The sequence below is a fragment of the Diabrotica virgifera genome, chromosome 8, assembly GCF_917563875.1.
Source record: "Diabrotica virgifera virgifera chromosome 8, PGI_DIABVI_V3a".
Classification (NCBI taxonomy): Eukaryota; Metazoa; Arthropoda; class Insecta; order Coleoptera; family Chrysomelidae; genus Diabrotica; species Diabrotica virgifera.
Window position 1 is genome coordinate 65,578,873 of NC_065450.1, and position 887,959 is coordinate 66,466,831.

The 887,959-nt window shown below is 32.8% G+C and overlaps 9 protein-coding genes and 1 long non-coding RNA gene across 11 annotated transcripts; 4 read left to right on the plus strand and 6 right to left on the minus strand.

The window, feature by feature from the left end:
• Positions 1 to 661: 661 nt before the first annotated feature.
• On the minus strand, positions 662 to 44,680 carry LOC114331760 (lysophospholipid acyltransferase 7). The gene is made up of 7 exons (XM_028281398.2): positions 44,086 to 44,680; positions 24,036 to 24,328; positions 13,942 to 14,093; positions 12,964 to 13,175; positions 11,876 to 12,028; positions 6,327 to 6,489; positions 662 to 5,646 (listed from the first exon to the last, which is right to left on the minus strand). Exons 1-7 carry the CDS (start codon positions 44,295 to 44,297, stop codon positions 5,413 to 5,415), a joined length of 1,419 nt encoding a protein of 472 aa, XP_028137199.1. The 5' UTR covers positions 44,298 to 44,680; the 3' UTR covers positions 662 to 5,412.
• Positions 44,681 to 49,127: 4,447 nt separating this feature from the next.
• Positions 49,128 to 160,545, plus strand: LOC114331759 (tuberin). Its single transcript, XM_028281397.2, has 23 exons — positions 49,128 to 49,376; positions 56,373 to 56,512; positions 62,787 to 63,184; positions 65,224 to 65,395; positions 70,739 to 70,939; positions 73,381 to 73,522; positions 75,477 to 75,801; positions 87,489 to 87,888; positions 91,187 to 91,427; positions 97,639 to 97,760; positions 106,510 to 106,840; positions 109,898 to 110,094; positions 111,544 to 111,824; positions 113,445 to 113,666; positions 117,906 to 118,099; positions 122,581 to 122,802; positions 125,763 to 126,044; positions 134,080 to 134,418; positions 142,702 to 143,075; positions 143,367 to 143,540; positions 146,609 to 146,827; positions 148,926 to 149,096; positions 156,355 to 160,545. The coding sequence occupies exons 1-23, from the start codon at positions 49,295 to 49,297 to the stop codon at positions 156,565 to 156,567; spliced, it is 5,442 nt and encodes a 1,813-aa protein (XP_028137198.1). The 5' UTR covers positions 49,128 to 49,294; the 3' UTR covers positions 156,568 to 160,545.
• A 7,983-nt stretch (positions 160,546 to 168,528) lies between these two features.
• Positions 168,529 to 186,778, minus strand: LOC114331758 (integrator complex subunit 13). The gene is made up of 7 exons (XM_028281395.2): positions 186,450 to 186,778; positions 186,320 to 186,394; positions 181,651 to 182,307; positions 175,103 to 175,344; positions 174,311 to 174,539; positions 173,181 to 173,520; positions 168,529 to 168,886 (listed from the first exon to the last, which is right to left on the minus strand). The coding sequence occupies exons 1-7, from the start codon at positions 186,687 to 186,689 to the stop codon at positions 168,588 to 168,590; spliced, it is 2,082 nt and encodes a 693-aa protein (XP_028137196.1). The 5' UTR covers positions 186,690 to 186,778; the 3' UTR covers positions 168,529 to 168,587.
• An 11,002-nt stretch (positions 186,779 to 197,780) lies between these two features.
• Positions 197,781 to 567,039, minus strand: LOC114331768 (mediator of RNA polymerase II transcription subunit 13). Of its 2 annotated transcripts, none has more exons than XM_050659705.1 (23): positions 566,778 to 567,039; positions 442,897 to 443,257; positions 312,684 to 313,043; positions 309,771 to 310,150; positions 304,061 to 304,242; positions 297,093 to 297,462; positions 286,183 to 286,440; positions 284,520 to 284,789; positions 277,289 to 277,559; positions 273,773 to 274,020; positions 268,202 to 268,498; positions 265,541 to 265,805; positions 252,130 to 252,455; positions 250,790 to 251,021; positions 248,238 to 248,626; positions 247,343 to 247,538; positions 243,243 to 243,469; positions 236,981 to 237,172; positions 233,783 to 234,137; positions 232,647 to 232,858; positions 225,501 to 225,819; positions 221,969 to 222,263; positions 197,781 to 218,591 (listed from the first exon to the last, which is right to left on the minus strand). In XM_050659705.1, exons 1-23 carry the CDS (start codon positions 566,844 to 566,846, stop codon positions 218,459 to 218,461), a joined length of 6,207 nt encoding a protein of 2,068 aa, XP_050515662.1. In that variant the 5' UTR covers positions 566,847 to 567,039; the 3' UTR covers positions 197,781 to 218,458. The 2 variants fall into 2 exon arrangements, with proteins under 2 accessions (XP_050515662.1, XP_050515660.1); XM_050659703.1 differs by having other exon boundaries at positions 284,520 to 284,792.
• Positions 324,434 to 325,345, minus strand: LOC126890627 (uncharacterized). The gene is made up of 2 exons (XR_007700389.1): positions 324,959 to 325,345; positions 324,434 to 324,783 (listed from the first exon to the last, which is right to left on the minus strand). It is a non-coding gene; the product is annotated as an uncharacterized LOC126890627 (long non-coding RNA).
• Positions 567,040 to 567,089: 50 nt separating the features above from the next.
• Positions 567,090 to 581,744, plus strand: LOC126890620 (39S ribosomal protein L50, mitochondrial). The gene is made up of 4 exons (XM_050659711.1): positions 567,090 to 567,221; positions 567,381 to 567,484; positions 577,789 to 578,111; positions 581,595 to 581,744. Exons 1-4 carry the CDS (start codon positions 567,162 to 567,164, stop codon positions 581,708 to 581,710), a joined length of 603 nt encoding a protein of 200 aa, XP_050515668.1. The 5' UTR covers positions 567,090 to 567,161; the 3' UTR covers positions 581,711 to 581,744.
• A 4,737-nt stretch (positions 581,745 to 586,481) lies between these two features.
• Positions 586,482 to 587,078, plus strand: LOC126890174 (uncharacterized). Its single transcript, XM_050659027.1, has 2 exons — positions 586,482 to 586,718; positions 586,787 to 587,078. The coding sequence occupies exons 1-2, from the start codon at positions 586,482 to 586,484 to the stop codon at positions 587,015 to 587,017; spliced, it is 468 nt and encodes a 155-aa protein (XP_050514984.1). The 3' UTR covers positions 587,018 to 587,078.
• Positions 587,079 to 602,755: 15,677 nt separating this feature from the next.
• Positions 602,756 to 821,862, plus strand: LOC126890618 (protein KIAA0100). The gene is made up of 34 exons (XM_050659702.1): positions 602,756 to 602,936; positions 603,010 to 603,136; positions 606,019 to 606,213; positions 611,606 to 611,878; positions 619,621 to 619,782; positions 623,143 to 623,373; positions 625,787 to 626,129; positions 627,613 to 627,892; positions 631,796 to 631,932; positions 634,034 to 634,471; positions 637,005 to 637,372; positions 641,356 to 641,478; positions 643,864 to 644,037; positions 644,649 to 644,892; positions 723,872 to 724,036; positions 741,510 to 741,710; positions 744,225 to 744,418; positions 745,350 to 745,589; positions 746,532 to 746,637; positions 750,498 to 750,685; positions 751,310 to 751,471; positions 752,423 to 752,545; positions 752,621 to 752,834; positions 767,214 to 767,423; positions 783,333 to 783,481; positions 784,421 to 784,618; positions 789,524 to 789,799; positions 795,457 to 795,686; positions 801,780 to 801,927; positions 801,988 to 802,081; positions 805,757 to 805,944; positions 809,256 to 809,468; positions 815,958 to 816,062; positions 821,562 to 821,862. The coding sequence occupies exons 1-34, from the start codon at positions 602,878 to 602,880 to the stop codon at positions 821,610 to 821,612; spliced, it is 6,609 nt and encodes a 2,202-aa protein (XP_050515659.1). The 5' UTR covers positions 602,756 to 602,877; the 3' UTR covers positions 821,613 to 821,862.
• Positions 669,590 to 681,466, minus strand: LOC126890621 (uncharacterized). Its single transcript, XM_050659712.1, has 2 exons — positions 681,227 to 681,466; positions 669,590 to 673,830 (listed from the first exon to the last, which is right to left on the minus strand). Exons 1-2 carry the CDS (start codon positions 681,323 to 681,325, stop codon positions 673,327 to 673,329), a joined length of 603 nt encoding a protein of 200 aa, XP_050515669.1. The 5' UTR covers positions 681,326 to 681,466; the 3' UTR covers positions 669,590 to 673,326.
• A 6,559-nt stretch (positions 821,863 to 828,421) lies between the features above and the next one.
• On the minus strand, positions 828,422 to 880,713 carry LOC114344048 (HEAT repeat-containing protein 6). Its single transcript, XM_050659706.1, has 17 exons — positions 880,530 to 880,713; positions 869,972 to 870,220; positions 866,558 to 866,779; positions 866,275 to 866,487; positions 860,244 to 860,386; positions 860,050 to 860,188; positions 853,384 to 853,571; positions 849,382 to 849,605; positions 848,681 to 848,964; positions 844,664 to 844,907; positions 838,309 to 838,472; positions 838,100 to 838,222; positions 834,729 to 834,853; positions 833,599 to 833,833; positions 831,060 to 831,149; positions 829,423 to 829,638; positions 828,422 to 828,714 (listed from the first exon to the last, which is right to left on the minus strand). The coding sequence occupies exons 1-17, from the start codon at positions 880,689 to 880,691 to the stop codon at positions 828,457 to 828,459; spliced, it is 3,279 nt and encodes a 1,092-aa protein (XP_050515663.1). The 5' UTR covers positions 880,692 to 880,713; the 3' UTR covers positions 828,422 to 828,456.
• Between the last annotated feature and the right edge of the window lie 7,246 nt (positions 880,714 to 887,959).

The following is an 887,959-nucleotide window of genomic DNA, read 5'->3' on the forward strand; positions in this document are numbered from 1 at the left end:
TAGGCTTCTGCTTTTGATACTGCTACTTTCACTTCTTTTCTTTTTAGTTTTGAAGATCCGTGTCCGACCTATTTTCTTGCTTCTGTTTATATATTTTTCTTTTATCCTTTATTTTTTCTTTAACTTCATGTGACCACCACTATATTCTCATTCTTTCCTAACGTTTTGCCAAGTTTTTTTTATTAACTTAATGCCCCGACAACTAATGGCCATTGACATGGCTACAGTTGATTTCGCAGTCAGATTATAGTGTAATGGTAATGTGTGTGTTGAGTAAATGTCTTGTTACTTTAATAAAGTCGACTTCATTGCATTGTCTTTACAAAGAGACGCTAATTGTATCCGAACGTCTACGATTCCTACGGTGAGTACCGATTTTAAGTGATTTAATCTGCAGGTCTCTAATGATACTGGCCATCTTCCTCAAAATTGTATTAGGATTTCTATTCATGTTCCAACACATTTTTTCTATTATATTTGCACTGAATAGACCTTTTTTGTGGTCCTTCCCAATATTTTGGTTTAGTTTCGCATTTTTACTTCTCCCCCAGAGCCCAATCCTTTTGGTACCTTAGACATCTGGTATGGGTGATTTTTCGCTTAGAGGGAGTGAGGGCTGTATGCCCTCAATACATTTAGGTATTAAATAAAAACAAATAGGTACTGTAAAAACAGTATGTATATTTATACATAAAAATCAGATGCAAATATAAATATAATATCTATTATTGGAGATAACTCCACACCTTAACCTGTAGTGAGATGAATATACTTGGAGTATACCTACAGGGTGGGGCATTAGTGTGACAAAGTCCAATTACTCGTTTGTCGAAAGAGATACGAAAAAAAGTTATTTAGGTAAAAGTTGGGGCACACATAGTACCATATTTTAAAAATATTTTCAAATATACAGGGGCGTCCGTATTGACAGGGTGACACAAACTTATGTTTTTTTTAATAGAACACCCTGTATATTTTTACATTTTTGGATTCTCCTCGATGTTTCATTTCTTAAAATTTATGGTTTTGTAATATTATACGAGGTAGTTTAAAAGTTAATTACGTTTTTTTGTTAATTTCGTAGCAAAATCTACACCCTGTAGAAGTGTAGTGATTTGACATCAAATTTTCTATTTACATTCAAACGATTTTTAGTATAGTCTACTACTGTTAGTCATTAATAATATAGCGAAATGTTTAATTTTAGTATACAGGGTGGGTCGAAACTCGGAATGAGTATTTTCTGAGTTTTCTTAAATGGAACATCCTGTATTTTAGTATTGTAATGAAATTATATTTTATGGTACTTTTTTATTTCTTAAGCATTCCCTATACCTAAGTGCTTTAATTTGTAAGTTATTCGTCATTCTTTAAGAAAACATTAATTGCAACAAAAATTACGTAAAATTTAATTAAGTATCCGTGAAAATATCCAATCAAAAGTAATTTTTCGAAAAAAGATATATAATAATCTAGCCTGATCCTTAATTTATTAATATTGGTTGAGACATCCAAATACATTCGTAGTTAAGGTTGTTGGTGCTTAAAATATGAATCAAACATACAAAATTCTGCCTAGTTGGCTATGTCACAAAATATGCTTAAACATTTGACATTATACTATTTATATAGTTCCAGTTGATTTGATACCATTACTAATATTAATTTTTCTAATGAGGAACGGATTAAAATGTCTTTGTGCTAGGAGAGTATAACAAAAATGAGCTACTTGCAATAAAAATTTATCATCAGCAATTCCCTGATAGACGACAACCAAAAAGAGAAACTTTTGAAAGTATACTAAAACGGTTTCAACAGACTAGATACTTAGATTGTAAGAATGATTGTACTAATATGCAGATCCTCAGTGACACTAAGGATTACATTTAATTGCTGTTTTCTTCACTTACAATAGTTTTTATTCAAGCAGATTTATCATAATCTAAGTGATCAGTCCGTTGAAACCGTTCTAGTATATTTTTAAACGTTTCTCTTCTTAGTTGTCGTCTATCAGGGAATTTCTGATGAAAAATTCTTATTGCTAGTAGCATATTTTTGTTATATTCCACTAGCACCAAAATCTTATTACTCAGTTTCTCATAAGAAAAATACATATTAGTAATGGTAACAAAGCGCAACTGGATCTATAAAAATAGTATAATGTCAAATTTTTAAGGAAATTTAGTGTCATAGCCGACTAGGTAGAATATTGTATGTTTTTATTAATATTTTGCGCACCAACAACTTTAACTACGAATTTATTTGGATATTTCATCCAATAGTAATAAACTAAGGATCAGACTAGATTATGATGTATTTTCTTTTCCAAAAATTATTTTTGATTAAATATTTTCACAGCCACCTAATAAAATTTCACGTAATTTTTCTTACAATTAATATTTGGCTTAAAGAATCACGAATAACTTACAAATTAAAGCACTTAGGTATAGGGAATGCTTAAGAAATAAAAAAGTACCATAAAATATAATTTTATTACAATACTTAAATATAGGGTGTTCCATTTAAGAAAACTCAGAAAATACTCATTCCGAGTTTCAACCCACCCTGTATACTAAAATTACACATTTCGCTATACTGTTAATGTTTAACAATAGTAGACTATATTAAAAATCGTTTGAACATAAAATAAAAATTTGATGTCAAATCACTAAAATTCTACAAAGTGTAGACTTTGCTACGAAATTAACAAAAAAACGTAATTAACTTTTAAACTACCTCGTATAATATTACAAAACCATATATTTTAAGAAATGAAACATCGAGGAGAATCCAAAAATGTAAAAATATACAGGGTGTTCTATTAAAAAAACATAAGTTTGTGTCACCCTGTCAATACGGACGACCCTGTATATTTGAAAATATTTTTAAATTATGGTACTATGTGTGCCCCAACTTTTACCTAAATAACTTTTTTTCTTATCTCTTACGACAAACGAGTAATTGGACTTTGTCACACTAATGCCCCACCCTGTATATACATAAATAAATAACAATGTCTTGAATAAATGTCTTTCAATTCCATATACGTATATACACTAAGCATCAAAATTAACGCACCACCTTAAAAATGGGACATTTTTAATAACTCGTATTTCTTAAACCTGTTGTCCGATTTAAGTGATTTTTTAGTAGGTTATAGCTTTATAGGGCTTTTCATCGATTGTCATTTGTTTCGAGCTTCTGTCATTATGTTTTATAATCTCTGTATAATATTAATATACACGGATTATACGACATATGACAGAAGCTCGAAACAAATGACTGTGAATGAAAAGCCCTATTATTCAAGAATATCGATGTAATAATATTATTGCTAAAGAGGTAAGTGTCATTGTATACCGGGTGTAACAATGATAGTGTATTTTTCCTCAAATTTTGGAACACCCTGTGGAATATTCTAACGTATATAAAATATTGAAATTAAAACTCAACTGCAGCCTTAGGCTTTTTAACATTTTGCTTTTTGATTAATTCGCTTATGTTGGATAATAAAAAAGTTAGGTACTTTAACAACTAGCAATGATATTCATCAATACAGGATGTTACTAAATAAGTGCGATAAACTTTAAGGGGTAATTCTGCATGAAAAAATAGTGACCGTTTGCTTTATATCATAAACATATGTCCACAAATGCTTCATTTCCCGGATATGGGATGTTGACTTTTTTCTTACAGACTGACGATTTATTTATTGGTAGGTTTTAAGACGTAGTTATTGCGCATTTTTTGACATACAATTAAGAATTTCATATTCACCATTGGCGTGCATACGGGATGTATCTAAAATGTTTATACCCGTATGCACGCCAATGGTGAATATAAAATTCTTAATTATATGTCAAAAAATGCGCAATAACTACCTCTTCAAACCTACCAAATTTAATTTGCATATCTCAACCAGTTTTAGAGCAATAAATAAATCGTCGGTTTGTCAGAAAAAATTCAACATCCCATACCACTGTATCACTTAAACAAAGCATTTGCGGACATATACTTATAAAGCAAACGGTTATTACTTTTTCATGCAGAATTACCCCTTAAAGTTTGTCGCTCTTATTTAGAAACATCCTGTATTGATGAATAACATTGCTAGTTGTTAAAGTACCTAACTTTTTTATTATCCAACATAAGCGAATGAATCAAAAAGCAAAATGTTAAGAATGCCTAAGGTTACAGTTGTGTTTTAATTTCAATATTTTATGTATTCTAAAATATTCCACAGGGTGTTACAAATTTTGAGGAAAAAACACACAATCATTGTTACACCCGGTATACAATTACACTTACCTCTTTAGCAATAATATTATTGCACCGATATTCTTGAAGAATAAAGCTATAATATACTAAAAAAATCACTCAAATCGGACAACACGTTTAGGAAATACGAGACATCAAAAATGTCCTATTTTTAAGGTGCTGCGTTAATTTTGATGCTTAGTGTATATCTTCATCTTGTAGGTATAGTTGTTCCATTTTATCTTTGCACAAACGTCATGATTCATTTGCAAACAAGTTAAATCAAAACATTAAGTCATACGTACGTCGATATGTAATATCATTGATATGTACTGTCAATGTAATTATTAGGAAATGGCTATTATTCGGGAGGACGTATTTTATAAGGTTACTTTTTAGTAAAATATGTAGTGTTACTTTTTAGATAAAGTGTTTGATCTTTTTTATTTTAACTATTAAAGAGATTTATGGACTCAACATTAAACAGCTTGAACATCATATCGACTACTATTAATATAAAGCTAAATATAGAACTGTAATAAATAAATTAAAAAAAGTCACAATAGAAAAGGTAATATTGTTAAGATTTAATATTACCTAAGGTTGAGAAATACAAAACTATCGAGTGAATTATATAAAAACAATTAATATTTTTAATATATCGTACCTTTATGGAAACAGTGACACAAGACACAACTGCAAATTTTTCACAAATTGAGTCAATACTAATATTACTAATACTCGTGTTTGCCTGGGGACCCAAAAGGTAGAATTGTAACTCTTCATTTATTTAACTGAAATATTATATTTATTTTTTATAAATATAAACCCAAATAAACTTATTGATAAAATTGATACATAAAACTTGATTGATTTATAAAACCAAATAAACAATAAATGGAAATAAACCGATAAATGCAACAAATGCGCTAATGTCACTGTCACTGAAAATGATAAACGTCAAAATTAATAGTAAACAAGGTATCAAAGACATGCCGTATTGTTTATCCTTGTTTAACTTATTGTGGTTTCTATGGACAAGCGGTTTAATATTGCGATACTAGTTTCTGTGAGTAAAAAAGAGACCTAGTATAAAAATTAATTCCTGAATAATTTCATGAACTTGCAAAGATTAAATGTAAGAACTATATCAACTTATCTTATATCAATCTGGGGTTCAGCTTGAGCCTTCTTAGCGCGCTGTCTTTTCAATTTTAGAAGGTGCTTTCCTAAGAAATAGATGCCGACGTATACAATTGGTATCCAGTGGTAGACGCAGTTGTAGTAATTCATTATCTTTCTAATTTCTAACAAAACAAACGAAATGCTTTGGTAGGAGAACATTTGCATTTTTAGGAAGAGCAGCAGTAGTTTTCCAAGTTGTAACGACTGAAAAAGAAATTAGTTGTTAGTATTTTGTTATAAGACTAACGTTATAAGACTAATTAACGTTAGTATGTTGTTAGTTTTGTTAGTACTTTAAATAAGTTTGTATGTATTTAATTAAGTACAAAAAATTATTTCAACAAAAGTGAAGGATAGCTGATTGGCTGGATCAGTTTTATTTCGAAATTTCTTCTACAAGTATTTTTCATTCCTCTCTATTATTAGCTCTCTGTTTAATCACTCTCCATCGCAGGCCAATTCTTTCAGATACTCTTGTTACAGTTCTTCTCCAGCTATTATTAGGTCTTCTTTTTCTTCCATCTGGTTGATATTCGAGTGCCTGTCTGGTTATATTATTTTCATGTACATAATATGTCCAATCCATTTCCATTTGTTTTTTTAAACGTGACTGTTATTTTCTATTGTTTTGTTCTTCTCCATAGTTATAGTTATGCGTTTGTTATTTTATCAGGCCAGTACAATTTTATGATTATATAATTAGAAATTATAGTTTCTATTTAATACAGTTATATAGTAAGATACGAATTACAGTTATATAGTAAATTTAGAATGCAGTAGTGCAGAGCTATTTAGAGCGGCAGTCAACAGGATCCGCATTGCCATGATGCTTTCCAACCTTCAATAGAAGATGGACCTTAAAAAAGAAGAAGTAAAATACTTACCACACCTTCAGTGCCATCTAGTAGTAATTTCACCCAAACATCTTCGTAGAGAAGAGCAAACGGTACAGTGGCTATGCAGAAGTAATATCCAGCATAAACTCCATGCCATAATGCAGACATGAACATGGTAACATGTGTGCGGTATTTTTTATATGGGAACTTTCTGTAAATAATAATAAATAATCAATAAAAGTCAAATATCAAAGTTATAGTGCTTTACTAGTGTGCTGAATCTGAAATCATGGACATTAAACCGAAATGCAATAAACGGGCTTGAAATGTGGATATTTAGAAGAGTGTTACATATTTCATGGGTAGATAGAATCACAAGTATAGAAGTGTTAAGGAGAATAGGCAGAGAGAGGGAAACGCAAAATACAATAAAAGAAAGGAAATTGCAATATTTCGGATATGCGATGAAAGATGAAAGGCGAAATATACAACATCTTGAGACTCAATTCAAGGAAAAATAGAGGGTAGGAGAAGCGTAGGAAGGAGACGCGTTTCCTAGTTGAACAACCTGAGAGAATATTGCATTGCTATTTTATCGCTCAATGATTCGACCAATTTTCGACTATAGTTGTCATTTATATGGGTCTGCGTCAACAGGATATCTTAATAAAGTTGAAATCCAAAGGAATAAATGTTTGAGACTCTGTCTCGGTTACTTAAAGTCTACTCCTATTACTATTATTGAGATTGAAGCTAAGGAACCACCACTTACTCTACGTAGACAGTTTTGTACAGATAAGTTTGTAGCTAGAGCTATCTCAAAAAACGTCAGCTACTTAAGGACTATACGTCACTTGAATATATTAGATTTAAGCTACAAATATTGGTGTACTAAAAAACCCCCATATACGTTGAAAGCTATAGGAAATTGACAATGTATGAAGACCAAATGTACAAAAATAAAATACCTCCAATTTACACTCAACCTCCTGAAACTCTCTTTTCCAAGGTAATACAAACAAATTACATGGATTCAAACCTTCCAGGCAGTATTATCAACAAAATAATTAAAAACAGGTGGCCTATGTTTCAATATATTTTTATTGACGGCTCCAAAATTCAAAATAAAACCGGAAGTGCAATATATCACAGGAATTATGAATACAAAGAATCATGCCGATTGCCTAATGAAGCTTCAATATATACTGCCGAATTATCAGCTTTATTACTTGCGTTAAAATATATAGCCTCTGTTGGTATGGACAATTATATCATTTTCACCGATTGTAGAAGTATTGTGGACAAACTCACTTCTCTCCAATCGACAAAAAATCTAAACCACATTGAGATAGAAATTAAGAGTCTATATTATATTACTTCCTCGGGCAGTTCAATTATTATTTGTTGGGTTAGAGGACATTCTGGAATATTTGGAAATGAAGAAGTCGACAAATTAGCTAAATCTGCAGCTTTAACCAAACGAAACATAAACAACATACTTCTACCAGTAACCGATATAGATAATATCAGTAAAAACCATTGCAAACAAAATTGGCAACGTGTATATAACCAAAGTAAAACGGGAATAAATTTTAGAAATTGCCAACCACTAATTCCCAATGAGAGATGGTTTAAACAAGAATCAAATAGGCTATTTATAAAAACAATAAAAAGACTGAGGTCAAATCACGCACTAACCCCAGCATACAAACACAGCATAGGTATCAGTAACCTATGATAACCCATATTGCGCCTGTGGTGGAATGGAATTGGAGTGTGGATAGTACAGACAAAATATTAAAGTAATGTATGAAAAGTTAATTGATCTAAATTGTCCTTTACCTGTCAATTTAAACGAAATTCTTTTTCCAAAAAATAAGCAGACGTTACAATGTCTTTACGAATATGTAACGTCCTGTAAATTTAAATTTTAAATAGGCTTAGATAATAAAATCAAAAATTGTAAAAATATCACACAAAATTGAAAAATGTATCCATTAATATATTATAACACCCTGTAAATTTAGATAATAAGTAGGCTTATATATTAACTTAAATTGTTATTGTAATACCATACAAAAAAAAAATAGTCTGGCTAATTGGCTATGTCAAAGCCATTAATAAAAAAAACCTGAGAGAATGGTTTGGTTGCAGCTCAAGACGATTGTTCAGAGCAGCTGCCTCGAAGGTCAGAATAACCATGATGATTGACAAGTTTCATCGCGGAGATAGCACTTAAAGAAGAAGAAAAGTCAAATAACCCCGCCTCTGTTAGTGACTGGATGGATTAAGTAGCTCAGTAACTATCGGTGCCGGTCCTAATAAAGCTCGGATAAAGGAGAAAGGTTTGCGTCAGGAAGGGCATCCGACAGAAAAAGAATGTGTGTGTACTTTGTACGATCGTAAGAAGTTGTACTTCTATTATATGATTTCAACGAAATTAATATACTTTAAACAGTTTATTTATATTTTATTTAAATATTAAACTAATTTTAATACTTACTACTTCTAATTTTTTTTTATTAAAACAGTGCCAAAAATTAAAATAATAAAAGAATAAAACACACACAAACAAACACATTGAAAAATGCCACAAATGATTTCTGAACAATGTAGGAAAAAATTTTAACTAAATACGTATTTTCTGAAAAAAAAATTATATAATAAACTTACAATCATAAAATGTATAAAAAAAAAAATAAAAATTTCCACTGGGGTTCGAACTCGCTTATCAGCGCAGTTAGTATTGAAATTCATTCACCTTAAACTTTTACCCACGGAGACCATGTGTCATCATGTGTGAAAATCAACAAACTAAACGGATTAAACTTTTGACGGTTCTGAATTTAACCAAATTATTTTGATTTTGAATTGAAATTATTTAGAATTGAAAGAAATATTAGAATACAACAAAACATAGAGTAAGAAAACGATATATTAGGTGAATATTGATAGAAATTTTGATGGTAATCAAATTATGTAAATCAAAGCATTACATACTATTTTAGTAGGTTCTTTTTAAATTTTCCAAATAGGTAGGTCCTACCTATGAAATTTTTTATTAGGATACTGAAACATTTACAATTATTACGTACCTGTCGCTTTTAAAAACTATTTAAAAAGTCACTACAATATTATAAACTTGCATTTTTCTCTGCCATCACAACAATAAAAACTAATATACACAGCATTAATTTGTTTATCCAAAATCTCCATATTGAACAATTATTGACAGATGATTTTAACACCCAATCAGATCCCGTATAACGTTTATACCATACTGTCTGTGTGCGCATGCGCGCAGAATTATGAAATTTTACTCTCAATCGCGCCTAAAGAAGTATAACTTCAAAAAACCTTGCTAAAATTGTGGAATGAAAGAATTCGGATAACAGTCCTCGTAAGCGACGCGCAGTTGCGTCCTCGCCTGACCCCTGTGAAAAGTGAGCTAAGGCTACCCCTTTTAGAGGATGGAAGGGACCAAAGAAGCTAGTCCTGATGATTGCAACTCTCAACGTCAGAAGTAAGGTATGTGCAGGTAATAACGCCAGCGTGGTAATATCGCCAACTCGTGATTTCTCAGAAAGTATGTTTGCTAAATAATAAATGGCAACATGGATATGTTCCTCATAGTATTCTAAATCACGTGATCATGTTTGCGATGACCTTAGATTCGCCAGCGGTGTTTAGGACACTTGTGGGACACTTGAGTATCAGTGTTCGTTGTAGAACGAGTACCGTTTATAGTTTTACATCTTTTGTGTTTATTAGATTGGAGCGGCGTTATTGATGAGTAATATTATTTGATTTCAGTGATTTGTACTTTGTTTCCTAAGGAATAAAACGATGCATTCAGATTTTTAAGGTAGTTTTGCTTATCTTCGAAAACCAAATTACAAACAATTTATGTGCATGTCAATAATATCGCCAAGTCCAATGGATGGTAATAACGCCTTGGCGTTATCATCCTCACTTGGAGAAAGTTGCCTTGGCAACCTTCTCCAGATACGTCAAAGGTTGGAAAAATTAAAAAGCGCTCTGCCGTAGAGTCATCGACAAGCAACAGTGATTCTGATGATATAGAGTTGGTGAGATGGAAACATCAGATGAAGAAAAACATGACACTTCATTTTCAGATATGCTAACGACTCCAGATTATGGTACAAAAATCTTATTGTTCTTAAATACTTAGGTACTTATTGTTATTTTTCAGCAAATATATCATTATGAAGTATAATGTTTAATTGTTAGACCGTATTGCATTCGAAATAATCGGTTGGCGATATTGCCAACAAGGGTTGGAAATATCGCCAAAGATGACTTTTTTTAAATTGTCCAGTAAATGTGTAAAGATACCCAAGTTATTATTTTAATGGATTCTACGTAATTTCAAGTAGTTCATTGAATAACTCAAGTTGGGACATCTTTTTTAATATGACCCACTATCCAACAAAAAAATTCTAAACCTTAACTTGGCGATATTACCTTCAGATACCTTATGACATCTAAAGGAAGAGAGCTCAGTGGTTTCATGAGAAGAAGGATGGATGTACTTTGTGTGCAAGAAACTCGTTGGAAGGATAATAAATCGAGAGATGTTGGAGATGGATGCAAGTTAATAAGCAATAGTGTGAACAGTCATGGCAGAAATGGAGTGGGTATTATTTTGAATAACGAGTGGAAGGAACATCTAGTAAGGGTAACCAGAAGAAGGGATAGAATAATGAGGGTGTAACTGAATACAGGCGATACCAAGGTGAACATCACATGTGCCTACGCCTCACAGGTAGGGTGTGAAAAACAGGAACAGGAATAATTTTAGAGTGCTTTTGATTGCGAGAGCTCGAGATTCTTCTCTTCTTCATGTACCATGTCCTTTCAGAACGTTGGTTACCATCATAGCTATCTTAATTTTATTCACTGCCACTATAGGAGGTGGCAATAAGAACTGAAGAAGGAAATAGTGTGACTAACTTTGCAGTGGCATGGGATTAGACTGTGATTAATATGTTTTTTATGAAGGCTGAATACCAGTATGTTACCTATACTCTATACTAGCGGGGGAAGGGAAGGTTAGATAGATTTTTATGCTGTGTACAAGAAACCAGTTAAAAGAGGTTACCAACTGTGAAGTGATAAAGGGTTAATGTGTAGCTAGTCAAGCAGCACACAATGTGTAGTTAGTCAAAGTAAAGTGGTAAAAGTTAAACGATAAGGATTTGATAAAATTCTTCAAAAGTAGAGCTCGAAGAGTTTGAGGAGAAATATATGGATATGGTAAATGACTGGTGGGAAGCTATCAGCAAAGTTGTGGTGTGAGTGAGAGGGGGAATGCTAGCTTTGTCTAGGGACAAAGAAACTTGGCAGTGGAATGATAGAGGTTAACAAACGGAAGGTTAGGGAGAAGAAAGGGGTTAGAAAGAGATATGAGAGGTCCAAAAGGAAGGAAGAGAAGGATACATACAAGTTAGCAAAGCGAAAGGTATTAAGACGGTAGAAAACCAGAATTTATATGTTGATGGCTATATCCGATTAACTGAGTTTCTTTGACAAACCCAAATTTTAATTTACAATTACTAAAAGAAAGTTCAATTTACCTGTATATGTAAGTTGCTAACCAGTATTGAATGGTGATGTTCCAGTGTTTCATGGCTTCTCGCATTGTAGGAACCCAATCTGATTCATAAGGGTTTATGGATTGGATGGTTTCATAGTCATATTCGAGTCCTTTTAAAACTTCTGGATCAGTCCTAAAGAAAAAATACATATTTTTTTAATAAATCAATCTGCTCTGGAACGTACGAGGAAGGCGGTGACCATCTTTTGGTAGTAATCCATGAACTGATAGTACTTATTTAGCGGAATGCATTGATACCAGACGAGTGGCTAAAGGGAATATGCCCACTGCATAAAAAGTATGATGAACTTGATTGCAAGAACTATAGAGAACTCTCTTAGTATCTGCATATAAAATATTCGGTACCATATTTTTGAGAGACAAACTCTTTACAAAGAATATTATTGGTCATTACTAATGCGGATTCACAACCGGGAAGTCAACTATATACCAAATACACGCACATATGCAAATCACACTAGAATATAATATATATCACACCATCTCTTCATCGACTTTAAAGCAGCCTATGTCAGTGTTAAAAGAACTGCACTATATAATGCAATGGTAGACTTTGGAATCCCATCTAAGTTAGTTAAAATGACAAAACTAACAATGCAAAACGTAAGCTCGTGCGTTATAAGGGGCTCAAACATGGACTTTATTCCAAAACGACGAGAGATTACTTGGTATATTCGAGAGAAAAATAATTCAAAAGAATTTTGGGGCCTTAAATGAAAATTGCCTATAGTCTATATTCTATACTATAGCGTCGAAGATAAAACTTTGAATTAAACCAACTATACATAGATCCAGATACATAATATTGTGAAATGTATTAAGGTGCAGTAACTAAGATGGTCTGGCCGCATTGCAAGGATGTCAGCTAATGAGTACACGAAGAAACTGACATTCTCAAATCCAGAGGACAAAAAAGTAGAGTACGACCTTGTAGAAGATGGATTGATGATGTGGAAGAAGACCTTCAGATTCTAAGTAAATTGTCTTCAATGTCGACATCTCAGGCACTTTAAATATTACTCTAATTATAGTTTAAATTCAACTTACGTTTCCTTGAGCTTTTTGTAGTTTTGTGTTGGTCCATGACCAGATTTGGCTTTTGCAAATTCTGGATATACTCCCAAACCTCCAAAGATACATACGATTTCAGTGAGTACTAGTCCAAAATAGATCCTACTTCTAAATATTAAAAATGATGGCCAGACATACCAAGCTCTATAGAAAAATGACCTGTCCAAAAACTCTTCTGTGCTTACGTACTAAAAAATAATGAATATTATAAGTATTTTCTTAATATGAAATGAAGCGTAAGTTATAAATCTCTTTATTTATAATTTGTAAACGATTTTTACTAGATCTGAATGGAAGGACATAGCCAGAGAGGCAAAGACCCATCCAATGATATGATGCCAAAAGAAGAAATTATTTTTAGGAAGTTTTGTTGCAATTTATAAAAACATCACCACAGTCCATATCGGGCCTTAGCTTGTTTAACTAATCTTCAGAATTTATTCCTATTTCTAGTTTTTGTTCTCTAGTTTCTACTTTTCTCAAATCCTCGTAATCAAAGATGCCTCTACCGAGATAGGTACTGCCTTCTCTATTTCGCTACTCTTTATCAATCCCGCATGAATTATAAAATAAAATCGATCTAACGAAACGATTAGAATAGGTGAGAGAAAGAGAGATTGGGCCAGAGATTGGTTAGTACAAATAACTAAGTAACCCTGAACTCTTTTTAATGAATATCCCAAAAAGAGGGAAAAATTATTTAAAAAAGCTGCATCTGCATAGTATTCTTTGCTATTAACTGGTCCCGTCGCATGATTAGAAGAATCATATTATACGTAAAATTGAGGAAGTGGATAATTTCTTATCAATATTAAAATTTCCAAAAATCTCTTATGGTTCTATTTTTTTCTTTTAACTCTATTCATCCTGGACATATTTTATACTCTATATTTCTATGTATATAGATAAAACAATGGCTTTTATTATTCAGAATGAAAATATTTTGAAACCTACCGATAGCGGCCAATAATAATTAGTAATAAGATGAGCTGCCCCCAAAATGGGAATCCAGTGTATCCTTTTCTTAAGAGCCGTTACAATATTGTCGTATTTATAGTAAGGCTTGTATAAATGGTCCAAGTAGGTAACATAGCGGAAATATGGACCTAGAATCGCAAAATTATATAAAATAAATAAAAAAGCTTAAATTGTGGACAACTAATAATAAATAAATAAATTTAATACATACATACATAATCTTTATTTCTTTTACCGGCTGATAAATGATGATGATTTTTACGCCAGTGTCGAAAATCAAATTTTACATTTCAAAAATAAATATAAACTTATACAGGGTGTCCCGAAAAGATTGGTCATAAATTATACCACACATTCTGGGGTCAAAAATAGTTCGATTGAACCTTACTTATCTTAGTATAAATGTGCTCATAAAAAAAGTTACAGCCCTTTGAAGTTACAAAATGAAAATCGATTTTTTTCAATATATCGAAAACTATTAGAGATTTTTTATTGAAAATAGACATGTATCATTCCTATGGCAGGAACATCTTAAAACAAAATTATAGTGAAATTTGTCCCTCCCATAAAAATTTATGGGGATTTTGTTCCTTTAAACCCCCCAAACTTTTGTGTACGTTCCAATTAATTCATTATTGTAGAACAATTAGTTAAATACAATGTTTTTAAAACTTTTTTGCCTCTTAGTATTTTTTCGATAAACCAGTTTTTATTGAGATGCGGCTTCTTTTTCAATATATTTACGTAAAAATTCTATGGGGGTTTTGTTCCTTTAAACCCCCCAAATATTTGTGTACGTTCCAATTAAACTATTATTGTGGTACCATTAGTTAAACACAGTGTTTTTAAAACTTTTGCCTCTTAGTCTTGTTTTCATAAGTCACCTTTTATCGAGATGAAGCTTCTTTTTCAAAATATACCTAAACATGTAAATTATAAATAAATTTTCAGATTATTAACAGGTCTCTATAATCGTACTTAACCATATACAAATATGTGGTGGATTCGACAAATATTCAAAATATCTCGATAAACACTGGCTTATTGAAAAAGTACTAAGAAGCAAAAAAGTTTTAAAAATAATGTGTTTAACTAATGGTGCCACAATAACAATTTAATTGGAACGTACACAAAAGTTTGGGGGGGTTTAAGGGAACAAAACGCCCATAAAATTTTTATGGGGTGCACAAATTTTACTTAAATTTTTTTTTAAGATGTTGCTGTCATAAAAATTCCCCATGTCCATTTTCAATAAAAAATCTCTGAGAGTTTTCGATATATGAAAAAAAATCGATTTTCATTTTGTAACTTCAAAGGGCTGTAACTTTTTTTGTGTGCACTATTGTATATAGGTAAGTGAGGTTAAATCAACTTATTTTTGACCCCAAAATCTGTGGTATAATTTATGACCAATCTTTTCGGGACACCCTGTAAAGGGTGTAACAAAAATACAGGTCATAAATTAAGTCACATATTCTGGGACCAAAAATAGTTCGAATGAACCTAACTTACCTTAGTACAAATATGCACACAAAAAAAGTTATAGCCCTTTGAAGTTACAAAATGAAAATCGATTTTTTCGAATATATCGAAAACTATTAGAGATTTTTTATTGAAAATGGATATGTGGCATTCTTATGGCAGGAGCATCTTAAACAAAAATTATAGTGAAATTTGTGCACCCCCTAAAAAATTTATGGGGTTTTGTTCCCTTAAACCCCCCCAAACTTTTCTGTACGTTCCAATTAAATTATTATTGTGGTACCATTAGTTAAATTCAATATTTTTAAAACTTTTTTGGCTCTTAGTATTTTTTCGATAAGGCAGTTTTTATCGAGTTGCGGCTTCTTTTTAATATGTTTACATAAAAATTTTATGGGGGTTTTGTTCCTTTAAACCCCCCAAATGTTTGTGTACGCTCCAATTAAACTATTACTGCGATACCATTAGTTAAACAAAATGTTTTTAAAACTTTTTTGCCTCTTTGTATTTTTTCGAGAAGGCAACTTTTATCGAGATATGACTTCTTTTTTTAATACGGTTCAAAATATACCTAAAAATGTAAATCATACATATAGTCCTGTCGCCAGGGGGGGTACAACGGCCCCCTGTATTCAGATGGACTTACCCAAGTTTTTATTATGTATTTTGGCCCGTAGAACACGAATTTTTTGGGTAACAGTTGATCCGGATGTCGATAATATTGTTATAAACAAAGAAGTTGAGGAATTACATAACAGCGATTTCTCGCAAAACAAAACATGTTTTTGTATTTTTTGGGCCATTCTGACCAAAAAATGTTCCTACAAGTTTTTTCGTAGGATGCATAGTTTTCGAGATAAACGCGGTTGAACTTTCAAATAATCGAAAAATTGCAATTTTTGGACCCGAATAACTTTTGATTAAAAAATAAAATAGCAATTCTGCTTACCGCATTTGAAAGTTCAAGTCAAATTCTATCGGTTTCGAATATATACATTGCTAAAAATTTATGTTTATTGCTTAAAAAAAAAGCTATAAACACATAGTGTTTCCCGTGCCTAATACATGCGTTTACATGCATGCTACGTAGAAATAGCCTCGCTTGCACTTGTACCTACTCTACCTACTCGTTCGATTTTAAATGAGAAATCATTGAAAACATCACTCCAGCACTAGGTGTTTATACTTTGTTTAACAATAAAATAATAAATTTTTAGCAATGCAAATAACTAAAACCGGTATATTTTGACTTGAACTTTCAAGTGCAATAAGCAGAATTGCTATTTTACTTCTTAGTCAAAAGTTATTCGAGTACAAAAATTGCAATTTTTCGATTTTTTGAAAGTTCCACCGCGTTTATCTCGAAAACTATGCATCCTACGAAAAAATTTGCAGGAACACGTTTTGGTTAGAATGGCCCAAAAAATACAAAAACATGTTTTGTTTTGCGAGAAATCGCTGTTATGTAATTCCTCAACTTCTTTGTTTATAACAATCTTATCGACATCCGGATCAACTGTTACCCAAAAAATTCGTGTTCTACGGGTCAAAATACATAAAAAAATCTTGGCTAAGTCCATCTGAATACAGGAGGCCGTTGTACCCCCCCTGGCGACAGGACTAATAAATTTTCATATTATTACCAAGTCTCCATAATCGTACTTAACCATATACAAATATGTGGTGGATTTGAAAAATATTCAAAATATCTCGATAAAAACTGACTTTTCGAAAAAGTACTAAGAGCCAAAAAAGTTTTAAAAATATTTTGTTTAAGTAATGGTACTACAATAATAATTTAATTGGAACGTACACAAAAGTTTGGGGGGGCTTAAAGAAACTAAACCCCCATAAAATTTTTATAGGGTGTCCAAATTTCACTATAATTTTTTCTTAAGATGCTACTGTCATAAGAATGCCATATGTCCATTTTCAATAAAAAATCTTTAATAGTTTTCGATATATTGGAAAAAATCGATTTTCATTGTGTAACTTCAAAGGGTTGTAACTTTTTTTATATACACATTTGTACTAAGGTAAGTTAGGTTCAATCAAACTATTTTTGGTCCCAGAATATGTGATTAAATTTATGACCTGTATTTTCGTTACACCCTGTATAATAACTACATAGAGCCTTAATTAAAATCTAAAAATAAATTATGACTCTTTTATCGTGGTGCTGCAGTATAAGTTCTTCTCCATTCTCTTTTGTTGTTTGTCAAAGTTTTTGCTTGCCTGAAGTCTATATTTCTTTTCGTTAAAGCCTTCTCAATGGTGTTGTTCCATGTTAGCTGAGGTCTGCCTCTTTTTCTTTTGCCTTGCGCCTTACACTCCCAGACTATTTTGGGAAGTCTCTCATTTGGCATTCGATTCAGGTGGCCAAGCCATCGCAGCTGATTTTCTTCAACTCTATCCAAAACTGCTTTTGTTTGCAAGCGCTTTAGATATCCTCGTTTCTGATACGATCCCTCCTGGAAATTCCAAGTACTCTCCTTAGGTATTTCATCTCCACAACCTGTATTCTCGAAGCATTACGTTGGTTTATTATCCATGATTCGCTGCTATAAGTTAGTGTCGGCACGTAGATGGAATTAAAGACCTTCAACTTCGTCTGCCTCGTGATTTCCTTCTTATTGAGCAGAGCCTTCCCTAAATCATGAAAAAATCTTTCGGTGTTTCTTATTCTGCTGTCTACTTCTGTTTCAATATTTCCATGTAACATAAAAATGTGCCCCCTTAGATCAAAAATCGACTTGTTTCGTCATTTCCTTAAAATCTAATAAATATGTACCGCCAAATATCGTTTTCTTTGGCCCACACTGTATATTAAATTAGCATATACTCACCTAATTTTGATTGTCATTTTCCTTTTTTTTTGTATCCTGTAGCGCATATCGCTGGTACCTATGATTAATGTGATTCGTAATACATTTTCAATGAAAATAATAACTCTTTGATAAGTGTTGGCGATACCATTTTTTTATATGCGTGTCCGCGAAGATTATTTATAACTTCCAAAATATTCATGACGAAAAGATTTGGTTCTTAATAGATGCCGACGAAAACAATTATTTTCCCGTCTGTTTTCGCGAAAAAATTAATAATTCCTGGAAGATTTACAGTACTTTTTAGTAATTATAATTTTCTTGGACCCACAAACAGAAATTATGTTTTTTGCTGATACTCCTCAAAAAATATTTTTTTACTCGCTAGCACCTTATTAGGGATTATAATTTTTACAATCATATAATCGAAAATAATATTTTTCGCGGCGTTCACTAAAAGTTATACTCTTAAAGGCATTTTTCGGAGTTATATTTTTCGTAAGCGGCGGCGATATAATAAGTCTATTTGCTTATATTATAAACTAATTACAAAAAACACTTAAAAGCACTCGAGCGCTTTGGGGACCTATTGGGTTGTGAAGAGTAGGTTCTAAAGCCAAAAAAAGTTAAATAAAGTTTTCCATTTTAGTGGGGACTTTCCATTTTTAATTTAATTTTTCATTCCCAACAATCGTTCTTTCCGATTATAGCGCCATTAATCCATAATTCGAAAAAATGTTTCAAATAAAAGTTAGTTATTTTTACGTAAGGAATTGGAATCTGCATAAAAAAAATGGAGGGTCCTATTTAAAATTTTAAAGTAACACTCCTCACCCCACCTCCGTGGGGGGTCGTGTTTGGTGCCATTCGATAGATTTTTCAAAGATATTAAATAAGTATTTTTTAAAATTTTTCGATCTGATGTTCATTTCGCGAAATATCGCGGGATTCGTATTTAAAATTTTAAATCTACCCCCTACCCCTCTCCGTGGGGAGTCGTATTTTTTAGTTTTTAGATCTATCGTTCATTTCACGAAATATTTGCTTTTTTCTTGTGAAACTTTGTGACTCACCCATTTCCTTACGCCCCGCCCAAATCGTCAGAGTTTTGAAATATACACTGTTTTGCATCTACTTAAAAGCCCCTGTATTTAAAGCCAATATATGGTAGAGGTACATCTACAGGGTAGATCCCCTACCATTATTGATGTAAAGTGCCTTGCAAATTCCTCAGCACGGTGTATTACGATATCTACAGTTGCGGTATCATTTCAACGTTAATTAGCCATACCAACCAACAATGATAAGACATGTACATTTAAACATTTCATGATATAATTTCCACATGTCATAATAGTACTTAAAAACAAAAAATTATTCGATTTCTAAACATACACATCCATGAATATTTATTTTTTTACTAAATTTTAGTTATCAGAACAACCGGAAATAACTATTGGAATTCAGTTGGAATATCATTACTTTGTATTGTGAAGCTTACTGGCAATAGAAAATATTTGAACTACTTAGAACCATGTTCTTTAAATTACTGCAAACTAACAATAACAAAAAAAGTAAAAAAAAGGATCTCAAATACATAACTATGTATTAAAAAAAGAATGTGTGTGTACTCTGTACGCACGTAAGAAGTTATACTTCTATTATATGATTTCAACGAAATTAATATACTTTAAACAGTTTATTTATATTTTATTTAAAAATTAAACTAATTTTAATACCTACTACTTTTCAAAAATTTTTATTAAAACAGTACCAAAAATTTAATATACTTACAATCATAAAAAAATGAAAAAATAAAAGTTTCTATTGGGGTTCGAACCCGTTTATGTTAGCGCAGTTAGTATTGAAATTTAATCATCTTTACACTTTTACCCACGGAGACACATGCATCATGTGGGAAGATCGACGAACTAAACGGTTTAAACTTTTGACAGTTCTGAATTTAACCAAATTATTTTGATTTTTGTAGAATTGAAATATTAAAATACAACAAAACATAGAGTAAGAAAACAATATATGAGGTGAATATTGGTAGAAATTTTGATGGTAATCAAATTATGTAAATCAAAGCATTACATACTATTTTGGTAGGTTCATTTTAAATTTTCCAAATAGGTAGGTACCTATGTAATTTTTTATTAGGATACTGAAACATTTACAATTATTACGTACATTAAAACTATTAAAAAACTCGATTTAAAAACCATTTAAAAAGTCACTACAATTATAAACTTGCTTTTCTCTCTGCCATCACAACAATAAAACTAATATACACAGCATTTGTTTATCCATAATCTCCATATTGAACAATTATTGACAGATGATTTTAACACCCAATCAGATCCCGTATAACGTTTGAGCGACTAATACCATACTGTCGGTGTGCGCATGCGCCCTGTAAAATAAAAATTCACCCTCGTGCCTAAAGAAGTATAACTTCAAAATTTCTTCTTCTTAAAGTGCCCTCTCCTCAATGGAGGTTGGCTACTACAATTGCAAACGCTTCTCTGTCTTCAGCTGATCTTATTAGCTGTTCAAAATTTAGCCCCGTCCATTGTCGGATGTCTCTTACACACGATACTCTTTTCCTTCCTAGTCATCTCTTTCCCTCGATCTTTCCTTTCGTTATCAGTTGAGCATATTGGTACTTATTGTTTCTCAGTATGTGGCCTAGGTATGATGTTTTTCTAACTTTCACTGTGTTGAAAAATTCTATTTCCTTGTCTATTCTATGCAGCACTCCTTCGTTTGAGGTATGCGATGTCCATGAAATTTTGGGTATTCTCCGGTAGATCCACATTTCAAAGGCATCCAATTTATTTATGGTTGATGTTTTAAGGGTCCATGTCTCAACTGCATAGAGAAGAGTCGACCAAACGTAGCGTTTTGATAAACGTAGTCGAATTTCGAGTTTTATTCGAGAATCACAAAGCAGTTTTTTTGATTTTTTTCGAAAGATTTTCTGGTCTGTTCTATTCTGGATCTTATTTCTAGATCAGGATTTAAACTGCTAGCGATCCAACATCCCAGGTACTTAAATCTGTTGACCCGTTCTAAAATGTGCCCGTTTATTGTGCAATATTGAGGTACATTTTGGGTTTTTCGGATTGACACTGTTCACTTATTTGAACACTTTGGTTCTCTGTTCTCTTAATGTTTATTTTCATACGTATCATCAGCCTGTCTGATGCTAAAAAATCATCGATTTTTTTAACGAACTAGAAAACTTAGTCCAAATTGATATTTTTGACTTGAAGACCTTTTTACTTATCAATACAGATATATGTAGAACATAATTATAGTTAATAATGCAGTTGATAAGTAATTAACGATAATTATCTTTTTTTTGTGTGTGTATTTAGACCAAAATAAATGTCTTGACAAAAACGAATCTTGTCTCTGACTGTAATTTACTACCCGAGGTTATCACAAGGGTTAGAATGTTTTGAACTTATTGAGGATATCTTAAATGGTGCGAAATATAAGCAAATACTTCAAAACCTCCTTATACCAAGCATTGTGAAATTAAATGGTGGCGAGAATGATATTTTTCAGTAGGACGGAGCGGCCTGTCATGTGGACAGAACAGTATAGCATTGAAATCATTGAAACAGTATAGCACAAAATGAAACAGACACCAAGGAACAACCCACAGCAGACATTATGTGAACTTATAGCAAAAATAAAGCACATTTGGAATACACTGACCAATAAACAGTGTAAATCCTTGGTCGAGTCAATGCTCAAGCATATTCGAGTGGTTGTAAAGTCTCTCTCTCTCTCTCTCTCTCTTTTCTGTCTCTCTCCCTCTCTCCTTTCTGTCTCTCTCCTTCTCTCTCTTTTTTTTAGTTCCATCTCACCTTGGGCATTATTGCATTTCTTGGCCAAAAGTGTGCTGAGTCAATGACTGAGTCAGCGCAGGCGCAGACCATAAACTCTAAGGGTATATCAGAAATATCTGGAGAACTAAAGGCAACAAAATCATGAAAATTGGAATGGAGGGGTTTTGAAGAGTGATCTATTTAATGAAAATATATTTTCATATATTTCCCGGTAAGTTTATTCATATATCTGCCTAATATAATTATTAATGCAGTACTGCAAGCAAAATACAATTAATTAAATTTAATTTTATACAATATTTGCATATCATATCAGTATTGTGGAGCAACATATAATTTTTCTTCTTCAATGACATTAGGTATGAAATATACGCCAATTTGACAATTCCAATTGACAATATAATACTTCAGAAAGTTTCAAGATTTCTCCGATATTTACGCACGATCGTTTCTCATATCCCCTCCAAGTACCTGCACACCGCCAATATCTAACTGCTTTAATTTGTGAGTTATTGGTGATTCAAGCCAAACATTAATTGCAACAAAAAATACGTGAAATTTTATTAGGTTGGCCGTGAAAATATTTAATCACAAATAATTTTTCGGAAATAAATACATACAGTGGACTCTCTCTATAACGAACACGGATATTACGCGGTTTCGCTTATAACGAGGTACGCTAGATGTCCCATGAAATTCCTATTGAACCATAACACCTCTATAACAAGGCATAATTGGTTATAACGAGGAAAAATGAAATCGAGGAATGTTTTTTACCTGTTGTTAGCGAAGTAATTAATGGCTATAAATAAATACCACAACTGTTTGTATATAGAAATTCCCAACATCTGTGTTATTATCGAGGCCAGTGGTGTAATAAACATCGCCTACAATAAACTTCTTTCTGTTTATCTATCGACTGATATTGAATACATATTGTAGGAAAGTTACAATTTATGATGGTAAATTTACGATGGTACGAAGTTTCATTGTTCAGGCCGACCATCGACACCTAATAAACTACGTAAGAGGCATCAAAACATTTCAATATTATTGTTGTTTGATATAACGAGATCCGCTTATAACGAGGTAATTAGTCCGCCATTTCAATTCTCGTTATAGATGGAGTCTACTGTATTAATCTAAACTGATCCTTAAAATTACCAATAATGGTTGAGTTATCAGAATATGTACACCTACAAAGTTAAGATTGTTGGTGAGATTAACAATTAAGCGCAAATTAAAGCAATTAGGCATATGAAATGCTTAAGAAGTAAAAAAGTACCATAAAATATCATTTCATTACAATAATATACAGGGTGTTCTATTTAATAAAATTCAGAAAATACTCAGTCCGAGTTTCGACCAACAATGTATACTAAAATTCAACATTTAGCTACACTAATAATTTTTACCAAAAGTAGACTATATTAAAAATCATTTGAACATAAATAGACTTTTTGATGTCAAACTACTACAATTCTACAGGGTGTAAAAATTGCTACAAAATGAATAAAAAAATGTAATTATCTTTTAAACCACCCTATGTAATATTAGAAAACCTCATATTTTAAGAAAGAAAAAATCAAGAAGAATCCAGAATGTAAAGATATATAGGGGGTCACATTAAAAAAACGAAGTTATAAGCAACTTCCGGTATAACCGGAAGAAGGAAATAGCTGAAAATATTTTCATTAAATAGATCACTCTTCAAAACCCCTTCATTCCAATTTTCATGATTCTGCTGCCTTTAGTTCTCGAGATACTTCTAATTGGCCCTTTATCTGCTTCACCATATATAGTTGCATTAAACAGAATTACATTCAAGTGAGATTTTACTGTAAATATTACATTAAATCTGTAACACAAAACAAATGAAAAATAAAAGAAAAAAACTAACCTGTTAAAACTCCACAGTAGTTGAAAGTATAACAAAAAATATCCGTAAAACTGATTTTAAATTGTAGTCTTTCATCCTCATACTCTTGTTCTTCGGTTTTGGTTGACTCATCCTTTTTCTTTTTAGCTTCGAAGGAAGTGTTAACTTCACAAGCCAGACCGACTAATTTTAGAGTCAACATCATTTGGACCAGATTGGTGTGTCCTGGAGCATATGGAATTCCAAAATAGGCCGTTGTTCGGAAGAACATGAGATACAAAAAGGAAAAGACAAATGAATATACATGACATTTCCTATAACAAAAAAATATTATTCGCCAAGCTATAATTATTAATGATTATAGTTAGTTAAGATACTTCATTGAAAATTGTCACAATTAAATAAAAAGTAAAAAGATGAGCTTTTATTTATTTATTTGTCAACGAGCCATTGCCCAATTTAAATGCAATATTACAAGAATATAATACTAAATTATAATCTTTTTTTAATTTAAAACCCTAATTAATCAATTACATGTCATAATTTTTTTTAAACTAACAGACAAAAAAGAAACTAAACAAAAACTAGGTCACAATTTAAAATCGAGTAGGTAAACAAAATTACACAGCTAGTAGCTATTGCAAACCTGGCAAACCTAGATAGATATCCATAGTTTGTTCGATGGTGGGTAATTTCGAAAGGCTTGATAAGCCTGGTTTGCCTAGAAGCAGGGTTGCCAGGTCAGTTTTGATGTCTTCAGTAGTTTTGTTTTCAAAAAATCAGTAGCCATCAGTAGATTTTTTAAGCCATTTATAATACAGTAAAACCTGTGTTAATGGCCACCTGTTAAAATCGGCCACTTTTACTAACGGCTTGGTCTTTTATATAATATATACCTAGTAAGCGCGTAAAAGTTGGAATAAAATAATTTTTTGTAAATCGGTGATTTTGGAAAAAAATCCCGAAATGGGTAATTTTTTATTTTTAGATTATGCTTTTTTGGCGTATATAGCGATGATTTTTTTAAATGAGAATAGGATCGTGTGCTAGCTTATTTGAAAGGTTGTTAGTTGCCTGTCACCTCTTGTAACATAATGACCTAATTTGTTACCTTTGACCCAATTACCACGTGTGGGAGTCATATGTTATCCTAGGGCCGTATCCTTAGGAATTATTTCCATCCTTTGGAATTTGCTGTTAGCATTTTGATGTGACTTTTAGTCCATTTTTGAAAGCCTTTGACCTTCGTATTTTTTGGTTGGCTCACCATGTTCTTGCAACACTGATGATGCTCTTTTTAGAGCGAAAACGTTTTGTTCGATGTTTGTAGCCCTATAGAGCTTTTTAAAATAATATACCTTTTACCAAGACCAAAATTGTTTATTAAATTTTACTTATAATTAAGATAATTATTTATACAGGGTACAAAAAAAATTATTGAATTAAATTAATTGACACAAAAAGCAGAATGTAGGTAATGTAATTTACTTAATTAAAAATACATTTTACTGTTGCCAGAAAACATCAAAAAATATTTATTTGCTAAATAATAGTACATTGTTTACCGGGTAGGAAAAGCTTAACATTCCTGGACGACTGTGAAGAACACAGAGTCCAGGAATGTGGCTTTTCCTACGAGGTAAACATACTATTTTTCCACAAATCGTTTAAAATTCGACAGATATTGATTGATTTAAAAAAAACGCGATAATTTTATTCCCAAATAAATGGTGCTTTGAAATTCCTAATAAAATTACTTGGGTTACTATGGAAACGTATTGAGGTTGAATTGTCAAACTTGACGCTTATAAATTTAATTGCTGGTGTTCTCGAAAGTAAAATGATAAGTGATGATGAAATTTCCATTCCTGGGACTCCTCCAGAGCTGGTTGAGGCAGTGAATACTGCTTCATTAGAATTATTGCCAAAGAAATCAAGAGAAAAGTACGAAAATGCATACAGACGTTTTATGGATTATCGCATGAGTAAAAATATGTATTATCATTTATGTAGAACACTAACAACTGTACGGAAATATCATTTCCTTACAGTAAGGAAGTTCTGACTTTTTCTTCAAGAAATTTTGACAGGAATGTCAAAATTTCCTGGCGATTTGCGGAAAATATTGTTTTTCTTCAAACGTCAAATAATGATGACATTACTTATCTAACTTGATCCTGTCAAAGTTTGATGTCTCCGCCGGCAGCAGTTTTTTTCCCATTTCTTTACGGCGGAGGGAAAAATGTTGTCATGGCAACAATATGAAACATGTCACAAAGCAACAATACAAATGTCATTAACAACAATTAAACATCATTTTTATTTATAGTAATATTAAAAGTACAATTAGTTAATGAGGCATTTTCAAAATTGAAACCGTGCAAAAATGTTCCCGACTCTTGATACGCATTGGTAATTGTTGATGATACTGATGGTCGAGCACAACTTTCAGCAATCATTCCGACGACTTAATTATTTTAATTTCTAACATCTAGACGACTTTGATAGTTGTCACAGTTAATTTCGAGTAAAAATAGCGTATGAATTGTACTATTTATGGTTGAAAATTGCTACGTTTGAAGAAAAAATAGTATACTTTATTCGGCAAAGAAGCGACTTTTCTTGACTTGCCCTCTATTACGCGCCTCACAGTTTACTCCACTGTTATGAAATTTTGACACTAATGACATTTATAAAATTTTGACACTATTGACATTTCATAGGTTAATTAAGTTATATCAGCGATTTTTTGTATTTTCTGCCTTATTACTCTAATTTTTAGATTTTTAGTCTGCTTTTTTATAAAAAACTTTTTTAGAACTCTTTAGCGACATATTAGTTTATTAGTATAATATAATATTTATGTACATACTACTGTCAAAGGCCGATATGATAAACCAAAAAAGAAGATGTATTTGGTGATTTTTTTAGTGACTTTCTTAGGTATAAATCTGTGTTTTCAGTTTACTCCTCCTGGTTTAAAAACAAAGCATAGTTTACACTGATTACATTATAACATGCATTGGAAAAGAGTTTTTAAGTGGATTCCATAATATATGACTTGTCTAAACTTTACTGGTTGAGAAGTTATATATTATGTAAGACAGATCTTTGCGTTAGGGGAGTGCATTTAGATTTTCACTTCGGAAAAAATCAAACAAGATAAAACTTTTTGTAATTTCATTAAGAAATGTTTAATAAACAACATATCAAAAAGTTCTACTCGAGAAGTGGGTGCTTCATTTTTTATTAAACAAATGAACAGCGAACTTAGATGTTTTTTTAAATAACTCAGAAAATATAATTTTTAGAAAAAAACTGACTTGACCATTGAAAAATTCAGAAAATTTTACAAACAAAACCTTATATAAAGATTTTTCTAAAATTTAATCTCTAGCTTCTGTAATTTTTTATTTACAACGCTAAAGTCACCCTTCTCACACACATTGGCGCACTGTAAACTAGCGTTGGAAGAAGTGCACGGTTGAGTTTTTTTAATGTAATTCTTTAACTAATGGATCAAAAGAAATTTTACTTATTGGACATGAAAGAAGATGAAATAAGCTATCTTATGGTTGTAATAAAAAGAAATAAAATGTATGGACATGTGGGCGGAAAGTGAGCCTTACATTAATTTTGTTTAAAAAAATTTTAAAATGTGTAACTAATACAATTTTACTTATAAAACTCTCAAATTTGCACAACTTACTTCTCAATCCTCTTACTAAACGATGTTTCATTCAAAAAAATCTCAAAAATTTAATTCAAATAATACGCTGTCTAAAAAATGTAATTTTTGAAAACTCGTAGTTTTACAGAATTCTAGTTTACAAGTTTGAATAAATCTAATACAATTTTTTTGATATTTTTTTAAAGCTTAGGATGTAATCTTTAAAAAACACTGAAATATTTTAGTTTAAAGATGAAATAAACAATTTCTTTTTGAGAAGACTAAGAAAGATAACAAAAATATAATACAAAAACCGAAAATTACCAGCTGAAAAAATGTATATACAGAGTGATCAAAACTTTTTTCTGTAAAATTTACCTAAAATATATTTAATAATAAGCTTCAACAATAATAAATGTTCAACAAAAAACTTTTTTTAAGCTCTTATACAGTATGTCTGCGTAACTTGGAACCTATTGAAAACTTTTTTAATATCAGTTTTACGAAAAAAAGTTATTCTTTATAAAATACTCTGCATCGTATATAACATAAGATGCAACCATCAAATATCAAATTTTGTTAATTTTGTACGAGGTATGTCAAAAAATATGAATTTCACTCAAGAGTAAAGTACCTTTATATTTCACAATATCGAAAATTTTTATAAAGAAAAGTTGTTTGTAATTAAAAACTATGTTCCAATATGTAATTATATCCTTCTAATCGAAAATTTGTTTTTTTTAAACATTGTTTCAAATTAATTATATACATCATTAAATTTTTACTTATTATTTATGATAACTGATTTATTATTAATTTTATGAAGAAAGTTATTCGTCATAAATAGCTGTGCATGGTCTAACACTTAACGACGTTCTACACCTTCGGCAAAGAATTAAGGATTTGCATGAAATTTTAGTATGTTATAGTTTACTTCAAAAAACTAAGACTTGATTTTTTAAAAATTGTTTTACCGTGCCGTTTAATTACTATTAAGGTTCAAAGTTAAGTTTTAACATGGGCTCTTATGGGAATTCTTAAAAAGTTAATAACTTTTGACCCAAAGGACATCGCACACATCTTATGGAAAATATAATGGCACTCAAATTCAATAAAATTTATACGAATAGATTCGTTTTAAATCAACGGTCAAATCTTATCATTTTCAATAATAAGAGCAGAAATTGATATAAATAAATCTGAAATCAAATGGATACGTACATAAGTTAGAGAGAGAAAAAATATTTTAAAACACCCAAATTGTCGGTACTCCATAAATCAGAGGATTAGTTTCACTAATTCGCTTAGGCCCAGCGGGGGTTTAAGCTCTTTTGAATAGCACCCAGAGCAATAATGATGGTAACTGACACTTTTACTGACTCAAAAAATGTGATTTCGATAAACTTTAATTGCAATTTGCGCCGTAATTAATCATAATTAAGAGTTGGCGCAATGATAAGATTTGACCGTTAATTTAAAACGAATCTATCCGTATAAATTTTATTGAATTTGAGTGACATTATATTTTCCATAAGATGTGTGCGATGTCCTTTACGATTTTTAATTATTTGTGCTTAAATTAAAGGTTTTTTTGTAGGGAATAACATATTAAAAAATGAGGATTGTTTATCGTACCATTATTAAATAAAAGTGAAAATACTGTTTCGCTCTTAAAAAGTTAATAACTTTTGACCCAAATTTACGATTTTTAATTATTTGTGCTTAAATTAAAGGTTTTTTTGTAAGGAATAACATATTAAAAAATGAGAATTGTTTACCGTACCATTATTAAATAAAAGTGAAAATACTGTTTCGCTTGCATATAAGTTTCCCCCCCCCCTTTCCTCTGAGAGGCATACCCCGCAACGAAGGTGTAGAACGTCGTTAATATGCAAATATAAAATATTATATATTATCAATATTATACGAGGTATTAAACAAATTATAATATGTACCTTTATAGTTCACAATATTTGGATTAGAAGAGTGTAATTGCATATTGACACATCGTTTTTAGTTCTGAACAACTTTCCATAATAACAATTTTCAGTATTATGAAAAATACAGGTATTTTACTCCTAACTGAAATTTTTATTTATTGACATATCTTGTAAAAAATTGATAAAAATTGATATTTTATGATTGCATTTAAAGTTTTAGAATATGCAGAGCTTTTTACTAAGAATAACTTTTTTTATTTATGATCCCATTGCAACAATTTTTTGAATATTGAAGAGATAGATTTTGAATAATTTGTTGTTTCTTTCTAATACATTTTAATTTTTAATATTATTGTGAAAATTATTTGTTTATCTTTTTTGTTAAAATGAAATTCCATATTTGTTTGATTGGATTCTACTTGTTTTTCATTTAAATATCCGCCATTTTGGATCCGCCATTTTGAAATTTAAATTTTTAATCTTTAATTCAGATTCAACAACCTGTTAAAAATAAAGACAATAAATGTTTTAGAAAAATGTTCTTTTTTATGTTCTTTTTAAAAAATCCGCATTTTGGATCCGCCATTTTATAGTGTATAATGTTAACATTTAAGTTAGGTTTATCAAAGCTCTCAAAAATAAATATATGTAGAAATAAATACATTTTGTAAAGAAATTATGATTTTACAACTATTTTTTAAGTTATCCGCCATTTTGGATCTGCCATTTTATAATTTAAATTATCAAAATTTGATTCAGGTTCAGCAACCTTTCAAAAATATCCAAATATATGTAAACAAACACGTTTTATAAAAAATAATTCGGATTTTACAACTGCTTTTTAAAGATTTTTAGGAAAAAATACGGCATTATGAATCCGCCATTTTGAATTTGCAAATTGTAATGTCAGATTCGGCTTCAGCATTATCAAAACTAAAATAAAAACATTTTTTATCAAAATAAAATGTTGAATTCACCCATATTCTCAACATTATTTATACAAAACAATTGTTATGGTTTAAACAATTAATAAACAATTAGCGGCGAAATTTGTGAGTAGACCTTTTTACTTTAACACATTTATAAACTATCAAAAAATGTTTTAAAAAAATATAACCTTGTTTGATTTTTTCCGAAACATTGTATCTTTTCGTTCTAATTGCACTCCCCTATGTGTCAAACTGGGTTTTACTTCTATTTAATACTTTCCTAGTACTGGAGTGCCTCAAAGTGCCTACTTGGGACCTTTTCTGTTTATAGTTTTTGTTGATGATGTTATCAGACCCTTGACTGACTGTCTACTGAACTGACTGAAGTCTTAGCATATGCAGATTACATATCGTCGGCTTACTGCCAAAACCAACTAACTCCACTTTTTAAAGTTTTGAGGAATCGACGTTTTAAACTTTAATTTGAAATGAAAAATCGTTTGAATTTAAAAATGATTTAATGACTGAAAAATATTAAAGTAAATAACATTATAAACGAAACATCATTCTCTTTGCCTTATCCCTATGCGGGGTCGGCTTCCCTAATTGCATTTCTCCACACAATTCTATCTTGGGCCATATCAATGTTAATCCCCTTTACCAACATGTCCTGCCTTATCGTCTCCCCCCAGCTCTTCTTTGGTCTTCCTCTCCTACTCCTTCCAGGAATCTGCACTTCAGCTATTCTTCGTATTGGGTGGTTAACGTCTCGACGTTGAACATGACCAAACCATCTTAACCTATGCTCTCTCATTTTGGCATCAATTGGTGCCACACCTAGACTTCCCCTAATATACTCATTTCTAATTTTATCCTTCTTTGTCACTCCACTCATCCATCTAAGCATTCTCATTTCCGCCACATGCATTCGCTGTTCCTCTTTCTTTTTCACTGCCCAACATTCAGTTCCGTACATCATAGCTGGTCTTATGGCTGTTTTATAGAATTTTCCCTTCAGCTTCATTGGAATTTTTCTGTCACACAACACACCACTCGCTTCTTTCCACTTCATCCATCCAGCCCTAATTCTACTGCATGCATCTCCATCTATTTCTCCATTACTCTGTAATACCGATCCTAGGTACTTAAAACTATTGCTTTTTACAATCATTTCACCATCCAAAGATACCATTTTATTTGTAGTAGCTCCATCTTTAAATGAACATTCCAAATACTCTGTTTTTGTCCTACTAAGTTTTAAACCTTTTTCCTCCAGAGCTTGTCTCCACTGTTCCAGTTTTTGTTCTAAGTCTCTTTCACTATTTCCTACTAACACGACATCATCAGCATACATTAAGCACCATGGAATGTTACCCTGTATTTTCGCTGTTATCTGGTCCAAAACTAATGAGAATAAATACGGACTAAGCACAGACCCTTGATGCAATCCTACTTTCACATGAAATTTATCAGTCTCTCCCACATCTGTCCTAACACTAGTCGTTACTCCCTCATACATATCCCTCACAATCTTTACATATTCACCAGGGACTCCTTTCTTATTGAGTGCCCACCACAGAATCTCTCGAGGAACTCTATCATATGCTTTCTCAAGATCAATGAATACCATATGAGCGTTTGTTTCTTTACTCCTGTATTTTTCCATCAACTGCCTTATAATGAAAATTGCATCTGTTGTTGATCTACCCTGCATAAAGCCAAATTGATTCTCGGATATTTCGGTTTCTTCACGTATCCGTCTATCAATTACTCTTTCCCATATTTTCATGGTGTGGCTAAGCAGTTTTATAGCCCTGTAGTTTGTACATTGTTGTATATCTCCCTTGTTTTTGTAAACAGGTACCAGTATACTGCTTCTCCATTCGTCTGGCATTTGTCCAACTTCCATAATTCTATTAAATAGACCTGCTAGCCACCTTGTTCCTGTCTCTCCCAATGCTCTCCATACTTCCCCAGGAATATCATCTGGTCCTACCGCTTTTCCTTTCTTTATTTTTTGAAGCGCTTGAGCCACTTCCTCGTTGGTTATTTTGGTGACCATTGCTGCTACTGTCTCCGTTGACTCTACAGGCTGTCTGTCAAATTCTTCATTTAATAAGCTGTCAAAGTACTTTCTCCATCTATTTTTGACATCCCTTTCGTGAACTAGTATTTTATTATTTTCATCTCGGATACATCTAATCTGATTAAAATCTTTTGCTTTCTTTGCTCTCTGTTTGGCTATTTTATATATCTTCGTTTCGCCTTCCCTGGTATCAAGTTGATCGTATAGGTTTGAATACGCTTCTGCTTTAGCTTTTGCTACTGCTACTTTCGCTTCCTTTTTGGCGACCATATAGTTTTGAAGATCTATGTCCGATCTGGTTTCTTGCCACTTTTTATATAATTTTCTCTTCTATGTTTCCTTGTACTTCATTTGACCACCACCAAGTCTCCTTATCTTCAAACTTCTTTCCTGACGTTTTCCCAAGTATTTCAATAGCCGTCTCTCTAATAATATTGGCCATTTTTCTCCAAATTGTGTTAGGGCTTCCTTTCATGTTCCAATATATTTTTTCTACTATTCTTTCCCTGAATAGACCTTCCTTCTCATCTTTTAGCATCCACCACTTGATTTTTTGTGGTCCTCTCCGATATTTTTGTTTAGTTTCGCTTTTTACTTCGATGTCCAGAACAAGCAGCTTATGTTGTTGGCTTACTGTCTCACTAACTATTACCTTGCAGTCCTTGCATTCACGTATGTCTTCTTTCCTTATCATGAAGTAGTCTATTTGGGATTGATGTTGTCCACTTTTGTAGGTAATAAGTTGAGTTTCTCTCTTTTTAAAGAATGTGTTAACAATCGCCATATCCAATGCTGTTGCTAATTCTAGCATGTCATCTCCAGCTTCATTTCTAGTTCCAAAGCCTAATCCCCCATGTATTGTTTCATATCCTGTCTTGGCTTGGCCCACATGTGCATTGAAATCACCTCCTATTATAACTTTCTCCTCCGCTGGAATATCACTCAGTATGTCTCCCAATTGATCATAGAAAGCTCTTCTTTCATTCTCACCCAGACCTGTTTGAGGAGCATACACACACACAACATTCAATACTTCTTTATCAATTACAAATTTCACTGACATCATTCTATCACTCGTTCTTACAACATCTACTACGTTATCTTTCATTTCACTATCAGCAATTATACCAACTCCATTTCTAGTGTTACTACTCCCTACATACCACAATTTATATCCATCACCTAGTTCTTTCGCCCTTTGTCCTTTCCACCTAGTTTCTTGAATACAAGCAATTTGAACTCTTCTTCGTTTGAGCGCATCCACTAACTCCAGACTCTTACCTGTAAGACTACCAAGATTCCAAGACCCTATCCTGATTTTTCTAACCTGCAATGGTGTTCCCCCTGAGATAGTCCTCACCCGGAGATCCGAATGGAGGCTCATTTTACTTCCGGAACATTTTACCTCAGGAGATGCCATCATTTCAGTATAAGTTTTTATTTCGTTTGGAGAAGGTCTTTTCATTATTATGGCCTGAAAAGATTTTTGGATATTTGATGCCTGAATGCCTTTTCTATCAGCACCATACCCTGCCCTGTCCTGCACGTTTAGCCAATACACCACCAATGCAACCAAAGTGCAGTATTACCCCACACCCGCCTGCATTTTTCTGTATAGGCCAGGATCCCTACTGTAAGGACTGCCCTATAAGCCAATGTATTGTTGCCCGTATCCCGCCACTAGGAGGCACGTACTTCATTCGGGATACCCGAATATTCAATTCGGGATTCGGGAAAAATATTAAAGTAAATAACATTATAAACGAAACATTTTGTTAAAAAATTATTAAAATGAAGTGAAAGTTAAAAAAAAGTACAAAAAACATTTTTTTTCGGCACTTGTCGGGTTTTGGCGGTACAAAGTTGTCAACTTCTAGGTAACTTTGAACATCACTGTCCTCCAAATCAGGCACTTGTCTTGTTTTGGCAGAACTAGAATATTGTAAATGATAAAATACTATTTTATTTAAACAGAGATGTACAGACAACTGCACGTATCTGTTTTTGGCTGAATAAAAGTGTCATCATTGGAATTAGTTGTTTTGAGACCCTTCTGTTTCCCACATTTAAAATCTGCTTTGAAGTGTCTGGTTTCATCAGTACATTCTTTGATAATTAATAAGTACAAAGGCGTACTTAACTCAGAATCGACAAAAAGTGGAGTTAGTTGGTTTTGGCACTTTGGCAGTAAGCCGACGATATTATTCAAGACTAATCTGATTGAATTGGGTTACAGAAATCATTGGACAGTTTTATGATCTAGTGTGTTACTTAATGACAAATTAATTATTAATCGTGAAAAATGTCAGGTGATCCAGTTTTATAATCTGTTGAGCCTATGGAATTTAATTATAATTTGGATAATATTTTCAGTAGAGTATCAGAAATATTACATCAGTTACATCAGGGGTACGGGGTAGAATTAAATAGGGTTACATCAGGTGTATCAAGAATTTTCCACACAAATTGGATTTCAACAGGAAGATAAGCATATTGTGCCATCTATTCAACATTGCCTTAGAGGAGGCTATTAGAGATTCTCGAAATAACAACAAGAGAAACCATTATTAATAGGCTATTCTAAATTGGAAATAAGCTGTAAATATTTTACTGTCACCATTGCATTTGGTTATCTTTTTAAAGACAGATTACATTATGATTTTTTTGTGACGGATATTCTTGATTTGGGGTTGATTTCATGTAATTGAATGAACTATCTTTCAGTAAAGTCGTCCCAGGAACGCAACTCATAAATATTGGCAATATCATTTTAAAGTCTTCTACTTTAAAATGTATAATATAGGTATATGTCTGAATTGCCGATATAAATGAGTCAGATTAAATAGATCATTAGAAGAATTTTTTACTAACCAACAACATTTTTGTTTAATTTAGTAATATTTTGTATTTTGACAACGACATCCAATTTGGGTGTCAAAACATTAATCAAATTATTTTTTTAGTTAAATTGTGGCTTATTTCCCATTTAGAATAGTTTATTATAAAAATGCCACAAGGAAATAGCTTCAGAACAACATTATTAACAGGAGCGTACAAATACTACTGTCTGCAGATGACATTGATATCATAGCAAGAAGAAAGGCAGACCTTTGGAAATACTAGTAAAACTAAGTATAACATACTGTAACAAAAGAGAAAACTTGGCCGACCGCCGTATAACAGTAAACACCTCGAGAATGACGTCATCGAATGATCTAGGCCTCGGCGGAAAGGAGGAGGAACTTCTCGAACATACGACCTGTAGGCGGAACACGCTGATAGCTAGAGATGGGCGTCGATTGTTCCAGAATAACAACTGGGTATAAATACGGGCATATTTGTAAATACAGTTTAGTCTTAAGCTAAAGTTTGTAAAGTAAACTTGTATAAATAAATAATAAAGTCGTAAATAAATACGAACCGCTAGTTTTATTGTAATTATAAGTAATTACAATAGTCACGTTACAGTTGGTGTCGGTGTTCGGTAAACTTAGTGCGATATAAATAAGTGAATTACAGAGAGACTTTAAAAGACTTTTGAACTTTATTCGTCGGGAATAACCGGAGTGCGTTAATTGTTCGGTATTCGGAAAGACTTTTAAAAGACATTTTGAAAAGTACGTGTGTGCCGACTAAAGATGTTGCTAGAAGAACTTTCGCTAAAACAGCTCCGTGAACAATTAGAAGAGTACGAGCAAGATGCCAGTGGGTCCAAGAAAGTCCTGAAAGCACGACTCGAGGAGGTCCTCAAGAAGAATGGAGATGACCCAAAGACGTTCCACTTCCAGTCAGCAGAACAAGCGATCTTATCGAAATTCGAAAGTGTTTCTCAAAAGATCGATGAAACGTCTAAGATAAGTCTAAGTCTTTCTCAAAAGATCGATGAAACTTCTAGAAAGAACAACGAAAAACTCGAAGAAGTTAGTAGACAGAACAACGAGAAACTTGAAGAAGTTAGTAGACAGAACAACGAGAAATTTGAAAGTGTTTCTCAAAAGATCGATGAAACTTCTAGAAAAAGCGATGAGAAATTTGAAAGTGTTTCTCAAGTAATTAAAGACGTTTGTAGACAGAATGACGAGAAATTTGAAGAAGTTTCTAGAACATTCGATAAGATGCAGAAAAGTGTAGAGACCGTAAAAGAAAAGATCAAACAACTAGAGAGCATGATAACCGATACAAAAGTACAACCATCAGTTAATGCAGCAGCGTTAGATCCTGTAGTGAAAGATGAACTACCGAGAGACGAAACGTCGCATAATATGAGATTCAAATTACCACCATTCGATGGAAAGTCCTCTTGGTCCATATATCTTAGACAATTTGAAGCTATTGCGACCGCCAATCATTGGACCGAACAGGAAAAGGCTGTTTCCTTGACTGCTGCTTTGCGAGGTGATGCTGCAGATATATTAAGATCAATTCCTAAGGGTCAAGAAAATTGTTACCAGACCTTGTTCACTCGTCTAGAAAAACGCTATGGAGATGCCCATCTACAACAAGTATACAAAGCACAACTGCGAAGTAGAAGTCAACGAGCAAGTGAGAATCTGCAAGAATTTGAAGCAGATGTGGCTCGTGTGGTGCGGTTGGCTTATCCAGAGGTGCCAGACAGCGTTTTAGAAGAAATTGCAGTAGATACCTTCGTCAATGGGCTGAAAGATAATGAACTACAGAAAGCTTTACGACTAGCAAGGCCGAAAGTTTTAGATGAAGCACTTGCTATTGCATTGGAACACGAAACGGCTAGTCAAACTTCACGAGGCCATAGAGTAAGAACCATTGAAGAAAGTGACGAACACAACGATGAACGTCTGGAGGAAATGATACGGAGAGTATTAAGTAATCAGATGCCAAAGAGACGCGAGCCTAGATGTTGGAATTGTGGAGACGTAGGCCACATTCGTCGTAATTGTAAGAAGATCGTACAGCCGTCGGAAAACTAGAGCGGGTCGACACCAAGGGGCAACTGCCGACCTCGAGAACTAGAGCCCCCATAGTAACTGTCAACCTCACGTCCTCCGGTGGAATCCACAACTTATACATCGAAGGTCGTATCAGTAATAGATGTAGATCATTTTTGGTGGATACAGGTGCAACGAGAACTATCGCACGTCCAGATGTAGTACGAGACCATAATAAATTATCACCTGCAACAGTAAAGCTTAGAACAGCGACTGGTGAGCTAATTAATACATATGGCGAGGCTAATATGTCAGTATCCATTGGCCAGACCACAGTTGAACATCAAGTATTAATTGCCGAGATCTCCGACGAATTCATATTGGGGATGCACGTACTAAGGAAAGTGGGGGCAATATTGGATGTTCAAAATGGAGTTCTCAAGATCAATGGTGAAGAGTTGCCCTTTCACGACGACAAAGAAGATGTCATCCGCTTACTTACTACATGCGACGTAACCATACCCGGTAATAGTGAGAAAATTCTGATGACCATGCTTGATGGACACTGCCGAGAGGGAAGTTTAAGGATGGTCGAAGATGTGGATAATGTCGAGTTCCTAACGGCGAAAACTTTGGTAAAAGTTCGAGATGTGATCCCTGTAAGAGTTATGAATTTAAGGGAAACTGCTATCAAGTTAAGTAGAGGAGCTTTGATCGGGCAGTGTGTTCCCGTGGCTTCAATTTGCTCTGTGAATACCAATGAGAAATCATCGAAGGCGAAGTATCCAAAGGAGCTTGTTGAGATGATCATTGAAAGATGCCAAGATCTTGATCATGAACGAACGGAAAAAGTGACGTCTATGCTGATAGAGTATCAAGATGTTTTTGCTATTGACACGAAGGATAAGGGAAAAACAAGCATAGTGACGCATAAAATAAATACCGGAGACGCTCAGCCAATCAGACAACGGCCTAGACGACTTCCATTTGCGAAAAGAGATGAAGCCGAAGAGATTATCAAGGATATGGACAAACAAGGGGTAATTGAACCATCGAACAGTCCATGGACATCACCAGTAGTTCTGGTAAAGAAGAAAGATGGTTCAACGCGTTTTTGTATCGACTACCGCCAGCTCAATGCGGTAACAAAAAAAGATAGTTATCCTTTGCCCAGAATAGACGATACATTGGATACTCTCTCCGGTTCTCGTTGGTTTTCCACACTCGATTTAAAAAGTGGATATTGGCAAGTAGACATGGAGCCAGCCGATCGGGAGAAAACCGCATTTTCGATAGGATCAGGGCTTTGGCAGTTTACGGCTATGCCGTTTGGTTTATGTAATGCCCCTGCCACATTTGAAAGATTAATGGAGGCAGTTTTAAGAGGTCTAACATGGAAAACATGCCTGGTTTACTTGGATGATGTAATTGTGGTTGGAAGGTCCTTTGATGAACATGCCAAGAATCTAATAGTAGTCTTTCAACGATTGAGGGCAGCGAACTTGAAGTTAAGTCCGAAGAAATGTCACATGTTTCGACGAGAAGTTAAGTATTTGGGACATATTGTATCGAGTAATGGTGTAACAGCTGATCCTGAAAAGATTGAAGCAATTAAAGATTGGCCAGTACCAAGAGATAAACATGAAATTAGAAGTTTCCTTGGCCTATGTACATATTACCGACGATTTGTCAAAGGATTTGCCAATATCTCCAAGCCCCTAACAAAGTTGACGGAGGAGGGCAAAGAATATACATGGAGTGAGGAGTGTCAAAAAGCTTTCGAACAACTACAAAGGGCTCTGATCAGTGCACCGATATTAAGCTACCCGGGACAGGCAGGAAAATTTGTTTTGGATACCGATGCTAGCAACAGTGCCATAGGAGCTGTTCTCTCACAAATCCAGGATGGACAGGAAAAAGTCATCGCTTATTTCAGCAAAGTCCTGTCGAAACCAGAAAGAAACTATTGCGTTACCAGAAGAGAACTGCTGGGTGTAGTGAAGGCTTGCGAACATTTCCATAAATACTTGTACGGCAGAAAGTTCCTTCTTCGAACAGATCACGCTGCTCTAAAATTGCTCATACAATTCCGTAATCCAGAGGGCCAGATGGCAAGATGGTTAGAACGACTGCAAGAATATGATTATGAGATAGAACACAGGGCCGGAAGAGTTCATTCAAATGCTGATGCCCTTTCGAGACGACCATGCAGTGCAAATTGTAATCACTGTGCCAAATTAGAGCAACGATTTTGCCCCGTGAGACGAACCACCGTAGTTAATGAGCAATGGCAGCCCCAACAGTTACAAAACGCCCAAGAAGATGATTCATGTATAAAAAGAGTATTGGATTGGATGCGGCAAGGTGAAAGACCTAGTTGGCAGAACATTAGTGCATGTAGTCCAGAAGTCAAGGCCTACTGGAGCCAATGGAATTGCCTGGTACTAAAAGATGATCTTCTGTACAGAACCTTTGAGAACGATGATGGTACAGAATCTAAGCTGCAGTTGATTGTACCTAAAAGTAAAGTGTCAGAAGTATTGCGTCAGTTGCATGACGGTACATCAGGTGGACACTTTGGTATTACGAAGACTCTGCAAAAGGTTCGAGAACGGTTCTATTGGGTGAACTGTAAAGATGATGTAAGAAGATGGTGCCGGAAATGTGAACTGTGTGCATCCGGTAATGGTCCAGTTGGTAAAAAGAGAGCACCCATGAGACAGTACAATGTTGGAAGTCCTATGGAAAGAGTAGCAATCGACATTGCAGGTCCATTTCCAGAAACCGATGCTGGAAATAAATACATTCTGGTAGCCATGGACTATTTTACGAAATGGACCGAGGCCTATGCATTACCGAATCAAGAAGCTGCTACCGTTGCAGAGGTACTTGTTAAAGAATTCTTCAGCCGATTTGGTGTTCCCTTGGAGATCCACTCCGACCAAGGGCGAAACTTTGAGTCAGCTCTTTTCCAAAACGTTTGTAAATTGATTGGTGCCAATAAGACCAGAACAACACCCCTGCATCCTCAATCAGATGGAATGGTCGAGAGGATGAACCGAACGATGGGTAAACACTTGTCCAAAGTTGTATCTGAACATCAGCGAGATTGGGACCAACACATTCATTTATTCCTGATGGCCTACCGCTCGGCCGGGAATGAAACTACAGGTCAAACACCAACCTGCCTGATGTTGGGTCGTGAAGTTCGTTTGCCCTGCGACCTAGAGTTTGGCTGCAGACCTTCCGAGGAATATGTTGCAGGCGAAGAATACGTAGACCGCCTGAAGTTACGAATGAACAACATTCATGAACTTGCCCGACAACATATCCAGATAGCCAGTGACAGAATGAAAGATCAATATGATTCTCGCTGTAAGAATGAAAGCTTCGAAGTAGGTGATCTTGTCTGGCTTTATAATCCACAACGTCGTCGAGGCCTGTGTCCTAAACTGCAAAGACAATGGGAAGGTCCGTATGAAGTTAAGAAGAAAATAAATGACGTAATATACAGAATTAAGAAGTTACCAAACGGTAAACCAAAAGTTATTCACATAAATCGTCTTACACCATATGCTGGCTCAAATGAAACAGAGGAAGCCCGACTCCTTCAACAGGAGATGAAAGATGCACCACAGCCAAGTTTTAAGGAATTTATGTCAAATTACACAGAAAGAAAGAGTGCTAGATTCGGCGTGACCACAGAAGTTCAGCAAGATCTGTTTGGTGTTCCAGAAAACGTCTCTCTAGCCCACTGTGTTGCCCAAGACCTCGAGATGACTAAAGGAATCTCGTCCGTATTCAATAGAAAGTTCGGCCGCCTGGACGAGTTAAGGAATCAACAACCTAAAATTGGAAGAGTATTGCGATTGGAAGATGGTCCTCGATCTTTGCTGTATATAGTGACCAGGAAGTCTTATACGGACACGCCAAGCTATGAGAACATATGGCGTGCTCTAACTAATTTGAAGAAAATCGTGTGTAATTATGACATCGAAGATTTGGCTATACCAAAAATAGGCCATGCAGTAGAAAATCTGGATTGGAAGATTGTGAGAAGCATGCTTGAAGTGATCTTCAGAGAAACTGGCGTACGAATTACTGTGTGTTGCATGAACCCGAAGATGTCATACCCTTCAAAGACAGTAGACTGCTATTTCTTCTTGAAGGGTGTATGCAGAGCTGGAGAGTCGTGTAGATTCCGCCATCCTGGGCCTTCATCTAGAGTTGCTGATCGGGACGCTCAGATCTTAAGAGGGGAGCAGTGTAACAAAAGAGAAAACTTGGCCGACCGCCGTATAACAGTAAACACCTCGAGAATGACGTCATCGAATGATCTAGGCCTCAGCGGAAAGGAGGAGGAACTTCTCGAACATACGACCTGTAGGCGGAACACGCTGATAGCTAGAGATGGGCGTCGATTGTTCCAGAATAACAACTGGGTATAAATACGGGCATATTTGTAAATACAGTTTAGTCTTAAGCTAAAGTTTGTAAAGTAAACTTGTATAAACAAATAATAAAGTCGTAAATAAATACGAACCGCTAGTTTTATTGTAATTGGACGGCGTTATGCATAACTTGACCAAGAGCCATTTCTTTAATATCGAGATAACAGCGGATTCTGGTGACACATAGCTAAAACTATCTTGGAAAAAATCCCTGTTATTCTCACGTTAACAGTTACTAAGAAAAACAAAATTAAACCAAGCGACATTAATCCACTTTCCATTAAGCGACCATTAAGCAACCAAGAAACGAAAAACTTTGAAGCGATTTATCTCAAAACTATGTTTTGGCGCTTGGTCGAGTTATGCATAACGCCGTCCAATTATAAGTAATTACAATAGTCACGTTACAATACTATGAATATATTATGAAGGTTTCATAGGTTATTATTAGAAGATTGTTTAATAAATCTAAGCAGATTGTAATGTATGCAGGTGATTAAACTTGGTGGGAAGAACCACAAGAGACATCACAGAACTCTATGTGCCAACTCTAAATGTTAAACTTTATTATGGGAAAATTGTGAGAAGTTGCACTCATGTAATTACCGCTAGATGGCGACTTATAACAGTTTGCGGCATTAATCCGCAACGGTCGCGGCAGAACAGCGTTCCTTTCATGAAACTCTGCATGCACGGTTTTTTCCGCTACCGTTGTAGTTTCGCGTGTTTTAAAATGGTTGTTACAGAAAAACTCATTGAAATTGTTAAACAATATCCTATAATATATGATTTAACGGACGAAGAAAAAAAGATAAAATCTGGAATAGTGTAGGGTCAGAATTAGGAGAAAATGATGTTTTCATTATATATCATAATATTATTATTAATTTGCGTGCATAGAGATTACGCCCACTTAAAAATTTAGTCATTTTTGATGTCTTGTATTTCCTAAACCTGTTGGCCGATTTAAAAATATAATTTGTTCACATTTGTATGGCGAATAGTCGCGTCGGATTTCGCGTCAATATGGAGAACCCTTGTCCGCTACCGCTCCGCCTGCGAATGTTCCGCTACGGAAAATTCGCGTCGCAAAACTTTCGCGTCGGTTTGGGGGATCCTTAAAATTTTAAAACATCGCTCCTGAAAATACTTTTCGACTTGTAACATTTTTCCAAACCAACAAAGCAAGGAAATAATGAAACTTACAGAATTTGGGTGTACAGATAACTGAGGATGGCAGCGAGAAGGAGGAAATAGGGCAACAGATAATGTTTGCTAACAAAGCATACTTCTCTCTGTTGCAGGTGTTTGGATCCAAACCGCTTGTTCATATGCAGGCGTTTTGCCAACATCGACACCGCGATTTACCTGTCTTCCCCCTGTTTTACTTGCTCTCACCCTAATGCCGCCTTTGAAGTCACCAAGATAAACAGGGGGAAAACAGGTAAACCGCGGCGTCAAAGTTGGCAAACCACCCTATATGAACAAGGCCAAAGAAATCCATAAGGAAGTACAGTTTAAAATATATAAAACCATCAAACGACCAATAGCAACATAATTGGTGTAGAAACATGGACCATGACAGAAAAGACAATACACCTTATTAACACTTTTGAAAGAAAGATATTAAGGAAGATATTGGGACTCCTTTGCGACAATGGTATATGGAGAATAAGGTTCAACCAGTATAAAGATTGTGCTGGGCAGGTCACCTTATATGAATGGATAACGACAGAACACCTAGTAGAACTCCTAGCAGAACTATGGTGGGATGTCAGTGAATAGGAAGACCAAGGAATATGTGGATAGATGAAGTGAAAACCAATGCTAAAGAAACATTGAGGGTGGACAACTGGAGGAGAGCATCCAAGGACAGAGATACATTGGAGGCTGGGGGATGCCTGGCCTAGGCTGGGGGATGCCTGGCCTTGGCTGGGCCCGACTTGGGTTGTAGAGCCATAAAAGAGAAAGATATTATGAGGGTGACAAATAATAATATGCAAGTAGCAAAACCCGAAGATCTAATGGCCTAACTCTAATTTGGATATTTAAAAATGTGCCTAAAACTAGCAATAAAATTTAAAAACTCACCTTTTATCAATAAACAATATAATACAGGCATTAATTAAGGTGCTTATCAACACATGCAATACATGAAAGCCGGATACAACAACAGCAATTGCAAGTCCAACGGCGGCTCCAATTAACTTCTTATTCTCTACATTGTTAATTGTTCGATAATAAAAACCAAATCCCATTTGGAAAAATATGAGACCCAGGTAAATTATATCGTCAGTATTCATTTTGGTTTAAATTTTTTTACAATATACTTTATGTAATCATTAATAGGCCGGCGCCGAACAGAAACAACTTACACACACGCTAGAATGTTACAAATCGTTTGATAATAGCGTGAACTCAACTGTGAAGGGTTCAAAGTTTGGCCAATTGGTTGATATTCTACTCCACATACAACTATACAACGTTGTTATAATTAAATTTGCATAATCTGTCTTCCACTATAGTGCGCTTCAGCCAAGAATAAACGTATATTTATTTGGAAATGTGTATACATTTTATTATATTATTTATTTAAATATTTAGTTCCTCATTTTTGTTAAGAAATTTTGAAACTGATTTTCACAGCACCTGATTTTAACCTCCTGTTACTCTTCCTCCTTGTTAAAAAATATTTAAAATCAACGAACTGTCATCAACGAACTGGAACTGTCAGATTGACAGTTCGTTGTTTATTCTAATCGGCACAAATGAACTACTTGATCATAGACGGAGGTGGTTACTATTTTCGGAGGTCTCGAACACTTTTAAATTTATTAAAACTTTAACCGACCAAAAGGAATAAATTAAAATTAAAATCTGCGATATCCAATCGATATTATTAAATTATTAGAAGACTTTTTTAGTAAGCAACAACATTTTTGTTTAATTTATTAATATTTTGTATTTTGACAACGACATGCGATTTGGACGTCGAAACGTTAATAAAATAATTTTTTTAGTTAAATTGTGGCTTATTTCCCATTTAGAATAGTTGATATCCAATCGAATTTAAAATTCTGCGATAAGCAGAATTATTTTTACAATTCTGTTTAAATAGGTAGTTTGGTTTCGTTTCGGAGGTGTTCATGTAGCACTTATGTAGCCCCACTGAAGACGTCTGGAGAGACAGAAACGTAAGTATGGGGATGGTGGATCACCTCTGAATCGAAATGAAACGTATTAATAGCTGGTAATAGTACACGTTCGCTAACGGTAAGATATTGCAAAATTTCTAAATTTTAAAGAACCGCTTGGAATATTATGAAATTTGGCATAAACATACCTAGCTAATAAGTCAAAGAAAAAAGTGATATTGTGTCGATGTGTGCTTTTGCCCTGGGGGTGAATTTTACCCCTTCTCGGGAGTGAAAAAGTATACGTCCAAAATAAGTCCAGAAATGGATAAACTGACCAATTTTAAGCAACTTTTGTTCTATAGAGTTTTTCACCAAGTCAATACTTTTTGAGTTATTTTTATACGGTTTTTCGCAAATAACCCAAAAAGTAAGTATTTTGTCGAAAAAAAAACATTCTTAGCAAAAATATAGCCTGTAAAAAAGTAAAAAGAATGGTGTAGGGTGCGTACATATTTGATCTCTAGACATAATAGTAGAAGATAATGAAAAATAGGTTCATATTCGTCAAACTCCAAATCGAATATTTTAACATGAAATAACCAAAAATGAAACACTTTTTGGGGAAAACTCATTACAACTTTTTTTAAAGTGTTTAAAAAATGCTTTATTTTTGCTTTATAAAAAATTACTAGCATCAAGAGTAAACAAGTCACGTTCAAAATAAAGTTGATCAAATAAGTATAGGTGGATAGATATTGTTCGTCCGCTATAACTTTTCCCATGCGTCACGATTCATTTTCAAACAAATTAATTCAAAACATAAAGTGAAACCATGTGAAACGAACGTCGATATGTATATACATTTTATCGGCGTACGTTTCACTTTATGTTTTGACTTAATTTGTTTGAAAATGAATCGTGACGCATGGGAAAAGTTATAGCGGACGAACAATAGATTCCTTGCCTTCCGTTTTTCGATTACCTTTACCTGCTGCTCGCTCTGAACGTTAACAAAGTGTCAAAGCAAAATCGACCGACCTGCTCATGGTGGCGGTTTTTTGAAATTTTATCAGGACGCTTTGTGTATGTTTAAATGAGACATTTAAAAAAATGCCGTGTCCCGCTAGTGATATTATGTATTAATATAAACAGAAAATAAAAACGCACTTAATCTGATATAAATTCCAATATTGATTATCAGTTTGATTTTGTATACATAACCTCACTATTGCAGTTTATGTCAATAAATCTTTATTAACGAAAAAGAAAATATTTTTGTTGCACTATAAATTACAGTATAAATTAATAACTAATGAATTCTAACAATTGTATTCGGTTATTCACTACAAAATAAAATATTCAAGTTTAACAAAATAATCCCATAAAACTCAATGTTAAAACGTCCTGACAAAATCTGACAGCGTGTCACGTGACTGTAAGTAGAGGGGAGACGCACGGAGCCATCAGCACCTGCTGTGGCCATTAGTGGACCATTAGTGGACTACAACCTCCCCGCTGAGCTGGTACAGTTATTCCCCTATAATTAGAGTTACTACTAGCTAGTTATTATATATTATATATATAATATTAGTTATTATACAGGGTGTAACGAAAATACAGGTCATAAATTTAATCGCATATTCTGGGACCAAAAATAGTTTGATTGAACCTAACTTTATATATCGAAAACTATTAAAAGATTTTTTATTGAAAATGGACATATGGCATTCTTATGACAGTAGCATCTTAACAAAAAATTATAGTGAAATTTGGACACCCTATAAAAAATGTATGGGGGTTTAGTTCCTTTAAACCCCCCAAACTTTTGTGTACGTTCCAATTAAATTATTATTGTAGTACCATTACTTAAGCACAATAATTTTAAAACTATTTTGGCTCTTACTACTTTTTCGAAAATTCAGTTTTTATCGAGATATTTTGAATATTTGTCAAATCCACCACATATTTGTATATGGTTAAGTACGATTATGGAGACTTGGTAATAATATGAAAATTTATGTATGATTTACATTTTTAGGTATATTTTCAACCGTATTAAAAAAGAAGCCATATCTCGATAAAAGTTGCCTTCTCGAAAAAATACAAAGAGGCAAAAAAGTTTTAAAAACATTTTGTTTAACTAATGGTATCGCAGTCATAGTTTAATTGAAGCGTACACAAACATTTGGGGGGTTTAAAGGAACAAAACCTCCATAAGATTTTTATGTAAACATATTAAAAAAGAAGCCACAACTCGATAAAAAATGCCTTATCGAAAAAATAATAAGAACCAAAAAAGTTTTAAAAATATTGAATTTAACTAACGCTGTGTCTAGGTACACGCTAACGTGTACGCAAATAAAAAAGTTAGGTACACGCGAATTAAAGTTCATCAAACCAGTGACGTCATTATTTAGCGTGCACAGTGACTTTATATTTTGGTACACGCTATCACGCTATTTTAATATGTTTAGTGTTTGTTGTTTGATTGATAGAAATTATTTTTATTAAGGGAAGGGAAAGGGAAGCAAACTTAATTGTAATAAAACAAGATGTATATAAAAGTATATATTCAGGTTAGCAAAATAAATATTAGCTAACATGATATATACAAAATACTGCTAAAATAATTTTTATACGTAAATTAATTATACCAGTTAATATTGGTGTTAATTTTTGCTGTGGTGTTTATTTTTATTTATACAGGGAGTTGAACTTGTTACGATTTTCATAGAAAATTAGTTATAACTTTGTAAATACCCTGTATAACATAATAAACCTTTATATTTTTGTGATATGGAAGTTAACAAGATTTTGAACATAAAATAAAATATAGGGTGTTCCATTTAAAAAATATAAGTTTGGCCTGCCACTATATTATCGAACGCCCTGCAACATTCTAACTAATTTTAGTAATTTTGTAATATGAAGCTCAAAGTATGCTAAAATTTTTGTTACTAACTTTTATTGCTATCTATTACTATAGTGGATCTACTGAGCTTTATCACACTAATCAATCGCCCCATATATTTTATCTTATTACTTCTGCTACCTAATCATGAATTTTTGTCTCTTATCTTTTTCATACTGTTTTAGAATGTTGTTAAACTCATTAAAAGAACTAAATAATTGTCCACACTCCATAGGTAATTTAAAAAAAAACACCAAACAAGTAAAAAATAAGGAAACTCTTTACAAATCAATACTAAAGTGTAAACATAAAGCGATTAGACAAATTCTAACCACACTCGAACACTCGCGATACTTACAGATACTTCTTAATACCACAGCATACACGCGGCTCAAATTAGCGTGTACCAAAAAACCCAGTCATAGTACACGCTAAATAATGACGTCACTGACTTGATGACGTTTAAGCGTGTACCTAACTTTTTTATTTGCGTACACGTTAGCGTGTACCTAGACACAGCGTTTAACTAATGGTACCACAATAATAATTTAATTGGAACGTACAGAAAAGTTTGGGGGGGTTTAAGGGAACAAAACCCCCATAAAATTTTTATGGGAAGCACAAATTTCACTATAATTTTTCTTTAAGATGCTCCTGCCATACGAATGCCACATATCCATTTTCAATAAAAAATCTCTAATAGTTTTCGATATATTCGAAAAAATCGATTTTTATTTTGTAACTTCAAAGGGCTATAACTTTTTTTATGTGCATATTTTTACTAAGGTAAGTTAGGTTCATTCGAACTATTTTTGGTCCCAGAATATGTTATTTAATTTATGACCTGTATTTTTGTTACACCCTGTATATTATATAATATAATTAGAGCTACTACTAGCTAGAGATATTACTTATTATATGTACAGGAATAATTAAAATTGTTCCAAATTTAAATATAGTTTTGATATAGTCAACAGTTAAATTACGTCTCCTTTCAGAAATAAAGGAAGTTCTTTAATTTACATTTACAAATCCTTCTATAAAATAAGCTGTTCCGCCTGGATGATCATCTGTTACAAACTTCACACTTTCACACTCACTGTATTTTCTTTTCTTATAGAAAAAGAAGTAGAAAATTTAGGTTAAAATTTTGGTCGTACTGTCAAAAAAGTGAAAAAAAGTTTATTTTTTACTTAAGAGCAATTATTATGCTAAAAAGTTTTTACATGTAAGACCATTTTAATCCGTCTCCATGCCGCAGAATATGGGTTCAAAAGATAAAAGTATAGGGGAAACCCTTAAAAATATATTTAAACGAAATAAGGGTGCTCTAGGTAAGAAAAAATATTTTGTATATATTATATACGGGGTTTAAAACGGCCTATGTCGCATCTCCACACCTTACCGCCATCTATTCCTATCCTGAACGTCCTCTTCCTCCAAATCTCACAAGAGTTCCATGGCCTTTTCATGGAAATTTCCATGATTTTTTCATGGAAATTTCCATGGTTTTTTTGCATCTTCATTCCAGTATAGCCGTGGTCTTACCCTCTTCCTCTTACCTGGGGGTTTCGACTCTAATAATTTTTTCCGCCGACGCTGCTCATCCATCCGAAGCACGTGACCAAACAACTTTAAAGCTTGTTTCTCTTCACTGCAGTGTCTTTGGCATGCATTCATCTTCGGATTTCCTCATTACTCACTCTCTCCTGTCGCGAAAATCCAGCTCTTTAGCGCAAGTAGTCCATTTCTACTGCATTGATTCGTCTTCTAGACTCTGCTGTTAACGTCCATACCTCAGAACTGACTCCCATACATCAGAACTGACTCCACAAAGGCCTTTCCTATTCAAATTTTTGTTTCCTTTGTGATATTTTTTCACACCAAATGGAATTTATGCATCCTATTACTTTTCTGCTTTGATCTATTCTTCAAATTTCTGTTTTTCCCAGATCTTCTCTAGTTAGGTACTATAGCTCCTAGTTATTTAAACTCATCCACCTGCTTTACAGTAGTATCATCTTTTATCAAGATTCAAAAGATTCAAAGATTCAAAAGATTTATTGACTACTTTTACAAAAAAAATTTTTGAATTGTAGCAAGTCAATTTGATATATATAAAATACATGAGATAATGTGTACATATATACAATATAACATATAGAAATATAATTACATTCACGCACATTTACAAAATATGACATCGGAAAACATAGTGAGTAATATTCATGTCCATGATACTGCTTTAAAATGATCGAAATATTCACTAACAGAGTAAAAAGCAAATCTCAGTAGATATTTTTTCAGAATGACTTTAAATTTATTGATTGTAAGGTTTTTAAAATCTATAGGTAGGACATTATATATGTTAAAATCAATTGAGTTTTTTTGTGATTTACTCAAACGATATTTGACTGTTCTGATATTATTTGCACCTCTTGTGCTGTAATTATGCAAGTCAGACTGTTTAACTAAAGTATCTGAAGTTTTGTGTGTTTCCACGAGATTCAAGATTTCAAAGTTAGCATCGAGAATTCACAACATCACTTCCAGATATTATGTTTTTGTGGTGTTAACATTTAAACCCCATTTATTATTGCTGCATATAGACGAGTTAACATAAAGTCCAAGTTAAATGAGTCTCGAGTGAGTATAGCCTGATCATCGGTGAAATAAATATTAGACAGTGTTAACATAAAGTCCAAGTTAAATGAGTCTTGAGTGAGTGTAGCCTGATCATCGGTGAAATGAATATTAAGGAGACAGTCGTTTCTAATGTAAATGTCCATACATCCACAGCTTCTCTTCCATTCCTTTAAAACAATTTCAAGATATAAATTAAACAGTAGTGGGGAGAGGCTGCATCCTCGCTTTAAGCCCTTAGTAATGTGAATTACATCTGACAGATTGTTGTTTATCTTTAAAAACCCTATATTTTCTTCATACAATAGCTTTAGATTAATGGTTGATGGATTTACTTATTTCTGATAGGGCTTCCCATAGTTAAATTCTGGGTACAGGGTCATATGCTTTTTCAAAATTTATGAAGACTCTGTGGGTCTATTCATTCTAGCTGGTTCTTTTCAAATACATTGAGATGCAAAAAAGTCGATCCACTAAAAATTTGGTCATTTTTGAAGTTTTTTTTTATTATTTATTTTTATTTATTTCAACGGTAGAACCATTTACAAACGAGTACAAAAAAAAATAGTAAAAGTAAAAATCGTATACAAAAAACATCAAAAATCAACGAATAAAAGACAATTAAACAACAAAATTTGTAAAATAAGACAGTAAATTCAATAACAGAAGATAAAAAATATCACATATTTAAATCAATAAACTCTGAAGCTGCCTTTTAAAGACATTAATGCCTGGACAGAACGGATCAAGTAGCATTTCATTGCATAAGCTGAGCATTCTCGACAAGGGAAAATGACGAGCATACTCAGTCCTATGAAAAGGAATATAAAAGAGTGCAGTGTGTCGAGTTCTATGTATTGTGTTTAAGTACACATTATCCAACAATGACGGACAGTTGATAGCATTGTTTAGAATTTTGAATAGAAACAACATATCAGCTCTCAACCTGCGGTTCATCAGCGTAGCAATATTAAATTGAGACATTATTCCTGAATAATCTATGACGAAATTTTCAGTATTTCTTATATTAGTCTGTGCTTTATAAGCTAAGGATTAAGGATCTTAGAAACTTCCGTTGAACGCTCTCCAATCCATCAATGTAAACTTGATGAAATGGAGACCAAACAACAGAGCAGTATTCAAGTCCTGAGCGCACTAGAGAGCAGTACAGTAATTTGAATACAGTAGGTGAGAGATCATGACTGTTGCGATAAATAAAACCAAGATTGCGAAATCCTGTTTCCTTAATTTTAAGATAATGGCTTCTAAATGTCAATGCACAATCCAATAATACACCCAAATCTTTAATCTCGGTAACTGAATCCAAGAGTACATCATTAAGAACATAATATCTATTAGCTGTTAGATTATTTATACGACCAAATGAAATACAAGAACATTTAGTCGGATTTAGGCTTAAACCATTTTGTTTCGACCATAAACATATATTATTAACATCATCTTGCAGAAGATCTCTATCTGATATATCATGTATGTAACGAAATAACTTAAGATCATCAGCAAATAGTAGAAAGTGTGAGTTTTTGATAGCCTTACCAATATCGTTAATGAACAAGTTAAAGAGCAAGGGACCACAATGAGACCCTTGTGGGACACCAGAACAACAATGGAATTCTTTAGAAACATAATTGTTGATACGAACTTGTTGTGTACGTCCCATCAAAAAGCTTTTAATCCAATTGACAATGGGTTCACCAAAGCCAGACGCATGAAGTTTATGAACCAACAGGTTATGATTAACCCTGTCAAATGCCTTTGAGAAATCAGTATAAATGCTGTCGACCTGAATCTTATTCTCAAATCCACCCAACAAGTATTGTTGGTAGTTGACAAGATTTGTTACAGTTGACTTTCCGTTAGAAAAACCATGTTGCTCATCAATAATTATGTTTCGGCAAGCCCAGGTAAGATTTATCGATACCAATTTATCTAGAAGTTTTGGTATTGCTGATTGAATAGTTATACCTCTATAATTATTTACACACTCGCGATTGCCAGATTTATAGATAGGTGTAAGAAAACTATTTTTCCAATAATGTGGAAATATAGATGATGACAATGATAAATTGAAAATTTGTTGTAAAGGTTTACAAAGGGAAAACATACAGTTCTTAATAAGTGCTGCAGGTATACCATCAGGCCCTGAAGAATATGTAGTTTTTAAACTCATAATTCCCTCAAAAACATCTGTCAGACTAAATTCAAGAGTTTGGACATCTACACTGTACTCTAAATCAAAGTTAGGTAAATTATACTCACTATTATTATATGTACCCGAAAAATAATTGGCAAATATATTGACTATTTCCTCACCACACTGAGCAATTACATCCCCACCTTCATTAGACATTACATTAGGATAAGCGTTAGACCCACGTGTAGCATTAACATGTCTCCAAAAAGAGCGGGGATCGCTTGAAAGATTTGCTTGAATATTCTCTAAATAGTTTTTATAACATACTGCTTGTAATGATTTACATCTTTCCCTTAACACTGAAAATTTCCTCATATGAGTTGCCTGATGCTTTAAAATTCCGGTGAGCTATTTTTTTCTGTATGACAAGTTCAATCAATTCTCGTGAAAACCGAACTGGAAAGTTCAATGACTTGAAGTTTCGAAATTCCTAAACCTGTTGTTCGATTTAAGCGATTTTTTTACCACGTTATAGCCTTATTCATTTACAATATCGCTGTAATAATATTGTTGCTAGACAGTCAAACTGTCATTGTATACTGAGTGTACGAATCAAAACTGTGTTTTTTCTCAAGGTTCGCATCACCTTGTGGACTATTCTAGCACTTATAAAATACTGAAATTAAAACCTAACTACAGCCTCAGGTTTTAGGGGGTAATTTTACACATGAGAATAATGACAGTTTGCTTAATAATCATATGTCCGCAAATGCTTCTTTTCCGAGATACGGGATGTTCAATATTTTTTTACAAACTGACAATTTATTTATTGCTTTAAAACCAGTTGAGATATGCAAATCAAATTTGGTGGGTTTTAAGACGTCGTTATTGCACATTTTTTGACATACAATTAAGAATTTTATATTCACCATTGGCGTGTGTACGGGTAATATTATGGGTCATAATACCCGTTTGCGCGCCAATGGTGAATATAAAATTCTTAATTGTATGTCAAAAAATGTGCAATAACTACGTCTTAAAACCCACCAAATTTGATTTGTATATCTCAACTGGTTTTAAAGCAATAAATAAATCGTCAGTTTGTAAAAAAATATTGAACATCCCGTATCTTGGAATCGAAGCGTTTGCGGACATTATGATTATAAAGCAAATTGTGAATATTTTCTCATGTAAAATTACCCCCTAAAGTTTGTGACACTTATTTAGAAACAACCTGTACTGATGACGAACATGGCCAGTTGTTAAAGTACCTAACTTTTTCGCTATCCAATATAAGCGAGTGAATCGAAAGACAGAATGTTAAGAAAACCTGGGGCTATAGTTAGGTTTTAATTTCAGTATTTTATAAATGCTAGAATAGTCCACAGGGTGATGCGAACTTAAAAAAAAGGCACAGTTTGATTCGTACACCCAGTATACAATGACAGTTTGACTGTCCAGCAACAATATTATTACAGCGATATTGTCAATGAATAAGGCTATAATGTGGTAAAAAAATCACTTAAATCCAACAACAGGTTTAGGAAATTCGAAACTTCAAAAATGACTAAATTTTTAGTGGATCGATTTTTTGCATCTGAGTGCAGATTGTCAATTCATGAAGGTTTTACAGTGAATTCACTTTGGCCTTCACTTGTTTTATCCTCTTGTTTCCATTTCAAGTTTGTTCTTCATGATTCTACAAAACAATCTGCTATGAGTAGAATAATTGACACTGTGGGAAAATATTTTGTAAATAACAAATATCTTCTTCTACTGGCGCTACAACTCTTTGTGAGTCTTGACCTGCTCAACAATGTTCTTCCATTCTGCCCTGTCAGATACTTTCCTTTACCACTGCCTGATGTTCATGGTTTTCAGATTCCCCTCTGTGTCGTCTATCTATCTCTTCTTCTATTTTCTTTGGTCTTCCATCTCTGGATTACTTTCACAGCTTGATTATCTGGCATTATTTCTATGGCTACTGGCTAAGTGACCAAGCCACTTTAGTCTTTGAGACTTTACAAATCTAACAATATATGTGCTCTGCATTAGTTCATTCAACTCGTGGTTCATTTTAATTCTCCACGAACCATTGCTGCAATGTGTTGGTCCAAATATCTTCCTTAGCATTTTGCGCTCAAATATTCTCAGTTGATTTTCATCAGTGGTTGAGAGGGTCCACGTTGTCAATCAACTGGTCTAATACCTGTTTTGTAGATTCTAAGCTTAGACTGACGATTCAGTAACTTACTTTCCATTAAGTCTTTGTATGCATAAAAAAACTTATTACCGCTAAGAATCTGTGCTTGTATTTCTTAACTGGTGTTGTTGTTATTTATTATTGAGCCTAGGTAGGGAAAATTGAGGTGTATTCATAGGTATGGTTGTCTACCTTCAGATTCTCATGTTGATTCTACTTTGTGCACTCCATATATTTTGTTTTACTTTCATTTATATATAGACCAAACGTAGCAGCTTCCTGTTTCAGCTCTATAGCTTTTTTGCTTAATACCCTTTTGTTGAGGCTTATTATGGGAACATCATCTGCATATGCGCATATTTGCATAGATCTTGTGTTAACACAGCCGTTCATATCCAATTTTCTAACAATAGCTTCTAAAGTTGGATTAAAAAGTGTTGTTGATAAGGCATCACCTTGCCTAACTCCTTTGCCAATATCAAATGCCTCTGTCATATCTCCATCACTCCATCTATTCTCACCATAGCTTTGGAACCCTCCAAAGTCATTCGTGTAAGTTTAACTAATTGGGTATCAGTAACATAGATAGTTGCTTTAATATCTTTTGTCGATCTACTCCATCAAACACCTGTTTGAAATCGATATACAAGTTGTAAACTGGTATGTTATAGTCAACTAATTTTTCATGTATTAACATATGTATTTGGTCTATAGTTGACCTCTTTGGTCTGAAACCACATTAGTATTCACCAATCATTTCTTCCGAAAACAATTCCAGGCGGCTATATATAATTCCTGATAATATCTTGTAGACATTTAAAACTGTTCTGCCACTATAATTTTCGCCGTCGTGATTTTTGAGTCTTTTGTCTCCCCCTTTGTACATAGGAAGTATGATTCCTACTTTCCAATCTCCTGAGATGACTTCTAGTGTCCTATGCAGTCGATTAGTTTATGGATAAGCTTCCATAGCACATGTGCACCATTCTTTATCATCTCTGTAGTTATTCCATCTGTGCCAGGTGCTTTGTTATTTTTTAGATGTTTGTTGCTCAACTAGTTGTTCTGTTGTATGGTGAATTATTTCTTCGTCTTGCTTTTGTTCTTTTTCTGGATTTAAGAGCTCTTGAAAATGCTCCTTCCACCTTTTTATTATTTCCTCTTTATCACTGATAATTGCCCCATTTTTGTCCTTGCAAACTGTTGTTCTTGTCATGTATCCTTGTGTTTATTGCTTGCTTTCCTTGTAAAATTTTTTAGTTGTCTGTCTTCTCTTATTATAATCTGTATTTTTGTAACAAACAAATATATACTTTTGAAAACTTACAGGCAGTTTAGGAAGTCGCAGCGAAGTTTTGGTTATAAATGACGAATTACTTAAAGATTTAGGTAAAGATTCTCCACTAAATACAAGACTGAGGATATTAAAAGAATACAGTACCAGGGTAGCTGAAAACAAATTAGAAAATGTGAGTATAATTCATTTAGTTGTCTATTTTTTTTATAACTCCCTAGAGGAGTAAAGAACTATCTAAAGATCCCAGTACATGTTTGGCTATGTACAGAACGACTTAGCATAACTTCAGGGTTGATGTCAAGCATTCGTCTATAAAACCAAATGTCGGTTTTTATGTACAGGGTTATTCACTATATTTTGATCCCCCTGTAAACTGATTTATTTACAAAATTAGAAAAAAATGTAAAATACAAAAGTTACACGATTTTTTATGTAGTTTTCGAAAATGATAGTAGAAAAACAAAGAAGGTGCAAACAAAATGGCCGCAGATGTTAACTTTGTCAATTTAAATCGAATACCCTGTATATGGTTACACATTTGAATAGAACTTGCTGTAACGAACATTTCCATACAGGCACGTAGCCAGGAAATGTACTGGGGGAGGGGGGGTTCCAAACACAACTTAATTTTTTTGTTAGATTAGACGGTAAGGTATTGAAAGAAATGTTTAGAGCAAATTTTAGATTCATCTTTTTGTTAGCAACTAATAAGAGATTACAAAACTGATTTTTATTTTGATAAAAAACAGTGGCGTGCCATTTTTTAATGTAATAAAATTATATTTTGGTCAATATCAACGGTTCAAAAAAAGGTAGAGAATAAATTCTTTTCATTAAATTATAGAGAAATTTATCTTCTTTTAAAATATATAAAAATTAATATACCATTACATTTGTTTTTTTTTGAAAAAAACTCAAAAATTTGCTACCATTTCAGTTACCGCCATCTAGCGGCGACAGCAAACGTCAAAAATTCAAAACCAAATAAGCGTTTTGTAGTGCAAATTATGCTCTTTCATATGAGCCTAAGTTTGCTAAAATCGGTCAAAGGAAACGGAAGAAATCTTGGTTTGTTTAAAAAAACAATTGAACTTCCCCCACCGCTTTATTTTGATAGATAGAACAAAACGTTTTAGACAAAAAATGTAGGGAAATGGTCTGTAAATATGAAAATGATATCATCGATAAACTTTCATTAGACAAAATTCTATAAAAATCCCATTTTTCTACTTTGTGTTGGTTGTTACGCCCTCTAGCGGACGTTTGACAAGCTCGAAAATAATTTCCAGCAATTTCTCTTGGCGACTTTTATCATGATTTTTTTTCTCAAATCTATACGACCAATATCTTATGAGATATGGCCGCTCGCTACCCTTAACTGATCACCCTGTACATAACTACTATTATAAAATACGTTACTTACCAATTTCCACTGGTTTCACATGAAAAAATTTTGTAATTTTTCTTTGAGAACTCTCTTGTGGTGCAAATCTCTTCATGATAATAAGAATACAAAGTCAAGACTAAATACACAGTTCACTAAAAAACTCACTCACGAAAACTAAAAGAATTTTAACTTTTAACCACCAACAAACAGTACAATCACAATTGTTTGAAAAACACTTCTTTTATGTAAAAATATTCTTATTTATACAGGGTGTTTGGTAAAGAATGGGCAAAATAGGCCGATTTAAGCTAACTTCCGAGATACAGGGTGTCAAAGTAAAACTTTTTTTTTTATTTATTATTGAATATTTCCTGACAGGTATGAGATAACAACATGAAATTTGGTATGTGGGGCTTTTTTGGGTCGAGAAAACTAAATTCCCTACCAAAAATTATGTATTGCCCAGAGGGCGCCACATACGCCTTTCAGCATTTATTTATTACATTCAATTTTTTTATCCCTCACTCTGTATAATTTTGACATTAAAATTTTTATTCTCCTATTAGTTTTACTTAAAAAATGTATACTTCTTTCATCTCCCTAAACTCAACCGTTTTCGAGATAAACGCATTGTAAATCTGCGATACACCATCATTTTTAGCATAATATCATTGTAGTTATAACCGAAAAATAACTTAAAACCATAAAATTATCCAAAAATGTATCGCAAATTTCTTCAAATGGAATTTGCGATGCAATGACAAATTTGAGAACTGGCACAATTATTATGGTTTTAAGTTATTTTTCGGGTGGAACTACAATATTATGCTAAAAATGATGGCGTATCGCAGATTTAAAATGCGTTTATCTCGAAAACGGTTGAGTTTAGGGATGAAAAAAGTATACCTTTTTTAAGTAAAACTAATAGGAGAATAAAAATTTTAATGTCAAAATTATACAGAGTGAGGGATAAAAAATATTAAACGTAATAAATGAGTGCTGAAAGGCGTATGTGGCGCCCTCTGGGCAATACATCATTTTTGGTAGGGAATTTAGTTTTCTCGACCCAAAAAACCCCCACATACCAAATTTCATGTTGTTATCTCATACCTGTCAGGAAATAGTCAATAATAAATAAAAAAAAGTTTTGACACCCTGTATCTTTGACACCCTGTATCTCGGTTATTATAAAATTTGTACTAAGGTAAGTTAGCTTAAATCGGCTTATTTTAACCTCACAAACCTGAGGTTAAGCTATGGCCCATTCTTTACCAAATATCTTAATATTTACCCTGTATATGTATAACAAAATATCTTAATTTTTATTTCTAACTCAAAAATACAAGTGCGGTCAATGTTTACCCTCGCCTCGACTGTTTATCTTTGAATGATCTGAAATCTGAAATACGGAAAAGAAAATCACATGCAAACAATATTTCATCGTCTGTGAAACAAATCTTTTCAAAAAATGAAATGCATAGCCACTAGCCACTGTTATCTAAACGGATCGAATTACATCTTATGCATGTTAAGACATATGGCAGGGTTCCATACTTAAAGTCAAGTGAAAGAAATATTTTTTAGTGGAAGTTTTGTTACAATATGCTGATGATTTTAAAAATTAATATACCCTACACTTTATATGATATAAAGGTATAATCTTTCCTAGTAAAAAATAATAATAATTTCGTTCACTTTTTCAAGATAATAATAATAACTTGGAAAAAACTTACTGTCTTGATACCACAGCCGAGACAGTTTTGGGAGGGGGGGTCCGGACCCCATGGACCCCACTTGGCTACGTGCCTGTTTCCATATTGAATTTGAAGGCCCTATCTGAAAAAATAAGCGAGGTACTAGATATTTTGAATAAATCTCATGATGGTAGGCTATGACAGTGATAGGAATATCATGACAACAATGTTATTTTTTGACAATTTATAATATTTATAAATAAATAATTATTTCGTTGTAAAATGAAAGCAAGAGCGGTCTTATTTTTGGTTAGTTCAGAGAGCACCAAAAGCACTCTGACCGGTTTCAATACTTTTTAGGATTTCCTCAGAGAGCTCATATTTAATTCTCTCTGAACAAACAAACTTCGGAGGGGCAGCATATACTACCTACATACCTTCCTGGTTTCTAAAATTTGCAAACCAACGAATTGCCGGAACAAAGAAGGCCGAGTGAGCTCTAGTTGCATCTCACTTCTGTAAATAAAGCAGTTTACAGGAGGGTCAAAATAGAGTGAATAACCCTGTACATATCAAAGGACCACCGCGAAAGGTCAGTGAAGACTGAGCAACTCCACCAACATGTAAACACTGTTCTTACGTGGCCAAACACAGGACTTTAAAGCCTTAAAGCATGTCACATGGCAAGTTATTTATGGCAGATTTAAAAATTCCCTATGCCAGATAGGTAATATATTTTTTTTGTAGCTACTATCATTGATTATACTTATATTTCTTAACAGCTGGTTTTTTTTATCAGAATATAATGTGGATGATTTGCAAGAACATCTTTTTATATAGGGTGTTTCATTGGGAAACGGAAATACTTTAATGGTTTATAGAGGTCACCGAGGCCGTTCTAGGTATACTAAATTTTTTGCCCTACCGACTTTTATATCCGACTTACAGGGTGTTTTATCGATTTTGCTCATTTCTTTCCTAATCCATAACTTTAGAAACACCCGGTATATTTTTTTAATATTTGGTACACATATGTCTCATTCAAAACCCAAACGACCGACATTCTAATCACAAGAAAAATCCAGGTCCGGATTAACAAAAAATTATAAAGTAATTGTGACCTTAAAATAACACCCTGTATATTGAAATTTTGAAAATCTGTTTGCATATTTGAAAAGAGCACAAAAAACTAAGTCTAATGGTTTGCTTCGATTTTTCGGCCAGACAATTTTTTGACTTTAATTTTGAAATTATATTGAATTTTTTAAGAACTCAACATTAAAAAGCAGGTATACTCATGTTAAAATGAATCAATACTTATTTACCACATTGAAAGACCCAATTATTAATCACAAGAAAAATCCAGGTATGTAATAACAAAAAAACATAAAGTAATTGTGACCTTTAAACAACACCCTGTATATTGATATTTTCAAAATTTGTTTGCACATTTGAAAAGACCGTAAAAATCCGAGTTTATCGGTTTGCTTTGATTTTTTGTGCAAAGATTTATTAACTTTAATTTTGAAATTAAATATATTCAAATTTTTAAGAACCCCGAAATTAATAAGCAGGTTTTTAAAGCACTTTTAATAATAAATCATTAAAGTTAATGAATAAATACTAATTGTAAAAATAATCAGTTATTATTTACTGCGTTAGAAGGACTTACTTACCAAACACAAGAAAAATCCAGGTCCGTATTAACAACAAAATACAAAGTAACTGTGACCTTGAAAAAACACCCTGCATATTGAAATTTTTAAAATACGTTTGCACACCTGAAGAGAGCACGAAAAACTAAGTTTAATTTCCAGCTTTAATTTTTTGTGCAGACAATTTAATGACATTACTTTTGAAATTATATCGAAATTTTAACGATTAAACTTATTAAGCAAACGATTAAACTTAGTTTTTTGTGCTCTTTTCATACCTATGTGCAAACGGATTTTGAAAATTTCAATATACAGGGTGTTGTTTCAAGGTTACATTTACTTTATATTGTTTTGTTAATCCGGACCTGGATTTTTGTTGTGATTTATAAGTGCGTCGTTCGAATGTCGTAAATAAGTATTGATTATTTTGAAAATGGGTATTTATTTAATAACTTTAATAATTTATTGTTAAAAGTGCTTTAAAAATCTGCGTTTTAATTTCAGTGTTCTTAAAAGTAACAATATATTTAATTTCAAAATTAAAGTCATTAAATTTCCTTCGCAAAAACTTAGAGCAAACCGATAAACTCAGATTTTTGTGGTCTTGCAAACAAATTTTGAAAATTTCAATATACAGGGTGTTGTTTCAAGATCACAATTACTTTGTTTTTTTGTTAATCCGGACCTGGATTTTTCTTGTGATTAATAATTGGGTCGTTCCAATGTGGTAAATAAGTATTGAATAATTATAAAATGAGTATTTATTCAATAGCTTTAATAATTTATAATTAAAAGTTAATAATACCTGCTTTTTAATGTCAGAGTTCTTAAAAAATGCAACATAATTTCAAAATTAAAGTCATAAAATTGTCTGGCCGAAAAATTGAAGCGAACGATTAGACTTAGTTTTCGTGCTCTTTTCAAATATGCAAACAGATTTTCAGAATTTCAATATACAGGGTGTTGTTTTAAGGTCATAATTACTTTATAATTTTTTGTAATCCGGACCTGGATTTTTCTTGTGATTAGTATGTCGGTCGTTTTGGTTTTGGATGAGACACATGCGTACCAAATATCAAAAAAATATACAGAGTGGTTCTAAAGTTATGGCTTAGGAAAAAATAGGCAAAATTGATAAAACACCCTATAACTCGGTTATAAAAGTCGGTAGGGCAAAAAATGTAGTATACCCAGAACCGCCTCGGTGACCTCTATTCACAATTAAAGTATTTTCGTTTCCCAATGAAACACCCTGTATAATATCATAAGTTTCTTTATTAATAGTGATGTTTGAGGCTTTACTGCATATATCTCAACATTATATTCCTTCACTTATTCAATTTGTTTTTTTTATAATGGAATCGTATATTGTAGAAATGGGGTACATGCTGTTTTCTACTTTTTGAGTTATTGTAAAAACCCTTTTTGTCATATCCTCTCTCTCTTTCTATATCGGCGTCATTTGGTGTTAAATGCAGTTTAACAGAATAAACTATATCCATGCAATGCATCAGTGTTTGCTTCCTTTCAACACCAAATGATGCGGATATAGAAAGAGAGAAGGGCTTTTTACTATAACTGGAAAAGTAGAAATAGTAACATATATCTTCTTTTGCATATAATGTATTTTATTAATTAATTGAGGTGTTAGGAATGAAAAAATGTGTTCACATTTTATTTATTAACATAATTTGTTCCGATTTATTTTAGACTGCTGTAGAAAAATTATGGAAAGCTATAGAAGATCTCTTCAGTCCAGAATATTCAACAGAAGTGCGCCATTTAGCCTTTCATTTCTTACAATGCCTTCTAAGAGGCCAACTAAATTTAAACGACCTAAATGAAATTATGAGAGCCATATTTTTTCATTTCATTACACAACATAGTCATCCTGACGATATCATTCAACGATTCGACTTGCTGAATATTCTTACACAAAATGGCATAACTCTGTTGCATTTCGAAGAAAAAGTTGGCAGATTTTTATTGAACTGGTTACCAGATATATCCCAAGCGGGAAAGATAGAGGAGTACTTGACAATGCTGGATAATTTGGTGAGATATAACGCTGCCTATTTGGACGATGAAGTTATTTCAGGTTTTATACAGTATGTATTTTATATAAATACTTAAATGCTTCGTTTTATTAACACATTCGCTGCCACTGACGCCAAAGGCTTTGTGCTATTATACATGAGTCAGGTGCCGCTATTGCCTTTTGGCGTTCATAACCTGTGGAGTTAAATAGGGTTCTTTTCGTATTGGCTCCATACGAAAGTGACGGGATATAAGTGACAGCGAATGTGTTAAGGTCAAATTCTAAAATTAACATTTTTTTCTGCTATTGTGCAGAATCACTCACCGGCACGAAAATCGGACACCCTTATAATTTCTGATGAAATGGCCCTGACCTTTTGATTTTTTTTCGGTTCTTTCTACAAATTTGGCAAACAATGAACACAATTTAGCAGAAATCCTTAAAGATAGTTTTTAACGAGAAATATCCCTTAAATTGAAATTTTCCAGATATTCTTAGATAATCTCAACGATATTGAAGTTATCATCTTACTTTTACTTCAGTGTTACAAAGAGGAGTAACACGAGTAACGGACACGGAGTTTCGCACAGTACAGTGCAACGTGTGTTTGCTTGATTTATAGAGACAGGAGCTTACACCCGACGTCCTGGAACAGGTCCCCAGAGAAGCACTAGAAAAATACGTTTTCTCCAGGTCCGCAACATAGGTTTGAGTGGCGGTGATGAACTCCTCATTCGACTTAAATTTCGGCCTAGCCAGTGACTTTTCAAGTTTTGGAAACAAAAAGAAATCGCACAGGGCCAAATCTGGAGAATACGGTGGATGGGACAGCAGTTCATAGCCCAATTTGACCAACTTCACCATGCCGACGGCGGAGGTGTGAGCCATATGCACCATATATCGGAGATAACTTCACACTGATGCACACCCTCGTGCCCCTTGCTTTGTCAGTTGATATTATTCATACTTCATATGGCATGGCCAGCGCAAAGTCCCGATTTAAATCCCATCCAGCATGTTTGGGACTGGGACAGGCTTTGTAGAGGTATTCAAAGTCGGGTACCTACTCCTCTTATCTTAGATCAACTCAAAGACGCTGTTTTATAGAAATGGGAAGCAATTTTACAGAATGAAGTTTTAAACTTAATTAATAGTATGCCCAGGAGAATGAATACCGTTATAGAGGCTCGTGGTGGGTAATACTAGACATATATAAATTAAATAAGAAAATCTACGGTTTCGTTTTGATTAAAATCTGTCTTCCTCCATCCCCCGATAGCACTATTTCTAGGTCTACCTGTTGTCAAGGAGGCTCTAAGGAAGACAGATTTTTACCATTCCGACCGTAGATTGTCGATATAAATTAAATTAGAGCCTCCTTGACAACAGGTAGACCTAGAAATAGTGCTATCGGGGGATGAAGGAAGACAGATTTTAATCAAAATGAAACCGTAGATTTTCTTATTTTGTTAATGCCATACTCTGCATAGAGTACAAAGACTCGTTTCATATGGGCTCTCTGAACTGCAAAGTGGAATGTTTTCCTGGCGGTGCCTTTTGGTATGTTATACCTGGGTTAAGCAGAAAGCTTGAATTGAGTCGAAATTCATTTCGCTTATTCCCCGTTAGAGGGCGTTCTATCCATACTGCGATATAAATTATTTTAATTTATATCGACAATCTACGGTCGGAATGGTAAAAATCTGTCTTCCTTAGAGCCTCCTTGACAACAGGTAGACCTAGAAATAGTGCTATCGGGGGATGGAGGAAGACAGATTTTAATCAAAACGAAACCGTAGATTTTCTTATTTTATATATAAATTAAATCGAGAAGTAATTTGTATAGGTTTCATTGTTATTTTGTTTCTGAAGATAATTGAACATCCTAAAATCCTATATCAGACCATGCCAATCGTCGATAAAAGATACAATGAAAAATAAAGTGTGTTTCGACAATTTGATCAAAAATTCAAGGGGTGCCCGTTTTTCTTGCCAGTGAGTGTAATTATTATTATTTTTTAAATATTTTCTATTGCTTAACAAATAAAAAAATAATTTAACACAGATAGGCAATAATTTAACAAATCTATATAAATCTCATTTTTTTAGGCATATCTGTGTTTTGTGCTGTAGCTCCAGTTCCAAGACAGTTCAATCATGTCTGCAAATTATGTCATCAATAGTAGCCTATAGTAACATGCCGCCTGAATCTCTACCAAAATTTATTGGAGCTCTTTGTAGAACTGTTAACGTAGAAGAGTATTGCATGCTGAGCTGGACGGTAAGATGGTGACAGTTGTTGTGAAATGTATTAAGAGTAAACAGTAGCGCGTCATCAATATTTTTGTTTTTCGAAAGTTCTGCGAACTTTCAACAGTGAGGCAACAGTGCGTCGGTAATTCGACACTGACAGTGACATACTATCAAAAACAATAATTTTTATACTCATATCCGCGAAATGTTGCCGAGTCAGTCACGTTCGATTTCTTGTTATAGAAAATCGATTTTTAGTAGATCCAATGTGACACAAAATATAGGCATGGGATAAAAAAGTTTATTTGAAGAAAGTTTATTTTTTTGTTCTTCTTAATGGCGGTACAGGTTCCTATTTGCAATATTTTATTTAGTTATAGGGTAATTTTCACATACTAACAATTTTCTCTAATTGGGCTCTGTACCGCCATTCTTTATTATATTACGAATATGTGTGCCAAATATCTTGACAAAATATTTAAAATTACAGCCGCAATCTTGGATCGCGTTTGTTGCTACCTGTTGATCGCTACTGTATGCTCTTAATAAATTAGATAAATAAGAAACATAAAAGTGATATTTACATTGGCATTATTCTTCTTTCTTTTTCCATTTATCTTTATATAGCAATTTTTCTTATTATAATTGATGGATTCGACCGTTACTTGATGGAAGTTCATTTTATAATAATATAACAATAAAACACTGAAAACGTTTGTTTTCTATACTTCCACAAAATTTATTACAACTATGTGAATACAGCTGTTTCGGCAGAGTACCTTTCTCAAGTGATTTAGTTTACTATGTGTTTATTTGCCTTTTTAAAGTCTTTAACTGAAGAGGTTGAGGAGTGGGGAGCTGTTTTTCTCGAGTTGGTAATTCAGAATTATATCTGTATTTTTCAATTTATTAATTTCCATAGACTCTAATAAAGATAGCTTAAGGCCTTTATTTTGTATACCTATGCATAATTTGAAACTGTTCATTAAAAGAATGATTATGATCTAGAAGGTGAAGTGCGTATGTAGAAGTGTCTGTTTTTCTATTGTTGAAAGTCCGTTTGTGTTCTGCTATCCGTTTGTCAAAGGTTCTGCCAGTTTGACAAACGGATAGCAGAACACAAACGGGCTTTCAACAATAGAAAAACAGACACTTTCTACATACGCACTTCACCTTCTAGATCATAATCATTCTTTTAATGAAGAGTTTCAAATTCTGCATATTCAAAATAAAGGCCTTAGGCTATCTTTATTAGAATGTATGGAAATTAATAAATTGAAAAATACAGATATAATTCTGAATGATCAACTCGAGACAAACAGCTCCCCACTCCTCAACCTCTTGAGTTAAAGACTTTAAAAAGGCAAACCCATAGTAATCTAAATCACTTGAGAAGGGTACTCTGGCGAAACAGCTGTAGTCACATAGTTGTAATAAATTTTGTGGAAGTATAGAAAACAAACGTTTTCAGTGTTTTATTGTTATATTTTGCTTATTCATTGGCGGGTTCTTGCTTGTAAGAAAGATCGTCACTCTTGCATAGTAGGCCAATACTTTTTTTACCACTTGGTGATTTGTCTCTTACTATTTTAATTACTCTTGTGTCCGCCACTCTGCTGATGTGATTGTTCCATTCTTTCTTCTATTGTACTCTTGTACAAAGCAGGCCATTTGGTGGGTATTGGTGGCATCACTTATATGATTGATGAAAATCTTTAAAAGAGGATATGTATAAGCAACAGTAGTCAAAGAACAAATGAATTTATCCAAAGCTATATAGACAAGGATATGTCTGATTTTAAGAGTCATGGTTTATTTTTATTTATATGCTTTTGTTTGCTTAAGGAGGTATGGTTTGAAATCAACATTCCAAGCACATTTTTGTGATTTTTTTTTATGCTACTATGGTAGAATTATTTGGTTTTTAAATTAAATTAACATGTTCCTTACAATTAAAAGAATTCAAAAAGAAGTACTATCATAGGCACTTTGAGAGTGCCTATGATAGTATAGTCCCTATGATAGTATCCATCGAGAATTTCTGATCAACGCCCTGAAAAAGTTAGAATATTCCAACTCATCTCATTGATATAGTAAAAGAAACACTTAAGTACAAAGCAGGGTTCGAATTCAAAACGCACTAACAGATACAATCCATGTTAGAACGGGCCTATGACAAGGAGATGCCCTATCCTGTATTCTATTCAACATCACATTAGAGAAAATAATTAGAGAGTCAAAAGTCAACACCAGAGGAACAATAATAACTAAAAGTGTACAAATATTGGCATTTGCAGATGATGTTGATATCATAGCTAGAAGCAACAGAGAAATGATAGAAGCATTTAATGCTATAGAAAAAGCGGCACAAAACAGTGGCCTAAATATTAATGAAATAAAAAAAAATTGAAAAAATCTAACACATCCGTCAAAGAAAAGCGTGGCGCGTGTTCATCGAATAAACGGTTTTCGCCTCACGCTTTTCTTTAACGAATGTGTTAGATTTTTTCAATTTTTTTTTTATTTTTTGCTTTTTGGTTGATTTTTTATAATATTTTTAATTTTAGTCACTCGTAAATAAAGAAAAGCATTTCTTAAAAAAAATTTTTTTTCATATTTTTTTATTTTTTACTTTTTAGTCTTACACTTTTCAAACATTAAAATATATCGTCATGTTTATTAAAATATGTATAAAACATATGATGTACTAACATGAAAGGCAAAAAATTTGAAACTTTATTGTTTATTAATGAAGCATCACGTAAACAATTAACGTAAAAGTGAAATTATGTATTGTTTATATCATTAGCTATGCAATCCGTAAAAGTTTAAGTTTTTACATTGAAAAAAACAAGAGAATTTAAGCGTTTTCCATTAAAATCGTTTTTTTTTGTTATTTAAACAATTAATAAACATGAAAAATTTTTTTTATTGACTATTCGTGTATTGTTCCCGCGAATGCATATGTCTGCAAATTTTCATTCATTTGCATTGAAGAAAAGGCAGTCAAATTAACGTCTAAAGATTTGACGCAAACTATTGAACTAAATAAAAGCGTTTAATAAAAACCAAATACATGAAGGCCATCAAATCGACAGGCCAAAGAAACCTACAGAATCTGACAATAGGAGACTATAACATCGAAAGCGTAAAAATTTTTACATATCTAGGTTCACTAATTACCGCAGATAACAATGTCAGCGAAGAAGTTAAGAGAAGAATACACATTGCTAATAAAACATATAATGGACTCATTAAACATCTAAGATCTAACAACATCACGAGAAAAACCAAATGCAAAATATACAAAACCCTGATAAAACCGGTCCTTATATATTGATCAGAGACATGGACACTGTCGAAAAGCGATGAGAACTTATTAGGTTCGTTTGAACGAAAAATCCCTAGACACATATATAATGGGGTGAAAGAAAATGACGTATGGCGCAAAAGATATAATTTTGAACTATACGCAGCATACAACGAACTCGACGTCATAACATCCATAAAGATCGGACGTCTGTGCTAGATGGGTCATGTTGAACGAATGTTGGAGACCGAAACACCAAAACATATAATGAAGCAAACACCAGTAGGGAGAATGTCAAAGGGAAGACCCAAACTTAGATACATGGAACAAGTGGAACAAGATCTGAAAACACTTGAGATTACCCACTGGAAGAACAAAGCAAGGAACAGAACAGAACCCAGGACCCAAAAAGGGTTGTCGAGCTACTGATGATGATGATGATATAGACAAGGATATGTCTGATTTTAAGAGTCATGGTTTATTTTTATTTATATGCCTTTGTTTGCTATGTTTCGTATGGTTTGAAATCAACATTTCAAGCGCATTTTTGTGAATTTTTTTTATGCTACTATGGTAGAATTATTTGGTTTTTAAGGTACTAGTACACTTTAGAAGACCAAAAATAAGCATTTTTTCAAGATTTTTTTTTCTCAGAACCTTTATTAAAAATGAACATAAACCTTTTTACATATTAATATCTATTTCTTAAAGAATACAAAAAATATATATTTTTTTATTTGTGTACTTACACTAATATTGTAGAGGGAGCCAAAGTTGAGGACTCGAAAAAAAGTAGCTCTGATGGCGGACAGTTAATCTCAGGATTGGGATATCTGAAACAAAAAATTTTACGGAAATTTGAAAACTTTTTGTGAAAAAATCGCCCGCTTTTCTTTAGTTTTTCATGGTTAAAAAATATTTATCGTTTATTTTTTGGTTAAATTGTAGTAAATTGTCACGTAAAAAACCTTCCTTTTCAAATGCCGTACGATTTTTTTGCTTCAGATATCCCAATCCTGAGATTAACTGTCCGCCATCATTTTTCGAGGCCTCGACTTTTGTGCCCTCTACAATATTAGTGTACGTGCATAAATAAAAAAAGATATATTTTTTGTACTCTCTAAGAGTTAGAGATTAATATGTAAAAAGTTTTATGTTCATTTGTAATAAAGTTTCTGAGAAAAAAATTCTTGAAAAAAATGATTATTTTTGGTCCCGTAAGGTGTACTAGTACCTTAAATTAAATTAACATATTCCGTACAATTAAAAGAATTAAAAAAAAAATCAAGGCAAAGTGTTGAAAAATAAGCCAACGGTGCCAAATATATTATCAGATACCTACCTCAAAAAAATGTATTTTGCGGTGTATATCAGAACTCGTCATTGGATCATGTGAAACACAAAATTTAAAAAGATTTTGTTAGCTTATGAGTTTCTCGAGGTAACGCTGTCTAGGTTTTTTAGTTTTAACGATTTTTGACTTTTTGGTATCACTCAGTCAAAATAACGAAAATTTTTGTAAAAAAGGGTGAAAATTAACATATTTATTATTGTTAAACAAAAAATAAGCATAAAACAAAAAAAATCTCGACAGCGTTACCTCACCAAATATCTAAAAAAAAATCTATGCAAAGTTTCGGGTGGATCGTTCAAATAGTTTTTGAGTTACAATGTCCACCGCCTTTAAAAAAAGCAGTTTGGAGAAATGTTTTGACACATTTTAATTTCAATTTCTTTTTTGTCTGTCAAATCCTAAAGTGATGCACACCGGAATATGTTTTTGAATTGTGGAGTAATTTACAAAAGAGAAAGTGAACAGCTGTTGAACGTTTCTCGCTATGCTCAAACGTGCGAAACTCTTGCACATTGAGCCGAAGGTAGGGATTGTATTTCCGGTAATTTTGCTCCGATCAATATGAAATTTTCAGAGAGTATTCTAAAATAATAAAAACTCGAAAATTTCAAAATTTTCAAACCATAGCCCCTTCTTAAGTTGGTGCACCTTTTGAAAAATAAATAAAATTTTGTTTTACACAAAATTAAATAACACGTGTATTACAGGTTATGAAGAAACTTCTGGGGACACATATGGGGCATTCCGCATTATATACAATGTGTAGAATTTTACAAGAACCTGCTCTTAGTTCAGATGCAGATCTACTTAGAGGTGCCGTATTTTATACGCATATGGCCTTATGGAGCTCGGCTCCACTATCGAATTTACATTGTCCTCCTAGTTCTGTTCTACCATCATTTTTACAGGTAAGTAAATTATTCTTTCAGAATTTTCAAGAGTTTTCAATATGGATATACATATACAGTCGAACCCGCTTATTAGAGTACCGGTTATAGGAATATCCCGGTTTATGGAATATAAATTCGAGGTCCCGAAACGTTTCCATTTACTCCTTAATAAATTTATCTGTTTATTGGAATACGTATTACTAAAATAATACCGCTTAATAGAATATTTTTCAGGCCAACGAATAATTTTTTACCTACAATTTCCTAAAAAATTTAAATTATGTCTTGTATTATGGTTTCTCGACAAGAGCTTTGAACGCCTGTAGTGCTGCATATTATTAGGGTTCGTCAGGTAAATATTTTATTATTTTGTTGTGAATACGTCATAAAATAATTTCCTTTGTCTACAAACTATACATATTGCCACCCACTTGCCAGTTATAAAATTCTTAAGATACAGTTCTCCCTTCCTAATCGCTTGTATGTAATGTTATAAGACGTTTTCTGGATGGCCAAACCAATGTAATTTTTTCTAATTTTTATAATTCAAAGCAACAGGTGACCAGTATTTTATGTAACCGATTATTTTTCAAGACATAAGTAATTTAATAATTACTTTAATACGAAAAGATTTACATCTATACACATATTATTGAACACTTTCATATTAATTACTGTGTACATCCATATAATATAATGTAATTTGGTTTTTTATTTAATAAATAAGTTACGCTATTGTCATCATCATCATTCTCTTTGCCTTATCCCTATGCGGGGTCGGCTTCCCTAATTGCATTTCTCCACACAATTCTATCCTGGGTCATATCAATATTAATCCCCTTTACCGACATGTCCTGCCTAATCGTCTCCCCCCACGTCTTCTTTGGTCTTCACCTCCTACTCCTTCCAGGAATCTGCACTTCATCTATTCTTCGTATTGGATTATTAACGTCTCGACGTTGAACATGACCAAACCATCTCAACCTATGCTCTCTCATTTTGGCATCAATTGGTGCCACACCTAGACTTCCCCTAATATACTCATTTTTAATTTTATCCTTTCTTGTCACTCCACTCATCCATCTAAGTATTCTCATCTCCGCCACATGCATTAGTTGTTCCTCTTTCTTTTTCACTGCCCAACATTCAGTTCCGTACATCATAGCCGGTCTTATGGCTGTTTTACAGAATTTTCCTTTCAGCTTCATTGGAACTTTTCTGTCACACAAGACACCACTCGCTTCCTTCCACTTCATCCATCCAGCCCTAATTCTACTGCAAGCATCTCCATCTATTTCTCCATTACTCTGTAATGCCGATCCCAGGTACTTAAAACTATTGCTTTTTACAATCAGTTCACCATCATACATAAGTTACGCTATTGTATTTTGACATAAAGAGACCTAAAACTATAATACATATAATTAACATAGGTATTATGTACTATTATTACGTATATTCGGTACACTTATTATGGCTAGCCACCAATGATCGGTTATTAGAATATCCCGGTTATAAGAATATTTATGCTTGGCAAAACCGCTACTCCAATAAGCGGGTTCGACTGTAAAAATTCTCTGTCTAAAGATATGTCCATTATACAACACCATAAAAAAAGACAGAGAAGACGATATAGGTACGCAAATTATTAGTGTAATTTCAGTGATGTGGACTGTATATTTTTTAGGCTGCTGGTCAAGTGCAAATTTATAGAGGGATTATGATAATAAAGACAATATTATAAATTCGTAAAAAGTCTTACCCAAAGTCACTATCACTGTTTTCACTTGCGTTTCGCGAACACATATGCCTTTTTCACACGCAGTTTCACAACTGTTTTGCACGAGTTTTAATTGTTTTTGACAGATTAACGGTTATTTTATATCGAATTATTGTCTTAGGACTATTGCATTGAGAAGAGCGTTTGTTCAATGGTAATGACACCCAATGGAAGGTATAAGTGATATAGATGTGTTTCACACAGGAGCTAACACAAAGGCGACCTTTAGCTTGGGCTGGTAGTACTAAAAAGTTCGTTTTTGTAGTGAGATTGAATTTAAAAAGAAAGGTTCGAGTATTTTGCCTTCAAGTGAAGAAGGTAGTGGAAACAAACTGTCGCCAGCGGTCGTAGTCGACACAAGATAGAGAGTTCACCCTTCGGCGGATGAGGATCAGTGGAGGAAGTACCTCTCTCGTAATGTCCAAGCATAATTGTCTGTATGGGAGGGATGAAAACTTGGTGTTGAGGGATAACTAGTTACTATTAGGCAGGGTTGTCTTAAGAATTATTTAAAGTTAACGATGAAAATTGTTGAAATCATACAGCAAAAAATATAGGATTATTTTTTGCATGTGAAAAATTGAACAGACTAGTTTTAAAATGTTTGCTGATGTAAAAAGTTATAATTTGACGTCATTTCATTATATTATTAATATGTTTAACTGTATATCTATTTTAGGCTGTTAAATGTAACCATGCAGCAGTTGCTTACGAGGTAATCCTAGGTTTGAAATGTCTGGTAAATAAACAGGGTCCAGAGCTTCAAGATCCGGCGTGGTCCATTTTGTTAGAAATTATTTCACACATTTTGTGTCACATTGGTAAGTATTTTATTTATCATCATTATCATCTTAAGAGCATACAGTAGTGATCAACAGGTAGCAACAAACGCGGTCCAAGATTGCGAAAGTTCTGCGAACTTTCAAAAATGAGGCAACAGTGCGTCGTTAATTCGACACTGACAGTGACGTTTATACTATCAAAAACAATAATTTTTATGCACATAGGCGCGAAATGTTGCCAAGTCAGTGACGTTCGATTTCTTGTTATAAAAAAATCAATTTTTAGTAGTTCCAATCTGACACAAAATCTAGGCACGGGATAAAAAAGTTTATTTGAAGAAAGTGTATTTTTTTGTTCTTCTTAATGGCGGTACAGGCTCGTTTTTTTAATATTGTATTTAATTACAGAGTAATTTCCACATATTACTATATTTTTCAAATTGGGCTATGTACCGCCATTCTTTATTATATTGCGAATATGTATGCCAAATATCTCGACAGAATATTCAAAATTAGAGCCGCAATCTTGGAACGCGTTTGTTGCTACCTGTTGATCGCTAATGTTTGCTCTTAATCAGTATTGGTGGGTCTATAGAAGGGGCTAAATTTATAGCGTGTAGATTAGAGCAGTATTAGATAGTCCTATACATTTATCATTTCATCAAATTCTGTGTCATCTAATAAAATATAAAAATCTACAATTCTTTTCCATCCTCTCCTGTTCCAATTTGGTTTTTAAGTTCTTCTAAATCCTGCTTCCACCTGGTTTTCGGCCTAGCTTTCTTATTCTTTCCTCCTCTTTTGGGACTTTGAACCGATAAAACTTACAGATCATAATAAACAATACATACACGAGTCAAGAAACTTGTGAAGTCGGTAACGATTAAGTTCATTTAAGATACTAATTAGGCGGTGATTTTCTCGATTTTTTTACCAAAACAAAAAGGGACTAACTTTATTTTGAGCGTAACTTGTTTACTTTTGATGCTAGAAATTTTTTTTATAAAACAAACATGAAGCTTTTTTTAAACACTTTAAATAAGTTGTAATGAGTTTTCCCCGAAATGTGCTTCATTTTTGGTTATTTCACGTTAAAGTATTCCATTTGGAATTTGACGAATATGAACCTATTTTTCATTAGCTATAACTCTGCTTCTACTAGGTACAGAGACGTGATATATACACCTTTCTTTTAAATCTTTTACAGGCTATATTTTTGCTAAGAATATTTTTTCGACAAATTACTTACTATTTGAGTTATTTGCGAAAAACCCTCTAAAAGCGTGGTTATTTTGTTGAAAAAATACATATTCACTGCAAAATAACTCGAAAAGTATTGACTCAGTGAAAAAACTCTATAGAACAAAAGTTACTTAAAATTAGCCAGTTTATCCATTTCCTGACTTACTTTGGACGAATATTTTTTCACCTCCAAGAGGGGGTGAAACCACCCCCAGAGCAAAAGCACATATCGGCACAATATCACTTTTTTTCTTTGACGTCTTTTTAGTATTCGTTTTATTTTTTTTACTTCGTCCAATGTCAAACGTTAGTAGGTCGGAAAACATTAGATGACCACGCCAGGCTGTATATCATAATACCAAAAACATTACACATTGTATTTTTATACTTTTCTGCCTACACGCAGAAAATGATTGAATTGATATTTAATCATGAAATATCTGATAAATTTATTAAATAATTATCTAATTGAAATAATGCCACATGTCTAGGTATGTATTCACTAACTTTAATATGTCTGCTGTTATGTTTCCCTGCATCTCGTATTTTTTATGTCATATATATTTAGGTCAAACTGGCAACAGGTGTATGTTTGACCTATATTTTAGAAGTGTGTACAAGTCTTTTTCTAATTTGTATATGAATATTTTGTTTTTTTTTGTCTCATATTAATAAAATTTAGTACATTAAGATATATCATATTTTATTTAATATTTAGTAGGATGCATATTTCATACGTCTTTTTTTACAGATCTAACATCAAGCCAATCACCCAATAGACTAATAGTGACTCCACTACACGACACCTTAAATTTCATAGAACACCTAATGAAAGTTGACAGCTACAACGGGTCAGTCAAACAGTTCTACGGCATAATTGAAGAATGTTCCGCAGATAGACCCGAAAGTTCAATATTGGGCCTTATAGTTCACCACGCTCAAAGTATAGTTCCCACGGAGCATCTATGGTTGACGAATCTGTACAATTTACTACAGAAATATTTTAAGCTTGAAATTCGAAAAAATATCAGACTAAAGGTTTTAGAAACTTTGTCACATGTAATCAAACTGAATAGGTAAGTCGTAAGTTGAAATTTACTATTTTCTTGAAAGTGAAAGACAGTTTATAGCCCGGGAGGTAGTGTCAAATTTGATCAGAGCATTTTAGCATGGCTGTGTTCTTTTTATTTAGTTAGGTGTTCCAAAGCTTATTAACAAATGATGTGTCAGCTGGCCCAACACCGGGGATTTTAGCCAAGAAAAGGTAAAATATGAAACTTGATGGAAAAATGCTACAACTTATATGTCAAATATTTATCTCCGTGACTTAAATGTATAATGGCCTAGACTACCTAGCCACTGGCTTTCACCCAGGCGAATCGGGTTCAATTCCTGGCTCTGAAATTTTTTTTGTTTTTAAAATTGGCATTTTGATTTGAAAAATAATTATTTTTTGATAATACCACGCTTTGATTATTTATACAACAGAAAATATTTAACTGACGCTTTTTTTCTTACAATCTAAAATTCATAAATTAATGATTCATACTTTTTAATCTTTGCCAAACTAGTCCAAGAATATTTTTTCAACGAAAACTTTTCGTTTATAAATTCGCAAAGTTTGTGCGTTAGTGCGTTGCCGCTCCTGCAATACTTAAAGCAGATTTCGTCTTCGAGATAATTGACCTCAAAGTCTAAAATGTGACGTCACAATCCTTTCATTTTCTGCCGACACACTAAACGTCAGCTGAAATCGTTGCTATTAGTAAGTGGGCTAATTTTTTTAATCTGAATTTGTTAAGCAAAGCATAGGTTATTTACATTTGAGTTTGACACTTCGTGAATGTCAAACTAAATTTTAAATTAAGTATTAATAAAATATCAGTGACATTTGATAGTGAATTTAATTATTATATAAAATAAATAAGATGTTCAGAAATACAATTTGAGTATATTTTAAAAGCAATAATTTATTAATAACTTTTAAAAAGGTTTATACGAGTATACGGCCTCCCCTTTAATGGGAGTACATAATGATTTACGTATCTCGACATAAACAAGATCGGATTTTGCCTTGCATAATAAGTTGTAATAGTGAGTATTTTTGCCCTCTCATCACATGTCCCAAGTACTTAAGTTTTCGTCTTTTGATAGTTAGTATTATTTCCGGGAGACTTCCTTCTAGCATTGATTATAAACACACACATAGATACCTCACTCTAAGGTAAAAACGAATTCAGTGTTAAACTCCGCCTACTTACACCTCTTTACCCCTCAAGCCTAAGTACTACCTGACTGTATGGTGGCGACATTAATTGAAATCTTTGCCAAGATTGAAAAATAAATTTGAGTTACCTGCTCCAGCCATTGTCCAGTGCAATAGACGACAATATAAGGGTGGCATTCAGCATTTTCACAAATAATTTTAACGTGCTTGTAATCTATATTATGGAATTCCGATTTTACTTCAGAAAAAACGCTAAAAATTGATTAATGAAAACAGTAGAGGATTTTTAAAAATTATTTATTTATCAATACACTACAAAGGAATAACAAAATATAAAATACATAATAAAATTAGCAGTGATAAATTACATGTCATGTAAATTACTTTTTTGTAACTTTTCAAACCAATTAATTTCCAGAATTGATGCAAACTAAAATATTTCAAGCTAAGATACATAATTTATTTCCAGATTTAGTCCATTCACTCACGGTAAAATATTGCAAAAAACCTCCTAATTTTAAAGAATCGCTTGGATTGACATGAAATTTGGCTTACGCCTAGCTAAGATGTCAAAGAAAAACAAATGATGTACCGATGTGTGCTTTGGCCCTATGGTTCAGTATCACCCCTTCTCGGGAGTGAAAAAATATATGTTCAAGATAAGTTCAGAAGTGCCTAAAATCACTAATTCTAAGCAACTTTTGTTCTATAGAGTTTTTTCACTACGTCAATACTTATTTCGAGTTATTGAAAAATAAGTTCTTTTTCGTCAAATTCCATGTTGAATATTTCAACGTGAAATAATAAAAAAAATGAAGCACTTTTCGACGAAAACTCATTACAACTTTTTTTAAAGTGTTTAAAAAAGGTTTATTTATATTATTTTTGTTAAGTTTCTAGCGTCAAAAGTAAGCAAGTTATGATCAAAATATATTTGGTTCCTATTTTTTTGTTAAAAAATCGTGAAAATCACCCCCTAATTAGCATCCTAAATGAAATTAATCGTTACAACTTCACAAGATCACAACTTGCTTTACTCGTGTATGTATTGTTTCATCGGTTCAAAGTGGAAATTTTTGAAGGAGCTCTAGTTGAAAGGGCTTGAACTAGTCAAAAATCACGAGTGTATGCAAATTTTGAACAGCCACATCTTAACCAATTTTTGCCTTACAGAAAAACAAAAAATTCAAAATATTCAGAAAAGCAAAACCTACATTTTTTTTACTCTTTGTGATTTTTGGTGTCACTAATAAATTTTAAGTTATTTTGAAAAAAACATTTTTTTCAAAATAAAAAAAAATTGTTAAAAAATAAGCCCTTTGAACAAATGAAACTTACAGATCAGTATAAATAATACATAAGTAAAGTAACTTGGGAAGCGGTAACGATTAATTTGATTTAAAATGCTAAGTGGGGGCTGATTTTCCCGAGTTTTTTTGACCAACTTTATTTTGAGCGTAACTTACTTTTTATGCTAGAAACTTATTAAAAAACAAAAATGAATATTTTTTTGAACACTTTAAAAAAGTCGTACTGAGTTTTCCCCAAAAAGTGTAAACTTTTTTGGTTATTTCACGTTGAAATATTTGCTTTGAAATTTGACAGATATGAAACTATTTTTCATTAGTTACAACTTTGCTTCTACTGGGTCTAGAGAGTTCATACATACACCATTTTTTTCTCTTTTTAGAAGCTATATTTTTACTGGAAACCTTTTTTTCGGTAAAATACATATTTACTTTTTGAGTTATTTGCAAAAACCCACCTAAAAAGTGTTTCTTTTTGTTGAAAAATGAACATATTTACTCGCAAATACCTCGAAAAGTATTAACTTGCTTAGAATTACTTTTCTTCTTTCCTATATGTATTCCAAAATTTCGTGTCAACCCAAGCGGTTATTTAAAATTTGGAGTAAAAACCGTGATTCAATGGTATTATTGGTTTCTATTATAGTTTTCTACTGTAGTTTTATAAAATAGTTTTAGCTATAGTTTTATAATAGTTAAGATTATATTTAGAAAATTGTATCATGTTGTGACTGGCTGTATGGCATTTACCAATGCCAATTAAATAAATAAATAAAAATGTTATAAAACTAGACAATAATACTACTATAACTACAGCTAAATTAATCGCAATAGTTGAAGTATTCAAATATCTACATTATTAATTTACCGAAAATAAAACCTAATATATAGCTATAAATTTTTACAAAATAACTGCAAATATCTAGGAACCTGGGTAAATAAAAACGATGACCAATGTATCTATTAGAGAAATCAGGACACGCATTGAAATTGCAAGACAAGCATTTATAAAAATGAAAAAAATGTTTGTTAATCGAGATCTTCCTCTGTAGCTGAGGATAAGAGCCTTAAGATGCTACGTGTTCTCGACTTTGTTACATGGAATGGAAAGCTAGACACTAAAAGTAGACAATATAAATAAGTTGGAAGCATTTGAGATGTAGTGCTATAGAGGGATTTTGAAAATACCTAGATCTAACGAGTTACAAATGCAAAAGTATTAAGAAGGTTACAATGTTACAAAAGGATTGCGAGGTGATAAAGAACATCAATACAAGAAAGCTGGATTTAGGCCAAATTACCAGAGGAGCGAAATATGAGATATTAGGCTCATAATGCAAGGTAAAATTAAGGGTAAAAGATCCATAGGTAGAAGAAGAATTTCCTGACTGAGAGACTTAAGAGAGTGGTATAGTTGCAGCTCAATAGATATTTTCAAAGCAGGCGCCAATAAGGTACGGATAGCTGTAGTGATGGCCAACCTTCGATATGAGAAGGAACTTCGACAAGAAGAAGAGGATATAAATGTTGTTCTGAGTAACATTGTACTACAAAAAATTGACAATTTATCTAGAAAAGGCAATATAGAAGTCTGTGCAAAATAAGAAATTGTACTGAGGTGAACTAAAATCAATATGATTTACTGTTCGATCGCATACTTTTTATATTTAAAATTTATCTAAGGACTTTCTAGAATTAAGACATCGATGTTTTAAAAAAAAAGTAGTGGTGAGTACCAAATACAATAGATTATTATCTTTCTTTGAAAAAATACCACAAATTCCCAACGTTCAAAATGAATAATGTAAGTACATACATATCTTGATAAAGTGACAGGGAATTTCCAACATATAAATAGTTGAAGGCCATTTGCCTAGGAACAATAGGTAAAAGCTGGATTAAACAGACAGGATTAGAAAGTTTAAAACATCACTAATGAGATCATATTTAAAAACAAAGTAAATAAGTATATTTGAATGTTAATTCTTTTCAAACTAAGATCACAGTATAAAGAGGGAACCTCTATATACTGTGATAAGATTGTAAAATTAAAATATTGGGAAAAAAAGATATATATTTATTATTTCTTTTTCTGAAGAAGTACTTTCATTGTTGACAATATTGAAACATTTTATTATTATTAAAAGTCGAGAACAATTAAAAACCACGTTAATATTTATATGAAAGTGCTTTAAAAATGAAGGTATATGACTCTTGAGAAGAATTAATATTTTTTAACAAACTTGGTATACGACTCATAATATCTGACATCTGATTCTTTTATTTTTAGTTTTGAGACATGCAAGTTTTTATCAATAATACATTTTTCCCTAAACTTAATAAAAAAGTTTTCTATATGATTCCAAGGTTTTAAGACATACTGATATTGTTTTCCTGATATTATAAAATACTTGTTAATATCTACTGTATATAGAGACTAAAGCTAATAGTGTAGTTTAACATACAGTTAAGTCCACGGTTATTTACCCGTGCGTCATTCATACCCGGCGAGATAAAACATATACTTTTTATCTAGCATCATTCTCTTCCACGCATGAAACTAAAGACAAACCAGCTACCGCCTGTTATTAAGTAAAAACACATGTTATTTTTATGAACGCACTAAACTCAGTACATTGAAAAGATCTAGGTAGAAAAAAAGACGTTTTCATATTTTAAATACAATTTGTGACGTTTCTGGTTTGTTTACTTTTGTGGCTGTCAGTCTGTTGAATTTTTTGCTGTTTACTTGTCGAATTTTTGCATTTTGATGTTTGTTTACCTTTACTTTTATCGAAAATAAGTAATTTTCTGTGAATCTTTTCCCTTTTAGTTTTCTGTTTGCTTTCATTAACGTTATACCACTGACAAGTTTTAAAAAGTTTGATTTTTACCAAAAATTTTATAATTTTCCTTTTATGGTCTTCGCAGCTTTTAAGCCAATTAGTAGTTAATAAAATATGGTTAGTCACATAGGTTTCAATTTTTTCGAAAACTGCATTATCTACTTTAAATAAATTAAAAGCCTCGTGAAACTTTTCTAACAATATTGTAGTAATAGTAACAAACAAATCTGATGGTCTCTGAAGAAACTTTATTTCTTCATTTGCGCCATAATCTCTGAAAAGTAACATTAATTCGTGTTTCTGTAATAGAATTTTGTTGTCTTTTAGCAAGTCTTCCTGGCATTTACTACAATTCAAGTTCTTTATAATCTTATAGTAAATATAACCAGCGACATATGTAACAGCACACGTTTCTAAATTTGTTATGCTACATTGGCTGGAATGTGCCGTGCTTAAAATTTGGTTGTCATTATTTTCCTTTTGCATGTCTAAAGATTGTTCTACATGAACTGTTTGGGTTTCAATGGACTCGTCAGATATTTCGACGCTGGTTACTTCGTGGGTTAAATCTAAATTATCAGTTTGTGCTATTTCACAATTTCCATTGTCTAAAGCAATTTTTAGTTTAATATTTGTGTTATGCTTAATGGCAATTCTTAACTGACTAACACTAGGTGTTGGATTGTAACCACCCCGATTGCGCACAATAGAGAAAAAATTTTCTAGAGGATCTTGGTTAAGAAAAGATGTTAAAAGATATGACACATTATATTTTTGAAGTTCCTCCCACAAACATAAAACTGACAAAATTGTCCACTGAAAGCCGTGTAGACAGTGAATATTATTTCTCTCTTTCTGATTTTCAAAAACTTTAATTTTTTTAAAATATTCTAAACCTGCTTTTAAGTTTTCAGTTGACTTGCTTAAAGTTGACATTGGCTTTCTGTTTGGGTTACTATCACTACAATATTTGCTGTTAAGACCATCAAAAATATTATTTATAATTTTTAAAAATTCGGCAGTATCAGGAGCCGTTTTGGTGTGTAACTGGCCTACAGATTTTGCTGTTGACATTGCTGAGGCAACTGAGTTGGAAAAAATTTGGGCTGCTAATTTTACACGCATTTTTTGGAAATGATTAGGGTTTATGTGAACGTCTGTTATTTTCACCATGCATCGTGCTCTCACATTGGTTCTATCGATGTTGTATGTGTATTCAATATCTTGCCACGATATCTGGTTAGAATCGGCAAAAAACGTCAACTTTTTGTTAAGAAAATTATTTCTTAGACTTTTTAATAAGTGGGGTGTATCAAAAACAGTGAAAATCCTCTGATTTCCTATTTCTATTGCAGGCTGATCCTTACATGCGCCTAACAGCTTAAATAAAGCTCTATTATTAGATGCTTGATCACACACTAACACTTTTGGTATATACCCAATATTTTGTAATTTTGAAACAACTTCAACTACAATGTTTTTTAAGTTGTCGCTATGTATTGGACCACCTGTAACAAAATAGCAAATCGGAATCTTCCAGTTATGTAGCAAGCCGCGCATCATGAAAACCAGACCTGTGTTGGCAAGTTTGTTTGTTCTTCCTAAAGCACCTAAATCTTGAAACCCTTCTATAATGTCATCTAATTTATTGTACTCCAATTTTTTTTTTCAAAGAAATTTCATCAAACATTAACACACAAATTTTTTCCAACTCATCCATTGTGTCTGCTTTTTTCTTCAACTTGTCAATTAAGGAAGTGTTTAAACCAGTTCTTAATTTTATGACACGCAACCAAGTTTGAATTGTTTTTACTGAAGGTAATATAAAGTTAAGAGATCTAGTTAAAAATTTGTAACAACTAGGAGACTTATAATAAATGGCCAGAGCTAAATCCTTTTCATTGTGACTCCATTGTGAACGAGTTTTGTGTGAAAACTGCATATTAACAAATGTGTGCACGTATTTGCTTTTATTTTCTAACAGTACCTGTAACATGAATTTGGTTGCCGATTTTTTGTTTTTTGTTGTTCTTCTACAACGCCGACTGTTCTTCTGACGGCACTTCTTCTTTAAAGCACTTACTTGATACTCCAATTTTTTTACCTTCTCCGTCAATTCAGTTTCAAGTTTTGTGGGCAAATTAATTTCAAAACTGGAAATATCACTGAGACTACTACTTGATCTCTTAGGCGATGGAGTTGACCTAACCATACAATCGTCACTTGTAGATCTTTTACGTTTCGTACCGCAATAAACGTATGTAGAGCATACTGGTGGGATATCACCTAAAATAGGTGTAATCATTGAAATGTATGTGTAATTTTAATTAAAGCAAAACAAGCATCATCATTATTTCTGGAGTGATAGTAACAACGCATTCATATTTTAAAAAAAATCTCTTTTGATTTAATTGTATAAAAATATTTAAATCATTCAATATCCACTGATTTTATATAAAATATATTTTAATAGTAGTATTCTCATTGACAAAGCGCATTAGGCAAACATAAAAATATTTATAAAATTGAGTACTCACCTAAATCAGTTGTTAACTGTGTAAATTTTAGAGGAACAGCATTTTTCCTTAATAACTTTCTTTGGCCACTTTGGTAAATATATTCCACTGCAAAATGATGCTGGCAAATTACCCTCTGTTTAAGGTCAGTGATATCCATCAATAAAATATCAATGTTCCCGCAGTTTTTTTGCCAAATTTTTGTACGCTCTACGTCTTTCAGTGGAAATTTAAAGAAAGATATATTATTATTTGTTCCATCGTTTCTTTCAAAACATCCCGCGTAAACACACTTATGAGTTACAGAGGCCATTTTGTCTAAAATATGAGTCCTTTTTTTTTATAAAATTCCGCTCTAATTTGTCACAACACCTGCCTGTCACAGATAATACACCTATAGGGTAAGTTCGGCCCTGACACTACTCCTACCTCCTCGCAAGTCAGAGAGAGAATGAGAAATCTCGATACGGTTTTCGAGTAGCGCCATCTAGTTTTTGATACGTCTTTCGGTTACCAAGAGGTGAGCTATCTATGGTGTTTTTAATCAATGCTTCTAGTTACTTCCACGTTCGACATTCTTTGAATCAATGGTATTCGTAGGATTCTTCTGTAACACCAAAATTCAAAGGCGGCCAACTTATTCAAATGGACTTGTTTCAACGTCCACGCTTCCAAGCCATAAAGAAGAGTAGAGAACACGTAACATCGAAGCATTCTTAGGCATAGTTCTAACCTTATATCCCGACAACAAAGAAACTTTTTAAGTTTAATGAATGATGCACGTGCTATTTCAATACATGTCTTAATTTCTTTGGTTTGGTCTACATTTGATGTTATCCATGTTCGTAAGTATTTGTAGTTATCCACACTCTCAATCACAGTATATTCAATAGTTAATTGGATGTTTGCGTGTGCTGATTTAGTTATTATCATGCATTTAGTTTTCTTTAAATTCATCTTCAGTCCGTACTCATGACGGCGTTCATTAAGGCGTTACATTACGTTCTGTAAATCATTGTTGTTATCCGTTATTATTACTGTATCGTCTGCAAAACGTAAGTTGTTCAAAACTTCTCCATTGATACCTTCTATTGAATCTGAGAGCGCTTCTTTGAAATACCTCTTCACTGTAGACATCGAAAAGTAGTGGAGACAGCACGCAATCCTGACGGACTCCTCTCTGTATTTTGATATCTTGGGTGTCTTGGTTGTCAACTCTTACCTTGGCAGTTTGATTCCAATATACAGGGTGTTTCATTAATAATTGTCCATATAGTAACTGGAGAAACCTTAGCACAAAATACGAAGATTTAACCTAAAACCCTTAAATAAAATGTGGCTCCTTACTGAGTTACAGGGTGTTTTATCTAAAAATTTAAAAACTATTTTTGCTCAGCATTTTAAAACTATTTGACGTATCGTTTTCATAATTGGCAGGAAGTATAGGTACTGTACAAACTACTAAATTTTGTTAAGCAAACGTTTCTGGCTATTACCAGAGGGGTACGACAGGGGAAAGTGAATGGTTGACCCTTTCCAAATTCTACGCCACTGGCGGAATTGCTATTTTAGTTCAATTTTTGGATTCTCCAATACTTTCTATGAAAATAATATACTCCTCATTCGTAACGATAAAGTCATTAGTTTTCGAGATCTTTGAAGTTAAAAATAAAAAGACACGGTTATTTTGATTAGTTTATTGTGTCGCTTCATTTTTAATTTCAAATATCTCGAAAACTACTACGTATATTATTTATATACTACGTATAAAAAGCGTATATTATTTACATAAAAAGTATTGGAAAATCAAAAAATTACACTAAAATAGCAATTTCGTCAGTGGCGTAGAATTTGGGGTCAACCAGACTTTATCCCCTGTCGTACGCCTCTGGTAGTAGCTAGAAACGTTTATTTATCTTAATTTAGTAGGATGTACAGTACTTACACTTTCTGCCAAGTATGATAAGAATATGCCAAATAGTTTTAAAGTACTGGGTACAAATAATTTTTAAATTTTATTCAGATGAATCATAATATCATAAATTAATCAAAATAACTGTCCGGTTTCATATTTAACTTCAAATATCTCGAAAACTAATGACTTTATCGTTACCAATAAAGAGTATATTATTTACGTAGAAAGTATTGGAGAATCTAAAAATGGCACTAAAATTGTAATTTCTCCAGTGGCGTAGAATTTGAGAAGGATCAACCATTCACTATCCCCTGTCGCACGCCTCTGGTAGCAGCTAGAAACGTTTGTTTATCATAATTTAGTAGGGTGTATAGTAGTCGCACTTTCTGCCAAGTATGAAAATTATACGTTGAATATTGTTAAAATGCTGACCAAAAATAGTTTTTAAATTTTTAGGTAAAACACCCTGTAACTCAGTAAGTAACCACATTTTTTTAAGTGTTTTAGGTTAAATCGTCGTATTTTGTGCTAAGGTTTCTCCAGTTACTATATGGACAATTATTAATGAAACACCCTGTATATTAGATATAATTTTCATGTCGCGACTGTCAATATTTTTTCTTTTTAATATATCTACAAGCTTTTTATGTTTTCTATTTTTAAACTAATCATAGTATATTATAGCATCAACGTTTCGAACTTTACGCGATCCCTCTTCAGGTGACAGGCATAACTTTGATTTTTTTAATGGTAAAGTACATCATGTGATACCGCATTTTTTAACAGCTTTTGAAATACTGATTACAAAAATATATAACACTTTAATCCTTTTTGGATGCGTAGGCGCGAAATTTCGGTCGAACTCTTTTTAAACGCATTTATTTTTTTCGAATCCTGAGAAATCTAATAAGTATTTTTGAAAAATTTAAACGCAGAGTGAAAGATTAGATTATTACCGAGGGCTGGCAGTCCCTTAGAATAAACAAAAAGTTTCCGTTGAATGATATATTTGAAATTAAAATAAACACTTAATTTTCTCTTTTTTTCACCACTGTGACTAATTAAAATAAACATTATAGGGTTCTCAAGGACTTTGGACCATCGAGAATACTGTAATATTTCATTCTGCGTTTAAATTTTTCAAAAATATTTATTAGTTTTTTCAGGATTCGAAAAAAATGATTGCATTTAGAAAGAATTCGACCGAAATTTTGCGCCTACGCTCTCAAACAGGATTAAAGTATTATACATTTTTGAAATCAGTATTTTAAGAGCTTTTAAATGAGGTTTCACATGATGTACTTTCCCCATTTACACAAATCAAAGTTATGGCTGTCACCTGAAGATCGTAAAGTTCGAAACGTTGATGCTATAATATACTATGGTTAGTTTAAAAATCGACCTGTCCGAGCGTATTGCTTATATTCGTAAAATAAACAAGTTAACAGGGGGGGGGTAACACTTATTCCACCGCACTGTATAATTAGGGTTATTATAGAGTAATTTCCACATATAGTCCGTCCGCTATAACTTTTCCCATGCGGTACGATTCATTTTCAATCAAATTAAGTCAAAACAGAAAGTGAAACGTACGCCGATGTATGTAGTATATAGTATACAGTATACAAAATGTATATACACATCGACGTTCGTTTCAATTTATGTTTTGACCTAATTTGATTGAAATGAATCGTACCGCATGGGAAAAGTTATAGCGGACGGACTATATATTATATACTAACAAATTTTTCAAATTGGGGTCTGTACCGCCATTCTTTATTATATTACGAATATGTGTGCCAAATATCTCGACAAAATATCCAAAATAGCTGCAATCTTGGAACGCGTTTTTCATCTTGATGTCACGCTGATGTATTCTCTTAAGGGAGACACAAAATATCACAAAAAAGTTATCACTGTTATAAAAATTAATATATTTTTGTGAATTTTAGGAGGCAATATGAAGACGAACTTATAGATCGCATAGTAGTACCACATATGGCTAATATTAATTATAACACCGATATAGTCGTAAGATCTTCTGTGGCTAATCTGCTAATCGACCTTTGCCTTGAATGCGAATCAAAAAAGTGTCTGGATCTGTTAGATATTCTGGAAAAGATGTTGCTCAGACCTTTCGATACTTACCTATCGGATAATAGTTCCCATTCAGATGCAGAGTTTGCCGATATAAAGTGTCTTGTGGAAGGACTTATTAAAGTTTTTATAGTAAAGATTCACAAGTTACCATCTACTCATGCCATCAAAATCTATAAAATGTTAGTCAAATTTTTGGAACTTCACTATAATAAACCGAGGTTATTTGAAAATTGTCCGATCGTTAGGAAAATGGTAGGTACATAAGTATAAATACGCTAGAATGATTTGTATACAGTGATGAGCGCGCTAATAACCGGCAAAATAACGCAAAAGATGGAAAACATATTAAGTTGTGAGATAAAAAGAGATGAAACTAGTAGGGGTGTAACGGGTCCGAAAGTCATTATTATTTTTGCTCCACCCTGTATACTCAGTCCGTTAAATTCATATTTGTGTTTCAGAAGGAATCGTAAGTTTCTCACAGTTATTTCGTATTACGTAATTAATTCTTGATTCTCATGCGTATTCGTATCTCTGTTTTTATCTGAAGTTGAATTTTTGCCGTCAAAGAGATGAGACTCATAAATCTTTTTACTATTGTATTTTTGGCGACTGTTAGACCGAAATATGATGTTTTGGAGCTGATTTATTTATGTTGAGAATTCCTTAGTAGAGATTAAATGGCTCTGAGTGTGTTTATATAATATAACGAGTTCACACGTGTAATATTGCGAACGTTGCGAAAAAGCCTGGGAGAATATTGAGCTCAGATATGGCTGTCAGAATTTCGTTTGGTTTGATCCTATTTGCGGGAAAAAGAGTTATTGCCTTTGAAGGCGTGGTTGAAGTTTGCTTAAATCTTTTTTATTCGTTTTGAAATGAAGAGTGGAAATTGGCGAATTTTTTGATTGGTAAAACCGGACATGGTTGAGTAGGATAGAAAAATGGGGAGATGGAATGAGTTTTGGGTTGTACAGGAGTTCGAAATATAGTCGTGATCAGTTCTAAGTAGACGAGAAGAGAGATCAGTTCTAGAGAGTCTAGAATAAGAATTTTGTGCCTTTCCGTCAGCAGGCTCTTTGCCTTGCTGACGGAGAAAATTGTTGAAAATAGTTCAATGGAGAAAATTAGTTATTTGTATTTAGTACAGTTTCTTTGAGTTTTTGTTCCAGAGCCGAAGTAGGCTCAAGTGGCTGCTGTGGTCGTAGAGAATGTAAATGCTCGACCGTATTTTGTGTTCCTAGTGATGGATTAAACACATCCATTAGTTTTCTTTTGTCGAAAAGTTTTTCGTTTCTTTCAATTAAGTTTAATTAATAACAATAATAATAATATAATATACAACTGTTGCATACAATAAACGAACAATGGAATTTCATCTCTAATATAATTAATAACTGTACTTTGTCTGTAAAAATGAGTGTCGTTATGTGCCGTGACATCAGGACAATGTTTAACACCGTAATTGCCGCATGGATGGACTATGGATCACCCACGGATAAAGAACACATTAAGGTACTTGCGCTAGTTTTAGTTGTTGAACTCTTACGTTTTCTCGCGAATTGATGAAACTTTATTTTTTTGATAACAACTTTGCTGAATTTTTATTTGTTTCCATAAAGTAAGAATTATGTTTAATTACCAGATCTTGTTTACCAATCTCTATCCTTATAAAGTAATCACGCATGAAAGTAGCCTACGGTAAGTACAGATATTTCAAGTAACCGGCATTCTTAGTTTTATATTTTTTTATAAGTAAACATATAATATGATATTTTCTTTTTTAATTATAGCGCCCCTCGAGCAATTGAGTTTCAATTTTATTTAACATCTATTAAGAATCCACACCCCTAGGTCTCTGAAGACTTAAAGCTACCGAGGTATATCAAAAAGTTAAGTAGCACCAAGTATATTTTTATATTTTGTTAAATTTATCCTGTTACATATTATTTTTTTGCCTTTGTTATCCATAGGCGTGCTATATAAAATATGGCCCACCGTGTTTGGGGCATACTTAGTGTTACAAAAAATTTGGCTTCCATTCGTGGGGCCGTTACAGGGGTGGGAAATTTAGCGATATAAACGTATAAATTTAGATTATATTGATTGTTCCCCACCGTTAGACGTATCGGACGAGTTTGGCGACTAACACTGTGACAGTGACAGTTTAAAGGTCGCTGCATATTATCATGCACGTAGCGTTTCCAGCACGTAGCGTGTAGTTTCCGAAAAATATGATTTTAGTAAACGTCAAGTGGCATATACGATACGTTCCAGATAGGTAGTGTGAATTGTTTGTATTTAAAACCATTAAATCATATTTTTCGGAAACTAAACGCTACTTGCAAGATAACATGCAGCGACCTTTCGTTGACATACTCCTCTGATACGTCGAAAGATGGGAAACAATCAATGTAATGCAAATGTATACGTTTCTATCGCTAAATTTCCCACCCTACTAGTTTCATCTCTTTTTATCTCACAACTTAATATGTTTTCCATCTTTTGCGTTATTTTGCCGGTTATTAGCGCGCTCATCACTGTATACAGTAAGCGCCACCCTACTAGATACATAGGAACATTGAGCTATTACAGTCCTGGACCCTTCACTTGTTGCAATGTTTATTTTTATATCTAGTGACGTGTTCAATCTCAAATTAATCCCTTAATTTGTAATCTCACATTATTCTTAACTTCCTAAACTTTTATGGTTTCACCGTGTATAATTAAAACATTGGGAAACATATCTAGTAATATTTTAATAATTAGAGTCCATTCAACCTGCAAACTTAATAAATTGCCAAATAATATATTTTCCAATTGAACTTCCTAAGTTTTGCAATAGCTTTCTTTAAACTGTAGTTGCAAGCTTTCAACATATTCAAAGTCCGTAGTTTGTTACCACGCGACTTATTGGTGAATTGTATATTTTGACGAGATTATAAATTAGCCAAAGGGACTATTTTGGGTCGCAGTCTATCATAGAAAGTTACCTGACCAACATCTGTAGTGTAATACTCAGTTGCTGTCAATAAAACCATATTTTTACTCCACACTTCAAACATCCATTTACCATCGTCGATCGAGAAGAATCGGACAAGGGGCATTAGAAAACAATTCGATCCTGATATTTACATCGAATTGTCCATGACGTTTAGAACGTCAGAAAATTTATGGAACCTCAGTGTTAACATAGAAAGTTGACAAATAATAGATCAGCTGTATTTGACGTTTAAAGTTGTCATTTTGTTAAAGTTGTAAAGTATTGTAATATTCTAGGTGTTTGAATAAAGGTATTTTAAAGCAGAGTAACAATACTATTCATTAATGTATTTTTTGTATGGAAAAACAATTATTTTGAATAGTTTCTTGACAGTAACATGACAGGGATGAAAGTCACATCTGAGAACGGACATTAGCTCATAAGCATAGCCATTAGGTACCTAACCATGTATCTAGTAACGTAGCGCTTACTGTATATATACTTATACAAAGTGTCCAGAATTGTGGAATAATCTTGTACCAGTGTATATAATGATTTTCTTTTCAGATTTTTGAGTGTTTCCTAAAAATAAGAGCAGATAATTTGTACCATATCGGTTATCAGGATGGAAAAGACCTTAAATTTAGTTCATACATATGTGTTGTCTACAAAAGTACCGATAGAGGAAATCTGGGGTCTCCGGTTCCTCAATCTCCCGCCCCAATTCAACGACTGCCTGTTACTGTGACACCTGTATCTCTTAAAGCAGCTTTCAAGATATTTATAACCTGTCTAAAAACGGAAAAAGGTACGCTTTGTTAAGGGAGGGATTGTATTATGTAGTTTAAAATTTTTGAAATTTTCAGTTTTTTATACTTTCAAATGAAAGTACATAACTTCAAGAATATTCTATGAAAATTTCAGATTGATCGGAGCAAACTTATAGTCCAGGGCGCATCTGTTTTGAGATGGACGTTGAGAGGTGACTCTAATTTTTTTGCAGAAATTGCTTGAAAATAAATCAAATAATAATATTTGAGTTATCCTCCCTCTCAAAAAGGTCCGGAACATTGTTTAAATAATCAAAATGTCAAAAATTGAAGGAAAAATTCGATTTTTTTCTTCGTTTTTTGATTATAACTTTAAAAGTATTCATTTCCGAAAAAAGTTGTACTGTCATAAAAGTTGCGTAATTAAATTTCCTACAATATAGAATTGGTTAAAAATTTAAAAAATAGTCACCCTAGTTGCCAAATAGCAATAATTGCGAAAAAAACATACAAAAACAAGTATTCGCATTTTACGTTTTTCAACCATTTATGCTACACTTAGGACCTTCATATTTCACCCAGAAAAACTTCATGATACATTAAAACAATACTGTAAATTTCATTAAGATCGGTTCAATAGATTTTGCAAAATAAATTTTGCAATTCAGCTTTCGCAAAAAAATTCATTTTTTGGAAATGTTATAGGACTGAAAATAAAGCAGATAGCAAGTTGAAATTTTTTTTGCTTATAGAAGTGTACTGTACCTTTCATTTGCAATTTTCAAAATTAAAATCGATTAATTACCACGGCGTCAGAAATTTTTTAAAATAAACAATAATTTTTGGTGCTACGCGCAGGACAGCGGTGTTCGATTCACACAAGTTGATTTCCACCAAAATTTCTTCCAATCTTTATCTAATATATTATTTTCTTACTCTATATTTTGTTGTATTTTAATATTTTAATTCCACAAAAATCAAACTAATTTTATTATTGTTTGTGAAATATTGTTTAAACAATTGCATATGTTTAAAAATAATAAACTTTTATTATTTAAGTTAAAATATATTAACAAAGAAAGTTTTTGCTAATAAAAGTGTTATTTCAAAGGATAGAGTATCTGTTTTTATTTTGCAATAAACAAATTTATTTATTTATATCGAAATGTAATAAAAATTAAAATGTATCAATCATTATCAAAGGTCATTGGAATGCCCAATCAGGGCAAACTCTCGCTGTCCTGCGCGTAGCACCAAAAATTAATGTTTATGTAAAAAAATTCCTGACGCCGTGGTGTTAATCGATTTTAATTTTGCAAAATTGCAAATGAAAGGTACAGTACACTTCTATACGCAAAAAAATTTTCAACTTGCTATCTGCTTTATTTTCAGTCCTGTAACATTAAAAAAAAATGAATTTTTTTTACGAAAGCTGGATTGCAAAATTTATTTTGCAAAATCTATTGAACCGATCTTAATGAAATTTACAGTATTGTTTTACTGTATCATAAAGTTTTTCAGGGTGAAATATGAAGGTCCTAAGTGTAGCATAAATGGTTGAAAAAGGTAAAGTGCGAATACTTGTTTTTGTATGTTTTTTTCACAATTATTGCTATTTTGCAACAAGGGTGACTATTTTTTAAATTTGTAACCAATTCCATATTGTAGGAAATTTAATTACGCAACTTTTATGTCCGTACAACTTTTCTCGGAAATGAATACTTTTAAAGTTATAATCAAAAAACCAAGAAAAAATCGAATTTTTCCTTAATTTTTTGACATTTTGATTATTTAAACAATGTTCCGGACCTTTCTGAGAGGGAGGATAACTCAAATATTATTAATTGATTTATTTTCAAGAAATTTCTGCAAAAAAATTTGAGTCACCTCTCAACGTCCAAATGTACTAACATTTTTACAGATGCGCCCTGGTCTATTACTGGACATGCAGCATGTTGAATATCCCTACCTTTTACTTGCTTTGCTGCGGTTTCGCACCAGCACGCTTGAGCGTAGTGAGAAACGTTCAACAGCTGTTCCCCTTCTCTTTTGTAAATTACTCCGCGGTTCAAAAACATATTTCGCACACCTTTATGATTTGACAGAACAAAAAAATAGATTGAAAATAAAAGTTGTCAAAACACGCACTGCTTTTGTCAAAGGCGGTCTACATGTACATAATAGTCCAGTTTGCTTGAAAATTTGAGAATAATTAGTAGATAGTCCAAGGATCAAAATCTATATGTTGCCGAAAGGCGCTTTTACCATGGGGGTGGTTGCCACCCCATCTCGGGGGTGGAAATTTTTTATTATATTTTGACTGCAAAAGTTGATAAAACCATGTATTATAAGCAAAAAATGTTCTATACATTTTTTTGATAAAATTAATAGTTTTCGATTTATTCGCTATCTAAAATGTTAGTTTTATATCGAAAAAATCAATGTTTTTCGATATACTCATTTACGATTCACTCAATTTTTGCCGTAAGTAGAAAACAATTTTTCAAACCAAGTTCTTGGGAATATAGTAACCTACAATTTCATATTTAAACATTTTTTCGTATCTCTGACGCTAATCTTTCTATTCTGAAGAAAACGGTATTTTTTTATCAAACTACAAAAATTCGTTACTCGCTTTTAACTCACAGTTTTTTAAAAACTAATCATTCTAAGCCAGTCAAACTTCTAGAATCTATTAATAATACATAAATAAAGAAAAATGAATAAGGCCAATGACTAAAAACACCGCTAACTTACATTGTTATGCTTCCAATTGGATTTCTCCTTTTTTTTTTCAAAAAAATATATTGATTTTTTAATCATAACTTTTTATTATTTATCTGTAACTAATCATTCTAAGCCAGTCAAACTTCTAGAATCTATTAATACTACATAAATAAAGAAAAATGAATAAGGCCAATGACTAAAAACACCGCTAACTTACATTGTTATGCTTCCAATTGGATTTCTCCTTTTTTTTTTTTCAAAAAAATATATTGATTTTTTAATCATAACTTTTTTATTTTTTATCTTAGAAAGTTTGGTAAAAAAGAATTCTGTAGGTTTTTACAAGATTTATAAGGCTATAAATATTAAATTCTGTTTAAAATCGTCAGTCGCAAAAAAGGTGACTTTGAAAGGGTTGGTAAAGGTGGTTTCTGCATGTTATTACAAGTTTTAATTTATTGTCAATCGTTCACTCAATTTTTATCCTAGAAAAAATTGTTGCAAACCAAGTTCTTGGGAATTTATGCCTGTTTGCACCAACAGATCTAAGGCTCCAGCTTAGCTAAGCTCTACTTATAGATAGGGCCTCTTTGAGTATCACTTACGTTGCACAATAATTTTAGATTCTTACCTTATTATCAATTATATCTATTATTATATTATGGTATTCTTATGCCTGCTTGCACCAACAGATCTTAAGCTCCAGCTTTGCTAAGCTCTACTTATAAATAGGGCCTCCTTAAGTATCACTTACGTTGCACCATAATTTTAGATTCTTACCTTATTATCTATTATTATATTATGGTATTCTTATTGTAATATATTATAATTATATTATATTAATTCTTATATGATATTCTCGACTTAAGCTTAAGATCTGTTGGTGCAACCGGGCATTATTGTAATATATTATAATTATATTATATTAATTCTTATGATATTCTCGACTTAAGCTTAAGATCTGTTGGTGCAACAGGCATAAACTACAATTTCATATTTAAACATTTTTTCGTATCTCTGATGCTAATCTTTCTATTCTGAAGAAAAGGGCATTTTTTACCAAACTAAAAAATTCGTTATTCACTTTCAACTCCATTTTTTTAAAACTAATCATTCTAAACCGGTCAGACTTCTAGAACCTATTAATAATACATAAATAAAGAAGACTAAATAAGTTCAATGACTAATTTTAATTAGGGTGGTGATTAGGAGGTTGGTTCCGATCACTTTTTCGCTGAAAAAAATAGGGACTGACATTCTTTTCATTATAAGTCACTTAATTTTTGAGCTAGAGACTTTTTTATTTCTGGAGATAGATATTTTTAAATACTTTAAATTAGTTTAAACAAGTTATCCTCGAAAAATGCATAGTTTTCCCGTCTTTTGACTTTTGAAACTACAATATTTAGCATTTGACGAAGAAGAGCTAACATATAATAAAGTATAGCTCGATTACTGTTAGTCTTACAGAAAATAAAAAAAAGGTGTTTGTTTATTTTTTCAAAAGTTACATTTTTGTTAAGCTAAGTTGTTTTGATACAAAGAAAACTTTTTGAGTTATTAGCAGAAAACTGATTAAAAACATTGATTTTCAACGAAAACATTTCGTTTATAAATTCGCAAAAGTGTGTCTGTTATTGCGTTGCCGCTCCTGCAGTATTCAGATCAGATTTATCGATGGATTCTTATGTAGTTTTTTCTTCTGAATCCAAATCTGAAAACGGCATTTCGATATTTCTAACCGTCTTCGAGATAATCGACCTCAAAGTCTAAAATGTGACGTCACAATCGGCTTATTTTCTACCGACACACTATATGTCCAGCTGAAATCGTTGCTATTAAGTAGGCTAGTTTTTAAATCTCGATTTGTTAAGCAAACATTTGAGTTTGACACTTCGTGAATGTCAAACTAAATTTTAAATTAAGTATTAATAAAACATCAATGACATTTGACAGTGAATTTAATTATTATATAAAATAAATAAGATGTTCAAAAATACAATTTGAGTATAATATTTTAAAAGCAATAATTTATTAACAGCTTTAATAAGGTTTATACCAGTATACGGCCTCTCCTTTATGATAAATGGACTGTTCCATTTGCTATGAAATTAAAATATACCTAGTCGGTTCGCTAAACTCGACACAACTGGCTAGTGATTTTAGTAGGTAATTTTTATATTTTTTGATAATTTTGCCGAAATTGGTAAAATTACTAATTATTTCGTAATTATTAACTATCTAGAAATTATTTTTTTGTCGAAGTGGCAAAATTATTGACTAAAATCACTAGCCAGTTGTGTCTGAGTTTAGCGAACCGACAGTATATGAAATAATATTGTTTGGTATAAAAAATTATGGTCTGATATGTGCAATTACATCCTTCTAATGGAAAAAAATATTTGAAGATTTTTCTCACATTATGGATACATACCAACAACATTTTCATTTATAACTCTTTTATTTTTAATTTGACCAAGAAAAGTTATTCTTCATAAAAAGCTCTTCATGTTCTAAGATTTATGATGCAACCATCATATATAAAATTGTATTAATTTTATACAAGGTATATAAAAAATATGAATTTCGATCAATAGTAAACTACCTGTATAGTTCATAACATTTAAATTAGAATGATATAATTGCACATTAAAACATAATTATTAATTCTAAACTACTTTTCATAATAGCAATTTTCCATATTATGAATTAAAATACGTAAACATACAAAGTTTTCGTTATGATAATGCTCGCATTTTCAGCTTGTTTCGATATAAAACTAACACTTTTCATAGCGAATAAATCGAAAGCTATTAATTTTATCAAAAAAAATTATAGAACGTTTTTGGCTTAGAATTAATGTTTTTAGCAACTTTATGGTCAAAATTTAATAAAAAATTTCCACCCCCGAGATGGGTGGCAATCACCCCCATGGTAAAAGCGCCTTTCGGCATCATATAGATTTTGATCCTTGGAGTATACACTACTTATTCTCAAATTTTCAAGCAAATCGATCCATTTTGTAAAAATTGCGAGGTTTTGTCCTATTTTAAGCATCATTACTTGTAATTAACTAGTTTTGATGGGAAATAAGCCACAATTTTACTAAAAAAATGATTTTATTAAAGTTTCGACGCCCAAATCGGGTGTCGTTGTCAAAATACAAAAAATATTAATGAATTAAACAAAAATGTTGTTGCTTAGTAAAAAAAAATGTTCTAATAATTTATTTAATCTGACTCATTTATATCGGCAATTCAGACATATATTTGGGCGTCGAAACGTTAATAAAATAATTTTTTTAGTAAAATTGTGGCTTATTTCCCATCCAAACTAGTTAATTCCAAAAATGCCACAAGAAAATAGCTTCAGAACAACTTCATTACTTGGACTATAACTCAAAAATTACTTGACTGATCCACCTGAAATTTTGCATAGATTTTCTTTAGACATTTCCTGAGGTAACTGTGTCGAGATATTTTTTGTTTAATGTTTATTTTTGATATATGTATATTTTTTTAGATTGGGAAGTTCTTAGTTTAGTAATAACAGAAATGACGAAAATTTTACAAAACAAATCCCTCATTTTATCGAAAAACGGCAACACTGAATTGGATCTACTGGTTGATGTTCTCACATCAATGGTAAGTGCTTTTTTTGTTTTAACTTCCTTTTTCATTTTATTATGAATTGCACAAAATTAACCGCTCACCTTGTATTTCTTTCAATTTGCAGAAATTGTCAATCTTGGACCACATTTTATGAAAGATACGGTAAAAACTACCCTTAAGAAAATGAAAACAATAAAATTATTGAAAAAAAATCGTTTATCAATGTATGCGTAGCAAAAATTCAATGTTGAAAAATCTTCAAAAAAATTCAAACAAACAATTTTGAAAATCATAGTCTATGTAAAAAAATATGAGTATTAATACAGTATTTCTCATGATCATCTTTCAGTGCGTCACAGTTTTTCGATTTCTTTCTAACGCATTAAATTGTATGTGACAGAAAAAAAGGCACGTCGGTGATTACGTTTCGTCGGTGACATTTTTATAACATTCTAGTTATTCTAGTTGTCGATAGATGGCGCCATAATAAAAAAATAATTTTTTTTTAAGAAAAATAAAATAATCGTTTTCGTTTTGATTCAATTCGAGTCTCTTGCCATCCTCTGACACAGTGTTTCTGGGTCTCTACCCTTTGTCGAAGAGGCTATTGCAAGTAGACTGAATTGAATCAACTAGAGACGAAGAAGAACTGCATCTATTAAAATATCTGCAGTATATTGTGGTTAGACTGTCCTCTAACGGGGAATGACAAAATAAATAAAATAAATTTCGACCAAGAGTCAGGATTCTGTTAACCGAGATACCATAGTATCAAGCGGCGCCGCTAGGAGGAGCTTCTCCAACAATGCGTCTCAGAATACCTTAAGAACACTTGGTCATTTTGTACTCTAAACCGAGTAAAGCATGAAAAAGAAAAATAAAATAATCGTTTTCGTTTTGATTCAATTCGAGTCTCTTGCCATCCTCTGACACAGTGTTTCTGGGTCTCTACCCTTTGTCGAAGAGGCTATTGCAAGTAGACTGAATTGAATCAACTCGAGACGAAGAAGAACTGCATCTATTAAAATATCTGCAGTATATTGTGGTTAGACTGTCCTCTAACGGGGAATGACAAAATAAATAAAATAAATTTCGACCAAGAGTCAGGATTCTGTTAACCGAGATACCATAGTATCAAGCGGCGCCGCTAGGAGGAGCTTCTCCAACAATGCGTCTCAGAATACCTTAAGAACACTTGGTCATTTTGTACTCTAAACCGAGTAAAGCATGAAAAAGAAAAATAAAATAATCGTTTTCGTTTTGATTCAATTCGAGTCTCTTGCCATCCTCTGACACAGTGTTTCTGGGTCTCTACCCTTTGTCGAAGAGGCTATTGCAAGTAGACTGAATTGAATCAACTCGAGACGAAGAAGAACTGCATCTATTAAAATATCTAACCACAATATACTGCAGATATTTTAATAGATGCAGTTCTTCTTCGTCTCGAGTTGATTCAATTCAGTCTACTTGCAATAGCCTCTTCGACAAAGGGTAGAGACCCAGAAACACTGTGTCAGAGGATGGCAAGAGACTCGAATTGAATCAAAACGAAAACGATTATTTTATTTTTCTTTTTCATGCTTTACTCGGTTTAGAGTACAAAATGACCAAGTGTTCTTAAGGTATTCTGAGACGCATTGTTGGAGAAGCTCCTCCTAGCGGCGCCGCTTGATACTATGGTATCTCGGTTAACAGAATCCTGACTCTTGGTCGAAATTTATTTTATTTATTTTGTCATTCCCCGTTAGAGGACAGTCTAACCACAATATACTGCAGATATTTTAATAGATGCAGTTCTTCTTCGTCTCGAGTTGATTCAATTCAGTCTACTTGCAATAGCCTCTTCGACAAAGGGTAGAGACCCAGAAACACTGTGTCAGAGGATGGCAAGAGACTCGAATTGAATCAAAACGAAAACGATTATTTTATTTTTCTTTTTCATGCTTTACTCGGTTTAGAGTACAAAATGACCAAGTGTTCTTAAGGTATTCTGAGACGCATTGTTGGAGAAGCTCCTCCTAGCGGCGCCGCTTGATACTATGGTATCTCGGTTAACAGAATCCTGACTCTTGGTCGAAATTTATTTTATTTAATTTTTTTTTAATTAGATAATAATATTACAAATATAATCTGTATAATTTATAAGACTATACAAATCAAAGAAAATACCATTTTATAAATGCAAGAAACACATTTGATTTGTTTTTATTCCAAATTGAAAATAAAATGTGACAACTGTCAGATTTAACTAAAATATGTTAGAATAAATGTCATAAATGTGTATTATCACGGACTTACCCTTTTTCCTATCATTTGTTACGCACTGAAAAATGATCATGAAAAGGACAATAGTAGAAGATCCGATATAAGGTCGATTTGCACCGATCTGTTTAATGGATAAAAATTATTGGATATGTAATTTAGCATGTTTACAATTACAAAAACAAGGGTTGTCCGATTAAAATCTTGATCTAACTATAATTAATTAATAATTAAAAAATGACATTTTTTATGAATTTAAAAAAAATTCGACCTGGGCAGATATTATTTCAGATTTTTTGAATCATTCTAAACAAAAAAGGTCTTTTGTAATTTTTCTCTAAAGTTGATCGTTTTCGAATTATAAACAATTTAAAACTGAAAAAAGAACGAAAGATGACAATTTTCAAGGCTCAAAATCAAAAACACAAGTAAACAAGCCGAAAATGCGACCATTATCATAACGAAAACTTTGTTTATTTACGTATTTAAATTCATATGGAAAATTTCTATTATGAAAAGTTGTTTAGTATTAAATGCTATGTTTTAATATGCAATTATATCCTAATTTAAATATTGTGAACTATAAAGGTACTCTACTCTCGAGCGAAATTCATATTTTTTTACATACCTCGAATAAAATTGATAAAATTTGATATATGATGATTGCATCTTAGATTTTAGACCATGCAGATCTTTTTATGAAGAATAACTTTTCTTCGTAAAATTAATAATAAAAGAGTTATGAATGAAAATGATATTGGTATTCGTAATTTGAGAAAAATTTTCAAATATTTTTTTATCTTTAGAAGGATGTACAAGTAATTGCATATTAGAACATAGTTTTTAACTCCAAACAACTTTTTATAATAACACTTTTCAATATTGTGAGAAGTAAAAACACTTTAATCTTGATCGAACTTCATATTTTTGACATACCTCGTATAATATAGGTTTGATATCTAATAAAAATATATAAATACAAAATAAACAGTTTTCCTTGAAAATAGTGAAGTGTAATTTAACATTACATTAATAGTCCATTCTTTCACGGTTTTTGCTCTAAATTTTAAAGAACCGCTTGGATTGACATGAAATTTGGCATACGTATAGCTTACATGTCAAAGAAAAAAAGTGATATTGTGCCGATGTGTGCTTTTGGCCTGGGGGTGACTTTCACCCCCTCTTGGGGGTGAAAAAATATATGTCCAAAATAAGTCGGGAAATGGATAAACTGACTAATTTTAAGTAACTTTTGTTCTATAGAGGTTTTTCGCCAAGTCAACACTTTTCGAGTTATTTGCGAGTGAATATGTTCATTTTTCAACAAAATAACCACATTTTTAGACGGTTTTTTGCAAATAACTCAAAAAGTAAGTATGTTGTCGAAAAAAACGTTCTTAGCAAAAATATAGCCTATAAAAAAGTAAAAAAAATGGTGTACGCGTTAGGTCTCTGGATCTCATATAACCAGAGTTATAGCCAATGAAAAATAGATTCATATTTACCAAATTTAAAATAGAATATTTCGACGTGAAATATCCAAAAAAAGTAAGCACTTTTTGGGGAAAACTCATTATACTTTTTTTAAAGTGTTTAAAAAAAGCTTTATTTATGTTTTTACAAGAAGTTTCTAGCATTAAATTTAAGCAAGTTACGCTCAAAATAAAATTGTTCCCTTTTGTTTTTGCAAAAAAAAAAAATCGGGAAGACCACCCCTTAATTAGCAACTTAAATGAAATTAATCGTTACCGCTCCATAAATTATTTTACTTATGTTGTGTTTATATGATCTGTAAGTTTCATCGATTCAAAGTGCTTATTTTTGAAAAAATTTGGTTTCAAAGTAAAATTTTTAAAAATTTAAATTTTGAAAAATATCCTTTTTTTCAAAATATCTTAAAAATTGTTAGAGATACCAAAAATCTCGAAAAACAAAAAAGGTCAGATTTGCTTTTCTGAATATCATGTATTTTTTTGTTTTTCTGTTAGACAAAAATTTATTAAGATTTGGTGTTTATAAATTTGCATACATTCGTGATCAGTGGCTCGTTCAACCCCTTTTAACTACAGCCCTTTCAATAATAAGGACTTTGAACCGATGAAACTTACAAATCATATAAACAATATATACACGAGTCAAGAAACTTGTGAAGTCGTAACGATTAAGTTCCTTTAAGATACTAATTAGGGGGTGATTTTCTCGATTTTTTTACCAAAACCAAAAGGACTAACTTTATTTTGAGCGTAACTTGTTTAATTTTGATGCTAGAATTTTTTTTTATAAAACAAAAATGAGGCTTTTTTTAAACACTTTAAATAAATTGTAATGAGTTTTTCCCGAAATGTGCTTCATTTTTGGTTATTTCACGTTAAAGTATTCCATCTGGAATTTGACGAATATGAACCTATTTTTCATTAGCTATAACTCTACTTCTACTAGGTGTAAAGACGAGATATATATACACCATTTTTTAAAATATTTGACATGCTATATTTTTGTTAAGAATGTTTTTTCGACAAAATTCTTACTATTTGAGTTATTTGCGAAAAACCGTCTAAAAGCGTGGTTATTTTGTTGAAAAAATGAACATATTCACTGCCAAATAACTCGAAAAGTATTGACTTAGTGAAAAAACTCTATAGAACAAAAGTTACTTAAAATTAGCCAGTTTATCCATTTCCTGACTTTCTTTGGACGAATATTTTTTTACCCCCAAAAGGGGGTGAAAACCACCCCCAGGGCAAAAGCACATATCGGCACAATATCACTTTTTTTCTTTGACTTATTAGCTATGTGTTTGCCAAATTTCATGTCAATCCAAGCGGTTCTTTAAAATTTATAGGTTTTGCAATATTTTACCGTTAAAGAACGGACTATAACATAAATAAATAAAATTTGTTTATCTGACATTTCAATTTTATGTTGACGTTTAGTTGCGTCAAACGAAAACAAATTAGAGTTGACGTTTCTATGTCGGAAGAAAATGACAATTTAAAGGAGGCTTGTGACGTCACAATGACGACTTTGAGGTCGGATATCTCGAAGATTGTTAGAGATAGCGAAATGCTGTTTTTAGATTTGGATTCAGAAGACAAAACTACATAGGAATCCATCGCTAGGTGGCCTCTAGATATTTCAGGAGCGGCAACGCAATAACACACACTTTTGCGAATTTATAAACGAAAAGTTTTCGTTGAAAATATCATTTTTGTAATCATCAAGTACATAAATTCAAGTTCAAAACTTTTTAGTCAGGTCTCGGTACGAATTTTAGCCATTTTATATTATAAAGCATATTTTTTTAATTGTTAATGAGGATGGTTTCTTATGGGGAGACGGGCATTAACAACTAAAGAACAATGTTTCAAAATGAAATAAGTCCAAAAGACTTATCAAGAACTGATAGAATAAGGTTTGAACTTGAATTTAGGTAAAATCGTCATCTTTCGTTCTTTTTTCTGTTTTAAATTGTTTATAACTAGAAAACGATTAACTTTGGAGAAAAATTACAAAAGGCCTTTTTTGTTTAGAATTACCTAGAAAATCTGAAATAATCTCTGCCCGGGTCGAATTTTTTTTTTAATTTATAAAAAAATGTAATTTTTTAATTATTAATTAATTATAGTTAGAACAAGATTAGATCGGGCAACCCTTGTTTTTTGTAATTGTTAACATGCTAAATTACATATCCAATAATATTTATCCATTAAACAGATCGGTGCAAATCGACCTTATATCGTATCTTATATCGACTATAAATCTGATTGGGGTGTATATTGTGCCACTCCTCTACCGTACATATCTTAAGATCTCCGAAGGATGTAGGGGCTGGTAATCTTGCACTTACTCGTTTTTTGAGTTGTCCCAAATGAGTTTAACCCACATATTACTGAAACTATTTTTTTTTAACTTTTACCTTTACCTTAAGCCTACGGCTCCACGGGCGAGAAATTGACGCTAGCAGTAGCCGTAAAACGAACTTAAGGTTCTGCGGAACGGAATAGGAATAGCCGAACTGAACCGACTACGCACAAGTCCTGTAGTCGGTACAGTTCGGCTATTCCTATTCCGTTCCGCGGAACCTTAAGTTCGTTTTACGGCTACTGCTAGCGTCAATTTCTCGCCCGTGGAGCCGTAGCCTAAGGAAATATAAGGAAAAGTGTCTTATTTAACGACAAAAAATACTAAAATAATAATTTTTGCATTAGCTGTCAAAATATGACATGTTCTTTTAAAAGGACAGCAGTAAGAAGCAGTATATATTAGAAAGTAAAACTTTATTAATACAAAAATAATTACAAAGTATGGAAATCCTTAAAATATTGTTTAGGGTGTAATGGTATTTTACATTTTTCGCACAAAAACTGAACCTTTTTCTTGCAAAGTCCGCAACGAGATTGTTTTTCTTGTAAACAATTAAATGGTTCATACCATCATATCTTGAATGTAAGACTGTGTTGGGATTCCGTCTTGTTCGGGCGCGTTTGGTATCTTTTTTGTAGGTTTCCAGAAGGTTGCAAGCTATTTGCCTTATAAATTCAAGCTGATCAAGGGTTCCTCCGTCTTTTCGGTCCAATTGCCACGCGTTTTGAATATCCATGTCAATTCCATGTACTATTAGCGGAAAGTACCATTTTTTCCCTCTTAAGATCCGGTAAAGACTAATGTTTTGGTCACAGCGGTCTACGCCACCCATAAAAGAATTGTATTGCTTTATCATATTTGGTCGAGAAACAAAAATGTGTCTCTTCTCCTTATGGGAAAACCGTTTGACTAAGTGATCTCCCATATCAAATTATTTTTATATGGGACTCGTTGTATTTTTAATTTTTCTATCTTATAGCTTAAAGGGCAACTTAATTAGGTACATTTCTATCTGGAAAAAAGTAATCTACTAAATAAATTATTTTTCAAACTCTTTGAAACTAATTTCACAAACAGTCAAACAGAATTTTCAAATCTGTAACCATTGACCAGTTTGACTTGAGTTATTTGTCAGAAGGATTGACTTTAATAAAAATAAAATTATTGACTCCATAAAAATAAAGATAATAAGCAGTTATCTTACCTTATTTATTATTTTATTTATTATGCTCTACAGGCCTTGTATTTACAATTTTACATAATACAGTTTATACCAGCGGTTTTCAACCTTTTTTAGCTTGAGGCACACTAACTTAAAATTTGGTTCAGCCACGGCACACTTAGGTAATTAATATCTATAATGGTAGTGAGTATAATCAAAATTTGCGGCACACCTACAGGTACTTCACGGCACACCAGTGTGCCGCGGCACACTGGTTGGGAACCTCTGGTTTATACTAATAACTTATATATAATTTTATTTGATGTCTATGTAAACATTGCTGAACTATATGGTTCTCCACTAATCCTATTTTTCGCCTTCTCTTTCCAGTGTATAATTTCCATCGATACTATATATTCCTGAAACTTTCTTGCAGTCTTTTTCTTGGTCTACCTCGTCTCCTAGTCCCAACTGGTCTTCTTAGCAGTACCATCTTTGGCATTCTTTCCTTATCCATCCCCTCGACATAATCTGCTCACCTGATTCTTAATGACTTTGTGTATCTTGTTATACTTGGTTCCTTGTAAAGCATCCTTAATTCTTGATTAGTGCTTCTATGCCAGCCGTCTTCTGTATCTGTATTCTTTCCCCTGAAAATAGCTCTCAGTACGTTCCGTTATCAACTCTCTATAATTTCTTCTTCTGTTTTATTTAGCACCCATGTCTCACATACTCACATCCGCAGGTGACTGTTGTTCTTATTACGGTTTTGTATATTCTGCTTTTCGTCTTGCTCGATACGTACTTTGACTTTAATTTGAATATTTTTTTTGTTAATATTAATTTGTGAAACATCACTATTTCCCAATTAATGGGGTATAATAGTTACGCATCAACTTAACACCTGTATTTGCTCAGTGGCGTACCATAGAATGGACAGCCTCTTAGCGTTATAAATAGTTTTTCCTAGGTGATATGCTTTCCCTCATAACGGTGTTATTTCTTGAACATGGCTCTTTAATACTTATTAATTTCGTTATATACTGTGTAAAAAAATTACTTATACTTTCATTCCTTTATGATAGGATGTATCCAATTTCTGCGTTTCTTTTTTTCTTTAATCTAAGATAAAGTAAACTTGCATTTATTACAAAAGACAAATCGTCATAACTTTCAGACATCGTATCGTACAGCAGCCAACACGCGACTAAATTTGGCAACAACGAAATACAAATACTTTAAATCGTAGCATAGCTGCCACCGTTACATGTGTTTTAAGCTGCCTCGACGTCGACTCGACGCGCGCCGCCTGGTGTGTTCTTACTCTTATTCCCAATAAAAATAGTAAATTTTATATCTGGTAATTTAGATAAAAAATTGTGGTAAATAAAATTGTTAATGCATTTTGTTCTCAATAGTAGTTCTCGTAGGTCTTATATCCCCCAAATACTAAAGTTTTGATAATTAAGGATCTGCTATTTTTACATATTCCAGATTACTGAGAAAATATACAATCTACCGGAATCCCTTAATGTACTTGTGTCAAGAGCTGATTTCCACGCCACTGTCCTGCTAGCAGTAGTGAATCTAGTTTCCTATCACAGCGTCTTAGATCAAATACACCAACAGAAACTTCTCCGATGTCTCATCAAATGTTCCAACTCCATCGGCCCGAGGAGTTCCAAACACTGTATAGCTGCATTGACGCTTTGCTGTTTGGAAATGAGAGAAACGATGGTTAAGTGCCTGCCTGAGGTACTGCTTAATTTGTCCAAGATTTCTGCAACTGTTCACATTGGTATACCAATTTTAGAATTTTTGTCGAGTAAGTATTACATTTGTTACACAATGCGCGCCAAAATTAACAAATGATTTTAAAAATCGTGGTAAATCAAATAATTTTAATGTTACCTCCGGTATATTGTAAAATTTATCGATAGAATGCTGATGCTATATCATTTTTTGAAAGCATGGTAGTTGTGCTTTATTGGATTGGAATACGTTGTGCTGAATGTTCAAAGGCGTTTTTCAACTTTATTAAGTGTTTTTCCTTTGAAATTAACCATCAGGAGCAAGAAAATCGAAATGTATCAGAAAGTGACTGTATAAGAATTGTTACTCTTCGCCAAGAAGAATACCGTCAAGTTGAACTCGCTGAACGATTTAATATCACTCAGTCAACCATTTCAAGAGTCTTAAATCGTTTTACTGTTACTGGAAGTAACTCGAGAAGACCTGGTCAAGGTGGTAGAAATGTTACAACTCCTAATAAAGACAGGTTTTACACTTCGCACATGGCGACAAAGGTTTGTTACCAGTACTTCCCTACAAAATAAATTTTTGAATCGTTATAACCTTAGAATTAGCCGAAATACGATAAGGAGAAGCCTTGACGCAAACGACTTGCGCCCTGAAAGGACACTGGTCCATTATCCACTGGAGATCATAGAAGGCAAATATTGCATTTTGCTCATGAACATGTAGGGAATAATGACGAGTGTAGAAGAATATTGTTCACCAATGAATCCAGCTACTGTCTTTTTTCTGATTACAGGCGGAACAGAGAGTTGGTGTGGAGAGTTGGATTAATTTGGAGGCTGGTATGGAGTTAGTTAGAATAGATCACGGGCGGTTTACATCACACAGGTACATTACAGAATTTTAGAAGAGCATGTCGTGCCATTTGCACCATTTATTGGGGATAATTTCATGCTTATGCAAGATAATGCCAGGCCAAACATGTCAACAATTGTGCAACAACATCGTCAGGAGGTTGAGATTCCTGCCATGGTTTGACCTGCAAAAAAATTCCGACATCAACCCAATAGAACATGTTTGGGACATCGTAGGGAGACGACTACGAGAACTACCTAATGCACCAAACCAATACAGTTGAACCTCGATTATCCGTCAGGGCACCGGACCAAGCGTATGACGGATAATCGAAAAGACGGTTAACAGAACATTAAAAAAAATTAAAAAGTCATAGTACAACTCTCAAATTTCATTTGTATGTTTTGTTTGACAATATAAGAGGGATTTGTATTTGTGTTCGTACAATCGCATCAATTTAAAATATGTATTCTGAAATCTTTGTTTGCTTTACTGTTGCTTCACATTTTGCGACGCCTGAATTTCTTAATCGGCATAAGATCATACAATCTACTGTATTGGCTTCTTCTTGTTGAGAATACCACTCGATGAATTATTCCATGTGCGATGCAGCTTCTCTAAATTATTTACGCAAATCTTTGTCAGTTACAATACGTTCATCAACATAACGTGTGATCCAAAATTATTGTCACCATAGGTGGCTCTGAACGACAGAGATAGCATTTCTATTATTAATTCAGATATACTTTTCAGTTTACGTCAACTTTGACAAATACTTGTCAGTGTACGTACGTCAACTTAAAAAAACACTATAATTGAACATAAAAAGTAGCAGAGGAAGCAAAATTTTAACTTTATACGAATTAAAAGGTCTTAAGATTGGGTGCCTTTTCAACGTGTTTTCAATCTTTATTCTTTGTTTGGAAAAGTGATCATAACAACACTGAAGACTGGCGGTCTTTCAGATTAAAACAAGACGTACGTAATTTTTTGCACAGATAGCTTTCGTCCCAATAATTCTGGATCGCTCGTTATCTACAGTCAAATTCCAAGTCTGTGTCAGCTTCTGAATCTTTTTGGTCCGCCTTTGTTGCCATTTCAACGATTTTTTTATCTGTCAGCAATGGATAGCCGTTTGTGTTCTTATCACAAATCAAATTAACTTTTTTTTTATTTTTTTACATTAAAATGTTTGCTTATGTAGTCAATACAACGTCTGTATGTATGTACCCTGACGGTTAACAGAGGTGACGGTTAATGGAGAGACGGATAATCGAGGTTCCACTGTATATTTTTCGTCATGTTTTGTCTTTAAAAAAGCAAGTTTAAAAAAGAACAAACATTTTTTCATTACTACTGAAATTATAATTTAAATAAAAATAATAAATGATGGTTTTGCTTGTTTTCGATTCAGAGGGTTGCACACCAGCTAGACAGGCTGTTTCTACCATTTCAGGTGTCCTCAGTAGCTTTCGTTAGTGTGCCTACCTCTGGACCGAAAAACAGCTCTACCATCATTTTAAAGGGAATCTGAAAAATAATTCAAATTTCCCATCAGACGCGATACAGCGACATCTACTAACAAATTGAAGAATCTCAGATGTAGAATCCACCAATTTAATAAGAATTAAAAATGGTAAATAGTATTTTAAAACTGATTTTTCTTGTTGAAAGTTCTTACTGGTACATCCTTAATCTGCGACTTTTTCAATTAATAAGACAGCAGACGACGAATATAGAAAACGAAAGGGAAACGATCACATTTCGCTTTCATTCGTCTAGGAAAAACGGACAGCAGAGGAACTTTCAGTACTCAAATCCGAGTAAAGGAAATAAAAATAATAAATGATGGTTTTGCTTGTTTTCGATTCAGAGGGTTGCACACCCGCTAGACAGGCTGTTTCTACCATTTCAGGCGTCATCAGTAGCTCCACCATCATTTTAAAGGGAATCTGAAAAATAATTCAAATTTCCCATTAGACGCGATACAGCGACATCTACTAACAAATTGAAGAATCTCAGATGCAGAATCCACCAATTTAGTAAGAATTAAAAATGGTAAATAGTATTTTAAAGTAATAAATTAAATAATAATTTAAAAATTATGCGTTAATTCTGGCCCGCAGTGTATATTTAAATTTATTTAACAGACAACCTACGGGCAGCAAGGTGGCTTGCTCCTGTTTCTGGTCCTTTTTTCCTGTTTTCATTTTTTTTTGCCCCAAAAATTGGGCGTTTTTTTAATAAATTGTGTTCTTCATTTTTTTAGCCTTAACCCAGCTACCGTTGGTATACACAAACTTTGTAGCTGATCAATATATGTCGGTGTTCGCTATCTGTCTGCCGTACACAAATCCTTTCAAATACGACCAGTACACAGTAGCCCTGGCCCACCATGTGATAGCTGTTTGGTTTTTAAAATGTCGTTTATCATATAGAAAAGATTTCGTAAAGTTCATTATAAAGGTATGAATCATTTTCATTTTATTTTTAAATTGTAACATACTAACATACTATTTGTACTCAGTGTGCTATATAGACCATATGAAATTTGAAGAAATTCGCTAGAAGTCCAGTTTTTTGTATTTTCAAATACTTCGTGTACGAATTTTTTCGTATACGGTGACACGAATGGGTCTGTAATATTCAAAATATAAATGTATCAATAAAATAATTAATTTAATCATATTGTACTTCAAAATAATTAATTTAATAAAACTAGGTACCTACTTCAATTTGTTTGTGTTGCAAAATAAATACATTTGAATATATATTTTTTTCAAAAATAAATAACCATTTTCAATTTCGTTGCAACACGAAACTACAGCCGCATAATCTTTCCAGTTCAATCAGAAAGTGCAGCAAGCACCTCTACCGGTTTCAAAACTTATTAGTCTCTCATCAGGAGGCACATATGCTGCTCTCTCTGACCCAACTAGGACAAACCCCGGCGTGCAGTCACGGATTGCAACGAACGAAATGACAGGAATGCCCTAGCGGCAACTGCTAGCAAAAAACTAAGTTTTCAATCTAATATCACATAAAACAACATCCAAAAATGTTATTCTACATCCTACCAGACTGAAAACAATGGGAACCCTCTCTGGTAACACCTCCGAGGCTTCTACATTTTGCAAGCCATAACGAATACCGAGACTAAGGAAGATGAGGGAATTTTACAATTTATAATTCACGTCCCACCTGCTCAGCGCGGTAAAGTTCCAACGAGAATGGTTCCCTTCGTACTTCAATCAGAGAAAACATGTAAATCAAAAATGAATAACCATTTTCAATTTCGTTGCAACACGAAACTACAGCCACATCATTTTTCCAGTTCAATCGGAGAGTGCAGCAAGCGAGTGACAGTTGGAACTTTACCGCGCTGAGCAGATGGGACGTGAATTATAAATTGTAAAATTCCCTCATCTTCCTTAGTCTCAGCATCCGTTATGGCTTGCAAATTGTAGAAGCCTCGGAGGTGTTACCAGGGAGGGTTTCCATTGTTTTCAGTCTGGTAGAATGTAGAACAACATTTTTGGATGTTGTTTTATGTGCTATTAGATTAAAAACTTAGTTTTTTTATATATTTTTTTGTAAATGATCATAGAAAAAATCTTGTATACAACTTGCTTTTCATTGTCATTATGATGCTCGTATTGTATACAAAAACCGCTGCTAAGCGGCTCGTGTGGTATCCGTCATTCTCGCATCATATTGACCATTAAATGCTCGTTGCATAATATACTATTCTAAACTCACGAATCCCTGGCTGATTGACACCTAGTCCATACCATTAAAAAAACCCACGAATCTTTGAAAAAGTATACGATAACAAAATTACTATTGCATATTTGCATATCTATAAATGTATTAGTTTTAATCGATATTTTGGTTACTATATGTTATATCTTGCAGGGCCTACAGACAAATATTTTACATCCATTCGAAGAAACCAAATCTAGCATATTCAATCAAAACCTGAGCGAATTAAACCAGGATAGTTCTGATCGCAAAAGAAGTTCTAGTTTAACCGAGCAGGGATCGAGGAAAAGATCGGCAACAGTTTCCTCGGTAAGAGACAAGCCAGTCGTCCATAAAGGTCCGGATAAATTTTATTTTTATGAGGAGCTTACTGAAACCTGTACGGATCTTATGGCTAGGTACGCGTATTCACCGTGTAGTGCTCTTCCACAGAGGTAAGTTTAGTAACTTCTTCATTCTTTGAATCATTATCAGTGCGTTTTTTTTTTCCTGGAAGCCGTCCGTACATGCACCCCGGTCGCACTGCAGCCTTTTGTCACACAGCTACCCATCCGCCAGCTCTGGGGGCGACTACGAACTCCCCCACGCTACCTAGATTTTAATGGGTTCAGTTTTATAGTAGGATTAAAAGCGACTACGAACTGCCCCACGCTACCTAGGTACTTAGATAATATTTTTGTGAACATATTGTTTTTATTTTACTTTATTGTATTTAAAAAGAAACTCAATTCCCAAAGCATGAACGAAAATTTTAAATGACTAAATAATGAAACTATAACAATATAATCGAATAAAGTATTTATAAATCTACATTAACTTATATACAATAACAAAAACTACAGTTAAACAATAACAATGCTTAATTCTAATGTCTGATTAGTGATTAAAATAAGTAAGAGTGAACACTATATTTTAGATTTTAAAAGTTTAGCTGCATAATAATTGCAAACTGACTTAATGAAGTCTAATTTAGTAATGTTTTGATTAACGTAATATGTATTCATTTAGCCTATTTTCAATAAAATCAACTTTTCTTTTTGCCGTTTTATCAAGTTTTTTTTTCGAATCTATGTGCAGTTCTAATTTTGACATATACTTCTGCTTGAAAATTTAACAGAAGTCTGTAAATTTAAATATGTCAGGATGTGATTTATAAAAACATTCGGTAAATTTCGAGTGAAATGATTCACATACGTTTGTAGTAAAAATATAAGAGATGATGAATTTGAAGCCCACATGTAAGGTGGAAATGTTGAATCTTCCGTTAAATAATTATCAACTAGGTAATCACAAAATTGCAAAACCCTGTCATCTGGATATCTGGAGCATAGTTATGCTCCACCGATGCTTTTTCAAGAATAACGTAATTTTCATCACCTTCCTTTGTGTACACTTTTTGTTGACACCCTTTTTTGATGCATCGCCATCTAACTTTTCCATCTTTGGAGACATGGGCCTTTGAATATCTATATTCATTAATAATTAATAAAAGTTCTCCCCTTTGACTAAACATAGTCGTTGGATTCGCCATTTAAAAGTTAAACACTAACGGACAAAACCGGACACTATACCGTAATACTTGCAACTGAAGTGAATAACTGAAAAGATTTATATTCTTACTTTCAACTATAATCAAATTTGAAATTTCCGGTCATTAAGACTTAATCCCCAACTTTCTCGGCGATGGGGCAGCAGGTGCTTGGGATTAATGGGCCCAGGTAGTTCATGGGGCAGTTAGATAACGCCGAGCTCTGGGTCGGAGATGCCAGCTACCGCTCACTGCGGTTACAGTTCCAGCATAGCATCTTTTCAGTCCAAAGAACCTTTGCCACGGCAGAGTTCCAACTTACTCCATTGCATAACTGCCGTTTGAGTTCCTTCCCAGTTCAGTACACCGAGTAGAACTGACTTCATGATCCTCGATTCTCTTCTTAAGTACACTCTCGGTAACCATCACTCCTTGGTTCCATCGGAGAGGTGGTACCTAGTGGGGCTGCGCTGTTAAATGCCGAGCGAAAGGATATCGTTACATTCTACTTTCATATATTTTTTAGACTGCCTGTTGCTGAGTTTCTTATGAATGGAGGGCAGAGTATGTGTTGGTTGCTAGGCAATAAAATCATAACGATAACAACTAGTGGATGTTCTAAAAAAATACTAAAGAATGGTCTTTGCGACAAATGCTGGAGTTTGTGCAGCTTGCAAAACGATAGTAGAAAAACCAAGACTGGACGTAGTGGTAGCAACGAAATGGAAGATTTGGATTGGATTTCTAGGTAAGGGTTTTTAATATTATTGTTATTACCTGTCACGTATAAGCTTGGATGAATAACATACAGGGCGTACGTATTAAAAGAAGCGAATCAGTCAAATATTTCGCGAAATTTACATCAGATCGAAAAACATAAAAAAATGTCATTATTTTTAAAAAAATCTATTGAATGACACCAAACACGACCCTACACCACCACCCTCTAGGGGTGGGGCAGGGGTAACTTTCTTTTTCTTCTTCTTCCTGCTTCCTTAAAAGGCTCGCGCCTGTTCCATCTTGGGATGCCTCCTCATCAGATATCCAGGTTGTCACTCTATCTCTTCCTCGTCCTTCCTATACTCCTTCGGCCGTTTGGTGATCTGTCTCGTGCTATCTTTACCAGTCTTCCTTCTCCCATTCTGCTTATATGGCTATACCATTCTTTTTTTCTTTTCAGTGTCCACTCATTTATGTATGTTCTCTATATTACAGCTTTGCCTGAGGTCTGTGCTACGTTGTCTGTCCCATAATGATTTTCTTGTGATATCTCGGACTATTTTTATTTCACACGTTTCCGTCAGTATTTTTCTTCTTGTCATGGGGGGTAACTTTGAAATCTTAAATAGGAACCTCCTTTTTTATTTCAGTGTGCTTATTCTTGAATCGAGAGAAAATTTTACTCCCCACTACGCCAAGTCACTTTTCTACTTCTTCATAATTGGCAAATGACATGATACCGTCAACTGTCACTGTCAACCTGATCATTTGTTTTTGTTTACATGATTTTTCCATTTTTCGACTTCGACAAACAAAAAAGAAACAGTTTTTCTGTAGAGTATCTGAGTATTTTCCTAAATAGATCTCTTGGCTAGTTGTTTTGATTGTGGCTTTCAATTTCTTTCTATATACATGTCTGTAAATACCCTTGGATATGTGTGCATATCCGAATTCCAATCTCAAACTCACCGGCTACCAGTGAATAAAGATCAACACCAAATTTACCTGAATACGGATCAGGTAAATTCAATCTCGCACCTAAAAAACTGGTATTAAAAACTATTTCTAAAACCAATGATGTCGTATATAAACGCCCGTTTAGTTTCGTATCTTCCAGTATATTCATCAATCAACGACATAACTATGCAAACAAAGTTAAAGCTGGTAAGAGCTCTAATTTTTCCCATAGCCACATAATATTATGCATTCGAAACATGAATATTTAAGAAAGCAGATAGAAATAAAATAAACGGTTTTGAGACTTCTCTCCGCTTTTTTAAGGTTATGTATTGATATTTTCGCTCCCATTTTCAATTTCTCTTCATACTACCAGTAGAAATTATTACTCCCTTGGGGAGTGACATTTCTCTCAAAGATTAAGAGAATTTTTTTCAAGAATACAGCATTTTTGATTTTAGGGAGCCACGCCTACTTTTACGTCACTTTCTCTTACCATTTCTACTCCCTGAAATTCAAGAATATGGACCCAGATTTAAATTCGTTATGAAAAAGTAAATAACTTTTATTCGAGACATTTTTTCGAATTGTTGATGGATGGCGCTATAATAACAAAAATACAATTTATTATGATACCATTGATACCCTAGGAAAATTTTATGTTTAATATTTTTTAAAAACCTATCGAATGACACTAAATAGGACCCCCTACCTCATCCACTGGAGGTGGTGCAAAGGGCAACATTGAAATCTTATACGGAAACCCCGGTTTCTACGGAAATGGGGGGATCTTATACGGCATACGGAAATCCCCCGTATAATTAAGAATTAATCAATTTTTTCAAAGTCAATATTTAAAACAATTATAATAATTGAAATAATCAATATAAAATATGAAATAATCATTAGGCTTAATTCCGGATGGTTTTGTTATGAAAGATAAGATTTGTGAAATAAAAATCTAACAATGATAATATTTTTATATTTCGAAATGAAAATATCATCGTTTAAATTAAAATAATAAAATCCTTTAAATTACTTCAAATTCATTTAAATAAAAATAAGACTATTTTTGTTGTAATTTTTTGTGCTTCATCCATTTGGTAGATACTTTTTAAAATACACATTAGTTCTGTGTTTGTTTTTCTACGATTACAACGCCATCTATCACAAATTGAAAAAAAATCCTATAAAACTTGTTTACTTCTTCATGCAGAATCCGAACATGTAGTGAAAAAAATGGAGTTTTCTATGTAAGATTTTAAAGTTGCATGCGTCCCAACCCCAGGGAAAATAGATTTTTGAAAAATAACAAACACCTGTTTTTTGGTTTTTATTAGGAATTGTATTTCTCGTGATATTAGACCATTTCCATACTAGGGTATCACGATAAATCATTCTGATTATACATACCACCATTTATCAACAATTCTAAAAAATGTCTCGAATAAATGTTACTTATTTTTGCACGAGGAAAGCAAATCTGCAATAAAAAATGGGGATTCTCCGCCCCGCCTCCAAGGGGTGGAGGTCGAGGGTCGTGTTTGATGTCATTCGACAGATTTTTCAAAATTATTGAATACGTATTTTTCAGTTTTCAGTTTTTCGATTAGATGTAAATTTAGCGAAATATTTGACGTCGCGCTTTTTTATCGCACGCTATGTGAACGGCTTATTTCAGAAAGGGATCTGAGTCAGTTTTTAATTAATTTTGGTTAAGAGTTTAGTTATTTTTTTTTATAAATTAACAATATTATTAAATTGGAAATTATTAGTTTTGATCTACTTGTACAGATGTAGTTGGCTTATAAGAAGAAAAATAAACTTACGTGCATAGAAATCGGCCCACTTAATAATTTGGTCATTTTTGATGTCTCATATTTCCTAAACCTGTTGGCCGATTTAAGTGATTTTTTGAACATGTTATAGCCATATATTCTTTAACAATACCACTGTAATAATATTGTTGCTAAACAGGCAAATTTTCATTGTATACCGGGTGTATCAATCAAACTGTGTTTTTTCTCAAAGTTCGCATCACCCTGTGTAATATTCTAGCATTTATAAAATACTGAAATTAAAATCCAGCTATAGCCTCAGGTTTTGTTAACATTCTGTTTTTTTATTCATTCGTTAATGTTGGATAATAAAAAAAGTTAGGTACTTTAACAACTAGACATGTTCTTCATCACTACACGGTGTTTTTAAATAAGTGCGACAAACTTTAAGGGGTAATTCTGCATGAAAAAATAATACAGTTGGCTTTATAAACGTATGTCCGCAAATGTTTCGTTTCCGAGATACGGGATGTTGAATTTTTTCTTACAAACTGACGATTTATTTATTACCTTAAAACCAGTTGAGATATGCAAATGAAGTTTGGCAGGTTTTAAGAGATAGTTATTGCGGATTTTTGGCATAAAATTAAGAATTTTATATTCACCATTAGCGTGCATACGGGTAATATGATCGGTCATATTACACGTATGCGCGCTAATGGTAAATATTAAATTCCCAACTGTATGTCAAAAAAATGTGCAATAACTACGTGTTAAAACCCACCAAATTTCATTGGCATATCTCAACCGGTTTTAAAGCAATAAAATAAATCGTCAGTTTGTAAGAAAAAATTCAACATCCCGTATCTCGGAAACTAAACATTTGCGGACATACGTTTATAAAGCCAACTGTATTATTTTTTCATGCAGAATTATCCCTTAAAGTTTGTCGCACTTATTTAGAAACACCGTGTATTGATTAAGAACATGTCTAGTTGTTAAAGTACCTAACTTTTTTATTATCCAACATAAACGGATGAATTAAAAAACAGAATGTTCAGAAAACCTGAGGCTATAGTTTGGTTTTAATTTCAGTATAGTCAGAATATTCCACAGGGTGATGCGAACTTTGAGAAAAAAACACAGTTCGATTGGTACACCCGGTATACAATGAAAGTTTACCTATTTAGCAACAATATTATTGCAGTGGTATTGTTAAAGAATCAGGCTATAACATGTTCAAAATCACTTAAATCGGCCAATAGGTTTAGGAAATATGAGACATCAAAAATGACCAAATTTTTTAGTGGGCCGATTTCTATGCACGTAAGTTTATCATGGTACAAAACTAAGGATTTTCATATCCAGACATTTTTTTGCATATTTCTCGAAAGTTAGTTAACATGACTCGAGTCCCTTTCTGAAATTAGCTGTTCATATAATATTCTATATTAAACAAATTTACCATTAGAAATAACATATTACGTTTATCCCGATGAAATAGTAAATTACATTTTTAATCTTGCTTGTAGACAAAATTCCAACGATAAATCGAACACTAATACTTCCGTTAGTTCTCCGGCAGAAGACAAAAAAAATATTGGCGATAAATTGGAGATAGTTTCCTCAAAATTACAACAAATTGCTAGTAGTTATAGACAAGAGAAAGAAACGTGTAACTGCTGGTGCTCAGGTTGGGCAGAAATATATATTAGAAGACCTACAGGTTTGTTGAATATAATTAATGTATATCAATTAAATTAATTCATTCATTAAGCATTACAATCCCTAGGGATTATAGCTAACGCCATGGCGATCAAAATCTTATTCTTGGGTGAGGTGGGTTACTTCTCTGTCATTTACAGTGGCGGCTCGTGGCCTTAGAGACAGGGTCGGCAAGGTCTTTTTGTCTCTTCATACAGGTATACCATCTAATTAAAAGGCTTAAATCATCATAGGAGATTTTTTTCGTTTGGTTTACTTGACATTCTCTCTTGTTTCATGGTGTTTCGACAATATGTTTTGATTCATTTACGATAAGAGAAATCCCGTTTATTTAAAGCAGAAGTTGGTTGTAATAAGAGAATTGATGATCAGTTTGTTGTAATGAATTGCAGTACTTACTATATAAAATTACACATATTTTGTAACTTATCGAACTTTCTGAAAATATTTGGATCGGCGTAAATTTTATGTAATTTGTAATAATAAATATCTTGAAAAATCTTTGGCGAAGGTAACTTTTAAATTTTGAATTGTCAAAGAGGTCAAACGAAATTCATTCTATTCCCATGACATTTGAGTAAATAAAGCTTGTGGTGCAATAGTTTTAACTTTTGCCTGGATACCGTTCAATTCACCAGATCACGACAGCGCCGTCATAAGTTTGCCCCAGTTTGCCCTACCAATTTATTTTTGATATAATAAAATTTGAATCTGGTCTTTAAAACACCAAAAACATATTCTGCCTTATTGCTTTTACTCACGTCTGTAAAACCTAAAAACCTCTCATAAATAGGTATTACCACGTAACGCGTATCGGACACCAGTTGATAATTATTGTAAATGACATGATAATCAGAAGTTTCATCTACTTCTAGCGAAAAGCAAATGGTTTTCTGAATCTCAGATCCAATAACCTTATTCAAAATATAACTAATTGATTATAGGTATTAGTTCATTCTGTACTGTTTTAGACATGCCGCTAAATATCTTAGAATCAGAAAGTAAATTAGAAAATTCCAAATCGCATGTCTTAAAAAATTTTATTAGTTATCTATAATTATATGATATAACGATTATACGATATATATCTATAAATAAATGATAGTTCCTGACAACTTAAAAAAATTACAATATCAAAAACGACGTAAAACGGCGTGATTATTTTTTACAATTTCTGCCGATGCTTCCAAATGAAACATCGGCAGATTTAAATGTGCCGTATCTGCCTACGGACAGAAATGTATGTTTGGTTGCTCATCGACTTGTATTTCGTTGAGTTTTACGTTTAAATCGTCAAGCTAGGGATGAGCTAGGTCGGCTAGCCGAAAACAGTCAGATGAATGGCTCGGATCATTCATTTTTTGAAAAGTCTCTTATGCGCAGGGATCACTTAACGTTCGGATTGGTTAAATCCTTTTAAAAACCATGAATAAAATTTAGTCTGTATTATCTGGCAGATTTTTTTTAATTCACAGAGACAAAAAATGACATCAACTCTGATTAAATTGAATATTAAAAAAATCTATAATATCTATAATTGCCGGCCGCCACTGGTCATTTATAGCTTGCTGTGTTTTTTGATGCTGTCGTGGCTCTTTTCCATTTCTTCCTGTCCTTGCACTGAACTTTCCAGTCTTTAACATACATTGGTCTTATGTCTTCTTCTACATCATCCAGGCATCTTCTAAGTATTCCTCTACAGCTGGGCCATAGTGGTATCCATTCTGACTGAAGAGATTTTATGTATCTGACTATATTTTCTCTCTTTAATAATACTTCTTCAATTTCGGCATTTGTTTTCATTCTTATTTCTTCCTCTCTTGATACATTGTGGCCCGGTATCGTTCTCATTATTTTTCTTTTAAATTTCAGAAGGCTATCTTCCTCTTTCTTTTTATCGTTGTTTCCATCCTATATGTAACAAGAGGTCTTAAGGTATTATATTCATCTTTGTTCTCTTATTTAGAGTCTTGCTTCGCAGCAGATTTATATTCATTCCATATGTTTTTTTGCCTTTCAGAAATCTTTCCTCTATTCTCTCTTATCCGGTTCTCCCTATTGTTACTCCCAAGTAGTTAAAGGTGGATACAGTTTCAAATTTATGTTTCTGTGTTATTAGATATTTCTGAGTTGTTGTGTCGTCCTTCCCTATCGCCACGTATTTTGTTTTGTGCTGTTTTATCTCTAGCCCTGTTCTCTTCGCTTGTTAGCTTCCTTATCTAATTCTTCAACTGCTTTTTAAATTGTTATCTTCGTGTTCGCTATGATGACTAGATCATCTGCATCTGCTACTAGTTGAAATTGATCTGTAATAATGTTTTTGTTTGCAAAGTTTGTCGTCAGTATTATTACTTCCAATATCAGATTAAGGGGATGGGACGTAGTTTCTGCTCCAATGCTATTCAAATGGAATTCATTTTTTTCGAATTCTGAGAAAACTAATAAGTATTTTTGAAAAATATAAACGCAGAATGAAAGATTACGTTATTAGCGAGGGCCGAAAGTCCCTGATAACTTCTATAATGTTTATTTTAATAAGTTACAGGAGTGAAAAACTAAGAGACAATTTTGTGTGATTTTTAATTTCAAATATCTCATTCAAAATAAACTTTTTATTTATTCTAAGAGACTTTCGGCCCTCGGTAATAATTTAGTCTTTCATTCTGCGTTTAAATTTTTCAAAAATATTTATTGGTTTTTTCAGGATTCGAAAAAAATGAACACAATGTCCGTGGTAATATTTTCCAAATCTATCTTTGTCATACAACGCACTGAGTCAAATAGAATATTGTCAGCATATTGTCAGTCAGACAGTGACAATTAGTGACAATCAATTTTAAATATTTGACATGGCATCGGGAACATTTTGAGTTGTTGGTTAAATAATATTGATAGTGTATTTAATAAATAATTGATTTAAGACGTAAACTTAATAAAAAGTTATTTATTGTTTATGATTTATGGAAGATCCAAAGCAGAGAATACACCAGGATATATTCAGTGATCCAAGTATTTTGTTGTTAAAGATGTTCAAAGTTGTAAGCGTTTCATAGTAACAATATATTATTAAAAAATCACTTTATTACTTTACCTCTTTTCTCGATTGATTATTAGTTTTTGTTATACAGTAGATAAATTATTACAATCACTGAATACATAGTGAAAGAATTATCATTAATTAACTGAATTAATAATTAAGGCAATTAATTATACAAGTAACAGTTACCCAAGAACATTCAAAAGCCATCTTTAAAGTTAACGATGACATTGTCAAGTAAAGTTTACATATCGATGAGAATTTTACTACACGTAATTTGCCGTATAAAAACAGAAAAAGTAGGGATAGCCGTAAAATATTTGCGAATTATGTACCGATGACCTTAAATAGTATCGGGAAGATAGCGTCACCTTGTTTCGCGCCTTTGTTCACATTGATATCCTTAGAAGTTGTTCCGTTGAAACTGATCTTTGCTGCGGCCACTGTGGTGTTCTATAGACTGTCTTAAATTTTATGGTATTCCAAATTCTCTATCTCCGTGTGAATTTGACTATAATAGTACATAAGTATATACACATGTTACAAGTACAGTTGATCCCAAACCCTTTTCTCAGTGTGTCACTAATTTTGACGTCATATAAGATTTTAAGAATGTCGCGAATCGAAGCATAACATTTTAGTTAAATCTGACTGTTATCTTATATTTCTGTTTATATAAATTTCAATATTTATATAAATATTTGCCAGAATATTAATATTTAAAAGATTTTAAGCAAAAAAATAAATAAATATAGAATACAATTTCACTATACAATGTCCGAATAGGGCTTTTCAACGCTTCTCATTTATTTCAAGCCTCTGTCATATGTCGTATATTAATATTATACACGGATTATACGACATATGACAGAGGATCGAAACAAATGAGAAGCGTTGAAAAGCCCTATATACCAATGACATAAAATATTTATAGCTACGTCGTTGACAAATTTCTAACCTAGAATTACAATATTGTCATTTTATCCGTTAAAATTGTGAAGGTATTGTCACGATAGATTACTTTTGTTTCAAATTATCTTTATTCGCATTATAATCATCATCATCACGTAGCGCTACAACTCTAGGTGGGTCCTGGCTGACTGTTCAACTTTCTTCCAATTTGTTCGGTCTTCCATCAACCTAGGGTCAAATGGGATGTTTATTTTTCGGAGATCTGCTTGGATGTTATCTCTCCATTCTCTCCATCGCACTCTGGGACGTCGCGATTTATTCGCATCATGGATTGGTTATATATTTAGTATTGTAACTGCCAACCAATTATACATCTATAAGTATAAATCGCTTTAATATTCATTCATTCAATCTTCATTTCGAGCTTAATGCGTTAGGGCGAATTCAACAAACTATGACGCACTGAAAAAAGGGTTTGGGATCATCTGTACATGTCGTAACTCCATTATTTCACTGTTTTTTCTTCTTTTTAGGAGATAATTCTTGGGTGATGCGAATACAAAACACAATGAGCTTTACTAATGCTATTTATGACTTTCCCTTAAATGAAGTATCGACATTATTCAGACCTTCATTGCATTTTGAAGACGCAAATCCTCATAGAAGACCTCCCCTAACTAGACAATTTTCTGAGGAGCAAAAAGAGGAAGAGGAAAAAAATTCAGCGAACTCTGGCTCAAATCCTAGTTTAACAGGTAAGTTGCATATACTTGAAAGAATGAAATTAGGGTATTTAAGTAATTCAACTAAAACAAAATTAGAAACGAGTAATATAATAGGCCAGGGTAATAAGACAAAATATACCCTGTTCGTGACACTTCAACAGCCACGGCCCTGAAGCGGTTTTTCGACAGGTAATACCGATAAGAACAAATTGTAACTATTTCCAGCTTAGGATCTGGAGCCCCTTTTTATTTATAAACAATTTAGTGTCAAACCTGCCCTTTTTCCTATTTTTTTTTTCAAATCAATGGAAAATAGTGAAACTTATTGTTTTTTTAATACAAACATCTTCGAGAGCGTGGAAAATGCTTTAAAATGGCTTATTACAAAGTTTGATACACTCATTTATTGTTTATAATTGGGAAAAAAGGTCGAAACTGCAAAAAAATTAATTTCGCAATAACTATTGTAAAAATTAGTGTACAGCTTTGAAATTTTTGTCAAATGAGAGTTCTTTGGTGCTTAATATGTGATAATAATTTCAAAGCGATTAATTCAATTGTTTAAAGTTTATGCAAATTGTGTATCCCAGAGAGTTCTTTTGCAATAACATAAGTCAGAAAAAATGATTTTAGAACCATTCTACAGGTGTTAGATGAAAGAGCATGAGCTAAGCTTTCAAACTGGTTTAAAATAATTACACTTTTATAAAAAGGAACTTTTTTATAATAAAACGTTTTTATTATTTATAGGAGAGAATGTAAAATAATTTGACGATATAAAATGCTTAAAATTCCAAAAATTACACTAGCATAAAAAAGTATTTTTATAATACCACGGTTGTTTAAAATGGTATATATAATATTTATATATAATAATTAACTTATGTATAAAATATGAATTTTAAGTATATATCAACTTTTAATTATTTATTAAAAAAATTAAAAAAAGATACGCAACAGCCATGTTCGAACTAGGGAACTCTCGATCTGCAGTCTAATGCCACTGACCCACCATCAATTTGTAGATATCGATTTATTAACGTACTTTAAAATATCATTGCATTAGTCACATTTTAAAAATAGTTTGAAATAAAAAAAATCAATTTATCTAAACAGGGTGATTGATTAGTGGGGTAAAGCTCCGTCGATCCCTTATAGTAATAGATAGCAATAAAAGTTAATAACAAAAATTGTAGCCAACTTTGATTACACATTGATAATCAGTAATCGTAAATTGTAGGTTTTAGACAATTCAGTCATGGCTTACCTAAAATTTGGATAGATTTAGACCCGTAATTAATAATTTGCTCTGAAAAATGAAAATATCTCGAAAATTAATAAATTTAGACATAGGGAATGTTATATAAAAATTAAAGTACGGTAATGGTACTTTTCGATAGTGATATAAAATACAGGGTGTTTCATTTAAAATTACTGAGAAAATAATGTACTTGCGTTTTGACTCACCCTGTATTCAATATAAAGAAAATTAGCAATATCGATCATTTATGAAAATTTTGACAATAAATAAAAAAATATGGCATCAATTAACCATTACCTTTATGCTAATTTTTGTTTATACAGGGAGTTAAACTTGTTACGATTTTCATATAAAATTGGTTATAACTTTGTAAATACCCTGTATAACATATTAAACCTCCAACATCAGGAGAAGAACTAAATCTTAAACTACCCCCGTCCGATTTATTCTTAAATCAAAGGAACAAAATAAATGAGATGTGGCAAAACCTATACAGTGCATCAACAACTGGAACAAACTTTTGTAAACACCAGCCAAGGATCCCCAGAAAACCATGGTTTCACAAAATACCAAACAGAAACTTTGTCGCCACAATAAATCGAATACGTGCAAACCATGCACTAACACCTTATTATAAGCACAAAATAAAAATTACAGACGATCCACTGTGTAGTTGTGGTAAAATGGGTACATTGGTACATGTTTTACTTGAATGTCCAATAAATATTGTAAACATTAATAATCTATATAAAAACTTAATTCACTACAAGATAAACCTTCCAATAGACCTAAATTGTATTATTTTTTCAGGAAATAATAATATACTTTATGTACTTCATCAACACATCATAAACTGTAAACTAAAATTGTAAAATTACTAACCAATTTTGTAAGCAATTCTGCAAAACAAACTAAATGTAAAGCATTAAAGGAAAAAAAAAGATGAATACAAAAAAAATAAAAAAAAAATAATAAAAAAAATAAACCAAGTAAAAAAAATGAACCAATTAAAAAAAAAACCAAAAAAAAACAAAAAAAAACAAAAAAAAAAAAAAAAAAAAACAAAAAAAAACAAAAAAAAAACAAAAAAAAAAAACAAAAAAAAAAAGAAAACAAAAAAAAGAAAACAAAAAAAAATAAAAACACACACAAAGAGGGCTAAAACCTCCGCGGCGTTGAACCGGGTTGATGCTATCATGCTCAAGTTTGATACTATGAAACAATTTACACAAACTATTTATACAATCTAACATAGTCTGGCTAATTGGTCCTCACCAAAGCCATAAATTCCACGAAAAAAAAAAAAAAAAAAAAAAAAAAAAAAAAAAAAAAAAAAAAAAAAAACATATTAAACCTTTATATTTTTGTAATGGAGAAGTTAAGAAGAATTCGAATATAAAATAAAATACAGGGTGTTCCATTTAAAAAAATTTAAATCTTTAATTTAAAAATCTTTAATGCTTTTAAAATTTTAATTTTTATTAAATTATAAAAAATAATTTAAATTATAAAGATTATTTATTTTGTAATTTTATATTTTAATAGATATTTATAATAATAAGTTTATTAAATTTATTTAATTTAATAATAATCTTGATAACATCAAGAGACTTACAGGTTACCTTGTTTCTCTCTCTCTGTTTTTTATTTCTTCTTTTTCTGCATAATTTTAATTGTCTGTTAAATTAAATGGCCTTTGGTAGTGCAATAAAATTTAATTACTTTTAAGGTTCTCCAAAACATACACCTTCCAGGCAAAACTCCCACGATAGCGTCGACGAAGAATTAGACAGTATTTACGACGACGGGAACCGATCAAGAAATCCCGTTCGTCGATCTAATTCTAGTCCCGAGATGTCGGCGAGTTGGAAAAACCCTTTTCTCCATCAAAAAATGTCATCGGACGAGGATCTGAAAAATTCCGACGATGAAGGAGGTAAAAAGAACAAAGGTTATACGAAAGATATGAGAGTTAGTTGCGAAGCTATTCCTGAAGAAATTGCTGGATCTGGTAAGTTTTGGTTTATGTATCTTAAACTTTTTAGTTTTTTATCAATTCAGTTGTGTAATATTCGCTCCGTGAATGACCATGGTGGGGGTACCCTGAAACGATGCCAGCGTGAGTAGCAGCGAAATATGACAATATTGGAGCTATCTTCGTGATGTTATTGTGATTGTTTATATGATAAATTTGATCAAAAATGGTAAATAAATGTTGCGCACCTATTTAATTGTGCAAATAAGAGCCAAAATAGCAAGTGTAGTTTTTATAGATCTCTAATAATTACATATAAATTAGAGAAAATATTTAAACTAGGAGGAGTAAACTCAAAAGACAGCCTGCAATTTTATCTGATACCTTCCATTTTTTTCTGGCTCTTATTTTTTATATTTTTTTTTTATTTTATAACTCGAGAGGGACTGGATTGATTTGGCTGCTCTTGATTTTGAAATATTTGTAAAAGTCTAAGGAAGAAGATCTTTATAATATCCCATCAGATATCAAATTTTATTAGTTGTATAGGAAGTGTGTAAAAAATGTGCTCCTTGCTCAAGAATATATTTTTGACAATATCAAAAATTAATTTACAGAAAATATGTTTATAATTAAAAGTAATTTTAACATTGTTTACTTACAATAATAAAAACTATTTTTCAACATTTTCTCTGCGATAAAATTGAAAATTATATTTTAATAATTTTAAAATATATTTTAATAATTATAAATTGAATGAAAAAATTCTAAATACCATATTTCATCATCATGGCTTATTCACTCCTGGCGGAGTGTTTGCCGGCCTTTTGGGCTCTCTGATTCATTTATTGCGGAGAATCAGTCCGCTGTTGTTTTTTATTATTATAGCAGCGTGTGTGACTTGGCCTACAATTTTCCTCCATTCTTTCCGGTCCTTACAGCGCTCCTTCCAATTGTAGATTCTCAGCTTCTTTATGTCTCCTAAGACTTGATCTCTCCATCTTGTTTTGGGTCTTCCCTTTGGTCTCTTTGTTGTTGGTCTCCAGCCAGTTATTCGCTTTAGTGTAGAGTCTGGGTTAGCTCTTTCTGTGTGTCCCAGCCACCTGAGCCTTTGCGCCTTCACGAACTTGATTATGTCTTCACCTTGGATGACTTCTTTAATTTCTTCATTGGTTAATCTTCTAAATTCGCCTACACTTATCCTCACCGGTCCCATTATTCGTCGAATTATCTTTCTCTCTAAAATTTCTAACCTCATTTTCATTTCATCTTTTTGTTAGGCACATCGTCTCTGCGCCATAGGTGATCACTGGCCTGATTGCAGTCTTGTAAATTTTTAATTTGGTTGTCTTACTAATGTGCTTTTCTTTCAAGAATTTTTGGTAGTTCCAGTAGGTTTTATTACCAGTAGGATGCGTTCATTTATTTCATCCGTTCTATCATTTCTGCCATTTCTACCATCACTCTCAAGTATTTGAAACGGTGTACTCTTTCAAATGTATATGCACCAAGCTTAATTTCTTTCTCGATGTTCGTATTCTCTCTTGAACACTTGAGGTATTTCGTTTTGCTTTGGTTTATTACTAGCCCTCTCTTCTTTGGTTCTTTATCTAGTATTCTGCATGGTTTTTAAATCTCTAGTAGCCAGTGCAATATCGTCTGCATATGCTGTCAGTTGGGCTGAAGATTCGATAATCGTTCCCATAATTTTGGCTGCTCTTACTGCCCCCTCTATGGCAATGTTAAATAATGTTGTTGACAGGGAGTCTCCCTGCCTGACACCTACCTCCATTTGTACTTAACATCTGACGGGCCTTCCCTTGTTAAGATTCGTGCCTTGGATTCCTTCATCGTCATTTTCGTGAGACTTACTAGTTTTTCTTGAATGCCTAGTTGATTCATATCCTTAATTAGCTCCTCCCTTATTACACTGTCAAAGGCTTGCTTGTAGTCAATAAACAGTATATGTAGATCTATTCCGTGCTCGTAACTTTTTTCGACGATTTGCGTTACAATGTGTATTGCATCTATTGTTGACTTACCTTCTCTGAATCCATGTTGGTATTCACCTATTTTTGTTCTCGTTTCTTTTTCTATTCTTTGTCTGATCAAATTAGTTAATATTTTGTACATTGTATTTAATAGCGTGATTCCTCTGTAGTTAGTGCATTTCGTCTTGTCGCCTTTTTTAGGGATTGGTGTTATCAGACCGCAATTCCAATCGTTCGGCATGCATTCTTCTTCCCATATTCGTTCTATCAGCTTGTGGATTCTGTGGGCTAGTTCCTCTCCCTCTTCCTTGAAGAGCCCATTTATAATGTCGTCTGGTCCTGCTGCTTTCCTTGTCTTTAATCTGTTTATGGTCGCCGTGTGAGGGAGGCTCTGATTGTTCTCCATTGCTATTTTCTGTTTGTTCTTCATTTTCTGCATTTTCAGCATCGCCTTTTTGAACAATTCTCTATAGTGTGTTTCCCATTCCTTTTTTCCAATATTTGCCGGTATCTTTTTCTTATTCTGTGCTTTTATGTGTTTATATAGTCTTGCATTATAATAAACCGACTTTTATTTCCAAAAAATAATAAGTATAACAAACTGTACATTCTCTAAAGTAGAGGGCGAAGTTTATTTTTGCTGTGTTCTAAGACACAACAAAAATATTCTTCCACTTAACCCCAGTGTAATAGTAGTCTTATGGATCTAACAAAACAGTAGTAAAGAATATAATATTGAACCGTAAGATAGTAAAAAATGCACCTCACAAGGAAGGCGGACCCACTTACTTTTTTATTACTATGAGAAAGAGAAAAAAAAATCACGGCACCTTAATTTTGAATGTTTAGGAGACGGCGTTTAAGCAAGAATTTAAATTTTGGTATGTTACATGTTTTTAATGTAGATGGAATCTTATTATATAAACTGCTGATTTGATAACTATAAGAGCGTCGATAAAGCTCACTTGAAAAAGGAGGAATAGTCAACAATCCCCTATTTCTTATATTTATATTGTGAACATCAGAGCGATATTTTATTTTTCGATGCAGGTAAGATGGTTTTTTATTTACATTTACTTTATGACAAAGAGTAAGAAAATGATGTTTTCTTCTATTCTCCATATTTAGCCATTAATTATCTCTTTTAATTTATGCGATACTCTTTGTCGCCTTCTTATACCAAAAATTAAACGAAGACACGAATTTTGAACTTTTTGGATCTTATTTTTATATACTAGAGTTAAATTTGGTCCATACAATACATCCGCGTAATTAAATAATGATAATACAAGTGTTTCACAAAGCTGTTTTTTCATATGAATTGAAAATAAATGGCGATTTCCATAAATCATTTTAATATTACAGTAAGCGCGTTGTATCAGTATATTTACATGTTTCTGAAACCTTAATTCGGAGTCAAGAGTAACACCTAAGTTTTTTGCAGCATTTACAACTTCAAGTTTTTCATTGTATATATAAATGTTAATTGAATTTATTAAATATTGCTGATGATGCTTATTACCAAATAACATTCCTTTTGATTTCGTTGGATTAATAATCAGGCAGTGCTCAGTTGCATAATCAATAAATGCTTTTAGATTGTCATTAATAATTTTGCAGGCATTTTCCACATCATCTGGCTTAAAATTTAAATACAATTGGGTATCATCAGCATATAAGTGCACGTTCCAATTCCGAATTTTGGTTAAAAGTTGAGAAGTATATAGAAAACAATAAAGGTCCAAGGATGGAACCTTGTGGAACACCTGATTTAAGTAATAGAAAGTTTGAATTTACACCATTGATATAAACTTGCTGCTCTCTGAATTTAAGATACTGTTCAAGTAAAGTACTGGCATTATTAGAAAATCCTATATATTTTAACATGCTAATCATAAGATCGTAATGTATGGTATCGAATGCACGACTGAAATTTAATAACACTAACACTGTGCACTCACCTTGATCTACTCCTTTTAAAATATCATCAGTAATATGAAGTAAAGCAGTAGTAGACTCGGACAAACATAAGTTTGGGAATATGATTCAAAACTCGATGATGCGCAGTGGTTCTTGTTTACTAGCGTTACCATGGAAACGGCCAGTTTGCTGATCGCCAGTGTCGTAGTTAGAAGTGCATTACGTAACCCAGAGAGTGTTTAACTTATTGGTTTGATCGTGTTGGATATTTTATTAATAGTTTTTAGCTTAGTGTTTGGTATATTAGTAGTAGTAATTAGTGTATTATTAAGACATTTAGTGTATCTCTAGTGCGTTAAGTTAAGTCATTAGTTATTTAACAATATGCGTCATAGAAAGATAGGAATCAAACGGCTGGGATTGAATAGCCAAGTAAAGGCAATCATTTATAATGTTACTACATTTATGGAACAAGAGGCAGCACATTTCAAAACAACCGAAAACCTGTTAATACCTTTAAGTAAATTGACGTAAGTATTGTTAATGACATTTTATTTTCTTGATGTTGAAGTTACTATTATTCTTATTTTCTTATTATAATTGTATTTATGAAGTTTCATCAGATTCTTCTTCTTCTTCTTTAGCCCATTTCTATCCACCTTTGGACATAGGCTTTCCCCAAATCTTTCAATATCTGTCTGTCCTTGGCTGCGATTTTCCAGTGAGTTCCTGCAGCTGCGTCCACGGTCTCCTGTTTTGTATTTCAGCATTCCATCTTTTATCTTCCTGTCTCGCATTGTGGCCTGCAAATCTCCACTTTAACCCTGAATATGCTCAGTTACATTTTTTACGTTTGTTTTCTCTCTTATCCATTTGTTTGGTTTTCTGTCTTGAAGTGTTATTCCCAACATGGAATAAAACATGAATTAATTTAATAGATATTTTCTGTGAGTCCTTTCTATTTTGTTCATGTTGGCCTTTGTTAATGTCCATGTTTATGAGCCATACGACCTAACAGGAAGGATGCTCTGATCAAATACACAAGTTTTTAGGCACTGTTTCTTCTTTCACGCCAATCTTTTGCAATTTTTTTCGCAAAATTTTCGTTTAGTAACATTTAACATTGGTAATTGTAGGGATATGATTCTAGCAGCGACGGGTAAAGCAAAAACACCTTAACCAAAATAAGAAAAGAAGGTAGAGACGTAAATAAAAATGGAGCGACTAGTTTATCTTTTAAAAGTCCAAAAAGAAAACGTTGTCGTTCCAAAAAAATTGAATTGAGCAGTGGACAAGTGAAAACCATCAAAAATATTATATACGACTTCTACACCATCGAGAAAAGATCCCCTACAATTAATGGTAAATAGTTTAAAAGTTAAAAAATTATTATATAAAACTATAGTTAATGGGAAATTGATACCTATATTTTTTATGGTAAATAAAATAGAGTAAGTAAAATTATAAAACAATTGTTTGTACCCGTTTAGAACGAAATAAAAGTTTTTTCCGCAAATCGCCAGGAAATTTTGACATTCCTGTCAAAATTTCTTGAAGAAAAAGTCAGGACTTCCTTACTGTAAGGAAATGTCATTTTCCACCTACCTCTACCGAAAGTATACTTTTCCGGACCTGATTGTAGGGAGCAAAGTTGTACTTTTCCTCCCTAGGGAGGAAAATATTTTTCCTCCCTAGGGAGGAAAAGTAAAAGTGACGTCATAATATTTCATTCATGAAATATAACTTACTGACGCCCTGTATAATATCTATTTTCTATTACGGAGTATCTATACATTTTAACGTTTATTTATAAAACATCCTATATTTTGCAGAATGGTAAAAAACAGTAAATTGTTATTTTGATTTAACAATGTTTACATTAATAATTTGACTTATATTTGACAGCTGACAGTTATATTGTACCTACTTGTTGTTTTAGTTCTAATAAATTTTGTTGGTTAGTTACATAAATAAATTAAGTAAAAATGACAAAATTACTTGTTATTTGAGGAAGGTGGAAAAACCATATGTATAACATGGGAGTAAAGTGCCTTTTCCTCCCTTGAATGATTACTGCCCTCCGCTACGCGTCGGGCAGTAAACTTCATTCTCGGGAGGAAAAGTTACACTTTCCTCCCTTGTTATACAAATAGCTATTCCTTACTGTAAGGAAATGATATTTCCGTACAGTTGTTAGTGTTCTACATAAATGATAGAAAACATTGTCAAGTTTGACAATTCAACCTCAATACGTTTCCATAGTAACCCAAGTAATTTTATTAGGAATTTCAAAGCACCATTTATTTGGGAATAAAATTATCGCGTTTTTTTTAAATCAATCAATATCTGTCGAATTTTAAACGATTTGCGGAAAAATAGTATGTTTACCTCGTAGGAAAAGCCACATTCCTGGACTCTGTGTTGCTAAGTCTCGGCTTGCGCCTCGACTTAGCAATCTTCACAGTCGTCCAGGAATGTTAAGCTTTTCCTACCCGGTAAACAATGTACTATTTCGTAAACACACTGATATAGATACATTTTTAAAAATGGTAGATAGATACAATTCTTTTACGATTTTATTTACTTAAAGTATAAAAGATTTACTTTCCAAATATTTTAACGATTTCTATTTATTTAAGATATCTATCAAAAACTAAAGAACAAACAAATTGAATTTCCAGGGTCAAAGGAAACATTAAGGAAAACGATAATTGGATTAGGCTTTATTACTTTAGGTAACATAGTAAAAGTAATTATTCAGCTTAAAAAATAAAATTGTATAATGGATAATGTATTTTAAATTGATATTTTGTTGACATCGTTTTAGTTCAACTTTCTACAATTTACAGTTATGAAGAATGTTTTTTCAAAAGTACCAAGTATTTATAATCGATAATTTGTTTAGATTTCGATTTCCGAAAAACTGTAAACAAAAAATAAATCTCTCCAAGCTTACATACGATTCTACATAATTTTTATTTTTCTCAAATGAATTATTGTTCTCACGTCTGTATGTTTTGATACATTTAAAATTTAAACCATCATACTTTTGAAAAGATATTTTTCAAATTATCTCGAACAAATTACAGGTGGAGAAAAACCGAAGATAATAGGAGTGTCCTAATGGAAAGTTATGACATTCGTTTAAAACGAACATTTTGCTCATTATTTTATCAAATGCAACTGATTATAAGCTTCATAATTATTAAAAACTATGAAAATAAAAAGAAACAAATTCATTCTTCGCTTTAATTAAATATAATTTAGGTACTATTATAATTTATTTACTTATAAAAATGTATTTCAAATCTGCCTGTTTTCGTCCGCCACTGGTAGAAATGGTTTGCTTGTCTGCGCGAAACGCTACGTCGCAATCCCAAACTTATGTTTGTCCGACTCTACAACTATATCCTTTACGGAAACCTGACTGAATAGAAGGAAGTAATGAATTAACATGTAAATAATCTTTAATTTGTGTTTCCAAAGCTCTTTCTAAAACTTTCGACAGGGTAGGCAAAATACTTATTGGTCGCAAATCTTTAAATTCAACAGGATTTTGCTTTTTATGCAAAACACCGAAATTAGACCCGAAATTAGCCCCAGTTTTAGTGACGTGAATCTAAAAGAGTAGGTATATATATATATATATATATATATATATATATATATATATATATATATCACTGTGTGTACATGATAATAACATTGTCTTTTTTAATATTTTCTTTACAATTTCAACACATTTTCTCACCTTTTAAACCTTCCTTGCACTTCTACAAATGTTTACTTCTACAAAAGTCGAAATTAGCTAATTCGATTCAGTTATTCTCGAGTTGTTCCAAAAAAGATATAACGGAATAAAATGACGTTTATTAAACGTCATTCAATGTTTACATATCGAAACCGTACCGGAAAGACTGCGTGACTTGTCGTATTAGGATTTTATAAGATTAGATTGGAAAAATATCGTTAAAAACTAATTATTAATAATATGCAACTTCACAATATTTATTTATCATATGCTTAACCTCTAATTGTGAGTCCCAAAAATGTCAGGTGAAGGCGCTAGGTATCGCGTCAGTCATGCACGGAGCGAATAATAGACGAGTAACGCTATATAGCGTTAAAAAAATTAATAGCATTTTTTATCATTGATTTAGGTACAACTCCACCATCAAATGAGCCAGTAGCCTTACCGAAAGCAGACCAATCTCAAACTGGTTATACTACCTCCCTCCATCCTTCTCTCTTGAGTTGTCACAGCTATCCAGGTTCATCGCCCCCCAAAGAAAACATCCCTCCCAAACCGTACCAAACTGTTCCTCCTACTCCTAATGTAACATCGTTCAGTAATCAACCTCCAGAGTTTATGAAACGACCAACAAATTTGCCAAACTTGGGCAACTTAGTTCCATTAAGCAGTAAGCCACCTCAGAGTCCCACTCAGACTTCTCCGAGGTTCGGTAGACACGCATACGGAATTGCCAAAGACAAAGATGGTAAGAATGTTAGATGTTTTCCTTTTTTTTTCTGAAGCAGTAATACTTAAATGTTTATTTTTATTCATTGTCATCAGACGCTGATAATTCAACGTTTTCACATTTTTTCAAATTGAGTGAAAACAATAATTTGTAAAATTCTTCGATACACGTAGCACTACCTCTCACTCTTACAAAAGAAACGCCACTTGAAGACCAAGAATGACTTGAAGAATGGTCATCACCATTTCTTGGAATTTGGTGTCTACAATTTCGATAACTGTACTATGGTTCTGTTACGCGAGTGACTTTACTGATTTATTTTTATTGATTTATATTTAGACACTAACTTATATTTAAATAAAAAGACTTTATTAGAATAATTTTACAGACCCATTCGAGTCACCGTATACGAAAAAATTCGTACACGAAGTATCTGAAAATACAAAAAACTGGACTTCGAGAGAATTTCTTCAAATTTCATATGGTCTATATTATAGCACATTGAATACAATTTAAAAATAAAATTAAAATGATTCATACCTTTATAATGAACTTTACGAAATCTTTTCTATATGATAAACGACATTTTAAAAACCAAACAGCTATCACATGGTGGGCCAGGGCTACTGTGTACTGGTCGTATTTGAAAGGATTTGTGTACGGCAGACAGATAGCAAACACCGACATATATTGATCAGCTACAAAGTTTGTGTATACCAACGGTAGCTGGGTTAAGGCTAAAAAAATGAATAAAACAATTTATTAAAAAAACGCCCAATTTTTGGGGCCAAAAAAATTGGAAACAGGAAAAAGGGATCAGAAACAGGAGCAAGCCACCTTGCTGCCTGTAGGTTATCTGTTAAATAAATTTAAATATACACTGCGCGCCAAAATTAACGTATAATTTTTAAATTATAATTTCAGTAGGAATGAAAAAATTTTTGTTTGTTCTTTAAACTTGCTTTTTTAAAGACAAAACATGACGAAAAATGTATTGCAAAAAAAACTACCACATCATAAATAAATTATAATTGAAAATTTTAAAGTTCACGATAATTAAACTAGTAGCGAGTATTGTCTCCTCTGGCATTTATTACTGCTTGACAACGAGTTGACTTACCACCTCTCACACTGAGAATTACCGTTCTTATTTCATTTTGATCAATTTGATCCCAAATTTCAACTAATGGACCAAGAGCTATCAACGTCAGAAAAAAATTATTTTAAGACAACTGGTTCTTTAATATATTATTCCCTATGCTTCTCCGAACACCGTACCGGCCATCTGGCTGCTGATACAGGTTGCGTTCATTACTGCGCAGCACATTTGTACAGGTAAACATATCGAATTTAAAATTATTGTAAGACGAAAAATTATTTTGTCATTACTTTTTAAACATTATTAAAAATATGAACTATAATTGCCAGACATTTTTGTGGTTTAAAAAGTAATGACAAAGAAATGCTTCGTTATAAAATAATTTAAATTCAATATACATGGTGATTGATGAGTATGATAAAGTTCAGTAGATCCGCTATAGTAATAGATAGCAATAAAAGTTGATAACAAAAATTGTAGCCAACTTTCAGCTTTACATTACGAAATTAATTGGAATGTTACAGGGTGTTCGATAACATAGTGGCAAACCAAACTTATGTTTTTTTAAATGGAACACCCTATATTTTATTTTATATTCGAAATCCTGTTAACTTCTCCATCACAAAAATATAAAGGTTTATGTTATATAAGGCTTTTACAAAGTTATAACCAATTTTTTATGAAAAACGTAACAAGTTCAGCTCCCTGTATAAATAAAAATAAGCACAACAACAATGGTTTATTTGTGCTATATTTTTTTGTTGATTGACAAAATTTATAAAAATGGGTGAGTCAAAACGCAAGTATATTCTTTTCTCAGAAATTTTAAATGGAACACCCTGTATTTTATATCACCATCGAAAAGTATCATTATCGTACTTTAATTTTTGTATAATATTCCCTATGCCTAAATTTGTTAGTTTTCGAGATATTTTCATTTTTCAAAGCAAGTTATTAATTAAGGTGTTCTATTTAAAATTACTGAGAAAATAATGTACTTGCGTTTTAATCATCCTGTATTCGATATAAATAAAATTAGCAATATCAACCATTTTTATAAATTTTGACAATCAACAAAAAAATATGGCACTAATAAACCATTGCTGTTGTGCTTATTTTTATTTATACAGGGAGCTGACCTTATTACGATTTTGTACATTGGTTATAACTTTGTAAATACCCTGTATAACATAACAAACCTTTATAGAAGGTTAACAGGATTTTGAATATAAAATAAAATATAGGGTGTTCCATTTAAAAAAGCATAAGTTTGGTCTGCCACTATGATATTGAACACCCTGTAACATTCTAACTAATTTTGTAATGTCTACATTTGTAATGGCTCAAAGTTGGCTACAAGTTTTGTTGAAGTTTTTCTTCTTTTGGCGCGGTTGAGAGTAAAATTTCATAAATCTGTGCGCAAACACAGACAGTATGGCGTTTAGTTGCTAATCTTTCAAGATAGGTATGTATGTATATTATGTATCAGCGCAAATAACTCATTAAAAGAATATATTAGTGTTTTTAGTAAATGTATTATTTATTATAATTTTTGGATTTGTCTTTCTCTGTAGTAAGATAATAAAATATTATGTAGGTATAACATTTTTATATGTCTATTTGTCACCGTGTTGTGTAATTATATCCGAAACTTACGTGTCATTTCAAGTGGCTCGCTGGCGTAGTTGGTAGAGCGGTGAATCAGAGAACGGAAGCACACGGAAGATCGCGGGTTCTAATCCTGGACGATTCATGTTTTTTTTTAATTTTTGGTTGTTTTAATAAACATTTTTTGAAAGTGGTAGATAAGAAAGTTAGTTTAATATTTAAATGAAATACAAATAACCTGTTAAGTATATTTACTTCGTTGAAACTATATAATAGAAGAATAACTTCTTACGTGCATACAAAGTACACACACATTCTTTTTTTTTAATTCAATTTTATTGACGAAATTATAGAAACTGTCGATGTTTCGATTCTTTTTATTAACTTTTATTGCTATCTATTACTATAGCGGATCTACTAAGCTTTATCACACTAATCAATCACCCTGATTTTGTATTTACCTGTACAGGTGTGCTGCGCAGTAATGAACACAACCTGTATCAGCAGCCAGATGGCCGGTACAGTGTTCGAGGAAGCATAGGGAATAATATACGAAAGAATCAGCTGTCTTAAAATAGTTTCTCGAAAATGTTGCTAGCTCTTAGACCATAATGGCAAAAACAGTTGATCTAATGTGTTTGGTGCATTAGGTAGTTGTCGTAGTCGTCTCCCTACGATGTCCCAAACATGTTCTATTGGGTTGATGTCGGGATTTCTCGCAGGTCAAACCATGGCAGGAATCTCAACCTCCTCACGATCCTTTATGGACGACTGGCTTGTCTCTTACCGAGGAGACTGTTGCCGATCTTTTCCTCGACCCCTGCTCGGTTAAACTAGAACTTCTTTTGCGATCAGAACTATCCTGGTTTAATTCGCTCAGGTTTTGATTGAATATGCTAGATTTGGTTTCTTCGAATGGATGTAAAATATTTGTCTGTAGGCCCTGCAAGATATAACATGTAGTAACATTTATGAAAAATAAAATAAAAGATTTTTAATTGAAAACTTATTGGTCCATTTCCCTGGTAATACCTCCATGGCTTCTAAAAATTGCAAGCCAGATGGATGCTGAAGCGAAGAAGACAAGAGGGAATTCAAAAACTTACAATTCACGATCCCGTCTGTTTAGCTGTTAATGTCCAACGGAAATGGACCTAGTTACTCAAAGGAGTAAAGACCAATATAAAAAATAAAATAAAAATTCCATTTTTATTCAGTTGCAAATTCCGTTGGAATTTACCAGCCGAACAGACGGGGTCGTGAATTGTAAGTTTTTGAATTCCCTCTTGTCTTCTTCGCTTCAGCATCCGTCTGGCTTGCAATTTTTAGAAGCCATGGAGGTGTTACCAGGAAAATGGACCAATAAGTTTTCAATTAAAAATCTTTTATTAATATTTTTCAATATTATTAATGTTTATATTAGGTTGAAAACTTTGCCTTTTAATACATTTATAGATATGCAAATATGCAATAGTAATTTTGTTATCGTATACTTTCTCAAAGATTCGTGAGTTTTTTGAAGTTATACTTCTTTACGCGCGATATGACGGTGAATTTTTATATGTTAAAACCTACGATCCGGGCGTATGCGCATTATAACTTTGTTCTGATTGGATGTTCAAATGACATGTCAAAAATTATCCAATATGGCAGCTGTAGCGCAGCTGTGGTTTGGAGGGTTGACGGTTTGGTTATGTATGGTTGTTGCGTTTTAAAATTTGTGGGAAGAGAAACAACAAACAAAGGTTAGTTAATAGTTATACTGCCTTTTTAAATAGTTTTCATATTATATTTTTGAAGTTATACTTCAAAATGTTTTAATTTATGTATGTATCAGTCCAGAAAAGGTGTGGAAAGAATATATTAGTGTTTTTAAATATATTTTTCTACAAACGTGCTAAAAATGCAATTTTTAGGACTCCATACTCCATAGGAGCGTTAAAAATGCTACTTTAAGGCACTAGTGCTTTAAAAATTTTAAGGCACTGCAGTTAAAAGTGAATTGTCAAATTGTGAAACGTCAAAATATTTATATTTCATTTATTAACATTAATATTAATAATACAACTTGCGCAATTTGAAAAAGGTGGTTTAAAAGGTTTTTTATTATAATTTTGTGTCTTTGGATTTGTCTTCCTTGGGCGTAAAATAATAAAACATCTATTTTTATATTTCACTTGTCACCGTGATGTATAATTGTATGATAATATGTGATGATAATGATGATAATTGTGATGATAATGTGGTGATAATATGTATATCTGAAAGGTAAGTAGCATGCGGCTTGATGGCCTTGTTGGTAGAGCATTGGACCAGAGATCAAAAAATCGCGAGATTGGCGGGTTCAAATCCCGGACGATTCATACTTTTTTCTTTTTTTTTAATATTTGGCATTGTTAAGTTTTGGTTCATTTTTGGTAATTATTGTTAATTTTTTATATTGTAACTGTTAAGTAGGTATATTTATTTCGTTGAAATTATATTATAATAGAAGTATAACTTCTTACGTGCGTACAAAGTACACACACATTCTTTTTTTGGTCAGGAGTGTATTGGTTTATCTAATTTGAAAAAAAAAAGGTCATTTTCAAATGGCTGTACAGGTAATTTTAATAATTATAAACAATTGAAAAAAATGCCTACTTTCTGGTTTAATTTGCAATAACTTTTTCATTTATAAACATTTTTTAATTTAGAAAATCTCATTTTAAAGAGCAATTATTTTTAAGAAAGTCATAATATTACATTTTTTCATCTACAATGCGTAGTTTTTTCAAAATATTGAAATGGATATAAAAAGTCGTTTTATTTGTTAAAATGTTAATAGAAAACCAGGACGCAGTGAAAGTTTCGATACCCACGAGATGGCATGCCTTTTCTATTGACTTTCCCCCAGATATTCCAGTTATTCGATTTTTCAAGTGCTTTTTTTGCTTCGTTTCCTGGGGTATTACTTTTATGATCACCAGAATTCTTTTGATGACAGTAATTCTTATTCTCAGTAAATGAAACTTTAATGCCAGACTTCACCAATGTATCGGATGTCCCAATAAGAATGGCTCTCGGCCATATCTCAGGAACCGTTTATAGTACAGCTTTGAGAAAAAATATTTATAACAAAAGTTGCCTCGGGAAAAGCCTGGAAATTATTTTCATAATTGTAGGTTCACCGCTAGAGGGCGTAATTGAATATCAAAAATTAAAATTTTACAAAATTTACTTGATGAAAGGGCACTGGAAATCCAATCATCGTATTCTTCATAAAATCTTGCGCATATTTGATTTCACAAGTTTTAAGTCTACTTTTGCAAATAAGAGGTGGGGGTGAGTGGGAACCTTCTTATGAAAAAATGGCTGTAAGTCCGGTTCTGTTTAATCGAATTTTGCATACTTGATCTTGTTGAAAACAGCTCTTTTTCGTCAATGTAAGTGTCTTATTTTCGAAATAGCCTAATAAGTAATATGCAAGCTAGGAGGCGTTATTTAATTATTTTCAGAAATCTAGTTTTCTTTGGAAAATATTAAATACAAGTAGGCATTTTTAATCCTGTACGTATTACAAAATTAGACCAAATTAGCAACATAATACCGAAAACCGCATGTCGATACCTTTTTTTCTATCTCGAGATATCTTAAGAAATGTGTAAATTTTAAACATAACTGTTACTGTCACCGGTAAAAGAGGTTAAGGAAACATAGTGTGCTATGGAAAAAACAAATAAACATTTTCCAGGTGTAAACGTAGATATATAATTAATTAAAACAACAATAAGACAAACAACACTATAAAATGTAAAAAAAATAAAAGCAACTACTTACTTAGTCTTAGTGACTGCCTAAATGTTCAAATTGTTGTCCATTATTTTCGATGCAAGCATTTACTCTTTCAAGAGTAGATGGAATAGCAACAGATTTAACTGTTTTAGACTTTTATTTATGGCGATGGATTAAAGACCTTGTTTTTGCGGCTAGGCTCACTACTCGATAAAACATGATCTAGAATCTAGAAAATACGAAACGCCATTCAAAGCATTGCGAAAGCAGAAATTGAGACTGCTGTTCAATCTACTCTTGAAAGAGTAAATGCTTGCATCGAAAATTATGGGCAACAATTTGAACATTTAAGTCGTCACTAAGTAAGTAGTTGCTTTTATTAATAATAATAATAATAATAATGGAGTTTATTTGTAGCAAATAAATTGTACATGATAAAATAAACTCAGTTCCTCACTGAAGTTGTACGTACAACTTGTGCGTGAGGGTTAAATTTTGATTATAAAACACACTAAATGATTTTAAAAATTACAAAAAGGAATAAAAAATAGTCTTTTTACTCATCTCTCTTCAAATTTGGACTCCTCTTCTCACTAATTCAGTTATTGAGAAATTTTGTTTATCGTACCTACAAAATCTTATAAAATTCAAAAAAGGATTGCGAAAATTTTGCGATTGGACTCCTCTGGTGGGACTTCGTCTTCTACGAGAATTACCATGATTTTTTTATTGTGTTTTAGCAATTTTTACAATAATTTTCACGATTTATAAACTTATAAGTGACGTTTCAAATAAATCATTTTTGACAGTATTTTTTGTTTATTTTAAATTTTATTTTAAATTTCTTTGTTATATTTTATAGTGATGTTTGTCTTATTGTTGTTTTAATTAATTATATACGTTTACATCTGGAAAATGTTTCTTTCTTTTTTTCCATAGCACACTACTTTTCCTTAACTTCGTTTACCGGTGACAGTAACAGTTGTTTAAAATTTACATGTTTCTTAAGATATCTCGAGATAGAAAAAAGGTATCGACATGCGGTTTTCGGTATTATGTTGCTAATTTGGTCTAATTTTGTAATACAAGATTAAAAATGCATACTTTTACTTAATATTCTCCAAGGAAAACTAGATTTCTGAAAATAATTAAATAACGCCTACCAGCTGGCATATTACTTATTAGGCTATTTCGAAGATAAGACTCTTACATTGGCGAAAAAGAGCTGTTTTCAACAAGACCAAGTATGCAAAATTAGATTTATCAGAACCAGACTTACAGACAATTTTTCATAAGAAGGTTCCCACTCACCCCCACCTCTTATTTGCAAAGGTAGACTTAAACTTGTGAAATAAAATATGCGCAGAATTTTATGAAGAATCCGATGATTGGATTTCCAGTGCCCATTCATTAAGTAAATTTTGAAAAATTATGATTTTTTAATTTTTGATTACGTATTTTTTATGGGAAATAAGCCACAATTTTACTAAAAAATGAATTTATTATTGTATTGTGTTTATTCATTATTATAATAAATTCATTTTTTAGTAAAATTGTGGCTTATTTCCCATAAAAAATACGTAATTATAAAAATGCCACAAGGAAATAGCTTCAGAACAACATTAATTTTTGATATTCAGTTACGCCCTCTAGCGGTGGACCTACAATTGAAAATAATTTCCAGGCTTTTCCCGAGGTAACTTTTGTTATAACTATTTTTTTCTCAAAGTTGTACTATAAACGGTTCCTGAGATATGGCCGAAAGCCATTCTTATTGGGACACCCGGTACGTATGCACTGCATAATTGAATTTGTTTCAGGTCGAGATCTACAAAAGAGTTCCTCGGCTTCGACAATAGAGAAAAACACTACCCTAAATCTAAACTGGGCCAGAGAACGAGCGAGAGAACGTAAAAACAGCGGTAGTGTGGAAAGACTGACTACATTAGATCCCAATTTAGCACAAAAACGTGATAGAGTATTTACAATCTCAACTAGTCAACCATCGACTCGGAAATCCCGATCGGAGATGGCACAGGCAGCACAGCAAAAGAAGAAGCAAGATGATGCTCCGAAGAGTGGCATCAATCCGAGTTTTGTCTTTTTACAATTTTGGCACACTGCCAAATTTGGAAGTAAGAGTGAACGGCCTGTAATGCTCAAAGTAACGGAGGTTGTTAACAGAGCATTTAAGGTACGATATTACATAACTCAGTCTAGAGAAAGAAATAGGTAAAAAAATGTTACAGGTATCTGATCATTTAAGCCATAGGGAGCACATTACTTACTTAAACTCTTCATTCCCACTTTTAAGTAGTATTTTTACTGAATAAATCTGAAATTTTAACTTTTATTTAAAATAATAAAAAATCGAAAATTTCAAAATTTTCAAAGTATACCCCCACCCTTAAAATAAATCGACATGTTACAAAATATTATATTTACATATATGTACGGTAAATAATCATTCATGTTTATTACTCAGGTTTTAGATGCCATTCCCCCTTACGAAACCCATAAGATAGGCGTTTTGTATGTTCGTGAAGGACAAATCAACTCCGAAGTTGAAATATACAAAAATCGATTTGGTTCTTTAAGATATGTCCAATTTTTGCAACAGCTGGGCACTCTTGTGAAATTATCCGACGTCGACCCTCAGGTAAGTACCAAATTGATTAACCACTTAATGCATTATCCCGTGTCTGACACGGAACGACTTGCCGGCAAATTCGGGACTTGCCCGTGTCTCGCATGTTCGACCGTAGTACAACGCTGTTCAAACATTTTATGGCGGTTTTTGGTTCATAACGGATTTATTATGTTATTTTTAATCGTAACTGTATTTTGGTTCAAACGTTTTATGGCCGTTTTGGGTTCATAACGAATGTGGAACTTGCACATTTTTTTATTACATAATATTGTTCAGTTTTGTTTAAAAATGAGATTTCCAAAATTTCACGCTTCAGAAACTCATAATAACTTAGAAGTACACGTTTAAAGTCTTCTGTATTTTAAAATAGTTCAAACGACCCGTGACGTCACATAGTTTAACTTTTAACATAGCTTAAATTTTAACATATTTTAACGTCACATAGTTTAACGGTTATATTTATATTTATGGCTATATTTAGGTGTATTATTTTCTTCTTCTTTAGTTTATTGGCCTCCACCTACTTGGATATTTGGCCAGCTCATCGTCGCGAAATAAGGGAAAAATATTATTTATATTCTAATTACATTTATCGTATGTCATTCTAATATATATACCAGTATGTTGAAATTGGAGTTTGATACAGTTTTTGAAGGAAAGGAAAGAAGGTTTACTATGGAAAATAAAAGAAAACGCCAGACAACTGTCTCAGCATCCGTTATGGCTTGCAAATTGTAGAAGCCTCGCAGGTGTTACCAAAGAAGGTTCCCATTGTTTTCAATCTGGTAGAATGTAGAGTAACATTTTTGGTTGTTGTTTTATGTGCTATTAGATTGAAAACTTAACTCTTTTGCTAGTAGTTGCCGCTAGGGCATCCCTGCCATTTCGTTCGTTGCAATCCGTGACTGCACGCCGGGGTTTGTCCTGGTTGGGTCAGAGAGAGCAGCATATATGCCTCCTGATGAGAGACTAATAAGTTTCGAAACCGGTAGAGGTGCTTGCTGTACTCTCTGATTGAACTGGAATAATGATGCGGCTGTAGTTTCGTGTTGCAACGAAATTGAAAATGGATATTCATTTTTGATTTACATGTTTACGCTGATTGGAGTACGAAGGGAACCATTCTCGTTGGAACTTTACCGCGCTGAGCAGATGGGACGTGAATTATAAATTGTAAAATTCCCTCATCTTCCTTAATCTCAGCATCTGTTATGGCTTGCAAATTGTAGAAGCCTCGGAGGTGTTACCAGAGAAGAGTCCCATTGTTTTCAATCTGGTAGGATGTAGAGTAACATTTTTGATGTTGTTTTATGTGCTATTAGATTTAAAACTTAGTTTTTTTTATATACAATTTTGTTTACTTTGATGGTGCAGAATGTAAACGTATAATCATATGACGTCACGACGCGTTTTGGGCTACCTGCAATAATTTGCATTTAGAATCACCTTTAGGGGCCACACGGAACACAAAAACAACTTTTTTATCTTTGATACATGTTTTAAATTATGTTCCGTTGTGATTTATAACACTTTTTTCGAATTTAAAATTTTATGCAAGTTCCCTATTTATTAGGTTATTTTTAACTGTAACCGTCTTCCTCTTAACGTGCCCTATCAAGTCCCCTTGACGTTGGCGATTAGCGAGACTGTCTCTGTCTCGAGTTATTCTAAATAGTTGTCTCGAGCTATTCTAAATAGTTGTTCTGCTTTCTTTATTCCTGTCCACTCCCGGATATTCTTCAACCAAGAGGCCTGCTTTCTACCAATTCCTCTGCGTCCTTCGATTTTACAAATCATAATAAGTTAAAGAATATTATATCGGTCTTTGTCTCCCCTTACTACGTGACCAAAATAGGCCATCTTTCTATATTTCTTTTATCAAGCAGCTCGCGGGCAGCATTTGCTCTCATTAAGGACTGCCAAATTTGTCAGCATTATTTTCAGTGTACGTCTATGCAGCCACATCTAAAAGGCCTCCAAACGATTAATGATGGATATTTTTAATGTCCATGCTTCGACACCATACAGGAGGACTCAGCAAATGTAATATTTAATCATGCGCTTTCGAAGTTGAGTTGCAAGTTATCATTACAGAAGAATGACCTCATTTTTAAAAAATGTGCCGGCTATCTCGGTTCTACATTTTGTGTCTTTATCTGGATCTAGTTGTTCAGCAATATGACAATTAAGATATTTAAAACTGGGTTTTGAATTATATGACCATCAACATATATCCGTGAATCTTGATGGGCCAAACGGCTAAATACCATGTATTTTGTTTTTGAGCTTATGTTTAGTCCAAACTCTCTTTCCACTGTGTCAATGGCATTTAAAACGCATTGTACTCCAATCATATCATCACTTAAAATAACTGTATCATCTGCATTTCTGATTGTATTTATCAGAATTCTATTAACTTTCACACCCCATTCCAAATTATGCACCGCTTCTTTAAATATTCTATCTGAATATAAAAAAAAACAGTGTGGACAGTATACAACCCTGTCTGACATCTCTTTGTATTTTACATATGTCTGTTGATTTTCCATTTATGTAAGCTATCGCTGTTTAACGCCAGTATCATTTTTCTATGATTCGTACATCTTGACTATCAACTCCTTTATCCTTTAATATTTTAATTTATTTGTGATGCTGTACTCCATCAAAAGCCTTTTCATAGTTAATAAATACAGCAAAGACGTCTTTTCTTTTATCCGTAACTGTACTTTAGTTTATTTTCGTTTCTGTCAGGTACAGCGCCGGATTAACCATTAGGGAAAGTAGGCAGTTGCCTAGGGGCCTTGGCCCAAAGGGGCAACCACGCAGTACAACCATAACATAACAATCATTGGCCTATTTGTGTCACAATATAAATTATGTTTCTTTGCCGAGTATTCTCTTATTACTTTACTTTTCTCTATTTTATTCGTTAACCTAAGTTATAGAAATTGTTTTATTAATTTAGAAAATTTTCTCATAATCAACAAACATCAGAAATATGTTTCAGAAATATTAAAACACAAATTTACAAAAATATTTCATTTGCATTTAAAACTTACAACTTATTTTGTTTCAAGACGTTTTTCCTTGGTGGATTAGACCAGCACGGAAATGATGGAAAGTTTGCCTATATATGGCAAGATGACGTCACTAGGGTAATGTTTCATGTAGCTACAATGATGCCCAATAAGGAATCGGATCCGACTTGTAACAATAAGAAGATGCACATCGGAAATAATTTTGTTACTATAATTTACAACGAAAGTGGTGAAGATGTTAACATAAGTACTTTTAAGGTAAGTAACCACTATTTTATCTATCGATCTTTAAGCGAGGTTCCTACAGCCTCTGCCGCTTCTCGCATTTCGACTGCCATCTTTTTCTGTCCATCCATTCGTCTTCTTTGATGGCTCTATCTCTCATGATGTGCCGTACATTTTCTTCCCAGGCAACTGAAGGCCTTCCCCTTCTTCTTCTTTATTGTGGTATGTAATTTAAAGCTTTCTTTGACCATCTATCTTTATTAATTTGTTTCACGTGACCATACCACACTAGTTGCCTCGTTTCAATTCTATCTACACTGGAATATACAGTATTTGTCCTCCTTCTAATATCTTCAATCCTGATGTGATGTTTTTTGGATATTCCACACGCTCTCCTTAGATAATCCATTTCTACTACTTTTATTATTTTTCTATCTTTTTTCGTGATCTGCCAAACTTCTGCCCCATAAGTCATAATAGGCTCTACCAAGGTACGATAGATTGTCAATTTCGTTTTTTGTCTTATATCTTTGAGACCTGCGCGAAATCTACCCGCGCTTTTACTCACGTATTGAGTATGTACTAGGAAACAGATTTGTTGATCTTTGCCTCGTTGAATTGATGTGTTGTGGAGTGCAACTATATAGACTCCCCATGTCTCTGCATTCATCACCCTTTATTCCTTGCAAATTTTAGAAGGATGGGGAAGAGGTATAAGAGAGAATCTGTTTCCGAATTAAGAAATCCAAAGATTTTATTTTTAAATATTTATTTGTTTGAAAATGGAGTCGCTTGGGTTTCGCCGTTTCTTTAATAGAGGTCGCGAGTGCGTCTAAGGCCGGGCGTCTATTGGAAGCGTAGTCGCGCGACTCGAAGGTAGCGCGTATACGCCCGTATAGAAGCGACTAATCCTAACAAATAAAATTAACTAAACAACGTCCACTGCAAACGACTTTGAGCGACCGGGCTCGGCCGACCACAAGCGACTGGCGATCGATCCCCCTAGAATGGGATTAGTCGCTGGTAATCGCATGTTTATGCTACAATGGTTTGCAATAAATATCTGTGCCAATAAATTGTAAAATTTTCTCATCTTCCTTAGACTCAGCATCCGTTATGGCTTGAAAATTGTAGAAGCCTCGGAGGAGTTACCAGAGAAGGTTCCCATTATTTTCAGTCTGGTAGGATGTAGAATGACATTTTTTGATGTTGTTTTATATGCTATTAGATTGAAAACTTAGTTTTTTTTATCTGTGCAGATATTTTTGATATTGTATTAATTTTCGATAATTGTGTTATTTTCGATATGGAAATTGATAACGAAAAACTGATTAGTGCCGTTTATGAAAAGTCTCCGTTGTGGGACAAAACGTGAAAGACACAAGATATCATTCACGTGATGTTCAAAGGAAATTGTGGTCGAAAGTTGCAGAAGAAATAGGTGTTAGTGATAAGAGTTTTTAATATTATTATTTTATAATATATGATTACAATGTAAACGAAAAATAAAAAAAAAATATAGTATAGAAGTGAATACTGCTTATAGTTTTAGGATTAACAAATTTTACAAATTAACAAAGGTACAAACCTTTTTAAAGTTGTTAATAAATAACATAAATATTTGTGTAATAAATTATTCCTTTCAAACTATGCTTTCTATGTATATTTTACGATATTCACAAAAATACACTTTCTTTTGATGATGACAGTCGCGAACTAAGTAGTATACAGCCGTCTGCGGTGGATGATACCAGTCGCATGATCGCACATACACGGACGTATACGCGCTACCTACAAGTCGCGCGACTACGCTTCCAATGAACGACCGGCCTAAATGTTAATTATTTCCTTGTAATTGGCATACTTGGCAAAGATGTCTAATTTCGATTCAGAACATCATTACATGCTCTCCTGAAGAGAACAAAAATTCGAAATGGTCCATAGAGAGATGGTAATGATCTCTGAATCGAAATTAAATATTAAATGCCTTTATCTCATTTCTTTTGCTTTAATATTGAATTCGTGCAGTAATCTTTGTAGGTCGTCTTCGCACTCTGCTACTAACACGGTGTCATCAGCGTATATATTAATTATTATAATTATTACTGTTAATAAAAATATTATATTTTAGGGTCAATTTACGTTTGCTTGTATAATTATTCAACCATTAGATATGGGTATCAACAGAGTTACCGTTAAGGTAAAAGAAGAACTAGCTAATTTGATTGCCTCTAGCGAACCAAAATTAGTATCAGATCAAAATGTGGGAATATTCGCAAGGCAAATAGCTCTACACACTAACGTGAGTATTTTTTATAATTTCTGAGATATAAGAGATAATAAATAATAGTTATTTATGTACCAAGTCAGTAAAGTTACTCTTTCTCGAACGAGTCTGATATTATGAGCAGAGCGAGCATAGCGAGCGAGGCGAATAACAGACGAGTTCGATAAAGAGTCTTTACTGACGTGGTGCATACAAAATTTTATCGCATTTGATATTGGTTTTAACACTTACAATTTACAATTTAAGCACTTTTTAAATTTTAAACGTCATAATAATTTCATGACAGTGATGACAGATAACTTTTGCAAGATGGCTGCTTTCGATTTTTAATCGATAGTTATCAATACCTATTGAATAATTACTAAATCAGTAAAGTTTTAATTTATTTTATATGAATGTAATTGCAAAACACTACATAATTTCACTTTTTGACATAAATTTAATTGATAATATCGCAAATTGTGTACAATATTTTTAAATAACTAAAGTAAATAAATTGTAAGGTTCTCAAATAAATAATCGATTACTGCCATCGACCACTTACATTCAATCTCGATTAATCGCGGCAGGTAAAGTAAAATTCTTCTTTCAGTACAATAAAGTGTTACTTCACTGCCGCAAATGAGGGCAAATGAGTATAAATAAAATAAAAATATAAATAATGTTTATTCAGAGAAAAGATACAATACATACAATGGTAATACATTAAAATCACTATAATTCCCTATAAATAAACACAAAAATACCACTTGAAGCAGAATGCTTGTGCAGTGGTCAATTTGGTTCATTATGTAACAAAAATATCCTGAGTAGGTACACACTATCTTTTCACAGGCAATACAATAATATAATATCTATTACTTAATAATAAGAGAACAAAGAAAAAGCAAAGAGCATTACATTGTTTTTTGAATAATTAAATAATTAAAGAAAATAATTATATTTCAAAATCTGGAAAAAATTTAAAAATACAGCATCCCTACGATGTATTTATCAAAAAATAACAGCAACAAATGAGAAAAAAAACACAATTAAGTACAATAACTATGAGTCCAATATTCAAACACTTGTTTTATTTTCTAACTTCAATTAATTCATGTATTACTGAAAGAGGCGTGTCTATAATATATTTCTTTAATTTATTTTTAAATTGTTTTATGTTCTTGACATTCTGAACATTTATGGGTAAAACGTTAAAGGACCTAGGTCCTAGGTAAGTGAAACAACGCTGTCCAATTGTTTTTTCACTTTTAGGGGGTATCGCTTTATTCCTGTTTCTGGTGGAGTATTCATGCAAGGGAAACTGTAGTGTTTGTTTATTTTTATATTGATATACAGTAACCGCTTTAAAATAAAGCTGCCTAATATCAAAAATATTAGTTTCCTTGTATAATAATTCAGTGGAGTAAAGCTTGGGCTTGCGATAAATTGATTTTAAAATTTTTCTTTGGACGACATTTAGTTGTTCCAAATGATTGCCATACGCCCCGCCCCACCCAAGAATCCCATAGCATAATCTAGATTCTACTAAGGCAAAGTACATAGTTTTTAAAAGGCGCTGTTCTAAAATATTGCTTAAGTATTTAAATTTATAGAGTAAACTTCGAAGGTTTTTAGTCACATTCGCAATATGTAGGTTCCATTTTAAATGACTATCAATTGTAATTCCCAAATACTTTACAGAATGAGCAGACAGAATATGTTGATCCTTATATCCTTCATTGGATATTATTAGTGTTTCGTAGTTAGGCAGACTTGTTTTGTAAGATCCAAAAGGCAAAAAGAAAGTTTTTGTGAAGTTAACAGTTAGTTGTTTGTGTGCAAACCAATCAAAACAATTTTTTAAATCTTCTTCAGCCAATAATTTTAGATTCTCCCAATTATCTGCAGTATACAGTACAGCTGTGTCATCTGCATAACTAATAATTTTACCTTTTAATTTCATTGACAATAAATTATTAACATAAATTATAAACAACAATGGACCAAGAATCGTTCCTTGCGGAACACCGTACTTCACCACATTTCTCTCACTCATACTTTCATTTATTTTTACCCTTTGTACCCTATTATCTAGATAACTTTCAAAAAATCTTAATACGTTGCCTCTGAAACCTACATCAGCCAAAGTTTCCAAGAGTTGCTTATGGCTTACTGTGTCGAAAGCTTTAGCCAAGTCTAAAAATACACATAATGTGGGCTTACCTCTATCAACTGAATCATAAATGCAACCCATTAGTGAAGCAATTGCATCATCTGTACCTCTGCCTTCAACAAAGCCAAATTGATTATTAGATATGATTTTATGTAGGTCTAAAAATTTTAGCATCCGAGTTTTAATCGCTTTTTCCATAATTTTTGCAAGGCTTGAGATTAGTGAAATTGGGCGGTAATTTTGGCTTAAATCCTTATTTCCTGATTTATATACAGGTTTGATAATTGCGTCTTTAAATTCTGTTGGACATTTTCCATTTTCTATAATTTTATTTAATAAATATGTTAAAGGGGATACAATTTCTCCTGAAACTTCTTTTAATATTTCTGCCTTTAATAAATCAGGTCCGGGAGCTTTATTCAACTTAAGGGATTGAATAATCGCTATAACTTCACTTTCAGTTATTGGATCAAAAAAAGCACTTTGAGCGACTGAGATTCTATTCGGATTATTGGATGGCGGTTTTTTTATATTGTTAGCCAGTTTTTCACCAATAGTTGAAAAATAATTATTGAAGGTATTAGCGATATCCAAATCAGAGTTCATAATCCGGTCACCCTCTACTAACTGTTTAACGCCTACAGAATTTACCTCAGTTTGGGTCAGTTCACGAATAACCTTCCACGTATTTCTACTATCGGGTTTGTTAGTAATTACGTTTTTGAAATATTCTGCCTTAGTATTTTTTATTAAATTTGTCAAAAAATTTTTGTAATTTTTGTATTCTTGTTTAAGAATTTCATTATGTGGATTTTGGATCATTTTTTTATATAATTTATTTTTTGTGTCTATTGATTTTATTATGCCAGACGTTATCCATTTTTTCCGTTTAACTTCGTTCCGTTTTATTTTTTTTTCATAAGTAGATTCTTTTATTTTCTTTTGAAGAGTTGTTACAATTTTAGTTGCAATATCTTGTACGTCACGTAAAAGGAAAATTTCGCTCCAATCATACTTTCTTAGTATTTCTCTTAATGTGTTATAATTAATGTAACTATTTTTAAATTTATTAATATTTTTTTTACAAATAATGTTCATGTTAATGTTTAGTTCTCCTATTGTACAGAAGTGATCGGTAGTTAAAGATGTAATAATGAAAGGAGAGCAAATATCTTCAATAGACTCTTTAGTGGATTTAACAAACATATGATCTATACAGCTACCTCCCGATTTATTTGGTCTCGTTATTTTGTTTATTAATGAATGAAAATTATATTCGGACAGTAAATTTAAATAAGTATTAGCGATTTCATCGTCTGCAAGTATGTCAATATTAATATCGCCAACAATAATGTTATATGTGATTGGTTCTGCTTTTATTATATTTAAATAACTTTCTAAGGCTACAATAAACGCACTTTCTGAGGTTGCAGGCGAACGGTATATTGCTGTAATAAGTATCATTATGTTATTGAGTTTAATTTTTAATTTTAAGAATTTAAAAATGTTAACCTCTACTATTTCCACCTCGTAGTCAAGGTTATTTTTTATGAATATTATCACACCGTCATTTTGATTGAAATTACCCTCGTTATAATGGATATTATATCCTTCCAATTTAAAAATATCTATACATGCCACTTGTCTGGTTTCAGTTAATACAAAACAATCAATATCATTTTCTATTTGTTGTGTGTAAATATTAAACTCATCAAAATTTTTAATAATGGACCTAATATTTTGGTGCAAAATACGAAAAGAGTAGTTCTTATTGGAACACAAATTATATTCGTTTATGGAGTCAACTACTTTTGTATCAATAGGAGTGTAATTAGTGTATTCCAGAAACGAATTCATGTTACAATAATTAATATAGCGTACCAGTATTACTGATTATTAAATTAAAACTATTCTAGAAAACAAAAAAAGGTGAAAAAAAAAACTATAAGTACAGTATACAGTAAAAAAAAGTTAATTTTTTGAAGATGCTGCTCTAGTGGGGTAACGATTTGTTTTTCTGGTTTCATCCAATAATGTGTCGGTTACTTCAGCAGTCTTGTTAGTAGTAGTAATAGACAGTTTTTCCAGTGTTATAGATTGACCATCAACTATAAGCCTATTTCCTCTCAACTTCACCGTTTTACCTGACGACCTGAGTTCAGATTGGTTTTAATAATTCCTTTCTTACTGCTTGTTGAGATGGGGATAGATCTTCGGCGATGAACACCGTTGTACCTTTTAGAAGCTTGCACTTTTTTAGAACACTAATTTTTGCTGAATATGTTGCGAATTCTACCAATACTGATTTATTTGTTGGATTTTTACCAAAGACATTGAAACCACTGATATCTGAATTTACTAAACTTATATCCAGTCTCTGATTCAACTCTTGGATGATATCCTCAAGAAGTGTTGACTTTTGTACATTTAAGCCGAAAATAACAATATTATTTTTTCTTAGTTTATTTTCAATTCGTTCAATTTGATTTTTTAGTTCTACATTTTCAGTTTCCAGTCTTTTAACTCTAATAGTTTGTTTTTCTTTCTCAACTTTCAGTTCATCAATGTCTTTTTTTAAGAAGGCTACTTCCTCCTTAAGACTAGATATGAAATATTCAGATAATCTCTTGTTCTCTTCCTTAATAAACTCTTTTAATTTCGTAAATTCACGATCTTGACTATCAGGCATATTTTTATTGTATTTTATTAATTTTACGTGTATGGAACGCTTTATACTATACTTAATTTTTGTCAATAACGCACAAAAAACCAGAGCGATATCTTTTTAAAATTTATGGTTTTAGGTTAGTTTTGTCTTGTTTATTTGTATGCAATAACTTTCTACGTCTTTAAAACAGAAAACTTAGTAATCCCAGGTGATGAATGGTAAATACATTGATAGTTGTGAAACTCACCTCCCAATTTGTTTCACTATTTCTTGCATAAAAGTGGTTTTAAAGACGGAACACTTTATAATGACTTTTACTTAATCGAACCACACACCTGATGTGAAAAGTACAATAATGAATACAATAATGAATAACTTTAGTGACGGTTGGCGATAAAATTAATTTAAAATAACTTCATAAGCGATTAATTTGCTGTAGAATTTACTATGTAAATTTCACTTTGACTTCGTTTTTCTCAATTGAACCATTTTATCACTTGTACCCCTTAGCATGTGATCCCCTCAATTGAGAATGTCCACAACGTGAATTATCAACTTAATGAAAGATGTTAGGTAAACATTAGGCTTGTTAGGCTTGGAAAATTTGTATAAAACAAGGAAAATTATGTACCAGCTATTTTATTTCTGGACATGCTGGAATCAAATCTAAGATTTCATATATCAAAAGATTTCATATATTAGTAATACCTATAGCTATGCAAAGTCCGCAGAAAGTGGGCTATTTGGTTTATAAACAAATTAGCGCTCCGAAATCGTTTTTTTCAATTATTGCTCTGTAACTCAGAAGATTTTAACATTAAACCAAAAACACTCACATAAAAATTCACTGTAATTTAATTCCGCACATAGATATTTTTTTCCGATTTCCTTCGGCGGAAATTTTCCTCGGAAAATTCGGGTTTTCCAAACAAAATCTTTAATTTTCAACTAAAATTTTAGGGAAGTAATTATTTATCAATAATTAAATAACTTGGTGACATAAATCTTTTTCGTTATGAGTGTCTTGAAGATATGAAAATTTGTATGTACAAAGAGGACAGGAATAAAAAGGCAATGGTTCAAAGATTGAAACCCTGTTGTTTATAACTATGTCACAAATGCCGGTCAAATTTGACCGTTTATACCTGGAACCACTCCTCGCAATTCAATTTTTTTTTCGAAATGGGCACAGAAGCCGTGCCCTTTTTAACAGCGTTAACTTAATTTAATTTAATCTAATATTTTCTGAGGGCTTCTATTTGTTGATAAGCCAAAAAATTATTTCTTTATAACATTCCTGAGGCCGCTCACATAGTCCAATTATAATTCTGTAAAGTATGTTGAATAGGTATAGTGCTTTTTGTACAAAAATCATAGTTATTCTGGTGTATAATCTTTCTGGTTATTATTTCGACCGAAATTTTTTAATTAACATTTTAATTATTGTTAAACTATTGGTTAGATTGTCGCCGGCCTCCTGATATATAATCTACTATAAAAATCTTTTATGTCACCAATTTATTTAATTATTGATAAATAATTACTTCTTTAAAATTTTAATTGAAAATTGCAGATTTTTTGGGGAAAACTCTGATTCTCCGAGGAAAATTTTTGTTGAAGGAAATCGGAAAAAAATAACTTTCTGCAGATCTAAATTACTGTGAATTTTTATTTGAGTGTTTTTGGTTTAAAGGAAAAATCTTATGAGTTACAGAGCACAGTTATTAGAGCACTAATTGAAAAAAAAAGAAGATTTAGGAGTGCTAATTTGTTTATAAATAAAACAACACACTTTCCACGGACTTGTCATACCCCATATTACTAATACATATGCAATCTTAAGATTCGATTTTAGCAATAAAATAGCTGGTAAATAACTTTTCCCAAAAATGACATTTTTTCGATAATTTGCCCAGGCTATCAACAAACGTTGCGGTGGTTGCATAGCCAATAAATCCAATAAACAGGAGGACCAACCCAAATTCTGAGCAGTGTTAAAATGATAACGTTAATATCCCCAGTTGGAACTAATATCGAAAAATCGAAATGAATAAGAATTGCCCCTGTCATGGCGGAGTCGAAATTAAATTGCGACATCGAAATGAATTAGAATCAGGCCCCTGGTATGGAGTAGATTAATAATTGGTTAATGTATGTGATATAATGGTGATTTATGTTTGAAATCATTACCCTAACGCCGATGTTGCCTACTCCACCATGATAATTTTTTTTAATTTTTAAAATTATTTAGATTGTGAATTGACATAAAAGTTTATATGCACCGTGGGCATTAATAAATATGTACAACCTCGGGCGACCTACAAACACTCGAATAAGAGGCTCTCGTATTTGTAAGATAGTCGCCCTAAGGCATAAACATCTACTTAATGCCCTTGGTACAGAAATAACTAGTATTTCTTCCACATAGTTACTATTATATTATTTTTTAGATGGCATCTATAGTAACAAACAGTTTAAAACATCCCAACGAACGATCAGCCTCAAATTGGATGGGAAGATTAAGACAGATTAAAAAAATCAGGAACAGAGCTATTCAGGATCAGAAGAACAATGAAAGCATTTATCAAAACGAAGAAAGAAAAGAAAAAACAAACGAAGAAAGCAAAAACAAATATATGGAAGATTTTACACATTATACATAAACTCTATATTTTTAATATCTTTAAGATTGTAATTTTAAAAATACAAATGTGAATATTTTATTTCATAAATAACAGACTGAACTATTGGTTTTTAAATTTTCACACAGTTTGATACGTTTCTTACTTAGTTTACTTAAGCCGTCCTCTTATTTATATCTTACAGTGTTGAGGAAAGCGAAGAAATCATATCCATACCTTTCGGTTAGTAGCTAGTCTCTCTTTCTTTCTCCACCCAATATTTCTTTTTTGCGAAAGCCTTCCCAACGTCTATGTTCCATGTTCTTGCTGGCCTCTTCGTCGTTTTTATCTAATGCAGCTTTCCATACCTTACAGTTCTACCTTCACTCGTTCTCGACATTTATCCGAACCACGATAACTGTTTCAGTTCAAGTCTGTCTAAGGTCATTCCTATACCGCACCTTTCACGTATTACATCGTTTCTTATACGATCACGTCTGGTCACCTAGGTTAACGCTCGTAAATATCGCATTTCTCAAGCTTGCATTTTACTACGAATGTTGTCGTTCACTGTCCACGTTTCACTACCGTAGAGTAGTATACAGTTTTAAATACTTTCATTTTTGTTTTCAGGCTTAGTTCTTTCTTCCTAACAAGACTTTAATTTAGCGCATAGTAGAATTTTGTTGCACTCATTACCTTGTTATTTATTTCTGGTTGGGAGGATGTTCCCAAGTGTCCAGTATTTAGTAGGTTGTTTTCCAGGTTAAATTTATAATGTTATGCAGTAGTGTTACTGCGACATCTGGCATGTATTTTATCATTTCCGGCTTACTATTAAGGCGGGTTCTCATTAGTCAGCCTCATTGATAAATAGCGCTGATTCCATGCAACTGAACATAGAATTCAAATTCACTCTATTTCAAGGATATTAAAGTCGGTCTACAAAATGCTAATTTTAAAAATGGCTGCAAAGAAGAAAATTATCCGTGCTGGCTTGACTGACTGTCTTTTGCGACGGAAACATCTCTTAAAAATGCATCAGCTTGGCCGAACCAAAACAGTTTGGGTTTATGCAGATCATCTGTTCCCGTAACACTTTTATTTGCTTTTAATGTTTTATTCAGTTCAACTTTATATGCTGTCCAGGTACTTTTAATTTTATTTTTAATATCGTTTATAGTCAGGGCTTCTATTTCTATTCCACAACAAATAGCTTCGTAGCTTTTTTCCCGCTTTATTATATTTTTATATTGTTCACTTATAATATTCCGTATGCACTCCTCTCTCTGATATAATTGTAGAAACATGCAAATATGGTTATCTCTTAATTTAAAATTTGACTTGTTTTACAAAGAATTAATTCATATACAGTTGAGTCCACGAGTCTTTACTCGTGCGTCATCTTTTAAAGCATACGAAATAAGTCGGAAATTTACTAAACGCAACAGCAAGTGACAGAAAGTGGGTATTATTCCGATCACGGGTTATAATATAAAATTTGACGTTATCAAATAAATAGAATGTCAAATTTAAGTTTTGCTTTAAAATTTTGGTGCATAATTACAGCTACATTTGAAGTAGCTTAATAAATTCTTTTATTATCATTGATTAATAAATAAATAAACAATTTATGAAAAAACATATTTTCTTTTTGTTTTTTTATTCACTTTGGCGGAACATTAAACATAAGCATTCCTTAACTGTGTCAATGAGGTTACTTTGTACGTTGTCAAATTTAATCGTAAAATAACATAAACTTAACATTAAATTTCAAATTCCAATATAAAATTAGTTGTGACAACAACTGTTTGTATACTATAAAAAACTTCAAACTGCAAAAATTCGACAAAATACCAGCAAAAAATTCAACAAACTGACAGTCACAAAGGTAAACCAACCAAAACGTCAGAAATTGTACTTCAAATATGTAAAAACAGGCGGTAACTGGTTTGTCAATAGTTTCATGCGTGGAAGAGAATGATGCTAGATTAAAAGTATGTGTTTTATCTCGCCAGGTATTAATGACGCACGGGTAAAGACTCGTGAACTCAAGTGTACCTCATATACTATTATCCTCTGTCAAGCACTGTTCTATCTGATAGATTCACTTCCATTGATACAGCAAAAGTTGAAATACTTTTCACTTTTATTGAAATACCATATGATCGAACAATATCGCTGAAACGAGGTTCATATTAATCTACTTTATTTCTATGGCGTAGAATCAAGGATATTGATCAATGAGGTTGATTAATGAGAACCCGCCTTTATCTGAGCATGCTGGTTTCCCCTTCTTTAATCTGCTTATCGATTCGTATGACTTATTTTAATGTTATTTCATCTTTTGAACCTACGTAATATTTTTCTTTCAAACACGTCTAATGCATTGGCAGATTTCTGTGTTTCAACCCATGTTTCACATCCATAACTTACTATGGGCCTGATTATTGTCTTATGGGCTCCGTGCGTGACCATGGTGGGAATACACGAAACTATGTCAGTGCCCGTAGCGGCGAAATATGACAACTTTGGCGAATAATGCTGCCGTCGTAAGCAAAAACGCAGTATCTACACTGGAAATTAACACTGTAAATTTACAGTGTAGATACTGCGTTTTTGCTTACGAAGGCAGTATACCTAATATATTATAAATACAATATACTGCCGTCGTAAGCAGCAACGCAGTATCTACACTGTAAATTTACAGTGTTAATTTCCAGTGTAGATACTGCGTTTTTGCTTACGACGGCAGAATGATTGAATAATATTTTTTTCAATAAATATTTCGCTTACCTTATTATTGCCGTTTTGATTTTTATTATTTATTTTTATATTTTCATACTGACTTTCTTTCCTTCCCCTATCTGATGGTATATTCCTATCGTCATCTATTTCCATTTTGTGTTACACACACACACACACACACCACAAAAGTAATAGTTCAATAGACCCAGCTGGTAATAATAATTCACACTGTCTAATGTTAACATTATTAATGTATGTACACTTACTTAATGTTAACACCGACAACTAAACTATAACGAAAAAGTGAAGAAAAACCCTTAAAATTGATATTTTCTTCAGAGAACTTTACAATATCCGTTTTTTGATTTGACACTACAACTTATTGTTTGTATAATAAATTTTAATCAAAAATCGTAAATAAAAATATTACATTAACGTCAAATAAGTCATATGTGTATCATATTATGTTTAACGTCAAATTGTGTTCACCAAAAAATTCAGGCGACTACGCTAGGTATCGCGTCAGTCATGCACGGAGCGAATAGACCCGAAGTTTTGTATTCCGATGTACGTCTCGCGATTTTAATATGTGGCCCATCGCGAAATTGGTTTTATTTGCCAGCATAAGCCTTCTATTTATTTCCGGTTCTTCTTCACTGTTTGCGACCAGGTCCATTCCTAAGTACGTGAATTTATTCACGTGTTCTATATCGTCTATAAAGAGTTGTTGCGCCGGTCTATTTGATCTGGTTTTTATGAGTAGTTTTGTTTTATTTGTATTTATTGCTAACCCTACAGCTTCTGAACTCTGTTTTAACCCCACGTAGGTTTCTTCCGCAGCAAACATAAAATATGTTTGAAAAGGATCTGTTGATTTATTAAATAATTTTGTGGAAATTAAAAAAAAACGTTGATTTCTCGTTTTTGTTTGTGTGAATATTTGCTTATGCAAAAGTGCAGCTTATAGACATCGTGTTTTATTCTACAAAGTAAATATACTTTTTTAATTCCCATAATGTGACCAATAGCAGCACTTTAATAAACTTTTAAGACTTTATTTCTTTTATGATATAGGTATTATATTTATACAAAATTAAAGTATTAAGGATATAGATGTAAGTAAAGATGTAATTTGTAAAGATATAATAATTGTAAATCAATCATAACGACTTGCAATATGCAAGTTATTTCTGTTTATGTTCATTTTGAAAATGTATTTGTCATGTGTTTAAATGTTATTTGTATTCAAATAAAAATGTCGAAACGATAAAAGTAGTTTTTTACCGATTCTGGCAAACATAAAGAAGCAGGAATTAACCACCAAGATCTGAAAATCCAAACCTTTACTGGAATCGGACCGCAAATCTCAGAGTTTAAGGTGAACATACCACGTTGTTTTTAGGGGTTCCAGGTTCCACGAGAGCGTATACGGGTCAATCCATGCCAAATGGTCCAATATAAATTAATTTGGTTGCTTGACAATTTTTAATATTTTTTTATTTTTCTACCTTCTAAACTTCAGTCTATAGACTACAGAATTCCATTTATTTTATTTAAAAAAAAATTAGTTTGCCGATGACGGCCATTTTTGTTAAAGCGTACCGATTATTTTCACGGAAAACATGGCTTCGCTCTTTAGCCAATATTTTCACTGAGATTTGTCCTAGAACAATAAATCAAATACGAAACTTTTTAGAAAAGTATTCTCTAAAAAAACGGTCAAACTACTCTTAAGACCTTAAATGAACCTCAAAGTTTGAAAAGGTAAACTGATAAAATTCCATTTTCAGCATTTTTTTAACAGCATAAGGCAAGCCGATAATGGTTTGTAATTTTTTTCTGCAAAAGACATACGTATATACTTTAAGCAAAAAAAGTTTGAGCTTTGAGACTTAAGGCCGGCCATTGGTAATGTTATAAGTATAGCCGATCCCATCACCTTTATAAAGTACACCACTCATAATCTAGAGCATATATGTATACCGAAAAATGCTTAACCTACTAACAATATATGTCGCTAGTTCCAGCCATATTTTTGTTATCCTACCTATTGTGTATTGTTTATAAAAAAATGTGAAAGTTTTGCTTTTTTCTCAGTAAATATAAGAGCGTTTATATCTAAATTACTTAAGTATTTAAATGAATTTCATGATAAAATTCCGTTTAGCACTACAGTAGAAGTAATGGAAGGATATAACGTTAAAAAAATGTGAATTAATAAAGTACTTTTTGCGTGGTGTACTTTTAAAATAAATTTCTGAAATTAATAGAAATTGGCATGTGAAACGTAAATATTCGACATATAATACGAATACAGTATAGGAATCTGTAAGAATCTAAGCTCTGTTAATGTAGCCATTATGTATAAGATGGCGCTACGAAAAATATTATATACATGTGCAAAATTCAGGAGCGGTATGGCCCGTTTGAAACTTTCCTTTGGAAATTTCGGTACTGTATAGAGAGTAATACCGTTTTGAGGGATGCGGGTGGTTCATTATTGCGTACTTGGAATAATATCAGGGCCCCGTAACCGGGCGTGCAACGCGTGCGGTGCACGCGTGCGTAACCCCAATGGGGCGCCAAACCGAAGGATTGGTAAATAAGAAATATTTATTTTAAATGAGATAATCATTTTTTATATACAATTTTATTTATTTCATGAACAGCTAGAGAAATCTCAAAAATCAAATATTGTGTTATTACTGAAAAAATGATTATTATTCCCGTCCTGAAATGTTGAACGTACTCCGTCTAAAATATATTACATTTTATTGTCCCTTCCTAATTTTTTTCTTTGAAGTATGTAGATAGATTGAATTACGCTTGCCATATGAAAATCAAACATCAAATCACACTCCTTGACGACTAGAAACATAAATTAGTACCCATAACGCAACTTAGCAGTTTTACTCCTATAAAGTGAATCTTTTACTCTAATGATAATTACCCTTAAGTAAACACATACTCTATGAATTATGATTATGTATTTAACTTGGGTATTACCTTTTCCCGTAAAATTAATAATGTATTAATAATAATTAAAATTAATAATTAATAAAATTAATATGAAACCATATGGTTGCTAGTTATGCAGACACCCTATATAAAATTTGTTTGAAAACTTTGATATAACAAAATATTATTGTTTATTTACTTGAATGTATATTTTTAATTTAATACACAGGGTGCTTCATTCATGTTGCAAAAAAATTTAAGGGGAAAGACGCAAAATGTCGCCTCTCAAAATTTTCCTGTGTTTTAAATGTGTTCATTTTTTTCGAATACTGAGAAAACTAATAAGTATTTTTAAAAAAATTAAACGCAGAATGAAAGAAAACGTTATTGCCGAGGGCCGACAGTCCCTTAGAATAAATAAAAAGTTTCTTTTGAATTAAATATTTGCAATTCACTAAATTTTCTCTGTTTTCACTAAGTTTTCAGTAGAAGTTTTTTCAGGAGAAGAATAGGAGAAGTTTTAATTGTAGAACAGTTTAAAAATTTGGAACGTCAGATTACGAAAACGCTCCATGTATTTTTTCGAACAGAACTTCCAATTGATTTGTTACTGTTTCATTAAACTCTCATGCAAAAATCATATTGCTATTTATCAAAAATATAATTCCTGCCATTTGACATGTTCTTCGTGTTAAACTTATTAAAATGCCCAGTTGGTGATAATACCAGTCTGATTTTTGCATAAGAGTTTAATGAAATCGTAACAAATCAGTTGGAAGTTCTGTCAGACAAAATACATGGAACGTTTTCGTAGTCTGATGTTCCAAATTTTTAACCTGTTCCACAATTAAAGCTTCGCCTGTTTCAGTGTTCCCGTACATCAAAGTTTGTCCGACTAGACACAGTTAAGTTAAAAATTTTCAGCTTGTTATTAATCAACTTCTTTTTTGTACGCGAGATCCAAGCCTATAATTCAAATTTAACTTATAAATAAGTGATTTTTACTCAGGTCAGCCGTTATGATGAAACATTTTATTTTAGGGAATATAGTATGGTATAGTTAGACCCATACCCAGACATCCAAAGTGAAAGTTATCCTCCAACACCAAATTGTTCTATATGGTCCACATAATGTTCAGAAAAAAGTCACACCATTTTGAGCGTCGGGTTTGGGGGGGAGAGGGGGGAGAAATCGGTAAATTCGTAGTTTTTTACGTTTTTCGTCAATATTTCTAAAACTATGCGATTTAGCATGAACAACCTTCTATACAAAATTGTTCTACATTAAATTTGAAACAAAAAAGGTCCTATGCATAACCCTTCTAAAATGAACGGTTCCAAAGTTACGGAGGTAGTATGTTATAATTGGTCCAAAAAAGGCCTAACCCAGACATCCGAAGTAAAAGTTTTCCTGCAACACCAAATTGTTCTATATGGTCCACATATGAGTGATCGCGTCTAACCTTAATTTATACCGTTTTTTTTTTAGTTGTTATATGCATGTTTATCCGATTTTTTTGCCGGTACGGCGAGCTCTATTTCAAAAATCTTCTAGTTTCCTCCAAATAATATTTTTTCTAGATTTTTTGTGATATTATAAATAAAATAAGTTTCTTGACATTTTTCTCCAAAGTTAATGGTTTTAAAGTTATAAGCGATTTAAATCCGAAAAATGCCAAAACGCATTTTTGGATTTTAAATCGCTTATAACTTTAAAACTGTTAACTTTTGAGAAAAATGTCAAGAAACTTATTTTATTTAAAATGTCCCAAAAAATCTAGAAAAAATATTTTTTGGAGGAAAACTGGAGATTTTTGAAATAGAGCGCGCCGCACCGACAAAAAAATCGGATGGACATGTATATTTAACAATTAAAACACGACGGTTTAAATTAGGGTTAGACACAATCACTCTTTAGAATCTTCAAGCTGAATGTTTAAACTTCAATTTAAGAATCTGGCAACCTCAAAAGTTCTAATTTAAATATGAGTTTTTAGGCCTCGTAAATGAGCATTTTCGCACTTTTCAGATTTTAAATCGCCTATAACTCGAAAACTATCAATTTTTGAAAAAAATTACAAGATACCTTTCTTGTTTAGAATGACCCACTAAACTTAAAAATATATGTTCCGGGGCAAAAAAACGTGATCTTTTCTATTTGTTTATAAAAATTGTTTAAACAGTTTCTGCCCAAAAATTCCGCCCGGCACCCTTCAGATTTGTTTAGAGGGGACATGTTTGAATAGGAATCCACAAAGAAACCGAATCAGAAATTTTCCCAGACGGGAGCGGTCTCACCACATGGACTAAAATAGATTTCTCCAATACTTTTGGTTTAGATTTTACCACGAGATACGAGCACAGTATTTATCCAAGTAAAATTTTCAGCGAGACCCCGTCCTTAAACCGCCTACTAAAAAATTAAAAGTTCGCACCTGATATATAAAACGATTTCGAGTCATCTTAGCGAGGCCGCACCTGCATACTCTCTGTACTTAACTAAACTATCGACTCACTAAAAATTCTGCCGTTTGCGGCCTCGCTTAGATATCTATTGCGTTATTTCTCCGATAGAGGCAGCATCTCTCGGGAAAGAATCTTTTCTCTCTGTTGCGCCGGCATTTGGGGACCTCTCTTTCATACAACGGCCGGCCTTAAGTAAATTCTTCCAAAAAAATATCTCAGAAATCTAATTTTTTGAAAAATCTTAATGTTTGACCCCTTATATCTCTGATGGGCACGGATGAAAAAGTTTGAAATTTGGCTGAATATTAGCCCCTAGCAAATAGAATTAGACCAGGGCGCATCTGTAAAAATATTAGTACATTTGGACGTTGAGAGGTGACTCAAATTTTTTTGCAGAAATTTCTTGAAAATAACTCAAATAATAATATTTGAGTTATCCTCCCTCTCAAAAAGGTCCGGAACATTGTTTAAACAATCAAAATGTCAAAAAATGAAGGAAAAATTCGATATTTTTCTTCGTTTTTTGATTATAACTTTAAAAGTATTCATTTCCGAGAAAAGTTGTACTGACATAAAAGTTGCGTAATTAAATTTCCTACAATATAGAATTGGTTAAAAACTTAAAAAATAGTCACCCTTGATGCAAAATAGCAATAATTGCGAAAAAACCATACAAAAACAAGTATTCGCATTTTACGTTTTTCAACCATTTATGCTACACTTAGGACCTTCATATTTCACCCAGAAAAACTTTATGATACAGTAAAACAACACTGTAAATTTCATTAAGATCGGTTTAATAGATTTTGCAATCCAGCTTTCGCAAAAAAAATCATTTTTTCAAAATGTTACAGGACTGAAAATAAAGCAGATAGCAAGTTAAATTTTTTTTGCATATAGAAGTGTACTGTACCTTTCATTTGCAATTTGCAAAATTAAAATCGATTAACTACCACGGAGTCAGGAATTTTTTTAAATAAACATTAATTATTGGTGCTATGCGCAGGACATCGGATAGTTTGCTCTGATTGGGCATTAAAGTGACCTTTGATAATGATTGATACATTTTAATTTTTATTACATTTCGATATAAATAAATAAATTTGTTTATTGCAAAATAAAAACACATACTCTATCCTTTGAAATAACACTTTTTTTAGCAAAAACTTTCTTTGCTCATATATTTTAACTTAGAGAATAAAAGTTTATTAGTTTTAAACATATGCAATTGTTTAAACAATATTTCACAAACCATAATAAAATTAGTTTAAAATACAACAAAATATAGAGTATGAAAATAATATATTAGATAAAGATTGGAAGAAATTTTGGTGGAAATCAACTTGTGTTAATCGAACACCGCTGTCCTGCGCGTAGCACCAAAAATTAATGTTTATTTAAAAAAATTTCTGTCGCCGAGGTAATTAATCGATTTTAATTTTGCCAATTGCTAATGAAAGGTACAGTACACTTCTATAAGCAAAAAAAATTCAACTTGCTATCTGCTTTATTTTCAGTCCTGCAACATTTTAAAAAAATGAATTTTTTTTGCGAAAGCTGGATTTCAAAATTTATTTTGCAAAATCTATTAAACCGATCTTAATGAAATTTGTAGTGTTGTTTTACTATATCATAAAGTTTTTTTGGGTAAAATATGAAGGTCCTAAATGTAGCATAAATGGAAAAAAAACGTAAAATGCGAATACTTGTTTTTGTATTGTTTTTTTTCGCAATTATTGCTATTTTGCAACAAGGGTGACTATTTTTAAAATTTTTAACCAATTCTATATTGTAGGAAATTTCATTACGCAACTTTTATGTCAGTACAACTTTTGTCAAAAATGAATAGTTTTAAAGTTATAATAAAAAAATCGAATTTTTCCTTCATATTTTGACATTTTGATTATTTAAACAATGTTCCGGACCATTTTGAGTGAGAGGATAACTCAAATATTATTATTTGAGTTATTTTCAAGCAATTTCAGCAAAAAAATTTGAGTCACCTCTCAACGTCCATCTCAAAAACAGATGCGCCCTGGACTAAATATGGGGTAAAAATTTGGAGTTGCACACTTACCTCATATAGGAGTTACAGGCCTGAAAAAATGGTCAAAAATCAAAATTGTCAAAATTTGAGCGTTTGCAGGCAGGGTAATTAAAATTCAAATAAACTGTCTAATGAAATAAAAATTAATCTATTTTCACCAGATTTCACAATGAATACAAATTTATACAGGGTGGGCCAAAGAAAAGAGTTCACCTTGATATTTGGCAGTTATTATATTTTAAGGGAATGCCGAAACAGGTCGATTTTTATTTTTAAATTACAATTTTTTTATATATATTTCATACGTCTCCATGACGTGTCATCGTCAGTGACGTCATCCATCTGGGCGTGATGACGTAATCAATGATTTTTTTAACGGGAATAGGGGTCGTATGTTATCTCATTTGAAAGAGTGTTCAATTCTCTGTTCAATAGTATAATTATTTATACAGGGTGGCCAAAAAATAATTTTTGAATTAAATTAATTGACACAAAAATAAGAATGTATGTAATTTATTTAACTCAAAATACATTTTATTGCTGTCATAAAATAGAAAAAAATTATTATTTGGCAAATAAACATTGCTTATCGCTTAAATTAAATGTTCAAACTGTCAAGAGGTAGGTGGGAGGCTGTTTGTGATTTAATTTAAGCGAGAAGAAATGTTTATTTGTGAAATAAACATTTTTTTCTATTTTCTAATAGTAGTACAATGTATTTTTAGTTGCCACAAGACCCCTATTCCCATTTAAAAAAATCATCGATTACGTCATCACGCTCCGATGGATGACGTCAAGTAGTATGAAATATATCCCAAAAAGTTGAAATATAATGAAAATGGACCTATTTCAGCATTTCCTTAAAATCTAATAGGTAACTATTGTCAAATATCGAGGTGGACTCTTTTCTTTGGCCCACCCTGTATAAATTTGTATTCATTGTGAAATCTGGTGAAAATACATTAATTTTTATTTCATTAGACAGTTTATTTGAATTTTAATTACCCTGCACGCAAACGCTCAAATTTTGACCATTTTTTCAGGCCTATAACTCCTATATGACGTAAGTCTGCAACTCCAAATTTTTACTTCTTATTCTACTTGCTAGAGGCTAACATTCAGCCAAATTTAAATCTTTTTCATCCGTGCCCATCAGGGATATAAGGGGTCAAACTTTGAGATTTTTCAAAAAATTACATTTTTGAGATTTTTTTTGAAAAAATTTACTCAAGTCTCAAAGCTCAAACTTTTTTTTAAAGTATGTACGTATGTCTATTCCAAAAAAAAATTACAAACCATTATCGGCTTGCCTTATGCTGTTAAAAAAATGTTGAAAATGGAATTTTATCAGTTAACCTTTTCAAACTTTCAGGTTCATTTAAGGCCTTAAGGGTAGTTTGAAATTAAATAATGCTACAGGCAATTTTTTTAGAGCATACTTTTCTAAAAAGTTTGGTTTTTGATTTATTGTTCTAGGACAAACCCCAGTAAAAATATTGGCTAAAGAGCGAAGCCATGTTTTCCGTGAAAATGATCGACACGCTTAAACAAAAATGGCAGTCATTGGCAAACTAAATTTTTTAAAAATAAAATAAATGCAATTTTGTACTCTCTACACTGAAGTTTAAAAGATAGAAAAATAAAAAATATTAAAAAATAGTCAAGCAACCACCTTTGGACCACTTGGCTTGGATTGACCCATATGACAAAATCAAACTTTACCAAAAAACGACATGATTTTGTTATGGTTTCGATTGATTAAAAAAGATTCAATGAAAATATAATTTATAAAATATAATCTTAATATATTACACATAAATACAAAAGTTGCATATACATTAACTCATTCCACTTCCATATTTTCCCTCGGACCCCTATCATCAGTCTTAAGATTCGAATACAGTTTCCATGTAAGACTGTCACTTTGTCTTCCCACAAATTCCTGTCTACTCTTAACCTTTTCCTGAGAAGTGAATATTTCAAGCAGCGTTCTTTGAGTGTTATAAATACCACCGTTTCTGCTCAAAACGTTTCTAGAAAGTGGCTGAGCTATACTTGTTAAAGGTGGAGGTGACATAGGAGAATCTGTTGTGGCTCGTATTACGGATGCTCTTGGTATATCCACTTCAGGCTTACCAGGACCTTAAAAATATATGATAAAATAAACATCGTCCGTAGTACTGAGTTTGTTTGACTAAAGTTGATGTATAACAGTATAATTAGTGAGAAATATACTGCCAAGCCATTCATACTGTATAATACACAAGAATACTGTACATTATACAGTACCTATACTACACTTGCGAGCAAAAAAATCGACTCACTCAATAAATTGTACTTTATGCTTAGTAATTTCATGTTGCGTTCTTTGAATTAAAACAACTAATGCAAAAATATTGTCTATTATAGAGCTTCCAAAAAATAGTTGTTTTGTGCAAATTGCAACGTATTGTAAAATTTGCCTACTTCTGTATGGCTTAGAGAATGCAGCAAACATTGTAACGGAAATGTTCTACGCGATGTAGACCTCTATGAATTTCTGATGGTCGTCTCAATCACTTTTTAAACGTTGATCTGTATGTACACTTCGAAGTGAAGTAAGCGAATACTTCACCAGTGACGGCGGCCCAGGTAATTGCCTAATTACAAGAGGGATATAGTGAGAGGACTGTCGCCCGTCGCCTCCTTATGACGCAGTCTGCAGTCTCAAGGGCTTACCATCGATACTAGGAGACCGGTAGCTACAGTCGGCACGCGACAGGTGTTGAGCCTCAACAAGCCTTGAGGAATGTTCTAGGTGTTACTATAGCTCAGTGGATAGTTAGAAGAAGACTTCAGGCTGCCACTTTGACTCCCACGCAACCTAAGACAGGGCCCAAATTGAACGCATGTCAGAAACAAGCTCGACTTCAGTTTGCCCGAGAACACGTCAGTTGGAACCTTGGCTAATGGAGCAGTTTTATTCTCTTCAATGACAGAAGACGACGCGTCTATCGAAAGCCCGGAGAACCATTTGCCCAGTGCTGCAGTGTCAAAACAATGAGCTGTGGAGGCAGTTCGTGTATGGTTTGAGATGGTACATCTTTATAAGGAAAAACAAAGCTTGTGTTCGTGCTCGATGGTGGTTTGACAGCGGATCGGTACATCACGGGCATTCTATAAGACCATGTTACCATACGAACGATTACCTCGCTAACACCAACAGACCAACAATGGACTGGCCTCCATTGAGTCCGGACATGAATCCCATCGAAAATATATGGGATAAATATAAGGTTCGGATCCGTAATCCAGCGACAGTGGCGGAGCTAAAACCTGCGTTAGATAAAGAGTCGGAAACGATTCTTCAGCCAAAAACTTAATAAGGTCCTTATAGACCAGGGCATTTAGCACTAAAAACACCCGAATAAATAAATTTTTAAATACAGCGCCTAGAGACTTGCAGTTTTTTGCATTATGTTCAGGATGACGTCAGGAAAAAAGTCTACTATTCAAAAATGGGTGGAAATGCATAAGTGCACTGTAAAGTGCATAAAATGCATCCAAAATTGCATGAATATAAAAAATAATGTCAAAATCAGTATATGTACTAAGGAACAAAATTTATTATTTGAGGGGCTTTTGGGGTCACTGAATTCGATTACGCAATCAGGACTGACACCCGGATCACCTGGTGACCAAGGTCAGTGCAAGAGACGTCATCTTCTAGAGTTTCGATGGTTTTCGTCATTAAATCGATGCAAACGGATTACTCATGGGTATTACGGGTTGCTAAATACGAATATGATATCAGAATTGACCTCCGACGTACCTGGTGCCCAGGGTCGCTACTAATGCACGTCGTCTTCTGGAGCTTCGAGGGATTTCGGCACTAAACTGATGTAACTGGACTGCTCGGGGGGTTTTTGAGGTGGTTAAATACGAAGACGCCATCAGGATAGACCTTAGGATCACTGTAAGGGACGTCATCTGGAGTTTCGAGGGCTTTCGGTATCAAATTTATGCAAACGGATTACTTACGGGTTTTTGAGGTCGCTAAACACTAATATGATATCAGAATTGAACTCCGGAGTATCTGGTGACCAGGATCGCTACTAGGGCACGTCATCTTCTGGAGTTTCGAGGGTTTTCGGCATAAAATGGATGCAAATGGATTACTCGGGGAGTTTTTGAGGTCGCTAACACGAATATGCCATTAGAACAGACCCACCAAGCACCTGGTGCCCAGGGTCACTGCAAGGGACGTCATCTTCTGGAGTTTCGAGAAATTTCGGCATTAAATTGATGCAAATAGATTACTGAGGGGTTCTTGAGGTCGCTAAATACGAATATGCGATCAGAACCGAATCCCAGAGAACCTGGTGCCCAAGGTTATTGCTAGGGGCGTCACCTTCTGGAGCTTCGAGAGTCTTCGGTACTAAATTGATGAAAACGGATCACTCATGGGTTTCTCAGGTACCTGAACACGAAAACGCGATCAGAACAGACATCGAAGCACCTGGTGGCTAAAGCGTGTCATCTTTTGGAGTTTAGAGAGTTTTCGGTAGTAAATTGATGAAAAATGGATTACTTTTTCGTTTTGGGATTGTTCAACACGAATATAGCTTACATGAGGAATTCTGGAGTATCTAGTGATTACGGCAATCACTAATAATGTCAACGCATAATAAAACTCATGTAAAAAAATTAAATAGATCAACATAATACAGTTTGTATTTCGTAAACCCAAAAACCCATGAGCAGTTCGTTTACATCAATTTAGTATTAAAATTTTTCTAAACTCCATAAGATGATATACCTTAGGCACCAGGTGCTCCGGTGTTTGTTCTGACGGCGTATTTGTCTTCAGCTACCCCAAAAACCCATGAGTAATCCATTTGAATCTATTTAATGCCGAAAACCCTCAAAACTCCAGAGGATAACGTGCCTTAGGCAAAGATGCTCCGGTGTCTCTTCTGATGGCGCATTTGTGTTTAGCAACCCCAAAAACCCGTGAGTAATCTGTTTGCATCAATTGAGTACCTAAAACTTTCGAAACTCCAGAAGATGACGTGCCTTAGGTACCAAGTCCTCCGGTGTTTGTTCTGATGGGGTATTCGTGTTCAGCATCCCCAAAAACCTATAAGTAATCTGTTTGCATCAATATAGTACCGAAAACCTCGCCTAGCGGATGACGCCCCTTGCAGTGACCCTGGGCAGCAGGTTTACGATGGTCTGTTTTGATGGCATGTTAGTGTTTACCGACCTCAAAAACTCCCGAGTAATTTATTTTCATCAATTTAATGCCGAAATTTCTTAAAACTTTAGAAGATGGCGTCCCTTGTAGTCACCTTGGGCACCAGGTGCACAGAGGTTGTTTGTGATGGCATATTCGTGTTTAGCGACCTCAAAAACCTTCCAGAAATCCATTTGCATCAATTAAATGCCGAAAGCCCTCGAAACCCCAAAAGATGACGTGCCCTAGTAGCGACCCTGGGCACCAGGTATTCCCAAGTTCAATTATTATGGCATCTTCGTGTTTAGCGATCCCAGAAACCCTTAAGTAATCTGTTTGCACCAATTCGTATTTAACCGCCTCAAAAACACCCCGAATAGTCCAGCTGCATCAATTTAGTGCCGAAATCCCTCGAAACTCCAGAAGACGACGTGCATTAGTAGCGACCCTGGCCACCAGGTACGTCGGAGGTCAATTCTGATATCATATTCGTATTTAGCAACCCGTAATACCCATGAGTAATCCGTTTGCATCGATTTAATGCCGAAAACCATCGAAATTCCAGATGATGACGTCTCTTGCCGTGACCTTGGGCACCAGGTGATCCGGGAGTCAGTTCTGATGGCGTAATCGTATTCAGTGACCTCAAAAGCCCCTCAAATAATAAATTTTGTTCCTTAGTATACTGATTTTGACTTTATTTTTATATTTATGCAATTTTGGATGCATTTTATGCACTTTACAGTGCAATTATGCATTTCCACCCATTTTTGAATAGTAGACTTTTTTCCTGACGTCATCCTGAACATAATGCAAAAAACTGCAAGTCTCTATGTGCTGTATTTAAAAATTTAGTTATTTTGTGCTAAATGCCCTCGTCTATTAAGATCTCGCATGAAAAGTGTAACACAACGCAGAGGAGGAAATACTCAGTATTAATTTTGATTCATTTTGTTAATTTACTTTTATGTTCATTACGTAATCACTTTCATTCATAAATGTTTTCTCACATACAATTTTAAGTTATATTTGTTATGGTCTTTAGGTATTAACTTTATACATATTCGTGTCATTGCAATAAAAATTACTTCTTCATGATATTTTTCTTCTAATTTTACCTAGATGTGGTAAGATACCCACTAACTAAAAGGACAAAAAATATAACTAAGTTTACTTTTGAGTCGATTTTTTGTCTCGCATGTGTAGTTATCAAATGCTTACCTATATTGTCTAACTGATGAAGAGCTTCATCCAGTTCAACCTTATCAGAAATTTTATCTTCATCAAAATTGAACTTATGGCACTCCAGCAAACAGGTATAAACGCTTCTATGATTATCTGAATGTAAATTATTTTTAACCAACGTCTCAAGTTCGTTCCACATCGCTTTGTATTGTTCTTCTCTTTTTTGCCCTTTGACTCGTTGTCCTGTGTTAGGCGGATGTATAGGTTCCATTTTGGATTCTAGCGAAATCAAATTGTAAATGACTTTTTTGCATTGGAAGATTTCTTCATCTGTTAGTTTTTCTTTCGTGATTAGGGTTGGTAATGGGTCGAAATACTAAAAATAAATAAAAACAAAATTTTGAAAGAGATGTTTAGAATTCTAGAGTGGGCCTTATCGGTATCCTTTAAACGAGTTTATTTAGAATATTTTCAAACAAAAATATACTGCGCGTCATAGAAAACAGGCCACCTACAAAATTTAGAAAAGTACACTGCTCTCATCTTATGGAAAATATAGTGTAACTCAAATGAAATAAAATTTACATCAATAGATTGGTGTCGAAATTACAATCATTTCATATCATTGCGTCAACTCTGAATTTTTAATAATAATGACGTATATTATTATAAATAAATATAACATCAAATGGGATTGTACGTGAGCCAAAGAGAGAGAAAAGATTTTCGGAATCGCCACTTCATACTTTTCCGCTTTCAATCTTTAAGACAGAGGCTTTGAGATAATAAAGTAAGTATAATTTGGATAGCCGTATAAAAGCACATAGTTCCTCTAATCCGCTTAGCTCACGCTGGGTAAGCTCTTTTCAATGGCCACTAGACTAATAGTATTGATGAATGACAGTTTTATGGACTTCAAAAATGTGATTTCGATAAACTATAATTACAATTTAGGCTATTATTAATTAAAATTCAGAGTTATTATTTTTCGGGAGCTCTATAATAAACAGTATTTTTTTTTTGCATTAGTTGTTTTCATTCAAAGGACGCAAGATGAAATTACCTACTAAGCATAAACTACAATTCATTAATTCGTCACAGTGATTCGATTTTTTTGCTCGCTAGTGTACATGAAATAAAAGAAAAAAAATCATTCTTATACTTACATTTTTTAAATTAAATATTAAAGTCGAGCTTATAGTTAGAGGCCAGTATCGAGTCACTCTATTTAGTCTAGTTTTTATTTTTTGAATAGGTTGTTCACTCTCTTCACTCTTTACTTTTATGGGCAATAAGGTATTTTGTTTAATCAACATTCCGAAATCGGTAATACGGTAGTCAGTCACTCTTCCTCCACAACCTTCAGAAATTGAAGGTGGATCTTCCAAGACGGATCTAAAAATATTTATGTAATTCCCTTGGAGGCACATATTATATCGCTCATGGGCTGTAATAGCGGCACAACTCAAAAAATCATGTTTTGAGATATAATTAATAATTCATCTTTTATACCAGTTTTGAACAAATGTCTTGAGTTATGCCACTATTGCAGCAAGACCTTTTTTCATTAAATAGACTAACTAGAGATTATAAAAACTGCAGTAACAACAGAAATTACAAAATCCAAATTAAACTTTGTGCCACTAAAGAAAGCCAAATATTTCTGCAACATTGACCCAACTCAAAATGTGCCACAGTTGATGACAAGAACATGCCCTAATCCCAACAAGCGTTGGGCGCAAACTGAGTAGTGTCAGTGGTCAATATCATCACATGATACAATAGAGACACTTCTGCCATCTTACAACCTGAATTGTACCCGTATTGACGCTGAAAAGAATGTGTGTTTTATCATTTACACATATCCCTAGTCCAAAACACGTGTTTTATGAGTTGTGCCACTGTTGCAGCCCGTGAGCAATATGTATTATGCCGTACAGTTGAATAAATTATGTTACCTGGCTGTACATAAAGTGTGAATAAAAATTTCTCCACCATGTGCAGCAAGAAGATGGCTGGTAATTTTTCCACCTGCCTTTCTCGGCATTTCTAACATGACGGATCTACCATTTAACAAGAAATTAATTAAGCATAACGAAGGTCTTGAATTAACGTCTACTGGTGTTATCCGATGCATTGAAGTACAATTTTGTAATTCTGATCCGGTCATTCCTCTCGGTGTGCACCATTTGAGAGTTGTCTGGAAAAAATTAATGATCAAAATTTAGTATAATTAATATAATCTCAATATATGCTTCTTGCCTTCGTAGACTATGAAAAGGCGTTTGATAGTATCGAGATGTGGGCCATAGAACAAGCTACAGTCGAAAAAATGGAAGAATACCCACGAACGATCACATCAATCACTTACTTTGTATTTGCTGTCTTTTTCTATACACTCTGAGCTTCGCTGGTGTCGCTACTAGCGGATTACTAATGCAACTTTCGCCGGTAACTTTAAATTTATTATTTAATTGTTATCACTTAATATTTACAACGCAAAAAGTAATTAAATTGTAATCGATGTTTTTAAGATTTTGCTAATCATTTAAACGTTCTATTAATGAAATATTAATTTTTTACTTCGGATACTTTCACAATTATCGTGTAGATGGCGCTTAGATTAATTTATAATTACATATTACGATATATTAAAAAACTTAAATTCAGTATTTAAAACGTAAGTATATTTAAGGTAAAAATATACACCACAGCTTTGACCAACTAATATTTTTTCAAATGAAGTAAAAGTCAGACTTACTCTCAATCTTTATTATAACTTCCGACGACCGGTTTCGCTCTTTAAAATTTGTACAGCATCTTCAGGTCAAAGGTAACAAGTTACAAAATGCTACAAATAAAAAACCAGAGTTAGAACAGTGTCTGGTTGTAAAAGATGCTAAAGATCCATAAGATCAAGCCAATGTTGAATAACATACATAAAAGACATAAAAATAGCGAAATAGCAAACAACTGCATATGCATGGTAAAACCGTCCCCAAACTCACATACACATGCAGACATATGCTATATATAATCATGCACTTATAACGTGTCGTACTTACATTCTGATACAAGGAGCTACTAACTCAGTATTCATTATCATGACGTTTCTGTTAAAGATATGTTAACAGAATATGGTGGAATAGACGGAGGATACAGCAAAGGTAAACAAATTTACGGGATTTAGGAATTATTGAGGGTGATGAGATAGTTGGTGTAAGTCAACCAACAAATCTGTGCCTGTTATTATGTTTGTGTAGTTAAAAATTAGTGAATGACATATATACAATTTTTAATGTGTGTTGATTTTAAAGATTTTATTTCTATGTATTGAAAGATTTTGTTTTTATTTTTATTTTATTTATGTATATTAAAAGAATTATATTTATTAGTAAATGTAAGGTTGACAACGTTTGGATCATAAAGTGGGGCGAGTATTTAATGTGTATGTTAGAACTGTATGTGCAGTTGTAAACTGAATAGTTAAGGTCAGTACTTGATCTTTGACGAGACGAGTATTATTCGTATAAGATTATTGTTCGCATAAGAGTTGGTATATCGGAAAGCTTCAAATTGTAGTTAAAATACTATATTAGCAGTCATATAATAAAAGTGAATGTGAAATAAACCATAACAATGTAGGTAAATGAAACAACATTATAAATTAAATGGTGGAGAATTGGAATAGATAGAAATAGGAATTAAATATAGTAAGAAGTAATTGATTGTACATTGAAACTATATATTTTTTCTAATATTTTTTCCTATTAATGTTTTTAATTTCAATGTTTTAAATTAATCACTTTGATATTTATGTCAAATTTCCACCGAACGTTCACTGATTTGTCACTACTGGCGCTCGAGAAATTTTAAATATCCTCTCTACCTACGAGCTCACAGCGTATAAATAACAAACGTTTGTTATAGAAAAAGACCGCAAATACAAAATAAGTGATTGATGTGATCGTTCATGGATATTCTTTCATTTTTCCGACTGTATTAATAATTGTAGAATAGATTCGAGATATAGACAACTAATACATAATATATATGAAAATGCAACTATGATAGTACAACTAGACGAAAATACAAATCCCATTACCATTAAGAGAGGCGTGAGACAAGAAGACGTAATATCGCCAAAAGCTTTTCAACCTAGCCCTAGAAGACGTCTTCAAAACGACAAATTGGTCAACCTATGGCATTAACGTTAATGGCAAGAAGCTAAACCACCTCAGATTCGCTGACGACATTGGGATTATAGCCAGCTCATTCGAGGAACTGCAAATTATGATGGAGGAACTCGCAGGCAGCTCCCAATATGTCGGTCTAAAAATGAACATGAGAAAAACAAAAATAATGACAAACACAGATGACCCCAGATGTATAACTATAAATGTCAGTGAGATAGAAAAAGTCCAGGAATATAATCTACCTAGGCCAAATCCTAAAACTTGATAAAGAGAACCAAAGTGCGGAAATTACTAGGAGAGCAAGACTAGCATGTACAGGATTTGAAAAACTTAGTTGGATACGTAAGAACCGCAAAATACCCCAATACTTGAGGAGCCAAGTGTTCAACCAGTGCAAATTTACTATCATGGCATATGGATGTCAAACCTGGACCCTAACCAAGGCAAATATGAATAAACTAGCCACAACAGAAAGAGCAATGTTAGGTATACGACTGTCAGATAAAAAGAGGAACCACTGAGTAAGATCAAAAACAAAAGTCGAGGATGTAACAACAAAAGTTTCCAAATTTAAATGGAGCTTCGCTAGACAAACTAGCTCTTCGCTAGAGCTAAACACTGCTAGACAAAAAGACCAATGTTGGAATGCAACAATTAAACATTGGAGACCTTACCAAAGTAAATGACCGAGAGGAAGACCACAGATGAGGTGGGTTGATGATATTAAAAGAGTAGCCGGAACGAATTGGAAATATGTTGCTCAGGATAGAGACCGATGGAAGGAGTTGGGAGAAGCCTATGTCCAAACGTGGACGATAGAAGGCTAAGAAGAAGAAGATCTCAATATATACATACATGTATTGTCATATACAGTGAGCACGTAAAGGTTGGAATAAATTCATTTTCTCAAGAATGGACGATTGTAAAAAAAAATCCCGAAACAGGTCAATTTTTATTTTAAAATTGCGACTTTTTGGCATACATATCATACTAGTGACGTCACGCATCTGGGCGTGATGACGTCATCTATGATTTTTTTAAACGAGAATAGGGGTCGTGTGATAGCTCATTTGAAAGGTAATTCAATTCTCTATTCAGTAATATAAACATTAACATAATTATTTATACAGGGTGTCCAAATAATTTTTTTTAAATTAAATTTATTGATATAAAAAGAAGAATGTGTGTAATTTATTTAACTCAAAATACATTTTACTCCTATAAGAAAACAGGAAATAATGTTTATTTGACACATAAATATTGTTTTTTGCTTAAATTCAGTATTAAAGCAGCCACCCACCTTCCTCTTGACAGTTTGAACATTTAATTTAAGCGAAAAGCAATGATTATTTTTCAAATAAACAATTTTTTCTGTTTTCTGAGAGCAGTAAAATGTATTTTGAATTAAATAAATTACTTGCATTCTTCTTTTTATGTCAGTAAATTTAATCGAAAAAAGATTTTTTTGACACCCTGTATAAATAATTATGTTAGTGGTTATATTACTGAATAGAGAATTGAATTACCTTTCAAATGAGCTATGACACGACCCCTATTCCTATTTAAAAAAATCATCGATGACGTCATCAAGTCCAGATGAGTGACGTCACTAGTAGGATATATATGCCAAAAAGTCGCAATTTAAAAATAAAAATTGAACTGTTTCGGGATTTTTTTCTAAAATCGTCCATTCTCGAGAAAATGAATTTATTCCAACCTTTACGTGCTCACTGTATACAAAGAAATATGTCTACTGCTTAATTAGTTTTGTGGTAGACATTGATTATTTCGAAAACTATGTGAAGAATATATACGAAATGGGCCTCCATAGAAGCACCTTAGTGAATTTCTAATAATAGAAAACGAAGCAAAGGATCATCTGCAACCTTCTTCTGCAATCTTCTTCAGCAACCAGAACCACTGCTGTGAAAGCAGTAAAATAACTAAAAATTGTATGAGATTCTTCTTCTTGTAGTGCCTATCCGTTTCGGACGTGGGCGACCATCATGGCAATCTGTACTTTGCACACTGCTGCTCTAAAAAGACTTGTGGTTGTTGTGTTTAACCATGTGGGTAGATTCTTCAGCCAGGAAATCCTTCGCCTTCCTGGTATTCGTTTTCCCTCCAATTTTTCTTGCAAGATTAGTTGCAGTAGTCCATATCTTTAGCTGTTTCTCATGATGTTACCGAGGTATTCGATTTTGGCTGCTTTTATTGTGGTTAACAGCTCTTTTTCTTTTTGCATTCTCTTTTCTTGTATGAGATAAATAAAAGAAATATATCTATAATTAAAGTCATAAATAATGAATTACTCGAGATGTATGTTGAGAATAACCCTATCACTCCTAAAACTTTTATATTTTTATACAAAAGTATTAAATTATTTATATGGGAAATAAGCCACAATTAAAATGAAAAAAATAATTTTATTAACGTTTCGACGCCCAAATCGGGTGCCGTTGTCAAAATACAAAATATTACTAAAATAAACAAAAGTGTTGTTGCTAAGCAAAAAAATTCTTCTAATAATTTATTTAATCTGACTCATTTATATTGGCAATTCAGACATATATTATACATTTTAAAGTAAAAGACTTTAAAATTATATTGCCAATATTTATGAGTTGCGTTCCTGGGACGACTTACTGAAAGATAGTTCATTCGATTACATGAAATCAACCCCAACTCAAGAATATCCGTCACAAAAAAATTATAGCATGTGATCTGTCTTTAAAAAGACAACCAAATGCAATGACAGTAAAATTCTCGCGTTAGAGACTTCATAGTAAATCACAAGGGAAAACCAGGAAAAACCCTGTGATACTTCCCGACATGGTAATTATTTGGTCTTACATTTAATTTACTCTCAAAAAAAAAATAATACCAAATTCTGACTTGTAACATGTTTAAATTATAAATAATATTAATAATACTAGATATATAAGTAATACTAAAATATAAAATATGTACTAGCTCGATATTATTGACTTACTAATCTTGGTATTTTCTTTCTATTGACTTCCTCTTTCAGTATGGGTAACCACATCCTACTACATTCTACCGAGGAATTTGCGACACAATTGGTTTCATTTAGCATAATTAGAGCCGCTTCTTTGATTTTTCTCTTTTTACTATCTGATTCTTTCAGAACTATACTTGAATCTCTCCAATGAACTCTATGTTCATTATCCCATGCGTGTTGACATATTTGAGATCTATCAAATTCTCTATTTTTAATAAAAGATTGATGTTCACTTATTCTAACGTCTAATGGTCTTGATGTCTCATCTAAATAAAATTGTTCGCATTCACAAGGTATTTTATAAATGCAATTCTTTGTTCTTTCTTGATTATTGTTAGGTTTAGGTTTAGATAGAATATGTCAACACGCATGGGATGGGATAATGGGCATGGGATAATGAACATAGAGTTCAGTGGAGAGATTCAAGTATAGTCCTGAAAGAATCAGATAGTAAAAAGAGAAAAATCAAAGAAGCGGCTCTAATTATGCTAAATGAAACCAATTGTGTCGCAAATTCCTCGGTAGAATGCAGTAGGATGTGGTTACCCATACTGAAAGAGGAAGTCAATAGAAAGAAAATACCAAGATTAGTAAGTCAATAATTTCGAGCTATTTTATATTTTAGTATTACTTATATATCTAGTATTATTAATATTATTTATAATTTAAACATGTTACAAGTCAGAATTTGGTATTATTTTTTTTTGAGAGTAAATTAAATGTAAGACCAAATACTTACGATGTCGGGATAGTATCACAGGGTTTTTCCTGGTTTTCCCTTGTGATTTACTATGAAGTCTCTAACGCGAGAATTTTACTGTCGTTGCATTTGGTTGTCTTTTTAAAGACAGATCACATGCTATAATTTTTTTGTGACGGATATTCTTGAGTTGGGGTTGATGTCATGTAATCGAATGAACTATCTCTCAGTAAGTCGTCCCAGGAACGCAACTCATAAATATTGGCAATATCATTTTAAAGTCTTCTACTTTAAAATGTATAATATATGTCTGAATTGCCAATATAAATGAGTCAGATTAAATAAATTATTAGAAGAATTTTTTTGCTTAGCAACAACACTTTTGTTTATTTTAGTAATATTTTGTATTTTGACAACGGCACCCGATTTGGGCGTCGAAACGTTAATAAAATTATTTTTTTCATTTTAATTGTGGCTTATTTCCCATATAAATAATTAATCATAAAAATGCCACAAGGAAATAGCTTCAGAACAACAAAAAGTATTAAAAGAAAATCATTATTATTTTAATACATTAATTAGACTTACCGTTTCATATTCCATTCCTTCCTTAATAGTTCTGATAGCAGCAGAATCTGAAGCATTTCCCTTCAAAATGGCTGTGTGTGCTGAGCTCGCATGGAAGATTTCAACATCATAATTGGCGGATGACGACGCATTTTGTTCCTCTTTCATTGGAATGCCAGTAACAGTAGTGCTGGCTAAATCGTAGTGTTCCAGAATAAGTGATGATAATTTATTTGGTATCTGTGGAGCTTTTATGGAATGCACTTCCGTTGTGAGTATCTGCGAAAGATTTTTTGCTGGATGGTTGTTAACTTGTGACTCCATATTAATTGGAAACGTATTTATAATCACCAAGTGGCAATGGTGGATAGTCAATAGCTTGTCTGACGTGGTAGACAATTTATTTTGTTGATTCAATACTGTTAAAAATATATCTTCTAAGCGTTTCATACTATCATTATCTCGCGCTGAAGTTATACAGATAACCCTTGTGTTGTTAATAATTTTTGGACCATCACCAGCATTTCTCGTTTTTTCCAATTGTAAATCTGTTGGTTCACTTAAGGCTTCAATAGCGGCACGTAAACCATGTAATACTGTATGATCTAGAGGAGTACTGACTGCTCTCATAGGGGGAGGAGGAGGTGGAACACCTATTAGTGACATGCCATTCATAATCTGAAAGTGCAATACTCATGATAAACGTAATAATAACAAAAACAAAATTTGTTAATAAGTGTGTAAATATTAATTGAATTTGCTCGTGCATTAAATCTGATTTTTTCACTGAGTGCAGAGTAAATCAATAATATCTAATGCATAAAGTGTCAAGAAGAAACATAATAAGCAAAATAATTAAAAGTGTGCTTGAAATTGGAAAAAATACAAGGTAAGAATAACACATAAGCAGTTAAAACTTCCAATATTGGAGTTGAACCTTATTCGATTGGAAGGCGGTGTTGCCAAATCTACAGTGAAGTTAAGTAACTAGGGAGAATCGAAATAGTATATACTGCTCAACACATTTAACATAAAGAAATAAAGTAAGATGTTACACTGATAAGGGTCAAGCTTCAGAGGAGTCAATCCGGGCGAGACCTTTATCACATTGAAACAGAACATTTTTAATGAGTAGTGAAGATAAGAACAAAGGTTGTTTTCGAATTTTGATTTCGATAACAATGGTACCACAACTGACGAAAACGACAAGAAGGTAAAAGGAGATATGCTTTCATCCAAAGTCGCAAAATAGGCATATCTGCCACCTATAAAAAGGAGAAAAGAAAATGTACAAAAAATTATAGAAATTATGACAAAAGAAAGAAAGGGAGAAATGTGAAAGTAGGACATAAGACCAAACCATCTCCTTAAAGAAAATACAGACAACTTGTTATGAAGGTAAAGTTCCCCTGCATGTTTTGTTTGTAGATTTTACCTTTGGTATTGTATACCAAAGAAACTGATCAGGTTAGTTAAAATGACGCTAAATAACTCTACCTGTGAAATTGCTTGGCAGCCGTATGCTATATACTCGCTGTATAGAGTTTCGTCGAGTGATTTACGGTGATGCTATTTTGATAAAACCTCAAAAATGTAATTTGAGTAATAGAAAATCATAGCACGGATAATCCGCAGCCCGGATAATCCGCACACGGATAATCAGGGTTCTACTGTACACATATGTTTTTATTGTTTAAATGTTTTTCTGATGAAAATCAGTCAGCGGACTTCCGGGTTATCGGAGGCCGACTTATTGGGGCTCCACTGTACATTAACCTTTTCACTGCGGCTAGTTATAAAAGTAGTATGGTCTCTGGTACGGCTGTTTCATGCTTGTGCTGATCAACCCGGTTGTGACTGTTAATTGTTTGGTGTTAGATTCTTGAAATGTATGAATTTTTAAATTTATTTATTTATTATTTTATTTATCAACGGGCAATCAACCAATTAAAATACAGTATAAACATTAATCACCGGAGATTTATAACCTAACCTACAGTAAATTTAAAAATTTTAATCATACAAACTAGGAACATTAAAAATAACATACATTAACAAAAAATGTACAAAACACAAGGACATCAAGTTATCACACACAGTTTTTAAGCTGAGCTTTAAATTCTTTTAGAAAACTATAATAATCTAAACCTTCCGAATATTGGTTAGCAAACCTAGGTGTTCTAGACATGAAGGAGTTGTGTCCGTAGTTAGTGCGATGGGGTCTAATGTAAAAGGGTTGATTTAGCCTCGTTTGTCTGCTGGGAACATGGAGGCTAATTTTCTTCAATAGTTGAGGACCAAAATTATTGGAGTGTAGTATATTATAAAATATTGTGTGATTCTTATGCATGCATCGGATTTGGAGAGAGGTTATGTTGAGACCTTTCCATATTAGAATAGTTAATTTCATCAACCCTCTGGTTTTATTTAAATGCAACAAATCTTAAGAACTTGTGCTAAACTCTCTCAATAGCTTGAATATGGGTGTTATAGTGTGGAGACCAAACACATGAACAGTAATCTAGGTGAGGTCTTACAAGTGAACAATACAATATTTTTATGGATGGGATACTTAGAAAGTCTTTAGCACAACGTTTGATAAACCCTAAAAGTTGAAGTGATTTTGAGACAATAGATGAGATATGGGGAATGGAGCAATCCTTAATAGTATAGATATGATTTGTAGGAGTTCTATTTAAACCAAAAACCATTAAGTGACACTTTTTAACATTAAGTTCCATTCCGTTGCTATCACACCAACAGCTCAACCGATCCAAGTCAGATTGTAATTTTTGATAGTCACCATCATTCTCGATTTTCAAATATAATTTTAAATTGTCAGCAAACATTAGGAAAAAAGCAAAGTGGAAACAAGATTAATATAGATATTGAATAGAAGGATCCCAGATGTGGCCCTTGTGGCACTCCTGAAGGTACCTTGATTTCAAACGATTGAAAACCCTGAACACATACTATTTGTATTCTTTCAGATAGGTAGTATAACAACCATTCTAAAAGTTCACCCTGGATACCCAGACCTCTCAACTTATTGATTAAAATCTTGTGATTTACCTGGCCAAACACCTTTGTAAAGTCTGTGTATACAGCATGAACCTGGAAGCCATCTTCAACAGATTCCACAAGGAAGTCAGTAAATGTCAATAAATTAAGTTCAGTGGAGCAGCTAGAGAGATATCCAAATTGCTGGTCGATAAAACAGCCTTTTAAACTTGCTGACAAATAGACACAAACAAGGCTCTCAAAAGCTTTGGGAATACAACTCAGAATGCTAATAGGACAATAATTGTTCACTTGAGACTTGTCTCCAGATTTTAGTATTGGGGTAATAAAGCTAGTTTTCCAGTAGGCTGGGAACATCCCTGTCTTTAATGACAGGTTAAAAATGTGAAAAAGAGGTCAAGAAAGTAAAAAGCTTAAGTGTTTGAGAAAAGAAGGTGGAAGACCATCTGGACCTGGCCCCTTGTTGCTATCCAAAAGGGAAAGTTTTTCATATAGACGAAATAGAAATGCCAAATTGAGATATAATAAATTGTGAAAAGTTGATGTCACCAGAAACTAAAATATTGTCCTGCAAAACACAATCTCTATCACTATAAGTTTTTGAAAAGTATTCAGCAAACAAATTAACAATTTCTGTACCACTAGAACCAGTGATATTATTATAGTGTACAACTGATGGTATTCACGGTGTGCAAGTACTTGGAGGGGAATTGAGAAACGATTGTGCGCGAATAGCGGAGAAATATTGCAACTTTCTTAAATAATTCATATTGTCAATTGAAATTGTCAAATTGACATACATTTCATATCTACTGTCATTTAAGAAGAAAAATTATATGTTGCTCCACAATATTGATATGATATGCAATTATTATATAAAGGTAAATTTAATTAATTGTATTTTGCTTGCAGTACTGCATTTTAATAACTAATTTTATTTACTACATACAATTGTTTACATTTTAATAACATAACCTGAATCTTATTTTTTCTTATTATTTTTTTGGACTATGGCCTTGACAATTATCCAGTAACCAGGACTAATATAATTGGCCAATATAATTAAAAGTGCGAATAAAGTTGCAGAGCATAGAAATAGGTGTCGCTTTGCCGAACTTGCATGGTCCCAATATTAGATCTGCTATTTTTATTACTAACAAATTTCCATATTTCTAATATTATCCCTAAGAGATGACTCAGTTAATGCAATGTAATCACGATAACATTGTTGTTTTAAGCGTTTACAGTGAGCCCTTAATGCAGGAAACTCATTAGAGTGAGGGATTTATCTCAGATATTCTTTGTGAACTTTCTTTTTCTGAATAATTGTAACTGAGATCTGGAGAAAACCACACCAGAAATTTCTTTGCTGAATACTTTTTAACAGGAACATAAAGATCAATTGTTATTACACAATACTGATCTCATCAAGAGACTTAAATGTATTGTAAATTTTGATATAACATGCCTAACTTTCTTCCATGGAAAACATATAACACGCAAACAATATCTAATTCATATGGTTGCCACAGCGAATGCCGAAGAAGGTTACACGTATTTAGCCGTTCCTGTTGTATGGGTCCGAAATTATTTTACATATATGTCTGGTTCCCGCAGTGAAAAGGTTAACAAGTATAGTTAAAATATTACAGAGTTAATTTATACATACGTGATTTAAACTTTGTTGTGAGGGATTCCATGTATTTAAAATATGAGCTACAGTATCACTGGCTATAAATCGAACCTAAAAAATGATTAACCTTATTATGGTATGGGTTTTGTTGTATTAAATAATTTACCAGTTTGCCTTGGGGAAATAAATCCCATACTATCCTGCAATATTCAATAGCAGATTCAACACTGGAGGTCCATAGTGATTTTGAAATTGGGTTCATAGGGATAAAACCTGGAGTTCGGTTTTTGAGGAATTCAAACTCGATAGGATTTTCACATGATATCCCAAAGTACGGAGTATGGTCAAGAACGAATATAGTCTTGTGATTTGCCGGATATAACTTATTTATAAGTGGAAATGCCATTTTCTTATTTATTTATTTAGTTTACTTTTCTTCGGCAACCTAACCAAACATTTTTTTGTTTTTGACTTAGACAAGGAAGGAGAGGTTTTTGACATACCGATAACCGATGTGAAGTTAGCAATGTGAATAGGGCAGCAGAATAAAAAAGTTTGAAAATATTTTGCACCAAATTATTGAATTTATTTTAAATAATTCAAATTATTTTTGATCATAAACAGACTAATTTTATTTTCTTATTAAAATAGTATTTTCAATATAGTAAAAGAAACAAGAGAAAAATACTTGACAAAATATATTTAAAAAATTATTATGCGTTGTTTTTAAACCAGGAGGAGTAAACTAAAAAGACAGATTCACACGCAAGAAAGTCACTAGAAAAATCACCAAATACATCTTCTTTTTTCGTTGATCATGTCGGTCTTTCGAGGTGTACAAGTACTTGGAGGGGATACGAGAAAAGATCGTGCGCGGAGAAATATTGCAACTTTCTTAAGTATTGTCAATTGAAATTGTCAAATTGACGTATATTTCATACCTACTGTCATTGAAGAAGAAAAATTATATATTGCTCCACAATATTGATATGATAATATGCAATTATTATATAAAGGTAAATTTAATTAATTGTATTTTGCTTGCCGTACTGCATTTTAATTACTAATTTTATTTACTACATACAAATTGTTTACATTTTAATAACATAACTTGAATCTGACTTTTTCTTCTTATTATTTTTTTGGACTATGACCTTGACAATTATCCAGTAGCCAGGACTAATATAATTGGCCAATATAATTAAAAGTGCGAAAAATGTTGCTGAGCGTAGAAACCAGGTGTCGCTTTGCCGAACTTGCACGGTCCCAATCATCGACATATTAAGCCTAGACTCGGCATACTCACTTACTCACCAAAAAAGCGTAACGCGGAAACAGCATGGAAACAGTCGATCGGTGGTGGTCTATATGTCTTTTACAAGAATCTACAGGTCGAGCAAGTCTCGTAAATTTCACGATTGCGAGCCACGCTTCATGCAACCGTGTTTGCGTATTTGTGTTTCGAGTTGCGTGGTCGTGCGGAGTTATATTTACCAAATTTAAATATAATCGTTTTCAAAATTAAATCAATATGGCTACTGGGTGTAAAAGATAAATCTTATTCTATCTGTTCTTAATGAGTTTTAGATAATTTTAGTTGTATTTCTTTGTAATTTTGTGTTGTACAAAGATTAATTTAACATTTTCTCTGGAAGTATTAATTTAGAAAGATAATATGCTTCATTGGTGTTGTGTTTTGAAGTGTGAAATGCAAAGTAATTGTGATAAAGTCAAGATAAAGTTCACTTTTAAACTGAACTAAATAAGGTATCTGAGAGACAACAATGGTTAAATGCAATACAATGTACAGGTTTTACTAGCGAAATGAAAATTTTCCTGTCCTGTCTGCTGTAATCATTTTATATCTGGTAAGTTACAATTACAACAGTAACGATTTTTGAAGATGTTAACATTTTAATCTTATAGGAAAACCAGCCGACTTAATCGATAATAACAATCTCCAGATTGGGTTCCTTCAATAAATATGGTCTATAAACACAATGAAATAAGTTCCCCAAAATCTAAAATGGAGTGGTATCAAAGGAGAATTAAAGGGAAAAATATTCATATTGAAATTGTTTATAAGGCACTGGACTGTCTTAAATTCTACAATAATACTAGGTGGGTAAATGATTTTAGACATTTTTCATTAAGAGTAGATTAAGATTAAGTAGATTTTCATTCAGTAGATTTAAGACTTGTTTACACGGGTAGAGTAATGATGCAAGTACTGATAGAGTAGAGTAACTCTACCTGTAAAAATGCTCAGCACAGTAGAATAGCTGGTAGAGTGTATAGTTGGAGTTAAAGTAGAGTGACTAGCAACCTATGGCAAAGTAACTACTCTATGACCACCACTACTGCCAAAATGTCTACTCGGCTGCACACTCTACCCATGGAACACGCTCAATTATGGCAGAATAGAGTAGGTAGAAGAGTACATGGGGGCACTGTCATTCTGGCTGGAATTGTGTTTTGTGTAAATAGTGAAAATGAAGTTCACCGAAGATGAAACTTTAAAACTTGTACGGCGAATACCAGTGTTTATGGAATTTAGGTAGTGTATACTACAGAAATAAAAGTTTGCAGCAAGCTGCGGAGGATGAAATCGTCGAAAGAATGGCAAAGGGGGCTTTGGAGTAAACGAGCTTAAGCAAAAAATTAAGAATTTAAGGTGCACTTATAATCAAGAGTGTTTAAAAATACAAAAATCGGTTTCACTATACTAGCATCAGTACTATACTTGTACTCTCCTCATGTGAATGGTATCAAGCCATTTTTGGTAGAGTACTACCACTACTCTACTCTCCTCAAAACTCTACCCATGTAAACAAGTCTTTAGAAACAGTGGAAAATGAGGTAGCTAGTAGAGTAGTAGTAGAGTAAAATATACTGGTTTAGCAAATTACAATGTTTTAAGGTAATACAGTAGCGATAAACAGGTAGCCAAAACGTGTTCCAAGATTGTCACTGTAATTTTGAATATTTTTTCGAGGCATTTGGCACACGTACTCGTAAAATAATAAAGAATGGCGGTACAGAGCCCAATTTGAAAAATATATTAATGTGGAAATTACTCTGTAATTATACAATATTTAAAAAACGAGCCTGTACCGCCATTAAGAAGAACAAAAAAATACACTTTCTTCATATAAACTTTTTTATCCGATGCCTAGATTTTGTGTAATTTTGGAACTACTAATGAAATAAAAAATTTTAGTAGTTCCAAAATAACACAAAATCGGATAAAAAAGTTGTATTTGAAAAAAGTGTATTTTTTTGTTCTCTTAATGGCGGTACAAGCTCGTTTTTTTATATTGTATTTAATTACAGAGTAATTTCCACATATTAATATATTTTTCAAATTGGGCTCTGTACCGCCATTCTTTATTATATTACGAATATGTGTGCCAAATATCTTGAAAAAATATTCAAAATTACAGCCGCAATCTTGGAACACATTTTCGCTACCTGTTGATCGATACTGTTTCCTCTTAAGATAGTTTTAATAGTTATTTATGATATAAGTATTAAAAGTACAATTTTAAGACACGCATGTGAAAGTTAACTTGAAAAAATACTTTTATTAATGTTTTGACTTCCACATGCATATCATTATCTGTAAATAATATTTCTTCTGATTGTTAATTGTAAAGGATAGAAAAATTACCATTTATTTTATTTTTTTTTAGAATTTTAGCTGAGAGAAGTGGTCTACAAAAAACCAGGAAGGAAACGGAATATGTGGCTACGAAAGGCAAAAGAAAGGTTTACAAAGCAAATGTGACACATTTTTTTGAAATATTTAGGAATATCAGTAAATTGCATTAAAAAAATGTATGAAAAGATTTTGTTCAATAAAAGTGTTTATATTTATCAAGGATGTATTATTTGGTATGGCCACATATCGTCAGTGATGTAATAATACATCCTATCTGTGTTTTCATGAGTTTTGTAAGAGAGACTAAAAACTTGTCTTAGGGTCACCTCCTGTTTTCATATGATATTTTTTGACTTGTTTTGTAGTAAATTAAACTATCTATGAACTACAAAACAAGTCAAAACTTACATATGAACACAGGAGGTGACCTTAAAACATGTTTTTCCATCTCTCATACAAAACTCATGAAAAAACAGATAGGAGGTATTGTCACATCAGCAAGGATGTACAGTGATGAGTGCCCTAATAACCGGCAAAATATGGGCAACATATTTAGTTGTGAGATAAAAAGAAATGAAACTAGTTGAGCTGGGAAATTTAGCGAAATTAACCTTTAAATTTACGTTACATTGATCCCACCTTTACACATATCGGAGGAGTATGTCAACTAAAACTGTCACTGTGACAGTGGTAGTTTCCAAACTCGTCTGAAGGTGGTACACAATCAATACAATCTAAATGTATAAGTTAATATCGCTAAATTTCCCAGCTCGACTAGTTTCATGTCTTTTTATCTCACTACTTAATACATCTTTTGTGCTATTTTGCCGGTTATTAGAGCGCTCATCACTGTATTTCTGGTATATCCAGGGAATGTCTACAAAATATATTTTGAATGTCCAGAGAACATTCGTGGACATTCATGGAATGTTCCAATAAGACATTCAGGTAATGTTTAAAATGCTGACACAGGATTTTCCTGGGATGTTCAGGGAACATGTTTTCGGGGATATTCCAGGAATTTTTCAATGTCTGTGTACCTTCTATGGACCTATATGGAATATTTTGGTGTTATTACCGCTGCACTCCACTTGCGATTTGTAATCAGGAAGATTGAACACATTGTTTCAAATACAAGTCAATCCATTTGTGACTAAATAATCATGGATTGACTTCTATTTGAAAGAATGTGTTCAATCTTCACAACTACAAATCGCAAGTGGAGTCCGGCGCTTAGGGCTACTTCCTCTTCGGTATTATGTATTATACTACAGAAATCAGGAACTTTCCTTCTAAATATATGTATGCATCTTGGCCATCAAACATATTCTTCCAAACATTTTTTTAAGGGGTTACATAGGTCTTGTGGGTAAAAAAAGTGACTTTTTAAAAAAATTATATCTCGAAAACTAAAATTTATTTTTATTTATAATTGGAACATGTAAAAGTATAGTACTTAAGGTAGTCTCAAAAAAAGTTTCAGCCAAAAATATTCATTTTTGTAGAGTTTAAGTTTTTTTGCGTTGGCAGCATAACTAAGTCCAGTCTCATCTTAAATCAAAAAGTTTCTTGTAGTTTATACCTCTGGCTAGAATATGAACGAAGGAATTAAAAAAAAATGAAATTTGAAGATTTTACATAAGTTTAAACACATTTTTGACCCCAATTTTTCTCATTTTTAAAGTAGTTTTTTTTATAAAACAAAAATGACCTCATCTAATAAAAAATCCTTTGTTCACTCACTAGCCAGAGGTATAAACTACAAGAAACTTTGATTTCAGATGAGACTGGACTTGTTATGCTGCTCACCGCAAAAAAGGGCTGTTGTCGAAAAATTGCAGTCAACTCTACAAAAATGAATATTTTTGGCTGAAATTTTTTTGAGGGTACTATACTTTTACATGTTTCAATTATAAATAAAAATAATTTTTAGTTTCCAAGATATAATTTTTTTAAAAAGTCACTTTTTTTACCTGCAAGACAACAACTTAACAAATTGTTGATTTCAAATTGTAACAGTTGTTTTGCAAAGTATGCTGCCCTCTTGTATTTTCTGTGTTATCTTCATCATACAATTACTTCATCTAAAAACTTTCTGCGATATATTCGCAACAACAAAAACAAACAAAACAAAAAAAATAAAACAAAAGTTTAACCACCTTCACACACCACAGAATCAAGCAATCAAGTTACACAAATTTTCAAACACCTCACCTGACAGCGTCTCAAGTACGATTGCGCGAATTGGTAAATATAATAACTCCGCACGACCACGCAACTCGAAATACAAGTACGCAAACACGGTTGCGTGAAGCGTGGCTCGCAATCGTGAAATTTACGAGACTTGCTCGACCTGTAGATTCTTGTATCTCTTTTAACCAAACGATCCTGCGCATGTGACTGACAAAGATGGCTAGGCTAGACCACTCAATCCTATGTCGACGTTACACCCCGATGCATTGAGTGGCATATCCCTAGCCAAGTCTATCCTCTTTACATGTCTCTGGTCCCAATACTATAATCAAATACATCGGTAAAGAGCACGGGTAAAGAATTCTAAATTTGATGTAATTAACCTATGAAATGCCAATAATGTCAAAATTTCATAACAGTTGAGTAAACCTGCCTGCGCTTGGTTCAGTACTTAATTGTCTCTTCTTTTGCTTGCATAATCGTTTAGCTTGTCCCTTCGGTTTTATAACGCCCTTTACTTTTTTCTGTATTATTTCCATTTATTATTCTGTAGATATTATTTCCATAATATTTTCCATTTTTGTGTTGTTCCTTTGCGCTAGATTAATTTGCAGTCCTCATCAAACCAAGTGTTCTTTCTCTCTTTTCATTTTCTGCTATCCTAATGCTAAAGTCTGCCGCGTCTCTACCATAAAGTCATGATGTGAACAAGTCAGATTCGAGCTCAATGGTACCTAGAGCATGAAACATTGGATATTTTAAACATCCATAATCCATATGTTTAATTTCACATTTTATTTCTATGTTCCTATGACGGATTAATTGTAAAGGATCAATGGTAAAATTTTCGTTTCAAATTTAATGTAGAACATTTTTGTATAGAATATTGTTCACGCTAAATTGCTTAGGTTTAGAAATATTGACGAAAAACGTAAAAAACTACTAATTTGCCGACTTCTCCCGTCCACCTCCCCCCAAACCCAACGCTCAAAATGGTGTAACTTTTTACTGAACAATATGTGGATGATATAGAACAATTTGGTGTTGGAGGAAAACTTTTATTTTGGATGACAGGGTTAGGCCTTTTTTTGTACCAATTATACTATACTATTTAGCTCCGTAACTTTGGAACCGTTCGTTTTAGAAGGATTATGCGTAGGACCTTTTTTGTTTAAAATTTAATGTAGAACATTTTTATATAAAACATTCTTCACGTTAAACCGCATAGTTTTAGAAATATTGACGAAAAACGTAAAAAAACTACTAATTTGCCGACTTCCTCGTCCACCTCCCCCGAACCCAACGCTCAAAATGGTATAACTTTTTACTGAACAATATGTGGACGATATAGAACAATTTGGTGTTGCAGGAAAACTTTTATTTTGGATGACAGGGTTAGGCCTTTTTTTGGACCAATTATACTATACTACCTCCGTAACTTTGGAACCGTTCGTTTTCGAAGGATTATGCGTAGGACCTTTTTTGTTTAAAATTTAATGTAGAACATTTTCGTATACAACACTGTTCACGCTAAACCGCATAGTTTTGGTAATATTGACGAAAAAAGTAAAAAGATCTTAATTTACCGACTTCTCCCCCACCTCCCCTCCAAACCCGACGCTCAAAATGGTGTGACTTTTTACTGAACAATATGTAGACCATACAGAACAATTTGGTGTTGAAGGATAACTTTCACTTTGGATGTCTGGGTTTGGGTCTAGTTATACCATACTATACTTCCATTATGTCCTCTTGTACTGGTTCCACAATCACTTCTCTATTTATACGATTCAACAAATTTTTCATCTCTTGTCGCATTGCAATCTTTTTCGGCATGAAGAAATAATCAGGACTGTTTAGTCCGTCATCCATTTTTCGATTTTGTATGTACACTAATATATGTAGATGTAATTTCAGAGAGGCGCCATTCCGCGACTCTGTTGCCAATGGCGTACTGATAGATCAGCAGGCCCTGGTTCCAGTTGGGATACGGTCCCAACATTAAATATAAATCACCTTTAAGTTCTATAGAGTTTTTGAAGTTATACTTCTTTAGGCGCGATTGTGGGTGAAATTTTATTAATCTGCGCGCGTGCGCACAGACAGTATGCAGTTCGTTACTAAATGTTTTAATTTATGTATGTATCAGTCCAGAAAAGGTGTGGAAAGGATATATTAGTGTTTTTAAATATATTTTTCTATAAACGCAAAAATGCAATTTATAGCACTCCATAGGAGCGTTAAAAATGCTACTTTAAGGCACCAGTGCTTTAAAAAATTTAAGGCACTGCAGTTAAAAGTGAATTGTCAAATTGTTAAACGTCAAAATATTTATATTTCATTTATTAACATTAATATTAATAATACAACTTGTGTAATTTGAAAAAGGTGGTTTAAAAGGTTTTTTTTTAATTTAATTTAAACTGTATTATTGCATTTTTAACATGTTTGTAGAAAAAAACTATTAAAATTGTTAGAATATACAAAAATAACAGATGTTATTCTATAGTTGTTATGATTTACGTATTGACAGTATAGGCAGTTTTGATGTAAAGTCAAGAAAAATATAAAAATGGAATGTCAGTCAAGTTCAAGTAAAAGTTTTTGTATGTATTGTCCTGCAATTGAGAATGAATAAATTATAATTGTTGATATATAAGACGTTTGTAGAAAAAATATTGTATGATATAGGTGTTAAAAAGTACATTTTTAAGGCACTCATGTGAATTGCAGAATGAGCGAAGCAAATCTTTCACATACGTGCCTTAAAATTGTGCTTTTAACATTTATATCATAAATAACTATAACTATTATTATAATTTTTGTATATTTTGACTTGACTACCTCGGGAATAAGATAATAAGTAATATTTAAAGTATTTTTTCTACAACCGTATTAAAAATGCAATTTTTAGCACTCCATACGTGCGTTAAAAATGCTACTTTAAGGCACTAGTGCTTTAAAATATTTTTAAGGCACTGCCGTTCGTATTGACCGTATAGACAATTTTGATGTAATGTCAAAAAAATATAAAAATGGAATGTCAGTCACGTTCAAGTAAAAGGTTTTGTAGATATTGTCCTGTAATTACGTTTGTAGAAAAAATATTGTATGATATGCGTGTTAAAAAGTACATTTTTAAGGCACTCGTGTGAATTGCAGAATTCGCTATCGCTCATTCTGCAAACTTTCACATGCGTGCCTTAAACGTGTACTTTTAACAATTATATCATAAATAACTATTATAATTCACTTCGTATGTTTGTCACTATGTCTGAGAAATCTTGTAGCCCGTATAAGTGGTAGAGCGTTGGGCTGGAGATCAAGAGGTCCCCGGTTCAAATCCTGGTGTTTTCTAATCTTTTTGTAATTTTTGGTATTGTTTTAATAAAAATTTTTGGACAGTAGTAAGTAAAAATTAGTTTAATCTTTAAATAAAATAGAAATAAACTGTCCGAAAGTACATATATTTATTTCATTGAAATCAGTATAACTTCTTACGTGCGTACAAAGTACACACACATTCTTTTTTTTTTCATTAAGTCAACACGTTTCGAGACGGTTTTTCGCAAATACCTCAAAAAGTAAGTATGTTATCGAAAAAAATATTCTTAGTAAAAATATAGCTTATAAAAAAAATGAAAAATATGGTGTATATACGAAGTCTTTAAACTTAGTAGGTCATGAAATGTAGGTTCATATTCGTCAAATTCAAAATCGAATATTTCAACGTGAAATAACCAAAAATATCAATTTTCGAGAAAAAGTAATCACAACTTTTTTAAAGTTTTTTAAAAAAGCTATATTTTCGTAATTTATTAGTTTCTAGCATCAATAATAACCATGTAATGCTCAAAATAAAGTTGGACACTTTTTTTTGGTAAACAAATCGTAAAAATCACCCCCTAATTAGCATCTCAAATGAAATTAATCGTTACCGCTTCATAAGTTACTTGGCTTATGTGTTGCTTATTATGATCTGTAAGTTTTAAGGCTTCAAAGTGCTCATTTTTGAAAACAATTTGGTTTTAAATTAAAAAAAATTATAATTGCGTAACACATTTTTTTTCAAAATAACTTATTAATTATTGGTGATACCTAAAATCTCAACTAGTATAAAAATATAGGTTTTGCTACTGTGAATATTTTGAACTTTTTGTTTTCCTGAAGACAAAAGTTGGTTATAAGATATGTCTGTTAAAATTTTGGATACACTTGTTATTAATGACTCGTTTAAGCCCATTTGACTATATCCTTTTCAAAAATAGGCACTTTTAACCAACGTATCTTACACATCTTATAAACAATAAGTAAATTTGTGAAGCGGAAATATCATTTCGGATGCTAATTAAAAAGTGATTTTCACGACTTTTTTACCCACAAAAAAAAAAAGATACCAATCATATTTTGATCGAAATTTACTTACCATTGATGTTAGAAACTTAAAAAAACAATAGACTATTAAAACAGTAAATTAATATTTATCCTATCGTTTTTCATACTCGCATGATTGTTCATTTTACGCCAGCCATTTTTATAAACTCAAAAATTTTCTACATCCAAATTTCCTGTCATAATTTAAAACCTTAATGACGGAAAACTAACACAGCTTTTAAAAAATGGACATTGGAATAAAATTTATATCCTTACCACTATTCTCTATATCTAGAATTTAATTTCAATTTTTAAGAATTACCTGGGTACCTATATAAAAGTACAGTCTGAATGATGACAGTTCTATAAACACGAGTATCGAGCCTATTGTATTGAGATTATTTTTATGACTTAGTATTAAACTTGCAATGCATATTTACAACTTTGTAGTTTACCTACATCTTATTCATGAATCTTGCTAATATACAAGTGTTTAAGTTATCACGTGTAGGCAGGCCCTGTCGTTTAGTGTTTACAAATATTGAAACATGGGCATTGGAAAGCAGGTAAAACGTGTAAGGAACCTTACAGCAGCGTTCCCTGTAATTCAATAAATTTTGTTTTCAAATTTTTTGAGGAATAGGTATTCTTCGGTTTTATTTTTAAGTACCTACACAAATATTAAAATCTATTAAGCAGTTACATTTCCTATGTATGTATTTGTGTAGTTCAAAATGTCCCCATCAAATTAGAAACAAAAAAAAGCAAGAAGCGCATTAAAGCGGGCCCCTGCGTGACCCGGGCCCTTGTTCCGCGAAACCCGCGGAACCGTGCTCAGTACGCCACTGTCTGTTGCGTAGTGCTTCCGATAGCTCGACACTAAGGCTAGAGTCCTGGCTATTTAGTTTGTCTAAGACAAATTCCATGGTGGTGTCGGCCGTTATCAAAGTGAACTTTCTTCTACAAAGAGCTTCTACAGCCACTTTCACCTGTTGAAAAGTAGCGATCAACTAATTGATTACGACCACTCGCCAGCAGAGAATTCTATCGCAGAATCAATGTCTATCAACGCTTTATCGATGCAAAATTTCAAGCTGTAGAAACGTTCCAGCATACTAAGCAAACTGTTGCTGACACACGGCTTTGAATAAAGAGGCTAAGGAAGACATGAAGTAATTTATTTCGAATTTGACACGTTTGCGGATCCTCGCTGCTGGATGCAGCAATTGCAATCTCTAGGTGGGATAAATAAAAAAAAGTCGAAAGATATACTCATAGAGCGATTTATTAATAATACCTAATTAATATGTATATAATTATTTATAAAGTTATTAACATTTCATGTGTATTCACTAATTCAACTAATGTCAATAAAATATGTACAAATTTGTTTAACTATTTCCCAATTCCCTAAAATTGACATATTCTTACAACAGTAACTATTATTTACAAAAAAAAACGTCCATCGCATTCGAACGTTGATGCTATTTTTGAACAATTTAACAGTCCTAAATCTGTTCAATCAATAAAAATATATATATGTATTTTAAATAAGTATATAAATATAAATATTAAGGTAAGTAATCAACTATTTACTTGACACAGTTTTATACGGGATGTTCAAATTTCGAAAAAATATATTGCACTCGTCCATAGCGACGTTTTTTAATCTATGTAAATAGTCTAAAACATCGCTACTTTATAAAAACATATCTTTTAAAACTGTATTGAAAGTTACAAAATTAAAAATTTCTGTCGAAACACCGAACATATTTATTCCGAATTTTTGACGCATCCTGTATACGAGCAGTTGACAAAATACTGTTAATTTCACGAAAAAAAGTTTTGATCATGATAAAACGAATGTTAATGAAACTTAAATCACATGATATAAGACTGACAAACCATGAAAGTGTACCTTAACAAATGAAAATTTAGAGATCTTTACTGCAAGCTTTGCCCAGAACGACGGGGGGAAATATTTCAAAGATATACCTATACATTTTTAGAATTCTGTTACAAATGTACCTGCAGAAAAGATACTATACTAAATTTACAATCAAGATGCAGTAGAAATAAACAAACCAGACACATTAAATTCTACTGCACTCCCGTTTATACATTGTAAATTGTGATTCGGGAGTGCTCCTAGTACCATTTAACGTGTCTTGGTTTGTTTATTTCTACTGCATCTTGATGGTAAATTTAGTATAGTTCATTAAAAGAGCATAATAATTAAAAGATGCATCAAAATGTATTTCAAACACTTCTCTTTTAGGACTACCTACACAAAAATTCATATTCCTCACAACTGGAATGAGTGCATGATGGGCATATCATCTGCGTAAATACTTTTCACGAAATATGCAATAAGTAAGAAAATTTTATTAATCACAAATCTACCTTTTAACCAATCAACAGTTTGATTGTTTCGAATCCAATAAAAAAAATAGAAAAGAGTGTTGAATATAACAAGCCATTAGTCCTGATATTTGTTGACTACTAAAAGGCTTTCGACACAAAAAGTCATCAAAAATGTTAAAAGCCTTAACAGAATGCCGTATAGAAGATCATCGCTATATAAACATGATCAAATACACCTATCAAAATGCGACAGCAAGCGTGAAACTGGCAGATAAAAAGACCAACGTATTTAAAACAAAACGGGGAGTGCAACAAGGAGACACAATTTCGCCAAAATTGTTTACAACATTATTAGAGCATATGTATATTATGTTTAAGAACGCAAATCTGTGTAAAAAAAGAATTAATGTCAACGGAAATAGTCATTTGAGGTTCGCTGACGATATTGTTATTTTTGCTGACAGCACTAGAAGTTGCTTCATGTTGCTGGAAGTAATTCATTGGCATCCACTTTTAGCCAAACTATTTTATACTTTTTACTATGTAGTTGGAACATTTAACTTAACCAGTATTGTGACTATTTTGCAAGGATAGGGAGTTCCACTGATGATGGACTGATAAGTCCGAAAACGTTTTGAAATCCTTTTGGATTTTTAAAAATTTTAAATTTTTATTAAAATATACCAACTACACCAGGGAGTGTTTTACTTCACGTTAACTTTTATTTAAGAAATAAAATTTGTGTGACCCAAAGAGCCATGGAACGCTCAATGTTAGGCATTTCTCGTAGGGTTCAAATTACGAACAAGGAAATAAGACAGAGAACAGGAGTGACAGATGCCATACATAGAAACAAATGTGACCCTGAAATTGAACTGGGCAGGGCACATAGCTAGAATGTCGGATAACGGATGGACACAGCGAATAATACACTGGAGACCAAGACAACAGCAACTTCTGGCAGCAGTAGGAAGACTCAGTGTTGTGTTGAAAAATAAAAAGACACCAATAAATCTAAAGAAAAGGTTATTCAACAGTTGTTGTATTCAACCAGTTGTTATCTATGGAATGGAGACAGTGACCTCGCACACAGAGGACCATCGAACGAGTTTCTCTGAGAGAACATATGAAATGAAGACGTGTGAAGCAGGACAAAGATGGAAGAGGGTGGTAATTGGAAGAAGCGCAAATAAAATGGAGATAGGTAGGACATGTGGCACGACAAAACAACGAAAGATGGACAACAAACATTAAACAACAAAAGAAGAAACCATTCGTACACACACTACATATTGTGTTGGGCTACTAAATACTTTTTCTAAAGCGTTAGACAATTTTTTGGCAAAAGAAATTGATCCCTACCGTGGTGGAGCGCCGAGAAGAAAGCAGACGAATGGAAGGACATCTGTAATCAGGGAATTCTTTTACAAATAATCTTAGCTAGCTCAAAAATAGAAACAGTTGTTTTTTTAAGATCATTTCGGGACCGCCATGGGCGTATTAGAGGGTGCTAAATTTAACTCATATTGCGACATTTGACATATATCTTCAACTTGGCTGACTATGATGATTTAGTAGTACAGTATAAAATATTTTGAAGTTATGGATGCGAAACGTGGGCGATGTCAGAAAACACAAAAAGAAAGCTGTAAGTATTTGAAAGAAAAGTCCTAAAGAAGACATTTGGACCTATTAACGAAAACGGAGATCCAGATACAACCATGAACTAACTCTACCAATTGTTCAAAGAGACACCGAACTCAGAATTTGTTAAACTTCAGATATTTCGATGGCCTGATCATGTAGTGACAATGGAGACCAAAATATTATCGAAAAGGGCCCTAGATAGTAAAATACAGGGCGCAGGACCAAAAGGAAGATCACGTAAAAGGCGGCAGAATGACGCGCAAGATTTGCTAGACGTGAAAACCTGGAGATCGACGCGAGTCTACCATAAACAACCGATATTAAAACTGGAATTACACAATTTAATATTTCAAGAGCAAGATAATTACAGATTTGTAAAGTTTTTCAATACAAACACAAAAAAATGCTCCTATCGATATATCTTTGAAATATCTCCTATTTGATACAAACTATTTAAAACTTGTTACAAGATAAACATTTTAGCAACTCATGGAAGAACAAAACATAGGTAGTGTTTAACAACGAATCTTTACTCCTACCTTTAATTTCTCATGGATCTTGCAACAGCTTTCTGTATATGAATCTGAGGCAACTTAATAATAAGATACGTTTTAAACTTTGGCCCCAGTATCTTAAATACATTTAAAGTTAGTTTTAAACATTTAAATACGTACAATTTGGTTATTCAACATTTTTTTTCTAGTACTACATAAAAATTTACTACAAACGTTTTCCTAATGTCTCACCAATTATTAGAATCCAATTAATACATTAACAGAAGAACATTTCATATACATTTTCATGTCAAATATTTATATACTGCGTTCGTTTCCAAGCTAAGCTCAGACGCCTGATCGGTGAGTGTATCATGTCGTCGCAGCTTGTCATCGGTTATAACCAATGACAAGCTCGACGACATGACACACCCACCGATCACGTGTCTGAACTGTGAGCTCGAGCTTAGCTTGGAAATGAATGTACTATAGCTCAGTTAGAATGGAATTTAACATTGATCAAGGCGAGTTTATCGTTTAAAAATACGAGTAATTGTTCAATTCCTGCGTTTTAGACCTAAACAGGTTAATTCTGGCACAGTTACATGTAAAAAACCCCATTTTCGCATCTATTATATTATACCCGCAGGTCAAATTTTTTAGGGAGATTCACTATATTTTTTAGTATATCTTCTGCCATCTATGGTTTCGCCTGTAGGGGGATTTTTCAATTTAAGAATTAATCTAGTACTTACTAGATGTACTCAAATATACTATGAAGAAAATTCTGCAAGAATTAAACAAGAAAAAGAGGTATGAGGCAAAGTTGCTGTGTATCGCCACCTAATTTATTACTATTTATCTATCTGGAGAAATTGATGAAGAGATGTCGAAGTATGAGAATAATGGGGTGAGAATACACACTATTTACACCGTTCTTTGGCAATATCCAAATAGTGACCGCAGAAGATAAAGACCTTAACTATAAAATAAGGAAATTAAAAGGAAAATTTGAATATATACGACAAAATATCTAATGGTGAACAAAGACAAAGCATGCTATTAAACTTTAAAATGAAAAAATCAGTGGTGTAATAATAAAATCGATATTTAGCAATAATCCTCAATAAGAAAGGAAATATTAAACATGTAATAAAGCAAAATAAGCAAAATTAAAGCAATGCCACAAACTTTAAACTTTCTTCTATGGCAAAAGACAATCAGAAGAGAAACAACAATGAAGAAGCATATCTACAAAGTTTGATTTAATAGGGTATTCAATAAGTTTTGCGGTTCATTAAGGGGGGGGGGTATGGTTTGAAATATTTAATTTTATTTATTATTTCAAATAAAAGTGCATACTTTCAAGAATACTCTCTGAAATTTTCAAAATAATCGGAGTAAAATTATGAGAGATACAGCGTGTTGAATATCCCTACCTTCGACTCGCTTTGCCGCGACTTCGCGCCAGCACGCTTGAGCGTAGTGAGAAACGTTAAACAACTGTTCGCCTTCTCTTTTGTAGATTACTCCTTGATTCGAAAAACATATTTCAATGTGCATCACTTTACGATTTGGCAGACAAATAAGAAGATGAAGATGCAGTTGTCAAAACTTTAAACGCATTTTTCTCAAAACTGCTTTTTCAAATGCGGTGGACATTGTACCTAACTGAAAAACTACTCGGCCGATCTACGTGATATTTTGCACATATTTTCTTGAGACATTTCATGAGGTAACAACGTCGAGATATTTTTCTTTTTTTGCTTATTTTTTTTTTCAACGATAAATCTGTTGATTTTCACAAAATTTTTACCAAAAATTTCATTTTTTTGATTTCTGAGTGATGCCAAAAATTCAAAAATCATTAAAAAAAACTCGACGTTATGACCTCGTGAAACTCATAATCTAATTAAATATTTTTGAATTTTTTGTTTCGTATGATCTAGTGACGAGTTCTGATGTCCACCGCAAAATCCATTTTTTTGTGAGCTGCCTTTCAAAATTTGTCACCAATTACTTTTCAATATTTTGGATTGCATTTTTTTCTAAATATTCTTTGAATTATACTTAATATATTTATTTAATTTAAAAATTCACAAAAATAAAAAAATTCGCTTGATATATTGATTTCAAACCATACTCTCCCCCCCCCTAAGAGAGGGAGTTTTTAAATATGTTGGTATACTCTTGTCATTTGAAGAGTACAGAGGAAAAACAAGGAGTGTCAGATTGAGATAAACACCAATAAAGGTTCAATTCTTATGATTTCTAAAAACTACTTAGGAGATTTTTAGCAGAATTCTAGCAATTCTTATTCTATAATCTTAATATAATATGAATCTATATTATTTTATTAATTTAATAATGCACCAAAAAACTGCTAACACTCCTTAATTTCGTTCAGTGGCGTGCGGACAATCCTGGTCCTTCGCCTGGATACAAATTCTTAGAAAATTTGCCTGTTTTTACCTGGATAAAATTCTGCCAGTTTATTGTCCTGAATCGATAGCCTAGTCGATAGTACTCAGTTTTTGCTACCACATGTGCTACCACATGGCGAGAAAAACCAAAATTAATGAAAAAGTGACATTCCTTGTTTTTCCCTTGTACTCTTCATTTATATGTTGGTATAGCCAATTAGTATCGACGTGCCACAGTATTTTTTTACAATGAAAAAAATCAAATTAGTACAATAAAAAATGGGTTACTGAATTCGAACGTAGTCGTACAGGTCTTGAAGACGATCCACGTCAAGAATATCCAAAAAGACCAGAAAACAGCAAAAGACAGCAAAAACACCAGAAGTCGTAGAAAAAATACAAGAAATCGTATTGAAAAATCGTCGAGTGACTGAAAGTACACGCCCTAGACATCTCATTGGGCAGTATAAACAATATTTTGAGTGAAGTACTGGGTTTCAGAAAGCTGTGTTCACAGTGGGTGCCACATTCGCTAACAGTGGAACAAAAACAGATTCAAATATGACTTTCTGAGCAAAATTTACACTGTTTTCGAAAGAATAAAGAGAATTCAATTCAGTGAACAATTACGAATGATACTTGGGTCTATCACCATGATTCTGAAAAACAAGAAGCTTAAGAGTGGTGTGAACATAGTTCTTCAGCTCCGAAATGAGTTTGTGTCCAGAAATCAGTTTTTAAGATGCGAAAGGAATTTTGTTTGTGGATTACTTGTAAACTGGTAAAACAATAAATTCTTAATATTATTATAACCTTTTAGACCAGCTGATGGAAAAGATTCGTGAAAAAAAGACCCGGTTTGTAGAAGAAAAAATCCTTTTTCATCAGGACAATGCACCGTGTCATATGAGCATTTCGACAATGGCTAAAGTCCATGAATTAAAGTTCGAATTGTTGTACCATCCACCGTATTTACCAGATTTGGCCCCTAGCGACTTCCTTATGTTTTAATACCTAAAAAATTCATGCATGGAAAGCGTCTTTATCAAATGATCAGGTCATAACTTTAGGGTCTCACTTTAGGGATGGAATTCTTAGATTACAATCTCGTTGTGACGAGTGTACTGATGTTCAGGGAGACTATACTGAATAATAAAGTGTATTTCAAACCATAAAATTGTATTTTTCTTATCGGACTGCAAAACTTGTCGAACAACCTATTATAAACTATATGAGTAGTAGACGTAAAACATTATTAAAAGGGGTAGTTCCCTGGGTTGACTGTATACCTTATAGTTAAACAAACTGGAACATGAAGTAAAACCACTTCTATGTAAAAGGTAGATTTACTAAAATTTTTTTAAAAATCCCAATGGATTGAATAAAATGTGTTCATCAGAACGTTTTCGAACCTATCGGTCCATCATAAGTGAATTTGAAATACTTGCAAAATAGCCCCAGAACCAAACAATGGTTGTGATTATAAATCAATCTACATTGTGTTATAATAATATTGTAAAGGCTAAACGCCGATGTTCAAAGATATAACCTCTGGGAACATGGTGATGCTCTACCCGAGGACCCAATCAACCATCTTAGGTCAACAATGACTACCAAAATTTTAGTAAATATACCTTTTACATAGAAGTGGTTTTACTTCATGTTCCAGTTTGTTTAAAACATTATTAATTACAAAATTAATAGAAACAAAGTAACGAAAACGGACGAAAGTGTGATATACATTTATACGGTCAAAATGTAATAAAATGATACTAGATCCAAATATCCAAATAAAGTAAGGATACAGAAAAATAGAAAGATACAGTGAAGTGATTTAGACACCAAAATAACAAGAACATTAAGATATTTCACCCGAAGGAAAGAAAGAGAGAGATTAAGATTAAGAATCGATGAGGCAATGGCAGCAAAGAATTTAGAAGAGACACAGTATGAAATATGAACCATATGTTAGCTCTAAAAAAAGACAAATTATAAATAAAAAAATTTCAAAAAGGTAAAGTTTTCAATCCTAATAGCAACATTAATAATAGTGAAAAATATTAAAAATATTACTTAAAGATTTTTAAATTGAAAAATTATTGGTCCATTTCCCTGGTAACACCACCATGGCTTCTAAAATTTGCAAGCCAGATGGATGCTGCAGTGAAGACAAGAGAGAATTCTAAAAAGTTACAATTCACACCCCCGTCTGCAGCTTGGTAAAGTTACTTTACCAAGTTGCTTTAAAGTTACTTTACCAAGCTGCAGACGGGGGTTGTGAATTGCAACTTTTAGAATTCCCTCCCTTTGTCTTCACTGCAGCATCCATCTGGCTTGCAAATTTTAGAAGCCTTGGAGGTGTTACCAGGGAAATGGACCAATAAGTTTTCAATTTAAAAATCTTTTAGTAATATTTTTAATATTTTTCAATATTATTAATGTTGCTATTAGGATTGAAAACTTTACCTTTCAGTTACCAGATGACGCTAGTCACCTACTCCATTAACGTCAGTTGCACTGCGGGGATAAGCTTTCGTGGTTTGGTCACTTCGAGCAGAGAGCAGCAGGCCTACGCCTACGCCTCTCCGATGATGACTCCAATAAGAGTCGAAAATCGTCGATTCAGAGTGCTGATCTGCGCTCCCTGTTCTAAGTGAAAAATAAGACAGTTTTGCCTTCGCATTGCAACTCAATAAAAATGATATACATTTTTAAAAATATTTCAATTGAAATAAGAATCAAATTTTGATTTGACACGCGCAATGGGGTGAAACTCTTTTTAAATTGCTTCTAAACTCCCTAAATACAACATAGCTGCACAAATCGACAATTCCAAGACCAAAGAATGATTTGAATCTAACCCCTAGAACAACAATATTTCTAAATGCTTCATACAGGGTGAGTCATGAGGAACTGTACATACTTCTACCTCGTATAAAGGCCCCTATGGGGAATAACAAATGACCATTAAAAAGTGTCTGTTCCCACTGTTTAATAATATACAGGGCGAGTTTTGCATTTTGACAGAAATTTATATTCGTCATAATTTTTGAACGGTCAGATCGATGTATCTCTTATTTTGGTCAATCATTACACTATTACCACCTAATCAACTGATTTATTCAAACTAGCAAAAAATCAGGTCCGGCTTTAAAAAATTAGTTCGTTTGGGTCTTAGAAAAAATTTCACCCTGTATATACTTTTTGAAAACTCTAATATGATTTTTACAAATTAGACAAATAGGCAATTAAAATGGCATATTTATTTTTTCCCCACACGATTACTTAATTTTTTATAAAAAAATCAAATTTGACTATGAATTAAAAATTTGGTAAAGTCAACCATAGATTTAAGAAAAATTAACTTTTATTACAAAAATTCATTTTTTTTTAAACAAATATTTGATTTATATTACCACCCAATCAACTGATTTATTCAAGCTAGAAAAACATCAGGTCCGGCTTTACAAAATTAGTTCGTTTGGGTCTTAGAAAAAATTTCACCCTGTATACGCTTTTTGAAAACTCTAATATGAATTTTACAAATTAGACAAACAGGCAATTAAAATGGCATATTTATTGTTTTCCCCACACGATTACTTAATTTTTTATTAAAAAATCAAATTTGTCAAAATCGCAATTTTACCATAAAAATAAAAAAAATTAAACGTTTTTCTTAAAATTAAAAGTTTCACCATTTTTTTTTTTCTATAACACATCTAGATCTAAAACTCCCCATAACACTTCTCTTTGGACTCTATAGTTTAACATAGACGTGATCAAATTGATAAATTTTAAATTTTTCACTTAATTTTTGCGATTTAACTTTGCAATTCACGAACTTGCACCTTTTATTTTTAAAAATTCATAACTTTTACGAGAAGAAGACTGAAAGTCTACAACAATTGTCATAGTCTTCACAATGGTAAGAGATATGTGCTGTAAAAAATTTCAGAAAAAAAATTAAAATGGAACGTTGTAGTGAGTTAAACCGTGATTTCATCTTTTTTTTTCATTTTTAGGTTAAAATTCCGATTTTGACAAATTTGATTTTTTAATAAAAAATTAAGTAATCGTGTGGGGAAAAAATAAATATGCCATTTTAATTTCATATTTGTCTAATTTGTAAAATTAATATTAAAGTTTTCAAAAAGCGTATACAGGGTGAAATTTTTTCTAAGACCAAAACAAAATATTTTTTAAATCCGGGCCTGATTTTTTTCTAGTTTGAATAAATCAGTTGATTGGGTGGTAACATAAATTAAATATTTGTGCAAAAAAAATTAATTTTTGTAATAAAAGTAATTTTTTTTAAATCTATGGTTCACTTTACCAAACTTTTAATTATTATTCATAGTCAAATTTGATTTTATTATAAAAAATTAAGTATTCATGTGGGGAAAAGAATAAATATGCCATTTTAATTGCCTATTTGTCTAATTTGTAAAATTCATATTAGAGTTTTTAAAAGGCGTATACAGGGTGAAATTTTTTCTAAGGCCCAAACGAACTAATTTTTAAAGCCGGACCTGATTTTTTTCTAGTTTTAATAAATCAGTTGATTGGGTGGTAATATAAATCAAATATTTGTTAAAAAAAATTAATTTTTGTAATAAAAGTTATTTTTTTTAAATCTATGGTTTACTTTCCAAACTTTTAATTCATAGTCAAAGATTTTTTTATAAAAAATTAAGTAATCGTGTGGGGAAAAAATAAATATGCCATTTTAATTGCCTATTTGTCTAATTTGCAAAATTCATGTTAGAGTTTTTAAAAAGCGTATGTCTAATTTGTAAAATTCATGTTAGAGTTTTTAAAAAGCGTATACAGGGTGAAATTTTTTCTAAGGCCCAAACGAACTAATTTTTTAAAGCCGACCCTGATTTTTTTCTAGTTTGAATAAATCAGTTGATTGGGTGGTAACATAAATCAAATATTTGTTAAAAAAAATTAATTTTTGTAATAAGTTATTTTTTTTTAAATCTATGGTTTACTTCACCAAACTTTTAATTCATAGTCAAATTTGATTTTTTTATAAAAAATTAAGCAATCGTGTGGGGAAAAAATAAATATGCCATTTTAATTGCCTATTTGTCTAATTTGTAAAATTCATATTAGAGTTTGCAAAAAGCGTATACATGGTGAAATTTTTTCTAAGACCCAAACGGACTATTTTTTTAAAGCCGGACCTGATTTTTTGCTAGTTTCAATAAATCAGTTAATTAGGTGGTAATAGTGTAACGATTGACCAAAATAAGAGACACATCGATCTGACCGTTCAAAAATTATGACGAATAAAAATTTCTGTAAAATGACTGTATATTAATAAACAAGGGGAGCAGACACTTTTTAATGGTCATTTGTTATTCCCCATATGAGCCTCTATACGAGGTAGGAGTATGTACAGTTCCTCATTACTCACCCTGTATCTCTTCTCTCTTAATGCGACTTTGTAATAAATCTCATCCACTATAGTATTCAGTTAGGAAAAAGTTTGTTGCTGTTGACAAAAAAATGTTTGATTATTTAAACAATTTTGGTTTGTTTTATTTACAAATTGTTCTAAGTTTTATTATTGGCGATATAAGTATGTTTCGGCTAGCCATCGTGTCCGTGTCTTTTACATCAATATACATTACACGGTTCTCCTCGACTCTTTGGCAAAGTATTAGAATATTACGCAAAACTTTGATTATATTGCTGTACTTCAACAAAAAAAAAAAATAAGTAAACAGTGACAAAAATGTGGAAAATCTCTATTTAAATTAGTTATCTTGTAGAATGTATGATTTTAGTATCTGTGAAGACTTAAATTCAGTACCAGGAGGTGGAAGAAAGTACGGAAGAGGCTTGAAAAAAAGTATAAGTACGATTGTGGAAGTTTTAAGAGGTAGTAGAGTATACATGTACTAAAATGTAGAATGTTAAGTTAAAAATGTCACTAAAAAAATAAAGTATTGAAAAATAAAAATGTTTACATCTTTTCTAAATATACATGCTTTACCAGAATATAGTCTGCACGGAAGATGTATATAGAGAAGTAATAAGCATAAAATAAAGACCAAAAGTCAATCAAAATGAAGAATGGCAACTAGAATTAGCTATTGAAAAAAATAAACATTTCACAAATTGTCACAAGACAAGGAATCCCTTCTTCTTCTTCCCATTCCTCTCCTATCGGATATTGGATATCATCAAGGCTATTCGAACTTTGCTTACAGCTATTTATATTGTTCTTTTTTAAAGTCCATGCTCCCACGTCGTACAACAGAGTACTAAACATATATTTTCGTAACATTCTTATTTGTAGAGAGGGACTGATATCACGATTATTAAACAGTTATTTCATTTTTATGAAAATGGATCTAGCAATTTCAATACGTTTTTAGATCTCGTTATTTTGATAAATAATAATAATAATAATATCGTATGGCATTTTTGCCGGGGAGATCCTTTCGGATAGTTCCAGCGCCAATTACATCTTTAACCCTGTTTCAAGTAACTAGTGTCGATGTACACTAGCCCAGGGGGACCGACGGCTTAACGTGCTCTCCGAGGCACGGTGAGACGGCTCGTGTCATTATTGGAAATGAAAATGGTTTGTCTTTGGCAGGGATCGAACCCACGTCTACTGGCGTATGAGGCCAGCGTTTATGCCGTTACCCACGGCCGCTCACAATTATTTTGATCACTTTTCCTATTTACCATAGCACCCAGGCATTTGTAATTATTCACCATTTGAATGGGAGTGATATTTATAGTAATGGCTGTATGATGAATTGCATTTACTAAAGATTAAAAGATTTTACTAAAGCTGAAGGTCTTCTTGCCAACACACAGTATTGTCTACATATCTTATGTCTTTATTTACTTACTCATTGACAATTATTCCTTCATTTGGGCTTGATAAAACTTCCTCGCCATACTATAGACATAGACGTTAAACAGTAGTGGTGATTAAAATACATCTCTGTCTCACTCCACTTGTTACTCTTATTACGTCTGAAATTTCATCTTCAATTTTTATATTTGCTCGCTGATTCCAGTATAAATTATTCCCAGATCTTTATCATGTATAACTTTGCTCTCAAGAATATCTTTAAGTAAATCATGACGTGACCTGTCAAAAGACTTTTCGAATTAAATTTATGACTTGTGTCGAATTTGAAGTTTGAGAAAATTGGAAAACTGCAATAAACAACATAACTAAATAAAAATTAAATAACTGCAGAGCAAAAAGAGGAAGACAAATGAAAATAAGCTAGCACGAAAAAAGGGGAAGAATAGAGTACGCATAATAAAATTGAAACGTTTAGTGTCCCCAATTTTTTCTTTTCAATCAATAAAAACAAAATAAGATGGGTCTATTATCACTCTTCCATTGATAAATTATTAAAAACTGGTTCCATGACATCTAGTAACGCGACAGTTCGTAACCCGACAAATGGCAATGGACAATTCATAACTATACATCTTCGTAACGCCAACATTTAATTTTGTTTAGCAAATTAGTAATAAAGTTAGTTTCCACGTTAACAAAAATAAACAGAATAATTCAATTTTGACGTAACTAATGACAGCTAATCTGGCAAGTTCAACGTAGATGGCGCTAGTGTAGTTGGAGGTCACGTCAACTGTACAAATACTGTAAATATTGCATTTATTTCGCTGTGTGAGTTTAATTTGGGGAAATAAGATGCCTTAAGTGTTGGGCTGTGCCTTTGCTCATCGAAAACATCAGGACACAGGTTTCCCAAAGATAATCTGATGAGAAAAAGTGGACTGTGGCAATAAGAAGAGATAAATATGTGCCGGCAAATGCACGTATCTGCAATAAACATTAGATAAATGTGACGCATCAACTATGACTAGCACACTGCTAAACTCATTTTGTATTGAAAACTTGCAATGTGAGTCGAAATTGGAAGGACTCAAATTTTATACTGGATTTGACAGCTGTGAACATTTTTGGCTTGTTTTTAATAACTTAGTCCCCGCAGTGAACCATCTCTTGTATTATACAACTGAATCTAAAATGGGTATTCGTGTCTTAACTCCGACGAATGAGTTTCTAATTACTGTTATTAAGTTAAGGCGCAATATGATAAATAAAGAACTTGCATTTAAATTTGATATAAGGGAGGCATTAGTTAGCCTTATATTTATTACATGGATCAACTTTCATCACGCCCTGAAGGGCAGTAAGGATTCTGAGAAAGAAGAAGAAGGATCAACTTTCTTTACTGTGAGTTTAGAGAACTTAGCATGGTACCACTCAACATTGCTAAACAAAATGTACTATTATACAGTTATTATAGATCGCACTGAGGTGAAAATAGATCAACACGAAAATCTTCAATTCGTTTTTCAACTCGCAAACAGTCCAAGATCCGCATTTATCTGACATAATTTATTAAATCGCAAGAATTGCATCAAAAATACTATACAAGCTTAAAGAACTGTCAAATTGTGTTGACCCACAACTACACTAGCGCCGCCAAGCGGGAGCAATGGCGTACATAGCTGTCATTGTACCTTTACGAATATGTATAGTTACGAAGTGTCGCCGTTACGATTTGTGGGGTTACGAACTGTCGCGTTACGGATGTCTTGTCACGAAAAAACTATATTCTAAGTACGTTGGTTCATATTGCAAAGACTTATTTCTGTCACTGTTTTAAATATTAGTTTAAATCCTAGTGGAAAAATGTTTGATAGGTCACCTTCGCAACAATTTGCTTACTCAGTCTATAATTGTCTCAATTTGAATTTTTGTACATTTTTTCTTGCTTTATTTAGTATATATACAACACATTCAACAGAAAAATAAATTATTTCTTGTACAACATTTACAGGCTTTATACAAGTTTAAAATTGGAAAAATGAAAACCTAACAACAAACAAAATAAAATAATATAACAACACAACTCGTTTATAGACTTCAATGAGTTTGATATTTTTCTGGAAGTGAAAACACAAATTGTGTATTACATACTAGGGTCATTCGTAAAATACCAGTTTTGCCTCGCTGCATTGCTCAGTGTCGGTCCTAAGTTTCCTAAGGGAATTGTAATTTGGTGGTGCATATCATCAGCGGGTTTAGAAAGATATGAAGTAGTGAAAGGCACAATTAACGCAGCAAAGTATTAAGAATTTTTTAAAAATAGTCTTGTACCAATTGCTCAAGATCTTTACCCGGACTTAAATTTTATATTCCAACAGGACAGTTTTGCATGTCATACGGCCAAAACAACTAAAAAATGGATTGGAGACAATAACATTAAAGTCCTCTCATGGCCTTCGAATAGTCACGACCTTAATGTTATTGAGACTTTGTGGCATACGATGAAACAGACATTACGTAATAATCCTCAGAGAACCATCGGCGTCATCGATTTCAAGAGAAAATTAAGATAATAATGGGATAATTTTGACACTGGCTTGTGTCCAATCCTTAACAAGAACAATGACAGACAGGATTGCCCAAGCAACTAATGCTTGAGCCACTCTGCATCTGAAAATTCTTAAATAAGGGATAATTTTAATGTAATAAAAGCGACATATACAAGAATGGAAAAAGCCATATGACCATTACTTATTGAGAAAATATGACAAGAATCAGCCAGAATAGTACGAATAGTTGAGAGATATTGTAATTAAAAGCTACTGACATGAGCTATTGAAGAAGAGTACATGGAAGCTTGAGAATGGAAAAAGTCTCAAGCCTCAAAATAAGAGAAATTATTGAAGTAAAACTCACACTGATAGATGATATAATGAAGAAAAACTTACATGGTTCGATCATCTACAAATACAAAAATTTGTATTTTCCATTATTGTGCCTTGTGATTCTATTCAGTGCTTTAAATGTCAAAGTGAAGAAAATCACGCAAACTCAGATAAACAGCTTGAGTAACTTATGACTCTCTTAAAGCCCTTATTCATTAAAGCCAGAGAAAGAAGAGATAATGAGGCAGATGTTGGACAGAAGAGACAGATTCCTGGAAGATATCGACTGGATTTGTATGTATGATATAAAACTTTCGTCAAAATATGACAGATTTCAGTATATCTTCATAGAATTATTCGAGGCCTTACCTTCGCCTAGTCCTACATATTTCAGATTTTTTTAGTTATAGCGAGGAAATAGAAACAAAGATTCTAAATAATAAATTTATAAAATAATCCGCTGTAAAATGAAACTGAGAGATGGGTAGTCTTATATACACCCTCTGAGGATCTCTAATGAGAATGAAACGTACTTAAGGGTGTTTATGACGCTCTCTGAACGAACTGAAATAAAAGACGTCTCTTGATTTTGTTTTACAGTGAATTATTTTGTATTAGTTTTACTCCTGAGTATCGGGACCAATTTTTTTTTGGAATTTGGCCATGTTGAATAGGCAGGTAGTGACTATTGAGGTGCAAAATTTTTTATTTATCATTATCAAACGGCCTAACGTAGGATGACGTGTGAGGTTTCGTTGGAAAGGGGATGAAAAATGGGGTTGAATGCAGTATGTGCGTGCGCATCGGAGCATGCCAAAAGGGCATTACGTCATATCTTCGTTTCTATTGGTTCGATCGTGGCGTAAGAGGGCTCGTTGGAAAGCGGAGGGGGTTAACGAATACGTTGAGACAAAAAGAAAGATGGCGGCATTGCCAAAACGGCACTATATCGTATCTTCGTTGCTAGTGGTACGATTTTGAAGTATGAGGTGTCATGCTACCACGCACGTGACAACATCTACTGATAGGCATAGGTCTGCTGTGCTACGTTAACCGTTAGATATGTAACAGCAGCATTATTGTTGATTTTAAAGTTTAAGTAATAAATTTATGTTTTCTCCAGAAAAATGCCCACTCCCTATTTCTTTCTGACGCTCGCACTCCCGCAATCCACTGAACATCGACTGGCAGTATTATAGTTAAGAAAATTAATACGAAATCAATGTTTCTTTCATCTATATTTATCTACCTCTTCGGCGTAAAGATATTTTTCTTTTTTCCCTAATCTTTAAAATTCTAGGTAAAATTAACTTCCTAAATATCACATTCTTTTTCTTTTGTACACATAAAAAAGGGTCTCACATTTAAAAATAACACGTTAAAATATATATTTACAACGTTATTTATCAAGTAATGAGAAAATATCATATTTGTCTCGTCATGTTTGAGTATTTTTTTTGAAAAAATTCGTTTTTAAGGTCACGTTGATGAATGAGAAAAATTTTTTTTTTGCTTTTGGAATGATTTATTCACTATACTGGCATTGATGTAACATTTTTCTTTATTGACAAATAAGACCTTTTTAAATTGGGTTAAGTGAGAATTTAAAAATTGCGATAAATATTTTCCTAAACTACATCAATAGAAAAACTTAATTAACAACTTTCAATCTAACATTAGCAAAGAAAGCATTTGAAAGAGTGGAGAGTTTTAAATATCTCGGAGCAACAATCACTGCCGATAACGATATCATGGAAGGGATAAAAGGGAGGTATAATAGAGAAATATACGAGCAATATAGCGAACCAACTCTAGCACAATACACTAAACTGCAGAGATTACGGTGGGCAGGGCACATGGTCCGCATGCATGAGAATAGAATCCCCAGAAAATTGCTGAATGCAAGAATGCAGGGAAGAAGACCGGTTGGAAGACCTAAAAAGAGATGGGAAGACGAAGTGGACGAAGATGCCAGGAACTTCCTAGGAACGCGTTCATGGAAAAGAACAGCGGTAAATCGAAATGATTGGAGAAGGTTGTTGAAGGAGGCCAAGGCTCGATTTGGGCTGTAGTGCCATTGGATGGATGGATGGATAAAAGGGAGAATTCAGGCAGCAAACAGATGTATGTGTAGCCTCCACAATACTAATAAATCTAAGGGCCTAACACGTGCATCAAAGATCAGAATATATTAAAACAGTGATTAGACTGTGGCTCATGTATGGGTGTGAGACGTGGACTCTGACCAAAGCAATTGAAAGAAAACTTATATGTCTTGAGAGAAAAATTCTCAGAAGAATCTTTGGACCTTATCACGACCCTAATAGCTCCCAATTTCAGCGTCTAAGATGGGCTGGCCATGTCCATAGACTCCCTAATAACCGTCTTGCCAAGTTGATCTGATAGGAAGCCCCCACAGGAAGAAGGCCCTTAGGATGCTCACGAATGCAATGGAGAGACAATATATTAAAAGACTAAGTTTTCAATCTAATAGCACATAAACAACACTAAAAATGTTGGTCTATATCCTACCAGATTGAAAACAATGGGAACCTTCTCTGGTTACACCTCCGAGGCTTCTAAAATTTGCAAGCCATACGGATGCTGAGACTAAGGGAGATGAGGGAATTTTATAATTTATAATTCACGTCCCATCTGCTCAGCGCGGTAAAGTTCCAACGAGAATGGTTCCCTTCATACTTCGATCAAAGTAAACATGTAAATAAAAAATGAATAACCATTTTCAATTTCGTTGCAACACGAAACTACAGCCGCATTATATACTAGTTCAATCAGAGAGTGCCGCAGGCACTCTCACTTCCCAAGAGATGGTTCCCATTGTTTTCAATCTGGTAGGATGTAGATCAACATTTTTAGTGTTGTTTTATGTGCTATTAGATTGAAAACTTAGTCTTTTGCTAGCAGTTGTCGCTAGGGCATCCATGCCATTTTGTTCGTTGCAATTCGTAACTTCACGCCGGGGTTTGTCCTGGTTGGGTCAGAGAGAGCAGCATATGTGCCTCCTGATGAGAGACTAATAAGTTTCGAAACCGGTAGAGGTGCTTGCAGCACTCTTTCATTGAACTAGAATATGATGCGGCTGTGGTTTCGTGTTGCAACGAAATTGAAAATGGTTATTCATTTTTTTTTTTTATAGACAGTATATTATCAGATTTAAGAACAATGGGGCTACCCTCTGACTCAACTGTCATGGATGACCGTTCAAGATGTAAGCGAGTTGTGCAGTCAGCCAAGACCCACCCCGGGTTGTAGTGCTACCAGAAGAAGAAAAAAAGCATATGATAGATTGACTATGGACACTGATACAAGAACTTGACTTTCTAAAAAAAACTAGTCAATTTTATACGGACGTGTATGAAAGGGTTGCGATATAAGGTGAGAGTTGGACAATAATATATGGAGACATTGAAGTAAACAACTATTTTCAATGGGAAATAAGCCAAAATTTTACCAAAAAAATGATTTTATTAACGTTTCGACGCCCAACTCGGGTGTCGTTGTCAAAATACAAAATAATACTAGATTCAACAAAAATGTTGTTGCTTAGCAAAAAATTCTTCTAATAATTTATTTAATCTGACTCATTAATTCAGGCATGTATTATACATTTTAAAGTATATTTATAAAAATGCCACAAGAAAATAGCTTCAGAACAACATTGAAGTAAACAATGGACTAAAACAGGGAGATGCACTTTCACCACAACTTAGCTCTTGAATACATAACCTGCCAGAATCGAAAAATCGACTAGTCTTCCATTGAAGGACCAAACTTACTGTTGGCATTTATAGACAATATCGATCTAATAAAACCATATTAAGGATGAAGGAGACAGGTTCGAGAAAAAAGCATGAGGCTCCTAATCAATGAAAACAAAACTAAATATATGTATAAGAGCCGCAATCACAGAAACAGAGATAGAATGCTAACAAATAACTCCAATGGGCATGACACCTCAGAAGACATTCTGGTGAAAGAATAGTAAGGCTGGTATGGGAAGAAGTCTCAACTGGACTGGTTGGAAGTCACAACACCATGTAGACGACCTTGACTCCACTGGCGTAGAGAATTGGATGAAGATCGCTCAAAACAGAGGGGAACGGGGGTATGTTGTCAAGTTGGCAAAAACACACAAAGGGTCCTATCAATGATCTTCAAAATTGGAAAAAGGGACAAAATATTATGTGGACTCCTGAGGTTAATGAAGCTTTCATTAAAATCAAGGAGGCTCTCACAAATTCCCCAGTTATGATAACCCCAGATTTCACTAAGCCTTTCTATTTGATGACTGATTGTTAAAACACAGCATCTGGTGGTGTACTCTATCAAATTGTCGATGGAGAAGAACACCCTATAGCCTACACCAGCAGGAGATTAAATAAAGCCCAGAAAAATTGTACTACAACTTTTTAGCTATAATTACGGGTATTGAACATTTCAGATATTTTCTTGAAGGTCGTTCGTTTACGGTCATAACTGACCATAGTAGTTTGGTGTGGTTACAGAGTATGAAGAACCCATCTCCTTGTTTGGCTAGGTGGATTTTAAAATAGGCACAATATGATTATAAAATTGTTCATCGTAAAGCTGCAGGTGTAGTAGTCGCTGATGCACTCTCTAGAACTTTTGATATTAATTTGTTAGACATCTACCTTACAACCAGATGACTGGTATCGAAAAATGTTGTATGTCCAGAATGTTCCAGGTAAATTTCCTGATTTTATAATTGAGCATGGTGTTTTGTATAAACATGTTTTAACCACAGAGTACCGAGTGTAAAAAAAGAGCTCTTGACATTCAGTAAGTTGACATAGTAACTAATAAAAACTCGATCATTAGTAGAATCATCAAAAATGTATGAAACGACAATATGCCTAAATGAAAAAAAAATGATGTAAAATGTGAATTTGGATTTGCTGAAGTATTGGCACTTAATATGAATTACAGCAAGACCAAAATCATAACCAATGCAGAGAAAGGCCCCAAATAAGATGGGCAGATGATACCAAGAAGCATGTGGGCTTTAGGTGGATGACTGTAGCGACAGACAGAGAAGGATGGAAAGGATTGGGGAGACCTATGTCCAAAGACGGACCGATGAAGGCTAATTAGAGAGATAAAAGTGCAAAATTAAGTTTTACATGATGCAAATGTTCCAGTTTTGTAGTACGTTTAATTAAAGTTTTATCTTTTTAACTGAAATTGTTACATAAAAAATGTTACGCTTTTATTTTTAAATAGTGAAAAATATAAGTACTTGGTCAGTGTTTTACAGGAGTGCCGCAGCAGTGTTATACAATTGAACTAAGACCTGCATATGAACTGGTAAGCAAGATAGCCGGTCTTTGGTGTTTGAGTCCAACGCCAGCCAGGACAGAGCATTGTAGCCCTCTAGGACGTATCTGAAAATAAATGATAAAATTAGTAAAGCAGACATTAGTAATCTGTTTGCATCAATTTAGAGCCGAAAAACCTCGAAACTCCAAATGACGTTCCTTAACAGTAACCCTGAACACCAGGTGTTTCGGGAGGTCGGTTCCGATTGCGTCTTCGTGTTGAGACCTGTTCGAAGTCTAACGTTCGAAACCTGTAACCTGTTCCACATTTAAAACTTCCAGTGTTCCCGTACATCAAAGTTTATCCGACTAGACACCGGTAAGCTATCAACAAATTTTCAGCTTGCTATTATTAAACTTTTTTTTGGTACACGGGATCCAGGCCTATAACTGCGTTCTCTCGATGACACTGCTGTCATCAAGGCAGCACATGTTTTAACTTTTAGTATCTAGTTCTTGCTTCCGCGTACACAATTATGATTCTACTTCTAAGTTCAGCTACATCGCCCCATCAAAAATAAAGTAAGGAAACTAAACATTGTTCCAAGTTTTTAGTATCGTTACGTTAGCAGTGGAATACGCTAGTCTATTTTTATATAGTCACAAATATTTTAACTTTGAGTTTTGTTAAGCTTCTGTCCCAGTGCGAGTTTCTGGTGCAATAGGGCTTTTCATCTATTGTCATTTGTTTCGAGCTGCTGTCATATGTTGACATAATGATATAATGCTGTGATAATATAATGACTGTGAATGAAAAGCCCTATAGAGCTGTTAGAACGAATGGAATGAGTGAGTTTGGAAGCACGTCTGTTTCCTGCTTCATAAATAAATCAAAAGCAAAGATTATGATTAATACGTTAATTTTTATTATTATTATTATTAAAGAAAAAGGTCCTAGACCTCGGCTCCATATGACTAAAAAGAACTATGCAAAAAGAAATCTAAACTTAAGACTACATACGACTTATAAATTAATTTAATTTAAGAAACGAAAAATTATTGTTCCTGTGATACAGAACTAAAGGATCCCCCAAACCGACGCGAAAGTTTTGCGACGCGAATTTTCCGTAGCGGAACATTCGCAGGCGGAGCGGTAGCGGACAAGGGTTCCCCATATTGACGCGAAAGCCGACGCGACTATTCGCCATACAAATGTGAACAAATTATATTTTTAAATGGGCCAACAGGTTTAGGAAATACAAGACATCAAAAATGACCAAATTTTTAAGTGGGCGTAATCTCTAAGCAAGCAAATTAATAATAATATTATAATATATAATGAAAACTTATCATTTTCTCCTAATTCTAACTCTATACTATTCCAGACTTTATCCTTTTTTCTTATATTTTTACAATCTTCGTCCGTTAAATCATATATTATAGGATATTGTTTAACACTTTCAATGAGTTTTTCTGTAACAACCATTTTAAAACACGCGAAACTACAACGGTAGCGGAAAAAAACGTGCATGCAGCGTTTCATGAAAGGAACGCTGTTCTGCCGCGACCGTTGCGGATTCCGCGCTAAGTGGTGTGAACACCTTCATAATCCGCCGTGAATATCGGTTCGCCGCGATTCCGCGTAGGTTGCGGTTGCGAAAGTTTCGCGTTGGTTTGGGGGATCCTTTATAGTCATATTTATTTTTGAAGCAATTTACAGATACAGCCCCGACGACGTCGTGTGGAAGTGAGTTCCAGGTATAAAATATTCTATTGGATATAGAGTTCTCACGACATTTACTGTGAAACTGTTGTCTGGCTAATTTGTATGGATGACCCCGCAATCTAAGGTCGTTACTCAAAGGGAAAAGATGTGAGAGATCTATCCCAAACTTTCCCTGTAACGCTCTATAAGCAATTATTAAATCCCCACGAAGTCGTCGGTCCATAAATGTAGGATAATTTAAGTAGGTTAACCGTTCTTCGTAGGAAGGACGACGACGGCCATAAGAAATTCTTGTTGCCCATCTTTGCACAGATTCAAGTCGATCAGAATCCCTTTGCCAGTCGACATTCCACACGGGTCCGGCAAACTCTAAAATAGGTCTTACATATACACTAAAGAGAGCAACAAAATTTTTTGGCGATATCTTAGAGAAAGTCTTAGATAATAAGTAAACTGATGTTCTAGCTTTATTGCATACCGACTGGATATGTTCAGACCAAAATAATGTTTCCGTCACAAGTACACCCAAGTCTTTTTGCTGCGAAACAGTTTTTAGAGAAACATTTGAAAGTACATACCGATTCCTTGGATTGTTTTTACCTAAATGTAGAACTGCACACTTGGATGTGTTTAATGGCAAGCAAGATGTGTTTAATGTGTTTAAGGTGAATTGGCAGATCAGCAACGTACACTAGGAACAAAATCGGCCCCAACACTGAACCCTGCGTAACGCCACTGTATACACTAAACATTGAGGAATAACAGTCACCAACGTGTACGCAAAATTTACGGTTTATTAAAAATCCTTTAATCCACTCAAGTAAGTTTCCTCTAATACCGTTATGTTCAAGCTTAAATAGTAGTCTCTTGTGAGGAACTCGATCAAAAGCCTTAGCAAAGTCTAAATATATAATATCAACAGGTTGATAACTGTCCAAACAAAGAGACCAGTCATTAACACATGTTAACATATTAGTAACTACCGATCTTCCAGGTACAAAACCGTGCTGGGAAATAGGAATTCTATTATTGTTTAAGAGAAAGTTCATAACCGATTCGCGAATAACTGATTCCATCAATTTAGCTGCAATGGATTTTACTTTCATTTTTAAAATATTCTTTATTTAAAATCTAATTTCAAAATTAAACAGACAGTTTTTCCATTCCCTCAGTTCAAAAATATTCAGCTACTCAATAGTCATGTTTTGAGGTTTATGTGTGTCGCTGATATACTGTGGAGTGTATATTTGAAGAGTGGAGATATATAACGGGCCAAGTGACAAAAATACACAATCGAGAAAAATTAGTTTTTATGAGGAAACGGAACATTATACTTAACAGCGGACACTATCTGTTGAATTTATTTAGAGTGTTTCCAATGCAGCTGTCACATGGCCCATAATATACGTTAACGGCATTGTTGCATAGACCATTATAATATTGAAAAAACAGAAATATTGATTTTTGTCACTTAGCCCGTTATATATATCCACTCTTTATAGTCTTCATTTATAATTATTGTCAATTTTGAGGTTAACCATGCTAACCAATTACTGACAATAATTATAATTATTGTCATCGAGAGAGCGCAGTTGACATACTTACCTCAATGTATATTCCCTATGTCAAGCAGAAAGATTTACATACTGTATCTGGCCTACCTAGCGCCATTCATTTTTGTAATTTCTTCCACGATATCCCCGATCCGATCTGATAGAAACAGACCCGATTTTTGTAGAAATAAGAAAAACGTGATACATAATAAATGTAGACGTACCTTAGAACATCTGTGGTATATTGAGAATCCAGCGGATGAGATGTGACCGCAGATTGTTGCAACAAATCATCAGAGTTCTGTTGGATGTTGGGGCTGTGTAAGTGTAATGCATTTTTCAAAAATGCCGGACACACTCCTTCTAGATGTGGACACGATGACCAGAACCACCGAGGCATCTTACCAGTTGGAGCCGTCGATACGAAATATCCTAATGCGAGTGGTTGCTGTAAGACCACCCCGACTTCTTCACTTGGTTCGATGCCTTTAGAATTCATTCCACTGATCATTGGTGTACCTGCAATAAAGGAAATAATATTCATATTAAAAATATTTATGAGGGAAGCATGGAGAACAGAAAAGATTCCGAAAGACTGGGAAGAAAATTTATTGATACCAATACACAAGAAAGGAGATGAAGCGGAATGTGATAACTATAATATGCTTATCATCAGTGGCATATAAAGTCTACACCGGGATAATAGAAAGGAAGCTCAGGAAAGAACTGGAAGGAAAACTAGAAGAAGAACAAGCTGCTTTTAGGAAGGAAAGAGGAACAACAGATAATATATACATACTGAGAAATATAATTGAAAGGAAAAACGAAATAGGAGAAGACATATATTACATTTATAGATATTAAAGCTGCTCTTGATTCTATAAATAGAGAAGTAATATGGTAAGTAATATGGTCAGTAATGGAAGACCTGCAAATCGCGCAAAAGATAGTAAGCGTGTTAAAAAGTACATATAGAAACGTACTTGCTAAAGTACAAATAAACGGACACAGATCGCCAATAATAAACATAAGGAGAGGAATAAAACAAGGGGACAGTCTCAGCCCAGTTTTGTTTAAATTAGTAATGGATAGAGTAATGAAGAGCGCTAAAAGAAAGTCAAGGCAATTACAGTCAACAATAGGGTACAGGAATTTAGTACCAGTGAGAATGGAGGGATTACTATATGCAGATGACCTAGTAATAATAGCAGACAATAAAGAGAAAATGCAAAAATGAATCGATATCTGGGTGGAAGAAATAGAAAAGTTGAAAATGGAGGTAAATGTAAAGAAAACTAAGACCATGATAGTAGCCCAAAAGAAAAGGGAAGAAATAAACCAAACGATATTTAGGTGCAAAAACGAAATAATAGAAACAGTCTCGACGTTTGAATACCTAGGAGTAATAATATCAGAGGATGGAAAGCTAGATCAAGAAATCTCGTACAGGGCGAAAAAAGCAAATAGGATCTACTATGCACTAAATAAAACAATATTTGGAAAGGAAGAAATAGATAAAGAAATAAAACTGAAGGTATACAATGCAATAACTACCAACTTTAATATATGCAAGTGAGACATGGATAAATAATGCAAAAAGAGACAGTACAATAAACGCAGCGGAGATGAAGCAGCTGAGAAAAATAGCAGGAAAAAAGAAATTGGACAGAATAAGAAATGAAGATATTAGACAAAGACTGAAACAGGAATCGATAATAACCAAGATCCAAAAAAGAAACTTAAAATGGTATGGACACATTAACAGAATGGACCAAGGAAGACTACCAAAGCAGGTGATGGAATCAAAAAGATATGGTAAAAGAAGGAAAGGGGGAGGCCAAGGAAGAGATGGATCGATCAGATTATAGAAATTGCACAGGAAAAAGGAAAAACACTTCAACAAATGAAAGAGTTAGCAAAGGACCGCAAGAAATGGAAGATATGGATAGAGGATGAATAAAACCTCTGACGCCCCTGAGGGGCATAAGGAGTTTCGAGAAAGAAGAAGAAGAAAAATATTTAATGATAAATAATATTGTATAATATAGGTCTGTTTTATACACTGCGCGTCATTAAAAAGAGGCCACCTAGAATTTTATAAGAATTTTTCAATAATTTTTACACAATTTATTATAATGACACTAAACTCCCACAAAGCAGAAACACTTTTAGACACCGCCAAACGGTGCTGACAGGTCAATTAAGGGTAATAAGTTTGCAGGGTTGATATCAGGTTTATGACTTTGTATAATGTACGTATTGTTTGTACCTTATTTTTCTTGGAATATGACTGTTCTGTTTTTCAAAAATCTTTCATTAGTGTACAGTTACAAAGAGTGAACTTGTGCAATTTTTAAATTTAAAACTTTGGCTGAGAGTTTTGCTAGATCTGTTCAAATCATTACTTTGATTGATACTGGAATGAGTCAAAGAGAAGTGGCCAGACATCTTTGGAGTCAGTAGTTGTAGGGTCCAACAAACATACCACCGATTCGTAGAGACTGGATCTCACGAACGACGATCAGGATCAGGCCCGAGAAGAATCACGACAGAGAAAACCGTTCTTTACAACGCACTTCGTTGAAAAATCGGTTCTTTTCGACTAGAGCAATCCAAAACTGTTTTCACAATGCTCACGGGTGAACGCTAAGCACTTATACAGTGAGAAGAAGGTCGAGGGAATTTGATCTAAGGGCTCGCTGCCCAGCACGAGGTTCTTTTTTAACAGCAGCACATCAACAACGTCGACTTTAGTTTGATAGAAACCATGAGCATTGGACGATAGAAGATTGGAAAAATATTTTGTTTAGTGATGAGTCCAGGACGGCTCAGATGGTCGCATCCAGACATACAGAAGACGTGGGGAACAATATGCTGCTTGTGTTCGACTAGTATGTGTTGCTTTTGGAGAAGGTTCGGTAATGTTTTGGACAGACATTTCATTCGAAGGCCGTACTGACCCGGTGTTTATTGATAGAGGAGTTTATTGTTTGTGGCCGAAAACTTTATTTTCATACAAAACAACGTGCGGCCACACGTAGCCAGGATGGTAACGCAATATCTGGAAACCGTCGGTGTGCCAAAACTGTATTGGCCGGCTCAAAGCCCAGATTTGAGCCCATATGAATTTGATTGAGCATGTTTGGGACCAACTCAAAGGAGAAGTAAGAAACAGAATACCTGCTCCAATAAATTGTGAGCAACTTCGCTCATGGCCATGGCGCTCATGGAAGGATGGGAAGCTTTTCTTCAAGACAACATCCAGAATATGATCGATCAATGCCACGTCGAAAGAGGAGTGTAATTCAAAATATAAGTGGTAATACAGAATATTAAAAATCACGAGTTTATTGTAATTTTTATAAAGAAAACAGAAAAAATGTATAATGTTAATTTTTTTAATTTTCTTTAACTTACTTTGCAATTTCCGAGGCAACAAATGATCGGACCAAAATTCAAAAACCGCCGTTTTAACCTTTGTCCGTCTACTAAAAGATGAATACTCTAAATAATATATTTAATTACGTTATTTATAGCTGCAGCGATTTAAAGGAAAAAAATTGCCATTTTTGACCCTTATTTGTTAATAACTAAAATTCTCGTCCGAACTGTGACGAGCATTTTTGTATTTATAATGTATTAGGTATATTGTACCCAAAAACCCCATTTGCAAAATGACTGATCAAGTGTCCCGAACATGGTATATTTTTGCCTTATTTCCCTGGAGTACTATAGATTAGTTAAACGAATTCTTACCTTCTCTGCCTACATTAGTACTCCCATTAGGACTACCGGCACCACCTTCTTCCCTCCGTGGGCTTCCAGGTGGACTCTGACCTCCGCCTGGAAAGGTTTCCGGCCAATTGAAGATGTCGTTAAAATCGTTCATGCCGTCAATGCCTTCGGGCATCTCGTCATCGAATGGATCGAATAATCCGTCGTCGCCAAACTCGGCAGTGATGTGCTGTTCTTGGAAGGCGGTTTGAGAAGACTGAGTGGTAGCACTGGTGGGGAATACCAGGATGTGCGTACAACTAACATCTTGTGGAGTAGAGAGCTGCGAGTTGACAGAAACCTAAAACAATCAATACATTACATATACCATACGTCCAGACATTTAGTTTTCGATTAGAGATAAGCGACTGAAGGAAGCGCTAAAATCGGCAACATTGCTTATGAGAATGAGTTGCATTGTCACTCGGGTGTGGGAAGCAGTGTTGCCATGTATTGGGTGTACTCCTACATCTAATTTTAAAAGTAAAGACACGGTAGATATACAGCTTCATCCTTTATTTGTAATTACGAGGATTACTCTGTAAACTCGTGACAAAATAATTTTCTATAAAAATTAATGGTTAAAGCAGTGTCTTTTAGCAGCACTACAATCTCCTTTGGAAAGTTTCTTAGATTCTTCTTCTTCTTAAAGTGCCTATCCGTTCCGGATGTTGGCGATCGTCATGGCTCTCTTGACTTTGTTTACCACATCGCGGAACAGTTCAGTGGTAGTTGTGTTATACCACTTTCGTAAATTTTGATGCCAGGAAATGCGTCGTCTTCTTCCCGGTCCGCTTTTACCATTTACCTTCCCTTGGAGAATCAGTTGGAGAAGAACGTAACGTTTTTGATTTCTCATTACATGTCCTAGATATTCTAATTTTTTAGTTTTAATAGTCATGAGAACTCTTTCCCCATTCTACGCAGGACTTCCACATTAGTAATACGGGCAACCCAGGATATACGTAAGATGCGCCTATAACACCACATTTCGAAAGCTGCTGTGAATATTTAGCATTCCAACAGACGGTATTTTGTTTTTAATGATTTGTCTCGACTGTTGAAAATGGGTCTCATTCTAACATATGCTGCTTTTCCTTTTATTATTCGCTGTTTAATTTCTGTTGTGTGGTCCCATTGGCTATTTAAATTGGTGCCCAGATACATAATATGTATATTGCCCGACTCTTTCGATATTATGTTGGTTGATATTAAGTTGAGCGTTTATATTGTTTTTTTTACTAACTGTCATAAATTTGGTCTTCTTTATGCTAAGAGCTAGTCCGTATCTGTTGCTGACTTCTGTTATACGATTTGTTAATACATATCTGTAAATTGTTCAGATTATCGGCAAAAACTATGGTGTCATCTGCATATCTAATGTTATTCAACCATTCACCGTTTATTAATATTCCTTTCGCACGACCGTCTAAAGCTTTCTTAAATACCCATTAAGAATAAATATTGAATAGTAGTGGAATACAGCCCTGTCATACTCTTCGTTCTATTACAATTTTATCATAAATTTATGTTTAAAAACAAAAAAAAAATCAAAAGATGAAACACACTCAGTGATCAAAAGATCCAAAGTTACTGGTTTATTTGGATCTTTAATTCTATTCAAAAAAATTTTCCCAGCCCGAAATAGTGGATGTGTGAATTATTCGTAAGGGGATTTTTCCACATTCTCTATTTCATTTGTTTGATTTCGTACGAGAGTGGTCGTTAAACCAGTAACTTTGGATCTTTTGATCACTGAGTGTGTTTCAAAGATCTACATCTTTTGTTTTTTTTTTTGCTTTAAAACATATATTTTACTTTAAGTAATTAGGGAATTAAAACTTGAGACTGTCATTGTCAGATTGGGCGTAGATTTACGCTCCTGCTATGTCTAGGTCTCGAATGTTGTTTTTTGATTGGAATGTGAAGATATTCAACCTCTCATCTTTACTGATAAGCCCAGAGAGGTTGAAGAGGGCGAAACACATTTCTAAGAACTGGTGTTTGGATCTTTGATTCTATTCAAAAAAAATTTCCCAGCCCGAAATAGTGGATGTGTGAATTATTCGTAAGGGGATTTTTCCACATTCTCTATTTCATTTGTTTGATTTCGTACGAGAGTGGTCGTTAAACCAGTAACTTTGGATCTTTTGATCACTGAGTGTGTTTCAAAGATCTACATCTTTTGTTTTTTTTTTTGCTTTTAAACATATATTTTACTTTAAGTAATTAGGGAATTAAAACTTGAGACTGTCATTGTCAGATTGGGCGTAGATTTACGCTCCTGCTATGTCTAGGTCTCGAATGTTGTTTTTTGATTGGAATGTGAAGATATTCAACCTCTCATCTTTACTGATGAGCCCAGAGAGGTTGAAGAGGGCGAAACACATTTCTAAGAACTGGTGTTTGGATCTTTGATTCTATTCAAAAAAATTTTCCCAGTCCGAAATAGTGGATGTGTGAATTATTCGTAAGGGGATTTTTCCACATTCTCTATTTAATTTGTTTGATTTATCATAAATGTTTGTGATAATTCTCAGATATTTGTTGTCAATTCCAATTTTTTGCATTAGAGTTATTAATTTGTCATGTTTTACTCTGTCAAATGCTTTCTGGTAATCAATAAAGCATACGTATATCTCACAATTTACATCCCTGCATCTTTGAAATAGCAGTTGTACAGCAAAAAGGGCCTCCCGTGTTCCCAGAGCATCACGAAATCCGAGTTCTTGTCAGTTCTTCCACGCACTTTGTATATATTGATTTGTGAATGACCTTTAGAAATGTTTTAAGTAAATGCCTCATAAGGCTTATAATTCTATAGTCTTCGCGTTTCTTCTCTACTTTCTCGCATTCTTCTTAGATTAATCACGAAATTCTTCCATCGCCACATTTGAGAGAAAACATATGTTGTTAATAGGCTGTTCAATAAGTTTTGCGGTTCGATAAGAAAAACACAATTTTATGATTTGAAATACATTTAATTATTCAGTTTAGTTTCACTAAGAGCTGCAAAATACGTTTCCACAGCTGTTATGACCTCACCATTTGATGAAAAACGCTTTCCTCGTATGATTTTTTTTTAATTATTGCTAGGAGCCAAATCTGGTAAATACGGTGGATGCTTCAACAATTCAAACTTTCATTCATGGATTTTAGCTATGGTCAAAATACTCACAGTGCATGGGCCTGACGAAAAAGGATTTTTCTTCTGCAAACAATCTTTTTTCACGAATTTTTTCCTTCAACTGTCTCATAATATTCATAATTTACTGTTTTACCAAGTCATCCACAAACAAAATTCCTTTTGCATTCGAAAAAACTGATGCCAACACCTTTTTGGCCGATTTAAGGACACGAACTCGTTTCGGAGCCAAAGAACCAGATTTGTTTTGATTCAGGATTATGGCCTATTTTGCGATGGGCCACATATTCAAATCGCGAGACGTACCTACACCGGAAAACAAAACTCCGGGTCTATAAAACAATAAACAATGCATTAGATGTGTTCTAAAGAAAAATATTACGTAGGATACTGGACCCCATAAATGAAAATAACAACTGGCGAATAGGGATGTTCACTAATTTTTAAATATAGTTAAATTCAATAGATTACAAGGTATATAAAAACGTAACAATCATAAAACTGTTTAAAAATGTATATTTTTTAAGATAAATGAGTTCATAATGTTGATTTTCTTGGAGGCTAGAAAAACGGTACCCTGCAGCGAGGCTACGGTCTAAGACGTCAGCAGTCGTAACGTCTTTGATCGACGACTAGTTTTGTATACTTATTTACTCAGTGTATTTGAATGTGCGCAGTTTTTTACGTATTTAATTATTAAAAATAATAACAAATAAGTGGTGTTTTGTTCCTGGGTGTGTAAATACATCAAAAAACAGTTCTGACAAGATTTTTATTACCGTTCCAGCCAATTTAAAACAGAAAAAGAAATGGTTTGTTGCAGCTAGAACTTAAAATAACTAACTTAAAGAACTAACTTAATAAAATAAACATTATAGAAGTTTTCCAGAGACTTTCGGCCCTTGGTAATAATGTAATTGTTCTTTCTGCATTTACATTTTTCAAAAATACTTATTAGTTTTCTCAGGATTCGAAAAAAATGAATGAATTTAAATAGCATTGGACCACGATTTTGCACCTACCCCCTTAAAGAGTAAATGAAAAAGTTTCGGGACCTCAAATGTGTATTCCTTAAACTGGGATATTCCTGAAAACGGGATTCTAATAATACATACAGTAAAAGTAAACCTTGAAATAACTACATGTGGATGTAGGTATGATTTTATATTATATTAAAATCATTAATAATTTAGTGAAAAGATTGGTTGAAATGAAAATGTATAATACCCAAGTTCAAAAATATTTTTTACCTTGGAACAGTTGTCAACTCGAAATACGAAACAACCGAAATAAGATCTAGAGTTGAAAAGGACATAGCAACATTTAACAACATGCATGAGAAATATTTTCACCCATTGCGACATAATATCTCTCCCACTAAAAATGCGGCTGCTAAAATGTTATTATTTCCGGTCTTGCTATATGGCGCAGAGGCCTGGACAATAATGGAAACATTAATGAAAAAGCTAGAGGCATTCGAGATGTGGGTGTACCCACGTATCCTCAAAATATCCTGGGCGACCCACACCAACGTACAGGTATTGCGTCGAATGGGAAAACAAAACGAAATCTCTTTTACAGTTAAGAAACGAAATCTTAAATATTTCGGTCATATCATGAGGCATGATAAATATCGTATACTCCAACTGATAACGCAAGGTAAAATAGAGAGCAAACACGGACCCGGAAGAAAAGACACTCATGACTTAAAAACTTACGCCAATGATTTGGACAAAAATCGATCGAGTTATTCAGAAACGCCTCAAATGAAATTAAAATTGCCATGATGATAGCCAACGTCCACAACGGACAAGGCACATGAAGAAGAGTAAAAATATTTTTAATACACCTAACCAAGGTAAAGTAATAACCAGTCAATGTATGTATACAATATGCATGCGTACAATGCATGCATACAACTTTCTCTATTTTTTTTTTGTGGAGTATTAAGCATTTATTTTTTTAGCTTAAAGAAGACATGGAAAATTATATGGAATATACACTCAGTAAAGCTGTGGTAGATTTATTTTTTTACAAGATACCAATAAATCATACACCATTGTTACATATACACTACAGTCGGTAGTTTATACGAATCGGCTTTCTGAAAACCTTCTTCCATTTTATTTGTTTATTTTTGTAAAACCCAAAATATGTCCTTACAAACAGTCTATCCACTTTAAACTAAACAAATTCACTATAAAACTCCACTTTAACCCCGATAAAACAAGAAAAGAACAAAATAAAATGACCTGAAACGTCAAACAGGTAAACAGTAACACTATGAGAATGGCGCGCGCTTGGGGTATGCAACTAGTGACGTCAGGCCAATAGAGAAGCGTTCTTGAAATTTAAAATAATGCTAGATTTCTAATAAAGATTTTTTATAGAAAGGCTTTTTCAATTTTGCTGAAATTTTGGACAATTATTCCTAGGGTGTTTCTTAATCGTTTTACATGTTTGAAATGACTTTTTAATTTTTTGTGAACATCCCTATTAGGTATAATAGAAATATACGAGCAATATAGCGAACCAACTCTAGCACAATACACTAAACTGCAGAGATTACGGTGGGCAGGGCACGTGGTCTGCATGCATGAGAATAGAATCCCCAGAAAATTGCTAAATGCAAGAATGCAGGGAAAAAGACCTGTTGGAAGACCTAAAAAGAGATGGGAAAATGAAGTCGATGAGGATGCCAGGAACTTCCTAGGTATGCGTTCATGGAAAAGAACAGTGGTAAATCGAAATGATTGGAGAAGCTTGTTGAAGGAGGCCAAGGCTCGATTTGGGCTGTAGTGCCATTGGATGGATGGGGATGGATTCAGGATCATGGTGATAGACACAAGTCTCATCCATAGTGATGAATCGACGCACAAAATCCATTTTATCCTTCAGAAAACGCTCTAAATGTGACTGGAACAGTCGGAATCGAATGTGTTTTTATTCCATTGTTAGAGAATGCGGCATCCATTGTGAACACAGCTTTATGGAACCCAATACTTCAGTCAAAATATTGCTTACACTACAAAATGAGATGCCTAGGGCTTCTACTAAATCTCTTTCAGTCACTCGACTATTTTCTATTCTGCATCTACTAGACTATCCTGTATTTTTTCTATGGTAACTGGTATTGTTGCTGTTTTTGGACATCCTTGACGTAGAGAGTCTTCAAGGCATGTACAACCACGTTTAAATTCAGCAACCCATCTATCTACTGTATTAATTGAAGACGAAGAGTCCTTATACACTTTCAACATTCGTTCATAAATTTCCTTTACCTTTAAATCTACCAAAAATAAAAATCAATCATTGCATGATACATGATTTTTCCATTGTAAAAAATTTGTCATTCTTTCTGTATGTCACTGTATTTTTGGGATCTCGGTTTTTAAATATTCTTTTTTCTTCCATAAGACAACGATTATGCCAATAAAATCGCAAAAGGTATGGTACGTTTAGCAGTAAATGGTTGACTTCAATGGTCAATACTTGTACTGGTACTTCAATAGTATAAAAGGCCCGGTTTCAGGTAAAATTTAAATATGTTTGAATGTTTGTTTTTCTTTAATCTTAGCAATTAAAATAGATTTAATTTATTTTAAAACTCATTTGAAAACATTAATTTCGGGTATATATAAGGCAAAGTAATATATTTTACATCCGTTTTTTTGTTTTTGTCGTCGTACTTATTGTAAATTTTGTGGATTCCTTGCTTTATTATAGGAGTACCGTCTAGTCAGTGTTAATTGTCAAAAGACCAACTCTGTCTACCTCGGTTGCTTATCGCTCCGGGTGGGTGTTAACAATGGACCAGGTCAGATAAATTTAATAATATTTACGACCGCACTAATAGAAGTCAACCATTTACTGCTAAACAAACCATAACTCAACTTTTTTTTAACATGTTCTTTATATTAAGTGTGTAATAATAAAAATTTTCAGAAAAATTTAAAATTCTGCAATAAAATCAAGTTTCTTACCTGACTGAATCGTTCATCTGGGGTAAACTGATCGGGCATGAGCCTAAGAACGGAATCTGGTTCAAGGCTGACTAGACAGGCGCTTAGAATACATGGAACTGAACTCGGATACATCATTGAACATTGATTACAGATCTCTTTAAGGTTTTTCGACGCCTTTAGTAGATTTTTTCGACTGAGTAACCAACTCCAACCTTTCAGTTCCCCATGACCTGTGAACAGAATAGAAATTTTTGTATAATTTAGATTCACATTAATAATATGGATGAATTATCAAAATACTAAATAAATGCTTTTAATTGTGGCGATGAACGTAATATTCTCTCTCTACTGACTTCCCTCCTTATGGAGTATGGGGCACTCCTGGGTTTCATAGCGAAAAGTGAAATATGGTTGATTGGCTGGATCAGCGAATCCTCTTCTGTTCTAGTCCTCCGAAATTTTCAAGTTCCACAAGTCTTTTCCACTCCTCTCTATTTCTCGATGTCTGTTTGACCTTGACCTCTCTCCATCTAAGGCCAATGTTCTTGTTACAGTTCTTCTTCGGCTATTATCTGCTCTCCCTCTTCTTCTTCTTCTTCCATCTGGTTGGTATTCGGGTGCCTATCTGGTAATATTATTTTGATCTTTCCTTAGCGTAAGTCCAATCCATTTCCTTCTTTTAATCGTGACTGTTATTTTCTCTCGTTTTGTTCTTCTCCATAGTCTGCGTTTGTTATCTTAGGGTCATATTTGGGTCAGGGCAGTATATATTTGGGATTTTTCTCAATGATTTATTAATAAAGGCAATAACTTGTTCAATATGAAAGGTTTTGTATGCTAGATCAATTTTTAACAATTTTTTAAAGAGAAATTTGGGATAATAAAGTGGATATTATTTGTTGTGTATGATGAAGAAATGACATATCTGGCTCAAATTATCAATCAGTTCTTTTATTTAAGGCTGTTGGATGTTTCAGGATTTGGCACATTTCAAGGAGAGATCTCTTATGATACTTTTGTTGTGTGCAAAGTATTTTGGCATTTGTCGATTTGATCTTTGATGGAAATGGCATGTACAAGGGCACAAGACGATTTAGAAATCTTAATGTCACTTTTGTTAATATGAAGAAGATTAATAGATTAAATTATTTTACCTATTCTTCCCAGCCTGCCAACAACTAGCCTCCATGGTCGCACACTCTGTGACATGACTCCTAAAATAAAGTTCATCAATTTCTCTAAGCCAATTCTTCTTGCTGATGCCTTTTTCCTTCTGCTTCGATTGGGAATATCAACGTTGATGGTGATGGTTTCGAATATTTCACCCTTTTCATCGGTAGCGACTGCTAACAACCAACTCTGGTCCTCGGAGAGACAGTAGCTAAGGTAGAGGACGGATGCTTGCTCCTGAGCGCCTTTGCTGAAGACGTCCGCTGGTTCTTGTTTGCCTCTCATTGGTGCTAGGATGTATGGTGGAGTATACAGTTTATAGGCAGCTCGGTTCTTTTCCTAGAAAATTAAAAAAAATATTTAAAAAGTGGGAACAGCAATGAGAAGTGCATACTTACAAGATACCGTAAGTATCGTGTAGTTATCAGACTAATCGAACTTGCTCAAAAAGTCCTTGTACTTAATGAAGCAATTCCATTGCTATTTTTTTAGCTTCAAGCATTAAACTCTTTCCTATCTATATAATATTTTAACCAATTTTAATTTTGTCAATGTTTTAATTCTTGTGGTACATCCATACAGAAATGTTTCAAAAATGGCTTTCCTTACTATATACTTTATATTGTTAAATGGTCAAATCAATATTATAACAAGGAAACATTTTTATGATTTTCTATTCACTTGCATGCGAAAACAAAAAACATCGAGATCCGAATAATGATTCAAAAGAAAAATAGCTTCAAACTTCCGGTACATTTAAAGAATCAGAAAGTTTATTGAGAAAAACAAAGAAAATAGAAACACGATTTATACAGAACGTTAATTTTTTTTTCAAGTTCGAAATCAGCAATGCAATAGGAAAAGCCGTTTTTATAAATAGCAAAAAGGGAGAATTAATAACAAATAAAGAAAGAATGTAAATAGATGAGAGGAGTATTTTGAGGAAGTAGGTACTAAATGTAGAAACTAAATCTAAATAATGAGTATCATACAGAAGAAAATATAAACGTCAAAATAATCGTCCATCCACCTTCTCTGGAGGAAGTAAAAAATAAAATAATTTTTTTAAAAAACGATAAGAGTCCGGGAGAATATGAAATAAATCCAGTAAAAATAGCAGAACCATTACATGAGCTCATAAAAATCATACGGGAGAAGGAAGAACAGCATACATATTGGAACAGATGACACTTAATACCGGTATACAAAAAAAGAAATAAGCAAGACTGCTCAAACTATAGGGGAATAGCCTTGCTGGATACAGTATACAAGCAAAATTGGAAGAGTACACACAATAAACAATACGACAGTATCAATGTAGTTTTCGAAAAGCAGATGAATCAAGTTGAGAATTTCACTTATCTGGGAACTAACATACATGAAAGCTGACTGAGCTGAAACATGAAAAATGACTGTGAGCTGGTCGCAAGAATACACAAAGGAAATGTTAAGATAGCAGTTTTACACAAAATCCAAGAATGCCAAAAATATTAGTAAATACAGAGGTGGGTGACAGAAGAGTAGGTCGACCAAGAAAGAGATGGTTAGATAAAGCAGAAAGGTGTGAAAAGAGAAAGGTTAGTGATAAGAGAAAGGTGCTGAGAAATCGAAGAGAAATTATAGAATTTATAATATTAACCAATTAATTGAAAATTAAAACTAGTAATTTTTTATTAGTATAAACTGTAAAAAACCTTAATTATATTTGAAATACTTCTACATAGTGAATATAAGAGTAAGAGGTATTGTAAAAGTGTTTTTTAAAATGGTATTTTACATATTTGCATTTATTTATTTACTTCAGATCTAATGATGATTGTTAGCTGGTTGATGAAATTTGAAATAAAAAAAAATTAAAGACATAATTGTTGATTGTCTAGTAGTTTCTAGCAGTTTCTTTTATAGAAGATCTAAACAATAAAACAGATTACAGTTCAGTGTATTTCCTTATCACAGACTTTCTTATTAAAAATTATATTAGTTATATTTGTTTTCGTATAAAAACAATATTTATTTGTCAAATAAACATTTTTCTCTGTTTTCTGTCAGTAGTAGAATGTATTTTGAGTTAAATAAATTACATACATTCTTCTTTTTGTGTCAATTAATTTAATTCAAAATAATTTTTCTTGGATACCCTGTATAAATAATTATGTCAATGTTAATATTACTGAATAGAGAATTGAATAACCTTTCAAATGAGCTAGCACACGACCCTTATTCCCTATTTAAAAATAAGGGGCGGGGTGTGGAGGGGAGGAGGTTGACAAATGACAGATGTATGTACCGTAAAAATGTGACCCCCTTAATTAAAAATCGACCTGTTTGGTCATTTTCTTAAAATCTAATAAATACTGCCAAATATCGAGGTGGACTGTTTTCTTTGACCCACTCTGTATAATGATTTTTATAAACAAGATTTTGAATTAGCCATGGGCTCAATCTGAATTTTTTCATGGAGGAATTCAAACAAAACATTCATAAACGTGGCCAACACCCCACAGTATAATAGAGATATGTAAATAGAGATAAATTTCTGATGGATATCAACAGTAAAGAAGAATCAATCAAATTTACAATGGAAAAAGAAAATAACAACTTAATTCCTTTTCTGGATGTGTTATTGACACAAAAGGATACAGGATATGTAACCAAAGTTTAAAGAAAACCAACCCACACTAACAAATATTATCTACTAATCATCACAATTAAACATAAAATAAGCATGTTATAAGGTGCAGAAACCTGATGAATAAAAGTTGGAACATTGAACCGCATTGAAGCTTTAAAGATGTAGGTAGATCTTTTACATGTTACTCGAAAGGGCACATCTTATGGTTATGTGGTCAATCTGATTGTGTGTTTGTCCATCAGGGGATATAATATCCATGTTACTTTATGTATGCGTTTGTGTTGAAATATACTTCCACCTATCACTAAACTGTTCTGGGTGCAGAAATCGGATGCTGTCTGTAGCTGTTGGTAAAACTCATCTTCACTCTGATAAAATACTCTTTAAAAGGAATCGAAACGTGATGGTATCGAAGACCTGTGAATAGACTCACCGATTCTCCTAAAAAATATTTTACCAAACCGAGAAAGTATACCTATATCGTGGGTAACAAATTAGTCACCTCTATTAAAAATCTATTAAAAATTTACATCAACAATAATATACTTACGTCTTTGCTTTTGAGGAACTGATCGGCCATCGCAGCTGTTCCAAAACCTGTTAGAGATTTAACATTGTTGGAGTGTAAAAGTAGTCGCCTACATTGCGAGAAGATGTTTAAAGCCAACGCTCTCATGTGATCGCTGTGTCGAATTCGGTTCCTAGCTTTGTTCAGCTCCACTATGCTTTCCAATGAAATTATCTAAAAAAAAATTACCATTTTATTAAATACTTCACACACCCTTAGAATAATCCATTGTAGACACTATTGGACATAGCATACTGATATACGACGGAGATTCAAGGGGAGAACATCACGAACAGGGTAAGAAATAGAAGAGCAGAACGGAACGATCATATAAGCCGAAAGACAACAAATAAATAAGTAAGGATGACGAGAGACGGTTCCCCAATAGGAATAGGAAGACGATCAGTGAAAATATAAAAGTAAAATGGAATGGAATTGGGACCATGCAAGTTCGACAAAGCGACACCTGGTTTCTACGCTCAGCAACATTATTCGCACTTTTAATTATATTGGCCAATTATATTAGTCCTGGTTACTGGATAATTGTCAAGGCCATAGTCCAAAAAAATTATAAGAAGAAAAGGTAAGACTAAGGTTATGTTATTAAAACGTAAGCAATTGTATGTAGTAAATAAAATTAGTTATTAGAATGCAGTACTGCAAGCAAAATACAATTAATTAAATTTATCTTTATATAATAATTGTATATCATATCAATATTTTGGAGCAATATATAATTTTTCTTCTTCATTGACAGTAGATATGAAATATACGTCAATTTGACAATTTCAATTGACAATGAATTATTTAAGAAAGTTACAATATTTCTCCGCTATTCTCGCACGATCGTTTCTCGTATCCCGTCCAAGTACTTACACGCCGTTAATAGAAGACGAGAATAGAACAATGGGGAACTTGCACATTTTTTTTATTACATAATAATGTTCAGTTTTGTATAAAAATGAGATTTCCAAAATTTCCCGCTACAAAAACTCATAATAACTTAGAAATACAAATTTAAAGTCTTCTTTATTTTAAAGTAGTTCAGACGGCCCGTGACGTCATATAGTTTTACATTAGTTTTTTATATGGTTATATCAGTGAAGTGGGAGGGTTATGTAAGTATATTCTTCTTCTTTTTCTTTAGTTTATTGGCCTCCACCTACTTGGGTATTTGGCCACAGCATCGTCGCGAAATATGGGAAAATATTTATATTGTAATGACATTTTTTTATCGTATGTCATTGTAATAATATAAAAAATATATCAGTTTGTTGGGATTGGAGTTTACAGTTTTTGAAGGAAAAAAGAGAAAGATTAATATGGAAAATAAAGAAAAACTTTATAAGTATTGTTTAGTGCCATTCTGTACAAGTACAAGCATCAAAACCCCAATAAAATATTTATTAGATTACCAAGGGATAAAAAACGCCGTTTAAAGTGGTTATTTGCATGTCGAAAAAAATATATTTCAGATAATACACAAGGTCTTCATGTATGTCAAGATCATTTTATCGTAAGTAGTCTGTTGTCTGCTTAATAGTGTTAAATAAAACAAGTATATTTTTTCATATTTCTGTGTTTTATAATATTGCCACTATACTTAATAGGAAGTGTGTACCTACTAAGTTTTATCGTTAAATACTTATGAGAATAATAATCAGAATAAAATCACAGTATAAAATTAGTAGGTATAATGGGAGTATAATATACATAATATTATATGTACTTACTTATCTGCTTTAACTCCCCGAACTTCTCCGACGGAAAAATTTTCACTCTTTTGAAAATATGTTAGCCACCATACACATATCAACTATAGGTAAGTTATCAGACTGCCCTTTACAAAAACCCTCTTCGGTCATTTTAAAAAATATATCTTAAAAACACTCAAATATATCAGAAATAGAAATTATCAAATATATTTATAAAACTTAGTGTCAGTGTCAAAACGAATGCCAAACCTATGAGCGAACTTACACATTTTTTTATTACGTAATATTATTCAGTTTCCTTTAAAAATAATATTTCCAAACTTTCACGCGGTAAAACCTCATAATAACTTAAAAGATAATTTAAAATCTATATATTTTTTTCTGTTTTCTGGCCTTGGTTTAGAAGAACCCTTAGCCAATGTAAAATAGTTCAAACGATCAAAAACGCTTGTGACGTTACATAACTGTATTTTCTACTGACGTTTATAATGTCTAATTTAAAATTATATACAATTTTGTTTACTTTGTTGGTGCAGAATGTACATGCACAACTATATGACGTCACTATGCGTTTTGGACCACCTGTTTTAATTTGAATTTTTAATCGTCTTTAGGGGCCAAACGAAAGACAAACAAAACTTTTTTTATCTTTGATATATGTTTTAAATTATGTTCTGTTGTGATTTATAACATTTTTTTCGAATTTAAAAATTTATGCAAGTTCCCTATTAAGCCTAATTACAAGACTTACTTTTTCGTGTCTGAATCCGACTACAGTTTTTCTGCCCAATATCGGGCTACGTCTACACCCTTTGTATTTGCGAGCCATAAATCATCGAGGGTGCACTGTGATGGGCAAAGTCTGTATACTCTCAGGTGCTCCACATTCTGTATTTCCCCACATTCACAAAGTGCGTCGTTATCTGCCTTGATGCCCCATTTAATGAGGTTCTGTTTTACAGGGGCAACACCTGTGCGTATACGGTTGAGTGTCCGCCAGGTTCTCCAGTCCAGGTTCATTCTACCAGGTCGTTCTGGATGTAGGGGGAACAGTTCGGGTGGTTCGACGCTGACATTTCTCATAAACCTTTTCTTTGATTTAAGTCGGCTGGTTCCTGGCGGTTCGTCAAACCCGTATAATTGGTGCCTTTCATCGAAAGTTTGCCTGAACTTCTCCACACATTGTGAGGCGCATCTACGGTCGTCTGGTGATGCAAATCCAGCTGCCCGGTACAGTAGGGGTAGAGGGGTAGGCTTCATTCAACTGGTAATTATTCTACATGTTTCATTTAACGCCGTGGTGACTTGTTAAGTGTGTCTAGATCTACCCCAGATGGGACAAGCATATTCCCCTGTTGAGAAACATAAGGCCTCAGCTGTTGACTTTAAGACCTGGGGGTATGCACCCCACTTGCTCCCTACAAGTTTCCGGAGAAGGTTGTTTCTCGTAGAAACCTTTTGTCTTGTGCTCTGACAGTGGAATTTATATGTTAGCGACCGGTCTAGTATCACTCCAAGATATTTGGACCTATCAGTATGTTCCAAGCGTTGTCCCTCCCAAGAAACATTCAGTTTTACATGCGCCAGATGGTTGTTGAGATGGAATGCACATACTTGGGTTTTAGTAGGGTTTGGCTTTATAGTGTGATAGAATTGATCCAAAAGATGGCATAACCCAGACATCCAAAGGGAAAGTTATCCTACAACACCAAATTGTTCTATATGGTCCACATAATGTTCAGAAAAAAGTCATAAACACCTTGGTAGTGAGGAGGCATCGGACTGGGAAAGTGACACATCTCAATTAAGTCAACATTAAGATTTAAGTTTCTACTTCAAAAGAATATTGATGGATTTATCCATCGCCTAGCTATGCTCCAACATCTTTCTCTAAATTCCAGCATCTATACTGCAGAGCTCTTTGGTTTGTTTAAAGCCATCAAACGTGTAAATATTAAAAACCTCCCTTGATGTCTAGTCCTTTCTGACTCTCTTAGCATAGTCAAAGCTATGCAAAATATATACCACAAACAACCCATTGAGAAAAGAATCAAGGCCGAACTAATGGAAGCTCAAGAAAGTTTCAGAAGAATCTTCCTGTGGATACCATCTCACATAGGCATAGAAGGAAATATGAACAAGCAGAATACTAGTGCGCGTAACGCTATCACTAATGATGTATCAGAAAGAGAGTGTCAGAGTGTCGCTAGCGATCTGAAAGTTCATTTCAAAAATAAAGTGTTAGTGCGAGGAATCCAATTATTGCTCCAAAGGTTTAATTGTTTACAAATTGTAATTAATGTTTACCAATTTTTGATTTAATATTGTTACAAATGTTACAGAAATGTCGCTAATAACCTTCGGGTGGATGCGACTTTGTCTTTAAAAATAAAAAAAAAAAACTTTAAAAGAAAAGAAAACACAACTAGCATCTTTAAAATCGTGGTACTGTATGGACGTGAAACCTGGCAACTGAACAAGCGAGCAGAAGTTGCTCGCACTGGAAATGGACTTCTGGCAAAGAACAGCCTGTGTCTCTATATAACGAATGAACGAGTACGAGATCAGTGACGGCTGATCAGGATCGGCAGTGTCGGCAGTGCCGACCCACACATTTATGGACACATTATAGATTTTTTTAAATATTTAATTTAATCAGAGTTGATGATATTCGTTTCTGTGAAATAAAAAAATATCTGTGAGATAATACAGACTAAATTTTATTCATTGTTTTTAAAAGAATTCGATCGATCCGATACGTTAAGTGATCCCTGTGCGCTGTGAGAAATAAACTTTTCAAATTAATGATCCTATAGCCATGCACCCGATTGCGATAGGCCCGCTTCGGCAAGCCGTCCCCAGATTGACGATTTGCTTGTAATAAGAAGCTATGGAATATTAGCCGATAGGCAACCAATTATACATTCCCCGTATTCATTTGAATGGCAAGTCCGGCAGATACCAATCTGCCGATCGGTGATCGGCAAACGGCAGCAGAGCACGTACGCTAGCGCGCCCGGGATGAAACTATGAAATAAAAGTAGTCTTACGTCGTTTAATTATTGATATTGTAGTTTTTTAAGTTGCCAGGAATTACCATTTAGGGGACAGGATGAATCAGAGCATTTGTTAAATCAAGTTAATTATAGAGAACAAATAAAATTGTTTAACAAATACGATCTGGAATTTTCTATTTTACTTTCTGTCTCGAAGAGATTTAGTGACGTACCTAAAACAGCACAGAATGAAAGAATCAATTAGTAGTTACATTTTGATCCTTTTCGGTAGAAGTAGACGAAACTACTGATAGAGGTAACATGTCATTCACAATTATCAATTATTCTTCGATACGCGTTACGTCTAATATTTATGAGAGGTTTTTAGGTTTTCAGACGTGAGTAGAAGCCATAAGACACAATATATTTTTGGTATTTTAAGGACAGATTAAAATTTTTTGATATCAAAAATAAATTGGTAGGCAAACTTATGACGCCGCTGCCTTGATGTCCGGTGAATTGTATGGTCTACAGGCATAAGTTAAAACTATTACACCCCCGCTTTATTTACCACTGTCATAAGTCATTTACCTCTATAACGATTCAAAATTTAAAAGTTACGCCAAAGAATTTTCAAAATATCTATTAGAGAAGTTCATTAAAAATTATCCATCATACTTTAATCAGATAACATAAGAAAATGAAATTTTATATGCTGATTCAAATATTTTCGGAAGGTGGGATAAGTTACAAAATATGTATAATTTTATATACTGCAATTCATTAGGTATAACAAACTGTTCCCCAAATTAATAAATTATTGTTCTCAAATGTGGGCCAATTCTGCCTCAAATGAATGGGATTTCTCTTGTCTCAAAAGAGTCAAAACGTATTGTCGAAACACCATGAAACAAGAGAGAATGTCAAACTTGTCTCAAATTTCAAATGTCAATAGGATTTTAAAATCTCTCCAAAACAGTAATAAATTTTACAATGACGTTATAACCCATTTACTACTTCGAAACAACATAGCCTAGAGTTAATTTATAAACAGGTTTAGGTTCTAAATTTATAGGAAAAAACAAAAAAAAAAACAAAAAAAAAACAAAAAAATTAAAAAAATAAAAATTAACAAAAACCAAAAATCTCCTTGAAATTGAAGCCTTTTAATTAGATGACATACCTATCTGAGGAGACAAAACTTTGCCGAACCTGTCCCTAAAGCCATGAGCCGCCACTGTACGAGATATTATGAATAGGAAAACAAAAATAATTGAAGAAATCCAAGAAAAACAACTTTATTGGTATGGCCATGTACAAAGAATGGAGGAACATCGACTCCCAAAGCTAATAATGGAATGGCAGCCCCCGGAAAGAAGGAAAAGGGACAGACCGAAAACAACCTGGATAAGTGGAATCCAGAAAGCCATGTCTGAGAGAGATCTCCGACCAGGAGATTGGACAGATCGACGCGGCTGGAAAATAGGAACCGGAATGCGCAGGATGCTATAAACCGGTGTTATATATATTTACCTGAACACTAATATTATTCCTGATACTTTCCGGAACAGCTGCTAGAATAGACTGGTAACATCTCAAAAGTGCCAAACAAGCCAACCTCTGTAGTTCAGGTTGATCAGAGCCAAGCGTGAAAGGCTCCACGAGATAAACGATTACGGATGGTACTTCTCTCTCATCATCGTCGTGTGATACTGGGTCAGAATTATTTAATGGAGATGAGTCTTTTAGGCCATCGCCATCTGGAAAAATAACAAAAATTTTATAATTAAACATAAAAAGTTCTAATAGTAATTACTTAAATTATGTTATCTCTTTAAATCATAATTAATTTAGAAGATTAAATCTTACAAGATATAATCTAAAACTAAGTAATGGACATGATAATATATCCCCTATCTTCATATTTAATTGTAGATTTATTTTCAGTTACATGTATGTATTTTACAAAAAATATTTAGTGTACCATTGAGTTTAGGAGTTTTTCCAGAGATATGGAAGAAAAGTCCATAACTTATTACCCCAGTCCATAAAAGTGGCAATAGAGAAAATATTGATACAGAAATATTGAAAACTACCGAACCATATCTAAAATTTCAATTTTTGCTAAATATTTTGAAGGATTTGTAGCATAGAGATAATATATTAACATACGGGGTGATTGATTAGTAGGGTAAAGCTCAATAGCTCCGCTATAGTAATAGATAGCAATAAAAGTTAATAACAAAAATTTTAGCCACCTTTCAGCTTCACATTACAAAATTAGTAAGAATGTTACAGGGTGTTCGATAACACAGTGGCAGACCAAACTTATGTTTTTTTTAAATGGAACACCCTATATTTTATTTTATATTCGAAATCCTGTTAACTTCTCCATCACAAAAATATAAAGGTTTGTTATGTTATACAGGGTATTTACAAAGTTATAACCAATTTTATATGAAAATCGTAACAAGATCAACTCCCTGTATAAATAAAAATAAGCAAAACAACAATGGTTTATTAATGCCATATTTTTTAACGTATTGTCAAAATTTTCAAGAATGGTCGATATTCACATTTTTCTTTATATCAAATACAGGGTGAGTCAAAACGCAAGTACATTATTTTCTCAGTAATTTTAAATGGAACACCCTGTATTTTATATCACTATTGAAAAGTACCATTACCGTACTTTAATTTTTAGAAAACATTCCCTATGTCTAAATTTATTAGTTTTCGAGATATTTTCATTTTTCAATGGACCAGTAGCGTGGCCACCCAAATCACCAGAATTTAATAAACTGGACTGATTTTTTTGGGGTTACGTTAATAATGAAGTTTATAAAATACCTCCAACAACAAGGGATGAGATGAAAAATAGAATACAAAGTGTATTTCCATGTGTTAATTTACAAATGCTCCGTAGAGTAAGTAGCTCATTCAATGATCGTTTTTAGGTGTACATAAATGTGTTAGGGAGATAATTTTGAACACCTTATGTAATTAAATATTAAAAATATTTTATTAAAAGTAGCTTCTAATTTTTTCAAACATGTTTTTTTGCAAAATGTATTACTGATAAATTATGTTTCGTTCTTGTTACATTTACATACAAAAGTAGTGTTTAATTGTCTTCACAAAATATTGTATTTTGTGTTTGTGTTTTTTGTAAAATTTATTACTAATTTTCTTTGTTTATTTGTTGCATTTACATAAAAAGATAGTTTTTAATTGTTTCAAAAATGTTGCATGTAGTGGTTGTGTTTTTGTTTGTAAAATGTATTACTAATAAATTATTTTTATTTCTTTATTTGCTACAGTGTTACATTGATTACCGGATTGATAATCGGTAATCTTCAATTGTCAATTCAGTCATGGCTTACTTAAAATTTAGATAAATTTAAACACCTAAAATAATTTGCTCTGAAAAATGAAAATATCTCGAAAACTAACAAATTTGGGCATTGGGAATGTTATATAAAAATTAAAGTACGTTAATGTTACTTTTCAATAGTGATATAAAATACAGGGTGTTCCATTTAACATTACTGAGAAAATAATGTACTTGCGTTTTGACTCACCCTGTATTTGATATAAAGAAAATTAGCAATATCAATAATTCTTAAAAATTTTGGCAATAAATAAAAAAATATGGCATTAATAAACCATTGCTGTTGTGCTTATTTTTATTTATACAGGGAGTTGAACTTGTTACGATTTTCATAAAAAATTGGTTATAACTTTGTAAATACCCTGTATAACATAACTTTTATATTTTTGTGATGGAGAAGTTAACAGGATTTCGAATATAAAATAAAATATAGGGTGTTCCATTTAAAAAAAAATAAGTTAGGTCTGCCACTGTGTTATCGAACACCCTGTAACATTCTAACTAATTTTGTAATGTGAAGCTCAAAGGTGGCTAAAATTTTTGTTATTAACTTTTATTGCTATCTATTACTATAGCGGAGCTACTGAGCTTTACTCTACTAATCAATCACCCTGTAGAGTGAGCCTACCCTCCGCGCTTCCTGACGACAAGATCTCATGGACTGGTTTGGTGCTATCTCTTTCTACCACATTGTATCGAGAAACTAAGATGACATTCAGTGTGAGTATAGGCACGGAAGGGGAGGATTACTGTCGCAACTTTACTATGCATAAGAGTGAAACAGCATCGAGCCAAATAAAAAAGATGGTGTCATCACTTCGCTCTGAATAACACTCTGTCTATGATAATATAAGTCTATGATTTGTAGCTGCAAAACTAGGTCTTTTATTGAATTCTACTTTAATGCCCGACTAACATGGGTTTATTCAGGGACGTTATACTGTACCCTGTTTTTAAACTAGGAGTAATTCAAATTTACTTCGCCGTTTGCAATTGGTCCAACCTCAGGCAAGTTTACACCACTGCTATGAAATTTTAACATTACTGACATTTATGAAATTTCTATTACTATAGTCTGTTTTTAAACCAAGAGGAGTAATTCAAATTTCCCGCGCCGTAAAGCTTGTTTGTAATTGGTCCAACCTCAGGCAAGTTGACACTAATGACATTTATAAAATTTTGACACTATTGGCATTTCATAGGTTAATTAAATTATATAGTCGGTTCGCTAAACTCGAACACAACTGGCTAGTGATTTTAGTAGGTAATTTTTTTGTTTTTGGCCAATTTTGCCAAAATTGTCAAAATTACTAACTATTTAGTCATTAACTATTTAGTAATAATTTTTTTGCCAATTTTACCAAATTGGCAAAATTACTTACTAAAATCACTAGCCAATTGTGTCCGAGTTTAGCGAACCGACTATATCAGCGATTTTTTGTATTTTCTGCGTTTTTCTTTTAATTTTTAGATTTTTAGTGTTTTTTATATAATTAAAAACAGTTGTTTTTAGAACTCTTTAGCGACGTATTAGTATACTATAATATTTATGAATTACCGTCAAAGGCCGATATGATCAACCATAAGAGGAGATGTATTTGGTGATATTTCTAGTGACTTTCTTGGGTGTGAATCTGTCTTTTTAGTTTACTCCTCTTGGTTTGAAGACAAAGCTTAGTCATTTTATGAGGTATTTAAGTTGAATCTGCTATTATGTTTTCTGCGTCATTCCTTCAATTCTTAGATGTTTAGTCTACATTTATATAAAAAAAAACACTTATTTTTAGCAGTCTTTAGCGGCGTATTAATATAACAATATTTATGGATTACCATCGAGATTTTTCTAGTCACATTATTGGTGTGAATCTGTCTTTTGAGTTTACTCCTCCTTGTTTGAAAACAGGGTATACTAATATTTTAGTTTTGGAAGAATTTTTGTTAGATGCTTTTGAAGGGTATGATAATTATTAGATTGTAAAATATACTGACTTCTCCAAGTGTTCTTGACTTTTTATAGATTGCAAGAAAAAATACATTCACATCATCAATTTTTAGTAGGTTCATTATTAACGCATCGAGTGCCACCATGTATAAAAAAATCCGGCCTTTTTTTAAGCTGGTTAAGCTGATTCATAACGGTGCATAACGCATGTCCACCATGGCCACTGGGGATATTTTTTTTTCTTGATAATGGCGAATACGTTATATCCACCATGGCACTCTAAGTGTTAAATTTGTTTACCTTGATCGCTTTTTGGTGTTGGAGCTTTGTCCGAAATAGAAGAACTAGATGATTGGCTTCCTGCATTTTCTGGTGTACTTGGTGGAGGCATAGGACTTGGTGTTGGTTGGTCTGTAGTACTATCTTGAGGTGGATCCAGCAACGTCTTATCCATAGGAACTTGCTGGAGATGAGGCGCTAGGTGATGTTTACAAACCTAAAAATATTTTATTATTTGCATGGTATTTCTATAAGGTCTCAACACAATTCAACAAAAATTCTCTTAAGGGTGGGGTGGGGGGGGGAGGTGGGTATTGTTTGAAATCAACATTTCAAGCACATTGTTGTGATTTTTTTGAAACTATGGTAGAATTATTTTAAATTACACAAACATATTTAATAATCTTCAAAGAATATTAAAAAAAATTCAAAGCAAAATATTGAAAAACAGGCGAACGATGGCATATTTTTAAAGACACCTCTAAAAAAAATGGATTTTGCGGTGGACATCAGAACTCGTCGTTGGATCATGTGGAACAAAAAATTCAAGAAGATTTTATTAACTGTTTCTCGAGGTAACGCTATCAAGTTTTTTAGTTTTAACGATTTTTGAGTTTTTAGTATCACTCAGTTTGTTGAACAAAAAATAAACATAAAACAAAAAATATCTCGACAGCGTTACCTCACGAAATGTCTAAAGAAAATCAATGCAAAATTTCAGGTGAATTGTTCAAGTAGTTTTTGAGTTACAATGTCCACCGCTTTTGAAAACAGCAGTTTTGAGAAATGCACACCGGAATATGCGTTTGAATGAGTAATTTACACAAGAGAATGGGAACAATAAAAAATCGAAAACTTTAACATTTTCAAACCATACCCCCCTTTAATGCAGTAAGTGCATTGCTAAGTTTCTTACCTGTGCATATAATTTTAACATGTCTGTTGTCTCTCCTTCTCCTAACAACGTAAACCATTCTTCGACGGGTTCGTTTCCTAGTTTGGTCTTCGCCGTTTTCCCCACCCTTAAAATACCATCCCTAAGTACTTTAGTAATGGGACTGTGCCTTCCTAATTTGCACATTTCGTAAGCTGTTGAAAGTTCCCTGAAGAAGGTCCTTACTCTAGGTAAAATAGCATCGTTATCGGGAGCGACAACAATGTATGCAACATCTCTGGCATATGAATATGGTTCCAAAAGTAAGGTTTCCCAATGCTGAAGGGCATAAGGAGAGAGCGACAACCAGTCTTTGTCGTGGCCGACTATTACTGATGGTATTGGTTGGGGTTCACATCTGTCGTCAGTGCCTAATAAATAAACAAATATTCTTAATATACACAAATAATTTTTTATTTAAGCATAAATAAACAAAGAAAGTCAGGAAAAATAAAAAAATAAACAAAAAAAGTCTGGACTCGCAAAGAGGTTAAAAGGCAACAAAATAAAATAAATAAGAAAAAGAAATAAGAACAATAAAAGACAAAAACAGTCAGTTAAAAACGGAGAAAATAGAAATATTTGAAAGAGCATACTTAGAAAGAACATTCTACAAAAGTATTTGGGGATGAACTGACAGAAGAATACTTAGAGGAAGACGAAGTAGTGGAAAGCTTACCGGAGATAACAAGAGAGGAAATGGATGAAACCATAAACAGAATTAAAACAGAAAAAGCATGTGGAGAGGAAATTGCGCTAGAAATGTTAAGGTATCTTATGATAAGGAAGGAAATGATAAGGAGGAAAAAGAAAGGACTAGCTGTGAATAATTTGCAAAGAAACTTGGAATAATCAAAAGATGCCTGGGGAAAATAATTTAATTGTACCAATACATAAAAATCGAGAGAAAACCCAATGTGAAAACTACAGAGCAATATGTCTAGCCCAAGTTAGCTATAAACTATATACATCGAAGACTAAGGGAGTATGTTGAACCAAAACTGAAGAACAGGCAGCATTTAGGCCAGATAGGCAGAGAAATGATAACATAATATGCATAATACAGAAAGTACATATAAGACAGTCAGAGGAAAAGTGGAAGCTCAATGATTCAAGGAATTCAAAATAAACCAAGGAATACAACAGGGAGATAGCTTAAGCTCATTGCTGTTCGTCATAATAATGGACAGGATTACAGAGAACCTCATAGCTAAATAAGAAAGTCTAAATACAATAATTGGATACAGGTACTTGCAACCAGTAAATTCTACGCAAATGATATTGTGCTGGTAGCGAACAATAAAAATAAAATGCAAAGGCTGGTAAATTCGTGGACTGAAGAAATATTAAAAATGAAATATAACGAATATAAATAAAACAAAAACAAACGATAGTTAATATAAAACAAAAAAGTGATAGTTAATCAAAAAGACGACCAAAACAAGAAGATTAAATGGCATGGAACAATGTTCGAAAAAATGACAACATACAAATATCTGGGCAGTATTGTGACTGATGATGGCAAAATAGGCGCGGAAATAACAAATAGAGGAAATAAATATAGAGGTCAAGAGAAAAATACACAATATGATAACAGTTCCAAGATATATGCAAGCGAAAACTGGACAATTCAGAAAAAACATGAATAAAAAATCAACGCAATCGAACTGAAATATTTGAGAAAAATGTGCGGAAAAACAAAATAGATGACATTCAGCAGAACAAATGACAAAGCAGAAAGCTATTAGTGAGTACATTAAACAGAAGCAAATATTCTGGTTCCGACTTATTAATAGAATGGAACCAGAAAGAATTAGAAGGGAAATATTAGAATTGGGAAGTAGAAGGAAAAGGAGAAGAGGAAGACCCAGAAGGAAATTGATAGATCCGATCGAAGAAATAGGAAGGAATAAAGGGAAAAGTATTTAAATAATTAACGACGATGGTCAAAAATAGAAATCCATGGAAAATGGGTAAAGAAGAATCTGACGCATGAGAGGGCAAAAGGATATGAAAATGAGAAGATAAATAAACAATAACTAATAATATAACGGTTCACATAACTAACAAAATAATAGAACACCTAGAGAGAAAGATCAAAAACAGAAAACTTGGAAGTAATACAAAAACATTCAAAAAATTAGTACCTACATACATATGAAAAGGAAAAAAAAACAAATATATTTTTTACAGATCAATGAATAATAATAAATAAACGAGTAAAGGAATAAAAATTAGTAAACAAAAACTGGTAATGTGAAACCAGATATTCGAAAAATAATTAAAACAAGACAATTAAGATGAAAGTATGACGGAATAAGAGTATGAGAAATATAAATATAATAGAAGATAGTGTTAACTGACATGTGCAAACTGACATGTAAAAAAATTATATCAAAGAATTGAAAACAAGAACAGTTGATTATGATATAAAATTTCACAGCGAATGAAAAATGAATCTCTTTATATGTAGAAAATTAATACAGCTTGTCAATACTAGGCAAATACAATTTATAAATAATCGCTATTTCTACCTCTACCAGCAAGCCTGTGGAACTGTCTCCATGTAAGTGGTCCCTTGACAGCAGAAGGTGCTTCCCACAGCCTCGTCTGGCATTTCTTTTGGATGGCTTCTTGCAACAGAGGTTGCAAACTTCTCATCACCCTGACTATATCCTGATTACATTGAGGTCCAGTAGCCCTGAGGAAAGGCCATCTGTGTACTGTGATGGTCTGAGAGGTTTTAGGTTGTTTGATATCTTCCATCTAAAAATTAAACATATTGCAATGAGTTAGGATGAATATTGTAAACTGAAACGGTGCCAAAGATATGATCGTTTCACCCCTTATTTTTTTTAAATTACATCCGATGTATAAGGCCGTATTTATTGAACGTCCCAGGTATAATGGAAGTTTTGCTTATCAGCCTACTGGTTCCCATTTGAAAACCGTAAATTTTCTCACAGTTCATATCTGAATTACGATGTGTATATAAATATTTTTAAGCTTTATATTTTATGTTTGAATGTTCCCATTTCGTTGTGGGAAATGTTAAGTAGCGACTGTGATTTTCTCGCACATTATCATCATTGTATTTATCTTTCCGCTCCAAGTTTTATGTTGGAGTGTCTTAATGTGTTTATTAGGAAGCTCGCCGACATAGAACCTAATTATCATGACTGTAATCGTGACTGTAATCCTGAGTTTGCGATACGAGGCCCTAGTTCATATCTTGTCCATAGTTCCCAGTAAAAACCACACTTGCAAAATTGATTAGGTCATCATCTTCGTGTGAAAGTTTGGATATCGTAGGAGTTTTGATTATCTTATTCTATTGGTCAGAATAATACCATGGCCATGGTGTGGGTTTGGTTTAGAATATGCTTTGATTTTTCATTTCCTATTGACAATGGAAAAGATGACAATAACTGTATTGTTAAAATAGTAGACCTCGCTATCAGTTAGCGACGGAACTGCCGATAAATGATGAAGACGTCAAAGAGTGATTATGCAAGATCACCAAATGGAACTGACTGATAATGCAATCGCCGACATGGGTATCAACCCACACAATGTCACTGAGGATGACACAGATGAGACAATCGAGAAAATATCTCACTCCGAAGGATTGAAGGCGATTGGAGCTGCCCTCGCCTACATTGAGCAACAGGGAGAGTCAACCCCTACCAATGTCCTTCATCTTCAGCGTTGGCGCAACATCGAAGCGTCAAATTTTAAGCAAATACCCGATCTCCGTGTTATCCGAGTTTTTCGGTATCCGAGGTATGCGCAGTCCCAATTAGCTTGGATAATCGCGAGTCCACTGTATTTATAACTGACAGCTTCTATAGTCTATAATACGAGAAATACTCACCTTGCACAAGCCCATATTTTCCAAACAATTTTTACTCTGCTCCAACGCTATGCAGGTCACATCGTGGCTATCGGAATACTCTAAGAGGTGAATATTACTAGTATGGATGTTAACCTTCGTCCTCATATAACCTCCAGCCACTCGACATAACGAATTCGTGGTGTTAGGAATGAAAACCAGTTGCTCTCGTACCAACTCTATAAGGCTGTGTGGCATTATATCGATTTGGTCACGGTCGATGCTCGGATCAAGTTTCACAGAATTCGTGGCAATGAGGAAAGAGAGAAGAGACGATTTTTTCTTTTCTCCTGGGTCTTCAGATATACCTGTAAATTATTACTTGTAAATAAACGTTTTACTATAATACTACAATAGTAGGTCAATAAGTCCCGAGCCTACCCCTGAGATGGCGACTCTAATGAATTTTCCATTTGACATTTCGGTAGTCCTAACCTTCATACAAAATGTTCATGTCATTCAGATTATTATTTATGTTTTTATATAAACATTCTGTAATCACCTGAGTCCGTCACTACACCTATCCGAGGCAACATTATGGGATTGTGTAATGGTCGGAAGTTGCTCCTGAGCTAGAAAAGTTTGTGCCTTTGTTGTATTTGTCCCATGCTAACTCAAAATTGCCAATAAACCAAAGAAGAATAAGGTTGTGTAATGATCGGCAGTTACCAATCAGCGAAAAAAGTTTGTACATGTGTTGTATTTGTCCCATGCCAGCTCAAAATTGCTAATACACCAAAGAAGAAGAAAAAAATTGTGTAATGGTCTGCAGATGCCCCTAAGCGAGAAAAGTTTTCAGGATACCTTTGTTGTATTTGTCGCATGTCAACTCAAAATTGCCAATTGACCAAAGAAGAAGTAGCAGATTGGGTAATGGTCGGCAGTTATCTCTGAACGAGTTTTTACTTGTATTTGTCCCATACCAACTCCAAATTGTATGTGAATAAGGGATTTTTCCTTTATTCCACGAAGATGGGCTGGTCAAATACTCAAGTAGGTGGAGGCCAATACGCCAAAGAAGAAGATTATTATTTACAGTTAGTGTTTGAAGTGACGCTACTTTGGTGATTTTTATAAACAATGGATTCAAAGCAATTTCGTCTATTGATTTATCACTGTTATCTGATGGGAAAGAATACCGTCAAAACTGAGAAATGCCACAAAAAGTGTTACCGAGACACTGCTCCATCTATTACAACCATTAAACTATAGTTTGCTGAATTCAAACGCGGTCGTACCAACACCAATGATGCTGAGCGCTCCGGAAGGCCAAATGATCCCAAGTTATTCCCGAAAACATCGTAAAACTGCTGAAAATTATTATGGAAAACAACAAAATGAAGATGCAAGAGATAGATGACACCCTAAATTTACCAAAGTGTAGCATTTGGACTATTACACATGAAAATTTGGGTATGAGTAAGTTGTTTTCCAAATAAGTGCTGCGTTTTCTCACACCAGAGCAAAAACAAAAACGAATTGATGAATCTCGGCACTGTTTGGACATGTTCAATCTGAATAAGTCTAAGTTTTTGCGTCGATATGTCACAATGGATGAAATATAGATAATATATACACTTCACTCCAGAATCAAATCGGCAGTCATCTAAGAGGACACCACCCGGAGAAAGCCGTCCAGTCCAGAGCGACCAAAGACGCAACAAACTGCCGGAAAAGTTATGCCATCTGTATTTTGGAAGCTAGTACAAATAATCGCCGGACAAAAAATATTCCCCACAAATTATCCCTGGACAAAAAATCCCCACAAATTATCCCTGGACAAAAAATCCCCACAAATTATCCCCGGACAAATAATTCCTACAAAAAATCCCGGACAAATAATCCCCATAAATTATCCCTGGACAAAAAATCCCCACAAATTATCCCTGGACAAAAAATACCCGCCAATAATCCCAGGACAAATAAACCCCAGACAAAAAATCCCTACAAAAAATCTCGGACAAATAATCCCCACAAATTATCCCTGGGCAAAAAACTTAGATTAATGAAAACACCGAGATGTAACATGGTTCATTGCGCAGCGTGCCAAATTCTTCTTTATCCCTACCTACGCCATTCCACCAATTGGAGTGGACATTAGCATCGTATCGTGACGAGAGCCGCCGATAATTTTCGAAGCTCATATTTTGTTTCGTGCCGTTGAAGGTTAACGCAAGCAATTAAATTGTGAATATCAAAATAGTTTCTGTTTGTTTTTGTGATTTTAGTGTCAAAATGAGTCGATGTATTGTAAAACAATGTGTATACAACAAAACTAAAGTATGCCGACGTGATAAAAGAAGTATTCATTTGTTTAAGTAAGTATTGAACAGTATTTAAATTCTAATTCCGCGCCGGTTTGTTTACATTCGACACCAGGGCTAGGGTGGTATTAGGCCCGATTGTTTGTAATTGTAAAAAGTACCGAGTTACTGATTTTAGCATTGTATTGCTTTGTTTATTTTTTTTATATATGTATATGCTCAAGATATCGTAGTCTGTTAGTTGTTTATTCTAAATATATATTAATGCAATGTAATATAACTTTTTATAATTAAAATATTACAAAAATTTAGACACCATATTTCATCAAACTTCTCACATAATCATTATACAGGGTGATAAAGTAAATAAAGCATGTAAACATAAGTTAGTCATTATTACTGATTAATACAGTTACTTTTGATACATTACTTTAATTTGATGGTGTATAATCAAGAGTGCGCTTTTCAGTTGAATCAAGCTATTTAATTTACTAATAATCCATCGACTTATTAAACTGGTATTATTTGTAGTTTTCCAATGGACAATGAAAGACGGGAGTCATGGAGATTGGCTTTAAACATAAACAGTGAAGACGTATTTAAATATTCACGTGTGTGTCACCTACATTTTAACGATGATGCCTTTGATTACGAAAAATCTCCGTTTTCTCTATCTCTGAGAAAGAATGCCATACCATCTGAGGTAAGAAGTATTTTTATATTACCTGATAGACTAAGACTAAACATATATACTTCTTTTTCAGCGAGTTGCTTTAGCGGATATTCAATGTTCTGTACCTGATATAAGACAACCATCCATTAGTACTTGTTATTATGAAGAACGAAATAGAGAACTACCATCAACTGTACAAAAAACACCTCCGACTTCACCTACCATAAAAAATAATTCAGTAAGTCCAACAACATACTAATCCTGTAATGTAATCTCGTAAAATATTATATCTGATTTACTAGCATTGTTTTTGAAACCAATAGTTTGTTCAACTTTTTCCGATCCTTTACCTGTTCTCTTGTCAGTTCCTTGTTCTTAGTTCTTATATGTCAGCCCGGAGAGCATCAAACCACTTCTTTCTCACTCTCTCTCTCTCTTCTCTTCTTCCCCCCTTTACCTGATTTGAGAACTCTTTATTTCCTTTGACATTAGTAAAACAGGTCCCAATCATCGAACTCTCTGTGCCGTGATTTTTTGGTATCTTGTATATCCCCATCAGCTCTGGTATGGGCCATTCCACGCCATTAACATACGCCTGTTTTGGATTATTTCGACAACGAATATTTTAGTGTGCAACATAAGAAGTACGAAAGTAAATGGCGCTAATAATTATTCCAAGAAACAACAATGTAATTTGCAATTTACTTTCGTTCTTCTTATTTTGCACAGTAAAATATTCGTTGTCGAACGAATCCAAAACAGGCGTATGTTAGTGGAAAAGGGTATATATGTTATATGTTCTTGTATGCAATTCACCGTGAGCTACCTTTATACAACTATTTTTATTCTTTCTGGTTCATGGTCCATGTTTCACATGCATACAACACTGTTGGTCTAACTATTGTTTCATATGTTCGGATTTTGGCTGCTCTAGTCACATTTTTTGCCTTCAACGGGCTAATTTGGTTTCATTTATTGTAGGCTGTTACACCTAGAAAATTAAAGTTAAGGAAACAATTAAGAAGAGCTAGAAAAACAATTAAAACTCTTAGAGTCTCCCTTAATCGTTATAAGAAAAAAGTTGCAGTTTTAGAAGATGTTATTAAGTCCTTAAAAGGAAAAGTTGCAGATGAAACTTTAGAAACTTTAGCTGTAATAGGACCAAATAAGGAATTTTAACACAGACAACTGTTTACTAAAGGAAAATATGGTAGTGAACTGAAAACCTTCGCTTTAACATTACATTTTTATTCCGTTAAAGCATATAATTATGTAAGAACTACTTTTAATTCTGCATTACCCCATCCCAAAACAATATCAAGATGGTACCAAAGTGTCAATGGAGATGCTGGTTTTTCAAAAGAGGTTTTTGAACTGTTGAAGATAAAGGCCACGAATACACCATATAAATTGCTCTGTAATTTAACAGTTGATGAGATGGCTATTCGCCAGCATGTTCAATGGGATGGAAAACGATATTATGGATATGTAGATTATGGAGTTGACTTACAAACGGATTGTCATTCAATTGCCAAGGAAGCAATAGTATTTATGTTAGTATGTATTAATAGCTCTTGGAAACTTCCTGTAGGGTATTTCTTAATTGATTCATTAACTGGCAAACAGAAACAAAATTTATTATTACAATGCTTAAATTTGGTAAATCAATCTGGTGTAGAAGTGATATCAGTAACTTTTGATGGTGCATCAAATAATGTGACAATGGTAAAGGAGTTAGGGTGTAGTTTTCAATTAAATTCATTAAAATCTACATTTACTTTACAAAATTCAAATAAAGAAATTGCAGTTCTGTTCGACCCGTGTCATATGATAAAATTATTAAGAAACACACTAGGAGATAAACTAATTTTAGTTGATGATAATGGTGAAACTGTAGAGTGGAAATATATTAAGGAATTAAATAAACTCCAAGAGGAAGAGGGGGTTCATTTACGAAATAAACTTAAAAAATCTCATATTAATTATAAAAAACAAAAAATGAAAGTAAGGTTGGCAACACAATTATTTAGTAACTCTGTGGCACATGCTATTGAATATTTAACACAAGTTTTACAGTTACAACAATTTAGTAACTCTGCTGCTACGGTCAATTTTATTCGTATCTTAAATAATTTGTTTGATGTTTTTAATTCTAGAAATATGTCACAAAACGATTATAAAAAGCCTTTAAATACAGAGAATTATATCAAAATTAATGACTTTTTAACCGAAACTGCTGAATATTTAAAATCATTAACTTTAGTTAACGGGGTAAAGCTTTGCGAAAGCCAGAGAAAAATGGGAGTTTTGGGATTTCTATTTTGTATTAATAGTCTTCAACATTTGTACAAACAATTAGTGGAAACAAATTTATTAGTGTATATTCCAACCTATAAATTAAGTCAAGATCACGTTGAACTTTTTTTTGGGTTAATTAGATCAATGGGGGGTTATAACAATAATCCAACTGCTAAACAGTTTAAGGCAGCTTATAAAAAAATGTTAAAACATTTAGAACTAAGGGATAGTTTTAGAGGAAATTGTATTCCTTTAGAACTGATTACAGTTATGGCTCCTGAAAAAATAATTAATAAGTCTTGTGGCAGAGAACGAATTGTTGAAGACGAATGTGTTGATGAAAACGATGACATATCCAATACGAATTTTATATCACTTCAATTAAGGAACTTATCATTTACACATTACAAGAGAGAAGTTATTATATACATTTCAGGATATGTCGTTTATAAAATATCGAAAATTTTGAAATGTGAAGACTGTGTAAACGCACTTATAGGAGACCGAGCAGACTTGTTGACATCATTCATCAACCAAAGAGATACATTAAATTTAACTTATCCATCCAACGATGTTGTTATTATTTGCTCTACTGCCGAAAAAGTGCTACAGTGCCACATAAACATTAATAAAAGTATTAATGTTAATATTGTTAATGTCCAAATATTAAAAGAATTAACAGAACAATTATTATTTAAGAACTTAAACAACCATTTCAAACATTATTCCTTTTTAGAGTCACATTATTCCAATTTATTAAAATTAATAATTTTCACCTATATTAACGTCCGAATTCATCATTATAATAAAACAATTATAGATACTAGTAAAAGTAAAAGAATTTTTCATAATAAAATGACATTATTTTCTGGACAATAAAAATATTTTTTAGTTTTTGATCATTGATTATTTTAAAACCTTTTTATATACTTGGCTTGGTTGGTGTCACGGACTCCACAAATTTTGTAATCCATTTTAAAAATAGTTCCAGGCTATCTAGCCACCTGAAATTTTCAGGATAGCTTAGAACTAGCTAACAATGCAATATTTAACTGCTATTATACAGGGTGATTAATTATTAGTGGGGTGAAGCTCCGTAGATCCGTTATAGTAATGTATAGCGATAAAACTTAATAACAAAAATTGTAGCGAACTTTGAGCTTCACATTACAAAATTAGTTAGAATGTTACAGGGTGTTCGATAACAGAGTGGCAGACCAAACTTTTGTTTTTTTAATTGAAACACCCTATATTTTATTATATATTCGATATCTTCGTAACTTTTCGATTACAAAAATGTAAAGGTTTGGTATGTTATACGGGGTATTTACAAAGTTATAACCAATTTTATATGAAAATCGTAACAAGTTTAACTACCTGTATAAATAAAAGCAAGCACAAGGTCAATGGTTTGTTGACGTCATATTTTTTTATTTATTGTCAAAATTTTCGTAAATGTTTGTTTTGCTAATTTTCTTTATATTGAATACGGGGTGAGTCAAAACGCAAGTACATTATTTTCTCAGTAATTTTAACCCTGTAGTTTAATATCATTATCGAAAAGTACCATTATCATACTATAATTTTTGTATAACATTCCCTATGTGTAAATTTATTAGTTTTCGAGATATTTTAATTTTTCAGAGCAAAATTATTAATAATTACGGATCTAAATCTTTCCAAATTTTAAGTAAGCCATGACTGAATAATTGTCTAAAACTTACAATTTAGGATTACTGATTATCAATTTGTAATCAAAGTTGGCTACAATGTTTGTTATTAACTTTTATTACTATCTATTACTTATCTTATAACGGATCTACAAAGCTTTACTGACCAATCACACTGTATGGATAAATCGATTTTTTTTTAATTTCAAACTATTTTAAAAATGTGACTAATGCAATGATATTTTAAAGTACGTTAATAAATCGATATCTACAAATTGATGATGCCTCAGTGGCATTAGACTGCAGATCGAGAGGTCCCCAGTTGGATCCCGGCTGTTGCGTATCTTTTTTTAAATGTTTTAATAAATAATTAAAACTTTATATACTTAAAATTATATATACCAGTTTAAACAACAGTGGTATTTTAAAAAATACTATTTTATACTAGTGTAATTGTTGGAATCATAATTATAAATAACAGTTAATACACCTACTAAAAATTCATATTTTATAAGTTAATTATTCTTTCCAAATATGTTGCGTCCTACAATGTACAGCTGGTTCCAAAAAAAAACTGATACGACTCTTATAGCGTATTTTATAGAAAATTGAGCAGTGTACTTTCTTCTTCTTCTTCTTCTTCTCTTGTTTTTGGTCTCGCTGCAAGGCAATTACCAGCACGATTTATAGGCGACCTTGATGTAGTCTGGATCTGCCATATCAAAATCGCTGACTATGTTCTTGTAAAAAGCTTTTGATGAGGTATGACATAATAAATATGAGTTTAATTATATTTAATTTATTATATTTTGAAGGATAAATACTTATTATTTACATACTGTCACCGTCACTGCCAAATCTTAAAATTTGTCAGATAACTTCAACCTCAAAAAATGGCTGTTTGTTTGTTTATTTTATTATTTGTCTGTCATAATAAATATAATATAATGTCAGACCAATCATACACTGCTCAAAATGATCAAATCTTACTAAGAGTCGTATCAGTTTTTTTTAGGAACCAGCTAGCTGTACATGTACACCTGGTTCCAAAAAAAACTGATACGACTCTTGACGCGTATTTTGTAGAAAATTGAGCAGTGTATTTTGAAGGATAAATACTTAATATTTACATACTGTCAATGTCACTGCCAAATCTTAAAATTTGTCATAATAGCTTATTCTGTTCCACGGTTATTAGACTTTATTATTAATCTTTATTATTAATACTTTCTCCGCAACTGAGGGTATCTTATCAACTGTATTGTTTTTAAACAATAGATGATAAAATAAAAATATTGACAGTTCAAAAATGTGAACATTATCGCATTGTGTGTGGCCTAAGTTTGGGCTGAAAACTGAAATGTATTACATTTTTACAAAATTTTGGAATATGTTTAATTACGTAGAACAATTTTAACAGTTGTTTTCAATACAGATTTCAATCATCTACAAATAGTTTCTAATGTCTTTTGATGTCAAATAATTAGGGAAGCTGGAATTCAACAGTTTAAAATTTTACATTGAGTTAATGCAAAATTGTGGCGCATGTCAAAATTCTCAATGTATTTTAATTGTATTCATTTTTTTTCGAATCCTGAGAAAACTAATAAATATTTTTGAAAAATTTAAACTCAGAATGAAAGACTACATTATTACCGAGGGCTGAAAGTCCCTGAAAACTTCTATAATATTTATTTTAATAAGTTAGAGGGCTGAAAATAAAAAAAAGTGTGATATTTAATTTCAAATATTTCATTCAATAGAAACTGCTTGTTTATTCTAAGGGGCTTTCCGCCCTCGGTAATAATGTAATCTTTCATCCTGCGTTTAAATTTTTCTAAAATACTTATTAGTTTTTTCATGAATCAGTTGTTTGTTGTTTGTTTATTTTATTATTTGTCTGTCATAATCAATATAATGTCAGATCAATCAAATACACTGCTCAACATGATCAAATCTTACTAAGAGTCGTATCAGTTTTTTTAGGAACCGGCTGTACAATAACAAAACCGTGATAATATAAAAAGTACTTTTTCTACTCTATGTCATATTATATAGTATTTTTAGTTTGTGAAAACTGTCATCATAGATAGCAGTGCGTGAAGAATTTAAAGTGTGCGTGAAGTAACAATGTATTTTAAATGGGATTTACTTTCTCGCACTGTTTTTAACTTTCGCGTTGTCATGGTGACAAGCCTTAACTTTCGCGTTGTCATGGTGATGACAATATGAGCAATGAATTACAACAAAAGTTTTGACAGTTCTGTGGTTTAAAAGTAGTTAGAATTTTTAAATGTCAAAGTTCTAAAAATTGTAGAATAAAAATTAATTCCAGTGACGAAGAGTTACAGCTTTTTTATTTGTTTATCGTAGATAAAATATTTTATGAAATTGTCGAACTGTTTCATAAATAACTATTATCTACTCTGTCATATTATGTATAAGTTATTAGTTTGTGAAAACTGTCATTATAGATACCAGTGCGTGAAGAGTGTAAAGTGTGCTTGAAGTAACAATGTATTTTAAATGGGATTTACTTTTTCGCACACTTTCAATGCGTTTTTTGGCACACTTTCATATAATCAAATATCCTTAATTTTCGCGTTGTCATGGTGATGACAATATGAGCAATGACTTACAACAAAATTTTTGACAGTTTTGTGGTTTGAAAGTAGTTAGGATTTTTAAATGTCAAAGTTCTAAAAATTGTAGAATAGAAATTAATTCCAGTGACGAAGAGTTCAGTTTTTATATTTGTTTATCGTAGATAAAATATTGTATGAAACTGTACGTGAAGTACTTTTGCAAAAGCATACTTCACGAACTGTTTCATAAATAAGTACTTTTATTAGAGTGTAATTTTTGGAATTTTAAGCATTTTATTAAACGCTTTTATTTAGTTCAATAGTTTGTGTCAAATCTTTAGACGTTAATTTAACTGCCTTTTCTCCAATGCAAATTAATAAAAATTTGCAGACATATGCATTCGAGGGAACAATTCACGAATATTCAATAAAAAAATTGTTTTTATGTTTGTTAATTGTTTAAATAAAAAAAAATGATTTTAATGGAAAATGCTAAAATTCTCTCGTTTTTTACAATGTAAAAACTTGGAACTTTTACGGATTATAGCTAATGATATGAACTACACATAATTTCACTTTTTACGTTAATTGTTTACGCTATACTTCATAAATAAACAATAAAGTTTCAAATTTTTTGCCGATTCCGACTACTTTTCATGTTAGTACATCATATGTTTTATACATTATTTTAATAAACATAACGATATATTTTAATGTTTGAAAAGTGTAAGACTAAAAAGAAAAAATAAAAAAATATAAAAAAAAAATTTTAAGAAACGATTTTCTTTAGTTACGAGTGACTAAAATTAAAAATAGTATAAAAAAATCAACCGAAAAGCAAAAAATAAAAAAAATTTAAAAAATCTAACACATTCGTTAAAGAAAAGCGTGGGGTGAAAACCGTTTATTCGATGAAGACGCGCCACGCTTTCCTTTGACAAATGTGTTAGATTTTTTCAATTTTTTTTATTTTTTGCTTTTTGGTTGATTTTGTTTATACTATTTTTAATTTTAGTCACTTTTACCTAAAGAAAAGCGATTCTTAAAAAAAAATTTATATTTTTTTATCGTTAAATCGATTATCGTTAAATTATTTTATATTCTTTCCTATAAATAATAAAAAGGTTTTATTATAAAAAAGTTCTTTTTTATAAAAGTGTAATTATTTATTGTAAAACTTTATGTTGTTTTTTGTGATTAGTCAATACGATTAGTGTAATTAGTTAAATAAGTGTATATTAATTTGTGTTATATTCGGAACTAATTCAATAAATATTATTAATTATTCTGAATCCAACTCTGTTTCATTTATGTAGAAGCTCCCCACCCCTGAAATTCTGTTTAGAAACAAGGCAACATTCGCGCAGCTATCTAAATACGTTCATGTTACATCTCGGGCTTCTTAAATCTATGGCAAAAAATAACCACCAATAATCCCCGGACAAGTAATTCCTACAAAAAATCCCGGACAAACAATCACCACAAATTATCCCTGGACAAAAAATCCCGGACAAATAATCCCCACGAATTATCCCTGGACAAAAAATCCCCGGACAAAAAATCCCCATAAAAAATCCCGGACAAATAATCCCCATAAATTTGTTTGGACAAAATATCCCCACAAAACATTCCGGACAAAAAATCCCCAAGAACTATTTGCTGCCGAATAGTTCTATAGAAATTTTCCCGTGAATGCAATCGACTCACATGTTTTTCAGCCTCAGTGCATGAGAGTTATAGCAATCGCCATGACACCGCTATTCGGCACGAAAATAATGATTAACAATTAAGATTAAACATGAATTGTAATTACGATTACGAAATTTCGAAGTCCAATTCCATGCCGAAAACTTAAAATTTTACATGACAAAAGAGTGCGAGTTTTTTCAAAAATCGTGGAAAATATGGGGAATGGGCTAAGGCTGTGGGAATCATGTTGCATATTAATTATTATTCGCTTAAATCTTTTGCTCACTCTGCTTTGAATAACTATGTTCAAAACATTGAATATTCGTGATGATAACGGTCCTGAAAACGATAATCTTGATTGTAATGCAAAAAAACCTGTAACTTTTTGTAAAGGACACACATCTTGTGGAAAATATAATGTCACTCAAATGCAATAAAATTGCTCTACTACTAAATATCACTGCGTCAAGTCTGAATTTTTTATAATAACAGAGTAAATTGTAAATTTCGGTCAACTTTAATTTCAATTTACGCCGTTATTATAATTATCAGCATGGAATTGCAATTCGATATTTGGACAATTCATGCTTTATCTTAATTGCTAATCATTATTTTCGTAACGAAAAGCGGTTTCATGGCGATTGGAAAACTTTTAGAGAACTCTTCGGCAGCAAATATTTCTTGGGAATTTTTTGTCCGGGGATTATTTGTCTGGGGATTATTTGTCCGGGGATTATTTGTGGGGATTATTTGTGGTGATTTTTTGTCTGGGGATTTTTTGTCCAGGGATAATTTGTGGGGATTTTTTGTCAGGGATTATTTGTCGGGGGATTATTTGTCCGGATCCCGTATTTTGGAACATACAAGGAAATATTTTCTTTGACTATATGAATCATGTAAACCGAAATAGCAAAAAAAAGGCCTCATTTGTTCCAGAAAAAAATTGTTTCATCAAGGCAATGTACTGTCATGTCACAACTTGATGAAAACGATGGCAAAAATGCATGAATTGGGCCTTGAATTGCTTCCGCATCCACCGTGTAGTCCAGATCTGTTACCCAGCGATTGCCACCTCACCCCCTAGAGGTGGAGTGGGGGGTAACTTTAAAATATTCAATAGCAACCTACATTTTTTATTGCAGATTTGTATTCGTCATGAAAAATAAGGCAACATTTATTTGAAACATTTTTTAGAATTGTTGATAGATGGCGCTAATAAGTCTTTTCCAGTTATAGCGCCATCTATCAACAATTCTGAAAAATGTTTCGAATCAATGTTGCTTAATTTTTCATGACGAATCCAAATCTGTAATAAAAAATGGAGGTTGCTATTTAGGATTTTAAAGTTACCCCCCACCCCACCTCTAGGGGGTGGGGTGGAGGGTCATATTTAGTGTTGTTAGATAGGTTTTTGAAAAATATTAAACACGTATTTTCTGGTTTTTCATTTGGAAGTGTATTTCTCGAGATATTAGACCGTTTCTATAATTTACCTATGGTATTACGGTAAATGGTTTTTTCCGTTTATAGCGCCATCTATCCATAATTCGAAAAAATGTCTCGAATAAAAGTTGCTTACTTTTACATAATGAATCCAAATCTACAATGAAAACTGGGGGTTTCTATTTAAGATTTTAAAGTTGCCTCCCACACCACCTCCAAGGGGTGGAGTGGGGGATCGTGTTTAGTCATTGGATATATTTTTAAAAATGATTGAAAACGTGTATTTTAGTTTATCGATCCAATGTTTAGTTGGACTGTTCCGCTACTTTTGGGACACCTTGTATATAATAATATTATTAATTCCTTGTTTGTATTTATGAAAATGTTACCCCTATATTATGATAAATAAAGACCGTTTATTTGTGTTTAATAACTACTTATATTTCTGCAACTATTGTCAGAAACATCTTAGTATCTCATTTACACTTATTGACTTTCACTGATTGGCTTCTGAGGCATCGATATATTGCTCCGATGAGCAAGTAATAGCCGAAACTGAAAGGAGGCAAAGATAAATCGTTTTACAAGGACTTCATTGAAAAATTAGAAAAGCGTTGGAATGTTTTTATCATCGCTAAGGAGATTATTTTGATAAAGAATCATTTTTGCAAAAAAATGTTTTACTAGTTAGGCCTGGGACTTATTGACCGACGTGTTACATAATACATAACTTTAAGAAGTCAAATATTAATTAAAGAAAGACTATCTCACCTGTAATTTCTACCTCGTCTTCATAGAACAGTCCACTACCGTATGCTAGCCTTCTATTAACAACAGCCGAAAATCCACAACTACACCTTATTGAATCTTCGTCATTTGCGTGATGATCTTCGTTCATCATGCTACCGTAAGGTGGCGGTTGTCCCATGTTACTACCTGGATAAGGACTACTTGGTTGTGCGCTTGCATGCTGTTTGTCATTCTGGGTGTTAAGTAAATAAATACCCGCGTCTGCTCCCCTAATGTTACCAACCACCTAAAATAATAAAAAAAATGATAATGGTTTTTTCGTCAATATCAGAATACAGTATAGTTTGCCATAAAAAATATATTGTTTGTAATATGCAACAAAAGAAAAATGCAAAGTTTTTATATTTGTTATATCGCTACCTTGGAAGAAGACCGTCATATCTTAAAAAAAGTAAAAAATGTTTATATGTTAGTGAACAGATTTCAAATATTCTGTATTTTTGTGTGATGACGTCATAAAGTTAGTTTATGCCTATGGCCATCAGATGGCAGAAATATCATTATTGTTATTTGAAAAGTTGCTTCGGCATTTTGCCTAATATATCTCAAAATACTCCAAAACTGTCATATTTTGACTTATGACGTTCTAAAAAAAATAAAGTCAGTTGGAATTATTTCAGAGTATAAAAAACAATGCTGCCAAAACAAAAAAAGGGTGGCCAAAAAAACATTTTTTTTGGCCACCAAATGTATGTAATTTATTTAATTCAAAATACGTTTTACTGTTGTCAGAAAACAGGAAAAAATGTTTATTTGACAAATAAATATTGTTTTTCGCTTAAATTCAATGTTAAAGCTGCCACCCACCTGCCTTTTAACATTTCGTTTAAGCGAAAACCAATGTTTTTTCTGTTTCCTGGCAGCAGTAAAATGTATTTAGAACTAAATAAATTGCATACATTCATCTTTTTGTGTCAATTAATTTAATTAAAAAATTTTTTGGACACCCTGTATAAATAATTATGTTAATGTTTATATTAGTAAATATATGTAGAATTAACACCCTTTTAAATGAGCCATCACACGATCCCTATTCTCATTTAAAAAAATCATCGATTACGTCATCACACCCAGATTGATGACGTCACTAGTATGATATATGTGCCAAAATATCGTAACTTAAAAATAAAAATCAACCTGTTTCGGGATTTTTCCTCAAATTTATACGTTACTTTCCGGACGCACCGTATGTATACTATATCCTTTGATGTATGCTTTTTAGAAATAATTTTAAAATATGGCTCCTTAAGCTGATGGACCGGAAATTATTGCAGGATAAGGATTTTGTTTTCTTTGGTAAAGCAATAAACGTCGACTTCAGCCATGTTCTTGGTATTACTCCGCTTAACACATTGCGTGCGGATGTAACAAGTTAAGACTTATACTCTGAACTGAAATTAATTTTCATCTTAAAAGTTCATATATCCAATTGCATACATGTGAGCCGTCCGCACATTGGTGAAGGCACTATGTGGTTCACATGGATGCCATCCGCATGTAAAGTGTTAAATATGTCATTAAATATCTTTGTTAGGCATTGAGTACTGTCAGTGTTAAATAGTTTTATGAGGTCAGCATATGCATTGTCAGGTTTAGGAGGTTTGCCATCCTTTAGTTGTGATATTGCTTTTACCACTTCATCTGATGTGATTGGTAAGTGGTCATTCCATTATGTCAAATGGATATCGTTCGGACCTATTATCATCAAAAAGTTCTTGTATGTACCTGGTCCATATGCAAATTTCTTGATTTGTATCTGAGATGTTCCCCTGTCGATCACGCAGTTTGCTATAGCTGATTTTTTAACCAAGAGGAGTAAACTAAGAAGACAGATTCACACCCAAGAAAGTTACTAAAAAAGTCACCAAATTCATCTTCATTTTTCGTTGATCATATCAGCTTTCGATGATAATCCATACATATTATATTATACTAACACATCGCTAAAGAGTTCTAAAAACAACTGTTTTTATATAAAAGTAGACTAAAAATCTAAAAATTAAAGGAATAATGCAGAAAACACAAAAATCGCTGATATACTTAATTAACCTATAAAATGACAGAAGTGCCAAAATTTCATAAATGTCATTAGTGTCAAAATTTAATAACAGTGGAGTAAACTTGCCTGCGGTTAGACCAAATAGAAACAAGCATTACGGAGCGGTAAATTTGAATCACTCCTCTTGGTTAAAAAACAAACAATAGCTGTGTCGGATTTCTGAAGACAGCTACTTGTTTAACCTTTTTATATATATATTAAATGTATCAAGGTTTTGTACCAATAACTATCTCTTCACACTGTCATTTTAATCATTTTCTTTGGCTTTTCGGTTCTTATTTGTCTCTGAATATTGTTCTACATTCTTTTGTTGTTCTTTGACTTTCTTTTTTATTCCACGAGTTGCAGTATATTGTCATTCATCCCGCTTTTCCTCTTCTCTTTTTTTTATATTAGATGCTCTACTCTGATCTTGTTAAAAGTTTCTTTTCTATTAGATTTCTTCTCTGATCTTGTTAAAGGTTTCAGGTTAAAGTCATAAGGCTCATAATGCAATGTAGAAACTATCCAGGAAATAAACAATATTTTTACGTTTATTGATTAATCAAAAACAAACATCTTACCTTTCCTGCAGCATTACAAACACACAAGGTGCAACTATCGAAATTGTGATCTCTGAATATGTTAAAGGCAGTGTCGGTGAGCAGAATGTTGAGCACAAGACTTGACGCTTCCGGCGCTCTCTGAAGAATGCCTGGTGTTGGCGTTGGTGCAGCCTCCACGGAGTTGAGATTCTTGTTGAGGTATGAGCTGGCCGTTGACGTTGCTGGACTGGCCATTTCGTACGGTGGAGGAGGCGGCCGAAAACTACCAGGTGTACCGGCGCTATGTAACGGACTAGGAGGAAAGAGGTTTGTATTCTAAAAATAAAAAAAAGTGTTAGGTAAAATCAATTCACAATACCAGATATTTATGCTCACAAGTTCTTTAAATATAGAAATAATATCCATTTTGTCCTGTGTACATGTCCTTTATAGACTTTGAGGAAGTATTCGATAAAGTTAGAAATGAAAAACTGTTGGAAATTCTTAGACGAGTAGGAATAGATGACAAAGATTAAGAATTATTATTATTATTTAATTAAGAATTATACAAACTTTCCACTATCACCACAATGTCCAAATGCTAGAATTGGCTTCGATACTGGCTCTGAATCAATTAAAATTCTACGTGGGGTTAGACAAAGGTGCACCTTGTCACCACTGCTTTTTAATCTGTACTCCGAGCATATTCTCAAAGCAGCACTTGCCAGGATCGATGTCAGTATCACTGCCAATGGTATTAAGATCAGTGATCTGAGGTATGCGGATGATACTGTATTACTTGAGAGTTCTGCGGAAGAGCTACAGTTATTAATTGACAGTGTTACTGGAGAATGCGAAGAATAGAGCTTAAAACTTACTACATCTAAAACTGAATATACGGTAGTCAGCAAAACACTGGTAGATGACTACATAATCACAACATAATATGGTACTAAAATGGAAAAGCTAAAAACATTACTTATCTCGGTTCAAATATAAATAACAATTGGGATATGCTGGCTAATTGGCTCTGAAAAAACCATTTTTAAGAAAAAAAAACAAGAGACAAAATCCACATTGAAAAGGCCAAAGCAGTGTTATTCCGAATCAAAAAAGGATTATGTGGAAGTAATATTAATAATAACCTGAAAATAAGACTTGTCAAATATTACGTCATCTAGACCTTATTGTATAGAGTTAAAAGCTGGACGCTCACTAAATCGCTATTAAATAAACTTGAAGTTTTCGAAATGTAGGTGTATTGAACGCTGCTACGCATAAGCTGGGTTGACATAGTGTCAAATGAAGAGGTATTACAATATTTAAAAAAATAACACGATGTAGCTACAACCATAAAAATACAAAAATTGGAGTATTTTGCCCATGTCATGCTATACCCAGAACGATATGGAGTTCTTTATCTTATTATTCAAGGCAAAATATGTAGGAAGAAGATTACGTGAGTTGTTTATTCAGTCTTCTTCATTCCTCTTCAAAGCGACGATGAATAAAATTATCATAATCAATAAAAAATATAAATAAAATATATGAGAAATCACTAGAGTATAATAGACCAGCATTTCAACGTCTAATTGACTTGAAGAAATCATTTGACAGAGTACTACAAGACTCAAAGATGTAATCCATCTTCTGTATAATAAAGAAGTCCCCCTAGTTATCATACAAACTATTGAAAACATCTACCAAAACAACAAAATGGAAGTCAGAATATATGGACAACTTACAGAACCTATAGACATACGCAGCGGAATAAGACATCATTGAGTCCTATGCTCTTCAATTTAATCATGGATGAAATCATCAAAAGCGTCAACAAAGGAAGAGGATACCAGAATGGGAAATAAAGAAGTGAAAATATGTTAGACCGATGACGCAATATTGATAGCCCAAGATGAAGATAGTCTGCAAAGATTAATCCACAGATTTAACATAAGAGCAAAAGAATTCAATATGGCAATTTCATCTCAGAAAACTAAAACAAGAGTAATCAGTAAAGAACCAATCAGACGTAAAATGGAAATTGATGGTATGTATATGTTACCGTAAAAACCCGATTTCAGTTAAAACCCGAGTTTACTAGGAAAAACTAGTTTTAACTGTGGGCTTTAGAGAATTCTAGTTTTAACTAGTGAAAACTAGTACTATCAAATATTTGCAGTTCATTCTAGTTGAGACTAAGCATATTTCAGTCAAAACTAGTTTTTAGATACTAAACTTTTCAGTAATTTCCAGATTCAATGAAAACTCGGTAAATAATTTACTACCCCGGTTGTTTGCAAATAATTTCTCTAAAACGTAAAATACCCTGGACAAGATCGTAAACGTAAAAAACTCAAATCTTTTTGACCACGTTGTTGTGTTATTGTCTTGCATCCAGCTGCTAACATTTTCTTGATATCTTGGTTAGCTCGCTCGACTGAACCTTGACTCTGGCTGTGCCTTGGTTTTCCATCAACTAATTTTTTCTCAGGCCAGTATGACATTACCTCATTTATAACTGCATTACCGAACTCTCGGCCAAATGCATGGTGCGCCAAAAGTCAAGAATATAGGTATCCGTCAATAAAATTGATACGCAACTTCTTCCGCCCTCTTACGTTGTAATGGTCTCAACAAAACAAATTTTGTTAAATGGTCCTGATAAACCATAATAAACTTCTAGCCGTGATCCTCTTCAGAGCCGTGCGGTACATCTTTTCAATATGATGCAAGTCTTCGAAATGCCGCCCCCTAAATATTATTAAAACTTAATACTAGTATTTATTTTTATTAAATGAAATTACACAAAATGAACGAAAACTTTAATTCTAAAAACAAAACATACTTTAAATGAAATGAAATAATAGGTTTGTTCGTAGAACGATCACCAACCGTTGCCAACCGTCAGACGCAAGCGCGTTCGTAGCCTACGAACTCGAACTGTTAACTGCGCAGCGCTAACTGTTAACTGCGCATGCGTCTGATGGTTGGCAACGGTTGCTGATCGATTGGATCGTACTACGAACAAACCTTATATGTATTAACATTAAATAACATTTATGAAAATTCCAATTTTATCCTTTTGATTTTAATTTTGGCAAACTCGTCAATCAGATTGGTGTAGTCTAAAGTAGCAGCTAGTGAGGACTCTATTGAAATAAGTGCTAATTTTTTTAGTTTTGTTTGTCTTATGGAGCTTCGTAAATAGTTTTTAATCATTTTTAATTTTGAGAAACTTCTTTCCCCAAGCTACAGAGACAGAGAGTGTTAATAAAATTCTTAGGGCTGGTACTTTCTGAACCTCGCATGACAAAATTCCTCTAACCGGGTTTTAATCGGAACAGATTATACCGGCCCTTAGTGATACAACTATATTTGGGTATAAAGAAATTAGGTTATTTTGGCACAAATAGTTCAAAACCTCTAAAGGTTTCATGGAGTATGGTATCATTTGGGATAAATCATGCAATAAATCTTCTAGAAAATCATTTGCCTCTATATCCGATTCTTTTTCTATAAAAAGTATTGAATGAATATTTTCTACTATTTTTCTAGTATTTTATCATCTTTCCCTTTTCTTATATTTCCCTCAATTTAAAAATATATAGAACTTTAAAATTTTTATTTTGAGTTTCTAAAAGCGAAAATCGATCAATCAAAGAATTAAAGGCAATGTTTAAAATATAGATGAAAAAATTTACTTTAAATTTATCTTTCTCTGTTGAGAGCTAATCCATAGATCAAATTGACGCATTTTTCTCTTGCCTCAATATTCGTTTTCAGCAGGAAATTCGGAACTTATTTACAAGATTTTCTGCAATTTCATTATCAGTAATTTTCATTTGGTCATAGCCAAATTGTCAGTAAATTTTAATTTTTCCATAGTTTCTGACATTTTTACACAATCTGACAAAATAGTTACATGTTGTAACATCTTCGAGACTGAATTTATATAAAATAAAATATCATGCCAAAAAACTATACCGCATATAAATTTATAATTTTTAATATTTTTTACTAATCCTCGTGCTTTGACTTTAGTTTCTGAATTATTGTTGACGTCTTCTATTATTTCGAATAAGGCATTATGTATTTCACAAAATTGAAATCTTAGAGATTTCAATGTATCTATTCGACTTAACCATCTAGTAGTACTCAACGGTTTTAGTGTTAGTTGTTAAACATGTTTTTTTCAGAATTTCCCAACGCTTTGTAAAACCAGAAAAAAAGTTTACAGCTCTTGTATAATACAAAAAAATTTTGTTGTTTCTGTGAAAAAAAGACGCTGCATCATTTATGACTTAGTTGGCATATGCAGGGCACGTAAAACGCCCTCGGATATTTTTCAAATATTCTGTTTTGCACACCCTTATTCCTTTCATATTAACCCCGTTATCATAACCTTGTCCTCTGAGCCGTTTTATCAAGAACTATTTTTTCCAAATTTGTCAAAATAAGTTCTGTTAAACCTTCACCATTTAAATATTTTCGGCTGACACTTGGTCCTATATATACTTTTAATTATTGAATGGCTCAATTTGTATTTTGATTTTACTGATTATGCCGCCCCCTTGTGATGCCGCCTGATGCGACTGCCTCACCGCATCATAGCACCGCACGTCCCTGATCCTCTTGCATATCGATCAAATCTACCTAACAGCGACTATTCATTTCTGAATGCAATATGGATTTCTACACAAGACCCCTCTTCGCTCTACTCTTCTTCCGTTGACAGGTTTCACATATTAATATAAAATTATTGAACATATCAATTGTTATATTTGCCTATTTTCTGTCGGTTTTAGTCTTCAACCTATCCCAACCTCCATAACCAATAGCAACGTTTAAAACCTCCATAACCAATAACAATAGCTTCAATTATGTCAAAAATGTCTTCAGCAGGTATCTACATAATATTGTTTGTTCAAGATTTTTAGTTTTAACTAAATTTAGCAGTTTAATGTAGTTTTGACTAGTTAAAACTAGAATTGTCTAAAGCGCATAGTTAAAACTAGTTTTTCCTAGTAAATTCGCGTTTTAACTGAAATCGGGTTTTTACAGTAACATATCAATGTCCATCGATAATGACCTGGGCAAAGAAGTGAGAAATCAAGTACAAAAAGCAAATAGACTGGCAGGATGTCTTAATAACACTATATGGTGAAACTGACAGTAACACTGAGATGAAATCATGAATTTATAAAGCCAGTGCAAGCCAGTGCAATGACATATGCATTAGAAACAAGACCCCATACAGCCAGAACACAAAGACTACTGAAAACGGTAGAGATGAGAGTACTGAGAAGAATTACAGGAAATATGCTGAAAGATCGAAAGAGAAGTGAAGACATTAGAAGACAATGTAACGTATTACAGTGTCTAAACGAATGCACACTGAATAGAAAAAAGAATGGAATAACTACATAAGCAGAATGGGGGAGACACATGTGGTTAAAATAGCAAGAGATGAATCACCAATCGGTAGAAGAAGTATCGGCCGACCGCGCAAAAGATGGAGTGATAACCTTCCATAGAGGTATTAATCTGCCAATGAACAAGCAGAATTGCTTATAAAGAGGAAGAAGAATAATAATAAAAATATTTACTTACCTGATGAACACTATTAGGTAATGAAGTAGCTGGAGTATTCTGGTTGCTGGAAGTGGTAACGCTGTTGTTGACCTGTTGATTGGTTTGTTGTTTTTCAACGTGTTGCATCCATGATGGTTTGTACGTAAAATTAGGTGGCAGGGAGACTTGCGGTAAACTTTGACTTGGTAAGTCTGTCAGAGGAGCATACTTACTGCTACCCACCATTTTGCACGTTATTGGAGGTTTGAAGACAAAACTCCAATCTTCTACAAATAAACAAAGAAAACATGTTTTTTATTTTAAATAAAAATCAAATCAAATGGATAAAAGCTCTATCTATCTAATTAGCCTTCTTCGGTCCATCTTTAGACATAGGCCTCCCATTCTTCTCTGTCTGTCGCTACAGTTATCCACCTAGAGCCTGCATGCTTCTTGATATCATCTGCCCATCTCATTGGGGCCTCCCTCTGCTTTATATTCCCACGGTCTCCAATTTATAAGAATTTTGTTCCATCAGTCTTCTTTTTGTCTTATATTGTGTCCGGCAAATCTCCATTTCCCTAACTTTGTGATACTATCCCGACATTTTTTTCCTGGTTTTCCCTCGTGATTTACTATGAAATCTCTAACGCGAGATTTTTACTGTCATCATTGCATTTGGTTGTCTTTTTAAAGTCAGATCACATGCTATGATTTTTTTGTGACGGATATTCTTGAGTTGGGATTGATTTCATGTAATCGAATGAACTATCTTTTAGTAAAGTCGTCCCAGGAACGCAACTCATAAATATTGGCGATATCATTTTAAAGTCTTCTACTTTAAAATGTATAATACAGTTGAGTCCGCCAGTCTTTACCCGTGCGTCATTAATACCTGGCGAGATAAAACACATACTTTTTATCTAGCATCATTCTCTTCCATGCATGAAACTCATGACAAACCAGCTGCCGTTTGTTATTAAGTAACAACACATGTTATTTTTATGAACCATCTAGACTCAGTGCATTGAAAAGAGATAGGTACAAAAAAAGACGATTCGGTATGTTTTCATATTTTAAGCACAATTTGTTTGGCGTTTCTGATTTGTTTAATTTTGTGGCTGTCAGTCAGTTGAACTTTTTGCGGTTTTTGTCGAATTTTTGCGTTTTGAAGTTTCTTTATATTACACAAACAGTTGTTTTCACAACTAATTTTATATTGGGCTTTGAAATTTTAAGGTAAATAATTATATTTAGGCAATTAATATTTAAAACATACAAAGCTAACGTCATTCACACAGTAAAGAAATGACTGTGTTTAGATTTCCGTCAAAGTGAATAAAATAACAAAAATAAAATATGTTATTGGATTTTTTTATAAATTGTTTATTTATTTATTAATCAATAATAATAAAAGAATTTATTAAGCTACTTCAAATGTAGCTGTAATTCTGCGCAAAAATTTTGAAGCAAAACTTACATTTGACATTCTATATATTTGATAACGTCAAATTTTATAATAAAACCCGTAATCGGAACAGTACCCACTTTCTGTCAGTTGTTGTTGCGTGAAATAGATTTCCGACTTATTTCGTATGCTTTAAGTGATGACGCACGGGTAAAGACTCGCGGACTCAACTGTATACGTCTGAATTGCCAATATAAATGAGTAAGATTAAATAAATTATTAGAAGAATTTTTTTTACCTAGCAACAACATTTTTGTTTATTTTAGTAGTATTTTGTATTTTGACAACGAAACCCGATTTGGGATTCGAAACGTTAATAAAATCATTTTTTTGGTTAAATTGTGGCTTATTTCCCATTAAAAATAGTTGATTGTAAAAATGTCACAAGGAAATAGCTTCAGAACAACATTGGATTTTTCTCTTATCCACTCGTTTCTCTTTTTATCCGTTAGTCTTATGTGCAACATTTGTCTTTCCATTGCTCCTTGCGTTTTTATGATTTTGTCCACTTTTGTAAACGTGCACGTTTGGGAACTAAGTGACAATATGGAGTATGCATTGCTTGTATAGCTTGGTCTTAAGAGGTTTTGTATATATTTTTTTAAGGATGTAGTTTAGTTTGCCAAATGCCGCCCATGCCAGTCTAACTCGTCTTTTGATCTCTGCTGTTTGGTTTTAAGTTTTATAATTTGACCCAGATATATATAATCGTGAACTTGTTCTATTTCATCTTGTCCGATCCTCATTGTGATGTCCTCATCTGTATTTGTTATGATTTTGGTCTTACTGTAATTCTTTCAAACTCTTTGATAGTTTGGTAGCTAAGCAGCTGTCATGGGTGTGCAGGGGTCTGATTTCTGAATCTCAGCACGGTTTTTGCAGACAAAAATCCACAGTAACGAATCTAATTTGCTACCAATCTGATCCCTTAAAGCATTTGGAAGATCGTAAGCAGATTGATGCTATTTATACGGATTTCCGTAAGGCATTTGATCGTGTTGATCTGCTTATCACATAGACAGTAAACCTCTTAGATATGTCTCGTCAATTAAAGATCTAGGTGTTATCATGGATGAAAAGCTCTCATTTGTCGAACATATCAATTCATTATCCGTAAAAGCTTCTAAATTACTTGGATTTGTTAAAAGAAACTCTAAATACTTCTCTATTGATGCTGTTAGGTTAATCTATTGTTGTCTAGTCAGATCTATATTAGAATATTGTTCGGTAGTCTGGTCTCCGTACCATCAAATTCATATTGACACTATTGAAAAAGTCCAACATAAGTTCCTAAAATATTGTGCTTAAAAAAATCAGACTTATATTGAGAACCATGATTACACTGGGATTGAGCAACGTTTATCATTAGCTCCCCTTAGTGTTAGGGGTGATACTTCAGGAGGTGTCTTTGTTTTCAAAATCATTAATGGACTTATTGATTGTCCCAGTTTGTTGGATAGTATAAGATTTAATGTTCCATATCCAGGTTTACGCTACAATGTTACCTTTAACACTGCCTTTCACAGAACATCCTACGGTAGTAACATGCCTTTAGATAGATATATGTGCTTTCTTAACGGTTTTGATATGGATCTGTTTAATATAAGCCTGGGCCAACTGAGGAGATTTCTTGCCATGTGATAATTAGGTTTCATCTTGCAATGTTTTATTTTATTATTGTATTTGTGTTTTGTATAATTTTATTGATTTGTTTCAGTTACATGTGTACATTTTATATTTTATTTTTCTAACTGTTATGTTTTGAATATTTTGCCTGGTGATTTTTCAAGTCTTTGCTTTTCTTATTTTTAATTTTTATATTTTAATGAATGATTGTACCTCATTTTCTTATTGTGGTTATTGTATTTTTACTGTTAATGGGGTTTTCCCGTGGGTAAATAAATAAATAAATAAAAGTTAGATACATAGAGATATTTGATTAAAACTGATGAATACTTTTAAATGGTGATGACATCTGGTGACTGTCGACTGTCTCAATTAGAATCAAACAAATTTACTCTTTAGAGATTGACCAACTATTACTATATAAACAATGTCTATAGTATTTCTGAAAAATTAACACATACCTATGTTTTCCTCCTGAGGACTTCCCATATTTGGATAAATTTCTTGTTTCACCCTTACAATACCGAGATCAGCAGTGAATTCTGGAAGAGCTATGTCTGTTTGGCCGCATGGTGACGCTATGGGATTGTGTTCTAAACTGGGTGGTGTTGGGAACATTTTACTAAGTTCTGCGGGGCAAGGGATTCCCATGTTCGGACAATGTCCTGAAAATCTCTTGCTGTCTTCATGATGGTTGATAGCTGTGGAACCAGGTGGTGTTTGGACCTGCATCTAAAATTATTACTTTATTAGTATTTTATTTTTAATATAAATATAATGGACAATCTTAAAATTTGAACATTTTTGATGTCTTGAATTTCCAAAACCTGTTGTCCGATTTGAGTGATTTTCAATGAAAACTTTTCGTTTATAAATTCGCAAAATCTGTGTGTTATTGCGTTGCCGCTCCTGCAATACTCAGATCAGATTTATCGATGGATTTCTATGTAGTTTTTTCTTCTGAATACAAATCTGAAAACGGCATTTTGATACCTCTAACCGTCTTCGACCTCAAAGTCTAAAATGTGACGCACCAATCCATTTATTTTCTGCCGACACACTAAACGTCAGCTGAAATCGTTGCTAGTAAGTAGGCTAGTTTTTTAATCTCGATTTGTTAAGCAAAGCATAGGTTATTTACATTTGAGTTTGACACTTCATGTTTAATAGTGAATTGAATTATTATATTTTTTTTATGTAATTATGTTTATTTACAATCTACATCATTAAAAGAGTATTAAGTAAATTTTTTCCATGATTTTGGTCATGAAGAAGAGACTTCCAACGATGTCTCATCTTATTCTATTTATGTTTAAAGTTTTAAAATAGGTCCTGAGGCCAGGTTCTATCTAGTCTCCTTGTGACAGGGCCATTATGAAATAATTCCCTTACTAATAATAATATTATTTTAGGCCTCAGGACCTATTTTAAAAATTTAAACATAAATAGAATAAGATGATACATCGTTGGAAGTCTCTTCTTCATGACCAAAAACATGGAAAAAATTTACTTAATACTCTTTTAATGATGTAGATTGTAAATAAACATAATTACATAAAAAAAAATATAATAATTCAATTCACTATTAAACATGAAGTGTCAAACTCAAATGTAAATAACCTATGCTTTGCTTAACAAAATAGGTCCTGAGGCCAGGTTCTATCTAGTCTCCTTGTGACAGGGCCATTATGAAATAATTCCCTTACTAATTCGTTGTCATGGTGAATGGTACGCTCGTTTTGTGATTCCGAGGCTCGATGGATTTCTTCTCTAATGAAAGGTATATTTAAGTCTTCGTGAAGTGTTTGATTAGTTACATACCAGGGTGCATCCACTATTGATCTTAGAACTTTCGACTGAAATCTTTGAATGATATTCAGTGATGTTGACTTTGCACAGCCCCAGAGGTGTAGTCCGTAGTACCAAATAGGTTTGATTATTGCTTTATACAGAAGAATTTTGTTTTGGATGTTGAGTTTTGATCTGCGTCCAAGGAGCCAATACATTTGCCGAAATTTCAAGTCTAGTTGTCTTCTTTTAGTCTGTATATGTTTTTTCCAAGTAAGACGTTGGTCAAGATGGAGGCCAAGGTATTTAGCTTCTGTTACTGTTGGTATTCGTACATTTTCCATTCTTACGGGTGGGCATGTGTTGTGGCGGTTTGTAAACGTTATGATGATTTTGTTTTATTTACTTTAGTTCGCCATTTTGTGTACCATTCACTGAGTATGTCCAGATGGTGTTGCAGGTCTTGTGAGGCTTGTATGTGATCTTCATTTACTGCTAGTATTGCTACGTCATCAGCAAAGGAAGCGATCGTAGTATTAGGAGACTATGGTATATCGGCTGTGTAGAATGAGAAAAGCAGAGGTCCGAGAACACTACCTTGCGGAACTCCAGAGTTAATAGGACAGAGGCTGGATTGTTGGTCTTTGAATTTTACTGAGAAATATCTATTTGATAAGTAGGATTTGATTAGGAGGAAATAGTTACTAGATAGTGTTAATTTTACTTTGTAAAGCAGTCCTCTGTGCCAAACTTTGTCAAACGCTTGTGAGATATCTAGGAATACAGCGTTGCAGTATTTCTTTTCTTCGAGAGTTTTTGATATTTCATTTACTATTCGATGAACTTGTTGTGTAGTAGAGTGATTTTCCCGAAAATCAAACTGATGTTCTGGTAGTAATGTTAGGAATTCATGATCTGCGTATATTCTTTGTAGCAGCAATCTTTCAAAAACTTTGCTAACGATTGGGAGTAGGCTGATGGGTCGATAAGATGTTACTTCATTGGGAGCTTTTCCTGGCTTAAGGATCATTATAATTTCTGCAAATTTCCATATTTTTGGAAAGTATGATAAACTTAGCATGCGATTAAATATTATTGTTAGCATAATAATGGCCTTACGAGGAAGTTGTTTTAGTACTTGTGCCGAGATTAAGTCATAACCTGGAGCTTTTCGTGAGTTGAGTTTGATTATTTCTTTCTTGACTTCTATAGGAGTAAAACTTTTGATTGGAATGGACATTTGACATGCTGCGCTAATTAGTTCTTCCACTTCTTCATCAAGGTCTGGTGGCTCGGTTTGAAATACACTCGTAAGATGTTCAGCAAAGACGTCCGCTTTTTCTTTGTTGGAACGAGCCCATTCGCCATTTGGTTTATGGAGGGGAGGAATAGTTGTGTATGGTTTTTTGAGTTTCTTAGTCGCCTTCCATAGCGTCTGATCATTTGCTGTAAGGTTTGTAATGTAATGTTCGAAGGTTTCTTTGTTTGCAGCTTTGATGGCTACTCCAAGTTGTCTACGTTGTCTATTGTATATATGTTGATCTATGTTGTTTCTAGATCTTTGCCAGTTTCTTCTCACACGACGTTTTTCAGCAATGAGTTGCCGAATGTGTAGGGGAACATTTGTTGTATGTGTCAGTCTGCGTTCAGTTCGTGGTGTAGATTGCCATGCCGCTTCTTGCACAAGGGTGGTGAAATATTTAGCTGCTGTATCTATCTCGTGTGGATATTTGATTCGCAAATTAAGATTAATGTTTTCTTCTAGGTAGTATTGAAAATCTGCCCAGTTGGTGTTTTTTGACGCTAGTCGAGGAGGGGGTGTGTTGGTTATAACTGTGGTACTCTTGTTCATAATAACTGGTGTATGATCAGATGAGAGGTCATAGCTGGATTCTATTAGACAGTTGTTTCTGGATTCTCCTTTGCTTATGTAAAAGTCTAGCACATCTGGAAGTTTCTGGGGTCACTTGGCCAGTAAGTAGGGATTCCGTTGGTGTGGCAATCGTAGTTGTTGTCGGTCATTGCTTTTAAAAGGTTACGACCTTTTGTTGTTACATATAAAATAAAATATTATTGTGAATTATTATATAAAATAAATAAGATGTTCAAAAATACAATTTGAGTATATTTTAAAAGCAATAATTTATTAACAGCTTTAAAAAGGTTTAAACGAGTATACAGCCTCCCCTTTAATGATAAATGGACTGTTCCATTTGTTATGAAATGAAAATTGTTATTATAGTCAGTTCGCTAAACTCGACACAACTGGCTAGTGATTTTAGTAGGTAATTTTTTTGTTTCTTGCGAATTTTGACAAAACTGGCAAAATTACTAATTATTTAGTACTTATTAATTATTTAGTAGGTAATTATTTTTTTTTGCCAAATTGGCAAAATTATTGACTAAAATCACTAGCCAGTTGTGTCTGAGTTTAGCGAACCGACTATATGAAATAATATTGTTTGGAATAAAAAATTATGGTCTGATATGTGCAATTACATCCTTCTAACGGAAAAAAAAAATATTTGAAGATTTTTCTCAAATTATGGATACCAACAACATTTTTATTTTGTAACTCTTTTATTTTTAATTTGACGAAGAAAAGTTATTCTTCATAAAAACTCTTCATGTTCTAAGGTTTATGATGCAACCATCATATATAAAATTTTATTAATTTTATACGAGGTATATAAAAAATATGAATTTCGATCAAGAGTAAAGTACCTTTATAGTTCATAACATTTAAATTAGAATGATATAATTGCACATTAAAACATAATTATTAATTCTAAATAACTTTTCATAATAGCAATTTTCCATAATATGGAAAAATATAATATTATGAATTAAAATATGTAAATAAACAAAGTTTTTGTTATGGTAATGCTCGCATTTTCAGCTTGTTTAAGTATGTTATAGCCTTATTCTTTAAGAATATCGCTCTAATAATGTTGTTGCTAGACAGGTAAATGTCATTATATACCGGGTGTACCAATAATACTGTGTTTTTTTTTTTCTAAAAATTCGGAACACCCTGTGGAATATTCTAGCATTTATAAAGGGTTGAAATTAAAACTCAATTGTAGCCTTAGGCTTTCTTAACATTTTGTTTTTTAATTCATTCACTTATGTTGGATAATAAACGAGATATGTATTTTTGTATTACAAATGAGGTATCCCATTTGGTCTTGATCAATATCATTCTAAATTTCGAGCGCTACTGTTTCTACCGCTTGTAAGGTTCTAGGAAGTGGCAAACGCTGTCGTAGTCTTCTGCCAATAATGTCCCACAAATGAAGAGTATGGGGGAAAAACAAGGAATGTCAGTTTTACAGAACATAAGAACAGAACATAAGAACAATTTTATACATATTGAGATAAACACCAATAAAGGTTTAATTCTTGTGATATCTAAAAACTCCTTAAAAGATTCTTAGCAGAATTGTAGGAATTCTTATTCTATTGGGACCGTGCAAGTTCGGAAAAGCAACACCTGGTTTCATAGCTCGGCAACTTTTTTCACACTTTTAATTATATTGGCCAATCATATTGGTCCTGGTCCAATTGTCAAGGCCATAGCCCAAAAAAAAATTATAAGAAGAAAAAGTAAGACTGAGGTAACATAACCTAAAACTAAAAGGTAACCAATTGTATGTAGCAAATAAAATTAATTATTAAAATGCAGTACTGCAAGCAAAATACAATTAATAAATTTACTTTTGTATATTAATTGAATATCATATCAATATTGTGGAGTAACATATAATTTTTCTTCTTCAATGACAGTAGGTATGAAATATACGTCGTCAATTTGACAATTTCTATTAACAATATGAATTATTTAAGAAAGTTGCAACATTTTTCCGCTATTCGCGCACGATCGTTTCTCGTATCCCCTCCAAGTACTTGCACACCGCGAATAATCTTAATATAATATTAATTTATATTAACTTATTAATTTAATAATGCTCCAAAAAACTGCCGACATTCCTTGTTTTTTTAATGCATCATGTGGACAATCCTCGTTCTTTGCCTGGATACAAATTCTTAGAAAATTTATATAACTGACCTTTCTGGTTATTGTCCTGAATTTTGCGGGAAAAGCCAAAATTCATGAAAAATTGACATTACTTGTTTTTCCCCTGTACTCTTCAAATGTTCGATCGCGTTAAGATCTGGACTATGTGGTGGCCAATTCAAAGTCCAAAGTTCTACCTTTTGTAAATATTCGGTTACAGTCCATGTAGCATGATGTCTTACTTCATTATCGTGCATTTGCAAACAATTCTTACTAATATAAGGAGCCGATAGCATGGTAGCTAAGTCCTTCGCTATGTAAGGTAACTGCTTGAACACACTCATCGTGGGTCAAATTCCTTGTAGCGCGTTCCATTTCCAGCAAACAACAACAAAAATTACGGACTTAACACCTTGGCTGCGTTACGAGACAAATATACTTCATATTAGATTAACGGTTGCCTGCGTCGACTTTCTCGTAATGCACGGTGGCAAATGGGGTATACGGGACATATATGCCCCATAACGCAGTCAACGTAAATTTGTAAATATCTCTAAACGCAGCCAAGGTGTTATTTTTAATAATAAATCTACTAATTTTCACAACAACCAGACACTTTTTGACTGTTAACAATTTGACGTTTATGAAATTGTTAATTTCTCATTTCTCATAACCCTTTAGACTTATTTATTGAACTAAGCAGAAAATAGGGATATATTGATGAAAAACATGGCTAGTTGTCAAAGTACCTAACTTTTTTATTAACCAATACAAGCCAATGAATCAAAAAACAAAATGTTAAGAAAACCTGAGGCTATGGTTGGGTTTCAGTATTTTATAAATGCTAGAATATTCCACAGGGTATTGCGAACTTTGAGTAAAAAACACAGTTTTATTGGTACACCCGGTATACAATGACAGTTTACCTGTCTAACAACAGTATTATTACAGCGATATTGTTAAAGAATAAGGCTATAACATATTAAAAAAATCACTTAAATCGGACAACAGGTTTAGGAAATTCAAAACATCAAAAACCACCCATTTTTAAGGTGGTGCGTTAATTTCTTGGAGAAGTGTATCAATAGAACACTATACAAACTAATACTGAGTTAATAATAAATAATATTATAAAAAATAATATTAAAGAAAATTGTGTTAAAAAGAGTGTATACCGGCCAAGGTGTTGAGGAAGTTCTGTATTTTCAAAATTGAGGTTGACATACTTGGCCATGGTGTTGTAGACAACAGCCATTATTTGGCTGAACAGATCTGATGAAGGATGTTTTATACCGGAAGGACATCAACTTCAGATTATTCTGTATATTTCTGCATTACTTCTGTGCTTCATGCGATTGTGTGTGTTTGAGTGTTCATATTGTGTTTGTGTATTGTGTGTTGCATATGTATTGTGTATGATGGAAAACGTGTGTCTCGTATTTTCTTATTCGCTATTGTTGGTATATTCTTGTTGTTCACTTTTTCTTTTAATATTGCTGATGAGTTTGCTACACATTTATCTTCGTTTAATAACATAAGGACTGCTTTTTTTATTTTTCTCTTTTTCATGTGTGTTTTCTTCATGATTATTGACGCATCTTTTCATTGTACTCAGTGTTCATTATCCCATGTATATTTGCATATCTGTGATTTGTCAAAATATCTCTTAATGTATGTTTTATGCTCGTTTATCCTGACGCGTATTGCAGTTTCTCCCACATAGAAATTGTTGCATTCACAGGGTATATTATAGATGCAGTTTTTTGACCTCTCTTCTGTGCTTTTGGGTTTGGTTTTGGACAGGAAAGATCTGAGTGTATCAATTGTTTTAAATGTTGTTATGATGTTGTACTACTTAGACTTGTATAGCAGCTTATAGTACTTACCGCTTCGTCACTACTAGTATAATCCGAATTATCAAATATCTGATCGAGATCCTTAAACGAAGGTTGCAATCCTTCACTAGTAAACAAAGCTTCAGTTGTAATTTTCTTAGTTTCTTTATTTTCTTCTTTCACCCCGGCCACTTGTCCCCGCTTGAATCCGTCAATGTTACAATTAGCTCCTCCACCATCTTCTTCAAATTCGTATGGGTCACCTGGCCTTTTCACTCCATGAGGATGGGAGTTTGGTATTACTGGAGCCTCTGTTTCCGCCTGCTTCATGAACAAATTTGAATTAGTGACATTTTACACATACAATTATATTTTTTTACAATATTCGGATATATTGACACCCCCATCGAACAAGGTTGTAACTCATTTTTAGCGATTTTACAGGAGAGGTAAAAAACGAAAACAGGAATTTTTAAAAATTTGTAGCGAAATAATTACTCTTTTACACTAATGTGATATGATATATTATATTATATGATATATTTATTAGCTATTGAACATCTTGAGTTTGGTTGAGATACAATCTTGAGATTAAACATGAGTATCCGTAGAAAAAGGTTGTAACTCACCTAACAACCATTTTACACTCTCTGTGTTAATTATTTTTCCTGTTTAACTATTAAAAAGTTGTATGTTTTAAGTTATTTGCAATATAGCTAGGAGAAAATTAGTTTTTATGGTATATTTAAACAAAATATCAATTCACAGTTTACACAATTTGAATTGGAAATTATAAATTTTAAAATAACATTAATATTCTATCACTATGAAAAAAACATGGTATAAAATATCTCAAATTTTTCGCATTCTTATTGCGTATCTGTAAATATTTAATTTTAAACCATTTTACTTTATTACTTTACACTTTTACTATTAATATATACTTCAAAATTAACATGTGTGATGTGTGTTCTTAAATAGGTTAAAATTTAGAATTTGCTTCTGATTTATTTCAGTTACGGATTTAGGCTTGCCTGATGCTTTGGCATATCGTATCATGGTTATCCATTGGTGTGGAGCATATATGACTTAATGTTTTTCCGTTTTTCTATAAGGGCATAAATTGAATCACCCTCGTTTTGTGAATGTGCCATTTCAAAAAATACATGTGTAATGTTAATATTAAACTTTTTCACTACCTAGAAGTATGTAACAAACACTATTCTATACTTATTTTGTCCACTGCAACTATCAAAAAGGAAAAAAAATGTCCGTAAATCATTGTTTACTTATATTTCGATAAATTGACTTATGAGAGTTACCATATGTTTGAATACTTTATAAATTAAACATATGTGCAACAAAGTTGTAACTCATTTAAAAACCTTGTTAATCGTCAACTATAAAGAAAGTAAATATTTAACATAGGGAATATCCAGTGTTACTGCTTTTTTCACAATAAAATGGCACGCGTAAGTTAAAATACAACTTTTTTCAATGGAGGATTAGCCAAACTATTGAAAATTAAACTATGTCGTTTAAATTGATGTGTGCGCAATTTTTTGCTGAATTCGCCCGTGTTGAAATCTGAAAAAAGATGTAACTTGAGCTACAACTTTGTTCGATGGGGGTGTCGATATGACATATTATTTACTAAAGATGTGTTATATTTATGACATTGAATTGATTGTAAGTGTGAAAACCTATTACTTACAGTTTGTCCTGGTTCTTGCTTAATCTCCTGTTTCACAGTCACTTGTTGATTCTTATTATTATTCACAACCTCGGTAGTCTGATTAAACAAGTAACTTTTGTCATATAGAGCGTAAATGTCTTGCTTTGCCGATCTATTAACTCTTTGACTATCCTTGCTATCTGGTTTGAACTTTTTTACTGGATGGTTCAACCAAGCATCCATTGTTGAGTAGTCGTATAACATTTCTAATGTTTGTTCTTCTTCTCCGAGCGCCACCTTTAAAATATAATACATTTGTTATAAATAAAAACTTTCTTTATTATCGTAAAAAATGGAAAATAAGATATACTGGGTGTTAGTAAATAAGTATTACAACCTTTAAGGAGATGAAAAAAATAATGGCAGTTTGCTCTATAAACGCATGTCCGCAAATGCTTCGTTTCCGAGATACCGGGTGTTGAAATTACTCTTAAAAACTGGCGATTTATTTATTGTTCTAATAGACCAGGACATTTAGCACTAAAAACACCCGAATAAATATATACATATACAGGGTGTCCCGAAAAGAATGGTCATAAATTATACCACACATTCTGGGGTCAAAAATAGTTCGATTGAACCTAACTTACCTTAGTACAAATGTGCTCACAAAAAAAGTTACAGCCCTTTGAAGTTACAAAATGAAAATGGATTTTTTTCAATATATCGAAAACTATTAGAGATTTTTTATTGAAAATGGACATGTATAATTCTTATGTCAGGAACATCTTAAAACAAAATTATAGTAAAATTTGTCCACCCCATAAAAAATTTATGGGGATTTTGTTCCCTTAAACCCCCCCAACTTTTGTGTACGTTCCAATTAATTCATTATTGTGGTACCATTAGTTAGACACAACGTTTTTAAAACTTTTTTGCCTCTTAGTATTTTTTCGATAAGCCAGTTTTTATTGAGATGCGGCTTCTTTTTCAATATATTTACGTAAAAATTTTATGGGGATTTTGTTCCTTTAAACCCCCCTAATGTTTGTGTACGTTCCAATTAAACTATTATTGTGGTACCATTAGTTAACCACAGTGTTTTTAAAACTTTTGTCTCTTAGTCTTTTGTTCATAAGTCACCTTTTATCGAGATGTAGCTTCTTTTTCAAAATATACCTAAAAATGTAAATTATAAATAAATTTTCAGATTATTAACAGGTCTCTATAACCGTACTTAACCATATACAAATATGTGGTGGATTCGACAAATATTCAAAATATCTCGATAAACACTGGCTTATCGAAAAAGTACTAAGAGGCAAAAAAGTTTTAAAAATAATGTGTTTAACTAATAGTGCCACAATAATAATTTAATTGGAACGTACACAAAAGTTTGGGGGGGGTTTAAGGGAACAAAACCCCCATAAAATTTGTATGGGGTGCACAAATTTTACTTAATTTTTTTTTAAGATATTGCTGTCGTAAAAATGCCACATGTCAATTTTCAATAAAAAATCTCTGAGAGTTTTCGATATATGAAAAAAAATCGATTTTCATTTTGTAACTTCAAAGGGCTGTAACTTTTTTTGTGTGCACTATTGTATATAGGTAAGTGAGGTTCAATCAACCTATTTTTGACCCCAGAATCTGTGGTATAATTTATGACCAATCTTTTCGGGACACCCTGTATATAGTCTTTGAGTCCCTTTTACTTTTCAGTGTCGGGACTGGCACATTCTTTCACGTGTGTACAAATGTTGACCATTGTTTCTTATTGTATGCTAATCGGCTTGCTTCTGCTATTGTTTTCCCCTTCCTTTGGATGATTTTAGCGACTACTGTATCCCAATCTTCTCTAGGTCTTCCTCTACTTCTTTTCTTTTGTATCCTGGCTTCCCATATTTTCTTCACCGGTATGTTGTCTTTCATTCTTTTCATGTGTCCCCACCAACTTAGTTGTTTTTCTTCAATATACTCAAGTACAGATTTCGTCTTAAGATCTGTGCGTATATCTGTGCTTCTTATTCTGTCTCTCATTGTCACTCCTCTAACTCTTCGTAAATACTTCATTTCTAGGGCTTGTATCTTGCTTTTTAGTTTTCTAGTTAGTATCCATGATTCACAGCTGTATGTGAGCACTGGTCTATATATGGTGTTGAATACAGTTAGTGGGTTCCGTCACTGGCAATATATTAGAAGATACGTATAATTAGATCGATCGTCTAAAAATCAAGTTTTTGGTGGTAAAAAGTGAAAAACTTATAAACAACAATTAATAAAACTTAATTAATAGTTAAATGGTTTAAAATATTTACATAGTGAAAATTCATAATATTTTATTGTGGAAGTGTAAATTTAGTTTATTAACCTACAAACAAGTAAGACGCGTGGTGACAGAATTTAATAAGGTACTCAAAAATAACAATAACATAAACATAGGCGTAACTATTCAAAGTAAGAATATTCCATATTTTTATTATTAAAAATAGATTTTGGATCCTCTGGACGGTTGGATGGTTAAAGTATTGGATTATAATAGTATAAATATTCTTTAAACCATAATAAATAAAGTAAGCCTAAAATCAACTTAAAAATCAATTTAAAAATAAAATATTTGATTTAAAATCTAAACAAACTACATTTAACCACTCAAGGAAAGGCGGTTCCTCCGCAGGGTCGACTTGGGATAAACCTTTATCGGTGAGTGGTCGTGTAGGGAAAGGTAAAAACAAATACATCGTCATGGAAAAAATAATGGAAGAAATAATAGAAAAACTTAATAAAATGGAAGAGAGAGAGATTAGGGTAGAAAATAAAATAGATGCTATATCAATCGAACTCAATAAGCTAAAATTAGAAAATGAACTGATCAAAAAGGAAAACCTGGAAATCAAAGAGGAGATGAAATTGCAAGAAAGAAGAATCGAGGCTCTAGAAAAAGAAGTAAGAAAGAAAAACATTGTGATACATGGTGTAGACGAAACAACAAATGAAAATAGAGCAATCCTAAAAAATAAATTCAAAGAAATAACTAATAAAATGAACATTTCAATAGACGAAAACGAGGAGATACAAGATATCTATAGAGTAGGAAACCAAAATAATAAAAGCAGGCCTATAAAAATAGAACTTAAACATGTGTCGAAAAAAATAGAGATACTAAGCCAAACACGCAGACTCAAGGGCAGCAAAATATTCATTACGGAAGACTACTCAAAAGAATACCAACAGAAAAGGAAATTTCTAATCCACCAACTGAAATTGGCTAGAGATAAAGGTTACAGAGCGTTCCTAAACTATAACGGGCTCAAAATAGATGGAGAAATATATACCCCGGAGCAGTTGGGCTACAAAAATGATAACAATGGAGAAATTCAACCTGAAAATGGAGCAGAGGAACAAAAAACAAAGGGGAGAAAAGCGAGTGAAAGATCCCCAGGAAACGAAATACAGCAAATACCAAAATCAATAAGAACAGCAGAAGGGGGAGCATATAACTCAAAAAACTGAAAACACAGGCACCAAAAACTGCAAAGATACTAGTAAAAAAGACAACGCAAATGGAAAAGGACAACGAAAATAATGGAAAGGAAACAACAATAATAGGTACTTGGAATATCACAAGTCTTTATGGTAAAGAATTCGAATTGACAGAGGAAATGAAAACATACGGCATTGACATCCTAGGCCTGAGTGAAACGAAGAAGAAGGGAAGAGGAAATATGAGATGTGGCGATGGTTACAAGCTCTTCTACTCAGGTGTACAAGAAATGGAAAGAGCAAAAGAGGGAGTCGGTTTTATAATCACGGATGATCTGAGTGGGAGAGTTGTAAAATACCAAGCAATAAACTCTAGAATAATTACCGTAAGTATAAAACTAGACGAGTTAGTTAGCATAATACAAATATATGCACCAGTCGAGGCCACAGAAGAACAGAAAATGTCTCAATTCTATAGCGAACTCCAAACAGCTTTAGACGAAGTGAGAGAAGATACTGAGAACATAATTATTATGGGAGACTGGAATGCTAGAGTTGGAAATGACATCAACAAGGGACTTGGAAGCCTTGGGCGGTATGGAGAAAAAGCTGAGAACAGAAATGGGAAGAAGATGATACAATTTTGTGTAAATAACGACTTAAAAATTGGAAATACATTCTGGTATCAAAATATGGAGGACAGATACACTTTTGAAGCACAGGAAAGAAATGCCAAAAGTCTAATAGATTACATCGTGATTCCTGCAGAAATGAATATTATCAAAAATATAAAAACAGAAAAATTTGCAGAACTTAATACTCAACACAAGCTACTCGTAGCCGAAATGACTACAAAGAAAAAGCAATATATAGTCGATAAGTCATACACTAAGATAAATATTAAGAAGCTGAAAACAGAGAAAGAGAAAAGTGACTATAAACAAGAAATATATGAGGAATTGCAAAGAATGGAGCTGGAAAGAGAGCAATTGGATATGGAAGAAAGATGGAAAATACTAAAAGACACACTACATAAAACAGCAGAGAAAATTTGTGGAAAAAAGTCAATAAATAAATATCATAAGAGAACAGAATGGTGGAGTCAAGAACTAAAGAAAATAATAAAGGAAAAGAAGCAAGCCTGGAAAAAATATCAACAATGTAGAAATGAAAATAACAAAGTAGAATACATGGAGAAACGTAATAGAGCAAAGATAGCAGTAAGGAAAGCGAAAAATATGAGCTGGGAAGAATTCGGAAAAGAATTGGAAGCAAATTACAAAACAGATAACAGAAAATTCTGGAACCGTATAAAGGGTCTAAGAGGGAAAAAAGGTAGGGAACAGTATGGAATCAAAGATAAAAATAACCAATTGAAAATAGAGACTACAGAAATAGTAGAAGTATGGAAACAATACTACGAAGATAAATTCAAACACGAAGAAGTAGAAATATATGAAGCAGGAAGAAATAGACCAGAACTGGAGGAGGAAGAGGAACCAGAGAGTATAAGGAAGGAAGAACTGGAAGAAGCTATAAACAATATTAAACTTGGAAAAGCGGCAGGAGAGGACCAACTAGATCCAGAAATGATAAAATGGATGGGTGAAAAAGGAGAGGACTGGCTATTACAGATATGCAAGGAAGCATGGAGTACAGAGAAAATCCCAGATGACTGGAAGAAGAACATAGTTCTACCAATATACAAAAAAGGACAACATAATGAATGCGAGAATTATAGAGCAATATGCTTGTCATCGGTCGCCTTCAAGGTATACACGAGAATTATAGAGAAGCGTCTAAGATCAGTGATAGAGAAAGAATTGGAAGACAGAACCAGACGCATTCAGATCAAACCGTCAAACAAACGATAACGTCTACATCATAAGAAATATAATAGAGAGACAATGCCGTAAAGGGAATGAACTATTTCTCATGTTCGTCGATCTGAAGGCGGCATTTGATACGATAAACAGAGAAATATTGTGGAAAATATTGGAGAGCTATAATATACCAAAAAAGATGATAAAAGTCATAAAATCTATATATATGGAAGTAGAAGGCCAAGTACAAATAAATGGAGAAAGATCAGGCACTTTTAAATGGAATAAGGGAATTAAACAAGTAGATTGACTAAGCCCCCTCTTGTTTATAATAGTCATGGATACTTTAATCAAAAATACCAAAGATCAAACAAGAAACCTTCAATACATGGTAGGATATAAAAACCTAAATGCAATAAAGATCAACTCCCTTCTATACGCTGATGATATAGTTCTAATCACAGACACAGTAGAGAAAATGCAGAAACTAATAGATATTTGGCAAAAAGAGATACATAAATTAAAAATGGAAATGAACCTCAACAAAACAAAACTTATGATAATAAATGAAGATGAGAAAAGAGAAAGGAATACTAATATAATAGTAAGGGAAAAAGTAATAGAACATGTATCTACTTTTGAATATCTGGGAAATATAATAACAGATGATGGGAAAACGGACTTGGCAATAAGTAATAAACTGAAGAAGGCAACTAGCGTGTATTACTCTTTAAATAATACAATTTTTGGAAAGTCAGAAATAAGCAACAAAACTAAACTCAGAGTATATAACAGCATAGTAAATCCGATAATGACATATGGGGCGGAAACATGGATTGTCCAAAAGAAACATGAATCAATGATAAACGCGACGGAGATGAAATACATGAGAAAAATAGCCGGAGTTACGAAGTTTGACAGATTCAGAAATGAAGATATAAGAAGAGAGTTGGAACAAGAACCGATAATTAGGAAGATCGAAAACAAACAATTAAGCTGGTTTGGACACATACAACGAATGGAGCAAAATAGACTTACAAAGAAGGTACATGAAGCCAAAATGGGAAACAAAAGAAAAAAGGGAAGGCCGAGGAAGACATGGATGGACCAGATCCAAGATATAGGTGAAAGGAGACACATCAGTATGAGGGATATGAAGAACCTGGCCACCAATAGAAGCAATTGGAAGAAGTGGATAAAAGGCGGAACCCGACATCCGACGCCCTGAAGGGCACTAAGGATTATGAGAAAGAAAGAAGAATACAGTTAGTTTGGTTTTTCTTGTGATTTCCTTTTTGTTTAAGAAGCTATTTTTTATTGCATGAAATAGTTTTGATGTTTTACTTATCCTCTCTTCAACATCTTTGTCCTGCCTTCCATTATTTTCGATTGTAACGCCCAAGTATTGGAAATGGTTTACTTGTTCTATTGCCTCCTCATTAATTTGCATATTTATTACGACTGGTTCTTGCGATATTACCATGGTCTTCGTCTTATGTGTATTTATCTTCATACCCTGTTGACATAATGCGTGATTCCATGCTTGCAGGTTATTTTGCAGGTCTTCTTCTTTTTCTGAGATAACTACTACATCATCTGCGAATGCACATTCCGAAATGGTTACGCTATGGAGATTCCTGTACCCTACATGCAATTTCTTTAGTTGTGGTATGCACTCTATCATGATTTCGTCCATAAAGATGTTGAAGAGGGTTGGGCTCATGACACCTCCTTGCCTTAGTCCTTCAGTTGTTTCGAATTCTGTTGATTTCATGTTTTTATGTATTATGTAGTTCCTATTTCTCTTATAAAGACTTCTGATGATTTCAACTAGTTTATCGTCAACCCCTCTTCTTATCAAGCTGTCCCACACAGTTTGTCGTTTCACCCTGTCGAATGCCTTTTCCAGGTCTATGAAGGCCATATATGCTTTCTTTTTAGACAGTAACGTTTTTTCAATTATTTGTTTTACCGTGAAAATATGGTCTTGTACTCCTCGTCCCTTTCTAAAGCCACTCTGTGCTTCATTTAAAGTAGTTTCTGTAATGTTTCTCAGCTTTTTTTCTAGTACTGTTTCATAGACTTTGAGAGAAGAACATAACAGTGTAATTCCTCGATAGTTGTTACAATCTTTGTCTCCTTTCTTATATATCGGTACTATTACTCCTATCTCCCAGTCCTTCGGTATTGTTTCTTTTTTGCTTGCTTCTTTGAATATTTCAGCTAATTGTTTTACGCCTTTCATTCCCATGTACTTGCATTTCCGGTGGTATATGGTCGTGTCCACGTGCCTTTCCGTTTTTAAGTTTGCCTATTGCTTCTATTGTATCTTCGATTGTTATCTCGATGCTTGTTCTCTGTTCTTCACTACCTGTCGCATTACTGTTTTCTTTATTCCTATCCTCTTTTGTGGTAGTTAATAATTCTTGGAAGTGTTGTCGCCATCTTTCAATAATTTCTTTTTCTTCTGTGATTATTTTTCCTTCTTTGTTTTTAATTCTCATATCCTTACTAGGTTTGTCTGTTCTCAGAGATTTTAATGTTCTATAGAAAAGTTTTTGATTTTCTTTGCTATTGTGTTCCAGCTGTTGTCCAAATTGATGCCAACTCTTTTCCTTTTCTGTTTTTATCATATCTCTTACTGCAGTTCTTGCCTCTTTGTATTTGTTGTAATTGTTTACTGTTTTGTTTCCTAAATAATTATTCTTAAGTTTTTTCTTAGTTTTCACTTGTTGTTTTATTTCGGCATTCCACCAGTTTGTTTGTTTCACCTTGTCATTCCTTTTACTAATGCCACATACTTTTTTCGCCGCTTCCAGTAATATATTTTTAAATGATTGCCATTTTTGTTCTAGGTTGTTACTATCATTTGCATTTTCCAGAGCTGCTATTTCTAAATCAACCATTTCTTTGTATCTCAGGGCAATCTCTTTGTTTCTGAGCTTGTAAGTTCTGATTGATTCGTATTCAATTTTTCTTTTGTTTTCTTTTGTATGTTCCTGAGGTTTTTTGTTTTTATTCTTTATTCTAGCTTCCAACAAATAATGGTCACTACTTATTTCTGGTCCTCTTCTGACTCTAACGTCTTGAATTACCTTTGGATTGTCGTGTTCTACTAGTATGTAATCAATTATTGACTTTTCTGATTCTCTTGGTCCTTGCCTAGTAAATTTATGTATGTCTTTGTGTTGGTAGTGTGTGTTTGTTACTATTAAATTATTTAGTACACAGAATTCTATTAACCGTTTTCCATTATCATTTCTCACTTCTTCACCGTACCTTCCAATTACATCCGTTACTGTCTCATCTTTGATTCCTACTCTTCCGTTGAAGTCTCCAATGACGTAAATCCGCCCTTTACTGTTTTCTATTGCTATATTTAGGTCTGTCCAGAATTTTTCTTTGATTTCTTTTTTCTCATTTTCATCGGGTCCATATGCCGTAATTATTGTCTGTGGCTCTCCCTGTTCATCTTTCATCTCAAGAGCGACTATTCTTTCTGACCAGCCTTTCCAGTCCTGTATATTTATTACTTTTTCTCTTTTAATTATAGTACCTACTGCTGCAGCTGCTCTCTTTTCCGAATAAATCGATTTTTAAATACAGCACCTAGAGGAACTTTTTGCATTGTGTTCAGGAGGATGTCAGGAAAAAAGTCTACAGTAGAAAAATGGGTGGAAATGCATCCAAAAGTGCATAAACATGTCTGGGTTGTATGCTATCACCAATACTGTTTAACTTTACTCCGATGGTAATATTTGCGAACGCTTCATCGCACTCTTCCAAAGGTATCGATAAATGGAAAAAAAATTACATCCTCTATGCAGATGACACTGCTGTAATGACTGATTCGGATTTATTATTTTTATCAATGATGTAAATTATGTTGAGGGTCTGGAATTTATTAGTCTTTTTGTAGATGACACATTAATTGTATGCAGTGGTGATGATATTGTGGAGGTTGTTAGAAGGATGCAGTGGTTGTTAAAAAGAATTGAGATATTTTTGGATGCTAACAAGTTAAAACTTAATGCGAGTAAAACAAAGTCAATGATAGTCTCTAGTCGGTATAAATTAAATAATATAATTATGGAAAATTTGAAAGTAAAAGTTAATAATGAATGCATCGAATGGGTCAATGAAATTAAATATCTTGGATTCATACTGGATAACACACTCTCTCTGAAACCTAATTTTCAATATATTTGCAAGAAAATATCTAACAAAAATTTTTCTTTAATAGAATTTGCAAAGATCTATCATTATTTTCAAGGATCACTGTATTTAGAAGTATAATTCAGCCCCATTTTGACTACTGTTCAAGTGTTTTATATTAGGTGATAAAGGATTAATTCAATCATTGCAAATTTTGTATAACAGAGGTATGACAACAATTATTCGATGCAATCGCTACACACCAATTGAGATGATGTATTCTACTTTAGGTTGGTTTTCAGTTCAACAAAGGCTTTACTACCTTACTATGGGTTTCATTTTTAAATTAAAAAAAGGAATGTTGCCTGCATATTTTAATGCATATGTTACATTGAGGGGTCAAGTTCATTCATATACCACAAGAAATATTGAAGATTTTGACATTCAAAAAACTAATAAATATAGTACAATGACATCCTTGTTTTACAAATGTATGAATGAATTCAACCATCTTCCCCCCAGTGTTAAGAATGCAGTGACAGTTCAAATTTTTTAAAAAATTTCAAATTTTTAAAAAATCACTAAAAACATATATTTTACCTGGATAAAAAATAATTTTTGTATTGATAAATACGTCTGTATGTGTTGTATATTGCATGTATTGTATATTGCATGTTACATTTAATTAGGCAAATTCATATTTATTGTTAGTAGGATTTCTATTTCAATAAAATTTCACAATTTCACCATAGTCTCCAGATACTATTAAATAGGGTCTCTTAGACCTTAAGAGTTGTGAAAAAATGGGGATGAAGATCAACACTGCCATAACCGCAGTTATGAAATTATCAAAGAACAAAAATTTACTCCTTCCAATGTATATTTGAACCACCAACAGCTTGAATATGTAAAATACAAATATCATGGCTGCTGGTTCAATAATCAACTTTATTATAAACAAGAAGTAAGAGCAAGCATAGAGGTAGCCCGACAAGGCTATCAAAATGAAAAGCTTATTTTGTAACAGTAGCATTAATATCAGTCAGATGTCGTTTTTTGCAGTGCTATGTATGGTCAATACTTTTGTATGGAACGGAGGCCTGGAAGCTCAACATAACGCTGATGAATAAGTCAAAACCATTGAACTCTGGCTTTATAGAAGGATCTTGAAAATACCTTGCACAACCCACGTCACCAACGAAAATGTTTTGAGGAGAATAGGTACACAAAGGGACTATTAAAAATCATTAAAGTCAGAAAAGTTAGCTACCTGGGACACATAATGAGAAACGAAAAGTACCGCCTCGCGCAACTGATCATCCAAGGAAAAATTTAAGGAAAAACGGGTTCCCGAAGGAGTCAGATTTCATCGCTTAGAAATATCAGAGACTGGACCTCTAGTACCTAGACAGAGACAGATTTGCCAATGTAGTCGCTAACCTCCATTAAAGGACACAGCACCTCAAGAAGAAGATTAAATCTGCTTACCTCATATTCTTTACTGATTAAAAACGGCCTTTTCAACATCGGTACATTCGGCGTAGTGACTTGCGTCTCACTCTTCGGTTCCACCAATCCTGCAGTTGTCGGACTATTCCCGGCGCTATCGACGCTTTTAGGCGGTTGATCTGGTGTATGTGTCTTTTCCAATGGTGAAGGGTTGGCTGTAGGCGGGTGAGGGGATAAAGTAGGCATCGTTTGATCTCCAGGAGGAACAGAAGCAGGTTGCGAGTGGGGATTCGGTAACGGAGAAGGAGCTACTGAAGGAGGTGATCCCACCGAGGGTATTGCTGTAGATTCTTGCGTCCGTGGATAAGAAGGAGGTCCGCCTTGAGGTGTGTACGATCCGCTAATACATCTGCAATGATAGAATGGTTTTCATATAGTTATTTATCTCTGCTAAAGGTAGAGGTAGAGATAGCCAAATATACCCCTACGACGATCTCTAATAAGAGTGAAATGTATGTATGTAAGGGCGTTTTTGGTCCTCTCTGAACAAACTGAAATATTAGATGTCTCTTAATTTCGTTTTGTAGCAAATTATTTCTGAAAATGTGTATAACAGATTACAGGATAATTCACTACATATTTGCAATAAATGTTTGAATATATGAAACCACAACCCCCAGTTAAAAGATGAGTTAGTACATTTGTGTTACTTATTCTGGGTATTAATAGTGAGCCAGTTTGTCTAATAAATCATATTACTACAATGTATTTACATAATAACATGATTTATAGTAGTACCAGCTATCTAAGAGACTCGTTAATATTCAGCTCAGTGGGGTGCTATTGTTTGAGGTGTGAAATTACATAAACAAGGGATCATTTCATAGAACAGGTAGATCCCTTGTTTATGGAATTCCATACATCGAACAATAGCACCCCAGTGAGCTGAATATTAATATAAGTCTCTTAGATAGCTGGTACTAGTATAAATAAATTATGCTCATAAAAAACTACCAGTTATGGAGGTATGTTATTCCTATGTTGTGTATTGTAGTTTTGAAATCAATTAATGCGTTGTAATAATATCATAATTGAGGGGGTTAGGTTATAAGTAAAAGGGTTTAAGTGCACTTTTCTAAAAATGTGCTCGAAGTACAGATTCACATAATTAAATGGTATTATAACTTGGTGGTAAAATAATTCAAGCATATTTCGTCCTACAGTCGCCATCTATCATTACATTTAATTTAATGAAAACAATTTCAGTTTGCATTAGTAGTAAACTGGTTTAGGTGAGCTTGAACCGTTTTACCACAAAACTATTTTTAGTATTCTATAAAAACAAAGAGTAGTAAACGGGTTTAAGTGCGCTTGAATCCTTTTACCACTAAACTATTGTTAGGATTCTGCAAAAACACATTCATGTTAATACAGGATTAATTTCAAGTAAATAAATAGTAGACTGTAGATACATTTGTAGTTAGTTACACTAATTGTTAGTACATTTGTAGTTACACTGTGGATAACAGCTGGAAAAAAAAATGATTAGTAATAGTTAACATCTGCACTTGAACCATTTTACCGGTAACATTTATCGACATAATGTACCGATTCAAGTACATTTTTTTAATAATTGAAAAAAATGAATGATATAGTAAAAGTAATAATAATACCCTTATATTTTTATCATTTTATAGAACATTGTACACTAGACACATTTTAGTTTAATGACTCCTAGAATTTATAAAGCTCAAACAACTTTGAAGCTGATTATCTTAGTACCTACATACTATCAAAACTGCACTTAAACCCTTTTACGTCTGACCCCTTTAATTCATTATGTAGCTGGTGCAATTGCTATTCTGTGTAATATTATTGATATATCTAGTACAACAGACAAACTGACTATGTTTAGATGATGGAAAGATAAGTTTTTAGCCCGTCACCCCTTTTTATTATACTCTGGACAATTTTTAAATACTATTTACTAATAAAAGGTACAATTATTATAACATCGATGTCGCAACTTGTGGCTGTGGCGTACGCTGATGACATAGCATTGATTAGCAGAAATCTAAACACTAAACAGTTTACAGGAAGAATTTGCGATGTTGTCAGAAGAGAGGTTTGACAATAAATTAAAATAAAACAAAATATGTACTTAATAATATGCTCAAGAAAAAATACGTTAATGTGACAAGGTTAAATATTGGCGAATATGAGTTTGAAAAGGTAAAACACTTTAAATATCTTGGGGTCTCAGCTAAGGGGAAACGCACAAAATGTCGCCTGTCAATATGTTCAATGTGTTTTAAATGTATTCATTTTTTTCGAATCCTGGGAATATTTTTGAAAAATTTAAACGCAGAATGAAAGATTACATTATTATTGAGAGCCGAAAGTCCCTGAAAACTTCTGTATTGTTTATTTTAATAAGTTAAAGGGGTGAAAATAAAAGAAAAAATTTAGTGTGATTTTTAATTGCAAATATGTCATTCAACAGAAACTTTTTATTTATTCTTCTAAGGGACTTTCGGCCCTCTTAAGGGACTTTCAGCGTTATTTAGTTTATTTATTTAGGTATTACAGTTTATTTAACAGCAAAAATGTTCTGTACTGGAGCAAAATGTTTTTTATCACGTCTTTACTAATTATTCTTTTTATTGTTTCTATTCCGTTAAATGCCAAAGTAGCAACTTTTTAAACAAGGAAAACTTTCTTAAAAATCGTCCAAAGTATAAAACACAAAAGCGAGTGACCAACCTTTCTGTTGGAAAAGGTAACAAAGGAAAGCGTCTATGAAAGGGAACTTTTGCCCTTCCTGCCTTTCCGCTGGACCGATGAAATGCCCCACTGCCCGTTGCCCATTTATTTGAATTACTATGAGGTCCTACTGACTTTCTACACCTGTAATTTATGTTAAATTTTAACATAGATTTAACTGTATATAAGTTATATTTATGTATTTTAGCACACAAGAAATTAAAGCGGTGCTTACATGTTTTTGCAAAACCAACAATTGAAATTAATTTTATTTGTTTTCTGATTCTTATATTATTTCTAAATATTTTGTGGCAAACTGTACTTTCACGATAAAGATTTTAGTTTTTAAGTGTCTATGTGTTGTGTTAAGTATAGTGATGTCAGTGATTGTACTTTTTGAAGTTATACTTCGTTACGCGCGATATGAGGGTGAATTTTTATATGTTAAAACCTACGATCCGGGCGCATGCGCATTATAACTTTGTTCTGATTGGATGTTCAAATGACATGTCAAAAATTATTCAATATGGCGGCTGTGGCACAGCTGTGGTTTCATAGAGAAATAAAAAGAATGTTGTTTTTATTTCTCTATGTGTGGTTTGATTATTTATGGTTGTTGCGTTTTGAAATTTGTGGGAAAAGAAACAACAAACAAAAGTTAGTTAATAGTTATACTGCCTTTTTAAATAGTTTTCATATATATTTTTGGACTTTTGGACAAGGAAAACTCATTCTATTTTGGTAAGTAGTTTTTATTATAATCATATTGTAATTATACATTTGGATTAGGTCGGAATAAATTTATTTTCTCAAGAATGGGGATTTTAGAGAGAAATCCGAAATTAGGTCCGATTTTTATTTTTAAATTAGGTATGATTTTTTGGCGTAGATTTATTTATCTAGTAGGTATGTAATGCTTTGATTTACATACTTAATTCGATTACCAACAAAAGTTCTACCAATCTTCATCTAATATATTGTTTTCTTACTGCTTTGTCATATTTTAATATTTTCTTCCACAAAAATCAAACTACATAATTTGATTACGTAAATTCAAAACAACTGTCAAACAGTAAAACGTTCACTTGCCCTATTTTTCCACATGACAAATAATGTGTAATTGGATGAGTGAGTCTAGGCTTCGATTACGAATCAAAGCGTCCCCAAATTCGCGGGTTCGAATCCCGATGCAAGTTTTTATTTTTTTATGCATTTTATGATTGTAAGTATATTTGTTATATATTTTTTTTCAGAAAATGCGTATTTAAAATTTTTGCCAACAATTATTATCGTTCAGAAATCATTTTTTCTTTGTGGCATTTTTCAATGTGTTTGTGTGCGTTTTATTCTTTTATTTTTTAAAATTTTTGGTATTGTCTTAATAAAAATGTTTGGAAAGTAGTAAGTATTAAAATTCGTTTAATATTTAAATGAAACATAAATAAACTGTTTAAAGTACATTATATCAATTTCGTTAAAATCACATAATACGTAATAGAAGTATAACTTCTTACGTGCGTACAAAGTACACACACATTCTTTTTATATATAAAGAACACTGTTGTTTCGTCTCATAATTTTGTATATAATTTCATGATTTTTAATACCCTAATAATATCCCTAAGCGCGTGATAGGGTTCATTCTCAGAAAATTCTCCATATATAGAGGATATTCTAGAGAATATTCTCGGATTTTTCATTCTCGAGAATTTTCCAAAGCTAGTTAGGTATATGAAAAACATATTGGTTCCCATTAACATAAGGGCCTAATTGCTTCTCGCAAAATTAAGATTCAGAGCGCCTCAAGCTCGCTAAGTAAGACGCAGTTCATCTCAAGTACTAAGAAAGTGTGTGTGGTTCCAATCACAAAGAAATGTGGTGTGCAGTGGAAAAAACAATTCCGAAAAATGTTCTCGCTAGTCGTTGTTAGAAGCTTGAGGAACTTATAGTTCTACACGAACTGTAAGAAGAGTCCTGTATGAAAGTGGTTTACACTCTCATAAACCAGTAAGTAGCATGCCCTACATTAAGAGCAACTCATCGAGCTGACAGGATGAGTTTTACGAATGATCACAGAGACTGGACTGTTCAGTAATGGAGTGTTGTATAAGCGAACATGTATGGAAGACATCCGGAGAATGATTTGCAACTTACCCAACATTTTTGGTGGCGGAGGTGTTATGGTGTTGGCGGGTATTTCTTTCAACAAACATGTCGAATTAATTTTCATCGAGCATGGAGCTCTTAACAGCCGACAGATATATACTACAGTATCTGGAGGACACTGTTGTCCCTATGCTCCTTTTGGATTGGCCCGCTTGTAGTCCAGACATGAATCCATTAGAAATTAGAACATTTATGGAACATTTTAGGGAGAAAGATTAAAAAAAGAGAACCGTTACTAGAAACTATTTAAGAGCTGAAATAGCGATGGATGAAGAATGGGAACATATTATACTGCAAGGACAGATTCAGCAACTTATTGCAAGTATGTCTAGGTGTATTGAAATCATTCGCAGATGTAGGGGAGCCAATACCCAATATTAATCCTAAAAAAACAGCCACCTGTGGGCAATTAAAATTTCTTTTTTTCGTGATACTTATTACTTTCTTTAGAGTTGCTTATTTTTCCTATCATTACTTTTTTAGTGTTTTAAATAAACAATTTCTGTTTATTTTTCTGAATTTTTTTTACCAGGAGTGTATGTAACAGTAATGCGATGTAAGAGATGTAATAGTAAGTTGAAGAATACGAAGATAAAGAAAATTTAGAAGGAAACGTTCATAGGGAAAAATAACGAGAAAAAAATTGTAGAATAGAATATATTTGACAAATTTCACCTTGACCATTTTTGTATGTTCGTAAGTTAACTCATATGATTATTTTATTTGCCGCATGTTGTACAGTTCATGTAAAATTAATCTACTTATTAATATACATAATAACGGGAAGTCATTTTCCAACATGTTTTATAGTTAAGTGTTATCTTTCAAGATTTGCATATTGTCTTAAGTAAAAAAGTTACCATATGTTACAAATTTACCAAAACGTGTATTCTTTCTTAACGTTTAGTACACTTTTGTTTATGTATTTCTTTTTAGACATACAAGTTATATACAGTGTAAGAGAAAAAAATCTGTTAAAATGCAATGGTTTTTTATAAAAACAATGTGAAAAAATTAACACAAGTTTTTCCTTAAATTGAAACGTCAATTATGTAAATATTATGTTTATATGAGGCTAAGCCATAGTTGTAACGAAAATTACATTCTATATGGTAATTGGCGTTTCGATTTCCGTTTCGGAACTCGTTTTCAGAAGAGATTAATCTATTACTTTTAATGGGAAATAAGCCACAATTTTACCAAAAATGATTTTATTAAACGTTTCAACGCCCAAGTCGGGTGTCGTTGTCAAAATACAAAATAATACTAATAAACAAAAATGTTGTTGCTTAGTAAAAAATTCTTCTAATATAATTTATTTAATCTGACTCATTTATATCGGCAATTCAGACATGTATTATATATTTTAAAGTAGAAGAGTTTAAAATGATATTGCCAATATTGATGAGTTGCGTAAAATTATTTTTGGTAAAATTGTGGCTTATTTCCCATTAAAAGTAATAGATTATAAAAATGCCACAAGAAAATAGCTTCAGAACAACAAGAGGAGATTAATTTTTATTCATATACAGGGTGTTTCATTAAGAATGTCCAATCTGAGTTGTAGATTCTAGACCTCAAAATATTAAGATTTAACCCAAATCACTTAAATAAAATGCAGCTACTTACTCAGTTACAGGATGGTTTATTTAAAAATTTAACAACTATTTTTACCCAGTAATTTAAAACTATTTGACGAATCCTGATCCTTTTGGCAGAAAGTGTGGCTACTATTATACATCCTACTAAATTATGATAAGTTAACGTCTAATTTCTAACGTATGACACGGGATAGTGAATGGTCGACCCTTCCCAAATTCTACGCCACTGAGGGAATTGCTATTTTAGCACAATTTTCCGATTCTCCAATATTTTCTATGTAAAGAAAATACTTTTTCTATGTAAAGAATGTACCATTTTCACAGATACCACCGAATATTCCTCTCAGGATCCTTCGTTCAAATATAAACAGAAGGTTTTCATCTGCCTTGTACAAGGTTTTGGGGTTTCAGTTATTTAAAAAAACCATTGAATTTGAAAAAAAAAACAAATTTAAATAGACAAAATGAAGGGCTTACTTTGAACACACGCAAGTTGTTCTTCTTGTTGGTTCTACGAAATCCCAATTGCCACTAAATTCCTTGTTTTCAGGTTGCGTATTTTGTCCGCCACCCAATATACACTCCTGCCACGTCCGCTCTGGTAAAATTGTGGCGGCTGTCTGTTCTCTTGACATGGAAGAAAAATGTTCCACTGACACCTAAAAATTCAAAAAAATTAATTATGCAAAATTAAACATTAGTGGTATCAGCGGCAGTAAAAGTATTAGATATAGTAGTATCAGCTATCTAAGAGACTCATTAATATTCAGCTTAGCTGGGTGCTATTGTTGGAGGTGTGGAATTCTATAAACAAGAGAGCTACCACCCTGAACAATAAAGTCCAGCTGAGCCGATTATTAAGGAGTCCCTTAGACAGCTGGTGCTACTATAACAAATAAATATACTAAATACCCCTTCTGAAATCCAATTATCTATAGTCTATTTTTAAACCAAGAGGAGTAATTCAAATTTCCTTCGCTGTAAAGCTTGTTTGTAATTGGTCCAACCTCGGGCAAGTTTACTCCACTGGTATCAAATTGTGACATTGATGAAATTTATAAAATTTTGACACTATTGGCATTTCATACTGTAATTAAGTTATATCAGCGATTTTTTGTATTTTCTGCGTTATTCCTTTAATTCTTAGATTTTTAGTCTGGTTTTATATAAAAAACAGTTGTTTTTAGAACTCTTTAGCGACCTATTAGTATAATATAATATTTATGGGTTACTGTCAAAGGCCGATATGATGAACAAAAAAAAAAAGATGTATTTGGTGATATTTCTAGTGACTTTCTTGGGTGTGAATCTGTCTTTTTAGTTTACTCCTCTTGGTTTAAAAACAAAGCTTAGTCATAGAATAGTGAGACTTGATCAAAACAGGAAAAACAAAAATAATGATCATAGACAGGGCAAATAATCTACCGCAAATACACCAAGTGGCGTATTTCGAAGTAGTAGACAGATATGTGTACTTGGGCTCTCTGATAACCAACAATAGCAATAGGTCCTCAGAAGTGTAGACTAGCAATGGCCCGAACCGCCACAGCTAAATTAATTAAAATATGGAAACACCGAACAATAACAAGGAATACTAAGCTCAGGTTGGCCAACGCACTTATTTTCCCATTACTACATACGCAGCTGAAACAGACTTCTCGAAAAAATTGATAGAAGTAATATCGAAGTCTTCGAAATGTGGATCTACTGAAGAAATATATGTGGGTCCTGGACAAAATTCAGAACCAACCTGTCAATTATGGAAGAGCTTCATACCCTCCCTCTTCTATCTGTTCTCCTTCGTAAGGATGTAGTGGCGTCATGTAAGTCGTTTGACTATTTCTATCCAATCCTCTCTCTCCTGTGCGTGTTGTTTTGCTTCGGAGAACGAGTAACCAGTCATGTCCCTTATTTGGTCCGACCCAGTGGTGTCATGGCAAAATTAGCAGTGCGGGAACGCAGTGCCGGAACGCACTCCTAATTTTTGTTTACAAGACCTAAATTCTCTATTAGTTTTTTTTTCTTTTCTTAACCAGTGCGGGAACGGCGTTCCCACGCGTTCCCACACCATGACACCGCTGGTCCGACCATTGTAATGGAGATCTTCCTCTGGATCTTCTGCCCTCTACGTTGCCTTCAACTATCATTCGTTCCATGCATTCTCTTCTTCTAGTTATATGTCCAAAATATCTCAGTATATTTTGGTTGATAGTTGTGCTGAGTCTAGTTTTTATGTTAAGTTCGGCTAATATTGAATTATTTGTGCGATATGCGGTCCATAGTATGCGCAACATTCTCCGGTAGACCCACATTTCAAATGCCATTATACGTTTTGAATCTGCTTTTTTGATGGTCCAAGTCTCTGAAGCGTAGGTGGCGATAGGAAATATTAACGCTCGAACAAAGCTTCATACAAAGATAGGCTATTAAGAAAAGTAAACCGAGTAGTCCCTAAATTACTTCGGCCACATAGCCAGAAGGATGGGAACCATGGAACTATAAGTAACAGAAAAAAAGGTAGAAAACCGAAAACCAAGAGGAAGATCCCCAACTCTATAGGCAGAGCAAATGAATACTCTGGAAAATCCTAGGTAGGAAAATCCCTGGATGGAACTCATTGAAAAATTTTGGAAATTGCGCGTGAAAATTATCGGGACCTGTTACCTTACCGTCCCTAGTACTATGTTTGGCGTTTCTCACTTCATTTCATTAAGTGTAAGTGGAGAATGGAGGGCCTGTTCTTCCCTTGACGGCATTGTTGAAGTTCTGGCGCGTCTTTAAGGCTAAGGCCAGACAGGCGATAATTTACGGCGCCGTAAGAGCAGGAAATACAGAGTTTTGGTCGTTGTGGCTAGATGAACTACAAATTTGAACCCAGGTCCATTCGTTTGTGACACTACGCCGAAGATGGGCCCGTTCGATGTTGCTGCGCGATATTTTACAGGTCAGTCTGGCCATCCACTACACTCACTGTAGGACCCATTTTCGCGCTTCATTTTACTGCTCTTACGGCGTCGTAAATTATCGTCTGTCTGGCCTTAGCCTGAAGGTTTCTTCTACGTATTTCCTCCAGGTATCCATTGACTTCTTTTGAATGTTTTTTCTTTAATATTTCTATTTCTTCAGTTTTTCCTTTACCATTCCCTTTGGGGATCTTTGATGTCTTTCTTTATTTGCTTGTCGAGTGTGTTGTAATTTTCAACCTTTGGAGTTGCGTCTCTTTTCTATCAGAAATAGACTTCATCGGTTATCCATACTTTCGTCTAGTAGTCCAGGGCGGATCTGTTTTGAGATGGACGTTGAGAGGTGACTCAAATTTTTTTGCAGAAATTGCTTGAAAATAAATCAAATAATAATATTTGAGTTATCCTCCCTCTCAAAAAGGTCCGGAACATTGTTTAAATAATCAAAATGTCAAAAATTGAAGGAAAAATTCGATTTTTTTCTTTGTTTTTTGATTATAACTTTGAAAGTATTCATTTCCGAGAAAAGTTGTACTGACATAAAAGTTGCGTAATTCAATTTATATAGAATTGGTTAAAAATTTAAAAAATATTAACCCTAGTTGCAAAATAGCAATAATTGCGAAAAAACCATACAAAAACAAGTATTCGCATTTTACGTTTTTCAACCATTTATGCTACACTTAGGAGCTTCATATTTCTCCCTGAAAAACTTTATGATACAGTAAAACAATACTGTAAATTTCATTAAGATCGGTTCAATAGATTTTGCAAAATAAATTTTGCAATACAGCTTTCGCAAAAAAAATTCATTTTTTCAAAATGTTACAGGACTGAAAGTAAAGCAGATAGCAAGTTGATTTTTTTTTGCTTATAGAAATGTACTCTACCTTTCATTTGCAATTTTCAAAATTAAAATCGATTAATTACCACGGCGTCAGAAAATTTTTGAAATAAACAATAATTTTTGGTGCTACGCGCAGGACAGCTGTGTTCGATTCACACAGGTTGATTTCCACCAAAATTTCTTCTAATCTTTATCTAATATATTACTTTCTTACTCTATATTTTGTTGTATTTTAATATTTTAATTCCACAAAACCAATTTTATTCCACAAAATATATGAACAAAGAAAGTTTTTGCTAATAAAAGTGTTATTTCAAAGGATAGAGTATGTGTTTTTATTTTGCAATAAACAAATTTATTTATTTATATCAAAATGTCATAAAAATTAAAATGTATCAATCATTATAAAAGGTCATTGAAATGCCCAATCAGAGCAAACTATCCGCTGTCCTGCGCGTAGCACCAATAATTAATGTTTATTTAAAAAAATTCCTGACGCCGCGGTAGTTAATCGATTTTAATTTTGCAAAATTGCAAATGAATGGTACAGTACACTTCTATGTGCAAAAAAATTTTCAACTTGCTATCTGCTTTATTTTCAGTCCTGTAACATTTTGAAAAAATGAATTTTTTTTACGAAAGCTGGATTGCAAAATTTATTTTGCAAAATCTATTGAACCGATCTTAATGAAATTTACAGTATTGTTTTACTGTATCATAAAATTTTTCAAGGTGAAATATGAAGGTCCTAAGTGTAGCATAAATGGTTGAAAAACGTAAAATGCGAATACTTGTTTTTGTATGTTTTTTTCAAAATTATTGCTATTTTGCAACAATTGTGAGTATTTCTTAAATTTTTAACTAATTCTATATTATAGGAAATTTAATTACGCAACTTTTATGTCAGTACAACTTTTCTCGGAAATGAATACTTTTAAAGTTATAATCAAAAAACCAAAAAAAAAATCGAATTTTTCCTTAATTTTTTGACATTTTGTTTATTTAAACAATGTTCCGGACCTTTTTGAGAGGGAGGATAACTCAAATATTATTATTTGATTTATTTTACAAGCAATTTCTGCAAAAAAATTTGAGTCACCTCTCAACGTCCAAATGTACTAATATTTTTACAGATCCGCCCTGGTCTATAGCCACACCGCCAATTGGTTATACTATGCACATGGAAAGAATATTGAAATCAAAAACGGGCAATTTAATGGAATTTTTACAAAATAAATAAAATAAGGGTACTAAAAAATTTTAATTTTAGAGAGAAAATTCCCATACAGTATACTGAATAATGGAAAACATGTGGCATTCATACGAGGAACCATTGAAGAAAGAAACAAAATATTATAATCATATAGGCATTGGGAAAGAACAATAGGGAAAATTGGTGAAAGCAGAATGGGCTTTGTAAAGTAATAATATATCTATTAACAAAAATACGTAAAACTAGAAGTATAGACCTTTTTGATAAACAGATTTGTTTTTATGTCCACATAGAAGTTGTGCAAATATTACTTTGAAACGTGAAGCAGGTCTGGATCTAAACTCTTAAACATACAGAAAACCAAAATACTCGTAATAAGTAAACAAGAGAATTTAAAACCGTTATAAGTATGTAAATAATACCAAACTTGAGCAAGTTGATCAAATTGTTTACCTTTGATATCAGTTAAATTGTAGCGCAGAGAGTCACGGCAAAATTAGATCTATAATAGGATAGAGCAGGACAGAGTCGCTCTTAGAATTAGGTATGTCCAAGGTATTATGTAACAGACCTAAAATTTACATTGAGGATCGATCGGCTTACTTCGCTGATACATGTTCTCGGTCTTACTTTATGGTGTCCAAAGTTTTGGACTGAATAAAACTTTGAATAAAATCGATCTAAATCGCCTTGAGGCTTTCGAAATGTGGTGCTATAGAAGATTTTTAAAAGTTTTTTGGGTGGAGAAGATTCGAAACTCCTCCACAATACTAGAACGTCTAGCAAGACTACCCAGATTATAAAAGGGCCAAAAAAAGAAAGCTGGAGTATTTCGGACATGTAATGAGAGGTCACAAATATAGCTTGCAAGGGAAAATAGAAGACAAACGCAGTCCAGGACGAAGAAGGACTTCATGGTTAAAGAAGTTGTGAGATTGGTATGGTATTGATATAAGCATACTATTTAGGGTGGCAGTGAATAAAATTAAGATAGATATGATGGAAACCAACGTTCTGAAAGAACATGGTACATGAATAAAAATAGAACAAATGCATGAAACAAACATAGTACTACTGCTGCTACATAACGAGAAATAAGTATGTACGTTGATTAAATATCAAAAAAATTAAAGGAATTTAAAAAAAAACTCTGTGTGAACTTACAGTATAAGGTCCAGGTTGTACTACCCTGCTGCTGATCTTAACAGGACTGGGCGGAGGTGTTTGTACCATTGCCACCGGACTACTTCCCCTCTTTTCGCCCCTTTCATCTATCGCAGCTGTTGACGGACTTGCCGGAGGTAATCCAGTTAACACAGGCGAATTAGTAGTCTCATCCATATCCGTCACCAAGACATAACATGAGGGGTAACGCATTTTCACACCACCTACTATCACTTCCACAACACTGCTATCTGTAAGGGTGTTGGATTTATCCAATGGATAGAACTGGCTCCAATCGTCCAAGAGGCGGGCCGTGGCTTCAGGTGATTTGAAGCTGTGACCAGTTAGGGTCCCTGATAGGCCAAACGGGGCTAAGATGACTGAAAAAAAGTACAAAAATAATTATAATATATACATCTCAAAATTTCTATTTTTTTAATTACTCTCTTCAGTTTAACCGTTGATTGATGAATATAGGGGGTATATTCAGTATATTCATCGATCAACGGTTTAACCACATTTAAAGATAGTTTTCTGTATTAGGTGCGTGATCTACTGGTGTGAAGTGTACGTTCTATTATACAAGGTGTCCCATAATTCACGAACGGTTTTAATTTGCCGCCATTTTTGCAGTAAAGTGTTAGTAAAGGTTCTAAGGTTCTTTAACCAGGATGTTACTCCTGGATAAATCATACAGGATGCCGAGGAAATTAAGATAAGAGAATTTTAAATAATTCACAACCCATCTGCTCAGCGTGGTAAAAGTTCCAACAAGAAAGATTCCTTAGTACTCAACAAAAGAGTAGTGTTTTTTAAGTAAACATTTTCAATTTCTTTGCAACACGAAAATGCAGCAGCTAATACTCAAACAAAGTGTGATGCCTGCTGGGGAAATCGGAGAGAAGAGGATATGGAACTACTGATGAGGAGGAAAAAACTTCCGAAGCCAGTATAGACTCTTCCTGCACTCTCCAATTTAACCAGAGTATTATGCAGCTGCTGCATTTTCGTGTTGTAAAGAAATTGAAAATGTTTATACATTTTAATTCATTTACTCTTTTGTTGAGTACTAAGAAATCTGTCTTGTTGGAACTTTTACCACGCTGAGCAGATGGGTGGTGAATTATTTAAAATTCTCTCATCTTAATTTCCTCGGCATCCTGTATGATTTACAATTTTTGAAAATCTCGGGAGGTTGTAACCAAAGAAACTATTCCACCTGTTGTCAATCTGGTGGTATGGGAACGATATTTATTGTCGTTTTCTGTGCTACTTCGATTTATCACTTACTTTGTTTTTCGGTAGATGGCTCTAGTATAGTACCTCCGTGACAATTCGTTCTTTGCAATTCGGAAAGCCCAAAGTGTGATGCCTGGGGAAATCGAAGAGAAGAGGATGTGCGACTACTGATGAGGAGGAAAAACCCTCCGAAACCGGTATAGACTCTTCCTGCACTCTCCGATTTACCAGAGTATTATGCACCTGCTGCATTTTCGTGTTGCAAAGAAATTGAAAATGTTTATTCAACATAATAGATATTTCATTTTTACAAATTTTGCCCTTGCTATTTCTATACGGCTTTTAATCTCTTGTGTTTGTTCTGCGTTTTGACTAACCAATGTTCCTAGATATTTGTATTTGTCTACCCTTTCTATCCGGATATTATTAATATGGAGTGTCTCGTTTAATACCACATATTATTTTAAATTACACAAACCTTTAAGTGACCATTCCTACTCAGAAATTAGAAATAAATTAAACCTTTCTAGGCTATCTTCCAGACGGATGTATGCTGATGTTTTGTTTCTTCATAAACTACTGAATTCAAAAATTAATTGCAATGATCTACTGTCTCTAATTGACTTTAATGTTCCCTCTAGAGTTACTAGAACATCCCAAAATTTTGTAATTAAATTTCATCCTGCAACTTTGGTAGGCATTCTCCGCTGAGTAGAATCATTCTAAATGGAAATAGAATAGACCTTGATTTGTTGCTGTGCGCTTCGGAAAATGTTTGTAGACAGTGTTTAAAAAAATTTTGTAATCTTATGTGATTTATATTTGTTATTTACTTTGTATTATTTTAATATTTGTTTTTTCTATATAGCTGCATCGCCAATTTTTGTCATACATATTTACTATATCTTTATATTTATTGTATCACTAGATAATTATAATATTTTGTGTATATATTAAATTGGGTGGTATCCCGTTAATAAATAAATAAATAAATAAATAAATACATAAATATGGTAAACTTTTCGTTCAATCGTTCCAGTGTGTTTTTCAGACTTTGTCGAGTTAAAGTAAATATGGCAATATCATCGGCATATATTATATTATTAAGGATTTCACTATTTATGCTCATTCTACCCTTCTTCTTCTTTAAGTACCGTGCCCAAATTTTTAGGCGTGGATAGCTTCCATGACAATTTGCCGATATCGTTCTCGATCTTGTGCGGTGTGTAACAATTGATCTGCTGATAAGCCAGTCCAATGACGAAGGTTTCGGAGCCATGAATATTTCTTTCGACCAATTCCTCTTTTTCCGTCGATCTTTCCATTGAGTATTAACTGCAGCATCCTGTATCTGCTACCTCTCATTATATGCCCCAGATATTCAAGTTTTCTCTTTCTTATCATCATCATTAAGTCACCTTCGCCTTGACCTACTCTGTTTAAGACTTCTCTGTTTGAAATGCGTTGAACCCAAGATATTCTGAGCATTCTACGAAACGACGACATCTCAAAGGCTTCTAATTTGTTCATCATGTTAACCTTCATGATCCAGGTTTCACTCTTACACTGTCCTAAAGGTTCTTGGAAGCTTTAGGAGAGTGATGGCTTTTCTTATACTGATAAACTAATCTGTTGATCTAAAGCTGATGTCTAATTAAAAAAAACTGAACTAACCTTTTAGCCCTGCCGTCGACGCCTGCGCCTGCTGGATATGCCACCTCGATAACCTCCTAACCGGCGGATGCTGCCGCACGTCAACAGACGCGCACACCGAGCTTTCACCGTGAACGAAAAACGCAAACGAAAAACTAAGATGAGCATTTCCTACGTTTACACCCTCCGATGTCGTGTGACCGGCTCCTAAGCCCTCGGCCGTCCTTTTGACGGGTGCGCCGCACGGCTGAACGAACCATTTTCCGATCCGGATAAAGTCGCGCGACAACAGACAGCGTTCGATGAGATTATGAAGCGCCTTGAAGAGCAGCGATCGACATTCGTAGGAAAGGCCCGATTCCCAAGAGCCCTGCTCGCAATCTGCAACAAAAAAGATGTAATTAAAATATATACTTTTAACCATTTACGAATAGTTATTATGAAACAGTTCGTGAAGTATGCTTTTTACGAACGCAAGCGATGTTTAGAGCACGAGCGACAGCGGAGCGAGTGCTATACATCGCGTAAGTTCGCAAAAAGTACTTCACGCACAGTTTCATACAATATTTTATCTACGATAAACAAATAAAAAAACTGTTACTCTTCGTCACTGGAATTCATTTCTATTCTACAATTGTTAGAACTTTGACATTTAAAAATTCTAACTTCTTTCAAACCACAAAACTGTCAAAACTTTTATTGTAATTTATTGCTCACATGTCATCACCATGACAACGCGAAAGTTAAGGATATTTGATTATATGAAAGTGTGCCAAAACAGTGCGAAAAAGTAAATCCCATTTAAAATACATTGTTACTTCACGCACACTTTAAACCCTTCACGCAATGCTATCTACAATGACAGTTTTCACAAACTAAAAACTTATACATAATATGACATAGAGTACATAATAGTTATTTATGAAACAGTTCGTGAAGTATGCTTTTTGCGAACGCACGCGATGTTTGCTGTAAATCGCGTAAATTCGCAAAAATACTTCACGCACAGTTTCATACAATATTTTATCTACGATAAACAAATAAAAAACTGTAACTCTTCGTCACTGGAAGTCATGTCTATTCTACAATTTCTGGAACTTTCACATTTAAAAATTCTCTTCTTTCAAACCATAAAACTGTCAAAAACCTTTGTTGTAATTTATTGCTCACAATGTCATCACCATGACAACGCGAAAGTTAAGGATATTTGTTTATATGAAAGTATGTCAAAAAACAGTGCGAAAAAGTAAATCCCATTTAAAATACATTGTTACTTCATGCACACTTTAAATCCTTCACGCACTGCTATCTATAATGACAGTTTTCACAAACTAAAAACTTATATATAACATGACATAGAGTAGATAAAATTTTTTATTGAATACTATCTGTGTCCTTATTCTTGAATTTCAGGGAGTAGAAATGGTAAGAGAAAGTGACGTAAAAGTAGGCGTGGCTCCCTAAAACTGAAAATGCTGTATTCTTGAAAACAATTCTCTTAATCTTTGAGAGAAATGTCACTCCCTAAGGGAGTAATAATTTCTACTGGTAGTATGTAAGAGAAATTGAAAATGGGAGTGAAAATAACAATACATAACCTTAGAAAAGCGGAGAGAAGTCTCAAAACCGTCTATTTTATTTCTGTCGGCTTTCTTCAATATCCATGTTTGGGATGCATAATATTATGTGGCTGTTTTTCATATTTTCATGCGTTTCATATTCATAGCTGTTTTTGTGATAGTAAGTCTTCTATGCATCTTTTTGTCACATAATATAATCTTTTCTCATTTCTGTCTGAAATATCTTAGCTGATCCAATTGTATGGAACTCTGGTTTTTAATTACAATTTAGAGGTTTTTTATTGAGAGGGTTTCCAATGTCAGATCTTGTCATTTTACACTGAAACTCATCCTTCAATCCACATGTTGATGTTATACCTAATGTAACTTCCATATGCAGATTTATGGATACGCTATTTCTGTTATGGATTTACGATATTTCTATCTATATCTATAGAATAATGTCTATTAGCTATCTATACAAAGATATTTCAAAGAGTAACAAGTCTGAATGATAGTGGTTTCGAGGCAAATGTTGGGAAGTGCTTCAATAACCAATATTTACGAATTACAAATGGTAATAACTCTATAATAACGTTCGGTGAAGATGTCACGCATATATTTTGTCATAAAATGGTAATTATTTTAGTTCCAAAGTGTAACAATTCGAGTTGTTTCATTTTGTAACTGATTTTTTTCCTAAGCGTTTTATTTTCTCAGTTGCAAACAATTAGATTTCTAAATTTTACTCTTAAGTAGGTATCAAGGCATAATATATTCTTTTCCTATAATGGAATCTCATTACTGCTTAGCTCACACACAGAGAATATATTTACAGGCGGGGGGGGGGCTTGAACTTACCTGAAATGTATCAGTTGTATCTAAAGCAGTGCACAGAAAATAATTGTCAGTCTATTAAAAAGTATTTATATGGAAATCTTTTCAATACTGAGTACAATATTTAAATTTTTTCAGCCAAAAAAAAAATGTTCTTTCTGTGAATATTTTAAAGATCTATCCAATAAAGAGAATCTGAAAAAACAGGAAAGCTTTAATCTTCACATTAATGAAAAGAACCAAAGTCAATTAGAAAAGAAAACGATTTAAAACTGTCTTCGTCAAAACTCTAGTATGCTGTTTTGACTTGCTATATAGCAGTTCAGGTTGTTCCAAACGGAGACAGAAGTGATTTTTTTATAAAAGAGGGCTTGCCTGTTACAATTACACAATTTACGATATACATAATAAACAAGGATATTATTTTTATGGCATGACGGATAGCTTGTAGGGGTGTTAACAAAATAGGTGGTTGTGTACTAGAAATATTTGAGGGATCATGTTACAGAAAAACGTCATATTTTATTTTATTTAATCAGTTAAGCCCATTTGTACCTTTCGGAGTTGGGCTCAGAAACATCATATTTTACTCAGATAATTGCACTGGGCAAAATAAAAATAAGTTTATATGTGCCCTTTAATCATACATTGTCTTAAATACACATATTGAAAGCATTACTCGTAAGCTCTTTGTGGTAGAACACATCCAAAACTAGGGCGATACAATGCATGCTCTTATAGAATGTGAAAAATAAAATGCTCTGAAAGGAGGACCACTGTATGTGCCTTCACAACTAACACCTATAATAAATTGGGCAAAGAAAACTGGAAAACCCTATATTACTATTTATTTCGAGATTTCATGAATATTAAAGCTTGAGTTAAAAACACAGCTAACTACACCAAAAATATCAGCGAGGAATCAATGAAATGGAATGATGTGCATATTGTTAAAGTAGAAAAATTAGCCCCTACACAACTTTATACAAAAAAATATTTTTTTTAGGAGTTCTAAAGTATAAATGTTAACCGGAGAACAAGAGGATAGCGAGCAAATATTGATATTAGACTTCTCATACATGCTAATCAGTTATAACAGAGAATATAATATACTCTCCGTTTATATTCGTTTAACGTTTATATTCTTTGGTTTAATCAATGTATAATTTTATTGTCAATAAATAATTATGTAAGTGGGTATACAGATATTCCTGCCCTCACAATATTCTTTTTTATACATATAAAAGTGTATAATCTCTCATTTTTTTGTTTTAGCATAGTGCATCTAGTATATCATGTGGCCAAGTTATAATCATATTTTTTGTGCTACTAAAATTTGTATTATTTTAACCTGCTGTATAACAAAATGATTTTAAACTAAATATGAATTTAAGTTGTTGGTTACTTATTTATTCTACAAAGTTAGGTAGGTTATAGTTTTTGTATATCTAAAAAAAAACAACAACCAATAGACACACTAAATAACAAACAAAACATGTAACGTTAGTGAGAACACGAGAAATCTTTGTCAACGTTGTGTACATACAAAAAGAGAAAATAAAGGCCGGTTTAAGCACAGTTTAATGTTGAGTTTAAGAAACCTCAACAAAGAAATAAAATAAAGGTACAAAGCTGGAAAACAATACTATTATTACAGCATGTATATGTATATGCAAATAAATTAAAAGCCACAATCAAAACAACTAGCCAGGAGTTGTATTTAGGAAAATACTCTACACTCTTCAGAAAAACTGTTTCTTTTTTGTTTGTCGAAGTCGAAAAATCAAGTAAACAAAAACAAATGATCAGGTTGACAGTTGACGGTATGTCATTTGCCAATATTTAACTTTTGTGATTGGTTCAAATTTTCAACAACAATCCGGCAACACTGTTCGCAGTTTCTCTCATTCCTTTCTACTCCCTCGATTCAAGAATACAGCTTTTTAAAATCGAGAGAAATTATGAAGGAGTAGAAAAGCGAGCTAGCGTAGTAGGGAGTAAAATTTTCTCTCGATTCAAGAATACGCGCACTGATCCGGCGAAATTCTTACCACCTTAGAATTAAATAATGAGTTCAATAACTAAAATTAACAGAAGACAAAAAAAATACTCAAAAATATTGTGCCAATTTAATGCCTTCTCATAAATAATATTTTTTTGCGGTGCGTAAATACACAACAATGACGGTTTTCCGATGCGCGAATAATTTTCCATGAAAAAATTGCCATTTCCCGTGCCGTTGACAAAAGCCAGTTAGAATCCGTTAGAATCATCGATACAAGCGGGATCAAGACATCCTCTCCTTTGTATTTTTCCTTGATGATAGAATGAAGAGAATATAAAAAAATTTAATAATTATTGGGAAGGTAAAATGACAATTGAAACTTCACTACTACGTTCGATGTGTAAGCAATAATAATGCTGCTTACTGTCAGTTGGTAGTTCGGATTTCTTTCCTAGATGTCGCTAGGAGTTATCGTCCCGGAAAAACTGCGTTTCCGCTTGATGTGCAGCCCTAACCTTTTATAAAGTTAGATATTTATGAATGGTTGGCTGTATACTCTGATATAAAAATATAATCAACTTATTCTTTTAATTTAAATATGCCAAATGAAGCATGGACTTTAAATAGGCATATTGTCCTTTTCATGATCATTTTTCAGTGCGTAACAAATGATAGGAAAAAGGGTAAGTCCGTGATAATACACATTTATGACATTTATTCTAACATGACATTTTAGTTAAATCTGACAGTTGTCACATTTTATTTTCAATTTGGAGTAAAAACAAATCAAATGTGTTTCTTGCATTTATAAAATGGTATTTTCTTTGATTTGTATAGTCTTATAAATTATACAGATTATATTTGTAATATGTATATTATCTAATTAAAAATAAAATATTTTTTTATTATGGCGCCATCTATCGACAACTAGAATAACTAGAATAAATGTTATAAATGTCACCGACGAAATGTAATCACCGACGTGCGTTTTTTTCTGTCACATACAATTTAATGCGTTAGAAAGAAATCGAAAAACTGTGACGCACTGAAAGATGATCATGAGAAAAAGAATACCTACGACTCGGTCAAAAGGAACAGACTATACTATATATTGGCTGAATTGGCAATACCACACAAGCTACTTAGATTCATTAAAGCCACCATGGATGAAACTCAGGCATGTGTACGAATACAAAACCACCGGACAGACTTTTTCAAAATTTCGCAGGGCCTAAAGCAGGGAAATGGGCTGGCCCCAACCAGGGGCGGTTTCTCCATTGGTTCACTTGTGCAGTGAACACCCAATCAAATTTCATTAAAATACAGATTTTTAAAAATCTCCTAAATATTATAGTATCATTAAAATATTTGTTCTTAAATCTCATAAATATCATAGTATCATTAAAATATAACTGTTTTTATTAATCATATAAGTTATTTGAACTACATCGCTAAGCTAGATGCAAGTGGCAAGTGCAGAATTCAAATTGAACCCAGCCACTATACAGTAAACCTATAGAAGAACAGAGATCTTAAATCCGTGAACCAGCGATTCTCCTATCTCAAAACATTGAGGATTTGTGCACTGCACACAGAGACCGGGGCGGAGCGTTTCGATTCACAGTTTAACATTTTCTGTTGTGGGAATTTATTAAATACAATATTGGTAGTTTTTTTAGGATGGAGCCTTATTCAGTGAAGTTTATAAAAGAAAATGCAAATATTTTTGAAAATCGACTTCTTATAAAAAGAATGGACTAACTTTTCCGGAGATAAACTTTGTACAAGAATGTGCAATAAGAAATAAAAAGTTTAAACATTGTTTTACAGTTGAACAATATAGAAAAACTTCGTGGTTATGCGGGTGTGATAAACTACATTCTTTGTTTTGTTTTCCATGTTTAGTGTTTTCAAAGAATGAAACTATAATTTCAATCTCGGTCTTTGGTTGCCGTTAAAATAAACGGATTTTTAAACAGTTTTGACAAAGCCATTTCAATATTCGTAATTTCATCGTCCACCTTCACCACCGAAGAAGCGCCATCATTCAGTAGGTATCATATTCTGCACAAAACAAAAAAAGTGTGTGACATCCTGATTAATCGGGTCAAAGATAGGTTTCATTTTACAGAACATCTTTTGGCGAGGCCCCCAAAAATTTTTCGCCGCCACTGGCCCCAACATTGTTTAACCTGGCACTGGAGTATGCAGTTAGGCAAATGCAAACTGGACGAGGAGACCTACTGACCAACAGAACGGTTCAACTAGCCGCTTATGCCGATGATATTAATATTATGAGTAGAACATCAACAGGAGCACAGGAAACATACCCAGAGTTAAAAACGCAAACGAAAAGGCTAGGTCTGGAACTTAACACAGAAAAAACAAAAGTAATGATACAGACGAGAGAAATATAGTTCCACAAAACTTCATACATGAAGTAGACATTGAAACGGTTGGAAAGTTTACATACCTAGAAGTAGAAATATATGCTGACGGATCAGAAGATGTAGAAATACGGAAGAAAATAACGCAGGACAACAGATTTATTTTGCTCTCTTCAGTCTCTTCATATATTTCGGTCTAAAAGTGTCCACCGAAATACAAAAATGAGAATCTATAAAATTTTAATTCGACGAATAGACCTGCTATGAATGGCAGTAAAGCATGGGTCCTGAAAGAAACATCAACAAACAATCAAACATTCAAAAGGAAAGTACTGAGGAAACTACTAGGATCTGTGAGGGAAAACGGAATCTGCAGAATTCGATACAACAACGAGCTTTATCAACTTTATAAGGAATCACTCCTTCAGACTTCATTAGAATACAAAGATTGCAATGGGCCGGACATGTGATAAGAATGGGAGAGGATAGGCTACCAAAAAGAGCACTGAATGCTAGAATGCTAGAAAGCGCTGGGAAGACACAGTAAGCAGCGACACACAAGCACTTTTAGGATTCCGTGTATGGAGATGAGTAGTCACAGACCAACAAGGGCGGAGGCAAAAAATAAAGGAGGCTAAGACTCAATTCAATTTGAGCTGTAGTGCGGTAGAAGAGGAATAATTACAATGGATGAAACATAACATCATTTTGATGGAAATGAATTGTTTACAAAAAAAATATATATATTTAGCATTATTCATAAATAAAAGTTTTTTGTGTTTCCTGAAATATTTTTATTTTAGTACTTACAACGTTGTACAATTTACCGACCTACCTCGTTCAGGAAATTGATAAGTAAGATAAGTTTTGCTGCAACCTGTTGTAACAAATTGATAAGTTGCTTTTTGCATCCACTCCTATGAATAGATGATTAGTGAGTCGATCGGTGATTTCATTCTTTTTGCAATGAAAATTGAGATATGTTTCATTCACTTGTAAAAACGACACTTCTAACGATTTTTCCCTACTTGGAGCAGCTATATATTTTGACATTAGCCCACCTCTATTCAATAAATACCGGTGGCGGTGGCGGCAGCGAATCAGAGGAAGGACAATCCAGTTGTCTCAACTCTCGAAATAACCAACCGGCCGGTCGGCCGCCGCGTTGCCGGCTCCGCTCAAACAGCTTTATCGACTGATTTACAATGTTAACGATAGCGCTAAACGTTTGCCGCTCGGCATGTAGAGGGGCCGGAGCTTATTTTGCCATCGATTCGCATGCATCTTTTTCTCTGTAACGGTGTGCTGCAAGTTACGAAGTATGTACACTTCTCCCCACGTGTGTGGGAGAGATTAAATATCCAGCACGCAACCGCACTGTTGCCAGATTTACATCTTTAGCGGGAAGTTTAAAATTTGACAGTTGTGTTTTCTCGAATCCGAATCTTAACCATACTTTTACAGGTGATTATGTGTATGTAAATAAATTGAAACAAGTCTTGTTTGTATATACTGTTATTATTTAAAACTCTAAATAATTTATGTTAGTGTTTTAACAAAAATTAAGCTCAAAAAACTACACTTGTTTACAGTGCAAATGATTTTTTTAATGGCAAGAGGGATTTAGGATTTCATTTGCAGGAAAAACATGGGCAACCTACCCAGTTGGTAAAATTGCAATTCAAAAACTCTTTAGGTAAGTATGGGTAACCTCCGCATTATTATTTATTTTTTAAGTATTAAGGTTGATATCAAAGGTAGTTTTATGTAGGTAGATACTAGATACAAGTAAGCTAAAAGTAGTATAACTTCCCATATAATCACCTGTTATATTTTTGTAGATTTTACTGTCTGGATGGCACAGGAAGAGAAACAAAATAATGTTCTGTACTGCAGTCACAGGAGTACATAGTAGAGATATAATAAAAAAGCTGTTCAACATCACCGGACACCATTTAATTTTTAGAAAATGAAAAGTCTTGAGGTTGAATGCGATCTGTAGTATTGCTACATAATGAATGTGTTTAGATATGGTATTTTTTATTGAATAATCTATACAGGCCCAACTAAATGAATGTATGTATACATATATTGCAGAAAGTGCATTTAATGGAGCAGCAAGTTTTTTTTGTGTTTCAATGAGGTATTCAGTTTTTTCTTTTAGTATATACACATTATCTTGTAAAATAGCAAGCTAATACAGTTCGATATCTAGACATTATAGAGCTTTCAACAGGTTTACCTTTTTTAAGCTTTATAATTCTTTCGACAGTTTTATTTCTTAAATAAACAATAACAACCGATTTTTCAATGGCCATATTATTGGTATTAATTCCATAACCCTTCCTATAACAATAGTCCCATTGTTGGAAGTTATTGCAGTAGTTCTGCTGGAAATACTTACCAAAGTTGTATGTATCTGCATCATTCATCAGAAATTTTATTAAGATTTACTTGCCATGCCCTCTCTATGTACCAGGGACATAACAGTCTAGTAGGAACAGAAAACATTACGTTCAGGCATTGTAAAAAGTGTTATGTTATGTCTGACATGAAAATATTTGACTATATAATACCAGAACGCTCATGTATTTTTTCAAAAAAAGTGGGTAAATAAAAGTATCTTTTCTATTTGAACATAAGAAAACAATGGGAAATTCATACTGTCATAAGTTCAAAGTGATAGGAAATGAGCCCATGAGTTCCATAAATTGCGATTTACCAAACTTAATTAATATTTCCTTTTGCACAGCATTCATGGAAATACTTAAGACAAAAATCATTATTGTTAAATTCGGGATGATTATCAATTAGTATGCCCTGTTGGTTGTAAAATAATATTGGACATGAGCCAGTCTGTAAGCATTCAATTACCCATAAATGAACACTGGTTGCGCCTACATCTATCTTTCAAATCAATGTCATAGGAGTGTTTAATGTTCGTGTTATCTTGTCTTGTAAGTAAATCAACTCTCAATAATATTTAAAAAATGAACTAGTGGTAACATTTTTGTTTTAAATTATATTGTGTATATGCAAATATTTTACTTACATTTTTGAATATGCCCATAATGTGTTTTAAAATAATAAATGTTACTGCACAACAATCAGTTTGAATATTTTTAGATATGTACTAGTATTTGATTAGTACACGAAATGCAGCAGACATGTTCTCTCTTCTATCTTAAGAGCCGATTTAATCTCTACTTGTATCCGTAAAGTTTATCATTTTTCCCATAGCCAATTTTAACACTCCCGGTTCCTCAACGTCTATATCCAAACCTGTTACGATCACATTATCATATTTCTCTTCTCGTTCTCTAGGTAATCTAGTCTAGTAATTAATTCTCGAACTGTCTTGTTTGTATTAAATATCTTAATTATGTACTTATTTTATTTTTATAATGAAAATTAATAAATTAACCATATGCAGCACAGCAAACAAATGTTTTCGGAAATATATTTATAAGAATTTAATTGCCTCTTTTTTTGTATAGGTACGACATATTAAGTAAAAACTATTACATTTATTAATATAATATTTATTATTATACATAAGTAAAAACTATTTTTATAGCTAGGAATTACTTTATTAAATGGTCTTAAACCTGTTCATAAATTTTGTTACTATATTTTTTAATTCTGATTATAACAATAATAACTTTTTAGTTTAGATTTAGGTCAAAGTGTGTAATGTCATGTTTTATGTATTTTTTAACCCTAACACATTTGTATGTAGCAAATCATATTTGTTATTCTTATCTTATTTTAATTATATTCATTTAAGTTTTGATTTAATGAAATAAACCTATCAGTCAAAAAACTGTTGTTTAGTTGTGTACACCCAAAAACTAGCTTGATGTAATACAGACGTCAATTGAATATGACATAAATCCACGTCATAAAGACGTCTTTCTATGGTCAAAATGTCAGCCTAAAGACGTCATTTATTATGTCTTATGTCACAAAATTACCACAATAAAACGTTAAATATAAAATTGCTCAATTTAATGTCATTCAAGTTCGATGTGATGTATAGGGTTTTTCATCAACAGTCATTTGTTTCGAGCTTCTGTCAGATTTCATATAATCCGTGTATAATATTAATATACACAGATTATACGAAATGTTACAGAAGCCCGAAACAAGTACAATCGATGAAAAGCCCAATAGGGCTTTTCATTCACAGTCATTTGTTTCGAGCTTCTGTCATGTGTCACATAATATTAATATATCTACGACATATGTTATTGGTATATACAATAATACAAACCAAAGACGTATGACGTAGATATATTAATATTATGTGACACATGACAGAAGCTCGAAACAAATGACAATCGATGAAAAGCCCTATTGATGGCAAATTGGTTATTAAACCTGACATTTCGGTCATGTTTATGTTACCGATCAATTAAGACTAAAAAAACACCTCATTTAGACGTTACTCTGTTTGCTGGTCAGTTAGATGATTTGAAATACATGGATTACTGAATTTTAAAAAAGTTAATAAAAGGTAAACTATGGAAACACTGGGTAAAGAAGAAAGATGCATTAAATATAATAAAAAAAGACAACCTATGACAATAAAACATTAACATCAAAATTGTTAGCCTTTATTCTGCTCATACTTAACATAATCTTCCTAGTTGAAGTCCACATACTGTGTAATAAAACTTAAAGCCACCTTGTGGGCGTTTTTGGCATATTTTAATAATTGTCTTTAATAGTAAAATGTATTAACAAAATAGATATAAAATTATTATTATTAACACATTCATGAACACGCTTCGCCTGTAGCCACGTCTTCTTATACTGCTACCTATATCTTCTTATTCTTACTTGCTTTGGCTTTCAATATAAACCACAATAATACCACCATTAATTTTTAAGTATATTATATATGTACCTATATTATGTAAGAAAATAGAATTTACCTAATAACTCACCTCGTCCCCAGGTAAAGTAAAGGTGCTACACCACTTAAATGTTTTTTCATTTTTATTTATTTTGTAACTTTAGCCAGAAGATATATGATGGGAATTATTCATACAATACATATTAATACTATTAAAACTAATACCTATTAATATTCTAAATAATTATTTAATACTAAAATAAAGAAAAATGTCCATCTATACTACATTAATTGAGACAACATTTTCACTTTTCTTTTCGCAGGATCCTTGGGATTTTAAAGCTCTTCTCTATCTTGTTTTGTACAATAATTGTTTGAGAATGGCATACATACATAATAAGATGTTTCATGTTCTTGTACTCCTGTGACTGAATATTATTTTGTTTCTCTTCCTGTGACATCCGCACAGTAAAATCTACAAAAACATAACAGGTGATTACATGGGAAGTTATACCAGTCTATATTCATTGGTTATACTACTTATAGCTTACATTTATTTAGTATCTACCTACATAAAACTACCTTTGATATCAATATCAACCTTAATACCCAAAAAATTAATAATAATGTGGAAGTTGTTTCATACCTACCTAAAGAGTTTTTGAATTGAAATTTTACTAACTGGGTAGGTTGCCCATGTTTTTCCTGCAAATTAAATCGTAAATCCCTATTATTGCCATTAATTTGCACTGTAAACAAGTATATCTCTTTTGAGTTTCATTTTTTTCAAAAGACTAACATAACGAGTTTTAAATTATAACATAGCATATTTTAGTACATTACTTGGTTCAATTTATTTACACTGTACATTTTTTGTACATAATCAAATCACCTGTAAAGTAAGGTTAAGATTCGGAATCAAAAAAATACAACTGTCAAATTTTAAACCAACTGACATTAGATATTTTAAAATTCCCGCTAAAAGAAAAGAAGTAAATCTGGCAACAGTGCGGTTGCGTGCTGGATATTTAATCTCTCCCCACGTGTGTGCCATCGTCGGTGTTGCCAAATGTTGATGTTTTGCGCATTTCGGCCAGCCGGTATTCGTTTTTTATTGTTTTATTGTTGTTTGTTTTGTAATTCGTGTTTTTTCAATAACAAGGTTAATTTTCATATTTACATTTCAGATTAATTACTATTAGGCCTGGATCCCGCGTACAGAAAAAGTTTATTAATTGCAAGCTGAAAATTTGTTAATAGCTTAACGGTGTCTTGGAACAGGGGAAGTTTTAATTTTGGAACGTATTTTTAATTGTAGAACGTGTCATCCTGACAAGTTTATGATTGTGAAAACTAGCAGGTGGTTTTTAAGTTTATTCAATAGCAAACTTTATACAGGGTTGCGAAAAAGTCTGACAACACGGTAATTTCTCGGAAACCGCTAGAACGATTTTTAGAGATTTTGGTGGGTGAGGGTTTTTTAATGCGGCCGATATTATAGTGGTAATTACACTGTTGTCAAATCTTCCGTTTTTCTGTAAATCTAATGAACTTTCTTATTTCAAATGGAACACCCTGTATATTTTTTGCGTTTTGGATTTCTTAAGGGATACTGATTATTTTTCATATAATATTCCCTATACTTAAATGCCATAATTTTGGAGTTATAGCTACATTTATTAAAAAAAAATTTAAACAATTTATAAAAATCAATTTTTTCGGCCCGGGTAGACATTATTTTAGGTTCCTTGGATCATTGTGAACAAAAAAAGGTCTATAGTAATTTTTCTTTAAAATTAATCGTTTCCGAGTTAACAATTTTCTAGGTTCAAAAACACAAGAAAAAAATATTATTTGTGAAACTACCTGCCCAAATTCAAGTTCAAGCCTTATTTTATCAGCTACCGATAAGCAATTTGGTCTTGTTTCATTTTAAAACATTATGTTTTAATTGTTAATGCAGCCCGTTCTCTCATATGCGCTTCATTAATAATTAAAAAAACAATATTTTAGAAAAAAACGTGCCAAAAATTCTTACAGCTATCTGATAGAAGAAGGTTTGATCTTGGATTTAAGTAGTTTGTAATTTCAAAAAATTATTTTTTTTACTTGTTTTTTTTTGAACATTTTTCGATTTTTTCAGTTTTAAATTGTTTATAACTCGAAAACGATTAACGTTAGTGAAAAATTACGAAAGATTTTTGCCGAAAAAATTGATATTTATAAATTGTTTAAAATTTTTTTTAATAAATTAATGTAGCAATAACTCTGAAATGATGGCCTTTAGGTATAGGGGTTATCATATGAAAAATAATCAGTTAGGGATTAATCACTTACGGATTCCAAAACGCAAAAAATATACAGGGTGTTCCATTTGAAATAAGAAAGTTCATTAGATTTCCAGAAAAACGGAAGATTTGACAACAATGTAATTACAACTAAATATCGACCCTATTAAAATACCCTTACCCACCAAAATCTATAAAAATCGTTGTAGCGGTTTCCGAGAAAATAACGTGTTGCCAGACTTTTTCGCAACGGTGTATAATATATGAAAAAATGTTAGTCTGACAGATATGTTGGGCATTTTAATAAGTCCGACAGATGTGTTGGTGGTAAATATCAGTCTCATTTTTGCATGAGAGTTTAATGAAAGGGTAACAAATCAATTGGAAGTTTTGTCCGACAAAATACATGGGACGTTTTCGTAGTCTTACGTTCGAAACCTGTAACATGTTCCACAATTAAAACTTCCCCTGTTCCAGTGTTCCCGTACATAAAAGTTTGTCCGACTACACTGTTAAGCTATTATTGACAAATGCTCAGTTTGCTTTAATAAACTTTTTTTTGGTACGCGGAATCCAGGCCTATATAGATTTGTAATTAATTGGAATATAAAAGACTCTATTATCTATATTGTTAGGAGTCAAAGTTGTCAATGATAAGAAATAACATAATTACGGAATACAAATGATAGTTTCATAAAATAATACAAGACGAGATAGTAAAGAGGTCTATTACAAGTTATGGTAATTTATCTAACAATAAAACACTGAAAACTTTTGTTTTCAATACTTGGACAAAATTTATTACAAATTAATGTCACAACAGCTGTTTCGGCAAGTGCCTTTCTCAATTATTTATGTGTTTCTACTATGCGTCTACACTTTATAGTCTAGTCTAACTGAAAAGTTGAGAAGGGGGAGCTTTTTGTCTGAAGTTGGTCATTCAGAATTGCATCTGTATTTTTTAATTAATTTCCATAGAGTCTAATAAGGATATCTTAAGGCCTTTATTTTGAATTTGGAAAATTTGAAATTGGTCATTAAAAGAAACAATTATTACACAATGGTGTATACAAACTTACATAAGGTGACCAAAAAGTTAAATCGGCCAAACTAGGCCAAACTAGTAGAAACTTTAACAAACGTATAGCAGAACAGTAAAGGTTTTTGTTGCAGTGAAAAAAAAACAAATACAGAATGCGTGGCTAATAAATAAAATGAAAGATAGCACACACATACATTATCTTTGTATTCCTTAATACTTTCTCAAACTTAAGATGTGTAAACGACCACATAAGCCGCATATTATTTACGAAACAAAAAAAAGCAAAAAAATATAATAGCGATTATTGAAAGATAAAATCGCGAGGGACCACCCATCTAGACTCATCCTTGCAGATTCTAAAGGGGTTAGCTTATACGTATATGCAAATTTAGCACGATTAATTGCTGAGATGAGTTCTCACCATTTATGTCAAAGGATTCGTGTAATATTTTAGTAGTTATTAGTTACCGCATTCGCATTTACTTTATATACTCCTTAGTTCTAAAAATATTGGTTTATCATTCTTTATTAATAAAAAATCGGATAGAATATGTTAAGATTTGTGTATATGTTATAGTCAAAGCCCGAATTTCTGGCATTCCTAGGTTTGACTAGGCAATTCTCAGGTCTGACTGACGGTCTTAGTCAAAGCCCGAAATAAATTACAGTTTCGGCCTTTGGCTAGTCAAACCTAGGAGAGACTAAGTTGGTCAGGCAAAGGTCGAAATTTAATTGTATGTGTCAACTAGTCAATATGACTAGTCAAACCCCGATCAGCTATTAAAATGTCGTAACTTGTTAAATTAGGTTTAATAAATCGTAATTTTTTAATTTTAATGTTTACTATTTTTATAATTTTAACTATTTATAATGGGAAATAAGCCACAATATTATTAAAAAATGATTTTTATTAACGTTTCGACGCCCAAATCGGGTGACGTTGTCAAAATACAAAATACTACTAACATAAACAAAAATGTTGTTGCTTAGTAAAAAAAATTCTTCTAATAATTTATTTAATTTGACTCATTTATATCGGCAATTCAGATACATATGATACATTTTAAAGTAGAAGACTTTAAAATGATATTGCCAATATTTATGAGTTGCGTTCCTGGGACGACTTTACTGAAAGATAGTTCATTCGATTACATGAAATCAACCCCAACTCAAGAATATCCGTCACAAAAAAATCATAGCATGTGATCTGTCTTTAAAGAGACAACCAAATGCAACGGTGACATTAAAATTCTCGCGTTAGAGATCTCATAGTAAATCACGAGGGAAAACCAGGAAAAACCTCGTGATACTATCCCGACATCGTAAGTATTTGATCTTACATTTAATTTACTCTCAAAATTAATACCAAATTCTGACTTTACTATAATTTTGTTTAAATTATAAATAATATCAATAATACATGGATATATAAGTAATACTAAAATATAAAATATGTACTAACTCGACTATTGACTTACTAATTGTGGTATTTTCTTTCTATTGACTTCCTCTTTCAGTATGGGTATCCACATCCTACTGCATTCCACCGAGGAATTTGCGACACAATTGGTTTCGTTTAGCATAATTAGAGCCGCTTCTTTGATTTTTCTCTTTTTACTATCTGTTTCTTTCAGGACTATACTTGAATCTCTCCACTGAACTCCAAGTTCATTATCCCATGCGTGTTGACATATTTGAGATCTATCAAACTCTCTATTTTTAATATAAGATTGATGTTCACTTATTCTAACGTTTAATGGTCTTGATGTTTCACCTATATAAAACTTTTCGCATTCACAAGGTATTTTATAAATACAATTCTTTGTCCTTTCTTGTTCATTGTTAGGTTTAGTTTTAGATAGAATAGATCTCAATGTGTTGGTTGTTTTGAATGTTGTTGAAATGTTGAATTTATTTCCTATTGTTTTAAGTTTCTCGGATACCCATACTGAAAGAGGAAGTCAATAGAAAGAAAATACCACAATTAGTAAGTCAATAGTCGAGTTAGTACATATTTTATATTTTAGTATTACTTATATATCCATGTATTATTGATATTATTTATAATTTAAACAAAATTATAGTAAAGTCAGAATTTGGTATTAATTTTGAGAGTAAATTAAATGTAAGACCAAATACTTACAATGTCGGGATAGTATCACGATGTTTTTCCTGGTTTTCCCTCGTGATTTACTATGAGATCTCTAACGCGAGAATTTAAATGTCCCCGTTGCATGTTGTTGTCTTTTTAAAGACAGATCACATGCTATGATTTTTTTGTGACGGATATTCTTGAGTTGGGGTTGATTTCATGTAATCGAATGAACTATCTTTCAGTAAAGTCGTCCCAGGAACGCAACTCATAAATATTGACAATATCATTTTAAAGTCTTCTACTTTAAAATGTATCATTGGATGCCTCAGAAGTCAAACGGTGTAAGTCAATTCTCCCTAAAAATGACTTATTGAAGTTTAACACACATTATTATATATTATAATATTATTATTTCCTTTTTTGTATTTATGAATCTGTTACCCATATTATCATAAATAAAGACGGTTTATTGGTTTTTAATAATTACTTATATTTCTGCAACTGCATTCAGAAAAATCTTAGTGTCTCATGTTAAACACTTATCGACTTACACCGTTTGGCTTCTGAGGCATCGATGTATCTGAATTGCCGATATAAATGAGTCAAATTAGATAAATTATTAGAAGAATTTTTTTTACTAAGCAACAACATTTTTGTTTATGTTAGTAGTATTTTGTATTTTGACAACGGCACCCGATTTGGGCGTCGAAACGTTAATAAAAATCATTTTTTAATAATATTGTGGCTTATTTCCCATTATAAATAGTTAAAATTGTAAAAATGCCACAAGAAAATACTATTTTTATATTGTCGTAATTAAAATAAAAAAATTAGTGTTTATTCTCACATGTGAGGCATTATGGCATGTAAAGTTGCACAATACACTGAAATAAAGATTTCAGTCTGTCAGTTTGAAGCCAAGATGAAGACTCCATGTGCTCCATTATAGTCTAATTGTATTTTTTTAACATCGACTTATTGTCGACATTGTCGTAGCCGAAATGGCTTAATTTTTGTAATGTTAAGGTCATTCGACCTAACTATGTAGCTAGCTCCAACTACTTTGGATCTGAAGTTTCAACCTGATGATGGACTGATTAGTCCGAAAACGTTTGTTGTTTTGTACTAGTGATGTACCCACTTTAATCCAACTGGGATCTTTTTAGAAAAAAAATTTATTAAATTTATATTATTTCTACCTATAAGAGAAGTTTTACTTCCTTAGTAAGTGACATATATATATATATATATAAAGTAAATGGTATTTAAGCAGTAACAATTAATTTTATTTGGGGTGCTAAATAGGGGGAGATTATATCGATTTTTTACGATTTTACATTTTTGCTAAGAATATTTTTTTCGACGAAGTAGCTACTTACTGTTTGAGTTATTTGCGAAAAACCGCTTGAAAACGTTTTTTTTTTTTGTTGAAAAATAAATATTTTCACTCGCAAATATCTAGAAAAGTATTGACTTAGTGAAAAAACTCTACAGAACAAAAGTTGCTTATAATTAGTAAAATCCATTTCCGGACTTATTTTAAACCTATGTTTTTTCATCCTCGTGAAGGGGTGACTTTCACCCCCCAAGTATAAGCAACCAACGCACCGGCACAAGTGCAACTTTGAAGTGGAGGGTATTAAGTAGAATCCAAATCCAAATCAAGCAAATCCGTCTTGACCCTGAAAATTACACTCCAAAACGGTCACTTACTGTGCTATACATCACACCATCAAAAAATTTTCGTCAACAGAGTAATTATCACCCAAATTGGGACCTCACGGGAGTCACAAAACGAAAAAGAATGCCTAAACTTTAAACATATGAATGTATAGTTTGACAGTAAAAAGGATAAAATGTGGCACATTACAGGTATACATTCTTCGGCAAAATGTAATTGGTTTAAAAGAGAGTCTGAGTCTATGTTCCACCAGATTCAGGTATGCTAAACCATCTAACGAAATGCCGGCATATCTCGTCCCGATAAACATTGATGATATGTAGAGGTGGGCGATATTTAGGAACCGTTCCCGGTTTTTGTTAATCAATATATCAAAATTAACCTTGCTGAAAGCTAAAATATTGAACTAGTCGAAAAGGCAATCAGAAAATTAAATATTAGAATGAATGAAACTATTTTAATAGATCGACGCATATTGTCGAATTCGCTGACGATGTAGTTATAGTGGGCGAAAGTATTAGAGACATGGTGCAATGCTTTACAAGGCTTGCGGACGCGGCAACGAATAATATGTTGTCTAAAATAAAAATGTACACCATTTTTTTTATTCAGTTGCAATGCGAAGGCAAAACAATCTTATTTTTCACTTAGAACAGGGAGCGCAGTCCAGCACTCTGGAATCGACGATTTTCGACTCTTATTGGAGTCAACATCGGAGAGGCGTAGGCCTGCTGCTCTCTGCTCGAAGTGACCAAACCTTGAAAGTTTATACCCACATTGCAACTGACGTGTATGGATTAGTGACTAGCGTCATCTGACAACTGAAAGGTAAAGTTTTCAATCCTAATAGCAACATTAATAATATTGAAAAATATTAAAAATATTACAAAAGATTTTTAAATTGAAAACTTATTGGTCCATTTCCCTGGTAACACCTCCAAGGCTTCTAAAATTTGCAAGCCAGATGGATGCTGCAGTGAAGACAAAGGGAGGGAATTCTAAAAGTTGCAATTCACAACCCCCGTCTGCAGCTTGGTAAAGTTCCAACGGAAAATGGACCTAATTACTCTATAGGAGTAATACTAATATAATCTAAAATACAAATGTATACCATTTTTATTCAGTTGCAATGCGAAGGTAAAACAACCTTACTTTTCACTTAGAACTAAGGGCCGGTATTTCCAACCTCACTTAACGACGTTCTACACTTTCGGCAAAGAATTAAGGATTTGCATGAAATTTTAGTATGTTATAGTTTACTTCAAAAAACTAAGACTTGATTTTTTAAAAATTGTTTTACCGCGCCGTTTAATTACTATTAAGGGTAAAAGTTAAGTTTTAACATGGGCTCTTATGGGAATTCTTAAAAAGTTAATAACTTTTGACCCAAATTTACGATTTTTAATTATTTGTGCTTAAATTAAAGGTTTTTTTGTAAGGAATAACATATTAAAAAATGAGGATTGTTTACCGTACCATTTATTTCTAATTTATTTATTATAATTAATTCCGTAATTTATTCCGTAAATTTCGTAATTTATTATAATTTATTTTTATAAAGTATTCAATACTGAAACATATGATTTGAGTATTCTGCTATAAGTGCATTGTTACCAACTTTCGCTTGCATATAAGTTTCCCCCCCTTTCCTCTGAGAGGCATACCCCGCAACGAAGGTGTAGAACGTCGTTAAGCCAAAGCTTACTTTAAGCCTTTGCTTAAGCTTAGATGTCTGTATTTCCACTTCAATTTGAGGCTTAAGCCTAGGCTTAAACCAAATAATTTTAAGCTCGCGCGGGAGTTGGTTTAAGCCTTTGCTTAAAATTTGTTTTCTGTTTTTTGAGGTTATTTCTATAGATTATTAATTATAGAGTTGTTTTGAAAACCAAATTTTAAGTAATAACGTTACTATTGGATTATTAAATAATAATCTATTAATTTATTAATCGTAATAACGATTATTAAAATTCTTACTACTTTTGGAAGGTGTAGGCACATGAAAATTGTTTATTTCTACAATGCTTGGTAGGTATATTTATTTTACAAAAATAAACTTATATTCCAATTTGACATTTTAAGGAATATATCCAATAAATAAAATTACAAAGACGGATCTATTAGGCTATTGATTATATTCAAAATAAGATATCTAAAAGGAACTACAACGTTAACGGGGTTTTATTATTTCATATGGTCAATGGACATCTATATATGCAAAAACCGCGGAGTGCTACCATTTAAAGGGGTGCGTTTTTGAGAAATGGGTGAATTAGTCCCTGGACACAGGTTACATTAGGGCGAGTTCTATGCACTTTTGGTACAAACATATCTACATAAAAATTCTTCCTGGTTAAATTTCCTATCTAAATATCACTTCTTAAAGTCAATGATACTTTTTTTTACAAAAATATATTCAAAAGAAAAAGCACAAAGAAACGCAAAAGAAAGAAATTTTGTTTTTTGCCCCATAACTTTTGTCCACGAGGATATAGGTATAGACATTGTTTTACAGAAAAAAAATCTACATACTTCTTCTTTAAAATGTTGTTTAGTAGAGGTAATTAGGATTTATAGTTTTCGAAATATGATTTTTTAAAATTCGCCGCTCACAGCAATTTTGGGCAATTTTCCTTGATATTTCGCAAATATTGTCCTGTAACTTTTTTCTACGTAACTTTAGGTATATGCAATGGTACACGTAATAGGAACAAAAATCAATTACCTTTAAAATGGTCTACTGCATGATGTTGTACGACTTTTTTTTAAAGAGATTATGGTTTTTCAAGGTTTTAAGGTTTTATACTTTTAATGATTTTTTATAATATAATATAAAAATAAAATAATATTATTATATAATATATTATATAGTATTATATTATATTATATATTATATATTATATAATACGTAATATAAAAAAATATTATTTTTTACATTTTTTACGATTATTTTTGAAATTTCTTATTATAACTTTTTCTTTCTTTTAAATGAATATACTATATATTGCTCAATAAAGAGGGCTTACTTTCTGTTCTTTAAAATGGTGTATCATATATATTTAAATAATCGAAACCGAGTGATTCTTTGATATTTTTTTACCTGTATTAATTAAAATTATTTCTTTTACAAAAATTACATAAACATTAGTCTTAGAAAACATCACTTTAGTTAAAATTATTTAAACGTTAACATTTAAATAAATTTCAAAATCAAAGTCCATCTCTTCGTTAGCATTAGCTTCAATATCATCCTCTGACAACTCAGTTATCTTAGAGTTCCCACAATTAGTACCCATGCACATGCACCCTTGGCAGAAAATTGAACAACTAATTCCTATCTTCCTACAACCGCAGTTTTTTGTACATCCTTTGGTACATTTACATGCTATTTTTTCAAGCAAAGCTTGAAATAATAAAAAAAACTTTGTGGTGCAGGAGCTTTGACAGTACCCAAATATTGGTATTAATCCATATTATGAAGTTTGCCCGGCCTAGTCAAGTGGATCCAAAGTATTACCTATAAAAAATAAGATTCAATCATAACACACAATCACATAAAAAAGTTATAATGAGAAATTTAAAAAATAATCCTAAAATCAAAAATCGTTGCAAGTACTTATTACATTTTGAAAAAGCATATCTAATTCAAAAATAATGCTAGAATTTTTTATAATACACCCTTTTAAAGTAAACAGAATAAGCTCTCTTTTTTATAATTTATACTATATACCTAAATGTAAAAAAAAAAGTTATAATGGGAAATTTAAAAAATAATCGTAAAAAATATAATAATTCGTTAAAAGTATAAAATTTTGAAAAAGATAACCTCTTTAAAAGAAGTCGTACAACATTATACAGTAGAACATTTTAAAGGTAATTGATTTCTATTCCTCTTACATGTACCATTGCATATGCCTAAAGTTACGTAGAAAAAAGTTACAGAACAATATTTGCGAAATAACAAGGAAAATTGCCCAAAATTGCTGTGAGTGGCGAACTTTGAAAAATCATATTTCGAAAACTGTAGATACTATTGACCTCTACTAAACACAATTTTAAAGAGAAAATATGTAAATTTTTTTTCTGTGAAGCAATGTCTATACCTATATCCCCTTGGACAAAAGTTACGGGACAAAAAACAAAATTTCTTTCTTTTGGGTTTCTTTGTGCCTTTTCTTTTGAATATATTTTTGTAAAAAAAAGTATCTTTGACTTTAAAAAGTTATATTTAGATAGGAAATTTAACCAGGAACAATTTTTATGTAGACGTGTTTGTACCAAAAGTGCATAGAACTCACCTTAATGTAACCTGTGCCCAGGGACTAATTCACCCATTTCTCAAAAACGCACCCCTTTAAATGGTAGCACTCCGCGGTTTTTTCATATATAGAGATTCATTGACCATATGAAATAATAAAATCCCGTTAACGTTGTAGTTCCTTTCTATAGTACATAATCAATAGCCTATATTGCTTATGCAAAATAACAATAAAAATATAACCAGAGAAAATATAGACAATAAACTAAAAACACATGTACCATGTACACAAAATTAAGTGAAGTAAAAATAACATTGATACAGATGACAAGATAAAATTAAATGTCAACAGTAGTGGTTTTTACGTCAGAACAGTTAGCTCTGGCACTTTGACGTATTCAGAGGTACCAAACCAATTAACTTTACAGCTGATCATCAGTTTAGTTAAGAGAATGATGGAAATACGGCACCCAGCTTAAGCTTCTCCTTAACTTTTGACACAGGCTTAGCTAAGCAAAAGCTTAAGTAGCTATTGAAATACCGGCCTTTAGACTGCGCTCCCTGTTTAGAGAAAGAAAGAAAGAGGGCACTTTAAGAAGAAGAAACACATCTAAATAATCAACAACGCGTTGTTTAGGGGGTTTGACGTAATACAATTTCAATGATAGGGGAGCCCAAGCGGGAATTTTTGCAGTTACTTGAGCGCGTCAGATTATTACATGGGGAGAAATCTTGTACCCTGAAAATGTACCTCTACCATATATTGGCTCTTAATGCAGGGGAGTTCGTTAAGGGGGGCCGAAAAAAATCTATCCTTAGAAAAACTCGAAATCGAACTGCCAAAACAGTGTATACAGTCGGAAAAATGAAAGAATACCCATGAACGAACATATAAAACACGCTGTATTTTCCTGTCACCGTGTCACAAAGAAAATTGCCCAGCGCAAGTACATGTAATAATAATTATTACATGTACTTGCGCTGGCCAATTTTTTGTATGACACGGTGACAGGAAAATACAGCGTGTTTTATATCTTCGTTCATGGGTATTCTTTCATTTTTCCTACTGTACATATTTCAAAAATCTGACGATTTGAGAGGGGCGTAAGGAAATGGGCGAGTCCTAAAGTTTCACAAGAAAAAAACGAATTATTTCGCGAAATGAATGACAGATCGAAAAACTAAAAAATACGTACTCAATATTTTTCAAAAATCTACCGAATGATACCAAACACGACTTCCCACGGAGAGGGGTGGGAGGTAAATTTAATATTTTAAATACGATTCGCGCGATATTTCGCGAAATGAACATCAGATCGAAAAACTGAAAAATACACATCGAATAGAACCAAACACGACCCCCCACGGAGGTGGGGTGGGGAGTTACTTTAAAATCTTAAATGGGAGCCCCCATTTTTTATTGCAGATTTGGATTCCTTACGTAAAAATAAGTAACTTTTATTCGAGACATTTTTTCGAATTATGAATAGATGGCGCTATAATCTAAAAAAAAGCGATTGTTGGAAATGGAAAATTAAATTAAAAATTTAATTTTCTAAAAAGTTTTAAGACCTACTCTTCACAACCCAATATGTCCCCAAAGCGCTCGAGTGATTGCAAATTTAGCATACTTTGCTCCCCTACCACAATCAAGTAAATATTAATATTAGACAACTACATAATTATCGTTTCTTTATAAAGTAGTTCTTGGTTTAAATATTTTCTCTAAAATCTTCAGAACATTTCTTTAATTAAAATCAATGGGAAAGTCCCCGTAGCTGGCTGTATACCATAGTTAAAAAACCATACAGAAGTAAAAACTTCTTTTGTATATTGGTATAAAAAGTTTTATTAAAAAACATAAAAGTCCTCCAAAAGGATTTGCAAAACGTTTTCAATCTGAATCAGATCATCCTCAGTGCGTTCTGCTTCGTAAAAGAAACTAGCAACTTTTTGAAAAAGGTTACATCGATATTAATGGTTTACATAATAATTAAGTGATATTTGTAGCGACTCCAAGTCGATGTTACAAGATGAAATGTGCTAGGAGTGCTCAGAGGGCAACATGGTTCCCTGCTCGTTAAGAACTTGTTCCCTGCTCAAGTTCTTAACGAGCAGGGAACCATGTTGCCCTTTGAGCACTCCTAGCACATTTCATCTTGTAACATCGACTTGGAGTCGCTACAAATATCACTTAATTATTATGTAAACCATTAATATCGATGTAACCTTTTTCAAAAAGTTGCTAGTTTCTTTTACGAAGCAGAACGCACTGAGGATGATCTGATTCAGATTGAAAACGTTTTGCAAATCCTTTTGGAGGACTTTTATGTTTTTTAATAAAACTTTTTATACCAATATACAAAAGAAGTTTTTACTTCTGTATGGATTTCTTTAATTGTTTTGAATATAATAATAGAAAATACAATATAAAAAAAATAAGTAGATCTTCAATTATTATTATGAAGAATGGTATAACTACTAAAAAACTAATAAAAATAAAACTTTCCATATAAACAACACAACATTTAAACATTTTTTAAACCTTATTAATCCTTCCAGCAGCGTTGAATACAGAAAATCTTGAACACCAATATTATGAAAATAACTATATCAATCTTGCTACAACAACATAATAAGTAAACAGTTTTGTGGTTATCCTCTAAAATGTAGGTTGTTTGGTAAACAGTTGACACGCGTGTAGTCTGTTCGATGCAACGTTGCCAATTGGTGACACTAAATTCCCTTACTTCCTGAAATCTATTCGCCTAATCAACTTTTTCTCCGGAATGTACCGGTACACCGATATGACACCGATGCGGTGCTTCGCGTATGTTCGCGCATCTTCGATGAACATCGTATCAGTGGGAAGGGAAGGATATTGTCGTTTCTAGAAGAAGTGCAGTGAAGTTGCGGATTTTTTCCTTGTGTTTGTTATTTGAACTAAATAAAAATTGGAGCACTTTCTCTCTACTGTCGATTGGTGGTACTGATAATGAAATTGAAACTGTAGATATTTAGATTTAGATACTATTGTTAATTTCTCGTGTAATCGTTAGTAATGATACCTTTATATTGCTTAAATACAGAGTCGGCATAGAATTTTAACGCTAAACTTTTGATATAAGAATATTGATTGTAGTTAACAATAAAATAAGTGATTATATTTATTAATACATTTGATTTACTCCAGAAAATTACTATTCTCTGGGCCTAATACTTACACAACTATCACTTTCAAGTATGTAACAAGCAAAAGCTGATGTATATTAGTTGAACCACAGAACCAAGAGAGATTAATATTCAGCTGAGCGGGATACTATTGTACAAGTCGTGAAATTCCACAAACAAGGGATCTACCTGTTTTATGAAATGATCCCTTGTTTATATAATTTCACAAATCTAACAATAGCATTAAGCTGAACTGAATATTACTCTCTCAATTGTCTTGTTCAAATATATACAGTGCGGTGGAATAAGTGCTGCCCCCCCCCCTGTTAACTTGTTTATTTTAAGAATATAAGCAAAACGCTCGGACAGGTGGATTTTTAAACTAATCATAGTATATCATAGCATCAACGTTTCGAACTTTACGCGATCTCTCTTCAGGTGACAGGCATAACTTTGATTTTTTAAATGGTAAAATGCATCATGTGACACCTCATTTAACAGCTTTTAAAATACTGATTTCAAAAATGTATAATCCTTTAATCCTTTTGAAATCGCAGGCCCAAAATTTCGGTCGAACTCTTTTAAACGCATTTATTTTTTTCGAATTCTGAGAAAATTAATAAGTATTTTTGAAAAATTGAAAAGCAGAATGAAAGATTAGATTATTACCGAGGGCTGACAGTCCCTTAGAATAAACAAAACGTTTCTTTTGAATGATATATTTGAAATTAAAAATCACACTAAATTTTCTCTTTTTTCCACCACTGTGACTTATTAAAATAAACATTATAGGAGTTCTCAGGGACTTTGGATTATCGAGAATACTGTAATATTTCATTCTGCGTTTAAATTTTTCAAAAATATTTATTAGTTTTTTCAGGATTCAAAAAAAATGATTGCATTTAGAAATATTTCGACCGAAATTTTGCGCCTACGCTCTCAAACAGGATTAAAGTATTATACATTTTTGAACTCAGTATTTTAAGGGCTTTCCCATTTAAAAAAATCAAAGTTATGGCTGTCACCTGAAGAGGGATCGCGTAAAGTTCGAAACGTTGATGCTATAATATACTATGGTTAGTTTAAAAATCGACCTGTCCGAGCGTTTTGCTTATATTCTTAAAATAAACAAGTTAACGGGGGGGTGGGGGGCAACACTTATTCCACCGCACTGTGTGTACTTACAGATACATCTACATCAGTGGCGAATAGATAGGGGAGAGGGGGTTATAGGGAAATTCCCCCACAAGGTCCAAAATGAAAGACAACATTGTTGAAACATACAAATATATTACGGGGCCGTTCAAGTATTACGTAATGCAAGTTGGGGGGAGGGGGGGTCAAAAATCTTAAAAAATTGCGTTACGTAATACTTAAACGCCCCATTACGGTGCGTTACATAGGGGGAGGGGAGGTCAAAAATCGCGTAACGTAATACTATATGAAACTTAAACAACAAACAAATTCAACCCAACAAACCCGCTAGTTACAAAAATTAAGTGAACTTCTTAAGGGAAAAGGCACAAAAAGGCCCTGTCAAAATTTTCAATGTGCTTTATATGTACCTATTAATTTTTTTCGAATCCTGAAAAAAGTATCTAATAAATATTTTTGAAAAATTTAAACGCAGAATGAAATATTACATTATTACTGAGGGCCGAAAGTCCCTGAAAACTTATATGATGTTTATTTTAATAAGTTATAGGGGTGAAAATAAAAGAAAAAATTTAGTATGAATTTTGATTGCAAATATTTTATGTAAAAGAAACTTTTTATTTATTCTAAAGAACTTTCGACCCTCGGTAATAACGTAATCTTTCATTCAGCGTTTAAAATTTTCAAAAATACTTATTAGTTTTCTCAGGATTAGAAAAAAATTAATAAATTTAAAACACATTGAAAATTTTGACAGGCGACATTTTGCGCCTTTCCCCTTAATGCACATAAGTTATTTATGTCTTTTACGTAGTTTGTAATTATCTTTTTTGCCTTTCGGTTGGTGTTTCATTGGAAAAAGACTGTTCCACACCATGAAACAGCTCGTGACACTGGAGTGAAAACGGTAAAAGAAGAAACATTTAATTTTTTCAAGAATTGTGTTTCCTAACCAAATTATATTGTGAAATTTTTAAGGTAAAACCACAAACAATAAAAAGCTAATTTCTGTTGTACCTGTTTCCTATTCAACCAATGGTACTAAATTGTATATAAAAAGCAAAAAGTCTCAAATTTAAGCCGTGGGGTAGGTCAGCTCTAAGCTGGTTCTTGGGTGCAAGTGAACACTGGCTGATGTTGCGCTGATCAATGTGGTAAACTTGATGTGGGTACCTGAACACACAGGTGTAGAAGGGAACGAACGGGCTGAATGACGTCCAGACAAGACGTGGCTCATCGACTGCTTGTTTGACGCGGACCTGTGATTGGAAGTGCCCTTCAGTACTTGTCGGAGGACCTTCTTTTGCGGAGCTTCCGGGATTCCTGTAGAAGTATAAGATAGGATAGGCTCCACCATAGTGGGGCCCTCCAAAAGTCTTACATCCCAATAGCCCAACTTCTCCTTCTAAATCGTACAAGATGCTGTGTGGTGGTGTGGTCAGTATGCTTACAGGCCACTGTAGATTCTGGCAAGACGTGCGTCGTCTCCCCGTTCCTCTTTTTCCTTCCACTTTTCCTTGTATAACCAATCGCATCAACTCATATTTTACATTTCTTAGTATGTGACCAAAGTAGCTCATTTTTCGTTCCTTCGTAGTATTGAGTATTTCTTTTTTCATTTTTCTTAATTTTTAGGTGTTTGTTATATGTTGTGTTCATGATATTTTCCACATTATTCGATATCATCCCATCGCAAAGCTGGCAAATACTTTTTTCAGTTGAAATAACGTGTTAATATAATGTTATACTAATTATTTATTTAGATAAAAAAACGGAGACTATCAATGATAAAAATGGATAGAAAAAATAACAAAGATCATTGGATAGCTCTTGCTTTGCTAGCTAAAACAAGTTTTTTTTTAAACCTATATTGTAAGCATTGCACTACTTATAACAGATTATTAATTTATTACATATACCTACTATTTTTTTATAGACTACATGTCGTCGCACTAGAACAATACTAGGATATCTTCAAATATTTGACTTTTGAGTTATCTGCTCTATCTGATGTAAAATTGTATAAACTATCTGGAGAGATATCTACTAAGATTTGTTCAAACGGCTGCTTTGTGGTGTTTATTAGCAATATCCTAATATTGCACTACTTGATTTGTTGGAAATACCTGGGTTAAAAGGAAGATATCTTAAAATACCTTTTTATTATCCGATTAATATTTGCCTTTTCTAATCATAGTTGTGGTGAAATACCCGGACATTCCCACATGTATTACTCTAGCCCCACATCTGCATTACGATTTTTTTACAATATCTGTGTTTTTTAGTTGTCTTAGTATTTTACTAGCAAACTTGTCCGACTATTTCACCGAGTGTGGTAAAGAAAATTTTAAATTAACCTGTTTTTTTAAGTTGTCCACCAAAAATAAGGATTATTTGAATAAATGTCCGAGTATATCTCCATGCTCACCTACGAATTCGTGTGCGGATTTGCGGATGCTAGAAGTCGTTTTTTAAATTCGTTTGGAAAACATTTGTCTTCTGTTTATTAAAATGTATTCGGTGTCTGAGCGGACAAGAAAAATACTCAGGAATTTTTAAAACATTGATGCATCATTATCTATGCATTCCTGCATAGAGTCTGCCAAATAAAAGAGCTTTACTGAGTGGACCTATTTTAACTCCACAGGAAATGGCAATGATCATAAAATTAGCCAAAAAACAGGAAAGCCTTATATGGTTAATAATCTTCAATTTTCTGATATTTTAGATTGGAAAAAGTTTAGCATGAATTTTGCAAGTTTTTCTAAAAATTCAATTGGAGAGAAAATACTCTGGAGCAATATTAAGGTACTGCGAGTGACCAAAGAAAGCCCAAATATTATTTTCTGCAAGGAAACCTTTGGTACCGATTCATTTAAACAAATTAACGTTCGAATGAATGAAGTTGACAATATTGCTCCAGCTTATATGGAACGCCCTAAGATTCCGTTTAAGAAAAAAGAAGATCTTTTAAGTTTAATCCGACATATCCCTGCTGAACATCACGATTTTTTTTAAATCTAAAACCGTACAAGAAAGGTCAACAACAAGATCAAGAAGTTAGCGATTAAAAAATGTTCCCGGAAGTTTTTTTTCCATTTATTATTGTTTATTGGGTGGAATTTTAGTATAGATGATTTAACCAGTTGGTAATATTTGATTTCATTTTATAAATTTATGTAATAATATATTATGTTTGCTATTTCTTGAAGTTTCAGTAACAAATAAAAAATTACAATACCTACTGCATTTTTTTGCGAATAATTGTGTATAGATAACTTGAAAAATCAATGAAACAAGACAAAGTGGTCAAGTGCGTCAAAAAATAGTGTAACAGTGGGATATTTTTAAATGTTAATAATAGTAACAAAATTAATTGTTGAAAAATAGAATTGGTGAAATACTGAAGAAAAATAAAGATATTTTTAAAGAATATTATAAAAAATAAATACAATACTAGGACAACTCCAACACTTAGCAAAGCTAAATTGTATATATCAAAAAAATTTTAAGTGTAAGAGGAGGACATGTTACAAAATCTCAGTTTATTCTCATTATTTATTATTTCAAATTTTCAGTTGAACTCTAAACACACTCAAGAACAAATAGGACACACATAACATTTAAGAAACAATGCAATAAACTGATATAAAATAGTTTTATTTCATACTTTCTATGGAGGAAATTTAAAACTCAATTTACTCGAAACTATATTTTTTAAGTTGTCTTAGTATTTTTCTAGTACGACGATGTAACACTTAATAAAAGTCAAAACGCTTTTAAAGGAGAAACTAAAGTGGCATGGATCTTATTCCAAATCCAAATAAACATACTCATCAACCATACTTATTAGATAGACTTGTTACATTCATTTCTAGACTATACAAAGACGAGAGTGCAGATGTATTCAAATCAAAGCCGGCAGTAGGTACCTACATTAATGCTTACAGGTTGTGTTTATATTATAACATAACCGTAACTGCTAAGGCGCAGGTTCAATAACACTTTCTATTACGTGCATAGGCAGAACGTTGTATTTTTTCGGTGGGAACCCATTTACTATTTAATGCAATGGATTGTCAATCCATTTGGTAACATTGAAGAAACATATGACAGATATTACATTACAAGAGGAATTGACTGGAATAAGCACTAACGAAAAACTTAAGGTAGACTTTAGAAACGGATATCAACAATTCTGGCTTCAAAAAGACATACCCGTTACTTTATCCCGTATTACGGAATACCGCGAGAAGGTTTTTAATTTTTTCTTTTCCATCTTCATATTTAGTAGTAAGGGGTTTCATCCAGTTAAAAATCTCCTACAAAAAAAAGAAACAAACTGGACATCATTGACTGAGGAGATTTGAGATTATATCTAACCAAGTTAATACCAAATGTTGATAATTATTATTAAAAGGTCAAGTTAATCGCTCTCATGAAATGAATTTATTTTTTGCTTAGTTATTTTTCGGATCAGTTACTATATTTTGATTTAAATTTTTTCATTCTATGAGTAGATCACTACTGTTAAAAATTTAAATGTTTTAAAGTTAATAGTAGGGGCCGATCTAAAATTGAACATGTCAAGGGGTCTAGGAGAGAAAAAAGTTTGGGAACCTCTGGTTTGGTGTGAAAATCTATTAAGGGGGGGTATGGTTTGAAATCAACATATCAAGCACATTTTTGTGAATTTTTTTCGAAGCTATGGTACAATTATTTTATTTTTGAATTAAATAAACATATTAAGTACAATTCAAAGAATATTTGGAAAAAATTCAATTGAAAATATTGAAAAGTAAGCCATTGGTGACAAATTTTGACAGGCAGTTCACAAAAAAATGGATTTTGGCGTGGACATCAGAACTCGTCACTAGATCATACGAAACAAAAAATTCAAAAAGATTTAATTAGCTTATGAGTTTCGCGAGGTCACAAGTCACAAAAAAATGAAATTTTTGGTAAAAATTTTGTGAAAATCAACAGATTTATTATTGTTGAACAAAAAATAAGCAAAAAAAGAAAAATGTCTCGACGTTCTTACCTCATGATATGTCTTAAGAAAATCTGTGCAAAATATCAGGTAGATCGGTCGAATAGTTTTCCAGTTACAATGTCCAGCGTATTTGAAAAAGCAGTTTTGAGAAAAATGCGTTTAAAGTTTTGACAACTGCATCTTCATCTTCTTATTTGTCTGCCAAATCGTAAAGTGATGCACATTGAAATATGTTTTTTGAATCGAGGAGTAGTCTACAAAAGAGAAGGCGAACAGTTGTTTAACGTTTCTCACTACGCTCAAGAAGTCGCGGCAAAGCGAGTCGAAGATAGGGATATTCAACACGCTGTATCTCTGGTAATTTTACTCCGATTATTTTGAAATTTTTAGAGAGTATTCTTGAAAGTATGCACTTTTATTTGAAATAATAAAAGAATTAAATATTTCAAACCATACCCCCCCCCTTAAGTATTATGTGCGCTGTTTTTGTTATGATTATAGTACTTGTATTTTATGGGCTTTAGGGCAGGCTACTTAACCCAGAAGGATGATTTATGTCTAGTTAAAGATCGTTTATTTAAAATTATTTTAGATTTTTAAGCTTAGTTGAATATAATGTATGAATCCAATCGATAAGAACATAGATATTGAAGCGGCACAGAACCATAATGATTGAAATCATCGGAGTGACCTATAAACAGCATTAAAGTGAATGATGATCAGGATAAAAATAATTTCAAATGATGATAAATATAAACCATTTTGGAACGTATTTCTTAAATTATTTATACCAGATGAGACGTGGGAGCCCCACCATTTAAAAGTATTTATATTTTATCTCTTATGCAAAAAACAAAACAAATAATGCTGCAGATATTCTAAACATCTGTTATTTGATATTGAAATATGTACTTCAATTTTCGATTTTATCGTGACTTTGCATATTTAATATTGATAACCTTGCCCTATAGTGAACACGGTAGTTTATCTCTAGGGCACTACAATAATAATGGTTACGATTTTATTATCAGAAACTCTTTTATAAAGCCTCCAATCAAGATAAAAATGCACTGTATGCATTAGCCGTTGACTTTTCTTATCAAAACGTGTAGATTGGGTTTTGCCTGTTTACCTATTCGCGTATTATTTTCCTTTTTAGATAAGTCTTGACTATTAAGTAAAAGAGACTTTTACGAGGGATCTTATTATCTAGTTAGCCTTGCTCTAAAAACTATTCTCATTACTGCAAATAATGTAGTATTTGAGTATACTATACCTCGTTTTTAAAATAGGAGGAATAATTCAAATTTATCGCGCCGTAATGCTTGTTTGTAATTGGTCCAACGACAGGCAAGTTTACTCCAATAAATTATGAAATTTTGACACTATTGACATTTATGAAATTTTGACACTATTGGCAATTAAAATTGATAGGTTAATTAAGTTAGACAGGCCATTTTTTTTTGTTCTCTGCATTATTCCGTAAATTTTTAGATTTTAGTCTCCATTAAATAAAAAAAAGTTGTTTTTAGACCTATTTAGCGACGTATAATACGTCGCTAAATAGGTAAATACTAATAGGCTAAATACTAATAATTTGTATAATTTAGTATTTATCTAGCGACATTACTCAGTGTGAATTTGTCTTTTGAGTTTAATCCTCCTATTGCATAAACGGTATAGTAGGATATCTTTACATTAAAGGTCGCGGTATATTATCATGCATGAATCGTTTCCAGCACGTAGCGTTTAGTTTCCGATAAAAATTTATTTTTAATGGTTTTAATTAAATACAGGGTGAGTCATGAGGAACTGTACATACTCATACCTCGTCTAGAGGCCCCTATGGGGAATAACAAATGACCATTAAAAAGTGTCTGCTCCCATTGTTTAATAATATACAGGGCGAGTTTCGCATTTTGAAAGAAATTTGTATTCGTCATAATTATTGAACGGTCAGATCGATGTGTCTCTTATTTTGGTCAATCGTTACACTATTACCACCTAATCAACTGATTTATTCAAACTAGAAAAAAATCAGGTCCGGCTTTATTAGTTCGTTTGGGTCTTAGAAAAAATTTCACCCTGTATACGCTTTTTGAAAACTCTAATATGAATTTTACAAATTAGACAAATAGGCCATTAAAATGGCATATTTATTTTTTCCCCACACGATTACTTAATTTTTTATAAAAAAATCAAATTTGACTATGAATTAAAAGTTTGGTAAAGTGAACCATAGATTTAAAAAAAATAACTTTTATTACAAAAAATAATTTTTTTTAAACAAATATTTAATTTATGTTACCACCCAATCAATTGATTTATTCAAACTAAAAAAAATCAGGTCCGGCTTTAAAAAATTAGTTCGTGTGGGTCTTAGAAAAAATTTCACCCTGTATACGCTTTTTGAAAACTCTAATATGAATTTTACAAATTAGACAAATATGCAATTAAAATGGCATATTTTTTCCCCAGACGATTACTTAATTTTTTATAAAAAAATCAAATTTGACTATGAACTAAAAGTTTGGTAAATGAACCAGATTTAAAAAAATTAACTTTTATTACAAAAATTAATTTTTTTTTAAACAAATATTTAATTTATGTTACCACCCAATCAACTGATTTATTTAAACTAGAAAAAACCAGGCCTGGATTTAAAAAATTAGTTCGTTTTGGTCTTAGAAAAAATTTCACCCTGTATACGCTTTTTTGAAAACTATAATATGAATTTTACAAATTAGACAAATAGGCAATTAAAATGGCATATTTATTTTTCCCCACACGATTACTTAATTTTTTATTAAAAAATCAAATTTCTCAAAATTGGAATTTTAACCTAAAAATGGAAAAAAAATGAAATCACGGTTTAACTCGCTACAACTCTGTTCCATTTTAATATTTTTTTTCTAAAATTTTTACCGCACATATCTCTTACCATTGTGAAGACTATGAAAATTGTTGTAGAATTTCAGTCTTCTTCTCTTAAAAGTTATGAATTTTTAAAAATAAAAGGTGCAGATTCGTGAATTGCAAAGTTAAATCGCAAAAATTAAGTGAAAAAATTTAAAATTTATCTATTTGATCACGTCTATGTTAAACTATAGAGTCCAAAGAGAAGTGTTATGGGGAGTTTTAGATCTAGACGTGTTATAGAAAAAAAAATGGTGAAACTTTTAATTTTAAGAAAAACGTTGTTTATTTTTTTTTATTTTTATGGTAAAATTGCGATTTTGACAAATTTGATTTTTTAATAAAAAATTAAGTAATCGTGTGGGGAAAAAATAAATATGCCATTTTAATTGCCTATTTGTCTAATTGGTAAAATTTATATTAGAGTTTTCAAAAAGCGTATACAGGGTGAAATTTTTTCTAAGACCCAAACGAACTAATTTTTTAAAGCCGGACCTGTTTTTTTTTAGTTTGAATAAATCAGTTGATTAGGTGGTAATAGTGTAACGATTGACCACAGTAAGAGAGACATCGATCTGACCGTTCAAAAATTATGACGAATACAAATTTCTTTCAAAATGCGAAACTCGCCCTGTATATTATTAAACAATGGGAGCAGACACTTTTTAATGGTCATTTGTTATTTCCCATAGGGGCCTCTATACGAGATAGGAGTATGTACAGTTCCTCATGACTCACCCTGTATGAACAATTCACACTGTCTTGAATGTATCGTATCTGACACCTCTTTGTAAAATCACGTTTTTCGGAGACTACGCAACGTGCTGGAAACGATTCGTGCATGATAATATGCCGCGACCTTAAGAATAAAATGAGGAGAATATTCGCGAATATTTACGGAATGTTTCTAATACACGGAGTATAAGAGGGATGAAAACGTTTGGAGGCAGTGGCGGTTCTAGACCAAAAAAACTGAGGGGACAAGTCACATTAGATTTTGAGTGACCGGTGGTTTCGTTTGGTTCTCAAAAATCCCAATCATTGAGAGGGGATGTAAACATTCAAAAAATCAATTATACGAAAAAATAGTTATTAATTGAATTTTCGAAATTCAATCCGTTTCAGCACACTTATGAAATAAAATTGATTAATTTTATTGATCAACGAAAACTATCAATCCTTCTCCAAAAACATCAATTCAACATATCTTTCAATAAAAATATATTTAACAATTGAAAAAAAAGTTGATTAATAGCAAGCTGAAAATTTGTTAATAGCTTAAGGGTGTCTAGTCGGACAAACTTTAATATATGGGAACACTGGAACAGGGGCAGTTTTAATTGTGGAACAGCTTAAAAACTTGGAACGGTCAGACCACGAAAACGGCACATGTATTTTGTCCGACAGAACAGACTTAAACTCTCCGAACAGAGATTTCATGCAAAAATCACACTGTTATTTATCACCAAATGGGCGTTTTAATGAGTGGAACATGTAGAATATGTCAAATGAAAGGAATTATGACAGGTGATAAATAGCAGTCTGATTTTTGCATGAGAGTTCCGATGAGGTCCGAATCTCTGTTCGGAGAGTTTAACTCTGTTCTGTCGGACAAAATAAATGTGCCGTTTTCGTGGTGTGACCGTTCCAAATTTTTAACCTGTTCCACAATTAAAACTGCCCCTGTTCCAGTGTTGCCATATATCAAAATTTATCCGACTAGACACCCTTAAGCTATTAACAAATTTTCAGCTTGCTACTAATACTAATACTAGTCAACTTTTTTTTCATACGCGGATCCAGACCTATAAATAAATAAATGAGAAATTGTAACAACACATTTTATTTTATACAGATTTACTGCTTGTTGACAAGGTTTACATTTTACAAATTTAATCTTCTCTGGCCAACGTTATTAAAAATTTCTATAATTTGACTTTCTTCTCTTTCTATCGATATTATTGAAAGCTTCGTCAGTCGATTAGTTGTCATAGTAGAGCGCAGATAAGTTTGGACTCTTTTCATTGTGGACAAACTTCTTTCAGCTACAGCACTCGTTACGGGTATTGTAAATAAAAGCTGGGCCAATTTTGAAAGCACAGGATACAAAATTTTTTGTGTAAGTAAATCAAAATAAAAATCTGTTGTCTTTCCTTTGAAATCATGAAAAACCTCTTTTGCCTTTTCAATTTCATACTTAAGGTGATACAGTAGCGATCAACAGGTAGCCAAAACGCGTTCCAAGATTGCGGCTGTAATTTTGAATATTTTTTCGAGATATTTGGCACACGTATTCGTAATATAATAAAGAATGGCGGTACAGAGCCCAATTTGAAAAATATATTAATATGTGGAAATTTACTCTGTAATTAAATACAATATTAAAAAAACGAGCCTGTACCGCCATTAAGAAGAACAAAAAAATACACTTTCTTCAAATAAACTTTTTTATCCGATGCCTAGATTTTGTGTCATTTTGGAACTACTAATGAAATAAAAAATTTTAGTAGTTCCAAAATGACACAAAATCTAGGCTTCGGATAAAAAAGTTTATTTGAAGAAAGTGTATTTTTTTGTTCTTCGTAATGGCAGTACAGGCTCTTTTTTTAATATTGTATTTAATTAGAGAGTAATTTCCACATATTAATACACGCACAGTTTCATACAATATTTTATCTACCAAAAAACAAATAAAAAAATTGCAACTATTCGTCACTGGAATACATTCCTATTTTATAAAATTTTTTAGAACTTTGACATTTAAAAATTCAAACTTCTGTCAAACCACAAAACTGTCAAAACTTTTTTTGTAATTTATTGCTCACATGTCATCACCATGACAAGGCGAAACTTAAGGATATTTGATTATATGAAAGTGTGCTAAAAAACACCGCGAAAAAGTAAATCCCATTTAAAATACATTATTACTTCAGGCACACTTTAAACCCTTCATATACTGCTATCTATATTTAAAATTTTCACACAATAAAAACTTATACATAATAGGAGGTAGAGTAGATAACAATTATTTTTGTGAATTCGGTTAACAAAAATTGATTAAACAATTTTTCGACCGCGGTACCGCCTGACACTGTGTATTTGTTATAGGGATGTATTTGTTTGAATAAGTTTGTGCAAAAAAATCGAATCAGAATAATTTACCTAACGGGGGCGACGTTACAGCCTAGACTAATAAGTAGTTGAAACGGTCAAAACAAAGAGACGCACACTCATCAAAAATGCACGCGAGATTATACTCGTATAAATTGTATAATCTACTTTTACTAACAAGAGTTAGGAAGAGTCAACTTCAACTAGTAAAAGTTGATTTAAATTTTTCAAATCAACTTTTACTGCTCGTTTCAGTTGGAGTTGACTCGAACTAGGAAAAGTCAACTCTAACTGAGAATCAACTTGAACTGTAACATATGCATAAACACACAATACTGAAATTCATAATACAAACAAAATCAAACGAAAAACACAAAATAGTCACGAACTTGATATCCCGAGAGCACAACATCCACCCTCAGATTTTTTCATCTAAAAGCATGGCTATTGCCTACAAGATAAGACACCACCAACCGTCAGTTTTGAAAAAACATAAACCGCTACAACTTGTCAATAACATTTTTCACAAATTTTTTAAAATACTCTTTTTTAACGAACCTAGGCAAGAATGAATCATTTCATAGAAAGACTTGACATTTAAAATTAAAAACGAACGTTTTGTTGAATGCATTATTCGCAGTTTAACAAACTTCTTGACCCCAAGTTCCGTGAAATGAATTTTACTAGAGACCACGTTAATTTACAATTTTAATTCACAAGTAAACGATGAGTACAATTTGATTGTAAATAAATTTACACATTGACAAGGCCAGGAAAAAAATATACCAAATTGTTGTTTATTACTACATAAGTATATTGTTAGTAGAATAACATTATTTCTAAAAGGTACATTAAATATTTGAATTTTCATTTCCTGGTTTAACCATTTAGTTGTTCTCAAATTGAATTTCGTCCAAGTTTTTAATGTTCTTGTCCAAACTTTTCCAGTAGTTTGATTGTTTGAGTCTTTAATTTCTCACCGGTCTTTTAGTTTTGCAGTGATGTTTGAATTGTTTGGAAAATAATTTACAGTGTCGTTTAACATACTATGTAGAATATGTTCTTATATTCCTTTCTATTTGTTTTAAACGTTTGGCACTCCTCAGGTAGAGGTCCCGTCATTTGGGATGGCACTAATTTGCATATCATTGCACTTGTATAGAGTGAAAATTTGAGTTTCTTTAAAAATTTGAAGTTTGAAATAATTTCTATACTCAGTATAGCAAAATTTCAATGTCAGTAACCAATCACCAACTTAAAAGACGGTTCTTAGACCATTTTTAGACGTGACATAATATGCAAATTAGTGCCTTCCCAAATGATGGGACCTCTAGCTGTAGCTTGCTCCTGTGCATGTGTTAAGGGACGATTCCGAACAAGACCGCAAATCGCAAACTGCAAACCGCAGACCGCAGCGACAGACCTACTGGTTCATATGGTTTCTTATGAGCAGTATGTTGAGTAGAGCGGCACTGTCGCCGCCGCACGCAGAACGGTCGCCACCGCAGACCGCAGTACTGCACCAGAACCAGTAGTGTCGCCGACCGCAGAGTGACAACACGTATTTTTGCTGTTTCCAAATTGACTGAAAAGTGAAAAGAATTGAATTTCTTTTGAAAATGAGTATTTCAAATCAATAAGAAGAGCAATTAATTAATTCTGTAGCAAAATATTCAGTTATTTACGACGCAAGCTTCCTTCAAATTGTCTATTTTTAAATAGAGACCTAGTTGACTTCCTTTTTCTTTTATAATGCAAAAGTAAAAGATCGTCGTCATCTTCTTCTTCCATCAAAAGATATAACATTAATTGATCGTTGTTCATTGTGTCTGACATCCTACTTATACGACTTTTAATATTATACTATTATAAATTCCCATCGTGCAATGCTGTTGTCGCTATTATGTAGATGCAGTGGAGTTCTGCTCGGAATTGGTCTAACCGCAGACGACACTGTCGCTGCAGCCTGCGGTTTGCGGTCTACAGCCACTTTCGGAATCGTACCTTTAGTTGTTGCCCCAAGTTCTTTGGGTCTTCAACATTACAGTCACAATCCTTGCTCCTGTAGTGATTTTTTCACAAGTTAACATGCTTCTTTTCTAACTTGGCTGTACCGTACTGATGATGACCAAATAGTCGGAAATAAGTATTTATAGTTGCCTTCCAAACGCATACGATTTTGTTTTTTTCTTGTTGTGAGATTTGCCATAACACATAATTGGCCTGGATCCCGCTTACCAAAAAAATTTTATTAATAGCAAGCTAAAAATTTGTTAATAGCTTAACGGTGTCTAGTCGGACAAACTTTGATGTACGGGAACACTGGAACAGGGGAAGTTTTAATTATGGAACAGGTTACAGGTTTCCAACGTCAGACTACGTAAACGTCCCACGTAATTTGTCCGACAGAACTTCTTGATTTGTTTGTTACCCTTTCATTAATAAACTCTCATGCAAAAATCAGACCACCAACATAATTCCTGTCATTTAACATGTTCTACGTGTCGGACTTATTAAAATGCCCAACATAATATTATGCCCTTACCTTACCTATATTATTCAAAAATAAATTTATTCTACTACAAACTTAGTGACTGACCTGTATGTTTTACCAAAGGTTCGGTTACTTTTGACAGAAACGTCTTTTTTGTGTTTTTATCAATACGTCCTATTAGAGGTAAAACTCACTAAGTGCACTTTTTTGAGATTTTGACATTTTCATCAATTTGAACTCAATACGGTACTGCCCAGCCCTGGAGAAGTCACCTGGGGCTCTAAGGCCGATGCCAGATTATGCGTTTTGACCGGATGCGTTTCCGCCGCATCCGGTGAAAACGCATAGTGTAACAGATCGGTCCGGTTGCGTTGGAAACGGATGCGCTTTGAGTCATCGGTACGCGCTTACAAACTGCACCAGACTAAACGCATAGTGTGACAGGTCGGTCCGGTTGCGTTGGAAACGGATGCGTTTTCACCGCATCCGGTCATAACGCATAATGTGGCATCGGCCTAACCCCTCTAATTGCTGAGATAATTTATGGTACAATTCACTAAGTGCATTATTGTGATCTTTGGTTTCAGGGTAAAAGTCATTAAAACTTATTATTACACTTAGTGAATTTTTCCTTGCAATCTGGAGTGCATTATTGTGGATTTCATTTTCAGGGTAAAACTCATTAAAACTTCTTATTGCATTTAGTGAATTGTTCCTTACAATCTGGAGTGCCGAATCGGTACTTAGTGATTTTTCAAACAATACGTTTAGTAAACATAACAACTGATATTAATTTGTGTGCATTATCTATTCGGCGAATGATTAAAAAAATTAATTTAAATTATTTCTTTGTAGCAGATGGTTTTCATGAAGGGTAGCATAATCTTTTGCAATTAAGCAGGCGACTTGTGTGTTTGTATTGTATTGTTGAATGAAACTGTATATTTATTATATTGGTGTGCCTTATCTGTTCGGCGATTGATTATATAAATATTAGTTTAAATATCTTTGTAACAGATAACTTACATAAACGGTAACATAATCTATTTTGCGATTAGCAGGCGACTTTTCGGGCTGTCATAGATACTGTAATAATTCCATTTATTTTCAAAGAAGTATACTTATTGTTCATTTTTTAAATAATAGACTGTTATTTTTGATAGTTCGTTAGTTCTAAGTCAGCGAAATTTTGTATAGGTACCTTTGTATAAGTTAAGTATGTATAAAAATGGATGTTGATATTTCAAAAATAACATTACTTCTGTTTCTATCGCGTGTGATTTTGTATCTTTTTTGAATCCCAACGTTGTGATACTTTATGGAGACAAATTCACTAACTTCTCAATATTCAATAATTGTGTTCATGGAAAAACTCATCAAGTACAAAGCGTAGTTAGTGAGTTTTACCTCTAATAGAATATAAATATCCAATAATTCTGTTCATGGAAAAACTCATCAAGTACAAAAATTGATCTAATATTGATTATAACATAGTTCTTGTTACGAAACATCGCTTAAAATATCTATTTTTATTTATTCTTTAAAGTTACATTTAAAAAATTATAAATATTAAGTCAGATGAATTTAAAAAACAATTTGTACCTTTAAATCGATTTTTCTCCACTTTCTGAAAAGTGCAGTTAGCGAGTTTTACCTCTAATAGGACGAATAGACTTCGTACTATTTGTTTTGACATAAATTCCTGTTTTTAGATATATTCGGTAATCGGTAACTCTCATCATACAAATATCCGATACATTTTAGAGGGTGTCTACTTAATAACAGTATTTTATCTAATCATTATTTTTGACTTTTGATAACTTGACAGTGTTTCTGGTTTTTAGAAATTCACAGCATTTCTCGTATTTTCTGCTGGATATTTAAAAATAGAAAATTGTAAACTCATGAACTCAACATACGCTTCTACAGTCATTCCAAAGATATTTGATACGCGCATTAAGCAAAAATAAACCTCGGCAAAAGTATACAGGTGGTTTCCTGATCGAGCAGTAGAAAAGATCATTCACCTCGCTTTTTGTTTTCATTGTCAAACATTTCGAAATTTTTCAAAAATTTCAAACTCGGAATCCAAGTAATTTTTACGAAAACTATTTGTTCGTATTTGCTTCTTTATTGTTTGCACTTTTTTATCAGCTGCATTTGATTGTCATATTTATAGTAGATTACCAATATTTCCAAAACCTGTTCGAGACAGATTAAATTACCAATTAGAGCGCCATCAAGAGAAACAAGTAGTAAACAGAATAGATGAAGAAATAAATAAAATACTAGAGAATTTAGTCAAGCAGGAGCAGGAAATATAAGAAGAATGACATATCCTACAGACAGCCATATCGGGAGTCGGTAGCAGCGGAAGAGTACATACCAAGAGACGCCAAGGTTGTGCACTGGCCAAAACGTACAAAGAGATGGAGAAGTTAAAATAATTTGCAGAAATAATCAGCCTATTCGCGCTGCATACCCCGAACGTATCCAGAGGGAGAACGCCAGTGCATTACAAAATTGGATGTTCAATAAGGTCGAATATTTCCCTCCGAAAACCTAATGCGCAGGCGATCTCCCTCTGGGTAAGTTCAGGAGACGTTTAGGGCATGCAGCGCGAATAGGCTGAATACAAAGTATTGTAAAAAACCATAACCAACTGTTAGACCAACAAGGGGAACTAGATGGAAATGAGAATTAGCAAGATGATGAAGGGACGTGCGAGGAGCGGGGAACCATATTTGAATGAAGTTCAAATAATAAGAGACCTAAAAAATAACAAAAGGGTAGGAGAAAAGGAGATCCCAGCTAAGGTTTATGAAGAAGGCGGTGAAAGACTAGAAGGCGGAACATTTTATCCTTTTTCGTGATAACTTGACGAAAATTTTTGCAACATAACTTTCCGCTCGTAAGTGCCTCGAGGAAGATTGTAGTAATGCGTGGGAATTTTTTTCTATTTTTTAATTATTTTTTTAATTTTTTTGTGAAATTTATGGCTTTGGTAAAATACAGAATTAAAATCGGAGTATTTAAGCGTCCTCAGCACTGTTTTAAAGTTATAAACAATGTTTTGGCTTATAAACAAATACAGTGGCATTTGAGTTGGAATAAATTCATTTTCTTGAGAATGGGCGTCTCTGGAGATAAATCCCGAAACAGATCAATTTTTATTTTTAAATTATAGTCATCTAACCCAACAAGTTATAATGACATTAGAGTTATAAGTATTCTCCCTGCTCTGTCAAAAATATTTGAAAAGGTACTTTATGAACAAATGTATGACTATTTTACTATGAACAACATAATTCCAAACTCACAATGTGGTTTTCGTAAAGGTTTTGGAACATCAGTAGCACTAACGAATGTTTTGGATGATATCTTTAGAGCATATGACAATAAAATGTGTTCTGCTTTGGTACTTTTGGATTTTTCTAAAGCGTTTGATACTATTAACTATGAGTTGCTGGTAGCTAAACTTAAATACTATGGATTTTGCGAAGAATCATTTTTGCTCATTGCATCTTATTTAAGCAATAGATTTCAGTCAATTTTCTCTAATAATAAGTATTCTAATAGAGCAGAAATACTTGCTGGCGTTCCTCAGGGTTCGATATTGGGTCCTTTGCTATTTCTTATTTACACGTCTGATATATTGAAATCTATAAAATATTGCAAACTGCAAGCGTTTGCTGACGATACCCAGATTTATGTATGTTTTGAATTAGAGCACTATAAAGAATTTCAGGAGTGCCTTAATCAGGATCTTCAGATGATTTATAAACTTTCTTTGGATCATAATTTAAAGCTAAACCCTGAAAAATCGTGTGTTATGATTTTTGGTAATCAAAGTAAAACAGAGTTTCTTAAAAAAAATTTAAGTATTTTAATTAATAATTCCAAACTAAACTTTGTAGAGAAAAACAAAAACCTGGGCGTTATTTTAGATGAACAGCTTAGATTTAAAGAACATGTAAAAAAATTAGTTCAAAAATCATTTTGTTCTCTAAAAATATTATATAATAATATACATGTCCTAAACAAAAAATTAAGAAAAAATTTATGTGAAGCTCTCGTCTTATCTAATTTTAATTACTGTGATTTTATTTATGGTTTTTGTTTAGACAGTGACAGTAAAAACCGTATACAGAAAGTCCAGAATGCGTGTATCAGGCTTGTTTATGGTTTGCGCAAATTTGATCATATATCACATTTATATAAGGATGTTAATTGGCTTAAAATGAATGACCGAAGGACTCTTCATTTTGCTACCTTTTTATTAAATATAATAAATAATCCCACTTCACCAACTACGCTTAGGGAACGCCTTATATTTCGTAACGATATACATAACCTTAACATCAGAAAAAGGATTAAACTAACAATGCCTCAACATAGCACCGCTATATTTCAGAGATCTTTCTCATATAATGCTGTTAAAATTTTTAATTCCATTCCTAATGATTTCCTCCCATTAAATATAAATACCTTTAAAGTCAAATATAAAAAATACCTGTTAAATATGTCATAATAAGTAAACAGTTCTTAAATCTTAAAAAACCAACTAAATTATTAAATTTTAATTTATTAGCTAATTTGTAGACCAAATAAAATATTTATTCAATGTTATTATTAATTGTCAATCCGTAATTTTCTTTTATCAGTATAAATTAACATAAAAGCCTTTGTGTAACTTATCATGTAAGTGACAAAAAATATAAATGTATTACGGTTCTGGTTTGGTTCAGTTGAGTAGCCTTGAGCTAGACTTGCGCCAAACCAGGACATGATAGGGAACATTTTTTTTTATTATTGTAACTGACTGTAATTTTTTCCCCTTAAATAAAGTCCTTTATCCAGATTTAGCCATACGGCTCACACTCCCTCTAAAGGGAAAATTGACTCATCCCAGATACCTACGGTATCAAAAGGATTGAGCTCTGGTGGGACTCTTTCCGTGTTATCGAGCCCTAGGTGACTTGTTATGCAGGTGTATCTCCCAAAAACTTTCGTACACATCTGGCCGTTGCGAGTAGTACAGCTTTCTGCATGGTCTTGTAAAGATGTTCATTTAGACCCAGCCTTTTTATGCTTTCGAGGAGGTTCTTCGGAATGACTCCAGTAGTAGACATAACAATAGGTATCGTCTGGGTACTTTGCATTCTCCATTGCCTTCGTATTTGAATTTCTAGATCTCTGTACTTGGCGATCTTTTCAGTGAATTTACTACGTAGATTATTGTTGTTAGGTATCGCCACATCAATTAGTGTTGTTTGTCTTGTTAATTTATTAACTAGTACGAGATCTGGTCTATTATGTGCCACTGTTTGGTCTGTGAGCACAGTGCGGTCCCAGTATAGCTTGTAGTTGCCATCCTCAAGCATACTCTCAGGGACGTATTGATAATACGGAAGATGGTCCGTTTGGAGAAGTCCCAGCTTGATAGCTATCTCTTGATGAAGGATTTTTCCCACTGCGTCATGCCGCTCCTTTATTATTATTATTATTATTATTATAATTTTTTGGCATAAATATCATACTAGTGACGTCATCCATTTGGGTGTGATGACGTAATTTAAATATTGGAATTAATTTAATTCAATTTTTTTTTAATTCAAACTTTGTATCAATAATTATGTTAATGTTTATATTAGTGAATACAAGATTGAATAGCCTTTCGATTGAGCTATCACACAGTACCTATTCTCATTTAAAAAAATCATCGATTCCGTCATCACGCCCAGATGGATGAAGTTACTAGTATGATATATATACCAAAAAATTAGAATTTAAAAATAGAAATCGACCTGTTTCGGGATTTACCTCCAGAGACGCCTATTCTCGAGAAAATGAATTTATGACAACTCAAACGTCCTCACTGTATTTGTTTACAAGTCAAAAAATTGTTTATAACCTTAAAATTCTGTAAAGTATATTAGATAGGTAGAGAACCTCTTTATATGTAAAAAATTAGCAAACTTCTAAATAGTCTACTTTTTCTTCAGAAAGTTTTTAAAAAATTTGAAATTTTAAAAAAAAAAATTTAGATTGCAAAATTATTCTGCAAAATCTATCAGGTCGATTTTAATGAAATTTGGTGAACGAATTAAGTACATATGTTGTAAGAATTTTCTAAGCGAATTACGAAAGTTCTAAGTGCAACCAAAGCGGTTGAAAAACATTGAATAAAAACAGGTTTATTTTGCCCCCTTATTTTGTATTTATTGCTATTTTGCAGAAAGGGTAATAATTTAAGACATTTTTAACCGGTCGTATATCATACAAAATTCAATTATCTTTCTTTTATTTCCCGACGACTTTGTTCCAAAATGAATCGTTTTAAAGTTATAAGCAAAGAAATTAGAAAAAAATCGATGTTTTTCGAAATTTTTAAATACATATTTTAATTTTTTTATTAATGTTCCGGGCATATTATTGAGAAGGAGCATAAGTCAATTATTATTGTTAAAGTTGTCACCTAACTTTATCTGCAAAAATCCGAATGCCACCTCGCACATCCAAAAATAGACGTTTCTTCACAGATCCGCCCTGGTCTATTATATTTTCCATAAGATGTGTGCGATGTCCGTAAATACGTAAATATTTATTTGTTCTAGTGTCATATACGCATTTAAAGAATAATCAATTGTTGACATTAATGATTGTCATGGATGCTAGGAAGCTAGTTAAATAGAGTTGTTGCTCTTTCATTTAATAACGAAGATCTGTGTTCATCTATTCAACAAAACATTGACCTTTTTGTTCTTCCGTCTCCATCTTCGGACGGAACATTTAAACAAATTACTACATTTCCCAGGTCTTTAGTGTATGAAAGCTCAGAGACTCTTCGATGCTGCACACTATAAAAAAAGTTTTACTTCCTGAATATTATTTTCTCGTTGAAAGATACAAAGAAAACGTTTGTAACCATGACCTCGATAGCATTCTTTATACAGTTATGTGCTGTCGTTACGTATTTGCGTACGATGGTACTAAAAAAAGTTGGTACTTTCCTACGAAACGAATGAAAATGGTGTTATATAATACACTTCTCCAAGAAATTAACGCACCACCTTAAAAATGGGTCATCAAAATGTCTCGAATTTGCTTAACCTGTTGTCCGATTTAAGTGATTTTTTTAATATATGTTATAGCGTTATTCTTTACAATATCGCTCTAATAAATAATATTGTTATTAGACAGGTAAATTGTCATTGTATACCGGGCGTCAGTGGCGGTTCTAGACCAAAAAAACGGGGGGGGGGCAAATCATAATAGATTTTGAGTGACCGGTGGTTTCGTTTGGTTCTCAAAAACCCCAATCATTGACAGGGGATGTAAACATTTAAAAAAATCAATTCTACAAAAAGATATGTAGTTATTAATTGAATTTTCGAAATTCCATCCGTTTCATCACACGTATGAAATAAAATTGATTAATTGATCAATGAAAACTATCAATCCTTCTCCAAAAACATCAATTCAACATATCTTTAAGAGGATCGGAACGTATTTTCGGCTGCAATGCTATTCAAATGGGGATTCATTTTTTTCAAATCCTGAGAAAACTAATAAGTATTTTGGAAAAATTTAAACGCAGAATGAAAGATTACGTTATTAGCGAGGGCCGAAAGTCCCTGAGAACTTCTACAATGTTTATTTTAATAAGTTACAGGGGTGAAAAAACTAAGAGAAAATTTACTGTGATTTTTAAATTCAAATATCTCATTCAAAATAAACTTTTTATTTATTCTAAGGGACTTTCGGCCCTCGGTAATAATTTAGTCTTTCATTCTGCGTTTAAATTTTTCAAAAATATTTATTGGTTTTTTCAGGATTTGAAAAAAATGAACACAATGCCGTGGTAATATTTTCCAAATCTGTCTTTGTCTTACAACGCACTCAACCGAATATAATATTGTCAGCATATATTGTCAGTCAGACACTGACAATCAGTGACAATTTTAAATATTTGACATTGCATCGGGAATATTTTGAGAAATTGATTAAATATTATTGATATATAGTGTATTTGATAAATAATTGATTTAAGACGTGAACTTAATAAAAAGTTATTTATTGTGTATTATTTGTGAAAGATCCAAGCAGAGAATACATCAGATATATCCTGTGATCCAAGTATTTTGTTGTTAGAGATGTTCAAAATTGTAAGCGTTCCAAAATAACAACATATTATTAAAAAATCACTTTAACACTTTTCCTCTTTTCTCGATTGATTATTAGTTTTTGTTGTACAAATAAATTATTACAATCACTGAAAACATAGTTAGTGAAAAAATTATTACATTTATTAACTGAATTAATAATTTGCAATTATAAAAATAACAGTTATCCAAGAACATTCAAAAGCCATCTCTTTAAATTAATTATGACATTTTCAAGTAGAATGACATTCTAGTAATGTTTACATATCCACACCAGTGTGAATTTTACTACACGTAATTTGCCGTGTAAAGACAGAAAAAGTAGGGATACACGTAAAATATTTGCGAATTATGTACCCATAGCCTTAAATAAAAATATATTAAACAATAAATAAATAAATGAGAAATTGTAACAATACATTTTATTTTATACAGATTTAAGTATTGCTTGTTGACAAGGTTTACATTTATTTACAAATTTAATCTTCTCTGGCCAACATTACTAAAAATGTCTATAATTTGGTCTGGATTGTTCATCAACCTTTCACTTTCTTCTCTTTCAATCGATATTATTGAAAGGTTCGTCAGTCGATTAGTTGTCATGGTAGAGTAGAGCGCAGATAAGTTTTGACTCTTTTCATTGTGGGAAAACTTCTTTCAGCTACAGCACTCGTTACAGGTATAATGTAAATAAAAGCTGGGCCAATTTTGAAAGCTCAGGATACAACATTTTTTGTGTCAGTACTTAAATCAAAATAAAAATCTGTTGTCTTTCCTTTGAAATCATGAAAAATCTCTTTTGCCATTTCAATTTCATACTTAAGATCTTTTGTATTATTGAACATACTGTACTACTCTGCAAAACTGCATGCAGGGTCAGTTCTAAGAAATTCAGTGCTTGATGGATTTAAAACTTCAAAAGCCATAAAAACAGTTGGTTTGGTTGTGAACCTGCGTCAAGCTCGCCTATCATATGGTCTAGCACTTCAGATAACATTCGTTTGAACAGAATTTTATCATTATGCATAGATATTTGTCCCTGTGGGAGTCATGATGACTGATCATTAAATTTTATTGGTATTTGCCCCTTACCCATCATTTGGTTATCAGTCTCTTAGAGTTTTTATTTCCGCTTTTTCAGCTACACAACAAGCTTGTTTCCAGCATTCATCAAAGAAATTATCAGATCTTTTACTTTGTAGTAACCTTTTCAAACCATCGATTACTTTAACGGCAGAGCTCACCAGTAGCTACAGACGTTTTGTTTGTATATTCCAAAATCTCCCCTAAAAATTGCAAAACAAATACAATTTCAAACTGTTGCAGCAAGAACAGTAGCAGCTTCAACTTTGTTTGTAGAGCATTTCAGGTTCTCCAAGGCAGATATTAGAGCTAAAAAGTTATTTTGAAATACATTACCCCTTTGTATTTATATACCCATCTGGTATCACTTTGTTGGGGCATCTCAAACTTTCTTGACTTTGGGTTTTGTGAGTCTTTAAATTTCTGATGTCTCAAGGTAGAAGCCGATTGAAAGGAATAAATTGCTTCAAGCAATCCTAGAGTTTCGTCAACCATGTTCACATTTTTAGCTGTATCCACTAAGTAATACCAAATTCAACCGGTGGGCATAACAGTGCACATAAACACATGGGTTTTCAGAAGCTCTTCTGACTAAAACATTAACGCCATTTATGTCCCCTCATAAACGAAGCACCACCATACGCCTGGCCAAATGTATATTATGCCTTTATATCCAAATTATTCTTGGTCCTGTAAAAACTGGGGGGCAGCTGCCCCCCTGCCCTGGGCTAGAACCGCCACTGCCGGGCGTACCAATCAAACTGTAATTTTTTCTCAAAGTTCGCGTCACCCTGTGGAATATTCTAACATTTATAAAATACTGAAATTAAAATCCAACTACATTAGCCTCATGTTTTCTTAACATTCTGTTTTTTGATTCATTCACTTGTGTTGGATAATAAAAAAGTTGGGTACTTTAACAACTAGCCTTGTTTTTCGTCAATACACAGTGTTTTTAAATAAGTATGGCAAACTTTAAGGGGTAATATCATGAAAATTTCTGCATGAAAAAATAATATCAGCTTGCTTTATAAACGTATTTCCACCTCTACTAGTTTCATCTCTTTTTATTTCCGAATGGTATTATGTTTTCCATCTTTTGCATTATTTTGCCAGTTATTAGCGCGCTCATCACTGTATTATGTATTAAAAAAATAACTGTTTCTCTTTTCTCCAGTATTAGTTTTTATTGACTAGTATGTACATAAATTATTGCAATCGCTGAATACATAGTTAGTGAAAAAATAATCAAATGAATTAACTGAATTAACAATTTAAGCAATTATACAAGTAACAGTTATCCAAGGACATTCAAAAGCCATCTCTACGTTAATGATGACAATGTCATCGTCAACTAATGTTTACATGCTATGGATGGGTTAAATACAATTGCTTGCTTGAATTGCTTAAATTTACCGGTCTTTTAAATCCATGCTTATCCGATTCATACTTCTTTATACTATAAGACTACTTACCTACAGTGGTTCTATTTTACTATAATCATAGATACGTACCTGAAAACAATAAAAATAATGAGTCAACGAAAAAATATAATGCGTAAACGTTAAATTTAATAAATGTGACAAAATGATCTTTATCTACTCTATGTCATATTATGTAGAAGTTTTTAGTTTGTGAAAACTGTCATTATAGATAGCAGTGCGTAAAGGATTTAAAGTTTGCGTGAAGTAACAATTGTATTTTAAATTGGATTTACTTTTTCGCACTGTTTGTAACTTTCGAGTTGTCATGGTGACAATCCTTAACTTTCGCGTTGTCATGGTGATGACAATATGAGCAATGAATTACAACAAAAGTTTTGACAGTTTTGTGGTTTGAAAGTATGTAGTTAGAATTTTTAAATGTCAAAGTTCTAAAAATTGTAGAATAGAAATGAATTCCAGTGACGAAGAGTTACAGCTTATTTTATTTGTTTATCGTAAATAAAATATTGTATGAAACTGTGCGTGAAGTACTTTTTGCGAACTTACGCGATTTATAGCACTCGCTCCGTTGTCGCTCGTGCTCTAAAAATCGCGTGCGATCGCAAAAAGCATACTTCACGAACTGTTTCATAAATAACTATTTTTTATTCTATTATTCCAAAATGTAATCTTTAAAAAAATCTTAAATGTATAAAATATATAAATGTTTACACCTCCCGGAGCGAACCATGGCATGTGAGATAAATACTTCTGCGTAAAATTTAGGTGGTTTGAACCAAAATATATAGAGTGCACAAGGTCGAATCAACATGAGAATCTGAAGGTAGACAACCATACCTACGAATATGCCTCCAATTTTCTCTACCTAGGCTCAATAATAAATGACAACAACACCTCTCAAGAAATACAAGCACGGATGATTCTTAGCGGCAATAAAGTCGCGTTTACACGATGGCAATTGGCGAGACAATTGTCATCACGTGGTTGCGGATTGTCGGAGGCCAGTCCAGTTGAAAGAGAAGATGTTTACACGGGGCCAACTAAACATCATGGCCCCGTGTAAACATCTTCTCTTTCAACTGGACTGGCCTCCGACAATCCGCAACCACGTGATGACAATTGTCCAATGACAATTGTCTCGCCAATTGCCATCGTGTAAACGCGACTTAAGTGCTTTTATGCATACAAAACAGTAATTAGACCATTGGTCACATATGGATGTGAAACGTGGACCCTCTCAACCACTGATGAAAATCAACTGAGAATATTTTAGAGCAAAATACTAAGGAAGATATTTGGACCAATACATTGCAGCGATGGTTCGTGGAGAATTAAAATGAACCACGAGCTGGATGAACTAATGCAGAGCGCAGATATTGTTAGATTTGTAAAGTCTCAAAGACTAAACTGGCTTGGTCACTTAGAAAGAATGCCAGATAATCGAACTGTGAAAGTAATCCAGAGATGGAAGTCCAAAGGAAATAGAGCAAGAGGAAGGTCCCATAAAAGATGGACAGACGATGTAGAGGGGGATCTTAAAACCATGAACATTAGGCAGTGGTGAAGGAAAGTATCAGACAGGGCAAAATGGAAGAACATTGTTAAGCAAGCCAAGACTCACAAAGGGTTGTAGCGCAATTAGAAGAAGAAGAATTTGCCGTGTAAAGAAAGAAAAAGTAGGATAGCCGTAAAATATTTAAATTTTTTCACTTATGCATTTTGCTGCTGACGAAAATCACATTCGATAAAAAACCTACAAAATGAAACACCAACGAAACAACACTTTTCAGAGTAGCATTAGTTTCTAACAAACTTCTTTATACACCGTGTTATGGCTGTTAAATATTAATTTCCTAGTGGCTTTACACATGCTCGCCCCAAATAGCGTCGTAAAACTAGTTTGAAAGCGGAAACAGCTGACCACTTTGTACCAAGTGGTAACTTGTGAACAAGAACGATCAAATGTCGAGAAAATCGTCTGTCTGGCGATATCGCTACATAATTAACGTTTAAAATTTAATAATGGCGATTGCATTAAAGATATGAGAAATTTTATTGATGTAGGCCTTATGAATGTATTATGTATAAGATTAAGAATAATATATGACCAACAAAAATCAGAGTGAATCAAATATTTGTTAATGATAAACGCTTGAATTAGTTTACAATAATATTAATAATATAATTATTGTATACGTATACTACCTATACTATAAATTTGAAATCTATTTGAATACTAGAAGAAGAGGTAGATGATGGACCAAGAATATTCCAGCAGGAAGTTTATTTTGCAATAACACAGCTAAAGGATGGCAAAGCAACACGCCCCGATAATATACAAACAGAACTTCTTCTTATTCTTCTTCGTGACTGGCTTTACAACTCGGGGTGAGTCTTCGCCGCATCCACTATGGCCCTCCATCGTCTGCGATCTTGCGCTTCGATTTGCCATTGTTGTACCCCAATCCTAGGATTGGGGTACAAACAGAACTACTTAAACTAATGGACAACGAATCAATAGTAATAATCACAAAGATATTCAACAACATACACTGACAACTCTGAAGAAATACCAACAGAATGGCTGAAGTCTGAGTTTATTGCACTTCCAAAAAAACCAGGAGCCAAAAAATGCGAAGAATAGCGTACGATAAGCCTGATGAGTCATCTCCTAAAATTGTTCCTAAGGATAATCTATACGAGAATTTACAAGCTATGTGAAAGTCAAAGTCAAATTTCTCCCAACCAGTTCGGGTTCATAAATGCTGTTGGTACGAGAGATGCTTTGTTTTCAATAAAAATCTTATACCAGAGATGGAGAGACTCAAATTGCGAAGTTACGCATGTCTGGTTGATTAAGAGAAAGCGTTTGATCGAGTACAGCACGCCAAGATGATGCAAATACTAAAAGAAGCAGGAATTAACAACCAATATCTGAAAATAATTGGAAACCTTTACTGTAATCCGACTGCAAACCTCAGAGTTGAAGATGAACACACCGAATATGTGAAAATCATGCGTGGAGTGACGCAAGGCTGCATTTTGTCCCTTCTAATTTTCAATCTGTACTCTGAAAGAATATTTATGCACGAAACTGAAAAAGCTATTCTACTAAACGGGCACCGGCTAAATAACATCCGGTATGCAGATGACACCATAGTATTTGCGGACAACCTAGAAGACCTATAAGTCTTCATGAACAAAATCACGTATTACAGTCAACAATATTGACTCAATATAAACGTAAAGAAGACAAAGCTTATGATTATTAGCAAGAAAAAGATAACAGAAAGTCAACTTTACATCAACCAAAGCCCTGTAGAAAGAGTGGCGCTGTGGCGCACTACAACTACCTCGGCACCATAATAAATGAAGAATTGACCAACAACAACAACCAAGAGATAAGAGCGCGCATCGGAAAAACTAGATCCACCTTCAATCGTATGGGGGTCTTTTTCAAGAACCACAACTTTTCTTTTGGTATAAAAGTAAGAATGTTGCGATGGTACGTCTTCTCTGTCCTTTTTTATGGTGTTGAATCGTGGACCTTGAACGAATATATGCGCCGAAAATTGGAAGCATTTGAGATGTGACTATATCGGAGAATTCTTAAAATCCCGTGGACTGACCGGGTCACAAATGGCGAGGTCCTTAGAAAAATGAGGAAGAACCGAGAGTTACTAATTACCATCAAAGTTCAAAAGTTAAAATGGACACATTATGCGAAATGAATCCAGATATTGCCCTCCTACAAGCCATGCTGCAAGGAAAAATATTTGGAAAGCGAGGTTCCGGAAGAAGAAGAACATCCTGGTTAAAGAACCTCAGAACCTGGTTCAACACAACATCTGTGCAGCTTTTCCGTGTTGCTGAAGATAAAATAAAGATTGCCATGATGATCGCCAACATTCGTCACGGGCACATCAAGAAGAAGATACTACAAATGGAATTTATCAATCGGGTGATAAATTATGATATATTCAAAGATTGGTTGAAAACTCACATAATCGAGATATTTGATGGATTCGACCGTTACTTGATGGAAGTTCATTTTATATAACAATAAAACACTGAAAACGTTTGTTTTCTATACTTCCACAAAATTTATTACAATTATGTGACTACAGCTGTTTCGGCAGAGTGCCTTTCTCAAGTGATTTAGATTACTATGGGTTTGCCTTTTTAAAGTCTTTAACTAAAGAGGTTGAGGAGTGAGGAGTGTTTGTCTCGAGTTGGTCATTCAGAATTATATCTGTATTTTTCAATTTTTTAATTTCCATAGATTCTAATAAAGATAGCTTAAGGCCTTTATTTTGAATATGCAGAATTTGAAACTGTTCATTAACCCTTAACTTGGCGGTGTGTACTCCAGGATACGTTGTTTATTATAATTAATTTCTCTATATATACGTAAAGTTGCCGCGAGATTTTAAAAGTACCCTCTCCACAAAGTATTCGCCTAACCAATAAATTAATTTGAATGTCATACACAGAGATTTCCACCAATGAGAGAGCGTTTTATGTAAGCGTGCTAAAAATGGCTTCCAAAAAAGGTGTTAGTTTGTGTCATTCGGAAAGTAAATTCATTTTTTAAATGTTCTAAGTTATTATATGAATTGGTAAACTATAGTTCTAGATAAATAGGCCTGCAACAAACAATTGTATAAAATAATATTCAGGATTTGTTTATAAACAAACAGATAGGATCACTTTGAAAAGTAGTATCTCTGAAAATACATTGCCAGGTTAGCAGCAATTTAGATAGTATCCTTGAATATATATTGGCAGGTACTGATGAAAATTGAATGAGTATCTTTTTGGATACATCACCCGGTATACGGACAAATACTAACTGTTTCTTATTAGCTACTTTGCCCATTAGAGAATTAACAGAAAAGTGATAAAAACATTTGGTATATTATGTTGTAATGATTTATCGTATGTTCTTATCTACTCCAAAAGCTTGTATGTATGTCCCAGCTTGTATGTATGAATCATATATGTATGTCCCGTCAATATTTCTTGAAAGTATTAGTATAAAAAAATGTTACAGTATGTTATCATATTATCAAATTCTATTTTTTACATATTAGGTATATACAGTGCGACTATAAAGTAACTAAGTAACGCATAAATTCATTAGATATTATCTAAATAAACATAGAAATTCCCGAAACATATCGATTTTTATTTTTAAATTACGATTTTTTGGCATAATACTAGTGACGTCATCCATCTGGCCGTGATGACATTATCGATGACACCGAAAAAGAAGATTCGTAGTCACGTCATATATTCGTAGAATATACCTGGAGAAGATGTCAGAAGAGATCTTTTCGGACACTTTCCAACTTTTACAACCAAAGGACGATGCCGAAACTGTTGCAAAGGACAAACAGCAATGAGTTGTACAAAATGTAGGGCGAGATTATGTTTGACGGAATCCCGTAATTGTTTTTATGATTTTCATAATAACTAAATTTTGTAATTTTTTATACTTATAATTACTTTCTACTTTTATTTTTTGAGTGTTCCAAGTTTTATTTGAAGTTTTGAATTTAAGTTTTAAAAATAAATGTTTGATCATCATTGTAGTTTATTTATAATTTATAAATGTACATGATTATATATTAATTAATACAATACTATGTGTATGGTTGAAACCCCTACACAAAAAGCCATCTATTCATAATTATTAAAGTAACACAAAATTCCACAAAATAAAATGACAACATTAAACAAATCTACAAATGTTTCGCTAAAAGTCTTGAAAATTCTAAAGATTTTTAGCGGAACAATTTATTGTAGATTTGTTTATTGTTTTCATTATATTTTGTGGAATTTTGATAATTTTGCTTTAATTCAATGACCCAATAATATTTAATATATTGGTCCAAACTACAAATATACATCTTGGCAATGTATCTTTCTAGATACGGAGGTATTTTTTTAATAACCTGGCAATGTATCTATGGGGCATCAGTACTTGTTTTATAGTGTTCCTGGCAATGTGTCTTGCGAGGTACATTGTAATGTACGGTACGCCTAGTAGTGTATCTTATGGGATACAATGTCAATAAAATGTCAAAAAATTTAAAATAGAAAAAAAACTGTAATTGACTCTGATAATGGAGCCCTCTAAAAATGACATCCAGTAAGCAAAAACATTTTTCCCTCAGCGGTTATAGGCGCGCCAAGTTAAGGGTTAAAAGAATGATTATGATCTAGAAGGTGAAGTGCGTATGTAGAAGTGTCTGTTTTTCTATTGTTGAAAGCCCGTTTGTGTTCTGCTATCCATTTGTCAAAAGTTCTGCCTGTTTGACCGATGTAAGTTTTCGGGTAGTCACCACAAGTTAGTTTGTAAACACCACTCTGTAGTTGTTTTCTCTTTCCGCTCTTATTGTTCTTAATATATTTGCTTAAGTTGTTGTTAGTTCTGAAAGCTGGTGTCATTCCTTTCTTTTTTATGTATCTGGCTATTTTTGTTGTTATCTTGCCAGTATATGTGATAGAGCAGAAGGTACTGGGTTCTTTCTGTGGTGATGGATAGACTAATTTCAGGGCTTTCTTATGGAGTTTTTGGTTTAAAATTTTGTTAATTGTTTGTTCGTTATAGCCATTATTTACTGCTATTTATTATTTAGAACTGAACTGAACTTAGTATAGAACTGAACATCATTAAACAAATAGCAGTAAATAATGGCTATAACGAACAAACAATTAACAAAATTTTAAACCAAAAACTCCATAACAAAGCCCTGAAATTAGTCTATCCACCACCACAGAAAGAACCCAGTACCTTCTGCTCTATCACATATACTGACAAGATAACAACAAAAATAACCAGATACATAAAAAAGAAAGGAATAACACCAGCCTTCAGAACTAACAACAACTTAAGTAAATATATTAAGAACAATAAAAGCCGGAAGAGAAAGCAACTACAGAGTGGTGTGTACAAACTAACTTGTGGTGACTGTCCGAAAACTTACATCGGTCAAACTGGCAGAACCTTTGACAAACGGTTAGCAGAACACAAACGGGCTTTCAACAATAGAAAAACAGACACTTCTACATACGCACTTCACCTTCTAGATCATAATCATTCTTTTAATGAACAGTTTCAAATTCTGCATATTCAAAATAAAGGACTTAAGCTATCTTTATTAGAATCTATGGAAATTAATAAATTGAAAAATACATATATAATTCTGAATGACCAACTCGAGACAAACAGCTCCCCACTCCTCAACCTCTTTAGTTAATCTAAATCACTTGAGAAAGGCACTCTGCCGAAACAGCTGTAGTCACATAGTTGTAATAAATTTTGTGGAAGTATAGAAAACAAACGTTTTCAGTGTTTTATTGTTATGTAAGCGGTATGTATACCTATAAGAGAAAATTGATCTGGATATAGAAAAAACACAAAAAAGCCATAAAAGGAATATAAAGGGAAAGCAAAGAGCTCATTAACTTAAACCCAGAATCAGCCAGGGAGATACCATTTCACCAAAAACTATTTAACCGACAATTTAGTCGTCATCAGTATGGTACAGTAAAGTTAGAAAAGAAAAACATTAACTTGGGAAAGGATCAATACAAGTGCAACATGATCAATTTGTGGCAATAATGTCAGAAGATCCTGAATTACAAGTAGTGAAGCTACAAGTAACACAGCCACGAAGGAAGCTGCAGCTACCTGAGGAAAGCAAAGCTAGAATAAAAAAAGGATGTTAATTAATGTGATTACTAAATAAACATAGATAAGTAGACAATTTTGGAGCCAAGGTCAAAACTTACATGGTCAGATGACAACACAACATGCTGGACCCAGATGGATGCAAATAGCTCAAGATGGTTACGCTAAATCGGGGCAGGGCCCCATTTTTGAGCCCTTCAGACACTTAGATCCCTTAAAAACAAAATTTCTCTCTATGTTAAAGTGGCGTTTAGACGCCGCGGTAACTCGATCGTTACAATAAATTGATGCAATCGCTGCGATGTACCGTTTACAGTTTACACACAACGATAAATTGAAGCAACTCGATTGATATCGATAAATTGCTGCGATTTATCGCTGTGTCTAAACGTCTTCCTCGGCAAATCGTTGGACTCAAAACCATGCCCCGCTCACTCTAATAAAAAACATGTAATCGTATTTATTTTCCTTCCATTTAGTCAGAGGCACAAACCATACATACTCATAGACGTTTCACGTAAATTGTCAAGGTCAAGACAGCAAATTAGTTACCATTCCAATCCAGAGATGTCGCTGTCAGTCAATTCTTTTGTCATATTTTTAACAACTGACAGTTGACAATTAAATTAATTTGTTATTTACTTTTTATTTTACAGTTTGTGGCGGCTTAATTATTTTATTATAGTGGTGTTACGTTTTTAATTAGATTTAATCACAATTTTAATCAAGTGTGTTAACCTCCTCTCCATTTTTATGAGTAGAATTTTTAGTTTACATTGATCATCCCGTGTTGTGTTTCTCCACATTAAAAAAAAACAATATAATATATCCTGAAACAGTTTATTCCAATAGACAAGTGTGTCATCAACATTTCGGACCTATGTATTTTTGGAAGTTTGTAAAAGATTATAAGGTAATATTTATCTAAACAATCATCCTACAAGATTCTTTCAAAAATTTTCATTCAACTCGATACACATCAGTGCTTTCACGTGACACGTAGTAGTAGTGTTTAGCATTTTGAAAACAAATTGAATTGTCTTTCTGTTGTTTTAATTTCCTGGTAAATTTCATCAAAAATCCCGCAAAATTTATAATTTGAAATTCTCACCTAACTAAAATTTTTCAATTTAGTTCCCATTCCAATCAAGAGATGGCGTTAATTCGATCCGAAAGATTAACATGGTCGTGAAACGTCTATGAGTATGTATGGTTTGTGGTCAGAGGCGCTGATGTCGGCCTTGTGATTGGTGGAACATGACTTTTGACAAATCCTGCGCTATCTGTGAATCTGTGTTCAGTGTTCGTGTTCGTTCGTTCGTTGTCGTTCAGTTATTTTATATGGTCGGTTATATGCAAAAAGCTGATATTCAGTCGTGTTTTTTGATATTTTGTAATCGAGTACCTTTTTAAAGGTAAGTTTTTCTGATTGTAGGTACTGTTTATCCAACAGTTTTAAAATACACACTTTATTTCGCGTTTTGTTGTTAGGTCTAATGGCTCTGTTCAGCTGTTGTGTGCAGACGGTAGAAAAGTTCAACAAGTAAACATTTATTTAGTCCAAATTAAATACTCATATTTCTATGTAAAATGTCACATTATTTTATAAATAAATAAGTAAGAAACAAAAGTTGTTTGTGTTTCACCTTTATTTTCCACCTGAATAAAATATTAAATATTGGAAGTACCGTATGGAGGCTATGGTGTACCTAGCATGGAGGCTAGATTACGCCACTCTTCCTATCCAATCAACAACAACAACGTTTAAAATTTCACACCTATCATGTCGAAGCTACAGACCACTTATGTGGAGGCCAGATTTGTAGTATCCTTCCATTTAACCAGGTGCTGAGATGGCGCTGAAATACGTGACATGTTTTTTAAAGAGTAAGATCGCATTCTACCAAATCACACAACACTTTTTTCTATGCTCAAAACCTGGGCAGCAGTCGCTAGTCGCTGTTCATTTGACGACAAACTTTTAAGTTGGAGTTGGAGGACCAGATCTTAATGATCGTATTTTATGGGTTACAAGTTATAAACAAGTATATTATTGTTAATTATTTACCAATGCATTTCTAGACTGTTGTTGGTCCACTCTGTCTATATAAATTGAAGGTTAGTTTTAATGTTTATAAGTAAAAATTAGCTTTCTCGAATAATAACCAGTATTCTGGTTTTTTTAGAACATTATTTTTTAATAAACACGTACTACTTATCAGATAAACACCTAATTAATTCAAATACTGTCACTATCAAATAAACCGGTTATACCTTCTCAAATCCGATACATCGTCATAACAATACATAAACACACATAACTCGTTCACGTGCATATCCCACGCGACAAAATTGATTCGATAAAATCCTGATTAACCATTGTCACTCTAAGAATGTGGTATTTCCTTAAAAAGCGGTTAACTAAGTCGATATCGGCAACACCGCGCCATACCGTAAGTCCGTCTCACTTCGTCGTTAGGCCAATCAAGGGAAGGAGGAGCCATCGAACTCCACTGACGATACTGTTACGTTCTCGTGACGTCACGCACGCTTTTTAGTCCAGACTGTATGCTCGCCCCCGTTAGGTAAATTATTCCGATTCGTTTTTTGTGCACAAACTTACTCAAAAAGACGCTTTATAATAAAACCAAAGGGTGCCAGGCAGTACCGCGGTCGGAAAATTGTTTGAACAGTTTTTTTTAAACAAATTCAAAGATCAATTTTTTCACTTTGGACAACTTTTTTTAGATTCTTGGGTCATTCTGAGGAAAAAAGATCATTTTCAAGGTTTAATAACTCGGTTAATAGTTATTTATGTACCAAGTCAGTAAAGTGACTCTTTATCGAACGAGTCTGATATTACGAGCAGAGGGAGCGAAGCCTTGATGCATACAAAATTTTATCGCCAATCATAAAAAGCATTAACGGTGATTCATTACTTGATTACTTAATTACATCCTTCTAATGAAAAAAGAGTGTGTTACGCACCTTAGAAGTTATACTTCTATTATTATGATTTCAACGAAATAATATTTTAATTTTAAACAGTTTAACTGTATTTTTATTTAAATATTAAACTAATTTTAATACTTAAAATAATACCAAAAATTAAAAATAACGTTAATATTTACGTCATTGTTTATGAAATGTAGTCTTCCGCAGTTACTTTTCCCTTGATGAATCGTAGAAAATCTAAATAAATAGTCAATTTTTTTTTAATATTTTTATTGTACGAACATACAAAAAATGAATAGTAATAATTTTATGTAATAGTAATTTATTTTTTTTTTTAATTTTAGACGAAATAAAAATTTCGTGTGACAGTAATGACAGTTTCGATGTTTAATCGATAAATATTGAATACCTAATAATTAACTATTTATATGGGAAATAAAGCCACAATTAAATTGAAAAAAATAATTTTATTAACGTTTCGACCCCCAAATTGGGTGTCTTTGTCAAAATACAAAATATTACTAAAATAAACAAAAATGTTTTTGCTAAGTAAAATATTCTTCTAATAATTTATTTAATCTGACTCATTTATATTGGCAATTAAGACATTATATTATACATTTTAAAGTAGAAGACTTTAAAATGATATTGCCAATATTTATGAGTTGCGTTCCTGGGACGACTTTACTGAAAGATAGTTCATTCGATTACATGAAATCAACCCAACTTAAGAATATCCGTCACAAAAAAATCATAGCATGTGATCTGTCTTTAAAAAGACAACCAAATTCAACGATGACAGTAAAATTCTCGCGTTAGAGATTCCATAGTAATAATCACGAGGGAAAACCAGGAAAAACCCTCGTGATACTTAATAATAAAAATACAGGCAATATCATTTTTTAAAGTCTTCTACTTTAAAATGTATAATATGTATATGTCTGAATTGCCAATATAAATGAGTCAGATTAAATAAATTATTAGAAGAATATTTTACTTAGCAACAACATTTTTGTTTATTTTAGTAGTATTTCGTATTTTGACAACGACACCCGATTTGGGCGTCGAAACGCTAATAAAATTATTTTTTTCAATTTAATTGTGGCTTATTTCCCATATAAATAGTTAATTATAAAAATGCCACAAGGAAATAGCTTCTTCAGATCAACCTAATAATTATTAAATCTGTAAAGTTTTGATTTATGTTGTATGAATATAATTGCAAAATACTAGAGAATTTCACTTTTTAACATTTTAATTAATAATAACGTAAATTTTGTACAATATTTTTAAATAAATTTTAAGTTCACTCAAATAAATAATCGATTACTGCCATCGACCACTTACATTAAGGGCTGGTTGTTCGAACGCTAATCAACAATGATCACTATCAAATATTTAATTACTGTCACCAAAACTGTCAATGTCAACTTTTATTGGGTTGCTGAAAACATAATTGATTATAATTATGAGATTAGTTAATCAATTAACATAACAATTATTAACATAATTGATTAAGTAATTTCATAATTGTAATCAATTATGTTTTCAGCAACCCAAACAAAGTTGACATTGACAGTTGGTGACAGTAATTAAATATTTGATAATGATCATTGTTGATTAGCGTTCGAACAACCGGCCCCAAATAATTAATTACTGTCAATGTCAACTTTGTTTGGGTTGTTAAAAACATAATTAATTACAATTCTGAGACTATAATCAATTAATATAACAATAATTATTAACATAATTAATAATAAATCTCATAATTCTAATTAATTATGTTTTCAGCAACCCAAACAAAGTTGACATTGACAGTTTTGGTGACAGTAATTAAATATTTGATAATGATCATTGTTGATTAGCGTTCGAACAACCGGCCCTCAATCTCGGTTAATTTGATTAATAATCGCGGCAAATAAAGTAAAATTCTTTTTTCAGTACAATAAAGTGTTGCTTTACTGCCTCAATTGAGTGCAAATGAGTAGAATAGTGAACGACTTAGATGGTTGGCGATAAAAATTATATTATGGAAGTCAGAAATTGACCAAATCAAAATTCAAAGCCCCGCTTTAAAGTCCTGAAGAAATTTTTGTCATTATTTTATTACAAAGCTGTTATTTTGAATTATTAACAACAATGAGCGCTAAGCGCGTATTGAGGCGGTTGTCCAATGGTGCATCTCTCTCGTACTCACTCGTGTGTGATAAATTACTTTACCTGATAAATTACTTTCTGGCGCTTATTGTTGTTAATGGTAAGTATATTGTTATTTATTATTTTTTCCAATGTTATTTCTAAATTCATTTTTCATCTCAACTATCGTCAAGTTAAAAGTCTATATTTATATAGAATCAATCACGACATTATTCTAATTCATTCACTGATGTTCATTCGATAGTTGTTGAAATAAAAAAATATGAAAAAAAATTTTTTAAGAAACGCTTTCTTTGGTTATAAGTGACTAAAATTAAAAATATTATAAAAAAATCAACTAAAAAGCAAAAATAAAAAAAATTGACAAAATCTAACACATTCGTCAAAGAAAAGCGTGGCGCGTCTTCATCGAATAAACGGTTTTTTGCCTCGCGCTTTTCTTTAACGAATGTGTTAGATTTTTTCAATTTTTTTTTTATTTTTTGCTTTTTAGTTGATTTTTTTTATATTTTTAATTTTAGTCACTCGTAACCAAAGAAAAGCGTTTCTTAAAAAAAAAATTATATTTTATTTTTTACTTTTTAGTCTTACACTTTTCAAACATTAAAATATATCGTCATGTTTATTAAAATATGTATAAAACATATGATGTACAAAAATGAAAAGAAGTCGAAATCGGTAAAAAAATTTGAAACTTTATTGTTTATTTATGAAGCATAACCTAAACAATTAACGTAAAAAGTGAAATTATGTATAGTTCATATAATTAGCTACAATTTGTAAAAGTTTCAAGTTTCTTCATTCTAAAAAACAAGAGAATGTAAGCATTATTTTATTTAGTTCAGAATAGCTTATTTTATTCGTGTATTGTTCCCGCGAATGCATATGTCTGCCAATTTTCATTCATTGGTACGTTTGTACCAAAAAAAACGAATCCGAATAATTTATCTAACGGGGGCAAGCATACAGCCTGGACTAGCACGCTTTTCACACAGCCTACTACGATACTATGAAAAGAACGATAAAAACGTGTTCATATTAAATTTGCAATAAAAAACCATCGTAATATTATTGCCAGTTTGAAGTTTTCAAAATAAAGGGACTCTATATAGAGAAGTGAAGTATTTGGTAATGAAAACGACATAAGAGGGCGTCTTTACGATTGAGTGGATGATGTAATTGAAGGAATTTGGGTCAGCCCTGAATCGACAATTTGAGGTCGTAGGAATTTCGTGTGATGTCAAGGTTAGGATAGGATTAATTGTTTCTAGGCAATGAAATTGAAAATTTGTCTTTCGGTGTTACATTGGTACGAACAAGCCGATATAGAGAGCTTTGGAACAAGCCATTTAGGCCCAGAGCTCGGTTATTTCTTTCCATTTTTTTTCTGTTGAGAGATATGGTTCTCCAATTCTGGACATTCTTTTCTTCCAACTCCGCTATAACCGTTTGTCGCCATCGTCTCCCCTTCTTTCTCTTATAGCATGATGTCTTCCACGCTACTGACTTCAGTGTTCCTTCTTCTGGCATTCTTTCAATATGACCCAGCCATTGGAATCTTTTTATGGTCATTAACTATGGTTGGTTCTGTGTAGGTCTCATAAATCCCTTTATTTGTTCGCCTAATACATATAACCATTTTCGGTGTTCTTTCCTCCGAGTATTCTCCTCAAAATTTTGCGTTCCCATCTTAACAATTTTTCTTTAGACTTTTGGTTTAAGGCCCATATCTCGCATCTATATATTGCTGTTGGTCTTAGCGTAGTTTTATATAGACATTTGCTGTCCGTGACAACTGTTTCGCTCTTAGAAAGTGGTTCATAACTCCTGCAGTCTTATTTGCTTTTATAAGACTTGCGACAATTTCTCTTTCTTCCTTACAGTTCTCAATTATTCTAGCTCCTAAATATACAAATTCTTCTACTGCCTCTATTTGCATTTTCCCCCTAAAGTGTTTAGTTCGAACTGCAAGGATTGTCGTGTTCTTCCTACTCTCATAACTGTACATTTCTTTTGATTTAGCTGCAATCCCATTTTAAAAGCATTTTCCACTATTCTACTAATTATGTCTTGTAGTTCTTTTTCACTGGTTGCTATAATTCAGCGGCGGCCGGCCAGGTGAAGTAGGTGAAGGTGATCTTCACCAAAAAATATAATCAAATTGAGAAAAAAAAATAAAAAAAATATAAGTAGCATTATTATATCTAAATACTGAAATTAATTATAAACCTATTTTTTTTTTAATTAATCCAAAATTTAAAAAAGAATTTTAATATGTAATCCAAAAATTAAAAAAGAATTTCAATATGTAATCCAAAAATTAAAACTGTAGGTCCTTGACGGTCAGATACTGACCTGTGTCATTTGACTTCTATGACTCGAGCAGAGTTAAGGATCGTTTAAACACAGCGATATATCAAACAACTTATCAAGGTCAATCGAGTTGTTGCAACTTATCATTGTGTGTAAACGGTGCATCGCACGACTTATCAAAGTTGGAGTTGGGTTGAGGTTGGTATCAACTTATCACAAGGATCGAGTTGTTTTAATTTATCGTCGTGTCTAAACGGTACAGCGATTTATCATTGGACTTGGGTCGTATCAATTTAGGAGAATCTTACCGTATTAGAATTTATTTACATATATAATTAAATAATGTACAGGGTGATTGATTAGTGGGGTAAAGCTACGTAGATCCGTTATAGTAATAGATAGCAATAAAAGTTAATAACAAAAATTATAGCCAACTTTTAGATTCACATTTATAAAATTAATTAGAATGTTACATAGGGTGTTCTATAACATAGTGGCAGAAATCATAGAGCAAAACAGCGAAACCAAACAAGTTTGATTTCTCCGCTCGCACTCTTTGTTATTTTTCCGAAAAATGAATCTCGACGTCCTGATATCTGAAGTGTTTCAAAGAAAGCTGTTTTTGAATCAGTAAGATTCCCTATTCAGATGACGACGATGGCTTTTTAAATTTATAACTTTATGCAATTTTATAATTAAATAAATATTATGTAACTTAATAATTATTATTAGTTCTACGTTCTACAGTGTGGCAAAACCAAATGGAATAAATTCATTATTTCGTAAACCGACGACTAAAAAATCCGGACATATTTTTAAATTATGATTTTTTGGCATTTACATACTAGTGACGTCATCCATCTCGAAGCTGAAATAAAAAATATACATGCGGACCAATGTAGAAAAGGTCATTTCATTGTTGTCTTCTTACCGGCGTGAGAAATACAAAATAAGATTTACTATTTTATTTGGACATAAGTCACAATTCGAGTTTGAAATCAAGTTTACTTGACGTTTCGAGTTTCACTTCGGAAATCGTTATCAGTATATAAAAAAACATTCATAAATTAAAAATTTAACTTTTGTTTCTGGTGAAGCAACGCAGTTGGAACAAGCAGAATATTATAATTATTGTCACCGGAAAGCGAAAAAGGCAACGCACAACTTGAAAGAACTTATATATTTCTAACTTCGTTTCTGGTGAAGCAACGCAGTTGGAACAAGCAGATATATTATAGTTGTGTCACCGGAAAGCGAAAAAGGTAACGCACAACTTGGGAGAACCTATAGATTTCCAACATGGTTTCTGGTGAAGGAACGCAGTTGGAACAAGCAGATATATTATAATTGTGTCACCGGAAAGCGAAAAAGGTAACGAATAACTTGGAAGAGCCTATAGTTTTCTAACTTCGTTTCTGGTGAAGCAACGCAGTTGGAACAATCAGATATATTATAATTGTGTCACCGGAAAGCGAAAAAGGTAGTCCCTGAAAACTATAGGTTTTTCCAAGTTGTGCGTTACCTTTTTCGCTTACCGGTGACACAATTATAATATATCTGCTTGTTCCAACTCGTTGCTTCACCAGAAGCGAAGTTAGAAAACTATAGGGTCTTCCAAGTTGTGAGTTACCTTTTTCACTTTCCGGTGACACAATTATAATATATCTGGTTGTTCCAACCCTATTGCTTCACCAGAAGCGAAGTTAGAAAACTATAGATTCTTCCAAGTTGTGCGTTACCTTTTTCGCTTTCTGGAGACACAATTATAATATATCTGCTTGTTCCAACTCCATTGCTTCACCAGAAACGAAGTTAGAAAAGTATAGGTTCTTCCAAGTTGTGCGTTACCTTTTTTGCTTCCCGGTGACACAATTATAATATATCTGCTTGTTCCAACTCCGTTGCTTCACCAGAAGCGAAGTTAGAAAAGTATAGGCTCTTCCAAGTTGTGAGTTACCTTTTTCACTTTCCGGTGACACAATTATAATATATCTGGTTGTTCCAACCCTGTTGCTTCACCAGAAGTGAAGTTAGAAAACTATAGGTTCTTCCAGGTTGTGCGTTACCTTTTTCGCTTCCCGGTGACACAATTATAATATATCTGCTTGTTCCAACTCCATTGCTTCACCAGAAGCGAAGTTAGAAAACTATAGGCTCTTCCAAGTTGTGAGTTACCTTTTTCACTTTCCGGTGACACAATTATAATATATCTGGTTGTTCCAACCCTGTTGCTTCACCAGAAGCGAAGTTAGAAAACTATAGGTTCTTCCAAGTTGTGCGTTACCTTTTTTGCTTTCCGGTGACAATTATAATATTATATCAGCTGCTTTTTCCAACTGTGTTGCTTCACCAGAAACAAAGTTAAATTTTTAATGTATGAATGTTTTTTGTTGATATTTTCAACTCAGGCGCTCCAAAATCAACAAACCACTCGCAAACCCGTCCAAATACGTATTGCGAACCATCAAAGCTTTTGTTGAAAAACCGACAGAAGTTGACGTGCCTGATCCCTTGATCACGCATTTTTAATTACTTTTTCTTTTGCGTAGACAGACGAATAGGGAATGTTGTATACAAATTAAAGTACGGTAATGGTACTTTTTAATAGTGATATAAAATACAGGGTATCCCATTTAAATTTTACTGAAAAAATAATGTACCTACCTACTTGAGTTTTAACTCACCCTTTATTAGATATAAAGTAAATTAGCAATATCAATCATTTTTAAAAATTTTGACAATAAATAAAATATGGCATCAATAAACCATTGCCGTTGTGCTTATTTTTATTTATACAGTGAGTTGAACTTGTTACGATTTTCATATAAAATTGGTTATAACTTTGTAAATACCCTGTATAACATACCCAACCTTTATATTTTGAAAGTAACAGGATCTATTTGTTTACGATGAAAACTAGTTATAATTCATTGAAGGGTCTAAAAGGGTCTAATGTACACAATGGTCCCCTCTTCAACTTGTTGTGGTCAACTTATCGCAGCGTCTAAACAGCATTTCAACCTCAACAAATCACAGCAACTTGTCATCACAACTAGTTGCTGGACTTATCGCTGTGTTTAAACGCCCCTTAAGATGCAGACGTAGATGAAATTTCGGCTCTCGGCTGCACAAGCGTCAACGGTTGTCATGGCAACGTGACGTCATCATATCGGCACTGGTAGTACCCAAATTAGCAAGTGCAGATGAATTTAAAAATAAGTCCGCCGTATTCACCTAGTAGAATTTTAGTTGGATATGTGCTATGATGGGCAGTATTCGTTTTTTTTTTTTCGGAAGATGGAAGACCGCAAATCAGTTCAGCTGGCTAAAGGCTTTTTATGAGATTTAAATGATTTTGAGTTTACATTTTTAGCAGTTTTTATCGACATGTTTCATATTATAACAGATATTTTATATGACGTTCTTAAAAAAAACGTCCCTAGATATTCATTTTTGTTTAAACTAGATAAAAAGGACTCGTCAATTAATACGTGATAAAAGAAGTGAATAATTTTTTAATTCTGTTTTTGACAAAGCAAGCACAATGACCGTTATTAATACTTTGAAAAGATCTATAGGTGTGATGATGGTATGAGCACGAATGCAAATTCTACCCAATTTTTTTATTTAATATATATATTTTAATGGAAATGGATTACATTTTCAGGATTGTGATGAATTAAAATTCTTTGTGAATTGTGATTGTAATGAATAAGCTTAGCAGATACAACAAAGTTTGGGTCATACAGTTTGATCATTCCTTCCGACGCTTTTCAAAATTTATTTTGAGTTTTTGGCAAATATTTACTAAAACTCAAAGACATAAAAGAGAGCTCTGCCTTTTTTATGCTGACGGAAATTTGAAAAATGGTAATTTGCAAGAAATGGTTATAAAATTACAACCAATTAAAGACATTGTTACAGAAGCCTATAATTTGTTTTGTTTAATTCTGAAAATTCCATCGAATACCGTATCTGTAGAAAGAGAAGTTTTTCGTGCTTAAAAAGGCTAAAAACTTTTAGTTTATCCTTTCTATGAAGATATAATTGATAGATTTGCTTCCATAAACGATCAAAGACTCGACTTGATTGATAAAAATTGATTAAGTCAGTTTTATTAATCTATCTAATACATACTGCTTTTTTGTTTAAGTATCTCTTCATCCTCGTCTCTAATATAAGTGCCATAAAAAAGTTTTCAAGTTGTTAGGGCCCTAAACTCTAAACATTTTTTAAAGAATTTTTAATGAGATTTGGGCGCGTCATAGGTATAAGTATACCGAAATTTCTTTTGGGTCCGGCAGACTTTCCTCATCTTCACCACTTTTTTAGGCCACGAGCCGCCGCTGCTATAATTATTGCTAGATCACCTTCATATGCCATAATTTGATGTCCTTTATACATTATCACCTTTACGGTTCACATTACTGTCTCTCACTATTTTCTTAAGCACTATTTGAATTACTGAATCAACGATTTGAGGTGGTAGAAATTTCGTGTGATGTCAAGGTTGGGATAGGATTAATTGTTTCTATACAATGAAATTGAAAATTTGTCTTTCGGTGTCTAGATTGGTAGGAATGAGCCGATAATGCTATTCATATACATACTACGCTTGAAACGGTTTAGGGTTCGGTCAATGAGTCACCAACGATTAGAAAATTAAATTAGATATTGTATAACCGTTTGTTGATTGTTGGTAAAGCATAGGTGTACAGTGTGTACACCTACAAGCAAAACAAAAAAAATCATGAGACTAAATGAAAGGAAGATTCTCGTTATTCCTTTGATTTTTCGATATTCTCATAAAGTACCCCGCACAAACCTTATGGAAATTAGATCCCAGTGGATTTCGTTTATACTTTGGGAAAATACTCTTTGAAGCATCCTGATAAAAAGTTCTCATGGGCACAACTCAATCGTATGAAGGATTTTCAAGATATAGAGGCACAAACTCGGAAAATTATAAGATATACTGGGCATTTCAATTCCCTGAGTTACTGGTTATCTGGCAACATGTAGAAGTTTGGATCAAAGAAAAGTACTAGTAATCTAGGATTTTTTCCTGGCTATCCAATGGCGTCCTTTACTTTGACCTTGACCTTCAACGGACGTCATCTTCTAGAGTTTCGAGGATTTTCGGCATTAAATTGATATAAATAGATTACTCAAGGGTTTTTGGGATCGCTTAACACGAATATGCCATCAGAATTGACTTCCGGAGGACGTTTTGGCCAGGGCCACTGCAAGGGACGTCATCTTCTAGAGTTTCTATGGTTTTCGGCATTTAATTGATGCAAATGAATTACTGGAGGGTTTTTTGAGGTCGCTAAACACGAATATACCATCAGAACCGACTTCCGGAGCACCTGGTTTCCAAGGTCAATGAAAGGGGCTCCTGGAGTTTCGAGGGCCTTTGGTACTACATTAATGCAAACGGATTAGTTATAGGTTTTTGGGGTTGCTGAACACGAATACGTGATCAGCACAGACACAGGAGCACCTGGTGTCTAAGACAGGTCAACTTCTGGAGTTTCTGAGAAATCAAATGAAGGAATCAAATGGATTACTCTTAGGTTTTTAACTCCAGTAGATAACCTGTCTTAGGCACCAGGTGCTCCTGTGTCTGCTGATCACGCAGTCGTGTTCAGAAACCCCAAAAACCTATAACTAATCCGTTTGCATTAATGTAGTACCAAAGACCCTCGAAACTCTAGGAGCGCCTTTCATTGACCTTGGAAACCAGGTGCTCCGGGAGTCGGTTCTGGTGGCATATTCGTGTTTAGAAAAGAACCTCCAGTAATTCATTTGCATCAATTAAATGCCGAAAACCATCGAAACTCTAGAAGATGACGTCCCTTGCAGTAGCCCTGGCCAAAACGTCCTCCGGAGGTCAAATCTGATGTCATATTCGTGTTTAGCGATCCCAAAAACACATGAGTACTGTTTATATCAATTTAATGCCGAAAACCCTCGAAACTCTAGAAGATGACGTCCGTTGAAGGTCAAGGTCAAAGTAAAGGTCGCCATTGGATAACCAGGAAAAAATCCTAGACTACTATAGTACTTTTCTTTGATCCAAAATTCTACATGTTGCCAGATAACCAGTAACTCAGGGAATTGGAATACCCAGTAAATCTTACAATTTTCCGAGTTTGTAGCTCTATATCTTGAAAATCCTTCATACGATTGAGTTGTGCCCAAGAGAACTTTTTATCAGGATGCTTCAAAGAGTATTTTCCCAAAGTATGAACGAAATCCACTGGAACCTAATTTCCATAAGGTTTGTGCGGAGTACTTTTGTCTTCTTGAAGTTCATGTTCGACCGTATTCTTTTCCATACTCCACTATTTTGGTCACCAGTTTCTGAAGATCTTTACTATTTTCGGATAAGATGTCAGGTCAGTGTCATCCGGATATCTAATGTTGCTAATGAAAACTCAATTTACCTTTATTCCAGCTATTTCACCCCGGTGGGGTGGGCTTTTGCCAGGATCTCGTCCGATTAGACACTAAAAAGAAACGGCGAGAGTACGCATCTCTGTGTCACCACACGTCTAATTTAAATTTCCTCTGACAGCTGTTCGTTAACACTCGCTTCTTATATTATAAATTCGATATGATCCTGACCCCTGAGTTTTTTGTAGTCTACCTTCTTTGATTTCAGGACATTCAGTAATTGTTCATGTCGTACTTAATCGAATGCTTTGTTACAGTCAATAAAACACGCATATACATCTCGATTTACGTCCAGGCAACTTTGTATCAGTATCAGTATAGGCTTCATACACGCTAGAAAAAATAGCTTCACACGTTCCTAGGCCTTTGCGAAACCCAAATTGTGTATCATCAATGTACATGTTCAGTTTATAATATTTCGGTTGTAGATGACTTTTAGTAGTAACTTTATAGGCCTGGATCCCGCGTACCAAAAAGAAGTTGAATAATAGCAAGCCGAAAATTTGTTAATAGCTTAACGGTGTCTAGTCGGACAAACTTTGATGTACGGGAACACTGGAACAGGGGAAGTTTTAATTGTGGAACAGTCTAAAAATTTGGAACGTCAGATTACGAAAACGTCCCATGTTTTTTATCGGACAGAACATCCAATTGATTTGTTATCCTGTCATTAAAGTCTCATGCAAAAATCAGACTGCTATTACTAACCAACATGATTCCTGTCATTTCTTCGTGTTCAACTCATTAAAATGCCCAGTTGGTCTGATTATTGCATGAGAGTTTAACGATATGGTAACAAATCAATTGGACGTTCTGTCAGATAAAATACATGGAACGTTTTCGTAGTCTGACGTTCCAAATTTTTAACCTGTTCCACAATTAAAACTTTCCCTGTTCCAGTGTTCCCATAAGTCAAAGTTTGTCCGACTAGACACCGTTAAGCTATTAACAAATTTTCAGCTTGCTATTAATCAACTTTTTTTTGGTACGCGAGATCCAAGGTCTACTAGCACATTGTGCAGTAATCGCCGCATTTGCTTGTGTTTTTGGAGGCAATATTTCGAACAACCATTGAACGGAGACAAACGAAAAGCAAAGGAAAATTAAAGTAAAGTAAAGCTCCTGGGCACGATGAAGTTGTCCAGAAAAGTTGAAATATATAGGAGAAAAAGCAAAGAAAAGATTATACATACTAAATCTAATATGGAAGAGAAAATATTACCTAGAGTTCCTAGAGAATGGTTAAATGTAATAATTGTACCAGTGCCCAAGAACTTGCGAAGTCCAATTATTTATTAATTTTAATTTAGGTATCAGCCACTGACCAGTCACTAAGGTATCCTTAGTCATCGATCAATTTACAAAATATTTTTTATTTATGCCGTAGCAACATGTACAAGCTACCGAATAATAAAGTCAATATTGCTACATGAAACCTATAGATTTATAAAGCGAAGTCAGAATTTCATAGAATATTTAAACAAGCCTGCCCGAAAGCGTATTCAGCAAACTGCCAGCCAGATATCACAAAATTTTAAAAATTGTGAACCTAACAGGGAGTGTATGTTGTTTGTAAAGAACTTAAAATTTAAAAAGGGTCGTCAAACTGTTGTCTTGTGGCATGTTTAAGTTTGCATGTTATGTTTATATGGGATTAGCCACAGTTTGGTTGAAATGACAATTACATTTTTCTTCTTCTTCTACGGCACTACAGCCCAAATTGAGCCTTGGCCTCCTTTATTTTTTGCCTCCATCCTTGCTTGTCTGTGGCTGCTCTTCTCCATACACGGACTCCTAAAAGGGCTTGTGCGTCGCTGTTTACTGTATCATCCCAGCGCTTTCTTCGCTTTCCAAACCGGTCTCTTTCCCTGCATTCTAGCATTTAGTGCTCTTTTTGGTAGCCTATCCTCTCCCATTCTTATCACATGTCCGGCCCATTGCCTTTGTATTCTAATGAAGTCTGACAGGGATGTTTCCTTATAAAGTTGATAAAGCTCGTTGTTGTATCGACTTCTGAAGATTCCGTTTTCCCTCACAGGTCCTAGTATTCTTCTCAGTACTTTCCTTTCGAATGTGTCGAGTTTGTTTTTGGATGTTTCTTTCAGGACCCATGCTTCACTACCATAGCATGCTATTGGTCGAATTAAGGTTTTATAGACTCTCATCTTTGTATTTCGGTGGACATTTTTAGACCGAAATATATGGGAGAGGGCAAAATAAAAGGCAATTACACAGAGGTATATACAAACTTACATGTGGATACTTTTCAAGAACTTACATCGGTCAAACTGGAACCATCTTTAACAAACGTAAATCAGAACACTATTTCAATAATAGAAAAACAGATTCTACGTACACTCTTCACCTTCTAGACTAGATCATAATCATTCCATTTAGAACTTCTCTTCTTTTTCTTTCTCGAAACTCCTTATGCCCCTCAGGGGCGTCGGAGGTTTTATTCATCCTCTATCCATATCTTCCATTTCTTGCTGTCCTTTGCTAACTCTTTCATTTGTTGATGTTTTTCTTTTTTTCTGTCCAATTTCTATAATCTGATCGATCCATCTCTTCCTTGGCCTCCCTTTCCTTCTTTTACCATATCTTTTTGATTCCATCACCTGCTTTGGTAGTCTTCCCTGGTCCATTCTGTTAATGTGTCTATACCATTTTAATTTTCTTTTTTGGATCTTGGTTATTTAGTGCAGTCACTGAAAGTTTTCACCTCCGATTTCGTTGAACCTCCATCGGTTTTCATGAAAATTGGTGAGCAGTTAGAGGATACCTCAAGGAACAAAGGTGACATGATGCCAACTTGCGCTTTTACCCTGGGGTGGATGCCACCCCTTCTCGGTGGTGAAATTTATTTTATTAAAAATAATACCACAAATCGAGAGAGGGCCAAATTCTAAGCAAAATTTGTTATATTAAGTTATTAACATAAATCAATACTTTTTCGAGTTATTAAAGATCAAAGATTTTATTTTTTTGTAAAAAAAATGCATGTTTTAAAGCTGTTTTTCACGTATAACTCAAAAACTATTAGCTTTTACAAAAAAGTTATTCTTACCAAAATTGAAGACAATAAAAAATTGAATACATTATTCACTTAAACTACTACACTAATGTTAATTCAAAGTGAGTTATAGGTAATTGAATGTACATTTTTTTCGATGAGTACTCAAATCTACGTATTCAAGCTTATATAACGGGAAAACGATGCATTTTATAAAATATACCTGTTAAATACTTATCAAAGTACTTTAGAATACCTAACAAATGAGCTCCAGAAGAAGTTAATAGCATCAAAATTAAGCAAGTTATGATGAAACGAAGAGAACCCTTTCGATTTTTTTAGGAAAATGTGAAAAATAAAACATACGCCATTTCTACAAAAATTAAAATTTATAGTAATCCTTACAAAAATTTCTTTGTATTAGCATAAGTAATGATTTTAACAATGTTCACCGGTTTAGAATGCATATTTTTGAAAAAAAGGTATAATTTAAAAAAATCAGAATTTTAAAATTATCGTCATTTTCATTTTCTTTTGATAATAACTATAAAAATACTCAATATGCGTAAAAAATGGTAAATAACCAATTTAGTTTTTTCTATATAAAATATTATATGTACCTTTTTACCATTTCTGTAGGGTGAAAAATAACCGAGATAGAAACGTTTAAAGCTTAAATTTAGCTGCGAGAACCATGTAACCGTAATCTTTGATTTTTAAAAAAGTAAGGGGTTTAAAAGATTAAATTCAACGCGTTTTAATAGCCTTTGAAATAGCCTTTCAAACCGTTTTTAGGTAAACCTGATGTCTTAAAAACTAACGGATTTATTAAAAAAACGATAGGTAACATTTTTTGGAAAAATTTTTAAAAGATATTTGAAAAATTTTTGGAGCAAAAATTTTAATGCTATTAACTTGTTCGATAACTCATTTAATAGATATTTTTAAGTACTTTCACAAATGTTTAATAAGTTTATGTTATAAAATGCATCATTTTCCCGTAATTTAAGCTGGAATACTTAAATTTGGGTACTCCGAAAAAAATATGCATTCAATTACCACTTAAAATATGCATTCAATAACTCACTTTTATTTAATATTATAAGATTTTTTTAGTAAGGAGTTTATTTAATTTTTTATTAGCTTCAATTTTGGTAATAATAACTTTTTTGTAAAAACTCATAGTTTTTGAGTTATCTATGAAAAATCGGTTAAAAACATGCATTTTTTTACGAAAAATTTAAATTTTTGATCTTTAATAACTCAAAAAGTTTTGATTTATTTTAATAACTTTATACAGTGCTAGTCAAAAGTCCGTACCCCCCCTCGTATCTTTTGACCGGTTATACTTATAATAGTGAAATTTGGAGGAAGGAAATGAACGGACGTAGGCTTCTTAACTAGTCATGACAGGTGACGTAAAAGTGACAGATGACTTTACAGCGCCACTGTGACAGATAATTTTAAATGGTACCCTATGGTAAGCGACACCTCGTTTGATAGGTATTGAAAATACCTATTCAGCTATACTAATTTTGTTTGAGTTTAAGCTCATTTGGACGAATACATGAAATAATATAAACTTGTAGTTTCGCATTTAATTAATAAAAATTCAAACCTCCACCTATGGTTACTTGTCAAAAAGGTTGACGTTGACGTAAAAACTACTAGAGAGCTGAAAAATGTCAACTTTTTTGACAAAATAACCATGGGCGGACATTTTAATTTTTAAGAATTAAATGCGAAACTACAAAGTTATATTTATTTCATTTATTCACCAAAATCAAAATCAACTTAAACCCAAAAAAAATAGTATGACTGAAGAGATATTTTCAATACCTTTCAAATGAGGTGTCACTTGCCCATAAGGTCCCATTTAAAATTATCTGTCACAGTGGCGCTGTAAAGTCATCTGTCACTATTACGTCACCTGTCATGACTAGTTAAGAAGCGTACGTCCGTTTATTTCCTCACTCCAAATTTCACTATTATATGTATAACCGATCAAAAGATACGAGGGGGGGGGGGTACGGACTTTTGACTAGCACTGTATAACAAATTTTGCTTAGAATTTGTCCCCCTATCTAATTATGGGGTTATTTTTAATAAAATAATTTTCACCCAGAGAAGGGGTGGCATCCACCCCCAGGGTAAAAGCGCAAGTTGGCACATGTCACCTTTGTACCTTGAGATATCCTCTAACCGCTCACCAATTTTCATGCAAATCGATGGAGGTTGAACGAAATCGGAGGTAATAGCTCATATCCACCTTCAGTGACTCCACTAATTATCGACCATTTAGAACTAAATATAATAATAGGTCTGGATCCCGCGGTTGAAAAAAAAGTTGATTAATAGCAAGTTGAAAATTTGGTAATAGCTTAAGGACGTCTAGTCGGATAAACTTTGATGTATGGGAACACTGGAACAGGGGAAGTTTTAATTGTGGAACAGGTTAAAAATTTGGAACGGTCAGACCACGAAAACGGCACATGTATTTTGTCCGACAGAACAGACTTAAACTCTCCGAACAGAGATTAAACTCTCATGCAAAAATCAGACTGCTATTTATCACTTGTCATAATTCCTGTCATTTGACATATTCTACATGTTCCACTCATTAAAACGCCCATTTGGTGATAAATAGCGGTCTGATTTTTGCATGAGAGTTTAATCTCTGTTCGGAGAGTTTAAGTCTGTTCTGTCGGACAAAATACATGTGCCGTTTTCGTGGTCTGACCGTTCCAAATTTTTAACCTGTTCCACAATTAAAACTTCCCCTGTTCCAGTGTTCCCATATATCAAAGTTTGTCCGACTAGACACCCTTAAGCTATTAACAAATTTTGAGCTTGCTATTAATCAACTTTTTTTTCATACGCGGGATCCAGACCTATAAATTTTGTCTTGGAAACATTAATCTTTAGACCCATTTCTCTTTCTGTCGTGTTTCCACAAATGAATAACTCTTTAAGGCTCTGGAGACAATCGCATAAGATAACAATGTTGTCACCGTATGTAAGATTATTAATAAGTTCACCGTTGATTATGATATCCGAGTAGAAATTATATAGCAGCGAGGAGAGAATGCATCCCTCTCTAACGCTTCTTTGAATGTAATATTCGTCGTTGAATCTCCCATTGACTGTTTCCAATACAAGTTTTCTATGATACATAGGTCTCTACCATCAATGCCTTTGGTTCTCATCAATCAAAAGCCCATTAAAATCGGGTACCCAGCGCATTGCTAAATTTCAGAAATTATGAAATTATCTTAGGTGTCTTCATTTCTATATCTATAAAGTATTCCAATGCCTTCCACTCTTCTGAGAATGGTCATTTTGTTAACTTTTGTTAAATTGGAATATTCTGACCAAATGCGTTGTAAATTGGGATTCACATTTGAAAAATCTCGTACTCCTTCCTTTCAAACAAAATTTCCTGAACATTTGCAACAGGTACAGTCAACATAATGAAGGAAACTCGAGCTACGTTAAAAAAACAAATCATAATATAACAACAATTACTGTTTTATTTAATATTTTTTATAAAAAATAACCGTAAGACACTTTTATAACCTTTAAGTAGAAAGTTACAACAAAACATTTTATTTTATGACAACTGTGTTTGTACTATAGTATAAGAGCTGTGAGACATTTTTGAGTAGGTATTTTAGGCAACCTGAAAATTTTTCAGGTGACTTTTCTATGATAGCCTAATACAAAAATGCCGGTCTGGCTGGAGGGTAGCGGTTATTTTCCCCAAAAATCCCCCCCAAAGTTAAAAAAAGGGCAAAAATTGATATTACAAAAAATACCATTGACGTGACTTTAAAGTAAATTTAAATATTCAAATATAAAGAAAATAAACAGACCAGGCGATTTGAGGGCGATTTAAACTCTGCAAGATACTTGCATGGGCGTCCCAGGATTATTTTCAGGGGATGCATCTGAACTTCACAAGATTTCATCTGAATCTGTACATACTATTAACGAGTATAAAATATACAACTATACATGCATAGCTATGTACACTCCTTCCGGGCAGGGAGGTGCAATTGTTATTTTGACAGGGTATTTTTTAATATTAAAAATAAATATTCTAAAAAAGACAGGTTTTTTTTGGTGAAATTTTCCAACTGCCATGTGATCAAACAAATTACGGGTGCATATAAATGAAAAGCGCTATAGGTAAGCACCAGTGTGAGAAAGAGCGTATACCGATAGCTGTTTGCGTCCTCTGTTCTAACTGAGCGAGTCCGTTCGCTCGAGAAAAATCACGTGACCTAGCGATAACCATGTTGTTGTAACTTTTTCTTAATTAAAGGAAAATAATATCTACGTACTATACAATACAGTGATGAGCAAGCTAATAACCGGCAAAATAGCTCAAAAGGTTGAAAACATAACACATTGCGAAACAAAAAGAGTTTCATCTCTTTTTGTTTCGAGATGTATTATGTTTTCCATCTTTTGAGCTGTTTTGCCGGTTATTAGCGCGCTCATCACTGTAGATTTTGCAAATATGATAGAAAAAAAAAACAAATGTATTATTATAAATATATAGGTAGAAAAGTATTAAACTATAGACTAAATTAATTCTGTGTCTTGTACTTCTTCTTCAAACTCCTCATCTGAGCTTAAATATTCATTCTCTTTTTCTTTGTTAGACTCCCCTCAAGACTCAGATTCGTCTTCTACCTAATCTGTAAATAGTTATAATATGTATTTAGAGTTAATTAAAAGATTATTAGTGATTAATTAATTGAGTTGCTACGTATTCTTTCTTTTAAAACCAATACTTAATACTTTTCCTTATATAACCAATCACATCAGGTTTTTTATTTCTTAGTATATGACCAAAGTAGCTCATTTTTTTCCTTCATAGTGTTGAGTATTTCTTGTCTAATTTTCATCTTTCTTAATGTTTCCGCGTTTGTTACGTGTTGTGTACATTATTTTTTTACATTATTCGATAACACCACATCTCAACAATGGCAAGTCTTTCTTCAGATGCGCCCGTGGTTGTGCAGGCTTCGACTCCGTACAAAATGACAGAGAATACGTAGCAAATCAATTAATTAATCAGTAATTAATTTTTAATAAATTCTAAATGCATATTACAACTATCTACAGTTCATGTAGAAGAAGAATCTGAGTCTCGAGGGGAGTCTGACGAAGAAGAAAAGAATGAATATTTAAGCTCAGATGAGGAGTTTGAAGAAGAAGTACAAGATTCGGACACAGAATTTATTTAGTTTATAGTTTTATAATTTTCTACCTATATATTTATAATAATAAATTTGTCATTTCCTATCATATTTGCAAAATCTATTGTATAGTACGTATTATTTTCCTTTAATTAAGGAAAAGTTACTTAAAAAACTATAATATATAACAATTACTCTAACGTTTCGAGGCACAACAACATGGGTATCACCAGGTCACGTGATTTTTCTCGAGCGAACGGACTCACTTCGCTAGAACAGAGGACGCAAACAGCTATCGGTATACGCTCTTTCTCACACTGCTGCTTACCTATAGCGCTTTTCATTTATATGAACCCGTAATTTGTTTGATCACATGGCAGTTGGAAAATTTCACCAAAAAGCTGCCTTTTTTAGAATATTTATTTTTAATATTAAAAAATACCCTGTCAAAATAACAATTGTACCTCCCTGTCCAGAAGGAATATACATAGCTATGCATGTATAGTTGTATATTTTATACTTGTTAATAGTATGTACAGATTCAGATAAAATCTTCTGAAGTTAATATGCATCCCCTGAAAATAATCCTGGGACGCCCATGCAAGTATCTTGCAGAGCTAAAATCGCCCTCAAATCGCCTGGCTTGTTTATTTTCCTAATATTTGAATATTTAAATTTACTTTAAAGTCACGTCAATGATATTTTTTGTAATAACAATTTTTACCCTTTTTTTAACTTTGGGGGGGATTTTTGGGGAAAATAACCGCTACCCTCCAGCCAGACCGGCATTTTTGTATTAGGCTATTATGGAAGAGTCACCTGAAAAATTTTCAGCTTGCCTAAAATACCTACTCAAAAATGTCTCACAGCTCTTGGACCACTAGTATAGTACATTAAGCATCAAAATTAACGCAACACCTTAAAAATGGGACATTTTTGATGTCTCGTATTTCCTAAACCTGTTGTCCGATTTTAGTGATTTTTTTGATATGTTATGGCTTTATTCTTCAAGAATATCGATGCAATAATATTGTTGCTAAACAGATAAGTGTCATTGTATACCAGGTGTAACAATGATAGTGTGTTTTGTCCTCACCAAGTTTGGAACACCCTGTGGAATATAATAACGTATATAAAATATTGAAATTAAAACTCAACTGTAGCCTTAGGCTTTCTCAACATTTTGCTTTTTCATTAATTCGCTTATGTTGGATAATAAAAAAGTTAGGTATTTTAACAACTAACAACGTTCTTCATCAATACAGAGTGTTTCTAAATAAGTGCGACAGACTGTAAGGGGTAATGAAAAAATAATGACCGTTTGCGTTATAAACATATGTCCGCAAATGCTTCGTTTCCGAGATACGGGTGTTGAATTTTTTCTTACAAACTGACGATAGTTATTGCTCTAAAATCGGTTGAGATATGCAAATGATACTTAGTACGTTTTAAGAGGTAGTTATTGCGCATTTTTTGATATACAATTAAGAATTTTATATTCACCATTGGCGTGAATACGGGTGATATTACGCGTATGCACGCCAATGGTGAATATAAAATTTTTAATTGTATGCCCAAAAATTCGCAATAACTATCTCTTAATATATATCAATCGGTTTTAAAACGTCTTGCGACGTTGTCCGATGCCTAATTTCCATGACACTCTCTAATGAGAGTGTCATGCTATCATCCCATTGGCCCTCTCTAAGATCTCTTGCGCTCATCGCCTTCGTTACTCCCTCTCTCCAAGATTTCTTGGGTCTTCCTCTCTTTCTGCGGTTTGGTGGTACCCATTGCATAATTATTTTAGGGAGTCTTGAGTTATCCATCCTCTGGACGTGTCCGTACCATATCAGCTGTTTTCTTTCTATGTCTGTTGTTAGAGAGCCGTCAACCCCCATTCGCTGTCTTATCTCATCATTACGTATTCTCTCTCTGCGTGACACTCCTACTGATCTTCTAAAAGCGTCCATTTCTACTGCCTCCAGTTTTCTTCTGTTGTTTTCGGTTATCCGCCAAGTTTCTGCTCCGTACAATAGACTGCTTTTAATAAGAGATTCGTAGATATTGTGTTTTCTTCTTTTTCCTATTTCATGATTCCACAGTACGCTGTTTAGACAACCTATTGTTTTTCTGGATTGTGTTATTCTTCTCTTTATTTCTTCATCATCTTTCCCCGTTGTGTCAAAAACGACTCCTAGATATGTGTAATGGTCGCAGGGCATGATGATTTCATTATTTTCTAATGTGATGTTCGATAGTTCGGTACCTATTGGCAGGTATTTTGTTTTTTCTGTATTAATTTCTAGTCCCCACTTTCTATATTCTTCTTGTAATTTCCTTGCCATGTACTCTAAATAATCTTTATCGTTTGCTATAACAACCTGGTCATCAGCAAACTGCAATGTGTATAAGCAAATCTCTCCAAGGTCTACGCCCATGCCTCTGCATTTTCGTTTCCACTCTTTCAATGCTTTTGCAACATATATTTTAAATAAGGTCGGTGATACACAACACCCCTGACGTAGACCTTTAATATCTACCAAATTTCATTTGGTCTTATCTTGGACTATCTCTTAATACCTACCAAATTTCATTTGCATATCTCAGCCGGTTTTAGAGCAATAAATAAATCGTCAGTATGTAAGAAAAAATTCAACATCCCGTATCTCGGAAACGAAGCATTTGCGGACATACGATTATAAAGCAAACTGTCATTATTTTTTCATGCAGAATTACCCCTTAAAGTTTGTCGCACTTGTTTAGAAACACCCTGTAATGATGAAGAACGTTGCTAGTTGTTAAAGTACCCAACTTTCTTATCCCACATAAGCAAATAAATCAAAAAGCAAAATGTTAAGAAAGCCTAAGGCTACAGTTGAGTTTTAATTTCAATATTTTATATATGCTAGAATATTCCACAAGGTGTTCCAAATTTTGAGGAAAAAACACACTATCATTGTTACACCCGGTATACAATGACACTTATCTTTTTAGCAACAATATTATTTATTACGTCGATATTCTTGAAGAATAAAGCTACAAAATATTTAAAAAAAATCACTAAAATCGGACAACAGGTTTAGGAAATACGAGACATCAAAAATGTCCCATTTTTAAGGTGGCGCCTTAATTTTGATGCTTAGTGTATACTTCAACATACATAAAATCATTTTAAAGTAGTAAAATATATTGAATAACTAAGAACTAATATAAAAAAATAAAATTTGCACGTATCGTAGGTTTAGTAGACACCACCGATAATATAACGACTCCACAAGCTAACGAAAAAAAGAGCATCGCAAGAGATCCCTCACAACCAACAAACACTGGAATTTGACAGTTCTCCGATGTTGATCGCTGCCGGTTTCCATGGCGACAACCCAAATAGCCTTGTACCGGCGTTGCCAAATTTCGAATCATTGAAAATTAATGAATACTGAAGTTCTGAAATGAAAATAGAATAAATAGGGTGTAGCAAGGTGCTAACGGTATAATATATAAATGCAATGGCGTTTATAGACGTCAACGGAATTAAAATTAATACAAACGATTAATAACGTTATACATTTTATATACACTGAAATTAGTTTTTAAAAATTACACACAACCGTTGTTACACAAAATTAGATCATAGCATAAGTGACACACAGTTTGGATTTTACAATGAATTGTGGGAACAAGGGGAGCTTTATTCTGTTTAAACGTATTAACGCAACGTAAACGTGTTTGGACTTAAATAAAAATGTGTATGCCTGCTTTATAGATTATGGAAACGCGTTTGATATAGTTGACACGACCAACTCATGACAATTTTGAAACAAAAGCAAACATACAAGAGAGATATAAGAATAAAAGAAAACTTATAACCAGACAGCGCACAACCCACACTCGCATAACACCAAAATTAAAAGGGGGGTATGGTAATGTTGCATTCTCTCTCCTTTGCTATTTAAAGCTAGATTATGCTAAACCAAAATTTTCCTGGATGTATTGGTTAGACATGGAAACGAACCGTGGCCTCCAAGATCGCCAGACATTAATCTTATGGATTTCTCAATCCGGGGCATGCTCAAGAACAGAGTTTTTGGGCGAAGATCGAAAACTTCGAAGATTTCAAACATTCGATAACAAACGAGTTAGATGTTTATCAACAATGAAGATCTCGCATTGCTTGCTCGCATTATTAATTCGATCGAAAAACGCAAATTTTGTTTCTTGTGACAATTCTTTTTTCACAGAACTTAGGGATAGTGCGCAGTACAATTTGTTCGATTTTTTTGTTCTGTTTGTTACTTCGAGGTTTACTTTTCCATCTGCTATACTTCCAAGATAATCATATGCAGTACATAACTATTTCCAGTTGAGTATTTTTGCATTTTATATTTATTTCATTTTCTTTTCTTTCGTCAATGACCATTATTTTGATTTTCTCGATGTTAATTTTCATTTTTAGTTTCTCTATTTCCTGTGTTTACTTATTTGTCGCGGGCCAAGAATGCATTTGACATAGTCAAATTAAACGACATTATCCATTTATTCTACGCAAGAGAGGTACCTCTAGGAATAATTAAAACGATCAAAAATATATACCTACCAGAACAAAACAATAAAAGTAACAGTAGATGAAGAACTAACTGACCCAAATGAAGCTGGCAATGGGATAAGACAGGGAGACTCCCTGAATTCTCTATTGTTCAACCTGATCATGAATGAAATAATAAAAAAACTAAGAACTAAAAAAGAATACCAAATGGGAGAAAAACAACTTAAATAATCTGATAAGATGTGAATTAGAGCTGGAGGATCAGCAGAAGTGGAAGATCCAGTGAATAAAGCAAACAGAGCCGCAGGTTGCCTGAATAAAACAATATGGGAGAAATAAAAATATCGGAAAAAAAGTGAAAGGCAGAATTTACAAAAAAGTCATCAGATCAATAATGACATACGCAACAGAAACACGACCTGATACAGAAAGGACAAAAATAATGCTAGAATCGGCAGAGATGAAATCCCTTCGAAAAATCGATGGTAAGACACTATGAGATAGAGCTAGATGTGCAGATATACGGCGGAAAAGGTGAACAACATTAATAATTGGGTAAAAAACAGAAGAGTAGAATGGAAGGATTATATAAGCCAAATAACAACAAACAGAGTAGTAAGGACGGCGAGAGACGGTTTTCCAATTGTAAGACGATCCGAAGACGAAAACGATGGAATCACAACTTACTTTAAGCCCGTTAAAAAACAGACAGAGTCATGGCTACACAAAAAGAAGAAAAGTTTCTCTATTTCCTCTCTTTATAATTACTTATTCAAGAGATCAACGACATATCCTGGTGCAGATATCGGTTCAGACCATAACCCTCTAATAGCTGACATCCAAGTGAAGCTCAAAAAAGTCGAAGAAAGCCCCAAAACACCAAAATTACATATCTCAGCATCCAACAAAACGCTAATAGAAAATGACCTGAATAATCAGCTAAAGAATTCAACAAATGAAAACAATACAGAAATATGGAACACGTTTAAAGATCTTACCTGGAAAGTAATGGAAAAATATACAACAATGATGCAGAGGCACAAAAAACAACAATGGATGACTGATGAAATCCTGGAATTGATGGAGCAGAGAAGAAAACTGAAAGATAACAAGACAGAATACAAAGAAAAACAGAAACTAATTAAACAAAAAATAAAGGTAGCTAAAGAAAAATGGATGGAGGATAAATGCAAGAAATTAGAAAAGTTGAATGAAAAACATGATACGTTTAATATATGTTTAAAAAAGTTAGAGAATAGAGAGTAGCTGGTCTTTATCAAAAGAAAACTCCACATACTATAATGGATTCGTCGGGAAAAATGATAATAGACGAACACGAAATTCGAACTACCTGGTATAATTATATAAATGAACTTTATAATGATGATAGACCCGAAGAACTGGAGACTTTAGATGAAGGTGAAGGACCAGAAATACTAAAATCAGAAATACTACATGCTATAAAATTGGCAAAAAGACAAGAAAGCCGTTGGTCCTGACAACATACCTACAGAAATGTTAAAACTCGTAAATGAGGAAAACATTGGAATACTAGTCAAACTTTTCAATGATGTTTATTCGACTGGTGATATCCCTGAAGATTGGTTAAAGTCCGAATTCATAACCCTACCAAAAAAACAACGTCCGAAAAACTGTAGCAATTATAGAATGATAAGCCTTATGAGCCACACTTTGAAAATCTTTCTGCGTATCATCCACAGTAGAATCACAGATAAATGTGAAGAAGATCAGGATGAAACACAATTTGGCTTCAGAAATGGACTGGGAACCCGGGACGCACTCTTTGCACTAAATGTATTATTGCAGAAATGCCGAGATCAAAGGAAAGACGTCTTTGCTGTATTTATTGACTATGAGAAAGCCTTTGATCGAGTACAACATCACAAATTAATTAAAATATTAAAGGATAAAGGAGTTGATAGTCAAGATGTACGAATCATAGAAAAATTATACTTCGTCAAACAGCGAGAGCTTATATTACTTCAAACATTATAAATGGAAAATCAACAGAAATATGCAAAATACAAAGAGGTGTCAGACAGGGTTGTATACTGTCCCCACTGTTATTCAATTTATATTCAGATATAATATTTAGCCGTTTGGCCCATTAAGATTCACGGTTATATGTTGATGGTCATATAATTTAAAAAGTACCCACTTTTAAATATCTTGGTTGCCATATTACTGAACAACTAGACCCAGATAAAGAGACAAAATGTAGAATCAAGATTTTTAAAGCACGACATTTTTAAAAATGAGGTCATTCTTCTGTAATGATAACTTCAACTTCAACTTCGAAAGCGCATGATTAAATGTTACATTTGGTCAGTCCTCTTGTATGGTGTCGAAGCATGGACATTAAAAATATCCACCATTAATCGTTTGGAGGCCTTTGAAATGTGGCTGCACAGACGTACACTGAAAATACCATGGACGGCTATGCTGACAAATGTGGCAGTCCTTATGAGAGCAAATGCTGCCCGCGAGCTGCTTAATAACATCAAATATAGAAAGATGGCCTATTTTGGACACGTAGTAAGGGGAGACCGGTATAATATTCTTCAACTTATTATGATGGGTAAAATCGAAGTACGCAGAGGAATTGGTAGAAAGCAAGTCTCTTGGTTGAAGAATATCCGGGAGTGGACAGGAATAAAGAAAGCAGAACAACTATTTAGAATAGCTCGAGACAGAGACAGTTTCGCCATGTTAATCGCCAACGTCAAGGGGACATGATAGGGCACGTTAAGAAGAAGAATAATTACTTATTATAGAGAAATTATAAACAGTATACACAAAATATTAAAACGCAAAATTAAGTAACTATGTATTTCTAGTGAAATTCAAGGAATGGCAACCGTGCTGCAACAAACGAAGCTCGTAGCACCGATTCGGAGCGATCAGGCAGAAGATTTAGCAACAAGCGTCGGCGTCGAACAGTTAGCGTCGTCGTACACACCTGACCTTTTCGAAAAGGTCAGGTGAGACTATACTCACACACACAAAACAGAAACGCGTTGGAATGTGTAGACAATAGGATGAAAGAGGAGGGAATTTACCGGTCAAACGATGCTCGATATAGGATGATTTAGCTCTATAATTTTAGAGAATGATTTTCTAAATATCGCTTATCCGGAAGAACAGTGTCACAACTCAAAAACAATAACTTTTTTCAGGAGAGATAATGGGTTTGTTTGATCTAAAAAGGAAGAATATGGATGAGTAAATGTTTCTTATAGTGTAAGAAGCAACACCAAAAATACTATATCTGATTTAACACAGAAAAAGATCAAATTTTGAGTTCTGTCACTTCTCTTTTAAAATATCGGTCACTTTTTTAAATATTAAAGAAAAATACCTAGGACACTTCTCGAAATACAACAGTTTTCGTGATAAATAACGATACGTTTACGTCGAACGTCAGAGCATAACCTCAAAAGTGTCATTGTTCCGGCATAAAAATATTCATTTTACCGCCAAATGAATAATGGCATTATTGGAAGTTTCCTGGTAAAATTATAAGATTTTTGGAATCAATTTAACAAGATAACTGGAATTGTAGATTTTTTGAGTTGGGTCACTGTTTCCCGGACGAGCGATATGGATAGTAACGGCAAAAAGAATGAGCATTATAAACCGTTTTCACTGTATTTTGACAAAATACCAAGCGATTAGTGAAATTCTAGGAGGCAACGGTGCTGCAACAAACGATAAGGATCCCGATTTATCCCTCTAGGATAAAAGAGCAGGGAATTTACCGGTCAAACTGTGCTCGTTATAGGACGATTTAACTCTATAATTTTAGAGATATTTTCTTAATTATCGCTCATCCGGAAGGAAAGTGTCACAAGTCAAAACCAACAACTTTTTCAGGAGATACAAAAATGGATTTTTTAGATCTTAATTTAACTGTAGGTTTTAAACGGTAACTGCTAAAATTTATAAATTAACAACGAAGAATACGGATAAGTGAATGTTTCTAATTGTGTAAGAAGAAAAACCAAAAACCGATGAGACTATCTGATTTAACAAAGAAAAAAAAATAGATCAAATTTTGAGTTATGTCACTTTTCTTTTAAAATATTGGTCATTTTTTAAAACATTAACGAATAAATAACGATACGTTCACGTCGAACGTCGGAGCATAACCCCAAAAGTGTCATTGTTCCGGAACAAAAACTTTAATAATGACATTACGTGGAAGTTGGAAGTTTCCTGGTAAAAGTATAGTATATTTGGAGTCAATTTAACAAGATAACTGGATTTATGTATTTTTTGAGTTATGTCACTTTTCTTCTAGACGAGCGATATGAAAAAAAGAATATGGCAGAAAGGACATCGCACACATCTTATGGAAAATATAATGTCACTCAAATTCAATAAAATTTATACGAATAGATTCGTTTTAAATTAACGGTCAAATCTTATCATTGCGCCAACTCTTAATTATGATTAATTACGGCGCAAATTGCAATTAAAGTTTATCGAAATCACATTTTTGGAGTCAGTAAAACTGTCAGTTACAATCACTATTGCTCTGGATGCTATTCAAAAGAGCTTAAACCCCGCTAAGCCTAAGCGGATTAGTGAAACTAATCCGCTGATTTATGGAGTACCGACAATTTGGGTATTATAAAATATTTTTCTCTCCTAACTTATGTACGTATCCATTTGATTTCAGATTTATTTATATCAATTTCTGCTCTTATTATTGAAAATATGGAGTTGGCGCAATGATAAGATTTGACCGTTAATTTAAAACGAATCTATTCGTATAAATTTTATTGAATTTGAGTGACATTATATTTTCCATAAGATGTGTGCGATGTCCTTTCGTCTATCTGCAGTATGGAAGTATATATAAAAAATAATGTATCAAAAAAGGAAAATAAAATATAACCTAAGCCCAAAGTAAATGAGCATCAAGTTAGCTAAACACCTATCACAAATCGATTCGAAAGTAGGTGGATAATTTGCCGCTAATTAGTCGTTAATTAGTTGTGAAAATACCGATTTTGTCGTTTCTTTTTTTTTTATTTTTTTAGGTGCTTTGCTAACTTGATATAAAGTTAGCAAAGCACACCTCCGAAAAATGACTTTAGAGCGTTCGTAGGAGAATCGGAATAGGATTAGTTTTTGCCGCTAATTAGTCGCTAATTAGTTGTGAAAAAATTAATTTTCTAAATTAATTTTTTTTTTGTTTTTTTGGGTGCTTTGCTAACTTGATATAAAGTTGGCAAAGCACGCTTCCATAAAATGATTTTAGGGATTTCGTAAAAGAATGAAAATAGAATGAGAATTTGCTGCTAATTAGTCGCTAATTAGTTGTGAAGAAATGAATTTTCTAAATTAATTTTTTTTTTGTTTTTTGGGTGCTTTGCTAACTCGATATAAAGTTGGCGAAGCACGCCGCTATAAAATGATTTCAGAGTTTTCGTAAAGGAATGAGAATAAAATGAGAATTTGCCGCTAATTAGTCGCTAATTATTTGTAAAGGAATTTTATTCACAAAAAATTTTTTTTTTGTTTTTCACGGTGCTCCGCTTACTCGATATAAAGTTGGCAAAGCACGACTCCATACAATCATTCTAGGGTTTCCGGAGAAGAATAGCAATGGAATAAGAATTCTTTGCTAATTAGTCGTGCATTAGTTGTGAACACACCAATTTTGTCGTTTTTTTGTTTTTGACGGTTCTTTGCTGACTTGATATAAAGTTCGCAAAGCACGCATCCATAAAATGATTTAGGTTTTTTTGTAGTAGCATGAAAATAGGATCAGAATTTGCCGCTAATTAGTCGCCGCTAAAAATGAAAAAATTCATTTCTTCACAACTAATTAGCGACTAATTAGCGGCAAATTCTCATTCTATTTTCATTCTTTTACGAAATCCCTAAAATCATTTTATGGAAGCGTGCTTTGCCAACTTTATATCAAGTTAGCAAAGCACCCAAAAAAACAAAAAAAAATTAATTTAGAAAATTAATTTTTTCACAACTAATTAGCGACTAATTAGCGGCAAAAACTAATCCTATTCCGATTCTCCTACGAACGCTCTAAAGTCATTTTTCGGAGGTGTGCTTTGCTAACTTTATATCAAGTTAGCAAAGCACCTAAAAAAATAAAAAAAAAAAGAAACGACAAAATCGGTATTTTCACAACTAATTAACGACTAATTAGCGGCAAATTATCCACCTACTTTCGAATCGATTTGTGATAGGTGTTTAGCTAACTTGATGCTCATCCAAAGTAAACATCAAAATGAAAAGTTTCAAATTAATGATAAGCATTTTAAAGTATTTAGGATTTTCCTATGATGCGTTGTTACTTATAATAAGCTATTTGGAAGGGCGACAACAGCATGTTAATATAGAAGGTCAAAATTCAAACTCTTTGAATATTAATTCAGGAGTTCCACAAGGCTCAATATTGGGTCCTTTATTATTTTCTCTATATACTTCTAATCTTCTCTCTAAGCTTCAGTCATGCCAAGCTCATTTATATGCTGATGACACTCAGCTCTACTACAGTTTCCCAATCGAAAATTTAAAAAACGCTAATGATCTGATTAATGCCGATTTAAAAAGATTTGTAGAAGCTGCTTTAAACCATTGCCTATGCATCAATTCCAGTAAATCAAACATATTAATATTTGGGCCAAAAAATCAAAGGGAATTAGTTTTACCATCAATCCAAATCCAAATTCAGGATTCAATTCTTGATGTTGTTGATGTGGCAAAGAATTTGGGTGTATTAATGGATTCAGAGTTAAGATTCTAAAAACATATAAATAAATTGATACAGCGTGCCTACGCTTCAATTAAGATTATATACGGTAATCGACATTTTCTACCATTTAATGTTAAGAAAATTTTGTGTGAATCTCTTGTACTTTCAAATTTTAATTATGCTGACGCTCTTTACGGTCCTAATTTAGCCACTCACTACAAGAATAAAATTCAAAAAGTTCAAAATTCCTGTCTAAGACTCATATTTGGCATTCGCAGAAGACAAAGAGTTTCACATAAAATTAAGGAAATTGAGTGGCTGAATATGGAAAATAGAAGGGTACATCATACAGTCTGTCTTTATCATAAAATAATTCTAACAAAAAAACCGTCTTATCTTCATCGTAAAATCACGTATCGAACGGACATACACAACTTAAATATTAGATATAAAGGTTTGTTGGCAATACCGAAATTTAAAACAGAGATATTTAGAAGGTCTTTTAGGTATCAGGTATGTCATTTGTATAATTCATTACCATCAACAATAAAAGTATTAAACATTGGGCAGTTTAAATCCAAATCTAGAGACTATTTGTTTATTTCTCAATCATAATTTTGGTTCTGGACGAACATAATGCTCGAGCTCGAATAAATTGGTAAATGAAACGAAATTATTGTTGTTTTTATAATGGCACTATATAGATAAGTTTTTTTTTTCTTTTTCGGGTTAAGTGGAAGAACATTTTCTGTAAATGGCGAAATTTCAGAAAATGAACTTCGCCCTTTATTTCTGAAAATAATATATTATGTTTTATATAAAAATGTACATTTCTATATTGAAGAAATAATAAAGACGATATTATTATTATTATTATTATTATTATATATTGTCTACGATAAGGAACAAGAGTCCTATTTGAATCAGCTGTCAAAATATCAGTATAATACTGTATTTGTATTTATATCAGTATATGTATATCATTATAATACTGTATAATATTGTATTTAAAATATCTACTTATTGGATACGAGTATCGTAATGATTTAACTAAATATAAACTGTACTTTTGAATTATCACAAATTGTTGCGTTTTTAAATTATTTTAAACCCAACTTTTGGCTTCAAGTTGGCATCTTTTAATACTGAATTTTCAAAAACTATCCTTTGATGGTTTTCATGCTTTTAAAACACATTTTCATATAGCGTCTGTTTGGGTATTTGATCCGTTTTTTTTCAGAAGCCGTGTGTTAACCTTGTCGGGACCGACAGCTTTACGTGCCTCCGAAGCACGGTGACAGCTCAGTTAAAGTAGAAATTGAAAAATTTCTGGCGTCTGTGCCGGGATCGAACCCGGGGCCGTCCTGCTTGGTGAGCCAGTACCATAGCAACTGAACTACGGCAGCCACTTATTTGATCCAGTACGTACCATTTTAAACTTCACGGATTTTGTTTTCCGAAATACTTAAAAAACTCTCATTTGGACAAATATTAATTAATCAATAATCACGGAGGCAGAAGAATCAACTTAATTATCCAGGTCCTAAGCTAGGATATCGTAGGGACATACCCCAATAGCGTCCCTCCCGGTTAGCTGGATTAATAAGGGTTACATTTTTGAGATGGTCGAGAGTCCCGCGTGTTGAGGATTTGTCAAATACTCTATCATAGCACTTAAAGGTCGCCAATCTTTTTATGAAATATGTAGTGCTTTCAAAATAATTAACCTCATTGGACAACCCTTGTATAAATTATCCACATCCCATCCATTTACCGATATTTATGAGAAAATTATAGATATTTCAGTCATTTATTATTCATTGTACTTCATACCTAAGTGAAAAGGGGTGTAAATTGTAACAAAATGGAAAATTAGAAAGAAGTTTTTTTTGAATAAAAAAGGAAGTCTGGGTTAAAAATATCCTTTTATTTTAAATCTATTTTATATTAAACAATGATATTTTCAATTTAATATTTGGTGGAAGCTCTATTATTATCAATGCAACTTTGCAATCTTCTGTTCATAGATAGCACCAATCCCTTCATGTTATATTCAACAAACTCCTCCCATGCCTGCTCAACTGCTTCCCATAGTTTAATTATATTCCGTGGCATAAGGTATATGCCGAGATAGCCCGCACGACATTTTTAAAAATGAGGTCATTCTTCTGTAATGATACCTTGCAACTTCAACTTCGAAAGCGCATGATTAAATGCTACATTTGGTCAGTTCTCTTGTATGGTGTCGAAGCATGGACATTAAAAATATCCACCATTAACCGTTTGGAGGCCTTTGAAATGTGGCTGCACAGACGTATTCTGAAAATACCATGGACGGCTATGCTGACAAATGTGGCAGTCCTTAAGAGAGCAAATGCTACCCGCGAGCTGCTTGATAACATCAAATATAGAAAGATGGCCTATTTTGGACACGTAGTAAGGGGAGACCGGTATAATATTCTTCAACTTATTATGATGGGTAAAATCGAAGGACGCAGAGGAATTTGTAGAAAGCAGGCCTCTTGGTTGAAGAATATCCGGGAGTGGACAGGAATAAAGAAAGCAGAACACCTATTTAGAATAGCTCGAGACAGATACAGTTTCGCCATGTTAATCGCCAACGTCAAGGGGACTTGATAGGGCACGTTAAGAAGAAGGCATAAGGTATAAGGTTTCATACATTTAATTTCTTTGTCAACTCTGCCCACACATTTTCGATGGGGTTAAGGTCTGGACTGCGGGACGGCTACGGAAGAACATTAACATAAGTTTCATCAAACCAATTTCGAACAGTTACACTCGTATTCAACGGGCAATTGTCATGTTGGAAGATGAAGTTGTTATCGGGGAATCTCTGGATCACTGATGGCAACATTATGCTGTCAAGACTATGTTTGTAATATAATCCTGTTGATTATTCTTCTATATGAGAATAAACGCCCGGGCCTTCAGCACTTATCAATCCCAATACGTTGGCCAAGAATCGGTTACTATTTCTTAAATTATGAGTGTATATCTTCTATGATTTCTCGGCATTATTCGATCCTTGCTATATGATTGAAACATTTTTTTCATCGGAAAATGCAACGTTAGACCAAAAGTTGTCTCTTCACAGTTTATGAATTCATCACAACTCGTCTCCTCTTGTGATCCTCAGTCAAAAAAAGTTTCTTTGCAGTTGCACAATTGATCAATTCACTTGCTTCTACGTGTGTGTAGTGCGGATGCTGCCCGGAAACGGTGTCTTTTCGTTAGCTGTTCGAACTGTGGCAAAAGAAGGTTCCTCTCTCAGTTAATCTACTTCATCTACTAAACACTTCATCTTTGTTTGATTCTCCATATGCACATATGCCTCACGTTCAAATCTGCAGTAACTGGCCTTGGTGACAAATGTTCTTCGAGTTTGGCAATTGCTCTTGTTTTTTGCGCGTAATTCAAACGCATTCTAGGAATTCTTGACGCGGTTAATAGCTTTTTATTTTATTTTTGAATACGCGCGAAATTTTTAACAAGCTTTTTTGACATTTAGCAAATCCGTACGACACTGCGATTTTACAGTACTACAATGTAAAAATAAAGGTGTAAACTATTCAGCGACCGCAGCTGTACATAGATGTACATCATGGACTTTAAATTCTAGTAAAATATTGAAAATAGTTAATTTTTTTCCAATACACTTTCATTCATGTAACGTTCCACACGCCACGTTTACAACCTAATAAAAAAGCCGAGCATTATGAACTTTTTAAAACAGTCATCTCTCCTTTTACAACCAAACACTAACAAAACTTTCAGAGCTTCAAAACTAATAACCTGTTACAAATAAAACCCCAATAAAACTATACAACCACCCAAAGTGGCTGTTAAACTGGCGCTCATAAAAGAAACATCAATTAACAATCCTCAAATCACGACCGGCAAAGCAGCAGCACTTAGCCATCCGTTTTCTATTCAACAGGTTAACGATCTCTCTTCTTGATCCAGCCACGTTATATAATTCCCCGGTTATCAATATTTGCGCGAACGTTTGGCAACGCGGCTCGAGCCCTGACAGTTTTTCCATGGATTCGCGCCATGAACCGACCCGGCACACACGTGAGAGGTCTGGTTCACGATGACGTCACGCTAACAGCCTTGAAGGGTGGCCGGCCGGCGGGATCGCACCGATGAGAGGGTGGGCGGTGTTGTCACATCATTAGTCATTAGTGTATCATTCCACGACGCGAACAAAGACAAAAGGGTAAAAACCCAAAGTGGTTTTAAATAGGGAAAAGTCGTAATTTTCTATCACTCTGGATTTTCAAAGTTAATTCTAATAATTGCATAAACAGTTAGCAAAATGCAATTTGATTCAAGGTCATTTACAAGGTTTTGGCATGTACGGAGTAAACGAAGCAGGAAGTTTCTAAACGTTCGATGAATGTTACTTAAAACAAATATCTCTCTCTAGTTCCATCTCTCCTTGTGGATTATTGGGTCCTTATGCGTTTCTTGCCACAAAAGAAGGCATGCCACAGTTTCTCCTTGTCATTGCCCCAAATTTGTTCCAAAGGGCCCTTAAGGGTTCAAGATGTTAAGTAGTTTATGCACGTGCACAAGAGGCAATGATGATAATACCGAAAACGTTTTGGTCTTCCTCTTGGTCTGTCAGTTTCTGGTGATCGTTTGAATCAGTAGGATTTTTCTTCTCTCTATGTGTCCTCAGCCATCTCAGTCTCTGGGCTTTAATAAATCTAAGTATATCTTCTCCCTTCATTATGTCACTTATTTCATGGTTCATTCTTCTTCTCATTTTTCCGTTTTGCATTATTATCGGTCCCATAATTATTGTTCTGAGGATTTTCCATTCGAGTATTCTTCATCTTTATCCGTGAGGCACATTGTCTCAACTGCGTATGTAACTACTGGTCTGATTGGTCTCGTCTTGCTATCTTCTCTTCTAGAGCAGATTAGATATCCTTTTTTTCCTTCTTAATTAATTTCTAGACCTCTTTTCCGTGCTTTATTTGCCAGGATTGTTAATACTTCTTTTAACCTTTCCTTGTCTCTTCTCATAAGAACTATGCCATCTGCATGTGCTACTATTTATGTTGGGGAGTGGGCTATACTTCCTTTAATGCCGCTGGCCTTGACTGTGCCGTCTACTGCTATATTGAATAGTGTGGTTGACAAGGAAGCACCTTGTCGCAGTCCTGTTTCTATTGCAATTGTGTTTATGCTACCTTCATCTAAGTAATAATTCTTCTTTTTCTTTACGTGCCATCTCCGCAACGAAGGTTGGCAATCACCATTGCTATTCTAACTTCTGACACTACAGCACGAAAGAGTTCAGTTGAGCTATATCATAGAAGATATACTCATAATTTAAGAAATAGTGACCGATTCTTGGCCAACGTATTGGGATGGATAGGAGCTGTAGGCCCGGGCGTTTGTTCTCATATAGAAGAAAAATCAACAGGATTATATTACAAACATAGTCTTGACAGCATAATGTTGCCATAAGTGATCCAGAGATTCCCCAATAACAACTTTATCTTCCAATATGACAATTGCCCTTTGAATACGAGTATAACTGTTCGAAAATGGTTTGATGAAACTTATGTTAATGTTCTTCCGTGGCCGTCCCGTAGTCCAGACCTTAACCCCATCGAAAATGTGTGGGCAGAGTTGACAAAGAAATTAAATGTATGAAACCTTATGCCACGGAATATAATTAAACTATGGGAAGCAGTTGAGCAGGCATGGGAGGAGCTTGTTGAATATAACATGAAAAGATTGGTGCTATCTATGAACAGAAGATTGCAAAGTTGGATTGATACCAAATATTAAATTGAAAATATCATTATTTAATATAAAATAGATTTAAAATAAAAGGATACTTTTAACCCAGACTTCCTTTTTTATTCAAAAAAAACTTCTTTCAATAATTTTCCATTTTATTACAATTTACACTCCTTTTCATTTAGGTATGAAGTAGAATGAATAATAAATGGCTGAAATATCTATAATTTTCTCATGAATATTGGTACATAAATAGATGGGATGTGGATAATTTATACAAGGGTTGTCCAATGAGGTTAATTATTTTGAAAGCACTACATATTTCATAGAAGGATTGGCGACCTTTAAGTGCTATGGAGTATTTGATAAATCTCCAACACGCGGGACTCTCGACCATCTCAAAAATGTAGGTAACCCTTATTAATCCAGGTAACCGGGACGCTATTAGAGTAAAGATGGTAAATCTGTAGGGCCTGACAAGTTTTGTGCAGAATTCCTAAAACTTATGATATGAATGAACAGGCAATAAAATGGATAACAACTGTATTTACTTCTAACATTAATGTAGATGACCAGTTGACTGAGGTAGTTTCCAGAGACAGAGGAGTGAAACAAGGATGCTATGTCCCCGATGTTATTTCATATGTAATGCATCCAAACCATTCTCTGAGATTTCTCAGCCAGGACATTTTTCTTCTACCTATGCTGCGCCTTCCTTGAATCTTTCCCTGGTAATAATTCTGGTCTTCATCAAATAACTTATTCCTTCAATACAGTTAAAGGCTTGTGTGAAGTCTACGAATAGGCTATGTTGTGTTCGTGGCATTTATCAATTGTTTGTGTAGTTATGTGGATCGCATCTGTAGTGGATCTGTCTTCTCTGAATCCTTGATGGTAAATCTTTTTTATTTACAAAAAATTAGTTACCAGTTACAAAAGATAAGTCTCTAATATGTATCTTGTAAACTGGTTCATGAGAGGCATAGCTTTATAATTTGTAGATTTATGTAATAAGAACAAATAATAAGTCCCGACGAAATCATAAAAAACGTAAAGGAAAAAAACGTTAGAAGTCTTAAGCGTAATAATATATGCTAGGTAAAAATTCTCTTGTAGGATTTTCCACTTTGTATACAAAGCGAATTAAGACACAATCATTCGATAATTTTACTTTAACGACGGATTTACTGGCATCGGTTTATGACCATAATGTGTAAGGTCACTGAATCGTTAAAAATAATTAAACTTGTCACAAAAGTGTATCGATTTCATAAAACAATTAACAAAATAATATGTTCTTCTTTAAGGACATTAACCTCAATAAAACGATCATTAAAAAGGTCGACGAAAACATTATTTTAGAAGAATCAAATAAGAAACTAAATTAAGAGGAAACAGTAGCGATCAACAGGTAGCAAAAACGCGTTCCAAGATTGCGGCTGTAATTTTGAATATTTTTTCGAGATATTTGGCACACGTATTCGTAACATAATAAAGAATGGCGGTACAGAGCCCAATTTGAAAAATATATTAATATGTGGAAATTACTCTGTAATTAAATACAATATTAAGAAAACAAGCCTGTACCGCCATTAAGAAGAACAAAAAAATACACTTTCTTCAGATAAACTTTTTTATCCGATGTCTAGATTTTGTGTCATTTTGGAACTACTATTGAAATAAAAAATTTGTGTAGTTCCAAAATGACACAAAATCTAAGCATCGGATAAAAAAGTTTATTTGAAGAAAGTGTATTTTTTTGTTCTTCTTAATGGCGGTACAGGCTCGTTTTCTTAATATTGTATTTAATTACAGAGTAATTTCCACATATTAATATATGTTTCAAATTGGGCTCTGCACCGCCATTCTTTATTATATTACGAATACGTGTGCCAAATATCTCGAAAAAATATTCAAAATTACAGCCGCAATCTTGGAACGCGTTTTCGCTACCTGTTGATCGCTACTGTATCCTCTTAAACAGAAACAATGTACCGTTAAAAATGTTTAAAAATAGTAAACACATAATTGCAATGCCAAGGTTTTTATCTGAATCATAGTGATATGAAATTACACGAATGTTACAGATAACAAGATGGCTGTCTCTATAAAACCAGACTTCAAAGGCGACGACGAGAGTATCATTGTTGTTTGTTTTTAATACTGTGGTAGTTCTAAATTACATTTTCTAGCCTGATCCTTTTTAAAAGGTCTAATAATTTCGAGACTAAACCTTCGACGTAGTAGCTCTTTGCCACTGACTTTTCTTTGCCTAATGCAATGTGTCATAACGATATAACTCTGCTATGTCATCTTCTAGTCTAGATGACAGAATTTGCATAGGCCATCATCAGCTTCAACTACCTATTCAGCTTACAGTGACCTGTTAGCAAACCTACTATGAGTTTAGACAATTTTCCTGTCTTTGCTGATTAGGTCCGCCTTAAATTTCGGCGAATGTTCAATAATAAACTGTTTCGCTTGTTTTTATCTTGGTGAGTTCCTCCACCATTTCAGAGATTTCTGAGCTTTCCACTTTCTTGTAGCCGTTCTTTTTACTACTTTTGCAATACCGCAGAACTGTTCCGGTCTAATGAATGGCATTAATGAGCCGTATCTGACCATTTGTACCCAGGCTGCCGTAACTTTGCTAAGGTCTGCTAGTTTATTTAGGGCACCCACACAATCCAAGACTAGAATTGACGTCTACAGAATTGAGTAGCATAAGCGCTGGATGGCTATCTGTGAAGATATCTGTAAAATCTACGGCGTCGTCGGCATATCTAGTACATTAGACATATTAAATTAAATAACATCGGGGAGAGAATGCATCCTTGTCTCACTCCTCTGTCTCTGGAAACTACCTCAGTCAACTGGTCATCTACTTTAATGTTAGAAGTAAATACAGTTGTTATCCATTTTATTGCCTGTTCATTCATATCATAAGTTTTAGTAATTCTGCACAAAACTTGTCAGGCCCTACAGATTTACCATCTTTAGTTTTTTGAATAGCTGATGTGATGTGACTTCTTCAATGGTAATCGGAGGCCTGTTTGGCATTCCGTGTCCTCAATGGTATTCTGCCTTTCATTTGCAAAAGTTATTTCCACATATTTCTTTCAAGCGTCTAGTTTTTCTCTCACACTTAGTAGTGGTTTTCCTTGGTCTTCTGCCAAACACCTAACTCTTCTAGAGCACAGACGTCCCGCTACAACAAGAGGATTTGAGACAGAATTTGACGTTAAGTATTAAAAAAAACAAAGAATTCATTATTGATATATTCTCCCCCTCTCTACATATGAAGTTTATGAAATCATGATCGAATTCAACATTATCGACAAAAGAATTAGACTTTAAAAACAAAAATGAATAGTTTTTGCAGTGTAAATACGAGGCGTTTTTTTGCAAACCTTTGAAGCAGCTGTGGGGTAAAGACAAACAGAACTTGTGACATGTCTTCTATTTATTACAGAGTTGAAGAAGTATGCAAGAGACGATGAGTTGTTATACATTGGTATATTATAATATACATGATGAGCTATCAATAATTTTCGAACGGAGTACCTATAACATGTTACAGGCCGACCGGAATGGGAATAGACGTGTAGGGGAGTGCAATTAGGACGAAAACATGCATTGTTTCGGAAAAATTCAAACAAGCTAATATTTTTCTAAAACTTTTCTTGTTAGTTTATATACACGTTAAAGTAAAAAGTTCTACTCGCAGATTTGGCCGCTAATTGTTTATTAATTGTTTAAACAATAATAATTGTTTTGTATAAATCATTTTAAAAATATCGTTAAATTCATCATTTTACTTTGACCAAAATATGTTTCTATTTTGTTTTTGATTATGCTGAATCCGAATATGGCATTGCAATTTGAAAATTCTTATACAGAAGCTCTTATACAGTGTGTCTGCGTAGCTAGGAACCACATGGAAAACTTTTTTATTATCAATTTTACGAAAAAAAGTCATTCTTAATAAAATGCTCTGGATAGTCAAAAATCTAAAACTGAACCATCCGATATCAAATTTTATCAATTTTATACGGGTCATGTCAAAAATATGAATTTCGTTAAAGAGTAAAGTACCTTTATATTCCAAAATATCAAAAAATGCTATTATGAAAAGTTGTTTGAAATTATAAACTGTCTAAATATACAATTACATCATTTTAATCGAAAAAAAAATTCAATTTTTTCTTAAATTACGGATACTTATCATCATTTTATTTCAATTATGATAACTATTTTATTATCACTTTTACGAAAAAAGTTATTCTTTATAAAATGCTCTCCCTGGTATAAAATCTAAGATACAACCATCAGATATCAAACTTTTTTAATTTTATACGAGGTATGTAAAAAATATGAATTTTTCTTAAGAGTTAAGTGACTTTATTATTCACAATATCTTAATTAGAAGGATGTAATTGAACACTAAAACAAATTTTTAATTCCAAACAACTTTTCTTAATAAAAATTTTCATATTTTTTGACATACCTCGTATAACATTAATTAAATTTGATATTTTATGATTGCATCTTAGATTATGTACGATGCAGAGTATTTTATAAAGAATAATAAGCTTTCCGCCCACACCGTACTTATGCCCATACATTTTATTTCTTTTTATTATAACCATAAGATTTATTGTATTTATTATTCTTCTTTCATGTTCAATATATAAAATTTCATTGAATCCATTATTTAAAGTATCACATTAAAATAACTCAACCATGCACTTCGCCGTACGTTAGTTTACAATGCGCCAATGTTTGTGAGAAGGGTGACTTTAGCGTTATAAATAAAAAATTGTAGAAGATACAGATTTAATTTTAGAAAATTCTTTATATAAGGTTTTTTTTTGTAAAATTTTCTAAATTTTTCAATGGTCAGGTCAGTTTTTATCTAAAATTTATATTTTCGGAGATATTTAAAAAAAACATCTAATTTCGTAGTTCAGTTGTTTAATAAAAAATGAAGCACCCACTTCTCGAGAAGAACTTTTTGATATTTTGTTTATTTAACATTTCTTGATGAAATTAAAAAAAGTTCTATCTTGTTTGATTTTTTCCGAAGTGAAAATCTATATGCACTCCCCTAGTGAGCATACTTTCTTTGTCTCCTTTATAGTTAAATTTTTAAACAAATCTCTTACGAATTTTATTATAATATAACTGAAAAATTATAATTATTATAATTGAAAAACAAGTGCCCACTATACATAATATTCGTAAAAGATTTGTTGAAAAATGTGACTATAAAGGAGGCAAAGAAAAAGAAAGTATGCTCAAGTCTATTGCTATTCCGGTCGGCCTGTATTATTTACTTATATTTAAATAAAAAATTCATAAAAAATATAAACCTGAAACAGAGAACTGAAAAAACGCATTTTTAGGATGATGACAAGAAAGTTCACAGATATGGCAACCCCGTAACAGTTTATCGGTGTACAATTGGCCGCGAATGCGCGCCATGATGCTACCGGTAGAGCGGATTATTTGTTGGCGAGCTGCAAGAGCGCCACCCCTAGAACTTCCCACACGTGGTCTCTACCGATCACTCGCCTCCGCACGCGCCGGGTCCACTAACCGGTAGGTCATTTATACACCCCTACAACATAGCTCTGAGGCTTTCAATGGGTTCATTGTGTTGTATTAATAGTAATTACCTATATGATAAAATTAAGTAGAAGTAATCCTTTATTAAATACTGTAGGACTACAACAGATAAGCGTAACAACAGAATGACGTCTGCAAAAAGCGAAATTTTTCAGGAGAGCAAAAAAAAACGATTTTGAAATATTTAAAATAGGGATTCAAGGGAAGCGTCCACAGGTCCGCATTGTACGCATCGGACGCATCGTAATTTTTCATACTGCGTCCACTGTATCGGCATGATCGGATTACCGATGCCACTACCTGCTAGGGTAGAAAAATTACTGAGATAAACTTTAAAATTGGTTGTTTATTTAATTTAATAATTAATTTATGCATATTAACTATATTTATTAGTATGATAAAATGATATTTTAATGTATCTGTTTAGTAATAAGAAATCCTCAAATACGTAAAATATATAGTTCTTTTTTAAATATCTTCAAAACATACTAGGTACATACAACCTGATATCAAAAGAAAGCCTGTAATATTTACTACAAAATGCAATACTAATAAAAAAAAATTTAAAAAAAAATTGTATTTGCAAATAGTGATCACATTGTATATTATACTGATAGACCTATATCAAAGATATTAAATTATTTAAAAATGATACTATACTGGTAAAACTCTCATATGTCATTTTAAATATTTCGAAAATTATGAACTTCAGACCTACAAAACCTTACACAAACTCTACATATTTTTAAAAAATACATACATTCAAAAATGATTTGTAAACATTCTTTACCGGCATAGTAATATTACAGCTTATAACTTATACACCAATTCTCTCGGTAGACCGCAAGCTATAGCAGAAACACGACGGTAGACCGCATAGTAGCAACCATTTTCTAACTAATAGGGAACTTGCACATTTTTTTTATTACATAATAATGTTCAGTTTTGTATAAAAATGAGATTTCCAAAATTTCACGCTTCAAAAACTCATAATAACTTAGAAGTACAAATTTAAAGTCTTCTTTATCTTAAAATAGTTCAAACGACCCGTGACGTCACAGAGTTTGACTATGTGGTTCAGTTTATGGTTATATTTACGTATATTCTTCTTCTTCTTCTTTAGTTTATTGGCCTCCACCTACTTGAGTATTTAGCCAGATCGTCGTCGGGGAACAAAGGAAAAATATTTATATTCTAATGACATTTATCGTATGTCATTGTAATAAAATATGCCAGTTTGTTGAGATTGCAGTTTGATACAGTTTTTGAAGGAAAGGAAAGAAGGTTTACTATTGAAAATAAAACCATTTTGTAAAAGTACAAATTTTCTATGAATAGTTCAAACGATCAAAAACATTTGTAACGTCACATAACTGTATTTTCTACTGACGTTTATAACGTCTAATTTAAAATTATATATACAATTGGTGTAGAATGTAAACATACAACCCTGTGACGTCACGACGCGTTTTGGGGTGGCTGGTATAAGTTGAATTTTTGGACATCTTGGTTATTAGTGCACCCTAATATGTCTGTGTAGATTTTGGCATTGGATCCGACCATCACTTGTAACACCGTTGCCGTATCCTCTATTTTTTCATACTATCACGTTACAATTTTTTGTGATATTATACACGAACGGGACACCCTAAAAAAGCGCTTAGTTTTCGAGATACTGACCACGCAGGGGTGAATGGCTAATTTTATTTATACTTTATATTATCGAGGGTGCTGAAAACGAAAATGAGGTTTATTTTGTCCAAATTGCAATTTTAACCTAAAAAAAATGAAATCACGTTTTTTGCGTTTACCTCGCTACAACTCTGTTCCATTTTAATATTTTTTTCTGAAATTTTTACAGTATATAGCTCTAACATTTCTGAAGACAAAGGTACCTGCTTCAAGTTTCTATTCTTATCATGATAAAGGTTATGCATTTTTCAAAGAAAAAGTTGCTGATTTGTGCATTGCAAAGTTTAATGGCAAAAGTTGTGTGACGAAGTTTAAAATTTAGCTTCTTAATCACGTTTATTTGAAAGTAGAGAGTACAAAGAAGTTTTCTGGTACGTTTTAGATGAAAATGTTTTATAGAAAAAAAATAGTGCAACTTTTATTGTCGAGATTAGAAATCCCCAATATAACGCTTATTTTTTGAGGCACAGACAATCTAGGTCTAATTTCTCACCTTTAGTACTATCCTTGGATTATAGGCTTTCATTTGACACCTCATTTGTCATTCTACCTAGTATAATGACGGAGAAGTAAACGTTCTTATTCTATTATTCTTGTAGGTACATTTAACATTGATTGAAATTATGAAAGAAATGGCATGGCAACACTGTGACGCACAAACATAAGATTCAGCTGTGCGTTACATAGGGTGGACTAATATCCAAGATGTCCGAATTTTTAGTCGTCTTTAGGGGCCAAACGAAAGACAAACAAAACTTTTTTTATTTTTGATACAGGTTCTAAATTATGTTCTGTTGTGATTTATACCATTTTTTTAGAATTTAAAATTTTATGCAAGTTCCCTATTATACATTTGGATATAAAGGAATACACAAAGCTGTAACAATTTGATTTAAATGGAAAATAGTAACTACATCAGTAAAAGTTTCTTTAAAGATTAATTAAAGGAAAGTTCATCGCATGTAAGATAGGAAAATGTGTTGTTTTTTTAACGAGAATAATTTTCATAGTTGGATACTCAAGATATCTTAAAAAAGACCAATAAACATGAAAAATGAGTAATATTTATGATATTTTAATCCCCATAAACAACTTATCACGGACTGTAATATTTTTACCTGAATATACCTATATATTATGTATAAAATAAAAGTTAAAACTGAGTTTACTTGTTTCATTACGAAGAAGAAGATCGTCAAATGCAAATTAGCCGTAGATTAGCTCCCACTGGGCCAAGCGAAATTCCGAACAGAGTGCGTGGAGTGCGTCCACTGGTCGGTTTAAGTTTCCGGTACAGGTAGAAAGTGATCTATTGTTAATATATTGTACTTTTAATTGTTATACCTGCTATTCTTTACCTCTCGAGATCTAACCATACTACTCAAATACAAATGAGTTTGTAATAGGATTATGATATGGTTATATCAAATAACTTGTTGGCAAGTACAGTTTGTAAAACATAGGAAAGAATTTGAAAATCGCACAATTGGCATAACGCCGCATGGCGGTTGTAAGATTTTCAAACTCTTTCCTACGTTTGACAAACTATACCTATACATTTCCTATATCTAGACCTAAATGGAGTAGATGCAGACGATTTCGAAAATAATTTTCCCTTTTATAGTCCATTGTTAATTTCCAATTGTTTTGTTTTACCCCAATAATATTTCAAGAATTTAGTCTCAAAGTCCATCCATGAGGTTAACGCATTTTCCTTACTTTTGAAGTACAGAGATGCTCCTATTCGTTTAAAGTAAATTTATAAAAAAAATAAAGCTTTTCCACGAATAAATTTTCTGTTAAATGATAATAATGTTACTATGTTTTTGGCTTGCAGAGTGGAAGCCTTTTTAAGAGTGGAAAATTTAAAAGAATACTTTAACTGATAATATGTAGTTTCACGTAACTGATAATGGCAATATTTATCTCCTTGAATTTCTTCCCACGGCCCCATGTTGGGCGCCAGTTTTTATAATTATCTTAATTTGATAATTGTCAAATAAAGAAAATTTTAAATATTGACTAAGTACAGTGATGATAAAAAAAACAATATTCCCAATAATCAAATATTTAATTTTATAAAACTATTTATTCACTTATGTAGCTACTTTTTCCTTTTTTAAATGTATAGACATAGACACACAGGCAGTCTGCACACAACTAAACGATAGTTTTTCTTGTAATTTTCAATTCGGTGTATATTTTTATTTTATGCGAGCATTTCGATTCTTATAAACGAAGTTAGTGTATCTACTTTTTTATATCGAAGCTATACCATTGAATTTTGTTATGGCGGTAACGGCTGTGGTGGAAAGAGAAGTAGCGGCGGTTCAATTAAAGAGTAATTTGTCGCTTGCCTAGTCCGCAATTTGATTTTATCCTTACACTACCTCTGCAACTTCGCCGGTCGCGGTCGTGGTCGTCCGGTTACGACCTCTCTCGTATTCGCCAAAGTAGCCCAGTAAATGAACACGAAATACGGCGATACCGTGTCATTTTCAATGTCAACCGAATTGCATGAAAATTTGGATGTAGGTCCAACTTCAAAGTTGGTAGCTTCTACTTGAAGGGTGAAAGTCATCCCTTCTCGGGGGGTGAAAAACAAACTTTTAAAATAAATTCGGAAATGGACAAATCGACTAATTCTAAGCAAGTTTTGTTCTATACAGTTTTCTAATTAAATCAATACTTTTCGAGTTAAATACGAGAGAAAATGTTTATTTGTCAACAAAAAAAAACCAAGTTTTCAGGCGGTGTTTAGCAAATAACTCAAAAAGTAAGTATTTTATCGAAAAAATATTCTGAGCAAAATTGTAGCTTATAAAAAATTTTTCTTATTCGTCAAACTCCAAATCGAATATTTCAACGTAATATAACCAAAAATTAAGCACTTTTCGGGGAAAACTCATTAAAAATTTTTTGAAGTGTTTAAAAAAACTTTATTTTTATTTTTTATAAAAGTTTTTAGCATCAAAACTAAGCCAGTTACGCTCAAAATAAAATTGTCCCATTTTTTTTGGTAAAAAAAATCGTGAAAATCTCCTCCTATTTAGCACCCCAAACGAAATTTATCGTTACAGCTTTACAATTTACTTAAATTATGTATTTTTTATAAGATCTGTAAGTTTCATCCGTTTAAAGTGCTTATTTTTGAAAAGGTTGTAGTTGAAAGGGCTTGAACGACTCACTAATCACGAGTATGCAAACTTTGAACAGCATTATCTTAAGGGCATAGCCAATTTGTTTTAAATGCATTAATTTTTTTCTAATATTGAGAAAATTAATAAGTGCCGAGGGCCGAAAGTCCCTGAAAACTTCTATAATGTTTATTTTTTTAAAGAAGTTACAGGAGTGAAAAAAAAAGAGAAAATTTAGTGTGATTTTTTATTTCAAATATTTCATTAAAAAGAAACTTTTTGGATATTTTAAGTGACTTTCGGCCCTCGCTAATAATGTAATCTTTCATTCTGCGTTTAAATTTTTCAAAAATACTTAAGTATTATTTTTCTCAGGATTCGAAAAAATTAATGAATTTAAAACACATTGGCGCGAAATTTTGCGCTTATACCCTCAACAAATTTTTGTTTTACAGAAAAACCAAATAAAACCAAAATATTGATAAAATTAAACTTGAATTTGTTTATTATTTAAGATATTTCGTATCACTAATACTTTTATTGTTCAAAAAGGGCATTTTTCCGAAATTAAAAAAAAATACTACTGTAAAACGAAGTTTTTTTTAAGAGTAAACAGTAGCGCGTCATCAATATTTTTGTTTTTTGAAAGTTCTGCGAACTTTCAACAGTGAGGCAACAGTGCGTCGGTAATTCGACACTGACAGTGACATTTATACTATCAAAAACAATAATTTTTATACTCATAGGCGCGAAATGTTGCCGAGTCAATCACGTTCGATTTCTTGTTATATAAAATCGATTTTTAGTAGATCCAATGTAACAGAAAATCTAGGCATGAGATAAAAAATTTTATTTGTAGAAGTGGAAGTATAGAAAACAAACGTTTTTTAGTGTTTTATTGTGAGATTTGTAGAAAGTGTATTTTTTGTCTTTCTTAATGGCGGTACAGGCTCCTTTTTGCAATATTTTTTTTAGTTATAGAGTTGTTTTCACATACTAACATATTTCTCAAATTGGGCTCTGTACCGCCATTCTTTATTATATTACGAATACGTGTGCCAAATATCTCGACAAAATATTCAAAATTACAGCCGCAATCTTGGACCTCGTTTGTTGCTACCTGTTGATCGCTACTGTATGCTTTTAATAAGCACTTCGAACCGGTCAAACTTACAGATCATATATAAACAATACAAAATATATACAGTAAATTGTAATGCAGTAATGATTAATTTCATTTGGGGTGCTAAATAGTGGAAGATTTTCAGGATTTTTTTTTACTAACAAAAAAGGGACCAACTTTATTTTGAAAGTAACTCGCTTAGTTCTGATGCTAGAAATTCTTGTAAAAAAAAAGATAAAGCTTTTTTTAAACACTTTAAAATGTTTTAATGAGTTTTCCCCGAAATGTGCTTCATTTTTTGGTTGTTTCATGTTGAAATATTTGATTTGGAATTTGACGAATAAGTGCGTATTTTTCATGAGCTACAACTTTACTTTTACTGGGTCTATAGACTACATGAATACACACATTTTTTCGTTTTTATAAGCTACATTTTTGCTAAGAATATTTTTTTCGATAAAATAAGTATTTACTTTTTAGTATTGGTGAAAAACCGTCGGAAAACGTGTTTCTTTTTGTTGAAAGCTCAAAAAGTAATGATTTAGTGATAAAACTCTATAGAACAAAAATGCTTAGAATTAGACAATTAATCGATTTCCGGACTTACTTTAAACGTATGTTTTTCACCCCCCAAGCAAAAGCAACTAACAGTACAAGTCCAACTGTGGACTGAAGGAGGGTGAGTAGAACCCAAATCCAAATTTCCAAGCAAATCCGTCGTGACGCTGAAAATGATACTCAAAACGGTCATTTACCGGGCTACCTCTCTCATATTCGCCAGAGGTATTTCTGGTCTTTATCACTCGCGTTGCGAGTTGCGTTGCTCTATTTTAAATTTGTGATGGGACTCGTGATTGCCGTCTGATTAAATTAAACTTGGATCGAGTGCACTTTGTAAATATTGATTCAATTTGCCGCACATCAACGTTTTCTTGCTAGATGTACGTATCTTATTTTGCGTAGAGTAAAATTAGATTTATTTACAAGGCACTTCACTACCACTCAACTCTTGGAAATATACTAAAGCTCAATAATTAGTATCACGGGAGGTATGCTTTCTTTTAACATAAAACATTTTACCCACAAAACAGAGTTAATATTAAACTTCATTCATCAAACTCAGGATAAATATAAATATTGGTTACAAAACTCATTTCAGATAAAGATCTTAACATCATTGTATATGACATTGCTTTACATCTGTATATTACTCCACGATAATTAGAACTGAAGAAGTCCAGAAATACTGCACGAAACGTTTTCTATTAAAATATTGAAATACTACATACTTCCATTTTTTCTTTCTCCTTGACCGATAACCTCAATTACAGTGAGATTTTTATCTCACTTTGTGTATTTATACGGTCGTACTTACTCCTTTCAATACGGGTCAGCTAGTAATCGAATAAAATAAAAGCAAAGATTTTTGGATATCATTAAAACCGTATTCAAATTATACGGCCTTATCTTTCAACAACTTCTTAATTCGACCTGAATCATAACAACAAAAAATAGAATAGTTTTTCTCTATTCCAGTTTACAAAAATCCGAAAGTGTGTCAGTTAAGCCGACAGTCTTACCTGGCATTCGTAACTGGCGACAAAGCGTACGGATTTTTCACCTAGAAAGGCTTTGCCTCTCAGAGTTCGGAGTCATAAATCAACCGTCTCTCGTTTCCATTGGAGGCGGCAAATGTGTCAAAATAGCAAACGAGCGTGAGGGCGTCCGTCTTTCCCACCGACGCCAGAGATGCCGCTGATAAAAACGTCGGCGTCGATGTTTCCAAGTTTCGATCTGGTAGAGAAGAGAGACCAAGCAAATATGCCACGGGATTCACGGGAACGACTTATTAAGAGTGCACTCGGGAAAAAGTTGTAAGACTTTTGAGACGTGATGTGAGATCAAACGGAATTGATCTGAAATAGTTTTCTTACAAAAAATGTTTACATAGCACTCGTTAAAAAATCCAGTACACATTTTTCTAACTTGTTAAAAACAAATCTGAACTTTTCGATTTAGAAAGATTGATTATTTGTTTCCAACTTCTTTCGACATACAGGATAGCGAGAAAGTATGGAAACACGGTGATTTCTCGGAAACCGCACGAACGATTTTTATAAATTTTGGTGGGTAGGGGTGTCCTAATACGGCCGATATTATAGTGGTAATTACATTGTTGTCAAATCTTCCGTTTTTCTGGAAATCTAATGAACTTTCTTATTTTAAATGGAACATACTGTATATTTTTTGCGTTTTGAAGTCCGTAAGAAATACGGTTTTCATGTTATGTTCCCTATACCTAAATGCCATAATTTCGGAGTTATTGCTACAATTATAAAAAAAAAATTTAACAATTTATAAAAATCTATTTTTTCGGCCCAGGTAGACATTATTTTAGGTTCTTTGGATCATTTGGATCAAAAAACGTCTTTTGTAATTTTCCTCAAAAGTTAATAGTTTCAGAGTTATAAACAATTTAAAACTGAAAAAAAAATCGAAAAATTACGATTTTCAAGGTTCAAAAACACAAGTAAAAAAATCATTTTTAAAATTACGAAGTACCTAAATTTAAGCTCAAACCTTTTCTATCAGATCTCTATAAGAATTTTTGGCATATTTTATTCTAAAACATTGTTTTTTTTAATTGTTAATAAAGTTCATATGCGAGGACGGGCTATCGGGCTGCATTAACAACTAAAAAATAATGTTTTAGAATGAAATAAGACCAAAACATCTGATAAAATAAGGTTTGAACTTGAATTTAGGCACTTCATAGTTTCAAAAATAATATTTTTTACTTATGTTTTTGAACCCAGAAAATCGTCATTTTTCAATTTTTTCAGTTTTAATATGTTTATAACTCTGAAACGATTAACTTTTGAGAAAAATTACAAAAAACCTTTTTTGTTCCCAATGACCCAAAGAACCTAAAATAATATCAACCCGGCCTAAAAAAATAAATTTGTATAATTTGTTCAATTTTTTTTAAATTTTTTAATAAATGTAGCAATAACTCCGAAATTATAGCATTTAGGTATAGGGAACATAACATGAAAAATAATCAGTATTTCTTAAGGACTTCAAAACGCAAAAAATATACAGGGTGTTCCATTTAAAATAAGAAAGTTCATTAGATTTCCGGAAAAACGGAAGATTTGACAACAATGTAATTACCACTATAATATCGGCCGTATTAGAATACCCTTACTCACCAAAATTTATAACAATCGTTCAAGCGGTTGCCGAGAAATTACCGTGTTTCCATACTTTCTCGCTACCCTGTATAGTATGTGGCACATAAAGCGCTAATGTTTGATCAATGTGTGCTACCGGTAATGACATGACAATGTGGAGCAGAGACACTGACTCTAACCAAGGCAACAGCGTCGAAAATGAGGGTTGCTCAAAGGCATATGGAAAAATCTATGCTGGGCGTAACCCTACGGGATAAAATAAGAAATGAAGATCTCAGACAAAGAACCGGTATCACAGATATTATAGAACGTATCACCAAGCTCAAATGGAACTGGGCAGGATACGTCGCCAAGCTGAAGGACTCAAGATGGACACGAAAGCTAATGGAATGGAGACCAAGAGAAGATAAACGCAGTAGAGGAAGGCTGGTTACACGATGGACAGATGATATCAGGCGGATTAGTAAAAACTGGCAACAATCGGATCTCCAGACATTAGTAAATCTAGTCAGTGAAGCAAGTTATCGGAGAGGCCTAAGCCAAGCCGCACACCAAAGAAACATTAAACGAAAAACATGAAACATGAAACGTGAAACATGTTTCATTGAAATAAAACACTGCTAAACAAATCTCAAAGTCCGCCTACCAATGAAACGAGTGTGATTCATGCTCATGACACATTTTTATTTTCGGAGAGTTTCATAAATGGCCGGATGTATATTTGTTTAGCAGTGTTTTATTTCCATGAAACGTAATTTACGTTTCATGTTTCTTTGATGTGCCTAAGAATTAATATTTCAAAGACGAAGTGGACGGCAGTTGGAAAGATAAATGTAGATCAAGGCGTGTTTTCTCTTGATGGAGAGGAGATAGAACGAGTAAATATCAAGCACATTATTGTGAATTTTTTTCGAAGATATGGTAGAATTATTTTATTTTTAAATTAAATAAACATATTAAGTACAATTCAAAGAATATTTAAAAAAAAATTCAATCCAAAATATTGAAAAATAAGCCATTGGTGACAATTTTTGACAGGCAGCTCAAAAAAATGGATTTTGCGGTGGACATCAGAACTCGTCACTGGATCATACGAAACAAAAAATTCAAAAAGATTTAATTAGCTTATGAGTTTCACGAGGTAACAACGTTGAGTTTTTTTATTTTTAATGATTTTTGAATTTTTGGTATCACTCAGAGGTCAAAAATACGAAATTTTTAGTGAAAATCAACAGATTTATTATTGTTGAACAAAAAATAAGCAAAGAACGAAAAATATCTCGACAGTGTTAACTCACGAAATGTCATATATGTACAGATCGGTCAAGTAGTTTTTCAGTTACAATGTCCATCGCATTTGAAAAAGCAGTTTTGAGAAAAATGCGTTTAAAGTTTTGAAAACTGCATTTTCATCTTCTTATTTGTCTGCCAAATCGTAAAGTGATGCACATTGGAATATGTTTTTTGAATAGCGGAGTAATCTACAAAAAAAGAGAAGGTGAACAGTTATTTAACGTTTCTCGCCTAACGTATGTTGATGATGTGGTTTTAATAGGAAATAGTGAAAGAGACTTAGAACAAAAATTGGAACAGTGGAAGAAAAAGGTTTCAAACTTAGTAGGACAAAAACATAGTATGTATTTGCAATGTTCATTTAAAGATGGAGTTACTACAAATAAAATGGTATCTTTGGATGGTGAAATGATTGTGAAAAGCAATAGTTTTAAGTACACAGGATCGGTATTACAGAGTAATGGAGAAAACTGGAAAAAAACTGGAGAAAACTGGAATATCTATGCCACATAATGAGAGGAGAAAAGTACTCTCTGCTAAGACTCATCATCCAAGGAAAAATCTCGGGAAAGAGAAATGTGGGACGTAGGAGGATTTCCTGGTTGCGAAATTTAAGAGAGTGGTGTGGGTGCAGTTCAATACAGTTGTTCAGAGCTGCAGCCAACAAAGTTAAGATTGCTGTGATGGTAGCCAACCTCCGATAGGAGACGGTACTGCAAGAAGAAGAAGGAGAAATAGATGGAGATGCATGCAGTAGAAATAGGGCTGGATGTATGAAGTGGAAAGAAACGAGTGGTGTGTTGTGTGACAGAAAAATTCCAATGAAGCTGAAGGGAAAATTCTATAAAACAGCCATAAGACCGGCTATGATGTACGGAACTGAATGTTGGGCAGTGAAGAAGAAAAAGGAACAACGAATGCATGTGGCGGAAATGAGAATGCTTATATGGATGAGTGGAGTGACAAAGAAGGATAAAATTAGAAATGAGTATATTAGGTCGAGACGTTAATCACCCAATACGAAGAATAGCTGAAGTGCAGATTCCTGGAAGTAGTAGGAGAGGAAGACCAAAGACCTGGGGGGAGACGCTAAGGCAGGGTATGTTGCTAAAGGGGATTAACATTGATATGACCCATGATAGAATTGTGTGGAGAAATGCGATTAGGGAGGCCGACCCCGCATAGGGATAAGGCAAATAGAATGATGATGAGTACTCAAATATAGAGAACAGTAAACCAAAATTATACTACTTATCAATAGATGGCGCTGAAACTACGCTCAAGCGTGCTGGCGCGAAGTCGCGGCAAAGCGAGTCGAAGGTAGGGATATTCAACACCCTGTATCTCTGGTAATTTTACTCCGATTATTTTGAAATTTTCAGAGTGTATTCTTGAAAGTATGCACTTTTATTTGAAATAATAATACTAAAATAATAAAAAATAGGAAAAATAATTAAAAAAACCATAACCCCCCCCCCCCCTTTAAAGTTTCGCAAAAATTTATTTTAGCCTCTTGAAGTATGATTATCATTACCTACTTCCAGAAGTTTCGTTTTTGATATACTTCTGATATTTAGATATTATTTTAGTTCAATGTGACTTTTTTACGACTTTAATTCTCCATTTTACGGCGTTGTTGCCGCGCTTTTCCAAAACGCCGGCATTACAAGCGGCACATGGAATACATACATATGCACGCATATAATACCTTCCTATTCGGATACGGTCACAGGCTCAAATCCAAACAAGCATGTCGAAGCTGATGCCAATGCTTACCAATACCAATGCCAGTAGCAGCAGCAGCCAACACGTTGATCGATAAACGGCCGCAAAACCCCTCTTCGTGCCGTTTTCTGGGCCGTTATGAACGACGAACAAAGGTCGATGAGCGGCGAATGTTCCGATGATTTTGATAACTGTTATAACCGCGATTTTCTGTGGATATTAGAGTATCAACAGCCGGAAGTGTTTTGAATCATTGTTAAGAATTATTATTATATCCTAAGCTTTATAAAAGTTAATCAATATAGTCCAGAGCGCATCTGTTTTGAGATGGACGTTGAGAGGTGACTCAATTTTTTTGGCATAAATTGCTTGAAAATAACTAGAATAATAATATTTGAGTTATCCTCCCACTCAAAATGGTCCGGAACATAGTACATAGAAATAACCAAAATATCAAAATATGAAGGAAAAATTCGATTTTTTTTATTGGTTTTTTGATTATAACTTTAAAACTATTGATTTCTGAGAAAAGTTGTACTGACATAAAAGTTGCACAATTAAATTTTCTACAATACAGAATTGGTTAAAAATTTAAAAAATAGTCACCCATGTTGCAAAATAGCAATAATTGCGAAAAAAATCATACAAAAACAAGTATTCGCATTATACGTTTTTCAGTCATTTACGCTACACTTGGGACCTTCATATTTTACCCAGAAAAACTTTATGATATAGTTAAACAACACTGTAAATTTCATTAAGATCGGTTTAATAGATTTTTCAAAGTAAGTTTTGCAATCCACCTTTCGCAAAAAAAATTCATTTTTTTTTAAATGTTGCAGGACTGAAAATAAAGCAGATAGCAAGTTGAATTTTTTTGCTTGTAGAAGTGTACTGTACCTTTACTTTCAATTTGCAAAATTAAAATCGATTAATTACCACGGCGCCAGGAAATTTTTTAAATAAAACATTAATTTTTGGTGCTACGCGCAGGACAGCGGTGTTCGATTCACACAAGTTGATTTTCACCAAAATTTCTTCCAATCTTTATCTAATATATTATTTTCTTACTCTATATTTTGTTGTATTTTAATATTTTAATTCCACAAAAATCAAACTAATTTTATTATTGTTTGTGAAATATTGTTTAAACAATTGCATATGTTTAAAAATAATAAAACTTTTATTCTCTAAGTTAAAATATATGAGAAAGAAAGTTTTTGCTAAAAAAAGTATTATTTTAAAAGATAGAGTATGTGTTTTTATTTTGCAATTAATAAATTTATTTATTTATATCGTAATGTAATATTAATTAAAATGTATCAATCATTATCAAAGGTCATTGGAATGCTCAATCAGAGCAAACTAACCGCTGTCCTGCGCGTAGCACCAATAATTAATGTTTATTTAAAAAAATTCCTGACGCCGTGGTAGTTAATCGATTTTAATTTTGCAAGTTGCAAATGAAAGGTACAGTACACTTCTATACGCAAAAAATTAAACTTACTGTCTGCTTTATATTCAGTCCTGTGACATTTTGAAAACATGAATTTTTTTTGCGAAAGCTGGACTGCAAAATTTATTTTGCAAAATCTATTGAACCGATCTTAATGAATTTTACAGTACTATTTTACTGTATCATAAAGTTTTTCTGGGTGAAATATGAAGGTTCTAAGTGTAGCATAAATGGTTGAAAAACGTAAAATGCGAATACTTGTTTTTGTATGGTTTTTTCGCAATTATTGCTATTTTGCAACAAGGGTGACTATTTTTTAAATATTTAACCAATTCTATATTGTAGGAAATTTAATTGCGCTACTTTTATATCAGTACAAATTTTCTCGGAAATGAATACTTTTAAAGTTATAATCAAAAAACGAAGAAAAAAATCGAATTTTTCCTTCATTTTTTGACATTTTTATTATTTAAACAATGTTCCGGACCTTTTTGAGAGGGAAGATAACTCAAATATTATTATTTGAGTTATTTTCAAGCAATTTCTGCAAAAAAAAATTGAGTCACCTCTCAACGTCCAAATGTACTAATATTTTTACAGATGCGCACTAGTCTAATAATACAATTCATTGGCCCAGTATATGACCGTTTTGTAGAAGTGTAATTTTCCTAGTCAAGATGAACTTGTTTGAAAATTTTTACTCATTCCTCTTACTCTCGATCATATTATGATATTTAGAAAAAGCGCAAAAACACGTCAAATATTTGAAGGGGGAGACTTTATGCCATATTTAACCTTGCCGGGAGAGGGACCCTCTTATTTTTTTTAATTACTTCCACCTTTTTTATTTGACATTTGGATTCTTCTCTTTGTACTGATTTTAAAAATAGTAGATGATGCTCAAAGAGATTAGTTTATGAGAAAAATCAATAATATAAAATCAAGAAAACTAGATGGAATAAAAATGATTTTTTTTTAACAATTTTATTACAAACATTTAGAATGAACATTTTACTACCAAAAATTTTAGCAATAATTATTTAAGATTTTAACAATAATTATTCAAAATTTCCAAAGTTATTTTGAATTATTGGTAAAATTTTTGGTAGTTAAATGTTCATTCTAAAAATGTTTGTAATAAAATGTTAAAAAAATATTTTTTTTCAATGCAGTTTTCTTGATTTTGTATTTATTTTTCTCATGAACTAATCACTTTAAGCATCATGTGTATTATACATTTTTGAAAACAGTACAAAGAGGAGAATCCAAATGTAAATTAAAAAACATGGACGTAATCAAAAAAAGGAATGATACGGGGAATGAGAGGGTGCCTTCCCGACTAGCTTAAATATGGCATAATGTCTCCCCGTTCAAATATTATTTGACTTGTTTTTGCGCTTTTTCTAAACATCGGTGGTTCAAAAGTTATTTAAGGTGGATAGTTTTATCTGAAAAGCACTAAAATAATTTGTATTTATTACCTACTCCGTCTCGATTGCGTAAAGATTATAATGCTTTTCCAAGTTCAAACGGAAAATAAATATTTTTTTCAGTTACCAACTCTATTATTATTATTCCCAAAGAAACCACAACTAAATATATTTAGACTTATCAGTCAACTTCAGTGATATCCAATCATATAAATAACATGAAAATATCTAGAATTGTTAGATTGCGCAAAATTTTAACAACAAATGTGACAAACACTATTATTTATACAATTTGTACAGTATTTAATGATAGGTTTAAACGCATGAATGACCACAACTTTGAATGGATTTTGTTCAATATGTCAGTTAAATTTCTCTCTGTATTATCATTAATTAATTTAGATGGTTAAACGAGGTTAGAGCATTACAAACAATATGTTAAATGATTCACCCACCCAGCTGACAATTTCAGCTTGCTATTAATAATATTTATTTGGTACGCGGGATCCAGGACTATAATAGGTAGTTAGGTATTTATCGATAAAAAAATTACGTTATCAGTAGACAGCACTAAATATTAAATTATTGCACTAAATACAAACAAAATCTTGGAAATCAGGTTAAATATATATAACATTCAATATCAGCAGAAAAATACGCAATATTTTTTATTAAAATCATACCGAGTTCAATATTTAGGTCAAGTTCGAGACTTCACAATATCGACTAGAGATGTCCTTGATCAAAAATTAATATGATTCGAATCTTTTTGAATCGATTAATAATGTACGCCAAATAATGATGTCAAAGAGTTTAATTATCTTTCAGAACGACTTCCCCGATACGTTTTCTAGTATGTAGGTATACTATTACGTGCGATTACTGATATTAAAAATGCGTAATGGTGTAAAAATGGGAAAAGTGTTAGAGAATCACTAATAATAGGATAAATATTAAAACAATGATGAACATAATATCATCATTCGAATAACACACACAAGTTTTTTATTGGCCTTGACCTGATTATCAAAGCTCTTCCTACTCTTCTCTAAGGTACTGAGGCCTTTAAGACTCTCTCACTGGTAATGAAGTTGGCCCCAAACTGATCTTTCTCTCCCTCTCTCTCCTGTTATATCTCTATATACAGGGTGTTTGGTAAAGAATGGGCAATAGCTTAACCTTAGATTCCTGAGGTTAAAATAGGTCGATTTAAGCTAACTTACTTTAGTACGAAAGCTGATAATAACCGAAATACAGGGTATCAAAGTTAAACTTTTTTCTACAACCACTACTCAAAGTGCACTTTTCTGCAGTTTTATATTAACAAAGTTGATCTTTTCTCACAGTATAAGATTTATGACATTAGTGTGCAGAAAAGTGACGTTTCTGTGCCAGAAAGTTCTTTTCTGCACAGTACCATTACATTCCACAATAAAATCATAAATATAATTATACCATGTTTAGATGAAATGGTTTTATTTAAAACAGGCTCCAAACTCTCGGCGAAGTTACTTCACCAAAGTTGACCGAAGTCTGAAGTACCGTCACTACACACTCGTTCGCGAGGAAGTGCGATACCGACAAAGAGCTGTGCGATACCGACAAAGATCCCTTTGACTCGGACGCGCCAGACCGACAGAGAATGGAAGTAGAACGAAGTGAGGCAAAGTTGTACAAGGTGGCCGTCTACACTCTCGTAATTGTTGAACCTCGATCGACTTCGGCCGAGTGTGGAGCTCGCTTAAGATATTAGATTTGATAGTGCTCATGTCCGAGAAATCTGCAAAATTCGCTACTTTAACACATTATTTTTGAACTTTGATTTGGTATTTTACAAATGACTACCCCATTCTGAGTAACGTTATCTATTCTGTTTACATCTGTGGTTAAAGTGTAACCAAATATATAACCTGTAGGATAATTATTATACTTAATTATCGAATAGAAATTAAATTATGGATGTTACAACTGTTTTATTTTGCAATTTTATTCTTAATAAACATTTTATAATTATCAATTAACCAATAAGGATTTAGCAACCTCGGCAAGATACGTCGCATGCAGTAGGTCTGGTGGAAATCCGTGACTGCATAAATATAACGTCAAATGTGACATTATTTTTTAATAATTTATTTAAAATACCTAGTTTAAATTCAAACAAATTAAGGCAGTGCATTGATTTTTCAACTGATTTCTGTGTAATTTATTTAGGTATAAGGAATTTAAATTGATTAGTATTAATTAAATACAGTTTAAAATTTATAATTTATTATAATAAATCTTCGTTTGGAAATTGTGATTTTTATTTTCAGCAAAAACTGTGGTTGTAGAAAAAGTAAAGTGTGTAACACGTGCAGAAAGGTAATTTCTCACTCGTTTGAATTGCGGCACTCGGTTGCGCTCGTACCGCAACTTTTCAAACTCGTGAGAAATTAGTAAGTACCTTTCTGCACTTGTTGCACAATATACTATTATTTTACTTAATTTTGAATATTTCCTAACAGGTATGGGATAATAACACGAAATTTGGTAAGCGGAGCCACATACGCCTTTTAGCGCTCATTTAATAGGTTCAATTTTTTTATTGCCCACTCTACATAATTTTTGAATCAAAAGTTTTATTCTCTTAATATTTTTACTTCAAAAGGGTATGTTACATACCGCACCCTCAGTAATATAGTGGCACAATTCAAAAAAGTAGATTTTTGGGAAATCGCGTTTAAAGATTCTGTTTTTCATAATTACAGCTATTTTTTCAAATAACATGCTTATTTAGTTAAGTTATAAATGTGAAATTTGGCAGATTTGTTATTTGGTAATTGCAGTATAAGTAGCAATGAGAAAAAAAATTAATATAAAAAAATTCCATTAACTACATGTAATTGAAAAAAAAAAATACTTTCAAGTTAGTCCCATATACTACAAAAAAACAACAGAAATAAGGAACTGTTTAAGTTTGGTCCCTTATATTATTAATGCCCTGTCACTATTTATGCAAAATAGCGATCTATTATGAATTAGACCCATTTATTTATTATATTTTGCATAATATAACGGCTCAACAAAAAACTATTCTATACAGGGTGTCCCGAAAAGAATGGTCATAAATTATACCACACATTCTGGGGTCAAAAATAGTTCGATTGAACCTAACTTACCTTAGTACAAATGTGCTCACAAAAAAAGTTACAGCCCTTTGAAGTTACAAAATGAAAATCGATTTTTTTCAATATATCGAAAACTATTAGAGATTTTTTATTGAAAATGGACATGTATAATTCTTATGTCAGGAATATCTTAAAACAAAATTATAGTGAAATTTGTCCACCCCATAAAAAATTTATGGGGATTTTGTTCCCTTAAACCCCCCCCAAACTTTTGTGTACGTTCCAATTAATTCATTATTGTGGTACCATTAGTTAAACACAACGTTTTTAAAACTTTTTTGCCTCTTAGTATTTTTTCGATAAGCCAGTTTTTATTGAGAATTTTATGGGGGTTTTGTTCCTTTAAACCCCCCTAATGTTTGTGTACGTTCCAATTAAACTATTATTGTGGTACCATTAGTTAAACACAGTGTTTTTAAAACTTTTGTCTCTTAGTCTTTTGTTCATAAGTCACCTTTTATCGAGATGTAGCTTCTTTTTCAAAATATACCTAAAAATGTAAATTATAAATAAATTTTCAGATTATTAACAGGTCTCTATAACCGTACTTAACCATATACAAATATGTGGTGGATTCGACAAATATTCAAAATATCTCGATAAACACTGGCTTATCGAAAAAGTACTAAGAGGCAAAAAAGTTTTAAAAATAATGTGTTTAACTAATAGTGCCACAATAATAATTTAATTGGAACGTACACAAAAGTTTGGGGGGGTTTAAGGGAACAAAACCCCCATAAAATTTGTATGGGGTGCACAAATTTTACTTAATTTTTTTTTTAAGATATTGCTGTCGTAAAAATGCCACATGTCAATTTTCAATAAAAAATCTCTGAGAGTTTTCGATATATGAAAAAAAATCGATTTTCATTTTGTAACTTCAAAGGGCTGTAACTTTTTTTGTGTGCACTATTGTATATAGGTAAGTGAGGTTCAATCAACCTATTTTTGACCCCAGAATCTGTGGTATAATTTATGACCAATCTTTTCGGGACACCCTGTATAATACAAAAAGTTAAAACACAAACTAACATGTTACTGATTGCTCCCTTGTAGCAGTAAAAACCAGAGGTGGCCGGGGAGAGTGAGAGAGAGGCATAAATATATTTACCGAACCATTCATGTTCTTTTTCTCCCTCTGTCAACGCTAACCGATAGAGAATTTCATTTTGTGCCCATATCATTTAAAATCACAGTTAACACAAATTTTGAGTTAAGCCCTTATATTACTGAGGGTGGGATACATCTCGCTAAACTCAACCGTTTTCGAGATAAACGAATTTTAAATTTGCGATGCAACATAATTGCATAATATCATTGTAGTTACACCCGAAAAATAACTTAAAACCATAAAAAATTACAAAAATTTATCGCAAATTTCTTCAAATGGAATTTGAGATGCAATGACATATATGAGAACTTTCACAATATTATTATTATGGTTTCAAGTTTATTTTTCGGGTCTAATTACAATATTATGGAAAAAATTATGTTGTATCGCAGATTAAAAATGCGTTATCTCGAAAACGGTTGAGTTTAGCGAGACGAAAGCAGTATACCTTTTTTAAGTAAAAATATTAAGAGAATTTGGCCTTTAAGTAAAACTCTTCAATGTCAAAACAGTATTTCGTTATGATTTCTTTCCCTTGCCAATATTTCTATTTGGCCATAGTTTAGTTTACACTTTAGAGTGTAACACATCGTAACAGAATGTTCATTTAATGCGATGCTTATATTTACTTTATTAATATTCATGTCACTCTTGTGCGATGTTAATCTTTCCGACATATTCCTGGACGTTTTCCCAATATATATTTTGTTGCAATTATTATAGAGTAGAGAGTATACCCACATTGGAGCTTTCTTTAATATTTAAGGGTGTTTTTAGTTTGGTGTGTAACTTCGATACTGTTTTTATATTTCTGGTTCCAATTTGTTTCCATAACGCATTTAAAAGTATATTTGTTAAGTCTTGGATATATGGTATAGAGTGCTACACCCGTACACCGTTTGTTGAGACCTCTGTTGGATCTGTCGTTTTGACTTTTGAGACATCACCAAAAATAAGCCTATTCAGAATATGTCTTATTTTGAAGATAGAGACATTTACAATGAAACACCTAGGTTGCAAAGAGAAAGATTATAAAAATAAAATAAAAATTCCATTTTTATTCAGTTGCAATGCGAAGGCGAAACAATCTTATTTTTCAGTTAGAATACGGAGCGCAGTCCAGCCCTCTGAATCGACGATTTTCGACTCTTGTTGGAGTCTCATCGGAGCATAGGGCTTCTACTCCATACTCCAATTGGCAATACCGAGAGTTTATCCCCCACACCGCAACTGACGTGAATGGACTAGCTAGGTGACTAGCGTCATCTGGCAATTGAAAGATGAAGTAGTTTTCAATCCTAATAGCAATATTAATAATATTTAAAAATATTAAAACATTACTAAAAGATTTTTAAATTGAAAACTTATTGGTCCATTTCCTTGGTAACACCTCCATGGCTTCTAAAATTTGCAAGCCAGGTGGATGCTGAAGCGAAGAAGACAAGAGGGAATTCAAAAACTTACAATTCACGACCCCGTCTATTCAGCTGGTAAATTCCAACAGAAAATGGACCTAGTTACTCAAAGAAGTAACGACCAATATAAAAAATAAAATAAAAATTCCATTTTTATTCAGTTGGAATTTACCAGCTGAACAGATGGGGTCGTGAATTGTAAGTTTTTGAATTCCCTCTTGTCTTCTTCGCTTCAGCATCCATCTGGCTTGCAAATTTTAGAAGCCATGGAGGTGTTACCAAGAAAATGGACCAATAAGTTTTCAATTTAAAAATAGTTTAGTAATATTTTAATATTTTTAAATATTATTAATATTGCTATTAGGATTGAAAACTACTGCATCTTAGAAAGATTATAAATGCTTACACAGTACAAGAACACAAACAAAAATATACAAACAAGAATCGACCTATACACGTTTATCCTGTTTACTTCTTATTCTTTCTATTTTAATATTAGATTTGTATTAAGTCCACTACTCATTGCATCTCTTATCACGGAATACCGAGGTAAAGTCCAAAAACTAGACGGTTTTGTTTGATAACGTTATCTGGATAGTTGACATTTGACACAGCTGATATTTTGATAGAAACTCGTTACGTAATAATGCTTACTTGTCGCAGGAAATTGGTAGTACATGAAGATGTTTTAGTAACAATAATAAACATGAACCGAGCAGTACTGTTTATTTTTACATAATTCTCAGATACATTGTAATACTTTGTGGTAATTGATAAGTTATGTTGATAATGTGCGCTAAACTATTGCAAATATTAAGTCAAAGTTATTATGAACAAAATTATAAAACGATGTACTTGTTTTGTGGTTGAAACATAAGGTGCCTCCGTGATGACCATTCGTAGGGCATTCAGTAGAAATTTTGCCCATGTTGTCAATTTTGTGTTAAAATGTGAAGAAAATCCATGAAATGTTTTAGTTGATCGTAAAGTGAAGGTGCATGAATTGGCAGAAGCCACAAGAATTAGTAAAGAGCGCACAAGTCATATTTTGAACGAAGTTTTGAATATGACCTTGCCGATAGGTGCGGAATTTTCTGAACATTGACCAAAACATGATCGTGTGGCCAATTTTTATCAGTGCTTGGACCTTGTTAGGCGCAATTCGTCTGACTTTTAGCGACGATTGTTGACAGTTGACGAAGCCTGGATCCACTACTACACACCAGAAAACAGAATGAACGCACAGCAGTGGACTGAAGTCGGCAAAAGAGCTCCGAGGCGGCCAAGAGTAGCTCTATGGATCGGAAAGACTTTCCTATAGTCCAGGAACCGAAGCTTTTCACCTCGCAATTTTTACAGAATGAACAGATTTGCTTGAAAATTTGAGAATAAGTAGTGGATAGTCCAAGAATCAAAATTTATATGAGGCCGAAAGGCGCTTTTACCATGGGGGTGGTTCCCACCCCATCTCGGGAGTGGAAATTTTTTATTATATTTTGACCGCAAAAGTTGATAAAAACATTCATTCTAAGCAAAAAATGTTCTATACATTTTTTTCATAAAATTAATAGTTTTCTATTTATTTGCTACCGAAAGTGTTAGTTTTATATTGGAAAAACCAATGTTTTTCGATATACATACTCATTTAAGATTCGCTCAATTTTTGCCGTAGAAAAAATTTTTTCTAACCAAGTTCATGGGAATTAAGGTACTAGTACACTTTAGAAGACCAAAAATAAGCATTTTTCAAGATTTTTTTTTCTGAAACTTCATCAAAAATGAACATAAAACTTTTTACATATTAATACCTAACTCTTAGAGAATACAAAAAAATGTTTTTTTTTTCATTTATGCACGTACGCTAATATTGTAGAGGGCGCCAAAGTTGGGGCCTCGAAAAAAAGTAGTTCCGATGGCGGACAGTTAATCTCAGGATTGGTATCTCTGAAACAAAAAAATCGTACGGCATGTGAAAAAGGAAAGTTCCTTACGTGACAATTTACCACCGTTAGTGAAAAATTCCACAAAACAAAGATTTTACGGAAATTTGAAAAAATTTTGTGAAAAAGTCGCCCGTTTTCTTTGTTTTTTATGGTTAAAAAATATTTATTTTTTATTTTTTGGTCAAATTGTGGTAAATTGTCACGTGATAAACCTTCCTTTTGCAAATGCAGTACGATATTTTTGTTTCAGATATCTCAATCCTGAGATTAACTGTCCGCCATCATTTTTCGAGGCCTCGACTTTTGCGCCCTCTATAATATTCGTGTACGTGCATAAATGAAAAATCGTATATTTTTTGTACTCTCTAAGAGCTATATCTATTCTGAAGAAAATGGCATTTTTTACCAAACTACAAAAATTCTTTATTCGCTTTTAACTCCAGTTTTTTTAAAAATTAATGATTCTAAGTTAGTCTAACTTCTTGAATCTATTATACATAAATAAAGAAGAATGAATAAGACCAATGACCAAAAACACCACTAACTTACATTATTATACTTCCAATTGGATTTCTCCCTTATTTTTCCAAAAAAATATATTGATTTTTTAATCGTAACTTTTTTATTTTTTATCTTTTGTTTAAAGAAGTTTGGTAAAGAAGAATTTTGTAGGTTTTTATAAGGCCTATAAGCCTATTGATATTAAATCTTTTTAAAATCCTCAGTCGCAAAAAGAGGTGACTTTGAAAGGGTTGGTAAAAGTGGTTTTGCATGTTATTACAAGTTTCAATAATTGTCAATAGCTCACTTAATTTTTGCGGTAGAAAAAATATTTGCAAATCTGTTTCTTGGGAATTAAATAAGCTACAATTTCATATTTAAACATTTTTTCGTATCTCTGATGCTAATCTTTCTATTCTGAAGAAAATACAATTTTCTCCAAACTACAAAAATTCGTTATTTGCTTTTAATAAACCTATTAATAATACATAAATAAAGAAGACCAAATAAGGTCAATGACTAATTTTAATAAGGGTGGTGAATAGAGGGTTGCCTCCGATCACTTTTTCGCTGAAAAAAGAAATAGGGACTGACATTCTTTTCATTATAAGTCACTTAATTTTTGAGCTAGAGACTTTTTTATTTCTGGAGATAGATACTTTTAAATACTTTAAATAAGTTTAAACAAGTTATCCTCGAAAAATGCATAGTTTTCCCGTCTTTTAACTTTGAAACTACAATATTTAGCATTTGACGAAGAAGAGCTAACATATAATAAAGTATGACTCGATTACTATTGGTCTTAAAGAAAATTAAGAAAAACGGGTTTATTTATTTTTTCAAAAAAATCAGAGTAATTCATATTGTTATAATTTTTAACAGCTTTTCTCCAATAAACGGCTACGGCAATTAGCAAAAATATACAATAATCGGCATTTTATGATTTAATCATTGCATTGGAGCTATAAATACTTTAACGAAATGAAATTAAGATTGAAGGTGATGTAAAAGTTTTAATAGACGATAAAAAGTTTTATTGCTTGCACAAAACGACAGCTTTAATTATTGCTTATTTAAAGAAGTGTCTAAACCAGCGGTTTCCAACCTTTTTTAGCTTGAGGCACACTAACTTAAAATTTGGTTCAGCCACGGCACACTTCGGTAAATAATCTCTATAATGGCAGTGAGTATAATCAAATTTCGCGGCACACCTACAGGTACTTCACGGCACACCAGTGTGCCGCGGCACACTCGTTGGGAACCTCTGGTCTAAACGAAAGGGTACAATAGAAAAATAGTAGCAAAGGGTAGGTAGTACCCGAGGAAATTTGGAAGTTTTGTCACTCAAAATTTTAACGGATTATTTATAATCCCTCAACCACTGACATGCGGTATTTCATACCGCGCCGAAAATATATTTTGTTGTAAAACTTTACGTTTTATAGACCTTCAACTGATACCTTGTGTACCTTCAACTGGTGTGTTAAAAATTAGTCAAAGAAAAACTGTAGAAGAAAGAGGAATCTGATACCATTTCATACAGAGTATAACGTTAAGGTCATATAAAATATACAAAAAATATCTGTAATACTCTCGATGATAAGATATTACTCAAGTTATTGGTGACATGTTTTGCAAATATAATAAAATGTATATAACACATGAAATATAACATACGAAATACACTTCTCCAAGAAATTGACGCACCACCTTAAAAATTGGTTATTTTTAATGTCTCGAATTTCGTAAACCTGTTGTCCGATTTAAGTGATTTTTTTTTAACATGTTATAGCCTTATTCTTTAACAATATCGCTGTAATAATATTGTTGCTAGACAGGTAAATTGTTATTGTATACCGGGTGTACCAATCAAACTGATTTTTTTCTCAAAGTTCGCGCAACTCTGTGGAATATTCTAGCATTTATAAAATACTGCAATTAAAACCCAACTATAGCCTCATGTTTTCTTAAAGTTCTGTTTTTGATTCATTCGCTTTTGTTGGATAAAAAAAAGTTAGGTACTTTAACAACTATCCTTGTTTTTCATCAATATAGGGTGTTTTTAAATAAGTATGGCAAACTTTAAGGGGTAATTCTGCATGAAAAAATAATGACAGTTTGCTTTATAAACGTATGTCCGCAAATGCTTCGTTTCCGAGATAGGGGTTGTTAAAATATTTCTTACAAACTGACGATTTATTTATTGCTCTAAAACCGGTTGAGATATGCAAATGAAATTTGGTAGGATTTAAGAGGTAGATATTGTGCATTTTTTGACATACAATTTAGAATTTTATGTTCACCATTGGCGCACATAAGGGTCATATTACCAGTATGCCTGCCAATGGTTAATATTAAATTCCTATTTGTACATAAAAAAATGCGCAATAACTAACTCTTAAATCCCACCAAATTTCATTTGCATATCTTAATCGGTTTTAGATCAATAAATAAATCGTTAGTTTGTAGGAAAAATTTCAACACCCCCTATCTCGAAAACGAAGCATTTGTGGACATACGTTTATAAAGCAAACTGTCATTATTTTTTATGCAGAATAATTATCCCTTAAAGTTTGCCATACTTATTTAGAAACATCCAGCATTAACGAAAAACAAGGCTAGTTGTTAAAGTACCTAACTTTTTTTATTATCCAACGTAAGCGAATGAATCAGAAAACAGAATGTTAACAAAATATGAGGCTATAGTTGAGTTTTAATTTCAGTATTTTATAAATGCTAGAATATTCCACAGGGTCACGCGAACTTTGAGAAAAAATCAGTTTGACTGGTACACCCGGTATACCTGTCTAACAACAATATTATTATAGCGATATTGTTAAAGAATAAGACTATAACATATTTAAAAAAAATCACAAATCAGACAACAGGTTTAGGAAATTCGAGACATAAAAAATGACCCATTTTTAAGGTGGTGCGTTAATAATCTTGGAGAAATGTATCATTTTTAAATAAACACTTTTATAAAAAAGGAACTTACCGTTCATATTCAATTCAGGAGCCACCAACTCGTTCAAATCCGGCTCCTCTCCATACCAAAAAATCCACAACTCTTTGGAGGCGGCCAGACTCAGTGGCGGTGGTTGAGACGTCGGCGGCGGGCCCAGATCGAACATATCGGCGGCTCGGGGTGTGGAGACGCGCCTCCATACGCACAGAATGTCAGCTGCAAGACATCGCGCGTAACTCCGAAGAACCGGATCTTCCAACGGTTCGGTACTGCTGCTCCCACCTCCCGGAGGTGGGCCGTGGTGGCCTACCCCGCCGCCTCCACCGCTTCCGCTGTTCCTGTCCGCCTCGCTCCATACTAGTTTACGCCATTTGATGCCAGAAAGTTCAGTCTGTAACCAAAAAAAAAAAAACGATTGTTAGAATAAAAATGGGATAAAAGTGATATTTTCTGTAGGTATATTTATTAAAAAACAAACCTCAAAGGGTAATATCTATCACAGAACGTTTTAGATTTAAGTAGATAATCATCAGTGCTGTTATAGGCAAATCACATGCTGAGTCACCAAAAATACATGGGTAAAGACCGTTTAAATTTAACAAAATGTGTTACTACAATCACCTTATTATTAAGTAATTCAAGTGATGGACAAAAATCCGTAAGGATATGGCCTTTGGCATCCTATGACTCCCCACATGGCACATAGGTTGCTTATTTGACAGTATATAGTATATATTATGTAGAATTGTAAATATTGTATCTTATATTTTAAATTCTCCTGTATATAATTTTTCTTAATTATTATTACGAGCACGGAATAAGAGTCTCACACATATGGACCTACGTCGGCCCAGATGGGAGGAACGGATTGGGATTACTACGGTAGCCGGTGCGAACTACTTTTAACTTTGAATCTTTAAGAGATAAGTAAGAATAACATTCACCACTGTGAACCAATTTTTATTACCATAGGGATCGAAATTTATTGCAGTCGAATTTTAATAGTTTCGGATTTAAGCATGAAGAGGAGATTAGCAGTAAGATAATTTTGGTTAGCGTCGGAATGAATACAGTTAGTCGATTTTAACATCAGAACCACGACAGACGTGTCATTGGGGATAAGACGTAAAAAGACGCTTTAAGACGGGTATTGTGACAAGCCGGTTATAATATTGATTAGACGCAATTATATCCAAATTCATTTCTTTTTGTAAGAACAAGAACACGTAAATTTTGGTCGCAATTACACAAACACTTTTACATTTCGTCAATTTATAGTATCTATAATTTTAGTTGTCTATTTTAATAATTAAAACTGTTAAACATCACACGGACTTTTATTACGATTGTCTTTAACGAATCCTACATAAATGTATTTACATTAAGGACGGTGAGTAGCAACTGACTTTTACTAAGTAATTTGCAACTCAATCGCTACTGATCTGATGCACGTCCTGATTATACTCCCAATTCTTTAAGCATTTGTCTTATTGTAAATATTTGATCAATAGTCGATCTTCTAGGCCTTAAACCACACTGGTAGTCACCAACTATTTCTTCGGCGTATGGTAGTAATATTTTTAATAATACTGAAGCCAATATTTTATACGTAGTGTTGATTCGTGAGATTCCTCTGTAGTTCATGCCTTTTTTTCCTTTGTTGTGTATTGGTATAATAATACTACCACACCATTCTTTCGACATTATTTCTTGTTGCCAGGCCTTTTCTATTAATTGATGGATTTTACTTATGAGTTCATGACCACCTTTTTTAATTAGCTCGACATCAATATTGTCCAGACCAGGAGATTTATCGTTTTTAGCGTTTTTATGTTATGGCATGCCTAATTTCTTCCATGCTTGGTGGTATTTCTAATTCGACCGTTTGATACACATGTTCTCCGTTGTTTCCACCATTTTGATTGTTTTCATCGTTTTCTTCAGTGAAATTTTGGATATTCAGGAACTCTTCAAAATATTCAGCCCATCTTTCTATTATTTTATTTTCAGCGGCCAGCATTTCTCCATTTTTATCTCTCACGAAGTTGGGTGTACTTATATACGAGCCTCTCTTATGTTGTCTTCCCTCTCTGTAGAAATTTTTACTTTGATTGCGTCTGTGTTCTCCTTCTACCTTTTCAATTTGTTGTTGTAGGTACTCAGCCCTGTGATGGATGACCGAAGTTATCTTTAACGTAAAGTTATCCTGTAGTTAAGTTATAATCCTCGAATTGGTGTGATGTATCATATTTAACTTAACTACTTGCGTTATTTCTTGACAGTTCTTGAGTTATCTGATATACCAACTGTCACTTTATAACGAGACGTTAAACTTTAAGTTATGAGATAACTCTGTAGTTATCATAGATATGTAAGGTTAGGTTCATCTTTTGACTTGTTTTTAGATAGAATTAAAGTGAATATTCAACGAAGAACGCTGCTTCAGGTTGTCCTAGGATTTTGTGCGGCATGTTATTAATTTAATATCAAATATAAAGCAGTACAAAATTAAAAATATGAAAAAATAGACCTCAAATAAAAATTAAAAGCACGTAGGTAATAATAAGATTAAAACACTTATTAACAATAAAAAGTAAAGCTAATAATTTAGAATAGAAGGGCAACACAATTTTAAAAATCATACAAAAATCAAATCTAGATATAAAATTGTTGAATATAATATATTCATATTACATATTATATACAGTCGAAAAAATGAAAGAATACCCATGAATGAACATATAAAACACGCTGTATTTTCCTGTCACCGTGTCACAAAGAAAATTGCCCAGCACAAGTACATGTAATAATAATTATTACATGTACTTGCGCTGGCCAATTTTTTGTGTGACACGGTGACAGGAAAATACAGTGTGTTTTATATGTTCGTTCATGGGTATTCTTTCATTTTTCCGACTGTATATACATATTATGTAAGTTTAAATTTATAACAGAGAAATTTTTGTAAATGCACTGGAATGACTGAAATAGTGACACAGAATGTACTAAACCAACAAACACGTTTTGTACAAAAACTTAAAAAAAAACGTCGTCTAATGATATTTGAAGCAAATTTCTTCTATCACAAAATTTGAGGTTTTTACAGTAAGATACTTTAGTATCAAAAGTTTGGTTGTTAATTGTATCAAATGACAAATTGGTACAATTGTACCAACTCTTGCAACGGTGCTTTTATGGATATCTTCCCATCCTGTCAATCCGAATCTTCCTATCAATCTCTCGCACTCAGTCCAACTTGTACTATTTCTACATAAGGTTCTCTGTGTTACTTCAAACTTTGTTACTCAAATGTTATTTCTCTTTTTAACGTTGAAGAAATAACTCTCATAACGGTGACGGATACAGCACACCGAAAATAGTTATGGGCATCGTTATCCCTGAGAGTTATCTTAACTTTAACGCAAACGTTATAGATAACTTTGGTCATCCATCACAGGGCTGATTGTCTCTAATCTTTGTTTCACGTTAAGAATAGAACGCTACGTTTACGGAGATCAGTGTTGCCAAACCTCTCGCACACGGGTGGATACTCGACTGCCGATATACGATTCATTCTAGCCAGTACGGTGTGGCATCGGCATAAGAAATACATGGGGCTACCTCCGCAATGTTCTATTCTTAATGTGAAACGCTCTATAGGTCTCTTGATATTGTCTCTAAGAAGCAGATATCATCGGCGTATTCTAGATCGCTTAGGCGTGTGGTTAACGTCCATTGTATACTTCTTGTTTAGGAGTCTTTGTAGAGAACATAGTCTATAGTCTACAGCTATGTTAAAAAAAAACGGAGAAAGGACGCATCCAACGGGGGAAGCAATAGTCTACTTCAAAATTCATAAACCAAATTTTACAGTCAACATAAAATATCTAGATTCAACGGAATTTTGTGAAGTGTGAAAGTTTATAATAAAAATTACTGTATTATTGCCTGTCTTAAATACATACACAACAAACATCTATGGCATTTTCGAGGTCATTTATGAACATGTAACAATGACTGACACCTCTTTTACGCTTGAAACAACAAACTTTACTACAATGTTGTTAATTCTCCGTACAAAGCTTTACTTAAACATCAATTCTGGAACTTGTAACGATCGGAACCATCAACTTACATATTTATTTTGCGGTTATTTATAAATATATTTAGTCAACAAACTTTCTCTTTCTAGTCTAGGCTGTATGTTCGCCCCAGTTAGGTAAATTGTTCCGATTCGTTTTTTTTTACAAACTTACTAAAAAAGAGGTCTTTATAATAAATCCACAGGGTGCCAGACGGTACCGCGGTCGGAAAATTGTTTAAACAATTTTTTTAAACAAATTCAAAAAAAAAACAAACTTTCCACTTCGGAGAACTTTTTTTAGATTCTTTGGGTCATTTTAAGCAAAAAAGGTCCCTTGTGATTTTTCTCTAAAATTGATTGTTGTCGAGTTATATGTCATTTTCAAGGCTTAATAATTCGGTTAAAAATTATTATCATGAAAGTCAGAAAGTGGCCAAATCAAAGTTTAAAGTCGCCCCTACAAGATACTGAAGAAATTTTTGTCATTATTGTATATAACAAAGCTGCCATTTTTAATTATCAACAATGAGCGCTAAGCACGTATTGAGGTTCAGAATAGACGGCCGCCACAGTGGTTCCAAATGCTGAAAACGTGGTATGAGGCGAAAAAGTCCCTATCTAGGGAATTTTTGATTTTCATGTTTACAGTTGTTTTCTCATACTATCGTAGAGTCCTAATACGCATGTATAAGGATCAAACTGGATATATTCTGGTTCATAGCCCAGGAACAAATGAGCCATGTTCGGGGTTATTGTGACCGACAGAGAAAGTGAAAAAGAACGCGTATATTGAAAACGCTGTAAAACGTTTTGTAATTTATCAATTAAATCGCTGTAAAGCAGATTCTTCTTTTTTAAGTATGTATTAATGTAAGATGTAAGTTACCTTAAGATTTGGTAACAATAAATGCCTTAAATTTGTTAATGCAAAGTAGTGAAATATACTTGAAATAATTAAAATTTTGTAAAGATACATTCAAAAAGTACAAAATTCTGCGACTTTAATGTTTATTAATCTTAAAATATATAGTAAGAAGATTTTGGTTTAGCTGCCTATAACTGCCTATGCATTGCTGGCAGTTGTTTGAATATAAAAGTGGGAAATGACGGATATTACATGATTCTGGCGATTGCTGAGTATGTATGGGCGGTTGTACATAAGTAATAGGTTCTGAATATTATACTTCATAAAGAAAATGTATTGGTAATCAAAAGTGTCAAAAGTCCCTTATAATATAAAATTTTAAACAAATATGCGTTTAACATAAAATTTTCTAATTTCCTTAGGCCATATTGGATCCGCCATTTTGTTTAAGAAAAAGTAATGTTAGATTTGTAATCAGCGACCATAAACTACAAAATTTGATAAACAAATTTCCTTTTTGATTGATAATTTCAATTTCTTTCCGCCATTTTGTTTTTCAGAAAAAATACTGTCAGATTCGTAATCAGCGATGCCAAAAACCCTTACGAACAAAAGTAATCCCGAAGTGTATAAACAATATACGCTTTTAGGCTTTTAAAGGTTCATGACCACGTTTTCGGCATTTGGTACCATAGTGGGCTGCCTCAATACGCGCTTGGCGCTCATTGTTAATACATAATTAAAAACAACAGCTTTGTAATAAAATAATGACAAACATTTCTTCAGGATCTTGTAGGAGGGGGGGCTTTAAACTTGATTTGGTCACTTTCTAACTTTCGTAATAATAATTTTTAACCGAGTTTTTAAGCCTTAAAAATGGCCATTCTCGCGTTTTTCAAAATCGCGTATACCTCGACAACGATCAATTTTGGAGAAAAATCACAAGAGACCCTTTTTGCTCAGAATAGCCCAAAGAATCTAAAAAAAAATTATTCGAAGTGAAAAAACTGATTTTTTGAATTTGTTTAAAACAATGTTTAACACTAGAAAGTCGGAAGGGATCATTTTGGCCCCACGTTCTGTAATCAATTAAAACTCAGTTTAAAGAAATTAAATCTACTCTAGACGATAGAATCTGATTTTATTTTTTACTTTCATTGTTTAACACATTCGCTGCCTATCAAAAACATTCGGAACACCATACAGTTTGCAGTTTTTGATATTTGCCACCCACACATTGCCTTGTTACAGCCGCGGCAATGATTGGAAGTATGTTTTTGGATAGTAACAGTGATAGTTGTTGGTAGACCTGGTGTTGCTAGGCGTAGTTCCAGATTTCGGGAGGCAAGGTATGGGGCCCGCAATTCTTCACACAGCTGAAGAATAAACTTACAAAGACTGAGTCTACTTCCAGTTATTTCTTTATAAATAATCCATGCATTTATTGCTTCCAAGTCAAGAGTATTATAAAACACGTACATAGGCCATCGTCTTGAAGTTACTTTTGTAGTATAAAGACGCGTCATTTGGTCCTCTATACCCACAATTGTATCTTTGTGTTCACTTGTGCTCACCAACAATTTTATCTTTATTACGTAGATGATCAGTACCAGTATAAGGGTAACCATTTACAATAAACATACATAAATATAATTTTACCCATCCGACAGGAATTTGAAAGAAAGGCTCGTCGAATTTCCCAGAAAAAGATAATAACTTACACAGGGCCAATTTGGACCCTTTAGACTTCTATGGTAGATTTGTTAGAAAAACCATTTAATAAAATTAGTAAATAATATTTTTTTGTGTTAAATAAGTCTTTGTATCAAAAAGAAATATTAAAAGTCATAAAATATGAAATTATTATTGCCTCAAATAAAAAAAACTACAATAACTTCAAACTGCAACATAGGCCAAATTGGCCCCTCCGACTTTCTAGTGTTAAACAATTTTCCGACCGCGGTACCGCCTGGCACCCTGTGGATTTATTATAAGTACCTGTTTTTGAGTAAGTTTGTGCAAAAAAAAAGAATCGGAATAATTTACCTAACGGGAGCGAGCATACATCCTGGACTATTTGTCGACTGTGGGTGAGCAATCGAACACCTGATGCAACCGAACTGAGCAGTGTGTCTTACGATTAGAACAATTGCAACACGACTTAATTAAATTGGTCTGCCTACATCAATTGTTTCTAGAAAGTAAGAATGAATAATATAAACTTAAATAGACGTTGGTTCATTAAAGCTATGTCTACTAATTAGAAAATTAAATGGCCGATGTATACAAGATTACCATGCATCGTTTATACAGATTTACTTGTAAGAAGGACATTTACAGATATACTGTAAGACAAATATAGACAAGAACCCATACATCTGGAAACGAAAATACAAAATTATTCAAAAATACTTTTAATTTATCAGTAATTCCATCTTTGACGACACTGCCAACAGTGTAAATATTTGAAAGACATCAGTGTTCAGTTATTTGCTTCAAAACGACATGGGTTTCAAAGAGATTCCCAATGCAGGGGTGCCAGGGCACCCACCCTCATCCTCAGAGTGAGTGAAGACGAGGCCGATGCAACAGGATTTTACGCTAATTAAAAGAGCAAATCAAGACTTTCAATACGCAACATCTCCGTCAAGGGTTTGTTATTGTACACTGAACATTTACTTCAGGAGCTCCCCAATTTGTCAAAGAGTGTCCTCTTTTGTATAAAGGCAATCAATACAAAGTTGTCAGTAATGCTTTTTGTGTAAAAGTGTCAGAAGTTCGTATCTTTTGCTTATATTATAGATTATAGACTAAACCCAACCAACGTTGCCACGTCCTCCTCACACCTCTATAGCCAGGATCTGCGTATCAGTGATTTTTTATGGACAAGAGTGCAAATAGACAATCAAAATACTTTAGCTACTTTTTAAGTACTTGTAGTTTGTATTCTGTTTCTCTTTGTGATCTAGTCCTGGATCTATTTGTCTATATGTATGTTGTTTTCTCTTTATTTCATAGTTTGTTGTGCTCCATTTGATTTTTCTCTCTATAATAAATTGTTAGTACATTTGAAAAGGCTTATTGAACCGGTAGTGTTTAAGACATCCCTAAAAATTTTGTTAAGGATTTTACGCTAATTAAAAGAGCAAATCAAGACGTTCAATACGCAACATCTCCGTCAAGGGTTTGTTATTGTACACTGAACATTTACTTCAGGAGCTCCCCAATTTGTCAAAGAGTGTCCACTTTTGTATAAAGGCAATCAATACAAAGTTGTCAGTAGTGCTTTTTGTGTAAAACAGTGTTAGAAGTTCGTATCTTTTGCTTATAGACTAAACCCAACCAACGTTGCCACGTCCTCCTCACACGCGTATCAGTGATTTTTGATAGACAAGAGTGCAAATAGACAATCAAAATACTTTAACTACATATGTAGTAAGTACTTGTTGTAGTTTGTATTCTGTTTCTCTTTGTGATCTAGTCCTGGATCTATTTGTTTATATGTATGTTGTTTTCTCTTTATTTCATAGTTTGTTGTGCTCCATTTGGTTTTTCTCTCTATAATACATTGTTAGTACATTTGAAAAAACTTATTGAACCAGTAGTGTTTAAGACATCCCTAAATTAGAGGTAAGAGTCTCATATTTTGCAACCAGCTACCTATGTTTTACATCTCTCTCTGTCTCTCTCTTTTAGGACGTTCTTCATGTTAGTCCTATTGTTGTAGATAAGTAGATCGTAATTTTATCTACAAACGTGGTAACTTCATGTCCCTGCCTTGTCTATATTTAGACTACCATTTCATCTAGAGTTGGGAGCGGCTACTTCGTGCCACACTTTCTTTTCCGATATTATATTTCAGCACGTGCCAACTGCCAACTGACACCACAAGGTTGATATAGACCGTAAGAGGGATTATAGGTGTAATAAAAAGATTTCAAAGTCAAAGCAATCAAAACTTGACTTGACCTACAACAATGTAATTACTATGTAGGAAAGTGACATTTCTTTTTCTACGCGTTGCATTATACATTATAGCGAGAAATAGCTATTCGTATAACAAGGGAGGAAAGTGCTTCTTTTCCTCCCGAGAATGAAGTTTACTGCCGACGCGTAGCGGAAGGCAGTAATCATTCAAGGGAGGAAAAGGCACTACTCCCCATGTGAGGGGTATAGTTTCAAAGTGTACAATCTCCATGTGTCCTAAATTTTCAGTAATCAAGAAAAACTAATAACCTCTTTCATAGGAACAATTAAATGTCATTGGAGATTGTACGTTTTGAATGTAAGTCTAATTTTTTGCCTTAAAAATTCAATGGATAATGACTATTTTGAAATGAGATTTTCTATTGTTTTGATTCAGGGCTAGAAACTCGACGTAATGCGACATCTATCTCAATTTTTGTGAAATATCTAGATTGTACACTTTGAAACTATACCCCTCATGTTATACATATGATTTTTTCACCTTCCTCAAATAACAAGTCATTTTTTCACTTTTAAATAATTTATTTTCGTAACTAACACAATTTATTAGAAAACTAAAACTAACAAAGAGGTACAGCACAACTGTCAACTGTCAAATATAAGTCAAATTATTAATGTAAACATTGTTAAATCAAAATGACAATTTACTGTTTTTTCCATTCTGCACAATAAAGGGTGTTCTATAGATAAACGTTAAAATGTATAGATACTTACGTAATAGATAATAGAATATTGTATAGATAGGGCGTCAATAAGTTATTCCATCAATGACATACCATGACGTCACTTTTACTTTTCCTTCCTAGGGAGGAAAAGTACTTTTAATCACTAGGGAGGAAACGTACGACTTTGCTCCCTACAATCATGTCCGGAAAAGTATACTTTCAGTAGAGGTAGGTGGAAAAAAATATTTTTCTGTGAAAACTGGTCTATAGTTTTCATATAAAAGTACGAAAGTACAACTATAAATGCGTTTAAATAGTCTCAAGAGTATTCGCACGAATGAACATGTGTGCCGGCTCTTGCTACCAAAGGTTACAAACTGAACTGCATAATGTTCTAGCTAGAGGTATATTCTATGTACCGTTTTAAATGAAAGAACGTTACACAAATTTGTCGAGGTATCAGTTGTTGTAAGTAGAAAGAATCTATTTAAAAGTCTAATTTCGAATAAACATATTATATTTATACGCATTTCATGAAAAAATTTACCCACACTGTCCGCTTTCGTAGATTTCTCTTTTTAAGGTTGATGGTTGGTATTAACATAATATGGTGCGAACACGAAATATTTTATTATAAATAAATATTGACAGTAAAAATAAAAAAATATGTGAAGCTAGTTCAGAATTAACTTAGAAGTGGAAAAAGACGAGAACGTACTATTTAAATATATAATGTTTTGAAATTTTGCCAGAAGGCTAAAAAACATTAAAAATGTAAAATTTCCAAAAAGTATCCGACATTTCTCAATCAAAGAGGCATTAATAAATATCATAAGATAGCACACTAATTTGTCATTTTTCTGTACCCCCTTGCATCTTCAGAAATTTGTAGTTTTAGTTTAGATTTAGCAGAACGAAAAATTTAGGATTTAGCAGGTTTTGATTATGATGGATTCACTTATTAATAGTCATACAAAAAAAAATAGATAGGTAAAGGTAGAAAAAAAAATGCTCCAAATACTACCTGTGACAACCAATTAGACAGAGGTCCCAGTATACTGAAGTCAGAAGTCATAAAAGCAATACAACAAGCCAATAACAATAAAGCACCTGGACCAGATCAAATCCCTGTTGAGCTACTTAAAACTTTTAGATGAGGAAAACATTACCTACTTGACTACTTTCTTTAACAAAATTTACAACGAAGGAAAAATACCAGATGATTGGTTGGAGTCACTGTTTATAACATTAACAAAGAAAAGCAGGCCCACCAAATGCAGCGATTTTAGACTAATCAGTTTGATGAGTCACACACTTAAGATACTTTTACGTATTATACAAAACCGAGTATTCCTTCTGTGCGAAACTAGAATGGGTAATAAGCAATTTGGATTTAGAAATGGTCTAGGAACTAGAGAAGCACTATTTTGTATGCGCGTTCTATAACAAAAAAGTTGTGAATTCCGAAAGAACGTTTATGTTTGTTTCATCGACTTCGAGAAGGCATTCGACCGAGTACAACATGATACACTTTTCGATTGCCTGCAGGCAGCAGGACTTGACCACTACGATATAAGACTGCTGAAATACTTATATTACACTCAAGTAGCCTCTATCCAAATTGGAGACAGTCGTAATGAAAACTGCCGATAAAACGTGGAGTACGACAAGGTTGTGTTTTATCACCCACCCTTTTTAATCTGTACTCTAAAGAAATCTTTAGGGAGGCTTTGGATGACAGACAAGAGGGAGTAAGGCTAGGCGGAGAAGTAATCAACAATATTAGATACGCTGACGATACAGCCATTCTTGCTGAAAATTTACAAGATTTTCAGACACTACTAAATCTAGTCAGTGAAGCAAGTTATCGGAGAGGCCTTAAAATCAACATTTCAAAAACAAAGTGGATGGCAGTTGGAAAGATTAATATAGATCAATGTGAGCTTTCTCTTGATGGAGAGGAGTTAGAACGGGTAAATCATTTCAAGTACCTTGGCAGCTGGTTAAATGTAAATTGTGACTCTGATGAAGAGATAATAACTAGGATCGAAATATCACGGAAGGCTTTTATGACCTGGACACCAGTTTTATGTAATAGAAACCTGTCGATGAATATTCGAAAGAAGGTGCTGAAATGTTATGTGTGGTCTATCCTATTGTATGGTTGTGAGACATGCACGTTAAAAACCACAATGCTAAACAAAATAGAAGCATTCGAATTGTGGTGCTATCGACGAATCCTAAAGATATCGTGGGTTTCGCACACTTCCAATAGAGATGTTCTTCAAATGCTGAATTCAGAACGTCTGCTCATAAGCATCATAAAGAGGAGAAAAACAGAATACTTCGGCCATATAATTAGAGGACCTAAATACCATCTGCTTCGCCTTATAATACAAGGAAAAGTGGAGGGAAAGAGATAGATTGGTCGAAAGAAACTTTCATGGCCGCGTAATATTAGACAATGGTGTAGCTGCACAATAGAAGAATTATTTCGCGCTGCAGCCGATAGAGAGAGATTTCAGGAAATTGTAAACATGATGACGGCCAACGTCTGAATACAGACACGGCACCTAAAGAAGAAGAAGAAGAAGAAAAAAAAAAGTAAAAATGAATAACAATTTTCATCTCGTTGCAGCACGAAGGCAAAGCCGTCTATATTTCAGTTCGTTTAGAGAGCGCAACAGGCACTCTGACCGAACGGTTTCAAAACTCGTTAGTTTTTCATCAGAGAATGCATATGTAACTATCTCTAAACCAAACTGAAATAATCCAGACGACTAGCCTCGAATTGCAACTAACGAAATGACCTGTGTGTCATAGCGACATCTGCTATTCAAGTCAAAGTTTTCAACTTAATAAAATATAAAATAATATTAAATTAAAATAAAAAATAGTAGAAAAAAAGGTTTAAACGTGCAAAAAATTTCCGTCTAGTGTAACTGGCACCTAGTCCTTATAATCTATCTAGGTTCCGTCTCTTGTTAAACTGACTTATAGTAGAGTTTTTCCCCGTTGCATCATCCAGTAAGGATATTTTTAACGCTGTACTTAAACTGCCGTCAAACGGTCTTGCACTATAATGCCGTTAACAGCTATAACGTCATTCGTATGATGCGTTTGACGGCATTTTCTTCGGCTGCCGTTCGCTTTCACTTGCAGTTCAGCATATAATATACACGTGGTGAGTTAATGCACGAGTTGACGATTCTCTTATCTTATTTTATTATAGTGCCCGTCTGAGTATATAGTTACAAGCGTTGTATTTGTCCCTAATTGTTAATTATTGTGCGAATAATAAGTTTGAATTTGGAAAACTTGAATGACTTAGGTAAGTGTCATTATTGGGCGTCCGTTCGTTTTCTAAATATTGGTACTTTTGGAAAGTAATGATGAAGTTGTATTTAAAAATGGCACGCAAGTTATTATTGAAAGTAATGATGAAGTTGTATTTGAAAGTGAAAATAAGCTGCTTGGTGAGGTGGTCCGTCAAGAGATAAGTAGGGTAGATAACGTGGAGGAGAATATACAAGAGTCAAGTCCAGAAAATGAACTTCCTAATTACTCACCAAAACTCTTCAAGTGAACGATGTTGCTTTGTCGACAATTAAAATGCCAGTGGCAATAAAGAAACAAGGACGCCCAAAAGGACAAGGCCTGACAGCAATAGGACTACCAAAGAAAAAGAAAAGAAACCCCAAAACATTATCAAATAAATCCAGGGTTCCATTCCAAAGAAAGGATTAAATTTCTATAATTAATTTTTTTTCTTAGTTTACAACAGGTTTTACAATAAATAAAGACTAATTTAATTATGTATTTATCATTACACATAATTAAAATACGTTTTAATACTTCACTTTGTTTTCTTTTTCGTTTATAAGAAAATCTTCTAATATTAATAAATTCTTTATCAGAAATTGATACTAAGATGGCCAGCCTACAAGCGAACGGCAGCCGAAGAAAATTCCGTCCAACGCATCATAAGAATGACGGCATAGCTGTTAACGGCATTATAGTGCACGACCGTTTGACGGCAGTTTAAGTACAGCGTATTTTTAATTTTCTTTGAAGTGTGCTGGATGGAACATTTCCATATTTGCGTATTATTTGTTCGTTGTGCCCAATGGTTACTTCTATTTGCTTAGGTAACGATCATCATCAATCAGCCAATCGCGTCCACTGCTGGACATAGGCCTCCCTCAGTTCTTTCCAGTGTTCTCTACACTGGGCCGCTTGTAGCAAGTTTCCCGCTACTCTTTTTATGTCCATCTAGACCAAGGGTGGGCAAAAGGCGGCCCGCGGGCCGGATCCGGCCCTTTTGCTTACTTTATCCGGCCCGTTGAAAAATCCCGCAAGCTTTTTTAAGAACATAGGCGCAATGCTTTTTAATGCAATAATTTTTTTTGGAATCCTGAGAAAATTATACTACCGAGGGCCGAAAGTCCCTGAAAACTTCTACAATGCTTATTTTAGTAAGTTGCAGGAGTGAACAAAAAAGAAAAAAAATTAATGTGATTTTTAATTTCAAATATCTCATTCCAAAGAAACTTTTTGTTTATTCTAACGGACTTTTGGCCCTCGGTAATAATGTAATCTTTCATTCTACGTTTAAATTTTTCAAAAATATTTATTAGATTTTTGACGATTCGAAAAAAATGAATGCGTTTAAAAAGAATTGGTCCGAAATTTTGCGCCTGCCCTCGTAATCTCTTTTATGTGATTTTGTTGAAATTAACAGTATTAGTGTTTGTAGTGTTCATATAAAAGCGTTCATATTTTCTTAAAAGCGTCTGTGTATTTAACCCGGCCCAGGCGCGAATATTTTTCGGCCAGGGTATTTGTCGTCTACCAGGACCCTTTTTCTTCGATTTTACCCTTCATATTCAGCTGCTGCAACAACTTGCAACAACGTACTTATCATTTATTAGTATTTGCCCTTTCTCCTTGCTGTCCTTCTCCCTTTAATGATGGTCAAAGTTCTCTGTTCCTTTTCCATTCTGTGCAACACCATTTTGTTCGTAATGGTCCATAGTATTTTCAAAATTCTCCGAAAAAGCCACATCTCAAAAGCTTCCAGCTTTCTCATTAAGTCAGCATTAACAATCCAATAAAGAAGAATAGAGTGGACATAACATTTTTATTATCATCCCGGTTTTTTATAGGGTTCTCCGCCTTCTCCGGGTTCTGTTCCCAGTTTCCAGCTTCGTCCTGGAATGTGATGGTTGACTATGATGGTTGACTTGACCTAACATTTTACCATCCGATATCAGATTTGCATATTTAATATTTGGTTGCTCAAAAATTTCCTCATCTTCAAAAAGGCTGCTCTTGAATTTCTGAATTTCATTTTTTATCTGGATCCCTGTTATGACTTAATATAATTGACCATATTAAAAATTTCGTAATTTTACTGACAGGTCTGGATCCCACGTATGAGAAAAAAGTTGATTAATAGCAAGCTGAAAATTTGTTAATAATTTAAGCGTGTCTAGTCGGATAAACTTTGATATATGGGAACACTGGAACAGGGGCAGTTTTAATTGTGGAACAGGTTAAACAACTGAAACGGTCACACCACGAAAACGGCACATTTATTTTGTCCGACAGAACAGACTTAAACTCTCCGAACAGAGATTAAACTCTCATGCAAAAATCAGACTGCTATTTATCACCTGTCATAACTCCTGTCATTTGACATATTCTATATGTTCCACTCATTAAAACACCCATTTGGTGATAAATAGCAGTCTGCTTTTTGCATGAGAGTTTAATCTCTGTTCGAAGAGTTTAAGTCTGTTCTGTCGGACAAAATACATGTGCCGTTTTCGTGGTCTGACCGTTCCAAATTTTTAACCTGTTCCACAATTAAAACTGCCCCTGTTACAGTGTTCCCATATATCAAAGTTTATCCGACTAGACACCCTTAAGCTATTAACAAATTTTCAGCTTGCTATTAATCAACTTTTTTTTCATACGCGGGATCCAGACCTATGAGAACAAATTGTTCGTATGTACACACAAGTAAGACAATTGATTATTACTATTATTTATTAACAGTCAAATGTATTTGTCCAAATGCTTCAAAATGATACTTATAGTATTTATGTCAAAAAACTTTCTTGGACGGAGAAAAACCTCCACCAAAAACATTAGCATGGTCTCCGGCCCGGGAGACATTTTGAAAATTTCATTTTGGCCCGCGTTTAAAAGTATTTGTCCACCCCTGATCTAGACGGTGGTCGCCTTCGGCTTCTTTTGTAGTTTCTGGGCTTCCATTCCATAATTCGTCTTGTCCAGTCTAGCTAAGTGCCCTACTCAGTTCCACTTAATCGTCGTAGCTCTTTCGATGACGTCTTGAACTCCTGATCTTTGCCTGATTTGTTGATTTGTTATGTGGTCTCGAAGGCTCACGTTCAGCATTGCACGTTCCATGGCTCGTTGTGTAACTCTCAGTTTATTCGCGGACTTTTGCGTCAGTGTTAAAGTCTCTGCTCTATAAGTGTGTACAGGCAAAACACATTGGTTATAAACCTTTCGCTTGAGACACATGAGAATTGAACTTTATAGAATATGGCTTAGTTGCCAAATGCTGCCCATGTCAGGCCTATTAGCCTCAGTTTTCATGTGTTTGATTGTCTCTGCTTATTTTGATCTCGTGTCCCAAATATTTAAGTGTCTGTTTGTTGTATGGGCTCAGGGCCCCCACTACCATATGTGCAAAGTGTGCAATGCATAAGGGCGCAATCCTTTAGGGGCGCCAAAGCCCAGGTCAAAAATTGCAAAAAAAAACAAAAATTAATTTGAAAATAGAAGTTGAGACAATTAATAGGAATAGGTATAAATACACACGAAATTTGATTAGTATATAAGTATATATTATATCATCCAGTTACTGATGATTCCTATATGCGAGAACATGTTAGAAGTCAGGCGATGGTTTCTTGATTTTTCCTGTTCAGACATGAATAATGCCTGGAGCGCTATAAAAACGATGCATCTCCACACCAGAGGCGTTTTTAAACCGGTCAGTTCACCGGACCGTGCAACAATAGCCCAATAAAATAAAATAAAATAAAACCAAAATGTAATTCCGTACAGGTTGGGATAAATTTTGTATTAAAGTTTAGGTCAAAGCAAAAGGTATTTTCAAGAAAGTATATAATTCATATGAGGGGATCATTGTTTAAATAATTAAAAATTGGTAATTTTTGCAAAAAATTTACTTTTTTAACTACTGCGGCAATGCTTGTTTTTATTAAGGATTTTAGAATTTTTTTCTGCAAAATTTCCAAAAAAATATTATTTGCAATATAATTAAGCACTATAAAATATTTAGTTTTGCAGAAGAAGTTGCGCTATAATATAACTATAAATTGACAAAAAAATTGGTTGATAAATATTGAGTAGTTTATGATATATACAATTTGTTTATAAAAAATTACCATTTTTTCAATTGCAAAAACGCGGTTGTTGCTGATAGAGTATACGAGTTTTAAAGGTCTCATTTTGTTTGCTTTTATGTGTGTTTTTGACAAATGTATTGACAAACTAAAATTTTAATTAAACAGCCCTTCAAAATGGCGTTTGAATATTGGTGTAATTTGTTTAAAACTTGTTTTTTTAATAACATCACCGGGATTAAAAATTTTGAAATTATTTTTTGATATTCGGGTTCCTCGTAGTTTTGGACACACTTACAAAAGAAAAAAAATTCTAGATCCATTTTTTGCCGAGATGGCTGTTCCAAGTTTAAAAATTCATAATTAGATATTTATTTATTTATCATAATAGATAATACACAAAACAAAAACATTGCACTCCACACCTGTACAAATTACATAAGAATTGTCAAGGCAAGGAGCGCTGTATCATTATCATAAAGTATTACAAAAATTAAAAACATGAGACTAAACAAATAAAGAAATAAGCTTTGACAAATTAAATTAATCAGAAACATTCAATACATAAATAAAAAAAAAGAGAAAATAAAATAAAAATAAAAACACTGGAAGTACAACAAACATTGCCAATTGGTTTCTAGGTCTTAGTTTTAATATAATGGAATAATAATCTCTTAAAGATAGTTGCATTATGGCTATTTTTAATGTGATAAGGTATATTATTGAACTGTACAATTCCTTTATGAAACAAGCTTTTCATTGAACTGGACTTGTTGGTTGTTCTAACATAAAAATTTATTGAATTTGCATCTCTAGTGCTATGCTCATGAACATTTGCTATCGGGACCAACTGACTGTTCAAATACTCAGGCAATAAATGGTTTACCATCTTAAATAAGAATGTCATAGATTGGACATACATAAAATGTTCAACTTTTAACCAATTTAAAGTTTTCAGCATATCTTGAATTCGAGTATATCGATTGCATCTCAATATTACTCTCATAGCCTTATTTTGGAGAATTTGAAGCCTGTCATAATTAGAACATCCTGTATAAATCAATGAACAACAATATAAAAAGTGAGGTAATATTAACGAATTATAAATTGTTAATTTAGTTTGAATTTGTCTATTTATCAATATTAACATTTTAAAGTGCGTGAGTACATCTATCAACCCTCCTACTTGACAATGTCATTTACACATAGAGTTAAAATTTAAGAATATTTTAAAAAATAATGATTTTTCCACCTACCTCTACCGAAAGTATACTTTTCCGGACCTGATTGTAGGGAGCAAAGTTGTACTTTTCCTCCCTAGGGAGGAAAATATTTTTCCTCCCTAGGGAGGAAAAGTAAAAGTGACGTCATGGTATTTCATTCATGAAATGTAACTTATTGACGCCCTGTACAATATCTATTTTCTATTACGTAAGTTTCTATACATTTTAACGTTTATTTATAAAACACTCTGTATTTTGCAGAATGGTAAAAAACAGAAAATTGTTATTTTGATTTAACAATGTTTACATTATTAATTTGACTTTTATTTGACAGTTGACAGTTATATTGTACGTACTTGTTAGTTTTAGTTCTAATAAATTTTGTTGGTTAGTTATATAAATAAATTAAGTGAAAATGAAAAAATGACTTGTTATTTGAGGAAGGTGGAAAAACCATATGTATAACATGGGAGTAAAGTGCCTTTTCCTCCCTTGAATGATTACTGCCCTCCGCTACGCGTCGGGCAGTAAACTTCATTCTCGGGAGGAAAAGTAGCACTTTCCTCCCTTGTTATACAAATAGCTATTCCTAGCGACCTTAACTGAAAACTTTTTGCGTGAAGAGTGGTGCAGTAGTACTTTGCAGTATCTTCTTTAATAATGGACCATTCAATGTTTCTTTTTAGTTTATGGTAGTATATAAAAATAGTACATCTAAATGACACTTTTAACAATAAATATTCGTCAATTTGTTATAAACAATTTTTTTCACTTTTTTTTTCTCTAGATGTTATAAATAAAAGATTTTTATAAAAAAAATAATACTGAATTAGCATTAAAATGTGTTAAAGGCTTTTTTCTTTGTACTTTGTATTAAAATATATATGTATTTTACAATTAATTTTATAATCTTTTTAACAGGTAATACACTTAATAATTGTGTATATATTTGTTAATTTTTATTCACTTATATAATTTTGTAGGTATTCACATAATTTTTGCGAGATTTTGTCAATGATTTGTACAAAGAACAAAGTTTTTTTGATTCTTTAACGAAATTTTACTATTTTGTTAAATTTTTCATTTAAAAAGGGTCATGCAGATGTTATTATTTTTATATGCTACCTCAAATTAATAGAAAATATTGAAATTAGCCCATTATTAACGGATATATTGGAAACTACTCTTCCTCAAATTTTCAGACAAAAAGTTTTCATTTAAGGTGCTACGAATATCATCATTTTTTATAATATTCTACAACTTTTATTATGTTTATAAATGACATTGTTAAGTAGTATGGTTAATACATGTACTCACGTACTTTTAAATGTCAATATTGATAAATAAACAAATTATGAATTCTTAAACTGGGAAAAGCTATCTCGACCAAAAATGATTCTAAATTTTTTTTATTTTTTTGTGGATATGTCAGAAATTACCTAGAATACGAATATCGAAAAATAATTTAAAAATTTTTAATCCCGGCGATGTTATTAAAAAATAAATTAAAAACAAATTATACCAATTTTCAAACGCCATTATGGAGGGGTGTTTAATTGAAATTTTGATTTGTGAATACATTTATCGAAAATATACATAAAAGCTAAACAAATGAGACCTTAAAAACTTGTATACTCTATAGGCAACAACCGCGTTTTTGCAATTGAAAAAATTGTAATTTTTTATAAACAAATTAAATATCTCATAAACTGCTCAATATTTATCAACCAATACTTTTGCCAATTTATTGCGATATTATAGCGCAACTTTTTCTGCAAAACAAAATATTTTATAGTGCTTATTTATATTGCAAATAATATTTTTTTCGAAATTTGTTTTTCAATATTGATTGACAATTATTTAAATAAATTATGGGTAAAATTTAATTTAGCAAGTCTCATATAAAAGACTGTTTCTTCATCTTTGCAGAAAAAAATTGTAAAATTCTTAATAAAAACACGAATTACCGCAGCAGTTAAAAAAGTAAATTTTGTGCAAAAATTACCAATTTTTAATTATTTAAACAATGATCCCCTTACATGAATCATATACTTTCTTGAAAATATCTTTTGTTTGGACCTAAACTTTGATAAAAAATTTATTCCAACCTGTACGGAATTACATTTTGATTTACATGTATTGTAATTTTATTTGATCGGTCTACAAGTGCATAAAAACAAGTAATTAAGTAATCCAACCAATCACTTCAAGAATTTGAAGAAAACTTTCCACCGTTACAAACGGTCAGGAGGAAAAATTTAAACCAAAACTGTTGAACTGTTGGACTATGAATACCGAGATGAGACCCGTCATTATCCAAAAACCGTCTTTAAAATTAGTTTTTTCTTAAAAGTTATAGATCAAACTTTAAGCTTTCTAAAAAAAACAAGATTTTAAGTTAGTTTTAACCGAGTTCGATAATATTTTCGGATTTTTTAGCGACATATACAAAGTGACAGCGGTCTTTAAATCATTGTTCTGTTCTTAAATTAAAGATCGACTGACAGATCAGGATAATAAGGATAAATATAGACTCCAACGATTTGTTTGATGAAATTAAAGCGTTAAAATCGTTTTCATTACCTAATGATACTGACACCTTAAGAGGGTAGGCGCAAAATTTCGGATCAATGCTTTTTAAATGCATTAATTTTTTTCAAATCCTGTGAAAACTAATACCTAAATAATTTTGAAAAATTTAAACGCAGAATGAAAGATTACATTATTACCGAGGACCGAAAGTCCCTGAAAACTTCTTTAATGTTTATTTTAATAAGTTACAGGGGTGAAAAAGAAGAGAATATTGAGTGTGATTTTTAATTTTAAATATCTAATTCAAAAGAAACTTTTTGTTTATTCTAAGGGGCTTTCAGCCCTCGGTAATAATGTAATCTTTCATTCTGCGTTTAATTTTTCAAATTAGATTTTTCAGGATTCGAAAAAAATGAATGTATTGGCTCGAAATTTTGCGCTTACGCTCGTAATTATTTTACAATATATATTTAAAAACAATTTAACCTCCACCCTTCCAAACGTAACCATTTCACTAATGATTCTTTTGACATTGCCTGATCTGTAGCTTTTTTTTCAAAGTTTCAATCATTAAACATTATTTAAGATCGACAATACTTCAAGAAAGATTGTCTGGGCTATCAATATTAGCAATTGAACAAGAAATTTTTGATGGTATAAATTTTAGCGATGAAATTAATGAATTTGTAACAGCAAAGTCTCGGAAAATATCGCTTTTTTTTATTGCACCCAGCTATCAATCCTATCTGCATATTTTTTTAAATATTCTAATTATACATAGAAAGTAGTACCTACTTTAAGGGCATAGGAGCAAAATGTCGCCTGTCAAAATGTTCAATGTGTTTTAAATGTATTCATTTTTTTCGAATCCTGAGAAAACTAATAATAATTTTTGAAAAATTTAAACGTAGAATGAAAGATTACATTACTGAGGGCCGAAAGTCCTTGAAAACTTCTATAACGTTTATTTTTTTTATTTTTAAGCTGCAGGGGTTAAAATAAAAAAAATAGTGGGATTTTTAATTGCAAATATTTCAATAAAAATTTTTTTTTATTTATTTTAAGGGAGTTTCACCCCTGGGTAATAACGTAATCTTTCATTCTGCGTTTAAATTTTTCAAAAATACTTATGTATTAGTTTTCTCAGGATTCGAAAAAAATGAATATATTTAAAACACATTGAAAATTTTGGCAGGCGACATTTTGCGCCTTTCCCCTTAATATGTAGGTAGACATTAGGCAATATTTCTGTTATTTGTTCCTAAAAAAGATGTGTTTTGTAGTTTTGGGTTATTTTCTAATATTTTATAAACAACGTGTCTGTACCCCATTAGTTTTGTAAATACTTTAAAATGGGTGTGAACACGAATTTATTTTGATATGATTTTATTCTGTTTGTTTCATTTTGATAATTTAGTCTACAAATAATTAAGACTTCTAAAGTTCAGTTTTTTTTGCTTTATTTCAAGCACCTACCTACCTACCTACAAAATAAATAAAAAACATGAACTAAAATGCCTTAAGGGGCGCCAAAATCCTTTTTTGCACACAGCCCTTACGGGGCCCTGTATGGGCTTATTGTCAATAGTTTTGTTTCCACTCTTTACGAGATTTGTCATAAGTTTAGTATTCTCAAAGTTTATGTTTTTAAGTAATGATAATGCATAATAATAATAAATACTGTTTTTAAATGTTTTCACTATTTTATATTTTTTATATTGATATTATTTATGATATAATTTTTACGGTTTATTTTATGCACTTATTTTTTTATGAATAAAAAATTTAAGATCAATTAATTATTTTTAAAAGAAAATACAATGTCAAATAGTAAAATTAGGAAATTAGCGATGTGTTAAGAATGATAATGTCTTGTTAAAGCTGAACTGATTATTATGCTTTTTATGACCTACTTAAATCAACAAATTGTGTCAAGTGTACAATAATTGACTGACTGCTTGCTTTTAAATTCATTTTTATTTTACATTATATATTATCATTTACTATCGTTAGTTATGGTAAGAGAGCACAAGCGGGAATTTTTGCAGTTACTCGAGCGCGTCAGATTATCATATGCTGAGAAACCTTATACCCTGTAAATGTACGCCTATCATATATTGGATCTTAATACAGGGGAGTTCGTTAACGGAAGTCCGAAATAAAATATATCGGCATATCTAAGTTTTTGGCCTGATTATTTAGGGGAGTGCAATTAGAACGAAAACATGCATTGTTTCGGAAAAATTCAAACAAGCTTATATTTTTCTAAAACTTATTTTGTTAGTTTATATACATATGTTAAAGTAAAAAGTTCTACTCGCAGATTTGGCCGCTAATTGTTTATTAATTGTTTAAACAATAACAATTGTTTTGTATAAATAATTTTAAAAATATCGTTAAATTCATCATTTTACTTTGATCAAATATGTTTCTATTTTGCTTTTGATTATGCTGAATCCGAATATGGTATTGCAATTTGAAAATTCTTATACAGAAGCTCTTATATAGTGTGTCTGCGTAGCTAGGAACCACATGGAAAATTTTTTATTATCAATTTTACGAAAAAGCGGTATTCTTAATAAAATGCTCTGGACAGTCAAAAATCTAAAACTGAACCATCAGATATCAAATTTTATCAATTTTATACGAGTTATGTCAAAAATATGAATTTCGTTAAAGAGTAAAGTACCTTTATATTCCAGAATATCAAAAAATGCTATTATGAAAAGTTGTTTGAAAATTAGAAACTATGTCTAAATATAAAATTACATCTTTCTAATCGAAAAAATTTTTTCAATTTTTTCTCAAATTACGGATACTCATCATCATTTTATTACAATTATGATAACTATTTTATTATCACTTTTACTAAAAAAAAGTCATTCTTCATAAAATGCTCTCCTCGGTATAAAATCTAACATACAACCATCAGATATCAAACTTTTTTAATTTTATACGAGGTATGTAAAAATATGAATTTTTCTTAAGAGTCAAGTGCCTTTATTATTCACAATATTTTAATTAGAAGGATATAATTGAACACTAAAACAAATTTTTTAATTCCAAACAACTTTTCTTAATAACAATTTTCGATATTGTGAAATGTAAAGGTACTTTACTCTTGAGTGAAATTCATATTTTTTGACCTATTTTAATTCATATTTTATAAAGAATGACTTTTTTTCGTAAAACTGATAATAAAGAAGTTATCAATAGGTTCCAAGTTACGCAGACATACTGTATAAGAGCTAAAAAAAATGTTTTGCTGAACATTATTGTTGAAGCTTATTATTAAATGTATTTTAGGCAAATTTTATAGAAAAAAGTTTTGATCACTCTGTATAAACATTTTTTAGCTGGTAATTTTCGGTTTTTGTATTACATTTTTGTCATCTTTCTTAATTTTCTTAAAAAGAAGTAGTTTACTCCATTTCTAAAGTAAAATAATTTAGTGCATTTTAAAGATTACATCCTTTAAAAAAGCACTTACAAAACTGTAATAGATCTGTTCAAACTTGAGTAATACCGTTTTAAAGTGGTGGTAATTCTATTAAACTACGAAGATTTCAAAAATTACATTTTTTGAGACATCATATCATTTGATCCTTGAAAGGCAAGTTGTGCAAAATTGAGAGTTTTATAAGAAAAATTGTATTAGTTACACATTTTTAATTCATTTTTAAACAAAATTCATGTAAGGCTCACTTTGCGCCCACACCGTACTTATGCCCATACATTTTATTTCTTTCTATTATAACCATTAGATAGCTTATTCTTCTTTCATGTTCAATTTGTAAAATTTCATTTGATCCATTTGTTAAAGAATTACATTAAAATAACTCAACCGTGCACTTTGCCGTACGTTAGTTTACAGTGCGCCAATGTTTGTGAGAAGGGTGACTTTAGCGTTATAAAAAAAATTATAGAAGATACAGATTTAATTTTAGACAATTCTTTAGGTTTTTTTTGTAAAATTCATATTTTCGGAGTTATTTAAAAAAACATCTAATTTCGTAGTTCATTTGTTTAATAAAAAATGAAGCACCCACTTCTCGAGTAGAACTTTTTGATATGTTGTTAATTAAACATTTCTTAATGAAATTACAAAAAGTTCTATCTTGTTTGATTTTTTCCGAAGTGAAAATCTATATGCACTCCCCTAATTTTCCATTTCAAGATTTTGGAATAGATGCTCTAAGTATAAGGCTTATTTTGATTTGCTTTTTATTTTCCATCACGTGCCCATGTTCCGTTGTCTTTTCTAATAGTCGGAATATAATATTACCTTGATGTATTTTTATTCTTTTAGTACATTTCCACAAGGAATAGTCACTGGTTTAGTCATTTTTGATTATATATTATGTATTTCTCTAAATGTTAGGTGAGGTTGTTTAACACATTTTTGTGTTTTGCAGTTCTATTTTTGCCATGTCTTTCTTGCTTTTCTTTCCTTTGCACCATTTCTCGAATTTCTTTAGGATAATTTTGACCTTCGGGATGTCTTATAATTTTTGAAGTTATACTTCTTTAGGCGCGATTGAGGGTGAGATTTTATTAATATGCGCGCATGTGCACACAGACAGTATGGAGTTCGTTACTAAATGTTTTAATTTATGTATTTATCAGTCCAGAAAAGGTGGGGAAAGGATATATTAGTGTTTTTAAATATATTTTTCTATAAACGTGTTAAAAATGCAATTTATAGCACTCCATAGGAGCGTTAAAAATGCTACTTTAAAGCACCAGTGCTTTAAAAATTTTAAGGCACTGCAGTTAAAAGTGAATTGTCAAATTCTGAAACGTCAAAATATTTATATTTCATTTATTAACATTAATATTAATAATAAAACTTGCGCAATTTGAAAAAGGTGGTTTAAAGGTTTTTTTAAATTTAATTTAAACTGTATTATTGCATTTTTAACACGTTTGTGCAAAAAAATTATTAAAATTTGTTAGAATATACAAAAATAAAAGTAGATGTTATTCTATAGTTGTTATGATTTACGTATTGACAGTATAGGCAGTTTTGATGTAATGTCAAGAAAAATATAAAAATGGAATGTCAGTCAAGTTCAAGTAAAAGTTTTTGTAGGTATTGTCCTGTAATTGAGAATGAATAAATTATAATTGTTGATATATAAGACGTTTGTAGAAAAAATATTGTATGATATAGGTGTTAAAAAGTACATTTTTAAGGCACTCATGTAAATTGCAGAATGAGCGAAGCGAATCTTTCACATACGTGCCTTAAAATTGTGCTTTTAACATTTATATCATAAATAACTATTATTATAATTTTTGTGTATTTGGACTTGTCTACCTCGGGAATAAGATAATAAGTAATATTTAAAGTATTTTATAATTCACTTCGTATGTTTGTCACTATGTCTGAGGAATCTTGTAGCCCGTATAAACAAAAGGGTATAGCTCAGTGGTAGAGCGTTGGGCTGGAGATCAAGAGGTCCCCGGTTCAAATCCTGGTGTTTTCTAATCTTTTTTAATTTTTGGTATTGTTTTAATAAAAATTTTTGGAAAGTAGTAAGTAAAAATTAATTTAATCTTTAAATAAAATACAAATAAACTGTCCGAAAGTATATTTATTTCATTGAAATCATATTGAGAAGTATAACTTCTTACGTGCGCACAAAGTACACACACATTCTTCTTTTTTACAATTACAATTAGGTTTAAAATAGATATTTAATAAAACAAAGAGAAAAATATAATGAATATTAGATCTGAAATAATGATTAAAATGATAAGATAAACATGTGTGACTGTTAAGAATTTAGAAAATATAATTGAAAAAAGAATGTGTGTGTACTTTGTACGCACGTAAGAACTTATACTTCTATTATATGATTTCAACGAAATAAATATACTTAAAAAAGTTTATTTGTATTTTATTTAATTAATAAACTAATTTTGATATTACCACTTTCAAAATATTTTTATTAAAACAACACCATCATCATCATCATCATCATTCTCTTTGCCTTATCCCTATGCGGGGTCGGCTTCCCTAATTGCATTTCTCCACACAATTCTATCCTGGGTCATATCAATATTAATCCCCTTTACCAACATGTCCTGCCTAATCGTCTCCCCCCACGTCTTCTTTGGTCTTCCTCTCCTACTCCTTCCAGGAATCTGCACTTCAGCTACTCTTCGTATTGGATGATTAACGTCTCGACGTTGAACATGACCAAACCATCTCAACCTATGCTCTCTCATTTTGTCATCAATTGGTGCCACACCTAGACTTCCCCTAATATACTCATTTCTAATTTTATCCTTTCTTGTCACTCCACTCATCCTCTCATTTTGTCATCAATTGGTGCCACACCTAGACTTCCCCTAATATACTCATTTCTAATTTTATCCTTTCTTGTCACTCCACTCATCCATCTAAGCATTCTCATTTCCGCCACATGCATTCGTTGTTCCTCTTTCTTTTTCACTGCCCAACATTCAGTTCCGTACATCATAGCCGGTCTTATGGCTGTTTTATAGAATTTTCCTTTCAGCTTCATTGGAACTTTTCTGTCACACAACACACCACTCGCTTCCTTCCACTTCATCCATCCAGCCCTAATTCTACTGCATGCATCTCCATCTATTTCTCCATTACTCTGTAATACCAATCCCAGGTACTTAAAACTATTGCTTTTTACAATCAGTTCACCATCCAAAGATACCATTTTATTTGTAGTAACTCCATCTTTAAATGAACATTCCAAATACTCTGTCTTTGTCCTACTAAGTTTTAAACCTTTTTCCTCCAGAGCTTGCCTTATCCCATCTGTTCCAGTTTTTGTTTTAAGTCTCTTTCACATTTCCTGCTAACACGACATCATCAGCATACATTAAGCACCATGGAATGTTACCCTGTAGTTTCGCTGTTATCTGGTCCAGAACTAATGAGAATAAATACGGACTAAGTACAGAGCCTTGGTGCAATCCTACTTTCACATGAAATTTATCAGTCTCTCCCACACCTGTCCTAACACTAGTCGTCACTCCCTCATACATATCCCTCACAATCTTTACATATGCACCAGGGACTCCTTTCTTATTGAGTGCCCACCACAGAATCTCTCGAGGAACTTTATCATATGCTTTCTCAAGATCAATGAATACCATATGAGCGTTTGTTTCTTTACTCCTGTGTTTTTCCATCGACTGCCTTATAATGAAAATTGCGTCTGTTGTTGATCTGCCCTGCATAAAGCGAATTGATTCTCGGATATGTCGGTCTCTTCACGTATCCGTCTATCAATAAATAATTACTCTCTCCCATATTTTCATAGTGTGGCTAAGCAGTTTTATAGTCCTGTAGTTTGTACACTGCTATATATCTCCCTTGTTTTTGTAGACAGGTACTAGTATACTGCTTCTCCATTCGTCTGGCATTTGTCCAACTTCCATAATTCTATTAAATAAACCTGCTAGCCACCTTGTTCCTGTCTCTCCCAATGCTTTCCATACTTCCCCAGGAATATCATCTGGTCCTACCGCTTTTCATTTCTTTATTTTTTGAAGCGCTTGAGCCACTTCCTCGTTTGTTATTTTGGTGACCATTGCTGCTACTGTCTCCGTTGACTCCACAGGCTGTCTGTCAAATTCTTCATTTAATAAGCTGTAAAAGTACTTTCTCCATCTCTTTTTGACATCCTTTTCGTGAACTAGTATTTTATTATTTTCATTTCGGATACACCTAATCTGATTAAAATCTTTTGCTTTCTTTGCTCTCTGTTTGGCTATTTCATATATCTTCGTTATTTTATTAAAACAACACCAAAAATAAAAAAAAAGGATAACAATCGTCCGTGTCAGGATTTGAGCCCGGGACCTTCGCGTTATGTAGTCGAATGCTCTACTAACAACCCATCAGGGTTTTGTTTTTACGGCTTCTGCGACGTAATTACAAACGACGGTGACAAATAGATCAAGTGAAGTATTAAAAATATAAAAATGTTTAAATTACTTATTATCTTACTCCCAAGGAAGACAAATCCAAAAACACAAATATTATAATAAATATATTTACTAAAAACACTAATATATTATTTTGAATCCTTAGTTGCGCTGATACATACATACATTGGATGATTTAGCAACTTACAACATACTGTCGGTGTGCGCATGCGCCAGGGAATGTAAAAAATTCACCCTCGTGCCTAAAAAAGTATAACTTCAAAAATAATTTGAACTTTTGTATCTTTATTCCTAAGAACCCGCAAAAGGGACAACAATGATTTTATAATAAATATGTCTGATGCGAAATAATGATAAATTTAACCATTACCAACGTTAATAAGGTGAGGTTTATTTTCTGGAAAGACAATGAAATAAACAATTATAAATAGATATTGTTTATTTTATTATAGTGTTCTCCGATAAGATAACTATGTTGCGAACTATATTTTAAACAACATGTAGATCGTGAAACATCTGTATCTATAATATGTTAAGTTCTATGAGCTAATCTTGCAAACTTCCGCCTTAAAATAAATAGACATTTTTATGGAACGAAATGGAAAGAGATATGTGGGAAAACATAGGGTATGAAACCCGAACAGATGTTGTATATGTATACTATGTACAATATGGTGGTCTAAATGCCAACAAAAGACTATGGACCAAGAGCTAGCAAGGTCGGAAAAAAAAAGTATTTTAAGACAACTGGTTCTTTAATATATTATTCCATATGCTTCCTCGAACACCGTATCGGTCATCTGGCTACTGATACAGGTTGCGTTCATTACTGCGCAGCACACCTGTGCAGGTAAATATATCGAATTTAAAATTTTTAAGACAAATATTTTTTTTGTCATTACTTTTTAAACATTACTAGAAATATGAATTATAATTGCCAGACATTTATGTGGTTTAAAAAATAATGACAATAGTACATTGTTTACCGGGTAGGAAAAGCTTAACATTCCTGGACGACTGTGAAGATTGCTAAGTCGAGGCGCAAGCCGAGACTTAGCAACACAGAGTCCAGGAATGTGGCTTTTCCTACGAGGTAAACATACTATTTTTCCGCAAATCGTTTAAAATTCGACAGATATTGATTGATTTAAAAAAAAACGCGATAATTTTATTCCCAAATAAATGGTGCTTTGAAATTCCTAATAAAATTACTTGGGTTACTATGGAAACGTATTGAGGTTGAATTGTCAAACTTGACAATGTTTTCTATCATTTATGTAGAACACTAACAACTGTACGGAAATATCATTTTTCCACCTACCTCTACCGAAAGTATACCTTTCCGGACCTAATTGTAGGGAGCAAAGTTGTACTTTTCCTCCCTAGGGAGGAAAATATTTTTCCTCCCTAGGGAGGAAAAGTAAAAGTGACGTCATGGTATTTCATTCATGAAATATAACTTATTGACGCCCTGTACAATATATATTTTCTATTACGTAAGTATCTATACATTTTAACGTTTATTTAAAAACACTCTGTATTTTGCAGAATGGTAAAAAACAGTAAATTTTTATTCTGATTTAACAATGTTTACATTAATAATTTGACTTATATTTGACAGTTGACAGTTATATTGTACCTACTTGTTAGTTTTAGTTCTAATAAATTTTGTTGGTTAGTTACATAAATAAATTAAGTAAAAATGAAAAAATGACTTGTCATTTGAGGAAGGTGGAAAAACCATATGTATAACATGGGAGTAAAGTGCCTTTTCCTCCCTCGAATGATTACTGCCCTCCGCTACGCGTCGGGCAGTAAACTTCATTCTCGGGAGGAAAATTAGCACTTTCCTCCCTTGTTATACAAATAGCTATTTCTACAACCACTATTCAAAGTGCACTTTTCTGCACGGTTTTATGTTAGCAAACTTGATATTTTCTCACAGTATAAGATATTTGACATTAGTGTGCAGAAAAGTGACGTTTCTGTGCCGCAAAGTGACGTTTCTGTGCCGCAAAGTTCTTTTCTGCACAGTTGAGTACCTCATTCTGAGTAACGTTATATTCTGTTTACATCCGTGGTTAAACTTTAGACAAATATATAACCTATAAGACAATTATTATATTTAACTATAGCATAGAAACTAAATTATGGATGTTACAACTGTTTTATTTTACAATTTTATTCTTATTAAACATTTTATAATTATCAAATAACCAATAAGGATTTAGCAACCTGTGCAAGAGACGTCGAATGAAGTAGGTTTTGTGTAAATCCGTGACTGCATAAATATAATGTCAATAATGTGTAATAATTGTTTAAATTTAAACAAATTAAGGCAGTGCATTAATTTTTTAACTGATTTCTGTGCAATTTATTTAGGTATAAGGAATTTAAATTGATTAGTAGGTATTAATTAAATACAGTTTAAAATTTATCACATAGGTACCTATTATAATTAATCGTCGTTTGGAAATTGTGATTTTTATTTTTAGGAAAAACTGTGCTTGTAGAAAAAGTATAGTGTGAAACACGTGCAGAAAGATAATTTCTCACTCGTTTGAATTGCGGCACTCGCTTGCGCTCGTACCGCAACTTTTCAAACTCGTGAGAAATTAGTATCTTTCTGCACTTGTTGCACAATATACTATTCCTTACAGTAAGGAAATGACATTTCCTTACAGTAAGGAAGTCCTGACTTTTTCTTCAAGAAATTTTGACAGGAATGTCAAAATTTCCTGGCGATTTGCGGAAAAAACATTTTTCGGCCCTAAATAATTTTAATTACAAAATACAGGGTGATTGATTAGTGTGATAAAGCTCAGTAGATCCGCTATAGTAATAGATAGCAATAAAAGTTAATAACAAAAATTGTAGCCAACTTTGAGCTTGACATTACAAAATTAGTTAGAATGTTACAGGGTGTTCGATAAAATAGTGGCAGACCAAACTTATGTTTTTTTTAAATGGAACACCCTATATTTTATCTTATATTCGAAATCCTCTTATCTTCCCCATCACAAAAATATAAAAGTTTGTTATGTTATAATAGGGATTTTACAATATAGTACATTCTTTCACGGTTCTAAATTTTAAAGAACCGCTTGGATTGACATGAAATTTGGCATACGCATAGCTTACATGTCAAAGAAAAAAAAGTGATATTGTGCCGATATGTGCTTTTGCCCTGGGGGTGAAAAAATATATGTCCAAAATAAGTCCGGAAATGGATAAACTGACTAATTTTAAGTAACTTTTGTTCTATAGAGCTTTTTCGCCAAGTCAACACTTTTCGATTTATTTGCGAGTGAGTATGTTCATTTTTCAACAAAATAACTACATCTTTAGACTGTTTTTCGCAAATAACTCAAAAAGTAAGTATTTTATCGAAAAAAAAAACGTTCTTAGCAAAAATATAGCCTGTAAAAAAATTAAAAAAACTGGTGTATGCGTTAGGTCTCTGGCCTCGTAGAACCAGAGTTATAGCCAATGAAAAATAGATTCATATTCACCAAATTTCAAATAGAATATTTTGACGTGAAATATCCAAAAAATTAAGCACTTTTTGGGGAAAACCCATTATGACTTTTTTAAAGTGTTTAAAAAAGCTTTATTTCTGTTTTTATAAAAAGTTTCTAGCATAAAATTTAAGCAAGTTACGCTCAAAATAAAGTTGGTCCCTTTTGTTTTGGCAAAAAAAAAATCGGGAAGACCACCCCCTAATTAGCAACTTAAATGAAATTAATCCTTACCGCTCCACAAATTACTTTACTTATGTGGTGTTTATAGGATCTGTAAGTTTCATCGATTCAAAGTGCTTATTTTTAAAAAAATTTGGTCTTAAAGTATAATTTTTAAAAATTTTAATTTTGAAAAATATGCTTTTTTTCAAAATAACTTAAAAATTGTTAGAGATACCAAAAATCTCGAAAAACAAAAAAGTCAGCATTGCTTTTCTGAATATCATGTATTTTTTTGTTTTCTGTTGACAAAAATTGATTCAGATTTGGTGTTTCTAAATTTGCATACATTCGTGATCAGTGACTCGTTCAACCCCTTTTAACTACAGCCCTTTAAAAAATAAGGACTTTGAACCGATGAAACTTACAGATCATATAAACAATACATACACGAGTTAAGAAACTTGTGAAGTCGTAACGATTAGGTTCATTTGAGATACTAATTAGGAGGTGATTTTCCCGATTCTTTACCAAAAAAAAGGGACTACTTTTATTTTGAGCGTAACTTGTTTACTTTTGATGCTAGAAATTTTTTTTATAAAACAAAAATGAAGCTTTTTTTAAACACTTTAAATAAATTGTAATGAGTTTTCCCCGAAATGTGCTTCATTTTTGGTTATTTCACGTTAAAGTATTCCATTTGGAATTTGACGAATATGAACCTATTTTTAATTAGCTATAACTCTGCTTCTACTAGGAATAGAGACGTGATATATACACAATTTGTTTTTTATTTTTTACAGGCAATATTTTTGTTAAGAATGTTTTTTCGATAAAATACTTACTATTTGAGTTATTTGCGAAAAACCGTCTAAAAGCGTGGTTATTTTGTTGATAAAATGAACATATTCACTGGCAAATAACTCGAAAAGTATTGACAGTGAAAAAACTCTATAGAACAAAAGTTACTTAAAATTAGTCAGATTATCCATTTCCTGACTTACTTTGGACGAATATTTTTTCACCCCCAAGAGGGGGTGAAAACCACCCCCGGGGCAAAAGCACATATCGGCACAATATCACTTTTTCTCTTTGACTTGTTAGCTATGTGTATGCCAAATTTCATGTCAATCCAAGCGGTTCTTTAAAATTTAGAGGTTTTGTAATATTTTACCGTTAAAGAACGTACATACTTATAACCAATTTTCTGAAACGATGAAAATCGTAACAAGTTGTAACGTTCTTGTTTTCTTTGAGAAAAATTTCTCACTTGTGTTCAAAATTTTTCTGATGGGTGAGAGGAGTGTGTAACGTTACAAACGTCACATCTTTGATATTTTATTTTTAAATAATTATTTTACCTTATTTCCTTTAATATTTCATTAATAATTATCTTCTTCTATTTGGTTTACCCATTTCCCCCTTTAAAAATCGGTTGGCGCCCTCTTTTATTATCCTCTTTTATTATTCTCTTTGATTATCCTCTTTTATTATCATTTTATTATCCTTTTTTATTATCTTCTATCTAACATCTAAATCAACATACTGAACGTACCCATATATTCTTACTCTCTAAGTATCTGACTTTCAATGCGGAACATGGTTGCCCATCTACTCATACTTTGCGCTGTCATGTCAATGAGAGTGACAATTAGTAATGGAGGGGTAATGTTTTAAAAGGCAGAGCAGCTTCAAAAATAAATCATTTTGTTTCAACAAATCTTCCTCTTGGGGTGAGTTACATACAGTTTTTTTAATAATTTCTTACAGTCATTATATTCCATCCATACCTAGCTTCTTATAATATTTTTTCTAATATTTTTATATCTAACCTAACTTTCAATGTCAGACCATGTGTTCTGATATTTTGGTTTTAAATATATTATCTTTTTACTTTACATATATGCACGTTTAGTAATCAAAATTTTAACTATTCTCCTCATCTAAGTTCCATCTAATTTACCCTTGCCAATTACTATTTCTGAATACTATTTGGCAAAGGTACAATTTGGTTTTCTTCTTGATTGTTGATATGGTTTTACTGTTACAGTTTTTGGGATAAAGATCACCTGCCTCCCTTCGGGAGCTTCAAGCCATCCTCATCACCGGTGATGGAACTACAAAGGCAGGACTTCATGAATGCATCGCAACCAGACAGCAGCACCCAACATCTAAGTATGACACCACCAGGACCGTAGCTGCCCTGACCTAGGGCCACAACATCTGCCCAGGTCAAGAGAAGTCCACAGCAGTACCATACGACATCAAGAAGTTACCATCGAGCCGAATACCAAAAGCCATAAGTATAATCCAGAATTGTTAGTTTTTATAATCAAGTATATTCAAATGGGAAATAAGCCACAATTTTACCTAAAAATGATTTTATTAACGTTTCGACGCCCAAGTCGGGTGTCGTTGTCAAAATATAAAATAATACTAAATAAACAAAAATGTTGTTGCTTAGTAAAAAATTCTTCTAATAATTTATTTAATCTGACTCATTTATATCGGCCATTCAGACACGTATTATACATTTTAAAGTAGACGACTTTAAAATGATATTGCCAATATTGATGAGTTGCGTTCCTGGGACGACTTTACTAAAAGATAGTTCATTCGATTACATGAAATCAATCCCAACTCAAGAATATCCGCCACAAAAAATCATAGCATGTGATCTGTCTTTAAAAAGACAACCAAACGCAACGGTTTTTTTTTTTTTTTTTTTTCAGTTTTAGACAAAATTTTCGTCCCAGGAACGCAACTCATCAATATTGGCAATATCATTTTAAAGTCGTCTACTTTAAAATGTATAATACGTGTCTGAATTGCCGATATAAATGAGTCAGATTAAATAAATTATTAGAAGAATTTTTTACTAAGCAACAACATTTTTGTTTATTTAGTATTATTTTGTATTTTGACAACGACACCCGACTTGGGCGTCGAAACGTTAATAAAATCATTTTTAGGTAAAATTGTAGATTATTTCCCATTTGAATATACTTGATTATAAAAATGCCACAAGAAAATAGCTTCAGAACAACATTGTTAGTTTTTGGCAAGAATTTGAATACATTTGTTAATGCAATTTACTAAGTCATATTTTTATTATATCTTTATGAACAATAAACATGATTAGTTAAAAATATTGTTTTGTTTGCTACCATTCTGAATTTTCAGAGTTCATATCTAAGGTTAGGACAAGACGAACACACACCTGAGTGACTGAGCTAAGCTAAGGGTGTAACGATGGCTATCTTGGATGATTGAGGTAATATTTTCGAATATTATTTCAATTAGCTGGGTAGTCCATTGCTTATTTCGTTACAAAGTTAAGCTCCCTGTATAAATAAAAATAAGCACAACAGCAATGGTTTATTGGTTGTTTAAGGAGGGGGTATGGTTTGAAATCAACATATCAAGCACATTTTTGTGAATTTTTTTCGAAACTATGGTAAAATTATTTTATTTTTAAATCAAATAAACACATTAAGTACAATTCAAAGAATATTTAAGAAAAAATTCAATCCAAAATATTGAAAAATAAGCCATTGGCGACAAATTTTGGCAGGCAGCTCAAAAAAAATGGATTTTGCGGTGGACATCAGAGCTCATCACTGGATTATACGAAACAAAAAATTCAAAAAGATTTTATTAGGTTATGAGTTTCACGAGGTAACAACGTCGAGTTTTTTTATTTTTAATGTTTTTTGAATTTTTGGTATCAATCAAAAGTCAAAAAATACGAAATTTTTGATAAAAATTTTGTGAAAACCAACAGATTTAATATTGTTGAACAAAAAATAAGCACAAAACGAAAAATATCTCGACGTTGTTACCTCACGAAGTGTCTAAAGAAAATCTGTGCAAAATATCAGGTAGATCGGCCGAGTAGTTTTTCAGTTACAATGTCCACCGCATTTGAAAAAGCAGTTTTGAGAAAAATGTGTTTAAAGTTTTGACAACTGCATCTTCATCTTCTTATTTGTCTGCCAAATCGTAAAGTGATGAACATTGGAATATGTTTTTTAAATTGGGGAGTAATCTACAAAAGAGAAGGCGAACAGTTGTTTAACGTTTCTCACTACGCTCCGGCGTGCTGGCGCGAAGCCGCGGCAAAGCGTGTCGAAGGTAGGGATATTCAACACCCTGTATCTCTGGTAATTTTACTCCGATTATTTTGAAATTTTCAAAGAGTATTCTTGAAAGTATGCACTTCTATTTGAAATAATAAAAGAAATTAAATATTTCAAACCATACCCCCTCCTTAATGGTTGTTTTTTATTGATTGTGAAATTTTTTAAGAATTGTTGATATTGCTAATTTTCTGTATATCGAATACAGGGTGAGTCAAAACACAAGTATGTACATTCTTTTCTCACAAATTTTAAATGGAACACCCTGTATTTTATATCACCATCGAAAAGTACCATTACCGTACTTTAATTTTTGTATAATATTCCCTATGTCTAAATTTGTTAGTTTTCTAGATATTTTCATTTTTCAGAGCAAGTTATTAATTAGGGTGTTCTATTTAAAATTACTGAGAAAATAATGTACTTGCGTTTTGACTCACCCTGTATTCGATACAAAGAAAATTAGCAATATCAACCATTTTTATAAATTTTGACAATCAAGGCTAAGTACTTATCGGACTGCCATAGTATTTTCTGTGATAAAACTAATGTTTCGACACTACACTATTAAATCTTTATTTAGTTCAAAATCTTGCATAACTCCAGTACAAGTTTTAAAAAAAATGAGACAAAGGTTTCCTAAACTACATGTAAACAGTTGAAACCATTTACATTATCTAAAAAACACTCTGGCAAACATCCTGATCCACCCTTGTATCGAGAATACGGGAGGTCATTACCGTCTGTACAAACATCGCGTTGCTCAACAGTAAAAAATAAACAATCCCAAGTATTTGAAAAGGCGCGATTGTAACTCTATCACTTTTTCTTTGTGTTCTTTCCAGCTCGGATCGCTTCAAAGCGCTCCGGATTGGACACACCGGCCGCTAATAGGCTCATTTGTATGCCGGTTTTAGTGACAACTACGGTTAAGGCACGTCGTCAAATTGTAATAGTTTGCTTTACTTTAAATAAATTTTAACCATATAAAAATACAGAGTACTGAAACATTAAATAGAACGTGGGCATAAGGTTTTTTAAATTACACTGAATTGTATTTATACGGTGTTTTATGGGTGGGTAAGGTTTGAAATATCAAATTTTTTATTATGTTAAATAAAAGTGCATAATTTCAAGAATACTCTCTGAATATTTCAGATTGATCAGAGTAAAATTACCAGAGATACAGCAAGTTGAATATCCCTACCTTTGACTCGCTTTGCTGCGGTTTCGCACCAGCACGCTTGAGCGTAGTGAGAAACGTTCAACAACTGTTCGCCTTCCCTTTTGTAGATTACTCCGCGATTCAAAAAAACATATTCCGATGTGCATCACTATACGACTTGACAGACAAATAAGAAGATGAAGATGCAGTTGTCAAAACTTTAAACGCATTTTTCTCAAAACTGCTTTTTCAAATACGCTGGACATTGTAACTGGAAAACTATTCGACCGATCCACCTGAAATTTAGCATATATTTTCTTTAGACATTTCGTGAGGTAACGCTGTTGAGATATATTTGTTTTTATGCATATTTTTTGTTCAGAAATTATAATTATGTTGATTTTCACCCGTTAGTTAAAAAGAATCTCGTTTTTTTGACATCCGAATGATACCAATAACTCAAAAATCGTTAAAAATAAAAAAACTCGACAGCGTTACCTCAAGAAACTCATAAGCTAATAAAATCTTTTTTGAATTTTTTATTTCACATAATCCAGTGACGAGTTTTGCATTTATTTTGGAGGTGTCTGTAAAAATTTGCCACTTTTGGCTTATTTTTCAATATATTTCCATGAATTCTTTTTTGGATATTCTGTAAATTGCACTTTTACTTTATCGTACTAAATACGTAGTATAGTATATATAATAGATAAGTTATAGGATCGTGCAAAAAAATTATTTTCAGATTTCACTTTTTTCGACGTTTAGAGTCCCCCTGAGTCTAAAAAGCAAATAAAAAAAACATGTCGGAAGTATGTACGTACGTATGTCGCCACCGCCCAGCAAAAACTACTGGACCGATTTCGATGAATTTCGGTATGAGTAAGTTTAGGAGAATTTTGTCGAGAAACTAAGCTTTTAAAAAACCTCTCAAAGGGGGGCCGAAATAGGGGGGTTATTTAGGGACCATTTTTGCAAATTTTTACCGAAACGAATGAAATTTAACTCAAAGTTAGCTCATCGATAGGTAAATAGAAATACGGAATTCGACATTTCCAAATTTAAAATGGCGGCAAACATGGCCGACCGCCCACCCGACACATTTCCATACTTATCTAAAAACTTGTTTAAGATAAGTTTAATTTGGAAAAGTTGTTATATAGCCTAAAGATGGGGCTATAAGAGGAATATTATTGTTTTTCAGAAAAAGTTGGGTTGCCTATATTTAAGGGGTCAAAATTTGACATAACTTTGAACTAGATTTTCTCAAAAATGGCTCCAAGGAATTTGTTTATTTTTTTATATAGTTTTGATATCCTATTGGTAAATTGAATGACATTAGTCAGATTTCTTAACTCTCCATAAGAGGGGAGTTATAAATTTTTTATAAAAAAATATTCGAGTGCCCGTAACTTCCTTTGTAATAGAAAATAAATTTTGAAATTTTGCAGACGTCTATGGTACTTTATTATAAATTATCACAATAAATTTTACCTAAAATAGGGTTTCCGGTTGAACCGGAAATGAAAAAAATCCTATTTTTTTACATACGTCCTGTATATTTTTACATATTTTAAAAGAATGCAAAATTACCTTTACAATGACATAAAACTCGTTGCTGTAGCTCAAAAACTCGAAAAGTTACAGTAAATAGAAATTTTGCTATAATCTTGTGTGTGTCCTCTCTCACGCGATCATGGCAGACCATTATTATAGGGCAGTCGATGAGGGTATTTGGCTCCGAATTCCATCCTACTACATCGATGTACTTGATATTTTCACAGTAAGTAGGGAATAGCTCAAGAAACAAAATCTACCATATATACTATGGCGCTTTTATCTTGGGGCGGTTCCCACCCCTTCAAGTGGGTGGAAAATTTGTTGTTAAAAATAAGCACGGAAGTGGCAAGATAACCTATTTCTAAGCAAAAACTGGTCCATACTTTTTTTTGAGAACTCAATACTTTTTGAGTTATGCGTAGTTGAAAATTGGTCATTTTCGTTGAAAAATGACACCTTTTCGGACGGTTTTTTGTGAATACCTTAAAAACTATGCATCGAACTAAAAACACTATATAAAACATTTTTTAGATTCTAAATAACAAAGAGATTCGTTTCTTCGTAAATGTTCTATTTATAATACAAAAAGAGATATGGTAGGTGAAAAGAGTTTGTTTTTGGTGCATGCTCAAATTGGTGTATTCAACTTGAAATAACAGAGGAAGGGTAGGTTTTAGGTGTATAATGTTACCAACGCCTTTTGTAGTGTTTGAAAAGGCCTTTAAAACTAGCACCATTAAATGCCGGTTATATTCAAACTAAGCGAGATATGGTGCAAAAAAAATATATGACTAATGTACTTTAAGGAAAAATGAAAAGTACATACATTTAACCCCTCATCCACCAGAATTTAAATGCATTGTTTTTCTTCTGCAATACCTTTTAATATAGTGTTATTTCTACTTTCAAAAAGTTTAAAATGTAGGTTTTTGTAAAAAATGTGATCAAATTATAGAATGTATTTTTAAATTTTCTTAAAAATCTTCCTTTTTCTCCATGTAATTCGAAAATAAAAATGTTCCACCCGCGATAAGTGGTGGGAACCGCCCCCATGATAAAAGCGCCATAGTATATAGGATATTCTGTAGACTTTGAATCAGGAGAATGGGCTACTCCCAAAATTTCATTAAAATCCATGCAGTAGGATAGAATTCGGAGGTAATAATATATCTTGTTCTTAATCTCGCGCATTGACTGGCGTATTAGAAATAGAATGAAATGCAAATATTGTAAACTATTAATTTCTCAGAAAAATTAACTAATTTGAAATGAGAGTATGACTATGATATTCTATTGATTTATGCAATAATCTATACATCTATAGTGTGTCCCCGAAATATGGCATCGAGCATTTTCTTAAATGCAGGAATTAATGATGCGTAGAACATAAAATATTTTCAAGTATACAAGGTGTTTCTAAAATATCAAAATAAAGAGTAACTTTGTTATTTTTATAGAATGCCAGTATCTAGTACGATAACGATAATAGATCGGTACGATAAAGTTCTCGGGCGGCCCTTCCGTCCAGCGTTTTTTATTTTAAATTTTAGAGAGGGCTAATGCAGACAGATAATCATTTTGTTTGGCGATGACAGAAAAACAGGATTTCCAAGCAGAAGTTACAATATTATTTACAAAATTTACAAATAAACACCGAGTAGAAATGTAATGAAGCAATACAAACACTTAAAGTAGGACAAACACTCAGACATTACGAAGTTTCAACGGATATGATAAAACTTGTAATACAGAACGAAATTTGCTAGCTAGATGATATCAGAACGAAGAAATGAAGTAAATATTCCATATTATAATGGAACTTATATTAATCTCAGCTACTGTTAAATACATAAATATAAAAATGTACAGGGAAATAACGCAATACAGTAGAACGTCAATAATCCGGATTTGGGACCGGACCCCATCCGAATAATCAAATTATCCGGAATATCGAAATTACCTCAAAAAAGGCCAGTATACACATTAAAATACAACAAACGTTTTAAAATGTTATGTTTTCTCTTGTACAGTAGTGTCTAGAGGTGAAATTAATCAAAACATTTTTTTATGTTTAAACACTGTATTGTAATTAATTTATAATAGCAGCATGTGTACAGTAAAAACATCAGACACTATTTGGGCTTTTAAAAAAATGTGTATATTTTTGAACTGCGGTAGAGGTTCGTTTTTCGCAGCTACGTTTTTAATTTATTTTAAAAGAATCAGATACTTTTGCTAGATACAAATCCGAATTATTGACGGTCCGGATTTTTGACGTCCGGATTATCGACGTTCTACTGTATAAGACAGAATTATTATATCACATTTGTTAAGATATATATGGATACTCGTAAATGATTTTATGCATTAAATTATGAATTTAAAGACTATCACTTTCAATGCCATAAAATATCAATTAGTATAACCTAAATTAATAATAGTCCCACGTGAATCGTTGAAGAGTTATAAAGATCATTAAAAATTTAGGAAATTTTATCAAAAATTATAGCAATTCCCCGTTTGCTGATGTCTTTGTTTATGCCGACTGGTTTTATTTTTTCATAAGTCTTTTTTTATTCAGTAATTTATGAGTCGGACAACTTTTCTATTTCGGAAAATTTTCAGGAGGGGGATGTTTCGTAAAAATAGGGGTTTCTAAACTTTGGTGCGTCCGACAACTTGAGTACCCTTAAAAATTCGTCGGCCAATATTACCAGTAAATTTTAAGTATTTTTATCAAGCAATCCTGCAAAAAAAACATCATTTATGACTCCATAGGGGGGCGCACGCATCATAAAGAGTCATAAAATTTATACCCTCAGCTGATTTTTGCAGGATTGTTTTATAAAAAATATTTACAATTAACTGGCAATATTTTCCGACAAATTTTTAAAGGTACTCCAGTTTTTCGACGCATCCAAGTTTAGAAACCTCTATATTGACGAAACGTCCTCCTCCCGAAAATTTCCCGAAATAGAAAAGTTCGACTCAACATGAATAACTGAATAAACAAGTCTCATGAAGGAGGTAGGTAATCATTTTTTTTATTTCAAGACCCAAGATTTATTTATTTAGTTCGAACCCATAGAAAATTTGCCATTTTGTTGTTATCTGTAGAATAATATCATATCCGTGCCGTTTGACATAATTGAGAAAAAAAAATTGTCTAGAATTTCCTGAACATACCCTCCGAAAACACAACTTGGCAACGTCAAAACGAAATCAGCTGTCCTGTGTGCGTGTGCCTCCTCCATGGCAAATTGCGATCTTTCTAGTTCTTGTATCGTTTAAAACCGGTCTGACCGGCTTCATATTACAATAAACGTGGTGCCGATGTAAAAGAGGACTATGACGGCTCATAGCATAGCATCATGGTAGAAGAACCTACTTGGCCCCTTTTATTTCTATAACCTCACTACGACGGACGACTGCCATTTGGGCCTTACGACCTGCTGGTTGCAGGTGGGCGTCTACTACCGGCTTGAATGCTTGGTCGGCACAGACGAATCTTTCGTCAACATTCTGGCCATCTGTTCGCATGTTTGTCTTTAAAACGGTATGTAATTTTAGTCAAACTTTTATTATTTTCCATATAATAAAAATGAGAGTGTTCTTTAATTCTATAGAATGCACGATAGTTTGAAAATACTGCAAAATAATGTACTAACGAACAATAAATTAAAAAAGGTGGTACAGTAGACAAGCGAGAAGCTATGTTTTCTGTATTCTTAAAATTTATATATTTATATTTTTTAAATTTCGAAATGAATGTCGACTCGATTTAAGTTCTCTGTTAACCCAGATATGACAATATCAAAAGGCACCGCTAGGAAAATATTCCAATATGCGGTTCAGAGAACCTGTATGAAACGAATCTTTGTACTCTAATACAGAGTATGGCATTAGTAAAAATAGAAAATATACGGTTTCGTTTTGATTTAAATCTGTCTCCTGCAATCCCCCGATAGCGCTATTTCTAGGTCTACCTGTTATCAAGGAGGCTATACAAGAAGACAAATTTCCACCAAAACGTCCGTAGTTCTCGGTACAAAATAAAACTATTTATACCGTAGTATGGTTAGAACGCCCTCTAACAGGGAAATAAGTGAAATGAATGTCGACTCGATTCAAGTTCTCTGTTAACCCAGATATGACAATATCAAAAGGCACCGCTAGGAAAATATTCCAATATGCGGTTCAGAAAACCTGTATGAAACGAGTCTTTGTACTCTACTCTATTTCACTTATTCCCCGTTAGAGGGTATTCTAACCATACTACGGTATAAATCGTTTTATATTGTACCGAGAACTACGGACGTTTTGGTGGAAATTTGTCTTCTTGCATAGCACACTTGATAACAGGTAGACCTAGAAATAGTGCTATCGGGGATGGCAGGAAACAGATTTAAATCAAAACGAAACCGTATATTTTCTATTCTTAAAATTTAAATATTTTTAAAATTGAATAAAGTGGGTACTTTTATTAATTATTTTTGTTAATAAGTTATTTTATATACCATCAACTAAGGGTTTTTTGATCGGATAAAAAATGTCAATTTGGCGGTTTTTGAAACTGAGAACGTTTTAGCTAAAATGTTAAAAAAAATTTTCAACACTTCGACATTTTTCCAAATTTTAATATTTTTCAAAAATCCTAGTTTATGGTATAGGAAATAACTTATACAGGGTGTTTCATTAAGAATGTCCATATCGTAACTGGAGAAACCTTATCACAAAATACGAAGATTTAACCCAAAACACTTAAATAAAAATATTCTTCCTTACTGAGATACAGAGTGTTTTATTTCAAATGTTCTAAAATGATTTTAGCCCATTGTTAAAGCACATTTTAATATATTTTGTTCAAAATTGACACACAGTTTACAAATGTTAGGGATACTTTAACTAACTAGTGTTAAAAGATAGTTTTCCGCTGTTACCAGAGGCGTGTTGTAGGGATATATACTTCCTTTTCACCCCTTTCCCCCCTTAAAATCTAGGCCACTGTCGTAATAATCATTTCAGCATGTTTTTTTGATTATTCGTTACTTTTTACGTAAATATCATCCTTTGTCTCAATGCGATAGAGTGAGCATTTTTCAAGTTATTTGCGTTTTAATGTAATGGATTTAATAAGATTATGTATTTTAAACACGTAATCTTATTGAATGTAGTTTAATACACCCCTATTAAGCTGCACTCCCCACCATCGCGAATAAAGTTCAGACTATGCAAATATTTAGTGCTACATATTTATATGCTAATTAGTTGCTCTAATCCAAATTTTGTTGCTCAAACCGTTGACCAGGAAGTCGCGTTGAAAGTGGGGGGGTCCAGCTTAATGGCAAGCTTCCACACCGAAAAAAGTCCAAACTTCTTGATTTGTTTAGTGAAAAATTTACTTCTATTTATGTGCTAATTAGTTGCTCTAATCCGAATTTTGTTGCTCAAACCGTTGACCAGGAAATTTGGTAAATCTTACACGTGTGAACATGTCAAGTTTGAACAAAAAATATTAAAAGGTGCTCGAACAATGGGTTAAAATCATTTTAGAATATTTGTAATAAAACACTCTATCTCGGTAAGGAGGAATATTTTATTTAAGCGTTTTAGGTTAAATCTTCATATTTTGTAGTGATGAACAAAACAAGAACAAGACCATGCTAGTCTTGGTCTTGAAGCTAAAAGGCAGTCTTGGTCTTGCACTAGCCGGTCTTGTTCTTGCTGCAAGAGTCTTGCTGGTCTTGCTTTTTTGGTAGTAATAATTTAAACCAAACAATTTCGAATAAAATGTACATTGAAATAAATTAAAGATGTGAAGAATGAAACTATCTTTTTTGCTTTAAAATTTTAAGAGAATGTAGAATGTAGTTTCAAACGAATACCAATTTTAACATTATACATTCAGCTAATTATTTCATTAAAAAGTATGTTTCAAAATTTAAAACATACTTTATATTTAATATAAAGGTTTATTTTCAAATTTCAATTTTAAGTTGAATTGAGGCACAACCTACTTTTTATACATTCAATAGCATAATATGATATATTTACCATACCTATTTATAGACCAAATACTATAACATAATAACTAAATCTAATGGGGAGTTATAAACGCTTAATTATGTAATTTGTTATCTTGCAGTTCTTTAATTTTATTTAAAATACATTGCTCTCGTAGCATGAGTTATTCGCACTTGTTATTTTCACATGTTTTCGAATTGAATACCCATTATGACATTTAAAAAGTTGAAAATATTCGGATGTGGGTAGTAAAAACTAGAATTTAAAACACACTGAAATGATTCGCATGCATTTCAAGTGCGGCACATACTATTTGTATTACTGGCCCTTTCTGGGAAAAACCTAGATTCTTCCAAATAGTTTTCAACTATGAAATCAGTAAAATTCTTTACGCGTTTGTCATCCGGGATTTTCACAAATAATTCAACTTCCAACTTTCATTGATTGTAAAAAATTATTCCAAAAAATAATTTTAAAAATTTCCCAGTATCGGAATTTTTGTCATTATATTCAGAAACTAAACCTAAGCTTTGGATTTTGCGATACCAAGCTTGACACATTACAATCGACAACCAGTTATTTTTTATTCAGGCCACAATGCTTTCACAGCATTGCGAATTCTTTTTCAAAATCTATTATATTTTTTGGCATTAATTTTAAATTTAACGACCTACAATTTTCCTCGATTATGCGAAAGGAATTGAAATAAGTGTCAGTATTTTTATTAGACAATAAAGCGAAAACTACTGGTACATAAAAACCGTTTTTATTGGCATTTTTTTTTACATGGATTACCCTATCTATAATTACATTTTTTTGTCTTACAAGTAATTTTAATTGTCCTTGAACTGTCGCCGTTTGAAAACTTGTCTTCTGGACACTTTGAAGGTTGAGAAAATGCAAACCATTTGACTTAATCAAAACGACTTAAAAATATAATCAAAATATTATGTATTTTAAAAATTCGATATTGTTTAATGTTTTTTACAATGTCAGTATATATTATTGAACTAAAAAAATAAAGTTAAATAATAAAAAACCAATTTCGCAAAAAAGTGCAAGAGTCTTGCAGGTTGGTCTTGGTCTTGCGTAGTCTTGCAAGGTTCGGTCTTGGTCTTGAATACCTGGTCTTGGTCTTGCAAACCAAAAGGCGGTCTTGGTCTCGCGATCAGTCTCGCTCATCACTAGTATTTTGTGCTAAGGTTTCTCATTATATGGACAATTCTTAATGAAACACCCTGTATATCAATAATCATTTTGAAATTTTATGTTTCAGGATCCCTATTAGTCCCAATCACTGCAGCAGTGGAGCTATGTTTTTTTTCACGGTGCCAGCAGATGGCGCATAAATCGTTTAATTTTCAATATTTTTTATGAAAATTGTTTTACATGCACTTCTATGTATAATACATAAATGTTTATGCAAATTTTCAAAACAGTAATTTTTATTTTAGAAATTCCCAAAAAATGAATATGAATTTCGTACTTTTACACTAGGATAGCCCCTTAAAGCGTTTCACAATAAATAAATACATGCTTTCAAATGCTACATATAATTAAAATAAATACAAAAATAATTTTTTTTTGTATTAAAAATTTTCACCCAGATAATTTTGTAAATATGGCAACTATTTAAATTATTGAATCGATAACACTTTCAGGTAAATTAGAGATTAAAGTTTTAATTTATGAAATCATTTTGCATTTTGACCTTGGATTCTCATTTATCGACTACACATTAGATAAAGAAAAGCAAACAAATTTATAACTGTATACCTATACGTACATGTATCTATCACATACATAAACTTTGCATTACATGGAAAGGATACTTTGTACTTTTTTAAATAGGTATTCAGTGAGTCCCACAAATGATAATTTTAAATACCTATAATATATTTATCTACATAATTATTGGAAGCATAGTTTTTTTATCTATCGCGGGCTACGGACGGAATGCATTTAATCGTTTGCAATGAATCGCGAAATATCGCGCGACCACTTAAAAAAAGATTGTGTTTCATAAAAGATAAAAACTTCATAAATCAGAAGAATTATTACTTTAATTTTACAAATTAATTCTATAAAGCTAAATTCTAAAAGAGAATCAACATTTACGCAGATAATCGGCTATTCTGGCCCGAGAGAAACTTTTGAAGACCCAGAACCTTTCTGTGGCATCACTAAAGATGTTACAAAAAACGAGGTTCAGAAATGGCTGATAAAGAATCATCAAAAGAAATGAAGAACCACTCAAGAGCTAATCCAGACCTAAATTTGATGAACCTCAATAAACGAGTGATCAAAACGGTCACTGAAATGGTGACGGGACATTGCCGCTTAAGAAATCACCTATACAAACTAGGTAAGCTGAATGAACCATGGTGCAGAAAGTGCGAAAAGGAAAAAGAGACTGCCATACACATATTATGCCATTGCAGTGTGCTAAGTGATGTAAGAGAGGAATTCACTGGTCAAATGAGGTTTGAACCACCACGTTTGAAACTACCATTAAGAAAACTGTTGGCTTTCGTTTCGCTTTCGAACTTATTAAGGCGCATTTAAATCAAAGCGAACACGAACGAACGAACGAATTCGTTCGTTAACTTTATTGTATTTGTACAGCGAATCGAGCACGACCGAACGAATTCGTTCGCATTCGCACATGTTCCAACCGATGTCGGTAAGTGAGCGAATCATCAAAGGAAATCGTTGTTCAATGTGGACAGTGGATAGACGGTAGCGAACGAATTCGTTTAGAAGTACTGATTTAATTTATTTACGAACATTAGTTTGAGAGGGTTGTTTATTGTGTAGTTGTGAAAACATAATTTTGCAATATGGAATATGCCCATAAAACCCAAAATCGAAACCCATAAAATAATAAACAGAAAAACTGATGCTTGTTTTAACACTTCTATAGGAATGGGTTGTGATGTCTCTGAACTAAAAAAATAAATTAGCTTCTGGCATCATTTAGACGAGAAAGACAAAAAGAGGGTTCGAAGTGGTTTGCTTTTAAAAGCCTAATGTTTTTATTGGATACATTTCAACCCAGAAACACTAATGACGTAACCAAATCAAATTAATTGCTAAAATTAATTAAAAGCAAATTTATTTTGATACACCAATTTTACAAAATATAGTCATAATATCAAGAGCAAGTAACTTTTTCGAGTAAGAATTTTAAGAAAGCTGGTTCTTTATTATGTTATTTTCTAAGCTCCCTCAAACAGCGTATAATACCTGCTATTTTTGTAAGCTATTATTGTATTAAAATTTACCCAGCAAGAAACACGAAAATAAACTTAAACACAATGTGTGACTGGCACTGGCCCATCTTAAAAACATCTGCGGGCATAATGCACTCCCGATCATCAACGAATGCGAACGTTCGTTTCAATGTAAATGGCCCTACTTTGTAGCGAACGAATGACCAAGCGAACACCTACGAATTCGTTCCTTCGTTCGTTCGTTCGTGTTCGCTTTGATTTAAATGCGCCTTTGAGTTTAAGGAAAAAACAAGACATTGTACAAAGGTCTTATGATCAAGTGTCAGAAACTAACGAGTCTCGCCTGAGTTAAAAGAAGAAGAATTCTATAAAGATTGTCCTTGATTATATAAAGTACAACCATAAATGAAAGACACTAGGCTGATGAGGATTCCTACTTTTCTTCTACGATATAGTTTTGATTGCATAAAAGTCAGTTACAATGCATTATAGTTTTTGTAACGGTTTTGTAGTGGACATTGCTGACGATAAAAATGGATGACGCCATTGAGTAACATCAACTGATGACAAGACAGAACTAATAAAAAAGTCAAAAATAAAGTCCTTAACGAAGAAGAATCCAAACGCGTTGTGACGTGTAGTTTCTTATGACCAAATTAATGATTTTGATGTTCCACTAAATCGTAAATCGTGGTGATTGTTTTGCTCACTATAATGATGAGAAAGTTACTATATCGACCGTTAAGTACCAATACCTCCTATCTACATTTTTTTCAAAAATAAGTTTATCGCGCCATCTAACTGCAAAGCTTGTTACGCATCTTCTAACAAAATATCCTAACTGTATCTATTCTCAAAGTATTTAAAATAACATCATGGAAATATATCCTACCTTAATCAGCGTTTTTTATGCCGGAAATACCTTCTAACTGAATAGCAGAAATACCTTCTATCTACTCATTTGTGGTTGTTGTTTGTTAGTTGTACCGCCTATCAACAGTTTCCCGGTATTATTCGTTTTTTGTATCTTATTTAGTTCTTCTGCCGTACAATATTGTATTTACGTGTGTGTCTGGTGTTATCAAAAGGTAAGGAGTGTTTTACAACTAAAATTAACAGCCTAAGTAAGACTTTGTACAAAAAATAAATACCTAACCTCAATTTAACTCATGTTTTTGTGTGTTAAAGTTCTTATAAATTAATTTTAAGTTAAGATGATAGTTACATATTCAAGGCTTATAATACAGTTATAGTTAAAAATGTACACACAACCACCAAAGGGAGTTTTAGTAAATTGAAATGTAGATAGCAGATCTTTCCACAAAAATAATTAAAATTACTTAAGGTGTTCGTAGTACATAGGCGGCGCAAAAAACGGGCATATCGGATATTTTGTCATAATGAAAAGCTGTTTAAGAACAGAAAAATGCAGCTATTAATATTAAAGTACGTTTTAACTAACATTGGAAACAAAACATTTTGCTTTTATATGATAAATTATAATAAAGATTATTTTCGATCCCCTAATAGTTATATTTACGTAACAAGCAATGTTTAAAGCATTGAATTTTCAAGTAAAATCTCAAAGTAGTACCTAAATGCAAATTTTTTTACAGATGAATATCAATCAAGATCGACGTAGGAAAACACGGGCAGCTGAAATATTAGGATTGGCTTTGAAACTTGATGAAAACATTCCTTATGGCTGCACAAGTGAGTCTACTACTAGCGTTATTATTTCTGAAGGTTTAGAGCCCACAAGATCACAATCTAAAAATCTGAGCCAAGACGAACACTGTGTAAACTTAATTCATGAAACTACGACATTGATCCACAGTGTACTGTTACCAGATGGAAGTTCCTACATTCCGGAGACAAATGAAAATATTACTCCTCCTATTAGTACAAGCCAACAAGTTGGTAGTCTTGCCTTGTCTGACAATCAAGAAAGTAATCGTTCCTATCAAAATGTGTTTTCCTCCAACAATTTAGAAGACTCCCACTTCCAACAGTTAAACGAGGAACTTCATACTGAAAATGTAATTACAGAGAGAGCATCGACTCCAAGTACATCTTCAGCTCACGATTTTTCACCCAGTGAAAGTTCCTATAACCCAGAGTCTGATTCATCGGAGACTGAGAGCGAAGATAGGGTGTCTGAAGAAAATAGTGTGCCGGATTCTGAGCTGGTGCCAAGACAGGTTTATTTCGGAGAAATCAATGAAGAACGAAAAAGAAAAATTAAACCAGATAGTAAGACTTGGAAAAAAAATCGTAACAAAGAGTTAAGAATGCTTGGCAAAGATTACTTAGGTTATACAAATCCGAAAGAGGGAAAAATGTTACACAATACTCCCCGAAGCGCTCGCAAACTGGGTGAAGCATGCAAGTCTAAAAAATGTACAACAAGTAAAGTCAGGAATTGTGAAAAACTGACCGTGGAGATGCGACAAGATATATTTAATAATTTTTGGACAAACTTAAATTGGGAACAAAGGAAGATTTATATAAATGGATTAGTCTCCCGACAAACTACTGCTAGAAAAACTGTAGGGTGTGAGACAAGACGGGAAGGTACTTTCCAGTATTTTTTGCCTACAGCTGAGGGTAATTTGCGAGTTTGCAAGACATCCTTTTTAAATACATTTTCCCTAGGTTCTTTTACTGTACAATCTTGGGTCAAGAAGTCAGTTCATAAAACACTTCCATGTAATGAAGTCACCAATAGCAATCGAAAACGAGTTGTGCCAAGAGGAACGGCGACAAGAATCCAGATGCTACGTGAATTTTTTAAAAATATCCCAACACTTCCCTCTCATTATAATAGAAAAAATTCGAGAAAATTATTCATCGAGCCATATTACCGAAATAAAACAGAACTCTATAATTCCTATAAAATATGGTGCTCAAATAATAACGAAGAGAGTGCAAGCAGACATACTTTTGACAAGATATTTAAAGATTCAAATCTTTCTATTTATACCTTAAAAAAGGATATGTGTGACATCTGTGTCAGTTATAAAGAAGGAAATATTTCAGACGAAAAATATAAAGATCATATTCAACGTAAATCAAGAGCAAGAGCCGAGAAAGAACATGACAAGGAAAAAGCACAAGCTGGTGAATTTAATCTTCTTACAATGGATCTTGAAGCTGTCAAAGTGTGTCCTTATCTGACTGCAAGTGCCCTCTACTTCAAAACGAAGTTAAGTTGTCACAACTATACGGTCTACAATTTGGTCACTCATCATGCAACATGTTATTGGTTTGACGAAACTGCCAGTGACTTGACAGCAAGCACATTTGTTAACTTCCTTTTAGATTACTTGTCACAACACTGTCTCGCCAACAGGTTACCTATAGTAATATTTTCAGATGGCTGCACATACCAAAATCGGAATAACATTTTGTCTAACGCATTATCTGCCTTTTCTGTAAAATATCAGATAGTTATAACCCAAAAGTTTTTAGAACCGGGTCACACTCAAATGGAGTGTGACTCGGTCCACAGCGCTATCGAGACTAAATTGAAGCATCGTGAGATTCATCTTCCGAGCGATTATGCTTCTGCTACTAAGGAAGCAAGAAGTAAGCCATTTCCGTATGAAGTGAAATTGGTTGACTATCAATTTTTTAAAAATTACGCAAATGAGGACACATGGCGATACACTTCCATTAGGCCAGGTCGTAAAGTAGGAGATCCTGTTGTAACAGATCTGAGGGCTTTACTGTATACCATAGATGGAAAAATACAATATAAACTAAACTTTGATGATGAGTGGAGTGAGTTGCCCATAAGACCTAAAATTATTCCTGAACCGATTTATACTCCCTTGCATGACAAAGTGCTACCTATTAGTTCTACGAAGTACTCTCATTTACAACAATTGAAAACTGTGTTACCGCAAGACTGTCATACATTCTATGACTCACTATCTCAGAAGTCTTAATGTGTTGATATCATTAATAATAATAATAAAGTTTTTTGAGTTTAATTCATTTTTTAATTACATTTAAGACCTCCTATCTTCCATTAAACACATATATTTCAAGTAACAGAGAAAAACAATACCTCCTAACTGACAAACTGTCTTTTTCAAAAGCTCTTTCAAAATCAAATATGTGAGGTACGATAATCTTATACATAAAAAAGTAGAAAGTCCATATATTAAATTATTCTGATTGGCAGAGCAAAATTAAATAAGTTTTTTGCTTCTCCTGTAAAATTTACTTGTCGTTAGATAGAAGGTATTGGTACTTAACGGTCGATATGACGTATGATATCTCATTACCACCAGAAAGGGAAACTGAAGGTTGGTTTGTGTCCAACATCCCAATCACGCCGTGGTCCTAAATGGTTGGATCCTAAATCCTGAATGGGGCCACAGAAATCCTAGGTAGCATTCCACGATTCTTAAGATACGTTTAGGACACTATTGAACGGAACTATTTGAAGATATCCTTTCTATAAAATTGTTAACTAGATATTTGTAATAAACAAACTACTATGACACGGCGTTCACATACAACATGGTGATCTCAACAGAGAAAACTAAATCGCTGGTGATATCAGCAGAACAAATAACGACGTAAACTGGTCGTAAATAACAAAATAATAGAACAAGTGATGGAAACGGAATACTTGGGAATAAAACTGTCAAGCTACGGAAAAGTGGAAGAAATACAAAAACACGTGAACATGGCGAACAGAGCAGCAGGATGTCTCAACAATACAATCTGGAGAATACAATCTATTTATAAAGAAGGAAGAAGAAACTACATACTTATTGTTCCGCTTTTAATTTTTTCCCCTAAGCCCTAAAGCTTTAAAAACAAAATTGAAGACATTGGCGCGTGTTCATAATTATTAAGGGCCTTTTCTGTCGAATATCGAGCTGTCTCTGCCTAAATAACGACGTCCGTTGCACAGTTGCACGTTTCAAACTTATGCATATGCGTGAACAGTTTTCTACATGGTAGTTTCGATGTATGAAGAGCATGAAAACGACCTATAATTGAAGCGTTCGGACGAATAACGGTCTATGTTACAAGTTGACATTTTCGAGAAAAGGTGAGTTTGAACATGTTGCTTATTTCTTGAAAGTTTGTGACTGAAAATGTAACATAGACCGTTATTCCACAAATAAAAGTAAAAATTGTTTTTGAAATAATTTTATTAACACAAATTATTACATTTATATGTATTAATATATCATGTGATATAAAATTAAATTTGTTTACTCGATTTGCGACATACGTTTACCTTCAACAAATAACATAAAATTAATAAATCTATATAGAGACGAATGGAAAATAGTATTATTTTAATAATCATTTCGAAGTAAAACGAAAAAAAAACAGTAAAGTTTAATTTTTAATTTTATGAAAATAAAACTTTCGCTTGTATGATTTTTTTCTTATTTATACCCGTCTTAGCAGGAACTAAGATTTTTGTCTCCCTTGTTGTGTATGCCAGACCCGAATCTCTGCGATTTTTTCTAGAGACATCCTTCCAAATTTCTAGTTTTATCTGCCTGGTATTTCTTTTTGATTTGTTTAGTCTACGAATATCAGTAGGTGAAAACCGAACATTCTTGGTTTGTTCTATCTCGTTTTCGTTCATAATGTAATAAAACTACAACCACACTACAACCAAAACAATACTAGAATGTAAACAAAAGGTAACCATTCGCACGGTACCACAAAACAGACCGATTTGGTTCGGTACAGTCGAAGCACGCTTGACGTTGATGTCGCATAGACCGTTGTTCCAACTTAAAAATTTATTTTCACACTCTCCATATTGGTATACTCGCCCCATCTGTTGGTATATTAACAAACTATAATATTTAGTGGAATCTACACATTTCATAGACCGTTATTCATACCAAAACTCTATTTTTGATAATTTGTAACATAGACCGTTATTCGTCCGAACGCTTCAATTGGAAAAGGAGCGGCGGGGTTGCCAATTTTATGATCTGTCGTTAAGGCTACGTATTCGAACTAAAGTGGATAAATGACACTACAATATATTGTTGTTGAAGTACAGTAGAACCCCGATTATCCGGGCTGCGGATTATCCGTGATATAATTTTACATTACTCAAATTGCATTTTTGAGGTTTTATCGAAATATCGTCAACCTAAATCGCTAGACCGAAACTCTATACTACTATAGTATAGTTGATCCAAAAGATGGCATAACCCAGACATCCAAAGTGAAAGTTATCCTTCAACACCAAATTGTTCTATATGGTCCACACAATGTCCAGAAAAAAGTCACACCATTTTGAGCGTCGGGTTTGGGGGGAGAGGGGGAGAAATCGGTAAATTCGTAGTTTTTTAAGTTTTTCGCCAATATTTTTAAAACTATGCGGTTTAGCATGAACAACCCTCTATACAAAATTGTTCTACATTAAATTTGAAATAAAAAAGGCCCTATGCATAATCTTTCTAAAATGAATGGTTCCAAAGTTACGGAGATAGTATAGTATAACTGGTCCAAAAAAGGCCTAACCCAAACATTCAAAGTAAAAGTTTTCCTCCAACACCAAAATGTTCTATATGGTCCACATATTGTTCAGTAAAAAGTTACACCATTTTGAGCGTCCAGTTTGGGAGGGAGATGGGAGAGAATCCGGTAAATTAGTACTTTTTTTACGTTTTTCGTCAATATTTCTAAAACTATGCTTTAGCGTAAACAATGTTATATACAAGGATGTTCTACATGGAATTTAAAACAAAAAATGTTGTATACATAATTGTTATAAAATCAACGGTTCCAGAGTTACGGAGGGTGAAATGTCGAGGTTTTCGATACTTTTTATATTTTTTGGGCAATATTTATGATATAACTATACCAAAAACCCAGACATCCAAAGTGAAAGTTATCCTCCAACACCAAATTGTTCTATATGGTCCACATAATGTTCAGAAAAAAGTCACACCATTTTCAGCGTCGGGTTTGGAGGGGGGGGGAGAGGGGGGAGAAATCGGTAAATATAAAAAGTATCGAAAACCTCCACTTTTCACCCTCCGTAACTCTGGAACCGTTGATTTTATAACAATTATGTATAGAACCTTTTTGGTTTTAAATTTTATGTAGAACATTTTTCTATAGAACATTCCTTACGCTAAAGCATAGTTTTAGAAATATTGACGAAAAACCTAAAAACTACCAATTTACCGACTTCCCCCATCTCCCCCCAAACCGGACGCTCAAAATGGTGTGACTTTTTACTGAACAATATGTGGACCATATAGAACAATTTGGTGTTGAAGGAAAACTTTTACTTTGGATGTCTGGGTTAGGCCTTTTTTTGGACCAATTATACTATACTACCTCCGTAACTTTGGAACCGTTCATTTTAGAAGGGTTATGTATAGGGCCTTTTTTATTTCAAATTTAATGTAGAACAATTTTGTGTAGAAGGTTGTTCATGCTAAACCGCTTAGTTTTAGAAATATTGACGAAAAACGTAAAGAACTACGAATTTGCAGATTTCTCCCCCCTCTCCCCCCCCCAAACCCGACGCTCAAAATGGTGTGACTTTTTCTGAACATTATGTGGACCATATAGAACAATTTGGTGTTGGAGGATAACTTTCACTTTGGATGTCTGGGTTTGGGTCTAAGTATTACCATACTATACACCGTATAACAACAAGCAACAATACAAAATTCTACGAAATGTTATATCTACATGTATGATGTATGACTCTTTAAAAACAAAAAATATGTGCAAGGAAATTATTTAAAGGATCGACGGTAATAACTCGATGAAACACTTTCCAACCAAGTGGTTTCTGCAGAAAAGATTGGGGAACGTAAAGCTCCGTTTAAAATTATCGTTCAAAGAGGCTCTGTAACGTCATCTGTAACCATTACGTCACCTGTTATGACTACTTGAGAAGCCTAAGTTCTTTAGTTTCCTCCCTCCAAATTTCACTATCTAAGTAGATATACTTCGTCTAATATACTTACCGTTGCACGTCATTGGCGTCATAGCCCGTGACGTCACATGTTACCAACACGAAATATATAGACTGTAGGTGTGTTCTTTTTTAGAATCATTTTGCCGAGTACACTGGAATTACAGCCACTAGATATATTTTATTATATACGCGTAAAAATAACATTTGAAGATTTCTATTAATCTTAACTACATACATGTAAGAAATAAACAATATCTTTCATTTAATTTGTATATATGGATTATAAAGCGTTTTTATGAAGCACATTTGTTCGGAACACACTGTAACTGTAATCGAACGAAGGTGACATTTTGGCATAAATTGGTAACATTTATTTGACAGTTGCGGTATTGACACTTCAGATTTGTTTTTATTCTTTACTATAAATATTTGTTTTATTATATTTATTGTTTTTATTATTTAGTTTAACGTAAGATTATAACTTAATTCTTGTTTTCTATTTCTAATGTTTTTATTTATTTACATTGAATATTAATTTGCTTTGTTGTATAATCCACTTCCGCAATTATGTGATCTCTCTCTCTCCTGTCGTTTCCCCATTACTGAGGATCGTGATTTCTTCCAATATTCCTAACAATGTTTCTCCATTGGTCTCTATCTTCAGCTGCTAGCTCTAAGAGCTTCGCAGAATGAGTTTCCAGCTGAATGCTTTATTTGGTCAGACCATCTAGTTGGTGATCGTCCATATTATGAATTATGTGATATATTTGATTTAAAATGAATTCAATAATTTTTTGTAATTGGACAACAATGTCAACTTAGATCTCTGACGTGGATAATGACGTGCAACGGTAAGTATATTAGACGGACTGTATATCCGTTCAAAAGTTACGAATGGGGAGGAGACTTTTGACTAGCACTGTATGTATTTTTTAATATTGCAATAAAATGATATCGTTGCCACTACAGCTTCATTTAGAATCGATTTATCAAAAAAGCAACGACAGTACCTAACCATTCAATCGAGAATCCGTAAAGATCGAGATTCTTCTTAAAGTCTTTTACCTTTTATTCCATACCCACGGCACAAAAAATGCCGTTTGATCTTCATCGAGTTGCACGAACGAAACGATGGATGACGTGGCGAAATTTTTAACGTTCATTCATTCATTCATTCAACATAATCTGCTTGATACATTTCACAATCTTTTAGTTAGATTTATGAATAAAACTATTAAATTTTATTTTTGTACGGGCTAAAAATATTTTAAATTGTGATTTTCATACTAAGTCGAATAGTGGTTTCTGGCATGACAATTATGTAAAAAGATTTGGTTACATTACAAATTTATACAAATACTAATAGACGAGGGCGCATCTGTAAAAATATTAGTACATTTGGACGTTGAGAGGTGACTCATATTTTTTTTGCAAAAAGGTCCGGAACATTGTTTAACCTTCGGATGACCAAGGGGGGGAAATTGTGACCCCAGCGTATGTTTTTCTTTAATAAATTCAAAAGTATTTTCAATTTTTAACTCATTATTTTTTTATTTGACTTTAATATCAATCTAGAAATCCTCATATTTTGAAATAAAAAAAATTTCCTATATTTTACGAATAAAAAATATATTCTGAAGTTGATGTTTAGTAAAATACCGTCTATAATGTGTAATTCCAAGTAGTTTTACGCTAATGACGTCGACTTTGCAAAGTAACAAGACACTTACTCAACATACACACTACACATGATACTAATACTCATGTTGTGACTGGCTGAATGACATAAAGTCCATGCAAAAAAAAACTTAATTTTTTTGTTAATTGCCATTTTTGACCTGGGGTCATTCCCCCCCCCTTGGTCATCCGTGTAACAAAAAAAGGTTGGTCATCGGAAGGTTAAATAATCAAAATGTCAAAAAATGAAGGAAAAATTCGAGTTTTTTTCTTCGTTTTTTGATTATAACTTTAAAAGTATTCATTTCCGAGAAAAGTTACACTAACATAAAAATTCCGTAATTAAATTTCCTACAATATAGGGTTGGTCAAAAATTTTAAAAAATTGTCACCCTTGTTGCAAAATAGCAATAATTACAAAAAATCATAAAACAACAAGTATTCGCATTTTACGTTTTTTTCCATTTATGCTACACTTAGGACATTCATATTTGACCCAGAAAAACATTATGATATAGTAAAAGAATACTGTGAATTTCATTAAGATCGGTTTCAATATATTTTGCAAAATACATTTTACAATCTAGCATTCGCAAAAAAATTTCATTTGTTCAAAATGTAGCAGGACTAAACATAAAGCAGATAGTAAGTTGAAACTTTTTTTAAATATAGAAGAATACGGTACCTTTCATTTACAATTTACAAAATTAAAATCGGTTAACTACAACGGCGTCAGGAATTTTTTTAAATAAACATTAATTTTTGGTGCTACGCGCAGGATAGCGGATAGTTTGCTCTGATTGGGCATTCCAATGACCTTTAATAATTATTGATAAATTTTAATTTTTAGTACATTTCGATATAAATAAATAAATTTGTTTATTGAAAAATAAAAACACATACTCTGTCCTTTGAAATAACACTTTTTTTAGCAAAAACTTTTTTTGTTCATATATTTTAACTTAGAGAATAAAAGTTTATTATTTTTAAGCATATGCAATTATTGTTTAAACAATATTTCACAAACAATAATCAAATTAGTTTGATTTTTGTGGAATTAAAATATTGAAATACAACAAAATATAGAGTGAGAAAATATTGAATATTAGATAAAGATTGGACGAAATTTTGGTGGAAATCAACTTGTGTAAATCGAACACCGCTGTCCTGTGCGTAGAACCAAAAATTAATGTTTATTAAAAAAAATACTGACGCCGTGGTAGTTGATCGATTTTAATTTTGCAAATTGCAAATGAAAGGTATACTATTCTTCTATATGTAAAAGAAGTTTCAACTTGCTATCTGCTTTATTTTCAGTCCTGCAACATTTTGAAAAAATGAATTTTTTTTGCGAAAGCTGAATTGCAAAATTTATTTTGCAAAATCTATGGAACCGATCTTAATGAAATTTACAGTGTTGTTTTATTATAACATAAAGTTTTTCTGGTTAAAATGTGAAGGTCCTAAGTTTAGCATAAATGGTTGAAAAACGTAAAATGCGAATACTTGTTTTTTTATGGTTTTTTTCGCAATTATTGCTGTTTTGCAACAAGGGTGACAATTTTTAAAATTTTTAAGCAATCCTATATTGTAGGAAATTTAATTACGCAACTTTTATGTTAGTGCAACTTTTCTCGGAAGTGAATACTTTGAAAGTTATAATCAAAAAACGAAGAAAAAATTCGAATTTTTCCTTCATTTTTTGACATTTTGATTATTTAAACAATGTTCCGGACCTTTTTGAATGGGAGGATAACTCAATTATTATTTTATAAGTCAATTCCAAGTGATTTCTGCAAAAAAATATGAGTCACCTCTTAACGTCCATCTCAAAACAAATGCGCCCTGGACTATAAAGTTTATAACCATTTCGCCACTCCAAACATTGAAACTCAAATCATGTACCGCTTATTCTTCTTCTAATAAAGTACTGAAGAAAACTGGGCGAGAATTACAGATAAAGACAGTTCAAGGAACAAAATTAAGTGCAGTAAAATTAAGAAGAAAACAATGGTGGATGACACAAGAAATACTCCCTCATGGACCAAAGAAGTCAGAAATAAAGATAAGTCAGAAGTCAGAATAATCAAGTAGAAGATAAAACACGGAAATTTCATGGAAAAAAATGTAATGAAACTGAATACGAAAACCGAAAAAAAGGTACACTTCATCTGCACAAGCCATTAAAAGAGATTGCCAGAAACAATTATCCCAAAGTTTAGAAGACAAAAACGGACACAGGATATTAAATATAAAGGGACTGTTAAAATTATGGTAAAAGTTACATTTCTGAATTATCTGAAGACGATTGCTACTAACCCTTTGAATGCTGATAACGCCTAAAGATCATACCGTTACTACTGTCAGGTGCGCATGACGGCTTTAGGCGTCATATGCAGATATGCACAACATTCGTTTAGAGGTTAGTATTTATTTTGTTTGACTTTGACTGAAACAAGTTGTCTTTCTATGGAATATGTAGATAAAAGTGTGTTTATAACGTCAGTTTAAATTCATATTTCAGGGCATCAATTTCAGGGCCATCTCAACGGGGTGCATCAAACCAACGCCACATCTCAGATGCGTTGCAGAGCACATAGAGAAAATTAAACAGATTGCGGACGAGCGGCATCTGGTTTTTGCTGAGAGACCTTCAAAATCTAATGAACAAAATAAAGCAAACTTCTCATCTGATCATTCAGGGAAAGATCAGAAAAGTATAAGAAGAACACCATGGCTGAAAAATCTAAGACAATGGTACACAAAATCGACTACATCAAATAAATCGACTTATAAGTGTTTGTAATGTGGATATTTAGAAGTTTGTTAAGGATTTCATGGAAATTTCAGGAGGTAGGGATTTCAGGAAATCAGATTAGATGTATCCGAGATGAAAATAAGAAAATACTAGTTCACGAAAGGGATGTCAAAAAGAGATGGAGAAAGTACTTTGACAGCTTATTAAATGAAGAATTTGACAGACAGCCTCTAGAGTCAACGGAGACAGTAGCAGCAATGGTCACCAAAATAACAAACGAGGAAGTGGCTCAAGCGCTTCAAAAAATAAAGAAAGGAAAAGAGGTAGGACCAGATGATATCCCTGGGGAAGTATGGAGAGCATTGGGAGAGACAGGAACAAGGTGGCTAGCAGGTCTATTTAAGAGGAAACAGTAGCGATCAACAGGTAGCGAAAACGCGTTCCAAGATTGCGGCTGTAATTTTGAATATTTTTTCGAGATATTTGGCACACGTATTCGTAATATAATAAAGAATGGCGGTACAGAGCCCAATTTTAAAAATATATTAATATGTGGAAATTACTTTGTAATTAAATACAATATTAAAAAAACGAGCCTGTACCGCCATTAAGAAGAACAAAAAAATACACTTTCTTCAAATAAACTTTATTATCCGATGCCTAGATTTTGTGTCATTTTGGAACTACTAAAATTTTTTATTTCATTAGTAGTTCCAAAATGACACAAAATCTAGCCATCGGATAAAAAAGTTTATTTGAAGAAAGTGAATTTTTTTGTTCTTCTTAATGGCGGTACAGCCTCGTTTTTTTAATATTGTATTTAACTACAGAGCAATTTCCACATATTAATATATTTTTCAAATTGGGCTCTGTACCGCCATTCTTTATTATACTAAGAATACGTGTGCCAAATATCTCGAAAAAATATTCAAAATTACAGCCGCAATCTTGGAACGCGTTTTGGCTACCTGTTGATTGCTACTGTATCACCTTAATAGAATTATGGAAGTTGGATAAATGCCAGACGAATGGAGAAGCAGTATACTGGTACCTGTTTACAAAAACAAGGGAGATATACAACAATGTTCAAACTACAGGGCTATAAAACTGCTTAGCCACACCATGAAAATATGGGAAAGAGTAATTGATAGACGGATACATGAAGAGACCGAAATATCCGAGAATCAATTTGGCTTTCTTTATGCAGGGCAGATCAACAACAGATGCAATTTTCATTATAAGGCAGTTGATGGAAAAATACAGGAATAAAGAAACAAACACTCATATGGTATTCATTGATCTTGAGAAAGCATATGATAGAGTTCCTCGAGAGATTCTGTGGTGGGCACTCAATAAGAAAGCAGTCCCTGGTGAATATGTAAAGATTGTGAGGGATATGTATGAGGGAGTAACGACTAGTGTTAGGACAGGTGTGGGAGAGATTGATAAATTTCATGTGAAAGTAGGATTGCACCAAGGCTCTGTGCTTAGTCCGTATTTATTCTCATTAGTAGAAAATAGTGAAAGAGACTTAGAACAAAAACTGGAACAGTGGAGGCAAGCTCTGGAGGAAAAAGGTTTAAAACAGTAGGACAAAAACAGAGTATTTGGAATGTTCATTTAAAGATGGAGTTACTACAAATAAAATGGTATCTTTGGATGGTGAACTGATTGTAAAAAAGCAATGGTTTAAGTACCTGGAATCGGTATTACAGAGTAATGGAGAAATAGATGGAGATGCATGCAGTATAATTAGGGCTGGATAGATGAAGTGGAAGGGAAAATTCTATAAAACAGCCATAAGACCGGCTATGATGTACGGAACTGAATGTTGGACAGTGAAGAAGAAAGAGGAACAACAAACGCATGTGGCGGAAATGAGAATGCTTAGATGGATGAGTGGAGTGACAAAGAAGGATAAAATTAGAAATGAGTATATTAGGTGAAGTCTAGGTGTGGCATCAATTGATGCCAAAATGAGAGCATAGGTTAAGATGGTTTGGTCATGTTCAGCGTCGAGACGTTAATCACCCAATACGAAGAATAGCTGAAGTGCAGATTCCTGGAAGGAGTAGGAGAGGAAGATCAAAGAAGACCTGGGGGGAGACGATAAGGCAGGACATGTTGGTAAAGGGGATTGACATTGATATAACCCAAGATAGAATTGTGTGGTGAAATGCAATTAGGGAAGCCGACCCCGCATAGGGATAAGGCAAACAGAATGATGATGATGTTAAGGATTTCATGGGTAGATAGAGTCACGAATATAGAAGTATTAAGGAGAATAGGCAGAGAGAGGGAAATGGAAAACACAATAAAAGAAAGGAAATTTCAATATATCCGCCATGTGATGAGAGGCGAAAGATATAACATCTTGAAACTCAGATTTCAAGGAAAAATAGAAGGTAGGGGCAGCGAAGGAAGGAGACGCGTTTCCTGGTTGAAGGACCTGAGAGCATGGTTTGGTTGCAGCTCAATTCAACTGTTCAGAGCAGCTACCTCGAAGGTCAAAATACTCATGATGATTACCAACCTTTGTCAAGGAAATGGCACTTAAAGAAGAAGACAAATGTCTAGATCCGCCACTGACTCGCCTAATCGCTTAATTACTGTCCCGTTCCATTGGCGCAACGTAAAAATCTACAGACAATTTGCAACTTAACGCCAGAGCGATCACTGTTTTCTTAGAAAATAGCATTTTGTTCTCACGAAGCAAACGGGAGTATCAAATACTGATTTTTAAAAAAGGAAGAGAATACGAGGCATGCTTGAGTGCAGAACGAATCGAACTCATTTTGAATCGAAGTTTTATTGTTTCGCTAAAGTCGACTTTGGAATGCTTTGTAGCAGATAAAATCGAGTTACGCTCAAATAAAAGACGTCGATGGTTTATTCTTGGCTCCGCTCTGGGAACTGAAAGTGACTTCGACGCCTTTAAAATTTAACCACTCGATTTCTTATTTATTTATTGGCGTGCGCAGTGTAGAAACGCATGTGGCAAAATAGACCGATATTTTTGATGATAAAAATTAATTTTACATATAAATAAAATAATAAAAACTGCCTTTCAGTATTGCCGCAAAAAATAGATAATTACAAAGGCTTTGATCAAACGCACTTTTTTCTTCAGTGACGTTAATTATCAGTGGCGGACCCAGAATAGGCTGATTAAAACTAAAAAATCAAAATAAAAGGTGAATAAATAAATCAATATAAATTTAAAAATGAAGGTATAAACTATTCAGTGACCGCACTTGGATGCGGTATGATAGTGTGACCAACTCCAAATCTGTCAAATTCGGGAAAAGGCTGAAGAATATACCTAAAATCCGGGACTTTTCAATGAAAACCGGACCATTTCTTTCAAATACAGAAATTTAATATCATTTTATTGATTATTTAACATTATTATATTGATAATTATATTTAGGATGGAATTAAGCCATGTTTTTGAATCGTCTTTTCAGCAGACGATAATTATTCAAATACAGAAACAAAAAAAGTCCACAGTTTGAGTTTGCGTAGAACTAGAACTATAATACCACGATATAAAATGCATGCGTTTACACTAGGGTGACCAAATCATAAACTTGAAAAAACGGGACACATCCAAGGAGCAGTAGCGCACCTAGAATTTTTCTTCTGGGGGAGGGGGTGAAATTTTTTTTGTATTGTTTGTGAAAGATAATTTACATTTTCCTACTATTCTTTATATATTTTTTCATATGCTCGGGTTAACCCCCTTGGGTGCACCACTGCCAAGGAGGGGGCCTCCATCGAGATGTAATTATTGAAACATGGTGTTTTAGCTTATTTGGGAAATATAAATCCTTTTCAATTTACTTACGTAAATTACATGATCGCAAATTACACCAAGGCTGCGAAACAGACAGAACACTAAAAAACTCCGCCATAATGACATGATTCAACAACCCGTCAGAACAAAACAGGAATGAATACAAAATAGCGAGAAATAAGGCTAATGTAACAAATAAAAAGAAGAAAATGACTGGTTTCGCTGGAGGATATTGAAAAGGACAGGAAAGACCATGAAATAAAACAATTTTACAAAAAAGTCAGAGCAACCAAAAATACGCCTAGCATTAAAACAAGAGAACTAAAAAACCAAAAAGGAGAAATCGCATTTGAAGACAAACAGAACCAGTAGAATATGGGAAGAATATTACGAAAAATGCTATTCACTGCAAAGGAAGACTGTGATGAAGAAGTAAGGCCGTACAATTACAATAACACAGAACCATAAATATTTGAAACTGTATCCACCTTTAGTTACTTAGGAGTAACAATAGGGAAAACCGGAAAAGAGAGAACCGAAAAAAGAATTCTGAAAGCCAAAAAAACATAAATATGGATTGAATAGAAATCTGCTGACAACCAAAATTCTAAGTAAGAGAACAAAGATGAATCTATATAAGACAATAAGATCTTAATAAGACCTGTTGTTACATATGGGATGGAAACAATGACGATTAACAAGAAAGAGGAAGGAAGACCTTCTGAAATTTGAAAGAAAAATAATGAGAACAATACTGGGCCCCACAATGTCACAAGATAGGGAGAAATAAGAATGAAATCAAATGCCGAAATTGAAGAAGAATAATTAAAGAGAGAAAATATAGTCAGATGCATAAAATCAACCCAACGTAAATAAGGGACATTTAGGCGTCCCGAGAGACTTTTTCGGGACACCGGGACAAATCGTTAAAAAACAGGACAATCCCGTTTTTACGGGACGTTTGGTCACCCTAGTTTACACTCATTACACTGCATTACACTCTAGAAATTGTCATTTTTTTTGGTCTCACCAATTCAATTGATGTGAATTCTTAGAAGAATAATATATTCAAAATATTAAAATTGCATTTTACCAAAACGTTGAAAATACGGATGAGTTCCGGATTTTTCGGACTAGTTGGTCACACTATTAGGTATGAAGATATTTAACAAATCCATTTCTCTATCATACTAGATACACTTACCAACAGATGTTCTCTTTTACTATGTCATATCATAGATACATACCTGAAAAAAAAACAAAAACAATGAGTCAAAGAAATTAAAACAAAAAAAATATGACAATATATTTTTTTTTTCATTCTCCTATTTTAAATATCCCTTTATTTACAAATACCCCTTTTAGCTCTCTTATTTGACAATTTGTTTATTTTGCTGGTATACTTTCAGTTTTCGTTGTTAATTTTCACTCAGTTCATTTGAACAGGACCTATTCAGTTCATTTGAACCGGTCTTTTGAATTGAGTTTTGCTTTTATTTTGGATAGTACGTGATGATGTCATTAAATTGTTTTTTTAATGAAAACATATTTTTCTGGGTGGGTCCTTTTCAAATGAACACAGTGTATATTATTTGATTTGTTTTTAATTGGGTTAAACAATAGCAACAGTAACTAAATATTTTATTCGTAATATTCAATGTTAGGAGTTAGAATTTAATAAATTTTAAATGAAGTAAAGAAACACAGACTTACTCACAATCATTGTGTAAGTCTGTGTTTCTTTACTTCATTTGAAATGAACTCACATATGCAACCCATTCAACATTTTAATAAATTTTATGTGTGATTTACTGAAATTATAATAACTACATATTCTAATCTTTTATTGTGAGCACTTCTAAATTAAAAATTTATCGTATATTTCTGGGAAGTGAGTCTACCGCAATTTATATATTTTTTACACAAGTTGCGTACATTAGATAAAATAGATAAATAGATAAATTAGATACATTTTTATACCAATTTTATTGTAAAATTAAGAATAGGAAATTTTTAATTGTTTCGTAATTTGTGGAAGATAACTCAAGCTGCAAGACAGCACACGCTAGAGATATTACTGGCATTACAGGTAGTTGGGGTGTTTATTTATAGCCATCACCATGCCAAAAAACGGACAAAAAAGCATATTCTTCGATTTCATTTTCCTCGATATAACCAAATATGTCTAAGAGGTGTTATAGTTCAATAGGAATTTCATGGGACATCTAGTGTACCTCGTTATAAGCGAAACCTCGTAATACCCGTGTTCGTTATAGAGAGAGTCTACTGTAATTAATTACAACAAACACATATTAGAATTTCATTCGAAACATGTCTAATGCCAACAACATCGGGTCCAAATAAGTCAACTGTGAATTTGGTATGTCAATGCCGATTTACAAATATTATTTATAACAAACAATTGTTGTTTAATCCCATATATGCCGCAAGAAAACAGTTCAAGAATCTTTACAATATTTTTATGCTAGATACACAATATTTCAACCGCTTTTTAAAATGCTTTTTATTGGAAAATTGATTTTTACATGAGAACTTTCAGTAATTCACGTGCTACACTGACTTCAAGTAAAATATAACATTTTATTAAAAGACTCTCTGACTTTCGTATAGAATAGAACATTCCAGATTATTTTACTTGATCAATAAACGCACTCGCACGTTCATACGAACAATCCTTGACCCTTATAGTACGTAGAAGTGTGTCATGGCACATTTGGAAATCAAACAAATTCTATGAACGGCTAACACGTATACTGCTTATCCCCTCGAGACACAAACTCGATCAAAATGAAAATGAAATGATTTGGTCCGGTGGAGAGATAATAAAGCGGGTGGGGAAAGTTGTCGTATAGAGTTTATTTACTGAAGGGAAAGTGGGAACATACAGTATGGTGCAAGTTTATGGAATAAATTCGTTATTTCGTAAGCCGGTGACTTTACCAAATCCCGAAACAGGTCGATTTTTATGTTTACATTATTACACATAGTTTCAAAAGTTATGCATCACCCCTCGTATTCACGGTGTTTACGCTCTTAAAATCAGTATCTTTATCACATATTTAAGGGTCTTTTTTTATAAAAAATATACCTTTTTTTGGTTTTTTTTTTCTTATTTGAATACCCATTTAATTGACCTGGTTTTATCAAGGTGTAAACATTTGAAAAATTTATTTTGGTGAAATTTTTGAAAACACGATAAAAAATGAATCGTACTTTAATTTCTCTAGTTGGACCGTATAAGAATTATCGATTTAGTTGAAGAAGGCCATTCACAGCGGTTCGTGGCGGAAAGAGTGGGTGTTTCTCAGAGTGATGTCTCACGGATGCGGAATAGGTTCCTGGAGACAAACTCGATACGGAATAGAGCTCGGTCTGGTAGACCCCGAGTTACCAATGATCGACAGAATCGATATATCAGAATTTCCATCCGTAGAAATTCTTCTATGTCTATACCAGCCCTCTAAAGAGAATTCAGGCATGCTACAGGAGTCAGAGTATCGTTGGCTACAATAAGAAGAATTTTAGACTCAGGTTTGAGGAGTCGTCGACCAATAAGAGTTCCTCAGCTACAATCTAGACATGTTTTGGACCGCCTCCAGTGGGCTCAAGAACACATACAGCTCCCCCAACTGTTTTGGAATTTTGTGCTTTTTTCAGACGAGACCAGAATCTGTTTAAATAGTGATAGCCGGCGAATTTGTGTATGGCGAGAGCCAACAAGAGCTGCACAACTACTAGCCACACACGAATTCGCCGGTTATCACTATTTAAACAGATTCTGGTCTCGTCTGAAAAAAGCACAAAATTCCAAAACAGTTGGGGGAGCTGTATGTGTTCTTGAGCCCACTGGAGGCGGTCCAAAACATGTCTAGATTGTAGCTAAGGAACTCTTATTGGTCGACGACTCCTCAAACCTGAGTCTAAAATTCTTCTTCTTATTGTAGCCAACGATACTCTGACTCTTGTAGCATGCCTGAATTTTCTTTGGAGGGCTGGTACAGACACAGAAGAATTTCTACAGATGGAAATTCTGATATTATCTATTCTGTCGATCATTGGTAACTCGGGGTCTACCAGACAGAGTTCCATTCCGTATCGAGTTTGTCTCCAGGAACCTATTCCGTATCCGTGAGACATCACTCTGAGAAACACCCACTCTTTCCGCCACGAACCGCTGTGAATGGACTTCTTCAACTAAATCGATAATTCTTATACGGTCCAACTCAGAAATTAAAGTACGATTCATTTTTAATCACGTTTTCAAAAATTTCACCAGAATAAATTTTTCAAATGTTTACACCTTGGCAAAATCAGGTCAATTAAATGGGTAATCAAATAAAATAAAAACCCAAAAATGGTATATTTTTTATAAAAAAGGCCCAAAGAGTCCCAAAATATATTTTTTAAATTAAATTGACACAAAAAGAAGAATGTATGTAATTTATTTATCAGTGTGTTTTGCTAGTGTTGACTTACGGTGCGGAAACATTGACCACGACAAGGAGGACAGTGCAAAAGATCCGTGTGTCTCGAAGGGCGATGGAGCATGCTATGTTGGGCGTTTCACTACGAGACATCAAGATCCCAAAGCGCCAGCTACGACAAAGAACAGGAGTGTTGATGCAGTAGAGAGAGTAGCAACACTGAAATGGAACTGAGCAGGTCACGTGGCTCGAATGACAGATAATAGATAAACAAAGCAGATATTGTAATGGAGACCAAGAGATGATGCCTACCAAAGCAGAGGTCGTCCACCAACACGTTGGACTGATGATCTAAAACGTTGTCATAGGAATTTAATGCAAGAGGCATACCTAATATCGAAATTGATGGAAAATTATGTGGGAGATCTATGTCCAGCAGTAGACAAGCGAAGATTGAATGATGATGATGAATTTCCATCCGTCTTGTATTAGATACTAATTTTGGATGATTAAAACTAAACAAAGGTTAGTTGGCACATCAGACAACAAAATATTTTATTACACTCCTGATCTTGCACCTCAAACCATGAGAACATAAATAAAAAAAAACTCTGACTAAACGTCAGATGTTACTACCTGTCGAACAACAACTTTTCGAATATTTGTTTACGTATGGTGCATGATGCATGAAACATAATTTTAAAGGAAAAATAACTTGGCATTATGTATGTTGTAAAATAAAAATTTGCGGAAACTGTCGATAAAGTTTATTATCATTAAACCACAAAACTACGCGATGTATAAAAATCTTATTTTTTTTTCGAATCCAGCATCTTTTGTGCCGTTGCCAGCCCGTAAGTAATTTCTTTAGATTCCAAATTTTCATAACGGTTACATCGAAACAAGTAGCTATACCTTTGACCTTGAATGAATGTATTTATCAAATTGTAAAGCTGTAAAATACTTCGTATAACAAACACTCCACTGCACATTATTATCGTGTATAAATAAGCGCTTAATAGAAATTACACAATAGAAATTGCTCTGTATTTCATTATATAATATCGGAATAAATGCAATATTGCGAAAATTGAATTACAAAAACGTATATAAAACATCGATAGTGTGTACCTGCATACCTATTAATAATCTACAAAGAGGCTATTTAAATATTGTTCATCATTACATTCTGGAATTTGACATTTCGAGGTCTTAGTAATTTTTTTCACACCTATGTGAATTTTTGCATTAACTTTCATAAATTTGAAAGGAACGTGATGCTTCTATCATTGCACGCTTCTGGTTAACGTTCGGACATTTGTGGATGAATTTTGTAGACATTTTTCTCATTATCTAAATCAATTTGAACAATAGGATAGATGGATGGGTTCATATGAGATAATAGGCTGTGCAACAAGGTTTGCTTTATTATTCAGTAGTCAGTAGTCTCCCAGAACATCAATATGTACACTTGTTAAAACGAGATTCTCATTAACGAATTCCATCCGTGAAGTGTGTAACATTGCAAACGTCACATCTTTGATATTTTATTTTTAAATAATTATTTTACTTTATTTTCTTTAATATTTCATTAATAATTATCTTCTGTATTTGTTTTATCAGTTTTCTTCGTTAAAAACTCGTTGGCGCTCTCTTTTATTATCCTCTATATTTACTATATCTCTTTTAAATCATCAACTGAACATATACTGAACGTTCCCCGTATATCCTTACTCTGTAGATATCTGCCTTTTAATACGGAATATGCCTGCCACCTATTACGTCCCACTGTCATGGCAGTGACACTTCGTCTCTCAATTCTCAGTATTGTGACGGAAAATTAATTTCGGTATAAAAGCCAAAGAAGCTTCAAAATTAAAACATTTCTATTTCAACAATCATCTCTCTTGGGGTAAGAATATTATCATATTTTAATTACATTTCTACATCTAACAGCTTTTTATAATCATTTTTACGTATCTAACCTAACCTCCAATCTCAAAGCATGTGCTCTGACATTTTAGTTTAAATATATCTTTTTAACTTACAGATTATATGCATGTGAGTAATCAAATAATTTAACTATTCCCCTCATCTTAATTCCATTTAATTTACCCTTGCCATCTACTAGTTTTTGAATACTATTTGGCAAAGGTACAATTTGGTTTTTAACTTCTTGATTATCACTTATACGTATTATTCTTCTAGTTTTTGGGATAAAGATCACAGCCCTCCCTCTGGGAGCTTCAAGAATCCTCAATCGCCGGCGAGAGGACAAAATCATCTAGACTGCAACAACCAACACATGTAGGCCTGGTGGCCCTGAACACCTACAACCCCAGAGCCCGTTGCAGAATCATTCGACATCAAGAAGTTACCATCGAACCAGTGCCACAAGCCACACATAAGTATAATCCAGAATTGTTAGTTTTTGGCAAGAATTCGAATATATTTGTTAATGCATTTAATAAGTCACATTTTTATTATACCTTTTTGAACAATAAACATGATTAGTTAAAAATATTGTTATGTTTGCTTCCATTCTGAATCTTCATAGTTCATATCTAAGAATAGGCCAACACGAACACACACCCTGAGAGACTGAGCTAAGCTAGGGTAGACGATAGCTATCTTAGTTGGTTGAGATATTATTTTCGAATAGTACTTCAATTAGCTGGGGTAGTCTATTGTCGTTATATGTTTCAAGTGAGAATCTGGAAGGGATGCAAAATACCCTTCCACAGCTGTTATGACCTTATCATTTGATGACAAATGCTTTCCACACATGAATTTTTTACGTATTGAAACAAATAGAAGTCGCTAGGAGGCAAATCTGGAGAATACGATGGATGCTCCAGCGATTCGAACTTTAATTCATGGACTTTAGCCACTGTCAAAATGCTCGTATGCGTATGACATGGTACATTATTCTCATGAAAAAGGATTTTTTCTTCTGCAAATCGGGTCTTCTTTCACAAATATTTTCCTTCAGCTTTCATAAAAGGTTACAATAATCAGAATTTATTGTTTTATACTAAAATCACAATCAAGATGCAGTAGAAGTAAACAAACCGAGACACGTTAACTGTTATAAGGAGCACTCCTAAAGCATGATTTGCAATGTATAAAATTTGTAAATCATCATTTGTGATTTACAATGTATTGTTATGATCTGCTTCTTATTAATTTTATATTAATTATTATTTATTTGATTAATTATTTAATTGTCGCAAATCATACATAAAAAATGAATAAAAAATCTCAGGGTGCCTTTTTATAATATCAAGAAAATGTCTAAATTATCTTACGTTATACTTATCTTCTCTCGTGGGTTCAGTATCTCTTAGTTGATCCTAATCGGGATAAAATAGGGAAAAGAAATAAAGCAAAATATAAAATAAACATACAGAATTGTCTTTTATTTATCAAAATCGATACTCTAAAAATCTATCAAATCTAAAACCTGTGGACATAGATGTCCGAATGAAATTTTTACCACTTAATTTTATTATAGTTAAAAAAAACAATTTATCGGTTTGTTCCCGATGACTTTGGTAAAACAAACTAAACAAAACAAATTGATGTATTCGCAAGATTAGCTATACTTCCTATTTACTTTTAGAAATATTGGAATTTTAATTCATATGCTTTTTACTCAAAATTTTAGTTTCCGAACATAAAAATATCTTTCACATAAGTTGACTGACCTTTTTCTTCACTCACTCTGATGTCTTCTCGTGACCCAAAAACAGCTCTCCCTCGTTGACTATGTTAAAGGCTACTCATCAAAGCCCTCTCCGTTCTCCAGCTTCAAAACTATCAGCATACCAGCACCAATTCTCCAACGAGCCAAAGCCTCTTTTGACCAGTACTCGATTCACACAAACTCCAAAAATTCTCTGCTCTCCTTCTCACAATAATACAGAACCAAAGATGTATTTCGTCTCAATTTGATCTGTCTCTCGTTCCACTTTTCAGCACTATTCTCCACTATCAAACAACCACTGGTACTTGCTAACTACTTATCCACGTCGAACTGCTCCTCAGCGATGCCAAAAACATAATGCCTTCTTTTTCAAATCCACTCAACATTCAAACCACTTTTCCCCTTCCAACTTGCCAAGAATCAGAAACATTTCTCTTTTCCATTCGACAAACAAACAGTCATTTTCAAAATTATTCCAACCATCCTAATTACTTTCGGGGAACCCTACAACATTTACTCGGGTTGAAACAAAGATATTAAAATTCCAAACTTTCTTTTAAACCATTTTTCTAGAAAATGATAATTACCTCTACCTGTAGATTCTATAGTTCCCGTAATAAACAATCTTTTAACATTTTAAAACTAAATACATCGTCCTTTTCACTTTAATTATTCACAAAAGTCTTTAATGGTTCATCGGAAAGCTCATTAAAAGAGAAATCTACTTACATCCAAACTAAATTCTAATAAATATTTACAGATCAGTATACAGGGTGTATTAAATTTATGTGCCCTCGTTATTTAAAAAAATTTTAATTTAATTTTCATTTTGCCTTTGATTGATAAATTGAAAACACAATAGTATATACATTGTAAATCATGATTCAGGAGTGCTCTTTGTAACAGTTAACATGTCTCGGTTTGTTTACTTCTACTGCATCTTGATTGTGAATGTAGTATAGATTGTGCCTGTATTATCAGCGTACCTGATGTGGTCTGGGCTGGTTCTGTTAAGCTTGATTCCACTTTGGACCTCGTCCAATGCATCTCTGGTCTCTGAATATAGAATCCGAATACAGATTAAATAATAGCGGTGGTAAGATGCAACCCTGTCGCATTTCTTGTCGGATTCGTATATTTTTGGATGTTGTGTGCTCTATTGCAATTATTGCTATTTGGTACCAATGTAGTTCTGAGATAATTCGCAAGTTTTGTTCGTCAATTCCAGTTGTTCTCAGAATTTCCATCATCTTTTAATGGTTAACGCAGTCAAATGCTTTTTGATAATCAATAAAACATGGATATACATCTACATTCATGTCTCATCATCGTTGTGTTAACACCTTTTAATTTAATTAATGTTTCTTTTACTGTAACTCTATTACACATGTCGTGACGATCTTAGGAATTTTCAGAATACGCCTATATAGCCACATTTCGAATGCCTCCAATTTTTTTACGGATTGTGCTTTTAGAGTCCAAGCTTCTACCCCATATAATAGTTGCGACCAAACGTAACATTCGACGAACCTCAATCTAATGTCGTATACTCAATTTCTTATTTGTAAACATTGACTTGAATTTTATAAATCCTTTTCGAGCTATTTCTATTCTGACCTTTATCTCCTCATCTTGATCTAATTGTGAGTTTATAATTGCTCCTAGGTATTTATACTTCTCGACCCTTTCTATCGGTTTACCCTCCAATGTCAGATGTATGTTGTCAACAGGGTTTTTTGAGATCACCATGAATTTGGTTTTATTTATATTCATTGTTAGTCCCATCTTTTTGCTTTCTCTGTTAAGGATATCTAGGAGAATTTGTAAATCGTCTATATTTTCTGCCATGATTGCGGTATCGTCTGCAAATCCTATGTTATTAATGATGCTCCCTCCAATCCTTACACCTTCAGTTCTTTCCCATAGTGCCTCCTGAAATATTAGTTGGGAGTACACATTGAATAATTGTGGCGACAGCCCGCATCCTTGTCTGACACCTTTGATTGTAGTATAGATTTTTGATTAAATTAATATCCAGGGGATCTAGCTGTATGTGTTTCAATGCATGTATGAGTTTACCATGTTGAACTCTGTCAAACGCCTTTTGGAAATCTATATAACATATGAATACGTTTTTATTGTATTCCCTGCATTTTTGTAATAGTACCGTCATTCGTCATTGCCTCTCTTGTTCCCATTCCACCTCTAAATCCAAACTGTGTGTTGTCTAATGTGCATTATACGAGTGTTAAAAGTGATTTATGGGATACTTAAATATCACCCTATTAATAATTAAAACATGTACCTGAGCTAATTGCTACAATAAAACTTAAGTATAATGTGCCAATTTAAAATTTAAATTTTGTCTTGTTTTTGATAAATAATCCAAACTGGTATATCAAGGTTATTAGACTAACTATGATAAAATATTGGAAACATCTGAATCTAAATTTATTTTTTTGACAATTTTACCAAATTTTCAAAATTACTTACTAAAATCCCTAGCCAGTTGTGTCTGAGTTTAGCGAACCGACTATATAATAATTTTCGCTGCATAAAAACGGTTTATTGCGACCACGGGCGAGAAATTGACGCTAGCAGTAGCAGTAAAATGAACTTAAGGTTCCGCAGAACGGAATGGGAATAGCCGAACTGAACCGACTACGCACAAGTCCTGTAGTCGGTACAGTTCGGCTACTCCTGTTCCGTTCCGCGGAACCTTAAGTTCATTTTACTGCTACTGCTAGCGTCAATTTCTCGCCCGTGGAGCCGTAGCAGGCTACGGCTCCACGGGCTGGAAATTGACGCTAGCAGTAGCCGCAAAACGAACTTACGGTTCCGCAGAACGGAATAGGAATAGCCGAACTGTACCGACTACAGGACTTGTGCGTAGTCGGTTCAGTTCGGCTATTCCTATTCCGTTCCGTGGAACCTTAAGTTCGTTTTGCGGCTACTGCTAGCGTCAATTTCCAGCCCGTGGAGCCGTAGCCTAAGTTAGCCGGATGTGGCGGCCGTAGCTCAGTGGCTACATTATTGGTTTAGCAAGCCTAACGCCCCAGGTTCGATTCCCGACAGACACCAGAAAATTTTCAAATTCTAATTCTGAGCCGCTACCGTACTTAGGAGAGAATTTAAAGCCGTTGGCCAGGGCTATGTACGTAATCGTCAATACTAAAATCTGAGCCAGAAGGTTACACAAATGTAAGATTTAAGGAAGAATCATATTATCCGTTCGGGCACGTAGCGTTTCGTTTCCGAAAAATATAAAAACCTGATTTTACAAAGAATTGTCTGATACTATACGCTCCGTATAGTATGAAAATTGTTCATATTTAAAACCATAAAAACAATATTTTTCGGAAACGAAACGCTACGTTCCCGAACGGATTTGCCCTTTAAAGGAAGAATCATATCCGTTCGAGCACGTAGCGTTTCGTTTCCGAAAAATATAAAAAACTGATTTTACAAAGAGTTCATATTTAAACCCATAAAAACAATATTTTTCGGAAACGAAACGCTACGTGTCCGAACGGATAAATATGAATCGTTTACAATAAAGGATGATTCATATTTATCCGTTCGGGCACGTAGCGTTTCGTTTCCGAAAAATATTGTTTTTATGGTTTTAAATATGAACAATTCATACTATACGGAGCGTATAGTATCAGACAACTCTTTGTAAAATCAGGTTTTTATATTTTTCGGAAACGAAACGCTACGTGCCCGAACGGATTTGCCCTTTAAGCCTTATTGACTGTGGTAGGTACGACCTGTTATAAAAACAAACGGCTACCGAAAAACAAAAAATATATATAAATGATGAAACGGTTGCAAGTGTGAGTCCATAAATGCAATGGTTAGGTAAAGAAAAGGGTCAAATACTCATAATCTTATCCTTTTATTGATGTTAAAAAAAATAAATAAAATGAAAGGCTAAGATTGTGTGTATTGCACCCCTTTCTTTACCTAACTATTACAAAAAAATATAGCCGGATGCAAGAAGATTGGAGTTGAGTAATAAAACGATTAAATGAACATAATCATAAAACGATTATGTTATTGTCCAATTATGTCACTTTGAATTATTAATGTCAAAGAAATTATTTATGTTCGTTTCTTAAACATAGTTAATTTATATGATTGACAAAAACGATATTGCACAGTTAATAACGATTTTACACAATTTGATAGAACTATAAATTGCTAAATACTTAACTTGTTTAATGCGCTTTATGTAGTTTTGTTTTATTTCTCGTAACGATTTGGTACACTTAGGTCCGGTTTCACATGCAACAAATAAATCAATGAATATAGTTATTCGTCGAATAAAATTTATTACACGTTTATATTTTTATTTTGTTTCAATATAATTTTGATAATTTAAAGTTAAACTCAAGAATTTACTTTCTTATAGAAAGTAAATATTAACTTGCCAACTTGTTCGAAGAGTAAATACTTATTTGATAAATAAATAAAATAAGTCTTATTTGACGTTAGTAAAACAAACAAATGTCAGTTTACTGGTCGAATAACTTTATTCATAGAATAAACTACTATTTGTCGTTGGTGAAACCGGCCATTAAACTTAGAAAATCCTCTCTTATCTCTATAATTTGTATGTGACTTTTATATAGCTAATGTTTCTTTCATTTTATAGTAAATTATTAATTAGTATTAGTATTATGGCACTTAAATTCTCAATGTCTGCTTTTTTTGTTCAAGGTGTTTTGTGTAGGTTTAATTGAACACCTTTCTAAAAACAGTCTTTTGTTATGATGGCTTTCCTTTGCCAATATTTCTACTTGGTCACAGTTTGGAGTGGAATCCCCGAGGAAAAAGAAAAAGAGTTCGCCCAGCGCAAACTTGGAAAAGATCCATCATGGACGAGATAAGAGGTCAAGGAAAGTCTTGGAATGAGGTGAAGCCTTAACGCAAAATAGAACCCGATAGCGCGTTGAAGCTCTATGCTCCACTTATAAGGGGTTGAACCTTATAAGGTTCTTGAACTTCAGATTAATGTCACTCTTGTGCGATGTTAACTTCCCAACAAGTTCCTGGATGTTTCTACAATATACAGTTTATTGCAATTATTACTGGGTAGAGAGTACAGAGTACACCACACTGAAGCTTTTTTTAATATTTTAAGAGTGTTTTAGTTTGATGTGTAACTACTTTGATACCGTTTTTATATTCTGGTTCCAATTTCAATATTAGGTACTTATGTAAACGTATTTAAAAGTATATTTGTTAAGCCTTCAATATATTTATGGTATAGTGTGGTATAAATACCAGGTTTACAACTATAGTACCTAGACTTATGCATAATTGTGGTATAAGCGATAAACTAAGCAATAAATACAGCGGAGGCTGAAGAAGTTTTGAATTTTTAAAAGGGCCCGGTCGTGCTAAGTCCAAGAACCGTAACAATTTTATTAGTCTAGTAAAATAAAATTTCACTACATGTAAATCAAAATGTATATTCGTACAGGTTGAAACAAATTTTATATAAAAGTTTAGGTGAGTACAAAAGATATTTTCAAGAAAGTATCCAAATCATACAAGGGGATCATTGTTTAAATAATTAAAAAGGGGTCATTTTTGCAAAAAAATTACTTTTCTAACTGCTGAGGTCATTCAATTACTAATGAAGGTTTATAGGATCGTTTTCTGCAAAGTTGAAGGGTAAATCTTTCACATAAGACTTACTAAATTAAATTTGACCCCCTATTTATTTAAATAATTATACATAAAACTTTAAAAACAAATTTGCAAAAAATTATTTTTAGCGTTTTAAATAAGCACTATAAAATATCTTATTTTACAGGAGAAGTTGCGCTATATTATCAGTATTAATCAATAAAAAATTGGTCCAAAAATATTTAATATTTTTTGAGATATTGAATTTGTTTATTAAATGTTACTCTATTTTCAATTACAACAACGCGGTTGTTGCCAAAGAAATAGTCACCTGTATTAAAGCTTATTATTTTTATTTTTATGTATATTTTCGATAAATGTATTGATAAATTCAAATTTCAATTAACTTCCCCCTAAAATGGCATTTGCATATTATTCAAATTTGTTTATAATTTGTTTTTTTAATAACGTCGCGTGGATTAAATATTTTGAAATGCCGTTTCGATAATTGGGTTCCTGGGAATTTTTCACTAATTAACAAATTTTTTTTGTCTTTTTTTCCCCTTCTTTTTTTTTTCTTGGAGTTATATTATTACGGGCCCTTTTAGGGTTAAGTTTCATTAAGAATGTCGAATCTCTTAAGTTGTAGATTCTAGACCTAAAAATATTAAGATTGGTCTAAAATCATTTAAATAAAATGTGGCTACTTAGTGAGTTACAGGGTGTTTTATTTATAAATTTAAAAATTATTTTTACCAAGTACTTTCAAACTATTTGACGTATCTTTATCATACTTGGCAGAAATGCGGTAAAAAAAACGGAACAGCTCCAGCCTAAATAAACTTGGCAACGCAGCACCAGCGCTACTCTAGGACTCTAGACTCTAGGTCTGGTCATCAGCAGGTCTGGTTCGGGATCGACCCATGGTTCGATTATTTGGCGCGTTAATCATCCAGCAAGAAAGATAAACAAACACTCGGAAGAGGTATTCGTCTATGTTCTCGAGACGTATTCAACCCTGGTAGCACAGAAAAAGACATACCAAAGAGAATAGGCTTAACACAAAACGCCTCCAACACATTACGCAAGGTATGGGCCTCGACAAGTATTAGTAAAAAATCGAAACTGCGCCTTTTCCAGACAAATGTAAAGTCAGTCTTAGTATATGGAGCCGAAACATGGAAATATAACAAAAAACTTTTTCAAAAAATGCAATCCTTTGTGAACAGATGTCTACGAATTATATTGAAAGTATTTTGGCCAAATAAAATCACAAATGAAGAACAATGGCGAATAACGAACGATGATAAAATAGAAATTAAAATAAAAAAGCGGAAATGGAGGTGGATAGGTCACACGTTACGGAAACCCCTGTCAAATATAGCGAGACAAGCTCTTCACTACAGTATAACAGGTAAAAGAAAACAAGGAAGACCACTAGCCACATGAAAAAGAATGATAGGAAAAGAACCTGGACAAGCTAATTTAACATGGAACGAAGCAATATTGCAAGGAACAGAAGAGAGTGGAGAAAATTAATCAATAAAATCGGACAGGACTCAAGCAATAATGCGTGAGGCTAGCAACCTTACCATCAAACCTTTTACTTCTACTATTTTGCTATTGAAACTCTGATGTTGCCCTTTGCTCCACAAGGGAGCTATATGATTAAAAAAAATCTTCAATATCAAAGCTGTAAAATAACATGTGCAAAAAACAAACACAGACTTGGTAAAAAATGGAACAGTTCCAGCATAAATACACTTGGCAACGCTGTACCAGCGCTACTCTATCAAGCAGGTCTGGTTCGGGTTCGACCGACTGTCTGAAACTAATAACATTTGGCGCGTTAATCATCCAACAAGCAAGATAAACAAACACTCGGAAGAGAAGGTATGTGTGTATGTTCTCGAGACATATTCAACCCTACATTCTATTTTCTATACAACGTCGCTTGGTAGGGGTGCTTTTGAGGCGAGGATACCTGAATGTATCAATTTAGTATTTCACGATTTTTAGGGAGTCGAGCTCGGAAACTTTTAAGTAGGCACTCATAAAACTATTTTAAGACATGGGTTTATTAGTCCATTCTTTCACGGTTTTTGCTCTAAATTTTAAAAAACCGCTTGGACATGAAATTTGGCATACGTATAGCTTACATGTCAAAGAAAAAAAGTGATATTGTGCCGATGTGCTTTTGCTCTGGGGGTGACTTTCACCCCCTCTTTGGGGTGAAAAAATAGATGTCCAAAATAAGTCCGGAAATGGGTAAACTGACTAATTCTAAGTAACTATGCTATAGAGCTTTTTCGCCAAGTCAACACTTTTCGAGTTAATTGCGAGTGAATATGTTAATTTTTCAACAAAATAACCACATTTTTAGACGGTTTTTCGCAAATAACTCAAAAAGTAAGTATTTTGTCGAAAAAAAACGTTCTTAGCAAAAATATAGCCTATAAAAAAGTAAAAAAAATGGTGTACGCGTTAGGTATCTGGATCTCGTAGAACCAGAGTTATAGCCAATGAAAAATAGATTCATATTCACCAAATTTCAAATAGAATATTTCGACGAGAAATATTCAAAAAATTAAGCACTTTTTGGGGAAAACCCAATATAACTTTTTTAAAGTGTTTAAAAAAAGCTTTATTAATGTTTTTACAAAAAGTTTTTAACATTAAATTTAAGCAAGTTACGCTCAAAATAAAGTTGGTCCCTTTTGTTTTTGCAAAAAAAAAATCGGGAAACCACCCCCTAATTAGCAACTTAAATGAAATTAATCGTTACCGCTCCACAAATTATTTTACTTATGTTGTGATTATAATATGATATGTAAGTTTCATCGATTCCAAGTGCTTATTTTTGAAAAAAATTGGTTTCAAAATAAAATTTTTAAAAATTTAAATTTTAAAAAATATGCTTTTTTTCAAAATAATTAACTTAAAAATTTTTAGAGATACCAAAAATCTCGAAAAACCAAAATAGTCAGATTTGCTTTTCTGAATATCATGTATTTTTTTGTTTTTCTGTTACGACAAAAATTGATTAAGATTTGATGTTTCTAAATTTGCATACATTCGTGATCAGTGACTCGTTCAATCCCTTTTAACTACAGCCCTTTCAATAATAAGGACTTTGAACCGATGAAACTTACAGATCATATAAACAATATATACACGAGTCAAGAAACTTGTGAAGTCGTAACGATTAAGTTCATTTAAGATACTAATTAGGGGGTGATTTTCTCGATTTTTTTACCAAAACCAAAAGGGACTAACTTTATTTTGAGCTTAACTTGTTTAATTTTGATGCTAGAATTTTTTTTTATAAAACAAAAATGAAGCTTTTTTTAAACACTTTAAATAAGTTGTAATGAGGTTTCCCCGAAATGTGCTTCATTTTTGGTTATTTCACGTTAAAGTATTCCATTTGGAATTTGACGAATATAAACCTATTTTTCATTAGCTATAACTCTGCTTCTACTTGGTGTAGAGACGTGATATATACACCATTTTTTTAAATTTTTTACAGGCAATATTTTTGCTAAGAATGTTTTTTCGACAAAATACTTACTATTTGAGTTATTTGCGAAAAACCGTCTAAAAGCGTGGTTATTTTGTTGAAAAAATGAACATATTCACTGCCAAATAACTCGAAAAGTATTAACTTAGTGAAAAAACTCTATAGAACAAAAGTTACTTAAAATTAGCCAGTTTATCCATTTCCTGACTTTCTTTGGACGAATATTTTTTCACCCCCAGGGCAAAAGCACATATCGGCACAATATCACTTTTTTTCTTTGACTTGTTAGCTATGTGTATGCCAAATTTCATGCCAATCCAAGCGGTTCTTTAAAATTTAGAGGTTTTGCAATATTTTACCGTTAAAGAACGGACTATATGTATTTAAATTGAGTTTAAGTTCCGTATTTATTCAGGAGTACAATATTATTTGACAAGTAGTATCTTACACTATTTGAATTATCTTTTTAATGGCGTAATGAAAATTTAAAATATAAATGTAAAACACATTCGTGGACACGACTGCATATGCAGATAGTAATTTCCCTTTGTAAGGGTCTGCATATATGCAGTTGTGTCCGCGAATGGGTTAACTAGCACTATATCTCCCTTAATATCTTTTTGATTTTAAACGTTTCTATTTTTTCTAATTGATTTTTTAACATAACCTACCTAACTTCCATAATGCCATGTGTTAAGTAATTACATTTTAATAGGTGTATCTAGATATGACCATTTATTTAATTCATAACGGCATGTCAATAAATAACAATTCTTGATAATTTTTTTTGTTAATTCGAAATATGACAATGCCTCTTTTTATTTTTCCCATTTTTTTCGTTTTTTCTAATAGCAGTGTCATGTTCGCCATTTTTAGACATAAACCCTTAATTAAAAAAAAAACACTTCATTTATCGCTGATTTTTTTTTATATATTTTAAGCACATAACTTCATTTAACTGTGACAATAAAAATGATTTTTGGTCCCGCACCCCTTCATTCGAGTAGCGATTACCATTTAAATATTATCATTTATGGATTAAATTAATAAAATTAATAAAATTAATAAATTATATTTAATTTCGTATTATACCTTTTTTCAATTTTTATTAATGACAATGAAATTTTATAAAATAAAAAAATTACAAAATAGTAAAAATGATAATAGTTTTAGTTTACTGCTATTATTACTGTAATTTGCTTTTGAAAATTTTTTGCAATTTTGTAATTTTTAAATTTCATTGTTATTAATAGAAATTGAAAAAAAGTAATGTGAAATTAAATACAATTAGGTATTTACTCATTTAATTTATAAATGATATATAGATGATATCATTTGTCATTAAATTAGGCGATGTGCTTAAAATATATGCTAAAAACATGGGGAAACACCAAAAAATTATTGTCTTTTCTTTATTTTCAGGATAATGTGATATTTCGGAGAGAAATTGGAAATTTAACTCCATCATTTAAAAGACCGGAAAGAATTCACAAAAAGTAATTACATATTAAGAAGTTTGCCAAAAATTATTATATTTTTTCTGAGCTCAAATTTGATCTAAAAAATCTGAAAAAATTAGAGTGTCTGTGGGCATGACGAGTATGGATGTTCTAGTGATGTAACGAATGTCATTTTTTGAACATTCGCGAATACGAATGCGAATATCTGCTACCGACATTCGCGAATGCGGATGCGAATGTCCAGTTTTTTAATAATTTGTTTCTATTTTTGTAATGTTTCCTAAATTTATAATGAAAAGTTAATTGGTATTTAGTGTAAATCAATCTGAATCTTAATCTTTATCACATAATGTATCACATAATATTCGCGAATGCGAATACGAATATTCGTTACATCACTAGTATGTTCATAAAATTTTTCCAGATTTTTTAAAGCAAAGGAAGGCTCAGGAATTTTTTTATGAAATAACACATCTTTTACCATAGGAGACTCCTGGAACCAACTAGTGAGCTAAAAAATTTGGCTTAAGGGGATTTTAAATATATATTTTCCAAAGCCAATCTCAAAAATAAAAATCCTATGGAGTGAAGATTTTACCAACTTACCCCGCCATAGCCTTTAATTTCCTTATATGTATTTAATAAATATGATTAATTAATATAATCCTGCTTTTATACATCCCTGCCAAAATTTCTCATTGTTCAGATTTGCATTTAATTCAGTGAGCAAAATGCTCACGGGTGGACATTAAGTACTTTTACCGTGAGAAGAACGTTGAAGGAATCTGGTCTAAGGGCTTGCTGCTGGCAACAGGAGCTTTGTTAACAGCAGCACATCGACAAAGCCGACTTCAGTATGCTAGAGATCATGAGCATTGGACGATTGAAGAGTGGAAAAATGGAGGATGGTTCTTTATGGCTCAGTTGGTCGTTGGTCGCATCTAAACGTGGGGAATGATAGCTGCTTGTTTCGACAAGCACGTGTTGCTTTTGGAGGAGGTTCGGTAATGTTTTGGGCAGCCATTTCATTCGAAGGCCGTACTGAGCTCGTGTTTATTGATAGAGGAGCGTTGAATGCTCACCGATACATTACCGAAATTCTAGACGAGCATGTAATGTTTTGCTGGTTTGTGGGCGAAAACTTTATTTTTAAGCAAGACAGCGCACGGTCACACATAGCTAGATTGGAAAGGTAATACTTGGAGGAAATTGATTTGAACCCCATTGAGCATGTTTGGGACCAACTCAAAAGAAGAATAAGAAACAATACCTGCTCCAATAAATCGTGAGCAGCTTCGGTTGGTGCTCATGGAAGAATGCAGGCGCGGATACAGAGTGGGGTCAAGGGGTCCATAGACCCCCCTATTGTATTTAGTTTAGAATTATTTTTTTTATTATTTATTATTGTTTTGTGTCAACCAGACCTCAATTCTTTTGATACCGTAGGTATCTGAGATGACTGAATTTTATCCTTAGAGTAAGTGTGAGTCGTATGGCTAAATCTGGACAAAAAAATATTTGCGGTACGTCTGACCCCCCTATTATAAATTTCTAGATCCGCGCCTGGAAGAATGGGAAGCTTTTCCTCAAGACAACTGATCAATTTCAATTAAATGCCAAGTCGAATGGGGAGTATAATTCAAAATAGAAGTGGTAATACAGAATATTAAAAATCACAACTTTATTGTCATTTTCATGAAGAAAAAGGAAAAAAATGTACAATGTCATTTTTTTTAATTTTCCAAAAAAAAAACATCATTTTGAGAGAAGTTCTTATTACATTTTTGTTATACAGGGTGTCCCAAAAGTAGTGGAACGGTCGAATATTTCGCGAACTAAACATTGGATCGAAAAACTGAAAAATACGTATTTAATCATTTTCAAAAATCTATCCAATGACACCAAACACCAACCCCCACTACACCCCCTGGAGGTGGGGTGGAGGGTAACTTTAAAATCTCAAATGGAAACCCCTAGTTTTTCTTGCAGATTTGGATTCGTTACGTCAAAGTAAGCAACTTTTATTCAAGACATTTTTTCGAACTGTGGATAGATGGCGCTATAATTGAGAAAAACGATTTATCCTGATACCATAGGTAAATTATAGAAACGGTCTAATATCTCGAGAAATACACTTCCAAATGAGAAACCAAAAAAAAGGTTTTTAATACTTTTCGAAAACCTATCGAAAACACTAAACATGACCCTCCAACCCACCCCCTGGAGGTGGGGTGGGGAGTAACTTTAAAATCTTAAATAGCAACCTCCACTTTTTATTACAGATTCGGATTCGTCATGAAAAATTAAGCAACATTTATTCAAAAGATTTTTTAGAATTGTTGATAGATGGCGCTTTAATTGGAAAAATACGATTTATTAGCGCCATCTATCAGAAATTTTAAAAAATGTTTCGAATAAATGTTGCTTAATTTTTCATGACGAATTCGAATCTGCAATAAAAAGTGGGGGTTGCTATTTAATATTTTAAATTTACCCCTCACCCTGTCTCCAGGGGGTGGACTGGAGGGTCATTTTTGGTGTTTATCGATAGGTTTTCGAAAAATATTAAAAACCTGTTTTTTGGTTTCTCATTTGGAAGTGTATTTCTCGAGATATTAGACCGTTTCTATAATTTACCTATGGTATCAGGATAAATCGTTTTTCCCAATTATAGCGCCATCTATCCACAGTTCGAAAAAATGTCTTGAATAAAAGTTGCTTACTTTTACGTAACGAATCAAAATCTGCAAGAAAAACTAGGGGTTTCCATTTGAGATTTTAAAGTTACCCCCCACCCCACCTCCAGGGGGTGTAGTGCGGGTTGGTGTTTAGTGTCATTGGATAGATTTTTGAAAATGATTGAATGCGTATTTTTCAGTTTTTCGATCCGATGTTTAGTTCGCGAAATATTCGACCGTTCCACTACTTTTGGGACACCCTATATAAGAAATGATTGTATGCTGCTTTAGAACATATTCTTACACATTCCACCAATATCTAATGAAAATATTTCTAGTAGGATTCGTAAAAATTTAAAGTGTCAAAAAATTGTAGGTGGCCTCTTTTTAATGACGTGCTGCGTATAAAAATATTTATGGAAATATTGAATCTACATTGCAATTTAAAATGAAAATGATCTTGAACTAGGACTATGCGATATTTACGTCACAAATAGTATTTATTATGTGTACCAAAAACAAACTATATTATATAGAGTTCATTTTTAGTGACACTGTACTTGAAATTCGATATGAAACGATCCAGCATGGCATCCACCATCCACCAGTCGGAAACGAATCAACAACCCTCAACTCAGCAGCACGATGCGATGCGGTATCAGTATGGTGTATACGGATACGCCGCGGCGGCGGTCGACGTCGTCATCGTCAATCAATAAAACGGGCACGGGGGGCATCGCAGTGTACCGTGACTGAAGGAGAGTGAGGTGGAGGTGAACACGAGGAGGAATCGAAATATGCGGGGGTCGCCGCTCTCTAGATCGAGAGATCGCACCCCCTTCTTCTTGCTTGTAACTTGCCTTTGCTTGCTGACTTGCTACCGATCCCTTATTCTGACGATGGCTGCTGCCGACCCTTTTTTAGGGAAACCAAGAATTATGGAACAAAAAGGACGGAGGCTAGCTCATAAATAAATAGTATCTCTGTAAAGCGCTAACGGTTTTAGCGAGAACAGTCTCGATAAAACGGGAACCTTCAAAAGGGATAGTGTTTATTAATATTACTGAGGTTTGTAAGTTCTGCATTTGAGGAAGTAACTGACTTTTGATAACTTGAATATACCAGACATTACATATACCAGTCACTACATGTAAAATAAACAATTGTCACTCAAGGTCAAGGTACATGTCAAATGAAAGCCCTCAATTTTAAACATATCCTCCAAATTTTCCAGTGAACAGTTTCGAAGAAATCGAAAAAAAAATCATTTTAGCTCACTAAACTAAAAAAATACAGGGTGGGCCAAGGAAAACAGTCCACCTCGATATTTGACAGTATGTATTTATTAGTTTTTCAGGAAATGAGGAAACGAGTCGATTTTTGTTCTAAGGAGGACATATTTTTACGATGCATACATCTGTCATTTGTCAACTCCCTCCCTTCCACTTCCCCAACCTCTTGTTTTTAAATAAGGAATATACCCAAGTGCGGCACATCATTAGAAAGGCATTTACATGGAATATTCAGACATAACAATTATTGTCCACGATTCTTTTTTAGATATTTAATTTAGTTAATTTAAAGTACAAAACCTCTTAAAAATGAAACGTAACCCCTATGGTTTGCTAATATGTCATTTTTATGTCACGTCAAAAGTGAATTAAAACAAATACTGCAAAAGCAATATATTAATTGTAATGTAACGAAAATTAAATAAATTAGAAGTTATAATAGGGACAGCTGGTTCCTAAAAAAACTGATACGACTTTTAGTAAGATTTGATCATTTTGAGCAGTGTATTGGATTGGTCTGACATTATAATATATTTATTATGACAGACAAATAATAAAATAAACAAACAAACAAACAGCCATTTTTGAGGTTGAAGTTATCTGACCAATTTTAAGATTTGGCAGTAACAGTGACAGTATGTAAATAATAAGTATTTATCCTTCAAAATATAATCAATTAAATATAATTAAACTCATATTCATTGTATCACACCTCATCAAAAGCTTTTTACAAGAACATAGTCAGCGATTTTGATGTGGCTTAGAGCCAGACTACATCAAGATCGCCTATAAATCGTTCTGATAATTGCCTTGCAGCGAGACCAAAAACAAAAAGAAGAGGAAGAAGAAAGTACACTGCTCAATTTTCTACAAAATACTCTTTGAGTCGTATCAGTTTTTTTTTGGAACCAGCTGTACATTAAAGAATTTACTTAAATTAATATCGAATTAATTAATTAGATATTCAAAATGGTGTTTACGACAGAAAAAACGACATATTAGCAAACCATAGACGTTACGTTTCATTTTTAAGAGGTATTGTACTTTAAATGAATTAAGACTTTTTTTGTTAAGACAGTGCAAATATCGAGAAAAAAAATCATGGGCAATCGTTATGTCTGAATACTCCATCTCAGTGCCTTTCTAATGATGTGCCGCACATGGTATATTCCTTATTTAAAAATAAGGGGATGGGAAAGTGGAAGGGAGGGGGTTGACAAATGACAGATGTATGTATCGTAAAAATATATCCCTCTTAGAAAAAAAAATCGACCTAATTCCCCATTTCCTTACAATCCAATAAAACTGCCAAATATCGAGGTGGACTGTTTTCATTGGCCCACCATGTATAATGCGTTTATATAGTATTTTTACTACAAAAGCGATATTACGTAGGTCAAAATTTTTGACGTAAGAGAACTGTCAAAACATTAGAATGTGACTTTTCATTATTGCCATGTTTATTATAATATTTATACTATAATTTATTTGCACTCATTTATTATTTGTGTATTTGCTAATTTCATAGTAAGAAGTTCTTAAAACCAAGCTTAGATTATCTTTAAAAACAGTTTTGCAAATGTTTCAACACTCTAGGACTTTAACTTCCAAAAAGAAAAATGGGCATGAGAGTATGAGAATACCTAGTGACTCAAAATTCAACATGTTTCTTCCGCAGACCAAGACCAGTCTATTTAACACCATTTCGGTATCACATTTTTTTTTAAATTTTCTTTAATTCTATACAACTTGAAGAAATGCAAAATTTCAGTCAATATAATACCAAAATAATTATATTAAATTGATATCGCCAGATATAAAAAGTATTTATTGTTTATCATACTCTAACCGAATCGAAAGATAAGGCTTATTATCAGTATTTACTGAAAACTCACCTCAAAAACATTATTGCATGCCAACAAAACAACCAATAAGTTCAAAGAACTTTTCAATGATGTACTGAACGAATTATTGAACGATTTTAATATGCTGAACTTTTAACACGTTGGCTGCCGTGAGACACATATGTGTCTTATGTTGTTGTTGATACAGAGCGTTTACTTTGTAATTAGATATGCCACATTGAAGGAAGCGCTAAAATCGGCAACATTGCTTACTATTCCACTAAAGTATCGATGTTTAATCGTCCATCGGTAGGTTCTAACAAATAATTTAAGTTTGGAAATTACTCATTTAGGGTCGATTTCTCATACCTGCGTTAATATATGGTTCAGTTGATCGAAGTTCACCGCTGAACTTCGGTTTTGTTTGGAATGCATTTCTCATTGCACGTTCATGTCAGTGCACGTTCTACAGCTTTCGAGAAATGCCAATAGATGGCAAAAGGTAAAAAACTATCGCCATTTTGTACTACCTTTTTTATGCTGTTTTTGAAGAAATGTAATAAAAGTTAAATTTAGGTATTTATAGTCAAATAGTCATTTTAATAATTTATAAATAAATGTTATAAAAACAAAAATAATGATATCGTTTATCGTTAGGCTTAATATAATAAAATAGGTTATATTTATATTATGACAGCGTTCCGTGTTAATACAACGCATGCGTAATCCATGAAATCATCTGAACTGGGTTCTGAAATCTTTGAACGGCCGAATTCCAGCGTTCAAGTTTAAACTGCCATCAGTTGAACGTGAATTGAGAAAGACGATTTTGACTTTAAACTGAAGTTCAGGTTAAACTGGAGTTGAACTCGATATGAGAAATTGGCCCTTACAAGGAGTAGGTAACGTAATCATCATCATCAATGGTGCTACAGCCCTATGAAAGAGCCTCGACGATCCCAAGTCTATTACGCCAGTCAGTCCTATCCATTGCCAACCGTTGCCAGTTTACTGCGCCAATTTTTCTCCCATCCTCATCTACACCATCCTTCCATCAAGATTTGGCCTACCCCTATTTCTACTTCCCACAGATTGTGACATAAGGATTCTTCTAGGAGGGTTGTTATGCTGTGATCTTGCTAGATGTCCTGCCCATCTTAGTCTTCCTATTCTTATAAAAGATACTACGTCTTTACCACCAAATATATGTTTATATCTGTGGAATACCTCGTAGTTGTACCTCTTCCTCTAAACACCATTTTCACAGATGCCACCTAATTTTTCTCTCAGGATCCTTCGTTCAAATATAAGCAGAAGGTTTTCATATGCCTTGAAGATGGTCCATGTCTCCGATCCATATGTCAACACTAGTTGTATAAGGGTGTATATGGTAGGACCATTGTTAAATTACCGGCAGTGGTTATCTACATTAGTTATAAATTGCTTACTATTCCTCGTTCAGTGCTCCCCTCTCTTTAACTTTGGAACCACACCGCTCAGCAAGAGTAAGTCGGCGCACACAGTGGAGGCGGTTTCCGCTAGCGGGCAACGCTAGCGGGACCCGCTTTTAAACGTTTTCAAAAAGAATGCACGTCTTTAAATGTACACGAACATAGTCAAAGCAGGTCCGCGCGGGCCAACCGCCTCAACCCGCCTGACCGCTTTTGCTAGAATGAGAATTTAGTTTTTTCCGCGCGGTTTTAATGTTTACTGCAATGATAATTTAGTTTATTCGCTCTTTAATAATAAGAATTAATAGTTCTCCATGGATTAATTTTATAAATAATTGTACATTATAATAAACAAAAGTAATAAAGTCAATCTTATTGAAACCGTAATTTTGTGTGACTTAGGTATTTCTAAAACCATTCCAGTATTAACTATTAACTAAATCAGTACATACTTGAAAAATAAATTTACAACAAAACTACTTACCTCAATGTTATAACAAGCCTTTCTTCCGGAAGGATCGCCTGCTTATGTAAATTACACCAGTTTTTAATTAAACGATACTCCTTCTTCTTCTTAAAGTGCCTATCCGTTCCGGATGTTGGCGATCATCATGGCTATCTTGACTTTGTCTACCGCAGCGCGGAACAGTTCAGTGGTAGTGGTATTATACCACTTTTGTAAATTTTGAAGCCAGGAAATGCGTCTTCTTCCCGGTCCTCTTTTACCATTTACATACCTTCCCTTGGAGAATCAGTTGGAGAAGGCCGTAACGTTCTTGATTTCTCATTACATGTCCTAGATATTCTAATTTTTTTGTTTTGATGGTTATGAGAAATTCACACCCTTTCCCCACTCTACGCAGGAATTCCACGTTAGTAATTCGGTCAACGCAGGATATACGTAAGATGCTCCTATAACACCACATTTCGAAAGCTTCGAGCCGATTCATAGATGTAACAGTTAGTGTCCAAGCTTCCATTCCGTAGAGCAGAACTGTGAATATATAGCATTTCAACAGACGGTATTTTGTTTTTAATGATATGTCTCGACTGTTGAAAATGGGTCTCATTCTAAAGTATGCTGCTTTCGCTTTTATTATTCGCTGTTTAATTTCTGAGTAGTCCCATTCGCTATTTAAATTCGTACCCAGATATGTATATTCTCAACTCTTTCGATATTCTGTTGGTTGACTGTAAGTTGAGCGTTTAATATTGTTTTTAACGATACTCCATTTTCTCCAAAATATATTTAAAAGTCTCTTGAGTCATTCTCATATACTGGAAGAATCGTTCATTATCTTTTAATTTTTGAAATAGATGATGATATTCTCCATAAATTAATCTTTCCCGATTAATAGGATGTACATCAACTCTCTTTCTTTTCAGTTTAGTCAAAACAGAATCTAAAGCAATTATATCATCATCGGAAGACGAAATTTTGCTACAAGTAGTAGACGCAACTGCCAGATTTGAACGATCTCGCTCGCTTTTACCCGTCTTCACTGTGTTACCATACCCGCGCGCGAGAACCGCGCGGTTTGCCCGCTAGCGGAAACCGCTTTCACTATGTGTGCCGCCTAAGAGCCCGTTCACATGAGAGGCGCTTAACGCTCGTTTTGATAACGCGCGATTACAACTACATACATTTTACTTTATTTTAATGACCTAAAACGCGCGTTAGCATGTGAACGGTCTCAAGTAACTAGGATCTCAAGTGACTATGCTACACTCTTAATGTTTATAAATACATGTCTAATAAATTATCATAATAATCCAGAGCTGATTGAATTTGGGAAGCCGGCAATGAAATTGATACTCTAATGATTGCTCATGCCGCCGACACTTTTAAATGTTTACTTACATGTCTATAAATTATAATAATATTGTATAATGTATAATATGTAGCTTATTGCATGTGGGAAGCCGGCAGTATTGCCATTTTAAGTCCCTATATCTAATCGGCAAATTAACACAGTGTATCCGGCGCTTGACTCACCGTATTTGTCTCAAAAGCATAAACGGGCTCTACATTCTCGGCGAAGTTACTTCGCCAAAGTTGGCCGAAGTCCGAAGTACCCTCTCTACACACTCATTCGAAGTGCGATACCGACAAAGAGCGGTGCGATACCGATAAAGGTGTCTATTAAGCCAGATCATCCATTTCATAAGTCCATATTTGGAATAGTTTCATATTTTTTTGCTAATTTATTACCACAAAAACAAATTTTTTGCTCCACCCCTAACCGAGAAACAATGGTTGATGTAGCTTAATATTATGTCACATCATCGATAGCCATATCTCGCGAACCTAAAGAGCTAGAAAATCGTACGACGCGGCATATTTTTTTGCTAATTTATTGCTTTCGATCTGCATATGCAACATACCCCAAAACCACCCCTGCTTCCCTTACAGCTAAACAACACCCCCAAAAAACAACGAAAAATCTTGAAAAATGATTTTTGTGATATAGTTGACGGTTGATATTTAATTGCTAATTTTTTGCTGTCATTAGCCGTAAAAAACAAATTTTTTGCTCCACCCCTAACCGAGAAACAATGGTTGATGTAGCTTAATATTATGTCACATCATCGATAGCCATATCTCGCGAACCTAAAGAGCTAGAAAATCGTACGACGCGGCATATTTTTTTTGCTAATTTATTGCGGTCGATCTGCATATGCAACATACCCCAAAACCACCACTGCTTCCCTTAGAGCTAAACAACACCCCCAAAAAACAACGAAAACTCTTGAAAAATGATTTTTGTGATATAGTTGACGGTTGATATTTAATTGCTAATTTTTTGCTGTCATTAGCCGTAAAAAACAAATTTTTTGCTCCACCCCTAACCGAGAAACAATGGTTGATGTAGCTTAATATTATGTCACATCATCGATAGCCATATCTCGCGAATCTAAAGAGCTAGAAAATCGTACGACGCGGCATATTTTTTTTGCTAATTTATTACGGTCGATCTGCATATGCAACATACCCCAAAACCACCCCTGCTTCCCTTACAGCTAAACAACACCCCCAAAAAACAACGAAAAATCTTGAAAAATGATTTTTGTGATATAGTTGACGGTTGATATTTAATTGCTAATTTTTTGCTGTCATTAGCCGTAAAAAACAAATTTTTTGCTCCACCCCTAACCGAGAAACAATGGTTGATGTAGCTTAATATTATGTCACATCATCGATAGCCATATCTCGCGAACCTAAAGAGCTAGAAAATCGTACGACGCGGCATATTTTTTTTGCTAATTTATTGCGGTCGATCTGCATATGCAACATACCCCAAAACCACCCCTGCTTCCCTTACAGCTAAACAACACCCCCAAAAAACAACGAAAAATCCTAAAAAATGATTCTCATGATATGGTTGACAGTTGATGTTCAATAACAAATTTTTTTCTATGATAAGTTCTATTTTTAATGATACTTATGCACGTATTATAAAAATTGAGTTATTCATCGCATTTTTTCGGTATGTCAAAAAAAAAGTGTTTCATTTTTTGTTTATTACATTTTCTGTTATATCTCGAAAACTGCTCGATGGATTTTAATGATCTCTTTTTATTTTGTTAAACGTGCAAAAATATGAATTTTTCATTTTACCATATCAATGTATATCGAACCATATCTCCGAGATTTATCGATCGATTTTTGACTATTATTAAATATAAGTCACTTCGATACCACTCCGGCTACACTCATAAAAAAAGTAGTTACCGATCTTAGAAAAAGCGTTCTTGAACGAAGAAAGGCTGTTTTCTACAGCAAAGAGTAAAATAAACTATAGCCAAGAACTTATTCTTCATAAGAATGTATTGAAAAAAAATTCTTGGTTGTAATTTATTTTACTCTTGGCTCTAGAAAACAGCCTTTCTTCGTTCAAGAACGCTTTTTCTAAGATCGGTAACTACTTTTTTTATGAGTGTAGCCGGAGTGGTATCGAAGTGACTTATAAATTTAATAATAGTCAAAAATCGATCGATAAATCTCGGAGATATGGTTCGATATACATTGATATGGTAAAATGAAAAATTCATATTTTTGCACGTTTAACAAAATAAAAAGAGATGAGGATCATTAAAATCCATCGAGCAGTTTTCGAGATACATATAACAGAAAATGTAATAAACAAAAAATGAAACACTTTTTTTTGACATACCGAAAAAATGCGATGGATAACTCAATTTTTATAATACGTGCATAAGTATCATTAAAAAACATTTAAAATAAGCTTTGGATCGATAGAACTTATCGATAGAACAAATATGGACTCATGAAATGGATTATCTGGCTTAATAGACATCCGATAAAGATCCCTTTGACCAGACCGACAGATTTCGGAAGTATAGCGAAGTCAAGCAAGGTTATACAAGGTTGCATTCTACACTCTCGTACTTGTTGAACTTCGATCGACTTCGGCGAGAGTGTAGACGGCGTTATAGAAACTGGAGACTCGTGGCCGTAGGTATTTTTTACCCACTTTTGTAACAACGTGTTAAAAATAGGGTAATTGCGCTTAGATGTGGCGGTAAACTATTTTATATAGGACATAAATAAAAATGATTACGTTGCGTAGATAAGGTTTGTCCGATATGGTAGCATAGACATCAAAAATAAAAGCTGAACGCTTCCCGTTCAGAGACCTAAAGCAAGTAAGAGAACAGGAGATAATGGAAGAAATTTCGCCGAGCTTGAAAATCACCCAAACCAGATCCTGCGAGATTCAATAGGGTATAATGTATTCCATAGATGAAAACAAAAGACCATGCAAAGCCACAACTAATAGCAAATGCTTAAACAAATAATAAGACGACCAAATATCCACGTCCACGTAGTTATATCTGAAGAATTCATGAAGGTTAAATCACAAGATACAATACTTCCAAAGTCAGACATCAGGAAGATAAATACAGGGTGATTGATTAGTAGGGTAAAGCTCAATAGCTCCGCTATGTAATAGATAGCAATAAAAGTTAATAACAAAAATTTTAGCCACCTTTGAGCTTCACATTACAAAATTAGTTAGAATGTTACAGGGTGTTCGATAACATAGTGGCAGATAAAATTTATATATTTTTAAATGGAACACTCTATATTTTATTTTATATTCGAAATCCTGTTAACTTCTCCATCACAAAAATATAAAGGTTTGTAATGTTATACATGGTATTTACAAAGTTATAACCAATTTTGTATGAAAATCGTAACAAGTTCAACTCCCTGTATACATAAAAATAAGCACAACAGCAATGGTTTATTAATGCCATATTTTTTTATAAGAATTATTGATATTGCAATTTTTTTTTATATCAAATACAGGGTGAGTCAAAACGCAAGTACATTATTTTCTCAGTAATGTTAAATGGAACACCCTGTATTTTATATCATTATTGAAAAGTAACATTAACGTACTTTAATTTTTATATAACATTCCCTATGCCCAAATTTATTAGATTTCGAGATATTTTCATTTTTCAGAGCAAATTATTTTAGGTGTTTAAATTTATCTAAATTTTAAGTAAGCCATGACTGAATTGACAATTGAAGATTACCGATTATTATCAATCCGGTAATCAATGTAACACTGTAGCAAATAAAGAAATAAAAATAATTTATTAGTAATACATTTTACAAACAAAAACACAACCACTACATGCAACATTTTTGAAACAATTAAAAACTATCTTTTTATGTAAATGCAACCAATAAACAAAGAAAATTAGTAATAAATTTTACAAAAAAACACACAAACACAAAATACAATATTTTGTGAAGACAATTAAACACTACTTTTGTATGTAAATGTAACAATGTAACAAATAAGGAACGAAACATAATTTATCAGTAATACATTTGGCAAAAAAGCATGTTTGAAAAAATTAGAAGCTACTTTTAATAAAATATTTTTAATATTTAATTACATAAGGTGTTCAAAATTATCTCCTAACACATTTATGTACGCCTAAAAACGATCATTGAATGAGCTACTTACTCTACGGAGCATTTGTAAATTAACACATCGAAATACACTTTGTATTCTATTTTTCATCTCATCCCTTGTTGTTGGAGGTATTTTATAAACTTCATTATTAACGGAACCCCAAAAAAATCAGTCCAGTTTATTAAATTCTGGTGATCTGGGTAGCCACGCTACTGGTACATTGAAAAATGAAAATATCTCAAAAACTAATAAATTTAGACATAGGGAATGTTATCTAAAAATTAAAGTACGGTAATGGTACTTTTCAATAGTGATATAAAATACAGGGTGTTCCATTTAAAATTACTGAGAAAATAATGTACTTGCGTTTTGACTCACCCTGTATATGATATAAAGAAAATTAGCAATATCGACCATTCTTGAAAATTTTGACAATACGTTAAAAAATATGGCATTAATAAACCATTGTTGTTTTGCTTATTTTTATTTATACAGGGAGTTGAACTTGTTACGATTTTCATATAAAATTGGTTATAACTTTGTAAATACCCGGTATAACACAACAAACCTTTATATTTTTGTGATGGAGAAGTTAACAGGATTTCGAATTTAAAATAAAATATAGGGTGTTCCATTTCAAAAAACATAAGTTAGGTCTGCCACTGTGTTATCGAACACCCTGTAACATTCTAACTAATTTTGTAATGTGAAGCTCAAAGGTGGCTAAAATTTTTGTTATTAACTTTTATTGCTATCTATTACTATAGCGGAGCTATTGAGCTTTACCCTACTAATCAATCACCCTGTATATTTAGACACACTGGGTGCGTTCGGACGACCACAGCGGCTGGACAGCTGAGCCAGCAGTAGCTGTCAGACGTCACCGCTGGAAGCCAGCCGCTGAGAGATTTACTAAGCTTTCCCTATCACGGCTGGATACAACCACTCAGCCGATTTCTGCTGACAGCCAGCCGCTATGGTCGTCCGAACGCACCCACTCCCTCCAAAAATATATAAAAAAAAAAACAAAAAACAAGCTAACAAAACGGCGCAAGCCACAAAAAAACAAATAAAAAAGCGAAGAGCTACAAGAAAAACTAATAACAAAAACTGGACGGAGGGCCCAAACTTGAAAGCGTCGAAGTGGACCCAGTTCAAAGCAGGGACTCGGCGCCATAGACATAATAAAAATAAACTAGGTAAGGTATGGGCGGCTCTGTACATTGAGGTGTAACGCCAATAACAAGGAGGTCATTGGCATTTTGAATGGTCTATTTAGTCATCTTTATCTGTCACATGCGCTGGATCGCTTGGTAAAAAAAAGATAGACCACCGATGGACTGGCCGCGCGTTACGCTATTTTTCTCAGTATGCTTTGTCTATTCTTATTATGTCTATGCTCGGCGCCCGGGAAATCAAAAGCACAATGATGATATGTAAATTAAGATGATAGCAAGATTATAGCGCCTCACGCTCTCCAGCCTAACTAGGAGAAGTATTTTATGTGGGAGTCCTTGTACCCAGGACTACCATGTGACAAACATTTTGCCGATTTGTAGCTTCTATAGCGCATCAGCGTGCTGTGACCAGTGGAAGAGGTGATTACTCAGATCAATTCCCTCACTCCAATGACTTTTAACAGTTATATGTGTCAATTTCTAAGTGATGTGCATGCTTCACAGACTGGGTTCGATTCTATTGCTTGCTTTCCTTCTTTAATTACTCTGGTACTTAATCGTAATTCAACAGGTGGACAAAGATATGAGCTTGAATTGGCCAAAGATCCAGCAACTCCCAAGCATTTCTAGGCAACATGCAAGTGTAACATAAAATAACTTGATAGTCTGTCTCTTGAAAATTCAAATACTGGCTCTACACTAACAAATTTTGGGACGCTAGTATTACTTTTATGCTTAGATTGATATGACATTATTCTGATTATATATTCCTTAATACATAGAAATACATACTTGAGGTAGTAAGATTACTGCACTTAAAAAAAACAAACACATCGCCAGAGAAAACACGTCTTCTTCCCCAAACGAACCAACCAGAAGTGGCTCTTTTCTCTTCAGAAATTTACCACCTCGTACACACGCTTGCTATTTAATCCCATATTTACCCATTAATTTAAAAAAGGTACTGGAAGAAAGTCATGTATGTGTGACGGGCGTCTTAAAGCTATCTCCTACTCTATGGTCTTTATCCCGGGATGGAAAGCATGTTGCGCTTTTAAAAGTTATTAAAGAGACTTTAAACATTGCAGAGTGACATGGACACTCAGTAGCGCCGTATGTTGAAAAATAAAAAAAAATAAAAACGTTAAAATTTTTCTTTGGTTTGAACTACCAGGTCTAGAATAGAAAATACTTTTAGTAGTAAGTCAAAGAAACCACCATGGTTAAATGCTCGAGTGTGTAGAACATTAAACACCATTTTTTAAGACAATAATTGACAATGTGATGCTGACATTGATTTATTTCAATTTTTGACGATAAAATTTATACTATACTATAAATAGTAGCAGTTTATTGCTAGTAAAAATTAATGTTTGTGTAATACAAAACAACTGATACCATAAAAATAAATGGTCGACCACAATTATTGAAAACAAAAGTGATGTCACATTGTTTACTTTCTTATATTATAGTGTGCTCGTTTGATTGAAAGGAGCAAGTTTATGAAAAATTATCCTTTAAAAGGTATTTTTTTAAGAGCGACCAGGAAATGTACACTTTCTGGATAAATTTTGTTCAGAAAATACCGTTTTGCCGGTCAAGATTGGAAAGTGAACTTTAGGGACCGGCAATAGTATACTGTACAACAAGAGAGAAAAAAGACATATTTCTCACGAGCGCAGAAGTTTGTTGGCACGAGCCGAGTGCCGCAAATCAAGCGAGGGAGAAATATGTCGTTTTCTCACGTGTTGTACACTGTGCTTTTTCTATGGATGCGTTTTTATCAAGAGTTCAAACTTCGAAATTAAATAATTTAAGTGCTTTTATGTAGATTATATGCCAAAATTGAAATAAAATACATATTATACACATATGTAGGTATTTAATATTCTTAATATTTATATACTTTTATTTATTTAAAATTATAGTTACCAGTTATATTTGAACAGTTTTGAAAGGTAATTTCTGGTAAGTTTTGATTTGACACATTTTATTTGACAAAAATATTTGTGTTTGTATTGTGCATGTTACCATGGAAACCGCCATTCTATGTATGGAACCCGTGAGAAAAAATCTTTCTCACTACAATGGCCGACTTTTCTCACAGCCTGAGAAATTGTTCGTTTTGAATGTATGTAAGTAGTGAGAGAAGTTGCACATTGTATGTATAGCATCCACAGAAGTTTACTTTTCCGCAAGCGTTTTAGTTTGGAAAGTTTAACTTTTCCGCACTGAACATACATATTATGTATTTAAAATAATCGCCTATATTGACACTTTTTTCAATTTTTAATACTGCCTTCAGCATGGAATAGCGTGACCACAAAGTACATATTTGGTTTGCAGATTTTGGATAGACTAATAAAATAAGCTAAAAACACTTATTCTTTTAAGTTATGTATTTAGACTTTTTTCTTTACACCAACTCATAAAAATGTAATCTTTCTTGTACCTGTTTGCTGATTTTCCGGTAACAGATCAAGATTATTGACAACGTCGAGAATAGATGGGGGTAGTTCTTCGTCAGTTGATGCCATCTAAATCACTGAATTATTTTAAAATTGGTAAGTAAAGGTGAGTGGAAATTTTAAAGTGTGTGAAGTGCTTTTTGACAATAATTGCTTTGTTTGACATCGTTGCTATGACTTTAAAATATTAAAACCTGTAATGATATACACCATTCATTACTGCATAACAGGTATTTAGGCACCGCATTGACTTTAATTCGGGATTACTATAACTTACGAGCGTTATTTTTTAATTCAATTAATTGATTAAGATTTGGTCATTTTTTAAACGCTCGTAGAAAAAATATTGTTTCTAACTCTTGCGGAAAGTCTCTTTTCCGCACTCGACCCGTGAAAGTAAATTTTCCCGCACAGCGTGCGTGAAAGTAAATTTTCACGCACGGCGTGCGGGAAAGTAAAATACCTTGTAATGTGGCATTATAATATATTATAATACATGCAATAAACTAATATTTAGATATTATTTACTAATTTATTTCAAATTTATCTTATTGTGTTCATGTTTTAATGAAATTAGCGCAATAATTCGATGAAATAAAATTAGTTTGACATAATATTTAAAAGTCAGATCAGTAGATAACATTCCCTATGTCTAAATTTATTAGTTTTTGAGATATTTTCATTTTTCAATGTACCAGTAGCGTGGCTACCCAGATCACCAGAATTTAATAAACTGGACTGATTTTTTTGGGGTTCCGTTAATAATGAAGTTTATAAAATACCTCCAACAACAAGGGATGAGATGAAAAATAGAATACAAAGTGTATTTCGATGTGTTAATTTACAAATGCTCCGTAGAGTAAGTAGCTCATTCAATGATCGTTTTTAGGCGTACATAAATGTGTTAGGAGATAATGTGTTGTACTAATTTGTACTTACATAAATAAATTACAATAAAATTTTGGTTTTGAAGAGTTTTATTCATGAAATAATCGCAACAAATTTCACTCGATCTCTAAAATTAATATAGAATTTTTGCCCTCGTGACACTTTTGACATAATTTCACTCGCATTCGGCTCTTGAAATTAAAACTGTCAAAGTGTCACTCGAAAAAAATTCAATAATTTTAGAGCTCTTGTGCAATTACTACTGATTATTTCATTCATAGGAGATTCTGACCAATAGAAAGCCACAGAAATCTAAATTAAATCGATAATTTTTGATAATTTCCCGTCGTCAAGTATATTACGTCAGATGCCCTTCGTTGCTACGAAAAAATACATTCAGTGACATTAATGACAATTAATGTTTTAAAAATTATAGAAGTGATGACTTTCAACCGTCAAATTAATATTTATAACAACTGTTTGTTTAATTGTACTAATTTGTACTTACATAAATAAATTACAATAAAATTTTGGTTTTGAAGAGTTTTATTCATGAAATAATCGCAACAAATTGCACTCGAGCTCTAAAATTAATATAGAATTTTAGAGATCTTGTGCAATTACTACTGATAATTCGACGAAATAAAATTATTTTTAACTATTTATAATGGGAAATAAGCCACAATATTATTAAAAAATGATTTTTATTAACGTTTCGACGCCCAAATAGGGTGCCGTTGTCAAAATACAAAATACAAAATTTTTAATAATATTGTGGCTTATTTCCCATTATAAATAGTTAAAATTGTAAAAATGACACAAGAAAATAGCTTCAGAACAAAATTATTTTGACATAAAATTTAAAAGTCAGATCAGAAGACAATTACAATGGTTTTGAATCGTCGTCATGGAAACCAATATCGTCGTCGTGGTAACCCATTATATTGAAAGTTTGGTTTTGACAACCTTGTCAAAGAATTAATTTGTGTATTTTCATTTCTAAATAAACTCTATTTTTTGTGGCTTTTTTCCAAACGTACGGCCCTAGAAAAATATTGTTCCTAACTCATACGGAAAGTGTCTTTCCCGCACTCGACTGCTTGCCCGAACGCCGCTATCGCGTCGTTCGGGTCAACGGCAGTCTCGTGCGTGAAAGTATCACTTTCCGCACTAGTTAGGAAAATAACTATGTACACTGTACCTATATAGTGCAGACTGCTGTTGACCCGAACGACGCGAAAGCGGAGTTCGGGCAAGCAGTCGAGTGCGGGAAAGACACTTTCCGTATGAGTTAGGAACATATGGTTTCTAAGGCTGTACGTTTGGAAAAAAGTCACAAAAAATAGTCTATGAATTTTTATTTAGGCGTGAAAATACACAAATTAATTCTTTGATAAGGTTGTCAAAACCAAACTTTCAGTATAATGGGTTACCACGACGACGATATTGGTTTCCATGACGACGATTCAAAACTATTGGGATTTTCCCATTGATTTTTTTTTTTTTTCAAAACTTTAATTTTTTACTTTCCCGCATGCCGTGCGGGAAAATTTACTGTAACGCACGCCATGTGGGAAAGTGCAACTTTCGGAAACGAAATGCGTGCGTGAAAGTGGCTCTTTTAGCACGGCCGTAGAAAATAACTGTTTCAATATATTTTATTTTCCAATCGCTATTTCTAACACAGACTGCCTTGATTACGTTTTATGTTCTATGACAAAAGCGTCGCGATTTATTATGAAGTGACAAATGCCAGTTGATTTTTAATTTGTTGGTTGTCAAACCTGTTTGGTGATCTGGCAAAAAAAATATGGATTCAGGTTTTGAATTGTCCGACACAGAAAATGAAATTATGGACGGTCTTAAAAAAAATATTGTACCTACGTCACGCGACCGAAAATTAGTGTTTTTCAGGTCTCCCCTAAAGCTTGCTGGGTTCGCATGTGGCTCGCCCTGGAATCTGCTTCGCTCGACTTGAAATACACCACTTTGCGGTCTTGTAACATAAAGAACTATTTCCTTACAATAATCTTTTCCTATCATATTTATTGCGTTTAACTGAAATTTAAATTCCACGAAAATTACTATACACAATAACTTTCCTATAATAAACCGGAACAGAACGGCTTGCTTCTTTATGAAGAAACATAGCATCAAGAAAGGAACTTTTTTCCAATTTTCGTAATAAGTGCTGTAACTTTACGATGTTAAAGGTATTTACGATTGAGTTAATGAACTAAAAAGCTATTACGAAAATGTAAGTGTTAACGTAGAGATTTAAGATATTTAATGCCTTTGTGATGATGAATCAAAGAGTACTCAAGAGAGAAGAATAACGCTTTTTGTATACAGTAGTAGCGCAAAAATAGATTAGTGCAAAATCGGTCGGACCCAGAGTAAGGACGATACACCACCAGTGTAGGTGGTAGAATTTTTATTAAGTTGGTCAATTCATACAATGATAAAACTAAAGGGCCTCATTCATGATCTGATTTGTAGTACCTCTAGTGGTACGACAAGAGAGAGAAAGTGATATGTTGGATCTAAAATCAGACCGTGAATGGGTTGTAGTACTACTAGTAATACCACTAGTGGTACCACTAGCGGTATTACAAAGAAAGTTGGAGCGTGAATGCCGATGCTGGATTAAAAATTTCCACTACACTGAGAGTCATAAGTATGAGTTAAGGATATAGAAAATGTATGCTCATTTTTATAGTTTATTTTTTCGTGAACAGATTAACGGATTTCGCTAATTTTTGTTTTTATTATCTTAGATATTTCTTTAGTATTTACACAGTTGTGCAAAAATTTAATTAAACTTCTTTTTTGTATTTATACTGGATGGAAGAAAAGTAATGTTTTTCTTATGTTAAGTTTGAAACACCCGGTAGAGAGAAAGAGGTACAAATCTGTGTATAGATCGGAATCGTATTGTAGTCTTATGTTTTGTGAACATTTTGTTTTTTGAATCTCCCTGATATCTTTAGCTTTCTAAAGATAAAGAAAATAACAAAGAAAATAGGTGGTTTTACTCCTTACCATGTATTTTTACTGAAACAAAACTAAATTAACACTAACAAATAACAGTTAACAAAACTTTAAAAACAGAACGGCACATAACGTAAACAATTGTCGATCAGGTAAGTGGTATGCACAGCATAATTTAAGAGAGACGAGATTGTTTAATAGAGGCTCTATGATGTTTTGGGGTGGAATTTCCCTGAAAGTAATACGGATTTGGTGTCTACCTGGAGGCTCTTTAAATATCGAGAGTTACATTACACATATTCTTTTTCTTTGAACACTCTTTTTCTTTCGCACTATATATAGGAAATAATGTCGTCTTAGTGGTATGATAAGACGTGACCTCCTCACGTATCGCAGTCGTCAGTTAAAACACATATTAAATAGTAAAACGGTCTAGTTTCTTTGTTATTAAAGATATCAGAAAAATTTAAAAAATAAATGATTCACAAAAGATGAGACTACAACATAGTATCGATGCATAACCACCATTTTACCTCTTCCTCCCTAAAGGGTGTCTCAAACTTTAGTTTCGGTTAAAACACAAGTTAAAATACAAAACCGTATATTTTCTTTGTTTCTAAAGATATCAGGCACATTCAAAAAAAATTTCACCAAACATAAGACTATAATACGATTCCGATGCATTATTGTACCTCGTCCTCTCTACAGGGTGTTTCAAACTTAACATAAGAAAAACATTTCTTTTCCTCCACCCAGTATAAGTACAAAAAAGAAGTTTGATTAAATCTTTGCACAACTGTGATAATATTGTTCGTTCGCTATAACTTTTCCCATGCGTCACGATTCTTTTTCAAACAAATTAAGTCAAAACATAACGTCGATGTGTATATACATTTTGTATACTGTATAATATGTATATTATACTACACAATCGGCGTACGTTTCACTTTACGTTTTGACTTAATTTGTTTTAAAATGAATCGTGACGCATGGGAAAAGTTATAGCGAAACAATACTAAAGAAATATCTAAAATAGTAAAAAAAATTAGCAGGATCCGTTAATCCGTTCACGAAAAAATCAACTATGAAAATGAGCATACATTTTCTATATCCCTAACTTATGCCTCGCAGTATATTACGTATGGGATGTCTACAAGTTTCTTTACGCAAACATTCCTATTTTGCAAATATTTAATAGAAAATAAACTGTCACAAAAATTACCCTTATTAAAATACACGATTATTTATTATCTACTTTTTGTTGGGACCAATCATTTTCCTTTCTGTAAATAAAGACCAGTCTCTTATTAATCTAAAACTATTTTCTTTTGGCATCTTATGCAAATTTACTACTTATTCATTTTTAAATGCAAATCCCAGCTCCAGTTTAGTTTACTAAAATAGAATATAACTACCCTACGTCTTAAAAAGTCGTAAAAATTACAAGAGTCGTAAAAATTAATTAGTTCATATCAGCCCTAGACAAATGATAGAGAAACGAAACTTATGGCATGCTTAATAATTATGAAACCTCAACTTATGTACCCAAATCCTCCGAATTATATTTTGCATAGACTTTACTGGATACATTTTTTAGTGTACACCACCGTGAAAACAGATGGCTGAAAGGTAAGTTCTTTTTTGGCGGCTAGAAAGATAAAATGTTGGATGGTGAATGGTGTTGTAGTACGATTAGAGGGACCACAAAGTAGTATCACTCTCTCTCTCTTGTCGTACCACTAGTGGTACTACAAATCAGAGCGTGAATGCCCCGTATAACACAACGTGGTTATACCACTACATAGTAAAATTACCAGGGCACTGATCGTCGCTCCAGTGGAAGGGGTGGAAGCTTTAGCACCTGTATGTTAAATTTCGTACAGAAAAAAATTGACACTCCACAGGACAATAAAAATAGGGTAGAGATACCATAAATTAGGGTTTGCTATTAGCTTAAGGGTCATAAATAACAAAATTTTGAGAGAAATTTCCCTACTTCAGGATGCCTTAAATTCCATCTTCAGTCTTTATCTGTATCTATCCACAAGGAAGAATTTCCTGTATCTGGCTGTATACCATTAATTACAAGTAAATTTAATGAAAAATTCGTCTTTTTTTTGACAAAAAATTCGTCTTGGTAAAAGGTATATTAATTTAAAAAGCCCCTAGAAGGGCTACGAATATAAAAACAAAACGTTTTCGCTCTGTAAGAAGAGCATCATCAGTGTTACAAGAACATGGTGAGCCACCCAAAAACACAAACGTTAAAACCTTTTAAAAATAGACTAAAAGTCTCATAAGTGTCTCTATGCATAGTAAAATCCAAAGGATGGATATAATTCCTATGGATATGGCCACTTCATCATCCTTTGGAATTTACTATGTATACACTTATATAAGACTTTTAGTCTATTTTTAAAAGGTTTTAACCTTTGTATTTTTGGGTGGCTCACCATGTTCTTGTAACACTGATGATGCTCTTGTTACAGAGCGAAAACGTTTTGTTTTTGAAGTTATACTTCTTTACGCGCGATATGAGGGTGAATTTTTATATGTTAAAACCTACGATCCGGGCGCATGCGCATTATAACTTTGTTCTGATTGGATGTTCAAATGACATGTGAAAAATTATTCAATATGGCGGCTGTGGTTTCATAGAGAAATAAAAAGAATGTTGTTTTTATTTCTCTATGTGTGGTTTGATTATTTATGGTTGTTGCGTTTTGAAATTTGTGGGAAAAGAAACAACAAACAAAAGTTAGTTAATAGTTATACTGCCTTTTTAAATAGTTTTCATATATATTTTTGGACTTTTGGACAAGGAAAACTCATTCTAATTTGGCAAATAGTTTTTATTATAATCATATTGTAATTATACATTTATTATCATATTATAATTATACATGGATTAGGTTGGAATAAATTTATTTTCTCACGAATGGGGATTTTAGAGAGAAATCCGAAATTAGGTCCGATTTTTATTTTTAAATTATGATTTTTTGGGGTAGATTTATTTATCTAGTAGGTATGTAATGCTTTGATTTACATACTTAATTTGATTACCAACAAAAGTTCTACCAATCTTCATCTAATATATTGTTTTCTTACTGCTTTGTCATATTTTAATATTTTCTTCCACAAAAATCAAACTACATAATTTGATTAGGTAAATTCAGAACAACTGTCAAACAGTAAAACGTTCAGTTGCCCTATTTTTCCACATGACAAATAATGTGTAATTGGATGAGTGAGTCTAGGCTTCGATTACGAATCAAAGCGTCCCCAAATTCGCGGGTTCGAATCCCGATGCAAGTTTTTATTTTTTTATTTTTTTATGCATTTTATGATTGTAAGTATATTTGTTATATAATTTTTTTCAGAAAATGCGTATTTAAAATTTTTGCCAACAATTATTATCGTTTAGAAATCATTTTTTCTTTGTGGCATTTTTCAATGTGTTTGTGTGCGTTTTATTCTTTTATTTTTTTAAATTTTTGGTATTGTCTTAATAAAAGTTTTTGGAAAGTAGTTAGTATTAAAATTCGTTTAATATTTAAATGAAATATAAATAAACTGTTTAAAGTACATTATATCAATTTCGTTAAAATCACATAATATGTAATAGAAGTATAACTTCTTACGTACGTACAAAGTACACACACATTCTTTTTTATATTTGTAGCTCTTCTAGGGGCTTTTTAAATTAATATACCTTTTACCAAGACGAATGTTTCATTAAATTTACTTATCTCTATCTGTTACATTTTTCTATTTCACTCGGCCTGTCGCGCCACGTTCCCTCCGATTTCTTTTTTTAGATGTACTGAACATGTGTTAAGAGCAAATAAACATTAACTAGAACGACCAAACCTATTAGTGGTAACATTAGGAAATGGAAGTAGAGGTAAACCAAGACTGGGATGGAGGAATGGTGTGGACACGAAGAAGATTGGCTGAGCAAACTCGCAACGATTGACGATGAACAGAAACATCGAGGCTCAACTAAGGCTGTAGCACCACTGATGACTTTTTTTTCAAAATGGTTCCTAACTCCAACCATATACAAAAAATGTTTTTTTAATTTCTGAAAGAAATTGAAAAACCTGAAATGTCACAAATTCAGATTAAATACATACAGTTCACAATCCGCTGATACATACACAAAATAATACAATATACAGGGTGTCCCGAAAAGATTGGTCATAAATTATACCACAGATTCTGGGTTCAAAAATAGGTTGATTGAACCCTACTTACCTATATACAATAGTGAACACAAAAAAAGTTACAGCCCTTTGAAGTTACAAAATGAAAATCGATTTTTTTTCATATATCGAAAATTATTAGAGATTTTTTATTGAAAATGGACATGTGGCATTCTTATGGCAGCAACATCTTAAAACAAAATTATAGTAAAATTTGTGCACCCCATAAAAATTTTATGGGGGTTTTGCTCCCTTAAACCCCCCAAACTTTTGTGTATGTTCCAATTAAATTATTATTGTGGCACCATTAGTTAAACACAATATTTTTAAAACTGTTTTCCCTCTTAGTATTTTTTCGATAAGCCAGTATTTATCGAGATATTTTGAATAGTTCTCGAATTCACCACATATTTGTATATGGTTAAGTACGATTATAGAGACCTGTTAATAATCAGAAAATGTATTTATAATTTACATTATTAGGTATATTTTGAAAAAGAAGCCACATCTCGATAAAACGTGACTTACCAAAAAAAGACTAAGAGGCAAAAAAGTTTTAAAAACACTGTATTTAACTAATGGTATAAAAATAATAGTTTAATTGGAACGTACACAAACATTTTCGGGGGTTTAAAGGAACAAAACCCCCATACATTTTTTATGTAAACATATTAAAAAAGAAGCAGCATCTCGATAAAAACTGGCTTATCGAAAAAATAATAAGAGGCAAAAAAGTTTTAAAAACGTATTTAATTAATGGTACCACAACAATGAGTTAATTGGAACGTATACAAAAGTTTGGGGGATTTAAGGAGATAAACCCCCATAAAATATTTATGGTGTGTACAAATTTTACTATAATTTTGTTTTAAGATGTTCCTGTCATAAGAATGTCACATGTCCATTTTCAATAAAAAATCTCTATTACTTTTCGATATATTGAAAAAAATCGATTTTTATTTTGTAACTTCAAAGGGCTGTAACTTTTTTTATGAGCACATTTATTGTGCTAAGGTAAGTTAGGTTCAGTCGAACTATTTTTGACCTCAGAATGTGTGGTATAATTTATGACCAATCTTTTCGGGACACCCTGTATATTTTGAAATTATTTCTATTATGAAAAATATCCGTTGACATTGAGATGAGTCATAATTTTCTAAACAGCATTGTTTAGTTAGTGTGCTATTCAAATAATTGACACTTTTATCTAAAAGACCTCCCTCCCTACCAAAACCTAATGAATTTAAAAATAAACTTTTTTAAAAGTTACTCTGACCCTGGCCGTCTAATTTCAATTGTCCGCCTATGATGATAATAGCCGTCCAAAGAAAAAAAAAACATCACACTTTCGTATTTATACGACAAACATTAAACATCTCTGTTGCTCTGGAATCCGAAGTAGGCTAAAACCAAGACGAAACCAACCGGCAGATTATCGGTCGCTTCGCTTGTGTCGAAGACTGTACACTATCCTGTCACCAGTCGTCGAGGCAAAGCGACGTTGCCACGATTACCTGAGCGAACGTCAGTGCCGCGGCTAGATGGAAAATAACAAGAAAAATGTTGAATCAGGTTAGGACGTGCGTTTTAGATAGCGATGATAAAAAATTACAGAGCATAGATTTAAAATCAAGAGTTTCCTATGATATCACGAATCGACAATTAATGTAATGTAATAGAAAGTGAGCGGCAAGGTGAAAAGTGGTCAAGTTGAAAAAAATGTTTTGACATTTCACCTACTTGCAATAGATATTTATAAAAAACGTATTTTTAAAAATATGTACTTCTCAATAATTGTTATATAATTATATTATACAATATCAAGAAGTGGAACAGTCTTCATGTTGATGATAACGCCATATTTAGTTGGTGACTCCCTTCCAAAACAAATAAAAACTTTATAAATGAAAAACGGTTTGATAATATAAACAGTACTTAAGATATGGAACGAGTTTCTGTACAATTCAGAAAAAAAATTGCAGTATAATTTGAGGACAATATGTGATATGAGATTGGTGTAAAATCCATAAAACAATTATGTAATAATCATGTACAGTGATGAGCATACTAATAACCGGCAAATAACGCAAAAGATGGAAAACATAATACATTGTGAAATAAACAGAGATGAAACTAGTAGGAGTAAAATTATCGATGGAACCTATAAATTTACATTACATCACAAACCATACATACTCATAGACGTTTCACGTAAATTGTCAAGGTCAAAGACAGCAAATTAGTTACCATTCCAATCAAGAGATGTCGCTGTCAGTAAATTCTCTTGTCATATTTAACAACTGACAGTTGACAATTAAATTAATTTGTTATTTAGGTTATTTACTTTTTATTTTACAATTTGTGACTTAATTATTTTATTATAGTGGTGTTACGTTTTTAATTAAATTTATTCACAATTTTAATAAGTGTATTAACCTCCTCTCCATTTTTATGAGTAGAATTTTTAGTTTACATTGATCATCCCGTGTTGTGTTTCTCCACATTAAAAAAAACAATATAATAGATCCTGAAACAGTTTATTCCAATAGACAAGTGTGTCATCAACATTTCGGACCTATATATTTTTGGAAGTTTGTAAAAGATTATAAGGTAATATTTATCTAAACAATCATCCTATCTACAAGATTCTTTCAAAAATTTTCATTCAACTCGATACACATTAGTGCTTTCACGTGACACATAGCAGTAGTGTTTAGCATTTTGAAAACAAATTGGAATATTTGAAGTTTTCAGTAAAATATGGAATAAAACATTGAATTGTATTTCTGTTGTTTTAATTTCCTGCGAAATTTCATCAAAAATCCCGCAAAATTTATAATTTGAAATTCTCACGTAACTAAAATTTGTCAATATAGTTCCCATTCCAATCAAGAGATGGCGTTAATTCGATCCGAAAGATTAACATGGTCGTGAAACGTCTATAAGTATGTATGGTTTGTGCATTACATAGTAGGTATCCCACCTTTTATATATTTTTATAAAATTCTCCTGTTACAGTGACAGGTGTCATACTCCTCTAACATGTCTAAAGGTGGGAAACTATGTAATGTACTGTAAATTTTTATAAGTTCGTATCAATAATTGTACACCTCTACTAGTTTCATCTCTTTTTATTCCACAACGTATTCGTATGATGTTTTCCATCTTTTGCGTTATTTTGCTGGTTTTTAGTGCACTCATCACTGTATACTCATTCCACAATAAAAATAAAGGGAAAAGATGGTCCACACAAGAAATAGTAATAGATAAAGACCTATCATATTACAGGAAAAAATAAAGAGAAAGGATGGTCCTCACTACAGGTAATAAATACTAAAGAACTAGGTACTGTATCAAAGGGAAATATTTGGTAGAAGCATTAATAAAGACACACAAGCTGTATAGAAGACACTGAAGTCTGCACCTTGTGATTATTTAAAGGCACGTACCCATTACGTTGGTGCTCCGTGTAGCTGCTCCACGTAGTGGACACTTTGGTGCTTCCGCTCGGCGCTCACCTTCAGGGAAACAATTGGTGGCAGTTTATATGTAGGGGAGCGCATGCTGTATCCATTGGAGCAGTTAAATGAAGCACCAACGTAATAGATACGTTCCTTAATAGCTTGGAATTGCAAGCAACCCCTAAAGTACCTGGGGAACTCATTTTTAGACTTTTGCCCGGGTATAATGAAGTCTTTCTAAAGGCGGAGGTATGACTCCTTTCTTCTTTTTCTTGGTTGAGGAGAGACTTGTTAATCTATAGCACTTCGTCATAAGACTTTTGTACCATACATTGTTTTTTCCATTAAACTTTAGTAAAGCCTGTGGCCTCAACAAAGGCCAACAGTTTCCTTATTGGTAGTTTTAGGATATCTTCTAGTTCAATCCTCAATTGACCAGTGAATTCCTTCCCCATATTGCTTCGCACATTGCAATGGCAAAGGATGTGTATGGCAGTCTCTTCTTCCATTTCGCATTTTCTGCACCATGGTTCATTCACTTTACATACATTCGGAAAAATTAAAGAATACCCATGGACGATTACATCAATAAGATATTTTGTATTTGCTATCTTTTTCTATAACAAACGTTTGTTATTTATAGAAAAAGACAGCAAATACAAAATAAGTGATTGATGTGATTGTCCATGGGTATTCTTTAATTTTTCTGACTAGTTTGTATAGGTGTTTTCTTAAACGACAGAGACTCTGGAGTGTTTTTTATCAATATCTTAATTATTCTCTTAGTATATAACTTTCTTCTTTTAATGGTATACATCACCTCTCTTTCACCATACTTCGTAATACGGTCTCATTGGTTATCTTGTCCTTCCACGATATCCTTAGGATTCGCCTGTATAGCCACATCTCGAAGGCTTCAACTTTTTTCTCCAGCGCTTCAGTGAGTGTCCAGGATTCAACTCCGTAGTATAATATTGAGAAGATATAACATCGTAGGAGCCTTACTTTTATCTGCATATTAAGGTTGTGGCTTTTAAAGAGTTTGGCCATGTTATTGAATGCACTCCTAGCCTTCTCTATTCTACATTTTATTTCTTGTGAGTGATCCCATTGTTCGTTTACATATAAAGAGTAAAGAAATAAAAATGTGTATGTGAAATTCCCAAAATGACTATATAGGTACCTGGAATGCTACATATAAAATATTGTCCCTTCCTATAAATATATAACAGTTATTTATGAAACGGTTCGTGAAGTATGCTTTTTGCGAACGCATGCGATGTTTTAGAGCACAAGCGACAAAGAAGCGAGTGCTATACATCACGTAAGTTTGCAAAAAGTACTTCACACACAGTTTCATACAATATTTTATCTACGATATACAAATAAAAAAAACTGTAACTCTTCGTCATTGGAATTTATTAATTTCTATTCTACAATTTTTAGAACTTTGACATTTAAAAATTCTAACTACTTTCAAACCACAAAACTGTCAAAACATTTGTTGTAATTTATTGCTAATATTGTCATCCATCACCATGACAACGCGAAAGTTAAGGATATTTGATTATATGAAAGTATGTCAAAAACAGCGCGAAAAAGTAAATCTCATTTAAAATACATTGTTACTTCACGCACACTTTAAACCTTTCATGCACTGCTATCTATAATGGCAGTTTTCACAAAAACATAATATGACATAGAGTAGATAAATAATTTTATGAATGACCAATTACTATTCTATAAAAGAATAAATACAATTCCTGGCATAACACTACCAACAATTAGTTAAATAAAGAATAAATGTTCATTCAATTAGGGCTTCCAATCCCGCAATACCGAGATCTCGGTATTGCGGGATCCCGCGTCATTTTCCAATCCCGCGTGATGCGGGATTACAGGCGCGGGATCCGCGGGATTTGCGGGACTGAAAAAAGTGTACATTGCTGCTGCTCAAAATTATTAGAAAACTGGAAAAAAATTATTCAAGGTTAGCTTTAGAATTAGCTTTGTCTTTGCGCCGTATTTTACAACGACGCGACGTATAAATGTGACTGCACTACTGATTTATCTCCAAAAGCCTCGTAGTTACCAAGCGTAGTGTGACGATGAAACTTTTCATCTCCCACCGAAAAGTTTACTTCGAAAAGAAATTAATGATTTTGTAACTGGAATGAACTTCAGCCTTTTAAATTCATCTGAGAGCAATGATGACGAAGAAGCTGATCAAGTAAGAAGCACTTGAAACAATGTAGAGGTTCCATCATCGGATTCCGATCTTGATCTTACATTGCAACAGGAGTTAGAGTTAACTATATCGTCAGCATGTAATATTTATTTGCCCGTCGCCATCTCGAGCTAATACACTTGAGTCCATTATTAAAATAGAAATGACTCTCTATGAATCTTGGGAGTCAATGGGAAAATATCTTACATTTACATATAAAGCCTAAAAAGGAATGCCGTCGACGTATGGAAGCCGAAAAGACATTTTCTGCTGCTGGCTATATTGTGTCTAAAATACACAGGATTTTGGCAGATGACAGTTTTGATTTAGATATTGGTTCGTATGAATAAAAATGAGAATGTAGTTTATACTCCAAATTTTAGAGTAAGTACATACTCCACGCGGTAGTATCTACTCTTAGGTACGGTGAGTAGAAACTCATCACATCAACATATTTTTATTCATATGAAATGTAGTATAAACTTTTACTTTATTCTCATACTCATGAGAATGTACTCGGAGTTTATACTCCATTTTTATTCATACCATCCAATATGTTGTGTTTCCTTTGCAAACATTTTTAATTGAAAGCTTTAGCTAAATAATAATAACTTATACTTATAGCTAAGTAATATAGCAACTAAATTAGTAAACTACATTAATTTTCAGTTGAAAATGGGTTTTTTGGTTGATTTTTAAAATTTCGTTGGTGTATCTTTTGAAGAAGATAGATTTTTTGTTTTTGCAGTATTTGTTACTGTTTTTTGTGAAGAAAAAACAGTTTTAATCTCATACTAATACTAATACTTAAATAAATGTGTAGTTAGTTGATTAATTTACTGTTTTATTTGCGTTATATAAATATGACTATTTTCAATATGCGGAATCCCGCAAATACCGAGATCCCACGGGATTGAAAATTCGTAGTCCCGCAAATACCGAGATTTATTTTATTTATTATTATACGGGATAACCCCATTAACAGAAAAATTACAGTTAAGTATTAATACATTTCCAAAAGGTAATAATAAATTCAATGTATTAAATATGACTTAATTAATCTAAAAAATAGAGAATTAGAAAAGTATAAAAACACTGAAAAATTTCATATGTCACAAAAATTAATATATAACATAAATATTGACTACAAAAAAATATACAACATACAAACATAACACTTAAGAGTATAAAAATAACATCACAGAGCAAGAGATCTTTTTAATTGATTTAGAGTTATATTAAATAAATCAAGTTCGTAATTATTTAACAATCCCATATACCTATCAAGTGGGTTGTGAACGCCATACAATGTTCTATGGAAAGGTATTTTAAACATATTATGGTAACGGAGAGCTTGATAAGGAACATTAAAATTAATCTGACTTAAAAGATTGGGAGAATCTATAAGTCCAATTATGATCCTAAAAATGAAAACAGCACCTGCTATGTCACGGCGTACCTTAAGTGGAGGTAGGGACAACTGTTGTTCAAGAAAAGAATAATCGTGATTGACAATGATAGTTTGTGTATAGTAAGCACATGATCTCAAGAATCTATGTTGTATTCTCTCGATAGTATCAATATGAGTCTGGAAATAGGGTGACCAAACCACAGAACTGTACTCCAAGAGGGACCTTACTAAGCTACAGTAAACAAGCCTAGTAGATTCAATAGAGAAGAATTTGCAATTTCTTGTAACAAATCCCAAAAGTTTAGCTGCCTTCACAGATACAGCATTTATATGCTCCACAAAAGAAAGCTTCTCATCCAAAACAACACCCAAATCCGTAACGGAAGATACATATTCAAGTGGCTGATTATTAATGATGTAATCTGTTTCAATTCTACTGACTTTCCGAAAGAAGCTTATAAAACAGCATTTCCTGGCATTCAAGAAAAGTTTGTTTCGAACACACCACTCCTGCAGTCTATTAAGATCCTCCTGCAACAACGCCTGGTCCAACACACCATCCACTGGTCTCCAGAATTTCAGATCATCAGCTAGCATTAAGCATTTACTATTCAAAAAGCAATTATTTATATCATTAACAAAGATGATAAATAGAAGCGGAGAAGTATGGCCACCCTGAGCAACTCCGGAGCTTACTGTAATAATGTCAGATAAATAGCTACCAATCTTCACTCGTTGAGTACGCCCCGATGAGGAGTTCTTAATCCACTCGACAAAGTTAACATTAAAACCCACAGACACCAGCTTTTCCAAGAGTATCTGGTGATCAACACTATCAAACGCTTTCGAAAAATCCGTGTATATGGCATCTATCTGTTTACGATCCTCCATTTGACACAATAAGTCAGACTGATACTCGACCAAGTTCGTCGCAGCAGACCTTTTTATGCGAAAGCCATGCTGCGAATCGGAAATTAATCCGTTACACAACCAAGAAAGCTGCTTGGCCACCAGGCTGTCAAAAAGCTTGGGTATTGCAGACTGAATGCATATGCTGCGATAATTTTCAATGTTATCCTTTTGCCCATTTTTATATACAGGTATAACGTAGCTCTCCTTCCAAGCAGCCGGAAACATAGATGTCGCTAAAGACCTGTTAAACAGTAAATGCAAAGGTATGACTAGAGTACAGACACACTTTTTCAAAAGATAATTAGGCACACCATCAGGACCAGCTGACAGCTTATTGGGAAGATCACTTATACTGTCAAAAATTTCAATTATGGATATCGCAGCAGGTCTAATACATGTACTTACATTGCTACCCTCAGGGTAGCAGGGCACCCGGAGCTGACCATTATTAGGCAAGTAAACAGTTTGAAAGAACTTCTTAAATAAATTTGCTATATCTTGACCGTTAGATGCTGATTGGTCTAAATAAAATAAAGAGCTCGGTAAGCTATGAGTAGATCGCTTGTCATTAATGAACTTCCAAAATGATTTAGGGTTATTTTTTAAGCTAATGTCTACTCCACCCATATAGCCACTAAAGCATGTATCAGACAAACGCTTACACTCAGCCCTAAGGCGAGAAAACCTAACATATTCAGCATCAGACTGACTTCTCATGTACATAGAGTGGGCACGTTTTTTCTCCTGCGTTAAATTCCTGAGTTTGTGGGAAAACCATTTAGGGAAGGTAGATGTTCTGAATCTTTTTAATGGTACAAACAATGCTATCCCCGTCAACAGAACATCATAGAACAAACCCACAGAATTATCAACACCCTCAACCAGACAGTTCTGCCAATCTATGGATGCAAGGAAGTTATTGAGTATTGAACTCAGGCTGCGGGATTGGAAGCCCTACATTCAATATTCTTCAAATTAGGTGCTGATACTAAGCAAACAGGTATATTGAATCAGTCTAAAATAAATTATAAAGAATTTTTACTGCAACAAATAAGAAAATAGTATAAAAAAACAATAACATTCTTGCTGGTGCTGCATGCCTTCAGACCTCTAATTTCAATGTAAATAATTCCAAGGTTATTTTTAATCCATATTGGTTGATAGTTGTTCAGAGGTGGATTGGGGGTAATTTTCAGGTAGAAAAAGTACCAAATAATGTAGTCAGCAACATTAATTGCAGTTAATTGATTGATTTACAATGTTTGCGATATTTACATAAACATATTGATGTACAAATTGAACAAAAAATTGAATTTTAATAATAGGAAGAGTTAAATCATGAAGATATTTTGTAAGAGGCTAAAAAATGTTTTGAAAATAGGTGTGTATATGTAATGTTGTCATTTTTTATAAATGTATGGTTGATCGAAAAATAAACAACCTATGTTTTGCAGATGACACAGCCTTTCTTGCACATAGTCAAGATCTCACACGACTAGTTGAAAAAGAAAGTCAAATATTTGGTCAGCAGTTAAACATATCAAATACAAAGATTATGGTAGTGGATTAACTACATAACAATCATCCACACATAACCACGACTGAACAGTTTGAAGTTGTGTGGTCATACTTATATCTGGGATCATTGATCACAAAAGGTCAATACAGAACGAAATAAAACGTAGATGTGATCTTGCAATAGTCACTGTGTCACGTTCCTTTAACTTTATCGGCAGAAATTACCACATTGTAATGCACGTTATGTTCCATTTGTGGCTAGTTCGAGTAGATGGAACTAGCCACAGAATAGAGGTCAAAAAACCTTTAAATTCCATAAGTAAAATAATAACAATAATTCACATTATGACACTAATGGCCGATTTCACCAACGATACCTAAATATTTAAGAATTACCTAAGTGGGTTTAGGTACTTCTTAACTCTAAAACGGATTTCACCACACGATAAGAATTGCCTAAACCGCTTAACCATTACCTAACGTTAGGATACGGATTTCGATCTCCCTAAACTTTAGGTATTACTTATCGTTGACAGTCAGGTTATATTTTTACTATTTTGACTAATGTACTTGTGACGTTTGTCAATAATTTGCTTCTTACCTTAATTTTTCTGTTATTCTGTAATATTAGGTATATTAGTTGTAATTTTGTATTTTCTTTTATATTATTAATATAATATGTGTTGGAAAATATAGACAATCCTTTGGAGTTTTTTTACAGGTATTATGTAGTCTACCTACTACCTAACAAACTAGTGTTGTGTTTCAAAAACCCATTCATGATATATGTAACTAAAAGTGTGTCATTAAAAAGTTGATAATAAAAAGCAATTTTCAACATATTATTTATTTTAAAATTATTTCATTAATGACAATTCAACTAACTTCAATTTTTCGTCATATGTGAAATTTATAACTCTTTTCTTTTCCTCCATTTCACTGTACATATACAAATAACGTACAAGACGTATACATTTATTATATACAAACTTAATGCACAAATAACTAACTACTAAATAAAATAACGATAACAATACAAAACTGAACAAAACCAAATTGGCAAACAAACAATACTGACAAATAATCGAAAAGGTAAGGAAATGTCATCTTATTCTTCTTTTTATTTATCAAAAATAGTTCAAACGTACCCTAGGTAATACCTATGAAAGCATTTCTTAAATAAGCAATTCTTTTAGTTGTGAAATGCGATTGTTGCTATGTATTGACTTAAGAAGTTCCTATCGATAAGAATTACTTAATAAGGCAACTGTTTAGGTATCGTTGGTGAAATCGGGCATTAGTTGATGCTGAAAGATAAGATATTCTTAAAGCGGACATATAGATCCTTGCTCAGAAAGCAATCTGGTTAGAGGTGACAACCAATTTACAGTGTTATTTTTTAGATACCAAATCTAAATCGATTTTTTTATTTTAGTTAGGAGCTGTGATACCTAGAATTCACCACTAGATATAAAAAAACTGCACATTTTTATTATTTTTTTTTATAATTCCAGAAAGAGCATAGAATTTTATTAGAAATCACTTTTTTTTAATAAAGTTATAACAAATTAACCAAAATCGTTTTTTTTTCTATAAAAATGTAATAGTAGTTGTAAATAACATAATTTAAAATAAATGCAAGTTAAAAAAAGTAAGATTTCTTTATATATACACAAACTAATGAGGTCAAATCTGACCCTGTCATGGTATAAATGTTACTATTTCTACAGTATTTTGACAGTTAAGGGTTAATATACGTAATATAGAATAATATAGAATACGTCCTAATACTTATTCATAATTCATATTCAGAATATTCACTACTAAGAACGTCACAAGTACAGGAGCCAATCTGACATGATTGCGAACTATCAGTAGTGGAGAAGGGATTTTCAGAAGATTCTAACTGATCTTAATGAAAATGAAAGCACACTTTACAACCAAGAAACAACACCTAGTACACATAAACTGCTTCTCTATGTGCTGTCTCCATTTCGAAGGTTGGCAATCATCACAGCAATTTTTACTTTTGAGACAGCGGCTCTAAATAATTCACTGTTACTACATCCTAACCATTCCCTAAGGTTCTTCAGCCATGAGTTACGTCTCCTTCCTACGGACCTTTTCCCCTGGATTTTTCCTTGCATAATGAACTGGAGTATTAGGTATTTATCTCCTCTCTCATCACATGTCCCACATATCTCAGTTTTCTTCTCTTAATTGTTAGAAGTACTTCTCTTTCCTTATGCGTACATCTCATTATCTCTACGTTGGTTATTCTATCTACCCATGAGATCTTCAGTATTCTTCTGTACATCCACATCTTGAATACCTCCAGTCTCCACACATTAATTTTCTTCAGTGTACACGCTTCCATCCTGTAGTATTATATGGATAGCACATAGCACCACAACAGTTGTATTTTTAACTCAAGGTTTAAGTCCCAACAGCAGAGGAGCCTCTTCATTCTTCCATTTTTGTAATGTGCTTCTGGCCTGTTCGATTCTGATTTGTATTTCTTGATAGCTGTCATTGTTTTCATTAATAGTTGTACCCAAGTTTCATAGATAGGGGGTAGGTTGTCTCATAACTATGTGGGCAGAAGCGAGGGGGAGGGGAATATGGACTTCACTCGTATGACAAAGTCTAATTTGACAGTTGTTTGTGGTTGTATTTCCGTATATTTTTGTGGAATTTTCTTATAATATCGTTTATTTGTTTAATATTTGTTGAGTTTTTAAGTATATAAGGACAATATTACTATAAATACTAATTTAGGTCCTATACAAAGGCAGTAATGACATGTGAAGTGTGTTTTCGTAGCCGTGATATAAAAGTTAGTTTAACAATAATTATAATATGTAGTTTTGTATAATAATGAAATGTTTTTAGATGAGTGGGGGTAACAGTTGTAGCATAGCTATAAGTAAAAACAACTCCAAAATTCCTGAACCAGATCGAAACAAAATAATGGTTTTTTACATTTCCCAAATACCTTAACATTATTAAACAACGGATAACAAAATGTTGCAATAAAGATGAATGAGCCTCTAAACATAAGAAAATATGTAGCAAACACTTCCTTGTGTCTGAATATGTTAATATTATGTTGTGTTTTTTGTATTTTAATCTAATAATAAATAATTATTTATATTATTCGTTTTTTTGTTGTTGTATACCACTAAAAATGATAAAAATGCTGCACATTCCACGAAAAGCATAATAAGTAAGTAACCTACATATTAGTATTTTTGCTTTTAAACTTTTTCTTTTATTTTTTTTTTGGGTTTTTGTGCGAATTAAACTGTTTTGTCCATTTAAAACACACATAATAAGTGTTAAATAGATTCTAGATTTTTGTCAGCAGACTATTGATTTTTAAAGGAAAATGGATATAATTACCAATATAAGAACCACTTAATATAGTTATACCCAAGAAAATCCCAAAATATATTGCAAAACTTAAGTTTTTGAACCATTAAGTTTATGACAATTTTAAAATTGTCATACGGGTGACGTATTCCCACCTTTAAAAGCGAACATTTGATTGGTCTAAAGTTATGAGACAACCTATGCAATAATCTATTAACCTTGGGTTGTACCTATGAATAGGTATTTGAATTCTCTTACTCTTTCAATAGGTTGATTCTGTACATAATATTTCGTCTTGCTTATGTTGAGCAATAGTCACATAAACTAGGCAAATAAATTGATAAAAAAAGATATTGGTATGTACTTATAAATGCAATGCAAATATTTTTATACGAAGCAATTACATTTTTGCTCGATTTGTCTACCTATGGAACCATAAAATTATAATCAAATTCAGGAATATTAAAACCTTAGAGGATCTTCGATGGACTTGCTCAAAATAATATTAATTATTCTTCTAATCAATTTGCTTTTTTTACTTTCTCTATTTAGTTCCCCTCTATATTATGTTTTTAAATAGAATTCACCTGTTTGTTGTCGACATTTATTTAATATACAGTGAGCATGTATAGGTTGGAATAAATTCATTTTTTCGTGAATGGGCGATTTTGGAAATAAATCCCGAGGCACGTAGATTTTTATTTTTAAGTTACCATTTTTTGACATATATATTGTATTCGTTAATCGATGATTTTTTTAAATGAGAATAGGGGTAGTGTGATAGCTTATTTGAAAGGTTATTCAATTATCTATTTAGTAATATAAACATTAATACAGTGATGAGCACACTAATAACCGGCAAAATAGCTCAAAAGATGGAAAACATAATACATTGCGAAACAAAAAGAGATGAAGCTAGTGGAGGTGGAAATTACCATTACAAACGTATTAATTAACATTACATAGTTTCCCACCTTTAGACGTCTGTGACAGGAGTATTTTATAGAATCTATCATATACATACTCCTCTGATATCTGATTTATTTGTCATACTCCTCTGATACGTCTGAAGGTGGGAAATTATGTAATGTAATGTTAATTTTATACATTTATAACGATCATTTCCATCTCCACTAGTTTCATCCCATTTTTTTTGCAATGTATTATTTTTCCATCTTTTGAGCTATTTTGCAGGTTATTAGCACACTCATCACTGTATCATTATTTATACAGGGCGTCAAAAGATGTTTTTTAATATATGTTATTTATTTAATTGGAAATACATTTTACTGCTGTCAGAAACTACAAAAAAAAATGGTTATTTCAAAAATAAACATTGCTTTCCTCTAAGTTAAATGTTCAAACTACCAAGAGGTAGGTGGGTGACAACTTTAACATTTAATTTTAGCGAAGAACAAGTGATATTTATTGTCAACTTAATATTTCTTCCTGTTTTCTGATAGCAGTAACATGTATTTTGAATTAAATAAATTACATACATTCTTCTTTTTGTCTCAATTAATTTAATTAGAAAACATTTTTTGGAGACCCTTTATAAATAAATATATTAATGCTTACATTACTGAATAGATCATTGAATAACCTTTCGAATGAGCTATCACACGACCCCTATTCTCATTTAAAAAAATCATCGATTACGCCATTACGCTTAGATGGATGACGTCACTAGTATGATGTATGTGCCAAAAAGTCATAATTTAAAAACAAAAATCGACCTCTTTCGGGAATTACTAATCGCCCATTCACGAAAAAATGAATTTATTCCAACCTTTACGTGCTCACTGTATGTACATAGTTTCTAAATACTCTTTCCTCTTTCTATTATTCCTATCTTATTCTTCCTTCTTTCTACCATTCTATTTCTTGTTCTGAGTCAATTTTCAATTGACATTTACAAAAATAGACATTTTTAAAAGCAGGTGATTTATAAAAAATATTTCAACAAGGTCACTGCTGTAAATAAGAGGTATAGAAAGAAGGCTTAGAAAAGAGAACGAGTTACATACGATCTAGATATCCATGAAAAAGAACGTTCAAGAGAACCGAGACCGTTACACGGGCAATCTGGCAACGCCGCTTTACCGGACTGGCGTTCGTTCACACGAGATTATGGAACACCCGCAATGTTCTCTTCTTTTCTATTCCACAGGCTTTTACTGGTAAACCATTTGAGAAAATTTACTATCGTCATTAGACCTGTTCATTGTACGTTGACGATAAACAAAGATAAACACTATTAATAATTGAATATTGAATGATATTGAATAACTCTGCGCAAAATTGACATAACGATCAAATTTTAAGAGATGTGTCATTTTTATGCTGTGAGAAGAGTAAACAAATGTCAAAATGTCACTATAAGGATTTAAATATTTACAAATGAATGAAATTAATTTTAATAACAAAGAGATTGTTAGCGCGCATGTAGAAAATAGTAACTTCAAATTTGTAAATATTTTAGAAAGCGTATCAAAACATTTTGGTGAGTCGAGGATGTAGCCAAAGAGAACGTAATTGAAGAACGGAATCGTTAAAAAGAATCACGCAATTTGACACACATTTGAAGCATACGTACGTCTCATATTTGATTGTAAGTTAACTTACCAAGGCAAAGAAATTCGTGTGGCAGTCCTCTAAGCTAGCTCCGTTAGTTTGAAAGTTAGGATGCGTCATATCTGATCCATTATTAAAGGGTTTTCTTCACGACACATAAAAGCAACACTGCACGTCACATAAATCTTAAAACCACATTAGAAAACCTTACATTTACCGAGATTTTCACCTTTCTATCGCAACTGCAAAATGGCGGAGACCACGAAACAACAAGCCGAACTAAAATCGGCTCCGTACAAAACTTACAGATTCGCCGTATGAGTTTAGTCCAGACTTACGTCACTTACACCATCAGCACACTTTTCGATCGCAAGGTGCTGCGTAACATGCAGCATATGTCTTTGCTTAGTCCACGCACATATCCAGTCGAAAAATATGGCAGCGTTTCTAAGGCATGGCGTTTTCAAAACAGGACGAGTTGTCTCTTCAAAAAACGTAAATATTTTCACTGAGTAATTTAGAAACTTATCGAGATCACTTGTCAGTATAACACTGTTCGATAGAAAAAGCACTTCATTTTGTAGTCTTTGTTTATGCCACGGTTTTTGTTGGTAATGTTTGCACTTGTTTTAAACCACACTTTTTAAATTTTAGGTACTTTTGAGGTCCTTTGCCACGAAAGCTGAGAAGAGGAAAGGAATCGACAGAAAAGTTGGCCCAAAAATAGACTCCACAGCTCAATCTTTAGCTTCAAAAGGGTGTGTACTTTGATTTAGATCAGCTTTGAGTGCGTCTGTCTTTAGACGGGAGCCATTGCTTTCGCTCTGCTTGTTTTTACAGTCCCACCGCGAGGGGGCGACACCGTACAGAGTCAATAAATATGATACTGCGCATAGACACCAAAAAGCAAATAGCTATTCACCGAATTTGAAATTATTTTTTTTAATCTATACTTTTGATTATTCTTTAATATTTTCTTGCAATATTTATTCTCATTTATAAAATTAAAAATTTATTAAGAATTACATTAGTTAAAATAACAATTTGGTTACTGAATGCTAAAATAGGCAACTCTTATTGTCTCTAAGTAATTACAAATTTTTAACAAACTCCTACAATCTGATTTGCAAATTCTATTTTTATATTTTAGAGTTATCAAATAAATAACAAATTTGAAAACTAATATTTAAAACATATGTTTCTAATTTTTAATCTATATTTTTTATAATTAGTAATTCTAACATACACCAGTTTTACTATTATAAATACACTAAGAATCAAAATTAACATACCACCTTAAAAATGGGACATTTTTGATGTCTCGTATTTTCTAAACCTGTTGTCCGATTTGAGTGATTTTTTTAGTGTTCTATAGCTTTATTCTTCAAGAATATCAATGTGATAATATTATTGCTAAACAGTTAAGTGTTATTGTATACAATACCGGGTGTAACAATGATAGTGTGTTTTTTTCTCAAAGTTTGGAACACCCTGTGGAATATTCTAGCTTATATAAAATATTGAAATTAAAACTCAACTATAGCCTTAAGCTTTCTTAACATTTTGCTTTTTGATTAATTCGCTTATGTGTGATAATAAAAAAGTTAGGTACTTTAACAACTATCCATGTTATTCATCAATACAGGGTGTTTCTAAATAAGTGCGACAAACTTTAAGAGGTAATTCTGCATGGAAAAATAATGACCGTTTGTTTTATAAACATATGCCCACAAATGCTTCGTTTCCGAGATACGGGATGTTGAATTTTTTCTTACAAACTGACGATTTATTTATTGCTCTAAAACCGGTTGAGATATGCAAATGAAATTTGGTAGGTTTTAAGAGGTAATTATTGCGCATTTTTTGACATACAATTAGGAATTTTCTACCTACTCACCACTGGCGTGCATACGGGTATAAATAACATTTTAGATATATCCCGTATGCACGCCAATGGTGAATATAAAATTCTTAATTGTATGTCAAAAAATGAGCAATAACTACCTCTTAAAACCTACCAAATTTCATTTGCATATCTCAACCGATTTTAGAGCAATAAATAAATCGTCAGTTTGTAAGAAAAAATTCAACATCCCGTATCTCGGAAACGAAGCATTTGTGGACATATCGCACCTTGAAAACAAAAGTGACATTATCCCAAAATCTAGATATTTCAGTATGACCGTTTAAAGTTTTTTGAACAGTTCTGTAATGGATGTTGAACTAAAATAACCGAATTAAATACTATAATTAACGTTATTCAATAATAATTTGATTAAAGTACAGTTAGTTTCTACCGAATAAGGCAAGTTAATAATGTAACTACTACTTTAGAAAAAAATATTTAAAAAAAATTCCTTATAGTGCCACTTTTGTTTTACATAAGAGTTCTGATTATTAGAATAAAAAGTCAAGTTAATATTTACCTTAATGATAAAAAAGAGAAAAATAAAAGGAAATTGTGTCATATTAAAAAGAAAAATCGTTTATTTGGTAAAAGTAAACAAACTATTAATAATACTTAATGACACTTAACATTTTAAATTTGCGTGAAAACCGGCACTAAAGAAAAAATGTCACTTTTTTACTTACAACGACGTGCTTCTCCCTCAACAATCCGCCGGAAACCGACACTAAACCGATACAGTGCCACTTTTTAAATTACCATTTTGACAAAACACCTAAAAGTCAAAAGTGACACTAGCGACTTCTAGGAGAAACTATGCGAGCTATTAGAACAGGAGTCTCTGCAATAGGAGCGTTTAGTCAAAAGTAATGCAGATGTTGCTATAACTAAAAATTGATGTTTTCAGTATAGTGCCACTTTTGTTTTCAAGGTGCGATATGTTTATAAAGCAAACGGTCATTATTTTTTTCATGCAGAATTAACCCTTAAAGTTTGTCGCACTTATTTAGAAACACCCTGTATTGATGAATAACATGACTAGTTGTTAAAGTACCTAACTTTTTTATTATTACACATAAGCGAATGAATCAAAAAGAAAAATGTTAAGAAAGCCTAAGGCTATAGTTGAGTTTTAATTTCAATATTTTATATAGGCTAGAATATTCCACAGGGTGTTCCAAACTTTGAGAAAAAACACACTATCATTGTTACACCCGGTATACAATAACACTTACCTGTTTAGCAATAATATTATCACATTGATATTCTTGAAGAATAAAGCTATAGAACACTAAAAAATCACTCAAATCGGACAACAGGTTTGGAAAATACGAGACATCAAAAATGTCCCATTTTTAAGGTGGTGCGTTAATTTTGATGCTTAGTGTATATTGTTTATCTTATCTTACATTTTTTTAGAATCGAGCCGATGTAAATGAAAGAGGCATAAGTCAATTTAAGTCATGTGTGAGGAATAGAGTGTTTTGAAAAAGTCATATAATATTGCAATGCAATTAGTTGAAAAATATCTGTTTAAGTGGTGAATACAATCTAGAAATATGTATAATCCTCATTTATGTATATACCTACAATACAAAAAATTGGGCTGGATTGACTTAAGTCTCTTTCACTCTAAACATGCGCCAGTTAAATTCAATCATAACGACTTGAATTTTTAAGATGCTAGGCGCAAAATCTTGGTCCTATGCTATTATTAGTCCTTAGTCCTATGCATTTTTTTTTCAAATCCTAAGAAAACTAATGAAAAATTTAAAAGAATGCAAATCCCTTAGCCTAAACAGAAAGTTACTTTTGAATGAAATATTTGAAGTTGTTCTGAAGGTATTTGAAATTAAAAATCACACTTAATTTTCTCTTTTTTACCCCTGTCTTTTTTTTTTATTAAAATAAACGTTATAGAAGTTTTCAGGGACTTTCGGCCCTCGGTAATAATGTAATATTTTGATTCTGCGTTTACATTTGTCAAAAATACTTGTTAGTTTTCTCAGGATTCGAAAAAAATTAAAGAATTTATAGCCTTGGACCGAGATTTTGCGCCTACCCCCTTAAAGGCAATGAATTGTATTGAACTTCTTAGGTATATCTTAATAAAAACATTGGCTGCTACTTTAGTATGCGGTCTACCGGCATAAATAAGAATAATTATTATTTTAATTTTACAATTAATCCTTTGTTATATCTCTGTTTACTATTTTAGTTGAGAATAAGCCAATTTTGTGGCTTTATAATGTGGATTTAAAATAATAAATTGATATGTATTTGTTTGTATAATTAAAATGGTAATTCTTCTGATTTATGGGTTTTATCCACTTCGTAAAGATTTTCATTATAGTGTCCAAACCCTTCTGAGATAAGATTACAAAGATTATTGTATTGTTTAGCCACACAGGCAGATATATAGTGCCACAAAAATAATCTTTACAAAGTGAATAAGGTGCACAAATTAGAAGAATTATTGTTTTAATTTTGCAAATTGATACTTTGTCATATCAATTTACTATTTTAGTTGGGAATAAGCCATAAAATTGGCGTATTTTGCACACTATAATAGATAGGGACAGGTAGACCGCTGATACTATAGTAGCACTAGATATTGATCATTGGGTCTGGGAAGATAGTTTTGATTTGCTCCTTATAATAAGTGTCCTGCACACTTAGCCTACCTATTTTTATGAAAGATATTACATCCTTGCCATCTGTTGTTTCTTATAAATTTCAAAGTTAGAATGGCCTTCAACATTATGTTCAATAGCAGTATTATTTTATATTATGAAGGTTTTCTTCATTAATAGGTTTTATCGTTTCTACGTATTTTTCGTCAAACTTCCCTCTGATTTTAACATGTTAACTATTCTTTCGTTATTATCAGTGGTATAATCAGAGAAATTATTTATTTATAAGCTCAACAGGCCTTGAAGACCTAGAGCTGAAAAGTTTAATTTTTTATTATAATTAACATTTACGTTTATTTAAATAAATAGTACATTCTTTCACGGTTTTTGCTCTAAATTTTAAAGAACGCTTGGATTGACATGAAATTTGGCATACGCATAGCCAACATGTCAAAGAAAAAAAGTGATATGGTGCCGATGTGTGCTTTTGCCCTGGGGGTGAGTTTCACCCCATCTCGGGGGTGAAAAAATATATGTCCAAGGCAAGTTCCGAAATGGATAAACTAACTAATTTTGAGCAACTTTTGTTCTGTTTTTTCACCAAATCAATACTTTTCGAGTTATTTGCAAGTGAATATGTTCATTTTTCATAAAAATAACCACGTTTTTAGACGGTTTTTCGAAAATAACTCAAAACGTAAGCATTTTGTCGAAAAAAATATTCTTAGCAAAACTATAGCCTATAAAAAAGTGAAAAAACGGTTTATATATTAGGTCTCTATACTTAGCAAAAGCAGAGTTATAGCTAATGAAAAATAGGTTCATGTTCGAAAAATTTCAAATAGAATAATTCAATGTGAAATATCCAAATAATGAAGCATTCTTGGGGAAAACACATTACAACTTTTTTAAAGTGTTTAAAAAAAGATTTATTTCTGTTTTTATAAAAAAATTCTAGTATCAAATGTAAGCAAGTTACGCTCAAAATAAAGTTGGTCCCTTTTATTTTGGCAAAAAAGAATCAGGAAGATCACTCCCTGTCTTTTCGGGTGCGTTAAATTATATATGGTTATCCAAAGTATACAAAATATAATGTGCAACATCTTCACGTTTGCCCCCCCCCCCCCGCCTAAAAATTTTTATATGGGCGCCTGTGCATTGAGAGCCATTTGTAAATATTGTTTCCAGCATAATTTTGCTTTTTCTGATTCATTTCTGTTTCGAGCTTTCCGTAGTTAGATAGTGAGATGCATAGATATTTAAACTCCATGACTTGCCATGGATAACGTTCTTTGATTTGACCCTGTCAAATGCTTTCTTAAGGTATTAATCGTAGAACTAATATCTATGACGATAGTAGTCAAGATATAAGCCGATTAGCGAATAGCCAACAATAAGATTGAATCATAATTCCGATATCATTTTAAATTGGGAGTAGGTATTCCAATTTTCATTCTTCACATTAAAGTATTTGCAACGCTGAATTTTATGTGCTTGATTTTATTACATTTGTTATGACATTCTTATTAGAACAATAAACATGTTAGACTGATTGATTACAACATTGATTTGATCAAAATGGTAGATATGCACTTCTGAGTAAACAATCCAATGTGTATTTAAAGTACATGTTATCAGGATATATGACATGCCGTCTTCCAGGATTGTTTATTCCTAGAAATAATTCCAAAACAGGACATATAAACCCTGATAACAATGTATCTTCAGAGAATATCGACGGTGAAAGCCTACTCTCCTTGATAATGATTTGTTTCTATTAGGACACATTGTGTGTTAAACTATGGTAAATTTATCTTATCATCTTGAGAATATTTTTGGGGATACTGAATGTTTCTTGGGAAGATAAATAACTACTATATCGTGCTTTATTGTAGTCATTTTTGGGCATAAATCTTCCCTTATCTCCTCCACTGGTTCCTATTCCGATAGCACACTGGTGCTATCCCCTGTCATACATCTTGTTGCAGCAAATTTATTTAGATTGTCGCCATAATATGATCTAAGGTCTTCTTGTTCCGCTGTATTCCCATCGTCGTTCATATTTTATCTGCTTATTCCATCTCACATCTTCTTCTTAGTATGCCTATCCGTGACAAAAATTAGTGCAAAGTGGTTACACGGGTGGTTTTTTGTTCCTGAACACGAATAACATGTCGGCGATGGTCTCTGACGCACCTGGTGCTCAGGCACCTCTGATTTTTTGTTAAATTTCCATAAAACTCCATGAGACAAGTCACCTCCTGGACACCAGGTTCCTAGAAGACCATTGACCACATGATATTCGTGTTCAGTGACCCCGAAAACCCCCCGAGTAACGAATTTGCACTATCTTTTGTATCGAATTCCCACAAAACTCCAGGAGACGAGGCCCGTCCTGGGCACCAGGTGCCTCGGAGGAATTCACCGTCATGATATTCGTGTTCAAAGAGCCCAACAACCCCCGTGTACCAAAATTGAACTCATTTCCTTCAATTATGTGCAAATTACAAATTTATTATGTTTCACCACTTCGAAATGCACTTTGGAAAATGCATTGCTCAGATAATTTTAAGACAATTTAACCCAATTTACCTAGTCCGAAAATGCTTCCTAAGGGAGCTAGAGCTCTAAAGATGGCGTCTTTTTTAAATAGTTTTTTGAAGTTATACTTATTTAGGCGCGATTGAGAGTAAAATTTCATAATACTGCGTGCATGCGCACACAGACAGTATGGCGTTTAGTTGCTAAATCTTTCAAATTATGTATAAATATATCAGTGCAAGAAAAGGTGTGAAAAGAATATATTAGTATTTTTAGTAAATATATTTATTATAATTTTTGTGTCTTTGGATTTGTCTTCCTCAGGAGTAAGATGAGTATTATTAAAACATTTTATTGTATATTTATTATACAGCACCTCGTCTGTTTGTTACCGTGAATTGTCATTAGGTACGTTCGAACCTATACAGACACAGTCGTCGTAGCGTATTTGGTCTACCATTCGGCCAGATATCGAGAGGTCTTGAGTTCGAATCCAGTGCAATCCTATACTTTTTTAAAATTTTTTTGAAAGCGGTAAGCACAAAATTAATTTGGTGTTTAAAAAAAATTTAAAAAACTGTTTAAAGTATATTTATTTTTAAGAAATCATATAATAGAAGTATACCTTCTTACGTGCGTACAAAGTACACACACATTCTTTTTTTAAATACCTACTTCCAGAACGCTTGTATTTAGAAAAACGAAAACTGGTACACTTATTTATCTTCCAGAGATAAATCGATTCCATCACTTGCGAATTTTACTACCGGTCGTAGGCGTCCGTTTTGGGATATTTTATCGCATAACTTTTTGTCTTTAACTTCTAAGCATTTCTGATACTGGATTATTAAATTGTGAGGTATTCTAGTACTAAAAGTTACTCTTGCTGTGAGTTGCTAAGATGCACCGTGTTCTAGAAAAATCGATTTAAAAATTTTTCGTTTTTTGAATATGAAAAAAAAAATTTCAAAATAAAGCGGTGTATTTTACCGACTTAAAGCAAGAATAACTTTTAATACTAGAATACCCCATAATTTAATAATCTAGTGTCAAAATTGCCTAAAAATTAAAGACAAAAAAGTTATGTTATACAATAACTGTTGACCTACCCAGAATGGACGCCTATGATCGGTACTAGAAATTCGCAACTGATGAAATCGATTCATAATATCTGGAAAATAAATATACATGTCAGTTTTTATTATTCTAAATAGTTTGTTTTGTGAAATTATATTTTTTCAAATTCAAAAAAAGAAAAATTTTCAAATCGATTTTTCTAGAAAACGGTGTATCCTACCGACTTAAAGTAAGAGTAATTTTTAGTACTAGAATACCTCATAATTTAATAATCCAGCGTCAAAAATGCTTAAAAATTAAAGAAAAAAAACGTTATGCGATAAAATAACCGTTGCCCTACCGAAAACGGATGCCTATGACTGGTACTAGAAATTCGCAATTGATGGAATCGATTTATCTCTAGATAAATAAGCATAAAGATAAATAAGCATACCAGTTTTTGTTTTTCTAAATGGAAGGTATTAAAAAAAAGCTAATTACAAGACACCATCTTTAAAGAGCTCTAGCTCCCTTAGGAAGCATTTTCGGACTAGGTGAATTATGTTAAATTATCTTAAAATCAACTGAGGAATCTCAGGTCTTCGTTTGTCGGGAGAGTTTCTGGACACCCTGTATATCATCTACTGTAACTAAATTTCATTGTTTAGCTTTTAGATGTCAGTAAAGTTGGAAATATTCTACTTGGTATCTGAATAGGACAAGTTTTTTATCTGAGTAGCACCAGAAGAATTTTCTTGAATCTCCACAATACGTGTCTTTTAATTGATACACTATACTTCTTAATTTGTTCCTGTCCCCTTTTATTTTCGTCCGGTTGTCTGTTCTTAATTCATGTCTTCTTCTACATATTGTGTGATTTTCCCCTCTCTTTGCATAATCAGTGTTCCAGTCTGTGCTAATCTTTCCGTTTTCTACATATTCTCTTGAATAAGTGAATCAAAGAAGAACAAAAAAAGTAGTTAGATAAATTATCTCATTGTCTTACTCATGTTTGCACTTGTATTTTTTCCGTTGTTCCTTGCTCTGTTTCTATTATTACATTGAATTCTTTTTTTTCGGAAGCCGTATGTTATAAAACGGTCGTATTGCACCCAATTGACTCATGGTATATCTTCCACTAAGTATGATTTCAGCAGATCTTTTTATAAACTTTTCGCCAACAACCGATAAATCTTGTTATTTGGCCCTGGTATACTCAGGGTTCTTGTATTAAGGTGACATTGAATATTCACATAAAATTCTACCGAAGCTCCCTTACTGTGCTGATGATTCGCCTATAAAACCCTGATTGGGGTCATTAAAAGAACTGTTTGGGGCAAAGACAAAGTCCACGACCGGTGTTGCCTCTCTGTTTGTTTCTCTTATACTTTATTTGTAGGCTCAGAAGCACTCATTTCCAATTTCTCTTCTGAACCATTTTTTTTCCTTTTATTTCTGCACTCATTTTATTGTCACAAGTTAATATTAAGTATTGCTTTACCAACATTTTCCCCCTATACCATGCATCCCGTATTGTTGGGGGTAAGCTATAATACATTTTTTACAGTCTAGTTCTTGTGTGGTAGTGAGAAATTTGTACAGAAGATTGTTAATCTTAATTGGGCGATAGTTTTTCATGATTGGTAGGCTTTAAAGTCTGTTTCTTCTTCAAGATTAGCCTCCTAAGTTGTTTAAATCATCGCAATATCTTTTTCTTGGTCTGCCAATACTTCTTCGTCCATTTGGTGACATCTCGTGCTATTCGTACTATCCTATCCTCTGCCATTCTATTAATGTGTTCGTTCCACTCCTGTTTCCGTTTTGTCACCCATCCATTTATGTCTTTACATTGCATGCTCTTCTTATGTTTTCGCTTCTCTCCCTACCTAACAGACTTTTCCCTGATATTCGTCGAAGTACTTTCATCTCTGTTGTTTCTAGTAATCGTCTCGTCTTATATGTGTCAGGTCTTGTCTCCGCCGTATATGTCAATATAGGTCTAATTGCTGCTTTATAGATTCTTGCTTTTGTTTCTTGTCTTAGGTGTTTGTTCTTCCAGATTGTGTCATTAAGAGATCCCGCCGCTTTACTTGCTTTTAAGCTTTGTTGTCGTACTTCTTCTTCAACATCTCCGTAACTAGTTATATCTATTCCTAGATACCTAAACCTTGCTTCCTGCTTTATTATTTTCCCATCAATTTCGATTTTACATCATAGTGGGTATTTAGATGTCATACATTTGGTTTTTTCTGCTGATATTATCATATTGTATTTCTTGGCTGTTGTATTGACGATGTGTGTTAATCTTTGGATATCGTCTTCTGTCTCGGCGATTAATGCGGCGTCGTCTTCATAACATAATATTTAGATTTCTCTATTATATTAAAGAGCAGTGGGCTTAACGAGTCAAGGTCTGATTCCGCTTTGTACTGGTATAAACTGTGTTAATTTTCCATTTATCTTTGCCTGTATTCGATTATGGAAGTAGATGTTTTCGATGGTTTGTATAATATTGATTGGTATGTTTCTTCTATACAGTAGGTGTAAGACATCTTCGACTTGGATGCGATCGAAAGCCTTTGTCATGTCTATAAAACATAAATATGCTGGCAATGCTGGTTTATTGTACTTGATGGCCTTTTCTGTGATTTGTCTTAGTAGGTACAAATACGGCGTCTACGCAGAATCCTCCGGATCTGAATCCTTGTTGTTCATCTGATAAAGTTGTTATTTTATTGATTTTGTTGGTTAGGACTTTTGTAGTTAGCTTAAGTGCGGTGATCAGTAGATTTATACCTCTATAATTGTTGGGGTCTTCATTCTCTCCTTTCTTGAACATTGGTATCATTATGCTGTTTCTCCATGCGTCTGGTATCTTAAATAAATCATATAATAAATAATAATAAATTTCTCATTGTATTTTTAGGTTTCTGAGGCAACAAAGAGATTATTCTCCACCTGAAGATGTTAATTCCAAGTTAGAAGCAATCTTCCAGACCGTCGTCGGTAGTTCAGATATATCTACCGAACTCACAGATCTGAATCAAAAGTTTACTTTATTCATGCAGTGTGAACAGCAACTAGGCCATAGTATTCCTAATTCGTTACTTCATCACATGAAAACATTGAAGGACGTTCAAATATTCTATAACATGCCCGTAGATACAAGAACGCCACTGGAAAGAATGAAATCCATGGACTTGCCGGAAAATTTACATGTTCAGTACGAATATAAACGATTTAATGCTGGTAAGTTTTTTTATTAACCCTTTCACTGCGCATGACACAGATCCGTGTCAGACTGAGACTTTTCAGCCAGTGCGCGTGGCACGGATACGGATCCGTGACACTGTTGCACATGCACATATTGTCGCTTTAATTGCCAGTAGGAACTGAGCGCTAGTTCAAGGCCGGGACTTCTAAAAAGTTTGTTCATTTCGAAATTTTGTTTTAGTGTAGGTGGATTAATATTATTATTATTCATTTATTTATTTATGTATTTATTCATCTATTTATTTATTTATTTGGTGCACGTCGTAACAGATAGCCAGTATGGGGAAGACTCTCTACATCTGGCCCATGCCGACTGTCTGTATTGTTTTCGTTCTGTCTATTTTCTGTTTATTTGTTATTTCTTTGTTTGTTCTGTCCTGGGCAGCTAGTGGGGGAGGACATTTTACATCCAACCTCGCTGACTGCCTCCCTTTTTAACCTGGAGTAAATGGGTATGAGTGCGAGTGTGAATCGATTAATGTATGAATGATCGGTGTTACTCGTAATTGCCAATTGGTTCTGTTTTGCTAGTTCCATCGTAGATGGGGGGCACACTGCTCGCTCAGCCCGCACATGGGTTGCGCGTGGACGGTCGCTTCACCGGCCGGTCTGGCGCAAGGCTTGTGCGGGAGGCCACCCAATCCATGGAATGCACGCGAAGAGTGCCAGAGGGGAGTTAGGAGTAAGGTCAACGAGTCAGATATGCTCGCTAAAAGCGGTTCCAGACTTGTCGGCTGGAGAAAGAGGGGGTGGGTTTAGTCGGTAGGGGGCCCGTCAAGATGAAGTAGGATGGACTGAATCCGACACACCTTTGACACCTTCCCAGACGGTCTTGCAAAGGCATTGCCGTCAGGCATTAAAAAATGCCGCTTCTGGGCACATTTTCCAGCAAAATATAGCAGTGAATGGGTTAAACACCTAATCTGTGTTTATGCCACTGAAATCTGGTCACTTCTTCTTCGTCTTTTATTGAAGATATTCTTCTTTAGCGGCGAATCGATTGAGGGTAAAATTTGATTGATCCGCGCGCATGCGCACACCGACAGTATGGTATTAGTCGTTATACGGGCTCTGATTTGGTGTTGAAATTTTGAAATGATCTGTCAATAATTGTTCAATATGGAGGTTATCGGTAAACAAAAATATTGTATAATATTAGTTTTTATTGATGTGTGGACAGAAATAAAATCAAACTTATAATTATAGTGACTTTTTAAATAGTTTTGAAAAGCCGCAGGTACGTAATTCTAAATGTTTCAGTTTGAAATACCTAATAGTTTCAATACCTATGTATTTGGAAAATGTAAACAACATAATGTAGTTACCTATTAGTAGGCAATGCTTTAATTTACATAATCTGATTACGAACAAACTTTCTACAAATCTTCATCTCATATATCGTTTTCTTACTCTATATTTTGTTGTATTTTATGTCGACAAAAATCAAACTAATAATTTTATTAAATTCATATAAAATGGTGTAAACGTTTAGTTTGTGTATATTCCCACATGACGTATACGCGAATGTGGTGCAGTTTGAAATGCCGTCAACTTTCGTACGGCGCGGTAGACGTGAAGTGGGTTCAAGCCCCAAGCAAGTTATTATTTTTTTATTTTTTTTTTATAGATTTTATGATTGTAAGTATATTATTATATAATTTTTGAAGATATTCTTCTTTTTTGAAAGCGGTAGATAAGAAAGTTAGTTTGATTTTTAAATAAAATAAGTACAAATAACCTTTTAAGTATATTTACTTCGTTTAAATTACCTATTATATAATAGAAGAATATCTTCTTACGTGCGTACAAAGTACACACACATTCTTTATTTTTGTATAGCCATGAACCTGTTTTCCATGTGCTTCCAGTACCTAAGTCCTAAGTTGTCGTCCAATTGTTTTCGTGTTAGTATTCCTAATTCGTTACTTCGTCATATGAAAACATTGAAGGACTGTAAATCATCTTCACTTTGAGAGATTAGTATTGCATCTTATGCATAGCGGATTATTTTAAATTGTTTTTCTGCCATTTGGTACTTTTTTTCAGTTCTTACTTTTTTTTATTATTTCATCCATGATCAGGTTGAACAATAAAGGACTCGAGGAATCCTCCCGTCTTATCCCATTGCCAGCTTCAATTGGGTCAGTTAGTTCATCTTCTACTTTTACTTTTGTTGTGTTGTTCGGGTAGATGTTTTTGATCGTTTTAACTATTCCTTAGATGTACTTCTCTTGATTATAGCAAATGGACCGTGATACTGTGACGTCAAAACGTCAAAAAGGTTTCCAAATATTGATATAAAAATACTAAACAATGCAACTGTCAATTGATTATACAGGTGGTTTGTGTAATCATTTTTAATTTAATTTTGTTTTAACAATCATCTGCACATTTTTTCTAAAGACACAATGTTTGTTAGTCATATCAATCATATTGCTTTTAATTTTATAAATGTCTACACAAAATCAAGGATTTACACACTACATAGTACTTACTGTGTTTCTTCAGCTTTTTAACCAGTCCTATTTGGAAATGTGATCAGAAATGTACTATGAGCATTGATTACAATCACGGGTATTTACCAACACATTACCATTTTGTAAAAAATTAAACATCCTACAAGCAATATATTCCAATTATAAAAACCAAAACAAACACCATGTGTGAATTTCTGCTTTGTTTGGAAACCATTTCAGAGTAGCCAACATTGATTTGACGTCACGACTATCACGGTCCATTAGATAATAACCTGTGCTATTCTCGAACATTGGCGATCATATTGGCAATAATAATTTTGTTTACAGCAGTTCGAAGAGATAAGCGACCACTCTCGAAGATTTCAAGAGCCAAGATGTTCTTTTTCAGTCTAGGCCTCTTCTTCCGGCGATCTTGCCCTATAGTAGTAAGCAGTGGCGGTTCTAGACCAAAAAAACTGGGGGGCAAAGGAACACAACCGGTGAATAAACAAGATAACGTGCCTTTTTAACGAATATTATAGTACAAAAGTCCTGTAAAAACTGGAGGGGGGGGAGCTGCCTCCTCACCGCGGGCTAGAACCGTATTGGCTAACTGGCATTAAGTGTAAAAGGTTATAGCCCTCTGGATGACCTTTTTCATGCAGTGCAGTGTAAAACTTTCATTTCTTATTCAACCAGACCAATATTCGTCGGTAGATCCACAAATCCACATTTCAAAGGCTTCCAATTTTTTTATTAGTTTATCTGTAAGGGTCCAGCTGTCCATGCCATACAGTAATGTGGGGAATATGTAGCAGCAATTTCTAAAAGATAACTCTGGCTTTTCAATGCGTATTCTTATTTCCCTGTTATTTAGTATAACATTATTTTTTTATGATATCGATAAGAAAATTAAAAATTAAACAAATAATTATATGCTTATCTTTGATCAAAGATAAGCAAAAAAAGCTACCTATAATGAAAATTGACATTATCTTTTCAGATACTGATACGATGTTTGGAGGAAAAACAGCATTCCCTAAGAGTTCTACAATTGTTACAGGATTAAAATACAAAGATAAGTACAAAGGACAAAAGCAACCATTACCTGATTTCTAGTGTTTTTTTCTAGAAAATAAAGTTATTTAATATAGTTTATTCGTTTTATTTCTGAACATCCCAGAATTTGAAGTACTTTTAATATAATATACGAGTAGATCCCTCCAAAGTCACCAAATACAAATCTGACGTATTTTATAACGTTTACCACTTGCCTAGAACGAAAAGAAATCATAGTCTCAGGTCAGGATTGTAGGCAGGATGACCCACCAAACCGATGTTTTTCGCCTTCAAATACTCAGATTTTATATGAGCCGTGTGTTATCAATCACTTCTGGCAAACAAATGGTTATATACCATTCAGCAATGACAGTACCTACTACCATTCTCTAACGAAATCGTGGCAACGTGTCCTTTTGTCCAAAAAGTGGTACAGTTGGCGGTTTTCTGTATTTTTAAAAATTAAATATGTAATATTTTTAAAAATTATTTATTTGAAATGTTGGATAGCAGGCTTCCCTCGACGCGTAAACGCACTATTCCAATTTTACTATTGAAGAAAGTTAATATACAACGCCAGTATACGGTGATGAGCACGCTAATAACTGGCAAAATAACGTAAAAGATGGAAGACATAATAAGTTGTGAGATAAAAAGAAATGAAATTAGTGGAGGTGGGAAATTTAGCGATAAAAACCTATAAATTTATAATCTATTTACTTATTGTTTCCCACCTTTAGACGTATCGGACGAGTTTGGCACTGCCACTGTGACAGTGACAGTTTTAGTTGACATACTCCTCTGATACGTCTAAAGATGGGAAACAATAAATATAATGTAAATATATAGGTTTTTATCGCTAAATTTCCCACCTCCACTAGTTTCATTTCTGTTTATCTCACAACTTAATATGTTTTCCATCTTTTGCGTTATTTTGCCGGTCATTAGCGCGCTCATCACTGTAGAGAAGCTTAGCTGTGGCTTAGCTTCAAGAGACTCAACAATTTGAGATTCCAAAAACAAGTGCATCACTGCATCAACATAGAGATGCTTCTTTTCATGAGCATTTTTCAGTGCGTCACAAATGATAGAAAAAAGTCCGTGATAATATACATTTTAGTGACATGACATTTTAGTTAAATCTGACAGTTGTCACATTTTATTTGCAATTTGGCATAAAAACAAATCAATTGTGTTTATTGCATTTATAAAATGGTATTTTCTTTGATTTGTATAGTCTTATAAACTGTACAGATTATATTCGTAGATATATTATATAATTCGTAAATATTTTTTTCGATTATAGCGCCATCTATTGACAACTAGAATAAATGTTATAAATGTCACCGATGAAATGTAATCACCGACATGCGTTTTTTTCTGTCACATACAATTTAATGCTTTAGAATGAAATCGAAAAACTGTGACGCACTGAAAGATGTTCATGAGAAAAAGCATAGGAAAACGTTGCCTTTCTGATTGGATTGAGTTGTTCCCTAAGATTCCTTATCTGGGCTTGTGAACACCCAGCAATTATCAGTGACGGATTATTCTTCAATTAGATTTAGTGTTTGTATCTAATATTCTTGTTCAAATATCTAATAATATTTAAACTAATAGGATTAGGTAGGTAATTAAAAAGAGATCAAATGAATTTTTGTAGGTAGGTATGCGGTTGACCTACTTTGATATATATTACCTAATGTGAAAAATCATTTAGGAAAAGCAGTTAGATACAATTATTGGTTGGATTGATACAACCATTATAATTATTATAGTTCTATTTTTGTCATTTTTACCTATGAGCTTTTGAAATTTATATACATTTTGTACATGCCATTTGACTGCTAGCTAAATCAAAACAAATATTAATTTGACCCACGGTTCTTAGACATTACTACGGTTGCCTAAATCGACTAACCAATGAACATTAAGGGTGAGATTACGTCACGAGAGTTTACTGTCATTTGAATCGTAATATGATTTTTTTCGAATCCTGAGAAAACCAAGTATTTTAGAAAAATTTAAACGCAGGATGCAATATTACATTATTACCGAGGGCGGAAAGCCCCTTAGAATAAGCAAGCAGATTCTATTGAATGAAATATTTGAAATTAAATATCACACTTCTGTTTTATTTTCAGCCCTGTAACTTATTAAAATAAACATTATAGAAGTTTTCAGGGACTTTCAGCTCTCGGTAATAATGTAGTCTTTCATTCTGAGTTTAAATTTTTCAAAAATATTTATTAGTTTTCTCAGGATTCGAAAAAAATGAATACAATTAAAACACATTGAGAATGTTGACATCCGTCAAAATTTTGCATTAACTCAATGTAAAATTGTGAACTGTTGAATTCCAGCTTCCCTAATAATTATTGTACATCAAAAGACATTAGAAACTATTTGTACAGGATTGAAATCTGTATTGGAAATAACTGTTAAAATTAGTCTACGTAATTAAACATATTCCAAAATTTTGTAAAAATGTAATACATTTTAGTTTTCAGCCCAAACTTAGGCCACACACAATGCAATAATGTTCACATTTTTGAACTGTCAATATTTTTATTTTATCATCTATTGTTTAAAAACAATACAGTTGATAAGATACCCTCAGTTACGGAGAAAGGATTAATAATAAAGATTTTTTTATTCAGTCAATGGTGTGAGCACTGTCAGTTAAATAGTAACGTGTGGCCTTACTTTTACACGCATACCTATTGTGGCAAATGTATCATATTTTTAAAAATTTTGGAATGCATTTAAATCGTAGAACAATTTTAACTTTTGGTTTTAATACAGATTTTAATTCTCTACAAGTATTCTCTCATGACTTTTGATGTAAAATAATTAGGGAAGCAGGAATTCAACAATTCAGAATTTTACATTGAGTTTCCTATGGCCCTTTTTACGATTCACCACCCGGTATAAGATAAAATGTGTACTATTTGTCTAATTATTTCATAATAACAAAAATAATACACATATATACACAATAACACACATTCAATGATCGAAAATCATTTAAAAATATGGGAATGTAAACTCTTGTGACGTAAAGTCAAAAATATAAGTCTCCCCACCACCGTCGGACGGCGTCGGACAAGACAACCATTTGACCAACGTAGTTTGCCAGTGTAGTACAAATATTATTTTTAAAGGGTAATAGAGATATGTACTTTTGACTGCTTTAAGACCGCTTTACAGCTCGCATGAAAACTTGCCCAACAAACATTTTAAGTGGATTTAACGTTTCATCAGCTAATTTTAGAAGCTTGCATGTTGAACAAAGGTAGTCGATTAGTTTGTTAATGCATCTGTTCAGTTTCTAAACAGGCGAAAAAGGAGAAGATAATCAGCTTAAAGCTGAATAAAGCAGCATTTATAAGCGCTTCTTCAACTTTTATATGGCTATTCATATTGCTACTGTACCACTTCTGCAAAATGAAGAAATACTTATTCAGTTTCTAAACAGCTTTACTTTCAGCCTTTGTTCAGCTGCTTTTGACCAATTTTCACGTGTTACATAATTTGTTTCCTTGCTGAAAAGTAGCTTTTGCAGATATTATACAGTCTATTTTTCAACTCTTCTTCAGCTTTTTATAAATAAAACAAAAATGTTTTTTTTTTATATATTTATTACGATTTATTATCGACATTAGCTTTCTTTTAACTTCAATTTCACACTTATTTTATTATTTTATTTAAAATCGTAATACTTACTTTTTTTATTTTATAGTGTCTTCTGTGCGATTTGAACCTGCTACCTCTCGATCCATATATCACTGCCTATCCCACTGAGCTAATCTGGCACTTACCAAAAATGTGTATTTTATTGTATAAATGAAAAACTTTGGAAGCTGAACAACAGCTGAAATAAATTTGAAGAAGCGCTGTTTATTTGTCGAACAAAAGCTGAAAATAATTATCGGAATTTTAGTTGAATAACTTCTGAATACTTGCTACAAAAGTAAACAACGCCACATTCACTAAATTTTAGCTGAATTGAGATTGATTATTAGCAGAACAAAACACTCCTTGGATTTACCGCGAAAATACTGTCTTGTCTGTAAACGGAGATCAAAATTTATTTCTTTTTCCTATTTTTATAGTGAATTTTGCGTAAGTTTTAAGTCAAAATGAATAATTGTAATCCAGGTAAGTACGTTGTTTATTTTATTCTTTAAGTATATAAAGTGTTCGTAAAAATGGATATTAATAATTATCAATATTATACATTTAAAAAAAGTTAGGTTATTTATTTTTTACATTTAGTATTAAACTTATTTTATTATGAAATATTTTGGTCTTAAATAATTAGAATAAACCTGGGATATATTTATTTATATAAGGAGACTGATATTAACAAACTACTAATAAGTTACAACTCTTCTTATTAAAATAATGGGTAAATAAAAAGTATACTTTTATTATAAGAACGTAATATGAGTTGCCTATGCATTGGATGAAATTTAACACTTCTTTTTTTCTACTTATGTATGTAATATTGTAGTTAATATTTGAAATTTTAATTAGTTTAATTTATTACAGAACCCCATTTTAAAATCGTTGAGACGATAGAAGCTGGAAGGTCGGTCTTAACTGTTGTTCCACATAAGTGGATAAAAAACAAAATTTTATTTTGGCCACCAAAAAACGTGAAAAATCTGATAAAGGATGTCAATTCTACTCCAGACATTACGTGAAATAAAATAATATGTCGCATCAAAAGAAATTATTATAAAAATCGCATTGCAGCTGAAACTGAACTTTTAGAAATGTCGGGAGGTTCGGCAACGTCTTCAACTGATTCCGAGGTTTAGGAGAAATGAAAGAAAAAAATAAAGTAAGAAACACAAAAAATGTCACTAGTCAACAAAATGTTGAATCTTTGTTTGCATCATCATCGTCAAAATTTTGTTCGTTTCAACCAATCATACCGGAAGAAACTCCTGAGCCTGTTGTTGAAAGCGAAAATATAATTTTGGAAACCAATTTTTCGGATGAGGCAATTATTTCTCCTGAAGCAATTGCAAATGCGCAGTTTTTAAATGTCATCGAACAGGTAAGTTTTTATTGGAAACATTTAAAATTATTACTTTAATTACTTTTTTTTGCACCCTTAATTATAAGCCTTTGATTGGAGAAGAAAGTAAAAACGACATTATTAACAAGTTGAATGACATTGAGCAAAAATTTAATCAGTTTAAAAATGATATAACAGAGAGCGTAAAAGATATGTTGGTGAAGGCAGTTGCGGCAATTAAATCAGATTTTGATGCCAAATTATTGTCAGCAATGCAGAATTTTAAAAACAATCATCAGGATGATGACAATATTCAATTTGAATTTCATGCCGTTTAAACCTCACAGGAGTTAAGTCAATTAGAGGAAAATCTCAAAGATCCAAATTATGAAAAGAAAGTAGTAAGTTATATTATTTCAGTTTTCATTTAATCTTTTAAATTTAATGTTGATATTGTTTTCTAGAGAAATTATTTTAAAAAAAATATTGGTAATATTCCTGATACTAGTAATGGTTTGGATACCTGCTATAGCATTGTAGATTATTTTTTTGAGAAAAAATTTATGGTGCATTGTTCGTGGACGGGAGGAAGTAGAAGCAACACTGAAAAATGTTGTATTAAAAATTGCAAAAATATTTTAGAAGTGTTTTTTACAATAGTCCAAAGTTCCAATAAAGATTTTTCGAAGGCATTGTTGAAAAAATTTATAATTGGAATTACAAGAAATGCAAAGAAGCGTAGTTTAACTGGAGGCATCCGCCAATCTTCAATACATAGAAGAAAAAAATCAATGGTTAAAAAACAACGTTTAAGTGGAAACAGAAAAGGTGTTGCTCAAAGACAAGGTAAAGGTACCTATATTAAAAAAATGTATAACATAAAAATTATTATTTCAGGCGAAAATGAAATTTTTAATGAAAATGAGTAATCATTTAATGAAGAAAAAGAATATGATGAAGATAACGATGAATATGGTATGGAAGAATATGAAGCTGACGGTGAAGATGCTATAATAGAACATGACGAGGTTGAAGAGGAAGATAATAATGATACAGACACGGACTAAAAGAACATTTTTATTAAAAAAACTTTTTAATTTACATTCAAGTTTTGTTTATTTTTTAATAGTGTGTAGAAGAGGAATAAAAACAATTTTACTTTCATTGTATTTTATAACAACCATTTTACAAACAACATTCTCTAGCAAATAAAGTTTCATATTATTTAAATTTGTAATGTTGCAAATATATATTATGTGTAAATTTGATGATCGAATGGGATAACTAAAGAAATCTTCTTTTTTCTTAACAGATTTTCCATGTATGAATATTTTACCACCTTTTTCTGATGCAGAATTCATTTGAACAATGTCATTGTCATTTGTTAAAAACTATGAATTTTTGAAAACATTACTTAAACAAAAATTATGAGAATAAATGTAGCACTTGATAACATTCCCCCTTTTCTTAATTTCTGGCTGTAAACTTGTCTTTTTTGTATCATTGCTCAATATTAAATTTCTTTCGCCAATTCTATTAACAATTTGCTGCAAACTGTTATTTCCTTGGCGCAATAATTTTTTTACTTGAAATAATGTATTCTCAAATGGGTACGTAGATATTGTAAAAAGTTGTCCAAATCTATTAATATCATCAACCACATGTTCTAAGTTATGAATGTTGCTTGTAATAAATTGTACGCCATAAATAATCTTAAAATCATCTATATATTTTTCAAATATTAGTTGGGCAACCGAACGATTTTCAGCATACATGTCAGAAGAACATATTCTAACAGCAACAAAAAGAAGTAAAAAATGTTTATAAACGTCAGTGTTCAACACATCTTTTAAAATAACAATTCCAATATAATTAAGAAAATTGCGCCATTCTACTCCTTTCCAGTATGCCAGGCAATCTAATCCTCTTGTGGAACGATGAATTTCAGATGGAAGTTTCACAGATATTAAATGTTTGGAGATCCTCTCAATATCACGAGCACATAGCTTACTTGAGAAACCCATAGAACCATCTTTCCATCCTGTTAGACAACGCTTCATCACACCATCACGCCTCTAAAAGATGTAGTTCATCTGCTACTATAAAATCCTGCACCATGTCAACTTCGGAAATTTTCAAAATTGGTGACTCTTGCCCTTTATGGTGCTTACCATAATGTTTACTTCTGAATTTTGCATCAGTTCTAAGAGGACATTTTATATCAGGAAATACAACAGTTCGAGAAAGATAAGAATATTCGCCTTCAGTAGTGCATTTAAGGCATCCATTAATCCCATTGAAATTGACTACACCTGTAAAATAAACTAGTCAATTTAAGCAATATAATTAAAAAAAAAACAGATACCTTTAATAAATGCCCGTGCAGGTGAATCGCAAATAAAGCATCTGATTTTTATGTGAATCATATGCCCATTAACACAGAGTCCATTTGATTGCAGCCGCTTAACATCCTCAACAAAAGGCTCCAAAAATTCATTTATTGGGACCGTGCAAGTTCGGCAAAGCGACCTCTATTTCTACGCTCTGTACTTTTATTCGCACTTTTAATTATATTGGCCAATTATATTAGTCCTGGTTGCTGGATAATTGTCAAGACCATAGTCCAAAAAAATAATAAGAAGAAAAAAATAAGATGCAGGTTATGTTTAGCAAACGTAAACAATTGTATGTAGTAAATAAAATCCGTTATTAAAATGCAGTATTGCAAGCAAAATACAATTAATTAAATTTACCTTTATATAATAATTGCATATCATATCAATATTGTGGAGCAATATATAATTTTTCTAAGTCAATGACAGAAGGTATGAAATATACGTCAATTTGACAATTTCAATTGACAATATGAATTATTTAAGATAGTTGCAATATTTCTCCGCGACTCGCGCACGGTCGTTTCTCGTTTCCCTTTCCAAGTACTTGCACACCGCGAATATCTAGAGACTTGTTATTTCCATGGAAAATGCCAACAATCATAGGTTGTATATCAGGCATTTCATATATGCTACATAAAATTGGCCAAAACTGACGTTTGGAACTTTTATATATTGGCAACCCATCTATATTTACATTGAGCTGTATTAACATGTCTTTTGACAAGTTTTTAAAAGTGTTCGTTAGACAAACGTCAAGACCTTGATGCCAATATTCTCCACCCTGTATAACTTTACAACTTTTTTTCGTATTTTGTGCCGTTTTTAATAATGTTCTAGCATCGATAAATAAACTAGAATCATACTGTCTCTTGATTATTTGTAGATCTTTTAGAGCTGCATGTGTAATATTATGTCGGATTGCCCAATTTCCTAATTCGGTACTTGAACAAGGCAATAATTGCGTTTCAGTATCTTCTGTTTTAAAAATGTCTTCATCAATAAACTGGTCACCATCATCTGATGTTTCACTGGTTTCCATTAGATTATCGTCAAGATCACTTGATGTGCTAGAAATACACTCCTGTTCTTTAGAACCTATGTAACAAATTATTTTTTATTTAAAATATACTCACAAAATTAAAACAAAATTACCTGATCATGATGCTGTGTCGTTAGCTTTTGAATGAGAAGAAACACTACTTGGTGCATATAGATTTTTTAAAAACTCTTCATAATTTGAACGGTTTACCTTTAATTTTCGGTAATAATGGCCAGATTTTTTTATTTTTTTTTAAATTTTGAATTGATTTTTTATCCATATTTTTTAAATATTAAGTAAAGCACAGTGTATACCTTTTATCTAAATAATTAAAATTATATAGCAAATATAAGCAATTGTATAATACTTAATAATCATCAGCTGCAGAAGCCATTTTTCATCGAACTTAAGTATACACCTTTTGCAACGAGTATGAACGATTTAATTAAATTAAAGCTCCTTTTCAGCTTTATATCAGCTTTTATAAAGTTGCTGATTAAAAGTACTTACAAAAGTTCTGGACAAGCACTATTTCAGCCCAGAATATAACTGAATAGAGAAGGTTGAATAATGTATTATGAACTGACTTAAATAGCGCTTCCCCAGCCTCTTGTTCAGTTTTTTTACATTGTTGATCAAAAGTAGACAAAAATTCTGCAGCAGCGCTAGTTCAGCTTAGCATTCAGCTGAATAAGAAATGCTGAATACTATAATACAAAGTGCCTTAAATAGCGCTTCTCCAGTCTAATATTCAGCTGCATCAATTGGCTGCAAAAGGGCTTACAAATAACCTGAAGCAGTGTTTGTTCGACATATTAAACAGCAAAATAGCTTAAACAGCCTTTGTCACTTTTATGCGACTACTAATCAGCTGCAGTACTCAGTATTTAGCTTGACCAGCTATTATATGTTTGTTGGGTGCTGCAATTTCTTGCATGACTAACTTTCATGCAAGTCTCTTGCAAGGTCTTTATGTGCGATTTTACAGCTTGCAACTTGGCTTACAATTAATGTTGAAATTTTTACCCTTAACCTAACTTATATAAAGTTTTGCTTTTGTTTAAATTATTTATTGCTGTTTATTTAACACTATTTAGTACATTTTGAAATGCCAAGACTATTAAAAATAGTCAAATATAGAGGGAAGAAGGCAGGGGCACGAACTTGTGTGGGAATATTGTATATTGTACAACAAGAGAGAAAAAAGACATATTTCTCACAAGCGCAGAAGTTTGCATTTTCAACAAATCGAGCGAGAGAGAAATATGTCATTTTCTCTCGTGTTGTACACTGTACTTTTTCTATGGATGCGTTTTTGTCAAGAGTTAAAACTTCAAAATTAAATAATTTAGGTGCTTTTAGGTATATTATATGCCCAAATTTGTTTGACTTTTGTTTGACAAAAATAATAATTGTATTTGTATTGTGCATGTTACCATGGAAATGGCGATCATATGTATGTAAACCAGCGGTGAACCCGTGAGAAAAAATATTTCTCACTGCAATGGCCGACTTTTCTCACTGCCTGAGAAATTGTTCGTTTTGAATGTATGTAAGTAGTGAGAGAAGTTGCACATTTTATAGCATCCATAGAAAAATAATGTTGATTTTCAAAAACAGAAAACAGCTGATCGGCATGTATCACTGTCAAATCAGTGATTACGACATTTGACATTTTGGAAAAATCAAACTTCCTACAAATTCCCCAAGACTTGCACAGAAAATGGCACCAAACCGATACTCGCGCAATAGGGCTTTTCATTCACAGTCATTTGTTTCGAGCTTCTGTCATGTGTCACATAATATTAATATATCTACGTCATACGTTATTGGCACATACCAATGATAGAAACCAAAGACGTATGCCGTAGATATATTAATATTATGTGACACATGACAGAAGCTCGAAACAAATGACAGTCGATGAAAAGCCCTATAGGGCTTTTCATCGATTGTCATTTGTTTCGAGCTTCTGTCATGTGTCACTAAATATTAATATATCTACGTCATACGTCTTTGGTTTGTATCATTGGATATACCAATAACGTATGACGTAGATATATTAGATATATTAATATTTAGTGACACATGACAAAAGCTCGAAACAAATGACTGTGAATGAAAAGCCCTATTGCAAGAAGTTGCAGGAAATAATCAGCTGACGACATACTGCGCATGCTTTTTGACAACTTTCTTGCGTCTTGCAGGTTTAATTGCAAGCTGTAAAACGGACTTTGGAATTTTGTTTAATACTTTTGTAATAAACTTACGTACATAGAAATCGGCCCACTTAAAAATTTGGTCATTTTTGATGTCTCATATTTCCTAAATCTCTTGGCCGATTTAAGTGATTTTTTGAACATGTTATAGCCTGATTCTTTAACAATACCACTGTAATAATATTGTTGCTAAGCAGGTAAATTTTCATTGTATACCGTATAAATCTGTATTGTATACTGTATAAATCAAACTGTCCTTTTTCTTAAAGTTCGCATCACCCTGTGGAATATTCTAGCATTTATAAAATACTGAAATTAAAACCCAATTACAGCCTCAGGTTTTCTTTACATTCTGTTTTTTGATTCATTGTTTATGTTGGATAATAAAAAAGTTAGGTACTTTAACAACTAGACATGTTCTTCATCAATACACGGTGTTCCTAAATAAGTGCCGACAAACTTTAAGGGCTAATTCTGCATGAAAAATAATGACAGTTGTCTTTATAAACGTATGTCAGCAAATGTTTCGTTTCCGAGATACGGGATGTTGAATTTTTTCTTACAAACTGACGATTTATTCTATTGCTTTAAAACCGGTTGAGATGAGCCAATGAAATTTGGTGGGCTTCAATATGTAGTTATTGCACATTTTTTGAAATACAATTAAGAATTTAATATTCACCTTTACCGCGTATACGTGTAATATGACCGATCATATTACCCGTATGCAAGCTAATGGTGAATATAAAATTCTTAATTTTATGTCAAAAAATCCGCAATAACTCTCTCTTAAAACTTACCAAATTTCATTTGTATATCTCAACGGGTTTTAAAGCAATAAATAAATCGTCAGTTTGTAAGAAAAAATTCAATATCCCGTATCTCGGAAACGAAACATTTGTAGACATACATTTATAAAGCCAACTGTCATTATTTTTTCATGCAAAATTACCCCTTAAAGTTTGTCGCACTTAAAAACACCGTGTATTGATGAAGAACATGTCTAGTTGTTGAAGTATCTAACTTTTTTATTATTCAACATAAACGAATGAATAAAAAAACAGAATGTTAAGAAAACCTGAGGCTATACTCGGGTTGTAATTTGAGTATTTTATAAATGCTAGAATATTCCACAGGGTGATGCGAACTTTCAGAAAAAAACACAGTTTGATTGGTACACACGGTATACAATGAAAATTTACCTGTTTAGCAACAATATTATTACAGTGGTATTGTTAAAGAATCAGGCTATAACATGTTCAAAGAATCACTTAAATCGGCCAACATGTTTAGGAAATATAAGACATCAAAAATGACCAAATTTTTAAGTGGGCCGATTTCTATGCACGTAAGTTTAGTACAAATATGTAATGAAAAACTGTAACCTAAATATTAATAATAGTTTTAAATACTTAATTAGCTTAAAAGAAATTTTTATTGTATTACACGAAGAGGACAGCTAAAATAACACTACTGCAGAGCTAAGCCACACAATTTGCACGGCCAACAGATAGGTACTATTTTGGACTCAATCTACTTCTTAAATCATCAATGATATCGAAAAAAACAAAGGTAAAACTTTACAAAACAATAATACGCCCAATCCTACATATCGTTCAGAGACTTGGACTCTAACAAAAAGTAATCAATGAAAACATGTTACATTTCGAAAGAAAACTTCTAAGGTGATGATACAACTTCTATAGAGTGGTGAATGACAATGTGGAGACGAGATACATAACAATGATGTTCGTATCATGTTCTAAGCATATACTACCAACATTCGTCGGGGAGTATATTCTTTTTAGTATATGCGTAGTACAAGCATAGCATGTACCTTAAAAAACATTCTAAATTTCATGTTCTTTGCATATACTTTAAAGTATATTCTCGTACCGAATATACTGAGTACATTCGTGTACGTAGTAACTCGGAATATTCGTAAAAGTTTATTCTTAGAATATACCTTTATCGAATATTCTTAGCACATACTTATAAGTACATTCTTAACACATACTTATAACTAGATACTTTTAAAATATCTTAAAAATAAAATGTTTGTATAGGAAGTATAATATTAGCCTTATAGATTATCAACTTCGTTATATTTCAGAATAATTAATAAAATGTATGTATGTAGGTAGTATTGGACGAATTTCATTTCAAAATTGTTGTATGGTAAAAAAGTTTAAACATTAATTGTATTAACGTTTATTATTAAAAATTCGTTTTCATAATTGAAATAACTTTACCATTTCGAGATTATCATGAGTATGTTTACATCGTTGGAATTTGAATTTAGGTACATTCAATTCAATACGAGAGGCTGTGATACGGGCCATTCCAGAACCAAAGCATGCCAAAACCCACAACCAAAGGCTTTGCTGTTGCCAACCATCGAGTAAGCTTTTTCCGTCAACCTTAAAAATTCCCACTTTTATAAAAAAATGCCCTCCTGTTTACAAAATATGAGAAGATATGTTTAATTATTTTCAAATATTTTGATTTTTTTAATATTTTACAATTTGGACTGGAACAAAAATTCCCTTTTGAGTTAACTTTTCCCTTTATCACCTTTTATGTTAAAAATTCCCGCAAAAAGTGAAATTTCCCTCCGTTTGGCAACACTAACCACCGGTGCACCAATGTTGTTATTCCACTTCCACAATACATATCCCCCTAACCCCGTCTTGTCTTATTCTGATTATTTCTTACCTGAATGAATCAGGGTAGGAAACAACGGTAAAATATGAAATCGAAAATATGTATCTATGCAGTGTGGCAGTGTTAGCGCTTGTTCACAATGGACGTAACCATAAGATGAACGTAAACCCTTATCATTTCGTAAACCGTAATTTGTACATAATTTTATGTAGCGTTCACAGCGTAAAGACAGGCTGTCTTTACGTAAAATTTAAGTCTATTGTGAACGCTGCATAAAATTATGTACAAATTACGGTTTACGAAATGATAACGGTTCACGTTCATCTTATGGTTACGTCCATTGTGAACAAGCGGTAAGGACAGAGCCCATTTTATTTTAAATCAGGCCCGAGGCACTACACATACTACACAATTTTCGGGCCCCTAAATATAATTTAATAATAATATGTAATAACTTTTTTTGTGTATGAATTATTTAATAAAAATATAGTTATTGCACTTAGTACAGTTCTTTATGAATATAACTCTTATTAATATCATTTATCATTTCCTGTTCGCAAAATGAAAGAATTTTGAAAATTTATTTTGTTATTGCAATAAAATATTTTGTTGTGATCTTTCCGGAAATCCGGGCCCCATTAAATGGCGGGCCCAAGGCAGGTGCCTCAAGGCCCCGTCTCACCATCAAATAATTGACAGTTATTTGATCAAACTTGACAGTTAGTGACACAAAGTGACAGTTAGTATGTATAGTTTGTGTCACTAGTCAAGTTTGACTGTCAAGTTTGATCAAATAACTGTCAATTATTTGATGGTGATTAAATAGAAGGTTTATAGCACTTCCTTGGAATATTCTAAAAAGTACGTTCTTAGTATAAACTAAAAAGATGTGCGGTAGTACGTTCTAAATATAAATAGAAGGTTTATAGCACGTCCTTGGAATGTTCTAAAAAGTATATTCTTAGTATATACTGAAAAGAAGTGCGGTAGTACATTCTAAGTATATACATAGAACGTTTAAGTACTGTAATGTAGTATATACTCAGTATGTGCTCTGCACATTCGCAATGGTAATTACACATATTCTCAGTATATACTTTTTCTGAAAAGTATGTTCTATGAATCTACTAAAAACATGAAATTGTTATGTGGGGAAGATGATACAACTTCGAACTTTATAGAATATACCAGGAATCAGATATCGTAAAATACATTAAGATAGGACGTCTAAGGTGGGTAGGGCATGCAAGGCGAATGGAACAAAATTACCCACGCAGCTAGAGAAACGATTCTTGATGGGCCCATTGGTCAGAGAAAAAGAGGAAGACTCAGAAGAAGGTTCCTTGTTAACATCGAGGAAGACATAAGAAATATGGGAATACATGCGCTTGGCGGAGGAAGGCGATGGATATGAACGACTGGAGAGAAATTCTTGAGCAGGTTAGCACCCGTATAGGTTTGTAAAGTAAGAATAATGATGATGTTATCTTAAGTAAAATGCTTCAAAATTATATCTATTTTGCAATTTTTGAACAGGCCATCTCCTCGGAAAATCAAAGATTTACCTTATTATCTGAGTGCTATTATTCTAGTCCAGGGCGCATCTATTTTGAGATGGACGTTGAGAGGTGACTCAATTTTTTTTGCAGACATTGCTTGAACATAACTCAAATAATAATATTTGAGTTATCCTCTTACTCAAAATGGTCCGGAACATTGTTTAAATAATCAAAATTTCAAAATGTGAAGGAGAAATTCGATTTTTTTATTGGTTTTTGATTATAACTTTAAAACTATTAATTTCTGAAAAAAGTTGTACTAACATAAAAGTTGCATAACTAAATTTCCTACAATATAGAATAGGTTGAAGATTTAAAAAATAGTCACCCTTGTTGAAAAATAGCAATAATTGCGAAAAAACCCATACAAAAACAAGTATTCGCATTTTACGTTTTTCAACCATTTATGCTACACTTAGGACCTTCATATTTTACCTAGAAAAACTTTATGATATAGTAAAATAATACTGTACATTTCATTAAGATCGGTTTAACAGATTTTGCAAAATAAATTTTGCAATCCAGCTTTCGCAAAAAAAATTCATTGCAGGACAGAAAATAAAGCAGATAGCAAGTTGAATTATTTTTTGCTTATAGAAGTGTACTGTACCTTACATTTGCATTTTGCAAAATTAAAATCGATTAATTACGACGGCGTCAGGAAATTTTTTAAATAAACATTTTATTTTGGTGCTACGCGCAGGACAGCGGTGTTCGATTCACACAAGTTGATTTCCACCAAAATTTCTTCCAATCCTTATCTAATATATTATTTTCTTACTCTATATTTTGTTGTATTTTAATATTTTAATTCCACAAAAATCAAACTAATTTTATTATTGTTTGTGAAATATTGTTTAAACAATTGCATATTATGTTTAAAAATAATAAACTTTTATTCTTTAAGTTAAAATATATGAACAAAGAAAGTTTTTGCTAAAAAAAGTGTTATTTCAAAGGATAGAGTATGTGTTTTTATTTTACAATAAACAAATTTATTTATTTATATCGAAATGTAATAAAAATTAAAATGTATCGAATCATTATCAAAGGTCATTGGAATGCCCAATCAGAGCAAATTATCCGCTGTCCTGCGCGTAGCACCAATAATTAATGTTTATTTAAAAAAATTCCTGACGCCGTGGTAGTTAATCGATTTTAGTTTTACAAATTATAAATAAAAAGTACAGCAGGTTTACAGGTACAGTAAAAAGTACACTTCTATAAGCAAAAAAAGTTCAACTTGCTATCTGCTTTATTTTCAGTCCTGTAACATTTTGAAAAAATGAATTTTTTTTGCGAAAGCTGGATTGCAAAATTTATTTTGCACAATCTATTAAACCGATCTTAATAAAATTTGCAGAATTGTTTTAGTGTATCATAAAGTTTTTCTGGGTGAAATATGGAGCTCCTAAGTATAGTATAAATGGTTGAAAAGCGTAAAAGGTCAATACTTGTTTTTGTAGGGTTTTTCGCAATTATTGCTATTTTGCAACAAGGGTGACTATTTTTTAAATTTTGTAACCAATTTAACTTTTCTCGGAAATGAATACTTTTCAAGTTATAATCAAAAAACGAAGAAAAAATAGAGTTTTTCCTTCATTTTTTGATATTTTGATTATTTAAACAATGTTCCGGACCTTTTTGAGAGGGAGGATAACTCAAATAATATTATTTGAGTTATTTTCAAGCAATTTCTGCAAAAAGTCACCTCTCAACGTCCAAATGTACTAATATTTTTAGAGATGCGCCCTGGTCTATTATTCTGCTTTTTGTATGAGTTTCATAAAATTTCTGATGATAACCTTATGAAATCCAGGTATAATATATCCAGGCTATACATGAGGAAGAAACTATAAAAGGTCTAGACGGGAAAACAATTGTTTAATAACTTCATTTAGTGTTGTTCTGAAGCTATTTATTTGTGGTATTTTTGTAATTAACTATTCTATATGGGAAATAAGACAACTTAACTAAAAAAATGATTTTATTAACGTTTCGATGTCCACATCAGACGTCGTTGTCAAAATACAAAATATTAATAAATTAAACAAAAATCTTGTTGCTTAGTAAAAAATTCTTCTAATAATTTAATATAATCTGACTCATTTATATCGGCAATTCAGACATATATGTATTCTACAAAAGTAGAAGACTTTAAAATGATATTGTAAATATTTATGAGCTGCGTTCCTGGGACGATTTTATTGAAAGATAGTTCATTCGATTACATATACAGTAAGCAATTACAGTGAGCGATACGTATACATGTCCAAAAATGTTTTTTTGAATTTAATTTATTGACATAAAAAGAAGAATGTGTGTAATTTATTTTATTCAAAATATATTTTACTGCTATCAGAAAACAGGAAAAAATGTTTATTTGGCAAATAAATATCGTTTTTTGCTTAAATTCAATATTAAAGCAGCCACCCACCAACCTCGTGACAGTTTGAACATTTAATTTAAGCGAAAAGCCATGATTATTTTTCAAATAAACATTTTTTTCTGTTTTCTGAGAGCAGTAAAATGTATTTTGAAATAAATAAATTACGTAAATTCTTCTTTTTTTGTCACTAAATTGAATCCAAAAAAAATTTTTTTGGACCCCCAGTTTAAATAATTATGTTAATGTTTATATTAGTGATGTTTTATATATTAGTGAATAGAGAATTGAATTACCTTTCAAATGAGCTATCACACGGTCCCTATTCTCATTTAATAAAATCATCAATGACGTCATCACGCCCAGATGGGTGACGTCACTAGTATGATATATATGCAAAAAAGTCGTACATAATTTAAAAATAAAAATTGACCTGTTTCGAGATATTGAGATATTGATCATTGTTGAGAGCCATGAAATATCCAATGTTTCTAAGAAACCGTCCAACAATGAGCTTCAGAATGTTCATTCAACTGACCAGCAGAGAACTGAAGATTCTGTAAAACCTAAAGATTTTTAGTGGATTGGGCTTTGCGTCACAAAATAACTCATACAGCCATTAATGATTTATTGAAATACTTCACAAATTACTTTCCAGAACTTCCTACTGATGCAAGAACATTATTAAAAACGTGTAGAGAAATACAAAGAAAAACTGTCCCACCTGGAGAATATCATCACTTTAGTGTAAAGTCTTGTTTAGAAACGTTATACATTCATAATATTAATTTATTGAAAGACAAAAATATTTTTAAACTTGTTATTAATATTGATGGTTTACCTTTAGCAAAAAGTAGTGGTAGTCAGGTGTACCCTATTCTGTGTAAGTTGAAAGGAACAACATTTGTAGAAATTATTGGTATTTATCATGGCTATGAGAAGCCTGCAGAGGCTAATATTTTTTTAGACATCTTTGTATCAAGCCTTATTTACCTTATAAATTATAAATAACGGTATTGAAATAGATGGTCGAACATTTTCTATAAAAATTAATTCTATTGTTTGTGATGTACCAGCAAAAGCTTTTATTACATACACAAAGGGTCATTCTGGTGATGCTTCATGTAGCAATATATAATTATTGTGTACGTAAATTGTGTATGTCTATGTAAATTATTAATTTTCAATTGGTATCTATTATAGGTAAGAGTTATCAAAATTTGGCGGATCAAGCACTTATAATTTTATCAAAAGAGTAATGTCAACTATATTGGCAGACAGTCTTATTATTGAGTATAGTTGGCTGGGTCGGAAAGGAAAACGTAGCCTTGAGAGTACGATGGTGGGAAAGCTGTTTGTATGTGAGTATTATATCACAATAACTACCATTTAAAAAGATATTTTAAAAATATGTGCCTAGATGAACTCACATATTTAATTCATATTATAATCAAAAACAACGCAACAATATTTGATTGTACTTTTGTTTTTCAATAACTGTTAATTCTAATTTATAAAATTTATTTACAAATAGGAAACCTCTTATTTTCAGCAATATAATACTAGTATTTTCAGCAATATGTAGATTGGATAGCGTAGCAGGACGAACGGTTGGCCGCACATCACTTTGCCGTGATGAATGCGAGTTAAATCCCCAGCCTGTTGAAAGGAAAACAAAAAGGCTAACACATCAGTTTAAAATTCATAAGGCTGATCAGCCTATGTGATGGAGCAGTACGACAAGTGATAAGGGCATGTGGCACAGTGATACTCCCTCATAGATCCCTACCGGAAGGATATATACATCATATATTTTCAGCAATATAATATAGTAAACACTGAACTAAAAATGTAATAAAACTGTAATGTAACAAGACAATCGATAGCCAGTAGTTATTTTGTATAAAAATTAATTATTTTAAATATATTTCTTACAGTGTTTATTTTTCAATTTTAGCTGCAGCTGACAAAAGTGGTATTTCGCCAAACAAAAAAAAATGGAGGAAGCGATTAGAAGTTATATGAAAAGGGGAAAGGAGAGGCTGACTGCGAAAGAAAATAAAAATATGAGTTAACATGAATATTATTTATGAAATTTTAATAAAAATTTGCTTGAAATATATTTGTTTTTTTTTCATTTTAAATGCAGATTTCATCTTTAAAAGTTTCAAGTAAATTCAGTATAAAACAATTTAATATTTCCTTTTCGACATTCTTTAAGAGCTTAGGCTCAAAATTTTGTGCCAATGCTTTTTAAATACATTCATTTTTTTTAATCCTGAAAAAGGATTTTTGTAAAATAAAAACTGAATGAAACATTACATTATTACCGAGGGCAGAAAGTTCCTGAAAACTTCTATGTTTATTTTAACAAGTTACAGGGGTAAAAAACAGAAAAAAATTTAGTGTGATTTTTAATATCAAATATCTCATTCAAAAGAAACTTTGTTTATTTTAAGGGACTTTCGGCCCTCGGTAATAATGTAATCTTTCATTCTGTGTTTAAATGTTTCAAAAATATTTATTCGTTTTATCAGGATTCGAAAAAAATGAATGCATTTAAAAAAAATTGGTGCAAAATTTTGTGCTTACGCTGTTATAGTAGTTACTTACATGTCGTATTTAAAAGGCAGTCCCAAGGAGGGTTTGGTCGGCCGTTCCAAGGAGGGTTTGGTCGGATGTCCCAAGGAAGTTTTGGTCGGACGTCCCTAGGAAGGCTTGCTCGGACGTCCTAAGGAGGGTTTGGTCGGATGTCCTGAGTACGGATGATTTTGTAACATCAGACGTCCTCGGTACGTCCTGAGGATGTCCCAGGACCTGAAACGTATGTCCTCTGGACGTACGAATGTCCTAGAGGTACGTCCCGAGTAAGTCCCAGGGATGTACTTGTGCTGTTTGGGTAATTTCTTCTCCAAAGTACGTGTTCTCGGTCTTACTGTATGGTGTCGAGTCTTGGACTGTGAATAAAATCGATCTACTCGCCTAAATCGCCTTGAGGCTTTCGAAATGTGGTTCTATAGAAGAATTTTAAAAGTATCTTGGGTGAAGAAGATTCTAAACTCCACAATACTAGAACGTCTCAGCAAGACTACTGAGATTATAGAAGGCATCAAGAAGAGAAAAGTGGAGTATTTTGGACATTAATGAGAAGTTTCAAATATAGGCTGCTACAAAATATTATGCAAGTAAAAATAAAAGGCAAACGCAGTCCAGGACGAAAAAGCACTTCGTGGTTAATTTATTGTGGCAGTGAGTAAAATTAAGATAGCTATGATAGTAACCAACGTTCTGAAAGGACATGGTACATGAAGAAAAATAAAGTAACAGCCCATACCGAAAAAGAATCCTGAGTACGCGAGTGGCGAGAAAAGTTTTATTTCATTGCCCCCTCCTTGCAAGGTTGCTGGATCCGCCGTTGCGGCACATACAGAGTGCATGAGCCCCGCCCCCGCCTTGCCAGGGCGTCTTCGTTTTCTTCCACAGCTGTGTGTCCCGGTAGCAGATTCATTTAGATTTAGAATGTAAAAGAAAGGAATTATATTTAAAAAAAGGCAACATTGGATAGAGACAACAGTGATTGACACCATATTTTAAACTCACTATGAAAAATATTAGCTTTTAGCTTTAGCTTAAAATGTCTTGACAAAAGTATACTCTTTTAAATGATAACAATACACTCTTTTAAATAAACATTATAATGCTTATTGAAATTAACGGTAACCACTTTTATGATACGCCCATGGACTACGGTGGTCAAATTAATACTAGTTGGTGACAGTGACGTTTGTTTTTGTTGACAGTTCGGGTGTCAAGTGTCAACAACGGTTGTCAAAATTATTCAAAAACAAGAAAATAAAAATTAGACCTTCGAATTTTACAAGTATTTTTAAGATGTAACAATAATTATTAATAATCATTAACAACAGAGTTCAAAAATGGGGGGACTACTTATATTTATTATTGTAGTGTTTGTTTTATTTTTCACGCTGTCTTGGTAAGTATTCATGTAGAACTTTAGGACAAAATAATTAATAATTTTATACATAATTTATAACTGTTAATTTTAGGATCCTTCCTATGATAATTTCATGGCATTTCGAAAAGAAATATGAAGTTTCTTTAAAAATAGGCAGAATAGGCTTACCTTACTTGAAACTCTGTGATATACATTTATCAAAGAATGGCTTTAACATAGTAAGTATACTTGCCAACAAAATATTTGGGAAAACCCTATTTTAATCCTATTACAAAGTCATTTGTATTTGAGTAGCACCGTTACATTTCGAGAGGTAAATACAGTATACTCTCTCTATAACGAACAGGGGTATTATGAGGTTTTGCTTATAACAAGATACATTAGGCGTCTCATGAAATTCCTATTAAACTATAACACCTCTATAACGAATCATGTTTGGTTATAACGAGGGAAAATAAGATCAAAGAACATGTTTCTCTACCTGTTTTTGGCGTGGTGACAGCTATAAATAAATACCCAGTTGCCTGTATACAGAAATGCCTAAAATCTGTGTGCTTATTGAGGCCGGTGATGTAATAAACTCCACCGCTTGTCAACTTCTTTCTTTTTATCCACACTCTTTTTTAAAACTGCCATTCAAACAATATTTAGCATCTTATATTGCTCGGATTGGCTTCACTATAGGAAGTTAATGTTTTAGAAAACTAAATATTCATATGTACAGTAGACTCACGATTATCCGAGGTAATTGGGACCATGACTACCTCGGATACGGAAAAACTCGGTTAACACTGAGCTTGGTTATATTGATAGAAAAACACGTAAATGACCATAACTGTGGACATTTTAATGACAAAACTGATACTTACAGTACTGTCTATAAAAGATAAAAACATATGCCTTATCAATATTACTGTTTAAAAAAGTCTGATTGATTTTTGCGTAAGCTTCATTCCTCTTTTTGAGGCGATGTTGTGCCAAGGTTGAAAGTTGTAACTCACCAGTTATGATTTTTGCCTCGGTTAACCGAGGGGCTCGGATAACCTAGACTCAGATAATCGCGAGTCTACTGTATATACAATATTACTGTTTGATATAACGAGATCAGCTTATAACAAGGTCATTAGTTTGCCTTTTCAGTTCTTATTATAGATGGAGTCTACTGCAGGGCCGTCTTAACCCAGGGGTGCGAGGAACCTGGGCGCCAAGTCCAAGGGGCGCAAGCTGAAAACTTGCTAGGCTCAAACTTAAGCTTTTTGTCTTTAAAAAAACTACAAATAACAAAAACATACAAGTGCACTTTCGATATTTTTTACAAAGGCTATTAATTGTTACTACACCTACGATATGAAAATGAAATATGAAACCCATTTTGATTATTCCGACAATAATTTTAAAAAGGTGACGCATATACTATTTTGACCAATATTGAATGTCGAGTGACAATGAATCGCCATCTTGTAAGATTTGAAATTTATAATTTTTCTTTCATGGAAAGTATATTGTTTTGGAGAAACTCCGAAGAAAACTTGAAAAACAACACAATGCTTAAATTTACAAAAAAAAACTAGCGCTTGGAAATAGATCTGATATAGATGGTGAAGATCTATTCCATGAGTTAGAATTGTTACCAATATTTTTTAAAAATAGAGACTAGAGACTCAACTCCACTCGATATTTTAAGTTATAATATGTATATTGTAAATTAATTTACTCTCCGTTTTATAAGTACCTATAGAAAAGCAAGTAAAAATAGATATCACCGAAGCAATAAAAACTTTTGCCAACTTAAAAGCTAGAAAAGTTGACTTTGATATACTTTAAAAAATATGGTATAGTTTATAAGCTTGATCTTTTTTGAATACTGAAACCATATTTTTTAATATACAAGGTAGGCCAAAGAAAACAGTCCACCTTGATATTTGGCAGTAGTTATTAGATTTTAAGGAAATGCAGAAATATTTCGATTTTTATTTTTATATTGCAATTTTTTGGCATATATTTCATACTGGTGACGTCATCCATCTAAGTGTATTGACGTAATGGATCGTTTTTTAAATGGGAATAGGGGTCGTGTGTAGCTCATTTAAAAGGGTGTTCAATTACCTATTCAGTAATATAAGCATTAATATCATTATTTATACAGGATGGCCAAAAAAATAATTTTTGAATTAAATTAATTGACGCAAAAAGAAGAATGTATGTAATTTATTTAACTCAAAATACATTGTACTGCTGTCAGAAAATAGAAAAAAAATGTTTATTTCACAAATAAACATTTCTTTTCGCTTAAATGAAATCACAAACAGCTTCCCAGCTACCTCTTGGCAGTTTGAACATTTAATTTAAGCGAAAAGCAATGTTTATTTGCCAAATAAACATGCTTCTCTATTTTCTGACGGCAATAGAATGTATTTTAAGTTAAATAAATTACATAAATTCTTCTTTTTCTGCCAGTTAATTTAATTCAAAAATTATTTTTTTGTCCAACCCTGTATAAATAAAGATATTAAAGTTTATATTGCTGAATAGAGAATTGAACATCCTTTCAAATGAGCTACCACGCACGACCCATATTCCCATTAAAAAAAATCGTCGATTATGTCATCATGCCCAGATGGATGACGTCACTAGTATGAAATGTATATCAAAAAATTGTAATTTAAAAATAAAAATTGACCTGTTTCGGCATTTCCTTAAAATCTAATAACTATGTACTGCCAAATATCGAGGTGGACTGTTTTCTTTGGCCCACCCTGTATAAATAAAGAAAGCAAACATAATTAGTTTTAATTTTAGCGTACCTATAACCTATATAATCATCTAACAAAAGGGGGTGCAAAGATGAGTCTTGCACCCTGGCGCCGTGTATTGTTAAGACGGCCCTGGTCTACTGTGTACTGAATAGCAGGTATAATAATTGAAAGTACAATAGATTAACAATAGATTACTTTCTACCTGTACAGGAAAGTTAACCACACCATTCAAATATAAATGACTTTGTAGTAAGCTAAGTTTAAGGTTTTTGCTTAAATACCTTGATAGCAACTATACATCAACATCCATCCAAGACTTCCACTGTAAGGTGTTTCCTTTTTAGCATATACACGAAATTGGAATTAAAAGCAGTTTCCTCAATTCTGATCTAACGAAGCTAGTCACATTAATGGTCAAGGATGTAAGAATTAACAAAGATTTAAGTACAAAAGTACCAGAAGACACATCAGTTGCTTCGAATAATATTATAGATTTTAGGGAAAAGAAAGTACCACATTTTATTAATAGCTTCGCACAGGTAATAAAGTAATACGACTACTACATGTCAGTTTACAACATTCTCCCCTGATTTCCAGCTTCCAATCGCTACTTCATCCAGTTGTTTCATGGGTCCTCTTCTATTTCTTTTTCTCTCAGCTCTTTGTCTATTCTATTCCTTACGTATTACGTAACGCAGTAATAGCGTAATAGTTAAACGCCCATTAGAGTGCGTTAAATAGGGGGGAGGGGGGGGAGCAAAAATCTTCAAAAATAGCGTTACATAATACTTGAACGCTCCCTTCTTTGTATATTATATCGAACCATAAATTTTTTTGATTATATTTGTTGATAAATTATCTGTGATTGTTCATTTGATTCCCATTATTTCTCTAATGTGTTCATTGTTAATCCTTTTTCTTCTAGATATTCCTGCTGCTCTTCTCTAAATATCCATTTCTGTTGCTCTCAGAGTTGTAAGTGTTCTTTTTTCAATGACCATACCTCCCAGCTGTATAGATTGATACTTTTCACTATAGTCTCATTTATCCTCTTTTTATTTTCTTTGCTGATGGATTGGTCCCATAAAATGCTGTTTACCATGTGATGGCTTTTATACCTGCTTTATTTCTTTCTTTTATGGCTTTGTCTAATGTTCCACCATAGTTATGTCATCTTCAATTACTTTTACTGCCATATAGTTTCAGTCATCATAATCTTGAGCTACTATTACTTTCTTGATCATCAGCAAAGTTGAGCTTATATACCATGGTCTTGGTGAGTGGTATCCCCATTGTTCTACATTTTTGTTTCCATCTTTTTAAAGCACTTTCGAATTATATTTTAAATAAAGTGGGGACAGGCCACATCCTTGATTCAATCCCATTGATGTTACAAATCCTGTTGTTTTTTGTGTCCCTGTTTTTATTTTTGTTATGAGATGATTGTATACTGCATTAATATTCATGCTTTCCATTGATTGCCACAGCGTTTTCAGTGGGACACTGTTGTAGGATTTACATAGGCTGATGAATAACATATGAATTTATTGATTCCGTATCATCTTTTTTGTATTATCTGGGTTAAGGAGAAAATGTGGTCAATAATGAGTTGACCTGTAAAAAATCCTGCTTGTTCTTCTGCCTCAGAATCTAAATATCCATTCTCAATTCAAGGTTGACAATTGGCTTGAGCTGCAACCAAACCAGTCAATCAGGTTCTTCAACCAGGAAACACATCTCCTTCCTATGCTTCTCCTACCCTCTATTTTTCCTTGAACTATGAGTCTCAAGATGTTGTATCTTTCCCCTCTCATCACATATATCCGAGATATTGCAATCTCCTTTCTTTTATTGTGTTTTCCATTTCCTCTCTCTGCCTATTCGTATTGTTGTTCTTGCTAATTTTCATAAATTTGGTTTTTTGATATTAAGAGAGTGTATTCTCCACTATATCTTAATATTTTGTTCATTATTCTTTCTAAGTCTTCCAGTTTGTCGGCTATTATGACTGTATCATCATCATACCTAATTACGTATTTTTTATGGGAAATAAGCCACAATTTTACTAAAAAATGAATTTATTAACGTTTCGAAGCCCAAATCGGGTTTCGTTGTCAAAATACAAAATACTATTTTGTATTTTGACAACGAAACCCGATTTGGGCTTCGAAACGTTAATAAATTCATTTTTTAGTAAAATTGTGGCTTATTTCCCATAAAAAATACGTAATTATAAAAATGCCACAAGGAAATAGCTTCAGAACAACATCATACCTAATGTTGTTCTGAAGCTATTTCCTTGTGGCATTTTTATGATTAATTATTTATATGGGAAATAAGCCACAATTAAAATGAAAAAAATAATTTTATTAACGTTTCGACGCCCAAATCGGGTGCCGTTGTCAAAATACAAAATATTACTAAAATAAACTAAAGTGTTGTTGCTAAGCAAAAAAAATTCTTCTAATAATTTATTTAATCTCACTCATTTATATTGGCAATTCAGACATATATTATACATTTTAAAGTAGAAGACTTTAAAATGATATTGCCAATATTTATGAGTTGCGTTCCTGGGACGACTTACTGAAAGATAGTTCATTCGATTACATGAAATTAACCCCAACTCAAGAATATCCGTCATAAAAAATTATAGCATGTGATATGTCTTTAAAAAGACAACCAAATGCAACGACAGTAAAATTCTCGCGTTAGAGACTTCATAGTAAATCACAAGGGAAAACCAGGAAAAAACCCTGTGATACTATCCCGACATCGTAAGTATTTGGTCTTACATTAATTTACTTTCAAAAAATAATACCAAATTCTGACTTGTAACATGTTTAAATTATAAATATTATTAATAATACTAGATATATAAGTAATACTAAAATATAAAATATGTACTAGCTCGATATTATTGACTTACTAATCTTGGTATTTTCTTTCTATTGACTTCCTCTTTCAGTATGGGTAACCACATCCTACTGTATTCTACCAAGGAATTTGCGACACAATTGGTTTCATTTAGCATAATTAGAGCCGCTTCTTTGATTTTTCTCTTTTTACTATCTGATTCTTTCAGGACTATACTTGAATCTCTCCACTGAACTCTATGTTCATTATCCCATGCGTGTTGACATATTTGAGATCTCTCAAATTCTCTATTTTTAATATAAGATTGATGTTCACTTATTCTAACGTCTAATGGTCTTGATGTCTCACCTAAATAAAATTGTTCGCATTCACAAGGTATTTTATAAATGCAATTTTTTGTTCTTTCTTGATCATTGTTAGGTTTAGTTTTAGATAGAATAGATCTCAATGTGTTTGTTGTTTTGAATGTTGTTGAAATGTTGAATTTATTTCCTATTGTTTTAAGTTTCTCGGATAGTCCTTTTATATATGGTATTGATATTTTCCTCGTATTATTTCTGGTGAATGTTGTAGGATCCCGTTCTAAGTTGTTCTGTTCCATTCGATCCAATCTTGACAATTCCTTATTTATAAACGATAAAGGATAATCATTTTTTAATAAAACAGATGTTAACAATTGTTTTTCTGCTAAAAAGGAATTTTCGTTAGAACAAGTAATTTTGGCTCTATCATATAAGGATTTAATGATTCCCTTTTTAACGTTGATGTTGTGATTTGACTTGTAATTGAGATATCTGTTGGTGTGTGTTGGTTTTCTATACACTTGAGTCTCATATCCAATATCCTTCTTTGAGATCAAAACATCGAGGAAAGGTAGGCTGTTATTGTATTCCTTTTCCATTGTAAATTTTATTGTCTCTTCTTGATCGTTTATAATATTCAGGAATGTATCCAACAATTCTGATCCATGAGGCCATATTGAAAACACATCATCTACATATCTCCACCATACTGTGGGTTTTAAATTTTGTTTAGAAATAATATTAGTTTCGAAATCCTCCATAAATATATTAGCCAATAATGGAGATAAAGAAGAGCCCATTGCTAGACCAAAATTTTGTTTATAGAATTCATTGTTTAGTTGAAAATAGGTATTATGGGTACATAATGTCAATAACTCCATTATAGCTGATACATTTAGTCTTGTCCTAGTTGCCAATGTATTATCATTCTCTAATTTCGTTTTGATTATGTTTAAAGTTTTATCTAATGGTACATTTGTAAATAAACTGTTTATGTCAAAACGTACTAAAATATTATTTGGATTAAATTCAATAGTTGATAATTTGTTTAAAAAATGTTTTGTATTTTTTATAAAAGTGTCATCATTATTAGCAAATGGTTTTAGAATGTTTAATAAGAATTTTGATAGTTCACTACAAGGAGAATTGATGGTACTACAAATGGGTCTAAGTGGTATGTTCGCTTTATGAATTTTCGGCACTCCATAAAAATGTGGTGTCTTACTGTAGTGAGGTGTCATTAATTTTCTTTGATAGTATGTTAGATCATTTTTAAATTTGAATAAAGCTCTATATATTTTGTTTTCCAGTGTCTTCGTTGGATCCTTCGTTAATTTGCTATAAGGTCCATTTGTAATTAGATCTGTAATTTTGTCCTCATATTGTATTTTATTCATTATTACAGTTGCATTGCCTTTATCCGCTGGTAGGATTGTTATGGAGTCATCATTTCTTAAAGTTTTTAAAGCCTTCATTTCCTCTTTGCTGATGTTCTGTTCAATTTGATTAGACTTTTCCAATTCAAGTTTACATAGTACCCTATATTGTTCTTTTTCATGAGTTGGTAGACACTGGGATATTTTCTCCACTGAGCTGATTATGTCTAATTTTGGAATAGATGGATGAGTAACAGCATAGTTTAAACCTTTTGACAATACCAAATTTTCCGTTGCATTTAAATGTCTATTTGATAGATTGACAACTGTCGTTAATATGTCATTATTTCTATTTAGGTTATCAAAGAAGCGGCTCTAATTATGCTAAATGAAACCAATTGTGTCGCAAATTCCTCGGTAGAATGCAGTAGGATGTGGTTACCCATACTGAAAGAGGAAGTCAATAGAAAGAAAATACCAAGATTAGTAAGTCAATAATATCGAGCTAGTACATATTTTATATTTTAGTATTACTTATATATCTAGTATTATTAATAATATTTATAATTTAAACATGTTACAAGTCAGAATTTGGTATTATTTTTTGAGAGTAAATTAATGTAAGACCAAATACTTACGATGTCGGGATAGTATCACAGGGTTTTTCCTGGTTTTCCCTTGTGATTTACTATGAAGTCTCTAACGCGAGAATTTTACTGTCGTTGCATTTGGTTGTCTTTTTAAAGACATATCACATGCTATAATTTTTTATGACGGATATTCTTGAGTTGGGGTTAATTTCATGTAATCGAATGAACTATCTTTCAGTAAGTCGTCCCAGGAACGCAACTCATAAATATTGGCAATATCATTTTAAAGTCTTCTACTTTAAAATGTATAATATATGTCTGAATTGCCAATATAAATGAGTGAGATTAAATAAATTATTAGAAGAATTTTTTTTGCTTAGCAACAACACTTTAGTTTATTTTAGTAATATTTTGTATTTTGACAACGGCACCCGATTTGGGCGTCGAAACGTTAATAAAATTATTTTTTTCATTTTAATTGTGGCTTATTTCCCATATAAATAATTAATCATACCTAATGTTATTAATTAAACTTCCTTTTACTTTTATGCCGACTGTCTCGTTTACCAAAGCTTCTTGTATGATTTCTTCAGAATAAGCATTAAACAATAATGGCGACAGTATGCAGTCTTGCCTGATACCTCTCCTTATCTCCATTTTTTCTGACACTTCTCTTCCAATTTTTATACTGAGATATGATGTTTTCTATTCCATAGGGATTTCGCTTGTAATACATTAGTCAAATATGATTTTTTTTCCTAGTTATTAGATTTTATTTGTTTTTAGTTTATGGCAGTTCATGTTTATAACATATCAGCAATGTTATTGCGCTCTGAAACACCAGGTTGTCTTGTACATGCTACAGCAAGCGAATTACATTTAGATGGAAGCATATTAAAGAATGCCAAGTCTTTATTGGTAACCCTTAACTTGATGGATGCCGAAATTAAAGTATTAAGACATGCAGAGCAACAAGTAAAAGAAGCGAGATTGGCAGAGTTTAGCTTTGGCATATCATTAGAGACCATTTTGGTTGCACAAGGTCCATTATCTGTGGAGGTATGAATTAACTATTATTATTAATAGTATGTATAGGCTTATAACTGTATAAAGTAACCTATGTACACTTGAGTCCCTGAATCTTTACCTGTGTATCATCATTTAAAGCATACGAAATATACTAAACGCAACAGCAAGTCAATTACTGTCACTTGCTCTTGCGTTTAGTAAATTTCAATTTCCGACTTATCATCGACTTATTTCGTATGCTTTAAATGATGACGCACAGGTAAAGACTCAGGGACTCAACTGTATGTGCTAGCTCTGTGAATACTATTTGAGGCCCTTAGAACACAAGGGGTGTGTAAGTGCTAAGTTTTGGGAAAACGTTGTTAAAAGTTTTAAACAAATTTAAAAAATCTAGCTAGGTACTACTTAGCATGTTTTCAATGACAAGCCAATGTTAGTTTATGTATAAAGTTTGAAGCCACCATGTTTTCTATGTGTTTGTGAGTCCATTTTTGTATTTAAAACCTAATTTTCTAAAATTGTCACTTACACCCCTTGTGTTCTAGGGGGCTCATTTGTATTATTATATTATTACGTGTTATGCATAAAGCTTCCTGTTCTCTTCTTCTAAGAATTTATCTATCTATAGATATTTAGAACATCTATATCTTGAAATAGAGATCCATCTCAGCAATTACTAACATAGGTCTCTATTTCCTTAACCCCTTCGTGCCAGACCGTCATTCGGCAAGTCGGCTCCTATATACGGATTCGAGCGCTTACCGAGCGGCTTCGCGCGGTCGGTTAAAATACAGAATCACACTACAACTAATGTAATAATGATAATGTAATAATGTACAACTAAAGCTAATGTAATAATGACACTAATTTGAGAAATAAAACTATTTTTATTAAATTTATTATTCTACATAGTATGTGAGTTAAATTAAATTTTATCCATAAAATACCATTTTAAACAAAAACTATTAAAAAAGATAAACAAGATAATTCGGATGGAATTCCCCAGATTATTTTGTGCTTGATATCGTCCCAGTCTCCTAATCTGGGAAATTCCATTCGAATTATCTAGCAAGGGATAATAAGGTAAGTTGTAAACAGCAGCACAGTAACTTCACCTCCCACACAATCCCATCAGTCAAACATCCAAACAACCTTATCACCAATCAAATTAACTAAATCTAATCTCCTTCTGGACATCACCCTTTTTGGGCGTGGTATCCCCACTTTTAGATTTGAATAATGTAATTCGGACGGAACAAAAATACCTGAAATATGATGCAGATGGTGGCGGTATAGATGGTGGTATATGGCGAACGAAAACTCATGATGCACCCGTGTGCATCACCGTACTGGGTGGACAGTCAAGCATGATGCACACGGGTGCATCACCGTACCGAAGGGGTTAATGGTGGAATTGACTTCTCTGATTACATTTCTCTATAAGATTTTATCTTGAGCCATACCAATATCAAATCCCCTTTACTGATATGTCCTGTCTTTCTCCCAGGTCTTTTTTGGTCTTCCTCTCCTACTTCTCTCAGGAACTTGTAAATCAGCAATTCTTCATGTGATGACGTAATTGATGATTTTTTTAAATGAGAATGGGGGTCGTGTGCAAACTTATTTGAAAGGTTATTCAATTCTCTATTCAGTAGGTAATATAAACATTAACATAATTATTTATACAGGGTGCCCAAAAAACTTTTTTTTTGAATTAAATCAATTTACACAAAAGAAGATTGTTATGTTCTATTTTATCTCTTTATTTAGATTGATTAGCAAATTCTTAATTTAATTAATTAGTCAATTACTTTAATCACTGCCCCTGTAAAACAAAACTAAATTCAAATTAAATATTCCAATAAATTTTATTCTCAGGGCCAATTTTGTATTTGATACAATACCTATGATTTGTGGCTTCTAGTATTTCTAGTTGCTTACTTCTTCCAGGATGGAAAAACATTCAATATCATATAAATGTAATATATTATTCATTTACCAAATAAGACGTGTACATATGATTTAAAAAATACTAAATTTTACTTTGTTGCAACAATTTCTTACTTAATAAATCAAACTTTAATTCTGATATCTCTTTGTTTTAACAAAAAAAAAATTATTTAAATAAATTATTATTTTCTCATACTAAATTTAATAAAATTTACTTTTATTCATTTGAATTGAATTCTTAAATTTTAAATGACTAACTGCGTTATAGTAATGTTCAATAAACAAATAAGCAAATATGGTTCTGATATAAACAAATTCTCTCCATTCCGACAAATGATTTGACTAACCTTTTTGTTTCTTCACTTCCTCTTTTTCCGAATTGCGTAGTCCTCGATTCTCCCAACGTACTCTCTGGATGTTGCGAAAAGGTCCTTCTTGTCCAAACTGCTTTCAAAACAACACACAGGACTTGCTGGAATTCTCTTACTCAATTTTCTCCTTGCTCGATATCTTGTGCAAATAGATATCAATTAGCTACTCGTTCTAGACAAAACAAAGGAATCTCCCTCGGATCAGGAAAATTAACTTTTCAACCGGTCGACAATTTGGTTTCAACTTGATTCTGCTCGCAAAGGCCGATCACACCACTATACACTGATTTCTCACTTTTGAAAATTGGACTGCTCTCACCAGATATCCATTCTACAGTGACCCACTTTTCTCTCGCAAATTCAGACTCCAACTTTCTTATCCCTTCTACCGATCTTTTCCACCCAATCAAAAACAAGCATCTCTCACCTTTCATACCCATTTCTTAGGAAACAAATATTTTTCTATATAACTTTCCAATTGTAAGAGCGCCTAACCTTTGGATCGAAAGTTCCGAATGGTAGTGAGTTCGAATCTCACCAGGGTCAGGAATTTTTTCATTTATTATAAATTAATAAATGAAAATAGTTTCTGTCCTTGTTTGATCGGTACTCACCGGAGGGACCGCAGACGTTCGGATACAATTAGCGTCTCTTTGCAAAGACAATGACGTCGACTTTGCAAAGTAACAAGACACTTACTCAACACACACACTACCCATTACACCTGAGTTAGTGATAAGTTATACAATTACATGGCTAAAGGTTCTAGTTCTAAACCAAGGCCAGAATCAGAAAAAAAAACTTTCCAATTTGTCAAATTTTAAGAAATATCCTAATTAGTTTTCCTACATGCTACTTTTACTTCTAAAAACTAAAACAATGTGTTTACCATCATTAAACCTTCCCGGAAACATTTTAAAAAACATTATTGTTCTCGCCAAACGATATGTCCACTTTCTAATCCCGAATTGTTTGTTAGTGTACCAATACCAATTCATTTCGACGAATCATTATCACTAATCGTTTTCACTTTCCCGAAACACTGTTTGATAGCTAAATTAGATTGGGATGAGAATCTATGATCTTATGGTCTTTGATATAAATTTATTTTTTTTAATGATGAACTATAATTTTTTTGAATTTCTTCAAAAAAAAAACAATTCTACAACAGTATGTAATTTATTTAATTCAAAATAATGTAACAAAAGAGAAATCTTGGACGACCGCCGTATAACAGTAAACACCTCGAGAATGACGTCATCGAATGATCTAGGCCTCGGCGGAAAGGAGGAGGAACTTCTCGAACATACGACCCGTAGGCGGAACACGCTGATAGCTAGAGATGGGCGTCGATTGTTCCAGAATAACAACTGGGTATAAATACGGGCATATTTGTAAATACAGTTTAGTCTTAAGCCAAAGTTTGTAAAGTAAACTTGTATAAATAAATAATAAAGTCGTAAATAAATACGAACCGCTAGTTTTATTGTAATTATAAGTAATTACAATAGTCACGTTACAATAAAAACAAAACGAGATCTTTTGTAATTTTATTTTCCTCGTGGATTTTTTAATACAAAATACATTTTATTGCTGTCAGAAAAGAGAAAAAAATATTATTTGAGAAATAAACATTGCATTTCGCTTAAATTCAATAATCAAGCTGCCACCTACTTACCTGCCTCTTGGCAATTTAAACATTTAATTTATGCGAGAAGCAATGTCTATTTGCGAAACATTCGAAAGGAAAGTACTGAGGAGAATACTAGGACCTGTGAGGGAAAACGGAATCTTCAGAAGTCGATACAACAACGAGCTTTATCAACATTATACGGAACACCCCTGTCAGACTTCATTAGAATACAACGATTGCAATAGGCCAGACATGTGATAAGAATGGAAGAGGATAGGCTACCAAAAAGAGCACTGAATGCTAGAATGCAGGGAGAGAGACCGCTTGGAAAGCCAAGAAAGCGCTGGGAAGACACAGTAAACAGCGACTCACAAGCCCTTTTAGGAGCCCGTGTATGGAGAAGAGCAGCCACAAGGGTAGAGACAAGCAAGGGTAGAGGCAAAAATAAAGGAGGGCAAGGCTCAATTTGGGCTGTAGTGCCGTAGAAGAAGAAGAAGAATGTCTATTTGTGAAATAAAGATTTTTTCTGATTTCTGAGAGAAGTAAAATGTATTTTGAATTAAATAAACTATATACATTCTTCTTTCTGTGGCAGTTAATTTAATTAAAAAACATTTTTGTTGGATACTCTTTATAAATAATTATGTTAATGTTTGAATAGAGAATTGAATAGCCTTTTAAATGAGTTAGCACAAGACCCCTATTCTCGTTTAAGAAAATCATCGATTATGTCATCACAGCCGAGATGGACGACGTCACTAGTATGATATATACCTACGCCAAAAAATCCTGATTTAAAAATAAAAAGAGTATTGGAAGGAACAAAAGAAGTAAAACTATTGATTCTTTTGTTGAGTACCATTTCTCGCGGTTTATCATTGACTGATATTTTAAATATTTTTTCAGAATATAAATTGAATAGTATCATAATAGTAAAAATGGTATACATTTTTATTGAATAGTATCATATCTATTTCCTCTGATTTTATTATCTAAATATATCTAATTCCCATTTATATCAATATCTTTTGTATTTGTATGATAGCGTATTGATTTTTTAATTTGATTTATATAAGTTTTCTAGTACTCAGTACCAGTACATATAATATATTTTCAAGTGAACGTTGACACAACCAACCAGATTTTTATATTATGTTTCATTTAAATTTTTTTCAGTAAATAAATTAGATATTATCGAATCTACTTCCTGTGATTGTATTATTTATAGCTATTTCCTTTATTTGTATGGTAATTTGGATTTTTGACTAAGGTTAATAAGTTTAGTAATCTGGAACACTTTTCTAATATTCGTCAAAATAAACAGTATCAGAATGACCATGAACTGGCACGCGCGATTTGTATTTGTTATGTTTGCCTCACTTTTCATTTACTTTGCTCATTATTACTACTATTTAGTAAATAATTATATAGTTAATAAAAATTGGATGCAAGAAGCTCACGATATAAATAGGTGGAAAATTTGACGAGAGGCCTACTTTCAGCAGTAGACAAATATGTATAGGCCAATTTATTACTAGTATAAAAATGGTCTGGAAAATTATTTATTCTAAATGGGAAATAAGCCACAATTTAACTAAAAAAATGATTTTATTAACGTTTCGACGTCCAAATCGGATGTTGTCAAAATACAAAATATTTTTGGTACATCCGATTTGGACGTCGAAACGTTAATAAAATCATTTTTTTAGTTAAATTGTATCTTATTTCCCATTTAGAATAAAATATTTTGTATTTTGACAACGACATCCGATTTGGACTTCGAAACGTTAATAAAATAATTTTTTTTACTTAAATTGTGGCTTATTTCCCATTTAGAATAAAATATTTTGTATTTTTACAACGACATCGGATTTGGACGTCGAAACGTTAATAAAATCATTTTTTTAGTTAAATTGTGGCTTATTTCCCATTTAGAATAGTTAATTACAAAAATATCACAAGGAAATAGCTTCAGAACAACATTAAGAAACCGGTCTGGAAAATGGTTCAAACAACTGAGGAGAAAGTTTAAAAAGTCCTGAACATCATTTTCGCTCATTTGGAAATGAACAGAATAATGTTGTTTGAAGAAGCATTAGAAAATATGATCAAAAGTTTAATAAAGTGGCCCCAAGTAAAAATGTAATTTTAGCTAATATGTTAGATCAAAAGCAAAATTTCTTCTGGTCATCGAAGATCAGTTTTCACCAGAAATAATCAAAGATGCTAGCAGTTGCCGCTAGGACATCTATGCCATTTCGTTCGTTGCAATCCGTGACTGCACGCCGAGATTTGTTTTGGTTGAATCAGAGAGAGCAGCATATGTGCCTCCTGATGAGAGACTAATAAGTTTCGAAACCGGTAGAGGTGCTTGCTGCACTCTCTGATTGGACTAGAATATGGAAATTGAAAATGGTTATTCATTTTTGAATCAAAGATGCGTTATTCAAATATATTGGTGGTTATTTTTACAGAATTTAAATTAAATAACGATTAAACGTTACAGGCAAACTTTTCGTACAGCGAAAAAGACTCTAATTATCATCCAGTGGTCTTTTAGAGCTCGTGCTTCCTGAAATACACTCTTATAATCGTATTGGTCCTGCATTAGGATTTAGCTGCGCATACTTACATCTCGGTATTGTCTTCTACATTGTATTGCCAATTAATTCTTGGTCTGCCTCGGAGACGCCTTATTTATGTTTTTTCCTGATATACTATTTTTGCACATATGTCCCTGGGCATTATTATGAACCTTTTTGCCTTTAAAGTGTTGGCATGGGGGTATGGTTTGAAAACATTTTTGTGAATCGAAGCTATGGTACAATTATTTTATTTTTAAATTAAATATACATATTAAGTACAATTCAAAGAATATTTAGAAAAAAATTCAATCCAAAATATTGAAAAATAAGCCATTGGTGCCAAATTTTGACAGGCAGCGCACAAAAAATGGATTTTGCGGTGGACATCAGAACTCGTCACTAGATCATACGAAACAAAAAATTCAAAAAGATTTAATTAGCTTATGAGTTTCACGAGGTCACAACGTCGAGTTTTTTTATTTGTAATGATTTTTGAATTTTTGGAATCTCTCAGAAATCAAAAAAATGAAATTTTTGATAAAAATCTAAAATAAAATCTAAAATAAAAAACAGATCTATTATTGTTGAACAAAAAATAAGCAAAAAAAGAAAAATATCTCGACGTTGTTACCTCATGAAATGTCTAAAGAAAATCTGTGCAAAATATCACGTAGATCGGTCGAGTAGTTTTTCAGTTACAATATCCACCGCATTTGAAAAAGCAGTTTTGAGAAAAATGCCTTTAAAGTTTTGACAACTGCATCTTCATCTCCTTATTTGTCTGCCAAATCGTAAAGTGATACACATTGGAATACGTTTTTTGTATCGAGGAGTAATCTACAAGAGAGAAGGCGAACAGTTGTTTAACGTTTCTCACGAAGGTAGGGATATTCAACACGCTGTATCTCTGTTAATTTTACTCCGATTATTTTGAAATTTTCAGAGTATTCTTGAAAGTATGCACTTTTATTTGAAATAATAAAAAAAATTAATCATTTAATTAAACAAATGCTTCATCCAATCATTTAAAATCAGTCTCATTATGTATTTATTCATTATATTAGTTAAATAATTTTGAAAATATGTGCAGTTTATCGATATGTTTAATAATACATAAAAACGTAATGAATAATTATGACACTATTATATTTTGTAGATTGATATGTTGATTGAAAATATTGTTTTTTTAAATTATATTCAGTATTATATTATATTTTTTTTTTAATTTTTTAGAAATTGCATATAAAAATGTCACAGAGTAGTGCCGTTATAAACGGAGCATTTTATAACATAGCTCATGACCCCAACAAGATAAGTAGGAAGTCTTCAATAGTGTACGAACATTATTGTAAAGAAGACGATATTTTCCAAAGATTTAGGCCTATTATTCCAAAGGTAAGTGTATTTTATGAAATCAGATTAAATTAAATCAAGTTAAAAGATAATAATCTTGCAGTTCGTTCAAAGAGCGTCATAAACATCGTTACCGGTTTCGTTTCAAGCTCCTTAGCTTTCTTCAGAGACTGCATATGTTATAGTTGATGTGATAAATCCGGTCTGTATTAATAATTACCGGTAAATATTAATAGTAACCGTGGCAGCTGGTCAATGTGATTAATAATGCCTTTATAATATAAGTTTTAACAATTAAACAGAATTTATCAATAAAAAACTCAACTAGACACCTTATAAGTAAAAACAAACTCATACACACGCATTAGGCTTTAAGTTACTAGATTATAATTACTTGTTTTTATAGGAATGGCACTTGTGGCACTTAGAATTACAAAGAACGCTTATTTTTTGAAGTTATACTTCTTTGGGCGCGTTGGTAGTAAATTTATATGTGCGCGAATTCATCAAAAGTCTTGGTCCTGGGCGCAGCTTGAACGTTATACGTCCTCTGATTGGTTAATTACAATGGCCTGTCAACAATTGTTCAATATGTCGGTTATTTTATTAATACGTCAATGGTTATGGGTAAACAAATTGTGTGTATATTAGTTTTTATTGTTGTGAGGACAGAGACAAACAGCAAGTTTATAATAATTGTAGTGACTCCTTAAATAGTTTTTAAAAGCAACAGGTACGTACCTAATTGTAAATGTTTCAGTATTGTAATAAAAAATTACATACATATTTGGAAAATGTACCTAGCTAATAGTAGGTAATGCTTTGATTTACATAATTTGATTACCAACAAAATTTCTACCAATCTTCATCTAATATATTGCTTTTTTAGTCTATATTTTGTTGTATTTTAATATTTTAATTCCACAGGAACCAAACTTATTTGATTAAACTAAGAGAATAAGCAACTGTCAAAAAAGTTTAAAACGTTTAGTTGCTATATCTTCCCACATCATTCATATGTCTCGGTAGCTAAATTGTGCGTGCGGTGAGTACAAAATCTAACAACCTGATAGACGCAGGTTCAATCCCCAATGCAAATTTTTATTTTTTTTTATTTTTTATACATTTTATGATTGTAAGTATATTTATTATATTTTTTTTCAGAAAATACGTATTTAGGTAAAAGTTTTGTCAACAATTATTGTTCAAAAATCATTTCTTTGTTTCATTTTTCAATATGTTTGTGTGTGTTTTATTCTTTTATTTTTTTAATTTTTGGTATTGTTTTAATAAAATTTTTTGGAAAGTAGTAAGTATTAAAATTAGTTTAGCATTTAAATAAAATATAAATAAACTGTTTAATTAAAGTATATTGATTTTGTTGAAATCATATAATAGAAGTATAACTTCTTACGTGCGTACAAAGTACACACATTCTTTTTTGCGTTTGCAGCGTTTTTAATTGCATTGGCCACACAATTGCAGTGGCGGAATCCTTGACTGCCTAAATTCGAATCTTTGCGAACGCATTCAATGAGACTTATGTGAGTATCAGGCGCTTCATTGACTGAAATAAGTGTTATAGCTTTTCATCTATAACAGAAATAATAATGGCAATAATGTTTCGGCTATTGGTCTTAGCTCTATCAACTTCTGGAATTCGCACTCAAACACTTTGACCTACTTTTTCAACAGGGAATCTATCATTGGAATGCTTTAGCATTCTGTCAGATTCTTTTAAAAATGACTGTTTAACAAGATCCTGAGTCTCCTGAATTTTCTTTTGAAGTTTTGTCAATTGCAGTGCTATCTTCTTCGTCTCCCTCATATGCTTTAACGCCAATAGTGGCATTGTCTTCCTCACTTACAGCAATTATCGCCCACGCATTACGTTCCATTGGGCTGTTAGTGTTACCTTTATCTCTAATATTCGCTAACTGTGAATCCTCGGTTGTACTGTTGAGTTTCATATCACCACGTTCAGCGTCATCAGAATGATCTGCTATTATCGCTTCTAAATCTTCATCTGATTTCGCATAAAGTACCAGGAGGTAAGGATGGTTTTAATCCTGCTTTAGCCTTATGTATTTAATACATTAAATAGTGTATTACACAGTGGTCGACTACAGTTTGACTAACACTGTGGGTGGAATGCCCTATGCGCCGTATTTAGCTTTGGTAAGTCGCAGTGACTAATAAACCTCCCTACACTCCGCAAGCTTCTACGCACCTAACGGTATTAAAATTTATCACATTTACCGTTCTAATCCGAGAATTACATATTAATAATTACCGGTCGATGTGATTAATTCTGGCATATTTATTACTTTTACCTAGCTATTCGGTTTGTACATATTAATAATAACCGGCAATTATTAATAATTTCCAATTAATCATACTTACTGTAACATATATATGACTATCTCTGGACGAACTGTAACAAATCCGACTCCTAGTATTGAATTACAACAAAATAACATGATATGGATGCCGTGGCGACATCTGCATAAAACAATTCAAAGTTTTATTCTAATAAAATTAAAAATAATATTAAAAATAAAACTTTTATTGAGACCAAGTTTCTGGTAACGCCTTCGTGGTTTCCATTATTTACAAACCAACCGAATGCCGAAATCAAAGAAGGCCAGCGTGGCAAAATTCCAACAAAAACTTGGTCCAGTATTCGCGGTGTGCAAGTACTTGGAAAGGGAAACGAGAAACGACCGTGCGCGAGTCGCGTAGAAATATTGCAACTATCTTAAATAATTCATATTGTCAATTGAAATTGTCAAATTGACGTATTTTTCATACCTTCTGTCATTGACGCAGAAAAATTATATATTGCTCCACAATATTGATATGATATGCAATTATTATATAAAGGTAAATTTAATTAATTGTATTTTGCTTGCAGTACTGCATTTTAATAACTGATTTTATTTACTACATACAATTGTTTACGTTTGTTAAACATAACCTGCATCTTATTTTTTCTTCTTATTATTTTTTTGGACTATGGTCTTGACAATTATCCAGCAACCAGGACTAATATAATTGGCCAATATAATTAAAAGTGCGAATAAAAGTACAGAGCGTAGAAATAGAGGTCGCTTTGCCGAACTTGCACGGTCCCAATACTCAGTTACGAGTAAGACTAATAGAAAATAATAATTTCGCTGATTTATGAGGTAAAACCTTGATAGAGACGTTCAACGAAAACTCCCTTTCTTTTTTCAACGAAAAAAGGGCCTAAAGGCCCTTTTTGAAACACTTTGTTTTATTTAAATTTAAATATAGAAAATGCTTAAATTAAAGTCCTTATATACTTGTGAGCAAATACTCTTGTTTGATGTATATACTTAATAGAATTATCGAAATTTATTACATATAAATTTTTTTTAGAATTGCTCATTGTACATTGATGATACTTCCTTAACTGGTGTCAAAGATAGTGGCCACATAGAATATAATTCGTCGCTTAAATCGTTGGCTCTTAATTATCGTTCAGTGTTTCCGGATGATAAAAATGGAGATTCTTCTTCGATGATTTTTAATTTTTATTTAACAGACTTGTTGTTGCTTAATAGCAAGGAAAAACTCTTGGAGTTAAAACATCTTAACGTTGACGCTAAGGTAAGTCGATTTTTGTTTTATTTGACATTTTTTTTCCCTAGAATTCGCAGATTGTTATAAAATATTGTAATTTGTGTATAGGTATATGTTATCTGAATATTCTTCTTCTTCTTCTTCTTCTTTTATATAGGCAGTACTGCCTGTTTTTCTTCAACGGTGCCTTTCATTCTGCCCCTAAGTTGTCATTCCATCTTTTCCTTGGGCGTCCTATACTTCTCCTGCCTAAAGGTGACTTGTCTCTGGCTATTCTTACTATCCTTGATTCAGACATCCTGCTTATGTGCTCATTCCACTCTTCTTTTCTGTTCTTTACCCAGGAATTTATATTGTCTACTCCACATATGCGTCTGATTTCCTCACTTCTTACCCTATCCTGTAGTCCTTTTCCAGCAATCCTTCTTAAGATCTTCATTTCGTTGGTTTCCAGATGTCGTCGTGTTTTGCTTGTATCTGGTCTTGTTTCGGCCGTGTAAGTCATAACTGGCCTAATAACTGACTTATATATATTCGGGCCTTTGTTTCCAATCTTAGGTGTTTGTTTTTCCAAATTGTGTCGTTTAGGCATCCGGCCGTTCTACTGGCTTTAATTATTTGGTCTTTTACCTCTTCTTCGATATTGTTGTCGGCTGATAGATTAATTCCCAGATATTTGAAAGTCATTACTTGTTGTATAATTTGATTGTATAACTCCAATTTGCATCTTATTGGTTCTTTGGCAATTACTAAGCTTTTTGTTTTTTGGACTGATATTTTCATATTCATTTCTTTTGCGTTAATGTTGAACTCGTGCAATAATCTTTGTAGGTCGTCTTCGCACTCTGCTACTAACACGGTGTCATCAGCGTAAAAGAGTATTTTTATCTCTCTATTGCCCATTTTGTACCCTCTTTTTTTCTTCACTTGTTTTATTATTGCATCCAATATTATCCAATATTATCCAATATATAAATTATCTGAATATTAAATAAAAAAATTGGTATTATGTGCTTATTTCCATTGTGATGGGAAATGAGCTAATATCATAAAGTTAAGTACCTATGTCAGAAATTGGAAGTCTTTCTCTGATGTTGTGGTGTATACTTTTTTTACTTCATTTTTTGTGTCTTCTTTCTGGAAGTTCTAGTTGATAAGTTTTGCGAGTATGTACTGAAATAATCTCTTCTTCAGTTTGTAGTGAGTATTTTCTGTCATTTCGCGTGAAAACTTTTTTTAAGTTGTTTAGCGAATGGTCCGCCTTTTTCTACTGGTTTTTTCACCCATTTTCCTGTTTCTGGTCTTCCGTTGGGATTGTATAATTCTGGCTTCATAAGGTCCTTGTAGCCTTCCATAACGAGTAGTCAGTGGCTTGGGTGGCATCTAGTGTTTGTAAGTATTCCTGAAAAATTGCATTTTTTCTGCCATTATCAATTTTTTAGTTCTTTTGTGCTTTATTGAGGTCTGTTTTACTCTGGGGTGACAAATATAAGTTTGATTTTTTTAAATGGGAAAGTACATCATGTAACACCTCATTTAAAAGCTCTTAAAAAATCTGATTTCAAAAATCTATAATACTTTAATCCTGTTTGAGAGCGTAGGCGCAAAATTTTGGTCGAATTCTTTCTAAATGCAATCATTTTTTTTTTCGAATCCTGAAAAAACTAATAAATATTTTTGAAAAATTTAAACGCAGAATGAAATATTACAGTATTCTCGATGGTCCAAAATCCCTGAGAACTCCTATAATGTTTATTTTAATAAGTCACAGTGATGCAAAAAGATAAAATTTAGTGTGATTTTTAATTTCAAATATATCATTCAAAAGAAACTTTTTGTTTATTCTAAGGGACTGTCAGCCATCGGTAATAATCTAATCTTTCATTCTGCGTTGAAATTTTTCAAAAATACTTATTAGTTTTCTCAGAATTCGAAAAAAATAAATGCGTTTTCGATCTCAAAAAGGATTAAAGTGTTATACATTTTTGAAATCAGTATTTTAAGAGCTTGTAACTGAGGTGTCACATGATGTACTTTACCATTTAAAAAAATCAAAGTTATGCCTGTCACCTGAAGAGGGATCGCGTAAAGTTCGAAACGTTGATGCTATAATATACTATGCTTAGTTTAAAAATCGACCTGTCCGAGCGTTTTGCTTATATTCTTAAAATAAACAAGTTAACAGGGGGGGGGCAACACTTATTCCACCGCACTGTATATTGTATCGGAACAGTTTTACTGCTTCCAGTACAACTCTGTTAAAATGTTTTGTTTTATTGTTGTGTCGCTCCTTTTTGTAAGTATTCTTTTTGTAAGTTTAAAGTATTTTTCGTTTATTACTTTCACTAGCGCACTCATCATTGTATCAATCTGTAATCAATCTGTAGCAACTGTAGGCAACTGTATTAATCATATGTAATAAATCTATCCTTTCTTTTAGCTGAAAAATTTTATTTTGAACGTATACTTACAACAAGACTATCTGCTCGTTACTTACGATCACAGCATAATACATAAATGGGTGCGAACGAACTTTCCGCAGAGCAACCCCAAGTTTCAACCAATGAAATTGGAACGTTCAGAGAACGTTATGAAACCGTCGAAAGATATGAGAATTTTTGTAAAGAAGAGCACGTTTTTAGAGAAGATTATCGAGAAACTTTGTATTCATTTTTGTGCGGAGTTCAGTCAAGTTTTAGCTGTGGTGAGGATAAAGAATCAGAATTCTTCCATTGGTTTTAATAAAGTTAGACTGTTGTTGGACCAATATCAAGAAACCAGAGGTAAGGGTTTGTTAACATAATATTTATATACTCACCGGCAAAATTAACCGCCCACCTTAAAAATTGGTTATTTTTGATGTCCCGAATTTCCTAAACCTGTTGTCCGATTTAAGTGATTTTTTAAATAATATGTTTATAGCCCTATTCTTTAACAATATCGCTGTAATAATATTTTTGTAAACAGGTAAATTTTCATTGTATACCGGGTGTACCAATCAAACTGTGTTTTTTTCTCAAAGTTCGCATCACCCTGTATATTCTAGCATTTATAAAATACTGAAATTAAAACCTAACTATACCTTTATGTTTTCTCAACATTCTGTTTTTTGATTCATTCACTTTTGACTATAAAAATGTTAGGTACTTTAACAACTAGCCATGTTTTTCATTAATACAGGGTGTTTTTAAATAAGTATGGCAAACTTCAAGGGGTAATTCTGCATGAAAAAATAATGACAGTTTGATTTATAAACATATGCTCACAAATGCTTCGTTTCCGAGATGGGGGTGTTAAAATTTTTCTTACAAACTGACGATGTATTTATTGCTTAAAAACCGGCATATTTATGTTTCGTGGACCTTAAGAAAGAATTTGACAGGGTTAAATTAAAGGACGTTATCTGTTTGTTATACTCAAGAGAGATAGCTCTAGGAATAATTAAAACGATCGAAAACATCTACCAGAACAACACAATAAAAGTAAAAGTGGAAGATGAACTAACTGACCCAATTGAAGCCGGCAATGGGATAAGACAGAGGGATTCCTTGAGCCCTTTATTGTTCAACCTGATCATGGACGAAATAATAAAAAAAGCAAGAACTAAAAAAGGATATTAATTGGGAGAAAAACAACTTAAAATAATCTGCTATGCAGACGATACAATACTAATCTCTCAAAGTGAAAATGATTTACAACGTATGCTGCACCAATTTAACATAACCGCCAGAAAATTAAACATGTTAATTTCCCAAAAAAAAAAAACAAAATGCATGGTTATAACACCAAATCCAATTAGATGTAAATTGGAGATGGAAGGTCAGATAAAAGAACAAGTGATGGAGTTTAAATATCTAGGCATCACTCCAGTAAGACTCCATGGGACAGAGCTAGAAGTACAGACGGAGGTGCAAAGTGAATAACATTAATAACTGGGTAAGAAACAGAAGAATAGAATGGAATGCCCACATAAGCCGAATGACAACAAATAGAGCAGTAAGGACAGCGAGAGACGGTTCCCAATAGGAAGACGATCAGTGGGAAGACCACGAAAACGATGGAACGACATCTTACTAGAGGCACATTGAAAAAACAGACAGTCATGTCTATACAAAAAGAAGAAGAAGAAGAAGAAAACCGGTTGAGATAGGCAAATGAAATTTGGTGGGTTTTAAGACGTAGTTATTGCACATTTTTGACATACAATTAGGAATTTTATTTTCACTATTGGCGCGCATACGGGTAATATGACTTTTTATCTATTAGGTACATTCTTCAAATCATATCTTCCAAATCTTATACTGAGGGACCGACACTGGACAGTAGAAGTTTTGGTTGAATCTTTATGGTGGTCGTTCAAGGAATGGGGTCCTATGACGAATCCTTCGAAAGTAATGCACATATGGGGCACTCCGTTGTATCTAGGTATGGGAATAGTTAAATTTACCACCTCCCAAAATCAGGAGATAAAAATGGAATCTCTATTGGATACTGTACAGCTGGAATGGTCTTTGGAACTAGCTGATCATGTACTGATGGCACTAAGGTTAGATATATTTTTATACATTGAAGAGTGCGCTAAGAACCGGCAAAATAACGCAAAAGATGGAAAACATAATACGTTGTGAAATAAAAAGAGATGACACTAATAGAGGTGGGAAATTATCGATACAAACCTATAAATTTACATTACATTAGCACTATTGATAGTTTCCACCTTTAGACGTCAGCTTAAGGCTGTGGTCTCCAATAGACGTTGTAGGCTGCGTACAGCGTTACGCGGTAGGAAAATTGTTCATTTTCGTTACTTTTAATAAACTTTGAAGTACAAAAACAATCTTTCAACCGAAAATAGTTAAAAAAGAGTAATCCTAAAACAAATTCAAATTATATATATAAATTCGGGTTCAAAACGTCCTCCGACGTTGTCCGATGCCTTGTTGCCAATATCTTCTATCATTGCAGTTTTCATCTTCTAATCCTCGTACACTCATTGATCGCCTTACTCCTTGTATCCATGTCGTTCTTGGCCTTCCTCTTTTTCTGTTTTCTGTGGGTATCCATTTCATAATTTTCTTTGGCAGTCTTTCCTCCCCCATTCTCTGAACATGTCCGTACCACGTTAATTGTTTCTTCTCAATACATTCTACAACCGTTTCCTGTAAATTCACTCTTCGCTTTACTTCCTCATTTCTAACCCGGTCCAATCTCGATGTTCTACTTGCTCTTCTTAGGGCGTCCATCTCAGTAGCTTCTAACAAATTCAAATTCAAATTACGAGGTGAATTTAAGTGACCACCGACTTAGCCGGTTGTCTCCAATGCGAATATAAATAAAAACATTTTAATTATATTAGTAATTTTTTAATCCACAATTAAATAATTATTGATGAAGAATAAATTCTACTATGATTTGAAACATCATGTTTTTCGACGCCACATGTATAATTTTGACTGATGTCAACTAGCCACGTATAAGAACACGCTTTATTTCGTACTATCTCACAACTTAATATATTTTCCATCTTTTGCGTTATTTTGCCGGTTCTAAGCGCACTCATCACTGTATAATCTTTATTATAAACAAATAGTTATAATATAAAGTGAATCAAAAGTCTTTATACGTCTAATTATCTCTTAAATGGATGGTCTGAATTGTACAAAAATCGGAATACGCCTATTCTGCAATATGGATATTTCAAATTTGATGCTTGTAATGTTATTTTTTTTATATCGTAAATCACATTGATCTTTTAAATACAACACTCTGTAGCAGTGGCGGCTGGTCAGGGTCGGCAGTGCCGACCCACACATTTATGGACACATTATAGATTTTTTTAAATATTTAATTTAATCAGAGTTTATTCGTAGGTGATATTCGTTTCTGTGAAATAAAAAAAAATATCTGTGAGATAATACAGACTAAATTTTATTCATTGTTTTTAAAAGAATTCGATCGATCCATACGTTACGTGATCCCTGTGCGCTGTGCGTAAGAGACTTTTCAAAAATGATCTTATAGCCATGCACCCGATTGCGATTGTGTGTTTTCGGCAAGCCGTCCCCAGATTGAAGATTTGCTTGTAATAAGAAGCTATGGAATATTAGCTGATAGGCAACCAATTATACATTTCCCGTATCTATTTGAATGGCAAGTACGGCAGAAACCAATCTGCCGAGCGGTGATCTGCAAACGGTAGCAAGGCACGTATCTAACCACGTACCTTGCTATCGCGCCCGGGATAAAATTATGAAATAGGTAAGTAGGTAGTTTTACGTCGTTTAATGATTGATATTGTAATTTTTTTAAGTTGTTAGGAATTACCATTTAGGTGACAGGATGAATCGGAGGATTCGTTACATCAAGTTAATTATAGAGAACAAATAAAATTGTTTAACAAATTTTCTAATTTACTTTCTGACTCGAAGACATTTAGCGGCGTACCTAAAACAGCACAGAATGAAAGAATCAATTAGTAGTTACATTTTGATCCTTTTCGGTAGAAGTAGACGAAACTACTGATAGAGGTAACATGTCATTCACAATTATCAATTATTCTTCGATACGCGTTACCTCTAATATTTATGAGAGGTTTTTAGGTTTTCAGACGTGAGTAGAAGCCATAAGACAGAATATATTTTTGGTGTTTTAAGGTAGTAGTACACTTTAGAAGACCAAAAATAAGCATTTTTTCAAGATTTTTTTTCTCAGAACCTTTATTAAAAATGAACTTAAAACTTTTTACATATTAATATCTAACTCTTAGAGAGTACAAAAAATATATATTTTTTCATTTATGCACATACACTAATATTGTAGAGGGCGCCAAAGTCGAGGCCTCGAAAAAAAGTAGTTCCGATGGCGGAAAAAGAAATCGCTTTTTTTTCTTCAGTTTTTCATGGTTAAAATATATAAATTTTTTATTTTTTGGCCAAATTGTGGTAAATTGTCACGTGAAAAAGCTTCCTTTTTCAAATGCCGTACAATATTTTTGTTTCAGATATCCCAATCCTGAGATTAACTGTCCGCCATCTTTTATCGAGGCCTCGACTTTGGCGCCCTCTACAATATTAGTGTACGTGCATAAATAAAAAAGGATATATTTTTTGTACTCTCTAAGAATTAGATATTAAGATGTAAAAAGTTTTATGTTTATTTTTAATAAAGGTTCTGAGAAAAAAATTCTTGAAAAAAATGCTTATTTTTGATCTTCTAAAGTGTACTAGTACTTTAAAGGACATATTAAAATTTTTTGATATCAAAAATAAAAGGTAAGGCAAATTTATGACGGCGCTGCCTTGATGTTCGGTGAATTGTATGGTCTCCAGGCAGAAGTTAAAACTATTGCACCAGGCAAAACTATTATTTACTCACTGTTATAAATCATTGACGTCTTTGACGATTCAAAATTTAAAAGTTACGCCAAAGAATTTTCAAAATATCTATTAGACAAGTTCATTAAAAATTATTCATCATTCTTTAATCAAATAAAATAAGAAAATGGATTAACAGGTTTACATGCTGATCCAAATATTTTCGGAAGGTGGGATAAGTTACAAAATATGTATAATTTTATATACTGCAATTCATTAGGTACAACAAACTGTTCCCGAAATTAATAAATTATTGTGCCCAAATGTGGGCAAATTCTGCCTCAAATGAACGGGATTTCTCTTGTCTCAAAAGAGTCAAAACGTATTGTCGAAACACCATGAAACAAGAAAGAATGTCAAACTTGTCTCAAATTTCAAATGTAAAAAAAAAACTTTTAAAATCTCTCCAAAGCAATAATAAATTTTACAATGACGTTATAAGCCATTTTGCTACTTCGAAATAACATAGACTAAATAGACCTAATTTATAAACAGGTTTAGGTTCTAAATTTATAGAAAAAAACAAAAAAAAACAAAGAAAAAATAAAAAAAATTAAAAAACAAAAACCAAAAATGTCCTATGAAATTGAAGCCTTTTAATTAGATGGCATACCTATCTGAGGGGACAAAACCGTGTCGACCATGTCCCTAAAGCCACGAGCCGCCACTGCTCTGTAGATCGTATTATTATTGGAGTCCTCACTTCAATACGAGTTCAATCATATGTAAAACATATCTATAGAGCGTTTCACGCTTAAGAGCGGAACATTGCGTAGATAGCGCTACGTATTTCTTATGGACGATAGAAGCGCGCCAATGCCTCTTCTATCGTATCGAGAATGAATGGTATATCGACAGTCTAGTAGCAACACGTGCCTGATGGTTTTGGCAACACTGATCTGCATAAGCCAAACGTTCCGTTGTTAACGTGAAATAAAGTATAGTAATTTTACTTTTCCCACAGATAAATTCACTTCCCTTTTGTAGTAAATGAATTGTATAATTATTGGATCTACTTATTCAAAAATATAACTTTTTGGAATATAACTGTAATATAATTGGTTTTATCATTTTAGGAGTTTAAAGCAATATGGACAAATATCAGTAAAATCGCCATCTCCTCCCAAAGACGGGAAATGCCATGATGGACATAAGTTATCTTTACATCTTGTAGTAACCCACTTCAATTTTTTTCTGCAATCGCAAAATAAAGGTAAAAGTTTAAAATAAGTTTAAATAATAGATAATACTACAGTTTCTACTGCTGCCATTCTCAAAGTTATAATTGCCATACTTTATAGATCTTCCTTACTTTTAGATGTTCTTTCTGCGTTCGTTCTCGTTTATGATTCCTCTCACCTAACAGCAGGGAGACATTTGCCAATATTTCATTAGGATTTTTCGCTACTTTCACTCTCCGAATTGTTTTCTTGGGACTCTCTGCTAGTATAAATAAATTGGAAGAGGATATAGAATGGGAAACAATGAAGTAAAAATACTTTTTTACTCAGACGATGCAATATTGATACAAGATAGTCTGCAAAGGTTAGTCCACAGATTTAACCTAAGAGCAAAAGAATTCAATATGACATTTTCATCACAAAAAACTAAAACAATAGTATTCGGTAAAGAACCAATCAGATGTAAAATAGAAGTTGCTGGTATCAGCATTGAACAAGTAATGGAAACAAAATATCTTGTCAAGCTACGGAGACCTGAACGAATAAGTGAGAAATACAAGTACAAAAAGCAGATAGACTGTCTGGAGGACATATTAACACTGAGATGAAGTCAAGAATTTATAAAGCCAGTGTACGACCAATAATGACATATGTAATAATGCCTACCAGGGGTTTTGCATGCCTGATTGACTACAAGAAGGCATTCGATAGAGTCGGACATGAACAAGTGATAGAAGTGCTGAAGAGGACAGGGATTGACGGAAGAGACCTGAAAATAATAGCTAACCTGTATTGAAATCAATCAGCAGTGCTCCGAATAGATGGAGAATATACAGATCATGTCAAAATATTAAGGGGAGTGAGAGAGGGATGCATTATTTCACCGCTGATATTCAATCTGTACTCAGAGCATATTTTTGAAGAGGCTCTATAAGATATTGATGAATGCATCTCAATAAATGGAGTATTATATTTTATATATATAATAAATATATATATATATATATATATATATATATATATATATATATATATATATAAAATGCTCAGTAACCTGCGGTATGCAGATGATACAATAGTGTTTTCCAATACCATAGAAACTTAATGAACAAAATAACGGAAACAAAATATATGGACTAGATATAAACACCAGCAAAACCAAGCTAATGATCATCAGCAAGCAAAACATAAGAAGCAAATCTATATGTGAACCAAATGAGAATTGAACGTGTCTCACAATACAACTACTTGGGAACTATAATCAGTGAGTCGTGGGACAATTCTCAAGAGATTAGATGTCGCATCGGAAAGGCAAAAAGTGCTTTTTTGACTCTGAGCTCTGTGTTCAAGAGCCATGACCTCACCTTAAAAACAAAAATAAGGCTCTTTTAATGTTACGTGTACTCAGTGCTTATATACGGAGTAGAAACGTGGATATTAAAGGCAGAAACTGTGTCGAAACTTCAGGCTTTTGAGCTATGGTTGTACAGAAGGATCCTGAAAATACCATGGATAGACAAAGTCACCAATAAAGAAGTACTACGGAGGATGAACAAAACCTCAGATTTAGTCAACGTTGAAGGGCCTTAAGCTGCAGTACTTGGGACATATAATGAGAAATCAAGGCAGATACGAGCTACTCCAATGCATTTTACAAGGTAAAATTAAAGGAAAAAGGGCCCCAGGACGAAGAAGAATATTCTGGCGTGCTAACCTGAGAGCATGGTATACAAAGACCTCTACACAACTATTCCGTATAGCAACCAACAAAGTCATCATAGCCAGAATGAACGCCAACGTTCGGAACGGACAGGCACCTTCAGAAGAAGACCAGAGGTTGGTGGTTGACAACTTCGAAATGTATATTAGTTAGGTAAACATCTTTTGAAGGTAAAAATTATTTTACTACCAGAAGCGTAACAACACTAACTGTCATCTACCAACTTTATACAAAGTAGAGTTAACAGACTCCTCCTGGTGAATAGCCTCCACCTACTCTTGCTTTGATGGTTGCTTTACCCAGAGTAGATATTACTTTCCTATTTTTAAGGGATGACTATGCTATACAGTCAATCACTTTAAAGTCTGAATTTTCCTTTATAAGTCGATTAATAAATCTTTTTTATTTTGCAGAATATTTTATAACCCGATTGAACACCATCAGTTTGGATAAATCTCTAAAGAATACGAGTATTAAGTTTGAAGAATTTAAAATTTTCAGCGTAAAAAATAGCGGAGATTGTTACACATGCATCAGAACAGAGGACATCTCTAACTATAAAGCTTTTATCAAAACGACCTGTCTAGAGATCCGTGAAAATAAAGACAAAATTAAAGAAACTACGCTCACTCTTCTAGATTCAATTGTAACTTATTGGTCTACTAACTTTCACATGAAATCGTTGCTATTAGTTCGGAGTATGATGAAATTTTGGACTGGGATAAAAGACGAGTTAAAGATGGAGTCTTATAAAGGACCCACAGAGAAATTCGTGAAGAATTTAAATATTTTTGGAAAGTTTGAATTCCACATTGATATCAGTCCAGAACATAGCGCAAAAGTTGCCTTAGGTAAGTACAATGTATAGATATAGTAATCGGCAGTAATACTCCAGTACGAATATTTTGAGCTTAGTTACTTGCATAAAACAACTGTATTCTTTGGATTATTCCACTATTGTGGAAGAATCATCTTCCACAGTTGGTTGGTTTACTCATTTTGTTTAGTGTATTTGTTTTTTAACGATCTTTTGGTTTTGCCATGGTTTTAATAAGTTTTCTGTTGGTTTTCATTCTATTAGCCGTTATTGTCCGTATACTGCAGATGATTAGTGGTAGGGGAGCCCAAGCGGGGATTTTTTCAGTTACTCGAGCGCGTCAGGTTATCATATGGGAATAAACCTGGTACCCTGCAGATGTACCTCTACCATATATTGGCGCTTAACACAAGAGAGTTCGTTAAAGGGGGCCCGAAAAAAGAAATCTATCCTTAAAAAAAGAATGTGTGTGTACTTTGTACGCACGCAAGAAGTTATACTTCTAAATATGATTTCAATGAAATAAATATACTTTCGGACAGTTTATTTGTATTTTATTTAAAGATTAAATTAATTTTTACTTACTATTTTCCAAAAATTTTTATTAAAACAATACTAAAAATTAAAAAAAGATTAGAAAACACCAGCATTTGAACCGGGGACCTCTTGATCTCCAGCCCAACGCTCTACTACTGAACTATACCCTTTTGTTTATAAGGGCTACAAGATTTCTCAGACATAGTGACAAACATACGAAGTGAATTATAAAATACTTTAAATATTACTTATTATCTTATTCCCGAGGTAGACAAGTCCAAATACACAAAAATTATAATAATAGTTATTTATGATATAAATGTTAAAAGCACAATTTTAAGGCACGCATGTGAAAGATTCGCTTCGCTCATTCTGCAATTCACATGAATGCCTTAAAAATGTACTTTTTAACACCTATATCATACAATATTTTTTCTACAAACGTCTTATATATCAACAATTATAATTTATTCATTCTCAATTACAGGACAATACCTACAAAAACTTTTACTTGGACTTGACTGACATTCCATTTTTATATTTTTCTTGACATTACATCAAAACTGCCTATACTGTCAATACGTAAATCATAACAACTATAGAATAACATCTACTTTTATTTTTGTAGATTCTAACAAATCTTAATAGTTTTTTTTTTCTACAAACGTGTTAAAAATGCAATAATACAGTTTAAATTAAATTTAAAAAAAACCTTTAAAACCACCTTTTTCAAATTGCGCAAGTTGTATTATTGATATTAATGTTAATAAATGAAATATAAATATTTTCACGTTTCACAATTTGACAATTCACTTTTAACTGCAGTGCCTTAAAATGTTTAAAGCACTGGTGCTTTAAAGTAGCATTTTTAACGCTCCTATGGAGTGCTATAAATTGCATTTTTAACACGTTTATAGAAAAATATATTTAAAAACACTAATATATCCTTTCCACACCTTTTCTCCATACTGTCTGTGTGCGCATGCGCGCAGATTAATAAAATTTCACCCTCAATCGCGCCTAAAGAAGTATAACTTCAAAAAGCTCTAAATTGTCAGATTAAGATAAGGTAAGTTAAGTACGGACGACGTCAAAAGGATTGCTGGGAATTGGTTGCAGAAAGCCCAAGACCGACAAAATTGGAAGAAATTAGGGGAGGCCTATGTTCAACTTTGGATGCAGAAGGCTGGATGATGATGATGATGAAGTTAAGTACATGCAAAAGAGTATATACTTAAATCTGACGATTTAAGCCGGGCGTAAGGAAATGGGCGAGTCCCAAAGTTTCACAAGAAAAAAGCGAATATTTCGCGAAATGAATGACAGATCGAAAAAATACATGCTCAATATTTTTTAAAAATCTATCGAATGATACCAAACACGACTTCCCACGGAGAGGGATGGGAGGTAAATTTAATATTTTAAATACGAATCCCGCGATATTTAGCGAAATGAACATCAGATCGAAAAACTGTAAAATACACTTATATAATATTTTTGAAAAATCTATCGAATGGCACCAAACATGACCCCCAAGGAGGTGGGGTGGGAGGTTACTTTAAAATCTTAAATAGAAGCCCTCATTTTTTATTGCAGATTTGGATTCCTTACGTAAAAATAAGTAACTTTTATTCGAAACATTTTTTTGAATTATGGATAGATGGCGTTATAATCGGAAAAAACGATTGTTGGAAATGGAAAATTAAATTAAAAAATGGCAAGCGCCCACTAAAATGGAAAACTTTTACTTAATTTTTTTTTGGTTTTAGGACCTACTCTTCACAACCCAATAGGTCCCCAAAGCGCTCGAGTGACTGCACATTTAGCATACTTTGCTCCCCTACCATAGTTAGGACCTTATTTACTTTGCTGTAATTTACATTGCTGACAATATAAAGTAGTGCTTAAGGTACTTTACTTCCCAAATTTGAAAAAATACAATTTTTAAATATTAAGAGAAAACAACAAGAGATAACAATAAATATAAAAAATGTTGTTTTTTGTTCCCATTTTTTGTTCCTTTTTTTCAGATGAATTAAAAGTTACGAAAAAACTAGACGACCTTACCAAACCGCCCGAAACATATCTGAACACATCACTGGTGATATCCATCGACGATGCCGAAATATTCACAATAAACGGCATCAATTTCCATCCCATAAAAAGTCACGCTGTTATAGAGGCCGAAAGATCAGACGTTGAAAGCTTTGCAGTACCATTCAACAAAACGTGGGGCGTTTCAATCGATCTATTCAAGGCAGTTTTTCCATATGAGCACAACTTTGCGGAAGCTTATCAGAATCAATTCGTTTCTGTTTTTAAATGGTTGAAGATTGTGCACAATTTAAAGAAGGATCGGTCTGTAGAAGGACCTCTTCCAAGCGATTTGCTAATCAATGTAAGTTATTCATGCCTATTCTGTAACTCATTTCGATGATAGAAGTAAGGAAAATCGAATAGAAGTGGCCAAGTCGAATAGAAATAGGCAAAATCGGTATTCCATAACTCCCTCGGAATTTCTACAATCGGAATAGTGAATAGAAATGATTTCGACAACATTTTTACCCTGTCGAAATTAGATTTCGATAATCGGAATTGTGCTTGACGCAAGCGCATTGTATTTTGTTTTGACGTTTATATTTTATATCTACTAAAAATAGTTTATTACTATTTATTTACAATTATTTACAGTATTTTTACCTTTTGTATATGCTTAATTTTTTAGTCTGTGGTGTTATTTACTTAGGAAATTGTATATTTAATTAAGTCATGTACGAGTATGCATTGAACCTAACCCCATTTTCTCTGGCCTGGCATCTGAATGCTGAATGTTTGCCAGTCACAGTTCACAGTGTTGCCATACTTTTTTGTATATTTCTTGTACAATTTCAATCAATGGCATAATGATTGTACAAGACCCAGGGCCGGATTTAAGGGGGGGCAGGCTGGGCAGCTGCCCGGGGCCCCCACATTTTGGGGGCCCCCACAAAGCCCCAAACTTAAAAAAATCAGCACATTATTCACATAGAATAATTTTTGTAAATTAATTAACTGTAATATTTCGTTATATGGAAGGTTTCTCTCCTATTAAAAATGTATTTTTGGCAAATTACGGTCATAAAGCAGAAGATATATTTAAGACATTCTTGCAAGAAGGTGATATTGATTTGAAAAGCTGCAGCAGGGGACAGTCCTACGACAATGCGTCAGTTATGAGTGGAAAATACAATGGTGTTCAGCTAAAATTTAGATAACATAATATCTTGGCGTTGTAGATTCCATGTGTAAGTGTTGTCCTGCTGCCATAGAATTCTTTGATTTCTTTGAAGGACTGTATGAACCCTATGTATTTTTCACTTCCTCTACATATAGATACAACTTGTTAATCGAATGTTTAAAAACGTCTTTAAGCTAGAGCAACGCTGACCATGGCAGAAATATTATTGTTCCTAAAAAATAGTAAATACTACTAGATGGTCGTCTAGAAGTGATGCCGCAAAAGAACTAGTTAAAGGTTATAATCAGATTAAAAGAGTATTATCTAAAATTTCAAAAGACGATGGGCAACAATTTGAAACTCGGAGCGATACAAATGGTTTGTGTAATCGAGTGTATTTACTGAAAACAGGAATATTTGCAATATTTTGGAATGAAATCTTAGAGAGGACAAACAGCACAAGTCGTATTCTCCAAGATCCAAATATTTACCTTAATTCAGGAGTGGCGGCATTTAAATCAATTAAAACATTTATTTTAAGGAATATTTCAGTGACTGAAATGACAACATCAGAGAAATTTGGGACTCAAAATTTTATAGCTATTATAGATCACTTTATTTCCTCTTCAAGGCATAGGCTTTCGGCATATGAATCCATTCATTCCAATTTTGGATTTTTAAATTATTTGGGAAATTTAACTCCCAATGAAATTGAAGCTCACTCACTGAAGCTTACCGACAGTTATAGCAATGATTTAGATAAAAAACTAGGTGTCGAACTAGTACAATTTATAGAATTTTTCAATTCATTTAAAGAGGAAATCGGTTCATCAAATATAAGTAAAGAACTTCAAATGTACCGACGGTTAAAAGAGAAAAATGCGAATGATGCAGTTCCAAACGTTGTAGTGACACTTCGTTTAGATTTAGTTCTGATGGTAACTAACTGCAGTGGAGAGAGATCATTCTAAAAATTTAAGTTAATTAAAAATCAAGTTTGGTCTATGACAGGCCAAGAGCGTTTGAACTATCTCTTTATAATGAGCATTAGACACAATGCCTTAAAGCAACTAGATATGCCCGACATAATCAAGGAATTTTCAGTTAAAAAATCTCGAAAAGTACCCGGACTTAAAACCATACCATAGTCATAACAACAATTTGTTTAATGGTAGGAGGTAGGGGGCTCCACACCAATTCTGACCAGGGGCCTCCACTGCCTTAACAGTGACAAGACCGTTTAAAACTATAAAGATAGACTTATAGCGTTGATTGATAAATAATATATTATACCAGTTTACTTGTATTTTTATCAATCAGCGCTTATAGAAAAGAAAATAATTATAGAAAAGACGCCATTTTTGGGAAAAGTTGTTTATCAGTTATTTTAGCTGGAATCAAATCTTAAGATTGTATATTATTAGTAATATTTTACATCATACATCTTATCTTCATTTATCTTTTTTTTTTATTTATCAGTTGATCTTCTTTTTTATAACAATTTTAACTAACTTTGATTTAAAACCATTTATCATCTTTTGAGCTTTTTGTGTAGAATATTTACACTAATATTTTGTTGTTTACTTTTCAAAACTTTTCTTTTTTGTTATTTGAAAAATATTTTTTAAATGCAACTGTATGTAATGTGATAGTATGAAAAATTGAAGATATGGCATATACGGTGTCGTATTTCAAATTTAGAACCAGTAACAAGCAGGCCACAGAACACTAATTTCGCTTGACAATGCGGGGTTGCCACCCCCTCCTGACCACGTGAAATATAAATTGCCGATTTCGATTTACCTTTATGTCGATGTGAGTTACAGAATGCCAATCCAAACGAGAAAATGACGCGATAGATATCAAACATTCCGATTTCAGTTAATTACGATTCGGCTTGGTCATTTCTATTTGATTTGTTAATAACTACAGAATAGGGCTGATTGTTTATTGTTTGTACTATAACAACCATGGCGAAAGCCTAAACTCCTTAACATAACAGTACAGTCCTGGTTCTTGGATTACTGGTTATACAGTGCGCTGGAATAAGTGCTACCACTCCCTATTAACTTGTTTACTTTTAGCACATAAGCAAAACGCTCGGACAGGTCGATTTTTAAAATAATCATATTATATTATAGCATCAATGTTTCGAACTTTACGCGATCCCTCTTCAGGTGGTAGGCATAACTTTTATTTTTTTAAATGGGAAAGTATATCATGTGACACCTCATTTAAAAGCTTTTGAAATACTGATTACAAAAGTGTATAATACTTTAATCATTTGACAGCGTAGGCGCAAAATTTTGGTCAAATTATTTTTAAATGCATTCATTTTTTTCGAATACTGAGAAAACTAATAAGTATTTTTGAAAAATTTAAACGCAGAATGAAATATTCCATTATTACCCATTATTACCGAGGGCCTAAAATCCCTTAGAATAACCAACAAGTTTCTTTAGAATGAGCTATTTTTAATTAAAAATCACACTAAATTTTCTCTTTTTTTTCACCCCTGTAACTTATTAAAATAAACATTATAAAATTTCTCAGAGACTTTCGACCCTCGATAATACTGTAATCTTTCATTCTGCGTTTAAATTTTTTTCAAAAATACTTATTAGTTTTCTCAGGAGTCGGAAAAAATGCTTTTCACTTAAAAAGCATTAAAACGGAAATTTTGCGCCTACGCTCTTAAAAAGTATTAAATTATTATACATTTTTGTAATCAGTATCTCAAAAGCTCTTAAATGAGGTGTCACATGATGTACTTTCCTATTTAAAAAAATCAAAGTTATGGCTGTCACCTGAAGAGGGATTGCATAAAGTTCGAAACATTGATGCTACAATATACTATGATTATTTTACAAAAATGAGCGTTTTGTTTATGTGCTAAAAATATATAAGTTAATAGGGAGGGGTAACACTTATTCCAGTGCACTGTATGATATTACTACTTAGTTCAGTAGTTAGTACTACTTTCTATCAGAAAGAGCTATTAAAGTAGATGACACCTTTGTACGCTAATCATTTGAGTGGGAAACAACCTGGTACATTTGTTGGCCTTCCGTGTTTGATTTTATATTCAGCCCGACTATCGGATGAGACGGGGATGACGAAATGACGTCATAACAACTTGCTGATTATCTACTATATTGTTTTAGGTTAAAGAGTTTTTATTTGAAATGAGTGACGATCCATTTGAAGTCAAATTGAGAGATAATTTTGAATTATTGGAAGACGAATATAATGAGAGCTTGAAACGACAAAAGATGCTGAAGGATAAGGTATGTACAATAGTATTTGCACTTTTAATTTCCTCCCCTTTTACACTCCCGGTCAGTGTATATTCCTGTTTGACGTGTAACATTAATCAAAAATAACGTAAAAATACATTTTTTTTAATTTATAAATTCATGAACTGATTTCTTCTTACCACCTTTATTGGCGTAAATTACTTACGTTGTAGACGAAACTAGTCAAAATTTAAGGCAAGAAAAACGCAAGAAAAAAATATATACAGGGTGTTTCATTGGGAAACGGAAATATTTTAATGGTGAATAGAGGTCACCGAGGCGGTTCTAGATATACTACATTTATTGCCCTACCGATTTTTATAATCGAGTTACAGGGTGTTTTATCGATTTTGCTCATTTCTTTTCTGAGCCATAACTTTAGAATCACCCTGTATATTTTTTGATATTTGGTACACATATTTATGTCTTATTCAAAATCCAAACGACCGACATACTAATCGCTGGAAAAATCCAGGTCCGGATTAACAAAAAATTATAAAGTAATTGTGACCTTAAAACAACACCCTGTATATTGAAATTTTGAAAATCTGTTTGCATATTTGAAGATCACAAAAAACTAAGTTTATTGGTTCACTTGAACTTTTCGGCCAGACAATTTTTTGACTTTAATTTTGAAATTATATTGAATTTTTTAAGAACTGTGACATTAAAAAGCAGGTACAATTAACTTTGAATTATAAATTATTAAAGTTAATGAATAAATACTCACTTTAAAAATAATCAATAATTATTTACCACATTGGAACGATCCAATTACTAATGACAAGAAAAATCCAGGTCCGGATTAACAAAAAAATATAAAGTAATTGTGACCTTGACCCAACACCCTGTATATTGAAACTTTGAAAATTTGTTTGCGCATTTTAAAAGAACATAAAACTGTGATTAAAGGTTCATTTTAATTTTTTGCGCAGATGATTTAATTACATCAATTTGGAAATTATATTGAAATCTTAAATAACTCTGAGATTAAAAACCAGGTATTATTAACTTTAATAATTAAATGTTAATGAATCAATACTTATTTTAATATTAAAAATATTTATTTACTACGCTGGCTTAATGGATTCTCTGGATTTGTAGCTGTATGCACATCATTAATAAATTAGAATTGGGATATTTTAATGATTTAGTAAAGTATTAACAAAGAACAGCTATATCTAATAAAAAAATCGTTTAAACAATTCAATAATTTAACATAAATTAAAAATAATTGAACTATAACAGTTGCTCAAAATGTCTGCCATTTTGTTCGATGCATTTCCTTGCTAGTTTTAAAAGATTTCGAATCGATTTTCTGATTACTTGGGATTGTTCTTAGTTTTTCTGGAAGCTTCTTGCCACCTTTACAGAATTAATCAATATGATTTCAAAATTGCCGTAATTAAATTATCTCCGCAAAAACTTGACATGCACCATTTAACGCAGTTTTTTATGCTCTTTTAAAATTCGCAAACAAATTTTCAAATTTTCAATATACAATATATATAGGGTGTTGTTTTAAGGTCACAATTACTTTATATCTTTTTTGTTAATCCGGACCTGGATTTTTCTTGTGATTAGTAATTGGGTTGTTCCAATGTGGTAAATAAGTACTGATTATTTTTAAAATGAATATTTATTCATTAACTTTAATAATTTGTAACTAAAAGTTAATAATACCTGCGAGTTTTTAAAAAATTCAATATAATTTCAAAATTAAAGTCATAAAACTGTCTGGCCGAAAAATTGAAGCAAAACATTAAACTTAGTTTTTTGCGATCTTTTCAAATATGCAAACAAACTTTCAAAATTTGAATATACAGGGTGTTGTTTTAAGGTCACAATTACTTTATAATTTTTTGTTAATCCGGACCTGGATTTTTCTTATGGTTAGTATCTCGGTCGTTTGGGTTGTGACTGAGACATATATGTGTACCAAATATCAAAAAAAATATACAGGGTGGTTCCAAAGTTATGGTTTAGGAAAAAAATGGGCAAAATAGATAAATCACCCAGTACCTCTCTTATAAAAGTCGGTAGGGCAAAAAATTTAGTATATCTAGAACCGGCTCGGTGACCTCTATTTACCATTAAAGTATTTCCGTTTCTCAATGAAACACCCTGTATAATAAATGTTATTTTACGGAATTAGCTGTAGATAAAGAAATACGCGAGGAAGCTATTTGTATTAAACTTAACTCTTTTTTTTTCGCTTATATTTGTACCATTTATTTCGTATCGATATTATTTGTTTCAAATTTGTCTCACCGAATCAATTTTGCGTGTAACATTATTTTACAACTACATACTATAAATAATATTTTTCTTCATTTATTTGTAGAAAAAAATTGTTTTATGTTATCTTTGTTTTAGATTGCCGATTTATTGAAGACACATCTACACATGGCGGGTAAAGTTGAAGAGCTGTATGCAACGTTAAAGAAGAAAAATGCAGATATATATGTCCAGAGATCTAAATTAATGTACAAAGCCGCCCCTCAAAGAACCCGCTTATTTGCTTGGCATATGACTAACATAGAAGTTTTGGTAAGCTATTTAACAACATCTATATGAAATAGTTTTATAGGTTGTAATAAATTTTTGCGGTAAAAATTGTAATGTCTCAAAAGAATAATATTAACGTCACACTGATCAGTTTGTATCGTTTGCATTTGACTGCGATTTTAAGTATTGTAAGTCAGCTGCCATCGATGCAATGAAAAGACGAAAATTCTCCGCAATCAAAAAAGTTTAAGTTCAACTTTCAGCAGGCAAAGTAATGTTTTTTAACATTGAACATTTTTTCCGACCATGAAGGAACTTGCTCGTAGAATTTACAGAACCTACAGTGCATATCAACACAAACCTGTAATGAAACTTTGAATAGGCTGCATCAAGTAATAAAACTAAAACCTCCAGGGAAACTCACGGCAATACGTGGGTTCATGTTGCCAAAGCAGTGAAAGAAAATCTAAAATACAAGAAATGGAGGATATTACAGCTTCCACCATTTCATCCCGATTTATCTCCTTGTGATTTTCACATCTTTGAGCCACTTAAAAACGCGTTAAAAGGTAATCGTTTTCAGTCGCACGACGAGCTACTAAAAGTTTTATCGGTAAAACAAACGAGTTCTAATTGTTGTCTGTTTATTTAAGGTTCTTGCTGATCCAACCATTCATGGTAGGGAAAACGTTATCCGAACCATGAGAGAAATAGACCACGATACGCCTTGGCCCGAAGAACATATGGAATTTTCAACGCTCTGGTGCCGGGTCATCTCTTTCAGATGCGCCGAGTGGAAATTTTTGCTTAGGGACTTCCCCCAACCGTTGATGAACGTTAGAAAGTGCTATATTTGGGGACAGTTGGTGGGAGCCGAACAAGTTGCGCCAAAGAGAGGTAAGCTTAATAAATAATTTCATTTCGTGTGGGAAATTTAACAGAGTGCTTACTAGGCTGTTCAATAAATTTTGCATTTCGATAATAGAGGGCATTGCTACTAGCCTAATATTATTTTGTTATGTTGGTACACCCTTCATATAAAGGTGTGTGAAGTTTCATTTCAATCTGTCAATTCATTTTTTGTTTACAAGCTATTTAGTATCGACGTGTCATAGTATTTTTTTTATAATGGAAGCAATCTTGTATCGTGCAGTGATTGAATTTGTATGTTTTGGAAGATTTAAAAGAAAAGGAAAGATACGAACGAATGTTGAAACTATAAGGGCTCTTCGTCTTCAATTAGTACAGTAGAAAGATGGGTTGCTGAATTTAAATGTGGTTATACAAGCCTTGCAGGCGATCCATGTCAAGGACGTCCAAAAAAAGTAACCAGAAATTAATTGTAGCAAAATATAGGATATGGTGATGGAAAATTGTCAAGGGACTGAAAGAGATTTAGTAGAATCGCTAGGCATCTCATTGGGTACTGTAAGCAATATTTTGACTAAAGTATTGGATTTCTTCTTCTTCTTCATGTGCCATCTCCTCTAAGAAGGTTGGCAACCATCACGGCAATTCGCACTTTCGATACCGCTGCTCTAAAGAGATCAGCAGAAGTGCAGTTAAACCAACCTCTCAAATTGTTTAACCAGGAGATGCGTCTTCTTCCGTGACTCCTTCTACCCTGTATTGGGTTTCAGACAACTGTATTTACAATGGGTGCCGCATTCGCTAACATTCAGAGCGTTTTCGAAAGGATAAAGTAGATTTTGTGCCTCGATTCATCACTATGGTTGAGATTTGGGTCTATCACCATGACCCTGAATCAAACAAGGCTAAATCTGGGTTTTTCGGCTCCGAAACGAGTTTGTGTCCAGAAATGGGCAAAGAAGTGTTAGCATTAGTCTTGGGGGTGCGAGAGGAATTGTGGTTGTGGATTGATTGCAAAACAATATTGTGGTAAAACAATAGAATCTGAATATTATTGCAATCTTTTAGATCAGCAGAAGGCAAAAATTCGTGAAAATAGAACCTGTTTGCAGAAGAAATTCTTTTTCATCAGGACAATGCACCGTGTCATATGACTACCATCATACATTCTTCTTTTTGTCTCAATTAATTTAATTAAAAATTTTTTTTTGGACAACCCGTATAAATAATTATCTTAACGTTTATATTACTGAATAAATAATTAAATAACCTTTCAAATGAGCTATCACACGACCTCTACTCTCATTTAAAATAATCATGGATTACGTCATCACGCCAAGATGGTTGACTTCATTAGTATGATTTATTTGCCAAAAAGTCATAATTTAACAATAAAAATCGACCTATGTCAGGATTTCTCTCCAAATTTGCCCCTTCTCGAGATAATGAATTTATTCCAACTCGAACGTCCTCACTGTATATAAAATAATAAAAATATATTTCTCCATGTATATAATATAACACAAAATAACAAAACAATATTTTATTTATATTGTAAAAGTGACAGAAAATAACGTTTTAATTAGTATACTTCACGTGTGAAGGCATTAAATAATTATTTTCCGTTGGGAAAAGATGGAAAAGGAAGTGAATTCACAATTTCAGTAAAAAATCCAACTGTATCCAAGATTCTATCTAGAGCTTTGTTTAAATCGAGTCGGATGACGACAGTTTTTTGTTGGAAACACAAGTGTTTTGCTTTTCTAGATTCGTCTTCATCCTACAATGAAAAACCTTTATTGTATTAGGCCTGGATCTCGCGTACAAAAAAAACTTTATTAATAGCTAGCTGAAAATTTGTTAATAGTTTAACGGTGTCTAGACTGACTAACTTTGATGTACGGCAACACTGGAATAGGGGAAGTTTTAATTAAGTTATAATATAAAGTTTGCTATTGAATAAACATAAAAACAACCTGCTAGTTTTCACAATCATAAACTTCTCAGGATGACACGTTCCACAGTTAAAATCACATTCCACATTATTAAAACTTTCCCTATTCCAGTGTTGCCATACATCAAAGTTAGTCCGTCTAGACAACGTTAAGCTATTAATACATTTTCAGCTTGCTATTAATAAACTTTTTTCTCTTCTCATACCATAATATTATATCAATTATGATGTCACTACCTGTATCATAACGAACTTCATTATGATACAGATTTTCATTACGGTACAGATTTTAAACCAATAAAATCGCGATATGGCATTCGCGATGAAGGTGGCACACGCGCAGTGACCAATGGCGAGTCAAATACATACGCTTTGATAGTTCTCACCCGTTGTCCTAGGTGAACGACAAACGCGACAACGCGACACGACGCGACGCGAAAATATCAAGTAATGGTTGTATTTGTGTATGGCCTACGTTTCCGGGTTAATCAGTCTACGACAAGACGCGACGAAGTGCGAACTTGATTTGTTCGCGACGAGACACGACACAGCGTGACGCCCCATTGCTTTTTTCAATTCAAATTATGCTACGCAATAGTTTATTAAATAAATAAAAACTAATAATAACTATATAGTACCATTGTTTTTTCATTAACATACCTTAAAGTCGGTAACAGCCTCTCCTCAATAGAATTTGGTTTTTGAAAATTACTTATTGATAGTTATTGATAGCTCAGTTATTAATACTGAGTTTAACAGCTGCAATGATATAATCGAAAGTGAATAAGCCACAATACTCTTTAAACCAACGTGGATTATTTCATTAATTTCGGATATAAATGATTAAACTCTCCAAATTTACTCGTTCTAAATATATGACATTTGTTGTCTTTCTTTTTCGTTTATGGAATTTTTTAGCTAAGTATTTAAAATATGAATTTTCTAGTAACACTGCCATATACTTCCCCACACTTAAGAATAGGAATGAATAATTGACATCGTCACGTTTGTCCTGGTTTGAGTGATGGAAAGCGACGCGATGCGACGCTACATAAGCCACACGTCGCGTGAATTACTTGTCGCATCGCATCGCAACGCATCGCATCGCGTCGCGTCGTTTTCCGTCGCTCACCTAGGACAACGGGTCAATATGTAAACAACCTGACAAACTACTTAATTTGTTTGCGTTACAAAATTAATAAACTTGAATATATGTCTTGTTGTGAATGATCATAGAAAAAATCGTGTATACAACTTGCATTTAATTATCATTAAGAAGCTCGTACTCTATACGAAACTCGCCGCTAGGCGGTTCGTTTCGTATCCCTCATACTCGCTTCATAATGACCATCATTAAATGGTCGTTGCATAATATACTATTTTTTGGTATGCGGGATCCAGGCCTATATAGAATCAAGAATACGTAGTACCGGTAGTACTCAATACTTAGTTTTTGAAAAAAAATATTTTTAATTTTTTTTACTAATACATCCACCACGCAGGATTATCAAAGTTTTGTTAGGTTGAGTAATTAATACAGGGTGAGTCATGAGGAACTGTACATACTCCTACCTCGTATAGAGGCCCCTATGGGGAATAATAAATGACCATTAAAAAGTGTCTGCTCCCATTGTTTAATAATATACAGGGCGAGTTTCGCATTTTGACAGAAATTTGTATTCGTCATAATTTTTGAACGGTCAGATCGATGTGTCTCTTATTTTGGTCAATCGTTACACTATTACCACCCAATCAACAGATTTATTCAAACTAGAAAAAAATCAGGTCCGGCTTTAAAAAATTAGTTCGTTTTGGTCTTAGAAAAAATTTCACCCTGTATAAGTTTTTTGAAAACTCTAATATGAATTTTACAAATTAGACAAATAGAATTAAAATGGCACTTTTATTTTTTCCCCACACGATTACTTAATTTTTTATTAAAAAATCAAATTTGTCAAAATCGCAATTTTACCATAAAAATAAAAAAAATTAAACAACGTTTTTCTTAAAATTAAAAGTTTCACCATGTTTTTTCTATAACACGTCTAGATCTAAAACTCCCCATAACACTTCTCTTTGGACTCTATAGTTTAACATAGACATGATCAAATAGATAAATTTTGAATTTTCTCATTTAATTTTTGCGATTTAACTTTGCAATTCACGAATCTGCACCTTATATTTTTAAAAATTCATAACTTTTACGAGAAGAAGACTTAAAGTCTACAACAATTTTCATAGTCTTCAAAATGGTAAGAGATATGTGCTGTAAAAATTTCAGAAAAAAAAAATATTAAAATGGAACAGAGTTGTAGCGAGTTAAACCGTGATTTCATTTTTTTTTTCATTTTTAGGTTAAAATTCCGATTTTGACAAATTTTATTTTTTAATAAAAAATTAAGTAATCGTGTGGGGAAAAAATAAACATGCCATTTTAACTGCCTATTTGTCTTATTTGTAAAATTCATATTAGAGTTTTCAAAAAGCGTATACAGGGTGAAATTTTTTCTAAGACCAAAACGAACTAATTTGTTTAAATCCGGGCCTGATTTTTTTCTAGTTTGAATAAATCAGTTGATTGGGTGGTAACATAAATTAAATATTTGTTCAAAAAAAATTAATTTTTGTAATTAAAGTTAATTTTTTTAAATCTATGGTTCAATTTACCAAACTTTTAATTATTCATAGTCAAATTTGATTTTTTTATAAAATATTAAGTAATCGTGTGGGGAAAAAAATAAAAATGCCATTTTAATTGTGTATTTCTCTAATTTGTAAAATTTTTATTAGAGTTTTCAAAAAGCTTATCCAGGATGAAATTTTTTCTAAGACCAAAACGAACTAATTTTTTAAATCCAGACCTGATTTTTTTCTAGTTTGAATAAATCAAGTTGATTTGGTGGTAACATAAATTAAATATTTGTTTAGTAATAAAAGTTAATTTTTTAAATCTATGGTTCACTTTACCAAACTTTTAATTCATAGTCGAATTTGATTTTTTTATAAAAAATTAAGTAATCGTGTGGGAAAAAAATAAATATGCTATTGTAATTGCCTATTTGTATAATTTGTAAAATTCATATTAGAGTTTTCAAAAAGCGTATACAGGGTGAAATTTTTTCTAAGACCAAAAGGAACTAATTTTTTAAAGCCGGACCTGATTTTTTTCTAGTTTGAATAAATCAGTTGATTACGTGGTAGTAGTGTAACGATTGACCAAAGTAAGAGACACATCGATCTGACCGTTCAAAAATTATGACGAATACAAATTTCTGTCAAAATGCGAAACTCGCCCTGTATATTATTAAACAATGGGAGCAGACACTTTTTAATGGTCATTTGTTATTCCCCATAGGAGCCTCTATACGAGGTAGGAGTATGTACAGTTCCTCATGACTCACCCTGTATAATGTATAAAGCTAATTTCACTGACTTTGTCCGATAAGTGAATTCTTCTTCTTTTTTAACGTTTACATTAATTACCATCGATTCTCACGAACTCAAACAATATACTGTATTCTCATATCTTCATTTTCCGAATTACTTTTTTACATGTAAACTTAATCTTAAAACATTATACCACTTAAGATGTTTACGACGTTTTTTGTATTTTAGTTATAATTTTTTAATTAATTTTGTAGGCAATCATGTTTTACTAACTACAGTGCGTCCATAAAGTAACGCATAAATTCGTTATTTCGTAAACCGGTTACTTTGAAAATTCCCGAAACAGGTCGATTTTGATTTTTAAATTACGGTTTTTTGGCATATATATCATACTAGTGACGTCATACATCTGGGCGTGATGACGTAATCGATGATTTTTTTAAATGAGAATAGGGGCCATATGATAGCTCATTTGAAAGGGTATTCAATTCTCTATCCAATAATATAAACATTAACATAATTATTTATATAGTGTGTTAAAAAACATTTTTTTAATTAAAATAAGTGAGACAAAAAGAAGAATATAATGTAATTATTTAATTCAAAATACATTTTACTACTGTCCGTAAACAGAAAAAACATTTATTTGACAAATAAACATTGATTTTCGCTTAAGAGGATCGGTACGTATTTTCGGCTGCAATGCTATTCAAATGGGGATTCATTTTTTTCGAATCCTGAGAAAACTAATAAGTATTTTTGAAAAATTTAAACGCAGAATGAAAGATTACGTTATTAGCGAGGGCCGAAAGTCCCTGAGAACTTCTATAATGTTTATTTTAATAAGTTACAGGGGTGAAAAACTAAGAGAAAATTTAGTGTGATTTTTAATTTCAAATATATCATTCAAAATAAACTTTTTATTTATTCTAAGGGACTTTCGGCCCTCGGTAATAATTTATTCTTTCATTCTGCGTTTAAATTTTTCAAAAATATTTATTGGTTTTTTCAGGATTCGAAAAAAATTAACACTATGCTGTGGTAATATTTTCCAAATTTATCTTTGTCTTACAACGCTCTCAGTCGAATGTAATATTGTCAGCATATATTGTCAGTCAGACACTGACAATCAGTGACAATTTTAAATATTTGACATTGCATCGGGAATATGTTGAGTTATTGATTAAATATTATTGATATATACAGTCTGAAAAATGAAAGAATACCCATGTACGATCACATCAATCACTTATTTTGTATTTGCTGTATTTTTCGATAAATAACAAACGTTTGTTATAGAAAAAGACAGCAAATACAAAATAAGTGATTGATGTGAGCGTTCATGGGTATTCTTTCATTTTTCCGACTGTAGTGTATTTGACAAATAATTGATTCAAGACGTGAACTTAATAAAAAGTTATTTATTGTGTATTATTTGTGGAAGATCCAGGCAGAGAATACATCAGGATAATATATTCTGTGATCCAAGTATTTTGTTGTTAAAGATGTTCAAAATTGTAAGCGTTTCATAACAATATATTATTAAAAAATCACTTTAACAGTTTTCCTCTTTTCTCGATTGAGCATTAGTCTTTGTTGTACAAATAAATTATTACAATCACTGATTACATAGTTAGTGAAAAAATTATCACATTTATTAACTGAATTAATAATTTGCAATTATAAAAATAACAGTTATCCAAGAACATTCAAAACCCATCTCTTTAAATTAATGATGACATTTTCAAATAGAATGACATTCTAGTAACGTTTACATATCCATACCAGTGTGAATTTTACTACACGTAATTTGCCGTGTAAAGACAGAAAAAGTAGGGATACACGTAAAATATTTGCGAATTATGTACTCATAGCCTTAAATGAAATGTTCAAACTGCCAAGCGACAGGTGGGTGGCAGATTGAATTTAAGCAAAAAACAATATTTATTTCTCAAATAAACATTTTTTTCCTATTTTCTGACAACATTAAAACGTATTTTGAATTAAATAAATTACGTACATTCTTCTTTTTGTCTCAATTATTTTAATTAAAAAAATGTTTTTTTGAACACCTTGCGTAAATAATTAGGTTAATGTTTATATTAGTGAATAGAGAATTGAATACCCTTTCAAATGAGCTATCACATGACCCCTATTCTCATTTAAAAAAATCATCGATTACGTCATCGCGCCCAGATGGATGACGTCACTAGTATGATATATATGCCAAAAAATCTGAATCTAAAAATAAAAATCGACCCGTTTCAGGATTTCTCATTAATGTCGTTGGTTTACGAAATAATGAATTTATGCGTTACTTTATGGATGCACTGTATATCCAAATCCATTGTAATTTATACTTTATTCCTGTAGATATTTGCGACATTTCTACTGTCTATTCATATATAAAATAAAAATGCATGGGAATAACTTCTTTATTTCTAAACTTTGTATATTTTAACAATATTTATCTTTACTGGGCGCCAGAGAAAACGAGCCATCTTAGTAAATAGTACTTATTAATTGGTTTTAATAACTTAAGGATGTCTTAAGTTAACCTGGTACCAAGCGAAAATCCAAAAGTCGACTTCAACGAAATAGCATTGGTTCATAAATATAAATACTTAGCGCATGAAATCCAAATTGCCAGGGACAATCAAACTGCCGAAGTACAAAGAAGGATCACCTTAGCATGGGCCGCATATGGAGCTCTATCAGACATCTTTAAGAGCAACTTACCAAATTATTTGAAAAAGAAGACTCGACATGACATGACTTAGGGCACCGAAACATTATCGTTAACCCAGGCCACAGCAACCAAACTTAGAGTGTCAAAAAAGAATGGAACGGTCATTACTTGGACTAGCTCTCAGAGACAGGGTCAGAAACGAGAAGGACAGGCGCCACAGATGTCATAGAGCGAGTAGCATGGCTGAAGTGCAATTGATCGGGCCATGTAGCTAGAATGAAGGACGGGAGGTGGACCCAAAAAATTACAGTGTGTAGACCATGAGCAGACAGAAGAAGTAGAGGTAGACCACCTACACGATGGACAGACGGCGACGTCAAAAGGATTGCTGGGAATTTGTTACAGAAAGCCCAAAACTGGAAGAAATTAGGGGAAACCTATGTTCAACTTTAAATGCAGAAGGCTGGATGATGATGATGATGATGATGAAGGATGTCTTGCTTTGTGTATAGTGAAGAATAACTAACTAAATAAGATAAATAAAATAAATAAAATTAAAATAAATAAATAAAATAAATAAATAAATAAATAAATAAATAAATAAAATAAATAAATAAATAAATAAAATAAATAAATAAAATAAATAAATAAATAAATAAAATAAATAAATAAATAAAATAAATTTACGGATTCTAGGTTCTAGGAAACCATTACATTCTCAAAACTAATTTAATAAAATAAAAAATTCAGCGGTATTCCAACATATGACTGATTCTGACCACCCTATTAGTCGTAAGGACTTCTCAATCATTGGTCATGCAAGTTCTCCAACGGAACTCAGCATCAAGGAGGCATTATTCATATTTCTTTTGAAGCCACCCTTAAACACGCAACAAGACATGGCGTGTTTGAAATTATAAGGCTTTTCATTCACAATCATTTGTTTCGAGCTTCCGTCATATGTTGTATAATCCGTGTATATTAATATTATACACGGCATACAAATGACAATCGATGAAAAGCCCTATTGACTTAACCCAATGATTGTCAATGTCATTTTTTACGTTTTCATTAATTATTGTTTGTTCCTTTAAAATTATTTTAAAGCATCCGCTCAAGAAACTTATTATTCTGACGATGATTAAAGTAATAATTGAAACGTCACCATGAATTTTAATTTAGTTATGGGTTTTATCTTTAAGTTTATTATTTTTATCAAGTTTAATGGTGTGCCCTTATCTACATAAAAATAAAAAATTGTAAAATTGACAAATGGATTTAGTGTCCGCAGTCGTATAAACCCAAATAAACAACAACAACAAAACTCATTATTTACGTGTTATCAAAGTTTATTGGAAGTTGTTCGGAAATAGTTGTTGGGATATTTTACTAGTATGTATATCGGTCATTGTCAACATTGCTGGATGGTGAATTTGAACAAAACTTGAAAGCTGCAAACTGCATTTTTCAAAGCTCAACGCTTTAAACGATTCTGGTGTTCGTCGGAGGTTAACCTTCATCGGACTGGCCGGGGTCCATTTTGACTCCAAATCACAATTTTTGGCTGTTACTTTATAGATCTTAATTTTTAATATATATTTTGTATATAATATTATATTATTATATATTTTATTGATAAAAAATCATGCATGCAAGAACATTTAACGGTAAGATTCGGTTAGAAAAGATTAAAAAGCGTCATATTGCAGACGTATTCTCAAAAATTTTGGATTACTATGCTCAGATAGAACAAAAAAATACAAGGGGGCAGTGCCATTTGTGTTGTAGAAGAGGGTAGGGTATGGCAGCATACAGTTCAGCAATAAAACCCTTACTTCCTACACGAAATCACAGACTGGCCTATTAGACATAGTGCAGTGACTGTAGGGAGCAGTTGATCTTCTCCCCGGGGTCCGAACAAATAATCCCCGGACAAATAATCCCGGACAAAAATCCCCACAAATTATCCCTAGACAAAAAATCCCCGGACAAAAAATCCCCTTAAAAATTATCCCCGGACAAAATATCCCCACAGAAAATCCCGGACAAAAAATCCTCAAGAAATATTTGCTGCCGAATAGTTATCTAAAAGTTTTCCCGAAATTTTAACAAATTTCGAATTCCAATTCCATGCTGAAAACTTCAAATTTTACGTGACAAAAGAGTGTGACTTTTTTCAAAAATCGTGGAAGATATGGGGAATGAGCTAAGGCCCCGTTTTCATGTCAGGCGCTTAACGCGCGTTTTGATAACGCGCGATTACAACTACATACATTTTACTGAAGACCGTTCACATGCTAACGCGCGTTTTATGTCATTAAGACGCGCGTTGGCATGTGAACGGTCTCAAGTAAAATGTATGTAGTTGTAATCGCGCGTTATCAAAATGCGCGTTATCAAAATGCGCTTTAAGCGCCTGTCATGAAAACGGGTCCTTAGCTCATTCCCCATATTTTCCACGATTTTTGAAAAAACTCACAGTTTTTGTCACGTATAAACAAATAAAGGTAACAAAAATGTAACACAAATAAAGTTTTCAGCCTGGAATTGGAATTCGAAATTTGTTAAAATTTTAGGAAAACTTTTAGAGAACTATTCGACAGCAACGATTTCGATGACTATTTCTTGGGGATTTTTTGTCCGGGATTTTTTGTGGGTATATTTTGTCCAAAAAAATTTGTGGGGATTATTTGTCCGGGATTTTTTGTTCGGGGATTATTTGTTCGGGGATTTTTTGTCCGGGGATTTTTTGTCCGGGATTATTTGTCCGGGGATTATTTGTCCTAGCTTCGTATCCCCCGTATCCACTAGTAAATTAATTATAAATATGCAAAAGATCTATCATGATTTTCTAAATAGTTTGTGGCTCGTTTTTCCTCTTGCCCTGTGTAATAAATTAATGTCTAGTAGTATTAATTGAGAAGGCTGTCGTCTCCAAACAGACCGGTAAAGAAATCTAATGCGCCCATAGCCCACTCCAGGATAGTGTTCAATATCTCATCTGTCATTGATAGTTGCGTGCTTTTCCTCACTCCATGGCCCTAAAATGAAACAATGTTATTTAGGTATATTTTATTTCGGTGGCATCCAAAATCCCGACAGCCAAAATCCCGACAGCCAAAATCTCGACGGCCAAAATCTCGACACGCCAGAATCCCAACACACTAGACTCCCAACACACCAAAATCACGACGTACCAAAATCTCGACATGCCAAAATCCCGACATGCCACAATCCTCGCATAAGTAAAAATCCCGACCACTACATTTTGAATATTTATTGTTTCGTTTTCAAATGCAGTACCAAATCATATATATAGGGTGTCCAGAAACTCTACCGACAAACGAGGACAGGAGATTCCTCAGATAATTTTAAGACAATTTAGCCAAATTCACCTACTCCGAAAATGCTTCCTAAGGGAGCTAGAGCTCTTTAAAGATGGCATCTTGTAATTAGTTTTTCATAAATACCTCCAGAACGCTTCTATTCAGAAAAACGAAAATTGGTACATATATTTATCTTACAGAGATAAATCGATTCCATCCATTGCGAATTTCTAGTACCGGTCATAGGTGTCCGTTTTGGGTAGGGAACGGGTTATTTTATCGCATAACTTTTTTGTCTTCAATTTTTAAACACTTTTGACTCTGGATTATTAAATTCTGAGGTATTCTAGTACTAAAAGATACTCTTGCTTTAAAACGATAGGACGTTAAAACGATAGGACGAGGATTAAAACGATAGGACGAGGTTTAAAACGATAGGTGTTCTAGAAAAATCGATCTAAAAATTTTTCTTCTCTTGAATTTGAAAAAAAAAAATTAAAGAAAACGGTGTATTTTGCCAACTTATAGCTGCAGTAACTTTTAGTACTAGAATACTTCATAATTTAATAATCTAGTGTCAAAAATGCTTAAAAATTATAGACAAAAAAGTTATGCGATAAAATAACCGTTTACCTACCCAAAACCGACGCAAATGACCGGTACTAGAAATTCGCAATTAATAAAATCGATTCATCTCTGGAATATAATTAAACATACAAGTTTTCGTATTTCTAAATAGTTTTTTTTTTAAATTTTTTTCTGAAGTTAAAAAAAACGAAAAATTTTCAAATGGATTTTTCTAGAAAACGGTGTATCGACTTAAATCAAGAGTACCTTTTAGTACTAGAATACCTCACAATTTAATAATCCAGAGTCAATAATGCTTAAAAATTAAATACAATAAAGTTATGTGATAAAGTAACCGTTGTCTTACCCAAAACGGACGCCTATGACCGGTACTAGAAATTCGCAATGAACGGAATCGATTTATCTCTGAAAGATAAATACGCATACCAATTTTTGTTTTTCTATATAGAAGCGTTCCGGAGGGATTTAAGAAAAACTAATTACAAGACGCTATCTTCAAATAGCTCTAGCTCCCTTCGGAAGCATTTTCGGACTAGGTGAATTGAGTTCAATTGTCTTAGAATTATCTGAGGAATCTCCTGTCTTCGTTTGTCGGTAGAGTTCCTGAACACCCTGTAGAGTATTGAAAATTAAAAATTAATTACTTACTAATAAGTACGGGTACTAATTAGTATGTATTTTAAAAGATAAAATTATTAAACACTTCATTTTATAATGTAAAAGCTATACTTACTGAAATGGACGGTTGTGACTTGATAATATCTGTTATATGAAAGTAAAATCGAGTTGAGGATTTGATTATATTATATTGAACTATATACATATAGGCAAAAAAAGAAAAATACAATTAATGTACCTATGTTAGAAATTTTATTTAGAAAATTAGTTCTTGTCAAATGGTAAATACTTTTGTTTAGTAACAAAAAATAAAAAACAGATGTCCATAGACAAAAAACTAGAAATAAATGTCAATTATATTATGTTAAAAAAGAAATTATCAAACCTTGACCAAAACACAGTATTTTTTATTAGATTAAAACTTACAATGAACTGTCAAACAAGTTAAGATAATTAAATCTAAATATGTTAAAAAATAAAATTAAGTTGTATTATATTTTTTGGGATTTTGGCGTGTCGGGATTCTGGCCTGTCGGAATTTTGGCTGTCGAAATTTTGGGGTAGACCCATTTAATTTTAGTTTTTATATAAGAACGACGTTATCATTATTCACTAAAGACGTTGCGTAATATAATACGTACTCTACTCTTTTGTATGGTGTCGAAGGTTGGACTTTAACAGATACTCTTCTCAAGAAATTGGAAGCCTTTGAAATCTGGGTATACCGAAGAATCCTACGAATAAGTTGGGTGGATACAGTTCGTAACGAAGTGGTTTTGCCTCGGATGGGAAAAGTTACGGAAATCATCAGAACAGTTAGAAATCGCAAACTTGAATATTTTGGCCATGTTATGCGCCACTCAGCGGCATATAGTATACTCAACTTAATAATACAAGGTAAGGTAGACGAAAGAAGAGGGCCAGGTCGAAGAAGAACGTCATGGCTTAGAAACCGGAGAGAATGGTTTAACAGATCCTCTGCATATGCTATGCTTCCAAGCACTTCAGGATCTATAGTCAATTGCTCCAACAGTTCCTCTAGCATTACATCCCAGAACATAGGTCCACATACTGATCCTTGTGGATCAACCTTGGATCAACCTTGTGGATCCTTGTTGCCGAGCTGCCGTCAACAAAATTACTATAGCCAGTTTGATAGCCTATAACTGTATACAGTGGAACCTCGATTATCCGTCAGGGCACTGGACCAAGGGTGTGACGGATAATCGAAAAGACGGTTAACAGAACATTAAAAAAATAAAAATTCATAGTATTATGGTGACACACAGATATTGACTAATAATTATGTATTGTGCTGTGCATTTTTATTTTCGGCTTGCGATTAAAAAATAGAACTCTAAAAGCACGGTATCATTTTTATCATTACCTATTTAAATTGAAATTTAATCCAGAGCCCTGAATAAGAACAAAAATTATTTACATAAAAAATGCGGTGGTGGCATAACTGCACGTGTACATTTCAACAAATTTCGTTTGGCTTATCACAATGCTCAAACAAAATGAATTAATGACTAAATTTTTACTTATGTATACAATATAACTTATGTATGGACCCTGACGGTTAACAGAGGTGACGGTTAATAGAGAGACAGATAATCGAGGTTCCACTGTATTCTACATATTTCTATAAGATACTACTAGCTAAAAATGATTAAATTTATTACATACTCTTAATTCAAAATAGCAATAAATACAGAAAAGGGGGAAACAAGCCTTTTTTATTTAATAGTTTTCAACCACTTAGATTACAGTTAGGCCCTTAGTTATAATTCGCCCATAAAATCTTTATAGTATTCGCGGTGTGCAAGTACTTGGAGGGGATACGAGAAACGATCGTGCGCGAATAGCGGAGAAATCTTGCGACTTTCTTAAATAATTCATATTGTCAATTGAAATTGTCAAATTTACGTATATTTCATACCTACTGTCATTGAAGAAGAAAAAATATATGTTGCTCACAATATTGATATGATATGCAATTATTATATAAAAGTGTATTTAATTAATTGTATTTTGCTTGCAGTACTGCATTTTAATAATTAATTTTATTTACTACATACAATTGTTTACCTTTTAATAACATAACCTATCTTACTTTTTCTTCTTATAATTTTTTTTGGGCTACGGCCTTGACAATTATCCAGCAACCAGGACCAATATGATTGGCCAATATAATTAAAAGTGCGAAAAAAGTTGCCGAGCTATGAAACCAGGTGTCGCTTTTCCGAATTTGCACGGTCCCAATAGTAAAACAGTTCACCAAATTTCCGATCCAAATACCGATTTTGAACTTAGAAATTCAATTTTCATCAACCTAGTTTTGTCTAACCTATTCTTCAACAATTTGTCACGCGCAATACCAATCATTTTTATTATTATAATATATATTATGTTATGAATATCTTGAAGACATCAAAATTTTTAGAAAAGCTCCGTAAGAGTAATGGTAGGGGAGTCCAAGCGGGGATTTTTGCAGTTACTCGAGCGCGTCAGATTATCATATGGGGAGAAACCTGGTGCCCTGCAGATGTACCTCTACCATATATTAGCCCTTAACACAGGGGAGTTCGTTAAGGGGGGCCCGAAAAAAAAATCTATCCTTAAAAATACTCGAAATTGTCAGACTAAGATAAGGTAAGTTAAGGACATGCAAAACAGTGTATATTTCAAAAATCTGACGATTTGAGCGGGGCGTAAGGAAATGGGTGAGTTAAAAGGTTTCACAAAAAAAAGCGAATAATTCGCGAAATGAACGTTAGACCGAAAAACTAAAAAATATGTATTCAATATTTTTCAAAAATCTATCGAATTATACCAAACATGACCCTCCACGGAGAGGGGTGGGGGTAAATTTAAAATTTTAAATACCAATTCCGCCATATTTCGCAAAATAAACATTCGATCGAAAAACTGCAAAATACACTTAATCAATATTTTTGAAAAATCTATCGAATGGTACCAAACACAACCCCCTACGGAGGTGGGGTGAGGGGTTACTTTAAAATATTAAATAGGAGCCCAAATTTTTATTCCAGATTTTCTTTACGTAAAAATAAGTAACTTTTATTCGAAACATTTTTTCGAATTATGGATAGATGGCGCTATAATCGGAAAAAACGATTGTTGGAAATGGAAAATAAATTAAAAAATGGAAAAGCCCCACTAAAATGGAAAACTTTACTTAACTTTTTTAGGTTTTAGGACCTACTCTTCACAACCCAATAGGTCCCCAAAGCGCTCGAGTGACTGCACATTTAGCATACTTCGCTCCCCTACTATAAGATAATGGTTCAAAGATTGACATCCTATTGTTTATATTACAAAAAAATGTTTATATTTTAAAAAATTCCTGAGGCCGCCCAAACAATTCGATTTCGGATGTCTAAATCCGAAACTATTTAATTTATTCAACAAAATCAACTTAAATCGAAACAAAATTAGTATGATTGAATATGTATTTTCAATACCTTTCAAACGAGATATCACTTGCCATAAGGTCCCATTTAAAATTATTGGTGAAAGTGTAACGTTATTAACTGTCACTATTACGTTGAGAAACCTACGCCCATTTACTTTGTCCCTCCAAATTTCACTATTATAAGTATAACCGTTATATGAGGGGGGAGGGGACTTTTCACTAGCACTGTATATATTTATTCCAGTGGTGTTTGTGAAATTTCTGCTGTCTATTCATATATAAAATAAAAATGCATGCAAATAACTTCTTTATTTCTAAATTTTGTATGTTTTAACAATATCTAACTACACTGGGCGCCAGAAAAAACGAGCCATCTTAATAAATTAGGACTTACCAGTTTTTTTAATATCAAGGATATCTTGGATTGTGCATAGTGAAGACTGACTAAATAAAAATAATAAGCAAATTTGCCGACTTTAGGAAATCAATAAATTCTCACATAGATAACATAGCTATGGTAAGATGTAAAGGAAAACTATCGCAGCCTATCAGGTATGAAACTGGCAGTAGACAAGGAGATTCGCTGAGTCCATTAAGATTTAATCTGATAATGGATGAAATCTTAAAGAAAGTTAAAAAGAAGAGGATATAGAATGGGAGGAAAGGAAATAAAGATAATACTATGCTACGGCGACGACGACATAATAACCGCCGAAAATGAAGATGACGTACAAAGATTAATTAAAGAATTCGAAAATACGGCCCTCATATGTAAAACATGGTGATCTCAACAGAGAAAACTAAATCGATAGTGATATTAGCGGAACAGGGACGATGTAAATTGGTCGTAAATAACAAAATAATAGAACAAGTGATGGAAACGGAATACTTGGGAAACTGTCAAGCTACGGAAAAGTGGAAGAAGAAGTACAAAAACAAGTAAACATCTAGAACAGAGCAGCAGGATGTCTCATCAACAAAATCTGGAGAAATAAATCCACGAAAACCAATATATAAATCAACAATAAGACCGGTGATGACGTACACAGCGAAAACAAAACGACTGCTGGAAACAGCAGAAATGAAAGTCTTACGAAAAATAACAAACCATACTCTAACGGATTAAGCGGTGAGGAAATACGAGCGAGATCTGGTATAGAAGAAATAAACATGTGGACCAAAAGAAGAAAAATAGAATGGAATCAACACATATAAAGAATGACAGAAAATAGAATAGTACGAATAGCAAAAGACAAATCGCCAATTGGAAGAAGATCGTTGGGACAACCGAGGAAAAGATGGTCAGAAACGTCAATTGATTAATCATCATTGATCATCAATGAATCAATTGAAGGTCACAATATTGTAAGATTTGTTGAAAGTCAGAGACTTTCATGGCTGGTACACGTCCAGGGACAAGAATATACAAAATCAACGTAGAAAATATTACAATGGAAGTCGATAGGAAGACAAAAACAAACAAGACCCAGAATGAGATGGTTTGGTCACGTGGTTGACGACGTGGAAACTATGAATGTAAGACGTACGAGGAGGAGAATGGCACAAGTAGGAGGAGAATGGCAAAATAGAGGTCTGAATGGAAAGACATAGCCAGACAGGCAAAGATCCATCCAGGATTATGATACCAAAAGAAAAAGAAAGAATGTCTCACTAACAATGTATTGATTTGCTCAAAGTACAAATTGTAATCGTATTGCGAATCTTGGGAGCCAGTTCAAAAAGCTTGTAAAGTGTCGCATGCCTGCTTCAAACAAGACATGAAGCAATTTGAAGTGATGGTCGATATTCAGATCAATTTTTGTAAGCTTAGCTTGGAAGTAGTTTTTAAGTAGATTTGTTAATTCTAGTGAATGAGAACAGACTAGTAAAGAAGATGACAGATGCCAAAAGACAGGGGAAAAGAAGAAGGGGCAGACCTAGAAAGGGGTGGATGAAACAAATCGAGGAAATCGGGGTCAAGAGAGGGAAAACAGTGCAACAGATGAAGGAAATGGCAGGAGACCGGAAGGCGTGGAAGAAATGGATAAAAGATGGATAGGTGATACCATTTTTGATTATTTTCCTTTTGTTGCTCACAAAAACGCGACTGACATGTTAAACCTTAAGTTGATTATGTACAATATAAATATATAAACGAGTAAAAGATACATGATTTTCTAAATTGTTTATGGCTCGTTTTTCCTCATGCGCAGTATAATAAATTAATGTCTAGGATGAATCGCCGAAAAACTCGCTAATAATCTCAAACGCATTGGTAAATAATCCTACTGCGTCCATAAGAACATCCATGACATTTTCCATTATGTCATCCGTTATTGACAGTTGTGTATTTTTCCTCACGCCATGGCCCTAAAATGAAACTATGTTATTTATATACTAATTTAGTTTTTAGTATAAGAATGACTTGCTCGTAATTTTTTATTAAAGACGTTACGTAATATAATACACTTCCCTGCATAGATGCAAATATCATACGGCACAAAATAATTCGTAAGAAAATGAGGCCCAATGGTTCCAAGCGACAGTTTGTACAAAACTTGTTTTTTAACATTAAATTTATTGTTCTTTGAATTCTGCATCGAATTCGAATGGTATTGAAAGGTCTGCCATTCGTTGACAGATGGCGCCACAGTCAATAGTGAAATGTAGTTCAAAGCGCACGAAATACTTTAAAGTTTGAACCATATTTAGATGGTTCCATGTACTACAGTGAGAGTATTGGTGGAAGTTAAATGTCAGTTTTAACAGTTAAAATTATCATTTTCTTGTTTTTCAATGTCCTCTGTGTCCGAAAATGAATCTAGGGCGGATTATTGTAGCTCCGGTTCTGAATATTTACCAGAAATTAGCAATTTAAAATTATGAAAATAATTAATTTGATTAATTAATTTGAGTAAATTAATTAAATTACGTAAATATGATTAATTAAGTAAATTAATTAATTAAAATAATTAATTTGAGTAAATTTCTATGCTTCCTTAATTTTCTTCTTTCTTGCCAAGAGGGATTGAAAATAAATATATCTAAAACCCAGATGATTACAAATCTTGTAGTCAGCAAAGATATATGCGTATTAACAAGATCCATAGGTCATGAGATTCGCATAGGAAAAGATATCCAAACCGTTGAGCTTCTCCGTCGTATAAGACTGACTTGACTTGGGCAGCCTTCGGCAAGCTGAACTGAAAATGACCCATTTTTAAGGTGGTGCGTTAATTTCCTGGAGTAGTGTAGTATCTGCAACTTGGTGCAGTTTCAAAGATTGGAATATTATTCTATTCAACTATGATAGTACATAAACGATCTCATTATTAAAAAGAAGGTTTTTAAAATTAAAAAGGCAATGCTTGGTATAATTATAAAGCTGTAACATTTATTGACTCAAATCATATTTCACAAGCTCTTTAGAAAATCACAAACATGTTTTCAAAGTCATTATCCAGAAGTTAAGAGGGGAATTGTTTCCATAAGATCATTAACGAATCCTACTGCATCCAAAAGTGTATTTAGAGTTTTATTCATATTATAATCGGATTCGTTATTTGCCACTTGCATATCGATTATTTCTTGTTCAAGATCCTAAAATTAAAAAATAATATTAACCAAACAAAGCTTTGCAATATTTGTTGTGAGATAGACAAAGTATTTTAAGTGATCCTAAAGAGCAGCAGTGAAATCTATTGAGACAACTTCATATGTTACAACTTCATTAAGAACTATACAGATTATTTACAAGTTTATATTTATTTTTATACTACACTCGAGAGCAAACAAATCGACTCAGTCGATGAATTGTAGTTTATGCTTAGTATGTTGCCTATTATAGAGCTGAAAAAAATAATTGTTTTATGCAAATTGACAAGGTTCTGTAAATTTTGTCTTCTTCTGTATGGCATAGGGAATGCAGCAAATATAGTAACGGGCATATTCTACGTAATTTAGACCTTTATAAATTTTCCGGTCGTCGTCTCAGTCGCTTTTCAAACATTGACCTGTGTGTACACTTCGAAGTTCAGTAAGTGAATATTTTACAAAATCGATACTTCACCAGTGAAGGAGGCTCAAGTAATTGCATAATTACGAGAGGGATATAGTCAGAGGCCTGTCGCCCGCTGCTTCCTTATGACGAAGTTGGCAGTCTCAAGGGCTTCCCGTCGCTACTAGGAGACCGGTAGCTACAGTCTGATTGTTTTGTGGAATTGGCACATGACAGGAGTTAAGCTTCAATAATGCTTGAGGAATGTTCGAGGTGCCACCGTCACTCATTGGATAGTTCGGAGAAGTCTTAAGGCTGCCACTTTGACTCTCAGACGAGCCAAAACACTGCCCAATTTTAACGCACGTCAGAAACAAGCTCGACTTCAGTTTGCCCGAGAAGACGTTGTTGTAAAACCACCTTATTTTATTTCATTTTAAATATTATCTAACTATTATATTTTAAAAACTTATATAAGAATTGTAAATGCATGTGTTTGCGTTCGAAAATATCTGGTTTTCGTTCCCCCTAATGTGAACCTTTATTTGTTGTTAAGACTAGCTTTTTCTGCTGATATATCGCCCGCGCTCTTTTCATAGTGTAGAAACTCGAAATTGTGGCAGGTGGCAGTCTTACAATGACTTCTCCGAGGTGAAGGCGAGTGTGTTTTTTCGCGCTTCTGGTGCAAAATTACGTATTTTGTAAATGTACCGCGCTTTTGTTATTAGTCTAAAGTTACATTGATTTCACTCAAACCTCTGTGTGTGTACACCCCCGAAGCACTATAAATATTATTAAAGTTTGTATAAATCTCGTTGTATTTAGAATTGCGATAAGTTATCAATGTTAGAATCAGCCCTTATTTCAGTGCAGTACACTTATTAAATAAACTATCGAAGGAATTCTCTTTAATTTTATTATCATTGCTCCAGTGGTCCTTAATAAATATTTTGGAGCAATTGGATGTCTATCCACTGCTCTTAAAAAGGTGGAAAGTTTGGCATTAAATGCCCTCCCACCAGACGTCAGTTAGGACCTTGGCCAATGATGCAGAGATTTATTCTCTGATGAGGGTCGAATGTGTTTATAAAGCAATAATAGAAGACGACATGTCTACCGGAAGCCTTAAGAACGATTTGCACAGCATTGCTGCAGTGTCGAAACAGTGAGCTATTGAGGTGATTCGTGTATATTTTGGGGTACTTTATCTTTAGAAGAAAAAACAGAGCTTGTGTTCGTGCCCGGTGGTGGTCGCGAAGGGGGTTTGACAGCGAATCGTTACATTAGGGATATTCTCCAAGACAGTGTTGTTCCCTACGCCGCCGGCTACATGGGCGACAGCTTCATGCTAAAGCGTGATAACGTTTGATGGCACACAGCGCGGATTACGAAAGATTACCTGGCCAATACCAATATAACAACAATGGACTAACCTTCATTAAGTTCGCATCATAGGCGTAACCAGGGGGGTTTTGGGGGTTATAACCCCCCCCTCATTGGGATGTACTTTGAGCTCTATACGCTTAACACCATACCCTTCGGAGACCTTAACCCCCCCCTTTCCAGTAGTTGTAACCCCCCCTTAGGATTATCCTGGTTACGCCTATGGTTCGCATATGAATACCATCGAGCACCTATGGGATAAGCTCAAACGCAGAGTCCGGGTCCATAATCCAACACCAGTGACAGTGGCGGAGCTAAAAACTCTTCAGAAATCCGTAAGAAACTTAATAAGATCGCATGGAAAGTGTAATACAAGACAGAGGAGGAAATACTCAGTATTAATTTTGATTTACTCAGATTTTTTTATGTTAATTTACTATATTCATTACATAATGACTTATCTAAGTCTTAATTTCTACTTCTGCAGACGTGGACCCTTAGATCTTAACTCTGGCGTTGTGATTCCAGTACAAGTTTTATAGTAGTTTGATGTCCTTTCGAAGTTTATGAAGCATATAAATATATCCTTATAGGGCCTCAGGTGGTAGTTGGTATGTTTGGCTCGCGTGCTGGTAGGCCGGGGTTCAAATCCTAGCGCCGGCAAGAACAATTAGATATTTTTAAGAGGTCTATAGGCCCCAGGTCGACTCAGCCTGAATAAAATGAGTACCTTCGGTAAAACCAGGGGTAATAAGAGGCGGTTGAAGCGTAGCACTGGCCCTGTTACCTTCCTTGTATACCGTAGGCTCTAGATATAGCAGACTACCCAGCTATAATCCCAAAGCCGCGTCAACGGTACAAAACGGGAGACTATTATTATAAATATATCCTTCTATTCTGTTTTCGTAGCATTTTTGGGCCACAACTAGTGAACTAAACAGGTATTCTCTCTCTTTTAATAGGACTTTTACTGCATGTCTCATAAGGTTTGGTGGGTTTGGCTTTTTTGGTAGTGGGATAAATATTGATTTAGCCAGTCTTGGGGTATTTTTACAGTATCTTAAATGCGATTGAATAAACAAACAAATATTTTAATGTTTTCTTCGCAGATGCATTTTAATTTTTATGGGTATATTTTATCTGGACCTGGACTCTTATTTGTTTGATTAATGTTATTTATTCTTTCGGTTTTCGGAATTTCTGGTCTTTCGTTGTTGTTGTCCAATCTTTTTGTTCTTCTAGTACGTCGTTAAAAATGTATTTTGATAAAGTTTTCCCAATCTTTCAATTTATCTTTCGCAGATTCTCGCAGTTTGCCATCCGTGTTCAGCATGGTGTGTAGGGTTGTTTTGTTGTTAGTCTTTTACGTTTTTATGTGGATTTAAAAAGTCGTGCCTTTGTTGCAGTTCTATTTCGACGCATTTTGTTTCCGGCCATTTCTCTGTTTTGTTTGTTTGCCTCTATTTATTGCCTCGAATTATTCTCAGGTCAGTAGGGGCAATGGGAGACACTTACCTCAATTTCACATATATTCAGATATTTTGGGAACAATTAGTGTGACAATTTTTCCTATATTTTTATGTGATCGAGGAGAGATAACCCTTTAAGGTATTATTACTTTCAACATATATTTGTCTAAACCAAGTACTCTATAATTTTTTAAACGCTTTTATTTAGTTCAATAGTTTGCGTCAAATCTTTAGACGTTAATTTGAGTGCCTTTTCTCCAATGCAAATGAATGAAAATTTGCAGACATATGCATTCGCGGGAACAATACACGAATAATCAATAAAAAAAATTTTTTATGTTTATTAATTGTTTAAATAAAAAAAAACGATTTTAATGGAAAATGCTTAAATTCTCTTGTTTTTTACAATGTAAAAACTTGAAACTTTTACGTGTTGTAGCTAATGATATGAACTATACATAATTTCACTTTTTACGTTAATTGTTTACGTTATGCTTCATAAATAAACAATAAAGTTTCAAATTTTTTGCCGATTCCGACTACTTTTCATGTTAGTACATCATATGTTTTATACATATTTTAAGAAACATGACGATATATTTTAATGTTTGAAAAGTGTAAGACTAAAAAGTAAAAAATAAAAAAATATGAAAAAAAAAATTTTTAGGAAATGCTTTTCTTAGGTACGAGTGACTAAAATTAAAAATATTATAAAAAAAATCAACCAAAAGCAAAAAATAAAAAAAATTAAAAAATCTAACACATTCGTTAAAGAAAAGCGTGGGGCGAAAACCGTTTATTCGTTGAAGACACGCCACGCTTTTCTTTGACGAATGTGTTAGATTTTTTCATTTTTATTTTATTTTTTGCTTTTTAGTTGATTTTTTTTATAATATGTTTAATTCTAGTCACTCGTAACTAAAGAAAAGCGTTTTCTAAAAATTTTTTTTTCATATTTTTTTTTTAAATATTATGTCAAATGTCCCCATTTGCCCCAATGTACGGGGTAAGTGAAGACGGCAATTTTTTTCCAATTTAACTCACCTATAAAATAAAAGAGTAAATGAAGAAAAAAGCTTATCATTTAATCGAAATGAATTTCGATAGAGGGCGTTCTATCCATACTGCGATGTAAATTATTCTAATTTATATCGACAATCTACGGTCGGAATGGTAAAAATCTGTCTTCCTTAGAGCCTCCTTCACAACAGGTAGACCTAGAAATAGTGCTATCGGGGGATGGAGGAAGATTTTAATCAAAACGAAACCGTAGATTTTCTTATTTTCTTATTTTATCATTTAATGCATAAAATAACAGCCTTGTATTGTGAGTTCGTAGATTGCCGGTAGATGTCACCTAAGTATAGAATGGATATTCAGCGACAAATTCAACATAGCGCTTTTATTAACAATATTATTTTCGATGTCCTGATTTGCCCCTGTCCACATTTACCCTGATTTACCTTATTTAGTCTTTTGTATTCTCTGTCCTTGTCACCTTTTCTTTTGGATTCTCTTCATTTGTCCTTTAATAATTGTAAAATGTCTTCTGTTATCCATTCCTGTTTGTTATTTCTGGGTGTTGTTTTTTATAAAAAAAAAATTAATTTTTTAAAATTGTTTAAAAATTTATATAAATTAAGTTTATAATACAGGAAAAAAATTCATCATTTGATGGATTACACTTTATTTTTGACTATTTATATAAAACAACTTATTATTAACCCTATACCTGGTATATATTTAGATTACCTATCTTTAAAAGGAACTGTTTACATTTTTACAAAATGATTACTTAAAATTGTTCCCTTTAAGAAAAACAAAAATAATATATCTAAAGTAAACTCGATTTTAAAATGGCAGTATTATGGCAGTTTATTTTTAAATAAGTCAATGATTTTTTTCAAACCGTACTGCATATTATAAACGAAAAAACTTTTAACAAAAATATTCTTATTTAGCCATTAAAACTGATTATTTATAGAGTTATTGTCCCCAACAGACTAGAAAATAGTAAAATGTTGAGAAATAAATACTTACGAAAACTCTGCGAGAAATAACTAATACGAAAAGAAAATATTACAGATACCTCAGGAAACAAAGCATTTAAAAATTGAGAAATTGCTGAGCGCTATTTTTCAACTGGAGTATATGGGGGAAGTTAATATGAAAAGCGTACCACCTCGAAATTTTACTGCGTCTTGTTTTTTACTAAAATTTTAGCAAATAAAGCGACTTTTTTCATTCATTTCAATATTGTGAAAAAAGTACGCATTGTAGATGAAAACGTTCAACGGACGACTTTCTTGAAAATACTTGTTATTTAAAATGAGATTATCTAAATTTAAAAAATATTTATAATAAAAAAAGTAACGACAGCATAGATAATATCAAACAACGATTCAACGAAGATACATTGAACCGAAATGGAGAATACCTTGTTGAATTCTATACCCAAAATTTGTTGAGAATAAACAACACGTTTTTTCCACACAAACCCCAACACAAATACACGTGGCAAAACACGCAAGGCCAACAATCAACAATAGACTATATAATTACAAATAGACAAATCATACCTAAACAAATACTAGACGTAAGAGCATTAACATCGCCCAATATCGGATCAGACCATAAAATGGTGCTTGGAAAATTTTTGCTCAAACTACCACAAAACAAGAAAAAACCACCCAAGTATTTCGAAAAACTAAACATTTAGTCTCTAGAGAACCAAAACACAAAATGGCTGTATAAAAGACGTTTAGAACAAAGATTTGAGATAAAACCAGTAACAACAGGTGAAGGAGTAAATGAGACATGGGCAAAAATAGAATATAATATATTACAAGCCGCAAAGGAAAGCATAGGGGTCAGAAAAATTAACCTGAATGCAACAAAAATATCAAAGCCCTGGTTCAATACTGAAATAAGAGATCTAGCGTATGAGAAGAGGAAAGCATACCTACAATACTGCACTAACAAAACACCAAACAATTACCAACAATACAGAGACACAAGAAATTACATCAATTCTAAGATAAGAAATATAAAAAGGGAATATTGGACACGCTTACCAAAGAAATGGAACACGATTTGTATGGGGCGCAAAGAAAAGTTCGGAAAATACTAAAAAATAGGAAAAAACCCATTAACGAATATAGAAGCTTAAATAAAATAGAAGCAGAACAATGGATCGCCTATATAGAAGAACTATATAAGGAAGATACTATAATACCTGAAGAAGAGGAAGAAACAGGAAATGAAGACGAATCCAACATAGACACAGAACTAGAAATCACAAAAGAAGAAATAAGGAATAACATACGTAAATTAAAAAACAGAAAAGCACCAGGACCCGATGGGATACCAAATGAACTCCTGAAATACGGAGGAGAAACCTTAATCGAAAATAAAGAGATCCTCTTTTAAGAAATAATATGTAGCCAGCGTGTACCAGACCAGTGGAGGACGAGTATAATAATACCTATACACAAGAGAGGAAACTGCAAAGACCCTAGCAACTACCGTACCATCACCTTGCTGAGCACAACTCTTAAACTCTTAACAAAAATACTTGCCAATAAAATAAATGAAGAATACACAATTAGTGAGGAACAACAAGGTTTTCGGAAAAATAGGTCCACAATAGACGCCATATTCATAGCCAGACAAATTGCTGAGAAAGCACTGGAATATAATACACCTGCATTTATGTACTTTATAGATCTGACTAAGGCCTTCGATTGTGTAAGATTGTAAGATGTGCTAAGATTGCTAAAGGAGAAAAATCAGCCCAACAAGATGATAAGGATAATTAAAGACATTAATACGAAGAACAAAACCAGAATAAAAGTCGAGAATGAACTAACATCGGAAGTAGAAATCAACTCGGGAATCAGACAAGGGGATAGCTTGAGCCCATTGATTTTTAATTTAGTCATGGACAAAATCATAGAAAACATTAAAGGTACTGGAAAAGGATATAAGATAGCGGAAAAACAAATAAAAATCCTCTGTTATGCTGACGACGCAATCTTAATCTCCGATAACGAGGATAACCTACAGCGAATGGCACAAACTTTCAATACAGTGGCGAAGAACTACAACATGAAAATATCAACAGCCAAGACAAAATCTCTGGTAGTGTCAAGGGAAACCATAAGATGCAAATTAGTAATTAACAACGAACTAATTGAACAAGTCTCGAGATTACAATATCTGGGAATCGAAATATGTAGTTATGGAGATGTTAAAGAGAGCGTCCGAAAGCAAGCAAATAAAGCCAATTACGTGTCAGGATGTCTGAGGGATGTCATCTGGAGAAACAAAGATATGAGGCTGGAAGGGAAAGTACGCATATACAAATCATGTGTAAGACCGATCATGACGTACGCGATAGAAACAAGATGTGACACTGCAGAAACCAAGAGGATACTGAGAACATCAGAAATGAGAACGTTGAGGTCAATAACTGGGAAAACACTGAGAGACAGAATACCGAACGACAGAATAAGAGATCTCTGTAACATACTAGATATAGTACGGTGGGGAAGACAGAGACGACGAGAGTGGAATCAGCATGTGACGAGAATGGACAGCGAGAGAATAGCCCGTATAGCCAGGGATTCGAAGCCAACAGGCAAGAGGCCAATAGAAAGGCCATTTAAAAGTTGGCGAGATAGCTGGCAGTCAACATCACAGCTACGAATACAAGCTCAAAATCGGTAAGGAACAGGCCAAGAGGCCTATTATAAGAAGAATCCGTAAGTAAGTATTTTTTTTTCAATTGTTTATAATTACTGAAATTCTAAAAAATAAAACCTTTTTTTCTTCCAATGGGATAAACAATTAGAATTTTTTAAAAACTATTCGACCAATCGGTTTCATCGTTTACACATATAGTAATTGCATAAAAAGTCACAATGTGAAATATGTTTTAAATATTTTTTTCTACAACCGTGTTAAAAATGCAATTTTAAGCACTCCATACGAGCGTTAAAAATGCTACTTTAAGGCACTAGTGCTTTAAAATTTTTAAGGCACTGCAGTTCGTATTGACCGTATAGACAATTTTAATGTAATGTCAAAAAAAATATAAAAATGGAATGTCAGTCAAGTTCAAGTAAAAGTTTTTGTAGATATTGTCCTGTAATTACGTTTGTAGAAAAAATATTGTATGATATGCTTGTTAAAAAGTACATTTTTAAGGCACTCATGTGAATTGCAGAACTCGCTATCGCTCATTCTGCAAACTTTCACATGCGTGCCTTAAACGTGTACTTTTAACACTTATATCATAAATAACTATTATTGTTTATTTTGAGACAGTATTGAAATTAATAAAAAACGTCGCTTCTTACTTAAATGTTGATAAAAATCTATGGCACAGTAAAAATTTCGATACCCACGAGATATAAAGCCTTTTCTATTGACTTCTACCAGATATTTCAGTAATTTTTAGATTTTTCAAATGCTTTTTGGCTTCGTTTCCTTAGATAAGATATCGAATAAAAATACGGAAAACTTTACAAGAATCAAAACATGGTATTGTAGTAAATTATCTAATTCTATTTTACACTAACTCTCCAGTCAGTCTTTTACAACGACAATCTTATTGATCTTTTCTTGGAATAAACTGAAGGGCTTGTTGCCCTTTTTTAATAATATCCAAAGTACTATCTAGAACATGACCTAAAGACGGTTTGGGGTAACTTCCGAACTGAGGGGACAGTTGTGGAATCTGTGGAAGCTGATTTGATCCCCAACCACCGCCTGGTCCCCAACTCGCACTCGGTCCCCAGCTTTGACTTGGCCCCCATCCTGCTCCTGAGGATCCCCAGTTAGATCCCCACGGCTTCCATCCTGAGCCAGATCCCCATCCTGATCCAGATCCCCATCCGGTTCCAGATCCCCAGTTAGAACCCCAAGGTTTCCATCCTGATCCAGATGATCCCCATCCTGCTCCTGAACCCCAGTTAGATCCCCATGGTTTCCATTGGTTCTGCGGATATTGCCATTGATTTTGTGGCGAACTGGATCCCCATCCATTGGACCATTGATTGTTGTGATATTGCGGTCTGTATTGGTATTGCGATGGAAAAAATTCTGATAATGTCTAAAACAGTAAAGTACAAGGTTGGTAATAAACTTGATATAAATGTAACGCTTATAAAATATTAAGTACTACCTATTAGTAGCATCGATACAAGGAGTTAGTACTTACCTCACACAAACTAATAAAATTTTAATCTTTAACTGTTAATTGATATTATTTACAAATGAAATTGTTAGTAATGGTGAGTCACTATGATTCCTATTGTTTTGGTTCTTTTACGGTATCATTTATTGTAAATAGAAACAATTTGAATAATGGTTTTCTATTAAATATGGTAGTCACGTTAGTAATTTGTTAGAGGAAGCAGATTTTGTGATAGAAAATTCATATTTTTAATGTCTATTTACTCAGTTCATAGGATAATTTCCGTAATTTATTATGACATTATCATAATAATTATCTATATATTTTGGTGAAAGTATTAATTGATAATCCGTAAAAAATTTTGATTTTTTGTGGTGTTTTTTCCTATTAAACTTTTGATGGCCTTTGAGGCCGGTCGGAAGAAGAAGAAGAAGGGAGCTAGCCCAACTTAGATATCTGGACGACGTGCAGGAAGATTTAAGAGAGATTTGAGTGAGGGGATGGAGAAGGCAGACACTCGACAGGAAAGTATCGAAGAATGTTTTGAGGCACACCAAGTCTACCAAAACATTAATATTTGCTTTTTAATTATGTTTTTGTTTTGAAGCTATTTTATAATTTTAAAGTACTCGTTACTATCATTCACTCGTGAATATACAATATATTATATATTATAATACTTTTTCTCTATAGTAAAATGCTGAAGCGACCGTCACGAAATAGTTGCAAGAGTCCATTTACACGACGAGGGGAGTCCGTTATACAAATATGTAAACTTTTCAATTTCATTTCAAAATTTCAATTTTATTAAAATCTATAAATAAACTTTTTGATCATTTAAAAAAATGGAAAAATAAAATATTAACAAATAAATAATAAAATAAAATAATATAATATTATTTAAAATTTAAAAATATACAAAAAATATACAGGGTGTCCAGAAACTCTACCGACAAACGAAGACAGGAGATTCCTCAGAAAATTTAAAGACAATTTAACCCAATTCACCTAGTCCGAAAATGCTTCCTAAGGGAGCTACAGCTCTTTGAAGATGGCGTCATGTAATTAGTTTTTCTTAAATACCTCCAGAACGCTTCTATTTAGAAAAACGAAAATTGGTATGCATATTTACTCTCCAGAAATGAATCGATTTCATCCATTGCGAATTTCTAGTACCGGTCATAGGCGTCCGTTTTGGGTAGGGCAACGGTTATTTTATCGCATAACTTTTTTGTCTTTAACTTTTAAGCATTTTTGATACTGGATAATTAAATCGTGAGGTATTCTAGTACTAAAAGGTCCTCTTGTTTTAAATCGGTAGGACGCACCGTTTTCTAGAAAAATCGATTTGAAAGTTTTTTGTTCTGGAAATTTGAAAAAAAATTGAAAAAAATTTTCAAAAAGAAACGATGTATTTTACCAACTTGAAGCAAGAGTAACTTTTAGTACTCGAATACCTTATAATTGAATATTCTAGTGCCAAAAATGCTTAAAAATTAAAGACAAAAAAGGTATGCAATAAAATAACTGTTGACCTACCCAAAACGGACGCCTATGACCGGTACTAGAAATTCGCAATTAATGAAATCGATTTATCTCTAAAATATAAATAAATGTACCAGTTTTCGTCTTTCTAAATAGTTTTTTTTTGAAAATTTTTTTTAAATTCAAAAACCGAAAAATTTTCAAATCGATTTTTCTAGAAAAATGTGTACCCTACCGACTTAAAGCAAGAGTACCTTTTAGTACTAGAATACCTTACAATTTAATAATTCAGAGTCAAAAATGCTTAAAAAGTAAAGACAAAAAAGTTGGGCGATAAAATAACCGTTGCCCTACCCAAAACGGACGCCTATGATCGGTACTAGAAATTCGCAATCAATGTAATAGAGTTATCTCTAGAAGATAAATACGCGTACCAATTTTTGTTTTTCTAAATAGAGGCGTTCTGGAGGTATTTAAGAAAAACTTATTACAAGACGCCATCTTCAAAGAGCTCTAGCTCCCTTAGGAAGCATTTTCGGACTAAGCGAATTGGGTTAAATTGTCTTAAAATTATCTGAAGAATCTTCTGTCTTCGTTTGTCGGTAGAGTTTCTGGACACCCTGTATAAATATGTAGTATGAAGTTTCGCGCTAGTCTACAGTACCGCCTACTGTAAATACCACTTTTTTTAATATCAGTTCAAAACACCGTGATATTCTAGCAAATTATCAGTAGTACATAATTGCACAAGAGCTTTAAAATTATTGAATCTTTCCCGAGTGACAATTTGACAGTTTTAATTTCACGAGCCGAAGGCGAGTGAAATTATGTCAAAGTGTCACGAGGGCAAAAATTCTATATTACTTTTAGAGATCGAGTGTGCAATTTGTTGCGATTATTTCATGAATAAAACTGTTCAAAACCAAAATGTTATTGTAATTTATTTATGTAAGTACAAATTAGTACAATTAAACACACAGTTGTTATAAATATTTGACGGTTGAAAGTCATCACTTATATAATTTTTAAAATATAATTGCCATTAATGTCACTGAATGTATTTTTTCATAGCAACGAAGGGCATCTGACGTAATATACTTGACGACGGGTAATTATCAAAAATTATCGGGTATAATATCACAAGAGAGTGAGAATAAATTGAAAATAATACGACAGTTTTTCGAAAATTTGTTGTATGGCAATAGACACGAGAGCCCGCAGGGCTCGAATGGCTATTGCCCAATGAGTTTGCACAAATTTGAGTAAAAATGAAGCATTATTTTCTTATTTATTCTTACTGTCGTGTGATATTTGTAAGATTATTTTTTAATACGTATATTATGGATATTTTCTTAAATGTGACAGTTGCCAAAACTAGGAAACTGGTTGCCATTAAACAGAAACAATCTACTTAAAAAAATTCTATCGGTAATTTTCTACAGTAGATAATTCTCAGTATAATTTTAATCTGATTGGACAGAATTAAACACGTGATCAAATATCTTACTATACGATTGGAAGTTACAATCATCAAAAAATAATCAGTTTAATTTTTATTTCTGTAGCTTTCTATTGGTCAGAATTTCCTATGAAAGAAAAAATCGATGTAGTCAAATTGTAACTTATTTACTGACTCAATCTCACGGAAATCGATTAAGTTATGTTCGACAGGAAAAAAATAAGTAAATACACTAATCACAAAAAGTATCGCATAATTTTTGAAACAGAAAAAAAATTGAAATTTTTTTTTAAATTTTTAGTAGAATGTTATAATACTCGTCTATCATCTCCTTTAGATGTCTACAAACCCATAACATGTCAAGTTGAAGCGTGTTTTGCCGACAAAAAAAAAAGAACAGTAAACAGAACGTTGTTGAGAATATTTATTTTGGACATTTGTGTTTGAGAATTTGATCTGTACACTATGTCTGCTTTATTTTTAAATGAGGAGGTGCGTTCTTACAAAAAATGAGTAATATAACGTTAGAACTAGCAGCCCAAATTGTAGGTTTAATTGGAGATGGACGATCGCAGCAATATCTTGCTGATGTTATGAGATCCACCAATCCAACATTTTAAGAGCTTTAAGAAGATATAGAGAAAGTGGAGGATACACAAGAAGACCGGTTCCAGGTACACGATCCCCACAGATGAAGGTTATTTACATCTGCAGACTTTGCGTATACATCATGTTACAGCTAGGCAACTGCGAAATGATATTTCTACAGCCCGTAATTTTCGAGTAAGTGCCAATTCGGTTAGAAACAGATTAAGGGAATTTGGAATCAGAGCCAGGGCCTCGATAGTATACGTAGCGCATACTTTAGATAGCGAAGCGAAGGGTCAAAAATCGAGGCCCAGAATGCCTGCTACTGCTCCACAGTTAACGAGTGCACATCGTATGGCACGTTTAAATTTTGCAGCAGAACATTGGGATTGGGATATTAACTACTGGGCTAATATTCTTTTTATTGATGAGTCAAGATTTGCACTTTGTGGATCCGACAGTGCAAAGTGTCTGTCGGATCCACAAAGTTCATCACTTAACTCATCAATAAAAAGAATATTAATCCATTAGTTAATATCCCAATCGACATGTTCTGGTGCAAAATTTAAACGTGCCATATGCTGTGGCCTCGTTAACAGTGGAGCAGTAGCAGGCATTCTAGCTCTGATTCCAAATTCCCTTAAACTGTTTCTAACCGAATTGCACTTTACGAACCGAACATTACGGGCCACGGGCTGTGGAAAGATAATAGGTTTGTTCCAAGTCGATACAAAACCGTTCTTGAATCGTTACGCGCATGCGCAATAACGAATAATTATGCGCAGTAACACATTTATCGTTATTGCTCATACTCGTAACCGTTCAAGAACGGTTTTGTATCGGGTTGGAACAAACCTCATGACGCAGTTGTCTAGCTGTAACATGATGTGTACCTACGCAAAGTCTACATATTTATGTAAATAACGTTCATCTGCGGGGATCGTGCACCTGGTACGTCCTGAAACTAGTCTTCTTATGTATAGTGGATACTTTCTCTATACCTTCTTAAAGCACTTGAAACGCTGGATTGGTGGATTCCTATAACATCAGCAAGATATTGCTGCGATCGTCCATTTCCAATTAAGGATACAATTTGGGCTGCTCGTTTTGACGTTAAATTACTCATTTTTGTAAGAACTCATCTCCTCATTGAAAAATCAAGCAGACATAGTGCACAGATCAAATTCTCGAACACAATGTCCAAAATAAATAATATTCTCTTTTAACAACCAACGTTTTGTTTACTGTTTTTTTTTTCTGCAAAAATACGCTTCAACTTAAAATGTTATGGGTTTGTAGCAACGGCGGATCCAGCAACCTTGCAAGGTGGGGGCAAGGAAATAAAAAATTTCTCGTCACTCGCGTATGCAGGATTCTTTTTCGGGATGGGCTGTTATTTTCTTCTTCTTCATGTACCATATCCTTTCAGAGAGGTGGTTACTGTCATAGCTATCTTAATTTTATTCACTGCCACCCTAATCAACCATGAAGTTCTTCGTCGTCCTGGACTGCGTTTGCCTGCTATTCTTACTTGCATATATAGCAACCTATATTTGGGACCTTTCACTACATATCCGAAATACTCCAACTTACTCTTCTTGATGCTTTTTATAATCGCAGTAGTCTTGCAGTAGACGTTCTAGTATTGTGGAGTTATGAATATTCTCCTCCCAAGAAACTATTAAAATTCTTCTATAGCACCACATCTCGAGAGACTTAATCTCTCGACATCATACAGTAAGAGCGAGAAACGTAGGTGGATCCTTAATGCCAATTTTAAGTCTCTGTTACATGAAACTTTGGACATCCTTCTAAAAGTGGCTCTTATTAGGGCTCTTTGTTTTAGAATTACAATTTTAGAAAATAAGACAGTTTTTGCCCTTCAAAGTATCGTTTGTTTATTAAAAGTAACGAAAATGAATAATTTTACTACGGCGTGATGCTGTACGCAGCCTACAGCGTCTATTGGAGACCACCGGCGTACTTTATTGCAGTCAACAATACAAACCTTTGTAGAAAACAAATTACCATAACATACCAGCGGCAATTACTATTTTTATCTAGTCTCTGGCAGCAGTGGCGGCCCGTGAGGTAGTGCCATAGAGCCATGGCACTACCTTGCTAACTATGCAGAAACATATTTTTTATCTTAAAAACATTTTAATGCCTGTTTATTTTTTTTGTGAATATTTCTCTTTATTTTTATAAATTATATCAAATCTGGCAACTGTGTAGCGCAATGCAAATCTACCGACTCTGGCCACCCACAGCTGACCGGATAAAGGATGAAAATCATAAAAATCCCAGTGCCGAACGGCATAGTGGCTCGTGAGAAAAGAGAAAGATTGTATGAGCATCCTGTGTAAGTGACAGAGAGAGAGAGAGCGGTATTGCACTTTTAACATACGTTTAAATTGGAGTCTCCGTGCCAGGCTCGAAATCTCGAAAAGGAAGTTAGTGGATCTTAAGATACAATGTTTTAGATCTACATATTTCTAGTTTCTTTACGCGTTCGCTTGTCGCTATTGTGTTTATTGTCTACTACTGTATTGTATATTTGTGTTTATACTCTACTATATTTTTTAATTTGTAATTATTAGTTAGTGCGTTGTGATCGTGGGTGTCGTAGGTATAAAAATAATATTTTGATTATTTTCTACGTTTAATTTATTTATTGACAATGAATCAAATTAGTATATTAAAAAACTCTTTTGGTGGTTTTTCGTTAGAAAAAAAACTACAAATTAAAGAACTCGGTCGGCCTTTACCCGATTTAAAAATTGAAAAACAAAGTGGAAATGGACAAAAACTTCGCTGTCGTAAGTTTAATAAAATTATTTATGATAAAAATAGCTGGTTGTGTGGTTGCGAACAAACTAATAAACTCTTCTGTTTTGTATGCGTTTTGTTTGGAGGTGACGAGACTTGGTCAAACAAAGGAACCGATGATCTTGTACATATATGGGAGAAATTGAAATCCCATGAAAAATCTAAAGTGCACATGAATAACGTTTTTAGCTTTTCAATGCTTGGTAAGTTAAATATAAAAACCCAATTAAATTCAGCTTATCGTGATACTCTAATTAAACATAATGAACAGGTAGATAAGAATCGATATTTTTTTTTATTTATATTTTATATCCTTTTTGACCATATCGTAAAACCGCCACAAAAAATTTAGGCAGCTGCCCGGATTCTGGCACTACCTTCCTAAAGTTATACGAGCCGCCACTGTCTGGCAGTGAATTAAATAGATGGTAATAAACAGATTTATTGTGGGAATTTTTCATTTGTTATGTTCCAAAGACTTTTAATAATTTTTGATTCCAAGGAATTAATTCCTGCCATATTTAGGTATGTTTCAGTTATTCAGTTATCAAAAGGACACAAAACTCGCTATTTTTTTTCAACGGTAATCTCTTTCTTAAAAGAAGTGTCAGCAGACACCAGGCGAGGTCTCAAGGAGGGGGCAATTTACCCCATTGAATCCGCTCCTGGTTTGTAGACACCTAAAGAAGACGACAGACTAGTCTTATAACATTCTGCTAAATTAAATTTTTGCTAAATTACTAAAGTAAAAATTATTTTTAAACTTTTTTTCTGTTTAAAAATATGCGATAGTTTCGTGATTAGTGTATAATGATTTTATAAAAAATGAATCCACTTAAAATGAACATATAAATTAGCACTTAACACAATAGAACCACATGAAAATCTGGTTAATTATAATAAACCATCATATATAGGTTTGAGTTAGATAAAACAACATGCTCCACTTACCCTTTTGTTTCCCGCGCCCTGTCTTTGCTGGCATTCCACCAAAATAGTAAGGTCAACGACCAAAACAATCAAAACAATAAGAAATCTTGTTAACTGCATCTTCTTGTTAACTTCTTTGGTGTGTGTTGGATGACGGTGTGAAGAAAAGATAAGTATATAGTAAGTACTTAGATAGTATCAAGATAAGTAGTTCCACTGCGACAAGAGCTAATGATTTATACTGAAACAATAGGTCATCAACAGAGATGCATCGCAGTACTTATTTTCCGATGACCTTCTGGGAACGCTGTGTGGTCCACATATAAAAATAAGTTGGGGTAGCATAGTACAGAACCGTCCCGTATTCTTTTTGTAATTATTAAATGAATTGTTAAGAAACGAATCAGAAACGAAACGGATACCTTAGTGAGACAAATAAAAAGGGAACACTGGCAGAGTTTCTCAAAACAGATGGAACACGACTTCTACGGAACACAAAAAGAAGTATGGAGAATGATCAGAGGACAAAGAAAGGAGATGAACGAATTTATTTATTTATTTATTTATTCACGGGCAAGCCCTATTCAGATATAAATGTTACAGTGTTCTAAATTATCATAATATAACATAAATTATCATTAATATAACATAACAAAGTGGTTTGAGAAAAAATAATTCTATGAGTAGTACAGTTACAAAAAAGAAAAAGGAATAAGATAACATAAGTCAGTACAATTACAAACAAAAGATAACACATAAATCAATTCAGAAATGCTCCAAGGTATAACGGTTTTGAGTTATCTAAATCTAATACATACAGGTCATGTAACACCAATCACAATACAAACGATCTGGCCGAAAGTATTAAAAAGTTAAAAAGTTAGGGAAGAAATATGATTTTTAAAGCGGGAAACTGATATATTAAAAATTTCGAGGGTATTTAATGAGTTAGCTAATCGAAGAGTTCTAGGAATAAATGTGTTGTAAGAATAATTGAATCTATGAAAAGAAACATAAAAGGTTTGCACCTGCCTAGTCGAACGACTGGGGACAAATAGAAATATTCTGGAGAGAAGCTCGGGGCAGAAGTCTCTTTGTTTTCTGCTTACCTCAAGAGGAGGTAAGTTCAGTATGCGCTCTAATGCAGAATAGTCGTAGTATACATGCATCTTAGTGGCAATATATCTCAGAAAATTGTGTTGGACAGCCTCAAGTTTCAGTTTATGAGTAAAGTAATAGAGGGACCAAATTGTGGAACAGTAATCAAAATGAGATCTAACCAGGGAGAAATAAAGGGATTTAATAGCTGAGATGTTAATAAAGTCTCTGGTGGTTCTCTTTATAACGCCAAGCATCTTCATAGACTTCTGTATTGTACTGGAAATGTGTGATTTATAGCTAAGGGCCGGAGTCAAGGATCACACCTAGATCCTTAGTTTCACAGGCAGAATGTAAGGTCAGATTATTTATACTATATTCGAAGATGATTGGATGATGAGTTCGATGAAAACGAAGAATATGGCATTTGGATGCATTCAAACACATACCATTTTACATACACCAGTTAGATAGGCGATCAATATCACCTTGTAGACTAAATGAATCAGCCTCACATGTGATTATTTTAAAACATTTTAAATCATCAGCGAATAACAAAGTTTCAATTACTTGGAAACATGGTGTTAGATCATTGATAAATATATTAAACAACAGAGGTCCCAAGTGTGATCCTTGTGGTACACCTGAGGTAACAGAGATGGTATGAGAATAGTAATGATTAACCCTGACAATTTGCGATATTTGCGTAAGATAGCTCTTGAGCCACTTCAATATAAGGCCATCAACTCCGTATAAATAAAGTTTATGAATCAAGAGCTCATGATTAACTTTGTCGAATGCTTTGGAAAAGTCAGTATACACAGAGTCAACTTGTAAACCCCTCTCAAGAGCATCTGTCAAAAAATCAACATATGTTATGAGACCCAATTCTGCTGATTTTTTGGATGTAAATCCAAATTGTTGGGCCCCTATAATTGGCGAGCAGTCATAACTTATGACTTAAATAATCGGAAATAATGCTCTCAAAAACTTTAGGAATAGCATTAAGAATAGAAATGGGACGATAGTTACCTATCCGATTTTCGACCTGATTTATATATTGGAGTGACATAAGAGTTTTTCCAGTAGTCTGGAAATTCCCCTGTTAATAGAGACTTATTAAATATATAAAAATTAAGAATTAATAAAAACGAAACACATTCAGAAGGAAACATGGTCAGACTGCTTCCGATCTCTATTTGCTAAAGCCGACGAAAATGAACCTTCTTCTTCTTAAAGTTCCATCTCCCAACGGAGGTTGGATATACTAGCTATGGTCACTTTGTTGGCAGCTGCTCTGAACAGTTGTAATGAACTACAGTTAAACCATTCTCTAAGGTTCCTCAGCCAGGAGATGCGTCTTCTTTCTATGCTTCTTCTTCCTTTGATCCTTCCTTGCATAATAATTCTCAGCAACTCATATTTTTCTCCTCTGGTAATGTGACCCAAATATTCCAGTTTTCTTGTTTTTATACTGTTCATAATTTCTAACTCCTTATTTAAACGTCGTAGCACTTCAACATTGGCAATCCTTTGAACCCACTGAATTTTCAATATTCTTCTGTAACACCACATTTCGAACGCTTCTATTTTTCTTATGTGAAATTTCTGTCTCTTCAATGTTCAAGCTTCCATTCCGTATAGTAATATAAAAAATATGTAGCATCTTACTGAACCACCAACACCTAAAGTTACGACAAACGAAGAAATAAACATCGAGGAAGGAGAGGTAAAGGAAACATTAACAAAATTAAAAAATAGAAAATCTCCAGGAGAAGACAGAATATCGAACGAACTCCTAAAGTACGGAGGACAAAATCTGACTAAACAACTATGAAAACTAATACAAAAAGTAATAGAACAAAATAGAATAAAACACGAATGGAGATCAAGCATCCTAATACCTCTCTTCAAAAAAGGGGACAAATCTGACCCGGAGAATTACAGATTAATTAACTTATTAAGCACAACATTAAAATTAACAACCAAAGTGATAACAAACAAACTGAATGAAATATTACATTAGCAGAAGAACAACAAGGTTTTAGGTCGGGAAGATCATGCACTGACGCTATACATATTTGTAATGAGGCAAGTTCAAGAGAAATCAGAATACAACAAACCGGCATATTTATATTTCGTGGACCTTAAGAAAGCATTTGACAGGGTCAAATTAAAGGACGTTATCCATTTGTTATACTCAAGAGAGGTGCCTCTAGGAATAATTAAAACGATCGAAAACATTTATCAGAACAACACAATAAAAGTAAAAGTAGAATATGAACTAACTGACCCAATTGAATCTGGCAATGGGATAAGACAGGGGGATGAGTCCTTAGTGCTTTATTGTTCAACCTGATCATGGACGAAATAATAAAAAAAGTAAGACCTAAAAAAGGATACCAAATGGGAGAAAAACAACTTAAAATAATCTGCTATGCAGACGATGCAATACTAATCTCTCAAAGTAAAGATGATTTACAACGCATGCTGCACCAATTTAACATAACCGCCATAAAATTTAACATGTTAGTTTCCTCAAAAAAGACAAAATGCATGGTTATAACAGCAAATCTAGTAAGATGTAAATTGGAGCTGTAGGGTCAAATAATAGAACAAGTGATGGAGTTTAAATATCTAGGCATCACACTATCTGCCTACGGAAAGCTCGAAACAGAAGTGGAAGATCAAGTGAATAGAGCAAACAGCAGCAGGTTGCCTGAATGACACAATAAGGAGAAATAAAAATATCGGAAAAGAAGTGAAAGGCAGAATTTACAAAACAGTCATCAGACCAATAATGACATACTCGGCAGAAACACGACCCGACACAGAGATGACAAAAAGATTGCTCGAAACAGCGGAGATAAAAGCCCTTCGAAAAATCGATGGCAAGACTCTATGGGACAGAGCTAGAAGTACAGATATACGACCGAGATGCAAGGTGGACAACATTAATAACCGGGTAAGAAACAGAAGAATAGAATGGAATGACCACATAAGCCGAATGCCAACAAATAGAGTAGTCAGGACAGCGAGAGACGGTTCCCCAATAGGAAGACGATCAGTGGGAAGAACACTGATCGATGAATACGATGGAAAGACAACTTACTAGAGGCACGTTGAAGGAACAGACAGTCATGTCTATATAAAAGGAGAAAAAGAAGAAGGCCTCTGCAAATTCACGCAGCTTCATTTTATAATCAGCTAAAATCGTTTCATCAACTTTCTTCATATTTTCCAGTGTAACTATGTTAGAAGACCTTGTCTGGTTCATCCAATATCGACATAAGTGCACTACGAAATTTACGGAAAAAATTGACAGTGTAGTCTGAATGAGCATTAGTCCGATTATTTCATTCATAGGAGATTCTGACCAATAGAAAGCTACAGAAATCTGAATTAAATCGATAATTTTTGATAATCTTCCGTCGTTAAGTATATTACGTCAGATGCCCTTCGTTGCTACGAAAAAATACATTCAGTGACATTAATTACAATTAATGTTTTAAAAATTATAAAAGTGATGACTTTCAATCGTCAAATATTTATAAAAACTGTGTGTTTAATGGTACTTACATAAATAAATTACAATACAATTTTGGTTTTGAACAGTTTTATTCATGAAATAATCGCAACAAATTGCACTCGACCTCTGAAATTAATATAGAATTTTTGCTCTCGTGGCACTTTGACATAATTTCACTCGCCTTCGGCTCGTGAAATTAAAACTGTCAAAGTGTCACTCGGGAAAAATTCAATAATTTCAGAGCTCTTGTGCAATTACTACTGATTATTTCATTCATAGGAGATTCTGACCAATAGAAAGCTACAGAAGTCTGAATTAAATCGATAATTTTTGATAATCTCCCGTCGTTAAGCATATTACGTCAGATGCCCTTCGTTGCTACGAAAAAATACATTCAGTGACATTAATGACAAATGTTTTAAAAATTATAAAAGTGATGACTTTCAACCGTCAAATACATATTTATAACAACTGTGTGTTTAATTGCACTAATTTGTACTTACATAAATAATTTACAATAAAATTTTGGTTTTGAGTAGTTTTATTCATGAAATAATCGCAACAAATTGCACTCGAACTCTAAAATTAATATAGAATTTTTGCCCTCGTGACACTTTGACATAATTTCACTCGCCTTCGGCTCGTGAAATTAAAACTGCCAAAGTGACACTCGGGAAAAATTCAATAATTTTAGAGCTCTTGTGCAATTACTACTGATAATGTTTATCCATCTTTCCTTTTGTTTCCTTCGCCGTTTTATTTGTCAAATAGAGGCCACAGTTAGGTTAGTAGAGTTGTCTTTTTAGCCTTTAATTCTAACAACAAATAAAATATAAAATAGATTCCTTTTGCCGGTCCTGGTAATTTAGATTATTATATCTGATGTCCTTTTTTGTTTAAATTGCCTATAAACCATTTTCGATCCTTTTGTTAGCGTTTATTGTTATATTTTATTCCACGCGTGTCATTTGTTCACATGATTATACATCAATTAGGAGGAAATGTTTTTTCATTCTAATGATATAATCATCTATTGGAACAGTGAACGAACAATTTATGATGTAAAATATTATGAATGATATTTATTCTTTTAATAAAATATTTAGGGAAGATCTTGCATAGACCACATATATACACTCCAACAATTCATTGAGAAAAATGGCAAAAAATATATCAGTACACATGGCATTCATCGATTTGAAAACGGCATATGACACGGTTTCCAGAAAACAACTATGGAACACGATGAAGGAAATCGGAATAACTCGGAGGTTAACAGAAGCCCTAAAAAATCTTTACAACAACAACAACAGGGCAAGGGTAAGAACAGAACAAGTGGGTCGAGGTGGAGGTGTAGGTCGCGGTGGATGCCATTAGTTAAGTCGCGGTCGATGTCGACAGCACATAGCAAGGAGGTCACCTGCGCTGTCAGTCGAGCTAGAACCACTATGAAGTGAAGTAATTTAATGAAATTTGAATGACAAAAAGACTGTGCTTTTGCGATATTGTGTCAGTCAAGTGATGATAGTGATGAAATGTCAGCTGTAAATAATCAGATCCTCCTTCATATTTTAAAAATTTACTGAATTTAATTACTTTAGAAATTCAAAAATAAACTGAATACAAAAAAGGGATTATATAAAAGGTATCAACTCAGATAGCGCAAGTATGACAACTTGGCTTCGAACGGATCAATCAGAGGAAAGCATCCTTGTAGGCCGCACAGTAGACATCCATGTAAAACAAACTTATTTTATTTTCAAAAGCATCGATGTAAACCTCCTGGATGGCATCGCGCTAAACCTCCACCCGCGACATACCTGCCCTGTTCTCTTTCTTTCACTACAATTTGTTTGTTTTACATGGATATCGACATCGACCGCGACCGACACCTACACCTCCACCGCGACCCACTTGTTATGTTCTTACCCTTAGAGTTAAAACCGGCAATCAATACTCCAACGAATTTAAAACCACAAAAAGCTTATTGCAGGGACACTATTTAAGATATTCCTAGAACAAATATTAAAACCATGGCAAAGGAAATGTGAAGGGATGGGAATTCCAATCCGGGATAACTTCTTGGACACATTAAGTTTTGCAGATGACCAAGTGGTAACGGCTCAAGATGGAGAAGATCTGTCCTATATGCTCCGAAAATTAGAAGAGGAATACACAAAAAATGGACTGGAAATAAACCTGGAAAATACCGAATACTTGAACAAGTGAAAATAAAAGAACAAGAACCAGTGAGAAACTTGGAAATAGACAATGATAGGGAAATTAACGGCACTAAACAATTCAAATTCTTAGGATTCATACTTTCAAAGAATGGAATCACTGAGCAAGAGATAACCAGCAAATTAGCACAGACAAGAACATTTATTAAACAAATAAACGGGGTATTGTCGGATAGACAGATTACCAGAAATAGAAAGAAGAAAATATATGACACCTTGGTACGTAGTATAATGACCTATGGAGCAGAGAGGTAGACCTTTTCTATTGGAGCCCAAGAGGAAAGAGAGAAGAGGTAGACCCCGAAGATCATGGAGGGATGAAGTGGACGAGGCCATGGAAAGACGAGACCATAGAGACGGAGAATGGCAGAACAGAAACGACTGGAGACGTCGGTTGAAAGAAGCTTAGATTAACGAAGACGGTTTCGTTAATCTAAGGAAAGAAGAAAAGCGGTGACGGCTGTAAAAATCCTTACATAGATAGATAGAATAAAATATATCCCCCTTTAAGCAGACCACATGTCATGTTCTTCTTCTTATTTCTCCTCTTTATAACCAATTCTGTTTGTTCATTGATTTTTACCTCTATGGAAGGTTGTCATTCCATCTTTTGCGCAAGATTTATCTCTTACTATTTTGACAACACGTTTCTCCCCCATTCTGCTTAATTCGTCGGTGATACGGCAATACGTCGTAGGTCAAAAATTTCGGTTATTTGGTTTATCTAACCAACAGTGTTATTATGACCTTGACTTGACTATGCTCCTGCAATACGTCCCATGTAAATATCCGATTACAAACTAGATTTTAAAGCTATTGCAAAACGTTATAAGTCGGCCGGGCGGCTTGACGACTGCAATATGTTCTATGTGACAACATATTTTGTTTAAAGATAGTGTTGAGAGTGCAGCTACTGCTGATAAATATTGAAAGGTGCCTGTGTATATGTCAAGTATTAATTGAGCTACTAAATTGGTTAGTTCGGCTCTAGATTAACATCAGCAGACAATCCTAGATAAGAACACCGGAGAACTGAAAACAAAATTCAGATCTAAAGATTTATCTGGCGAAAGAGTGATCCAGAACCTAGCTGGCTCAGAATACTGCTGATGATATTAGCCTGCATTCCGCTCTATCGGATGATAGCTTTACTAAAGAAGAGTTGGATTCTGTTACTGGTGATTTATTTGTAGTTGCAACTAGCAATGGCCGTCAGAAAAAAACGTCCAAGGAAAGGGAATGGTGATCCAACTAAGTGGAAACGTGCAAAAAATGCTTTATCTAGGCTTAAGAGTGGATCGTACCTGGGCTTTCAGAAAAACTGCGACGGAAAATATAAACAAACCAGCACAAAACCAGAAGTTGAAGAAAAAAGGAAAATGGGTAACAGAATTTCTCAATAGCTTGCCAAAAGTTGAATTACAGTACTGCAGAGTTTTGCAGAATATTTAAGTCCTGGGAATGAAAAAAGTGATCTATGCGTTAGGGATCTCGTGGAACTTCACTATGACCCAGTGGAACGTATAATAAAATATAAAACTGATTTTAGCATGGAATGGGCAGATGTGCCTTGCAGACCCATGCAATTGAACATCTCACCAAATAAATCACTCTTATATTCATCCACCGTTACCCATAGAAACATTAAAATTTGTTCATTTACAATAAATGAAATCATTAATACCAGGTAATCATCACCATAGGAAGAAACCAAGTTCCTCGATTAAAAAACATTCGTGAATGGACTAAAGATGTCAAATGCAGGACAATTATTCCATATTACCTTTGGTGATGAAGCCTTCGCGATGGTGATCGCCATTATGTATGGCACGTGAAGAAGAAGATCATCACCATTTCTATAATAACCACATCGATGCCTAAATACAGCTACCTGTTTGCATAGTTTGTTAATATTAAAGTAAAGATTAATTATATTTACTTATTTTCCTTTCTCTTTTATTCTTTGGGTTTATTTTAACTTAGACCACATCATTTGCAATAGGTTCTATGTCAGCAGCCATACCTATATGTGTAGTATCTATTTATGGCAATACGTTCTATGTGGTCATAACTCTTTCCACATTAATGCCTTAAAAATAGGTATTATTATTTTCAATATATCCCAAAAAACAAGATAATAATACCATACAATAATATAACAGTTTTAAAGAGTTTTCCAAATATCATGTTTTTAGCCTCTCCTGAAAATTCTTAATTTTTGACATACGACGTATTGCCGTATCACCGACGTTATGTGGTCATTCCATGCGGCAAGATGCAAGGACCACAGACTGATTAGTTTAATCACAGAATATATAACCATATAATATGGTTATTTATTCTGTGGTTTAATTAGTCATTTGCTTAAAAGTATCTTCGCATTCTCCACACAAGAATGTTCAGAAAGCTAGAAGAGCTAAAGCGGTGAGACACAATTTGGTTTCATGCTTGAATAAGCTTGTACAAAACTGCATGGACCAACGAAAAGATATAATAATCACATTCCTCGATTATGAAAAATCTTTTGACACCGTAAAACCTAATGCAATGATAAAAATGCTACACCTTGCTAATATTGATGAGTAAGATATAAGAGTTATCCAGATCTCTATTAGAATCAAAAAGCACGAATGAGGCTGAACAAATCAATGAACACAGAGGAATTTGAAATTTTAAGAGGAATGCGACAGACGTGTATTTGGTCTCCAGTGCTGTTCAACCTCTATGTGGAGACTTTTTGCAGAGGCACTTGAAGGCTCTGACTGTGGTATAAAGGCCAACGGGTACCCGATAAATAACAATCGAGCTAGTGAAAACATTCAAATACTTGGGAATGATGGTGAATGACCAATGGGATCCTCAACAAGAAATAAAATACCGTACTGAACAAGCAAGACAAGCTTTTATTAAATTTAAACCGCTACTTTGTAACCGCAATCTTTCCTTCAATATCCGTAACAGGATGGTTAAGTGCTATGTATGGTCCATATTATTATACGGCATGGAGGCATGGACGTTGAAAATATCTTCCATTAATAAAGGGTTTCGAAATATGGACCTTGCGAAGAATGTTTCGCTTACCTTAGACAGATAGGGTGAGAAATGAGGGAATCTTAATAAAAGGAAATACTGAGAGAGAATTGCTCAACTGTATCAAGAGACGAAAAATTTGATACCTGGGTGATATCCTGATAGAGGAAAAATATGCAACCCCTCAACTAATATAAAGAACTGGACATGCATAAATAAAACTGGCGAGCTTTTGCATACTGCAAAAGACAGACGTCGGACCTTAAAATAATTCGCCAACGCACTATATAAGGAGCCGTCCATTAATCACGTGATGTTTTTTGATATTTTTTAACCCCCCACCCCCTTGGTGATACGTGGTGAGGTTTAAGATTCTCCCTCCCCCTACCCCCTATATCACGTGTATTTTTTAGTATCTACAAAAAATCTATTTTTTTAATAGGTATTTATAACATACACGTATAAGTAGTATCATCTAATTTTATTATAAAAAATTAAAGACTACAATAGTAACGTTTAAAGGTAGACAGGTTTAGATTACATTGCTTGTGACAAGAAAACACATGTGTCTTGGATTTTTTCTTTGTACAGAAGTACAATGCACACCGCAAATACTATTTTGTATATACAAGTATTTTGTATTTTAACAACGAGACCCGATTTGGGCGTCGAAACGTTAATAAAATTATTTTTTCAATTTAATTGTGGCTTATTTCCCATCTAAATAGTTAATCATAAAAATGTCACAAGGAAATAGCTTCAGAATAACATTGGAAGTTGAAGTTAAATTATTGATATATACTTTAAAAATCATATTAATTATATACATAATTAAGGGCCGGTTGTTCGAACGCTAATCAAAAATGGAATCAACTGATCATTATCAAATATTTAATTACTGTCACCAACTGTCAATGTCAACTTTGTTTGGGTTGCTGAAAACATAATTGATTGCAATTATGAGATTTATTAATCATTTATGTTAATAATTGTTATGTTAATTAATAATTAATTAATCAATCAATTATGTTAATAATCATAATGATAATTAACATAATTGATTACAATCAACTGATTGACGTACGAATGAGGGGTGTTTTTATTTGATGGTTGTTAAGGGGACTTAATTATAATCAACTTCTTGATTTGCGTTCGAACAACCGGCCCTATGTTGTAAAATAAATATTTTTAATTATCATCAAAATGTGAAGTTTCAAAAGTTTAATTTCCCTCAAACGGTTATTTTTATTAATCCACAGGGTGAGACCGCTCCCGTCTGAAAAAAATTTTTGATTCGGTTTCTTTGTGGATTCCTATCCAAAAATGTCCCCTTTAAACAAATCTGATCGGTGCCGGGCGGAATTTTTGGGCAGAAATTGTTTAAACATTTTTTTTTAACAAATACAAAAGATCATGTTTTTTTGTTCTGGAACATATATTTTTAGATTTTTTGGGTCAATTTAAACAAGAAAGGTATCTTGTAATTTTTCTCAAAAATTGATAGTTTTTGAGTTATAGGCAATTTTTTTTGTTTTTTTTTATTGGCTTTAGGATTAGACCATGCGGCCAGAAACAAAGTAAATAGTACATACATAAACATAATATACATTTTATTTTCAAAGTGAATTTTTGCTAAATTAATAATAATAATAATAATAATAATAATAATAATAATAATGACTTTATACAACAACAAGAGCTCCACCCGCCGAAGGGGCTGCGCTGGATCATCAGCCGGCGCTCACTCAAGCGGGACGACCGAGGCAGCGCATGAAATGGACTGTGTCCATTAATGAAAACATTTTGCGCTTCTACTACAAGGTGACAAACCTCGGTCAAGAAACAATCGGCTACCGTCAACAGCTGTATGCCGAATTTTGCAGGATATACCCAGATATTCAAGTATCGGAGCAACGAGTATCGGACCAATACCGGGTAATTATAAGAAACAACCTTATCCCAGAGACTAGACGCAATACCATCAGAAGCGAAGTCGAACGGGAGATTCAGAACGATGTAGTAATTGAAGATCAAATCCCTGTTGAAGTTCATGAGCAGATTTCTGAGCTTGCCATACAAGAAACTCAACCTGACAATACTGAGCAGGAAAATAACGAGTTACGTGATAACCTAGTAAGCGAAATGGCACGTGCGGTACAGGAGTTTAATGGAACAAACCCACTTAGCAGACCACCGCTACCACGAATAAACTCTTGTAAGAAACTAGGTGCGCTGTTACAAATTGTGAACACTGAAGTCCTACCCAATTATGTCGCAGAAGCCCACACATTAGAATATTTGCACATGCTAATCTACTGTGCAGCAACAGCAATTGCTAATGTAATGGGCGTTAAGATCAGAACACGACGAGGTACTAATAACGAAAGAACTGGTAACAGAATTGCACCTTGGGAAAAAAGACTGCTCGGAAAGATTGAATTGCTGCGTAGGGATATTGGTCAAGTCACAGAATACATACGAGGTGTAAGAAGTACAAGAGTCATCAGGAGAGCTGAAGAAATAATGCTGAGTACCGCAAGACACTCAAGATATGATCCAGAAAACAACACAGCCCATCAGTGTCTGGATACATTAAAACAAAAACTCTCCGTTTATTCAGGGCGACTAAGGAGGTACAAAGTTAGTAACAACCGCAAAAGCGACAATGCTCTTTTTGAGAGTTCTGAGAAGGCGTTCTATCGAAAACTCAATTCCACTGTAGAACGTGTCGATAAGACTTACCCAAGCCAAGAAGAAATTCATGAGTTTTGGGGAAATCAACTTTCCACACCAGCTGTTCTTAACAACAATGCTGGATGGATAGAAGATACGACACAGAACTGCCAACACTACATTACTACCCTTTACGAACCCTTCACTACTGAAGAAGTCTCAAATATCATCAAAGAGCTTCATAACTGGAAATCTCCTGGACCAGATGGAGTTCAAAACTTTTGGCTCAAGAAGTTTTGGAGTGTTCATGAATGCTTATCAACATTAATTAATCATGTTATTTCTAATCCGCAGGATATACCAGCATTCCTAACTCAGGGTACCACTTATCTAATACCGAAGGATCAAAATAACACCCAAGATCCAGCCAAATACCGCCCAATTACTTGTCTTCCAACTTTGTATAAATTGGTTACATCCTGTGTAGCCCGGCGTATCTATCAACACTGTGCTCTGAACAATATCATAGAGCCTCAACAGAAAGGATGCGCTAAGGGTTCCATGGGATGCAAAGAACAACTCATCATCGACTCAGTCATTTCTAACCAGGCATATTCCAAAAAGAGGAATCTTTTTACTGCCTTCATTGATTACAAGAAGGCCTTTGATTCAGTGCCGCATGAATGGCTTATAGATATATTGAGAATATATAGAGTCGATGATAATATAGTGACCTTTTTAGAGCATATAATGACAGAGTGGAAAACTAGAATTCACCTTCAAATACCTGGTGAAGTTAACATCGAAACTGAAAATATCGTAATCAGCCGGGGCCTGTTTCAAGGAGATTCGTTGAGTCCTCTGTGGTTCTGTCTAGCTATGAACCCACTATCTCAGCTATTGAACTCCTCAGATGCAGGTTTTAGCATCAAAAATAACAACAATGTGGTGGCGAAGCTTAATCATTTATTGTACATGGATGATTTGAAATTAATGGCTTCCACTCGAAACCAACTCGACGAGATGCTAAAAACTGTAGAAACTTTCTCTAATGATATTAGTATGCACTTTGGACTAGATAAGTGCCGTATTTTAAATATAGTCCGAGGAAAAGTACAGCCCGGAGGATTCGATATGCAAAATGGCCAGAACATCGAGGCCATGGGTGAAAACGATATGTATAAATATCTTGGAGTAAAGCAAGCGCGGAAAATTGACCATAAACAAATGAAAACAGAGATAACTACTGAGTTTACACGAAGGGTAAAACAGCTGCTTCGCTCACACCTTAACAGTAGAAATTTGTTTAAGGCACTAAACACCTACGCATGTTCCGCGCTTAGCTACTCATTTGGTATTATTAAGTGGACAAAAACAGATATAGAAGCTCTTCAGCGAAAAGTACGAACACACCTCACAAAGGCACAAAAACACCATCCTAAAAGTGCAGTAGACAGAACAACATTACCACGGAATCTAGGAGGAAGAGGACTTATGGATATAGGTGAGCAATTAGATAAACAAATTGCTAATTTAAGAACTTATTTTCAGATGCAGGCTGAAACATCTACTCTACATCGCGCTATCTGCGCAGTAGATGACACAACACCGATAAAACTGGGGGAAGCAGAACTGCGCATAAACCACCTTACTAAGGACGAAAAAGTGCGCGCCTGGATGGGTAAACCTCTGCACGGGCGACATCCCAATGAGGTCAGCCAAGATTATGTCGACAATATAGCGTCGAACTACTGGTTGACATCAGGAAAGATGTTCCCTGAAACGGAGGGTTCATTACTGGCCATTCAGGATCAGGTTATACCAACCAGAAATTACCTGAAATATATCATCAAAGACCCCCATGTTCAAAACGACAGATGCCGATATGGATGTCAAGCCCAAGAAACCATCCAACATCTTACAGGGGGCTGCCAGGCATTTGCTGCAACTGAGTACAAGGAACGGCATGACGCAGTGGGAAAAATCCTTCATCAGGAGATAGCTATCAAGCTGGGACTTCTCCAAACCGACCATCTCCCATATTATCAATACGTCCCTGAGAGTATGCTTGAGGATGGCAACTACAAGCTATACTGGGACCGCACTGTGCTCACAGACCAAACAGTGGCGCATAATAGACCAGATCTCGTATTAGTCAATAAATTAACGAGACAAACAACCCTCATTGATGTGGCGATTCCTAACAACAATAATCTACGTACTAAATTTACTGAAAAAATCGCCAAGTACAGAGATCTGGAAATTCAAATACGGAGACAATGGAGAATGCAAAGTACCCAGACGATACCGATTATTATGTCTACTACTGGAGTCATTCCGAAGACCCTCCTCGAAAGCATAAAAAAGCTGGGTCTTAATGAACATCTTTATAAGACCATGCAGAAAGCAGTACTACTCGCAACGGCCAGATGTGTACGAAAATTTCTGGGAGATACACCTGCATACCAAGTCACCTAGGGCTCGAAAACACGGAAAGAGTCCCACCAGAGCTCAATCCTTTTGATACCGTAGGTATCTGGGATGAGTCAATTTTCCCCTTAGAGGGAGTGTGAGCCGTATGGCTAAAAATGACTTTATTGCTTTTTTTCAAAAAAAAAAATACAAACTAGACAAACAGTAATAATTATAATAAAGCAAAAGGCGACGTTCGCTCTTAGATGATGTTCCTAGAAACACCAGCTAAGAAGCGCTCTTCCACGTAACCGCAATACAAATAATTACTATTCTAGTGTAACCTAAAGACCTTATTTACATGCTAAAATAAATTTATCGTATATGATAATAACACTAATTATCTATTTTTATTGAATAAATTTTTATTGAATAAACTTTGCAATCATTTAAACGAATGTAGCCAAATTTACTGGTTTATAATCTAAATTTTAATTTTATGCTATTATTAAATAGAGACTTTTTTACGTTGGATTTAAATTGAGAGATGGGTAAAGTTTTGAAATTTTCAGGGATCATATTGTACAGATTAGCAATATTGTAAGAGAAGCAAGATCGAAATAACGAGGTTTTATGTTTCGGTATATTAAGTTTATTTTTGAATCTGACATTAATATTATGTACTTCTGACCTTTTTTTTAACTTTTTTATATAAATAATAGGGCTTTTTGGTTAGCATTATTTTATGAAATAATACTGATCCGTGAAGAATACGCCTGTTACTAACATTTAACCATCCTAGATCTGCAAGATAATCTTAATAAAAATTTTGGGATAATAGTTCTTAGGCCCCCATATAAAATTATTATTTATGACCACACCGTTGAAACTTTTTGTACTTGTTATTTGGGTGAAGTCGGACAAATTTCGAGCTTAGCGCATCATGGCAGTGGGGCGTTTGTCTGTCAAGCGGTCACGAAGTTGTCAATTTTATGCAAGAAAAAAATTTATAACCACATTGGTCATTTTATTTTAATCAATGGTTTTTATCATATAAACAGCGAAAATAATTTTGTCGGACAAAAATATTGGGGCATACGACGCGTCGGACACGCTAAATATGTCAAATTTATGAAAATAATAAATTTATTACCACATTGCTAATTTTATCAGAATATACCATAAAACATTTTTACAATAATGTGGTAACCTTGTCGGACAATTTTCACGGGGCATATGCGCAGTCGGACGCGCCGAAAATGTCAATTTCCTGAAAATTTTTTATTTATTACCACAGATGTCATTTTTATTTTGTGCTGTTCTTTTACATGTGTAATGCATATTGGATCACTTGTCGGACAAAAATAATGGGGCGTTTTGGAGATACAGGGTGTCAAAGTTAAACTTTTTTTTTATTTATTATTGAATATTTCCTGACAGGTATGAAATAACAACATGAAATTTGGTATGTGGGGGTTTTTTGGGTCGAGGAAATTAAATTCCCTACCAAAAATTATGCATTGCCCAGAGGGCGCCACATACGCCTTTCAGAACTAATTTATTACGTTCAATTTTTTTAACCCTCACTCTGTATAATTTTGACATTAAAACTTTTATTTTCCTATTAGTTTTACTTAAAAAAGGTATACTTCTTTCATCTCCCTAAACTCAACCGTTTTCGAGATAAACGCATTTTAAATCTGCGATACACCATCATTTTTAGCATAATATCATTGTAGTTACACCCGAAAAATAAATGGAATTTGCGATGCAATGACATAAATTTGAGAACTGGCACAATTATTATGGTATTAAATTGTTTTTCGGGTGTAACTACAATGATATTATGCTAAAAATGATGGTGTATCGCAGATTTAAAATGCGTTTATCTCGAAAACGGTTGAGTTTAGGGAGATCAAAGAAGTATACCTTTTTTAAGTAAAACTAATAGGAAAATAAAAATTTTAATGCCAAAATTACACAGAGTGAGGTATAAAAAAAATCAAACGTAATAAATGAGTGCTGAAAGGCGTATGTGGCGCCCTCTGGGCAATACATAATTTTTGGTAGGGAATTTAGTTTTCTCGATCCAAAAACCCCCACATACCAAATTTCATGTTGTTATCTCATACCTGTCAGGAAATATTCAATAATAAATAAAAAAAAGTTTAACTGTGACATCCTGTATCTCGGTTATTATAAACTTTGTACTAAGATAAGTTTAAATCTAAGCTAACTAACTAAGCTTAAATCGGTCTATTTTTACCTCAGGAACCTGACGTTAAGCTATGGCCCATTATTTAAAAAATTTTACCTGTATATAAATTAAATGAAATTGAATGTATTGTTTCTCGACTCCACGTTAAGATATATATGGTCGCCTTTCTATGATTATCTCTCAAATGATCTAGTGTCCATCGAATGTACACTAGAGTTTTTTTTCTATTCGAAATAGAATAAAAAATTATTTTAATGGCCGGTAAATGAACTCGTATTGCTCTATTTTTAAATAAATCTATCTAAATTTAGCGTCGCAACCACTACAACTACATAAACCAATTCGGCGATAATGGTCAAATGGATTATACTTTTGGAACTAGATACCTTCTAATCGGTATTACCGATTTTGATCACTAAATATGAGTTTGAAACGTATTGAGAAGTAGTGTCTGATGCATCCAAGGTCAAGTAGGATAACTGAAGGTATTATAGGACTGTTGAGCTTGAAAAACCGGTTTTCCTATAGGAAATAGATTTGATCACACTTATGAATAGGGATGGTGGTTTTTGACAAAACGCCGGTTTTCGGTTATACCGGTTTTTTTTTGCTTACGGTTTAACCTGGGGTTATAACCGGCCAAAAAACCGGTTTTTGGAAAAACCGGTTTTCGGTTTTTTTAATCCAATAGGTTACAAAGTTACATTATTTACAATACACTTTAGTTTGCGATACTCCATTCGACTCGATATCAATATGATCAAAATTATTACTATCGAAAGAACATGTATTACTTTTAACACGTTTGTATATTTGTGCAATAGGTACATCTTAACTTATTTAATACCTCCTGTATGAGTGTATCGTTTTGAAAACGTAGGGAAATTCTTGGATATTCGTATTCGTAATCAGTAATTCGATATTCATAGTCAGAGCATTATTGTTGGTAATCAGAAAAAGTCATTCACCCACTTTCAATGTCAAGAGTTTAGTGTGAAAAATAGATGATGTTTGCGTCTAATTCAACCAGATCACTTCTTATGTAAATATTATGATTACAAATACGTTTTCAAGGAAATATTATAATAAAACTTAATAATTTTTTCTGGCTGATGTGAGATTGCACTTTCAGTTTGCTTCTGTATTTTATAAAATAAAATAAAATTTGAATTATGGTTCTGTTTGGAATAATTACTTGAGAATAATAATTATGGTTGGGATACAAAATAATACCTAGCCTAATCCTAATCACCGTAAAAACCTAATAACCGGTTTTTACTTTAAAAAGAAAAAACCGGTTATAACCGGGACAAAAAACAACCGGTAAAACCGGTTATTGCGAAGTAAAAAAACCGGTTTTAGGTTTAAACCGGTAGGTTTTTCCCATCCCTACTTATGAAGGCTATAACTTAAAAATTCGAATTTTCCCAAATAGAGGTATGCACCGATAGACGCAACTGGAGTCCTCCTTAGTTGTTGGCCCAATTTGTAGGTTGAAATTTTGAGTAATTGTCTAAAAACCAAAATTTTCAAAGTTTAGTTTTTCGGTTTTTCAGCTGTACTGAGCCGTGTGTATCTCTGATCCTAACCACTTAAGCACTATTTGACAGCTTAACTCAACACTATTAATCTGGTGTACTTTCGGTTTTCCTGTCTCTCCTTGAACCTAAGATATATACCCCCAAAAAATATGCCGTTTTGTACCTACCAAGTCCTATAGCTGGCTTATGGGTGGTCGAAAGTCACAAGCTATACCGGTTCTGGATCGACCCTGACCCCCTCTTAAAACATAGAAAAGAAATTCAGATCGGTATAACTTTTCCACAAACATACACACAAAAATACAAAACATTTTCCCCTTTTTAAATAGAAATTGAATAAAATTTCTGAGATCGGTAACTTTTGAATGGTATATACAATTTTCAAAATGGCAATGGGATAAGACAGGGAGATTCCCTGAGTCCTCTGTTTTTCAACCTGATCATGGACGAAATAATAAAAAAAGTAAGAACAAAAAAAGGATACCAAATGGGAGAAAAACCACTTAAAATAATCTGCTATGCAGACGACGCAATACTAATCTCTCAAAGTGAAGATGATTTACAACCTATGCTGCACGAATTTAATATAACCGCTAGAAAATTTAACATTTTAATTTCCCCAAAAAAAACTAAATGCATGGTTACAACAGTAGATCTAATAAGGTGTAAATTAGAGCTGGAGGGTCAAATAATAGAACAAGTCATGGAGTTTAAATATCTAGGCATCACACTATGCAACTACGGAAAGCTCGAAACAAAAGTGGAAGATCAGGTTGCCTGAATGAAACAATATGGAGAAATAAAAACATCAGAAAAGAAGTGAAAGGCAGAATTTAAAAAAGAGTCATCAGACCAATAATGACATACGCGGCAGAAACACAACCTGATACAGAAAGGACAAAAAAAAGCTATAGAAACAGCAGAGATGAAAACATTGACAAAAATCAGTGGTAAGACGCTGTGGGATAGAGCTAGAAGTGTAGATATATGAAGGGGATGCAAGGTGGACAACATTAATAACTGGATGAAAAGCAGAAGAGTAGAATGGAACGACCACATAAGCCGAATGACAACAAATAGAGTAGTAAGAACGGACAGAGACGGTTCCCCAATAGGAAGACGATCAGTGGGAAGACCACGAAAAAGATGGAATGACAACTTACTGGAGGCACATTGAAAAACAGACAGAGCAATGTCTATATAAAAAGAAGAAGAAGAAGAGAAGAATTTTCAAAATTAAACATGCGTTGGAAAGGTAATATTCAGTACTATAAGAAGCCGTAAAATCGGACTTAAATTTTCAAAATTTTTGGGAGTTTTGGGGACGAGAACGAAAAACAGACCCTAAATGGGAATGGCCGTAACATCCACACCCTTGTACCAAAATGGATGGTTGACATATTTCTCTTTTCCTATATTTTAAGATTGGATTTGGCCCAATTTTTTCAATTCAGTCACATTTAGAAAATCGAAAATTTCTTGTATAATATAGTGTCGCATGTACGGGAACAGCCGTTCTCTGGGATATAAAAAAATAATAAGCATCAAGGAGACCAAAGCGAACTATAAACAATTTTTCTCGGTTAGATCTACATAGATCAAACTGAAAATTTGTAGAAATACTCCTAATAATGTTTATAAGGACGTAACGTAGAGAACATTGCAAAATTTTAGAAAAATTTTCCGAAATTTTCCCTCTTGTCGGAAAATCTTTTGGAAAATTTCGGGTACAACTCACCGTCATGCCATTTTAAGTGTTGTACATAGCGTATGTACCAATTTATAGCTAAATCGATTCAAAAGAAACCGAGAAACACTGTTTTTAAATTTTTTTTGATAATACCTCCTCCTCGATAGCCTAAAAGACTTAAGTTTTCTGTTCGTTTGCCCCAACATTTTTGTCAGACAATTAGATTTTTTGTTCAAGAATGTAATTACTTGTAACTTACTGCCTTTGTCGGAAAAATGGTTTTAAAGATAAGGGATGCACGAACCCAGCGGAGTTTAAAAGTATAATTTATTAATAAAAATTAAATTTTTTGTCCGACTTTGGATTTGACCCAATATTTTTGTCGGACACTTAGATTTTTTTGATTTGGAATATAACTAATAATAACCAGATACATGTACCGGAAAAATTTTTTAATTTGAGAAAAAAAACTACAGAACGATGTTTGTCGTTGTTCAAGGAGTATGTACACAAATTATCAGATCACAATTTTTCTAAAATTTTCCCTCTTGTCGGAAAATTTTTTAAAAAAATTTTGGGTACAGCTCTAAGTCATACTCTTTTAAATCTTTTACTTAATGTGTGTACCAATTTTCAGCTAAATCGATTTAAAAATAACCGAGAAAAACTGTTTTAAAATTTTTTTTGATAATACCTCCTCGTCGATAGCCTAAAATAATTATGTTTTCTGTTCGTTTTCCCCAACATTTTTGTCAGAGAATTAGATTTTTTGTTTAAGAATATAATTACTTGTAACTTACTGCCTTTGTCGGAAAAATGGTTTTAAAGATAAGGGATGCACGAAACCCGCATAGTTTAAAAGTATAGTTTATTAATAAAAATTAAATTTTTTGTCCGACTTAGGATTTGCCCCACTATTTATGTCGGACACTTATATTTTTTGATTTGGAATATAACTACTAATAACCAGATACATGTGCCGGAATTTTTTTTAATTTGAGAAAAAAAACTACAGAACGATGTTTGTCGTTGTTCAAGGAGTATGTACACAAATTATCAGATCAAAATTTTTCTAAAATTTTCCCTCTTGTCGGAAAATTTTTTAAGAAAATTTTGGGTTCAGATCTACGTCATACCCTTTTAAATGTTTTACTTAGTGTGTGTACCAATTATCAGCTAAATCGATTCAAAAGTAACCCAGAAACACTGTTTGAAATTTTTTTTTGGTAATACCTCCTCGTCGATAGCCTAAAAGAATTACGTTTTCTTTTCGTTTGCCTCAATATTTTTGTCCGACACTTTGATTTTTTGATTAAGAATATAATTACTTATAACCTACTAATGTTGTCGGAAAAATGGTTTTAAAGGTAAGGGTTGCACGAACCCAGTATTGTTTAAAAGACAGTTTATTAATAAAAATTAAATTTTTTGTCCGACTTTGGATTTGACCCAATATTTTTGTCGGACACTTAGATTTTTTTTATTTAGAATATAACTACTTATAACCTGATACTTGTGTCGGAAATTTTTTTTAATTGGAAAAAAAAAACTACAGAACGATGTTTGTCGTTGTTCAAGGAGTATGTAAGCAAATATCAGATCACAATTTTTCTAAAATTTTCCCTCTTGTCGGAAAATTTTTTAAGAAAATTTTGGGTACAGCTCTAGGTCATACCCTTTTAAATGTTTTACTTAGTGTGTGTACCAATTTTGAGCTAAATCGATTCAAAAATAATCGAGAAAACTCTTTTAAAATTTTTTGATATTACTTTCTCGTTGATAGCCTAAAAGAATTAAGTTTTCTGTTCGTTTGCCCCAAGATTTTTGTCAAACAATTACATTTTTTGTTTAAGAATATAATTACTTGTAACTTACTACCTTTTTCGGAAAAATGGTTGTAAAGATAAGGGATACACGAAACCCGCATAGTTTAAAAGTATAGTTTATTAATAAAAATTAAATTTTTTGTCCGACTTAGGATTTGCCCCACTATTTATGTCGGACACTTAGATTTTTTGATTTGGAATATAACTACTTATAACCTGATACTTGTGTCGGAATTTTTTTTTATTTCGAGAAAAAAAACTACAGAACGATATTTGTCGTTGTTCAAGGAGTATGTATGCAAATATCAGATCAAAATTTGTCTAAAATTTTCCCTCTTGTCCGAAATTTTTTTGTTGGGTACAGCTCTACGTCATACCCTTTTAAATGTTGTACTTAGTGTGTGTACCAATTTTCAGCTAAATCGATTCAAAAATAACCGAGAAAAACTGTTTTAAAATATTTTTGGATAATACCTCCTCGTCCATAGCCTAAAAGAATTAAGTTTCCTGTTTGTTTGCCCCAACATTTTTGTCAGACAATTAAATTTTTTGTTTAAGAGTATATTTGCTTGTATCCTACTACTTTTGTCGGAAAAATGGTTGTAAAGATAAGGGATGCACGAACCCAGAATAGTTTAAAAGTATAGTTTATTAATAAAAATTAAATTTTTTGTCCGACTTTGGATGTGCCCCACTATTTATGTCGGGCACTTAGATTTTTTGATTTGGAATATAACTACTTATAACCTGATACATGTGCTGAAATTTTTTTTTTAATTCAAGAAAAAAATACAGAACAATGTTTGTCGTTGTTCAAGGAGTATGTACACAAATTATCAGATCACAATTTTTCTAAAATTTTCCCTCTTGTCGGAAAATTTTTTAAAAAAATTTTGGGTTCCGATCTACGTCATACCCTTTTAAATGCTTTACTTAGCGTGTGTACTCATTTTCAGCTAAATCGATTCAAAAGTAACCGAGAAACACTGTTTTAAATTTTTTTTTTGGTAATACCTCCTCGTCGATAGCCTAAAAGAATTAAGTTTTCTGTTCGTTTGCCCCAACATTTTTGTCAGACAATTACATTTTTTGTTTAAGAATATAATTACTTGTAACCTACTACTTTTGTCGGAAAAATGGTTGTAAAGATAAGGGATGCACGAACCCAGCATAATTTGAAAGTATACTTTACTAATAAAAATTAAATTTTTTGTCCGACTGTCGAGTTGCCCAATATTTTTGTCCGACACTTTGATTTTTTGATTAAGAATATAATTACTTATAACCTACTAGTGTTGTCGGAAAAATGGTTTTAAAGGTAAGGGTTGCACGAACCCAGTATTTTTTAAAAGACAGCTTATTAATAAAAATTAAATTTTTTGTCCGACTTTGGATTTAACCCAATATTTTTGTCGGACACTTAGATTTTTTGATTTAGAATATAACTACTTATAGCTTGATACTTGTGTCGGAAATTTTTTTTAATTGGAAAAAAAACTACAGAACGATGTTTGTCGTTGTTCAAGGAGTATGTAAGCAAATATCAGATCACAATTTTTCTAAAATTTTCCCTCTTGTCGGAAAATTTTTTAAGAAAATTTTGGGTACAGCTCTACGTCATACCCTTTTAAATATTTTACTTAGTGTGTGTACCAATTTTAAGCTAAATCGATTCAAAAATAACCGAGAAAACTCTTTTAAAATTTTTTTATATTACTTTCTCGTCGATAGCCTAAAAGAATTAAGTTTTCTGTTCGTTTGCCCCAAGATTTTTGTCAAACAATTACATTTTTTGTTTAATAATATAATTACTTGTAACTTACTACCTTTGTCGGAAAAATGGTTGTAAAGATAAGGGATGCACGAACCCAGAATAGTTTAAAAGTATAGTTTATTAATAAAAATTAAATTTTTTGTCCGACTTTGGATGTGCCCCACTATTTATGTCGGGCACTTAGATTTTTTGATTTGGAATATAACTACATATAACCTGATACATGTGCTGAAATTTTTTTTTGATTCGAGAAAAAAATACAGAACCATGTTTGTCGTTGTTCAAGGAGTATGTACACAAATTATCAGATCACAATTTTTCTAAAATTTTCCCTCTTGTCGGAAAATTTTTTAAGAAAATTTTGGGTTCCGATCTACGTCATACCCTTTTATATGCTTTACTTAGCGTGTGTACTAATTTTCAGCTAAATCGATTTAAAAGTAACCGAGAAACACTGTTTTAAATTTTTTTTTTGATAATACCTCCTCGTCGATAGCCTAAAAGAATTAAGTTTTCTGTTCGTTTGCCCCAACATTTTTGTCAGACAATTACATTTTTTGTTTAAGAATATAATTACTTGTAATCTACTACTTTTGTCGGAAAAATGGTTGTAAAGATAAGGGATGCACGAACCCAGCATAATTTGAAAGTATACTTTACTAATAAAAATTAAATTTTTTGTCCGACTGTCGAGTTGCCCCAATATTTTTGTCCGACACTTTGATTTTTTTATTAAGAATATAATTACTTATAACCTACTAATGTTGTCGGAAAAATGGTTTTAAAGGAAAGGGTTGCACGAACCCAGTATTGTTTAAAAGACAGTTTATTAATAAAAATTAAATTTTTTGTCCGACTTTGGATTTGAATCAATATTTTTGTCGGACACTTAGATTTTTTGATTTAGAATATAACTACTTATAACCTGATACTTGTGTCGGAAATTTTTTTTTAATTGGAAAAAAAACTACAGAACGATGTTTGTCGTTGTTCAAGGAGTATATACGCAAATATCAGATCACAATTTTTCTAAAATTTTCCCTCTTGTCCGAAATTTTTTTGGGAAAATTTTGGGTACAGCTCTACGTCATACCCTTTTAAATGTTTTACTTAGTGTGTGTACCAATATTCAGCTAAATCGATTCAAAAATAACCGAGAAAAACTGTTTTAAAATATTTTTGGATAATACCTCCTCATCCATAGCCTAAAATAATTAAGTTTCCTGTTCGTTTACCCCAACATTTTTGTCAGACAATTACATTTTTTGTTTAAGAGTATAATTACTTGTATCCTACTACCTTTATCGGAAAAATGGTTGTAAAGATAAGGGATGCACGAACCCAGAATAGTTTAAAATTATAGTTTATTAATAAAAATTAAATTTTTTGTCCGACTTTGGATGTGCCCCACTATTTATGTCGGACGCTTAGATTTTTTGATCTGGAATATAACTACTTATAACCTGATACATGTGCTGAAAATTTTTTTTTAATTCGAGAAAAAATACAGAACGATGTTTGTCGTTGTTCAAGGAGTATGTACACAAATTATCAGATCACAATTTTTCTAAAATTTTCCCTCTTGTCGGAAAATTTTTTAAGAAAATTTTGGGTTCCGATCTACGTCATACCCTTTTAAATGCTTTACTTAGTGTGTGTACCAATTTTCAGCTAAATCGATTCAAAAGTAACCGAGAAACACTGTTTCAAAATTTTTTTTTGATAATACCTCCTCGTCGATAGCCTAAAAGAATTAAGTTTTCTGCTCGTTTGCCCCAACATTTTTGTCAGACAATTACATTTTTTGTTTAAGAATATAATTACTTGTAACCTACTACTTTTGTCGGAAAAATGGTTGTAAAGATAAGGGATGCACGAACCCAGCATAATTTGAAAGTCTGCTTTACTAATAAAAATTAAATTTTTTGTCCGACTGTCGAGTTGCCCCAATATTTTTGTCCGACACTTTGATTTTTTGATTAAGAATATAATTACTTATAACCTACTAATGTTGTCGGAAAAATGGTTGTAAATAAAAAAATTTCAGGAAATTGACATCTTCGGGGCGTCCGACTGCGCATATGCCCCGTGAAAATTGTCCGACAAGGTTACCACATTATTGTAAAAACGTTTTATGGTAGATACCGTTAAAATTATCCATGTGGTAATAAATTTATTATTTTCATAAATTTGACATATGTAGCGTGTCCGACGCGTCATATGCCCCAATATTTTTGTCCGACAAAATTGTTTTCGTTGTTTATATGATAAAATCCATTGATTAAAATAGAATGACCAATGTGGTAATAAATTTTTTTCTTGCATAAAATTGACAACTTCGTCACCGCTTGACAGACAAACGCCCCACTACCATAATGCGCCAAGCTCAAAATTTGTCCGACTCCACAAAAATAACAAGTACAAAAAGTTTCAACGGTGTGGTCATAAATAATAATTGTATATGCGGGCCCAAGGCCTATAAGGACAAGAGTCACACTTTTCTCTTCAAGGGTTTTTCTTTATTCTTAATAATTATTGATTACCTATATACCCACCCCTCACGGTAAGGCAGACATGTAGGCAATCAAAAGGAAAGACATTTAAGGTTACAAGCCTAATCTAGTCATTCTATAACTTAATTTTACAGTAATATAGGAAAAACAAAATAAAATCAAAAATACGTTTATCACTCAGTGCCAAAAGATACATAACATTATAGGGACCGTAAACGTTTAAACTTCTTAAAATTTTTGTAAGAATGTCCGACTGATGTGTGTACTTCTTACAATTAAAAAATATATGATCCAAGTCCGCCGTTTCTTTGCAAATATCACAAAGATTGTTATCAATTATTTTTATTTTGTATAAATGTGCCGGATAGCAAGCATGTCCAAATTTCATCCGAGCTATGGTTGTTATGGAACTTATCGGATAATCGTAATTTTTAAACCAGTAATTTTTTCGAATATCGGGTTCTAGTAATGTATATCTTGTGCCTTTTGTCAAAATAAAATGTTTGTATTGTTTAGACCATTTTTTATGTAAATTATCCTTAGCAATATTTATTCTCTCATCTAATGTTAATAAGGGTGTAACATCTCCCAACTGTATGCTTTCTTTAGCCGCTTTATTAACTTGTTCATTGAATGTGATACCTGAGTGTGCTTTCACCCACACAAAAATAAATTTTCTAGTTTTTTGCATTTGAGAGAGCAAAGTTTTTATTTTGGCTATGTAAGGATGACTATATGCGGAGTTGATTTGTAAATGTGATTGTAAACTATTTAAAACCGAAAGTGAATCAGAAAAAATTATGGAGTATGAAATGTTATTTTCCATTATATATTCTATAGCTTTCAAAATAGCAAACGCTTCTGCTGTAAAAATGCATGTTTTTCTACTCAATTTAAATCTGCGTTGTACTTGCAGTGGGACAATAAACGCCGCACCTGTGCCATAAGGATCTTTTGATGCATCTGTGTAAATAGGCAATTTAAAATCTGAAAAATGCGAAAATACGCATTTTCGAGGCTTAAAAACTCATATTTAAGTTAGTATTTTTGAGGTTGCCAGATACTTAAATTAAAGACTAAATATTCAGCTTCAAGATTCTGAAGAGTAATCGCGTCTAACTTTAATGTATACCGTTGTTTTTTAATTGGTAAATATGCGTGTTTATCCGATTTTTTGCCGGTGCGGCGCGCTTCATTTCAAAAATCTCCTATTTTTCTCCGAAAAATATTTTTTCTAGATTCTTTGGGACATTCTAAATAAAATAAGTTTCTTGACATTTTTCTCCCAAGTTAATAGTTTTTAAGTTATAAGCGATTTAAAATCCGAAAAATGACAAAAAAACGCATTTTCGGATTTTAAATCGCCTATAACTTTAAAACTATTAACTTTTGAGAAAAATCTCAAGAAACTTATTTTATTTAGAATGTCCCAAAGAATCTAGAAAAAATATTTTTCGGAAGAAAATAGGAGATTTTTGAAACGAAGCGCGCCGCCCAGGCAAAAAAATCGGATAAATTAAAGTTAGAATTGATCACTCTTCAGAATCTTGAAGCTTAATATTTAGTCTTCAATTTAAGTATCTAGCAACCTCAAAAATACTAATTTAAATATGAGTTTTTAAGCCTCGAAAATGCGTATTTTCGCATTTTTCAGATTTTAAATCGCCTATAACTCGAAAACTATCAATTTCTGAGAAAATTTACAAGATACCTTTCTTGTTCAGAATGACCCACAAAACTCAAAAATATATGTTCCGAAGCAAAAAAGGTGATGCTTTGTATTTGTTTAAAAAAATTGTTTAAACAATTTCTGCCCAAAAATTCCGCCCGGCACCCTTCAGATTTGTTTAAAGGGGACATTTTTGAATAAGAATCCACAAAGAAACTGAATCAGAAATTTTTCCAGACGGGAGCGATCTCACCACATGGACTATATGGGATAAAATTTTTATAAATTTATCATTATATCATAACCAACAATTAATTTTCATTTTCTTAACGAATTCCATTACTTCAAGATTTTTTCCCTAATTTTTCTGATCAGGGGTAGTTTTTAGGGGTTGAATCAAATTAATAACTTGTATGTATCAGGTTTTTTATATTTAAATAATATATATTTTTTCTATTTAAGGTCGAAAATAAAATGATTTCATAATCTCAGCCATTTTTTTAATAACTGTATGAGGTTAGTTTTGAAGGGTAGTTACATAATAAAAATATCGAACTATTAGTTACATTGTAAAATAAACAACAACAATTTAATATGTTTAAACATATTGATGTCTATAACTGCTTCCATTTATTAATTTTCAATTTTTTCCAAGTTTTATTCTTAGGGGTGGTTTTTGGTGGTTGCATTATTAAAAAAATTAAGTGTCAGTTTTCTTGTACTTGAAAGAAAGAAATTCTCCTATTACCATCCAAAATAAAAAAAATGTATGTTTCTTGACCATATTTTTTAAATAATCTTTGTATGAGGGGTTGTTTTTAAGGGTTGGTGAGCTATAAAATATCAAAATAATAAAGTCATAATTCAAAACAAACAACATTTAACATATTTGAACATAATTATAGCCCACTACTGCTTTAATTCATTAGTTTTCAATTGTGAAAAAAGCTGAAAAAAGTGAACTTAATTCCAAATTTTCAAGAAGATCGATGAAGGTAATTAGAATTGCGAGGTTTGGATCCCTTTTAAGCTGATTGTACTATTACGCCGTCTTTTATAATTAAAGTTAATAATAGTTATTTATGATATAAAGGATCGTTTAAACACAGCGATAAATCAAACAACTTATCAAGGTCAATCGAGTTGTTGCAACTTATCATTGTGTGTAAACGGTGCATCGCACAACTTATCAAAGTTGGAGTTGGGTTGAAGCTGGTATCGCATTGAATCGCAGCGTCTAAACAGCGTTTCAACTTGTCATCACAACTAGTTGCTGTGACTTGTCGTTGTGTTTAAACGACGCTTAAGTGTTAAAAGTACACGTTTAAGGCACGCATGTGAAAGTTTGCAGAATGAGCGAAAGCGAGTTCTGCAATTCACATGAGTGCCTTAAACGTGTACTTTTTAACACGCATATCATACAATATTTTTTCTACAAACGTAATTACAGGACAATATCTATAGTATTTTTACTACAAAAGCGATATTACGTAAGTCAAAATTTTTGTCGTAAGAGAACTGTCAAAACATTAGAATGTGACTTTTCATTATTGCCATGTTTATTCTTACGTCAAAAATTTTGACCTACTTAATATCGCTTTTGTTGTAAAAATACTATACAAAAACTTTTACTTGAACTTGACTGACATTCCAATTTTATATTTTTTTGACATTACATCAAAATTGCATATACGGTCATTACGAACTGCAGTGCCTTAAAATTTTTTTAAAGCACTAGTTAGTCCTGTCGCCAGGGGGGGTACAACGGCCTCCCTAATTCAGATGGACTTACCCAAGTTTTTTTTATATATTTTGACCCGCAGAATACGAATTTTTTGGGTAACAGTTGATCCGGATGTCGATAAGATTGTTATAGACAAAGAACTTGAGGAATTACATAACAGCGATTTCTCGCAAAACAAAACATCTTTTTGTATTTTTTGGGTCATTTTAAGCAAAAAATATTCCTACAAGTTTTTTCGTAGAATGCATAGTTTTCGAGATAACCGCGGTTGAACTTTCAAAAAATCGAAAAATTGTAATTTTTGAACCCGAATAACTTTTGATTAAAAAATAAAGTAGCAATTCTGCTTACCGCATTTAAAAGTTTAAGTCAAATTATATCGGTTTTGATTATTTGCATTGCTAGAAATTGCTTTTATTGTTAAACAAAGCTATAAACACCTAGTATGTGAGTGATGTTTTTAATGATTTCTCATTTAAAATCGAACGAGTAGGTAGAGTAGCTACGAGTGCAAGCGAGGCAATTTCTACGTAGCATGCGTTAAAACGCATGTATTAGGCACGGGAAACACTATGTGTTTATAGATTAGTTTAACAATAAAAAAATTAATTTTTAGCAATGCAAATAATCAAAACCGATATAATTTGACTTAAGCTTTCAAATGCGGTAAGCAGAATTGCTACTTTATTTTTTAATCAAAAGTTATTCGGGTTCAAAAATTGCAATTTTTCGATTTTTTGAAAGTTCAACCGCGGTTATCTCGAAAACTATGCATTCTACGAAAAAACTTAAAGGAATATTTTTTGCTTAAAATGACCCAAAAAATACAAAAAGATGTTTTGTTTTGCGAGAAATCGCTGTTATGTAATTCCTTAAGTTCTTTGTCTATAACAATCTTATCGACATCCGGATCAACTGTTACCCAAAAAATTCGTATTCTACGGGTCAAAATATATAAAAAAATCTTGGGTAAGTCCATCTGAATTAAGGAGGCCGTTGTACCCCCCCCTGGCGACAGGACTAAGTGTCTTAAAGTAGCATTTTTAACGCTCGTATGGAGTGCTAAAAATTGAATTTTTAACACGGTTGTAGAAAAAAATATATAATTCAAAATTTGTTTACTTTTAAAAATAACTTAAATTAAAAAATAGAGCTTTTTAAATTTTGAAATTTGAAAATTTGAAATTTTGTTCTGGTAAGTAGAAAAGCAAACTTTATTGGATAAAAATATTTTTCATTCTTTAGTTAGGTATAAATAATCAAAATCAGAGATACAGAACTCAGACTCAAAATTCATGTTGACCAGTGTAATATAATCAGCTATAAAATAATACTTATGGTGGTAAAGTGGGTTCTTTGATCTGTACCAGTCTACCAGATGCGTCATACATCTTTTCCAAGTTTGTTCCAGGTATACAATAGCCGTGTATTTAAGTGGTAGTTCAAATTTATTGTATTTTCTTTTCTATTATTTTTAATTATCACGTACATTTTTATTATAACGATAACACCAACTAAGAACACTACACAGAAAGGTCCTACGATCAAATACATCACGTATGCGCTAACTGCCTGCGTTTGTTCTTGTTTAATTCTTGTACAAACTTCTGGAATTGAGCTTACAACACCATGGGGAATGTGGTTTGCTGACTTGTTGACGTTCAGCTTGCTCGATATAAAGAGAAAGGGATGCTGAGTGGCCCACACGTTTGTAAAGACTTCCACGCCCATTTTAAACACGTAACTGATATTGCTGCGATTAAAAACTATGTACTGATGATTGTTGATTGAAGAAAGTGTAGCTCTATCTTTGAATAATGACACGAGATCACTACTGTGATTGGACCATACGGCAATCGCTCTAGACCCATCGTAGTAATGACCTTTAAAAAAGTCTGCTTGTTCTAGAACTACTTGGGATATATTTATATTAAAATCAAGTAAGTATAATATCAGAGTGTTAGCGTTGTTTTCACGTAACTTTTCCTCAAATATTTTAGCTACACTAGGCCGAATGAGACACTCGGGACACCCGATGCGTCTCAAAATACCAAAAGTTTCTGCGCCATAGAAATAACCGACGTATGTGGCTCTAAGTTCATTAATATTAGTATCATCTGGATTCAACCAAACTTCCTCCACCACAATGCTATCTTTGTTAGCATATATAAATTTACCATGGTGTATTTCAAAGACGTAAATCTTGGGATTGCTGGTAAGAAGAGACCACTTTCCTAGGGACAACGACTTAATACAGTTTTCACCTTGAACGAGCAGCACAAACTTTGGGATAAGCAGAAGAAACGACAGAAGTTTCATGATTATAAACTCCAATCTTACACTTTGCGATACTAACTACAATAGTACGAATCCACAGGCGGAAACATTTAACTAAAAATAAAAACGTGGTTAGCAATAAAACACCACATTCTTCTATCATTAATTTATTTGCCACACCGATAATACATATATCATACTTGATAAATTATATGCACTTAATAAATTTCATAAATAATAAAACAAAAAAGTTTATATACTCGCATTATAATTAGAAATATTTTTACGTAAAATATACTAACCTACAAAAATCACAATTAATAATAATATATTTTTTTTCAAATAGTCCAACAACTTAGTTCTATTACACTAAAATATAGTAAAGGCATGGGATAAAAAAACTATTTGAAGAAAGTGTATTTTTGTTCTTTTTAATAGCGGTACAGGCTCGTTTTTGTAATATTTTATTTACCTAATAGGGGAGTGCAATTAGAACGAAAAGATACAATGTTTCGGAAAAAATCAAACAAGGTTATATTTTCCTAAAACTTTTTTTTGTTAGTTTACATACATGTTAAAGTAAAAAGTTCTACTCACAAATTTCGCCGCTAATTGTTTATTAATTGTTTAAACAATAACAATTGTTTTGTATAAATAATGTTAAGAATATGGGTGAATTCAACATTTTATTTCGATAAAAAATGTTTCTATTTTAGTTTTGAATATGCTGAACCCGAATCTGACATTACAATCTGCAAATTCAAAATGGCGGATTCAAAATGGCGGATTTTTTCCTAAAAATCCTTAAAATGTAGTTGTAAAATCCGATTTTTTTTTATAAAACGTGTTTGTTTACATACAGGGTGCGCCAAACCTCTGGTCTTCTTTGATTACGGCTAAACTATGAGATATACAAAAAAATGTTTATAACAAAACTAATGTGTATCAAAGAGGTCTATAATTTAAAATTATTTTCAATTATACAGGGTGAGTCAGAACGACGGTATGAACCAAAGTTGTATTTTTTTAAATGGAACACCCTGTATATTAAATCATTTTTAAATATATTATTTAAAAATATGAAAAATTTGTATAAGGTCTTATAGGCCTAAAGTTAATAATTTTCGAAATATTTACATTTTTATTGAGAAAAATGGTAATATTTATAGGGTGGTGGATTATGTTTCCAAAGAAATAAAAATTTAGGTGATAGGTCAAAGTTTTTGAAATATAGTGTTATTTTTAAATAATTTAATATTTTTTACTTTTAGCCATAAAATATACAGTGTGATCACTATTTGCAAATACAAAATTTTCTCATTTTTTTTAAATGGGACACCCTGTATATTAGTTTTGCGTTTTGTAGTAAATATTACAACCTTTCTTTTGGTATAAGGTTGTATGTACATAGCCTGTTTCGTTTTGTAGATATTTAAAAAAAACTATAGATTTTACGTTTTTGCGGATTTTTTATTTATTATTTTTTTGCAAAAAAAAATAATTATAATCTGGTTTTAGAAACATACAATAAAATATAAAATATGAAAATAAAAACGTAATTAAAGATTAAAATAAATCGTATGCTAGTATAATTCAATTGAATTTAATAACTTTAAATTATTTTACAAAAAATATTTTACCATATTAATGAATACATAAATTAGTTACTAAATTAAATAAACAACCAAATTTTAAATCAATCGTAGTAATTCTTCTACCGCAGCAACTTTACTGTACCAAATTAATTGTTAGTTATATTGTATTTACGAGTAAGATCAGTTAATAACTTTTTAATTTACGTACATCTTGAGAACGTATAAAGTATGCTTTGAAACAAATGAACGTTATGGAAGTATATTAAGAAGTAAATAGTATCTATGTACCTACTCGTGTCAAAAAAGCTGGTAATAATTTCTAATGGTTTCGCCCAAAACAAATGTCATATCCAAAAATTTTTTGGTTAAAAAATTAAAATTTAAAATATAAAAAATTGTTACAAAAATTTCAACTTCAAAAGTATTACCAGTTTTTGTGACACCAGTAAATACTATTTATATTAAGAAATAATTTGGCTGATACATTTAACATTCATTTGTTTCAAAGCATACTTTATAATAATTTTTATATCTCAAGATGTATGTAAGTAAATTTAAAAGGTAAATTAAAAGTTTAACTAAATACAATTGAACTAACAATTAATTTGGTACAGGAAAGTTGCTGTAGTAGAAAAATTACTACGGTTGATTTAAAATTTGGTTGTTTATTTAATTTAGTAACTAATTTATGCATTCATTAATATGGTAAAACATTTTTTGTAAAATAATTTAAAGTTATTAAATTCAATTGAATTGTACTAGCATACGATATATTTTAATCTTTAATTACGTTTTTATTTTCATATTTTATATTTTAGTGTATGTTTCTAAAACCAGATTATAATTATTTTTTTTGCAAAAAAATTTTTAAATAAAAAATCCGCAAAAACGTAAAATCTATAGTTTTTTTAAAATATCTACAAAACGAAACAGGCTAGGTACATACAACCTTATACCAAAAGAAAGGTTGTAATATTTACTACAAAACGCAAAATTAATATACAGGGTGTCCCATTTAAAAAAAATGAGAAAATTTTGTATTTGCAAATAGTGATCACACTGTATATTTTATGGCTAAAAGTAAAAAATATTAAATTATTTAATAATAACACTATATTCTAAAAACTTTGACCTATCACCTAAATTTTTATTTCCTTGGAAACATAATCCACAGCCCTATAAATATTACCATTTTTCTCAATAAAAATGTAAATATTTCGAAAACTATTAACTTTAGGCCTATAAGACCTTATACAAATTTTTCATATTTTTAAATAATATATTCAAAAATGATTTAATATACAAGGTGTTCCATTTAAAAAAATACAACTTTGGTTCATACCGTCGTTCTGACTCACCCTGTATAATTGAAAATAATTTTAAATTATAGACCTCTTTGATACACATTAGTTTTGTTATAAACATTTTTTTGTATATCTCATAGTTTAGCCGTAATTAAAGAAGACCAGAGGTTTGGCGCACCCTGTATATGTGGATATTTTTGAGAGGTTGCTGAACCTGAATCAAATTTTGATAATTTAAATTATAAAATGGCAGATCCAAAATGGCGGATAACTTAAAAAATAATCGTAAAATCATAATTTCTTTACTAAAATGTATTTATTTCTACATATATTTATTTTTTAGAGCTTTGATAAACCTAACTTAAATGTTAACATTATAAACTATAAAATGGCGGATCCAAAATGCGGATTTTCTAAAAAACACATAAAAAAGGACATTTTTCTAAAACATTTATTGTCTTTATTTTTAACAGGTTCTTGAATCTTAATTAAAGATTAAAAATTTAAATTTCAAAATGGCGGATCCAAAATGGCGGATATTTAAATGAAAAACAAGTAGGATCCAATCAAACAAATATGGAATTTCATTCTTAAAAAAAGATAAACAAATAATTTTCACAATAGTATTAAAAATTAAAATGTATTAGAAAGAAAGAACAAATTATTCAAAATCTACCTCTTCAATATCACCTCCAATTACGCTGACATCTTCGCTTTCTTCAATTTCTTGTTTATTTAAAACGGGACAATTCAAACAGTCTTGTCCGAAACAATGAGAATAATATTGATAAAATATAATATTTTAAATTTGCATATTAAGTGTTAGACCATGCACAACTATTTATGACGAATAATTTTCTTCATAAAATTAATAATAAAACAGTTATCATAAATAATAAGTGAACATTTAATGATGGGTATAATTAATTTGAAACAATATTTAAAAAAAAATTGGATTAGAAGGATATAATTACATATTGGAACATAGTTTTTAAATTTCAAACAACTTTTCTTTATAAAAATTTTCGATATTGTGAAATATAAAGGTACTTTACTCTTGAGTGAAATTCATATTTTTTGACATACCTCGTACAAAATTAACAAAATTTGATATTTGATGGTTGTATCTTATGTTATATATGATGCAGAGTATTTCATAAAGAATAACTTTTTTTCTTAAAACTGATATTAAAAAAGTTATCAATAGGTTCCAAGTTACGCAGACATACTGTATAAGAGCTAAAAAAATTTTTTTGTTGAACTTTTATTATTGTTGAAGCTTATTATTAAATGTATTTTAGGTAAGTTTTACAGAAAAAAGTTTTGATCACTCTGTATATACATTTTTTCAGCTGGTAATTTTCGGTTTTTGAATTACATTTTTGTTATCTTTCTTAGTTTTCTCAAAAAGAAATTGTTTATTTCATTTTTAAACTAAAATAATCCAGTGTTTTTAAAGATTACATCCAAAGCTTTAAAAAAATATTAAAAAAATTGTATTAGATTTATTTAAACTTGAGTAATACCGTCTTAAAGTGGTGGGAATTCTGTAAAACTACAAAGTTTTCAAAAATTACATTTTTTGAGACATCGTATTATTTGAATTAAATTTTTGAGATTTTTTTTTGAGTGAAATATCGTTTAGTAAGATGATTGAGAGGTAAGTTGTGCAAATTTTAGAGTTTTATAAGTAAAATTGTATTAGTTACACATTTTTAAATCATTTTTAAACAAAATTCATGTAAAGTTCACTTTCCGCCCACACCGTACTTATGTCCATATATTTTATTTCTTTTTATTACAACCATAAGATAGCTTATTTCATCTTCTTTCATGTCCAATTTGTAAACTTTCTTTTGATCCATTAGTTAAAGAATTACATTAAAAAAACTCAACCGTGCACTTCTTCCAACGCTAGTTTACCGTGCGCCAATGTGTGTGAGGAAGGGTGACTTTATCGTTATAAATAAAAAATTACAGAAGCTAGAGAGTTAATTTTAGAAAAATCTTTATATAAGATTTTTTTTGTAAAGTTTTCTAAATTTTTTAATGGTCAAGTCAGTTTTTTTCTAAAAATTATATTTTTGGAGTTATTTAAAAAAACATCTAACTTCGCTGTTCATTTGTTTAATAAAAAATGAAGCACCCACTTCTCGAGTAGAACTTTTTGATATGTTGTTTATTAAACATTTCTTAATGGAATTACAAAAAGTTTTATCTTGTTTGATTTTTTCCGAAGTAAAAATCTAAATGCACTCCCCTATAATTATAAATAGTCTGGGCAGATTATCGGAGAATAGGCCATTCTTGGGAAAAGTTATTTACCAGCAATTGTATTGCTGGAATCGAATGTTATGATTGTATATATTAATAATATAGATATGCAAAGTCCGCAGATAGTGTGCTACTTTTTTTATAAACAAAATGGCGCCGGAAAATCGTGTTTTTCAATTTTTCCTCTATAACTCCAAATATTTTAACTTTACATCAAAAACACTCAAATAAAAATTCACCGTAATTAAATTCTGCATAGAGATGTGTTTTTCCCGATTTATTTCGACGAAAATTTTCCCCGAAAAATGCGGGTTTTTCAACAAAATCTTTAATTTTCAACTAAAATTTTAGATCAGTAATTGTTTATCAATAATTAAATAACTTGGTAATATAAAAACTCTTTTCGTGTAGATTATAATTCCAGAAGCGATGGAAATTGAATGAACAGTTTAGCAACAATTGATTTGTTAATTAAAAATTTACGGGCGCTATACTAACCACAATAATTATGATACATAAGAATAACAATTTTTGAATAAAAAGATACTGTACCTAGGTTAATGTACTTGTAAGAATTGAAATTGGATCATTTAAGCGGCCTCAAGAATATTTTAAAATTATAAACAATTTTTTGGCTTATAAACAAATAAAAATATCTCGGAAAATATTAAATTAAATTAAATAATGAAAACAGTATTGGAAAAAAAGCGGCAGGACGCTTCTTAAAAAAAAAACATTTAATTGTGATGAGTGGTTCCCGAGATACAATCGGTCAAAGTTTTTTTTTTTATTAATGGCTTTGACGGAGCCAATTAGCCAGACTATTTGTGTTTTTTTGTATGGTATTACAATAACAATTTTAAGTTAATATCTAAGCCTACTTATTATCTAAATTTACAGAGTGTTATACTATATTAATGGATACATTTTTCAATTTTGTGTGATATTTTTACAATTTTATAATTTTATTATCTAAGCCTATTTAAAATTTAAATTTACTAAAAAGTTGAAAATTTACGGTCAAACTTGATCGGCATTTACGGCAAGATATAAACAATAGGATCATAATTTTCGAATCATCACCTTTTTATTTTTGTCCTGTTTCTCCACACCAATTTTCGTATCTTTAAAATACTCATAACATATATTATTATAATAAAAACTATCGGTATTACGAGTGAAAATTGTCAAAAATAGCAAAATTCCAATCAAAAATTAGGTTGCAGAAAGTGTAATCTCAAAGTTCAAAATCGCTATACGTTAAAAAAATGCATTTTCTCGGCTTCCCATAGAGCAATTTTCTTCATTCTTTTTTTGTTCCCAAGTAACTCGAGTAGAGCCATCTAACTAACGCATTATGAAATGTCAAAGTTGCTTTTGTTTTGTTATAATAAATTAATTTATTTATTATAACAAAAAATTTTAATTTGTTTAAATAAAGATTGTTTAAATAATTATACAGCCTTAAAATGAGAACATTTGTATTTTTAACGTTAAAAGGTATACTTATAGTAAGTTTATCTAAAAAAAGTCTACAACTGGAAAAATATGTAGTTTTCTTTTCTTATAAATAAATTAATCTGTTATAAAAAACAAAAGCAAGTGTTTGACATTTAATAATGTGTTAATTAGATTGCTCTACTCGAGTTACTTGGGAACAAAAAGGAATGAAGAAAATTGCTCTATGGGAAGCCGAGAAAATGCATTTTTTTAACGTATAGACAAGGCGGAAACTGCGGGTTCGTTGGGAAAAATATTCCCATGAGATATTTTTGCATAATCACATTCGTGAGACATCCCAGAATAAGGTTTCAAGAAGTCGCCCAAGTGAAAAGTGGGCCAATTTTTTTTTAACAATTTTTTTTAAATCAAATTGCAAAAATCAATATTTTTGGCCCGGACTAATTTTTTTTAGGTTTTTTGGACCATTCTGGACAAAAAAGGTCTCTTATAATTTTTCTCTAAAGTTGATTTTTTTCGAGTTATAAGCAATTTAAAATTTGAAAATGCGCGAAAATGGCCATTTTGAAGACTTAATAACTCGGTTAAAAATTATTATTATGAAAGTCAGAAAGTGACTAAATCAAAGTTTAAAGTCGCAAAGAAATCTGTGTCATTAATTTACTACTAAGCTGTTATTTTTAATTAATAACAATGAGCGGTTAGATCGTATTGACTCGGCTGTAAATGTGAGTGCGAGTAAGATGGCTGCTGGAATGGCTTCTCTCTCGCACTCAGCATTTACAGTCTCCGCACACGTGCATGGCCTTATTATTATTTCTTAAAAATAACAGCTTAGTAATAAAATAATGACAAAAATTTCTTCAGGATCTTGTAGGGGGGGCTTTAATCTTTGATCTAGTCATATATTGACTTTCATAATAATAACTTTTAACCGAGTTATTAAGCCTTGAAAATCGCCATTTTTCGTTTTTTTCAATTTTAAATTGCTTATAAGTCGAAAACGATCAACTTTAGAGAAAAATTATAGGAGACCTTTTTTGTCCAGAATAGTCCAAAAAATTAAAGAAAAAATTGTTGGGGCCAAAATACTGATTCTTGCAATTTGATTAAAAAAAAAATGTTAAAAAAAAATTGGCCCACTTTTCACGTAGGCGACTTCTTGAACCTTATTCTGGGATGTCTCACGAATGTGATTATGCAAAAAAATCTCATGGGAATATTTTTCCCCTCGAACCCGCCGATTTCGCCTTGTCTAGTATAACGATTTTGAACTTTGAGATTACATTTTCTCCAACCTAATTTTTGATTGGAATTTTGCTATTTTTGTCAATCTTCACGCGTAATACCGATAGTTTTTTATAATAATATATGTTATGAGTATTTTAAAGATATAAAAATTGGTGTGGAGAAAGAGGACATTTTAGTTGAAAATTAAAGATTTTGTTGGAAAAACCCGCATTTCCCGGGGAAAATTTTCGTCGAAGTAATTTGGGAAAAACACGTCTCTATGCAGAATTTAATTACGGTGAATTTTTATTTGAGTGTTTTTGGTGTAAAGTTAAAATCTTTGGAGTTATAGAGCAAAAATTGAAAAAAAAAACGATTTTCGTGCGCCATTTTGTTTATAAAAAAAGTAGCACACTATCTGCGGACTTTGCATACCTATATTATTAATATATTATACAATCATAAGATTCGATTCCAGCAATAAAATTGCTGGTAAATAACTTTTCCTCGTATTTTGCTAATTAGCCCAGAGTAAAAGCAGTTTCCACTTACTGACATATTTCTCAAATTGGGCTCTGTACCGCCATTCTTTACTATACAGGGTAGCGAGAAAGTATGGAAACACGTTAATTCCTCGGCAACCGCTATAACGATTTTTATAGATTTTGGTGGGCAAGGGTCTTTTAATTCGGCTGATATTATATTGGTAATTACATTGTTGCCAAATCGTTTTTCTGGAAATCTAATGAACTTTCTTATTTTAAATGGAACACCCTGCATATTTTTTATTTTTTTAAGTTCTTAAGAAATACTGATTATTTTTTATGTTATATTCCCTATACCTAAATGTAGTAGTTTCGGAGTTATTGCTACATTTATTAAAACAAATTATAAAAATTATTTTTTTCGGCCCGAGTAGACATTATTTTAGGTTCTTTAGATCATTATTAAAAAAAAGGTTTTTCGTAATTTTCTTATTAAGTTAATCGTTTCCGAGTTATAGACAATTTAAAACTGAAAAAAATCGAAAAATGTTGATTTTGTAGGTTCAAAAACACAAGTAACAAATATTATTTTTGAAACTACGAAGTGCCGAAATTCAAGTATAAACCTTATTGTATTAGATGCCGATAAGTGATTTGGCCTTACTTCATTTTAAAAGATTGTTTTTTAGTTGTTAATGCAGCTTGATTGCCCGTCCCCTCATATGCGCTTCATTAACAATTAAAAAAAAACAATGTTTTAGAATAAAACGTGGCAAAAATTCTATAGGGAGCTGATAGAAGAAAGTTTTAACTTGAATTTAGGTACTTCGTAATTTCAAAAAAAATTTTCTTGTGTTTTTGAACCTTGAAAATCGTCATTTTTCGATTTTTTTCAGTTTTAAATTGTTTATAACTCGGAAACAATTAACATTGCAAGAAAATTACAAAAGACCTTTCTTTGATTTTTCTCTTTTTACTATCTGATTCTTTACTTTAATTAATTTAATTAAGAGAAAAATCAAAGAAGCGGCTCTAATTATGCTAAATGAAACCAATTGTGTCGCAAATTCCTCGGTAGAATGCAGTAGGATGTGGTTACCCATACTGAAAGAGGAAGTCAATAGAAAGAAAATACCACGATTAGTAATTCAATAACATATCGAGTTAGTACATATTTTATATTTTAGTATTACTTATATATCTATGTATTATTAATATTATTTATAATTTAAACATATTAAAGTCAGAATTTGGTATTAGTTTTTTTGAGAGTAAATTAAATGTAAGATCAAATACTTACGATGTCGGGATAGTATCACGAGTTTTTTCCTGGTTTTCCCTCGTGATTTACTATGGAATCTCTAACGCGAGAATTTTACTGTCATTGTTGCATTTGGTTGTCTTTTTAAAGACAGATCACATGCTATGATCTTTTTGTGACGGATATTCTTGAGTTGGGGTTGATTTCATGTAATCGAATGAACTATCTTTCAGTAAAGTCGTCCCAGGAACGCAACTCATAAATATTGACAATATCATTTTAAAGTCTTCTACTTTAAAATGTATAATATATATCTGAATTGACAATATAAATGAGTCAGATTAAATAAATTATTAGAAGAATTTTTTACTTAGCAACAACATTTTTGTTTAATTTAGTAGTATTTTGTATTTTGACAACGACACCCGATTTGGGCGTCGAAACGTTAATAAAATTATTTTTTCAATTTAATTGTGGCTTATTTCCCATATAAATAGTTAATCATAAAAATGCCACAAAAATCTATAAAAATAATTTTAGCGGTTTTCGAGAAATTACCGTGTTTCCATACTTTCTCGCTACCCTGTATTACGGATATGTGTGCTATATATCCCGATAAAATATTTAAAATTTAAGCTGCAATCTTGGAACGCGTTTTCCATTTTGATAACGCGCTGATGTAGCCTCTTCAGAAAGTCTTTACAAGCTTGAAAATTGTTTTCTTTAAGTATTTTTTATTACTTGAGTTTAGTCATATGCTAAAACAGACTCAGAGATTTTAATTTTAAGGTAGAGAGACTGAATATTTGTTTTTTGTTTCAGCTATTCGAACGGTGGTTGTTCAATTGGGAGAGCCGTTCGAACCACATATCATAGAAAGAGGGATGCTTCCATTGAAATATTACCACGACTTCAATTGCGAAATTGAGTCATTTAGTTACGCCTTTGGTCCATGTTGGGAACCTGTTATCGCTCAGTGTAATTTAAGTAAGTCATTTTATTATTTTTTATAATATACATATACATACACTCACCGGCACCAAATTCCGCCACCCAAAATTTTTGATTAAATTTGACCGTTGATTGGAATATTAATATTAGTCTGGGCTGATTTTATCAGAGAATAGGCCATTTTTGGGAAAAGTTATTTACCAGCAATTTTATTGCTCGAATCGAAGCTTATGATTATATATATTAATAATATAGGTATGCAAAGTCCGCAGATAGTGTGCTACTTTTTTTATAAACAAAATGGCGCCCAAAAATCGTGTTTTTTTCAATTATTGCTCTATAACTCCGAAGATTTTAACTTTACAACAAAAACACTTAAATAAAAATTCACCGCAATTAAATTCTGCATAGAGATATGTTTCTTCCGATCTGCTCCGATGAAAATTTTCCTCGGAAAATCCGGGTATTCCCAACAAAATCTTTAATTTTCAAATAAAGTTTTGGATAAGTAATTATCTACCAATAATTAAATAATTTGGTGACTTAAAAGCCTTCCTGGTTTGGATTATAGTTCCAGAAGCTGGTGAAAATTGAACGAATATTTTAGCAACAATTCAATTGTTAATTAATAATTTACAGTCGCAATAATAACCAAAATAATTATGATACACTGATCAAACTTTGAAATCTTATAAAGATGAGATGCCTATTTAACATTTTGTCGACAAAATATAAATTTTTTATTTTTTTGCATAATCTTTAAATGTCAAAAAAAAATAGTTATAAACAAATTAACGTTTATCAGAAAGTTTTTATTATATTCTAATTTTAAAAAATAGTTAAAATGCGTATTTCAAATATCTTGAAAATGAATGAGTGTAAAACTTTTTTACACCCATTTGCAAAAAAAATTATGAAACAGCAAAGTAAACATACGATTACTGCGTTGTTTTTAATTTTTTTTAATTCTTTCAAAGCGTAAAAGTGAGTTTAAAGTAGAAGCAAAGAATACATATCTCCCAAGAACCGACACAAACGGATTATCTATGAACTAAATTTTTATGCGCATGTGCCAGATCGGCCATTTCTCAATTTGTATGAATAGCAAATAATTTTGGTGACATTTGTCTTGTACAGGATCGGCGTTTGTTGTCACAGTTGTTTGTTTGGCTTGGCTTGGCGTTAGTATTTTGTTTTTGTATCAGTTTGTAGCTCATAATATTTTGTATAGACTTATTTTCTATATATATTTTCTTATATAGCCTACAACTATTAATTGTTATTTTCCAAGATTTATACAATTTAATTCTTTTTGAGATATCTTGATTATGTGAATTAATTATTTTAAGCTTTTTCATGAACTATAAACTATCGTATAAAAAATTAATTTTGTATTTATTGGTATTTCACAAAGAATTTGAATCTAAAATATCATACAAATTCTCTAACCTTTCTTTGACCTCTACTGTACCAAATGCATCTGCAGGAAGAGCACTAAGTCATATTTTATATGTGTTCATTCCACAAGCCACGTGCTGTGTTTAAAAAGTTGAGAATCCAATACTCACAAAAGCTTCCATAAAGTACTTTTATCAGCAAACCTAAATTAAATTTAATAAACTATGTTTCATTAAATTGTTTCTGTAGTTTGTATAAAACAATAACTTAGGTCAAATATATAAAACAATTTATGACTGACTACTTGAAATTCAGGATTTTCACGAGTAACATTATATAATTTAGCTAATTCAAAAAGTTTGATCCAATATCACTTGAAATTGTTTAAACATTCAAGTTAATGCTTGATAATTGACAATACACTCTTCATAATAGGTTTACATTCTCTTGATTATACTTGCGTTCCAACAAAAAAAAAGCTAAAGGCTGCTTTCATATGGAATATAAGCTTCTGACCATAATGATCAAAACGTTTCCATATATACAGGGTGTCCCAGACTAATTTACCCACGCTATATCTCTTAAACGAATAGAGATTTTCGAATGGGACAAAAAGTGGTCTATTCTACTTGTAATACACTTTAATATGGCGTAGAAAAAAATCATCCCCTAAATATTCATCCCTTAGTTGCAACCCTTAACTTTAATTTTTTTAATAGCACCCTGCATATTTTTTTATAGTTTTGGATATGAACTTCTATCGTCTATTCAACACATTTTTTTGAAAATAAAATCGGTTCGTAAATAACCAAGAAAATATCAGTTAAGTTTTGTTAATTATGTGTCCCAGACTAATTTATCCAGGCTATATTTCTTAAAAGAATAGAGATTTTCGAATGGGACAAAAACTGATCTATTACATTTGTAATACACTTTAATATGGCGTAGAAAAAAAATATCCCCTAAATATCCATCCCTTAGTTACAACCCCTAACTTAATTTTTTTTAAATAGCACCCTGTAAGTTAGGGATGAATATTTAGGGGATGCATTTTTTCTACGCCATATGAAAGTGTATTACAAATGGAATATATCAGTTTTTGTCCCATTCGAAAATCTCTATTCTTTTAAGAAATATAGCCTGGATAAATTAGTCTGGGACACATAATTAACAAAACTTAACTGATATTTTCTTGGTTATTTACGAACCGATTTTATTTTCAAAAAATGTGTTGAATAGACGATAGAAGTCCATATCCAAAACTATAAAAAATATACAGGGTGCTATTAAAAAAATTAAAGTTAGGGGTTGTAACTAAGGGATGAATATTTAGGGGATAATTTTTTTCTACGCCATATTAAAGTGTATTACAAGTAGAATAGACCACTTTTTGTCCCATTCGAAAATCTCTATTCGTTTAAGAGATATAGCGTGGGTAAATTAGTCTGGGGCACCCTGTATATTAATTAATATATTAATTAAAAAAATCACTTTTTCTCTTTTCTCTATTGCTTATTAGTTTTTATTGTATATTATATATATTTTTTTTTCAGTTATTACATCTTTATATTTATAGAAATAAAATAGTACAATACTTATTCGTTTTTTATTTATTTACCCCGATATTCGACTTTAAAGAATGTACTGGCTGGTTTTGGCTGGAATGTACGGAATGTTTTGGCTGGTTTCCAAGACAATAAAAATTGAAAATATTGACATTCGATTTTAACATACAGTTTCTTGTTGTTGATCACGAATATTTGTCATCCAAAAAGAATTGGATTCCGTGACGGTTACAACGGCTGTTATTTTTCGAATATTTTACGAAATAACGAATATAATAAATTAGGAAATACCTCGACAAACAAGTAATTGGTCCTAGGTTTTCATCCAAAGTAATCAAAAGTAGAACTGGAAGTCGATATTGGAACTCTTCGTGTAACTTTGCGTCGATTGATCTACGATTTTAAAAAAAATACCAAGTTTCTTGTAAAAGGTATATATTAAAATACCCTAAATAAGGGTCACAATACAAAACGTTTTCGGATTAAGGAATCCATCATCAGTGTTTAAAAACCAAAATTTGCATGCCTGAGCCACCAAAATGTATCGGGTAAAAACCCTTTAAATGTAAATAATAAGGATGTTTTACATATTTATATAAAATTCATTGGATGGTATAGATAAACCTGGATGTTACCCAGGGCAACACAGGACTCTCTCCACGTGGTTGGAAATTTTTTTTGGAGAAAACCTCACATATTGGATTTCAATGGCCAACTTATATAAATATGTAAAACATCCTTATTATTTACATTTAAAGGGTTTTTACCCGATACATTTTGGTGGCTCAGGCATGCAAATTTTGGTTTTTAAACACTGATGATGGATTCCTTAATCCGAAAACGTTTTGTATTGTGACCCTTATTTAGGGTATTTTAATATATACCTTTTACAAGAAACTTGGTATTTTTGTGATTTATGGTATACAGCCAGCTACAGGAAGTTTATTTTCCTCCTGGATTACGATTTTACTAATTTTGTCATCTTGTTTTACATTCATATCATATTTTGAGTGACTTTAAAGCAGTACCTACGGTTGTAACTCTAAAACCGAAGTCCGATGTCAAATTTCTCATCTTTAATACCATTCATGGGTTATAAGCTTTCATTCGACACCTCATTTGTCATTCTATCTGTATTAGTAACTGAGGAGTTGTATTCGCGGTCGGACGGACAGACAGTCATGAAACCAGAAGTATAATATATTTGTTCTCGTCTTGCGAATGCGCGTCGAATAATATATCACTTGTGCTATTGCGGTGACTTTAAAAGAGTACTTCCGATCGCATTTCTAAAACCGGAAGTCCTAGGTCAAATTTCCCACCTTTAGTACCATCCATGTATTATGAGCTTTCATTCGACACCTCATTTGTGATTCTACCTGGTATAGTGACGGAGGAGTTACATTTCCGGTCGGACGGACAGACAGTCTAGGTCAAATGTCTCACCTTGAGTACCATCCATGGATTATAAGCTTTCATTTGACACCTCATTTGTCATTCTACCTGGTATAGTGACTGAAGGAGTTATATTCGCGGTCGGACGGACAGACAGCCTATTAGCTCACACCAAGTCGTTCAAATTCTCACCAACTTGTTCACACTTTTTCAAAATTGGTGAAAACAACAAATTATATTTTGTATCGTTGTATCAATATAAGCCAAAAAGAATAATTAGTGAATGTCACGCCACTATAATATATTTTATTATTGGTCTTTCAATGCTAAAATCAGGATAAAAAAGGTATTTTATCCATGGTTTTAATCAATATAATTCTCACCATTACTTTGTGTTGTATTTGCAACCTTTTGTAAATAAAAAATAATTCCACCATATTAAGAATGTCAACAAAAGCCGGCCCTGCATGCAACCTTTCTCTCAGTGCAACTAAAATTTTATTGATACACGCCAGAAATGTGCGAGACTTTTCTCAGTGTACTCGCGTGTACACTTGCCAACTCGATACTAAAATTAAGTACATGCTAACAACAAAAGAATCGCCGTCCGTGTCGGTTCTTGTGAGAGATATGTATTCTTTGGTAGAAGCTAATTCATCATCAATGGTGCTACAGCCCTATGAAAGAGCCTCGACCTTCTTAAGTCTATTACGCCAGTCAATCCTATCCATTGCCAACCGTTGCCAGTTTGCTGCGCCTATTTTTCTCCCATCCTCATCTACACCATCTTTCCATCTAAGTTTTGGCCTACCCCTATTTCTACTTCCCACAGGTTGTGACATAAGGATTCTTCTAGGAGGGTTGTTATGCTGTGATCTTGCTAGATGTCCTAAGCTAATTGTGTACTTACAAAAAAAATATCGATTATCAGTTTAATGGTTATATTTTAATTAAAGATTATAAATATATTTTTTTGTAATTTACACGCGCGAAAGTAGACTAATACAGTACCGTAGCTATGTATTATGTGTTATACCCGTCCACAACAAAAAAATTATTTTTAATCTTTGATTAAAATAGAACCATTGAACTAATATTTGATATTCTTTGTGAGTAATTAGATTGTACCACAGACTCACTTTTAAGCTTTGAAACAATTAAAACAAATTATAAACAACGAAGCAATCGTATATTTACTTTGCTGTTTCATAACTTTTTTGCAAATGGTTGGAAAAATTTTTTAAAGCATTAATTTCCAAGATCTTTGAAATACGCATTTTAAGTATTTTTTAAAATTAGAATATAATAAACAATTTCTGAGAAATGTTAATATGTTTATAACTATTTTTTTTAAACATTTAAAGATTATGCAAAAAAATAAAAAAATTATATTTTGTGACAAAATATTAAATAGGCATCACATCTTTATAATCTTTCTAAGTTTGATCAATGTCTCATGATTATTTTGGTTTTTGTTCCGACTGTAAATTGTTAATTAACAATTAAATTGTTGCTAAAATATTCGTTTAATTTTCACCGGCTTCTGCAGTTATAATCTATACCAAGAAAGCTTTTATTTCACCAAGTTATTTAATTATTGATAAATAATTACTTGCCCAGAAAATTTATTTGAAAATCCGAGATTTTGTTGGGAAAACCTACATTTTCCGAGGAAAATTTTCATCGGAGCAAATCGGGAAAAACATGCCTATATGTAGAATTAAATTGGGGTGAATTTTTATTTAAGTGTTTTTGGTGTAAAGTTAAAATCTTCAAAGTTATAGACCAATAATTGAAAAAAAAAACGATTTGGAGGCGCCATTTTGTTAATAAAAAAAGTAGCACACTATCTGCGGACTTTGCATACCTATATTATTAATATACAGAACCATAATATTCGATTCCAGCAATAAAATTGCTGGTAAATAGCCTTTCTTTGTACTTTACTAATTAGACCAGCGTATTATAACTATTTTTTTTCAAAATTTAATAATTACGCAAAAAAACGAAAAATTTATATTTTGTCGATAAAATATTAAATAAGCATCTCATCTTTATAATCTTTATAAGTTTGATCAATGGTAGGGGGGCAAAGTATGCTAAATGTGCAGTCACTCGAGCGTTGTGGGGACCTATTGGGCTGTGAAGAGTAGGTCCTAAAACCAAAAAAAGTTAAGTAAAGTTTTCCATTTTAGTGGGCGCTTGCCATTTTTTAATTTAATTTTCCATTTCCAACAATCGTTTTTTCCGATTATAACGCCACCTATCCATAATTCGAAAAAATGTTTCGAATAAAAGTTACTTATTTTTACGTAAGGAAAACAAATATGCAATAAAAAATGGGGGCTCCTATTTAAGATTTTAAAGTAACCCCCCACCCCACCTCCGTGGGGGGTCGCGTTTGGTGCCACTCGATAGATTTTTCAAAAATATTGAATAAGTGTACTGTACAGTTTTTCGATCTGATGTTTATTTCGCGAAATGTCGCGGGATTCGTATTTAAAATATTAAATTTACCCCCCTCCCCTCTCCGTGGGAAGTCGTGTTTGGTATCACTCGATAGATTATTAAAAAATATTGAGCCCATGTTTTTTAGTTTTTAGGTCTGTCATTCATTTCGCGAAATATTCGCTTTTTTCTTGTGAAACTTTGGGACTCACCCATTTCCTTACGCCCGGCTCAAATCGTCAGATTATTGAAATATACACTCTTTTGCATGTACTTACCTTATCTTAATCTGACAATTTCGAGTTTTTTTAAGGATAGATTTTTTTTTTCGGGCCTCCCTTAACGAACTCCCCTGTGTTAAGAACCAATATGTGGTAGAAGTACATCTGCAGGGTACCAGGTTTCTCCCCATATGATAATCTGACGCGCTCGAGTAACTGCAAAAATCCCCGCTTGGAATCCCCTACCACAATGTATCATGATTATTTTGGTTATTATTGCGATCGTAAATTGTTAATTAACAATTGAATTGTTGCTAAAATATTCGTTTAATTTTCACCGGCTTCTGGAATTACAATCTATACCAAGAAGGCTTTGATGTCACTAAGTTATTTAATTATTGATCAATAATTACTTACCTAAAACTTTATTTGAAAATTAGAGTTTTTGTTGGGAAAACCCGCATTTTCCGAGGAAAATTTTCGTCGGAGCCAATCGTAAAAAACAAATCTCTATGCAGAATTTAATTGAGGTGAATTTTTATTTGGGTGTTTTTGTTGTAATGGTAAAATCTTCGGAGTTATAGAGCAATAATTGAAAAAAATACGATTTGTCGGCGCCATTTTATTTATAAAAAAAGTAGCACACTATCTGTGGATTTTGCATACCTATATTATTAATATATAGGATCTTATAATTCGATTCCAGCAATAAAATTGCTGGTAAATAACTTTTCCATGAATTTGGCTAATTAGCCCAGAGTATATGGGTTATACTTGTTATACATCAATCCCCCAATACATCAATCAACGGTTTGACAATATATAACTTTATTATTTGTACTCCGATTTTCAAGATTCCTGCATCAGTTTGTAGGTATGTACATGTATTGATGTCGTATATTATTATTCCGGTAACAAAAATTTTTTGCTTACGTGGCATATACGGGGTTGAATGGAAGCGTTGTTTTTTCTCCTAACTTTAAAAAATTCTGTGGAAAAATTGGAGGGCTGATTTTATTTCATACTTCTTTTGTATTATCCTGGGGGTATCACTAAGGTTTTGTTTTTTGAATTATACAAATATATCTTTTCTTGTAAGAGCTGTAAATAAAAACACTGCTTTGAAGGTTTATTTAATTAAAAATATCAAACGCACTAAAATTAACAAAACAAAACAAAATTAACAACAAAACAAAACAATTCAATAGCGGGTATGTCCACTTCTTGCAGCAACGACTGCTTGCAATCTGTTTAGCATCGAATAACGATGTGTTATCCTTGCCTGGAGAATAGCCCGATATTCCTCTACCAGGGCCATAACTGTACCAAATTTTATGGAGGCTTTGGATGACGGCGAATAGCTTTTTTAATTAATCCCATAAATGCTCAATAGGATTGAGATCTAATCTTATCAATCCAACTTCTATTTTATGAGTCAATCAGTGTTTTTATTTACAAAAAATGGTACAGCTCTTACAAGAAAAAAGATATTAGGATAATTCAAAAAACAAAATTTTAGTGATGCCTCCGGGATAATATGACAGGACTATGAAACAAAATCAGCTATTCCATTTTTCCATAGAATTATTTAAAGTTAGGAGAAAATACAACGCTTCCATTCACCCCTATATAATGCCATGCAAGCAAAATTTTTTTGTTACCGGAATAATACCAAACGATATCAATACATGTACCTACAAACTAGTGCAAGAATCTTGAAAATCGGACCACAAATAATAAAGTTATAAATTGTCAAATTTAATCAAAAATTTTGGGTGGCTGAATTTTGAGACATGAATATAATATTTATAAATTAAAAACACATTTTCAAAAATATTTTATACCATTTTATTTCATTATATTGCAAAGGAAAATAATTCGTCAACCTCTCGTCTTTGAATCGATAATCAACAGAGTATTATGACGTCATTTCACTATCCCTGCTGATTCAAAGGCTCTGGATGAAGACCAAATCGAAAACGTTACGCCAACGAATGTCGCCTGATTATGTCCTATTGAATTGGTTAGCGTATAAAGGTACAATCTACTTTGACTGCAACGAACGAAAACGATTGAATAATATCGTTTTCTGTCCTTTGTGCTATACGAAATGTGCAAATGTTTACATCTTTCAGCAAATGCTATCGTGTTAATGAATATCAACATCAATGAATATCAAACACAATCTTGGAATATAATTTTAAATTTGTTTTATTTAGAACTATTAAGGCTTTTTGTATTGCGTTTATATTAAATTTGGACAGTGCTCCTTATATTAACTCATTATTATTATTAATTTCAGTATACAGTGAGGAGCGCGCTAATAACCGGCAAAATAACGGAAAAGATGGAAAACATAATACATTGTGAAGTAAAAAGAAATGAAACTAGTAGAGGTGAGAAATTATCGGTATAATCGTATAAAACATGACCACTTATACAATATTACTTATTACAATAGTTTCCTACCTTTAGACGTTAGTTTTTTGAAGTCATACTTCTTTAGGCATGAGGGTAAATTTTTACATTCCCTGGCGCATGCGCACACCGACAGTATGGTATTAGTATTAACTATCATAATTAACTCATCGCTACATCTTTACAGTCGCTAAAAGAATGTATTATTAGTGTTTTTAGTAAATATATTTATTATAATTTTTGTGTCTTTGGATTTGTCTTTCTCGGGAATAAGATATTTTATAATAGTAAGTATATTTAAAGTATTTTTGTATACTTCACTTGGTCTATTAACTTTGCCAGTATGTATGAGAAATCTTGTAACCTGTCAAAGCAAAGGGAGTATAGCTCAGCGGTAGAGCGTGTGACCGGAGATCGAGAGGTCCCGGGTTCCAATCCCGGATGATTCATATATTTTTTTAATTTTTGGTTGTTTTAATAAAAATTTTTTGAAAGTGGTAGGTAAGAAAGTTAATTTAATATTTAAATAAAATACAACTAACCTGTTAAGTATATTATTTATTTCGTTGAAATAATATAATAGAAGTATAACTTCTTACGTGCGTACAAAGTACACACACATTTTTTTTTTTTTTGTCTCGACTGACACAAATAAACGTCAAAATATGACAAGGCAGTAGCTGAATATTTTTGGCCTGCAGGGAATGGGAAAACTGTGTCTGTTTAATCTTTAAATTAGTTTTTAAATAAAAATATTTTAAAAATTAAAGTAAAATTATTAACTCATTAATCATAATCTTTGTTTTTGATTTATTTATGGACAGCCTTGCTTCCAAACTCACTCATTCTATTCGTTCTAGCAGCTCCGTTAAAATGATTTAAAATTTAAAAATGTTAATATCATAAACGTCATACGAATGACTAAAGTCAACTAGCTCTTAGCTAACTTCTAAAGATGGGAAACTAATATAAGTGGTAATGTTTTATAGGTTAATACCGACAATTTCCCACCTCTACTATGTTCATCTCTGTTTATTTCACAACGCATTATGTTGTCCATCTTTTGCGTTATTTTGTCGGTTATTAGCGCGCTCATCACTGTATACCTAATTAATTTTGTGCACACTTTTAAATGAAAGGTAAATTGTAACGATGAATAGTTTGCATAGTTAAAAATTATGACTCCTTTTAAGGCGTTGTTTAATCGTCTATAAATATAAAACGTGAGTATGTATCGTTGTTACTCGGAAGAATATCTTTGTTGTTTCTTTTTTAAAGATCGACTGTCAAGGCTCTAAATACTGTTAAAGTTCATATAAAAAACAAACTGAATAACTTGTTTGGACTCTTAATTGAGGATATACCTTCTAGAAGTAAATATTATGCTTAATAAAGTATGCATATATACAGAGTGAGTTTTACATAATATGGAACGTTTTTAGTTATTAAGGGTCTTGTGATGCGGCCGATACTATGGTGGTATTTGCATTGTTGTCAGATCTTCCGTTTTCTGGAAATCTAATAAACTTTCTTATTTCAAATGGAACACCCTCCTGTATATTTTTTGCGTTTTCAAGTCCTTAGGAAATACTGATTTGATATAAATTTTTATAAAGTGATTTTTAGTGCGACGTTGTGGTCTATAATTCCAATATGGTACAGAATATTCAAAAAAGTTATTTAGAAAAAATGTTTGCCATTATATTTTCCAGGCTAGATGTGGATAATGTGTCGAAGATTAATAGCTCTGTAGTAAAACAAACATACAATTTTTTAAATAGGAGAGCCTGAATATTTTCTCATATCTATTCTTTCACAATCCCTGTTTTCACAAACCGGACATGATGTATTGGACATACAACATGATGGTAAAGCCCACAATAACGTATGCAGCATTGGTCTGGTGGCCAAAGGTGCAGCAGAGAAATGCTATAGAGAAGTTAGGCAAGATACAAAGACTTGTCTGTCTCAGCATAACAGGAGCAATGAGAGGCACACCAACTGCAGCAATGGAAGCCTTACTAGACCTTCCTCCCTTACACATCACAATGAAGGGCGAGCCAAGAATGGGGTTACATAGACTGCAGGGAAATCAAAGCAAAATTACAGTGGGCAAAGGACACTGCAGCATCAAAGATATATACGGGGATCCGATATGGGAGATGATAACAGACCATTCTATCCCCAAATATAAAATGGAAATACCTTTCCAGGTGGAAAGCCACTCCAGAGAGGTATGGGAAGATCCTGGCAGACATCTGAAGTATGAGAGCCGTACCTGGTATACAGATTGGTCAGAAGATGGTTCGGGATCAGGAGTATATAGTGAGGATAGGAACTATAACGATTCCATCCCATTAGGAGAATATATCTCTGTATTTCAGGCGGAGGTATATGCAATCCTGCACTGTGCATGGATAAACATATTGAGGACTTATACTAATAAGAGAATCAATATCAGAACCGGCACTGGGAGTGCCCAAAAGCACAATCAGACACCGATTAAGAGGCTGGATACGAAGACAGTACAAAGAATACTGGGAATAAATTCCACGCAAAAGCATGCGAAGATATTTATATCTCAGACAAGCGCAAAAAGAGCTGAAGAACTGTTCAAAATGAACAGGAATCAGCTCAAAATCACTACAGGTTTCTTAACTAGACACTTTCCAGTAAAAGGACACCTACACACGATAGGACTATATAACGGAGATCTCATCTGCAGACTATGCAATAGAAAGACCAAGACAGTCAGACATTTATTGTGGTTACTACTCAAATCATTTTCTAATTGCAGTCTATTTCTCTTTTTAGTTTTAATGTCTACCATTGAAGAAAATGTCAGTTCACGGTACCCCGTCAAAATAGCCCCGTCAAAAAAGCTCCGACAAAATAACCCCGACATAATATCCCGCACACAAAATAGCTCCGACAAAATAGCCTGCAGACAAAATAGCCGCGGAATAATAGCCCGCCGACAAAATAGCCCCGACAAAATAGCCCCGACAAAATAGCCTCGACAGAAAAGCTCCCTTCAGAATTCATCATGAAATAATTCCTTAAAAATACATTTTTTTCGGAAATGGTAATTATCCTCTATTCAGATGTTTATCTTGACTACATTAAATAAAAATGGTCTGTTCAGAGAACTCGAGTCCTGTGTTCCCTGCCTCTTGGAAGTTTGAACATTTAAGTTAAGCGAAAATCAATGTTTCTTTATGATATAAACATTTTTTTCTGTTTTCAGGCAACAGTAAAATGTATTTTAAATTAAATAAATTAAATACATTCTTCCTTTTTGTCAAATAATTTAAATTAAAAAAAAGTTTTTGGACACCTTGTATAAATAATTATGTAATTGTTTATAAGTGGCTGTTTTAGCCGGGGCTATTTTAGCCGGGGGTATTTTAGTCGGGGCTGTTTTGACCAGGGCTATTTTGTGTGCGATCTATTTTGTCGGGGCTATTTTGTTTGCGGGCTATTTTGTCGAAGCTATTTTGTGTTCGGGCTATTTTGACGGGGCTTTTTTGACGGGGCTGTTTTGACCGGGCTATTTTGACGGGTCACGTCAGTTCACACAAGTATGAAGTGGCGAATTGCACTAATAACACAGGCCAACGATGAAAAAACTTTTTTGATGCGATTACCTCTATCTTATGTATTTTAGTGTGCTGAGTCCGAAAAGCATATTAAAAATGCTGTATCACCCACCATTCTTTCACAATTTAACATTTAAAATTGCATAATTACCTTTGAAACCAAGATGACTACTAACGAAAAAGAAGCTTGTATAGCATTAAAAAAAGTGATTGTGAGATTAAAAAAAGTTGTAACCAAGTTTTTAGGTAATGTGAAAGACCCTAACTACGACCTTATATTAGCTAATTTATTAGATAATTTTTTTAAGATATTAGATAAGATTTAAGATTTGGGATGTCAAATGAGCCTCAAAATCCACCTTTTGCATAACCATCTTGACTTTTTCCCTGAAAATCTGGGTGATGTCAGTGAAAAATAAGGCAAACGATTCCACTAGGATATCAAGGTGATGGAGAAACGATACCAGGGACGTTGGAACACCAATGTGATGGGTGATTACTGTTGGTCACTTCATCAGGAACAACAGAGTGCCTCGCATAGGAGAAGAAGCTACTTCAGAAGTTTTACATAAAAATGAAAAAGAAAGTACAAAAGCATTGTCACCTGAAATGATTGCACAGACCTATAATATTACAAAATAACAATTAGATAAAAGGTTTTATTCTAATAATGTACCATTTTAATGTATTTCGGTATTTTGTCTTTTTCAAATTATTATAATGTATAATAAACCAGTGTCATATTTTGGGAAAACTATGGGTTATACGTAAAATCTAATTTCAGATTCTTTTTTAGCGCAAAAAATACATAGGATTCACATAAATGTGTAGGAAAAGTTTTATAAATTTTTTTTTGTTGGCCTGTGTAATTTAAGAGATTCCCTAGCCAACTCTAGATATTGGTGTTTTATTTTTATCCAAAATACGTCGACACGAATAAAATTCCATTTTAAGCATGTCATCAGCAGCTAAATCTAGAAGACATTCTTTCATTTTTTTGTTAACATCAGTCAGATAAATTGATGTGTCCAACAAAGGATTTAGAATCCATCTACGCCTATTGTGAGCTTCAGAGTGCAACTCTGGAAAATATGTCAAAAGTTGCTCTTGTCAATTATGCAAGCTCTGTATAATGCAAGGAATGTGAGCCGATACTGCAAAACTTTGGTCTGTTTGCATTATCTTCATCAATCTTCTGAACACATCGAAAAGACTCAAACATTTTGTTTTGCAGAGAGATTGACCACAAACGAAGTTTTGCGTGAAATGCTTTTACTTTATCTTTTTTTTTATGGCATAGACTTGGGTGTCATTTAGCCAGTCACAACTTTTTTGTTCTCTGTTCATACATAAGGAAGGCAATGAGGTCCTTAGAGTTCCATAGCAAACTCTTCTACAGCTCTCTACTCAGAGTACTTTATCTTTAGCTGCTGAAATATTCTCTTCTCTTCCTTGAAGGTTCTTGTTCAAATTGTTAAGGTGGCTAAAAAGATCTGCCAAAATGCTAATTTCAAGAGCAAATAGGGCCACAAAACAATTATTCAGCTCTCAGTTCCAGAGCTCTTGTCAACACCTTTCTTTTGGATAGCCAACTGACCTCTATGTGATAAAGGAGATTTTGATGAAGCGAGTCCATATCTTCACAAACGATTCTGAATAGCCGGGTTTGCAAAGCTTTACCTTTGATAGAATTTACAATTTTTATTACCTCCTTGAGCACGTTATTTATATCAGAAGGTACTACATTAGAGCCTGTCGGTGAAGAAAACAGTGTGTCCAGGATATGTTTGGCATTATCGATTTTATTTTGCAATGAGTCCGCTATTTGTGCCATTCATAGCTTTAACGTCATCGCTACAAATAGCGATATATTTTTCCCAATCAATATTGTAGCTGCAAGTACTTTCTAAACAAGTAATTGGACTTCGTAAGTCCTAGGTTTTCACCCAAAGTAATCGAAAGTAGAACTGGAAGACGATATTTGAATTTTACGTGTAACTTTGCGTGGATTGATATACGAATTTACTAATGTTGAATCATTCTTACTAAACTTTGACATTTGTCACCTCATTTGTGATTCTACCCGGTATAATGGCAGAGGAGTTACATTGGCGGTCCTACGGACCGACGGAAAGATTGCCCAGGTCAAATATCTCACCTTAGTACCATCCTTGGATTATCAGCTTTTATTTGACACCTCATTTGTCATTCTACCTGGTATAATGACGGAGAAGTTATATTCGCGGTCGTACGGACCGACGGAAAGACAGCCTAGGTCAAATATCTCACCTTTAGTACCATCCTTGGATTATAAGCTTTCATTTGACACCTCATTTATCATTCAAGCTGGTATAACGATGGAGGAATTATATTCGCGGTCGGAGGGACCGACGTACAGACCGCCTAAGTTAAATATCTCACCTTTAGTACCATCCTTGGATTATCAGCTTTCATTTGACACCTCATTTGTCATTCTACCTGGTATAATGACGGAGGAGTTATATTCGCGGTCGGAGGGACCGACGCACAGACCGCCTAGGTCAAATATCTCACATTTAGTACAATCCTAGGATTATCAGCTTTCATTTGACACCTCATTTGTCATTCTACCTGGTATAATGACGGAGAAGTTATATTCGCGGTCGTACGGACCGACGCACAGACCGCCTAGGTCAAATATCTCACCTTTAGTACTATCCTTGGATTATAAGCTTTCATTTGACACCTCATTTGTCATTCTACCTGGTATAATGATGGAGGAGTTATATTCGCGGTCGTACAGACCGACGGACAGACCGCCAAGGTCAAATATCTCACCTTTAGTACCATCCTTGGATTATCAGCTTTCATTTGACACCTCATTTGTCATTCTAGCTGCTATATTGCCGGAGGAGTTGTGGTTACGGACAGACGGACGTGGATAATACAAAGATTTCACATTTTTTCAAAATGGGTGAAAACAAAACATATCGTACAAACACTGGCCAGTAGTGTTTGCAGGAAGTGCTTTGCAAAATAAGATTTCTTCCATGATATTGTCATCTGCTTCAAAGTGCACAAATACTGCAAACTGTGCACAGTCGGAAACACCTGTAGATTCGTCAAACTGAAAAGCAAAATGTTGGCTGTTCTTTAATTTTTGGCCCGCGTGAATAAAAGATAAATGTACCAAAATAGGAAATAGCTATTTGTATAACAAGGGAGGAAAGTGTAACTTTTCCTCCCGAGAATGAAGTTTACTGCCCGACGCGTAGCGGAGGGCAGTAATCATTCAAGGGAGGAAAAGGCACTTTACTCCCATGTTATACATATGGTTTTTCCACCTTCCTCAAATAACAAGTAATTTTTTCATTTTTACTTAATTTATTTATGTAACTAACCAACAAAATTTATTAGAACTAAAACAACAAGTAGGTACAATGTAACTGTCAACTGTCAAATATAAGTCAAATTATTAATGTAAACATTGTTAAATCAAAATAACAATTTACTGTTTTTTACCATTCTGCAAAATAGAGGGTGTTTTATAAATAAACGTTAAAATGTATAGATACTTCGTAATAGAAAATAGATATTATACAGGGCGTCAATAAGTTATATTTCATGAATGAAATACTATGACGTCACTTTTACTTTTCCTCCCTAGGGAGGAAAAATATTTTCCTCCCTAGGGAGGAAAAGTACAACTTTGCTCCCTACAATCAGGTCCGGAAAAGTATACTTTCGGTAGAGGTAGGTGGAAAAAATTATTACCTAACGTATGTAGTTTTTAATTAAATTTTATTTCTTGGGCTTTCTATGACACCGGGGGTCTCCAGAATATTTCAACCTGTAAAGGGGTCGCAAAATAAAAAAGATTGAAAAATACTGGTGTATTAGCTGGCTGATGGTGATGGTATAAAGAAAGAATAAATAATTAAGTATTCATTTTAAATAACAGGGTAAACAGTATGTTCGGATTTTCAGATTAATTTTAACATCGAGAAATCATCGAGAAATATTCGCATACAGGGTGAACTACAAAAAAAATTACAATTTTCTCATATTTTTTAAATGTACAACCCTATACCTATGTTATTTTTACAAAATATTACATTTATGATACTCTTTCATTTTTATGAAGCATTTTCTATATCTTCTTCTTCTTTTTCATATTAGTGCCCTACGGGGCGTCGGATGTCGGGTTTCGACTTTTATCCATTTCTTCCAAGCGCTTCTATTGGTGGCTAGGTTCTTCATATCCCTCATATTCATGTGTCTCCTTTCACCTATATCTCCTGGATCTGGTCGATCCATGTCTTCCTCGACCTTCGCTTTTTTCTTTTGTTTCACATTGTGTCATTTCCTATATCTAAACTTATCATATTCCGAGATGTTTTTACTTTTTTCAAATTTTGGGAATATATTTTTTTGATATAATTTTATTCTTCATAGCTTTTCTCAATAATGATATTTTTGTTCATAGATTTCAACCAAATATCTGCACCATCAAGAGATCCTTCACCACCTTTGTCATTTTGGGATAAAATGAGACTTTTACTGCACGGTCGGCTCACTATGGTAGTTCAACAATTAACAGTCCTACTACATGGTTCCTTGGATCCTTACAATACTACTGAAGAAATGGCGCTGACTTGGGAGAAAGTCGTGATGGATTGGACTAACGGTAAAAGAAAGTTTTTAAATATTTTACTAATATATTTATCATTATTTTCCTAATTAAATAATATAATTGAAAAGAAAAGTACTTTTTCTACAACCGTGTTAAAAATGCAATTTTTAGCACTCCATACGAGCGTTAAAAATGCTACTTTAAGGCACTAGTGCTTTAAAAATTTTTTAAGGCACTGCAGTTCGTATTGACCGTATAGCAATTTTGATGTAATGTCAAGAAAATATAAAAATGGAATGTCAGTCAAGTTCAAGTAAAAGTTTTTGTAGATATTGTCCTGTAATTACGTTTGTAGAAAAAATATTGTATGATATGCGTGTTAAAAAGTACATTTTTAAAGCACTCATGTGAATTGAGAACTTTCACATGCGTGCCTTAAACGTGTACTTTTAACACTTATATAATAAATAACTATTAAAAGTGTGTAAGTCATTTAATAGCTAGCTGGGTGATTTCGGCTTATAAAGCCATATTCAGAGCTATATTCAAAAACTCTAAAGTACCACTACTAAATAGGGATCGCTTTGATTGTTCAGAAAGGGAAATAAATTCGTTCCTAAAATTTAAAAAGTTTTGAAAGTTTTCATAAAAACATCACATTAAGAAACTTCACAAAAAACACATTAAAAGTTTTATTTATGATAAGACTACACCTGGAAAACAGCATGTTTGCGGGTGGGTTGTGTTCAGTGGCGTAACAAACCCCGTCGCCCCCCCCCCGCAGAATTGGAAATGGGGCCCATTTAAAAAGTTACTAAATGCGACATGTGTAACAAATACCTATATGTGTTACAACCCAGTCAATGAACGTAAAATATGGCGATACCGTGTAATTTTCAGTGTCACCACCGAAGTGGTCACCTCAAGACTTTTCGAGTTATTTATGAGTAAAAATGTTTATTGTTCAACAATAAAACCACGTTTTTAGTCGCAAATAGTTCAAAGAGTAAGTATTTGATCGAAAAGAATATTGTTAGCAAAAATGTAGCTTATAAAAAAATGAAATAAAAATTAAGTCTATCAATTCAGTAAAAGAAAAGTTGTAGCCTATGAAATGTTTTTCTCATTCGTCAAATTCCAAATCGAATATTTCAACGTGAAATAACCAAAAAATTAAATACTTTTCGGGGAAAACTCATAAGAACTTTTTTAAACTGTTTAAAAAAGCTTTATTTTTATTTTTTACAAAAGTTTCTAGCATCAAAACTAAGCCAGTTACGTTCAAAATACAGTTGGTCCCATTTTTGGGTAAAAAAATTGTGAAAATCTCCCCCTATTTAGCACACCAAATGAAACTAATCATTATCGTTTTAAAAATTACTTAACCTTTTTATATGACCTGTAAGTTTCACCGGTTCAAAGTGCTTATTTTTGAAAGTGTTCTAGTTGAAAGGGCTTGAACGAGTCACTAATCACGAGTACATGCAAATTTTAAACAGCCATATCTTAACCAATTTTTGTCTTACAGAAAAACAAAATAAAGCCAAAATATTTATAAAAGCAAAACCTACATTTCTTTACTCTTTGAGATTTTTCGTATCACTAATAATTTTTAGGTTATTTTGAAAAAAAGGCATTTTTCCAAAATAAAAAAACTTTTTTTACTATGAAACCACATTTTTTCAAAAATAAGAACTTTGAACCGGCAAACTTACAGTTCATATAAACAATAAATATTTAAAGTAAATGGTAAAGCTAACGATAAATTTTATTTGGGATGCGAAATAGGGGGAGATTTTCACGATTTTTTTTACCAAAAAAAAGGCCAACTTTATTTTGATAGTAACTCGTATAGTTTTGGTGCTAGAAACTGTTATAAAAAATAAAAATAAAGCTTTTTTGAACCATTTAAAAAAAGTTTTAATGAGTTTTTTCCGAAAAGTGCTTCATTTTTTGGTTATTTCAGGTTGAAATATTCGGTTTGGAATTGGACGAATAAGAATAATTTTTCATGAGCTTCAACTGTGCTTTTACTGTGTCGATGACGATAGACTTCATGATTAAGTGCACCATTTTTTTTATCTTATAAGCTACATTTTTCACAAATATTTTTTCGATATCTAATATTTAATTCAATAAAATACTTATTTTTGAGTTATTTGCGAAAATCCTGTCTGAGAACGTGGTTATTTTGTTGAAAAATAAACATTTTCACTCGCAAATGACTTGAAAAGTATTAACATAGATAAAGAAACTCTATAGAACAAAAGTTGCTTATAATTAGTCAATTTATACATTTCCTGACTTATTGTAAACGTATGTTTTTCACCCCAAGAAGGGGTGTCACTCCCCGGTTGTGTTGTGTGACCTTTTTATATGCTTTGCTGCCTTCCAGATTGTGTGGTCATCTATTGATAAAATACTACATGGTGTTCAAATGTAAAATTGCATGCATCGTGTAGGGCTGATCGTAACTGTCTTGTTAATCGGTTGTATTTGTTGTAATTCAATTAAATAATACAGTATACTATTTTACTAGTTTAACATTGTATAATCTGTATGTTTTAGCTAAATTTGTTTACAAAGGAGACCTCAACGTGTACGTTAGAACAGCTTCAAAATATGATGATGTCCAACTTTTGAAGTTGCCCAATTTAAAGTTAATTTTAGGCATCGAATGGGTGTGCCTTGGAAATCCAAATGATCATCACAGCGTCGTGCAGTGTGCACCTGATAAAGTTCCAGAATATTCCAGTAATCAAGTAAGTCTTTGTTTAATACAAAAATGTTCATTTTTAAAAATTACGTGCATTCCTTATTGTTTGACTTTTCCTTTACATTAAGAGTAGGAACAACAACGTTACTCGCCTGATGTATACATATACATGCTTTATGCGCGAAGATATGTTCTAAGGGAACATGGAGAAGACCTGATGGGAATACAGTAAGTCAAATCGACCATGTAGTGGTCGTTGCAAAACATTTCAGCGACGTAATAGACGTATGTGCAAGACGCGAGCAAACAGACTAGGAGCTCTACCTAGGTTAAAGATAAGGGCTAGAATCTCCAATCCAAAGAAAGGCGGAGGTGCAAGTTAAAGAGGAAAGGTTTAACGTAGAAGCATTTTTTACGTGTATTGGCAGTCAAAAATCCATTATTTAGATAAGACTGATATTGAAACAATACAGAGCATCTATGTCTTCACTATGGATAAAACGTGGGTGTATCACCATGATCCTGAATCAAAACAAAAGGCTGAAGACTGGTGTGAACCTGTGGTGTGGTGTGGTTCGTCGGCTCTGAAGCAAGTTTTTGTCCAGAAATCGACCAAAAAGGTTTTAGCGCCAGTTTTTTTCTATGCGAAAGGAATTTTGTTTGTGGATTACTTGCAAACTGGTTAAAAACAATACATTATGAATATTGTTATAACCTTTTACACCAGCTGAAGGAAAATATTCGTGAAAAGAAGAAAAAATCATGTTTCATCACGGCAATTAATCGTGTCATATGAGCATTTTGACAGTGGCTCAAATCCATTAAAGTTTAAATTGTTGAAGCATCCACCGTATTCACCAGATTTGGCCCCTAGCGACTTCCATTTGTTTCAATGCATAAAAAATGATTAGGTTTAAACCAATAACTTTATTAAATTAATAAGTCTTTTCAACTTGTTTTATTGAATTATTTTGTAGGTTCACGACTCTTTTCGAGCATTTCGCTCTCAGAATGTAAATCTGAGTATCGTACTAGAAACCCGTCCTGTACCAAACGAACCCAACAGTTGTCCGATTTTGCTGTTATATGGAAGCACTTTAAGATGGATCGAAAGTTTAAAATTGATCTTATCTGGAGTAACTAGACCGACTAAAAGAGGCAGGATTTTCAACAATTTGCGTCCTCGGAAGATACAATTAAGTAGACATTATAAAAGGGTTAGTATAATCAGTTTTATTATATTCTGATCGCCTAATCTTTACTTATTTTGATAGCTCTGGCATCCTTAAACTTGCGCACAATTTGTTAATGTAAAGCTACTAAGCTATCAGATATTGTTAAAACCAGTTGTCACCTTTGTTGCTAAATCTGATACATGAATAAAGATAAATTATGTAGTATTCCCTTCGAATTTTAGAAAGACACTTAGAAGAATCGAAGGAAAGGTATCTCGTGAGAATTAGGAGTAATGTGGAACTTCAAGAACATTGGAGAGGAGAACATTGGTGGTTTTATGAAGAAAACAAGACTAGCGTAGGAAAGAATGGTTAGGAAGAGGTAGACCGAGAACGCTATGGTTGCAGGACGTGGAGAAAGATTTCAGACCTATGCGGGTCTAGTAGTGGAAATAAGAGGCAAGGAGAAGTGGAAACTGGAAGTAGCAAAAAATACATTAATTAATCTGATTTAAAATAACTTTATTCAAACACCAAGAGTAATACAATACTTTTGTTACGTTTTGTTAGTCTCTCGTTCGACATTCTACATACGTGCCCGAACCATCTACCCCATGAAAATATTAAGTAATAAAAAAATAGAAAATGAACCATGAATAATATTGATCATCAAAAAGTTAAAACTTAAAACTAAAAACGTGTGAGAAGAGAGCAAAATTTCGCATTATTACAGTTCATTATGCAAGATAACCCTAGAATAAGGAAACATGTGGTAAGAGGGAGAATATACTGTTTTAAGAACCTGAGGGTTGGATGCAGCAGTATAGCGACATTTAGAACGGCAGTCAACAGTATTCTCTTAGCCGTGATGATTTGTAATTTTCGATAGAATATGGTGATGGTTAATGCTGGAGCTAATATTTTGCTATATAGTAAATTAGTAGTAGCTTCTTATTTTATAAAATTTACCTTTTGTTACTTTAGGTACATCTACTTATGGGATTGCATAAATTTCAAGTATGCTATTGGATGTCCTTTGCGATGCAAAGGGGATGTGAATTATTTGGCGGCAGATTATCATCTAGTTCAGGTAACTAACGTATGCTCTAAAAGTTTTGGCACAAAATTCATTGGCTTTAATTTTATCAAAAACAAAATAATTTCAAGATGCCTCTGGAAACAAAATCTTGTTTACATTGTTTACTGTCAGTTTATATTTATTTATTTTGAAACTTTCGCTTTAAGATGTAGTATAAATTTCAAATAAGAAAAAGTATCTACAAGTTGGTTGGGCGGGTACACAAAGTTAAAATCTGTCGAATATTTCAGAATGAAAACAATTCACGCAGAACTATTTATAGAACAATAACGAAGTGTGAGCAGGGAATACCATGGCTGAATCTACCAACATGTGGAAGATCACGTGCATTTACTGCCCAGAAGTCAGGGAGATTGGCGAGAGGAGCAAAAAATCAGCTTGGAATGGAAACTAGAAGATTGGTTCTTCAACATAGATCTTCTAAGAGTACTATATCGTTGGAATTGCCGAATTGCCGAATAGTGGTGTAAAATATCGAAAGAGACGTAAATGCCCCAAATACTCTCAAGCGAAACTCCTTGAGACCTTATATTATATATTACTCAAGAGATACCCAAAACTGGCCGCTACAACACCAAATACCTTTGTTACCAAAAACGATAATCCTCCAAACTTGGCGCAGGCTTGCCCAATAAAGGATTGTTGGGCTTTATTGTCTAGGAAATTTATCATGGTGGCTGGGAATCCTAATATGAGGAACAATTAAGACGAAGAAGTTGCGAACAACTAAGGAAAATTGATCTGAATTCCGCCCAGGACCTCACGAAAGACATTCGAAGAAATTTGCGTCTAGTAGAGAAGAATAGGCAACTCCACATAATTCGATAGTATAGTTTAGTTAAGTATTGAATTGTAATTTATGATAACTAGTTAGTGTTTAAATAAATTTCTTCATTAATAAAAAAATTCGATAAATATTTTGTGCCAAAACTTTTAGGACATACGTTACTTTATTAATCATGTTGAAATATCAACATATCTTTTTGCTATTTTCATTTCTCCTCGTATAGTTAGTCAAAATTTCGCTTACCAAAACCTTCTACTATAGAACAATATACTGTTGTTGATACCATGTTGTTAAATAATGAACAATAACCAATAGGTCTTTAACGCTTAAAAACCAGGCAAAACAATTTTACTTCTTTCTTTTTAAGCTATCTTATACAGTTGGGTCCAGTGTTCTTTACACGTGCGTCATCATTTAAAGGACACGAAATAAGTCGGAAATTTACTAAACGCAACAGTAAGTGACAGAAAGTGGCCACTGCTCCAATCACGGGTTATATTATAAAATTTGGCGTTATCAAATAAATAGAATGTCAAATGTAAGTTTTGCTTTAAAATTTTGGTGCAGAATTACAGCTACTTTTGAAGTAGCTTAATAAATTCTTTTAATATCATTAGTGATTAATAAATGTTGTTCTGAAGCTATTTTCTTGTGGCATTTTTATAATCAAGTATATTCAAATGGGAAATAAGCCACAATTTTACCTAAAAATGATTTTATTAACGTTTCGACGCCCAAGTCGGGTGTCGTTGTCAAAATACAAAATAATACTAAATAAAAAAAATGTTGTTGCTTAGTAAAAAATTCTTCTAATAATTTATTTAATCTGACTCATTTATATCGGCAAATCAGACACGTATTATACATTTTAAAGTAGACGACTTTAAAATGATATTGCCAATATTGATGAGTTGCGTTCCTGGGACGACTTTACTAAAAGATAGTTCATTCGATTACATGAAATCAATCCCAACTCAAGAATATCCGCCACAAAAAATCATAGCATGTGATCTGTCTTTAAAAAGACAACCAAATGCAACGGTGGCACTGAAATTCTCGTGTTAGAGATTCCATAGTAAATCACGAGGGAAAACCAGGAAAAACCTCGTGATACTATCCCGACATCGTAAGTATTTGGGTTTACATTTAGTTTACTCTCAAAACTAATACCAAATTCTGACTTGATATTTTAAATTTTAAATAATACTAAAATACTAAATATGTACTAACTCGATATGTTACCGATTTACTAATTGTGGTATTTTCTTTCTATTGACTTCCTCCTTTAATATGGGTAACCACATCCTACTGCATTCTACCGAGGAATTTGGGACACAATTGGTTTCATTTAGCATAATTAGAGCCGCTTCTTTGATTTTTCTCTTTTTACTATCTGCTTCTTTTAGGACTATACTTGAATCTCTCTACTGAACTCTATGTTCATTATCCCATGCGTGTTGACATATTTGAGATCTATCAAATTCTTTATTTTTTATATAAGACTGATGTTCATTTATTCTAACGTCCAATGGTCTTGACGTTTCACCTATATAAAATTGTTCGCATTCACAAGGTATTTTATAAATACAATTCTTTGTTCTTTCTTGTTCACTGTTAGGTTTAGTTTTAGATAGAATAGATCTCAATGTGTTTGTTGTTTTGAATGTTGTTGATATAAAAAATAAAGAATTTGATAGATCTCAAATATGTCAACACGCATGGGATAATCAACATAGAGTTCAGTGGAGAGATTCAAGTATAGTCCTAAAAGAAGCAGATAGTAAAAAGAGAAAAATCAAAGAAGCGGCTCTAATTATGCTAAATGAAACCAATTGTGTCGCAAATTCCTCGGTAGAATGCAGTAGGATATGGTTACCCATATTAAAGGAGGAAGTCAATAGAAAGAAAATACCACAATTAGTAAATCGGTAACATATCGAGTTAGTACATATTTAGTATTTTAGTATTATTTAAAATTTAAAATATCAAGTCAGAATTTGGTATTAGTTTTGAGAGTAAACTAAATGTAAACCCAAATACTTACGATGTCGGGATAGTATCACGAGGTTTTTCCTGGTTTTCCCTCGTGATTTACTATGGAATCTCTAACACGAGAATTTCAGTGCCACCGTTGCATTTGGTTGTCTTTTTAAAGACAGATCACATGCTATGATTTTTTGTGGCGGATATTCTTGAGTTGGGATTGATTTCATGTAATCGAATGAACTATCTTTTAGTAAAGTCGTCCCAGGAACGCAACTCATCAATATTGGCAATATCATTTTAAAGTCGTCTACTTTAAAATGTATAATACGTGTCTGATTTGCCGATATAAATGAGTCAGATTAAATAAATTATTAGAAGAATTTTTTACTAAGCAACAACATTTTTTTTATTTAGTATTATTTTGTATTTTGACAACGACACCCGACTTGGGCGTCGAAACGTTAATAAAATCATTTTTAGGTAAAATTGTGGCTTATTTCCCATTTGAATATACTTGATGATTAATAAATAAATAAACAATTTATAAAAAAAATTCAATAACTTATTTTCTTTTGGTCATTTGATTCACTTTGGCGGAAACTTAAACACAACCATTCCTTAACTGTGTGAATATTTGTATGTTGTAAAAATTAATGACAAAATAAAATACACTTACCATAAAAGTTCAAACTCCAATATAAAATTAGTTGTGAAAACAACTGTTTGTGTAATATAAAAAACTTCAAAATGCAAAAATTTTCCAAAAAAAAACAGCAAAAATTCAACAGACTAATAGCCACAAAAGTAAACAAACCAGAAACGTCACAAATTGTACTTAAAATCTGAAAACATTTCCAAGCGTCTTTTTTTGTACCTATCTCTTTTCAATGTACTGAGTCTAGAGCGTTCATAAAAATAACATGTGTTTTTACTTAATAACGGGCGGTAGCTGGTTTGTCTTTAGTTTCATGCGTGGAAGAGAATGATGCTAGATAAAAAGTATGTGTTTATCTCGCCAGGTATTAATGACGCACGGGTAAAGAATGGTGGACTCAACTGTACTTATATATTATTTCAGAACATACACTATCGTTGGTCGCTATCGACGATGGTTTAAAGCATCGCCCAAAAGCCGAATGGTCAGTAGTATATATGAACTCGGAGTTAAACGATTTTGAAATTTGGCTAAAAAGTGCTTTACACGACGAAATGGAACTTGAATTACCCTCTCCCCGGCAACCTGTAGAAAAATGTTATTGCTTATCGGTAAGTAAAATTAATTTAGCATTTTAAAGGATAATAAATATGTAACAAACCGTACGGCCGTGACGGCCCTGGATTGCCGGTGATGTAATCCACAAAATCGCCAGTAATAGTTTGAAATTTTTAAAACTTAATTTTTCTGGATCAATCGATATACTTTGAAACGATCCGTGGTCTCCAAGGTCGCCAGACATTACTCTTATGGATTTCTCAGTCGAAATCGAAGTCGAAGTTCTCTCAAACATTGCATAACAATCGAGCTAGGTCATCAATGAAGATCTGGCGGTGCTTGCTCACATTATTAATTTTATCGAAAATCGTTATTTGAAGTGTATTAAGATGAATGGTGAACGTCTTGAACACTTATTGTAAATACATAATTCTTTTTTGCAAATTTGCTAGCTGACTAATGCCCACCTCTGTAGAATGGCGCAAAACAGAATAGTAAGAATATCTCGAGACAAATCGCCCAATGATCGAAGAAGCGTTGGACGGCCGTTGGTACGACTTTTTAGAAGTTACCACTGATTGAACTGGGTTGTTTTATAGACAAGGTGTATTTACATACTTAAAAACTTAGAACATACCAAATTAACTAATACCTACTTATTTAAATGATTTTATTAGGTTGCGAAAGTTTCGTACGGCAGAGAGACTGTAGTACCCAATCATGAAAGGAATAAGGATGTGCCCACCCACAGATTAGTTGTATACGATTTGAGAGGTGCCTGGACTAAAAGTAATAGAAATGTAGCATTTGCATTGTTTGACACATTTATGAAAACGATGGTGAGTATGACTTATCTATATATATTTTCTTCTTCTTCTTTAGATCTCAAAGCAATGAGCTTTCGCAAGGAAATCTTCTGTCTGCAATACTTTTTAACATCTACACTACTACCAACTACAAAAAAATTCAAGAAGCTTCTTATACACATTGGCGGTACAGGTGAAGGACTTCGAAACCGTAGAATAATCCCTCAACGTCGGGCTTGGTTAATTTTCAAAATACTATAAAGAAAACCTAAAACCCAACTCAACTAAAACCCAGGTATCAAAATGCTTAAGACAAACCCCAATAGATAAGTTTCAATATTTGGGTTGGGTGGTCTAGTCTCTTCGATCATTAGACGTACTACTGCAGCCAACATCGAAAGAAATACCAGCCACCAAGAAAACGACTAAAATTGAGAAAAGTTTACTACATACCTCGAATCCATTAGACACCCAGCAATATACAAACAGATATGAAAAGATTTGGGAAAGGCCTATGTCTAAAGTTGATAGAAATGGGCCAAAGAAGAAAGAAGAAGAACAACAAGGATAGATATGTGGAAGGATAAGCTGCACCGCGTACCACAATTTACTGGAAGGTATGGAAGAGCTTAAATAAACCCAGTAGCGTAGTCAATACCAAATCTAGCTAGATGGAGCTGCCTCAGTGACCTGCCCACCTTATGCGATTGCGAACAGCAATAAACCATTTAACATTTATACAGCAGCCCACAATTCCCGGCCACCTGTACATTGGAAGATCTCCTGCTGGCGAAGGAAAATGCCATTAAAGTCGTCCAGTTTTGGTCAATTAAAGTTTAATGCTTAAATTCTTAAGTTTTTGTTACATACACATACACCATGGTAGAATGTTTTATGTTGGTGTTTTTCCTTATTACTCAATGTTCGATAATTATTTTTATTTGATGATTTGTGTTTGTGTACGGTTATAGTTATTTATTTTAGCGAATGAAAAAAAATCTGTCCACTGATGCACTTAAAGGTTTTCGAAAAGATAATACCACCACTACCCCATTAAAAAGAAGAAACACAGATCCTTCAAATACTCCGCCTAATAATTCCATCCAAGTAAGTATAAAATTGTAATATAATTGCATATACATACTTTTAAAAACCTGATGTAATTTTCATGCGTATTTTTAGGCAATACAATCTACTACTGCTGTGCAAGATACACCTTCACCAATCAGCAAATTGCAATCTGGACACGCTGCAAATATGCTACAACAACTAATAGCCGAAGCCGATAACAATTCTGTCGTGTATAGTGACGATCTCTCTTCTATATCCAGACAGCAACATTTACAGGGACTACAGGCTTGTCAACAAGATGACGTTTTGCATAAAAATTGGCAGAGTAAGTAATTTATAGACCGTTTTGCCATTCATTTTCATATAATTTTCTCTGTAATCGAGTGTTCTCGATATGGAATAGCCTTCCGGCTGAGGTTATAGATGCTCCATCTGTCAATATTTTCAAAAAGAAACTGGATGACCACTTGTCTCATAATTGAACATTTTATTTGTACCTTGTACACTTGCTACTTAGGTATGTTTTTGTATACTTATTTATATTTATTTAGTTAGTTAATTTGCTTAATACGAAACTATTGTAATGTAACCATTTAACATTCAATGCATACTATATATTACCTTGTAGTTTAATGGGCATATGGGTCTTGCGACCCCTGCTCAAATTTAATGTATAATAATAATAATAATAAATATCACTATATACCATATTTGATGTTTACAAGAAAGGCCAAGGAAATAACAGGGATATTCAAGAAGGAATCAATAGGAAAAAATCAAAAATGATCAAGGAGAAATAATTGTAGATATCAAACAATTAAATTAACATTGCGATAATACTCTGGGGCTAATTAGCAAAATACAAGGAAAAGTTATTTACCAGCAATTTTATTGCTGGAATCGAATCTTATTATTGTATGTTTTAATAATATAGGTATGTAAAGTCCGCAGATAGTGTGCTACTTTTTTTATAAACAAAATGGCGCCCGAAAATCGTGTTTTTTTCAATTTTTGCTCTATAACTCCAAAGATTTTAACTTTACACCAAAAACACCCAAATAAAAATTCACCGAAATTAAATTATGCAAAGAGACGTGTTTTTCCCGATTCACTTCGACGAAAACTTTCCCCGGAAAAAGCGGGTTTTTCCAACAAAATTTTTAATTTTCAACTAAACTTTTAGATAAGTAATTGTTAGTCAATAACTAAATAACTTGGTAATGTAAAAGCCCTTTTCGTATAGATTATAATTCCAGAAGCCGATAGAAATTGAATGAACAGTTTAGCAACAATTGAATTGTTAATAAAAAATTTACGGTCGCTATAATAACGACAATAATTATGATGCATAAGAATAACTATCATTTTTTCATAAAAAGACAGTATACCAATCTAATGTACTTTACAGAATTAAAATTGGACTATTTAAGCGGCCTCAGGAATATTTTAAAATTATAAACAATTTTTTGGCTTATAAACAAATAGAATATCTCGGGAAATTTTAAACTAAATTAAATTGTGAAAACGGTATTCGAGAAACAGTGGCAGGATGCTTCTTTTAAAAGAAAAACGTTTAATTATGACTAGTGGTTCCTGAGATACAACCGGTCAAATTTGACCGAAATTTACGGCAAAGATATAAACAATACGATCATAATTTTTAAAGCATCACCTTTTTATTTTTGTCCTCTTTCTCCACACCAATTTTCATATCTTTAAAATACTCATAACATATATTATTATAATAAAAACTATCGATAATACGTGTGAAAATTGCCAAAAATATCCAAATTCCAATCAAAAATTAGGTTGGAGAAAATGTAACCCTCAAAGATCAAAATCGGTATACGTTAAAAAAATGCATTTTCTCGGCTTCTCATGAAGCAATTTCCTTCATTCTATTTTTGTTCCCTAATAACTCGAGTAGAGCCATCGAACTAACTCATTATTAAATGTCAAACTTGCTTTTGTTTTGTTATAATAGATTAATTTATTTAAAAGAAAAGAAAACTACATATTTTTTCCAGTTGTAGGCTTTTTTTAGATAAACTTACTAAAAGTGTACCTTTTAAAGTTAAAAACATAAATATTCTCATTTGAAAGCTGTATAATTATTTAAACAATTTTTATTTAAACAAATTAAAATTTTGTGATATAATAAATAAATTAATTTATTATAACAAAACAAAAGCAAGTTTGACATTTAATAATGCGTTAGTTCGATGGCTCTATTCGAGTTACTTGGGAACAAAAAAAGAATGAAGGAAATTGCTCCATGGGAAGCCGAGAAAATGCATTTTTTTAACGTATACCGTTGCTATTTTTAGCAATTTTCACACGTATTATCGATAGTTTTTATTATAATAATATATGTTATGAGTATTTTAAGGATATGAAAATTGGTGTGAAGAAAGAGAACAAAAATAAAAAGGTGACGGTTTGAAAATTATGATCCTATTGTTTATATCTTTGCCGTAAATTCCCGTCAACTTTGACCGGTTGTATCTCAGGAACTACTCATCATAATTAAACGTTTTTTCTTTTAAAAGAAGCGTCCTGCCGCTGTTTTTCGAATACCGTTCTTACAATTTAAGTTAGTTTAATATTTCCCGAGATATTCGATTTGTTTATAAGCCAAAAAATTCTTTATAATTTTAAAATATTCCTGAGGCCGCTTAAATAGTCCAATTTCAATTCTGTAAAGTACATTAGATTGGTATAGTGTCTTTTTATGAAAAAATCATAGTTATTCTGAAGCTATTTTCTTGTGGCATTTTTATAATCAAGTATATTTAAATGGGAAATAAGCCACAATTTTACCTAAAAATGATTTTATTAACGTTTCGACGCCCAAGTCGGGTGTCGTTGTCAAAATACAAAATAATACCCAGATTTAGCCATACGGCTCACACTCCCTCTAAGGGGAAAATTGACTCATCCCAGATACCTACGGTATCAAAAGGATTGAGCTCTGGTGGGACTCTTTCCGTGTTATCGAGCCCTAGGTGACTTGGAATGCAGGTGTATCTCCCAGAAATTTTCGTACGCATCTGGCCGTCGCGAGTAGTACAGCTTTCTGCATGGTCTTATAAAGATGTTCATTCAGACCCAGCTTTTTTATGCTTTCGAGGAGGGTCTTCGGAATGACTCCAGTAGTAGACATAATAATCGGTATCGTCTGGGTACTTTCCATTCTCCATTGCCTTCGTATTTGAATTTCTAGATCTCTGTACTTGGCGATCTTTTCAGTAAATTTACTACGTAGATTATTGTTGTTAGGTATCGCCACATCAATTAGTGTTGTTTGTCTTGTTAATTTATTAACTAGTACGAGATCTGGTCTATTATGTGCCACTGTTTGGTCTGTGAGCACAGTGCGGTCCCAGTATAGCTTGTAGTTGCCATCCTCAAGCATACTCTCAGGGACGTATTGATAATACGGGAGATGGTCTGTTTGGAGAAGTCCCAGCTTGATAGCTATCTCTTGATGAAGGATTTTTCCCACTGCGTCATGCCGTTCCTTGTATTCAGTTGCAGCAAATGCCTGGCAGCCACCTGTAAGATGTTGGATGGTTTCTTGGGCTTGACATCCATATCGGCATCTGTCGTTTTGAACCTGAGGGTCTTTGATGATATATTTCAGGTAATTTCTTGTTGGTATAACCTGATCCTGAATGGCCAGTAATGAACCCTCCGTCTCAGGGAACATCTTTCCTGATGTCAACCAGTAGTTCGACGCTATATTGTCGACATAATCTTGGCTGACCTCATTGGGATGTCGCCCGTGCAGAGGTTTACCTATCCAGGCGCGCACTTTTTCGTCCTTAGTAAGGTGGTTTATGCGTATTTCTGGTTCCCTCAGTTTGATCGGTGTTGTGTCATCTACTGCGCAGATAGCGCGATGTAGAGTAGATGTCTCAGCCTGCATCTGTAAATAAGTTCTTAAATTAGCAATTTGTTTATCTAATTGCTCACCTATATCCATAAGTCCTCTTCCTCCTAGATTCCGTGGTGATGTTGTTCTTTCTACTGCACTTTTAGGATGGTGTTTTTGTGCCTTTGTGAGGTGTGTTCGTACTTTTCGCTGAAGAGCTTCTATATCTGTTTTTGTCCACTTAACAATACCAAATGAGTAGCTAAGCGCGGAACATGCGTAGGTGTTTAGTGCCTTAAACAAATTTCTACTGTTAAGGTGTGAGCGAAGCAGCTGTTTTACCCTTCGTATAAACTCAGTAGTTATCTCTGTTTTCATTTGTTTATGGTCAATTTTCCGCGCTTGCTTTACTCCAAGATATTTATACATATCGTTTTCACCCATGGCCTCGATGCTCTGGCCATTTTGCATATCGAATCCTCCGGGCTGTACTTTTCCTCTGACTATATTTAAAATACGGCACTTATCTAGTCCGAAATGCATACAAATATCATTAGAAAAAGTTTCTACAGTTTTTAGCATCTCGTCGAGTTGGTTTCGAGTGGAAGCCATTAATTTCAAATCATCCATGTACAATAAATGATTAAGCTTCGCCACCACATTGTTGTTATTTTTGATGCTAAAACCTGCATCTGTGGAGTTCAATAGCTGAGATAGTGGGTTCATAGCTAGACAGAACCATAGAGGACTCAACGAATCTCCTTGAAACAGGCCCCGGCTGATTACGATATTTTCAGTTTCGATGTTACTTTCACCAGGTATTTGAAGATGAATTCTAGTTTTCCACTCTGTCATTAGATGTTGTAAAAAGGTCACTATATTATCATCGACTTTATATATTCTCAGTATATCTATAAGCCATTCATGCGGGACTGAATCAAAGGCCTTCTTGTAATCAATAAAAGCAGTAAATAGATTCCTCTTTTTGGAATATGCTTGATTAGAAATGACTGAGTCGATGATAAGTTGTTCTTTGCAACCCATGGAACCCTTAGCGCATCCTTTCTGTTGAGGCTCTATGATATTGTTCAGAGCACAGTGTTGGTAGATACGCCGGGCTACACAGGATGTGACCAATTTATACAAAGTTGGAAGACAAGTAATTGGGCGGTATTTTGCTGGATCTTGGGTGTTATTTTGATCCTTCGGTATTAAATAAGTGGTTCCCTGAGTTAGGAATGATGGTATATCCTGCGGATTAGAAATAACATGATTAATTAGTGTTGATAAGCATTCATGAGCACTCCAAAACTTCTTGAGCCAAAAGTTTTGAACTCCGTCTGGTCCAGGAGATTTCCAGTTATGAAGCTCTTTGATGATAGTTGAGACTTCTTCAGTGGTGAAGGGTTCGTAGAGAGTAGTAGTGTAGTGTTGGCAGTTCTGTGCCGTATCTTCTATCCATCCAGCATTGTTGTTAAGAGCAGCTGGTGTGGAAAGTTGATTTCCCCAAAACTCATGAATTTCTTCTTGGCTTGGGTAAGATTTATCGAGATTTTCTACGGTGGTATTGAGTTTTCGATAGAACGCCTTCTCAGCAGTCTCAAAAAGGGCATTGTCGGATTTTCGGTTGTTACTCACTTTGTACCTTCTTAGTCGTCCTGAATAAACTGAGAGTCTTTGTTTTAATGTATCCAGGCACTGTTGGGCTGTGTTGTTTTCTGGATCGTATCTTGAGTGTCTTGCAGTATTCCGTATTATTTCTTCAGCTCTCCTGATGACTCTTGTACTTCTTACACCTCGTATATATTCTGTGACTTGACCAATATCCCTACGCAGCAATTCAATCTTTCCGAGCAGTCTTTTTTCCCAGGGTGCAGTTCTGCTACCAGTCCTTCCATTATTAGTACCCCGTCGTGTTCTGATCTTAATGCCCATTACATTAGCAATTGCTGTTGCTGCACAGTAGATTAGCATGTGCAGATACTCTAATGTGTGGGCTTCTACGACATAATTGGGTAGGACTTCAGTGTTCACAATTTGTAACAGAACACCTAGTCTCTTACAAGAGTTTATTCGTGGTAGCGGTGGTCTGCTAAGTGGGTTTGTTCCATTAAACTCTTGTACAGCACGTGCCATTTCGCTTACTAGGTTATCATGTAGCTCGTTGTTTTCCTGCTCTGTATTGTCAGGTTGAGTTTCTTGTATGGCAAGCTCAGGAATCTGCTCATAAACTTCATTGGGGACTTGATCTTCAATTACAATCATCATTCTCTTTGCCTTATCCCTATGCGGGGTCGGCTTCCCTAATTGCATTTCTCCACACAATTCTATCTTGGGCCATATCAATGTTAATCCCCTTTACCAACATGTCCTGCCTTATCGTCTCCCCCCAGCTCTTCTTTGGTCTTCCTCTCCTACTCCTTCCAGGAATCTGCACTTCAGCTATTCTTCGTATTGGGTGGTTAACGTCTCGACGTTGAACATGACCAAACCATTTTAACCTATGCTCTCTCATTTTGGCATCAATTGGTGCCACACCTAGACTTCCCCTAATATACTCATTTCTAATTTTATCCTTCTTTGTCACTCCACTCATCCATCTAAGCATTCTCATTTCCGCCACATGCATTCGCTGTTCCTCTTTCTTTTTCACTGCCCAACATTCAGTTCCGTACATCATAGCTGGTCTTATGGCTGTTTTATAGAATTTTCCCTTCAGCTTCATTGGAATTTTTCTGTCACACAACACACCACTCGCTTCTTTCCACTTCATCCATCCAGCCCTAATTCTACTGCATGCATCTCCATCTATTTCTCCATTACTCTGTAATACCGATCCTAGGTACTTAAAACTATTGCTTTTTACAATCATTTCACCATCCAAAGATACCATTTTATTTGTAGTAGCTCCATCTTTAAATGAACATTCCAAATACTCTGTTTTTGTCCTACTAAGTTTTAAACCTTTTTCCTCCAGAGCTTGTCTCCACTGTTCCAGTTTTTGTTCTAAGTCTCTTTCACTATTTCCTACTAACACGACATCATCAGCATACATTAAGCACCATGGAATGTTACCCTGTATTTTCGCTGTTATCTGGTCCAAAACTAATGAGAATAAATACGGACTAAGCACAGAACCTTGATGCAATCCTACTTTCACATGAAATTTATCAGTCTCTCCCACACCTGTCCTAACACTAGTCGTTACTCCCTCATACATATCCCTCACAATCTTTACATATTCACCAGGGACTCCTTTCTTATTGAGTGCCCACCACAGAATCTCTCGAGGAACTCTATCATATGCTTTCTCAAGATCAATGAATACCATATGAGCGTTTGTTTCTTTACTCCTGTATTTTTCCATCAACTGCCTTATAATGAAAATTGCATCTGTTGTTGATCTACCCTGCATAAAGCCAAATTGATTCTCGGATATTTCGGTTTCTTCACGTATCCGTCTATCAATTACTCTTTCCCATATTTTCATGGTGTGGCTAAGCAGTTTTATAGCCCTGTAGTTTGTACATTGTTGTATATCTCCCTTGTTTTTGTAAACAGGTACCAGTATATACTGCTTCTCCATTCGTCTGGCATTTGTCCAACTTCCATAATTCTATTAAATAGACCTGCTAGCCACCTTGTTCCTGTCTCTCCCAATGCTCTCCATACTTCCCCAGGAATATCATCTGGTCCTACCGCTTTTCCTTTCTTTATTTTTTGAAGCGCTTGAGCCACTTCCTTGTTGGTTATTTTGGTGACCATTGCTGCTACTGTCTCCGTTGACTCTACAGGCTGTCTGTCAAATTCTTCATTTAATAAGCTGTCAAAGTACTTTCTCCATCTCTTTTTGACATCCCTTTCGTGAACTAGTATTTTATTATTTTCATCTCGGATACATCTAATCTGATTAAAATCTTTTGCTTTCTTTGCTCTCTGTTTGGCTATTTTATATATCTTCGTTTCGCCTTCCCTGGTATCAAGTTGATCGTATAGGTTTGAATACGCTTCTGCTTTAGCTTTTGCTACTGCTACTTTCGCTTCCTTTTTGGCGACCATATAGTTTTGAAGATCTATGTCCGATCTGGTTTCTTGCCACTTTTTATATAATTTTCTCTTCTCTTTTATGTTTCCTTGTACTTCATTTGACCACCACCAAGTCTCTTTATCTTCAAACTTCTTTCCTGACGTTTTCCCAAGTATTTCAATAGCCGTCTCTCTAATAATATTGGCCATTTTTCTCCAAATTGTGTTAGGGCTTCCTTTCATGTTCCAACATATTTTTTCTACTATTCTTTCCCTGAATAGACCTTCCTTCTCATCTTTTAGCATCCACCACTTGATTTTTTGTGGTCCTCTCCGATATTTTTGTTTAGTTTCGCTTTTTACTTCGATGTCCAGAACAAGCAGCTTATGTTGTTGGCTTACTGTCTCACTAACTATTACCTTGCAGTCCTTGCATTCACGTATGTCTTCTTTCCTTATCATGAAGTAGTCTATTTGGGATTGATGTTGTCCACTTTTGTAGGTAATAAGTTGAGTTTCTCTCTTTTTAAAGAATGTGTTAACAATCGCCATATCCAATGCTGTTGCTAATTCTAGCATGTCATCTCCAGCTTCATTTCTAGTTCCAAAGCCTAATCCCCCATGTATTGTTTCATATCCTGTCTTGGCTTGGCCCACATGTGCATTGAAATCACCTCCTATTATAACTTTCTCCTCCGCTGGAATATCACTCAGTATGTCTCCCAATTGATCATAGAAAGCTCTTCTTTCATTCTCACCCAGACCTGTTTGAGGAGCATACACACACACAACATTCAATACCTCTTTATCAATTACAAATTTCACTGACATCATTCTATCACTCGTTCTTACAACATCTACTACGTTATCTTTCATTTCACTATCAGCAATTATACCAACTCCATTTCTAGTGTTACTACTCCCTACATACCACAATTTATATCCATCACCTAGTTCTTTCGCCCTTTGTCCTTTCCACCTAGTTTCTTGAATACAAGCAATTTGGACTCTTCTTCGTTTGAGCGCATCCACTAACTCCAGACTCTTACCTGTAAGACTACCAAGATTCCAAGACCCTATCCTGATTTTTCTAACCTGCAATGGTGTTCCCCCTGAGATAGTCCTCACCCGGAGATCCGAATGGAGGCTCATTTTACTTCCGGAACATTTTACCTCAGGAGATGCCATCATTTCAGTATAAGTTTTTATTTCGTTTGGAGAAGGTCTTTTCATTATTATGGCCTGAAAAGATTTTTGGATATTTGATGCCTGAATGCCTTTTCTATCAGCACCATACCCTGCCCTGTCCTGCACGTTTAGCCAATACACCACCAATGCAACCAAAGTGCAGTATTACCCCACACCCGCCTGCATTTTTATGTATAGGCCAGGATCCCTACTGTAAGGACTGCCCTATAAGCCAATGTATTGTTGCCCGTATCCCGCCACTAGGAGGCACGTACTTCATTCGGGATACCTTCATTCGGGATCTTCAATTACAATATCGTTATGAATCTCCCGTTCGACTTCGCTTCTGATGATATTGCGTCTAGTCTCTGGGATAAGGTTGTTTCTTATAATTACCCGGTATTGGTCTGACACTCGTTGCTCCGATACTTGAATATCTGGGTAATACTATTAATATAATATATTATATTATCAGATTTAGCCATACGGCTCACACTCCCTCTAAGGGGAAAATTGACTCATCCCAGATACCTACGGTATCAAAAGGATTGAGCTCTGGTGGGACTCTTTCCGTGTTATCGAGCCCTAGGTGACTTGGAATGCAGGTGTATCTCCCAGAAATTTTCGTACGCATCTGGCCGTCGCGAGTAGTACAGCTTTCTGCATGGTCTTATAAAGATGTTCATTCAGACCCAGCTTTTTTATGCTTTCGAGGAGGGTCTTCGGAATGACTCCAGTAGTAGAAATAATAATCGGTATCGTCTGGGTACTTTGCATTCTCCATTGCCTTCGTATTTGAATTTCTAGATCTCTGTATTTGGCGATCTTTTCAGTAAATTTACTACGTAGATTATTGTTGTTAGGTATCGCCACATCAATTAGTGTTGTTTGTCTTGTTAATTTATTAACTAGTACGAGATCTGGTCTATTATGTGCCACTGTTTGGTCTGTGAGCACAGTGCGGTCCCAGTATAGCTTGTAGTTGCCATCCTCAAGCATACTCTCAGGGACGTATTGATAATACGGGAGATGGTCTGTTTGGAGAAGTCCCAGCTTGATAGCTATCTCTTGATGAAGGATTTTTGCTACTGCATCATGCCGTTCCTTGTATTCAGTTGCAGCAAATGCCTGGCAGCCCCCTGTAAGATGTTGGATGGTTTCTTGGGCTTGACATCCATATCGGCATCTGTCGTTTTGAACCTGAGGGTCTTTGATGATATATTTCAGGTAATTTCTGGTTGGTATAACCTGATCCTGAATGGCCAGTAATGAACCCTCCGTTTCAGGGAACATCTTTCCTGATGTCAACCAGTAGTTCGACGCTATATTGTCGACATAGTCTTGGCTGACCTCATTGGGATGTCGCCCGTGTAGAGGTTTACCCATCCAGGCGCGCACTTTTTCGTCCTTAGTAAGGTGGTTTATGCGCATTTCTGGTTCCCTCAGTTTGATCGGTGTTGTGTCATCTACTGCGCAGATAGCGCGATGTAGAGTAGATGTCTCAGCCTGCATCTGAAAATAAGTTCTTAAATTAGCAATTTGTTTATCTAATTGCTCACCTATATCCATAAGTCCTCTTCCTCCTAGATTCCGTGGTAATGTTGTTCTTTCTACTGCACTCTTAGGATGGTGTTTTTGTGCCTTTGTGAGGTGTGTTCGCACTTTTCGCTGAAGAACTTCTATATCTGTTTTTGTCCACTTAACAATACCAAATGAGTAGCTAAGCGCGGAACATGCGTAGGTGTTTAGTGCCTTAAACAAATTTCTACTGTTAAGGTGTGAGCGAAGCAGCTGTTTTACCCTTCGTATAAACTCAGTAGTTATCTCTGTTTTCATTTGTTTATGGTCAATTTTCCGCGCTTGCTTTACTCCAAGATATTTGTACATATCGTTTTCACCCATGGCCTCGATGTTCTGGCCATTTTGCATATCGAATCCTCCGGGCTGTACTTTTCCTCTGACTATATTTAAAATACGGCACTTGTCTAGTCCGAAGTGCATACTAATATCATTAGAAAAAGTTTCTACAGTTTTTAGCATCTCGTCGAGTTGGTTTCGAGTGGAAGCCATTAATTTCAAATCATCCATGTACAATAAATGATTAAGCTTCGCCACCACATTGTTGTTATTTTTGATGCTAAAACCTGCATCTGTGGAGTTCAATAGCTGAGATAGTGGGTTCATAGCTAGACAGAACCACAGAGGACTCAACGAATCTCCTTGAAACAGGCCCCGGCTGATTGCGATATTTTCAGTTTCGATGTTACTTTCACCAGGTATTTGAAGGTGGATTCTAGTTTTCCACTCTGCCATTATATGTTGTAAAAAGGTCACTATATTATCATCGACTTTATATATTCTCAATATATCTATAAGCCATTCATGCGGCACTGAATCAAAGGCCTTCTTGTAATCAATAAAAGCAGTAAATAGGTTCCTCTTTTTGGAATATGCTTGATTAGAAATGACTGAGTCGATGATAAGTTGTTCTTTGCAGCCCATGGAACCCTTAGCGCATCCTTTCTGTTGAGGCTCTATGATATTGTTCAGCGCACAGTGTTGGTAGATACGCCGGGCTACACAGGATGTGACCAATTTATACAAAGTTGGAAGACAAGTAATTGGGCGGTATTTTGCTGGATCTTGGGTGTTATTTTGATCCTTCGGTATTAAATAAGTGGTTCCCTGAGTTAGGAATGATGGTATATCCTGCGGATTAGAAATAACATAATTAATTAGTGTTGATAAGCATTCATGAGCACTGCAAAACTTCTTGAGCCAAAAGTTTTGAACTCCGTCTGGTCCAGGAGATTTCCAGTTATGAAGCTCTTTGATGATATTTGAGACTTCTTCAGTGGTGAAGGGTTCGTAGAGAGTAGTAGTGTAGTGTTGGCAGTTCTGTGCCGTATCTTCGATCCATCCAGCATTGTTGTTAAGAGCAGCTGGTGTGGAAAGTTGATTTCCCCAAAACTCATGAATTTCTTCTTGGCTTGGATAAGACTTATCGAGATTTTCTACGGTGGAATTGAGTTTTCGATAGAACGCCTTCTCAGCAGTCTCAAAAAGGGCATTGTCGGATTTTCGGTTGTTACTCACTTTGTACCTTCTTAGTCGTCCTGAATAAACTGAGAGTCTTTGTTTTAACGTATCCAGGCACTGTTGGGCTGTGTTGTTTTCTGGATCGTATCTTGAGTGTCTTGCAGTATTCCGTATTATTTCTTCAGCTCTCCTGATGACTCTTGTACTTCTTACACCTCGTATATATTCTGTGACTCGACCAATATCCCTACGCAGCAATTCAATCTTTCCGAGCAGTCTTTTTTCCCAGGGTGCAATTCTGCTACCAGTCCTTCCGTTATTAGAACCCCGTCGTGTTCTGATCTTAATGCCCATTACATTAGCAATTGCTGTTGCTGCACAGTAGATTAGCATGTGCAGATACTCTAATGTGTGGGCTTCTACGACATAATTGGGTAGGACTTCAGTGTTCACAATTTGTAACAGCACACCTAGTCTCTTACAAGAGTTTATTCGTGGTAGCGGTGGTCTGCTAAGTGGGTTTGTTCCATTAAACTCTTGTACAGCACGTGCCATTTCGCTTACTAGTTTATCATGTAGCTCGTTGTTTTCCTGCTCTGTATTGTCAGGTTGAGTTTCTTGTATGGCAAGCTCAGGAATCTGCTCATGCACTTCATTGGGGACTTGATCTTCAATTACAACATCGTTATGAATCTCCCGTTCGACTTCGCTTCTGATGATATTGCGTCTAGTCTCTGGGATAAGGTTGTTTCTTATAATTACCCGGTATTGGTCTGATACTCGTTGCTCCGATACTTGAATATCTGGGTACGTCCTGCAAAATTCGGCATACAGCTGTTGTCGGTAGCCGATTGTTTCTTGACCGAGGTTTGTCACCTTGTAGTAGAAGCGCAAAATGTTCTCATTGATGGACACAGTCCATTTCATGCGCTGCCTCGGTCGTCCCGCTTGAGTGAGCGCCGGCTGATGATCCAGCGCAGCACCTTCGGCGGGTGGAGCTCTTGTTGTTGTTTGGCTCGCTTGTGGTTGTGGTTGTGGTTGGGCTGTAGCTGATTGTATGACAGGGGCCCGCCTCCTCAACACCCTGCCACCGACGTCCCGCATGCTGTCACGTCCAGCGCCGGCTCCAGACGTGCCCTGGCGATCCCCAGGCAGCGATCCTAGACATAAATTATGATTCTCCATTCTCATGGGTGTGCATTTTATACCTACTGCCAGGTGTCAGTTTTTGTTCCACGGCAAGTATCCCTGCTACTCTCTGGGTATTGGCGCTACGAATACCCAGAAAGCATCCCCCATTCGCAGGGGGCCGCGCCTGATAGAAGAACTGACAAAAAACTCCCACAGGTTATATTATATTATATCACAGGTTATATATTATATTATTAGTATTATTATTATTATACTATTAGTATAATAATAATACTATTATTATTATTATTATTATTTTGTATTTTGACAACGACACCCGACTTGGGCGTCGAAACGTTAATAAAATCATTTTTAGGTAAAATTGTGGCTTATTTCCCATTTAAATATACTTGATCATAGTTATTCTTATGCATCATAATTATTGTCGTTATTATAGCGACCGTAAATTTTTAATTAACAATTCAATTGTTGCTAAACTGTTCATTCAATTTCCATCGAATTCTGGAATTATAATCTATAAGATAAAAGGTCTTTTACACTACCAAGTTATTTAGTTATTGACTAACAATTACTTATCTAAAAGTTTAGTTGAAAATTAAAAATTTTGTTGGAAAAACCCGCTTTTCCGGGGAAAGTTTTCGTCGAAGTAAATCGGAAAAAACACGTCTCTATGCAGAATTTAATTGCGGTGAATTTTTATTTGAGTGTTTTTGGTGTAAAGTTAAAATCTTTGGAGTTATAGAGCAAAAATTGAAGAAAACACGATTTTCGGGCGCCATTTTGTTTATAAAAAAAGTAGCACACTGTCTGCGGACTTTGCATACCTATATTATTAATACATACAATAATAAGATTCGATTCCAGCAATAAAATTGCTGGTAAATAACTTTTCCCAAAAATGGCCTATTCTCCGATAATCAGCCCAGACTATAATTTAACATTAGGAAATTAACATTAATGATGAGATCAAGTTCAGTCAGAGATCATCAAATTCTTCAATGAGAACTTCGGGAAAGAATTAACTATTAGTCAACTATAAAGGGCCGAAAGTGCAGTGATTATAGAACAATAAGTCTTAGGAGATACTTGTTAAAACTTGTTTTATAAATCATGCATCGTAGATTATACAAAACCTGGTAAGGTAACACAATTTGATTTATGATAAGTCTGGAAACAAAATATGTAGAGATATGAGCTGTAATGTATACACATTCATTGATTAACAAAAGACATTTGACAAAGTTGAACACAACAAAATGATGACCATGTCATAGTTGTTTTTAAATCAATAGTTATAATGATATTAGGAAAACTAATAATAACACATTAGGATATCTTCTATCTAAGATGAAACATAACAATAAAGACAAATACATTTTTTTTATTTTTTTTTTCTATTGTACATTAATTACCGTTTTATTTTAGTTGCCCTCGTCAATGCACAAGTATTATTGAAAGGTTGTGAAACTAAGGGTTACGTGATACTCAGTTCTGCAAAAGCGGAAATTGTACAGAGGATTCACAGACCTGCGTGGAAGGATAGAACGCTCGTGTCGAAAACCACCTGGGTGGGAACCTTAGAATGTATGCAGTATTATGCCACAGTAAATGCTGGAGAGAACGATACCGCAGATGGTAAATATTTCATATATAATTTATTTTTTAAACTAATTAATTTATGGTAAAGGCAGTTAACATTTAATCACGATTCAGAGACCACTACCATCTGTCTATGGCCATTTCAACCTGTTGGTATCTTCAGGACAGCCTGTAGTGGTTCTCTGAATCGGAATCAAATGTTTCTGCCCTGTGTGTCAATTATATATATATATATATATATATATATATATATATATATATATATATATATATATACACACAAAAAGAACTTTGAAATCTCGCGTGACGTCACATAGAAGCGATATTAGATGCAACAAGCATTCTTGTGCCCTTAGCACACATTCTATTTCACTGAATCATCAAATAGATTTTGATAACATCAAATCCTTAGGCTCAGAATCTAATTTTTATAAAAGAACCTTTTTAGAGATGACTCACATATTAAGAGAGAAAGATTCCATGAATAAACGCACAGATATAGACAATCTCAGCATTATATATCACTCCTTACTTCTTAACAACCCATAATCTCAGTCAGTTATTGAAATTCCAAATTATTGTTCATGAATAATTCCGTTCAAAGCATGGCCTAAAACCTATGTTTTTACTTCATCCAAAAAGTTCCCACCTACGAACCTCCGATATCTGGTTTGGTAATGAAAGTTTCCTATTTTCATTTCATCCCAACTTCTGCTTCCAACATGGCATACTAACTCCATGTCTGGTGGTTAGTAACCTACTATCATGAGGCAAGTAATTCAGTATTTTTTTTTATAACTAACATTTAATTAATCCTAACCTATTTTAGGTTCATGGATTTCACCTAAAACTAGATACCATCAAATTAGATTAGATTATTTTGCTGCAGTTTAAATGTAAATCCGTTACTTTTCAACAGTATTGTCATTTTTTAAACGATAGGTTCTTCATGTGGAGGCCTTTTGTGACAACATGCTTTACATCCATTTTTAAAGTGCTCGTAATATTAGCTCTATGCTTTTCATACTATACGTAGAAGGTTACCGAAGGGGGTTGGATGGGAATCTTGATTGAAAACACATCCAGTATTTTGTTAGAGTCGCATACCGTTTCATCATTATCTGTGAACCAACGGTTGTTTTTTACCTAAAACTTTTTTGGTGTTTTTTTTTATCTTTTCCACATTACAGCAAATAATTGTGTTAAATTGATTATTCTAACTCTATCAAATGGGAAAAAAAAAATTTTCTTCTTCTCCTGGCCTCATGGTTCAACCAATTTTTGTAAATGTAACTTTGAAACTTTTAGTTTTGTGACTTTTTTGGCTTTTTACTTTAGCATAAGAAATTTTAATGTATTTTTTAGCTACTAAGTTTATAACGTCAAAAACCATTGTTATGACATTGTTTTTTACATCTTTATGTTAACTTCACAATCATTTTAGAACTGATGAAGTGCAGGAATACTGCACGAAACGTATTCTATTAAAAAGATTGAAATAGTTTGATCATTTTTTTAATTCTCCTTGACTGATAACCTCAATTACAGTGAGATTTTCTCCTCACTCACTTTTTACATTTATATATATATATATATATATATATATATATATATATATATATATATATATATATATATATATATATATATATATATATATATATTTTTACCAATGTTTCTTGGGTTTAGGTTCATAAAAAAAGTTTGTCTATGATGTTATGACCATATTTATTGATATATTATCCGACGTTTCGGCAGGAAATCCATGCCTTTTTCAAGGATTGACTAAAACAACATTTATTGAAAGCTACAATACAATTTAAAAGAAAATCGACTTACCATGCAATCGTAAATTTAGTTTTGAAACAAGTACACAAATAGACGTCACAATTAAAACAATGTTAAAATGTTAAAGCATAGGAACGGACCCACTAAGTCATTGCGTTAAGAGAGTAATGAACTGTGTCAAAAATTATTATGGTGTTTATTGATGTTTGATTTTATGTTAAGTCAAAATAGTTGTCTTCGTCTTATAGGCGTGCTGAAATATTATATAGTTAATTTTAGATTAAGTTGAAATATACCCTATTAAGGTTTTTGACATCCCGTTTATCATTGACAGCTTTGTTATTTTTTTTAATTTCTATGGACTCTAGCAGTTCCCTCTTCTTTTTGTTGGGTTCACTTTTTAGGATTTTAGTTTTATCGAAATCAAATTTGTGTTTCTTTTCGTTTTCATGTTTTGTGAGGGCTGTAGTGTTATTTTTGTCATATTTGTGAGACCGAATTCTAGAGTTTAGTAGCTGGCTGGTTTGTCCGATATATACCCCATCGCAATTTGAACAAGGAATTTCATATACAACATGTGATTTTTTTGATTGCGGGGTTTTAGTTTTAAGTTTAGTAAAATTCCTTTTCAAGAGATTATATCCTTTGTGAGCAACTGTAATGTTATGCTTGGCTAGGAGATTCGAAAGTTGTTCAGATAACCCTTGTATGTAAGGCAAAGACATATATTTCTTCTTTTCCTTATTATTTTTGTTGTTGTTTTTGTTGTTGTAAAATGTATGTAGTCGTGACTTGAAGGTGTTTTCAATGAGGTGATGTGGGTATGAATTAAGTGTTAGTGCTGTTTTTGCTTTTTTTATAGCATGAGGTCTATTGGTGGGATCAGACAATCTGATGGCTCTGTCGGCTAGGCCAATAACTACTGATTTCTTCTGGGACAACGGGTGATGAGAGTTGAAGTTTAGGTATCTTGACGACCAGGTTTTTTTGGTGTACCATGAAGTAGTTATGATGCTGTTGTCTCGATGTAAGGTCAGGTCCAGAAAATTGATTTGACAATTTTTTTCAACTTCTAACGTGAATTTGAGTTTTTGGTGGAAGTTATTGAACTCATTTAGCAAAACATTCATTTTGTCCTCTGGTGCTGCACTTAAACAGTCATCTATGTATCGAAAGAAAAAAGGAATATTGAAATCTATTTTATTCAAAACAATTTCCTCTAGGTGCTCTAGAACTAATTGAGCTATGGCGCTAGATATGCTAGCACCCATAGCGCATCCATCTGTTTGTTGGAAAATTTTGTTTTTATATATAAAATATGTTGATTTTAATGTTGTTTCGACTGCTGAAACAAATTCTTCTAGAGGGATGTCTGTAAATACTTTTATTTCATTCCACTTTTTTCTAATGATGTCTTTCGCTAAATCTATGGGAATATTGGTGTATAAAGATACAACATCGAGAGACACTAATTTATACGTTGTAGGTAAATGTATATTTTTGAGTTTAGATTTCAGGTCCTCAGCGTCTTTTAAATAGTGCGGATTTTTGTTAATTACGTTAGAAATAATGTTCTTCAAATATTTAGAAAGGTTTTCAAAAGGAGACTGAATACATGAGACAATAGGACGCAGAGGCATACCTTCTTTATGTGTTTTGGGTAGACCATATATTTTTGGAGCTACAGCATTATGTATCTTGTAAAAATCACATGTTGTATATGAAATTCCTTGTTCAAATTGCGATGGGGTATATATCGGACAAACCAGCCAGCTACTAAACTCTAGAATTCGGTCTCACAAATATGACAAAAATAACACTACAGCCCTCACAAAACATGAAAACGAAAAGAAACACAAATTTGATTTCGATAAAACTAAAATCCTAAAAAGTGAACCCAACAAAAAGAAGAGGGAACTGCTAGAGTCCATAGAAATTAAAAAAAATAACAAAGCTGTCAATGATAAACGGGATGTCAAAAACCTTAATAGGGTATATTTCAACTTAATCTAAAATTAACTATATAATATTTCAGCACGCCTATAAGACGAAGACAACTATTTTGACTTAACATAAAATCAAACATCAATAAACACCATAATAATTTTTGACACAGTTCATTACTCTCTTAACGCAATGACTTAGTGGGTCCGTTCCTATGCTTTAACATTTTAACATTGTTTTAATTGTGACGTCTATTTGTGTACTTGTTTCAAAACTAAATTTACGATTGCATGGTAAGTCGATTTTCTTTTAAATTGTATTGTAGCTTTCAATAAATGTTGTTTTAGTCAATCCTTGAAAAAGGCATGGATTTCCTGCCGAAACGTCGGATAATATATCAATAAATATGGTCATAACATCATAGACAAACTTTTTTTATGAACCTAAACCCAAGAAACATTGGTAAAAAAATATATCAAGGTTCAAGAATTAAACTCAAACAATATATACAGGCATGGGTGAAATTATGCCTTTCTATCATGGTATTGAAACCAATTTTGGAAGGACAACCGTCCAACAAATGAAATTCTACAATAAATTAATGGCTAAACAGACAAATCTAAGAAATCGAAGAATTTTTCTACTAAGATGTAAAACAGAAAACTTAATACCAAATTTTTTAAATTTACGTATAGAACATATTAATTTGAATTCTGTAAACCTTGCGCGTAAATTTGGTAACGTTTTTAATCTATTCGTGAAACAAACATTGAATTTAATCATAGCGGATACCACTATTTCATTAAAAACTTTAGACTCGGACCTAGAAAAACTGGAAGCAAAACTAATCGATTCATTACCAGCTGATATTTTAAATACATTTAAAGAAATATCCATACAATATAATGAGCGTATTTTTTGCCAAACACGAGATAGAAACATCCAAAAAATTAATAGGCTATTGTTAACATCAAATAATAAAAACCATAAAAATACAATGAAAGATACTTGGTTGGAAAATTTAACAAATGTAGATATTCCCAGTGACGTACAAGAGGTTTTAAGTTTAGGAGATAATTTTGCAGTTCCTATCTGTAATAAAAATGATATTCCAACATCAGAAATTATCTGTTCAATTGAGAGTTCCATTTCTAATTTAAGTAGCAATGTACAGGATGATATCAGAACAAAATGTTGCAATATTTTGACTAATTTTAAAAACAAAAACAATTTCTCATTTGAAGACAAAACATTGCATAAGAAAATTAAAAAAACCAAAGCCTTTCTAAATGAGAACCCAAATTTAATTGTTCTGAAGCCTGATAAAACAAACAAAACTGTCATTATGGAATCCAACGACTATGACAGTAAAATGGATTCTCTGTTAAATGATAAAACAACATACCGTGAAATGAAAAATGACCCTACGAACATCTTCCAAAAAAGAAATAACGAATTAGTTGATAGATGGGAAAAAATGTGTTACATCTCACCAAACACCGCAAAATCTCTCAAGATACATAATGCTGTAGCTCCAAAAATATATGGTCTACCCAAAACACATAAAGAAGGTATGCCTCTGCGTCCTATTGTCTCATGTATTCAGTCTCCTTTTGAAAACCTTTCTAAATATTTGAAGAACATTATTTCTAACGTAATTAACAAAAATCCGCACTATTTAAAAGACGCTGAGGACCTGAAATCTAAACTCAAAAATATACATTTACCTACAACGTATAAATTAGTGTCTCTCGATGTTGTATCTTTATACACCAATATTCCCATAGATTTAGCGAAAGACATCATTAGAAAAAAGTGGAATGAAATAAAAGTATTTACAGACATCCCTCTAGAAGAATTTGTTTCAGCAGTCGAAACAACATTAAAATCAACATATTTTATATATAAAAACAAAATTTTCCAACAAACAGATGGATGCGCTATGGGTGCTAGCATATCTAGCGCCATAGCTCAATTAGTTCTAGAGCACCTAGAGGAAATTGTTTTGAATAAAATAGATTTCAATATTCCTTTTTTCTTTCGATACATAGATGACTGTTTAAGTGCAGCACCAGAGGACAAAATGAATGTTTTGCTAAATGAGTTCAATAACTTCCACCAAAAACTCAAATTCACGTTAGAAGTTGAAAAAAATTGTCAAATCAATTTTCTGGACCTGACCTTACATCGAGACAACAGCATCATAACTACTTCATGGTACACCAAAAAAACCTGGTCGTCAAGATACCTAAACTTCAACTCTCATCACCCGTTGTCCCAGAAGAAATCAGTAGTTATTGGCCTAGCCGACAGAGCCATCAGATTGTCTGATCCCACCAATAGACCTCATGCTATAAAAAAAGCAAAAACAGCACTAACACTTAATTCATACCCACATCACCTCATTGAAAACACCTTCAAGTCACGACTACATACATTTTACAACAACAAAAACAACAACAAAAATAATAAGGAAAAGAAGAAATATATGTCTTTGCCTTACATACAAGGGTTATCTGAACAACTTTCGAATCTCCTAGCCAAGCATAACATTACAGTTGCTCACAAAGGATATAATCTCTTGAAAAGGAATTTTACTAAACTTAAAACTAAAACCCCGCAATCAAAAAAATCACATGTTGTATATGAAATTCCTTGTTCAAATTGCGATGGGGTATATATCGGACAAACCAGCCAGCTACTAAACTCTAGAATTCGGTCTCACAAATATGACAAAAATAACACTACAGCCCTCACAAAACATGAAAATGAAAAGAAACACAAATTTTATTTCGATAAAACTAAAATCCTAAAAAGTGAACCCAACAAAAAGAAGAGGGAACTGCTAGAGTCCATAGAAATTAAAAAAAATAACAAAGCTGTCAATGATAAACGGGATGTCAAAAACCTTAATAGGGTATATTTCAACTTAATCTAAAATTAACTATATAATATTTCAGCACGCCTATAAGACGAAGACAACTATTTTGACTTAACATAAAATCAAACATCAATAAACACCATAATAATTTTTGACACAGTTCATTACTCTCTTAACGCAATGACTTAGTGGGTCCGTTCCTATGCTTTAACATTTTAACATTGTTTTAATTGTGACGTCTATTTGTGTACTTGTTTCAAAACTAAATTTACGATTGCATGGTAAGTCGATTTTCTTTTAAATTGTATTGTAGCTTTCAATAAATGTTGTTTTAGTCAATCCTTGAAAAAGGCATGGATTTCCTGCCGAAACGTCGGATAATATATCAATAAATATGGTCATAACATCATAGACAAACTTTTTTTATGAACCTAAACCCAAGAAACATTGGTAAAAAAATATATCAAGGTTCAAGAATTAAACTCAAACTATATATATATATATATATATATATATATATATATATATATATATATATATATATATTTGTACAAATATTATCGACCGTACTGTGTTAAATAGTAATGTTTGAATAACGGCAATTCGGTCAGTTGAAAGAAAACTCTATTTGTTTTGAAAAAACTCTATTGAGACTTAAAACAAATAGAGTTTTCTTTCAACTGACCGAATTGCCGTTATTCAAACATTACTATATATATATATATATATATATATATATATATATATATATATATATATATATATATATATATATATATATATATATATATATATATATATATATATATATAAAGAAAAAAGAAGTACTTTGTTGACTTGTTTATAAAAAACACTTTTGAGTTTCGGTGGGTTGGAGTCAATAAAAAGGGGCTGTTAGAATACTATTTTTTATTACTCGAGCTTTCGAATGTGTTTACATTCATTTTCAAGAGCTAAAAAGTAACTGATAAAGTGGAAACAAAGATCATGTAAAAATATAACTCACCAGATAAATCTAGATTGGTTATTAAAACTTGCTAACATTAATACATATAAATAAGAGGAAAACTATTAATATCCATAAAATGAATTCTTCCCAGACTGCATAATATAAATTAATGGCCAAAAGATTTAAATTTCAAAAATTTAAATCTTTTGGCCATTAATTTATATTATGCAGTCTGGGAAGAATTCATTTTATGGATATTAATAGTTTTCCTCTTATTTATATGTATTAATGTTAGCAAGTTTTAATAACCAATCTAGATTTATCTGGTGAGTTATATTTTTACATGATCTTTGTTTCCACTTTATCAGTTACTTTTTAGCTCTTGAAAATGAATGTAAACACATTCGAAAGCTCGAGTAATAAAAAATAGTATTCTAACAGCCCCTTTTTATTGACTCCAACCCACCGAAACTCAAAAGTGTTTTATATATATATATATATATATATATATATATATATATATATAAAATTTTGTTTTATATATATATATATATCTACTTGTCGATGTTTGACATACTTTTTCACTGACATTGACTTAAAAATTTTGAAAATTCATTTTAATATCTATATTTCAAATTCAAAATTCAAAAAATTTAAATCTTTTGGCAGTTATTTTATAATATTCAGTCTGGGAAGAATTCATTTGATGATTATTAACATTTTTTCTCTTTTTTGTATTTATTTATGTAAGCAAGTTTAATTACCAATCTAGATTTATCTGGTAAGTTGTATTTTTACATGATCTTTGTTCCACTTTATCAGTTACTTTTTAGCTCTTGAAAATGAATGTAAACACATTCGAAAGCTTGAGTAATTAAAAAATAGTCTTCTAGTAGCCCTTTTATTGACTCCAACCCACCGAAACTCAAAATTGTTATATATATATATATATATATATATATATATATATATATATATATATATATATATATATATATATATAGACCGGTCACTCTAGTATAGAGTATAGGTCGCTCAGGTTCATGAGCTCTTTTAATCCATTTCATGCGGTGGATTGGTCCGCATAATTCCTCTTCATTATCCTTTATAGATTTTCGTGTTTTTTTGCTTTTTCTGTAATCTGTTTCCATTCTTTCCTATTCTGTATTTTTTCTCTCCAGCCTGTAATTTCCATATTGGATATATCCTCTCGCAGTTGGTCTTCCCATCTTATTTTCGGTCTTCCTCTAGGTCTGTTTATTACTGGCGTCCAATTTGTTATCTGCCTAATTAGTGCATCTGCTTCTCTTCGTTGGATGTGGCCAAACCATTTTAGCTTTTGTGCTTTAATGAATCTCACTATATCTTCTCCTTCCATTAGATTTCTTATTTCGTGATTCATCAGAATTCGTATTTCTCCTTGATCTGTTTTGATTGGGCCATGTATTCTTCTAATAATTTTTCTTTCTATTATTCTCAGTTTTTCTTCATCTTTTTTTGTAAGGCACATTGCTTCTGCTCCATAAGTGATGACTGGTCTAATTGCCGCTCTATATATCTTTGTCTTTGTTTTCTTGCTTAGGTTTTTATCTTTAAGTAACTTGTGGTATTTCCAGAATGCCCTATTCCCTGCTTTAACTCTTTCATTTATCAAAAATGAATAACCATTTTCAATTTCGTTGCAAAACGAAAATACAGCCGAACCATATTCCAGTCCAATCAGAGAGTGCTGCAAGCACCTCTACCGGTTTCGAAACTTATTAGTCTCTCATCAGGAGGCACATATGCTGCTCTCCCTGATCCAACCAAAACAAACCCCAGCGTGCAGTCCCGAATTGCAACGAACGAAATGGCATAGATGCCCTAGCGTCAACTGCTAGCAAAAGACTAAGTTTTCACTCTAATGGCATATAACATATCCCACCAGAATGAAAACAATGGGAACCTTCTCTGGTTACACCTCCGAGGCTTCTACAATTTGCAAGCCATACGGATGCTGAGACTAAGGAAGATGAGGGAATTCTACAATTTACAATTCACGTCACATCTGCTCAGCGCGGTAAAGTTCCAACGAGACTGGTTCCCTTCATACTCCACACAGAGTAAATGTAAATCAAAAAGCACTCTCTGATTGGACTGGAATATGGTTCGGCTGTATTTTCGTTTTGCAACGAAATTGAAAATGGTTATTCATTTTTGATTTACATTTACTCTGTGTGGAGTATGAAGGGAACCAGTCTCGTTGGAACTTTACCGCGCTGAGCAGATGTGACGTGAATTGTAAATTGTAGAATTCCCTCATCTTCCTTAGTCTCAGCATCCGTATGGCTTGCAAATTGTAGAAGCCTCGGAGGTGTAACCAGAGAAGGTTCCCATTGTTTTCATTCTGGTGGGATATGTTATATGCCATTAGAGTGAAAACTTAGTCTCTTTCATTTATCTCTATGCTTCTTCTGTTTTGACCATCTACTATCACTCCTAAGTATTTAAAGCAGTCAACCCTTTGGAATACATTATCACTTATTCTTATCTCTTTTATTCTATTTACCGTGTGTCAATTACAATAAAATAATTAACAAAAAACGCACTAGCGACATCTAATAAAAGATAGGCGAAACCCAAGAGACTCCATTTTCAAACAAATCATATTTAAAAATACAATCTTTTAGATTTCTTAGGTCGAAAACAAATGCTTACTTATACCTATACCCTATCCTTCTAAAGTTTGCAAATTACTTGGTTAGATTATAAAGTATTAAATATTTATATGACCATAGAAGTTTCTTAAACAATATACCCAGAGTTTTCTTTAATAATAGCAATACTTTTATAAAAGTAAAAATAAACAAACAGTTTTATACGAGGCTTGGATGCCAAGTAACTATGAGATAATGGTGATAAAATAAAAAAGAAGAACAGTTTTATAAGCGTTCCAACTGGTATACAATTCCAAAACTATTTAAAACTGGACATGCGCAATAGGGCTTTTCATCGATTGTCATTTGTTTCGAGCTTCTGTCATGTGTCACATAATATTAATATATCTACGTCATACGTCTTTGCTTTGTATCATTGGCAATACCAATAACGTATCACGTAGATATATTAATATTATGTGACACATGACAGAAGCTCGAAACAAATGACTGTGAATGAAAAGCCCTATTCATCGTTCATGTACCAATACACGGCATGATTCAAGAACGTTACAAACCATCAAGTTGGAACAAACCTATCGTAAAGAATTTCATTACGATACATATTTTTAACCAATAGAATCATGAGATGACCTGTCTGGAATGTGGTATATGCGCAATGAGCAATGTCAAGTCAAATGCATAGGGATAGGTATTGAAAATTTAACATCAAATTCATTTTAACGAATATTAATTTAATTTTTAATTTAAGAGAAATTTAAGGGATATTGAAAAAATTATTATAATAATAATTGTAATATTGAAAATATAAATGTATCAATAAAATAATTAATTTAATCATATAGTTAACTACTTAGGGCCGGTATTTCAATAGCTACTTAAGCTTTTGCTTAGCTAAGCCTGTGTCAAAAGTTAAGGAGAAGCTTAAGCCGGGTGCCGTATTTCCATCATTTCCTTAACTAAACTGATGCTCAACTGTAAAATTAATTGGTTTGGTACCTCTGAATACGTCAAAATGCCAAAACTAATTGTTCTGAGGTGAAAACCACTACAGTTGACGTTTAATTTTATATTGTCATCTGCATCAATGTCAATTACTTCACTTAATTTTGTGTACATGGTACATGTGTTGTTAGTTTATTGTCTATATTTTCTCTGGTTATATTTTTATTGTTATTTTGCATAAGCAATAGATCCGTCTTTGTAATTTTGTTTATTGGATATATTCCTTAAAATGTCAAATTCGAATGTAAGTTTATTTTTGTAAATAAATAATAATAATTAGTAGAAATAAATAATTTTCATGTGCCTACACCTTTAAAAAGTAGTAAGAATTTTAATACCTAATCGTTGTGTGTGTGTGGTTGAAAAAAAAATGACTGCGGATTACTGGATCCATTCGCCTAACCGATTTTTATATTTTGAGCTCATGAATTGCTGCACTTTATAATCTCTTTTTCATTTTTTTTTATTGTGGTTAACAAAAGTGTTTGGTTTTATATATTATATTTTTTCTTATGTATATATTTTTTCTTAATCAATTGGCGCCAAAAGTATCCACAATTCAACCTTGCGGATGGAAAACTTCTACCTATTGATATAATTAATTTTTTTTTAATTCTATTTTTTTATCCTTTTTTTTCAATTCTTTTTTTTAAATTTTTTTATTTTTTTTATTTTTCTATTTTTTTATTATTTTTTTTTATTTTTTTTTCCTATTTTTTTTCTTTTTTTTATTCTATTTTTTATTATTTTTTTTCCAAATATATACATATAATTTACAATTTTAAACCTATATTACAAATGTGTTTATACAGTGTTTTATATACTTTTATATCTTTAGATATAAATAATTGGGCAAGATTGTATGGATTTTTAATACATTTGAATTTATTCAATTCATAATTTAAATGTTGTACCTTATCCTGTATGGTGTTACAATTTAAGATCATATGTTCCGTTGTTCCTATTTCACCGCAATCACATAAGGGATCTTGCCTTAGTTTAATTTTAAAAAGATGTGATGGAACCAAAGTGTGATTAAATCTTAATCTACAAATCGTTTTGACGAATGCTTTTTCGAAAATGCCCTCTTTGAACCAAGTAGAAGAAGGAATAGAACTTTGTAAGTTTTTATAAAATTTTCCCTTGTGACTTTCACTATACCAACTTTCCCATTCCTGCTTCACTTGGTTTTTTGAAAATATATTTAAATCTGATGGGGTACATTTATAATTACTAATGTAATTTACATTTAGTTACATTTTGCTAAGTTGTCGACTATTTCATTATGTTTCAAACCGCAATGCGCTTTAATCCATGCTAGTTTTATGCTTTTTCCACTGTTCGTTAATTCCATAGTTTTTTTGGCTATATTTAGTTCAATATAATTTAAATTGGTTTTATTGTGCAGTTTATTTAATTTTTCTAGGGCGCTTCTGCTATCAGAAAAAATAATGAAATTTTCTTGATGGCAGTTAGTTTCTATATATAATAATGCCTCAAAAATAGCTGTCAATTCTGCGGAGTATATTGAGAAATGTTCATTTAATCTTTTTGTTACTTTATATTCGATATTTGGATCCCAAACTGCACACGCTACTCTATTATCTTTTTTTGAGGCATCAGTATATAACTGATAACTGTTAAGTACTTGATCATTAACATCTGATACAAATAATTGGTTTCGAATGAGTTGAGGAAATTGAGAATAACCCCTAAAGAAAATTGGTTCAATGTTAATAATATCTTTTGAATTCAGTTCAAAATATGGTAATATATCGGTAGTATGTACTAATTCTTTAATACTCAAATATTGGTTGTAAGCTTCTACTATTAATAAAGATTTTTTACTTTTCCAGTATGTACTGGTAAGATCTGATATAAAAAGTTGATGTATTTTTTTTATTAAATTACTGTTTCTAGAAACAATTTTCCATAGAAATTTTTCGGTTAAGTATTTTCTTCTTAACTCCAGAGGTGGTTCGCAGCATTCAATCATTAAATTAGAATTTGGTGTACTCATCATGGCTCCAATGCATTTTTTTAAACTTTTAGTTACTATACAGTCGAGTTTGTGAAGGTGGCATTTCGCAGCTTGTGAATAGAATATAGAACCGTAGTCTAATATGGATCTAATGTATGATTTATATAACAGAAGAGCAATGTTAGGGTCTGCTCCCCAGTTACAACCATTTACTGCTCTTAATACGTTTACGCCCTTTTCTGTTTTTGTTACTATGTGTTCTATATGTTCTTTCCATAGCAACTTCCTATCTAAAATAATTCCAAGATGTTTAATCGATGGTTGAACTTGAAAAGTAATATCTTTGATTGTTACTGAATTCGGTATCTGCCGTTTTCTGGAGAAAATAACTAGCCTTGTCTTTTGACTAGAAATATTTAGACCTATGTAATTGCACCAGCTTTTTAATTCACTATACGCTTTCTCTACCATATTGCTTCCGAAGGGGATTTCGCATTCGTCTTTGTAAATTATGATATCATCTGCGTATTCTAATATTTTGACATGATTTTGAACTTTGCTTTCGATTTCGGCTGTGTATATCAAATATAGTGTGGGACTTAAAATACTGCCTTGTGGAATACCGATGTTAACTTTTCTTTCACCTATTATTTTATTTCCTATTCTTAATGAAATTGTTCTGTTACTGTATAATTTTATAATTCGTTTAGCAAAATCAATATTAAGACCGATATTTTTCATCTGATTAAATAAAATTTTTAGGTTTACATTGTCATAGGCACTTTCTATGTCTACAAAGAGGCCAACTACTGATTTAGAATTTGAAAAGGAGGTGTTGATATCTGTTACTAAGTGTCCTATATTTTCCATTGTGGAGTGTCCCCTGCGAAAGCCAAACTGATACTGTGGGAGCTTCTTATTAATTTCTAACCAAGATTCTAATCTTCTTTTTATCATGCGTTCCAAAGTTTTTAAAACACATGATGCTAGTGAGATTCCTCTGTATGAATCTGATAAATGGGGTTCTTTATTTGGTTTCTGGATTGGAACCACTACGTACCTCTTCCAACTGCTTGGGTAATCTTGAGTTTCCCAAATTGAGTTAAGGATATCTAGCAAAATGTATTTACATTTTTTGGGCAAGTTAGACAGCATATTATAGTATATACCGTCTAACCCGGGAGCAGAATTTTTACGGGAACTTAGATTATCCTCCAATTCCATTATGGTGAATTGCTTTAACAAAGTGTCTTCTTTGTGATTTTTTTGTCTCTCATCGTTTAATCTCCATATATGTTCTAAATCCTCCTCAGCCCAAGCTGGCGCTATTCTATCTAGGAAGACTTCGTTCCAGTCGCCTTCAGTTATCTTGCTAACAGGTTCTTTATAGGTATTTTTCAACTTTTTAAGATAACTCCATATTAAGGTTAACGGAGTGTTTCTATTCAGTTTTTTAGCACAAAAATATTTAAACGAAGCTCTTTTACTTTGTTTTATAATTTTTTTTGTCTGTGCTTCTATCTTACTTAATTCTATAACATTTGTTATGTTTGTATTTCTTTTTAAACGTAAAAGAGCTTCGTTTCTCAAGTTAATCATATTTGTACACTCTTGGTTCCACCTTTCAACTTTTCTGACCTTATTAATAAATTAGCGCTACTGTAAGAATTTAATTCAACTTTGATTTTGTTAATACCTACCACATCCATTCTTAGAATATTATTTTTAATTTCTGGGACCGCTCCCATAATTACCCTCGCAGATCCAATACGGTGAAGCCTCCCGATGTGGCCGTGGTTATTCTGAACGAATACATAATATGGACCGGCATCCGCGGCAGAATAAAAATTTATTGGCCTTTCAGATATATTAGTATTAGGTGTACTTACCTCTATTTTGCTATTATTAGATTTGTTATTATTTTGTATTTCAACCTGATTATTTTCCTCTCTTTTTCTCTTGTTCCTGTTACCTTCCTCGTCCGTCATCATCATTTCCGTGTTGTTCTCTTCTACATCTTGTTTTCCTCTATCTGGTGGGACCGTTTTTTCACTTTTAGTCATATTCACAACACCAAATACCAAACGTTTTTGTAACTAACCGTAACCAGTTCTCTCGAACACAAAATCCAACCGTATTGCTTGAATTCTCGTACTCGTCTGTGACCCTAATCGTTATTACGATTAATAAATTAATAGATTAATAGATTATTATTTAATAATCTAATAATAACGTTATTACATTACTCAAAAGTTGGTTTTCAAAATAACTTTCTAATTAATAATCTATAGAAATAACCTCAAAAAACAGAAAACAAATTTTAAGCAAAGGCCTAAACCAAGTCCCGCGCGAGCTTAAAATTATTTGGTTTAAGCCTAGGCTTAAGCCTCAAATTGAAGTGGAAATACAGGCAACTAAGCAAAGGCTTAAAGTAAGCTTTGGCTTAAGTGAGGTTGGAAATACCGGCCCGTAATTTGTTTGTGTTATAAAATAAGTAAACTTGAATATTTGTTTGCTGTGAATGGTAGTAGAAAATGTTGTGATCATGTAGAAAAAATCATGTAACGACTTGCATTTAATTATCATTATGATGCTCGTATTTTCTACGAAACTCACATCATAATTAGCATCATGCTCGTTGCATAATATAGGTACTATTTTATGTGTATACTTCTACAAAATATTTTATGAAAATTAATATACAAACGTATTTATTTTACATGGGATATTTACTTTGTAGAGAATATAATGTGGCTTACGGTGGATAATATTCAAGAAAAAGAATCTGCCGAAATTTCCGAACCATCCGAAGTTCCTAATTTGGTGGGCAGTGGTGTGTCAGTTGGAGCTGTAGTCAGTGATACTGTTGGCCCTAGTTCCTCCAGACAGGTAAGGTATTTCATAACAATTTTTTTAAATGTTTGTTGTTAGTATTTAAACAAAGATCTCTAAATACAGTCCAACAATAGTGAACTTGCATAAAATTTTAAATTCGAAAAAAATGTTATAAATCACAACAGAACATAATTTAAAACATGTATCAAAGATAAAAAAAAAGTTGTTTTTGTGTTCCGTTTGGCCCCTAAAGACGATTCTAAATTCAAATTAAAGCAACTAGCCCAAAGCGCGTCGTGACGTCATACGGTTAATGTTTACATTCTGCACCAACAAAGTAAACAAAACTGTATATAATTTTAAATTAGACATTATATACGTCAGTAGAAAATACAGTTATGTGACGTCACAAGTGTTTCGATCGTTTGAACTATTCATAGAAAACTTGTACTTTTACAAAATGGTTTTATTTTCTATAGTAAACCTTTTTTCCTTTCCTTCAAAAACTGTATCAAACTCCAATCTCAACAAACTGGTATATATTATCACAATGATATGCGATAAATGTCATTAGAATATAAATATTTTTCCCTTATTCCGCGACGATGAGCTGACCAAATACCCAAGTAGGTGGAGGCCAATAAACTAAAGAAGGAGAAGGAGAATATACCTGAATATAACCATATAGTTAAACTATGTGACGTCACGGCTCGTTTGAACTGTTTGACTATCGCAGAAGATTTTAAATTTGTATTTCTAAGTTATTGTGAGTTTTTGAAGCGTGAATTTTTGGAAATCACATTTTTAAACAAAACTGAACATTATTATGTAATAAAAAAATGTGCAAGTTCCCTATTATTTGAAGGTGACTCATTGGCAACACTCAAATTTTAGACCGTTCCATGTTGGGAAAATTCCACAATTCTAAATCGTGTTTAGATACACGTGTCCATTTCTAAAAAGTCTTCTAAATTCTTCTACCTCTCTTTTTAGTTGCAACGGATAGTTTCAAGATGTAAATGCGAATTCTTCTATGCTGACTACGGAGATATAAGCGTAGATCCAGAAGGTATCAGTGAGATTCCACCACCGCCACAAGAGGAAGTTGGACCATGGGAAAATAAGCAATCGGCCGTTGATGCATTCACCCTTATGCATTACGACTTAGACGTTTGTACGAATTCCTTACAAGTAAGTTATGAAAGTAGTTATGTTTTAGAAAGTGCAATGATTTTGACACTTAATGTATTTAGTTTTTAATTTAATTTATTTTCACTTATTTTTAATTTGTTTATGGTAAACATTATTTACACTAAAACATAATTTATATTATACAAAGCTTATCTCCAGACAATAATACGCGTTTATCAGATATTTCGATACAATTTGTAAACTCCCTACTTTAAATCGTACAGTGAATCTTCTTCTTGTTTACGTGCCATCTCCGCGACGCAGGTTGGCAATCATCATGGCTATCCTGATCTTAGATGCTGCTGCTCTGAATAGTTCGGTTGATGTGCATCCGTACCATTCCCTCAAGTTACGCAACCATGAGATTCTACTCCTTCCTACACTTCTCTTGCCCTGGATTTTCCCCTATATAATTAATTGAAGTATGTTGTATCTCTCATTACGCATAACATGTCCCAGGTATTGCAGCTTTCGTGTCTTGATGGTTTCCAATATTTCCAATATTTATACAATCCATACAATGAATACCCGTTTATTATTCAGACTAGTTCTAAAACATAAATAATTCCCTTATTACCAGAGAACGGCAGTTCTAGTCAGTGGCGCACAATAAGTACCCTACATGCGACACTATATATACACGAAATATTCGATTTTCTAAATCTGACTGAATTCAAAACCGGACCAAATCCCATCTTAAAGTTTAGGAAAAAACTCGTCCATCCATACAACTCTCCATTTTGGTCCAAGGGTGTGGATATTACAGCCCTTCCCATTTAGGGTCTGTTTTTAGTTCTCGTTACCTGACTGATCGTTACCTTTCCAACGCATGTCTAATTTCTAAAATCGGTTATACCATTCAAAAGTTACCGAGCTCAGAAGTATGACTCAATTTTTATTTAAAAAAGGGAAAATGTTTGAGGATATGTATGTATGTGGAAAAGTTACACCGATCTGAATTTTTTTTGTGTTTCAAGAGGGTATTAGGTTCGATTCAGAGCCGGTGTAATTTTTGACTTCCGACTACCCATAAGCCAGCTATAGGGCTAGGCAGATACAAAAAGGCATATTTTTTGGGCGTATATATCTTGGGTTCAAGGAGAGACAGGAAAACCGCAAATACACCAAATCAATAGCGTTGAGTTACGCTTTCAAATGGTGCCTAAGCGGTTAGGATGAGACATACACACGGCTCCTTATAGCTGAAAAACTGAAAAACCAAACTTTAAAAATTTTGGTTTTTTGACAATTACTCAAAATTTCAACCTACGAATTACGTCGATAACTGAGCGTTTGTAGCAGGACTCTAGACGCATCTAACGGTGTATATCTCATATCTGGGAAAATTCGAATTTTTAAGTTATAGGCTGCATAAATATGATCGAATCTATTTCTTATGGGGAAAACGGTTTTTCAAGTTCAATAATTCCTGTAATACCTTCAGTTATCATACTTGACCTTGGATGCATCAGATACTACTTGTCAATACGTTTCAAACTCATGTTAAATGATCAAAATCGGTTACGCTGTTCAGAAGTAATCGAGCTCTAAAAGTATAATCCATTTAAACATTATCGCTGAAATGGTTTATGTAGTTGAAATGGTTACAACGCTAAGATTAATCGTGCAATCCGAGTTCATTTGCCGGCCATAATTATTAGGATGGCTGGGATATGAACTCGGATTGTCTTATCACAAGTCTGGTGTCGTGACTACTAGATCATTTGGGAGAGAATGCGGCAAAGGCGACCATTTATAACGCTTAACGTGTAATTGAGAAACATTCTCAATGAACAACTTTATACATTTAATTTATAAAAAAACTTGAAAAACTCCTGATACAAGAATAAAAAACCGCATACAACATTCTAGCTACAAAAGAAGTGATATGAGTTATACGTGGCGCGAAAATGTATTTTCATTTTGATGAAAAATAAAATTCTAGTTTTATTTTGAAAGATTTTTTCCATAATATTTGCTAAATTTGAAGTAAAGCGCGCCACAAAAGAGCCTCTAAATGCAAACTGTATCAAAGTTACTCTTTTGTGGCGCGTTTTACTTCAAATTTAGCAATATTATGGAAAAAAATCTTTCAAAATAAATCTAGAATTTTATTTTCCATCAAAATGAAAATACATTTTTGCGCCACGTATAGCTCATATCAGTTCTTTTGTAGCTGGAATGTTGTATGCGAAACTCATTTTACAGCGTCTAGCGATTTTTTATTCTTGTATATTGTATTTCCCTTTAGCTGGTCTTCTCTTGAATTTACTGGACGGGCCATTAGATTCTCTTGAATTACGGGACTCTTGCGTGACGTCACGCAGTTAACTACTGTTCGTTTGGAATAGTATGTAGCATTGTGGGGCGGGTGGGGTTGGATAAAACAGGTCGTTACCCGTTATAAATTATAAGGGGACGGGGGGGAGTATATCCGGCAATTGAAATAGATCCAGAGGGCTATTTAAACGACCGATTCAATGTCTCATTTACACTAGTCCGCGAACACAAACACGATAGCACTGTTAGAGTTTAAACGTCACTAACTAGAACATGAACTAAGGATGGTTTCTTTATTTTTAATAAACTTAATTAATAATAAGCGTTAGCGAAACGTGTATCTTTTAAACTATAAGCTAGACACAAAATAACGATATCAAATACGCGAGAGTTTTTCGTTCAAACTAAAAAAGGGAGCGTCCAAACTGGTTGGATTCAAAATTGATACTAACTAATAACAGCGTCCACTCTGGGTGGATTGTAACTTCTTATTTTTTCACTAATACGCGAGAGTTGAAAACTCTAAACAAAAGCGGCGTCCAGTTACTCTGGATTACAAAATGCTACTGACTGCGTGACTACATTGACATTATCACTGTCTCGCCTATCAGGGACCGGGGGAAATTTCTTCGGAATTTATATTAGGTAGCTAAAACCACCTTTTAAATGTTGGCTGCTCGGGATTTCCTGGGTACAAATTTTCGGTGGGTAAAAACATCTTTTGAAGGTAAAAATTATTTTACTACCAGATACGGGTCATTCCACATCAACTCAACACACCTAATTTTCCACCCCTCTTCAGATTTGGTTATAATTTGGAATACTCATATTGGCTAATGAGGTAACCAAAAATACAAAATTTTAAATTTTAATCTCTAACCGTTTCCGAAATATGGTTAAGGCCTATGGTTATGGTTATGGTTACCAAATCCAAAACACCGCGACCATACTTTTTTGGAATTGTTGTAGAAGCTGACCTGATTGAGCTAGAATGCTGATGGAGGTGTCATTTTGCAGCATTTTTAAAGAGCTTTACAGTGATATATACAACATGATGTTATGGTAATCACGTTTTTTTCAGACAAAAAGAATATATTTTGATTAAGTTTTTTTCCAAAAAGTACATAATTTAAAATTTTCATAATATTCATAAAAATACATAGTACTGTTGCTAATAACATATAAAAATTTTATCATGGGATGGTAATGGGTTCAACATAAAAAAAATAATTTCACACATACAGTATGGTGCAAATGAAAGGAATAAATTCGTAATTTCACAAGCTGCCGACTTTAAGGAAAATACCGAAGTAGGGAAATTTTTATGCATATATATGTCATACTAGTGACGTGATCCATCTGGGCGTGATGACCGAATCGATCATTTTTTAAATGAGACTAGGGATCGTATGTTAGCTCATTCTAAAGGTTATTTAATTCTCCATTCAGTAATATAATTGTTTATACAAGGTGACAAAGAAAAGTTTTCAATTAAATTAATTGACAAAAAAAGAAGAATGTACCTATGTAATTTATTTAGATTAAAATATATTTATATATTTGTAAATCTATTTTAACTTAAATACATTACATACATTCTTCTTTTTTGTCAAATAATCTAATTAAAATAACTTTTTTTTGCCACCCTGTATAAACAATTATATTAATGTTTATATTACTGAATAGAGAATTGAATAACCTTTCAAATAAGCTAGCACACGACCGCTAGTCTCATTAAAAAAATAATCGATTACGTCATCACGCCCAGATGATGACGTCACTAGCATGATATATATGCCAAAAAATTACAATTTAAAATTGAACTGTCTCGGGATTTTTTTTTTTAAAGTCGGCATCTTGTCAAATTACGAATTTATTCCTTTCATTTGCACCATACTGTATGTGTGAAATTAATTTTTTTTATGTTGAACCCATCACCATCCCATGATAAAATTTTTATATGTTACTAACAACAGTACTATGTATTTGTAGGAATATTATGAAATTTTAAATTATGTACTTTTTGGAAAAAATCAAAATTTTTTTTTGTTTGAAAAAAACTTGTTTACCATAACATCATGTTGTATACAGTCGGAAAAATGAAAGAATACCCATGAACGAACATATAAAACACGCTGTATTTTCCTGTCACCGTGTCACAAAGAAAATTGTCCAGTGCAAGTACATGTAACAATAATTATTACATGTACTTGCGCTGGCCAATTTTTTGTGTGACACGGTGACAGGAAAATACAGCGTGTTTTATATGTTCGTTCATGGGTATTCTTTCATTTTTCCTACTGTATATCACTGTAAAGAGTTTTAAAAATTCTGCAAAATGACATCTTTCACAGTATTCTAGCTCAATTAGGACAGCTTCTACAACCATTCCAAAAGAGTATGGTCGCGATGTTTTGGATTTTTTTGTAAAATTTTACATAACCATATTTCGGAAACGGATTGAGATAAAAATTTAAAATTTTGTATTTTTCTTCACCTAATTATCCACTATGAGTACTCTAAATTTTAACAGAATCTAAATAGGTCAGGAAAAAAATTAATTCAAAGGGTGTTGATTTGACCTGGAATAGCTCATACGTAACAACACTTTTTGTTTGTTTTTAGTATGCCATGTTGTTAGATGTAGTAAACAATCTATTACTATATGTGGAACCTCATAGGAAGGAAGCTCTAGAAAAACTGGCCCGTATGCGATTTAAATTGCAGTTGCACACGGTTGAAGATCAAAGAAAACCGATACAAAATCAACAAACGCTAGTAAGAAGTACACAAAGTAAGTTAAGGAGGCTCGAAAAAGAAACGTATTTGGTGAATAAAGCTTTAGAAGAAAATCCTGATGATATAGAGTTGAGACAAGAGTCTGATAGACTTGAAAGACTGGTAAGTAATAGATCTAATTTGTTATTAAACTCCCTTAATACTTATCTCTTATTATTACAACTTGATTACTTTTGAATTTTTATATGTATTTAGCTTCCTAATTGTTTTATATTTACTACCACCACAGTATAATGAGAATCAGTAGAGTCACTCCGCGACAAATCCATTGTTCTCTATGTTGGTGACAATGTCACCCAATTCATTCTAGTTGCCATTTTAGTATTTCCTTTGGTATTCGTTGTTCATCCATTCTTTGTATATGTCCGAACTAGATAAGTTGTTGATAAGTCATCTGTGGTTGTTCGTTTAATTCATATTATGTCTCTAATGCGTTCATTGGTAATCCTTTCTCTTCTAGATTTTCCTGCCGTTCTTCTCCAAAAATCCATTTCCGTTGCTCTCAACGTTGCCATTGTTTTTGCTTTTAGTGGCCATACCTCGTAACTGAATAGATAGATACTTTTCACTATAGTCTCATATATTCTCTTTTTATTTTATTTACTGATGATTCCATAACATAGTGTTTAATATTGTGATGACTTTTCTACCTGCCGTATTTCTTTCTCATATATGGCTTTATCTAATAATCCACGAGAAAAATAAAATTCCTGTAGCTGGTTGTATACTATAAATCACAAAAAATACAAGATCCTTTGTAAAAGGTATATTTAAAAGACCCCAATAAGGGTTACATCACAAAACAAAGGTATGGGTGAAAACCCTTTAAAAGTTTCAATATCATAAATGATACTACATATTATTATTAATACAGATGGATGTTGCAAATATTCCTGGATATAACCAAGGGCAACACAGGACTCTAACCCACGTGGATGTGATATGCAAGGAATGAACCTCACATATTGAAAATTGACTGTCAACTCAGTTGACACTCATGAACCTCACATATTGAAAATTGAGTGTCAACTCAGTTGACACTCAATTTTCAATATGTCAGGTTCATTCCTTGCATATCACATCCACGTGGGTTAGAGTTCTGTGTTGCCCTGGGTTATATCTAGGAATATTTGCAACACCCATCTGTATTAATAATAATATGTAGTATCATTTAAGATTTTGAAACTTTTAAAGGGTTTTCACCCATAACTTTTTGGTGGCTCACGCATGCATGCTATTGCTTAACACTGATGATGGATTACCTATTAATCCGAAAACGTATTGTTTTGTGATGGAACTCTTATTGGGGTCTTTTAAATATAGATACCTTTTACAAAGGATCTTGTATTTTTTTGCTTTATCCAATGTTCCATCGTGCGAAGTATTGATACCTAGATATTTGTAGTCGTCATGTCGTCTGATTTGAGATCTTTTTGATGTCATCAAATGCACAAGTATTCAGTTTTCTTTTTATTGACTGCTAGACCCCATATATTGTACTCTTCTTTATTTAATTTTAGGGCCATATAGTTTAAATTGTCATAATTTTGAGCAAAACTTGATCGTCTGTAAAGTTGAGCGTATGAGCATTTTTTTCATTCTTTTTAAAGAACTTTCGAGGTTATTTTAAGTACGAGTAAAGTGGGGAATAGGCAACATCCTTGCTTCAATCCCGTTGATGTTACAAATCCTGTTGTTATTTGTGCCCCAGTTTTTGTTTTATATCAATTCTTATATAGTCCGTCAGACTTTGGCACAAGTATGACAAGTTTCATGAACTATTTTTTATATTGTCTCTTTTATGCTCATAGAAGCTAAATCCATGAAATTAAGCCGCTTGTCCCTATGCAGTAGAATACATCAAACAAAAACAGCAATATGATAAAAGACGGCGATATGTTCAACCCGTTGAGCTCTGGTAATATCGTGTAACTGACAAGTGACAGCACTTTTCCAAATGTTTGCAACTTATTATAGTATTCCATTTTAAATTTTCATTACATTTTTTTGAACTGATATTGTACATTTTTTCGAAAATAATTTTTATAAAAACGGTTTTCGCACTTTTCATTTAATCATCTACAATGATTGCTTTTTTTCGTCCATCGACCGTTTTTAGCCCTTTCCTATTGTTTGTTTTATAAAATATTTAAATAGTTAAGTATTTTCTATGGGAAATAAGCCACAATTTTACTAAAAAATGAATTTATTAACGTTTCGAAGCCCAAATCGGATTCGTTGTCAAAATACAAAATACTATTAAAATAAACAAAAATGTTGTTGCTAAGTAAAAAAATTCTGCTAATAATTTATTTAATCTGACTCATTTATATTGGCAATTCAGACGTATATTATACATTTTAAAGTAGAAGACTTTAAAATGATATCGCCAATATTTATGAGTTGCGTTCGTGGGACGACTTTACTAAAAGATAGTTCATTCGATTACATGAAATCAATCCCAACTCAAGAATATCCGCCGCAAAAAATCATAGCATGTGATCTGTCTTTAAAAAGACAACCAAATGCAACGATGACAGTAAAATTCTCGCATTAGAGATAACATAGTAAATCACGAGGGAAAACCAGGAAAAAACCTCGTGATACTATCCCGACATCGTAAGTATTTGGTCTTACATTTAATTTAATTTCAAAAAACTAATACCAAATTCTGACTTTAATATGTTTAAATTATAAATAATATTAATAATGCATAGATATACAATAAGTAATACTAAAATATAAAATTTGTACTAACTCGATATGTTATTGACTTACTAATCGTGGTATTTTCTTTCTATTGACTTCCTCTTTCAGTATGGGTAACCACATCCTACTGCATTCTACCGAGGAATTTGCGACACAATTGGTTTCATTTAGCATAATTAGAGCCGTTTCTTTGATTTATCTCTTTTTACTATCTGATTCTTTCAGGACTATACTTGAATCTCTCCACTGAACTCTTATCCCATGCGTGTTGACATATTTGAGATCTATCAAATTCTCTATTTTTAATATAAGACTGATGTTCAATTATTCTAACGTTTAATGGTCTTGATGTTTCACCTAAATAAAATTGTTCGCATTCACAAGGTATTTTATAAATGCAATTCTTTGTTCTTTCTTGTTCATTGTTAGGTTTAGTTTTAGATAGAATAGATCTCAATGTGTTTGTTGTTTTGAATGTTGTTGAAATGTTGAATTTATTTCCGAGAAACTTTTTTTTTATTTAATGGCATAGACATTAGTCATTCACTGGCTGAATGACTAATGTCTATGCCATTAAATAAAAATAAAATAAAAAAAAGTTTCTCAAATAAATTCAACATTTCAACAACATTCAAAACAACAAACACATTGAGATCTATTATATCTAAAACTAAACCTAACAATGAACAAGAAAGAACAAAGAATTGCATTTATAAAATACCTTGTGAATGCGAACAATTTTATTTAGGTGAAACATCAAGACCATTAAACGTTAGAATAAGTGAACATCAGTCTTATATTAAAAATAAAGAATTTGATAGATCTCAAATATGTCAACACGCATGGGATAATGAACATAGAGTTCAGTGGAGAGATTTAAGTATAGTCCTGAAAGAATCAGATAGTAAAAAGACATGAATCAAAGAAGCGGCTCTAATTATGCTAAATGAAACCAATTGTGTCGCAAATTCCTCAGTAGAATGCAGTAGGATGTGGTTCTTCTTCTTCTACGGCACTACAGCCCAAATTGAGCCTTGGCCTCCTTTTTTTTTGCCTCCACCCTTGCCTGTCTGTGGCTGCTCTTCTCCATACACGGACTCCTAAAAGGGCTTGTGCGTCGCTGTTTACTGTGTCTTCCCAGCGCTTTCGTGGCTTCCCAACCGGTCTCTTTCCTTGCATTCTAGCATTCAGTGCTCGTTTTGGTAGCCTATCCTCTCCCATTCTTATCACATGTCCGGCCCATTGCAATCTTTGTAATCTAATGAAGTCTGACAGGGGCGTTTCCTTATAAAGTTGATAAAGCTCGTTGTTGTATCGACTTCTGAAGATTCCGTTTTCCCTCACAGGTCCTAGTATTCTCCTAAGTACTTTCCTTTCGAATGTGTCGAGTTTGTTTTTGGATGTTTCTTTCAGCACCCAGACTTCACTGCCATAGCATGTTATTGGTCGAATTAAGGTTTTATAGATTCTCATCTTTGTATTTCGGTGGACACTTTTTGACCGAAATATATGGGAGAGGGCAAAATAAGCTCTGTTTGCCTGCGTTATTCTCTTCCTTATTTCTCCATCTTCTGATCCGTCGGCATATATTTCTACTCCCAGGTATGTAAACTTTTCAACCGTTTCAATGTCATCTTCATGTATAATGTTTTCTGGGACTATATTTCTTCTCGTCTGAGTCATTATTTTTGTTTTTTCTGTGTTAATTTCCAGACCTAGCATTTTTGTTTGTGTTTTTAACTCTGCATATGTTTCCTGTGCTCCTGTTGATGTTCTACTCATAATATTAATATCAGCATAAGCGGCCAGTTGAACCGTTCGGTTGGTCAGTAGATTTCCTCGTCCAGTTTGCATTTGCCTAACCGCATACTCCAGTGCCAGGTTAAACAATGTTGGGGCCAGCCCATCTCCCTGTTTTAGTCCCTGCGAAATGTTAAAAAAGTCTGTCCGGTGGTTTTGTATTCGTACACATGCCTGAGTTTCATCCATTGTGGCTTTAATGAGTCTTATTAACTTGTGTGGTATTGCCAATTCAGCCAATATATAGTATAGTTTGTTCCTTTTGACTGAGTCGTATGCCTGTTTGAAGTCTACAAACACGTTGTGAACATCAATATCGTGTTCCCATGCTTTGCTCAAGATCTGTTTTACTGTGAATATTTGATCCAGTGTCGGATACTGAAAGAGGAAGTCAATAGAAAGAAAATACCACGATTAGTAAGTCAATAACATATCGAGTTAGTACAAATTTTATATTTTAGTATTACTTATTGTATATCTATGCATTATTAATAATATTTATAATTTAAACATATTAAAGTCAGAATTTGGTATTAGTTTTTTGAAAGTAAATTAAATGTAAGACCAAATACTTACGATGTCGGGATAGTATCACGAGGTTTTTTCCTGGTTTTCCCTCGTGATTTACTATGGAATCTCTAACGCGAGAATTTTACTGTCATCGTTGCATTTGGTTGTCTTTTTAAAGACAGATCACATGCTATGACTTTTTTGCGACGGATATTCTTGAGTTGGGATTGATTTCATGTAATCGAATGAACTATCTTTTAATAAAGTCGTCCTAGGAACGCAACTCATAAATATTGGCGATACCATTTTAAAGTCTTCTACTTTAAAATGTATAATATACGTCTGAATTGCCAATATAAATGAGTCAGATTAAATAAATTATTAGAAGAATTTTTTTACTTAGCAACAACATTTTTGTTTATTTTAATAGTATTTTGTATTTTGACAACGAAACCCGATTTGGGCTTCGAAACGTTAATAAATTCATTTTTTAGTAAAATTGTGGCTTATTTCCCATAGAAAATACTTAATTATAAAAATGCCACAAGGAAATAGCCTCAGAACAACATTTAAATAGTTTTTTTAATTGTGCAGCACATCTGTAACCCAACAAACATTGTGGTCGGGTCAATACGACCATAACCATGATGATAGTGGTATTAACGTTTCTTATTCTTAAATGGTCTCATTCTTAAAATACTTTCCGATAATTCTGATCATTTTATTTTTGATATTTGTAGATGTACGACTGCAAAAACCAACTCAACGCACAAAGCGAAGAACTAGATATGATGCTGTCCTGTTTCAAGGAGACTCAACTATTGGTAAATTCTAGGCTAGCTACAACAAGAAGCGACAAACCTTTAACTGTTGTTAGAGCCAATGAAATTTGCTTTAAGCATGCACAGTGGAGATTGACTGAAGCTGATGGGCAGATTGGTATCGCAGATTTAGTATTAAGCAACTTTTTGTAAGTATCGATTGTTTACTGTTTTTATTGGAGACTGACCACAATTTTAGTTTAAAATTCATTTATTTTGACATTTCTATTTCCACTTAGGAAATCATCCTATATATCAATTCTAATATCTAAAACTGTTTAGGACACTAACAAAAGCAAAATATTTGAGTATATCTAAAGAAGCGATTAAATGTAAACTCGAAGTAATCTGGAATAGAAACATTATGTACTGGATTATAAGAAGCAGAATACAAAGAGTACCGCCGTTAAAATACATAAAATGCCCTCACTCCCAATTTTTTTTTATTTTTTTACGTTCTATGTGATCAAAAATTAAAACTCAACACAATTTTAATCCGCCATCCCTTGCCCCCTCCACCCCACCAACAAAAGTGTCATTTTTCGTTTTTATTTCTTTTAGCTGGGATGCAATTAATTTAAAAATTTCAAAAAATTCACACGCCTAATTGAGGCTTTTACAAAACATTTTTTGTAGACCTGCCAGTTAAGCGTACATTGTACATTATCTTAAAAATGTATTTTTTTTTTTCGAAAAAAAGCGTGTAATTTTTTGTTTGAGATGGCTACCGGCCTAATTTTCTTATTTTATGTATTTTATCAAAAACTGTATTTCTAATTCTTTTTCAAGATTTTTTCATAAGGTGCGTCACCTTAAAAAACCCGAAATTCTGGGCGGGAAATATTTTGGGGGGACTTTCTTCATTTTATAGACTTCAAAATAGATGAAAGAATAGAAATGAATGTTTATTAAAAGACTAAGTTTTCACTCTAATGGCATATAACATATCCCACCAGAATGAAAACAATGGGAACCTTCTCTGGTTACACCTCCGAGGCTTCTACAATTTGCAAGCCATACGGATGCTGAGACTAAGGAAGATGAGGGAATTCTACAATTTACAATTCACGTCACATCTGCTCAGCGCGGTAAAGTTCCAACGAGACTGGTTCCCTTCATACTCCATACAGAGTAAATGTAAATCAAAAATGAATAACCATTTTCAATTTCGTTGCAAAACGAAAATACAGCCGAACCATATTCCAGTCCAATCAGAGAGTGCTGCAAGCACCTCTACCGGTTTCGAAACTTATTAGTCTCTCATCAGGAGGCACATATGATGAGAGACTAATAAGTTTCGAAACCGGTAGAGGTGCTTGCAGCACTCTCTGATTGGACTGGAATATGGTTCGGCTGTATTTTCGTTTTGCAACGAAATTGAAAATGGTTATTCATTTTTGATTTACATTTACCCTGTGTGGAGTATGAAGGGAACCAGTCTCGTTGGAACTTTACCGCGCTGAGCAGATGTGACGTGAATTGTAAATTGTAGAATTCCCTCATCTTCCTTAGTCTCAGCATCCGTATGGCTTGCAAATTGTAGAAGCCTCGGAGGTGTAACCAGAGAAGGTTCCCATTGTTTTCATTCTGGTGGGATATGTTATATGCCATTAGAGTGAAAACTTAGTCTTTTGCTAGCAGTTGCCGCTAGGGCATCTATGCCATTTCGTTCGTTGCAATTCGGGACTGCACGCTGGGGTTTGTTTTGGTTGGATCAGGGAGAGCAGCATATGTGCCTCCTGATGAGAGACTAATAAGTTTCGAAACCGGTAGAGGTGCTTGCAGCACTCTCTGATTGGACTGGAATATGGTTCGGCTGTATTTTCGTTTTGCAACGAAATTGAAAATGGTTATTCATTTTTGAATGTTTATTACACGTTATATATAATTTGAAGTAACTGAGTCCTTTAGGACATTCAAAAATTAGGTACAACACATTAAACCCCCAAAAACCTGTTTTTTCAAATTATTGCGATTTTTGGCGGGATTAATCATATTTTTGAAATCGATAAAACCTGAATAATTTTGTTTCATTTTTTACGTTATATGTGTTTAACAAAAGTAATTTTAGCCCGCCACCCCCTCCCTGAACCCCTAAAATGGATTTTTCGTTTTTTTTTTCAGTGGGTTTTTCAGAAAGAATTCAAGGAAAGAAAAAGTCCTATTGGAAGACCAAAAAAGAGATGGAAAGAGGAAGTAGATGAGGATGCCAAAAAGCTCATAAAAACACGTTCATGCAAAAGTACAACAGTAAATAGAATTGATTGGAGAAGCTTCACTAACATAAAGAAAACAAACTTCATGGTTATATATCAAAGAAAAATATTAGAAACATCAATCTACACGTAAATACACACACCGGCAAAATTAGCCGAACACTTTAAAAATGGGACATGTTTGATGTCTCGGATTTCCTAAACCAGTTGTCCGATTTGAGTGATTTTTTTAATATATTATAGCCTTATCATTTAAGAATACTGGTGTAATAATATTGATACTGGACAGGTAAATGTCATTTTATACCGGGTGTTACAATCATACTATGTTTTTTCCTTAAAGTTCGGAGCACTCTGTGGAATATTCTAGCCTATATAAAATATTAAAATTAAAACTCAATTGTAGCCTTAGGCTTTCTTAACATTTTCTAATTTTGATAATTTGCTTAGGTTGGATAATAAAAAAGTTAGGTACTTTAACAACACTAGTCATTTTTTCATCAATACAGGGTGTTTCTAAATAATTGGGACAAACTTTAAGGGGTAATTCTACATGAAAAACTAATGACAGTTTGTTTTATAAACATATGTCCGCAAATGCTTCGTTTCCGAAATACGGGATATTGAATTTTTTCTTTTAAACTGACGATTTATTTATTGCTCTAAAACCGGTTGATATATGCAAATGAAATTTGGTAGGTTTTAAGATGTAGTTATTGCGCATTTTTTGACATGCAATTATGAATTTTATATTCACCACTGGCGTGCATAAGGGTATAAACATTTTAGATATATCCCGAATGCACGCCAATGGTGAAAATAAAATTTTTAGTTGTATGTCAAAAAATTTGCAATAACTACCTCTTAAAACCTACCAAATTTCATTTGCATATCTCAACCAGTTTTAGAGCAATAAATAAATCATCAGTTTGAAAGAAAAAAATTTAACATCCCGTATCTCGTAAACCAAGCATTTGCGGACATATGATTATAAAGCAAAGGGTCATTAGTTTTTCATGTAGAATTACCCCTTATAGTTTGTCTCACTTATTTAGAAACACCCTGTATTGATGAAGATCGTGACTAGTTGTTAAAGTACCTAACTTTAGTATTATCCAACCTAAGTAAATGATCCAAATAAGAAAATGTTAAGAAAGCCTAAGGGTACAATTAAGTTTTAATTTTAATATTTTATATAGGCTAGAATATTCCACAGAGTGCTCCGAACTTTAAGGAAAAAACATAGTATGATTGTAACACCCGGTATAAAATGACGTTTACCTGTCTAGTAACAATATTATTACACCGATATTCTTAAATGATACGGCTATAACATATTAAAAAAATCACTCAAATCGAATAACTGGTTTAGGAAATCCGAGACATCAAACATGTCCCATTTTTAAAGTGTTCGGCTAATTTTGCCGGTGTGTGTACTAAGACGATAGAACGAGTTCAGAATTATAACTATTTAGGGACAAACATTAGTGAAACAAACGATTATACCAAAGAAATCAGAATTAGAATAGAAAAGGCTAGAAGTGCATTCATTAATATGAAACAAATATTATGTAGTAGAGACCTCAGCCTAAATCTTAGAAAGCGATTACTAAATTGTTATTTATTTTCTGTTCTTTTGTATGGTGTGGAGACATGGACTCTTAATAAACAATATCTCAATAGATTGGAAGCATTTGAAATGTGGACATATCGAAGAATGCTGAGAATCTCCTGGACAGAATAACCAATGACGAAGTACTAACAAGAATACAGAACAGCAGGGAGAAACTGGATTCCATCAAAATAAGAAAACTTTAATACTTGGATCATATAACACGTGGTGACAGATATGAACTCCTAAAATTTATTATGCAGGGAAAGATTCAAGGAAGGCGTAGCATAGTTAGGAGAAAAATGTCCGGGCTGAGAAATCTCAGAGAAGGGTTTGGATGCAGCTCAACTGAACTCTTTCGGGCTGTAGTGTCAAAAGTTAGAATAGCAATGATGATTGCCAACCTTCGTCGCGGAGATGGCACGTAAAGAAGAAGAAGGAGAAGCTTGCTGAAGGAGGCCAAGCCCAGTGTGGGCTGTAGTGTCATTGGATGGATGTGTAGGGGAGAGGGTTGTGGGTTAAAATTGTGCCGAGTCTTATTTTTAATCACATATAATTAAAAAAAAGAATGTGTTGTGTACTTTGTACGGACGTAAGAAGTTATACTTCTATTATACAGGGTGTCCCGAAAAGGTTGGTCATAAATTATACCACACATTCTGGAGTCAAAAATAGTTCGATTGAACCTAACTTACCTTAGTACAAATGTGCTCATAAAAAAAGTTACAGCCCTTTGAAGTTACAAAATGAAAATCGATTTTTTTCAATATATCGAAAACAATTAAAGATTTTTTATTGAAAATGGACACGTGTCATTCTTATGGCAGGAGCATCTTAAAACAAAATTATAGTTAGATTTGTCCACCCCATAATAATTTTATGGGGGTTTTGATCCCTTAAACCCCCCCAAACTTTTGTGTGCGTTTCAATTAATTCATTATTGTGGTACCATTAGTTAAACACAACGTTTTTAACACTTTTTTGCCTCTCAGTATTTTTTCGGTAAGTGAGTTTTTATCGAGATGCGGCGTCTTTTTTAATATATTTACATAAAATTTTTATGGGAGTTTTGTCCCTTTAAACCCCCCAAATGTTTGTGTACGTTCCAATTAAACTATTATTGTGGCACCATTAGTTAAACACAGTGTTTTTAAAAAATTTTTGCCTCTTTGTCTTTTTTTGATAAGTCACCTTTTATCGAGATGTGGCTTCTTTTTCAAAATATACCTAAAAATGTAAATTATAAATACATTTTCAGATTATTAACAGGTCTCTATAATCGTACTTAACCATATACAAATATGTGGTGGATTCGATAAATATTCAAAATATCTCGATAAACACTGGCTTATCGAAAAAGTCCTAAGAGGCAAAAATGTTTTAAAAATAGTGTGTTTAAGTAATGGTGCCACACTAATAATTAAATTGCAACGTACAAAAAAGTTTGGGGGGAGGGTTTAAGGAAACAAAACCCCCATAAATTTTTTATGGGGTGCACAAATTTCACTTTAATTTTTATTTAAGATGCTGCTGACATAAGAATGCCACATGTCCATTTTCAATGAAAAATCTTCAAGAGTTTTCGATATATTAAAATAAATTGATTTTCATTTTGTAACTTCAAAGGGTTGTAACTTTTTTTGTGTGCAGTATTGTATATAGGTAAGTGAGGTTCAATCAACCTATTTTTGACCCCAGAATCTGTGGTATAATTTATGACCAATCTTTTCGGGACACCCTGTATAATTTCAACGAAATAAATATAATTACGTATTTGTTATGGGAAATAAGCCACAATTTTACTAAAATAGCTTCAGAACAACATTAAGAAATAAATATACTTAACAGTTTATTTGAATTTTATTTAAATATTAAACTAACTTTCTTACCTACCACTTTCAAAAAATTTTTATTAAAAAAATAAAAAAAAAAAAGAATATGAATCGTCCGGGATTTGAACCCGGGATCTCTCGATCTCTGGTCCAATGCTCTACCAACCAAGCTATCAAGCCCCGTGTTATTGACGTCTCGGATATAATTACACATCACGGTGACAAATAGATCAAGTGAAGTATAAAAATAGATATTTTATTATCTTACGCCCGAGGAAGACAAATCCAAAGACACAAAAATTATAATAAATAATACATTTACTAAAAACACTAATATATTCTTTTAATGACTCATTTGCGCTGATACATACATAATTTGAAATATTAGCAACGAAGTACATACTGTCTGTCTGCACATGCGCCAGGGAATTATAAAATTTTACTCTCGATCGTAAAGAAGTATAACTTCAAAAAAGTGAATTCTGGGACTGAGGGCGTTTTGCCTATCTTAACGAGGATACCTTTTTGTTGATTAGAGTGTACTTTTTGTGATAAGTATTTATTTTACTTGTCTTATTCTAGGTACACTAAAAATTCCAAAAGTGACGACTCGGTAGAACATCTCATGGAATTGGGATATTTGAGAATGACCAATCTGTTACCGAATGAAATATACAAAGAAGTAATATGTCCGACTGAAATTCAATTCGACATGCCAATAGAGCACAAAGTAAGCTTAACCAACATTACTTTAACTTACTCCTACAATTATATTTTTCTTTTTTTGTAGAAAGTGTTAAGGATCTTCTGCAGGGAGAAGCCACCTGTTGGCGGAATATCTGTCAAGGAAATATTTGAAATTAATTTAGTACCATTAACCATAGGTATGTTTTATATTTTTGTATATCGACTAATAGTTTTGTTAAAATTAGAGGATTGATGATATAATATGTTCTGGTTAAAAGGTTTTAATAGCAAGTCGTAAAATATTTTATTGCTTTTAAATACGTAACTGTAAGCCATAAATCACAAACCTGTATTTTTTTATCGTTCTATTTTTACTAAAAGGATTCTTAATAGTCGATTATAATAATCGTTTTATTGTTTGAATGTACAAACTAGAAGGTAATTAAAAAAGACCGCTAAAAATATTCGTTAAGATCTTTGCTGCAATTCCCTATAAATTGCTTCTTCTTAGATAACAAGAATAACAAGACACTATCACGTCCCTAGTTGGGACGGTCACATCACGCGATATCTACGTATCATTCTCTAAATAATTCTCAGTTCGGATAGTTCACACCTGGTAACTTTGCTTAAATAAAATAAAATACTTAACTTAATATACTTACGGTGCTGGTAGGTCGGAGTTTAAATCCTAGCTCCGGCAAGAACAACTAGACATTTTTAAAATGTCTATAGGCCCCAGGTCAACTCAGACTGAATAAAATGAGTACCTTGGGTAAAACCAGGGGTAATAAGAGGCGGTTGAAGCGTAGCACTGGCCCTGTTACCTTCCTTGTATACCGTAAGCCCTAGATATAGCAGACTACCCTGCTTTAACCCCAAAGCCGAGTCAGCGGTATAAAACGGGAGACTATCATTTCTTAATCTACTATTACTTCAACATCGAATTGTATTTACCTTGCTTCGACGAAGATTAAAAATAGGAGGATTTCATAATCAACCACTTAAAAGTTGGCTTTTCGTCTTATGTTGAAGACAAGAGACATCCACAGCAAGTAGTTTATATGTAAACTTAATTTAATATTTTAACTATTTAATGGGAAATAAGCCACAATATTATTAAAAATTGATTTTTATTAACGTTTCGACGCCCAAATCGGGTGCCGTTGTCAAAATACAAAATACTACTAACATAAACAAAAATGTTGTTGCTTAGTAAACAAATTCTTCTAATAATTTATTTAATTTGACTCATTTATATCGGCAATTCAGATACATATGATACATTTTAAAGTAAAAGACTTCAAAAAGGTTATTGCCAATATTTATGAGTTGCGTTCCTGGGACGACTTTACTGAAAGATAGTTCATTCGATTACTTGAAATCAACCCCAACTCAAGAATATCCGTCACAAAAAAATCATAGCATGTGATCTGTCTTTAAAAAGACAACCACATGTAACGGTGACATTAAAATTCTCGCGTTAGAGATCTCATAGTAAATCACGAGGGAAAACCAGGAAAAACCTCGTGATACTATCCCGACATCGTAAGTATTTGGTCGTACATTTAATTTACTCTCAAAATTAATACCAAATTCTGACTTTACTATAATTTTGTTTAAATTATAAATAATATCAATAATACATGGATATATAAGTAATACTAAAATATAAAATATGTACTAACTCGACTATTAACTTACTAATTGTGGTATTTTCTTTTTATTGACTTCCTCTTTCAGTATGGGTATCCACATCCTACTGCATTCCACCGAGGAATTTGCGACACAATTGGTTTCGTTTAGCATAATTAGAGCCGCTTCTTTGATTTTTCTCTTTTTACTATCTGTTTCTTTCAGGACTATACTTGAATCTCTCCATTGAACTCTATGTTCATTATCCCATGCGTGTTGACATATTTGAGATCTATCAAATTCTCTATTTTTAATATAAGATTGACGTTCACTTATTCTAACGTTTAATGGTCTTGATGTTTCACCTATATAAAACTGTTCGCATTCAAAAGGTATCTTATAAATACAATTCTTTGTCCTTTCTTGTTCATTGTTAGGTTTAGTTTTAGATAGAATCGATCTCAATGTGTTGGTTGTTTTGAATGTTGTTGAAATGTTGAATTTATTTCCTATTGTTTTAAGTTTCTCGGATAGTCCTTTTATGTATGGTATTGATATTTTCCTCGTATTATTTCTTGTGAATGTTGTAGGATCCAGTTCTATGTTGTTCTGTTCCATTCGATCCAATCTTGACAAATCCTTATTTATAAACGATAAAGGATAATCATTTTTTAATAAAACAGATGTTAAGAATTGTTTTTCTTCTAAAAATGAATTTTCGTTAGAACAAGTAATTTTGGCTCTATCATATAAGGATTTTATGCTTCCCTTTTTAACGTTGATGTTGTGATTTGATTTGTAATTGATTATTAAAAATGATTATCCTTTATCGTTTATAAATAAGGAATTGTCAAGATTGGATCGAACGGAACAGAACAACATAGAACGGGATCCTACAACATTCACAAGAAATAATACGAGGAAAATATCAATACCATACATAAAAGGACTATCCGAGAAACTTAAAACAATAGGAAATAAATTCAACATTTCAACAACATTCAAAACAACCAACACATTGAGATCTATTCTATCTAAAGCTAAACCTAACAATGAACAAGAAAGGACAAAGAATTGTATTTATAAAATACCTTGTGAATGCGAACAGTTTTATATAGGTGAAACATCAAGACCATTAAACGTTAGAATAAGTGAACATCAATCTTATATTAAAAATAGAGAATTTGATAGATCTCAAATATGTCAACACGCATGGGATAATGAACATAGAGTTCAGTGGAGAGATTCAAGTATAGTCCTGAAAGAATCAGATAGTAAAAAGAGAAAAATCAAAGAAGCGGCTCTAATTATGCTAAATGAAACCAATTGTGTCGCAAATTCCTCGGTAGAATGCAGTAGGATGTGGTTACCCATACTGAAAGAAGAAGTCAATAGAAAGAAAATACCACGATTAGTAAGTCAATAACATATCGAGTTAGTACAAATTTTATATTTTAGTATTACTTATTGTATATCTATGTAATATTAATATTATTTATAATTTAAACATATTAAAGTCAGAATTTGGTATTAGTTTTTTGAAGGTAGATTAAATGTAAGACCAAATACTTACGATGCCGGGATAGTATCACGAGGTTTTTTCCTGGTTTTCCCTCGTGATTTACTATGGAATCTCTAACGCGAGAATTTTACTGTCATCGTTGCATTTGGTTGTCTTTTTAAAGACAGATCACATGCTATGATTTTTTTGCGACGGATATTCTTGAGTTGGGATTGATTTCATGTAATCGAATGAACTATATTTTAGTAAAGTCGTCCCAGGAATGCATCTCATAAATATTGGCGATATCATTTTAAAGTCTTCTACTTTAAAATGTATAATATACGTCTGAATTGCCAATATAAATGAGTCAAATTAAATAAATTATTAGAAGAATTTGTTTACTAAGCAACAACATTTTTGTTTATGTTAGTAGTATTTTGTATTTTGACAACGGCACCCGATTTGGGCTTCGAAACGTTAATAAAAATCAATTTTTAATAATATCTACTGTGGCTTATTTCCCATTAAATAGTTGAAATTGTAAAAATGCCACAAGAAAATAGCTTCAGAACAACATTAATTTAATATTTTTATTAAAAGAAAAATAGAACGATTGGTGGTCTGTTAACGAATAGGCTCTTTTTATTTACTAATATTCTATGTTCTACTAATTTTATGTATTTGATGACTACAAGTTGGAAACTTTTTATATTAATGCTGAAATATTTTTTAGGGTTAACTAAAAAATTCTATAACACCATGATGAAATTTTGTTTCCCTGAAAGAGAAAGCGAACACAACGATTATAACGATAGAGCAAGTGAAGATGGTGAATTAGAACAAAAAGGAAAGAAAACGAAGAATAGACGGAATCGCGATTCAAACTTTTATGTTCATATAGATGATGTTGAAAAAATGAAGGTAACTATTTTTTTACAAACACGCCTGAATGGATCTAACTTCTCATCATCATCATTCTCTTTGTCATTACCCCTAAGAGGGGTCGGCTTCCCTAATTGCATTTCTCCATAAGTTCCTATCTTTGGTCATATCAACATCAATCCCATTTACCGACATGTCCTGCCTAAGCGTCTCCCTTAGGTTAGGTCTTCGTCTTCCTCTCCTGCTTCTTTCAGGAACACGCAGTTCAGCATTTCTTAGTATTGGGTGATCAACGTATCGACGTTGAGCATGACCAATCCATCTTAAACTATGCTCGCTCATTTTGGAACCAATTGGTGACCCCTAGATTTCTCCTAATATACTAATTCCTAATTTTCTCCTTTTTGTTACTCCACTCATCCTCTTTCATTATTCGTCGTTCATATTTCTTTTTAAATGCTCAATATTCAGTTCCGTATATCATAACCGGTCTTATGGCTGTTTTATAGAAGTTTCCCTTCAGCTTCATTGGAATTTTTCTGTCACATAACACAGCACCCGCTTCCTTCCTTGAGTGCTTGAATCACTTCCACATTTGTTATTTTGGTGAAAATTGCTGTTACTGGCTCCCGTTAACTCGACTGGATTTCTGTCAAATTCTTCATTTAATAGACTGTCAAGGTACTTTTTCCATCTCGTTTGGGCATCCTTTTCGTGAATTAGTTAAAAAAAACAGCAAATCCTGTATAAAAGATATATTTAAAGTCCCTAAAAAGGGCTACATCACAAATACATAACTAGTTTTCGACTGGTTTACCAGTCATCATCAGTGCTTCGTAAAGTTTATACATCCTAACCACCAAAATATAGTTTTACAAAAATATGAGGGTCGCTATAAACATGGTCCGTTAAGGAAACATTGGTTTAAAATGCCAAATAAAGCATGGATGTTTCAAATATTCTCAAAATGCCCCACTTGCTGCCTGTCTTCCACCATGTAATCAAGTCACACTACAGCTCAGTTGTTACCTGGGGCATTTTGAGAATATTTAAAACATCCATGCTTTATTTGGCATTTTAAACCGATGTTTCCTTAACGGACCATGTTTATAGGGCTTTGACCCTCATATTTTTGTAAAACTATATTTTGGTGGTTAGGATGTATAAACTTTACGTAAGCACTGATGATGACTGGTAAACCAGTCGAAAACTGCCACTGTGGGTTGGCACAAAAAATGGCCACCCCACAAAATGGGTAATTTTTGATGTCGTGCATTTTCTAAATCTGTTGTCCGATTTAAGTGATTTTTTTAACATTTTATAGCCTTATTCTTTAACAATGTCGCTGAAATAGAATTATTGCTAGACAGGATTTTATATTCTCCATTGGCGCGCATACGGGTAATATTACCCGCATGCACGCCAATGGTGAATATAAAATTCTTAGTTGTATGTCAAAAAATGTGCAATAACTGTATCTTAAAACCTACCAAATTTCATTTTTATATCTCACCCAATTTTAGAGCAATAAATAAATCGTCAGTTTGTACGAAAATAATTCAACATCCAGTATCTCGGAAACGAAGCATTTGCCGACATGTGTTTATAAAGCTACGATAAAGGCCTTCGATAGAGTCCGACACGACCGACTGAGACAACTTCTAATCGAAAAGAACATTGATGAAAAAGATATTAGAATAATAACTACTTTGTATTGGAATCAAACAGCACAGTCAAGGTAGATGATGAAATGACTGAGGAGATCAAAATATGTAGAGGAGTAAGACAGGGGTGTATTCTGTCTCCTCTTTTGTTTAATTTTTATAGCGAAGTCATATTTAAAGAAGCTCTTGTCGGACGTTAGTTGTGGTGTAGTGATCAACGGAAATACAATCAATAATTTGAGATACGCTGACGACACAGTGATATTAGCAGACAATCTTACAGATCTGCAACGACTGATGGAACGCACTAACCACTACTGCAACAGCTACGGACTTACATTAAACCTCAGAAAAACTAAATGGATGGTAATAACAAAAGATCCACACGCCAGGAATGATTTGGTTGTCAATAACACGGTTATAGAAAGGGTATCCTCCTATAAATACCTTGGAGCTTGCCTGGATCATACAGGCGATCAAACAAAAGAAATAAGAGCAAGAATAGAAATAGCTAGATCAGCATTTAACAAGATGAAAATATTTCTCTGTAGTCGTGACATAAATCTTGATCTGAGAGTGCGTATGCTGCGGTGTCATATCTTCTCCACTTTATTATACGGAGTTGAGTCATGAACCATCAAGATGGGCAGCATTAAAAACATTGAAGCTTTTGAGATGTGGTGTTACCGTAGAATGCTACGTGTATCTTGGGTGGACCACGTGACGAATGCCGAAATTTTACGTCGGATCGGAAAAGGATGTGAAGTTGTACTTACTGTTAAAAGAAGAAAGCTTGAATACTTTGGCCATGTTATGAGAGGTGACAAATACTCGCTGCTGAGACTGATCATTCAGGGTAAAATCAGGGGTAAGAGAAGTATCGGTAGGCGCAGAATATCTTAGTTAAGAAATCTGAGGGAATGGTTCGGCTGCAGTTCCATCGACCTATTTAGGGCAGCCGCCAGTAAAATAAGAATAGCTGTGATGATTTCCAACCTCCGATAGGAGACGGACTTGAAGAAGAAGAAGTTTATAAAGCAAACTGCCATTATTTTTTTATGCAGATTTGCCCCTTAAAGTTTGTCGCACTTATTTAGAAACACCCTGTATTAATGAAGAACATGGCAAGTTGTTAAAGTACCTAACTTTAAAGTACCCAACTATAGTTGGGTTTTAATTTCAATATTTTATAAATGCTATAATATTACACAGGGTGTGGTGAACTTTGAGAATAAGACACAGTTTGATTGCTACACCCGGTATACAATGATCATTTAAATGCCTAGCAATAATTTTATTACAGCGATATTGTTAAAGAATAAGGCTATAAAATGTTAAAAAAATCACTTAAATCGGACAACAGATTTAGAAAATTCACGACATCAAAAATTACCCATTTTGTGGGGTGGCCATTGTTTGTGCCGCTCAGTGTAGTTATGTATTTGTGATGTAGCCCTTTTTAGGGATTTTAAATATACCTTTTATACAGGATTTGCTGTTTTTTGTATTATATGGTATACAGCCAACTGCAGGAAAACTTTTTCCTTGTGGATTTTTAATTAGTATGTTATTATTTTCATCTCATATACATTTAATTTCAAATACATTTAATTTGCATAGTTTTAAGCAGTTACCTTTATTTAATTAGTATGAAATTATTGTTAAAACATATTATTTTATTTGCAGGAAAGAGCAGAAAAGAACAAATTATTCGTTTATATTAAAATTCCCGAAGTTCCTGTTAAGCTTAGCTATAAAGGAACAAAAGAAAAAAATCTTGAAGATTTAAGGGACTATTCTTTGATAATTCCTACTTTAGAATACCACAATATGACGTGGACGTGGCTAGATCTGTTGGTGGCGATAAGAAATGACAGTAAACGAGTAATTTTATCGCAGGTACGTTTATTTTTTAAATTCCAAACTTTTATTACTACTTCCTATCTACCGCATGCATTTGCAAATTATTCATTATCTCGCCGTAAGCCATTCTAAAATTATAGTTTATTATGATTTTTACATCCTCCTCATTTAGATAACATATATGAAAATCGTAGATTATTATACTCTGAATAGTATCTGAGTTTTTGTTCCTAGAAGTCCCTTTACCAAGTGTTTTTCCTAGCACTTCTCCTTCCATTCGTACTAGTATCGTTGACTGATAAATATAGGGGCAAGTATGATACAATTGATCCAAAAGATGGCATAACCCAGACATCCAAAGTGAAAGTTATCCTCCAACACCAAATTGTTCTATATGGTCCACATAATGTTCAGAAAAAAGTCACACCATTTTGAGCGTCGGGTTTGAGGGGGGGGGGAGGGGGAGAAATCGGTAGATTCGTAGTTTTTTACGTTTTCGTCAATATTCCTAAAACTATGCAGTTTAGCATGAACAACCTTTTATACAAAAATGTTCTACATTAATTTGAAATAAAAAAGGCCCTATGCATAATCCTTCTAAAATGAACGGTTCCAAAGTTACGGAGGTAGTATAGTATAATTGGTCCAAAAAAAAACGCCTAACCCAGACATCCAAAGTAATAGATATTTGTATAACAAGGGAGGAAAGTGCTACTTTTCCTCCCGAGAATGAAGTTTACTGCTCGACGCGTAGCGGAGAGCAGTAATCATTCGAGGGAGGAAAAGGCACTTTACTCCCATTTTATACATATGGTTTTTCCACCTTCCTCAAATAACAAGTCATTTTTTCATTTTTACTTAATTTATTTATGTAACTAACCAACAAAATTTATTAGAACTAAAACTAACAAGTAGGTACAACAGAAAAAAAGGTAAGTCCGTGATAATATACATTTTAATGACATGACATTTTAGTTAAATCTGACAGTTGTCACATTTTATTTGCAGTTTGGCATAAAATCAAATCAATTGTGTTAATTGCATTTATAAAATGACATTTTCTTTGATTTGTATAGTCTTATAAATTGTACAGATTATATTCGTAGATATATTATATAATTGGTCAGTTACTGTCAACTGTCAAATATAAGTCAAATTATTAATGTAAACATTGTTAAATCAAAATAACAATATACTATTTTTTACCATTCTGCAAAATACAGGGTGTTTTATAAATAAACGTTAAAATGTATAGATACTTACATAAAAGAAAATAAATATTGTACAGGGCGTCAATAAGTTATATTTCATGAATGAAATATGCTTTCTTTCATGAGGATCTTTCAGTGCGTCACAGTTTTTCGATTTCTTTCTAAGGCATTAAATCGCATGTTACAGAAAAAAACGCCCGTCGGTGATTACATTTCGTCGGTGACATTTATTCTAGTTGTCAACAGATGGCGCTATAATCGAAAAAATTATTTACCAAGTATATAATATATCTACGAATATAATCTGTACAATTTATAAGACTATACAAATCAAAGAAAATGCCATTTTATAAATGCAATAAACACAATTGATTTGATTTTACGCCAAATTGCAAATAAAATGTGAGATTTGAACTGTCAGATTTAACTAAAATGTCATGTCATTAAAATGTATATTATCACGGACTTACCTTTTTTTCTATCATTTGTGACGCACTGAAAAATGCTCATAAAAAGAAGCATACCATGACGTCACTTTTACTTTTCCTCCCTAGGGAGGAAAAGTAGAACTTTGCTCCCTACAATCAGGTCCGGAAAAGTATACTTTCGGTAGAGGTAGGTGGAAAAAGTTTTTCTTCAACACCAAATTGTTCTATATGGTCCACATATTGTTCAGTAAAAAGTTACACCATTTTGAGCTTCCGGTTTGGGGGGGAGATGGGGAAAAAGTCGGTAAATTAGTAGTTTTTTTACGTTTTTCGTCAATATTTCTAAAACTATGCTTTAACGTAAACCCAGATTATTATATCTGATGTCCTTTTTTGTTTAAATTGCCTATAAACCATTTTCGATCCTTTTGTTAGCGTTTATTGTTATATTTTATTCCACGCGTGTCATTTGTTCACATGATTATACATCAATTAGGAGGAAATGTTTTTTCATTCTAATGATATAATCATCTATTGGAACAGTGAACGAACAATAATTTATGATGTAAAATATTATGAATGATATTTATTCTTTTAATAAAATATTTAGGGAAGATCTTGCATAGACCACATATATACACTCCAACAATTCATTGAGAAAAAATGGCAAAAAATAGATCAGTACACATGGCATTCTAGCCTCTCCTACTCAATTCCTATCTTCACCTCCAAGCTGGTACACACCGGTAACCTGAGCAACCCCACTGGAGATTGGGTAACCAACCCCAGTGGAAGGTGGGGTCAGGGCTGACGAAGAAGGGAGTCCTGGTCCTCCGATGAATAGGGGGTTGGGCTGAAGGTTAACTACCTCCTCCTAGAAAAACTACGAGTTATGAATGTGAAAGGAAGAAAAGCCGGACTGATCAAACGACGACGACTGTGCGAGAAAAAGGAATACGATTTGAGGGTTGCGACATGGAATATTCGAACCTTGTATAGATTGGGAGCTCTCCAAAATCTCTTAAATGAACTAAATAGATACAAAATAGACATAACTGCCATACAAGAAATGAGGTGGATTGGAAACAATATAATGGAAAAAAGAAGCCACACGATTTTCTACAGCTGCGATCCTAAAGATCACGTCTTGGGCACTGGATTCATAGTAAACAAGAGAGTAAAACATACTATAAGAGATTTCAGAGCAATTAGCCCCAGAATGTGCATTTTAAGAGTTAAAGGACGTTTCTTTAATTACAGTCTAATTAATGCGCATGCCCCGACAGAAGAAAAAGAAGATAAAACTAAAGAAGAGTTTTATGATGAACTAGAGTCCGCATATCAGTCATGCCCAAAAAATGATATAAAAATAATCTATGGAGACCTAAACGCCAAAGTTGGAAGAGAATAGCAATTCCAACCCACAATAGGTAGGCACAGTCTCCATGAGCAATCAAATGACAATGGCAATAGGTTAATAAACCTAGCAAGATCACTTAACATGGTGATTGCTAGCACATACTTCGCTCGCAAAGATATACACAAGGGTACCTGGAAGTCCCCAGATGGAATGACAGTAAATATGATAGATCATGTTATTGTAGACTCGAGACACCAATCGAATATAATAAACGTCCGCACCAGAAGAGGGGCAAATGCGGATTCTGATCACTACCTGGTCGAAAGTAGAGTAAGGGCTAGAATTTCAAACATCAAAAAGGAAAGAGGCTCTAAACATGAACGATACAAGGTAGAAGGACTCAAAGAAACAAACAAAAATAAAGAGTATAAAGAAAAGATAAGCATCAAACTAGAAAACAGACCAAAACATGAAAACCCAAATAAGGAGTGGGAAGAGTGCAAAGAAATCATAAAAGAGACAGCTAAAGAAGTGTTAGGCATAGAAGGTAAAGAAAGAAGAACAAGAACGAATGGCTGGTTTGACGAAGAATGTCAGATTATAACAGACAGAAAAAACAGAGCATATTTACTGATGCAACAGGGGCACAGAACCCGACAAGCAGAGGAAGAATATAAACAACTACGCAGAGAAGAAAAGAAAACTCACCGAAGAAAAGAGAGAGAATATATGAACAAAGAACTTCAGGAACTGCAAGAACTAAGTAGATCGACAGAGACAAGAAAATTTTATCAGAAACTGAACAAAAGCAGAAAAGACTTCAAACCGAGAACGACGATGTGTAGAGATAAGGAAGGTAATATATTGACAGAACAGCAAGAGATACTAAGAAGATGGACAGAACATTTTACGGAAAAGCTTGAAGGAGATGGGAGTGAGACGAACCCTGATATACCATTAGACCAAGCAGACAACAGAGAAAAGAGTCCACCAACAATAGCCGAGATTAGAACAGCAGTAGACAAATTAAAGAACAATAAATCACCGGGATCGGATCAAGTAGCATCGGAATTACTGAAGGAAGGAGGAGACGCACTACAGAAAACAATACATGTATTGATAACAAAGATATGGTCAAATAAACAGCTACCAGCGGAGTGGAATAGTGGTATTATTGTACCATTACATAAAAAAGGGAATCAGTTAGAATGTGGAAACTACCGTGGAATCACGCTGCTGAATGCAACATACAAAATAATGTCCAACGTCATTTATGAAAGACTTAGACCACACGCTGAAAAAATAGTTGGCAGGTACCAAAGTGGCTTCTGTAGACAGAAGTCAACAATAGACCAGATATTTGTTCTGCGACAGATCCTTGAAAAAACAAGTGAACATAACATCGACACACATCATCTCTTCATAGACTTCGAAAGCGCATATGACAATATAAACCGAGAATTCTTAATAAAAGCAATGAAAGAATTTAATATAATAACACAACTAATAGAACTGATAAAAGAATCTCTAAAAGTAGAAAGTAAAATCCGGATACAAAACGAACTAACGGAAACAATAGATGTGAAAAAGGGACTACGCCAGGGAGACGCTCTATCATGCATCTTGTTCAACATTGTACTCGAGAAAATAATGAGGGACACAACAGTCAATACTCGAGGAACAATAATTAATAAAAGCGTGCAAATACTAGCATTTGCAGATGATGTTGACATAATCGCAAGATCAAGAAGAGAAATGATAGAGGCATTCAATCAAATAGAACGAGCTGCACAAAATAGTGGCCTGAAAATCAACCAGAACAAAACAAAATATATGCAGGTAAGTAAAAACACAGAAATAAGGCAGCCACAAAATATAACAATAGGAGAATACAACATTGAGGGGGTAAAAAACTTTACATACTTGGGATCCCTAGTCACATCTGATAATAACGTAGCAGAGGAAGTGAAGAGGCGAAATATTTATTGCCAATAAAAGTTATCATGGCTTAATTCGGCAACTAAGATCAGACAACGTCGCAAGGAAAACAAAATGCCAAATATACAAAACCCTAATAAGACCGGTACTCACATACGGCTCAGAAACCTGGACACTCACTAAAAGAGAGGAAACATTGCTAGCCACCTTTGAAAGAAAAATCTTGCGACACATATATAAGGGCACAAAAGAAAATGGAATTTGGCGAAGAAGGTACAACTTTGAACTATACGAAATATACCAGGATCCAGATATCATAACATTCATTAAAATAGGACGGCTGCGTTGGATGGGACATGTAGAAAGAATGGAAGAAGGCGAAATACCAAACAAAATATTCAAACAGATGCCAGTAGGAAAAAGAACAAGAGGAAGACCGAAGCTGAGATATTTAGAACAAATAGAAAATGATATAAAAACCTTAAAAATAAAAAACTGGAGAAAAAAAGCACGAAACAGATCAGAGTGGAGAAGAATCCTGGAACAGGCCAAGACCCAGAAAGGGCTGTCGAGCCAATGATGATGATGATGATGCTTTAGCGTAAACAATGTTCTATACAAAAATGTTCTACATAAAATTTAAAACAAAAAAGGTCCTATACATAATTGTTATAAAATCAACGTTTCCAGAGTTACGGAGGGTGAAAAGTGGAGGTTTTCGATACTTTTTATATTTTTTGGGCAATTGATGATGATTTTGGGTGGTGAGGTTGACGTTTCTTCAAGGGCTTATCACTAACATACCATCGGCCACTGAAATAGCAAATTTTATTTACAAAACACAATCCTGTTAAAGAAAATTTCTTTCATCAGTAATAATATTATAAATTGCCCAAAAAATATAAAATGTATCGAAAACCTCCACTTTTCACCCTCCGTAACTCTGGAACCGTCGATTTTATAACAATTATGTATAGGACCTATTTTATTTTAAATTTTATGTAGAAAATTTTTGTATAGAACGTTGTTACGCTAAAGTAAGCATAGTTTTAGAAATATTGACGAAAAACGTAAAAAAACTACTAATTTACCGACTTCTCCCCCATCTCCACCCGAACCGGAAGCTCAAAATGGTCTAACTTTTTACTGAACAATATGTGCCGATATAGAACAATTTGGTGTTGGGGGGAAAACTTTTACTTTGAATGTTTGGGTTAGGCGTTTTTTTGGACCAATTATACTATACTATCTCCGTAACTTTGGAACCGTTAATTTTAGAAGGATTATCCATAGGGCCTTTTTTTATTTCAAATTTAATGTAGAACATTTTTGTATGGAAGGTTAGAACCGCATAGTTTTAGAAATATTGACGAAAAACGTAAAACACTACGAATTTACCGATTTCTGCCCCCCCCCCCAAACCCGACGCTCAAAATGGTGTGACTTTTTTCTGAATGTTGGCTTCCCAACAATAATTTACCGTATTTTTGTCCTCTTCCAGCACTCTATTTTTCAGCCAAATCCTTATCTTCATTATTTCTCTTTACCTATAATATAGTGTTGTTAATTTTATGATTGGATATTGTAGGCGATTAAACAGAAGCTACAAATTAAAAGAAATACTGGGTCCGCAGACGAAAGTTCAGCACCTCAGGAGGAAGATAAAGCAAGAATGTTGTTTGGAACAAGACATGTAAGTAATATAACTAACAAAATACGAAATTATGTATGTAAGATTGATAGAAAATAAACTAAGAAACAGTCTCATCATCATAGTCTATCTTTATCGTCCACTGCTGAACATAGGTCTCGTCTAAGTTTCTCCATGTCTCCTTGTCTTGAGCTACCATCATCCAGTTCCTGTCAAGAAACAGTCTATGTACTTCAATTTAAATACATTTTGGTGAGATCTGTTGATAGTGTAATTAACCAAATGAGCACTAATTCTTTGAAAAATACAAGTTATTGACATGACCACATTGTTATTTTATCTTTTTTATTAGGTTAAGTATATTGGTGTAATGAAAATTACATTTTTAATTAACCAATGTTTGACGTTACGCTTTCCACTCCGCAAATCGTTCTCAAAAAAGATTATTCTAAATATGCTAGGACGATTTTACAGCCTGGATTTTTTATAGACTAAGAGCCGCTATAGGTGAAATTTCTTAATCATTTTAGGCACGATAAGAGCCTATAACTTAAATAGTAGAACCTAAAAGAAAACGTTTGAGCACTGTGCCGTCACTTTTCAGTGGCACATGCGTCTACAGTGGCGCATCAAATTTTCCACTTATGGACGGGATACATAAATTAAAAAATACCCTCCCTCATTACCAGAATTTAATTTTTTTCATTTTTTTAAGTTATATGTGATTAATACATAAGATTCATCGTAATTTTAACCCAACACCCCCTTCTCCCTGCCCTCACCATCAAAAACTTTATTTTTCGATTTTATTTTATTTTTGTGGGATGCAATCAATTTTTAAATTTCAAAAAATTCCCACGCATAGTGAAAACTTTTATAAAACACGTCTATTTTTTATAGACCTGTAGGTTGAGTGTACATAACCTCAAAAAAATTTTTTTTTGGGGATGGCTGCAGATCTAATTTTTTCTTAGTCTTGTGTATTTTATCAAACACTATATTTATAATTTTTTTCAGATTTTTCTGTAACGCTGGTCACCTTCAAAAATCTAAAAAACTGTTTTTTAAGCGGGTTTTGGGGGGTTTGAACGTGTTTTTCTGATTTTTAAATATTCTTAAGTCTAAAGGACTCAGTTACTTCAAGTTACATATAACCTATAAAAACAAAATTGATTTGATATATTATGAAGTCTATAAAATAGGGAAATCCCCCAAAACCCCCCAAAAAACAGTTTTTCGGATTTTTGAAGGTGGGAAAATGGGAGCCTTACGGAAAAATCTGAAAAAAATTAAAAATATAGTGTTTGATAAAACACACAAGACTAAGAAAAAATTAGACCTGCAGCTATTCCTCAAAAAAAGTTATACGCTTTGTTTAGGCATGTTTTATAAAAGCCTCAGCTATGCGTGTGAATTTTTTGAAATTTTAAAATTGATTGCATCCCACCAAAAAAAAAAACGAAAAATGAAGTTTTTTATGGTGGAGGCAGGGGGAAGGGGGTGGTGGGTTAAAATTACGCTGAATCCTTTGTGTTTATCACATAGAACTTAAAAAAATAAAAAAAATTAATTCTGTTAGTAAGGGAGAGTAACTTTTAATTTATTTATCCCGTCCATAAGTGGAAAGTTTGATGCGCCACTGTCGACGCATGTGCCACTGAAAAGTGACGGCACAGTGTTCAAACGTTTTCTTTTAGGTTCTACTATTTAAGTTATAGGGTCCCATCGTGCCTAAAATGATTAAGAAATTTCACCTATAGCGGCTCTTTAGTCTATTAGGCTATGTATTTCTTTTCAAAAAATGACATACTTGGCCTACATTTTATAGGCCACAGCAATGTGTGGTAGAAAAAATTATAAATAATTAATTAATAATAAAATAGGGATATAAAATTCTGACTGTTTTTGTGTATATTTTTGATTAAGTTTAATCAAAGGATATAGCCTAGGAGCACGGTCTCAGGACCTACTGCCAGAGACAAGGAGTGTCTCGACTGATATAAGAAGATAATGGTACTACATTCAAAAAGTTGCTTATATTTTCTGCAATAATTGTTATTTGCATATTTGGTTTTTAAACCCCTCTGTGGTTCAGTGGGAAGAGAATCTACATTTGGATTCAGGGGTCATGAGTTCGAATCTCAGGACCCCTGGAGAGAAGTTCTTCATTTATTAAAAAGTTCTATAGGAAGTTTTTCATTTATTAAAATCATTTTGTTGTAATGTTTTCTAGATTTCCCGGAATAAGAAGTACTAAGCTGTATACAGGGTGTTTCATTAACAATTGTCCCTATCGTAACTGGAAAAACTTAGCACAAATTACGAAGATTTAACCCAAAACTCTTGAATAAAATATTCTTCCTTACCGAGATACAGAGTGTTTTATTACAAATGTTCTAAAATGATTTTAGCCCATGGTTAAAGCACCTTTTAATATTTTTTGTTTAAACTTGACACACAGTTTACGCATGCTAGGGTACTTACACTAGTCTTAAAAGATAGTTTTCCGCTGTTATCAGAGGCGTGCCGTAAGGATATATACTTTCTTTTCTCCTCTTTTCCCCCTTACAATCTACGCCACTGTCGTAATAATCATTTCAGCATGTTTTTTGATTCTTCGTTACTTTTTACGTAAATATCATCCTTTTGTCTCAATGGGATAGAGTAAGTAGTTTTCAAGTTATTTGCGTTTTAATGTAATGGATTTAATAAGATTATGTATTTTAAACACATAATCTTATTGAATGTAGTTTAAAGTACATAGTCTTATGGAATCCATTATTTTAAACGCAAATAACTTGAGAACTACTTACTTTATCGCAATGAGACAAAAGGATGATATTTATGTAAAAAGTAACAAGGGATCAAAAAAATGCTGAAATGATTATTACGACAGTGGCGTAGATTGTGAGGGGGAAAAGGGGCGAAAATGAAGTATATATCCCTACAGCACGCCTCTGATAACAGCGGAAAACTATCTTTTAAGACTAGTTAAAGTACCCTAACATGTGTAAACTGTGGGTCAAGTTTGAACAAAAAATATTAAAAGGTGCTTTAAAAATGGGTTAAAATCATTTTAGAACATTTGTAATAAAACGCTGTATTTCGGTAAGGAAGAATATTTTATTTAAGTGTTTTGGGTTAAATCTTCGTACATATTTTGTGCTAAGGTTTCTCCAGTTACGATATGGACAATTGTTAATGAAAACCCTGTATCAGAAACAGTAAAGCTAAGGAAGAAGTTTGCCCGAACAGTGAACGGTTCTAGTTTAGCCTGTTTGTCAGAAATAGTACATTATTAGTTGGCAAAAATAATAGAGAAAATTGTTAAAGCAAGATTAATACAATTTTTAGAGGTTAACCAACTACCAAGTCCGAAACAGTTTGGTTTCCGTGGTAACACTGGCACGACCGACGCGATTTTCAGTTTTTTAGAGATAGCTTACAATAATATTAATTTAGGCGAGATGGTTGCGGCAGTGTTCTGTGATTTGACGAAGGCTTTTGACTGTGTCAATCATGGTTTGCTGCTGCAGAAGCTTAAACACTACGGAATTAAAGATAAGTCACTGAGTTGGATGGAGTCATATTTGTCGGGTAGGAGTCAGTTTGTTAGAACAGACTGTGACTCTGACTTGATGAATGTAACTTGGGGAGTGCCCCAAGGCACGGTATTGGGACCAGTTCTGTTTTTGGTATATATAAACGATTTAGCCTACCTTGATGTATCTGCTCATTTCACCCTTTATGCAGATGATACCACTCTTATATGGCATGCTAAAGATTTGAATGTCTTACGCCAATCTGTAGGTAGGGAACTCTTAATGATTGGAAATTGGTGCACGGCGAACTTTTTGACATTAAACACTTCTAAAACCAAGCTTCTGTGTTTTAAACATGTTATGCCTGAATTACATCTGGAACTTGAACCTCAGCTGTCCGTCAGGTTTCTTGGCCTGAATATTGATCCTGACCTTAAATTTAAATCGCATATCGAAGCCTTGAATTCAAAACTTGCATCTGGATGCTATGCAATACGGTCGACTAGAAGGGAGCTTGGTTTTGCCCAAGCAAGAACTGTGTACTTTGCACTAGTAGAGTCACATCTTAGATTCGCAATTCAGTTTTGGGGAGCGTGTAGTCAGGAGCTTTTCAGTAGTGTGTTTTTGCTTCAAAAAAAGGCAGTACGCCTGTTGTGCCAGGTAAATTCTAGAGAAACTTGTAAACCTTTATTTATTAAACACAGTATCCTTACACTTGTATCTCTTTTCATTTTGGAAACGGCAAGCATTATTTTTAAGAATAAACATCTATATGAAAATAATAATCGATCTGGACGATTTGCTAGCAATTTAGCTTTGATTACACCTAGAAGCACACTAGTCAAAGACTCATTTATTTTTAACGGCATCAAAATTTTTAATAAACTACCTAGTGAAATAAAAAATTTGGAAACTATTAGAAAGTTTAGAAATTCATTAGATAGACTGCTCGCTAAGAGGGCCTATTATGATCTGACAGAATTTTTTGAGGACCATTGGAGCTGATGTATTTGTGATCTTGTGTATATATTTTTTTTTTTTTTTGTCAATTTGTTTGTCATTATTGTTTGTGATTTAGTTTTACAGCTTGTAGTTTGTTTGTTTTTTATTTTTGACAATACTACATATTTTGTAGTTGTTATATAATGTAAATGTGTTATGTGTTATATTTTATATTTAGTCATATTTTAATTTAATTTATTTATTTAAAACTCTTAAACAGTGTTTGTCAACAAGATTTTTTCTTAGACAATAAACATATATTCTCTCTCTCTCTCTCATTATATAACGTTGGGGGGTAAGGTACGCTTCAATACAGAGGGTGTGCTCACTACGAAGACCAAAGGATGTTATCCTAGCCTAGAGCATAGTATTCTACTCTTCATATTCGTGAATTCTGGCATTCAAAATAATGCATTTATTTTAAATAGCGATCGATAATATAGTTTCGATCGCCAGGTAAAATAAATACATTATTTTAAATGCGAGAATTCACGAATATGAAGAGTAGGATACTATGCTCTAGGCTAGGATACCATCCTTTGGTCTCCGTAGTGAGCACACGCTTAGAAACAAATTATTATCTCCTAAAACATACAATGACCAAATATCTATCTCTTTTTCTTGTAGCAACAAAAGGCTACAGTGAGAATTATTTGATTAGCTGCCAAAATAACAGTGTCATCAGCGTATTTTATGTTATTTAGTCGTTCTTTATTTATAAGTATTCCCTCTTCTATCAGTCAGCGCTAGGCTCATAATGTGCTCTGAATATATATTGAATAGTAATGAGGACATTATAAATCCCTGTCGCACACCTCCCAAAGCTAATTGCTTATGTCTAATTGCAAATGGCTATATTTTATCTTAGAATATCTAATACTGTTACTTCTAATGCGTTTAGTTATTAGTACCTTTTTGGCTAGATAAAGTAGAGACACAATATTAACTTTGAATTAATTAATCTAAAATGTATTATATTATATTTTTACAATTTCAGGCACCTGAAAATAGAAGCATACGGAAAGGAGTGTTTAGATTCAATAAATGACGAATACCTAAAAAGCTTTAATATTATGAGTTTAGAAAAGTCTACGAAGAAAACTATTGTGATTGGAAAGGTGATATTTTTCCCGAGTAAAAAAGAAAGGTATTAATTATTACAAGTAATTTGTACCAGTATTTTTATTTATTTCTATTTGTCCTCTATTGCCGTCTGTATTTTCTACCTCTACCTGTGTAAAAACCCTATATACGTATAAGAAACAAAACTGTTATCAAAAATATATGCTTAGCAAATATATTTATTTATTTCTGAATAACTTACCGTTTTCGAATTAAGAGCGTAGGCGCAAAATTTCTGGCCAATGCTTTTTAAATGCATTATTTTTGTCGAATTCTGTAAAAACTAATAAATATTTTTGAAAAATTTAAACGCAGAATGAAAGATTACATTATTACCGAGGGCCGAAAGTCCCCTAGAATAAATAAAAAAGAATGTGTGTGTACTTTGTACGCACGTAAGAAGTTATTCTTCTATTATATAATTTTAACGAAGTAAATATACTTAACACTAGAATGTCTGGCTTAGCATACCTACCTAGAAAGCCGGAAGGGATCATTTTGGCCCCACGTTCTTTAATCAATTAAAACTCAGTTTAAAGAAATTAAATCAACTCTAGACGGTAGAATCTAATTTTATTTTTTACTTTTATTGTTTAACACATTCGCTGCCCATCAAAAACATTCGGAACACCATACAATTTGCAGTTTTTGATATTTGCCACACATTGCCTTGTTACAACCGTGGCAATGATTTGAAGTATGATTTCCTTTACAAAATATTTTCAATTGATATTTTTTTCGTTTTTGGATAGTAACAGTGATAGTTGTTGGTAGACCTGGTGTTGCTAGACGTAGTTCCAGATTTCGGGAGACAAGGTATGGGGACCATAATTCTTCACACAGCCGAAGAATAAACTTACGGAAACTGAGTCTACTTCCAGTTATTTCTTTATAAATAATCCATGCATTTATTGCTTCCAAGTCAAGAGTATGATAAAACACGTACATAGGCCATCGTCTTGATTTGGTCCTCTACACCAACAATTGCATCTTTGTGTTCACTTGTGGTCGCCAAAAATTGTATCTTTATTACGTAGATGATCAGTACCAGTATAAGGGTAACCATTTACAATAAACATACATGAATATAATTTTACCCATTCAACAGGAATTTGAAAGGATCGTCGAATTTACCAGAAAACGATAATAACTTACACGGGGCCAATTTGGCCCCTTTAGACTTCTATGGTAGATTTGTTAAAAAAACCATTAAATAAATTTAGTAAACAATATTTTTTTGTTTTGAATAAGGCTTTGTATCAAAATATTAAAAGTCATAAAATATGAAAATATTATTGCCTCAAATAAAAAAACTACAATAACTTTAAATCGCAACAGGGGCCAAATTGGCCCCTTCGGCTTTCTAGTGTTAACAGGTTATTTGTATTCTATTTAAATATTAAACTAACTTTCTTATCTACCACTTTCAAAAAATTTTTATTAAAACAACCAAAATAAAAAAAAAATGAATCGTCCAGGATTGGAACCCGGGACCTTTCGATCTCTGACCGAACGCTCAACAACTAGACCACCGAGTCTCCTTTAATTGACACGTAAGTTTCGGATATAATTACACAACACGGTGACAAATAGATTGAGGTGGTATCGTGATAAAAATGTTATACCTACACATTGTATTATCTTATTACAGAAGAAGAGAAATTAAAAGACACAAAAATTATAATAAATAATACATTTACTAAAAACACTAATATATTATTTTAATGACTTATTTGCGCTGATACAGATACTATCTTGAAAGATTAGAAACGAACTACATACTGTCTGTGTACGCATGCGCTCAGATTTATGAAAAATTTTACTGTCAATCGCGCCTAAAGAAGAATAACTTCAAAACGTTTATTTTGAACGAGATATTTGAAATTAAAAATCACACTGAATTTTCTCTTTATTTTCACCCCTGTAACTTATTAAAATAAACATTATATAAGTTTTCAGGGACTTTCGACCCTCGGTAATAATGTAATGTTTCATTCTGTGTTTAAATTTTTCAAAAATACTTATTAGTTTTCTCAGGATTCGAAAAAAAAATGAATTGGCCCACAATTTTGCGCCTACGCTCTTAATTTGATTTTTCCTTTACTTGACTTCAATTCCTTTTTTGTTCCGAAAAGAGGAAGTGATCCAGAGGACGAGGAATGTAGCAGAATTAAAAAAATTGCATAGATCACCCAGGAATGATAAGAAACTGGAAAAATATTGGAGTGTTTAAATATGCTAACAATAAGAGAACTACGAAAATAGCAAAGAGAATATAGCGCTGAAATTAAGGAACTGACAAGAAAATGAAAAGCTAAAACAGGAAAACAAAGAAACCAAACAGTGGAGAAATTTGAAAGGAAAATAGAATGGAAAAGGACAAAAGACGAGATAATATAACTACAGTGAGTAAAAATAAAAACAGAAGACCAAAATGTAATCAAAGAAAATGTCCAAGATTTCTTAACCAAAGCCATAAAAATTAATACAACGATAAATAATTGGAAATAAAGTCTGCTTAATTGAGCTCTAAACGCAACGAACAAAGAAACAATAATGAAAAAGAAAAGTAAACTGAGAGAAATTAGCGAAAAGAAATATATATTAATGATGACATGGACAAAATTGAACGTATAATACAGGAAAAAATCAGAATTAAGGTAAAAGAAGTTAAATCGGAAGGAAAAAATGTCAAAAATAAAAAAAATTAAAAAGGTAAAAGAAGAAGCTAGGATCTCAAAAATACAGACAGAAAACCAAAGCAGAAGAAATAAAAACTAGCAGAGGCGAATGAAACGAAATTAACACAGGCAATGGAAAAGGCGATTACTTGAATTAAAGACAAAAAGAAAATGAAAAATATCTTAGGTACATGGAAGGTAAGAGTACATATGAAATGGAAAAACTTAAATAATTAATTAGAGAAATAAAAAATGTGCAACAGACATAATAGCTTTAGAAGAAACAAAACAATTAGATGTAGAAATAGTGGAAATATACTATTTTTTAAAGTGGTAGGGAAACAGATTATAGGAACAGGTTTTATCATACAGAAAAGAAGGAAAACAGAGTGATGGACTTTAAGCCGATATCAGTTACAATGTGTACAATCAGGTTAAAAGGAGATCAACTAAACATAAACATGTTGAGTCCACGAGTCTTTACCCGTGAGTCATTACTACCTGGCTAGATAAAACACATATTTGATAACTCAAATTTTAACCCGTAATAAGAACAGTAGCTACTTACTGTCACTTGCTGTTGCGTTTAGTAAATTTCAATTTCCGACTTATCATCAACTTATTTCGTATGCTCTAAATCAGTGGTTCTCAACCTGGGGGGCGCGCCCCCCTGGGGGGGCGTGTGAGAATTTCAGGGGAGGCGTGAGGGTACAAAGGAAAAAAATAAAAATAAAAAAATACTATTTTGTTAAAAAACAAAATATTTTGTATTTCGTATTTTTATTTAGTTTAGAAATATTTCTTTATTTAAACGTGATTAAAATCGTTTTACTCAAACACACAACCTGAGTTAAACACGACAGTCTTGTGCATGGCAACATCGTAGGAGCGCCAATTATATTTACCAACACTGTATTGCAAGCACTTCTGGCTTCAGTTCAGTGACTCCGTCTCACGCGTCAGTCCCAGTCGACAGCGTCTGTGTGATGTTTGTAGCAATCAGTGTAATCGTTATTTAATAACAGAGTGATTGTGAATTATTTAATAGTGTTGTGTAACAGCTTTGAAAATGGCTAAGTCACTTCCAAAGAAAAGATTGTATTCAGACGATTATATCAACTATGGTTTTACCTTTATGGAGAAAAACGGCAGTCACTTACCTCAGTGTGTCAACTGCCATGCTGTTCTTAGTAATGATGCAATGCGCCCTTTGGACAAAGGACATTTGGAACGACATCTAATTACAAACCATTCTTCTGTGAAAGATAAAGGCCCAGAATTTTTTATTGCCAAAAAAGGCAGCCTAAAACGTATGAAACTTTACTCTACTGCAAATTTTCGTGTTGAAAATGAGAAAGCTGTGGAAGCATCATAGAAAATAGCACTTTTTGATAGTTAAAGACAAGAAACCACATACTATTGGTGAGTCACTAATTACACCTTGTTTACTTACAGCTTGTAGTACCGTACTTAGTGAAGACAGTTGTAAGAAAGTAGAAAAAATTTCTCTCTCAAACGACACAGTAAAACGTAGAATTGATGACATGGCTCTGGATTTGAAAAATCAACTATTTCAACCAGATATGTTAATTTTTGCAATAGTTACAACTTGCAATTTTACAACTAATATTTCAAAGCATGCACAGTTATTGGTTTACTGTCGATTTATTGATAGAAAACGGTTCCTGGAGGAAATATTGTTTTCAGCATCTCTTCAAACAACAACTAAAGCCATTGACATATTTTCGTCTCTTGAAGATTTTTTAGTAATCAATGAACTTGGCAAAAAAGAAGAACCCTAGGATAATTGGTTCTCACTGCATTATTCACAGACAAGCTTTAGCTAGTCAGACTTTACCTGAACCTCTCAACGTCACATTAAACTTAGCAATTAAAATAGTTAACCACGTCAAATCCAGAGTATTAAACACTAGGATCTTTCAGGCACTATGTCAAGAACTGAATAGTGATCAGGAAACCCTCCTGTTTCACACAGAAGTCCGGTGGTTATCCAAAGGAAATATGCTTGCAAGATTATTCAATTTAAAATCAGAAGTTGAAATTTTGTTAATGACTTCAAAACAAGAAGATCTTCACAGAAGATTTACAGATGATAAAAATATCTTTTACTTATTTCTCTGACTTTTTTGAGACACTTAATGTCCTAAATCTGAAGCTTCAAGGCCGTAAAAACCTCTTAACACTTATGATGCAATTAAAGGGTTTATAGAAAAAATATCCGTTTGGCAACGCCGCCTTCACAGTTCCAAGCCAAACTTTTCCTCTTCTCCTAAACTGAACGACCTCCTCGATGATATTCAAACCCTTCCACTACATCTAGTTTCGGATTTGAAAGACGTCATATCACGGCATTTGGAAGAACTGAAAAATCAAATTCGAAAGTACTTTCCAGATGTTAGCTCGGAAAATTGGGAATTTAAGTTGACAAGAGATCCTTTTCATATCGAAGTTGACATTCTTCCAGTTAACCTTCAAGAGCAGGCAATTGCCCTAAAATGTGATTCACAACCAAAGGAAGACTTTGCAAACATGGACTTGGAAGAATTTTGGTTAACCTACTTTCCTGTTTACCCAGAAGTGGCTTTAGTATCTGCGAAGTTATTAGTCCAGTTTTCATCCACATATCTTTGCGAATCTGCTTTTTCTGCATTGGCGTATATAAAATCAAAATACTGTTCAAGGCTGGACGTTGAAAGTGATTTAAGGTGTGCTTTGACAGCTTCAACCGAATATCGAAAAACTTGCCAAGAACAGACAATTATTCTTTTTCTCAAATAAATAAACAATGTTAAGTTTAATGAGACATCAAATTAATAAACTTTAGTATTTAAATATATCTGGATTTTTATTTTGCATCCCAGCTTTTGCTAACGTAGAGTGAGCATCGCCAGTTTCACAATTTCACTGTTCTAACTTGAACCAACCAATTATTGACTGGAGGGGAGGCGTGAGCTATCTTCAGTGTTCAAAGGGGGCGCCAGTGCTAAAAGGTTGAGAACCGCTGCTCTAAATGATGACGCACGGGTCAAGACTCGTGGACTCAACTGTAATAAATGTTCATGCATCAATAGAATATACCACAGAATAAGACGAAGATAAATTCTATGAACAACTTGAAAGGGAATATGAAAAACGATTAAGATTTGATTTCAAAATAGTAATAGAAGACTGCAATGCTAAAGTTGGAAAAGAGGGATATATGTGAAAATATAACAGGAAACTATTAACAATATTATATATCGAACGATAACGAGCAAGGATTATTCATTAGGAGAGGCAATGAAGCACATTGCCTACCAATTTTCCACAGCAAGATGAATCGGTATGCAACTTTCTGCATTCGATTTAGGAAAGTGTCAGTAAAGTTTGTGAACAAAATTTATGGTAACTGAAAATTGCAGTTTGTGCAGAAGGAAATGCATTACAGTGCATAAAAAAATTTGTAACTCTGAACATGTACCTACGGAGGACCTCGTCTCCTAGCGTTTCATGTTATTTTTATTCCAAACCAGTCGACAGTCATTACTCGGGGGGTTTCGAGGTCGCTGAACGATATGATAATGACGATAGTCCTCGAGCAACCTGGCGCTCAGGGTGGACCTCGACTCCCGGAGTTTTATGTTATTTTCATTCAAAATTAGTCGAAGATCATTCCTCGGGGGTTTTCAAGATCGTTGAACACAAATATGATAACTACAATGACGATAACTATGACGATATTAAGGGCCGGTTGTTCGAACGGTAATCAACAATGATCATTATCAAATATTTAATTACTGTCACCAACTGTCAATGTCAACTTTGATTGGGTTGCTGAAATCATAATTATTGATTACAATTATGAAATTACTTAATCAGTTATGTTAATTGATTAACTAATCTCATAATTATAATCAATTATGTTTTCAGCAACCCAATAAAAGTTGACATTGACAGTTGGTGACAGTAATTAAATATTTGATAGTGATCATTGTTGATTAGCGTTCGAACGACCGGCCCTATGACGATTAAAGTAGGTATCAAAATAAACATCAAATTTTGTTAAGTTTATTAAAAATAGGTAAAAAGTTAAATTATCGGTACAAATACGCTAGTCAGCTGTTCCAGTACTCGCCTTTCCTTGTTACTAAGGCCAGTATCCTTATTCAACGTATTTAATGTGATCGTCGCCGTTGTTAATGTCGTTGACTTTTCGGGTACCAGCCTCTCCAAAACCTTTTGAGTATGAGTGCGAAGTACTTCAAAATGTTGATCAAGTATGTCTTGTAAAATTCCCAAGTCACCTTTCTGGAGTAACGTTGTAAGGTGGCCAAGAGACAAACATACCTACAAATTAAATGTGTACTAAAATATTATTTTTTCAAAACAAATCAGGAAAAAAGAATACTTCCAGTGTATAACGTACTGATGCATAAGTTTTCTAAACATTACATTTTTTTAATCTCCGCCTGGGTGGATCGAGTAACTCGATATAAGTGTTGCCGATCTCAAGCCCGGATTAAGAAGGATGACTAAGTCTAAAGCTTTTAAGTTTTTTAAAACTATTCCCACTGACGTTCGCAAAATAATAATTAATATCGTGGGCGTCGATATCCGATGTTATCAGTCTAAATAAACTCAACACAACACAGTGGCGTGCGGGCCATATTGTCTGACGATGATGTAACATGCGTAGTTCCCGAAATACGCCTAGAGATCCAAAGAGGAATATATACATAAGAATACATTAGAAGAAAAATGTAACGTACAGTGTATATACGAATGGACACTAAATATAGAAAATAAGAATGAAATAATCAGATAGGCAGAATGGAGCAGACTTGTGTGGTCAAAATAGCAAGAGATAAATCACCAATCGATAGAATTATTGGCCGACCGCGCCAATAAAGGTGGAGTGGCAACCTTCCATACAGGTATCAATCCGCCAATGAACACGCGGAATTGATTATAAAGAGGAAGAAGACTTTTTTAAACTAATCAAAAACCACACACATCATCACACCTCTCACGCATTTAAAGTAAAATGAGTGTTACCTGTTCTACGAGATGATCCCTGTGTTTATATTCGCTAAAATCTTCCATATGCTGAGAGTTTTCCAAAGCCTCTAGTAATGCTGTCCAAATGGGTAAAAAATAGTTACCGTAATGTTCCCTGTGGGTTGGGCATGACAGAGAAAGGGCTGCATTAATTCTTACTTTAAAATTTTTAAAGCTTATTACAAGTTCGGTCAAAGCTTTAAAAATGGAATCCTGAAAATAATATACATAGGTATTTGTTAACATTGATTTTTCAAAAAAAAAAAAAAAAAATCAAAAAACTGCTAAAGTTTAGACAGGTTTTTTAAATCTCCTAGTGAATCTTTTAATATTTAAGTAGTAATAAACAGACAAATTCCAACAAAAGTTTGTTTATAAACAGGTTAGATTCAAGAATATATTTATAATGAAGTATAACATAGTAGAATGTTAAGTTACAAATTGAGTTATTTTTGGTTTGGCATAAAGTTGAATTTCACTTATTTACAAAAGGTAATATCAGGGTTAAACAGTATGAGCACAAGTAGTGGGGGTAAATACCACGAAAAGAGTCCACCACCATATTTGGCATTTATTAGATTTTAAGAAAATGCCGAAACAGGTCGATTTTTGATCTAAGGGGGACACATTTTTACGGTGCATACACCTGTCATTTGTCAACCCCCTCCCTTCCCCTTCCTCCACCCCTTATTTTTAAATAGGGAATAGGGGTCGTGTGCTAGCTCATTTGAAAGATTATTCAATTGTCTATTCAGTAATATAAACATTAACATAATTATTTATACAGGGTGTCCAAGAAAAATTATTTTGCATTAAAGTAATTGGCACAAATATAAAAATGTATGTAATTTATTCAACTCAAAATACATTGTACTGCCGACAGAAAACAGAAAAAAATGTTTATTTTATATTCAATATTCAACCTACCAAGAGACAGATGGGTGGCAGCTTGAACACTGAAATCAAGCGAAAAGCAATGTTTATTTATCAAAAAACATTTTTTTTCTGTTTTGTGACAGCAGTACAATGTATTTTGAATTAAATAAATTACATACATTCTTATTTTTGTGTAAATTAATTTAATTAAAAAATTTTATTCTTGGACACCCTGTATAAATAATTATGTTAATGTTTATATTACTGAATAGACAATTGAATAATCTTTCAAATGAGCTAGCACACGACCCCTATTCCCTATTTAAAAATAGGGGATGGGGGAAGTGTAAAGGAGGGGGTTAACAAATGACAGATGTATGTACCGTAAAAATGTGTCCCCCTTAGATCAAAAATCGACCTGTTTCGGCATTTCCTTAAAATGTAATAACTACTGACAAATATCAAGGTGGACTGTTTTCTTTGGCCCACACTGTATATTATCATTTGAAATCACGTGGAAATTGATGAAAAAAATTCAAGTATCGATGCCAAACGTAGAAATACGATTCATTAAATTAAATTCAAAGATTACCAATCAGCTAGGTAACTATATTAGGTAAAAAAATAACGAAATATTCACAAAAAAAAAACAATATCAGAGTATTTCCGTACTATCAAAATAAAAATTACAAATCTTAATTTGTTTAACATTAATAACATTAGGTACAAATACTACCAACTAATCGTTTTTACCTTACCTGCCAGTTTTTATTTAAACGTGTTGATTCTTGATACAGAGCTGAATTTTTTAGTGCATTTCCAATAGCGTAACATGCATTCCACCTAACCTACAAAATTATAGATTATTAACTATCTATTAGTGATTTTACCCGTCGCCATGCGACGGGGGTTACAATAAATTACCCTCTACAGCACTGCACTCATTTTTTTACTTCCTCCTATTTTATCGTGTCTCCCTCGAATTTTTTCTGACTCCCTCAATTTTTTACTGACTCCATTTAATTTATTTTCAATATACACATAAAATAAAGATTTCAAAAACGAAAGACAATAAATAACGGCACGTGGCACTTCTGACAGAAGTGACTACGTCTTATAAAGCGTTATATACTAGTGCAATTTTATGTCTGCTTATCACTAAAGTATCGTCGTGTTATCATGCTATATTCAACAAAATCAGCTTCGTACGACCTTTCATTAGATACCGCAAATCAGTTTGGCTGATTTTGTCTGCAGATATATGTTTGAGGAGACCCTTTTGTGGGACTGGATATAATATGACATTTCTCAAGCATTAAATCACAACCATGGTAAATCGTTGTAACAAACTAAGATAGGTACTTGTTCATGGCTTTTATGTCGTTTCAGTGGCCTAACCATTAAAACTGGCTGAGAAGCGCCATTTTGTAAGGTAATCGTAAGTAGAATCATATTAGACCAGGGCGCATCTGTAAAAATATTAGTACATTTGGATGTTGAGAGGTGACTCATATTTTTTTGGAGAAATTGCTTGAAAATAACTCATATAATAATATTTGAGTTATCCTCCTACTCAAAAAGGTCCGGAACAAATAATCAAAATGTCAAAAAATTAAGGAAAAATTCGATTTTTTTCTTCGTTTTTTGATTATAACTAAGTTTTCATTTCCGAGAAAAGTTGCACTGACATAAAAGTTGCGTAATTAAATTTTCTACAACATAAGATTGGTTAAAAGTTTTAAAAATTGTCACCATTGTTGAAAAATAGCAATAATTGCGAAAAAACCATAAAAAACAAGTATTCGTATTTTACGTTTTTCAACCATTTATGCTACACATAGAACCTTCATATTTTACACAGAAAAACTTTATAATACAGTAAAACAATACTGTAAATTTCATTAAGATCGGTTTAATAGATTTTGCAAAATAAATTTTGCAATCCAGCTTTCGCAAAAAAAATTCATTTTTTCAAAATGTTGCAGAACTGAAAATAAAGCAGGCAGCAAGTTGAATTTTTTTACATATACATAGAAGAATACTGTACCTTTCATTTGAAATTTGCAAAATTAAAATCGGTTTACTACCACGGCGTCAGGAATTTTTTTAAATAAACATTAATTTTTGGTGCTACGCGCAGGACAGCGGATACGTTTGCTCCGATTGGGCATTTCAATGACCTTTGATAATGACTGATAAATTTTAATTTTTAGTAAATTTCGATATAAGTAAATACATTTGTTTATTGCAAAATAAAAACGCATACTCTGTCCTTTGAAATAATTATGTAATACTTTTTTTTGCAAAAACTTTCTTTGTGCATATATTTTAACTTAGAGAATAAAAGTTTATTATTTTTAAACATATGCAATTGTTTAAACAATATTTCACAAACAATAATCAAATTAGTTTGATTTTTGTGGAATTAAAATATTAAAATACAACAAAATATAGAGTAAGAAAATAATGTATTAGACAAATATTGGAAGAAATTTTGGTGGCAATCAACTTGTGTGAATCGAACACCGCTGTCCAGCGCGTAGCACCAAAAATTATTGTTTATTTAAAAAAATTCCTGACGCCGTGATAATTAATCGATTTTAATTTTGCAAATTGCAAATGAAAGGTGCAGTATTTTCCTATATGTAAAAAAAATTTCAACTTGCTATCTGCTTTATTTTTAGTCCTGCAATATTTTAAAACTATGAATTTTTTTGCGAAAGCTGGATTGCAAAATTTATTTTGTAAAATCTGTTAAACCGATCTTAATGAAATTTACAGTATTGTTTTATTATATCATAAAGTTTTTCTGGGTAAAATGTGACGGTACTACGTGTAGCATGAATGGTTGAAAAACGGAAAATGCGAATACTTGTTTTTTTATGTTTTTTTCGCAATTATTGCTATTTTGCAACGAAGGGTTGCAATTTTTAAAAGTTTTAACCAATCTTATATTGTAGAAAATTTAATTACGCAACTTTTATGTCAGTGCAACTTTCCTCGGAAGTGAATACTTTTAAAGTTATAATCAAAAAACGAAGAAAAAAATCGAATTTTTCTTTCATTTTTTGACATTTTGATTATTTAAACAATGTTCCGAACCTTTTTGAGTGGGAGGATAACTCAAATATTATTATATTTATATGAGTTATTTTCAAGCAATTTCTGCAAAGAAATATGAGTCACCTCTCAACGTCCATCTCAAAACAGATGCGCCCTGGACTATATAGTAAGTAATAATTCATTTCAAATTATTCATACTATAAATTTAGATGTACTACTTGTAAACTTATATACCTTCATGTTTGAACCCGTGATGCAACTTTTGACCAGAGCATCGAAGGCTTCGTCTATTATTTGGCAACACTTAAGCTCGCTAAGGAAACCTTTATTGACTATTTGAATGAGATTTCCCAAAGCTCTGACTGCATTCATTTTAACCTTATCGTTGTCGGATGAGCTACTGACACCTATTTGTATTAATTTGATGATAAGATCTCGAGGTATTTCTTCTATGCCTTCGTCTGTTTTACTAAAAATATAAAAAAAAATTATAAGGTGATCGGCTAAACACTATGGGCCGGTATGTCCAACCGCGCTTAAGCTAAAGCTTACTGTAAGCCTGTGCGTTTAGATGCCTGTATTTCCACTTTAATTTGAGGCTTAAGCATAGACTTAATCCAGATAATTTTAAGCTCGCGCGGGAGTTGGTTTAAGCCTTTGCTTAAAATTTGTTTTCTGTTTTTTGAGGTTATTTCTATAGATTAATAATTCTAGAGTTATCTTGAAAACCAACTTTTACGTAATAACGTTATTATTGAATTATTAACGATTATTAAAATAAAATTCTTACTCCATTTGGAAGGTGTAGAAACATGAAAATTATTTATTTCTACAATGCTTGGTTATGCTCTATTTATTTTACAAAAGTAAACTTACATTCCAATTTGACATTTTCAGGAATATATCCAATAAACAAAATTACAAAGACGCATCTTCTATTGCTTATGCAAAATAACAATAAAACATATAACCAGAGAAAATATAGACAATGTGCTATATAACAACACATGTACCATGTACACAAAATTAAGTGAAGTAGAAATGAGAGAGATACAGATGACGAGATAAAATTAAATGTCAACAGTAGTGGTTTTTACCTCAGAACAGTTAGTTCTGGCATTTTGACGTATGCAGAGGTACCAAACCAATTAACTTAATTAACAGTTGAGGACCAGTTTAGTTAAGGAAATGATGAAAATACGGCACCCAGCTTAAGTTTCTCCTTAATTTTTGACACAGGCTTAGCTAAGCAAAAGCTTAAGTAACTGTTGAAATACCGGCCCTATGACTAATAAATGTAGAAAAATACTTATTATCAGCCCTTGACAATTTACAACTTAAAATCCAATGTATCATAAACTTACTTATTTAACATAAGTGCATCGCTCAAATTGCCCAAAGACCACGAAGCCTTAATCCTAACCATTAAATTTTGATCCTGTAAGGTCCGATAAATTGCTTCTGCAGTATCAACAACAAATCCGGGATCCTAAAAAATAGCTAGTTTATTAAAAACTATTATTATAATTTTAGCAAAGCTAACAAATTTTAGTTATTTAAAATTATCTGTCTATAACAAAGGTCACACATCATCTATATAATTGTAAAGTCTAAGAAATTGATTAAAAAATTAGGAAAGACTTCTAAATCGGCTTGAAGAGTTCAGGAGCCCTATTTAACGCTTGAATCCTGAGTTAAAGTTTTTCAAAAGATAACAATTTAGTTTCTTGTTAAGAATATATGCATCATTTATAAGCAAAAAACATCAACACGCCCTCAACCTGACGCAAAATTAACAAACAATCTATCGAAGTGAATACTTCCTATCGTTCGGTATGGAATTTTGACGGGACTAAAATCGTATTTGGCGTCATTCAAAAATGGTGACGCGAGTAACCTTGCGGTATATCGTCATATACATACCTACCTACCTATCTGTACACTCATTATTTATATTTTAAACAAATTATACCTATAGGTACGTTATATTAAAATAATGTTTTTAAAATTGAATAATATTATAACAAATTATGTCATTCAAATAATAATAAATTATAATGTTTTTATGTATCAATAAAGCATACGTTGTTTACGTTTGAGTTTGACAGATCCGTTACAACTAAACGTTAAAAAGGTTATGTTTACTACATTTTTGTGTAACGGACTCCCCTTTACCGGGAGTACCTATATAGTGAATGGACTCTTCCATCATCTATTTTACGTGTCACTTTCATAGACAATAGTTTTACCGAAGAATACACCATCCACCTTTACATTGAAGATTCAAATATCCTTTTACTCGAAATATTTACTATACTTCATTGGTAATTAAATTTTTCGCAAGATTGAAAAATATTGGTTGCTTTATTAATGCCTTGTTGCATCAACAGATCTTAAGCTTAAGACGTGGCTTAAGGTCAGCTTACGAAACATACGCGTTGCACCATTGAATCTTACATAAATTTTCAGATCAAGCTGAAAATTTGTTTAGTTTAACCATGGACGATGAGCTTAACGGTGTCTAGTCGGACAAACTTTGATCTACGGGAACACTGAAACAGGGAAAATTTTAATTCTGGAACAGGTTACAGGTTTCGAACGTCAGACTACGAAAACGTCCCATGTATTTTGTCGGACAGAACTTCCAATTGATTTGTTACCATTTCATTAAACTCTCATGCAAAAATCAAGACTGCTATTTACCACCAATATAATTCCTGTCATTTGACATGTTCTGCGTGTCGGACTTATTAAAATGCCCACCATATTTGTTATATTAAATTCTACATATAGCCCAGTAAATGAACGGGAAATTCGGCGATACCGTGTAATTTTCAGGGGCAACTCCGAATTGCATGAAAATTTGGATTTAGGTTCTACTTACCCTCCACTTCAAAGTTGAAATTGTGCCGTTGGTTGCTTTTACTTGGGGGGTGACAGCCACCCCTTCTCGGGGGTGAAAAAACATACGTTCAAGATAAGACCGTAAATGGATAAATTGACTGATTTTAAGCAACTTTTGTTCTATACAGTTTTTTACTTAAGTCAATACTTTTCGAGTTATTTGCCATTGAAAATGTTGATTTTTCGACAAAAAAACTACGTTTTCAGACGGTTTTTCTCAAATAACTCAAAAAGTAAATATTTTATCGAAAAAAATATCCTTAGCAAAAGTGTAGCTTATAAAAAACCCCAAAAAATAGTGTATCAGTAAAGTCTATCAATCAAATAAAAACAAAGGTGTAGCTCATGAAAAATACGTTCTTATTCGTCTAATTCCAAGTCGAATATTTCAAGGTGAAATCACCGAAAAATTAAGCACTTTTCGGTAAAAACCCATTTAAACTTTTTTAAAGTGTTTATAAAAAGCTTTGTTTTAATTTTTAAACAAAAGTTTTAGCATTAAAAATAAGCAAGTTACGCTCAAAATAAAGTTGGCCCTCTTTTTTTTTGTAAAACATCATGAAAATCTCGCCGTGTTTAGCTCCCCAAATGAAATTAATCGCTGCCGCTTTACAAACAATTTACTTACCTATCTATTTTTTATATGATCTGTCAGTCTTACTGGTTTAAAGTGTTTATTTTTGAAAGGGTTATAATTGAGAAAGCTTGAATGGGTCACTAATCACGAGCGTATGCAAATTTTGAACAGCCATATCTTAACCAATTTTTGTCTTCGGAGAAACAAAATAAACCTAGCATATTTATAATAGCAAAATCTACATTTTTTTACTCTTTAAAATTTTTCTTATCACTAATACTTTTTAAGTTATTTTGAAAAAATGAGATTTTTCAAAAAATTTTAGAAAATTTTATTTTACTACAAAACCAAATGTTTTCAAAAATAAGCCCTTCAAACCAATCAAACTTACAGATCATATAAACGATACACACACAGTTAAAATAAATGGTAAAGCCAAACGATTAATTTCATTTAGGGTGCTAAATAGAGGGAGCTTTTCACGATTTTTTTACCAAAAAAAGGGGCCAACTTTTTTTTTCAGTGTAACTCGTTTATTTTTGATGCTGTAAACTTTTGTAAAAAACAAATAATAAGCCTTTTTCGATACTTTAAAAATGTTAATAAGGTTTTCCCGAAAAACGCTTCTTTCTTCGGTGATTTCGCGTTGAATTATTCGATTTGGAATTAGACGAATAAGAATGTATTTTTCATGAGCTACAACTTTGCTTCTACTCAATTTGTAGACTTTACTGGTACACCATTTTTTTCGTTTTTTTGTAGGCTACACTTTTGCTAAAAATATTTTTTTTGATAAAATATTTACTTTTTGAGTTATTTGGGAAAAACGGTCTGAAAACGTAGTTTTTTTTTTCGAAAAATCAACATTTTAAATCGCGAATAACTCGAAAAGTATTGACTTACGTAAAAAACTTTATAGAACAAAAGGTGCTTAAAATAAGTCAGTTTATCCATTTCCGACCTTATTTTAAACACGCGTGTTTCACCCCCCGAGAAGGGGTAAATGTCACCCCCCAAGTAAAAGCAACCAACGGCACAAATTCAACTTTGAAGTGGAGGGTAAGTAGAACCTAAATCCAAATTTTCATGCAATTCGGAGTTGCCCCTGGAAATTACACTCCAAAACGGTCATTTATTGGACTAATAAAGAATTGAACATTTTTTATCAAGTTTCCCGTTTTCATGAGGTTTACACTTATTAATAAATAATGCTGTTTTTTTTTTGTTTCATTTTTACTGGATTATTATACTTACTTCTCTCAACGATGAATACATCACGCAAATAGCCAGTGCTCTCACTGCAGCAGCTTTCACGTTTTTTTCGTCATCTCTCGTACAGGAAAACAAAAGAGTGACACACACAATCTGTTTATCCCTCTAAAATAGATACAACATAATCCTTAACAATCCATTTTATATAATCCAAAAATAATAAGGTTTGTATTATAAATGAAAATACTTACCGGTAACTTTTCAAAAATATCAGATCCTATACTTCCTAAACAATCACAACCAACTGCTTTTAAAACTGCTTGATCTTCACACTGCAATAAATCTATCAATGGCCCACTCAACAAATTCTGCCAAAACGTCAAAAAACTTTCGAAGGGAACGGTATCCTTTATTTCTGAAAAAATAAAACAATCAGCTAAGATATTGAATACTTACGCATATATTATTGTAATTACACACAATATAAGTGCAGTACTTTCAGCATGTCACATGCCATCGTCAGAGCTTCGTCTTGAAGAAGGTTACAAATACCTCATGGAAGAGTTATTGCCAACACAAAACACATTAAAAAAATTAAAAGGCCAACGCCTCTGCTAAAGGGGGTGAAACCCCTTTTAAAACCACATTTAAAAAGTGCTTGGTATGTCAATGGCTAACAATATCATAGTACATACCATATTAAGATACTGCTAAGTATTGATTTATAACATTAGATGTCAATGTTGTCCTGAAGCTATTTATTTGTGGCATTTTTGTAATTAACTATTCTAAATGGGAAATAAGCCACAATTTAACTAAGAAAATGGCTTTATTAACGTTTCGATGTCCAGATAGGACGTCGTTGTCAAAATACAAAATATTAATAAATTAAACAAAAATGTTGTTGCTTAGTAAAAAATTCCTCTAATAAAAATTGAAACGTTAATAAAATCATTTTTTTTAGTTAAATTGTGGCTTAGTTCCCATTTAGAATAGTTAATTAGATATCAAACTACGCTGAAAGGCTCACGCCAAGAAAAAAGGGAAGAATTAAATATAAAGTATAAAAAATGTATTGAGACCTGTATGGATCTAGCATATATTGATACCTATATGGATGCCCACTATGAGGTTTGGTAGACCTAGCAATATAACAATAATACAAAGATTCCAGAACAAAATACTGAGAAACATTGTACATGCTCCTTGATACGTGGCAAACAATGGCCTCCATAAAGACTTAGGAATGGAAATTGTGGATATAATCATCAAGAAGATGTTAGGAAGTCACGAGCAACGACTTAATGGGCACGAATATTGAGGCAATCCAGCTCCTCGATACTACTGGGCAACCTAGAAGATTGAAGAGGACAAAGCCTTTTGAACTAGTTATTTTAATTTAAATGTGAATATGGCTCTCGGAAATATTGAGACCTGTATGGACTCATAAATGTCCACTATGGAGTTTGGTAAACCTAGCAATATAACAATAATACAACGGTTCCAGAACAAAATACTGAAAAACATTGTAGATGTTCCTTGATACGTGGCAAACAGTTACATCCATAAAAACCTAGGAATGGAAACTGTGGATATAATCATCAAGAAGATGGCAGGAAGTCACGAACAAAGACTTCATAGGCAAGAATATTGAGGCAATCCAAAACCTCGATACTACTGGGCAACCTAGAAGATTGAAGAGGACACAGCCTTTTGAACTAGGAATGATAGTGAAAAGCAGAGCAGACCATAGTCCTTGTGCGCGTGTGCATGTTAGAATAGTGCACTTGTTGAATCTTGTTAGTTTAAATAAAAGAAGCTATAAGGTAATCTTTTAATGTTCAGGAACAGTAGTAGTTTAGGTTAAATTGAATTTGAAAGATATTCGTCGTGTGCAAGTACTTGACGGGGATACGAGAAACGATCGTGCGCAAGTCGCGGAGAAACCTTGCAACTTTCTAACATATTTCTTAAATATTTCATATTGTCAAATTGACGTACGTATATTTCTGTCATTGAAGAAAATGGGATTTCGCAAATGCTGTGTTATAAATTGTAAAAATTATGTATGTTGCTCGACAATATTGATGTGATAATATGCAATTATTAAAGCGAATTTAATTAATTGTATTTTGCTTGTAGTACTGCATTTTTATAATTAATTTTATTTACTACATACCTACAATGTTTACATTTTAATAACATAACCTGAATGCTCTTCCGAATTTGCACGGTCCCAATAGCCAGTAAACAAAGATTAATAAAGGATTTTAATTTTAATGTAAATGTGAATGCATCTACTAATTTCGTATAGAAACTGCAATAGGAGCATTTATGAAAATTGGGATCTATTCTGAGCAATTCTCAGCTGAACTTACAACTAAAATGTTATGTGTATCCTGAATTACTATATGGATGTGAAACCTGGATCATGAAGGTTAATATGATAAATAAATTAGAAGCCTTCGAGATGTGGTCGTACTGTAGAATGCTCAAAATATCATGGGTTCAACGCATTTCAGAGAAGTCTTAAATAGAGCAGGTCAAGGCGAAGTTGACTTGATGAAGATGATAAAAAAGAGAAAACTTGAATACCTGGGGCATATAATGAAAGGGAGCAGATACTGGATATTGCATTTAATACTCAACGGAAAGATCGACGGAAAAAGGGGAATTGGTAGGCAGATATATCCATGGCTCCGTAACCTTCGTCAATGGACTGGCTTATCAGTAGATGAATTGTTACATGCCGCGGAAGATCGAGAACGATATCGGCAAATTGTCATGGAAGCTTCTTCTTCTTTGAGTGCCTCTCCTATCGGAGATTGGATATCATTAGTGCGATTCTAATTTTATTTACTGCTGTTTTGAACAATTCGTTAGTGGTACAGCCAAACCACTCTCTCAAATTTCTCATCCAGGACATTCTTCTACGGCCTGGATTTCTTCGTCCTTGGATTTTTCCTTGCATTATATTTTGTAGGAATGTGTACTTTTGTCCCCTCATCAGGTGGCCTAAGTATTCAAGTTTTCTCTTTTTTATATTCAGTAGAACTTCTGGCTCGTTATTTATTCTGCGTATTACTTCTTCATTTGTAATTTTATCCACCCAACTTATTCTTAGTATACGACGGTAGCACCACATCTCAAAGCTTTCAAGATTTTTAATATTCCTCTGTTTAAGAGTCCATGACTCAACACCGTAGAGCAAAGTACTGAATACATAGCATTTTAACATTCTAGTTCGTAGATGAATACTAATATCACGATTACAAAATAATTTTTTCATTTTTATAAAAGTAGACCTGGCAATTTCAATACGTCTTTTTATCTCGTGATTTTGGTCACTTGTTTCATTGATAAGGGTTCCCAAGTATTTGTATTCGTTTACTTTTTCAAGTTGGGTACCGTTTATTGTGATATTAGTGTCATTTATTGGATTCTTACTGAAGGTCATATATTTGGTTTTTTTGACGTTCATCCTTATGCCGTAGTTATTACATATCTCATTCATACTTTCAACTAAATGTTGTAGATCTTCCGCTGTTCTTGCCATTATCACAGTATCGTCAGCATATCGAATGTTATTGATAACTTCTCCATTGACTATTATCCCTTCGTTTGCATATGAGAGAGCTTCTTGGCATATTTGTTCGCTGTAGATATTAAAACAATATACAACCCTGTCGTACCCCTCTACGTATTTCTATTTCGTCCGATGTTTGGTCTTCTATTTTTATATTAGCTCGCTGATTCCAGTACAGATTTAATATTATTTGTATGTCTCTGGTGTCAATGTTCTTACTCTCCAGGATTTCTTTGAGTTTACTGTGGCGTACTTTGTCAAAGGCCTTTTCAAAGTCTATAAAGCAGGCGTGTACCTCTTGGTTAACATCTAGGCATATCTGTGTTAGAACGTTCAAGGCAAAGAGAGCATCCCTTGTACCTAATCCTTTTCTGAATCCCATCTGTGTATCGTTAATATCGATGTCTAGTTTTTGATAGATTCGGTTGTGGATGACTCTAAGAAATATTTTAAGCAGGTAACTCATCAAGGAGATTGTTCGATGATCTGAACATTGCATTGCCTTAGTTTTCTTCGGTATGGTGACAAACATAGACAGCAACCATTCTTGCGGTATTATATTGTTCAAGCAATCTATATAGTGTAATAGGTAAGATTTGTAGCTTTGGGTAGATCTTCTTTAAGCTATTAGGCCGGCAGCTGGTTTTTTCTGGTAATTAAATATGTAGTTAAAAATATTTATTTATACTTATATAAATACCGTTAAAGCAGGACATAACATCGTATGTGTTAAAATTAATTTTATCAATTTTTTAATTACATTTAACCTCACAGGGACCCTCCCTCTTACCGCATGCTTGCATTAATAACTGATGTAGAATAGCTTTTATAATTAATCTTGTTATTGTTAGAATTATTGATATTAAAAGAACTTTATAAAACACAGTTAAATCTAAAATTACTTTAGGTATACAGTTCAAAACTTTTAAAATTCAGAACAAAATGCAAGCATGTCCCCGTTCTTTTTTTATTTATTAAAAATGCAAAATCTAAAAATATTTTTTTAACCGAGTCTTTTCATTACTACACTTACTACTACACTTACACTTACTACACTTATGCTTGGAAAATGAATTGCACAACACAACAATTAAAATACTGATACACTTAACTCATTTTCTCCTTCTTCCGTATTTTCTTCGTGACTATCATCGCCCAATTCAATAATAAATTTATTTCCACCATTAATGTGGAAGTGCCCAATCTTATAATATTCTTCCACTTTGATCACTTTGGCGATTCTTTTCTGCCAGTCTACTTTGGTAATATTGGCTACTTCTTTTTTAATTATCTCAATTACCTTTTTGTCAAATTTAGGAAATGTATTTGAACGCCTTATACTTGGTTTGAATTGTCCCCAAATTAACTCAATAGGATTGAAAACACAAAAATAGGGGGGAAGTCTCAATATAGTGTTTCCATGCTTTTCGGCAATACTCTCTAAAGCGTATAATTTTCTAAATTGCTTCGTGTGTAGAACTTCAATAAGTTGTTTTTTTGTGTAAAAATCTTCGACATACATTTTCCATTAAAAAATTTTGCAGGTCAGCTTTCTTTGAAGATGTATTTGGTATTTTGGTGAGCTGTCGGGAATCATAGGAAGCATTGTCAAGCACTATTACGCTGTTTTTCTCCAAGTTTGGGATCAGCGAGTTTTCAAACCAATCTTCAAAAATGTCAGCTTCCATATTCTTGTGGTAGTCAACGTTACAATCTTCCACTTTCTTCCCACATAATTTTAAAGCATTCGGAACCCATCCCTCACTTCCTCCGCAATTTACAATAATTAGCCGCGAGCCTTTATTTGCAGGCATTTATGGTATGCACATGCTTGAACCATCTGTCCATTCTTTCTTTACTGTATCGTGGGTATCATACCAAGTTTCATCTAAATAATAAATTCTCCTATTTTCTTGCTATATTTAGTAATTTCTTCTAGGTACACATTACGTCTGTTGATTATTTTTTGGCTTTCCTTAATTATTGCTTGACGTTTATTTTTTTTTTGAATTTAAAGCCCATGTTTTTATTCAGTTTTGAAGAGTTTTCTCACAGCAGTTCATATTTCGACCGGTTGTTTCCAATTTCTTTCTTATTATTTCTATTGTAGGTATTTCATTGCTTTTGTAGCAGTCGTTTTCAATGTCTATTGTGGTTTTCAATAGTTTTACAAGTGAAGGATTTAAAGGTCTTGAAAATTTGTAGTCACATCGTTTCTTGCGATGATAGGGTTCATTTTTAACTATTTTATATACAGTAGAAAGTGGAATTTCTATTAAACCAGAGGTGGCTTGTGCCAATAGTGTTTCATCGAAGCCGAATTTCGTACATTCAAACATACTTTCTGTGTTTCAGCATTTAAATGCATTCGAATCTTCTTTACGGGCACTTTTTTTTAGTAATTACATTCACACTAGCACTGGCTATTTCTACAATATCAGCGTTATCGTACGCGGTATTTACAATATCCTACGTTCGCGACATCACTATTCACATTAATTAAATTACAATAATCAACACTTTACACTCTCCAAACGAAATACTAAACCAATATTCAAAATAATTACAGCAAACAAAACACTCGAATCACTACACTGCTACCGAACTAAAACTACTATCGTTTTGCACGAAACTTTTTAATCGATGGGAGGTCTGGGCGTAAAAACACAGATGCGTTCAAAGGGCCGCTTCTTAAACATTTGACCTAATATATTTATTTGAAGAATGTCATATTTCACCGGCTTAAAGCTATTACACAATATGCTTTACTTGGACAATACCAGTACTGTATATTGTATTGAATATATGCAATATTATGGTTACGGATTTATCATTCAAAAGCTTCAGCAGTTCTGTAGGGATTTCATCAGGTCCGGAACATGGAAGGTCTGGTCATGGAAGCTACCCATGCCTAAAATTTGGGCGCGGTACTCAAATAAGAAGAAACGTCTACTAAATAATCGATTGAAACTATCTTTTATTCTCACCTTTTACTACATAAATCATAGAATATAATTTACCTCTATTTGTAAGATATCTAGATATTGCTTGTCCAATAAAATCAATGGCACGACCGGCATGCAGTCTCAGATCAGCATATTTATCGCTCAACGACGTATGGAGTCCCTTCGTTATATAAGATAAATAAGGCGCTATTAAAATTTCAAAATAGTTTCTAGTAACAGCCGAGATCACTTGTAGAGATTCTAACTTCACGGGAACGGGAACTACTAAACTAATATTTTCTCTCGCGTTGCTTGCATGCTGAAACACAATTTATTAAATTATCATAAAAAATATGCAAAAACATTAAATACATATCATTCATCATTCTCTTTGCCTTATCCCTATGCGGGGTCGGCTTCCCTAATTGCATTTCTCCACACAATTCTATCTTGGGTCATATCAATGTTAATCCCCTTTACCAACATGTCCTGCCTTATCGTCTCCCCCCAGGTCTTCTTTGGTCTTCCTCTCCTACTCCTTCCAGGAATCTGCACTTCAGCTATTCTTCGTATTGGGTGATTAACATCTCGACGTTGAACATGACCAAACCATCTTAACCTATGCTCTCTCATTTTGGCATCAATTGGTGCCACACTTAGACTTCCCCTAATATACTCATATCTAATTTTATCCTTCTTTGTCACTCCACTCATCCATCTAAGCATTCTCATTTCCGCCACATGCATTCATTGTTCCTCTTTCTTTTTCACTGCCCAACATTCAGTTCCGTACATCATAGCCGGTCTTATGGCTGTTTTATAGAATTTTCCCTTCAACTTCATTGGAATTTTTCTGTCACACAGCACACCACTCGCTTCTTTCCACTTCATCCATCCAGCCCTAATTCTACTGCATGCATCTCCATCTATTTCTCCATTACTCTGTAATACCGATCCTAAGTACTTAAAACTATTGCTTTTCACAATCATTTCACCACCCAAAGATACCATTTTATTTGTAGTAGCTCCATCTTTAAATGGACATTCCAGATACTCTGTTTTTGTCTTGCTAAGTTTTAAACCTTTTTCCTCCAGAGCTTGTCTCCACTGTTCCAGTTTTTGTTCCAAGTCTCTTTCACTATTTCCTACTAACACGACATCATCAGCATACATTAAGCACCATGGAATGTTACCCTGTAGTTTCGCTGTTATCTGGTCCAAAACTAATGAGAATAAATACGGACTAAGCACAGAGCCTTGGTGCAATCCTACTTTCACATGAAATTTATCAGTCTCTCCCACACCTGTCCTAACACTAGTCGTTACTCCCTCATACATATCCCTCACAATCTTTACATATTCACCAGGGACTCCTTTCTTATTGAGTGCCCACCACAGAATCTCTCGAGGAACTCTATCATATGCTTTCTCAAGATCAATGAATACCATATGAGCGTTTGTTTCTTTGCTCCTGTATTTTTCCATCAACTGCCTTATAATGAAAATTGCATCTGTTGTTGATCTACCCTGCATAAAGCCAAATTGATTCTCGGATATTTCGGTCTCTTCACGTATACGTCTATCAATTACTCTTTCCCATATTTTCATGGTGTGGCTAAGCAGTTTTATAGCCCTGTAGTTTGTGCATTGTTGTATATCTCCCTTGTTTTTGTAAACAGGCACCAGTATACTGCTTCTCCATTCGTCTGGCATTTGTCCAACTTCCATAATTCTATTAAATAGACCTGCTAGCCACCTTGTTCCTGTCTCTCCCAATGCTCTCCATACTTCCCCAGGAAGATCATCTGGTCCTACCGCTTTTCCTTTCTTTATTTTTTGAAGCGCTTGAGCCACTTCCTCGTTGGTTATTTTGGTGACCATTGCTGCTACTGTCTCCGTTGACTCTACAGGCTGTCTGTCAAATTCTTCATTTAATAAGCTGTCAAAGTACTTTCTCCATCTCTTTTTGACATCCCTTTCGTGAACTAGTATTTTATTATTTTCATGTCGGATACATCTAATCTGATTAAAATCTTTTGCTTTCTTTGCTCACATACATATATGTTAACATTAAATACATATATGTAAATATATTGTATAAAAATACGATATAGTGTTCACATATCGGGACAACGGTCTGCGTCTTGAAATTAAACTACATTTATCTCAGGTAATTCAATATTTCGTTGAATGTTTATTTTTGTTTTCACCCAATTATGAAAAAATGTGGAAACTTTGAATTATCCACGTTCGTCTGTTCGTAAACACAAACTCCTCCATCATTATACCAAGTAGAATGACAAGTGAGGTGTCGAAAGAAAGCTTATAACTCAAGGATGGTACTAAAGATGAGAAATTTGACCTAGGACTTCCGGTTTTAGAAATGCAACCGGAAGTACTGTTTTAAAGTCGCCAGAATAGTACAAGCGATATATTATCCGACGCGCCTTAGTAAAACAAGAACAAATATGTATATACTTCCAGTTTCATGACGGTCTGTCCGCGAATATAACTCCTCCGTTATTAATACAGATATAATGACAAATGAGGTGTCGAATGAAAGCTTATAACCCAAGGATGGTATTAAATATGAGAAATTTGACGTGCCTTAGCAAGATGAGAACAAATGTATACTCTTGGTTTTTATATCATTTTCGGTTAAAAAGTTCTAACCGGAAGTAACATATTATAGTCGCAGAAATAGTACATGTAACATATTAATCGAAGCTTATTGAAAAGTCGAGTTTAAATCTTTAGTTCCGGTTTTGAAGTTATTTCAGCGTAAACAGTTATGACCGAAAGTTTAGTTAAAATGACTCAAAATTAGTAAAGTCCTATATCAATCGACGCAAAGTTACACGAAGAGTTCAAATATTGACCTCCGGTTCTACTTTGGATAACTTTGGGTGAAAACCTAGGACTTACGAAGCCCAACTGCTTTTTTCAACTTCAAACTTCATCAGGAATTTTACTATAGTCGGTTCGCTAAACTCAGACTCAACTGACTAGTGATTTTAGATTTACTAAATAGTGAGTAATTTTGCCAATTTTGGCAAAATTGGCCTAAAACAAAAAAATTACCGACTAAAATCACTAGCTAGTTGTGTCTGAGTTTAGCGAACCGACTATACAAAGATAAATTACAATTAAATACAAACATAACATACATAATATTTCCACTTACGAAATGTTGTATTTATAATATGAAAGTAAGTCTATGGGCGGCACCACACATTTATTGTTTAAATATTGCAATACATGTCACTTAACTTGCTTGTATCTGTCTTATAATTAATTGCATTTTTGATTTTATTGATGTACAGCTGGTTCCTAAAAAAACTGATACGACTCTTAGTAAGATTTGATCATTTTGAGCAGTGTATGATTGGTCTGACATTATATTATATTTATTATGACAGACAAATAATAAAATAAACAAACAAACAGCCATTTTTTGAGGTTGAAGTTATCTGACAAATTTTAAGATTTGGCAGTGACGGTGACAGTATGTAAATAATAAGTATTTATCCTTCAAAATATAATAAATTAAATATAATTAAACTCATATTTATTATGTCACACCTCATCAAAAGCATTTTACAAGAACATAGTCAGCGATTTTGATATGGCTTAGAGCCAGACTACATCAAAATCGCCTATAAATCGTGCTGGTAATTGCCTTGCAGCGAGACCAAAAACAAAAAGGAGAAGAAGAAAGTACACTGCTCAATTTTCTACAAAATACGCTATAAGAGTCGTATCAGTTTTTTTTGGAACCAGCTGTACATTTCGAGAAATAATCTTTTTTTATAATTGTTTTCAATCTCCAAGATCTTGACATCTGATAAATCAAATGTGTGGACTGCTGTGTTGGAATGGTGTGCTGCTGCACAAGAATTTTTCCGTTTTGCAGTCACTTTTGTGCTGCGTTATCCTTTGTTTTAACTACTGCGATGTTTGCCCTATATACTGTCATTAACACATTCGAGACAAGAAAGTTGGTAAATGAGTTGACTCTGATTTAAAATTGGTGGTTTTCGAATTGGTGGTCTTTTGGTGCTTTTACTTATAAATAAACTGTGTAAACTTTACCTCTGTTGGAGTAAATTGCACTCCTAAGTTACTCAGACATCTTTTTAATAACCAGGGAACTGATTCATCTTCTACATATTCATCTTCATCGTCTGAAAATTCTGCATAAACGATACTTTCAGCATCATTTTTACCATTTTCTTCTGGATTAGAATCTGTTACATAAGTATTGCCTTCTATATTTAAATTTTTCTTTAACAATATTTCTTTTGTTTCTGGTATGATTGGTTCTGAAGCTACAACACAGCCTAGCACTATGAGAGCTGTTACTTGAACAGAAGCATCTAAAACATCAAAATGTATATTAATTATTACTATTTAGTAAATCGATTAAGTCTACAAAAGAACATTTTTACAAAGCTTCATTATTTACAATTTTAACGATTACAAGAATAGGTTCAGTTTGTCTTAAGTTTAATGTTCTAAAAAAAATAAGTTTGAGTAGAAAAGGATACTCTACTAAAGTCAACGGAGATCCTCTTATAGAGGTCCTCTAGTAGAGGGCAAATCCAATATTAATGAAAAAGTAGACCATGAAGACCTGGAGGGATGCTTAGGCATGAGGGTATGTCGGTAAAGGGTACTACTATTGTATGACCCAAGATAGAAACATTTGGAGAAATTAGGAAGTAGACCCCGCAAAGCAAAGAGAATGAATGATGAGAGAAAATTATTCCTTACATAATTACATAACTACTTACCTTTATGATATATAAATGGTTTTACATTCCTCACAATCTTCGTAACCAGTCCTTGGGACATTTTGTGATAAGGAGTTGCTTGCACTAAAGCACCTAAACATTTTAACAATTGAATTAAAACTGGGACTGAAGTTTCCACCAGAGCCAGAGAGAGACCTTTATGTAATTCTCTTATCGTCAATCCCAACCCAACGGAAAATGGTGTGAAAGAAGTACTTTTGATACTGAAAAATACACGAAATGTATGAGGCTGCTTCCACTTCAAACCACTCAATTTTGGATCCAAAAACTCTTGGGTTTCCGATTTGTCTGAAACTTGGTGTATAGCTTCTGCGTAACATAAAAATAAAACATTTAAGCCCGAACAGTCTCTGACTTTGAACTGACTCGTTTCTTTTTATTGTAAAAAAGTAAAAATCCTTTTAATTACCTAGTCCTGTTTTTTAGCTATCTGTGGGAAAATTTTCAGCCAAAACGAAGTACATATATGTATTTTGGGAATTAAGTAAAATGTAAAAAACATCAAAATAACTTGGTATAATGTCGTATAATTGCATTTTTGAATCCCTTCTGTTAAAACATTATTTTCTTCATTGATACTTTTAAGATAAAATATACAATAGTTATTTATGATATAAGTGTTAAAAGTACACGTTTAAGGCACGCATGTGAAAGTTTGCAAAATGAGAGATAGCGAGTTCTGCAATTCACATGAGTGCCTTAAAAATGTACTTTTTAACACGCATATCATACAATATTTTTTCTACAAACGTAAATATCTACAAAAACTTTTACTTGAACTTGACTGAAATTCCATTTTTATATTTTTTTGACATTACATCAAAACTGCCTATACGGTCAATACGAACTGCAGTGCCTTAAAAATATTTTAAAACACTAGTGCCTTAAAGTAACATTTTTAACGCTCGTATGGAGTGCTAAAAATTGCATTTTTAACACGGTTGTAGAAAAATTTATTTAAATAACTACTAAATCTATTTAAAACCGCTAACAATGATATTTTGACATTTTAAGTAAAACACATAATAGACTAAGAGCCACAATAGGCTGTGAGCTCGTACGTAGAAGGGATATTTTAAAAAGTTCGTAAGCGCCAGTAGTGACAAGTCACTGAACTTTTTCTGGAAATTTGACATAAATGTCAAAGTGATTAATTTAAAACATTGAAATTAAAAACATTAATAGGAAAAATATTAGTTGGTCAAAGCTGTGGTATATAGTTTTACCTTAAATATACTTACGTTTTAAATACCGAATTTAAGTTTTTTTAATATTTCGTAATATGTAATCATAAATTAATCTATTAATCTAAGCGCAATCTACACGATAACTGTGAAAGTATCCGAAGTAAGAAACTAATATTTCACCAATTGAACGTCAAAATGATTAGCAAAATCTTAAAAAAATCGATTACAATTTAATTACTTTTTTGCGTTGTAAATATTACGCGATAAAAATTAAATAATAAATTAAAAAATTTCCGGCGAAAGTTGCATTAACAATCCACTAGTTAGCGATACCAGCGAAGCTCAGAGCGTATAGGTGAAATTTGCTAATCATTTTAGGCACGATAAGACCCTATAACTTACATAGTAGAACCTAAAAGAAAACGTATGTAGACTTTTTACTTCACTTCACTTTTTAGTGCCACATGCGTCGACAGTGGCGCATCAAACTTTCCACTTATGGACGGGTTAAATAAATTAAAATTTACCCTCCCTTACTCCCAGAATTCAATTTTTTTCATTTTTTTTAGTTCTATGTGATTAAAAATAAGCGTAATTTTAATCCACCACCCCTTCCTCCTTCTCCCACCATCAAAAACTTCATTTTTCGTTTTTATATTTTTTAGGTGGCATGCAATCAATTTTAGAATTTCAAAAAATTCATAGGCATAGGCATAAAGGTTTTTAAAAAACATATCTATTTTTATTAGATCCGTTGGTTAAGTGTACAGAACCTCAAAAAAATTAAATTTTTTTTTTTTTTGGAAAAAAGCGTATAACTTTTTTTGGAGATGGCTGGAGGTCTAATTTTTTTCTATTTTGTGTAAAATAGAAAAAAACCCCAATAGAAATACCCTCAAAAATCCCATAAAACAGGTTTTTGGAGTTTTGAAGATGGCTAACCTTACGGAAAAATCTGAAAAAAATTAAAAACATAGTGTTTGATAAAATACATAAAATAAAAAAATTAGACCTACAGCTACCTTCAAAAAAAGTCATACGCTTTTTTTCCAAATAAATTTAAAAAAATTGAGGGTATGTACACGTACACTCAACCTACGTATCTATAAAAAATAGACATGTTTTGTAAAAGCCTCAACTATGCCTATGAATTTTTTGAAATTTTAAATTCGATTACATCCCACCAAAAAAATAATAAAAACGAAAAATGAAGTTTTTGATCGTGGGGGAAGGGGGTGGTGGGTTAAAATTACGCCGAGTCTTATTATTTAATCACATAGAACTTAAAAAAATGGAAAAAATTTAATTCTGGGAGTGAGAAAGGGTACCTTTTAATTTATTGATCCCGTCCATAAGTGAAAAGTTTGATGCGAAACTGTCGATGCATGTGCCACTAAAAAGTGACGGCACAGTGTTTATAGGTTTTCTTTTAGATTCTACTATCTAAGTTATAGGGTCTTATCGTGCCTAAACTGATTAGCAAATTTCACCTATGACTTTTCATTCACAGTCATTTGTTTCGAGCTTCTGTCATGTGTCACATAATATTAATATATCTACGTCGTACGTTATTGGTATTACCAATGATACAAACCGAAGACGTATGACGTAGATATATTAATATTATGTGACACATGACAGAGGCTCGAAACAAATGACAATCGATGAAAAGCCCTATTGGGGCCGTGCAAGTTCGGAAGATCGTCATAGCTCAGCAACATTTGTAGCACTTTTAATTATATTGGCCAATTATGTTAGTCCTGGTTACTGGATAATTGTCAAGGCCATAGTCCAAAAAAGAATAAAAAGAAAAAGTAAGATTGAGGTTATGTTATTAAAAGGTAAACATTGTATCTAGTAAATAACTAATTATGTTACTTCTGCTTTAATGTGATGGAAATCCACTTTTCTCTTTGTAGTAATTTGTGCTTAGAAGTTGGAAACGAATAGAACTTAAATCGACAATGTTTTGTTGTATTTTTTCAATTTATAACACAGCATTTGCGAAATCCCATTTTCTTCAATGACAGTAGGTATGAAATATGTCAATATGACAATTTCAATTGACAATATGAATTACTTAAGAAATATGCGAAGAAAGTTACAAGATTTCTCCGCTACTCGCGTACGATCGTTTCTCGTATCCCCTCCAAGTATTTGCACACAGCGAATACCGGCTCCTAGTCTATTGAGACCGTGCAAGTTCGGAGAAGCGACACCTGGTTTCATAGCTCGGCAACTTTTTTCGCACTTTTAATTATATTGGCCAATCATATTGGTCCTGGTTGCTGGATAATTGTCAAGGCCGTAGCCCAAAAAAAATTATAAGAAGAAAAAGTAAGATTTAGGTTATGTTATTAAAAGATGTAGTAAATAAAATTACATAGTTATTAAAATGCAGTACTGCAAGCAAAATACAATTAATTAAATATACTTTTATATAATAATTGCATATCATATCAATATTGTGAGCAACATATCATTTTTCTTATTCAATGACAGTAGGTATGACATATACGTCAATCTGACAATTTCAATTGACAATATGAATTATTTAAGAAAGTTGCAAGATTTCTCCGCTATTCGCGCACGATCGTTTCTCGTATCCCCTCCAAGTACTTGCACACCGCGAATAAGGACTCTTCGGGCTTAAATGTGTAATTTTTACCTCAAGCAGAAGCTGTCCACTAAGTTACAGACAAATCGAAGATCCACAAGTTTTTGTCCGAGTGATTTGACATGGAATGTATCATTAATAAATTTCCTTTTTGATCAATCTCATTGAAGTACTCACCTGTTTTCTGCCTGAGCCAGGTATAGCTTAGAAGATGTTAATAAAACTAACAAAACGTTTAAAGCAGCCATTCGGCATCTTGCTGAAGGATCTTTTAAAATGCAGTTGAGTAAATTATGTGGCGCAGAAACTGTACCTTCTGGAATAAAGCTGGTCCAATATGAGAACATGGTATATTTTTCGGTGTTCTGAAAACATCATTTTTTGTTTTATTTGCACAGTTAATCCATTGTAAAGAGGACGTAGGCTAGTTCTAATGTTTCCTTGTGATATTTGATATAGGCTAGTGATGAGCGAGACTGGTCTTGGTCTTGCGGTCTTGGTCTTGCAGCAAGACCAAGACCAAGACCAAGACCAAAACCGCCTTTTGGTTGCAAGACCAAGACCAAGACCAAGCTTGCAAGAACAAGACCAAGACCAAGACCGAACCTTGCAAGACCAAGCAAGACCAAGACCAACCTGCAAGACTCTTGCACTTTTTTGAGAAAAATTAGTTTTTATTATTTAACTTTATTTTTTTAGTTCAATAATATATACTGACATTGTAAGAAACCTTAAACAATATCGAATTTTTAAAATACATAATATTTTGGTTATATTTTTAAGTCGTTTTGATTAAGTCAAGCGGTTTGCATTTTCTCAACCTTCAAAGTGTCCAGAAGGCAAGTTTTCAAACGGCGACAGTTCAAGGGCAATTGAAATTACTTGTAAGACAAAAAAATGTAATGATAGATAGGGTAATCCGTTTAAAAAAAATGCAATTAAAAACGGTTTTTATGTTCCAGTAGTTTTCGCTTTTTTGTCTAATAAAAATACTGACACTTATTTCAATTCTTTTCGCATAATCGAGGAAAAATGTAGGTCGTTAAATTTAAAATTAATACAAAAAATATCATAATAGATTTTGAAAAGGGATTCACAATGCTGTGAAAGCATTGTGGCCTGAATAAAAAATAACTGGTTGTCAATTGTAATGTGTCAAGCTTGGTATCGCAAAATCCAAAGCTTAGGTTCAGTTTCTGAATATAATGACAAAAATTCCGATACTGGGAAATTTTTAAAATTATTTTTTGGATTAATTTTTTACAATCAACGAAAGTTGGAAGTTGAATTATTTGTGAAAATCCCGGATGACAAACGTGTAAAGAATTTTACTGATTTCATAGTTGAAAACTATTTGGAAGAATCTAGGTTTTCCCCAGAAAGGGCCAGTAGTACAAATAGTATGTTCCGCACTTGAAATGCATGCGCATCATTTCAGTGTGTTTTAAATTCTAGTTTTTACTACCCACATCCGAATATTTTCAACTTTTTAAATGTCATAATGGGTATTCAATCCAAAAATATGTGAAAATAATAAGTGCGAATAACTCGTGTTACGAGAGCAATGTAGTTTAAATAAAATTAAAGAACTGCAAGATAACAAATTACAGAATTAAGCGTTTATAACTCCCCATTAGGTTTAGTTATTATGTTATAGTATTAGGTCTATAAATAGGTATGGTAAATATGTACGTATTTACTAAAAAGTATGTTTTAGTTAGGTTATTAAAAAAGTTAATTATATTAAATAATGATTAAATAGAGTAAAAAATATTTTATTTTTGTGTTCTCTTAAAAGAATTTAATTTATGTTCTTAAATTTGACCCTCGTAGGATAAATACTACAGTGTTCGAGTGAAAGAAGCAGATCATTATCTGTTAACAACTATAAACCGTTTATCCCTTTTCGTAAAATCCGTGAATTGAAGGTCCCCGACTATTTGTGGCACCTTTAAGAAGCTCTTTTTCTTTAACATTTTATTAAAATACAGGGGCAATAAACAATAATCCAGACTCAAGACGCGGTATGAAGGCAGGCGGCAGGTATCGACAGCATGCAAAACACAACGTGACACAACCGAAGGCCGGCAATTGCAACAAGGGTTGTAAATACAGGTTTTTTCCTACTGATAAACATTACCATTATAAAAATATACTCTAATCTCTTTATATAGAGAGAAATAATTAGGTCATTAGGTGAATGTATAATGTTAAAATTGGTATCCGTTTGAAACTACATTCTACATTCTGTTAAAATTTTAAAGCAAAAAATATAGTTTCATTCTTCACATTTTTATTTATTTCAACGTTTTTTTTATTTTTTTTATTTATTTCAACTTCAACAAGAAGTCAGTTTGGTTTTAGAAAAGGTAAATCCACACAAGATAGCCTCTGCCACTTTTTAATAGACATTTATAGTTCCCTTACTTATAAGAAAGCAGTTAGTGCTTTGTTCTTAGATATAAAAGGGGCTTACGACAACGTTAATCTTCACATACTATACGCGAAAATGTTGGAAATAGGAATACCCGAGATAGTAACATGGAACATCATTAACTTATACATTAATCGAGCAGTTCACGTTAGATTAAATGGAGATCAATCTAACTCCCGATACACATCTTTGGGACTACCTCAGGGTAGCATCCTAAGTCCTATATTATATATACTGTATACTGCTGACTTAGAAACTAAACTTCCTCAACACATAAAAATCCTACAGTACGCTGATGATGTTGCGATATATGCAGAAAATAAGTCGATAGATAGATGTAATAACTACCTTAAATCGACATTGAATATTATAAAAAAATGGGCTACCGATAATAACTTAACAATATCAGAGAGTAAATCAACCATTGTTACCTTTACTAAAAAACGATATGTTCCTCAAAGCCATCTACAATTTGATAATACTAGTATTCCTTATAAAACTTCAATAAAATTTCTTGGCGTATTTTTAGACTCCAAATTAAATTGGAAAGAACACACAAATTACATATTACGAAGAATGGAAAATGCAATGAATATCATGAAGACTGTAAGTGTCAGTAACTGGGGAGCTGATCCAAACATATCAATATTACTATACAGAAATTTGATAAGATCAATCTTAGACTATGGATCTATTTTTTATGGCTCAGCATCAAACTCTGTACTCCAAAAAATCGAGAGGATCAAAAATAAGGCACTTAGGTTATGCACTGGTTATCTTCGTAGCACACCTATATTGGTCATGGAATGTGAGCTTAATGAACCTCCACTTTCATTACGCAGGGAATACCTAAGTGAGAAATTTATAGTTAAAACAGCGGTTAACGATAAACTGCTATTAAATAAAATTGTTCATTTAACCACCTCATACCTAACTCATTATTACTGGGAAAAAAAGAAACTGCTTTTAGTTGTGGAAAGCTTCCTCAACGTTTCTAATTCCATTGGCGACATACACCAAATTGAACAAAGCTCGTCTCGAAAGCTAAATTTTGAAGATTATTTATCTCCAGTTAACTGTCATTTAAGTAATATTCGTGCGACAGACTTCCTTACTAAAATAGACCACCTTCAGTGTGTACAAAAAAACTGGGGGAGTTATCAGAAATTATATACGGATGGTTCAAAAATGGAAGGAAAAGTTGGATATGTTATATATTACCCACAAAAAAGTATAAAAATAAACAACAGATTACCTGATAAAATGACAATTTTCACAGCTGAACTCATTGCAATCAAAGAAGCATACAAAATATGTATTAATCAAAAAGAACTCAATTATGTTATATTTACAGACTGCCAAAGCATTGTAAAGACATTGAAATATAATGTACATAATTTTGCAGAAAATTATATCATCAGTGACATCATAGCAATGAACAGTGAAGCTTTGAAATCGGGCAAAAATATAATATTGTGTTGGATAAAAGCACACATTGGTATAAAAAACAACGAAATAGTAGATGATCTGGCTAAAAAAGCAACAACGAAGGAATCCACTCTGCATACTTATCAACTTCCTATGGGAGACATAATTTCTATTATGAGATCTATCAAACGGACGAAATGGCAGGAACAATACAATAATTCAGACAAAGGAAATTATTACAAAAAAATCCAGCCTACAGTTCCCATCAAGACATGGTTTAATCAAGTTTCCAACAAAGGCTTTATCAAAACTATTTGTCGAATAAGAAGTAATCACTGTCTGACTCCAGCCTACAAAAGAGAAATAGGACTTGTAGATAATGATGAATGTTTATGTGGAGAGCTAGCTGATCTACAACATATGCTATTAGAATGTCCTTTACATTTTATTGAAATATCAAACTTTTTTGCCAATCTAGTTCAAGTTAATGTACAATTTCCTTTTAATCTTATATACCTTTTACAATCAAACAATCTAGATGTTTATAAAATTTTGTACAACCATGTTAATTGTTTAAAATTAAAGCTCTGAGAAAAAAAGAAAAAAAAATAAAAAAAAGATAAAAAAAAAATAATTAAATAAAATAAAAAGTTACTAAGATCTAAACCTCCGCGAGGTTGAATCGGGTTTAGGTCTTAGCGCGATAAAAAAATATACAAAAAAAAAAAAACTAAAAAAAAAAAATAAAAAATGTAATAAAAAAAAATGTTAAAAAATATAATAAAAAAAAACAGAGTAAAAAAAAACAGTAGTACTAATAGTTTTAAATTTAGATACTAAGCATATATTTTGTAAAAGAGAGAATTCAAAACACATTGACTGGCCAGTTGGTTGCTTAAACCAGTGCCAATAAAACATAAACACACACATTTATTTCAACGTACATTTTATTCGAAATTGTTTGGTTCAAATTATTACTACCAAAAAAGCAAGACCAGCAAGACTCTTGCAGCAAGACCAAGACCAAGATCAAGACCGGCTAGTGCAAGACCAAGACCAAGACTGCCTTTTAGCTGCAAGACCAAGACCAAGACCAAGCTTGCAAGAACAAGACCAAGACCAAGACTAGCCTGGTCTTGGTCTTGTTCTTGTTTTGCTCATCACTAATATAGGCAAATAGGGAACTTGCAATCAAATTTTCAATTCGAAAAAAATGTTATAAATCACAACAGAACATAATTTAGAACCAGTATCAAAGATAAAAAAGTTGTTTTTGTGTTCCGTTTGGCCTCTAAAGACAATTCTAAATTCAAATTATACCAGCCCGTCCAAAACACGTCGTGACGTCATATGGTTGTATGTTTACATTCTGCACCAACAAAGTAAACAAAATGGTATATAATTTTAAATTAGACATTATAAACCTCAGTAGCAAATAAAGCTATGTGACGTCACAAGTGTTTTTGATCGTTTGAACTATTTTAAATACATAGGAAACTTGCACTTTTACAAAATGGCACTAAACAACACTTATAGTGTTTTCTTTTATTTTCCATAGTAAACCTTCTTTCCTTTCCTTCAAAACTGTATCAAACTCCAATCTTTACAAACTCATATCGCACCTCTGCTCAAAGAGTGTCATAAGTCAAAAAAGCAAAGTTTCCAGAAAACGACGTTTAAAGTTTGTCCTACAACATTTTCGGGTTTAATTAAAAAACTATTAAAATTAGAATAATAACTATTTTAGTCAGTTACAATGGTTTTTGAAGCTCTATAATAGCGTATTAAATAAATTTATTAAAATATATTAAAAAAAAATTTTTAGATGTGACACTATACAAATAAAATAACGAAAATTTTACGAAATATTATTTATCAAAAGTGACACTTGCAGTACAGAATATAATATTATTATTATTATCTGGTTAACAGACTTATACTTTTTAATGATGAAATACAAGTAACAACATTAAACACAAAATACTGCAAAAAGAAAGGTAAATAAGTGATAAATGTGTCACTTTTCTTCAGCACATACGCAGATTGTTTTGAATAAAGTAATCACATATACTGTCTTAACTCGACAAACGACACTTTATACACATCTTAGATGGACAAATGCTTTGCACAAGCCGATATGTGGCACTGTTTGTATTCGGTGCGTCGTTGATTTTGGATAATCGTATAATGCCACTAGTGTCATCTAACGATAAATACTTGACCCATAGACGTGACACTTTGTGAGATACGAGTTTATAGTTTTATTAAACTGTTGGTGCAATAAAACCTATTTTAAAATTTTTTTAGTTATGACACCCTTTGAGCGGAGGTGTGATATATTATTATTACAATGAATACGATAAATGTCATTAGAATATAAATATTTTTCCCTTATTCTGCGACGATGAGCTGGTTAAATACCCAAGTACGTGGAGGAAAATAAACTAAAGAAGAAAAGTATACCTAAATATAAACATAAATAAAGTAAAACTATGTGACGTCACGAGTCGTTTGAACTATTTTAAATCACAGAAGATTTTAAATTTGTAATTGTAAGTTATTATGAGTTTTTGAAGCGTGAAATTTTGGAAATCACATTTTTAAACAAAACTGAACATTATTATGTAATAAAAAATGTGCAAGTTCCCTATTTATTGATATGTGTTATATTTAATATATTTTATCTAACGAATGAATTTGATTATTTGGTATAGTTATGATAGTTGATATAACTGATATGATAATTAACTACTTTATTTGCTATGATAAGACTTACTCTATTTGGTATATTTTATATGATATTTGATTATTTAGGTCAAGGTACCCAGATCTCCTAGCCTGTGAACTGCGTCCCAAATAAAGTACATATATATGAGAGCATGAGAGGTCATTAAAATTTGGCATATGCCGATGACTAGACCCAATTTTAATCTTTCCTGCATATGGTTATTTAATATAGATCTAAATCAAAGTATAAATACCTTTACAACATTGTAAAATAAATTAAATGCAGCATGTCTGACTTTGGCTTGCACTTGCACTAATTTTGCGGTTCTTCCCGATTCGCTGTCTGAAAAATCTGAATCGCTAGTTTTAAATTTATTCCCAGCATTCGAAAGACTAAAATATAAATATATGTAAATAAATTCGCACGTAAATATAAATAATGTATTACTTAATTCCACTGTCTGAATTATATTCTAATGATGTGGTTGCTGGACTGTATCCCGTTGTTTTTCCGTCGAATAAAATGTCTTCTGTCGAATCCTTTTTTTCTTTTTTGGGCTTTGTAGATCTGTGCTTTCTTTGTTTTGTAAGCTGTTAATAAAAAAAGAAAATAAATATTTAATTATTACTACTGCTGAATATAGTATTTTTATTACATCCGATTTAACGGATACCTAATCCCTGGAATGCATAAGAAAAAATCAATATTTTTTCAACAATATTGAGTTTTGCAGTAATTTTTTCACTAATTTGATTCAGTTACAGAATTAGTATAACAAATGGGGTAGGATTCCAGAAGAATAGGGCATTCCAGGACTTTGACATTTATGTCACCGCTGGGAGTCAAACATTATATTTATTTATATTTGTACCAAATTGTTTCCTATTAGGCCAGTCAATGGGAGCAAGAATAGGATATTACATTACCTCCGAATTCTATCCTTCTGCATATATTTTAATGAAATTTTGGGCCTAGCCTCTACTTATCTCCTAATTAAAAGTCTACCCTATGCCGATGTGCGCTTTTATCTTGGGGGTGGTTCCCACCCCTTCTTAGGGGTGGAAAATTTTTTGGTTAAAATTACCACGGAATTCGCTAGAGAACCTAATTCTAACCAAAAACTGTTCTATAATTTTTTTTTTAAAAACTCAATACTTTTTGAGTTATTCGTGGTTGAAAATTGGCCATTTTCATTGAAACATAATACCTTTTCGAACGGTTTTTTGCGAATACCTTAAAAAAATCTAACTAAAAAACTATATTCAACATTTTTGTAGGTTATAAAAAAAAACAAAGAGACACTTGTCTTCATAAATCTTCTAGATATAATACAAAAAGAGATAATGGTAGGTGAAAATAGTTTGTGTTTTGGTGCATTCACAAATTGGTGTATTTAACTTGAAATAACAGAGAAACCGTCGATTTTAGGCGTATAATCCTACTAATACCTTTTGTAGTGCTTGAAAAGACCTTTAAAATTATAGGTACATTGTATTAAAACTAAGCGAGATATGCTGCAAACAAAATTGATAACTAATGTATTTTAAGAATAAATGAGAAGTAATTTTAACCCCCATCCACCAAAATGTAAATGCATCGTTTTTTTTCCACAATACCTTTTATTATAGTGTTATTTCTATTTTCAAAAAGTTGGACGGGTTTAAAATGAATGGTTTTTGAAAAAAATAAGATCAAATTATAGAGCGCATTTTTAAATTTTCTTAAACATCTTCCTTTTTCTCCATGTAACTTGAAAATGATAAGAGATACAGTAATGAAAAATAAAAAGAAAATGTTTATCTGAAAAAGCCCTACATTTTTGTGTGGTATATTTTTTTCGCATCTCTTATCTTTTTCGAGTTACATGGAGGAAAAGGAAGATTTTTAAGAAAATTTAAAAATGCGCTCTATAATTTGATCTTATTTTTTTCAAAAACCACTATTTTAATCCAGTCCAACTTTTTGAACATAGAAATAACACTACAATAAAAAGTATTGTAGAATGAAAACGATGTATTTAAATTCTGATGGATGAGGGGTTAAATATACTTCTCATTTATTCTTAAAATGCATTAGTCATCAACTTTTTTGCAGAATATCTCGCTTAGTTTGAATGTACTTAGTATTGCTCATTTTAAAGGTCTTTTCAAGCACTACAAAAGTTATTAGTATCATTATACACCTAAAATCGACAGTTCCTCGGTTATTTCAAGTTGAATACACCGATTTGAGCATGCAGCAAAAAACAAACTCTTCTTACCTACCATATCCCTCTTTGTATTTTAACTAGAAGATTTAAGAAGGAACGAATCTCTTTGTTTTTTTATAACCTACAGAAATATTTTATATAGTTTTTTTGGTTTGATGCATAGTTTTTAAGGTATTCGCAAAAATCCGTCCGAAAAGGTGTCATTTTTCAATGAAAATGGCCAATTTTCAACCACGAATAACTCAAAAAGTATTGAGTTTTTAAAAATAATTATAGAGCAGTTTGTGCTTAAAATTAGGTTCTCTAGCCTCTTCCGTGGCTATTTTAACCAAAACATTTTTCACCCCCGAGAAGGGGTAGGAACCACCACCAAGATAAAAGCGCACATCGGCATAGGATAGACTTTGTTTCTTGAGCTATTCCCTACTTACTGTGAAAATATCAAGTAAATCGATGTAGTAGGATGGAATTCGGAGCCTCATTGACTGCCCTATATGTGTTTTTTACCGTTAACAGTTTTTTAGTTGTATTTTTCGAAAATTTTGTTGTAGATGTTGTGTAGTTTTTAGTTGTAGAAGTACCTACTTGAACGACTTTATTTAGTTTTAAGCAGTGAAATATATGCAGCCAAGCAAATAAACATGAGTGAATATTTTCGAAAGTTATTGGTAGACAATACAGATGTTGCTAGTAGGTACAAGCAAAGGATTGGAAAAATAAATAATATAGGTCCACTTTTCCTAAAGGGGTCTGAGTTAATCTACGGTGGAGACAATTTTTCAAGCGTAAGTAGCATGTACACCTGGTTCCAAAAAAAACTGATACGACTCTTGACGCGTATTTTGTAGAAAATTGAGCAGTGTATTTTGAAGGATAAATACTTAATATTTACATACTGTCAATGTCACTGCCAAATCTTAAAATTTGTCAGATAGCTTATTCTGTTCCACGGTTATTAGACTTTATTATTAATCTTTATTATTAATACTTTCTCCGCAACTGAGGGTATCTTATCAACTGTATTGTTTTTAAACAATAGATGATAAAATAAAAATATTGACAGTTCAAAAATGTGAACATTATTGCATTGTGTGTGGCCTAAGTTTGGGCTGAAAACTGAAATTTATTACATTTTTACAAAATTTTGGAATATGTTTAATTACGTAGACCAATTTTAACAGTTGTTTTCAATACAGATTTCAATGTAGTTTCTAATGTCTTTTGATGCCAAATAATTAGGGAAGCTGGAATTCAACAGTTTAGAATTTTACAATTGAGTTAATGCAAAATTGTGACGCATGTCAAAATTCTCAATGTATTTTAATTGTATTCATTTTTTTTTCGAATCCTGAGAAAACTAATAAATATTTTTGAAAAATTTAAACTCAGAATGAAAGACTACATTATTACCGAGGGCTGAAAGTCCCTGAAAACTTCTATAATATTTATTTTAATAAGTTACAGGGCTGAAAATAAAAAAAGTGTGATATTTAATTTCAAATATTTCATTCAATAGAAACTGCTTGCTTATTCTAAGGGGCTTTCCGCCCCCCGGTAATAACGTAATCTTTCATCCTGCGTTTAAATTTTTCTAAAATACTTATTAGTTTTTTCATGAATCAGTTGTTTGTTGTTTGTTTATTTTATTATTTGTCTGTCATAATAAATATAATGTCAGGTCAATCAAATACACTGCTCAACATGATCAAATCTTACTAAGAGTCGTATCAGTTTTTTTAGGAACCGGCTGTACATAGTTACTTAGCATTTTTATAGAACGCTTTATAGCATTTAACCATTGTTTTTGTCTCTCAGATGATAACTTATTTAGTTGTTTTATTCTTAAAATGTAGCACTGATGGTAACCGATAAAACTGAACTTTATCATAATTACTTCTTCGCATATCCAAACTTCAAAACACAACAGAAATGAGGCATATTATCTTTTTAAATTAATTATTCTAGTGAAAATGTTAACTTAATCCTTGTACAAAACAAAATTACAAGGAAACGCAACTAAAATGATCTGAAACACATTAAGGGGATGGGTACGTATTTTCGGCTGCAATGCTATTCAAATGGGGATTCATTTTTTTTCGAATCCTAAGAAAACTAATAAGTATTTTTGAAAAATTTAAACGCAGAATGAAAGATTACGTTATTAGCGAGGGCCGAAAGTCCCTGAGAACTTCTATAATGTTTATTTTAATAAGTTACAGGGATGAAAAACTAAGAGAAAATTTAGTGTGATTTTTAATTTCAAATATCTCATTCAAAATAAACTTTTTATTTATTCTAATGGACTTTTGGCCCTCGGTAATAATTTAGTCTTTCATTCTGCGTTTAACTTTTTCAAAAATTTTTATTGGTTTTTTCAGAATTCGAAAAAAAATGAACACAATGTCCGTGGTAATGTTTTCCAAATCTATGTTTGTCTTACAATGCACTCAGTCGAATAGAATATTGTCAGCATATTGTTAGTCAGACAGTGACAATCAGTGACAATTTTAAATATTTGACATGGCATCGGGAATATTTTGAGTTGTTGATTAAGTAATATTGATATATAGTGTATTTGATAAATTTAAGACGTGAACTTAATAAAAAGTTATTTATTGTGTATTATTTGTGGAAGATCCAAGCAGAGAATACATCAGGATAATATATTCTGTGATCCAAGTATTTTGTTGTTAAACATGTTCAAAATTGTAAGCGTTCCATAGTAACAATATATTGTTGTTCTGAAGCTATTTCCTTGTGGCATTTTTATAATTAAGTATTTTCTATGGGAAATAAGCCATATAACTTTACTAAAAAATGAATTTATTAACGTTTCGAAGCCCAAATCGGGTTTCGTTGTCAAAATACAAAATACTATTAAAATAAACAAAAATGTTGTTGCTAAGTAAAAAAATTCTTCTAATAATTTATTTAATCTGACTCATTTATATTGGCAATTCAGACGTATATTATACATTTTAAAGTAGAAGACTTTAAATGATATCGCCAATATTTATGAGTTGCGTTCCTGGGACGACTTTACTAAAAGATAGTTCATTCGATTACATGAAATCAATCCCAACTCAAGAATATCCGTCGCAAAAAAAATCATAGCATGTGATCTGTCTTTAAAAATTTATGTCGGGATAGTATCACGAGGTTTTTTTCCTGGTTTTCCCTCGTGATTTACTATGGAATCTCTAACGCGAGAATTTTACTGTCATCGTTGCATTTGGTTGTCTTTTTAAAGACAGATCACATGCTATGATTTTTTTGCGACGGATATTCTTGAGTTGGTATTGATTTCATGTAATCGAATGAACTAATCTTTTAGTAAAGTCGTCCCAGGAACGCAAGTCATAAATATTGGCGATATCATTTTAAAGTCTTCTACTTTAAAATTATAATATACGTCTGAATTGCCAATATAAATAAGTCAGATTAAATAAATTATTAGAAGAATTTTTTTACTTAGCAACAACATTTTTGTTTATTTTAATAGTATTTTGTATTTTGACAACGAAACCCGATTTGGGCTTCGAAACGTTAATAAATTCATTTTTTAGTAAAGTTGTGGCTTATTTCCCATAGAAAATACTTAATAACAATATATTATTAAAAAATCACTTTTCCTCTTTTCTCAATTGAGTATTAGTTTTTGTTGTACATATTATAAATTATTACAATCACTGACTACATAGTTAGTGAAAAAATTATCACATTTATTAACTGAATTAATAATTTGCAATTATACAAATAACAGTTATCCAAGAACATTCAAAAGCCATCTCCTTAAGTCAATGATGACATTTTCAAGTAGAATGACATTCTAGTAATGTTTACATATCCATACCAGTGTGAATTTTACTACACGTAATTTGCCGTGTAAAGACAGAAAAAGTAGGGATAGCAGTAAAATATTTGCGAATTATGTACCGATGGCCTTAATAACTGATAGAATAACAGTTATGTTTGCCTCCCAGCCGCCATATTGATTTAATTTTGACAGCATGTTGGAATGTCCTATAAATATTTCATCACATAACCAATTTTGATTCTTCTTCTTCCAATAAGGTTACAGACCAAATTGAGCCTTGTCCTCAATTGAGCCTGAAATTTATGTATCAAATAATGATCTCGCAACTCACAACGCCAAATTTTTGCGCTGTGACCCTTTTACACTACCTCCCTTTTGACTTTCTCCCCCTTTAGCTATTTATACCCCAATAACTACTGTAAAAATTGCTTTATAAAATAAATAGTACATACCTTGCCTCCTTTCTTCTCTCTTGGTACATTTATTGCTTCTGGTATGCTTAAAATTGAAGGTAACAACTTTTGTGGTAACGTATATTCTATACCTTTTATACCGAATACCATGAATGATTTTATGACTCCCAAAATTAACCCTAATTCTTTTTTTAAATATTCAGGATGTTGCATTATTATATTTTGAAGTCCGTAAATACTAACTTGAAGCATCTATAAAATAAATCAAAAATACAAAGTTTACTAAAAATTCTGCCATTGAACTTTATAAATATGTAATTACCTTAACATGGACTGGATCCTGAGCAATTTGTTGTTTACATAAATGCGACAAAAAAATCTCAGCACAAGTTTCCAAATAGCTGTGCCGAATGTTTGATTTTTGATTTGGAACGGCTGTACAAGCTTCAAGGCATTGCAAAGATATTAGTATTATTTCAGGTGACCATTCTTGTTCTGTATCTTTAATAATCTTGATAACTTCAAAAGAGACTTTATCCAACAGCTAAAATAACATAGTTTATTTTATTATTTTGTGAATTCTACACACCAATATAAATGGATATACTATATAGGGTGTGCCAAAAGCAGCGGGACAGTAGAATATTTCGTGAAATGAACATTGTATCAAAAAGCTGAAAAATATGTGTACCGGGTGTCCCAATAAGAATGGCTCTCGGCCATATCTCAGGAACTGTTTATAGTACAACTTTGAGAAAAAAATATTTATAGCAAGAGTTGCCTCGGGAAAAGCCTGGAAATTATTTTCATAATTGTAGGTTCACTGCTGGAGGGCGTAATTGAATATCAAAAATTAACAAATCAAAATTTTACAAAATTTGCCTAACGAAAGGGCATTGGAAATCCGATCATCGTATTCTTCATAACATTCTGCGCATATTTGATTTCAGAAGTTTAAGTCTCCCTTTGCAAATAAGAGGTGGGGGTGAGTGGGAACCTTGTTATGAAAAAATGACCGTAAGTCCGGTTCTGCTATATCGAATTTTGCAAATTTGGTCTTGTTAAAAACAGCTCTTTTTCGTCAATGTAAGAGTTATAATTTCGAAACAGCCTATTAAGTAGTATGTCAGCTAGAAGGCGTTATTTAATTATTTTGAGAAATCTAGTTTTCTTTGTAAAATATTAAATACAGGTATGCATTTTTAATCCTGTTTTACAAAATTAGATCAAATTAACAACAGAATAGCGAAAACCGCATGTCGATACCTTTTTTCTATCTCGAGATATCTTAACAAACGTGTAAATTTTAAACCACTGTCACCGGTAAACGAAGTTAAGAAAAGGTAGTGTGCTGTGGAAAAAACAAAGAAACATTTTTTAGACGTCAACGTGTATTAATTAAAACAACAATAGGACAAACAACACTATAAAATATAACAAAGAAATAAAAACAACTACTTAGTGACGAATTAAATGTTCCAATTATGGCCCATAATTTTCGATGCAAGTATTTACTCTTTAAGAGTACATTGAACAGCAGTCTCAATTTCTGCTCTCGGAATGCTTTGCATGGCGTTTCCTACTCTCTGGATCATTTTTCTCGAGTAGTGGGCCTAGCGGCAAATACAAGGTCTTTAATCCCATAAATAAAAGTCTGTTAAATCTGGTGATCTGGTTAGCCAAAAAATAGGCTTCCGCGTCCTATCCATCTATCAGCGAATGACTCATCTAAAAAATCTTACTACTCTGGAAAAATGCGCGGGACAACCATCGTGCTGAAACAACATGGACCTACAAACTGCTAGCGGTACATCTTCCAGAAGAAGAGGCAATTCATTCCTTAAAAAAATTAGATAGCGTTCACCAATAATAGCATTATCGAAAAGAAAGGGTCCAATTATCTGATCACCAGATTTAACTGTTTGGTGTGGGGACGGTTTGGTATTTCACTTTTATTTAGGTATGGGGACGGATTAAAGACCTTGTTTTTGCAGCTAGGCCTACTAGAGAAAAAATGATCCAGAGAATAGGAAACCCCATTCAAAGCATTTCGAGGGCAGAAATTAAGACTGCTGTTCAATCTACTCTTGAAAGAGTAAATGCTTGAATCAAAAATGATGGGCAATAATTTGAACCTTTAAGTCATCACTAAGTAGTTGTTTTTATTTCTGTGTTATATTTTATAGTGTTGTTTGTCTTATTGTTGTTTTAATTAATTATATAAGTTAAGATCTGAAAAATGTTTCTTTGTTTTTTCCACAGCACACTATCTTTCCTTAACTTCGATTACTGGTGACAGTAACGGTTAGGTTTAAAATTAACACGTTTCTTAAGATATCTCAAGACAAAAAAAGGTATTGACATGCGGTTTTCGCTAATCTGTTGCTAATTTGATCTAATTTTGTAATACAGGATTAAAAATGCATACTTGTATTTAATATTTTCCAAAGAAAACCAGATTTCTGAAAATAATTAAATAACGCCTCCTAGCTGGCATATTACTTAATAGGCTGTTTCGAAATTATAACTCTTACATTGACGAAGAAGAGCTGTTTTCAACAAGACCAAGTTTGCAAAATTTGATTTAGCAGAACCGGACTTACAGCCATTTTTTCATAACAAGGTTCCCACTCACCCCCACCTCTTATTTGCAAAGGTAGACTTAAACTTGTGAAATCAAATATGCGCAGAATTTTATGAAGAATACGATGATCGGATTTCCAGTGCCCTTTCATTGGGCAAATTTTGAAAAATTTTGATTTTTTAATTTTTGATATTCAATTACGCCCTCTAGCGGTGAACCTACAATTTTGACAATAAATTCCAGGTTTTTCCCGAGGCAACTTTTGTTATAAATATTTTTTTCTCAAAGCTGTACTATAAACGGTTCCTGAGATATGACCGAGAGCCATTCTTATTGGGACACCCGGTACAATATTTTTCAAAAATCTATCGAATAAAACCAAACATGACCCCATTCCACCCCTGGAGATGGGGTGGGGGTTTTAAACTTTAAAATCTTAAAATCGAAAAAAAAAAACGAGTTATCGTGATTATAGCGCCATATATCCACAATTCAAAACATGTCTTTTTTTTTTCATGAAGAATCAGTACAAATCTACAATAAAAAATGGGGGTCCCATTTTTTATTGCAGGGGTGGGGTATTTAAGATTTTAAAGTTACCCCTCCCTACCTCCAGGTAGAGTGAGGGGGTTGTGTTTAGTGTCATTCGGTTGATTTTTGAAAATTATTAAACACGTTTTTTGGTTTTTCATTTGGAAGTGTATTAGACTGTTTCTATAATTTTAGGGTATCACGATAAATGTTTTTTTTCCGATTATAGCGCCATCTATTCACTACTTGAAAAAATATCTCAAATAAAAGTAAGGAATCCAAATCTGCAATAAAAAATGGGAGTTTCTATTTAAGTTACCCCACTCCACTTCCAGGGGGTTGAGTGGGGAGTTGTGTTTGGTCTCATTCGACAGATTTTTGAAAAATATTCAACTCGCATTTTCCAGTTTTTTGATCATATGTTCATTTCTGAACGTTAAGTTCTAAAAGTTACTGAACTTACACACTTTTAGATATTCGTAGATCAATGTACTACAGCTCAGAGGTCACATTAAGTATGGCTTGAGCAGAAAAATATGTTAAATAAAAATAAAGTATATAATATAAAAAGGGCAGAAGAAAATATTAAATTAATTTTAGTAATTTTTTCATAATCCATACCTGTAAGACATAATCCACATTAGTTCTTAATAAGGCATCTAAGGCTTGCAAAATGTCAAGAATGACATTTTTATTTCGTATTTTAAAACTATTCAAACACCAATTTATGGCTACAGTCAATGTTCTACCTTCAATAGGTACATTTTGTCTATTAACAAGATTCCATAATAATTGACTACATTTTTGAACAAGTACCTCATCATCAGTTGATACAAAACTGCAGCATTGGTTCACTAAAAGTACTGCTTTCTAAAACAAACAACTTAATTTGTCTATTTCCTTATTTAATACCTGACAAAAAAACAAATACAACAGTAGCATTCATTCCTGTATAAACTATTTATTTTACATTACTAAGGTCCGGTTTTACCAACAACAAATAAATCAATGAATAGTTATTCGTCGAATAAAATTTATTAGACGTTTATATTTTTATTTGGTTTCAATATAATTTTGATAATTTAAAGTTAAACTGACGAATTTACTTTCTTATAGATATTTACAGCGAGATTAACTTCCCAATTTAAGGGGATCCGTACATAGTTTCGGCTCTAATGCTATTTAAATAGGATTCATTTTTTTCGAATCCTGAGAAAACTAATAAGTATTTTTTAAAAAATTAAACGCAGAATGAAAGATTACGTTCTTACCGAGAGCCGAAAGTCCCTGAAAACTTCTATAATGTTTATTTTAATAAGTTACAGGGGTGAAAAACTAAGAGAAAGTGTAGTGTCATTTTAAATTTCAAATATCTCATTGACAAGAAACTTTTTATTTATTCTAAGAGACTTTCGGCCCTCGATAATAATTTAGTCTTCCATTCTGCGTTTAAATTTTTTAAAAATATTTATTAGCTTTTTCAGGATTCGAAAAAAATGGACACCATGTCCGTGGTGATATTTTCCAAATCAGGACAAGACAGTGACAATTTTACATATTTGACATGGCATGAGGAATATTTTGAGTTGTTGATTAAATAATATTGATAGTGTAATTGATAAATAATTGATTTAAGACGTGAACTTAATAAAAAGTTATTTATTGTTTATTATTTATGGAAGATCCAAAGCAGAGAATACACCAGGATATATTCAATGATCCAAGTATTTTGTTGTTAAAGATGTTCAAAATTGTAAGCGTTCCATAGTAACAATATATTATTAAAAAATCACTTTATCACTTTTCCTCTTTTCTCGATTGAGTATTAGTTTTTGTTGTACAGTATATAACTTATTACAATCACTAAATACATAGTTAGTGAAAAAAAGAATGTGTGTGTACTTTGTACGCACGTAAGAAGTTATACTTCTATTATATGATTTCAACGAAATAAATATACTTTCAACAGGTTATTTGTATTTAAAGATTAAACTAATTTTTACTTACTAGTTTCCAAAAATTTTTACTAAAACAATACTAAAAATAAAAAAAAAGTTAGATAACACACGGAATTTAACCAGGGACCTCTCGATCTCCGGTCGAACGCGCTACCACCGAGCTAAACTTTCTTTGCTATGACAGCTTACAAGATTTCTCATACATACTGACAAATTTAATAGAATAAGAGGTATAAAAATACTGGAAAATTTAAAGTAAATATACTTACTATTATTATAAAATATTTTATTCCCGAGGAAGACAAATCCAAAGACACAAAAAATTATAATAAATAATACATTTACTAAAAACACTAATATATCCTTTTAATGACTTATTTGCGCTGATACATACATAATTTGAAAGATTAGCAACGAACTACATACTGTCTATCTGCGCATGCGCCAGGAAAGTATAAAATTTCACCCTCGATCGTAAAGAAGTATAACTTCAAAAATTATCATATTAATTAACTGAATTAATAAGTTAAGCAATTATACAAGTAACAGTTATCCAAGAACATTCAAAAGCCATCTCTTTAAAGTTAATGATGACATTGTCAAGTAATGTTTACATATCCATACCAGTGAGAATTTTACTACACGTAATTTGCTGTGTAAAGACAGAAAAAGTAGGGATAGCCGTTCAATATTTGCGCCTACACTCTTAATGACGACTGCAAAAGAATCAAATGAATGCAAAAATGGAAAATATTAGAAGTAATACAGAAGAAAGTAAAGAGCAGCATTGTAAAACCGAAAAGAGAGAAGCTAAATGATTATACAGGTAAAAGAGGAGAAAATTACTGGGAAAGCAACTAGAAATAATAGAAGACAACTTACGCCAGTCAATGGGAGCAAGAATAGGATATTACCTCCGAATTCTATCCTACTGCATGGATTTTAATGAAATTTTGGGCCTAACCTCTACTTATCTTCTAATTCAAAGTCTACCCTATGCCGATGTGTGCTTTTTTCTTGGGGGTGGTTCCCACCCCCAATTTTTTGGTTAAAATTACCACGGAATTCGCTAGAGAACCTAATTCTATGCAAAAACTGTTCTATAATTTTTTTTGAAAACTCAATACTTTTTGAGATATTCGTGGTTGAAAATTGGCCATTTTCATTGAAACACAATACCTTTTCGAACGGTTTTTTGCGAATACCTTAAAAACTATGCATCTAGCTAAAAAAAACTATATTAAACATTTTTGTAGGTTATGTTATAAGAGACACTTGCCTTCATGAATCTTCTAGTTATAATACAAAAAGAGATATGGTAGGTGAAAATATTTTGTTTTTTGGTACATTCTTAAATTGGTGTATTCAACTTGAAATAACAGAGAAACGGTTGATTTTAGGTGTATAATGCTACTAATACCTTTTGTATTACTTGAAAAGACCTTTAAAATGTGCTATGTTAAAGGTTTATTACATTAAAACTAAGCGAGATATGCTGCAAACAAAATTGATAACTAATGTATTTTAAGAAAAAATGAGAAGTAATTTTAACCCCCATCCACCAAAATGTAAATGCATCGTTTTCCTTCTACAATACCTTTTATTATAGTGTTATTTCTATGTTCAAAAAGTTGGACGGGTTTAAAATGAATAGTTTTTGAAAAGAAAGATCAAATTGTAGAGCGCATTTTTAAATTTTCTTAAAAATCTTCACTTTTCTCCATGTAACTTAAAAATGATAAGAGATACAGTAATGAAAAATAAAAAGGAAATTTTTATCTGAAAAACGTCTACATTTTTGTGTGGTATCTTTTTTTTCGTATCTCTTATCTTTTTTCGAGTTACCTACATGGAGGAAAAAGATTTTTAAGAAAATTTAAAAATGCGCTCTATAATTTGATCTTATTTTTTTCAAAAACCATTCATTTTAATCCAGTCCAACTTTTTGAACATAAAAATAACACTATAATAAAAAGTATTGTTGAAGGAAAACGATGTAATTAAATTGCATGCAACAAAAAAACAAACTCTTCTTACCTACCATATCCCTCTTTGTATTTTAACTAGAAGATTTATGAAGGAACGAATCTCTTTGTTTTTTTATAACCTACAGAAATATTTTATATAGTTTTTTGTTAAATGCATAGTTTTTAAGGTATTCGCAAAAATCCGTCCGAAAAGGTGTCATTTTTCAATGAAAATGGCCAATTTTCAACCACAAATAACTCAAAAAGTATTGAGTTTTCAAAAAATAATTATAGAACAGTTTTTGCTTAAAATTAGGTTCTCTAGCCTGTTCTGTGGCTATTTTAACCAAAACATTTTTCACCCCGAGACGGGGTGGGAACCACCCCCATTTTACCCTCACCCCCCCATTTTACATAATTAATACAAACAGCCATGATACAAGCAGCAGACCGTAGCATTTGGAAAGCAGAAAAAGACGTTAAGTCCTTCAAATGGAGTCGAAAATTTTATGTCGGTTTTAATCCAAAAATGTTAGAACACCCACAGCTCGAAGAGGCAAGAGGTAGCAAGAAATGAAGAGGCGCGGATGCGCTGTTTCCAAATCTACGGAATGAAGTCGAAGTCGCAGTGCAAATTTCTTTATTAATTAAAATGTAGTTTCGACAATTTTCTCATCAGACAAAAAAGATAGAGGGATAGATATCTGTATTTCAAATAAGTAGTTAACCAAAAATACCAAAGAGTTCTAACTTAAATAAAAATTTTTACATATAAACAAAAGAAAATCAATCAATAACAAATCGAACAACAAATTGAAATCAATAAAATGTTTAAATAAATATACCTACAAGAATTTTGCGTCAGTTCCAATATCACTTTATATCCCTAAGGAAAACCTTTAATTAATTCTCAAAATCAATAACAAATTGCAATCAATTCAACATAAAGTTCAACAACTAAAAAAAAGTCAATAAAAATAAATAACGTTGTGCACATTCTGTGCCAATTCAAATATTACTTCATATTTTTAAGGAAAACCTTAGCACTCTTGTAAAAAAGTATAATTTTTTGCTGATTTTTTTGTGTACCTATATAAACAAAATGATCTTCCAAGGAAAGAGTTTTATCAAGTTGAAATCTTAAGTATTTAATAGTTGTAGTTATTTCAATCTTATTTTATTTATTCTTCAAACGTATTCGTTTTTTCCAGTGCATATTTTCTACGCAGACATCACTACAAGCATTAATGGAACAAACGATTATACCAAAGAAATCAGAGTTAGAATAGAAAAGGCTAGAAGTGTATTCAATTATATGAAACAAATATTACATAGTAGAGACCTCATCCTAAATCTTAGAAAGTGAGTACTAAAGTGTTATGTATTGTCTGTTTTTTGTATGGTGTGGAGACATGGACTCTAAATAAACAATGTGTCAATAGATTGGAAGCATTTCGAAGGACATTTTTGGACATATCGAAGAATGCTGAGAATCTCCTGAAACGACAGAATAACCAATGAAGAGCAAGCAAGCAAGCAATTTGATTTAACCCAGCCTGTGAGACTTGTTCCACCCCTTGGAAAGACATTCGGGTGTAACAATTCATTGGTGTGAGTTGTATTAACTCGAGTAGAAAAGCAGGAGTTACTGTACCGCTCTCCAATGCTCCAGACCATCCATTTCCCTCTATAGCACTCTGATGCACGATAGGGGCACAACTATCAGCCAAATGCTCTTCACGTGGGAGTCCTGGATAATACAACAATGAGACTCCTTTTTAAGACATCGCATCAGATTAACCCTGCACTGTGTCACTTGAAAAATGGCAAACAGCCCTAATGATGTTTCCGTCATCCTTTATTAATAAATACAGGGTGAGTCATGAGGAACTGTACATACTCCTACCTCGTATAGAGGCTCCTATGGGGAATAACAAATGACCATTAAAAAGTGTCTGCTCCCATTGTTTAATAATATACAGGGCGAGTTTCGCATTTTGACAGAAATTTGTATTCGTCATAATTTTTGAACGGTCAGATCGATGTGTCTCTTATTTTGGCCAATCGTTACACTATTACCACCTAATCAACTAATTTATTCAAACTAGAAAAAAATCAGGTCCGGCTTTAAAAAAATTAGTTCGTTTGGGTCTTACAAAAAATTTCACCCTGTATACGCTTTTTGAAAACTCTAATATGAATTTTACAAATTAGACAAATAGGCAATTAAAATGGCATATTTATTTTTTTCCGCACACGATTACTTAATTTTTTATAAAAAAATCAAATTTCACTATGAATTAAAAGTTTGGTAAAGTGAACCTTAGATTTAAAAAAAAATAACTTTTATTGCAAAAATTAATTTTTTTTGCACAAATAAGTAATTTATGTTACCATCCAATCAACTGATTTATTCAAACTAGAGAAAAATCAGGTCCGGATTTAAAAAATTAGTTCGTTTTGGTCTTAGAAAAAATTTCACCCTGTATACGCTTTTTGAAAACTCTAATATGAATTTTAGAAATAAGACAAATAGGCAATTAAAATGGCATATTTATTTTTTTCCCCACACGATTACTTAATTTTTTATTAAAAAATCAAATTTGTCAAAATCGGAATTTTAACCTAAAAATGAAAAAAAAATGAACTCACGGTTTAACTCGCTACAACTCTGTTCCATTTTAATATTTTTTTTTCTGAAATTTTTACAGCACATACCTCTTACCATTGTGAAGACTATGAAAATTGTTGTAGACTTTCAGTCTTCTTCTTGTAAAAGTTGCAAACTTGTAAATCGCAAAAATTAGGTGGAAAAATTTAAAATTTATCAATTTGATCACGTCTATGTTAAACTAGAGTCCAAAAGAAGTGTTATGGGAAGTTTTAGATCTAGACGTGTTATAGAAAAAAAAAAATGGTACAACTTTTAATTTTAAGAAAAACGTTGTTTTTGTAAATTAATTTTTGTAAAAAAAGTAAATTTTTTTAAATCTATGCAAAAACTTTGCCAAACTTTTTATGCATAGTCAAATTTGATTTTTTAATAAAAAAATAAGTAATCGTATGGGGAAAAAATAAATAAGCCATTTTAATTGCCTATTTGTCTTATTTGTAAAATTCATATTAGAGTTTTCAAAAAACGTATACAAGGTGAAATTTTTTTAAATACCCAAACAAACTAATTTTTTAAATCCGGGCCTGATTTTTTTCTAGTTTGAATAAATCAGTTGATTGGGTGATAACATAAATTAAATATTTGTTCAAAAAAATTCATTTTTGTAATAAAAGTTATTTTTTTTAATCTATGGTTCACTTTACCAAACTTTTAATTATTCACAGTCAAATTTGATTTTTCTTTTATAAAAAATTAAGTAATCGTGTAGGGAAAAAAATAAATATGCCATTTTAATTGCCTATCTGTCTAATTTGTAAAAATCATATTAGAGTTTTCAAAAAGCGTATACAGGGTGAAATTTTTTCTAAGACCAAAACGAACCCTTTTTTTTAATCCGGGCCTGATTTTTTTCTTGTTTGAATAAATCAGTTGATTGGTGGTAACATAAATTAAATATTTGTTCAAAAAAAATTAATTTTGGTAATAAAAGTTAATTTTGTTAAATCTATGGTTCACTTTACCAAACTTTTAATTCATAATCAAATTTGATTTTTTTATAAAAAATTAAGCAATCGTGTGCGGAAAAAAATAAATATGAAATATGTTATTTTAATTGCCTATTTGTCTAATTTGTAAAATTCATGTTAGAGTTTTCAAAAAGCTTATACAAGGTGAAATTTTTTGTAAGACCCAAACGAACTAATTTTTTTAAAGCCGGACCTGATTTTTTTCTAGTTTGAATAAATCAGTTGATTAGGTGGCAATAGTGTAACGATTGACCAAAATAAGAGACACATCGATCTGACCGTTCAAAAATTATGACGAATACAAATTTCTGTCAAAATGCGAAACTCGCCCTGTATATTATTAAACAATGGGAGCAGACACTTTTTAATGGTCATTTGTTATTCCCCATAGGGGCCTCTATACGAGGTAGGAGTATGTACAGTTCCTTATGACTCACCCTGTATATTATGTAATTACTTTTCAGTATAATATAGTGCGGTGGAATAAGTGTTGCCCCCCCCCGTTAACTTGTTTATTTTAAAAATATAAGCAAAACGCTCGGACAGGTCGATTTTTAAACTAATCATAGTATATCATAGCATCAACGTTTCGAACTTTACGCGATCCCTCTTCAGGTGACAGGCATAACTTTGATTTTTTTAAATAGTAAAGTACATCATGTGACACCTCATTTAACAGCTTTTAAAATACTGATTTCAAAAATGTATAATACTTTAATCCTTTTTGAGATCGCAGGCCCAAAATTTCGGTCGAACTCTTTTTAAACGCATTTATTTTTTTCGAATTCTGAGAAAACTAATAAGTATTTTTGAAAAATTTAAACGCAGAATGAAAGATTAGATTATTACCGAGGGCTCACAGTCCCTTAGAATAAACAAAAAGTTTCTTTTGAATGATATATTTGAAATTAAAAATCACACTAAATTTTCTCTTTTTTCCACCACTGTGACTTATTAAAATAAACATTATAGGAGTTCTCAGGGACTGTGGACCATCGAGAATACTGTAATATTTCATTCTGCGTTTAAATTTTTCAAAAATATTTATTAGTTTTTTCAGGATTCGACTCAATTCATTTAGAAAGAATTCGACCGAAATTTTACGCCTACGCTCTCAAACAGGATTAAAGTATTATACATTTTTGAACTCAGTATTTTAATAGCTTTTAAATGAGGTGTCACATGATGTACTTTCCCATCTAAAAAAATCAAAGTTATGGCTGTCACCTGAAGAGGGAGCGCGTAAAGTTCGAAACGTTGATGCTATCATATACTATGGTTGGTTTAAAAATCGACCTATCCGAGCGTTTTGCTTATATTCTTAAAATAAACAAGTTAACAGGGGGGGGGCAACACTTATTCCACCGCACTGTATAAAGATAACAGTTATATTTTAGAATAAGCGTGCTGAAAAAACCGAGGTCTAGTGATTACTTTTGAAAGTACTAAGTTGGATAACAAATCTAAAAAGGACAAAGAAAAGAATAACGATAGCTAAAGTACAATATAAATATTGCTGGTAAGCCAACAAAATAATAGAGAAGATTCTTTCTGTAAAATAAATAAATATTTAACATCTCTTTAAACTAAACAAAGTCACTATTTTACATGGGAAATAAGCCACAATTTAAGTTGGAAATGAAATTTATTTGAAATTTCGACTTTCACTAGAACAGAGACTATGCAGGCAAAAGAACAGAAAATTACTGAAAAAAAAAACAACTAGACATAATAGAAGACAACTATGTCCAAAAAGAAGTTAGAAATTTATATCAACGAGTAAAAAAGACATGAAGTGAGTCAAAATAAAAGCACAATATTTTGCAGAAACAAAGATGGTATCTTACTAGGAGACAAGACAGAAAAATTGGGCAGATAGGCAGAGTATTTCAACCAATTATTAAGTGGTAAAAGCCAAAGAGCAACAGAAATATAATAACGAACACAAGAAACCAAACAATAAACACAAGAACTGACAGATAAGGAGGTAATAGATGTAAAAAGAGCCCTAAAAAAGTATTAGCAAAAATTATAATAAGAAAAATAAGAATTTAATAAAAACCTATAAAACAGATAATATAGTCGGTTCGCTAAACTCAGACACAATTGGATAGCGATTTTAGTGAGTAATTTTACCAATTTAGTAAAATTGGCAAAAAAATAATTACTAAATAGTCCTAAAAAATAATTAGAGGAGCCAAGATCCAGGCAAGCAGCACGATTCTGAACAAAAGACAACAGTACATAGGTTTAGCAGATGACCTGGCATTTCTGACACATTCAAGAATAGAACTTCGAAAAATGTTCACAAAATTTGTAGAAGAATCTAGAAAATCTATAAAATCATATTATAAATCCAGAAAAAATTAAGTACAGTGGAACCTCGATAAGTCGCATTAATCGGGACTGCGGCCTATCCGGGTTATCGAAAATCCGAGTTAGCTGGAGAATATGGTAAAAATTAATAAAATATGGTATACTTACAGATAAACTCCATTATAATTGCATCAACATGAAATACATATATGCACAGTACATCTAAATTACGTACAGTTGTATACAGTATTGTTTATTTCTTGGTAAAAAACTAAGTCAAAGTGAAAAAATGTTTGTTTTGTCTGATGAAAATCGGTCCGGGTTAGCCGGACTTTCGGGTTATCGGAGGCCGACTTATCGGGGTTCCACTGTATATGGAAATGAGAGGAGAACATTCAGAAGAAAATAATAGATCACTCTAAGGACAAATGAGAGAGTATACATTTGGGACGGTAGCAACATTTGAGTACCTTGGAGTACCCAGTTACAAATAGAGGGGGAGAAGAGAGATGTAGATAAACGGTTGTTGAATGGTTGAATAGATAAATGGTTGTTGAAAGGTACCAAAGCAGTAGGATCATTAAATGCACTGTTGAAGCTAAAAAACCTGTCCGGGCAGCAAATATTCGACTGAAACAATAGTGAGATCGTCAGTGTTGTATGCATGTGAAACTTAGAAAATGAATCAGAAAGAAGAAAAAGAGTTATGAGATTTGGGAGAGGAAAATCTTAGAAAAGGTTTTTGGTGGTATAAAGCAGGCTAACTGGGAATGAGCTAAGGGAGATGTGAGAGAGATCCAAAATAACCCAGAAAATCAGGGGACAGAGAGTTAGATTGTCAGGATATGTTTTACGAATGTCAAAAGAAAGAAACGTCCTAAAAGTACTGCAAGCATGAAAACACTGGAAGAAAAGAAGAGGGACATCACAAAGGTCCGTACCGACATAGAAGAAATGGGAATAAGGGACAGGTGAGAACAAGTGAAGGACCGGAAAAAGTGGAAGAAACTAATTAAGACTATCGAAGCCAAGGTCCTTCAAGGCCTGTATTGCTGTGAGTAGGCTTTTTAGTAAAGCAAATAGACATTTCAACTGCATTCAAAATTGTTGAATCGTTTGTAAACAATAGCACCATAGCAAACAAGTCCAATATTATTTAAAATTCATAAAAAATAGTAATTTAGTAATACCTGTACAATATGTCACAATGGCGTTTCTTAATTATGTTTTTTAAGTTATAAACATACATACTCCCAAAAATGCAAAAAATTAAGGTTAGAATAATTTTTTACTTACAGTTGGATTTGTCACTACTGTATACCTATAATTCAATGAATTTAAATCGTCCAAGGTTTTGCTTAATATACTGCGATCACCTTCAGTTCTTCCATGAAGTAGATTTGTTATTTTTGATGACAGTTTATTGAAAATTTCGGAGCTGTCAACATTGGCAGCCATTATTCTACATTATGTGCAGCGTTGCCGCTACACTCATATATCAGTGAATCTAATATTTTGTTATTAATTCTATGGATTTCTAATTTTTATTATAAATATTATTTATTCCATCTAGGAATTAATTATGTATGTGATTATATTGTCATTATACTTAATAAAAATTATGTTTTCTTATAACATTAGCATTAGCTATGATATTTTTATTTATGATTTTATTAGATTTCATAATAATTGATTTGTATCAAAAACAATGAAAACAGATATTGTTTTTAAGATTGGCTAATTGAACTACCATTAGTGTATTTGTAAGGTATTAAATAAAATGTTAAATTTTAAATTCTTTTATTTTGAATTATTCAGACGATTTTTTGAAAGGTATTTGTTTTCAAAAAAGGAACGTGACAACACCGCCTGCTACTAGGTAACAGGTGCAATGGTACCAATTTTAATAAAAAACAAAATCATTGTATGAACTAGGGTAGGGCAAGAAATTTTTAATCAAAAATGCAATGAATATGATTCGAAGATATATTTTTCTTTTACTTTTAACAATTAATTTGTTCCTATTCTTTAGTTACCGATGGAGAAATTAGCTACATTCATATTAATTACATTTATGCAAAAATATTAGGCCGGTCCTTAAAAATTCTGATCAGAAAACATAAAAAAATTGTGGCGTAAATAATTCGTTTCAGCGTTCTTATACAAGCTAGGGTTTAGAAGTTAACCAGATTTTTGGAATATATCTGTGACCATATACCAAGGCAAAACCCAAAAGGCAACCGGAATATTCAAAACACCAAAGTGGCAAAGCGTGGTACCAAGAGCTTACAATGATCTATGGACTATTTGGAGCATTATTTATCAAATGGACGCCCACTGTACATAAAAACAAACTGAGACAAAAGAAGTGTAATAGACGATGTTTGGAAAAATTTTGAAGCGGTATCACAGACCGATACTTGTAAATAACTTAAAATTAATGAACCTCACGGGTAAAGAGATAAGGAATTCATCTATTTCTGCATCACTATTTTAAATACCAATAGTGTAATATGTAAATAGTCTAAGTTTGCAAACACTTTTTTGAGAGACACAATCAAGAAAAGCGCTCTAGCATTATTCTGTTGAACAGCCGAATATTGTGTTCCATTCTGGCTAAACAGTCACCATACTAACGTTCTAGATGCACAATTAAATTAAACCATGCGAAGAAGACTTTTTGACCTTAAATGTCTTATTTTTACGTCCCGCAGAAGCTTTACACCAAGTTTCAGAAAAATCGGAGATCCAAAAGTTTTTGCCTGAGTGATTTGACATGGAACGTACCCAAAACATTAGTTAATTAAAAATGTAATTTTCATTACACCAATGAATCCCATATAAACATAATACATATTATAAAAGTCAAAGTTTTCAACCTAACAAAAATATTTAAAATATTTAAAAATATCCAAAACATTCTTAAAATATATTTAATTGAAAACTTATCGGACCATTTTCCTGGTATGTAATAAAAAAATCTGGCTTCTAAAAATTGCAAGCCAGATGGATGCTTGCAAAGCCAGATTGCAAGCGAAAAAGACAATATTTATTCTAAAAATTTGCAATTCACGACCCCGTCTGTTCAGCTGGTTAATTCCAACGGAAAATGGACTTACTAATATAAAATAAAATTGTATACCATTTTTATTCAGTTGCAATGCGAAGGCAAAACTGTCTAATATTTCACTTAGTACAGAGAGCGCAAACTAGCACTCTAAATCTACGATTTTCGACTCTAATTGGAGTCATCATCAGAGAGGCGTAGGCTTGCTGCTCTCTGCCCCAAGTGACGAAACTCCGAGAATTTATCCCCACATTGCAACTAACGTTATGGAGTAAGTGCCTAGCGACATCTGCTAAATGAAAGTCAAAGTTTTCAACCTAATAAAAATATTCAAAATATTTAAAAATATCCAAAACATTTTTTAAAGATATTTAATTGAAAACTTATTGGACCATTTTCCTGGTAATACCTCTATGGCTTCTAAAAATTGCAAGCCTGATGGAGCCAATTAGAGTCGAAAATCGTCGATTTAGAGTGCTGGTTTGCGCTCTCTGTACTAAGTGAAAAATTAGACAGTTTTGCCTTCACATTGCAACTGAATAAAAATTGTATACATTTTTTGTTTATAATATTATAAATATTACATGAAATCTTGTTAAAATGGCATCCAGAATTTTTAATTTGTCGAAGAAGGCTGTATAACTTGTAAAGCGTGATTCATAGAGGTACTTTTTTGGTGGGGATTTAATGGAAGATCATGAATGAATAATATCAAAGTGACATTTCGTTTTTGTTCAGTATTGTTTGACATTTCATGATGGGAAGACTTAGCCCAGCCCCTCGTCTAGAAATTATTCAGTTCTATTACGAAAAAGGGGGTTCTACGAGAATGTTTTTCGTGTGCTTAGAGCAACTTATGCGACCAAATAGACCACATTTCGCACGTACTGAAGAAAATATAGCAGCGGTAACGGATAGTGTACTCGAAAATAATGAAGAATCGATTCGTCACCGTACTTAACAGCTTGACTTGTCATAAGCGCAACAACTTGGCGTATTTTACATAAGGATCTTGGTTTAAAAACATACAAAATTTAATTACGCTCGGTTTCATAATCAGTTAAAGTGGACTTTAACTTGGTGTTTTGGTAACTTTATGTTGGTACTTTTATCAATGCACATTTACATATGGGTAAATGTCAACGTTAAAGTGAACTTTAGTTAATGTTCACTTTAAGTTGATTATGAAACCGGGCGTTAGTACAAGATCTAAAGCCCACCGATCTTCCGAGTCGTCACCGTTTCAGTCGATGGGCTCTTGATAAGCATTCAAAAGATCTATTGTTTTCGAAAAAAAATTTGTTTTCAGATGAGACCAAATTTTGACTTCATAAGTACATGAAAAAACAAAATGCCCGTATTCGAGGTGATGAGCAACCCAAAGAGGTTCAAGAGTTGCATTACATTTAGAAAAAAAAAAACAACTTTTTGGCGTGGTTTATGGACTGGTGGAATAGTCGGTCTGTTTCTTAAAACAGAGGTCAGTCAGAATGTTACTGTAAATAGAGACCGTTATCGCGCCATGATAACGGACCATTTGGCACCTGAAATTAAATCTCGTGGTCTCGATGACATTTGGTTCCAATAAGATGGCGCCACTTGCCATACAGCCCGTAAAAGCATGGCCTTACGCCTTACTGCGAGAACGATTCGATGAACAATTTATTTCACGTTTCGGACCCGTAAATTGGCCGCCTAGATGCTGTGACATCACACCTCTAAACTTTTTCTTTTGGAGCTACCTAAAGTCTAAAGTCTACATGAATAAATCAGTTACGATTGAAGCATTGGAGGCCAATATTACTCGAGTCATTGGTCAAATACCAATCGAAAGGTTTCAACGCATCATCGAGAATTGAAACTTCAAAATGTGCCATCTTAACCACAGTCACGGACAATGGTTCTTTTGTATGATAATAAATACAATCACTGGCACAAAATTCCGCCACCTAAATTTTTTTATTAAGTTACAATCTATAACTTTAGTATTTGTACTCCAATTTTCAAGATTATTGCATCAGTATGTAGGTATGTACATGTATTAACATTGTTATTATTCTGGTAATAAATAATTTTTGCTTAGATGGCAATATGCGGGGCTGAATGAAAGCGTTGTATTTTCTCCTAACTCCAAAGAGTTCTGTGGAAAAGTTGAAGGGCTGATTTTGTTTCATAGTTCATTTTGTATTATCTCGGAGGCATCCTTAAGATTTTGTTTTTTGAATTATTCGAATAACTCTTGTCTTGTAAGAGCTGTAAATAAAAACACTGTTTTGAAGATTTATTTAATTAAAAATATCAAACACACTAAAATTAACATCAAAAAACAACATTAACAACAAAACAAAACAATTCAATAGTGGGTATGTCCACCTCTCGCAGCAATGACTGCTCGTAATCTGTTTGGCATCGAATTAATAAGATTGTTTAGCCTAGCCTGGGGAATAGCCTGATACTCCTTTACCAGCGCCAACCTTAACTGTACTAAATTTTCTGGAGCCCTAGGATGATGGCGAATAACTCTTGTCAATTCATCCCATAAATGCTCGATAGGATTGAGATCTGGGCTGCATGCCGGCTGTTCCAATCGTGTTAATCAAACCTCATCCAGATAATAATTTACAATATGTGCAACGTGAGGTCTAACGTTATCGTGCATTAATTTAAACTCGTTTCCAATAAAAAGTGCAAATGTAACTAACACATCTTGGAGAACATCTTCAATGTAACGACGGGCAGTCATAGCTCATTTTTAACGAATACAGGATCGGTACGTGTTTCGCTACAAATGCCTGCCCAAATCATAACGGAACCGCCATGATATGATATTCTTTCTGATATGGTACAGTCAGCAAATGCTTCATTTCGACGTATGTAAACGCGCTACCTACCATCGGGCGACCTCGAACAAATCCTTGATTTGTCGGTGAATAAAACGTTTTCCCATTGTTGTACAGTCCAGTGGATATGCAATCTTGCAAACGCCAGTCGCTGCTGTCGATGCCGAGGAAGTAGTTATGGTGCTGTCGCTGGTCTTCGTGAACGAGGCCCAAATTCTACCAATCTTCTTCGTACCGTTCTTTCACTTTCATTTATCTGACGTACAAATTGTAATTGATTTCTTAGAGACACAGGAGTATCTCTTCGATTCTTCAAGGATATAACAACGACAAAGTGATCATCAGCTGCAATAGTTGATCTCCTTCTGCCAGATCCTAGGCGTCTGCGAAATTTCCAGTCTCTAAATACTTATTCCAAGCATCGCGAATTGAAGAACGCGGAAACCCCAAAGTTTGTGCCACGTAACTTTTAGTACGACCCATGATACTATAAATAACAAGATAGGATCTTTCCGTAGCTCAAATACGTCCGAGTTCGCGCATCGCATGATGTAACTGGAGACTGGAATTTGAATTCTTGCTGTTAACTTATAGTCCAGGCTTTATTGTCGCCCCCGTTAGGTAACATATTCCGATTCGACTTTGTTGCACAAGGCTTAATAACTCGGTTAAAAATTATTATTATGAAAGTCAAAAGGTGACTGAATCAAAGTTGAAAGCCCCCCTACAGGATCCTAAAGAAATTTTGTAATTATTTTATTAGTGAGCTGTTATTCTTAATTGTTAACCATGAGCGCTTAGTTAGGCGGCGTCAATGTGAGTGCAAGTGAGATGCACCATTAGACGGCCGGAATAGTGCATTTCTTTCGCACTCACTATTGACGGCCGCCTATATGCAGTTAACGCTCATTGTTAATAATTAAAAATAACATTTTAGTAATAAAATAATGACAAAAATTTCTTCAGGATCTTGGGTGGACTTTAAACTTTCATTTGGCCACTTTCTAACTTTCATAATATTAATTTTTAACTGAGTTATTAAGCTTTAAAAATGACGATTTTCGCGTTTTTCCAAATATTAAATCGCGTATAACTCGACAAAAATAAATTTTAGAGAAAAATCACGAGAGACCTTTTTTGCTTATAATGACCCAAAAATCTAAGAAAATTAAACGAATTGAAAAAATTAATTTTTTGAATTTGTTTAAAAAAATTGTTTAAACAATTTTCTGACCGCGGCACCTACCGGCACCCTGTGGATTTGTTATAAGGAACTCTTTTTTAGTAAGTTTGTGCAAAAAAATCGAATCGGAATAATTTACCTAACGGGGGAGACCATCAAAAATCTTATACACATAGATTTGGCCAACTCGGAAAAATAGCGTAAAGCGGAGCAGTTCGGGTTGGTGGTGTATCTATCTCTCTCCACCGGCGCTTAGCTTTCTCTCTCTAGCATATGATGGCTGCCGCCTCTGTGTCACTGTCGTTGCATTACTCCCACCTCTTGGTAGATACGCTCATACTCGCACGACAGACAAAGATAGCAAGACCACCGTACTTGATACCGACGTTACACCCAGATGCATTGAGTAGCATATCCCTAGCCAGATCTATTCTCGACATATCTCTGGCGACCATACAGCCTGGACTATATAACCGCGAGCAATTTAAACTAATCGGAAATCATTCGGACATTATGAACCATTACGAACTTGGGTCTCCAGTTACGTCACGACTCCCTTCTCTTCAAGATGCCATCCTCTATTAAAGCAACAATTCGAGCCACGTCTTCTACTGTTAACACCATTATGACAAATAAGTTATTTTATTGCTATATTTTCTTGCTGACAAAAGTTATTTTGCTAGCATAATACTTTTTAAAAATGAAACTGTCACTGTCAGCTGTCACTGTTGTTTGTTAATTTTTATCGATGTGCCAGGCAAGATATTAGGTTTGTTCTAGCAAACAGTCAAACTAGTCAAAAACCGTCAGCAAACAGTTGGTCCATGATACTATAAATAAAGAGATAGTATTTTCCCGTAGCGCAAATACGTCCGAGCTCGCGCATTGATGATGTAACTGGAGACCGGAAGTTGAATTTGACTTTTTGTTAAAGTTAAATGGGATTTGTATGCATTATGTGATGGAATTATTCAATTAGCAAAATAAAATTAAACTTTGTTGTATTCGAAAAAAATTTAGTGTCGAGATTCCAGTCAAAATAACTGTCAAAGATAAAATATAAAATACAACCGCGAACAATTCAATGTAATCGGACATTACGAATGATTACGAACCATTACGAACTTGCCGGTCTCCAGTTACGTCACGACTTCCGGATGTGCAATATATTATCTTGTTATTTATAGTATCATGAGTTGGTCAATAGGGCTTTTCATCGATTGTCATTTGTTTCGAGCTTCTGTCATATGTTGTATAATCTGTGTGTAATATTAATATACACGGATTATACGACAGTAGATAGAAGCTCGAAATAAATGACTGTGAATGAAAAGTCCTATAAAAAAACATAATAGAGCCACCAGTGCTATCAGTTTCAAACCGTTTGAAACTGATGCTAGAACAAACCTATTGATATTTGTGGGTCAATCAGTGTATTTATTTACATAAAATTGTGTAGCTCTTACAAAAAGAGATATTCGGATGATTCAAAAAACAAAATCTTCGGGATGCCTCCGAGATAATACAAAGTGGACTATGAAACAAAATCAGCCCCTTAATTTATCCACAGAACTCTTTGAAATTAGGAGTAAATACAACGCTTCCATTCACCCCCATATAAAACCATTGAGCAAAA

Excerpts from the sequence above, each read along its gene's own strand:
- LOC114331760 (XM_028281398.2), bottom strand. The coding sequence starts at position 44,297 with ATGAATACTGACGATATAATTTACCTGGGTCTCATATTTTTCCAAATG. Across the intron at positions 24,329-44,085 it reads ATATTGTTTATTGATAAAAG|GAAATGTCATGTATATTCAT; the intron begins GTGAGTTTTTAA and ends TTTTTGTTATAG. Across the intron at positions 13,176-13,941 it reads ATTATTATTGGCCGCTATCG|TACGTAAGCACAGAAGAGTT; the intron begins GTAGGTTTCAAA and ends ATTATTTTTTAG.
- LOC114331759 (XM_028281397.2), top strand. The coding sequence starts at position 49,295 with ATGCCGCAGAATATGGGTTCAAAAGATAAAAGTATAGGGGAAACCCTT. Across the intron at positions 113,667-117,905 it reads GATTTGGATTGGATTTCTAG|ACAAAATTCCAACGATAAAT; the intron begins GTAAGGGTTTTT and ends TCTTGCTTGTAG. Across the intron at positions 146,828-148,925 it reads TTAACATAAGTACTTTTAAG|GGTCAATTTACGTTTGCTTG; the intron begins GTAAGTAACCAC and ends ATTATATTTTAG.
- LOC114331758 (XM_028281395.2), bottom strand. The coding sequence starts at position 186,689 with ATGGCATTTCCACTTATAAATAAGTTATATCCGGCAAATCACAAGACT. Across the intron at positions 174,540-175,102 it reads CACACTTTATGTACAGCCAG|ATCCGTCTTGGAAGATCCAC; the intron begins GTAACATAATTT and ends AAATATTTTTAG. Across the intron at positions 168,887-173,180 it reads TCATCAGTTAGACAATATAG|GTCCTGGTAAGCCTGAAGTG; the intron begins GTAAGCATTTGA and ends TATATTTTTAAG.
- LOC114331768 (XM_050659703.1), bottom strand. The coding sequence starts at position 566,846 with ATGACGCATCCTAACTTTCAAACTAACGGAGCTAGCTTAGAGGACTGC. Across the intron at positions 297,463-304,060 it reads ACAACTTGCGTGTGTTCAAA|ATGTATTAGCGGATCGTACA; the intron begins GTAAGCCCTTCA and ends CTATCATTGCAG. Across the intron at positions 243,470-247,342 it reads AACACCAAAAAGCGATCAAG|ATGGCGATGGCCTAAAAGAC; the intron begins GTAAACAAATTT and ends TTATTTTTCCAG.
- LOC126890620 (XM_050659711.1), top strand. The coding sequence starts at position 567,162 with ATGGCAGCGTTTCTAAGGCATGGCGTTTTCAAAACAGGACGAGTTGTC. Across the intron at positions 567,222-567,380 it reads GAGTTGTCTCTTCAAAAAAC|GTACTTTTGAGGTCCTTTGC; the intron begins GTAAATATTTTC and ends TTTAAATTTTAG. Across the intron at positions 578,112-581,594 it reads ATATAAACGATTTAATGCTG|ATACTGATACGATGTTTGGA; the intron begins GTAAGTTTTTTT and ends TTATCTTTTCAG.
- LOC126890174 (XM_050659027.1), top strand. The coding sequence starts at position 586,482 with ATGAAAGAAAAAAATAAAGTAAGAAACACAAAAAATGTCACTAGTCAA. Across the intron at positions 586,719-586,786 it reads TTTTAAATGTCATCGAACAG|CCTTTGATTGGAGAAGAAAG; the intron begins GTAAGTTTTTAT and ends CTTAATTATAAG.
- LOC126890618 (XM_050659702.1), top strand. The coding sequence starts at position 602,878 with ATGGGGGGACTACTTATATTTATTATTGTAGTGTTTGTTTTATTTTTC. Across the intron at positions 619,783-623,142 it reads TTAGGCCTATTATTCCAAAG|AATTGCTCATTGTACATTGA; the intron begins GTAAGTGTATTT and ends AATTTTTTTTAG. Across the intron at positions 784,619-789,523 it reads TTTGTACGAATTCCTTACAA|TATGCCATGTTGTTAGATGT; the intron begins GTAAGTTATGAA and ends GTTTGTTTTTAG.
- LOC126890621 (XM_050659712.1), bottom strand. The coding sequence starts at position 681,325 with ATGCAGTTAACAAGATTTCTTATTGTTTTGATTGTTTTGGTCGTTGAC. Across the intron at positions 673,831-681,226 it reads AGGGCGCGGGAAACAAAAGG|ACATTATCAGAATTTTTTCC; the intron begins GTAAGTGGAGCA and ends TTACTGTTTTAG.
- LOC114344048 (XM_050659706.1), bottom strand. The coding sequence starts at position 880,691 with ATGGCTGCCAATGTTGACAGCTCCGAAATTTTCAATAAACTGTCATCA. Across the intron at positions 860,189-860,243 it reads AATTCAGACAGTGGAATTAA|TCTTTCGAATGCTGGGAATA; the intron begins GTAATACATTAT and ends TTTATATTTTAG. Across the intron at positions 849,606-853,383 it reads CTGGCTCAGGCAGAAAACAG|TATCAAAAGTACTTCTTTCA; the intron begins GTGAGTACTTCA and ends TGTATTTTTCAG.